Source organism: Ambystoma mexicanum, chromosome 4q (assembly GCF_040938575.1).
Source record: "Ambystoma mexicanum isolate Mex_15411 chromosome 4q, UKY_AmexF1_1, whole genome shotgun sequence".
Classification (NCBI taxonomy): domain Eukaryota; kingdom Metazoa; phylum Chordata; class Amphibia; order Caudata; family Ambystomatidae; genus Ambystoma; species Ambystoma mexicanum.
The window spans coordinates 1,287,883,788-1,288,896,850 of NC_090928.1; the positions used below are offsets into that span (position 1 = coordinate 1,287,883,788).

At 47.5% G+C, this 1,013,063-nt stretch overlaps 1 protein-coding gene across 2 annotated transcripts; it reads left to right on the plus strand.

Moving 5' to 3' along the window:
- Positions 1–97,861: 97,861 nt before the first annotated feature.
- On the plus strand, positions 97,862–944,720 carry PEX6 (peroxisomal biogenesis factor 6). Of its 2 annotated transcripts, XM_069608917.1 has the most exons (17): positions 97,864–99,409; positions 253,273–253,445; positions 284,818–284,901; positions 285,057–285,159; positions 368,951–369,087; positions 438,554–438,665; positions 473,419–473,627; positions 550,321–550,516; positions 632,455–632,531; positions 654,060–654,192; positions 674,826–675,031; positions 697,480–697,541; positions 701,548–701,656; positions 763,192–763,308; positions 790,007–790,084; positions 942,988–943,127; positions 943,500–944,720. In XM_069608917.1, exons 1-17 carry the CDS (start codon positions 97,988–97,990, stop codon positions 943,634–943,636), a joined length of 3,495 nt encoding a protein of 1,164 aa, XP_069465018.1. In that variant the 5' UTR covers positions 97,864–97,987; the 3' UTR covers positions 943,637–944,720. The 2 variants fall into 2 exon arrangements, with proteins under 2 accessions (XP_069465019.1, XP_069465018.1); XM_069608918.1 differs by lacking the exons at positions 790,007–790,084; positions 942,988–943,127; positions 943,500–944,720 and having other exon boundaries at positions 97,862–99,409; positions 701,548–701,690; positions 763,192–763,304.
- Positions 944,721–1,013,063: the final 68,343 nt, after the last annotated feature.

The following is a 1,013,063-nucleotide window of genomic DNA, read 5'->3' on the forward strand; positions in this document are numbered from 1 at the left end:
CTATGGTCCCTTTTCCATACAAGAAATCATCAACCCAGTGGCCTTTCGACTTCGGTTACTTGAATCTTGGAAAAGAATCCATCCAGTCTTTCACACTTCTCTGTTAAAACCATACATTCAGTCATCCCGAACAGCTCCTAGATCTATCCCTGTTATTGTAAATGATCAACTGGAATACGAGGTTTCCAGGATTTGTGACTCTATATATCGACGTGGTCAACTACAATATCTGGTTCAGTGGAAAGGGTACCCTTCCAGTGAGCGTACCTGGGAACCTGTGTCAAACATGAATGCTCCCAGATTGGTTTGACGATTTCATCTGATCCACCTGGGCAAACCCGTCATGAGCCGTCGTCTACGTCCTTTCTGGACCTCCTGGTCCCTGACTCGCAGGGGTTTGCATGCAGTTATCCTTCCAACATGGCCGCCCGGAACGGAATGCTCCGCATCAGTCTATGCGTTCCACGCTGCTCATCCTACAAAAGAGACACGCCCCCGCGGCTCTGCGCGTCTCAACGCTACCGCTACCTGTAGTCCGACGTGCTTAGCCGGAGTTCGATCGGGGCTCTCGTTTGATTCCTTGTTCCAAGTTCCTTGAATCCCTTCCTGTTCCCTTTCCTCTCCAATCTCCTGGAAAACCTTCCGCTCTCGAGTCACGGTCCTCCCTGCCTCCAAGCGTACCTTATTTACTTCCTGGAATTACACTGGACTTTGTGAACGCTCCTGGAAACTGAACCGCTACTCTCACGCTGGACGCCGAAGAGCGGCGTTCGGGTCTATACAAATCCCGGACCGTAAAGAAGAAGAAATCCCAGAAGGTACACAACAGAAACAGGTGAGAAGGGGAGAGACTTGTGACAGAATCTTTTGTTCGCCGCCATCTTGTGCCCCAGTCTTTCAGTGCGGCCGCATCCGAACAATGTTCTTTTTTATGACAATTAAGCCTCTGTTCCGCTTGTAAAGTTCAGTTATTGTGGAGCACACGTTCCGACGTCCCTGCTTCTATTCATAGATGCCGTAAGTCATTTTAAGCGTGTGTGTCATCGGATCGATCTCAGATCCATAGGAGCAGTTCCGTGGGACACGTCCTACTGCGTGGCTAGCTGGCCACGCCCCTAACACGTACCCTTTCTTCCCTTCCCGCGGGACAGGCGAAAGGGCTAGAGGATGGAGAGGCCAAATGCAGCTGCCAGCTCCTACAGGTGAACAAGAGCTTGATGCACGAGCCAATTGGGAGCAGGCTAGTGCTATGCATAGAAACGTGTCTTTGACAAGCATGAAATATCCAAAGACTTTAAGCATCCCGCTTCAGAGGGAGAAACGAATACTAGGGTGAGGAAGATCGATTCCAAGAAACAAAGTGAGCGTTCTAGTTTATTCGGAGATGTCAATTGCCGGAGTGGAGGCAGCGCAGGATTTTAAAAGAAACTCGGCTGTCAAACAGCTGAGAGAGAAAGCTGAGTGAGACAAGCACAGTGGTATCCAAACTGCAAGGCTTCTTCCCCTTGATTTCAATGGAAAAGTGTCCCCTCTTCTAGGGCCTACATATTGTCTTCATGCCTGTCCATGCCCTTGTCCACACCCCTCTGGCAGAAAAGATCGGGGGGGGGGGGGGGGAGGAAACATGGTATATTTGACCGAATTTAGGCTGTACGAAAATCCTGTACAACCAAGAATTCGATCAAATATGCCATACATGACCATTACAGCGAACAAGAGGAACGGTGTCTGCAGGGGTGTCCCCGGATCCCCTTGCTCGCTATAATGGAAACAGGGGTTGCAGGGGTGTCCCCCGCATAGGGGAAAAAAGTTATAGTCTGCAGCACACAAAAGGCAAGTAAGAGGGGAGGGGGTAGTGTATTTGGAGGGTATGCTTGGGGAGGCATTTACTTTGGGTTGTTTGACCATAACAGTCAAGTTAGCTGCGGTCTTTTCCGCCGCTAACTTTCCGTTACGGACTAACAACCCAATCCGTCCACCCTACTGTGCAGACATCACCTTTGTCTACAGTGTCTATCGGGCTGTCTGTTATTTAATTCTCCATTACCTATTTGTGTCCCACGCCTCCAGTGCCATCCTCCCTCTTCTGATTCTTTTCCCCAAATGTTCTCCCATCACTGGAATGTTAATTCCAACCATGCAATCAAACCAATGCAAGCTATGAAACTAATCCAGGCCATGTTCAAGCTTCACCTGCTAGTTCATGAGTGCTTAATTTGTAAAAAAAGAAGTGCCAGGGCCCACAAAATCTTGGCCAACCTAATGCCGGCCCCAGTGAGCGCCGCCCGTGGTGCGGGCCACCGGGCCCGCTCAGTGCTAGAATCGGCCCACCACCAGCCCATCACACTGCTGCTGCTCCATGTCACATGTTTGGCACTGCAGCAACTGCTGGCACGGGCTAGTAGTGGGATGGATGGGGAAGGAGCACACATGGGTTGAGGAAGTAAATATACGTTAAGCCTACAGTACAGTATGTCACCCAGTAGAGTCCAAAATAAATGTCACACATCATTAGCATGTCATCCGGTCTCCACCAGACTCCATCCACTATGCTCTGGAATTCATGTCAGGAATCATGTATTTTTCACATGCACATGACGCAATTATCTGCACCCGTCTGTGATAGAAGTGTACACTTGCCCGGCTCCTGAGTCTTGCCCTGCCCTCTTATGTGCCCACACATTGACTGCTAATGGCCACGCTAATGCCTTGGCCATTCCCACCCAGTTCCTGCTTCTCCCCGCCCCACACACCTCCTCGATGCAACTATTTGAGCTCACTTTAATTAAGCCTTACCATCAATGTTTACACCCAAAGGACCTGCTAGTGCTTTTTCAAAGTAGTCTTCTGAGAGGTAATGACTTAGCTGGAGTTTTAAAGCCGCTATTGGTATAATAAAAATGTCTTACCAGGTCTTGCCTCAGCCACTCAATTTATAAGTACTGGGCGGGTCCTCCACTTAAGTCTTGTTAAAACAAGTATTGGCAAAGCCAACAGTTTTGGCTTGTGGATAAGTATTGGGCATTTGGCAGGCACTGCTATTAGATTCCCTGTACTCGAGTCACACCATTTTGCACCTGCTCCCATGAATGGCCAGTTAATACCACTACAGAGGTGCCTGGCAAGTGCCTTTCTCATGCCTACACAAAGGCCCAAACTGTTGGCATTGCCAATGCTTGTTTAACTTTACTTTCTGGGTCACTTAGTCTTCTTTATACCCTACTTGCAAAAATGCCCTGTGTCACTTGTGATATGTTTATTCAGTGTTTATTCATTGCATGCTGGGATTTGCAGTTTTGCAACTAAGCATCCCTGCGTGCAATATAGGTAGTGAATCACTCAATCCGCAATTTCGTAGAAGAAAGGAACACTTAATAGCTCCACACCAGAAAGGAGACACGAGATTCTTGGAAAAGAGCATTTACCAATAATTCTAGAAACGTGAGAGTTGTGTCACTGACTTCGGGACACGGGCGGGTGCTTTGCTGAGTGCAATGTATCTCGTGAGTGGGATTTCTTGTGAGCAATAGGGAGTGGACAAACCGGTGGCAATCCAGTCCATATGATGCAGGAGGATCGTAGTCCGACAGGTAGCGGAGTGACAAAATCAGGCGACAAAGGCAGTCCATATGCGGAACAGAGGGTCCGGTACACATTCCACTCTTCACCTTGCCTGTTGTCAAAACCTGGTGGCTGAATTGTGTGACAAGCAGCACAGCATTATATTTCGAGATATTTTAGCAAGCATTCATGAAATCACCAACGAACTGGTGTAGGCATGTGAACAGTGGTTGAAGTGAACACAAACGGTCAGGAGCAGTCTTCCACTACTTTTTTGGTAATATTCTATCACTCACTGCATGTGAACCTACTTTTCAAATTGCCAGGAGCCCACTCAATAGTGTTCCTTCCTTAGATATGTGCTTTACCTCTTCTCGTCAGCTCTATGTGAATGGAGTATTGGCTTAAAAAGCTACAGTTTTAAGACATATGGACTGTAAAGTCAGCACAAGAAGCTCATTACTAACATTGCACAACGAATTTAAAGCAGATTGCTTGTGCCCAGCATGTGAGGAGAGACTCCTTAGTATTAGCACACATTTGTACATACAGTACTTACATAATAGCAACCCTCGCTCATGAGGTAATGTTGTCATGAGTGCTGGAAGGGTACTCCTGCATAATGTGAGCAAGCCATTTGCTGAGCCTGTGAAATTCTCCCAACAATACACACAGGCCACCTGCACATTGATTATCATTTTTCGGATACACAATATTATTTCATGCCCTCTCGGTGGGACAATGTGCACATGTGTGCAGACCAAAGCGCCTACAACATTAGGGACGGATGATATCGCATAGACACAATGGTGGCAATTCAGATATCTGCTCACCCTCAGGGAACTTTATATGGACACTCGTGTGCTGCAACAGGTCCTTAGTGACCTGCTCCAGAATCTAGCAAAATGACGACTGCTACCATGGCCTCTCGTCTCTCAGAATTACATTTCTTCCAAGAAATGTCACAGGTACGCAGATGCATTTAATTAAAAGGGGCTTACCTCCTAGCAGGGAAAGCCAATTTAAGATGGGCTTGGCCAGTCGGGGTGAGGTGCTGCGGTGACGCAGCTAGGATCCCAGTTCCCACAGAGGAGATCCCGGCTGGGCCAGACTGCATGGCACTGGCAGGCCCCTTCCTGAAGCAGTGCCCAGCCCCAGCGTCATATCGCCGAAGTCGCCCATGAAGCTGCAGTGCTGGAAGAAAGCTGGTATACAGAAGCAGGGCCACTGCGCCTGAGGCAGCCAGCCAGGGAGGGGGCAGCGGGCACACAAATACCCACGTGCAAAGGTAATTTATACTCGCATTTCCGGCCGTTCTACTGCATTCAGCAATCACTTAAACACGATATGGGCCACAGAGCTACGTGCACTAGACCCTGCCAGGTTCAAGTCCCTCTCCAGTCCTAGCACCATGCATTAAACTGCAAACCCCCGCCGTGACCACCTCCACCGTGACCACCACCCCTCAATGCGGTGTCCCACTCCGACCACACCTGCTATCACCTGACTAAAAGGCCCGCAGGAATCCCGGAAGAGTTACACCCCATGATGTCACACATTGACATGTTCTGGGATCCCATCCCTTGGAATGTACCCTTAAGCCACGCCCCTGGCCCTATGACATGACACTACTGTACATTTTGAGGCAATCCTAAATGCCCTTTAAGCACCTTACGTGCATGGGGACGCACCATGCTCCCCACGTCAGACATTCAGGGACACTCCCAATCCTTGGCATTGGAAAGATGGCATAGCATCCCATACCCTGGGGATTGTTAACATCACACAGTTGCGAGGGTGTATGTACCCACTTCGGAGTGCAAAAGGGAACCCCAAAAAGTCTCAGTCAAAGCCGGGGCCAGCTGCCAGTGTGCTCCATGCTACCCCCCGCGGACGCCTCTAGACTGCCTTCACTTTTAAAAGACACAATACGTCAAGCGGGCAACGGCAGTCCGTAACTTCATTGCAGGGGGTTCGGTACACAAACAGCCTTGCCCTGTGAAACACAGTGGGCTCTGATTGCGCACACAGAAGCTGAACTTTGCTTCATTCCGCCACGCCCTCTCCAAGGCCTTCACCACCCAACCCTCCCCCACCCACAATTTGTTGTTTTTAGAGAGCTCGGCAGGCTGCCTCCTGCCTGGCGCCATGTAGGCGGAGGTGGATGGCTGGCTTACTGACAACACGGGATAATGGATTGCATTATCAAAGAAAGTTAACACTTTAGGTGTTAAACTTTCTTTGATGAATGCCTCCATCCCCGTGCACTGCGCACAGAGAGCCATGATGAGATCCAGTGCCGACAAAACTGTGGCGGTGTTCGCCACCGGCAAACACCGCCACAAATTAAGCACTGGCTTCCAGACCCTCCTGCTGCTCCCCCTTCCTACCCAGCCTGCCTTCCCAACACAGATGGATCACAAATATATCAATGTACATTCAAAGAATGTGGATAGTGTCTCCTCACTTACAACATATCACACCAATGGACGTCTACTCCTTTCTAAATCCACCCTTTCCATGTACCAAGACATTTCAGCTTAACTACCCGAACATACCGTCAACAATACACCCCCTCAATCTTTGCAAAGGCTACCTGCTCGTGAATATCTTGGATATCTGTCCTTGTTATTCTACGTGTGTCACTTCTCACAGAATTGTTTGCCCAACTTTCTAAATATTGTGGTGGCTTATTGTGTTTCATGCCTAATAGTTTGATCAAATGCTACCTTGGAATGTGTGATATGGGTGGATTAGGAAAATAATTTGATTTTGATACAAAGGACAATATGGGCACATTATTTTTACATTAGATTTAACACAAATCTCAAGCATGTCAGTCATAACCAAGACGGGAAACATCTCTACAATAAGAGAAATTGACAGCATTGCCCCTAACGAAGCAGCGAACCAGTCAATTGAGATGATTGGAAAACCTTTTGCTTCCCTTTGTGCTCACTTTTATGATCACACTTAATGCAAAAGAAGAAAATCATATAACACAATCAATGACAATCATAATGAAAGACTTTTTTAAGAGTATGCCTCACACCTTAAGAGCAGCAGTATGCAAGGACAGTAGCTCATGGCAGTCTTCCATCATGCTGTCAACATCTTCCAAAAACAATTTCACTTAAAAACCTGCAGTGAACAGGGGTGCTAGCAAGTCTGCAAATAAGGCTGCTGGTTTGTGAAACTGGAGACCTCGAGAAATCTGAGTTCAACGAAAGTGTCTTTTTGCTTTGATGTTTATGACAAAACAGGAACAATATGTTGGCTGATGCAGCAAAATTCAATTTGTGCAGACCAACATTGTGTGTAGATTCTGTAATTTATTTGGTCCCGTGCTCGACCAAGCTGATTATGGACTAATTTGTTATATTGGAAATTCTTTAAGAGTATTGTTGGCCGTATGCATTTATTGGACTTTTACTGTGCCTATATTTTCTTCTATTTCTCCCCTTCTACAGTCTTGATTTCCTTTACTGTTGTTACTTTGTATTTATCTGCATAATAATTAAATTATCCCAAAAAAGTATAACATACTTTTTGTTGCCTAATGTGTCCTGTTATCTCTCCTTAATAAAAACATTCAATAATCTTGTATTTTCTGTATAATGAAAATTAGACAAAAACCAGGCTACTAGATGAAATTTAGTTATGTGCTCTCTAGGCGATGTATGCCCTAGTTCTCTACCAAATGGTAATCGTTTTTAGGCACACAGTAAGTTCACCCTCATGAAAGGAAGCTGTGAGGGGTCAGTAATGTGAGGCGGACAACTGTTTGTTGATTCATCAACATATGCCAATTTATTCTTAAATTAAATGTAATAAAAAATGCCTTGCTGTCTCTACTCTGCTTAGGACTTCCCTGCCTAACCAAAGCTAATGGAAAATAACTGGCCTCACACTAAGCAACAAATACACAAAGAAAATATATGGCAATACAATATGACATGAAGAACATTCACAGTCTCTGAATAACCTTCTAAAGTCCTGGGAGACTTCCCTTCCCCAGGATTCCAGGTCAGTTCTGCTAATGTTCAACCAAATAAATGTTTCCAATCAGTTCTTGATATTTCAAAGTCAATGTAAAAATGGGTTAACCAAAGTTTCAATGATAACAAATGTATTCTCCTTGGTGAAATATCCACTTTCCGTATCCTCCAAATAACACCAATGATAATCCCAGCCAAGATGTTTTGTCGCCTCCTCAAGAACACTTGCCACAGTGCAAAAGAAATGCATTACCCACAAATACTAGTGATGCACAGTTCTTGGTTAAACGTTAGCATTCTCTAGGAACAGTTTTAGGCTTCACAATGGTATATTTGTCAGGATGACTTCTGTGGGCTGCTGCTTCAACTTCAACAACTTCACTTCCACTTGATTCACTATGAGGACAGTCACATGTGTCTCATAGTACTCCACTTCATTTAGGCTACTACAATGTTGCATCTACTGACAACCAGATATATTACCACAGCTTTGGGCTACTACCACAGCTTCAGTGATTTGTACTTCTAGACAGGCCTTGACAAGACATACTTTAAAGTACTTCAGCAACTTAAAGTAGACAAGGTACTCTTCCTTTGAATAACTCTCTTCAACAGGGGCAGCCTCTTTGCCTCTCTTGTCTGTCTGCCACAATAACAACCTGGGTTTGCCTTTAAGACTTGCTTCTCTCTGTCTTCCACAGTCTCTGGCACTACAGGTTGTGTCAACTTCAAAATAGTCTTTGCAAGCAGCCAGTTTCCCTTCCACAACTGTACCTGCACCTTTCTGCCAGTTATCAGCCCATGTAATTACCCAGAAGCCTTAGTGCCACTCTCTCAGCATCAGGTAATGCTTGCATCTCGTATCTTAGGACAATGAACTGTTATCAACTTCACAGCAGTTAGATTGCTTCTTAACTTTGGGAAAAGTTGGTTTCAATGTTAATATGCAAAGACTCTTGGCTTGGGAAATGCTTATTTTCTTCTTCAACAGTTTATACACTTTAACTTCTTATAAATGAAAGGTATGCCCTGTTAAAATAAAGAATAGATAACTGTCTTTCTTTAGCAATCACAATTAGGCACACGCGACCACTTCTTGATAGAGTTTTTAAGATTTAAAGATTGGTATATAATTGTATTCTCATGTGAAAGTGAAGGATAGAGTTCAGTCCTCCTTTGGGAATCACAATTAGGCACACCCGAGCACTCTTACAAAAACCATTCCTGTAAAAGTACCAAAGGATTTATTTAGTAACCTAAAGCTCAAAAAATATTTAAAGGGATAACCACAGCCCAATATTGATTCTTAAATTAGACAGTTAAAAATCATAGCTTTTTAGTGTTTAAAAAATATATCTTCTTTAAACTCAAAGAAACTCCAATTAGTAACTCATGTTTGCATTTACTATTAACCGGTTATCAATAACCACTAACCATCTGAATCTACAGGATTAGATGGTGTTTTCATAAATAACAAAAGAGAGCAACAACAGGCACCGTTATGGTGAATTACAATTCACAGGATCCATTTCGCTCCATTTCGCTCCAAAATGGCCGCCGGTAGCGTAAGGAACGTTTTGGTGTGATGTCATCACGTCACGCAAACCGAACGCTGCGCACGGCGTGATGACATCACCACACACTATAAAAGTGCATTTCGGCAAGCTTTCAATGCGAAAGCAGCCGAGGACGTCAGAGCGGCTTACCAGGGTCAGGAATCAGTGTTATTTTGAAGAGAAAGCTCCATTGAACTAAGGTAAGTTATAAACTAGATAAAAACTAATAACCAGACTAGATTCTAAATTTTCTCCCACACCAAAGTGGTAGGCACTCTTTCCTATCATTTTAAAATATAAGATTTTTCTTCTTATTTTCTTCCCTACAGCCCACTAAAAATGGTTAACTATTTCAATAGAAATCAGACTTATTGACAATTTGCTGGATTACAATAAAGGAATAAGGAAATCAAGATCAAATAGTTATATTAATTGGGTGAGTCAGTGACATTCATTATTAATTTAATATTTTGAATTAAAAACGAATGGGAAACCTAAACATTACATTTGATTTCTTCTGTTTCTTTCACTTTTCTTTTCACTACAGACCAAAAAGTATTTTTCTCTTTCTCCTGAGGAACCATTGGAATTGACAATGGGGAAACACGTGTCGAGACAATGAATTAATTTGTTCTTTGAAAATAAAACTTTATGTTAAACCTTTACCAGTGTAAAAACAACACTAAGGCAATGTGGAAATAGAACTTGACCAGTGTGAAAATAACACTAAGGCAATAAATTTGATTTGACTCACCACGCAGAGTAAATCAGTTTTTATTTAACAAGTTTAAAAGTTGGCGCATTAGAGTGATAATTTCTCGCATACCAATCAATTAAAGCAGACACCCGAGCACTCTTTCATGTAGTTTTCACAAGTTAAAGGTTGTAACACCTGTATCATTAATTATTCTGTAATGGTCTTAGCAGCGTTCCCTCTCCTTAATTAGGAACACTCTGTCATGATGCCTACCCCCAGGCATCCAGACCAAGCCCATCAGCCCCGGGAGCAGGCATCTAGACATTTAGTACAACCTCAGCAGCCCCGGCTAGGGGGTATCTGGGTTCAGTCCTGGCGCCTTAGGCTCCAGGCTCATAGTCATTAATTACCTCAGACAGACCATGCTGCAAATGACTCCAATCCAACATGAAGCCTGAAAGGCACTATTTTTCTACAGGGACTATTTTTTACTCAGGTGTGGTTCTAGGGACTTCTTACCTGGGACTACTTTTGAGGCTATTTAAACCACGCCCGACCAGCAACACACGCTTCGTGTTATTCTGCATCCAGCAGCGTAACGCTCACCGTGCCTGCAGCCTGCATCCAGTCTTCTGCCACGCCCGCCACGAATGCGGAGCTCCTAAAACAAAGAGGAAAGAAAGGGACAAGGTTAGAAAACAAACTTATTTCTATTCCACACCTGATTCTGGATCCATCTCGTCTCCGGACCTGAACATCATTGCTGCAGGCGCCGCATCTCCAGCTGCAGTGCCGCGCCATACTCACCAGTCTTCACAGCATCCTTTGGGTCGGCACTGCCTCCATCATTTCTTTGCCGAACTTCGGCACCTAGGAGACAAAAGAAAACCACAAGGTGAGCTGAGGGAACCAACAAATATAATTCTTACCACCATAGACTTGCCTGATTTACCACCGGAGGCATCCTTTTGTGACTCCCCATATTTTCACGTGCCACATCTGTAAAGAGAGACAAAACAACACGTTTTCCACGTGCAACATTTACCGGACAACGCTGGGTAATACAGACTCTTACCTAAGCGCCACCAGCTGCCACAAGAGCATCTTTTCACGAGCCAGCTGCAAGACAAGAAAGGAAGGGGGGAATAAGAGTGAACATTGGACATATTGAACTTTATGAACTTAATACTTACGGGTCCTCACCAGGAACCTCAGAGTCAATACTCTCCGGAACTCTCCCGAGCCTTCAAACCAGTGCAGTAACTGGAATCGATGCGCCCCTGCAAATCCACGCAGGATGGAGAGCTCATCTTTCAAGAATATAAGGTGAGATTGCTGTGAGGGCATTTCGGAGGCGATTAGTTGGGCAAACTGTGTGGGGTGCCATCACTTGAATCCACAAGTGGCTAAATCCATCTCTCCACTTGCATTTCTACGGGTTAAGCAGACAAGATTAGGAGGACAGATCCAGTCAGTCATCGCTGCACTACGCATCACGTGGGTGGAGACCGCAGCTGTCCGGGTCCGACCGACGCCCCTGTGGGAGCCAGGTGAGCGTAACACACTCGACCACTCCTGCAAGCAGTAACAGTATTTTAACAACTACTTCATTTTCACTCGCATGGAAGCACGTGTTTATTTTACTTCCAAATGTATTCAGGTGCAGCAGTTCAAACAGACTTTTAACTCTCTGAGCCGCCAGGTCAAGTCAAATGTATCTATGTTTTAGATAATACTCCTGCTTCCAGGAAATGACTACAGCTGCAATGACAATGTGGGCAATCTGAGGCAGCTACCACACGGAATTTAAAGGAAGAAATGTTAGCAGTTTTAACACATGTTGAAAAACGGGCTTTGCTGACTGAAGAAAAATATTGGTCTGTTTAAAAGTAAATTGTTAATGAAAGCCTGCTTACTTGGAAATGTAACAGGGTTATGTTAGTGGTGATAATACACAGATAGGCTATCTTCTTTCACAGGTTGGTTTTAATTCAGGACCCAAAATAAGAAATTAAAGAGTTTAAACACATGGGCTGGATTTGCAAGCTCTCAGAAAAACCAGTCATTCCAGTTGTCAGCTATGAAACTTTCCCAAGGAAGGGAGACACACCATAAATCCAGGACACGCAAGTGAAAATTGCCAGCTTGAAAAACTTTGTATGGGCCAGGACAAAGCAAGTTCACACACTCGTCAGACATTCATCTATGCTCCATGCTGGGACAATGGAAGTCCTGGGACACTGACCTGTCAAGTGTAAGGGGCAATAAAACATTCAATTAAGATGGGAAACCGCCCTTGCCTTGAAGGAAATATCAGTTGCCTGCAGTTGGAGGAAGAAAAGAAAACAGGATCTAGTAACAAAGGGCCTGCCTTTCGGTTACAAAGACTATTTTAACAAGAAACTTTAAAGAATTTTTTATCTCTGCAGCAAGAATTAGTAAAAATGTAAAATTCAATTTTACGTGCTGTCTTTTAAAACTTGGTAGAAGTCATTGCTGCATGGGGAACAGAAGTTACAAAATATGACATGTTCCAAGGAAAGTATTAATGTTGCAAACATAAAATGTTGTACATACTTCCCTGGGGATAATTCACATCTGTGTATAAAATTGGGGAATTTCTAGGCCGAATTTTTCATGTTTCAAATTACCAAAATGTATCAGAAAGGCGAACCAAGGTCGCACAGACTTGAGGATTGGACTGATTTGTGCTGCACATAATATGTAACCTGTGTGGATAATTTGCCAAGAGATTGCAATTGAAGAAATGTATGTTTTTGGCAAAATCAGATTTTCAGTAAGGTAAATGTGGAAGTTTCTGGACATTATAAAACTCACCTCATAAACCTGACATCATTCCCTTAGAAATCCAACCAAGTGAGAGCGAGGCGGAGACTAGCACCCTTTGCTAGGGGTGTGTTTAGTTAAGACTGCCCCAGTCATATACGGTGATGATGTCATTTTGCACTATAACAAGAGTCCCTGACAAGGCCCTGTACACACACTCTTCCTGATTTCCTGCCCTGGGTTCCTGTTCCTGTTTCATCTATCCAGACTCCAGATCCCAACTACAAGGCCAAGCATTGCTGATCCTGCTCCAGCAAGACCTACCCTACAATATTAAAACCCACTAATCTCCCATCTCACTGCATGCTGCTGCCATCCTGCTACCCTGATGACCTATTTTATCCAGTGACCAGAGTTGCCAGTCCAGAAGTGCTATCCGGTAACTAGTTCTTGCCCAGCTGATCCTGCCCCACTGATTTTGGCCGGCTGTCCTTTGTCAGACCAGATCCGTGTGATGATCAGAACCGCTGACTGTCCAAAATCCCAAAACTAAAAAGTGGACTGTGAGTATCAATAGGAACCATAGAAAACCCATAGTATACCTTGCCTTGCCTTGTCCTTAGTTCCCTTCTCTAAGTCATCCTATCCTTATCCTGATAAACGTGTAATATTGTCAAACGTCATTCTTACAACCCTGCCATTGATTGCTAGTGCTAGCGCCAGCTTTTTTTAGTAATTTTGTCTTGTAAAATCCTAAGCTATTATGCCTATTTTGAGTGATCGGACTGGTTCCGCCAAGGCGGGCACTGGGGAACTAGGGTTGAATTCGCGAATCAACCCTGGAGCTTACTGTGTCCCTCTTTGGTATCCTAGCCTGAATGCTGCAGTGTAGAGTAAAACTGTTCTTGTTAAAACTGATTTCCTTTCCTTTTTCACCGCTCCATTTTACTCAAAATGCGCCTTTCTAGATCTTGTATAACTCACTCAATTTACCAGCTAGAGACCTGTGACTTACACTATTTCACCCGTTTTCATTAAAAACCGTTTTGGTAATTTCAGGCGGGAATTACAAAAGTTTGCAAAATTCCCAACGTGTCATTTGCTGCATCATGTTTTAAAAGTCTGCCACTCATTTTCAAACTGTATGCTCTTGCTAATCCATTGCTTGTGATTGTTAGTACCTTTACATTGTTTCTGTAATGAGGAATTATATTTGCTTCAAGGTTTTTACACACCTTCATTCATTTATTCATCCATTTCCAAGTGTCATTTTTAGCATTGCCAGGGTTTAAATCCGGGTTTTTCTATTTTTTGGGGAGGGAAGGTCGGATTTCAATTCTGTTTTCCATTTGTCATTCCTGATTACCTGCTGTTTCTGTTTATCCACTTAGAATTGAATATTTGTGGGTTGAGGGACCCTTGCAGGGGGAAATTCTAACTCAAGTGCTATCTTGCCTAAAATCAAAAAGTGCTCCTATTCCCTGGTGTTTTGTAGATGTGTCAATAGATGGTTAAACTAAGTGCAGTGGTTACATTCCTATTGTTATTATCACCCCATTGGTGATTGTTGCCCCATATTAAAAATGGTATGGTTTCTTTTGAATTTAAAATAAAGAAATAAATAGTACATTTTATCAACCAGCCTGGTTCATGGTCCATTGTGACAGGGGTATTTGAAAAGGGGGTGTGATATGAGTGGTGTACCATCTCAATATTGAATCTAATATAAAAAAAACATAAGCATTTCAATTGCGCACTGCATACTAGGCCGAGACTAAGGTGTGTGTCGCTTGATTGAAATCCTTAACAACACTGCTTTCCCGACTCCTGCCACAACTTTTACTGCTTCCGGCTCACTGGGGATCCACACCCTTCTCCTGTAAAGGTGGCTCCGGTTCGGCCACACATTGAGTGAGCCCCTCTCGCTCCTGAGACCCACGGTTTGGCAACTACTTCTTGCCTCAGTCTCCTGCACGTCCGCTGCTCAGCAACCATGGCAATCAGGCTCACATGGGGAAAGACAGCTCTCCTGCGTAGCCTATGTGTCATGAATAAAGCTTCAGGCTCAAGAAGATTTGTGGCCCCCTTTGTTGTTCGCAAGAGAAGCCGTGCTCCGACAGGTTCTGGCCCTTTAAGATGAGGATTACCAGGCGCATGGAAGTTGGCTTGGCAACGCTGGCGTCCTGTCATTTCTTCATTGCCCCGCTTCCGGCGTGCTGCTAGCGTGTTCACGTGATCACTATGCGCTCACGTGATTGTTTAAATAGCGCCGCCGGGAATCACACGGTGCTTCTGAACTTCCTGGTTTCCAGTGGCATTACTTTGTATCATTGAATCTTGTGTACCTTCCCTCCCTTTCCCTGCCCATCTTGGAACTGCCTTCCTGTGTATCGGATTTCGGACTGTCCCTGGATATTGCCTGTCTCCTGCCTTCTTGGTGTTTGAACTTTGTTTGATCTATTCATTGTACTGCTCTGACCTCGGAACGTCCACGGATTTCGAACTAGCCTATGTTTGTTTGCCTTCTGGATTGCTAGGACTGCCTTTGAACTGCCTTGGTTTACAGATACTTTGGATTTTGGTTCTGGATCTTCCTTTTGGATGTGAAACTTTGTGTGTACTTTGAACTTAAAACTGCCAGTGAGTCCTGCTTAGGCGTCCTCGTTCCGTCGGGGTAGTTTCTGTTTGGATTCTCTGCATTCCTCTACGGATCCTCGAATCATCATTGCTTCAACTGCTCCAGTACAGCTTCCTTCATGGTAAGGGTGTCTTTTGAGTTTCCCTTTTTGTAATCATTAGCCTGTTAATTCCAGTAGCTAGCATTTATTGTTTCATTTTCTTATCCACAGGGGTAAACTGGTAGATTGGCTGGTTCATTTCTTTGGGTTTGACAGTGTTTAACTCAAAGGTCAGTGTTCCGTTATTCTTTGTTCACACTGTATTACTGTTACGGATTGTGGATAATTTATGTCCCTTTCATTCCAGTCGCTTCCAGTCTACCTATACTCCTGTGTTGGCGCACCTTATCCTGAGTACTGCAGCCATCCTGGTCTTCGTTTGGCATCCTATCTTTGGGCTACTAGATTGCACTGGTTGTTCACTTTCAGCCAGCGGGGTATAATAGTCAGAAGAATTCTTCGGCTACACTACGAGGGCAATATTCCCCTGACAGATTCAGAAGCCATTAATAATGGGTGCCAACGATTCCTTGACAGCTATTCTCCAGCTTGTGGCTGAATTACGTACTGATATGGCTGCTGCCCACTCCGCCACTGAAAGGTGTATTGATCAGCTTCAAGCTGGTTTACAACCTGGTGGTGCTTTGATACCCCCTCCTGCAGTGCCCTCGGGTTCCGGTTTGTCTCAGCCGCAGCAGGAGGCGGGCCCAATATATATGACGGCCCAATTTCCATTGGCTCCACCGGAGCGGTTTATGGGGGATCCTAAATCTTATAGGACTTTCCTAAACCAGTGTAGGTTGCATTTTCTTTGCAGGCCTGCTTCATTTCTGGACTCCACAACAAAAGCGGCCTTTTTGTTGTCACACTTGGGTGGTACTGCAGCAGCTTGGGCTAATCCCTTGCTTGAGGAAGGGAGTCATTTGTTATACAATTGTGACGCATTAATAGAGGCAATGAGTCGTGTATTTGATACGCAGTATGCCACACAGGCTACCAATTTGGAATTGCTTGGATTACAACAAGGGAATACACCCCTCCTGACTTATATAGCTAAGTTTAACCAGCTTATAGCAGAAACTGGTTGGCCAGAGGACAAGAAAGCCTCCCTGTTTTATAAGGGACTTTCCGATCCCTTAAAGGACATGCTAGCTACTGTCCCAGTGATACCTACGGCCTTTCCCGAGTTTTTGGACCTTGTCTTACAGGTTGACTCCCGACAGGCAGAAAGGAGAGGGGAGAAGAGACTAGTCCAACCCACCTCTTCCTCTGTTCATGACTCTGCTTCCAGTACGGTAGAACCTATGCAGATTGGAGCCGTTCGGGGGGCCAATATCACCTGAGACAAGGGAACACCGGAGAAAGAATGGACTCTGTTTCTACTGTGGGGCTTCTGATCACTTGCTCCACTCATGCCCCCAGAAACCCAACAAGAAACAGGGAAACGCGAAAGCCCGACAATAATTGGAGTCCAGTTGTCGGGTGGTGTTTCTCGAGACTCCAACGGTCAGGTTCACTACGGTGTGTCGGTGGCTCTTTCTGCTGAGGACGGTGAGGAATGGTTAGTTACGGTGGTTCTGGATTCCGGGGCGACAGGTAACTATGTGGATGATGCGCTGGCTAGAAGACTGGGGTTGCCAGTTGTCCTGAAATCATGTCCGGAGATCGTGAAGGCGGTCGATGGTTCATCCCTATTGTCTGGCATGGTAACGGAAAGCACTGCCATCTTGATTATGAAGACTGAAGACGGGCATACCGAAACTATCACATTCGACCTGATAGCCGCCCCCCAGTTCGGGTTTATCCTTGGCCTTCCCTGGTTACAGTTGCATAACCCAGTGGTGGATTGGCAGTCCGGGGTGGTGTGCTTTCCTTCAGAATTCTGTGCTAAGAACTGCCAAGTGATAAATCAGGAGTCCGTAACAATAAGTCGTGCGCTTTTGGACACGGCTTCTGTTGTAGGTGCGGTAGGTAAAACACAGCTTCCTGACGAATATGTGGACTACCAGGATGTCTTTGATGAAGGGGGTGGTGATGTTTTGCCACCACACAGACCATATGACTGCCCTATTGAGTTAATTCTGGGGGCTAAAATCCCCTCCGGGCGCATATATTCATTGACTCCTAAGGAAGATCAGGTTTTGAAGTCCTACATTGACAGATCTCTAGCATCTGGTTTCATATGCCCCTCACGATCCCCGGCGGCCTCCCCCTTGTTCTTTGTGCCCAAGCGGGAGGGAGATCTCCGTCCGTGTATCGATTATCGCGCTTTGAATTCCATCACTATTAGGAATCAGTACCCCATTCTGCTGATTTCTGTTTTGCTGGATCAACTAGGTTCAGCTAAGATTTCCACCAAACTTGATCTAAGAGGGGCCTATAATTTGGTGAGAATACGTGAGGGGGATGAGTGGAAAACCGCCTTCAAGACCAAGTATGGTCTCTTTGAATATAGGGTCATGCCCTTTGGCCTTTGCAATGCCCCAGCCACATTTCAGTACTTTGTTAATGAAATATTCCACGATATGATGGATCGATACTTGATTGTGTATCTTGATGATATCCTGATCTATTCACCGTCTTATTCTATGCATGTTGACCATGTTTCGGCTGTACTGCAACGGCTTCGGGAAAACCACCTTTATGCTAAGTTGGAGAAGTGTGTTTTCCTCGTAAACGAGGTGGAGTTCCTAGGCTACAACATCACCAATAAGGGGGTGGAAATGAGCCGAGCTAAAGTAGCTGCAGTGTTGGATTGGCCAACACCTGTTAACTTAAAGACCTTGCAATCGTTCCTTGGATTTGCCAATTTTTATCGGCGCTTCGTCCAGGACTTCTCTGCAATTGTCAGCCCTTTTACTGCTGTCACCAGTTCGAAGCGCTCATTTCTTTGGAATGAGGAGGCACAGAACGCCTTTGAGGCTTTGAAAACTGCTTTCACGACCGCCCCTGTACTCCAACATCCGGATCCGACCTCACTGTTTGTGGTTGAAGCTGATGCTTCTGAGGTGGCGATTGGGGCTGTATTATCCCAGTATTGTTCAGACTCTAGTGGTCTACATCCTGTGGCTTATCATTCCAGGAAGCTCACCTCTTATGAGCGTAATTACACTATAACAGAGAGAGAGCTGTTGGTGGTCAGAGATGCCTTTTTGGTTTGGCGGCACCATCTATTAGGCACTTCAGAGCCGGTCCAGGTCTTTACGGATCATAGAAACCTCCTGGCTCTCCAGTTAGTGAAATGCATGACCGCACGTCATGCTCGATGGCATGAGTTCTTTTCGGCATTTAACTTTACCATCACTTACCGCCCTGGTTCCCTTCTAAGGCAGATGCCCTTTCCCGCCTGCACGGTCCTTCTGGTCCCGGTAGTCTTGATGGGGTCCCAATTTTGCTCACTCAGGTGGTGTGTGGATGTACCTTGTAGCCATCTTTGAGGGAAACTCTGAAGAACTGGGTTAAGGACTCGCCTTCTGAAATAAACACGCTGGGACTCGAAATAGTGCATTCAATACCCTATAAACTGGGAAAGATCTACTTACCTGATTCATCCACCCGGAATACCGCTATGCAATGGTGCCACGATTCGTCTTTGGCTGCCCATCTGGGTGTTAGAAAGACTCTGGATCTCTTAAAGAAGTGGTGCTGGTGGCCTTCTCTAGATAAGGATGTGGCCTCGTATTTGGCAACATGTGCGGCGTGTGCTCAGTGTAAACAGACTTCGGGTAAGCCCATCGGCCTATTACAACCAATGCCCATCCCTGATCATCCTTGGGCAGCTATCTCGGTGGACTTTGTTGTAGAGTTACCGCGGGTGGATGGTTTTGACACTATTTGGGTGGTCATAGACTACTTCACTAAATATGCTCTGTTTGTACCATGTCGTGGCATTCCTAGTGCTCCTGCGTTAGCCGACCTGTTTTTGAAACAAGTGTTCAGGTTATTCGGCTTACCTTCTGTTGTGGTCACTGATCGTGGCCCACAATTTACATCTCGTTTTTGGAGGGCTTTGACTTCTTTGCTCGGGATTGACGGGAGGTATTCCAGTGCCTACCACCCTCAGACGGAAGGGCAGACTGAGCGACTAAATTCCACCATGGAGCAATACCTCCATTGTCTGACCTGCCTCTCCCAGGATACCTGGGTCTCTATGTTGGCTTTTGCTGAATTCGCCTACAACAATTCATTACATTCCAGTACCCAAGTGTCTCCGTTTTACGCATTGTATGGCCAGCATCCCCGTTCTTTGCCACTATCTCAAGAGATACCAGTGCTTAACCTGGCCGCAGAGGCCTGCATTAGAGACCTGTCAGAGATCCGAGCACAGGTGCAGGAACATCTACAAGAGGCGCGCCTGCGCACGAAGGCCTTTGCTGATGCTAAGGGCACGCCTGCTCCGGTTTACCGTCCTGGTATGCGGGTGTGGCTATCGACCCGGAATCTGCGTCTTCCTGGACGGAAGCCCTTGTTGCCGCGGTTTGTGGGGCCATATGTAGTGCAACGGGTTATTAATGCTGCGGCCGTCCGCTTGACCCATCCGGCCGCTTGGAAAATACACCCTGTGTTCCACGTTTCGTTGCTGAAACCTTGTCATCCGGATGCCCGGCTGCCCTCTCGGCCATTACCCGTTCGGGTTCGGGGCACGGACGAGTATGAGGTTAGTAAAGTGTTGGACACCAAGGTCCGTGGTGGTAGGCGCTTCTATCTCATAGACTGGAAGGGATACGGTCCGGAAGACCGCACTTGGGAACCCGCTGTGAACATCCATGCCCCGGCCCTGGTTTCGCAGTTCTGGGCTTCTCGTAGGGTGAGGGCCTCTTTGAGGGAGGAATCTGTCATGATTAAAGCTTCAGGCTCAAGAAGATTTGTGGCCCCCTTTGTTGTTCGCAAGAGAAGCCCTTCTCCGACAGGTTCTGGCCCTTTAAGACGAGGATTACCAGGCGCATGGAAGTTGGCTTGGCAACGCTGGCGCCTTGTCATTTCTTCATTGCCCCCCTTCCGGCGTGCTGCTAGCGTGTTCACGTGATCACTATGCACTCATGTGATTGTTTAAATAGTGCCGCGGGGAATCACTCTGTGCTTCTGAACTTCCTGGTTTCCAGTGGCGTTACTTAGTATCATTGAATCTTGTGTACCTTCCCTCCCTTTCCCCGCCCATCTTGGAACTGCCTTCCTGTGTATCGGATTTCGGACTGTCCCTGGATATTGCCTGTCTCCTGCCTCCTTGGTGTTTGAACTTTGTTTGATCTATTCATTGTACTGCTCTGACCACGGAACGTCCACGGATTTCGAACTAGCCTACGTTTGTTTGCCTTCTGGATTGCTACGGACTGCCTTTGAACTGCCTTGGTTTACGGATACTTTGGATTTTGGTTCTGGATCTTCCTTTTGGATTTGAAACTTTGTGTGTACTTTGAACCTAAGACTGCCAGTGAGTCCTGCTTAGGCGTCCTCGTTCCGTCGGGGTAGTTTCTGTTTGGATTCTCTGCATTCCTCTACGGACCTTCGAATCATCATTGCCTCAACTGCTCCAGTACAGCTTCCTTCACGGTAAGGGTGTCTTTTGAGTTTTCCTTTTTGTAATCATTAGCCTGTCAATTCCAGTAGCTAGCATTTATTGTTTCATTTTCTTATCCACAGGGGTAAACTGGTAGATTGGCTGGTTCATTTATTTGGGTTTGACAGTGTTTAACTCAAAGGTCAGTGTTCCGTTATTCTTTGTTCACACTTTATTACTGTTACGGATTGTGGATAACTTACGTCACTTTCCTTACAGTCGCTTCCAGTCTACCTATACTCCTGTGTCGGCGCACCTTATTCTGAGTACTGCAGCCATCCTGGTCTTCATTTGGCATCCTATCTTTTGGCTACTAGATCGCACTGGTTGTTCACTTTCAGCCAGCGGGATATAATAGTCAGAAGAATTCTTCGGCTACACTACGAGGGCAATATTCCCTTGACACTATGCACTTCAGCGTTTGGGGGAACAGGACCCTCTCAGAACAAGCAGGTGAAATCTGCTGTCTCCACGTTCCAGCGTCCCTCTTGTTCTCCCCCTTCTGCTTGGTTTGCCAGCCTCGTACCTTCTTCCTTCTACTACTGCTATAGCTTGCATTCCAGTCAGTTCCAGCTCCTTCCACTCCTTCCAATTTCCTACACCTGAGGGGGCCTTTTATGCTTCCCAGGTTCCTTTATGTGTGGGCTGTTAGGCTTAATTGCCTGAATGCTACTGCAGCATGCCTCTTCAGCCATCTTCCACATCCCAGTACCGCTAGGATTCTGGGACTTGTAGTTTTCTTAAACAAAGTTAGCTCTTTCAACTTTTGCAGTTTGGTAAACAGCCATCAAATGTGTGGGATTATGGGGAAAGTTAAACAGGGGGTTTCCCAGTCTTCTTGGGCTGCTCCCCCCCTCATGTGATCTTCCCACAGTACACCACCCCCAGGGAGGGGATCAGGAAGCATCTGCCTTTCTATGGCCACATGAGGAGGGTCCCACACCAGGTTTCTAGGAGGAATCATCACTGATTCTTCACAAAGCCCGCCATGTGGTAATATAAAAGGCGAGTGTGAGAGAAGCAAAGATAGGCATGCATTGGCAAAGATACCAGGTTGGAAACTTGTGTACATGTTAGTAGACATATGATGTTGGTCTTTTTGGAAGGATAGCATCTGTGAGTTTGTGTTGTATGGGTGAGATAGAATGTGTAGTGAGGGTGGCTGTAGGGAACAGTAAGGGTTTCAAGGATGAGCTGTGGTTGGTGTATAATGTACTGGAGAAACTATGATGGGGTGGAGCTAGAGTGGGACGGCTTCTGGGGCAAGGCAGTGATGTGATATGGTTGTGGTGGCCTTGTGGGTGGGATGAGATCAGATGCGGAGGTGACGTTAGTCGTGTAAGTAGGTTGGTTTGGGTAAGTAGTGGATGTTTGGGTAGGTGGGTGCTGGCGTAGCTTTGTGTTGGTGACGTTGGTTTTGTGATAGTAATTATTGTGGGGTGTAGTTGGTGAGCTACTGAATTGCCAGGGTGAAGTGTAGTGAGATGCATAGAATTGCATTCCTGGGAAGGACATCTTGCAGCACAAAGTTGTAGTTTTGTGCAACATCTTTTATTTAGTTGAGGGTGCGAAGGAGTGCTTGGGAATGCGAAGGGGTGCGAAGGAGTGCTTAGGAATGGGAAGACACTGGGAGGTGACCGCCTTTTGGTGGAATTTTACAAAATGTACTGTTATTGGTCCACAGGCTGTGCCAACTATGTTACTCGTCCCTCAACAACGGATGTCACCGAAATCCATGAAGGAAGCTATCATTGTAGTATTACTGAAACCGGGGAAGGAGTCATGGTATTGTGACTCATATCGCCCAATCGCACTACTAACTATAGATACTAAAATATAGGGTAAAGTGCTCATGAACAAGGCCTCACACCTGATCCATCAGGACGAGTGTGGCTTTCTGTTGGGAAGGAATACAACAATGAACCTCAGAAGACTCCAATGCATTATAGAAAGGGTACATGACATAAAAGAAGAACTGATGTGGTCTCACTGGACGCGGTCAAAGCCTTTGACTTGGTGGAATGAGACTGGCTTTTCCGTGTTCTAGAAAAGAATGTACTAGGCCCAAATTTGTTAAGGTGGATCCTACTGCTGTAGCAGGAACATCTAGCAAGGGTATAAACGGGCAAAGTGGATTCTCAAGGATGGCGACTATTGTGGGGCACACGCTAGCCATGCCCACCCATCATGTTTGCCCTGGAACCCTTGGCTAATATATTCAGGATGCAGTTCCGCAAGGCACAGAGGCGTAGACAGGGTGGTGTGTGTGGGCATTTACAGGCCACTGCGGTGGGCCCAACTTCATTAGCTCTGACCCCACTTGTTAGACAATCCTGGCTATGCCTCTGGCGAGGCAGGGATACTGGTGGATAACCGACCACATGTAATTTCTCAGTACGCGGATGCCGCTCTTCTCACAACCCCAGATTACACTTTCCCTATGTGCTGTAAGTGCCGCTCTTCTCACAACCCCGGATTACACTTTCCCTATGTGCTGTAAGTGCCGCTCTTCTCACAACCCCGGATTACACTTTCCCTATGTGCTGTAAGTGCCGCTCTTCTCACAACCCCAGATTACACTTCCCCTATGTGCTGTAAGTGCCGCTCTTCTCACAACCCCGGATTACACTTTCCCTATGTGCTGTAAGTGTGTCATGCCTGCCGGACATACCTCTGGACCAGGAACAACTTCTCCATACAAGATGAGTTACGCCCATAGAACCAGTAGACCTTTTTACTCAAAATGGAGGTTGTTCGATACATTGCCTGGAAAACGACGTCTGCATTTTTCACGTCGTTAATTTTCACGTGACTTAGGTCCGTCACGTGTATCACGGCAGTGCGTACATAAGTAGCGTGGAAACTCCATTCGCTGCTTCTGATTAAGTCAATTTTGGCGTTGGTAGCTGAACTCCGGACCTGCGTTCTCGCATTCCTTTCAGCAAACTTCTTTGGCCTAATTTGAGCTTGTTTTCCTCCACACGCTAATTCCTGGGTTGCGTGTATCCTGTCCGCGTGCCAAATCTCCACGCGGACACTGCCTGCAAGCGCGGCTGTCCTGAGCTGCGTGAATCCTGTCCGCGTGCCAAATCTCCACGCGGACGCTGTCTGCAAGCGCGGCTGTCCTGAGCTGCGTGAATCCAGTTCGCGTGCCAAATCTCCACGCGGACACTGTCTGCAAGCGCAGCTGTCCTGAGCTGCGTGTATGCTGTTCGCGTGCCAAATCTCCATGCGGACGCTGTCTGCTAGCGCGGCTGTCCTGAGCTGCGTGAATCCAGTTCGCGTGCCAAATCTCCACGCGGACGCTGTCTTCAAGCGCGGCTGTCCAGGGCTGCGTGAATCCTGTTTGCGTGTCTAATTCTTCACGCGGAAACGCTGTCTACAAGCACGGCTGGCTTGGCTGCGTGTATGCAATCCTGCACGTGTTTTTATGAACTACTTTGAACTTTTGGTACCTGTGACAGTCAACAGGTGAGATTCTTATTCTGTTCTTTGTGGGAAAGGAAGTATTTCATGAACTATTGGAAGGTGAATGTGCACAGTACATTGGACGCTATCCTGTGGTGCACCAACCCGGTATCTAGCGAGAGCCTCGTGCCGTTCGGGATAAGTCTCCCTTACTAATCTTCCCTTCCTTTGTCGTTTGTTCAACTCTTGGGACTCTTCAAGAAACTGTCCTGGAATTCTTCAGTTTAGCCTTAAGGTCAGTGTCTGAATTAATCCCAATTCTGTGTTTCTTAGTATTTAACTTGCGACAGTGTCTTATGATACTTATCTATTCTAGGCATACTTCCTGTACAATTCCCACACCCTTTCCAGTGATCCATCTCTCTGCCTGTTTTATTCAGTCAGAGAGTTGTATCATTTGGAAGGTCTAATTTGACCTGCCTACAATCAAGTCGTGTGAAGATAGGATCTGGAAAAGCCCTACCAAATTGTATCCTTTTTTGGTTACTGTATCCTTTTCAGTTGATACTTTGGTGATTTATGACAGAATCAGAAGCCATGGAGGGTACGGATCCTATAACTGTTTTGACTCAGTTAATTTCTGACTTGAGAAATGAAATGATTACGGCACAGGATATGCTACGGCATCGAATGGATGTTATGCAAGATGCCATGCATGTCACTCCTCAGGGAGTACAGATTCCAGCAGCCATTGCATCTGGCTCTGGGACTACGACACCATCATTATCACAGGAAACTCTTAAAGTGGTTATGCCCACACAGTTTCCCTTGGCTCCTCCGGAAAGGTTCACAGGTGATCCTAAAACCTATAGAACCTTTGTTAATCAGTGCCGACTTCATTTCCTTTGCCGGCCTAATTCATTTCCTGATCTTACTACTAAAGCAGCATTCGTGCTTTCTCATTTTGGGGGTACAGCTGCTGCTTGGGCAAATCCTTTATTGGAGTCAAATAGCCCCTTGTTGTACGATTGCGATGATCTTCTGGCGGCTATGAACAAAGTCTTTGATACGCGCTATGCTACTCAAGCCACAGATCTGGAGTTGTTGAATTTACAACAAGGTACTCAACCTCTGTTGGCTTATATTGCGCAATTTAACCAATTAACGGCCGAAACCCGATGGCCGGAAGACAAGAAGACGGCTGTTTTCTACAAGGGTCTTTCAGAAGAACTCAAGGACGCTTTGTCCACGGTTCCAGTGGTTCCTACAGGTTTTTCAGAATTTCTTGATTTAATTTTACAAATTGATGCCCGAAGAAATGCCCGCAAAGGAGAGAAAAAACCTTTTCTTCCGGCACCAGTTCGTTCTGATACACCGGCACATTCTTCGAATGATCCTGAACCAATGCAAATTGGCGCGGTGAGAGGCCGGTTGTCTAAAGCCGAAAGAGAGAACCGAAAGAGAAATAACTTATGTATGTATTGCGGTTCCTCCAAGCATTTATTGGCTGCATGTCCTAAAAGACCAAATAAGCCTTCGGGAAACGCCAAAACTCGGCAGTAGCAGGAGTCCCTGTGTCGAGTGTTACATCGGACTCCATTACATTTCCAGCTCATGCACCGATAGCTGTTGAGATGATGTTACGTTTCAATGATCAAGACTTGGCTTCCAAGGCTATGGTTAACTCGGGAGCCACTAATAATTACATTGATATCACATATGCCAAGAAATGTTCTATACCCCTTATAGACAAGAACAAACCTGAAACTGTTAATACAATGGGTGGATCAATCTTGATTTCCGGTATGGTAACTCAGGAGACTGTACCTATTCCGATGACTTTATCAAATGGTCATTCGGAGGAAATAGTCTTCGATGTCATTGCGGCTCCTCAATACCAAATAATACTTGGACTGAATTGGTTGACTCTTCATAATCCCGCCATAGACTGGGTTACGGGATTGATCCAATATCCTTCAGTTTTTTGTAACGAACATTGCTTTACCAACCAGGTGGTATCAAATAAATCACATATGTTGGCCTCTATTGAGGGAATCTCTGCTATCAATGTGGTACATCAGAAAGGTACGCATATTCCAAGTGAATATGCAGATTTTGCCGATGTGTTTGACAAAGGTCAGGCAGAACAGCTTCCTCCACATAGTCAATATGATTGTCCAATTGAATAGATTCCTGGAGCTAAAATTCCTACTGGTCGAGTTTATTCTTTGACTCTCAAAGAAGATGCTGTCTTGAAAGAATATATCGATAAAGCTCTGGATATGGGATTCATACGGCCATCTCAATCGCCGGCTGCTTCTCCTTTATTCTTTGTTCCAAAGAAGGAAGGAGACCTAAGGCCTTGCATTGATTACAGGGCTATTAATGACATCACCATAAAGAATCAGTATCCTTTACCATTGATTAATGTCCTGTTAGACCAATTAGGAACTTCCAAGTACTTCTCTAAATTGGATTTGCGCGGCACTTTCAATCTGGTTCGCATTCATGAAGGAGACGAATGGAAGACCGCTTTTAAGACGCGGTATGGCCTTTACGAATATTTAGTGATGCCTTTTGGTCTTTGTAACGCTCCCGCCACATTTCAGTTCTTCATGAACGATATCTTCAAAGATATGATGGATCAATTCGTGGTGATTTACTTGGATGACATTTTGATATATTCATCATCCTTTCCAGAACATGTTAAACACGTCTCAGCTGTTTTACAAAGACTCAGAGAGAATAAACTTTGCGTTAAAGTCGAGAAATGTGTTTTTCATACACAAGAAGTGGAATTTCTGGGTTATGACATTACCAATCATGGTGTTCGAATGAGTCATTCTAAAGTGAAAGCTATATTGAATTGGCCTATCCCACACAATGTCAAGTCACTACAGTCATTTCTAGGATTTGCAAATTTTTATCGCAGATTTATTCGTTCTTTCTCCAAAACAGTGGCCCCATTGACAGCTTTAACTAGCTCTAAAATTCCATTCTGTTGGAACCAGAATGCTCAAGCTTCCTTTGAGAAGTTAAAAGAAGCATTTACAACTGCACCTGTACTTCAGCATCCTGATCCGGATGGTCAGTTTATCGTTGAAGCAGACGCATCCAGTGTCGCTACAGGAGCGGTACTCTCGCAGGTTTGTGCGGAAACTAAGGAGGAGCATCCAGTTGCTTTCTTCTCACGTAAACTTACCCCTTATGAACAGAACTATACTGTCACTGAGCGTGAGTTACTTGCAATCAAAGATGCTTTCCGAGAGTGGAGACATCATCTTCTTGGGGCCAAACATCAGGTGATGGTGTATTCCGATCATAGAAATCTTCAGTCATTTAAAACTATGAAATGTATCACAGCTAGACAGGCCAGATGGCATGTTTTCTTTGCTCAATATGATTTTCAAATTACTTATCGCCCTGCCAGACAACATGTCAAATCTGATGCTTTGTCTCGCATCGGTGAAGAGGTGAAAGAAGAATCATCGGTACAAAATAAGCTGTTGGCAGATCACGTGATATGTAGTTGTTCTGCACAACCTTCTCTAAAAAACGACTTACAGGAGTGGGTGAAACTAAATCCACAATTGATCCAAGAATTGAACATTGATTTATACAATGGTTTGCCTTTTAAAAAAGGAGTACTCTATCTACCAACTGATACCATTCAGAAAAAATCCCTCAGTTGGGGTCATGATTCTTTGATTGCCGCTCATCCTGGACAGAAAAAGACTCTAGCGCTATTGAAAAGATGGTGTTGGTGGCCGTCTATAACACAAGATGTTATAAATTATGTTTCAACATGTTCGGTATGCAGTCAATGCAAGACTACTCCCGGCAAACCAGTTGGTTTACTCCAGTCTCTACCAGTTCCCAAAAAACCATGGGACATGATATCAATGGATTTTGTGGTTGAACTTCCAAGAAATAAAGGCTACGATACCATATGGGTGGTGGTGGACTACTTTACAAAATTGGCGCTTTTCATTCCCTGTATTGGTGTACCAACAGCTGCTGGTCTGGCTGATCTATTCATCCGGCATATATTCCGGTTTTTTGGTCTACCTTCAGTGATCATCACTGACAGGGGATCACAATTTGCATCACGTTTTTGGAAGGCACTAAATTCGGCATTATTAATTGATGACAGGTTGTTTAGTGCTTATCACCCTCAAACGGATGGACAGACTGAGAGAGTCAATAGCACTATGGAACAATATCTGCGATGTTTGTGCTTGCAGTTTCAGTCAGATTGGCTCAATGTTCTGCCGGCAGCAGAGTTCGCCTATAACAATTCCTATCATAGTGCTATAGGTACTTCACCTTTCTATGCTTTGTATGGGCAACACCCACGTTCCATTCCTTTTGACTCCAGTTTGTCTTTGGATACTCCTGCAGCAGGACGTACTTTTAGGGATCTTAAAAGTCTACAGAAGAAAGTTGAGCAGCAATTGGAACAAGCTAAAAAACGAGACAAGTACTATGCCGACGCTCATAGAATTCCTGCACCTGTCTACAAAGCAGGAATGAAGGTATGGCTGTCCACAAAAAACTTGAGACTACCCGGCAAAAGGAAATTTTTGCCTAAATACATTGGGCCATATGAAGTTCTCCAAGTTATAAATCCGGCTGCTGTCCGTCTGGCTTTGCCACAACAGTGGCGAGTGCATCCTGTTTTCCACGTATCGCTCATCAAACCGTGTTCGGATGCTACTAGATTACCTATACGGCCTGTTGCTATTTCAGTGAAAGGGTCAGACGAATATGAAGTGCATGACATTCTGGACATGAGGTTGCGGTCTGGAAAACCATTTTATCTGGTAGATTGGAAAGGTTATGGTCCCGAGGATAGATCCTGGGAACCTCTGTCGAACATTCATGCTCCTGCTTTATTAAGGCGATTCCACTCAAAAAGGGGAGAAGCTGCTCCTTTAGGGGGTGGCACTGTCATGCCTGCCGGACATACCTCTGGACCAGGAACAACTTCTCCATACAAGATGAGTTACGCCCGTAGAACCAGTAGACCTTTTTACTCAAAATGGAGGTTGTTCGATACATTGCCCGGAAAACGACATCTGCATTTTTCACGTCGTTAATTTTCACGTGACTTAGGTCCGTCACGTGTATCACGGCAGTCCGCACATAAGCAGCGTGGAAACTCCATTCGCTGCTTCTGATTAAGTCAATTTTGGCGTTGGTAGCTGAACTCCGGACCTGCGTTCTCGCATTCCTTTCAGCAAACTTCTTTGGCCTAATTTGAGCCTGTTTTCCTCCACACGCTAATTCCTGGGTTGCGTGTATCCTGTCCGTGTGCCAAATCTCCACGCGGACGCTGCCTGCAAGCGCAGCTGTCCTGAGCTGCGTGAATCCTGTTCGCGTGCCAAATCTCCACGCGGACGCTGTCTGCAAGCGCGGCTGTCCTGAGCTGCGTGAATCCAGTTTGCGTGCCAAATCTCCAGGCGGACGCTGTCTGCAAGCGCGGCTGTCCTGAGCTGTGTGTATCCTGTTCGCGTGCCAAATCTCCACGCAGACGCTGTCTGCAAGCGCGGCTGTCCTGAGCTGCGTGAATCCAGTTTGCGTGCCAAATCTCCACACGGACGCTGTCTGCTAGCGCGGCTGTCCAGAGCTGCATGAATCCAGTTCGCGTGCCAAATCTCCACGCGGACGCTGTCTTCAAGCGCGGCTGTCCAGGGCTGCGTGAATCCTGTTCGCGTGTCTAATTCTTCACGCGGAAACGCTGTCTACAAGCGCGGCTGGCTTGGCTGCGTGTATGCTGTCGCGTGCAATCCTGCACGTGTTTTTCTGAATTACTTCGAACTTTTGGTACCTGTGACAGTCAACAGGTGAGATTCTTATTTTGTTCTTTGTGGGAAAGGAAGTATTTCATGAACTATTGGAAGGTGAATGTGCACAGTACATTGGACGCTATCCTGTGGTGCACCAACCCGGTATCTAGCGAGAGCCTTGTGCCGTTCGGGATAAGTCTCCCTTACTAATCTTCCCTTCCTTTGTCGTTTGTTCAACTCTTGGGACTCTTCAAGAAACTGTCCTGGAATTCTTCAGTTTAGCCTTAAGGTCAGTGTCTGAATTAATCCCAATTCTGTGTTTCTTAGTATGTAACTTGGGACAGTGTCTTATGATACTTATCTATTCTAGGCATACTTCCTGTACAATTCCCACGCCCTTTCCAGTGATCCATTTCTCTGCCTGTTTTATTCAGTCAGAGAGTTGTATCATTTGGAAGGTCTAATTTGACCTGCCTACAATCAAGTCGTGTGAAGATAGCATCCGGAAAAGCCCTACCAAATTGTATCCTTTTTTGGTTACTGTATCCTTTTCAGTTGATACTTTGGTGATTTATGACAAAGTGCCGCTCTTCTCACAACCCCGGATTACACTTTCCCCATGTGCTGTAAGTGCCGCTCTTCTCACAACCCCGGATTACACTTCCCCATATGCTGTAAGTGCAGCTTTTCTCACAACCCCAGATTACACTTTCCCTATATGCTGTAGTGCTGCTCTTCTCACAACCCCGGATTGCACTTTCCCTATGTGCTGTAAGTGCCGCTCTTCTCACAACCCCGGATTACACTTTCCCTATGTGCTGTAAGTGCCGCTCTTCTCACAACCCCGGATTGCACTTTCCCTATGTGCTGTAAGTGCCGCTCTTCTCACAACCCCCGGATTGCACTTTCCCTATGTGCTGTAAGTGCCGCTCTTCTCACAAACCCAGATTACATTTTCCCTATGTGCTGTAAGGGCCGCTCTTCTCACAACCCCAGATTACACTTTCCCTATGTGCTGTAAATGCCGCTCTTCTCACAACCCCAGATTACACTTTCCCTATGTGCTGTAAGTGCCGCTCTTCTCACAACCCCAGATTACACTTTCTCTATGTGCTGTAAATGCCGCTCTTCTCATAACCCCAGATTACACTTAGTGCTGGAACACTTTGGGGAGCTCTCCGGGTTCAGGATTAATATGGGGGAAATGGCTAGTGTTCCAGCTGGGGTCACTAAGGGAGAGGGAAACCGAGGGCCTCCCGGGGGTTGGAATAAGATGGGAAACAGATTCCTTCCGTTACTTAGGCACACAGGTCCACCACTCTGCAGCTGACAGGTTTCAATCTAATGTGGGCAGGGGGCTCTACAGTATAGAAGATGGGATAGCGTTCTGTCCTTGATGGCCAGCATAGCGATCTGCAAACATATAATACTTCCAAGACTATTATACTTGCTCACTAACATCCCGCACATGGCGAGGGTCCCTTTTTTCAGACTTCCGGACAGCAGAATCACTGACTTTCTGTGGGCAGGGGGGTGACATAACATTACGTGGAGTATATCACGAGGGGGTGGGGGGCTGTACTTTTTAGCATTGCAACTATGGCACGCCAGTGGCTGGGGCGCCAGGGATGCGGGTACAGATAGGGCCCTAATGGGAATCTCCAGCAGGCATTACACAGGGATGGAATTACTGTGGAGGAAGACTACTGAGGCAGAGGTATCCTGCCGGAGTAGGGTGGTAAGACTGGTGTGGAATAGGGCATGCACTAAGCTGAGGATAGGGGACGGCTACAGCCTGGACATACTCTTGAGGGCGGAGGCCAAGGTGCCGGGATTATAAAAGATATAGGCGCTGCTAAATGTGCATGGTTGGAAGCGACACGTCAGGGATCTCTAGGAGGGATGGACACTGCTACCATTCACACAATGGGCTGGGAAATATTGGATGCACCGTGGACAGTTTCTAAACTATGCACGACTAACAAAGACCTTTGCGTCCAAATGGAGAACCATGCCAGAAGAACCCCCAATCACCCCAGTCCTTCACACTATACTAATTATGGGTAGCGAGAGACATACCATTTCAAGGTTATACATCGCATTGCAGACTAGTAAAACTGAGCCCCAACTAAAGTTAAATGAAAAGTGGGAATGTGACATGGAAACAACAATCGAAAAGAAAGAGTGGGCCACACTATGCCTACAGATTGGCAAAGTATCCAGAAAAGCCTGATTTTAAATTGATCCAGTTCAGCATACTGTACCTGGTTTACATGACACCCCACAAGTTGCACATGATGCATCCTGACACCCCACATCAATGCCCTAAGTGTACGCGAGACTCAACCGACTTTTGGCACATGGTGTGGACGTGCCCCATAACACAAACCTTCTGGTGCGAGGTTGTGACGAGAGTGAAACCCCACTTGGTAGCCAACTGGAATGCTCCCCCATGATCTGGCTACTGGGGTCGTGCCGGGAGGGAAAGAGTGGGACTAAAGGACGAAAATGGCTGCTTTTCTGTTGTTGATAGCAGGACGCTGCGTGGCAATCTCTTGGAAGAACCCAAAAGGCTGCTTACTGAATCACTGGTTATCTGATACACAACGATGGGTAGCCCCGAGGGACAGCTTAGTCAAGATCTGTGGAGGAAGGAAGAAGACGATGACATGAAGGTGGACAAGCTGAAGAGAGGAACACACACTGTATGGTTTATGCAGGGTGCGAGCTGGAATGGGAGAGGGTTATACGTTGACATGGGAAGGGGCAAGGGCTGGGATTGTTATTTGTTCTGTTAATTGCCTTGAAAATGCTAATAAACGGATTTAAACAGATTTATATTTGACCTATTACAGATCCAGGTCAGGAGGAAACGCTGTGATTTTCAAACATTTCTGAGCTGTGAGCTGTCATAATACCAGTAGCTGGTTCTATGGGGAAACATCCCTAGAAAAATGTAGTCATGTAAAAAATATAAGCAAAAGCTCTGGGAGACCCTCTACCGAAAACAAACACAGTCAAATAACCTATTCTATGGGTAGGTTTCCACTCAGGAGAGTCTTCAACCACGTTTTAGCTTACTGTACCTTTCACAGAGGAGAAATATACATTTGCAAATCAGTCTGGTCCCGCCCACCTAGGCAGTCCAGCACCGAAATGATAGGCAAGTCTCCTCTGGCCAAGAGTATCAACAGCAAATCCAGACACGTGTTTCGCCTTTCTGGGCCCCATCAGTGAAGTGAAGCTGGGCCTCTCTAAACACAGTGAGCAAGGGGACCAGCTTCTTGCCGCTGCTGTAGCACTTAAGAAAATGGCATGCCAGCGTCAGGAAAGACCCTCTCCTGCAATGTGCACCGCTCTGCACCTATTCCAAGGAGGCACAGGGGGGTTGCCTTCGTTTTTTGCACCTTTAAAAGCACATCCTGCTTGTGTACTCGAAATGCGCTTTCAACTGCGTAGAAATGCCCCCTGAGTTGCGCAAATGCGCAGAGGTAAAAAGAGCCATTTGAATGGGCGCATATAAAAATGTGTCTTCAGATGACCTTTGTGTATTAGGCTGCCCCTTTTTTGGCACAAGTGATGAAATGTGCTAGCGCATTGCATTACTTGCGGCGCGCATTGCATTACTTGCGGCGCGCATTACATTACTTGTGCCCAAAAGGTTTTGGGATGATGGCCCTTTGTTTCTTTTTTCTTCTTCAATTGGCAATTTCCATAGGTGTAATTGCAAAAATGCTGTTTTTGTGGGGTTTTTTAAAACTGCTGGTTTCGCTGCATTTCGCGGGATCGCGATAAGCTGGAGAGTCTGCCTAATGCTGTTTTTCCAAGGTATACAGTACCTTTCAGGGTGATTAATGTATCTGCGTCATTTAACTCAAATTGGGCCTCAATACGAGTATGGCGGTACAGGAAAAACAGTAGAAATGTGGTGGTAATTCCGTTTCTGCCACATTACTGCCGTATTGCTGCACCGCCATACTATGAGTTTGGCAGTGGGGTGGAGGATTTACCTCCAAAAAAAAGATGGAGTTGAACCTGCAACCCTATCGCCAACTTTCTGTGGCATTACCATGGCAGAAATACCGCTGGTGGTAGTTCCACCGAAATTCCCGATGGAGTCCTATGGACTCCAAAAATGTGGACTTACAATGCCATGCTACCACTTGTAATCTAGGGTATGTCTGCGGGACCAAGTGGCGGTATCTGTAATCTATTTTTGCGATAGCTCTGCAGAATTACCGCCGAACTACCACCCAACATGTATTGAGGTCAATTGTTTGTTATGGTTTTGTTTGTGTACAAAGTTTCTACAATTGCTGCTTGATGGATCTAAAACAAATGTACAAGCGTGTATTTTTCCTCGAAAAAACGTAAACTCATGACCCCTGCAAACAAATGTTACCCTCCCACCCAGTGGTGTTTAGTCTGGAAAATTACTTCTGGGAAAGTGTCAAAACTTGCAACCCTGGTTACCTTTTCCAACTCCTCCTCACCTGGATCTCCGTCGAATTCTTCTTGGAGTTCCGTCTTCTCTTTCTTTCGTGTCTTTCTGATTTCTTTACTCCTTCTTTGATGCAAGTACAGGCGTGACTCCCCAGAGGCCACCGTGACCGGATAGGAACCAAATCCCAGGAGCCTCCGAGCAGCCAACCCGCTGTCCCAGGGAAAAAGCCGTAGGCTGAAAAAACCCTGTGTGAATGGTCTTCTTCAGGTTGGATAGAAGAGTAGATGCAAGTCCAGTTCCTTCTTCGGTGTAGATGATCGAGTAGCCGATGGTGCCGAAGGTACTGAGGCACAAATAGAAGCACAGGAAACTGGTCGGAAGGTAGAAGAACCTCAAGGCAGCGATACCACGAACTGATGAATAGTTGACTAGAAAGTCTTTAACAAGAGAGAAGAACTCCAGGCGGAAGAATAGGAATGAGTAGAAAAGAAACGGTAGTCAGAAAGAAAGGTAACCAGGTAATAGCAGGAAGGAAAAGTACAGGGGCTGAGGAGTTAACAAACAACCTCAAAGTGCGATTAACAGCGATCAAACCGTTAAGAGAAGAAAAAAAAGCTACCCAAAATAGTACGTTTGCTTCTGTGTAAGATAGTGAATGAAGAGAGAGGTAAAGCAACAGGAAGCAATAACAGATAGCGAAATATACAGCTACACAGCGCTGGTAAGGTACCAAAGTACTAAGATACAACGCATCGGAGCACTGGTGCGTTGTGCGTAAATACGTGCTGACGGCCATCTTGGATAATGCATAGACCGCAACACAAAGTTTCCAGCATCCATGTTAGATGTACTTCCATCGGTTCCAAACCTTCCAAGGTCTATGCATTACAGTATGCCCCCTTTGATGTCGGACACCACCTGCTTTACTCGGGAACAACTTGTGAAATTTCTGAACAAGTCTTGGAGCACTTATATGGGTTTTGGGTTCCCAGGTTCTCTCTGATCTGGGATACCCCTTCCAGTGTACCAGGTACTGCAAGATACCCTGTCGTTAACGTGAATCAACCAATCTGTCCACTTCGTACTCCTTGGTTTCTTTGGGATCTATTACACTCGTCTTCTTAATACTCCTCTGATAAGGATCTTCCACATAAGCCTTTAGTAAGGAAGTATGGAATACCGGGTGTATTCTCTTGAATCGAGGTGGTAGCTTCAACTAGTAGGCGACAGGATTGATTTTAGCCTCGATCTTGTATGGACCGATATATCTTGGAGAAAACTTGCCCATACGTGTCCAGCGAGGTAAGTACCTGGTGGATAGCCATACCATTGAACCAGGACCCCATTGAGGATTGGGTCTTCTCTTAGCATCGGCTAATCTCTTGTAGTTCCTTCTGCTCTTCTCTAGCGTCTGTAAAGCCAATTGATGGGTCTGTTGTATTTTGAACACTGCCTCGTCTACAGCCAGAGCCTTGGTCCTTCCGGCTGTATTGGGGGGTAGAAAATGCGGATGATAACCATAGGTACACTGAAAAGGACTCATTCCAATAGCTGCATGTACTGTGTTGTTATACGTGAACTCAGCCATGGGTAACAATGATGCCCAATTGTCTTGTTCCTTGTTACAGAAACACCGCAGATACTCCTCCAGTGTGGCATTTAGTGTCTCCGTTTGTCCATTGGATTGAGGATGGTATCCTGATGATAATGCTCTTTGGATACGTAGTTCCTTACACAGAATGGACCAGAATTTAGAGGTGAATTGTACTCCTCTGTCCGAGACGATCACTCGAGGAAACCCGTGCAGTCTTATTATGTCTCGTAAGAACACAGAGGCTGTCTCAGAAGCGGAAGGCACTCCTGTTAAAGAGGAAAAATGAGCCTGTTTGGAGAAGGAATCAACCGTAACCATAATAGCTGTCTTCCATTGGGAAGGAGGTAGATCTACGATAAAGTCCATAGATAGATTCTCCCAGGGTCGGGAAGGTAAATCACCTTGTTGGAGAAGCCCTAAAGGTCTCTGTCCAGAAACCTTTGCACTAGCACATACCGAACAGGAGTTAACGGATGAGTTAACATCAGCTCTCATCGAAGGCCACTAAAAACTTCTGTCCAATAGTTCGTAGGTGGCCTTTTGTCCCCTATGACCAGCTAATGGGAGATCATGACAAAAATGTAGCGCCTTGGCTTGAAGTTGTGAAGAAGGGAGAAAGAGAGACGAATTGTGGAACCATAGTCCATCTCTCTCTTGAAGACCTTTAGACATTAGCTTCTGTCTAGTCCATGTCCTGTATTCCTTCCTAACCTTCTGAAGAAAGCAGTTGATCACTGCTATAAATCTTGTGGTAGGCAACATCCTTTCCTTCTCAGTAGGTTTGGCCTCCATACCTTGATCTTCCATCCAGCTTCTAGAAACGGCGTCAGCGACTCCATTTTGTGAGCCTGGTATATATGTAATCTGGAAATCAAAGTTGGAGAAATAGTATGCCCATCTGGCATGACGGGAATTGCGGCATTACATCTGCTGGAGAACCCGCAGATTCCTGTGGTCAGTGCGAATCAGAAATGGATGTGTGGCCCCTTGTAATAAATGTCTCCACTCCTCGCAAGCTCTTCTCATCGCTAAAAGCTCTCGCTCAAGTACGGAATAGTTTTGTTTACTGACTGTAAGAGTTCATGAGTAGTAGACGAAGGGATGTTCCACTCCTTCATTATCTTCTTGTAACAACACAGCTCCGAGGGCTCCGCCTGAAGCATCGGCTTCCACGATAAAGGGTTTTGACTGATCCGGTTGAATAAGTACCGGAGCTGTGGTAAACAGTCTCTTGAGGTCCGAAAAGGCTGATTGTGCGGAGGTATTCCATTCGAAAATACTTCCCTTCTTTAGAAGCAATGTCAGAGGAAGTACCATCTCCGAGAAGTGAGGAATGAAACGACGGTAGAAATTAGCCAGGCCAAGAAATCTTTGAATGTCCTTAGGAGATGATGGTTCAGGCCACCTGAGAATGGCCTTCACCTTGTCCGGATCCATCCGTATTCCATTAGAGGATAAGATGAAGCCGAGGTAAGGTATTTCGGTAGCCTCAAATAAACACTTCTCGACCTTAGCGTACAGACGATTGTCCTTGAGTCTCTGCAGTACTTCCTTAACAAGGGTCCGATGGTCAGTTAGAGTGGAAGAGTAGATCAAAATATCATTTAAATACACTACTACGGAAGTTCCTAGCATATCAGCGAAAATGTGGTCCATGAACCGCTGGAACACCGATGGGGCGTTGACCAATCCAAACTGCATCACGCAATAATCGAACAACCCCAACGGTGTTTGGAAAGCGGTCTTCCATTCATCGCATGCATGGATCCTGAGTAGGTGGTAGGCCCCGCGTAGATCGATCTTAGTGAAGATCTTGGAGTCCTTAACAGCTTCAAGAATGTCCCTTATCAAGGGCATGGGATAACGATCCCGGACAGTAATTCTGTTTAGTTCTCGATAGTCTATACATGGGCGTAATTCTTTAGTTCCCTTCTTTGCTACAAAGAAAAGCGATGCACCTCCGGAGGATCTTGACTTCCGAATCAGACCGTTCTGAAGATTGGAGTCGAGATATTCTTTCAAGACCGTCCTTTCCTGCTGGGACAACGGATACATCCTACCGAAAGGTAGTGAGACTTCTTCCTTTAAGTCTATTCTGCAATCCTCAGGTCGATGAGGTGGGAGGAGTTTGGGAACAACATCTTCAAAAACCTCTTTGTATTCTTGATATTGAACGGGAATGGCAGAAATAGAAACTGTAGACTGATTGATAGGGCAAGCAGAGACTTCTACCTGTTGTTCCTTGATGCAATTCCTTCCACAGAAATCTCAGTTAAAACTCAGTCGATTTGCACTCCAGTCAATAGATGAGTTGTGAAGTCTCAACCAAGAAATTCCAAGTATTACTGGAAAATGAGCAGCTGTGATAGTGTCAAAGATTATCTCTTCGGTATGATTCTTCATGGTTTTCTGTAATGGTAATGTTTCCATAGTAACAGGTCCTGATGACAAGGGACGTCCATCAACACCTTCCACAGGAATGGGCTTCCTCTTCTGCCTGAGCAGAATACCCTTGTCTTGTGCCCATGAGGAGTCTATAAAGTTGCCTGCAGCACCGCAGTCTAACATGGCTAATACCGGAATCGAGATTCCATTAGTAGAGTTCAATGATACTTGAAATATCATCAGTCCGTTGTCTTCTCCTGTGTTAGTGGTGTTGCAAGGGTTTGTGCCACCTTCCCCGTAGTCTCCCTTGCGTAGACTCTGGGTTGCGCCTTTCCCGAACGCCGAGATGGAATCACTGTACAATCCTTCAACTGATGGTCTGAAGGCCCACAATATATGCACAAATTGTGTTCTCTCCTTCTTCTTCTCTCATTAGGAGACAGGGGTCCTCTGGTTGCATCAATCTGCATTGATTCCTCTGTAGAAACATGATCCTTAAGTTGTGCACCAGCTTGGGTGTTCCATTGGAGTCCTCGACCCTTCCGTTTCTCTTGGCGTCTCTCATGCAACCTGAAATCTATCCGAAGTACCAAGGAAACTAGATCAGAGAACGTCTCGGGTCTTTCGACTCGTGCCAGCTCATCCTTTATATCTTCGTGCAATCCTCTTCGAAATATTGTCTGTTGCACACTGTCTGGCCATCCTGCTAAGCTTGCCAAACTTTGGAAGTGAGAAATATATGTCTGTACGTCTTGGTTCCCTTGCTTTACATCCATAAGGGCCTCATATGTAGAATACTGAACATCAGGTCTTTCAAACCTAGTCTTGAAATTGCAAACAAATAAGTCGTAATCATTTACCGAAGGATCATCAGAGGTCACTAGAGGTGTTGCCCATTTTAATGCGCTACCCGTTAGGTTAGCTATCAGGAATCCAACACGTGATCTACCAGACTCAAAATTCCTCCTTCTGAAAGAGAAATACACGGTACAAGCATCGAGAAATTCCTTCATTCCCTTAGGGTCACCATCATATTTGTTAATGGACAGGGGCATCGGTGGTAGTTCACCTCTTCCTTCATCTCGAGTCGCTACTTGCTGACGAAGAGCTTGATTTTCAGCCTGTAAATTCTGCATATCGTCTCGTAATGCTTGAATGCCGTTACACATTTCTTGAACCTGTTCTGGAGTAGCCATTCTCTTTGTCTTTTGGCGTTGTATACTGTCAAAACTTGCAACCCTGGTTCCCTTTTCCAACTCCTCCTCACCTGAATCTCTTTTGAATTCTTCTCGGAGTTCCGTCTTGTCTTTCTTTCGTGTCTTTCTGATTTCTTTACTCCTTCTTTGATGCAAGTACGGGCGTGACTCCCCGGAGGCCACTGTGACCGGATAGGAACCAACCCGCTGTTCCAGGGAAAAAAGCCATAGGCTGAAAAAACCCTGTGTGAATGGTCTTCTTCAGGTTGGATAGAAGAGTAGATGCGAGTCCAGTTCCTTCTTCGGTGTAGATGATCGAGAAGTCGATGGTGCCGAAGGTACTGAGGCACAAATAGAAGCACAGGAAACTGGTCGGAAGGTAGAAGAACGTCAAGGCAGCGATACCACGAACTGATGAATGGTTGACTAGAAAGTCTTTAACAAGAGAGAAGAACTCCAGGTGGAAGAATAGGAATGAGTAGAAAAGAAACGGTAGTCAGAAAGAAAGGTAACCAGGTAATAGCAGGAAGGAAAAGTACAGGGGCTGAGGAGTTAAGAACAACCTCAAAGTGCGATTAACAGGGATAAAACCGTTAAGAGAAAAGAAAAAATCTACCCAAAATAGTACTTTTACCTCTGTGTAGGATAGTGAATGAAGAGAGAGGTAAAGCAACAGGAAGCAATAACAGATAGCGAAATATACAGCTACACAGCGCTGGTATGGTACGAAAGTACTAAGATACAACGCATCAGAGCACTGGTGCGTTGTGCGTAAATACGTGCTGACGGCCATCTTGGATAATACATAGACCGCGACACGAAGTTTCCAGCATCCATGTTAGATGTACTTCCATCGGTTCCAAACCTTCCAAGGTCGATGCATTACAGAAAGTGTTGATATTGTACTTATTATACACCCATGTCAGGGGGAAAATGGTCTCTGAATCTCACACATCTTTGAGCGATATGAAGCCACAGTACTAGTAGCTGTCCCAATGATTCAGTTTTTCCCATGATGATTGGCAACAATAGAATAGCAAGGGTCAGGCCCATGCTCTATCAAGGCATAAGCACAAACCTGTCAACATCTTCCAAGGTACAAACCTGGAAACCTTGACAAACATTAAAGAATCCTGGACTATATAACAGGAAAAGGGGGAGCACATTATGCCATCACAATGTATACATATATGAGGCCACCACTGACTGAAATAACATGCTTGCACTCTATTTTCTAGAGAAACCGTTTTTTATTTGTATATTAAAGGTGTAAATGAAATAAAAACTTATTTTTTTGCAGCCTCCTCCATAGGAAATGCTGGGTATTCTACTGTTTCTATTCTACCAGCATGGCATCCATGGCTGCCTCAGTTGGTTTGTTTGTTTGTTTATTTTATTTATATCGCGCACCTGACCCGGAGGTAATTGGGCGCTAGAGGATGGTGATGGTGGATGGGGATGGTTACATGGCATAGTATAGCATTCACAGAAAAAAATATTACAATGGTACATAAATACATAATAGACATTGTGCTTATTATACATAGGTCATGGCAGTAGTATAGGATGGATGACACATGCTAGTTGTACAGAAACTGTAGTTTTATGTTTTGTTGAGTATCCAAGTGATAACATGGCTTCTGAATTTGTTAAAGGTTTCAATAGCCTGAATATTCTGAGGAAGAGTGTTCCAGAGCTGGGGGGCGGCTAATACCGGGAAGCTGGAGCCTCTGGCTCTTTTTAGATTATATCTGGGCACTGCCAGACATGGTATGTTGGATGATCTAGTGATTCTTTTGGATACCTTCCAAGCGAACTTGTCTGTGAGATAGGGGGGTCTTGGTAGTTAAGCGCTTTGTGAGTTAGGCAGATAGTTTTTAGGACAATTTTGTCATGTATGGAGAGCCACCTGTAGTGTTTTATAGTTTCTGATATGTGCTTTCTTTTGGTAATATTCAGTGCTGCTCTGAGCGCGTTATTTTGCATAATCTGGAGTTTATTTAGGATGGTTTTGTTCGTTCCTAAATAAAGGCTGTTGCAATAATCAAGTTTAGATTGTATAAGCGCTCTCGCCAGCGTAAGGCAGATGGTGGGGTATAGAAAAGGTCTACAGGCTCTGATCAGCTTGCCTGTGTAGGCTGTGGCCGATGAGGTCATGTTAATCTGCTTAGTTAGGTTGGACTGGGCATCGAAGTAGAAACCTAGAGTTTTTACATGTTTGGCAATGGGTATACTGTTCCCATCGATGAGGATATTTGTGTAATGATGATTTAGTTTGTGAAGGTTGTTGGATGATCCGACTAGGAGTAATTCTGTCTTATCATCATTCAGGCAGAGGCCATGTGTGGCCATCCAAGCCTGAATGATGAAGACTTCATTAATCCGTGCAACGTCTATGTCATAGGTTCCTGAGAGGGGTAGGAGTATCTGGGTGTCATCTGCATAGTTTGTGTAGGTGACACCCAGACGGTCCAGTTTGTCAAACAGTGGCTTTGTAAAGATGTTATACAAAGTGGGCGAGACGCTGGATCCTTAAGGGACTCCGCAGGTGATGGGGATGGGGTCAGCAGCTGCTGAGGGTGTCAGGAATCGAGGGTGGAAGCTGTGGGATCGCTGGACGCTCTAGTCCTCGCCCATCATGGCTGCCTCCACTATAAGTCTAGGCTCCGCCCCCAGCTCGGCGCGTTGTATCTGTGTATTGCTTTCACTTCTATCAACGCTCCGAGTTGCTCGCAACTTTCTTCGCTTTCCTTCTCGCTCTCGGCTCATTGTGAGCTGGTGTTTCTTTCCGTGTCCCTCTCCCCTTCTGTCCGCTCTCTGTTTGCTCTGTGTGTATTTCGTGCTCGAAGTTCTTTCTTTTTGTACTCTACTTATTTTTGCCTTGCTTACGTACTTGCAGTTCCTTTCCTCTTTACCTGTGTTCTGCCTTTCCTGCTCGCGATCCCTTTCGCGCTCTGCTCCTAGCTTTACCTTCCTGTTTACCTTTTCTCAGCTCGTGAACCCTTTCGCGCTCCGCTCCTCGCTTTACCTTCCTGTTTACCTTTTCTCCGCTTGCGATACCTTTCGCACTCTGCTCCTTGCTTTGCCTTCCTGTTACCTTTTCTCCGCTCGCGAACCCTTTCGCGCTCTGCTCCTCGCTTACCTTCCTGTTTACCTTTTTCCCCGTTCGCGGCTCCTCTCAGTTTCTGTGTCCGGAGCATTTGGATCCCCCGGTCCTTAACAGTTTCCTGACGTTAGAGATAACCTTCGTTTCACCGACCGGTATCCTGCATCTTCATTCATTCAGCCTGGAAGAACCTGCCATATACTTACCTTTTGGAACCACTCCTCATCTCGCCTGCAGATCTTTATTCAAGGGTTTTTTCTGCCGTTCCGGCTTTTTCCCTTGGGGACCAAGGCTGGCCCACGGGGAGCCCCCCACGGCAGGTTTCCATAACTGCCAAGGTGGCCTCCGGAGGGGCCAGACCTTACTTGCACAATAAGAAGGTGGAACACCTAAGGATCTTATCTCTACAAAGAAGAAGGAATGTCCCCAAACTCGGGTTACGGTAAAGGACTCTGTTTCAGAAGATTCAGGTGAGGAGAAGGGGGAGGTGGAGCCGAAGTCTGACAGCATACAACGCCCGATTACAAACATGGCTTCCTTGGAACAATACCAGGAACTTGTTGCAGCTATGCAGAACCTGACTGCTGAGGTGCAATCCCTAAGAGCTGAAAACATAGTCCTTCGCCAACAAGTATTATTGCGTCGAGATGACCACGGAGATCTACCCACGATGCCTCTCTCGTTCGGCAAGTACGATGGTCATCCAGGAGGTCTCAAGGATTTCCTAGACGCCTGTAAGGTATACTTCACATGAAAAATGGGTGGGCGCCCCCTCTTTTTTGTGTGGGGGCTTGACTCGAGAGGGTAAGAAGTACAGTAGGGCAAGAGATGAGTCAAAGCTACCCTGACCAATGGCGTGACATGGGGTCACCAAGGTTTGCAGTGGAGCTAAAAACAATGTTAGCTCGGGAGGACAAAAAAAACCCTTTGGAGAAGTGAAACTGACAGAGGACAGGGTTTTTTTATTTTACTCTAACACAGAGAAAAAAGAAAAAAAAGAAAAAAAAAAAGACAATTTTTTACAAACTGCGCCGTGGCGCTGAAACTATATATAGTGAACACATTCGAGTGTGCATTGCTGTGAGTTAGTATACAGAGTGAAAGATCACAGTTTTTTGTTGTTTTAAACAATAATATTGCCAAGACAATAGGCTTTGTCTTAGACTTGTCGACACATTATTCTGTGTTTCTGGTTCGGTATGGATAGCTGGTGAGTGTGGCTGGAGTGATGGAAACAGCGTTGTTGCACCAGGTACCGAACGGTCTTCAGGACAGATGGATCAAGTCAGGTGAAGTAGTTGGAACCGTCTGCCTGTAGATATACAGTGCACTGGTTAGTACAGTGATAGAGGTGTCTGGGAGGTTAAAAACTGCAAATGAAGGAGACCTACCATGTTCTGGTAATTATCGCCTAGGTCAGAAAAATGTTGAGTCCAGGAAGTGGGACTGGAGGCTGTCTGCAAGAGTCAGAGTCCTAGAGCTGAGTAGGAAAAGAGACAATCTTTTGGGATCTAGTTTATATCAAGACTGTGACATGTGGATCGTGCACAGTGCTGAGGGGGAGGTCGGGGTGAGAGGAAGTGTATTTACATTTTAGAAGAAATGTTTGGTGAAGTGCACAGATCTTAACAAGTGCTTGCATGTGCAGTACAATCTGTTTATCCAATAAAGGAAGGCACTAAGGCTGCTTGGAAAGAGGGGCCAGGGGCTGCCATCTTGTATATGGGGATCCCGTGGGACGCACGTGAAGTGAAAAGGGGCATTTCCAATCCGAGAGTGGACAAAAATGCTTACACTAGAATGGACGTGCATCGACAGATAGCGCCGTGGTTTAAAGGCGATCGATTAGTGCGGGTACTGATGGACGGGTAGAATACCTGAGTCTTGGTCTTGGCTGCGGCGTGCGGCGGCGGTCAGCTCTTCGGTAGAATGAGCTGTGTCACTGTATCCTGCTACTGCGCGTGTGCGATAGATAACCGCTGAGTGGTATGCCTGACTGTGGGCTAGATGGACTGCGCATGTCATGGGCGGCTAGTGTCTCGTTAAAGCAGATGCGTGGAGAAGGGGACGTGTCTCTCCATGTGAGGCATACCGTCCATAGTGTGAAAACAGATACTTGTGTTCGTGGGTGTAGCCTGCTTATTATACATATTGCAAAACACAGAGAGGAAACAAATTTGTTCTGAGAAAAACAAGCAATTACAGAATGTATCCTAATGTGTGTGCACACTCACACGTATGTTAATAGACAAGCATCATTGAAAGGTGGACTGATCTTTACATTGCAAGGTGCTGTAACTTATATCACATGAAATAGCACAATACTTGCTTATTTTTACCAAGCAACAAAATGGTCATACATTTTGTGCATATGTGTATCATTACACAGAAATAGTACAATTACACAAATCACTGAACAGTAGTGATCCAAACTAAATGTTTGGAAGTTACATGCTAGAGTCCATTCTAGCAGAGTATCTATTACTGAGGAAAGAGTAGTGTTGTGTTGCCCTGAGAATACATTTATAGCATATGACCAATTACCCAAAAATGGGAGCGATAAACCCATGAGCAAGAACAACAGGTAAGGGAAGAAAACTGGTATTTCGGCTCAATGAAAGGAGACCGCAGGGTGGTCTGAAAGGGCTGGTGTAATCCAGGGCTCATGGGTGGGTGGCCGTGGATGGATGAAACATCTATCTATTGAAAAAAAGGTTCCATTCGATTGAAACGTTGAGCCCTTGTTTCACTGAGTCAAGGCGATAGATGCATTTTTGCTCAAGTTTGCGCAAAGCTAGGTCTCTGTCGCCTCTGCGAAATGAGTTGTTGGCTGTTTGTAATATTGCCCAAAAAATGTCATTATGAGTATGGTTTTTGGCTTTGAAGTGTGCCACCTATGGTTTATCTTCAACTTGGTTTCGCACACAGGATCGGTGTTCGCAAATGCGTTGCCTGATTTCTCGTTTACACTTACCCACGTATATAAGATTACATGGGCATTTGATTATGTAGACTGACCACTTAGTTCTGCAGTTTGTGAAAGAATTGAGAGTCCAAGGTTTTCCTTTGAGGTCAATGGTTTTGAGATTGGCTGTCAAGGGGCAGACTGAACAGGAATACTTCACATTCAGACCTCATGCATATGAGACCTGTCGTTATAAGGTCGGATTCATAATTGCCAACCTCTCGGGGAATGCCTTATCATAGGCAACACCACTGGTCTCCAATGAGGATCCATCTCTGAATAACTACGATCAGTTTGTGACAGCCTTTAAGGATCGATTTGATAGACCGGAGGTTCTGTACTCCTCATTAGAAGCCATACTTGATGTCCGTCAAGGAAATACGGACATGCAAACATATATCTCACGCTTCCTCATATTGGCTGCAAAGGCAGACTGGCCGGATTCGGCTCAACAGACAATCTTCCGAAGAGGACTTCAGGACGAGATCAAGGACGAGCTTGCTAGGATAGCCAGACCACCGTCATTTCGAGACCTGATGACCTTGTCTCTCTAGATCGAGTTCAGGCTGCATGAACGCCGACAAGAAAGGAGACGCCCACGGGGAACCTCTCAGACTATCAGCCTGCCCTCCCAGACTCCAGTTCAGAGACCTGTTTCTTCCACAGAAGAGCCAATGCAGGTTGGAGCAGCTCGCGGACCTCTGACTCCTGAAGAAAGGAAACGGTGCCGAGAGGCAGGACTGTGCATGTATTGTGGATCCTCTAAACACCTGTTGAGAAACTGTCCAGAGGTTCCTCCTAGGAAGAAGGAAAACTTCCACCCCCGGGCTGCTGCAAGGGAAGTCTCGAGGGCTCTGCCTGTTACTCTTGCAACCACTCAAGAATCCTAGAAGATGGCGAAGACAATAGCTTAATGGTATTCAAGGTCCTCTTGATGTTGACTGAAGCGAAATCAGTAGAGGTATTGGCTATGTGTTAAGTTGTGTGTCCCGAGGACGGGGCGTACCTGTATCTCCGGAAGTCTTGCGTGTCGAGGTAGCCAGGTCGTGGTAGAGGTAGACACGTAGCTGATGAAGTCTTCGCAAATGAAGAGTAGCAACGCAAAGAACCAACCCCGGACCCGTCCTGTAATACAGGATTGAACTGGGGCCGGCTCCTGACGCCACGAATGACGCTTCCCAATATTAACGTGGCGTCAGAACAGTGCAAGCACTGACTGGGAAGGTCGTAGATGTTTCTGGCAGGTACCGGCAAGTATCCCAAGCAGCTATCCAGGATAGTGAAGTACAAAAGTAGCCAGTACAGGTAAGCTGGGAGTCCAAAGTGCCAATGCCGGTAAGCAAAGAGTCTAAGGTACAGGTACAGGTAAGCAGAGAATCCAAGGTACCAATGCAGGAGAGCCGGGGAAGCAGACCAGGACCACAGGAGACTCAGCAGGAAGTGGGCAACTCAGGCAAGGATGGAAGCAGGAGGATTCCCCAGGGAGGTAGACCAGAGTACACAAGAAGACAGGAGAGGGAAGGAAAAGGGGAGCCAGACAAGGGTAGGGGCAGGAAGGACACAGCCCAGGCACAGGATCAGGACCCAAGAACCTCAGAACCAGGGAGCGAAGCGGAAGGAAACCAACCGCGTTGAGACGCGATGGGAAAACAATCTGGATCGCTTAAGTAGCGGTCCCGTGTGAAAACGAGGCTTGAACCGCGCTGCAATGCGCATGCGCGAATGGATGTCGCCTCGCGAACGAGGTTTGGAACGCAAACACGTTCGAACAGCTGCGTGAACGACAACCGTGCCCCACACGGGCCAGGACAGAGCAAATCCGCCGGGGAAATGTGCCCGGGGCGGCGCGTCGTCTCCACAATCTGAGACGTGGGTACAGCCGCCAGGAACCAGCACGCCCCCCAGAGCCCCGCCGCCCAGTACAGGTAGGTGTCCTAACACTATGCTCCCCACCAGAAAGACCCGGAGCACCCGGTTTCCAGGGATTCCTACGAAAAAATTCCCGTAGTAGACGGGGGGCATGAACGTTCACACAAGGTTCCCAAGTCCGATCACAAGCAGGGTAACCCTTCCAGTCCACCAAAAATTGAAGCCTACCCCGGAAGAAACGGGAGTCACAAATCTCCTGCACCTCAAATTCCGGAGTGCCTCCCACATCAATGGCCGTGGGTCGAGAATGCGAACGACCGTACGGATCAGACCGAAATGGTTTAAAGAGAGACACATGGAAGACGGGGTGAATCCGCCAAGACTGCGGCAAATCCAACTTGAATGCCACAGAGGAGATTCGTCTGATCACCCGGAAAGGTCCCAGAAAACGGGGTGCTAATTTAGTCGGGAGATTGTGTACTGGTAGATTCTTAGAAGAGAGCCATACCATGTCCCCAACCTGGAAAGCTGGCTCACTACTCCTTCTCCTATCAGCCTGTGCCTTCATACTTTCACATGCCTTGGCGAGAGCTCCCGTGGCCTGGATCTGATTCTTCTGGATGTCAGCAACCATCTGATCCGCGGAAGGAACTGCACTGGAAGGAACAGGATGAAATGGAATCAACCTGGGATGAAGACCCGAGGAACAAAAGAAAGGACTCATTCCAGTGGCTGAGTGTTTAGAGTTGTTATAAGCCACCTCAGCCAGATCCAGATGTTTTGCCCAGTTGGATTGAGAAGCATTGGAAAAACAGCGTAAGTATTGCTCCAAAGTCTGATTAGTCCGCTCAGTCAGGCCATTGGATTGTGGATGATAGCCGGAACTGAGAGCACGCTGGACACCCAAGTGACGGCAAAGTTGCTTCCAAAAGGCAGAAATGAACTGAGATCCACGGTCTGAAATAATCTTCTCAGGAAGCCCATGTAAGCGATAAACAGAATGTAAAAAGGCCTGAGCCATACTACCGGCTGAAGGTACCTTCCGGAATGGAATGAAATGGGCTAGCTTAGAAAAACAATCGATGACCACCATGATGCATGTATAGTCTTCCGAGGGAGGGAGGTCCACAATAAAATCGGTGGCAATAGTATGCCAAGGATATGGTGCTCTCTCGGTGGGTTGGAGAAGTCCAATAGGTTTCTTTCGTGGAATCTTGACCTGGGCACACACTGGGCAACATTCCACATATTCTCTTGTCTGCCTAGCCCATCCTGGCCACCAAAATTGGCGAGAAATCAGTTCCTGAGTGGATCGAATGCCGCGGTGTCCCCCAATCTTAGAATCGTGTAATGCTTGCAGGACGGCAGTCCGAAGTACCTCAGTGGGGAGGTATAACCGATTGTGAAAGAAGAGTAGGCCACCGTTCTCCCTAATTGAAGGGTGTTGGAGAAGTAAGGAATACTTGGGATCCTTTTGAGTGTCCTGTAGGATGGTATCCAGGCATTGAGATATAACCAACAAGAAGTGTTTAGAAGGAAGTAATTGTTGAGCTCGATGATCTAGTTCAACGTTGTTCTCCAGGGAGCGGGAAAGAGCGTCAGCCTTCAAATTGCGTGACTGAGGGATGTAAGAAATTGTGAAATCAAATTGGGAAAAGAACAAGGCCCAACGAGCCAAACGAGAAGTACGACACTGTAAGGAGCGTAGATACTGTAGGTTCCGGTGGTCAGTTCGTACTTCCACTGAGAATCTTCCCCCCAGAAGATGGTGACGCCATTCCTCAAATGCAACCTTTATGGCCAATAGCTCCTTTTCAATGATTGCATAATTTCTTTCGCTGGATGTTAACTTCCGGGAATAATAGGCAACAGGAACCTCCAACCCTGTCTGTGGATCGTCTTGAAGAAGGACAGCCCCAACAGCAAAATCGGAGGCATCTGCCTCCACGATGAATGGCCTGTTCTCGTCAGGATGATGTAAAATCGGGGAAGTACTGTATGCCTCCTTCAGTTTCTTGAAAGCACTGGTTGCTGTTGCAGTCCATCTGAACGGAGTCTTGTTGCTGGTCAAATCCGACAAAGGCGCGGTTACTTCCGAATAGGCAGGTATGAAACGCCGGTAAAAATTGGCGAATCCTAAGAAACGCTGAAGAGATTTCAAGTCGGAAGGTTGTCTCCACTCCTGAATCGCCCGTACCTTGGCAGGATCCATGTGTATTCTGGATTCACTAATAACATATCCAAGAAATTCGATACTACTCTGGTGAAAGTGACATTTCTCAGCTTTGGCATATAAGTGATTGTGATGTAACCGACCAAGAACCTCCTTCACATGACGTGGATGTTCCTCTTTCTCTTTGGAGAATATCAATATATCATCGAGGTATACCCACACGGATACACCAATCAAATCCGAGAAAACGTCGTCCATTAGACGTTGAAAAACGGCTGGAGCGTTGCACAGACCAAACGGCATTACACGATACTCAAAATGCCCTGCTGGGGTCTTAAAGGCCGTCTTCCATTCGTCGCCCGGCTTGATACGTACTAAATGGTATGCCCCTCGGAGATCCAACTTAGAAAATATACGGGCATTCCGCAAAGACTCCATAATGTTGCGTATCAAGGGCAACGGATATCGATCCTTTCGTGTGATGTCGTTTAATTGCCTATAGTCCACACAAGGCCGTAAAGTGCCCTCCTTCTTTTTCACAAAGAACAAAGGGAATCCCGCAGGTGACTTAGAAGGTGTTATATAACCTTTCTGAAGACAGTCATCCAAGTATTCTTGCAGGACCTCTCTCTCGTGAGGTGATAAGGAATACAATTTGCCATGAGGAATTACTGCATTGGGTAGTAGTTCTATGGCACAATCAAAGTCTCTGTGAGGCGGCAAAGGAATGGTACCAGGTTCAGAAAACACCTCATGGTAATCGTTGTAGTCGGAGGGTACCGAAGACAAGGTACACACGTGGAATGGTCCTGATCCTTCTGTCCGAGTGGCAATAGTGGAAGATCCGGTACTAGGTCCGAAGGTGTTACACTCCCGACTACATCGATTGGAAGCGAAGGTCAGGTTACGGGAAGCCCAATCAATAACGGGGTTATGATGTAATAGCCACGGCAACCCCAGAATTATCGGGTATGAGGGTGATTTAATCACATCAAGAGAAATCAGTTCGTGGTGTTCAGCTATCTGCAACTGTAGTATTCCGGTATGTTGGCGAACCGGACCGGAGGCCAAAGGGGTTCCATCAATTACCTCCACCAGGGTAGCACGATCCTTATCAAGCAGAGGTATCCCGTTCTTCTTGGAAAATTCAAAGTCCACGTAATTACCTGAGGCTCCACAATCCAGAAGACCCAATACAATCACTGATTTGCTATGCCAGGTAACCCGGATCTGAAGAGCCATAAGGGCCACCGGAGTCATGGGTGGATGGGTCGTCACAGGAATGGGAAGGACTGAAGAGATCGAAGGGCCTGTCACTGCCTTCCTCCGTTGCGACAGGCCTCTTAGTTTTCCGCCTTCTTGATTGGTCGCAATGGACAAGCACTGAGAAAATGTCCGGCAGTACCACAATACAAACAAAGACGGAGACTTCTCCTGCGTCTTTTCTCAGCCTCCGATAATGGTCCTCTGAGTGCTCCTAGCTGCATCGGTTCTAAACCCATCTCCGAACTGACGGGCGCGCCTCCAGCCTGAGGAAGTGGTCGGGGAAGGAACCTCTCTAACCGACGTCTCTCACCTCTTCTTTCGGCCAGGCGATGATCAATACGTAGGACCTGCTCCTGGAGCAACGGCAGAGTCTCAGGTTCGGGTATGTGAAGTAACTCATCCTTGTATTCTTCTCTTAGGCCGCGTCTGAACAGAGTTTTTTGCCTTACTTCGGGCCATTGAGAGTCCGTAGCTAATTGACGGAACCGACTTATATAAGTGATAATATTACTGGGTCCTTGTTTTAAATCCATCAACTGATTCTGTGCCGTAACAGCCAAATTGGGAGACTGAAATACCTCCAAAAATGCTTTCTCAAATGCCACAAAATCATTAAGAATGGGACTGTTAGCCGATACCAAGGGAGAAGCCCAAGCCAAAGCACTTCCTGTTAGATTTCCCAAGATGTAGCCGATCTTAGCCTTTTCTTGTGTGAAATGTGATGCCCGGAACAAAAAATGTATCCTGCAATGGTTGCAGAATTCTGCCACATGACTAGGATCACCATCAAACTTCATGGGTGCGGTAGAAGCCATTGGTGTCTCCGCATGTGGAATAACGGGGTTTCCTTGCATGACCATCTGGCGAAGATTGAGATTCTCCTGACGTAATACCGCCATCTCTGCTCTTAAGGCTCTGACTTCGTCACGGATTTCCTGGGATTCCTCCATCTCCGTCTCAGAACTGGGGATAAGGCGTCTCAATCTGTTAAGTTGTGTGTCCCGAGGACGGGGCGTACCTGTATCTCCGGAAGTCTTGCGTGTCGAGGTAGCCAGGTCGTGGTAGAGGTAGACACGTAGCTGATGAAGTCTTCGCAAATGAAGAGTAGCAACGCAAAGAACCAACCCCGGACCCGTCCTGTAATACAGGATTGAACTGGGGCCGGCTCCTGACGCCACGAATGACGCTTCCCAATATTAACGTGGCGTCAGAACAGTGCAAGCACTGACTGGGAAGGTCGTAGATGTTTCTGGCAGGTACCGGCAAGTATCCCAAGCAGCTATCCAGGATAGTGAAGTACAAAAGTAGCCAGTACAGGTAAGCTGGGAGTCCAAAGTGCCAATGCCGGTAAGCAAAGAGTCTAAGGTACAGGTACAGGTAAGCAGAGAATCCAAGGTACCAATGCAGGAGAGCCGGGGAAGCAGACCAGGACCACAGGAGACTCAGCAGGAAGTGGGCAACTCAGGCAAGGATGGAAGCAGGAGGATTCCCCAGGGAGGTAGACCAGAGTACACAAGAAGACAGGAGAGGGAAGGAAAAGGGGAGCCAGACAAGGGTAGGGGCAGGAAGGACACAGCCCAGGCACAGGATCAGGACCCAAGAACCTCAGAACCAGGGAGTGAAGCGGAAGGAAACCAACCGCGTTGAGACGCGATGGGAAAACAATCCGGATCGCTTAAGTAGCGGTCCCGTGTGAAAACGAGGCTTGAACCGCGCTGCAATGCGCATGCGCGAATGGATGTCGCCTCGCGAACGAGGTTTGGAACGCAAACACGTTCGAACAGCTGCGTGAACGACAACCGTGCCCCACACGGGCCAGGACAGAGCAAATCCGCCGGGGAAATGTGCCCGGGGCGGCGCGTCGTCTCCACAATCTGAGACGTGGGTACAGCCGCCAGGAACCAGCACGCCCCCCAGAGCCTCGCCGCCCAGTACAGGTAGGTGTCCTAACACTATGTTGGATTGTGGTGCCGCTGGCAACTTTATGGACCTAAACTGGGCTAAGGAGAACTTAGTCTCTACAAGACCCAAGTCCAGACCCATTCCTGTCGAGGGAGTTGACGGTGAACCTCTTTCTTCTGGTCCCATCCTGAGGGATACGATTCCATTGCAGATGAGATTGGGCAATCATCAAGAACTCCTGGTATTTGACCAGATACGTGCAGCACATTTTCCTTTGGTTCTGGGAATACCTTGGTTGAGGAGGCATAATCCTCTTATCGATTGGTCAGCCAACAAGGTGTACTTCGACTCTCAGTTCTGCAGATCTAACTGTCTGATTACAGCCGCGGCTAAGGTGGTGACTGGAGAAGGCTCCGAAGCTCCCAACTCCTTAACGGTAGCTGCTGTTCCGCTCCAATACCAAGAATATTCAGAAGTCTTCCTGGATACTCTCCCCAAGCAGCTACCCCCACACCAGGCAGAGGACTGCTGTATCGACCTGGTGCCTGATTCTATCGTGCCTTTTGGAAGGATGTATCCCTTGTGCATTCCTGAACAAAAGGCCCTCAGAGAATATCTGGACGCTAATCTTAAGAACGGGCTGACTCAGGAATCCAAGTCATCCTGCGGTGCTTCACTGTTTTTTATCCCCAAGAAGGATTCGGAAGAGTTGCGCCCATGCATAGACTTCAGAGGACTCAATAAAATCACCATAAGGGTTAGGTACTCCATGCCCCTTATACGAGACATCCTGGAGGCGGTTCAAGGGGCCGTGTATTTCACCAAGTTGGATCTAAGAGGGGCCTATCACCTCCTTAGGATCAAGGAGGGGGACGAATGGAAGACCGCTTTTCGCACTCCGTTCAGCTTGTACGAATATAGGGTCATGCCATTCAGTCTTGTGAATGCCCCGGCGGTTTTCCAGAGGTATATGGACAAGGTGTTTGCTGACATGTTATACCTATCTGTGGTGGTCTACTTAGACGACATCCTTGTCTATTCCAAATCTCTTGTCGAACACAGATCTCAGGTCAAGAAGGTGTTGAAAAGACTCCTTGACCATCAGTTGTTGGTCAAGCCCAAAAAATGTCAGTTTGAAGCTACTTCTGTGTCCTACCTTGGATTCATCCTTTCTCAAGAAGGTATCGAAATGGACCCAAGAAAGGTAAAGGACATTCACGATTGGAAGGAACCCGGAAACATGAGGGAGCTACAGAGCTTTCTGGGTTTAGCCAACTTTTATCGGCGCTTTATCCCCAACTTCTCACAAACTGTGCTCCCCCTTACCTCTCTACTTAAGAAGGGGGTACAGTTTTCTTTTGAAGGAGAACCTCAGAAGGCTTTCCAACTCCTTAAGGAAAGATTCTCCACGGCTCCCATCCTAATCCAACCTGACCAGACAAGGCGGTCTATCATGGAAACCGACGTATCCATTGGAGCAGTGGGCGCCATACGTCTACAAGAATCTGAAGACGGTCTTGAGCATCCTGTAGCTTATTTTTCCAAGACCTTAACATGCAGCGAACGGAACTACTCTGTATTGGAAAGAGAGCTATTAGCCATCAAATTAGCCTGTCAGGAATGGCGTCATCTCCTACAGGGAGCTGCTCATAGCTTCTTGATTCGTACTGATCACAGGATTCTCAGGGTACTCCAGCAGATGGAATGCACCAATGCCCGTCATGCCCGATGGGCTTATTTCTTTCTACAGTATGACTTTGAGATAACGTACATCCCTGGTACTGAAAACAAGAAGGCTGACGCCTTGTCCCGAAGTAAGGGGAAAGTGTCGGGATTATATCAAGGACATGACTTAGTATTTCCCAAGCTCAGATTCTAGCTTCCAGGACCACTTTTCTCAAGGAGCTTATACCCCTGTATCAGAGCTGCACAGAGCTCCCACCTGCTATCACCCAAGGGAAGGATGAATTGTATTACCATGAAGAGGCGCTTTATGTTCCCACCAAGAAGCTTCAAAGAATGGTTCTTTCCTGGTGCCATGACTTACCCTTGACAGGTCATCCTGGCATAAGAAAGACCTACGACCTATTGAGCAGAGGTTTTTGGTGGCCAACGCTCAGAAGGGATGTTAAGCAGTACGTCTCTACTTGTCCTGTTTGTGCAGCTAACAAGTATCAGACAGGTAGGCCAATTGGTTTGTTGCAACAGCCTTCTCTAGCTGAATGCCCCTGGGAACACATTTCAATGGATTACATTGTGGATCTCCGGTTGTCTTCTGGTATGACGGTAATCATGGTCACTTGTGACTCCTATAGCAAGTTGGCACACTTTTCAGCCTTTCGACAACTGCCTTCGGCTTCTGAGACAGCTACTGTCTTCCTTTGTGACATAGTCCGCCTGCATGGTTTGCCTAGGACTATAGTCTCTGATCGTGGTTACCAGTTTACCTCAAAGTTCTGGGCCACTCTCTGTCATGTTCTGGGAATCCATAGGGCTCTCTCCTCGGGCTATCGTCCCCAAAGCAATGGCCAGACGGAAAGACTCAATGCCAGCTTAGAACAGTACCTAAGGTGCTTCTGTAGTCCACAGCAAGAGAGGTGGTTTGACTTTCTCTCCCAGGCCGAGTTTGCCTATAACAATGCTACTCATACCACCATACAGATGAGTCCGTTCTTTTGTACTTACAGATTCAACCCACGCCATCTACCCTGGGTTAATACACCATCTACCAAGGTTCCGGCCTTAGATGAGGCTCTCAGAGATCTGCACGAGGTACAGGAGACAGCCAAGAAGGCTCATCTAGCCAGCCAGGGTTCCCAGAAGAAGTGGGCAGACAGGAGCAGACGCTGGCTGTCAACCAGATTTCTTCCCAGATGGATTCACAAGGGGAAGTTTTCCTCTAGATTTCTAGGACCCTTTCCCATCGCCCAACAGATCAATCCGGTGGCTTTCAAACTCAAACTCCCGGATTCCCTCAAGAGAATACACCCTGTCTTTCATGTCTCCCTTCTCAAAGCGTACATGGAAGACCCATTTCAGAGGCCTGTACATAAAGGACTCCCCAAGGTGGATCCTGCCCCGGACGAGTAGGAAGTGGCTCGTTTGATCGATTCCCGGTATCGCAAGGGCAGGCTACAGTACCTGGTACATTGGAAGGGCTATCCCAAGGAGGAGAGAACCTGGGAGCCTTACTACCACATACATGCTCCTCATCTTGTGAAGAGGTTCCATCGTTTTCACCCAGGCAAGCCGGGGGACCCCCAAGGAAGAGAGGGTATACTGTCAGGAATCGAAGGTGGAAGCTGTGGGATCGCTGGATGCTCCAGTCCTCACCCATCATGGCTGCCTCCACTATAAGTCTAGGCTCTGCCCCCAGCTCGGCGCGTTGTATCTGTGTATTGCTTTCACTTCTATCAACGCTCCGAGTTGCTCGCAACTTTCTTCGCTAGTTTTTTCCTTCTCGCTCTCGGCTCATTGTGAGCTGGGTTTTCTTTCCGTGTCCCTCTCCCCTTCTGTCCGCTCTGTGTTTGCTCTGTGTGTATTTCGTGCTCGAAGTTCTTTCTTTTTGTACTCTACTTATTTTTGCCTTGCTTACGTACTTGCAGTTCCTTTCTTCTTTACCTGTGTTCTGCCTTTCCTGCTTGCGATCCCTTTCGCGCTCAGCTCCTAGCTTTACCTTCCTGTTTACCTTTTCTCCGCTCGCGATACCTTTCGCACTCCGCTCCTTGCTTTGCCTTCCTGTTTACCTTTTCTCCGCTCGCGAACCCTTTCGCGCTCCGCTCCTCGCTTTACCTTCCGGTTTACCTTTTCTCTGCTCGCGATACCTTTCGCACTCCGCTCCTTGCTTTGCCTTCCTGTTACCTTTTCTCCGCTCGCGAACCCTTTCGCGCTCCGCTCCTCGCTTACCTTCCTGTTTACCTTTTTCCCCGTTCGCGGCTCCTCTCAGTTTCTGTGTCCGGAGTATTTGGATCCCCCGGTCCTTAACAGTTTCCTGACATTAGAGATAGCCTTCGTTTCTCTGACCGGTATCCTGCATCGTCATTCATTCAGCCTGGGAGAACCTGCCATATACTTACCTTTTGGAACCACTCCTCATCTCGCCTGCAGATCTTTATTCAAGGGTTTTTTCTGCCGTTCCGGCTTTTCCCTTGGGGACCAAGGCTGGCCCACTGGGAGCCCCCCACGGCAGGTTTCCATAACTGCCAAGGTGGCCTCAGGAGGGGCCAGCACGCAAAAGCGGAAAGATGCAGGAAAACTCTATCCCCTGGACCAGAGTATTATCGTAAAACAAGAAACTGAAGAGATATCCAGAGAGCAAAACACTATTACTTGCAAAAGTATCAAATTATTTTATTTATCATGATACAAAAATTTGAAAAAGTCAATTAATGGCATTCTACTTTGTAAAGCATCAATAAATCACGTAACACGACAGCATAGATGAACAAATTACTGTGACTAAAATACATCCTTCGAAGGGATTGTGTCCTCCGACGTATTCCTCATCTTAGATATATCCTTCCAGCTCTGCTGGCCTCGGAAACATTTTTCTCCAGAGGGCGCTGCGCGTCGACGTCCCTCGAGTCGATGTCCTTCGACAGCCGCCGTATCGACGCTCGACGTCATCCTGCCTATAAAGGCCGCGCACAGCGTCCGTTGCTCAGTTCCGTTTTTCCGCGCTACTCGGTGCCTCGGAATACCGTTGCTCAGTTGTTAGTCAGATAATACCTATTTACCTCGAGTTATTCGATCCGTACTCGATGACTTCCTCGTCGGAACCGACAACTCCTCGATCCGGCTTCAAAAAATGTCGAGATTGTGGGAAAAAGATGTCGTTGACCGATCCTCACAGAAATTGTCTGTGGTGCTTGGGAGCCGAACACCATTGTTCGGAGTGCGAGGACTGTATGTCCATGACAGCTAAGGCCCTGAAGGAGCGTAGGGGGAAGCTGGAGAAAGGTAAGACTTTTAAAGCTTCTTCTTCGTCGACGAAGTCGAGACATTCGTCTCCTCGTCACCATTCACGCTCCAGGTCTCGGAGTGGGTCTCATCACTTCTCGAGATCGAAGCACTCGAAGTGGAGACGTCGAAGATCCCCTTCTCCGTCTTCCTCTTCCTCTGTTTCGCCAAAAAGAATCCCTTGCCCCACGAAACATAGTTCCCGGGCTGAATGGGAGGAATTCAGGAAAAATATGATGAGCGTCTTCGAGAAAGCGGCCTCGACCCCCTCGAAGACTGCCGAGAACGATGGTCTGGTCGAAAGACCCGAAGGTCAAAAATGCCGCGAGTCGCAGTACCCAGCGAAAGAAACCTCGAGCGCGTCTCGAACCCTCGAGTAGGACTATGACCTCCAAACCTTCCTCGAAGGTTCCGTCGACGCCGTCGACGAAGGTTCCGTCGAGGTCGATGGCTTCGACGCCGTTGTCGAAGGGACCTTCGACAAACGGGTCTGTCGACTCGACGCTGGCCTCGACACCGGCGTCGACGCCGAGAAAAGTCACGGTGACCACACATCCAGTGACGATCCCCAGGCCCTCGACGTCGATGGCGTCGATATTGTTGAGTAGAATTCCAATTCTGTCGAGGTCCTCAAGGCCTCCACCTCTGTTTTCGACGCCACGCTCGAAGCCTTCGACGTCGGCGTCGACGACATCGACGTTCTCGAGGCCAATAATGACAAGTTCGGCACCCTCTGCCTTGGAAATGGGATTTACTCCCTTTATGAGTTCAGAACAATTGAGAACTATATCCTCAATTTTAGAAGAGGGTGATTTGTCTGAACAAGACACATTTGAGTTACAGGGACCTGTAACCCCAGTTAGAGAGGAATTTTCCTCTGAAGAGCGCAGATTAAAGGATCTTCATGATTCTTTACATGAGGCAAGTGGGTTAGACACTTCCCCTGAGGTGGATTTTGCTAAGCCAGACCCGGGGGAGCATGCTGAAACCCCCTACAGAGCCTTAATGGCCAGGATTACAGAGTTCATGGGGTGGTCTACACCTTCACAATCTTTCCAGCAAGATGACCTCACGGATATTCTTGACAAAGGCCCACAAGAGGATCCAGTGGTGCCCTTTCATAAAGCTCTTCAGAGAAAGATCATGACAAACTGGGAAACCCCAGATGTAATACCAGCAGTAAATAAAAAACTGTCTGCAAAGTACAGGGTATCTTCCACAGACCCAGAGTTCTTGTCTAAACATCAACCCCAGAAAGTCTGGTGGTACAAGCAGCATCCTCTACCGATGTCAAGACGGCTTATCCTACAGTCCCACAGGACAGGGACGATAAAAAATATGATGCTATGGCAAAGAAAGTCTTTTCAGCATGTAGCATGGCGTTAAAGTCTGTTAATGCTACTTGCACCCTTGCTAGGTTCAGCCATACACTTTGGGAGTGTGCTTCTACAGCGGCTGACTGCATCCCGGAGGGAGAAGAAAGGGATGCGTTCCTGAATATTATACAGGATGGTAAAGACGCTATGTGCGAATCCCTCCAGACGGGCATTGATTCGGCTGACAGTATCAGCAGAGCAATGGCGGCAAGTACATCAACCAGGAGGTTCGCTTGGTTGAGAAAGTCGGGTTTTGCCCCAGATGTGCAAGCCAGGCTCTTGAACATGCCATTTGATGGCTCTTCTTTGTTCGTGAAAAAGGCGGATGACAGTTTAGAGAAACTGCAAACTTCAAAAGCAGCAGCAAAATCCCTAGGAGCTGCAATCCGTCAGACTCCTTTTCGTCCCACGGGAACCTCTGCGAGGGGCAAGTTCTTTCGTTTCTACTCCGCATTCGGAAGAGGTAGAGGACGACCGGCTCAAAGGGGTCAAAGAAGAACTACCCGAGGTGGACGGGGTAGATATTCTAAAGCCGCAGCAACAGCAGGTGCCTCTTTACCATCGGCATCTCCATCAGCCGCCCCAAAACCACTCTGAGGACTCCCCTCACAGGACACCTGTAGGAGGCAGGTTGACTCAACATCTGACGGTATGGCAGGCTATCACGTCAGATGGTTGGGCATTGGAAACAGTCACCCAAGGTTACTGCCTGCCTTTCCTACGTATACCTCAGAGTTATCCACCAGGGATCAGCTCTCAGAAAGCTCCAGATCCGCTCCTCTTGCAGGAAATTTTGGACCTGCTAGAGAAAGGTGCCATAGGACCGGTACCTGTAGCGGAGAGGAACAAGGGCTGGTATTCCCCTTACTTTCTCATTCCGAAGAAAGACAGAGGACTGAGACCCATCTTGGACTTGCGAGAATTGAACAAATTCCTCAGGAAAGACAAATTCAAGATGGTCACTCTTTCTCAGATCCTCCAGGCCCTTCAGTTTCAGGACTGGTTGGTATCTCTGGACCTTCAGGACGCTTATTTCCATGTGCCTATCCATCTCAAACACAGGAAATACCTGAGGTTCGCAATTGGCAACTCTCACTATCAATTTCGAGTACTGCCATTTGGGCTGACCTCCGCCCCGAGGGTCTTCACCAAGTTAATGTCGGTAGTGGCTGCAAGTCTAAGGAGGGAAGGGATTCACGTCTACCCCTACCTGGACGATTGGCTGATCAGGGCTGTTTCTCCGGAGCAAGCTCAGATCCAGCTAAATCACGTGTGCTACTCCCTTCACAAACTGGGCTTCTCCCTCAATTTAAAGAAGTCTCAAATGATACCATCGCAGAGACTCCAGTTCATAGGAGCGATCCTGGATACTTCCCTGGGAAAAGCCTCGCCACCAGAGGTGAGGGCTCAAGGTATTCTACAGATGGTTACCAAGTTCCAACATGCCCAACGTCTCCCAGCCTTCGACTTTTTGAGGTTGCTAGGCCTCATGGCATCCTGCATTTTCCTTGTGCCAGAGGCTCGCCTGAGAATGAGATCCCTCCAGTGGGCACTGAGGACTCAGTGGTCACAATTCTCAGGGAGAATGACAGATCTTCTTCAGGTTCCCGGCAGGGTGGCTCGAGACCTTCAGTGGTGGGCCTGTCAGGAGAACATTCTGAAAGGAGAACAGTTTTGGCAACCCTGGCCGGAGATAACAGTAATCACGGATGCCTCACTCACGGGGTGGGGAGCCCACGCCAACGACTTGACCATCAGCGGTCGTTGGTCTCCATCGGAGTCCAGACTACACATCAACCTGTTAGAGCTGAGAGCCATCAGACTTGCGTTGAAGGCTTTCCTGCCAGCTGTACAAGGGAAGAACGTCCTGATAATGACGGACAACACGGTGGCCATGCACTACCTCAACAAAAGAGGAGGCGTAGGATCACTACCCCTGTGCAGAGAGGCGATGCAGCTCTGGTTTTGGGCAATCCAAGAAGGAATCTCTCTATCGGCAGTTCACCTAGCCGGAGAGAAGAACTTGACAGCGGACGCTCTGAGCAGGCAGAACACAGTCTCCCACGAGTGGGAACTAGCTCAGGAAGTCCTTCAAGAGATCTTCGCCCTTTGGGGAACCCCTCAGGTAGATCTGTTCGCCACCAGCCTAAACAGGAAATGCGACCTGTTCTGCTCAAGGGAATTTCCTCCGAGAGGAGCTCTGGGAGACGCGTTCATAGTGGACTGGGAGTTTCCGCTTCTGTACGCGTTCCCACCGGTCCCTGTCATTCCTCAAATGATCAGGAGGTTGAGAAGATTCCGGCGAACCATGATCCTAATTGCCCCGGATTGGGCCAGGAGAACGTGGTACCCGGACCTTCTAGACTTGTTCATCTGCCCTCCAATTCGACTTCCGCTCAGAGAGAACCTACTCTCACAGAAGGGAGGTCAGGTTCTCCATCCAGACATCAAAACCCTCAACCTTCACGCTTGGCTTCTGAACGGCTGAGGTACAAGGATTGGGACCTCCCTGATGATGTTATGGAGGTGTTGCTTTCGGCAAGGAGGCCAGCAACAAAGTCTTTATACCACTGCCGTTGGAACAGATTTTGCAGCTGGTGTAGAGAACAGAATATCGACCCATTTTCATGTGGTACACCAATGGTTTTGTCCTTCCTACTATATTTGGCAAATTCAGGCCTTCAAGTTGGCACCATTAAGGGCTATCTCGCAGCGCTATCTATCTTTAAGCGTACTGCGGAGGAACCATCCTATTTCAAATTACCCTTGGTAATACAGTTTCTAAAGGGGTTAACCAATGTTTATCCCCCAAGACCATTCCAAGTTCCCCTATGGGATTTAAACTTAGTACTAACTTTCCTGATGGGTACACCTTTCGAACCTCTCCATTCTTGTTCGTTAAGATTCCTTACCCTTAAGACTGTTTTATTAATAGCACTTACATCTGCTAGAAGGGTGAGCGAATTACAAGCTCTTTCTTGTAAACCCCCTCATACAATCTTTCACAAAGACAAAGTTGTCCTGCAAGTGAAGCCTAATTTCCTCCCAAAGGTAGTTTCTGAATTCCATATCTCTCAGAAGATTACCCTACCATCTTTCTATCCTCCTCCTCACCCGGGGAAAGAGGAAGAGAGGTTACACAGACTAGACCCTAGGAGGGTTTTAAGTTTTTACATTAGTAGACTAGCCAGGAAAAGACAGGCAGACCAGCTGTTTGTAGGTTACGTAGGTCACAAGCTGGGGTTACCAATAACTAAGCAGACCATTTCCAGATGGATCATTCTAGCCATTCTGGAATGTTATAAACTGGCAGGGAAAGAGCCCCCTCAAAACCTTAGGGCTCATTCGACCAGAGGTATTGCAGCTTCATCGGCCCTCAAAAGAGGCGTGCCGATTAAAGATATATGTGCGGCCGCTACATGGTCGTTTGTCCATACCTTTACACGTTTTTACAATCTGGATTCCTCCTGTAGTCAAGAGACTAGGTTTGGAAGGGCTGTACTGCATTCTATTCATCAATAGAAGACAGCGTGAAGTCAGTACTCCCTCCTCCGAATATAGAATACCGCTATGGGAGCCTATCTAAGATGAGGAATACGTCGGAGGACACAATCCCTTCGAAGAACAAGTTACTTCTTACCTTGTAACGTTCTTTCGACGGGATGTTCCTCCGACGTATTCCTCATCGACCCTCCCATCCATCCCCGCAGTTCTACTTCCCTTGTTGTTGCAGCTTACGCTCCTTCAGGGTGATTAGTCTAGTCCAGACAGTAATACTGTGGGCTACAAAACGGAACTGAGCAACGGACGCTGCGCGCGGCCTTTATAGGCAGGATGACGTCGAGCGTCGATACGGCGGCTGTCGAAGGACATCGACTCGAGGGACGTCGACGCGCAGCGCCCTCTGGAGAAAAAATTTTCCGAGGCCAGCAGAGCTGGAAGGATATATCTAAGATGAGGAATACGTCGGAGGAACATCCCGTCGAAAGAACGTTACAAGGTAAGAAGTAACTTGTTCATCTCAACAAACATTCATAGTGCAACATCCAAACCATACATCATACATAGTGACATTCAACCAACCAACAATGGCTAAAAAAGTAACTGAATTAATTAACATTATTTGCCAATTGGGAGTGGGACAAACATTCATCACATCCCATTTGATTATTTTAATGTTTACAAATATATTGAACAAACAGCAATAGAATTCATTAAAAACAATCTATCACAAGGGCGGATCTGAGAGGAAAAGTGTTATGTAGATCACATCCCTAAAAGAATAAACTCAAACGGTTTCGACGTAGAGTGTGTAGTAAACAACGTCTTCATCAGGAGATACAAAGCGAGAAGCTGCAGGAAAAGAGCATTACTACATAAATATGCGGCAGTGTCCCATCTCATGAACTAAACTCAACAGTAGATTGTATATAGCCACCATGTGCCGCCTGTTACGAACCAATAAAACTAAACATTTGTGCTGGGGAAGTATACCTAAATGAGAACAACCCCAGAAGCAGGGTTTTATTTAGAAAAGCCAGAGGCGAAGCACCGACCCTGAGAGTGTAAAAAATATTAATATTAAAATTAAAAACAAGGTGCACCATAGGGGCCAAAAAGGTCGAAATAGCCCAGGCAGGAAACCACTAGACACCCCGACATGCGACATAAAAATATCATGGCTAAATAGATGCAATATGCTGGACTGAACAAACCTTATATAAGTAGCCATTAATATGCAAAATGCAAAAGATGTATCGTATTCTGGAATCGTATCGCCAATGGAGCTGTGACTAGTGGAAAATGAAAGATTGATTGAAGCACACATAAGGTAAAAAAGTGACTACAGCAACCAAAGGAATCAAATGAGAGCGGTCAATTGTTACCTGTAATTAACATGACACTGCTCTCAGTAGCCCCCTTCAGAGATTATGGTACGGTGGCTTTCTAGATGGTGATGCAGCGAAGCAAGTCGTGTCAGCAGATGTACGCCTAGTGTACTATCAAACAAAAAATAATATTAGCCTAAACCGCATATGACAAAATCAAACTAAAGACTTCCCAATAGAGTCATATACAATTAAAAAAGTTTAAAAAGTGGCTGCTAATTGAAAAAATTAGCTAGCTACTGGCAGAAGTCTGACAGACGAACTGTATACACAGACTTAAGTACGTAAATAAGGAGTGTCTATGATACTGCAGGCTAAGTAAAGCACGAGTCTTCATATACAACTGCAGCCGAACTTGTATATTCATACAGACGACAAAACTACGTCTCAGAACAAGGATTGTACAATACTAAAGCGGCAGTGTGAAGAGCGGCAGATCATATTCGTGCTTACTTAAAGTTAACACCCGGAGTGGCGTGGGCGGCTGGAGTTAATGAGCACAGCCTAGCCGTAAATCTCAATGACCATGCTACATCGGCCGTGTGCCAGCAGCCGACTGAAGCCGTCGCTGCTGTGGACGTAAGTCACGTGGGAGGTCACGTGTCCTCAGTGGGAACGTGTTGCGTGTGCGTGACGAACCCAAAACACGCCCAATTTAAAAAAAAAAAACAACAACCAAGGTCCCGTATCCCAGACAGGCGGTGTTAGCCAGTACAGCGGACCGCCAGATACCACTGTAGTGCGTGGGAAAAAAACTCACATTGCAAAATAGAGTGTGCAAGAGTAATTTGAAATGGCCTCATGACCATAAAGGCCATGATGTGAATGAGATTCGTACGGAAAAATAATAGATAAAATGTAGGACTCCTGAGTTGGAATAGACTACAGCAGATGGACCCAATTGACTCTAAACAAGAAGGAAAAGTGTGACTCATAGAGGTGACATAGGACTAGAATAGAAACTATGTACACCATACGATATCTGTACAAGGAAATTATCTATCTGCTATTGAACTCCCATGTTTCTATGGAGTTCAGGCCTTTGTGGAGGGTGCCTAAATTAAAAATCCACATTTGTTCTTTGTAGGCCAATTTGTTGGTAGTTTGCACATGGCCACTTGCTGTGATTTTTTCGATGCAAAACCATTTTAGACAATCTACATCATGCCACATCTCGAAAAAATGGGAGACCAGGGGGGCAGTAAAACAACGCATCCTGATCTTGGAACGATGTTCATTGATGCGCACATGTACCTCCCTGGAAGTCTTACCTATGTAAAACAGATTACATGGGCACTGAATGGCATACACAACATTCTTGCTTTTACAAGTGGTGAATGTACGCAAGTCCCATCTTCTGCCTGCATTCTCAAAGTGTGTAATTGTTTTGGAAAATCTGCAGGCCGTACAAGAGGTACAAGGGTAATGACCTACCACAGGTTGAAGGTTAACATCCCTAACCACGTTACCTTGTAATGGTAACCTGTTGGCTCTCGTGAGTTTCTGCGCCAGGCTCTTGCCCTTTTTAAAGGCAAAAAGAGGTTTGTGCAAGTTAATCTCAGCAGAATTCAGAATTCTCCAATTTTTAAGGATGATCCCCTTAATGGACTCACTGAATTTGCAGAATGTAGAAACACAGACAATTTGTTCTCTCTCTTTGTTTTTGGGGCGTACACTAAGTAGGGCATCCCGGTTGGTATACCGCGCTCTTTTTCTGGAATGTTTGATTAATTTTTTGGGGTAACCCCGAAGTAACAATCTGGCTTGTAGTACATCTGCATGTTTGTTAAAATTGGAAATATTAGTGCAATAACGTTGTAACCGTAAAAACATACCATACGGTAAATTCCGTAGTAGGCTTTTTGGGTGTTGGCTCTTGAATTGCAAAGTTGTATTGCGTTCTGTAGGTTTTCTATATAATTCTGTTTGTAAGCATCCTTCATCCACAAAAATGGATAAATCAAGGAACGCAATCCTAGAAGTAAAAAATTCAAAAGTGAATTTAAGATTAGAATCTACCTGATTCAGCCAAACCATAAATGTATTCAATGTAGTAGAGTCGCCCTCCCACAGCATTAAGATGTCGTCTATGTAGCGACGATACAACTTAATATGTTTGACAAAGGGGTTGGTGACGCTGAGCACATGATTTTCTTCAAACAAAAACATGAAAATGATGGCCAAGTTAGGAGCAAAAGTGCAGCCCCTCGCCGTGCCCTTAGTTTGCAAAAAGTAAGCATCCTTAAACTTAAAAAAAACTGTTGGACAGCACTAATTCAACACAATTAATAAGGAATTCAGTAGGGACAGCAAGAGGTAAAGGCCGTCTGTCTAGCATAATGCGTAGACTGGAGGCAGCTTTGTCTTGAGGGATGTTGGTATAAAGCGCCTCAATGTCCAAAGAGACCAAAATTTGTGTGGAGGAATCGAAAGGGCGTGCTTCAACCAGATTTATAACATCCCTAGAGTCCAAAAGAAACGTGGGAGTGGCCATAGCAAGTGGTTTAATAAAGGTGTCTATATATTTGGACAGAGGCTCTAAAATGGAACTACAGCCAGAAACAATGGGACGACCGGGAGGTTTCAGAGTGTCCTTGTGTACTTTTGGAATAATGTAAAAGAGCGGAATTCTCTCTTCAGACGAATTAATGAACTCATATTCCTTAGAGGACAAGAATCCTTCATGAAGACCACTTTCACTCAACGTAAGAATCTTCTTTTTTATAGATGTAGAAGGGTCACCAGTGATTTTTTGATAGTGGCCTAGTATGCTGAGAAGTCTGTAGACTTCTTGATCGTACAATTCTGCATCCCAGACCACTATCCCCCCGCCTTTGTCGGCGGCTTTAATCACTATAGTGGGATCCTGAGCTAGAGAGTCAATTGCATGAAATTCTGCAAGTTCTAAATTAGGTCTTAAATTGCTTCTGGGACGTGTCAAACATTTGTCTAACTCCTTAAGCACAATGGTTTCAAAAATGAGAACTTCAGGTGGGAGATCGGCTGAATTAGGTGTAAAAGACGAAGGTTTGGCCAAGCCCGAAGTATTATTTTCACAAATATTCTCTTTGTCAGTGAAAAACACTTTCAATCTAATTTCCCTCAGAAACTTTTGGATTTCACTAGTGAGTTGCATCGCACTGGGTGTTTGTGTAGGAACAAACGAGAGGCCTTGTTTTAATATGGCTAATTCTGGTTCAGAAAGGGTGCGAGATGATAAATTAAAGATGGGTAATAGCTCATTTACCACCTGTAGGACCGGTTGCGGGTTTGAAATTCCCGGTGCCCTTGGCCCTGTGGAGGGGCATTCTGCAGTTGCATGTGAGGCTGTCTGTATAGGCCTCTGCTCTGCTGAAAATTCCTGCGGCCTCGGGCCGCCCCTTCCTCGAAAAGGGCAAGTCCCTGGATTCAAATTGGTTGGATCTTCATTGCCTGAGCTATTAGAGGAGGTGTCAGAAAAAGTGACACCCCGCCTTCTGCCAGCCATTCCGTGCTGGTTGCCTTGTTGTTTCCAAAAAGTCTGAGGATTAAAATCTTCCGCCAGGTAAGGGTAGACAATCTCTTTTTTGAACATAGAAATGTCCTTTATGAGTTTATTTGTCTTTTTTTCAATGGTTATATTTTTGAACTCCAAGAAAAAAATTTCTATTTGTTCAAGTTTTTGTTTGGCCTCACTAATGAGGGGCCAGACCTTAACTCGAGTTACGGTAAAGGACTCTGTTTCAGAAGATTCAGGTGAGGAGAAGGGGGAGGTGGAGCCGAAGTCTGACAGAGGGTGAGAACACGCGCATAGTTCTGTTAGCGAGGAAAGATTGGATCCAGGCGACTACAGAACTGGAGAAATGGGGCGGTGAGGATAGGTTGTTGCAAAGTATAGAGTGATCCACCAGATCGAAAGCCGCTGAGAGGTCGAGTAGAAGTAGGATGGCAATCTTTCCTTTGTCTTTTAATTCATCGATCTGGCTTTTAAGGTTGACAAGTGCGGTTTCTGTCCCGTGCTGTGGTCTGAAGCCAGATTGACGGGTGCCGAGTAATTTGTGGGCTTCAAGGTAATCTTGTATTTGCAAGTAGGCCATTCTGTCCAAAATTTTCAGTAGAAAGGGGACTGTCGTAATTGATCGGTAGTTAGTGGGTATGGCTGGATCAAGGGTCTGTATTTTTAATAGTGGTAGAACCCAGGACTGTTTAAGGTTACTAGGGACGGAGTTGTTAGTGAAGGAGGAGTTTACAAGTTTAGTAATGAATGGGGCAAGGTCTCTAGCTGCATCTTTTATAATCTGGGCTGGGCAGCTACCGCCCTTACAGTTAGATGTTTTAAGAGATGCAATGATTTTGTGGACTTCGGGAATGGTGACTTTTTTAATGTGAAACCTGAGTTAATGTGAGGGGTAGGGGAAGGTGCTGGTGTGATGACTTTTAGTTGGGATCTTTTGTCAGCTATTTTAGTCTGTAGTCCTATAATTTTATTGGAGAGGGCATTTTGAATGCTTGTGCACCAGGCTTTATCCTTAGTGCATGTCTCTGGCGGTGGGTTGGGGTTCTCTAGTTCTCTTAGAATGTTGAATAATTCTTTAGTGCTGGAGCTGGCTTGGGCTATTCTGTTATTGTAGGTTTCTTTTTTAGCCTGGATTATCTTAAATTTGTAGGTGGCAGTGGTGATGGCAAGATTGGTTTTGTTTTCAGGTGTAGGGGATGATTTCCAACGTGATTCACATTTTCTTTTTTCAGTGCGAAGTGCTTTTAGCTCTGGAGTGAACCACGAGTTGAGATGGGCTTTGGGTTTGCTTTTTCGTAGTTTAAGCGGGGCAATAGCATCAATGGCTTTAGTCATGGTCTCATTGTAGATGTTAATTAGCGTGTTGGGATCATTAGTGTCCGGTAGGGCATTGAGTAAGGGGTTACCAGGGGAACTAACGCGTCTGCTATAATGTTTTGTTTATTCCTTGTGTGGCAGGCGGGAGCAATAATGGGCTTTTTCTTTTCCAAATTGTCGATGTGCACTTCGGAAGTGATAAGGTGGGGGTCTGACCATACTACTGGAGTCGGATCTAGTAGGGTAGTGGTGCAATTGAGAACCGCAACCCAGTCAAATATCCTTCCTTTTTCGTGGGTGGGTTTGGTGCTAGTTTGAGTATAGCCTTGTTCTAGTAATGCGGAGGCTAGAGAGATGGCGTGAGGTTCCCTAGTGTCCTTGTAACCAAGGTTGAAATATCCTAAAATGATATTTTGCATTGTAGGTTTGGTGGTGTCGGCTGCTAAGACTATGATATCTTCTTCAAAGGACCCAGGGCGTCCTGGGGGCCTGTAAATGATGTGTAGTGTAATGATGCTGTTAGGTGAGGTTTGGAACTTAACTGAGAGAGTTTGCATGATGCCAGTGACATAGGGGTGGCTGGTTTTATATTGAGAGTGGTTTTAAAGATAATGGCTATTCCTCCTCCTCGAGTCGTGGGTCTGTCTACGCGGAGAATGGAATAATGATCAGGGATGGTTAGGGCAATAGAAGGGCCTGCTGCCTCATGCAGCCAGGTTGCTGTCATTACAAGGAAGTCAAGGTTATTGTTCACAATAATATCGGCAATCTCAGTAGTGTGGGCTACCAATGACCTGACATTCAGTAATGCTCCTTTAGTGGGCTGTATTTGTGTGACCTTCACTGGTCGACTAGGGATAGTGTCCCCTGGGTTGCTCAGAGGGGCTGTACACCTTTTCTTTTTGTGTCTACGATTATTGTCAGTGCATTCAGGGTGATCTGAACGTATGGTTTTATGGGTATATTCTACTGATGATTGCCTGCTAGGCGGTAGTCTGCTGGTTAGTCTCTCGTTACGCTTAGAAATGTCAGGAGGGGAGGTGGTTGAGGCTATAGGCACAAGGGGCAGCTTATCATGTGTATTGCACATAGTGGAAGCTGGATGTAGTTTGGTTGTGATTGAAGTGGGAAAAGGGGGTTGTATGGGAAGGAATGGTGTGGGGCAGGGGATAGGGTGGTGTAAGAGGATTCAATTCAGCACTACAGCCAAGTCAACGCCTAGTCTAGAATACTGAATGAAAACCCTTATTGATATATCTTTATGTCCAGTTCATGCGTTCTGGATGACTACCCCTATATAACACCCCTCCCTTGGAATCCCCCTGACCCCACTGAGCCAAGAAGTAGTTCTGTTTTGCAAGTTTAAAGGTTTATTTGATAACTTAAACAATATATATTATATCACGCTTTATAATAAATCAATAATTGGATATCACACTTAATCTGGTATGATAAAGATTAACAACGGAGAATCTGGCACTAGCACACTTCTTGATAATCACTAAGGAGTTGACATGAAATGGATAAGGTAGCAACAATACTTTTATGGTTTCAAATGGATGCAATGTGGAATGAAATGCAGTAAAGAAAATAACTTGATAGGATTTCAGCAAAAGACAATGTAATCACTTTCTTGGACAATTCACCCCCCCCTTTTATGCAATGCAAGGAAAGGGAAGGAAGGCACACAATTCTCAGAAATGCAATTCAAACGTAATTCAGTTCACCCAGCAACTTAGACTACAGAAGTTGAAAACACAGGCAAAATGCTTTGATATGTGCTGGCAATGTAGAAAAAAATGCTAAAATGCTTTTAATTCCCTCTAGGAGGTTCCGGGTGAGTGGTATCAAGTTAATATTAGCTCAGGCTCACTCTAGCAGTGATGCAGGGATAGTTTTTATGAGGCAAACGATTTTTTTCAGAGGAAAGCAAAAGCAGCTATCTTTTTGCAAGTGGAGAAATTTTCAAATCGCGGCAAAATTCGCGGATGCGTCCGGCGCGATTACAGAGGAACTACAAGGACTATCACTATCGTATTGGGGTCCTAAGACAGCCTAGGATCTCAGCTTCCAGATGAAAGTTACTGCAAGTCTCTAGCACAAACGGTCACGGAGATATGAGCGATTAAATAAAGGTCGTTTTTCAGATTTGAAATTTTAAAGTTCAAAAAGACAAGTACAGCTTGCAACTAGAAAATGACAAGTGACAGCTTTACAAATGACAGGTGACAGTTAGGAGGCAGTTCTACTTAGATTAAAATAGCTTGGATTACATTATGTTAACTAAGAGATTGGTTCTGCACAGTCTTGCTAGGTACTCACACTATATTCTTGAATTAGAATGGACCTCGCCACGGATCTGGTCAGGTTTTGAACTGGACTCTGGTCTCTGCACTTCACAGTGATCTGGGTCTGCTCTCTCTCTGGATTCTGAAGATTGAGGGATTTAAAGTCTGGATCTTTCTGCACAGCTTTCTCTAGAGATTGATGGAGGTAAAGTATGGATTTTCCAGCAGAGCGTCCCGCAGCAAATGGATTTGAAGGTCCTATCTGTCCTGTCTCTCTGCTTTTATGTGATTTGAAAATGGGTGTGTGTCAGCAGCATCACTAGCCAGCCCCTCTCCACTTGTCATTGGCCACTTCATCCGCTTCCACTTGATTGGGGGAATTAAATGAAGTGTCATCATGATGAGGTCTGTTTATGATACAGAGAACCCACCCCTGTCAACTTTACACACAATCTATATTTGCTCAAAAAAACATATTTGCACAGGTACACATTTGTTTAAAATTACATGCACCCTTCACATATCACAGGAGGTATACCCTGTCCAAATCTGCTCTTCCTGGGGGCTTGCATTCAAAAATGGCACATATTTCACTTTTTAACTGGTTTCGCAATTTCGGACATTAACCCAAATTTACACACATGTGCGCAAGGAGTATGGACATTAGTTGATGAAGTGTCAGATTTTTCACATGCACACATTTTGAGTAATATCCTCTTTTCCGCTAAAACCCCCCTGAACATGCCACCGGTTCTAAAAACCTCTTAAAATGTGGGCAGAAAAATCACAAGAATTATGGTGTCATTTATACAATTTTCACATGTCCGCTCTATGAGTTATTCATCTTTTTAGAGTTATGTTCTGGCCCCAAAGGGGTGTGGTTTTCCTCCAGCACAAGGTTGAATTTCTGGTTTTTCCAGTTCTGCCAAGCCAGCTTGCTCTCACAGGCAGTGCCCCTCCCCTGTGCTTCCAGGAGAAATCTCCATTTACGACTCCCACCATAAAACATTTGCCTGAGTCAAGACAGGGCTTTGTTCAATTTCCTGCAGAGCCCAGGTAATTCAATCAGGGAAGTGTCATATCCCTTTTGGTGTGAGCAGCAAAAGGGCAGCTAGGCCTGGGGCCTTGAGCTGTGACTCAAGTTTCACTCCTGATGGGGGTAGTTGCCAGGCAAATTGGAATCTCTTTAAGCCAGTTTTTAGCTACATGTCATTTCTGTTCCCCAGTTTCTGCATTCAAATAAAACTAAACATTTTCACATATGCAGCTAGAAGGCTGATTCTAAGTTTAAAACTATGACATTTAAACCATTGCAACCTATGTGACACTCAAAGTAGGTCACTCATTTCTTTTAAACATTTAGATTTTTTAGTGTCTTTCAGTCCAAATTTACTTAAACTGCTGAAATCCACAGCTTAGCCAGTCTTGTTATAAACCTTCAAGTCACTTCAGAATATAACTTTACATTGGATCCACCTCTCAGTAAGTCTTTCTTTGGCCTGTTTTGGGTTCATTTATTCAGTTTTGCAAAAAGTAAAATCTGGTGTTGTTTTAAAACGCCGGCTTTTGGATAGTGGTGAGTACTGGTACTGCACCCCTTTTTGGGATTTAAGAAAATGAATTCCCAACAGTTATGGGTTTGCTTTTGGCAATCAGCATTGCCATTCCCAATGGTTTCAGACTACTGTGTGGGTAGTCCAATGGTGGTTTTAGGCAGTTTCCTTCTGTGCCCATAACATCGGCAAAAATGAGTGGCAGCCTATTCTTCATGCATTTCCCTGTGCATTTTCTGGGAAGCTCTGGCCATCATGATGTTTTCATGTCAGTACTGCACAGTTTTGAGGTAGGGCTCGGATGCATGGGTAAATACATCCCACAAGCCCCCCTTCTTGCGGTGGCCATCTGATCCTTCACTGGTGGGACCCGCAAGATCTGGGATGTTTCCTCATCTTCTTCCAATAGATGGCACAGTTCAGCATCTTTTTCTCCATCCGGTCGGATCGATCGGTTCTCCTCGCCGGTCCTGATGGGAATATTGGGCGGTACACTGGGCCCGTTGCGTCTCTGCTCCCGGTCTCCGGATCGTCCTCCTTGGCCCGTCTCCCGGTTTTCTTTCTCCTAGGACAAAGGAAGAGCGGCAATACCTATTCATAGACATTTTTCCACCACTGTTGAGATAGTGGGGCAGCATATGCATTTCATCATAACAAAACATTACATTCTTATTTTGAAAAAAACAGTATAACTAAGAGACAGTTTCATGCAAATCACAATATTTTAGAGACTAGATGTGGTATGTTTTATGGTTGGAACTGAATTAGTCTGAGACAGTACCCGCTAGGATTCCAGAGGATTCCTCCAGTTGTTGCAGAGCGTGCCTGGGATGGCAACATTTCAGCTGGTTTATGTGGACCCACTTGTCTTCCCCCGCTGCCAAAGGACCTTTGGGGATGTGGATTTTGTAGGCCACAGGGGAGATCTTGTCGATGATCTCAAAGGGTCCCTTCCATGTAGGCAAGAATTTCCGCTGTTTTGCCTGGTTTCTTTGGAAGTTGTATAGATAGACCCGGTACCCCACCTGATATTCCTTCCTGGAAGTCTTCAGGTCATAGTGGGTCTTCATGCTATCAGCCGATCTTTCTAGATTCCGCTGAGCATAAGCTAAAGCATGTTGAAGGTGTTTCCTTAAATTCTCCACATACTCATGAGTTGTGGAGGCATTTATCAGTGTCTGCTCTTGGGTCCTGTAGAGCAAATGCTGCGGAAGCACCATCTTGCGCCCAGTCATCAATTCAAATGGTGACATTTTGGTTGCAGATGAAGGGGTAGATCTGATGGCCATTAGGACCAGAGGTAATCGGATATCCCAACTTGGCCCAGAATCTGCCACAAACTTCTTTAACATGCTCACAATGGTTCGGTTATATCTCTCTACTGCCCCAGAAGAAGCTGGCCTGTAAGCAATATGCAACTTCCTTTTGACCCCAGTATCTCCCACATCTTTGTCATTACTTCACTGGTGAAGTGGCTACCCCTGTCTGACTCAATCCTTTGAGGTAGACCAAAACGAGAAAAGATGTGGTTAATCATCAAGGCAGCTGCCGTTTCTGCCTTGCAATTTGGGGCTGGGAGACATTCCACCCACTTGGTAAACAAGCATGTCACAGTCAACATGTACTTATTCCCCCTAGCAGAGCGAATCACAGGGCCTACAAAGTCGATTTGTAAATCTGACCATGGCAGTGTCATCCCCCGCTTTTGGAGAGGCGCGCGGTGCGTGAGGGATGATGGCTGAAATTGTGCACACACAAGACACCCCTTCAAGTATTGGTCGAGGTCCTGCCCCATGTGTGGCCAGTATGCAACCTCTCTTAAGATTTCCAATGTTGTGTGAAACCCCCTATGACCGGCGGTGGCCGCATCATGGGCGTGACTTAACATCAGGCTTCGGAATGAGGTAGGAACCACCCACTGATCGTGGCCAGCTTTGGATTTCCTTACCAGTAAACCGTCTTGGATTCGGAACATTTTTGGACATTTCATCAACACTCTTAGGTCCTCTTTCCCAATGTAATCGGTATCCGTCAGGGGAAAGTTCTCAGGGTCCTCAAGGTGCTGGTAAAATTTACCAATAATTGGGTCCCCCTTCTGAGCGGTAATCAAATCAGCATCAGGGGTCTCCTTACTCCATTGTGCAATTGAAAGGTCGTTGTGAGCATTTGTCTGGGACCTAGTGATAGCAGTGACCTGGATTTCCCCCAACAGGGACTCAATCTCAATTAGATCCCCTTGGATGGCCCCGGTTTTGGCCAGCTGATCAGCTAAGTCATTTCCAGTTTTGTCTGGTCCCTCTACTTTGGAATGACCCTTGATCTTTTTCCAATAGATGGTCATCTCATTCGAGGTGACCAGATCATCAATGTTTTGGATCAACTTCCCATGTTTCAAGGGTTTGTTGTTAGCACATAACATGCCTCTGGTTTTCCAATTAACCAGGTGCTCCACGAACCCGTTCCGTACATAATCCGAATCTGTGATTATGACCAGTTCGCGGAGTTGATGCTGGACAGCAGTGAGGATGGCTTGATGCACAGCCATCAATTCTGCCACCTGACTACTTCGGGGACCAATTTTGTATCCAGCGGAGGGTTCTGGGAACTCCTTCACCCATGCATTCCCTACGCCAGCCACCAGTTCTTTCTCCCCGTTGTTGTCAACATGGTAAGAGCCTCCATCCACATAGACAGTGGGCATTCCCTCACACTTGTCCTCTTCAAAGACTTTGTGTGGGGAATTAAGGTATGCCTCCGTGTTGTTCTTGATTTTTAGACTTTCGTCCTCGAGACAGTTTTCTCTGGCACAATCATGCAAGTCAGCCAGACCTTGCGCGAGGGGACTCTTCTTGTTTTGGCCATATCTGACCTCCACAGGAAAGCCTTGCATTGACAGAATCCAGGAAGTAATTCGGGAATTACTCACATTTCCGGCCCGGATTCTATCACTTTGGAGATATTGCAGAGGCTGGTGTGGAGTCTCCACTATGATGTGTTCCCTCTGGATAAACGGGCGGTAATTCTTCAATGCCCACACCGTTGCCAGGAGTGCCTTCTCACAATCGTTGAATTTTTCCTCCACAGAGGATAAAGTTTTGCTCGCATAGAAGATTACTTTATTGACCTTGTCATGCTTTTGGTATAATACTGCCGTCAAGCACGTATTAGAGAACCCCGTCTCCAGGAAGAACTCCTTGTTTCTGACAGGGTAAGCTAGGCAAGGCGCTTGTGAGAGGCTTCTTTTGAGTTGTCTTACTGCCTCGGCTTGTTCTGGACCCCATTCCCACTTGACCCCCCCCTTCAGGAGATGAATCAGGGGTCTGGTGATCTCTGCGTAGCCCTCAATGAACTTTCTGCTGTAATTGGTCAGTCCAAGGAGGCTCCTTAGTTCCCGCAGAGTTGTGGGGTCTTTCAGTTTCTGAAGTGCTTCCACTTTCTTTTCCTGGGGACAGAGACCCTGAGGAGTAATCTCATGCCCCAAGAAATTAACACGGGTTCTACACCACTGTGCTTTCTGAAAGGAAAGTTTTGCTCCGGCGGCCCTCAACTGGGTCAGAACATAACGGATCTCCGCTATGTGTTCCTCCACAGATGAACTTTTGATGAGGACATCATCTACATAAGCCAGGTTACCCCTCGCACCCAGGTCGGGCATGGCCTTATGTAGGAAAATGTTGAATTCATTGCCGGAGTTGAGGTATCCGAAGGGAGTCCGGGTCCAGGTGTACTGCTGGCCCCCAAAGGTAAAAGCCAGTTTGTATTGGTCCTCCCTACTGACAGGCACGGTCCAGTACCCATTGGTCAGGTCTATTGCAGTGAATACCTGTGACCCCTGGATCTGGGCCAGCCCTTGGTCAATGTAGGGCAGAGGCCATCGGGAAGTATGGACCCGTTTGTTGAGCTCCCTGAGGTCAGCACAGAGTCTCCACTGGCCGTTTGGCTTCAATATTCCCAGAACCGGATTATTGAAGGTGCTGTGGACTGGACGGATTATTCCCCGGGACTCAAGGTTCTTAATGATTTCAGTAAGGGACTCCATTGATGCGAGAGGCAAGCGATATTGCTTCACAAACACTGGAGTCATGCCAGGGTCCGTGGGGATTGTTGTGTGGATGTCAGTGCGACCACAGTCATATGAGTCTACCGCAAAGAGATCTTGGAAATCCAAGAAAACTTGTTTCAACTTTTGCTTTTGTTCCAGAGTCACACAGGCATCAGCTAGGTTGACTCTCTCTTCCACCATCTGCCTGAAGCCTGAAAAGCCTTCTGGTTTGGCTATCTCCGCGGCCTCCTCCAGCTGGGTGGAGAAGTCCCTGGTCAGAGTGCTGATTTGGACTGGAGGCTTCAGGTGGGAAAGGCAGCCCTCATGGACTTGGAAAATCACCTCATCCCTCCTGAAGTCACAAGTCACATCTTCCTTACCATAGGGGCAGGAAGTGTACACCAGGAAGTTCCCCCCATGCCGGGTAAAAATCCTGTCTGGTGTTGTATTGTCATCACTGTCACTGTCAAAGCAGTCCTTGGGGATTGGCCCTAACAGTTCATTTCCTAAATCCATGGAAAAATGTCGGTCATCAACCGCCATTCCAATAATGGTGCCTGCGGCTAGAGTAATACTCTTTAAGTCGCTGTTATCCACCTCTATTGGAATGGTGTCATGTTCTATGTTGACTAATGGAGTTGGGTTTACCCCCAACCCTTGCTGTTGGAGAGAAGCGTTTAGATGTATGTAAGCATCAGGGTTTTTCAAATGTTGTCCTCTTTTAACTTTCACTTCCAGGGAGAATTGTCGGGTCCTTTCTGGGATTGTGACTTCCTCTTTGATCTGAATTTCAACTGCATAAGGTAGCAATTGAGCTAACCTAAATGCTTTTTCTGGATCATCAAAGCCCATGGGATTATCCGCTAATCGGGACCAAGCTTTGAAGTTTATTAGGTCCAAACTAATGGCAAAGCGATTGAGAATGTCACTGCCTAAGTACAAGGCGGCAGTGACGTCTCGCACGACCCAACAATTATGGACTATGCTCTTGTTGCCAATGGAGATTTTGAGCATACACCTGCTTGGCAGGAGATGTTTGGAATTAGGTGCTTCCAGGTCCATTTCCCATTTGTCTATCAGTTTGAATGTGGGAATGGCTGGATCTTTTGGGAGTTGGCGGAACATGGCTTCGCTGATGAAGCTCTTACCGTTGTTCACACACACTCGAGCGAGAACAGAGTCCTTCCCATCATTTAACTGAACAGGGATGAACAACTGCTCTCCAATTTGCTGAATATCAGCCAGGCTTTGAGCTGATTTCACATCTTTCTGGACTATAGGAGTGGGAGTTTCTGATTGTGGATTAGTATAGAATTTCAGAGTGTTTCCTTCCAGCGTGGAGTACCACTTTAGACTGGAAGGAAGGTTGATTTTCAGAAATAGAGAGGACCCTCCACCACCAGTCTCTTGTCCTACTGCTATTACTGTCACGTCTGGAATTTGGCTATTCTGGAAGTGAAATTCTACTTGATTAGATTTTTGTTCAACCATGTGGCAGGTGCCGTTTAAACTAACATGGTTGACACTCTGTTTTAATTTTATTGGTCGGCTAGTCTGGGTCCAGAGGACCTTGTTTACACAATCTATTAGGGGTGACAACCTTCTCAGGAGGTCATTCCCTAGTAAACAAGGGGTGCCCTCTGGGGTCACAACTATGACCGGGTGTTTCAACTTGTGTCGCCCAATTTTAATGTCCAAGTCTGCCGTCCCCTCAACGGGAATTTCTTTCCCGTCGAAGTTCTGGAGTTGTCCAGGAAGAGAGGTGAGAGGAATACGATAATTCTCTCCCCTTCCTGCATTCAGTTCGTCAAAGGCCCTTCTGGACAGAAGGGTAGCTTGAGATCCAGTGTCCACCAGTGCCAAAATTGTACCCTGCCCCTGTACTTGTACCGGGGCATAATATCTTCCCTCCTTCTCCTCAAGGGGGCACAGATAATGCACATTTTTGGACAACTGGTTGGCTAACTTCCTGGTTTTGGACATGGCGAGAGAAGAGATTTGGGCAGAATTCTGTGGAGAGCCTTGGGAATCTGAAAGAAAAATTTGGCAACTGGAGATCAGAGCCATTGTGGGTTCCCCTGGCTCTGGTTCTGGGCCGCCCCCCCCCCTTTTTGGAGGCAGTCACCAGGATGGGTTTGAACCAGGGGATTTTCTTGTTGTTGGATCTGGGATGAGATGGTGGGCGGCGGTAGCTCAGTCTCCACATCTCCCCAGTCTGGACTTGCTTCCCTAGGGACCCATTTTTCTTTGGGAGGAGTTCCCCCCTCTCTGAAGGAGAAGATCCTTTTCCCAGGATCCTCTGAGGAGCCCTCTCCCTCAAGTTGGAAGATCTGTACCTCCTCCTCAAACTGAGTCTGTTTGGGTCTTTTGTTTCTCCTACCCCCCTCTGCTCCTTAGGAGGCAGACTTTCAGGGGCAAGAGATTTTGTTTCCGGTTCCTGGGTTTCCAGGGGCTGTTTACAAGTGAGGAAGGAAGCTTCCTCCAAGGCTTTACACCCCCCTTCCCTTTGTGCCTCCTCCCTGGGAACCGGTGAGTTATCGGGGTGCTGCCCCCGTCATTGTTCTGGGGCACCAGGTCCAGAGTTGGGTGCGTTCTGCGCTGGCATGCCGATCTGAGGGTTCTGCTGAGCCCTCAGTATGTGACCCAGATCCCGCGCCATGTTTTGAACCTGGCGCTCTAACTGGGAAACCCGCTCAGGCTGATACGGGGCCCTGTTTTCTCCCCTGGGCTGATCCCGGGAAGGGTAGCTGTCCCTCCTCTGGTAATACCCCGGGTTGGGAAGATTTGGGTACCCCTCCACCCTTGGCCTCCCCTCTCCCGGATTAGGTTGTCTGGGCTCAGGGAATTGGGGAAAGAAGGATGGATGATTTTGGGGTTGGAAATTGGGTGGATACCTGGGGAAAAGGTTCTGCCCAGGATTTGGAGAATTTCTGCCCTCCTGTGGGAAGTTGGGAGGGAAGTTCCCTGGGTTAGGTGCTTGGCTGGATCCCCCCCCTTGGGCTGGAGGAGTCCACACATAACCCAGGATGGGTCGATTTCCCTTGTAACGGGGACTTACATAATCAGGAGAGCGAGGGACCCCATTTGTGGGGCTGCCTCCCTGGTTCCCTGTCTGTGACTGGCCCGAGGACCTTCTGGGCCTAGCATTATTAGGTGCAGGTAGGTTTTTAGGCCCCCCCATCTCCAACTCTAAAACGGGGGTGACCTTTACCTCTGCCACCTTGGCAGCGGCAGGGGTGCTGTTGGCTTTGGGGTTTTTCTGAGCATTATTTTTGCTATCTACCGGTTTCTGCACCTCATAGATCCGGGTAGCCTGTTCAAGGACCCAGTCTAAAGATCTTTTCTCGTGAAAATCCCTCACGAGCTGGGTCATTATGTATTTGGGCAAGGCATGAAAAAATGTATTTATGAATTCTCTACTGTCTGTGCGCACCCTTCTGGTGGTCTGCGCAAAAGCACGTTTCAGTTCTTGCACAAATTCTTGTGGGGCCTGATCCTCCCCACATTGCAAATTGTAGGCTGCCTTGCGAGCCTCTTGAGGATTTCTATGAATGGAAAAATGTTTCAAGATGGCCGCCTTATAGGTGGACCATCTTAAATGATTTTGGTCCTCCAGCCCCGCAAAGAAACTGGAGTATTCCGGGGAGAAGGTCCACTTTACATATTGAATACAGCTTTGGCTGTCCTTCAAATGGAAAGTCTCCATCATTTGCTCAAACAACTCTAAGTGCTCCCAAACAGAATACTTAGCGTTCTTATGGTAAGGCGTGATGACGCTCCTGATCGCCTTAATCTGCTTTAAGGGGTCCTTAAGCAAGGCCCTTTTTGCCTTATTGGCCTTTTTGGTTCGGGTAACCCTTGTCCATTCATCCTCTGACTCAGAGGCACTGCTCCCAGAGGTTCCTGTCTGCTCTTCCAGGTTTTCCCGGATTCTGCGAGCCTGGGAATGGCTGGCAGAATGTGGGGACCTGGTCTCCTGTGTCCTGCGCAGTTCAGAGGAGTCTTCAGATTCCTCCTTGCTGCCAGGATTTGATGGGTACCCCCTCCACTGACCTAACTGGGCAGAGGTTTTCAGGATGCCCTTAATGGGCCTACTCTCCTGGGGTTCCCCACTGAACTGTACTGTACTTGGGTGCCCATACCCGGATGCCCACCCCTCCATTCCTGAGTGGTACTGGCCTATGAGCCCCATACTTTTAGCTGGATAGTAATCTGCCATCCCTGTGGCCCTGTGCTCATGTGCGCCAGGGGACATGGGGGTGGTAGAGTCCAGGGACTGGGAGAGATGAAGGCCCCTGGTGTTAGGGCTCCTGAGGTTATGGTCAGGAGTCTCTCTTTCCCAGCGGACCTCATCTCTATCCGCCCCTGCTCCCTGTTGCAATGCAAGAGCCTGCATTTGTGCTTTCAGTTCCTCAGTCAAGGCCTTACTAGACTCTATCAGTCTCTCCTGCATCGCTACTTGTTGTTGGAGCCTATCATTGTGTTGACAGAGGGCCTCATTTTCCCTCTGTGCTTCCTGGTTGGTCCTGGAGAACTGGGCCAGTCTTTGCTGCAGGAGGTTTACCTCCTGAGTCCCATCCCTACCGGCCTGCTCCTTTCTTGCCAGAGCATCTTCCACCCTTCTGGTGTGCTCTACCAAGTTCTGGTTTTCTTTTTGGAGGTCACCCAGCCCCTGGAGGGCCAGGTGATTTTCTTCAATTTCCTTTTTTAAGTGGCAGACTTCCTGGCCTAAAGTGTCTCTTTCCTGACTGAGAGCCTGCATCTGTGCTGCCAGGTCGTCCCTCTGCCTTTGAAGGGCACCAGCTTTCCGGCGCTCTTCATCAAACTCTGCCTGGGTATCCAGGTCTTTCAGAATCAGTTTATTCCTTTCTGCCTTTTCCCTATCTAGGTGGCCTTGCAGGGTGACTACCTGCTCAGCACATACCCTGTTGAAGTCCAGTTGTTGCTCCAGCTTTTTCTGGCTTTGCAGTAGGAAGTCCAAACCTTCTTGGTGTTCCTTCTGCAAGGCCCGAAATCTGGTATCCTGTTCTGACTTTTCCTTTTGCAGCACATCCATATCCTCCTTTATTTTAGTGATGTACTGTCTGGTCTCATTTTCTGACTCCTGGCTTCTGTGCAGCCTTTGCTCAGAAGAGTCCAGATCAGATTGGGCCTTCTCTAACGCCATATGTTGCCTTTTTGCCAGATCATGGCCTTCAGCACATTTATTCTGTATGGCTCCCATATATAAATATAAATATGCCGCTATCCTAACAATCTTGTCGTGTTCATCTTTGGCCTTAGGAGCCATATATAGTTCACTCAGGGCCACATGTAATGGACCCTGATCTCTCCATAAGTCTGACCCTGTTTCAGTGGCCTGTCGCGTGATGGCCTGCAACCAGGCCTCCTGGCCCTGCTCAGCCCATTCACCTCTCACAAATAGTTTATGTAAGAAGTGCTCTCTGGCTATTTTCATATCTACCAAGGTCGTCATTCTAGAGATTGGTCTCTGTCCTGACTTACAGAAGTTAGTATTTTATTTTTGCAGAACAGACCTTTTTCTTAGAGCGTTCCTATGAGGAGTGCTTTACAGCGTAACACAGCGTGGTGATCCGACCGGATATGTGTATCTGGTCAGCTGGCACGCTGTATTAATCTGCACAAATGGTAGATCTAACCCAAACATCCGGCACGAGCCCCCAATTTGTAAGAGGATTCAATTCAGCACTACAGCCAAGTCAACGCCTAGTCTAGAATACTGAATGAAAACCCTTATTGATATATCTTTATGTCCAGTTCATGCGTTCTGGATGACTACCCCTATATAACACCCCTCCCTTGGAATCCCCCTGACCCCACTGAGCCAAGAAGTAGTTCTGTTTTGCAAGTTTAAAGGTTTATTTGATAACTTAAACAATATATATTATATCACGCTTTATAATAAATTAATAATTGGATATCACACTTAATCTGGTATGATAAAGATTAACAACGGAGAATCTGGCACTAGCACACTTCTTGATAATCACTAAGGAGTTGACATGAAATGGATAAGGTAGCAACAATACTTTTATGGTTTCAAATGGATGCAATGTGGAATGAAATGCAGTAAAGAAAATAACTTGATAGGATTTCAGCAAAAGACAATGTAATCACTTTCTTGGACAATTCACCCCCCCCTTTTATGCAATGCAAGGAAAGGGAAGGAAGGCACACAATTCTCAGAAATGCAATTCAAACGTAATTCAGTTCACCCAGCAACTTAGACTACAGAAGTTGAAAACACAGGCAAAATGCTTTGATATGTGCTGGCAATGTAGAAAAAAATGCTAAAATGCTTTTAATTCCCTCTAGGAGGTTCAGGGTGAGTGGTATCAAGTTAATAACAGCTCAGGCTCACTCTAGCAGTGATGCAGGGATAGTTTTTATGAGGCAAACGATTTTTTTCAGAGGAAAGCAAAAGCAGCTATCTTTTTGCAAGTGGAGAAATTTTCAAATCGCGGCAAAATTCGCGGATGCGTCTGGCGCGATTACAGAGGAACTACAAGGACTATCACTATCATTTCGGTGTCCTAAGACAGCCTAGGATCTCAGCTTCCAGATGAAAGTTACTGCAAGTCTCTAGCACAAACGGTCACGGAGATATGAGCGATTAAATAAAGGTCGTTTTTCAGATTTGAAATTTTAAAGTTCAAAAAGACAAGTGCAGCTTGCAACTAGAAAATGACAAGTGACAGCTTTACAAATGACAGGTGACAGTTAGGAGGCAGTTCTACTTAGATTAAAATAGCTTGGATTATATTATGTTAACTAAGAGATTGGTTCTGCACAGTCTTGCTAGGTACTCACACTATATTCTTGAATTAGAATGGACCTCGCCACGGATCTGGTCAGGTTTTAAACTGGACTCTGGTCTCTGCACTTCACAGTGATCTGGGTCTGCTCTCTCTCTGGATTCTGAAGATTGAGGGATTTAAAGTCTGGATCTTTCTGCACAGCTTTCTCTAGAGATTGATGGAGGTAAAGTATGGATTTTCCAGCAGAGCGTCCCGCAGCAAATGGATTTGAAGGTCCTATCTGTCCTGTCTCTCTGCTTTAATGTGTTTTGAAAATGGGTGTGTGTCAGCAGCATCACTAGCCAGCCCCTCTCCACTTGTCATTGGCCACTTCATCCGCTTCCACTTGATTGGGGGAATTAAATGAAGTGTCATCATGATGAGGTCTGTTTATGATACAGAGAACCCACCCCTGTCAACTTTACACACAATCTATATTTGCTCAAAAAAACATATTTGCACAGGTACACATTTGTTTAAAATTACATGCACCCTTCACATATCACAGGAGGTATACCCTGTCCAAATCTGCTCTTCCTGGGGGCTTGCATTCAAAAATGGCACATATTTCACTTTTTAACTGGTTTCGCAATTTCGGACATTAACCCAAATTTACACACATGTGCGCAAGGAGTATGGACATTAGTTGATGAAGTGTCAGATTTTTCACATGCACACATTTTGAGTAATATCCTCTTTTCCGCTAAAACCCCCCTGAACATGCCACCGGTTCTAAAAACCTCTTAAAATGTGGGCAGAAAAATCACAAGAATTATGGTGTCATTTATACAATTTTCACATGTCCGCTCTATGAGTTATTCATCTTTTTAGAGTTATGTTCTGGCCCCAAAGGGGTGTGGTTTTCCTCCAGCACAAGGTTGAATTTCTGGTTTTTCCAGTTCTGCCAAGCCAGCTTGCTCTCACAGGCAGTGCCCCTCCCCTGTGCTTCCAGGAGAAATCTCCATTTACGACTCCCACCATAAAACATTTGCCTGAGTCAAGACAGGGCTTTGTTCAATTTCCTGCAGAGCCCAGGTAATTCAATCAGGGAAGTGTCATATCCCTTTTGGTGTGAGCAGCAAAAGGGCAGCTAGGCCTGGGAACACAGCTGTGACTCAAGTTTCACTCCTGATGGGGGTAGTTGCCAGGCAAATTGGAATCTCTTTAAGCCAGTTTTTAGCTACATGTCATTTCTGTTCCCCAGTTTCTGCATTCAAATAAAACTAAACATTTTCACATATGCAGCTAGAAGGCTGATTCTAAGTTTAAAACTATGACATTTAAACCATTGCAACCTATGTGACACTCAAAGTAGGTCACTCATTTCTTTTAAACATTTAGATTTTTTAGTGTCTTTCAGTCCAAATTTACTTAAACTGCTGAAATCCACAGCTCAGCCAGTCTTGTTATAAACCTTCAAGTCACTTCAGAATATAACTTTACATTGGATCCACCTCTCAGTAAGTCTTTCTTTGGCCTGTTTTGGGTTCATTTATTCAGTTTTGCAAAAAGTAAAATCTGGTGTTGTTTTAAAACGCCGGCTTTTGGATAGTGGTGAGTACTGGTACTGCACCCCTTTTTGGGATTTAAGAAAATGAATTCCCAACAGTTATGGGTTTGCTTTTGGCAATCAGCATTGCCATTCCCAATGGTTTCAGACTACTGTGTGGGTAGTCCAATGGTGGTTTTAGGCAGTTTCCTTCTGTGCCCATAACATCGGCAAAAATGAGTGGCAGCCTATTCTTCATGCATTTCCCTGTGCATTTTCTGGGAAGCTCTGGCCATCATGATGTTTTCATGTCAGTACTGCACAGTTTTGAGGTAGGGCTCGGATGCATGGGTAAATACATCCCACAGTGGTGACGAGGACATCTCAGTCTTCCTAATCCTTCATCAAACTTAATGTAATGACCTCTAGTGCAGGGGGTGGCAGATGGTATAATGCAGAATGGGGACATGGTTAATGTTAGCAATGCCTGCATTCTGTTATGATAATAGGAGACTATAGAGTGAGTTTACTGATACAGGGTAATTTACGAGGCACAAGTGTACTGCAGCCTATATTCAAGATTTAGCAGATAGGGCATAAACAACATACAGTAAACTGTTACCATTGATAACAGTTAGGCGCTAGGCACAAGTATACCACTGTTGGACTAGGCTAGTATGCATAGAGTAGGTGCAGAAACGGCTGTGGCTTAATGAACATTAGTTTGGGCTGATTCAAAAGCATAAACAGGGCACACCTAGATTCAGGATTAGCAATGGGAGCCAGAATGGCGCTAGTTCACAAGCATAAACAGGGCACACCTAGAATCAGGATTAGCAATGGGAGCCAGAATGGCGCTAGTTCACAAGCATAAACAGGGCACACCTAGATTCAGGATTAGCAATGGGAGCCAGAATGGCACTAGTTCACAAGCATAGACAGGGCACACCTAGATTCAGGATTAGCAATGGGAGCCAGAATGGCGCTAGACGAATGTTGGCCCTCTAATTATTTATTAGAACTCTGTGAGCCCTGTGGGAGACACTCTGTTGTTGGGCGCTCTCTATGGTTCATGCTCCGGAAGCAGCACCTATGTTATGAGAGACACCCTGTTGTAGCGCGCTCTCTATGGTCCATGCTCCCAAAGCAGCGCCTATGTTAGGAGAGACACTCTGTTGTTGCGCACTCTATGGTCCATGCTCCGGAAGCAGCGCCTGTGTTATGAGAGACTCCCTGTTGTAGCGCGCTCTCTGTGGTCCGTGCTCCGGAAGCAGTGCCTATGTTGTAAGGACACTCTGTTGTTGCGCACTCTCTATGGCCCATGCTCTGGAAGCAGTGCCTGTATTATGAGAGACACTCTGTTGTTGCGCGCTCTCGATGGTCCATGCTCCGGAAGCAGCGCCTGTGTTATGAGAGACACTCTGTTATTGCACGCTCTCGATGGTCCATGCTCCGGAAGCAGCGCCTATGTTATGAGAGACACTCTGTTGTTGCACGCTCTCGATGGTCCATGCTCCGGAAGCAGCGCCTGTGTTATGAGAGACACTCTGTTGTTGCATGCTCTCTATCGTCTAAGCTCCGGAAGCAGTGCCTCTGTTATGAGGGATACTCTGTTGTTGCGCGCTCTCTATGGTCCATCCTCCGGAAGCAGCGACTCTGTTATGAGAGACACTCTGTTGTTGCGCGCTCTCAATGGCCCATGCTCCGGAACCACTGCCTGTGTTATGAGCAGTGTTGCTAAATCCGCTTATTATTAGAGACTTAGGGCTTGTTTTCGCCCAAAGCCGCTTATAATATTTGGAGGTCGCTTGTCGCGGTTTTTGTCCACTTGTTGGACAGTCTGTGCACGTGTAATTGGGCTTGTTTACATTACAGTTAAGCCCATTACATGTCGCACAGAGCGCCCTGCACTGGGCTGCTGGCAGCACTTTACCATATGCTCCTTTGTCTTTCTCCAGGGTGCTCCCTTTTTTATGCATATGCTTAGGCGTTTGGCACTGATGGGATCGTTACCTGCCCGCTAGGTGGCACATCAATGCCAAATGCCTAAACATATGAAAAAAGAAAGCTCACTTTAAAAGTTGAGTCATGCTGTCAGACACACTGACATTTAAAGAAGGGATGGTTTTAGTTTAGAAAATGTTTTTAAGAACATAATCACACTATAGCAATGTTATCCTGGTAACATCACCAGTGCTGCTGCATTCTATGTCAAGACCGGAGGCTCGGATTATGCTTTCTCTTCAACTTTACTGATCAGCAGCAAAGAAATAACCAATAAACATGTAACAAAAAACTCATATAAAACTACCATAACCATGTTTTTAGAGTCTTTGTAGTTCATTTCTTATTGGTCCTCAAACTGACCACGTGATATTCCTAACCAATCAACAAGTTCTTGGTCCTTAAAACCTCCTGTCCTCTTTCCATTCCTCCTCTTTCTTTGCTGCTCGGCAGCGAGTTAAGTGCCTTTTTTATTCCTTTCTTACTAATGTGAGAGTGTTTGTGGAGAGAGTGTTTATATTTACATTATCATACGCACGCTTACACGCGCGCGAGATTTATACAGGGCGGAGCATATCCGCATTAGTTTCTTTCGGTTCTCGGGAGATGCGGCCGCGACGGGGTTGGTGCTCCGTTGACCGCAACTCCACAGACCCGACAAAGAGGGCACTGCGATCACGGAAGAGAAAGCGCGACGGGACCGCCTAGTTCCGGCGCTCTCTCGCCCTTTTTCTACTTCATTGCAATAAGGTTACGGAGTGAGTGAGACGTGCACATTTAAGCGTCAGATTTCTTATCAGAGCGGAAAGATCCATAATTATATACTTTTCGTTCCACTTTAGAACGCAACGTTTGAGCAGAGCGCAGCGTTCTGTCAGGAACTCGACAACACCCCTGCAGGCCATTCTAAGGTACCGTACCATAATACGGGCACAGTCCCAAGTAAAACCTGACAATTGGCATATATATCTATATATAATTACAAACCAGGTGCTCAATTCAAAGATATATATAGTCATATATATCTATTTATTATCTCTCTTTACAGAGGGAATACAAGAAAGATCTTAAACCCTGGTATATATATATATATATATATATACATATACTATTGAATTCCCCAGTGTTTCTGTGTAAACATGAGCTCCTCCAGTGATGAGGGGAAGGCTAGTGTTAGCCAAAAGAGGAGCCATACGGAGATGACTCAGGTCCTCCAAAAAGCCCTGGAGGCCTCGCTGGGACATGGACCACAGCAGGTAGCTCTGATGGAGGACTGGCTCAAATTCTCACAGGCCCTGGAGGAAATCAAAGGGCTTAAGGCAAAGGAAAAATGAAAAGGGGGCAGAAAAGCAGAAGGAGGGCAGAGGAAGCCCACACACCCCCGGGCACACCACCAAAAGAGAAGGGTGGTAAAAGGAGAAGGAGAAGAGGTAAAGCGGGGCCTAGCAGGGGACAGGAAAGATCCTCAGATACCTCGGATGAGGGTGAGGATGACTGGGAGGAAGAATACTCAGAAGAGGAAGAAATAATTTCTATATCCTCTTCTGATGAAGAAGGCCACAAAGCGCCAAAGAAAAAGAAAAAAGAGGAGACAGAGGAGGATGGTGCAGGGGACGATGACTTCGATCCAGAGGCACTGATTCACCCTAGATCCTCAGAATGGGAGCTGCCGAAAAGAATAGCGGCCTATTTGAAGAAGCGCTTGAGAGCGCCACTAGCCAAAGAGGCTAGAAGTAAGATGAGGGCAGAATACCCCAGACCTCACCTCCCAGAGGGTGCAGCGGACACACCCGCAATAGTCGAAAAGATGATAACCTTCATGAGCAAATACACGAAAGATGTGAGAAAGGGTCTGGTTAGATCTTGGCGGTCATGCCAAGACAAGATGCTAGATATGACAGAACCCCTCACAAAAATTCTTCAGATTGGAGAAGAGGCTAAAATCAAAGGAGAGCCGATAGACCCGTCAATTCTAATCGGGGGGACCCAGAGGGCGATATGCATGTTGGGAGACGCCAACCATGCCATCACCACAGAAAGGAGGAGGTCTTTGCTGGTGAAGATTGATCCTAAGCTGAGCGAGTTGGCCTCCTCGGAATCAGAGTCAACCGCGAAGGGTAAACTATTTGGGGACTCCTTCAACAAGGAGCTAATCAGATTTGCAAATTCCTATGCGGCTTTGGACAAGGCGCAAGCCTCTCTTAAGAGAGTGTTCGTGAGGCAAATTTTTGGACGGGCCAGCAGAGGCAGGGTTGCTCAGCTGGCCGATTCCACTACAATCGATCCTATCAAGACCGAGCACAGTGGCGAGAACAGAGGATCATAGACAAACGCCTTTCTTTCCATCAAGGAGTAGAGGAAGAGGCAGAAACTGGCAGAAACTGGCCACAAGCGGAACGTCAGCAAAACAACCCAGGTGAGAACAGTCTACCAACACCTAAACACCTAAACAGAAGTAGGGGGGAGGACAGCTCAGTTTTTACAAAATTGGTTGACTATATCGGGAGATTCCTGGGTAATACAAACCGCACAGGGGTTTTAGATAGACTTTCTAGAGATACCACATCAGGGACACCCACCAAGGGGTCTAGAAATGAGCAGAGAGGACAAATTATTACTAGAAGGAGAATTGCGAGGGCTAGCAAGCAAAAGAGCTATAAGACCCGTAACAGTTCAATCAAAGGGATACATAAGCAATATGTTTCTAGTAAAAGGGAAACACAAGACAAGACCAATCATAAACCTGAGAGGCCTAAACGAATATGTGGTGTACAGACACTTCAAGATGGAGGGGATACACCTCTTAAGAGATACTTTAATTCACGGAGACTGGCTTGCCAGGATAGATTTAAAAGATGCATACCTGACTATTCCCATAGCAGAGGAACACTGCAGATTCCTGAGATTCATCTGGGAGGAAACAACATGGGAATTTCGATGCCTACCCTTCGGCCTAGCATCAGCACCATGGTGTTTCACCAAGATGATGAAATCAGTTGTAACATACCTCAGAGGTCAAGGGATAAGACTAATAATTTATCTAGACAACATATGTCTGATGTGCCAACAGAGAGAAACACTATTAGAACAGGTACAGACAACTATAGAATTGTTAGAGAGTCTGGGCTTCCTAATAAATTGGGAGAAATCCAGTATAGTTCGAGAACAGGCAATGGAATTCCTGGGGTTCATAGTGGACTCTATTCAAGGAACTCTCAGTCTACCCATTCCCAAGGTGAACGATATCAAAAAACAGCTAAGACATAAACTAGCGAAAGGAGTACTGTCACTGAGGGACATTGCAAGATTAGTTGGCCACCTAGCGGCAATATTCCCAGGACCACTACATTACAGGGCACTCCAGAGGCTGAAGATCTATCACCTCAGGAGGGGCGCTTCCTACGAATCAAAGGTGGCCATTTCACAAGAAGTGAGGGAAGAGTTGGAATGGTGGCTAATCCACATGGATGCATGGAACGGGAGAGCGATATTTGGTTCCTCCCCGGACTTGGTCATCGAATCCGATGCCAGCAGATGGGGCTGGGGAGCCCGATGTGGGAACCTGTCGACTGGGGGCAGGTAGTCGGATCAGGAGACGACTCTCCGTATAAACTGCCTGGAGCTTCTAACAGGCTCCTTTGCAGTGAAGTGCTGGACTCAATAGAGAGCACAATGTTGTGTCCTACTAAAAATGGAAAATGTCTCAGCGGTCAGGTATATCAACAGACTGGGCAGGACAAGGTCCAATCTACTGGCAGAACTGGCAAAAGACTTCTGGGAACTCTGTCTTCAGAGGAGAGTCTCAGTGATGGCGGAATATCTGCCGGGCCATCAGAACGAGGTAGCCGATTGGAACTCCAGATACCTCAGAGATGCCAGCGATTGGAAGCTGGACGAAAGGGTGTTTCAAGAGCTGATGACTCGATGGGGACCATGCCAGATCGACTTGTTTGCATCAAGACTAAACAAGCAGTTACCCCGGTTCTTCAGCTGGAGACCGGACCCAGAAGCAGAGGCGACAGATGCTTTCCTGCAATCATGGGGTCAACAGATGAACTATGCGTTTCCTCCATTCTCCATGATAGCGAGGACGCTAGCCCAGGTGAGACGCCAGAGAGCATCCCTAGTACTAGTTACGCCGGACTGGAGGGGGCAGGTGTGGTTTCCCAGCCTGCTGGAATTATCACACCACAACCCAGTGGCACTACCCAACGACGAATTCATTGTTCGAGACCCCAGAGATCTCAGCCATCCACTAGTGAGATCAGGAAGACTCAACCTGATAGCATGGGCGATTTCAGGAGATCTTGGGTTAGGCCAGGATTATCGAATGAGGCTGAAAACATAATTTGCGAATCCTGGGCTCCAGGGACACACAAGCTTTATAAATCAGCGTGGGCTAGATGGAGTAGCTGGTGTCTGGAGAGGAATTTTCATCTTGATGGAACGGATGTAGTACACGTAGCTAATTTCTTGGCACAACTGGCAGCTAAAGGAAAGGCATACAGAACTATTAACACGGCCAGATCCGCGATATCGGCAGGACACCCTAGAGTAGAAGGCTTAGCGATAGGAGAACACCCTCTGATATGTAGATTGGTTAAGGGAGTAAAGATGATCAGACCCCCTAGCGAGAAATATAATCAATTATGGGACGTAGACAGAGTCTTGAGATTATTTCTATCATGGCTGGATAATCAAGATTTATCCATGAAAGCGATTTCAGGCAAGTTAGTCATGCTCTTATGTCTTTTAGCCTGTAAGAGATCCTCAGACGTTAGAGCACTGGAGGTCAACAGGAAAAGTGTATCTCCGAGCGGAGTGACTTTTCTAATAACGAAAAGGACCAAGACAGGTTTGAGTTCCATTTCTTATGACGCCTTCCCGGGACAACCAAAATTATGTCCAGTTAGATGCTTAGCAGCGTATGAGGATGTGACAAAGGAAGTAAGACCTCCGGGAGTGCCACAATTATTGATAGCAATTTGTAAACCATTTAAGGCCATTACACCGGCTACCATAGCCAGATGGCTTAGATGGGTGATGGTACAAGCGGGCATTGATATAGTGAAATATGGAGCTTGTTTAACTAGAGGAGCGATGGCTACAAAAGCCTTTAACATGGGAGCTAGAGTAGAAGACATTATGAGGTCTGCAGATTGGTCAAATGAATCGACTTTTAAAACTTTCTATTTCAAACCCATGGAAAGTGCAACATTGTTAGTGGTGAGTACGCTTTGAACAAGCATAATCCGAGCCTCCGGTCTTGACATAGAATTCAGATTTTCAACACATTCGTTCCAGAAAGTCATAATTCTATTAAAGACATGGAGGCGAAGGATTATCCCACCCTATCAATCGTAAGAATGTAATGTATTATAAAATACTGTATCGTTGACAATTTGTATTATGATTAATAAAACAATGCATGATGAATACAATATGATGTAATGCGGTAAATGCATAAGAAGAGAAGGTTATTTAATGTATAGTTGAATTTACGATTGTCCCACCTATGTTTTTGGTTTATAGTCACCTCTTTTAATTTATGATTCGATAGGGATGGCGACAGACAACAAGCAATCCAGGAATTGAACTAGGATTGGAATGGAACGGATGGAATTTCAAAAATGCACCAGACGCAACCTCGACAGGACAAAGAAAGAGGAGCAATGGAAAGAGGACAGGAGGTTTTAAGGACTAAGGACTTGTTGATTGGTTAGGAATATTGCATGGTCAGTTTGAGGACCAATAAGAAATGTACTACAAAGACTCTAAAAACATGGTTATGGTAGTTTACTATGAGTTTTGTGTTACATGTTTATTGGTTATTTCTTTGCTGCTGATCAGTAAAGTTGAAGAGAAAGCATAATCCTTCACCTCCGTGTCTTTAATAGAATTATGACTTATGGAACGAATGTGTTGAAAATCTGAATTATCCACTAAAGTCCTTTATTTATTTATTAGTATTCTTTTTTTTGCAAGACTTGGTTAGATATCCATGGATTGTGGCATTGCAATATATATACAACATCTGCCTGCTCTACCACCAAAATGGATTGTTCTGTATTGAACATAGTAAAACAGATGTTTATGATACCCATACTTTAGCCACGTTATGTTGCTACACAACTTTTATTAACCAATCTCAAAGTGAATGAAATACAGTATTGTACAATAGTGCAAAAGGAAAATATGTTTCAGGCCAGCATTATTTTGCAATCTGGGACTTCTAGTCTCCATGCAATACAATATTGTTGTTCTTTTTTAGTTAATTGATTTTTATTGAAAGTTAAGAATAATTAAGTAGACATTACAGCAAGTTGTATGAAAAGTGAAATACATCATAGTAAATATGATAATTGATGATTCTGTAGTTAATTACATACAGTATTAAATATAATAAACCTTATAAAAAAATATGAAGTAAAACCATAGCATGGTTTGGGCCAAACAGGGGAGGACGGACACGACACGACACGGTAAGGGAAGAGTAGGGAGAGGGAAGAGCAATACATGCAATAAAAGGAGCATTTTATGTTAAGTAATCATTAAAGGCATTCCATTTGTTATGAAACCTAGGTAGAGTTTTTGTTGATAAGGCATACATTTTTTCAATTCTGTGAAAAGAGCAAACAGAGTTCCACCATAAATCATAAGTTAATTTTTTAGCATTTTTCCAATTAGTCACAATGAGATGGAAGGCAACATATACCAGAAAATTAAATAAATCAGACGAAGTAATATGTGACATATAGGGATTTGCTACGGCTCCAATCATGACATTACATAATGTGAGAGGTTCCTGAAACGAAAACATCTTTTGTAAGCATTTCCATATATGAGTCCAAAATGTAAAAACAAAATTACAGTTAAAGATTGAATGAATGAGATCTGCAGGAGTAGGTTGGCAGGACCAGCATGCACTTTGACTGGCGTTAGACATTTTGGCAACCCTTTGTGGTGTAAAATAGGCTCTATGTTGTATGAAATAGTGCGATTGAGTGAGATTTGCAGCAACGGAAGTGGAAAAGCATTGCAGCCATATCTAAATCCACATTTCTTCAGTGATTTGTAAGTTCCAATCAGTTTTCCACAGGGTATAGAGTTTAGCGGTAGTGTCAGTGGGCTGATTGAGAATGGAATAGAATTTTGATGCTTTGGTGGAGTGAGAGTACAAAATTAGTTCTAAATATTTTGAGGCAATTTTATGTGTATAATGAGGAGTAGCTTTAGCAATAAGTTTAGTGAGAATGGAATAGGTTTTAAAATCTGATTAATTTAAATTGAAGCGAGTACAGAGGTCTTGGAACGGTATAGGAGCATTATTCTTAAATAAATGCGAGACTAAGAAAATTCCGGCTGAATACCATTTATGTAGGATGCCAAGTTTGGGTTTATGTCATGCATGCTGGACATATTACCTCTGGACCTGGAACACCATCTTCACGCAGAACGAGTTATGCTCATAGAACTGCTAGACCGTTCTATTCTAAATGGAGATTGTTTGATGCACTGCTGGGAAAACGGCATCTGCATTATTCACGTCGTTAAATTCATGTGATTCAGGTTAGTCACGTGTGTTAAGGCAGTACGTTCATAAGCAGTGGTGATACGTCGCTCGCTGCTTCTGATTGAACCAATATGGCGTTTGGTAGCTGAAACACTTGATCTGCGTCCTCGCATTCTCTTCAGTTACTTCCTTGGCTTCTTTGGCGTGTTTTCTTCCACACGCGAAGTCCTGGAGCTGCTGTCTGGAAGTCACAGGTTGGCCGCACTGTCTGCGTGCTCTTGAGTCGCGTGTATTCTGACACGCGGGTTCCTGATTTCTTCGCATGCTGCTTTCCTGACTACGTGAAGTTTGGTTGTGTGTAAATCCCACGCAGACGCTGTTTCCAAGTGCGGCTGTCCTGGGCTGCGTGTACTTTGGTCGCGTGTTAAATCTCACGCGGACGCTAGCGCGGCTGTCCCGGCTGCGTGTACTTTGTTTGCGGGTAATACACACGCGGACTCTGGAACTCTTCAGGTGCGACTGCTCTGACTGCGTGGACTTCTGTTTGCGTATCGCACGCGGTCTACTCTACTCTTTACACGCTGCGGTCCTAGTTGCGTGTCCTTGTGTTGCGTGTGAATCCTCACGCTTGCAAGAGCGTTTGTCCCGGCTGCGTGAACTCTGTCATGTGTAAACATGCACGCGGACTTTTGAACTCTGTTGAAACATGTAATTCCACACGCATACAATTCTTTGCTTTGGAGTGAATCCCTGGCACCTGTGATGAGATAACAGGTGGACTCATTTCATCATATTTCTGTTCTACGTGGGAAAGGAAGTACTTCTTTTTGAAGGTGATTGTGCACAGTACTTTGGTCGCTATCCTGTGTTGCACCAACCCGGTATCTAGCGTGAGCCTCGTGCCGTTCGGGATAAGTCTCCCTTACTAACCTTCCCCTCCTTTTCGTTGTTTCAACTCCTGGATTTCTTCAGAGACTTTGGTGGAGACTTCAGTTCTAAGCCTACAGGTCACTGTTGTTAATTAGTGCTATTGCTGTTCTATAGTTGATTTGGGACAGTTTCTCATGATACTTTATTTATCCTAGGCTGACTTCCTATAAAGCTCCCACGCCCTTTCCATTGATCCCGCTCTCTGCCTGTTTCGCCAGTCAGAGAGTGTTATCATTTGGAAGGTCTAATTTGACTTCACTACTATCAAGTCGTGTGAATAAGGATCCGGAAGAGCCCTACCAATTGTATCCTTTTTGGTTACCGTATCCTTTTCATAAGATAACTTGGTGATTTATGACAGTTTATGAGAAAAAGCTTTGTTAAACCACAAGAAGGCGCTGGAGATATCTTGGATATTATCACATGTTGTAATTAAGGAATTCCATACTTGTTTGAAGGAGTATAGAAGGGGAAGTTTTTTGATTCTAGGCCATGAGGGTGTTTTCAGAAAGTGAGTAAAGGACAAAGGAGTAATGAGTTTTGATTCCAAAAGAATCCATGAGGGGGTGTTAATAAATTGGGGTGCAGAAGTTAAACATAAGGTAATTTGTTTTAATATAAAGGATCTCTGGTATTTAAGGAAGTCTGGAAAATTCACTCCCCCGTAAGGTTTATTAGATTTCAACTTATTGAGAGCAATTTTTGCAGATTTATCTTTCCACAGGAATTGAACTAAAATGTTGTCTATTTTTTTAAAGAAAGAATTTGGGAGTAGTACTGGTATCATAGAGAGATAATAGAGAATAATGGGCCCAAGAGTCATTTTAATACAGTCTAGTCTGCCCCACCAAGAGGGGAACAAAGGAGACCAGTGATTAATGGATGAGTTAATTTTATCAATAATCATATTCTGGGTAAGGTTTAGGGTTGACTCTAGGTTATTAGCGATAGGGATCCCAAGGTATTTAACAGATGAAGTACACCATTTCATTCCAAAAAGAGGTGTGTTCGCTAATCTACATGAATTTGTAAGGGGCAAGATTTCAGATTTATCATAGTTCAATTTATATCCAGAGACACAAGCAAATTGATCTATGGTAGACATAAGTGCTGGGAGGGAAGATTTGGGATCTGATAAGTAAAGTAGAATATCATCTGCATAGGCAGTGAACATAAAAGTAAAATCTTTAATCGTGATACCCTTAATGCCATCATTGATGGTAATACTTTGGAGTAAAGATTCTAAAGCTAAAACAAAAAGGAGTGGGGACAGTGGACAGCCCTGTCTAGTGCCTCGTAAGATGGGAAAAGCTTTAGTGAAGGTGTTGATAAAAATTCTGGTTGAGGGAGATGAGTATCATACATGCCAACCCTCCTGATTTAGGCGGGAGACTCACGATTTTTTCATTAAAAACAGTGCTATTTTTTACTGTAGAAAATAGAGAAAATGCATTCTCCCGATTTCGGTGCTGAAATCTCCCTCTTCAGGGCTTCGGAATGTTGGCATGTCTGGAGTACTGAAGTGATACTAATTTGATAAAGGTAGGGCTGAACCCGTGCCATAACAGAGATTGAAAAAGAAAAGGCCAAGAGACTCTATCAAAAGCTTTTTCAGCATCTAGAGCAAGGAGGAAAAGAGGATCACTAGAAACTTGAGCATGTATAAGAGTATTGAAAAGAATTCTTGTATTGGATGAGGAAAACCTTCCTTTAATGAAGCCTGTTTGATTAACGTTAATTAGTTTATGCATAATACCGTCCAAACGACCGGCAATTATTTTGGCTAAGATTTACAATATTGTTGTTCTAACAGACTATGTCAGTGTCCTGTTTCTTACTTTTGAGACCTTTCCAAAACCTTTTAGGTGCACGCTTGTTTTTTCAGCTTATTTGGATGGGAGTCAGCCTGTTTTGGGCTTGTTTTGGGAAGGCATTCAGCGTATTTTTTCCTCCCGACCTGGCAACACTGGTTATGAGAGACACTCTGTTGTTACACGCTCTCTATGGTCCATGCTCTGGAAGCAGCGCCTCTGTTATGAGAGACACTCTGTTGTTGCGCGCTCTCTATGGTCCATGTTCCGGAAGCAGTGCATGTGTTATGAGGGGCAGTCTGTTGTTGCGCGCTCTCTGTGGTCCGTGCTCCGGAAGCAGTGCCTGTGTTATGAGAGACACTCTGTTGTTGCGCGCTCTCTATGGTCCATGTTCCGGAAGCAGTGCATGTGTTATGAGGGGCAGTCTGTTGTTGCGCGCTCTCTGTGGTCCGTGCTCCGGAAGCAGTGCCTGTGTTATGAGAGACACTCTGTTGTTGTGCGCTCTCTATGCCCCGTGCATGTCCCTTGACAGCCTCGCACCGCGCGCAGCTGCACTCTGCCCCCTTGTAAAATGGCGGCGGTGCCGGTAGAGCTGCGTCCCCTGGACCCTTTCCCCTCGGACCCGCTCTGCGCATTGCTAGGCCCCGGCAAGCTGTCGGAGGCTGTGGGGCAGGGAGGCGGGGTGCTGGCATTGAGGGGACGCGGATCAGGCGGCAGGGAGGTGCTCGTGCGGGCGGCGCCCTGGGTGGAGCAGGGTGACCGGGGGATGGGTAGGGACGGCGGGAAGGACCCACGGGAGCCTGACCGGGAGCTACTCATGGTGCCCCGTGCTCTGCTGCAACGCCTCCCTCCGCCCCCTGTGCGAGCTCGCCCGGTGCCTCGGCCTCCGCAGCTCTCCTGGGCTCTTCTCGGTTCCCGCCGGTGTGGTGGTACTCTGGCGCTGGGACCGGGCCTGGTGCGGCGCGGGGAACCCGGCCCCGGAGACCTCCTGGTGTTGGAGACGCGGCCGGCCTTGCAGGGGCTACTGGGGCCACGCACACGCCTGGCGCTCACAGAGATTAACCTCCAGGGGAGGGAATGCTCGGTGCCCGCGCCGCCGTCGCCTCCCCTGGTGTCCGCCTTCACTGTCCCCGCCGGAGCTTCGGGCAGGCTGCGGGCCGTGCCGGTAGATGCAGCGGCCCTTCTGCGCTCTGGTAGGCTGCGGGAGTTGGGCACAGCTTTGGGACACTGCCCGGATAGGGCGGCTGCGCTGTGGGTGAGCAGGCGGTGCCTACGTGGTCTCGGACTCTTCCACGGGGAGTGGGTCTGGGTGTCGCTCGAAGATGGGGGGAAGACTTTCCCGAAGTTGTCGCAAGACGAGGGATCATTTAAAATTAATCGGGGGTCACAAAATGCGAGGTCGTTTGCAGAGATGCCAGGGTTAGATGTGGAGGTGTCCCTTCGAGGCGATCCGAGGTGCGAGAATGAGGGGTCACCTATGATGCTGGATCCTGTGCAGTGGCCTTGCGGGGAGATGGAGGCCAGGGAAGCCCTGGCATTGCTTCAAGGGGAGCTGGGGGATCCCGGGGCTATAAAACATTTTCCCGAGGCATCTGCGGCCGAGGGGGAAGGAGAAATCCGGAGAGTACTGGCGGCCTCCGGTGCGCCTCTTCCGAAAGGCTCCACTTGTCTCCAGTCAGCAGGGCAGGTGGAGGACCGGGCGGCAGCAGCCGGCCAAGCTGGGTGCTCTGACGTGGATGTACCGGTGTTGCAAGATCACAGTGTTAGGCACTTGGCAGTGGTGCTGGCCGCGGACCTCTGCCTGGATTATCCACACAACCAAGTTAACATTGGGGACATTTGGCAAGATTTAATAGAGGGCAGTGACCAGGAACTCGGCTTTGGGCCCCCGGAGTGTGCGTCCTCTTTGCCTGATGGAATGGCGCTGATCTCCCCTGCTCTCTGCTTAAATATGTCTGGAGACGTCGCACCTGGGAAAGAGCTGCTAATCCAGGTGAGTCAGCCTCTGCCTTGTGTGTGACCTCCCAGGTGGCGATACTGGAAGCAGCGAGTGGTAGCACATAGGGAAGTGGCTCATTCTGATTAGTTTCAGGTTTATAGAGCAGTTGGGACCCGTCACTGAATTGGAAGTGTGGAGGGGGTGAGGTGTAGAGCAGACAGAATGCCCATGAGGCGTTCCCTTTGCTCTTTCCCTAATAGATGGATTCGCACATAGAATGGCGATTTTTTTAGCAAATTGTGTGGGGAAATCGAAATTTAAATAAAAACAACGGAGGCATAGATTTAGCAGTAAGCCTCTTTACTGTTCTGCCAGCAGCAAAGAATGTACATGAACAATCAATAGAAAAAAACAAGTAAGGCACTTTATAACCTGGCCCTAGTGCATCTGCTCCCCATTGTCTATAATTAGCACGTGTAGGAAACGTCTTCTTTGCCACAATGCTGAATCTTCAACAACCAAATGGCGTAGAAAAAAGTATCCTTGAGCAGCTCAGCCTCTTCACAATATGTTAAGGTGTGGGAAAAAAACAACGTTGAATTACGTTTGACAGGGAGGATATATCTACGTCTCCGTTGTTAGGTAAAATTACGATTTTCCCAAACATCTTGCTTAGAAATAAACATTTTAAGTCTAGTTACGGCGGCTGTGATTTTGCGCATTTACCGCCACCTGCGAACATGCAAGACCGGTTTAAAAAGAAACTCCTTGAAAATGCAATCGCTAGACCATCAGCTGACTGTAAAATCTCTGACGTGAACCTTCTGCCAGGTAAGTCTTAGATGCCATGGCCCCTCTGGAGGAATGGGCTCTGAAAATAGTGACTCCAATCTGATCTGCTAATGTTCTCATAAAGATCAACTGATCTTGGAGCACTAACTTTCTCATGCTTTTGGTACCCCTGATCTTGGATATGGTTAACTGAAGCTATTCCGGTAAAGTGGTGATTTGTAACCCTAAAAAATCTATTTGACTAAGTTGGATTGGAAGTGAGAATTTGACGAACCTCGGCAGACTGGATATTGAGATTTGTAAGTAACTGGACGCTGTCTCACGTGATTGGGACATCAACAAGATGTCCGCCAGCTAAATTAATCTGATATAGCAAACTTGAAGAGCAATAGCCACAGGCTTCATCAATTTGGTGAAGTGGCAAGGGGCTGAATAGATCCAGAATGGAAAGGATATAAACTCCCATTTCTTCTTGTTCCAGAGAAATTATAGGAACCCTTCTTGCAGGCTTTGAATATGTATGGTCAGATCCATGAGGTCCACTCCATCTTGAAATGGTTGTATTGGAGAAACCCACTGTCTTCTGAGATCGATGACGGGTCTTCCTCCAATTTCCTTTTCACCAGAAATCTTTTGCAGACGAATACTGGAGTATGAAGGTAACCTGTTGAATCATTTCTTTCCTGAGCAGGCCCTGCACCACTAGATGAACTAAACTTGCATTCTCTGTGGAGAAATTCTGTATGGCCTATACAACTCAGGAATCATGAGTGATGGTGCACCAAAAATGGAAAACCCCAGTAAATATACTCCACCTTTTTTCCCCGAGTGCGATCTTTCTCTGCAGAAACACCCGTGGGTTGACTGCCTGGACCGCCATACTCTTGCACGCTGGGCAAAGAAGGTAGCCAACTGGAAGGAATCTTGTGCTTGTTGAGAAGGGCGCCACTGTCCATTTTGTCCTTGGTGAATCCGGTCGGGTAAGCCACCCCGTCCTCTTCCTGCCCTCTCAAAAACACAATCTTCCCCTCCAAAACTCCAGGAGATGCCAGAGCTTTTTGTAAGGACGTGTAAAGTCCAACTTATTTGAAACTATCTTTTATGAATTTTTTGCCAAACAAATTTGTTCCGGCCCCAGGAAGCTAGATCTGCTGCTAATGATTCCCTTTTACCTTTCTAAAGCAATGGCTGAATTAGCTTTTCCTGGAAAACGCATCTCTTTTGAGCCCACAGTGCGCCAAGCCTCCTTCTTCCATGGCCACCACCTCAGCCAGATCAAATATTTTTGTAAGCATCCCTGAGAACTAAAATCTTGTCTTGGCACAGTTTGAGTGCTCTATCTAGACTCTTTTTGGGCAAAACAGTCGCTGTGGGGTATAATGCCTGGGGCACTCGGACTTCAATTTATTTTTTCTCTTGTTTTTTCTTCCAGTGGTTTCTTAAGCCTGGCTTCTAAGTACCCACATGAGGGAGAAGAACCCATGTCCTGGTCCTTGGATGAGCCATTTCAGAAAAGTCGAGCAAGGGGAAGAACCTGAGTGTCCAAAATAACCTGCAATGTCTCAGATGCTTCATTCGCAGGGGAATCATATCCCTCACCCATAAGAGGCACAGAGCATCGCTATGCCTTTTTTTGGCCCTCGGAGAACAAAACCAGGTGTGCGGAATCATACTCTACATCCGCGTCACTTCTGTAGGACTAAGTAAAAGCCAGCTCCTGTTTCCTTTTTGTGGTCCATAGCTACCCCTTTTCTTGTGAGTAACTAACTTTTTTTTCTTGTTCTGCTGAGGCACACGCCACCAATTTCCTCTTAGCACCACCATAGGACTTATGTACCTTGCTCTTGTCATTCCTCGGGTCTGGAAAACTGCAGACCAAAACTACTACTCAGTTTCGGGAGCTGGAGCAGGGTGTAAGTTAACAATTTCTGATTCGCAGAAAATGAAAATGTTGTGGACATGTGTAGAAAGAGACTAGACCGCTATTAACAAGAATGTATCTAAATCGTCAATTTGGGACTGAGCTTTAATTGACGTCCCCTCTAGTAGACTGGAACCTCTTATTCTGCCACTCTGGATCTGCAACATGACACTGTGAGCGTCAGCCTTGCTCGTAGAACTAGAAATGGGACAAGAATACCCCGCGCATGCGTAACAGAGGTTTATGTCACGCACCCACCAAAAGGCACTCAGTAAAACATGCAAACAATGGGATATACTGAACAATTTAACAAAAATAAAACTAAGAATCCTCAAACAATAGCATACACAGCTATATAAGAGAAAACATCCTGTCTACATAACTGGCTGGCAGCAGGTAAGAGGAAGACGTTCCATGCACGTGCTGTTATTTAGATCCTGTTAATGAGGAGCCGGTGCACCTGGGCAACGTTAAAGTGATTTACTTTTTTTCACCCCTATGGTTCGTTCATGCAAATTATTTGCTGCTGGCAGAACTCCAAAGAGGTTACACAAGAAGATTTGCGCTATCAGAATAACATATTGGTGGGCTGCTGCTAGAAAAGGTGTAAAGGCCTAACCTGTAGCCTACAAACAATTGGAGTGGTATGGTAGTGCACTCAGGACTCTTGCGTATGGCCTAGATGCCATGAAATTACTAATGCACCCTGATTATGAGTGAGCATATTAGTTATCCAAATAATGACAAATATTTGACAAATAATGCTATTTATTGAAAGTGTGTTTAATGTAGACAAAAAGTGGTGTCCAAGGTTGGATCTTTTTAATGTTTACAAAGCCAAAAGTAGGAAATTCGCTGCCCTTAAACCGACACATGTTTCGACCATAGTTTGGACCTTTTATCAAGGCTGGGCTACAACATGATTAAAACAAATTGTACGACAATTTGGAACCATATGATTGTATCACAGCATATATATCGTAATTGTATACATATGATTTTCAAGCGAAAAGGGGGTGGCATTTAGGATCGGGGGATTGGTGGATTTAAAGAATAAAGCGGAGAAACTAAAGCAAACTATGAGTAGCGATTGCACACTTTGGTATATAATCCATTTCGAAAACATTTAAGGTCACTACTATATTTTAAAACGCACTGATCAGTCTTACTGCTTAGTAAGTGTTGGTATTGTACCATATATATAAATAAAACAAAAATCCTGGTCTAGTTGAAGATGGACAACACAAATCCTAATCCATGTATCCTAAAAGCATGCACGATTTGTATTAAATATGACATTGTACTTGCACTTCATGACTCTACTTGGGACATGAATCACACAATTTAAAACATGTAAACATTTCAACAATGTGCCAAGCAACATGCTGGTCCCATGCCATTATTTTCAGGAGTACGGTTGTAATCTAACCGTGGACATTTGAACACCACTATTTTGTATACATTTAAAACACTTCAGGGAAGGGGGTTAACTGCAAAATCGCAGCATCCGGCTAAATCTAATTGAAGGGGCGTACATATTTTCACAGAATATTCTGAGTGACTGCGTGGAGCCTGAGCCAACCAAAGGGATTGGGGCGGGCGTGCGCTACATTATTTTCATCTCACTAAACGTTAACGTGTGTAAAAAGCCAGTTTGCAATGGATTTTCAAGGGCGACGCATGTAAAAATCCAATGGATGCAACGATTTGCCAACATTGCAGAAGAATTTTCAAACCCCCAAAAATGTGGCCACAATATATGCCAGTATGAAGTACATTTTCGTGCCTCCTGCGCCTTTGCACAGTCTGCCTCAATATATGCCAGTATTACCGTAATCCTGTTGGCTTTACATTCATGCCATAGTAAAGAAATATGCCCTGACCGAACCCATCATGTGGGCCGCTACCATGTAGCAACACTCATGATGCCCAGTAAAAAATGCCACGCTACAGTCAAATGATCAGACTGGGCCCACCAATCATTGTTGCCTTCGAGCCTGCCCCCGTCCCCCTACCACGAGGGCTTGGCACACATCCATATTTTCGCCCCTCCAATTGAAAACATTAACCATCTGCCACAGCAGTTTAGTGGCACTATTTTCAAGTGGTGTCCTTCTTGTGTTTGAGCGTAATGTGCTTTCTCTTGTTCTGTTGTACAAGATTATGCACAATCACGTTCGGTCTAAAAACAACTGCTTTGGAATCGTGGAATTGGGTGTATTGCTAGTTAATGTACTTTGGCTTTTCTGGTCACAAGCATACCTCATTTGATAATTCTTGATACAACCTTTCTGAAAGGAAAGATGGAAGATTTTCCCACAGAGCGCAATCATTTCCCCATCTATACAGGTGATGTCCAGTTCTTGTTACCCTTTTTGACGTTTAAGTTCTGTACTGTGAAAACAAACATTGGCAAAGCAAGTAGATTTACTTGATGGACATTTGCCAGGCACTGCCATAGTGGTACAACCTGGCCATAAAATAGCAACTTGGTGAAAATAGTGAGAGCATCTTGGTATATGATGGTGCCTGACAAATACCGGATACCTGCAGTCTAGCCACAACTGTTAGCCTTGTGAATGCTTGTTTATAATAGGATTTTACTTCAAGGGCCAGATCAAATAAACTGTCTGAGGGTACACTTGGTTAAGACCTTTTTATTACACTAGTAGTAAAATTACAATTTAGCCATTCACTCTAGGCAGACTACTTGCATACACTGACAAGCCAAAGTTTAATGGTACTGCTTGATCACGCTTGCTCATACTAATCGCCTGAGGTTCTGTTTTGGACAGGGAGGTAGTGGTTGGTAATGCCCGATTGGAACGGTGCCTTGAGTTTGGGAGCTGTTGATCTCCAGGTAGGGAAGGAGAGTTTCTGCAGGGAGGGTCTTGAGGATGTTCTCAGTATACGATGTGACTTTGAGGGTGACCAGGGTTTCTACCAGGTCCTCTGTCAAGAGTGTCTTGAATGTTGTCCAGGATGTGGAGATGTCACGAGGGGGGGATGTGAGGTGGGTCTGTGGATGCAGAGCTGGTGTCTATGTGCTGGTGAATCTTGCTGATTTAGTAGTTTAAAAAAAAAATTGTATAAAGGTGTTGATGGCAATGGATTTTTCTATAGTGTGGTTGGGTAGCGGGTTGATGCACTGCTTGACTGCTTTGAAGAGGGCTCTGCTTATGTCAGCTTCTGTTATGTTCTGATAGTAGGCCATGGCTGTTCTGATTAATTGGCGCTAGGTATCTTGGTGTTCCTTGATGAGCGCCGGGTTGGATGCAGTCCTTGAGTGGTGCCAGGGTTTCTTTCTTGATGACTCTTGGTGAGGTTGAGTTCTTGCGTGTACCAGGATGCTGGCGGTTTCAGAGGCGCGTGTCGGTCAATGGAGGCTGAGAGTGTGGCGTTCAGTGCTACTAGTCTCAGTTCGGTTGGGGGTGTTTGGTCCATGTGAGGAGGTTGGCGAGGTCTTCTGCGAAGTCTTCCACCAGGAATATCTTAAAGGAACTGAAGATTTGTCAGATGGGCTTCTACTGGAAGTTTTTGACTGGGGTGGTGTGCAGGATGTTGAATAGCAAGGCCAAGTGGTTGGACCAGTACTCCTCCCACAGTTAGGTGGGAGAGGAGTGCTGTAGTGGAGGGAAAGCAGTGCAGTGATGATTAGGTCGAGGATTGGGTCTTTCTTGTGCTGTGTGAGGCTGAAGGCGTCTAAGTCCGAGGAGACCTTCTTTCATTGGTTTGTTTGCTTTGTTGCTTGGGAGGTTGAAGTCGCCTAGGAAGATGTTGGTGTGCGTGAGGGTTATGGTGGTGACCAGGTCGGTGAAGGCGGTGTTGGGTTTGGGTGGTCTGTAGAGGAAATGGAAGGTGACTGTCTGTCGGGGAGAGTGGGAAGTGGCAGGCGAGGACTTCGAATGGGGAGCCAATGCTGTTGACGTCCAGTCTGGTGCAGAGCCATAAGGTCTTGTGGATGACTGCGGCCTTTGTCTAACTTGTTCGGCCGGCCTCTGTGTTGGATGCTGTAACTGTTGGGGACACGGACGTCTAGGATGTTGGTGGAGGTGGGTGTCAGCCAGGTCTTAGTGAGAAAGATGGCATTAAGTCTGTGTGTAGTGATGAGGTTGGCGATGTCTGCTACATGGGTGATAGCTGGACAGACGCTGGCAAGCATCAACTTCAATGTTGTGTACGGTGATGGGGTGCTGATGGGCATGTGGCTGATTTATTTATTTAATGCATTTGTTTGCTAGCATCCAGACCCTGAGTTATCACAGTGCTAGAAGGATTACACTACATTGTTAGGATACATTGGTAAATCGGGTTTTAGAGAATTCTTTCTCTGACAGTGGCTCTCAACTATTATTTGTTAAACCTAGTTTCTTGCTGCAATCCCTACCTGTGTCTTTAAACGGGGGTAGCCTCGGACTCCCTTTCTTGCTCTTACATGAGACACCCTCTCGAGTCATGCCCCCGTAAACAAAAAAGATGCCCCCCCCTTTTTTGCCCCTCTTCCCCATTTCTGACGGAGATTTGAGTCTGACATTTGTCTGTTGCTCCTGCTTGATGAGTAGAATGCTGATGACTCCTTGCAATTTAAGGTAGATATTTGTGAATTTATTTGAATGATCCACGGGCTGGTTCCATACGTGTGTTTTTTTTTTTTTTAACAGCAGCAAGAATTTTGAACATAGAATATCACTCACAATTTTTCCCTTTTTACCCCCCTTTATTATCATTCTCCCCTAATAGTCCATTTTTGTACCTTCTTTTCCCCATGAACCTGTAAAGAGTTGACTTCTGATAAACTCATCCATGCAAACAAGCAAAACGGATTGACCCCCCACCCGCACCACCTTATGGCGACTGACTGTGCATCGTAAGGTGCTGGGACTTATCCGTGTTCTATGGCACGTTTTCTTTCACTCTTTCAAAGCTGCAAAAGAAGAGTTGAAGCATGTATAAAGGGTTTGCAATGTAACTCGTATTAGAATTTGGAGGTGTTTAACCAGCCGATTTGAGAATCTCCTCGAGCCTGACGCCAGAGCAATGAACATTGGATGCATTTGCCTCCTCCTTTTCTGTGGAAGATCCAGGAACATGTTAACCCCTCCCCCCTTCCACCGACTTGATTCATGGTCCATTTACCAAATAGCCTCCTAAAGGTAGTAAATGGAGGAGGCTCTTAAAGTGGCTGCACCCAACTTGGAACACACAGCCAAGACTGTACTGATTTATGTTATGAACTCTTATTTTGTGTGTGTGCTTCCAAACAGCCGATATGTTGGAGTCTTCCTCTATCTAGGCTCTTAGTTAAATTACATATCCATAATTTTACAAACAAACCACACATGGGTAAGTACAACCATGTGAGTTGCAACATTTGGAGATAACCATATAATACATGTTACCATGCACAATTCACCAGGGGCAACAATACAAAATAAAAAAGTAAATAAATCATAATTTGATCAAATGAACCAATATAGTACACATTATATCACAAAAAAGGACCCAAAGGCCAGTGATTTGTTAAAGAAATTATAAACCGAAAACAATGCAAAAATGGCAATGTGAAGTCTCTTTATCATGATGATCTGACCAATAGAAACTAAATGTGGTTACAATAATGTGGATGCTGATTCCACTACGCCCTGAGTAACAACCGGCCCAAGATGGTCTGAGTCTCATGCCGCACCAATTTGTGCAAGTGTCGCCCTGTTGTGTCATTAACCAATGTTATGTGAAGACACCACTGTGCTAGTCTTCGTTGAATATGAACACTAGCTCGTCACCACTACCATTAACATGGTCCTATAAATCATTGCTGCCCACACATCACCCACGCATGCATCACGGTGCGCTAGTGGTGCTAGCTGAAACTGATAAGTGCCTACATGAGCTTTCTCATAAATAACTGACCCGGTTTGGTAAGAAAAGATGAGTTGGCTGTGGAGAGATAGGAAGAGGGGGGAACAGAAATTCTGTGGGTGTCACCCCTCCTCATACCAAGGTTCGTATGTAAGTGATGAACATTTAAAAAAAAAAATTATACATTTCATCATCAAATCAGTTGTGGCTATCTGTTCTATTTGTATGCTGTTTAGAGACACGGGGGGGGGGGGGGCTTTGTGTCTAATTACATAACCATCTGCAGCAGATTTGTCCTCTATTAAATAGTGTTATTAACTCTCACGTGCTGGAGGTTCCGGTATTAAGCCCTACATATATTGAATGCTTATTATTTTTGCGGAGAACCCCCAGCTGCTGTCATTAACGAATGGGTACATTTACATAATGGTCCAGACTGCTGAACATATTTTGACGCAAGATGATAACCTTAAAGCCTTGTTTGCACCCAGAATGTCTACCTTACACCCTTTTAAATGGTTACCTGCTCAGACTGAAGTTCTTCGCTACATATTTATACAATTAGAAAGATTGCGTATTAGAGGGATCAATACATTTTGGGAATTGACAACACTTAAGCAATATCATGTACAAAAGAAGATACTACGAGGGCTTGGAATATTGATCTTGCCGTATTTTGAAAATCCCCCTAGACCAGGGGTCTCCAACCTTTACGTTAGCTAGAGCTACTTGTAGTGGAGGCCAACAGTGGACAGCTACTAGCGGGTGATGTAGGGGTGGGGATATTTATAAACCTCAGAATTTTTACCAATATTTTATTGGCCTGATTATTGGCCCCTCTATAAACAGATGGATTAACATTTGCCTTCACGATTATATTAAGAACTTCAAAAACCTCTTTGTTGCATTGTCATTTATTAGTAGCTGTCTCAAAGACAGATATTTGTTGGCCTACCACACACACATCCTGTAATTTTTGTGTCCCTTCTTTTGCGTTTTATGCAGGCATTCTACATGCTAGGCACACTGTTGTTTTCCAAATGTGCATTTCACACTTGCATAAAAAAAGTAATTTCCAAATTGCTAAAATGCTGCTTGCGTTCACTAGTTTTCTTTGAAATGTTTTTTTTAATCAGACCCCACACATACTGTTATTTGTGTGCCCCTCTGTTTTAGCACATGTTATATTTATGAAGCTGTTATATGCTTGTCAAACGGGTTAATCACAAATAAATACTTCTGTTGTGCTGACATCAGTTTTTAGTAAATTAACTGTGGGTTCATGGGTGCCAACTTTTGATTTTCACTACAGGGGCAGAAATATCTCCACCTCTGCCCTGAATATAAGCAAGCAAGCAACCAACCCATACCCTGGCCACACATTTTATAGCACTTTTTTTTAATAAGGCATTGCAAAAAGTCATACGATTAACAACCTGCTGTTTCCAATATATAACATCTCAGCATTGGTCTGTCAACCTGCTGAGCTACCCTGGTAGTCTTCTACTGTACGGCGTGTCTATGGATCGCTTAATGTACTAAAAGTGGGTGTACCTGTGTCATGGAAGTGATTTAAAGTGGAAATGTAAAGTGTGGAGTTTGGAAAGAAGCCACTTGAAAGCAATTGCATCATTTTTTAAAATATTATTTTGAACATTTCCAGGCGAGCGGCAGTGCTACTGTGATATTTTCATTGCGTGGTCACAATGATCCTGATCATGCTCCAGCCCCTTTGACATCTCTGACAAACAAGCAGCTTGCTTAAGCAAGACAGTGTCGTGGGGGCGCACAAGGCCACTGTGGCACTACAGGCGGCCTGCAGAAGCAGAATGTGATACTGACATCTGTCAGTGAATTTACAAGCAGCTCCACGTGGCACAGCAACCAAGCTCCCTTCCCGCAATTGGGACGGCCAGGGTTCGGATCCTGAATACGGGAAATGGCCACAAAACTTTAAATAATTTAACCTAGTGTTTATTTTTTGGTATCTCCAGTGCGGGCGACTGAATCAGGCGAGCTATTAGTTGCCCGTGATCGACTGTTTGGCGACCTCTGCCCTAGACAGCGTTAGGCAGAATCCCGTGCAGTGCCCTTAGGGACCACTACACACAATTAAGACTACAGGTGGCAATACACGTTTTACCTTTGGTATCCTGTACGGCTATGTTAAAGTGGTAGCAGTAGCGGAGCATCCAGGCTTATCTCAAGAGTATATGAGCAGTAGCAGAGATTACACAAAGGGACCACAATTACTGTGACCCAAAATATAAGTACATTTATTTTTAAACCATTTGTTATAAACATGACACTTCTATTCAAAAACCACACATAAAATACACTACAACTAACCAATTCACTTTGTATGGTATAACTTCAAGGTAAGTACCCTGTGTTTTAGCGGTCCGGTGTTGTGAAACAAAAGACGTTACCGGGAATACACTTGTGATCACTTTTAGACAGTATTGACCGTTCGGTCTTACTAAAGGAATGCGTATCCGCGGCAAGAAATGTTACCGGGGCAAAAACACACTTAGCACCTGAGATACCCAGAGAGAGTTGGGGGCAAGAATCATAGGCAATACTTTTGTCAAGGCAGACAGAAACAAAGAACCCTCTTAGACAGAAATTCAAGAGTCAGTGGGCCGGAGACAGTGTTGAGTGGAACCGGGTTCCTGTTGTCGAGGATCACACAGTCTAATAGTTCACGATTCAATTTAGCCTGGAGTACTTGGATATTGTCAACAGAGTAAGCAAAGTTATAAGAAGGAGGGAAGACGAGGGTGAGCCTTGGAGGCGCAGAAAAGGGATTCACCCTAATTCCTCAAGCAGAAAACAGTACCTTATTCAATGAAGAGGCTGGTGCCACGGCAAATGTTCCTGGTAGTTTCCTGCAGACCCATGGTTCCTGGAGCTTCGATCCGAAGGAGGATGTCTGGAGGGGTCTGCACCACACAGGGCTGAAGCCTGCAGCAGCAACGGTGAATGAAAGGTGTGCTCCTTAAAAACAGGCAAGGCTCTTCAGATAGCTATCCGGACCACCACAGCAGTGTGCAGTGATTTCGACCACGAAGAGGATCCTCTGGCTGTAGAAGATGAGCTGGTTATCCCCACCTAGCTCAAGGGAAGAAGACTCCGGACTGTATAGTCTCTGGTCGTCAAAGGGTACATAGCTCAGGACTGCAGCAGGGCTTCACTGGGACGGGATAGTTGCAGCAGTCAACTTCTTCTCCGCTTCTCTTCGGTTCCTTGTAGTTCCAGTGGCGACTCTGACTTCTAGCCCAAGAGACCTGCCTTTTTATGTGAAACCCCCATTCACACAGCCTGGCTGTCAATCACGCAGGGGGGTTGTCCGGCCCAGACAACCACCTCAGCCAATCATGGCAAAGTGTGACTCTGGTTTCCTAGGATACCCTCTGCAGGGGGTGACTACACCCCTCCCTCATATTCAGCCCACCTAGACACCCAGACGCCTAGAGGAGGGCTTCTTGGCAGAAGCCCGCAAAAAGACAGTGAACAAAGAAGGCAAACCTGGTTTGCCGCACAAAGTAAAACACAAGAAGGACTTTAACAAAAAGAAATGGCGAATAAACTCGACCGGAGCCAAATCGGACTTCTCTCAAGATGAGTTAGGCAGTATATAGAGTATACACAATAGGTACAGAGATACAGTAGCTCAAGCAAACACTGACCAGAGCTTTGGTGTGAAGTATATAATTATTTATTTAAAGACACACTTGTAAATTACACTAGCACACAAAGAGGTAAGTAAATTCAACACACAGTCCCTATTGTATATATACAACTCTAATTATTAGACAAGTCTTAATGAGAAAAACCACTTATTTTCAGACAGAGGTGAGCGCTTAACATATTAAAAAGGGAGGGAAAAAGGCAGAGTTATGAAAGCACACAAATTCCAATAATTTTCAAAGAACCACAGTGAGGCAGGTTAGGCAAAGTCTACTGGGGAGCAAGGAAGTTCAAATGCCAGGCCCACTCTTAGAGAGAGCAAGCGAAATGTGTCCAGGATCACAGTGGGGTTATGCCCAAAGAGTCTTTGTAGAAAGTTCACAAAAGATTGAGATCAAGTCAGGAAAAGTTAGTTAACAGGACACAGGCTAACCCAGGTTAGAAAGTCGAGGATTTACTGTCACCCCGAACGATCTGTCGCAAGGGAAGCCAGGCGGGACACAGTACCTGAAAGTGGGAAGAATGCTCCAGCGGTTGCAAGTCGGTGTTTCGTCCAGAGGAAGAGGAGGTCGTTGCGCTGCCAGGGAAGAAACCAGCTGCAGAGTTTCCCGGTTACAAGGTACCACCCTTTTCTTCGCGGTCGTGGTAAACTGTGGTATTCTAGTTGCCGGGGTGCTTGGCACGGGCAAGATGGCCACGGGATGGTCCAGGAAGGCGAAAAGACGAGCAAACTGGTTATCCCCACCAGTCAAAGGAAGAAGACTCTCCGGCCGGAGATCTCCTCTGTCGTTGGGAAAAGTGGTGACACGGTTCAGCAGGGCTCCACCGGTGGTGTCGTCGTTGCAGGTCGGCCCGGCTTCTCCCCTCCTCGGATTCTTTAGGTCCTGTGGTGACTTCTGAAGTTCCAGTCCCCAAAGCCCTGCTTTTATGCAGAAAACCCCCATTCATTCAGCCTAGCTGTCACTCAAACATGCTATGTGGTGAGCCGGGCGGCCTACCACTTGGGCCAATCACACGAGTGCGACTTGAGTAGCCAAGGCAACTCAGTCCAGGGTGCCTAAGCCCCCTCCCACATCCCCTGTGGTACCCAGACAGAGTGGCACCACTTTTGGAGGCTTCTGTGGAGAAGCCCGCCAAAAAGTGGAACAAAGGGCTCAACTTGGGTTGAAGTCACAGAAGCGAACACAAACGCCATTTTGGAACCAAGTTTCATCAAAAAATACCAACCAGTGAATTTATATTAATTTAATAAACCAGCAGTATGTTCGAGGCTGTTTTAAAAAGTGGTAGCCTTGAACAATGGGAAAATCCCACAGGAATATATTTGCGGTCGAATATAAAAAGTAGTATCCACTGCCACCAGCCAAAACTCGGTCGGGGGGGACTGGACAGTGCCCCCTCGAACAACAGACCCCAGGGCAATCTAATTGCCCCGACCAGTACGTCCACAATATGATGGGTACTGGTTCTGTTCACAATTTAAGACTAGTAAAGCCAATGGTGACTTTACACGCCCTGTGAGACAGTAGTCAGTCCCAGGGTATGGAGTCTGTTTGGGGGTCGCTACGACACCCCTGGGTTACTGCACGGAGGGTGCTGTGTAACTCACATATCAAAAACACATGAAACCTTATGGGGTAAAGGACCCCATAGCCCATAGAACACATACAAAGTCAAAAGAACACCCCAAATCATGTCTAAGAGTGGGAGGAAAAGAGTCTCACTTTTAGCAGGAAAAAAATAAACCACAAAAATCCAGCAAAGCTGCTGGGGGACTCACTAGGTTTGGGAAACTAGCCTTTACAGAGAATTCTCCCTAACACTGAGGAGCGCTTGAATATGGAAAGCGCTGCTAGATAACCCTTAACCCCAGATTTGCCTAAATGTAAAAAAAAGTAAAGTACTGTGTGTGTGTCACATAGAAATGGATCTACATTCTTATCCCTGCACCAGTTGCTGAACCTGTTCCAACGGCAAAGGTACAGAGGGCAGATGGACAAGTCCAGAAGGTCTGGGCACCATGTCCTCCTGGCCCAAACCAGAGCAATTAGGATTGTGGATTTCCCAAACTTCCTCAACCCCCTGATCATATGAGGAATGATGGGGACTGGAGGAAGCGCATACAGGAGTGGAAAATCCCAGTCCACCATGGACACATCTCCTAGATCTCCACTTGGGGGAAATTCCTTGGAGCAATTCTGTTCGCACTTATGGTTGGCCCCAGTCGCGATAGATCCACTTGAGGGGTTCCCCAAATGGTGAAGATCTCCTGAAGGACTTTCTGTGCTAGTTCCCACTTGTGGGAGACTGTGCTCTGCTTGCTCAGAGCATCTGCCATCGTTTTCTGCTCTCCAGCTAGGTGAACTGCTGACAGAGAGATTCCTTTTTGTATCGCCCAGAACCAGAGCTGCATTGCCTCTCTGCACAGTGTTAGTGACCCTACACCACCTCTCTTGTTGAGGTAGTACATTGTCCAGATCCGTGTCCACCTCCCCATTCTCCTCACCTGTCTCCTCCGAGGTACGTACACTAGGATCAATATCAACCTTGCCTGGCTTCTCTTTCGTCCTTGGAACCTTGCCTTTCGGTGTTCTGGTCTTCTTTTCGTGAAGATAAGGTCTGGCCCCTCCGGAGGCCACCTTGACAGAAGAGTGGACCTATCACCGGGGACCCCCAGGGGGCCAGCCTCAGTTCTAGGGAAAAAGCCCGAAGGCGGAAAAAACCCTAGTCCATAGATGGGTTCGGAAGGTGGGTCCTTTAGATGGTACAGTTCGATTGTTTGCAGTTCCAAGATGTCAGAGTTGATGATGTAATCAAGTAATTGATGACAGGAATCCAAGAGACGGGAAACCAAGACAAGTACCAGAACTGTTTCAGGTAGTCCGGAGCAGCACTAACCCACGAATCCGGCGAAAGGTAAGGAACGCGGAGGCGGCAGCACAGCGCCTCCGTGAGGGAAAGAAAGAAAAAAAGAAAGTCAGAAGGACTGAAGGAACAGCAAGTCAAGTCAGAAAGCTCCTGTCTCCGGACGCGGAAAACAACGTGCGCAAGCACTCTCGCGACCAGAGTGACAGGGTGATGTTAGGAAGGTAGCAGTAAGGAAGAAAATAGGGAAGCGGAAGGGTTCAGCAGCAGTTGTAATAGCAGAATACGTGAGTGCCGAGCAGATTGTAGCGAACACGGGAAATAGAATAGTTATGAAATAGGGATAAAGAGAAGGAACAAGGGAATAATGAGGATAAGGAGGTATACACAGATGGCAATAATCCAAAGTAGGAGCGTTGGGAGCGAGGAACAACAGATACAACGCACCGAAAAGTGGGCGGAGCCGGATATATATATGCTTAAGCGACCTGTTGGGCGCCATGTTGGATGAGGACTAGACCGTTCACCGTCTGAACCGCCATCGATACCAATGCTTCCAATCTTGGGTCCTGACAGTATACCCCTTTCCTCTCAGGGAACCCCCCGGCTTGCCCGGGTGAAGGCGATGAAACTTTCTCAAGAGCCTAGGGGCATGAACATGACTCACTGGTTCCCAAGACCTCTCTTCCATGGGATAGCCTTTCCAGTGAACCAGGTATTGGAGTCGACCTCTGTGGTATCTGGAGTCCACCAGGTATGCTACTTCGTATTCTTCTGGAACGGAACGTACCTGGGCTCGACTCTTGCTGAAGGGTCTAAGGAACGGGTCTGCCTTGTACTCTTTGAGTAAAGAGACGTGAAACACCGGATGAACCCTTTTGAGATAGTCCGGAAGTTTGAGTCGAAAAGAGACCGGGTTGACCTGTTGGAGAATGGAAAATGGTCCAATATAACGGGGGGAGAATTTTCCTGCATGAACCCATCTAGGAAGAAATCTAGTAGACAACCAGACTAGTTGTCCTGGTTTCCATGTAGGGTTGGAAGCTCTGCTCCTGTCTGCCCATCTCTTCTGTGATTGTTGACTGAGTTGGTGTGCCTTCTTGGCGAGATCATGAACCTCCTGTAGTTCCTGTATCACGCCGTCCAGAGCTGGAATCTTGGTGGCTGGGGAGCAAAACCCTGGTAGGTGTTTGGGATGAAATCCATACGTGCACAAAAAAGGGCTCATTTGGATAGTGGTATGCAGGGTATTATTATATGCGAACTCTGCTTGAGAAAGGAAACAATGCCATCTCTCCTGTTGGTTGCTGCAGAAACACCTTAAGTACTGTTCCAGGGTTGCGTTTAACCTTTCAGTTTGTCCGTTGCTCTGCGGGTGGTATCCCGAAGAAAGGGCTCTGTTGATACCCAAGACCTGACAAAGCGACGCCCAGAATTTGGACGTAAACTGAGGTCCCCGGTCAGATACAATGGTCTGGGGTAGACCGTGTAGACGGACTATATCTCTGAGGAAGACATCAGCTGTCTCAGAAGCAGAAGGAGTTTGTTTAAAGGCAGAAAAATGGGCCAGTTTGCTAAATGAATCTACTGTGACCATAATCACCGTCATGCCCTCAGAAGGGGGGAGATCGACGATGAAATCTGTAGAGATATGTTCCCATGGTCGTGACGGTAAAGTATGTTGTTGTAAAAGTCCGAGTGGTTTACCGGTTCGGTACTTGTTTGAGGCACAGATTGAACAGGAGGTAACATATTGATGTACATCAGTCTTTAATTTTGGCCACCAAAAGCCTCTTTGCAAGAGTTCATAGGTCTTTCTGATGCCTGGGTGACCCGACAAGGGGGTATCATGGCACCACGAAAGGACGTGTTTCTGAAGATCTTTGGTGGGAATGAACAGGGCGTTACCATGATAATACAGTCCATCCTTGCCTTGGATGACTGAGGCGGGTAGTCTTGCACCGGACTGATAATGAGGTATCAGATCTCGGAAAAATGAGACTGTGGAAGCTACGATCTTGAGATTTGGGAAAAGGTATTCATGTTCATTGTAGGTTCCTGAACCGTCTCCGATACTCCGGGATAAGGCATCTGCCTTCTTGTTTTCTGAGCCCGGGATATAGGTTATTATGAAATCAAACTGTAGGAAAAAATATGCCCACCGAGCATGTCGGGCATTGGTGCACTCCATTTGTTGTAGAACTCGGAGATTGCGGTGGTCTGTTCTGATCACGAAGGGATGGTTTGCGCCTTGTAAAAGATGTCGCCATTCTTGGCAAGCTAACTTGATGGCTAAAAGTTCTCTCTCCAAGACGGAGTAGTTCCGTTCACTACTGGTGAGGGTCTTCGAGAAATATGCCACAGGGTGTTCATTGTCATCAGTTGTTTTCTGCAATAGGATGGCCCCTACAGCTCCTATCGAAGCATCCGTCTCCAGGATGTAAGGTATGGTCTGATCTGGCTGTATCAAAATGGGAGCGGAGGAAAAACATTCCTTAAGAGTCTGAATTGCTCTCCTTTGTTCATCTCCCAAGGTAAACTTGACTCCTTTCTTGAGAAGGGAAGTGAGAGGAAGCACTAGGTTGGAGAAGGTGGGTATAAATCTTCTATAAAAGTTGGCTAACCCTAAGAAGCTTTGTAGTTCCTTGATAGTGCTGGGTTCCCGCCACTCCATGATAGCCTTAACCTTAGCTGGGTCCATCTCAATGCCTTCCCCTGACAAAACGAATCCCAGGTAGGATACTGAAGTGGTCTCGAACTTGCATTTTTCTGGTTTCACCAAAAGTTGGTGTTCAAGAAGACGTTGGAGTACCTTTCTCACCAGTGACCTGTGCTCGTTTAGTGACTGAGAGTATACTAGGATATCATCCAGATACACCACCACCGAGGTAAACAACATGTCTGAGAATACCTTATCCATATACCTCTGAAAGACAGCGGGGGCGTTGACCAGGCCGAATGGCATCACCCGGTATTCGAATAATCCGAAAGGAGTACGAAACGCGGTCTTCCACTCGTCGCCTTTTCTTATTCTTAGGAGATGGTAGGCGCCTCTTAGATCCAGTTTGGTAAAATACACGGCTCCTTGTACCGCCTCCAAGATGTCTCGGATTAATGGCATAGGATATCGGTCTCTGATTGTCACCTTGTTAAGCCCTCTATAGTCAATACATGGACGCAGTTCGGAGCTGTCTTTCTTTGGTATAAAGAACAAGGAGGCTCCACAGGCTGATCTCGACTCTTGAATGAGCCCATTTTGGAGATTAGAGTCCAGATATTCTCGTAGGATCTTCCTTTCTGGGAGAGACAGAGGGTACATCCGCCCGAAAGGAATCACTGCAGCAGGTACTAGATCAATGCCGCAATCTTCTGGTCTGTGCGGGGGTAGATTCCGAGGTTGGGTGTCTATGAATACCTCAGAGAATTCGTGGTATTGAAGGGGAACTGAGGCTATGATTGTTGGACTCGGTGTAGGAAGCGGTTCTGCTTTAGGATGAGTGGAGGAATCCATGTGGTCCATACAAGTTGACTGACAGAAGAGTGAGTTGAAGCTCACTCTATTAGCCTTCCAATCAATGTGAGGATTGTGTTTCCTTAGCCATGGAATACCGATGACCAGAGGGAAATGGGCGGCTCTGATCTGATCAAAGACCAGATATTCCGAGTGATGACTCATCTCCATTCTTAGTGGTACTGTTTCTGTGGTGATAGGACCTGATGACAGTGGTACACCATCTACGCCCTTTACTGGAATGGGAGTTATCTTACGTTTGGTAGCTATGTGATGTTCTCTAGCCCAGTTCGCATCCATGAAGTTACCTGCAGCTCCACAGTCTAACATAGCAAGTATCTCTATGGAACTCGAAGGAGACAACCATAACTTGACTTGGAACACCATCAGGTTGTTTTCCTCAGGATTGTTCATGGTTCTTGAGTGGTTGCAAGGGTACTTGGCACTTCCCCCGAGACTTCCCTTGCCATAGATCGGGGGTTGTAGTTTTCCTTCCTCCGGGGTGGCACTTCCGGACAGTTTCTCAATAAGTGTTTGGCGGAGCCACAATACATACATAACCCGGTCTCTCTTCTTCGTTTACGCTCTCCCGGCGTAAGAGGTCCCCTGGTAATACAGATTTGCATGGGTTCTTCCGAAGGGGTGCGATTTGCATGGGTTCTTCCGAAGGGGTGGTGATCCGGGTTGCTGGAGAAGGGTTCGGTAGACTGAGAGAATGAGGATTGCTCCTAAATCGTCTTCTTTCTTGCCGTCTCTCAGTTAATCGGAATTCGATCTGCAACGCTAAGGTCATCAGTTCCTGACAAGATACCGGTCGGGCAACACGAGCTAACTCATCCTTGAGCTCGTCGTGGAGTCCTCTCCGAAATATCGTTTGTTGGGCTGAGTCGGGCCAGTCTGCCTTAGCTGCCAGTCTCTGAAAGCGGGCGATGTAAGTCTGGACGTCTGTGTTTCCTTGTTCGACATCCAGGATGGCTTCTAAGGAGGAGTATAATACCTCTGGTCTGTCAAATCGTTCCTTGAAGCCCTCTATAAAACGATCGTAATCAATCAAAGAAGGGTCATTTCTGGCAACAAGAGGAGTGGCCCAAGCCAGAGCATTTCCGGTGAGATTGGCGATGATGAATCCAACCCTAGATCTTGCTGATTCATAGGCATGGGTACGGAAGGCAAAATACACACCACAGGCATCAAGGAATTCCTTCATTCCTCCCGGGTAACCGTTGTACTTGCCAAAGGAAAGGGGCATCGCAGGTAGGTCTCCGCGGTCATCTCTATGAAGGACTACCTGCTGGCGGAGTGCTATGTTCTCTGTCCTCAAGGCTTGAACTTCGACTGTGAGATTCTGCATTGCCGCTACCAGTTCTTGGTATTGTTCCAAGGAAGCCATGTTAGGGTTCGGGCGTTGTATTCTGTCCAGATCCGTGTCCACCTCCCCTTTCTCCTCACCTGTCTCCTCCGAGGTACGTACACTAGGATCAATATCAACCTTGCCTGGCTTCTCTTTCGTCCTTGGAACCTTGCCTTTCGGTGTTCTGGTCTTCTTTTCGTGAAGATAAGGTCTGGCCCCTCCGGAGGCCACCTTGACAGAAGAGTGGACCTATCACCGGGGACCCCCAGGGGGCCAGCCTCAGTTCTAGGGGAAAAAGCCCGAAGGCGGAAAAAACCCTAGTCCATAGATGGGTTCGGAAGGTGGGTCCTTTAGATGGTACAGTTCGATTGTTTGCAGTTCCAAGATGTCAGAGTTGATGATGTAATCAAGTAATTGATGACAGGAATCCAAGAGACGGGAAACCAAGACAAGTACCAGAACTGTTTCAGGTAGTCCGGAGCAGCACTAACCCACGAATCCGGCGAAAGGTAAGGAACGCGGAGGCGGCAGCACAGCGCCTCCGTGAGGGAAAGAAAAAAAAAAAGAAACAGTCAGAAGGACTGAAGGAACAGCAAGTCAAGTCAGAAAGCTCCTGTCTCCGGACGCACTCTCGCGACCAGAGTGACAGGGTGATGTTAGGAAGGTAGCAGTAAGGAAGAAAATAGGGAAGCGGAAGGGTTCAGCAGCAGTTGTAATAGCAGAATACGTGAGTGCCGAGCAGATTGTAGCGAACACGGGAAATAGAATAGTTATGAAATAGGGATAAAGAGAAGGAACAAGGGAATAATGAGGATAAGGAGGTATACACAGATGGCAATAATCCAAAGTAGGAGCGTTGGGAGCGAGGAACAACAGATACAACGCACCGAAAAGTGGGCGGAGCCGGATATATATATGCTTAAGCGACCTGTTGGGCGCCATGTTGGATGAGGACTAGACCGTTCACCGTCTGAACCGCCATCGATACCAATGCTTCCAATCTTGGGTCCTGACATACATGGCCACCGGGTTGTCTGTCATTATCAGGACTTTCTTTCCCCGTACAGAGGGCAGAAAAGCCTTCAGCGCAAGTCTGATTACCCTCCGCCCCAAAAGGTTGCTATGTTGTTTGGACTCTGATGGAGACCAATGACCGCTCCTTGTCAGATCGTTGGTGTGGGCTTCCCACCCTGTGAGTGAGGCGTCCATCATTACCATTATCTCATCTCTGGCCATGGTTGCCAAAAAGATTCTCCCTTGAGAATATTGTCTTTGCAAGCCCACCACAGAAGGTCCTGAGCAACTCTGCCAGGAACTTGCAGGTGGTCCGACATCTTGCCTAAGAACTGAGACCACTGAGTCCTGAGAACCCATTGGAGGGATCTCATTCTCAGGCGAGCCTCTGGAACCAGGAAAATGCAGGTTGCCATGAGACCAAGCAACCTCAGAAAATCAAAGGACGGAAGATGCTGATGCTGGGCACTCTGGAATTTGGTAACCATCTGCAGAATGTGTTGAGCTCTCACCTCTGGTGGCAAGGCTTTCCCCGAGGAAGTATCCAGGACTGCTCCAATAACTTGGAGTCTTTGGGATGGTATCATGTGGGACTTCTTGAAATTGAGGGAGAAGCCCAGTCTGTGGAGCGAGTGTTCCAGTTTACGCTGAGATGTTCCCGGTCTTGCTTGGGTGAAGAAGCCCTGATCAGCCAATCGTCCAGGTAGGGGTAGACGTGAATTACCCCCTCCCCTCTCATGAGACTCGCTGCCATCAACTTGGTGAAGACCCTTTTGTCGGAGGTCAGCCCTAATGGCAGAACTCGAAACTGAGAACCGCGAACCTCAGGTACTTTCTGTGCTTGTGATGGATAGGCAGATGAAAGTAAGCATCCTGAAGGACCAATGACACCATCCAGTCTTGGAGTTGGAGAGCCTGAAGGATCTGAGAAAGGGTAGCCATCTTGAACTTGTCCTTCCTGAGGAACTTGTTTAAGTCCAAGATGGGTCTCACTTCTCCGTCCTTTTTGGGGATCAGAAAATATGGGTACTAACCATTGTTCCTCTCCGCTACAGGTACTTGTTCTATTGTGCCTTTCTCTAGTCAAGATTTCCTGCACAAGGAGTGGATCCAAATTTTGACAGTTGTTTCCCGGTGGATGATCCTGAGGCCATTTTTTTTTAAATGAAAGGCTGTAACCTTGGGCCACACTGCAATGGTTACCTGGCTACCCTCTGATTTCGGGCACAGGACCCTACCCGCCCAGTTGCACACCCCTCACTGCCCCCCGGCAACCCTTGCACTTTGGTCTGTATCTTTAACCCTACAGTCACCTTACCTGCACTTTTGCACACCTGCTGTTTGCACTTAGACCATGCATTTGCTGGCCGCACTTGCACAGCCTCCTCCCTTGCACTTGCGCAACCTCAATGTCACTTGGTCTAGTTAGATCATTGTTTCTGTCCTCCCTCTGTTCTCCCTTCCTTGCCTCGTCATGCCTTAAAAGACTTGTGTATAGGAACATTACAAATGCCATATCATATCACAGTTTCCAGTGCCCAAGCATCTGAAGTAATGCCCCGCCATTCGTTCAGATACTGAGAAAATCTTCTGCCTCCCTCCGGGGTCTTGTGGGTCAAGGTATCAGAGTGGTTTAGTCGCGACTCCAGCACCGGTTGAGAATAAAGTTGCAGCTGCTTGGGCTGATTTAGCACCTCTCCCTCTTTCACCACGAGGGAATCTTCTCTGACCCCTTTGACTGGCTTGTCCTCTTCCTCTTCCAATTGAGGAGTAGAATTGAAAGGACTTACCCCTCCAAGCAGATGAGCTTGAATAGGGTTGTTGAGGTTGTCTAATGGCGGCACTAAGGAATTTAGCTGCCGCCTTTGTGGTCTGCAGGAAGGTCTTTACTTCCTTGCAAAGTTTTTATTTACTGCAGCTGCAGTTTCTGGGGTCTCCCAGTTAGCGGAGACCTTTTCTTTAGTGCCTTGTGGAAAGGTAAAATTGTGTCTTTCTCTGGACCCTGGTCCAAGATGTCGGTCATCTCCTCTTGCTCAAATGATTGAGTAGGCCTACTCCATCCCATAAATTCAATAACCTTCTCTATCCGTTTCCTGTACGATGTGTCTGCATGCTCTGAGGGGTCAGGCCTGCCAAACTCAACTTTGACGAGGTATCCAAACCACTAGCTGACTGGAGATTATCATACACATCTCTTAGCCTGGATTTGTCGGGTATAAGTTCCTCTGGCACATTGGGGGTGTCAAATTGTAGACCAAAAGGTGTTGAATTGTCATCAGAGGGTTGGTCTTTCTCATATAGTTGACAGAGACTTAGTCTTTTTTTAGGTAAAGGCTTGTTAACCATGTCTTGCGCTGCTAATGGCTTCGACAATGTTGAAGTAGTCGTCACTGTTCTTTCACCCCCGGATGCTTCCCAGGTGCTGGAGTTCGACGAAGAAAATGATGGAGGCAGCGCCGAGTCGAAAGATGCTGCAGACTGGTGAATATGGCGCAGCGCTGCTGCTGGCGATGCGACGCGTGCTGGAATAATGTCCTTTCCAGGCTCGGAGACGTGCTGGATCCAGAATCGGGTAAGGAATTAAAATAATGTCCGTGATCTAACCTTTTCCCCTTTTTCTAGGAGCTCCGGATTCGAGGCGGGCGTGGCAGAAGGCTGGATGCTGACTTGCAGGCACGGTGAGCGTTACGCTGCAGGATGCAGAATAACGCAAAGCGTGTGCTGCTGTTCGGGCGTGGTTTAAATAGCCTCCAAAATAGTTCCAGGTAAGAAGTTCCCCAGAACCACACCTGAGTAAAAAATAGTCCCTGTAATAAAATAGTCCCATCCAGGCCTCACGTTGGCTTGGATTAATTTGCAGCATGGTCTGTATGAGATAAGTAATGTCTATGAGCCTGGCGCCTATGGCGCCAGGACTGGTTTCTAAGATGAGCCGACTGAACCCAAACAGCCCCCAGCAGGGGCTGCTGGGGTTTTAACAAGTATCTGGATGCCTGCTCCCGGGGCTGATGGACTCTATCCGGATGCCCGGGGGTAGGCATCATGACACACAGCCCTCCCCAGTTCATGTCCACGGACACCATGTTGTGGTCTGTCCACGAAATCGGGTGAATCCCTGAATCCCTCGACACCTCCCAGAGATTCTCAGAGATCTACAGGTAATCTATCCTTGTTAGAGTGTCATGAGGTACTGAGTAGAAAGTGAATTCCCTCTCCTGTGGGTGAAGATACCACCATATTTCCCTTAACCCCTACAGTTCCATGGCCAATCCCAGCTCAGGATCTCCCTGTCTCTGCGATTCCTGGTCTCCCGCCTGCCTGGTCTGTCTTGCCAGAATTGCATCCATCCACACATTCAAGTCCCCTTCCCGAATGAGGTGTCCCTGGCTTTCACGCATTATTTTCTCTAACGTTCTCTGGAGAAATCTCTTCTGGCCTTGATTTGGGGGCATAAATTGGTGGAAGGTGACCATTATTCTATTAATCAAACCCAAAATCAACACAGATCTCCCTTCCGCGTCGGACCAAACCTTCATTACTTCCATTCGTAGCCCTTTCTGAGCCAAAATCCCTACCCCTCCCTTCCTAACAATCCTTGACCCCCAATGTTCGCTTCCAATTCCCCCTCCTCCCCCGTATTCTCTTAGTCTCCTCTCAGGTCAGACTGCCATTTTTGAAAGACGTATGTGGGTGCAGGGGACAGATCCCCTCCACAAGCAGGCGGGTGCCTGAGAGATGGAGGCAAGAGAAGGCAGAGGGGCCGAAGGGAGTGCAGGCAAGGGAGCCGGGACAGTGGTAGATGGCAAGGGAGCGAGTGAGAAGGAACGTGGAAATTTAAGGCGAGGGAGGAGCCTATCAAAAAGGAGGTTGGGGTGAGGCCCTTGTACTAATAGGTTACCATTTCGATAGACCTTTATGATGACCCTAGAATAGGCCCCTAGCAGCATGATCTGAAGCGCCTGTGGATCTAGAGGTCTGTGGGACCCCATGAATGGCTTGGACCCATCCCCCAGAGGGCAGTGTCTGAGCAGCAGACTTATAAAGAGTGAGCTGTCGCCATGCAACTTGAAGGTAGTGTTCAAACGTTTCATAAAGCTTCCTGTGGTGTAAATACCACTGCCTGCACTGATCTATGTAATATTTCTGAGGCTTGTGGATCTGCTTAGATCGCATACTATGCATAGGCCAACATCTAGGGTAGCCACAGAGTATTACATTTTTTGTTTTTGAAACTCAAAGTGACGTTGACAGGCCGTGCCAGTAATACCATCCCTCGTGTGACGTCTACTGTACCCATGGTCGTCCTTCACGCGTCGAGGTCCCTCGGATTGTTTTTTTCCCGCCATCATTGTCGGGCTCAAGTTGCGGAGTTCCTTCTGGCTAATGCCATTACTTATACAAAGTTTAAAATGTAGAATTTCTTTCTGTCCTTTCGACAACCGTACACCACAAGATCGGACAAGACCATTCGACGACAACGTCTCTCGTCTGGGTGAACTTTGTCTAAGGCCTACCTAGGCCCCAACAGGCCTTGGCCCTACATAGTAGGGAAGGTGGGGGGGAGGTCATAATTCATCTCATTTAGACAACTTCTATTCCCCTATACTTCCTTTTCCATAGCCAAGCTACCATCTTTCGATTCTATGGAAGACGCACCATTTTTAATGTAACAGGAAGTTTTGCCGGAAGGATTCACACTGGTGTGTAATCTCTGCCTGCCTAGGGACCATTCCGAAAAACAGTGCACGTCCTGCAAACTGTTTTGGCCCAAGAGACTAAAGGACCGGAAGACTAAACGCTGGGCCCGCCATGCCATGCAGGCCGAGGCATCCATGGACGTTGAGGGAGCCTCTAGCGATGGCAGCATCAGCATCCTTATTGACGCAGAGGGCGATCAGGATTCGACAGATTCCTGCGTGCGAACCCCCGACTCCAACTGGCAGGCCGGCATTTCTGCTATGGAGACGACACCCAGCGGCTCAAGCACCCACACAGCACACCACACTAAAACACACACCCCATGGCGGATAGTCCCCCACGTCGTCGACTGATAAGCCACATGCAGTGTTGAATGGAAGGTTAAAAAGCTCCCTGTCCGCTGGGCCATCGCGTTCGCCACATGACGGGTCCCTAAAACAGACACCAAAGCCTGTTTCAGACACTGCAAGTAAATCAGAAGTCCTCTGGTATTCCCGACTGTGCGTCGAAAGACACATCCACGACCCTTGCTAATCATTCAAAAATGAGAACTCGAGGCATAAAATAAGCAGTGGTGCATAGCAATTTGTTATGCAGTGCTGTTGGTTTGCTAATTAAATTGACACTTGTGTAGCACAGTTAGCTATTTTAAATTACACTGCTTGATGAAAGCTCACCTTGCATTCCTCTTGGCCTCAGGGCTATCTCCACCCTCTTTTCTCTGTTCACTGCAAGTTCACAGGGGCTAATGGAGAGATAGTGCAGCAGTCATCATCTCCGCCTGTGTGGGAGTGCTAGGCATGATAGGTTCTTTATTTTTCAAATAATTTAAAACCAAAAGTAACCAAACTATATCCAGTTTAGCAAAGGCCAGTATTTGTTAACTTTCTTTTTTCAAAAGACAGTCCTTCAATTCCATTCCTAAACATCGAAGTTGTTGCGTTTCTGCAGTATTGCTACTGTAAAAAAAAACTGCATTGTATCCATGCTTTTCAGTAAAGTTTAGGTTAGGGTATCTAAAGATCATGCCGAATTCAGAAATGACTACAACACCCTAAGCAGAGTAGTCTTTGAAAGAAAGGTTACATGAATTTAATGGTTTTACTACCATTGGGCAGCACGGACCATGTTTAAACATATTGCTCAATTGAATGGACCAATAGAACTGGATACTAAATCACAAGAAAATAAAGTTTGGAATCATTGAACTTTTGTATTCTGGAATTGAATTTGAATACATATACTTCAAGCGTGTTAATGGTTATGTTACTAGAAAGTGCCTTAATTAGAGTATCAATCTTGAGAGAGCCAGTGGTCGAAACACGTGTCGACTGGACACTTTATGTTGATATCTAGATTTCATTTTGTTAGGGAAGATGCATCATATTGACGAGTGAACACTTGAAACCGTACATGATCACATGGCCAACTGCTTTTAATGCACAACATAGTTCTGTGACTTGCTAGTTGCGTACATCTGTCCAACTGGTGCTCATACCATGAGCTGATCCCAACCTCTTTGAATTCTATCTTATCAACGTGTTGCTTTTATACCAGCTAGTCTGAAATCGGGGTGGCCGGAAACTACAATATTCCACTTTATTTGTCTGTATCCTATACCACCCACTATGCTTAGAATCTTACTTTCTTTCCTCTTACAGAGGAAATCTACAAAGCTGAAGTTTATGCGAAGTGAAAGATGCAAAGTAGTGATCAATAGTTCCATCCAGTCTGTCCAGCTAAAGATCTACTGCAATACCATACACTGTAGTTAGCCTCCAGAGCTCGCTTTACTCTGAGTGTATTAGCACTGCAGGAGAGAGTTGGCCATTGCAGAGACTGGGAACGCAAGCTGAATCTGCAAGTAGCCGCCCGCATTTCATGCTGGCCAACTAACTGCGCCTTTGCCCAGCCTTCGCTCTACACTTGGAGGCAGTGCTGCAGGCCGAGTCTCGACTCAAGTTGACACACCTCTTCCCCCTCATACATCCTGGTCCTGGAAATGGTAATTTCCAATCGCAGAAATGTCTAATTCCTTGTCAAGGGAATCATGAATTGTACAATGCCTAGTTATCTTAAATGTTAATGTTAAATATATTTGTACCTCGCACTATCGCCACTGGAATGGTCCCATGGCGCTCTGGCAGCTCTGAAAAGGGGAGGGGTGAGTTCTAAGCTGGAAAAGTGCAAGAGAGCAGTGATGTGCCGTTGGCAGCCTCAACCCGGTTAACACCGTTCGCTGGGCTTGGGGTGTTTTCCGGTTGGTAGGTGCTGTGTGCAAGTCTGTGTGGTTTGTTTTGTTGCAGTGTAGTGAAGTTTGTGTGGATTGCTGTGTTATAGGGTTGTTTGGTTAGAGTTTGAGAGGTGTATGCAGAGGGGTGAATTGTTAGTGGATTGGTTAATTGGCATTGCTGTCTTGAAGCGAAGTGCTAAACTTTCACATTCCTTCCAGATGCGGCGCACAAACATCTCAGCATCTCCCACCTCATGTGACATCGTCCGACACCCACCATCGCTTCCGAATATGACCCCACCCACATTCATAAGAGTGTCCAAGATTGACCGCCGCCCACCTCCATCACACCTGCCTGTATGCGGGGCAGGAAAGCGTTTGTGATTCCATCCAAAACTGGCCCTGATAGCATTCCCAATCTAGTCCATACGCAGCATTGGTCAACCAACGCTACTCAAACCAGATGTGGCAGTGGTAGGCATTCAGTCCTATCCAGCTGCTCATGTAGGCTACCGCTTATAGCACCTTCAAAGTATGGCCCATGCCAACACTCGCAAGTACGTCCAGGTGGGGCACCTGCCCTCATTCACAACTCCGTCCGGGCCCGGCGCATGCCAGTGTCCACAACTCTGTTCAAGTGTGGCAACTCCTAACATTCACACAACTCTAAGTATGGTAGCTGGTAGTATTCATGGAGTGGGTAAGGTTGTTGGATGGAGATGGGCAGGGATGCTAATTTGTCCTCATGGGGGGGGTGTTGCTTGTGTCCTATTCGATCTAGCGCCGTCTCTCGTTATTGTAGGAGTTTCCCTTAGTTGGTTCTGGGTGTTGTCAGTCAGTAACATCCTAGATTCTGTCATCTTGTTCTTTGTATTTCCTGTTTGATTGTTTAGTTTCAATTTTGAATCTGGGGTACTGAAGAGCCAGGTTTTTAGGAGTTTTCTGAATTGTAGGTGTTCTTTGGTGTTATTTTTTTTCGGGATGTTCCAGGTTTTTGCAGCTAGGTGGGAGAAGGAGCCCCTAGTTTCTTCTTTAGGTATGGTTTTTGTTCGAGGCGGATTTCATTGCTTGATCTGAGGAGTCTCGTTGGCTTGTAGATTATTTTCTTTTGTGGGAATTTTGCTCCCTGTCTGCTGATTGCCCTGTGTGTTATGAGCATTGTTTTGAAAATGATGCGATGTTTGACTGCAAACAAAGTATCAGCACCCCAGAGAGCGACTCTGCGCGCTAATAGCGATAAATGCCACTTTCATGGGTGAACTTGGATGGAATGCTTCACCTGAGTCTACTGGGCTCAGGCTTAAGGGCTGTTAGCAGCACTGCCCTCCTGCAAAATATGTATTTAACACTATTTTGAAAACCATCAATATCAGTGACGGGCAAGTGCGATCTTGTCCACCTGAAGTTGATGATTGCCTTGCCTAACACTATATTCTAAGCACTTAGTCTCAGGCTATGACTTTATTTCAACATTTTTGTTTTTGATTTATGAAACCTCAGAACTTCATACACAGCAAATGATGAGTCAATCATACAATACATACATATGGGTCACTTCCCTGTGCAGCACCGACTGCACAGAGCATGCACTGAAAACTGTTCTCAGGACCTTTTATCATGCCTGTTTATTTGTGTCCCTTAATGCAGATAACCTTCACATTTTACAGACTCGGCTCACTGATGTCTTACTTCAGCCTTACACAAACATGCTATATTGTTGCCTGTTTTGTCTTTGCCACAAATAACCTATGGTGACATTAAAAATGAGTTGAAAATTGTTAATCAAAGAGGTTGGTTTGCTAATCAAGAACATTTTAATGAGCAGTTTCTGCTAATCATTTATTGAAAACTAATTTATGCCTAACTCATTAAAAAACACTCCTCAAATCTTAAATGTCAAAACTCTAAATCCTCAATGCCCCATCCTCAAAAATCACAGGTTACAAAGGGTAAGGAACACTCTGCCCCTAGTGACACCCTCTCGGGGGCAATGCACCATAAACAGCCCCCTGCTCCCTGATCAATTTACCAACCTCCAGGGGCCCCCTACTAGACGAAGCAGCCAATAAGCAGTCAAAATGCGAAAAGACCCCATCTAAATGTGACACAACCTAGTACTTCTACCTATCCAAATGTGTCTGACGATCTATATTATGACACTACAGGTTTGCAGGACCCTGGCTCAATAGCAGACCAAAGGGACATGGAGGATACAGACCAAATATGATGAGCATTCAATCTCCAGACCATATTCACCAACCTGTGGCTGACCAGCTGCAGTAGAATGATCTTCTTTTAAAAGCTGCAGAACATTTTAAAATCGATACCCAGGATGCACAAGTCGACAAACACATTGTATAGGACATCCTCTGGGATAAGAGATCTGCAGCACAGTTCATTACACTGCTCCAATCTATCCAAAGGTGCATTCAGCCTTCTTTACTTGCCCCCAACCCAACGATGGCAATCAACCCTCGCATTGAGAAGATGTTTAGACCATTTCTGTCAGACCCATTGTACATGATGGGGCAGCTAAAGTCTGACCTTGTGTGACCACCACAAGGAAAAAGATGGCGCACCTTTTAGCCTCTGCCAAGTAGAGCAAAAGAAATTGCACACTGGGCAGCAAAGTAGCTTCCTCGGCTGCTTACCAGGTAAGTATAGCCAACCGCACGACACGCCTGGTGAGTTATAATTGCCATAAGTGTGACAAGATCTCACAACAGATAGACTTGGCACCAGAGCCCCAAAATACACAGCTTTTGAAAACAGTAGCTGAAGGTAAACAGGTGGCAAGCTGCATCCTGGAAAAATAATCTGGATTCAGCAGATGATGCAGGCAGGATAGTAGCTGAGGGTACTCATTAAATGCCATGCATGGCTACGTCAATCAGGTTTCAAACTGGAAACTCAAGCTAGCCTTTTAAATATGCCAATTGAGCCTAACACCTTATTTGGGAAAGCGGTCGAGGCACTGAAAAGTGCTAAGGTGGAGTATAACCCCCGCAAATCGCTGGGACAGTTCACAAACAAACCCTTTGTGCAGAGAGGCGCATTTAATACATGCCTGTTTTAAGGAACACACTTTCAGCGGTCCTCCAACTACAACCAAGGCGGGAAGACTTCATCTTGGGGTTCCTCTCAGGGGCAATCCTCCCAAGAAACTGTTCAAAGGGGCCACAGAAGGTCGAGAAGTAGAGGGAGATCCTCCACCTTCAGAGGCTCCACCCCACCAAAGCAATGACCACCCACTGTAGGTCCCCTCCCATGTCTCTCCCAGTAGGAGGTTGCATTTCACATTTTTTCCCACGCATGGGAGGGGTTCACGTCAGAGAAACGGGTACTTTCCACAGTGGTGGGAGGATATTGCATAGGGCTCATACAAACTCCACGCAACCACCCGCCAAGACATAAAACAAACCACGCAGGAGTCACTGCGCATTCTGCTGAAAGAGGTCCAAAGCACTGCTACTATAGGACGCCATGGAAAACGTCCCGGCAAACCAGGTAAACAAGAGCATCTATTAAATGTACTTCCTTGTGCCAAAGAAAGACCTTTCAATGCGCCCTGTCCTATGCAAACACATATGTCAAGCCTCAGAAATTTCGCATGACTAAGCTACAAGAAGTGATCCCACTGCTAAAACGGGGGGACTACATGGCAACTTTGGACATGAAAAATGTATTAATATTTCAATGGTCCCAGCGCACAGAAAATTCCTGCGTTTCAAAATAGCGAATCAACACTACCAATTCAAGGTGTGAATAGCCTTCACTCCAAGGATATTATTCACCAAGGTATTGGCAGAAGTGGCAGCGCGCTTAAGCAGAGAATCAATCTCATTATACCCTTATCTGGATGACTGGCTGATGGGAATCCATTCAGGCTTGCAAGCAAAATACCCAAAGAACAATCGATCTTCTGTTTCAATTGGGATTCTCAATCAATGTGAAAAAATCTTAACGTTCCAAGCAAAACCAAACATTTCCTAGGAGCTAGCACAAAAATAGAAGACGGGCTAGTCTTCCTGTCAAACGAAAGAGTACAAAACATACTGCTGCAAATACCTCAGTATCTGGCCGGTGTCCAAATAACTGTGCGCAAAGCAATGCGCCTGCTCGGGATGATGGCTTCATGCATTTACCTAGTTCTGCAAACACGACACATGATTGAACATGCGCCCAGTGCCAGAGTGGTTAGCGAAACAGTGGTCTCAGGCAAGCGGTCAGTGGGACGATCTAGTGGTTGCTTGACTAACCCTAGTTTAAGTGCAACACTGGTGAACAAAGGAAAATCTGTTAAAGGGGAAAACACGTTCACAATCCTCCTGTGCAAGCGGTAGTTAAAACAGACGACTCGCTCTCTGGATGGGGATCCCATTACCTTCACCACACAGCGCATTGTCTGTGGACACAAATCACAGCCCAAAATCATATCAACCTTTTGGATGGAGCTACTAGCAGTACTTGATGCCCTACAACTTTTTACCTTGTGTTGGTGCCCGGTAAGCAGTGCCCTAGCTATATTGTTTCAACTTTCTTTCTTAGGTTTATGAAAAATTGTTTAAGTATCAATTTCAAATTGCTTTTTATTAAGCTAATATTGTCTAATTAGTCACCATGCAGTATGTAGGTTAGTTTACAATATTTTCATGAATTGCTGGTTAATTCACAAGTCACCATGCATCCTTAATTGTCTTTCATCCTTATCATTAAATCCTTATTACCATCATGAATTGTCTTCATTGATTTGGTTTGTCTTTCTTATTTAGTGGTTTAGTATACACCCATTTGTCATATTTATATTGGTGATTAAGTTCTAATTGGTACTGTCCTTTGTTGCCTTAGGTACTTGCACCACCCATCAATTGTGTTTACATTGATAGGTTTTTCATAAGTGTCCTTAGTACCACCCTTAGTACCCTTCTCTCTAGTACTCTTCTCTCAACAGGTGTTTCTCCATGGATTTCTATCCAAGGTTACTCAGAGAAGCCTACTTGCTTGTGGTGTTGGATTCTTCTGAGGGTTGTTTTTAGTGCTGCCATTCCAATCATTTTGGATTATTCTCTACCAATTAGTTGGGTCCGTTTGAAAAAGGGGATTCCCGGGTTCTCACAGCATAGGGTCTGGCATGGATTGACATGCTCATGAATATTCCCCGTCGTCAGGCTGGGAATCCTCGGTAAAGAAAAAAAATCTGCTTCAGTTTAGTTTCTTAACTGTCTTTCTACTAATAACCAATCACTGGTCTCTGGGTCATACTGCCCCCAGCCAATGACTGCCCGCTACCTAAGCCCCTCCTCTTGCAGCCATCTTCAGATTTTTACTGCACGTTCAAGTGTTGGGAGTCGTCCTGCTTTAGCTCTCGAGCTTTTACTGTGTGTTGCGTTTTTCCAAAGAGTTTACTCTTTATTTTTCGGTCAAATCGAGCCTCAAGCTCCACCGTTTAATCTTCCGATTAACGGGGACCAGTTTTGGAAATTTCTACGCCCCTCAAGGGCGATTCTCATCGAATTTAACTTCTTGGAGGATTGTCTGCGTGGACATGGCCCAGAATAAAGGAGACTCAACGCCAACTGGATCAAAGCTGTTTAGGATCTGCCCAGGATGTGGACTACAGAACGTCTTTAAGGAAGATGAGCACTCCGGTGCCTCTACTGCCTTCACGCCAACAAGTCGCATGTGGAGTAGGACTGTGCCTTCTCCTCGGCTGCCAGGCAGGGCGCGATGTCACAGACGCTGTGAACCACGAGCCAACGCTCTTGCTCGGTGAAAAGGAAGTCAGAGAACCCGGGTAAGCTTCGGGAGAAGCCCCAGCAGGTCCCGACGGAGAAAGAAAGGTTGTGAAGGCCCAGATTCACCTGGCTAAGGCCTCGATTGGGTGAGTAGCGTCGGCCCTGGCGAAGCTTGCGGAGGCAACCCCAGTGGAGACTACCTCCAGGCCTAGAGTTTCCCTGCCATCCCAGAGGGAATCGAAGACACCTGTGAAACCCTGGGATGAGAGAGGGGGAGGTGAGGTAATCCCGACGGACTCATACCTCCTCTGAGGACGAACTGTCTATCGTCAAGGCAACCCTGGACAAGAGGTTCGAGGAGAGGGCCCGCGGACAGGCAGGATGACGTTTTGCTAGCATTGCATACCCTGTGCACCGAGATAAGGACGAGGCTACCCTTGCCTCTGGTGGACGATCCATCCGCGCCTTGACCGTCGGGGAGTCCTCCACCCAAGCGGAGGCGAGTCCATCCCCCCACCCTTCCATCCTTCACCTCCATCCCCTCCACTGAGGGATGAGATGGCGACGATGGGGGTGGACGATGGTGGTGACGACGGAACTGATCTCCCACCACCCCCCTCCCGGGGCTTCCCCTCCCGACGAAATTGGCTCCTTTCACGCCATGATCGCCAGGGCATCGGAGCTGTTTCAACTATGCCCCGAAGAGCAGAAGGAGGGGTTCCTCTTTCAACGACAGGAGGCCAAGAGAAAGACCGTCCTCTCAGTCCCTTTACTGGACATCCCGGACAAAGGATTGTCACTTCTGAAGAACCCGTCCAAGGCCCCTGTGAAGAGGGACAGTTATGAGAAGAAGTACTGGGTCCCAGACTCCGCTCCAATGTGCCCCAGGGCACAGCCGTCCTCGGATTCGGTGGTCTCTACGGCGGCCAAGAAGAAATCGGCAGGGGCGACAGCATCAACTTCCACTTCCCCACCGGACGGTGAGGGGAAGAAGCTGGACGCCATGGGACGACGGGTCATCTCGTCGGCAGCAACGACCATCAAGGCGGCCATCACCCTCACAATCGTGGCCCGCTACGACAGGGAGCTATGGTTTAAGATTGCTCCCCTCCTGGACTTCCTCCCAGATGACAAGAGGGCAGAAGCCCTTGTTAGGCAGAAACCTGTGCAGTTCCCTCTGGGACCACTGCAAAAGATTTAGGACTACAGGTGTTTGGCAGTAAACCCACTTGGTAGCAGTCCACACAGATTCACTTGGTAGCTGTGGCTGAGCAGTCAGACTTCCCTCAAGAAGAGTTAGGCAGTATACAGAGTATTCACAATAGGTCAAGAGAACACAGTAGAACAAGTAAACGCTGACCAGGGCTTGGTGTAAAAGAGATATAATTATTTAAAACCACATCTAGAAAAACACACGGACACTAAAAGATATACACTCCCTTAAAAGAATATTAGACAAGTCTTAAGTAATGCCCCACTTATTTTCAGGCAGCGGCGAGCGCTTAACGTAGATGGCACGCTAATAATTTGTTTTAAAAAGGGAGAGAAGAGCAGAGAACAAGTTGAAACAGATCCCAACACTTTTATCAGAACACAACAAGAGAGGAAGGCAAAGTAAAACCGTGAAGTTAGAGTTCAAGAGGCCGGATCCACTTTGAGGATCCAAACGAAATGTGTCCAAGGTCACACGGTTGCAGTGCACAAGTCTTGTAAAGGTTCAAAAAGGAGTTGGACCAAAGAAAGGGACCAGTTAGAGGGTCAAGGCGGCCAGCCCAGTCCAGAAGGTTAAGGGGTTATTATTACCTTGTAGCAATCTTTAGAAAGGGAGGCCTGGCGGACACGGTACCTTAAAGTGGTGAGAATACTCCAGCGGGGGCAGTTGTTCCTGGCAGCGGGTGCAAGTCGGTGCTTCGTCCGGGGGAAGAGAGGATCTCGTCGTGGAGGAAGACAGGAGTCTGTTGCACTGCCAGGGAAGAAACCAGCCACAGAGTTTCTCAGGTACAAGGAGCGGTCCGGTGATTCGCGGTTCAGTGGTGACTGGCTATCCGGCTGCCGGGGTGCTTGGCACGGGCAGTTCGACCACAAACCGGGCTGGGGTGCGAAGAAAGAAAGGTAAACTGGTTGTGCCCACCAGTCAGGGGAAGAAGCCTCTCCAGCCGGGAGAGCTTCTCTGTCGTCGGGGAAGTGGTGAGTCGGTTCTGCAGGGCTCCACCGGTGGTGTCGTGGTAGGTCGGCTCAGCTTCTCCCTCGTCGGATTCTCAGGTCCTGTGGCGACTTCTGAAGTTCCAGTCCCCAAAGCCCTGCTTTTATGCAGAAAACCCCCATTCACTCAGCCTAGCTGTCACTCAAACATGCTAAGCCAATCACACAAGATTGCGACTTGAGTTACTAAGGTAACTCAGTCCAGGGTGCCTAAACCCCCTCCCACACCCCCTGTGGTACTCGGACAGAGTGGCACCACTTTTGGAGGCTTCTGTGGAGAAGCCCGCCAAAAAGTGGAACAAAGGGCTCGACTTGGGTTGGAGTCACAGAAGAGAACACAAACGCCATTTTAGAATCGAGTCTTGGCAAAAAATACCAACCGGAGAATAAATATTAATTAAATAAACCGGCGGTATGTTCGAGGCTATGAGAATTAAATAATTAAAGTTGGTAGCCTCGAACAATGGGAAAATCCCATAGGAAAATATTTGCGGTCGAATATAAAAAGTAGTTTCCACTGCCACCAGCCAAAACTTGATCAGGGGGGACGGAGACGTGCCCCCTCGACTAACAGACACCGGGGCAATCGAATTGCCCCGACCAGTTTGTCCACAATATGATGGTTTGTTCTGGTTTCTGTTAATAATTTGGGACTAGTAAAGCCAATGGTGACTTTACATGCCCTGGGAGACAGTAGTCAGTCCCAGGGTATGGAGTCTATGGTGGGGTGTCACTATGACACCCCTGTGTTACTGCACGGAGGGTGCTGTGTAACACACATAGGAAAAACACATGAGACCCTAAGGAGTAAAGGACCCCATAGCCGATAAAACACATTACCAGTCAAAGGAACACCACAAATCATGTCCAAGAGTGGGAGAAAGAGTCTCACTCTTGGCAGGAGGAAAAAACAAACTCCAGAAATACAGCAAAGCTGCTGGGGGACTCACTAGGTTAGGAAATTCAGCCTAAAGAGTGAATTCTCCCTAACAGCCCTTGAAATCCTGCAGGAAGGCGATGTGGCGTTGGACCACGCCATCACAGTGGCCACGGACATCACTGACACTGGTTTTTCGCCAGATGGGCAATGCGTTTGCCTTCGCCAGCACGGTTGGCTCACGGCCACCAATTTCCGTCAGGACGTGCAGACCAGGGTACTGGACATGCCCTTCAACAGGAACAACCTGGTCGGCAAGGCAGTGGATGAGTCACAGCAGCCCATCAAGGCGGACACCGAGACGGCCCGGGCCTTGAGCTCTCTCCACCAGCGACTGCCGTCCTTTCGGACCTCCGGAGGCAGGTCTCCAGGTGCCTCCAAAGGAATCGGCGGCAGCTCCTCGTCGTACCATCAACCGGCCCGCTCTTCTTCGCAGGAACCCTACAGAGGCCGCAACAAGGCCGGTGGACGCAGTCATCGCCAAGGGGCTCAAGGTGGAAAGACCTTGGCGAAGCAAGATTGAACCGGCCGTGACATCGGGCCCCCACCCGAGCACCCCGGTGAGAGGCCGGCTGGCGAACTTCGTTGGCGTGTGGAAGCCCATCTCCACTGACCATTGGGTGCTGGATGCCCTGGCCCACGGGCACACGCTGGAGTTCCAGAAGAAGTGTCCACATTTTCCACCAGTGGCCAGGAAGGAAAACCACGTTCCACAGCTGCTTCTAGAGGTACGAGCAATGCTGAAGAAGGGCATGATGGAACTCGTCCCAAAGAGGCTCCGGGGCTCCGTATACTTGCAGTATTTCCTCGTCCGAAAGAAGGCTGGTGGCCCATTCTAGACCGCCGCTGCCTCAACAAGTTCATAAAGTCCCAGAAGTTCTGGATGGTCACCCTCCAACACGTGCTGGGACAACTGGAGGAAGGCGACTTTCTGTCGTCGCTGGACTTTGAGGATGCCTACTTCCACAGCCCCATACACAAGGGACACCGAAAGTTTCTGCGATTCGTGGTCCAAGGGCGGAACTATCAGTTCAAGGCACTGCCCTTCGGTTTGAAGTTGGCGCCAAGGGTCTTCACTAAGTGCCTGGTAGTAGCGCGGCTGCGCCTGCAGGGTATCCACGTCTACCTTTACCTGGACGATTATCTCATCCGAGCGAAATCAAGAGAATTCACTGTTGACCACACAGCGAGAACCGTCTGCCTGCTCACGGAACTGGGGTTCTCGATAAACTTTGTCCTGCTTGGTGCCATCGCAGGACACCCTATTCCTGGGAGCCAGACTCAACACGGTGGCACGGCTGGCATCACCTTCGGAGAAGAGGATAAAGGCCATCCTGGGCCAGGTACAATGGCTGTTGACCTCAAAGGTTTCCAGGGTGAGGTCCATCAAGTCCCTGCTCGGCATGATGTCCTCATGCATTTACCTCGTGCGACTGTGCAGATTGCGGATGTGGCCACTGCAGGAGTTCCTCGACGCCTGTTGGGTACAAGTGACGGGAAGCTTCGAAGACCAGATCACCCTCAACAAGACTTTCCGGCAGGCGATACAGTGTTGGGGCACGTGCGCATCTCGCGGCGGGCATGGACTTTCAGACACCAGCGCACCTGGAAACTGTGATGACAGACGCCTCCCTGGAAGGACAGGGCGCACACCCTGGAGATCTCCACGCAAGACTTATTTGGCTCCCGGAGGAGAGGTCACTACACATCGTCATGGAGCTCCAGGCCGTGTTCTGGGCCCTCATGTCCTTCCTCCCGTCTCTCAAGGGCAAAGTGAGGTCTTCACCGACAACACCACCACAATGTTCTACGTTCGGAAGCATGGGGGCACCAGATCCCCAGCTCTATCCAAGGAAGCGCAGGACCTGTGGCACTGGGCCGTCGCCCAGGGGATGTTCCTGGTACCCTTCCACCTGGCAGGAGTAAAGAACACTGTTGCCGACTCACTCGGCAGGGAGTTGCGCTCATGCCACGAGTGGGAGCTACGACAGGATCAAGTGGATCTACTATTCGACGATGGGTCAATCCCCAGATAGATCTGTTTGTGACGAACACCAAGTGACTGAGGTTCCCCATCAGGTTTCCCCTGCCGGGGAGCATGGGCGATGCATTCTCCTTCCCCTGGGGCGGCCTGTTTCTCTATGCGTTCCCACCATTGTCGATGCGACTCATCAGTGAACTCAGACGGTCCTGGTGCAGGATGATAATCGTAGCACCGGTGTGACCAAGGCAGATATGGTACCCGGACCTTCTGGACATGTCTGCATCCCCTCCAGTCAGGCTTCCGACGGACGCAGATCTTCTCGCCAGAGAAGAAGGCACGATCCTGCGGCACAATCCTGCACCACGATCCTGCACCACGTCCCGGGGTCGCTAAACCTGCAGGCCTGGCTCCAGCAGCACTAGAGTTCAGAGGCTACGATATCCCAGCGGACTGCAAGGAGGTACTTTCCAAAGCCAGGGCTTCCTCGACTAAGTGCTATGGACATAAGTGGAAGAGGTTCTCTCTGGTGCTGTGCACAGAAGATCAACCCTCTACGGATTACGGACCCCCAAGTGCTGCCATAATTGCTGTCGCTGGCCAAGGCGGGGCTGGCGCACGCATCCATCAAAATTCATCTGGCGGCTATCTCCCGCTACACCAGAACTCCGGGGCGGTTGTCGCTGTGGTCACACTGCCTGGTGAAGGAGTTCATGAAAGGACAGAAGGCTCTAGCCCCGCGTGGGAGCTCAATGTGGTGCTGACCAGGCTCATGGGCCCGCCATTCGAGCCCTTGCATTCGGTGCCGGTAAAGTTCCTATCGCGGAAGACAGTGTTTCTTGTGGTCATCCTCTCCGCACGATGAGTGGGAGAGATCCAGGCCCTCTCTTGTAAACCTCCATACCTGACATTCCACGAGACGAGGGTAGTGCTGAGGACGCACCCCTCCTTCATGCCCGAGGTGCGTTCAGACTTCCATCTCAACGAGCCATTGGTGTTACCTGTTTTCTTCACGTCGCTTTTGTCGCCGACTGAGAGGACTTTGCACTCGCTGGATGTAGCTAGAGCGCTGCAAAATCGTATATTTCCTTAAAATCACTGAATATAAGTTCACATAAAAATTATTATACTAGGTCATTTCTCAGAATATGACATATCTAGAACATATAGCACAAGTTCGGCTATAATGGTTGCAATTCAACTTTTTTTTAGCTCAATAATTGTTTGTCAACGAGCACAATTATTTTTTAAGAATCATTTTGAATTTAACACATTAGCCTCTTTTTAAGCAAATTTACCTCCAAAATACTTATAAGCATCGTTATTGAAAGAGTCAAAGCTTGGCTCTGTCCTCCCATACATCTTTGCCATAAGGTTTGCCTGCTCAACTCTGAATCGGTGAACAAATAATCCCCCAATGTTTGTTTTCTCTTATCTTCAAAAAAAGGACAGTAAACTGTCAGGTGTTTTAGTGTTTCTATGACATTGATATGTTTACAAAATCTACATTGTCCAGTATATAATTTGGGTTTGTCAGGAAACCAATGCATTTGTTTTTCGTTGGTCTGAATTAGATTTAAACGAAATCTTAGGTAAATATATCTTGCTTTATGGCAAGGAAAGATCTCGAGATAGCTTATCAGTTGTCCCCATCATCGAGTTAATTTTGCATATTCATAGAATGCCTTAGTTATTAATTTTATCAACCAAAGTGCACCAATAGAATCTTTGGTACTTCAATTTACACGATGGAAGACCTAAAATTAGATCCTCTTTCGCCATCATTGTTTCAGACAGAATAGCATCCATTTTAACTCTAAATTTTGCAATTGACGGAGGGGAATTTTTAGCGATCATAGTGTTCACATCTGCATATGAGGCCGAAGGTGGTGACAGCATTTTGGCATAATTAGATAGCAAACGCCAGTTCCATTTTACTGATAATGGTAATAGTCCGAGGTCATGACAAATGATAACATTCGGCGTTGACATGGACAAACACAAGACCCTTTTCCATAGCTTTCCCTGCGAGACATCCAAGATGTCTTCGATATCACATCGACAATTATCTATGTAATATAATAGAATGGGTTCAATTTTTTGGCGATATAATTTGAGATTAGTTAAAAGGGAGAATCTCCCGAGTCTTCGAAAATGATCCACATCTGTGATGTTAGAGGTAGAATTTTTTCATTTAGATTATTTTTCCAGAGTTCACGAGAATAAGTTGTAGCCACATTATATCCAAGGTAGTGTATGGAAGTGGGTCTTGGAATTAGTATATTTTTTTATGTGAACTTATATTCAGTGATTTGTTTGATTGGTTCTGTTTTTAACCTACAGTGGTTTTAAAAGATTATTCTTTTTCCTTTTAAAAGTGCGATTGATTGATGAAATGAATTTTGTAAAATGTGCTGAAATGTTATTTTGTACTACAAAATTGTAAAGGTTTTTTAGTAGAACTACCATATACAATTATTAATAATAAAAAAAAAGCGCTGAAGTTCTACGTGGACCGCACAAAGAGGTTTCGGAAGACATTGCAGCTGTGTGTGAATTTTGGCACTTTGAACCAAGGGAAGGCCCTCATCAGGGCTTCCATTTTCAGATGGCTCTCCGGCTGCATCATGCAAACGGACCGTTGCCCGGCGTCCAAGAGCCCTTTCAACCAGAGCGATCGCTGCTACTATGGCGTTCCTGTCTGGTGTGCCCCTGTTGAACATCTGCAGGGCTGCTACGTGAAGGTCGATGCACACCTTCACGAGATTCTACTGCGTTGACCGGGATTCCAGGGAGGAGTCCCGAGTCGGCCAGGCAGTGCTGCGCAACCTGTTCGCCTGAAGGTGAGCCTGGTGAGGAGGTAAGAGACGCTTAATGTTGGGTTGTTGATATGCTTAATGTTGAGCCTTGCCACCTTCCGTGGTTGTGCATATGTGTACTGCTATGTATTCTTGTATTCATGAGCATGTGAATCCCTGCCAGACCCCATGCTGGAGAAGGAACAAGTTACTTACCTGTAACTGTTATACTCAAGCATGGGTCTGGCATGGATTCACATGCAAACCCTCCCGCCTACCCCTCTGCGGCTCTTCTCTTGGTCCTACTGACACTTTATGTGCTACCAAATCTGAAGATGGCTGCTAGAGGAGGGGCTTAGGTAGAGGGCAGTCATTGGCTGGGGGCAGTATGACCCAGAGACCAGTGATTGGTTATTAGTAGAAAGACAGTTCAGAAACTTAACTGAAACTGATTTTCTTTCCTTTGAGGATTCGCAGCCTGACGGGGAATATTCATGAGCATGTGAATCCATGTCAGACCCATGCTGGAGAACAACAGTTACAGGTAAGTAACTTGTTCCATACCCTTGTCCTCCGCGTCCTATCCACGCAATGCCCTACAAGCCTTTCAGATTCTGAACAGGTCAAACAGTCCAAGTCCTCACAGAGATCCCCTACCTGAAGAACAAGGGTGGCAACTCAACAGGGGAATTTTAGTTATCTTTTACCTCTGCGGCTAGCCTTTTTTAGACTTGTTTGCCACAAAGCAAAACGCAAAATGCCCAGACTTCACATCTAGGTTTCCCCAACCCAGATCTAAGGGGAAACGCACTATGGATGAGCTGGTAAAAGGATGAGCAAGTCAATATGAAACTATTATGTTGGAGGAGGATAGAGGCAATTTGGAGCAATCCATATGGTCGACCCATCAGGATCCGATTTGTTTCTTTGAAATTTGTATGGTTCAAATTGATTCCCAGGTACAGATTTTGATGAACTTATTTAATGAATGTGTGTCAAGGAAGTCATTAACTGGGTCTATGCAGGAAGCTGCAATTGCCTTGATAACAAAGCCAGGGAAAGAGATCAGCCAGTGTGGAAATTATAGACCCATCTCGCGGTATAACATTTCTTGATCGACAGTCATTTTTTGATGTTTTTTTCCAGAAATCTGTTGTTGAAAAAAAGTAATTGAAAAGTATATGGGGGTGTGGGCAAGGGTAGGGAATAGTGTAAAACTAATAGGGGAGAGTGGGTTGGGGGGAAACCCAAAAACGAGATTTTTTAAAAAATTTTTCAATTTTCTTTTTAAGAAAAGATTTCAGGATAAACACATTTGAAAAAAAGACTTTAGTTCAATGGACATAGATCCCATCTCACAAATCAATCTCGAGATAAGAATCTAGCAACGGTTATTGGGTTTAGAGTGAACATGGTAATAAAATATATCCAAGCTAGGCCAACAGTGAAATCGTTCAAGAGCAGACTGGTGCACACCCCAACTAGCCCATGCCCGCTCCTCCTTTTGGTCACACATGTGTTCCATATACATATTATGTTCTCGGACTGGGTCTGGATTGCATGTGAGGAAGCACAGTGTCAAGTAGCGGAAGCAGACACACTGGATACAAGTTTTTAAAACCTTTATTCAAAGTTTTAGTTGGGTTGGTTGAATTCCTAACTAGCCCCAACTCTAAAATGGGAGTAGTCTGGACCATTAAATAATAACAAACACGTCCAAGTCAGTCTGGTCAAAATAAACTGGGCAATACTAAGAAAACCTAACCTTGCCCTCCTTCTCAAGATAACAAATGTGTTAAGGGAATACAAAAAAGGAAAGTAGTGTGTCAAAAAGAAATTTCACCACCAATACCCTTCCCCAGGTTCAACAACACGGGGTCTAGAGAGTCTCGTAATAAAGCATAGGTGGGTGGCACAGTTCTATCAGTGTTGCACACTATGGCATTCTGGTACAGTTCCACTGTTCAATCCTAAGCCTTCAGTCTCTGATGGTTCAATCACTTCTTTAGGTTTCACGTGCCTTATCATCAATACTTGGTTCATATACTCTTAATCTCTTCTAGTTCAGTACAGGCTTCCCTATGCCGGGCTCGAGCCTGTCTTCTTTCACTTTATTGCACAATTTCTCACAGATCCGCAGAGGTTTCCCTCTGCCGGGCTCAAGCTGGTCTTGCTCTTTGTGGGGGTTCCCTTCCCCATGTTTTTATCTTGCATCTCTTTCACTGTCGAAGACTTTTGAAACTGCAAGGAATTTACATAGACCTCTGCATGACCACTTCGACCTCTTTCCATATTCCTTCAATTCACAATCTTCTCTTGCAGCACTGATGCCTCTTGGTGCTTGGAGTTCTTATACTCTTTCACTTGCCTTCTTGTCCTTTTTTAAAGTTCGTTAAATTTTACTTTTGCCATCTTGGCGTGTTTCACATTTCACATCGTTTATTTTCCTCTTATTGAAATGTATTCCCTTTGATCTCAGCGTCTAACATCTTTCAAACAGACTTTCGAATGTGCGCGTTCCTCTCGCAGCACCTCTCTGCTACTCTGTATATCCTTCTTTTAGCAATTGGTCTTTTCATTTGCATTTATTGGCACCAAGCAACCTTCACTTTTTAAATCATAGTCACTTTCTCTTTAACATCAATCCGACTTTTGCTGTGCTCGATAACTCAGTGGTTGTGTTAATGTCTTTCATCTTTCTTTCGCAGTTCAAGGTTGTTGCCTACGTCTCCTCTCAAACTTTGCTGTTCACTGGTGAGGGTCGCGGGCCATTTCCTGGCACCTTGAAGGTTTCTTTCCTCCTCTGACTCGGCCCTGCCTTTTGAACACTCGCAGCTTCCCGAAAACTTGTAAATCTTGCATGACTTTCTCCTTTTCGTTGTGGATCCGCCCGTTTGCCTTCCAACTCCCACAGCCCTGTTCGCTTCAGCCTCGGATGAGCTGTTCCTTCTCGTAGCGAGCCTCGCTCAAAGTGTGCACAGGCCTTTATTTTCACATGGAGCTTTAATTAATAAGTGGCAGGTGTACATTATTAAAGCTACGTGCCTGACTGTGCCTGGCCTCATCACAGGGACAGGGCAATGCAAGTCAGGGGAGGTGATCCTTCTGTCCTCATTCCTCATCTTCTTTGGTGCAGTACTTTTGTCACGACAAGGTGGGGAGGAATTATGGGAGTTGTTTCTCATAAAATAAACTGGGATAGGGGTTAGATGGTTTGTGGAAAAAGAGGGCTATCATTTCTCACCATCAGATGCTTCTCCCCGAAGACCCCCTACCCAGATGATCCTCCCTTGCAGGCCTACCACCATCTGAGTAAGGGATCCCCGGGGACTAGGTTGAAACACTCTCTGGTTGTTGACACCACTAATCCACTTGCTTAGTCGTGCTCTGATATCCAGTCTTTTGTAAAAGGACCCTACCCATGCACTTGTAATTGCTTTTATGTATCCGTCAGAAAAACTATTGATCAGGATCAATTCGGATAGACACATTTTCTAATCACTGTAACTCTCCTCATATGGTATGTCACCAAATAATTTTTATTCACAGCTCATAAAAACATTATTTATACTAAATTATCTAACATTGTAAATACATAGCCACAGACATCCTAATTCTCATAAAAACAATTACCCTGAACCCCACGCATTTAACAATATTTATGGTGCTTCATAAAAGTAGCATGTGTGAAATTTCAAACCTATTTTCTGAATACTCAAAATTAGACCAAAAAATATAAGAAACAAGACACAATTTCTCTCGATTCAACACTGATTCACTATTATTTCTAGATGTGTGGTCACTTGCGTCCTACTTTCTTCATCATTCCCAAGTCATATGTTGTCCACAAACTATAATATAGATATAGTCCTTACTCTGGGGCTGCAGTGTAGATGGATTTTGTCGACCCTGTGTTATGGCCTTTCCCTGCGTAGTTAGTGATGTGCTCCTTCTCTTGATTTCTAGGCCTTCATCAAGACAGACACCAATTAACATCTCATGTTAATGTATTCCTATGTCATAGTACCTATGAAGTGATCTAGAGAGGTCTGTTACAAAATGTGAAATTCCTATCTGAAGAAATTATTTTCTATGGCTTATTAATAGCCATTCATAATTAAGGCTTCCAGTTTTCGATTTTTCCTGATTTGTACACATACTCAGGTGGAAATCAATCTGCTGCTTCCCGTCTGTAATTATTTATAAACATTGAATAAAACGGAAAAACTGGTCTTTTTCTTTGGTTCTCTATGATGTCACTCATACATCGCAGGCTAATCACATTGGTAGCTTGGAGAGTGTAAAAGTTGTTGAAAAATAGCATTAAAGTTCTTCAAATTGCTGACAGCTTATATCTTAAGGCAGCAGTAGTCACAGGAGCAAACGTTTGTTATGTTTATTTCTATTCTTGATAACGCGCCAAAATCGCCCGGTGCACATGAAACAAGACTGTGACATAGAAAGAGAGGTGAGAAATCTGAAAGAGAGCATTTAGCGAGGACTGAGTGTTGAAGAGATGGGTTTTGAGATTATTTTTTTTTTTAATTGATCAGTGAGGTGGAACTCTTAAGGAGAAGAGGTAGAGAGTTCCAAAGAGCAGGAGCAGCGACACTGAAGATGGGTTTTCCAAATTTGACTGAGCGAAAGCGAGGCTGACTGAGCCTAGCTTGCTCGGTGGACCGGAGTAGTCGACCAGGGACATAGCGATGAATGCACTGTGTCAGGTAGATGGATGCAGAGTCAATCAAGCATTTGAATGCAAGAGTAAATATCTTGAAGGATACCCTATGCTTGATGGGCAGCCAGTACAGTTTTTTTTTCCTGGCTTCAGTAATAGAAGAATGCCTGGGTACACCAAGCACTGCTCGGACTGCACCATTTTGGGTCGTTTGGAGCGCAGCGATATTAACTGCCGACGTGCATGCAAGGAGACTATTGCAGTAGTCTAACCTGGAATTAACAAGGGCAGATGCAGAAGGGACAAGTTGCTGACAGATAGAAAGGGGTGCATTGCGCAAAGTTGCCTGTTGATCCAGCTGCAAGTTGCCCTGGTTTTAGCAACATGCAAGCGCGTTGAGAGCTCAGCGTCAATAGTGACGCCAAGAGTCTTAACGCTTTGGGTCACTGGAATAGACACATTGGCAATGGTAAATGAGTCCTATTCCTTGGGGAGGTTTTTAACTTATGACTTGATCCTGCAATGAGGATCTTGGTTTTATCCGCATTCAGAGCCATGCAAATCTGGCTCACCCACGAGTGGATGATGGAATAGATGGCAGAGATGGCCTTGGAGTCTGATATTGAGCTAGCATATCTTTCCTATATGGCTACATGTGTGCTTTTAATAAATGCATTTTTTTTAATTAGAGTAAATGCAGAATAATACTGGTTGCAAATTATCTTTTTTATATGACAAGAAAATAAATGTGGATAAATACAGAAAAAAAGGCCTACAAATAAATTGGAAAAGAATTGAAGCCTTATTCATAATTCATGCGTATTATGTTGTACACACTGCATTATTTATGTATGTATGAAGGTCATACCTTTCCTTTTATGTCCAGGTCCTTTGGCCAATGCGCTCAATCACATGAGGTTTTTACTTTATCACCTTCCTCTCATATCTGAGGGAATTGGAGGAAGCCAACTAGTAAGGAGTTTACTTTCAATCGGCTGTCTTGGCCTGTGCAAGGTCCTTCTTCCCTGGAGAGCAGCACCACCCAGATGGGACTCCAGTACCCCCTGCACCCACGTTGCCAGCAGTGAATTGCCACTATCACCAAAGCCATTTAAAAATGGCAGCCACACTCACTGCAGCCTCTCCTAACTGGCACATTTTGAAGGCCAATTTCAATGGCTACTGCAGCCTGTCTTGGCGTGGACACCATCTTCACATTTCAGTCTACATCCATGATGATGTTATTGCAGCCAGAGTGATGCGTTACCACACACCCACTCCTCCATGGCATACTGGAAAATCTACCTGCATCGTACAAAGCATCTATAGGTAACAAGAATGCTCTCTCTTCTGTTAATTGCTATAGTCGTGCTCTCATATCTGATGCACGACCTAGCCCTCCTATTCCTCCCCCTATGCCATTCCTACCCCCTCTGTACCGCCGAGCCCCGGAGGCTATCTTGATGCCATGCATCCTGGGGCATGATCACACTGGATACCTTAGTCCCTGTGCCCCTTGAATGTTTCGTGGCCCTCTAATTGTTACCCCCCACCTTCTATTCCGTACACCCCCTACTGCTGACATGCAACATTCCTACACTCCCTATTGGGAGTTTCAATGTCTTGTATGGCTCTGTCTCTTTGGCCTGCTCCAGACATTTGCTGACTCCTAGGTCAACTCCTCCAGGACTGCTAACAATGACGCAGGCTCCCCTCAGATGCTCTCACCAGGAGCACACCATGATCACTAACCTGGTGCTAGGCGTTTCTGCTAAACATGCTGCTATTTCCCCCCCCCCCTCCACGACCATGCCTGAATCCAGCTCTCCCTTCCCTCACCTGGCCCCAGCAGGTATATGGCAGTGCCATCCCTCACCCCCCAGGCGCCGCCCATTTAAGCCTTTGCAGCACACCACCTCTTATCAACTCAGTCACTATGCCCAAACCCACTCCCTTCCTTCCCACCCTCTCCATTGACCCCTCTATGCAAACGGTATAACCTACCCAACACTCAAGTGCTCTAGGCCTGGCGCCCTGCAGGTCCTAAACCAGAACTGCTCGTCACTGAGCAGTAAGCCCAGATGCACTCCTAATGAATCAAAGTTCAGTTATTCAATTATTACCTTGTAGGCGGGTTCTCAGCCGCTGCGGGCTAAATGATATTAATTGTACCCAAAAGAAATCTTGTACACAATTCGTGCTAATTATTATGACACAGTTTCAGTCGTGACTTCAATAGAGAATCTATATTCAAAACATAGATCCTAGGTATAAAGCAATGTTTGCAACAGCACAGAGATATGGTTCCTTTTAATAGACCCATTACAGTTCTTTTCAAAACATAAAATTCAGTAACACATATAAGTTTCCAAACAAGCTTTTCAAAATCGAGAAGCGTAACCAATATAATGAAACACTTGACATAGGCATTCACAAAAACATGCACTTAGAACAGTGTTACATATCAATCCACAATTAAGACTTTTCTTATGTGGAGATCAGTTCCCTCATGGGAAACTTATTTTTAAGGTAGTTATGCAGTTCAACGGCTACCACCAGGGAAGCCCTTTTAGTAGATGTTGCTATTGACCAACGCATTTCGGATATAATGATCCATCTTCAGGGTTGCTTCTCTTGTATCAGCAGCCCAACTTCCCTAGCTGCCCAGACCTAGACATCCCCCTTCTGATCACCCAACTCATGAAACCTACAGATACATTTATAATCTTGGGTGACTTCAACCTTGGATTTAAGGACTTAACAGACCACAAAGCCACGGCACTTGCACAAGCCCTTACCGATATGAGCCTCACCCAATTGATCTCTGGCATCACGCACGCCAAAGGGCGCATCCTCGACTGGATACTAGCCAACAATGCTGCTGTTGACATTACTTCTATCACTATAGTACCTTGATCTGTCCTTTCCCTTATAGAGTTCAAGCTCTCCCTAGCCAAACCACAGTCTGTACAATCGCTCCCCCCTTTGAGCCCAGTATTGGTCTGGATTACTAAGCAAATTGTCGTATGAGATGCTCATGCCCACCCTTCATGCAGCTCTGAAGACGCTGCCAACGTTCCCCATACCCTAGCGAATCTCTACCTTCAGAGTCTCCTCTTCCTCTATGGACCAGCATGCCCGATCAAAGTCAAAATACCCAAATTGCACACACCTACCAATAATTGGTTTACAGATGAACTTGTTAGCCTAGACAAACAAAAGAGCACTGGAATATCTTTGCAGAAAATGCCCCTCGACTAGAAACCGTCAATCTCTGGCCATTGCTACTAAGGTTTAAAAAAAGCTGTAGTCTGTCACAAAGTGAATTCCTTTGACGCCAGAATTTCCAACGTTGGCTCCAACATAACGGAGGTCTTCTCCATCCTGAGAGAGCTAAAAAACCCATCCCCATGTACGCCCCTGCCCAGGCTGACAAAATGTGATGTTCCACCATACAAGATGCCCTCTGCAACCAAAATGACTCCTCTGTCCCGAGATTTGGGCTAAACAAGCCACTCTTGCTGCCCCAGAGTTCCTGCTAGTATTACCACCTCACACGGTTCCTCCATTGACCTTCTCCCAAGAAAAGGTACTGTCAACCATCCTTTCTTTGAAATCCTCGAACTGCAAGGCAGCCACCTTGTAAATGGTCCAAAGCGGCACCAACACATGTTCTCTTAACTCGTATCTGGTCCTCCTCTCTGTATGTGCGGCATACCTTCGTGACCTATCCTTGGTGCACCACAGGTCTATTAACCTGCACTCTTCAGAGATCAACATTTGTTTTCCTGGGGCAATAAGCAGCTCTTGGGCATCAGTAATTATCCATTAGGTAGAAGCTATCTCTGGGGAAATAGGGGCTAGTTCATAGGATAGCGCAAATCTGGCTTGTATAAAAGATGCAAACGCTCTTATATATTATCCAATAGGCTTTAAATCTCCCTTGGGTGTGTCCTGTATTCTCGTTTAAAACCATTCCTAGACCTACACATTTAATATCTCATGTGTTTATGGCACTATTTGCTTAGGAGTTTAAAGTAGCTTCTGGTAGCTGGAGGTTTCAAGCTCCCATTGGTTGTAACCAGAAACTAAATGACTCAGGGATCCTGGCAATTTTGTTAGTCACTCATAGAAAACCTGTCCTCCCGATGTGTAGACTCTGCTGGAAGGAAGGGTGTAAGAGCAACCGGCCACATTGCTTGTTCTTGACCAGATTTGCCAAACAATAACACCAGGACACATTGTGCAGTTATTGCAATATGCATGGAACAAGTCTAGAGACTTGGTTTTCTTTACAGCAAACAATCCATCATTTGATCTGTGTTCTATTACTTCCCCTCACAAATCTGAAGAGATAGCCAGAGAGCAAAAACATATTAACCACAAGGGTGTATCACATTTTATTCACTATGATACAAAAAAATTCCAAAAAAATCTATTTTACTTTGCATTACATTATTATATCACATAACACAACAACATGGGTATACATAAAAGCTGGCTAAAATTAGTCCATCACAACAACCATTCATAGTGCAGCATTCAAACCATACGCAACACTCGGTGACATTCGACCAAACAACCATTACTAAAAAACATGACAAAATTGATGTAGGAGGTGGCATAAACATTCCTCGCGTCCCATCTGATTATTTTAATATTTAAAGTTTTTACACAAACAGCATTGCTCCTACAAAGTAATGTCATCATGGTGAATAAAATTTGATACAACCTTGTTGTTAATATATTTTTGCTCTCTGGCTATCTCTTCAGATTTGTGATTTATAGTAATACTCTGGTCCAGAGCACAGTCTTCCTGCTTCTTTCTGTAATTGTACTATTACTTCCCTTCTCCATCACATATAATTATTTCTTTTTTTTTTTTTTTTTTAGTAAGCAGGGTTTTTATAAAGTTCTGAAATGCACGTAAGCCTCTTCCCTTCACCACCATTCCAACACATCTCCACAACGTCTCATCTCCTTTTTACTTTTTCTTTTAAACCATTTATTTTTATCTGGGAGAAATGAAAGTTGCTTATGTTAACAGTCTTCCCCCGCGTGTATTGTCAGGTCTTCCCCACAGCTGTATCCGGACGTTCATACAATTTTAGCAGAAAAGTATGTGAATATGGATCTGGCGTTATCAAAAGTGGGACATTTCAGTATTTTAAAGAAGCTTTTCTGGACTGGAGGGCACTCGGAAAAAACCGAGACGTCTGGTCACCGGCGGACCAAGGAGCACCTCGGCTTTCTGTACAGAGGAGCCGGGTCTGTAGAAAAGAAGTGGTGGTCTTCATGTGCCCACAGGTGGCTGCTGAGATCCAGGTATCAAATAAAGAAGCTGGAAAGTGCTGCAAAACAATAAACGTCAATGATGGCATCAGCAATGCACTCGCCTCAGCCTTGCTTTTTCAGTGAATGGGCGGCAGGGCAGCTCCCATCTGAGCAGTGCATGCGCAGGCATTGCAATAGGAAACAGGAATTCCTGGCAGCCTCATTCTGTGGCCAAAAGTATCGGTTTAGCCCCCCCACGCCCCTCAAAAAAACAAGTAGTCGGTCTGTACCAGAGCACAAAGTCATGCCAACAACCCTTCACACATCTCTCCTTTCTGTAGCATTCTTCTAAGCATGTTCTTGCGACAAGCCACACCATACGAGCCAAAACCAAAGAACGACATGCAGGGAGAGATATTTGATGGTAATAATTAATCAGTTTGGAACAGGGTTTTACTGTCAATTTACAGCCCCCTATTAATCCAGCTCTCCGCTGTAATAGGCCAATGGCCTGTGTCCCATTGTGCTTTTTTGTATAAGTACCGCAGTCATTAACTGGTCACTGGAACGGGAGAACAGGTAAAACTCTTGGGTGTAATCAGGCGTGGCTAGCACTGGGGCAGTGGAAATGACTTCCTTCAGGATCATTGAAGCTGTTGAGCATGTCCTCTGTCCATGCAACCATATCTTTTTTCAGAGCCACCTTGAGGCCTTGCAACAGGGGCGTGGTGTGCGCAGCGTAATCTAAGATCCATGCCCTGCAGTAATTACACAGCCCTAGAAATGTAATGAACAGATATCAGCTGACCCAAATAGAGTACTTCCTGGAGGCACTATTGCAGCTTTGCCTTGTCTACCTTGTACCCCTAACATGCCAGCAGCTGCTTGAGGGTGATGGTGCTTTCGGCACGTCTGCTCACTGTCACTACACACCAGCAAATCGTCAACATAGGCACTTCAATGCTTCCTAAGTCAGTATGCAATATCCTCGCAGTACCCCTGAGACAATATTGTGTGCTCGAAACGCATCCCCCCCATGCGTAAACACAGTAAGGTACTGTGAATAGGGTTGCATGGGTATGGAGAAGGCAGCTATTTTTGAGGTCTACCACAGTGAAGTGGGCCGCCTCCTTGGGGATGCTGCACAATATCGTTGCAGGGTTCGGAACTGTGGGAAATTCTGCCTGGACAATGTCATTTAGAGGGCGAAGGTCCTGTATCATCCTCCAACTCCTGCTGACCCTCTTTCCTTTTCTATCGGATATATCACTGTTGCATGGGAAGGTGGAGGGCACTATTCCCCGATTCAGGAGTGAAGGTCAGACCACCGTGATTCTATGTTCGGACCCTCCCTTGACTTCTATGTCATTGCTATTCTTCTCTTGGCCAGTATACATATTAGGTCTTTCATTTTCGCTAAATGCGACTCCTGCTGTTTTCTCCCTCTTGGAAAGAGGCCCAGTAAGTACTTCACCTGGTGCTCCTCCTGAATTTGGATTCCACTTCGTGCTATCTTGGTTCTGATCTTATCCCAAAAGTCCTGTATCACTGGGTCCAAAACATGTGTACCATGTCAGCTTCATCCGCTGAGCAGCGGGGGCACCTATTCTGGTTCCCCATCTGCATCTTATTCATCCTCTTTGGTGTAAGATATGCTCTATGCTTTGTATATAGCTGTGCCTGTTTGAGCCTTGATTTTCTAGACACTTTTTTTGGGTAACGTAGTGCCCTGGTCCATTCCTGGTCGCTGAGGGGCCTCCGAAGTTCCTCCTCCCAGCGCTGCCTCGTGTGTTGCTCCTGCGGGTTGTCTGCTCTTAATTGTTCATATAACCTGGAGGTTGTGTGCGTTCCCTCTGCTATGTCGTACCATGCATCTAATGTTGTCTCCTCCTCCTGGCGTGTCCATTCTGGCCATCTTTTCTTAATGTTTCTTATCATGCCATTGTATTTCATGTTCATCCACCATTTCTTGGAAGTCCGCCCACCTTTCCTCTCTCCTCAGGTCCCCAATTTGTGCTACACCTTTGGCTTCCCAGTGATGCTGGTATTGTTTGTGTCCCCTCCTAGAAGACCTGCTAGGGGGATTTGTGCCATGCATGGATCTTTTGTCCCTTGGAGTTTCCACGCCCTATTCCATAGCCCTACGGCGATGTAGAGCATATTCGGTAGGGTCTTGAGCAGGGGTCTGTCGAGCCGTGGTATTTCTCTTAGATAATATTGCTTCAGTGCTGACTGAAAGATGATTGCGTCAATTGTTTCGTTCTCCGCCAGCCACTTGACTGCGAACTGCAGCTGCCCTGCTAGATAGTACTTTTCGAAGTCCGGTAGTCTTATACCTCCTTCATAGTCCTTCTGCAGGGTCCTTATTGCGATCCTGTTAACCCCCCCCCCCCCCACCACCCCCATAAGAATGAACGTGTTATTGTGTTTAGTTTGATGAAAAAGGCCCTGGGAATGCTGTATGGGATGTTCATGAAGTGATATAGTAGGCGTGGCAGTACCACCATTTTCAGGATGGCTGCTCGCCCCATCATACCCAATGGAAGTATTCCCCAGAAGGCCATTGACTTCCGTGTTTCTTCTAGGGCAAGCCAGTGTGTTAGTTATATGGGTGTCGGTGGTGTCATGATGTATATCTGTACCCAGGTATTTGAAGGAGAGTGGTGCCCATGTCAGACCCAGATCCGGTAGGCTATCTGGGGGGACCTGTTTTAGGCCTCCTAGGGGGAAGACTAGGGACTTCTCTCTGTTAATTGCTATGCCAGAAAGTCTGGCGTGTTCCCCGATCGCCTCTAGGAGGCAGGGTAGGTTTATGGCCGGGTTCTTTACAAATAACATGTCACCCGCGTATAACGAGATTTGGTGGAGCACTCCATCTATGTCTATCCCGGTGTCTCCATATTCTGCTCTGAGAAAGACCGCAAGCGGCTCTAGAGCCAGGATATACAACATTGGTGACCGTGGACATCCCTGCTTAGTTCCCCTATGTTTCCTCCACTCTTTGGAGATGAATCGTCCTGTTTTCACCCTTGCTCTGGGTTCTTTATTATTTGTAAATTTCTTTATTGGCATTTTCTCATAGGAACATGAGCATGCTGTCATTTATTTTTTGGAAATAAAAGGAAGAAATTGAAGAGAAGAGAGAAAGAAAGGTACAAAAATAACATAAACAACAATAAGTGTCTCCATATATCTGTTGTGCGTTTCGGTGTGAGCTATCTCAGCTCAGGAGGGGATGCTGGGGAGCAGGGGGGACAGGAACGGGCTTCAGGTAACTTTCCAAGGCATAACTGCTCGGGTGGTTTCATAATTAGCGAGTTGTTGCTGCGGGTCTGTGAGGCATTCATGGGGGCTTATCATCTGAGGGGTGGAACATGGTCCATGTTAGTTCCTTCCATGCGTCCAGGGCCCCGCTCACGCAGTCTGTGGATCTGGCTACGCCTTCTTCCCAGGCTTTGGTTTCCGCACCCACCCATCGTTCCAGCTCTCTGAGGCATGTGTTGTACTGTGGGCCAGCAGGGCGTTTCCAGACCATTGCTATGGTCCTTTTGGTTAGTACACACGCCATGTCCATGAGTTTTGTTGTGTTTAGATTTGGCTAGTCTGGGGTAGGTTCCCAGCAGGCATGTGCTGGGTGGCCATTTGTGTCTCGTCACGCCCGCCCTTGTGCAGGCGCGTTCCACTCTTGTCCAGAGGTTCTGTACCTTTGTGCAGACCCATAGCATGTGGAACAGATCTGCATCTTCGCTGTTGCACCATACGCAGCTGGGTGATGTCTGCTTGTTAAATTTTGCTATTCTGTGTGGGGTTAGGTACGTGCGGTACAGTACATTTAGTTGTATAAGGCGGAACCTGGAGTTCCTGGACACCACCTTAGGGTAAATGAGCGCCCTGTCCCATTCTTTGTCGGTCAGCTCGGCTTCCAGGTCCTCTTCCGACTTAGACCGCAGCATGTCACTATTAGGATTTGGGGTGTCATTCAGTTGGCCATAAATTTGAGACACTGGCCTTCCGCCTTCCCCCAGGTTGTATAGCAGCGTGACTAGGAGGTCTGCCTTGGGTTCTTCAGGCCAGGTCGCCCACTTGGTCCGTGCTTTCTCTCGGATCTTGTGGTACCACAAGAACTGGCCGCCTGGCATGTCTTCCTCCTCTCGTAGTGTAGCAAACTCCTGGAAGTTGCCCCCTGCGTACAGGTCCCCCCAGGTGTATACCCCGAATCTTTCCCAAAGTCTGACGCTACTCAGATCTGCGTTGGATGTGCATATGTCTGCCAGCAGCGGGCTCTCTGGTGAGTATGGGTGTTTCATGTGCAAGAGTGTTCTGTCCCTGAGCCATATTTTCCTACCCAGTTCGACAAGTAGTGGTACCCTGCGCAAGAGCTGTCGGGGCGCCCAGATTAGTTCCTTCAATTGTATTGGGGAGATTATTTGTCGGAGCAGTGTCGTTTCAGATGTGGTGTCATCAGCCAGCCATTTGGTTACATGGCTGAGTTGTGCCGCTAAATAATATTTCTCCATGTGTGGTAGTTGTATCCCCCCTTGCCTGTGTGGTAGGACTAGTGTGGAGAATGCAATTCTGTGCCTGTTTTTCCCCCCATAGGAAGTCCCGTAGCAGTGTATCTAGCAAGCGAAAGAAGGGGGAGTTGATGTAGTAATGTACGTTCTGGAACCCGTATAGGAATCTGGGGAGGACAATCATGTTGATGATTGATGCCCTTCCCATCACAGATAAGGGAAGCTTGGACCAGAATCCAATCGATCTGCGCGCTGCCTTGGTGGTGGTCTCGTGCATTAGTGTGGGTGTGTGCAGGGTGTTTACCCCAAGTAGCGGAAGGATTCGGTTTGCCACCGTATTCCCACTGAAGGGAGGTGTGCAGCGTTCCGTCCTTTCAGGTCTGCCAGGGGGAACAGGCATGATTTTTGCCTGTTGAACTGTATCCCAGAAACTTTGGAGTAGTTATCCAGAACCTCTAGTATGGTTGGTACATTTAGGTGCGGGTCTCTGATGTACAGGAGTACGTCGTCCGCATACTGTGAAATTATATGGTCCTGAGCCCCCACCCTTATGTCTGCGTCAAAAAATTGTTTCCTGAAGAAAATTGCGATGGGTTCCAGTCCCAGGATGTAAAGCATGGGTGTCAGTGGGCAGCCCTGCCTGGTTCCCCTTTCTATATCCCATGCTGTAGAGACGCATTTCCCGGTCTTTACTCGCGCTCGTGGCATTGTGTATTGGATTCTTACCCACCTAATGAACCCTTGTCCAAATCCAAACCCTTCGATGACCATTAACAACCACTCCCAATAAATAGAATCAAAAGCCTTTATGGCATCCAGTGACAGCAGTGCATATGAGCCTTCTTCCTGATTGGTCTGATCTATTATATGTTGGAGCCTGCGCAAGTTAAGAGAGGTGTTTCGGCCTGGTACAAAACCGCTTTGGTCGGTGTGCACTATCTTGTCTATGGTTCTGGACAGTCTCGTGGCCAGGATCGTGGTGAGGATTTTGACATTGTAGTTTAACATTGCGAGGGGGCGATAGGAGCCGCATTCCTCAGCAGGTTTGTTGGGTTTAAGTATTGGGACCACTAGTGTCTCTCTCATGCTTTCGGGTAGGACTCTGTGTTCCAATGCTTCGTGGAAGACCTTGTTCAGCATGGGTGCCAGGGTCTGAGGGAAGCCCATCACTGCCAGGCGTTTTACCTGTAGCTAGATATTTAATTGCTTCCGTTATGTCTTCTATGTCTGCATCTAGTGCTTCGACTTGTGCAGGTGACAGTTTGGGCAGCCCTATTTCTTCCAGTGTATCTATGATCTCCTCTCGGGGGATCTGGGTTTCATGGGAGTATAGCTTGGCATAAAAACGTTTGAAGGCGTCATTAATGCCCGATTGTGTTTGGTGCAAGGTACCTTCCTCCTCACTAGTGCTGTGGTCAGGTGTCTGGGGTGCTCCTTCCTGTAAAGCCAGGCTAACTTGCGGCCAGGTTTATCTGCTTCCGCGTGTGCCCTGGCAGTTCAGGTGGTGTAATCAAATTTGGCTAGTCTACCCCAGCCCTCACTGCACTCCGCTCTTAGCTGTCTAAGGACGTCCTCCCTTCCGGCTCCATCCGGGGGGGCAGCTTCAAGCCTCTATTTCCTTTTCTCGGTTTTCCAGATCCGACCTCAGGTGTCTTCTAATCCTGCCTGCTTTGGCTATAATCTCTCCCCGCATAACCACCTTCAGCGCAGCCCACACAGTACCCACCCTGCCCACCCTTCCCATGTAGGACTCAATCGCATCCCAGAGTTCCTCCCTAAAAGCCTGATCCCCTAGGGTCTCTGTCGACATTCTCCATATGGGTATAGGGGGTCTGGGTCCCGTATTGTTCCACTAGGCAAGGAGGGGTGCGTGATCAGAGGCGGTTCTCCCCAGGTATTGGGCTTTCTGTATCTGGAATGCATGTTCCTTTCAATGAGAATTTAATCAAGTCTGGTGTGAAGGCCGTGTGGGGACGAGAAATAAGAGTATCCTCTCTCCCCCGTGTGCAGTTCGCGCCAGGTGTCAGCCAATTCCAGTCGTTCTAACATGGCGCAGAATGCCGATGAGGCCCCCGTCGGGCCTCCCGGGGGGGGGGGGTGTGGATCTATCTAGATTCGGGTCGTGTACGCAGTTAGTGGCCCGGCCCCCCCTCCCAGGCCTCCCGAGGTGTCTGTGCTCATATCTGGAGACTTCAACTGTTTTAACTTTCATTCCAATGGATGACAGAACTGAACCAGTCAACAATAAACTGCCAGTCAACAAACTGCCTCCAGCAGTTGCTTGCAACGCTCAGAGGTTCCCGCGTCGTCTGGACCTTTCCAGGTTGCCAGCACAAGTTTCGTACGGGTGGGTCATATCGGGCCTCCTGTATGGTTCCTGGAGCCCCGTCTGGGACATCTTGGAGCTGCGCTGCAACTAGTTGCTTACATATTCAATGTTATCTACTTCTGTTTTGCAGCCCTATTGTTGCATGGATGGTTAAGGTCAATCGTCCCTGTTGGGCAGAAACCTGTGCAGTTCCCTCTGGGACCACTGCAAAAAATTTAAGACTACAGGTGGTTGGCAGTAAACCCAATTGGTAGCAGTCTACCACCCAGATTTACCTGGTAGCTGTGGCTGAGCAGTCAGACTTCACTCAAGAAAAGTTAGGCAGTATACAGAGTATTCACAATAGGTCAAAAGAACACAGTAGAACAAGCAAACACTGACCCAGAGCTTGTTGTAAAAGAAATATAATTATTTATTTAAAAACACATCTAGTTAAACACACTGGCACTAACATTAAGCAGTTGAAAAACACGGTCACTAAAAGATATACACTCCCTTCAACGATTATTAGACAAGTCTTAAGTAAAGCAACACTTATTTTCAGACAGCGATGAGTGCTTAACGAAGATGGTACTCTAAATAATCAGTTTAAAAGGGAGAGAAAGACAGAGCAAAGATAGAAACAGATCCCAAAACTTTCGGATGAACACAGTAGGAAAAGAAGGCAGATTAAAACCGTAAAGTCAAAAAGGCCGGACCCACTTTAAGAGGCTCCGGACGAAATGTGTCCAAGGTCACACGGTTGAAAGTGCCCAAAAGTCGCCCAAAAGTTTCAGAAAGAGTTGGACCAAAAAGAAAGGGACCAGTTAGGTGGTCAAGGCGGCCAGCCCAGTCCAGAAGGTTAAGGGGTTATTGTTACCTTGTAGCAATCTTTAGAAAGGGAGGTCTGGCGGACACGGTACCTTAAAATGGTGAGAACGCTCCAGCGGGGGCAGTTGTTCCTGGCAGCGGGTGCAAGTCGGTGCTTCGTCCGGGGGAAGAGAGGATCTCGTCGTGGAGGAAAACAGGAGTCCGTTGCACTGCCAGGGAAGAAACCAGCCGCAGAGTTCTCAATTAAAAGGTGCGGTCCTTTTATTCGCGGTCCAGTGTTAAGTGGCTATCCTGTTGCCGGGGTGCTTGGCACGAGTTATTCGACCACGAGACGTCCTGGGATGCGAGCAAAGAAGGTAAACTGGTTGTGCCCACCAGTCAAGGGAAGAAGACTCTCCAGCAGGGAGATCTCCTCTGTCGTTGGGAAGTGGTGAGTCGGTTCAGCAGGGCTCCACCGGTGGTATCGTTGTAGCAGGTCGGCTCAGCTTCTCCCTTGTCGGATTTTCAGGTCCTGTGGCGACTTCTGAAGTTCCAGTCCCCAAAACCTTGCTTTTTATGCAAGAAACCCCCATTCATTCAGCCTAGCTGTCAATCAAACATGCTAAGTGGTGCGCGGGGTGGCTCACCACTTGGGCCAATCACGCAAGAGTGCGACCTGAGTTGGCAAGGCAACTTGGTCCAAGGTGCCTAAACCCCCTCCCACACCCACTGTGGTACCCAGACAGAGTGGCACCACTTTGGAGGGCTTCTGTGTAGAAGTCCGCCAAAAGTGGAACAAAGGGCACGACCTTTGTTTTGGAGTTAGAGGCAAACACAAACGCCATTTTAAAACCGAGTTCTGGCAGAAAATACCAACCGGTGAATTAATATTAAATAAATAAACCAGCGGTATGTTAGAGGCTATGTTAAAGTATTAGCCTCGAACAATGGAAAAATCCCATAGATATATATTTGCGGTTGAATATAAAAAGTAGTATCCACTTCCACCAGCCGAAACTCGACGAGGGGGGACGGGACAGTGCCCCCTTGAACAACAGACCCAGGGACAATCGAATTGCTCCTACCAGTACGTCCGCAATATGATGGTTTGTACTGGTTCTGTTAGTAATTTGGGACTAGTAAAGCCAATGGTGACTTTACATGCCCTGGGAGACAGTAGTCCGTCCCAGCGTATGGAGTCTATGGTGGGGGGTCACTATGACACCCGGGTGTTACTGCACGGAGGGTGCTGTGTAACCCACCTAGAAAAAAATGAGACCCTATGGAGTAAAAGACCCCATAGCCCATGAAACACATTAACATTCAAAGGAACACCACAAATCATGTCCGAGAGTGGGAGAAAAAGAGTCTCACTCTTGGCAGGAGAAAAAAACAAACTCCAGAAATCCAGCAAAGCTGCTGGGGGACTCACTAGGTTAGGGAGAATTCTCTGTTTAGGCTGAATTTCCTAACACTCCATCTTCGTGTTGTCTTGTGACAAAGAGTCCTGGTTTAGACCTTTTTTCCGTTTGCATCGTTGGTTCCGTTTCATCAGCCAGGTTATTGTGCTCCAGCCACATGTTTGCTGCAGCAGGGGTCTCCAGAAATGTCGCTTTTCCATTGTATTTGCCTTCAAGAGTTTCCGCAGCTTCGCTTTTATTGGCACAAAAGAGTTTCTGGCCTGTTGCACCGCAGGAGTGTAGTCGGGATACATTACTATCTTAGAGTTGTTTAATGTGATCTCCCCTCCTTCCCTTGAGTATCTTAGGATCGTTTCCCTATTGCGGAAGTTTAAGATTTTTGCAATTATTGGGCGTGGGTGTGATCCTGGCTGGGGCCGTTTCTGCAGAGATCTGTGAGCCCGTTCATCAGAGAATCCCTGAGTGAATTTCCCGGCCCCTATTTCCTGTAGGAGTAGGGTCTCCTCGAAGTCGGTTGGATTCGGCCCCTCCATGTACACCTAATATGCATATGTTGCTGCGGCGGGCACGCCCTTCTGCATCTTCCGAGCACGCTTCCAGTTGGGCTATTCTCATTTTGAGCTTCTGGACCTTCGCCTGCAACTCCAAAGTATTTTCAACAGTGCTTTACAGGCTTGTCTCTGCCGTGGTCACCCTTTCGGTCAGCTTACGGGCGTCTTGATGCATCAGGTGCAAATCTGACGACCTCCTCTATTTTTGCCTCAATGAATGACCTGAGCGCTGCTATGGCCTGAACGACTTGTGTGTCTTGGGGTGCCTCATTGGGGGGAGGTGCTTCGTCCCCTGCGGCGGCTCCATTTTGCGGCTGTTTGGGCCTCGTCGCGAATGAGTCCATTATGGATGTCTTGGTTTTGCTTTGGGGGGGTGAGGGGGGTGGGCATCTTTTGTGGCCTAGCATGTTGCCGTGTTGGTGGTGTCCCGACAGGGGCTCGCAGTAGCCTAGCAGGTACACCTTTGCTGTGGTGGTTCTCAGTGGGGCATCGCCCCGTTCTTAACAGGCGCAGGCGTTTGTGCACACCGCAGCTGTGCTCCAGCAATGGTGTTGTCCCGGCAGCGGTCTCCAGCGCTCTGTCTGCTGTGGGAGTCCAGCCCTATAGTAATGACTCACTCAGCGCGTCTTAGCCCCGTTTACGTGTCTTGGTTTGTGTCAAGTTGTGCCCTGTGGGCTTGGCAGGGTCCGATGTTGCTGCTGTGTGCTAGTCTCTGGCACCCTTATGTCAGGTCGGTGTTGCGTGGTGGGCGGGAGTGACTGGCCTCCCTGTTGCTTACTTGTCTGTGGGGACCTTCCGCCGATCCTCGCTCAGCCCCAGTCGGGCCCACGTCTGGGCTCTGGGTCTGATCTCGTGGTGCGCCTTCCTCTGCGATGCCTCAGCGTGCTCGGCAGGCAGTGTCCGTGCAGTCGCGTTCTCTTTCTAGTCCTCCAGAGCTTCCCATGCCGTGAACACAGTCCTGGGACCTCCGGCTGGTGGGATTATTCGTGCAGTGGTAGCGCAAGATCCCGCTGGCGAGCATCCGCCTTGCCTCGGTCCCGCCTGCGCACTCAGTTGGGCCCCTGACACGCTCCGTAGCTCCTTCCTCCACTGCCCGCAGCTCCCTGTCGTCCAGCAGTGTTTGCTTTTTCGCTTGGGGTGTGCGCCTCAGCCCTCGTAGTTATGGCGGTGCTCCCCTCGCAATGCCAGCAGCAGTCGCAGTCCCCGTGCAGCGGCTCTCTACTGTGGTGCAGGTCCGCGGGGCAACTACCTCCGCCTCGGGTGGTCTCCGTGGTCTCCTACTTCTTCCGTCCTCGTTCCGCCTCGGACCACCTCAGGCGCTCTCGCCCTTTCATGGAGTCCCCAGCGCTGCGGTTCAGCCCGCACTGGGTCCGGGTAACAATTGGTCCGGGTAGAGCCTCTCCGAGCTCGGCAGGGTTGCCGCTCGCCTTATCAGGGCCCTTCGGTATTAGCTCGTCCCTCCCCCTTCACTCCTCGGGTCTCTGTTTAGGCCACCATCTTGCAGGCCAGGGGCTCTGCTTTCCGTGGCTCCGTTTGGCGCGAAGCCCACACAGATTTTCACCAAATCCACTGCCGCGCTGAGGGAAAGTGCTTCAGCTGCCTTTTGGTGGCAATTGTGTGATCTAGAGTTGCGTGCAGCTGCAATTTGTGAAGGATCGCTGCTATCGCCGGACGGAGCTCACCCAGGACCTGCCTTCAGTCCATGAGCCCAGGCCACGCCCCCCTGCTCTGGGTTCTTTATATAACCGTCTAATCTATTGGAGGAACCCTTCCCCAATACCGAAGTGAGCGAGTAGACTCACCAGCCGCTCCCAGCGCACAGAGTTGAAGGCTTTGACAGCGTCCAGGGACACTATTGCGCTCTTCCCTGTCTTTGGTTTGTCTCGTCTATCACGTGGTGTAATCTATGGAGATTCCATGACGTGTTCCGTCCTGGGACATAGCCTGTTTGGTCCGGGTGAATCAGCGTGGGTACTACAAGTTTTAAGCGGTTGGCTAAAACCGCCGTTAGTATTTTAGCATCCTGGTTGACGAGGGAGATCGGCCTGTAGGAGGTGCACTTCCTGGGTGATTTCCCTGGTTTAAGGATCGGAACGATTATTGATTCTGCCAGACTAGGCGGAAGCTGTGGTCTCTCGTATGCATTTTGGTATGTCTCGTAATTTCGGGGCAATGGTGCTCTTGCCTGTCTTACAGAACTCTCCCGGAAGTCCATCCGGGCCCGGGGATTTGCCAGTGGGAAGCTCTGTGATCACGCTCTCTATTTCTTCCATCATAAGGGGTGCGTCCAGTAACTGGGCCTGTTCTTCTGCTAACCTGATTTCTTCCAGTGCGTCCGCTATGTCCTCCGGGTCTATCTTCGGATTAGGAGCATGCAGTTGCTTGTAAAAGCTGGCAAATACGCTGTTAATGTGTTCCTGGTCCCTAATCTCTGTCCCGGTGTGGTCTACTAGCACTGTTATAGGGTCTTTTTTACTTTCCTGCCCAGTGAGCCACGCCAGGAGCCTGCTGGGTTTGTCCCCTTCTGCATGTAGCCGCTGCAAATACCTCCCATAGTTCACTCTCCCTAATTTCACTTTAATCATACGTGCTGGTATCTGGTATATTACTAGATCTTTGTTGTTGATCTTCTACAACCACTTTTTTACTTATGGCATCAGAATTGTGTAGCTATTTTGGCTTGCAGATAATCCTCAATTGACTTGCATAGTTCTACTTTTAATTGGGGTAGCCAAACCTCTGTTGATGATGGTGATATTGTCCGTATTTTCAGATTCAGAACTCCGCGTAGGTTCTTTTTGTACCTGTTCATCCTCCATCAAATTAATTAGTTCTTCTAACAGACGATGAGGGGTTACTATTTTATCAGTATTCTCACATCTTCCCTTATTGAAGCTTATCCTCGATTTATACTTGGCAAGTATAGCTATACTAGCATTTTTAGTCTGTGTCCTTCGTGTAGCTGGTTTCACTTGTAATGCAGTCATAGATTTTGGTATTTCAATCCTCGACTTCTTCGTTTTTTGAGTATTTTGTAGTTGGACTCCCATTTCTTCATGTTTTTTATTTTTACCATTTTTTGAAAAAATTGAGTGCGGAACCAACGGGATTATGGGAGCACTTACTTGTTGCACTTAATTATTATTAGTATTGCCAGTCAGATTATCCTCATCCACTGATTTTGTTGGAGGATCACTTGATTCTACATTTTCAGATATGAAATGCGGGATAGAAGGGATTGCCCGCCATGATCTGGATTGTTCACTTATTACAGTCGGAGGCACAAGCTTTAGCTTTCTTTCGAGTACTGTAGCATCTCTACTCGACACAAACCCATTTGTCACTCCATTGTACCTACCCTTCTGTGCACTCTCTATCAATTTAGCCAATTGTTCTATTTGTATAGTTTATTTAGTGATTTATTTTTTCCATCCATTACATTGAATACGTTGACCAATGATTGAATTGAGGACAGCATGGCCATTAGTGTTATCTCGAGTAGAGATGTCTGTATCAGTGGTTTTTCAATGTGTGTAATTACCATTATAGATTCTTTAGAGCGATCTCTGTTTCCGCATGGAGTTGAAAATATGAAGGAAGACACCAAAGAATCACACTTAGATGTTTCATACAATTCTAGGGTTTGTGATAGTGAATTCAACATGATTGCTGTTAAGGCTACCTCGGTGAGGACTAACCATCACAGTTTCATTAAGGGTGACTATTTTGTTGTGTTCTGTTGCTAACATATTTTGAATATTCAACGGTCCCACAGAGTGATCAGAAATATCTAAAATATCAGGCTCATTATTTAAAAAAAACATCCTGTATATTAATTTCTGCGTTGAAGTTACAATCAGGTACACGCTGCACTATAGTGGTGTTCATCTAATATGACTATCACAGCACTATCGGCCACTGTAACCAACGTTGCGTTTGTGATAGTTTTGCGCATTGCTAGGGTGTTTGGGATTTCAGATATTTGAGTAGAGCAATATTCTGGAGGCGCTAAGGCCGTAGGAGTACTGAAGCACTCAGACTCTGAGTTTGCAGAATTTAAAGCATTTCCAACCATGCAAAATTCTCATGTCTACATTGGGTGGTTTTACTTTTAATATCTGGCCTGTCTGTTTTATTATTACTGTTTTTATTGGCAGATGTGGTACCTGCCATGGTTTTTGGCGAGATACCTTTTGGTACAACAGAAGCACATGTAACCACTGTTACGGACATTCTAAGCTGCTTCTGGAAGAAAAAATGAAAAACACTGGTCGTAATCGGTTAGTTAAAACACCTCAATTTGACCATAGAGCGGTGTGTAAAAAAAAAAAAAAAAAAAAAAAAAAAAAAAGTGACCCAAAATAACAAAGTAACAGACTCAATCTGTGTCCGCCACATGGTGCTCGCGTATCAGCGAAGCAGACTTCCTCAGACTTCCTCACGACTTCCCAACACAAATGCGCGCACGCAATGTGTGTGTTCGAGTCAGTTATAGGAAGTGGAAGTGAGATAGGAGGTCTGAGAGTAGGTAGGCAGTGTCTCTATCAATCCACTGAAGTTCACACTGCAGCACGCCAGTAGTTCACAGCCAAGTAGTTCACAAATATCAATGCCTCCTCCGACTTCCTCACACGAATGCAAAGAATATTACAATCAGAACCCCGTACTTGAAAGCACTCTGTGAATAACAGACCCAATACAAGAAGCACATTTTCATGTATACGGGTCCAAGCAGTCTTCCTGCTATGTGTTGACGGTTCTGAACCCAACAATGTAGGTTTTAGCCGGTATTTCAACAGGTTGACCTGAATCGGGGCTGTTTTTGTTTTTAACTGTTAATTAATTTCACTTGACAAATAACAACATTATTACCAAACATCAAGCAAGAAGACACGTACAAGACAGTAGTACGATCCTGGTTGATACGCATTTACAAACAGTTATCAACAGCATCAGGGGTTACATCAGAGCAGTCCAAGTGGGGGGTTGATCTACCTTGGTTAAATATGCCCGGAACTCGGCCCAAATGTTCTTAGGTTTACTGGAACCTACGTAATGTACAGTTATGCAGTGTCATTGGCCCAGACCATATCTTGCATCCAGGTTTCTTTCGTGGGGGGTTGTTTGTGTATCCATTTCATAAGGATAGCCCTCTTGGCCAGTAATAAACCCAAGTTCAAGAATCTGCACTGGGTTACCCCCATCCGACCCACATAGCCTAGTATGGAGTCAGAGTTAGTTCCAAACGCTTATCTCAGACATAGTGAACTTAACGGCGTTCCAGTAACCACTTAATTTGGGGCAGGACCAGAGCATATGATATGATATGGCATGTATAACGCGCCTATACACAAGTGTTATGCAAGTATGCAGCAGGTGGGCTTCCTCATCACCACACCTGGGGCATACTTTTGTCTCATACGCCCGGAACACGTTAAACCTCGCCGGGGAGTAGTGTAGTCTGTTCAAGAGCTTTAAGTGTATAAGTCTATACTTCAAGTTTAGTAAAATCTCCTTAGATAGCAGGCGTTGTGCCTTCCATTGAGAATCCGTGAATTCCACCTCGAGATCTCTACCCCATCTTGCTCTAATGCTCCTAGCATCAGTCTGTATAGTATTGAGATGCTCTTATTTCCATTAGACCGTTGCAGTATGTACTATAAGCATGGGTGTGTTGGTGGCTCATCCGGAAATGTGGGCCATAATGCGTGCACCGCTGCGTGCATTCGTAAGTAATATAACGCCTGTAAGGAGTGCCCACCCACTGCTGTCCTCATTGTTTCCCATTCAACAAAGCAACCCGCCACATATAGGTCTCCAGTCAGGAGTATGCGTGCTGCGCCCCATGTTCTAGCTATGCCACTGTCCTCAGTCGGGGGGAGCATCAGGTTCCCACACAAGGGCAAAATCCTAACATAAAGTGGTGCCTGAGTCTCTAGCCGAGAACATCCTCCAAGCATCACATGTGGCCCGATTGGGTCCTGTTGATGTTTTGCCCGGTATGCGCTGCCTATCAGTAAGAACGGTAAGGATACAGGGTTCACACACACACCTTCTCTAGATGTGCGTGTGGCGGGGAAGGGCCAATGGGAAGCATAGTGTGCCTGTGCCACCTCGTAATACAGTTTAAAATCTGGTGCGTTGAATCCCTCCTCCGCGTATGGTCTGGTTATGTGTGCCCATTTCATGCGAACCGCCCCGCCCCTCCCACAAAAGAGGAGCATGCGACTGTCAAGTCCTGGAACAGTGAGTGGCCTGGCCACAGAGGAATGTTATGAAACCACATTGGAAGCCTCCCCCATCTTCTTGGTTTAGCCCTTAGACCCTCTGTGTGATCTGTAGTTTAGTTCGCTTGTTAGGCCAGGATTGCGGGACACCTTTAGCCCCAAATAACGGACTGAGAGGGGAGCCTAAGTTGGTCCCATTTTGTTGGATGGTTCGGACGTCCCAGGTGACAGGTGAAAGAGTTTTGATTTGCTGTAATTTAGATGCGGTCCAGAGTATGCGCCAAAACCCACCACAGTATCTAATACTTTAGTTAAGCTAATCTCTGGGTCTCTTTTATATATAGCAATATGTCATCCGCATACATTGAGATGATTTCAGTTTTACCCCTTATCACTACGCCGCCCGACTGTTTGGCCCGAATCTTGTCTACTAATGGCATGATTATCATTGCAAATAACAGCAGGGATAACAACAACCCCTGCCTAGCATAAAGTAATTTCACCTAGGATATGAAACATGGGTCAAACCCGTAGTTATACAGTACCTGAAAGAGAAATGGGCAAGACACTATATATTTTTGCATATCCAGCAACACTGCCACTGCTTGAGCTCCACAAGGAGTCAGCGACATGATGTTGTATAGTCGTCTAAGGCATAGCGCTGTTGATCGGCCTGTTATGAATCCCGTCTGTTCAGTGTGAACCATGTGGGTCATTAGTGGGGATAGGCGCATTGCCCAGATCTTGGCAAATATTTTAGCATCTTTATTAATGAAGGATAGGGGCCTGTAGGACCCACGTTCTTCTGGTGCCTTGTCTGGTTTAGGCAGTAGTATAATGGCTGCCTCCCGTACCGACTCAGGCAGCACTCCAAGCAAAAATGCCTCCTCCCACAGCTGTAAGGGGAGAGGATCCCAGAGAATTCTTTTTAAAACTCGGCAACCATCCCATCAGAGCCGGGGGCCTTGCCACAGGGGAGTTCTGCAATAGCTGCCTGTATTTCCTCCACTGTAGTGGTGTCTCCAGTGCGTCTTGCGCCACCCTGGAGAGGAGAGTGGTGGGTATTTCATTCAAATAGCTTTCGGTCTTATCCTCCGCGGCCATCCCTTTGGGTTGGTATAGAGCCTGATAGAAGTCAAAGAATACCCTGTTAATGTCTGTATTAATATGAGCTATTGAACCATCTGGCATGCAGATATATGGTTCGTTCCCAAGTCTAGTTTTAACCAGGCCTATCAGCCTCCCCGTATCACCTTGCCATCCGTGGTCTGTCCAACAGTCGCAACTCCCTCTGTGCCAGATCCCTGTATTCCTCCAGAGCCAGCTGTATTTTGAACTGGAGGGCCCTGCCAGGGGATTGCCCACCTTCTCGCTCCAGGGCGCTCAGCTCGGCTTCCTTCTTAGACAGCTCTCTCCTAGTAGTTGTCAGGACACCAACGTCTGTCGACATTGCTATACCACGTACAAACACCTTAAAGGCCTGCCACACGGTTGCTACCATTGAGACCGACCCCACGTTTGCTTCAAAGTCTGTTGCTGTTTGTTCGCACAGTTGTAGGGGGATGCCGTGTCAGTGAGTGCAGCTGCTTTCAATCTCCACGGGGGCGGGTTGTTCCCATTATCAGGAACTCCAATGACAGCAATATCGGGGAATGGTCGGATATGGAGCGCGCAGGATTTCGCAGTGTGTGACCATGTTCAGTAAAGGGGCCGAAACCAACCACATGTGTATGCGGGAGTACATATTGTGAACAGAGGAATAGGAGTACTCTTTGTTAGGGTCCTGCAGTGTTCTCCAAACATCTCTGAGCTCCCCCGCCTGCATGCCTCTACAAATCGCTTGTGCTTCCCTGGATGAGGTGCGCTTAGCTGTGCTGGAACTGTCTAGAGTGCTATCCAGTATGGTGTTAAAATCCCTGCCTAACATTACCTTCGCCAGGGGGTATCGAGAGCACAGATCAAACAGGCTGTCATAAAAGGACAAGCTGTTCCAGCTTCCTCCTGAGTCCACCCGATAGCGGGGAGCACCACCTGGCAGGGTGGGAGCTCCACGGAGCACCCGCTAGCTTCAGCCATGTATTCTATAATATGGCTGCTCCCTCTCTCACCTCAGTCGCAGTTTTTATCCCCGGCAGTTCCTCAATGCACACGATCGCGTTGAGGGACACGTGTGCTCGGCAGACTCCACCGGGTGCGGGTGTTGCACTCCGACCCCCAGCAAGGCCGGGGCGTACCAGACTGGTTGTCCTCAGCTGAATGGTCTTCAGCGTAACGTAATTCTACTGAGGCGCCATCCCTGGATCACATTATGACCACTAGCAGGGAGATCGCAGTAGGGGACCCCAACGATGATAACCGGACTCCCGCACCGAAATGCGATGATGCCGAGTGTGGGTAAGGGATCATGTATCAATGGATCTCCATGGTTTTAGCGCCCCAGCCCACAGTTCAAGAGTTCGCCCACAGAGCCTCACCGGCAGCAGAGCCTCACTGCAGCTGCGATGTCTAGTATGCAGTGCCGGCCTATTTAGCACAGATAACAAGCACAGCAGGGGGGTGCTGTTGAGCAGCCTAGAAAATGGCTGCCTAGCCTTGGAGCTCCGTGCCCAACAGCATCCTATCTGATACCATTGGCGGCGTAACATCGAATCCTTTGCTGGAATGTACAGTGGTGTGTAGCGCTGCTCCTGAGCTACACCCATGTCTAATCCTGAAGAAACTTGGACACCGGGGACCCTGTTTGCGGCCCTTCCTCGGGCCGGGGAGGACATGCCGGGCCTTCCTCGTGTGACGCTGTGCCTGGGATCCCGGGCCCTGCTGTTTCGCCTTGGCTGCGGTGTTCCGGGCGGTGTACCCGCCCCCTCCTCTTCCACTCCCCGGACAACTGCTGACTGACGGAGGACTGCCGGCACAATCTATCTGGAGGCGCGGCGGGAAGACAGTCGTCCACGCGGCCCACAGCCTCCTCCCTGGCGGCGCTTCAGATCGCGGCCCGCGCTGCGGGCGATTGGCCGGTAGTGCCCAGAGTCGCGCCTTATCTGTGGGGCCCATCGACTGCTGCGGCGCCTTCCCTTCACTCTAGCTGGATCACTGGAACGTGAGGTAAGGAGCTGGGGGACTGCCCAAGTACACCCGTGAACGCTGCATTGCTAGGATCCACGGCCCCCAGCTCCCACACTAACCAGCCTTAAGCGACATTGGGCCCTGCCTCCCTTGCTCACCGTGCACTGGGGGTGGCGCGGCAGAAGAATACCAACAACAACGCGGCTGGAGCAGAACCTTGTTTTCCCTCCAGCGCAGGCCCACTTAATGCCCACACAGTGGCCTCCTTCGCTACAGGATCAGTCTCACCTGCGGGACCTCGCCCTAACCATAGGGAATCAACATACCTACCTACTTTGCCCCACGGGCCCAATCTGCGTCCTGCGCTCCTACTGTTGGTCTGTTGGACCTTCCTTGTTCTGTGTACACGTCTGCTACTCCCCGGACGGCTGATACAGCGCCCTGCTCCTAACTCCGGGACGCCCGTCTGGACCCCACGCTTAGCCACAAACAGGAGGACCCAGCTTAAGGTGCGCTGTTGCGCGGGGCCGTCCACATGGCGGCCTCCACCCGCGCCATCTGACTCCCTGTAACCGCGTAAGAGCCAACCCATTACACTTGTACTCATTATCACCTACTTTGGGATGCCCAGCAAATCCCGTGGGACACCCAAGGCTGGGATTATGGACAAATTCGCCAAACCAACACCCAGGGCGTAACAGAGTACCACCTCCTCTAATGCCGCCGACAATGAGACCCCGCTAGAACCCCATCAACCGGACCTGACCACAATGATGGAGTCGATGGCCAAAAACTTTGCCTCCTTCGATGAGTTGGACGATATAAATGCTAAGGTGGCCTCGCTCAGGTCGAAACTAGACCAACATGGCACCAGGATCACCGAAACCAGAATCGGGGCAACCGAAGATAGCGTGCTTACACTCCAAGACACAGTGTCAGGACTGATCTGCGACATGAAGAGTGTCAAGGCCAAGTGCAACGATCTTGAATCGAGGTCCCGAAGGAGTAATATTCGCATTGTCGGGGTTCCGGAGTCTGCACTGAAGGGCCGTATGGAATTGGCGGTTGCATCCCTCCTCAAGGATCTACTGGGTGACCCTCCACTCTCGCCTATCTTCACTATCGAGTGAGCGCACCGCTCTCTCGCTCCCCGCCCGACGCCGGGTGATTTCCCAAGGCCGATCATAGCGAAAATCCTCAGCTATCGGGATAGAGACCACAAATTGAGACTGGCACGAGAGAGAGGCGAACTAAGAATGGACTCACAAGTCATAAGAATCTTCCCAGACTTTTCCGTGGGGGTTCAGACGGAGCGCAGACAGTTTAATGGGGTGAAGAAAATGCTCCGCGACATTATGCAATGCTATTCCCGGCACGCCTGAAATTCTCCTTCCCAAATAAACTGTACTACTTCACGGTCCCTGACGAAGCAGTCAAATTCATTGAGGCACAAATCCCTTGGAAGGCGCCTCCTGATGATGAGATGAACAATGACTGAGGTCCCTAGACTCCCATCGCACTGGCGATGACTGCACCTCTCTTTTGAAGACACTATCCTACAATAATTTTTCACTGTAACATGTTCCTTTAATATATTGTCGCTGCCTATTAGGCGCGTGTGCGCCACACTACTTGCTTGATTGGGTACACGGCAGTGGCGGCCCCCACTGCAATTACAATTTCAATGTTGTGGTTATGTTCTTGGTTCAGCCCCTGTTGGGCAAACGGACTGAAGCGGCTGGTCTGGTCGTGGCACCCTGGCAGTCATGCTATGGGTCGTGCACACCACGTGTTGCCAAGTTGGGGATGGCACGCAGATGAGCGCTCAAGGGGTGGGTATTATCACACTGCTAGTTCACAGCGGGCGGTGAGGGTAGAGGGTGGTAAAGTTTGGGGGCGTTACGCTAAAACTGGCAGGAGTGAGAGGACCGGTCTGCGTCCATGGCGGGCCACAGCACATATGATGGTAATAAGAAACGGATCTTTGACTGCAGTCAGAGATGGTCCCTTTGTCTGGGATGTTCCTTAAAGTGTCACCATGGCTATTAAAATGTTAACGTGGAATGTACGGGGTTTAACTAACTTTACAAAGTGCCGTAGGATTACTGCATATGCACAGAGACATGGAATTAAGGTACTCCTATTGCAGGAAACTCAAGCACGGAAACTCCTTTCATCTAACCTGGCGCAGACCTGGGGCCCTAACGGATTCTATACTCAATACTCCACTCAGTCCAGGGGAGTCTTGACTCTAATCCACAAATCGGTCAAATTCACGCTTCACACAGCCCATATCGACACAGACGGCAGGTATGTGATCCTCCACTGCATTATGGATAGCGAGGAATGCTTGATAGCCAACTCATATGTTCCCAACACCTATTCCCCTGAATTCATAGATGCAATAGCAGATATCCTGACAAGATATGTAGAAGTTCCTATTATATGGGGGGAGATATGAATCTTATACTCGACAATGTCCTGGATAGAACAACCACCTCACGCAGGGTCACATCCCCTGCCGCCAGACAACTTCTAACATACATGAATACCCTAAACCTACACAATGTATGGCGAATGTTCCACCCCCAGGAAAGAGACTACACCTTCCACTCAACGGTACACAATAGCTCCTCAAGAATTGATATGTTTCTATTGTCGGGATGCCGGGTGGGCAAAGTGTCGAGATTCTAGCAGGTACACTCTCGGATCACTCTCCTGTATTGTTACAGATCCAGCTGGGTGGGTGGGACCCTCTCTGCACGACCTCCTTGGCGCTTTAAAGCTAACGCGCTATCTGACATTGTCTTCAAAGCGAAGATCCTATCTGATATACACGCCTTTTTTGAAAATAACAATACATAAGACACCACTGAGGGGACCCGTTGGGAGGCATTTAAGGTATATATCGGGGGATGTGCATCTCAAGGGAGGCAGGGGTCCTCAAATCTATCAGGCAAGCCCTAAATAATTCTGAAGCAAAGCTTAAAGCATTGGAACAGGAGCATGCTTCTGCACCAGCCCTGGCGACCCTCGCAAAAATTAGAACGGAACGGGAGGTATTTGAATCTCACGCCCTGAGCGAGGTGCGATACTATGCTCGTCTTGTAGCCGCCCGTAGATATGGTGAGGGGGACAGACCCGGGAGGACCCTGGCTAAACTAGTCCGGTCGGAGAGGGGCAGAACTAGGATAGATTGCATTCTCAATGAACAAGGCTCACGACACTGGTCCGACCAATCCATCATTGACAGCTTTGCTCGCTTTTATGCCACTCTATACGGCCCCCAGCTGGAGCACACTGCCCAAGACCTGGACAATTTATTAGAAAACATCCCCATCTCCCAAAGCACTAAGGAAGAACTAGATACCCCATTCACCCTGGATCAGATAGTCCAGGTAATCTCAGACCTTCCCAAGAACAAGGCCCCCGGTCCAGACGGGCTCACATCTGAGTTTTACCAGGAGCATGTTGCTATCCTGGCTCCCGTACTCTATGGGGTCTGGGCAGAATCACTAGGGTCATCCACCCTCCCTCCTTGAGAGAACCCCTGATCACCGTCCTCCCCAAACCAGACAAGCCCCCTGATGAATGCGGTTCCTACAGGCCCTTATCGCTTATAAACACTGACATGAAGATATTTGCCAAAATAATAGCGAATAGGTTCCTTCCATTCATGCCCCACCTAGTCCATGCAGACCAAAACGGATTTGTCACCGGCTGCTCCACGGTGCTTAATATCTGCCGTATATTCAACGTGATGGCCAGAATAGACCCGGAAGCGGACGCAGTAGCAGTCACACTGGACACCCAGAACGCGTTTGACATGGTCTCCTGGCAGTACCTGTGGGCCGTGTTGGAGAAAATGAATGTTAGTCCTAATCTGATCGCCTACATAAAACTCCTGAATACAGGACCCATGGCCAGGGTGTTGGTCAATTCCAGTGTCTCCTCTCCTTTCGCGTTACATAGAGGAACCTGTTCTCCCCTATCCTTTTTGCGCTCGCTATCGAGCCTATGGCGGACCATGTTCGAAATAAGCACACCCGTAAGGGCATTCGTCTACAGGATGCACCAGAAATCATCTCACTATATGCCGATGATGTGCTCCTGTATGTCAGAAACCCTTCCACATATCAAGACCCAATCATCAGAGACATAACAAAAATTGGCATGTACTCTGGCTTTACCATCAGCCATCATGTGAATTCCCCCTGCGCTGGTCCCCAGGTGGTATCCGATACATCAGCGTGCAACTATCACTAACCAAAACCTCTCTACTGGCGGAGAATTATGAGACCACGGCACAGTTTACTGAGTCCAAAATGCTCAAATGGCGCAATCTTCTGCTGTCCCTCGCAGGCAGGCTATCCCTCATAAAAATTATCGTGGTTCCCAAACTCCTCTACATTTTTGCTAACGTCCTGGTGTGGCCCGGGAAGCACTATTTCAAGAGGCTCCACTCGGCGTGTGCCCAATTTCTATGGCACTCTGGGGCCGTACGTAAAAAATGACAACATATGACCTTACCCTATGAAAGAGGTGGTTTTGCAGCCCCTGATCTTACACTGTATTGGATTGCGGCCAAGGCCCGACATGCCACACACTGGTACGAACACAGCAACCCGCCCCCAAATGTCAAATTGGAGAAACTGGCTGTCGAAGGGAATAATATTATGACCCTAGTGTTACACCATACATATCGGACGAATGCCCAGGCGGATCCTGTCGCCACCACGATTAGAGCGTGGAATACCATTCTCGACTCAAAACAGGACCATCGCCCGTACTACAAATGGCTTCTCATATGGCAAGTTCCTGGGCTCTCTCCCATACACGATTAGCAGTTCATCCGCATTGGGGAAACCTGGGCTGCCGTGCACTCACCGACCTATATCCGGACGGTAAATTTATTACTCCCCTAACGTGGCGGCCCGAACACTCTAACTCACCGCTGGAGCTACTACAATACTTTAGGCTAAGGGTGGCAGTCCGTAGAATGTGGCCGTCCTACCCAAATGAGCCCCCGGACTCCTCAGAGCTCCAGTACATTTCAAACTCCGCAGGAAGTAGGGGAATTATATCCTCCCTGTACAAAATGCAGCTGGGAAAACTAGAGGACGTATCCCCCAAGCCACGGGAAGCCTGGGCGAGGAGCTAGGGAGGGAAATTACTGATGAAATGTGGAACAAAATGTGCGCACATACGTGCAAGGTCTCTAAGTGCTAGTTTTCGTTGCATACAATATAAACTCCTCAACAGACTGTACTACACACCGCTAAAAAGTGCGAAATTTTCTCACACCCTGACCCACACATGCCCAAAATGTACGTCTGAAGAAGCGGACCATATACTTATGTTTTGGTCCTGCGCCGCGCTAGGCACGTTTTGGCGGGATGTGACAAAGGCGCTCTCAGAGATAGTTGGATCCCTGGTGGACCCTGACCCATTGGCCTTGTTGTTTGGCGTCTGGGCTGGGGAAGGTGGAAAAAAAATGTCAAAATTCTTACATGTGAGCACTATTGTTGCCAAAAGATGTATATTACAATGTTGGAAGCGCCAAGCTCCCCGTCTCTAAAGATGTGGTTGAGGGCTCTTACTTGGGTACAAACATGTGAAGAAGAGTATATTGGCTCATTACCCACACTATCCCGCCCCAAGAATGTGTGGACTGAATTCTGCAGCTATCTGAACAGCAGAGACGAGGTGGACTGGCGCTCCACCCCCCTGCCGGAACTGCCCAACTCTCCACAGGAATTGAACACTTCATGATATCCCCATGCCATGGTCCCCACCCCCCCCCCCACATTCTGTGCTACTTGTAATTGCTCTCTTTGTAATGCCTGTATGCCAATAGTGATTACTGTCTCTTTCTGCATAATATGTACTGTACCTGTCCTAACCTTCTGCCAATAAATAAAAGTAAAAAAAAAAAAGAAGATAACAAGCACAGCGGATCATATGCCCTGGGTCGCTACTCCAACGTGGCCACCCCAGTGAAAGTGGTTCACTTGGCTGCATGTAGCTGGGATGTGGGTGCCTGCCGCATGTCAGATATGCCAAATTGTCAGCCAGTGTCGGGTCGGGATATGATTCGTCCGAGGGAGCAAGTTAGTACCTCCTCGAATCTGCTGCTAACATCCAGTTTAAGCAAGAATGCTGATATTTATTTGGATTCCGCCGTCCACACAGAGATTAAAGAAGAGCCGCCATCTTGAAGGCTGCTCCACAGCATCCCCTAATCATGGAAGTTACTTGGTATCAACTGATTGATTGCATTAACCAGGGATCACCTTAATAGCCTATGCCCTTTCTTTTGGTTTCTCTATTTTTTCAAGTGTTTGTATTCTACTTGTTCAGGTTGAACCACAGAAACGCGAAGGCCAAAAGATGGTGAATAAAACATACACTTGAGTCGCTACGGTTTATAGTTATAATTTCGGAAACAAAGTTTTGAAAAACAAAAGCTGTGACAAGCTATATTTAACATGCAAAGTGCATTTCTTTCGAAACCATTCTGTCGACAATAGTCATGGACTGGTTTCAATTGAAATGCACTTTTACATGTTAAAAGTAGCATTTCAATGCTTTTTTTTTTTGTAACTTTGAAACGTTACATGGAGCTGTCCAGTGCTGTAATTTCAGCACTGGAAAGCTCCATGTAATGTTTCAAGTTTTAGTGTATATTGGGGGGGGGGGGGGTTCCCCCATGCCACCCTCCCACCCCCTAACCCTAACCCATGTCGACGGCCCTTTCACATTTTTTTCAAAGAAATTGTCATTCGAAAGAATGGCTTTTCGACAAAAAAAATCCGAAGGTTTGCCTTTTGAAACTTTTACGTTTGTTAAAATGACAGGATACCAGCCACCAGCTGCTACGCTGTGATAATTGTGGGGTCTGAATACCTACATTGGTTAAAGCCCACTACTGGAATATAGAATGCTGTACTCTAATAGGTATGATTGGGTGAGTTCCTCTAGCAGAATATTTTGATGTCCTGGAATAAGGTCGGCCCACAACCAGTTATTTCTGATGATCTTGTATTAAGGTTCGTACGAATGCCCTGATCCACAATCAGGCTGCATAAACAGCCTGTGCATCACCTGCTTATCTACACTTTTGGTATTCTATTAAGTCACAATGCAGCAGCTTTGACTGGAGGCCCAGCCTGCATACAAACCAACCACTTTAATTAAATACAGGTGTGCATCTGGTTTTGTTACTGCAGTGGATGATGTTAAATACAAGTTCGAAGGTCAACTTTAAATGCTATGCAGATTTACACAAAATAACACATCTCCCCCTTTTTACCAACAGAACAGAAGGAGATTAATTGTTGAACATCCTTCCATCCTCAAGAACAGCCCCACACACATCTTTCTTGACTACTTCCGGGCCTTCATACCTTCTTTCCCTCTTTTGCACGAAACCCGGGCTTGCAAATCCAGACCTTATCTCCTTCAGAAACTATTATCAGTCCGGTCCTCTTTTGGGAATCCCATCTATTTTTCATGAACTTCATTGTGCTCTCCACCCTTTCTCTCAAAGCTTCTTGGTCCCATTCTATGAATCTGGACCTCCCTAGCCATGGTGGACATACCGTAGTAGATGCCCTTCTCCTCCTTGATACTTTGAAGGGTACCATACCTGTAGTTGCATGGGGAGACAACCTATAGGCATATACTCTTTTGTTAACTTCATCTTCCTAGATCTTCCCTTCATTCACTGTCATGCAGATTCCCTTCCTTGTAGTACCATTAAATCTCTCAATCATTCCATTGGTCTCGGGATGTATGAGAGATGATTTGAAGCGCGTCACACCAATATTTGTTAAAAATGTTTTCATCATACGGGACGTCAATTGTACTCCATTGTCTGACAACATCCTTCTAGGAAAGCCCTCTCTGGAATACACTGTCCAGAAATGACAACAGTATGCGTATCAGCCTCTTGTACAATAAAAGTCTCCACCCATTTGGAAAATAAGTCGATCAGAACTATGATATATTTTCTCGCACCATTAGGTCCCATTACTGGTCCCAATGTATCAATGGCTACATACTCCCATGGCATTTCAGGAAATTCAATCGGTCTCAATGTTTGGGTGCAACACTTAAATGTCTTGTCAGATTCCTTGCATAATTCTGTTTTTTAATACGCTTTCCACTAGACTCTCCAATTCTGGCCAGAGTAATCCGCCCGTGAGCGGCCTTTGCTCTTGGACATCCCTAAGTGTCCCTCATGACTGATATCTACTAACCTTTGTCTGATGCCTTGTGGAGGGATCACTCTATTAGATCTGAAAAGAAAACCACCTTCCATGCTTAATTCATCCCTCACTTTGAGAGGTACACAAACCATCTTCCAATGTCCAATAATTTTGTACACATTCGATTACTTTATGCAATTGTGTATCTGCTTTCTCTGCCTGTTTCCACTCGGCTTCCGAAATAGAGGGTCCACAGGTCCAAAACACCTCTTCATCCAATTCCTCATTGTTACATTTCTCTTCATCAATTTGACAACTATTATATCTAGATAAGAAGTCAGCTAACACATTGACTTTACCTGAGATGTGTTGTACTTCATATAGGTGTCCTTGCAAGGCAGTACCACCTTAGTATTCTCCTAGAAAGACCGTTCAAACCTTTGGAGTTGAATATGCCTACTAGGGGCTTGTGGTCTGTATATACTGTAAACTTCCTACCCCATAAAAATGCTTTACATTTCTTGATAGACCATGAAACGCATAAGGCCTGTTTCTCAATAACAAAGTATTTGAGTTCTGCACCCTTCAAATATCTGGATGCATAAGCTATCCCTTCTTCTTTGCCCTCCTGTATTTGCACTAGAATAGCCCCTTGTCCTGCATTACTGGCATCAGTACACACTAAGGTTTCACACATGGTGTCATAATTGCCAAGAACTGGGGCATTTACTATGCTATTATTTGTTTTAAATTCTCTGACATACCTCAATCCATTCAAAGTGTAAATTAGTTTTACACAACCCCCTTATAACTCTGGATTTGTCAGCAAAACCACTAATGAGTTTTCCGCAGTACTCTACTAAATCAAGAAATGATAATACACCATGTTTATGACTAGGAGCTTCCATATTCACTATAGCCTTTACTAAACTCTCTTTAGGAGAAACGCCTTGTCCATTGAGTTTGTGTCCTAAATAGTTAATCTCTTTTTACTCAAATTAGATATTTTCTTTTGCAGGGTTAGGCCCACTCTGTCTAGCATACCTAAGACTTGCATTAGCTTCTCGTCATGTTCTCTCTGAGAACTTCCTGTGATAAGAATATCATCTTGTAACTACCACACTCCTTGAACCTCACTAAATAACTGGTCACTTGTGGCAAAATGACCCACAGTTCCACATTCTCTACATCTCCCCTCATTGCTGGGCACTCCCTGGTATTGATGCCATGTTTTTCAAAACCACACAGAGGACAATGCCCATGCGCACACCTTTCTGGGAATTAGTATTGTACCCCTCTGACTTGTTGTTTTTCTTCAATGCACACACAGTAGATTCCTCAACAGATACCTCCCCCGCTGCCCCACCACCTTCAGCCACCTGAATACTTTCCTTACCATTTTTGGCGTTAACCTCCTTCAAAAATGTACTAGTCAACGCCATACCCCTCGCAATAGACAAGGCGTCCCTGCTACAACCTTTCCTGTATTTTAGAGTTAGACATGTGCATGATTAATTGATTCCGAATGTATGCCTCCTCCCTCAATTCGCACCATGCCAATAAACCTCTTAAATCAGCAACATTATCCAGTCTCCCCAACCCCTTGCTTCCTAGAGAAAAATGTGTATCTTTCAAATACCACATTTACATTTTCCATATTGTGCCTTATTGTCTCATAGCTTTTCCACATAAACCATCCCCACCACACCCTCTGCATCCTCAATACTTTCAACATCTGGTACTGATTTCCTCACTGATGTGTTCAATGATGAATGCAATGCCGGTCGTCTGAGTAAGCACCTCCCATTCGAAGACACATTTCCCCAAACACATATGACTTCCGCAGGATGGGTAATGAGGAGGTGCTTCTGATGGCCCATCTCCTTATAGAATACACCAGCACTCACGATATTAGAAGCTCCCAAGCGTCCGCCCTGCCTGACCGCATTGATTCACCCGCCTCACTGGCACCAGCATGATCTCCGGTAAGTACCAATGTAAGCAGAGGATGAGGGAGGGTTAATGCCGCTTACATCATAGATCTCCCGAGCCCTGAAATGGGCCCTGTCAACAGGGGTAAAGCAAACCCTAGCTAACACCCCTCGACGCTTCCCGCCACCTCAGGCACAGATGTTTCCTATGGCCCAAAGATCGCATGCCATGCCAATGTTCAATCCGACAGTTTGTCCAGCTCAATGCACACAACTATGCAATAGTACACCTGTCTTACTGGTTCCAACACGAACCCTAGTGGGTTGTGGTGAAGTATGAGCGGAGGACTACCAACCGTATGTATATCCCGAGCCCCGTAATAGGCCCAGACATGGGGATGGCATAGACCCTCGCCAGCACCCACAAAAGCTCAACACTCCTGAAGCACGTGTTTTACATATGGCCAAAGGTTCACATGCCCGTGCCAAATCGAAATATGGAAGTATGGCAAGGTATCACTGACTCACTGTGTCTGTGATATCCAGAATCCTCCGTCCATACACCTTCCACCACAGGTGAAAACTTCTGTTGTACCCACCAAACCACTCATTGATTTGACAAAGCTGTCACCCAATGTTCACCGTCCTTTACAGCCGGTGTTGGGATCTCTTATGATTATCCCACCTTCCTCACCAGTAAATGTGGTGATAAAGACAAATCCACCACTTGTAAGCGTTCACAAGTTTATTCAAAGTAAGGGACCCCAACACAAGTCCATCGGCTGGGCAGAGCCGCAACGGAATAAACTGACAAATGTTAACTGTGCGCAATGGTATTCTAAAATAGAATGCCAGATGCCATCACGCACACACTTAGAGAATTCATTGGCGCATGAACACTGATTACATACAATACTTTGGAAATACGCTGCAGCTGACACTTGGCCAAAGGGCATTCTCTTACACCTAAAAGAGCCCTCCTGTGTATAAACGTGGTAAAGTTGCGGGATGTTGGATGTAAATTAACCTGGTGGTATGCTAACGTGAGATCTAATGTGCTGAAATATTTGGAACCTGTCATCCTACCTACCGTTTCTCCTATATTAGGTAGTCGAAATGTATCAACAATGACACATTTATTCAATGCTCGAAGGTCGACACACAATTTTTGAATTTCCCTTTTGTACTATTACTACCGGGGAAACCCATTCCGAGGCTTCTACCTCTTCAATTATTCCTTGTTTAAGTAGTTTTTTAATTTCCTTGGACACTTCTTCCCTACGTGCTTTGGGAACACACTTAGCTTCGGCTATGACCGTTACCGAATTCTGCCTAAGGACAATTTATGTGAAAATCCTTTCAAACGCACTATTTTTGCTTCAAACACACTGGCAAACATATCTTCCAGTCTGGAGACTTAAATGGAAAACAGTAGCTATATGCCCTGGTACACTTGGGTTAATGATAATGCTCAATTTGGCCTGTTCAACCCAACCTAACAGATTTACCCCTTTGCTCCTGACATAAACATCAGTGTTTATGCTTTGGTCACGCCACTGTAACTCAGTTTTGAAATAACCCACAAACTCAATGGGTACACCACCATATGCGCTGGCTCTGACTTGAGGGGTTAGTAGCGATTTTCCCTTGAATAACCCTTTTCATATTTTGTGATCAATAATGGAAAAATCGGACCCAGAGTCCACCAGCATTTCTTCTGAGTTATTAGCTACTAAAATATTAGCATGGGGTTTTTGCCCTTTCTTGAATCTTTACACCAACCTCACTCAATGACCATGTAACGCCCTCTTCACGCATGTCATCGCACTCATCACTATTTTCACCTTTTTGTCCAGCAGAAATTTCTTTAACCCTACTTTTATTGAAGTTTCTGCAACATCTGGCAAAGTGGCCTTTCTTGCTGCATTTTTAATCATACTACTGACAGGGCTGGGCAATGTACAGAATTCGCATAGGGTGTTAAGCGTCCACACCTAAAGCATTTCCTCCCTTTAGGCAAGGTGTGCGTACTCTCCTTGTACTTGTCATGTTCTCCACCCTTGTTGGTTTTACTCTTAACTATGTCGGCCTTCTTACCAGAAGTATTCTGCTGACCTGTGGACACAGCATTAATATCATTGGCAGGTGACTTAATTTCAAGTTCTTTAACGCACGCAGAAGTGTGTTCTATGTGCTTGCCAATATCAAGGCCTTCCTCCAGTGTGGGGTCACCTTTTGGTCCATATCTCCTCCATAGTCCTATTCTCTTTGACTTTAAGCATGAATTGGACTCTCAATCTTCCATCCTAAGTCGTCATACAACTTTTGGCTAGTTTGCATAATGCAGTGATGAAACTTTCTATGGACTCGCCCTCTAATTGGTCTCTTTGTAAAAAATTGTATCTTTTTAGCACAATTCTAACCTTTTTTTTGTAATGTTGGCATCAAAGGCATTTGGAACATCTGCTGATTTCCCCATCACCACCAGCTGGTGTATATGATATGACATTTATAGCGCGTCTATACACAAGTGTTTCAAGGTGCGCCGAGGTAAGGGAGGGGAACAAAGGTAGTACAAGACAATGATTTTACTAGTGCCAAGTGACATTGAGATCACGCAAGTGCAGGGGAGGAGGAGCAAGTGCAAGACATAGGATCCAAACATCGAAAAACAAGAAGTGCGGCTAGCAGGTGGCAGTGCAGGGGTTAAGTGTAGACAAAAAGTGGTAGATAGGTGCAGGTAGGGGGTCTGTAGGGATGCAGATACAGCCCCAGGTGCAGGGTTGCCACGAGGCAGTGCAGGTGTGCATCTGGGGGAGCAGGGACCTGGGCCTGTGGTTCAGAGGGTAGCCAAGTAACCAGTGCAAAATCAGACAGGAGATCAGTAGGGAAGAGGAAGAGAGGAGACAGAAGCAAAGAGGAAAGTCTTCAGCTGCTTCCGGAATCGTAGAGGGTTCTGCTTAAGTTTCAGAGAGTTAGGGAGGCTGTTCCAGAGGGAGGCACCAGCCGAAGAGAGATATCTTCCCACAACTCATTGCTTGGAAAAACGACTGACCCTCAAGGAGTTGGAGTTGGAGTTGGAGGAGTGAGGAGCTCAAGTAGGAAGATACTTCTGAAGTGAAAGCCGGAGGTAGTTCGGTCCCAGGCCCTTGAAGGCCTTGTGGACAATGCAAAGGGTCTTTAACTTCCTTGCTGCCACTGGGAGCCAATGGAGAGATTTCAGCTCTGGAGAGATATGATCCCTGGGCTTGAGGCCCAGGATAAGTCTCGCAGTCCTGTTCTGGATGAGTTGTAGAGGACAGAGAGTAGAGGTAGGCAGATTTAAAAAGTGGTGTTACAATAGTCAAAACTAGCGAGAACCAGAGCTCTGGAGACAGTGAGCTTCTGGGGGAAAGAGAGGAAAGGAAGAATACCTCTGAGGAGGTGAAGTTGGTAGTTTGACTTCTTAGGAGATGTTTGGAGAGAAGGTGAGTGTGGAGTCGAAGATAACCCCGACATTCTTAGCCTCACAGGTGGGAGCGGGAAGATGGACAAGGGAGGCCGGCCCGGGAGTGGTGGGAAAGAGGGGTGCATGTGTGCCGATGAGGAGGATCTCCGTCTTAATGGCATTCAGGCAGTGATCATTGGCGGCGCACCACTCCTGGATTGCCAACAGACAATGCTGGATGAGAGCAGGAGAAGAGCCGGCAGAGTGGAGCTTGAAAGTGAGCTGGGTGTCATACCGCATAGCACTTGAAGTTGGAGCAGAGAGCACCAATGCAGTGGGCGAGAGGTGCCAGGTATTGGTTGAACAGCCAGGGAGAAAGTTTAAACCCCTAGGTAGCACCACAGGTGGAGAGGGAGAAAGAGGAGAGGAAGGACCCGAGTTGGACCTGGGAGGGTCGGGCAGAGAGGAAAGAGGTCAGCCAGGCCAGGGCCTGATCAGTGATACCCAGGTACAAGGCAGACGAGAGATCAAGTAGGATGAGGACAGAGGGGAGATTAGAATAAAGGTTATCTTCACAGATATTCAGGAGAGCAGTTTTGGTGCTTCTGGGTGCTCTGAAGCCAGACTGATGATCATGGAAACAATCAACAGATTCGGTGTGAAGATTCAGCTGGGAGATGGCCAGAGTTTCCAGGAGTGTGCCCAGGAAAGGAGTGATAGAGATCGGGCGATAATTAGCCAGAAGGGAGGGGTCGGCTGGGGGTTTCTTGAGAAGAGGGTGCACAAGAGAGTGCTTCAGGGGTAAGGGGAAGGTTCCAGTGGCGAAAGAGTGGTTGCAGAAGTCGGCCAAGGCTGAAGCGAGGGTGTCAATGTGGTCCTTGATGGGTTTGGAAGAACAGGGAAGAACCCGTTTATATGGGATTTTCATAGATTGGACATGTCTAGAAACCTAGACAGGGGAGAAGAGAGGAAAGGCGGAGAAGGAAGGGGGTGGCCGTAGGGGGTGGGAGGTGTGGAGGAAGAAGAGGAAGAGGAGGGAGTGAAGGAAAAAGCGGGAGGAGCCGAGAGGGTGGACAGGATGTCCTGGGTTTTAGAGATGAAGTGAATGAGAAGCCAGGGCTGTACAGAAGTCCTGGGAGGGGACAAGAGTGGTAGAGACTGGCAGGATTGGCCAGCTCCTTGTAGATGTTAAGAGTTCGGGCGAGTTTTTAGATGCTGCAGAAAAGCGGGCTTGGGTGTGAGCTCTTCTTAGTGTGGACAGAGAATCCGTATTGCCTTTGGAGCAGGCGGCAGCCCAGTTTGTCAGAGGATGTACAAGAAGCCAACCTACACTTAAGTTTAAGGGTGACGAGGTATGAGTCGTACCAGGAAGTTGCATTTGATTTTTGGCTTCATGCGGATCCTCATGACAGGGGCAAGTACATCGAGACTATCAGAGATAGCAGAGTGGAGCATGGAAAGGGCTGTTTTTTAGTTTGTTTTATTTCGTGTTTATATAGCGCACAACAGCCCGAGGACATCGTGGCACTTGTTACAGTACAAAGCTTAGTTAGTTACATGGTCATTAGCTGTGTCAGTGTGCGAGTCAAACAGAGAAGAGAGTGGGCACCACCATGTATTCAAAAATGTTCAGAATATTCAAGTAAAAATCAAATCTTTCAAAAAAGAATATACATCCAATTGAAAAGGAGCTGACTGTGACAAGTCTGGAGACACCCGGACTTATAATTGCAACACACGCTGGAGATCAAGTAATAATACTGGGTCACACAACCGCTCTCATATGGGGCCCAAGATGGGCACGTATTTATATCTGATTCACGACAATATGTTCAAGTATCCATAATATACCATACTTCTTAGAGAAAGGAAGATGAGTCTTTCTGATTCATATCAAAAATGATTTATCCATAGTAGTTCAAACAAAAAGTTATCACTAATAATCCTTAGTGAGGAAGCAGTTGCCACAATCCACATGTATTAGACTAAAAAAGCCAATGCATTTCGGAAATTATTTCCTTCATCAGGGCGAGTCTCATTGGTGTGGTCAGTGGTGAAAAACAGAACGTCCTGCGTTCATGCCCACTTACAACCCACTGCTGAGTGGGCATGAACGCAGGACGTTCTGTTCCTCCAAACAGGGTGACTCATGCCCTCCTAAAACCATCAAGGACAACATTGATTCTCTTGCTCCAGCCTTGACCGACCTCTGCAACCTCTTTCGCCAATGGGGGTTTCCCCACTTTTCTCAAGCACTCTCTTGTGCACCCTCTGCTCAAAAACCCTCTGCTTACCCTTCTATCCCAGCACACTATCACCCGATCTCTCACCCCTTTCCTGGGCAAATTCTTGGAGAAGTTAGCTATCTCAGCTTACTCTGCACACTGAATCTGTTGGTTGTCTCCATGACCATCAGTCTGGCTTTAGAGCATCCAGAGGCACGGAAACTGCTCTTCTGAACACCCGTGAAAACCTGTTCTCAAATCTTCACTCTAACTCTTCTTCTGTCCTCATTCTTCTCGATCTCTCTTCTGCCTTCGACACGGTAAACCACAACATAATCTCCCATCTCCGTGATACCCTGGGCAGCATCACAGATCTGGCGTGGCTTGCCTCCTTTCTCTTTGACCATCCTTCCCAGGTGTAACTTGGGTCCTTTCTCTCCTATATCACTCTCTACTTGTGGCGTCCCGCAGGGATCTAACCTGTCCCCTTGGTCCTTCAAGGTCTGTATGGCCCCTCTGGCCCACAGGATCTCTACCTTCACCTCTAACTTTCAGTGTTATGCGGATGACACGTAGCTCTCCTTCAGGCTACCCTCGGCCTCTTCCTCATCCTCGCTTATTCTGGACTGTCCACAATTCAGTCTTGGTGTGCTGCTAACAATCTCTGCCTCAATGCCAGTAAGACAGATCGTCCTCAATGGGACCCCTGCCCCGCGTTCCCATTTTCTCACTGGCCGGCCTCCCTTGGCCCTGCACCCCCACCTGCTAGTGAGGCAAAAAATCTGGGTGTCATTTCGGGTCAACTTTCACCTTCTCACATCTCGGACATCTCCATAAAGTCCCACTACCAGCTGCACCTCCTCAGAGGTATTCTACCTTTTCTCACCGTCCCCCCAAAGGCTCACCATCTCCATAGCCCTGGTTCTCTCTAGGCTGGACTACTGCAACAGCCTCTTTCTCAATCTTCCTACTTCTACTCTCCGTCCGCTACAACGCACCCAGAACAGAACCTCAAGACTTATCCTTAGCCTCAAGCCCAGGGAACTGATCTCTCTGGTGCTGAAATCCCTCCACTGGCTCCCCGTGGCTGCTAGGATCCAGTTCAAGAGATTTGGGGGTAGATCTTTATCCTTGGCAGGTGCCTCCATCTGGAACAGCCTCCCTACCTCTCTCCGCCTTGAGCCGGAGCGTCTTTAGTTCCGGAAACTCCTAAGACCTTTCCATTCTCTTCTTCCCTCTCCCCTGCTAACCTCCTCTCTTTCTCTCCTGCTTCACTCCCCCATCTCTCCCCTAACTGTGTTCAGCTTTTGCTGACTGGTCGCCTGGCTCACCCTGCCAGTCTTTGCACTTGCCTCTGGGCCTCTGCACTATGCTCAGCACTACTGCACTTTCAGCATGTGTTCCATGAGGGAAAACCTCTCTGCCTTTAACCAAGGGCCCTGCTGGACTGGGCACTCTTGTTCCCCCTCTCCCCTCCCTTGCATTTCTGTCTGTACACTATCATGACCTGAATTTACTGGACCTAGTAAGTTCTGTCTTGTCACCCCTTTGTCTCCCTTCCCTAATCTGGTTGCACCTGAAACACTTCATGCACTTGCACTAGGAGAAATGATGTCGGGCCCAGTACGCTAGTTACTTTTTTGTTAGATGATTTGGAAACCTAAAGGCCTAAGAATAACTACTGTATTCTCTTGCTCCCTTCCCTCCTTAAAGTGCTTTGAAGCACTTAACTTGTGTATAAGTGCTGTACAAATAAACAGTTACAAAGTAATAAAAAAGAAACTTGGTAGTGCTAAATCTCTTAGTGCTTGTGCTGGTTGTGCAGACCAGAAGTACAATATATTGAATCCAGAACCAGATAGCATTCAGGAAATTAATACAAAATATGAAAGGATTGCCAGAGAGCAAATGAATGTACACTACCAGCTAGGAAAACGGGAATGGCCAGCAAACGCTGCTCAACTTGATTCTGGGTGAGTTCCTTAATCCTAAAGCACAGAACAACACGAATAGCCCAGTGCACCGAGACAGGCCAACTGTTCCTCGGCATCAAGATCCTCAAGTATTTCTGGTAGAAATGGGAGCACAGGAAAGACTCTGACAAGGTGCGTTTAGGAGAAAGGATCCCTCCAGCGAAGCGGGAGCTCAACTCAGCCTGGAAAGGAGTGGCAGCACAAGTGTGGGGTAAAGCAGATCTGGAAGGTGCCACAGAGGCACAGACGGTAATCCTTCTCTGGGGCAGGCAAAACTCATGATCCAGGGCACAATCCACAGGAGTAGGGCAACCACAAGCACCTACATTCACAGGGCAGCCAATTAAGAAAATAGACAGCAGCAACTTTCCAGATGAGAAATTGAAGATGGGGCGGGGGTGGGGGGATAGGGCCAACCTCCAGCTAATCGCAAAATGTGATGTCCTGGAATAAGGTAGGCCCAAAACCTTCCTTTATTAAGGTTCCTCTGAATGCCCCTTTCCACAATCCGGCTGGATAAACTGTCTGTGCTTCACCAATGAGCTTCTTATCTAGACTCTTGGCATTTTATTAGGCCACAATGCAGCAGCTTTGGCAGGAGGCCCAGCTCGAATACAAAACAAACCGCTTTAAATAAATACATGTGTACATCTGATTTTGTTACTGCAAGAAAAATGTAACTGTCACTAACGTCCGTTATATCCTCTTCTTCAGATGAAAAAGCAGATTCACCCCCTTCCCCCAACTCCTCACCTTCCACTTTCTTCTTGAGTTTTCCTTCCTTGTGTCTTGAAGGCTTCTCCTTTTTTTTTATGAAGATAAGGACGCCCTCGATAGGATGCCACCGTGCCACTAAGATAGGGGCAAAGGGGGCGTTCCCACCGGGAGCGCCACCCAGGGGAAAAAGCCAAAGGCACAAAAAACCCCTAAAGACTTCCTTCTGGTAGAATTGGCGAAGTAGACTGAAGCGCTGGAGAATGGTAGGTGATGGAAGAGTAGACCAACCAACCGGCACAGGTTGGAACCAGAAGAACAGCGAGGTACCAGGGGAACACCAAGGCAGTTTGGTAGGAAACACGGGACTGGTAACAGTAGATCCAACGAGGTACAAGGGAGTAGCAAGGCAGTCCGGTGAGAAGGCACGGGTCAGTAAACCAGCAGATCCAACAAGGTACAAGGGAGTAGCAAAGGCAGTCCTATGAGTAGGCACGGGTCTGTGAACCAGCAGATCCAAAACATGGAAAAAGGTTGCTTCAAAGGCAATCCGGAAGCAGAACAAAGAAGAAAGAAAATAGGGAAGAATAGAAGGAAACAGGCAAGGGGGAAAAAATAAGGAAAAAAGGAATAGAGCAGCAGGCAGAAAAAAAAAGGAGGAGGAAAGGAAAGGTAGGCAAAACAGGAGGAGGAGGGGGAAAGAAGGGAAAACTAACTAGAATCAAGGGAGAGGCAGAGTAAACCTAGCAAGGCAAGAAAGTCGAGAAAATTTGCTAGCGGAAACAACACGGGAGCGGCAGCAACACAGGGAGGAACCCGGAACGTTGCAACGCACACGCAACCCGGAAGCGGTGGTTTTTATGCTTCCGGCCACGTACGCGCGCAACGTCAAGGACGGCGCAGGGATCGCCGAGCGAGAAAATCAATGACGGACTGTCTCGCCAGCGATCCCGCGCCAGCGATTCCATACCCGCCATCCCTGCTGCGATGTGACAGTAATCCAGGTAGACCCATTTTCTACTAAAGCAATAGAACCATCGAGGAATAGGGGACGCATTACCTGACCGGTAACGCTCCCCTCCTCGGGTTCTATTGTTTTAGTAGAAAATTGTTTACCTGGATTACATTTCTTTTGCTCTTAGATATTCAGAGTAAAGATTATTTTCTTCAGATGTGCACTGTGTATTCTTACATCTTTGCTTGCATGTTATTGCATGAATTGTAGGTAGGCAGGGTAATGGAGACAATTGTGTAGAGAGTTTTTGAGCAAGCAGACAGTAGGATGAATGTTTCCATGGCACCCTATAGACGTGTTAAGGTGTATTTGTTACTCCACTGTAACTTCATTAATCTGCTATCCTGTCCCCATCCTTCTCCCCAACAAATCTGGGGTGAGCTTCTTTCTAAGCTTCAAGTGCATCTTGAAACTGGGGTGGTCATTCTCTTATGCAGTGAGGCCCATTGGAAACATCCTGAACCAAAGGTATCAAGAAGTTTCTGATGAACCCACTTGGTTGTCGCCATACCACACAGTGTGTGGTACAGCGCCAGGTCATGGGGGTACCAGGATCAAGCTGGAAAGTAAGTTGGGTCTGCAGGTACAGTAGGCTTTGAATACTGTGACCAAAGGAAGCACTTGGCTTCAGGCTTACATCCCAGAGAGAGGATGGTTTACAGAATGCCAGTGGAAATGTTCATGTGGCTTGCCTTACTGACCTCTTAATAATAGGATTTAGTTCATACAAGCCAAGGAAGATGCTTCATCTTCGGTGGAGTGGGCATGAAAATCTTTCAAGCGACAGTTTACTATGGCATTTAGTGCGCAAGAGCAGGATAAATGCCGTAGGAAGCAATGATAGTGCAACAGAAAAGGAACTGGAGGGCTATGGAGTCATTCTAACCATTTTCTGTTGCCCTCAATCAGTCCAGGAATGTAACTAGCTTTCTGAGAGTATTAAATGCAGAGCCTCAGAGCACATCATAAATGGGCAACCTCTTTGGCACAGAGTCATGAAAGTGTATCAAGGGTTCTCCCAATCTTGTAATAAATAATTACCACAGGTAGTCCAAAAAAGAGCGCATACTGGACAAGAAGTAACACTGTTTATTACTGCTGGGCGAGCACAAATCAAACAGAACAGTGGATCGGAACTGATTGATGAAGGCTGACAAACTGGCATACAATGAACATACATTTTATACCCGTAATAATGTTTACAATGTTAGAAACTTTTGCACTTCATGCTTAGTGTCTTTGCAGTTCTCTTGAACACTACTGGCTATGATACGTCATTCCCTTATAGCTAAACATACGTTAGTCAAATGTGATTGGAGCAAACAGATCTGCCCTCTCTTAGTTCATATCCTCCCTATGTGGCACCACATTGTTTTCCCACCCCTCCTGCAAACAGTTTGCAATTAGTAAAAACACTTCTGCTGACCTCTGATTCCTTATTAGCCTGCCATTGGTCAGCACCAGAGTGGATGGAAACACGAGACGCCCTGAACTAGTAGGAAGGGAGACATTTACACGGCACCTGCATGAATGCGACCTTCATAAGCTTTGTGATGTACTCTGAGAGGGCTAGTTACTTCCCAGGGACGTTGGAATTTACCGTCGGATTGGTTGTCCAAGGTCAGTCCATCTCCCCGTTCCCATTCCCGCTAGCTGATGGGCAATGTGAAACAATCTTATTGTTGTGTGCATGAATTGGGCCAACTTCCCCAGCTTGCGTTGCCAACTGTGAGACTGGTTTACTGGCCTTGATCACTTCCCCCTTATGCAGTCTCAGCGATTCTGGTTTGCTGTAGACGAGCAACTTGGGTCCAGCTTCCCCCCTCCCTTGGCTGTAGTGCACGGGACATATGTATGCTGCAGGCCTTCAGGACAAAACCCAACCTGGAGTCCTTCATAATGTGTTCTGGGGTTTCCATTCCCTTATGCCGTTGTTGTATACAAGGTATCCCTCTCCAGGTTAAATGCAGTGGGAGGGACAGAGATAACTACAACTACTAGAGTTCCCTCGTTTTCTCCCCTTATGAGGTGTCTGCCCATCCCAGTTATTCCCTCAGTTGGTAGATGCGCCCCCCTGTCTGGCACTGAATTGGCACCTTCATTACATTACCCCCTTCGATCGATCTTTTGATCGATTACCTGCTTTCCCATCATTTCCCAACATTGTTCCTTTGGCATCCATAACCTAGTTACCCTGCTCATGCCTCACCCTTCCTCTTCCTATCCTTCAAGTGTGTCTCCAATTATCACACAATTCCACCCATCTAAGGAGCAGGTTACCCAAAAGGCATCATAATCATCTACATTTGGTGGGGGTCCTACAAAGACCACATTCACTCCATGCTCCCCCTCATGCTGGGATGATGTTCTCCCAGTTAATTTCTTTCCTCGTCAATTTTATTAACTGACATCATATACTGCCCTTTCCTTTTGTGGCACTGATGCTAGCCGACGCAGATTGCAACAACCATCACAACGAGCACTGGGACAGTTATTTTGAATACACCGGTCAGCCGTCCCGGCAAATAACGAATCAGGCCAATTGTTCAGTGTGGTGTCATGCATTTTCCCCACCCTTTTCTCATGCAGGGTACGTATCTGCTCGAAAGCTTCTGTCAATGTTCCATTTGTGGCATATTTAGCGGTAATTGCGGTACAACAGCTGCTTCCTATCTTGTGGCAAACGCCACCTTCCATTGCAGTCATGAAGTCTAATATACATCGATTTTGCAGGGTCATTGGGCGCACCGCGTTGGGGGCTTTTTTCAGTCGCGGTAGCCAACTGGAGCACCTCATACTGCGTGAGCTGAATCCATACAGCTTTGGCAGCAGTTTGCACCCCAGGGAGCAGGAGAGATGTGAAGAAAACAGATGCCTTAGTGAAGAGTCGTAAATGGTGCAGGATTGCATACAAGTTTTGTGTTGATTCATCTGAAATGTAGTTGCTTTCTCTTTTTCTCCTGATCATTTGCCTTGGCTTGTCTTTTTCCCCTGTCTGTTTCCTTCCCTTATTCTTCTCTCTCAGGGTTGAAAGTTTGCTGAAAGGTAGTAAGTCGGCCGGGGGCACAACAAAGGCAGTGCAGTGGAGAGTCATGAGTGCACAAATGCCTCCCCAGTCTGATGGCAACTGGGCATATGCTCGGGATCCTGCAAGTGCTCCAAATATTCATTACTACCGCCATTCCTTTCTGCAACACTGATCTGCTCATCGTCCTCTCGCAGCCAGTGTTCACCCCCAGGACAATTGTCCCTGTTGCTCTGAAACGGTCTTATATATACTGGGCTGGGTGTTTCATCTATCCATGTCAAGGCATGCACATTACCATCCCATATCTCTTTGCATTCACTATTTACTTTCCTTACCACATCTTTTGCATATCCCACCAGTCCCTCTGCCCGGCACTGCATCATTCCCTTCTCCCATTGTGATACAACAAACCTCCTATTTGCATTAGGGATGTGGTTTGGCACCACAGTATATTGTGCCCCATTGAGTTTTTGCACTGTATTCTCTTGTGGGTAGTAGCCAACTGCTTTTCCCTCTGAGCCCTGTAAGGAAAGGCTTGGTATCATCAATGAAGACTGACAAAAATGAGACACAGTTAGTGTGCGTTTATTGAATTTTAAAGGGTTGGTTAAATGCCAATCTAAATCTAAGGATGGGGAGCAAGCTACAACCATCAAATAATAACGCAGTCCTAGTTGACTCTGTCAAAATAAAAGGGTCTACGCTAATAAACCTATTGCCAATGTTTAGCTCTAAATATAAAATGGTGTGGGACAATAGTGTATGCAACAAAAAAAGGAAAAGTGTTCAAGACATCCTATATCAGGACAGTTGAGCAGTTGGCTTCCCTTCCCCACGCTTTCAGCACGGGACAAGTCAGCACTCTCGTGCTTCATGCACACTCTGGCTTCTTTGGCGCTAAGACACAGTTCAATGGTTCAGCAAGTCTCACACCACTCAGGCAAAGTCTTTATGAAACAAAAAGGATTCTCAAAAGAAAGAAATGTCTCTTGTCAAAACACAGGCGTCCTCTGCCTTGAAACAAAGTTCACTTTGCTTGTGAAATGCAGACTTCCTTTGTCAGAATACAGGCTTCCTCCACCTCGAAACAGAAGTTCACTTAACTTGTCAAAAAACAGTATTCCCGTCTTTCCCAGTGATGGCTGGTTTGTTACTCGTACAGTTCAATATCTCAGTATCGGGACCTTATGTGCCAAAGTCTCTTTGCCATTCAAAGTCTCTTACTTCAGAGGGTCTGATGTAGCACACACAAATTCTGTTCTGTTGTCAAGATTCTCACATTCATAAGTTCACAATTGGACTCCCTCCCATGGCCTTGGACCACGTTTTTCCTCGTCCAGGCTCAGACCCTTTTCTACAATGTTCACAATTCACAACTTGGTCTCCCTCATCCTAGCTCGGACCATGGATCTCCCTCGTCCGGACTCGGATCCCTTTACACACAATGATCACAATTTGTTCTCCCTCATCCAGCCTCGGACCATGGACCCCTTCCCCCTTCCGGGCTCAGATCCTTTTTGACACCAGAATCGAAGACTTTTGACTGCGCAGGATATTGCTTGACCGTTGTAGGACCACTTTGATTTACAATTCTTTACAACTCTTTAACCTTCACTTCTGCCACTTCTCAGCTGGATACCTTGGAGACCTTCGATTGGGCACACATGCAACGCCGGAACACTTGGTCTCGCAGCTTTGCTCTTTTGGACTACATGTCCCAGTATGCACATTCAAGGTTTTGCTCCCACTTCGCCAGTTACAGGCACTTTTGGGATTTACACAAAGTTCTTGACACAACAGGTTATCCCGCCTTAGCTTCCCTCAAGTCACAGGGTTACCATCTTCTACCCTTAGTGATGAGGTATTAGCCGGTCCTCTATTGGTGTTCATTTTAGGCTAGGGTCCCAGCACCTGCCCCTCAACTACCTGGGTTTCTGGAACTCACCCAGGAAGCAAGCACTGTTTTAAAGACTACCAGAAAAGTGTAGCTGGAGTTTTGGTTCCCTGTGGCACGCCTACCCTACCACACTGTAGCTCTGTTTGTACTCACAGGCCTCAGTGTCTTGGCAGTCAATTGCCCCTTCTGTCTTCCCAAGGTTCTCCCAGCTACTGACCTCTTCTGGTCTTCACAGTTGCTTCAGCATCCCCAGCTCGCTCAGTCTGCCTGGGTGGCTGACATTTTATACTCTTTGAAAGAATTGATTGGAGTCAGGTGTGAGTAGTTGTCCCTGCCTGACCTCTATCGGGACAACATGGTGACTGCCCATAGAAATCTATTGTCCATGGATTCCTGTGGTTAATCCTCATGACTCCCATCTGCCTCTTCTTCGTCCCAGTAGTTGGACTTCTAGAATGGAAGTAGGGATTGTTGTAGGTTTTCCTGGAGATCCTGGAAAAACCATGTCGATTTTTGTCCGGATGAAGGGGGTAAATGTATTGTGATAGGTGAATGGGTTTTCTATTGGGTTTTAATTTCCCTGGTCGTTTTCTCCTTTTTCATACAGAAAGGTCCTGGGGAATGATGGGACTCTACTGACAATATCCCATGACAACTGAGGGGATGTCGGGTAGGGGTGTATCAGAACGGGAGGAATAGCATGTCTCTCCAGAGGGCAGGTCTCCCATAGTCCCCAAGGACCCTCTGCCCAGGTGATCCTCGCTCGTCCGCCCCCAGAATTTGGATCCAAGAGTGATGGCCCTCCTCTGGCCACCTGAACAAAGGATCCCCGGGAATAGCCTGGGAGAAACACCTCTGTTTTCTCACAGCCCCCTTGGTGTGATATTCCAGTTTCTCATAATTAGTAGCTTCTCCCTGGGCCACGCTTTCAAGCTGAATGTGGTTATCCGTATACACTTCTTTCCCCTCATCTATCCATTGCACTGCCACTGTGGGCCCCTGAAATAGCCCTCTAGTTCTACGCAGAGATAAGTGCATCGAGCATCCCCTCTTCTCCGCTGATACTTCCTGGGACATGAATTGTTTCAGCGTCCCTGAGATGTGTGGGATTAGGGAACACACATAGCAACTGCCATCGGTGCTCCCTCACCCCAACTTTTTCTTCTCGCTATACCATATATTTTCAGGTGCTGTGTCCGCTCTCTCCCCAATGGGATCATATAACATTTAAAATGTAGGGATTTTTCTCTTTAGGCTTGTCTCCCCAGCACCGTCAGCTAAAGTATAGTTATTTTCCTTATACCGAAAAACGCAAAGAAAAGAGAAGAGGCAGAAAATAAAGTGTCAAAACAATCCTATCCACATTTTCACATTCAGCTTATTTTTCTTCCCATTCCCTCCACCGTTCTCTTGCCCACTATAGTCTTCACCTGCAGGCCTTTGATACATCGGTATTGCTGAAAAGAATGTTGGTGATAGTTGTAATATACTTCCCATCAAGCAACGTTTCTTCCTTTTTCTATTATGCTTTAGTTGACCTTGCGAACGTCTGTGACTTGTGTCCATGCCCTTTTTCCCTTTATTTTCACTGCTGTGGGCGTTGCGTAGATTACCTCAAATGAACCAGAAAAACGATGGTCTTTCCAATTCCGACGTTACGGATCAGTACCTTGTCGCGAGGATAAAGAGGATGTACGTGTGGACATTCCTCTTCCCTGTTAGCATTTGTTTGTTCCTTAATGTTGGTCGGCCATCATGTTGATCGTTGGACCTGGCGATAAATGTATTTGGTCTGAGTGGTCATTTCAGTTAGGTAATCTTTCATTTCCTCTACTTGAATCTCCACTGTAGGGTTATCATCTGAAATGTATAATGCAGGAGGGATAGGTGCATGCATTCTCCTACCAGTTAGAATTTCATGCAGAGTCAAGTGATGACCCGCACTGGGTGAGTTGCGAAGGGTAAAAAGTGCCAATTCGAGGCAATAAAGCCAATTTTGGCACAATGATGAGGTTATTTTTTCTAAGTGAGCTTTAAGCAAGCCGTTTAGTTTCTCGACACTCTGTTTGATTTCTGCCGGAACACTGCAAAGTTTGTTTTATCCCCAGAAGGGCGTTACCTCCACAAATAGGTCACTGGCGTAATGTTTGCCATTTTCTGACCTAATTTCATCACACACACATCTTGGAAACCCCTCCCTCACCAAACATTTGGCAGCTGACTTCGCGTTGTTTTTTGCACTGGGCGGTATTGTCCCTTACATTTTTTTTAGAGTATGACCAGACGCACCTTGTTGACGGGTTACACAATTCCCCATGAATTCTGCCACCCTTTAATGCAAATTTGGCATTTCACTTATTTCAGCCGCTATACTTTCTTTAGATGTCTGGGCTGGGAAGTGCAACTGTTGGTGTGCCACATTTAACAGTTCCCTGGGCATTACATGCTTTCCTGTTCTATTCTGTCTCCAAGTAGGCTCAGTTGGTCAAAGTGAGCACCTAAGCTGTACCCATACATCCTTCTCTTCCTTTGGGGCCCCTCCTTGCAGCTCTACTATTTTGACTATTGGTACTGTTAAAACTGTCCTTTCTTTCTCCTTACCATAAGTTTCTGCTGCCATAAGTTGGGCTCTTTTTTTTTGCTCCTAGGTACCATCTTTTGCTTCCTTCTGGTAAATAAGCTGCTTCTTTTGCTGCTCTGTTGGCCATTTAGTTTCCTATTGATATTCAGTCTTGTTTTCCTGTATGGGCGACACATTTTATTATTGCCACTTTCAGTACCTCAATCAATTGCGCTAGCAGCTCTGCATGTTGCACTGTGGACCGTCACTTCTCCTGAACCCCCTTCCACAGTGCCAGTCCCGAATGTATTGTTGATGTTACATAGGCCGAATCAGAGAGTAGGTTAGCTGCATGTCCTTCCATCATATTGAGTGCACTGATAATAGCTACTAACTCTGCTGCCTGTGCCGAGTAGTGTGATGGTAACAGCTGTTAACTTGCTACTACATATTCCCCATTTCTGTAACACACTATTGCTGTTCCAGTGTACCTCCCCCAGTATCAGGGTCTATACTTGACAACCCATAAAAAAAAACATGTCTGCCCCCTTTAGTTTTTTCTTTTACCTGTATGTTCCATTCTATTATATCCATGTGTGCTGCACAATCGTGCATGTAATCCCCTTCCTCTGCAGGTTCAGCTATGTAGGTAGCTGGGCATACTACACGGCACCTGAGTGGCGGGGCTGGGCACTGTGACCTTGTATCCTGATGCCCTTTGCGTTTAGTGTGCTTTTTGATTTTTCCAAAATGGCAAATAACGAGTGCTTCACGTACAGTACTACGGCACACCCAATGGCGATTGACGCTGTCTTCTCTACGGCAAACGTTGCAGCCACACAAGCTTGTTCGCAAGGGAAGTGTCCCTGCATCACTGGGTCCAAAATACCACTAATATGCCAATGGCTTGTACCCCTGTTGCTTCTTTTATGTGAGTACCGCCGTCATCACTGAGCTATCGGAATGTGAGAACAAGTAGAATTTCACTTTGTAGTTAGGATGTCCATTCCGGTCACGTGGGCCAGGGCTTCTTTTAGTTCTGTGAAACTCATTAATTACAGATGTCCATTTAAATTAATTCGTCCTTGTGGGCCTGCAATAAGGTTTTCATGAATGTGAGTAATCGAACACCCATGTCCTGCAGTAGTTGCAGAGTCCCAGCAACTTCTGCATTTCTTTCACTCTGCTTGAGCGTGCTGTGATGTGAACTGCCTGTAACCTTTCTGTTGTTATCCTATGCCCTTCAATAGATATTATCTCTCCCAGGTACACAACCTCTTCCTGGCAATATTACAATGTTGCTTTGTCCACCTTGTACCCCTTCTCTGCAAGTACTGTCAGGAGGTGCACTGAATCTGCCCTACATTCTTCCTCCATTTCACTGCATATCAGCAAATCGTCAACATACTGAAATACTTTGATTGTAATTTGTAAATTGCTCAGGTCCCTTTGGAACACCCCGTTGAAGATGCTTGGGGGCTCACAGTATCCTTGGGGCAACCTAGTGTGCTCGACTGGTTCTGCAATACGTAAACGTGGTCAGGTATCTCGAATCTGGGTGGAACGGAATGGAAAAGAAGGCATTCTTCAAGTCAATGGGTCTCATTACAAGCTTGCCAGTCCGGTCACAGCGTGCCGGTAAGCCTACCAGCACCGTTGTGACCGGACTGGCACACTACGAGTTTGCGGGTGAGGGCTTCCTGCCCACCAGGGTCAGACCTGGCGGGTGGAATGGCACCCGACCGCAGACTTTCATGGAAGCACTGGCACCGTTATTAAGGGTGCCAGTGCTTCCATGATCCAGGTCTCAAATGGGAAAAGGGATTAAAATTTACAGACGCCTGACTTCCCAGAATGCCGGGGTCGTAATGCGCTGGTTATTCCGGCAAGCCAGGCGCCGTTAATTATTGTAAGTCTGGCGGCAACCCACCGGCAGGGCTACCGCCGGACTTGTAATGAGGCCCAATGACTGTGAAGAACATTGCTTTGTCGCGATGTTGCACATGATTGTATCGGGGTTCGGTACCAAGGGAAATTCTGCCTTGACAACATCGTTTAGAAGGCGTAAATCCTGTATGAATCCCCATGACCCACCCTTTCATTTCTTCATCGGGTATATAGCCGTGTTGCATGGCGATGTGGATTTCTTTATGATGCCCTGCTGCCATAGTGTATGTAGAGTGTAGTATATCCCCTCATCTGCTTCTCCCGACAAAGGGTATTGTTTCGCATGGGGCAATAGTAGCCGTTCTTTTAGTTTTATTTTCACCCCCCCCTCTACTTTAGTACCCCCCTACATCATTTGGTCCATAACTTCTGTGGCACCTTTTTGTGTTCTTCCTCTGTGTTTATTCCCCTTTTTCATTAACTGCATTAGGATTCATACAAGCGTTTCCATTACTTGAACTGGACAAGGTATCTGTAGTTGGAATACCATCTCTCTCTCTCTCTCTCTCTCCTTCTCAATGGAGAACAATTGTTCATCCGATACACTGTTACTGTTGGTTTTAGGTTGATGCATAACACTGTGCGCAATTCCATGCTGTCATCGTCTGTCCCACATATGATCACCATGTCATTGCGTACCACCACCTCCTCTAGCTGTAGCACTAGCGTGGTCACTTCATATTGTCCTTCTGGCACTGTGGTCGGAACAGAAATTCTGATGCCAGTCAGAACACCTTTCCATTGTATTCCTGGGACCCATCCAATAGGATTTCAACCCCGTATAGGAACATGCTTGGGTACAGGGGCTACGCTCGCTGGGCACTCTGAGCATGTGCTGGCAAAAGAAGTGCGGCCACTCGTGTGTAGTCCCTTTCTTTGTGAATGAGATTGATTATTGCGTTAAGTTTTTTGAGAAAATCTCTCCCCAGTATATTGATAGATGTGTCTTTGGAATACAGTAGTGGTACTACAATATGTTGCATCCCTGTGGTTAGTGGTAAATCCTTTGTTACTTGAACCGTGACCACCGCCCCAGAGAAGCGTATCATCACCTTGTTTGATAATGGGAATCACCCTTCCTTCATGCAGGATTTTGTTGCTGCTGTGTCTATAAGAAAGGAGAATTCATTTTCTTGGTCCTGTTTTCACTGCTACCTTGGGTTCCTCTTCAGGGCTATCAATTATCGGTAGGACTGGACACACTTAGGCTTTCTGTTGGGGGCGCTTTTGCAGCAGCGTCGGGCACGAGCTTCATTCCTTCCATTGCGTACTATGCCAGTTTCTTTTATACCAGTTTGTTTTCAGCTTTGGCAGCATTTTCTTCCGCCTGTCCCTCACTCTTCTGTTTTTGTTTGCAGTAATGTAATATTGTTGCCTGTATTTCCGAACATCCCTTTGCTTCTATTCCCAAAATCTTATCTAGTGCTGCCTGAACCTCTGCAGGCAGCCCTTTGGCCAATATGTGATGAAATGGAGGTATACACTCGTCCCAAGACCTTTGTATCGCCTGTGTCGAGAGATCCTGCATCTGTTTTATGTAATTCGCACAATCATTGTCGGGCTTCACTTTATGTGCCATCATTGTCCTTTGATCGTAGCTATCTGCTTACATGCTTCTCAGCACTTCCCACATGTGTGCTCGGCAGATGTTAAACGGAGCCCCATTGTGGGAATTTGTGTTGACTTTTACCTCCTTGTACCCTGCCGGCTCCCATATTTTGTCACCCTGTTCCCCTATGATGGCCACAAATAAGCTCTTCATCGCACCTACTAACAGTGTTACCTCGGCTGTGTTTTTCTCAAGCACCTGAATCCATTTGCTGGCCCCTGCCACAAGGGAGGGTAGGCTACATATTAAATTGTCTCATCCATAGTCTGCTGAGGGACGTAATGTGTACCCCCTTTTCCCTTTTTCAACAGCGGTATTTGCTTTGTTCTTGTCCCTATTCCCCATGCCCCTTTGGTGGCTTGGACCACACCTACCTTTATCCTCCCCTTTTTTTTTTTTTTTTACTGCGGAGGGAAGTTGACCAGTCCCTTCCACTCTCCCCACTGTCCAGTCGTCGTCTTTGCTTTCGTCCCCTTCTCCTGTTATTGTCTGTGGTCCACTCGTCACCCGCTCCATTCGCCCCATACTCTGCCCTCGTCTGTGGCTGCACCATCCTTACCGCCCTCCTCTATTTCCTCTTCCATTTCTTCTTCCTCCTCGTAATCTCATTTGAATTGTATTCTCCCTGACAACCATTCCCCCTTGTCCCCTTTTGCTTTTCTCCGCACCTCCTCCTCCTCTATTACCCTCTGCTTTGTTAAATAAGGCATCCACCTGTAGTTTATTCTTTTCAATGTCTGTTAGATACTTTTTCTCCCCCATCCGATGGGCTCCTCCTCCCCGTCGTCTGTCTCTGTCCCTCTTTTTCTCTGTTTCTTTTTCTCTTTCTGTCTTCCCCCCGCCACGAGTCGTAATGTTGGATAGACTCTGTATTGTTTATTGAATTTATAATGCGCACCAGACCCAGAGGTAACAGGGCGCAGAAATAAGAATGTGCAAGGTTTACAAATATAATGAATAGCAATAAGACATAATAAGTGTAAGTACAGGACAAAGTATAGACATTCAGATACAATACAATTGCAATACAGTTTGTTCCAGCAATAATGTACAATCATTTATAATAGTTTTCAGTGGTGGGTAGTGATGTATACAGTTGTGCAAGTGTCAAAAATTTACACTAGTCTTCAGTCCGGTTGAGCAGGGTGATGTAACTCTTTCTAAAGTGTAGAACGGGTGGTCAGCTCTTAATTCGTGGGGCAAGGAATTCCAGAATTTGGCGGCCTTCACAGGGAAACTGTTGCCGCCAATCTTTGTGGATTTGAATCTCGGTACCACAAGACAGTTCGTATTAATAACTCTAGTAGGCCTATTGGAAGTTCTTACCAATTTATCAGTTAAGTAACTAGGGGCAGCATTGTGTAATGCTTTGAGTGTCAAGGAGGTGATTTTTAGCTGCATCTTGTTATGGGCGGACAGCCATTTATGTTGGCACCTGATGGAGGTCATGTGTACTCATTTGTTGATGCCTAGTGCGGCTCTAAGAGCGTTATTTTGTAGTATTTGTAATTTTTGGATGCTGGTTTTGTTGGCGTCACTGTAGAGGGCATTGCCGTAATCTAATCTGGATAGAATTAATGCTCTGGCCAAGATGATGCAACTGTCGTTAGAGAGGAAAGGCTTGCCAGCTCTGATAAGCTTGCACGTGTATGCTGTGGTAGAGGCCAGGGATTTTACTTGTTTATTGAAGGACATGGTTGCATCCAGATAGAAACCCAAGGTTTTTACCTCCTTGGAGACTATAGTGTTATTACCATCAATGATGAATGATGCGTATTCATGACCTAGTTTAGAGATGTTGGAGGGGGTGCCTAAGATTATCAACTGTCTTGTCATCATTCAGGCAGAGACCGCGGGTGGCCATCCATGCCTAAATGATGAGATAGATCCTATTCACCAGCGCCAGGTCCTTGCCATGATCCCCAGAAAGCGGGAGGAGAATCTGTGTGTCAACTGCATAGTTAGTGTAGGTGATACCCAGAAGGTCCAGATCATCGAACATTGGGGAATATGTTGTAAAGAGTTGGCGACACGCATGAGCCCTGAGGCACACCGCACGCGATCGGGGAAGGGTCGGCCGCTGCCAATGGGGAGAACACTCTCATAGTTCTGTCACTCAGGAATGATTGTATCCATTTGACAGCCTCTGTAGAGAAGTGTGCTGCTGAGTCAAGTTGCCTGCAGAGGACCTCTTGATCCACCAAGTCGAATGCAGCTGAGAGATCAAGTAAAAGGAGTAGTGCTGTCTTCCCTTTATCTCTCAGCTCATCAATTTGGGTTTTCAAGTCTGTCCATGCAGTTTCCGTCCTCTGTAATGGTTGGAAGCCTGATTGTCTAACCCCTAGAAGCTTGTGAAGCTCAAGGTGTTTTTGAATCTGCATATAGGCATCTTTGTCCAATATTTTAAGTAGAAATCGTATCGTCGTGATTGGACGGTAGTTTGTGGCGATGAGTGGATCTAAAATTTGCTTTTTCAGAAGTGGGAGAACCCAAGATTGTTTATGGTTGATTGGGACTGTGCCTGTGGAGAATGAGGCATTGATCAGTTTGGAGATAAATGGAGAAAGGTCTCTGGCCGCATCTTTTATAATGTGTGCTGGGCAGACATCTTCTTTACAGTTAGATGGTGTGAGTGATAAAATAATTTTTTCTACCTCTAGAACAGATGTTTTGATAAAACGGAAACTATTGTTCTGATCAGTAGTCACGTCACTAGGTGGGAGAGAATTGGCCTGCTGTGGTAAGTTCATAGCGTCTTTCTTAGTTTTTATTTTATTTTGTAAGGTGTTTATTTTGTTGGTTAGAACTTGTTGAATCTCTGAGCACCAGGTCTTATTTTTGTTGAATATGTCTGGTGTCAGGATCGGGGACTCCAATTCTTTTAGTATGGTAAATAGTTCTTTCATACTTGAGTTAGATTTCTTTTTGTCAGATACATTTCGTTTTTGTAATGCGTTAATAGTTAGCTTTTTTTTATTCTCTCTAGAGGGGCATAGTCTCCAGGCGGTTTCGCACTTTCTTTTCAGTAGGCGTAGGTCCTTTAATTATGGAGTGAACCACTTGTTAAGGTGTGCTTTAGCTTTGCTTGATCTCAGTTTGAGAGGGGCAATTTTATCCAATGTGGTGAGCACGACTTTGTTATAATCCTGCACAAGGGTACTTGGGTCAAGGTTGTCCGGCAGAGAATTTAGGATGGGTAGAATGTCAGGAATCACGGTGTCCACTGTAATATTCTTTTTATTTCTAGTTCGACAAGGTGGTGCTTTTTGTGAGACCATGAGTCGTGGTCTGGTAGTTGATAGTGATGGACACAAGGGAGTGGTCTGCCCATGATAGAGGGGAGATGGAAGTGATGATAGCTATGCAATTGTGATCAGCTACCCAGTCCAGGGTTCTACCCTTAATATGGGTAAGTTTGTTTACATTTTGCGATAGTCCGATAGCATTAAGGGAGTTAGCAATTTCGTGGGCTTGTTTGTCTGCTGGATCATTAAAACCTAGATTAAAGTCGCCTAGCAACAGTAGTGAGGTAGGTTTGAGGTTATTGGCAAGTATATTATGCAGGTCCTCCTCGAACGTTCCTTGCGGACCAGGGGGTCTGTATATTACGTGCATGGTAAGTGATTGGGAGTTGTTTAACGGGAGTTTGGCAGAGGGGATTTCACATGATTGGATAGTTTGGTGAGGGACTAGTCTCACTGATAGACTTTCTCTAGATATGATGTCTATTCCACCTCGGGTTCCCTCTCTATCTTGTCTGGAAATGGTGTAACCTTCTGGGATGGCTAGCATAAGTGCAGGTCCTGCCGCATTGTGTAGCCAGGACTCTGTTGTAGCTAGGAAATCCAGGTTACCTACTGTAATTAAGTCAGATATGTCAATGGCATGTGCCACGAGGGATCTTGCATTAAGAAGAGCTCCTTTAAGGGGGTGATCTTCTATATTAGCTGGAGTCGAGCGTGGAGTATGGGTACTAGGAACCATAGGCTTGGTAAGGGTTGTACTAGTCTGATTTAACTTAGCAGTGGGCCGGTTAGCATTGTTAGTGGCCATACTACAGTTTTTGTTTTAATTTGTAGGTGGTAGGGATCTGGTCAGAGGTTCATACAGTTTAGGAAGTCTGGCACGCAGTTTGAGATTTCTATTAATCGTAGTACTTAGGGCCGTAGTGTAGTCACCTGAAGACAAGCACAGAGTGTTTAAAGGGGGCAGGGCCAGGGCTACAGGTATTAGGAACCATATTTATCAGGTAGTGTAGGTCTAATCTGGTCTCCTCTAGAGTAGTCGCGTTGAGGTGGTCTGAGACTGGTGGCAAGGAGTAGTAAGGCAACGAAAATGAGGTAAGTAATACTTTGGCCTGGCATGTTTATCACTGAGTCAGGGTGTGGCTGAGAGTGGGGAAGGTTTCCAGTAATTCAGATGCAGGTTGTGAACATGAGCCAAGTGTTACTAAAGAAAGGCGGGTATTCAGTGCCTAATCGTAGTCTATAGTGGGTTCAGGGAGAGGAATATATGGAGGTAGGTATTCAAGAATAGCTAGGGTCACAGTTCGCTAAAGACTTAGCTGCCAGTAATGTTCTGTGCATAATCACTAGTACAGAAAACTGTGCGTAATCTCTAGTACAGTAAACTATGCATAAACGCCAGTACAGCAAACGGTGCATAGAGGTAAAAATTCAAAGTGGCTACTAGATTCAAAGTGGCTAGGCTAACAGTTGGCTAAGTACAGCAAGCAGTGCATGGAGGTAAATATTCAAATAGCTAGGCTCACAATTGGCTAAGGTTTTAGCTAGTAGCAGTGTTCTATGCGTATTCAGTAGCATATGATAACTGATCTAAAAGACATAAGTGAGCACTATGAACACGTTACCGTGTGGGAGCATTTGGCAGTGGCATATATCGGCATAAAGCGTAATTGGCAGCATGTGTTTGAACCATGCAGTACATGCACATAAAGTAGTGCGCAACAGACTTAAGGTGCAATAGTTATATAACAATGTTCATTGGTCCAGTTGGTACTTAGGATGGCTGCAGTGCCAGTACATGTCCGAGTGTAATGAAGCACAATACACAGGCGGATACTGAGTAGGTAACTAGGCTTGTATCAATGCTCTGTGTGCAGAGCCTTACAATGTATTCTATAGAAGTGGAACGGCCGCAGGGTCATTGAGACGCGGGAAGGCAGTGGCGGTAAGCAGAGTAAAGTCATCAGCGGGTTACTTAATATGGGCACCCAAGCGTTACACACACCCAAGGGGCTGGAGCTAGTTCAAAGTGATCGTATGTCCCAAATAGTCGCGGTCGCAATGGGGATCCAACAAAACATAGTTAGTGATACTCCTACGTCCCGTCCCCTTTCCTCCATACTTATGGGACGGGACCGGAGCACTTTGTAAAAAGCATCCAAATTTTTTTTTTCAAAAATGTGTCCTTCCTATCTTCCTGCGTGGGGCCCGGCGTGCCCGTAACCCCGCCCACCTTGGCTCCGCCCTGCGCATCGCCCATCAGTCCTTTTCTCCGCTCCTTCGGGACTGGACGCACTTGCATCCTCGAAGATTTTCTTCCCTTTTTCCTCGCTGGCTCTCGCTAGCGATTGTGTACTAGTCTGTCTGTCGTTCAAACTAGACTTTCCAGATTGTTCACCGTGTCACCGTAGATTCGCGAGGGCACATCCCCATCCTCTTTGTTTAGAGTGCTTGGGTCCGGATCACCGTTGGGACTCATGTTTTTACTGCGACTCCCTTTCGGTCCGGGCACTTCAACGTCGGTAGGAGGTGTTCCGACGAACTCCTTCACATTTTCAGGCGTTCATCGACGAGAAGAAAAAACGCCTGGTAAATTCTTTACTTTTCAGAGCACCCTGGCCGGGGGATACCTTTCCAGGTTCCTCTCGGGCCGGGAGGAGCGTTGATCGCTATGTCATCGGGGTTCGCCCTGAGGTGCCCGTTGGGCCTAATAATTGTACCAGAGTTTTGTCTGAGCGTCTCCGTAACGGGCCTGTGGATACTGGAGCACGCTCCGAGGCCCCTCCTGTGGGGGCTGTTTGTAGACCCAGTTCTACTGAATCGTGGGATACCGGAGCTCGCTCTGAGGCCTCTGTCGGCTTCCCTCAAAAATAAGACCGGGGTGCGCCCCGAGGCCTTGGTGGGGCTTGATGTTACCGAACAGATGTTCGAGGCCCACGCGGATAACGCTGTCACCGGACATGGGTCCGAGGTCCCTCTTTCAGAGGCTAAAGTTACCAACATTTCTGACAAGGCCTTACCGGTGAAGGCTGTTTCTCACTGTTCCTGCTCTTGCGGCAACACCAGATCTGTTGGGGGGCAAAGAAGGAAAGTTTTTCTTTTACCGGCAGTGCCGAAGTCCTTCCTAGGAAGGCTGATTTGGCGGTTGGTATGTCAAAGAAACATTCCAGGCCTCATAGTACCGGCTCTGCCGAGGTTCCTTATGTTAAGGCTAAAGTTAAGACCCCTGATCCATCGACGGGGACCCCTGCCTCACTTCCTCACGTGCCGCAGTTCCCCTCAGGCGATAACAAATTGGCACCCGTTCCCGCCACGACTGCGGCGGCCATTTTGGGTGCTACCCCTACAACTACGCCATCGGCCTCGGGTGTAGGGCTTGGTTCCTTGGGTGAACATAGAGTCCCTTGTGCGCATCCTTATCGGCCAGTTTACGATTGGAACGGCCGGATGCCTCTTCTGCACAATGTTCGTTGCCTGTGGGGTCGGCACCTTTGATTTACGTGGATACGTCAGTGGAGGGGCCTGTGTGGCACCGTTCCCCGTTACGTCCCTGCATTTGTCCATCTCGTGAGAGGCCTCCTCAGGTTCCGAAACAGTCCCCGGAGGAGGCATTTTTCGGTACATTTCAAACGTTAATGCGTACCGACCACATGAGGGAGTATTTCAAAGAGCTTTTTAGGGAGAAATATCCGCCTGTGCCTCCGGCTCCACCTGTTCCTCCGGTGGTTCCGCCGGCACCTCCCTTGCCTGCGGTGCCTCCCCCGACTCTTCCGCCTTTGCCTCCATTGTCCCCTGTGGACAAGGCAGCGCCCGACACGGTATAGCAGGATCCTGACCTGTCGGATGACGCCCAGGGCGATCAGGACAAAGAGGACCTGCCCCGCTCTATTAGAGCTTTTCATGACCGGGTACTGGACATGATGTGCTTCGTAGATGTTCTGGTGCCCGAGGCACCTGCTCCGCAATAGGGCGTGCTTTCTGGGGCGTTCACCCTGTCTCCTTTGGAGCGTACCGGCCTGTTCTTGCAGAAGGACGTTCTGGCCGAGTTCCGCAGGGCCTGGGAAAAGCCACACTCTGTACTTTTTGTCAGTAAGAAAATTGATGAGAGATACAGGCTGCATTCTTCAGAAGAGGTGGCCCTGTCGTCATCTCCGCCCCCCTCCTCCACAGTGGCGTCCGTGGCCACTTTGCAATCCAGGCCGGCAGCATCCTCTTCCACGACGGCTACCCAGGTTCTGGGAAAGGACGACAAGCTCCTTGACTCCCTTGGGAGGAAAATCTTTGCCAACTCTGCCTTGCAGCTCAGGCAGGCCAATGCCAAATTGGTGTTAGCGGGAGCTAATATGCGGATGTGGAAAGGTCTGTCGGAGTTTGAGGAGTTTATCCCAGTCGAGAAGCTGGAAGACTTCAAAGGGGGTTTATCCGACGCCATGGGTCTTGGCCCAGGATCTCCTGGAGGCTGCGGCTCACCACGTAGACACCTCGGCTCTGGGCCTTATGCTGGGGGTTGATACCTCACGGCAGGCGTGGTTGCATGCAACTAAATTCTCAAAAGAAGTGCAGTACAAGGTGTTGGACCTTCCGTTCGATGGGAAGGAGCTCTTTCATTCTACAACAGATGTAGAGCTCACCAAGACGAAGGATGGCACTCAGACAGCTAAGTCCTTGTCGGTCCTTGTTAAGACTCCTTTCAAAACCCAGAGACCGTTGTCGCAAAGTCGACCTTCCTCGGGCTTTAGGGGCTTCCTCGACCGAAAATCTCTGAGTGGACACCCCTGCGGGGAACAACCGCCGTAGGCAACAACGGATGCTGTTTTTTGCCTCCTCCTCAGGTTCAGGTGGCAACATCACCGATAAACCTACTAAATGAGGGTTCTCCGCGCTCGCACGAGACCCCGATGGGAGGACGCATTGCGTCTCATTGGGAGGCGTGGCAGACCATCACAGAAGACAGATGGGTCTTGTCAGTCGCTCGGGCGGGCTTCTGCTTCCCACTATCCCCTACCCCACCCGTCAACCCTCCTTTTCAGCTATCGGGCTCGACCTCCCTCAAAGCCGAGGTTCAGAAACTTCTGGACCTCAGAGCTGTGGAATCCGTTCCTCTCGGGGAACGAGGGGAGGGCTTCTACTCCTGGCTGTTTACGGTGCCCAAACCCAACCAGGCTGGCCTGCGCACCATCCTAGACCTTTCCCAGTTCAATCTTTTCCTACCCCAAGAGAAATTCAAGATGATCACGCCTAGCCAGATTCGGTCCTCCTTGCAGGTGGGCGATTGGCTCAGTGTGGTGGATCTTCAGGATGCGTACATGCATATTCTGATTTGGAACCCACACAGGAGATATCTGTTTCTCTCTGGGAGAGGAGCACTTCCAGTTTCGAGTGCTTATTTTTAGCCTCAGCTCGGCACCGCGTGTCTTCACGAAGATGATGTCGGTGATTGCGGCCTATCTTTGTCTCCAGGGTATCCATGTGTATCCATATTTGGACGACTGGCTCTTACGCAGCCCTTGTCCGCTGGCAGCAGCGGGCAATCTCCAGTCTCTCCTTCATCTCCTGTTCCATCTTGGGCTGTCGGTGAACTGGCGGAAATCTTCCATGACGGTCTCGCAGGACCTGATTTTCCTGGGTTTTCGCTGGAACACGATCGACTGCAGAATGTACCTGACCGGGGACAGAATGGCGGATCTGTTAGCCACGTGTCAGATGTTTGCGCAGTCGGAGAGCATGTTGGCCTGGTGGCTCCAGAGGCTTCTGGGCCTCATGCCTCGTGTGTGCTGGCTCTTCCTCTTGCCCGTCTCAAGATGAGACGGACCCAGATGGCTCTTCGTAGTTCTTGGCGTCAGGCTGTGGCCCCGGATTCCAAGCTGATGATGATTCCGGCTTCCATGAGAGTGGACCTGGAATGGTGGTCATCTCTCAGCAACCTGTCGATGGGTGCGGGGTTTCAGGACCCAGCTCCTATGGTGACGATCACGATGGGTGCGACGTTAGATCTTCTACAGGTCTCGGACCTCAGGACAAGGGCCTTCACATAAATCATCTGGAGCTTCTGGCGATCTTCCTAGCGCTCAGGGCGTTCAGACTGATCATTGCCAACTAGGTGGTCCGCATACGCACGGACAATGTGGTGTTGATGTATTACATCAACAAGCATGGAGGGACAAAGTCCCCCCGCCCCCTCCCCTCGCAGACCTATCCATCCAGATTTGGGAGTGGGCCGTGCTTCATGGTGTCTGGCTGATTGCAGTGCACATCCCGGACCAGCTGAATGTTACAGCGGATGCCCTCAGCCGGCGGACAGTGGTCAGCTACGAGTGGGAGTTGAAGGCGGAGGTCCTCTCATGGATCTTCTTGTGTTGGGGCACACCGGAGGTGGATCTCTTCGCTACGGCGGTGAACAAGAAGCTTCCTCGGTATGCCTCCAGAGGGGGGCTGGGAGCCTCCTCTCTGGGGGATGCTCTCGAGATTCCATGGCACAACATGAGAGCTTATGCCTTCCCGCCTCTGCCTCTAGTCCGTCGAGCAATTTGGAAGCTGAAGAACTTGTGGTGAACTGTTCCCTTCTACTCATAGCCCCCTGGTGGCCGGCCAGGTTTTGGTTCTCAGAACTTCAACACCTGTCAGTGTATCCGCCGATCAGGTTACCAGTGACCCCCTATCTTCATCAGAGGGAACAGCAGATGTGGCACCCCTCCCCACAATCGCTCAGCTTGACGGCATGGTGCCTGAGTTCAAGTCTTTAGAGCATCTTAACTTGTCTACGGATAACATGCGTATTATCCAGGCAGTCAGGAAACCCTCAACCAGATCCCAATACAGGAGTAAATGGCTCAGGTTCTGTCATTGGTGTTTGGAAAGCAGTTGGACCCAAGGGTGGCTACGATTGACACTGTGCTGTCCTTCGTGTCCTTCCTAGCAGAGTCGGGTGTTCACGTTCTGTCATGCACAACTTACCTTTCAGCGGTCTCCGCTTATCTTTCTACAGACCAATGTTCCCAGTGGTTAAGAGGCATTTTGCAGGCTAACACGCCCGTACCCTCCGGTTCGTAGTCCGCACCCGCCGTGGGACCTAAATATAGTCCTGACGGCGCTGTGCCATAAGCCTTTTGAACCCATGGCCACGGTGGACCTCAAGTACCTATCCTGGAAAGTGTCCTTTCTGGTCGCCGTTACTTCAGCAAGGCGGGTGAGTGAGTTCCAGGCCTTGTCAGTGGAGCATCCCTTCTTGGTCTTTCACAAGGACAAGGTAGTCCTACGGACAAACCCTGCCTTTCTACCGAAGGCGGTAACTGAATTCCATCTGAATCAGTCAATCTCCCTGCCGGTCTTTTTTCAGACCCCTACTGTGAGGAGGTCAAAGAGGCAATAGAGATAAAAGACAGCCCCATTCTAACTTTCAGACCCAGCACCCAAAATGTTACATCAGCAGGACAGAACAAAACTACATGTCCCATAAACCACCACAGGAAATGAAGACCAGGTGGGGGAAAAGATAAAATGAACAAAGGGAAGCGGTATAGATACAGCCCTGTCGTGCGGTACAGTGACTGATACTCACATAGCAGTACATGTTGGGATGGACAAACAGTGCATGGAGCAGGGGAGAGGAGTGAAGGCAAACTGGCTACAGGTTTGGGAAGTGGGCAGGAAAGGCGGGTGGAAGCTGAGAGAAGGGGAGGAGCAAAGTATGAGTTAAAAGAAGCCCCGGGAAACTCATCAGCTGTCTCTCATTACAGCAGCATCCCTGGCCGGAGACCACAGAGGAGTGGGAGGAATCCCCAGGTGATGTACATTGGGCGTACTAGGAGGCTGAAGGCTCGGCACCGCAGAGATCCTTATCAAGAGGCAGAGCCTCCGCCAGGAGAGGCTCGAAGAGCGGCAGCGCCGGGGGCACTACTGAAGCGGATTCACTGACGAGGGAAGTCTGGCTGTAAACCATTTTGAAAGGACAGTGTTTCCGTAGGTTTACCCTCTCTGTTTTCCTTTTTTTCAAAACCCAATTGGGACAGCTGGCGAAGGAATGGAAAGCTAGTGTCCGGGGAAAGGAATTTGTGTCCTGATTAATTTTCTTTTCAAAGAGGAGCCAAGCTTAAGAGGACATTCATGCGAACTCTGAATTGATCCACCTTTTTTCCGATCAAGCCTGCTGAATCACATTTAAGCATGTTTTGTTGTTTATAACGAGAGGCTGTGAGAAAATTTAACTCTGCAATAAATCATACCTTGTGAACCCTGCATTCCGACTACAGTCTACTACTTTACACCTACCTCAGAGGCAGAAAGGGGACTGCACTGTCTCGATGTCAGAAGGGCTCTTAAGTTCTACCTTGACAGGATTTCCGAGCTTAGGAGTTAACTTTGTGACTTTCGGTAACCCCCAGGGTAAGCAGGCGACTATTTCTCGGTGGATCGCCGCCTGCATTACGAAGTCTTTCACCGTTCAAGGGCTGAAACCTCCAAAGGGTATTCGTGCACACCTGGTGCGGGGCAAGGCAGCTGCGGTTGCTTTTCAGAAATATGTCCCCCGGGGGTCGCTAGGGCAGCTACTTGGGCCTCCCCATCCGCTTTTTGGAAGCATTATTGTCTTGGCATGAGTTCAGGAGCTGATGCTCAGTTTGGTCCGGCTGTGCTGAAGAACCTTTTTCAGTAAGGGGAATTTCCATCCACCCGTAGTTCCTGTTAGGAGTGCTCGGGAATCTCCCATAAGTATGGAGGAAAGGGGGACGGGACGTAGGAGTATAACCAGGTTACTCACCATAGTGACCACCTTACTCATAGTCCATAGTCCCCTTTCCTCCATACGCCCGCCCGCTGTACCTTCTAATAAGGATCCTCTGTTATTGCTAATAGGTCTCTGAGCTGGCAATAGAAAACGACTGATGGGCAAAGTGTGGGGCGGAGCCAAGGTGGGCGGGGTTACGGCCGCGTGCCGGGCCCCGCGCAGAAAGAGAGAAAGGACACATTTTTTTAAAAACATTTTTTGGATGCTTTTTCAAAGTGCTCCGGTCCCGTCCCACAGGACGGAGAGATGTCCCATGAGTATGGAGGAAAGGGGACTATGGACTAGGAGTGAGGTGGTCACTATGGTGAGTAACCTGGTTATTTTCATCTGCAAAGTGTTACTATTGCGCAGCGCGTGAGATGGAGTTTGGGAGAGTCGGCAAGTTTCACAAGTAATGTAAACATACAGGGCTCACGGTTAGCACAATTTTTAGATGCCGTTGTGAAATAGTGTTACTTTGTAGCCGCGGTCGGCAACTGGCTAGGTAGCATTCCTGGCGAACAGTGTGCAGGCTAGTGACAGGCTTGGACAGGCAGCTGGCCTTAGTAGTCAGCCTTTGTAATGAGGCCGGCTCGCGCCATCCAGCGTCGCTGTCCGTGTGATGATGTAGTTGTTGCCCAATCAGGGAGAGGGGCTGCTGGGCGCTGTTGCTTAGCAACGGTAAATCAATCTGGCGGTGGCCATTTTGTGTGTTCCTCGTGGCTGTAGTACGAGACCCACGATCAGTTGTTGTCGGTGAAATTCTGGAAGCACTTCTTAGTAGTAAGCAGGTTTAGGGTCTAGCGTGTGGATGATGGCCAGGCACACGTACCCACGTATGTGGATTTACAGCAGGGCGGCAGGGATCAGCTCCTCAGGATCATTCCAGCTCGTCTGCGAGGGATGGGCTCCAGCCCTCCCTGTTCAGGACTCAGAGGCACGGATAGGCAGCAGGATTGGGGATTCAGCCACTGTAGGGTGGAGGCGCAGCACTGGGTCTGTCCCCTTCCTTCGTTCCTGCTCCCTCTTTTTTGAGTTGTTCCCCTTTTGTTTCTACATAACATGTTTTCTATTATTTTACTATTGAAAGTTCCCTCCCCGGGCCATTCGTGGAAGCACTGACCCCCGCAGTCTTCTGGACCCACTGAAAATTATATTTCAATATTTTATTGCCGTAATGAGGCAATTTTCTGCACATGTGATCCGAGGGGGCTGTCTAAATAGGCAATTTTTCCCCTGTCCTCGTATTCTCGTTCCCCTATGTCCCAATTACCCTAGAACCTCTTCCCCACTCCTTTTCCCTTTTGACCACCTTTTCCCACAATATTCACACTCCCCTCCTCTCACTCTTTTCCCCTTTCTCTCACACTGGCCTTCTTCTCAGGCCCACCCACCCACTCACGCTCAACACACCAGCTTTCTCCCCAGGTCCAACTGTTCACTCCAGGTTAGTAAGCAACGGATCTCTCCACATGCTCACCTTTTCCTTATGTTAGTGAACAAAATTGAATGCCAAGCACACTATTATACAAGAGGTACCCCTCAATGTTGATCCCTCCATCATGAATGGCCTGTATGAGAAAAAAAAGACCTCCAGTAAACGGCGCTAAGAACAGAATGAAGAAAGTCCAGGGCATATTGAAAGCAAATGTTGGTGCTGGCAAAAAGTGAGCTGGAGAATGGAATCGGAAAGATTGAATCACCTGGTCACCTCGGTGAAGATTCCACAGCTGGATCTAGTGTTATAAAAAATATAAAAACTGGAAAATAAAAAAAATGAATCCACACTACATGAATGAGACTTGCTACCACACGCGTGTCCGTCTCTTTGCCTCCAAGACAATATACAAAACATCTGTCTACCCCTAATGACGCAACTATACAATCGCCGCAGCTATGCGCAACTCCCATCTCATGGGGTCCACCACTTACTACGCACCACTTCTGTTTTATTACAGGTGTGCTCACTCCCACGTCCACTCCCTACAGGGTGGTATGTGCTAAAAAAAATACTACTCCTAAGGCCAATCGCCCTCCCACTTTGAGGCTGCGTCCACCATAAAACAGTATCACTGCCCTGCTGTGGGCATTCAACCGCGATACAGCTCTATCTTGCACAGTTACTCACGTCCTTGGGATCCTCTAATCCCCTCGGCACCGACCCTTCCGCGTGTGCTCGCTATCTCTCCGAGCACGGGTGGCACTCGGGACCTGTCAAACCTTTGTGAACTCGGCGTCTGCAGGACCTCCTCTGTGATGCGTGGGATTCGGGTCTGTGGTCGCTGGACAGGTAGTCGAAAAAGGAGCGAACACTGGGCAAGAAATAACGCTGTTTATTACAGTTGGGCGAGCACAAATCAAACGGAACTATTTGAGGGCTGACAAACTGACATACAGTGAACATTATTTTTATATCTATAATACAATGTTAGAAACTGTTGCACTGCAAGCTGTGTTTTTGAAGTTCTCACAAACACTACACTATGTCATTCCCTTATAGCTAAACATATGTTAGTCAAATGTGATTGGATCACACAGATCTGCCCTCTCTTAGTTCATTTCCTCCCCATATGGCGCCACATTGTTTTCCCCACTCCTCCCGCAAACCGTTTTTAATTAGTAAAACGTTTGTGCTGACCTCTGGTTTTCTAGTAGCCTGCCTTTGGTCAGCACCATAGCGGACGGAATAGGAGACACCCTGAACTAGTGGGAAGGGAGACATTTACACGGCAACCACAAGATGGTGAACTTCATAAGATTTGTGATGTATTCTGTGAGGGCTAGTTACTTCCCGGAACTGTCGGTCTGATTGGTTCTCCGAGGCAAGAGAGTCCAGTCCACCTCCCCGTTCCCATGCCCACTAGCTAATGGGCAATGAGAGGGAGAGGGAATGTTTTTTTGTTTTTATTAAAAAAACACTACAGCTACTAGAGTACCATCGTCTCTGCACCTTCATTAGAAAAGTAACAAGAGTAACACCTGATGCATCTGAACAGCATGGTCACTTTGGCAATGCAATGTGGTTGAGTATGCATTACCACCTCATGCAACTGTGTAAACCTGAGTAATCGGCTCCAGCGCAAGAGAGTAAGTCGTTCACAGGTCCTAAAGACTGAAGCCATAGGCAGGACATCTTCCAGGGAAGAAAAGTTTAAACATGGCTCGATTGAGAATAGACTTCAGAACAGTGTAAATCCTTTCTAGAGGCAATAAGGATGAGCAGTGTCAAAGATGCTCTTTCAGATAACAGGCCTGTAAAGAAGGTAATATCCAGAAAATATCAAGGGATTACAGCTCAAATGGTGCATTTTCTTATAGATATTAAGTCTGAGTCCTAAATGCCCTTGCCCAGTCACCTCCTTCTGGGGTGGGTAATACCTTGTAGGGGAGCAATTTCATCCATGTTTCTACAAAGTCTTCTCACCAACTAAGGTGGTCCAAGGGGTGAAGCGTTGTGGTCTAACTGCTAGGATTTATCCTCATCACGTTTTTAGGTATTGTGGCTTGTAAGGCAGTTGCTAAGCGCCAGTTGAGGGAGCAGTGGTAAAATTCCTCCCATGCCTTCTTATTTCTAGACTTGCATCCAGTCCCTTAAGCTCCTCCTTCTCAGACATTGAGGTGTGTGAGACTTCAGCCTGACGACAACCCCCAAGGAAAGGGGATGTCTTCTACTCTACCAATGAACTGTTAAGAGGTCTGGGTCCTGACTCGCGTCTCAGGGTATGAAGGGCACTCTGCAACCTGGGAAAGGCAGCCTTCCAGGGCCTTCAAACCATAGCTGTGAGCTACTGGCCAGTCAAGGGAGGATGACGCAGAGCCCTATTCTTAGTCTGTCCCCCCTTTAAGGTAGGTCTGACAAACACTGGGGTCCTTGGCTACCCATTGTTTCTATGCCCAGTTATACACAAGGTCTGCGGCAGAACCCCCAGTATTGGAAAAGCACAACAGGGTAATAAGCAAACACATGGCCATCAACGCCTTGACTAACTGCCTTTATCATCATCAGCACCACGTGCCACTGCTGGGCTCTGCATGCCAGCAGCAACTCTGGGTGGAAAAACGCCCCAATGTCTTAAGAACCCAGAGACCATGCACGGTAGTGTGAGAGGTAGCTCTGGTATGTTGTCAGACTTTCCAGAATTGCATAGGCCTTGCAGCATCCTGGCTGGAACATGCTAGTGAACATGAGTTGAGCATTGACAACAGCAATACGGGGAGCCTGGAGGAGAAGGAAAGTCTTCTGCCTGTTTCTAAGATAGCCACCCATGGTGTTGATGACTCAGGACCCTGCCTTTGGCCAAATAGAGATGCCCACGATCCTATCAGAAGACACCACACCAAACTGGAGAACACAATGTCTATAAAAGAGGAAAGCTGCCCCTTTCCCAGAAAAGCCACATGGAAGGGGCAGTATTCTGTAGCACAGAGATGTAGGGCAGAAGGCACATACGCCTGGAGAACTGACCAGAGAGGACCTAACTTCTAAGACAGCTAGAGTAGCTAGGCCATTAGAAGAAAGTGAATGATCCTGAGTAGGGGCCTGCTCCGTCAGCACTGAAGGGCCATAGAGCATAAGATTTCTACATAGTGTGGATTACGTACATACTGCATATCCTACAACAGTAAGCAGGGTATTATATCCCTAAGACATTGTGTTAGGTACACAATTCCTAAAGATGTGTGTGTGTGTGTGGCACTATTACTCTAAAACAGAGAGCTGACCATAATAACCCTGAGACCAAAAGCCAACGAAGTGAGCCAAGCATTATAAACACGGGAGACAGTACTGGAAAGAATTGAGCCAGACACCATACCTCTGAATGGATTACAAATTACAAGGCGGTTGCTACATCGAGAGTGTGTCAAGTTATAAAGAAGCATGCTGGGTACTGAATCCCCAAGACACACCTTAGATGAGAAATCAGGATCCCTATTGGATAAGAGACCAGATTGCACTATAGTTTGTCCCCTTATTTCACCTTCTTTCACCATTTGATGAGGCAGGTACAAGGAATATTATTTTCTGTTGTACAAAATACCCTCATACCAATAGGCATGTAGCCCCATTCCTATCTTAACTACTCAAATAAACATTGAATTGTACTTGTATAATGTATGCTACTTCAAATCCTGTTGCATCGTCTACACAGCTATCGCCCTGAAGTGTAAAGGAAGAGGGGGAGGCACTAACAGGTAAAATATAAACTAAGGGCGTAACTAATGTAGTCTTTATTGGTCTTCAGGTGCACCGAGGCAAATGTCACGAGGCCACTCGGGACTAATAGGTGAACGAAAATAAAAAGAGGCCTGTATCGCTACATGTCAGCCACCAGTGCACTCCAATGGGAAATAGATCCCAAATCTGTCTAATTAGCAGATTGCAAAAAGTCTGCAACCCTTTTTAGTGTGTCCTATTTTTAATTAGTCACTCTTCGCAGGATTAATGTAATGAGTCCGTGGAGGTACGGTCTCCCAGACTTAAAAATTATTTTAGTATACTTTTATAAAGCAAGGACATTTCAAGTTTAGGAAAATTCCGAATTTCAAACTTTTTCACACAACATACTTTTACCCAATATTTAAAGGAAATAATTTCAAGCAACAAAATCTTTCTACGAATATACTTTGTATTTTTACTTTGAACACCAGAATTTGTGTATTTTAGAAAACTCTTCTCTTTCCTTTTTTTCTTTTAAATATTACATTAATCCTGCGAAGAGTGACTGACTAAAAATAGGACACACTAAAAAGGGTTGAAGACTTTTTGCAATCTGCTAATTAGACAGATTTGGGATCTATTTCCCATTGGAGTGCACTGGTGGATGACGTGTATCGCCCTGAAGTGCCCAGGCTACCTCACTGAGAAACTCAGAATCTCCGGAGGGCTGTGATCCACCAGAAGTAAGGGAATGGGCAGACTTGAACTCCACTGGTGCAGCAAGTAAAGAACCAGAAGATGAGCTTTCTCTGTCTACGCTCCAAGACTCTGTAAACTCCTCTCCAATGGCATTAGACTTGCACCATTGCTTGTACAGTTCAGGAAAGAGCTCAAGACCTTCCTCTTAAAGGAATGGCTCCTTCCTAGGTCCACACACCCTGCAATACCACCCTACTGCAGACTCTGTGATAAGCCCCCCACTATCTCCTCCCCTGGTTGTGTGTAGATCCCTTGCTGCCAATTGCCGACCTCCCCTCTCAGCTTCCTGCTCCCTTTTTCCCTGCTTCCCTCAGTGTTCTTCCCCCTATGATTGTAAAGTGCTCTGTTGCTTCCTGAAGCTATGTCCATGCTCAATAAATACCCTAATAATCTTCTGTCTATCTCCCACAACTAGTTATCTTTCCTGATACTTCTACATTGTGTGTTCAGATTTTAGAGTCCTTGTCTCCGGTTCCTCTTTAGATTTCTACATCTTCATGGTCAAAGATCAAATTGTGAACTCTTGTTGTTCAACCGTAGAACCCCTGGGCTCAGGTTCTCAGTCCTGGCATTCGTCCTGGTCCTACTTTGCAATGGCCCAGTCAGGACTTTGTGTCCCAGTTTTAATCTCTCTTTTCAGCTTTGTAAACGCTCAGCTCCTGTTCAACCATCAGTGACCGGGACTCCTTTGCATGATGCTCATCGGTTATCAACTCGCGTACCTGTAGAGCAGTGGAGCATGGAGTCTTTGCTGTCTGGCCAAAGACCTCCTGAGACTGCTTTTAGCAATCGAGTGTCTCTTATGTGCTTTCAAAGGCCCTTTAAATGTTGACCTGCTCCTAAGACTGCTACTACACCTTAGATCCCTGTTTTGAAGGTAGTTGTTAAGGTGTACATCCCTGGGATGTTGCGTACCTGAGCTTCCAGGAGATGTACGTTGAGGTGATGCCAGTCTGTCGGTCGATTGGTAACACGAAGAAAGATAACGCAAGGAGTCAGCCCCACTTCTGCCCTAATGGCACAGGGTTGAAGGGGAACCAACTCCTTTCGGGCGCTTCCCTGGATTTTAATGTGGCGCCAGAACAGTGCAAGCACTGACAAGGAAGGCCGTACCAACGTAGTGCTGAGCTGGTAGATGTCTGATCCGGATGTGTGGCAAGGTGATGAAGATTCTTGGTATCCACGAAGAGCAAGTACCCAGGTCGGAGGCAGTAGGCAGACCGGATCAGACAGAGGATGGACAACTGGAAAGAGGACACCACCCAAGGCAAAATAACAACCAAGGCAACTGGGACAGGCAGGGAGAAGGAACCCCAAGACAAAATAAGAGGCCAAGGGAACTGGTCAAGGAACTGGCAAGGAGAGGAAGGGGAGGACCAAGGGAGAGACCCAATAACTCGAGGCAAGGAGCAGATCAGGAACCAGGGGTCCAACCCCCAAGACAGGCAGGGGAGGAACAGGGAACAAGGGGCCCTACCCCTCATGGGCAGGGGAACAAGGAGGGAAGCCAAGAACAGAGCGTGACCACAAGAACAGGAATCACAGGAGCGATGCATAGGGACAGGAACCAAGCTGCGTTGAGACGCAACTAGTTCCTGATCCGACCGCATAATAAGTCCGACCGTGGGAATGAGGCCAGGAACACAACTCCTCTCCGTGCAGGCATCCGGTGCGAAAATGAGGCTTACAACGCAAGCCTAGCACTGCCGCCCAAACGCGCATGCACGGAGCCCGGGACATGGCAAAATGCACATGCGCGAGGCGCTGTTCGTGGAACCCGAGGACCCCACCAGCGGTAACGAGGGTAGAGCCTCCAGGATCGGGCCCGGCATGAGGATTCCCTCGGGCGCCACAAACAGGTGGGTGTCCTAACAGTAGTGCCCTTTGATTTCCCACATCTCTGAGAGAGAGATGTGACCTTCAACATTCCTGCTTTACAGCATGCTATGTTCCATGAGGCTGTCTAGTATGGAGTGGCTGGGGAGCTGTTGGTTTCATTTATAATTGAGGCCATGCGCTGAGTGGTGTAATGCGCTTCTAGGCGCCCAGACCTACACTCCAGCTGATCAGCTGCCTGTTCTGTTCAGCTCCTGCGCATCACAGTGCACGTTTTAGTAGACTGTTGGAAGCAATGCTAATGTGGAATGAGTACTATGCTGAATAAGCAATTTCTTCACATCTACTGAAAAACCTCTTTTCGGATGAATATCTCTTAATGAATATCCTCCACATTATCCACTTGACAAATCCTCAAAACGTGTAACTCATCAGGGGCATATATATGCTGGAATAATACATTTTAAAAATGTATATTGTTTAGTTTGTTTGCTCGTTAGACGCTTATACAGCAAACACATTCTGTTTCAAAGCGCCTATAGGGCAACAGGGAGGGAACATGGGATTGCAATACAATTTAAATATACAAAAAATAAGATGGCTGAACCTCCTATGCCTTATGAGTATTCAGAACGTACAAGTGCAGCAAGTAAGAGGGCAGTGGGGTAGGTGCAGGGGTGTCCGTGCGCCAGGGTGAGCCACAGAAGAAGTGCAAGGTATGGCAAATGCTTTGTGGCCAGGAGCCGCGTTGGGTGGGAAAGTGCGAGTCTCCAGTGCGGAGGGTGTGCCAAGACATGTGCTGAAGGTAGACAGAAGCTGGGGAGATTGGGTGTGAGTGGTCACAGGCCCCAAGGATGCAGAAGGGTCCAAGACCCCAATCACAGCAACTGTGAGATTAGCAGAGGAGGGAAGAAGCGAAGGAGGAGGAGAAGAGGAAGGTCTTGAGGTGTTTTCGAAACTTAAGGTCCTCAAGATGCAGAGGGGGGGGGGCTGTTCCATAGGAGGGATCCAACTGAGGAAAGAGAATGAGCTCCTGCTTTCTGTTTAGCTAAACCCTTTACACACAGGGAGCTGGTGCCAGAGGAACGTAGAGGTCTAGAAGGAGAGTATTTTGTAAGAGAGAGTTTCAGATAGTGTAGTCCCCGGCCGCAGACAGCCTTGTGGTGGATGCAGAGGCATTTGAATTTGATCCGTGCAGCAACCGGGAACCACTGAAGACTTTTTAGGGCAGGAGAGATGTAGTCCCTGTGCTTAAGGCCAAGGATAAGTCTTTCTGCTCTATTCTGGATTCACTGAAGCGGTCGCAGAGTCGAAGGTCGATTGAGGAGGAGGCTGTTGCAATAGTCAAGCCTAGAGATAACCAGGGCTTCAGAAACATTGAACTTCTGGTTGAGAAGGAAGAGTTGAAAGTGGGACTTCTTAGCAATGTCCTGAGTGTGAGGGAAGAAGGAGAGAAAGGAGTCAAAGATGACTCCAAGGTTTCTGGCTTCAGAAGAAGGAGCAGGGGGAGAGCCCAAGGTGGGAGGCCAGAGAGAAGGGAAGGAGGAGGGAGCAGAGGTCCGAATCGGAAGGATCTCAGTTTTGCTGGCATTGATGCAGAGATCGTTGGAAGTGCACCAGGCTTGGAAGTGTTGTTCCAGATTAAAACGACGAGTCGATAGTTTAATTAGGCTGGCAAAGTAATTTATTTATTGCATTTGTGAGCTTTTGTGGAATGTCTCCACTTCCGCAGGCAGAGATGAAATAAAGCATTCGAAAAACACCACAGCATTACAGCTTACATAGCCCCTCCTGCAGATACCCCGTTATCTGTGCCTGTCTGTACCCGATTTGTTGTTTTGCTCATTTTACTTATTCAAGGCACACATATAGCACTGATGAGCTAAAAAAGTAGGGATACGCATGTCAATATATAAATATACAATATGTGTATGAATTTGGTCTGTGAGGTGAACTGGCGCACCAGTTTCCAAGGTTACCAAGATCTTTGAGCATAAATGATGCACACATGGGGAACAGCAGTGTGAATGTGACTATCTACTAAACCAGTGCCAATGAACCAATTCAAAGGACATTGTAATCTGATTGAATGTCTGCGGGACACGGCATCTCTCTAGATGCCTTGCTTTCTATTCTTTTTACATTTTGCATCTCTGTTTTTCAGGGGAGCCTGTATATACAATGCAGCAGTTCCATTTCAAGTGAACACGAGTTACCAATGGAATAAGACCCTGCTTTTGTACATGCCAAGGTATATATTTACAGGTTGGAACTAAGCAAATGATAGGGAATACCTTGCACTTCCACCATGAAATGAAATACAACCAGCAACACTTGCCTTAAAGTTTAATTGTTTGTCTTGGTGTCCAGGTCCGACCTCCTTAAAGAGGTGGATGTAAGTGCAACTTGTGTACATTGTGCACTGCCATTGTTGTTGTTCAAGATTGTGAATGAGACGTAGGTAAATAACAATAGTTGGTGTGAAGCCCTGCGGGACTTAGTATGTTATTCTGCTTCTGGAGAGGCAGGCTTAACCAATTAGCTTTAGCTCACAGCAGTTGTGTGTTGGTTGAACCAAGATAGAACCATTCATGGCACAAGCCAGGGTACGTAGCGCCTTGTAATACTCTGTAGAGGCATAGGAATGATCGGGGCCAACAGAAGGCACTTGTCTAAGAATGGTAGACTTTACTCTTGTATTGTCCAATGTCATTTATCTCTCTCACTAGAGTGAACTTTGGTTGTCGATCGTGGCAAATGTTATTAACTTATACATGTTCCGGTGCTCGCTTGGCGGCCTTGTATTCAACCTTTTGGCTTGCATAGTGGAGACTGGCGATGGGCCTGTGGTGGAATAACCTCTGTTGGTTTGCAATTTATCTCTTCTCTGGCAGGGTGAGTGTGGGATATTAAAGCAGATTGTACTATTTAGCAGATGTGGAAAGTAGTGTTAAACGGTCTTGTATAGTATGCCCATGGGAAGAGCATTATTGAACTGAAAATATGCTGCAGAGCACAACCATGATTGGAGACTTCAACATTTTGCTAACTCGCCACTTTTGTGCAGACCATTAAGATCATCACTGCAAGGATTACTTGCACACTTCTAAATACTTAGAAAAACACTCCTTGCTCTCAGCTGGGCTAAATGCTCTTGCTATACTAACCTTATATCCTTTTTTCGCTCACACACATGAAAATATTCTTTGACACTCCAGGCTATGCTCCATCCTTCCCCCCAACCCTAAACACTCCTCCCTATCCACCTCCCTGTCAATGACTTTGCCTCATACATCTCTTCTAAGATTACAAAAATCATGACACCTTTGCCACCCTCCTATCTCTCTCCCCATTTTGGTCACCTCTCACCACTCCAACCCTCCTCATTATCCCCCTTCTCCCTCAAATCTGCCACTAAGGTGCATCCCATTCTTTGTTCTGCAAACACATGCTCCTATCTCCCCATTGCCCACAAATTGTCGAAGAGATTGCACTTGTCACCAGCCTTACATTTTCGCCTTCTTCAATCTCTCCCCTCCCGCAGGCATTTCTTTGCCTGCTGCAATGTTCCACTGTCATCCCCATAATCAAGTAACCCACTGTCACTCCCTACTTCTGCCTTCCCATCAACCTTCTGCTCCACTTTTCCAAAATCCTTGAGCGCTGTTTTCAACTGCATAGTCGACTATCTCGGGCTCACTTTATCTCCGACTCGCTTTCAGGCTTTCGGAGTAAACACTCCAGTGAAACTTCTCCCATCCATGTCTCTGATTTTCTAACCGTTTCTCACCTTTCATCCATACTCATTCTACTTGTTATGTCTCCAGCCTTTCTACACTGTTGACATCCCTGCCCTTTCTCACCCTCTACTCCCTTGGCTTCAAGGTTACTACAATCAACCTGGTACCCTCCTACCTCTTGACTGCTCATACTGCATCTCATGGAACTCTACCACCTCCTCTCCCACTCCTCTACCAATGGGATCCCCCTCACCTTTGGTCCTGGCTCCGCTTCTCTTCGCTCCGTACACCACCACCTTGGGAAAGCTTATCTCAGCCTTTGGCTTTCAGTACTACCTCATTGCCGATGACACCAAAATCCCCTCCTCCCCCCGGTTCACCCCTGCCCTCCCCGAACACATCACCAATGGCCTCACAGTTATCATATTACTGAATGGCCTTTAACTGCCTGATGTCAAAGTCATCAAAGTAGAAGTCCTTTTTCTTCCAGCCTCTAATGTGAACACCTCTGCCTTCTCATATATTCTACTATCCCTTCCCCAAGGCTTGCAACCTTGAGGTCCCTCTTGATTGAAAACGGAAACTCCATCACAACAATTACCATTGGTGCCAAGATTAAACTAGATAAGGAATCTACCCACATCTTGGCCACCCATCTACCAAAACACTAATCTCTACCATCAGCAAATTTGATTACTGCTCGATCCTACTCCTTGGGTTTATCCTCAGAAGTCTTTACTCCCCTTAATAACCTTTTTTTTAACCTTGCTACAGAAACACACTACATCTACAACCTACAAAGTTTCTCCCCACCTCCACTCGCTTCACCATGCTGGATGGCTCTCCATGCACAATTGCTCTCTTTAAATTCCTACTCCTGGTCTTGTCCAACACCCCCTTCTAAACCTGTCTGACTGTATCTCTCTGTACGTTCTCTCTCGAAACTGAGATTCTCCTCTCTCCTCACCCTCTTTGTACCACGAACCCGTTGTATCCGCTTCCTCAATCTGCTTACTTGCCGCACCCTCAACTGGAACTCCCCTACATTATACCCAGCAAAACCCTCAGCCCCTCCAAAAGAAAACAGCCAATCGTTTGAATTTTTCAAGACAAGACTCAGGTAATATCAGAAGAAAGGGTGCTTCCCCTCCCCCATTGGCCCTCTCCAACAGACCCTAATCCATTCCTCTTGACTATGTCCCTCACACTCGAACCAAATTATAAATATGCCTATTGATCACATGTAAACGCATTTGGTCCCTATTGTTTAACCTTAACCTATTTATTTCTGTCTCTAGTCTGTTCCTGGTCTTTGCCCCATAAATACCAAGGGATCATCTCGGTTATAAGTACTGCTTCTTATGTAAGCCATTTCTCTTCAAAACGGCACTTTCAATGTTCAAATAAATATACATTTCCCAACCCCACATTCTTTAAATGTAAGATTGATGTTGGAATCAGGTTTTATGTATCTTGCTCTTAAAACCAGCTTGGCTAGATTTGACCCCGGACCATATACACATTCCCTCACACTGTATTCTGTCACCTATAGAGCTTTGCATTAAGCCCAATTCCTGCAAGGCATCCATAGAGAATGGCATCATTGCACAGTTTCCTGTTTGGCCCCTACTGTTGCATGCATCGTTCCTCTCTCCCCTCTCTGGATCTAGAGAGCTGTGCATTAGCCCATTTTATGCTCCACATAACTCATACGTGAGCTGTAGCACTAGTGTACTGAGCTTGCTCTGTCCTTCGTTCCTGTATCATGATGTGCATCTTCTGTCCGGTGTGATCTAAGGTCTCCTCATACTCTCAGTGCCTTCTGCTTAGTAGTCTCTTTATCTATTTTCAGTGTTTTATAATGTGCCATTCACAGAAACATTCTACTTCAGAGTTCCAAGAGCACAGGCGCGGAGGAGGGAGGAGGGAGGAGGGAGTCTGAAGGGAGCTATGACTACAGTCTAATTGTCATGTTCCTGGAGTCAGATGTGCATAATCCACATTTTGCATTTAACTTGCCAAGTAATTGCCCATTCCTGGTAGAGAGTGTTCTCAGCTGATGCTGCAGCACCACCTGCTCCGGTCACGTGGGGAGTCCCGCAAGGTTCCTGTGTCTCCCCTACCCTTTACAACATTTTTACAAAACCTTTGTTTGATCTGCTTTGATACACTATGTGGACGACACGCAGATCCTCCTCCCATTTATAGGGCGGCTACACTGCAGACTCCAACAGCTTGCAATCTGTATAACGCGCCGTCCAAGCTTGGATGGCGGACCATCTATTATGTCTAAACGATGATAAAACAGAACTCCTCCTGTTTGGCTCCCAAATCTCACTCAATAAATCATTCACAATAGAGGGCAACATCCTTCTGGTTTCCAGTAATGTCAAGACTTTAGGGGTGTATCTTGATGCCACATTATCCCTATCCAGGCATGCCCATTCATTCGCCTCCTCTGCAGCACGCACATCCAAACTAATCAATGCAAGCAGATCTTTCCACACACTCAACTGTGCCACCATTGCCAGAGCACTCATTGGCTCTAGACTGGATTACTGCAATGTCCTTTTAACAGGTACCTCCTCATGCAATCTAAACAACCTCCAAATCATCCAAAACAATGCCCACAGAGCTGCATTCAGCATACCGAAGCGCAAACACATTTTCACAGCTAGAAGGTGTGCACACTGGCTACTTATCTGAGAGCGCATAATTTTCCAAACTCTAGCAATAACACACAAATGCCTCATCAACACAGCGCCAAAGTAACTTTTCCAGAAACTGTCCAAAGTCCAATCTGCCAGACCCCCACACGCCACCTACTTGAACCAACTCGCCATCCCTCGATTCAGGTGCCAGAGAGCAGGTGGCTCTAGCTTCCCGGTCATAGCCTCCAAGACCTGGAACTCCTTACTCCTTCGACCTTTACAACTTATCCAGGACAGGACTGCAAGACTTGTCCTTGGCCTCAATCCCAGGGATCATATCTCTCCAGCTCTGAAATCTCCCTGTGGCTGCAAGGATCAAATTCAAGACACTTTGCATCATCCACAAGGTTTTCTGGGGTATGGGATCGCACTACCTCCAATTTTCTCTTCCTAAACATCTTCCTTCTCGAGCCCTCCGCTCATCCACCTCCAACTCTCTGATGGTCAGATGCTTCTCCAAGCAGAGAGTTGGTGGTATAAATCTTTCTTCGGCTGGGGCCTCCCTCTAGAACAGCCTCCCTGCCTCTCTCAAACCTGGGCAGAACCACCTCCGATTCCGGATGCAACCTTCCTTTTCGCTTCCGCTTTCTCTCTTCCTCTCCCTTGCTGATATTGCTGACTGCTCTGCACACTGGTCACCTGGCCACCCACTGAAACACGGGCCCAGGCTCCAGCATGTCCAGTTGTCCTTGCACTGCCCCCAGGATCCCCTAGCACCTAATGGTCTGTACCCTACAGTCCCTTGTCTCTCTGCACTTATGAGCCACCCTCCGGCAGCAGTTAGTTACCTGCATTTCTCCCCCCTTTGCACTTCTTCCCCCTTTGCACTTCTCCCCACCCTCCTCGCGATCTGAATGGCTCATGGCCTAGAAAAATCATTGTTTTGTCCTTTTTCTGCCCCTCACCCATCTTGCCGTGCCTAGAAACACTTGTGTACAGCCGCGTTATAAATGATTTATCATATCATAACCACTGACACTTAGAACGGAACATTTGTACTGGATGTACCGGAAACATCTTACTCTACTCTTCACAATGAACTTGCCAGTGCCTAACTGAAACCTAACTAAGCTACCTTTTATGTTGTCTTCTCTTGTTACTGAACGTTCTGGAACCAGTGCCTTGATGCCTCCAGGATTAATGCACTTACCAAATGCAAAAATAAATAAAATAAAAGCCCACAACCACATCCTTTGTGATTTTCACAAGGAAGAATGAGCATCCTGCTGAACAGGGACACACTGGTGGTGGTGTTAAGTGCCAGGTCCTACCACAGGTGGTCGGATGAGAGCTTGATGCAAGATTTAGGAAAAGGCACCTGCTGGTTGTCATCCTGAAAGACCCTAATTAGGTAGTAATTATAATGGAATTGTTCTTTCTTTTTCAAAAGTTTGTATAAACTAAATGAGAAAAAAAATGACCTTTTTGTTATCAGCTCAGGCTTTCCTTCAGACTCTGCTGTGTATTGCCACATTCCACCAGAACTGCTGCGTGGGATGTGTTTATCCTAAGAGGGTGGGTTGGCAGCTACACATCAGCGTCTTTCAGGTCTTGCACCTTGTTTTTGGTTTAAATAGTTTTTTGGACGTTTAGTGGAGGACAAACCCTACCACATACATCATGTATTAATGCATGTATGTCTACAGTATAAAGTTCACTTGGCCCCAATGCAAAAGCATTGTCAAAAGCATACAGTAACAAAATAACAATTAGGTAGCAGGCACCCCTCTCTAGAAAGACCATGGCATGATAACCTGTTCTGTGGTTTTTCCCCACTTTTTTCTTTTTTTCAAATTTATTATATTTATCCAGTTTACAATATGTACATCATAAATACAAATGAAATTTAGAGACACATCAGATCTTACACTACATATATCATCCAATATCAATATATTATAATAATCAGTATGAATTCGACTGACTCTTAACCTATTACACAGCAAACCTGCAATCTAATAATACTCTCCATACTTCCCAACCCATATATAATAAAACACAATACATCAACACATGACAATAAAAGTAGAGTTAAAGAGAGCAGAGAAAAACAGAAGAAAGACTGAAGAAGAAAGGAGAAAAGAGAAAAAAAGACACGGGAAAAAAACACAAATCCCCTTACCCTACAGATCATTAAATGGACTACACAACAAAAGAAAAACCTCCAGACGATTCTTATTCTACAATGATACCTTCTCATAATTAGACAGCAATTGCATTTCAACGTCCAAATCATCCACCACAGACTTCTTCCTACTCTTCCAGACCCTCAAGATCAGTTTAAATGCAACCATTAAAGCCTTATCTATCCATGAATCAAACTCCCTCGCAACAGAACATCTTCCTCTCCGCATCAACAAAATCATGTTTCCCGCCAACCTAGGAATGACTATGTTCAGAGTAACATCTATCCTATCCAACACTTCTTTCCAAAAACACTTGTACCCTCGAACAGTCCCAAAGCAAATGCAAGAGAGAACCCCTATTCTCAGCACATCCCCAACACATATCATTATCTAAAAGATGAAGTTTTTTCATCTTTACCGACGTCCAATATAATCTGCCAACAATCTTCTGTCTAATGATCCTTAAAGTCATATCCATTTTCGATTTGAATCCAACTCGAGATAAATCCTCCCACTCCTCTTCAGCTATTTGTAGCCCAATATCATTTGACCACACATCCTTCATTCTCAACCATGCATCTTCATACTCTTGCCCTATCTCAAAAAAATCATATAAGTAGATACCCCATGGTCTACTCCATCAAACAAGTTAGTAATACTCGGATTCTCTTCTAATTCTCTATCAACCATAACCATTATTTGACAAATGAGTTTTTAAATTCATATAGCGGCTCATTTCCCTCCCACTCAAACCGTATTTATTCCTTAATTCATCAAACCTCAAGACCCCTGCCACTTTCCATAATATCTCCTACCTTAAGAATACCTCTCATAATCCAACTCTTGTTATTCAACTGTATAGCTCGATTATACCATATAGAAGCATCACAACTTGAAGGGGCCCCTGAGGGACCCTCGGATGTGGAAACAATGCACAGTCACCACACTCGAATAGATACGCCTGACGCGAGGTTCTGTTCCCAAAATCTAGGGTTAATTGCAATAGAAAGAAGTCCCAGTTGGCCAAATGGTCCCACGCCCCGCGACGTGTGTCTAACAGACCTCGGGGGACGCAAGAAGAATGAAACGTACATCAGTTACATATATACAAACCGAGCACCTTACAATCAGCAATGACACAGTATGGCACATTTGATGCCGCCCCCAATTCATTTCCCTTTGAATTAGAGGCGATGATTGACCAGTGTGACAAATATGACACCTTAGACCACCATATTTAGTAACGGTTTGCAATCTTCAATTTTACAGACACCATTCTTTATTTGTGAGAACCCAGCGTTTGTTTTTCATGGGCAAGCTGCGCGTAGGAGACTGGCACATACCAGACCTCACTATCTCTTAGTTTCAATTCTCGCTGTAGAGGTCAGCCCGCTCTCCGGGGCCTAACTGGGCTCAGAAAGGGGGGCCGTAAAGAAGAGCATAATTCGCCTCTTTAAATACTAGTTTCGTACATTGCTATTCTTTCAGGAGACTCGCTGGCATTCGTGTACTGATTAAATGCCTTGCTCCCTGTCTTCCAGGATATGTGAGGGAGGGAATCGGGCATTTCTGTCTGGCTCTCCAGTGTAATTTTTCAACATGTTTCTTAGCCTTGTACCATTGAAGCGAAATAATATCTACAGCAAAGCAGTTTTACATGAGGCAAAGTGGCAACGTTAGAGAGAGCAGAGAGAGAAAACAAAATGGCGATTCTGGTAATCTTAAAATGGCCTCACTCTAGTTGAACTAATATCTACGTAATAACTAATGAATATATATTCTTAACACTGTAAATGAGGCGGTTGGTCTTCGGCCAACCAATTATCATTCATTTCCGGACCCTCAAGGGGTGTTTGGTTTTTCTGAACTGACAAACCCTCCTCTTGGCCGTATGCCAAACGTCTCATCCATACATTGCATCCTCCTCCGACCAAGAAGTTGGATTAGATTCGGAATCTGATTCAAATTCTGACTCATGTACACTTGTTGTCTCCTCGTTATTATTATCAATATCAATTGCCATGAATTCTTTAATGGTTTCAGATTCGTTACTATGGCGAGTGCTTGATTTAGTAATGTTTTTTCGTTTCATCATTTGTACACACTCTTCGCTAATTTCAGTACATACTATGGGGAGACAATGTATGCAACAACAACATGTCACAAATATTCCTAGGATTGCTACTAGGATTGCAAATAGCTTCCATCCCCAGGACTGCAACACTTCCCAGAACCAGGAGCTTATGTTTAATTCCCAGCCACCTTCAGGGGGTGGAGATCAGAGCTTAACACATGCAATTTTCTTATCGCCTCAAAAATCGTGGGGGAGGAGTCACTTACAAATATGCAACACGCTGATCCCACGATTTTGCAAACACCGCCGCGATCAACTAAGATTATATCAAGGGCCATTCTATTTTGCAGTGACATTAATCTAATTCCTTTTTCCTCGAGAGTCATATTATATAATATGTCAGTTGTTCCATTTATTGTTTCTTCTAATATCCTAGACAGTCGTGTTATGTTATAAGAGTTTATCGCCTGGCCCCAAAATGGTACAAATGATTTCGCTATGTCTTTTGCAATCAACCCGTCCCCACTATTCCGGCGAGGTCGTGACCCAGTCAACTTGGCTATATCTGCTGTTTTTGAAAGGAAAATCCCAGGAAACGGGAAACCTAAATAACACGTGCCTCCCCAGTTCCTAGGTAACCAAGGATATGCTTTTTCTCCACATATGAAATACACAGGATCTCCCACATATATTGGTCCACCTCTTTATCAAGGAGTGCTTTGTTCCTGCATCTGGTAAATGTTCCTACCTGGAAAGAATCCTTTTTCTTTAAACAGAATGGGACAGAATGAGGGTTATAATTCACTGTATATGAAGGGGGTTCCGCATCCTTTTTTTTTTTTAACTTCTTTTTATTGGTTTTACAACATAGCCCCCTTTCTTCCCTCTTCCCTCTTCCTCCCCCCTCCCTCTCCCCAAAGGCAGCCGCAGTATGTTTATGGTCCGATGCCTCCTCGGGCCTGGCTCAAACAGATGTCGAGTTTATAGTGGGGGGGCCGGTCTCTCGGCGACCTCCCTTCTTTCCCTGGGAGTTTCCTCTGCTTTCGTCCATGTGTGTATTCGCTGGCCTTTCCAGGTAGGATTGCATTGTTCAGTGTGTGCGTTGGTCCCGATCCCGTCTCCTTCTTCCCATTTCTTCCCTTTCTCTAAGTTATGTGGTGCCCCTTCGGCGTGGGCGGGCCAATTTCTTAATTTCCTGAGTCGCTTGGGTCGTCCGTGTCATCCCTGCTTCTGCTGCTAAACAGGTCTTGCACCAGAGAGTTCCATGCTAGTAGTCTGGTCCCACTGTTGCTCTCCCCCTTTTGCGTGGCTCTCGTCCAGACTGCTGTCTCTGCTATTGCCCATTTTTGTAGGTCGGCCCACCAGCCCTCCCTCGAGGGGCCTTCGCTCTTGTTCCATGCCATCGCTATGCAGCGTTTCGCTAATATTGTCATTAAGTCTTTCATTTTTGCCACATGTGACATCTGCCGGTGCCCCCTTGGGAACAGGCCCAATAAATATGTTGCTTGCGATCTTGCTGGCATATGTATATCTGCTGTCAGCGCCTTTTCTGTCACCATATTCCAGAAGTCTGTTATCTGCGGGCATGACCAGAACATGTGCACCATGTCGGCTTGTTCGTCTCCGCAGCGCGGGCAGCACCGGGTCTGTCCGTCTCCCATCCTCGACATTCTCTTGGGAGTTAGGTATGCTCTGTGCACTATGTAGATTTGCAGTTGTCTAAACCTGGCGTTCCTGGACACCTTTTTTGTGTACGTGAGGTATACATAAGTATTGTGTCTATCGAGGTCTCTTGGAGTTGTGCTGCCAAGTAGTAGTATTCAAAGTCTGGGAGTTTAATGCCCCCCCATTCGTAGCTTCTTTGTAGTGTGTCTAGTGCCACCTTGTTTCTCCCCCCTCCCCACAGGTAGGTTCTCGCCATGGTGTGTAGGTGTTTGAAGAAGGACCTTGGTATGTTATATGGGATGTTTGTAAAGTAATATAAGAGTCGGGGTAGGACCGTCATTTTTAGCAGTGCCGCCCGGCCTATCATGCCCAACGGCAACGTCTGCCAGAATTTCATGGCGTTTTCGATTTTGTCTAGGGCTACTTGTGTGTTACCTGCATGTGTTTCCATGGTGTCGTGGTAAATGTCCACTCCCAGGTATTTGAAGGTGTTCGGGGCCCAAGTGATACCCAAGTGCGGCAATTGATCCGTCGGTATTGCGCGTAGGCCTGCCAGGGGAAACAGTAAGGATTTTTCCCTGTTGACCACTATTCCGGACAGCCTACCAAACGCGCGCAGCGCCTCCAGCAAGTCCTGCAGGTGGGTGCGTGGATTCTGTATGTAGAGGAGTATATCGTCTGCGTATATGGATATCTGGTGTATTTCCCCCTCTATCTCTATGCCCATTTCTTTGTAGTGCATTCTTAGGAATACTGCGAACGGCTCCAGGGCCAGAATATATAACATTGGGGACAGGGGGCATCCCTGTTTTGTGCCTCGCTCTATGCTCCATTCCCTAGAAACTTGTCTACCCGTCTTGACTCCTGCTCTCGGGTCCTTGTATAGTAGTTCTTTCCATCGTGTAAACCCTCGTCCGATCCCGTAATGGGTGAGCGTTCCCAGGAGCCAGTCCCATCCCACTGAGTCGAATGCTTTAATTGCATCTAGTGAGGCTACGGCACACTCCCCTCCCTCTTGGTTCTTTTTTTCTATAACATAATGGAGTCTGCGTAGGTTCCAGGATGTGTTTCGTTCTGGCACATACCCTGTCTGGTCTGTGTGGATCAGGGTGGGTAGCACTCTTTTAAGGGGGTTAGCTAATGCCGCCGTCAGGATCTTGGAGTCCTGGTTTATTAGGGAGATCAGTCTGTAGGAGCCGCATTCGAGGGGCGGCTTACCTGGTTTAAGGATCAGGATTATTATAGATTCTGACATGCTATTCGGGAGTCTTCCTTTCTCATATGCTTCTTCTAGTGTTTCTAGCAGTCTCGGGGCTATGTCGTTTTTGTATTGTTTATAAAATTCCCCCGGGAGCCCATCTGGCCCCGGAGATTTCCCTGTCGGCAGCTGGGCGATCACGTCTGTTAGTTCCTCTACAGTGAGAGGGGCGTCTAACATTTGGGCCTGTTCCTCCGTCAATTGTGGGAGTCTGATTTCCGCGAGGGCTTCCTCTAGGTCCCCTTCTTCCGCCTCCCGGACCCTGGAGTATAAGTCCTCGTAAAATTGCGAGAACACCTCGTTTATTCCCTCTTGGGATCTAATCACCTCTCCCTGTCTATTTTGAATTTCATTAATCGGCTCCCGCCTAGTTTCCTGTTTGGTTAGCCAGGCCAGGAGCCTGCCAGGCTTGTCCCCCTCAGCATGTAGTTTCTGTATATATTTCCCATAGTCGAGCCGCCCTAATCTTTCCCAGGTCTCCGCACACTGTTGTCGCAGGGTGGTGAGGTTCTCTCGTTCCGCCCCTTTCTGCCCCGCTTGTCCTTCGGCCTTCTCGATTTTCTTTTCTAGCTCATCTAGTTGTGCTAGGGTTTCTCGCCTGAGACCTCCCATTTTCCCCTTCGCCTCACCTCTGACTACCACCTTAAAGGCCTCCCAGACCGTTCCTGTGCTTTCCACACTACCCACATTATGTTCGAAATAGTCTTCTATTACGTTTTGGATGTGTTCCTGGAAGCCTACGTCCGATAATGCCTCTGCCCTTAATCTCCACGTGGGTATAGGGGCTCTCCTGTGTGTGTGCGCGCCCATGTGATTCTCAGGGGGGCGTGGTCAGATAGGGTTCGCGCGTGTATGTGTGCCTCAGTAAATTCCCCTAGTGTCTCCTTGCCCGTAAACAGGTAGTCTATCCGTGTGAATGTCCCATGTGGGGCACTATAATGCGTGTATCCCCTCTCTTCCCCATCTACCTTCCTCCAGATGTCTTCGAGGTCGAGTTGGTCTAGTGTCTGTCGTAGTGCTCTCGCTGGTGGCGCCGCTCTCTTGTACTTATTGTCCGACCTGTCCAGCCGGGGGTCCAATGTACAATTGTGATCGCCTGCCCAGATCACCGTTGCATTCCTGTACGGGGCCAGCCGGGACGGAAGCGTCCTGAAGAAGGCCGTGGCGTCATGGTTGGGAGCATAGGTGTTCACCAGGCATATCTCCCGATTTTCTAGCATCCCGTGGACTACCAGGATTCTGCCTTCCACGTCTTTTTCCTGGTTGATGAGCTGGAATGGGACGCCCGGGGCGACCCAGGTTATTACTCCCCTTGCGTAATTAGAATATGTTGCACTATACATCTGACCTCCCCATTTTTTCTTTATTTTAGCTTGTTTTTCGGCCGTCAGGTGCGTTTCCTGCAACAGTGCAATGTGGGTCCTCGTTTTGTTCAACCAGGTATAAATTCTCAGCCTCTTGACATATGCATTCATCCCTCTGACGTTCCACGTGACAATCCTCAGGTCATCTCGGTCCTTGTGGGGATTAGCGCTCGCGGTCTGTTTTTTCCCATGGGCCCGCTCAGTGTCTTATTCTCTTGGTTTGCTCCTGTCGGGGATTTGTGTCCCTTTCTCTGGCTGTTGAGTTTTGAATCGTCTATTCGTCCGCTTTCTCGGGTTGGTTCTCTTGCTGTTGGCTGCACTCTGTTGTGGACGGTCTCACCTTGTGCTTTCCACCAGCTCTTTGTTTGTGGGTGCTGCTTCCTGAATTTGCTTTTCATGCCGATTCTTTGTGTGTGACAACTGTTGTTTCCTTTTCTGCTCTTCTTTCCTTGCGGGCTTAGCCTTAACTTTCGAACTATTATAATTATTAACCTAAATAACATCAACAAACGCCCAGCCTCCCCCCATCTGCTCGGGCTCCACCGCTCTCCAGGTGCCGCTTCTTCCTCCTCTGGCATGCCTGTCGCGGCGTAGTGTCTTGAAACTGACACTATAGACTTTGTTTTTACTGGGTTTTCTCTGTGGGTCTTGGCGGTTCCACTTCCCTGAGTCTTGTGCTCCCTTTGTAAGTCTCTTTACTGTAGGCTTCTCAACTTGGAGGCTGTCGGTTGCCCCATTTCTTTATTTCCCGGTAGGGTGTCTCTACCGCCTTGTTCCCGTAGTGTTGGATTCGCATGTCGTGCTCGGTTCTAGTCCCTGTTTTGCCGGGGGGGGTTTCTGTTTCGCTCATTTCTCTCTGCCAACTGCGGAATCCCTCGTTGGTCCATCCACTCCTGGGCATCGGTCGTTGTCTCGAAGATCTGTGTCTTTCCGTCATGCAGTATTTTTAGTTTGGCTGGGTATAGCAGCATGAATTTCACCCCTGCCGCTCGAAGGCGCTCTTTGGTCTGCCAGAACTGGGCTCTCTGTCTTTGTACGAGAACCGTATAGTCTGGATATATCGTTATCCTGGCCCCGTTTCTTGTTATGTTCCCTCCTTCTCTTGAGAAAGTCAGGATTTTTTCCCTGTCCTTGAAGTTCATGATTTTTGCGATCATTGGTCTTGGTGGTGCTCCTGGGCGCGGTTTCTTAGTTAGCGCCCGGTGTGCCCTCTCTACTACGAAGCCTTGGGACAGGGTCTCAGCTCCCACTTCTTGGATCAGGAGGTTCTCTATGTAGTTCGTGGGGTCTCTACCTTCCTCCCCCTCTGGCAGCCCCACTATGCGTACGTTGTTGCGCCGGGCCCTGCCTTCTGCGTCTTCAGCTCTGCGTTCTAGTATATTGATTCTCTCCAGTGCCTCTGACATTTGTGTTCGCGAGGTGGTTACTTCCACTGAGTTGCTCTGTACTTGTTGTTCTACTGTTGTCATCCTCTCCGCCAGGTTCCTCGTATCTTGTCTGAGGAGTCCTACATCCACCATCACTGCGTCCAGCTTGCCTTCTATCGACGTCTTTAACGCCCCTATGGCTTCTAATATGCTGCCTTCCACTTGCCTGATCTCTCCTTGCGTGGCGTATGGCTCCGGCGTAGCTTTCTCCCCTGCCTCCGGTTGCTGGTCATCACTTTTGCGGGCAAATGTCTCCATGACTGTTTGTCTTCCTCTGCCGCTTTTTGGCTTGTCTGGCATGCTGGTACCTGCTACCCTTGGCCTGCAGTTGGGTCCTGCTTGGTCGGGGTCTGTTTGCGCTTCGGTGAGTTCTTACACGGTCCTCGCACTCACTTTCGCACTTTCCTGCGTGTGTTGGCTTTTAGTGAGCGTCTTCCTTCTGTTTCTTTTCCCCCGTTGTCCGTTTGCCGTGTCTCTCTGTAGTGTTCTCTTCCCGCACGCCTGTGGGTACTTGCAGTCTGTGTTTAGCGTGGGGCGGCTCTTCCCCTAGTCTCTGCCTTTGTTCTGGTGTTGTGGCAGGGGGTCCGTCGTGTCGGGTGGATTTGTGGCTCGTAGTTACTGTTGAGGTGCTGCCCCGTGAGTTATGTTCTCTCACCCGCTTACTAGTGGTCTTTGGGGCAGCCGATTGGGCCGGGGTCTGGGTCTGTGTGTATTTCTTTTGCACACCTCGTTATGTCGGTGGCTACCTCTCTCCTCTGTGCTGTCCCTGTTGGGCCTCGGCTCCCCTCGCAGGCTCCGCAGTCTGTCTCTTGTTTCCCCGGTCTTAGTTCTGATGACTCGGCGCTGCCTCACCTCTCAGGATCTCTCGCTGCTCTGCCGGGTCTCCGCTGCTGCTGCTCACCTCCGCGTCGGCAGGGGAGGGCTCTTCTTCGGTCCGATCTGTGGGCCGCCTCCCATTCATGGGTCGCAACGTTTTTACCTTCTCCAGTTCGGTGCCACGCGATTTCTTGCAGTGCTCGGGCTCCTCCTTCGCCTGCTGCCGTTGGTACCTTGACCTTCCGCCGCTCGGGGTGGTGCTCCGGTCCTGCTCGGGCCGGGTGTTGGTCTGCTGTCTCCCTCGGCTCCGCTCTGTACCGGCAGGGAAGGGCTCTTTTTCGGTCTGGTCTGTAGACCGCCTCTCGTCCTCCGCTGCCTCACCTCTTGGGATCTCTCGTTGCTCTGCTGGGTCTCCGCTGCTACAGTTCACCTCCGCGTCGGCAGGGAAGGGCTCTTCTTCGGTCCGGTCTGTGGGCTGCCTCACGTTCTTCACTGCCTCGCCTCTCGGGATCCATCGTTGCTCTGCTGGGTCTCCGTTGCTGTTGCTCACCTCCGCGTCGGCAGGGAAGGGCTCTCCTTCGGTCCGATCTGTGGGCCGCCTCCTGTTCTTGAGCCACGCCGTCTTTACCTTCTCCGGTTTGGTACCGCGCTGCTGCGTGCAATGTTGTCTTGGGTTCTTCCTCCACCTGCTGCAGTTGGTGCCTCGTGTTTCCGCGGCTCTGGTGGTACTCCGGTCCTGCCTGGGCTGGATGTTGGCCGGCTATCTCACCCGGCACCGCTCTTCTCCTTCGGTCCTTCTTCGTGTGTTGGGACGCAGGTCGCTATTTCAGCGTTGTGCGCCCGCCATTTTGTTGGTGGTGCCGCGCGTCTCTCCCTCTTCCCGTTTTCACTCTTCCGACCTCCGTTTTTTCTCGGGTCTTCTCCCGTGTGTGCCTTGGGTCTTCCGATGCCTTTTCCTGGCGTTTGTTCGGTTTTCTACACTTAATTTTCGCCTTTCTCCGGATCGTTAGTCGGATCTAGTGGGAGCCTCTCGGAGTCTGCTCACGCTTGCATGGCCGCCAAGCCACGCCCCCGGGGTTCCGCATCCTTATTACCCTGGGGGTTCATGTGGAATGTGATCACAGAAGTTTTATAAGGTACAGACAATCTATCCTGTGGCATTATTGCTGGTGTAATTAATCATCTTTTATGGAACATGGAGAAACCCACCGGTTTCATAATCACTTCCTCGAATTCATTCATATTTGTATTATCTAGTTGACCAGTTTCACTTTCGGTCCAGTTCCCATAATATAGGGCACTCAGAGAGGCATAACATGCAGAAGTCAATGGCAGGGGCTGTACATACCATCCTATTCTTTGCCACCATGTTGAGGCAAATGGGCACAAGCCCAGCAATTGTTTTTTCTTAGGATTGAGTGTGTCATATTCATTATTAATAGCAATGTGTTGTTCCCATATCCTTCCCTATGTCTTTCCTCCATTGGGGACAAGGTATAGAAAATCTCATGGACTGGGCTTTCTGTTGTGGAATTGTTCATAATGGGCAAGAGTACTTCAAGAGGGTGCATTTCCTCTAGGTACCATAATACTGATATGGTCAACATTGGGGCTAATATACTCATTATACACATTACTATGGTTAGACCCAGCATACAATTCTTTTTACCATGTCCTTTTTCCGCCTTTCTATATACTACGTTTAATTCTCTATCCGCATTGGTGCAGGAGGGGGCATTTGCTGGTTCCAACATTCTTCTCTCGTCCTTCTTCTTCTGCTGTGCTTGTCGTGAATATCTTTTGTTCATGTGCTTCTTAGGATGTTGAAAGAGTTCAATCAATATCTGCAGTCTTTCTATGCCAGTTTGCTATCTGCCCGGATTGCTTTTTCATTTGGCAAGGCCTTCGTGCATTTTCACATTGCCCTATAGTTTCAGAGCAGCTGCCTTTGTACCACGTGCGCCCCGCTTGTTCACTCGGGTTCCTAACACATGGATTTAGCACCGAGGAGTTGTGTTTCGTGAGTTGTCTAACTTGCACAACTCTTACGCCACCCTCCTCTAGGCCTCCGGTTCCCACTTCATCCGAAAATAGGAAACGGAGGGAAGAAATTCACCAAGAGATGAAAATGTGATCACTCCTTCTTTCTGTTCCGCAGGTTGTACCGATTTGCTCCTGGTACCGTGTGATCAACAAATAGTGCGGGTGCACTTCCGGTCTCGAGCTTGGAGTCAGCTTGGGGCACAATGGCAGATGATGATGCGTGCCCAGGCGACAATGCAGACTGTGGCGCAACAGAAGATGGTGGGCGCCACAGAGGTATGCACTTGATGTCAGCCAGCAGAGATGCAGAATCTGCTGGACAATGTTGAGGCACTCCTAGCTCTTCTGTTTTTATGGCAATCTCATCAGGCTCTGTTTCACGATCAGGCAACTTCTGTGGCAAAGGATTGGCAACAACCTTTTTTGTTTCTGGAACCACTGCTGTCTCCTTCTGGTCTTTGTCCCGATCAGTTGACGTGTCGAATGGCGATGGGACATTCTTGGCGTCCGAGGCAGGAATCCACACCTTGCGTCCATCCACGCGTATTGCTGTCTGCGTGGTCAGGAGTATTTGATACGGCCCACGCCACCTGGGTGTCAGTGATGTTTTCAGTTCGTAGTTTCTGACTAGTACCCAGGTTCCTGGCTCCAATACATGTCCTGGGCCAGTATACCGCACCGGTAATGCCTCCTGCACCTGCTGATGAATCAAATGCAGTTTTTTTACTAACAAATTACAATAAATGCTGAGTACAGGGTATTCTACCTCTCTCATTCTGCTAGGCTGGGGTGCGCACCACACATTCGCCGGTCTCCCCATTATGATTTCATAGGGGGAGAGCCCAGTTCTGGCCTGCACTGACGTTTGCATACACAGTAACGCTATTGGTAATGCATCTACCCAACTTAGTTTGCTGCCTGCACAGATCTTGCTGATTTTGGACTTCAAGATTCTGTTATGCCGTTCAATAAGTCCGGCCGAACTCGGATGTCTCGAACAATGGAATCTTTTATCGATCTGTAATCCTGCACAAATCTGCAGTATCACTACACCTACAAAGTGCGGACCATTGTCCGACCATATGACACGGGGCAGACCACAGCGAGAGAAATGCTCTTTTAGCATTACTTTCACCGTGCTCCTGGCTGTGCAGTATTTCAATGAATATGCTTCCACCCATTTGCTGAATGCACATATGATCACCAAAACATACTTCAGATTTTGGCATCTCTCCATTTCTATGAAGTCAAAGTGAATCACTTCGAATGGCATAGAGGGAGGTCCAAAACTTCCTGTTGGAGTCACCGTTCCCTTTCCCACATTGTGCTGTAGGCATATAATGCAGTTTTGTACCAGCCTTTCGGCATTCTTTTTTTATGAGTGGATTTTCCCAGACTGTGGCTAAATGTTGGACTATTTTCTTCGCACAGATGTGTGTGGGACTGTGAGCTATTGTAACCATTGTGTTTACATAAGCATTTGGTAACATCCAATTCCCGCTTTTCTTGTCCACTTAGCAACCCTCCAAATCCAATTCTGCAGAGCCTTTGGCCCATCCCTATATTTCGTCGGCAGTAGCTTCCGCCTGCATTTCCTTCAGTCACAATTCCATTTTCTATCATGCAGGGTACTTCCTCCGATTGTACTGTCAACATTTTTGTATTCAAATCAGTGGCAGTCTGTTTCGCAATCTCGTCTGCAAATGCGTTTCCTTCTCCCACTTTACATGTTACTTTTTTATGCGCCTCGCATTTCACTATTGCCAGGTGCTTTGGGCACGTAAGTGCAGACAGTAATCGTACAATCAGAGGGCCATGTTGAATTCTAGCCCCATGGGATGTTAAGAAACCTCTCTCGGCCCATAATCGGCCAAAGTTGTGGACTACGCCAAAGGCGTACTAGCTATCAGAAGTCGGCATAGTCTGGGGAGAAATAGTAAAAAATACCCCACCTGGTGTACAATGAATAACTGCGCTTAGTTTTTTCAATAGATTCAATCCTAAAAGATTTTCACCACAATGATCTGGTAAAAGGAATGGACAATGTTCGGTAAAAGGCCCTATTGTCACTGCTACTGATTTGGACTCTGGGTTTATTACTGGGGTACCTGCGAACCCTACTGAAATATTCTGTCGCCCTGACAGAGGTATGTCTGGCACCAAGTGATGATCTATCGAGCACTTTTGTGCCCCTGTGTCTACGAGGAATCTATGCTCGTCATTCCCGATTTTCATCTCTACGTAGTGTCCTTTCTGATTCAGGGGAATTGACACTGGTTCCGACTCCTGTCCTGGGCTGTCCTATTGGGGTAACAAAACATCATTCGATGTGTAGTCTCCACTGCTATTATAGTATGCACCTGTCTGGTTATCAAAAATGTTCCCTCTCCCTCTACTTCCCGTTTGTACACCCTGCTGATTTTGACTCTGAATAGTTTGATTCGGAGCCTGGCCTTGATTCTGTGCACCATTCCCATAATTATTTTGGTGCTGCTGCATATGATTTCTGTTGTGACCATTTGTTCCCATGTGCCCTCTGCGAGGCCTTCTCTGACTATTTCCGCCTCTATTTTGCAAATGCGGACATTGTGCCCGGCAGTGTCCTTCGTCTCTGCAGTATGCACATTGGTTTAATCCCAAAGGCCCTCCATGCATATTCGACTTTCCCCTGCTTTGTGCATTTCCCCTTCCCCTATTGTGTCCTGCTACCTGCTGGAGTAACACCCCTGCTATCGTCCGCAGAGCTTCTATTCTTATTTGCAAAGGGTACTCATTACATATCTCATTTATCTCCCCTACCGAAGTCCTAAGGCTTGACATCCATCTCATTGTTTCCCGCACACACACCTGCAATCTTTGTCTATCACCTATCTGTCACGGTGGGGGCAAAGATTTCTGCATATACAGTCCTGACGCTTTCTACCTGCGCCTCTCAATATTCTTTCTCCTATTTCCTGGTGTGGTGAGTACTTCAGAATACTCTTCATCCAATTCATCATTTATTTCACACAGTCGCTTCACATGCTCTTCTATTTCTTCATCTCTCCATCTACAACGGGCTAATGCATTCAAATCCAACAATTGTTGCGGTGGTAACTTCCCAATTAACTTTTTCCATTGTCCCGACAAATATTCTCCCATGCATTCCAACAATACCTGTCTTTTGTTCTTCCTTCTGAAGTCCTATAGGGACGCTAGCGTGGATGCCCCATCATTCTCGTCTATATACATTTCCGCCTGTTCTTGCAGCTCACGCTTTCTCTCCTTACTGATCGCGCTGCGAGTTACTCTTGTACATTCATTCTGCTCAATTCCACTCATGGGAGGGGCGGTCGGAACAGTGGCACCCTCTTGATTGGGAAGTGCGGAGGGGGCAGTGAGAGTGGGATACATCTTCTGGGGCTGGGGTAATTGCGAAATATTTGGGGCTGGCTGGCTAGTGGGTAGTGCAGTTACTGATGTAGCCTGTGGCTGTGCTGGGATTGGGAGGGCTGAGCAACGGGAGGGGGTTGAGCGGCAGCTACTGACGTAGTCTTTTTAGTTTCAATCCTCGGGCCCTGTTTTGTTTCAGTTAAGATTTTGTTTATTAATTCATCCGATGAGTTAGCTCTCTTTATGTATATATTTTTTCTATGCTTAATTCATCACGCCGTCTTGTCTTTCTCAAGCTATTACTCCACTCCTCCTCCTCCGCTTTCTCCGCCTTTGACTTATGCCTGCGCGCATGTTTCTCTCTACTTCTAAATCAGAGCATTGCTTCCCTCCTCCGGTCCCTAAGGATATCAAGTGCCCCACAGCGTGCTCTCTTGCTTATCAATACCTTTTCCAGGTTATCTATATGTTCCATCTCAAAACTCTCATCCCTCGGCCACTGAAGATTTTCCTGTTTTCTGGTTTGCTTATGCCAAGTTTCACAAAACATTATCGCTCCCATACCATACTTTATGTACATATCATAAGCCAGCGTTCCTCCCGGTGGTGCTTCCTGACCAGTTTCCAAAGATTGTTCGCTGCAGCGGAAAAATCCCACTAAGGTGGACAATACCCCAGGCATGTTTTAACCTTTCCCTTGGCTAATCAAACTTACTCTGGGTGTTTGATTTTGCAAAATCAACTCAACCAATATCGGGATCACTTACGAATCGGGGCACGACTCACCTGATAAGTCAATTTGTCTTTTCAAGACACAATTCGTCCGTATACTGACGCAACCAATGACGTTGTGTCTGCGTATATCGGCTTTGCCTCGTTTCGGGACCCTCGCCTCCTTGTTCGCTGGCCAGGGACGTCGATCAGGGATCAGCGGTGTGCAGATCTGCAAAGAAGTCTCATCGCTTTTCGCAGGGGTGCCCCGTACACCCCTTGATCCTGGCTCGATTGCTCCCGTCCTCTCCGTTCTTAGCGCCTTGCTTATTTTGAAATGTACACGATGGAACAAGTGGGGGAGGGTCCCTATTCGGGCGCCATCTTGAAGGGGCCCCTGAGGGACCCTCGGATGTGGAAACAAGGCACAGTCACCACACTCGAATAGATATGCCAGACACGAGGTTCCGTTCCCAAAATCTAGGGTCTATTGCAATACAAAGAAGTCCCAGTTGGCCAAATGGTCCCACGCCCCACGACGTGTGTCTAACAGACCTCGGGGACGCAAGAAGAATGAAACTTACATCAGTTACATATATACAAACCGAGCACCTTAAAATCAGCAATGACACAGTAGGACACATTTGATGCCGCCCCCAATTCATTTCCCTTTGAATTAGAGGCTATGATTGACCAGTGTGACAAATATGTCCCCTTAGACCACCATATTTAGTAACGGTTTGCAATCTTCAATTTTACAGACACCATTCTTTATTTGCGAGAACACAGCGTTTCTGTTTTTCATGGGCAAGCTGCGCGTAGGAGACTGGCACAAACCAGACCTCACCATCTTAGTTTAGATTCTCGCTCTAGAGGTCAGCCCGCTCTCCGGGGCCTCACTGGGCTCAGAAAGGGGGGCCGTAAAGAAGAGCATAATTCAACTCTTTAAATGCTAGTTTCGTACATTGCTATTCTTTCAGGAGACTCGCTGACATTCGTGTACTGATTAAATGCCTTGCTCCCTGTCTTCAAGGATATGTGAGGGGCGGAATCGGGCATTTCTGTCTGGCTCTCCAGTGTAATGTTTCAACATGTTTCTTAGCCTTGGACCATTGAAGAGAAATAATATCTACAGCAAAGCAGTTTTACATGAGGCAAAGTGGCAACGTTAGAGAGAGCAGAGAGAGAAAACAAAATGGCGATTCTGGTCATCTTAAAATGGCTTCACTCTAGTTGAACTAATATCTACGTAATAAATAATGAATATATATTCTTAACACTGTAAATGAGGCGGTTGGACTTCGGCCAACCATTTATCATTCATTTCCGGACCCTCAAGGGGTGTTTGGTTTTTCTGGACTGACAAGCTAACCCCAAAATATTGATTGTTCCCCCTAAACCTAGCTACCAAAGCATTATTGGTCACCACCATTGGCTGGAGCCGAACTTACTTTTTCCATTTCTAGCCAAATTGGAATTCCACTCCCTTCCCTATCAAAATAATGTGAGCCTTTTTTAACGAGGAAGCCCCGATTAATATTTAAAGAGATCTGGGTACCTGAACCCACGTCCTTTACCCTCCGTAACAAGATATATCTGGGAATACGTGGCTGTTTCCCAGTGCCCCATAGAAACTTTGAAAAACGTTGTCATTCTTCATCAGATGTTTCTTCGCAATTAGTAGTGGGAGTGATTGAACAACATATAAGACCTTGGGCATCAGAACCATCTTTACTGCATTTATCTTTGCCCATAGCGTCAAAGATAACCTTTCCCATTTTCTAATAATCACTGAGATCTTACTCAAAACCTTATCAATATTCAGCCTCACTAGTTCCCTCAGATCTCTTACAATATGAACCCCTAAATACTTAACTCCATTTGGAGACCATTTACATTCCCACGACTCTAACCCTCTCATCACAAAAGTATTTGAGACCGGAAAAAGTCTGTTTTAGCCCAATTAATTTTATGTCCCGATAATTGTTCTACTTCCTCCAGTATTGCTTTTAGAACCAATCCCCCTTCCAAAAGATTTGAAATAAGTACAGCCATCGTCCACGTATGACAATATCTTCAGTTCAATAGTACCTACGCAAATTCCTTTAATGCCCTCATTCTGTCTAATATACGCAACCAAAGGTTCCAATGCCAAATCAGACAAAATGATAATGGGCAGCCTTGCCTAGTACCCTTGATAAGGAAAATACCCCAGATATCATTCCATTAACACTCACTTTTGCTGATATACCCAACTGTATGCAACGGACCGCTTGAAGAAACTTAGGACCAAAACCCATCTCCCTTAACGTATAATCTAAATATTCCAATTTACTCTATCTAACTTATCACATTCAGAATTGACCTACTATTATCATAACCATACCTTCCGGGGATAAAGCCCACTTGTGATCTATCATCGAGGTCCCCATATAACTATGCAATCTATTGGACCATATCTTTGTGAATAGTTTCAGATCAACATTTAATAACGATATTGTTCTGTAATTCTCACATCTCCAATGATCTTTATCTTGTTTCGGAATAACCATTATTAAAGCCTCCTTCATAGATTCACACACAGTCCCTGATGTCAAAAGCTTATTGAAAACCTAAAATAATATTGGTGCGAACTGTTCTGCATACAATTTATAAAATTGAGATACCAGTCCATCCCACTTTGAGAGTCTGTAGCCATTGCTTTTAGCTCACTGCACCTTTCACAAAGAAGGAATATCCATTTGCCTATCAGTCTTAGTCTCCCCCACAAGGGCAGTCTAGCACCGAAATGCCAGGCAAACCTCCTTTGAACAAAAGTACCAACAGCAACCCCAAAAACGTGTTTCAGCCTTGTTGGGCCTCATCAGTGAGATGGAGCTGTGCCTCCCTGAGCACAGTGAGCAAGGGGTCCACGTCTGGGTTACCCCAGGTATCTTACCTGGGGGAACCCAGAATTACCCTTAATTAAATGCCTGAATATGGCTCTGAATCAACAATATCTTCATATTGTGATACTGGTGCGATCCATTTACAGACTTGCAGAAACTATATTTCGAAGGGATTGTGTCCTCCGATGTATTCCTTATCTTTGATAATACGTTTCCAGCTTGCTGGCCTTGGAAATTTTTTCTGTAGAGGGCGCTGTGCGTCGACGGCCGTCGAGTCGATGTCCCTCAACGGCCACCGTATCGGTGCCGACGTCACCATGCCCATAAACAGCCACGCGCTGCGTCCGTTGCTCAGTTCCGTTTTTCCGCGCTTCGTGGGGCCTTGGAACGTTGTTGCTCAGTTCAGTCAGGATAAAGCTATATCTACTCGAATAAATACCTACTCGTTCTCGATGGCATCTTCATCGGAATCGACAACGCCGCGATCCGGCTTCAAGAAATGTCAAGACTGCAGTAAAAAAATGTCGATAACGGATCCACACAGGATCTGCTTGTGGTGCTTGGGAGCCGAGCACCATTGTTCGGAGTGTGAGGACTGCATGTCCAGGACGGCGAAAGCCTTGAAGGAGCGCAAGGGGAAGCTCGGGAGAGGTAAGTCAGTCAAAACCTCCTCAAAGGTTTCTTCGGCTGATTCGAGGCATTCGTCTCCTCGCCGTCAAACATTCCCATTCTAGATCTCGAAGTAGCTCCCATCATTCGTCGAGATCAAGACACTCAAAAAAGAGACATTGAAGATCCCCTTCCTCGTCGTCTTTTGTTTCCCCAGAAAGGGTCTCCTGTCCCACAAAACACAGCTCTCGGGCTGAGTGGGAGGAATTCAGAAAGAAAATGTAAAGCGTCTTCGAGAAGCGGCCTCGACCCCCTCGAAGACAGCTGAGGGTGATACCCCAGGAGAAAAACCCCAAAAATCAAAACACCGCGAGTCGCAGCACCCGGCGAAACATTCCACCCGAGAGCGCCACGAGCCATTGGGTAAGAAGGCACCATCTTCGACGCCGTCGTCGAAGATTCCTTCGACGCATGAATCGGCGCCATCGACGCCGTTGTCGAAGGGTTCCTCGACGCGTCGATCGACTCGACGCCGACATGTACGCCGATGAAAGAGAAGACCAAGGCTACTCCACAGCCAACAGTAATTCCAAGGGCCTGCGGCACGACGCCGAGACCGTCGTCGATGTCCTCGAGTAGGATCCCGATCCTCTCGAGTTCTTCGAGGCCCCTTCCAGTTTTTTCGACACCGTGCTCAGCGCCTTCGAAGCCTGTTACACCATTTCAGAGGTCAGAGTACCCTGGACTATCTTCAATTTATGAAGAGGGGGAAGATTCTGACCAGGAAACATTTGGGTTACAGAGGACCACACTGCCTATTTCTGAGGATTTCACCTCTGAGGAAAGAAGGTTGAAGGACCTACAGGAGTCCCTACATGAGGCAAGTGGGCTGGACACTTCCCCAGAAATGGAATTTAAGCCAGACCCAGGGGAATATGCCAAAACACCCTATAGAACCCTTATGGCAAGAATTATTGAATGTATGGGTTGGTCTGCGCCTACGCCTGTTTTTCAACAGGAGGACCTAACAGACATATTAGACAAAGGTCCACAGGAGGACCCTGTGGTCCCCTTCCATGCAGCCTTACAAAGGAAAATTACATCTAATTGGGAAACTCCTGAAGTTATCCCTGCAGTCAATAAAAGATTGTCAGCCAAGTATAGGGTAGCGGCTGCTGACCCTGAATACTTATCAAAACACCCGACTCCCGAGAGCCTTGTGGTTCAAGCGGCAACTTCATCTAGCAGTAGGACCGCTTACCCTACTGTCCCACAGGATAGAGATGACAAGAGGTATGATTCTATGGCGAAGAAAGTCTTCTCTGCTTGTAGTATGGCGTTGAAGTCCATCAACGCCACCTGTACGCTCGCCAGGTTCAGTCACACACTGTGGGAGTGTGCTTCATCAGCGGCTGACCGCATACCCGAAGGAGAGGAAAAGGAAGCCTTCCTTAACATTATTAAAGATGGCAAAGATGCCATGTGCGAATCACTTCAAACTGGCATCGATTCCGCTGACAGTATCAGCAGGGCCATGGCGGCAAGTACAACAATCCGCAGGCATGCGTGGTTGCGAAAGTCTGGCTTTGCTCCAGATGTACAGGCCAGACTTTTGAATATGCCCTTTGACGGCTCTTGAAAAAAGGCTGATGACAGTCTGGAAAAGTTGCAGACTTCTAAAGCAGCAGCAAAATCTTTAGGAGCTGCTATCCGCCAGACTCCTTTTCGCCCCTCAGGAACCTCCGGCAGAGGAAAGTCCTTTCGCTATTATTCCACATTCGGGAAAGGCAGAGGACAGCCGGCTCAAAGAGGCCAAAGGAGATCCACCCGAGGTGGACGGGTCAAAGGTATTAAGGCCGTAGCAGCAGGTGCCTCTTTACCCTCGGGATCTGCATCAGCCGCCCCCAAACCACTCTGAGGCCTTTCCACACAATACACCTGTAGGGGGCAGGTTAACTACCATCTGACGGAATGGCAGGCTATAACGTCAGATGCTTGGGCATTGGAGACAGTTGCCCAGGGTTACTGCCTACCCTTTCTACACATCCCTCGGAGTCATCCACCAGGGAACAGCTCTCTAAAAGTTCCAGATCCGCTCCTCTTGCAGGAAATTATAGACCTTCTAGAGAAAGGTACCATAAAACCGGTACCTGTAGCGGACAGGAACAAGGGCTGGTACTCCCCCCCCCCCCCCCCCCCCCCTACTTTCTCATACCAAAGAAGGACGGAGGACTGAGACCCATCCTGGACTTACGAGAATTGAACAAGTTCCTCAGGAAGGACAAGTTCAAGATGGTAACTCTCTCTCAGATCCTTCAGGCCCTCCAGCTCCAGGACTGGCTGGTATCTCTGAACCTTCAGGATGCTTATTTCCATGTGCCAATCCATCTCAGACACAGGAAATACCTGAGGTTCGCAATTGGCGACTCATTATCAATTTCGAGTTCTGCCATTTGGGCTGACCTCCGCCCCGAGGGTCTTCACCAAGCTGATGTCGGTAGTGGCGGCGAGTCTAAGGAGGGAAGGGATCCACGTCTACCCCTACCTGGACGATTGGCTGATCAGGGCGGTATCTTCGAAATAAGCCCAGGCCCAGCTAGATTATGTCTGCCACTTCCTTCACAAACTGGGCTTCTCCCTCAATTTAAAGAAGTCAAAGATGATACCATCACAAAGACTCCAGTTCATTGGAGCGGTCCTGGACACTTCCCTGGGAAAAGCCTCGCCACCAGAGGTGAGGGCTCAAGATATTCTACAGATGGTCACCAAGTTTCAAAATGCCCAACGTCTCCCAGCCTTTGACTTTTTGAGGTTGCTAGGCCTCATGGCATCCTGCATCTTCCTGGTGCCAGAGGCGCGCCTGAGAATGAGATCTCTTCAGTGGGTACTGAGAAGTCAGTGGTCGCAATTCTCAGGGAGAATGACAGATCTCCTCCGGATTCCGGACAAGGTAGCCCGTGACCTTCAATGGTGGGCCTATCCAGAGAACATCTTGAAAGGAGAACTGTTTTGGCAACCATGGCCGGAGATAACGGTAGTCACAGACGCCTCACTCACGGGGTGGGGAGCCCAGGCCAACGACTTGACCATCAGCGGTCGTTGGTCTCGATCGGAGTCCAGACTACACATCAACCTATTGGAGCTGAGAGTGATCAGACTAGCGCTGAAAGCTTTCCTGCCATCAGTACAGGGGAGAAATGTCCTGATAATGACGATCAACACGGTGGCCATGCACTACCTCATCAAAAGAGGAGGCGTAGGATCACTGCCACTGTACAGAGAGGCGATGCAAGTCTGGTTTTGGGCAATCCAAGAAGGAATCTCTCTATCGGCAGTCCACCTAGCCGGAGAGAAGAACTTGACAGCGGACGCTCTGAGCAGGCAGAGCACAGTCTCCCACGAGTGGGAGCTAGCTCAGGAAGTCCTTCAAGAGATCTTCGCCCTTTGGGGAACCCCTCAGATGGATCTGTTTGCCACAAGCACCAACAGGAAGTGCGATCTGTTCTATTCAAGGGAATTTCCCCTGAGAGGAGCTCTAGGAGACACGTTCGTAGTAGACTGGGAGATTCCACTCCTTTACGCGTTCCCACCAGTCCCTGTTATTCCTCAAATGATCAGGAGGTTGAGAAGATTCCGGAAAACCATGATCCTAATTGCCCCGGATTGGACCAGGAGAACGTGGTACCCGGACCTTCTAGATATGTCCATCTGTCCTCCAATCCGTCTTCCACTCAAAGAGAATCTTCTCTTGCAGAAGGGAGGTCAGGTTTTCCATCCAGACACCGGAACCCTCAACCTTCACGCTTGGCTTCTGAAAGGGTGAGGTACAAGGATTGGGATCTCCCTGGTGACGTCATGGAGGTGTTGCTTTCGGCCAGAAGGCCAGCAACAAAGTCTTTATACCGCTGCCGTTGGAACAAATTTTGCAGCTGGTGTAGAGAAGAGAATATCAACCCTTTTTCATGTGGTACACCAACGGTGTTATCGTTTCTACTCTACTTGGCAAACTCAGGCCTTCAAGTTGGCACTGTGAAAGGCTATCTCGCAGCGCTTTCTATCTTCAAGGGCACTGCGGAGGAACCATCGTATTTCAAACTTCCTCTAGTGATACAATTTCTCAAGGGATTAACTAATGTTTATCCTCCAAAACCATTCCAGGTTCCCTTATGGGACTTATATTTAGTCTTAAACTTCCTAATGGGCACTCCATTCGAACCACTTCACTCTTGTTCGCTGAGATTTCTCACACTTAAAACTGTCCTATTGGTGGCTGTCCTATTGGTAGCACTAACATCTGCTAGGAGGGTGAGCGAGCTACAAGCTCTCTCCTGTAAACCCCCTCATACAATTTTCCACAAGGACAAAGTTGTCTTACAGGTGAAGCCTAATTTCCTCCCAAAGGTGGTTTCTGAATTTCATATTACTCAGAAAATTACCTTACCTTCGTTCTACCCTCCTCCCCATCCGGGGAAAGAGGAAGAAAGGCTACATAGGCTGGACCCAAGGCGAGCTCTCAGCTTTTACATCAGCAGAATGGCTAGGATCCGGCAAGCAGACCAACTGTTTGTAGGATACTCAGGTCACAAGTTGGGACTACCCATAACAAAACAAACCATCTCCAGGTGGATTATTTTTGCCATTCTGGAATGTTACAAACTGGCAGGGAAAGAGCCACCCCAAAATCTCAGGGCTCATTCAACCAGGGGTATCGCAGCCTCTTCGGCTCTCCAAAGAGGGGTACCGGTCCGAGACATATGTGCGGCTGCCACATGGTCGTCCGCACATACATTCACAAAATTTTACTATCTGGATTCCTCCACTAGTCAAGAGACCAGATTTGGCAAGGCCGTATTACATTCGGTCCATCCCTAAAGGGATACATAACATTCTCACTCCCACCTCCAATTACATGCCACTGCTGTGGGAGTCTATCAAAGATCAGGAATACGTCGGAGGACACAATCCCTTCGAAGAACAAGTTACTTCTTACCTTGTAACGTTCTTTCGACGGGTTGTTCCTCCGACGTATTCCTTATCGCCCCTCCCATCCATCCCTGCAGTGATACTTCCCTTGTAGTTGCAGCTTACGCTCCTTCAAGGTCAATAGCCAATTCCGGCATGACTTATCTTATGCTACAAAACGGAACTGAGCAACGGACGCAGCGCGTGGCTATTTATGGGCATGGTGACGTCGGCGCCGATACGGTGGCCGTCGAGGGACGTCGACGCGCAGCGCCCTCTACAGATAATACGTTTCCAGCTTGCTGGCCTCGGAAATTTTATCAAAGATAAGGAATACGTTGGAGGAACATCCCGTCGAACGTTACAAGGTAAGAAGTAACCTGTTCTTCTGGCCTTTTAACATAGCATGGCTTACTATAAAGGCACTGTTTCTACATTGTGTTTTACACTACTTCTATTGCCATTCGCATTTTTAGCTTGCTTGTTGTTTTTTCCTAAATATTTTAGACCACAGGGACATTTTATCATATATATCTCACACTGGTAGTATCGCAATTCATGTAATTATTTAAAATCCAGTTAAGTGTAAGACCAATGTCCAGCCCTCTAGTCTTTTGGGAAGGTTTCCATACCCTACACTTTCCACTAGGATTGTGGCCTTTTAACCACAAGTCCCAACTCTCAGGAGAAGTCTGATTACGTTGATTTTATTTCTTTATCATTTTCCACATTAAAACCTTACAATATTAGTATTTTTTTTATGGCAGGGGATATTTTAATTTTTCACCTTAAATTTTTAGAATTTTCCAGTATTTTTCATTATTAGCTTAGCCTGGAATGAACACTTGCTAAACGTAGTTTCACACATCTGTTAGAATGTCCTTAGTTTCAAACATTGCTGACCTATTGCTTAAGGCTTTATTGCAGTTAGTTTAACCATGTTATGGGGATAACCCAGATTTTGTTTGTTTAATGAAATGGTTTGCTTCTGCTCTATATGCTGCTATTTCCTTTTAGAGAAATATATTTTCAGAAAGAGATTTGCTATTATAAGTTTTTTTTCCTAATGACTGTTATAATAATAATAGACATGTTATAATGCAAATAGACATGTGTAACTGTTTCTTTATGAAAAAGGTTCACTTGTAATTTCCCATTTGATGGTTAATAGTAAAATCCTCAAAATTAACCTCAGTCATATGGACAAACAAGAAGATGCAATGTGAAAAAAAGCAGTGCTGGTGGAGTGGAAAGTGACATCTGTACTAGAATGCAGCAAGCAGCATAAATGCTGTGATGGACGTGATAGAATAGTGGACTTGTGAGAATTCATTGGGCAAGGTAGTGCAAGAGGAGGTGCATGTGTGCTGCTGGATTTCACAGCCCCTTCTCCTGTGAACACATCTCCCTTATTGTCTTGCAGAGGTTTCACAACGAGGGGCCACCACCAGTAGACCAAGACCTGAAGGGAAGTCAGTCTGTGCTCTCAGTCCCTCAGTTTGCCAAGGAACTGGTCATTGAGATCGTCGCCTCACCCACCTACAGCAACAAGGGGTCTTACGAAGCTCTTCTCTATGAGCACTTCCAGACTCCCAGGTGTGTATTTCTCCATCTGCTACTTTCTCTTCTACACACCTTGATTGGTTATAATGTGATATCTGAGGTTTTAGGACCATTAGCGCAAAGAGTGGGGATCATTTCAATTAGCACGCAAGGGGACAGTGTTATTTTGCACTTACATGCAAAAAGTCATCTTCTGTGCCATTTTGGAATGTTTCCAAACCAGAATGGATCTGTGAAGAGTAAAACATGGGCCAGATTCTCAAACCATTTTGGGCGCAAGTGAGGAGATGCGCTACCTAAGACACATATTTTAAAAATGGTCCGATCTTGGAAACCGGTCATTCCATCGGCTCTTGCAGCCAGATGTATTTCTCATGGGCCGAGGCAGACTGATTCTGCAAAGACTTAACCCACTCTGATTTTGAGGAAACGTAACTTTAACTAGACAGATGATCTAGATGAACTAGCAGCTATACGAATGTTGGCACAAGGTACATTTTACTAAAAAACCCTTTGAACAGATTTGGCATTGTGATTATAGTATTAAATCCAAAACATTATGCTTAGCCACACTTAAGGGCTATACGCTTGCCATCTGAAGGACCCAAAATATATTTTTAGAGAAAAAATGGTTATGCAGCAAATTCATCTAAAGAAATATTTATAATCTTATATGATTTTGCTACACCTGTGGCTGTTGTATCTTCCACAGTACCCTCCCCGGCATTCGGTGACTTGTTAGCAAGACATGTTGTAGATAAGATCTCTAAACTATGCAGTGGCATGAAACTGTATGAACACCATTTATTAATACAAACTCCAGTTCAGGAGTGCTCACATGGGTTAAGTCCTTACAATGCAATGCTTTAAGGCTAATGGCATTTAAGGCAAAGTTCCCAGGGGAAGTTATTACTCCTGAGTAAATGCAAAGCCTTGGGATCAGCCTTAGGTGTATCCAGCCAAGGAGAGGAAAACTGTTGCAGAAGTGGAGCACATGATTTGGCATCTATGATTAAGGCTTCTCTATCGACCATTTTAGTTTCGATAGATCTAAAGAGAGCAGTGCTTGTGCTACTGTTGAAAAAGTCCAATGAAGACCCATTGGACCTTTGTGATGTTAGACCATTGTCTCTTCTGCCTTACTCTGAGTGAGATGGTTGTAGATAAGATGCAGCTGAACAGCTTCTGTTGTACGTAGAATTGAACAACTTCCTGCATGTGTGTACAGAGAAATGGCCCCAATGTTGATGGCTTGAGATTAGTTGCTGGCAAGGGAGGCGTTGGAGCACTGATTTTATTAGATCTGTCAGCATCCACTTATTGGTGGATGGCTATATCGGTATCTTTGAGTAGTGCGCCAAGAGGCTTCATGTAAACGTTAAAACGGATTGGAGAGAGGTTGGAGACTTGGGGGACTCAACAGGGTTGGGAAGCTTGTTGGAACACAGTGGGCCTCATTACAAGTCAGCTGGTCCTGAAACAATAGTTGCAGTAAATCTGCCGCCACCTTTGTTTCCGGACCGTCTGATTCCGAGTCCTGCAGGTGGTAGGTGTCGCTCCCGCCAGGTCTGCCCTGGCGGGAATAACACCACCTGCCTGCAGGCGGACATGGAAACACCGGCTCTTTCATAGACAGAACCAGTGTTTCCATAGTTCCCATCCATGGGAATGGGGATTTATAGAATTCCGCCTCCAGAATTACCGGGTCACCGGGGTTGTAATGCTCCGGTGATTCCGGCAATCACGGAGGCGGAATGGTATTACGGGTCCAGTGGCAGCCTGCCGGTTTTTCCGGCACGGCTACCGCTGGACTCGTAATGAGGCCCAATGTGTTCATCTGAACAGCCTGGTGCCTGCCTTAGTGGTAGGAGGAAACCAATATAGGACGGTGAGAGACTATCATGTCAGAGAGGAGGGAGACGAGTATACGCTGGTCGACGGTGTGAAATGCAACTGAGAGGTCAAGTAGGATCAGGCGACATGAATCGCCCTTTTCCATTATTTGGAGTCATTGTCCACCACCTGGATAGTGGCTGAATGTTACTTCCGGGGCGGGACCCCAACTGATAGTCATTTAGGAGGCGTAGTGATTCGATTCTGGCAAAAAGTTGTGTAGCTACTACTTTTTCCAAGATCTTGCCGATAAGTGGGATGTCTGTAATGAGCAGCTAGGTGGCCAGTCGTCTGTAGATTGTATGAGGGAAGCATTAATGAGTGCGTTAAGCACTGGGCACAACCATTTTCTTAATGATGGTGGTCAGGGTGATATTGTGTAGGAGGTTGGTTTGAGGGAGACAAGCATTTTTAGGATGCCTGGGGGGGGGTGGAGAGAGGAGAGAATTTGGCCCAGAGGGGGCAGTGTGTGTGCTGTTGTGCAGAGGGACTAATGCTGGTGGAGATTGATTTGAGGATCTGTCAGATCTGGTCAATTATTTAATTGAAAAGATTATTTCTTGCCCACTTTCCCTGAGTTGCTGGCACTTCCGGGTTGGTTAAGGGTGTGGTACAATGCTTTTCTACTTCAAAGAGGGCTTTACTCCTGTTCAAGGTTGCCGTAATGGTGGTTAAGTAGCAAGCGGCGTTGGCCTCGGTGATCAGAATCCTACAGTTGGTGCAGAGAGATTTGAGGTTTGAGAGCTCCAGGATTATGATTTTTAATCCATTATTTCTCGAAGGCTCTGAGCATTTTTTGTAGGCAAGCTCGGTGATGCACCAAGGGGTAGATGGTTTGGTGTTAGTGTAGCTGGCTTTTAGGGGGCCTTGACTATCCCCCTATTTTTATAGCAGAGTTGTTGAATTGAGGAATTCCAGTAATGATAAAGTCTGCAAAATGTGCTTCTAGCTCATTGACTAGGGGGGATTTTAAATGAGATTTTGGTCTGCACAGGTAATGAGTGAGGATAATGTGTGCAGGGTCAGAAAGGTATGTTATTCCCAAAAGTTGCAATTTTTATTAAATGAAAAGGGGTGTGATAAACCCCTATCTATCCCTAACCTAACAAGGATGGGCCTGCCTGGCAAACTAAAGAAAAAATGACATAGTGTACAAAAAAGTATCTGACCCTCACACTACACACAACAAACATGTACAAAGAATGTTTGGCAATGTTTTGTTCCACAAAAGTACTCCTTGTGACCAGGGTTGGACTCACTTCTCCTAGATCAATTCAGGAATACCTTGAGTAAGGTATTGATTCAATAAAGTTCTGTGCAACGTAGCACAAAAAGTATTTTCCATTCACTGTATCCTTCCACTTGGCAAAGAAAATGTCTCCTTCACAAATGCTTGGTTGCAAATCAAAATAACTGTTATTTTCCACAGCCTTCTGCTTGACAAAGTAAAGATTTCTTCCTAAGGGGTCTAACCTATCCCCCTGGTTCTTCAACATCTATATGATTGCCTTGGCACATATGATTGCCACTTTTACCACTAACTTCCAGTGCTATGCGAATGACACACAACTATCCTTCATCCTACCCTCGGCTATCTCCTTCTCCACGCTCATATCTGACTGTCCTCAATTCAGTCATGGTGTGCTGCAAACAACCTCTGCTGCAACGCCAGTAAGACTGAGATCGTTCGCATTGGGACCCCTGCTCCCGATTTCCCACTCACTCTGGCCGGCCTCGCTTTGCCCTGCAGCGGCACCCACCTGCGAGGCTAAAAACTTTGGGGTCCTCTTCGACTCCACTCTTTCTTTCTCCTCTCATATTTTGGACATCTCTAAAAAGTCTAACTACCAGCTACACCTCCTCAGAGTTACTCTACCTTTTATCACCTTCCCCCAGCGACTCACTGTCTCCAGATCCCTGGTTCTCTCTAGGCTGGACTACTACAACAGCCTCTTCCTAAACCTCCTTGCTTCTACCCAGCGCCCTCTGCAACACATCCAGAACAGAACCGCAAGAATTATCCTTTGTTTCAAGCCCATTGACCGCATCTCTCAGGTGCTGAAATCCCTTCACTGGCTCCCCTTGGCTGCAAGGATCAAGTTCAAGACCTTCTGCATTCTCCACAAGGCTTTCTGGGACCTGTGACCTACCTACCTGCCTGCAACACTGCTTCTCTAAATATTGTCTCTCACAAGCCCTCCGCTCATCTACCTCCAACCTTCTGCGAGTGAGCCGGTTCTCTAAGCAGAGATTTGGAGGGAGATCCTTTTCCTCAGCAGGTGCATCCCTCTGGACCAGCCTCCCTGCTGCCCTCTGTCTTGAGCCTGATCTTCTTAAGTTCTGGAAAATTCTCAAGACCCTCCTCTTCTCCTCTTCCTTCTCTCTCCCCCTACCTTGCTAACCTAGCTCCCTCCTCTTACCTACAGCTTGCTGACTGGCCACCTGGTGTACCTCAGAGTCTCACATGTCCCGGGCACCCCTGCCGGTCCTCTCCAGCACTTGCCTCCGGGCCTTTAACCCCACCCACCCTCACTGCACTCGGGAAGCTACCCTAGAGAGTGGTTTGTTTTGCACTTACCCCAGTCTCCACCGACTGGGTGCACTAGGACCTCCCTGTGACCATCTGTGCACTTGCACGATCCGAATGCGCTTCGCCGGAAGATCGTCTGTCTGTCCTCCCTTGTCTTCATCCCTAAATGCCCTTGCTTAAAATCGCAGAATCGCTGTAAAGGCCCATTGGCTGTGTCAACTGTTAAATGTATTATATGCACTTACACTGCCTGTGCAGACTATTATTGTCTCAGAAATGTAAGGGCTCTGAGCGACCGTTGTTTTTCTCCCATGTTCCCATCCTCCTTGAGCGCTTTATTAATTAACCATTACTATACCATACCACAAGTTCATAATTCAAAGCACAAGGCCAAGTAATCATTTGCACATCATACTTCTTCAAAGGGAACACTTTTGTCAGGCTAGCACAGCAATTACTTTTAGTAATTCAACAGTTACCCAAGAAAAAGAAATCAACTAATTATTTCTTGTTACCACAACCACAGTGATTTAAATAGTCTTCTTTCCTGGTATGCTCGTCTGCCAGGTTAAAAAAACTCCTACTTGTGCAAAACCTAAGGCCTTTTCCCTATCTACTTTCTGGGGATCCTCTTCTCAGGTGGCTGGTGGATGGCAATGTTTCAGTGGCAGCCCCCTTCACCCGACCGCAGCCTACCCTGGTGGTGACGATGGACTCCCTTCTTTCGGGCTGGGGGGCTACTCTGGAGGGCTATGTGATTCTTGGGGCCTGGTCCAGGATGGAATCCCTCCTGCCCTCCTGCATATCAATCTGCTTAAGCTCAGGGCAGTGGGCCTGACTCTCAAGGGGTTTATGCCCCTCATCAGGACAGGTCTGTTCTGGTCAGAACAAACAATTCTACAATGTTTTACCTAAACAACCAGGGTGGCACCTGTTTTCCCCCCTCCTCTGCATGGAGCGGTATCGATCTGTGAGTGGGCCCTGATGGAGGGAGTTTGGATTTCAGCAGTCCACCTCCTCAGGGACAGCAATGCACAAGAAGACCAACTGAGCTGCTTGGGGTTCAACACCTTCGAGTGGGAGTTGCACACCGACTCCTTGTCGCCCCTGTTCCACTTGGACTAGGCTTCGTTCGCATCCCCTCTGAAATCCAAGTGCCTCCAGCTTTCTTCATGCTCAGGACGGGTTCAGGGGTTTCTGGGCGATGCCTTCCAGATCTGTTGGCATTGCCGTAGGTGTTATGCCTTCTTGCCCACCCCCCTGCTACAAATGACCCTCCGCAGGTTTCGTGGTTTGGTGGGTTGCAGCCTCAACCTGATTGCCCCCCACTGGCCTTGAAGACCCTGTTTTTCAGATCTGCTGCAGTTGTGCTGTGCTCCCAGTGTCCCGTCCACCTTCTGATCTCCAGCAGGGGATTCCTGACGCACCAGGACGGGGCAGTTGAACATCCTGTCCCGGCCAAGCTAACGCTGGTGGCCTGGTTTTCTAGCATGGGGTCTGGCATAGAATCACATGCTCATGAATATTCCCTGTCGTCATCCTGGGAATCCTTGTTACGAAAAAGAAAGCAGTATTGCTTTAAAATCTCGAATACTGCCTTTCGTTTTGTTATCCAGTCGCTGTAGACCGGGTCATACTGCACCCATCCAATGATAATCGTCTCCCCGAGTCCTGACCCCGGCAGTCATCTTCTGATTTTTTACCACATATTTCGGTGCAGGGAGTTCTCGAGTTTTGCTCTTTGAGCCTTTTTCGATATTTGTTTTTCTTTTTTGACGATAAATATCCAAATATTGAGAACACTTTGCAAACCTCTGATGCCTAGACTGCTCCGGTGACGGGGCTCTGTTGCCGGTGAAGTTCGACGTCTACACTTAACGTGCTAACTTGCAGAGGCCTAGTGATGCCTACTTCGTGCCTCGCCATGTTGGAGGAAGGCAGGAAAAGTCTGTTCAGACTCTGCTTCCGGTGTGGCTTGAGGAACATCTACGTGGAGGACAAGCACATGAGATGTCTCTACTCTCTGCATCCCGATCATGAAGGGGATTGATGCAACATCTCCCGAAGTTTCCTAGCCAAAACCAAGAGGGACCACCGCCGACGGTTGGTGGTGTGGTTGAAAGAGTCCAGGGCCCCTGGTGTGGCATCGGGGTACACTCAGGCAGAGCCTTGATCGCGATGCACTCCAGAACTTTCTCCCTTGTCTAAGAAGTTGAAATCGGCTGAGGATGTACCCCCAGAGGGCGCCCTTAAGGCCAAGCTCAAAGGGGTTGATCCGGCTAGAGACGCCACGCATGTGGGTCCTAGTGCAGGACACACATGGTCCCCGTCTTCTTGCCTGTCTAAAGTGAGCTAGCCCGTGGCTGGCGTGTCATCGATAAGGTCTTCGAAGCATGATGTTTCGTCACGGGAGAACCCTAAAAAGCACTCCCAAAAGGAATCCTCATCAAAGTCCTTGGCAACGCCCCCATCCATGGATTCGTCAACAACTGCAAAGCCATAGTCTATGGCTACTCCGGCCACGACTCCGGCGACCAGACCCCCGTGGACGGTTGCTTCGTCATCGGCTGTAGTGGGCTCATCTTCTTCAACGGTCCCTTTATCAACCTCATCAACAAGTAAAGGAAAACTGCTGTCCAAGCCTGTGGCCAGGGTTTCACTGCCTCCAACACCGCTCCGACCACGACTACTGCTTAGTCGACCACCACTACCCAGTCGGTGAAGGCACCGGTCGTATCTGTAACCCTAAGGAAAGTGGCTAGACTAGGAGACCTGTTTCCACCGGCGGATGTCTTTTCGGAAACGGGTGGTAGGTCACAGATTTCCAGTAGTCCTTTGTTCATTTACACTAGCTCTGAAGATGACACTATGACTGGACATGGGTGACCACAGCTCCGTAGGCATAGGGTCGCCAAGGCGCACACACCCAGTGAGGCACGCCAGCCCTCCTTCGGTGGGCCCAGGGGCCCCCCCCTCAAACCTCAATTTACAGTGCTCAGTTCTCTGCTCTCAGAGATAGAGCAGCGGCTACGGCCAATAGCGCTCCCATCTGGGAGCACCCTAAGGTACAGCCCTCCAAGACCTCTGCACAAGCTTTGCTTGGCTACCCCGAGGCGACCACTGTCACCACTGCCTGTCCCGACACCACCAGGGGGACGCACCGCAGACTGATACTACAACAAACAAGGATACTGGCGCAACAGACTGACGACTTCGTCCCAGATGGGGAACCAGTAGGTGCAGATGATGCCGCCAGAGCATCACCGCCAGATGAAGTCGGGTCATTCCATTCCATGATGGCGAGGGCGTCTACCCTATTTAATTTTGTGCCTGAGGAGAAGAAAGAAGGCTTCCTCTACCAAAGACGAGTTTCAGCCAGGAAGACGATATTTCCTGTCCTGTTACTGGACGAGGTATGGGAGGAGGGACTTGCCTGATGAATTCCCCAAGCTCTGCACCAGCGAAGGGAGACCGGCTGGAGAAAAAAATACAGGGTGCAGGACTCAGCCCCCAAATGTCACTGTTCACAGCCATCCCCGGATTCATTGTTCTTGGCTACAGCAAGCAAACGGTCTGCAAACCCATCCTCCAAGTCCATGGTCCCTCCAGACCAAGAGGGGAAAAAGATGGATGCAACTGGGAAGCGCATCATATACACTGCAGCATCTATCAACAAGGCCACCAATGCCGTAGCCATTTTTCCCTAGTATGATAGGGACTTATTGTTCAAGCTGGGCCCCTCCTAGATATCTTGCAGGATGACAAGAGGATGGAACCTCAAGCCCTGTTTCATCACAGTGACGATGGATGTCGCAGATTCGGGCTTCTACAAAATGGGGAATGGCGTAGCCGTCTTGCACCAAGGATGGCTAAGAGCCACCTATTTTAGACCTGACATTCAAGCCAAGGTGGTGGATATGCCCTTCAACGGGATCATCTCTTTGGAAAGGCGGTGGACGAGACGCTGCAGGTCATCAAAACAGACAGACGGTGAGGTCCTTAAGAACCCTGCAGCAGTGCCGCTCTTCTTCCTTTCGATCATCAAGAAACAAATTTGGAAGTTCTTCCAAAGGATACACCTCCATTTCCTACCATCAGCCTTCCCACTCCACGGCGTAGGAATCAGAGTCGGGCGGGGTTGGTGCCCAATCCTAGACTTACGATGCCTCAACAAATACTTAAAATCCCAGAACTTCGGGATGGTCACGTTGGAGCAAGTGCTAGGCCAACTAGAGCAAGCGGATTTCATGACAACTCTCGATCTGGAGGATGCCTACTTCCACGCCCCCATTCACCCAAAACTTCAGAAAATCCTACGCTTCGTAGTTCTGGGTCATCACTATCCGCTCAAGGCGCTTCCCTTCGGCCTGAATTCACCACCAAGTAGCGGCACATCTACATCTCAAGGGCATACACATTTAACCTTACCTGGACGACTGGCTCATCCACTCATGTTCTTAGAGACTAGTGAAGCAATACACACAGGAGACCATACGCCTGCTAACAGAGCTTGGATTGTCTATCATTTATCTGAAATCATGCATAACGCTGTCACAGGACATTCTGTTTCTTGGGTCCCATCTCGATACAGTGGCATCTCTAGCTTTTCCCTTGGAGGACCGAGTGTTGGCCATCCTAGGGAAGATGCGTCGTCTGTCCACCATCAGATCAGCAACCATCCTAGCAATCAAATCGCTGCAGGGTATAATGTCATCCTGCATACACCTGATCCCGTTCTGCAGGCTGTAAATGAGGCTGCTCCAGGAATTTCTGGACAACAGGTGGTGCAAAGCCACGGGCAATTGGACAGACAAGTTGACGCTCAACCTGGAATTCGGGCAATCGATCCAATGGTGGGGAGTGCACTTGCACCTAGTTTCCCATTCCGGACCCCTCCCTTCCAGGCAACAGTCACCACGGGTGCCTCGCTAGACGGATGGTGGGCCCACACTGGACAGTCTCACACCAGAGGTCTTTGCTTGCCAGAGAAGAATCGGCACATCAATGTGCTGGAACTTCAGGCCGTGTTCTGGGCCCTCAAGTTGTTTTTGCCGCTGCTGAAGGGTCTAGTGGTGAAGATCTACACTGACAACTTCACCATCACAGTGCTCTACATCAGGAAGCAAGACAGGACCCGATCCCCTGCTCTGCCGTTGGAAGAGCAAACCCTGTGGCACTGGGCGATCCTTCTGAACATGTCCCTCGTGCCATTTCACCTAGCAGGCATAAAGAACACCATAGCGTATGCCCTCAGCAGGGAACTTCGGTCCGATCACGAATGGGAGATGCAGCAGGACCAAGTAGCCCTCTTGTTGCGCCGATGGGGTTGTTCACAAATCAATCTGTTTGCCACAGCAGCAAACTCCAAATGCAAGCAGTTTGCCACCAGGTTTCCTCAGCTGGGGAGCTTGGAGGACGCTTTCTCACTCAGATGGGAAGGTCAATTCCTGTACGCCTTCCCTCCGATTGCTCTCCTGCTATGTGTTATCAACACAATGAAGTGATGCTGCTGCAAGATGATACTCATCGCCCCAGGGTGGCCTTGCACGATATGGTACCCGGACCTGCTCCGCCTAACGGTGCCGCCGGCCATCAAGCTACCTATTCTTCCTGACCTACTCTGCAGAGAAGGTGGGATCATCCTGCATCACGATCCTGCGTCAATGAACCTCACAGCCTGGCTCCTGCGGCCTTAGAATTTGGCCACTACATCCTTCCTGTGGAATGGAAAGCTGTTCTTGCCAAGGCTAGAGCGCCCTCTACTCTATCGTGCTACAGTCACAAATGAAAACGCTTCAAGGTGTGGTGCAGGACTCAGGACATCACGCTGCTCTGTGTCACTGCTCCTCTGCGCTTGCCGTACCTGCTCTCACAGGCCAAGCCTGGGCTTATCCCTCGCCTCCATCAAGGTGCATCTGGCAGCTATTTCGCGATACACCGCTCACATACAAGGCCATCTTTATGGTCACACAGGCTTGTCAAGGAATTCATAAAAGGTCTCTTTAGGTCTTTCCCTCCAGTGAAGGATCCTGCCCCGGCGTGGGAACTCAATGTTGTCCTCACCAAGCTCATGGGACCTCCATTTGAGCCGTTGCAGCATGCTCCTCTCAACTTTCTTACAAGGAAAGCTGTGTTCCTGGTAGTGATCACTTTTCGGCCAGGTGGATTGGGGAAATTCAAGCTCTTTCCTACAAAGCCCCCTACCTATCATTGCAACCTACCAGGGTGGTGCTTTGCACTCACCCCTCCTTCATGGCTAAAGTTCAGTCTGAGTTTCACCTTAACAAACCTTTGGTACTTCCTGTCTTCTTTGCACATTCTGTTTTGGCTTCTGAACGGTCACTGCATATGCTGGACGTTGCTCATGCCTCGAAGTTCTATGTGGCCCGCTCAAAGGATTTCCCGAAGACTTCTCAGCTGTTTGTGAACTTTGGTCCTGTTAGTCAGCGGTAGGACCTGTCCAGGACTTCCTTATCCAGATGGCTCTCTGGCTGCATCATGCACTGTCATTGCCTGGCCAACAGACCCCTTCCACGCCGGCAGAGAGCCCACTCCAACAGAGCCATCGCTGCTATGACAGCGTTTCTCTCTGGTGTTCCCCTGTTGGACATTTTCTGGGCTACTACGTGGAGGTCGACACACACCTTCATGAGATTGTACTGTGTCGACAGGGATTCCAGGGAGGAGTCCAGGGTCTGCCAAGCAGTGCTGCACAATCTGTTTGTTTGAGGTAAGTCTGTTCCAGGGGTAAGTGTTGTACTTCTGTTGAGCCTTGCCACCTCCCGTGGTTTTGTATATGTTACTGCTGTATAATCATATTCATGAGCATGAGAATCCATGCCAGACTAGGAACAAGTTACTTACCTGTAACTGTTGTTCAAATGGATTGTGTCCTCCCACGTATTCCTCATCTTAGATATATCCTTACCTTCAGCTTTGCTGCTTTGGAAATATTTTCTCTCTCTGCACTAGAGGGCGCTCCACTCGAAGCTGCGGCGTTGATGTCCCTCGGCGGCATCCGTCGAGCACTGACGTCATCCGCTGTATAAATGCCTCGAGCGCGCCCGTTGGCCTCAGTTCTGTTTTTCCGTTAGCTTTGCTTCGGATCGTTGCAAACGGCGTTTCAGTTTCGTGTGAAATTATGTAGTCTTCATCGAACCCTTCCACACCAAAGACGGGATTCAGAAAATGGCAGAAGTGTGGGAAGAAAATGTTGTTGACTGATCCCCATAAAAATTGCCTCTGGTGCCTCCGTTCCGACCACCGTATTGATGACTGCGGTTCTTGTCAGTCGATCACTCATAAGGCCTTAAAAGAAAGAAGCGGTAAACTGGCAATAGGTGAGGGTTCATCGAAGTCTTCTTCGAAGGGGAAAAAGGACTCGGCTGAGTCTTCAGTAAAACAGCATAAAAAATATAGGTCGAGGAGCAGATCCGGGAAGTCCTCTTCTTCTTCCTCTTCTTCTTCCTCTTCTTCTTCCTCTTCTTCTTCCTCTTCTTCTTCCTCTTCTTCTTCCTCTTCTTCTTCCTCTTCTTCTTCCTCCTCTGCCTCCTTCTTCCTTCTCTTCTTCCTCCTCTTCCTCCTCCTCCCCGAGAAAATGGGAAGCATTTAGAACTTCTATGTTAAAAATTTTGAGAACGTGGCCCAGACCCCCTCAAAAAAAGTCTAACGAAGACCATGCCCCTGCTCACGAAAAACGTGACAGAGGAAGATCTAAAACAAGAAAATCCGACAAATTCTTGAGGGTGTCATTCAGGGACTCTTCCCAAACACCTCATGGAAAACACCTACCGGTGCATAAACCTGGGGTAGAAGGAAACAAAATGGCGTCAGACTCTCATGCATCATCGAGGTCTGTATCAAAAACGCCCTCGAAGGCAGTTGAGCATAAGGCGTCGACGACCCAACCTAAAAGTCACTTCGAGTATACAATCGACTTCATCGAAGTCTCCTTCGACAGTGTCGATGTTCTCGATGACTCCTTCAAGGGCATCGAAGGCTACCTCGACAATATCGAAGGTTGTTGCTACAACATCGACGCCATCAACGTTTTTGTCGACGCCCATACCTATACCAATGTTAAAAACTATACCATCTGAAAAGGTTTTTCATCCTGAGAGTAAACACGATTTCTTAAGGACCATGTCATCCATATATGAGGGAGTCATCAGCAGATGAAGAGGTTTCTCCTGCTGGTGTTAAATTTAGTAAAAGGACAGATCTACATGAATGCTTGCGATCAGCAAGTGGTCTGGATACCTCTCCAGAATACGAATTTGAAAAACCTGACTCATCAGAACATGCTGATGCGGGCTATAGAAAAGTAATGAGTAGAGTCACTGAATTTATGGGATGGGGCTGAAATTCGCCTGTCTATCAGGATGATGACATGACTGATATCCTTTTAGGAGGACCTCAGCAAGACCCCATACTTCCCTTTCATGTAGCCTTACAAAGAAGTGTCAATACTGCATGGGAACATCCTGAAGTCATTCCAGCAGTAAAGAAAAAGTTTGTGTCAAAATATAGACCCTGTAACTCTGACCCAGAATACATAAGTAAACACCCATCTCCAGAAAGTCTGGTAGTTCAAGCAACTACCTCTACTAGAAATGCTGCATATTCCACAATTCGCCCGGATAGGGATGATAAAAAGGTTGATGCATGGTCCAGGAAGATGTTTACGTCCGGTAGCATGGCTTTAAAATCCACTAATGTAACTTGCACCCTGGCAAGGTTTACTTGTACCCTGTGGGACTGCATCTCAGCGGCAGCTGAACGCATCCCAGAAGGTGAGGAAAGTGGTGGATTCGTCTCCATAATAAGGGATGGAAAGGAGGCTTTGGGAGAATGCCTTCCATCAGGATTGGACACAGCTAACAGTATCAGTAGGTCCATGGCATCTAGCACAGTGCTACGTAGATTTGCGTGGCTAAGAAAGTCAGGGTTTGCACTGTTAGGGAGAATTCTCTGTTAAGGCTAATTTCCCAAACCTAGTGAGTCCGCCAGCAGCTTTACTGGATTTTTGGGGTTTATTTTTTTCTCCTGCTAAGAGTGAGACTCTTTTTCTCCCACTCTTAGACATGATTTGAGATATCCTTTGACTTTGTGATGTTTTATGGGCTATGGGGTCTTTTACTCCAAAGGGTTTCATGTGGCTTTTGGTAAGTGTGTTACACAGCACCCTCAGTGCAGTAACACAGGGGTGTCATAGTGACCCCCAAACATAGACTCCATACCCTGGGACTGACTACAGTCTCCCAGGGCATGTAAAGTCACCATTGACTTTACTAGTCTTAAATTGGGAACAGAACCAGAACAAACCATCATATTGTGGAAGTACTGGTAGGGGTAATTAGATTGGCCCTGTTTTTCGAGGGGGCACTGTGCAGTCCCCCCTCGTCGAGTTTCTGGCTGGTGGCAGTGGTTACCACGCAAAATATTCCTTAAGAATATTTACTATGGGATTTTCCCATTCATTTTAAACGCACCACTTTTTGGTACAATGTTAAAGATACCGCTAGGTTATTTATTTAATATTTATTCCCCGGTTGGATCTTTTCGCCAGGACTCGGTTTTAAAATGGCATTTGTGTTCGCCTCTGTAACTCCAACCCAAGTCGAGCCCTTTGTTCCACTTTTTGGCGGGCTTCTACACAGAAGCCTTCAAGTGGTGCCACTCTGGGTATACAGGATGTGTGGGAAGGGGGTTTAGGCACCCTGGACTGAGTTGCCTCGGCAACTCAAGTCGCACTCTTGTGTGATTGGCCCAGTGGTGAGTCGCCCGGCTCACCACCTAGCATGTTTGAGTGACAGCTAGGACTGATGAATGGGGGTTTTCTGCATAAAAGCAGGGCTTTGGGGACTGGGACTTCAGACGATGCCACAGGACCAAAGAATCCGAAGAGGGAGAAGCTGAGCCGTCCTGCAACGACGACACCACTGGTGGAGCCCTGCTGAACCGACTCACCACTTCTTCCAACGACAGAGGAGCTCTTCATCCCGAAGAGTCTTCTTCCTTTGACTGGTGGGGATAACCAGTTTGCCCGCCTTTTCGCCTTCCCGGATCATCTCGTGGCCGCCTTGCCTGTACCAAGCACCCCGGCAACTGGGATACCACGTTTTTCCACTACCGCGAATAAAAGGGTAGTACCTTTTAACCGGAGAACTCCGCGGCTGGTTTCTTCCCTGGCAGTGCAACGACCTTCAGCTTTCCTCCACGTCGAGATCTTCTCTTCTTCTGGACAACGCCGCGACTTGCATCCACTGCCAGGAACAACTGCCCCTGCTGGAGGATTCTCTCCACTTTCAAGGTACTGTGTCCGCCTGGCCTCCCTCGCAACGGTCTGTGTGGGGTGTCTCTTAAATCCTCAACTTACCACTTGGGTTGGCCCTAGGCTGGCTAACTGAACTTTTCTGAGCTGAACTAATTCCTTTTTGAACTACCTGCAAGACTTTTCAAGCCTTTTAAACTGTGTGATCTTGGGCGCCGTGGTGTCTTACTCTCTCCAAGAGGGAGCCTGGCCTCTGAACTTTTTGCTCACAAGTAGACTTTGACTTTCCTGCCTTGCTGGGTGCTTCTAAAGTATTGTGTTGTGTGCTTTTCCTAATTTCTGCCTTTTCCCTCCCTTTTTCTTAACTTATTGGAGTGCCATCTTTAGTTAAGCGCTCACCTCTGTCTGGAAATAAGTGGTGTTAACTAAGACTTGTCTAATAAGGAATAAGGGATGTATATATATTAATAGTGACTGTGTTTTTGAATTTGCTTACAATAATAGTGCTAGAGTGTTTCTAAGTGTCTTTAAATAAATAATTATATACTTGATACCAAAGCTCTAGTCAGTGTTTGCTTGTGCTACTGTATTTTGGTACCTATCTTGTATACTCTATATACTGTCTAACTCTTCTTGAGAGAAGTCTGGCTGCTCAGCCACAGCTATCAGGTAAATTTGGGTGGTACAGACTGCTACCGACTGGGTTTACTGGGTTTACTGCCAACACCTGTAGTCTTAAAGGCATGGTCTAGTTAAAAATTTTATTGTCCCAACGGGTCGGCCATGTTTTTTTTAAGCCTAAGTCTCGTGTCAACATTCGCTGCGCTTCAGCTAATGACTTGTCGCTATGGAAATGGCAGGACGCCTCTCTCCTCAATAAGTATAAATAGACCGTTTCACAACACACAGCAGCCGATTTTCGATTCCATTCCTCTCTCTGTGTTACTTTGAGTATTCTGTGACTCGTTTCAGTGCTCTGGTCAGCTACCTTCGCCGCTTGTAGCCCGTGTGAACAGATACCAGTACCACCGCTATCAATTATTTTAGTTTGTTTAACACACAATGGCTACAATAATGCCTTACATGTACGAGCCCGAGTATACCGAGGAGGAACTACTGGAAAGGGAAGCACGCGAAAACGATGGGGATTCGGACGGCAGTTGGCAGGACGAATCAACAGATGAAGAGCCTGGGCCTAGTCGAATGGACGGCGTCTCCACCTGGTGCACATGCAATCGGTGCGAGCTAATGCCAACTGAGGACGAGAACTGCTGCTGCCGAGAAAACTCGGGATGCCTGGCCTACATTTCGGAAGGCGAGCCACGACCGCAATGCATCACCGAGCTGCCAGACTTCAGGGCAGCCTGCCTCACACGGGCCGTGTTGAGAATAATGATGGTGCTTATGCACGAACTTCGAGCAACTGTTCGTCCTCGTAATCCGAGTAACGAGTAAGTATACTCTGCTTGTCATGCCACTCCTATTTCATGTTCTTCTACTATATCCAAAATTACATATTATTGTAACGCATGTAAGTCATTCAATAGTGTGCATTGTCTAGATAGCATTTGTCCGTGTAAAATGCCATTAGTTACAAGAATTGTCATTGACAACAAACGTTTATTAAACTTATCTGGGTCATTTAAAAACAGTTTGTTTCATTCCTTTTCACAGGTGGTACAGGCTGGTGGCCTATCGTTCCTTTACATGGTGGATTCACGGGAGGCTTGGACACCGCGTTCGAAGAGTGATACCCGCCTGTGCCGTTCGTGCCATTAGAGAAACGTTCCCGAGTGACAGCGGTCAGTACAGGGGATTTTCTCTCGCTGTGCTGCAACCTGACCTGTATAATCTTTAAAGTCTTGTATTTTTGTTTCATGAAAATAAGATACAAAATAAAACACCACATATATTTTAACGTTTGTCTCGATTTTTTAAATGAATCAAGTGTGTCTCCATTCAAGGATGGACGTCAGACATCTGTGCTCCGAATGGGTGAAGGTCTGGTTGCTGTGAAGCAGGGTGGTCACTATCTATCTAAGGTAACATAACATATTCTCGATAATGCATGCACTAAATAACACTTGTTCAAAGTCTTTCAGTAGGTTATTTCTCTATAAAAGTCACATATATATCTATACTAAAAATTACCATTGGATTATACAGGCCTTAGGGTCTTGGCCACTATAATACACCGGTTGAAGTGTGGGTCTGTGCTCACAAGAATCTCCGGTATGTGGCATTTGTTATTGATAAGCAACGATATACTATCATTGATATAAAGGCGATATACTGTATATTGATATAAAGGCGGTTCGCGCTGGCATGGGGGGCTGTGACGGGCGCGAAAGGCTAAGGTGCCAAACTGCATGTACACTTCAAAAGGTGTCCCACGCCAAGGGGCCATCGGTCACATGGCCTCCTCAGACCCCGTGTCTCCAGGCAGGCCTCCCCTGAGGCAGGCCGCCCCCCTAATACCACGACATACATACGTCATTCATTCACAAACACACCCCAGTTTCTAATACTTTAAAAACCACTCGATATGTCTCATGAGAACATCTTTGTGCTTTACAAGTCAACTCTTGAACGTGCTACCTGGGAACCACTGAGATCTATGTTAATCTGTTCGTCGTCGTGCTATCCGTGAACTTCTGTGACCGCTTCGAGCATACCCATCAGTGCGCTACCTGTGGCCATCCACCTATTCTCCCGCAACATACTGCTCTGCTTGCTGAATCCAACTGTTTGTTGGTCAAGGTAAGGCCATGTATCCTGGTCATATTTCGCAGATTTTTAAATTTCTATCTATTTTCGAGTAGAGTACACAATAGTGCTATGTTCATTGGTCTCATTGGTATTGACTTGAGTTTCCATTGCTATGCTATCAATAGATCTATTTATTTTCATCTGTGACTATTGTGATTGAATTGCATCCTTCGGGGGTCCAGTCAATAATGTTAGCATGTTTCCTTCTCGTGCAAGACATAACATCCAAGGGACGAGTCACATGTTCAGATTTCAGTCACATCAATTATACATTTCTGCAATTTATGCAAATACTAAGCAGCACATAATGAACTGGTATAGTTCCTGCGACCAAAACAAACCTTGCATTGATCATTGTATGATTCATTTACTTTTGTATCAAATCTTTACTCTTGAAGATTGTATAATGTCGATATTTACTTTTCAGATTTATCAACAATGCCTGCCTGTTCGATTAGCGGTTGCCCTTCGAAGACCCAATGCGAAATCTGAAGGAACTACAATGCATGTATTCCCGAAAACTGTTGATCGAATAAGAGAATGGGTCAGACATTGCGGATACCCACTGGATGAGCTGGAAAGAAGAGTCCAACAAGTCTTAGAGGACAAGAGGGGTGATCGATACCGCATCTGCAGCCGGCACTTTTCCTTGGACATGTACACAACTTCTTGGGTAACAAAGAAGAATAAACGGCGAACGACACGGAAATTGCGCGAAAACGCTATTCCCACTCTATTCGTCCACATTCCGCCACCGGTGAGTCAAGTGTCCGGATTTAGCTTTAGGCCTTGCGGTAGTGTGTAGCAGAATGGATTAATAGATATTGTAGGTGTTCTATCCCTTGTAATAATTTCGATATTGATATGAGTGTATAGTTTTTTGAATAATGACATTTATCAATATATTCTTTTTCGATTTCATAACCCACAATCGCAATGTATATATATGTGTGTGTGTGTATATATATATATATATATAGGAACAGGGAACTGTGCTGTATTGAGCATTTTTCAAGTATTCTGTCGGCTTACATGGCTATTTTTAATATTGGCATTTCATTATCAATCATTAATTGACCTTTACAACTTCTTGACTATCCCTTGAATCTGAAGCAAGAACAGTCTACATCCTTGACGTGGTCGCAGTTATCAACCACTTCTAGCGCGTCTCAGGTAATCTTACTAGGCTAATCCGCTACATACTTGTTTTATGCATGTCAAGTAATAGTTTCTATCGTGTAATTATTTTACCGAATGTTTGGTTACTGATTTCCAATTAATATACACCTTAGTTATCGTCCACTGGTGTTTGTTTTCAGTTATAATTAGTGTTATCCATACTAATGCAAGTACTGTCTGTCAGGGAGATGCTGAAGCGTCCGCCACATCTACAACATTTCTAGATGTTTTTCAACATCAGGAGGTATGGATACTGACAGCTCCACCGAGCGTCATCATCAGAGCTGGAATTCTTGTCGTTTGATCGTTCTACACAATGTTTCATTCGTGGTTAGCCGTTGATATGTACCTGTGCTGTCGACCCCAGGTGTATGTTATGTTTTCACAATTGTAATCCTCACTAATGCAAGTACTAGGTTTCAGGCAGTTGATGGAGCGTCAACCCCTGCACTTGATGCAGAGCCTGACATTCAAGGATACGAATCGACGCAACAGCTTTCGGAAGAGCGCACTACATTTGCAACATCCATAGATATTCTTCAGCAGCACGAGGTATGGATAATGACAGCTCCATCATGCGTGATCATATAACGTGATTCCATTTGCTATACTTTCTTCCCTATTAACGCAAGTGTTGTGTTTCAGGGAGACGACAGAGCTTCCACCACAATCACAACATCTCATTTAGATGATGCAGATGTAAAGGAATCGTTTAAATAAGTCTGAAATGTGATCATATTTGGATTTTCCTTGATTCTTTTGGACAATGCATCTTTTGCGGTTATCTCTTTATATGTACCTGTGCGTTCGACCCCAAGTGTGTGTTATGTTTCCAATATTGAAAACCATACTAATCCAAGTACTCTGTTTCAGGGAGACGACGGAGCTTCCACCACAATCACAACATCTCATTTAGATGATGCAGATGTAAAGGAATCGTTGAAATAAGTCGTTGAAATGTGATCATATTTGGATTTTCCTTGATTCTTTTGGACAATGCATCATTTGCGGTTATCTCTTTATATGTACCTGTGCCGTCGACCCCAAGTGTGTGTTGTGTTTCCAATATTGAAAAGCATACTAATGCAAGTACTGTGTTTCAGGGAGATGCGGATGCCTCCTCTCCAATACAACCATTCATGGCAGTCCATGCAGAGCCAGAGGTATGGATACTGACAGTTCCATCGAAATAGATCATCACTGGTCGAATACTTGTCCTTTGATTGTTGCACACAATGTTTAAATCATATTTGGCTATTGAGATGTACCTGTGTGTTCGTCCTCACATGTGTTTTATGCTAACAATATTTTGATACATAGTAATGAAAGTACTATGTTTCAGGGAGACGATGGAGCCTCATTCCGTGCTGTCTATGCGGATACAGAAAATATAGTCCTTGCAGCGCAAGAGGAAGGGAGGACGTGCGGAGACGAATCGGAGCTACAGTGTGCAGAGATTGAAGGTCGAGTCAAAAAAGTTGCAAAGAAAAAAAAACAAAAAAAGGTTAGTTATTAACAGTTCATAACTTTAGAAAAATGTTTGTGCTGGGGACTATGTTTTTTTCCAGTCAATTCTACTACACTCCATCTTGTGTTTAAACTGAACATCCCTTTTCCAATATCTCCTCCAGTTACCCGTGGGTGTCAGAACTATACACACACAGACAGTGAAGCGAATGAGATGTGGCTTGCCAGACCGTGTACACTATGGAGGAACTATTAATTGAGGCGAGGCGTGTTCAGGCTCGAGATGCTCAAGTCCAATGACCAGAACATGAATTAATTGTGTTTGGAGACTACAGCAAAGTTGCATTGGACCATAGCTACAGTGCGACCGCACCACCACAAGATGTTATTGAATGTATTGAAGATAGCTCTGAAGTAGTTGCAGATCAATTTACACAATCTACACCCGCCAAAAATTTGCCACCAAAAAACCTGTCGACATTGTTGTGTTCTCCCATCAATGTTGAAGTAATAGATGTTGAAATGACAGTGAATGACCCAGCCACAGCATCCATAGACGCATCAGAACTTTATCGGCGATATTACTTTCCAATGTGTTGAAATCTCCACAACGTCAAAGGCCGAAACAACGTTGACGCAGGATGACAGTCTAATGAAAGAGAGCAAATACATTGTATTCGACAGTTGTTTGATGGAACTTATAAGTATGCTGAAATGTGTGCATTCCATTAGAGGGAAATTATGTGGGAAGCCATTGATTAATGTGACTCGTCAAATAAAAGGCAGTAACGTCAAAATAAATGCTGCCTATAGATTAAATCATAGGTTCTCATGGTCTGCACAACCAATGCTGGGAATAATGCCAGCAGGCAATCTACTGTGTGCAGCTGCATCACTTTTTAGTGGCTCCAGTTTTAGAAAGTTAGAGGCTTTCTTTCAGTTTGTGGGACTCCATTTCATTTCTAAAGCGCTGTACTACACATACCAACGTGATTATCTGTTTCCGGCCATTAGTGATGCTTGGAAAATTGAACAATTGTCTCTAGCAAGTACATTCGAAGGTAAACGATTCAGGCTAGCCGGCGATGGACAGTGCGACAGCCCTGGATTTTCTGCCAAGTACTGCACCTACCACTTTCAGGACATGGATAGTAAGAAAATTGTGAGTTCGGTGGTCGTGCAGGTAACTCAATGTACATCGTCAGTGGCCATGGAGAAACTAGGTTTTATAAAATCAGTGGAATATCTACAATCGAGGGGAATGCACATCGACCTCATAGCCACGGATAGACACGTTTCAATTGCCAAGACAATGAGAGAGCAGTTCCCACATATTAAACATCAATTTGACGTATGGCATCTTGCTAAATCAATCAATAAGGAAATCTCAGCTGCAGGAAAAAAAGGTTTTGAAAGTATTTTGCAGTGGTCACATTCTATCACCAACCATCTTTGGTGGAGCTCAAAAACTTGAGGGGTCAGTGGAAATACTACTTGAAAAATGGCGGTCACTGATGCACCACTATACCAACGTTCACCGCTGGACAGCAAATGAACATTTCCACCAATGTGAACATGGCCCTTTGCCCCAGAGGAGGCACGGAAGAAGAAGTGGTTGATTCCATCTTCACCGACACACAAAGCCATTGAGAAGATTGTTTTCGACAAAACTCTATCAAGAGATTTGAGAGGACTGACAGAATTCTGTCACACAGGAGATTTGGAGGTGTTCCACAATATGTGCCTAAAGTACAGGCCAAAGCGCTTGCATTTTAGCTTTCGGGGCATGAAACATCGCACTCTACTAGCGGTCTTGGCCCATAACAGCAATGTCGGACGTGAACAATCTAGGACTAGGGGTAAAGTAAGGATGCCTCGCTACACTAAGGTGTGTTCAAAACAAAGTAAGCAATGGGTGATCAAACCAGTCAATGATGAAATGCAGTTCGACTTTGTGAAAGGCCTTATTGTTGCTGTGTTAGAGAAGCACAGATATGGAATTTTGGACGTTTCTGTGCAGATCAGTGATCCATTGCCACCGAACATAACGACTGTGCCATGCCCACCCAATGCACAGCTGATTGTGAAGTACAAATCCCGGTTTAAATAATTGCAATGCGATTGTCTTTTTGTAAATAAATGTTATTGTACAGTGTACCTGTAAACCTAACCCCTACCTTCAGCATCATGGGTGGCGAACAAGCTGGGTGTCATCTTTGAATTCTCTCTATTCACCTCACATGTGTATGTATATGTTTTTCTCATGTCTCATCTCATGTAAATGTAAATGCTGCGCACTGTTAACGGAGGGGAGACTTGCGTATTGCAAATAATAAAACAAACAATCTCACTTTTAACTCAACTCCTGTGGTACTTTATACTTTCCCTGACCTTCCGCCAAAAATTAAATGTCTCAATTTGGGCTGCAAAGCTAGCAGACAACGGGGACAAAATTGGGGCACTTAGAACGCGCCAGCCAAGCGGCCAGTGGCATTTGGGAGAGAAGCCAGTTCGCATTTGCACATTGAGGCGCACTACATAGACGGATTCTAAACTTCAAGTTCTCATAGATCCTATACTACGTGATGTTGCAAATAAGGAATGCGAAGGACAGCGCCCAGATGAGGCCCACAAGTCGCACTGGAAGTATAAGGGTCTATTGTTTTTTGACCTTGAGACAGGGGCCATGCCGAAAAAACTACATTTGAAGGGAGTGAGCAATAACGTAAGAGATGATAAGGCAGAAAATTCAGAAACTAGGCCGAGTTTCAATTTTTAGGTCAGTATACGAAAAATCATTGTTAAGAGCACGGTCTGTTTTACAGACTGCATTACGAAGAGACACAATGGAAATTTCAAATATAATGTAAGTAAATCTTTACACGCTTTTATACCGGAATGAAGATTTAATGAATGGATGCATGAATACATGAATGAATGAAGAGCTAGGAAAGGCAAGTAAAACTGTTCGTAGTGGGCACATGGGCATGCAGGTCCACTGGTCTCACCGATCTCGCTCGTTGGCCCAGCCACTTTTCCCTGCACTACAGGACTGTCTCTGTATCCTTCAGCCCCTTCTCCCGGCATTTACCTTGCACTTGCCACCAGCTGGCCCTATTATTTAATTTGTATTCAACTAACCTTGTACAGCCCATCCCCATGCGCGATCAGAAAGACACCTGGCCTAGTAGGATCGTTGTCTGTCTGCCCTTGTTCCCCACCTGCCTCGTCACGCCTAGTAACACTTGAGTATAGGCGCGTTACAAATGCCATATCATATATCATATCATTCCTCACGCATGTAGACTGTCGTTTATCATTGTGTGTTGGCCTCGATTTATCTCGTTACTTTTCGCATTGATTTTAGAGACGAACATACTCCATTGAAGTACCCTTGCAAGCAAATAGTTTCTGATCGGCTGTAATAAATAAAATGAGTAATATTAATGAAGTTCGGCTAGCGAGACTAATTATCATTTTTTTTTGTTTTCATAACAGGTATTTGATCCCTTACTGCCACTGTAATCTGTTTGAGACACCGGCGGATGGATTCTTCAGCAGACACCTGCAGCTTCGTGTCAACAACTGGAGCACGATCACCATATTATGGGATGATCGCCAAGGGCCCACATGCCCTTACGCTGTACTAGTGGCTAGAAGCAACATATCAACCTTTAGGATGGACTAGTGCCTAGTTGATGGAACAGCCTTGCGGTTCACCGTGCTTCCAAAGTGATTCTTTTTACGAAAATGAACACCCTGTGTACCATAAAGGAACAGCGCGTGACTCAAGATGAAACGGAACAGTTATTGCGGATACAGATAAAAGAAAATAAATGGCTTCCGGAGTTCATATGTCAATTGCTGAATATTCTCTAAACATTTAATGTCAAATAAATGTACTTTACCAAATGTACCGTGTTGCTGTTTCATTTTAAAGTACAGTTTCATATTCCGAATTGTGGCGCGCTGTGTTGTGAGTTGATCTGTGTTGGTTTCCGGGTTCTGTGTGGAGTCGCGCAGAAGACGACTGGGCGAGTTTGCCTACGCAGCACAGTAACGTCACGGGTAGAGGCGGGGAATATGAATGTTTTGATAATGTCAGGCTCGGGGGCGAGGGAATTGATTTAGTGCTGCAAAAGCAGGTCGGCCAGGGCGATCGGGGAAAAGATAGGATTATCAGAAAATGGCGGCTCCCTGGTGCTTGTTTTCGCATGCGTTTAATGGACGAAAACTCGGGTAAGGTCCATAGGAAAGTTTTCTAAAATCGAGCCACTTAGGCTTAAAAAAACATGGCCGACCCGTTGGGACAATAACAATTTTTACTAGACCATGCCTTTAAGCCTTTTGCAGTGGTCCCTAAGGGAACTGCACAGGTTTCTGCCTAACATGCACTGGATGTGCAATCCAGGCTTCTTTAATATGCCAGTACAGGGGGGAATTGGCAGGAAAGGGACAGCGAGGTTCAGCGCAATGACTAACAGAATTATTGTGGTTCGGATGGGCTGCAGGCGAATGCAAAAGTGGACACCTGCCAAGTACCACTAAATGATATTTGCAATGGGGGGTTTTGTTGCAAACACACTGCGCACACAACCAAAATGAAAGTTAATATGGTTTGATGTTTAATCCGAAAGGTGGTGCAGCCTGACACGTGTTCCGAGCAACTGGCTCTTCTACTGAGGCTGCGGAAATGCTGCAAGTCCCTTTGAATTTCTCATTTATAACGCCTCCTTGCAACTGCAAACCACAGGAGCCCATGTTACAAACCTAATTAATCACACACCAATCCTTGGTAATTCCAAAGACAAGCTCAGCTTTCAGCCTCAGTAGAAGAGCCAGTTGCTCGAAACACGTGTCAGGCTGCACCACCTTTCGGATTAAACTTCAAACCATATTAACTTTCATTTTGGTTGTGTGCTCAGTGTGTTTGCAACAAAACCCCCCATTATTATTAATATGCCATTTGACGGTTCGAGGTTGTTTGGTAGCAAGGCGGATGAAAGTTTGGAGAAGCTGCAGACCTCCAAAGCAGCAGCAAAGTCACTCAGTGCTGCTATAAGACAACCTCAACAGCGCCCCTACACAGGCTCATCTTCCTGGAGGGGTCGTCCCTTTCGATTTTATTCCTCATTTGGAAGAGGAAGAGGACAGGCCAGTCAGAGAGGTCAAAGAACATTTCCTCGGGGGCGAGGAAAAGGTGCTAGACCTGCCCTAGCAGCGACATCTGTCCATTCAGCCGCTGCTGCAGCTGCCGCAAAACCACTCTGAGGTTTTGAACCACAAGACCCTAGTGGGAGGCAGGATCTCGCAGCATCTGGAAGAATGGCGGGGCATTACTTCAGATGCTTGGGCACTGGAAACAGTATCCCAAGGTTACGGCCTTCCTTTTCAAAAGAAACCTCAGAATCACCCACCGGGATGCAACTCTGTCAAACATCCAGATCCGCTCCTGTTGCAGGAAGTCTTAACCCTGCTGCAGAAAGGTGCAATAGAACATGTACCTGTAGCAGAGAGAAACAGGGGTTGGTATTCCCCATATTTCCTCATTCCAAAGAAGGACGGAGGACTGAAACCCATCTTGGACTTGAGAAACTTGAACAAGTTCCTAAGGAAGGACAAGTTCAAGATGGTCACACTTTATCAGATCCTTCAGGCTCTCCAACTCCAGGATTGGTTGGTATCATTGGACCTTCAGGATGCTTACTTTCCTGTGCCAATCCATCTCAAGCACAGAAAGTACCCAAGGTTTGCGATTGGCAATTCTCACTATCAGTTTCGAGTTCTGCCATTCGGGTTAACCTCCATCCCAAGAGTTTTCCCCAAGTTGATGGCGGTGGTGGCAGCAAGTCTCAGGAGAGGGGGGATTAATGCATACCCTTATCTGGACGATTGGATGATCAGGGCACATTCTCCAGAACAAGCCCAGGAGCATCTGTCCAAGACCTGCCACTTTCTTCACAAACTAGGGTTTTCTCTGTATTTAAAAAAGTCAAACATGATACCATCACAGAAACTCCAGTTTATTGGTGCAGTCCTGGATACTTGCTCAGGCAAAGCCTCGCCTCCAGAAGAGAGAGCTCACCATATTCTGCAGATGGTAACAAAATTCCAGAATGCCCAGTATCTACCGGCCTTCGATTTTCTCAGGTTGCTCGGCCTGATGGCATCCTGCATTTTTATGGTGCCAGAAGCCAGATTGAGAATGAGATCCCTTCAATGGGCTCTCAGGACTCAATGGTCCCAATTCTCAGGGGAAATGTCAGATCTATTGCAGGTTCCAGCCCAAGTAGCACAGGATCTACAATGGTGGGCTTGCAGACATCATATCCTCAAAGGAGAATCTTTTTGGCAACCATGGCCGGAGATAACAGTAGTAACGGACGCCTCTCTCACGGGGTGGGGAGCTCACACCAACGAATTGACAATCAGCAGTCGTTGGTCTCCATCGGAGTCCAGACTACAGATCAACCTTTTGGAGCGAAGGGCGATCAGACTAGCGCTGAAGGCCTTCCTGCCCTCTGTATGGGGAAAGAATGTCTTGATAATGACGGCCAACACATTGGCAATGTACTACCTCAACAAGAGAGGAGGAGTAGGGTCACTGCCACTGTGCAGAGAGGCAATGTAGCTCCGGTTCTGGGCAATACAAGAAGGATCTCTCTATCGGCAGTTCATCTAGCAGGAGATCAAAACACAGCGGCAGACTCTCTGAGCAGGCAGAGCACAGTCTCCTATGAGTGGGAACTAGCTCAGGAAGTCATTGAAAAGATCTTCGCCCTTTGGGGGAACCCCCCAAGTAGATCCGTTTGCGACCGGTGCCAACCAGAAGTGCGACCTGTACTGCTCAAGGGAATTTCCCCCGAGAGGAGCTCTAGGGGACGCGGTTGTGGTGGATTGGGAGTTTCCACTTCTGTACGCATTCCCTCAAGTCCCTGTGATCCCTCAGGTAATCGGGAGGTTGGGAAAGTTGAGGAAAACCATGATCCTAATTGCTCCAGATTGGGCCAGGAGAACGTGGTACCTGGACCTTCTGGACATGTCCATCTGCCCTCCAATACGTCTTCTAAAAAGAGAGGATCTTCTCTCACAAGAGGAAGGTCATGTTCTCCATCCAGAGGTCAACACACTCAACCTTTACGCATGGCTTCTGAGAGGTTGAGATACAAGGATTGGGACCTTTCGGATGACGTGATGGAGATTTTGCTTTCGGCCAGCAGGCCACCAACCAAATCTCTGTATCGGTGGAACAAGTTCAGTAACTGGTGCAGAGAAAAGAATGTGGACCCGTTTCAATGTAATATTCCCACAATATTGTCTTTTCTATTACACTTGGCTAATCTGGGGCTCCAGGTTGGTACGATAAAAGGATACTTAGCAGCGCTTTCCATTTTTAGGCGCTCCTCAGAGGAAGATTCTTATTTTAAGATACCTTTTTAATAATTCAATTCTTAAAAGGTCTAAATAATGTGTTTCCTCCAGTACCTTTTCGTGTTCCTGTGTGTGATTTAAACTTAGTTTTGAAATTCCTCACATGTATTCCATTTGAGCCTTTAGATTCTTGTCCACTAAGGCTTCTTTAAAAAAAATACTTCTTGTAGCATTGACATCAGCCCACAGGGAAGTGAGTTACAGGCACTTTCTAGCGGTCCTCCTCACACCATCTTTTATAAAGACAAAGTAGTCCTTAGAGTAAAACCATCTTTTTTGCCCAAAATTGTTTCAGATTTTCACCTGTCACAAAAAATAATGTTGCCTACTTTCTATCCCCCTTCCTCACGCAAGTAAGAAAGATGAACGACTACATAGACTAGATCCCAGAAGAGCTCTTAGCTGCTATATTTCAAGATTGGCAAAAATACGTCAGTGTGATCAACTTTTTGTGGGATACAATGGCTGCAAATTAGGACTTGCGGTAACTAACCAAACATTATCTAGATGGATAATTCTGGCTATAATAGAATGTTATAGATTGGCTGGGAAAGAACCACCAGACGGGCTGAGGGCTCATTCAACCCGGGGCATGGCAACTTCGATGGCACTAAAATGGGGTGTCCCTGTACAAGATATCTGTGCAGCAGCCACATGGTCATCCATGCATACATTTATAAAACATTATGCTCTAGATTCGACCTCTTTCAAGGAGGTCTCTTTGCTAAGTCTGTACTTCATTCTGTACATGACTAGAACATTTCTGTACTCCCACCTCCAATACAAAACTGCTTTGGGAGTCTAGCTAAGATGAGGAATACATGGGAGGACAAAATCCATTCGAAGAACAAGTTACTTACCAACTGTAACGTTCTTTCGATTGGATGTTCCTCCCACGTATTCCTCATCGACCCTCCTAGCCAACCCCACAGTATAGTTTACGTGATTTACACTCTTCTTTTTAAGGCTTGGGTCAAAAGAGGGACGCCCTTTAACTATCCATGGGCTATAAAACACGAAAAAACAGAATTGAGGCCAACGGGTGCGCTCGAGGCATTTATACAGCGGATGATGTCGGTGCTCGACAGGTGTCGCCGAGGGACATCGACACCGCAGCCTCGAGTGGAGTGACCTCCAGTGGGGAGAGAAAACATTTCTGAAGCAGCAAAGCTGAAGGTAAGCATATATCTAAGATGAGGAATACATGGGAGGAACATCCAATCGAAAGAACGTTACAGATGGTAAGTAACTTGTTCTTCTCCAGCATGGGTCTGGCATGCATTCACTTGCAAACCCACCCTCTTTCCCTGCTGTGGCTCTTCGGGTTCATACTAGCACCTCACATGATTTCAATCTGAAGATGCCCGCCGGGGGTGAGGTTTCAGGGAGACCATCATCATCATTGGATGGGTGCAGTGTGACCAGGTCTACAGTGATTGGATAACAAGATGAAAGGCAGTATTCAAGCTTTTAAAGCAATAGTGCTTTCTTTTTCTTACCAAGGATTCCTGGCCTGACGGGGAATATTCATGAGCATGTGAATCCATGCCAGAACCATGCTGGAGAACAACAGTTACAGATAAGTAACTTGTCCCTGCCTGACCAGCTGAGGCTTCAACATGCTTAGTTTTCAGATGACAACTGGGACATCATTTAGCAGGCTAGGAGGCCATCGATTCGGTCTCAGTATAAGGGCAAATGGACTAGGTTCGGCCATTGGGCTCGTGACAAAGGTTTGGACCCTGTCACCACACGAGTCTTCTGGATGACATACTGGCTTTTTCAGCACACCTGGCTCATTCTGGAGTTAAGGTGGAAACATGCTGTATTTATTTGGTAGCCATTGGGGCATACAAGAATTCCCCTCAGCATGTGTTTTCTGGGGCCAACCCAGCGGTTAAGACCCACCTGGTTGTCTAGGCTTTTTACCGCCGGTGCATAGGCCGCCCACGGTCTGTTACCTCAATGTGGTTCTTGCAGCTTTGCAGCGCCAGCCTTTCGAGCAGATGGCCTCTGTGCACATCCATTTCCTCTGAATCAAGAGATCTGCCTGCCAGTGTTCTTCCCGAACCCGCAGTGCGAGGCGGAGAGGGCCCTGCATTCCTTGGACCTCAAGAGGGCCCTCAAGTTTTATCTCTCTCGGACGAAATCCTTCAGGAAGTCTGAGGCATTGTTTGTGACATTTGGGGGCTTCCAAGGCGTCCATCGCCTGGTGGATGGTTCAGGACATTTCTGATGCATTCATGGCTATGGGCAGACCTGTTCTTGAGGGGATTCATGCCCATGCTGTCGGAGCCAAGGCCAAAGCCGTTGTGTTTCAGAGACATGCATCTTGGGATTTTAGAAGCAAGGCGGCTATTTGGGCCAATCCATCGGCCTTATGTAAGCACTACTCATTGGACACCAGCTCCAGGCTCGATTCAGAGTTTGGTTTGGTATGATATGATAGGTTATTTATAATGCGCTTAATACCCAGAGGTTTCAAAGCGCAGACCCAGGGATCGAACCTGTGTCGCTCCGTGTCGTCCTGCTTCCAAGGTGAGCACGTTGCCACTGAGCTATCTTCCTGAGATGAAGTGGGTCTGAAGAACCTTTTTGCTTCATCCTAGATATGAGGCAGGTTATCACAGCTCCACCCTATGTTCTTGTTCGGTGGAATGACCCACAAGAATGGTGGAAAGGGGATTGCAGCATTGTGAAAATGCTCACAGATGCCGAAGGAAACCAGTGAGTTTACCTAGAGTGAGATATCCCCGGGCCGCTCCATAAGGGACAATTGCAATTAAAAGACTATTGTGAAAGCCGAATAAGCAGAAAAGAATGGCAAACAGGGTACAATTTCCTTACTTGGGACATCAGTTTTGGGAAACCTAGAACCCGCATTGCCACCAGTCAAAAGATTGTAGAGCAGAGAAAGAAGTGCAAAAAGGGTGCATTTCTCCTCACAGGGGACACCAGCTTGGGGGAAACCTGGAACCCACATTGCCATTTCTACAACCAGAGAAACCATTGAGAATTATGTGAAATTACAACCATTCTGGTAGGCGAGTAAACCAGGAAAGGAATAGTTGTCTTCAAAGAGAACACTTTGTTGCTATAAAGAGTACTGAAGACAGAATATATTTACCTTATCTTTACTTTATCCTTTATACAAAAGAAACAGGTGCTTTGGTTTTGATCAATTACTTTGTGGAAGAGACATTTTGTTTATTCGTGAGAAGGAAGTGTTGGATGAGTGAATCCTTTTTCATTGAACTGAAAAGAACATGGTTGAAATAGAACTCTTGTAAAAGTCTTCCTGAATTGATTCAGCAGAAGGGAATAGAACCCTGGCCACAAGGATTGTTTTTGGAAAAACTGAGTTTGTACTTTTTATATATGTGTTGGTTGAACTGAAAGCAAACACATTTACCATATGTATTTTGGTTTTATGTTAGTGCAAGGGTCAGTTTCATTTGGACACATTGTCATTATTTTGTTTTAGTTTGCTCGGTAGGAAGAATTCTAATTAGGATATGGACAAATAGGTGTTTGTAATCCCCAATTAATTACAATAAATATGGCAGACTGTGAGAAAACGTCTACTTTGTGTCTGTTTCTCATTTCTGACCCCTCACAATAGCCACGACACTAGAGAGTTTGCTGTTTCTTTTGGTTGGAAAACCTGTCTTGCCTTTAGGTTAGATGGTTGTGGAGTCCTCAAAAGAGGGATGTGGAAACATCTCCTTAACAGCATGCACTTAATAATTCCACACCAGCAACACACTCAAAACGACTAATCTGCTGTTATCACTGGCGTAGTGAGGCGCACATGCACCAATTCAGCACATTGCTAACATTAATTGGTGGTATTTTTGTTGCAGGGTCGTCCAGATTGGTGATGTTCTATGTGTTTCAACACTGGGCCAGCCTGCGTTTCTGGAGGGAAATCCAGAGAATAATTCCAGGTTTGTGGAATGTCTGAGCATGGTAAGAGTAGTGGAAGGAAAGGGGTGAATATTGCTTTTGTATAGTCTTTGGGGAATCTTGGGCTGGATGTGGAGGAAACAAAAGATCCTGCTTTGTCCCACGGGAGTTTGACATTTGCTTTTATTTCCTCCAGATGTTTAGATATTTTCTATAAAGTGAAGAAAATTGTTGGGCCTGATGGGAAACATTCATGTATGGGGTACTTGGCTGATACCAACAACACTACCCTTTACCAGGTGAGACCTCCATTGTGATATGAAGAAGAGTTGTTTTTTTTGTCTTGGGGACTCAAATTCATATTCGTTAGCAGTAAACGATGTAGTGTGAAGATGTCACATTTAGGAAGCCAGGTTGGAGGGCAGGGAGCATCTGGGGGGCCAGCGGGTGCTTCCCGCTCTGCTATTTGTAACCCCTGTAGGCGTTAGAAAGAGGATATCCCAGATTCTGTTCCAACCCCATCACCCCAAGCTCTTCTATCATGGGCTATCATTGCAGTGTACAAGGCAAGTATCGGGACACTGGCAGGGAGGGGTAGTTAGGCAGTGCTGCTGGTGGTTCATGGACCTGTGCAATAGACAAGCAGAAACCGCACCAGTGGCTCACAAGGCTGCTCCTTAGGGGCAGAGATCCTGTGAACTGCATACACACAGAAAGGCAGATTGATTCAGTTCTATGAATGTTTGACTGAAGAGAGATGTTCAGTAGACCAAACCAGTAGTGTCTGCTTTGGGGTCCACCAAGTTAGTCCAAAACGCACTCAATGGGAACATGACTGAGAAGTCTGGTTTCACTGTTGGGAAGGGAGAGAGCTGGGATAAAGCTACAATTACTACCACAAACGCACAATAAAATACACCACACAATATATGCTGAAAAACAAATTATATTTCGAATGGATTGTGTCCTCCCACGTATTCATCATCTTATGATATTCGTATCCGCCAGCGTGGCATCGATTTCCCTTGATGGGCTGCGTACCGTGTCAACGTCACAATCCGTATAAGTAGCTTGTGTCGCGGCCGTTGGCTCCAGTTTTCTTAAAGAAAATGTCGCCATCTTTCACCCCTTCTGCTCCCAAGACGGGGTTCATTGACTGCGGCTCGAAAATGTCGAATACACACCGTCACTGCATTTTTGTCTTTGGTGCCTAGGTTAAGACCATCAAACTGGCGACTGTGGCTCCTGTCAGTCGATGACGGAGAAGGGCCTTCGCGAGAGAAAAGGTAAACTGGCGGTGGGGCGGGAAGCTTCGAAGGCCTCCTCAAAAAAATATAAAAAGTCGAGCGATTCGAAGGAATCGGATCATCGTAAACATTGTAAGAGGTCTTGATCACACGGTAGATTCAGACGTTCTTCATCTTCTTCACCAAAGAAGGTTAAAAGGAGACATAGATCTCCCTCCTCTTCCTCTGATACGTCTACTGAATTGGTAAGATGTCCGACTAAGACGGATTCCCCAAGAAAATGGGAGGAATTTAGAAGGAAGATGATGAAGGTCTTTGAGAATGCGGCCTCAACCCCCTCAAAGAAACCTCAAGAGCCAGATCCCGGTTGCTCCGTTGGATGACACAGGGAAGGCAGGCACTACTGTGAAAAGATCCAGTAGTAAAGTGAACATTGAAAATCTCGAGTCAACATCAAATCATCAAAGACTCATCAAGAATAGAGTGTTTCCCCGACCCCAACAAAGAACATAAATCGTCGAGGCCCTCGACAACTTTGACAAAGGTGTCAAACACCTGTGGCTTCGATGTCTAAGACTTCATCTGTGTCTTAGAAGATTCCTTCGATAGCATTGAAGATTCCTTCAATTCCTTCGACCCAAACTCAAGCATAGGAAAGGAGATTTACTCATTTACCTAAGTCTATGTCTTCTATCGTTGAAGAAAGTGCCTCAGAAGATGTTTCTCCTTTTGGAGTGCAATATGGTACCAGAAGAATTAATTGATCCAGAATCGAAAATGAGAGACCTGTGTGACACACTTCACTCTGCTAGTGGCATTGATACGTCGCCAGAGCGAGAGTTTGCAAAACCTGACCCTGCAGAACATGCAGATTCAGGGTGCAGGGGTTTGATGAATAGGGTTGTTGAATACATGGGCTGGGGTAGAGCCTCACCCACGTTTGATCAGGATGATATGACTGATATACTTGACCAGGGCCCCCAGAAGGACCCAGTTGTCCCCTTCCATAGGGCACTTCAGAGGACAGTGGAAAAAACTGCAGTCAACAGTAATTTTTCAAAGAAGTACAGGAGTGCGAGTTCTGACCCTGATTACTTAAGTAGGCAATCCACTCCAGAAAGTCTGGTTATTCAGCAGCAACTTCGTCTAGACAAACAGACTATCCATCTATCCCCCCGGATAGAGAGGATAAGAAGGTGGATGCTTGGGCCCGTATGATCTTTACCTCGGGTAGCATGGCACTCAAGTCTACAAATGTCACCTGTACCCTGTGGGACTGCATTTCGGAGGCGGCTGATCATATTCTGGAAGGCTATGAAAGGGAAGGCTTCCTGAATATTGTCAAAGATGGAAAGGAGACAATGGGGGAATGACTCCAGTCTGGACTGGATACTGCTGATATTATCAGCAGATCCATGAGTGCAAGCACTGTGCTATGCAGAATTGCATGGTTGAGGAAGCCAGCGTTTGCATCAGACGTGCAGGGCAAACTATGCAACATGCCTTTTGATTGCTTGAGGCTGTTTGGCAGTAAAGCTGATGAAAGCTTAGAAAAACTGCAGATCACAAAAGCGGCGGCTAAATCTCTTAGCGCCTCAATGCGACAGCCTCAGAAACCTTATTCGGGGTCATCTTCCTGGAGAGGTCGTTCTTTTCGGTACTACTCCTCTTTTGGTAGAGGAAGAGGACATGCCATACAAAGAGGTAAAAGAAATGTCGCTCATGGTGGATGAGGAAAGGCCTCCGGAACGGCATCTTTGCCCTCATTCGCTCCTGCAGCAGCCTCCAAGTCACTCCGAGGCCTTATCACACAAAACCCTGTTGGGAGGCAGAATCTCACAGCATCTGAAAGAATGGCGGGCATTACTTCAGATGCTTGAGCACTGGAGACAGTAGCTCAAGGTTACTGCCTTCCCTTCCTAAAAAGGCCTCGGGACCATCCACCGGGAACCAACTCTGTCAAAATTCCAGATCCACTCCTTGTGCAGGAAATTTTAACCCTGCTAGAGAAAGGTGCAATAGAACATGTACCTGTAGCGGAGAGGAACAAGGGTTGGTATTCCCCCTACTTTCTCATCCCAAAGAAGGACAGAGGATTGAGACCCATCTTGGACTTAAGAAACTTGAACAAGTACCTCAGGAAGGACAAGTTCAAGATGGTAACCCATTCTCAGATCTTTCAGGCTCTTCAACTCCTAGACTACTTTCATGTGCCAATCCATCCCAAGCACAGAAAGTACCCGAAGTTCGCGGTTGGCGGTTCTCACTATCAGTTTCGAGTTCTGCCATTCGGGCTGACCGCCGCCCCGAGGGCTTTCACCAAACTGATGGCGGTTGTGACAGCGAGTCTCAGGAGAGGGGGGATTCACGTCTACCCTTACCTGGACGATTGGTTGATTAGACCTCGTTCTGCTGAACAAGCTCAGGAACATCTGTCGATCATCTGTCACTTCCTTCACAAACTGGGCTTCTCCCTCAATTTCAATAAGTCCTACATGATACTATCCCAAAATCTCCAGTTTATCGGAGCAGTCTTGGATACTTCCTCGGGCAAAGCCTTGCCTCCTGAGGTGAGAGCTCTCCACATTCTGCAGATGGTAACAAAGTTCAAGAATGCCCAGCATCTGCCGGCCTTTGATTTTCTGAGGTTGCTCGGCCTCATGGCATCCTGCATTTTCCTGGTGCCACAGGCTCGACTGAGGATGAGATCTCTTCAATGGGCACCCAGACTCAATGGTCCCAATTCTCGGGGAGTAGGTTGGATCTTCTGCAAGTCCCGAGCGCAGTCGCTTAGGATCTACTATGGTGGGCTTGCAATGACAACATCCTCAAGGGAGAATATTTTTGGCAACCATGGCCGTATGGTAACAGTAGTGACGGACTCACTCACGGGGTGGGGAGCCCACACCAATGATCTGACAATCTGCAGTCGTTGGTCGTTTATCTCCATTGGAGTCCAAACTACACATCAACCTATTGGAGCTGAGGGTAATTAGACTAGTGCTGAAGGCATTCTTGCCCTCTGTACAGGGAAAGAATGTCCTGATAATGACAGACAACATAGTAGCCATGTACTAACTCAACAAGGGAGGAGGCGTAGGATCACTACCACTGTGCAGAGAGGCAATGCAGCTCTAGTTCTGGGCAATAAGAGAAGGAATATCTCTATCAGCAGTTCACCTAGCCAGAGACCAGAACACAGTGTTAGGCAGAAACATGTGCAGTTCCCTCTGGGACCACTGCAAAAGATTTAAGACTGCAGGTGTTTGGCAGTAAACCCACTTGGTAGCAGTCTGTACCACACAGATTCACTTGGTAGCTGTGGCTGAGCAGTCAGACCTCCCTCAAGAAGAGTTAGGCAGTATACAGAGTATTCACAATAGGTCAAAAGAACACAGTAGAACAAGTAAACACTGACCAGAGCTTGGTGTAAAAGAGAGATCATTTTTTATTTAAAACCACATCTAGAAAAACACACAGGCACTAATGTTAAGCAGTTAAAAACACGGTCACTAAAAGATATACACTCCCTTAGAAGAATATTAGACAAGTCTTAAGTAAAGCCCCACTTATTTTCAGACAGCGGTGAGCGCTTAACGTAGATGGCACTCTAATAATTCGTTTTTAAAGGGAGAGAAAAGCAGAGTATAATTTGAAACAGATCCCAACACTTTCACAAGAACACAACAAGAGAGGAAGGCAAGTAAAACCGTGAAGTTAGAGTTCAGAAGGCCGGATCCACTTTAAGAGGGTCAGAACGAAATGTGTCCAAGGTCACACGGTTGAAGTGCACAAAAGTCTTGCAAAGGTTCGAAAAGTGTTGGACCAAAAGAAAGAGACCAGTTAGAGGGTCAAGGAGGCCAGCCCAGTCCAGAAGGTTAAGGGATTATTATTACCTTGTAGCAATCTTTAGAAAGGGAGGCCTGCCGGACACGGAACCTTAAAGTGGTGAGAATACTCCAGCGGGTGCAGTTGTTCCTGGCAGCGGATGCAAGTCGGTGCTTCATCTGGGGGAAGAGAGGATCTCGTCGGGGAGGAAGATAGGAGTCTGTTGCACTGCCAGGGAAGAAACCAGCTGCGGAGTTCTCAGGTAAAAGGAGCGGTCCTTTTTTTCGCTGTCCAATGGTAAGTGGCTATCCGGTTGCCGGGGTGCTTGGCATGGGAAAATTCGACCACAAGACGTCCTGGGATGTGAGGAAAAGAAGGTAAACTGGTTGTGCCCACCAGTCAGGGGAAGAAGCCTCTCCAGGGGGAAGAAACCTCTCCAGCCGGGAGATCTTCTCTGTCGTCGGGAAGTGGTGAGTCGGTTCCGCAGGGCTCCACCGGTGGTGTCGTCGTGTCATGTCGGTTCAGCTTCTCCCTCGTCGGATTCTCAGGTCCTGTGGCGACTTCTGAAGTTACAGTCCCCAAAGCCCTGCTTTTATGCAGCACACCTACATTCACTCAGCCTAGCTGTCAATCAAACATGCTAAGTGGTGAGCCGGCCGGCTCACCACTTGGGCCAATCACGCAAGAGTGCGACTTGAGTTACCAAGGTAACTCAGTCCAGGGTGCCTAAACCCCCTCCCGCACCCCCTGTGGTACCCAGACATAGTGGCACCACTTTTGGAGGCTTCGGTGGAGAAGTCCGCCAAAAAGTGGAACAAAGGGCTCGACTTGGGTTGGAGTCACAGAAGAAAACACAAATGCCATTTTAGAATCGAGTCCTTTCAAAAAATACCAACCGGCGAATTAATATTAAATAAATAACCAGTATGTTCGAGGCTATGAGAATTAAGTAATTAAAGTTGGTAGCCTCGAACAATGGGAAAATCCCATAGGGATATATTCACGGTCGTATATAAAAAGTAGTATCCACTGCCACCAGCCAAACCTCGATCCGGGGGGATGGAGACGTGCCCCCTCGACTAACAGACCCCAGGGCAATCGAATTGCCCCGACCAGTACGTCCACAATATGATGGTTTGTACCGGTTTCTGTTAATAATTTGGGACTAGTAAAGCCAATGGTGACTTTACATGCCCTGGGAGACAGTAGTCAGTCCCAGGGTATGGAGTCTATGGTGGGGTGCCACTATGACACCCCTGTGTTACTGCACAGAGGGTGCTGTGTAACACACATAGGAAAAACACATGAGACCCTATGGGGTAAAGGACCCCATAGCCCATAAAACACATTAACAGTCAAAGGAACACCATAAATCATGTCCAAGAGTGGGAGAAAAAGAGTCTCACTCTTGGCAGGAGAAAAAAACAAACTCCAGAAATCCAGCAAAGCTGCTGAGGGACTCACTAGGTTAGGAAATTCAGCCTAAAGAGAGAATTCTCCCTAACACACGGCAGCAGATGCTCTGAGCAGGCAGAGCACAGGCTCCCACGAGTGGGAGCTAGCTCAGGAAGTCCTTCCGGAGCTCTTTGCCCTTTGGGGAACCCCTCAAGTGTATCTGTTCACGACCACAATCAACCGGAAGTGCGAACAGTACTGCTGAAGGTAATTTCCTCCGAGAGGAGCTCTAGGATACGCGTTTGTGGTGGACTGGAAGTTTCCACTTCTGTACGCGTTTCCTCCAGTCCCAGTGATTCCTCATGTAATCAGGAGGTTGAGAAAGTTCGGGAAAACCATGATCCTAATTGCCACGGATTGGGCCAGGAGGACGTGGTACCCAGACCTTCTGGACATGTCCATCTGCCCTCCAATACGTCTTCCGCAAAGTGAGGATCTTCTCTCGCAAGAGGAAGGTCAGGGTCTCCATTCAGAGGTCAAAACACTCAACCTTCACGCATGGTTTCTGAGAGGTTGAAATACAAGGAGTGGGATCTTCCGGAAGACGTAATGGAGATTTTGCTTTCGGCCAGAAGGCCAGCAACTAAATCCCTGTACCAATGTCATTGGAATAAATTCAGTATCTGGTGCAGGGATAAGAATGTGGAGCCTTTTCAATGTGGCACCCAAATGGTGCTTTCTTTCCTATTGCATCTAGCCAATCTGGGGCTCCAGATCGGGACAATTAAAGGATATCTGGCTGCGCTGTCCATTTTCAAGCGCTCCTCGGAAGAGGTTTCCTGCTTCAAAATTCCATTAATCATTCAATTCTTGAAAGGGCTTACTAATGTGTACCCTCCAGTCCCTTTTCATGTCTCAACTTGGGATTTAAATGTGGTACTTAAGTTTCTAACTTGTATACCTTTTGAGCCTCTGTACACCTGTCCCTTGAGGCGTCTAACATTAAAAACTGTCCTTGTGGCATTAACATTAGCCCGCAGGGTTAGTGAGTTACAGGCTCTCTCATGCAAACCTCTGTATACTACTTTTTACAAGGACAAAGTAGTTCTTAAGGTTAAACCCTCTTTCTTGCCAAAAGTAGTTTCTGACTTTCACTTGTCACAAAAGATCATATTACCAAGGTTCTACCCTTCTCCTCATTTGGGCAAAGAAGAGGAGAGATTGCATAAACTGTACCCTAAAAGGGCTCTGTTTTTAAATTTCAAGAATGTCAAAATTGCATCAGGATGACCAACGTTTCGAGGTTATACTGGCCATAAATTGGAATTAGCGGTGACAAAACAGACCATATCCCGCTGGATCATTTTGGCTATAGTTGAGTGCTACAGATTGGCGGGAAAGGACCCACCGGATGGGCTTCGAGCCCATTCCACTAGGGGGATGGCTACATCTGTGTCTCTGAAGAGCGGAGTCCCTGCAGCAGATATTTGTTCAGCTGCAGCATTGGCATCAATGCATACCTCCTTCAAGCATTATTGTTTAGATGCTTCTTCTTCCAATGAAGGTTTATTTGCCAAAGCGGTACTCCATTCCGTCCATGAAACAAATAATTAGTACTCCCACCTCCAAAATTACCACTGCTATGGGAGTCTATCATAAGATGAGGAATACGTGGGAGGACACAATCCATTTGAAGAACAAGTTACTTACCAACTGTAACGTTCTTTCGACTGGATGTTCCTACCATGTATTCCTCATCGCCCCTCCCATCCTACTCCGCAGTACAGTTTACGTTAGTTACACTTCTCTCACACGAAGGGTCTTTCAGTCATGAGGCACGCCTGGGTGTTCCTCGAATATTTCCTTGAAAAAACAGAACTGAAGCCAAAGGACGCGGCACAAGCTACTTATACTGAGGGTGACGTCGACACGATACGGAGCCCGTCGAGGGACATCGACGCCACGACTTTTTTCCACAGCAGCGAAGCTGGCGGATACGAATATCATAAAATGAGGAATACGTGGGAGGAACATCCAGTCGAAAGAATGTTAGTTGGTAAGTAACTTGTTCTTCTGAGGTTTTTTGATCTGCTTAGAATCACATGATTTGCATAGATCGACATCTAGTGGTTGGTGCAGAGTATTACATTATTTGTTTTAGATTTCTAAAAGGGACGTTGACGGGGCGTTTCTCTAAACTATCCCTACTTTGATGTGTACTGTACCCATGATCCTTCACGCGCAGAGGCCCTCAGATTTTTCTTTTTTCTGCCATCGGGTTGGTCGCACATCATGGAGTTTTGCAAAATAGAGGCTGTTTCTCATAACCATGTGTAGTTTAGTAGACTTACTAATATTATTATGTTCGCCTTCTTCAGACACCGCTCGGCGCTGCCTACTGAAAGCTGAAAAAAATGACTGCATGCGGCTCTAAAATGTTTCAGAGGTTCGGTGCTTGATGGCCTACAACTCTTCAGGCTTCCACCTACACAGTAGGGAGAGTGGGTGTAAAAGCACTCATTTTACATTTAGAGGAGAGTGCCTCCATATATTTTCTACTTAATATCTAGAGTCTCACTGATCACCAGCGTTAATCACGGAGGACTATTTACATTTTGTCCTACATGCAACCGAAATTTTCCCTAGAAAGATATACACAATGTGCGTAACTATTGTCTTCCAAGAAATCACCAGGATAATAAATGTCAGATTTGTAAGCTCTTTGAATTGAAGACACTTAGGGATCAATGGTCAAAACGCTGGGCATCCTACGCAATGTAGCCTGAGGCATCAATGGAATATCCTGCCAGGGCAGATGAATCTAACTGACCAGGTCAGTCCTGGTTTATTAGTGACACTGAGGAGACTTCCGATAGCGAACCTGAAGATTCCTAAGTGCCAGTCCCCAGCTCTGAATGGCAGGCGTCACACTCTGCTATGGAAGTTTCCCCTGGCACCCAGACCAAACATATAAAAGCTCCTCATGGGACAAGCTTGGTGCACAGTGCAAAAACGCTGGAAAACATAATCATACAACCCTACTCCACACAAACATTGAACACCTGCCGTTTCGACGCATTAGTTAAAAGGGACATAGTCTTCGGAGCAACACACAACCTCAGCAAGCGATTAGTCGAGTGCGAGTACCCCTGCTCGATGCATTTCATAAAACATTGCAAACGCCGAAAGTAAAGCTACTACACATACACCAAAACGCAAATCATGTTTCGACACCAGTTGAAACACAAAAGTTTGATTATACGGGTAGTTGCTCCCCCTTGGTGGATACACCAAAAAATAATCGGCTCCTCATTGTCAGGAACGCGCCTGCGCGAACAAAACTGCGAGTCTGTGTGGGTATAAACGCCAGACTACGTCGGCACTCACTCAGAGATCGTACTAGTGCTACTACTGCACGTGGGGGGTATATTAGATTTACTTGATTTACTTAATTATTTAATCTTAATTGCTTAATTTGATGTTAGCAGAATACTGCCTTAGAACTTTTTTAGAATTGAATTTTAAACCACATCATTGTTTAATTGTTTAATACTTTTTTAACCTTTTTCGAGTTGCTATAATTTCGCATCAGAATTGGTTGAACAAGTCAAGTCACATTGTAGCTTAAGGCGTGCGTTAGCTCTTCCGAGATTCTCGGCACACACGAGTAAAGAGAGGCACGGAACTACAAATCCCATCTGGATTGTAGTTTCCGCGCTCTCCACTTATTTCGTCCTCCGGCGCGAACGCGCCTGCGTGAACGAAACTGCGAGTCTGTGCGGGTCCGTGCAGTGACGTGCTTCCTGCCTGGACTCCTGACCCCATCGGCATCCAGAGACTCCATAGAAAATGCAAAGAAAGATTTCTAGCTCCCCACAAAAATGTGTACCATGCATTCATAATGATGCTATGTCCAACCCCACGTCCAACAGTCGCACTGTTGCACCCTCCCCACTTACCATAACTCTACTGAATACACGCTCTGCAGTGAAACATGTATTGGACATACATGATTATATTCAGGAACACAACTTAGATGTCATGTGTCTCACTGAAACGTGGCTCACTAACTCACATGGGCCTACCATAGAACAGATCACACCTCCAGGCTACGTCTTTCTTGGAAAACACCGAGAAGGGACTATAGGAGGAGTTGCCATTTTATGTAAGAAGTCACTGGGTTTTTAAGAGGCTAACATCGAATGCACTGGGAGTGATATCATTCACATCAAGATGACTTCCAATCCGAATTTTACCCTTAATCTAGTCCTTTATAGGCCTCCTGAAGCCGACGACCGTTTCAATGAAGACTTTGTCAATACTATAACACCTATGATGACCACCAATACGGGTCTGGTCATTTTAGGAGATTTCAACCGTTGTAAAGGGGACAAAAGGGACAAAAAAGCTCTGGCCTTAGAAAAAATGCTTAATAATCACCACGTCCTAATCCAAAATATGGAACCTACACACAATAAAGGGCATATATTGGACTGGATTTGTACCAACCACATACGGATTGGAGACATTGTGACTAGACCATGTATTTGGTCCGATCACTCCCTTGTCTCATGTACTTTGAGGCTTCCCGCTTTAGCACATAGGAAACATGTACCTACATATAAAGTCAAAGCCCGAAACTTTAAAAACATCACTCAGCCCATCTTGGCTGAGTGTATGCAAACCCTGATTACTAAAACTACCGACTCCGATGATCCGGAGACACTTATAAATAACTACAACCAGGCGATCACTGACATGCTCGACAAATCCGCACCTATGAAAGATAAATTAGTTAGAGATTTACCAAATCGCCATAAATGGTTTTCCTCTTCCTTAGCAGAACTCAGAGCGAGTAAAAGACAGGCCGAACATACCTGGCATAAAGATAGATCCACTATTAACTTGTTAGATTGGAAACAAAAGGAGAAACAGTACAAAGTAGAAATTATTGAGGCCAAAAAAACCTTCTACAACAATCAAATCAGCTCAGCTGGTGATGAGACGAAGGAACGTTTCCGCCTTTTTAGATCCTGGGAGAAACCAACTGCCTGTTGCCTCCCTATAAAACTGACTAACGATGACTGCGAACGGGTACAGAAGGCCTTCACAGCTAAACTATTAAAAGCCCAAGACAAAATTAAATCTGAAGCCCTGTCGTCTGCACAAATGCCTACCCCAATACATGCCGAGATGCACCATACTTGCATACAATTGCCCCAAACTCAGTCAGGTTCTATATCAAGCAGAGATATTCAACCAGGTCCTGTTTCAGGTTTCATCTTCAGAGAATCCACCGCTGCTGATATTTTGGATATCCTTAAATCTTTTCACCCCACTAACTGTCCAGGTGAATTACTCCCATCTAAATTCATCTTGGAATATAAGGAACTTTTTGCACCCTTTCTCTTTCCGAACAAGTGTGATTCCCCAATCAATAAAGAACGTAGCAGTCTCACCACTGCTAAAAAAAAGCAGGTCTTGATCCCACTGATGCGGCAAACCTTAGGCCCATCACCAACACTCTGTTCTTCTTAAAACTTATTGATAAAATAGCAACCATCCAGCTACAGGCCCATGTCCAGACGGCTGCCATCTTGCATGCTAAACAGTCAGGGTTCAGAAGCCATCACGGCACAGAAAGCGCGCTTCTGGACCTGCAGACATATATGCTCTCTAGACTAGAAGATAGCAAGTCGGGGCTGCTGATGTTGTTAGACTTATCGGCAGCTTTCGACCTCCTAGATCACAAAATCCTACTCGACAGAATGCAGACTGTTAGAGGTCTCTCCGATAATGCCATAACTTGGCTGAGAGCATTCCTGGAAGGTCATCTGTCACAGGTGCATTGGGGAGACAGTTCCTCTGGGTCACAAACCATAACATGTGGTGTGCCCCAGGGGGCATGTCTTTCCCCATTGTTGTTCAACATCTACATCTTTCCTCTGTGCTACGAATTAGATCTCTTCCAGACCTTTTTCTGTAACTATGCAGATGATTTCCAGCTGGTCCTTAACATCACTGGCGATTATGACAAAGATCAATGTGCAGTAAACGCAGCTTATCAACTGATTAAACAGTGGATGTCCACCAACTGGTTATGTCTGAATGCTACAGAAACAGAGCTCATGGTCTTTGGCCCACGGCAGGCACAACTCAAGCTGGGGCAGGAATATACTGGGTTCACGATAGATGGTAGCTTCATCAACACTGTGCAGAAGGTAAAAACCTTGGGAACATACATGGACAGCAGTGTAGACTGTGAAGCACATGTTGCAGCCATTACTGTTAGCACTAATTACCACCTCAAAGTGCTTAGGCAAGTTGTGCCTCTAGTTTCGGTCGAAAACCGTATCAAGCTCGTGAGAGCTGTTATCTTGCCTCGTATTGATTACTGCAATGCACTCTTAGGTGGTGCAAGTAAAGCAGAAATCCAAGAGTTACAAAAAATTCAAAATAAAGCTATTCGCATTATTTTTCAAATGAAACGCTCAGAACCCACCACTGCAGCTAGAAAAAAATTGCATTGGCTTCCTGTGGAACGCAGAATTCAATTTGAATTGTTAACTATTTGCCATAAATGCATCTTTGGCAGTGCTCCTGCTTACCTCAAGGATGTCATTGGCATCTACCAGCCAAAGAGAAACCTCGAGTCAGCTGAAGGCCATCTTTTGGTTCAGCGCCGAGTTAAACGCTCTGGAAGGGCCTTTTACACCCAGGGAGCTAAGGCATGGAATGCATTGCCCATTTCCCTGCGCAAGACAACAGATCTTCTTGCTTTTCGAAAACATTTGAAAACGCATCTCTTCTATTAGAGTAGTCCTCACCGGTAGTCTCTGTCCTCTGTACTCTGATCTCTCGGCGCCTGGATGCCTACGGGCTTTGGCGCGGTATAAGCACAATAACATAACATAACAGGAGGAAGTAGTGGTTTTTCCACTGCAAGCCCTAACCTCTAATGGTGCTTGGTCAAAAGAAAGCTTTGAGAAGAAATTAGATAAAGTGGCTTCCTTTATGGAGTGTTTAGACATATTGTACCGGAGGAGGAGGTTCCACCTAAAAAAGTTGCGGTACAGTTTACACCCCATTATTAAGAGCCTATAATTGTGCTCTATTCAGAAGAAGAGAAAGATTTTGCTGAGGTAGACCCAGGCACTGAGCCTGATGACTTTACTGTCCCGTCCCCAGACATTATGGACAAGCCCATATCATCATCACCAATATATGATCACTAATTATATAATGACCTCCTTTAAAAAGGTGGCACACTTTTCAAAATTTAAACTCATGAGTGTGAAGAAGAGACAGATTTCGTTGATGATTTTCTTAATGGGAAAAAGCAGATTGGACAGTATATTCCTTTTGTTACAATCTGTCAAAAAGGAATTGACACAATCCCTTTCCAGCCCAAACTAAATCTCTTAATCCTTGCATTGAAAAGCATTTTAAGCCGGTGCCAAATGATCCTCTTTTCATAAAACGGCCTCTTAAACCTGATTCACTAGTGGCCACTACTGCATGTAAATGGGCTGGCACACCCTTAGCCACGTCAGAATCGCCTCCTGACAAGGAGACTAAGAAAATGTATGCCCTAGGTAAAACGGTGGTAACAGCAGCTTACCAAATGCAAATCGCTAATAAAGCTCTCATTGCAAGCTTAAAAGAGCACAATGGGATCACATGGGCGATCTTGTTAATGTGTTCAAGAGCCCCTACGTTTAGAAACTCTCAAAACATGAACACAAGGCAAACCACTAACATGTTCATCAAGAATACACTTGGCCTCATTAAGAGTTTGCCGGTGCAGAATGAACGTGTCTGTAATTATGTTTACCATCATGTTTCTGCACCGGCAAACTCCAGTTGTGCGAGTGGGATGGCGGGAATTGCCTCCAGCCAAGAGCTGTAGGTAATTCCGCCACCCTACCAGCAAAAACTGCTGGTAATACCCCCAATTCTCCTGTGGAGTCCTTTGGGACTCCATGGAATTGGGGATTAACTTCCAGTACTGGCACTTGTAATCTGGTGGTAATTCTGGCAGACCTAGTGCCAGTAAAGGTAATTCTGTTTGGTGGTATCCTGCCGAATTTACTGGCGGGATACCACCAAACATGTAATGCGGCCCAATGTCTTATTCAATAAAGCAGTAGACGATGTTCTTGAAACTGCAAAAAAGTAGCATGAAACACTGAAAACATTGGGACAAATTACGAGTACACCTTATCGAAGAGTAAACCTTATCAAAGAGGTTCCTGGCTATACCGTAGGTGCAGGTTCTAGTACTTGGTTTACCAACCAAGGCCTACAGTCAATGTCGCAGTCCTCATTTCCTAGATAATTCAGAAGTGTGCAACTGTGCACCGACAGTGTTGCACACAGTGCCGGTGCGTCTGTCCTCCCAATTCCCATTGAGTCCAATGGGACTCGAATGGGGATTTTCTTTTTCCAGCGCCGGAAAAAAATTACTCCGGTGGCAGCCATGCCATTTTTACCGGCACGGCTACCGCCGGAGTCATAATGAGACCCACTGACTTCATCTGGAACTGCTTGCTAGCCTATGCAAAGCATGTGATTCTAAGCAGATCTACACACCTTAGAAAGCAAACATTCCATACCTGTAATCTTCTTTCTGATGCTTGTATCTGCCTAAAATCAGATGCGCCAGCCCCAGCCTCCCCTCATGAGTAGAAAGTACAATGGGCAACAGGTTTAATGTAAGGGTTTTAAGCACACTCTTCACATTCATATTTCACTATCACTTCATGCAAACTCAGGTCAGAAAAATAACAACCTGAGGAACTCGACGCGTGAAAGATCATGGGTACAGTGCTCATCATACTAGGGATCGTATTACAGAAACGCCCCATCGACGTCCCTTTTCGAAATCGAAAACAAATAGTGTACTATTCTGTACCAACCACTAGATGTCAGCCTATGCAAAGCATGTGAATCTAAGCAGATACAACCAACATATACTCTTTAAAAGAATTCATACATTAAGCAACCACCGTTCTAGTATGTAAAGTGTAACTAAAATACAGTAAAGGGTCAGTAAAAGACCAAATTCACCTTTAAAACTAGTAGAAATACGGGCACATTTCTAATCACTCTGAAAAGCTCAATGAGAGTAAATTGCAGTGCTTTATGAGAGACACCTGAAGTTGTCTCACCCGCAAGTCCCCGGGGATCTGTCCTCCAGGTGGCCCGGACATGGCCATCGCTTTTGGATAGAGTTCCTGGGGGTGGACCAGTGTGGGACGATCAACTGTGTGGTGGGTCTTCGGGGAGTGGGATTGGGACACCGAAGGGTGAGATGCGGTATCCCCGTCCTTATAATACCTTTTCCCCATCCTACCAGGTACCCCTCCACCCCCTTTTCCAACACAAACACTTTTCTAACAGACAGTTCATTGTGAGCGACAACGGACTAGCACCAGAGTCGTATACCTGACATGTCCCAACACAAGGGTTAGGCAGAGTCAGGCAATTACTGATAATTACACACACCTGACTTCCACCACACTTCCCCACACGGATAAAAGGCGTAGCGCCAAAACACACTCTGAGCAAGGCAAAACACACGAAGAAGCAGCAATTCCGAGATGGCAGTTTAAACCGAGGAGAAAGGCGGCGAGATCAGAGAGGACGACAAGGAGGGAATTACCTTTTTCCCTTTTCAACACAAAACCATGACTTTCAAGAAGCCTCAAGGAAAAGAAACATAAGACTGGGAATTGCATCTGCCGAACGTTGTAGCGTGTGTCAAAGGTACACAGGGCCCTCCTGCATTAATAGCCAAGTCGGGGAGAAGCAATTGCCACCATAGTACTGTCCTTGACTCCAACAGCAAAGCAACACCAAGGAGTTCAGCACAACTGATGAGTTGGAGAAACTGATAGCAGACTGGTCTGTGTTGTGCTCAAGGTTGCAAGCAGCTACATTGTTTTTTTGATTAAATTAATTCTTATTAAATCTTTATTGTGATTTAGTTCAATTAAGAACTTAACACAAGATTCAACATAACGTCAGTCAATTCACATTGATCATTTACAAACATCAAGCACAAAGGTTTAAGATCATAGTAAAATCATACATTGCAATAAGACCTAATTCATTAAAACAAGCAGATAAAACATAAAGTGCATGTCTGTGCATAGATCATCATTACTACTGCCGACTACACTTAAAACATTTAAGCAAGTAACAATGCAAGCCATACTCTAACTCATTCATCAAAAAATAGTAAAGGTCTAGCATTAGTCTTTTCATAGGCTTGTGGCAGAACATGGGAATATTAAATATCTAGCTATATAAGGACCAAGCGTTAGTTTGATTAGGCCAAGCCACCTTATTCCGTCACGTTATACTCCCATCCTATTTTCATTCATCCCATGTTATAACTCACATACTGTTATCAAGTTTTCCGTTTATTAACACATTCGCTCCTGCATGTAGGATTAAACAGTTTAGGCAGATTGTACCCCCCTAAGCAAAGAAGATTTGCACCTGACACCAGACTTGGAAGAGTGCAATTTGCATGGTGAGGGAATCGGTATTCAAACAATTGTCCCAAAAGGAGTCAGTGAAGATTGTCTCGTACCTGTGTACATGTCCCCCAAAACTACACATGTATATGTCACCCAGTTTTGTACACTGGGAGAACACGTCTAGCTGTTTTCTGGTTTATCAAGAAGGGAGCAAATGCAACAAAATCTATCCTCCGCCACAAGACCCAGCCGAGGACCTATTATTGTGCACACTGGTAACTGATTTGTGCAGAGTTTGACTATAAAGGTCCTAATAGCTGGATCTGGGCAAAGTAACAGATAGGGTTGAGTTTTACTGTAACGGTGGACCACGTGGGAGACTGCCTCCTTGTGATGTCAGGATCCTCCAGACATCACAACCATCTCTGGAAATTATGGCACAGACAAACCGCTGCCAGGCAAGCCGCTTTAAAGACAAATGATAGTGCTTTAACCAGGTCCGGTAATACACCCTGAAATTCTAACCTCTAGTTGTGCCTGTGGGAGGTCGGCCCGACATCGCCCTAGTACAATCAGGGCTCTAATAGTCTGACGCATCTTACGTTTACTGCTGCGTCTATTTACGTCGAATGGTTTGTTGGGCCTATTTTCTCCACATGCAGCCGGGGGAATCCCGGTGTGACCGATTGCATGGGCCCAATCGTGAATCCAATGTTCTGTAGCTGTTGGATCCATACCTCTAAGACTGGCACGATCGACCATGTCACTAGGGAATAGAATGGCGTTCATCCTCAAGATTTTTTTGAGGCTCAAGCTAATTCGGTTGCCTGTATGATTGGCCACTGCTTCGCCACACATAGTAACTTTCCCAAGATCTGCCATATTTTCAATATCCAGTCTGAGGATCGCATGGTCTCTATTATCATTTGCTATCACTTTTAGTGATATGACTCGCTCAAGCACTTTGTGATTACCGGCCATATAGTCAAGGGTGGCCTTTTTAGTTCCCATCTTCCATGTAGTATTACCAGGTTGGTCGCCTGTAGTGCGGCCATTAAGCAATGTGAGATCCAAGACATCCAGGAAGTTCAGCCACTGGACACCCTTATGGTTAGATCTGGTATGTGTCATTGAACAACGTTCAAAAATACATTTTGGAAGGTATCTCCTCCTTCACGATCGACACACCTGGCATTGCAGTCACCGCACAAGAGGACAGCATTATCGGGGGAAATAGTATACCACTTTAGCAGTATGGCATCAAGTTGCTCAAACAGCCCCTCAGTAACCCCCCCACTTGGGGGGGTCATAAATATTCACCAAAAGCAGACACAGATGTGGTGATCCCTCTACAGGGAGTGACATTTCAACTGCTAAGATGTTACCGCCAGGGGGGCCCAATACAATTGGTCTTGGGTTGAACTGATTTGTAATTCCTAGCATAAGCCCACCAGCCGGGTGAAATATAACATAGCCATCAAGTAAAAAATTCAAAGGTCACCCAGGTCGACTGCAAGGCGAAGATGTCGCACGCAGTAAGATAATCCTGTGTCCCACCTTGTTGGAACCAGTGGGAAAATCCCCTCCTGTTCCAACTAAGTGTGATGATATTTCACTTAGGGGGGCATTTTTGGGAGATCATGCGCTGAAACCATTGCCATCCTTTAGCATCCTCAATATTCCCAATTGCTGCAACAGAGGTGCGCTTTTGGGCAGCCATGGGGAGCTCAAAAGCACATTTGTATGCCAAATGTTTGGCAGGAATGATCACCACCTGTAGAGGAATATCCAGTGTATAGCCCAAGTAAGTTATAGATTGATGGTGTAAACGTATTAACGCCGCTGTGTCTGGTAGGCAGCAGTGTACCCTGGTTCCACAAATTCAAGGTCCTCATAATTGAGGATTCTCAGAGAAGGAACAAAAATAACCCCAGTAAAATGTCCCGATTAAGAGGGACCTTTTTCTTTGGGACATTATATGGGGCAATAGTGAGTTTTTTCAAATCCAGGGCAATTGTAGGAACCATGCCGGCTGGCTGTGAACAAACCGGCATGGAAGTAAGTTTGGCTGGAATTGCATTGCGACTGGCCCCAGTTACTTAGGAAGTGTTGCTAATGCTCCAACAGCTAAAGACCAAGTAAGAATACAAGGTCACACAACCGCTCTCAAAAAGGGCCCAGATCCGGGCATTCAGTCAAGACATTCAAAAATATAGTTCTTATCAAGGTATCACAGAAGTACTTCAAGGTTGGTAAATAATAAAGATGAGGTTGTCAGTTGATTTTCATATAGTATTTTATCGGACAAATAAAGCTGTCACTAATATTTCCTTAGTGAGGGAGCATTTGCCGCAACCCATATATATTTCAGACTAAAGCCAATGCATTTCGGAACATTTTTCCTTCATCAGGGAAAGTCTATGTAATTCAACATTGAAAAAATAATATGCCGATTATAATACACACAATACAAACAGTGATATAAATAATGAAAACATACCGATCAGTAGCAAGTCCACACATGTTCATAAAATAGAGAAAAACTAATATAGAGAAAAACAAAAATGTAACATAGTAAGTGGATTAATGGTAACCAAATACAAAATGAGAATCAGAACAAGAACTGGTTTTACCTTGGAAGATTTGTATGGGAGCTGACAAGCGTTAAAGCTGCCCACAGTAGGGTGCAGCGGTGCGGCATGCAGCAGGCAGCCGTAATGTTAACACATACGTGTTTCAGAGTGAAATCTGTTTGGAAACAAAGGTCGGGTGCAGAATGTCAGCGTGTTTGACAGGATCTGTGATAAAGGCAGAGTGAAAAGGAAATGCTAGCGAAAATCGCGGCGAGAAAGTCGCGTACCTTAATGCATCTGGAGCACAGAAAAGCTCCTGCGTGTAGCCACCGTGCTTAGATTCCACTGAGCAGTGTTTAGGCGGTTGCCTGGACAACCGCTCGTGTTATAGTACACGTGACTCACGAGCGCCATTAAGTGGCCGGTGCTCGCGGATCACGCTGCATACAGGTGTGGGCCTGCAACATTACACAAATTAACCAATTTAGAGGCATGCTAGGGTGAAATGCATCCTAAAAATCAAATTTAGCTAGAACCTAAAATGTGGAGATTTTTATATATATAGAAAAAACACTCAAATATATTGAACATGGGTGATGAAATAAACAAACAAGTGTGGATGTATCTAAAATATTGGAAGTAAAGCAGAAAACAAAATGAAATACAAAATGCAAGATACAAGTTTTAGCGGGATGCACTATGTTGAAAATTAGTGCATAGGCAAGGCTGGTACAAATATGTGCAGTCATGAAAAGTAAAGAAAGGTCAACAGACAGAATTCATTAGGCATATCCTCGTCCAAAGTGGTGTTGCCCACAGGAGGCAGCACCTTGGGTCCCAGACCAAGGTCCGGGAGGTTGGACGAGGAGAATACAAAGATCACAAGCAGTCCTAGTGATGCATGATGTCTTAAACGTTTTAAACATATTGGTCAGTATTGGTATGAGCACAACAGGAACATCAACAGCCAGCACAATAAGCGGGCAGAAATGGATTCAAATATAACAATGGTAATTTATCTCTTCGTTCAAACCATGGGGGACCAAACTACAGAGTTTATCGATCCAGAATGTTTCTCTACGATTAAGACGTAGGCCCAAGTCCTCATGGGGATTGTTTCTGGTTAGAACCTCTAACACCAGGAATTTGATCTGGGACAAATTGTGGTTATTCGTGGCCCAATGTCGTGCCACAGCAGAGTTTGGATTGGAAGTTCGGATGCAGGATCGGTGTTCGTTCCATCGGATCTTTGCAGCTCTGGTGGATTGGTCCACGTAATATTTTCCACATGGGCATTTAATGCCGTAAATGATGTTGGTGCTGTCACAGGTACCAAATGTTTTTAGAAAAATCTTTTTGCCTGTTCGTGGGTGAAAGATAACGTTTCCTTTGATTACCGAGTTGCAGTTAATGCAATGGAGGCAGGGGAATGTACCCATGCGCTGTGTGGACATTTTGGTTGGAGGTAACCTTGTCTGGACAAGTTCATCCCTAGGATTCCTGCTCTTCTGGAAGGCAAATACTGGTGGTTCACTAAATAGATCCTGGACTCTTTGTCGTTCTTAAAAATGTTCCAATGTTTCTTGATTGTGTTCTTGATTTTGTTACTTTGAATTGAAAATTTCGACACATACACCAGTGATTTCAATTCCCTAACCGGTTTCTTTGAAGCAGAGAGTAGGGTGTCCCGATCGAGGCTATTGATTCTATTAGCAGCAAGATCCAGTTCCTCTTGGCGGTAGCCTCTCTGAAGAAATTTCTCTTTCATTACCAGTTGTTGGGCAATGCAGTCTTCACGGTCACTAACAATCCTTTTCACTCGTAGTAGTTGGCTGAATGGTAGATTCCGGAGAAGGCTGGGTTGATGGAAACTCAGACTGTGGAGAGGATTATTACGATCGGTTGGTTTCCGGAATAATGTAGTCTTGCAGGTCATATCTTTCACTGTAATTTGCACATCAAGAAATGTAATTTTATCTCGTGATGATTCTCTGGTAAACTGTATCCGTGGGTCAATGCTATTGATATATTCATGGAACTCATCGAATCGTTGCTCAGTGCCTGTCCATACACCGAAGATATCGTCGATATAACGGTTCCACATGTGGATGTCCTTCTTCCATTCTTGTTTGGTCAGTATGTGATCCATCTCATATTTAAACATGAAACAGTTGGGGTAAGTTGGTGCCATGGTGGCACCCATAGAGGTGCCTGAGGTTTGTAAATAAAACTTATTGCAGTGTTGAAAATAGGAATTTTCAGAGATGAATTGCAACAAAGCTAGGATAAATTCTTTTTGTGCGCCTACATCCGGTGATTGAAGTAACAGCCATTCAACGGCTTCAATGCCGAGGTTGTGTGGAATGGAGGTGTACAAACTTTTGATGTCTATGGTGAACATCAATTGGTTCTCTTGTGGGTTGATTTAATTCAGTTTTTGCAGAAAATGGGTAGTGTCTCTGGTGTAGGTCGAGGTTTTCTGTATCAGCGGTTGAAGGAAAAAATCAATGTAGATTCCTAAGGTTTGGTTGAGACTGTCCATCCCTGCGACTATGAGTCTGCCAGGGGGTTTTGTTTTCTGAGATCTTTGTGGATTTTTGGAAGTGTGTAGAAGTTGGGAACTCGTGGGTGGTTGTTGAGGAGAAACTTGCGTGCATGTTCATTAATCTATTCCAGTTCCAATGCTTTATCAAGCAGGATAGCCAAGTTGTTTCTGATAGAGACAGTGGGATCATGATCTAATCTGGCGTATGTAGTATCATCCTGAAGTTGCCTATAACATTCGGCATCATAATCCACAGTATTAAGAATCACAAGGGCACCCCCCTTGTCAGCTGGTCGAATTGTGATTCGTGTATCGCTGTACAAATCTTTAATCAATCTTATTTCATGCGGTTTAAGGTTTTTGTATGGTGGAGTTCTGTAGTTGATCCGTTCAAGATCGCGGGTAACAAGCTTCTGAAAAATCTCTGTAGAGGGTACATTGATGGGTGGTACAAATCCGCTTTTAGCCCTAAATTCCTGAAAGTCTGACATTTGGTCTGGTTTGTCAATGATTTCAAGTTCTTCGAAAAATACTTTCAATTTCAGCTTTCTTACAAATTTATATAGTTCGATCTTGCTATTGAACAATGTAGTGCCATAGGTCGGTACAAAGCTGAGACTTTTTTGGAGTGTTTCTTCTTCTGGTTTCCTTAGGATCCTGTCCGAGATGTTAATGACTACATTTTCCCCTGTTGTAGCCGTGTCTGTGGTTTTGGTTTCCTCCTCCCCTGCGGGTTCTTTTGGGTGGGCGCCTAAAAAAGCCGAGGTGGGGAGTATTTGTACTGATGGACTAGTTGTGCGTTCCGGGATGGTAGTTGTTTGTTCTGCAGGAGTGTCCAAGTCCCTTGGTGCTTCAGAGTCTGAGCTAGAGGTGTTATCTGATGGATGTTTATGGAACCTTTTAGGTGCTACTGGTCCATACCTTTCCATCAACGTGTAGACTTCATCATTGATGTAATCATATGTGTCCCATTTTAATTTCTTCACTTTCTTTTGTTCCAATTCAGTTTTGTACTCTTCAAGTTTAACATTGATATCAGAAAGAATCACATAATATTCTTCTTTGCCCAATGATTCTACCAGTTCTTTTTCAATCTCCTGAATTTCTATGTTTAAAGCCGTGAGATTCTTAGCCAGTTCTTGAATGGTGAGTAGGATCAAGTCTAGAGAACATTTATTTAAAATGGCCTCCCATTTGCGAACAAATTCCTTGCTCTCTTTGCAGAGAGTGGGACGCAATTGGATTCGGAGTCCCCTTGGTATACGTTGGTTCTTGAAGTAACGACCTAGAGTAATTGCATGGAGTTTCCTGTTGATCTCCTTCCGTACTAGCTTTGTACCGACCTATGGGACTACATTGTTCAATAGCAAGATCGAACTATATACATTTGTAAGAAAGCTGAAATTGAAAGTATTTTTCGAAGAACTTGAAATCATTGACAAACCAGACCAAATGTCAGACTTTCAGGAATTTAGGGCTAAAAGCGGATTTGTACCACCCATCAATGTACCCTCTATAGAGATTTTTCAGAAGCATGTTACCCGCGATCTTGAACGGATCAACTACAGAACTCCACCATACAAAAACCTTAAACCGCATGAAATGAGATTGATTAAAGATTTGTACAGCGATACACGAATCACAATTCTACCAGCTGACAAGGGGGGTGCCCTTGTGATTCTCAATACTGTGGATTATGATGCCGAATGTTATAGGCAACTTCAGGATGATACTACATACGCCAGATTAGATCATGATCCCACTGTCTCTATCAGAAACAACTTGGCTATCCTGCTTGATAAAGCATTGGAACTGGAATGGATTAATGAACATACACGCAAGTTTCTCCTCAACAACCACCCACGAGTTCCCAACTTCTACACACTTCCAAAAATCCACAAAGATCTCAGAAAACCCCCTGGCAGACCCATAGTCGCAGGGATGGACAGTCTCAACCAACCCTTAGGAATCTACATTGATTTTTTCCTTCAACTGCTGATACAGAAAACCTCGACCTACACCAGAGACACTACCCATTTTCTGCAAAAACTGAATTAAATCAACCCACAAGAGAACCAATTGATGTTCACCATAGACGTCAAAAGTTTGTACACCTCCATTCCACACAACCTCGGCATTGAAGCCGTTGAATGGCTGTTACTTCAATCACCGGATGTACGCGCACAAAAAGAATTTATCCTAGCTTTGCTGCAATTCATCTCTGAAAATTCCTATTTTCAACACTGCAATAAGTTTTATTTACAAACCTCAGGCACCTCTATGGGTGCCACCATGGCACCAACTTACGCCAACTGTTTCATGTTTAAATATGAGATGGATCACATACTGACCAAACAAGAATGGAAGGACATCCACATGTGGACCCGTTATATCGACAATATCTTCGGTGTATGGACAGGCACTGAGCAACGATTCGATGAGTTCCATGAATATATCAATAGCATTGACCCACAGATACAGTTTACCAGAGAATCATCATGAGAGAAAATTACATTTCTTGATGTGCAAATTACAGTGAAAGATATGACCTACAAGACTACATTATTCCGGAAACCAACCGATTGTAATAATCTTCTCCACAGGCTGAGTTTCCATCAACCCAGCCTTCTCAGGAATCTACCATTCAGCAAACTACTACGAGTGAAAAGGATTGTTAGTGACCCTGAAGACTGCATTGCACAACAACTGGTAATGAAAGAGAAATTTCTTCAGAGAGGCTACCGCCAAGAGGAACTGGATCTTGCTGCTAATAGAATCAATAGCCTCGATCGGGACACCCTACTCTCTGCTTCAAAGAAACTGGTTAGGGAATTGAAATCACTGGTGTATGTGTCAAAATTTTCAATTCAAAGTAACAAAATCAAGAACACAATCAAGAAACATTGGAACATTTTTAAGAACGACAAGAGTCCAGGATCTATTTAGTGAACCACCAGTATTTGCCTTCCAGAGGAGCAGGAATCTTAGGGATGAACTTGTCCAGACAAGATTACCTCCAACCAAAATGTCCACACAGCGCATGGGTACATTCCCCTGCCTCCATTGCATTAACTGCAACTCGGTAATCAAAGGAAACGTTATCTTTCACCCACGAACAGGCAAAAAGATTTTTCTAAAAACATTTGGTACCTGTGACAGCACCAACATCATTTACGGCATTAAATGCCCATGTGGAAAATATTACGTGGGCCAATCCACCAGAGCTGCAAAGATCCGATGGAACGAACACCGATCTTGCATCCGAACTTCCAATCCAAACTCTGCTTTGGCACGACATTGGGCCACGAATAACCACAATTTGTCCCAGATCAAATTCCTGGTGTTAGAGGTTCTAACCAGAAACAATCCCCACGAGGACTTGGGCCTACGTCTTAATCGTAGAGAAACATTCTGGATCGATAAACTCTGTAGTTTGGTCCCCCATGGTTTGAACGAAGAGATAAATTACCATTGTTATATTTGAATCCATTTCTGCACGCTTATTGTGCTGGCTGTTGATGTTCCTGTTGTGCTCATACCAATACTGACCAATATGTTTAAAACGTTTAAGACATCATGCATCACTAGGACTGCTTGTGATCTTTGTATTCTCCTCGTCCAACCTCCCGGACCTTGGTCTGGGACCCAAGGTGCTGCCTCCTGTGGGCAACACTACTTTGGACGAGGATATGCCTAATGAATTCTGTCTGTTGACCTTTCTTTACTTTTCATGACTGCGCATATTTGTACCAGCCTTGCCTATGCACTAATTTTCCACAAAGTGCATCCCGCTAAAACTTGTATCTTGCATTTTGTATTTTGTTTTGTTTTCTGCTTTACTTCCAATATTTTAGATACATCCACACTTGTTTGTTTATTTCATCACACATGTTCATCATATTTGAGTGTTTTTTCTATATCTATGAAAATCTCCACATTTTAGGTTCTAGCTAAATTTGATTTTAAGGATGCATTTCACCCTAGCATGCCTCTAAATTGGTTAATTTGTGTAATGTTGCAGGCCCACACCTGTATGCAGCGTGATCCGCGAGCACCGGCCACTTAATGGCGCTCGTGAGTCACGTGTACTATAACACGAGCGATCATCCAGGCAACCGCCTAAACACTGCTCAGTGGAATCTAAGCACAGCGGCTACACGCAGGAGCTTTTCTGTGCTCCAGATGCGTTAAGGTACGCAACTTTCTCTCCGCGATTTTCGCTAGCATTTCCATTTCACTCTGCCTTTATCACAGATCCTGTCAGACACGCTGACATTCTGAAGCAAAATGAGTGGGCACCACGGGAGTATGAGTCTGATTAGTATCCTTAAAGGTCACTAATGTGATGACTACTTTTTATAAATATGATTAAGTGTGCAGGAGCCGGCTGAAAAAGGTTTGGAGACACCCAAGCCCAAAAACAGTAGAAGCAAAAGATTAGGTGAAATACCCAATCATACAGCCGCTCTCTGAAATCCCAATATGGGTTTTATGTTAGTTGACATTTTACTAAATGCAGTTAGTATGACCATTACAGCTGATTCATGAAGAAATTCAAAGTCGTTGTAGTTTTCAAGGTCGGTTTTATCCATCAAACCAAAGTATTTTTAGGAAAGAAATCACGAAAAATCACTAATATTGTGGCAAATCCTTCCTCACTAAGAACAAGTCACTCTATCTGTAGACTTATATAGTGCCAATGCATTTCGGAATAAAACAATTCCTTCATCAGGGCAAGTCTAATCCATTTAAACATAACATAACATATGCATAAAATTGTGCCCGCCATATCATGCATAGGGTCCATATATAATCATCCCATATTCAAAAAAGGACATGTGTGTGTAAACATGAACAGTCATCATTCACATGGTTAAATAAAGTGACATAGCCCAAATGGTACAAAATGTAAAAGATTGCACATACCCAGAAGTATCGTATGCAGAATCAGAAGGCGGGAAACAATGGAAAATAGAGAAAAAACAGAAAACCGATCAGTACCACGGTAAGTAATGGTGTCATGTAACTGATTTAGGAGGGAAAATGGTCCATTACCTTATGTAGGTGAATGGTGGCGTTTTCTAAGCTTCAAAAAGCAAACGGCAGCACCGAGCTCGGTGAGCAGTGGCTGCAAACAAGAAAGTATGTATAAGGAACCTTTCAGGGCATATACTGATGCATCAAGTAGTGAAAAGCGTGGAAGTTGCCTTACCGCTTGAAGGATACGGTGCAGAGCTGTTCTCTCCGTGTCTGCCGAAAGCAGACTGTCCTTGTTGCATCGGCGCGTTGCCGGGCAACCTGATTTTATGTGACACGTGATCGCGGCCCCTCGCTGAAGAGCGCAAGTCACGAACCGTGTCTGCAAGCACGCCCATCGGCAAGAAAATCTTGAAAGCAAATAATTATGGGATATCCTGGACATATTCTGGAAAAAGTCATCACAAAAAAATGGAAAATTAAAAAAAGGGAAAAAATACTAAAATATCACACAAATAGGCTAATCAATGGGAATATCAAAAATGAGAGCGAAAGAGCTGTTCATTGAACACAGGTCAAGAAATGATGTTGCACAGTTATTCATGTGTGCCTAAATATAATTGCACAATAAACAAACCCTTAAAACCAAAACACGTGGCTATATTATGCAATATATGTGTGTCCCTTACTGCCGCTAGTGGTGTCGTCTTGGAAGACGGCACCTTGGGTCCTGGATGGGACTCCAGGAAGCGCAGCATGTGGGTCACTATATCCAAATCATTTACAGATGTATGTGAGAAGTTATATCCATTCCGAGTGACCATCAACATTCAGGTCATGTGTGTAGTGGTGCCATCTGCACCTAGGTGCTGATCAAAATAAACAATTACGACATGCATTTAGAAAAAAACAGAAAATTGTTAGAGGAAACTGAAAGTTAATCTCCTCATTTAGTCCATTCGGTACCAAACTGCCAAGTTTATCAATCCAATACGTTTCTCTGCGATTCAAACATTGGCATACATCCTCATGAGGACTATTCTTAGTTAGCACTTCCAAAATCACAAATCTTATCTGTGACACGTTGTGTCCATTGGCCAACCAGTGACGTGCCACAGCAGAGTTAGTGTTCGCATTACGAATACAGGACCGGTGTTCACCCCACCTCAACTTGGCTGTTCGTGTTGACTGTCCAACATAGAATTTCCCACATGGGCATTTAATACCATAGATGACATTACTACTGTCACAAGTGCCAAAAGTTTTAAGCATAATTTTCTGCCCTGTTCTCGGATGGTTAATGATGTTCCCTTTGATAACAAAGTTGCAGTTGACACAATGAAGACAAGGATAGGTTCCAGTTTGCTGTGTCATAAGTTCTTTAGTTGTGGGTTTCGTTTGCACCAGTTCATCTCTGAGGTTCCTACTGCGTTGGTAAGCAAAGACAGGTTTCTCCCTGAATAGATCTTGTACTCGGATGTCATTCTTAAATATCTCCCAGTGCTTCATGATGGTTCTCTTGATTTTATTACTTTACATGGAAAACTTGGACACATATACCGGTGACTTAAGCTCTCTCTTATTTTTGGGATTCTGTCCTGACAATAGTCTCTCTCGTGACAAAGCATCAACCTTGTCGGATGCTAGATCCAATTCATCTTGCTTATATCCACGGGCCAGAAATTTTCCTTTCATCTCCATCTGTTGCGTTCTATAGTCTTCAGGGTCACTCACTATCTTTTTAACCCTTAGTAGTTGACTGTATGGCAGGTTCTTAAGTAGGCTCGGCTGGTGGAAGCTGAGACGGTGCAGGAGATTATTGCGATCTGTCATCTTTCGAAACAGTGAGGTACTGTAGTTGGTCAGTTGCTTCCTAATTTGGACATCCAGGAAAGTTATAGTGTCATTCGAGAGCTCCCTTGTGAACTGTATCCTTTGGTCAATGTTGTTAAGATATTCAAAAAATGTCTCAAAGGACTCTCTGGTCCCCTTCCAAACCCCAAAGATATCATCTATGTATCTTGTCCATATCCGGATATCCTTATTCCATTCATGTTTGTCCAGTACATAATCTGTCTCGAACTTATGCATGAAGCTGTTGGCATATGAGGGTGCCATGGTGGCACCCATTGATGTTCCTGCGGTCTGTAGAAAAAATTGGTTGTCATACTGAAACCTGCCATACAGTCAACTACTAAGGGTTAAAAAGATAGTGAGTGACCCTGAAGACTATAGAACGCAACAGATGGAGATGAAAGGAACATTTCTGGCCCGTGGATATAAGCAAGATGAATTGGATCTCGCATCCGACAAGGTTGATGCTTTGTCACGAGAGACTCTATTGTCAGACAGAATCCCAAAAATAAGAGAGAGTTTAAGTCACCGGTATATGTGTCCAAGTTTTCCATGCAAAGTAATAAAATCAAGAGAACCATCATGAAGCACTGGGAGATATTTAAGAATGACATCCGAGTACAAGATCTATTCAGGGAGAAACCTGTCTTTGCTTACCAACGCAGTAGGAACCTCAGAGATGAACTGGTGCAAACGAAACCCACAACTAAAGAACTTATCCTTGTCTTCATTGTGTCAACTGCAACTTTATTATCAAAGGGAACATCATTAACCATCCGAGAACAGGGCAGAAAATTATGCTCAAGACTTTTGGCACTTGTGACAGTAGTAATGTCATCTATGGTATTAAATGCCCATGTGGGAAATTCTATGTTGGACAGTCAACACGAACAGCCAAGTTGAGGTGGGGTGAACACCGGTACTGTATGCGTAATGCGAACACTAACTCTGCTGTGGCATGTCACTGGATGGCCAATGGACACAACGTGTCACAGATAAGATTTGTGATTTTGGAAGTGCTAACCAAGAATAGTACTCATGAGGATGTATGCCAACGTTTGAATCGCAGAGAAACGTATTGGATTGATAAACTTGGCAGTTTGGTACCGAATGGACTAAATGAGGAGATTAACTTTCACTGTTTCCTCTAACAATTTTCTGTTTTTTTCTAAATGCATGTCGTAATTGTTTGTTTTGATCAGCACCTAGGTGCAGATGGCACCACTACACACATGACCTGAATGTTGATGGTCACTCGGAATGGATATAACTTCTCACATACATCTGTAAATGATTTGGATATTGTGACCCACATGCTGCGCTTCCTGGAGTCCCATCCAGGACCCAAGGTGCCGTCTTCCAAGACGACACCACTAGCGGCATTAAGGGACACACATATATTGCATAATATAGCCACATGTTTTGGTTTTAAGGGTTTGTTTGTGTAATTATATTTAGGCACACATGAATGACTGCAACATCATTTCTTGACCTGTGTTCAGTGAACAGCTCTTTCCCTCTCATTTTTGATATTCCCATTGATTAGCCTATTTGTTTGATATTTAGGTATTTTAGTATTTTTTCCTTTTTTTCCCTTTTTTTCATTTTTTCATTTTTTTGTGATGACTTTTTCCAGAATATGTCCAGGATATCCCATAATTATTTGCTTTCAAGATTTTCTTGCCGATGGGCGTGCTTGCAGACACGGATCGTGACTCGCGCTCTTCAGCGAGGAGCCGCGATCACTTGTCACATAAAATCAGGTTGCTCGGCAAAGCGCTGATGCAACAAGGACAGTCTGCTTTCGGCAGACACGGAGAGAACCGCTCCGCACCGTATCCTTCAAGCGGTAAGGCAACTTCCACGCTTGTCACTACTTGATGCATCAGTATATGCCCTGAAAGGTTCCTTATGCATACTTTCTTGTTTGCAGCCACTGCTCACCGAGCTCAGTGCTGCCGTTTGCTTTTTTAAGCTTAGAAAACGCCACCATTCACCTACATAAGGTAATGGACCATTTTCCCTCCTAAATCAGTTACATGACACCATTACTTACCGTGGTACTGATCTGTTTTCCGTTTTTTCTTTATTTTCCATTGTTTCCTGCCTTCTGATTCTGCATACGATACTTCTGGGTATGTGCAATCTTTCACATTTTGTACCATTTGGGCTATGTCACTTTATTTAACCGTGTGAATGATGACTGTTCATGTTTATGTTTATGTTTACACACACATGTCCTTTTTTGAATATGGGATTGATTATATATGGACCCTATGCATGATATGGCTGGCACAATTTTATGCATATGTTATGTTATGTTTAAATGGATTAGACTTGCCCTGATGAAGGAATTGTTTTATTCCGAAATGCATTGGCACTATATAAGTCTACAGATAGTGACTTGTGGCAAATCCTTCCTCACTAAGAACAATATTAGTGATTTTTCGTGATTTCTTTCCTAAAAATACTTTGGTTTGATGGATAAAACCGACCTTGAAAACTACAACGACTTTGAAATTTTTCATGAATCAGCTGTAATGGTCATACTAACTGCATTTAGTAAAATTTCAACTAACATAAAACCCAGATTGGGATTTCAGAGAGCGGCTGTATGATTGGGTATTTCACCTAATCTTTTGCTTCTACGCTGACATTCTGAACCCGAACTTTGTTTCCAAACAGATTTCACTCTGAAACACGTACGTGTTAACGTTACGGTTGCCTGCTGCATGCCGCACCGCTGCACCCTACTGTGGGCAGCTTTAACGCTTGTCAGCTCCCATACAAATCTTCCAAGGTAAAACCAGTTCTTGTTCTGATTCTCATTTTGTATTTGGTTACCATTAATCCACTTACTATGTTACATTTTTGTTTTTCTCTATTTTATGAACATGTGTGGACTTGCTACTGATCGGTATGTTTTCATTATTTATATCACTGTTTGTATTGTGTGTATTATAATCGGCATATTATTTTTTCAATGTTGAATTACATAGACTTGCCCTGATGAAGGAAAAATGTTCCGAAATGCATTGGCTTTAGTCTGAAATATATATGGGTTGCGGCAAATGCTCCCTCACTAAGGAAATATTAGTGACCGCTTTATTCTCCCGATAAAATACTATATGAAAATCAACTGACAACCTCATCTTTATTATTTACCAACCTTGAAGTACTTCTGTGATACCTTGATAAGAACTATATTTTTGAATGTCTTGACTGAATGCCCGGATCTGGGCCCTTTTTGAGAGCGGTTGTGTGACCTTGTATTCTTACTTGGTCTTTAGCTGTTGGTGTATTTTGAAGTCCGGGTGTCTCCAGACTTGTCACAGCCAGCTCCATTCAAATATCTACCATTATACATTTTGTATCTCTACATATACCTGGATATATAAAATTTCTAAACTAGTGGTGCCCACTTACTTCCCTGAGTGTTGCTAATGCTACCATCATTGGAGGGGTGGGTAACATCTGATCATTGTCCTGAACTTCTGCCACCAGCCAGCTTGTCAGCGTACCCACTGTCTGAGCTGATCTCCGTTTTCTACGCGCCACCCTTTTGCGTTGCTTTTTGGAGAGAATATTTTTCACTGTGCATAGAGTAGAATGAACTCTTGCTTCAGAAGTAGCCAGATTCTTTTTTAATATTAAGATTTTTAGTTTGGATTCGCTTAGTAATGCGGAGCTGTTTCCTCGATGGAACAAAATCTGTGGGGCTCGCTAGCCCCTCACTAACAATCAATGGGGCATTACTGTCAATATCCACGTCCTCAATGTCTGAGTCAGGTGGTTGTAGGATCTGGGGGTGGAGAGGATGGATACTCACTTGTATCCCTTTTCCCTTCTTTCCATTTGTCTTAGGGTTTAAGGGCGGCTGAGCAAACAATCCCTTTTGGCCAATGAGAAACTAATTTAGTGCAGCAATACAGTGCAGCAATAGAGATCCTTGTTTTTTCACGTCCTCATGCATCGCCTGCAGAGTTTAAGCAATATTTTGACCGCAAAGTGTAATATGCCAATGCTCTCGGGTGGTGAGGAGGTGTCATGTCTGCTATAATTGACAGATTCAAGATCTGGATTGATCTGGGACTCGTATAATAAATTGGGGCTTGCCGATAACCTATGTGTACAAGATGGTAACAAAGGTACCAACAGAGGAGCTAAGGAGGATAGAAAAACTGCACCGCGAGCACCCAATTTCAGGGTGGGGGAGGCCAGTGTAACTGGAGGGGTAGAGTGAGGGGGTGGAGAAATAGTGTCAGCCTCCCCACTAACCCCGTGGCTGAGGGGCCCATCTCCAGATTGGGTCCCACATCTCCCTCCGGCTGTCTGTCAGCTAGTGCCACTTCAGTACATAAATCCCTGGATTCACCAATTGGGGTGGTGGGGGCTGCCCTATCTTGAAGCGCGTAACATAATTGAAGGAGTGAGTTGTTGTCCAAGTCCAGGGCAGATGTGCTTCTGTCCTGGGTAGCCAAGAGCTCGACTTCAAGTTGAGTAATCGGGACAGTAGCTTTTTTTTACTGAAAAATAGGTGACCAGAGGGCCTTTACTGGACCCCTGGGCGTCCGTGTCCAGTGACGTGACCTCAATTACAGAATGGTCAATCCGTTATGAGAGCGTGATCGGAGGCCATAGGGCTTTTTGCTTCGACTAGCCATAGCTTTGGTGCAAGTCTGGCCTTTGCCCTAGTAATCACCGGACTCCTAAATATGGAGAATGTTCACACAGTCAAAGCAATTTATGACCAGGGGAGCGGCCCTTCACACAAAAGTATGAGTAATGTGCACACAATCAGAGAAATTTACAACCAACGGAACAGCCCTTCAAACGAGAGCACTCAATCCTAATTAGGGGGGTTCAAAATTCTCAAGTAACAGATAGCAAATTAACTGGGTAGGCAATTACAAGTAACGTCTCTATCCTAATTACTGTTAAAAATTAGAGAAAACTATCTAAAACACAAGAGGTCAGCATTAGTCAAAAATAATAAATATGAGAGAAAAGTACACTTCAATCCAAAGTTTTTACAGGAGGCGTGACAACTCGACTCACGTTTTTAGCCGCAATTCACACGTATGTCAGTGTTCTCTATTTAATAAAAACAAAGATCATAAACTAGTTAAATTGGCTGCAGTGGGCCCACTAATATACAACATGTCCCCCAGGTCCAGCCTAGGGATATAAATTAAACTGGAAACGTTAGTATACCAGAGTGGCTACCAAAGATCTTTATGTCACTGAAGCGGTGGAGAGACTTTTCTCGCAGCCCCTGCTATCTCAAATAGTGCTCTGCTTTTGTAATATAGTTCACCCCTCCTCTACCATCGGGAGCCGCATTCAGTTTCAAGCCGCAATGAACAGCGACAGAACGTAAAAGTTTCTCGAAATGTCCAACTATTAGTTTACAAGCAATTTGTAATCCTAGGCCAGGTTCCATATATTATTTTCACGACTTCCAGCAGAGACCTGCTGAGCCTGAGGCCGTGTCGGAGGCGGGGCACGTTGACAGCTCAAGGAGATGCCTAAGTCCGACACTTCCCCCCCCCCCCCCCCGTCCCTCACAGCACACTCACGGTTCTCGCCGTTTACCTACGGTTGTAGACCGCCTTATCTAACTCCTGCAGTGATTTTCAATAGCAGTACATGGAACACAAAGGACTCTGCGGAACTCTGCACGCCACGCTAGTAGAAGTCCTTTTAAAGTAGATGGCCCCTCCTCCACCACACGGGATCACAGCAACTGTGAAAACACTGCAGGCATCAATGAAAGCAACCAGGACACAAAGGACTCTACGGGCAACATTGAATGGAGAAAGAGAACTTGTATACAATTTAACTTTGTAAAACCGTAATAGGTAACAGAGTGTGGCCAGCTCTATGCGTGTGCTCACTCGAAGGTCTCTGTTTGGTGCCCCCGAGCGGGGAAGAATTATTGAACTGTGAAATCGAAGTGGTCCTGCAGCGGGTTACGTTGAATCCTGTGTACATTTGGAAGTCTTCGATTGTCTGTAAAATGAGGTTGCCTTAGCCTAAGGGGGACTAATTGTAGAAAAGGGGTCTGAGCCCGGAAGAGGGGGATCCTGGGTGAACAGTAACACACCCGAGAAGATTTATGTGGCAAATGGGAACCTGACTGAGGGATGCCTACAAATTGAAGTTGCTCCAAACCCCACTGAGGGAGGCTAATGGTGAAAAAAGGATTGAAGCCCAGCTGAGGTGGATTGTCAGAGGGGCTTGCGGGTAGAGTCGTTCCCACAGAGCCGAAGAGAGAAAAGTACATAAGCAGGAGTACAAGGAGACTTGCAGACAAGAAAGAATAGGCAACAAAGGCAGTGAACGGAAAGGGGCAGGAAGTACAAGTAAACCGAACACGTTAGGTTCCCTCTTGGGGTGTACGCAGAATGGGGGAAGAGTTTCCCACAAACAGGGAAACTATAACCTTCTGAGCTGGTTACTATTACAGGGTCCCACTGTGAATGCTCATGGAAAGGAGCAGCTGCAGTGGGTGTCTGCGTCTGGACCCTAAGGCACGAACAACAATACTTACAAGACTGAAGCTTGTACGGGTCCAGCAGAGCAAGATTCGGGACAGAGAACCAGAAAAAAGAGGAAATACAAGAAAACTAGCATCTAAGTGCAGGTGTAAGAGGACTGGTAACAAGAATCAGTAACTCTGGACTGGAATAACAAGGGTAGAACTGCAGAGCGAAAACAAGGAAACTGTAGCTCTGAAAGGGGATAACCAGGGCAGGACTGAAGACTGATAACACGGGCAATGGGCACAGAACAAGTAACTGCAGGTAGGGAACAAGATTTAGTGTTCGAGAGCAAGGGGCTGTAGACGGGGGACATAGGACTGCAAGCAGGGGAGTGGGGCTGCAGTATAGGAAGCACAGGTGTACAGGGCAGAGGGCAAAGGGCAAGGGTGTGAAGGCAGAGTAGCATGGCTGCAAGGCAGGGAGCACAGGGCTCTGGAACATGAGCAGGTTCCGGAAACAGGACACAGCAGAAATCCAAGGATCAGGGCAATAAAGGGTTGGAAGCGAGCTCAATGCAAGAGACCTGTGCTCCTGCAGGCAGCTGCTTAAATACTGACCTCCCCTGTGCTGTAGCAGGCTGATTAGCAGCATCTGGAGCAGCACACCTGAAGGTAATTTGCCTCCTCCCTCTCTGGTCCTGGGAAAGTGAAAGCCACACTGATTTCTAAGGCTTCTGGGGATTGTAGTTCTAGGAGTGCTACATAGGAATAGCCGGGGAATGGGAACTGCCACAAGGTGCATTATGCGACATGTAGTTTGTGAAATTAAATAAGAAAGTTCTTGCAAACAGAAAGTAAAGATAAAAATATGAATCAGCATTGTTCAGGGAGTATTATGGAGATGAATGAGTCCCAAACAGTCCATGATGGGTGCCAATTGGTGCGCCAGTGGCACAGTCGTGGCAGGGATCCAGGCTGAAGTGTAAATCGACCAACGTAAATATTGAGAAAGGAACCTTTCTTTGTTGTTTATGGTATATCAGGTCCTCTGAGGCAAGAGACTTGGGCACAGAAGGCCCTGATGTTGGTGAAAGGAACTGTGATCTCGTGCCAGAGAAGCCCAGGAGTGTGCTGTGCTTGAGTGACCCACCTTGTCCTGTGCTAGAAACGTGGGGAAGAGAGGCCAACGGCCTAAACATCCTGACTTTCTTTTTGTTAACATCATTCCACACTATTTTGTAGCCTAGCGGTAAGGATTGGCAATCTTTCTTTTTTCAGTATAGGCCCTTTTTATTTGACTAGACTTCACTAGGACTGTATTATTATTATTTGATGGTTGTTGCTTGCTCCCATCCTAGATTTAGGTTTAGATGGGCGTTTTACACACCCCTGATAAAGCTGTCATTTGTGTCCGTCTTACTTTGATACCAGGCCTTCCTTACATTTATGAAACAATGTTATTTGCAATCACAGAACTGTTATAAACATGGAAGGGTTGCTTTAAAAACTCCTGTTGCTCAAGGGGAACAAAGGCACATGTTCAAATGACAGGTAAGTAAACCTTAATGTCACTTTTAGGTCCTCATGGGTCCGCCCGCTAAAAAACAACTTGTCCAACAATGGCTCAATGATATGCTCTAAAAGGATTTGATCCACAACTCTCAGACTCAGCAAAATCCTTAGGCTTCATCATTGACCTCCATCTGTCCTTTTTGAATGGTCAAAATGCAAGACGGACACAAAGGTTTAGTTTTCTCAAGGTTTGCCATTTTATTAAATGGAAAGGGATGAGATAAAGCCCATCTTTCCCTATCCTAACAAGGAGGCCCCTACCTAGCAAACTAACACTAAAGAAATATAAGCATGTTACAAACCTTTTCTGACCCTCATATTAATGCACACAACAAAATTATACAAGGAATGTTTTGCCGTCTTCTGTTCAAGAAAACAATATACCATTTCTACCTTTAACCCTAAAATGCTGAGCTTTATGCAAGTTTATGAAAACAGGACGCACTTAAGGGGTTAACAGTTTTAGAATGTACTCCTTGTGACCAGGGTTGGGCTTCCTTCACCTAGATCAATTCAGGAATACCCTGAGCAAAGTTCTGATTCAACAAAGTTCTATTCAGTGTAACACTTGGTATGCCAAATGCTTGTTCATAAACAAAACCACTGTTGTTCTCTACAGTAACCTTCTTGGTAAGGTAAATGTTTCTCCCTCCCAAAACACCAGTTCATAAACCAATGCAATTGATCTCTTCAGAGTGGCAAGCAATTATTAGCCTATCACACTTATTCTGCAAATGAAACGCCCTTTTCAGGATAGCACAGCAACTACTTTTGGTGATGCAATAGTTTGTAAAAAAAGATGATAGTTAACGAGTTCTTTCTACCACACCTTTTTGCCACAAACACACTTCTTCAAATCATCTTCTTCTGTCCTGGTATACTCGTCTGCCAGAACTAACTAGTATTATCCCTTTCCTGATGTACTCTCCTGCCAGGAAGAAAACTCCTACAACTACAATTAATGTTAGTGGCAATATTTGTTCCAAGATTCTCCACACCAGTATCTCTTGTGAGGTGGGCTGAACAATGGCTGCCTCTTCTTAGTCTTATTGACTCTTGGCAATGTGTTTTCGAGGTTTCCCCAAACTGGAAACTCAAAATAGGAGAGTTGCTCCCAGGTTGCCTCTTAACTACTTCTTTTCAGCCTCTTGGCTGTTGGCAATGTGGTTTACAAGTTCCCCCCAGTTGGTGTCCCACATAAGGGGAGTTGTGTCCTTGTCGCCTCTGTACGGGTTCTTCACAGCTTCTTGGCTGTTGACAATGCGGGTTACAGGTTCCCCCAATTGGTGTCCCATATAAGAGGAATTGTGTCATTGCCACCTCTGTACTGTTTCTTTATTTATGTCTCCTTCGCGGTCGGCTTCTGCGGCTGACCTCATACATCCTTCCCACTCTGTTGCCAGCTCCAGTGTACCTTTTGTGGACTGCACAGCTCTTCCCAGGATCTCTGACAGCTACGTTGACCTTCCGTGTCTTGAACTCCAATACGCCACATGCTGAGTTGGGAGTATGTCCCCCCCCACCCAGCTGAGCTTCTCTTGCAAACACTGCTTCCCGCTGCGCACCCTCTGCAATGCTGCTTGCCTTCACTTCTCGCATCAGCTGGCGTTGTTCCTTCTGCTGCAATTCCAGCACCTAGACTGCCCCTGCTTCAGCTACACCTTCCACGTCTCTATCCTTCAGATGCAACTCATTCCTGAGTTTAAATGTCCCACTCCGGTGTCTTGGTCTGAAACAACTAGACCACACATTCTGGTTAATGGCACCTTTTGATCCTTACCGCCTGTGAGCCCTTCTTCCTCGTCCCAGTATCACAAGCATTGTGGATACTGAAGTCCTTAGTGGTTTCGGTCTTTTTATATTTAGTTGGTTTGGAATGCTTTGTGAGCTGAGAGTTGTCAGTGAGGCGAGGTTGTGAAAAGGGTTTGTGAATTAACATTGGAGTGAGGACCTCTACCTAAGACAGAATTATGACAATTAAAAGTCATATTTAATTCCTTAACTCCCAAGGTACAAACCTTATTCTGTTTAGATGATTTTTCATAAAATGTTCTTTGAATAGTTTCATGTACAGTGGCAGCATGCCATTAAGTATTTGGGAATTATATGACTCTTGTCCTCACAGGAAGATGAATACTGCATCTCTCCTAAAGGGGTCACCACCCCCTCACAGCCACCTCCTCCTATGTGATCCTCCCTCATGTTACCACCCCCAGGGTTAGGATCCGGTAGCGGCTGCCTTCGCATGTTCACATGGGAAGAGATCTTAGGCTGGGGTTTAGTGATGACTCTGCAGGATTCATCACACCTTCCAGAAACACATAGTGAAGAAGACCCAAATAGCTTGGCTCTGAATCGCTACCGTTTGAAAAATCATACCCTTCATCCAGCTGCAGGACTTCCGGACCATAGTGCAGGCCCTTGTGGTCTTGCACATCGATGGGGAAATGCTCTCCTGACTGGGCTCCCCTAAAAGCAGTCCACCACGGTGCAGCACGTCTTAATACAGGAGCACGGAAATGTGACCTAATTACCCCCATCCTTTGCAAACTACATTGGCTTCCACTCCAAGCTAGGACACTGTTCAAGACTGCATGTATCATCTGCAAAGCAGTCACGAGTAGCACACCAGCGTGCCTGGTGGCTAAACTTCACATATCTGGTGGCTAGCGCTCGTCGCACAGCATATCGACCAACCGACTTGAATCGCGACTCGTCTGCAAAGAGATTACCCGCAAACAATCCTTCTCTTATCATGCACTCACCATCTTGAACTCGATCCCGGTGGTGGCTCGGAATGCCCCCACAATTCTCCAATTTTGCAAATCTCTCAAAACATCACACTTTCAACAACCCCTGACCAAGGACTAATTCCAATGGACGCAAATATCGACGCACATTCCTCAACATACTGAGCTGCTGTTAAAAGATGCCAGCCCAAATGCTGGCTACCCACATTATTTACAGCACTCCGCTGCTCTCGAGCTATGTCCACGCTTTAAACAATAAAAGAAAAAAATGGGGCGTTTGAGAAGTTCAAGAAAGTTCGTCCAGAGGGTTTAATGTGACAAACTCAATAGTTCCCTCACGGTTATGAGTAAAAGTTAAGTATGTGTTAATTGCAGTTTAGGGGTACAAGAGGTGGCAACCGACAATCTTAGGAGTCTGGTAGTAGAACCTAGGTTCCATGCTCTTCTAGTGGGGTCCTGTCCGAGGCTCCAAGACGAATTGCTGTGGAGTGATCCACAGAATAAACCTGGTCAGGGAGGGCACTGCACCTGAACAGGACCTGCAATACACTCTTGAGTCAGAAGACCCGAGGACAGTGACCCAAGGAAATGGCTCAGTAAGCAGAGGTGCTTCAGTTAGTTTCTTCTATGATGATTAGGTCTGAGTTGGTGCTGTTGTGTTCTCCGGTCCCAGGAGAAGCCATACCCAAGACAGGACACAGGATTGAAGGACTGTAAGCAGGCGACCCACGAGGAAGCGGGAGCCACAACAACATAGGACTGCAGAGGGGATGTTGCAATCAGGTTCAGAGGTGCCTTAGTTGATCAGGTCAGACCAAAGAATCATCCGAGGCAACGGGAATGGTCCTATGATGGCGACATCCCATGACAGAGATGAGGCGAAGCAGCAGCAAGCCACTCTGAGTCCAACACGCCAGTAGAAAGCCTCCTACCTCAGGTTCAACGAACACTACAAGGACAGGGATTGGGAGGCTTCTAGTAGATCATCAAAGGCTGCAGGTGTGGTGTTTCATTTTGCAGCGCCAGAGGGAAGGAGAAGGAGAGCTTGTACGATGATTCTTCCAGTGTGGAGAGGCATCTAAAATCGGTCAGGGTCAGACCAGGACAGCAGTAAGAATCCTCAGGAGCAGCTCCTCTCTCCAGAAGTCTTCCATGTGAGTTTTAGCCAACAGATCTCTGGAATTGTCTGACATCTATAGAAATATTCATACATAGGGACAGGGGTAATCCGGGGCATCAATCCACATTCACCCACCTTTCAAATTATGGTGGTCATCCTATCTGGATTGGCCAGTCATACTCTATAAACATATCAGACCTACACATGTATCGTACTGTCTAGGAGCCCATCATCCAGATTAAAATGTGTACTGTGAAAAACCAGAGGGTGTTTCACTGCCTAAACCCCGGGGATCCCTTATTCATGTGGCCAGGGCACGGCCATCACCTTTGGATCCAGACCCTGGGGGTAGACCACATGGGTGCAGGGACTTCGGGGAGTCGCGGAGGAACACCTGATGGCGAGACATGGTATCCCCCCTTCCAAATACCCCTGTCGCATCCTATTTTATAGGATGTTCCAACTTCCCAGATCCCCCCCTTTGCTACACAATCACTGAACCAAGGAAGAGGAGGTCTGAGGCTGAAAGTAGTATGTCCTATGAAATACATCAGACATGTCCCACTAATAAGGCCAGGCAGGGTCAGGAACTTGATCTTAATTACGTACTCCTGGTACCTATTAGATCTCCCCACATGATTAAAAGGTGGAACGCTGAGACACTCCGAGCAAGGCGATGCACAAGAAGGAGCAGTTTGTTGTTGTTTATGTATTGTATATTGCAATTAAATGATTTTGAATTCGAACCAAATATTTTGTAAAAGTTTGCTTGTCAAACTAAATACAAATAAAATAAAAAAATAAAAAATAGGAGCAGCTCTTCCAGAGTGACGGCAAAACAGGTGGAGCAGAGCGACAGGCCGAGGGACGGAACAGAGGTACGGAGAAACCTTGGACACCCAGGTGAGAGATAGTTACCTCCGAAGGGCCTTGAAGGTTGCACAAGGAAGCCCAGCTAGAGCAAAGAGACAAACCCTCTTTTTTGTGTTTCAAGGATACCGGTCACCCTGCTGGGTGAACGGCAGATTTGGGGAGGTGCAGCGGTAGGTGTGATATCAGCCTTGACTTCAGGATCAAAGCTGCGAACGAAGAACATGAATTAATACAGTGTAACGCTCACCTGATTCTCGCAGAGGCGCCGGTCTTGACTGGGCGACTGCCGTATCTTCAAAAGTGATGTGTAGCACCCGGTTGGCTCTTTGGGCTGGACCTCTGTGCACTGTATGCCTGACTCGAAGAGTAAGATGTCTGCAGATAGAAAATATGGGATTAATGAACTGGGGTTATTGGGGTGTCCCTATCTCTTTCCTTTTCTCCTCTCCTGTAGAACCCCAAAGGTTAACGCTCTCACCTTAGGTAAGTGAACGCCGAGCTCTCCATCTGCCTCGGGGCAGGGTGCTGTAACCAGTTTCTTCACTGGATAGGTAGCCAGGCCTCTTGACTTCAGAGGACTGCTGTCTGTCGTTTACTTCACGAACGGTGAGTTCCGAGTATTTCAAATGTCTTTAAAAGTCTTTTGTAATGCTGTCTCTCATTTTGCAGGGTTCCGGCGATGGCGGTTGACTGGCTGAAGTGAGTGAGGATGGACCCGTATGCGGAATAGAAGCGCCTGGAAGCGCGTAAGTAAGCGCTTGTTGCATGCTTCACGATGCGCACTAACTGTCCTTTTATTTTGCAGGTACCAGTTCGGAGCTGCTGAAGGATGCCGGAATGCCCACTGAGTTCGGCGTGGATGGAGTAATGGCACGTGAGTATTTAACGTTACCCAATGTCTTTAAACGCACCTTCTTTTGTCTTACAGATGCGGGATGCAGCGCCGAAGGCCTCCGGAGCGCGTGAAGAGTAGGTAAGCCTTTGTCTTTCAGATGCAGGAATGCTGCGCGAGGCGTTGATGACAGCCGATGGACCAGGTAAGAGCTGCGCTGTCACTGAAGACCGTAGTGCTAACCTGTTCTTTCTAGTCTTTATAGATGTTGCTGAAGACTGGATTCAGGATGGTAAGCCTTTTTCCTTTAGGCCCAGGATCAGATGCAGAAGACACGATGAGCGTTCTGCTGCAGAGGATGCAGAATAACGCAAAGCAAGATTCATCCATCGGGTGTGGTTTAAATAGCCTCCTGTAGTGCTTAGGTGTCTCCTTCCACAGCCACGCCTAGGTAAGAAAAGAGTTCCTGCTTTCCAGAAGAGTTCTAGTGTTCTGAACCTAGGGAGTGGCTCCTGCCCCACCCAACAGGAAAAGTAGTCCCAAACAGAAGAGGATCAGGGGTTCAACTGGCAGGTAAGTAAGCAGCATGGTCTGCTGCAGGTAAGTCCACCCAAGCATTATGAGCCTGGCGCTTGCAGCGCTGGGACTGGGCATATTTATGAGCCTGGAGCCACTGGCGCCAGGACAGGGTCCAAAAGGTCCCAATTGGGACTGGCTGGCACTCGGAACCTGGGTTATGGGTAAGCTTCCAAGGGAGTTGGGTAAGTCCTGGCCTTTTGGAAGCAGAGATCATGACATACAGCCGGTGAGTTGATGAAAGCATTGAAAGTCCGGTATGTGTTAAATGAAACTTGATGCCAACAGTATCCGACGAATGAAGGATGCGCTTGTGCCGATAAGACGCGAGAGAAAGCAAAGCATTGTAAAGAACTGGAAATTAAAGATACAAAGTAACACAGTGGTCCGGCGAAAGAAGATTGTCCAATCGAAAGTCTTTGTTTAATGTATGATGCCGTAGAAGCGGCAGGAAGAGAAAGAAACTGAGATGCAAGATTTGAACTGTTAGGTTTGCTCACGGCAGAGGCAAACCTGGATGTGAGAGATATCTTTGAACTTTGAAATAAGTACTGTACTCAAAACTACATTTACCAAGAGGCCTTGGTGTAGGAGAGGAAAAGTGACATTTGAGGAAAGAAGGTCGAAGTGGTCATGCTGGGATAAGAGCAAAAGCCTTGCAGTTTTGAAAGTCTTCGACACCGGAAGGAAAGTGAAAGGAGGATTGAGCCCGAAAGAGGGAAGCCTAAGAAGGTGTGATTGAAGCTTGGGGAAGGTGTTAGGGAGAATTGTTAAGCTGAATTTCCCAACCTAGTGAGTCCCCCAGCAGCTTAGCTGGATTTTTGAGGTTTATTATTTTCTCCTGCCAAGAGTGAGACTCTTTTACCCTCACTCTTGGACATGATTTGAGTATGTTCCTTTGACTCTAGATGTGTTTAATGGGCTATGGGGTCTTTTTTACTCCATAGGGCTTCATGTGTTTTTGTGATGTTACACAGCACCCCCAGTGCAGTAACACAGGGGTGTCCTAGTGACCTCCCAGTATAGACTCCATACCCTGGGACTGACTACTGTCTCCCAGGGCATGTAAAGTCACCATTGACTTTACTAGTCTTGAATTCTGAACAGAACCAGTACAAACCATCATATTGTGGACATACTGGCTGGGGCAATTCGATTGCCCCGGGGTCTGTTAGTCGAGGGGGCACATCTCCGTCCCCCCTGATCAAGTTTTGGCTGGTGGCAGTGGATACTACTTTTTATATTCAACCGCAAATATTTCTCTATGGGATTTTCCCATTGTTCGAGGCTACTATCTTTATTTATTGAATTACGATAGCCTCGAACGTGCTGCCGGTTTATTTAATTATTATTAATTCTCCGATTGGTATTTTTTGCCAAAACTCGGTTCTAAAATGGCGTTTGTGTTCTCTTCTGTGACTCCAACCCAAGTTGAGCCCTTTGTTCCACTTTTTTGGCGGGATTCTCCACAGAAGCCCTCCAAAGTGGTGCCACTCTGTCTGGGGTACTTAGGAGGGGTGGAGGGGGATTTAGGCACCCTGGACTGAGTTGCCTAGGCAACTCAAGTCGCACTCTGTCCTGATTGGCCCAAGTGGTGAGCCGGCCGGTTCACCACTTAGCATGTTTGAGTGACAGCTAGGCTGAGTGAATGGGGGTTTTCTGCATAAAAGCAGGGCTTTGGGGACTGGAACTTCAGAAGTCGCCACAGGACCTAAGAATCCGACGAGGGAGAAGCTGAGCCGACCTGCCACGACGACACCACCGGTGGAGCCCTGCTGGACCGTCTCACCACTTTTCCCAACGACAGAGGAGATCTCCCGCCGGAGAGTCTTCTTCCTTTGACTGGTGGGGATAACCGGTTTCACCGTCTTTTCGCCTTCCCGACGCATCTCGTGGCCGCTTGCCTGTGCCAAGCACCCTGGCAACCGGAATACCACGTTTTACCACGACCGCGAAATAAAGGGTAATACCTTTAACCGGAAAACTCCACGGCTGGTTTCTTCCCTGGCAGTGCAACGACCTTCATCTTTCCTCCAAGTCGAGATCTTCTCTTCCCCTGGACGACGACGAGACTTGCACCCGCTGCCAGGAACAACTGCCACCGCTGGAGGATCCGTCCCACTTAAGGTACCGTGTCCCGCCTGGCTTCCCTTGCCACCGACTGTACGGGGTAGATTTAGCCCCCGGCTTTCGAACCTGGGTTAGCCTGGGACACCCAGGCTAAACTTTTCTGAGCCTCTCTAAACTCTTTTCGAACTCTCTGCAAGACTTTCTAAGCCTAGTGTAACTGTGTGATCTTGGGCGCATTTGTGCTCTGCTCTCTCTAAGAGTGGGCCCAGCCTATGGACTTTGGCTCACAAGTGACTTTTGCTCTTTTGCCTTGCTAATAGTTTTCCTAAACCTTAGAGTGGTGTACCTTTCCATATTCTGTCTTTTTCCCTCCCTTCTTCATAAACCTATTGGAGTGTCATCTATAGTTAAGCGCTCACCTCTGTATGGAAATAAGTGGTGTTAACTAAGACTTATCTGATAAGGAATAAGGGTTGTATATATTATAATAGTAACTGTGTTTAGAGTGTTTTACAATAAGAGTGCTGGAGTGTTTCAAACAGTGTGTTTTTAAATAAATAATTATATACTTTGATACCAAAGCTCTGGTCAGTGTTTGCTTGTATTATTGTGTCTGAGTGCCTATTGTGTATACTTTGCATACTGCCCGACTCTTCTTGAGGGAAGTCTGACTGCTCAGCCACAGCTACCAGGTAAATCTGGGTGGTACAGACTGCTACCAAGTGGGTTTACTGCTAACACCTGTAGTCCTAAATCTTTTGCAGTGTTCCCTAAGGGAACTGCACAGGTTTCTGCCTAACAGAAGGGATCCCCTATACATTGTGATTGAAAGGTTTGAGCCCGGTGGAGGGAAACCTGTACTGAATCGTGGTAACCTGAAGGAAACAAACTTTTGTTGAACTGTATTACAAGCTAAAAGGTGACCTTGGCTAGAGTGAGAGAAAGACGAGAGGTCCAGCCGATAAACCAGTGACTTTTTTTTGTCGAGTGGGCTCTGGTCCACGAAACAAACGGCATCCTTGGACCTTGCAACACACTCTGGTTTAAGACACAAGTGTGCCACCTTACCCGTGCTACAAAACATGGGGAAGGGAGTTTACTCAGCCATGCTGACATTTCTTTTGAACACTGATTTTCCTTTTTACATTACACATTCTTTTTACACATTTATTATATTGAAAAGAGGGCAGGCATTAGGTTTATTAGTATAGGTAATTTTATTCTCACTAAGGACTGACTAAGACTCTTTTTTGGTTGATGGTCGAGAATACTCCCATTTTAGTTATAGGGCAAGATAGGTTTCCCCTTTATTTACCCCTTTTAAACCATCAATAAAGGTTTTGAAACTTGCAGGTTGTCACAACCTTAACCCCTTGCCTGGGACCTCAGGGCCTCTGGCCCTCGCCACAGTATTCCTGCAAGGCCCCAAGGGCCCAATCATGCCCCTCTCGGCTGTCCTGGAGCCAGTCCTGGCACTGTTTGGCGCCAGGCCCATACGGCTGGTAGAGTTTCCATTGGGCAATGGACCAACATGACTACCCCCACAAGGATCAGCGTGGAACTGCATCATGCAGTCTAGCATCCAGGGTGTGGTCTACCCTGAAGGCACCTGGGATACCTGCTGGCTCTTTAAGCCACGCCCAAGCTGAGGCACGCGCTTCGCGGCGTTCTGCACTTGTTGCATGACGTTCACCGAGACCTGCTTGCAGCATCCTTGGCCTACTTCTCTGGGGTAAAGAAGAAGAACACCGTTATTCATTCTTACCTGTTCTGCCTCCAGCTCCTCGATCGGCCCGGAACCTTCCTGGAACTCATCTTCTTCCACAAGTAACATCCTAGAGAGGAGACACAAGAGGACAGTTAGTAAGCCTTCATCTTCCGATTCCATCACCTCCAGGCTCCGCTTACTTATCAAAGCTCTCCTGGAACTCCATCGCTGACCGGACATCTTCCATTCTACGCTCCGCTTCCATCTGGCCACATTTCTTCCAGGAACTTCTCGGCAACCTGCAAGGAAAGATAGCTCAGGTTAGCCTATTTCAAAGACGCTCATAGCGCCGCGCTTCATGCATTCTCTTACCTACTCGAGCACTGCCCTCACCATCTGCTCGACGTCTCCATCACCCCCTCTGCATCAACTAGAGAAGGAGAAGGTCAACAGCGCGACAACTATTGCGGACACTTATTCTTAAAAAGACTAAAGACTTGCCTCAAGAGGGGAGTTGCAGCTGGTCCGGACTCCCGGGCCCACGCCAGTGAAGTAACTCGGCGGAAAGTCGACCACCACGGCGCGCCCCTGCACAGAACAGCAGGACGGAGAGCGCACTTCATCGAAATACAAGGTGTGAGAGGCTCCAAGGGGGACCGCAAGGGGACACTTGGGAGGCGGGCCCCGAGAGAAGGTGCTTGAGGCTAAAACTGAACTTCTGTCTTCCAGTAAACCCACGGCAGCGCAAGTTCCTGGGGGAGGTGCATCCGTTCCAGAAGCGCTCCAGACCAGTGGGTGGCGTCCCTGTGGATTCAAGGTGAGCGTTAGAAGCTCTTGTCCGTGTCTACTTGTGATACCATGCCTCCCTCACAGTACCATGTATACAGAGGAGTTTGGTGTATGCTCTGAAGAGAGCCTACATTGGCAGAATGGCCTTTTTGGCTGTTTCCTGTGGTGCAAAGAAAAGGCCAGCAACATAAAGGCAATGATTTAGGACTTTTAAAATGTATTAGTGCCACAGTATATGACCATTTGACTTCCCGACATATTATTTGGGTGCGATAATTCCCATCGGGAACAAATAGGTGCTTGAGTAGCACCTTTCCCCTGGTAACCAAATTACCTACTAATGGCAGCACACCAAAAAGGAGTTGCATCTGCAGGTGGGCTTCAGTAGAAGTCCCTCAGACAGAAAAACAAAGACTAAAACCTAATGATGTACTAAACTTCGGCTTTGAGTGAGTATTTGGCCGAAGTCCAACTGAGGCTCCGCTATTAATTCTTTCTGGAACACGCACTTGAAGCCCACTTTCAATGATTGGCTATAATCTCTAAAACAGAGAGAAGATAGCTAATCACAGAGAGTGGAACTGCGGGGGGAAGACTGCTGCAGCCAATAAGCTATTTGCTTATTGGCTGCCTCAAAGCACCCCAGCGAGGGTGGTATTTGGAGTAACCAATAAGCAAATAGCTGACTGGCTGCTGCTGCCTTCCCCCGACAGTATTTTGCCAGCAGTGTTTTGCTTGCAAAGCGTCTCCAAAGGAAATCATTGGCGAATCTGTGTGAGCAAAATACATTCTGCACAGCAGACCAGAGTCACTTGTGTGCAGAATGTATTTTGCTCACAGACGGTCCCTAAGGATTTCCTTGGGTGACTCTCTGTGAGCAAAATACATTCAGCAATCAGCACACCAGGGAAGGTAGCATTTATGTAACGTACTACAAGCAGAGGCAGCTTTTGTGAACGCCACCTTCTCTGGTGTGCAGAATTAATTTCTTAATGTACATTCAGTAGTATATTAAACTTTAATATGCTGCTGGGTGTAACGTGCCTCTGACAGTGTATAATAAAACTGCTGGAGGCACGTTATGGAAATGCACTTGCCTAAATAGTAATATTCCATTAGCAAGGATAGGTTTATAGACTTCAATTGTCGTCACAGATATCTTGGTGGCCTTGATTGACTGCAATAAAATGTTGTGTGCATCATCAGTTCAGCCCTTCAGCCTACACGTGTTTTGACAAAACAGCAGGTTTGTCAAGGCAAGGTTAAATATTATAAGAGGCCTGATGTGTATGGCCAAGGCATCTTGGCAAATGTAAGTGGCGTTCTCACCGTTAGGGTGGTTCAGTTTATGAAACTCTTAGGCATGATTAGGCAGTAAGAGTAGAGTTTGTTCAAAGGCACAGTGGCTGTATTCCAGTATATATCCCTATTTGGAGGCAAAGCAACCACAAATTTCTAATAGTCTGCCGCTAGCGACTATCCGTGGTCGCTTTTCTTCCCAATGTCAGAATGGCTTCAGCACCAACTCCCTTCCCCAGGTTCAACCCTGCGGGATCTAGAGAGTCTTACTAAACAAAGGATAGGTGAATTGCACAGTTCTATCAGTCCTGCACACTTTGGCCTACTTGCACAGTTCAACAGTTCAATCTTGGGCTTTCAGCTTCTGGTAGTTCACTCACTTCTTTAGGCTTCTCCCGTCTTGCCATCAATACCCAGTTCATATGCTCTCAATTTCTTAGTTCTGCACAGGCTTCCCTCTGCCAGACTCGAGCCTGTCTTGTTCTTAGTGGGGGTTCCCTTCCCCACGTTTGATCTAAGATATATTTCACTGTCAAAGACTTTCATAACTGCAAGGAATTTACATAGACCTCTGCATGGCCACTTCGACCTGTCTTTCAATGTTCCTTCAATCACAATCCATACTCCTCTTGTGACACCAATACATCTTGGTACTTATAATTCTTTCTCTCTTTAGTGTGCCCTATTGGCCTGTTCAAATGTTTGTGTAGAACACCAATACCTCTTGGTATTTCTTTTCCTCCAATGCTTCTTGGAACTTGTAGTTCTTATTCGCCTTGGTCTTTTCCAATGTTCATATTCAAACCCAATGCTTCTTGGTATTTCTTTCCCACCAATGGTACTTGGAGTTCTTATTCTCTTTTCACTTGCCTTCTTGGCCTTTTAGTTCTTATATTTTACTTTTGCCCTTGCGGCATATTTCACAATTCACATATTTCATTTCCTCTTATTCAACTTTCATTTCTTTGCTCTCTGCTTGTAATATCTTTCAAAGGTTCATAACATTTCACAGAGACTTTCGAATGTGCAACTTCCTCTCACAGGACCACTCTGTTACTTTGTATCCTTTTCTTTTAACAATTGTTCTCTTCATTTGCGCTTTATCGGTCACTTTCCCTTTAACATCAACCACGCTTTTGTCGCCCTCGATAACTCAACGGTTGTGTTAAATTAATTTCTTTCATCTTTTTCCCGCAGCCCGGGCAGTTACCATCGCCTCCTCTGTTCCTCCCCAACTCTGCCGTTCACCCGGGAAGGTTTGTGACCCGTTTCCTGGGACCTGGAAGGTTTCTTTCCACCGCTTGTTCGGCTCTGCTTTTCGAACACTCGCGGCTTCCCGAAAGCTTGGAAATCTTGCCTGGCTTGCTCTCGATCCTCTCAACTGTTGATCAGCCCATGGCCTTCCAACTCCCAGAGCCTGGTTCGCATCAGCCTCGGAAGAGCTGTTCCTTCTCGTATCCATACTCGCTCAAAGTGTGCCTGTGCGTGCCTCCTTTTATTTACTGAATAGATGGCAGGTGTACATTATTAGAGTTACGTGTCTGACTCTGCCTGGCTTTATTTCAGGGACAGCGCCAATAAAAGTCAGGGGAGGTAATCCTCATCTTCAAGACAAGACAAAGTGTTGAGGACATAAGGGAGTTTTAGTTTCCCATAAAATAAACAGGGATAGGGGTTAGATATTTTGTGGAAAAGGGGGAATACCATGCCTCACCATTGGGTGCTTTCCCCCCCCACTCCTCGAGGACCCCCTACCCAGGTGATCCTCCCTCGCTTGTCCACCCTCAGTGTCGACATCCAAAAATGATGGCCTTTCCCCGGCCACCTGAGTATGGGATTCCCAGGGACCAGGTTGTGAAACACCCTCTGGTTTTTCACATAAGCCAGAGAGTCCTTCTTAATTGGTGGTACCTTCTACATCCCTTGTAGGTCTTCTCCAACTCTTCGTTAAGTACAATGAAGGTGTTGTACTTGAACCAGATTCTTCAGAGTTCTGTTGATCGTATACCACTACATTAGGTAAACAAATTACGTACAGCTGGTGCTGTCAGGAGCTAAATGTGCCTCACAGCTATAGTTGTTGGGTAGTTTACTGAGCAGTGTCTGGTTGAGAACATGGACACATGAACATGAAGGTAAATGGAAGCTTAGCGCGTAACAAGATATGTGAAAGGCTAATGTTTTAACTTTGCATGGTGTTAGTGTACAGCAGAGAGACCAAAGGAGCTTGAGTAATAGAGAATGGCCTTCGCATCACCTTCAAAACCATGTGCATAACGCACAGGGCAATCAGTGGACAAGGAGCCGAATTCCTACAGAAGAAAATAATAATCTACAAACCAACGAGACCCCTCCGATCAAGCAACGAAATCCGCCTGGAACTAAAACCATACCTTAAGAAAAAACTTGGAGACACCTCCTTCTACCACTTAGCCCCAAAAACCTGGAACAACATCCCAAAAGAAATAAAACACTGAAGATCACCACAAATTTAGGAAATTACTAAAAACCTGGCTCTTAAACACCACAGACTCAAACTGAAAACCGAAACAATAGGAAAAAGGATGACTAAACTGGAAAGGACACTGACAGCCTCAGAACCGACAGGGAAGCTCCTATGGCAACTGGACGGGTGACACCGGATAGACTGGAACGCAGGTAACACCCATGGAGACAGTCAACTACCCCAGTTAATCCCACCCAACATCTTCATCCGCCCCTTAGTTGCTACTAGGTACCACAGTGTTGTGGAATTGTCAATATATTGGCAATCGCCACACTACCTGACTTGTGGACATTGGCTGGTGCACTGACCACAGGAGTATGTAGGGAGGACAGGTGGGGTTGTGAGGGAGGCAGGTGGAGGTGGAGGCCAAATGTGAAAGGGACCTTGAATGCCAGACGGGCCCAGATCAGGACAGAGGCACATCAGGGAAGACTACACAAACCCAGCGCCTCAATTCAGGATAGAGATGCCAACTAACCAATTCCACTAACTATTTCCCCCTCTGCATACACCTCTCAAACTCTGAACCAAACACAACCACGAACCAACAGCAGAACAAACCGCACAAACTTCACTACATTGCAACAACAAAACAAAAATCACACATAGACTTGCACAACAGTACATAACGTCTACCCGCTGCAAACACCCCAGGGCCAGCCAACAGGCAACAGTACATCACTGCTCTCTTGCACTTTTCCTTCTCACTCCCATTAACTCGCCCTCCCTTCCTCTTTCAGAGCCGCCAGGGGACCACTCCGGTGGTGATAGTGCGTGGTACAAATGTCCATTAACATTCACATGATCTATATATATATATATATATATATATATATATATATATATATATATATATATATATAGTTATGGTTAAGTTGCTAAACCTAAAGGAAGACCACTTTTCCGGCAGCTTATAACTAGAGGAATCCTCACCAAACTTACATATATAGTATATGGCCCGCTCTGAATTTTATTTCGGCAAGTTGGGTGAGGTTTCGTGCAGGGAAGGCAAAGTTATAGGGGGGTCCCACTTTTTTTTTTCTTTCATAGACTGAATGGAGAAAAACTTTGCGCATGGCTACAGGCCGAAAGGCTGGATGGATTTTCACCAAATTAGCGGTAGGAGCGGGGGCTTGGTTCAGAAAGCGTGTTTGGTGGAAATCCGACCAGTATTTTCGTTGCAAAGGACTGAAATGTACGTCCCAAAAAATGTGTGATATCTGGCTCCGCTCCGCTGACCCATTTCCCTGTTCGCTCCGCGGACAGAAGTCTCATTGGCTTGCAGTATGCTGTGATGTGGGCGAACTTTGGACACAGCCGGTGGTTGGCTGGAGGGAAGCGTGCTGTGCGTCAACATTTTTGGGAAATGCTGCCATGGTGTATCGGAGGATAGTGTTGTGGTGTGTGTGCCAAGCCCCTAAGGCATTGTGTGCATAGCTGGGGCTCTTCTACGTAACAGTGTGCCGACTAAAATTAGTCATATCTGGCTCTGCTCCGGCGTCCAATTTCCCTGTTCGCTGCGTGGTCAAGAGTTTAATTGCACTGCAGTGTGTGGTGACGTGATGTGCGTCATAGGTTTTGGATAACGCCGGCATGTTTTATCCGAGAAAGGGCCTGGAATACCTACTTTATGGCATCTGGTGGTGGTAAGAAGGGATGGAAAGGGTGGGGGAGTGAAAAGTGGTTCATCTGATATATCTCATTTGAAGAAGACGGTGGTACGCCTGCGGTATCCGTGCGTTCTACGCCAATTCGCGGTTACCTGAACAGGCAACAACCTTGTGTTGCGATTACATGCAGCCTTTGTTATGGCATGACAGCTCTAGCGCCGATCTCTTCCTGTGATGAGTGGTGGCAGGTTGAATTGCAGAAGGGGAGTGCATTCCACATGACATGACCATTTAAACATAGCGTGTACTATGGTGTGTTGTGTGTGGTAAGTCCGTAGCCCCTTCGATGCATGGCTGGAAGCCCATGCACGGAAAAGTATGTTCACTGGTTGAAAAGGTATGTCCACTGGTTGCAAGTAGGGTTGACACGGTTGCTTTGTGTGTGTGTTTTGGCTGCATTGCATACATTGTTAGTTCCATGTGTGTGGTGATTGTTCGAACATCCTACACATGTCGGTGTATGGGTGGACATGCTGCAGTGAGCAGTCCTGCAGTGTGTCCACTGGATGCAGTGTTAGAATAGTGTCCATATAGAAGAGGGTACAGTTGAACTGCTTCTTATATGTGCTTGGGGAGTCTGCATTGCGCAGATTAGTAAGTGTTGTACTGCCCTATGCTGTATTGGTTGTATACACTTACTAGAGTGATAGGAGCAGGACCAATGTTGTGAAGAATTTGTGGTTTGGTTGACAGTAATACAAAGCTTTGGGAATGGAAGTGGGTAGCGGTGCAAAACGCTGTGGTATGGTTGTGGGTTGTGGCAACTGGAATATGTTTGCATGCATCGCTGTATTATGGTGCGGCGGTTGGGTAGAAGTGCTGGTGCCTATGTTGCCTTTGTGATTTCTGGAACCTCGCTACATGTTCACCTGCATGGCTTTGTTATGTTGGGTGTGGGCAAGGCCTAGCCTTCACCAAATCCACGACAACATAATGTAGGCATGCAGTTGTACATCTGTATGTATTTGAAGTTGGTTACTTTTACGCAATGGTTGTGGAGGACATTGTATACTTGGTAGAACAGCTGAAGTGAGCTTCTATGCGTACATTAGCATATGGTGTAGATCATTACACCTGTTGCACATTAGGGAGCCACATGTGACCATTTGCGTTTGCTATGGTTTGGCCCTTATAAGACCCTTGCTTTAGGAAGTGCTTTACGATATTGCGCCATTTAAGGAAGTGCTCAGCATCACACATGTGAAATATGGACAATGTACCCAGCCACCTATGTTCATCACATCCAACGCAACGTTATGCAGCAATGCATGCAAATATGTAGCCAGGGTGAAACTGGCAGGCTTTATTGCACATGGGCAGTTCATTGCACATGACATGAACATTTAAATAGAGGGTGCACCATGGTGTGTTGTGTGTGGTGAGGGCCTAGCGCCTTGGATGCATGGCTGGAGTGGAAAGGGAAGGAGGTCTGTCCTTGCTTTACTGGGATGCGGCCCTCACTGTAGGTGAGAAAGTGCACATGGCACATTCTGCCCTTTTTAGCATGGTGGCCCTGGAAATGGAACTGTGGGAATTAGCCAATCAGGTGTCGAGGGTTTGGCTCACGGGAAGGGCCAGTACTATTTTCCCCATTAGTCTGTGTAGTGAAGGTGGCAGTCAGAGATGGGGAGACGCAGAGTGCTAATGGTGGGTGATACCTTTGTGCAATATATGTACAGGTATGCCGTGCAAAGAGGCATGGCTGCTAATTTTGAGTTGGAAGGAGTGGAGGCTTTCTGGGGCACTGTCTAAGAGGGCAGTTTTGGCGGTATGGTTGACCTTTGCAGATGTGTGGCCTCTGTCAGTACTGTTGATGTTGTCGTGCTGCATTAAGCAGCTGTACATTTGGGGTACGTTTCGTGTGGACGTTTGCTCCGTTGCCTAAATAAGTTGATGGAAGAAGTGATGCAGATTTTTCCCACTGCCAGGGTGGTTTTCTCAAGCATTCTACCAAGAGGAGCATGGATGGGACCATGCCGGTGTAATTTGTCCCCAACCAGAGGTCGGAAGGGGTTTCATAAACAGAAGCATGTGCTCATTTATGTGCACTGCTGGGATGTTCTCCACCGACTATGACATCATTAATGAGCGAAATTTGCACTGGTTGCATGCAAATGGCATTTTATTCACCAACATTGGCAATGCTGTTTTGTTTTACACTGTGCAAAAAGTGTTGAAGACAATCCTGTAACAATGTAGGGAGGCAAACAAAAGAGAAACTCAAAGAGCAAAAACAAAAAAGGTTCTTTGTAAGCACGTAAAAAAAAACACAAAAAACCCAAATCTTTTCACTTGGAGGCTGAATGTGAAATGGTACATATTGTTACACCCCGACCTTCGCCACATCACACTCCCCGGTGTCTGCCCCGTGCCTCTTCAGTCTCCAGCGTTAACGAGGACAGTTGGGGAGCTCTATGTAAGGCCAGAAAGAGAGACAAGAAGGTGGTTGCTCTTCATAAGGGGCTACGGCGCCGTCATGCACCTTTTTTCTCACGGTGGCAGCTGCCATGGAGAATAGCTGCAACAAACTACATTTCCCAGAAAACCTGCCATGGATTGTAGTTCCCGGCATTAATACGCAAACCTCGTTTTCGATTATGTTCCGCCTTCTTGTTGTATTTAAACCACAGCGGTTTTTCAGAACACCGCTTCTGTTTATAGTTACAACCGACATTTTCTGAAGTGCTACTTTCTGTACCTTAAATCCGGAAGTCGCATGTTTTCTCTGTGTACCGACTTTGCCTGCACACGGAATCCTACATCTTGATGATTCTACTTTAGTATTGTTTGCTGACCGCTCGTGTACCGACCTTGCCTGCACACGGACTTCTAATGCCTGATCCTGTCTTGGTTTTGTTTGCTGACTGTCCGTGTACCAGACCCCTTGCCTGCTCCTGGACCCTTGATTTAAGACTTTGCTACTGTTACTTCCTGTATGAATAACATTTCTCACTTGGCCACGGACTCTTGAACCCATTCCTCACAGTGCTTGCATTCTTCTTGGGAATAACACTGGTAAGAACAATTCTTAATTTTTGGAATCCTGTCTTCATCGGACTGTTACCTCATCTTTGGATAACATTTCTTCATTTCTAAAGTGCATTTTGGAACGCTTTGCTGTAGTGCACCATCCCGAAACCAGTGCGACCCTCGTTCCGTCCGGGGATAGCTACCCTACTAACCTTCCTTTTTTTTGTTTTATACTGTCATTGTTGCCCAGGATTCTTTGCACTATTCTTACCTCCACCAGTGGTAAAGTATATTTCCTTGATTACCATCATTGGGCAGTTTTCACATTTAGCTAGTATCTAAAGTCTCTTCTGCTTTATAGGTTGTTCCAGGTCCTATTTTGTGGCTTGAGGGGAACTCACTCAGGTACTCTATTAAGGGTAATAGTCTTGGGGAAAGCCAGGGTTGAATCCCATAGAATATTCATCTCTTGTCTTTTCTTTACAGCTGGGTCCGTGGCGGTGTGTTCTCCCCGCTCTTTTGATTGATCGGTCCCCTTGTCTGTATAGTTCAGCACGTGGTCATATCAGTTTAAAGAGTTCATTCCCTCACAGAGAGGAGGCTCGGGTGGAGGCTCCAACCCAAGCTCTTCAAGCAAATCCCCAGCACAAGAGGACTGGTCTGTTTTTTACGCACTCCCCATACCGGTGAGTAACACATATGAAGCGTTGTGCAGAAGGGACAATTTTAGATGCTAACGTCTTGGATGCCATTGGTGGATGCGTGTGTGAATATTTAACAGTACCCAATGTGTTAGTGATGGACAAAAATTTGTGGAAAGTGAAGGACTGCTCCTGCTTTACTGGGGCGCGGCCCTCGCGGTACTTGGGGAAGAGCACGTGCCACAATCTGTGATTCTCACCATGCTGGCCAATGGAAATCGGACTGTGGGGATTGTCCAATTAGGTGCTTAGTTTGTGCGTCACAGGAAAGGGCAGCAATATTTTTTTTCATTACTCTGTAGTGAGGCTGGCAGAGATGGAGAGACGCACAGTTCTCATCGTGGGTGATGCCTTTGTGGAAGATCTGTTCCAGTATGCAGTTGAAAAAGACTTTTATGGCAATTTTGATTTGGAGGGAGTGGTGGCTTTGTGGTGCAGTGTCAATGTGTGCAGTTTCGGCATTGTGCTTGCAGAATGTCGATGAGTGGCCACTTTCGCAACTGTACATGTTGTGGTCGTGCACAATGGAGCCTTGCATTTGGGTTCCATGGCTTGCTCACGTGTATACTGTCATCTGAAGAAGTTGATGAAAGCAGTGAAGCACATTTTTCCCACTGCAAAGGTGCTTTTCTCATGTATACCACCAAGAATAGTATGGGACTATTCCAATGATTGTTGTCGCCAGCCAGAGGTCGGAAAGGGTCTTATCAACAGAAGCATATGTGACTTCTTGAGTGCTGCGGGATATTCTCCTCTGAGAATGACAATATTGGTTCTCGATATGTACACTTTTTCAATGCAAATGGCATTTCTTTGTCGACCAGTGGCAATATTTTGTTTCACAATCTGCAGGCTGCACTGAAAACCCTATTGTAAGAATGTGAGGCGAACTACAAAACGCAAAACACTTATAAAAAACGGAGATAAAGGTGTTTCTATGGATGCACCTTTAAAAAAAAAACTCTTTTCAGAGCCACCACTAAATGAAATCCCCTACCCTGGTTGAAATGTATTCCCCTACTCCTGTGCGCACAGCACGATAAGTCTGTGGACATTGCGATAGTTTCAGGGTTGCAAGTTTCACATCAGGTCCTATTGTAGATGGCGGCCATAAAAATGGGCCTGTGGAGGCTATGGGATTGCTCAATAAGGTTTCTGGGTGTGGGTTGTATGCACAGCCTGTGGTACACTGTGTATTTGTCGACGGAAATGCAGATGGTGTGGTTATGGCTGCGTGTTTCACGAGCCACAGCGTACGGTTTTTGGGGGAGTTCTGAATACATTGATTGAAAGTGAATGGAATACACACTGCAGTGGCTGCTCAGTTTGGATTCCATCATGTGGATTTGTACTGGTATGGAGTACCTGCAATGAAGTGTCTGATTTTGGTTTGTCTTTGTGAGACTTTGGTGACACGCGATCATGCCGACATTATTGTTCTTCATTGTGGAGGGAAAAGTTCACAACATGTTACCAGAGTTTCAGTTCCGTTTGTGATGACGGAGGCACTTGCCCAGTTCATGCGTATTTTTCTGATGTCCTCCATAATTTTTTATCGCATTACGCAGACTCAGAAGTGGCTGCATTATTTTTCTTTTGGTCCAGAAATGGAGAAAGCGCGGTACATTGTGAAGAAGTCCATTTGTGCCTTTTTACGACATTTGACAATGTCATACTTCCAAATTGGGAATATGACGTTTCACAGCACCAAGAGTTTTTCCCACAAATAGCGTTCATCTTATCATTCCTGCCATTCCGATTTTTGCACGACCTATCCAAAATGCCTTGCTGCCCTTCTTGGAAGTACAGTAAGAATTTTTGTAGTAGGCGTTGTGCACTTCAACACTTCAAAACGCACTGCAACACGGAAAAATACCTCTTTCTACAGCCAGCCCTTTCTACTGGATTCCACTACAGTGATTTCCACAGAGCCATGCCTCCCTGTATTTGGCGCACATTCTGTGGAGCGTATCTATGGTGCGCGGTGCCCTGCCTCTGTTCATTGGCAATTCCATTTTTCAACTGTGAAAGGAGCTTTCTTTAAGTTTTTTCCTTTTCCAGTTTTTATTTTTTTATTTTGATCTTGTAACACACAACACAGAAGGAAAGGAAGGCAAGGGCCGGTACGGAAGGGGCAGCATCTACAGGGATAAAATAGGGGACGTGCAGAGTGGGAAATGTTGGATGGCCCTCACTTAAATAGGCGGCAGTCATTGTCATGCTCCCGGATCGACCCTTCCCAAGCACTTCCAAGTAGCTTACCTCTGTAGAGTAGCGCGTCACAGTACATGCACAATACAATGCCCTTTGCCAGGTAAGGGTCTGCAGCGCAGCATATGGTCCGCAAGGATGTTTTAAAGATCCGCTGCCCTATAGGAGTGTCCCTGTTCTTGGCCGGAGCAGATGTGGAGAATGCTGTACATGAAATTACCCTACTGCATTGTTGGAAGGGCAGTACCCTGCCCACTGGTGCCTTGTGCTTCGATTTCAGTTCTCGTCACATGCAGTACGGACACTTCATGGTACGGCATTAGCCGTAGGACCAGCATTCACAGAGATGAATACATTCTAAAATACAAGAATGCTTACAACAAGGAGAAACGCAGCTTCATTACGTGGAAAAGGAAGACATTTATTCAGCGAAACCCATGCGGCTACAGTACTTTTCTAACCACCACTGATATTGTAACCAGCTGTTTGCTTATTTCTCTTTACATGCACTTGTATGTGAGTGACCAAGCCGCACCAGCTTTGCCATTCTGCAGACTCACTACAAACTGTCGCACATGCAGTTAAATGTTTTCTCCAACTCCACGACCCGCAGGTGAACCCTTGACACTTTCTGCCACAGTGCTCAGTGCAGAGACGGTGTGTCTGTTTCACGGGTCATGGAAAGGCAAACGGCAAATTAATCAAATTAATGCAACATTTAACACGCCCACCGTAAACTGGAGGTTTCTGTTCCTTGTTTTCCAGTGGGCCTCATACAGCCTGGCGTGCTGCAGCCATAAATTGTTAGGTTTGCACAGCAACCCACGTAGTTGCCAGGACTGCTTGAAATGTGGTAGCCTACCGTATGAATCCATAGGGCTGGCGACGGGGCAGTGTTACTAGCACACAAAGGATGCCCTACGCATGCGCATAGCTGTGCAACGAACAGACGTGTGCTCACACAACTAATTAAACGTGCATCAGAAGATGGGGCCATGTGGCCAGTTCTGGAGTCCTACGGATACCTGCATTGTGATTGCACATACGCCGGCCAGGGGCAGTCGCCCTAGGAAACCTCCATATTGCTTACCTGCTGCAACCACGGACAGTAATGTACACCACAGACTCATCATGAAATGTTAACACAAAAACACACTTACCAACACTAACATGTACACCTTTAATTTCTAAGATACACCGACCCTATTAGGAAAGGGAAGGAGTAGCACAAATGGATAAATACACAGGGGAATTTGGGCTGTCAACAAGTTCGTCATGAGGGCAGCCAAGGAATCCGTGAAAAAACGTTAACGGGACGTTATGGTTCAGTTGCAGTACCAAAAACCTATCATCTTTACTGAAAAAACTATGCTAAAGTAGCGTTCTGGTTACAGTGCTCTACTAAAAACCTATGAAATTCACTAACTAAAAACATTGTTAATGGGACGTTATGGTTAATTTGCGCTACTTAAAACCTATCCCATTTACTGAAAAAACTATGCTAAAGGAAGGTACTGATTAAAATGCCCTACTAAAAATCTATCAAATTCAGTGAAAAAACTTTGGTAAAGGGATGTTATGCTTCAGTTGCCCTAAGAACAACCTAGCAAATTCAGTGCAAAAACTTTGTTACAGGGACGTTATAGTTATTTTGCACTAACAACCTATCTATACTATGGTTACAAGTAAAACCGAAACCCCCCCAGAAATTCGCCAGTTATGGTAAGCTAAGCAACCATAACTCTCACCCCCACTGTGCACTGCTAAGACTAACACCCATGACATCAAAGATGACATCACAAATGTCTAACTAGCGTTAAGTATCCACCTTGGGGGCTACCCTGGCTGCCTCCTGTTCCCTAGGAATCAGCAAGAGGTTGATCCTGGTGTAGGTCAAGTGAGAGGGGGGTGAGAAGGTGTTGCCCCCGGCATGGGGGTGAGAGGCCCTCCATACATCTATCCAGAAGTGAACTTCCAGGAGGGCAGTAAAATCCCTGTTCTCTTTCCCTATTTGTTTGTCTGCTCGCCCTTTCGCTGACCTCCAATCCAACCTTGGGTCAGCCACTCGGTTGAAGTCCCACCCTACCAGCATGTGTCCCTCTCCCGAATCCTCCAGCACCGTAACAATCTTTCTCAAGAAGGGGAGTTGTCCCGAGTTTGGTGCGTATACCGTAGCCAACGTAAATATGACCCCGTCCATTTGTCCCTTGAGTGCCAGAAATCTCCCCCCAAATCCTCTCTTAACCTGGAGTTCTTTCATCTGAAAAGACCTTGCCAGCACAAGTCCCACCCCTTCCTTTCTATGTTCTTTGTTGTAAGACGAGAACATCTGTCCCACCACACCCTTCCTCTGTGACCTTTCCATTCCCTGCTTAAAATGTGTTTCCTGCAGAAACAGGATGGACAACCGAAGATTCCAGAAATTATTATGTCAATGACCTTTGAGGTTAAGGGATGCAACCTTCAGCTCAACCATACCCTTTTTTGGGGTGTTTTCCTATAGCCGAGACCCCCGCCCCATCCCAGACTACCACTGCCCCTCCCCTGTGTGTGTGCCAGTTCCCGTCGGCTCTCTGTCCGGCAGTTTCCTTGTCTTGTAGTTCCCTAAGGAGGTTGTCTGCCTCCTCTCCCCTTTGCAAGTCATAATCTTCACCCTTCAGCTTGAATGCCACGGCAAAAGGAAAGTGCCAACGATATCACACCCTCCTTTTCTTGGAGCCATTTTGTTAAGGGCCTGCATTTCCTGTGTTTATCTAAGGTGTATGAGGATCAAGCTTGATAGTCACTTGGGCTCCTTCCCAGTCTATTGTGCCCTTCTCCCTTGCCTCTTGGAGGATTTCCTCGTTGACCCGATAATAGTGGTATTTAGCCACCACTGAGCGCGTTTCCCCCTCCAGACCCTGTGCTTCTGTGGACCCATCAAATTCAAATTCTCTCTCTTCCGTGGCCCTAATAGCTTACTTTAGTTTATTTATTTGTATTGCGCTTCTGGCCCAAAGGCATCTAGGCGCATTTCTTATATGTACACAGTTGCATATAATATACAATGCAAGGTATACAGAAGATATTTACAGGTATAACAATGTTACACACAAATACAGGGATAAATTACAAAGTGGGTGTGCACACTATACACAAATTCACAATAGAATGCAGATCTTATGCAGTCAATTTCCACGGTGATACATGTTCATGGTAAAGGTCCTTTTACAGATGACAGAGTTGGGCCAATATCCAGCACACAGTGTAGGGTGTTAGGCGCATGTATGAGCACGGTCCTGTGCAGAGAGCCAGATTTTGGCTTTACTCTTCAATGAGTGATAAGACGTTACAGCTGTAAGTGGGTTAGGAAGTGTATTCCATAATTTAGCAGTGAGGACTGGGAAGTTAGACCCGCCTGCTTTTTGCATCTTAAATCTAGGCGTGGATAAGGTGTGGGCTTGGGCAGATCTCAGAGGGCGGGATGTGGAGTGTAGGATGAAGCGGTTAGCTAGGTAAGCAGGGGCCAAATTGGACTGGCACTTATGGGTGAGATGAAGGGTTTTGAGGGATATTCTGTGAACAACAAGGAGCCAGTGTAAACTGCGCCTGGTGTCAGAGATGTGGAATTTCCTGGGGATGTTAAGAGCAGTCCTGATTGTTCTGCGTTACCTTAGCTTGTTAATGTTCCTTTGGCTAGTTCCTAGGTAAAGGGCATTGCAGTAGTCGATTTTAGCCATAATGATTTTACTTTGGAGTGCGGAAATGTTATCAAGGAGCGCTTTTTGGATATTAGTACACCAAGCAGTGTCAGAGTTGCAGTTGTCGAGAGGGGCTATGGGAGATTCAAGTCCTTTTAGAATATTAAAGAGCTCTTTAGTGTTAGATTCAGCCTGAAGGATGCGCTTATTGTAAGTGTCTTATTTTGCAAGGAGTATCGCTTCTTTGTAATTAGAGGAGCCTAAGATCATGGAGCTTTTATTGGTGCTGGTAGGAAAACTTTTCTAACGTGCCTCAGCGTTTCTTTTCGCTTTGCGTATATCTCTCAAGTCTGGTGTGAACCACGAGTTAAGATGAGCACAGGGTTTGGGTTTCCGCTGTTTCATTGGGGCTGTGATGTTTAGCGCTTTTAGTATAGTTTGGTTGTAGGTATCTACTAATGCTGTGGGGTCTGAGCAGGATACTGATACTTTGTTGAGGAGGTGAAGGATAAGAGGGAGTAGTTTCTCTTATTTCTGGTACTGATGGATGGGGCGATATTTTGTTTGGGACTTTGGTGGCTAGATTTAATGGAGAAGATAATCTTGTGATGATCTGACCACATGCAAGGTGTAATAGACACCGTATTAATGATACAATTCAGATCAGAGACCCAATCAAAAGTTCTACCTTTGATATGCGTGTGTACATGGATATGATGGGTAAATCCTAAGTCTGCTAAGGTACTGGCAAGATCAAGGGCTTTAGAGTCATTAGGGTCTTGGAATCCGAGATGAAGGTCCCCCAGTAGTATAATTTGGGACTTGGGTTTGGTGTTAGCTGCGAAGAGAGATGTGATATCATCAGTAAAGGTAGTAATAGGTCCTGGCGGCCGGTAAATGAGACGCATTGTGGCAGTTTCATTAGGTAATATCGGCAATTTAACTGATAGTAGTTCAGCCGAAGGGATCTGCGGGTTAGGAATGGGCCTGAGTTCAAGGGATCTTTTGAAGATGAAGGCAACGCCCCCACCTTTTGGAATGGTTAGAGTTCCTGTTGCATCTAATGATGGCGTAATTATCAGGGATTGTCATGCATGCTGGACGCTACGCTCGTAGGACAGCTAGACCGTTCTACTCCAAATGGAGGCTATTCGATACGTTACCGGGAAAACGACGTTTACACTTTTCACGTCGCTAACTTCACGTGACTTTTGCTTCGTCACGTGAACTACGGTATCACGTATTTAAGCAGCGTAGAAACTTCACTCGCTGCTTCTGATCGTCTCTATTGGCGTTGTGTAGCTGGACCTCTGATCTACATCCGGGTATATTCCTACAGCTACCTTTGGACCTTCGATAGCGTGTGTTCCGCCACACGCTGATTCCTGGAGCTATCCCTTCGCGTGATAATGCACACGCGTTCTTCGTCTTCAAGTGCGGCTGGCCAAGGCTGCGTGAATCCTGCCCGCGTGTAAAACCCACACGCGTTCTTCGTCTTCAAGTGCGGCTGGCCAAGGCTACGTGAATCCTGCCCGCGTGTAAAATCCACACGCGCTCTTTGTCTTCATACGCGGCTGGCCAAGGCTGCGTGAATCCGGCCCGCGTGTAAAATCCACACGCGCTCTTCGTCTTCAAGTGCGGCTGGCCCAGGCTGCGTGAATCCTGCCCGCGTGTAAAATCCACACGCGCTCTTTGTCTTCACACGCGGCTGGCCAAGGCTGCGTGAATCCTGCTCGCGTGTAAAATCCACACGCGCTCCTTGTCTTCAAGTGCGGCTGGCCAAGGCTGCGTGAATCCTGCCCGCGTGTAAAATCCACACGCGCTCTTCGTCTTCAAGTGCGGCTGGCCAAGGCTGCGCGAACCCTGCCCGCGTGTAAAATCCACACGCGCTCTTCATCTTCAAGCGCGGCTGGCCAAGGCTGCGCGAACCCTGCCCGCGTGTAAATCCACACGCGCACGTTGTCTTCACACGTGGCTGGCACAGGCTGCGCGAATCCTGCCCGCGTGTAAATCCACACGCTCACGTTGTCTTCAAACGCTATTTTCTTCTAACTCCTGCATCTGTGGAATTAACAGAAGGATTGATCCCTAAAGTGGGAAGGAAGCCTTTCAAGGATTATTGGAAGTGACTTTGAACTGAACTTTGGACGCTATCCTGTGGTGAATTCAACCCGTATCTAGCGTGAGCCTCGTTCCGTTCGGGATAAGTCTCCCTTACTAATTTTCCCTTCCCTGTCGTTTTGTTCTTCATTTCAAATCCATCAAGAGACTTCTGGATTGTTCTACCCAGAGATACAGGTCAGTGTGATCATTCCTGTCATTATCTAATTCATCATACTCAGGTTGGAGCAGTTATTCATGATACTTTAATTTGTCCTAGGCTGGATTACTATACCTTAACCACGCCCTTTCCAGTGATCCATCGCTCTGCCTGTTTTATCAGCCAGAGGGTTGTATCATTTGGAAGGTCTTTGTTGACTTCACGACTATCAAGTCGGGTGAACAGGGATCCGGAAGACCCTACCTCCTGTATCCTTTTGAATATTGTATCCTTTTCAGTTGATACTTTGGTACATTCTGACAGGGATGGCCATGGTCAAGGAAGGTCCAGCTGCAGCGTGTAGCCATGTTTCAGTAATGGCTAGGAAGTCAAGGTCTTGGGTGACAATAAAGTCGGCAATGTCAAGCAAATGAGCTAGGAGGGATCTAACATTGTCGAGGGCCCCTTTGACCATGATGTCTTTTGCAGTGTTGGGACTATCATGGAGGAGAATTGGGACGCCTTTATGGTTGGGCATTGTGATATCTATAGGATCAAATATAGCTGTGGAGTTACCCTGGACAGTGTGAAGTTTAGTATTATTATCAGGGATTAATGACTGCCCTACAGTATTGACCACAGGGTCTGCAATGGGCCTCCTCACTTGATATGAAGATTTCCCCCAAAGTGCCTTCCTCCTCCTCACCTGATGTAGAAGAGTAGTGGGTTCTCCTTTGTCGCGGTTTTAGCCCTTGAGACTTCTTCTTGGAGAGCAGATACGGTCTGCCTCGAAAAGAAGCCACCGTGAATCTCTATAGAGAAAACTCACGATGAACCCTCCCGCGACAGCCAGTTGTTAATAGGGGAAAAAGCCTCCGAGGCACAATAAACCCCCACAAATATAAAGGATGACTCCTGAAGCAGGTCCGTATAAGCGTGGAGTATATAAAGCAGGATCCAGGAAATAAACCCCAAGAAGACGCGATGGCGATCACAGGAAGAAACAGAAGCAGCGTAAGTGGACGCTGCGGAGGAGGAAACGCACGGGGAAACTAACAGGAGAAGCGGCCAGCGGGGGAGAATCCACAATGGAAGCAGGAAGCAAGGATAGGGGGAAAGAGCAAGAGAGAGAGAGCTGTAAGGTACAGGAGTGGGAAGTCGTAGTGAAGAATAACGCTACTGAGCGCACGCACCAAGCGGGAATGCAAGTTGCAATGCGCCGACCCGCCGAGATTCGAATGGTGAAATACTTGGCGGACGGCCATGTTGGAGAAACACTAGACTACGCCGAACGTTGGAACAAAAACGTGTCGGAACAGTCTAATGGCGACGGAACTTCCACCTTCGCCAAACCCTCCAAGCGCCAATGGTCGTGACAGTATGCCCCCTTCGAAGACCCCTTCCTCCAGGCTTACCCGGGTGAAGACTGTGGAATCGTAGAAGTAACCGGGGGCAAAAACCTGTGTAGCCGGTTCCCAAGTATCCTCGGAAGAGGGGTAGCCTTTCCAATGTATGAGCTACTCTAGGCGTCCTCGATGGTACCAAGAGTCTTGAATTCGGGAGACTTTGTATTCCTCCGAGGTAGAAGTAGGTTGGATCACTAACTTGGGAGCAGCTTGTTTCCTGGCATCAGGTACAAAGGGTCGAAGGAGGGAGGAATGGAACACTGGATGAATCCGTCGGAGAGTCTTTGGCAACTTTAAATGGTAGGCAACAGGATTGATCATTGACTCTATTTTGAAAGGTCCAATGAAACGAGGGGACATCTTAGAAGGGCGGACCCAACGGGGTAGGAACTTGGTGGACAACATAACCTCTGTACCCTTGTCCCAAGTAGGCACTTGTCTTCGGTGTTTATTGGATAGTTCCTTATACCCTCGGCTGGTCTCACTTAAACTTTGTTCCGCTGTGTCCTGAGCTTCTTTCAGTCCATTGAGAGTGGTCTCCAAAGACGGGATGTTGGTCTCATTCCAAGCTGTTGGTATGATGGATTGAGGTTGGAACCCATAAGTACAAAAAAAAGGGCTGATGCCCGTAGCGGAATGCACCGCATTATTGTACGCAAACTCAGCTGTGGGAAGCAGGATTACCCAGTTGTCTTGTTGTTGATTTGTGAAACATCTTAGATACTGTTCCAGCGTACCATTGAGTCTTTCGGTCTGGCCATTAGTTTGAGGGTGATAACCAGAAGAGAGAGCCCTCTCCATGCCCAAGAGATTACACAAGGCCGTCCAGAATTTGGAGGTGTATTGGGTACCACGATCTGATACGATTTTCTGGGTTAAGCCTTGTAATCTAAAGTTATCTTTGAGGAATACTTCAGCCATGATGGAGGCTGCAGGCAGCTTGGACAGGGGAGAGAAATGAGCAAGTTTGGAGTAGGAGTCTACAGTAACCATGATGCAAGTACAACCCTGGGAACTAGGTAGTTCAACGATGAAGTCGGTAGAGATGGACTTCCAAGGACCCGAAGGAACAGAGTCTTGTTGTAACAATCCCAGCGGTTTTTGGGTAGAATACTTGTTCTGTTGACACACTAAACAAGACCGTACATAGGTCTTAGTATCTGTCTTCATGTTAGGCCAATGGAAAGAACGTTTTAACAGTTCTAATGTTCCTCTAATTCCTCGATGTCCGGCGGTCTTGGAGTCGTGACACCACCGAAGAGCCTGTTGGCGATGTTTCTGCGCGGGCAAGAACAGTTTTCCCTGGACGAAGTATAGACCATACTTCATACTTACTGGCAGTTTACTGGCGTCTAGAGCAGGATCATCCAAAGAGGTTTCTCTTACCTCCTGCATAAAAGAGGACACCGTTGAGATAATTTGGGTATGTGGGAACATTAACTCTTTTCTGTAGGTAAGGTTCAAGTCGTCTCTGCGGGACAAGGCATCAGCAATCTGATTTTGAGTACCCGGGATGTAGGAAATGGAAAAATGAAATTGAGCAAAGAAATGAGCCCACCTGGCTTGTCTGGTGGTGTAACATTCTTGTTGTCTGAGGACCTGTAAGTTCTTATGGTCGGTGCGTATTTGGAAAGGATGAAAGCTTCCTTGGAGTAGATGTCTCCACTCAAGGCAAGCCAGTTTCATGGCCAAAAGCTCCCGCTCGATGACTGAATAGTTCCGTTGGCTCGCAGTTAGTGTCTTTGAGAAGTAAGCCACAGGGTGTTCCTGGCCTTGGTCTGATTGCAGAAGAACTGCTCCTACGGCTGCCGCTGAAGCGTCGGTCTCCAGAATGAAGGGACTTAGCTGATCGGGCTGCCTAAGTATTGGTGCTGAACAGAAACTTCGTTTCAGACGGAGAAAACTATCCTCAGCGGCTGTTGACCAGACAAAGGGTTCAGAAGACTTCTTTAACAGCGAAGTTATGGGTTGAGTGAGCTGTGAGAGAAGTTGGGTATAAACTTTCTATAAAAGTTTGCCAGTCCAAAAAAACGTTTTCTCTTTGACGGAGGTGGGTGACGGCCAACCAAGAATGGCTTCGACCTTTTTGGGGTCCATAGTAATCCCTTGCTCGGATAAAATGAATCCCAGATAGGATAAGGAAGACTGGGCAAAGGTACATTTCTCCGGCTTTACTGGAAGGTGGTGTTGTTTCAGTCTACGTAGGACCTCTTCAACTTGAGGAACGTGGTCTTTTTGATTGCAGGAGTACACCAGGATGTCATCCAAGTAGACCACGGTATTCTGGCCCAAAAGATCCGAAAACAAACGGTCCATGAACCTCTGAAATATTGAGGGTGCATTCACTAGGCCAAACGGCATCACTTGATATTCGTAAAGGCCGTAGGGAGTGCGGAAAGCCGTTTTCCATTCATCACCCGCTCTAATCCGAAGCAGATAGTAGGCGTTTCGTAGGTCGAGCTTGGTGAATACTACAGAGCCCTGAACGGCTTCCAGAATCTCGGAGATGATGGGCATTGGGTAACGATCTTTGACGGTCACTATATTGAGAGCCCTGTAGTCTATACACTGCCTCAACTCTTTGCTTTCGCGCTTAGGAATGAAAAACAAAGAGGCGCCTGCTGGTGATTTAGAAGAGCGAATCAGTCAGTTGGAGAGATTGTCGTCAAGGTAGCGCCTGAGGACTGCCTTTTCTGACAATGAGAGGGGATACATCCTGCCGAAAGGAACCAACGCCTGAGGGACCAGATCAATTCCACAGTCTTCGGGTCTATGCGGTGGAAGGTCAATGGGCACCTGCTCTTGGAACACTTCAGTAAATTTGGAAAAGCAACTGGGTATACAATGAATGGTATTCTGTTCCATAGCACATACCGTCTTTACCATTTCATGTTGGGGTTCCGGTAAACACTCCTTCTGACAATACTTGGAATGAAAGCTTAGCAGGTTGTTTGTCCAATCCACCGTTGAGCCAACCGATACCGAGGATGACAGGGAAGTGAGCAGCTCGGATTATGTCAAACAATATCTGCTCCTTGTGTTGCTGTATAGATACTTGTACTGCTTCAGTGGTATGAGTTATGAGTCCTGAACATAGGGGTGTTCCATCCACTCCTTCCACCTTTTGGTCCTCCTTCTTTGCAATTTTGAGTAGACCCACCTTATCTGCCCACAAGGTGTCCAAAAAGTTTCCTGCGGCTCCGCAATCCAACAACGCTTGCGTGTCTATTTCCTTGTCTCTGAAGCGGAGCGTGATGCCTATCACCATCAGGCGGAGGTCTTCAGGCGTTCTGGCAGAGGTAACGGAAAGTGTGGTGTAAGGACAGGGAAGCGCCCCTCGGTAGTCTGTCCTACCAACTACCGAGGGCGCTCGTTTCCCCGACCTTCTGGGGGGCCATCAGGGCAATCCCTCAACAGATGGGCAGCTGAACCGCAATACAGACAAAGATTCTCATCACGTCTCTTCTTCTTCTCTTCGGCGGTCAAGGGAGGCCTAGTGGTCCCGACTTGCATGGGTTCGTCTCGGAAATTTCGAGTTGCAGGTGAGGAGGCTGGGGTGTGAGTGTCCGAGAACGGGTTTGAACTACGGCTCTTCTTTCATTCTTCCGTTCGGTTAAGCAGAAATCAATTCTTAGTACGGTCGCTAGTAGATCCGAGAAGGAGTCAGGACGAGGAATCCTGGCGAGTTCGTCCTTTAATTCTTCCCGTAAACCTCTGCGGAAGATCGTATACTGAGCCTGTTCTTGCCACCCAGCTTCCGTAGCCAATTTTTTGAATGTAGTAATGTAGGACAATAGATCGGAGTTTCCTTGCCGCACATCCAGTAAGTCCTCACTGGCAATGTGGGCACATTCCATCCGTAAAAAGGTCTGTTTAAGGAGATCCTTAAAGGCAGTATAATCCTGTAACACGGGATCGGACTGGGACACCAATGGGGTTGCCCATGCCAAAGCGTTCCCAGTTAAGTGTGTGATCATGAAACCCACTTTAGCATGATCCGTGGAAAATGCATAGGGTCTAAAGGTGAAATGAATATTGCAGGCTTCAAGGAATTCCTTCACCTTTCTCTCAGTGCCATCAACTTCCCTGACACTAAAGGTAAAGGGGGTAGATCAGTAGCCTGTTGTTCTCTAGCGGCTACTCTCTGAGTGCTGCGTTGTCGGTCTTGAGTGTTTGGACCTCCAGCATTAAGGTTCTGGACTGCTGCCACCAGCTCCTTTAACTGCTGTGGCGTGGCCATGTCTTCTTCTTTTAGGCGTTGCAAGCTATCAGGGATTACTGACTGCCCTACAGTATTGACCACAGGGTCTGCAATGTCCTCCTCCTCACTTAATATGAAGGGTTCCCCCAAAGTGCCTTCCTCCTCCTCACCTGATGTAGAAGAGTAGTGGGTTCTCCGTCGCGGTTTTAGCCCTTGAGACTTCTTCTTAGAGAGCAGATACGGGTTGCCTCGAAAAGAAGCCACCATGAATCTCTACAGAGAAAACTCACGATGACCCCCTCCCGCGACAGCCTTTTGTTAATAGGGGAAAAAGCCTCCGAGGCACAAAAAAAACCCCACAAATATGAAGGATGACTCCTGAAGCAGGTCCGTAGAAGCATGGAGTATATAAAGCAGGATCCAGGAAATAAACCCCAAGAAGACGCGATGGAGATCACAGGAAGAAACAGAAGCAGCGTAAGTGGACGCTGCGGAGGAGGAAACACACGGGGAAACTAACAGGAGAAGCGGCCAGCGGGGGGAATCCACAATGGAAGCAGGAAGCAAGGATGGGGGGGGGGAGCAAGAGAGAGAGAGCTGGAAGGTACGGGAGTGGGAAGTCGTAGTGAAGAATAACGCTACTGAGCGCACACAACAAACGGGAATGAAAGTTGCAACACGCCGACCCGCCGAGATTCGAATGGTGAAATACTCGGCGGGCGGCCATGTTGGAGAAACACTAGACTGCGCCGAACGTTGTTACAAAAACGTGGTGGAACAGTCTAATGGCGACGGAACTTCCACCTCCTCCTCCAAGCGCCAATGGTCGTGACAATTATTAGGGTGGTCTAAGTGTTTTGTGGCAAAATCTTGAACCTAATCTGAGGTTCCTCGGGTGGAGAGCGCACTGTTGATTGGGCATAGGCTTGGTGGCGAAGTGTTCCAACCATAAGGCTGGTGAGTTCAGATATGGGTTGGAGCAGGGCATGGTGCAAAGAGGGTCAGTGTTATGTGAGTACTAAGTAGGGGTGGGTAATGTTAAGGAATAGTGGCTCAGGTGGGGGGGAGAGTTGTGTGTATGAAAGGCATACAGCAAAATGCTGTATATTAGGTGCGAGTATCGTGTAAGGGTTGATAGCGGAGGGCTTAATGCTGGAGGTTGTAGTGAATGGCAGGAACGGAATACAGAGTGTCAGAAGGATCCAATACATAGTGAGATGCGAGCTAGAGGCAATGAGCTGGGTCATGTACACTGTTTCAGTGGTGATCGAATTGGAGGGGGCGGGGGCACAGTAAGCTAAAAATGCAGTAGGTAAATAGGTATGCTAGGTGCAACAATCAGTGGACTAGGCAAAATAGGCTAAATGCACAGTAGGCTAAGAATGCAGTAGGTAAATGGGCTAGGCAGCGTATGCTAGATGCAACAACCAGTGGACTAGGCAAAATAGGCTAAAAATACATTGGCTATCAACCCGGCCACAGTAGGCTAAAGTGCACAATGAACTACAAAGCAGTAGATAATAAGAATGACGGCGTGGGTTAAATGCGATAATCAATGGTCTAGGCTCACTGGGTCAGCAATGCCGTGCTCGTACAACAGGGCTCAGTGGGCCGCATGCACCGTTGTGCATGGACTGACGTGGTACAGTGACCTGTAAGTTGGCAGCTACAATAGTTCACAGTCAGGTCAAAGATTGGCGGTTTTTATCCCGCGAGGGCAGTCGCGTAGTGCTGCATTGTTGTTGGGACTGGATGGTAGAGAATGTAGCAGGGAGTATAGTACAAGTTCCGACCTGCAAGCACAGATTCAATGGTTCGTAAAGGATGAGATTGTGAAGCTTGGGAGGGGTGGCTTGTCGGGCACAAGTGGGGTATAGTGTTATTAGGGGTAATTTACTTAGTTAGAGCAGGGCACGGTCCACGGCTCGACCGGCCTAGACAGGCACAGACAGTCCTGTGCCTTATGAGTGCCTTAGGGGAGGGCCGACTTAAGCCTTCTGGTGATGCCCGGATCTGGGAATAGGGTTGCTGGACCAATGGACGGCAAGTGCACATCAAGCACAGATGCCTATCAACCTGAAAACAAAATATACAGTGGCAATTTTCTACTGATCCACGTTCAACGGCACAGTGCTGCTAACAAAGGAATGGGGAGTCGTCCGTGGCAACTGAGGGGCCTTCCCCCAAGGTAATGGCAGGGTGATTGTGCAGGCAGCACACTCCTGTCACCTTACTCTTAGTGGAGCTGCCTGGCTGGAGCTGGTGGGGGTTGTGCTTCTCTACTGAAGTGAAGGTCCGTGGAGCAAGGTGATGGGCTTGGCTCCTGCCCACCGAAGATCACAGCTGTGGTGAAAGGTGCAGGGCACAGACAGGTCTGTGCCTTATGAGGAGTGCCTTAGGGGAGGGCCGGTTTACGCCGTCCGGCGATGCCAGGATCTAGAAATAGGGCTGCTTGACCAATGGACGGCAAGTGCTTGTCAAGCATAAATTGCCTTAGCAACCTGAACATAAAATATACAGCAGGCTTTTTCTGCTTATCCACGTGCATCGGCACGGTGCTGTGAACAAAGGAATGGGCCAATGCATAGGGTCTCGTCCACAGCAAACAAGGGGCCTTTCCAAGAGGTAATGGCAGGCAGCACGCTCTAGTCTCCAGTCACCTTACCCTTAGTGGTGGGGTCTGGCTGGAGCTGGTGGGGGTTGCACTTTTCTCCTGAAGTGAAAGTCTGTGGAGCGAGGTGATGGGCTGGGCTCCTGCCCAACCGAAGATCGCAGCATTCGCTGCAGGACCTTTTCAAGGTCTTGCAGTGTTTCTGTGTCTTTGCCTGGGAATCCCCATGTGCGTAGGTTATTCCTCCGTTCCCTGTTTTCCATATCATCGACCTTGTGTCTGATCTCCCTGTCCCTGTGCTCCTTGAATCTCATGTTCACCTCAACGTCCAGTATGTCTGCCGCACGTTGCTTGTGCTCTAGTGCTTCAACCTTGTCCTCCACTTTCGTGATTCTTTCTGTGATGACCCCCTAACTTATCACACTTCACTTCCGATCTCCCTCAGTCAGGCTCAGACCTTTTCTTGATGTCGAAGACTTTCGAAAGTGTGAGGCTTTTACTATAGACCTCTGCAGGACCACTTTGACTTTCCTTTCAACTTGCTCTCTTGTGTTATTTGCTCCAGTACTTCTTGGTCTATGGAGTTCAATCTCATAAGCACATGTGTTCAATATTCACTCTCTACTTCCCCTTTTGCCAGTTACCAATCTTTATCATCCCACTCTTTAAAGTTCATTCACGCCATTGATTTTTAATAAAACAATTCGCTGAGACTTTTCGAGTGGGCTACTTCCTTTCCCCAGACCAATCTGCTACTCTGTATCACAGGCTTCACGGTTATCAGTTATTTAAAGTTCACCACAGGTCTGCCTTTCTTCGTGTCTCATCCACACGCGTGCAGCCTTCAATTGTGCAATATACTTTTGCAACTTAATCTTCCCTTAACACACACCGGTCTTTCATGTCGCTCGTCATCTCACCGGCTGTGTGCATTTCTTTCTTGTATTTGCCTTTTAATCCATGAGTCAAGGTTAATACCACAGGCTTGGCCTTGCCTCCCCGACTGTCATTTACCCGCGAGGGTCGCAGGCGCCTTTGAAATACAATGCAGTCTTCTTGCATGGAATGTGCCCTTCTCCACGTATCTGTTACAATTCTTTGAAGGCAACGACTTCCTGCAGGGAACTCCAGCGTTTCCCTCACCCCCAGTTCTCGTCACGCTGCTCCAGTAGGTTCACCTTTGCCCCGAAAGTTTTGCTGCTTCTCGTGTTCCACCTTGCTCAGAGTGTGTTTCTATGTTCCGCATTTTATCCATGTGGGGAGAGATAGTGGGTATCCAATGTATGTGATTCATGTTAAGGGACTGAGTTTGCCAGACCCGATAAGCAGGGCATGTCCAATCGGATGTGTTCGTGTTAGCCTTGTTACTCTTAGTTGCCCTCTTCCTCGGGCCAGTGCTTGTGTGGAAAAGGGCCAGGGGGAGTTGGGACAGAGAATCCTATGAAATAGAAGGGTTCAGGGACACAATAAAGGGGGAATACTGGATCTCGCCATCAGTCGCCACACCCCCACTCACCCAAGATCCCTCTCCCAGGTGATCCTCCAGCACTCGTCCACCCCCAGGGTCTAGATCCAAAGGCTCTATAAGCCTTCCAAGAACTCCTGCGACATCCGACAGTACCACTGCCATGTTTTACATAAACAAGCAGGTAGGCACACACTCTCCAGGTCTGTCCAGGTTAGCACAAAAAATCTGGAAGTGGGCACTCAAACTGGGCATGTTGCTAACATCAACTCAATTCTCTAGCAGACTCACTAAGCAGAGATCCTCTACCAGAAGAGCACGAGTGGCAACTCGACAAAGATATCGTAGACTGGATCTCCACACAATGGGGCTACCCCTCTCTAGATTTGTTCAAAACAAACAATACCCTGACTTCGCATGCAGGTTTCCCCAACACGACTCTATGGGGAACACAATGTGGCTGAACTGGTCAGGGAAATTTGCCTACGCTTTTCCCCCAACTCCTCTGATGAGCAAAGTGGTGAACAAAATGCACAAAGAACAAGTAACATTAATCCTAGTTGCTCCTATGTGGGCGAGACAACCTTGGTATCCACATCCGCGCAAACTGGCGATGTGCGACCCAATCAAACTCCTGTGCCCCTTCAACATGCTTCCACAGCACGGGGGGGCATCATTACACCCTCAACCTCAGTCTATGAACTTGGCAGCTTGGCTCCTGAAGTCATAGAGTTTGACCATTTAAATCTTCCTCAAAGGTGTATGGAAATCCTCAAGGAGGCACGTAAACCAAACACTAGACACTGTTACTTTAAGAAGTGGAAGAGATTTGTATTATGGTGCCAGTCGAAACAAATGAACCCAGTAGAATGTACTCCATCACACATTCTTCATTACACGCTTCACTTACTCGGGGCTAGAATTTAACTCAATTAAAGTTCACCTAGAGGCTCTATCCGCATACACCACTTCTCAAACTAAGGTTTCCTGGCGGAAAATCCCAGTCATTAAGGCCTTCATGGAGGGAGAAAAGTGACTCCACCCTCCTATTTCAAACCTGCCGCGAGGGTGGGACCTAAATGTAGTAGATGCATACAGCTCTGCTACTCCATATCAAATAAAACACTGCCTCTCACACCAAGAGCTCACTCCACCAGGGGTACAGGAGCTACCTTGGCCTTTATTGCAAACGCCCTGCTGGACGCCATTTGCAAAGCAGCTACATGGAGCTCTATCCACACTTTTACTCAGCACTTCTGCATTGACACTCACTCTAAAGCAGATTCCCAGGTGGGACAAGCAGTACTAAAACATCTATTTGCCGCTGTACCTTCTCACAACCCACCACCTTTTGCAAACACTGCTTGCTAATATATGCATAGAATGTGATCTAAGCAGATTTCACAAGCCTCAGAAGGGATACATTACTCACCGTAATCATATTTCTGATGCTTGTATCTGCTTAGATTCACATGCGCCCACCCTTCCTCCCCCTTGGACTAGAAGGTGCATAGATGTTTTCTGGACTTTATCTGATACATAGGGCCTCATTATGACCCCGGCGGTAGCCGTGCCGGTAAAAATGGCACGGCTGCCGCCTGAGTTATTTATTTTCCCGCACCCAGCAATGGAGACTTACCGGGGCATTATAGCCCCGGCGGTCCCGGTAATTCCCCCATTGCCGGGCGCCGGAAAAAATTACTCTCCATTCCCATTCGCGTCCCATTGGACTCCAATGGGAATGGAGTGCTACCGTCAAGGTCTGTAAGTGGGTGCCGTTCTGCCCGCCACCACAGACCTGGTGGTCAGGAAGGCACCCGCATGCAGAACTCGGAGTATGCCGGTCCGGTAACAACGGCGCCAGTAGCTTACCGGCACCGTTGTTACCGGACCGGCATACTCATAATGAGGCCCATAATCTGCTTTACTACACCTGTACTCGCGCTACACTTCATGCAACCTCATGTCAGAAACGAAACAATCTGAGGGACCGCGACGCATAAAACACCATGGGTACAATAGTACAATAGATGTCACACTAGGGATAGTATTACTGGCACGCCCTGTTGAGTTTCGAATACAACTGTAATACTACGCAGCTTCCACTAGATGTCGGCCTATGAATAGCACGTGAATCTAAGCAGATACAAGCATCAGAAATACGATTACGGTGAGCAATGTATGATATATAAATTCAATTTGTTTTTTTGATATAATGTCAGTGAAATGACATAGAACCAGGTGCGAACAGGGATGGAGGGTGGCATACATTCTGAATCCTCTTGAATACCTTGGGAGACATGAGCGTGGAGGGAGAGCCAGTAATTCCTGCACAGAAGAAAGATAGGGCAAGAGAGGAAGCTATAGTTATTGCCTTGGTAAAACATGCAAGAGGGAAACAATGCAGCACTTGCCATGGTAAGTGTTTCAAAACGTACACAATGGGCCTCATTACGAATGTGGTGGAAAGGCAACAACGGCGCCGGTAGTGCTACCAGCGCCGCTGTTACCTCTCCGCCACATTACGAGTTCTGCTTGCCGGTGCCAGACTGCATGCGTGGTATGGCCAGGCGTGCAGACCGGCACCTGCGAGCAGAACTCGTGATTGCACTGGCACCGTTATTAACGGTGCAACCATGCTCCCGACGCCCATTCTGCCCTCCCAATCCCCATTCTGCCTTTAGGGCAGAATGGGGATTGGGAGGCCGGCCATACCGGCACCCGGACCATTCACCTCGTAATGGCCCATTTGCGGGGGCCGGTAGCGAGTTTGGCGGTAGCCGTGCCCTTAATAAGGGCACGGCTACCGCCAAACTCATAATAAGGCCCAATGTCTCAATTTTCAAGACAAAGAGAAAGTAGCCTGCTGGGGCACGTAGAGCTACCCTCAGACCGAGATTTCCCTCTGTACAGACACACAAGGAACTTGTGATTTGATTTAGGATTGTACATTGGACTCCCGACACTAGGTCCTTCTTAGATATTGTTTCCCAGAGAAACGTTTTGGTTTGTACCTCATATCTTAGTACCTGTTGGGCTTTTTTCTTGCCTCACCTTAACCCTCGGGATCATGAGGATAGACTGAGGAATGGACTGAGAGAACTTCACGTCCGGTGTATCGATCTGACTATTTCAAGACAGACCTGAGGCAGTAGAGCGCCATACCCTACTGTGGCTGAGTTTATCTGATGATACTTCAAGACGCAGGATTCCATGGGATGCAACGTGTTATGAAGAAAGGACAGGGTTTGCTGACATAGATAATACTGTGCCAGGTAGGGGCATCATGTTTATGTTGATTGCATTTCTTCATTCTGCCCTGTCCTCATACTGTTGGCAAAATAATAAAACTGTTTTCCTTCCCTTTCCTCCATAATGCTTGTACTTCATGGAGTTACGAGCCTGTTTATTTTGGGTAGCCGATCTTGTGCGGCTGGCTGGTTGGTCGAGTTGCAACAGAATGGAAACGTACCCTACCCATGTGCGTATGCTACTCTGTGTAAAGTGTAGAGAATTTCTCTTAAGAGTTGGCAAATACAGAACACTTAATGCAGGGTTATGTTAAGGTGGTAAATTGCCATGGCTGCATGATTTAAAACATGCTGGGCCTCATTACGACCCTGGCGGTAAGCGCCCGTCATTAACGCCATGGCGTAATGAGCGTTTACGCCGTGGGACGATGGCGTAAAGAGCGCCACATCACGACCCATCGCGCACGAGCATTACGCCATGGCGGTAATGCAAATAACGCCATGGCGGAAAAGGCCCCTACCGCCATCGCTAAGCGAGCAAGGTGCCCATCCGCCAGCGTAAGTAGCGGCCACCGTAATTTACGGCCACCGTAATTTACGGTGGCCGTAAAAGGCCAAACCGGAAATAGCGTCATCGCGCCGGAACGGGAAGCAGCCCGTCGGCCATCTTTAAAAACACAATCCATCGCCATCCTACCAAACAACACCAGACCCAACCCTGACACCTGTCCCGACAAAACACCCACCCACCCAAGTTCCCGAAAATGCCGAAATGCGTGAAAAAGGCCTGTGACCGCCTGCGCCAGGAGCGATTCAGCCGGGAGGAACTCTGCATGCTAGCGGAGACCCTGCAGGACAACGCAGGTGTTGTTTTCTCCCCTGAAATGAGCCGGACAGCAATCGGGAAGAAGAAGGCCATCTGGGCCCTGGTGGCTGAGCGCGTCAGCGCGGTGGGGACCGTACCCCGCACCCCACAGCAGTGCCGGAAACGCTGGGTTGACCTGCGCATACGGGTCAGAGCCGTCATCTCGGCAAACCGCAACCTTGCCCAGGGAACCGGTGGAGGGTCAGAATCCCCCCTGAAACTCCAACCGTGGGAGGAGATCTGTGCTGCCACCATCGGCATGGAATCCATCGAAGGCGTTGGAGGGATGGAAAGGGGAGCCCCGACATCAGGCGATGAAGGTAGGTGCCTCATACAAGACATGCCATAGTCACAGCAGTCCAATCATGTGTAGCACAAGGTTGCCCTAGAGTGTAAATGCAACACAAATCAATACTGCCCATAGCCACATGCGAGCACCACCCTGCATACACTGCTGGCACCCGCACACCTGCATCCACATGCCACACCAAAAGGAGACAACCTGCATGGCACTGCCTGAAATCTGCCTCATCCACTGGCCAAAATAATGTCAACCATTGTCATTCAAAAGTCCGTATACCCATCAATAACGCCCTCCCACCTTTGCTCCACCACAGGCACAGAATCACACCCAGAGGACCAGGAGACCCCTGCGCCGAAGAGGGCGAAGTCCACCAACAACCTCCCTGCACCCTCAACCTCAGCTGCAGTGAGGCAGACCCCACGACAAGCAGGTCCCACTGCAGGCATACCGGAGGTCCCACCGGCAAGCACCCCTGTTGGCAGCAGGCCAGCAGCTGCTGCTCCACCTCCACCGACATTGCCTGCCACAGAAGGCAGGGGGTCAGCGGCCAGCAGCAACATCGGGGAGACAGCTGCAACAGCTGCATGTTCTGACTCGGACATGGAGCAGGAGGTCAGAAGCCCCACTGACCAACTACATTCCCCCTGTTTCTCAGACGCCAGCCCCCATGTGGGCGACACACAGGGGCACACTGAGGCAGAGGAGTGGCCTTCCACCCCATGCCCTGTCCACACTCCACAGGAGGGGACCAGCCCCTCCATCACTCCACCTGCACTGGCCATGGGCCAGCACGGCCAGCGGTCCCTCGAGGACATCACTCAACGGCAGCATCAACTGTCCGCAATGCTGGATGAGCATGCAGCGGAATGTGTGGGGGCTAGGTTTAGCATTGAACAGGCCACGGAGACACTAAGGGCGGAAGTGGCGCAGAGCACTGCCACCCTGAGGGATGCCATGCAGGCCATGTCCAGGGACATCTGTGCAGAACTTGCGGCCTTGCGTCGTGCGGTCATTGGCCTCACCCACACACGACAGGACGTGCATGCACAGGAGCAGCCAGGGACATCCTCCACTGCCAGTTCTGCGCAGAGCAGCCCTGTGCGCCGTTCCGGACGCAACCTGCGCTCCACAGCCAGGGGTGCCCCGGGTGCCGGGAGAGGGGGCTTGTGACGGCCTGTGGACACTGTCACAGGCATCTGTTGACAGCTACTTGGGGTGTGTTGGGGTGTGCAGGGGGGAGGTGGGAGGGGGTGTGTTGGGGTGTGCAGGGGGGAGGGGGGAGGTGGGAGGGGGTGTGTTGGGGTGTGCAGGGGGGAGGGGGGAGGTGGGAGGGGGTGTGTTGGGGTGTGCAGGGGGGAGGTGGGAGGGGGTGTGACACGACAGTTCATGGTTCCAATACACTTTTTTCTTTCAAAAAAAGGAAATGTGTGGACATTTTCATTGCGTATGTGTGCTTTATTGGTGTACAGTCCACAGTGTGCATGCCCCAGAGACACACAGTGCCCCAAGTGCAGTCTCCATGCGATGAACACCAGCCGTGTGTGCTAGAAGCAGTGGTTGATGATACTTTGGCGCATGGCACGCCCCTCCTGTACATCGCCTCCTCCATGTGGTGGCGCCCCATCTGCACCCTCCTCATCCTCATCCTCATCGTCAGGTGGTTGCAGTTCTGCGTCAGGGGGCAGGGGCACATTCCGTCTGACGCACATATTGTGCAGCATGACACATGCCATGACGATCTTTGCCACCTTCTCATGGCCATACAGGAGTGCCCCACCAGACCTGCTGAGGCTTCGGAACCGTGCCTTCAGGAGGCCGAATGTCTGCTCTATGACCACACGAGTACGTGTATGTGCACGGTTGAAGTCCTCCTCGTGCTGGTTCTGCGGGTTCCGGACTGGCGTGAGGAGCCACCTCTTCAGGGGGTAGGCTGCATCACCTGTATGTAGGCGAGAATGTATGTGTCAGTCATGTTGTCTGATCAGGAACATGATGTTCCACCATGGCTGGCATGGTACTGTTACCTTGGCTCACTTCTACATGCACTAATTGATTCACACTATGCAACCAGTATATGCTCATTGCTGCCATGGCCTGTTTTGCATGCCATCACCCTATGTATGCAGAGGGGTTTTGTGCATTGTGAGTGCCCTTCCTCTGTATCCGTTCTCTGTGTTACTCACAGGCCAGTGGAGTATGCATCACCCCCCCCCCCTTTCTGCCAGGTGGAGTATGCATCACCCCCCCCCTTTCTGCCAGGTGGAGTATGCATCCCCCCCCCCCCTTTCTGCCAGGTGGAGTATGCACTGGTACGTCATTCCCATGCCCACTTCCATGACATAGCACTCACCGAGTAGCCAGGATCTTGGGCCTGCATGTCGCTCCATGTAGCGTGGTATTGTGGAGTTCCTCAGGATCATGGAATCATGGGTTGATCCGGGGAATCGGGCACAACAATGTGTGATGATCTTGTTGGAGTCACAGACCATTTGCACGTTGATAGAGTGGAACTGTTTCCGGTTGCGGTACGGTACCTCCATGGCACGTGGAACCACCAATTCCACATGGGTGCAGTCGATGGCACCAATGCAACCGGGTATGCTGGCTAGTGCATGGAAACCCACTTTGGTGTTTGCAATCTCCTGGGCAGTCCGTGGTAATGAGATGTGGTCGTCTGTGTGCTTGAGGAGGGCATCGAGCACTTGGATGAGTGTTCGTGAGAATAATGGTTGTGAAATGCCATGCAGGTGCCCCACTGTGTGCTGGTAGGTGCCTGTGGCCAGGAAGTGGAGTACAGCCACTACCTTCAGTAGGGGGGGGATGGCGGTTGGACTTTCTATCATGCTGACGATGTCATCGTGTATCATGTCTACGATGGCGGTGATGGTGTCCCGGTCCAAACGGTACAGGGTGTGGATCTGCTCAGCAGTGAGGTTGTTTGGATTGGCTCTGATGCGTGGGATTGGGGGCTGCCTGCGTGGTGGCACTGGCTGTGCTGGTGGGGCTTGCTGGGCCTGCCTTGCCCTCCTTCTCCTCCTGCGTCTCCTCTGTGCTGCCTGTTGTTGTTGTTGTTGTTGCTGTTGTAGTAGCACATGCATTGCTATCAGGTCCTCCAGCCCCAACATTGCTAGTCGTATTGGCATCATTGTGGAGTGTGACTGGGTGTGGGTAGGGGTGGGGTGTGCTCTTTTTGTACTCCCCTGAGTCTGTATTGCCTTCACCTGTGCTGTTTCTGTGCACCTGTGGCAGCTGCATTCACTTGAATTGGCCCTTTACGGTTGGTTCGCGATGGCGTTATTTGCACCATGGCGGTAAGGTACTTTGCGGCCTCGGTGATGGCGTTAGGTGCATGTCCGCTTGGGTCGGCATTTGCGTGCCTTTCCGCCATGGCGCTAAGTACGGTGTGGGCGGTCGCGTGCGCGCACCCTTAGCGCAGTTAGCGGCAGCGTTAACTACGATGCCGCTATTGGCATCGTAGTTTACGGTCAGGAGTCATGATCGGACCTGGCGGAAAACGATGGCGGTAAGCATTTACCGCCATCGTTTGTCACTTAGCGCCAGGGTCGTAATGAGGCCCGCTGTAGCTTATCACCTGCACAGGTGCTGTTGCAGTTTATCAAAAGAGCCATGAACACTGCAAGGTCTAGCAGGATCTAATGAGACAGAATCCGTAAGGCCAGTATCCCTTTCAAGAGTGGCAGGTTGAAGGCATTTTTGTATCGTACTATAGCTGGAAACATGAAGGATAGGGTGACATTCAGTGGGACTTAATGTAGGATTTTCTGATTTGTTATGGTTGGGGGTGTGGGGGAGAAGAAAGGAAATTCATTGACTGTGATATTTGTGCGATTACTGTTTCCAGTGATCAAGAGCTTTGGCAGCAGTAGTAGAGAGAGTTGTAGCTCTTCCAGGAATGGATAAGAGTAGTGCAATCCAGCACTTACTGGGAACACCCGGTTGCATTTGTAGTTTGATATGCATTTGGGTATTATCCGTGAACATGAGAGAAAGAAGACCATAATTGTCAGGAATCTTCACCAGTTTAACCATATGCGTGGTACACAGTAGAGGCAAAAGTGTGATATCCCAGACACTCCACATGAAGGGACGTTTGTCAGAAGTGTGCAAGATGTGAGGGACTGCTTAAACTGGCTTCTAGATAGTGCAGACATTTTCTGTGGCCAAGGGTTTTGAATGTTACAGTGAAATGGGAGGATCAGGGCTACCTTCCGTTGCGGTCTCAGGTGGTAAGAAGCTGATCTTGAGTGGTAGGTTTATTGACGGGCATGTCGGTTAAGGCTCCATAAGTAGGCTGTGTTTCCAGTGGGTGCCTAGTTGGGTGGCCACCACCGACTGAATACCTTTTGCAAAGCAATGAAGATCCAAAATGGGTCTGACATTTAATTGGGTTTCTGGAACATTAGTTACTCTTTTCTGGACAGTGGCAATACAGTGAACTGCAAAGAACACCTATGCAGGGTGCACCACCCTATCCTTTTCCAGCAAGCATTCCCTAATTTAGTCTCACAATGGTAAATGTGCTTGTTTTCTTAATGTATTCATAGTGCTGGCCAAAAGCTTAAAACGCTGTGCTGTTTTACAATCGTGGGCAGATTACTGGCAGCATATTTGAGCTCTTGTGTGATAAACGCTTCATGGACTGAAACGTTTGAATTTGTAGCATAGTGAGAAAAAGCACACTGTTAACTTAGCAACACTTGTAGTTCACGTTTCTTTTGGCTGACCTGAAGGTGTCCAGAGTTTGAGAATCGTTATAACCCAGGGCAAGACAGGTGGAGAATTCCTAGAGCTGAGACACTGCTCTAGGGTGTTTCAGTGGCTGGGCACTATAAAAAAAAAACTCCTAACAACTTGGTTGTAGCCCCTTTTGCTTGGTTCTTGTTGGCACTTTCATTGTTTTTGAGATTCTGCTCCTCCCCCATTGTGCATTTTATAGATTCACATGCTTTTCTTTAATTGCCTTTCCTTTTGTTTCTATGTCTCTGCTAGGCTGGTCCCACACACAGTTTTGTTCCTTCGTTCCCCTCCCCAGATGGACACGTTTTCTGGAGCAGCCTCTCTCCTGCTAGTCTCTCTGATGTGGTTGATCAGATCTGCAGCATTCTTCAGCCCCACATCAAGGACAGGTAACTGCAGTGCAAACTCTAGTCTGCTGGGCTTCTGGGGAAATGACTGAAGAGGAGACTTTCTGTGCTGCTGACTATATGAAGTGCTGTATTTGTCTCTCTGTCAGCTTAAAGTGATGTGGGACGTCTTTCTGTCAGCTGAAAGGGATGTGGAGCGTCTCTGGATCAGCAGAAAGAGGGGTGGGTGTCTCTGGATCAGCTAAAAGGATGTGGAGTGTCTCTGGATCAGCAGAAAGAGGGGTGGGTGTCTCTCGGTCAGCTGAAAGGGATGTGGAGTGTCTCTGGATCAGCTGAAAGGGATGTGGAGTGTCTCTGGATCAGCAGAAAGAGGGGTGGTGTGTCTCTAGATCAGCTGAAAGGGATGTGGAGTGTCTCTGGATCAGCTGAAAGAGGGGTGGAGTGTCTCTGGATCAGCTGAAAGGGATGTGGAGTGTCTCTGGATCAGCTGAGGGATGTGGAGTGTCTCTGGATCAGCTGAAAGGGATGTGGAGTGTCTCTGGATCAGCTGAAAGGGATGTGGAGTGTCTCTGGATCAGCAGAAAGAGGGGCGGGTGTCTCGGTCAGCTTAAAGTGATGTGGGACGTCTTTCTGTCAGCTGAAAGTGGTGTGGAGTGTCGTTCTGTTATGGCCATTTGTAGTGTACATGTCATTTGTAGACACCTTGTGGTATACCTTAAGAGAAGTAGAGTTTTATTGATTTCTTACCATTATTTATTGTTTAGTTTGAAGGAAGCGTAGCAATGATAGGTTAATGGACCAATGTATTCCCCAAGCCCAGCCACACTCCCTCAGCCCATATGTTTTTTTTTTCATTCACACCCCATCGCCCCCTCCCCATTTCCAACAAGTACTGGGACAAGGAAGAGGCGACCTAGAATAATGATTTCCCATAGCCACAACCGACACAGTGAGGCCTACCACCTAATGCCTTTAAATTGTCCCACTAATAGTCAGGCAACGTCAGGCACTTTTCCCCAACTGTGCACACGTAACTCCCATTAACTCTCACCTACAGTGTATAAAGGATGATTATGCCAGGATCATTGAGCGGGCAGGGGTTGCTGGATGGAACCAGGAGGCCAAGGAGCAGAAGGCAGCAAGGAGAGTAACCCGAACCAGTGGACAACGGAACGCTGAGACGCCTGCCCGGTGTGTGTGAAGGGCTGCAGCGTGTTGAGGGAGTTGTGTCTCCAGGGAGCCGGACGGAAGGCAGCCTATCGGCCTTGGTTAGGTCAGTGCTCGTTCCCCAGAGACATGTGTTGGTCCCAGGTGTGTCTGAGGAGCATGTGGTGATATTCTGACCTCAATCCAAACCCCTGTGAACTTACTTGACCTGCTTGCCGGCACTGCGCTACTGTGAATGAGTTTCGTGAAGCAGAGAGAGAGAGAGAGAGAGAAACTCAGTAGTGTGCAGGTGGCTGGAGCAGGAGCGCTGTAAGAGAAAGAACGCCCGGGGAAGTGAAAGTGGGAAGAAAGCAAAGCACAGCAAAAAAGGTAATGGCAAAGCGAAGCAAGTGAAAACTGGAAAGCAGCAAGAGAAAGAAAGCAGAATCTAAGAAAAGGTGCGCTTGAGGCACGGATGAAAAGGAAGACTGAGCAAGTGCGCTGGCGGCACAAATGCAGCTAAGTGGTGGTGCGAGTGACCCGAACAGAATGAGAGGGGCACAAGCGACCTGAAAGAGACAGTGAAAATAAAATGGATAATCATGAGAGGGGGAGAGCAACCCAAAACTGAGAAAGGGGTGCAAGTGACCCAAAGGAAACGCAGAGCGTGCAAAGTAAAGAGAAGTGTGCAAGAGGCACTGGTGAAAAGCAGGTGCAAGGGTGCACAACAGGAAAAGGTGTGCAGGGCACACAACAAAGAAAGCACACAGCGAAAAAGGCACAGAAGAGGAAACTGTGCCAGAGAATAAGGAGCAGGGTAAGAGGTCACAGAGGTCATGCCTGGGAGGAGCAAAGAACCCGGTGTTCTCGTTAGTCTCTGATACTACCCCGTGAAAGAACTGTACAGTGAATGGTATATCCTGATGAGAGGAACCTTTTATTTGTTTGAGACCAGAGGGTCCTAGGCTTGGGAAAGGGAACCCTAAGAGGCCCACAAGAGGCATTGTTGAACTTTGGGAGGAGGGTCCTATGCTTGGGGAAGGGAACCGTGGGAGATCTAAATAGAACTGTGAATCCTCAGTTGAATTGTAAAGTAAGAAACTGAATCTTTTGACGCAGAGGAGTTGAAGCTTAGGGAAGGGAACCCTAACAGGCTCACTAAAGACATTGCAGGACTTTGTGAAGAGAGGCCTAGACTTGGGGAAGGGAACCCTAAAAGGCCTAACAAACTGTGTCTTTTTGTTTGGAACTGGAAAGATCGGAGCTTGGGAAGGGAACCCCAAGAGACCCAGAGACCCTGTGAACTACATTGGTTTGCTGCAAGAGCCTTACGTGGAAGGTTCCAAAGGCGACCCTTTTGAGTTGAGCTATTTTGAACTGGCAGAATGACACCCTATTGGTAAAACTACTTGGAACCAGATGTGGTTTACGTTTTCTTTTGAATCACCATTTTTCCTTTAAGAAGATTCCCTATCACATTTGGTTTAAGAGTGAGGGCAAGCATAGGTTTGGACACAGACTAACTTTGGTTTTGGACTTACGGACATCGACGGCCCTTAGAACATCAGTTGAGGGAACCAACCCCCTTAGAGTTATGGCCAGATAGGCATTACACCAACCCCACAAAGTCTGATAATAAAGCTTTTCAAACTGTTACTTCTGGGTCTGTCTCTCTCTTGATACCATGCCGGTCTCACATATGGTGCCAGAGGGCGATACAACTCAACTGATAAAAGTTTGGGGACCCCACCATATTAGAGAACAACATTTCTCAAAACTGAGCCCCCTGACAAAACTACACTACAAGGAATCAGCTAATATCCTCCTCTCCACCGACCAAACCCTTTTCCCAGGAGAAGAGAGTGATCCACCTTACAAATCCCCAAATTACAGGATGGAGATCACTTTTCATCCCTTAACCCGACGGGCAGTTCTTCCCCTTAGGCGATTTGTAGAAGGGAACACTACCATCTTGTTTGTCCCCAAGATCATGTAGTGAGAGGAAGGGACATGGTTGTGATTTCCCTGGAGTTCCAGTTAAGTTTTCCCACCAACCTGTCCACCTATGTAACACCCCACAGAGAAAGAGAATTGAAATGTTTGCCCCTTCTCTTCTGTGGAGATGGACTAAAATGCGTCTGACTCAATTTTTCCTTTGCTCCCATAAAGATCACCAGGGGTGAGATAGTAGGGAACCTGGTGTATGACATTCTGTGGGAACATCACCCCCCCATGATGCAACAGTACTGTGGGAGGGCCTTATAGCTGCTGCTCGCGGCGTGCCACAAAAAGCGGTTGAGAGACATGAAAGTAGCAGAGGCAGACCGTATGCGTTTATAAAACGAGTTACTTTCCACAAACTCTGAAGCAACACATAGGTTGCTTCTCAAGGCCAAAGAAAAGTATCAGAATCTTGCTCTTAACAACCTGTGCCAAGCACATATTGCCATGATTTGCCTCCTGTATGAAGTAGGGGACAAAGCTTGGAAATGGATAGCATCGCTTGAAAGATGGGATGAGGTTCAATGATATGTCAGAGAGCTAGAAGATGGTAAAGGGGACACAGCAAAAAACGATAAAGAGATGGAGTGCGTCCCGTATCCCGTGTGATCTGGACTTTATAGACGGTCTCCAGCTGCCCCGAATCATGGAACAGCAATGACTGGATCCAGATCGTGATGTTACAGAGGAGGAGATTGCTCAGGAAATTTCGGACCTCAACCCGGGAAAGCACTGGGACAGAATGGGTTCCTGGTTGACGTATGGAAGAAGCTCCGCAATCATTTTACAAAGCCTATGCTTGAACTCTTTCAAAAAGTAGGGAACAAGGCAAACTATCCCTGAACCTCACAGGAGCTACCATAGTGATCATTCTCAAAAAAGATAAACCCCCTACTGAACACTTTTCCTAAAGACCCATTTTGCTTATTAACAGCAAGGATAAGATCCAGGTTAAGGTTTTGGCCAATCGATTGCTGCAGGTCATCCCTCTGGAATTCATTGTGATCAGTGCTGGTATTGGGTAAGATTTTCATATCTATGATAAGTTTTCCTGACCTCTGTCAAACGCAGAACTTTTTGCTTTGACTAGATAACTTGATACAATTGCAAGTTTCCTTGAATGGCTGGTGACAGTGTAACTACTTTTATGATTGTTTAGTCTTCATTACTCGCAGGTTGTTAATTCAGTCACGGTAATGCACAGAAGGACCACCATTTTGCCAAAATGTTGGGCTCCTTCCTTCTTTTTTCACCGTTTATTGTGTGCCTACTGGTTCTGAGGTCTTCCCCTGCCATTCTAGGTGGGAACAAACTCAGTGGCTGTTTTGTCTTCGGCAGGAATCCTGTGATTTCTCCCCCCCCCCCCACCCAGGCTCCAGATTGTCTGGAAAGGCAGGAAGCAAGGGAGGAGTGCCTTAAAGGTACGGGCTGGCTGTCCTAATTGGACAGACAGACCGCCCTTACTGTAAAATGCAGGGAGAGAATGCAGAAGGGTGTGCTGTGTTTCCTGATAAAAACGTGGAAGCTGCTGACAAGTCGACCACTGGAGATGAAACCGAATAAGACGAAGAAACAACGGCCGTAGTGATTTCCCACGACTGGAGAGCCTGCTGTGTTACCCTTCCTTCCAATCGACCTTGGAATCCCAAAAGGACGATCCCTACCCAGAGCCTGGCGTGATTATCTAGACTCAAGAAGACCTGCATTTTGAGCTGTCCCACGTCGTGCTGCGACCTTGGCGGCTGCAATACCCCAATATCCTGGGACCTTCAGCCATCGTGCGGTGCAGGGTCTTCCGAATTCCGAATTGAGCTTAAACATTGGTGGCATCCTGCACGTCCTCCAGAGACGTGAATCGAGTCTGAAAAGTCCCCTCATCAGAGTGCTGGACCTTGCAAGTGACGACAATCCAACCAGCAAAATTGTCGTCTTCTGGTGCCTGAAAAGGGCGCTAAAAAGACAGAGCTGCAACCCGCTGCAAAGAAACTTTTTTTTTTAAACTTTCTTTATTGAACATTCGAATAACAAGCAAACAGAAAGGTTACCTCCAGCCCACAGGTTCTACCACCCACCCTCCCAGCCCAGACACAACAAAAACACCAGTGGCAAGCATGAACAAACAGCTCCAGACAGTCAATAATGCACAGCAAGAGAAGAAAATGTTCACTCCAGCCCCCCTCAGAGTCCGAGATGGTCGGTCATCCATCCACGGCTTGTATTATTGAGCATAGACCGAGGAGGAGGCAGGAGATTGCGCCGTTAAGGGCATATCTGCCATGTATTGTCTCGGGGGGGGGGGGCCAGTAGTCAAGAGGGCGGTCAGAAGGAGGAAGTGCGTAGATGTATTCAGTCTCTCTTTGCTCAGTGGTGTTCATGATTTCCAGCCATTTAGCAACGGTGGGCGGGTTAGATCTTCCCCAGAATCTAGCTATAAGATACATGGCCAACACAGAGGCCATACTTAACAGTTTCTTTTCCAAACGGGTGCCATCTTCTATCAGAGCCAACAACCAAAACTCCAGGGGAGTAAGTACGCGGCGAGGGTAGCATCACACTCATTACCGCCTCTGTTAGACCAGTAGGGCCTAATGCAGGGACCAAGCGACATGGTAATAGTCCCTGTTTGTGTACCCACACCTCTTACATGCAGATGATTTCCCAGGGAAGAACCTATTAAGGGCAGCGGGGGAGTAGTATGACTGATAGATGAATTTGAACTGAAGTAGTCTATAATGGCCGTTCAGGGATATATAGTGAGTTTGCCTGCCAATTGCCCTCCATTGGGTTTCACTCAGAGGCGCTCCAAGGGCGGAGTGCCATATATGTTCATGCCTACGATTACCACACGCCCTACCTCCCCTGATCAGTTTGTATATAGTAGACACCAGTTTACCAGATGATTGCTGCTGAATAATTAGGCTCGGGGCCGGATGAGGGGAAGGAGCTCGGGGAAAGTCTGGCCAGATATCTTTAAGTGTACCCCGAAGCCTAAAGTAATAAAGTAAACACACTGAGTTATGCACTCCTCTGCACCGAAGTTCATCCCAGGACGCCATCTGGTCATTATGGACTAAGTCATAGAGAGTCTGCACCCACAACCCTGAATACAATTCCTTAAAGGATTTTTCATGTGTTAATGGTACCCCAACTATATTGTAAATCGGGAAACAGGGCAGGTATCGGGGGAGTGGATCCGAGCAACTGGCAGATTCTGTCCCAGGTTTTACATGTCACTGCCAGAGGTTGGCTCTCCCCCCTCGGGACAGGGCCCCTACTACCCCATAATAGCCCCAGAAGTGCGTTGGGGAAAGTGATTGCTGCTGCTAAGTGGTTGTGTGGGGTATCAGGACTCGGGGAGCTCCAACCGGCAATTTATTGTGCTTGCGCTGAGAGATAATATAAAAACATGTCGGGGCATTCCAAGCCACCCTGGTCATATGGCCGGGCAAGGGTATCATACGCTACCCTGGGCTGCTTACCGGCCCAGACTAACTTTGTCATCAATTTCCTAACACAAACCCAAAAGCATGTCGGGAGCTATAGTGGGACGTTGTTAAAGATATAGAGTAGTTTAGGGAGGATAACCATCTTGGACAAAGCAATGCGAACCGCCTGGGATATAGGAAGTAATATCCAGGCCTCCACCAACTGCTCCAATTCCTCTAGGGTCTGTATGTAATTCTCCCTGTATAGGGCATCTGGCGTGGGGGAAACCCTCACTCCTAGATAGCGTATCCCCTGCGGGGTCCATCAAAAACTGTCTCCCACATAAAGCTGTTGCCCAAAGGCGGTCAGGGGGAGAACTTCTAACTTAGTCCAATTGATCCTGAGACCTGACAATTCGCCAAACCTGACCACCTCTTGGGTCAGAGGATTTAAGTTTTGCCGAGGATGCTTAACGAACAAGAAGATATCGTCGGCATAGAAGGATATCACTGCTCGATGCGTGCGCACCGTTACGCCCCTGTGCTCATGCAGCTCCCGGATGTGACACGCCAGTGGGTCCATGGCCAGAGCAAACAGGACAGGTGAGAAAGGGCACCCTTGGCGAGTCCCCCGTGTAGGGTAGATGTATTCCGAAACTGTGCCATTGGTGCATATTGCCGCCCTACGGCGGTATACAATATTTTAACCCACTCTATGAACCTCAGTCCGAACCCAGACCAGCAAAGGACTTCGAAGAGGAAGGGACACTCGATGGAGTCAAAGGCCTTCTCCGTGTCAAGCGCCGCTATGGCTATTGGGACTTCTGGGTTAACATTGTGCATTAAGGTGAATAATCGCCTCAGGTTAAATTGGGTGGAACGACTAGGGATGAAACCAGCTTGGTCTGGAAGGACCAAAGCTGACATGTGAGGTAGGATATGGTCGGTGAGAATATTTGCAAGGATTTTATTGTCGGTGTTAATAAGTGACAATGGCCGATAAGAGGACATATTTCGGGGTTTACGCCAGGGCTTGAGGAGCACAGTCACTAGGGCAGATCTAGTGGATTCTGGGAGAGACCCACACGAGAAAGCGCTGTCGTACATTTTGAATAAATGGGGAAGCACTAAGTCCACGTACGCTTTATAGATTTCCGCTGTTATGTCATCTGGCCCGGGGGCCTTACCGTTAGGAAGAGATTTAATGGCTTTGAGGATTTCTTCTTCCGTGATAGGATCATTAAGCAAGGTGTCCTGTTCCGGATCCAGCCAACCCAGTGCCACCTCATCTAGATACCTGGTCAGCACATCATGCCCGGGGTGCGGTCGCGACGTATATAACGGACTATAATACTTGCAGAATTCTGCATTGATCCCCTCTAGGTCTCTAACCAAGCCAACATCGCGCCCCACGACCTCGGATATCACGGTGGGCTGACGTTCCTTCCGAATGGCCCATGCTAGGGTCTTACTCGTGCGATCCCCTTCACCGTATCTCTGGGCCAGGATAGGGTCCCCAAGATATCTCTCCTCACTAGCAGCCAGGCGCAGTAATTCCTCCCTAAGGGACAGCAGCTCCCGACGGAGCTCAGGGGTATCGATTTCACACTGCAAATTCTCCTTTTCCCTGATTTGGTCTTCAAGGACTCGCATAGATCTCCTTACAGCCTTAAGCACCCCGCCCTCCCTGGAAATAAAACAACCACGCAGATAAACCTTAAACGCCTCCCAGATGATGCCCTGATCTGGGACTGAGTCTGCATTAAATTGAAAGAACGTTTGAATATCCTGCTCTATCTCTGACTGGAAGGTCACATCTTCTAAAGCGCGAGCCCTAAATCTCCACCTTAAATGACCCGGGGGGTCTGTAAGGACAGTGATGCCAACAAGGACGGGGTAGGGGTCAGAGAGGGTGCGAGGAAGGATAGAGGCCACAGCGGTATTCCTGAGGAGCTAGGGAGTGACCATAACATAATCAATTCTAGAGCAGCTACCGTGTACTCCAGAATAGAAAGTGTACTCTCTGGAGTCGGGGTGCAGGGATCGCCACGCATCACGCAGGTCGTGGGACAGGGAGATGGCAGCCCAAGCTCTAGCTGCTTGAGGGAGGGAGGTTTGGCTGGTCCCAGATCTATCCATTTCCAGTGTGAGGGCTAAGTTAAAATCGCCAGACCATATTATTTCAAAACCTGGGAACTTATGAATGTGCGCGCTGCGCACTGGTGGAAGAACTCCAGGGAGTCCGTGTTCGGAGCGTACACATTGATGAGCAGCAACTTAGTACCATGTAACTCTCCTGCCAACAGCACAAATCTACCTTTGCCATCTTTAAATTGCTCATGTAGCCTAAACTGCAAGGAGCTATGGATGTAAATGGCCACCCCTCTGGAATGAGATGTGTAGGACGATTCGTACCTGTGAATACCCCACCCGGCAAGCCTAGGAAGAGGGGCTCCCTTAGGCAGGTGCGTTTCGTGAAGACAGAGTATATTAACCCCATGATTCCTACAAAAATTTGCAATCAAACGGGACTTCTTGGAGTTGGTAAGACCCTAATATTCCAAGACAAGACCGAGAGAGACTTCTGCCCTTCACCAAACGTCATATGTGCAGACACAACAGCTGGGGGAACGCCATGATACGGAGCTTCAGTAGTGGAACAGTTACTGGCCCATTGTGTCTGAGTGGGTGATCAAAAGTCCCATTGGGGGCCGAGGCAACCAGAAACAAAGAACAACCCTGCCAAAACTTTGGCACTCCCGCCCCCCAAGCCCACCCACGAAACAGAAAGCTACCGGCAGCCCAACCCCGCCTCAACCCCAAACAACCCCCATAAGAAACAATCAAACCACAGTGACTGCTGGTGAAGGTGGAGCACTGTAGGCGGTCCGGGGTGCTCCAAAAGGCCTTGGGCAAAGGAAAATTGCTCTAGGACCCAACTCCACGGGACAGCGATCGCCATTTCAACTTATCTGATTGGCACCGTTGAAGTGGGAAGGTGCCAACTGAGGATAAGGTCTAGTCCCCCGCAGTCTATGCAGTTAACTGATGTAGGAGGGATCCCTCTGTGTCCCAAAAGGCAGGAGCCCGCGCCGCCCCCACGCGCAGCCCGGGCAGTCCAGGTTCAGACCACCGTTCCCTCTGCAGCTAGGACCAGGCGCAACAGCAGCGAGCAATGAGCAGAGAGCCGATCTGCCAGGCGGGTGCAGTTACTGGATGACCTGACCCTCAGCTGCCCAGAGTAGGTTATTGTCGTCAAGAACTGTGGCCAGTCAAGGGAGCCCGCCTCTCCACACTCCTCAAGAATTGAACAGTGGGCGGAAATTACATCGCCATAAGAAGTGAAACAGTAGCCAGTGTGGCCTCAAGGAGGAGACGTGTGCCGCCGTGATATAGAGCCTGGGTGATGTCTAGGATCACCCATGATGATGCCCGGTGCTAACAGAGAGGAAGCCGCTCAACCGTGTACTGATGCCCCGCGTCCCCGGTCCAGTGGGCTGTGCTCTGGTCACACAACAATGTCAGCCTGGCCTGGGGGCGGGAGGGATGCAGCCCACCAGAGCAATTTGTGAAGCGGGGGCGCCCCTTAGGGTGTACCTGGACCAAGGCGGCGCGAGCAGCTAATCAGAGGAGCCATCAGGTCCATAGCACAACAATGCCATCCCAGGGGCGGGGGCCAAGCAGGCGAAGCAAGGTCGGCAGCTTCGAACGATAACCGACAGAGAATGGGCCCCTCCTGGCAGCAGAAAGTTTTTTTTTTTTTTTTTTTGTTGAGGCGCGCCTCCCCTCGACAGTTGAGGGCAGCAAACGCCAAGCTGTTCAAGTTGGACAACGGTGGGCGGCCAGGAGCTCCGCACTCCGTACCCAGCACCGGACCCAGGAGTGAGCCCGGCGCCGCTCTCCGCTCCGTCCCACAGGTAGGTCTGGATAGATCCAGATGTAGGGCCAGGCAGGTGGCCGCGCCGACAGAGCCCGCCAGTCACGGGACCCAGGGTCCGTGGCCGATCCCGCACCAACGCGGCTGCAAGAAGTTCAGTGGCGCCAGAGCCCAATGCGGCTCCAATCCCAGGATCATGGGTGGCAGGGGATGGAAAGGGGCCGAGGAGGGCCCGGGGTGAAGCATTGAGAAGCAGCCCCTCGTCCACCCATGATACCGACACGCAAACATGCCACGGCCGGCACCCCCACTTGCCCGCAGCGCACAGACCGCCCGCGGCCAGGATATTTCTATCGGCGGGTGCCGCACAAGTTCAGCGAGCGTCCGACGATCCGCCGTGTAGTAACGGGTCCAAGAGATGAAGGATATACTGGCCTCAGCCGGAGACTCTCAGGCAACCGCCATCACGATCAGCCGCGCAGCAGCGCCCCCTCGCTGCAAAGAAACTCTTGCCTGGAGCCTTCTCTGTTGATCCCTGCTGCATAAGTCCTTCCAGTGTCCTATCTTCATGATGAAGGAATTCAAATGCCAGGTTTTCGGCTGCAGATCCTGAAATCCTCCTGCTGCAACTCTTCCTTTGTGCTAAGGTACTGTGTTGGCTGGGGTATTTACTTACTTTAAGCCTTTGTGATTTCTGTAAAGCTTTGGGGTATTCTTGTGATTGGGAGTTCCCTCATCCAGTTCACCCAGGTCCACTGCTGGAATCCTCCTAGGGTGTCTTCTCTGAAGTCCCTGAACCCTAACTAACTCTAAAGTAAACTACTTACTTATTTGAACAGTCTTCGACAGGAACTCTGACTTTTTCTGCAACTTAACCCAATCTCACGCTGCCTACAGCTGACACCTAGACCACTAAGGTCCCTCTTCTGCCTCTGAGAGAACTCATGCAATAGAATAGGGAAAGACTGGATAAGAAAAGGATTCTGCCTTGAAAAATATAACGCGTGTTTTAAACTGTACTTACTTGTCAAGGAGTTAGTTGGTAACTGTAACTCTGCAAGTGAATAGTTACAAACTTTACGTTGTGGTCTCGGGGGGCTAGCTCAGGGGCAACGTGCTCACCTTGGAAGTAAGACTACACGTAGCACCACAGGTTCGATCTCCGGGTCCGCGCTTAGAAACCTCTGTGTATTAAGCGCGTTATAAATAACTTATCATATCCTATCATACCTTGAATGTGTTTTGTGCCATTCAGAAAAGTTTACAAAAATTATTTTACTCACCTGTGAATTGGTTATGCCTCTTCCCCAACAGTAATGCTGTTGACTTCTCTTTACTATTCCTGTTAGGATTTAAATGTATGATTGCCTCAATTGGGGCTTGCTTCCCCCGACTTCCTGTGATCCTGTCTAGAATAAGTCTGCCTTAGGTTATAGTTAGTTTTAAGTTGCTGATAGCTCCTTTAAAAAGTATATGGGTTTTACTTACCTCGAGTTAGCTCTGTGCCATCCTAAAATAAGTTGGAGTTATTGCTTACCTCAGTCTGCGTTCCACTGACCTGAAAAGCAACTCTAATGGTATATTACAACATTAGGTTTTACCTGCCGGCAATAGGTGTATGCCAGTCTCAACAAGTGTTATTTAGGTCTAGCTGAACTTGGGCAGCCTGCTGCAGTCCTAAAATAGTGTAAAGAGTTCTTGCTTAACTTACTCTGTGTTCCACTAAGCCGAAAAACAACTGTAATTGAATATTACACCAGCCCTGTCTCACTCACCTAGTATAACTGTGTGTTATCACAAAAGTAGTGATAGGTATATACTGTTCCTTTAATCTGTGTTTCACTATTCAGAAAAGTATCCTGGTAGCAGGGTTGGTTGATTATGTGATTTATTTGCTGAGTGTCGCTGCATAGCTGACAGGGTCTACTACCCTGCTATTACTGAAAGTAATCGGAAAGCAACCCATGGTTTTTACTCCCCATGAATAGGTGTGGCTTATACTAAATGTGTCTGATAAGGTTTGACTTCCCTAGAATTACTATTGGGTATTCTGAAGAAGGTTTATGCTTTGGTCTGTGTACCTTCAAGCATTGTGTTGTGTTTTTATAATGTGTTTATGACTCTGACAAAGTAATTACCCCAAGACTTAACTTGGCCTATTTGTATTTATAATACACCTTTATTTTGTCTAATATTTCTGGTTGTATCTCTTTCTATTGAATCCTTGGTATACCCAGGGTTTGAAATTGAGGGGAGCTGGGAGCTATTTAGCTCCTGCTTCTAGCATAGTAGAGCCTGGTTAGCTTGACACCAACAGCTACCAGGAGCTACTGTTGGCTCCTAGGTCCAACCTGGTGCCTTCCAAACATATAAATGTGACATTAACTTTGAGTATTTGAGAATGTTAATAAAGAACATTTACAACACATCTAATACACATTTAAACGCAACGGTTCATACAAAACCCTGATCTACAGGTTCTATGTACTTTCCTACAGCCCTCTCCCTCCTAAAATAAGCCTGGCTGCTCTGTCTATGCTTGCATATACCAAGGTGGTGCAGCCTTATATTAAGAGTGGAATCTTGTACTGTGTCAGTTTAATGGTTTTACTAAGCCCTTAGTTGGATTTCAGAAAAACTGTCCTAACAGCTGGTTCATGTCCGATAGATCTACACATGAATATTATGTGGCCCCAGCATGCCTGCCAGCTCTGCTCCAGTTGGTTCATCAATTCCATCTTACAGGCAGAATAACATTGTGACAGGATTACTGGTTGGTTTCCTGGAGTCTGTTGGGGGAACGCCGTTTCCATTGTTAGACCTGTACGTCATGTGACGCAATCACGTGTTCGGGGGTGTGTTTGCATTTAAGGTCAGCCGAGGCGGGAACTCGGTGGTGCTTATTATTGTTCATGAAGCTCCGGTTGCTTGTCAGAGAACTGAAGAGTTGAATCCTGCAGGAGTGAAGCTGGCCCACCTAGCCCCCAAAGCCTGCCTGCTCAACAATCCTATAACGTAAAACTATTGGCCAGGCAAACCCAAGGGGAAAGGGGAATGGATAAACAAACAAACACAGGAACTCTTGCTTCTGGCACTTCTGTTTGTCTTCACAGGAATGTCTCTGGTATTAAGCAATAGAGAACCTAAAAATAAAAGGCAATCTCTTTAAATATTATGCTAATCTCAATTTCTATTCTAAACAATTTATAACTCTGTTCTCATACCTGAAGCCTATGCCTATATAGCTAATAGGCTATTTTCTTCTGTCTTTTTCTCATAAACAGGAAAATTCTGCAGTTGTCTTTTCTTGACCAAACTTTAAACGTATTTTCAAGGAAGAACCTATTAACTTCGTTTCTTCACTGAATTCTTATTCCTTGCTTACTATAGTGTTCTGGAAATAATTCCCATAATTATTACTAGCTTATCTTTTTCGGTTAACAATTTCCTCATATAGAAAATGTTTAATATTAAATACCTGGTGTGGATATTGCAGAAGATTGATTTCACCATGACGTCTTCAGGAATTTAATTAGTGGCAAATTCTTTCAATCATGGAAATTCTGTAAAGTTTTCAATTCACATGTGTGAAGCGTAACGAATTTTCACAAGGTTCAGTAATCCAAAAGATAGCCGCAACGCAAGCACGAAGAAAATCCCAAAATGGCCGCGACACACGACGCACATCCAAAATGGCCGCGACGCTAGAGAAACTTAATAGGGTCCTTTTAACAAGCACGACTTTAAAAAACAATACGCGCGCAATAATTACAGTCTCGCGCTCGTAAGAAAAAAGTTAGTATTGTTACAATATATATATATGTTAACTAAAAAACAAGCGAAAACGAAAATGCTCACATTAATTGAACAATCCACATTTTCACGAGAAAAAGAGTTAAGCTAGAATTTAAAAAATAAAAATATTTCTGATGTTTGTTAATCTGCTTAGAATCACATGCTGTGCATAGGTCCGACATCCAGTGGTCACTGCGGAGTATTGCATTTTGTTTTTCGTAGTCGAAAAAGGGGACGTCGACAAGGCGTGTCTGTAACACTATCCCTGTAGTGACGTGCGTTGTACCCACACTCCCTCACGCGTCGAGGTCCCTCAGATTGTTTTTTTCCGCCCAGCTTCTGGTCGCCTTACGCGGAGCTCCTAGAGAGACATTGCAAAATACTTACTACGGACCTTGGTCCTTAATTGTACTTATTATATTGTTAAAGATCCCTCCACTCGACGTTAGCTGTGAAGCTGTTTCTCCGCTGAGCAAGTTTTCGACGGAGGGGAAGAGACGGAGGGGATCCTTCGGCGCTGCCGAACACGTGGCCTGGCCTCGCCGGCCAACATACAGTAGGGAGAGTGGGGGTTCGAACTTTTATCTTCTCTTTGAGAATGTCTTTCTTTCTCCCCTATCTTTCCCTTGGGGTTGTTATCACCAGTTATTATTGCCTCAGCTATGGAGAGGACACCTTTTAAGTTTTGCCCACGCTGTAGGGGCAAATACACCTGGAAGGATAAACACAAGCTCTGTAATCGTTGCTTGCCCCTCGATCATAAGGAGGACAGCTGCGCGGCCTGTAAGCTCTTGAAACCAAGAACTCTTAAAGAACGAAAAGTTAAGAGGTGGGCGGACTACGCTATGTCGAAGTCAGTTTCCTCACCCGCCGCCGCTGTTACAGAAAGTGACGAGGAGGGTGATAACTCGACGTCCGTTACGGAAGTCATTAACCCCCAGAAGCAGCGCTTGCGCTCCTCGACGTCCGTCCCCGGCCCCGACGGGCTCGGCTCAGCCCTGCTTATGGGGATGAGCACCCCGGCGACAAGGACGCACATAGACCCCATAGGCCTAAGCACACAACCCACGGCTCTTCTTCGTCGAAGACGAAGGATCCATCAGCGCCGAAGGGGACGCAGGGCACGGCGTCTACCTCAGACCGTAAGGGTCTCAAGCCCCACCCGCAAACGCAGCCGCGACCAGCGATTGGGCTTTCATCAAACACGGGCGCTACCTCAAAATCATCCAACGTAACGCTCCATAGAGCGGCCGTCGAGAAACAATGCGTAACGCAGGCAACGTCGACACCAGAGCCCTCTACTGACGTACTCGCCGTCGAGAGCCTGGCGAGAATTGTTTCCGAAGACAAACATAAGCGGACGACGAAACAGACGTCGAATACCGCACAAAAAGCTATAGAAACGCTGAAAAAGCACAAGAGTAGCCAGGAACTGCCCCCTCCATCTAAAGGCACTTCTGAACTACCGGAGGGCTTTTCTGAGGGCGACGGAAACCTTTCTTCGACGTTGTGGGAGCGTTCTAAGCGTTTGGAAGGTGAAAACACTGATTTCCCCCCTCTAGACTATTCAGGGGTCCCCCATGAGACCCTTGAAAGACTCCATTCTTGTATGGAGAAAATGGAAAGGTTTTTGGGAAGCCAAAACCCACCCACACACAAAAGACCAAGAGAATGGCCCGAGGATGACCCTAGGGTCAAGATCCCTAGGCTGTTTCCCCTTTCTACAGACGTAGATGACCTCACTGAAGAGGAGCAATACCTCCAGGAAGATGAGGAGGGTTTGGGTGGAGAGGAAGAATATGAGGAAGAGGGGTTTGAAGAAGATCCTTACACTAGTGCAGGAGTTTTTGAAGAAAATACAGCTACCTCGCAGCCCTGGCAATCCCCATCAGTGCACTCAGACCCTGATGCCTTTCACCCTTCTCCTCCCAAGGATTCACCTATTGGAAACACCTCTCCCATAGATGACCAACCTTCACTTAATGCACTATTGCGCAAGGCAGCAGCGCATTTTGAAATAGACACAGGGGAAACTCTTCCTGACATAGACTTTGTAGAAAAAGTTATTAAAGAAAAAGCCCCTGTTAGTCAGTCTATTCCGCTCCTGGCATCTATAAAGAGAAGAATAACTCCTTCCCTTTCCAATCCTACATTAGTCAGAGGGGTCAACCCTCGGATAGAAAAGCTCTTCAGCCCTTCGTCCTCTGACCCCTTGTACATCAGAGGACATTCAATTCCGGACTCCCTGGTAGTTACTAATACAAGAAAAAGAGCGGGGGTACCACTATCCACTAGTGAGGCACCACCTGACAAAGAGGGCAAGAAGCTCTATGCACTTGGGAAGAGAATCACGACCTCCGCAGCCTTCTCAACTAGAATTGCAAATAACAATTCCCTACTAGCTTGCTACGCAGATGCACAGTGGAGCAAGCTGCGCAGCGAAGCAGAGGACGCACCAGAACCCCTGCGTTCACGCCTGTTAGCTATCATCTCAGAGGGAACTCTTGTAAACCAGGGCATCGTAAAGAACTCCTTAGATGCCGCAGAGACGGCTGGCCGTTCCCTGGTTCAGGGAATACTTCTCAAACGCCATGGCTGGCTGCGCAATTCGGGATTTAAGCCGGAAACCCAGGCTTCCCTGATAAATAAGCCCATAGAACAAACACATCTGTTTGGGAAAGCAGTTGATGAGGCCCTAGAACATGCGAAGAAAGAGTTTGATACCATCAAGACTCTTGACCAAATTTCTAGGCCCCCTAACAGACGCGGCTATGGCAATAGACGCTCCTTTTGTGGCCAACGCCAGCAAAACCAACAGCAATTTTACTCTGCTACCAACTGGCCCTCTAACCAGGGTAACAACCAGTTCAGTCAAAGAGGCCAACGCCGTGGCAAAGGAAGAGGTCGCGGCTCCAGCCCCAAAGGTTCCACGCCAAATACCAACAAATGACCCGAAGATTCGGGTTCCCTCCCATGCATCACCGGTCGGGGGCCGGCTAACATCGTTCCTATCAGCATGGGAGGGAATATCATCAGACCGCTGGGTTTTATCCACCATAGCCCACGGATACTGCATCGAATTCAACGGTTCCCCGAAGTACAGACCCCCACGGAACCGACGCATGACAGCGGAACACCTCACCATTCTTCTTCAAGAAGTAGAAGAGCTACTGAAAAAAGAAGCTATAAAGGCTGTCCCCCCTATCTCAGGTAACAGAAGGTATTTATTCAGTGTACTTCCTTGTACCCAAAAAGGACTTAACCATGCGCCCTGTATTAGATCTGCGCCCAGCGAACAAGTTTGTCAAACCCCAAAAGTTTCGTATGGTGACCTTGCAGGAAGTAATCCCACTGTTATCACAAGGGGATTACATGACAACACTAGACATGAAAGATGCATACTTTCATATTTTAATGTTGCCAGCGCACAGAAAATACCTCAAGTTCAAGATCGAGAACAAGCACTACCAGTTCAGAGTACTACCCTTCGGGATAGCATCTGCACCAAGGGTATTCACGAAAGTACTGGCAGTGGCAGCGGCCCACCTACGCAGGTTATCCATCCCGGTATACCCTTACCTCGACGACTGGCTCATAACAGGGGATTCTTACGAAACATGCTTCTCCAATACCCAAAAGACCGTAGACCTTTTGTCCCAACTGGGCTTCTCCATCAACGAAAAGAAGTCCAGCTTAGACCCCAGCCAAATCAAACAATTCCTAGGGGCTCTAATTCGAACAAAGGACGGCCTCGTCTTCCCCTCCAACGAGAGGGTCCAAAACATGCTGTTTCAGATCCCCCATTATGTGGCAGGTCGAGAGGTGACGGTACGCAAAGCAATGCGCTTGTTAGGGATGATGGCGTCATGTATTTATTTGGTACCTCACACGCGCCTGCGCATGCGCCCAATGCAACACTGGCTCTACAGCCAGTGGTGTCAGGCCAGCGGACAATGGGACGATCTAGTGGTGGTCTCGCAGGCCCTGGTTCTCTCGCTACGTTGGTGGACAAAAGAAAACCTGTTATTAGGGAAAACTTTTGCCACACCCGCAGTGGAAGCCACTCTAACCACAGACGCATCCCTTACAGGATGGGGGGCTCACCTATCCCATCAGACTGCTCACGGAGCATGGACTCCGAGCTTAGCATCCAAGCATATAAACCTGCTGGAACTACTAGCGGTGTTCAAAGCACTGAAAGCCTTTCAGGAACACCTACAAGGAAAGACAGTGATGGTCCTCACAGACAGCACCACAGCCATGTACTACCTCAACAAGCAAGGGGGCACTCAAGTGGGCTCTCAAACACATGTTTCTACTATCACAACATGTACCAGGGGAACTCAATCTGCTAGCAGACAAACTCAGCAGAGACTTCCCCCTGCCCGAAGAGTACTGTAACGCTCACCTGGTTCCCTCGGAGGCGCAGGCCTTGATCTGGTGGGGATACCGTCTTCAGTGTTAGGCGCAGGGTTTGTTTTGCTCCCGGACAGGGCCACCTTCTCACCGAAAGTTTAAGCTGAAGAGTGAGGTGTCTGCAAGGGTAAACCAAGGTATTAGTGATTGGAAGGTTGGGAAAGTTCCTAGCCCCTCTCGCCCTTACTTTCCCCGTGGAACTGGGTTGATAATTGCGCTTACCTTAGATAGGTAAACGCCGGGCTCTCCATCCTGCGTCTTGTGCAGGGGCGCTGGGTCCAGTTGCTTCACTGGATGCGAGCTCTGCCTCTTGATAGCAGAGGGTTAGCTGAGAGCGAAGACGCCGTTAGTGCACAAGCGTGCCTTGTAAGTATTTAAGTTCCTTTTAGATTGTTCTCTTCTCTTTCAAAAGTCTTAAGTCTTCAAAGTCTATGTCTTTTCCCTTTTCAGATGCTGTGGCGGTGAAGATTATCCTTCCAATGGCACGTAAGTAGAAAGACTGCACTAGCGCTGTAGAATGCACCGTAATGTCTCTTTTGTCTTTGCAGGTGCCGAGGTGCAGCGCGAACAGATTGGAAGCGAACGTAACACAGGTAAGCATTCTTGTAACTAAGCGTTACTAACCGATGTATCTTGTCTTGCAGGTGCCGGAATGCAGCGCGAGCTGAGTTGGAACGGGCGTAACACAGGTGAGCAGACTTTGTAGTCAAATATTACTGACCGATGTTCTTTCTCTTTGCAGATGTCGGATGCCGGAAGAGAAAGGCTGAAAAAGGCGCCTTGGATGCTGCCGTTGGATTAGGTAAGTAGATGCGCTGCCTTTGCTTTTGCCTAACCTGTGCCTTTGTTTTGCAGGAGCTGCTGTAGACTGAAGAAGACTGAAGGTTGGATCCCAGCAGGTGATTTCGTGTTCACAGGATCTGGAGCTGGAGGTTTCCTGGAGCTGACACGGTGAGCGTCCTGCTGCAGATGCAGAATAACGCGAAGCACGTGAAACCAATCGGGTGTGGTTTAAATAGCCTTCTGCAGTGCTTAGGCGTCTTCCTCCACGGCCTCACCCAGGCAAGAAAAAGAGTTCCAGATTTCCAGAAGAGTTCCTGTGTTCTGCTTCCAGGGAGTGGCTCCTGCTCCATCCAGACAGAAAAAGTAGTCCCAGGCAGAGAAGGATCAGGAGACCAGCTAGCTGGTAAGTAAGCAGCATGGTCTGCTACAGGTAGGTCCACCAAGCACTCTTATCTAATATGAGCCCGGCGCTTCCTGTGCCGGGACCAGTCACCTTCATGAGCCTGGTGCCACTGGCGCCAGGACAAGGTCCAAAAGGTCCCAATAGGGACTGGCTGGTTCCTGGGATCAGTGTTATGGGCCTGCTTCCAAGGTCGTGGGGCAAGTCCTGACCCCTTGGAAGCAGGGATCATGACAGCACCCCCCCCTTAAGGCCCCTCCCAAGGTTGACTTCTCTGGAGGTCTTGGTTTGTTAGGAAATGTCCGATGAAATTTCTTGATTAGTCGAGGTGCGTGTACATGTTCTGCAGGTTCCCAAGATCTTTCTTGGGGGCCATAGCCTTTCCAGTCAATCAGGTAGTGTAGTTTTGATTTGGAGATCTTGGAATCCAGGATATTTTTGATTTCAAACTCGAGTTCTCCGTCAACTAGGATAGGTTCAGGAGATTTAGTCAATCGGGTTTCTGGTTGAACAGGTTTTAGTAGTGAAACATGAAAGACTGGGTGCATTTTCATACGAGGGGGTAAATCCAACTTGACCGCTACTGGATTTATTATGGCAGTGATAGAGTAGGGTCCCAGGTATCTTGGGTTAAAGGTGCGTGATCCCTTTAAGGGTAAATGTTTGGTGGATAACCAGACTTGATCTCCTATTTGGTATTGAGGGGCTTCCTTCCGATGTTGATCTGCTCCTTTCTTGTATTGTTCCTTGGCCCTTTGAAGGTGGGTAGTAGCTTCCTTGAAGGCTTGGGTGATGGTTGAATGTAGGTGGTCAACTGCTGGTGTTCCAAGATCCTGAGGTGGATCCAGGTTAGAGGTTCGAGGATGGTTACCATACAAAAGAAAAAACTGGGTCTTTCCGGTTACAGAGTGGACTGAGTTATTGTAAGCGTACTCGGCTATCCAAAGGATGTCCTTCCAAGTTCCTTCTGTCTGTTGCAGCATGCAGCGTAGGTACTGTTCCAAAGTCTGATTGGTCCTTTCGGTCTGACCGTCGGTTTGTGGGTGGTGACTGGTTGAAAGTCTCACATCAATTTGAGCCAACCGACAGAAGTGGGAGATGAATTGACTTCCTCTGTCCGAGATTAAAATTGAAGGAAAGCCGTGCAACCGAACGATGTTTTCAAGAAATTCTCGAGCCAGGATTGCTGCTGACGGTAAACCCTTTAGTGGGATGAAATGTGCCATTTTTGAGAATAAGTCTACGATTACCAGGATTGTATTGTATCCGGAACAGGGAGGTAAGTCGGTGATAAAGTCCATGGAGAGGGTATGCCAGGGACGAGGTGGGATGTCAATTGGTTGTAAGAGGCCTGCTGGTTTCTCCTTAGGACTCTTGTTTTGGGCGCACACTCCACAGGACATGACAAAGTTTCTGATGTCCTTTCTCCAAGATGGCCACCAGAAGTGACGCTTGACCTTTTCCGAGGTCTTGGCCATACCCGGGTGTCCTTCCATTAAGGAGTCGTGATAACAAGAGATGACTTGATTTTGTAAGCTAGTACAGGGTAGATAAAGTCGTTCCTTGAAGTACAATAAGTCGTTCTTTACTGTGAAGTCTTCCCCCGAAGATGCCATTTTTGTATGTCTGCTGGAGTTACAAGTTGTTTAACCTGGGCTTCAATTTCTTCAATGGATTGCATGCCGATCAGACCCAGGATTCTTTGTTCAGGAATAATAGGTACGGGCTCAGGATTAACCATGTGTTCATCTACTCCAATTCGAGAGAGGGCATCCGCTTTACCATTCTTATTGCCTGGTCGGTAGGTGATTATAAAATCAAATTCGGCAAAAAATAATGCCCAGCGAAGTTGTCTGGAGGATTGGGCTTTGGCTGATTTAAGATACTGTAGGTTACGATGGTCAGTAATGACGGTGACAGTGTGTCGGGCTCCTAGGAGATAATGCCGCCAGGCCTTAAAGGCGGACTTAATAGCCAAAAGTTCCTTATCAGTAATGGTGTAGTTGATTTCTGGGGCCTAGAATTTGCGAGACCAAAACGCCACGGGGTGTAACTGGTTGGTTTCTGGATCTCTTTGTGAAAGCACTGCTCCCATAGCGAGGCTGGAGGCATCGGTCTCGACGATGTAAGGTAGTTCCGGGCGGGATGTTTTAAAATCGGGGCTGAGGTAAATTTAGTCTTTAGCTCCTGAAAGGCTTGTTCTGCCTCGGTAGACCATTCAAAACGTTTGTTTTTTCTGAGGAGAGCTGTAATGGGTTGGACTACCCGAGAGAAGTCTGGAATAAACCTACGATAGAAGTTGGCGAAGCCCAACATACTTTGAACCCCTTTTACAGACGTTGGTGAGGGCCACTTGATGATTGCGTCTACTTTCCTCGAGTCCATGTGAACTCCGTCAGGCGACAAAATAAATCCCAAAAATTCGACCTCAGTGACATGAAAGACGCACTTCTCTAATTTTGCAAAAAGTTTGTGTTTTCGGAGCCTCTCCAGTACCGCGGTGACGTGTTTTCGGTGTTCTGCCTCAGAGGACGAATAAACCAGAATATCGTCAATATAAACAACTACACACACACATCAATGGGTTCACGGAGCACGTCATTCATAAAGAACTGGAACGCGGCCGGTGCGTTACACAACCCGAAGGGCATCACTTGATACTCGAACAGTCCATACTTGGTACGAAAGGCCGTCTTCCATTCATCGCCCTCCTTTATTCGCACCAAATGGTAGGCTCCTCTGAGGTCCAACTTAGTGTATATACAGGCGTTTTTGACTTGGTCAAGTAGTTCTGGGATCAATGGCAATGGATACCTGTTCTTAATTGTAATCTGGTTCAGCGCACGGTAGTCTATACACGTTCTTAAGTCTCCCTCCTTTTTTGGCACGAAGAACAGAGCTGAGGAGGCCGGGGACTTCGAAGGACGGATGAATCCATTAGCCAGGTACTGGTCCAAATATTGCCTTAGGTGGAGATTTTCAGGTTCAGTGAGGGCATAAATCCGACTGCACGGAGGAGTGGATCTGGGAATCGGGTCTATCTGACAGTCGTATGATCTGTGGGGAGGCAAAGAATTAGCTTGGTTTTTCCGAAAGACATCTTGGAATTCCTGGTATTCAGGAGGCAGTTGTGGACTCTCAGAAACAGTTGCAGCTAGTTTGGTGGAGGGCTGAGGGTAACAGGTAGAAGCGCATTCTGGAAACCGGATTGTCTTTGCTCGCCAATCAATTTGAGGATTGTGTTTCTCCAACCAAGGAACTCCCAAGATGACTTGAAACTGCGGGGCCTTGATCACATCAAACACGATCTTCTCTTGATGCCCATCTTGGCTTACTAACGTTACTTCCATGGTGGTGTGAGTTACGGGTCCAGAAGCTATTTCCGTCCCATCCACGGTGGTGATGACGTCTTTCACCGTCTTTGGACAAAGAGATAGATTCATCCTGGCGGCCAGTTCACAGTCCAAGTAATTCCCGATTGCGCCACTATCAATGTATGCTTTAATGGCATGCATACGATTAGGTTGCTCTGGACTCACAAGGACCATGGGCATGATGAAATGCGAGGTCAAAGAACTGGTTTTAACGCTCGGCAAGCGGACCTCTACACTTGCCGGGCGAGGTCGTTTCCCGGCTCAGAATTCAGTACCTTTATCAGACACCCCTACTATCTTCTTCTTGGGCTTCACTGGACAATCTCGAAGAAAGTGCCCTGAGTTTCCGCAATAGAGGCATAATTGCAGTTGTCTCCTCCTTTCCCTCTCCTTTTGGGTTAAAGGTCCTTTAACAACCCCTATTTGCATGGGTTCCACAGAATCAGTTCCTTTCGTGGAACTTTGTGGCCTTGGAAAAAGTCGGGTTTCAAAACTGGATCGATCGGCTTTCCGATCCTGTAGTCGATGATCCAATTGCACTACCAGATCGATATATCCGGAACAGTCTTGTGGAGGATTTACCACTTGAGCCAGAACGTCTTTTAATTCCCCACGCAGACCTCTGTAAAACAGTGTGATCCTCTTATCCTCCGGCCATCCGGTTTCCACCACTAGTCTGTTAAATGATGCAATATAAGTCAGAAAATCTTGATTGCCCTGTCGTAGTGAAAGAAGTTCATTGTCCAAGGCCTGTCCCTGATAGTGCCTTGCGAACAGTTTCTCCACACTGGCTTGGAAGTCCTGGAAGTTATGGAGAATGGGGTCATCTTGAGACACTAAAGGAACAGACCAATCTGCGGCACTGCCACTGAGATAAGAGAGCACGAAGGCCACTTTAGCCTGGTCCGTTGGAAAAGCGGCGGGTCTGCATAAAAAGTGCAAGCGACATTGATTGATGAACACAGCAAACCTTTTCGGATCACCTGAAAAGCGTTCGGGCAGAGCCAAAGGTATATTTCCTGGTAGATTGATTTGCACAGGATTTGAGGAAGCTGTGGGAGCGTGGCCCCCACTAGGGGTGGGTAGAGGAGTTTGTCCAGCTTGGGCTTGCAGCAATTGCCTAGCCAAATCGTCTGTTCGCTCCTTGGAGACCACTAACTCCCTCCTTAGGGCATTTGTTTCCTGACGTGCGGCGTGTACTTCCGCCCTCAACTCCCCGAGTAAATGGGCCAATTGGTCTGTGTCTGAGGTTTCCATTGCGCTTGGGCGGGAATTATGTGGTAAGGCTTCGCGTTCTGTAACGCTCACCTGGTTCCCTCGGAGGCGCAGGCCTTGATCTGGTGGGGATACCGTCTTCAGTGTTAGGCGCAGGGTTTGTTTTGCTCCCGGACAGGGCCACCTTCTCACCGAAAGTTTAAGCTGAAGAGTGAGGTGTCTGCAAGGGTAAACCAAGGTATTAGTGATTGGAAGGTTGGGAAAGTTCCTACCCCCTCTCGCCCTTTCTTTCCCCGTGGAACTGGGTTGATAATTGCGCTTACCTTAGATAGGTAAACGCCGGGCTCTCCATCCTGCGACTTGTGCAGGGGCGCTGGGTCCAGTTGCTTCACTGGATGCGAGCTCTGCCTCTTGATAGCAGAGGGTTAGCTGAGAGCGAAGACGCCATTAGTGCACAAGCGTGCCTTGTAAGTATTTAAGTTCCTTTTAGATTGTTCTCTTCCCTTTCAAAAGTCTTAAGTCTTTAAAGTCTATGTCTTTTCCCTTTTCAGATGCTGTGGCGGTGAAGATTATCCTTCCAATGGCACGTAGGTAGAAAGACTGCACTAGCGCTGTAGAATGCACCGTAATGTCTCTTTTGTCTTTGCAGCTGCCGAGGTGCAGCGCAAACAGATTGGAAGCGAACGTAACACAGGTAAGCAGTCTTGTAACTAAGCGTTACTAACCGATGTATCTTGTCTTGCAGGTGCCGGAATGCAGCGCGAGCTGAGTTGGAACGGGCGTAACACAGGTAAGCAGACTTTGTAGTCAAATATTACTGACCGATGTTCTTTCTCTTTGCAGATGTCGGATGCCGGAAGAGAAAGGCTGAAAAAGGCGCCTTGGATGCTGCCGTTGGATTAGGTAAGTAGATGCGCTGCCTTTGCTTTAGCCTAACCTGTGCCTTTGTTTTGCAGGAGCTGCTGTAGACTGAAGAAGACTGAAGGTTGGATCCCAGCAGGTGATTTCGTGTTCACAGGATCTGGAGCTGGAGGTTTCCTGGAGCTGACACGGTGAGCGTCCTGCTGCAGATGCAGAATAACGCGAAGCACGTGAAACCAATCGGGTGTGGTTTAAATAGCCTTCTGCAGTGCTTAGGCGTCTTCCTCCACGGCCTCACCCAGGCAAGAAAAAGAGTTCCAGATTTCCAGAAGAGTTCATGTGTTCTGCTTCCAGGGAGTGGCTCCTGCTCCATCCAGACAGAAAAAGTAGTCCCAGGCAGAGAAGGATCAGGAGACCAGCTAGCTGGTAAGTAAGCAGCATGGTCTGCTACAGGTAGGTCCACCAAGCACTCTTATCTAATATGAGCCCGGCGCTTCCTGTGCCGGGACCAGTCACCTTCATGAGCCTGGCGCCACTGGCGCCAGGACAAGGTCCAAAAGGTCCCAATAGGGACTGGCTGGTTCCTGGGATCAGAGTTATGGGCCTGCTTCCAAGGTCGTGGGGCAAGTCCTGATCCCTTGGAAGCAGGGATCATGACAAGTACGAATGGCAATTGCATGAAGACATCGTCTTAGACGTCTTCACGCAATGGGGGTTCCCGGAAATAGACATGTTCGCAACTCTGGAGAACTCACAATGCCAAAGTTACGCCTCCAGGTATCCCCAGAACCAGTCCAAGGGGAACGGTCTGTCGATTCAATGGTCAGGGAAATTTGTTTACGCCTTTCCCCCGACTCCCCTTCTCAACAAAGTGGTACACAAGATGCACCAGGAGCAGGTTACCATGATACTAGTGGCCCCAATGTGGGCCCGGCAGCCATGGTTCGCTCACTTGATGGAGATGTCCCTAGCTCCCCCAGTGAAACTTCCCTGCCCGTACAACATGCTGTCACAGGACAAGGGCAGGACACTGCATCCATGCCCTTAGACCATGAACTTAGCAGCCTGGCTCCTGAGATCATAGAATTTGGACACTTACAACTCCCGCAGAGATGCATGGACATCCTCAGGGAAGCCAGAAAACCTAATACTCGCCACTGCTATTCTAGCAAGTGGAAAAGATTTGTCATCTGGTGTAGGGGAAGAAACATCAACCCTGTTGACTGCTCTCCCACACAAATTGTTCTGTACCTGACCCATTTACTGGACTCGGGTCTAGTATTCAATTCTATTAAAGTCCACCTAGCGGCACTTTCTGCATACACCACTTCCCAACTTAGTGTCGTGGTGGAAGATACCAGTTATCAAGGCCTTCATGGAGGGGGTAAAGAGAATACACCCTCCGATAGCTAACCCAGCTCCCGGATGGGACAAATGTGGTACTTTCTAGACTCATGGGCCCTCCTTTCGAACCCATGCACAAGGCAACTCTTAAAGACCTCACTCTTAAGACTGCTTTCCTAATAGCTATCACCTCCATTAGGAGAGTACGTGAACTACAGGCTCTTTCTGTACTAGACCCCTTCGTAACAGTTCACAAGGATAAGGTGGTTCTACGCACACACCCAAGGTTTGCACCAAAATTCATCTCGAAATTTCATGTAAACCAGTCAATAGAACTACCAACGTTCTTTCAAAACCCTTCCAGCTTGGGAGAAAAAAGTCTGCATACACTAGATGTACGCAGAGCTGTCATGTTCTACATGGAAAGAACCAGACCACTGAGAAAGACTAATCAGTTCTTTGTCTCTGTGGCAGCAGGAAGAGAAGGAGATGCAGTTTCAAAGTCCACTATATCTAGATGGATTGTTCAATGCATCACTCTCTGTTACACTCTTGCTAAGAGAGAACTACCCTTCAAGCCAAGAGCACATTCCACTCGAGGCACTGGGGCTTCCATAGCGTTCATTGCAAATGTTCCCCTTGAGTCCATCTGCAAAGCGGCTACCTGGAGTTCTGTGCACACCTTTACAAAACACTACTGTCTAGATGCACACTCTAGATCTGACTCCCAGGTGGGACAGGCAGTATTAAGACATCTTTTCTCTACTGTTCCTTCTCATAACCCACCGCCAACTCCGGGTACTGCTCGCTAGTCTATGCACAGCATGTGATTCTAAGCAGATTAACAAACATCAGAAGACAATGCATTACTTACCGTAAAAGCATTTCTGATGGTTGTATCTGCTTAGATTCACATACGCCCACCCTTCCTCCCCGCTCGGATGGAAGGAACATAGACATCCTTTTCTATATTTCTCTCTTTTCTGTACTCACTCACGTCTAGAAGGCTCCCTCAGGGCAGAAAAATACAAACAGAGGGACCTCGACGCGGGAGGGTGTGTGGGTACAACGCACGTCACTATAGGGATAGTGTTACAGACACGCCTTGTCGACGTCCCCTTTTTCGACTACGAAAAACAAAATGCAATACTCCGCAGTGACCACTGGATGTCGGACCTATGCACAGCATGTGAATCTAAGCAGATACAACCATCAGAAATGCTTTTACGGTAAGTAATGCATTGTCATATACAATAACTGAACCAAATGTCCAAATATAGTTCTCATGACAAAATTAAGAGTTCTTTGAATTTTTAAGAAACAACACTGAAAACTTAGCTTTGTCTTCACTTGAAAAATCTGCCACTCAGCCGACCAAAGCTTCTTGGAATCTTCTTTCTTCTGTAGATCTTCCCTCACAATAACTGGAACTACTACTTAAATCCTAATATATATATTTATACTAAAAGATAGTACTCTACTATAGTTTATTGGGAACTATAACTTTAATCACTGGAGAGAACTAAAGCATGACCTATCCTGGTGAAAACTTTAATGAAAGGCAGTTGATAGTTATTGGAAACATTCTAAATGACATCACAATGCTGCCTGTTATTAACTACTCCAATCACTGCTGAGAAAGTGTTCCACCATCTTGGCTTGGGGCATTTTCATCTTTCTAAATGAAAGTTAGTTAAGGGAAAAAATAAATAACAATGAAATAGAACAACTAATTACAGGAATTGTTCTACTCTCTAAATAGAATCTATTTACTATTAAAACCACCTTCCCCTTCCAACTTTCCTGAAATAGTATTTGCAACACTCTATTCTTCTAGGAATTTTGCCAATGTGAGCTACAGAATGTGAGAATCTGACATTGCTCCTCGCCTTTAGTTTGAGCAACTAGCTCCAACGGCTTTCCTTTCTCCTATTGGTAAGCCTTAGCCTCTTGATTACTGTTTTTGGAGCCGCAGTTTACATCAGCTGTCCTTCCGCAGCGCCTTCCGGGTGCATCCGCTGACAATGTTCTGCTCCACAGCCAGCTTCAAAGCAGCGTTCCTTCGGTAACGCGTTCCCGCCTGCATCCCACTATCCCCAACCCAGTTTGGCTGTGACTACTGACAGCGTTCTACTCAGCAGCACGTATCGCCTGCAAGAATATTTCCTCTTCAGCTTCGCAGCAGAGTTCCTTTGGCAATGCGTTCCCGCCTGCAACTCCACTGTTCGTATTCCATTTTGGCTGTGACTACCGACAGCGTTCTACTCCGCAGCGTGTCTCGCTTGCAAGAACCTTCCCACTTCAGCTCCACATCAGCTATGCGGTGTTCCGGACAATCCAATATTGAGCTGCTCATTATTCTAAGATCAATTACCAAGATCACCAAGATCAATCGCACCTTTCCATTGCACGGTGCATTCCCCATAGTTATTGTTAATCCTTCAAATCCTTGTTTGCTACAGTCCTTGTAGTTTTCTTAGTACTGACAGCACTAACATTGAATTACCTGTTGATTTTCCATATGTCAGCGGCTTATGCTACACTTCCTCATCTGGATTCGGCTGTACCTGAAATCACAGAAATCGGGGGACCTACTTCATTGGAACTGTTTGTGTTTTCACCACGTGCACTGGACTTAAAAGTCGCTTTGCAGAAGAATCGGTGCACCAACCTGACTCTAGTGCATCCCTCGTGCCATGTGTGTGATAGTACCATAATAACCTCCCTTCCCTATTTGTTTCCTTGGATTTCTCTCTGTTGTTGGACTCAGCTACTTCCAGTTAAGGTAGGGTACATACCTTTGGTGGTTAATGTAAAGGGATGGATGTTGGTTAACTTGCTCAGCTCTGCCTTACTAATTTGGTCCTCCTCTTTTAGGGGATCTACAATTCCGTTGACTCCACACTTCCACATCCGGGCTCTCCCCGTAATAGGGAACGCTGCGCCCTTTCCGGTGATCTGCTGCACTGGCGTTAGGTTCTATCCAGCCAGTGGAGTAGATTGACATGAAGGTTTCCACTCATCATAGGACCTTCCATCCCATCAGGGCCCAGTAATTAAATCAGGACAAAGGTAGAAGTACCGCTAAGTCACTGAGTATTGTAACTGGTTGTATTCTGTGTGCCCAGTGTAACAATCTCATTGGATTGTGCCCATCTCCTTCTACGCCCTTTCTCAATCCTCTCAATTCACTTTGAGAACACATTTGATTCTGTACTATGGCAAGCTGTATGGGAGGAAATGAGAAGAATTGGTTTTTATGCTGGATCAAACTGCTACACGAGAAACCGGTCGAGGAGGTTAGCGTCAATGGAAGAACCTCTAAATTATTTTTTCTGGAAAGGGGGACCAGACACGGATGCCTCTCACCCCGCTTCTGTTTTCCCTGGCCATTGAACCTCTGGTTGAGATACGGCCCTGGGTGGACAGGTTCAACATGGCCCGCGGGTCATGAAGACAGACTGGCGTTATATGCTGACGATCGCCTTATTTATTTTGGGAGACCCTGTTCGATCTTGTCCGAGGGTGACACAGCTGCTCCAGGAATCTTTAGCAGACTCGCAGTGAATTGGCCAAAATCGATACTATTTCCAGTTTGGGGGGATAACGAGGCGATCCGCTCCTGACTGTGAATATCGTATAGTCCATGACACGTTTACATATTTGGGTATACGGGTAGGCAGGTATCGGGGGATGTTTCCCAGACACAATCTGGAATTGATAACTGCCCACTTCCAAACAGATGTTAAGCACCGATCTCACTGCTAGGGAGGGTCACTCTGTACAAAATGCTGATGATTCCTAGGTACTTGTACATCCTACAAAACACCCCTGTAACTATACGTAAGGTGTAGTTTAATAGAGTGCATACTATTTTAAGGGACCTTCCATGGCAGAGCACGCAACCCTGGATTGCACTATTGATGCTGCAGAATTCGGTGTGGGAGGGAGGAATTGCGTTATCTCACCTGCAAGCAATTGGGGCAAGAGAGAGGTAACGAGAAACATGTGTTGGGCAGGCAGAGGCATGCTATCACTCATTATGGTGCAATATGGGTCTCTCCGAATTACATAAATTGGCTTATAATCAGGTCTACCCGGAGAACTATTACTGTTCTCGGGGATGTGGTAGACAACGGGAGACTACTCTCTTTGAGGAGCTACAAAGGAAATACGATCTGCTGGCGACCAAATGTCATCATTATAGTTTACCCACGCCCTGTTGTGCCACATTAAAGACTTCCAGAACGTGCTCTCCTCTTCATCCCTAGAGAGTAATATCCCTGACAAAATAGAGTCCAAACCGACTTCCAATGTATATAAGGCCATAACAGGCTTACGTCACAGAGGCTCCTACTGCTTAGAACTAAATGAGAAGTGGGCATGGGCCTCCTGGATGCAGAAGAATGGACTGAGGTGATCATGTTTCCACATGGGACATCTACACTGCGACAGATACCATTGAAGATTCTGCATATAATCTGTTATGCATGGACAATGCTTTTAAAATGAGGTTGAGCACTTTCACAAATACTGCCTACAGTGTAAAACCAAGGAGCGCAACTTTTTCACACTATTTGGCACTGCCGAAGGTACGACACTATTGGTTTCGGATTATTGAGAAGTTAACTAGGGTGCTGGGCAGTGCAATATCAGATGATCTGAAACTGATGCTATTGGCAATATAGGTTGACTCCTCCGATGGATCGGTATGAGAATGTAAAAACGGTCAGGGGACTATTAGCAGCCTTCTGATGTACAGTCAAGAGGAACTGGGCCCTGGAAATCCCCTGCACCAAGAACGGACGACCCAGCAATAGAGCAAAGTTCAACTGTCTTTATTATGCTGTCAAATGATAGGGATTGTAGCATGAACAATGTAACATTTTCCACACTCTGTGTCTAGGCGGTTGTCAGCTGGTTTTGTCCACTAATGATGTTACAAAACGCAGTTACATCCCAAACAACCTAACGTGAACTGGGATAGGTTAGTAAGGTGAGCTACATAAAGGTGTTAGTGCACCCATTGGGGAACCATATCTGGTGGCTCCTCCTCAGACCACCTCAGAAAGTATCAAATACAAAGTTACAGGTTAGTGAAAGGTGGTTGGCCATTGCAACGTTGTATGAACTCATCGAAGTATGACAGGGTCTTCTCAGCATTTGAGACCAAGTGCAACATTCAAGGTATTGGGAATGACTCCAAAGGTGCTGCGTGTTCCCAATAAGTTAACTTCGCGATCTCCTGGGCCATGAGACAGAACATCTGTCTTTGAACCTGTGCTACAATTGTATCCCCCTGTATTCAGCCCGGTGGGAACCGCAGTCTACCTAGCTTGAATGAGTAGGCATTGTCCACCATGTTCAGGTCACATGTGTAGGGACCACGAAACGGTTCTTTCTCTCTGTAATAATGAGGATTTTCTGCTTTGGCTTCTTGCAGGCGCCCTATTGTTTCTGCTTATCTGGGAACGTTCCTTCCCCCTGTGTTATTGGCTATCAGTGCGCGTTATCTGCGCTGGAAGACTGTTCTGTCAGTCTCAGCTGGATCAGTCTGGCAGCTTTCTCTGTGTTTCGAATTATCAAAGCCTCTCCCATTCACTCCAATGTAGCTATGTCATCCATCTTTATGTGCATTGCTGTCCCTGTTAGTTACATTGAACTTCAGCAAGCTGTCCATATGCATTCTTATGCATCTTGTGGTTTTCTGCTAAGCAAAAAGTATCTGTGTCTGTCTCCTAACTATATGGGTCATAAGCAATTGCTTTGTGTCTATCAGCAATAAACTAAAGTGTCTGTGTTGCTTCGTGCAGGAATGCATATGTGCTTCATGTTTAACGCATCCATGTCATGATGTCTGTTGTGATGTCATCAGATCCACATAGAATGCAGGCTCGTCTGCGACGTTATCAGGATATGGCCTGAACGGCTGTCTGAGTGAATAGCGTCTCTCTCACATCTGCGATATATCATTGATGAAGGGGACGAGGGGGTCACGAGCGATGTACATCACTTGTTGCTTTGTTGACTGGCTGAGAGCAGGATAGGTGCAACAAGGCGATGTTTAGGTCCCCCTCTTCAATAAGCTCTTTGGGGCCATGGCAATGATAATTGCTAAACGTAACATTGCTCGGCTGTGGGGATGTGATGAAATGCCGAAATACACTAAGATACACAGGTTTCTGGTCTTGATGTCTGTTGAAGAACTTTTATATGGTTCTCGGGAGGCCCCTACAAATTCCAGAAGATATGGGATAGATGGAGTAGTGCCTAAACAGATCGCATTTTGGTGTGAGAGGGTTTGAGGGATGATTTGTTGTTGGATTGATGGCCAGGTTGTTGGCTGTAAGTGTTGTTCAGGTGACAGTGGTGTACGCTTATTGGCGTGGTGCTGATATAATCCATAAAAATGTTTTATAAAGAAAATAAGGAATGGTAAGTACACTCGCACCCTGCAAGCAGATTGTTCAAGTAGCCACCCATTGGGTGCTCATTATCGCTGCCGGTGGATCCCAGAAGCAGTGGCTCACAAGAGCTTCAAGATAGGGTCCGTCTAGGTGGCAGTTCCAATCTCCATTTGCAGGACGGTCCTAGCAGATTTGCAGCAGGACAGGCAAGATGCCACATTACAGCAGCCACAGTGAAGTCCACAACAGAAGGGACCCCAGGATATGGCAGATGAAGTGCAGTAGCGAAGCTCGGCTATTGGCGCAGCAGCAAAAAACAGGCTCCTGACAGGCAGCAACAGGTGGCAACTTTCTTAGACCACAAGCTAAGGATCTGTATATTCACATGCTCCAGCTTAGGAAGGCAACTGGCACAGCAGTGGTGCATAGTCAATGGATGGGCAAAACCGCAATTGGACATGCAACACTTTCGAAGTCGACAGGCGGTAGGATCCTGGTTTAGGACTAGTTGATCCCATCAGTACAAGGGAGGAAGGCACCATAAAGGGTCTTTCTTAACGTAGGAGAGGAAGCAGCGCTTCACCGGTAGATGATGTAGCGGCAGTCCTCCAGGGCTTTAGTGCAGTCTGCTCTTCTTCATATTCTTGATTCTAGTGAGCAACATCCGGAATGACTGCACGGCTCCTCATCTTATCTAAAATCCAGTCTGGTGGTTGCCCCAGCCCACCAGTGGAAGTGGTCTGCACCAGTACAACAGGCAAACACTGTCCAGTCTTGGACAGCTTCTTACGCCACATTTGCCCTTCAACAGAAATTCCCTGGCTGAAATGTTGATTGGGATAATACTCTCCCAATCAAGCCGGTCCTGTCACACAGAGGACTTTGCATGGGAGTCCAGGACCGACCCCTCAAAAGTGCATGCCTTCCATGTGCGTGTTCCTGATATGAGAGGTCATGAAGACAAAAAGCAAAAGTCCAAAGGACAAGACTTAAACTACATGGTGAAGCCATTTTGTGTATGCAGTACTCAAACATGCGTTAACCACTGCCAAAGGATGGTGCTTGACAGGGTATCGGAAAAATGAATAAAACACACCTCCCTACCACCAGCTTGTCCTAGGCACATCAAAGAAGCATATAAAATATTGCCAAGTGTTAGGAGGGATTCCTGGAACCAGCCCTTTGGAAGGGGTCTGGGAATACAACCTATTTGGTAAGAAAAGTCCCAAACTTGAAGCCAAACCAAAAACACTCAAGTTGTTACAGAGGCAGAGCAGTATGGCAGAATTCAGGAGAACAGAAGCTGATGAGTAAGTACAGTTAACAACACATAGATAGAGCCAAGTAATGAAGCAGCACACAGATGTGTAAAATACCATCTACTAGGTCTGTAAATCCCTCTGTGAGAAGAGAACACTTTACCCTCCAATACAGTTAAAAGCAATGCAAACAAACCAGGCAAATACTGTAACAGTGAAGTGTCAGGAGAACACAATAAAACAATATTATAAATTGCCTTACAATTTCCATGTCCTTCATGTGACGATTCATGGGATCACGTCACTTCTCCCCAGAGTAGAGCCTTTCCCTGTGAGGCTTGGGAGGTGAACCTGCTATGCAACATTACCCCTTGGTGTAGTGGAAAGCAGGATCTCACAGGGAGAGACTCCCCTCATGGGTAGAAGGACTCCTGTTCTGTGATGGAACACCCTAACTGTTAGGGAGTTTTACTAAAGTCCGCCTGTGGTAGGACTGTAGAAGACTCACTCTTAGATGTAGAGGATTCCAATTCTTAGGTCTGGTCTGAACTACCCAAAAGGTTTGGTAGCAATGGGTGAACAGCCAGGCTTAGTCTCGGAGGGAGAAGGGCTATAGGTATGTACAAAGGCCTCAGGGCACACCTATAGTCAAGAATTCACTTATACACAGTAGTTTTATAAAAATATTATTTATTAGAAACACTAAGGCAGTTAAAAAAAGATTTAGAATTAGTGGTAAATAAACATATTCACATTTATATACAGTAAGACCTTTGTTAAACATTACTCAATTCAACAGTAAATTGTTGGATGCTAATCAGAAGAAGCATTCAAGTTTAGCAAATCATTTCTTATAACCAACATTTAAAGTCAAACACAATTACTGGTAAGTACTTTTAGGCAACCTATACCTTAGAAAGTCTAGCCCTATCTGGAAATGAGTCTCAAAGTCAGTGGGGACTCTGGGTGAACAGGGCCCCTGGGCAGAGTGTTAGGCAGAGTTTGTATGCAATACCCTCTGGAAACACTACAAACAACTCTGACTGTAGGTATAGGAAACCCAAGCTTTGGTATAAGCTTGTACTACACAGTTTTGGTAGCGTGTTGATCAGCCACGTTTATCTCAAGAGGGGTCAATGTGAGCTGTAGGGGAGTTGCACAGAGATTCACAGTGACAAGTATTCAAATAAAATCTTACACGCAAGGTTTCTTGAATCAACAATATAACATTTATCGGTCAGTTAGAATAAGCCTTCTTCAGAAGAGAGCAATACAATAGTAATACACAAATACACTTCAGTATTGTACACTCTTACGTTCTAAATCAGTGCAGACTCTTTTGGTATGGCCCACAGACCCCACCTACACCCTCAGGTGACTTCAATAATTAGGGTGCTGGGGACATTAATATCCTACTGTTTGAATTTAGAATACTTTTAGAAGTTGGTAAAAGGAAAGGATTATTAGAACAACAAGAGACCACAAATATTCTTAAGCAGGCAAATACTTTTGGATCCCTAAAAGAGGCATTTAGTACAATAGGCTAAGCCAAAGTCAATGGGCAAAAATCTTATATAGGTTGAAGCACTTCTGGTAGGTAAGAAGAAAAGTCTTTGCACAGTGTTTTAGATGTTTTTGAAGAAAAGAAGAATCGAATGTAGGGCCACAATCTAATTGGGTCTGTGAGCAGTAGAAGATGCAAGCAACTCTACAGTAAGAGGTATGTTCTCTCAGACTTTACAGTACCTTTATATTGAGGAATAAGTGCAGCAGATGACTTCTGTTCTTGTGCAGCTCTGCAGATCTCTGTTCCTGGGCCTCAGTCGTGAGGACAAGAGGAAGGACTTCTGGGGACTCCTGCACTGCAATGGGACGTTTACCGCTCGCAACCGGCAATCTTCAAATCAGAGGCTGTTCACTGTTTCAGCTCCTTGCATCTACCGCAAATAGCAACACTGCGGTTCCTGGCTGTCGAGATGGACTTTCCTTGCTTCTGGGTTCCCACACTCTGTTGAGGGGGCTCAGGCTTGGTCAGTCCTGCTTCCTGGGAGTCTGGAGGATCTTCCTGGAGCTTTACGCCAGCTTAAAAGCAACGCACACAATCTGGTGTTCCTCTCCCTGGCTATACGATTTCCAGCAGCAACTCTGTGGAAATTCAACCAACTCCGAGATGGATGTCCAGGTGGCTTACTTTGGAGTTGATTGGTCCCACCAACTCAAGGGCAGAAGTCGTTCTTGCAGGGGCTTCTCTGTCGATACAAATTTGAAGTTTCAGCACAGCAGCAGGGCTTTACTGGGCAAACCAATGGTCCAGGAGTTGCAGCAGGCGTCCTCTTAAAGTTCTTCTTCGGTTCTTTCGTCCAGTGGTCTTCTATAGCCTTCCAAGCTAAAAGCCTTGCCTTTTATTCAGTTGTCTCCCATTCATTCCAGCCTAGCTGTCAGTCACCCAGCAGGGTTGTTGTCCTTGCCGGACAGTTAGCCGGCCAATCACACCAGAGTGCATTTGGATCTCCTAGGAGACTAAGCACAGGGAGGTTCGGGCACCTCCCTCACTTCCTGCCTACCCTGGACCCTGAGGCGGGCTTCACTCATGAATCCCGCCAAAGGCAAAGCGAACAATGGGACCAAACATGGTTTGGCGCGCAGAGTAAATCTCAAGAAGGCCATTTCCACAAAGAAATGGGGGGGAAAAAGAAGACTGGGCCGTTTTGACAAAAATGGCAGCTTTGGGAGCTTTACCACAGCTGTGAACGCAGCCCGCAGTAAATGCACACCACGGTAGTTAAAACAAAACCACTGCCACCAGCCATTCAGTGAGGAAAGGGTAACATAAAAAATCTTACATGAGAAGCTAGACAAAGGGGATACTAAGTAACCCCTCCAGCACCCTATTGTAAGATAGTGTGTGCTGGGTCTAGAAAGTTACAAATGTAAGTAAAGTCAGTTTCACTTTACTGCTCTTGGAAACATTAGTTTAGCCAAGAGAATGTATTTAAACCTTTGGGAAATCTGAAAGACTTCCCTGTGTCACTGCACTGAAGGTGCTGTGTGACACAATGTAAAAGATGATGCCTATGGAGTTTGTCAGACTGGACAACCAAGAGAGAAACATAGTTCAAAATCACATTAAAATACATGAGAGATAGGGAAAAAGGGTCTCACTCTCTCCCGGTTAAGAAAATCAAGTCCTCAAAATCCAGCAAAGTTGCTTGGTGTCTCTGAGGTGGAGGGAATTAGCACATTTCTGAGAATTCTCCCTAACGCAGAGGAACAAGGAAAGACCGACACAGTCAAAGGTGTCAGAATAGAAAGTTTCTTCTATGTTGCAGGTAGGTAAAATGTTTAGTTAAAAGGCGATTCAGAGAAGTCAAGCAGACGCTACTCCCCCTGCACCTGGGGGATTGTAGACCAAAGGACCAGTGTCCTTAGGCCTGGGAGAGCACAGTTGGTTTGTCCACCGCATTGTGTTTCAGAAAGCTCAGGTGTAGTCTGATTAAACATAGAAAGCACCCAGGTGAGTCCCTAGCAGCGGGACAGTACCTTTTAATGAAGAAAGAAGATGCTGCCAGGTGAGGCGACAGCAGCTCCTGTTCGTATACTTGGCCTGGAGGCTGAAGAAGGAACTTTTGACGGGAGCTTAAGGTCAGCTTCTTGCAATGGGATGCTCAGTAGACAATCTTCACAATACTGGTTCGTTGGGGCTCGACACAGGATTAAGTTCAGCAACGGTTGTCACACGCCAGAATTCTGTTTCTTGGCCCCTGACTTGGAAGTGGAGACGTCTCCGAGCAGGAAAGAGTCACTGGAGGTCCAGCAGGAGGCCCACAAAGTTCCAGCTGCAACTGCGCTTCATGAGGTGATGCACAGCAAATTGTTCCAGATCCCAGGGTAGTGGGGAATTGCAGCCCAGGACGGTCGAAGATCCTTGAGGGACGGTTAAAAATGCAGGTGTTCTTGAGACTGATTGGTCCCACCAGTCCAGGGGAGGAAGTTGTCCGGTCTGGATCTTCCCTGTCGATCAGAAGAGGAGGTTGGAGCAGCAGCAGTCACTCAGCAGTCACTGGTGGTCGCTGGAGATGTCTGCAGACATCCTTCTCCTCCTTCCTCTGCTTATTCCTCTTCTTATTCGTTCCATGATTTGACTCTCTCGTTCTGCTCCAGGACCCTTGCCTTTATTCAGGAACCCAGACAATCAGCATTCATGCCACATTCTAATTTTGGGCGATGGCTCACAAGGGGACAGCCAGCCTCCCAGTCTGAACTGGATACCAGCAGACATACTGGAGGAAAAAGACCTGCAGAGTTCTGGTGTACTCCCAGCTTCCTGTCCTCCTAGATGCGCTGGAGCCCTCGGGCGGGCTTCCCAGTGGGAGCCCGGCAAAGACAGAAGAGTGAGCAGCATTTCCCCAACCAGTTGTCAGGATTCACCTGTGGCACCTGTGGACAAGGTGGCGCCGCCATTAGTTGTGCCATCACATTACCTTCCGTTTCTACTTCGACGGTCTAGTCTATTTCAAGATGCCCGCCACCGTTCTGTAAACTCCCACTGTAGAGGGATCGAAGCGTTGCAACCGTGCTCTTGCTGGTACGCTCGCTCGTGTGAGTTACAGACCGCTGTTCCTTTGGTCCTCAGTGTCTGCCAGGTATATCTCCCTCTGTTTCTCCTCCCGTATCCAGTCATTTCCCCGTCCTTCCTCCTTGTTACCGTGCCTGTCTGCCATCATTTCCTCCCTGCTTCTACTCTGCCATTCCGGCGCTTGCTGCTTCCTTCACCTTACCGAGGGACCTACTGCTAGAGAGTCTTTCCCGTCTACTCATTCCACTGCCTCCCGACCATCACACTCCATCGAGGAAAGCAGGCAACCTTCAGGACTTGACATCTTCGTGGATCAACAGCATACCATTACACAGAGCATCCCATTGCAAAGTTCTGGGTCTACGTCAGGGTTTATTTTTCCTACAAGACTTTTTTCCCTGATTGGAAGGGGGTCGGCTCCCGGAGTTCCCCCTTTTGCCACTAGTGTTTTCCACTTGGGCAAGGTGGCTTCCGGGGCATCCCGCCAATATCTACACGACCGCAAGGGGAAAAAGAAGAAGCCGGCCGTGGAAAGAAAGAAAAAGTGTCAAGGAGCCCCCCCCCCCCTTCTCACCTGGGTCCGTTCTTTGCTGGAGTCCTTGGTCGCTGCCTTCTTGCGGACGGACCTGGTTTTGAACAAGGCTGCCCGAGTCTCTTCCGACTCCAGAGTGCGTTCAGTTTCCGGGACGCGGATCCAGGAATCCGGGGAAGTAGGAAAGGTGCATCTAGCACACGAGTCCAGGAAATAGGAGGAAAGGAAGGGGCAAGGAACGGGTAGATAGACAGGTAGAAGGAAACAATACTGCGAGCTACGGGACACACGTGGATCGCTACTTTGCAATAGCATTCAGACGCGCGGAGCCGCGGACGGCGTGCTCTATTAATCGAATATGTTACGTCCAGCGCGTGGAGCGAGAAAGGGGTTTCACGCTGGACGACCATGTTGGGAGTATTATGGAGTGCACGCCCCGTTGTGACAAGGACCAGGAAGTCCAAAAGGGACGTGTTCTGTAGTTCATGACAAAAAGACAAGGAAGGACTCTTCAGATTACCATTCATTGGATCCAGGTGAGGAGGGGATTGAAGAAGAGAAATCAAGTCTTGACAGCTTGCAACACCCAAAACCACCCATGGCCTCACTTGAACAGTATCAGGAGTTAGTCACAGCCCTGCAAGGGATAACCACAGAGGTTCAGTCCTTACGGGCAGAAAACAATCTCAGGCAACAGATGGCAAACCGTGAAGAAAACCGAGGAGACCTCCCTCCCTCTGACTTTTCCATTTGGAAAATATGACAGAGACCCACAAAAGCTGAAAGAATTTTTGGAAGCCTGTATAGTGTATTTCGCGTTGAGCCCCATGACTTACGAGACTGATAGGGCAAAGGTTGGCTTTCTGGTTTCGAACCTTGTGGGTAACGCCTTGGCCTAGGCCACCCCACTCATTGTTCAGGCCGATCCCTCTATGAACGATTGGACTTTTTGCCCAGAACCTCAAGAGCCGTTTTGAAAGGCCCGAGGGTCAGTTTTCAGCCTATGAAGCCTTATTGGAATCAAGCAGGGATCTCAGGACTTACAGTCCTACGCCTCTACATTCTCCAAATACTCCACAGATGCCGGATGGCCTGACTCAGCGCAACACACTCTGTTCAGAAGAGGCTTACACGAAGACCTTAAGGATGAGCTCGCCACGGTAGGAAGACCCACCACTTTTCATGAACTGTTGACTCTGTCCTTACAACTGGAATACTGTATGTCGGAGAAACGACAGGAGAGACGAAGGAACTAAACCATTCCACCTCGTATGATGCCTCCGCCTTCGGTTCCTGAGAAAGGGTCGACAGAAGAGCCTATGCAAATTGGTACAGCACAGCCCCCTTAACTAGCACCGAAAGAAATCGATGCCGTGATTTAGGGTTGTGTATGTATTGTGGCTCATCAACTCATCTCTTAAGGAACTGCCCAGAAGTCCCTCCAAGTCGGAAGGGAAACGGACTACCCCGACCTTAATCAGGGACAAGGTCGAGGAAAGGAACACTAATCCCCGTTATCAGACACAACCAGCTAAAACCTCATTGGATTGCCGGCTCATGGAATTGGGTATTAAGATCCAGATTGGCTCCTCATGTCAAAGTGCAACAAAAATCTACCTTTTGGCCTAGCCCCGCGTGGGCGACCTGTTGTCGGTCTTAGAAAAATATCCTAGGGCGATGTGGATCACTATGCCCCCACTGCTCTTGTATCGCAGGGCCTTTGTGCACTGTGTTACTCCTAGATTACAGATTACTCCTAATTTACTCTTATGAACACACTAACATAAGACACATGAATTGATTCAACAATAGAAACACTTTTATTCATACATAGCAATGCATGATGCAAACACTACTATAATGCAAATCTCAAATTTGCTCCTTTTATGCTTTTGGTGCAAATCTACCATGCAATGCAATAACTATAAGCCTTACAGGCAAGCAATCTAATAGCAACTCCATTCCACACCATTCTTCTACAATCCGCACCATACTTCACCCTCTCTCTCTAAGCCAAACCCTGTCTGATTATCCCATCTATCATGTCAGGCAAAGCTTTGTGTGAGAGTCTGATCTAATTCCCCATGCATGTGTCTTTTTCAGCAATACTCCCCTTTTTCTCTGTGTTGCTGTTACGCTCACCTGGTATCCACGGGGACGCCACCCAGCTGCCGGAACCCTGGTGCCCTTCTCGGTCGCTCCCGGGTATTATCAGCGGGGAGTTCTTTCTGGAAAACAGGTGGGCAATGTTCAAGATTGAGCAACTGGGGAAATAACCACCCAACACCGGGTATGCCCGCAGCGCCTCCCCGGGCCTTTCCTCACCTTGTTTTGGGCTTTGGCGAGCTCTCCGTCCTGCCTTCTTGGCAGTGGCGCGTTGTCCTCTGTGGGCGATTGCAATCGAGTTACTTCACTGATGCTGCCCCTTTGAGTCTCTCAGGTAGGTTTTATTACTGTTTTTCTGTAAGCCTTTCTTTGAACTACTAATGATGTCTTTTCTCTCCCAGTAGGTGCGCGAGAGTCCGCTGTGGGCCGTTGGCTGGATTTGGGCTCACCGGCAAGTGATGGTGTTTCGGGAGTGCCTCGATGCGGTAAGTGGGCGCTATACGTAGCGCTATGGTGCCGTGCTTCTCCTAACCTGTTGTCTTTTATTCCTGTTGGGCGCTGCGTTCACCGAAGCAAGAGGCTCCTAAGCGGTGCTGGTCGATGGGCGACTTGAGAGGTAAGTTGCCGGCTCTGATGTAAATGTCTAATGTCTCTTTTCTCTCCATGTGGCCATGTGGAGGCATCCATGTTGTTGCGCAATGCCCTTATGGGCCTGATTACTGCTCTAGCATATGAGCCTGGCGCCAAAGGCGCCAGGACTGACTCCAAGAGAGTCTGGGGGCAAATGTCAAGGCCCTTGAGGGCCTGATGGGGGTAGAAGTAGCCCACCTGGTCTGGCTATCCAGGCTTAGGACAGGGATCGTGACATCGTGACAGTTGCCCCGCCTCTCCTCTCCTGATAACTCTGCAACCAGCCTGTCAGTCAGGGCCAGGCTTCTACTTCCTGAAGTACATCCAATCACTCCCAAACGCCTCTCCAAGTAATCTCTCGATCACTCAGAGTGTCAGTGTGCCATCTCGAACTCCAACTAGCATCTCAAACTACCAACTCCCTCTCTCCTCAGAGAGCAGCCACTACCTCAAATCCAGAGCCTCATCTCTCATTATACTGTTCAATGATGTATACATATCCATGGTTACACTCGTTCCCTCTAAGCTAAAATGCCTCTTTCTGCTGTCTGTCAGCATTTCTAAATGTGAGCAGTGCCTAAATGTCTGTGATGCATGTACTTGTACTTTTCAATGACTGCGTGTTCTGGTCGTCATGACATTTTCTACATATCTATACCATATATTCTTCTGTCTGCGGTCACCATCTTACCATCTTTATCCATTCAAATCCCTCTCTCCTTGTGCATGTCTCTGTGAGCCAAAGCTCTCCCTCCATGGTGCTGCCTACCCCCACCTTCTTTCTGTCTGCGAAGCACCAGCCCAGGGCTGATAAGGCCTCAATGCCTTCCCCACTCGGACAAAGGTTGCGTTATTTTCTGCCAAGCAAATTGTTTATGCATACTTCCTTCACACTAACTCATAACATCTTCTCGGCGGCTTCTCTGTGTCTTTCAGGATGGCTTAAGAGCTAGCTAAATGCGTTCTCTATAGTGCTTAGCACATTCACTCACTCAAACCAAGCACTACATAATGTGGACTTCATGCATATTCTAAATGCACGCTCAATACGTGTCTCTCTACATGCATACATAATACATAACAAAATATCTCTATATTTGTCTACAAATATAAAATGTGTCTCTAAATGGCACTTCAAATATAACAGGCCTCATTCTATAGCAAATTGCAAATGCAAAATTGCAAAAAGTTGCAGAATAATGTGGATAGTCTAATGTCACTACTTCATGTCACTATTAATCAGAATGTATGATTGATAACTAAACAGGATGCAATGATGGATAACTAATCCCTAAATATGTAATGATTCTCTAACAATGGGTAATGATTCCATAATAATGGGTAATGTTTCTGTAATAACAAACCAGGCTTCTCCATACTATCAGGTTTCACACTCATCTCCCATAGAGACGCTCGACATGGTGGACTGAAGCGGGGCGGCAGGTAATTTTATGGATAAGACCTGGACAGAGGAAAAGGGCATACCCACGCTTCCCAAAATCTGATCCTATACCTGTAGAAGGAGTTGATGGGACCCTCTGTCCTCAGGACCCATTATTATGGAGACCTGTCCGCTCGTTGTATCATTCTTCCACCATCAGGAGACGATGAGCTTTGATTTAATTAAGGCAGCTCATTTTCCCATAATTCTGGGGATACCTTGGTTGCGACAACATAACCCTTGGATCGATTGGACCAGGAATACCATCAAATATCAGTCTGCATACTGCCTACCAAATGGTATCTCTTCCTTGACAAACACACCAACGGAAGTGGGGATCTCTCTTGCAGCTTCGGTGGTTCAGCCCATTCCCTTGTTATACCAAGAGTATGCCGACGTGTTCGAAGAAGTCACCCCATGATTGTTGCTACCTCACAGACGGGAAGATTGTGCTATTGACTTTCAACCTGGAGCCCACATACCGGTGGCTAGGATGTTCTCTTTGTCCTTGCCAGAGAGAGAAGCAATCAAGGAATTTTTGGACATCAACCTTGCCAATGGCTTGATACAAGAATCCAGGTCACCTTTGGGGGCCTCTTTGTTCTTCATACCAAAGAAAGGGACAAGTGAATTAAGACCTTGTATAGACTACCGCAGCTTAAACAGCCAGACAGTCAGGGATCGTTATCCCATGCCTCTTATCAAGGACATGTTAGAAGCAGTAAGAGGAGCACAAGTGTTCACCAAACTTGACTTAAGGGGGGGGGGCTTATCGCCTGTTACGGATCAAACCGGGGGATGAATGGAAGACCGCTTTTCAGACCCTGCTGGGGCATTTTGAGTATAGAGTAATGCCCTTCGGTTTGGTTAACGCACCCTCTATCTTTCAGGGCTTTCTGGACAAGATTTTCGCTGAGCTCCTATTTACCTCAGTTGTGGTTTACTTGGATGACATCCTTGTATTCTCCCCCAATCTTGAGACTCCTCGGCAGCATGTACATGAAGTATTAGGAGGATTAAGACAACACAAACTGTCTGCCAAACCTGAGAAATGCGTCTTCGAAGCATCTTCTGTTTCCTATCTAGGATTTATATTGTCTGCTGAAGGCATACAGATGGACCCATCAAAGATCAGAGCAATCCGGTCTTGGCCCACACCCAGGAGCGTTAAAGACATCCAGAAGTTCCTGGGCTTATCAAATTTTTATCGGAGATTCATTGCAAATTTCTCAGAGGTGGTGTTGCCCATCACGGGTTTGCTAAAGTAAGGAATCCAGTTCGAATGGAACGAACAAGCAGACCTAGCCTTTCACACCCTCAAGGACATGTTCGTGGCAGCTCCCATTCTAGTCCAACCCGACCAGACAGCTTGGTTCATAGTCGAGACTGATGCATCTGGTGGAGCTCTCGGAGCAGCCCCCTTACAGAAGAACTCAGACGGTAAGGAACACCCTGTGGCCTATTACTCACGGACACTAACATCAAATGAGAAAAACTATGCAGTAATTGAGAAGGAACTTCTGGCGATTAAACAAGCATGTGAGGAATGGCGCCATCTACTGCAGGGTGCAGCCTTTCCCTTCTTAGTAAGAACTGACCATCCCAACCTCAAAGTACTCAGCCAGATGGAATGCAGAAATTCCAGACATGCCCGATGGGCATACTTTTTTGCCCAATATGATTTTGAGATCTCATATGTTCCAGGCAAAGAAAACGTCCTTGCCGATGCACTATCACGAAGTCTTGAGGAAGAAGACGACCCACCAACTGATCCAGAAAGAATACTGTGTTACGCTCACCTGGTTCCCACAGGGACGTCGATCGGACATGGACAGCTGCGGTCTCCACCAACGTGATACGTAGTGCCGAGATCGCTCCCCCCCACTGTTCTCGTTCTCCCTTCTAGTCATCTCTGATATCCCCTTTTAGGAACCTCACCGTATGTTTTTAAATGATGAGCTCTCCATCCTGCGTGGATTACAGGTGTACGTTGATGCCAGTTACTTCACTGGTTTGAAGGCGTGGGAGAGTTCCGGAGAGTATTGACTCTGAGGTTCCTGCCAAGGTTCGGTAAGTATCAAGTTCATAGAGTTCAATATGTCCGATGATTCTTGTCCCCCCTTCCTTCCTTGTCTTGCAACTAAGATTGTGAGAAAATACCCCTCGTGGCAGTTGGTGGCACTCAGGTAAGATTCTGTATTACCCGACGCCGTCCGGTAAATGTTGCCGGTGTTTAACGTGTTATTTTCTCTCCCTTTGCAGGTGCGGCACATGAAGATGTGGAGAGTTATAGAATAATGCCTCTAGTGGTAATCAGGTAAGTCTATGATAAGTGTTTTATTTGTTGGTTTTCTCGGCTCACCTTGTTGTTTTCTTTTGTCCCTCAGGTGCCGGAGTTCGGCGAAGAAATGATGGAGGCAGCGCCGAATCGAAAGATGCTGCGAGGACTGGTGAGTATGGCGCGGCGCTGCAGCTAGAGATGCAACGCGTACAGAAATGATGTTCTTTCCAGGTCCGGAGGTGAGATGGATCCGAAATCAGGTGAGGAATTGGAAATAGTTCGTTTTCTAATCTTGTCCTTTTCTTTCCTCTTGGTTTTAGGAGCTCCAGATTCGAGGCGGGCGTGGCAGAAGACTGGATGCGAACTGCAGGCACTGTGAGCGTTACGCTGCTGGATGCAGAATAACGCAAAGCGTGTGCTGTTGTTCGGGCGTGGTTTAAATAGCCTCCAAAGTAGTTCCAGGTAAGAAGTTCCCTAGAACCACGCCTGAGTAAAAAATAGTCCCTGTAGAAAAATAGTCCCATCCATGCCTCACGTTGGCTTGGACTCACTAGCAGCATGGTCTGCATCAGGTAAGTAAAGTCTATGAGCCTGGCGCCTATGGCGCCAGGACTGATTTCCATGATGAGCCTGGCGCCTAAGGCGCCAGGACTGAACCCAAACAGCCCCCAGCCGAGGCTGTTGGTGTTTTAATAAGTATCTGGATGCCTGCTCCCGGAGCTGATGGGCTTGGTCCTGATGCCCGGGGGTAGGCATCATGACATACTGGCAGGAAAACGTATACTGGGAACAGTAAGGGATTTCCTTAAAGTACAAGAGGCCTCTGTACCTTCGGCTATCCCATGGATTCCCGGACATCCCCTACGCGAGAGGAAGCCAGTGTTATTCTACCATGAACAGGCTCTGTACTTACCCACCAATGAACTACAAACCCAGGCAATGTCGTGGTGTCTTGAAGGACCCACAGCTGGACATAAAGGGACCTACGCCACCACTGAGTTGGTATCCAGGTATTTTTGGTGGCCTTCCAGACACAAGGATGTGAAGATTTACGTGACTACCCGCCCTGTATGTGCCAGTAGCAAATATACCACTTCAAGACCCACAGGACTGCTACAACAAAACAATACACCTTCAGGACCCTGACAACTTCTGTCCATGGACTTTGCGGTTGATATTCCTCCATCAAGGAACAAGTCAACTATAATGGTCGTAATTGATTCCTTCAGTAAACTGGCTCATTTCACTGCAATGAAAGGTCTTCCTTCTGCCCTAGAGACTGCCATGGCCTTCTTAAGAGACAGTCTGACTACATGGCATACCCATGACTATTGTATCCGACAGGGGAACCCAGTTCACCTCAATGTTTTGGTCCACTCTGTGCAAAGGTCTGGGTGTACACCGTGCCCTATCCTCAGGGTACCACCCACAAAGCAATGGCCAAACAGAACGCCTAAACGCCAACCTAGAACAGTACCTTAGATGTTTCTGCAACCAGAAACAAGATGATTGGGTGGACTTACTGCCTTTGGCAGAATTCGCTTATAACAACACTAAACACACACCTGTGGGAATGAGTCAGTTTTACTGCACATATGGATTCCACCCTAGACCTAGGCAGTGAAGCATCTGGATTTCAGCAAGAGAAATCCTAACCCTTCTTGGGTAAAAGGGACCAAGGTCTGGCTCTCTACACGATTTCTTCCTAGGTGGCCTCATGCAGGCAAGTTCGCTCCAAGATACATCGCACCGTATCCCATCGAGTCACGCATTAATCCAGTGGCTTTCGTTTGAAGCTACCCCATAGCCTAAGACGGATACATCCAGTGTTTCACACCTCCCTACTCAAAGAATACCTGCCAGATCCATACAAGCGAAACCACAAAAGGCAAGCCTTACCTAAGGATATGGAAACGGATGAATATGAAGTGTCTCGACTGATTGACTCCTGCTACAGAAAAGGCACTTTGCAGTACCTTGTCCACTGGAAAGGCTATACCGCGGCAGAAAGAACCTGGGAACCAGTGAGAAATATACACGCACCCCTTTTGATTCAACGTTTCCACAAACTGCATCCTAACAAACCGGGGGGTACCCCGATGAGATTTGCCCGTGGCGCCTGTGGACAAGGTGGCACCACCATTAGTTGTGCCATCACGTTGCCTTCCGTTTCTACTTCAACGGTCTAGTCTATTTCAAGATGGCCGCTGCCGTTATGTAAACTCCCACTGTAGAGGGATCGGAGCGTTGCAACTGTGCTCTGTTGCCAGTACGCTCACTCGTGTGAGTTACAGACCACTGTTCCTTTGGTCCTCAGTGCCTTGCAGGTGTTTCCCCCTCTGTTTCTCCTCCAGTATCCTGTCATTTCCCTCGTCCTTCCTCCTTGTTACGTGCCTGTCTGCCATCGTTTCCTCCCTGCTTCTACTCTGCCATTCCGGCGCTTGCTGCTTCCTTCAACTTACCGAGGGTCCTACTGCTTGAGATTCTTTCCCGTCTCCTCATTCCACCGCCTCCCGACCATCGCACTCCATCAAGGAAAGCAGATAACCTTCTGGACTTCACATCTTTGTGGATCCACAGCATACCATTGCACGGAGAATCCCACCGCTAAGTTCTGGGTCTACATCAGGTTTTTTTTTTGCCTACAAGGCTTTTTTCCCTGATTGGAAGGGGGTCGGCCCCCCATAGTTCCCCCTTTTGCCCCTAGTGTTTTCCACTTGGGCAAGGTGGCCTCCGGGGGAGCCCACCCATATCTACACGACCGCAAGGGGAAAAAGAAGAAGCCGGCTGTGGAAAGAAATTAAAAAACAAGGAAGGACTCTTCAGATTACCATTCATCGGATCCAGGTGAGGAGGAGATTGAAGGGGAATCAAGTCTTGACACCAGGACTGCAGAAGAAAGCCCAAGAAAAGGATAAATCATCAAGAGTTGGCGGAAAGAAAGGCACCATTTTAGTACAATGGTGACCCATGTGAACCTTACCGCAACTGCATCAGCAGCCTGCGTGTACGTTTCACTAGAAATCGGTAGAAAACATCCACTGCCACCTGCCACTCAGATGAACTCATCACTGTAACTGTAAAGTTACAGGAGAAGTGGAAAAAGGGATACAATGTGTCCCCGCAGCATTCCACATAATGTGAGGTGTGCTTATTTCACAAAATAGTCAGGTAGGATAAAAAGTATCCCCCTATCCTTGGAAACAGTAGTTATCACAAGGAAAAATAAAAGGGGAAGCTCAAAGAGCTCCGAGCAACACTGCACAGAAAGTGCTGTGTGCTGCAATAATAAATTGTAGATCATTTAAAAGATGGAGGAAACCCATAATCCAAAAAGTTCCAACCAAAAAGGTTGGAAAAGGTTCCCAGAGGTAGAGTAAAAGACTGATTGAGTGGGGAAAAAGTTTCCCACTGTAAGGAAGGCGTGGTATCAACAGTAAGGCAGACACAATTGACCACAGTTAAATCTATCTAAGCCTAAATCAAAAATGGAGCAAGCTTCGACCATCAAATAATAACGCAGTCCTAGTGGTCTCTCGTCCAAGTAAGGGACCTATACTAAAAAAAAATATTGTCAATCCTTACCTCTAAATCCAAATAGTGTGGGGGAACAATGTTATGAAAAAGAAAAGTGTTCAAAATGATATGTCAGGTTGTCCAGGCCGTTGGCCTCCCTTTCCCACGATTTCAGCACGGGACAAGGCGGTTCACTCAAGTGTAGCACAGTCTCTGGCTTCTTTAGCACGAGGATACAGTTCAATAATTAGCATCAGGGATTTCTTGTACGTAGGTATCCTTGCCTTTGAAAGTCTCTTCACTCATAGGTCCTGATGCAACCAAATAAACAACAAGTTATTTGTCTCCTTAGATTTGCACAAATATTCAATTCGGATGATTCACTATTAACCCTGGAACCCCCTCAGGCGGACTCAAATCCCTTTTACAAAATTAGTCTCCCTCAGCCGGGCTCAGACCAATTTCCCTTAACTTCAAGTATCAAAGGCTTTCAAATGGGCACAGGGTTTGGCTTCACCCATTACAGGGCCACTTTGATATCACAATTCCTCTTGGTTTAACATTTGTCACCTTTTCGGTGGATACCTAACCGAAACTGCGAATGAGTACCCACGTGGTGCCGGACCACTCCATCTATAGTATTGTATCTTATCTTCAAAGTTTCATCACTCATCTGCTGTTTTAATTATGTGTTCTTCGCTCATCACATATGCTTCATGCATAGTTCTCTTCAATATTCTTTATACAATGTTGCTGCTTGCAACCTTGGTTTCCACACAGACCCGTCTGTTATCAGTCTTCCCATCTCACCGTCTGTAGTGCCTTCACTGTTGCTGCTTTTTTGTAGGAACCAAGGACAGTACCACAGCAGCAAATGATCTTGCCCGCCTTGACTGTTTACGCAGGAAAGCACCGGGTACCTCTGACACACAATGCAGGTCTTCAGCTTTGATTCCAGGTCTTAAGCTTCCTATTCTCAAAGTCTCATGAAAGATAGTCTTTTGGTAAAAAGGTGAAGGGTAGTTCCCTCTTTGCAATCGTCTTCGGTCTAGCCGTCTTCCGCCTTGTATTAAACTGCCATCTTGGGACTGCTGCCTCCTCGCATGCTTTGCCTTGCTCAGAGTACGCTTTCGTGCTCCGCCTTTTATCCGTGTGGGGAAGTGTGATGGAAGTCAGGTGTGTGTGTAATGATCAGTAATTGCCTGACCCTGCCTGACCATGGTATTGGAACACGTTAGGTATACGGCTCGGGTATTAGTCTGTTTTCTTTTACAGTGAGCTGTCCGTGAGAAAGTGTTTGTGTTGGGAAAAGAGGGGGTGGGGGTTGAATTCCTAAGTATCCTACCTGGTAGGATGGGGTAAAGGTGTTACAGGGAAGGGGATACTGTGTTTCACCATCCGGTTTCTCACTTCCACTCCCCGAAGACCCCTCATCCAGGTGATCCTCCCGCACTGGTTCACTGTCAGGAACTGGATCCAAAAGCGATGACCGTGTCCTGGCCACCTGGATGACAGGTGCCCGGGACTAGTGAGGGAGACACCTTCAGGTTTCTCACACCACTCACTCAAGATATCGGATTAAAAATCCAAGAGTCCAGCAAAAAGGTCTGGGAGACTCGCAATTGGGGAGCATATTGCACAAAAATGAAATTGTACCCAACACTTACCCTCTTGCCCTTGAGTCCCTGAAATCTATAAAGTCTGCTGAGAAACCATCTGAAAGCACTACTGTATGTTTTGGTAATACTTCTTCCTTTCTTCAGGTAAATATTAACACTGTCAAGACGAGGAAGACTATAATGGACATAGTCTACTTTCAACCCATCTTCAAGGGGTATTGTGAAGAAGAAGTTTGATGGAGTTATATAAACTAGTTCTTTGGAAAATGCAGACAGTACTGGGAAGAGGTGGCCTCAAGGAGGCATGAAGAATACCCAAAGACTACAAACAAGGGACTGTAACACTTCGCTGTAGAGGAACCAGCTGAGTGGAATAAAAACAGAGGAAGGGCTCAATGAAAAGCGAGCAGCCGTGAAGCCTGGCAGACTCGGGAAGTTCAAACCTGGGAGCAGGAAGCAACATCAGGGAAGCGTACCTCCAGTCGAGAGGTCGCCGACAGAAAACTGCAGGAGTCTTTTTCAGGCCAACCCTGAGCAGGCCTGACTGGAAGCTGCAAACCGACCAATGGTGACGTAACCTTGAGGAGGTGGTCTGACTGCTCTATTAACTGTGCCAATACCGCCTGTCTAGGGACACTGCGAAGCCCAAGCACGGCAGCAGGAATGGAAAGAGAAACAGAGAGAATTTACCTGGGGAAATCATTGACCCGACACCCCAGGAAGAACCAACGATGTTGCTCCAACAGCAAAGAGGTAAGGGGAGTCACGGGCGACCCGGTAGAGGATTGGCGAAGGGTGCTGAATCTAAAGAAGACATTGGGAGTAATCTCCCTCATCTCAGTCACTGTATTAAAAGTACTGGATGGGAAGAAAACATTGGGAGTAAGCTCTCTCTCGTCTCAGTAATTATATCAAGAGTATTGAAAGAAAGGAAAGCCCCAGGAGTAATCTCCGTTGCATCAGCAAGAGTATTGAAAGGGAAGAAAGCCTGTGGAGTAATCTCGCTAATCTCCAGAGTTGGAACAGAAGTATCAACTGTGAAGATTACATCACTAGTGATCTTCCTCGCCTCGTTGTGTTAAAGGGACTGAAAGAGAAGAACATATCGGGAGTGCTCTCCCTCAACACTCGATCACCAAAAGAGACAGTCAGACTAGAGAGTGCCACAAGAACAATCTCCTTTGTAAGAGTATCAGAAGAAGTCCAGGACACTATGGGAACAGTCAAAACTGATCTTTCACACACAGACTGCGCCACTAGTTATGAAAATATTAACCTTTCTCAGGTTTTTATTTTTACATTTTTCAAGATTCTTGTTGAAGCTCCTGTAGGAGGGCCCTATATGAGGCACGTGTTTTGGCACATGTGCCTTTTTCAAATCAGGCCAATATATGTTACATTGTCACATATTCTGATTACAAAAGTGAACAGTACAATCATGTAAATGTTGTAGTTGGTACAATAAACCAAAAGACATAACCAACAAAAATGTAAACATAAAAATGAAATTAAAATTCAAACCACAGAGATGAGAGGATGAGGAACGGGGAAGGTGTTAAGGGGTCAGTTGAAAAGGTCATACCAAAAGAAAAATAAGAAATATATGCATATTCAATAATAAGATGTATAATTGTCTTAGATCTGGTGAATTTTTCCTTTTGAATCCCTTATTTTAGGGAACAATTTACTTCATTTTGTTACATTGTATTATATATATTTATACCCCCTTGTGTATCTTTGGGCTCATTATTGCCAATCTGTGCCATGCTTCATGTGTCTTCTGTGTATGGAGTGTGTATTTTAAGAAAAAAAACCTTCAATAATTAACTTGATTGTTAGTCTAGTGAATGAGATATAAGCTATAGTCCTCAGGGTTGATCTAATACGAAATGGTTTAGTTGTCATTCTCTTACCCTTTTAGTCTTCTTCCTTGCATGTCATCATAAAAATCTTGGTTTTAAAGTCGTCTCTCTGCCATACATCCAGGTTTAAATCCATCCTGTAATGTGTTTAGAACATCTCTTAGTTTGGCAGTAGCACCCAGTTTTATAAAGTTAGCAAAAGATAAACTTTGAAACTGCCATTTAACTAGTGGCTGCCGCATTATGCAATTCATTTTTGCATTGGGTTCTGTGCGTTGCATCTGACATGTTGTTTTAAATTGTCCTCCGCTAGACTTATGACTTACTGCCGTGTCTTACCCATCAGGATTCAGCAGTTAATAATTTAATGGTCAGTTGCGCCTTCCCAATCTAATATAGTCTACCAAAAACATATTAACAAAAGTGGCATGGTCATTTGTATGTTAGATGCTTCATAATATGTGGGCTCTGTTCCACGTGTGAATCGAACGTGTCAGATGTTTACGCTATGCCCATTGACAATGTACTGATTCCACAAGGGAAGTATAGCGTAAGGCTTTACTTACCTCCAAAAAGTCAGGGCAAGAGTCTAAACAAAGCAAAAAGAAACAGTGTCCCATAGAGGACAGTCTAATACTTGGGTCCCTTGGGGTCACTGATCTTTGGATGACTTCAAGGGATCAGGGTCAGAAGTTGCGGAAGTCTTGTTTCATGGGTACTGGGGTTGCAGTGGCATCGGAAAGCGTCAGTGCATGGATTTAAAGCTGAAAGAGCATCTGGGAGCTACAGAAGACTCTGTGCTGGAGCTAGAGATTGGGAAGGGCTGTGGGCTTGGATGGAGGAGCACCACCAGTGGTGGGAGGTTGCAGGAGTATTTTAACACAACTCTTGGTCTGACCATAGAGAGGGAATTGTTGTACTAAAGTCACTTGTGTGACACAGTCAGTGACTTCACACTGTCTGGGGGATAGGGACCCCTCTGAACCTAATGTAGGAGGAATGCAAGAGGGTAAATCAAAGCCATTCCTACCCCAGAGGAGGAGTGAGGGAGATGGGGGGGGGCCCAGTCCCTGTACCCCCAGGTTGTGCTTTGTGTGTTGGTCTAGGTCCACTGTTGCTTCTCCCAATGCCTTGCATTCCTGTTGCTGGCCGAAGCTCTCTGTTTCTTTTCAGTACCATAAGCACCACATTGAAAGGAAGGGGTAGAAGAAACAGTGGTACCTTTAAGAATGCCAGAGTAATGAGTTTTAGATTTAAAATCCACCTGTCATCAGATTGTGCTTCATCCCTTCTCTAGGAATGTAACCGCTTTTATCACTCCAAAGGGTCTGTTTCAATGTAAAAGAATGCCATTTGGACTGATATCGGCAGCTGCTGTGTTCCAACGGATCGTGTATCAACTGTTTCAAGACATGGATGGGGTCTTGTATTTTCAGGATGATGTGTTAGTGTATGGGAAGGATAGTAAAGAACATGAGAGATTGAAGAAAGTGTTGGAGATTTTCTAACATTGAGCAGAGATAAATCCAAGTTCAATAAAATGAGCATCCAGTATTTAGGACATATAATATCTGAGGTCGGCATTCAACCACAATCTGACCTGATAAACAATATTATTAATTTTCTGAGTCCGTCGGATAAGAAGAGAGTAATAGCTTTCCTGGGGATGGCAGAGTATTATGCTAAGTTTGTTTCTAGATTCGCTGACAAATCCTTTCACATGAGAAGGGAGTAAGATTCTATTGGAGTGAGCAATGTGAGAGAGAGTTCCAAGAAATCAAAAATGCTTTAAACAGGGCCCCCCAAATTGAGTAATTGTGATCCCAGCAAGGACAGTGTACTAACAACGGATGCCAGTAACCGTGGGTTAGGAGCCGTTTCTTCTCAAAAGGATTGTAAAAAGAAAGATACCATTGCATTTGCGTCCAGAGTTTTGAGAATGGCTGAAAGGAACTACTCTACCATAGAAAAAGAATTGCTGGACATAAAGTGGGCGATAGAAGAGTTTCAGCCTTTCTTATGGGGTGTTAAGTTTACCATCAGATCTGATCACAAACCTTTGAAACCCACAAAAGGTCCAGACAAATTATCATCAAGGATTAGGAAATGGTTTGCTAATTTACAGGACTATAACTGGCATTAAAAATAAAGCAGCAGATTCCTTGTCCAGATTGACTAATGTTGTGGAGGATTAGAGTGATGAAGAAGATAAAGATTAACAAGTTCTCAATGTTAGTCAGGAAGTTGTGTCTTAAAATGAGTGGTGTGAAGCAATGTTGGTTGGCCATGACTTGAGAGATGTTAAGGAAAGGTTAGAGGCAGGTATGAAGAGTTCTGAAATCAGGAGAGGAACCATACCTGATCCATTTAGGAATGTGTTTGATTAACTCCTCATTAAGGATGCCATGATTTTAAGAGGAGATAAAATTCTTCCTCCAGTAGGAGTAAGACAGAACATTCTAGAAGTGGCGCATGAATGTCATTGGGATGACCAAGACCAAACAGTTAATTAGAGGATCTAAGTGATCCGACCGCAGCTGATTTTGCTGCGGTAGGAACGTTTGCATGAGAAAGGTGCGAACTACCAAAAGTTTGCACCTTTCTCATGCGAACACACGTACATACTATGGGGGCTGCCGGGGTTTCCCCCACAACCTCCGCTCAATATACTGTGAAGTAGTGAGCGGGGTGTTGCGGGGGGACACCCCTGCAGCCCCTGTTTTTTTATTTTTATTTTTGCGGGTGTGCTGCAGGCATATCCCCCGCAACACCCCGCTCACTATACCACACAGTATAGTGAGCGGGGTGTTGCGGGGGACACCCCTGCAGCCGCTGCAGTCTTCTTTTTTTTAATTTTACTTACCTGCAATGCTACCACCAAAGGTTCGAACTTTTGGTGTTCGAACCTTTGGTGGTAGCATTTTTAGGACTTTTGGTCCTTGCAGACCTTTATTGTCGGTAAAAAGTTACAATCCCTAATTAGACAAGATTACTGGTGGCCAGCAATTGATAAAAGCCAATGAGTTGAGCCAATGACTCTCATGTCCATTCCTTCTATGCCTTGGGAGAGAGTTGGATTTGGATTGGATAGTGTAGGTCCTGTCACATGTCAAGGAGTGTGTTGGTATGGCATAGTTCTAGTTGACATGCTACACCATTGGGTAGGACTTACTTGGGTAAAAAATGTGTTTGCAAAAGATGTGATTGAATTTCTTGATAACATTTATAGGAGAGAGGTATATCCCACCTCCATTTTAACGGACAATGGTGTGCATTTTGTGGCTGAAAAGATGAAGGATTTTCTAAATGTTCATGGTATTGAGCACAAGACCAGTTCTGCCTACCATCCAGAGACAAACGGAATAGTGAAGAGATTTAACAGGGTTATCGAAAACAGCATTAAGGTAGCTATGTCAGAGGGAACTGATTGGAGAAAGGCTTCAGAGGATACGCTAGTTGAAATAGATTTACCCTCATGTTACCACAAGTGTTTCTCCCTTTGAGATGTTACACTGGACAAAGCCCAATACTAAAGTGTGCCCAGATTGGTAGGGCAGAGCTTGTCAGAAAAAGATTGACATGACGTTTGTGAAGGAAAAGAATCAAGAAAAACACATTCTTAACAAAGAAAGTTTTGACATTAGGAAGGCAGCGAATCAAATGCCTATTAAAGAAGGAGAGTGAGTATGTATTAAGTGGCCAATCAATAAAAGTAGTGGAGGTTCTAGATGCTCAAAACCAATTAGAGTGGTGGAGAAAATGCGTAGTGCTGTAAGGCTTACAGATGGGAAGGTTTGGAATGCAAATCGAATATGTAGATATGGTAAAATGAATGAGGATTTACAAGAAAGATAGAAAGACAGAGTTCAGAGAAAGGGAGATAGCGATTCGATTACTCATAAAGAAAAGTGTAGATTAAAGTCAAAGAGTGTGTGGAGAAGATCCAAAAAGTGAACATAGTGTTACCTATCAAGAAATGTGAAAGACCTTAATTTCTAAGAGTCTATGGGCTTCATTACGACCCTGGCGCTCCCGTAATGAAGGGTATGGGACCGGCACCCTTCATTACGGGAGCGTCTATTAAGAGGTTGCCTTTGCGGGACCCGGAACAGACATCTGGTAAAACCAGATGTCCTTTCCGGGTCCCGCGAGGGGAAGAGGGAGCTAATAACAGGCCATTCCTAATGTGCACGTTATTACCTCCATTCCCATTCCCATTGAGCCCTATGGGGGTTCGTATGGGGATGGGTTCCTGCAAGGAAGAATTACCGGGTCCTCCAATGTCAGAATGACCCGGTAATTCCTCATTGCATGAACCTGGTGTTGGAGCCCGGTATGGAGGCAGCCATGGTGTTAATAGCACCATGGCTACCTCCATACTCGTAATGAGGCCCAATGTGAATTACCAGTATGACTTACTTAAAAGTACAAAGTTTAGTTATCCGGATATATAACTTTTATCTAAGTTGTGTTACGTCTGTAATTGATTTATTTAGTTATTACTATGTTCAGTTAATTGGACTACTTTCCTATCAATATAGTGTTATGTTTGCAAAATGTTCAATTAGTTAACAAGACAGGTCATCTAGAAAATTAATTATTTATGTCTACATGGGTTATAATGTTTATTTCATCTGCACTGGATACAGTGTTAGAATATATTCTAGTTGCAAATGTCTGTGTTCAAATGTGTAAAGAAGGAGAAGTGTAGCATCTTATATACAAGGATTGTAGAGGGTAAGGTAATGTGATGTTAGCAGTTAGGAGGAGTTGTACCAGACTGGTGGGGTATGAATAGAGCTGGAAATATATGTAATAAAACATATTATATCTACAATCAACGTGTGGCGAATCTTTCAGTAAACTTAACAATAGGTAGTGTGAGAAAGGTCTTCATGAAAGAAGGAGACTTAAGTAGAACCTTGAACACAGTAAGAGATGTAGATTAATGGTTTAAACAGGATTTAATGTCAGTATGTGTTTTCTCTACGTTAGAAAGTAACAATGTTGTCTTTTTGTCACAGATCTCTAGCGTGTACAGGAAATTGCAGGTCCTACTGGAAGGAAGAAAGTTTTCTCAAAACTGCAATGAATTAACTTTTTATGATTATTTAGTTATTTCATTTTTTCAGGAGTAGGGTGTCATTTGTAGCAGGCCAGAGACTTGACCAGTCAGGGGGTTACTGGGACCCCTCCGAACACCATTTGTTGTAGAGGTGCATTATAAATATGCAATAAATAAAGAACCTGGTGTAGGCAGCCAATGAGGGCACATGCCAGAGCTGGTCCTACCACACAGCCAGGGTGGGAGAGGCCCCAGTCCCTGAGCCTGCCTAGTATGCCTTTAATATTTGTACCACTGTCTGTCTCACAATACCTTCCAGCCTCTCTTCTGGCCAGAGGTTTTTTCTTCTACTTACCGGTGTACAAGCTCCAGTGTCCAGGTCATCGGCGGCGAATACCGCTGGGGGAAACCATGGCGCAGAGTGCAAGTGTCTCTCTTCAGGTGCTTTCCATATTAGCGGCAGGAACATCAACATTCCAGGGCTGCAGGAAGGATTTGTGCACAGTGAACGCCTATGAGATGGGGCCGCAGAAGCCCCTTGATCGCCCAGGAGCAGAAAGGGAGCGGGCCAAGTGGTATTTTTTAAAGTGTGTTCTAATGGAGCCCGCCCCAAGAGAAAAGCAAGGAATAGATTGGCCAGAGCATTCAGGTGCTAGTAAGGACCAATGTGATTGGGGGTGGGGGGATGAGGCAGGGAAGAGGGAGAACACAGGTATAAAAGACCTGTGTTTACAAGCAGAGAAAATGAGTGTTTGGGTGGGGTCAGGAGGGGAGGTGGTGGACGGAGAAAGCAGGGGAAAGCGATTGGAGCGGAGTGCTGAAGAATTGTTGGAAATGTTAGTAAAGAGTACAGATGAAGTATTGTGTATGTGGGAGAGGGAGATAACGAGTGGTATCAAGCTTGAGAGTGGAGTGAATGTCTTGCGAGGGGGGTGTTAGAATGACTTTCTGGTAGAGCAAGAAGTAGTGAGAGATGGGAGAGAGAGCAGAGGGTGATTAGAAGGTGAGATTGGTACAGAGAGGGATTGAAAGACAGAGTGAAAGAGAGAAGTGTAGCAAGGGGAGGTTTGAGAATAGGAGGGAGCAACGGGAGGTAAAGAAGAGAAAGATTCGAGGGACAGAAATGCAGAGTGAGATAGGAGGGAGTAATAGCAGAGAGAAGGAGGGAATGGTAGGAGATAGAGAGAGGGGAAGGAATATAATTGGACGCAGAAGAGGAACAGTGGAAAGAAGCAAGGAGTACATGAAGGAATTCAGAGAGCAAGACGGGCTAAGAGTAGGGAGATGGAGGGGAGCATTGAAAGAGAAGGCACTACTTGAACATCATTTTGTCTGGCATCATGAGAGTAGGGATTCCTTACTAAAACACCAGAAGTACCTTGCTGAAGTACCGCTTGACCCGCTTCGGCATGCTGTTTTCCTGTGACTGCGTTTGTTTGGGACCTTGGAACTTCATTTACCAGAACTCCCTGCTTCACTCGGACTTGCCCACTAAAGGGGCTGGACTTTGCTATATATTGAAAGTGTACACGCACCAGCGCGCACGCACCTAGCAAGAAGTACCTTGCGGAAGTACCGCTTGACCCGCTTCGGCACGCTGTTTTCCTGTGACTGCGTTTGTTTGGGACCTTGAAACTTCATTTACCAGGTCAGCTATTCGTCTGGAGTTTCCTGTGCTGAACCACAGTCTGGCTTTGGACTTGGACAATTATTTAACCGTTTGTTTGGTGTGTTTATTTGTAGAACTCCCTGCTTCACTCGGACTTGCCCACTAAAGGGGCTGGACTTTGCTATATATTGAAAGTGCACGCGCACCAGCGCGCGCGCACCTAGCAAGAAGTACCTTGCTGAAGTACCGCTTGACCCGCTTTACCGTGGTGCAGCGGGAGGCGTGGGGAGACACTCTGCTCCCAGATTGTTCGCTCAACCCAGAGGGTACGTGTTGCCCTAGTTACGCCTTTTTAACATGTTTTGTAGTTTAATCTAATTTAATTTGTTTGTTGTTTGATTATACCTGTGTGGGGTTTTATTGAATTTTGAGTGATCTTTCTGGCGCCTGATCTCTTCTCACATTTATCAAGGGTGAGGCGCGGTCAGGTGTGACAAGGGTATTTAAGAGTCAACGGGGCTTTATTTCCCTCTTTTCGGACATCTTTTGTCCCAGTATGAGTTCAAATATTTATACCTTAAAAACAAATATGCCGGAAACAATTAGCCTAATAAATACACCGGCGGGAAAGAAAGCTTCTCCGCAATCCTGACTATCGAAAAAATCAATAGTTTTAACACCGGCCCCACGCATTCCACTTCCAAATAGAGACATTCGAGCATTCTGTGCTAAACCGAAAGCATGCATGACTGATGATGGGCATTGTGAAACAAAAAAATTAACCACTGGGAAGACAATTGTGTTGCCCGAGGGTCCCCCAGCCAAATCCCAATGCTCCAGGAACAATCACACTTTAAAAATGGCAACTCTTTCTGCTTTAGCAAGTCAGGTCTTATCTACTCGAACAGAGATAGACGGGGCTGGAACTAGTGCTCATCTTTTCATCTCGAACGAAAAAACACCTCTATCTTCAGTTCCACCACAAATTACGTCTCCGGCCTCCAATACTAATGGTACGATTTTAAGTATATCTGATAACACCTTGTTAACTGTGGTTCATACACCGAGTAAGCAAGTTACTAAAAACAAATCACTTTCGCCGGTAAATGAAAGTAATGAATCAATTATGGATATATCAAATATCTCCATTCATGCTAGCACTAGTAAAATTAGCACGATACATGGAAATTCCTATCAGCATGATAGCTTTGAAGAAATTGCGGAAAACCCTCATAAGGCTATATCCGACTCCTTTGCATATCCAACACCTCGTCGTCGCATTCAACTAAGCCATCATGAGAACCGGACAGAGAATCTTGCCCTTATCGAAATTACACTAGCTGCTGTTAATACAACGATGGCTAGTTTGTTTAAGCTTTTTGAAGGCTTGGATGTAAAAATCACGTCTCAGGCTAAACAAATACAGCAGATATTGGAATGGACGTCCACTATGTCATTAGACATGGCACTAACTAAAAATAGTGGTAGTCAACTTGATGCACAACAAAAAATAATGAACTGCTCTAAACAAGATCAGTTTGCATCAGCCGTTCCATTGTTTGAACATGTAATATGTCCGATAGATCATCTGCCCTCAGAGGCTACTAATATAAATGATTCTTGGATCAGTTTAGATCTAAGTGTAAAGAGAAAAAAATCTTGTGATATTAGATCAAGTTCACGAGTGGCGAATGCCAATCATATAACCACTCTTCCAGCCCGCACGAAAAGAGTTGCTCCCAAAATAAAAACGAACATTAAAACACTGATCACAGCTGCATCAAGAGATGTTGTGAGTGAAGTACTAACTCAACCTATTTTAATTTCTGACACTACTCCTGTTGCAGAGCTGTCACAAGATTCGAACTGCCCACCCTCCAAATCAATGGAGACTCGGGCTGGGAATAATCAAGGAGAAACTAGGAATGATGTCTTATAGTCACCACAAAAATAATGTGAATTATGCCCCGCTTAACGAAATCGTTGACTTAATTGATATGATTCCGGCTGTGCCCGTTAGGTAAGTGGTGCAAGCGAGGTCCTCTGCGCTGAACAGCCAAGCGCAATCTCTATCACAAATAAATTCTCATGACCAACAACCTCTTCGGCATAAAATTGCCGAAGAATCACATATTCAGGGGCAAATGACCTCTATCAGAGCTGCGGTCGACGCTTACCTAAATTCAAGAATCTCAGAGGCTACTATAAGTGAACCTGTGGCAACTATGAGAAAGCATGATGAGTGCTATGACATGGAATCTAGAGCCCTATTAAAAAACAAATATGATGCAATACATACAAAAAAAGATATCTTGCAAGCTGAACAAATGAACTGCATGAGAGCAACAATGTCTGTTAGTACTAATAACCGCCTGGTTGTCGGGCAAGGTTCACATGTAGCTTCAGATTCGAATGATAAAACTGAGATGCTGGCTAAACAGAAATCAGTACGTTTTCAAGAAAATCAGTTCAAAAAATCAGGGTTTCGTCAACACAAAAACACTTTTGCAAACTGTCATTCTTTGATCATGAAATGTAGAGATGAGCCCCATGAAAGGTACGACTTATGTAGAACCAGTGTTCTTAATATCTTTGGGGATGTGCATGATTTTCAAGATTGTCGTCAAATGATATTGATCAAGTTGAATTCGTATGTGATCAGAATCTGTCGATTGTTCGCTTGTGGATTAAGTCAGGTTTGGTTTTGAACACGATTTGGAAGGCCAAAATGGATTTGTTCAAGATGGGCTTCTTGATAGCTCAAGACCCTGAACGTCTAATAGAAGAACGTAAAGGCCTGGCTGTGAGTGAAGTTGTAGGATGTTTGGCCGTTTGTTCTTGCTCTTACTGTGGACCAACTGAGATACTGCGTCAAGTAGACGTGATTCATTCGAGGACATAACCATTAATAGAACCTAGCAACAGTCCCCTGTCTCTGGTTAGCTGGAACACAAGGGGACATACTCACCTTCAATGGTCCTCAAACCTTTTTTTAAATCAGTTTGATATAGTGGTCCTTCAGGAAACCTGGCTCTTAAAACTGCCTCTATGGGATGATCATGATATTGTCCTTTTGCCAGCCGTGGGGGGAAATAAGGGAAGACCGACATCTGGCCTTATGGTGGCTGTCAAGACAAGTAAAGGTCTGAGTGTGAACAGATGGGCTGATCCTAATAACTTCACTCAACTGGTTAAGATCTCTGACTCTAAAACTACCTTTGCTTTAATCAATGTGTATCGTAACCCTATGGGTATTTCTGATGATCTATTTTACAGAGATTTAGTAAGTATCTTAGAAAAGGTCGCACAAGATCAAAAGGTGATTGCTACAATTGTGGTAGGGGATTTGAACCTTGATTGTTTTTCTGTAAAGAAGATCTCTGTTGCTCAGGAACGTTGGCTAAAATTTACACTAGACCACAATCTGCTCATGGTAAATGGAGCTTTTTCCGGAGACATCCCGCCTCACCATACGTGGGAAAGAGGAACATCTAAATCTACCATTGATTATCTCTTTGTCACAAAAGATATGTTCTCTAAAATTTTGGATTTCAAGATTGTTGATCAAAAAGAAAGTGACCACCTGCCATTAATTGTAGTATGGCAGGAGAACCGAAATGAGCCAGAGCAAAAACAACAGTGGTATCGACACTCTCTTGACACCAATGTTAAAAAAACACGCCTTAGATGGTCTCGGAAGGCGCTTGATGACTTTGAGAAGGGCACGAGAGAGTGTTTGGGCAACGGGATGGAGTCATATGTGGAGGTGTTATCTACTATGAAAAACATCCACACTGACAAAAATCTAAAGCATCCGCACAGGTATACCTTTGATCCGGCGGTCCAACAAACCAGAGCTCGTTATAGGCGAGAGCTGAAGACCTGTCTCAGATTACCATTGAAAGAGCGCAGAGAAACTCAGTCGCGTTAAATGCCGCTACCGTAACTGGATGAGGGCGAGGAAGGCGACGCTCTTCCAGTCCGATAGCGAGTCGTTTATGCAAACCATCCAGAACAAAAATTCTGGACAAATATGGGCTCTCTTGAATAAAACGACAAATTCTACTCAAAATAATGATCAACTGAGTGGGGTGACTGAAGTTGCCTGGTTGGCTCACTTTACAAAGCTTTATGCAGATGCCAAATTTGATGAACACACTTATGTGAAACAGTGCTCAGACTCATGGCATTTAGAGTGTTCTGAGGATATAGTTGAAAATCTTATTAGAAAATCTTCCTCTTCTAGAGCAGTGGGCCCAGATGGCTTGAGTAATGCCATGTTTAAGCACAATCCATCTAGATGGGCTGCCATTTTGAATAATATCTTTCAAAAAATCCTACTTTCCAGGGAAGTTCCAACTTCTTGGAAAACTTCTCTGATTGTGCCCATTTATAAAAAGGGAGCTAGAGGTTCTCCATCTAGTTATCGTCCTATTACTCTTCTTGAAGCCCCGGGAAAAATCTTCTCTCGGCTAGTCTTGAGAGACTTTGTCAAATGGACGTTAGCTTTCCATCAACGCGATCCGAGCCAGACAGGTTTTGTTGCGGGCTTGGGTACGGCGGTAAATTTACTAACACTGAATGCCTTGAAGACGCAGGCTCAAACCCTTAATCAACCCATTTATTTCGCATTTGTTGATCTCAGCTCAGCCTTTGACTCTGTGTCTCGTGTTAAGCTTTTTGAAAAACTTCAAGCTGCAAATTGTCCTGCTACTTTGTGCGATATTATTTTTGATCTACACTCCCTGACATCCATTAAGGTGAGGCTATCGGTGTTAGGCTTGTTGTCAGCTGCTATCAATACCTTCAGAGGCTTAAAGCAAGGTTGTATTCTTGCGTCGGCCCTTTTCAACTTCTTTATACATGATGTGATGCACGCCATTATTCAGGTTCCATCTGATTCACCGAAGATGAACGGCGTTGCTTTAAGGGCCTTATGGTATGCTGACGATTTAGTTTTAATTTCTAAAACTCCGACAGGTCTACAACGTCTGTTGACTGCCGTGGGATCATATTTGGATGACAATGAGTTGATTATAAACATGAAGAAAACACAAATTGTCTATTATGCACCCAGAGTGACCAAAAGAACTAGAATGAACTGGATGATCAAGGGCATTAGTGTAGAGGTGGTTGTAAACTATCTATATTTGGGTATCTTGGTAGATGGAACCACACAAATGGATTCCCAGATGAGAGCTCTTGAGAATAAATTGGTGTCCGCAATTTCTCAGTCTAGAATTCTACTATACAAATATGGTAAGTTCTCAATTAGTTGTGTAGTTGTATTCTGGAGACAAAAAGTGCTGGCCAAATTACTGTATGGTCTGGAAACGTTGAACATAATTAAGTCTGCCTTCCTAACAACATTGGAATCTAAATTCTGGAGAGCCGTGTTACGTTTACCTTCATGCGTTCCAGGCCCTTGGGTGAGACACGAGTTGGGCCTCACGTCGCTGTTGGCGGAATATGAGTGGCGATTATGTGCCTTGTTTCGCAAATGTTTGGTATATACACACACGGATAATCTAACCATTTTGTCCAAGTATATGTTAACATCGTCTCACAAATTTGTGACTACTTGGACAAAATACATTTTGCAAATCTTGGCCAATGCTGACATAAGCATAGAGCTCCTTATTACAAATCCTACCAAGGCAAAAGACAAAATCCATAAGAGGGATTGGATTAAGACCCAAAATCTCTGCCTTAGATACAAGGACTTTAATATCAGTGCTTTTTCTAATAAAAAGTTGGGAGAACTAGAAAGTTATTTATTCAGGTCTCCAACGCCGCAAGTGCGATCCTGCATTTTACGTCTCCGCCTTTAACCTGTTTCCAACAAGAGATGTGTTGCTAAGGAGGCGACAAATTGGGAATGAGCTGAACTTTTGTAGATTCTGTACAAATAAAAACATCAAAGAATCATTAGAACACCTAATAGTAGAATGTCCAGCTTTAATGGATCTTAGAGCCAAGTGTTTTTGGAAACATTTGACCCTTTTTGGCTGGATGGCAGAAGAGCACAGATGGACTACTATTCTAGCTACAAGAATCATTAGTATCCGCATTGCCACATATAACTTTCTGAATGCCTTAAAATTGAATACTGACCTAAATGTAAATTTAAAAAAAAAAAACTAATTGTACAGCGAAAATATGGTGGTTGCGGGGTCTCTTTAAACTCTGATGCACATCCCCAATTTTATTCTCATGCTCAGTGATTCTTTTGTATTACTCTGCGTGGGTATAGGTGTCTAGCATTAATCAATTGTGTTAGTCCACCTTTATTTTATCTTACTTTTAACGTATTGGTGTTTCATGTTATGTTAACATCCAATGTTTGGACATGTCGTCCTCCTTTTAATATGTCCCTATCCTGTTTTGAATTTTTCTCCTTGTTTTTCTTTTCTTTTTTCTGTATTATAATGTTTTTTTTTTCTTTGTTTTTATGGTAATTGTATTGTTCTTTGAAATGAAGATATAATGAAGTAAGTTTTGTACTTGATCAAAGTTGATAAAAGTTGAGTTTCTCAGCTAAATTCAATAAAAAAAAAATTAAAAAAAACACCAGATTTAGTAAGATAGAGAGGTTATGGCCTTTAGGCCCTCATTTAAAGTTCAGGATAGGAATAGATCATAGGGATTACCTATCGCTAGACCTGCCTTACTACTGGCTGGGGAGTAGGGGACTCTGGGCTAGGGTGGAGGGAGCCCACAGGAGGTTAAGGAATAGACCAGGGACTCCCCTTAATCTAGTCTTCCTGCAGTCCATCGTCGGTCAAGTTGTGAAATGTGATAATAAAATCTCTGAAATACCTAACAGAATTCTTAATTTCTTGAAGTCATCTGCGACAGTCTAATTCTAGAAACAATGTATTCTTTGTATGCAGTCCCTGACAGTCAAACATATCTGTGCTCCATCCAACATTGCTGTTTCTTCAGAGACCAGCATCCTTTTCAACGTCCTTAAAGTCTGAGCCTCGGAACAGATGCTGGTGGTTGTTCTCTAGTACCTGCAGGCTACCTGTGCAGACCTTCCTGATTACTGCGGCTGTCTGCCTTTTGCAGCCTTGTGGTCGTCGAACCCGGATCTGAATTTCATTTGATGAGGTCCTCCATCCTCACCAGCCTGATTCTTGCCTCATATGTAGCACCCCCGGAACTCTGGCAACACCTGTATTTTCCCAGTGGCTGAGTCAGCATTTGTTTCTAGCAGCGGTGGGGGACTCTTGAGGAATCACCTCCACTATGAATAATTCATGGTCAGTGGCAATTGGTGTTTTTTTTTTTCTTATTGGATGTGTTAATATTTCCCCTAAATTAGTGCGATTGACTGTATGTAGCACCGGAGCCAAAGTAATTTAGAACGGTTCAGGGATTGTGATTGCCACCTGAGAAATGTATCCAAATATATGCTTGAACTGATACATTTTACAGAACTTTTTTTTTTTAGAAAAACTGGGTAAAAGGTCATTCAATTCAATCGATCATGTGTGTAAATGTATAGTTCTGCACATAGTTGCACATATCAGATGATGAGCTACTTCTACTCTGACAAGAGTTTGATACCCGCCCTTGCCCACTCATGGTTTCATCCTTCCAAGGTTGGAGATGGAGTACCACTAATGTGGTAATAATGGAAGTTAGAAACGCTTGTTACCAAACACTCTGTCACTGAAATTGGCGCGATGTAAAACATTGGGTATTATGAAATATCTCCAATAGGTGTCGGGTCACCAAGAGTACTCGGAAGCAGAAGCCTATGCACAAATTATATGCCAGCATTGCCACTGTAAAATATATTTTTTTTAAATTGCCACAATACATATTTCCCCATGGGCAGTCCCTGGTTTCCACTGGCAGTCCCTGGTTTCCACTGGCAGTCCCTAGTTTCCACTGGCAGATGAAACCTGTGGTCAGATCGCTCCTAAATCCGGACTTTCAGTGAAATACGGTATTGTTGTTGGAGCGAGAGTGATTGATCGAGAGTATTGTGGAATGGTGAATCAGCTCTCTTTAATGGCAGCTCTGAGACATAGAGAGTCCAAACCGGGGACCTCATAGCTCAGGTGATTTGTGAAATTTACCTTTTATCCTGGCAGAAGAAGGTGATGATGTGGGTAAGATCAAATGGGGTGATCCTCATATTTACCAGAGAGATCCCCTAGAGACAGTCGTCAGAATATCTCTCGGTATTCTGAGAGGCAGGACAGAGGAACCCCATTTTGAATCCCTACCTGTGAGTTGCTTTTCATGATATCGGCACAGGTGAGTAGCCAAGTTGACCAGACACTCCTATATAGAGTGATGAGTAATATAAAGGGAGATGTACAGACCTGATGTCAGTTGTTGGTACCCCACCATTCTGTCTGTGATGGAACCTCCTGCATAGGGACTCCTTACTGCGCTTTTGGAGTGGATATGTCCTTCATCCGGGCCAACCCCACTGGGCTCAGTCAAAGTTGCAACTGCCATTTTTGGCAGTCATGCCATGACCTCTGTTAAGGTCATTTTTCATATTACTACCTTTTCTGTGATCTTTACAAGTGAACGGTTACTTTCGCTCCACAACCTTTGATTTAATGAGAAAGCAATGCACTAAAATTTGAAAATCATAAGACCATCTTTGTTTAGTTGAAATCGCAAGGCTTGCCTAAATATGATGACCACATTCCGAGGTTGCGAGGACCCTGGCTACACTTCCAAAAGGTAATAAAACATTGACATTCCACACCCAGCGTGTTCTCGTGATTTCTTCTCTCTTTGTCTTGCAACATCTGCTTGATTATAGAGGTGTCACTTTGCTTCTTATTGGCTGGTTAGCCTAGCTGGAGTGAAGCCTTAAGCTCCAAGCCAGGCAACTCTTACTATAGCACCTATAATTTTTCTGTTTTTAATCCTAGTCTCACCACTAACACCCAGGAATAGCAACACCAATGGGTCATCACATTTGATCTCCTTTTTGCATGTGTTAAAAACATTGATTGCATTACAATCATCAAAAACAACTAAGAAAGAAGACACTGCAAAGTAATTAAGTTGGGGAAAATCCTTATAGGATCAGTGTGGGATCATATTAGGCGCTTTGTAGGTCAAAGGGATGTCACCATTATAGTTACCAATTGAGGATTACGAATGGCTCACATTCAAGCAGACATGACATTAACATAGGTGAGTAGAATATCAGGTAAAAACAATTGTAAAGAGACCAAATAGTGTCACTGTACGCTCCTGAGGTCTGTGTGAACAGTACCTACATTGACAAAATTCAGACTTCATACTTCTAACTTCTTTCCCTCAATAGGCAGTTTTTTCAGGGCTGCTGAGACCACATCCATGCCTTGGGAAGTTTTGACTGGAGGGGATGGGATTTTACAGTGGTCCTGTCCTCCCACTTTCCCCTTTACAGGCACTCGCCTGACTGTCTTCCAGGGGAAGGATGGAAATAGTTTGGGGAGCTTTCATAGCGGTAAGGAACATGAAGTAGCACATCCTTCCTCACAAGGAGCATAATTGGTGCAGAATTACTCCCGTCTAACAGGCATCAGTGGCTTTATATTTTTTAGGCCTGAAGTAGCATTGTTTACGGCTTCTCTGTGGGTGATGGGTCATGATGTGGGCCATCTATCTGGTTAGTGATTGCTCTGTGGGTGCTGGGTAGTGTTTGGTAAGTCTCTCAATTTTGGTTCATTGTCTTTCTCTGGGGGTGACGGTCATGATGTGGTGAGCCCCGCTCTGTTAGCTGTTCCCTCGCAGGTGCTGGTCTGGATTTAAACTGCCTGTCAGGACTGTCTTGTGTTTTTCTCAATCTGCGACTGCATGTTCAACTGCATTGCAAGAGGCTTGTGATCGATAGCAGTTAGATGTTCTATTCTTTCCATTAGCAGGCGGCAATGACGGGGTCCTTCTTTGACTAGTATCCCCATTTGCTTCAGAGTTTTGGTGACTCCATTTCTGTTATTTAGGTTTTTGGTCATGGATGGAGGTGGGACGATTCTGCTCTCTGGACCAAGCAGCAGTGGGAAGATGACAGCCGTGCGTGCTGCCTGCAGCCGCCTAAGTCTCCACCTATACCAGGTACTTATTCTATACCTTTATGTGGGAATTAAAGCAAATTAACATGTAATGCTTTGCAATGTTTTATCTCCTCCCCCTAAAATCTGTGATAATTCAGCTTCTGTTGCATTCGAGCCTTCTTTTACCCCTCAATCTTAAGGTAGCTTCTCCAGCATGGCGTCTGGCTTGGATTCACATGCTCAAGAATATTCTCTGTCGTCAGGCCGGGAATCCTCAGTAAGAAAAAGAAATCAGTATTGCTTCAAAAGCTTGAATACTGCCTTTCGTCTTGCTATTCAGTCACTGGTAGACCGGGTCATATAGCACCCAGCACCCATCCAATGATGATCGTCTCCCTGAGTCCCGCCCCCATGACCATCCTCGAGTTTTGCTCTCCAACCTTTTTCGATATTTGTTGGGGTGGGGGTTTTGATGAAAAATATCTAAATTTTAAAGAATCTTTGTGAACCGCTGACGCCTAGTCAGTTCCGGTAACAGAGCTTCGTTGCCAGTGAAGTTCGATGTCTACACTTCATGTCAACTTGGGGATGCCTAGTGAGGCCTACTTTGCACCACGCCATGTCGGAAGAAGGCAGGAGGAGTCTGTTCAGGCTCTGCTCCCGGTGTGGCTTGAGGAACATCTACGAGGACAAGTACACAAGATGTCTCTACTGTCTGCATCCCGATCATGAAGAGGACCAATGCTACATCTGCCGAGTTTCCCGGCCAAAACCAAGAGGGACCGCTACGGACAGCTGGTGGCGTGGTTGAAAGAGGACAGGGCCCCTGGTGTGGCCTTCAGGCATAGCTCATGCACTGCAGAACGTTCTCCCTTGTGTAAAAGGTCGAGATCGGCCGAGGATGTACCCCCAGAGGGCACCTGTAAGGCGAAGCGCCAGGCTGTTGATCCGGCTAGTAACGCTGCGCATGCAGCTCCTAGTGCAGGGCACATGCGCTCCCCGTCTCCTTACCCGTCTACGGTGAGCTTGCCAGTGGCCGGCATGTCACGGAGAAGGTCCTCAAAGAATGATGTTTCATCACAGGAGAAACCTAAGAAGCACTACAGGAGGGAATCCTAATCAAAGCCCTCGGCGATGCCCACATCCACGGCTTTGTCGGCAACTGCAAAGCTGTTGTCTATGGCTCCTGCGACTACGATTCCGTCGAATAGACCCCCCCCCGTCGACTGTTGTTCTGTCAGCAGCTGCAGTGGGTACATCTTCGTTGACAGTCCCTTCATCAACGATCCCGTCGATTCCTGACGAGCAATGGAAAACTGCTGTCCAAACCTTCAGCGAGGGTTTCGCTGTCTCCAAGCCCTACGACCGCTCCCACCACGACTACTGATTGGTCGATCACCACTACCAAGTTGGTGTAGGCACCGGTCGTAGCGTTGACCTATTGCCACAGGCGGATGTCCTTTTCGAAATGGGTGGTAGGTCACACAGAGAGCTCCAGTGGTCCTTTTGCCATTTACACTATCTCCGAAGTTGAGACACTACAGGAATGCCTGGACACAGGATGCAACATCCCTGTAGACATTGGTTCACAAAAGCACACAAGCCCAGTGAGGCGCACCAGCCCTCCTCTGGTGAGCCCAGCCCTCCCCAACCCCCCCCCCCCCCCCCCAAGCCTCAAGGTATATGTCCCAGGACATCTTTACAGTGCTCACTTCTCTGGTTGCTAGGCCACCCCGAGATGACCACTGTCACCACTGCATGTCCCGACACTGCCAGGTGAGGCACCACAGACTGACACTACGACATACACAGACATGGAGGACTTTAATGACTTCGTCCCAGCCGATGGAGAACCAGTAGGTGCCGATGATACCTCCAGAACTTAACCTGCAGATGAGGTTGGCTCATTACACTCCATGATGGCGAGGGTATCCACCTTTTTTAATTTAGTGCCTGAGGAGACGAAGAAAGGCTTCCTCTACCAAACACAAGCATCAGCCAGGAACACAGTATTGCTGTTCCCGTTATTGTACGAGGTATGGGAAAGAGGGTCTAGCCTTGATGACGTCCCCAAGCTCCGCACCAGCGAAGCGGCACAGGCTTGAGAAAAAGTACAGGGTACCGGACTCAGCCCCCAAATGTCTCAGTTCACAGGCATCTCCGGATTCAGTGGGCTCGGCCGTCGCAAGCAAACAGTTTGCGAACCCATCCTCCAAGTCCATGGTCCCACCAGACCAGGAAGAGAAAAAGCTTGATGCATTTGGGAAGCGCATTATATACACCTCAGCATCTACCATCAACGCCACCAAAGCACTAGCCATCCTTGCCTGTTATGATAGGGAGTTATGGTTCAAGCTGGGCCCGCTCCTAGATTTCTTGCCGGACGACAAGTGGACGGAAGCTCTCTCTCTGTTTCAGGAAGGAGAGGTGGCCTCTGATCATGCCATCACAGTGACGATGGATGTCGCAGATTCGGGCTTCTGCCAAATGGGGAATGGCATAGCGCTCTGGCGCCAAGGCTGGCTAAAAGCCACCAATTTTAGGCCAGACATCTAAGTCAAGGTGGTGGATATGCCCTTTGAAGGGGATAATCTTTTTGGAAAGGAAGTGGATGAGACGTTACAGGCCATCAAGACGGACATCCAAGACGGTGAGGTCACTAGGAGCCCTGCAGCAGCGCCACGCTTCTTGCTTTAGATCCTCAAGAAGTACATTTCGAAGATCCTCCAAAGGATACGCCTTCACTTCCCACCATCAGCCTTCTTGCACCACAGCACGGGAATCGTATAGAGGTCGATTTCAAGCCTACGTGGGCGGGACTCACAGTGCGGTTGGCCCCTGAAGGGGAAGACACAAACGAACAAGCAGGCCTGACTTAGCCCAGGGCCCGGGCTCCGACGTCCACACCCCAGTGGGGGCCGTCTGTCAGATTTCGTTGATGCCTGGAAAAACATTGCTGCAGACAAATGGGTGCTGGACTTTCTGCAGCAAGGACACACGCTGGGGTTGGAACGCAGCTGCCCTTGTATTCCACCGGTAACGAGGAAGGAACAACATACTGTCCAGCTGCTCCAGGAGGTGCAGCTGCGACTCTGGGCTCTGGAGCATATGCCAGATACTTTCTGGGCTGAAAGAAGTCAGGGGGAGGCACCCAATCCTGGACTTACGACGCCTCAACAAATACCTAAAATCCCATAGGTTCAGGATGGTCACATTGCAGCAAGTGCTAGGCCCATTGGAGGAAGGGGATTTCACGACAACACTTAATCTGGAGGATGCCTACTTTCAAATCCCCATTCACCCAAAACATCAGAAATTCCTGTGCTTCATAGTTCTAGGGTGTCGATATCAGTTCGAGGCGCTACCCTTTGACTTGAAGTCAGCTCCAAGAGTATTTATTAAGTGCTTTGGCCCGGTGGCGGCACATCTACGTCTCAAGGTCATACACGCTTACCCTTAACTGTACGACTGGCTCATCTGGTCCCGTTCTCAGAGCCTAGCAACGCAACACACGCAGGAGACCATATAGCTACTGACAGAGCTCGGATTCTCTATCAATTATCCACAGAGTTGCACAACGCCATCACAAGACATGCTGTTTCAAGGGTCCCGCCTCGACACAGTGGCATCCCTAGCTTTTCCCTCGGAGGACCGAGTGATGGTCATCCTGGGGAAGGTGCATCGTCTATCCACCATCCGATCAGCAACCATCCTAGCAATCAAATCGCTGCTGGGCATGATGTCATCCTGCATACACCTGATCCCGTTCTGCAGGCTGCAAATGTGGCCGCTCCAGGAGTTCCTGGACAACAGGTGGCGCCAAGCCATGGGCAATTGGACAGACAAGTTGACACTCAACTGGGAATTCAGGCAATCCATCCAATGGTGGTTAGTGTGCTTGCAAATTAACAAGGGGGGTCCTGGGAGTACCTCTGCCAGACATTAGTCCTGGTTATGAGAGACTTACCCAGAGTCTTTAGCTCACTATCTTTCACAGAGAAGAAATATCCTAAACATATCAGTCCTATTCTAAACCTTCCAGCCATCAACTCTTTTGGTTTGGTTAGTGTGCTTGCACCTTACTCAGGGCTCTCTATTCCGGTCCCCTCCCTTCCAGGCAACAGTCAGCACAGGTGCCTCGCAAGATGGATGAGGGGCCCACACCGGACAGTCGTACACCAAGGTTCGTTCGCTGCCGGAGGAGAAGAATCTGCACATCAATGTGCTGGAACTTCGGCCCGTGTTGTGAGCCCTCAAGTCGTTCTTGCCTCAGCTAAAGGGCCTAGTAGTGAGGATCTTCCCATACAACACCACCACCATGATGTTCTACATCAGGAAGCAGGGTTGGACCCAATTCCCTGCTATTTCTGTGGAAGTGCAAACCCTATGGCACGGGGCGATCTTGCAAAACATGTTACTTGTACCCTTTCACCTAGCAGGCATAAGGAACACTGTAGCGAATACCCTCAGCAGGGAACATTGGTCCGGTCACGAATGGGAGATGCAGCAGGACCAAGTGGCCCTCCTGTTACGCCCGTGGGGTGGCCCACAAATCGATCTGTTTGTCACAACAGTGATCTTCAATTGCAAGCAGTTTGCCAGCAGGTTTCTTCCGCTGGGAGCTTGGGGACCGCCTTCTCACTCAGATGGGAGGGCCAATTTTTGTGCGCTTTTTCTCTGATTACTCTCCTGCTATATGTCATCTACACAATGAAGCAATGCCACTGCAAGATGATTCTCATCGCCCCAGCGTGTCCCTGCCAGGTATGGTACCCGGACCTGCTCCGCCTGTCAGTGGCAGCAGCCATCAAGCTGCCTCCTCTTCTCGACCTGCTCTCCAGAGAAGGCGAGACTATCCTGCATCACAATCCAGCGTCAATTAACCTCACGGTCTGGTTCCTGCGGCCTTACAGTTTGGCCACTACGACCTTCTGGTGGAATTCAAAGATATTCTTGCCTAAGCCAGAGTGTCCTCTACGCTATAGTATTAGTCACAAATGGAAATGATTCACGGTGTGGTGCAGGATTCGGGGCATCACACCGCTACCTGTCACTGCTCCCCAGCTTTTGCCGTACCTGCTCCCACTGGCCAAGTCTGGTTTAGTCTGGCCTTCATCAAGGTGCATCTAGCAGCTATTTCGCATGACACTTTTTCACGTACAAAGCCATCTTGATGGTCACACAGGCTTGTCAAGGAATTCATTAAAGGTCTATTCAGGTCTTTCCCTCCATTTGAGCTGCTACATCGTGCTCCTCTTAAGTTTCTTTCATGGAAGGCTGCGTTCCTGGTGGCGATCACTTTGGCCAAACGGATCGGGGCGCTTCAAGCTCTTTTCTGCAAAGCCCCCTACTTATCATTGCAACCTACCAGAGCGGTGCTCCGCACTCACCCCTCCTTCATGCCTAATGTTCCATCTGAGTTTCACCTTAACAAACCTTTGGTACTTCCTATCTTCTTCCCGAATCCAGTTTCGGCTGCTAAACGGTCGCTGCATATGCTGGACGTTGCTCGTGCCTTGGAGTTCTATGTGGCCCGCTCAAAGGATTTCAGGAAGACTTCTCAACTTTGGGAACCTGGTCTTGTTAATCAAGGAACAGCCCTGTCCAAGGCTTCCTTAGCCATATGGCTCTCAGGCTGCATCATGCACTGTCATCGTCTGGCCAACAGACCCCTTCCAGGCCGGGCGAGGGCCCACTCCACCATAACCATTGCTGCCATGACGGCATTTCCCTCTGGTGTTCCTCTGTTGGACATTTGCAAGGCTGCTACGTGGAGGTAGACGCACACCTTCACAAGATTCTACTGTGTCGACAGGGATTCCAGGGAGGAGTCCAGTGTCGGCCAAGAAGTGCTGCGCAACCTGTTTGTTTAAGGGGTAAGAGTTGTACTTCTGTTGAGCCCAGCCACCTCCCGTGGCTGTGTGTGTTACTGCTGTATAATCATATTTATGAGCATGTGAATCCATGCCAGACCCCTTGCTGGAGAAGGAACAAGTTACTTACCTGTAACTGTTGTTCTCCAGCATGGGTCTCGCATGGACTTGCATGAGAACCCTCCCTCCGTCCCCGCTGTGGCTCTTCTTGGTTCATACTGGCACCTCACATGCTTCCAATCTTAAGATGGCTGCCGGGGGTGGGACTCGGGGGCGAAGATCATCATTGAATGGGTGCAGTGTGAACCAGTCTACAGTGATTGGATAACAAGACGAAAGGCAGTTTAAGCTTTTAAAGCAATACTGCTTTCTTTTTTTTACTGAGGATTCCCGGCTTGACGACGGGGAATATTCATGAGCATGTGAATCCATGCCAGACCCATGCAGGAGAACAAAAGTTTCAGGTAAGTAACTTCTTCCATCCATGCAATTACAGTTTCGTTGGCTTGTCTTTATCAAAGTTTTCCATTAGCACCATGTGATCACTTTCAAGTTCTGGCATTCTGAAGGGGTTACAATGTCCAAATAATCAATTAAAAACCGCCCCGGCATAACAACACAGTTGATTTGGCGAGTTGGCCTATAGCAAACATGCCAGCCATATGATAGATCCCATTTGTGTTAATACTCTTGAGCATGATTTGCCCTTAGGGTTTGTGCAAATTTAGGGAAATTCCGTAGAGGGGATACTGAAAGCCAAGTCAGTTGTCTAATCCCATCAGTCATAACATAGTGTTGAAACTGGGCATTGAGATCTCCTGAACCCCCATAATCAGACTCCCCTTGGTGAGAATCCTTTCATAATGTGCATTCTTCCTCGCCGTATTAAAGAATTTTTCAAAGTTCCTACGGGACAGGTTTATGTAGATAAATAAGTAAAACATGAGAAAATTGCTGTTCAAGCCTGAAATGCAAGATGCCCTGGTTTTTCATTTCATACTCCTCCAATATCTTAATACTGTCATGTTTCCCCTAGTATTGTCCATACAGTTAGCATGCTGCACCTTAACTGGCATGGCGAATGATACATTGGACCTCATTAGATGTTTAAAATTAACAATACGCCCGCCAATGTTTTCACTATTCCCAATTACGAGTTGCAAACCCAACAGAAGGTAGGCATATGCATGGAGGATTTGCCTGCATTGGAATTAACTCCTAGAGTGTTTACTTCAATTCCCAATGAGTCCCATGGGGCTTCAGAATGGGGACTAATCACAAATCATTATTGGGTAGAATCCCACAGTTACACGCACTGCTAATGCCTCCAAGCTCATAATGATGCTTGTAGTCTTTTATCTCAGTATGGCCGGTGTGCCACGTTTCCTAAAGACTCAGACATTCGTACTGCGATAATAAGTCTATCGCATCAGACAAAAGAAACAGAATACTGTATCGCAGCAAAATCCCCTTACCCACTGTATTCCAATAAATCCTTTGTTGTTCAGCCCTCCACTGCTTCCTGAAGTCAGTTTGACACTGAAGTTCTCAAAATAAATGTAACAAAACCAGTTCTGTTTACCATTCAATGCACTTGGATTTGCTCATAGAATTGTACAGTAAGCGAGTGATCCATTTAATCAGTGCTGGTATTAGTTTGAGATAATGTTTGCCACTGTGCAACCTAAGCAAAGTAAGCATCTGCTAGATTTAGCATGCACCCAGTGACTAATCGTGTGATTCAGTCACTTCCCCCCAGGGGGGAGCCTTTCCTTGTGAGGCTAGGGAGGGGAGCCAGCGATGTAATATTCCCCCTAGGTATGGCGGCAAATGGGACCTCACAGAGAGAGACTCCCCTCTTGGGAACAAGGACTCCCATTTCAAAGGGGAACTCTTTAAAGCCCTCTATTGGACCAACAGTAACACCAAGGCTTCAGAAAGATCCAGCAGGCCAAGCCACTGTTTGTTATAGTGCCATAAGATCCCACCTGAAAAAATAGCTGGTAAAACTACAGTGACGAAGAAGAGAGCTAGTAATACAGATCGCTCAGTGGTTAGAAATGAGCAAGTAATGGAGAGTGCTCAACTGGAAGAGAAAAAGGACTGTAATCCTCCACTCGGAAGGGCCCAGCAATGTATTATAAAAAGGAAAGAAGAACCACGGTCAGAGTCAGAGAAAAGTGAAACCCAGGAGTTTCAAATCAGTAGTGTCGTGAAAGCTAACCGAGATCAAGAGATCCTCCGCCGGAAGGAAGCAATCAGCTGACATGCACGAGAAGCCAGGGGGAAGATAACCTTAAGAGAGAGAGCCAGTCGTGAGTGGTAGCGTGACCCATGAGAGGTGGACTGTGCAGTCCCGCAACACTGTCGAGACCGATGTAATGCTAGTGCCGTGGACAAGAGGCAGAGGGAGTCGAGGGAAAGTGGAAGCTGTCTTGACCAAACAAAGAAAGTCTCTATTCTGCATGCAGGCCCGGTGATGCCAACCTGTGGGGAAAAATGTTAAAGGGGACGGCGGGAGACCAGGGTGGGAACACTGGTATAACGAATACCAGCATCCTATGTGACCCAGTGAAACGAGAAAGAACTGAGAGAGCGAAATCCATCCCAAGACTCTTCCTACTCGCCTTAGTGATACAAGAAAGAACAGAGAGTGAGACTCACCAGGGGACTCATCCTACTCATCCCAGTGATACAGGAAAGAGCAAATTGTGAGAATTATTACGGGTCATCCCCATGAAACGAAAGAGAATCAAGAGCATGAGCATCATTACAGGACTCATCTTACTCGTTCCAGTGATGCAAAAAAGGGACCAAGGAGATGAGACTAATTAGTGGTTCTATTATACTTGCCCCAAGTAGAAAATCAGCAAACCAGAAGAAGAGTATCCTGATATCGGATATCATACGCAGGAGGAGCTAAAGAACCATAGGAATACAGAGAACAGGAAAAACGTAAAGAGGGATTCTATTTCCCCAGAGAACCGAAAGAGAGACTTTCAGAGCCAATTGTGAAAAGCATAAGGCAAATTCAAAGGAGAGAACTCTGAGAAGTTTACAAAGTCATTAGAAAGAGGAACCAAAGACTAAGAATTATATACTTGGGTAGGGGAAGCCTATCCAGGAGAGGAGTCATTCTCCTGTACTTAAGTTGCTTTGTATTAGTGAAGGGACTTCACAACAAACTACGAGCACCCTAGTTAGTTTTCATAGGGAACGAAATCTGCAGATTAGGGATAATAAGGCCTTTTCACTTATTATTTTAATAAAACATCTGCAAGAATGCCAAAAACTAGTCTGCCTCCTTCTGAATGTGAACTATATTGAATACTGAACTGATTTGAAAGTGCTATTTAAAATAAGATCACAGCATATTGAACACTGACTGAACATTTTTAGTTAAACGGACATATTCAATGTCCAACTGTATGTAAGCAACAATGTGGGCAAATTGAAAACATGGAATATCGAACAATCATTTAAGAAAGGCCCATAAGTCTATGGCAAAACAAAAGACTGATGCAAAGGAGTGTTACATTAACAGGAGATGGTTACAGTAACCAAAGTGCATACAAGTTTGCGAAGTCAGACACTTGCGGCAGAAGAGCCTAAAAGGGTGCCCAAACACGGTTAAGGGCACTCATGGTTGCGCAACCTGTAATGGGTGGACTGCGTGCTCTGACAACTGCACCTAGACTATGGCGTTCCCCACTGTGAAGGTCACAGACATCACAAATCAAGTCAAGGAGAAGCTGACGGTTCCTGGTTGCGTGACCTGAAATGGGTAGACCGTGTGGTCTGACAACTGCGCCTAGACCAGAGAGCCCTAAATGATTACCAGCAAGCACATTGGAAATGATTTATAAAGAAATGTGAAACAATTGGTAAGCCAGTCAGAATGTGGATCAAGTAGACCTTGTTTTCTTGTACTGAACATTGAGCGGATGAAAGCAGTATAAGTGCTGCTGTGAAATCTTGCAGAAGGGAACCCTGAGAGTTGTAAGAACTAATAAATGCTGTTTTAGGCAAGGGAACCTCAAGACCTCCTTTTTTGTGTAAACTATACTGAATTGAACTTGGGCAAGGGAACTTCAAGATTTGACGGAACATTATAGAGACAATCAACCATTGGAGCTGTGTTGAACTTGGACAGGGAACCCAAGAAGAACTCTGAGTTAAGAAGAGCTGAGACTTTGAACACTATCTTGTTGGCTAAAACCCCACACCACGTTTTCTCTAGATGTAACGATAAGCATACGTTTTTCACACAGACAGACTTTTGTTTTGGACTTATAGACACAGACTTTCCTTAGTTTTCTTTAGGCCGGAGAAATCCCTACCTTAGTTATAGGGCAAGTTAGACCTTACAACATCCTGATATTGAAACAAAACATTCTTTGAAACTTAAAATCTGTTGTCTGTGTCATCTCTTGATACCATGCCTGTCTCACACCACCCATTTAAGTTCTTCAGGGATTCGCACACCCAGGTTGCCCAAGTCACACCATCTTTCTTCCTATGCTCCCTAAACCTTTTCAGATATTGGGATGGGGTCTTTCCATATCTGGCTATGAGGGCTTGTTTTACCAAGCTGTTTTATTTCTATCCACAACATCCATCTTCAGAATCGCATCACAGCCATTCTGGGGGAGCCTAGAGAGGACCCAAGGGATTTGGTCACCCACACCCACTTCTTGCATGTCGCATTCTAACTCACATGTTTTCAACCAGTCAGTGATATCATATTTCGCATCATACTGACTCGCCAGTTCCTTGGGTAACCTTGGTTTTCTGGCCCTGGAGGCATCTGACATTGACATATTTCTGATTTCCCAACTTCCGATTAATTTCTTTTCTCTCAGTTCCCGTTTCCTATGCTCTAAGTGTAGCTACACTTGCTTTTCCAGTTCCAAGAGTAATGTAGGAGACATGATGGGTGGGACTGTAGGCTTTGGAGGAAGAGTTGAGGGTGGTCTTGTAGGTGGTGTGAAGTCTTCCTCCATAGCTATCTCTTCCTCTTCATCGTTATTTTCACTCCAATCACATTCTACCTCAATATCCTCACTCAAATCAATATTGAGCCTACGTTATCTAGTCTACTTTGGGACTTTCGATAGTCCATCAACATTTGAATCAGTTCAGATATGTTACCTTTAGAGTGGATGCCTATTTATTTCCACACATATTTACATTGCTCTACTTTAAGATGTACAAGAGCCTCATGCTTATAGGTTTCCATGTTAATGCTGATTGTGCTACGTTTTCGTTCTTACTCAGACTTTCTTAAACAGCCTTATAGGATGGTTTTCCTGAACACAGTGTAAGGGTGCAGAAGTAAGGAGACTGACACACAAGTGGTATGTTGCTTGGCAGAGCAAAGGGTTCAGGGTTCCCTCTGAGCCCACCGAAGTGCTCTCTTTTTCAAATACAACTCTACGTGTACTTTACGAAGCTTTCAACTTCATTTAAATTTCATTTCTCAAAGTCATTTCTGTGTCTAGACTCGTTTTTTAATTGCGCCATAAAAGGCACTGCACAAATAGACCTAGTGTTTTTTTTGCCAATGCATTTCGCGAACAAATCTGTATGTCTTCAGGGCTAAACACTATCCTTTATAACAAACCCAAAAACATTAGAAGTGCAAAACAATGTTACACACAACAGCAATTAAGAAAAACAATTCAGAAACAAAAAAGGGGAAGAGAAAACAATATGTAACTGGTTAGCATATGGTGAAATGCATTACATAGATTATCATATCATATCTGTGAATGCATAGTTGTTTTACCTTAAGTTAAATGATTTTTATATAACTAAAATGGAACAGAAAGAAACAATTATTTTTTTGTTTTGTTTTTTATTGTAACATTTAGTTTATACAAAAACAATAGTGCATGTGCCTGCAGATTCACAACTTAATAGTAATACATAGCAGATATGTTAGCAAAGGTATCAACCAGTACCTGCGTCTTCCAACGCACCTATAACAGGTTAAGACTGTGTTGCACTTCATGATGAAAATATCTGTGCCCAGGTAAAGAAGACATAATGACCAAAGTTAACATCTCTCTCCATTTCCCCATATTCATAATAGTATTAGGTCACGGTATGGATAAAACTTAAGTCGTGTGCTCAGTAGAGCACAAGCACCAGGCAGCATACCCCCCCTTACCTTACAGTGAATTTGTTTGTTGCTACTGCTGTCGTGAGTGACCTGACGGCACAGGAACGCGTATGCGATGACACGTATGTGATGATGTCACAGCAGTCTGCGTCCCATGCGAAAATTTGCAAGGGGAGGAATCTGGCAGTATCTGGTATATATAAACACAGGGCACGCATCTAATAGCAATGACTGTATCAAAACACCTCCTATTGGCCTCAAAGGTCACTCTGGAGCCGACAAGATTCATCCCGTCTGCTGCCCCCTGGACCCAGTCACAGTTTGACACCATGGGTAAAATGTTATTCTTTGTGTACTTCATAAGTAAGCTGCCCAATCCCTCAAAGCCTGCTGAGCAGCATCCTATACCTCCACCAGTGTCAGAAACGCCCCCTCTCCCTGCCCCAGCCCTGCCACCCGATGAGCCTTTACAAGGATCCTCTTTATGGGGACATGTGTCCACACAACCTGACCAGGATATGTGGGTGGATATTCAGTGACTTCGGCCAAGAGGGTGAGGACACCTACTTTCAGGACCAGGACGACCCATACCTCATCCTTGTCAACGCTGTTGATCCCTCTGTGGTGTAGGGCGGTCACTCTTCTCCTATTGCAGACCAACGTCTCTACAATGAGCTGCTGAAAAAGGCTGCTCACCTTTTTAGCATCAACACTGAGGAATCCAGTCCCACAGGGAGTGACTTTGTTGCAGATATTCCCAATGAGAAAAAGCCTGTTAGCCAGACTATTCCACTCCTGGAGTCCACCAAGAAAAGGTTCTCTGTCCCTGTCTACCCCCTCTCTTACAAAGGCGGTTAATCCACGGGTGCAGAAATCTTTCAGACCTTCTCCTTCAGATCCCCTCTACATTAAGGGTCACCGCAAGCCAGATTGTCTTGTGGTGACCACTACCAGAAAGAGAGCTGGCGTTCCACACTCAACCTCTGAGGCACCTTGCAACAAGGAGTGCAAGAGACTTTATACGCTAGGTAAGCGTATCATGACCTCTGCTGCGTACCTCACAAGAATAGCAAACACCACCACCTTGCTTGCCAGCCACAGCAGCACCCAGTAGGATGAGGTGTCAGGGCATCTGGACTCAATACCAGAAACCAGCTTACTCCCACCTTCTTAAAATCACCACCAAGGATAAACCGGTCTCTCAAAGCATCCTGAAAGATGTCTTGGATTCTGCAGACACCTCAGGAAGCATCATTGCAGAGGGTACTCTCCTGAAGAGGCATTCCTGGCTTGCAGACTCAGGATTTAAGCCAGACACAGGTAGACCCGATTAACATGCTCATCAAAGGTGGTCTCCTCTTTGGCAAAGCTGTTGATGACCAGCTGGAGACAGCGAAGAAGGAGCATGAATCCATCAGGACCCATGGTCAGATTTCCAACGAGCCCTTTGTTCCAAGGGGAGTGCTCAACACACGCCAAAACCTTCGGGCACAAGGCTCAGGAAAACAAGGCCAAGCCGGAGCAAGCATGTCTGGTCCCTCCTTTTACAGTCTGCATGTTCAGACATCCTACCAGTACCAGCAGCATGGGGTTTGCTGCAGGAAAGGACGAGGCAGAGCTGCAGCCTCTAGCGGCACAGCAGCCCCTGCCTCCAAATGACATGCCGATCCACGTTCCCTCCCATGCGTCCCCAGTCGGAGGGTCGCATAACACTCTTTGCCCAGCAAAGGGAGGGAATAACGTCAGACCTCTGGGTCCTTGATACAGTGGCCAAAGGATACTCGGTGGAGTTTCTCGAAACACCTCTCTACCATCCACTGCGTGTAGGACAAATGTCCTCTGAACACCTCCACATCCTCAAGGAGGAGATCCAAATCCTAATACAGAAAGGTGCCATCGAGCTGGTGCCGTTCATGGAACAAAATTAAGGTATTTATTCAGTGTACTTCCTTGTTCCAAAGAAATAACTTACAATGCACCATGTGCCCTGCAAACACGTATGTAAAAACCCACAAATTCAGGATGACAATGCTGCAGGAAGTCATCCCACTATTAAAAATAGGGGATTACATGGCAACATTGGACATGAAAGATGCCTACTTCCATATTTCAATGATGACAGAGCACAAAAATACCTCAAATTCAAATTGGGAAGCGAGCACTACCAATTCAAGGTGCTACCATTCAGCATTGTATCAGCCCCCGGGGTGTTCTGGAAGGGCCTAGTGGTGGTGGCCGCCCACTTGCATAGGCAGTCCATTCCAGTGTACAATTACTTACACTGGCTAATTACTGAGGACTCTCCCCAGAGGTGCCCTCAAAACATGCAGCAAACAATCAAACTGCTGTTTCAATTGGACTTCTCCATAAACAAAAAGAAGTCAAATCTACTGCCCAGCCAAGTAAAGCAATTTCGAGTGGATTGTGTCCTCCAACATATTCCTCATCTTGGATGTATTCCATCCAGCTTTAGCTGCTTCGGAAAAGAAATTTCGTTAGAGGGTGCCGTGCGTCGATGTCGTCAAGTCGATGGTCCCTCGAAGGCCTCCGTCGAGGGTGACGTCATCGGGTGTATAAGTAGCACGCGCGCCGCCCGTTGGCCTCAGTTCTGTTTTTTCGCAGTATACGTTGCTTCGGAGATTCGGCACGCCTCGAGTTCTGTGAGAATAGCAAATATCGAATATGTCCTCGTCATCGACGCCGACCACGACCCCGAGATCGGGTTTCAAAAAGTGCAAGTCGTGCGGTTCAAAAATGTCGATCACAGATCCGCAGCGAGAGTGTTTGTGGTGCCTCGGAGAAGGCCACGACATGGAGGCCTGTACGAAGTGTCAGGCGATGATAGGGAAGGCCTTGCGAGAAAGGAGGGGAAAACTACAGGTAGGTTGCAAATCCGACCGTAGAGCCTCTAGTGTCAAGTGGAGGTCCCTTGAGGAGAAATCTCCTCGACACGAAAGGCATCAGTCCAGGTCCCGAAGCGATTCCCTTCTAGGACGCCCAGAGAGAAAAGCTACTCGAGTCTAGTCGACCGCTCGAGTTCACCAACGCCGTCCAAGACCGAACACACCTCGAAGGGCAAGTCTTCGAAGAGTGCCTCGACACCATCGAAGCCAGCGCCGTCGAAGACGAGTATTACGCCATCAACGCCTTTGTCGACGTCGACCTCGACGCCGAAACCCCCAGTTCAGCAAAATCAGCCAGAAAAAGGGAAGGAGAAGGCTACAAGACCTGTAATCCCTTCAGGGCCCATTAATACTCCTCCTCCACCTCTCCCAGAAAAGGTTTTCAAACCTCTTCCTAGGAAAGAGTTCAAGTCTCTGACCTCAATTTTTGAGGAACAGGAGAAATCTGATGAGGAGAATGTACCTTTTGGGCTAGAATATGGCACCCCAAATGTCCTGGAATGCCTGATTTTAGAACAAAGCAGGATGAGGGATTTGGTTGAATCACTGCACAATGCAAGTGGTATTGATATATCTCCTGAAAATGACTTTGGTAGACCAGAACCAGGAGAACATGCCAGTCCATCATACCATCAGCTAATGACCAAGGTAATAGATTATTTAGGATGGGCCAGACCTCTAGCCCAATTCATCCAAGATGATCTAACAGACATATTGGATCATGGTCCTACTAAAGACCCAATTCTACCTTTTCATGTAGCCTTGCAAAATAGGGTGGCCAAAAATTGGGAGACTCCGGATTCTATTCCGCCAGTGAATAAATCCCTTACTTCAAAATACCGCCCTGCCAGTAGCGACCCCGACTATCTGTCTAAGCATCCCACTCCCGAGAGTTTGGTCATACAAGCAGCCACAGCTTCTAACAAACTGGCATACCCTTCTGTCCCTCCGGACAGGGACGATAAGCGTGTGGATGGCTGGGCACGGAAGGTATTTTCAGCGTGGAGTATGGCATTAAAATCAGCCAACTCCACATGTGCCTTGGCAAAGTTTTCGTACACTCTGTGGGAGTGCATTGCGATGGCGGCGGAGCACATACCAGAAGGGGACGAAAGGGAAGGTTTCCTAGCCATTGTTAGAGATGGAAAGGAGGCCATGCAAGAATCCCTTGAATCTGGATTGGACACTGTAGATAGTGTGAGCAGGCCCATGGGCACTAGCACAGTAATACGCAGATTTGCATGGTTACAGAAGTCGGGTTTCGCACCAGACGTGCAGAACCGTTTCCTGAACATGTCCTTTGACGGTTTTTACCTTTTTGGCAGCAAGGCTGACGAGAGCCTTGAGAGGTTGCATACCTCAAAGGCAGCTGCCAAGTCTTTGGGAGCTGCCATCAGGCAACCTCAGCCTTTTCGTGCACCAGGTCAATCTTGGAGGGGACGATCCTTTCGTTACTACTCCTCATAAGGAAAGGCGAGAGGAATGGCCAGTCAAAGGGGCCAGAGAAAGGCTACTCGCGGTGGACGAGCAAAACGTGCAAAGCCAGCTCTAGCTACAGCCTCTTTGCCATCAGCGGTTGCAGCAACCGCCACAAAACCACTTTGAGGACTTGCATCACAAGACACCTGTAGGAGGCAGTCTGTCACAGCATCTGCAAGAATGGCGAGCCATTACTTCAGATGTTTGGGCTCTAGAAATAATAGCCCAAGGTTACTGCCTTCCTTTTCTAACGCAACCTCAAAGCTATCCACCAAGGAGACACCCTTTGAAGTTTTCAGACCCGCTTCTACAGCAGGAAGTTTTAACCCTGCCGGAGAAAGGTGCTATAGAACCGGTACCTGCAGCGGAGAACAAGGGATGGTACTCCCCATATTTTTTGATCCCCAAAAAGGACGGAGGACTGAGATCCATCCTGGACTTAAGAAACTTGAAGAAGTTCCTCAGGAAGGACAAGTTCAAGATGGTTACCCTTTCTCAGATCCTTCAGGCCCTTCAACTTCTGGATTGGTTGGTGTCATTGGACCTCCAGGATGCTTATTTTCATGTGCCGATTCATCTCGAGCACAGAAAATACCTGAGGTTCGTAGTTAGTGACTTACACTATCAGTTTCGAGTCCTGCCATTTGGATTGACCTCCGCCCCAAGGGTCTTCACCAAACTAATGGTAGTAGTGGCAGTGCACCTCAGGAGAGGGGGGATTCACGTCTACCCGTACCTGGACGATTGGCTGATCAGAGCACGTTCTGCTGAACAGGCACTAGATCACCTGAAAGTCACATGCCACTTCCTCCACAGACTGGCCTTCTTGCTAAAGTTCAAGAAGTCACAAATGACACCTTCTCAACGGCTCCAATATATAGGAGCTGTATTAGACACATCCCTGGGAAAGAGCTCGCCTCCCAGGTCGAAGGCTCAAGACATTCTTCAGATGTTTTCCAAATTCCAAAATGCCTAAAATCTTCAGGCCTACGACTTCTTAAGGTTACTCGGCCTCATGGCATCCTGCATCTTTATGGTGCCAGAAGCACGTCTGAGAATGAGATCCCTTCAATGGGCTCTAAAGACTCAATGGTCCCAGTTCTCAGGTCGAATGACGGATCTTCTCGAGATTCCGAACAAGGTTCGTCAAGATCTTCTATGGTGGACTTGTTCAGAGAATATCCTGAAAGGAGAACATTTTGGCAACCATGGCCGGAGATCACAGTAGTGACGGACGCCTCACTTAAGGGGTGGGGAGCTCATGCCAAAGAACTGACAATCAGCTGTCGTTGGTCTCCATCGGAGTCCAAACTACACATCAACCTTCTGGAGCTGAGAGCAATCAGACTAGCGCTGAAAGCTTTCCTGCCATCTGTCAGAGGAAAAAATGTCCTGATAATGACGGACAACACAGTGGCCATGCATTATCGAAACAAAAGAGGTGTAGGGTCACTACCTCTGTGCAGAGAGGCAATGCAACTCTGGTATTGGGCAATTGAAGAAGGAATCTCTTTAACGGCAGTTCACCTAGCCGGGGAAGAGAATATGACGGCAGATGCTCTGAGCAGGCAGAGCATGGTGTACTACGAATGGGAACTGGCTCAGGAAGTCATTTAAGAGATCTTCGCCCTTTGGGGAACCCCTCAAGTGGACCTATTTGTGACCGGAATCAACCGGAAGTGCGAAAGGTATTGCTCAAGGGAATTTCCCCCGAGAGGATCCCTGGTGGACACGTTCGTGGTGGACTGGAATTTTCCACTATTGTACGTATTCCCTCCGATTCCTGTCATTCCTCAGGTCATCAGGAGACTGACGCTTCGGGAGCCACGTGATCCTAATTGCCCCGGATTGGGCCAGGAGAACGTGGTACCCGGACCTTCAAGACATGTCCATCTGTCCCCCAGTACGTCTTCCTCAGAGAGAGAACCTTCTCTCTCAAATGGAAGGTCAAGTTGTCCATCCATTAAGATTACTGACATGGAAAACTGCTTTCCTAGTTGCTTTAACATCTGCAAGAAGAGTGAGCGAATTGCAGGCACTGTCTTCGGGCCACCCTATACTGTGTTCCATAAGGACAGAGTTGTGTTGGGGTTAAACCGTCATTTTTACCAAAAGTGATAACTGATTTTCATTTAAGTCAGAAAATTGTCTTAACCGCATTTTATCCTCCACCTCATCCTAGTAAGGAGGAGGAAAGATTACACAGATTGGATCCGAAAAGAGCTTTAAGCTTTTACATCTCAAGGCTTTATAGGCTTCGAGTGGACAATCAACTGTTTATTGGCTACACAGGAAAGAAATTGGGTCAGTCAGTGACAAAGCAAACAATATCACCCTGGATTGTGCTTTGTATTTCAGAATGCTACAGATTAGCACAAAAAGACCCCCCAGAAGGTCTAAGGGCTCATTCCACCAGAGGCATCCCTACAAAGAGGTGTTCCTATAAGGTCCATTTGTGAAGCAGCAACTTGGTCCTCGCTGCATACTTTTTCAAAATTCTATAGCCTGGATGCTTCCCAGTCTAAGGAACTTAATTTTGGAAAAGCAATACTATACTCCGCCATCTAAGGGTATCGAAAAATGTAACCCCTCCTCCAGAGGAATTGTCCATACTGCTTTGGGAGTCTGAGATGAGGAATATGTTGGAGGACACAATCCACTCGAAGAACAAGTTACTTAACAACTGGTAACGTTCTTTTGATTGGATGTTCCTCCAACATATTCCTCATTGCCCTCTCATCCTACCCCTCTGTAGATTTTTCTGGGCTATTGCCACTCCAACTCTCGCAACGCAAATACCTGTCTGCCGGCACAGTCTACACAGTGAAAAATCAATAATGAAGAGGGAAAAACAGAACTGAGGCCAACAGGCGCCGCGCGTGCTACTTATACACCCGATGTCACCCTCGACGGAGGCCTTCCAGGGACCATCTACTCAACGACATTGATGCACGGCGCCCTCTGCCGAAATTATTTTTCCGAAGCAGCTAAAGCTGAATGGAATACATCTAAGATGAGGAATACGTTGGAGGAACATCCAATCGAAAGAACGTTACCAGTTGGTAAGTAACTTGTTCTTCTGGGGCACTGATCAAAACAGACGTCGGACTAGTCTACCCCTCCAAAGACAGGGTCCAAAACATGATGTTTTAAACACCTCAGTACGTAGCTGGTCGTCGGATGATTGTACGAAAGGCGATGCGCCTGCTGGGGACGATGGCTTCCTGCATCTACCTAGTGCTTCATGCCAGGCTGCGCATTCGTCCAATGCAATAGTGGCTAGGAAAACAATGGTCGCAAGCAAGTGGGATGTGGGATGATCTAATGGTGGTTTCGCAACCTCTGGTTCAATCGCTACAATCTGCTAAAGGTGTACAGCCTTTCCAAACACCAACGATCGAGGCCACTCTCACGACAGACGCATATATGACTGGGTGGGGTGCTCACTTCCTGCATCTCACTGCTCACGGGCTGAGGACACAGGCGCTAACCAGGAAGCACATCAACCTTCTGGAACTACTAACGATTCTCAAAGCACTTCAGACTTATTGCACAAAACAGTCCTAGTCCTTACGTACAGTACCACGGCCACGTTTTATGCAAACAAATGGGGGGGGCACACATTCTCCAGGGCTGTCCAAACTAGCCCAAAACATCTGGCGGTGGGCACTGCATCACAACATGTTACTAGCGGCACAACATGTTCTGGGGGAACTCGATTCTCTGGCAGATTTACTAAGCAGGAGTACAATGCTACCCTCAGAGCACGAATGGCAACTAAACACAGACATGCTAAACGTCTTCTCAAACTGCAGATTTCCAGAAATATATCTTTTTGCAACCCTGGTAAATGCGCAATGCCAAGATTACGTGTCCAGGTTGCCCCAGAAAGGATCCAAGGGGAATGCACTTCTGATGAACTGGTCAGGGAAATTTGCATACGCTTCACCCCCTCCCATGGACACCTCAACGAAATAGTCCACAAGCTACACCGGGAACAAGTAACGCTAATCCTAATAGCTCCAATGTGGACACGACAAACCTGGTTCTCCCACCTTCAAATGATATCCCTGTGTCCTGCCATGAAACTACCTTGTCCGGACAACCTGTTATCTCAGGATCAGGGAACAACGCTGCACCCATGCCCTCAGAAGCTGAACTTAGCAGCTTGGCTCCTGAGGTCATAGAATGTGGGCACCTTAACCTAGATCAACCGTGCATGGAAATCCTCAAGGAGGCACGCAAGCCTAACACAAGGCACTGCTATTTTGATAAATAGCAACACTTTGCGTTATGGTTCAGAACACGGTCTCTTAATCCAACCGACTGTTCACAGTCCAATATAGTCAACTACCTACTTGACTCAGGATTGGTCTTTAACTCGCTCAAGGTACACCTAGCGGCTCTCTCCGCTTACACCACGTCCCAGAGTACAATTTCCTGGTGGAAGGTGCCCATAGTTAAGGCCTTCATGGAGTATTTTTTTTTTTAAAGCTGTACCCTCCCATCTCCAATCCTACGCCCGGCTGGGACCTCAATGCCGTACTCGCAAGGCTCATGGGGCCCCCTTCGAGCTTATGCACAAGGCCAGCCTTAAACATCTGACATACAAGACAGCCTTCCTCATAGCCATTGCCTCTATCAGAAGGGTTAGAGAACTACAAGCTCTGTCAGTACAAGACCCCTTCATAGTTATACACAGAGAAAAGGTGGTGCTACTCACACACCCTCGCTTCTCACCGAAATTCATTTCAAAATTCCATGTCAATCAAACCATAGAGCTTCCTGCATTTTTCCGTAACCCAACAAACGCACCAGAAAGGAGTCTACATACACTAGATGTAGGCTGAGCTGTCATGTTCTACCTTCAAAAGACAAAGTCAATCAGGAAGACAGATTGTTTCTTTGTATCTGTATCCGCTGGAAGAGAAGGGGACCCCATCTCTAAAGCAGTGATTTCTAAATGGATTGTCAACTGCATCCAACTCTTACTCTCTTGCCAAGAGAACATTGCCCTTTAAGCCCAGAGCGCACTCAACTCGAGGCACTGGGGCAACTTTAGACTTCATAGCAATCATGCCTCTAGATGCCATTTGCAAGGCTACCACTTGGAGTTCAGTACACACCTTCACCCAGCATTACTGTCTGGACACGGTGATACAAAGGTGGGAGAAGCAGTGGTAAAACATCTCTTTGCAGCGCTACCTTCTAATAACCCACCTCTTTCTACTAGTAAAGCTCGCTAATCTATGAAGAGTATGTGATTCTAAGTAGATCCACAAGCCTCAGAAGGGATGCATTTCTCTGTAATCGTATTTCTGATGCTTGTATCTGCTTAGATTCACATGCGCCTGCCCTTCCTCCCCTCTTGAAGTAGAAGGTACTTGGGAAAGAAGCATAGATCTTTCACGCCTCATGGTCTCTACCTGCACTTGACGCTTACAATTTACACTCCCTCTTGTCGGAAACAAATAATCTGAGGGACCTCAACACGTGAGGGATCATGGGTACAGGGTACGTCACACTAGGGATAGTATTACAGTCATGCCCTATCAACGTCCCTTTTCGAACTTCAAAAACTTAATCTGCGATACTCTGCAGTTTGCACTAGATGTCGGCTTATGCAAAGCATGCGACTCCAAGCAGATACAATCATCAGAAATACGATTACGGTGAGTAATAAGTCTCTTGACTTTGGTAGCGCTGGTCCCAGACCCTGTATCTGGGCTTTTCTCACGCCCTTCTGATTTGCCACCAGCTTTCTTTTCCCCCAGCGTATTTCCAGCAGCCTGCGTACCTTATCTCACGGTCTGCAAGGGTTCTGGCTCCTTCTGGATGCCTGCAGTCATCCTCATGACTCGCAGGGCTCTCCTGGCTGACTTTCTTCAGTCTTCTTTCCGGCTGCGCTCCCTGCATTAGGTGAGCTTCCTAGACTTCAGGGACGCCTGGAGCCTCTCTCCACCAGTTCGCCATCTCTTTTTCTCAGCGAAGGCCTTCTCCGGTCCTTTCAGCTCTCTTCTCGGCGTCCCATTCTTCTTCTGCCTTCACTTCTGTTCTCTGCTTACTCTTGCGGTTCCTCCGGGAAGGGCTTGACCACAAATAAAGTAATTCCTCCCTTTTTATTGTATATTTGAATTCGACTAGTTCGGTTGTCTAGTCTGTTCATATTGGTTCCACAGGGTATTCCACGTTGCTTTGCGCCTCCTCATCGTCTCAGTGGTGATGCTCTTGGTCTCCACTGGGTTGTCAGTGTTCTTTTTCGTCCCAGTTTGAGTGTCTTCCCTAAGCAATCCATACTCGTCCTTGTCTCAGTATTTCCAGAGGGAGTGATACGATCTATCCTACAGAGACATAAGTGTGTGTGTGGGGTAGGTGGAGTCTGGCTAGGGTAAGTGGGTGACATAGGGGGTAATGTATGGTGGACATTCTGTGATCCCTCCGAATAGTCTTCACTGGTCCTATATGGGGCACCCCTCCCCATTAGATCATCCCCGAGTAGCACCCCCAGAAGGACTATCAGTAGCTGCCACACTGCCCTGGCCCCATGAGAAGGGGCTTTACCTCAGAGATAAGTGACTACATCTACGGATTTGTTACAACCGGTATCTCTAAGACTCAGTGTATCCAAAACTACACAATCAAACTCTGTAACAGAGAGTTTTACTTAAGTTATGTCTGTGACAGAATTTAGAAAAGCTCATCTTAGAGGAACAGGGCTCCAACTCTTCGGTTTGGCCTGAACCACACAAATGTTAGGTAGATGTTTGGTAGAATGGCTGAGCAGCCAGGCTTAGTCTAGGAGGGCAGGAGGGCTGAAAGAAGGTACAAAGAACTCTGAGCACATCCCGGTTCAAAGAAAAACGAATACACTTAGTTATATAAGAAAGTCATTTAATATATAATAAGGCACACTGTTAAATATTTGCAAGGCAAGTAAGTACTAAACACAGTAACACATGTATTTGTATATGTAATTGTATATGTATATGTAATTGCAAGTTTCTTAAGTAATAGACCATAGGTGTAATACCTTTTCCAGGCTCAGTTGAAGGACCGATGTCACAATGGTCGACTTCTCCTTTTCTGAGCCCTCATCTCTTGTGAGGGGACTTTGGGGAGCTGGATTGAGTCTCTATAGGTTAAGAAAGATGCCCGCAAAGTTTCAGACAAATTCGTTCTTCGAGTGACGATGCACAGCAGCACAGGACCCCATGTATTGGTGAATTGCAGGCTGTGGACGTTGCAGCTCTTGCAGTTAATCTTGGGACTGGTTAGGCACACCAGTCCAAGGGAGGGAATTTTCTCATTTTGATCATCCCTGTTGCTCAGAAGTTGAGGTTGGGACAGCAGCGGTTACTCATTGGGCTCTGACGGTCGCTGGAAGTGGCTGATATCTTCTTCCTTTGGGTTTGTTCTTCGGATTCTTCTGTTCAAGTGGTTGACACTTGAGTTTCTGCTCCAGGACCTCAGAATTCATGCAGGAACACAGACTGTGCCCACCAATTTCATCCCATGCAACATTCGAAACTTGGGGCTGGCTGTCCAATGGGGATAGCCAGCCTCCCAGTGACAACTGGCTTCTCCCAGGCACTCTACAGGACAAAGGATTTGGGGGGTTTCGGTTGACAGTACCCACTTTTTGTCCTGCCAGTCACTCAAAGTCCATTTGTCGGCTTACCAGGGAAAGCCCAGTGAAGACAAAAGAATTTGAGGAACCTTCCCAACCCAGGTAGGTAGAAGAAGACCTAAGAAAGGACATGCCATCTTGTCCAGGACTTTAAAAAAGTACAGCCACCATTTTGGGTCAATTAGTGACAATGACAGCCTGCAAGTTCACAAACGGTCATGTAGAAATGTACACTGCCACCAGCCTAAAAAGGGGGACTTGTCACAGTTACTGGAGAAGTGAGAAAAGGGATACAATGTTTCTCCAGCATGGGGTCTGGCTTGGATTCACATGCTCATGAATATTCCCCGTCGTCAGGCCGGGAATCCTCAGTAAGAAAAAAAAAGCAGTATTGCTTCAAAAGCTTGAATACTGCCTTTCGTCTTGTTATCCAGTCACTGTAGACCGGTGTTATACTACACCCATCCAATGATGATCGTCTCCCTGAGTCCCGCCCACGGCGGCCATCTTCAGATTTTTGCTGCATGTTTCGGTGAAGGAAGTCCTCAAGTTTTGTTCTGAGCTTTTTTCGATATTTATTTTTTTCCATGACAAATATAAATATTTTGAGGAAATGTTGTAAACTCTTGACGCCTATTCAGTTCCGGTAACAGGGTCCTGTTGCCGGTGAAGTTCGACGTCTACACCTTGTGCCAACTTGAGGCGGCCTAGTGAGGCCTACTTCATGCCTCGCCATATCATAGGAAGACAGGAGAAGTCTGTTCAGTCTCTGATCCTGGTGTAGCTCGAAGAACATCTACGTGGAGTACATGCACACAAGATGTCTCTACTGTCGGCATCCCGATCATGAAGAGGACTGATACGAAATCTGCTGAAGTTTCCCAGCCAAAACCAAGAGGGACCGCTACCGACAGTTGGTGGTGTAGTTGAAAAAGGACAGGGCCCCTGGCATGAGCCTATATCGTGTCGCACACCAGAATGTTCTCCCTTGGGTAAAAGGTCGAGATCGACCAAGGATGTATACCCAGATGGCACCCGTAAGGCCAAGCGGCAGGCATTTGATCCGGCTAGAGCCTCCACGGTTGCGGATCTTAGTGCAGGGGCACACGCTCCCATCTCCTTGCCCGTCTACGGTGAGCTTGCCAGCGGCTAGCGTGTCATCAATAAGGTCCTCGAACCATGCCGTTTTGTCACGCGAGAAACCTAAGAAGCACTCCAGGAAGGAATCCTCATCAAAGCCCTCAGCGATGCCCACATCCATGGCTTCATTGGCAACTGCAAAGCTGTTGTCTATGGCTCCTCCGACCATAACTCTGTTGACTAGACACCAGTCGACTGTTGCTCCATCATCGGCTGCAGTGGGTGCATCTTTGTCTTCGGTCCCTTCGTCAATGGTCCCATCAACGCCCACCCCATCCACAGCCACCTCGTCGACGAGCAAAGGAAAACCGCTGTCCAAACCTGCGGCAATGGCTTCGCTGCCTCCAAGGCCCACGACCGCTCCGACCACGACTACTGCTTCGTCAACCCCCACTATCCAGTCGGGGAAGATACCAGTCGTATCTTTAGCCCTTAGGGAAGAGCCTAGACAGAGAGATCTGTTGCCACTGGCGGATGTACTTTCGGATTGGGTGGTAGGTCACAGAGAGAGCTACATTGGTCCTTTGGCCATTTATACTAGCTCCGAAGATGAGACCCTGCATGAATGCCCGGACACAGGTGGCAACAGCCCTGTAGGAATAGGGTCGCCAAGGCATACAAGCCCAGTGAGGCGCACCAGCCCTCTTTCGGTGGGCCCAGGGGTCCCCCCTCAAGCCTCAAGGGAGATTTCCCATGACATCTTTACATGCTCAGTTCTCTGGTCTCAGAGATACAGCAGTGGCTACCACCAATAGCAAGCCCGTCGGGGAGCACCCAAAGGTACAGCCATCCAAGACCTCTGCACAAGCATCGCTCGGCCATGGTGTGTCATGATGCCTACCCCCGGAGCACCAGGCCAGGCCCAGCGCCCCCGGGAGCAGCCATCACGCCCCCGGGTAAAAGCCCAGCGGCCCTTTATAGGGGCTCTTTGGACTCTGTCCTGGCGCCGTTGGCGCCAGGCTCATGTTGGACATCAGTCCTGGCGCCGTAGGCGCCAGGCTCATAAAGGGAAGTGTTTGGTGCACTTACCTGAAGCAGACCATGCCGCATGAAGAACCAAGCCAAATGAGGCTTAGGAGGGACTATTTTTCTGAAGGAACTATTTTGTTACTTGAGTGGGGCTGTGGAAGAATACTCACCTGGAACTTCTTCCAAGGCTATTTAAGCCACACCCGGACAGCCACACGTGCTTCGTGTTCTGCATCCCAGCAGCTGAGCGCTCACCGTGTCTGCTCCTGCACCTGGACTCCAGCCACGCCCGCCTCGAACCTGGAACACCTGTAAGGGAATAAGAGAAGAGAAAGGTGAAAACCAAGAACTATTTCAACCTTCTTACCTGCATCCGGAATCTTCACGCCAGCATTCCTGAAGGAAGACTTCCATTTAAAAGCACTGCGTTGCTCGCTGCAGCGCCGCGCTTCACTCACGTGTTCCCAAGACGCCGCCCGGCTCCATCGGGGCTCTCAGTGCCGGTCGCCACATCTCTGCACCGCACCTAAGGGAGAGAAGAAGAGACAAAAGGTGAGCGAGGGAACACAAGAGGAAAGCCGGATTTTCAGCCATATTACTTACCGGCTATTGTTGGTGAGCCATTCCACATCTCGGGTCGGCGCCACATCTCTGGCAGGTACCGCACCCCGGCCCCTATGGGGAAAGGACAAAAGACATTACTGGGGAATTATAAAGACATTTAGAGGGGTCGCCCTCATCACTGACTCACCTGATTTTACCCCGGAAATTTAACCCCTCAACGCATCGCCTTTGTTCTGCACCTGAAATAAAGGACAGAAAAAGACAACATAAAAGGAGGCTCACACTTGAACTTTTGCATCTTCCTACTTACGGCGTATCGCTCAGTAAAGTCAAGTGGATTTGCCAGCGCCATTCTGAAAACCAGTGAACTAACAGGACGAACGCGCGCCCCTGCATCAGAAGCAGGATGGAGATTTCATCCTTCCAAACCATAAGGTGAGCTTAAACCGGGGGTTTTGGAGGAAGTCAGAGGAGAACGAAGGGGGGAAAGGGGGGAGCAAGCACATTATTCAGCAGACAGTTAATCCCCTTTCTCATCTGCAGAAGGATATTCCTACGGGCCAGACAAGCAAGATTTGGGGGTCCTGTTCAATCGGTGGTCCGAATTCTGCGCATCACGCTTGAAGAGGCCACAGCAACCCAGACCAGCGCCTCCGTGGGAGCCAGGTGAGCGTTACACCGTGAGACGACCACCATCACCACCGCCAGTCTCGACACCACCAGGTGAGGCACTGCAGACTGACACCGCGACAAACCCAGATACTGGCACAACGCACACGGATGACTGACGACTTTGTCCCAGCCGATGGGGAACCAGTAGGTGCCGATGATACCCCCAGAGCTTCACCTCCCTATGAAGTTGGATCATTCCACTCCATGATGGCGAGGGTCCCGTTATTGGACAAGGTATGGGAAGAGGGCCTAGCCTTGATGAAGTACCCAAGCACCGCACCAGCGAAGCGGGACATGTTTATGAAAAAGTACAAGGTACCGGACTCCGCCCCTAAATGTCTTAGTTCACAGCCATCCACAATTCAGTGGTCTTGGCCGCAGCAAGCAAACGTCTGTGAACCAATCCTCCAAGTCCATGGTCCCACCAGACCAGGAGGGGAAAAAGCTGGATGTAATTGGGAAGCGCATCATAAACACTGCAGAGTCTACCATCAAGGCCAACAACGCCCTAGCAATCCTTGCCCGGTATGATGGGGAGTTATGATTTAAGCTGGACCCGCTCCTAGATTTCTTTCGGGACAAGAGGACGGAAGCTCTCGTTATGTTTCAGGAAGGAGAGGTGGCCTCCGATCATGCCATGACAGTGGCGATGGATGTTGCAAATTCGGGCTTCTGCCAAATGGGGAATGGCGTAGTGCTCTGGCACAAGGCTGGCTAAAAGCCACCAATTTTAGACCAGACGTCCAGGCAAAGGTGGTGGATATGCCCTTCGACGGGGATCATCTTTTTGGAAAGGCAGTGGATGAGGCGCTACAAGCCATCAAGACGGTCACAGAGACAGCGAGGTCGCTAGTAACCCTGCAGCAGCACCGGTCTTCTTCCTTTCGGGCCTCAATAAGTAAATTCGGAAGATCTTCCAAAGGATACGCCTCCTACAGTCAGCCCTCCCGCTCCACGGCGCAGGAATCGTATAAGAGGCCGATCCCAAGCCTTCAGAGGGGTAGGGGAGGTACCTCCACTTCTGCACCTGCAACGTCTGTCAGATTTTGGCGATGCCTGGAAAAACGTGACCACAGACGAATGGGTGCTGGTCATTCTGCAACAAGGACACACGCTGGAGTTCAAACGCAGGTGCCCTCGTATTCCATCCATAACGAGGAAGGAACAACATACTACCCAGCTGCTCCTGGAGATGCAAGTCATGCTAGCAAAGGGTGCAATAGAAGCCATCCTGCTGCGACTCCGAGGCTCTGGAGCATATGCCAGATACTTTCTGATCCGAAAGAAGTCAGAGGGTGGCGCACAATCCTGGACTTATGATGCCTCATCAAATACTTAAAATCCCAAAGGTTCAGGATGGTCACCTTGCAGCAAGTGCTAGGCCAACTGTAGGAAGGGGATTTCATGACAACTATCGATCTGAAGGATGCCTACTTTCACGTCCCCATTCTCCCAAAACATTGTAAATTCCTGTGGCTCAAGGAGCTAACCTTTGGCCTGAAATCAGCTCCAAGGGTATTCACAAAGTGCTTGGTCCCGGTGGCGCCGCATCTATGTCTCAAGGGCATACACGTTTACCATTACCTGGACGACAGGCTCATCCGATCATGTTTTCGGAGCCTAGCAACGCAACACACACAGGAGACCATACGTCTACCAACGGAGCTCAGATTCTCTATCAATTATCCGAAATCCTGCATAACACCATCACAAGACGTTCTGTTTCCAGGGTCCCGCCTCAACATGGTGGCATCTCTAGCTTTTCCCTCGGAGGATCGAGTGCTGGCCAGCCTAGGGAAGGTGCATCTTCTATCCACCATCAGATCAGCAACCATCGTAGCAATCAAATCGCTTCTGGGCATGAAGTCATCCTGCATACACCTGATCCCGTTCTGCAGCCTGCAAATGTGGCCGCACCAGCAGTTTGTGGACAACATCTGGCACCAAGCCACAGGCAATTGGACAGATAAGTTGATGCTCAACCGGGCAGTTTAGGTAATCCATCCAATGGTGGGGAGTGCACTTGTATCTTACTCAGGGTTCCCCATTCTGGACCCCTCCCTTCCAGGCAACAGTCACAACAGATGCCTTGCTAGATGGATGGATGGAGGGCCCACACCGGACAGTACGACGCCAGAGGTCTTTGGCTGCCAGAGTAGAAGAATCTTCAGATCAATGTGCTGGAACTTCGGGCCTTGTTCTGGACTCTCGAGCCATTCTTGCCTTTGCTGAAAGGTCTAGTAGTGATGATCTTCACAGGCAACACCAACACAATGTTCTACATCAGGAAGCAGGGCAGGACACGATCCCCTGCTCTGTCTTGGGAAGCGCAAACTCTATGGCTCTGGGCGAGCCTTAAGAAAATGTTCCTCAGGCCCTTCCACCTAGCAGGCATGAAGAACACCATAGCGAATGCCCTCCGCAGGGAACTTCGGCCCGATGACGAATGAGAGATGCAGCAGGACCAAGTGGCCCTCCTGTTCCGCCAATTCTGGTTGCCCACAAATCGATCTGTTTGCCACGGCAGCAAACTCCAAACGCAAGCAGTTCGCCAGCAGGTTTCCTCAGCCGGGAAGCTTGGTGGGACGCCTTTTCACTCGGAGGGGAGGTTCAAGTCCTATACGCTTTTCCTCCAATTCCTCTCCTGCTAGGTGTCATCAACACAATGAACCAATGCCACTGCAAGATGATGCTCATCGAACCAGCGTGGCTCCGCCAGATATGGTACCCAGACCTGCGCCACCTGTCAGTGGAGCCAGCCATCAAGCTGCCTCCTCTTCCTGACCTACTCTCCAGAGAAGGCGGGACCATCCTGCATCACGATCCAGCGTCAATGAACCTCACGGCTTGGCTCCTGCGGCCTTAGAGGTTGGCCATTATGACCTTCCGGTAGAATGTAAAGCTGTTCTTGCCAAGGCCAGAGTGCCCTTTACGCTATCGTGCTACAGTCACAAATGGAAACGATTCACGGTGTGGTGCAGGACTCGGGGCATCACACCGCTACGTGTCACTGCTCCCCAGTTCTTGCCGTACCGTCTCTCACTGGCCAAGTATTGTTTAGCCCACACTTCCTTCAAGGTACATCTAGCAGCTATTTTGCATTACATCATTTCACCTGCAAGGCCATCTTTATGGTCACACAGTCTTGTAAAGGAATTCATGAAGGGTCTCTTTAGGTCTTTCGCTCCAGTAAAGGCTCCTGCCCCGGCGTGCGAGTTCAATGTTGTCCTCACCAAGCTCATGGGACCTCCATTTGAGTTGCTCCATCGTGCTCCTCTCAAGTTTTTTATGGAAGGTTGCGTTCCTGGTGGCGATCACTTCGGTCTGGTTCCATCTGAGTTTCAATTTAACAAATCTTTGGTACTTCCTGTTTTCTCAAATTTTATTTTGGCTGCTGAATGGTCACTGCATATGCTGGACATTGCCTGTGCCTTGAAGTTCTTTGTGGCTCGGTCGAAGGATTTCTGGAAGACTTCTTAAACCTTTGTGAACTTTGGTCCTGTTAATCAAGGAAAGGCCCTGTCCAAGGCTTCCTTATCCAGATGGCTCTCCGACTACATCATGCACTGTCATAGTCTGGCCAACAGGCTAGGTCGACCGAGAGCCCACTGCACCAGAGCCATCGCTGCTACGACGGTGTTTCTTTTTGGTGTTCCCTGCTGGACATTTGCAGGGCTACTACTTGGAGGTCGACGCATACCTTTACGAGATTCTACTGTGTCAACAGAGATTCCAGGGATGAATCCAGAGTCGGCCAAGCGGGGCTGCGCAACCTGTTTGTTTGAGGTGAGCCTGTTCCAGGGGTAAGTGTTGTACTTCTGTTGAGCCTTGTCACCTCCCATGGGTGTGCATGTATTACTGCTGTATAATCATATTCATGAGCATGAGAATCCATGTCAGAATCCTTGCTGGAGAAGGAACAAGTTACTTACCTGTAACTGTTGTTCTCCAGCAGAGGTCTGGCATGGATTCACGTGTGATCCATCCCGCTATGGCTCTTCTGGGTTCATACTGGCACCTCACATACTTCCAATCTGAAAATGGTCACCGGGGACGGGTCTCAAGGAGTTGGATAACAAGATGAAAGACAGTATTTAAGCTTTTAAAGCAATAACACTTTATTTTCCTTACCGAGGATTCCTGGCCTGACTGAGAATATCCATGAGCATGTGAATCCATGCCAGACCCCATGCTGGAGAACAACAGTTACAGGTAAGTAACTTGTTCCTTCCCCTCAGCACATCACATAAGGTCGGGTCTCACAAAAGAAAGTACAGATAGTATGAACAGTATTCCCCAGCTTTGGTAACGGTGTTAACCAAGGGGAAATAAGCCAATATTACAGTGAAAGCTCCAGGAGCTTCCGATAACACTGCACAGAAAAAGCTGTGTGTTGCTTCAGTAAAATGTAGAAAAGGTGGAGGATAGCATGACTCCAAAACCATTTTCCAGAAAGAGGAGCGAGTGTGGAAAATGTCCCCCCTCACTCAGGAGAACCAGTCAAAAATCCAAGAGTCCAGCAACAATTGCTGGGGGACTCACAGGTAGAGAGCATTTCACTCAAGAAGAAAAAAGAAACACTAACATCTAACTTTTGATGAAGTCAATGTGCTTGTTGGTAGATTTTTGCTGGAGATATTTATTTACTTCCAGATTTGCTGAACGCCTCAAGAAATGATTACATTTCTGGCAAAACCTCTTTTCATTATTACATGAAATGATTATCGAGAAAGGGGAGACGTTGGTCATGACAGAACCAGTGACGCCAACTTATCCAGGACGCTGTGGGAGACACCCTGGCCAGAATGAACAATGAATGGCTCTGTAAACATACACAAAGAATTTCCCTTTGTGGTCGTTTCAGACGCATTCACTTTCAATGTTTGCACTCGTTCTGCCACACACCAAACCCAAGTGCACAGGATTCTGCCATGTTGAGTCTTTCATGTGAAGGATGTAATGGTGTTCTTCTTTTAGCAAGGCAAAGTTCATCAATATTGCTGTTCTTGAGTGGGACTTTTGAGGCTGTGACTGAAATACTCCAGATCTAATGCTGGGTGTATTGTGGTATGCATCGGATACTCCTACGCGTTCCAGAAGGCTGGCAGGATTCCTCTTTGGTTAGCTCGTGGCTGTATTGCTTTTCCTCGGTAGTGGAAGGGCTGAAGGACATTGCACATTGCCATGACCAAGAGGACTGGTGTGTCACATCAGTTCAGTTTGCCTCAAAACCCCAAGAGATCTGGATACCATAACATAAGTATCTCCTTCACTATGCGTATGTGCAAACGTTGCATCCTACTCAAGAAATATTTCCTGGGATCTGCTGCCTTTTACCATACACGCCCCTGATAGAGCTGTAATACATATTCTATCTGTAAAGTTGGACATCTCTGCTCCTGCTGAATTTGGGACCAATAGTGTGCTATGTATTATTTGTTTATTTGTTTATTTGTGTCTCCACACCTGCGTCTTCTTCCCTTCTGGGGTTGCTGGAGACCACGGTTCTCCAGTCCACCGTTTCTCATAGAGTTCCCATCCCAGGGGTAATCAGGCAGTACAGTCTCTAGGTAAAGTCTCTGGGGTCTCCACACCGAAGTCTTGTTCTTTTTGAGGGTTCTCTGGAGACCACAATCCTGTACCTGAGTCAGGGTGATGTTCTTCCCCTCACAGACCTTTTATTTATCTGTCTTTCTAGTCTCAGGAGGCATAGCCCTTTGGAAAGACATAGGGAGACTCTCTGCATTGGTGTTCTGCTTGATTGTTGCAATGTCGCTCCATGTAAGGAAGGTGTGATGGGATGCCCGCCACAAATAACCACTCTGACTCGATGTGTCAGTTCAAGGGTGTTTATTCCCAATAATGTAGATAGTTAGTTCAAGGGTTCTTTGGGGCGTCAAGAGTACTGGGGCTTGGGGAATTTGTCGCTATGGCCATCCCTCTCTCACTTGACTGTGCCAGTCTTTTCCCCACCTCCCTAGCCCAGGCCAGGCGTCCATAACAGCGATGTTCGTATTATCCCCAGCTGACCTCTATCCGTCTCAATACTGGCTTAATACTGGCTTAATGTATTGGTGTTCTCTCTGAGCCAGTGGCTATCTAACTCCCTGGGGTGCTGTAGCTGCCCCTCTCCTAGCCCCACTTCGTTCTCTAGGGAAGTTGGGGGTAGTGCCTCCTTCCACTCCGTTCTACCGACTCGTCACGTGCGCACAGCCGCACCTGTCCCTCTCCTACACTGTGTCCCAATATGTTCTTTTCCCCACGACTCTACTGTCCTTCTGAAATTACTCCGCCTTCCTACCTCCACCCTTCATACTTCTCCGCTTGACTCCTTCTCTCCCCTCTACTGCTACCTCCAACTACCACTCTGCTACTCTCTCTGCTGTTATTCTCTTCTCCCGCCTTCCTGCTACTGTCTTCTTGCTACCATCTCTCTGCCCCTATGACTACTCTACTACCACTGCTCCCCCTTTTCTGCTACTGCCACTTTTAATATCCCTTTACTGTCTCTTCTCTCTCTCTAGTCTACTCATAACGGCCGCTACTCTCACTACTATTTACTGCTATGACTACTTCTCCCTCCCACTACTAGTCCGCTCTTACCACTACCACCAAGTTCCAACTACTAAAACTGTCCGTTTGGCGAATTAGATCAACTACTGATGCAACTTTGCACTTATTTTACATTATTTTTTATATATTAGTTCATAAGCCCAATCAAGTGCACAGGCAGTGCGCGATTCCCCAATTCCTAAATACATGGGCTACTATACGGAGCTCGCTCGCTTCATGTGGGGTTGAGTCCCCTGCCACATGCTGAGCAATAAGTGGCAGTGACCAGGGGATTCGCCACCGCCCGGCCCATCATCTGCCAATGTGCACGGGACTCCCCACTAGTTATGGCTAGAGTCAGGCGTGGAACCTTCCTCTACCTTACGTCGAGAAGCCATCCATCCAACCGAGGTGTGCCCTGATCTTCCAGAACCCTAACATTAAGTCCAGGAAACTCCTAGCAACAAGTTCCCTTCCGAAACGGTTTCATTCTATGCCTCACGCCCTTACCCCTCTCTGTGGCTCTGTCTGACTCTTGTGTGCCATTGCGCTCTGCTGCAGGTGGACAGTGGGACTCTGTGGCTTTGTCTGACTCTTGTGTGCCATTGCTCTCTGCTGCAGGTGGACAGTGTGACTCTGCGGCTCTGTCTGACTCTTGTGTGCCATTGCTCTCTGCTGCAGGTGGACAGTGTGACTCTGCGGCTCTGTCTGACTCTTCTGTGCCATTGCTCTCTGCTGCAGGTGGTCAGTGTGACTCTGCGGCTCTGTCTGACTCTTGTGTGCCATTGCTCTCTGCTGCAGGTGGACAGTGTGACTCTGCGGCTCTGTCTGACTCGTTTGTGCCATTGCTCTCTGCTGCAGGTGGACAGTGTGACTCTGCGGCTCTGTCTGACTCTTGCTCTCTGCTGCAGGTGGACAGTGTGACTTTCTGCAGGGACACGAGTGGGGCTGCTGAGGCAAAGCTGCAGGCAGCCTTCTCACAAGCTGCCCTCTATCGGCCGTGTGTGTTGCTGCTGCGGGACGTGCACCTCCTGGGCCGCGAGAGGGATGGGGTTGCAGAAGACGCCAGGATAATTTCTGTGCTGCAGCGCCTTCTCCTGGACATCACTAGAACCGCAAGGTATTTACCATCCTATCATTTTGTGCTGTTTGCCTCGCAAGAGTAAATTCAAAATGAGTAAAATATGTTACCTTGCTATAAGACATTCAAAGTATGTGTTTCTTGCTGTTGAAGAGTGTTTGCGGATGGTGTGTTCTTTGGTACTTGCTACTCTGCCATAACACATTGGGAGCAGAGCTGAACATAGGGCAGAGAAAAGTGGGAGGAAAAGAATATCCCACCGTTTATGAGCCCTCCCCCGACCTCCATTTCTGCAATGATATGGGACCGAAAAAACGGTGGCAAGGCAGTGATAACTGTTAAATGCATTACTGATGCATTACTTCACTGCCGTACTACAACTTTGGTGGTGAGGTCGAGGATTTTCCTGCAGCTAAAAACGGTAGGAAAATCTGCCACCTTACCGGCCGAAAAAATCAGTGAAATCGGCAGAATTACTGCCAGCAGAATTACAGCTGGGGATAATGCCGCTGAAATCCACATGGAGTCCATAGGACTCCACCACTTGTAATCCCACAGTAATTCCACCTCTGGTAATGCCGCTGAAATCCACATGGAGTCCATAAGACTCCACCACTTGTAATCCCACAGTAATTTCACTGCTGGTAATGCCGCTGAAATCCACATGGAGTCCATAGGACTCCACCACTTGTAATCCCACAGTAATTCCACCGCTGGTAATTCAGCTGAAATCCACCTCGGGTCCTATGGACTCCAATAAATGGGGATTAGCACTGCCTACCACCACTTGAAATTCCACCGGTGGTAATGCTGCTGAAATTCATGCAAGAGGGGTTGGTGAAACAGTGGACTCAGGCAAGCGGTCAGTGGGACGATCTGGTGGTCGTTTCGCCAACACTTGTACAGAATCTTAGCTGGTGGACAAGGGAAAATTTAACGAAAGGAAAACCCATCTATGGTTCACAGGTGCAGGCAGATGTCACGACGGACACCTCACTGGCAGGGTGGGGGGCTCACTACCTTCACCACACAGCTCAGGGTCTGTGGTCTCACACTGCAGCTCAGAACCACATCAATCTGCTGGAACCTCTGCCAGTATTCAAAGCCCTTCAGGCATTCAAACCCCATTTAACAAACCTATCTGTGCAGATCCTAACAGACAGCACTACAGCGATGTTTTATATCCACAAACGAGGGGTACACGTTCTCCAAATCTGTCCAGACTTGCGCAGCAAATTTGGAAATGGGCACTCAAACGGAAGATGTTCCCGTCGTCACATGTTCCATTGGAACTCAGTTCTCTAGCGGACTGATTGAACAGAGACCCCTACCAGAGGAACACGAAGGAATCATAGAACACCTCTTCTCTCAATGGGGTTTCCCCACTATAGACTTATTCGCCACAAGCGAAAACAGTCAATGCCCAGACTTTGCGTCCAGGTTCCCCCATCCAGGCTCCAAGGGGAACGCCCTATGGATGAACTGGTCAGGGAAATTTGCATACGCTTTTCCCCCAAAACCCCTCATGAGGAAGGTGGTGAACAAGATACACAAGGAACCGATGACGCTTATCCTAGTTGCTTCTATGTGGGCAAGACAACCATGGTACCCCCATCTGCGCAACTGGCTATTTGCGATCCCATCAAACTCCCGTGCCAGTACAACTTACTCACCCAGCATGAGGGACTTAAGTGCACCCGCACTCAATGAACTTGGCATCATGGCTCCTGAGGTCATAGAGTTCGGCCATCTCATCCTGCTTTAGCGATGCATGGATATCTTGAAAGAATCAAGAAAACCAAACACTAAGCACTGTTACTTTGACAAACGGAGAAGATTCGTAATTTGGTGCCAGTCTAAACAGATCAACCCCATAGAATGTACTGCAGGCATTTATGGAAAGAGTAAAGAGACTCCACCCTCCAATTTCTAACCCGCCGCCAGATTGGGAACTCAATGTGGTACTCGCTAAGCTCATGGCACCCCCTTTCGAGCCTATGCACAAGTCTAGTCTCAAACACCTGACATAGAAAACTGCCTTCTTAGTGGCTATCACCTTCATAAGAAGAGTTGGTGAAATTCAAACATTGTCAGTGCAGGATCCTTTCTTTGTTGTACACAAAGACAAGCTGGTTTTACATACTCACCCCTGGTTCTCCCCTACATTCATCTCCATATTTCATGTAAACCAGTCGATTGAGCTACTGGCTTTCTTCCAGGAACCCAACAGCTCAGCTGAGGTAAAACTCCACACACTAGATGTGAGGAGAGCGGTCCTCTACTACGTATACAAGACCAGACCGCTAAGAAAGACAGATCAACTGTTTGTCTCCATAGCGCCAGGCAGAGAAGGTGACTGCATTTCTAAGAATGCCATCTCTAGGTGGATAGTCAGATGTATCCAACTGTGCTATTCCTTATCAGTTAAAACACTGCGTTTTACGCCCAGGGCTCACTCCACTAGAGGCCCAGGAGCCACTCTGGCTTTCATTGCAAATGTCCCCTTAGACAGTATTTGCAAAGCAACTACATGGAGCTCAATACATACTTTCACTCAGCACTACTGCATTGACACTCATTCCAAGACAGATACACAAGTGAGACAAGCAGTTCTAAGACATTTATTCGCTCATGAACCTTCTCACATCCCACCTCCTTCTTCCACTGCTCGGTAACCTATGCACAGCATGTGATCTAAGCAGATTCCACAAGCCTCAGAAGGGATACATTACTCACCGTAATTGTATTTCTGATTCTTGTATCTGCTTAGATTCACATGCGACCCACCCTTCCTCCCCTCGGAGAGAAGGCGCATGGATGCCTATGAGCTTGTCTGATACGTATCTGCTTGGATACAACTGTACTTGCGCTACACCTCATGCTACCTCATGTCAGAAAATAACAATCTGAGGGACCTAGATGCGTGAGAGATCATGGGTACAGTGGACGTCACACTAGGGATAGTATTACTGGCACGCCCTGTCGACGTCCCTTTTTGAGTTTGGAAAACAACTGTAATACTCTGCAGCTAGCTTCCACAAGATGTCGGCCTATGCACAGTATCTGAATCTAAGCAGATACAAGCATCAGAAATACGATTACGGTGCATATATATATATATATATATATATATATATATATATATATGAAAATCCATTGGAGCGAAGTCGCACACTCCACAGCACCCCTAGTCGCCATTGCTGTAAGTTTAAGAAAAAGCAACAAAGATTGCTTATAATGCCAGAAGAGGCACTCACTTATGTAGTCCCTCCACCTCATTTGGTCCCTTTTGACCATACCAATCGGGTGGCAGGGCTGAAGATCCACCCCAGGCAGCCATCTTCAGATTTTGAGCCGTGAAGTGACCCTATAATGGTGACTGCCTGCAACTGGAGCAGCCTCCATGGAAGGTGGGTGGGTGCATGTAAATCTGTGAAAGATATATAGTTACTGGTAAGTAACAAAATTCGGTAACGCCCACAATATATTTTCTCCCTAAAGTCCATAAAAGCCTAAAGAGACCTCTAAACACTAAAGACTTTTTGGTTCCAATCAATGTGATTCCGTGGGAAGAAGACTATCTGTTTGCCACCATGGATGTGGTACCTTTGTATACCTCAATGCAACATGAAATTGGTCTCAAAACCTGTCAATACTATCTAAACACCAGATCACCTAATTTCTTGAAACTCACGGAAATGACACTGAGTATGATTGAATTGTGTTTAACAATGTTTTCTTCTTTGCTGGACAATACTACAGAAAATTGCAGGGAAATGATATGGGTTCTATATTTGCTCCATCCTATGCTCACCAATGGGGTGGTTTGAAAAAATCATAGTATGGTCACATGGTAATACTCAATAAACCAATAACGCCATATTGTGGCTGCAATTTATAGATTACCTATTTGTCATCTGGAAGGAGACAGAAGTGAGTGGCTTCAATTTGTTAAAATTGTAAATGAAAATACACTCGGTCTTAAGTTTACTGAGTCGCACAGCTGCAAAAGTGTCATATTTCTGGATGTTGTAGTTATGCAACATCAAGGTAAAATAGAGACTGACCTACATAGGAAACCAACTGGGTCCATTGCTCCTTTGCATGCCACTAGCAGCCATCCCAAAAGTCTCATCTGGAGCATACCCTAAGGGGGGAGCCTTTGAGGCTACACGGAAATTGTTCAACCGTGCATTTCTTTGAGCAACAAAAGTAAAATTACAGCTAGGGGCTTTAAGGACCAAGCATATCCTAAGAGAGTAATTGAACAGGCATATTTGAAAGTATGCAAAAGGCCAAGGGAGGAGAGCCTGGTGACAAGAAACCGGATGAAAGAAACTGACAAGGAGATCGATGAGTCAAGATTTATAATCACGTAGGATGAACATTCTAAAAGTGTCAGAACAACTTTGAGTTGACACTGGCATGTGTTGAAGGTTCTGGCAAAAAAACATAGTACTACTTATAGACTATCAACCTCTGTTAAAGACCTTCTTGCAGAAATAATCTAATGTGTCTGGTGCCCAGTGGATACAGACATCTGGTCAAGATTTACACAAATGCATGAAATGCAAAGCTTGTCCGTATGCTCTAGTATCCCTCTAGTTGTCTACTCTCTTTTCCTCCTCTTCTGCAACTGCATTTCTCCTCTTGTAACTAAGTAATGACTTCACTGTATGTACAATAAGTCATTTGCTACTTTTGGAACAAGCGCCACGATTCCCTCCGGGCTGCCTGTGCGCTAAACAAATGTGAATAAATAAATATGCTCACAATTACACCATGTATGAACATCCTGTGCTAAAGAACACAGTTAAGATTTCATGCAACACCATATGTGTAGTATACATTATTATTTGCGCCTGCAACAAATGTTATGTAGGTAACAGGGTATGCAAACTTAAATAGCGTATATTGCACTATATGCGTGCTATTAAGAACAATGGCCAGTCATGCCCCATGGCTAAACATTGCAGAGATAGTCATGCTAGTGACTTGACTGGTTTTAAGTTGGTTGGTTTGTTTGATAAGCATACTGCAGTCATTGAGAGGGGGAATCGAGAGTTGTTATTGTGTCGAGCTATATTAGATTTTGAAACTCAAATTCCCCAGGCCACAACATAGGTGAAGAACTGTACACTTTTTTTGTAGGCTTTTATGGAGGCCAGTAACACGTTGCATGTCATTGGTAGGTCTCTCTGTTAGTCCTTTATGGGCGTGATTCTATAATACTCAGTAGAGGTTTTGTTGAAACAATATCTGGTCCAAATGATATTTGAGAGATTAAACATGATCAGTAGGGTCATGACCCCTTGGTTCATTGTTGCTTTTGATTTGTTTTTATTTTAGTTTTCTCCCTTGTTTGCTTCATTTAGGTTTCTTCATATGTTCTTTTCTGAATAGTTGTCTATCCTGTTTCTTCTTAATCCCCCAGTAATTGTTTCCACTTTTTGGAGTATGGTTTTATTAACTGTGGACCCATGTGGGTAGGGGTCTCCATTGTTCAGGGACTCTCACGGGGTTGGCTGATTTTATTCAGCAGGGATTATTATTAGTTATCCATAGCAAACATGGGTGTAATTGTAATTTAATATGCAGAGCCAAGACTGGAGGTTTTATTAAAAGATTGTCGGGGTAATTCATAGATTTCAGCGCAGAGGCAGTGCACGGGAGCAGCGCAGAGAGGGATCGTGCGCCAGCGTGCGCCAGCCATGTGCGCTAAACAGCATTCTGGCGCACCGCGTATTCATGGAATTTCCAAGCCATAATGAGCGCTGGCGCAGAGAACATCCTGCAGCGCCAGTTACGCCCCCAAGAATGCCCCTTGCGCAAGGAAAAGCCATTGAAATCCCCAATGCAGCGCAAAGGCCCGCGCTAACCCTGGACCAGCTTACAGGTCTGCTACACTGCAATCACGCAAGCGGGGAATGTTTATTTCAGGGGTGCGCTGGAATTATCACACGCGACAGGCCTTGTGCGAGCAGGGTATGTGTATTTCCGGGGTGCGCGTGGAGAATCACACGCGATAGTCCCTGTGCTAGTGGGTATGTGTATTTCGGGGGTGCGCATGGAGAATCGCACACGATAGGCCTTGTGTGAGCGGGGTGCGTGTATTCTGAGGGGTGCGCGGGGATAATCACACGCGATGGGCTCTGTGCGAGCGGGTACATGTATTTCGGGGGTGCGCGAGGAGAATCGCACACGATAGACCTTGTGTGAGCAGAGTACGTGTATTCTGAGGGGTGCGCAAGGAGAATCGCACGCGATAGGCCTTGTGCGAGCAGGTACGTGTATTTCGGGGGTGCGCATGGAGAATCACACGCGATAGGCCTTGTGCGAGCGGGGTACGTGTATTCTGAGGGGTGCGCAGGGAGAATCACATGCGATAGGCCCTGTGCGAGCGGGGTATGTGTATTTCAGGGGTGCGCGTGGAGAATCGCACGCGATAGGCCCTGTGCGAGCGGGGTACGTGTATTTCAGGGGTGCGCAGGGAGAATGACATGCGGTTTAGCTGGGTGAGTGTGGTACGTGTATTCTGAGGGGTGCGCAGGGAGTTCCACACGTGAATTGGCAGTGTGGGTCCTCCCCGGTGTGTCCTGTACCCCCTCCCCAGCCCCTGCAGCCAGCCCACACCACAGGGGACTACCCTGCAACCCTGGTCATGTCCCGTAGGCAGCCCATCCACCCTGGCCATGCCCCCCAGCCAGCCCACATGTCACCATGCACCAGTGAGCACCGAGTCATGTCCCCCTGCACCCCCACCCACCCAGCATTGACAGGCACCTGCCAGCAGGCCCCGACTCATGTCCCCCTGAACCCCCACCCATCCAGCATTGACGGGCACCTGCCAGCAGGCCCCGACTCATGACTCCACCCTACATTTCATAAAGATGCACATTCATGGGCCTCATGTCCACCAAAATCCCACTGCACGCCACCCCAGTCTTGAGACACAATCAAGTTTCTCATCCAACCCACACTGAAAGGCCTATTTCATGACACAAACCAAAAGTCAACTATGCACATCAACACATGTCCATTCCGTCACACACACACAGTGGGTGCCAGTGATTGTGTAAACCCACATTGTGACATGCAGTAAACCAACGAGCGAATACCACACATGGAAGTAATAAATCAAAATGTATTGTGCACAAAATGAAGCAAATGGTTCCAAAGCATGAAAATCAATTTAAACAAGAAAATGCCTGCACATTCTCCATCTGTTGGTCTCCAGTTGTTGGGGTTTCTACCCCTGTTGGACCGCCGACTCCCGACTGTGGCAGGGATGGGATCTTCACCAAGCTGGCTGTGTTGGTCAGGCCAGGTCCACAGGGGACCCTGGTGGAATCTGGGCCGGACGACGGCAGGGAGAACGACTGGCACCTAGTCCCAACAGAGGAGGAGAGGTCCGCCAGAGTGTGCGTCACATGTAGGTGTTACGCTCACCTGGTATCCACAGGGACGCCACCCAGCTAGGATACTAGCTGGGATACTCGCTGGTATGCTTCTCAGCTTTGCCCTGATGTGGTCTGCAGGGAAGGTTCTGCCTGAAAATATAGGAGGACTGTGTTCAAGACTGACCGACTGGGGTAAGTATCCTCCCTCCACCCCGTATGCTTTCAGTCCCTCTGGCGGCCTCTCCTCACCTTGTGGTAGAATTAGGCGTGCTCTCCGTCCTGCCTTCTTTGCAGGGGCGCGTTGTCTTTCATGGGAAAGTGCAGTCCAGTTACTTCACTGACGCCGGACCGTTTGATATTGTTCAGGTAGGTCTTATTGCTGTTCTTTAGTTTTGTTGCTATCCAGCATGGCTTTCTTTGTTTAAAATGTCTCTTTTTTTCTCCCTTAGGTATGCGGGGCTTCAGCGCGGCGAACTGGCTTGGTTGAGCCCCGCTGGTAAATGATGGCGCATTAAGAGCGCCATGATGCGGTAAGTAAGGCTACGCGCAGCGCTGCGAAGTCTTGCCTTTGCTAACCTGTGTTTTCCTTCTTTGTAGGTCGCAGTGTTCTTCAGCGCGAGTGGAATGTCCGGAGTGCGGCCAGCCGAGAGGCGACCAGCCAGGTAAGCCTTTTGAGCAGTTCGTAATTTGTAAATGTCTATACAGCTTTCTTTAATGTTGCCTCGATCTTCCTCATTCAGGTCGTTCTGTCCGGGAGGCGTGCAGATTCGAGGAAGCTGTTCCCAGTAGCTGCAAGTGTTTAAAGATGAAGACTGCAGGTAAAATGCTGCTGCTAATGATGTTCCTTTTGTCTCCTTGCAGGTTCTGCTTCTCCGAGGTTCGAGGGAATAGCTGGACACGGCGAGCGTCACATTGCAAGCTGCAAAGTAACACGAAGCATGTTCTGCAGCCAGGGTGTGGTTTATATAGCCCAGGTAAAGTAGTACCAGGGAAAGTAGTTCCAGGCCTGGCACACCCAAAACACTAGACCGCATAGCTTGATTCTTTTGTTGGCTGACAATACAATAAAGTAGTTCCCAAGCACATTGTTGTTCATGGTATATGAGCCTGGCGCCATAGGCACCAGGACTGGCTCCATGAGGGCTTTTGAAGAGGATGCCGGGCTCTAGAGGCCCGAGTCCTGACTCCACCTGTCCAATGGGTTTGCCAGAGGGGGTCTTGGGCAAGGGTCGTGACCGTATGAACCCACCGACCATGGCCCCTCCTAACTGCCACGTTGCCATGCAGCTCTTCGTGATGGCTTGTGTGGTCCCCCCAGGAAGCACGCACGTCATCACGAATGACACGCGTGCGCAATACGACACCAATCCGGACAGAGCCCATACGGTCATTGGACTCCTTGTCCGCAGGTAGTGGAGAGCCAGATGACGTGGGCCTCCCCCCTACCTGCGGACGGGCCTGGGACGGGGCATCCCTGCTGGTGCATGGTGGTGCAGGGTCAGGGACAGCGACATGCACAGGCCCCTCCGCGGCGACCTGTGCTGCTTCCTGACCCTGGCCCTGGACTGCACCACTTGCACCAGTGGTACTACCCACACCAGGCCCCATGTGCGGCTCAGTAGCGGGCTCCTCCTCCTCTGTGGAGACCACCAACCTGGATGTCTCCGCACTGTCTTCCGCCATTGCAAGCCCCTGTGGGGACTCGCCCTGCCCTTCCGCTACAGCCATAGTGGCAGACGCGGCACCAGTCCCCTCGCTCCCGGATGATGGCAATTCCTGAGAGGGTGGCTGGGCCTTGCGTCGCCGCCCGGTGGAGGCATCCCCGCCGCTTTGCTCCACAGCGCCGTCTCCGCCCTCTTCTTCACTCGACGCTGCGTAGAGGGAGACATAGAACACAAGCATCGGGGTACTGTACAATAGTCCCCTAGACAGGGAGCAATAACACATGAGTGGCACTATCAAACCTCACTTCCATCCTGTCCCTCCACAACACATGGGTCAATGCAGGCAACACACATGCAGAAACAGGCACGGCGCATGCAATCAACATCAGCATCCATGTACAAGGGCCTCTATTGACATAAATGTTGCCTTAAAACTCACATGCATCAAGGCTCATACTGATCCCATGCACACACATCACTGGAGGGTCATGCATCATGGCTCGTACACCAGACACAGTGGATACAAGGGTGACTAGACTGCATAAGTGAATCTACCCATCGTCACGGACATGTGTCATGCATCCATGGCGTTTCAAAGTCACACACACGCTTCTCAGACACACAGACATGTACACCATACATGTACATGAGAGCAGCACCCTTCTCTCACCCCCCCATCCATGTCCAAGAACAGGGACAGGCATGCATCCATGTGGTTCACGCATTACTGGTCTCCCATGCATTACCATGATGTCCCTGCGCACACACACCCATACATGGCCTAGGTTACACATACAGGCAAGTAGCTGACTACCAGCACACTGAAACATGCCCTGTTTCACACAGCAATGCATGGCCACTTACCGCTCGACTCCAGACGGGTCTTCCTCCGAAGGATCTGGGCGTGGAGCGCTGGGCTTATGCATTCCAGGACCCTCATCTGGATGTTGGTCAGGCTGACCCGGCACCCCTCTGCATCCTCTGCCTTCATGAGGCGCCGGGCCTTGTTGAGGGTCCTGGACTTGAAGTCCTCCCAGCGCTTCCGGACGTGCTTGATGTCGTGGGTTGCCAACCCCTCCGCGTTGATGGCAACCACTACGTCCACCCAGATCCTCTCCCGTCTTTCCTTGTCGGCGCGCGATTGTGTGAAGAGGTCATCATAATGCCCCAGAACTTTCTCCACCAGGACACCAACTTCCTCCTCACTGAAGCTGGTGGCCCTCTGCCTCCCTGAGGCAAGTGTGTGGGCAACTGGGTCCTGGGGCTGGGGTGTGGAGCGATTTTATCCAAGTCGGGAGTCTTCTGTTCCAGCAGGGGTGGACACAGCAACTGGACCCCTGCAGATGGCTGACGTGCAGGCACCAAATAGCAGGGCACATGGGCAGCAGGCAGGCAGCATCAGATGGCAGGTGGGAGCGTGCTCGGGGCTCTAGGGGGCAGGAAAATGGCCTTTTGGGCAGGAGCGTGGTCTTCTGTGTGTTGTCGCGTGGGCAGCTTGATACGGAGTGATTTGGCACGTCAGCGTGTAATTCGAGGAAAGGCCCTTAGCGCATCTGACGTAACACGCACGGGCGTTTCCCACAACACGGGTGCATGTTCATTGTACATGTGAAAAAACTGCACGTCCGGGTGGCACTACGTGTAATTGGAGGAAAGGCCCTTAGGGCTTACGCGCGTAAGTGACGTGGCACGTGTGAGCTGGATTAAAAGGTACGCATAGGACGCCATTTTCTTGTACATGCTTTTTGTGGAGAGCGAGCGGGTGATTCTTGTACTTCTTGTCGGTTCACACGCGATTACTTCACAACGGTTCCAGTTCGTACTCCCTGTTTCGTCAGACAGCGTTCATTTCTTCTTTTGGCAAGGGGTTTTGGCAACACGCACACGCGCCTCTTTTTCACATACTTTTTCCAGGCAGACGGTGAGACTCGCACGTATTTTCCAACTGTGGTTGCCCCCGTATGTCGCGTACCCCTTCACGTACGCTTATTTTTGTGTCTCTGGGTGCCACAGCGTATGTGCGGGTTAATTTTTCCACGCACGTGGTCTACCAGGGGTTGCGTGCACGTTTAATTTGTTTTCGGGGTGCCTGTGCGTTGCGTGACCCGTCATCTTCCCCCTGGGGGTCACAGACAGCCTTGCTAGAGCACTACGGTACCAATTCCATCTAGTACCCCACCCCTTTAACCCCAATTGCCCAGGACAATTGTTTACTGCAAATCCCATATGCACAACATCAGTGCCATGGTTGGGAGGCGACCAAGCAGTAAGGGAGGCAAAGGTGACCTACCTCCAAAAGGTGGGCGCGGTAGGGGACGTGGCCAGGATGTGCAGGGTGCCCCAAGAGGCCAGTGTGTGGAGGACAAATCGGTGCCACCTATGCCCCCACCCCCAACGGTTGTGGGAAATGTAGCTGACACCATCCCAGCTCAGCCCTTGTTAAACCGGCCCATATTGTCAACTGAACCGGCACAGGATGACTCCCAGGCTGACTTCTGTGTCACCAAGTCTAAGCCACGTGTGGCGGTGAAAGGTGCTGTCACCAGGCCACGTGGATCTGGGGCTGCAATGACATCTGCTGCCCCAAGTAGCCAGGGTGAGGAGGCTGCAGGGGCAGCTGCAGCTCAATCCACCCCAGCTATGAGTCTCCCAGCCGGGACAGTGTCGGCCCAAGTCCTTCACACCGAGGTTGGTCCTGCCAACATCACCCTGCAGCCAATGCCTGCAGCGAGACCTTTGGTCATTGTGCCTTTGCAAACTTCAAGTACCCAGTCCACCTGCGCTTCTGCCCCTACCAACCAGAGCGGCGTAAGCCACTTAGGATCCGCACCACCTTCCAAGAAGAAGAAGGGTGCTCTTGCACTACAGGCTGGGACCCCAGACACGGCTACCCACTCCGGCACATCAAAGAAACCTAGCTTCAATGACGCCGAACTAGATGCACTTGTGGCCTATGTGTTGGCACATAGCCGTGAAATGGTGGTGACTGCAGGGTGCAAGACTACGCCTGCTCAACGTAGGGCCCACTGGCAGACCATCGCGGACCACATTATTGCCCTTGGATTTGTGAGGCGCACAGCTGATGATTGCTATGAGCGGTGGAATGACCTGAAACGCAGAGCAAAGAACAAGCTTGCTTCCAATCATGCCTCTACTCTGGTGACTGGCGGTGGGTCTCCACCAGAGGACGACCAACTCACTGAACATTAGTCTATTGCTGGAGCCTTTGTCACAGAGGAACAGATCCGAGGCGTGGGAGACCTACCAGATTTTGAAGCATTGTCTGGTGAGTGCCCATGCATTTGTGTGCAATCCATGTGAATGTTGCTTGGGTGATGTGTTCTGATTGAGTGCCAGGTGAAGCTGTGTAGTCATGATTGGTATGGCACACCCATGTGGTCCCTCCAAACCATTCACCTGCCTTGGGTTTGGGTATGACAGTATCCCTTCTGACCACAGTTGACAATTTGCCCCAGATTACTGCAGTTGCCCTTCAACTGTCATCTTGCAACTACATTCTTCAAAATGTTGTCCTGTTCATTCAGCCTGATTGTTTCAATCCTTGCCATTTTTACGACACTTTTTTTGACGTACTGACACAAATGTGACATACTTCTGTCATACATTGGTCCCCACAATTGCCCACATTTATTACCTTGTTATGGGAATGATTTAACCATTCAGGCTGATTGAGTAATGGGCTGCACACAACCATTATTGGGCCCTGTTTGAATGTTGGACATGACTGTTGTGTTCTATCATGGTGAAGTGACCAACCATTGATGTATTCATCTGCCTGTCATCACTGTATCAGTGAACACTGGATCGGTTGCAGCGTGTGGCACATGCATGTTTTGTCACACTATTTTGCATGTTATATCTCATTATGTCCATCTCACATGGATGGGTGACAGTACTTATTTCCTACCATATGGCTGTACTTGTCAAATGTAAGATGGCTATGCTACGTCCCATCTGTGTGATGGCATGTGTCATGTATGTGTATTGGACATGCCACTCACAGGCTAATGTGTGATGGCAGTGCTATCCAGCATGCTGCACATGTGTTGCTTTTCCATCTTGGACTCCTCAGTGTCTGCTTTTTGCCTCCCCTTCCAACTCATTGACAGTGCATGCATGCCAGCGTTATATTCATGTGGGACATGTGCAATTTATGTACTGGATCTCTGCCTCGTCGGGCCTATGTGTGTGCTGTGGTGCTCATGCCTGTTTCCGTTTGTTGTCTTTCATGTTATTGCAGGTGATGAGACACTTGATGCTGTGGAGTAGGAGATGGTGCAGACCCAGGAGGAATCTTAGCCACAACTGGGCACCAGTGTAGGACGTTGGGTGGTGGTGGGTTAAAACCCATTCCTCCTGCAGACTATACTGTCCACGGGTGTCTCTGGGTACACCTCCGCAGACATCTATGAATCAGGTGCTGAATCAGACAGTGAGACATATGTTCCATCGCAGGTGAGTGTTTCTGGCAGGGATGCTGTTCTGTCCAACCCACCTGCACCGGGGGTAGACCCCTCTATGGGGATTTCAGTGTTGGAAAGTCCGCCTGTGGTGGTTACGGATGCAGGGTCACACTCCACAATATTTGCTCCTGTTCCTAGGCCAGCAGATCAAAGGAGGAATGCAGTCCTGCAGCCTCAGGCAGTGCCAGCACAGCAAGGTGCAGAACGCCTTGCCCCAAACAGGTGTGGTGCCCGCCAATGCTGTAGCCGTGTGCCACCAGGCAATACTGTGTGGGAGAACTCTATGTACAGTATTGCAGCACAGCAGGGAGCATTGTGTGAAATGATGGCTCAGGCAATGGATAGGGTGGCCACTTCCATTCTCCCCCTGAAAGGCAGGTGGAGCTCCAGCAGCAGGCTACAGACTCCATTTGCCACTCAGACAGGGACGACATGTTGGCGTCCGACAGGGACCAACGGGCTGGACTGGAGACTCTGCGCCCAGCCATATCTGTAGAGTCCCAGGCCCACAGGGAAGCCCTTAGGTTAGAACACCGGTCCCTCAGAGATACTCTGAGTAAACTTGAGGTTTCCCGGAATTTTAGGTCAGAACAGCAGCTGGAGCAGCTTACACGTTCACTGTCAGCTGAGCTCCAGGCAACCCGTCAAGAGATCCGGGCATCACGCGAGGCCATGCAGGCAGAAATGCGTGCTACCCGTGAGGTGATGCATGGGGATCTCCGTACCATCATCCTGCAGAACCAAACCTTCCAGACCTGCATGCTTGCTGCCATGGAGGACCATACCAGGGCTTTGCGTGGGCTGCCTCCCATATCACGGCCACCTCCTGATGTAGCAGCAGAGGGTGATGACAGCGACGGCAGTTCACCCACTGTAGTGTAGCTGTGCAGGCCATGAGCCCATGGAGTTTTTTTTTTTCCCCAACATCCACTGGATGTTGGGATGCACCCTGTACCTCGTGCCTCCTGGGTGCCCCGCCCCCCCCTGGTCCACACATGGCCATTTTTCATGATTTTTGTTTTGTTTACAGTGTGTTGCTTTGTGTGGCTCCTGTGGGCATCCACTGTGTATTCCAGCTGGGCACATGCAGGCTTGTCCTGTCTTTGGGTTAGATGCTTGGTTTCCTGACACACACACCTCTCCTGCTTCCCCTTTCCATGGGCTTGCAAAGGGTGTGACCAAGTGACAGTAACTTACACAGTGACATTGGGCTCCCATGAGTTGTGTGGGCAGTCTGTAGTCAAAACTGTGTGTACATCCCTAGTGGGGATTGTTGTTGTATTCTACACTGCATGGTGTATTGATATGTGCTTGTGCATCCATGTCTTTATCCTTATATACATGTAGGTTCTTCATGTCTTCACAAGGCCGTCTTCTTTGCAGATGCAGTTCATGTTGTATGCAGTACACTGAGACATTTGCCTGACAGCAACACTCTGCAGTTGGAAGGGGTCGATGTGCTGCCTTAGTCGGGTTGTGAGACTTGCAGTACTTTCATTTTTTGCTGTCATATATGGCCACACTTTCTTCCTGTACTGATGTTTTGTGTTGCTGGTAAGTATTTGTTCATGTGTGGTGTTTCTTATTGATTACTGAGAGCATATTGTCTGTGGACTGTTTACATTAGGAACATTGCACTTTGTGACACTTGTCATGTGTTGTGCATTCATTTAGTTGCTTTCAAATTGCATGCCATGGTGTGTTGGGTAGCTGAGATGGGGAGGGGTTGTGTGACATGGCACTATTTTGATGTGGTATTTTGCAAGGGGGTAATCATTCCTGCTGCATGAATGTGTCTTTTTGTGACGGAGCATTGGGTGTCTTTAAGTAGGTAGGGGTGCACACAATGTAACACTTCCAGGTGAACAATCTCAGGCTGGTATGGTTGTGACAGTTGACTGTCCCTTTTGTCATCATCATTGATTGTCAGCTGGTATGTGCCAGGCCTGCGTGCACTCCGCAGGGATGGGATTTTAGGTGAAGTCATTTGCCACAAGCTGGGTACGGGCTGCCTCACCACGGGCCCTTTCACCTCCCATGCGCAGCGGCCGTGCATGTGGTTGGGGATGTGGGGGCACCACCATGTCCACCCGCACGCGCCGGTGTGTTGCAACGTTGTGCAGGACACATGCTGCCACTATGATCCTGCACACTACTGGGGGCGCATATAGCAGCTGCCCACCAGAGCGGTCAAGGGAGCGAAAGCGTGACTTGAGCACTCCGAATGTGTGCTCCACTATGCCCCGGGTTGCAATATGGGCTGTGTTTGTATCTTACCTTGGGTGGTGTGGTGGGGTTCCGAATTGGCGTCATTATGTAGGTACTCGGAGGGTAGGCACTGTCCCCTGGGGAGGTGATGAGGGCCATCATTAGTGGAGTTGTCATATTACTCGGTATCTGACATGCTTGCATGTGCAGAGGCATTTATACTCACCAATCGGCCATGTGTCGCCATGCCACCCAGCTTCCAGGTCCCGGTTTAGGGGTGACATCCTGAAAATGAAACTATCATGGCTTGACCCTGGATAGTTGGCATATACTGAAGTGATTATTCTTTTGGCAGCACATACTACCTGCACGTTGATTGAATGCCAGTGCTTGCAGTTTCGATATATGTGCTCAGTGGCCCTAGGAGGACGTAGAGCCACATGGGTGCAATCAATGGCACCTAGCACTTTGGGAAAGTGTGACACCCCGTAAAAGTCCTGCACCACGGCCTGCCTTTCTGCAGGTGTTCTGGGCATGTATATGTGCCTGCGGACTGAGGGGCCTGCAGTCATGATGGCCAACACCTGGTGTAGGTAGCGTGACTGCGTGGCCTGTGACACACCCCCACTATGGCACTTGTCCGCTGAAATGACCCAATAGCCAAGAAGTGCAGTACATTGAGCACCTTTATCAAGGGGCTCAGTGCTTGTGAGCACAGGGTGGGTGATGTGAGGTCATCCTTCCACTCCCTCATCAGGTCTAGGATTGTGTGGTGGAAACCTGTACCTCCCATACACCTGGTCATCAGGCATCCCAAAAAGGCTGGTCCTGAGTAAAGAAATGCAGGGCCTGGCTATCCTCCTCCTCCTGCACTGTCCCACGACCACTGCTGCGAGGAACGGTATATTCATCCTAGCGTCTGAGCTTGTTTGTTGTTTGCGCGCACTTTTTTGCTGCGCGGGGCCGCTTACGCCTGCTTCCTGCTGGTGTACGTGCTTCCGGATTAGCGCGCTTTTTTTGGCGCACGCCTTTCCCCTGTTCGATTCCATGAATACGTGTTGTTGGCGTGTGTGTGGGCGTTGCGAGCATTTACCTCCTGTACTTCCCCCGTAACGCCCACATTTTCGCGCGTTGTTCCCCATTCTGCGTGTTACGCCCTGTCTTCCGCCCACTTTTGTTGTGTGCGCTGCGCAATGTGCGCTTTCCCTGTGCGCTTAGCACATGCCGTTTTATGACGTGTGCGCCCGCATGCACCACCCACGATTTTAGCACACATCCCAGGATTTACACGCGCACTGAATTCCATGGATCGATGTGCGCAGCTTTGGCACGCGTGCGCTGCGATTTTCACGTTTGCACTGTGATTTTCCCGCTTGCGCTCCCCTTTTCGGCACACATTTATTCCATGAATCAGCCTGTGTATTGTGGGAGTGGCTGCTTGTAAGTCTGGTCTGTCTTCCAAACATGTGTGTCCGGATTTAGATTCATAATGGATCATCGTTTGCCATCGCTTGTCAACAGCACTTGGCACTTTATTAGTCATGCCATTATGTGTGCTTCTTATTCTATTTCGGGATTAGCACTTAGCACTTTCTTGGGATAAAAGCCATCAGCACCCATGGATTTTGGATGGTTGGTGCTGCTAAGCACTATGCACGTTATGATCAGTGTGGGTCTTAGGTTTGTAATGGCGTTGTGGATGCCTCCAGGATTTTTATGAACAGCATCAGGCACTTTGTTATATGCACCATGCACTTTCAGTCTTAAATACCATGTATGTGAAGTTAGGTACAGTTAATCACGGCTCTGGAATTGGATATGTTTATATCTATACATCCGTGTTTTTAATGGAAGCCATCATTGAACGAACCGTCTTTACATTGCAAATGTTGTGGTTTTCTTAACATTGCAATGCAGAAAATGAGTCGTATCAAGTTTATAGCCCTATGCACTTTATTGATGAATTTTTGAATGTTGACTATGTTGAAGGCATGATTGGGATCTATCCAACACTGCAATGCGCATTATGATGCTACTTAATAATGCAATGTTTTTTCTAAGGTATGTGCTGACAACCTATGATGTACAGTCTAATGCACTATGCACTTTATTGTGCTATTTGCAAGGTACTTATCTTACAGAGCTGAGTGTGCTTTGTTGTATTTACATGCTACAAACACCCATCTTCGGGACGCATTTGCGCATGGTATATTCCACAATGGTGTCACAACATGGCATTATACATCAAGGCCGCCCTGTTAATTAGATAGTTACAACTGTGTGTTTGACAATATAATGGGATTTTATTTCGTACATAGCAGCTGGCCATCAAGAAATGCTTGGGTATATATTGCATGGTTGTACAAGATGTGTGAAAGAGGTACTAAACTAGTGCTGAGATGGCTGACACGAAATACATCTGTATATGTTGAACTATGCTACGAATACAAACAAAGGACTATCATAAATCCGGCTGTGACCATAGAGATGTTATAAAAATACAGACAGACCACAGCATTTTCTGTATGTGATCAAGCTATGAGGGGGTGATACCTTGCTTGTATTCTGTTCACCGTGGATTGGGGATTTGTTATAAAAGTACTTTGTACCAACTTGGTGGACGCAATTTACTGGATTGAGGTGGCAGAGTGCATCAGCAAGGTGCATGTGCACCGGTTCTTTGGCTCAGTGAAATATATGAATATTTCTGAGGCTTGTGGATCTGCTTAGAATCACAAACTTTGCGTAGGCCGGCATCTAGTGGAAGCTGCAGAGTATAGCACATGAGGTTTATCAAAGTTCGAAAAGGGATGTCGGCTGGGTGTGTTTGTAATACTATCCCTACTGTGACGTGCCCTGTACCCATGATTCCTCATGCGTCAAGATCCGTCCGATAATTTTTTCCACCATTGTGGATAGTCGTATTATCGAAGAGTCCTGTAGCGAAAGCTAATTTGGAGTAAATTCCATTTAATTTCAACTGCCGGTTACCGATAGACGCACCTTCTGAATGGCTGACCTTCGGAACCATGTCAACACCTGATTCCAGCCACTGAGACAGACGTTTGTTCCCGACAATGGGCCTCTGCCTATATCTGGCTTCGGCCGACCAGTAGAGAGAGCGGGGAGGATTGATCCTTTCTGTCTAAAGAATGCATGCCTCCTTCCCCTGACCCTACTGCTTTTGTCTTGCTGCCTCGTTGTCCACTTTTATTTATGGAACGTACATTTTGCCTAATGCCCTCAATGCAATTGGAAGTTCCTGTGGAAAGACGCTCATAGTGTGTAACCACTGCCTTCCCTGTGCTCACTCGGAGTCCCGCTGCACATCTTACAAGCTCTTTAGGCCAACAACCCTCAAGGAGCGAACAAAGCGGTGGGCGGCACACGCCATGATGGCTGTGTCGGTGACCGCTGCAGGAATCTCAAATTAGATCACGAAGGCTGAGGCAGCCGAGACTCGTATTCGTAGCTAGACGACGTTACGGAGGAACACTCTGGTTCCCGCTCCCCTGTCCACACCCTCGAAAGGCAGTCGCAGCATGCTGCTATGAGGAAGGCCTATGGCGACACCTACCCTTAAGCACACACCCCAGAGCCGTTCCTCGACAGAACTGTCAAGGGAAGGCCGTACGCAGGCGGTAGGCGACTCTCAACCTACCGATCCACCACAGACTAAGCCTGCTTTGGTTCCGCCTCTGCACTTACCACAAGGCGTTCATGAAGGCCTGCCAGCATCAGGTGTGCATACACCCTGTTCGACAGATGGGGCAGGCAGAGATGCCAAAATACAGTCGAAAAGACACACAACACATTATCCTTCAGAAAAAACATCACAAAGAGCATCATGCTCTTAGTAAACAGACTCCTGGTGCCTCTGAAGTCTTAGAAGAAGACACTTCAACACTGTCATCTTCCCTTCACAAGAAACGTGCAAAGGAAAGCCCCAAGGATACCCTTGGGGCTGACCGTTCTACAGTAAGCCCCACAGAGACCTTCAGGGCAACTCCTGATGTGGTGAAGCTCCCCCCTGCAGAAACACCAATTACTGGGGCATGGTCTCAGCGAAATTTGAGGAAATTGTGGGAATAATGTAATTCTTTGTCGACTTCATGATTAAGTTTCCTGCTCCACAAAAACCTGTAGAACAACGTCCATGGCCTATAGGTGCTACACCGCCCCGTCACCCACACATCTTCCTACCATTACACCCCGGAAGGCCTCTCTGGGTTCGTTCGCAGCAGGGTGTCTTACAGTCGGATCAAACAGACCAGGACATCTGGGTCGGCGATCAGGATAGTCCCAACCAGGATGCCGACGATTCCTACCTACAAGACCAGGAGGACCCGGATCTTAACTTTATAGATCAACATGACTCCACTGCAGTTGCTAAAGAAGGCAGCTCACCATTTTTCAGAACAGACAGATGAGACAATCCCTGAGGGAACTGATTTTGTCGAGTACATTCTCAATGAGAAAAAATCCATCAGTTAGGCTATTCCCCTTCTTGAATGCATCAGAAAAAGGGTCTGTCCATATCTGTTTACCCCCTCACTCACCAGGGCAGTCAATCCAAGGGTGGAGAAGTATTTAAGCCATTGCCATCCGATCCTCTCTATCAGTAAAGCCGGATTCTCTGGTGGTCACTACCTCCAGGAAGAGATTGAGTGTTCCGCTCTCCATCTCAGAGGCACCTCCAAACAAGGAATGTAAAAGGTTGTACACACTGTGTAAGCGTATTACTGCCTCTAGCTCATTTAGAATAGCTAACAATACAACACTGCTCGCCAGCTATAACAGCCCCAGTGGGATAATGTCATTAAACACGGTTTATAGTCATAATATCGAAAAAATAATGGTGAAATACAAAAATGTTAAAAAAAAATTTGAAAACAAGTCGAAAATGTATACATATAACAGAAAAAGTCAATTATTCGAAAATAAAATGTTGAAAAAAAAGTCAACCAACAATGCTAACATACCAATGTAAAGTGTCATCAAAAGTACCGTTTTTATGGGGGAGGTTCCCCCCCCAAGCCCTCCTCACCCGAAACCCTGCAGTCACCCCTCCCCCCCCTGCCCTCGCCTGCAACAAATACCCCTTTGCTTATCTGTAAATGAAATAAACTACCTGGATTCTATAGCATATAATTTAAAGTGTTAAAAATACTCAAGTTTTTGTAGAATCAACGATCCGCCATGTCGAATTCCACCAGTAGCCAAAAATATCAACCAAACAAATCCAAGGATCCCAAAGTACAGGAAAATAATAAAAAAACATCCAAGCAAAGTCCCAATCTGCGGTGAAAAACAGTTAAATCCAGCGAAGAAAAAAAGGTGAAACTCCGACAAAACCCAAGGAAAAAACCACAATCCAACAAAAAAAGTCCATTGCATCCATGAAATCCAGAGAAAAAATCATCCAAATCCTAAAGAACTAGGAATGAAGACACGGAGACCCGAACGCGACGGAAACGCTTCCAGAATGGAGCTTGCGTAGACTTATGCTACCTTACGTACAAATCGATAACAAATATCAACAAAATGCACATTCGCATTTGTAATACAATGGCGCCTTCTAGTGGAGAAAACATAAACTGATTGTTCAAAGTTAAAGACTGCTACCTATTTAGTATTTATTTATTAGCATTGTTATATTTACAATAAATATTTATTTAAACTGTATAGTTAATATATAAACTACTTTAGCAATATTCCTATTGTAATGTTAATATATAATTAATATTATTGAAAGTATGTTACAAAGTTAATGCTTAAAAAATTCAAACATGCTTAATAAATTCGACATTTTTGTATTTCGACTTTATTATTTTCGAATTAATATTTTTGACATTATGACTTTCGAAAATATTACATTCGAAAATATGACTGCACACCATTAAACACCTAGGCTCTGTGCCGAAACCTATATGATCACACCTGCTTAGGGTGGCCACAGGGGTGGGGAGGGGGAGAAGCAGCGCCATAGAATATTCTAAAGAAAGTCCTAGACTCTGCTGACACCTCAGGTAGAGTCATCGCAGAGGGAACACTCCTAAAGAGGCACTCGTGGCTCACAGACTCTGGCTTTAAGCCGGAAACGCGGGCAGCCCTCATTATCATGCCTATTGTAGAGGTAGTCCTTTTTGGTAAAGCTGTGGATGTACAGCTGGAAACTACCACGAAAGGACATGAGACCATCAAAACCACTTAGCCAAGTTTCAAGCAAACCCTTTGTGCAAAGGAATTTCTTTGTGCAAGGCTTCAGCAGATCGAACCAATCTGGCGCAGGAACATCTGGTGCCACCTCCTACAGCCTCCCGGGTCAATCGTCCTACCAATACCAGCATGAAGGGTTTTACTGTGGAAAAGGATGAGGCAGGGGTGCAGCCTATAGAGGCACAGCCACCCCTGCCACCAAATGGCGTTCCGGTTCACATTTTTTTTTTTTTTTTTTTTACATTTATAAAGCGCTCACACAGCCCGTGGGCATCGAGGCGCTGTTACAGGAATTGTTTTTTTTTTCCTTCTTAGTTGCGTATTTTATTTTTTCATAGTTACGTATTTATAACACGCTTAAACACCCAGAGGTTTCTAAGCGCCGACCCGGGGATCGAACCTGTGTTGCTTCGTGTCGTCTTGCTTCCAAGACGCGCACGCTGCCGCTGAGCTATCCCTCCCTTGCGTCCCCAGTCAGGGATTGCATACCACTCTTTGCTCAGCAAATGAAGGGAGTAACTTCAGACTGTTGGGTGCTCGACATAGTAGCCAAGACATACTCTGGAGTTCCTGGAAACACTTTGACACCATCCACCTCGAGTAAGAAAAATGTCCTCAGAACATTTCAAGATTCTGCAAGAAGCAATCAAACTTGTGCCATTTCCCAAAGAGAATCGAGGTATCTATTCAATGTACTTCCTTGTTCCAAAGAAAGATCTAACAAGGCGCCCAGTGCCGGACCTGCACACTGCAAACACATATGTCAAGCCCCAAAAATCCATGATAACAAAGTTGCAGGAAGTCCTCCCACTACTGAAACTAGGAGATTGCATGGCAACATTGAACATGAAAGATGCATACTTTCATATTTCAATGTTGCCAGTGCACAAGCAATACCTAAGATTCAAAGTAGGAGACAAGCACTACCAATTCAAAGTGCTGCCATTTGGCATTGCATCAGCCACCAGGGTATTCACAAAGGTCCTAGCAGTAGTAGCTGCCCACTTACGAAGGCAGACCTTGCCAGGGTACTCTTACGTAGACGACAGGCTAATTACTAGGCACATCTCCCAGAGGTCCCTACAAAACACACAACAATCAATCTGCTGTTCCAATTGGGCTTCTCCATAAATAGTAAAGCAGTTTCTGGGGGCACTAATCAAAACAAGCGATGGGCTAGTCTTCCCCTCCGAAGAGAGGGTTCAAAATATGTTGTTTCAAACACCTCAATATGTAGCCGGTCATCATGTGACAGTACGAAAGGCAATGCGCCTGCTGGGAATTATGGCTTTCTGTATCTACCTAGTGCCACACGCCAGACTGCGCATGTGTCCAGTGCAAGCGTGGCTAGACAAACAATGGCTGCAAGCGAGTTGTGGAACAATCTAGCGGTACTTTCACAACCTATGGTTCAATCGCTACAGTGGTGGACCAGAAGCAGTCTGCTAAAGGGAATGTCTTTCAACACACCAGCGATTGAGGCCACTCTTACAACAGAAGTGTCAATGACAGGGTGGGGACTTCCTCATCACACTGCTCAAGGGGTGTGGACACACGTGCTAACCAGAAAAGATATCAGCCTTCTGAAACTGTTGGCTTTCCTCAAAGCACTTCAAGCCCTCAAGACACAGTTAGCACACAAAACAGTCAGAGTCCTCACAGACAGTACCACATCCATGTGTTTTTTATAAACAAACAGGACGACACACACTCTCCAGGGCTGTCCAAACTAGCCCAGAACATCTGGTTGTGGGCATTTCATCACGATATGTTTCTAGTAGCACAACATGTTCCATGGGGAACTCAATTATCTGGCCCGGCAGAGGTGCTAAGCAGGAGTACAATGGTACCCTGAGAGCATGAGTGGCAACTAAACACAGAATTTAGCAGATTGGCTCCTGAGGTTATAGAGTTTGGTCCTAGAGCCAGAGGTGCATAGAAATACTCAGAGGCACGTAAACCGAAAACACAACACTGCTGCTTCAACAAATGGAAGCGGTTTGTGTTATGGTGCAGAACACAGTCTCTCAATCCAACAGACTGTTCACTGTCCAACATAGTCAACTACCTTCTATACCCACTTGACTTAAGATTAGTCTTTAACTCATTCAAAGTATTCTTGGCGACTCTCTCCGCTTTCACCACATCACAAAGCAGAATTTTGTGGTGGAAGGTGCCAGTAGTTAAAGCCTTTATGGAGGGTGATAAAAATTTATACTCCCAAGTTTCTAATCCTACTCCTGGCTGGGACATCAATATTATACACACAATGCTCATGGGGGGGCCCCCTTTGAGCCTATGCACAAGGCCAGCCTTAAACATCTCGCGTATAAAACAGCCTTTCTTATAGCCATTACATCTATTAGAAGGGTCAGTGAACTACAGGCTCTGTCCAGTACAAGATTCCTATGTAATTACACACAAGGACAAAGTGGTGCTATGCACTCATCCTCGATTCTCACCAAAATGCATATCCAAATTTCATGTGAACCAAACTATAGAACTTCCTGCTATTTCCAAAACCATACAAATGCAGCAGAAAAAAGCCTTCATACACTGGATGTATGCAGAGCTGTCATGTGCTACCTTCCAAATACCAAATCCATCAGAAAAACATATTTCTTTGCATCTTTAGCCGCTGGAAGAGAAGGGGAGCCCATCTCTAAAGCAGCAATTTCTAAATGGAGTGTCAACTGCATCCAGAATTGCTATTCTCTTGCCAAGAGAACATTGCCATTTAAGCCCAGATCTGTTACGCTCACCTGGCTCCCACAGAGGCGTCGATCTGAACTGGACAGCTGCTGTCTCCACCATTGTGACGCGTAGGGCCGAGATGACAGACTGGACTGTCCCACCTAGCTTCGTTTGCTTGACCCGTAGGAATATTCTTCTGTAAATGGAGAAAGGGAATTAACCACCCGCGGGGTTGAGCGTAAATCCCACCACCTCCGCTGTTCTCCCCACAGATCACCTTTGATGTCCCCTCTTATAGTCTCACCTGATGGTTCGAAAAGATGAGCTCTCCATCCTGCATTGAGCGCAGGGGCGCGTTGATAACCAGTTGCTTCACTGGCTCGAAGGAATTGGTGAGTTCCAGAACAATATTGACTCCGAAAAGTATGTAGTTCGTAAGAGTTCACATGTCTGACTTTCACTCTTGTCCGATTCCTTGCAGTTTGCAGCTTGACCCCAGCGAAGAGTTCCTCGTGGTAGCTGACGAAGTTCAGGTAAGGATTTGGCTTATCCTACGCAGTTCAATAAAATAAGGCCAGAATGTGTAACCTGTGGCTTGCTCCCTTATTCAGGGGTGGAGAGAAAATATGAAGTTCGGGGAATAATGCCTCCGGCGGTAAAATTAGGTAAGTCTATTGTGGTGAGAAGAGTTCCCCTTGTTAGTCCCTTCGTCTCACCTTGTTGTCCTTTTGTTCCCCTTAGGGGCCGGGGTACGGCGATGATGCAATGGAGACTGCGCCGACCCGTGAAGAGGAATAGTACCCCCGGCGGTAATCGGGTAAGTCTATGGGGGTAGTTACTTTTGCCTCTGTTTATTCCCTTGGCTCACCTTTGCTGTTCTTGTGTTCCCCTTAGGTGCCAGAATGCGGCGGGAACGTGCAGAAGGATGCAGTGGATCTTGAGGATGCTGCGAAGGCCTGTGAGTTCAGCGCGACGTTGTAGCAGGTGAGGCGGTGCGCGTAAAATGCTTCTTTCTTCCAGCTCTAAGGCGTGGTGGATCCGGAATTCAGGTAAGGATCGAAGGTTTTGCTCTTATTCTAACCTCTTCTCCTTCTGTTCCTCCCTTTTTCTAGGAGCTGCAGACTCGAGGCGGGCGTGGCAGAAGACTGGATGCAGGCTTGCAGACACAGTGAGCGTTACGCTGCTGGATGCAGAATAACGCGAAGCGTGTGCTGCTCTTCGGGCGTGGTTTAAATACCCGCCAAAGTAGTCCCAGGTAAGTATTCCTCCCCAGCCCCACCCGATTAAAAAATAGTCCCTAGGTAAAATAGTCCCTTCCAAGCCTCATTTGGCTTGGAGCTCTGCAGCATGGTCTGCATCAGGTAAGCTTGCAGCATGGTCTGCATCAGGTAAGTTCTACTCTATGAGCCTGGCGCCAGGACTGACTCTCCATATGAGCCTGGCGCCATAGGCGCCAGGACTGCACCCAAACAGCCCCTAGCAGGGATTTTTGGGCTTGCTCAAAATAACTCGATGCCTGCTTCCGGGGTTGCTGGACCTGGTCTGGTTCCCCGGGGGTAGGCATCATGACAAGAGCACCCTCCAATTGAGGCACAGGGGCAACTCTAGCCTTCATAGCAAATGTGCCCGCCCCTAGATTGCATTTGCAAGGCTGCCACTTGAGTTCAGTAGACACCTTCACACAACACTACTGTCTAGACACACATTCTAAGGGTGATACGCAGGTGGGACAAGCAGTGTTGAAACATCTCTTGGGAGCGCTACTTTCTAACTACCCACCTCCTTCTATTAGTACTGCTTGCTAATCTATGCAAAGCATGTGATTCTAACCAGATCTGCAAGCCTCAAAGGGGAGTCATTGCTCACCGTAATCGTATTTCTGATGCTTGTATCTGCTTAGAATCACATGCGCCTGTCCTTCCTCCCCTCTTGGAGTAGAAGGTGCTTGGGAAAGAAGCATTAATCTTTCACACCTCATAGTCTCTACATACACTCCACACTTACACTCCTTCTTGTCAGAAACAAATAATCTGAGGGACCTCTACGCGTGAGGGATCATGGGTACAGGGTACGGCACACTAGGGATAGTATTACAAACACGCCCTGTCCTTGTCCCTTTTCAAACTTCTAAAAACATCATGTGCAATACTCTGCAGCTTGCACTAGATGTCGGCCTACGCAAAGCATGTGATACTAAGCAGATCCACAAGCCTCAGAAAAATGTATATATAGATCTCTGGTACATTGGAAGTACCATTGGCAAATAAAACTCAGAATTCTACAACACATGAGAGCCATCAAGAATTGTGATGCATCGTATTCAATGGCTGTGCATTTACAAGATGTCCAGGAGGGAAAGATCGAAAGCTTGAGATTTTTTGGTCTGAATCATATTAAAGAAAACCCTCGAGGGGGTAATCGAGAGATTGAACTACGCCAAATGGAAACCAGGTTCATTTTAGATCTTGAAACCAAAAACCCAAGGGGACATCACCTCGATGAGGAGCTCTACACATTTCTGGTAATCTAAAAGGATGAAATAATGTAAAAATGTATATTTAGTGGTGCAAATGAAATGTATGCATCCCTGGAGCCTATGCCCCCATCTTAAAAAGAATTGCTCATTTGCACAAAATATGAATTTGTACAAGTGAGCTGTTTTTCTCATGTAATTGCGTTTTTGACCGAGTCAAACAACCGGTACACAGGCACCTTGCTGATGTACTCTCCCGCCTCAATCCAACTCTAGTGACGAAGTAAATCACGTCCACCAAGTTGTTAGAGGAGAAGCAGGATTTCCAAGCATCTTTTCAACGGTCACTCTTGATGACTGAGGGCTTAATCGGGGTTGGCCGGAGCAAGAAAAATGCGACAATGATGCTATTACTGCTGCATTACCGCTCCGCCCAATCCCGAGTTTGGCTGGAAAGCTGCATATTTACCTTCAGCTCTGAGTTAACGCAGCAGGAAGGGGAAATCCTTCATCACGAACCAGCGGCCCTCTCCCTCATCGCTTGGTTCCTGAACAACAAAAACATGCCAACTTAACACTTCCTCATTAATGCTGGGATGTTTTCTTTGTGCAACCAAGGCGCCATCCACACGGATAACCTATGCCAGAAAATGGAAGTGTTTTACCATCTGGTGTGCAGCTTCACAACTCGGATCACTATCCATCTCGGTGGAACAACTGTTGCCCTACCTGTTGCATTTTGCTAAAACAGGACTACCACAGTCCTCCATTAAACTTCATCTTGCAGCCATCACATCTTTCTCCAGAGGCCCAGGACACTTGTCCTTCATTACTGACACTGCAGTAAAGACGTTCATGAGAGGTTTGCTATTATTTTCTAACGGTTCCTACTCTGGTTCCCAATTTGAGTTTAAACACTGTCTCATCAGTTCTAATGGCTCCTCTTTACAAACCTACCCACAGGTGGGATCTGCGCTTTCTCTCTCGGAAAGTCACCTTCTTAGTGGACATCACACCCACAAGGCGAATCGCCGAACTCCAAACCCTCTCTACAGAAATCCCTTTACCGACCAAACTTCAAGTTCCTGCAGAAAGGGAGTGGCTATGAAGAACATTTGCAGAGCGGCTAACTGGAGCATGCTCCAGACTTTCACCAGACACTATTGTCTAGACGAGGATGTCGGAAGGGAGTCGGCAGTCGGTCAAGCAGTCCTGCAACACCTATTTGCGTGAGGTAGGAGCAGCCATTGTTGTTCCATCCTTCCATTCATGTTCAAGCAAGCATGCATAATGGGGTACAGGTACTCTCCTTGAGTACTATTGTTGACCTATGTGTTTCATTATGTGGCATGCTTCCACTGCATGGCATTCTATTCAAGCATGTGAATCTATGAAAGATCCAATGCTGGAGAAGTCTTAGTTACTTACCTGTAACTGTATTTCTCCAGCATTGGTATCTTTCATAATTCGCATGCACCCACCCACCTTCCCTGGAGGCTGCTACGGTTTCAGGCAGTCAGCATTATAGGGCCACTTCACAGCTCCAAATCCAAAGATGGCTACCTTGGGTGGAACTTCAGCCTTCCACCTGTGAAGAATCCTATAGATCTCTCACTGAAATCCTGCCTAAAGTCTACTCCCAGGTGACCAGGGAAAGGCAGACACTTCCGGATCCTGACTTGGGAGGGGGGCTAAGGGGGCTGGGAGGGAAGTGTACTTCGGTAGGATCATCTGGTAGGAGAGTAGGCCCAGGGTGGTGAGTAGATCCCATGGGATGAGAACCATTATGTGTCCTGTGACCAGGAAAACCTTTCCAGGTTTCCAAAACAAGTAATGGCTTATTGTTATTGTGGTGTCCCAGACCCACATGTAGAATCTGGGCTTCTGGGCACAAGTATCATAAAATCTGAGAAAGCATTACCAATGGAAGGATCCTTTAAAGTTATTCAGGATAAACACCATCCTTACTTCCAAAGGTAGAATGTAAAGAAATGCTGCCTTAAATATATCATCTTCCCCTGTACCAACACAAATAACCTTAAGGGAAGTAAACCTACCCATAAATTAAACAAACACCTAAGAGAACTAACTTTGTTGTTGTGGACTACATGTCCTATAATCCCATGAGTACTGAAACAAATGAGAGGGCTGAAGAGGCATGTTATAACAGTCAGGCAATTAGGCCTAACAGCCCACACCTGAAGGAACCTGGGAGGCTTAAAAGGCCCCCCCTCAGGTTTCAGACAATAGGAAGTAGAGGAAGGAGCTGGAACTGTGACTGGAGTGCGTGCTGTAGCAGTAGAAGCAGAAAGAAGAAAGCACGATGTTGGCATACCAAGCAGAAGTGGGAGAACCAAAGGATGCTGGAACGTGGGTACAGCAAATTTCATCTGCTTGTTCCGAGAGGGTCCTGTTCCCCCAAAATCTGAAGTGCAGAGGCTGCGCAGCAGAAGACGTGCAAAGAGGCTGTCTTTCCCCATGTGAGCCCGATTGCTGTAGTTGCTGGGAAACAAACATGTCGGAGACCGAAGCGGGAGCTGTGGGCGAGTTACAGGTCTCAGGAGTGAGAGAGGTTCCTTGATCGAGTGGCTGGACCAGAATCACCTGAGGAGTCGAAGGGTATGTGTCTCTGTGAAGGCAGAAGCAGTAGAAGTTGTGCTTGAAGTTATGGCAGTCGAGCAACCCGCTGAACAAGGATCACAGATGCCGGTGAGTCAGAACTGGCATTCTAATTCCTTGAGCGTGCATTGCCCGCAACATTTTCTAGTCTTTCCTTCACTCACGTAGAAGAGAAGCTAGCCTAACTGATTTGTAACCTTTACTAACGAGGGAACAATGGAAAGTAGCACTTGTATGTGGATGGAAATGTTTATCACTTGAAGGCAAATTCTACCGAAAGACATTGTTAAGCCCTTCAACTAATGCAAAAGTGGGTGCATGTACCTAACTAGGTTTCCCAAATAAAGAGTGAACTTTATTGGTTGCGTGTCTCTCATTAAGCAGAACGCATATGGTGGAACACCATTGTTAAACACTTAAATCCTTTAAACTTCATGAAGAACTGGTTGCGTGTGCCTAATTTTGTTTTCAAAGTAAAGAGTGAACTTTTCCTCTTTCTTGAAACAATCATTGTTACTAAAAGAAGTCCAGTGTTTAAATTGTATATCTATAGTTGGAGAGAGTGCAAGCATTGCCAAAGCCAAGAGTATTTGCCTATTGAGACTTAAAGCAGCGTTTCTCATAGCTAGAAACTGTTCTAGTAAATACTATGAGCCCAATACATTTTTATCAAACGTGCCTAAGATATAAGTGTGCAAGCATTATCTAAAGCCAAGAGAGTGACGCCAAGGTTTCTGGTTACTTGTGTGGCTGACATTGGCAAAGAGGGGAAGGCAAAATTGGGTAAGGGAAACCTTGCTGCCGATATACACCAGTTTAAAGAATAGGTACCCCCTGTTTTTTGATAACGGGGGGGGTCGACACTCTCGAATGCTGATATACACTACTGAAGTCGTCATGGTTTTAGAAGGACAAGAGAGGCAAAGAGGAAAAGGCTGCCCCTTTTGAAGAGTGCCTTGTCTATTTTAAGGTGTTGCAGTGCCTTCAAGTGAATCTTTTCCAAACCCGTCATTAAAAGTACTGAAGCTGTGGTGGTATATTTTGGTTGTCAGTTGATGCAAGACTACAGTAGAATGCTATGGGGTTAAGGAGTGTTCTGATGGTAAACAGTGGGAGAAGTGAAGCTGTTGAAGTAGAAGCAGCAGAACTCAGAAGTCATCTAGACAAATATACCTACTGTGATTTCTAACCTGAATAGATGAATAATCATTGTTAAGCAATACTTTTGTTCCATTAACGTTCGAGAAGTTGTATTTCCTTTTGAACTATGTCAAGTCTTCTTGGATAAATCGAAGTGCTAAATAGGCATTTTGACTGAGAAAACCATTGATACTATTCTGAGGAAGCGGAAGGTCTTTATTTCAGCAGAAGAACTTTTGTTGTTTTTGGAACTGTGGTTTACGATTCTAAGTGATCTGACCGTGGCTGAATTTGCAGCGGCCGGAACGTTCGCATAAGAAAGGTGCGAACTACCAAAGGTTTGCACCTTTCTCATGCGAACACACTTACATACTCACACCCACACAACCCACCCATAACACCCCCCCACCCACACCCTCAGCACACCCCCACCCACACCCCCAACATAAACAAACCCCACTTACCTTGTTCTTCACACTGGGTTCCTGTAGCGCTAGTTCCCTTTCACTTCCGTGATTGTGAACCGGCGCTGCAGGGTCCTTTTCTTTTTTTTTTCTTTTTTTTACAGAAGGCTGCTCGGTTTTCCCCACAACCCCCGCTCACTATGCTATGAAGTATAGTGAGCGGAGTGATGCGGGGGACATCCCCGCAGCCCACTTTTTGTTTTTTTTTGTTTTACAATGCTACCACCAATGGTTCAAACTTTTGGTGTTCGAACCTTTGGTGGTAGCATTTTTAGATCTAATGGTTCATGCAAACCATTAGATTCAGTCAAAACGACCAAAACCGTGGTTTACCAATCTTCACCTTGATATTGACTTTTCAAGAACTAATCTGAGACTTTCCTACCTATGTGGAATTCTTTATATTCTTTTGATGAGCATTGAAGAGGAATATACCTTGAGTCCTGGGGAAGGGAGTTCCCCCAGGTTGCTAAAAGGTTACTGATGTATTATGCATGTTATTATTGATGTTAATTGAATTGCCATGTATTTGATGTTTAGAGTGACGGCCAGCATTCCTGTGTTAGAATGATTCCAATTAGTTTTTTTTTAGGTGGGGACCCCACAGTAGAGTAGGGCAAGTGAGGCATTTTGAACAGCACAGGAAGAGCCAGCATCATAACAGCAGTTATAAAATAAAAATACTGTATTCTTCTTGCATAGTTTTTACAAAATCACAGGTTACACTATATCACTTCCTTGGTTCTGTGAATGATGTGTATGAAAAAAGTGGGCTTTAACAGTCTTGTACGTCTACCATGACCGCGGTCAGACTGGGAAAACGTTATCCATTATCTACTACCCAGAGTGGATAGAAGCCGGGTATCCACTACCCAGAGTCGGTAGAAGCTGGATATATATTCGAACACAGATTTATTAATGGGTTATCATTTAGGGTAAGAGGTCCATAACATGAACATGATTAGTAGTGCAGGGATGGCGCTGTGCTGCAGTCCATTCGTGAGCCAGACAGGCAGTGATACCAGGTATGAGTGGTGTAAGATGAGTCCCAATGAAAGTCGGTGGAGGCTCACAGTGCTGTGCGTGATGAGCTGGAAATTGTCTCTCTTTAGTAGCAGATGGGAGCAGGCCAAACGAGGCGAAAGAACAAACATGGAGAGGTGGGTCCGTCGGGCCAGATGCAGAGTCCACAGGCATAACAAGAGACTAAGAGCCTCATCACGAGTTGGGCGGTATCCTAGCGGTATTACCCGGCGGTATCCTAGCGGTATTAGCCCTCTGGGATACCGGCCGGGCTAACAGTTACCGCCAACCGGTCCGGCGCTATTAGCACCGGATCAGGGGTTGGGCGGTAATGGGTATTCCATTGGACCCAATGGGGCATTTTCAGCGCAATTAGCGCGTGCTAATAGCGCCACGCTAATTGCACCTGAAAATGGGCGTTTAGCACTGTGGGTAAATGCTGCCAGACACGTTATTGGGCAGACCCTTAAATGCGTCAGAAATACCGTTACCGCCGCATTTAAGTGCTAGTGCCCAACTCGTGATGAGCCCCTAAGTGTTAATATGGCAGTAGCAGAGCAGCAATCTGTTAAGGGACTTCCCCTAAATGCTCCAAGTTGTTGCTTCTGGGAAGCATCCTGATCTTGCGGCATGCACCCAGGGACATCAGCCTGTATATCAGCCAGCACTTCCAAGACACGACGTGTCTTTACTTAGCAACCTACTAATGTTAATTCCTAGATGGCAGGCTTTTGCTACTTCATCTTGTTATGGCTCTGACACCACCTCCCTCTCCAGGCTACCTCTGGTTGGTTAGGAACCAGCATGGGAAACTTGTTTTTTATTGATGTTTCTTGTATAACTCTTTCAACAGGTGTGGGGCGCTGGTATTGGAAGCTGGTTCCCAGATTCTATCCTCTGGCCCATTACCCTTCCGGTCCACTAGGTATTCCAACCGGTTTCCTCAGATGCAAGTATCACACATTTGCTGCACTTCGTATTTATGGTCAGGCATAATGTTCTCCGGTAGGTTTTGATGCAGTTGATCAGTAGGCACGACTTATTTGAGTAATGATACATGAAAGTTGGGAGGTATTCCATCCATGGGTAAGTAGATGTGTATAGGCAGATTCAGAGTTCTTCCTTTCTATATGGAAGGGTTCCACAAAACGTGGATTGAACTTGGGATTCACTCAAGGAAAGGCAAGATTCCTTCTAGATAGCCGTACCAGTTGGCCTACTTAAAAGCATGCGTTGGGTCATTTTCATCGTTTATATGCTTGTGCCTTATAGGCTTTTGGAGCTCTTTCCAGTTCACATCTTGCCTCCCTTTGCGTCTTATTTATCTGCTGTAGGTGACCTTTCGCAGCTGGGATTTCGGCCGGGGAGACCAAAATCTGTGTGACTTGTGGATGATAGTTTTACAGACTGAAGAAAGGAGACCCCTGCCACACAGTGAAGAGTGTACCGAGTTATTATAGGAGAACGCTAGCCATATCGTATTGTTCCAACCCATCATTTATTTGTTCCGTCTGGCCCTCCCTTGGAGTTGGTCACTATTGGAATAGACAATCTCAGTATGCAACAATTTACAGAGTTCCTTCCATAACTTCACCATGAATTGACTAGCCCTATCCGATTCTTTCTTGTCAGGGAACTCATTGTGTTTGAACACATGTTCCAACAAAATATGAGCCAATTCCAAGGTTTAAGTTTCATGGGGTTAAGGTGTGAAATTAGCTATTTTAGTAGTCCACAATCACGGTTAGTAAACCTCAGATTGTTAGGTCAGGAATGAAGCCTATTAAGATGTGTTACTCAGGCCTTGAAAAAGGTAGCAACTCACTTAATAACACCTGCGCAACCTTCTTTGTACTCTTCCTACTGGTAAAGGTATTGCATCGTGCCACATACTGGCCACAGTGAGTGTGTATTCCAGGCTACCAAACCATTGCGGTATGCTAGATCATAGGTTTTCTTGACTCCTTCATGTCCAGTGCTGGGCGGGGGGGGGGGGTATTGTGGCGCTAGGCTATAACTCATTCTTGGAATTTCTGCGTGGGTAGTGTAAGGGAGGCATGGTATCACAAGTAAATACTGACACAACAGTTGCAAGTTTCAAAACCTTTATTGTTAAATTCAAGGGGTTTGGAAAAACTCCTTTCTGGTGTTGGGAAAGAGCCTAGTGCTTTCCTTCATTTCCAAACTTTCCAAGCGCTTTAGAATTATGCATCACTTCTGTAAACTGTTTTCTAAACACTACAAGAGTCCAGGGGGGAGGAGTGTCACTAAATAAAGATAGTTAGGATTGAAATATAAAGGTGCAAATAACTATTTAGATGGATATATTTGTAAAACTGTTAAATTGTAGTTAGCTTTACTCAAAACAGAGTATTCAGCCTGTGCTAGAAATTAACCATAGGCAGGCTGGCAGAGAGCCAAGGTAACTCGGCAGCTGTTCCTGTTCATCAATAGCCCATGCAGACTAAGAATAGGAGTGTACAGAGTCAATGCACGACATAGAGTTATGAAATTAGGTTTAAAAGAGATTGTAGGACCAGATACAAATATGAGTAAGATGTGGAGGATGAATGAAAATGAGTTATAAAAATGTTTAGTTTTTACTGGGGGCTAGTCCTCAAAGTTTGTAAAAATCTACAGGGCTGCAGTGCGCATCTATGTAAAGTATTCATATGTTAAGTAGGGTATCTGGACATTCCATCGAAATCAGTTTAATGTAATGCATTACCATTGAATTATATCCCAAAAAAAAATTGCATCGAAATGCTTTTTCATTGAATATAATTCTATGGAAATTCTATGGATTTATTTTCTTTTAAATTTAGGGATAGGGTATGGGGTAGGGTAGGGGTAAGGCTTGGGGTAAGGGGTAGCTTTAGGGTTGGGGTTAGTGTTTGGGTAAGGGGTAGGGCAAGGGTTAGAATTAGGTTCAGGGATTGAGTTGGGTTAGGGGGGTGTTTTGGGATTTGGGGAGGGTTTTGGGGGGCATCCCCTACAAAAATATGCAACATTATATGAAGCTGGCCAGTGCTAAAATCTTTTGAAGATTTCAGCACTGGACAGCTCCATGTAACGTTTTAACGTTACAAATAAATGCCTCAAAATGCTGTTTTTTACATTTGAAAGTGTATATCCATCTAAACTTGTCCATTTAGAAATTCGATGGACAGGTTTAGATGGAAATGCACTTTTACATGTAAAAGATAGCATTTTGATGGAAAGGCATTCAATCCTTTTGCATCATTTCGATGCATTTGAAATCGATGGATTGACCATAAACCGTTAAGTAGCAGGGCTGTCAGGAATTGCTGATGATGAAGAAAGGAAGACTTTGCAGAATCCATTGTATGGCAAGAAGAACTGTTTTAGATGAGCTCTGCCGGTATCCAGTAACCAAGTGTATTTAAGCCCCAGGCCCAGTGTTAATGTTACTTTGAAATTCTGAGCAATAGACAAGCTCAATTCTAAAATTTCGACGAAGGGCACTAACCTGGTCGGTATGACGGTCCAGAAGCAGCAATGGCAGAAAGCAAGAGACTCCCTGAGGACCCTGCTCCCCCACCGCAACGGAAAACCCATGGGGAAAGGAGCACAAACCCCAGGGAAACCCTCTGGGGAAGAAAACCCTGAACGATATGGAGGAGTGCCCCTCAGGTGGATGAGTTCTTCTGACGTGGATTCTCTGCGGTACGGAAGCCTGGACTCTACGGGGTAAGGAGAACGATAGGTGAGTATGAGAAAGGAGAGAGATAAAATAAATGAGGTGGAATTAAAGGAAGAAGATTTTACGGGAAATCCAATACAGGAAAAGGGCGTTAACTGGGATGAAGAGACACCCTGGAAATGGAATCTACCTGGAATCGATATCCCAGAAATCCCAGAGGTTCCTACAAGATGGAGGTGAGTGAGTAAGGGTATTGGGGAAAAGTAAATGCAGAATAAGGAAAGGGATGACTCACTGTATTAGAAAGGATTGGGATCGAGCGTTCACCCAACTGGTGACTGGGGAGCAGAGGATCGGCTGGATCAGAAGGACTCGAAGTACGGGCTGACTCAAGCGGGTCATGAAGGGCTGGCGCTACAAAGGTGTTGGAGCGTCTCTGCTAACAGTAGCGACGCGACGAAGAGAGCCTCGCTGGTGTTTTAATGGGATCACATGACCGTTGCGGACGTAGAACGACTAGACTGCTGATGCTTGCATAGGCAGGATTGTCTGTCCTTAATGTGACGGAACGTTGTATTGATCGACAAAGCCTTCTTTTGTAGAACAACGACCATCGCCTAAAAGGTGTAACACCCAGCCCCAGTCTTCAGGACTTGGGAGCCAGCCACGGAAGACAGAATGCTGGTCGGAAATGGCAGAGCTCTCTGCCATTTTCTCCCAATCGTCATGATCTGTATGTTATGCTCACATGATATCCCTGGGGACGTCTGGAAAGCTCTGAGGTCTGGAACCATGGATAAGTAGTTGCCCAACGTGGAGATAATGAATCTGCAATACAGGCGGGAGGATTTGTAATAGCTGTCTTTAGCGGGTGAATCTCCCACCTCCCTCAAACCGATCCCCCTCCCACCGAGTCTTTCTCACCTTATTTTCGACTATGGTGAGCTATCCGTCCTGCGTTTCTTGTGCAGGGGCGCTTAGTGGCTGCTGGCGCTCTGACTGAGTTACTTCACTGGTGCAGTGCGCCTTCCTTCAGGTCCAGGCCTGCTGTGACCCCAAGTCTGCTGTAGACAGGTAGGTATGATGTTTTATGTGTCTTTGTCTGCTCTTATATGGTGTTTTGCAGAAGTTTCATTAATTGTATTGTATTGTATTGTTTATTTGATAATGCGCACACAAACCCAGGGGTAGCCGGGCGCAGCAGGTACAAGGTTACTTAAACTTGGGTTACATACAGAGTATAGGCGAGAAACAACATAACAGTACCGTAAGACAGATCAATACTTGCCGTGTGGCAGAAGAAAAAGAAAACTAGCATATTGTAGTTTTGAGGGAGTGTGCAGGTCTGAGAACAGAAGTCATTATGGACAACGGTATCATGGGTGCCTCAGGGGTTAGTTGTCATTTGTCCAGAGCCAGTTTTTTACCTTGCGTCTAAAATTGGAGTAGGGTAAATTGGCTCTTAGTGCAGTGGGTAATGCGTTCCAGGCCTGGGCAGCTTTGACAGGGAAACTTGCTCCGCCCGCTTTGGAGTGTCTGAATCTAGGGGTTTCGAGCAGGTAGTGGTTAGTAGCCCTGGTATGGTGCCTAGATGATTTTCTAGTTAGTCTGGCTGAGATGTAGGGGGGAGCAGTGTTGTTGAGCCCTTTATGGGTAAGCGATAGTGTCTTGAGCAGGACTCTGTCGCTGATTTTGAGCCAGTGGTGGTCTTTCCTAACGTTTGAGATATGTGCTTTGCGGGGTATGTCAAGGGCAGCTCTAAGAGCGTTGTTTTGAAGGATTTGCATTTTATTTATGATGGATTTGTTGGCCCCTGCATAGAGGGCATTGCAATAGTCCAGTTTGGACATGACTAACGCATTGGCAAGCATGATGCAGTTGGTTTTAGAGAGGTAAGGTCTGCAGGTCCTGATTAGTTTGCAGGTGTACGCTGTAGAGAATGCCAGGGTGTTGACTTGTTTTTTGAGGGATAGAGTGGAGTCGAGGTAGAAGCCCAAGGTTTTTACCTCGGTAGCCACCTTAATTGTATTGCCATCTATGTTAAAGTTACGATAGTTGGGGCTCAGTTTTTTTAGGTTGGAGTCGGAACCCAGTATTAGTATCTCAGTTTTGTCGTCATATAGGCAGAGGCCGTGGGAGGCCATCCATGCCTGAATGAGGAGGTAGATTTTGTTTACTAGAGCTGTATCTTCGACAAAGTTGCCTGATAGAGGTATGAGAATCTGCGTATCGTCTGCATAATTCGTGTAGGTTACCCCTAGTTTGTCAAGTTTGTCGAAGAGAGGCTTAGTGAAGATATTGTACATAGTCGGTGAGACACAGGAGCCTTGTGGGACACCACAAGTGATTTGGATTGGGTCCGCTGCTGCTACAGGGGAGAACACTCTCATTGAACGGTTGGCTAGGAAGGATTGTACCCATGCTATAGCTTCACTTGAGAAGTGAGCGGCAGACGCTAGATGGTTGCATAATACTGCGTGATCCACCAGGTCAAAGGCCGCTGACAGGTCAAGGAGGAGGAGCATAGCTGTATTACCTTTGTCCTTCAGCTCGTCAATTTGTGTCTTAAGGTCAATGAGGGCTGTTTCAGTGCCGTGCAGTGGTCTGAAGCCAGATTGCCGTGTACCTAATAGTTGGTGCGTCTCCAAGTGGTTTTGGATTTGGAGGTAGGCTACTCTATCAATGATTTTAAGGAGGAATGGGACTGTAGTAATAGGCCTGTAGTTAGTGGGGATAGCTGGGTCAAGTGTCTGTTTTTTGAGGAGGGGGAGAACCCAGGATCCTTTAAGGTTGGTGGGTACAGTGCTCGTGTTAAAGGAGGCATTGATAAGTTTCGAGATGAAGGGTGCTAGATCTCTAGCTGCATCCTTAATGATTTGCGCAGGGCAACTGTCACCTTGGCAATTTGACGGTTTAAGGGACAGAATGACCTTTTCCGTTTCCAGTATAGAGATGTTGGTGAACCTGAAGGGTTTATCATTGTTTTGGGGGGGTGTGCTGGGTGACTCCTTCAATGGGGTGGTGTGGGTACCGTGAGGGTGCAAGGAGGCTTTTTTCTCAGCAATTTTAGATTGAAGGGTTATGATTTTATTTGCAAGAGCATTTTGGATGCTAGTGCACCAGGATTTATCCTTGGGGACATTGTCTGTGGGGGCAATAGGGTTTTCCAATTCACGAAGAATAGTGAAGAGCTCTTTGGAGTTGGAATTGGCTTTACTGATTCTATGATTGAATGAGTCTTTTTTCGTTTGAATGATTTCCTTTTTGTATTTTTTGGCAAAGTTAGCAAGTGTGGTTCTATTGTCGGCAGAGGGAGTATGCCTCCAGATAGCTTGGAGTTTGCGTTTTTGGATACGCATTTCTTTGAGATGGGGGGTAAACCAAGAGTTGAGGTGAGTTTCCCGTTTACTTTTGTGGAGTTTGGTAGGGGCAATCAAGTTTAGCGCTTTGGTCATGGCGTTGTTAAATGATTCGACTAACTCACTGGGGTTGGAATCATTTGGACTAGCTGTGAGAGTTGGTAGGAGGAGTGGGAGTAGTTTTTCAGCTGTGATTTCTTTTTTACTTCTTGTTGGCATGGGGGGTGCTATTTTATTCTTATTGGGTTTGGGAGGTTCGATGTTGGCTGTGAAGCAAATAAGATGATGGTCAGTCCATATTTGAGGTAGGATACTGGAGATGGTGATGTTGCAGTTGTGGTTGGCTATCCAGTCTAGCGTGCGGCCTTTTATATGTGTAGGAGCTAGGACATTTTGGGTAATGTCGTGATTGGCTAGAATAGTTTGGATTGCTTGTGCTTGTTTGTCTTCAGCGTCATTGAAGCCTAAGTTAAAGTCGCCTAGTAGAAGGAGCTGAGTGGAGTCTTTGATGCTGTCGGTGAGGAGGCTAGATAAGTCTTCCTCAAAATTGCCTAGTGGGCCTGGTGGTCTGTACACAAGAAGTATAGTTAGTGTGCTGTTATTTGAGATAGGTATTTTAGCTGAGAGAAGTTCGCATGATGTGAGAGCTGGGTGTGGGGTGAGTCTGGCAGCTAGGTGTGTTTTGGTTATGATGGCTAGGCCACCTCCTCTAGTGTTGGGACGGTCGACTCTAAGGATGTTGAAGTTATCTGGTATGGCAGTCGAGAGGGCAGGGCCAGCTGCATCATGGAGCCAGGTTTCAGTGACAGCAAGGATATCTAAATTGTCCGAAGACAGTATATCTGCTATTTCGGTGTTATGTGCTATAATGGACCTAGCATTAATGAGTGCTCCTGATAGTGTTGGATTTATCTTGTTATCTTTGGCAGTTCTGGGATTGGGGTGGTTGTGTCTCCTCTGTTTGTAGTATGGGTAATCAAGTGGTTGAGGACGATTTATCGTCGCAAGGTCTGGGAGGTTAGGATTGATGGTAGTGGGGGTGCGCGTGGATACTGGTGGGTTGGTTCTCTTATTTTTGATGTCATAAAGTCGTGGGAGCCTAGCTCTAAGTCGCAAGTTTCTCTCATGCAAGTTGCAGGGTGTAGAGTTGGTGAGGGCCATTATGATGGTGATGGTTAGGAGAGTCCAGGCTATGGTCCCACGTGGGTGTGAGACGCAGGTAGTAGTGTGCATATTGTGGTAGCGATGAGGTAATGCTTGTATTTGGTGAGTTTGGAGGGGATAGGGGTGCAAATGTACTATCAGTCTAGGTTGGTAGATCCTGTTAGTATCTGTAAGGCGGATATGCTACAGCAAGGGTTCAGGCTTGGGAAGTTCTAATCGTGGCTAAAAATGCCAATATAGTGGGGCATGGCACTTAGAAATTGACAAAGGCATAAGGCACACACAGTTTAGAGTGGTCTGAAAGCGACCATAAGGCACAACACAATTTAAGATTAGTCTGAAAGCGACCATAAGGCACAATTTAAAAGTGGTCTGAAAACGACCATAAGGCACAACACAATTTAAGATTGGTCTGAAGGCATAAGGCACAATTTAAAAGTGGTCTGAAAGCGACCATACGGCACAACACAATTTGAGAGTGGTCTAAAAGCGACCATAAGGCACAACACAATTTGAGAGTGGTCTAAAAGCGACCATAAGGCACAGTTAAAAAGTGGTCTGAAAGCGACCATAAGGCACAGTTAAAAAGTGGTCTGAAAGCGACCATAAGGCACAGTTAAAAAGTGGTCTGAAAGCGACCATAAGGCACAGTTAAAAAGTGGTCTGAAAGCGACCATAAGGCACAGTTAAAAAGTGGTCCGAAATCGATCATAAGGCACAGTTAAAAAGTGGTCTGAAAGCGACCATAAGGCACAGTTAAAAAGTGGTCTGAAAGCGACCATAAGGCACAATACAGTTTGGAAATGGTGAGTATACTCAGGTCACACAGCCATACATTGACAGTGCAATACGGTTGCAATAATGGTTAGGGATGTATACTGGTATTGAGCTTCTTACCCTGAATAGGTGCCGGCATAATCAGGATATTGTAAGTAAGTTTCAGAAGGAGCATAAAAGCTGGCACTCGGCACTTTATAAGACCTAGATCAAAAGGTACTGTTGGATAGAGGCAAGTTCTGTGGCAGGGTTCGAAGGGGGCGAGCGCCTTGCGCCTGCCAGCTGCGAACAGGGGCTAACAGGCAGCTCGGCCTTATAGTGGCCTTAAAGGTGGCCGCCGGCTATTCCGCCTGCCGGCGGAAGTTCCTGTAGGTATGGATCAGGGACGCGTTGCTTAGCAACTAAGACGAGGCCAAGCCTCGCTTTCATCCCGCATCGCGCCCGACATTTTGTTTTTCATCATGTCGGCGCGAGCGGGTTGTAGGGCAAAGAAGGTGGTGGGCCTGCAAATGGGGCCCTGCAATGGTGGCAGGAGGGACCCAGGAGGGGTATGGGCTCCTACTCGCTCCGATGGTGTAGCGGTGGGGGCTCCTGCCCGCTCCGAGGGAGTAGCGGTGGGGGCTCCTGCCCGCTCCGAGGGAGAAGCGGTAGGGGCTCCTGCCCGCTCCGATGGAGTAGAGGTGGGGGCTCCTGCCCGCTCGCTGGAGGGATTCTGGTGAGGGCTAACAGGCAGCTCGGCCTTATAGTGGCCTTAAAGGTGGCCGCCGGCTATTCCGCCTGCCGGCGGAAGTTCCTGTAGGTATGGATCAGGGACGCGTTGCTTAGCAACTAAGACGAGGCCAAGCCTCGCTTTCATCCCGCATCGCGCCCGACATTTTGTTTTTCATCATGTCGGCGCGAGCGGGTTGTAGGGCAAAGAAGGTGGTGGGCCTGCAAATGGGGCCCTGCAATGGTGGCAGGAGGGACCCAGGAGGGGTATGGGCTCCTACTCGCTCCGATGGTGTAGCGGTGGGGGCTCCTGCCCGCTCCGAGGGAGTAGCGGTGGGGGCTCCTGCCCGCTCCGAGGGAGTAGCGGTAGGGGCTCCTGCCCGCTCCGATGGAGTAGAGGTGGGGGCTCCTGCCCGCTCCGATGGAGTAGAGGTGGGGACTCCTGCCCGCTCGCTGGAGGGATTCTGGTGAGGGCTAACAGGCAGCTCGGCCTTATAGTGGCCTTAAAGGTGGCCGCCGGCTATTCCGCCTGCCGGCGGAAGTTCCTGTAGGTATGGATCAGGGACGCGTTGCTTAGCAACTAAGACGAGGCCAAGCCTCGCTTTCATCCCGCATCGCGCCCGACATTTTGTTTTTCATCATGTCGGCGCGAGCGGGTTGTAGGGCAAAGAAGGTGGTGGGCCTGCAAATGGGGCCCTGCAATGGTGGCAGGAGGGACCCAGGAGGGGTATGGGCTCCTACTCGCTCCGATGGTGTAGCGGTGGGGGCTCCTGCCCGCTCCGAGGGAGTAGCGGTGGGGGCTCCTGCCCGCTCCGAGGGAGTAGCGGTAGGGGCTCCTGCCTGCTCCGATGGAGTAGAGGTGGGGGCTCCTGCCCGCTCGCTGGAGGGATTCTGGTGAGGGCTAACAGGCAGCTCGGCCTTATAGTGGCCTTAAAGGTGGCCGCCGGCTATTCCGCCTGCCGGCGGAAGTTCCTGTAGGTATGGATCAGGGACGCGTTGCTTAGCAACTAAGACGAGGCCAAGCCTCGCTTTCATCCCGCATCGCGCCCGACATTTTGTTTTTCATCATGTCGGCGCGAGCGGGTTGTAGGGCAAAGAAGGTGGTTTATTTCCTTCTTTACAGGTGTGAAAGTCTTTTGGTGCTGGCGTGCCGGATGGAGATGCACGCTTTAGGTAAAGAGAAAGCACAAAGCGCGGCATTCTTTTGTCTATTTAAATCTAACCTGTGTTTTCTTCTTCTCCTCACAGACCACTGTGAAGCCCCAAGTGGACGAGAGAACGATGAAATCTGGGCCCAGGAATCCATTGAGGTAAGTAATGCATAGAGCGCAGCATGTTTGTTAAATTTTGAAAGTGAACCTGAATAGTTCTCCCTTTCCCTTGCAGGATGCTGCTGTGTTGTTCTGGCTGGAAGCGCAACGTAGCGCGACAGAATTCAGGTAAGAATAATGAAATTCGATGTTTTGAAACTGCGCGCGTTGTAATATTATTCCCTTTCTTGTTATTTCAGGTCACGAGGTTCGAGCGGAGGCTGCGACAGCGGATTGCAGGGATTCCTACAGCTAGTACTCACAGGTGAGTGGTTTTGATGCTTTTCTTCTCTCTTTATTTCCACAGGTTATGGTCTTCCAGCGAGGGATGGTTGAGATGCTGGATCGTGTACTCACTGGTAAGGCAGAGTAATCTTGTTCATGCAGGACTGCAGGGAGTTGCTGAAGACCAGGAGCTGAACACGGTGAGCGTCACGCTGCTAGATGCAGAATAACGTGAAGCGCGTTCTGCTGTTTGGGTGTGGTTTAAATAGCCCAGGTAAAGTAGTTCCAGGCAAAGTAGTTCCAAGCCCAGCCACACCCAAAGCACTAGACTGCATGGCTTGCTTCTTAAGAACTGAGCTTTGCGGTGGCCTCCATGTTGGATTTAAAGTTCCCATGTTTATAATTGAAAGCAAACCTGCTATGTGTCTTCCTTACACCATATGAGCCTGGCTCCAGGAGCCCTTTTGCAAAAGTTTTAAGGCCCTTAGGGCTATTGTGGGTGCTTGCTTGTGGCACAACTTGTGGCCCTTAATAGTGGTCATGACACTGTAAAGATTAAAGTTTGTTATCTCTTGCAAGATAGACTCATGGCCTTAATTCCCTAGAGGGGTGCATTTACTCTGGTTTAAGCGTGATTATGGCTCCCCTGTATTTAAGGGGCACCCCTGTACATTGGGGTTTGCTTTCAATGGTGAGGACCCAACGTGTTAATTTCTTGCCCCTGTACTTTGCGAAGCCCAGGCTAGTCAGCCACGCCCAACTATTGTGATCAGACCCCTAAATCAAAAGACCCATGTATCCCGAGCAACTTTAGTAGATGCCATTTTAAAAGAAATCCTTTCTGCTCACTGGAGCAGGGCGTGGCTCCAGAACGACAGGCATGGGGTCTTCGTAACAGAGGGATACCCAAGTGAACAACACCCACGTGAGTTACTCCTGCAAGTGATAAGAAAATGGGAACATGTATGTATGATATTATGGTGATGTTAATGCTATTATGGTGATGTGAAAGATATTATGGTGATGTACGAGGTCAATGGAATAGTTTGGTGATGTATTATGGCATAAGACTTTTGGTGATGAAGTATAAAATAGGTCTTTTGGTGTTAAAGATTGGATAGGATGGTGTAACGCTCACCTGGTATCCATGGGGACGTCACTCAGCCTGTTCTGACCTCTTACGACCTCGAACCCTTCCCTGGAGTCTACTCGACTGGAGACTGGGCCTTGTTTTCTTGGAAAGTGTGCTCTCCATCCTGCTTTCAGCGCAGGGGCGTGTTGATTGATGCAGGCTCATTGCTGCCTAGTTACCTCACTGGCAAGGGTCCGACAGGTAAGTATGAGTCTTTTGAACAGTTCTCAAACTTCGTTCCTTTCCTTCCTTAGATGATGGCCGGCGTCTGGGGATGGCGACGTGCTGCTGAGATGAGTAGCACTGAAGGTGAGTGAGGGCGCGATGCGACCCTTTCGTATTTGTATTGAACTGAGTTCTTTTTCTGTGTCTTTTAGGTGCTGCGACGTTTTCAGCGTGGATGCCGGTTATGAAGAAGAAATGCAGTGAGTAAGCGCGGTATGCAGCGCCTCTAGATGTTTCCACGCTAACCTGAAGTGTCGTTTCCCTCTTGCAGATGGATGAGAAGTTCCGGAGACAGAGTTCCCCCAGAGCGACTGGGATTCAGGTAAGCGTTTGAAGCTCGTACAGTCTTTAAAAATAAGCGAAGATTTGCTGAATGCTTACTAATGCCTTTTTTCTGTTCTTTTCCGTTTTCCTTAGGAAGCGGCGTGCCGGGATGGGAATGAAACTGCTGAAGATGCCCGCAGAACAGAAGAAGCGATGAATAATGGGCAGAAGCGCCTCAAGGTAAGGCTGTTCCTAACGGTGTTCTTGTTCCTGCAGGAGCTGAGCGGCGAAGAAAGATGCAGGCCTACTGGAGACCGATCCGAACACAGTGAGTGTCACCCTGCAGGTGCAGAAAACACAAAGCATGTTTCTCAGCCTGGGCGTGGCTTAAATAGTCTCTGGGTATCCCAGGTGTCTCTGGGCTGAACCACACCCAAAAGACTAGACTGCACATGCAGTTCTGGGAACCGAAATATGTGGGGGCATCCATCTTGTCCCCATCAGTGCACTACAAGTCCAATCCCCATTGTTATCCTATGGGAGTGAGTGAGTCTGGTGCCACAAGCGCCAAGTCTGACTCCAAGTGGGTCTTTGGAGCGATGGAGAGGCCCTTGAGGGCCATGTAGGTGATCGTGTCCTTGCTTCAGCCTGACATCTTGGAGGGCTGGGGACATGAGGGGCAGGAATCATGACAGATGGATGGGATTCGATTGCAGGTGATTTGTTAGGGCATAGATTGGATAAGAGGTGGGTTATCTATTGAAATGGTCACGTATTTCTGTTTTTTTACTTTTTTTTCATAGAACTTTTTATTGGCATTTATAACAACAACCGAACAAAGTAACCATAATCCTCCCAACCCCCCCCCCACCCCCCAACCCCCACCCCCCAACCCCACGGGTCCTGGTACATCACTACAACTCTTAGGTTCTGTCCTTGTTAACGTCTCTCGCCTCCTACCCCCATTCACCCTTATATTAGGCAGTCCAAGTTCCACCGGCCGGAGCCACTCAAATCTCTGAGTCCTCTCATCCCAATTCTCCCCCCCATCCAGTCTCTAACCCCCTATTGCATCAATCCCAAACGTTTCATGCTGCGCGGGCACCAGGCTGCCCTGGAGACTCTTTTAAGGAATTGCAGAAACAAGTCCCAATCCAAAAGAAACTGCTGATGCTTTCCTTTTAATGAGTACGTCACCATCTCCAGAGCCGCTAAACTCCAAATCCTTCCTACCCATTCATGTTCCGTGGGCGCCTCTTTTGCCCTGCATTTCTGTGCTATTACCAGTGCCCCTGCCATCACCAAGATCACATAAACCTTCTTTTGGGCCCTCGTCCGTATCTCGTCCAGGGCACCATCCAGCCCCAACATGAACAGTCCAGTGTTAGTGCCCCCAGCGATGACTGTGCCCATCACGTCCTGCACCGCCTCCCGAACCTTTTTTTTTTTTTAGAACAATTTTATTAATTTTGTTCAAACAACAAATAACACACCCAACTCAACTTACAGTGGTTACATAGCTTGCTCATAAATGCACATACATTGTTACTTTTTCACCCACTGTATTTCCCGTAAAACCCCCCGCCCAAGCCTACTTTCTCCCATTGTCAGTCTCCACCTCTTGTGGTGGGGAGACCTCTTCAGCCACGCTTATTAAATCATCATCACTTGGTCCATCATATGAGGGCCCAAATAGCTCTGCTATTAATTGTCTCCAACCCGCTAGGGCTCCGACTTCACCCTCTATGTCCCCTTTACACGCTTCCTGCCATGCCGCTGTTTCTGCCTCCGCCCACTTCTGCAAGTCCCTCCACCACTTCTCCACATTGGGCTTGTGGCACACTTTTCATCCCATTGCAATCCTTCTCTTCGCCAGTACATATGCCAGATCTTTCAATTTACTCACATGTTTAAGCTTCCGCGGTCTGGGGATCCCTCCCAACAGGCAAGGCCACACCGTATCCACCTTCATGTGGATTCCCTTGTCCTCCATTTTCTGTGCTGTATCTCTCCAATATTTCGCTATCAGTGGACATGCCCAGAACATATGCACCATTCCTGCGTTTTCCTCATTGCATTTGGGACACACTTGTCTTCCGGCGTTCTTAAACTTGGCTATCTTAAGTGGCGTCAGATATGCTCAGCGAGTTATATACAACTGTATTTGTTGCAGCCTAGCATTTCTCGATACTTTTTTATGATACCCCTGAGCCCTTTCCCACATCCCATCACTCATATCCCCTACTTCCTCCACCCAGTCCAGTCTAGGTTGCACCACTTCCTTGCCCACTTGAGTTATCATCATCATCTCGTACACTCTAGACGTTTCATGCCCTCCTTCTGCTATATCATATATCACATCTAGTGTGGTGTCCGGTTCCTCTGCAAGTTCCACCTCGGACCAGGTATCTTTAATTCGTTGCACCATCCCATGATACGTAATATATTGCCCAGCACTCAACCCCGTCTGTTCCACCAACTCCTCAAATTCCAATATTTTCCCCTCTTGCCACACATCTCCCAATGTTGCTATTCCTACCGGTTCCCAATACTTCCTAATCATTAACCTTAGTTGCTTTTCTGTCCCCATCATTGTGACCAGTGGGATTTGCGGGGGGCACAGGGCCGGCTTGTCCATCAACCGGCACGCCCTCTGCCACATCCCCCACCCCAGACCCAACATCCCCGGACGACCTCTTAGCTCCCGCTTGGGTAACCATATCATTTCTCTCAAAAAGTATGGGGCGCAATCACCTTGGTGCAGCCTATGCTCTAAGGTAGGCTCCGCAGAGAGCCATTTGGCTACATGTTGCAACTGGCTCGCTACATAATATAATTCCCAGTTAGGTAATTTAATGCCCCCTTTCTCATGCGGGTTTTGGAGTTTCCACAGGGATATCCTGTTCCTCATCCCGTACCATAGGAGTTCCCTGCATATGCTGTCCATCTTAATAAAGAATTGCCGTGGTATAGAGTATGGGGATGTTCACGAAGCAATGCAACAGTCTAGGCAATGCCACCATCTTGAGCATCGCCCCACATCCCATCATTGCTAAGGGGAGTGTGGCCCGAACTTCATGCTGTTCTCCAGTTTCCGAACCGTTCTTTCTGTATTATGCCTATGTTCGGCTTCTGTTGTGTGATATTTCTATCCCAAGATACCTAAAGGTTGTGGCCTCCCACGGTATCTGGAGTACCGGCAAATTCTCTGCCACAAGCCCTCTATATCTGCCCAGCGGGAATACACAGGATTTACTTGGGTTCACGGCTATACCTGAGAGTTCAGCAAACCTCCCCACCACTTCCAACACATACTGCAGATTCTCCTCTGGGTAGCGCAGATACAATAGCATATCGTCTGCATATAGTGAAATTAAATGTGATGTTTCCCCAACGACAATGCCTATTACGTCATATTTCTGCCTTAAATAAATCGCCAGAGGCGCCAAGGCCAGAATGTACAACATGGGGGACCAGGGGCATCCCTGTCTGGTCCCTCTCCCAAGTTGCCACCTTTCAGAGATCACAGTTCCTGTCTTCACTCTCGCTAATGGCTCACTATATAGGAGTTCTACCCAGTGAATATATCCTGGTCCCATACCGTAGTTGGCTAGGGCCGCATCCAGCGAGACTATCGCCATTTCGCTAGTGTCCCCTTCAGTATGTTTAATCACTCGATGGAGTCGCCTCAAATTAATCAAGATATTCCTATTTGGGACATATACTGTTTGATCAGGATGAATCAGTTTGTTTATGACCTTCTTTAATCTGTTTGCTAGAACCGCTGTTAAAATCTTACTATCTTGGTTTAACATCGATAGGGGCCTATAGGAACGGCAGTCACTACCAGGCCTGTTGGGCTTGGGGAGTGGTATAATAGCCGCTTCGCGCAGTGATTCCGGTAATCTCCCAACTTCATAAGGATTTCCAGCAGTGGGGGGAGAATCTCTGCTTGATATGCCTTATAAAATTCACTTGGGAGTCCGTCAGTCCCTGGGGTTTTACACGTGGGTAGCTGCCTCACCACTTCTAGCTCTTCTAGAGTGATCGGGGCATCTAGCTCCTCCCTTTCTTCCACACTAATTTTGGGTAGCCCAATGTCTTCCAGTATGTCTCCTATCTCCCCTCTTCTGCCTCCCGTCTCGTCTCCGTACAAGCGTCTATAATAGTCTGCAAATTCTCGATTAACCCCCTCTTTCGTATCCACTACGTCACCATTGTCTTTCACTATTGTTCTGATTGGGGGCCTCGGAGTCTCATTTTTGTAGAGCCACGCAAGGAGTCTTCCTGGTTTGTTGCCTCCAGCATGTTGCCTTTCTATGTACTTTTTATAATTAAGATTACATAATCTCTCCCAGTATCCTGCACATTTCTGCTGCAGGCCCAGTGCCATTTCTGTGTCTGCCTTAGTGTTGCTGCCCCGTTCCAATACCCTCTCCAATTCCTTTTCAGAGTCCTGTAATTCGGTCAGAATCCCATCCTGCAGTCCTTTAGACTTGGCTATGGCAATTCCTCTCACTACCACTTTAAAGGCTTCCCAAAGTGTGCCTGCTGTCTTGACACTGCCAGTATTTATCTCGAAATAACTTATTATTTCCTCTTGCATATCCTCCCTGAATACGCTATCTTTAAGCGCTTCTGCACGCAATCGGCATGTGGGTATCCTTCCCCTAGGGGGGCGGTATTGCCATGTTAGCAGCAGTGGCGAGTGGTCTGAGAGGACTCTAGCTTTGTACTCCGCCTGCGGTATGTCGGTCAGTAACTCCTGCGTGACAAATACATAGTCCAGTCTTGTGTATAGGCCCTGTGGGGCTGCATAATGTGAATATTGTCTATCCTGCGGGTAACGTGTTCTCCATGCATCTGTCAGCCCAAAATCCGCCAATGGTGCATGTAGTTCCTTTGCAGCCGGGGTGGGTCTAACTATTTTATTATCTGATTTATCTATGGTGGGGTTCAACACACAATTGAAGTCTCCCCCACCCACAATATAGCTCCCCCGACGCTGCCACTGAGTGTAATATACAGGGTCCTAAAATACGCAGCTGTATCTTGGTTCGGGGCATAAGTATTTAGGATGCAGATCTCTCTATTTTCCGCCATCCCTCTCATGATCACCATCCTGCCATCCGCCTCTACTTGCGAGCTCAGCAACTGAAACGGAACATGTGGGGCCACCCTCTTGCATAGGCAGAGTATGTTGCCCCCACCACTGTCCCTCTCCATTTCTTCCGTACCACTTCTAGTTTGTCTTTCGTTAAATGAGTTTCTTGTAACAGGGCTATATCCACTTTCTGTCTGCATAGGTACATCATTACCTTGTTCCGCTTCAGATAACTATTGAGCCACCTAACTTTCCAAGTGACTATCTTAAGGTCTTCCATGGTTCATCTCGTTTTCTGTGAGGTGTAGGCTCACCCCATAACTCTTCCCCAACTATAACAAACCACAGCACACAACCCCTTCCCTCCCTCCTCCCCACCCTACCCCAACCCCAACAGCTGCCAGGCTCCATCCCTGGATCTCAGGCTACCCCGCTTTTGGGCCTACCCTGATACCCCGGGCAAGACCCCAGCAGGGCGTCACCGCACTATCGGCGACCTAACTAAACTCTAAATGGGGGATGTAAAGGTTGGTCCTGCAAGGCTCCTAGTCCAAATCTTGATCGCAATAGTAGCGGATCATGTGTTTCTTCCAGCTTGATCACACCCTTCAACAAGCTACTTCAATGACTATATTCCAGTCCCATAGTCTTAAGTTCTGACACTCCCCGGTGCCCCTCTCGTTCATTACTTATCCGCATCACCTCCTTCTCCTGTCCGAACGTCCGACTCCTGGGGGCATCCCTGCATGTCGAGCCATCCCATTGCTTCTTCCGGAGTTTCAAAAAACAAAGTTCTGTGCTTGTGAAAAACCTTCAGTTTAGCCGGGTAAAGCAGCATGTACTTATGACCTGCTTCTCGCAATCGCCTCTTGACAGCCCCAAAGTTCATTCTGCTCCGCTGCACCATCAGGGTATAGTCCAGGTAAGCCCTTATGTTTGCCGACCCCCTTTGTATTGTCCCACCTTTGCGGAAGTGTTCCAGGATCCTTTCTCGATCCCTGTAGTTAAGTATCTTGGCGATTACCGGCCTTGGTGGGCCTCCTGGCGGTGGTTTCCTCGTTCGGGCCCTATGGGCCCTTTCCACCGCGAACCCCTGAGACCGCACTGCTCCAGTGATTCCTTGTAGCAACATTGTTTCAACGAATTCCGTGGGGTTATGGCCTTCTGCTCCTTCTGGTAGTCCAACAATACGGATATTTCTCCGGGCTCGTTCTTCCGCCTCCTCCGCTCTGCTCTCCAGATTACCCACTCGTTGTACCAGGGCGTGAAGCTCCGACCGGTGGGAAGCACAGTCCGCCATGTTAGGGCCCATCTCCTTCTCGAGGTTCCTCGTGCGCTCCGCCAGAGACCGAACGTCTTGCCGTAGCAGATTCACATCCTCTTGCACTGCCCCAACCTGGAGCTCCAGCGCTGTTTTTAGTTCTGTCACCGCCAGTTCGAGCTTGGTCTCCCAAGCCGCCTTCAGATCGGCGATCGCCTCAAGGACCTTCTGATTCACGCCCATGGTGGCGCTGCTCCCAACTTGGGCTTTGTCTTTGTTCCTGGCTCCTTCCGGGCCGGGCGGCGTTTTAGTGTATTCCTCTAATGTGGGTTGCTTACTTTTCAGTCTTGGGGGTTTATTAGACATAGTGCTGTGTCTGAGTCGTGGGCCAGCCCCTTTACCCGTGGTCTTCAGTCCCAGCAAGAGTGGTTTCTCGCTATCCTCAAAGGGCTGATAGTGTCTGCTGGTTCCTTTAATCGTCCACGCTCCGCTCCTGGCACTCCTCCAGCATCTCTCCCCTTGCTTTTCTTTCACTGCGGCCACCCGGACTTGGCAATGTGATGATTATTTCGTATCCCTAGTGATCCTCCTCGGCTGTTGTCGAACGGAGTCAGCTCCTCCGTCTCAGGGGTGCGCCCCTCGGGATCTCTTTGTTCTCGTCCACGGCCATTTTGATGTCTCTTCCGCGATCGGCCTCTCAGTCCAAAGTAACAATTCGACCGTTCCTCCGCTGTAAATTTGCAGTCAACCTGCTCATGCTCTGCTCTGTGCCTTCCCACGCCTGCACATACTTTTTGGGCCATCGCTAATCAAAAAAATATGCGTTTCTTGGTCGGATCAAGTTGTCGGATCACAGAGCTCACAGGGTTTCCAGCCTTTTCCATGGCTGCCAAGCCACGCCCCTGCCTCCCGAACCTTAACCCAGAATTGGGCAACCTTTGGGCAGAGCCACCAGACATGCCTCCAGGAACCCTCCTCTCCACAACCCCTCCAGCACAGGGCAGTTCCGGACCGATCTATTTTAGCTAACCTGTAAGGGGTGAGATGCCACTGATGCATCAGCTTCACACAAATTTCTTGGAGTTATAGATGGCTCGTCAATTTGGGAATCCGCGCCCAGAGGGCTTGCCACTGCTCCAATGCAATTGATTGTCCAGTTTCTTTCTCCCACTTGGCCATAACACCCCTCTTGCCCACCACCTCCCCTTCCTTGAACAACCTATACAAATCCCCCACTAGATGTCTATCCCCCGCCTAAGTGGTCACATATTCCTCAAACTGGGTAAGATCCCTTAGAGCCACCCCTTTTATAGCAGGGTGTAAGGCCTAGTGCCTTAACTGCATATATCTGAACCGCCCCTCCTCCCCTACCCCGAAAAAAAGCTCTTGCAGGTAACAAAATCCCTTACCTGTCCTCCTTCGTAGATGTCTTTAAGGGACCTGCAGCCCCCCTCCTGCCACGCATCAAACCCAGAATCAATTTCCAGCCCCGGGGGTGAACTGAGGATTAGCAAGGAGGGACGTAAGAGGAGAGGGAAAGGTAGCGAGTGTTGATCTGCACACCACTTCGTCCCATAACCTACCCACCAACTCCTCAATTGCACTACAATACATCCTCCTGGGTCTGTCCTCACGAGGAAGCCACAAAACTCCCTCTAGCCCATGCCCTACCACTGATCTATCCATTTCTCTCCACATCTTTCCCCTATCATCCTTGGACCAGTCCCGTACTACCCTCAACTGTGCTGCACGGTAATAGTTCACCATATCTGGTTCACCCAAGCCCCCTCTATTTCTGGGCATTTGCATCAGCATACTAGGAATTCTAGGCTTCTTTGATCCCCATATGTAGGCCTGAGTGAGCTTTCTTAGTTTTCTGAAGAAAGGGGTTGGTAACCTCACCAGCAATGCCATAAATAAATACAACTTTGGAAGGATAACCATCTTTAAGGCATTAATCCTGCCTAACCAGGACACAGCCAGGGATCCCAGCCCAAGAGCAACCCCTTGATCCTCCCCAACAGTGGTAAATAATTTTCCTCATACATTTGTTCTATCCTCCCCGTGATGATAGTGCCCAAATACCCTATTTTACCCTTCGCCCAGGCAAATCCAAAGCTCTCCTTTAATTCCTCCTCCACCCCAGGGGCCATCTGTAGGCACAGCACCTCTGACTTACTTTGATTAATTCGTAGCCCTGAAAGTTGGCCGAACTCCCCAAAGATTCTCTCGACTGCCTCCAAGGATTCTCAGGGATTCGTCAGGGTCAGCAACATATCATCCGCCAAGGCGGCCACCCTATGTTCCCGTCCTCCAAACATTATCCCTTTAATCTCCTGGTTACGTCTAATTTTACTCAAGAGCGGCTCAAGATAAATTGCGAAAAGAAGCGGAGACAGTGGGCAGCACTGCTGCGTACCCCTAGATACTGCCACCGGGTCAGATGCTTCCCCATGAATCATCAGGCGCAGCGTGGGATTACAATAGTTTGCCTCTATCTTGCCCATAAACTTCTCCCCGAAACCCATCTTACGCAAAGTGGCAAAGAGAAAGCCCCATTCTACTCTATCAAACGCTTTCTCAGCGTCGCGGGCCACCACAATGGCCTTCATCCTGAATTTGTTCACTTTCTCTATAATATGGGCAATCCTCCTGGTGTTATCATGCGTTTGCCTTCCCTTAACAAAACCAGACTGGTCCCGCTCACCTAGGGATGGACGGAGAGATTCAAGCCTAGACGCCAAGATCTTAGTAAATATCTTCACGTCCAAATTGATTAAGGCAATCGGTCTATATGCTCCGCACGAAGCGGGATCTTTTCCCTGTTTAGGGATTAATACTCCTTTCGCCTCCTCCATAGATGGGGTTATCCCTTTCCCTCCTCGAAAGTATTATATAAGGCTACCAGTCTCGGGGCCAGCACGTCCCTATACGTTTTGTAAAAAGCTGCTGTGAAACCGTCAGGCCCTGGAGCTTTATCAAGGGGAAGAGCCGCAATAGCCTTGTGAACCTCCTCTATGGTTAGGTCCTTCTCTAGTTCCTCCCTCTTCGCTGCCTCAACCCCAGCAAGCTGACAGCCTTCCAAATACCTCTCCTGACCTCCTCCCGCTGGACTGTCAGATCTATACACCTCCCCATAATACTTCGCAAACTCCCTCTTGATTTCTAAGGTCTCTGTCACCTCCCCCCTCCGCCGTCCTAATTCTCAGTATTGTTCTGTCCTTTTCCTCTCTCCTCAGCTTTCTAGCTAATAACCTATCCGCCCTGTTCGCCTTCACATAGTACTTCTGCTTGAGGTGTAGCAGCGCTCTCTCCGCCTTAACCGAAAAAATAGTGTCCAATTGGCCCTTAATCATCCTGTATTTCCTTCTAGTCTCTGCGGAGGGTCTAACGGCAAGCTCCTGCATGACCGCTTTCAGTTTCGCTTCCAGAACTTCCTCTAGCTTCCTACATTCCCTATCCTTTCTCGCCTTGATCCCAATAATCGCCCCCCTAATGGTAGCTTTAAAAGCGTCCCACACTATCCCAGGATCCATGCCCTCCGTATCATTTCTCTGAAAGAAGTGACCTATCTCCTGCCGCAATTCTTCTTGCAACACCACATCTTTAAAAATGTGAGAAGGATACTTCCACTTCCACAGCCCAGCCGCCTGCGACGGCTGTGTGAGTCCAACACAATCGGGGCATGGTCTGAGAGCAAAATCGCGCCCACCTCAAATCTCCTTCAGCCTACCTACAAGAGAGCAAGACATCCACACATAATCTATCCTGGAAGCGGATCTGTGCACATGAGAATAGAAAGTGCACCCACTATCGTTACCCCTCTTTTCCCGCCATGCGTCCACCAATGCTAGGTTATCCAGTTTGGACTGTAGCTCCCTGGAGGGCTTAGCCTGGCCTTGAAAGAACCTCGCACTCCTATCCCTCGCTGGATCCCAAGCTAGATTGAAATCCCTGTGAGCACTATGTTGCCCCTAGCAGCCCTTTCCAGTTTACCCAACATACTTTGTATGAAGTGGTCCTGCCCCGTGTTTGGCGCATAGAGGGTAGCCAGTGACCAGACCTCCCTGCCGCTTTGAATATTTAACACCAGAAACCTGCCCACACTGTCCCGGGAAGAACCTATGATCGCCACATCTAAACAGTTTCTTAGAGCTGTAAGGACGCCCCCTTCTTCCTCTGGCCGTTCGATTGATAAAGACGGCTAAACCCCTTCAGGCGCACCCTCAGTCCATCTTTTTCTTGTATATGAGTTTCCTGAAAGCTAATAATGTCAGGGTTTTCTCTCGCCAGCATGAGCTCCACTCGTTTCCTTTTCACAGCGAATTCAAACCCCTAACATTCAGGGACAACATTTTCAGACCCTTATCCATTGCCCATAGAGACCGTGGATCTCCTTCTAACAGGACCAAAACCCACACCCTGATTCCTCCCCCCCAGACCCATGATCCCCCCCCCCACCGGTTGCGCACTGCCAGCCTCTAGCCCCACCCCCGAACCTCTCCCTCAGGATCAGTGCCGCTTACCCACCCCGGTGTCCCCATTGGCAGGTCAACCCAGACCCAAAAGAACTCCTCCATGACCCCAACCCTCCCCCAGCCACTACAACCTCAAATAGACACCCCTCCCCGGGTATCCCAAAAACCAACCCGAACTTATCCCAAAGATCAGTGTGGCGACATGCTCCACGACTCCTCCCCACCCCCCGGGCTCCGAGCCACACCCCCAGGAGGAACCCTTGCCGGGCCCCTCCTCCTCCTCGCTTTCCTTTTTGGCGCCAGTGTTGACCACACCCATTCCTTTCGTTTGGGGCTGGTTTTCCCCCCCGTCCGGCGATTCACCTGAGAAGTGGTCCACCTCTATCCCGAGGATGGACGCACCCTCCTCCACAGATGTGACCCTTCTTTGCCTACTGTCCAGTTCAAACACCAAGCCAAATGGAAATGTCCACCTGTATTCCAAGCCCCTCTTCTGAAGCTCCTGCGTTATCGGGCGCGTCCGCCTCCTCTTATTGAGAGTAATAGCCGACAAATCCTGGAACAACTGAATTGTTGAGCCATTAAAGCTAATGGCATCCGCCCCCCTCGCAGCCCGTAAGATTTTTTCTTTTTGTGCATAGTCATGCAGCGCCACAAGCACATCCCGCGGTTGGGCACCAGGCTCATCCCTTCTGGGCCCCACTCTGTGAGCCCTGTCCACTCTGATCTCATACGGGCTTGACACATCTGCAAGAGGAGCGAACAACAGCCTCACCGGCTGCTGGAGGCCCGAGTCCGAAACAGACTCCTGTAAAAATTTCACCCTGATGTTGACTCTCCTGGACCTGTTCTCAAGGTCTTCGGTCTGAAGCTCCAAATTGTGGGTGGCATTGGCAAGGCTCTCCACCCATTCCTGCACTTTATGAATAGAGTCCTCTGCTAAATCTTGGAGCGCCCTTTCATTAGTGTCCACCCTTGAGCCCAAATTGGTCAGGTCACTGCTCACTTCTCGGATCGCTCCCGCCAGATCTTCCTTCATTTTGTCAAGGTGTACTTGCATGACCTGGGCCATTCTATCTCCAAAAGATTGAAAGCACTCCTCCAGGAGCTTCTTTGTGACCCTTTCGTCCCCTCGTCCATCCTCCAGGGCCAAGCCTTCCACACTCCCGCCACTCTCTCTCCTGCCCCCGGGCTCATCCCCCTCCTCCCTTATCCATAGTTTCTGAAGCATGCCCTCTGGTGGTTCTTCTCTCCCTTCGCCGGGGTCCCGGGACCTTCCCTCTGCCCTTAGACATTCTCCACCCGGATGGGTCCCCCTGGCTCCTGCCCCCCTTGACCGAGCCCAACATCACTCCTCGTGCGATTCTGTCCTCTCTATTCACCACCGGGTCTTCGGGCCACTCACTCCCTGGTCACCGGGGCACTCTCACCCCCAGCCGTGAACCCCGAATTTCTAGAGTCGTTCCCCCCTCTCACTGAGTAGACGCACCCCAGCAACGGCTTGAGGAAACGCTCCAGAGGTTCCACCGCTCTTCCCCCAGAGGTGGGGTTGGGCCTCTCGCTATCAGGGGCACTCAGAGCACCTTCCACCATTCCTCGCACATCGCCTCCCGGAGCGAACTGCCCGCCCCAGCGCACACTCCAGCAGCGGAGCTGCCCCAGTTTAAAGCAATGGGGCAAGGAGGGCCCGGGGCTGCTTCTCTGACCACCGACAGTACATTCCCAATGTAATAGTTATAGCAGGGTGAGGGGGCCAAGGAGCAGGCACAGAACGCAGTGCCCAAGCAGTGATCTTTTGAACGTACCCCTGCACCAGACCTCCCCGTGTCACGAAGTCTCCACGCTCCTCTGCCGCTTCCCGCAGAAGGTATCAAAATTAAGGCAACCTCACCGCAGAAGGTCCGGGTCTTCCCCCGGAGACGGTCCACTATGTGCTCCCTTTTCTCCCTCCGGTGGGGCCTCAGGGAAGCCACTGCCTCAGCCTCCCACAGGCCGCTGTTGATGCTCCAGATTCCTCCTCCCTGCAGAGGGCCCCAACACTTCCCTCCGTTGGGGGCCCAGGTCGCCCACTCTCACCAACACTGTCCGGGGACAAGGGCAACTCCAGGCCTGCCCGGGCCAGCTGCTGGTCCCGCTCGGGTCCCCGCCTCTCCGCCCGCGTGCCGCTCATGCTAGGCTGCGAGCACCGAGTCCCCCGCACTATGCTGTAGCGGAGCGGACTCCTCCTCCTCCCTACTGCACTGCTCCAGGCCCCACGCCAACGCTGCTGCAGGCCGCTGCCAATGTCCGGATCCTCTCCGGAGCTACTCTGCTGCTCCCCGCACTGCAAAGGGCCCCTCCTCCTTTCCTCGCCGGGGCCCAGGTTCCTCCGCTCAGACCGCCTCCAGCACCATGGAAGATCGTGGAAATCACAAGGGCGGAGACAGCCCCAGGCCGGGTCGCACTGCAAAGGGCCCCTCCTCCTTTCTTCACCGGGGCCCGGGTCACCCGCTCACACCGCCTCCAGCACCAGGGATGAGTGCGAAGATCACAGGGGCGGAGACGGCCTCAGGTCCCACCCGAGACCCCCGCCCCTCCGCTCAGCCAAGACACGGGTGCCGGCTCCACCCGCACACTCCCCAGGAGCGCAACGCTGCCCGGACACACTGCTCCGTCTCGCTGACATGGCCCCTCTCGCCTGGGGACGTGCACCAAGCCAACACCACCGGCGCTTCCCCAGGACAGGCCACGCTCCGTTACTTCAGTTGAAGAGCAGGTCCCTCGAGCTCACTCTGCACCACGACCAGACGCCACCATCACAGACACCAGCTCCAGCAGGTAGGGGCACCCGGGGAGGGGAACTGCTCCTAGTATACCACTTTTTGGGCTGGGGGCTCCGGGAGCGCCTCTAGCACAGAGTTGTCTCTCCGGCGGCCATCTTGGAAACCCTGTCAAGAGCTTTTGCACCCCCCCATACAACCCATCCACAAGCTGTAATATGCCTGTAACAGTGGTGTGCCCAGTGGGTCCACAAGTAGACATAGACAGCGAGTTAGTTAGGAGCATTACAGGAAAGGGTGGTCTGGTTACAAGAACCTGAAGAAGTATCACCAGAAATAAGGTTACCGGTGCAGAAAATAGGGGATTGGAAGTCAGGAGATTTCTTTGTTTAGATTCAACCCTGGGGAAACAAGAAATGTTTGTGTTGAAAAAGATGATGGGAAGAGGGAATGGACGGTCCTGGGACAAGAAGTAGAAGAAGCAAGGGAAAATTGAGTTGAAGATCATGTCATGATGCCTACCTCTAAGGAGCCAGGCCGGGCCCAGCAACCCCAGAGGCAGACATCATTTTCCCCAGGGAAGTCTCAGCGGGCCCAAGTCGGGGCCCTTTGGACTCAGTCCTGGCGCCTTAGGCGCCAGGCTCATAGCGGACCCCAGTCCTGGCACCTTAGGCGCCAGGCTCATAGAAGAGGATATGTGTTTAAGTGCTTGGGTGCACACTTACCTGATGCAGACCTTGCTGCTTCATCCAGGCCCTCTTGAGGCCTGAATGGGACTACTTAACCTGTAGGACTACTTCACCACCCGGGTGTGGTCGGGGAAGGATACATACCTGATTGGTGGAAGGATACATACCAGGAACTTCTTCCAAGGCTATTTAAACCCCACCCGAACAGCCACACATGCTTCGCGTTGTTCTGCACCTAGCAGCTGGACGCTCACCGTGTCAGCTCTTGCATCCTGACTTCAGCCACGCCTGCCAGCACCCTGGAACACCTGCAAGGGGAGAAAGGAAGAGAATAGAAGAAAAGCCCTTACCTGCTAAATCTGCATCCCGGAGTCATTTCTCCAACGGCCCTGAAAAGGAAGACATCATTTTAAAGGCATTTCGTTTCGATCGCTGCAGCGCTGCATTTTACTCACCTTTGCAAGGCGCTTCCATCTTCAGCAGCGATCTTCCGGATTCAGCTACGCCCCGGCGCCTAGAGAAAAAAAGACAAGAACAAAGGTGAGAGGGAGAAAAGGAATAAGGAAAGCTCAGTTTCCTTTTAAGTCTTACCTGTTGGATTATTCCCACTGCATTTCGGGTCCTGCCGCTTCCTGGCATCTCCGGACCCCGGCCCCTATGGGGAAAAAAGACAAAGACATTGAATGAGCGAATGCAAAGACATTACCTGAGCGCTCATCCAGAACTGTTTCACTTCGGGTCGGCGCCATATCTCCGGCACTCCGAACCCCGGCCCCTAAGGGGAAAAAGACATAAGCATTAGCGCTTTCTGCAATTAGACAACGAACATTATTATTAAGCTTGAACTTTTGAACAGAACTTTTACAGCGCCTTACCTGAACAGTCAAGCTTACCTGAACTCCCATCAATCCTCAATCCAGTGAAGTAACTGGGTTTCAACGCGCCCCTGCATCAGAAGCAGGATGGAGAGCTCATCCTTCCAAACCCTAAGGTGAGGCTTCACGGGGAATCGTGGAGGAGGTATCGTGGAGGGTTGGAAGGGAGTGGGAGGCTTGAGCATTGTTCCACAGTTGGTAATACTCCCTTTTCACGCACATGAGGGTATCCAACGAGCCAGGGAAGCCAGAATAGAGGGGCCCTTCCTGTCCATCTTCAGAGTTCTGCGCCTTCGACGCCGCGCCTCCGTGGGAACCAGGTGAGCGTTACAGATCAAGGCAGTAGGAATAATGAAGAGGCAGGGCAAGAAGGAGATCAAGGAGAGGAGTCGGTGAGAAACCCGTCCCTGCCACAAGAGGCAGTGGGGAGGCACAGACAAAGAAATAGTGCAGATTTAATCATGGTAGTTCAAGGTCCGAAGAATACTAAAGGGGTACAAAACAAAATAGATACGCTGATGCCTGTAATACATAAAGGAGTAGGGATAACGCAGTATGTGCCATGGCCTTAAATGGACAAACATAATTTGATTTAAAATTCTCCCCCAGCTTATAGACGGAGCTAGTAAATTGATCTTTGTTGAATAACAAACAGCAGGGGTAGCCCTAGCAGTAGGAGACTTTAAAAGTTTACTGGTCGCCATAGCTAGAGACCAGGCTGGAGAAATATGGGTAAGGGCTGCGGTAAGTCTTGCAGATAATGGACAGAATGGAGCAGCCTTTGATGAGGTAAGGGCAAGGGTATGGGCTGCCCTACAAAGTATGTACCCAGATACCCCTGACTTACATTCTTTAATGCAGTGCACCATGGGTGATGACGACGACCCAGTTAGGTTTATTCTTAAATTACAGGAAATGTGGAGAGTTGAGACAGTACCATTTTTCTATTTTTTGGAAAAGAGGGGACTACCAAAAGAGGTCCAGAAGGCACTAGATAACATTGTGGGAATTGAGGCCAAAGGGTGGGCAGAGATACAAAGTAGAATAGTCCACAATTGTAAGAGAATCAAAGAGCGGGACAGTGAGACAGTCCATAAACTACAAGCAAACGAGACAAAACTAGTTTAATAGAAATTAAATAAGGTTGTCATTCAAGCACCAGTGAAGGCATTGGCTCAGGGGGAAAGGACAGGACACACTCAGAAAATTGGGAATGCCACAACTGCGGCACTATGGGGTGAAGGAGGACAGGGACAATGGAGTGTGGCGGGGGATGTACCCCAACCCACAGTGGTAGTGTGATGGAGCACCAAGGGGAAAAGGAGGATTTCTAGGGGCAAGAGCAGGAGGCTTTGGGAGGATAGGACATCTGGGAGGGATTGGGAACATCACAGTGCTGGTATTGCGGGAAATGGGGGCATTTTGCAAGGGAATGCAGGAACAGGCCTGGGATGTGATGTAATTATGGGCCATCACCTCCAGGGCAGGTATTTCAAGGGCCTAAAGGAAGGAGCCACTAGCAATTTGTCGAGGGGTGCAAAATCAGTTCCCTTATGGGGCTGACCGGTAAGGGCAACGTGGGCAACAACGACGCACTCGAGACCGTGTGCACCTGTGGTGTCTTCGAGGAAGATGTCGACGCCTGTGGCGCCGAGGTCGGCGACGGACTCTTTCGAGGCTCCGCCTCCGAAGAAGTCGTCAACGCCATCGATTCCCAGGCTGTCGAGGGACACGCTCAGGGCTCCGCCCTCGAGGTCTGTGTCAATGCAGTCGATGCTGTCGGCGCCACGTTCGACGCCGATTCACTCAACGCCTTTCGAGGCTGTTTCAACAGGGGTACCCCGGGCCACGGTGGAACCCCCTAGAAAGGCTCTGGCCAAGGTCAAGCATGGCTTTGTTCCCCATTCCGTGCCCTCTTACCGCCTTCTTGAATACATTTCAGAGGTGGATGATGGCTCTGATGATGGCATGGTTCCTGATACGGTGCCAGATGAGATTCTCTCGGGCCATAGCCAAATTGAGGACCTGTGTCAGTCCCTGCACGACGCCAGTGGTCTGGACACCTCTCCGGAGGTGGAGTTTTGTAGGCCTGAGCATGGCACTCATGCCGACTCCTCGTACCAGCGCCTTATGTCTAGGGTCACCGAGCACTTGAGGTGGTCTGCTCCCCCAGGGGATTTTCTTAAGGTTGACCTTACGGATATCCTCGACCAAGCTCCACCAACTGACCCGGTACTGCCATTCCATATGGCTCTACAGAGGAGGGTGACGGCGGCTTGGACTGCTCCGGAGAGTCTCCCGGCAGTGGGCAAGTCTTTGCTGTGAAAATACCGCCTAGCCAGTAGCGACCTCTGCTACTTGACCAAGCACCCCACTCCGGAGAGTTTGGTGGTGCAGGCTGCTACGGCCCTAGCAAAGCAGGCGTCGTATCCTACCATCTCTCCGGATAGGGACGACAAGCGTATTGATGGTTTGTCGACAAAAGTGTTTTCTTCAGGGGGTATGGCACTTCAGGCGGCCAATTCTGTGTGTGCCTTGTCTCGTTTCACGCACACTCTGTGGAACTGTGTTTCCTTAGCGGCTGAACATATTCCCGAAGGGGACGAACGGGATGGTTTCCTTGCTATGGTCCAGGATGGCAAGGATGCCATGTGTGAGGCCGTTCAGTCGGGTTTGGACATGGCAGATTGCGTCAGCCGGTCCATGGCGGCGAGCACCGTAATACGCAGGTTTGCGTGTTGCGGAAGTCGGGGTTTGCTCATGATGTGCAGGCCCGGCTCCTCAACATGCCCTTTGACGGGGAACATCTTTTTGGCAGCAAGGCTGACGAGAGCCTTGAGAGGTTGCAGACCTCCAAAGCTGCAGCAAAGTCGTTGGGCGCTGCAGTCGACAACCTCTGCCTTTTTTTTTCTAGGGGACAGCAATGGAGGGCAGGTTCCTTTCGTTATTACTCATCCTTTGGTAAAGCTAGAGGAGCTGCCAGTCAAATGGGCCACCGTAGAAGTGCCAGAGGTGGAAAACAAGGTACTCAAGGTGCCAAGGCCGCTCAGGCAGTTGCCTCTTTGCCCTCAGGCAATGCCGCAGCCGCTTCAGCTCAGTCATGAGGCCATGTCCCATGGTTCACCGGTTGGGGGGAAGGCTGGCGCAGCATCTTGTAGAGTGGCGTGCCATTACTTCAGATGTGGTGGTTCTGGAGATTATAGCCCACGGCTACTGTCTTCCTTTCCGGCAGAGGCCTCACGACAATCCACCAGGGAATCTCTCTTTGAAGAGTCCGGATTCGCTCCTTGCGCAGGAAATTCAATCCCTGCTGGAGAAAGGCGCCATAGAACTGGTGCCTGTAGCGGAGAGGAACAAGGGATGGTATTCCCCTTATTTTTTTATTTCCAAGAAAGACTGGGGATTGAGACCCATCATGGACTTGCGCGGTTTGAACAAACTCCTCAGGAAGGACAAGTTCAAGATAGTTACTCTCGCTCAAGTCCTCCAGGCCCTTCAACTTCAGGACTGGTTGGTGTCTCTCGACCTCAAGGACGCTTATTTCTATGTGCCGATCCATCTAAAGCACAAGAAGTACCTGAGGTTCGCGGGTGGCGACTCACACTTTCAGTTTCGGGTCCTGCCGTTCAGATTGACCTCCGCCCCGAGTGTCTTCACAAAGCTCATGGTAGTGGTGGCAGCGCATCTCAGGAAAGGGGGGATTCACGTCTACCCCTACCTGGATGATTGGTTGATCAGGGCGCGCTCTCCCGAGCAAGTCCTGGATCATCTGTCGGTCACCTGCCACTCCCTCCACAAGCTGGGCTTCTCCCTCAACTTGAAGTCCCATTTGACACCAACTCAGAGGCTCCAGTACATCGGAGCAGTGCTCGACACGTCCCTGGGGCAGTGTTTTCCTCCCCAGTTGAGGGCTCGTCACATTCAGAAGATGGTGCACAAGTTTCAGCTTGCCCAGAGTCTCCCAGCGTTAGAGTGCTTGAGATTGCTCAGCCTCATGGCATCCTGCATTCTTCTGGTGTCCGAGGCCAGGTTGCGGATGAGATCTTTGCAATGGGCACTCAAGCTCCAGTGGTCTCAGTCCTCCGGCAGGATGTCGGACCCTTTTCAGGTGCCGTCCTCAGTCACCCAGGACCTTATGTGGTGGGCCGTCGAAGGCAATCTGATGAAGGGGGCTCCTTTTTGGCTACCCTGGCCGGAGGTGACAATCGTGACGGATGCATCCCTCACGGGATGGGGAGCTCATGCCAACGAGTTGACTGTCAGCAGTCGTTGGTCTCCGTCGGAGTCCAGACTCCATTTCAATCAGTTGGTGCTGAGGGCCGTCAGGCTTGCCCTGAAGGCTTTTCTGCTGACTGTGCGAGGAAAGAATGTCCTGATCCTGACGGACAACACAGTGGCCATGCACTACCTCAACAAAAAGGGGGGGGCAGGGTCACTTCCTCTGTGCAGGGAGGCGATGCAGCTCTGTTTCTGGGCAATCCAGCAGGAAGTTTCGATCTCGGCAGTTCATCTGGCCAGAGACGAAAACGAGATGGCGGCCGCTCTGAGAAGACAGAGCGCGATCTCTCACGAGTGGGAGTTGGCTCAGGGGATTCTCCTGGAGATCTTCGCCCTTTGGGGGACCCCTCAAGCGGATCTATTCGCCTCCAGTGTTAACCGGAAGTGCGAAAGGTTCTGCTTGCGGGAATTTCCTCCAAAAGGAGCCTTGGGAGATGCGTTTGTGGTGGAGTGGTCTTACCCACTGCTGTACGCGTTTCCTCCAGTCCCCGTCATCCCGCAAGTGCTGCGGAGGTTACGAATGTTTAGTTCCCGGATGATCCTCATTGCTCCGGCGTGGGCCCGGAGGATGTGGTACCCGGACCTTCTCGACTTGTCCATCTGCCCTCCACGTCGTCTTCCCTACCGAGACGATCTGCTCTCACGGGAGGGGGGTCTCCATCCAGAGGTCAGATCCCTCAACCTTCACGCTTGGTTTCTGAAAGGTTGAGGTATAAGGATTGGGACCTCCCTGAAGACGTGATGGAGGTGTTGCTTTCGGCCAGAAGGCCCGCAACTAAGTCCCTGTACCGTTGCCGTTGGCGAAAGTTCTGCGACTGGTGCAGGGTTAAGAATGTGGATCCTTTTGCATGTCCCATTCCTGTGGTTCTGTCTTTTTTGCTTTCTTTAGCCCACAGGGGCTTGCAAGTGGGTACGGTTAAAGGTTACCTGGCGGTGCTGTCCATATTTAAGCGCTCGTCTGAAGAGTGTTCTTATTTTAAAATTCCTTTAATTTCTCAGTTTCTAAAAGGGCTCACTAATGTGTTCCCTCTGTCACCTTTCCAGGTGCCCGGTTGGGATTTGAACCTTGTCCTCAAGTTTCGATGGGGGCTCCATTTGAGCCTTTGCATTCTTGCCCTTTGAGACTGTTGACTCTTAAAACTGTATTTTTGGTTGCGGTCACTTCCGCTCGCAGAGTGAGTGAGTTACAGGCAATTTCAGTTAAGCCACCCTTCACTGTATTTCAGAAGGACAGGGTTGTCCTTAGAGTTCGTCCTTCCTTTCTTCCGAAGGTGGTGTCGGAATTTCATTTAGGCCAGAAGGTTGTTCTTCCGGCATTTTATCCTCCTCCGCATCCAGGTAAGGAAGAGGAGAGGCTCCATAGGCTCGATCCTAAGAGAGCTTTAAGCTTTTATATTTCACGCATTTCCCGGGTCAGAGTGGACGATCAACTCTTCATTGGTTACGCTGGTAAGCGTTTGGGACAAGCTGTGACTAAGCAGACTTTGGGGGTCATTACGACCCTGGTGTTAAGGGTTTAACGGCGCCGTAAAAGGTGTTGGCGCCGTTAAACCCTTAACGCCGGATTACGAGGTCCCTTTGCGGCTCCCGACCTTAACGGCCGGTCTGGACCAGCCGTTAAAGTAGGGACCCGCAAAGGGTCTTCCGAGGTAATTACGGTACCGCAATTTGCGGTACCGTAATTACCACCTTCCCCAGTCCCATTGAGCCCTATGGGGCAAAAATGGGAATGAGGAAGGGCCAATTGTAAATGGGGAATTACCGCCCCACAAACCTTGGAATGGGGCGGTATTTCCCCATTTACCATTGGCGGACTCGTTACAATACCAGCAGCCACCATGGTGCTAATAGCGCCATTGGTTACCGCCGGTGTTGTAATGAGAGCCCTTCTCTCGCTGGATTATTCTGGCTATTTCTGAGGGTTACCGCTTGGCGGGGAAGGACCCACCGGTCGGCTTGCGGGCCCATTCTACCAGGGGTATGGCTGCCTCTACTGCCCTACAGAGGGGTGTTCCTATTCGTAACATCTGTGACGCAGCCACCTGGGCTTCGGTCCGTACTTTTGTACGTCACTACTCCCTCGATTCCATCCGTGGGCAGGATCTGGCCTTTGGCAAGGCGGTCCTTTGCTCCGCAATTTGATTGGGCATTCTAAATTTCTTGTGCTAAATTCTTTTCCCATCTCCTTGCATTGGTACTGCTTTGGGAGTCTGTCATAGATATGGAATACGTTGGAGGACCCAATCCCCTCGAAGAACAAGTTACTCTCTTACCTGGTAACGTTCTTTCAATGGGATGGTTCGACGATGTATTCCATATCGCTCCCTCCCTGCCTTCCTCGCTACAGAATTTCTTATGCGATTACAGCTTACGTTTCCTCAAGGCTTTGTGTGGTCAGACTGGCAGAAGACTGGTGCCACACAGTCTGGGGAAAAAAAACTACAACTGAGTCTACGGGTGTCGTGCGTCCTAATTATAACATCCAGTGACGTCGGTCCTCGAGGGCGGCGTATCGACGTCATCGACGCAGGACGCAGACGCCGAAAGATTTTCCGAAGCAGCACAGCTGTAGTGATTACTGTCATAGATGTGGAATACAGCGTCCGACCATCCCATAGAAAGAACGTTACCAGGTAAGAGAGTTACTTGTTCTTCTCATTAGGACAGCCCACAGAAAGCACTTCAATGTCCAATTAGATTGATATCCACAGACCCTGAAGAGGAGCCCTTGGTGGAGGAGGAAATAGGAAACAAGAAATTTATATTTATGGTAGATTCAGGTGCAACTAAATCAAGCATCATGGAGGGGAACTTTCCATTATCAGGTAAAACTCTTTACATGCAGGGATTCTCTGGGACTATTTCTACAGTTCCATACACTGAGGAGCTGGATATAAAAGTGGGAGGGGAGGTAGTACGAGCCCCCTTGTTACATTCAAAGAGTTGCCCTCTGAACGTGTTGGGTAGGGATCTGCTCAGTACAATACATATAACTATTATTCACAGATCAAGGGGTAGTGTGTTCCACTCCATGGATGTGTAACTCAAGCAATGGTAATAATCAATGCAATAGCAAGGGATTCAGTAGTCCATGGGGTTCCTGTGGTCCTAGATATATTTATTTTAATGGTATTAAGGTATTAGTAAAAGCAGTGCCCCTAAATTGTGACAAAGTGTTGGCAAGTACCTGCAGATTTTATTTTCCGACCTATGGTGCCACCCGAGATGGCGGCAGGGACAATATTGTCATTAGATTTACAAGGACTAGTAGTGCCAGACAAATTAGTAGTCCTGATTGGAACAGACCTTGTTGCGAGTGGCGCACAATATTATGTATAGACCCGACAGTGTAATTAAAGAAAATGACTGATGAGTTATTTGAAGACAGTGAACAAAATGGAGAGATTATTTTTCCCTGTGATATCATGGTGCAGTATAGGGAGGTACAGTGCCCCCTGATAGCAGTGGTAACTCAGATGTTTTTATTTTTTGAGGAGGACATGCGATATGTGGCAGCACAATTAAGGACTGTTAATCCACATGATATTGGGCTAATGAGAGATCTGACCCTAGACAGATTACATTGAAGTAAGGTGCTTAACACAAATCATCCAGTATGTGGATGATCGGTTGGGATTTAGTGAAAATAAACATCAGTGCAGGAGGGATTGTGTTGTATTATTGTAATTGCCGGCTCACAAAGGGTACAATCAGATAGGGCGGCAGCAGTACGCACCTCCTTTAGACTCAGTACTGTGAAGGAAATGTAGCAGTTTTTTGGGCTTATGTAATTATTGTAGGGCATGGATCCTAGACTATGCAGTCTACACAAGCCCACTGTTACAAAATCTCAGGCAAGTACAGAGGACTTAAAAGTACATTTTCATGTATTGACAAAATGACTAGACAATTTGAGGACTTAAGCTATTTGCACGGCCCCTGTTTTAGCAACTCTGGATTATATACAGGAGTTTTATTTATTTTCTAACTCTGATGAGCGGCTCATGCATTGACGGAAGGAGACATTATATGTTGATGGGTCATAAATAATTGACATGGGGACGGGATGGAAGCACACAGGGCCGGTAGTGACGTACAGTAAAGGGGGGGGGGGGACAAATGGTGACTACCCCTGTAGAAAGCTAGACCATAGTTCCATACACAGCATTGCCCATATTACAACTGGACCATTCTTATCTGGGGAACTGATCAGCCCCAGGTTTAAAGGTCCATATGAGCTGGTGTCCGTATGAAGAAGTTAGATACTGAGTGCATCTCTCGGATGTCCGAAGAGTACCTGAGACAAGGTAAAGTCTAGTAACGGCATAGCCAAAGAAGAAACATTTTTGAGGATCCATGCCAGGGTGGTGTGCAGTGGCACACCTGATTTTTTTCTTTTATATTTCTTTTTTCATTTTTTCATTTACCATTGTTTTTTCTTTTTAATCTTTTGTCAATTTCTTTTTTTGTAAGGTCTGGAACCTGGGGAAAAGGGTCTCTTTCTCTCTCTCCCTTTCTCTCCTTCTCCCTTCTTCTCTCTACTTCTCTCGCTCTTTCCTTCTCTCGCTCTCTTGCTCTTTCTTTTTCTTTCTCTCTTGCTTTTTCTCCCTATTTTTTGTTAACCTTTTTTCTCCTCTACAGGAATAAGCATAGATGGCTAACCAACCTCTCTGTTATGTAGGGATAATGATAAATAAAGATGTTATTTAGTCTAGAAATGTAGTAGTATTATGATGTTTTGTATGACACTGGTTGTGGTTGTTGGAGTGGATAAAGGTATGTCTGTTGTATGGGGTGGCCATATAAAGGGGGGCGGGGTGGACAGTTGGAACATAATGCTTGTATAAAAATATCTATGAAACAAAAACACAATCACAATCACAAAATGTCTCACTTTTTGCCAGCCACCCCTACAAGTTTTCTTAGACGAATGAAACGGGAAGTATAAATGATGTATGATTTATATAAGGGGTTGGGCTTTGACACTATTTCTGACGTCCAGAATGTAGAAAATAGCTGGTACTCTGATATGCGCATTACAGGAAAGAATGTAATCAATGAAAGATGTTACCTGTGTTCACTTATCCCGCACACATCTGGGGCTCCTAAGGGTTTTAGTTCCACATCCAGTCCCAATTAGAGGCACAATGCTTGGTTCATCTTGCACTATACGGGATAAAGGGCACATTCCAGGCGCATAGTGTGCAGTTCAGGAGCAATGATCTAGACCCAGCCTAATGCAATGGTAACACAAAATACCGCCAGTGTCTACAAGGGCCATATGTTTCCTTGGGAGGTTACTCAAATGACAATGAGAAATGGCAGGGTACCACAGTGATGTGCCTGGCAGATTGGCTGATCGAGTACAGTGGAGAAGCAATATCCCAAATAGAGACTATGGGCCTCATTACGAGGATGGCGCTCCCGTAATGAAGGGTGCCGGTACGGGACCTGCACCCTTCATTACGGGACGCCCTATTACGAGGTTCCCTTTGTGGGACCCGGTAAGGATGCCTGGTAAAGCCAGGCGTCCTTAGTGGGTCCCGCGAGGGGAACAGGGAGCTAATAATTGGCCGTTATTAACAGCACCGTTATTAGCTCCCTCCCCATTCCCATTGAGCCCTATGGCAGGTTCAACTAGGAATGGGGATGGGTTCCTTCAAGGAGGAATTACCGTGTCCTCCAATGTCGGAATGACCCGGTTATTCCTCATTGAAGGAACCCGGTACTGGTACCGGTATGGAGTATGGAGGAGCATGGCTACCTCCATACTCATAATGAGGCCCTATGCGTGCGCAAATATGACCCCCTACACATCACAAGGCTGACACGGATTGCAACAATGAAGAAGCCAGTGCGAATAGATGGAGCCAAATATGTTGAACTTTTTTTTAGCATTGATGGAACAGTTCCTGGTGGCGCAAACACACCGGGCAACCAAACTCTTGTGATCCCTGATATCACGAAAGGTGCAGCAGCAGTGATGGATTACTACTGGGTTTGTGGCCAACAAGCCTACCTGCAAATCCTACCATCTCGGAGGGGCGAGTGTTCACTGGCCACCCTGCACTCAGTGCTGCTAGTAATCCTGGAAGAACACCTGAAGAGAGAAGAAAGGCCTGTCGAGGTACCAACAGTCACTCTAGCACCTAAAGAAGCAGAAAAAAGCTTGCAGATCACACAAGAATTTGGTATGCTGCCAGAAAAAGGACGATTTCAACGGAGGGGAAAAAGAAAAGCTCAAACTGGCTCAAAAGACTGTCCCGCACTGCTCAGAGGAATACCTGACAAGTATTGGCTTTTTAGCTCAGCAGAGACTTTCTTTTCCATCTTTTTTGGCTCCTGGGTACAAGCAGCTGCTGCACTTTTCTACCCCCGGAGGATGCTGAGAATGGGTCACTATCCCAAGTCATGAAGGCGGTGCACAATCTAGGTGTTCAAATGAAGAAAGAAGGTGGAGTTCAGAACACAGATTGGCAATCGCTTGCTTTTGTTTTGGTCTGGAGGTAGCAGTAAAAATACTGTTTCTGTGATCGTGTTCTTCCTGGTTCTCTTCTGCACATGCCAATGGGGTCTCCGATGATGTGTTTCTATAGTCCCCGATAGTGCAAAGATTATGGTATCAATTGGGTGATCTAAAACACCTTGCCATACAATAAACAGCGTAACTCAAACTAATATTTCTGCGGTTGTAGGTATGTGGGGTGGGGATGAGTTTGTTACTGTAGAAGTAACAAAAGGGGGGAATGTTGGGAAGGAACCTAGTGCTTTCCTTAATTTCCAAACTTGGCAAGCGCTTTAGAATTTGGCAAGACTTCTGTTAACTGCTTTCTAAGCATTGCAAGAGTCCAGGAGGGAGGAGGGTCACTAAATAAAGATAGTTAGGATTGAAATATAAAGGTGCAAATAACTAACTAGATGGATATATTTGTAAACCTATTAAATTGTAGTTAGCTTTGCTCAAAGCACACAGTGAATTCAGCCTGTGCTAGAAATAGACTATAGGCAAGCTCGCAGAGAGCACGAGGTAACTCAGCAGCTGTTCCTGTTCATCAATAGCCCATGCAGTCTAAGAATAGGAGTGTAGAGTCAATCCACGACATGCAGAATTATGAAATTAGGTTTAAAAGAGAATGTAGGACCACATAAAGATATGAGTAAGATGTGTGGAGTATGAATGAAAATTAGTTATAAAAATGTTTCGTTTTTACTGGAGGCTAGTCCTCAAAGTATGTAAAAATCTGCAGGCCTGCAGTGTGTGCGGCTATGTAAGGTATTCATATGTTAAGGACCATGGCTGCCAGGAATTGCTGATGATGATGAAGAAAGGAAGACTTTGCAGAATCCCTTATATGGCATGAAGAACAGTTTTGGATGACCTCTGCCGGTATCCACTAACCAAGTCAAGAGTATTTATGCTCCAGGACCAGCACCAAACTTCAGGACCTGGGAGCCAGCCACGGAAGACGGAATGCTGGTCTGCCATTTTCCCCAATCCTCATGATCTGTAAAGATTAAAGTTTATTATCTCTTACTAGATAGACTCATGGCCTTAATTCCCTGATGGGATGCATTTACTCTGGTCTAAGCGTGATTTTGGTTCCCCTGTATTTAAGGGGCGCCCCTGTAAGTTGGGGTTTGTTTTCACTGGCCCTATAACTAAGATGGGAGTAATCTCGACCGTTAAATAATAAAGAAACAGTCCTAGTCAGTCTTAGTCAAGCAATAAAGGCCTATACTAACAACAACCTAATGCCTGCCCTCACTCTAATACACTCTGTGATAAAGGGATATGCATCTACAAAAGGAAAAATCAGTAGTGAACCGAAATGTCAGAATGGCAATATAAATCAGTATTAATTCTCGTCCCCACGTTGTGCAGCACAGTGTTAGGTGGCACTCTTGATGGATGAACACAGTTCGGCGGCTGGCTGTGCCCTCCAGAGTCTTCTTGACCATTCAAGTCAGAATCACAAGCTCATGGGTTTAACCTCCCGGGTTCTTCTCACCCAAGTCCAGGTCATCCTTAAAGCCTCTACACAGTTTCAGCAAAACAGTTTTGAAGTATAGTATTTGATCACTGTTCACTATAGGTTCCTCTCAATCAGGCTCAAACCTTTTCTCCTTGGTGGGGTTCCCTTCCCAAAGCTTTCTTCACATTCCACACTATAGGTTCCCCTGAGTCAGGCTCAAACCTTCTTTCGTATTTTGATTTTCGCTGTGGAAGATTTTCGAAACTGGGAGGATGTTCTCTCTCTCACCTCCACATGATCACTTCGACCCTCTTTTCTTTCTTTACTTCCACTTTACATATTTTCCTTCTGTTCCAATGTCTTTCGGAAAATTGTACTTGTTACGTATGACTTGCTTTTCAAATGGGTCTCCCTCAGTTGGGCCCGGACCCTCCTTTTACTTTCCCAAATGGGTCTTCCTCGGTTGGGCTCGGACCCCTCTCTTGCCTTACACACAGGTCTCCCTCAGTCGGGCTCAGATCCTCCTTTTGTTGTTTCGCCAAATTCAACAAAACAAAGTTTAACAGTTTGTGATCTTTTCACGTAACACTAATTTCTCTCTTCCTCTACAGCTTTAAAACATTTCACAGAGACTTTTGATTGGGCAATCTCACTTCGCTGGACCACTCTGCTACTTTGTATTTTGTATTCACAGTACTTAACACTGGATTCACTTTCTCCCGCTGCTTTTCAGAGCTTGAGTAACCTTCATCCCTCGGATACTGTCACATGTTTTTCAATTAAACACAGACCGGGCTTTCTTTGCTTCCCTCAACTCACCGGTCATGTTAAGATGGTTTCCGTCTTTTGCACCTTTGATATGAGTCAAGGTTGTTACCACTGCTGCTTCTGCGCCTCCCCAATTCTGCGGTTCACCCGGGAGGGTGGCAGGTAACCTTGTAGCACTCAGAACTCTTTCTCCCTTCCAGCTGGGCTGTTGTGCGCAATCTGCACGGCCTTTCGGAAATAACGATTTCTCACTGGCGGGCGATGGGGGAGTTGGTTTTTGACTTTCTGTTAATTTGAATAAACCCCTCGGTTTGTTGCTTTCTATGCCTGGTTCGCCATAGCCCTGGAGGGACTGCTCCTTTGCGTGCACTGCCTTGCTCAAAGTGTCTTTTTTCCACCTTTTAAACATGTGGGGAGAGTTAATAGGTATTAGGTGTCTGTGATTAATGTCAAGTGCCTGACCCTGCCTGATCTCCTCAAAGGGACATGTCCCATGTATTGCATGGGTGGTAATCCTTTCAGCCTTGGACCTCCTCTTCCTCGGCTCAGTGTTTGTGTAGGAAAGTGGGGGAATCTGGAAAGTTGGAATAGCCCATAAAATAGGATTGCATAGGGGTATTGGAAAGGGGGGGATACTGCGTCTTGCCATTCAGTGTCCCTCCCCCACTCCCTGAGGACGCCTCACCCAGGTGATCCTCCCGCACTTGTCCACCCCCAAGGTCTGGATCCAAAGGCGCTGGCCGTGCCTTGGCCACCTGAGCAATGTATCCCTGCGGTCTGGGCAGTGAAACGCCTTCTGGTTTTTCACAGTAGCAATTACTGTTTCCCACATAAACAACTATACTTCAACATCTGTGATTAGCTTCTGTCTACTCAGTTTCTGTATCCAATATCAATCTTTTTAAGTCCTTTAATGGCTTATGAAAATCTGTCCGATTGAAGTGAGTCAGTGATCTGAACCGGTGACAGCATAGTAGGTGTAGGCCTCGGCCCAGAATGGAGCATTCTACTAGATATGGGTCTGCACAAGTCTGTTTGGACCTGTGGACATGTGTTAATTAAATATGGATAGGAATAACAGTAACAGGAGAGCCATTGGTTTAACCATTGGAGGGCTCGTAGATGTTTTACATTTTTGTGGTCAGTCTGGATCACAGCTGTTGTCTCTGTTCCTCAAAGGTGATGCCTTCACTCTTGTAATGATGACTTAATGTCTAATATTGCCTTTTCAATGATGGTATAGTTAATTTCCGCAGGCGACAGACAACATGTGTAAAATGCAATGGGTATCAGTTGCTGGGTTTTCTTATCCTCTTGCAATAGCACTGCTACAAAAGCATTATCTGAAGTATCTGCTTCCACAGAAAACCACTGGGTGCCATCTGGAGGATGTAGTTGGCAAAAGCTTGTTTCACCTCCTTAATGGAGTTATGTACTTCAGGAGTCCATTGGAAGGCACGAGTACTGCGAGGCACCAACTGGGAAATGAAATGTTTGAATGCCACGAATGTTGGGTTTGTTCCATGTTGTGGTTTCTGACAGTGTTTTTCAGATCCATACATATACCTTCCGGCATGACGTATCCTGAGAATTGTGCCGACATAAGCTGCAACAGACATTTGGCTAGCATTGCATATAACTGATTTATTCTGAGTTCTAAAGCATCTTTTTCACGTGTTTGATGTGTGTGTTTCTGTCCTTGGAGTATATTGAAATATCATTGAGGTATATGACCAAGAAGACATTGATGTAATCGTGTAAGACTTTGTGACAAATCTGGGAAATTCGTCCCATTTTCAAGGGGGAGCCACCCCCATTGAGTCTAGGGAGGTGAGCCTGTTCTGCAAGACCCTCCTTAGGGGTTTGGGCAAGCAGGATGAGAGCTCCCAAGCTAGAGTGAAATCTCCCATAAAGACAGTACTGGCCTATATAGAAGCCCAAGAAGTTGTAAAGGTAATGAAGCCTTTTTATGTTGTCTGACTGCCTTGCTGGACCCTCTGCAGATTCACTAACATATAATCACTGAGACGTTGCCTCTCGGATGCTGCTGCTAGAGTACAGAACGCAGGCAGTCTGGAGGCTGGACCACTGAGAGGATGTGGTGGGCCAGGAGTCCATAAAACGCAGCCGAATCCAGAAATCCAAAGAGAGATGTTCTGATCAAGACGTTGATTGAGAAAGGAGAGGATCTGCTGTTCTTATTTTCCTATCTGGAAGGGACGAGTGGGTCCGTGGTTGAGGTTATAGATGCCATCACCAAAAGCATTAAGGGGAAAGATTAAGAACCAACGCATCAGAAACAAAAGTGCTGATAAGAAAATGTGAGACCTTGGAGAGGTCTGGATAAAATAAGAAGTAATAGAGACCGTGGGGCAGTTTGACTGAAATAAGTTCCTGGAGGCAATTTCTTCACAGGGAGCCTTATTTTCTGTTTATTTTCAGACCAGAGCTAGTCGGTGATGGGTTTGGTTATGTTGATTCTGTTGTGTGCCAGTATTCGGAAACATTTCTTGTATAATCCTATGGCTATAGCCACAAGGCTAATAGAAATAGACTTGTTTAGAGTAGAATGGAGATTTCACTTGAATGTCAACCATGGACTTTGATTGAATAAGACTTGCCTGGGGGACAGAAACTTGTTACGGTTGGGTTTGAAACTTTTTGCTTGAGCCCACATTATGTTGTCCTAATTTTGACACTGTTGTAAGAAGTTATTTCCTATTGTTTGTAGATCTTCCCTCTAGGTCCCATAGGCCTGTTTCAATCCGAACACTGGGGTATATGTGAACTCCAATAAAAACCCTGCTCCCACAAGTACCATCTCTGTTTACATTTCTCAACATCCTCTTAGCCCCAGAGGCACCCACTGTGTCCACTTTCCATGACCTCAAACCATGCCCATAGGCCAAAGGCCCTGCCTTGGGCACCCTTTAGCCACTTGATTGTCCCAGTAACATAAATAATGGGGTGATTTATATAGCACTTCTTGCTGGATCCCTCCGGTTTCTAAATACTTTAATAATCAAGGTCACTATTATTAGCCACTCGTGTTACTCAATGTATTGATCTGAGGGGAAGGTGGTGAAGGATTCAGCCTGCACAGTCAGGCTATCGTATCCTTGGTGCATATCATCGTCCTGTTCACAAGCAAGCATTTTGCACATGAGCTGTTGTCCCGCAGGGGAGGGAACTCAAAGGAGTATTGTGTTTCCTTATTAAAAAGTAAATGATTTTAGCAAATGTGCAGCCCTCCTTGAGGGAGGGACAGTAAAAAGGTCTAGAATCACCATAAAGGTAACTTTGTGCCTGTCCCTTGTGTTCTTTACCCTAGTGATTTTCCTGTGCTCGTGATTGGTACAACCAACAGGCCACGAGATGTTCTTCTGGATGTACAGACCGCCTTCCTGCATGAAGTAAAAGTGGAGGTGCCATCGGAAGAGCAGAGGAAGTGCATCCTGAGTGCCCTCACAGCATCTCTTCCCCTCGGCAAAGACGTGAACCTGGCAAAACTTGCAAAGAGAACAGCAGTGAGTTGATGCTCTCTTTAATGGTGGCAGTGACCCTAAATGGTCACAGTTCTTTTGTGAATTCTCTTCCCTTAGCAAACGTGCCTTATGTTGGAGTTTTTCTTTTATCCTTGTGTCCCATTGCCTGGTACAGTATATCTGGCCGGTCCAAAATCTTAAATATTTCTTCACTCCAACCACTTACAGGGCTACAATTGGCACAACACATATGTTTTACACTCCAAAAAGAAAGTTTTCTTTTTTTGTTTGGTTTATTCAAACCATAACAGTACACTACAGAAAGGTTCATCATATAATCATCACAAAATCTAAAATCTTTCATCATTAATCATCACAAAATCTAAAATCTTAGATGTGATAACTACATCCTAAACTTAATGACAGTGGTTACTGTATCACAACATTTCATTCCACGTATTTAAAACCAGTCTCTACAAAAATGCTAATTTAGGTCTGTGCATCATATGACCTATCTAAATTTAAAAACTTCAAAAATGATGCAATCTCCAATCCATCACAAGTGTTGTAAACACAGATACATCTTTGCCACAGGGAATCGACATGGAACATATTAAAAGCACCACACAGTTTTCCCATATTGGTCGCCCTTTGAACACTCAAAACCGAACATTCTCATTACAAATGTTTCCTCTTTTCCCTGGGTACCACAGACCTGACAGTCAAAGTCATCTAATTGAATTAGCCCTCTCTTCAAAAGTACCTCCCTGGTTAACAGTAAGTTCCATGTTGACTTCAGGAGCCAAGGTACGAAAATATTTGTTTGGGAACTGAAGTAAATTGTGCAAAATCGTCCCACTTTCCTTGTGTTCTTTCGAGAGATGTTTCAGCGAGGGATATTCATGGAAACGCTCTACAGTCTCAATCCAATCCTCATTGACGAGAGCTTTTTTACTTTGTCAGGATTCTCTAGCATGATAGTCCTATCCATTGCAAGAACCACCAGAAACCTGTCAGTCGTTAGCTAGTTGTACCAAAATATCTACATTCTTGCCCAGGGAGGAATTCAATAACATTTCATCCCACAAGGCTTCGTACAATGTATCAGACATTGGGTTTATCAATTTGTTATACAAAGAGGATTTTTTCCAGTAGACATAGGCTGTAAGTGACATTAATCCCAGCTCGTAGCAGATTGCCGCCATTGGGATCACATTTCGAACTTTCAGGCATCGTCTCCACACCATTGCCTCAATGGTGTCTAGACTTCCAATAATTGACTCACTTAAGCATTCTGCACCGTATACAAGTTTAGGGATGATCTTACCCTAATAAAATTGTATAGGTGGTTTTATAAAAAAACCTCCCATACCTGCTATCCAGCCTCGCAAGTTGCATTGACAGAGCTACTGCTTTTAGTTTGAATCCTTCCCAGGTTTTCCAAAGTGAGGGCTGGGGAAATATATGAAATCCCAACCATGCTACTAACACCGAAGCTTCGTGTCTCCCAATGACCACACCAGTTATCTGCGTTTCCTACCTCTTGAGACCTGCAGAAATTCAGTTTTTGCAGGGTTGCTCTTTAACCCATTCAAGGATGCATAGTCCCTGAACCCATCTATCAGTCTTTGAAGTCCAATCCGAGTAGTATCGAATTGGAGGAAGTCATCCGCATATGAAATCCACAGGACTTTATTACCCCCTACTTTTGGTGGAACAAAGTCAAAACTATTTAGGTGATTACCAATGTCTGAAACGTATAAATCAAAGATGCAGGTGGTCAACATTCACCCCTGCCTCAAACCGGTGTGTACCACTATTCTGCGTGAAAGGTCTCCTTCCTTATTCAGTCTGACCTTAATAGCAGAATTTGTGTGTAGTCCAATCAGCAGTTTTAGGAGCCCCCCAGGCAAACCCCAATCTAGGAGTTTAGTCCACAACCTATTTCGGTCCACACTGGCGAATGCGTTAGACAGGTCTATAGAGGCCACACAAATATTCCCCTCAGGTATTTCCCTGGCTTGATATTAAAATACACCGAGAATCATACCATTCAGAGATGTTGCGTGGCCTTTTCTAAACCAAGTTTGGAAATTACATAGCCACTTCGTGGACACCACCCATTGTTGTAGATGAGATAGAATTAATGAGGAAAATAGCTTACAATCAGCATCGATCAATTAAATAGGTCGATAATTTTTTGATTAATTTCTGAGACCCAGTTTATAAATAGGAACTATAGTGTCCCATTCCCATGAAGTAGGAAACACACGCGCTCTAGCAATGCCCCACGTGCATGGGTCAGCTTTAAAAATCTAGTTTGTCATACAGTTAAGGGCCCGAGCTCTCGAATTATTACTACAATAATTAAGGACCTAATCGCTCCCAACTCTATCGGCAGTCTCCACCCCTGATTTGAACTTACCTTCTCACCCCAGGCTAATCCCAACACAGCCCCAGTGCCCACGTCAACAATCTGATCCATCGGAGTCCAAACTACACATCAACCATTTGGAGCTGAGGGCAATCAGAGTAGCGCTGAAGGCCTTTCTGCCCTTTGTACGGAGAAAGAATGTCCTGATAATGACGGAAAAAACAGTGTTCATGTACTGCCTCAACAAGAGAGGAGGTGTAGGGTCACTGCCACTGTGCAGAGATGTAATTCAACTCTGGTTCTGGGCAATTAAAGACAGAATCTCCATATCGGCAGTTCACCTAGCCGGAGAGGAGAACATGGCTGCGGACGCTCTGAGCAGGCTGAGAACAGTCTCCCACGAGTGGGAACTAGCTCGGGGGATCTTCGCCCTTTGGGGAACTCCTCAAGTGGATATGTTTGCGACCAGTGTCAACAGGAAGTGCAAACTGTACTGCTCCAGGGAATTTCCCCCAAGAGGAGCTCCAGGAGACGCGTTCGTAGTGGACTGGGAGTTTCCTCTCCTGTACGAGTTTCCTCCAGTCCCCATCATTCCTCATGTGATCAGAAGGTTTGTGGTCATGGGGTGTTTGGCATGAAAAGTTCATTAGGCTGAAAGGCCTAAGCTGTACTTCAGGCTTTTTCCCTCGTGAGACCTAATCTAAGGCCTAACCAGGGATATGACTCTGCGACATGAGCCCCCAATTAACTTTGACTCTTAGGGTGGGATGCCCCAAAAGCACTTCATCTCTTACTGAGCGAGCAATCTTGGCAAATCATTTTTTTGCTTGATAGGGCGGTGGCAGCTATACTATATTGGCACCCTGGGATGGAGTGCTGACCAGTCGGGATGCTCCCGCCAGCGTTGCGAGTACCATGGTTAGCCTGTGCCCGCTTCCCTTCCTGCTCTCCCTCCCCCTCACCTTAACACCCATGTAGTTTCCTACACGGGTGCTAATGGTGTCTCTTTTTGTTGAAAAAAAAAGAAACTTACCTTTACATGCGACCCTGCGCTATAAAGGTAAGTTTCCTTTTTATATATATTTTTTTAAAAAAGACACCATTATCACCCGTATATGGAACTACACGGGTGCTAATGACAATATGCCCCTTGGTGGCATGCCAACGCTTTCGGTAACGGCACTGCCAGCCTCGTTAAGGGACCCTTGCTGCACTCGGGCTCTTAAATTGGGTGGCGGGCTGTTAACTACGGGGTCTGCCCGCCACTTCAGGGCATATCGCCTCATTAGAATGCACTTCCATTTTACTTAGATCTAGGAACAAAGCTTGTTCCTTGATTGTAGTGCTGAGATGGAACTTGTGTTGGGAATTCCTTGGTAGTAACACAGCTACATTTTAATTTAATTTGGGTGAAAAGAAATGGATTTGATAATATAGGGTCGTAGCCTCAGGCTACTAAAAAAGTTTGAGCCAGGACCGATGCGACTGGTGACCGAATGGAAGAATGAATCCATATCCTGTGTATTTTCCTGAGAAAAAGTCTGGAAAGTTTAAATGTGGCAGTCCCCAAGTATTGAAAGGATGCATTATTGGGATTGGACCCAGAGATTACACTCCTTCCTCTAAATAAGGACGATCTTCACCTTACCTCGGTCGATTACTTGGGCGGGCCCCGGTGCGCCCAAGAAGGAGACTGCAACTCGAGAGGTCCATGAGGAAGCTGTCCAAGATCACTCTTGATGGTGAGGCACCACTGGCATCAGCAATTTACAGCTTCTCAAGAACAGAGGGAACCATGTAGTCGCTGCTCCCTCTCAATGACTTAACGGACACAAATAGTTTTCAAGCCCCAGAATCCTCTCTTCTCAGAAGACACCCTGCTGTTTGAATGTGCGTGGCTTGACACAAAGTGGCTCAAGTAGTGGATTATGTGCACCAGATTACCAGAGCGTTGCTAACCAATTGAGCCCAGAGACCTTTCATTACAAAATTAATTAAAAGGTAAGGTACGATAATCAAAGACATCTTGGACTTTTAGGAACCCCCCACCCCCTTACCTGGTTTAAGACTCCATGGGGGAGAACGTTGGTGAACCAGTAAACACAAAGCAAAGCTGGATACTAGAAATGTCAGCATCAGGTATGGCAGCATAATGGCTGTGTTCTTGCCTCCCTGCGCTCTTGGGAGCTGCAGTAATATCTGGAGTGATCTATTTGAAACCTTTACTTCATGCAGACCTACAGTTTCATTAAGGGATCCAAGGTACTTCCCAGCCTATCAAAATAAGAAAAGGGGTTATGAAGGAGGTGGAAGGACGGGTTGGGTGAGCTATTTGGCATTATGTCCCAGGTTTCAGACATAATGCCAAAGAGACCAGGATCATTGCAATGACGGTTTCCCATATTCAGCCTTTGTTGGGTGGCCTTGCTGCATGTACCTCAGCTAGTGAACCGGTCCGCTAAGCGAGTGGATTCACAGGCAAGCGTAGCAGAGAAAATATGCTTGCCTGTGCTCTAATTCCACCAGTCTAATCAAAAAGTCTCAGAAGAAGAAATTTGATTCTGTACAGTAACATGCTTTTTGGGATGAAAAAAGGAATGGAGAAAGGGTCCTGTGTCACATGTTTACAGAAAACTCTTAACAAGAATCCTCCCACTAATAAAATCAAGAAATGAGCAAAACAGAAGTATAAAAAGGGTAATGGGTACAGAATAAATTAAAGGTGTGAGGATTACAGGGGGCTTGCCCTGTTTTAAAAGAATTGCAAGTGCACCAATGTAAATGCATAGATGTAAAGACATGGAATCAGCAGACAGAACAACAAGGCAATAATTGGTTTTCAAACATTGATTAGCAGAGTTTGCTAATTACAATTTTCTTAAATGTCACCAGACGTTAATTGGATCCAAAACGTAAGATTAGCATTAATTCAACATTTTTGTGTACCGCGGAAATAAGATATTAGTCAGATGGATCTGGCTTTGCAAATTCTTTAAAATTCCACTAGACTTGCAGGTTAACATCCTGATTCATGGAATTATTTGCTTTGAAAACACAGAATTGCGCGCCTTTCTGCCCGAAAATCCCCATACTTCAAACAAGGATTTTCAGGCAGTAAGGCACGCAAATCTGCCTTTTCCACGCAAATAATTCCATGAATCAGGCTGTAAGTAATTTAGTTTACCTGCTCGACCTAAAAGAAATGCACTCCGATAGCAACGGGTGACAAAAAATGTAAATGTGTTTTCTGTAAAATGGTGCATGTTACCACAAACCCACTTTGTTTGCCACACTGCTGCCACCCAGAAGAGAGCTATGTACTGCAAAAAAAGTAAATGTTACATAAAAGTTTAAAATATCTCTTGCAAATGGTACTCGCCCCATCATAAAATCTACTGGACTATTTAAATGGGTGTGTGGACTTTGCGAGCTCTGGCTGAGTGTCTGTAAAATGTAAAAGGTTGGCTGCATGACTGCACACAAATAAAAAAATAGAAAGATATGATAAAACAATTCATTATGTAAGAGGAAAGCAAGTAAGAGACTAAGCAGAGTAGTTGGTGTAGCAGGCAGAGAACTGGTCAAACTGTGTGGAATGTTGTAGTCTGCTGCCATCTAACGTTCATGGTAACGGTAGGTTCCTGTTGTTCCATAGTGGTTGTAGTGGGGTGACTTTCCCATCCCATGAATCTGTGTGTCTCTTTCCAAACTCGGGCGATGTGTGATAGCATAGACTGGGGGGTTGAGTTATATATCGTCCTGTAAAGAAGTTCAGTTTGAGGTCTATCGCGTCCTCCGGTGCGCCCCAGTCTATTGTGCGGCAATGTGGTGTCCCCGTGCAGTAAGTCATTGACCACTGCCATTTGGCTAGCCCAATAGTAGGACTATAGGCGAGGGAGCCCTATTCCCCCCTCCCAGATGGAACGCTGAAGAGTGCCCAACGCAATGCGCAGGTGTCCGATGTTCCAGAGGAGCTTCCTTAATGCGTTGTCTATCTTTTTGAATTCATTCACTGGTATGTGTAGTGGGGCGTTTTGCAATATGTATAGGAAGCGTGAGAGAGCCAACATTTTGAATAGTGCTGCCCTTCCTAGTAGGGTCAGAGGGAGAGAGACCCAGAGCTGGATAACTTCCCTGAACCTGGTTATCGGGTGGAGATTATTGGCCACATAATTGTTCAAGTCATTAGCAATTTGTATGCAAAGGTATTTAAACTGCTCTGTTACTATGCGAAAGGGACAGTTAACTGATGGTATGAAAGTTGTGTTGCCTATTGGGAACAGCATTGATTTGGGCCAGTTTACTTTTAATCCACTGAAAGCACCGTAGCTGTCTAGTATGCCTACAATCGTGGAACAGGAGTGGTGCAGATCTTTTAAGTAGAGGAGCAGGTCATCCGCATACAGGGAGACTCTGTCCTCCCGCACGCCTTCCCAATGAATACCACTCCAAGCCGGCGACGTTCTCAACATCTCTGCTAGTGGTTCCATAGCCAGTGCAAATATCATGGCAGATAGGGGGGCACCCCTGCCTAGTTCCCTTCCCTGGCTTGAAAATGTTCAATGGCCACCCATTCACCCTCATTTGTGCCTCTGGGATTCGTATAGGAGTTGCACCCAGCTCAGGAATTGCGGACCAAACCCCATCCGACGCATTATTTCCCAGATTGCCTCCCAGTACACTGAGTCGAAGGCCTTTTCAAAGTCAATTGCCAGTACAGCCAGGGGGCCTTGAATGGTGGTAACATTTTCTATTACCGTGTGCAGCCCGTGAATGTTCATGCAGGTTGACCGTTTCGGCATGAATCCGCACTGGTCGGGGTGAATTAGTGTTGTGATGACCTGTTGTAGGCGGTTGGCCAGTACTTTCGCTAGTGTCTTGGTCTCACTGTTAATAAGTGAGATTGGTCTGTATGAGCTGCAAAGGTCTGGCGGCTTGTCTGCTTTAGGGATCACTATTATTGTGGCTTTCCAGAGGTCTGCCGGTAGGCATCCCTGCTCCTTAGACTGTAGGAACATTCGCAGTAGGTGGGGGGCGATCTCGTTCATACCCAGTTTGCACCACATCTCAATCGGGAAGCCATTTGGCACTGGTGTCTTACCCGTCTGAGTTCCGACATAGCCGTCATCAGTTCCTCCCCTGTAATATCCCTCTCAAGCGGAGCCTCTTGGTCTGTGTTGAGAGAGCTATATCGTTTAGTACCGAATTATCGATAGGTCACGTGGGTGGTCTGTATAGCTCTGCATAGTAAGATATGAAGCCCTCGGCTATGTCTCGGTCGGTCAGTAGTGGGTCTGACCCCTCTGGCCTTATCGCTCTAACCTGGCCACTGCCCATTTCGTGCTTTTTTATCCATGCCAGCATTTTGCGGGCCTTATCGCCAGTCTCATATATTCTGGCTCTCATTCTCCTGTGTGCCTGCTTAGCACTTTCCAGTGCAATGTTCTTTAAACGTTTTTGAGCTAGTGTCAGTGCTCGATTTGTTTCAGGTTGGTCTAGTTCTAGGTGGTTTAGTTCGGCCTGGGTCACTTGCTCTTCGGCTTCTGCTAGTTCTGTTGGTGTTTCTTTTTGTGAGCAGCAGACCATGACAAAATCTCACCCCTCAGTACCGGTTTGAGTGCCTCCCACAGGATCCCTAGGTCATCTACCGATCCCGTGTTTATCTCAAAGTATGTTTTCGTCGTTTGTTGTATTTGCTTCAGAAGATCTGGGAAGCCTAAGTAGTAGTTATTCAAGCGCCAGGAGGGTAGTGGACGTGGTCTAGTCGTGTTGAGCTCAATCAGCAGGGGGGAGTGATCTGATATACCACGCGGCAATAGAGTTGCCACAGAGGCCCTGTGGATATCTGGTCCCGGCAGAAAGTAGTATATTTGCGATAGAGGCGTGTACCTCTGAGTGGAAAGAGTATTCGCTCACATCCGGGTGCAAGTCGCGCCACACATCCCGCAGTCCCATTGCCGTGGCAAACACTGCTACTTTATTTTAGTTCGGACAGAGGGGTATCTTCCTTTTAGGTGTGAGCGATCCATCCCCACCTCCATGACTTCATTGAAGTCGCCCCCAATTATCATTAGATCTGAATTGTCTCCAGAGATCAGAGGTCTAATGTCCTGTATCAGTGCGGTGATCAGTGTTGGTGGCGAGTAGATCCCCAGCAGCGCTATTGTCTGGTTCCAGAGTGTTCCTGTGATGAATGCGTATCTGCCACCATTGTCTTGGGTCACCCGTACCAGGGTCAGGGGCAGCCGTTTGTGTATTAATAAGAAATACCCCACGGGAGCCTGTGGTGATCCTGCATGTATTGCAATTCTATAGTTAGTGCGTTTAAACCGGTTACATGTGGTGCCCGCTAAGTGGGTCTGTTAGGAAGGCCACCTCCGGCGTCTGCCGATTTAGGAGTTGTGTAATGAGCCGCCTCTTGATCCCTCCTCCCATCCCATTAACATTCCAGGTTAGGAGTTGCAGGGTTCTGGCATCTATGTTAGTGGAGGCCATTTGGTGAAAGATAAGGAGCTGTCAATAGCTTATAGCACAGTGCACATGTGTCTCGTATTGGTGGTGTTATGGCAAAGCGTTCTGGATTTGATCTCTGAACCCTTTTCTTAACGAAGCTAACGTTAAACAAACTTCCCATCTCCCACCCTATACTCCTTCCAACTCAAAGCATCTGTCGCCCGAACAGTCAACAACAAACCACAACTAACGGCAGCTGAATAAGACAGCTAACAAATAGACTATTTGGGGTTATTCCCCTGTGTATGAGTTCCTGACATACCCTGGTGTGATGGCACAGGGTGGCATCCCAGGGGAAGGGGGGGACGTCCGTCTGGGCTAGCCGCTTGGCTGTGTGTCTATTCGTGGCTATTCTGATCATGTGTTCAGCACTGTGTTGGTGTACAATACCTTAAATCCCATTCAGTAGGGTCTTGAAGGTTTCTGTTTGCACGTGTTTCAGGTGTTGGTGCTCTCATTCCTGCAACTATGGAGCGTTTCCTGGTACTGGTGGTTGTTGGTCTGGCGGTTCAGGTCCCGGCCGGACTCGGGGTGTTTCGTGTCTGTTGCCCCTTGTCACCGTCCAATCTCCCTCGATGTGGTGTTCTGCCCAGTTCCACGCTTCTTCTGGGTCAGTGAAGTGGACCGTTGTGCCCTTATGGTATGTTTTAAGTTGGGCAGGGAACATTAGGCCGTATTTCACCTTCAGGGATTGCAGTTGTTTTTTGAGTTGGTCAAACGATTGTCTGGCTTTCTGCACTTCCCTGGTGTAGTCTGGAAAAAATGCTATTTTGAATCCGTTGTAGGTGAGTGTCCTTCGCCTTTGCGGTCTGGAGCAGTGCATCGCGGTCTCGATAATTCAATAGTTTGGCAATCACTGTGCGTGGTGGGGCACCCGTTCAATGGAAAAGAAGTTGGAAAACGTTTTTGCTTGGAACATGTCTGTGAGCCACTGCTCCAGAAATAGCTCCATGTGTGGGCCCTCTGCTTTCTCCGGCAATCCCAGTATCCTAACGTTGTTGTGTCTGGATCTCCCCTCACTCTCATCTACTCACTCCTTCATAGTTTTCAAGCGTGTCGTGACTCTGGCCAGTTGTTGTTCTATGTTTCTTATTCCGTCCTCCACACCAGATATGCGTTGCTCTGCCTCTCCGGTGCGCGATGTCAGCTTCTGGAGATTATGTCTCAGGAGGGAGACGTCCATGCTGATGCCGTCCATTTTCTGCTCCATGGAGGCGCGCGAGTCAGCTATGGCCGCCATGATGTCTTTTAGCTATATTGTGCCCTCTATCCCCGCCATGGTGTCTGGTTGATCTTGCTCCGGCTGGCCGTTTGTTGTCGGTGTGGTAAATTGATCTATACTGCTTTGGGAGATCAGTTTTTTTGATTTGTCCTTGCCCATGGTGGGTGCCGATGATTGGGTGTCTCTGTCTGGGCTGTTGTCTTGTTTCTGGGGTTGGAAGCTCTCTTAACTGCTCTCCGGATTTGTTCCGTCTCCTCCAGGCTTTTGTGCGTGGGGGGCCCGGTAGGCGCTGAGGGTCCGCCGAGGGTCTGCGGTCGCCGCCAATCAGTGAGGTTCCCTCACGGGTGTAGGGGGTGTCTGTTCTCTGGGGAACCCCTCTAGTTTCCGGCTTCCCCCACCTACTGTGGTTCTGGCGGCGGGGTGGTCCTCAGAACTCCACCCGGCACAGCTCTTCCCCGGCTCTCGGTGCGACAGCCGTCATGCGGGCCAAAGGCTGATTCCCCCCGCTTGCGCGCGGGGGGCTGTTTTCATTTGTTCGAAACAGTGTCTGGTGGGTTTCCTGCCTGCTTCGCGCCACCAGCCAGAGATCCTCTGCAGCCCACAAGGAGGCCGTCGTCCGACAGTCCCGCTGTTTTGGCCGGATGCGGCCGATGGATCGTTCGCTCTGCGGTCCGGGGCGCCAGTCGCAGGTCCCTCTTAGTGCGACACTTGATTGCCCGGATTCACTCTGACGAGCGTGGCCATTTTGTTTGTCCGATGCCGCAGTTGCGCTGTTTTCTTTCCGCAGCTCCGAACTCGCTCAGGAAGGTGCGTTTTTGGGCTGGAATTGCATCCGCTCGCGCCCGAGGCTTTTATCTTCTGGAGGATGTGTATTTTGAAGATTTGCCACTCGTAGTAGGCTGTTTGCTCAGGATGTTTGCTGCGACCGCAGGAGCTCCAGGGACTCACGTCCTCATTGCTCTGCTGCTGGCCAAGCTCCGCCGATCATGTACATTTTCAAAAGTTTTCACTCATCAATGTGGTGCATCTTCCCCAACAAAAACAAATCTAGATGACACTGAGATTTATATAAAATAACCTAAACTTTACTGTAAACCATGGAGTCAATGCAGTGTTTTACATAAGAAAAACTGCCGCTCTGCATTATGCAACAACTTAAATTGTTAGGAATCAAATTCCATGACTGTTTTTAATAGTTACACATACTGGTCTTTGCCAAAGAGACTATATTGTTGCCAAAGAGGATATAGTTAGCTTAATGAAAGTATCATCCCGATTACTTCAGGTTTTCAATTATTTGAAAAAGAAAAATATCTTGCCTAGCACTCTCACACAGGCATGTCACTTAAGTGTGAAGGAGATGATTACTAATGCACTCTCTCTCCATTAGCCCCTTTGAACTTGCAGTGAACAAAGAGGGTGACAAGAGCCTTAAGAGCGAGAGAGGAATTCAGAGTGAGTGGTGCTTTTATGGAACAGGGTAAGTTAAATAGCTAACTTTGCTACACAAGTGTCAATTTAATTAGCAAACCTACAGAATTGCATAGCAAATTGCTATGTGACTCTGCTTATTTTATGCCTTGGAACAAGGGTCCTTTAGTTAACAAGTGAATAGGCACATACATATTGAATTGATATGCAGTCGTGCAGTCATGATATGTGTTAGGAAAGTATTTTCTTTTTGCAGTTTTTCTTCCGTTTACATCAATTGAACCCACTGCTGTTTGGTATGACTTGAACCATGTGCTGACTGTTAGGGAGATCTATCATTTGTATGCTTCATCCCCTCTCCTAGTGAGACCCCCAGCACTTTTTGCTGGACTTCTGGACCTCTTTCATTCAATCCTTAATGAATGGAGCCTGTTTCCACTCATTCATTCTTGTGGGCTCTGTCTTTTGTAACTCTATTCTTTGTATTCTACCTGTACTATGGAGTCTGCCTGCTCCATAGCTCTTAAAGGCATCTGTGTTTTACTACTGCAGCACACATCTCCTTATGGGCAGTGTTGCTGGGTACCCTTAGGGTTCTCCTTTAAGATCCCTTTTCATATATCTGTTCTTAACGATAGAGAGATACATAGCCCCTTATTCACAGAGCGTTTTCCAATGGGGTTTTGCCATTATAAAACGCTTCTGTTACTTAGGCCATTAAGTAGGCCCTCAACTCTATAGACTGGGAGATTGGCACACACCACCTTCAGTGGAGTGCCAAAGGGATACCTAGTATCCCCCTTCTCTCTGCTCCTGTGACTTTTTTGTCACATAGACAAACTCCTAATTATGGCTGGTGGCAGTGGACGTGTTCTACCAACTATTGTGTAGTTTTTATACCATGTCCATAGCCTAGGTAGTACACAGTAGGGGCACCCAAGTACCAATTGGGGCCTCCCTTCTTTTTTGCCATTACTAGTGTGGTTGTCCTTTGTCAGCCTTTCTTCTACCATTCTGGGAGGGGGAGGTCAGCGTGTGTGTTTTGCCTTTGGTAGGAACCCTTGGGTGTCCCCACCTAGGCTCCAGAGTGACTGGGCAGGCAGGAAGTGGGGGAGGAGTCTTCCACCCCCCTGTCCTTTGTCTGCCAGAGTGCCTGAATAGGACCAGCTCCCACATGGGGTCTGGCTGATCTGATTGGACAGCCAAACGCCCCTTTCTGTAAAATGCTGAGAGAGATTGCAGAGTAATGTGTGCTGGAACTGTATGAAAGGTGAGGCTGCTGGACTGAAAAACAAGTCGACCACTGGAAGCTGAAGTAACCGAAAAAGATGACCAGAGACACCTGCAGACCCTTTGCAACACCATGAAGCGACCACTTCTGTCCTGACCCCGTTTTCTGTGCGACAGACGAGCGCCGTAGAGGATGACTCCTTCCCTATAGCTGGTGGGACCAACCAGTCCCAAGACGAACTTTGAATTGGGCCATTTCCCGAGGTGCCAAGAGTTTCCAGAGCTGCGGAAACCCCAATACAAGGAGACCTGCTGCCCATTTCGAGTGCATAGTCGTGGAAAGGCTGAATCCGTCCAAATCTTTGCTGAACCCGTAAGGACACTGCAGAGATCCGATCCAATTCACCCAGACGCCCTCACCAGAGTGTGGGACTTCAGGAAGCAAAGAAGATTGACCGGGCATCCATGTCCTTTGTTGGTTCTGCAGAAAAGGCGCCAAAACTGCAGAGTGAACAGAGTTGTTCAAAGTCGTGCCCTAGGTCCTCCCTCGAGACTGCTGCTGAGAGATCCCGTCCATTGTCCTGCCTTCAGTCATCAGACCAAGGAATCCAGAGGTCGGGTCCAGCGCTACATCATCTCGGAGCATCCAGCACATACATTTTCTTCTAACCTAGGGTACTGTGGGTAAAAAAGCAGTGCTTACCTGATTCCAAGAAGTCGCTCGAGAGCGTTGAAGTGCACCTAGAGGTGTCAACGTTCACCCCCTCTTAACTGCGACTCAAGCTGCTGCTTGACCCTTCATCAAGCCCTTTAACAGTTCTCCCTTGTTAGTTATTATCTTGCTGCTTCTATAAAACTAGAGACTGGAAGAAATCCACAGGAACTCTTCATGTTCTGCAGCTTGTCAAGACTTTGAGCCTCTCCAAACTGTTTTTAGCTAGGGTTGCGTTTTGGGACTTCAAAGAGTTACTGGGTGAAGAAACCCTCTCTAGAACCTTTAACCAGGCTAATGTTACACTAACTAGCCATTTTCCTCCCTTTAAGTAACTTTACTATATGTGCTTGCAGAGTAAATGTATTACTGTATGAACTGTTAGAATCTACAGGTGTGCGTAATAACCGATAATACGATAACATTGTCTTTTCCCTTAATTTTTTTAAAATTCTTTTTATTACATTTTTAAAACATGAACAACTCCAACATTCACCCTCCTTTTTCCCCCTCTTCTCCCCCTTTTCCCCCCAACAAATGGAAAACCAACAGACAAGCCACTTCCCAGTGTTCCTAGGCGCTCTAAGGGGCATTCAAACCCCCCAATGTTCACTGTAGGTCCAATAGCCTAAGGCGTTGCGGACGCCAACCAATCATGAAGTCATCCCGGAGGAAGGCAAACACTTCCCACCCATTCACTTGCAAAGCTCTGAAGTGCGTTGTTCATAGCGTATGTCGCTCATTCCACTGCAACTATTTTCCATATTTTCCAGAGCCAGTCCTGAAATGCTGGTACGGTCGAGCTTTTTCAGTTCTGGGCAATCAGTGTCATTCCTGCGATGGTAAGCATCACCTGCGCTCTTTCTCTAGCTCCAGGTACCCATGCCGTGTCATCGTGCAGAATGTCCATCAAGGTCAACTCTGGGGGTCTGCTTTCCCCTAGTCCAAATGCCTGCTCTTGAGCTTGCCGGATTTCCTCCCAAAAGGGCACTATTTTTGGGCACCTCCACCAGATATGCTCCGCTGTTCTCCAACAATTACTCGATGTCTCAGGATATAGTCTGTGTAAACGGGCTGGGGTGTAGTGCCACCCGTATATAACTTTGTACCAGGCCTCCTGGGTTTGGGAGGGTCTTGCTAATTTCGGAATTGTCTTCCATAGTCTCTCCCACTCCCTCTTCTCTATTCCTCTTCCCAGAACTCTTTCCCATTTTTCCATAAAGGCCCAGCTTTGCCTCAGTGTGGCCTCATCTAAAACCCTGTACAGCTGCGATATCAACCCTTTTGAGCCATCATTCGACATTAAGAATTTTTCGAACTTAGTGGGTTCTCTGACAGCCACCTCTTTATTATCTGGGTGCAACAGCCAATGACGTAGCTGGTAATATATCAGTCTCTCCTCATCCCCCAGGGCGAAGTCCCTTTTACACTCGGGAAAGGAGCTAATTTCCTTCCCAATAAACATATCCCGCATCCTCTTGCACCCCCCTTCCTGCCATTTTTTAAAAGCTCCCCTCTCCAGCCCAGGTGTGAAGTCCCCATTATCGAATATTGGTGTGAACGGGGACGGGAAGGTAGTAATGCCTCTTAGCCGGACCAGCCTATCCCAATTATCTGCAACCAGTTTAGTGATGGAGCTCAAGTATATGTGTTTCGGCCGTTGGTGTTTAGGGAGCTATAGGACCTCGCCTAGGTCATGCTTCGTTACTGCCCTGTCCATTTTCACCCAGTGCTTCTCTTATCCTTGTTGAGGCCACTCTCATAACCCTCAGCTGTGCTGCCTCATAGTATTGTCTAAAATTAGGAAGGGCCAGTCCGCCCTCTTTCCTCGGGGCTGTGAGTAGATGTCTACTGACCCTGGCTCTCTTACCTTCCCAGATAAATTCATTCGTTATGGTTCGAAGCTCCTTAAAGAAGCTCTCTGGGACTGCTTGGGGCGATAGCCTGGAACAAATATAGAAGATGCAGCAATGTGACCATCTTTATAGCTGCTATTCTCCCGAACCAGAAGACATAGGTTCTGCCACCTATGGAGGTCCTTCTTGATGTTTTTCACTAAGGGGGGATAATTAGCTGCGTACCACCCAGGGAGCGCTGGAGTTATCTTCACTCCCAGATAAACAATCCCACCAGGGCACAACGCGAACGGTGAAGACCTTTTGAGCTCTTCCTTCTCCTCTTTCCCCAAATTCAAATCCAATAGTTCAGATTTGCTCATGTTGATACGCAACCCCGATGCCTCCCCAAAACATTTGATCAATAATATACTGGCCTTACAAGATTGAGATGAATTAGTGAGGGTAAGCAACATGTCGTCCGCAAAGGCTGCCACATTGTGCTGGGTCCCCCCCAAACGGGATTCCCCGTATGTCCCCTGACTCCCGAATAGCTTGGAGTAAAGGTTCCAAATATATATCATACAATAAAGGGGACAGGGGGCAGTCCTGCTTTGTACCTCTTTGTAACTGAAACAGTCTGGATGCCGCCCCATTTATTACCACCCTTGCCTGTGGCCCATCATAGTTAGCTTTGACCATTTGCAAATAGTCCCCTCCAAGCCTCATGCCCTCCATAACCCTAAAGAGGAACAACCACTCCACCTGGTCGAACGCTTTTTCAGCGTCAAGCGAAAGAAGGGCTGCGGGAGTGTTTGTTTTTTCCAGCAGGTGCGCTACCCTCCTGATATTGTCTGCCGTTTGCCTGCCCTTAATAAAACCTGATTGGTCCTGGTGGATCAGGTCAGGGAGAAGCCCCTCCAGTCTATTCGCCAGTATCTTAGTGTAGATTTTAGCATCTACATTAATAAGGGCTATCGGTCTATAGGAGGACCTTTCCAGAGGGTTTTTACCCGGTTTCAGAATCAAGGAGATTTAAGCTTCTTTTATAGAAGGGGTTATACCATCAGTGACTTTAAAAGTGTTAAATAGATAGGTTAAGTGTTGCACCAGTAGCCCAGCAAACCGTTTATAGAAAGCGGCCGAAAAACCGTCAGGGTCTGGCGCTTTGCCCGCGGGTAACTTCCCTATGACACCCCTCACTTCGTCTTCCGTAATCTCTTGATTTAAGATTTCTTGAGCCTCCCTGCCTACAACGGGTAATTGGACCCTCTCTAGGGACGTCTCCTGGATTCGCCCATGGGGGTTTTGCGACCTATATAACGATTCATAATAATTAGTCATGGTTTCTAGAAGATCTTCGAGTCGAGTAACCCTGCCGCCCGCCTCTGTGTGTAAGGCAGTGATTGTATTTCTCTACTCTGCCCCCCGAAGAAGGCGTACCAGTAGGATGCCAGTCTTATTAGCCTTAGCATACAATTTTTATCTTCCGGATAGGAGGGCCCCTTCTGCTTTTTTAGTTCGTAGCAGGCTCATCTCACCCACCGCTCTTCTATAGTCCCTATAGTTGCGTCTGTTGGGAGCCTCAGCAGCTTTTTTCCTTGCCTCCTCCACCTCTGCTTCCAGCTGGGTCTCAAGGGCTAGCATCTGTTTACGTTTTTGTGCTTTGGCTGCCATAATTTCACCCCTCATTGTAGCCTTGAATGCATCCCATTGGATATCCTCCCCTGTTTCCCCCCTTTTATTGCTTTCAAAGTATTCTTTAATCTTACTCCATCTCTCCCATAACGACGGGATCCCGTAGCAGATACTCAGGGTATTTCCAACCCCAGAGCCTCTTCCTCATATAATCCAGCTCAAGCTGCATTATGATTATCTTGTGGTCTGCTATACCCATGGGACCCACCTCCACCTCCATGTTATGTTATGTTATGTGCATGCTTATTACGCGCCGGTAGCCCGCAGGCATCAGGGCGCGGGAAACCAAGAAGATCAGAAACACGAAACACCTCATTAAGTCAGGTAGAAAACCTAGGGAAACGAAGCTCTAATACTCATTGAAACAATGAGGTTTTTAGCGATTTCCTAAAACTCTGGTAATTAGCTTCAAGCCGTTATGCCATCGGCAACTTGTTCCAGAGGTCTACTGCTTTCGCCAGGAAAGATTTGCCTTGCCTAAGTGCGGACTTAGTCCCGGGTCTGTTCAGCGTGCCCCTGTCGGCTGATCTTAGACATCTTCCAGGAGAATAGAAAGAGAAATGTTTTTTGAAGTAGCTAGGGGCCTCTCCATATAAGCTTAACCCTCCCCACCAGGTTTGCTGAGACCCAGAAGTAATCTATTCTCGATTGTGTCCCGTGGACTTCTGAGAAGAAGGTAAACCCCTCCTCACCCCCTTTCACTTCCCTCCAAACGTCTCGCAAGCCCACAGCTGACATTCAATCCTGCAGGTCCGATGAAGCTACTACCCACTCCTTCCCCCTCGGTTTGTTGCCTGACCTGTGCCTTGCTCTGTCCCACGCGATATTCAAATCCCCCATTACAATTATTGGACCCTTTGAGTGTTCCCCGATCCTCCGCAGGAGGTGCAGAAGGAATGCTTCCTGTCCTGAGTTGGAGGCATAGACTACGACTATCGTGTAGATTCCATCTCCAACTGATCCTTTTACCATTAGGTATCTGCCCTCTTTATTTCTAATCGCCTCATCTACCCTGAAATTGGTCGTATTACCAATCGCCAGGGCCACCCCTCCTGATTTCGTCGCCCCTGAAGCATGCAATATTTGGTCAAAGCCCCTTAATCTAAGTCTATGCTGGTCCACATGAAGCAACGGTGTCTCTTGCAAGCCCAAAAAGTCTGGTCTGAATCTTTTTTTTAATGGGGAGTTGAGCCCCCTAACATTATGCGTGACCCACTTGAATGTCGAGGATTAATGATGTTCCCCTTCATAGTCCCCCTTGATGCCTCCCCTCCTGCCCAACTCTTGGGTTTGCACCCCAGTTATCCCTTTCCTCTAGCAGAGTTAACACTGTGTGGCTTAACCCTAACCCCCCTGCCCCCTGTTGCCTTACCCCCAACCCCCCTCTGCTTCCCCCCAAGGGCCTGGACATCAGGCCAACTGCCCCGAACCCCTCTCACAGGCTTCCACGCCTTTATTGATCCCATGATGTTTGCTCCTCTACCCTCCTCCCCTCATTGTCAACCCTTCTAGCCACCACCCCCTTTTATGTGAACTTACTCTGTCTCCACACCCTCATCAGCACCCGGGCCCCTCTCTCCTTCTCTGCTGGTTGGGCCCCGCCGAGCCTGCCTTCTACGTTTCCCTTCCCCGCAACTGACCATTCCCATGATCTAAGCCTAGGACCGTGTACCGGGTCAGGCGTTTTCCTTGGACTGGTCACCCCCTGGTCTTGATCAAGGTCAATCTGTAGAAGAGCCGCCCCCTCCTGCGGCGATGTGATCCGTCAGTACCAGCCCACTCGAACAGGAGCGCAAAAGGGAAAGTCCATTTATACTTAACCCCTTGCTCCTGGAGCTTCGCCAATATTGGGCTCATCTGTCTCCTTTTGAGTAGAGTGCTGCTGGCGAGATCCTGATAGAGCTTGATTCTCTGTCCTTTGTACGTTATCGGCTCCCTAGGTCTTGCAACTCTGAGCACCTCCTCCTTTTGTGCATACCTCGTAGAGGCGCTAGCACGTCTCTTGGTCTTGCATTCCGGGTTTTGCTGAGGCGACCCACTCTATGTACTCTATCCAGCTCAATCTTATCCGGAGTTCTTCCCCAACAGATCAGCAAAAACTTCTTGGATTGTCTCTTTTAAATCCCTGTCCAAGACTTTCTCCGGCAGCAACTTTAGCCTGATGTTGATCCATCTGGATCTGTTTTCCAAATCCTCCATTCTAATCTCCAGGTTCTGTGTTGCTGTGTCCAATCTGTCAATCGCTTCACTGTTCTCCATTGCTTCCTTGCTCACTTCCTGTAGTCCTCTTTCCACCAAATTTGTTCTCTCTCCCAATTGGCCTATCTCCTGCTTAATGTCAGATAGGGCCTGATTTAAATCCGACCTTATTAGCTGAAATTGGTCCTGAAATGTCTTTGCCAACAAATTTTGCAGGGAAAGCATTTCCCCGTGTAAATCTTGTCGGGCAAATTGGGAGGCCTGGTGCGATTCATCAGGCTGGGTCTGTTCTGGGAGCCCATCCTGCTGGCCTCTTCTCTCCTCCTGAGTGTCTTTACTTGCCCACATAGAGATGAGGAGGCCCGATGCTTCCGCCTGTGGGAGCCCACTCTTGTTTGACCTGTTCTTGTTTTTGGCAGCCATGCTACATTTGTCTCACTACAGGTGCAATATTTGGCTGCCGTTCCTGCTGCGTCGAGACTCGTGACTACTTGGCCCCCGAATCCAGTCTCTCCTCACCTCAAGGGGGGGTCACCTTATCCTGTACGTGGAACCGGGGTTGCAGTCCTGGTCCGGCGTAACTGCCCGGTTCCGCTGATGACCTGTATTTTTAATGCGCTGCCCCCTATCAGCTTCCCTACTTCCACAGCGGCTGGGAGCATCTGTCGCTCTTCCTCCTATTTTCCAGCCATGTCTGTTTAGGCCGGGAGATCTCCACTCGTGGTTACCGTCCACAGTGGCGAGAGCCTGGGTAACGGGGTCCACCCCCGTCGAGGGATCTTGCCGCGTTTATCCCGGCCCGGGTTCGGGTCTTCCCCGTCTCCCTCAGCTTCTCTTAGCTCTTTTTAGAGGAGGGCCTCCTGTGCAGCCTAGTCTGTGTGCGCCCTGGTAATATGGCCCTCCGGAGATCCAAGGCCTCCCTCAGTTATCCCAATTCCAATGGAGGTCTCCCCCTTCATTTGAGCATTAAAGTTGTCCTTTGAGGGCTGTGCCCCAATGAGCCTGCCGCTGGAGGGTTAAGTAATCTCCCCCGCGCCTACGCATCTGAGGCTGGACCCCTGCTCGTCAGTGCGGCCCGATATCACCTCAAATTCCTCCCTGTCTCTCCTCGCCGTGGGTGTCTTGGCTGCAGGCTGGAATTCATCGATCCAGAGTGGCGTTATTGGAGCCCATGCTGCAGCTTGCCGTAGCGCGTGGGCCCCCGCTCCGTGTGATCCTCCTCATCCGTTAGACGGAACCCGGGGCACGGGCCCCCCGCCACACTCCCCTTTCCCTCTAGTCCTCCTCTGCCCCCTTGAGCCTCATTCCCAGGCGCCCTCCTGGGCTGCTGTCTCTTTGGGGCCGGTGACACACCGGGGCCCTGGTGGGTGGTCACCACGAGCACCACACTCGCGCCCCCTCCCGGGTCGAAGTCGCTCCAAAGTCCCTGGGGGCAGGCACCTTGAACTCCGCAATTGGGCGCCCTCCCGGGCCAGCGCTGCTCCGAAGCACCGGGGAGCGGGTACTACGAGCTCCACGCTCGAATGCTCTCCCGGGTTGAATTCACTCTGGGCCTGCAGAGGGGCCGTCACCATGAGCCCCGCGCTCGGACACGCTCCCGGGCATTGATGCAGCTCCGGGGCACCATGGAGCTGTGTCAGTCCTCCGCCCCGCTATGCTGAAGCCTGCTGCAACTCGGCTAGGCTCCTTGTCTCTGAGGCTTCCCCGCTGTCCCGCTCCTCGGCGGAGATCTTCACCCGGCCTGCGTTTCGCTCCCAGGGCTCGCCCGCCAATCCCTCAGGCACTGCTCGTCGCGTGTCTGCACACCGCTCGCTGGCTTCCAACTGCCCAGAAGCACGAACGGGCTTAAAAATTCAGTTTCTTGCCACTCCGTTGCCTGAAAGGGGATGGTGGAACGCTTTCCAGGCTTGAGGGTTATTGGAGCACCATCCGCACACCTAGTGTCGGCGGCCATCTTGGAATCCGTCTTTTCCCTTTCTAACGGTGCTACAAATGTAACTGGGAACAAACACAAAAGTGAAAGTGCCTTTGGAAGCGTATCCTCAAGTATTCCCAAGTGTTCTAGTGTAAACGTCTAAAGTATTTAAAGTGATTCTGATGTGTATATATAATTGTATATAAATTATACATGTAAAAGAGTTTCTCTGGTCTGCATGTCTAAGGTTCAGTGTACTTACCTACAGCTCACATCTTCCTCTTAAGATAAGCCTGACTGCTCTGCCACTCTACCAAGGTCCGTAGTTAGCATCAACCAGACCTTCCATAGTTTCAGGTCAAACACCAAAAAATGGCTCTCCATGAATGACTCTTCCTACCTGTTCGCCTAGAGCACCAGTTTACCTCACTTCCTCTTTTTGAAAATACACTTATTCTCTGTACTGCCTAGCTCCATTGTTTGACTGCATTTGGCAACCTGCCTTGCCTAACTTTCAACTAGCGTGTAATGTTTACACTTCTGCATTCTTTGCACTCATATTGTTGTTATGCCACCACTATTATGTATGCACCTACTGTCATTAATATTGTATGTAACTACCGTGCTTCTAAGCTGTCTTGTAATGCGCCCAGATACCTCAGGTTCTGGTGCGCTTTATAAATCAATAAAACAAACAGACTGATACTAAGAGTTGGAGATCTACAAACCACTGGGATGGTTTACTAAAGTCTTACTACCAGTAGGACTATAGAAACCTCCCCACACTGACCTTTGGGGGAGTCAATAATGTTTGCTTTACTTCCTGTGCTCGACTATATTGGGGGCTCTGGTCAACCCATAAGGTTACCAGTGCGGTTGGACTTTGTCCCTCAGGGGAAATTCCTGGATTGTTTTTACCGTGAAGTGCTGCGGGGGTACTATATATCCCTTTTAATCTTTCTTTAGTAACAGTTTTGCTATCCTTTTGATTAGTCTAGGATGGGCGTGTGGCAGAGGACCAAGTGCTATTATTTCTTCAGTGTAATCACGTGCACATTTATTTTTTCATAATATAATGCCATTTTCAGTACCATATGCTCAAAATAGCTATGCTGTGTGCTTTCTGTCTTGTCCTTTGGCCAGATGGTCCCTTGGCAGTCTTCCTGCCCTCTCAGTACGAGAAATGCCGTATAAGGCATGCACTTTTGCAGGAGCCAGCCTGAATTCCAGGGCAAAGTGATGCTGTGTGCGGCCGGATATGCGGATTGGGACTGTCTTGTCTGAATCCACACTGCAGCTAGGGCAGGGCTGTCACAGGGGGACGTGAGGCTCGGGGTAAACAATTTGGTGAGCCCCCTTTATTTTTTGCACTTGGCCAGCGGTGCTGCAAATGAGCAAAGCAAGTAATATCATTTGAGTTTATGTATGGAAGAACCCAAGTATGGTTTATTATTATGAATGAAAATCACCTAGAGCAAAGCCATGTTTCTCTGCTGAAGAAAGGTTTATTCCAGCCTTATTTCTGTATCCTAGCGGGTGGGGCTGGTTAATGTTAAGGGACTAAGCACCCGAAAGCAGGGCCCAGGTCATGACGCACCTTGAGGTCCCTGGCTATGCTTTTTCACAGCATGGACACAAAGGCCAAAGGTTTGGGCTTTTGTGTAGGCATGGGAAAGCATTTGCCAGGCACAGCCATAGTGTTATTAACTGGGCATTGATGGTAGCAAGCACAAAATTGTGAGTTACCTGGGCATCTAATAGCAGTGCCTAGCAAAAGCTTAATACTCATACACGAGCCAAACTTGTTGGCTTTGCCAATGCTTGGTTTTAACAGGGCTTCAGTGAAGGACACACAAGTGCTTAGAAATCGAGTGGCTGATGGCAGGCCTGGTAAGACACTTTTATGGCACAAGTGGCACGTTTACAACTCCAATTAAGCCATTAACTCTTAAAAGACTGCTTTGAAAAAACTGGCGGACACTTGAGTGCATAGTTTGATGGTAAGGCTTGATATAATAGCTCAAAGTGCTCCCATGAAGAGGTGTTCTGGGCAGGGAGGGGTAGGACTGGCCATAGGGATCAGTGTGGCCATGGACAATCAATGGGTGGGCACATAACCTACCAAACAACACCTACAGACTGTCTGCCGACCTGATATGCCATTCTTCCCCATATTCACTCCTATACAACAGTGGTTGGCTTAATATCCCAAACTAAAAAGAGTATTTTCCAGGAGGCGGATTGTAAACTTCACAACTGGGGCATTTTGGTATGCTGCTCTTTTTAGTTCATCTCACAATTAATGACGTCAATGCGACACTTGTTGTTGATGTTTGCTAAGGTCCAAGGGTGAGTTGTGACTGTGGATGACTTATTTATTAACCGATGGCAGGGATGAGAGCCACCCACCTTAGTTGTGCTGCTAATGTATGTTGTCTTCTTAGTTTCCAGGGAAAATAACGTTCTGTTGTAAGATGAATAGCAGCGCAGCTAGCACTGCATGACTGACCCCCCTCGCTCGGCTGGCTCTGTGGCAGAGCGGCTCCGTGGGATGGGCTGAAGGCTAGCATTGCGTGACTGACCCCCCTCGCTCAGCTGGCTCAGTGGCAGAGCGGCTCCGTGGGGTGAGCTGAAGGCTAGCACTGCGTGACTGACCCCCCCTCGCTCGGCTGGCTCAGTGGCAGAGCGGCTCTGTGGGGTGGACTGAAGGCTAGCACTGCGTGACTGACCCCCCTCGCTCGGCTGGCTCAGTGGCAGAGTGGCTCTGTGGGGTGGGCTGAAGGCTAGCACTGTGTGACTAGACCCCCTCGCTCGGCTGGCTGTGGCAGAGCGGCTTCGTGGGGTGGGCTGAAGGCTAGCACTGCGTGACTGACCCCCTTCGCTCGGCTGGCTCAGTGGCAGAGCGGCTCCGTGGGGGAGGCTGAAGCCTGAAGGCTAGCATTGCGTGACTGACCCCCTTGCTCGGCTGGCTCAGTGGCAGAGCAGCTCCGTGGAGTGGGCTGAAGGCTAGCACTGCGTGACTGGCCCCCTTGCTCGGCTGGCTCAGTAGCAGAGCGGCTCTGTGGGGTGGGCTGAAGCCTGAAGGCTAGCACTGCGTGACTGACCCCCCTTGCTCGGCTGGCTCAGTGGCAGAGCGGCTCCGTGGGGTGGGCTGAAGGCTAACACTGCGTGACTGGCCCCCCTCGCTCAGCTGGCTCAGTGGCAGAGTGGCTCAGTGAGGTGGGCTGAAGCCTGAAGGCTAGCACTGCGTGACTGACCCCCCCCCCTCGCTCGGCTGGCTCAGTGGCAGAGTGGCTCCGTGGGGTGGGCTGAAGCCTGAAGGCTAGCACTGCGTGACTGACCCGATTAGCTCGGCTGGCTCAGTGGCAGAGCGGCTCCATGGGGTGGGCTGAAGGCTAGCACTGCGTGACTGGCCCCCCTCGCTCGGCTGGCTCAGTGGCAGAGTGGCTCCGTGGGGTGGGCTGAAGGCTAGCACTGCTTGACTGGCCCCCCCTCGCACGGCTGGCTCAGTGGCAGAGCGGCTCTGTGGGGTGGGCTGAAGGCTAGCACTGCGTGACTGGCCCCCCTCGCTCGGCTGGCTCAGTGGCAGAGTGGCTCTGTGGGGTGGGCTGAAACTTGAAGGCTAGCACTGCATGACTGACCACCTTCGCTCGGCTGGCTCAGTGGCAGAACGGCTCCGTGGGGTGGGCTGAAGCCTGAAGGCTAAAACTGCATGACTGACCCCCCTCGCTCGGCTGGCTCAGTGGCAGAGCGGCTCGGTGGGGTGGGCTGAAGCCTGAAGGCTAGCACTGCGTGACTGGCCCCCCTCACTCGGCTGGCTCAGTGGCATAGCGGCTCCATGGGTTGGGGTGAAGCCTGAAGGCTAGCACTGCGTGACTGACCCCCCCCCGGCTCGGCTGCCTCAGTGGCAGAGCAGCTCCGTGGGGTGGGCTGAAGGCTAGCACTGCCTGACTGGCCCCCCTCGCTCGGCTGGTTCAGTGGCAGAGCGGCTCCGTGGGGTAGGCTGAAGCTTGAAGGCTAGCACTGCGTGACTGACCCCCCTCGCTCGGCTGGCTCAGTGGCAGAGCGGCTCCGTGGGTTGAGCTGAAGCCTGAAGGCTAGCACTGTGTGACTGGCCCCCTCGCTCGGCTGGCACAGTGGCAGAGTGGCTCCGTGGGGTGGGCTGAAGCCTGAAGGCTAGCACTGCGTGACTGGCCCCCCTCGCTCGGCTGGCTCAGTGGCAGAGCGGCTCTGTGGGGTGGGCTGAAACTTGAAGGCTAGCACTGCATGACTGACCACCTTCGCTTGGCTGGCTCAGTGGCAGAAGGGCTCCGTGGGGTGGGCTGAAGCCTGAAGGCTAACACTGCATGACTGACCCCCCTCGCTCGGCTGGCTCAGTGGCAGAGCGGCTCCGTGGGGTGAGCTGAAGGCTAGAACTGCGTGACTGGCCCCCCTCGCACGGCTGGCTCAGTGGCAGAGCGGCTCGGTGGGGTGGGCTGAAGCCTGAAGGCGAGCACTGCGTGACTGACCCCCCCCCCCCCTCGCTTGGGTGGCTCAGTGGCAGAGCGGCCCCAGGGGATGGGCTGAAGGCTAGCACTGCATGACTGGCCCCCTCGCTCGGCTGACTCAGTGGCAGAGTGGCTCCGTGGGGTGGGCTGAAGGCTAGCACTGCGTGACTGGCCCCCCTCGCTCGGCTGGCTCAGTGGCAGAGCGGCTCCGTGGGGTGGGCTGAAGCCTGAAGGCTAGCACTGCGTGACTGACCCCCCTCGCTCGCTGGCTCAGTGGCAGAGCGGCTCCGTGGGGTAGGCTGAAGGCTAGCACTGCGTGACAGACCCCCTTGCTCGGCTGGCTCAGTGGCAGAGCAGCTCCGTGGGGTGGCCTGAAGCCTGAAGGCTAGCACTGCGTGACTGACCCCCCTCGCTCGTCTGGCTCAGTGGCAGAGCGGCTCCGTGGGGTGAGCTGAAGCCTGAAGGCTAGCACTGCATGACTGACCCCCCTTGTTCGGCTGGCTCAGTGGCAGAGCGGCTCTGTGGGGTGGGCTGAAGACTGAAGGCTAGCACTGTGTGACTGGCCCCCTCGCTCGGCTGGCTCAGTGGCAGAGCGACTCCGTGGGGTGGGCTGAAGGCTAGCATTGCGTGACTGCCCCCCCCTGCTCGGTTGGCTCAGTGGCAGAGCGGCTCCGTGGGGTGGGCTGAAGCCTGAAGGCTAGCACTGCATGACTGATCCCCCCCCCCCTCGCTCAGCTGGCTCAGTGGCAGAGCGACTCCTTGGGGTGGGCTGAAGGCTAGCACTGCGTGGCTGACCCCCTTACTCGGCTGGCTCTGTGGGGTGGGCTGAAGCCTGAAGGCTAGCACTGCGTGACTGACCCCCCTTGCTCGGCTGGCTCACTGGCAGAGCGGCTCCGTGGGGGTGGGCTGAAGGCTAGCACTGCGTGACTGGCCCCCCTCGCTCGGCTGGCTCAGTGGCAGAGCGGCTCTGTGGGTGGGCTGAAGGCTAGCACTCCGTGACTGACCCCCCACGCTCGGCTGGCTCAGTGGCAGAGCGGCTCCGTGGGGTGGGCTGAAGCCTGAAGGCTAGCACTGCATGACTGACCCCCCCCCGGCTCGGCTGCCTCAGTGGCAGAGCAGCTCCGTGGGGTGGGCTGAAGGCTAGCACTGCCTGACTGGCCCCCCTCGCTCGGCTGGTTCAGTGGCAGAGCGGCTCCGTGGGGTAGGCTGAAGCTTGAAGGCTAGCACTGCGTGACTGACCCCCCTCGCTCGGCTGGCTCAGTGGCAGAGCGGCTCCGTGGGGTGAGCTGAAGCCTGAAGGCTAGCACTGTGTGACTGGCCCCCTCGCTCGGCTGGCACAGTGGCAGAGTGGCTCCGTGGGGTGGGCTGAAGCCTGAAGGCTAGCACTGCGTGACTGCCCCCCCTCGCTCGGCTGGCTCAGTGGCAGAGCGGCTCTGTGGGGTGGGCTGAAACTTGAAGGCTAGCACTGCATGACTGACCACCTTCGCTCGGCTGGCTCAGTGGCAGAAGGGCTCCGTGGGGTGGGCTGAAGCCTGAAGGCTAACACTGCATGACTGACCCCCCTCGCTCGGCTGGCTCAGTGGCAGAGCGGCTCCGTGGGGTGAGCTGAAGGCTAGAACTGCGTGACTGGCCCCCCTCGCACGGCTGGCTCAGTGGCAGAGCGGCTCGGTGGGGTGGGCTGAAGCCTGAAGGCGAGCACTGCGTGACTGACCCCCCCCCCCCCTCGCTCGGGTGGCTCAGTGGCAGAGCGGCCCCAGGGGATGGGCTGAAGGCTAGCACTGCATGACTGGCCCCCTCGCTCGGCTGACTCAGTGGCAGAGTGGCTCCGTGGGGTGGGCTGAAGGCTAGCACTGCGTGACTGGCCCCCCTCGCTCGGCTGGCTCAGTGGCAGAGCGGCTCCGTGGGGTGGGCTGAAGCCTGAAGGCTAGCACTGCGTGACTGACCCCCCTCGCTCGCTGGCTCAGTGGCAGAGCGGCTCCGTGGGGTAGGCTGAAGGCTAGCACTGCGTGACAGACCCCCTTGCTCGGCTGGCTCAGTGGCAGAGCAGCTCCGTGGGGTGGCCTGAAGCCTGAAGGCTAGCACTGCGTGACTGACCCCCCTCGCTCGTCTGGCTCAGTGGCAGAGCGGCTCCGTGGGGTGAGCTGAAGCCTGAAGGCTAGCACTGCATGACTGACCCCCCTTGCTCGGCTGGCTCAGTGGCAGAGCGGCTCTGTGGGGTGGGCTGAAGACTGAAGGCTAGCACTGTGTGACTGGCCCCCTCGCTCGGCTGGCTCAGTGGCAGAGCGACTCCGTGGGGTGGGCTGAAGGCTAGCATTGCGTGACTGCCCCCCCCTGCTCGGTTGGCTCAGTGGCAGAGCGGCTCCGTGGGGTGGGCTGAAGCCTGAAGGCTAGCACTGCATGACTGATCCCCCCCCCCCTCGCTCAGCTGGCTCAGTGGCAGAGCGACTCCTTGGGGTGGGCTGAAGGCTAGCACTGCGTGGCTGACCCCCTTACTCGGCTGGCTCTGTGGGGTGGGCTGAAGCCTGAAGGCTAGCACTGCGTGACTGACCCCCCTTGCTCGGCTGGCTCACTGGCAGAGCGGCTCCGTGGGGGTGGGCTGAAGGCTAGCACTGCGTGACTGGCCCCCCTCGCTCGGCTGGCTCAGTGGCAGAGCGGCTCTGTGGGTGGGCTGAAGGCTAGCACTCCGTGACTGACCCCCCACGCTCGGCTGGCTCAGTGGCAGAGCGGCTCCGTGGGGTGGGCTGAAGCCTGAAGGCTAGCACTGCATGACTGACCCCCTTCGGTCGGCTGGCTCAATGGCAGAGCGGCTCCGTGGGGTGGGCTGAAGCTTGAAGGCTAGCACTGCGTGACTGACCGCCCCTCGCTCGGCTGGCTCAGTGGCAGAGCGGCTCTGTGGGATGAGCTGAAGGCTAGCACTGCGTGACTGGCCCCCCTCGCTCGGGTGGCTCAGTGGCAGAGCGGCTACGTGGGGTGGGATGAAGGCTAGCACTGCGTGACTGGCCCCCTTCGCTCGGCTGGCTCAGTGGCAGAGCAGCTCCGTGGGGTGGGTTGAAGCCTGAAGGCTAGCACTGCGTGACTGATCCCCCCTCCCCCCCTTGCTCGGCTGGCTCAGTGGTAGAGCAGCTCCGTGGGGTGGGCTGAAGCCTGAAGGCTAGCCCTGCGTGACTAACCCCCCCTCGCTCGGCTGGCTCAGTGGCAGAGCGGCTCCGTGGGGTGGGCTGAAGGCTAGCACTGCGTGACTGGCCCCCCTCGCTTGGCTGGCTCAGTGGCAGAGCGGCTCCGTGGGGTGGGCTGAAGCCTGAAGGCTAGCACTGCGTGACTAACCCCCCCCCATCACTCAGCTGGCTCAGTGGCAGAGCGGCTCCGTGGGGTGGGCTGAAGGCTAGTACTGCGTGACTGGCCCCCCCTTGCTCGGCTGGCTCCGTGGCAGAGCGGCTCCGTGGTGTGGGCTGAAGGATAGCACTGCGTGACTGGCCCCCCTCGCTCGGCTGGCTCGGTGGCAGATCGGCTCCGTGGGGTGGGCTGAAGCCTGAAGGCTAGCACTGCGTGACTGACCCCTCTCGCTCAGCTGGCTCAGTGGCAGAGCGGCTCCGTGGGGTGGGCTGAAGCCTGATGGCTAGCACTGCATGACTGATCCCCCTCGTTTGGCTGGCTCAGTGGCAGAGCGGCTCCATGGGGTGGGCTGAAGGCTAGCACTGCGTGACTGGCCCCCCCTCGCTTGGCTGGCTCAGTGGCAGAGCGGCTCCATGGGGTCGGCTGAAGCCTGAAGGCTAGCACTGCGTGACTGGCCCCCCTCGCTTGGCTGGCTCAGTGCAGAGCGGCTCCGTGGGGGTGGGCTGAAGGCTAGCACTGCGTGACTGGCCCCCCTCGCTTGGCTGGCTCAGTGGCAGAGCGGCTCCGTGGGGGTCGGCTGAAGGCTAGCACTGCGTGACTGGCCCCCCTTGCTTGGCTGGCTCAGTGGCAGAGCGGCTCCGTGGGGTGGGCTAAAGGCAAGCACTGCGTGACTGGCCCCCTTCGCTCGGCTGGCTCAGTGGCAGAGCGGCTCCGTGGGGTGGGCTGAAGCCTGAAGGCTAGCACTGCGTGACTGGCCCCCCTCGCTCGGCTGCCTCAGTGGCAGAGCGGCTCCGTGGGGTGGGCTGAAGCCTGAAGGCTAGCACTGCGTGACTGACCCCCCTCGCTCGGCTGGCTCAGTGGCAGAGCGGCTCTGTGGGGTGGGCTGAAGCCTGAAGCCTAGCACTATGTGACAGACCCCCCTTGCTCGCTGGCTCAGTGGAAGAGTGGCTCCGTGGGGTGGGCTGAAGGCTAGCACTGCGTCACTGGCCCCCCTAGCTCGGCTGGCTCAGTGGCAGAGCGGCTCTGTGGGGTGGGCGGAAGGCTAGCACTGCGTGACTGGCCCCCCCTCGCTCGGCTGGCTCAGTGGCAGGGCGGCTCCGTGGGGTGGGCTGATGCCTAAAGGCTAGCACTGCGTGACTGACCCCCCCCCCCCTTGCTTGGCTGGCTCAGTGGCAGAGTGGCTCCGTGGGGTGGGCTGAAGCCTGAAGGCTAGTACTGCGTGACTGACTCTCCTCGCTCGGCTGGCTCAGTGGCAGAGCGCCTCCGTGGGGTGGGCTGAAGGCTAGCACTGCGTGACTGACCCTCCTCGCCCGACTGGCTCAGTGGCAGAGCAGCTACGTGGGGTGGGCTGAAGGCTAGCACTGCGTTACTGGCCCCCCTCGCTCGGCTGGCTCAGTGGCAGAGCTGTTCCATGGGGTGGGCTGAAGCCTGAAGGCTAGCACTTTGTGACTGACCCCCCTCGCTCGGCTGGCTCAGTGGCAGAGCGGCTCCCTGGGGTTGGCTGAAGGCTATCACTGCATGACTGGCCCCCCTCGCTCGGCTGGCTCAGTGGCAGAGCGGCTCCATGGTGTGGGCTGAAGGCTAGTACTGCATGACTGGCCCCCCTTGCTCGGCTGGCTCAGTAGCAGAGCGGCTCCATGGTGTGGGCTGAAGGCTAGTACTGCATGACTGCCCCCCCTTGCTCGGCTGGCTCAGTGGCAGAGCGGCTCCTTGGGGTGGGCTGAACCCTGAAGGCTAGCACTGCGTGACTGACCCCCCCCCCCACTCCGTCGGCTGGCTCAGTGGCAGAGCCGCTCTGTGGGGTGGGCTGAAGGATAGCACTACGTGACTGGCCCCTCTCCCTCGGCTGGCTCAGTGGTAGAGCCGCTCCGTGGGGTGGGCTGAAGCCTGAATGCTAGCACTGCGTGACTGACCCCCCTTGCTCGGCTGGCTCAGTGGCAGAGCAGCTTCGTGGGGTGGGCTGAAGGCTAGCACTGCGTGACTGGCCCCCCCTCGCTCGGCTGGCTCAGTGGCAGAGCGGCTCCCTGGGGTGGGCTGAAGGCTAGCACTGCATGACTCACCCCACTTGCTCGGTTGGCTGAGTGGCAGAGCGGCTCCGTGAGGTGGGCTGAAGGCTAGCACTGCGTGACTGGCCCCCTCGCTCGGCTGGCTCAGTGGCAGAGCGGCTCTGTGGGGTGGGCTGAAGCCTGAAGGCTAGCACTGCGTGACTGGCCCCCCTCGCTCGGCTGGCTCAGTGGCAGAGCGGCTCCGTGGGGTGGGCTGAAGGCTAGCACTATGTGACTGACCCCCCTTGCTCGGCTGCTTCAGTGGCAGAGCGGCTCCGTGGGGTCTGCTGAAGGCTAGCGCTGCGTGACTGGCCCCCTCGCTCGGCTGGCTCAGTGGCAGAGCGGCTCCGTGGGGTGGGCTGAAGGCTAGCACTGCGTGACATGTGCCCCCTCTCGCTCGGCTGGCTCAGTGGCAGAGCGGCTCCGTGGAGTGATCTGAATGCTAGCACTGCGTGACTGGCCCCCCTCGCTCGGCTGGCTCAGTGGCAGAGCAGCTCCGTGGGGTGGGCTGAAGGCTAGCACTGCGTGACTGGCGCCCCTCGCTCGGCTGGCTCAGTGGCAGAGCGGCTCCGTGGGGTGGGCTGAAGCCTGAAGGCTAGCACTGCGTGACTGACCCCCCTCGCTCGGCTGGCTCAGTGGAAGAGCGGCTCCGTGGGGTGGGCTGAAGCCTGAAGGCTAGTTCTGCGTGACTGGCCCCCCTCGCTCGGCTGCCTCAGTGGCAGAGCGGCTCCGTGGGGTGGGGATGAAGGCTAGCACTGCGTGACTGGCTCCCCTCGCTCGGCTGGCTCAGTGGCAGAGCGGCTCTGTGGGGTGGGCTGAAGCCTGAAGGCTAGCACTGCGTGACTGACCCCCCTCGCTCGGCTGGCTCAGTGGCAGAGCGGCTCTGTGGGGTGGGCTGAAGCCTGAAGCCTAGCACTATGTGACAGACCCCCCTTGCTCGCTGGCTCAGTGGAAGAGTGGCTCCGTGGGGTGGGCTGAAGGCTAGCACTGCGTCACTGGCCCCCCTAGCTCGGCTGGCTCAGTGGCAGAGCGGCTCTGTGGGGTGGGCGGAAGGCTAGCACTGCGTGACTGGCCCCCCCTCGCTCGGCTGGCTCAGTGGCAGGGCGGCTCCGTGGGGTGGGCTGATGCCTAAAGGCTAGCACTGCGTGACTGACCCCCCCCCCCCCTTGCTTGGCTGGCTCAGTGGCAGAGTGGCTCCGTGGGGTGGGCTGAAGCCTGAAGGCTAGTACTGCGTGACTGACTCTCCTCGCTCGGCTGGCTCAGTGGCAGAGCGCCTCCGTGGGGTGGGCTGAAGGCTAGCACTGCGTGACTGACCCTCCTCGCCCGACTGGCTCAGTGGCAGAGCAGCTACGTGGGGTGGGCTGAAGGCTAGCACTGCGTTACTGGCCCCCCTTGCTCGGCTGGCTCAGTGGCAGAGCTGTTCCATGGGGTGGGCTGAAGCCTGAAGGCTAGCACTTTGTGACTGACCCCCCTCGCTCGGCTGGCTCAGTGGCAGAGCGGCTCCCTGGGGTTGGCTGAAGGCTATCACTGCATGACTGGCCCCCCTCGCTCGGCTGGCTCAGTGGCAGAGCGGCTCCATGGTGTGGGCTGAAGGCTAGTACTGCATGACTGGCCCCCCTTGCTCGGCTGGCTCAGTGGCAGAGCGGCTCCTTGGGGTGGGCTGAACCCTGAAGGCTAGCACTGCGTGACTGACCCCCCCCCCCACTCCGTCGGCTGGCTCAGTGGCAGAGCCGCTCTGTGGGGTGGGCTGAAGGATAGCACTACGTGACTGGCCCCTCTCCCTCGGCTGGCTCAGTGGTAGAGCCGCTCCGTGGGGTGGGCTGAAGCCTGAATGCTAGCACTGCGTGACTGACCCCCCTTGCTCGGCTGGCTCAGTGGCAGAGCAGCTTCGTGGGGTGGGCTGAAGGCTAGCACTGCGTGACTGGCCCCCCTCGCTCGGCTGGCTCAGTGGCAGAGCGGCTCCCTGGGGTGGGCTGAAGGCTAGCACTGCATGACTCACCCCACTTGCTCGGTTGGCTGAGTGGCAGAGCGGCTCCGTGGGGTGGGCTGAAGGCTAGCACTGCGTGACTGGCCCCCTCGCTCGGCTGGCTCATTGGCAGAGCGGCTCTGTGGGGTGGGCTGAAGCCTGAAGGCTAGCACTGCGTGACTGGCCCCCCTCGCTCGGCTGGCTCAGTGGCAGAGCGGCTCCGTGGGGTGGGCTGAAGGCTAGCACTATGTGACTGACCCCCCTTGCTCGGCTGCTTCAGTGGCAGAGCGGCTCCGTGGGGTCTGCTGAAGGCTAGCACTGCGTGACTGGCCCCCTCGCTCGGCTGGCTCAGTGGCAGAGCGGCTCCGTGGGGTGGGCTGAAGGCTAGCACTGCGTGACATGTGCCCCCTCTCGCTCGGCTTGCTCAGTGGCAGAGCGGCTCCGTGGAGTGATCTGAATGCTAGCACTGCGTGACTGGCCCCCCTCGCTCGGCTGGCTCAGTGGCAGAGCAGCTCCGTGGGGTGGGCTGAAGGCTAGCACTGCGTGACTGGCGCCCCTCGCTCGGCTGGCTCAGTGGCAGAGCGGCTCCGTGGGGTGGGCTGAAGCCTGAAGGCTAGCACTGCGTGACTGACCCCCCTCGCTCGGCTGGCTCAGTGGAAGAGCGGCTCCGTGGATGGGCTGAAGGCTAGCACTGCGTGACTGGCCCCCCTCGCTCGGCTGGCTCAGTGGCAGAGCGGCTCAGTGGGGTGGGCTGAAGGCTAGCACTGCGTGACTGGCCCCCCTCGCTCGGCTGGCTCAGTGGCAGAGCGGCTCAGTGGGGTGGTCTGAAGTCTAGCACTGCGTGACTGAACCCCCTCGCTCGGCTGGCTCAGTGGCAGAGCGGCTCTGTGGGGCGGGCTGAAGGCTAGCACTGCATGACTGGCCCCCCTCGCTCGGCTGGCTCAGTGGCAGAGCGGCTCCATGGGACGGGCTGAAGGCTAGCACTGCGTGACTGGCCCCCCTCGCTCGGCTGGCTCAGTGGCAGAGCAGCTCTGTGGGGTGGGCTGAAGGCTAGCACTGCGTGACTGACCCCCTGGCTCGGTTGGCTCAGTGGCAGAGCTGCTCCGTGGGGTGGGCTGAAGGCTAGCACTGCATGACTGGCCCCCATCGCTTGGCTGGCTCTGTGGCAGAGCGGCTCCGTGGGGTGGGCTGAAGGCTAGCACTGCGTGACTGACCCCCCTCGCTCGGCTGGCTCAGTGGCAGAGCGGCTCCGCGGGGGGGCTGAAGCCTGAAGGCTAGCACTGCGTGACTGACCCCCCTAGCTTGTCTGGCTCAGTGGCAGAGCGGCTCCGTGGGGTGGCTGAAGGCTAGCACTGCGTGACTGGCCCCCATCGCTCGGCTGGCTCAGTGGCAGAGCAGCTCCGTGGGGTGGGCTAAAGACAAGCACTGCGTGACTGGCCCCCTTCGCTCGGCTGGCTCAGTGGCAGAGCGGCTCCGTGGGGTGGGCTGAAGCCTGAAGGCTAGCACTGCGTGACTGGCCCCCCTCGCTCGGCTGGCTCAGTGGCACAGCGGCTCCGTGGGATGGGATGAAGGCTAGCACTGCGTGACTGGCTCCCCTCGCTCGGCTGGCTCAGTGGCAGAGCGGCTCCATGGGGTGGGCTGAAGCCTGAAGGCTAGCACTGCGTGACTGACCCCCCTCGCTCGGCTGGCTCAGTGGCAGAGCATCTCTGTGGGGTGGGCTGAAGCCTGAAGGCTAGCACTATGTGACTGACCCCCCAGCGGCTCCATGGGGTGGGCTGAAGGCTAGCACTGCGTGACTGACCCCCTTCGCTCGGGTGGCTCAGTGGCAAAGCGGCTCCGTGGGATGGGCTGAAGGCTAGCACTGGGTGACTGACCCCCCTCGCTCAGCTGGCTCAGTGGCAGAGCTACTCCGTGGGGTGGGCTGAAGGCTAGCAATGCGTCCGTGGGGTGGGCTGAAGGCTAGCACTACGTGACTGGCCCCCATCGCTCGGCTGGCTCAGTGGCAGAGCGGCTCCATGGGGTGGGCTGAAGGCTAGCACTGCTTGACTGGCCCCCCTCGCTCGGCTGGCTCAGTGGCAGAGCGGCTCAGTGGGGCGGGCTGAAGGCTAGCACTGCGTGACTGACCCCCTTCGCTCGGCTGGCTCAGTGGCAGAGGGGCTCCGTGGGGTGGCCTGAAGGCTAGCACTGCGTGACTGACCCCCATCGCTCAGCTGGCTCAGTGGCAGAGCGGCTCCGTGGGGTGGGCTGAAGGCTAGCACTGCGTGACTGACCCCCCTCGCTCGGCTGGCTCAGTGGCAGAGCGGATCCGTGGGGTGGGCTGAAGGCTAGCACTGCGTGACTGGCCCCCTTGCTGGGCTGGCTCAGTGGCAGAGCGGCTCCGTGGGGTGGGCTGAAGGCTAGCACTGCGTGACTGGCCCCCCTCGCTCGGCTGGCTCAGTGGCAGAGCGGCTCTGTGGGCTGAAGGCTAGCACTGCGTGACTGACCCCATTCGCTCGGCTGGCTCAGTGACAGAGGGGCTTGTGGGGTGGGCTGAAGGCTAGCACTGCGTGACTGACCCCCTTCGCTCGGCTGGCTCAGTGGCAGAGCGGCTCCGTGGGGTGGGCTGAAGGCTAGCACTGCGTGACTGGCCCCAGCCTCGCTCGGCTGGCTCAGTGGCAGTGCAGCTCCGTGGGGTGGGTTGAAGGCTAGCACCACGTGACTGGCCCTCCTCGCTCGGCTGGCTCAGTGGCAGAGCGGCTCCGTAGGGTGGGCTGAAGCCTGAAGGCTTGCACTGCATGACTGACCCCCCTTGCTCGGCTGGCTCAGTGGCAGAGCGGCTCCGTGGGGTGGGCTGAAGGCTAGCACTGCGTGACTGGCCCCCCTCGCTTGGCTGGCTCAGTGGCAGAGCGGCTCTGTGGGGTGGGCTGAAGGCTAGCACTGGGTGACTGGCCCTCCTCGCTCGGCTGGCTCAGTGGCAGAGCGACTCCGTGGGGCGGGCTGAAGGCTAGCACTGCGTGACTGTCCCCCCTCGCTCGGCTGGCTCAGAGGGAGAGCGGCTCAGTGGGGCTGGCTGAAGGCTAGCACTGCGTGACTGGCCCCCCTCGCTCGGCTGGCTCAGTGGCAGAGCAGCTCCATGGGGTGGGCTGAAGTCTAGCACTGCGTGACTGGCCCCCCTCGCTCGGCTGGCTCAGTGGAAGAGCGGCTCAGTGGGGTGGCCTGAAGGCTAGCACTGCGTGACTGACCCCCTCGCTCGGTTGGCTCAGTGGCAGAGCTGCTCCGTGGGGTGGGCTGAAGGCTAGCACTGCGTGACTGACCCCCCTTGCTCGTCTGGCTCAGTGGCAGAGCGGCTCCGTGGGGTGGGCTGAAGCTTGAAGGCTAGCACTGCGTGACTGGGCCCCCCCCTCGCTCGGCTGGCTCAGTGGCAGAGCGGCTCTGTGGGATGGGCTGAAGGCTAGCACTGCGTGACTGGCCCCCCCTCACCCGGCTGGCTCAGTGGCAGAGCGGCTCCGTGGTGTGGGCTGAAGGCTAGCACTGCGTGACTGGCCCCTCTCAATCGGCTGGCTCAGTGGCAGAGCGGCTCAGTGGTGTGGGCTGAAGGCTAGCACTCCGTGACTGGCCCCCCTCGCTCGGCCGGCTCAGTGGCAGAGCGGCTCAGTGGGGTGGGCTGAAGGCTAGCACTGCGTGACTGGCCCCCCTCGCCCGGCCGGCTCAGTGGCAGAGCGGCTCCCTGTGGTGGGCTGAAGGCTAGCACTGCGTGACTGGCCTCCCTCGCCCGGCCGGCTCAGTGGCAGAGCGGCTCCCTGGGGTGGGCTGAAGGCTAGCACTGCGTGACTGGCCCCCCTCGCCCGGCCGGCTCAGTGGCAGAGCGGCTCCCTGGGGTGGGCTGAAGCCTGAAGGCTAGCACTATGTGACTGACCCCCCCTTGCTTGCTGGCTCAGTGGCAGAGTGGCTCCGTGGGGTGGGCTGAAGGCTAGCACTGCGTGACTGGCCCCCCTCGCCCGGCTGGCTCAGTGGCAGAGTGGCTCCGTGGGGTGGGCTGAAGGCTAGCACTGCGTGACTGGCCCCCCTCGCACGGCTGGCTCAGTGGCAGAGCAGCTCAGTGGGGTGGGCTGAAGGCTAGCACTGCGTGACTGGCCCCCCTTGCCCGGCTGGCTCAGTGGCAGAGCGGCTCCCTGGGGTGGGCTGAAGGCTAGCACTTCGTGACTGGCCCCCCTCGCTCGGCCGGCTCAGTGGCAGAGCGGCTCCGTGGGGTGGGAGGGTGATGTAGCCTGAAATCCACCGTAGTGCAAGGCAGCCCACCAGCCTGGTGACAGCAAGTCGGGGTGCGTAACGTGCTAATGAGGGGCGCAGCACCCCAGCACTTACCAAGGCAGCGTGCCCCTGCCTTTCGCACGCGGCACAGGATTAGAGTATATCCATGGGCCGGGCGAAGTCATGTGACATGATGTGGCTGTCAGTCACTGTGCGGGGTGCATGCATATACTGTGATGTGTGTGCTGCTAGCGGTCACAGAGTCGGGTGCCGGCGTGGCCCCGGCCCTGCATGGAAACAGGGCGTGAGGCGTGCACCTCTGGCTCCTACCCCTGAATCATGCACATGGCGGGTGCGCGCCGGATAGATTCCAGTGAAATGACCAGACATGTTCCTACTTGTAGTAAACTCTTGCACAGATGACAGGAGGCGTGATTAATGTCTGGATGTCTTTTATTGTATAAGGGACATCTGCCGCGAACATGTAAGTAATAAAGAGCCAGGCGGCTAGGCAAATGTGCCTAATAACTGCTGCAGGGCTGTGGGACTGAAATGTCTCGTAGCGTAAGCCCCCAGGCCCCAATCTCGGAGGAGCCGGCAGGACGCGTCTTACCGCGTCCTCTGCTGCTCGCGTAATGCGCGCGAAGCGCGCGGGGGCGGTCCTCGCTGCCGTGGCGAGATCTCGCGAGAGTTGGTAACTCTCGCGATATCTCTACACACCTCCCTTTGGTGAGGCAAAGGAAGTTCATTGCAAAACATAGTCACTGTATCTCACCGGTCTTCTGTGCTCTCTTCTAGGTCGGTCACCCTTTCCAGTGCCATCTTCCTGTTGCTCCTGTTCTGGTTCTGGCATGGGTGATTCCGGTTCCATTTCTGTTTCTTCCCTTTCTCTGTAGCTTCTCTCGGGCTCACGTTCTTCCCTTCGCTCATTGTCTATTCCTTCTTCAGCATGTGATCTCTCCGGGGTTCTTGCTCTTTCTTGTCTCTTCTGATATAGGGCTACTCTTTCCAGATTCCATGTGTGCCCATCCTCGGTGCGGACATGGTTTGTTCCCCTGTGAATCACTTTGGTGGGTCTGCTGAACCGAGAGCCCGTGATTTGGTCTTTTTTCGGTAGTCTTATTTTGACCCAATCTCCCTCTCCAATGTCTGACGCTTGCTTGGTTCTTCTTCTTTGGTCACTCCACGTTTTCATGCGTGCCTTGCTGTTTTCAATTCTCCACACCACTTCTGACATGTCCACTGCTTCATCTTCTCTTACTTTGGATAACCATGGTGGTATGAGCGTGGAGGCTGCACTCCTCCCTCTCAACATTCGAAACAGGGATATTTGCGTGATTCCGTTTGGAGTGAGTCTGTGGGCTGCTATGGCCTCCTTAGTGGTTTTTAGGGGGTCCATTCCAGAGGCCGTGGCTAGTTGGATTGCTCCCTTAATGAACCTGTTGGCCCTTTCAACAAGCCCATTGGCTTGGGGATGATACAAGGCCGCCTTCTTTTGACCTATATTGTGCTTTCTCAGGAATTGTTCCATGTCCCGTGAGATCAGTTGTACCCCATTGTCCGTTACTACTTCCTTGGGGAGGCCTTCCCTTTGAAAAATTTCAGTGAGGACTTCAATTACAATCGTGGCGGTAATGTTTCGGATGAACTCAGCCTCGACCCACTTGGATAGGTAATCAACCAGCACTATGCCATACCGATGTTCTGGTGCCATCGCTTCCAGGGGTCCTATAAAGTCTATGCCCACTTTTGACCACACCGCTTCTGGTACTTCTGTGGGAATTAGGGGTGCCTGTCTGAGTTTCAATCTTTTGTCGCTATTGAGGCACTCATGACACCGCTCTATCATGGTGCGAATCTGTTGGTCCATGGACGGCCACCAGTAGACCTCCCGGACTCTGCGACGGGTCATCGTGTTTCCCAGGTGACCAGCGTGGGCTCTGCATAGAATGGTGCTCCTCATGCCTACGGGTGGGATTATCTGGTCCGTCTTCATTATTATTCCGTCCGTTTCAGATCTCTTCGGCCACCTTCCAATAGGGTCTCATGCCTTCTGGCATCGTTTTTTCACCTGGCCACCCTGCCTTGATCCACTCACGGATTTTCGCCATAGCCGGGTCTTTTCTGTCTTCTTCCAACCAGTGTTTCTCGCTGAGTTCCATATAATCAGGTGCTTTTATATCGGTGATGGATGCCACGATGCATTCTCCTTGTAGAAACGTGGTGGCCTTGTCTTTACCTTCTGGCAATCTTGACATGCAGTCTGCCTGCAAATTCTTCCATCATGAGATGTGCTGCACTTCAAACGTGTACTCCTGCAGTTTTGCTGCAATGCGTGCCAATCTGGGTGTGGACACTTTAGTACCTCCCGGGCTGAGCATGTGGATGAGGGGTTTGTGGTCTGTCACCAATTTGAATTTCGTGCCCCACACATATGTTCTCAAATGTTCTACCGCCCATGCACATGCCAACATTTCCTTTTCTATGGTAGAGTAGTTCTGTTCTGCCGAGGACAAGGCCTTCGAGGCAAAGGCTACCACATGCTCCGTGTCCCCCTTCTCCTGCGTAAGAACTGCTCCTAGTCCGTATGCACTGGCATCCGTGGTGATGACTGTATCCCACTCTGGGTTAAATGGCTGTAAACACGGCACTTCCATGATGTGCCGTTTTATACTTTCAACCGCCTTCTTCTGGGGTTCTTGCCACAAATATTCCGAACCTTTTTTGAGGAGTTCACGGAGTGGTGCTGAGGTTTCTGAGAACTTGGGGATAAATTTTGCGTAATACTCCGCCAGTCCAAGAAATTATCTTACTTCGTCTTTGCTGGTGGGTTCCGGTGCTTTTATGATTGCATGCATCAAATTTTGTTTGGGACTGATCCCTTTTTCTGAGATTTTGTACCCCAAGTATTCGACTTCTTTCGCTTTGAACACGCATTTTTCATGGCGTAGCCTCACCCCTGCTTCTTGCAGATTGATCAGGACAGTTCTCAATGTGGCATTGTGCGTTTGTTCATCCCCTGCGTACACAAGGATGTCGTCCTGGAAATACGCGACATTTTTGACCTTTCGTAGCAAGACATCCATCATGCGTTGAAAAGCTGATGCTGCCGACGATAAGCCGAATGGCATCTTGGTGAACTGATAGGTGCCAAACGGTGTGATGAATGCTGTGAGGGGTTTCGACTCTTCATGCAGTTGTATTTGGTGATATGCGTTTCTCATATCCAGTTTTGAGAAAATGTTGGCTTCCTTCATCAACAGAATGAGTTCATTTATGCTCGGTAGTGGGTAGTTGTCGGTGATGACCTCTAAGTTTAAACTGCGAAGGTCAATACACACCCTTAGCTCTTGTGAGTTCGGTTTCTTTATAAGCACGACTGGGCTCAGCCATTCTGACGCTTCAACTTCTTCAATGACACCCTCCGCTCTCATTTTGTCCAATTGATTCCTGAGAGTGTCTCTTGCGGTTGCTGGCACTGGCCTCACTCGATGTTTGACTGGGACGGCATTCTTTTTGAGCATTATTTTATGGCCAAAGCCCTTGATGTGACCCGGCTCTTCCGAGAAAAGTTTTGGGTAGTCACTATTGACAATGGACCCATTCCTCACGCAGAGAGACAGTACCTGGTCTTCTGTGCTGGGATCCAGTTTGATTTTTAGCTTGTCTTGGTCGTCCCATCCCAGTACTGCTGGGCCTTCGTGGCTCAAATAAACTCTGGTGGTGGTTTCTCTTCCTTTAAACTCCACCTTCCCTTTGATATATCCCAGTAGTTCAACTGACGCCCCACCTAAAACTGTGGGTTTGTGTTGTGTGGTGAGAACTGGACCTTTTCTTTTCCCACCATTTCCTTGTATGTCCGTAGGGGTATTATGGTGAGGTCCGAACCAGAGTCCGCCATAACTCTTGTTTCTCGACCGTCAATTTTGATTGTGCAATGGGGCTTTTCTCTTCTTGCCCTTGTGCTGTTTACCATAATGACTGTGGGTCTCCCCTCATCTTCTGAGGACGATTCTCGCTCCTTGTTGTGATCCGTATTTACACTGGTAACTTTCTTGTTTCTCCACCGACACACCAACGAGAAATGGCCAATGCGTTTGCAGATGGAGCACTCTTTGTCTCTGGCTGGGCACTCCCCATCGAACGCCAGGTGTTTCGTGCTGGTGCACCTGTGGCATTTCAGAGGTTCTTTCTTACCTCCTCTCCCCTCTTTCGTGTCTGGTGTCTGTCTTTCTTTCTTTGAGTGGAATGCGACTGCTTGGATTTCAGCAGAACTCTGGGTTCCCATGAGTTCTTTTCGTCTTCCCGCTGTTTCTTCGACCGCTCTGGCAATTTCGATCGCCTTCTCTAGTTGTAATTCTTTCTCCACAGTGAATTTATCTTGTTCTTTTCTGCTGTTGGTGTGGACTGTCAACATATCGCAGATGAGGCTCTCTGCATTGTTGCCGAAACTGCACAGCGCCGCCAGTTCCCGCAGCTTGGTGACGTAGTCATCGACTGGTTCAGATATTTCTTGTCTGCGGGTGTAAAAGCGTATTCTATGCAACACCGTGTTTTCTTTACTGGCAAATCTCTTCACTATTCTCCTAACTGCCTCCTTAAAGACGTCATCGTTGTCCCCTGCCACCGGGATCGGGGTGAGACTCTCAAACACCCCCTGCCCTTCCACTCCCAGGGCATTAAGTAACATAGCCCTACGCCGTGCAGCTGAAAATCCTGCCCCACCTCTACATACGTCGTGAAAAGGGGTTGTCATTGCGGCCACGGGATGGCAGGTCTACCTGGAGTTTGCAGGAAGGGGGGTGGCGGCGTCGCTCCTTGCATGTTCCCACGTGGGTTGCAGTGGTGATCCTCGTCGCCAATTTATGTAGTAAACTCTTGCACAGATGACAGGAGGCGTGATTAATGGCTGGATGTCTTTTATTGTATAAGGGACATCTGCCTCGAACATGTAAGTAATAAAGAGCCAGGCGGCTAGGCAAATGTGCCTAATAACTGCTGCAGGGCTGTGGGACTGAAATGTCTCGTAGTGTAAGCCCCCAGGCCCCAATCTCGGAGGACCCGGCAGGACGCGTCTTACCGCGTCCTCTGCTGCTCCCGTAATAAGCGCGCGGGGGCGGTCCTCGCTGCCGTGGCGAGATCTCGCAATAGTTGGTAACTCTCGCGATATCTCTACACTACTGTGACCGTAAAGAAAGGCCACGTGACCCATAAAGGCGCCTGCCCTCCGCTGGCGCTCGCCGGCTGCTGCCTGTGGCTGTGTTGATATTCAAGCCGCGCTTTCAGGTCTGTGGTTGCCATCAAACTTTGATTCCGGCAGATCGGCTCTGCTGATGTCAGAGGTTTTCCTGAATTGTTTTGTATTTGCCCACATTATCCTCTGGCTGCAGCTTGAGGCCTGGACATCTTGTGATGCTTTGGAGAGCAAGCTATGATCTCACACGGCAAGGAACTCTTTAGTGCCTTAATCATGTCACGGTTCCTTTGGAGGAGAGTCCTCCTGCCCCCTCCCCCCCAAAACCTTTCCTACTAAAGCTCAGTGGTCACCTTGGCCAGAAGCTGGATACACAGCAGGCACTGCAGAGGACCTGCCCACAGGAGAAGGGGAGCACCTGCTGCTCCAGCAGCGTGGCAAAACCTTAGGCAAGCACAACACTCAAAAGCTGATCCGCAAACCAAAAACCCCAGGAAAAGCATTGCACCTCCGTTTACAAGCAACACCACTCATATTCCTGCCCAAGCAATTCCATTCCAAAATAAGGCTGTGGGCCACATCTCCTTAGGAGGAAACTTAGAACCCGAAAACTAGCAATGGGTCGATCGAGTTCTAGCACAGCTATCAGCTGCTAAAATGCATCCGCAGAATAGATCGTGAAACAAGGGATCATCCGATTTCTTTATTTTTTGTAATGAAGCACTCGGAGACAGACGGGTGGGGAGACTGAGCGTGCACTTCTGGGACAGGATCATCAGGGGGGCTGGGCCAGAGTGACAGTGGAGATGGAGATGGAGAGGGAGGGATGTGGAGGAGAGAGAGGTAAGCAAACAAGTTACTCATGGATGCTGCTGGCGTGGAGAAGAGTAACTGGTCCCCACCAGTCAATGATAGGTTTGCAGGACTAAGGCATTTCACAGCTTGCCCGTCTAGTGCAGTACTGCGTGCTTATGTTCTGCGACACACTTTATGGTGGAACTTGACGTGGCATAACCATGTGGAACTTCTAGCATGATGGAAACGGACGTGCCTTGAAGTGACAGGATGACATGGCGCTATGGCTAATGTGCACGTTCTCAGCAGTGCCAGGCAGTGAGTGCGCTCAATAGTAAAGGTTGGCAGCCTTCGTATGAAGGTAGCCACACACCGATTGCTGGCCTGCCGTGCGTGAGATCGAGTTGCGGGGCCACCCACCCCTCTCCCCTCCCTGAGCCCAGCAGCTCTGTCTGTCAGCACCAGATAGTTGTTGAACTCTGTGTCCTGCACGCGAGTCCCACCCTAAAACCCACTGCACCTGTGGAAAGCGGGTGAGAGAGGACACATGATCCTGCTCGGGGTGCAGGGGTGGATCCCCCTTCCCATTGCCCCCCCCCTCCTGCCCCTAATGGCGAAGGCAGCTGCGAGACTGCAAGGGGTGAACAGGTGGGCCCTCAGCATGTGGCAGCCTGTGACCACCGGTCGGACACTACAGGGAAGCCGAGCACATCGGCAGGATTCATTTGCCTGGCGTGACGTGCACACTCACGGGGGTTCAGAAAGAGACGAGGCACCCAGAGGGCGAGGCCCAGGGCACTTTACCCCTCCCCGCCGCCTCGATGTGGCATTTGCTTAGCTGTTTGAATGCTGCAGACCCTTGCCTTGGTGGGTTGCAGGCAGCAGGAGTTCCAAAATCCAGACATTGACCCCTTTTCAGTACGGGACGCCCTGAGGGACACATTTGGGGTGGTCTCATTACCAAGCTTTACATAGAGAGGGGGAATTTCGAGGAAGGCCCAGAACCGGGAGCAAACACTTAAGCCTGCAAAACAGATGTTTGCTGAGTTTTAGAGCGAGTCAGATCTATTAGCATTGCTAGGCCTGGGACATCTTGAGGAGCGTGAGCCTCTCCATCTGTTAGCTTTGCGAGGCCAGGGACGTCTTGAGGAGCGTGAACCTCTCCGCTTGTTAGCATTGCGAGGCCAGGGACTTCTTGAGGAGCGTGAGTCTCTCCACCTGTTAGCTTTGCGAGGCCAGTGTCGTCTTGAGGAGCGTGAGCCTCTCCGCCAGGGACTTCTTGAGGAGCGTGAGCCTCTCTGCCAGGGACTTCTTGAGGAGCGTGAGCCTCTCCACCTGTTAGCATTGCGAGGCCAGGGACTTCTTGAGGAGCGTGAGCCTCTCCATCTGTTAGCATTGCGAGACCAGGGACGACTAGAGGAATGTGAGCCTCTCCGGAGAGGGAACATATCAGCCAGGTTATTTAGGGAGCAAGGAAGGAAAGTGGGATGCATGATGGGCAACAAAAATGTAAGGTCTCCATGGCCTTCACCCAGGTGAGATATGTCATGTTATGCTGATTTATACTGCGCACCGCTACCACCCATGGACAGTCTCCAGGCGCTTATGTAGCTCTGCAAGAGCGAGGGGTTTGGGGGGGTTAGTGAGGATAGGATGAGGGTATAACTTCAGAACTGGAGTCTGTGAGTGTTCTTTTGCATGTTGGGGTGGTACGGGAGGCCTTGTGAGTTGTATCCGTGTGGGTGAGACACAGTGCTTCGGGTGTGTGCCTGTGTAGGTGTTAGTGTGTCGTGTGATGTAGTTGTGCGCTCTGATTAGATTAGAGTTGCGGGAGGCTGTTGCTGTCGGACTATCTGGTGTCTTGGAGTGTACTTTTGTCGTTGATGGCTTTATGGACTATGTGGTGGGTGGTTCATTCTAGGTGTGCTTCCAGAATCTCAGAGAGATGTCTGTTGTGAACATTGACTTGATTCTTGGTGTATTTATGTTTAGTGTGGCTAGCCCAAGGTCTAGTGTAGTGCGTTGGTTATGTTAGAGGAGCAGGAAGGGGAAGTGGGTTAGTAAGTTGGTCGATTTGGTAGAGCCTCTGGTGTGGCTCTTTGGTTGTCGCTTGATGGTATCTATCCCACGTTCTTGGTTGCGGTTCGTCAGCCCATCTTGCCTACTCTCCAGGTCTGGGTTGACATCCCTTGCAGTTATGGTCGCAGGTTGGTGGTTTAAACCTAGTGTGTTCCTTGTTGTTCATCCCTTTTAGTTGTAGTTGTAGGGTGCAGAACTGATTCTGGTCGGTTTCTGGTGAGGTGCGTATCATGAGGTTTAAGAATAGTGGGGAGGGTGCTCTGTTGTGCGACCCATGGTTATAGGTTACGGTTCCCTGGTTGAGGGGTATTATGATTTTGTGGATTACCTGTCTGAATTTCCTTGGTGTGATTGGGCTTGGTGCTATCACTAAAATCTTTAGTTTGGTTGGTCTACAGTATTTTGTGGTTGTGTCTAGTTGTTGGGATGTGGAAGGGGTGCTGGCAGGTGGTGGAGTGGTGCTGTGTATTGGTTCTCTAAGCCATTGGCACTTTTATGTGAAAACATGTCCCTTAGTGTATTGCTGTTGGTCTGTGATGTTATTGCTGCCAGGGTCTCTTTGCGGTTGTCTGTTGAATAACTAGGTTTTGAGTAATTTCCTGAAGGTGATGGGGTGTTCTGTGGTTCTGATTTCTTTGGGCATGGTGTTGCAGAGGTTTTCAATTAGACGTGAGAACACTGAACTGCTGAATTTCCTTTTTTTCGTAATGTTTTGTCCCTGTTTGTAGGTTGTTGCTGGATCTTAGGTCCCTTCTTGGGCAGCACTGGCTGATCTTGTCTTGGAGGAATTCAGCTCCTTGTTTGTGCAAGTCTTTGTGGGCGATGCAGAGTGCTTTGAATTTAATGCGTGTTTTGCTGGTAACCAGTGTAGGATTTTCAGTGTTGGAGTAATGGTGGTCTCTACTGTTTAGTCATAATAGTATCCTGGATGCTGTGTTTTGCACCCATTGGAGTTTCTTGGTGAGTCTTTCCAGCATTCCTAGGTAGAGGCTGTTTGCGTAGTTGTTCCTTGTGAGTATCAGGGATATGAATGTGAGGGAAGGAGAGGTAGGGGGGTAATCCTCTGAGTAGTCTTAGGAGGAAGAAGCATTTTTTGGTGATTGCGTTAATTTGCAGTTCCAGGGATAGTCCGTTGTCCATGAGCATTCCTAGGTTATTTAATACTTTGGTAGTCTCTAGTTGTGTTCCCATGCCGGCCAGCCAGCCAGTCCAGATGTGGGTTGCTGTCGTCGATTTCTGCTTTAGTGAGCATTATTTCCGCTATTGCCAGGGTCAGTTTGAGACTGTTCGTTGTCATCCAGTTGTAGATGTCTGTGAGGCAGTTGTTTTGTTCATGGGTTCTGTTATTTTTCACAATCAGTTGAATGTTGTCTGCGTAGTTGTAAGCGGTTAGTCCATTGGTTCAAATGATTTTCATCAGTGGGCACATGTAAATGTTGGAAAGCAGAGGGGAGAGGCTGGATCCCTGTTGGACTCCTCAGGATATATTTTTGGTGTTTGAGGTGGATGGTGGTAGGTGGGTTCTTTCGGTTCATTTTGTTAGAAATGATGTAAGCCACTTTAGTGCAGATTTCTGTATGACACCTTCCATCATTCGTTTTATTAGTGTTGCGTGGCTGATTGTGTCGAAAGCCGCTGATATGTCCAATAGTATGAGGGTCATTTGGGTGGCGGCGCCTGTTATTTTCAGGTCATCCCATATCGATAGGAAGGCTGATTCTGTTCCTCTCATTGGTCTGAAACCAACTTGTAACCGGTCAAGTATTCTGTTTGTTTCAATGTATTTAAGTAGGATCTTGTACACATGGTTCTCCAGGATCTTTGCTGGGTAGGGTAGGTTGGATATCTGTATGTAGCTGCTTGGGTCTTCTGCACTTTCTGATTCGTTTTTTATGAGTGGTTTGATGTATACGAATTTGAAAACAGACGGTACCTTTCCTCTTTGAGTGATAGGTTCATTAGGTTCCAGAAGTGAGTTGTTGGGGTTCTGTGGTTGAGGAATTCTTTTAAGATGTCAGAGGGGCAAGGGTCCCTTGGGGATCATGCAAGGTTGGTGATCAGTGTGGTGAATGCTTCTTCTTGGATCCGTTCTAAGTAGGTAAGCTTTGCTGTAGTTTGTGTTTCAGCCAGTGTCTGTGGTTCGTCGTTTCTGGTTGTATTAGCCCAGGTTGCGTTGATAGTCTGCTGGTTTGTTTCTATTTTTGATCTCAGGTGGTTAGTGATGTCACAAAGTGCTTGTTTCGGGATGATGGAGTTCTTGCAGGATGATTGTTTTATCTCTGATTTTGAAGAGTTTTCTCTCTGGGCGGTTTGCTGATTCTATTCCTATGGCGTAATAATATGAGGACTGTTAATTTATGTAGTCTGAGCTGTCTTTGGTATTTTATTTTGTCTTGTCGGTTGTATTGCTCTCACCATTTTATTCCATTTTGTGGTTGTTGTTATTAAGTTCTGTCAGTGAACCATTTTGCTGCCAGTTATCTAGTGTGGCTTTGAATGGTTTTTCCTGGTGCCAGATGGTCTAGGGCCTTGGTGATCCAGGTGTTGTGTGTTTTCTGCTGTGTCTAAGGTTCGCTCAGAGGGGTCATGTCTAATAAGTTTGTTAAGGCCTCCAAGTCTATGTTCTTCCAGTTTCTTTTCTTGCTGGCATGGAGTATATCCTTTCCGGCTGGTATGCGGGTTTGGAATGTGATGTAGAATGGTATCAAGTAATGGTTGTTCCGTACCATCGGTGTAGGTAGCGCAGATGCGCATAGTCCTTCTCTGCAGAAAATTCCATCCAAGGTGTGTCTGGCGTTGTGGGTGGATTAATTTACTATTGGCTTTCAGTGCAATATTTCCAGTGCGCCGAGTGAGTTTGCTGTAGTTTCGTTTTCTTTTTCAAACCAGATATTGAATTCTCTCAGTATGACTAGATTGTCGTGGTAAGTTGATAAAATGGCAGTGTCAGCTAATTTTGTTATGCAGTGGGATTGGAAGATGGTGATGAGGAGGAAGACTATGTTGGTTTGGTCGTTGAGTTTGGTCTTGATGAGGAGGGATTCACAGTCTTCTAAGTCGGTTGTGATGAGTTGAGATGCTCGGTTGTGTTCTTTTGCATTATTGCAATTCCGCCCCAACTTCGTTTTTCTCTGTTGGCATGTATTAATTTAAAATTGTCCAGTATGGTTTTGGTCACAATGGCTTTGTAGTTCTCTTATACCAAGGTTTCTGTAAGAAAGAGCATGTCTGTCCCTCTTTCGCTTAGGTTATGGATTTCTATTGAGTGTTTTGCCATGGATTTAACGTTGAGTAAGCTGCAGTGTAGTTTGTTTGATTTTCCTTTTCGGTGGTTGTTTGTATTGTTGGTTCGGTTTGGTGTGTTGTCGGTTGGGTTTCCATTGCTGTTGGTTCTCTCCTGGCTGTGCTTGGTGTGAGGTCTTTGGTGGTCGTTCCCTTCATCGAGTAGCTGGATTAGATTGATGGCAGGGTTGATTGGTTTTGGTTCATTCTGTTTTGGCGCCCATCCTTTGTTCCAGCCTTTGGTGGTGTAGGGTGTGGAGAGGGTAATGGATTCGGGTTTGCCCCCGATTCTAGTTGGAGATAGCCAGGAATGGAATCAATGAGAGTTTGCTTGATGTTTTTTTTATAAGGACTTGTAAAGTGGAGGCTCTATCCCATCGCAGGAAGACTTGGTCTTTCAAAATTAGAGATGGTTGATAGGGAAAGTGTGTATTCATGGGAACAGAAATAGAAATCGATACAACAATTAAATAGAGGTCAGGAAATTGCTAGGTATATATGACTTTGTGGCTACATTTTAAAAGTGTTTCTCGCTCACACAAACTGAACTGTTGCTTTTCTTTTTTTATTCTTTATCTAAGCCTTATTCGAGGTGCACATCTTACATATTTTGTCGTAGCACAGTTTTTCATAGGTTTGGCATCTTGGCATCGGCTAAGATTTTTAACTTTTTGTGGAACCAGAAAACAACAACTTAAAACAATATTGTCTACTTAACCCCTATCCCACCCCTCCCCCCATCCACAACAGACGGGATGATCCAGCAGTTCAAGTTAGAGTAATTGGTGATCCTGTGATAAGGGAATGATTTCGGAGTGGAATGTGGATATCATTCATCTGTATGCATTCAGGAAGGGTGACCATTCTATTTCTCTTGAGGGCGAGAGGTTGTGTGGCACACCTGTGATACTTTCCATCTCATAAATCTCTTTGGCCTTTCGGACCCACATTCCTTCCATGGGGATCTTCAGTGTTTTCCACCCTATTGTGTGACAGATCTTTGCTGCTAGCAGGAGGAAGTGTGGCATATGCGAGACACCTAATTTCCTTCCACTTCTTCCTGCCCAAATAGCCAGGGGTCACAGTTTCTATCGATGCCAGCCCAAAACCTTCTTCCAAAAAGTTTGAACTTTCGGGCTAGACCACCACATATGCCAGTAGTCAGCATGTTGGTTACCCTTTCCAGCATAGTGGACTAGATCCATGAAACATTTTCGAGAGGCGAACCAGATCATACTGACATCCATAGAGGATTTTTAGTCCATGTAGTTTGTACTGGCATGAGGTGGATGTTTTATGGGTGTTTTGCACAGAGGCGTTCCCAGAGGTCCTTATGGATAGATCTACCCAAGTCCCATTCCCACCTTTTCCTGAGGGCTTCCTTCGTGTGTCTCTTTACTCGATAGGACTGTGTACATTTGTGAGATTAGTCCCCTTGCGGACTTGGCTGTGCACAATATACCCTCAAGTTGTATTAGTTCCCTTTGTAGGTTGTTCCCCCCCCATTTCAATGACATCAAAACCCCATTGATGCACAATATTCCCCTATTCTTCAGTCCTACTGATGCAAGTGACATTAGGCTAAACTCTAGGCGTATTAATTTCATCGGAACAGACCTTGCCAGACCCAGGACAGATCTCCAGTAGTACCCTTCTATAATTTGTAACCACCTAAGGCGACTCCTATTCAATGCCTTGAGGCAATAGACAATAGCGAGAACAAAACGTTGTTTATATAGCATGTTTATTCCAGCATAACTATATCCCGCACTATTTGTTGTGAAGACTTTAATTAGCACTGTCTGCACAATAGCTTTCTATCTCCTATAGGTCTTCAGTTCCTTGTATATGTTATCTCCATATTCCACGTCTAGGTACCTGTATGACGGTACCCTTTCAATTGCACTTCCTCCAAAAATCAGGGAAGCAATGCTACAGCCTTTGCCATAACACACCAGTTTAGTTTTAGAGTTGACAACCAGATTATCGGCCTTAGAAAATGTATAAAGTTCGGTGGCTGCCCTACGCAGACCCACAAACGTCTGATCAAATAAAACAATGTCGTCCACGTAGGACAGCCAGCGAACATGCTCTCCCTCCCGTTTAGATGGACTACAATTTACACCCTCCAACTGAATTTGAAGGTCCACCATATAGTTGTTAAACAGCAGGAGCACCACTGCTTCACACCCGTGCTAGTGTGCACCTCCCCCCATACTGGCATCCCCACTGCCCAACCGCACATGGACAAGTGTTGTTTCATGCAATTGTATAATTGCCTCCAATAGCCACGGGGCAATGCCCAACATCTGTAGTTTCTGCCACAGTTTCCAACAATCGACATTGTCAAAGGTCGAATCTTAGGTCCACATATAGAACTTACAAGTACAATTCCGCTTTACACAGTGCTTTACCCTCCAGCGAGTCCAACAATAATATGTTATGGGATGTTGTTAGCCCACTCCTAAAACTCATTTGGAAGGTTCCAAGCAGTTGTTCCGCCTCAACCCTTTTTCGCAAGACCTTCAACAAGCAGGATGCAAAAGGTTTACCAGCGATGTCCATTATGAAAAGTAACCGATAAAGATTTGGTGTCTTTCTACATCCCTTTTTGAAAACGGGAATCGGAATCGGGCGCTTCCAAGAACTTGGTATCACTCCTGAATGACATACCTTCTAGAATAAACTCATTAAGATCCAAGCCCATTGTTCTGGGTTTTGTTTTAATACAATATTGGCCAAACCATTGGGTCCCAGAGATTTGGACCGTTTCAATTTAGATATAAATATTACAATGTCAACAAAATCAAATGTTTATTCAAATGAGAACATTTGCTGACCTGCTTCAGAACCTACATGTTCCTCAGCACAGAAGAAAGTTTTCCTTATGTATGCCATCTAGGTTTGAGGCGGGATAGGATTAATCAAGGATTACTAACACGGTGGATGTTTAATACTTCCCACATGTCAAGAACACGACTCCACGTAGACTATGTATAGCTCCGTCCCCAAGCACCAGTCAGAGAGGTAATCACAAAACCACTCGCTGACCAGTTATTGAGGCCACAGGTGGCAGGAACAAGAGCAACGGAACCCCAGTTGGATGCAAAGGAAAACAGGCAAACTAATGTTCGTCCTAATACAGTGTGATACTAGAACCACCAGCAAGATATACAAGAAAACAGTGCACCTACCCATAGACCAACCAGGGAAAGGATGAAGGGAGGAGGTGAAACAGAAATCCTTGCTTGTTCTCCCTGTTCGGTGCAGTGTTGTGATGTAGATGTAGAACCAGTAGCTGCAAGGCGGTGAGGTGTAGCAGGCAAGGAAGGACTAGCAGCTGTGAGGTCCCAGTCAGTCACTTGAAGGAATGCCACCGTAGTTCAGAGGCTGGGAAAAGGGCCCCAAAGGTCAACAAACTGGGCCCAGTGTTACACAAAGGAGCGGGTTCAAAAGGCAGTGTAGATGCAGATTCCAAGGTCGGAAAGTCCAAGAAAGCAAACCGGAGCACATTGTGGCAAAATGTTACGCGTGGAGAAGTCTGTGTAGCAATATCCGAGTTCAAGCAGTCCGTGTAAACAGGCAGCGCTCTGTCGTCGTAACCAGGGGCAAGGCAAAGAAGATCCGAAAAACAAAACGGGGTCAAGATTCCAGGAAACAATTATCCGAAATGCGGAACACCACTCGCCTTGATTAACGCAGCTGAGAAGCGCCGCTCTGAACTGCTGGCGTTTTTATCCCACAGACGTTGTTGCTTGAACACCTGGGCGAGCACGTGAGCGGGTCCGCATCACGTGAGTAGGACGTCGTACCATGATTGTGTTTGAGTTTCCATGGCGACTACCTTGCTGACGCGGCCAAAGCCGCCATCAACGCTGCACTGGGGATAACGCAGATTCTCTGGCCGATGGAAGTCTGCATCGGCGTGCCACCTGACCGCTATGCTGCTGCTGAGTGGAATGTCGTATGGAGGTACCCCGGTGTGCTGTGTGCGTGACACCACACTAGTCTCGCCTTACCTCCTGCTAGTGTTCACAGCATGTTTGCCTCGGTCTGTTCCTAAGGGAATGATTATGTCTCCTGAGCCAATTGATGTACCTGCTTTTAGCTTTCCTGATTAAATCTTTCCCCTACATGTCGTCTACAGCGTCCCACTTAATATTTCTAATGTCTAATCTCAATGTTTGTTTGGCTAACATGATGGCTTTGTCATATTTTTTAGTTTCAGGTCTAACCGCCTGAAAGGCCAATGACGAAGTGTTCATAGCGAACTTCTCCGCCTGATTCGCAATCCACTCTTCAATTGATTCTGTTTTATCATCCAAATCCCTTTTCCCAAAACGGACTCTCTTAACCGTATGAATACTTGTCAAGCCTGAAGGGTGGGTAATCCGATCCACACCCCCTCCCCAACAATGGAAGCCGAATGGAGTATGATCCTCCCACCTTGGTTGGCACTGGTCCCTGATTCTGAAGCAACACACAGCGGGACAGCCAATGGGGGGAAGAGGGTTAGGGAGCGGTTCTGGATGGGTAGGGGGTAAGAGGAAAACTGGTAAGTTGATAAGGGAGACAATGGATAGGTAGGGGGTGTTTTAAGCAAAGAAACCTTGCAGTGCTTCATGCATTGGATTAAACCTTTTACACTAACATTCAGACACTCCCCTTACTTTTGTGCCTGTGAGACTCACTTGCTTGCATATGTTAACTCTTACTCTCCTATCATACACTCTTGATTTCCTGGTCACTTGTCTCCACAAAACCACTTTTTGCTAAACCACACAATGATCAATGGAATGAAAACATGATCGAAGACATATAAGTAACTGGTAACAATGAACCACAAGGACAGAAACATTTTCATTTCACACCCTATTGCATGGTTGAGAGTCAATGTGAAAACCTATCTTGCTCACTGACTCCACCTGAAAAGACCAAGTTCCGTTGCCAGCCACAGTGTTCTCTCACAGCTGAACTTTAAGAACATACAGACTTTGTCAAGACATTAACTGTTTTCTCTCACAGTGCCTTGCAGGCCATAATCAAGTCCGCAACCCCAGCAGGGATTTTCACTCTGCACTTACACTACTGGGGGTATAAGCACCCCTTCATCCTGTAACTAGCGTGTGCACCAAACTCAAACATGGAATGGCAAACAAACATTACGGCAGCATGCGGGTAATAAGATAATAGCGTGTCTGCTTATCTTCTGCTCGGGGAGCCATCTGGCGTGTCCGAGCACTGAAGAGCAGGTGTTATCCACATAGCCCATTTGCAATGTGCGAACACGCAGGGCTCATGTTCAAACTGTCAGAGATCCAGGAAGGGCACCAGCAATACCCGCCGCACCCCAGATTTAAGAAAAGGAAGAAACAAATCACTGTCTTGCCGCCAGTGCATGCCACACCCTGCCTGTGTTGAAGAACCTTCAATGATCAGCAAGCTTGGCAGGAGCAGGTGCGGCTTATCAAGTTCCAGCGGCACGCATGTCACCAAGGATCAGGGGAGTTGAAGTCCCAACTCCATTTTACGGCATAGGTACCAGCAGAACCCTCATTTCCTACTGTGACCTTCCCAGCCAGTCCCACCACACCTTCCAATACTCATACAGGATAAGTTCTGGTTACTCCAACTTATTTAATTTCCCCAGTATTCAACTCGCCACCAGCCTTAAAGATCTTATTCTTAATTTCACCAGGGGTTGTCAAGTGAAGCATTAATAGGCGATGGTCACTACTACTGTTAGGTGGTACATGTAGGTCCCCCACATACAAAACAAGGTTGTTTGTACAATATATTTAATCCAGAGTGGTTCTCTTAGATTTCCCATACAAAGTATACACTCCCGATATGTCTCCCACAGTTCTTCCTTTATAACAGCAGATGATCACATTCACCAAGTAATTTAGACCATATTTTATCTGACTATCTATATGCGAGTGCAGAAAATTAGCTTTCGCCTTCACCCATTCATTAGCCTCAAACTCGCCAGTGTCTTGACAGTAAGCATTTAGGTCTCCCGCCAAGACTATACTATCACTTTCGAGAGTGCACCAAGACATTATCAATCGCAGAACACAAATATGGATATCTTCAGTGTTGCTGCCCCCAGGGGGGTCATATATGTTCATCATCAGCTATCATTTGTGTCCCACACCTGTTTGCACGAACAGATCAACAACAAGGACATTTTTCTAATCAGGACGGTAACTCGATTATATTATGTGAACAACCCCTCAAAAGGTCTGCCCCTTACGCTTCTAATGGCCTAATGCTGGTGATGCTGGTGATTCCTTCCATAATCAGATTGTCCTTTGTATAGCTCTCTTGTAGCCTAATACATCATTGGCCTCCAACAAATGTAAAGATCTACCTTGATCTAACAGATTTTGGAAACCCTAGTATTCCATGACATTTTTAAACATAGAAATATGTTACATATTTCTATGTTTATAAAAGATGGCTTGAAAAGTACACAATTCAGTCCACCTTTCATTAAGTTTTGATGACGGACAAAGCCTGAAGCGTCTTTGCCCGTCAGCAACGCTTTATAAAAGATGTCTTGAATTGTGTACTTTTCAGGACATCTTTTATAAACCTAGAAATATGTCACGGAGTCCCCAGGTTTGCTGAGGGTTAAAGACGCCTCAGTGATCTGGGGAGGGGGTGGGGAAACAAAAGGACAGTAACTTCTTCTGGAGACCCTCGCTCGAGGGTTCACCAGAGGAAGTTACAGTGACTGACAGAAGTGTCAGCCAGCCACAGTAACGCCGTGGCTGGCTTGCACTCCCGTCAGCTTGCCTGACTTAATGACGGGAACATCTCCTGTTGCAGCTGCGGCCTTGGCGGGATAATGTGTCCTGCCGTGGTGTGGTGGCACCGGAGGTCCTGGCAGGGCCCCCCGCTCAGCCCCACTTTTTGGAGACTGCCGGGGCCCGGCCCACTTAAAGCACTGGCTATCAGTGTATTTACTGGCGCACAGCTCTCATTTGACTCGGAACCTTGACTCGTTAATCAGTCACAGTTCTCTGCACAGTGCGGCCGCAGTCATGAAGTTTCTCACTTGCAGTATTGTCAGGAAATACAAAAGAATCACCGATTATCCTATCATCAATCCTTAGAGCTGCCTTCCGAGTCTGAGCACTTCTCTCCCCTAACCCCGTCACCCAACTTAAAACACTTGACACCAGCGCTTCACACCTATGCAAAACCCTCATGTGGCTCAGACTTGTCTATAGGTTAGGGGGTTTTGCCCAACATAGGACTCTGCCACGTGCTCATACATATGTTTTCCATCAGTGCCCAATACATGGCTTTGCGATGGGAACCTCCTACCACTATGTTGCTGTGTGTGAAACCCCACAAGCATCGGGGCGCAGAACATATAGACACGGGAACTAATATATAAGACGGGACATGGTTATCTAACTAACAAACCCTGATTTGGGAGGCTATTCCATTTCTGGGCTGCTATCCCCTGAAAGGCATGGCCTAGTCAACAGGCTCTCTTTGAGGTGGGACAGTGTTGGAACATAGAGGGTGATTTTCTCTTTAAGGTAGGCGGGCGCCTGCCCAAAGAGGCATCTGTGTACCAAGGTCATGCTCTTAAAGAGAATTCTGTCCTCCACTGACAACCAGTGGAGGGCTTTTCTGTCCTCTGTGATGTGTTCTCTCCTCGCTTTCTTTTTTATTATTCTGACTGCACTATTTTGCAAGATCTGACATTTTGCTATGCATCCCTTACTTGCACCCAGTAGGAGTGCAGTGCCATAGTCGAACCTAAATAGAATGGTGGCCCTTGCAATGGTGGCGCTGTTACCCTCACTCAAATATTGTCTGATAGCTTTAAGTAGCCGTAGATAGTATTGGCAGGTTTTGTAGATGTAGGTGCTCGGAGCTTCAGCACCCAACAATGCTTCCATGAAGATCCACAGGGTCTTCACTTTACCCACTACTGTAATCGATGAGTCTTTGATATTAAACAATTGATATTCCTGGCTTAATTTTGATCGGGCTTGCGAGGAGCCGAAAATCATGAGCTTAGTTTTGTTTGCATTGAGACACATCCACTCTTTATCCATCCATGTTTCGATGATGTTATAGAGGGATGCCACTGTGGAGCAGTCGCTAGTATAGCAGCCACTCAATTCCACAACCAGCCGGGTGTCATCTGCATTGTTGAAGAGCAGTGGTGACAGACTTGTACCTTGAGGTACGCCACAGTAAATGGGCCTCTCACTAGAGAGTTTTGCCCCCTGTGGATTTCCAGTCTTCTCTCTGTTAGAAATTAAGCCACCCATCTGCTTGCTTCAGTTGAGCAGATACCTACATTTTCCATAGCCCACTGTAGCTGCTGGTGATCGAGAAGATCAAATGCAGAGCTTAGATCTAATCGCACTAGTAGGCCAGTTTTTCCCTTGTCGATAATGCTTAGCATGTGGGATTATAAGTCCAGCACCACTGCCTCGGTGCTGTGCGCAGCCCTAAATCCTGACTGTTGTCTCTTCAAGATGTTGATTGCCTCTACAATGGATTGCAGTTGGACCATGTCCACTTTTTCCATGATTTCCAATAGGAAATTGCAGTTTGTAATAGGCCTGAAGTTACCTGGATCCTTGTGATCTAGTCCTGTGTTTTAGCAGGGGATTGACAGCAGCTGTTTTAATACTCATACTCTTGGGTATCTTCCCCTCTCTAAATGATGCGTTCATCATCCTGATGAACAGAGGGGAAAATAACTTTGTTCTCCAGCATCATTTTAGGAGGGAATAGGTTCTCTGTGCAGGAGATTGGCTTCATGGACGGTAGAGTCCCCTCCATGCCCTCTGTTGTAATAGGCTTAAATACACAGCTTTCTTGGGTATTCCGTGAGAGGGCTGTTCTAGCAGGGCTTGTTTGGTCCTGTTTTGTCTCTTGTGAGGTTCTAATTACCTCCCTGACTTTTGTTATTTTGTGGAAAAAGGCCTCCTGTATTTTTTCAGTCTTCCTGTGATGGCTGGTAAGGTGGTGTCAGGGCTTTGGGTTTTTCCACTCACTTTAGGATCTCAAATAGTGTGCCTGTCGAGTTGGTTACAGAAGCAATCTGGGCATTGTAAAAAATCTTCTTTGCTTCAATGTTTTCTTTATAGACTTTTTCGATATACTTCCATTTGTCCCAGTTGTTTTTTGAGGGTTTCTTTAGCCAGATGCTCTACCGCCTGCTTTTTTCTCGTTTTAGCTTTGACAGTTCGGTATTAAAACAGGTTTGAGGGCCTTTATTTTCCCGGACTAACTTGTTCTTTATGGGTGCTAGCTGGTCTAAGAGCTCCTGGACCTGTCAATTATAGGTATGGACAATTTCTTCGCAGGTATCGCCATCTGCAGTCTCCATAAAGATTTTGTCTAGGCAATGTTCTAATTGCACTGTGGAGATATTCTTGACATTTCTACTCTCTTTTTATGCTCGTTACTCCTTTTGGATTGGGGCTTAGGTATTAATAGAGCAAAATTCACTTTGAAATGGTCGGACAAGATACATGGTTTAGTTTCTTCCATTCGGGTCCAAAGATTACATGTAACCACCCAGTCTAATTGATTGCAGTTGGCATATGTGGGCTCTATGTTGATCACCTTGAAGTCAATGCTGCTAAACGCTTTTTCTAGCTTAATTGCTTCCTTATCTTTAGTGTTTCCTCTCCACCTATTGAAATTCCCCACCAGTAAGTGGCGGTATTTGGGCCTTTGAGATTATCTACAGGCCGATTCATGGAATTAATGTGCGCTGAAATTTTCGGCGAAAACGTGCGAATCGCAGTGCAAGTGCGAAAATCGCAGCGAAACCCACGCACAGCGATTCATGGAAGTCAGTGTGCGCGTAAATCCCTGGATGTGTGCCAAAATACTGCGTGGGGCACACTGGCGCACACGTCTCCAAACAGCGTGCGGTAAGCGCACAGCAAAAGCGCACATAGCGCAGCGCACAGAACAAAAGTAGGCGGAACAGGGGGCATAACACGCGGAATGGGGAACAACGCATGAAAATGTGGGCGTCACGGGTGAAGTACAGGAGGCAAATGCGCGGAACACCCACACGCGCGTCTACAACACGTTTTCATGGAATCAAACGGGGCTAATGCGTGCGCCAAAAAAGACACGCTAATCCGGAAACACGTACACTAGCAGGAAGCAGGCGTACGTGGACCCGCGCAGCATAAAAGTGCACGCAAACAACAAACGAGCTCAGACGCCAAGATGAATATACCATTCCTAGCAGCAGTGGTCGTGGGATAGGATAGTCAGGCCCAGAATTTGTACACCCGGAACCAGCCATTTTGGGATGCCTGATGACCAGGTGTATGGGAGGTACAGGTTTCCACCTCACATAATACTCGACCTGGTGAGTGAGTGGGAGGATGACCTCACATCATCCACCCTGTGCTCCCAAGCACTCGGCCCCCTGGAGAAGGTCCTCAATGTACTGCACTTCTTGGCCACTGGATCATTTCAGCGGACAAGTGCTATAGTGGGGGGGGGGGGTCACAGGCCACGCAGTCACGCTGCCTACACCAGGTGTTGTCCATCATGACTGCACGCCCATCAGTCCGCAGGCACATATACCTGCCCAGAACACCTGCAGAAAGGCAGGCTGCCGTCCAGGATTTCTATGGGGTGGCACAATTCCCCAAAGTGCTAGGTACCATTGACTGCACCCATGTGGCTCTACGTCCACCCAGGGCAACTGAGCACATCTATAGAAACCGCAAGCACTGGCATTCCATCAACGTGCAGGTAGTATGTGATGCCAAGGGAATCATCACCTCAGTATATGCCAACTATCCAGGGTCCACCCACAACAGTTTCATTTACAGAATGGCAACCCTAAACCGCGACCTAGAAGCTGGGCGGCATGGCGATAAATGGCTGCTTGGTGAGTATAAATGCCACTGCACATGCATGCATGTCAGATACTGAGTAATGTCACAACCCCACTAATGATGCCCATCACCACCTCCCCAGGGGACAGTGCTTACCTTCTGAGCACCCACATGACGCCAATTCGGAACCCCACCAAGCCACCCGAGGTAAGATACAACACAGCCAATATTGCAACCCAGGGCATAGAGGAGCGCACATTCGGAGTGCTCAAGTCACGCTTTCGCTCCCTTGACCGCTCTGGTGGGCAGCTGTTATATGCTCCCCCAGTAGTGTGCAGGATCATAGTGGCAGCATGTGTCCTGCACAACGTTGCAACACGCTGGGGCCTGCCGGTGGACATGGTGGTGCCCCCACATCCCCAACCACATGCACGCCCGCTGCGTATGGGAGGGGAAAGGGCACGTGGTGAGGCAGCCCGTACGCAGCTGGTGGCTAATTACTTCACCTAAAATCACAACCCTGTGGAGTGCACATACCCTGGCACATACCAGCTGACCATCAATGATGATGACATAAGGGACACTCAACTGTCACAACCATACCATCCTGAGCTTGGTCACCTGGAAGTGTTACATTGTGTGCATCCCTACCAACCCAAACACCACCAATGCTGTGTCATCAAAAGACATACATCTATGCTGCAAAATTCATTACCCCCTTGCTAAATACAACATGAGAACAGCGCCATGTCACCCAACCCCTCCCCAGCTCCACCACCAAACACACCATGGCATGTCATGCAATGTGAAAGCAAACAAAGCAATGCACAAGACCTGACACGTGTCACAAAGTACACTGTCCCTAATGGAAACTGCCCACACACAATACACTCCCAGTAATGTATAACTAACAGCACACATTACCAAATACTTACCACCAACACAATGCTGCAACACACCATGGAAAAATGCAAAAACATGACAGTACTAAGTTCAAGTAGTGGTAGTCTTACAACCTGAATACGCCAGCACATCGACCCCTTACAACTGTAGTGTTGCTGCCACGCAAATGTCTCGGTGTACTGCATACAACATGAACTGCATCTGCAAAGTAGACGGCCTTGTGAAGACATGAGGAAGGAACCTGCAGATTAGGAGGAAGACATGGATGTACAAGCACATATCAATACACCATGCAGTGTACAATACAACAACAATATCCACTAGGGATGTCTACACAGTATTGACTACAGACTGCCCACACAGCTCATGGGAGCCCAACGTCACTGAGTAATTCACTGTCACTTGGTCACACCCTTTGCAAGCCCATGGAAATGGGAAGCAGGAGGGGTGTGTGTCTCACAAACCCAAGCATCTAACCCAAACTCAGGACAAGCCTGCATGTGCCCAGCCGGAATACAGTGGATGCCCACGGGTGCCACACAAGGCAACACACTGTAAACAAAAAAAAATCAAAAATGGCTATGTGGGGGCCAGGGGGGTTGGGGAAGGCCACCCAGGAGGTTCGAGGACAGGGTGCACACCAACACCCACCTGCGTGGATGTTGCGAAAAAAAAAAATACCTCCTTGGGCTCATGGCCTGCACGGCGGTGGCACTATGGGAGGCAGCCCACGCAAAGCCCTGGTATGGTCCTCCATGGCAGCAAGCATGCGGGTCTGGAAGGTCTGATTCTGGAGGATTAAAGTGTGGAGATCACCACGCAGCACATCACGGGTTGCCTGCATTTCTGCACGCATGGCCTCGCGTGATGCCCGGATCTCCTCACGTGTTGTATGCAGCTCAGCTGAGAGCGAACGTGTGAGCTGCTCCAGCTGCTGTTCTGTCCTAACATTTCGGGAAGCCTCAAGTAAAAGCAGACTCTGCCTGAGGTTATGGAGTTCTACCCTCAGGGCTTCCCTGTGGCCCTGGGACTCTATTGATATGGATTCGCGCAGAGTCTCCAGTTCCGCCAGTCTGTCCCTGTTGGACGCCAACATGTCTTCCTTGTGTGATTGGCAAATGGAGTCTGTTGCCTGCTGTTGCTGCTCCATCTGCCTTTCAGGGGGGATAATGGAAGTGGCCACCCTCTCCATTGCCTGAGCCATCATTTCTACTGATGCTGCCTGTTGGGTTGCCATACCGTACATGGAGTTTTCCCATATAGTATTGCCTGGTGGCGCACGGCCACCGCGTCGACAGGCACCACACCTGTTTGGGGCAAGACGATCTGCACCTTGCTGTGCTGGCACTGCCTGAGGCTGCAGGACTGCATTCCCCCTCTGATCTGCTGGCCCAGGATCAGATGCTGTGGAGTGTGACCCCGCATCCGTAACCGCCAAAGCCGGACTTACCAACACTGACATCCCCATAGAGGGTTCTACCCCTGGTGCAGGTGGGTTGGACAGAACAGAATCCCTGCGATGGCACATAAGTCTCATCATCCGACTCAGCACCTGAATAGAGGTCTGGGGAGGTGCACCCAGAGGCACTCCTGAACAATATGGTCTGCAGTAACATTGAGTTTTCACCCACCACCACACCACATCCCCCACTGGTGCCCGGTCGTGCCTGAGATTCCTCCTGGGTCTGCACCATCTCCTCAACCTCAACAGCACCAAGTGCGTCATCATCTGCAAAAACATGAAAGACAACAAATGGAAACAGGCATGAGCACCATAGCACACACATGACTATAACCGTGCCATGCATGCACTGTCGGAGTTGGAAGTGGAGTCAAAAAGGCAGACACTGGGGAGAGCAAGATGGAAATGCAACACATTTGCAGAATGTTGGGTAGCACTGGCATCACACATCAGGCTGTGAGTGGCATGTCCAATACACATACATGACACATGCCACCACACAGATGTCATGTAGCATAGCCACGGTAAATTACAAAACTACAGCAATATGTCAGCGAATGAGCACTGTCACACATCCATGTCACATCGACATGATGCGAAGATTGATGCTGACTAGTGTTGCAAAATATGCATGTGCCACACACTGAAACACATCCAGTGTCCAATAAACAGTCATTGTGGGTTGATCAATGGTTGGTCACTTTAACATTACAGGAAACATCTGTCATCTTCCACATGCAAACGGGCCCTAATAAAAAATGTCTGCTGCCCAATACTCTATCGGCCTGAATGGTGTAATCATTAACATAACCAGGTAAAAGTAGTGGGCCAGTGTGGGCTGTAAACAATGACCGAAGCATATCACATATGATGCAATAGGGCAGAATAATGCGTACTAAAAATGGGAGAGTGGAAACAATCAGCCTGAATGAACACTTACAAAATCTGACCAATGTAGTTGCAAGATGACAGTTCAAGGTAAAGTGCACTAATCTGGGCGTAATAGGCAACTGTGGGCAGAAGGGATACAGTCATACCCAAATCCAAGGCACGTGAATGTATAGGAGGAAGGAAATGGGTGATCCATAACACTCAGGAATACCCACCCTCACCTGGCACTCAATCAGAACCCGTCACCCAAACAACATACACATGGATTACACACACACGCATGGGCACTCACTGGAAAATGCCTCGTAATCAGGTAGTTCTCCCACACCTTGGATCTGTTCCTCTGTGACGAAGGTCCCAGCAACAGACTCATGTTCAGTGAGTTTATTGTCCTCTTGTGGAGACCCACCGCCAGTCACCAGAGTAGCGGCATGATTTGAGGCCAGCTTGTTCTTTGCTCTGCGTTTCAGGTCATTCCACCGCTTGTAGCAATCAGCTGTGCGTCTCACAAATCCAAGGGCACTTATGCGGTCCGCGATGGTCTGCCAGTGTGCCCTACGTTGACCAGGTGCGGTCTTGCACCCTGCATTCACCAACATTTCGTGGCTATGTGCCGACACATAGGTCACAACTGCATCAAGTTCCGGGTCATTAAACCTAGGCTTCCTTGACGTGCCGGAGTGTGTAGCCGTGTCTGGGGTCTCGGCCTGTTGTGCCAGAGCACCCTTCTTCCTCTTTTTCAAAGGTGGAGCGGAGCCCGAGTGCTTACGCCGCCCTGGTCAGTAGGGGCAGAAGCACCGGTGGACTGGGTAGTAGGAGCAGGCATTGGTGCAGGCATTGGCAGAAGTGTGATGTTGGCAGGGGGAACGTCAGTTTGATGGACCTGGACCGACACTGTCCTGGCTGGGAGACTCAGAGCTGGGGTGGATGAAGCTGCAGCTGCCCCTGCAGCCTCCCCACCCTGCCTACTTGGGGCAGCAGATGACATAGCTGCCCCAGATCCATGTGGCTTGGTGACACCAACTTGCACGTGGCCTGGACTTGCTGACCTGGAAGTCCGCCTGGGAGTCATCCTGTGTCAGGTCAGGAGCCACAATGGGCTGGTCCAACAAGGGCTGAGCTGGGATGGTGTCAGCCACGTTTCCCTCAACCATGGGGGGGTCGGAGGGGCATGGGTGTCCCTGATTGGTCCTCCACACATGGGGGTCTAGGGGCACCCTGCAAATCCCGGCCACGTCCCCTACCGCGCCCACCACGCCCACCTTTTGAAGGTCGGCCACCTTTGCCTCCCTTACCGCTTGGTCGCCTCCCAACCATGGCACTGATGTTGTGCGTATGGGAGTAGCAGTAAACTATTGTCCTGGGCAATTGGGGGTGAAAGGGGTAGGGTACTAGATGGAATTCATACCCTAGTGCTCTAGCAAGGCTGTTTGTGGCCCCTTGGGGAAGATGACGGGTCACGCAACGCACAGGCAGCCCAAAATCAAAAAATAACGTGCATGCAACCACTCGTAGACCGGGTGCGTGAAAAAATGAATCCGTACTACGTTGTGGCACCCAGAAACACAAAAATAAGCGTACGCGTAATACACGCAGCCTACAATGACCTCTGAAGGGGTACGCGACACACGGGGCAAGCACAGTTGGTAAATACGTGCGTGACTCACCGTCTGCCTGGAAAAAGAATGTGAAAAAGATGCGCGTGTGCACGTTGGCAACACCCCCGCCAAAATAAGAATTGTACGCTGTCTAAGGAGACAGGACAAAAGAAGTGATAGCTGTTTGAGGAAACAGGCACAAAAAGAATAAAGAACGCTGTCAGAGCTAACAGGGAGTACGAACTTGAAACGCTGTGAAGTAATCGCGTGTGAACCGACAAGAAGTACAGAATTCACCCACTCGCTCCACGAAAAGCACGTACAAGGGAATGGGGTCCTACACATACCTTTTAAAGCGGCCCACACGTACAGCGTCACTTACGCGTGTACGCGCTAAGGCCCTTTCCTCCAATTGCATGAGCTGACACTCGGACGTGCAGTTTTTGGATGTGTACGATGAACATGCACCCGTGTTGATGGAAACGCCCGTGCGTGTCACGTCACTTAGGCGCGTAGGCCCTTTCCTCGGATTACATGCATCCACACGCGGACGTGCAGTTTTTCCACGCGCGCTGCGACGTCACGAGGGAAACACCAGCGCGAGTCACGTCACAGAAGCGCTTACGCGCTAAGGGCCTTTGGTCCAATGAAACCGCGTACGTGTGCTGGTGCGCTTACACACGAAGGGCCTTTCCTCGAATTACACGCTGACGTGCAAGATTTTCACGTGCAAGATTTTCGCGTGCCAAATCACTCCGTATCAAGCTGGCCACGCAACAACACAAGGAAGATCACGCTCCTGCCCAGAAGGCCGAATTACTGCCCCCAGAGCCCCGAGCACGCTCCCACCTGCCATCTGCTGCCTGACTGCCTGCTGCCCACGTGCCCTGCTATTTGCTGCCTGCACGTCAGCCAGGGGTGCAGTTGCTGTGACCACCCCTGCTGAAACCGAAGACTCCCGACTGGGATACCATCGCTCCACAGCCCAGCCCCAGGACCCAGTTGCCCACCCACTCCTGCCTCTGGGGTTGCCATGTCGGGCACAACACCATCTGGCACCACTGGCAACCCCCAGCCAGAGAGGCAGAGGGCCACCAGCTTCAGTGCCAGGGAAGTTGGTGTCCTGGTGGAGCAAGTCCTGGGACAGTATGATGCCCTCTTTGGAAGTTTGCGCGCCGACAATGAAGGACGGACCAGGATCTGGATGGACATCGTGACTGCCATCAAGGCGGAGGGGGTAGAAGTCCGCGACTTACACCATGTCAAACGCTGGGAGGACTTCAGGTCCAGGACCCTCAACAAGGCCCGGCGCCTCTTGAAGGCAGCGAATGCCAAGGGGCACCGGGGCCACCTGTCCGACCACCAGATGAGGGTCCGGAACACATATGCCCAGCGCTCTACGTCCAGGTCCTTGAGAGGCAGACCCGTCTGGAGTTGAGCGGTAAGTGTACATGCATACTGATTGGACGCTGTGCGTGTGGTGGTGTGCCAGTAGTGTGCAGGTTGTAAATGTGTTTTCGTAGGGCCATGTAGGGATGTGTATGAACAGGGGCGTGAGGCTGCCACATGTGAGTCCTCTTATGTGTGAGACACATAGATGGTGTATGTGTTGGTAAGCATGCTGTGCAAATGCAGGTGTGGTAGCACACATGTTTGAATTTCTGTGTATGTACGTTGGCATGGTTGTGGTGTCACATGGATAGTGGTTCCTGCTGCATGTATCGGCACTGTGTACATGTGCATGTGTGTGTATTTGACAAGTGTGCAACTGTGATGCAACATGGATTCACATGACACTGATATGTAGAAGGCTGAATGCCAGATGTGACATGTATGGCTATCACATCACTGCGACAGTTGGAGGAGATGTAGACATGCATGTAAGTGTGGTGGCGTGTGTGCGTGTCTAGTGCACTCCGTGTTTCATGTGATGTCAGGCTCACCTTCGGCTGTTCATGCTGTTGTATGTGTATGGATGTTGCTGCCTGGTGCAATATTGCTGTGGAAATGCTCATGTGTGTGAGTTGAAATGACATGTGTGTCATGGAGTGTGATGCCATGTCTGAAATTTGACACTGCCACTCATGTGCAACTGTCATGTGTGTATCAGTCCATTGTACAGTGCCCTGATGTCTGTGTTTTATCTCTCCCTGTCTGCAGGGTCAACTGATGAAGCGGGCGGAGAGGTTGCTGTGGAGCACAGCGGCAGGGATCGCACCACCAGCCGGAGACGTAAGTCCCGGCTCCCCTCCCAGATTGTCATCTCGTCGGGGAGTGAGGAGTCTGGTGCCGCGTCCCAGGCCGCAGCTGCCGAGGGCAGGTCCAAGAGGCAGAGGACAGAGGTGAACTCCTCAGCAGCAGAAGGGGTAGCTGAGATCCCACAGGGTCCAACGGAGGAAGATGGCACGGAGTCATCCAGGTTGGTGGGGGGTTTGGTGGAGGAGGAGGCCGCGGAAGGGACACACACGGGGTCTGGAGGTGGGGATTCCACTGGTGCTAGTGGTGCAGTGCAGGGGCAGGCACAGGAGGCAGCACAGGCCGCCGCGGAGGTGCCTGTGTGTAATCCTGTCCCTGATCCTGTCACTGCATCATCTGGCACCAGCAGGGATGCCTACGTCCAGACCCGTTTTCAGGAAGGGGATGAGCGCACGACAACTGGCCTTCCTCTCCCTGCAGACGTGGCTATCCGGGACAGTGTTGAGCCTGTCCTGAGTGGGATAGCGTTGCGTCAACGCGGCATGCGAGGTGACCTGCAGTCTTTTCATGGAGAGACTGCACGTCGTCTCGCATGCCTCTTTCACCACGTTGACCTACTGGGACGGGTCACCGGTGCTGGATTCCTCCGTGTGCTGGACCTTCTTGTGACCCCCTCCTCACCTGAACCCCCTACGCGCCAGTCGTCCTCCATGCCATCTTCCCACCCATGTGTCACCTGGGTACCCTGTGGAGCTGCCCCTGACCCTGCGGCCAGGCTGGTGGAGGACACATCCCTGCCACAGTCGGGAGTCGGACGTCCAGCAGGGGTGGCCACTACGACAACTGCACCCCAGCCGGAGGAGGACGTGCAGGCAGCAAGAGCCATGGCGCAGGCACAGGCACAGCAGCAGCAACATGGTGGGAGCAATGATGGCTCAGGGCTTTCAACATCGGAGGGGCAGGCATCGGCCATAGGGCAGGAGGACTCCGGATTTCAAGTGTCTTCCGTGTGGCAGCGGTTGGGCCACGCCATAGATGCGGAGCGGCAGCGGGCGGAAGAGGCACGGCTCACAATGGTCAGGGCGGAGACCGAGGTGGGCCGAGTGCCTCGAGGCAATTCGCAGGGAGTTGGAGGTGAACATGTCCTCGTCCCTGCGAAACCTTGGGGCCATGGAAGAGGACCGCCTCCAGGAAATTGAGCGGGAGTTCAATGATGCCCTGGCCCGGGACATCAATAAGTGAGCCGTCGGACTACCCCGCTGCCATTGTAAATAGTTAGTGTTAGGTTTCCTTTCTGTTTTTGTTTATTTTGGGGCGATTGGACAATGCACCACATTTTTGTATATAGTTCTTTATTAGGTAGTCTTTTTTGTAGGTTTCATTTCATTTGTTGGGCTCATGGACCCTGGATTGGTGATTTGTATATAGTTGAACAGTGGATTTCTTTTTTTTTCATTTCCCCATGGAGCAATGGATTTCACTTATATTTTTCCCTTAGATTTGCTTTGTTGGACTGAGACTTTGTACACATTTTCATTTGGATTTCTTTGGGTTCTGATTTCATATTTTTGATTATTTTCTGGACATGCTGCGTTTTATTTCTTCTTCACATTGTGTGTTTTCTTTTCATTACATTCATTTTGGATTCAATACATTTTTGTTTCATACTTCGGTGTGTGGTATTCTCTCATTGATTTCACGCATGGCATGATGTGGGTTTTCACATTCACTTGCACCCATTGTGTGTGTGTGTGTGTGTGTGTGTGTGTGTGTGATGGACATGTGTTCATTTACATACTTGCCATTCGGGTTGTATCATGTAATGGGCATTTCTATGTGGGTGGATGCAATACTTGGTTGGGTCTTTGGGCTGGGGTGGCATGGGGTGTGATGTGGCTGGCCATTAGGCCCATGATTGAGGATCATCATGACGTGGGAGCAGGAGGACATGAGTGGGGGCCTGCTGGCAGGTGCCCCTGACTGCTGGGGGGTGGGGGTGCAGGGGGACATGTGTGGGGGCCTGCTGGCAGGTGCCCCTGACTGCTGGGGGGTGGGGGTGCTGGGGGACATGAGTGGGACATGTGTGGGGGCCTGCTGGCAGGTGTCCCTGACTGCTGGGGGTTGGGGGTGCTGGGGGACATGAGTGGGACCTGAGTAGGGGCCTGCTGGCAGGTGCCCCTGACTGCTGAGGGTGCAGGGGGACATGTGTGGGAGCCTGCTGGCAGGTGCCCCTGACTGCTGGGGGTAGGGGTGCAGGGGGACATGAGTGGGGGCCTGCTGGAAGGTGCTCCTGACTGCTGGGGCATGGGGGTGCAGGGGGACAGGGTTGGGGGCCTGCTGGCAGGTGCCCCTGACTGCTGGGGAGTGGGGGTGCAGTGGGACATGAGTGGGACATGAGTGGGGGCCTGGTGGCAGGTGCCCCTGACTGCTGGGGAGTGGGGGTGCAGTGGGACATGAGTGGGACATGAGTGGGGGCCTGCTGGCAGGTGACCCTCACTGCTGGGGGGTGGGGTGCTGGGGGACATGAGTTTGTGATCAGTAGTGCAAGGTGACATGTGGCTTGGCTGGGCGGCATGCCCATGCTGGATGGGCTCCCTGCGGGACATGACCAGGGGTGCAGGGTAGTCCCCTGTGGTGTGGGCTGCCTGCAGGGGCCGTGGAGTGTGTAGAGGGAACACCTAGGAGGACCCACACTGCCAATTCACGGGTAGGACTCCCCGCACACCCCCGAAATTCACGTACCCTGCTCTGACAGCAAAATCGCGTGTGAAACTTCCCGCGCACACCAGTTACACACGTACCCCACTCAAACAGGGCCAATAGCGTGTGAAACTTCCCACGCACACCAGTTACACACGTACCCCACTCAAACCGGGCCAATCGCATGTGAAACTTCCCGCGCACCCCCGAATTACACGTACCCCACTCAAACGGGGCCAATCGCGTGTGAAACTTCCCGCGCACCCCCGAATTACATGTACCCCGCTCCGATCGCGTGTGAAACTTCCTGCGAACCCCAGGAATACACGCACTCAACTCGCACAGGGCCTATCGCGTTTGAAACTTCCCACGCACCCCAGGAATGCACGTACCCCACTCGCACAGGGCCAACCGCGTGTGAAACTTCCCGCGAACCCCAGTTATACACGTACCCTATTCGCACAGGGCCAATCGCGTGTGAAACTTCCCACGCACCCCAGGAATACACGTACCCCACTCGCACAGGGCCAATCGCGTGTGAAACCTCCCGTGCACCCACAAATTACACGTACCCCGCTCCGATCGCGTTTGAAACTTCCCGCGAACCCCAGGAATACACGCACTCAACTCGCACAGAGCCTATCGCGTGTTAAACTTCCCGCGAACCCCAGTAATACATGTTCCCCGCTTGCCGTGTGCTGTGTGGCGGCCCTGTATACTGGTACAGGGTTAGCGCAGCCCTTTGCGCTGGATTGGGGATTTTGATGGCTTTTCCTTGCGCGAGGGGCATTCTTGGGGGCGTAACTGGCGCTGCTGCAGGGTCGCTGCGCCACTGTGCGCCACGGCTGGTTTTGGTAGCTAAAATCCATGAATACGCTGTGCGCGGAAATGGATTTTAGCGCATGCGGCTGGCGCAGAGATTCGCATGCGCACTTGTGCGCTGAATTCTATGAATTACCCCCTTAACTGTTGGGATGCTTGCCTCTTAAAGTCTGATGTTGGGGAAGGGGGTCGATAAACTACGATCACATTGATGCAGTTATTGTTCGACGGGGTATCTTTTAGATGTAAGATTTCACAACCCCGACACTGTATGGTGGAGGGGAACATATGGAAGTCGTTCCTGACTATGGCCGCCACCCCTCCCCCTTGGCCCTGTTCTCTATCTTTATGAAAGATTGTTTAGCCATCCGGTACAGCTTTTTCAATGGTGGGGCCACATGGGTCTTGAAGCCATGTCTCGGTGAGACATAACATATCAATATAATCCTCTGTGATGAGGTCATGAATACTCTGAGCATGCTTGTTCAGAGATCCTGTGTTCAAGAGACAAACTTTTAACTCCTTGTGTTTTTCCCCCTCTCTGTTTAGATGCTCGATGTGTGTGGAATTCCTATTGTATTCCAACGTAGGTTCCCTTTGAACCTTGCTTTTGATATTGATTGAGCTCATAGGGCCCTGTTTTCCTGTGTATGTTGAAAAATTTACAGAGTCAGGGCGTAGCAATCTTTTCCCTTCCATGATTTATGGGCATATTGTTGAACGGTCGCCAACTGGTGGAAGCGTAGGGAGTCAAGCATATGTAACAGCGCCATCCTGGGTCCCATTCTTGCCTTCTAGACGCAGCTCCTGCCTTGAGAGATACGGATGAGGGGTCTCAGCATCGAAGATGGCAAGGACAGGCTAGACTCCTGAAGCCCCAGCGCTGAAGCGCCTGACGTTTCTTTATGAGCCTAGCCGGGAGTTGAAGTCCCTACGTCTGAGTAGGTTACCCACACGAAGTGCCTAGGATGTTGTTTGGCCTAAAAGTTGACTTCACAAACTGAGCCCTACAGATGCAGATACCCAGAAGCAAATAAAAATGCACACAAAAGGTTTTACAGTAATATGATGCACGTTCCGCGCTATGAAGTTACGCGGCTGCTTTAAAGAATTTACAGCCTACATGCGTAACGATGTAGGGTCCTGTCAGATCACCAAAAACAGAATTCAGTTTGCTTACAGCTAATCGTGCGCTTCTAGTCTAGATACAAATGTTATTCCTCACAAATATAGCGCTTTGCAGTTAAATACAAAAGCTAATGCAGCAGCGTTCTAACTTGCAATACACCTATCTCTTGGCGTCATGGACAGGCCATCTCTATAGTCTTATAAGATCTCTTCCTGGTTCCATGCACGCTCCTGTCAGCTGTCCACAGCTGCAACATCAGGACCCCAAGGCTGAGCTGGGGTCCCCAAGTGCAATGGAGTGATACCAGCATAGATTCTGGGTTCAAAGGTGGGCTAACCTCATGGGTGCAATATCAGTGATCACTCCCAGATCAATTCAATGTGCCTACCGCACATACTTGTGTCAGCCCAAATTCTCCAAAAGAAAGGCGACTATCAAAACTACACTGTTTCTTCCAATGCGAGAATGCGCCAAACTTCACAGTTCCACAATAGCAGCAGATTTCCCTTAGCAATCCATCCAAGTGCAACACATTGCCCGTCTCCCACAGACAGGTACAGCACATTTCCTACCTCAGCAACCCATCCAGGTCTAACCTAATTCCAGCCCTCACAAACAATCCAAGTATGACGCATTCCTCTGACAGTCCATCCAAGTTTGATGCATTTCCTGCCCCAGCAATACATCCAAGTGCAACACATTCCCGCCCAAGCAATCCATCTAAGTGTAACACATTTCCTACCCCCAAAAATCCAGCTATTTGCACCACTTATTCCACCCCCCAACAATCCAACAGTCTGTGGTGGGGTGGGAAGAGCCCAGGGACTGGGCTAGGAGTGTGAGGCGGGAGTCCTGGGACTCTGATGTGAGCAGGTGGGAGAGCCCAGGGACTTTACTTGGAACAGGGTGCAGCGACAGCGCACAATAGTTAATCGCCATTTGGACTCACTGTCCACTTGCATTTTCGGGGGGTCCCGGCCTGCCCACATTTTGCTGAGGGGGGCCCAGGCCAAAACTGTTTGAAGACCACTGCTCTAGGGCCACAGTTAATGTCTAACTGAATGGCACCGTCATGGTCCAGGGCTCTCTGCCCAACCTCCTCCTACTTGATAGGCGTCTTCCGTCTCATCAACTTCCTTCCTTCTCCTGCCACCTCTCCTTCTGCCACCACCGATGTGTGTAACACACTCCTGTACCCCTCCTCGGAAGACCTTCAAAAGTGGCAACTGGCTCCACTTAGCTACCCTCAACTCTCGCTCTGCCGTCAAACACGCCTCTGACATCAGACACCTCCTTGAAGACCTTGATGCCCTTGCTCTCACGAGATGTGATTAATGACCAGCTCTGTCACAAGTTTTGACACTCTCTCCTTCCAGAGGGCTACAAGATCCTCTCTAAATCCAGGCCTAAACGGTCTGGGGGCAGAGTGGCCCTGATCCTCCCTGAATGGGTCTCTGCTACTATCATTCCCACTCAGACCTACTTCTCCTTCGAATGCCTCGTCTGGAGGCTTGTTGTGTCTCCTACCCTCTCGCCAACTTTGGCGACCATCTACATGCCCCCTGGCCCAGTCTGCCTCTTCCTTTCTGAGAGCTCTGACCTCACCTCTTCTCTCCTGGCCTCCACCTCCAAGATTCTCCTCAGTGACTTCAATATACAGCAATGGTTACCCTTAGGGTATATTAATGCACCCATTTGTTTGAATTTCATTAAAGAAAATTCAAGAAATCACACGCCTTATGTATTTGATTCACACAGTGTTAATTTATGTAGAAATTCAATGCCCTTTAGTGATGACATGTGTTTCGATGTATAAACGTCTTTTTCCAATCAGCCAAGATATTCTATTTGGTAACGTTGGACGAGCAATCAAGGCTTAAGCTCTGCGGGCTGGTTCTTAAGTACAGTGTAGTCCCCAGGCACCCACAAAGGAATGTCTACTCACTATGCTAGTGGAAACACAGTCTTTATATAAATAAGGTTCACGTTATGCACACAATCACAATAACACACTTTGTGCTCATGTTAATCTAAAATTGTAAATATATACAGTTTCTATGTGGTACCACTATTACTCTGATTCCATTAAAATGCATCAACGGTAGACAGTTCAAATAACATACAAATCAGTAAAGCAAAAGGTATTAACAATAGACATAGGAGGAAAGCAAGGGTTTACATAATTGGCAGAATACTGGGCCCCTACCGTCAGACAAAGTTCTGTGTGAGGATCCCCCCCACCTGGACAACCTGTAAATAAGATATAACACAAACCCAGTCCATATATTGCCTAACGGAGTCTTATCTCCTTCTATAAAAGTTCTATCCACCCAAGGTACCTGATTTAGCAGAGTGTCATGATCCCTGCTTCCAAGGGGTCAGGACTTGCCTCACATCCTTGGAAGCAGGCCCATAACCTTGATCCTGGGTACCAGCCAGTCCCTATCGGGACCTTTTGGACCTTGTCCTGGCGCCAGTGGCACCAGGCTCATAAAGATGACCGGTCCCGGCGCTGGAAGCGCCGGGCTCATAATGCTTAAGAGTGCTTGGGTGGACATACCTGCAGCAGACCATGCTGCTTACTTACCAGCTCGATGGTCTTTAGATCCTTCTCTGCCTGGAACTACTTTTCCTGTCTGGGTGGGGCAGGAGCCACTCCCTGGAATCAGAACACAGGAACTCTTTTCTTACCTGGGCGAGGCTGTGGAAGAAGATGCCTAAGCACTACAGAAGGCTATTTAAACCACACCCGATTGATGAAACGTGCTTCGCGTTATTCTGCATCTGCAGCAGGACGCTCACCGTGTCAGCTCCAGTCTTCCTGAGATTCTTCAGCTCCAGTTCCTGTGAAAACGAATTCCTTACCTGCTAGAGATCCGATCCTCAGCTGCACCTGCCAAGACAAAACAACAGGTTAGCAGAATTCAATTGGAGAGCAGCGCTCTTACTTACCAAATACGGCGGCATCTTCCAAAGCCTTCCGCCGCTTTCTTCGGCTCCCCATCGACATCTGCAAAGAAAAGGACTTGATTAAGCATTGCATTCTTGAATTGCTTACCTGCGCTCCGCACGTTCTGAACTTCAAGAAGCGCTGCATGCCGGCATCTGCAAAACAAAGGGAGACATTTTAAGGCGCATTCTAAACCAACCATAAACTTTCTACTTACGCGCTCGCACGTTCGCCGGCATCCATCTAGCAACGCTCTCTGCATCCACGATCTGCAAGGACAAAAGAGACATTAAGGCGTGCTTTTGAAACAAACAGCAGTCATTTTACTTACGTGCACCGCGCTTCATCTTCTTCGTACATACGCGCTTGCACGATCCTGGGCACTTATTCATCAGCGTCCATTGCACCTAAACCTGCAGGACAAAGAGACATTAGAAAGGGTGACAGCAACCGGTCATCTTTCCTACTCACCTGCTCGCCGCATCATTCCTCTACAATTTCAATCTTGACACCCTGAGACTGAGCAAGGGACTAAATTAAGGGTGCTCCAATAACTATCAAGAAACCGCTCGTGCGGTAAACGGCGGTATCTTCCAGCATCAACCTCTGCAATCAAGAGGATTGTCAGTGAACCAGTGAAGTAACTGGTACTTGTGCCCCTGCAAAGACGCAGGATGGAGAGCCCGGCCTTAATATATCTAAGGTGAGCAAGCCACGCCCTTGGTTCGAATAAGAGGACTGAGGAAGGAGAAGTTCAGTCAATCCAGTTCCTAAATCCTTGTTCTTCCGTCTGCAGACACCTCACTCTACACGTCCGGTACATCGTGAGAAGGGGACCAGCCCTAGAAGGCCGAGATCTACGAGTCACACTAGAAGACACGGCGACAGCTCAGTCCAGCCCAGCGCCTCCGTGGAAATCAGGTGAGCGTTACACAGAGTTCGTCAGGTCGTCGACGGATCCTTCTTGAGTAACCCCCTTTAAGGCAGGAGTCGCAGATTGTCGAGATCCCACGAAGAAAAGGTGAACAACGGCGTCGGGGCTGCAGCTTCGGTCCTGCCGGTGCTCATCGATGATCGGTCGTGAACGTCCCGCGAAGGTGAGGCGTGCGGTGCACCTCAATGACAATTTGTTGCCGCAAAGAGTTACTGAAGAACTTTGGCCCAGCAAGGGCGTCGGGTCATCAGCGTTTTTTATGGTCTTCGGGTGGTGGGAAACCCACCAGCGGATTCTCCTCGGCGCGTCAGCGGCCTTGACTTTGTCTGGCAGGACAAAGCGGTCGTCTGTGATGAGCGAGGGAGTCCTTCGTTCAAAGTGTTCTTAGGCAAAGGAGCACTGCAGCTCCGGTCAGTGACGTCAGTCGTCGACGGTGATGGACGCTTCGCTTTGTGATTCCGTTGAGGGTCTGACGTCCAGGTAGCTTTGGCAAAGATCAGCTGGTGCATGATGGTCCCTCGTAACTCGGGAAGAGGTCTCCTAGCCAGGTCCCCTCTTGGATCAATTTTCAGATTGGCGAAGGACAGCAGCAGCAATTCTCCTTCATCCAGTGGGCTTCAAGGTTAAGCATCAAGTATCAACTTCAGCTTCTGAACGATTTCCATCTGAGAGGTGTCCCCAAATATACTGTTTGGTCTCTCATTAACTCTGCTGGGTCACACTCAGGCAACCATTCATTCAGAAGGGCATTCAGACAGACAGACAACCAATCAGGCTCACAGTGCATTCCGGCCATTCTTCTCCATCTAGACACACAAGACGGAATGTGGATTCGGACAGGCACCCAGCCATTCACCACTCCACACTGCATTCATACCAGTTTCGGGCAAGGCTGTCTCAGTCATTGTGTCACTCATACAGATACCAGACACTCATAACATGAAATGCATATTCGTCACACACCACATTTACCCAGGTCCCACCCCTTCGGGCGTCCCCACAAAATAGTCATTGGGAAGGCTCCAGCCAGTTTGGCCTGGACTTCCCCCACAATACCATATATGGAACTTCCACCCAACATGCCAGTCAGGGGAAGGGACAGAGTCAGGGGGCTTCGGGAAAAACAAGGTCACAGGTCATAGAAAGCAAGAGGCCAAGGGGGCCATCTTGTCTCCTATCAGGAATTAACTGATTCCACTGGCTGGGCCTGGATATCCCAAAATGGAGGATACTCAGAGCACCTGTCAAATTCAGCATGGAGTTGCCACCAGCCCGTACCCTGCTCTGTGGCCCACACACAGGTGCCCAAAAACACACACTAGGAGTACAGGGTTGTACTCCCACCCATGGGTGCCCTAAGTGTATCCCATGGGTCTGTTCACCACGACTTAAAACGAGGAAGAACTGCACCACCAGGAGTCCCACATGAACTCCTGCGTGGTAAACAAGATTGAACATACGTGATAAAAGGACTACAGAACAAGGACATGGAGGCCCTGTCCCTCCAATGCATTTCCAGCATCACAGCATGAAGCCTGCCTCCAAGCGCAACTCCTGGTTTGAATCCGACCTGGCCTCCCTGAAACGCAAGTGCAGAGCTGCTAAGCGGAAGTGGCAGGCTTCCAGCACATCCTCTGACAAACTGGCCTGCCATCAGCTCCAATGGCAATACAGAGTTTCCATCTCCTCGAGGAAAAGGGCCTATAACCAAGGCCGCACCTATGGGGCCACTAACAACACGGCTGAACTTTTCAAAATCTGCAAGGAACTTGACAATCCTTCTGCCGTCTCATCTCTCCTCTGCCTTCCCTGGCCCTCAGCACTGCACTGGCCTCTCACTTCACTTCTAAAACTCAGGACATCCTGTCCTCACTCTCCTCTACACCCCTCCCTTTTCCCCTCTCCCTTTCTCACCCCTCCCGTGGCCCCTCCCTCTCTTCCTCCGACTCTCCTTTCTCTCCCATATTACCTGATGATGTTTGTAGACCGGTTCGCTCTATGAAAGTCCCATCCAAACAGATGCTCCCCTGCTCTTCCAGAACTACCAAGGACAACATTGTCTCCCTTGCTCCAGCCTTGGCTGATTTCTGCAATCTCTCCTTTGTTACTTGATCCTTCCCGTTACTCCTCAAGCACTCCCTTGTGCACCCTCTGCTCAAAAAGCCTTCTGCCGACCCTTCATGTCTGGCTAACTAGTGCCCTATCTACATTACACCCTTCCTGGGCAAACTCTTGGAGAAGCTGGCCATCTCCCAGCTTATCCACCACACTGAATCTGTTGGTTGTCTCCACAACCACTAGTCTAGCTTCAGAGCTGCCAGAGGCACGGTAACTGCACCCCAGAACACCCTTGAAGACTTGCTCTCTGATCTTGATTTCAACTCTCCTTCCATTCTCATCCTTCTTGACCTTTCCTCTGCCTTGAATATGGTCAGTCATGCCACCCTATTAAATCAGCTTTGTGATACCCTTGGCTTCATGGACCCGGCTCTGGACTGTGTGAGAAACCTGAGGTGTTTCTCCCAGGCTGTTCCTGGGGATCCTTTGTTCAGGTGGCCTGGGGAGGGCCAGCGCTCTTGGATCCCAACCCTTGCAGCAGACAAGCAAGGGAGGATCACCTGGGCAGGGGGGGGTCCTTGGGGGCTATGTGAGGCACGCCCTGAGGCGAGACATGGTATTCCTCCCATTCCAATAGACCTTTACCCGACATCCCTTCAGTTGTCATGGGATATTGTCGACAGAGTCTCATCATTCCCCAGTACCTTTCTCTAATGAAAAGGCAAAACAATCAGGGAAAACAAAGACCATCCCTAAATTCCAACTTGAGTTTTACTCCTCTTTCCTCAAAATCAACTTTTCGACAACCTTACATTCAAACCCCCTTTCCCGACAAATCTACAACATCTTTATACCTTTTTTGTAGAACACCACAACTCCCATAATCTCATTCCCTTATTGAAATACCCAAGGACTGGCACGAAGAAGAGGCAGTTGGGAGTCATGAGGACTACCCATAGGAATCAATAGGCATTGGATTCCTATGGGCAGTCTCCATGTTGTCCTGATAATGAGGTCAGGCAGAGTCAGGGAGGGAGGGACAACTGCTCACACCTGACTCCAATCCACTCTTGCTGGGAGTATAAAAGCATCAGCCAGAAACAGCATTTTGAGCGAGCTGGGGATGCTGAAGTGTGCCGAGACGCTCGAAGGAGCCCATTGTTGCCAGCGAAAACCTGGAAGGCCTGGAGGAGGTAAAACTGCTTAGACAGTGGACTGGTGAGCACAGGGGAGGCTGCAGTGTGGAGTAGAAGTTGTGCCTCCAGGGGCAGCTGGGGGGGTCACGTGGTGGCACCCATATCAGAGCTCCTCCCCTGGGCCAAACCAGAGAGCCCAGGCCTTTGAAGGACAGGTGGTAGGACCCTGACCTCAAGCAAAAGATCCCCTTTTTGCTCTTAATGCTCCCAAACTGTGAGTGCCGTTTTGGGGAGCTGAGGAAGTGTGAGCAAAATATGCAGAAGTGCATTATGGGGCTTAAATTTCAAAAACATTTATTTTGTAACCCATGAGAGGAGTCTGAGTCCGACTGAGGGAGACCCCTGAGGAGTCTGAGCCCGACTGAGGGATGCCAGCGAGGCAGAGCGCGAGAGAAGGCTATACTTCCAAGGCAGAGGCAAAGGAGAGTAAGAAACCAGGGTGTAAATCCAGGATGCTGGAGAGTAACTGCCCTTTGTCGAGAGACTGCTATCCCCTCAAAGCCAAGGAGGCTATGCAGGCGAGCCCAGCATAGAAGGAGAAAGACGGCATACAATGCTACAAGGTTATCAGCAGGCCCTCCCGGGTGAACGGCAGAGTTGGGGAGGCGCTGAGGCGATAAAGGGTAACAGCCATTGACTCCCACATCAAAGAGACGCGATAAAGGGAGACTCCTAAACCCAGCCAGTTAGTTAATTGAAGCAGCGAACAGTCCGGTCTGTGGTTTGGAGTGCTTGCAACATTGAATGTGAATTTTGCTTTATGAAAACTACAAGTACCAAAAGACTTTGTAAAATCGAAGTGGTCAAGCCAAACCCCATGCACATTCGAAAATCTTCGAGATTTGATTGAAATTGGTCCGAGCCCGGCTGAGGGAGACTAATTGTGTCTCGGGGTGGACTGTGAGTCACCCGAAAAGAATATCCTGTGAATATTGTGGAAAAGGGATACAAGCCCGAATGAGTGGGATCCAAAGGGAACGAACATTGTACTAAAGAGATCTGAGCCCGACTGATGGGGATCCGGTGAACAGTGACTCACCTAAAGTGAATACTTGTAAAAATCCGAAGAGGAAAAAAACTTGTCTTTTTTTTGGTTGCATCAGGCCCTCTGAATGAAGAGACTTTGAGAAGTAAAGAGACTTCCGTACAGAAGGTCCTGGTGCTAATGATCGAACTGTATCCTCGTGCTGAAGAAGCCAGAGACTGTGCTACGCTCGAGTGAACCGCCTTGTCCCGTACTGAAAACGGGGGGAAAGGGATGCCAACAACCTAAGCATCCTGATAGATCATTTTTGAACACTTCTTTCTTTTTTTCATAAACGCTATCCTCCACACGTATTTAGAGGTAAGGATTGGCAATAGGTTTATTACTATAGGCCCTTTTATTTTGACAAGACACCACTAGGACTGCGTTATTATTATTTGATGCTCGTAGCTTGCTCCCATCTGTAGATTTAGGATTAGATAGGCGTTTTCCAAACCCTTTTCAAGCCATATAAACACCCTTGAACTGTGATCACTTTTGTCTGTCATCTTACTGTTGATACCATGGCTTCCGTACAACTGGATGACCTCCTTCGTCTCTGACCGACCTTGGCCGGTTCAACTCTGCCCTTTTCTCTCCTCCATCTCACTCTCCACCTGTACCTCAGGGCTCTTTTTTCTGCCTTGCCTTTTCAACATCTTTCTTGCCCCTCTAGCCCATTTAATCTCTGCCTTCTCTTTCCTAACTTCCCATGTTATGTGGATGACACACAGCTCTCCTCCAAGCTTCCCTCCTCTTCTTCCTCTCTTCCTGACTGTCTGCTATTCAGGCATGGTGCACTGATAATGATCTCTGCCTTAATGCCAGTAAGACTGAGATCCTTCTCATTGGGATCACAGCTCCCGCCTTCCCTCCTACACTCTGGCTGCCCTCCCTGGTCCCCCTCCCCTCACTCTCGTGTGAGGCAATAAATCTGTCAACCACTCCTCTCTCTCCTTTTCTCCTCACATCACAGACCTTGCCAAGAAGGCCCACTTTCAGCTGCACCTCCTCAGAGGCATTCTCCCTTTTTTCACCTTCCCCCAGAAACTCAATGTCTCTAGAGATCTTATTCTCTCCAGGCTCGACTATTGCAACAGCCTCTTCCTCAATCTACCTAAAACCTGCCTTCGCCCCCTTCAATTAAGCCAGAATAGGACTACAAGACTTATCCTTGGCCACAAGCCCAGGCACTGCATTTCTCCGGCCCAATATCTTTCCACTGGCTCCTGGTTGCTGCGAGGATCAAGTTCAAGACCCTCGGCATCATCCACAATACTTTCTGGGACCTGGGACTTTGCTATATCCATCTCTCTCTCTCTCCCCAAATACCTCCCTGCTAGAGCCCTTCGGTCTTCTAGCTCCAACTCTCTGCAAATCAGATGCTTTTCCAAGCAGAGAGTGGGGGGTCGATCTTTCTTTTCCGCAGGCGCTTCCCTCTGGAATGGCCTCCCTGCCCCTCTCAGACTTGCGCCGGATCTCCTTACGTTCCGGAAGCTTTTCAAGACCCTCTTGTTCTCTTCCTCGGTCTCTCTCTTGATTGGCTGCCTGTTTTCTTCAGATTACAGGGCACCTTGCACTTGCCCTTCCGGCCCCCTCCCCTTGCCTGGCTGGGCCTGTACCCCTTGAGCCCTTCCAGTCCCGTTTCCTCACACTTAGCATGTGGACCTTCTGTCCCCTGAACTCTCTGCATTCCCCTGGCTATGTCCACCTGATCTCCACTGGCACCGCTTTACTCACGGGCCCTCCGGCCGCCCAGATCTTCCCCCCGCCCTTCTCTCCCGCTGCACTTCTTGTTACTGCACGTGCCGGATCTGAATGTCACAAGGACTAGTAGGACTGTTTTTGTCACCCCTGTTCCCCCCCAGCCCCCCTTTGCCTTGTTGCGCCTTGAAACACATTGGTGTATAGGTGCTTTATAAATACCCAATACATAAATAAAATAAAATAAATTTCCACAATGTTCTGAGCTGTCCCACTGTGTGAAAGGTATCTCGCTGCTGCGTCCGTCTTTAGAGCAGGGATCTGCAACCATTGGATCTCCAGAAGTTTGTGAATACAACATCCATCAGCCCTAGCCAGCAAAGTAAGTGGTAAGGGATCATAGGAGTTGTAGTCCACACATCTGTGGAGCTCTAGGTTTCAGACTCCTTCAGAGGGACTGGATCACACTCAAGCATGAAAGCTGTTCTGTGAATGGACCTGAAGACCTGCTGAGCTTAGTTATGTTTTTTACTGTTTCCTTTGCCTTCCTGTCACTAACACACAGTCATCAATAGAGCCATCACGGGGGGCAGCACCCTATGTACAGCGCTCCAAAGCTTATAAATCCCCTACATGCATATAAGGCAATCTCAGGCAGAAGTCCCTGGGAAAAGGGTTTGCTCTCCGAAATGGCGGGTTGGTAGTGGGGTGAGTAGACCTGTATGAGCTAGTGATGGAGAGTGAATTCTGTTTATGTCCCTGTGCCGCCTCTTGAAGATGTTTGTGAGCAGGGCAGATGACAGAGCTCGTCTTGGAGTAGGTGTCTTGTGAAGTTGAGTACCCCATGTGCCAGGAAGGTGCATGCAGGGAAGTCTCATGTTCCCTAGTCAGTCCTGCCACATGCATGTCCTGTGTGTTCAGGAGCTCTTTTCAGGGATCATGCCCTGTAACATCGCTATCTTAATGCGCCCTTTCTATGCGTCTAGTTGCACTTCATGCTGCTTTCTTATATCTTTGCAGGGTTTTGTTCTTGGTGATTTCTGTGCCTTGTTGGCCCACAGTGGTCGAGCTGCCTGCAGCCGGATTCAAAACTCAAGGTAAGGAGTAGTTTTTACCACTACAAAACACAATTTCAGCCCACTTACCCCTAAGTTCCCCTTCCTCTGCTGCAAGACCAGCAAAGCTGGTTTGGCCTGTTAGTTCCTCCTGACCTAGGCCTAGCCCACAGCCATAACTGGGCCCTTCAGAGCCCCCATTGTTTGCATTGCCACATTTGATAAGTGTATACATGCTCGTCCCAGGCATTCCACCACCCGCTGCCCATTAGAAGGGGCCACACTGAAAAGGGTTTGGTCTGTTTGGCCCTGTTACGCCCCAGTGCAGGGATCTGCATCCTGTTATGTTAACCAATGCTATATGCCAATTAATCTATATATTTGGTTGTGAAAGTGTGTTTGTATGTTCGGGGTTGGCTTCAGCCCCACAACAGTTTGTGGGCTGAAATGTTGGCCCGAGGTCGGCATACCAGTCTGTGGTGTACTGGCGATAGTGAAATCTGACCAACCCTACCCATTCGGCCTGCACAGGGCGGGGTCCAGCTCTGTGCTGTCAGAATAGGCGATTTCGGGAGATTGCCGATTTTGCGACTAACCCAAAAATAGGAAGTTAGGACACAAGGTCGGCATACCAGTCTGGGGTGTACTGGCGATAGTGAAATTTGACCAACCCCACCCATGCGACCTGCACAGGGGTGGAGCGCGGTATGGCCATGTGCTATCAGTATAGGCGATTTTGGGCGATTGTAGATTTTAGCCATTTTTTCAAAAAAGGAAGTTATGACACAATAAAACATACACAAGTCTATATCAGGCCCCCATGTGCATGTCAGCTACAGACCCGGGCAACGCCAGGTGGTACCGCTAGTAGCCTTGATAATGACGAACGTGGTCGAAACATGTGTCGGCTAGGGCAAAGAGACTTATGTATTTTTGTTGCAAGTAGCTAGAGCAAAGCTACTTATGTATTGGTGTTGCAAATGTAACAATATATATATATATATATATATATATATATATATATATATATATATATATGTATATATTATTATGATATGTGGGGAGATCCATGTAATAATCGGACAAAGTTTTGGATTAAACATGATTTTTTTGGACTTGATTCGAGTAGCGCAAATTATTCTACAGCTAACTAGAGCTATGAAGTCCTCCTTTTAGGGGCTGTGTGGGTGAGGACAAATATATGTAAAGAACGCAATATCCCACAGATCAGCTTCCTTCCTTTCTGTTATTAGTGAGTTCTCAAATGCCTTTTGAGATAGTCATGTCATACCCTTTCATCATAAATGGGGGCAGGTAACCATGGATTATCACAAAATATACTCATGTTTTAATATTTAACAAAATTACAAAAATCAATAGTATATATATTTAAAAACACAATGGCCTAGTCAGAATTCATTTCTGCATGAACATACACACTTATACATATAACACATATGTGACTCATATGGCAAAGAAGCACCTCTAATTACGCCCGTTCAGATTTTAGCCTTGAGCTACTTAATGGCTCTACTGGAATCCTACCTAATGAAACCCCCATAAATGAGAGGGCAAAACAATGTGCCTACACTTTAAACACTGTGTTTCTAGCACCAATACTATTTTCTGGAGAATGCACATGAGTCCATTCACATTGCATTCCTTATTGGTGCTGTCCTCAGGGCACTTATTCTGATTTTCATGGATTCATATTCATTGTGAGACATCACACGATTTTGCCATCTTTGCGACATTTCTACAAAAACAAACACAAAACAAATCTTAATACCATGGTTGCTATGATTTTTGACTGACAAGTCCCAGAAATACTCTTTGGGCATCTTTCACGTCTTCACCTTTGAATAATTTTAAACAGAAGGAATCATTTATTTTTATCGTCATTGATACTTGTAGGGAACCATTTCCCTTAGTTTACTCAATTTCCAAAATTTTCATTATATAAGGAACACACTTAAATTTCTTCCATGCACCCCTTCTGATGGTTGTGAATGTTCTAATTCCACCCCTTCTCTGGCAGATACTATCAGGGATCCTTACCCTTTTCAGTCCACCGTGTCCTGATGTTTGCCTTCTTTACGTGTATCAATTCAGAATGGCTTGATGTATTCTGTCACCTCGTTTGCAGATACTGGGGAAACAGGACCGCTAATTATCTTATATTAAAAATACAGTTACTACCCCAATACTGAAAAACCACGGTTGGTTCACCAAAAAGTGCTCACCTACTGCGGTCGCTATTCCGGGGACTGTTTTTAAGGGACGCGGCGTGCGATACGCGTTTCCACGTCTTGTCTCCAAAACGTCTATGTAGCGTTCCTCTTCTAGGAACCTAATCCTCTCGAGGCCTGAGAACACATCCGTGGGATGGTGTAAGAACATTGTAATCTAGATACACAACAGCCAAAGAATACTGTTTGTTTGTATCTTACCTTGTAGAGGGCGACGACTTAGCCTGCAGTTTGCTTCCGATGGCAGCGTGCCACCTGACTAAAAACATCACGTGATACGCTGTCTGTCCGTCATGTGGTATCAAATAGCGTGTCCGCGATGACGAGGGACCGGGCCACGCCTATACTACGGGTGTCTGTTTTATGATGATGCATCTGCGTCCGCCATTTTGAAAAGGTGAATGTCTGTACGTTCCCAAACCATTTGTTTTTCCATTGAACTTGGTATAACGAAAACTCGAAATACAAACTTTTGGAATGTTATGAACTTCGGATACCTGGGATTTTGGGGTAAGTTGGAACACTGACTTCTGTACACGGACTAGAGACTGCCTCCGTGTACTTAGGCGTCCTCGTGCCGTCGGGTTACGGTGTGCTTCTTTTTCCTCTGGAAACCGGACCTGTCCCATCTTGCCTCTGTTTGGAACTTCCAAAGACTGCACAGACTTTAATATGGTTCACTGTGTTTCCTGTCCTCAACACCGGCTTCTACGACATTGATCCTGTGGAAGCAGTCTCCTAGTGCAACACCTGGGTCTCAAAGTCCCAGGTATCCGAAGTTCATAACTTTCCAAGTTCAGCAGATGAAGAAAAGCACTGTTCAGACATGGTCGTGATCGAAGAGCGGCACAACAAGAGGGGCGGAGACAAGGCAGTTCCGTTAGCTTTCCATGGTCATAACACACATCCGGCAGGCGCGTAGCAAGGGGCAATCCAAGACGAAAATCCAATAAACAGTCCGGGTCAAGGCACAAGAGTTCCAGAAGGAAGGAGGGGGAAACAAGGGCAAGGAAACAAGGAAATACACAAGCAACTTTCGTAACGCCACTAATACAAATCAGAAGCACTGGGCAACAAGTGGGAGGTGCTTAAATACAGATCATGTGACGACGTTACGTGCTACTCGACGTTTGACGGTACCAGGAACAGGAAAGGACAGGACGCCAGCGTTGCCATGCCAACTTCCAGGCACCTGGCTGCAGCGTTCTTAAAGGGCTATACGCTTATGGTCGAGGACCAATCGTACGTGTGGACATGACAGATGACATACTGAACATTTACCACACTTGAAGCTAGGTACATATCGAGACACCTGCACCAGTGCTATGTCGTGACCTCCCTCAGCACCCATCCACATGCCTGACCGCTTGGGTAGCTTTCTGGAGCCTAGCCAGCCCCCTATGAACTAATCTTGGCCAATATGCACACACTCATCTTAACCTTCCACTGCAAACGTTCCCCATACCTTGACTTTGGTCTCCAAGGGCATTGCTACCACAAATCGAAAAGACGATATTTAAATGACTGCTACCATACAATACAATAGGTTCATAAAATGCATTCAGATGACTTGATCAACACAGTAATGTTAAAGGTATTTATATTGCGCACCATCACCAACAGAGTTGGTCTCCAGGCACTCACCTTTTTACCACTCAGGTGGGTCTGTAATAAGAGGGCGGGGGATTAGGTTAGTCGGTTGAAGGGGGGGGGAGTAGGAGAGAGAGAGGAATGGTGTGCTGTAGTAAGATCTTTAGTGTGGGGTAAGGATGGTAATGCTGCATCGAGTTGGACTCTCTAGCCAGGCTGATGGTTTAACTCTTGTGGGCACAAGCAATCAAAAATAAGTGACTACATACAACGAGGGACGGATGCAATCTCCAGTACTAAGTACGAAAGAGCATGAGCCTGTCTGGCCTTTACAACAGAAATCAATTTTTTGTCTTGATAAGTGCATAATATATACCCTGTGCCGCACAATCGTGCATAATCCTGGCAGAGAGCACTTTTCTAAGTAATGTAATATAATGGTCTTATAGAGTGCCCTTCTACCCCTTTTGGTGGGTTTGCTGTTTGTGGATCAGTAAGAAAACAGAGGATGGAATTAGCGGGACAGTGGGTGAGGCAAATTCGAAGGCTGCCGTTGCCAGCAGCATTCTCGGGAGGGCAGGAGCCCATCCCTCTACACCCAATGCCGAATTCTGCCATCCCTCCACACCCAACGCCGACTTCTGGAGAAGCACGGACCACACTGCAAATATTACCCAACTTCAGAGTAAGCCTGCCTAATAACTACATTGTGCCTGAAATTGGACTGCCCTGCTCACAGTATCCTGCAAGGAAAATATCTGCATTTAGCTGTACACTGACCCGGATTACAGCTCCCTCATCCGGATCGCTGTGAATCCCCACAAGGACTGCAGCCAAAACGGCCGCTGTCATTTTTGTTTAGCTGTTGCCCAGCAACAGAGCCAGCTGAGCCTTGTGTTCCGATTGGCTTCCAGTTCCCATTTCTTCTGTTTGGTTCCGCCGGAAGGCGCAAACCGGCCCTACCTCCAAAGGCCCTCCTCATAAGGCCATAGCCTGTCTGTGCCTGGTCATCCTTTGCCAGCAGCATTCTCAGAGGGGAGGAGCCCATCCCTCCACACCCAACGCCGACTACTGGAGAAGCTCGGCCCTCAACGCGGATATTACCTGACTTCAGGGTAAGCCTGCCTAATTACTACAGTGTGCCTGAAATTGCACTGCCCTGCTCACAGTATCCTGCGAGGAAAATTTAGCTGTACACCGACCCTGATTACAGCTCCCTCTTCTGGATTGCTGTGAATCCCCACGAGGACTGCCGCCAAAATGGCCGCCGTGCTTTTTTTTTAGCTGTTGCCCAGCAACAGAACCAGCTAAGCCTTGTGCTCCGATTGGCTTCCAGTTTCCATTTCTTCTGTTTGGTGCCACCGGAAGGCGCAAGCCGTCCCTACCTCCAAAGGCCCTCCTCATAATGCCAGAGCCTGTCTGTGCCTGTACGGGCCGAGGGCCCCGCTACGCTATATTCATCACCAACAGTTCCAGATTCATGCACTAGGGTAAGCAAATGCCACCCTTTTAACTCCATTCACATGAGGACCACCACGTAAACACTACCGCCAGTCTACAACCCCCGAGATACAGTATCTACGGCAACTGCCAGCTTGCCGGCAGATGGCGCGTTCTCTACATACATTCTACCTAGCATTTAGGTCGATTCACTCACCTCACCATAGTGAGCACAATATTTGCCCGCAAAGTGTATTTACCTAGTATCATATGGACTGTTCATATGCATATTGGACCCTGCGTGACACACGCAGCAGCCCACAATCCAGTAATGGTCTAAGGTGCCAATTCCATTACGTGCTACCTGCATTAAATCATAGTACATATAACGGATAAGCTGAAGCTCTTTTCAAACTGAATCCTGCTACTCAGACTATGTACGGTGCGATTTATGCTCTGCCTTGCATGTCTATAATGTTAGCATTGCTCCTTAGCTCATGTTAGCTTGCCGGCAATGTCACATATTAGCACTGCTCCTAGAGCATGCCTCCAATGTCATATATTAGCAACTCTCCTAGATCATGTTAGCATGCCTGCAATGTAATATATTAGCACGGTTCCTAGCGCATTTTAGCATGCATGTAATCTCATATATTAGCAATGATGCTAGCATGCCTGCAATGTCATACATTAGCACTGCTCCCACCGCATGTTAGCATGCCTGTAATGTCATATACTAGCATTGCTCTCCAACCCATGTTAGCATGCCTGCAATGTCATACATTAGCACTGCTCCCACCGCATGTTAGCATGCCTGTAATGTCATATACTTGCATTGCTCTCCAACCCATGTTAGCATGCCTGTAATGTCAGCATTGGTTTTAGATCATATTAGCGTTGAGTGACCAACCCTTGATTAACTGCATTTTGTTTGTCATGACTGTACTGTGTGATTTGCTTTCTGCCACTTATGCCTGAAATTAGAGCAACTTGAGCAGTGTTCCCCAGCCCTTCACCGCCCTTTAAGTGTCTGGACCCTATAGTATTAGTAGACTCCGTAGTCACCGGTTGACTCCTCAATAGCAAGCCTGCCACTTTGGCAGCCTCTACTTACTATTGACCCTAGCATAATACATAAGGTGCCTAGTCATGCGTATGTTACCTCCCGTTATAGCCTACACCATAATCTGCCATGTGATTACGACTACTATGTATTTGTCCACCTTAGCCACAACCAGAATCAGCTACCCACTGCCATCCACCATGAACCATAATACCAATCCCAAATTGCCAGGTGTCCGTATATCCATGGCACTAAGCTTACCATCATTGAACCACATACCACCCACAGGTTTCCTACCACCCTGCCTTCAAACAGCATCTGAAACTATCTCACTTCCGAGTTTGCCCTCCTTGGACCACACACCACCACCAGGACGCCCACAGCCTTACTCACCTATGGCTCATGTACTCCCGAGAAATACATCACTACCCATAGACCACTCCATTCGCAGCACACTTACCCCAATCCCTATCAAACCCACAGTAACACCCACAACCTTCACTCCATGCCCTGTAAATCTCAGGAATTATCGACTAGGCTCCAGATTCACACTGTTGCACACTTCTCCCATCCCCAAACGCACTACCAGTGAAGCCAACTTCTCGAAGAAGTCAGCATCTAATATTCTTGAATCTAAACCCAACACCTCACAATCCAAATTGGATAATGCCCCACCCTTGATCAAAGGGGCCCTGATCAGTGCTAGATCATTGCCAGCCCATGCACTAGACATTGCCGATTACATATCACACGACCTTGACTTCATAGCAATTACAGAGACTTGGCTCCATGCCGCATCTGAACCCGCTCTCGCCTTTGCTATCCCTGACAAATGCTCCATCATCCGGCATGACCGAGATTCTAACCTTTATAAAAGTGGGGTATCGCCTTTATTTCTAAAACTTCTCTTGGCTTTAGGATCATCACCAACCAAACCATGTCCTCCGCAGAACTATTATCTATTAAATTACCCTCCGCACCATCCACTTTATTTATAGACCGGCCCCACATCTATATTTGAAGACAATATCTCCCTCCTACTATCGACTAACATTAAAACTAAATCCCAAGTTATCTTAATGGGTGACTTTAATCTTGGCTTCCAAGAATCCAAAGACTCAAAGGCATGCGCCATCGCCAATACTATCACTGAACTAGGATTCTTACACCGCATAACTGAAACACATAAAGGCAGGACCTTAGACTGGATAGCTGACCTCAACTGCAACATAAATATTGTGTCTAACACTCCTTGCGCATGGTCAGACCACCACATCATCTCCTTTGCCTTAGAGGCAGGTACCCAGCCTAACCTACAGACCTATGCACCTCCTATAAGTACTAGAAACAAACGCAATATAACAGTGGAGAAACTATTGCCTCTATTTCAGTCAATCATCAATTCTCATAAAACACACACGGACCCCAATGCCTTAGTTGACCTATATAATCACACTTTACTCAATGCCATTAACTCAATAGCTCCACTAAAATTGGCACATCCAAACCACAGGCACACTTAAACTCATGGTACACCCCACACCTCAGATCACTACGAAAAATGACAAGAAGCTCAGGAGATCCGTTTCCCAGCAACAGCTAACAAGGATCATTTTCTATTAGCATCCCTCAATTACAAAGAAGCTATTGTCCAAGCCAAAAGAGGTAATTACAACAACCACATTTCCAAAGCCAAATCTAGCACCAAGGAACTCTTCAATATCCTTAAAGAGCTAGAATCTCCTGCCTCGCCACCAGACACATGTACCAAAGATATCTCTTGGTGTACTAATATTCAGAAAGCTTCACAAGACAAAATCACAATGCTTCAAAGCAAAACAGAATCTAAAAACCTATATATCTCCAGTGCATCTTCCACTCCTAATCTCACTACTGAAGACCAGAATACCCACAACCAATTTAACTTCACCCCCCTCTCTACCAAAGAGGTTGAGGGCATTATAACTAAAACCCTCCAACTGCCAGGGAGACATCTGTCCTGCTTCCCTCATTAGAGAGGCTGCGAAGGAACTCGCCCCTTTAATCACATCCCTTATCAATGCTTCATTCAAATCCAGCATTGTGCCTAATAACTTAAAAGGTGTCTAGGTACTTCCACTTCTAAAAAAGCCAGCTCTAGACCCAATAAATCTGTCTAATTATAGACCCATCACCACAGTACCTTTTCTGTTGAAAATACTGGACGAAGCAACCGATCTGCAGATTCAACATCATCTTGAATCTAACAATCTGCTTGGTCTTAGACAATCTGGGTTCAGACACAGACATGGGGCCTCATTACGACCCTGGCGGAGAACCATGGTGCAATTTGCACCATAGTCCATGGCGCTAAGCTGCCAACTCCGCCATGGTGGTTGGCGGACTTACCGCCCCATGCCGACCTTGGCGGGGCGGTAAGTCCCCAATCCCCATTTTACCCTTCCCCATTCTTGCCCCATAGGGTATAATGGGAGTGGGGAAGGCGTTAATTACGCCACCGTAAATTACGGTGGCGTAATTAACAACAAGGTCCCTTAGCGCCATGGATTTTACCGCCTGCAGGCGTAAAAATCACCATGGCGCTACGGGAACTCGTAGTCAGGCGGAAAGGTACGCCATGCACTACGCCGGCGTAAAACCCTCTCCGCCAGGGTCGTAATGAGGGCCATGGAGTGAAACAGCACTGATTGACCTCAAGACTCAAATTCAAGCCCTTAAAGACCAAGGCAAATTGGCCCGGCTCCTCTTACTAGACCTGTCGGCAGCGTTCAACCTTGTGAACCATAAAGTCCTCTGCAACCATCTATAGCCTGCTGTGTATTTCTCAGATAAAGCAAACGCTTGGATCCAGTCATTCCTAAAGAACACATCTATGAGGGTCTTTGCACCATTAGCCTCCGCAGAACCAACACCTATCACTTGCCGTGTCCCCCAAGGTTCCTGCGTGTCACCAACACTTTGTGTGTTTTCTAAGCCATTGTTTGATGACCTTGACTATTTGGTTGTCGCCTATACCATTTACGCTGATGGCACCCAAATACTCATCCCTATCACTGGGGACTATGCTACAGATAGCAAACCCAGTGGTCGAAGTGGTTGGGAGCGGTGCTCCTCTCCTTTTTTAAATTAAGTTTTACCATTCCTATACTTATATTTGAAAAAGAAATCGTTCCCGGAATGGTTTCTTTTTAAAATAAAACTGTAGGAAGAAGTTGAAACTTGCACGTTCAGTGCACTACACTGGACGTTCATTTAAGCAGCAGGGGCATGTTGTTTGGGGTTTGTATTGTGCTTGTGAGGGGGTATGGGTATGGGGTTTGTGGGGAACGGGGCAGGCCAGTAGGGAACATAGTTCCACTACTTCTTTTCTTACACTTTAACCACTGAGCAAAACACTTAATGATATTTACCTCATTATACAAGCCTGGATGGCGGAGCATTGACTCTGTCTTAATGACGATAAGACAGAGTTGCTCCTCCTTGGATCTCCAGCAAACTTGAACAAAACTAGATGAACAATTCACCTCCTTCAATATCGATGGAAATATAATCAAAAACTGTAAGGATGTAAAAACCTTAGGTATTTACATCGACTCTGCCCTCTCACTAACAAGACAAACCAATGCAATAGCCTCCTCCTCCGCTTATACCTGCAAATTAATCACTGGCTGCAAACCATTCTTAACCACACCAAATTGCATCACATTAGCCAGAGCTTTAGTCCTTTCAAAACTTGACCATTGTAATGCATTATATCTAGGCACCACTCAACGGAATCTAAATAAGATGCAAGTCATGCAAAACAACTCCATCAGATCAGCTTTGAACGTCCTGAGATCTCAACACATCTCTGAAACCAGATGCAACCTAAACTGGCTATCCGTCAAGCAAAGAATCACACTCAAAACCCTGTCCCTCACACACAAGTGTCTCGCCAATCAGGCACCTAATTATCTGTCTAACAGTCTCATACGCAACAGAGCATCCGTCACACTGCATCAAGATATTTAGGTTAAAGCTACAAAGAGCAGGAGGGATTAGCTTTCCTGTTCTAGCAGCCAAAAGCTGGAACGCTCTCCCTATAACACTAAGATCCAAACCCTCTTAAACCTTTTTAGGAGAAATGTCAAGACATGGCTACTCGAGCAAGAAAGTAGTAACTCCTTATGACACTGCCCACCTTGCACTGTTTTGCACCGATACTTCAATTTATATATATAGACCCACATACAACTAAACTGCTGTATATTTGTAATTATGATTGTCAAGCCCTGCCTTGGCAATTCTACTGTTCCGTTGCCATGCTCTGTTAAACTTACTGTACAAATGTAACATTGTAATTTGCAAGACAATCGCTTTAATCTTTGTAACCTGTATGATAAGTACCTAGATGCCTCAGGGCATGGTGCGCTCTACAAATAAATAAACTAAACTAAACTGTAGGTGGCTTCAGTTTGGTTTCCCTGTGCTGAGCTTTGGTGTAAGTATCGGATCGGAGCGAGACCTTGTGTGCTGTTGATGCAGTTTATGTGTTTGATGTTGTTGCGGTGTGGTGAAGTGTGTGCGGTTTGCTGGGCGAGAGATGGTTGTGTGGGTTTCCGGGTGAATTAGATAAGCAGAGATTTGAAGTTGGGTTAGTGGGTTGTATGTCCTGGTTCCAGCCGATCTTGTTCTATTTAAGTAGCATTCCTGTGGGTACGCTTAGTAGCTGGTTATGCTTCTTGGCCATCTAACCGTTATATCAGATGTCACAGTGCGTTCATGATTGTGTTGTATGGATCTTAGGTTGTTGGGGCTGGTTCTGTCTAGTCTCCCCCTTCTGGTGTTGGTGCTGTGGATTGGCCACCCCCTATTCCCTCACTGTCTATACTGACAGTGGTCTGCTGGGCTTGGGCCTGATTTGGCCCGGGGTACTATTGATGAATCATCTTTGACCTTCCGTCTTGGTCTAACTATCTATTCGGTCATTAGTGGTGTCCTGTTATGGCTAACTCTCAGTTTGTAGTTTGATACGTCGTAGAATGTCTTCCTTAGATTCTGTATGTAGTTGATTGTTGGGATCTAGGATCGGTGTCTTCATTCATCATTGTTACCAGGTATGTGTGTGCCCCTGTGGACGTTCCTCTAGTTATGCAGTGAAGTGCCACGATTTGAGCAGTTTCCTGAATATTAGGTGGGTTCTTGTGTTGCGTATATTCTTCTGTAAGTCGTTCCACATTTTTGGTACGAGATGAGCGAAAGAGGATCCTCAGAGTTTTCTCTTGTTGTAGGGTTTTGGTTCCAGGTGAATATCGTTGCTTGATCTGAGCGTTCTTGTTGGGTGATGCAGGTGTAATTTGTCTCTCTGGAATTCTGTGCCTGGGTTCTGGATTTCTCAGATGATGCACATTGATTTGAATTTGATTTAATTGGTAGCTAATGTAGTGTTTTTAGCGCAGGAGTGATAGTTTGAGGAGCAGCCTGGCTGCCGCATTTTGTATGCCTTGTAGTTTTTTTTAGAAGTCGTTCAGGCATACCCAGGTATAGGCTGTTGGCATAATCTACTCTGGTCATGACGAGAGCGTTGATGGTTAGTGTTTTGTTGGCAAATGATAGGAACGGTCAGATACTTTTTGCCTCTCGCAGCAGAAAGAAGCATTTCTTGAGTATGGTGTTTACTTGTGGCTCTAGGGTAAGTTTGTTGTCCATCAGGACTCCCAGGTGTTTTACAGTCGACGATGGGGCTGTGGTTGTACCGAGTTCCCTTGGCCATGGGATGTAGTGGTTGTCTCCTCTGTTTTTGCGACGATCATTATTTCTGTTTTGCCTGGGTTGAGTTTGAGGTAGTTAGAGTTCATCCAGTTGAATACATCACAAAGGCAGTTCTCAAGTGTTGTTTTCTTCTTGAGTGCCTTCTATTTTGAATACTATTTGTGTATCGTCGGCGTAGTTGTAGCAGATGAGGCTGTGTCTCTTGATGATTTTGATCAGCAGGGAAAGGTGGATGTTGAATAATAGCGGGGAGAAGGATGATCCTTGTGGTACGCCGCATGTGGATTCTCTTGTGTTGGATTTGAAAGGCTTCATCCATATAGTTTCTGTTCTGTTTGTTAGGAAGGATTTGATCCACATTAGGGCGGTGTCTGTTATCCCCAATCCTTTCAGTCTCATAAGGAGAATGTCATGGTTAACTGTGTCGAATGCCACAGAGAGGTTTAGAAGTATCAAGGCTGTACTGTTGTCTGGGTCTGGGTCTGCGTTTGCTTTTAGGTCATCCCATATTGAGAGGAGTACTGATTCCGTTCCTCTCATTGGTCTGAAACCCACTTATGCCTGGTCTAGTAGGCAGTGCTGTTCTATGAATTTTTGGGTTGTTTTGTGTATGTACGTTTCGAGCAATTTAGCTGTTTACAGGATGTTGGAAATGGGTCTGTAGTTGGCACAGTCCTCTATATTTCCAGATGTGTCTTTGAGTAGCGGTCTGATCTATGCTAATTTGAAGGATTGTGGCACTTTCCCTGTTGAGATTGAATGATTGAGGACATTCCTACATTCCTGTGGTATTCCATGGGGGTTCCTTGTGTGAGGATTGATTTGTATATGTATGGTGGGCAGGGATTCTCAGGAGAACCTGTTTTGTTTCTTTTGATTGATTAGTTTGACGAAAGTCTCCACTGATATTTCAGGGACGTTTCGTAGTTTGTTCAGGTGTTCCTCGGGAGGGTCGGCAAGATCCATAGTGCGATCACATGGTCTGTTTTGTATGGCTTGTTCGATGGTAATGATTTTGTTTTTGAAGTAGTCTGCTAGGTCATTGCAAAGTTTCATCAATAGTATTGTCGTGTTGTTGCAGCCTGGTGGATTTTTTATTTCATTTATGATTTTAGTAGGTAAGTAAAATAATACAGTGCATGATAGAACTAATTCACAAGTGATTTCCATAGCTTTAGCAGTACAATCCCTAGGAAAAATGGGGCCCAAAATGAGTCTTTGCAGGTAAGTTAGAATATACTTGTCTTGGGGAATGTTCAATGACACTATTCAACAATGGTACCAAGGTAAGTAATTGTGTTCTTATCTTTCATAAAATACTACCCAAGTTTGATGACAAAAAGGCACTGTAATGGAATGTTAGGAGACAAAGGAACTTGATCTGAATGTTATCTTATGGACGACATGTGGGGACAAATACTTTGCGTTTACTTAACCCTGACTCTGATTTTCCCAGATAGCATGGTGGAATGCCTGGGGGGATCGCTGGAGGTTGGATTTCACGCTTTTGGTTCCAGTGAGAGGTGCCCAGGAGCTCAGATGCGCCACTCATGGTGATGAAAATATGCAAGATTCACCAGTGCAGGCCTCTTCAGGACACTTCACAGGACTAGGAAGGTGAGTTCCAGCACCGGCCTCCATACACAGGCTACGACCGGCGTCCGGCCAATCGCGGTTGCAGAAACCTCCCAATAACAGGATCCATTGAGGCTGGGATGTTGAAATTCGTCAGGAAGGCGACTTGTAACGCAAGCTAGTGACTACCAAAGTTCCCGGGTGATACTGCGCAACGGTGAAGCTTCTGGTTAGGTAGCCCACAAGAGAGCTGGTCAGTCCACTGTGTGGTCCAGGGATACTTCCGAAGGGTCAGGACGGCTGGATCCTTGAGAAGGCGTCGACGAGTTGGTCCCACTAGTCCGAGGGGTGAAGCATCGTTCAGGGTTTTCGGAGATCAGGTTATCCAACAGACCTTCATCGGGCCAGATGCAGAGTCTTCTTCAGATCTTTAATCGCCCACTCCTCTCCGCCCCGCCACCCGGTACAGATATACCCCTCCTCTGTCCCCCTCTGTATCCTACCCCCGATGTATATCTGTTCTGTTACCACTGAAAATCGCTCCGTTATGCATCTGTAATGTTATACATCTCTGTAAAGTGCTCTGCTATGTATCTGTATTGGTGTATACCTCCAAAGCATTCCGTTGCTTCTGGAAGCTAGGTCCACGCTCAATAAATACATAATAATAATAATAATAATAATAATCTGTTCGTCTACCAGGGATTCTTGGTTCCAATGCTGATCTGAAGAAATTGCTGCTGGAGCCCTCGTCTTATCCAAAATTCAGAATGGAGGTAAGTCCAAGCCCACCAATGGCAAGGATCTGCACCATTCAAACAGCCATTAGTAGTTCGATCAGGGACAACTACTGGTTTCATTCATGCCCCACACCTAGAATCTAAGGCACTGTGGCTATGGAATGGGACTTGACAGTCCCACCCCCTTCCTGGGAGAGAGACACAGACAGACATACAGACACAGGCACGCACACACACACACACACACACAAACACACACACTCACTCTTACACGCACACACTCTTACACACACACACTCTTACACACACACACTTTCCAGGGCAACTGCATGGCCTCTTAAGGGATATCCTTAGGCAAGGCAGGAACAAGCCCAAACCAGTATATACCCAAGGAACAAGTGAAATTCTCCTGCCACAGCTTTTATTTGTCACTAGCCACAGAAAACGTGAATGTGCACACTAAAAATAATGCAAACATTGTAGAAATGTATCTGCTGCCACCAGCTCTTCCTTTAGGCAAGGTGACAAAACCAGGGTATTCACCCCTTCTAACCTAGGGGCAGCCACCCCCTTTGAGGCTAGGGAACGGCGCCCGCTCAGCCAAACCCTCCCTAGGACTTTGGTCAAAGGGAACATCACTGGGAGTGACTCCCCTCTTCGGGACAAGGACTCCCATTCCTGTAAGGAACCCCCTGTCCAGAATACATTGTCTGCCTACATGAGAATCTGAAAGACTGTTGTTACTTCTGTTTTGAATTTACCAAATAGTGACATGTCCTCAATCACTTTGGCTTCAGGTAATGCTGGATCTCGCCTGAACTCCACAGATAAAGAACAGCGACACACCCCTTTATTTGTAATTGCATGCATAAAATGACTGTGTCCTTGAATTGAGGAGAGGGAATCCTATGCAGAGGCGAGCCTCTGACAAGAAGACGTCCTGGAGGGGCGGAGCCAGGATAGACCGCAGAGCCAGCAGTATCGTGGGGAGCAAACAAGATGCTATCAAGGCGCCAGAAGGTTGGTGTCTGACAGGGCAAAGATGCCTGGGTCAACAAGGAGGCATGGGACAGTAAAGAAACCGTCTCGCCTGGTGGAGTGACCACACAGGAACCATGGCCGCCCTGGAACTCGTTAACTGATGCCAAAACCGACTGCATCGGAGACCTCAGAACCCGAGCTCCGCACAAGAATTGTATTAAGTGCAGAGCTGAGCAGTGGAAGGCAAGCACATGCTCCCAAAAAGGTAATGTTGTGGATAGAGGTGAAGAGAGACTTTAAGAATATAGGCTGAGAAGGCCACAAGAGGGCTTTGGGGAGCCCATAGAAACTGAAAGACATTGATACTCAAGGCAAGTCTGAAGAAACCACAAGGGTTACGGGAGCTGAAAAACCCAGACAGGCAGACACGATACCGAACCCCTGCTAAAGCAAGACTGACAGAGTGCCAGAAGCCTTTGGGGAGCTCTCAAAACAAAATCTGAGTCTGGGAAAGCCACAAGAGTTACAGGAGCCAAATAAACCTGAATAAAGATAAAGTAAGCCTATCCGAGGGCCAAAGGGGCTTGGAAAGCTGTGAGAAACAAAAGGAAAGGTTAAGGAAGCCATATAAACCCGAGCAGGCAAACGCCCTATCAAAGACGAGCTAAGCCAAGACTGTCAGAGGGCCGGAGTAAATCCGAAATACAGACCCTGTGTTCCTACCCAAACTCAACCACAGCGGGATGGCACAGCTTCTATTTCACAACAGCTGCCCTTGCTGGCCAAAGACCAGACTCTGTTAGTTAGGACTATCTCCACATCAGTCTGCCTGCTCACACTATGTAATTAACACCCTTTTACTCTCGTGGAACATACAGGGCATTCACAATACATTTTTATGGTCCAGACTGCTATGAGTTTCTGTGCTCATATGACATCATTGGTATACAAGAAACCTGGGCATTAAATGAAATAAGTTCCCCAGGTTTTGATGGGTATAGCACAGCAGTAACTGTTAGCGCAGCTCACTGCCGCCCCTGGGCTTGGTCTCTCGTGTTCACATCACACAGAGTGCATCTGTTCCCTAGGCTCACCCGAACGCTGGTTCCTCATAAGAGGACCGAGACAGGTAAGCGATGCATTGCAACAAGGATCTCTCCTGTTGCACCAACAATGTTACCTCCTTTGAACCCTCCCTCGTGTCTTCTCTCTTATCTTCCTTCTTGGTCCAGTTCATGCTCTCTGATCTGCAGGCCCTGAAGATTACTCTTATTGGCAATCGGTCACTCTTTTTTATTAATGATCTATCTCTGACCAGACCAACCGAATAATGCCTGGTTAGAAAATTATTTTCATTGCCTGCTTAGTTATAAGATAACGGATGACAAACTGGAAATTGGTAGCGATTTTAATAGGCAGCTGGAACCTCGCCAGAGTTGGATTCACTAATGGATGAAGAAAAAAACATCTGGGGCGTCCCACCAGTTTCTATTGCCACTCGTTACCATTCATGTCCTTGGGCACCTCAACGTGCTTGCTTTCTGTTCACAATGGGAACCAGGGCTTGCAATGGGAGGTTTCAGGATAACTTCTCCGGCTCAACCAACCTTTAGAATTCACTCCAGGTGTTCACTAATTGGCTATTTTTTTATCGGTCTAAGTATGGTAGATCACAATCTTTATGGTGATTGTGGTGGGTCGAAAGGAGGAGTGGGAAACCTTTAGGGCATTGTAGTGTCTTTTTAATGAGATTATATAGATCCAGCCTAATTTTTCCTATTGCTAAAGGGTTCCCCCTACCTATCTAAAAGAACTAAGGGTGCTTGTCAGTCAACAGGAAGTTCTAAAATAAAAATGTCCTCGGTCCAAACCTAACTCTACCTGACCCTACCACTAAGATAAACAACTTAAACTCATCCAAGAGAAGATCCTTATTCTCCTGGGTTGCTGATTTCTTCAATAGTCTCTGGATTAAATGTCTCTGTTTCACTGTTTTCCTCTTTTTATAATCTTCAATAAAGCCTGGATATCTCCTCCATGAGCTTTTTTAATTATTGGACAACACCCCTGGGTTGTCTGCTTTCTTTAAGGATGTGTTGTGGCCAATGAGTCTTTACATATTTTTGCACACTCTTGTCTCTTGTTTTATAGTTTCTCAATTCACCCTTGATTAGATTTCGAGGTACTTGATCCCCTTGTATAATGTCTCTCTTTGGGATCTTTCTTAGTGCTTTCTCTTCTATTCTCACACTCTCTTAGTACTAGGATACCATATTTCTTAAGACACCACTTTGGATTGTGTTTTCTCTGGTCTTCCTCTCTTGGTGTAGAAGACCGTATCCCTTCCTCCCAAGGTGTTTGTCTCCAGTCTCTCTATATTACCATTTTGAGTTTATTTGGTATTCGCTTTGCGAGCCCTCCACATTGCAAGTTAAACAACTTTAGTTGTTCTCTCTTCTTTGGGACTAGGACGAGTTACTCTTCATGCATGTTATTCCTCTCACAGGGTTGCTGGTTATGGACTCTAGACACCTTTCCCATTGGTAATTCAACAATTGTGTTCCTCTTGACTCGTCTTTGACTGGGACGAGTTTTACTCTTCATCTGTTCCTTCCCTGGCTGCCTCCTGTTTTTCCATTGTTTCCCGGTAGATTTAGGTGAGTATGGGAACCTGGCAGGGCTCAGCATTCGCTCAGGTATTTTTCTCAGTACTCTGTTTCCTCCCAATCTGCTTTCATCAGAGTACCAGTCTCGGCTTTCCCTTGGGCTGTTGCCGTCTACGGATGCAGACGACAGGGACCTCCGCTCGCTCCTGGCAGTGATGCTCTCACGTAATTGTGTGCTTTGCCCACCACAAATCGCTCGTGGTCACACCACCACTAGGTCCTGGGCACCTCTACTCTCTTGGGCATCAGTTTCCCCAGTGTCTTGCTTGCTTGTCTCCCGCTTTGGCGATCTTCACCTATCGAATGTCACGGGCTCCTCAGCTCGTTTCAACTCCGCTCCTTCTTGATGCGATAACTTCAGGGGGCTTCCCCTGCAAGACTCTTAAAGGGACCTCTTCTTCTAGTTCTCTGATGGTTTTGCTTCAGCATTGCCTGGAGCCACATATAAGGATGTTGCATTCTTCTTTCCATTAAGCAGTCCCATATATGCTGATAGTGTGGCTGATCCAGGGAGTTCCTCACAGGAACGTGAGTTCTTGTCCCCTAAGGAGGAGTCGCTCCCAGTGAGGTATCACTTGCTCAGACCCCTTGCGAGGGTCTTGAGTAGCGGGCTCACCTCCCCAGCCTCAAAGGAGGAGGATCCCCCCTGGGGTGAAGGGACGAATAACATTGATTCAGTCGCATGATAAAGAGGATGGAAAGTAACCATGAACCCATCGTATGCTTAATGTTATTCCCAGACCAGGTTACTTTGGGGATTGATCCAGTTGAATTTCATATTAAGATTTCGGAAGTGATTAAGCCATTGGTAACATCGATAGCAGTTAATCACCCCCCAAGACCCATCCACGCCTGCACTAAATTAAACAACTGTACTTGGTGTTAGGAACAATTTCTCGTTTAGGCAACTTTCACTCCATATTCTATGGCCTCCCAAACATGTTGCTTTTGTTTTACACCTTGTCTTGACGTTTTGCAGAGAAGTGACATCTTCAGCTTCACTTCACTGTCCTTTTGCTCATTTGTTATGGGGAAACTGACTAGCCCTACAAACTGTCAGTACTGGGAAACTGTTTCCCCTTTTTCTTTTGACATGTTACCTGTTTGGGTAACATTTTCATATTGCACACGGCACCTTCCAATGCAGTGCAAGGGGGATACTTTTGTATCGCCCTAGAATTACACCAAAGGGATTTTGGTTACTTTTTAATGCGCCTAAAGACAAGCTGGTGACAGCAGATACATCTTTACCGTTTTGCTATATTCTTAGTTAGCTCATTCTTGTTTCCCGCGTTTGGATACTAACTGTGGCTAGTGTCCCAAAATGGCCATGCCATGCGATTTTTCACTTGATCTTTGTCCATTTTGTTCTTTGGCCTTCTTCCTGACTTCTCAGGTCAGGAATTCCTTTTTATGGTCATGCATTTTCCCAGGAAAGCTGTTGATTTCATGGGCTAGTGCATGCCATGTGTGTATGGGTTCAGGAAGTGGGCTGGGGCTGTCTGGACCCGATCCACATACTGGTGCCTGTATGTCTAATGTGAATGCATGAGGCAGCCCCAAAGTTGTCCCTGATTGGACCACTGCTGATGTGCATGAGTTATGCAGGTCCTTGCCATTGGAGGGTGGAGTTTGATCACTCGCCTGAATTCAGGATAGCAGGAGTCCTGCAGCCATTCTAGCAGATCAGAAGAGGAGCCAAGTATCCTGTGTAGCTGTGCAGACGATGGAAGACAAGAGGGCAAATACTGAAGAGGCCTGGCAACTATTTCTTACTGCTGTCCCAGTGAAGCCCTGCTGGACTACCTGATCTCAGGAGACCCTTGCTAGTGTTTCGAACCCGCACTACTGTCCATAACATGAGTTAATAGTGCTGCACAATAGAGTAGAGGTAAGTGGGAGACAGGGTCCCCTGTACTATTGCCTTAAGATCTCACTAGTGCCCTCAAAACAAATAAAGCGAGTGATGTCAAAAAGATGTCACACGCTAAAAATACATCAGGATCACACAAGCCGTCACTGGATATTATGCAGGTTACTTTGAAAGAGATGGAAAAGGTGCAAAATATAAATCTCTTTCCCAACACCAATCAAGAAGCGGGTCATACTCAAGTGCTTTTGTATCGTCCATCAGTGTCTTTTGGACAAGGGGCTTTTTTTCTTATGTACCATAATTATACTACACCTATATCTTATAATCTGCTTTGGTAAGCTGATACCCCCGTAGCAAAAAGGTTATACTTGCCTCCAAAAGTCAGGACAGGCTCAAAGTAACAGCAGAAAATTAGGAGATCCCTTCAATGTGTATGGAGGGAAAACGGAAAAAAGAAAAACCTTCCTGACAATGATCGTCTGGCTCCATGTGGTGAAAGATCTATACAGGTGCGTTTCAACTGCCTTTTCCCATTTGTTTACATAGGGCCTGAATCCTACTGCACTGCATCTCTCATCTTGGGTCTGCTGTGTGTTGGCCCTAGCCCTAAGGGTTGCATGTACAGAGATGGCTTTGTTGGCAGCTGGATCCAGATAGCTAGCGGTTCCTGTCTCCAATCTCGAGCTTCTGTCCAGAATTCCTCCTGGCTCGACCTTAGGCTTTCAGAGAATATGGACCTCTGCTTTGGCAAACAGCACGAAGATGGAATCCAGGGGTTCAGCAGACAAGAGAGAAGCCATTTTAGTGACCTTACAGCAGTCCACAGGCAGCGATGATGGTGAACAAAGTGCTCTCACTCTGGAATACTCTTCCACTGGATCTGTGTCCAGCAGGGAAGCATCTGTTGTTCAGCGTGGATATCCACACAATAATCTGCTTGTTTTCTTCCAATCGTTTAGAAGCAAGCACTTAGGAAGCCACCTAGTTGGTATCAGAGTGCCATACAAAAGAGAAATAACAGGATTTCAAGCAAGCAAATATCTGTGGTGGCGGGATGGACGTCTTGGTTATTAGCTGCCGCAGAATTAATAATAGTGTGCTTAACAACCAGTTGTTTATGCACTTTTCCCTTCTCTCGGTCCCATCCCCTTGTATTACCCTGCAGTAATCACACCTATGTCTGTACAAGTCCTGGTACTATTTTGCAGCAACTTGTGTACTGTACTGTAGTGACTCTGGTTACGGCTTGTGGCATGGCGTAAACATAACAACCAAAGCCGTTCCATATTAGACCATGGGCTCCATGATGTTGTTCAACAAAATATACTAGATTTAGGCTGTATGCACTCACTGCATCCTTCGCAGGAGGTTTTTTTAAAGGTGATCCTTTCAGTTTGTTGTTGTATAAGGAGGGAGAGCCAGCCCATTCAGCAGAATAAATCTGAGCACCGGTTTCCTCCAGAGGCAGCCATTTAAAGTCTGGCAAATCAATAATACTGAGACTTTGTATGTGCATGTATAGGTTGTATATGTATTGTGCATTAACCATCTGTATGCATAGGACCACCTGCAGTTGTAGTGCAGTTGCCATGTCCATTTGTGACATCCTGATATAACGCCTGCATTTCTCTGCTTATAATAGTGCCTCTGGTCAGCTGAGAGAGGAGGAGGAGAGGGAGCTGCTTGCTGCTGGCTTCCCCATCATAGCTGAAGATTTTAATATTGCACTTGACCAGCTGCACAGTACTCTTGCACAGGCTGTTGGGGCTCCGAAGGTATGTACCATCGAGTACAGGAAGCAAAGGCCTAATGGCTGAAGGTATGTCCCATTGAATATAGGTCTCCTGGGGCTCCTTAGTAAGCAATGGCCTGATGGCTGGCTGGGACGAGGGATGTTTTGTGCCATTCCCCAATGCTTTCAGTGATTTGGCACAGAGGTGCTCTTCTTATTTGTGGATTTTACAGGGAGGAAGCAAGTCGTTTGGAATAGTTTCTTGTCATTTATGTTACATGTTTTAATTGATTTTCATACAACTATCCTTATTACAAATGTTGTATTAAACGTCATTATAGATTGTTGGCATAACATGCAACAGGATCATAAATATCGGGGACAGATGGAAGGGCTTTTCTTCTAATTTGACGAACAGCGTCAGCGCAAGTTATTTCATGGATTCAAAGAAGGAAAGTTTATCTTCACTTCATCCTCCATCAAGCCACAGGCCCTCGGGATGGCCCAAAGCCAGCCATTGCGTATTCAGAGCAGTTTATGCCAACTCAACCTATTTAACAAATGTGACCATAGATCTCTAGGTCTCGAACATGACGGTCAGTAATAAAGTAAAGTAGTCCGTCTCAATGCTGTGAACTTTCTGCATGTCGAGACATAGGAGGACCGCTCCACGTCCAGCATAAAGAGATTCTTTGCTTAGGCCTGAATAATGTCCAGTGAATGGCCCAAAAACAGAATGATAAAAACAATCCCAAATAGGCCAAATAATCAATGCACTGTTTGCTAGGAAAACAACCTGTTATTACATACAAAAAGTATCAGAACCGTACTAACATGGAGCTCGCCCGGACCAAAGCAGTTACGTCTTTTGTAGCGGAAAACCACAAATTAACAAAACTACCCATAAGAAAGATTGCAACATGACCCCACACTTCCCATTGACAAACACCCATATACATTTCTAATTATCGCCTATAGTCCATTACCCTATTGGTCACACATTATTTAAAAAACATTCCCCCAAACACGTGACCTGCTACATCGGCATTGTGTAACTTAGGAGTTGGTTGACTACCTGGTACATTGTTACCATTATACATTTCTTTAACGCGTAAATATTCTTGACTATCAAGTGGTATGCACCCCTCCGTCGGAGCATATCAGTGTGAATAGCAAGGTCAACTCTGCTTTGATAATACAATGGACCTTCTCCTAATACCAGACACTGTGGCATGCACAAACAGCTCCCTGCCCTTATAGATAAATGCATTGTCGTCACCTCTGCTCCTTCTGTTCCAAATCGTGGTACAGCCCTCGCATGTCTCCCCTCTTATCGCTCTGGGAACCCAGGTGCCCATGAATGACGTGATCCAGACCCTACACTTATGATTGAATTTTTCTTATTTATTGATCCCTAGAGTGCAGCGCCTGCTGTTCAAATAGTATGACCGCTCTTTGTGTGAGGGCAGTGGTACTATAAATCTTCATAAAACCTCTTAGCATCACATAACCCCATGCCCTGCTCACATTAATTCAACCTTCAAAAGACGCATGCCTAGCCTCCTCCCTGGACCCAACATTTCTTTCCCAGCTCCTCCGAGCGCTGCAGCTGGACTCAATTAACTGTTATTGGCACAGCGCGGCGCCCTATGGCCTTGACGGCATAACTTCTCTCTGGGGAGATGGAAGGGGTCTTGTCCCAGGAGCAACTGGACAGACCCGCAGCTCAACGTTAGGCCTGTTTCTCATACTTTCACAAAAATGCATCCTGTACTGTACCCTAAAAACTAACATGGCGGAACTCCTGCTACCTTAGTCCCTGGACCTCGCCTTTACTGCAGCACTTTGACTCCATTTCACACGCTGAATGCAAAATACATTACCCTAGCTTTAACCTCTGCATCTGCAATGTGAATACATTGTTGCTCTTTCTGTGTGGCTATATGGTGTTTCTAATATGTGTCAAAGCGAACTACTAATGGATACGTGTGCATTCTGATGTGCCAAATGAGAACTGCTCACATTAGGCGGCCTGCTAATATGTTTGTGCAGTCTAAATCTCTTTGCCTGCATGCGATGTTGCACTTCCATCCCAACACTCACCTCTTTAGTTAATACTCCATTAACTAACCCATCTTCTTCTATAATTGTCGTTTTGGGCACCCACACTTTGCACAAGTGACGTAAACTTTCCCCCATCAGGCATATTCCTCTGGGGTACATGTCATAAAACACCCCCCATCTCCTGCCAAATATACCCAATGCTCCACATAATTTTCTGGATCACATGGGGGGTAAGACAGTGTCCCCGGGGACCAACTGCTTGTTCTAATCTTAGCATCCTGTGCTCTATTTCACCATTCTACTTCTCGGCCTCTGTGTACATGTGTGTTTGTGAGGGGAGCAGCTTTACCTGTTATAGACACCGACATCATCATCGCACTCGTAGGCAGTTTCTTGGAGCAGCACCGTAGAATCATTTGACAGGAACAAAAAACAAGAAAAAATACCATGATAGGAAGCAGTACCTTTACGGCTCTCCCCAACCAAGACCGGGCCCATGAAAACATCGACTTGAACCAGTCTTCAGCACTCACTCCAGCTTTTTCTTCCATGGCAATCCACAAGCTGTGAAGGGCCTCTATGGCCTGGGTTAAAGATCCATTGCTCGCATAATGTGGGGGTATGTATGTGTATCTTCTTGCACGCAACCACTTCCATTGTCAAAAGTAAATCCAGAACATACCTATTCTGTAGGGTCATGAGACGAATAGCCCACAATTCTGTATTTATTGAATTCAGACCCTGCTGTGTCTGGTTTGCTATCTGGAGCATCTCCCACCTAATCTGCAACCATATGGTTAAACCTTTTAACACAATATACAGTAAATTTTATACACAAATTCATGATTACATAACACTAAAATCAAAAATATGACAGTCTACACATCCATCAGTCAAAATCATCAATATGTCAGATAACAGGAATAGAAAAAGCTATAAAAGACATAATCAAATGCATACAGTACTATAAAATCGAATAAGTATATTATTATTAAAATACATAGTACCATATAAGTCCTAAATAAAAATAAATAACCTTTCAATCATTTTAAGAGCCTTTAAAATGATCAAGAATCCGTCAATTTTTGTTTCTATTTCAAGCCACATATGATATAGCGTAAAATTCACAATAGTGTATCCCCCTGAGAATAAAAAACTCCATGTTTCATCAGATTTAATATTATCAATTGTATACCTTAAATAAAAAAATCCTTTAGCATGTACATCCTTCAACGTACTACATTTCGTAAAAAGATATCTAGTTATGTCTATGTCATGACCGCATAGTCTAAATATGCGCGTGTGGTATAATTTCTTCCATGCCCCAATTCTGGAGAATGTTGGGAGAAGATCCAACCTAACTAACATCATGAATCTTCTCACCTTACTATTAAAATTATTTGTAAGGTATTTACAGGGAACATCCACCTGAAATCTTTGTTTAACGTATAGGTGATACCCCCTAGACTTAACCAATGTAGCAATATTGGCGTCTCTATCCCAAGTATTTGCACATTCTTTTTTTATCTTTCTCTTCTTAAAAGTAATAGGAATTTCATTATCATCATTTTAGTCTCGGGAGGATAGCTTGGGGGCAACGTGCTCGTCTTTCAAGCAAGACAACGCAGAGGAACACAAGTTTGATCCCCTGCTCCATGCTTAGAAACCTCTGGGTATTAAGCGTGTTATAAATAACCAATTACAATCAATTTCAAAGCGAATTTCATTGAAAAAGGTGGACACATCTTTTTTCCATTCGGCCAATACATTTCCATAAACGCTATTATCCCACATCAATTTAAAGTTAGAAAACAAGGCCGAAGTTATTGCTCTTGCTCAACATTTGAATATGAGCTGTTCCCATCGCTATCCTTGTTTGTGTGCTTAATGAGATCAGGCCTAATGTAACGCTCACCTGGCTCCCACGGAGGCGCTGGTCTGGGTTGCTCTGGCCTCTTCAAGCGTGAAGCGCAGAATTCGGACCACTGATTGAACAGGGCCCCCAAATCTTGCTTGTCTGGCCCTTAGGAATATCCTTCTGCAGATGAGAAAGGGGATTAACTGTCTGCTGAATAGTGTGCTTGCTCCCCCCTTGCCCCCTTCGTTCTTCTCTGACTTCCTCCAAAACCCCCGGTTTAAGCTCACCTTATGGTTTGGAAGGATGAACTCTCCATCCTGTTTCTGGTGCAGGGGCGCGCGTTCGTCCAGTTACTTCACTGGTTTTCAGAATGGCGCTGGCACATCCACTTGACTTTTCTGAGCGATACGCCGTAAGTATGAAGATGCAAAAGTTCAAGTGTGAGCCTCCTTTTATGTTGTTTTTTTCTGTCCTTTATTTCAGGTGCAGAACCAAGGCGATGCGTTGAGGGGTTAAATTGCCGGTGGTAAAATCAGGTGAGTAAGTGATGAGGGCGACCCCTCTAAATGTCTTTATAGTTCCCCAGTAATGTCTTTTGTCCTTTCCCCATAGGGGCCGGGGTGCGATGCCTGCCAAAGATGCGGCGCCGACCCGAGATGTGGAATGGTTCACCAAGAAAAGCCGGTAAGTAATATGGCTGAAAATTCGGCTTTCCTCTTGTGTTCCCTTGCTCACCTTTTGTCTCTTCTTCTCTCCCCTAGGTGCAGAGATGTGGCGTCCGGTGCTGAGAGCCCCGATGGAGCCGGGCGGCGTCTCGGGAACAGGTGAGTGAAGCACGGCGCTGCAGAGAGCAACGCGGTGCTTTTAAATGGAAGTCTTCCTTCAGGAATGCTGGCGTGAAGATTCCGGATGCAAGTAAGAAGGTTGAATAAGTTCTTGGTTTTCACCTTTCTCTTCTCTTATTCCCTTACAGGTGTTCCAGGTTCGAGGCGGGCGTGGCTGGAGTCCAGGTGCAGGAGCAGACACGGTGAGCGTTCAGCTGCTGGGATGCAGAACAACGCGAAGCACGTGTGGCTGTCTGGGCGTGGCTTAAATAGCTTTGGAAGAAGTTCCAGGTGAGTATTCTTCCACAGCCCCACCCAAGTAACAAAATAGGTCCTTCAGAAAAATAGTCCCTCCTAAGCCTCATTTGGCTTGGTTCTTCATGCAGCATGGTCTGCTTCAGGTAAGTGCACCAAACACTTCCCCTTATGAGCCTGGCGCCTATGGCGCCAGGACTGATGTCCAACATGAGCCTGGCGCCTACGGTGCCAGGACAGAGTCCAAAGAGCCCCTATAAAGGGCCGCTGGGCTTTTACCCGGGGGCGTGATGCCTGCTCCCGGGGGTGCTGGGCCTGGCCTGGTGCTCCGGGGGTAGGCATCATGACACCTAATTAGCAATTAATCCCTTCCACTGGAGCACAGTTAGGAAGGCCCAACACTCTTCCCCAGAGCCTTCCCTCAAGTTTCTTAATCCACAATGTTTCTTTAGTTGTAAACATCTCCAAATCATAGCTTAAGCTAGCAGTTAAGCTGGATTTATAGTTTCCAAAAACCCTCAATCGAGAAACCACCTTTATATCTTATCAAATTCATTATGGTCAAGAATCTTCTTTCTATTTTCTGTGTCACATATCTTTCTATCTCCTTCGTATTCAAGGTATCAGGTATATACATTCCCAAATAAACATATGAGTGGACAACCTCAATCGTCTCATTAGCCATCTTCCATACAAATTTAGGATATCTTTTCTTATGATAACGGATTTCCATTAATTTTTTATAATTAATAATCAAACTATTAGCCGTGGAATATTTACAATTACCTTCTATGATTCTTTGAAGACCCATCTGTGTCCTGTCCAGCAATACGATAACCATGATATTTTTTTATTTCCAATTTATTTGAGGAAAGTTATGGCAGGCTGTCAAGAGATTCTCCCGTATCCGAAACATATTGGTTATAAAGTGTAGGTGCAAGAGTGCAACCTTGGCTGCAGTTTGGATGCCAGGCACAAGGAGGAGGTAAAAAATTCTCCCAGTTATGTGAACAGACTGAACTGTTCTGGGATCGCTTTGAGCTTGTCAGAGGAGTCTTGGGACCAATAATTTTACCTCCTATGTTGTTGAGCTCTTAGTGAGCAGCAAGCACGCTGATGGGGAGGGGGTTCAGTTGCAACTCGCGGTGGCACATGTATGACAGTAAAATGCGAGTCGGGCACTATCAGAATGGCCGAATGCCAGGTGGTGAGCCAGCAGATGCCTCTCTAGGATAGAGGACGGTGGAGATAAGCGTTTTGTCCTCACACCCAGTAAAAATATATGAATACAGATGTGCGATTAGTCAGGTCGGAAATAAACAGTCGTATTGTACCTTTCATTTGTGCCTACGAGTTCAGTGCCATTTCCTCCGAAGCAAAAGTAGAAGTGTGCCATTATTTGCACCTTAGCAGACTTTTCATTCAGTTAGATCCTTGACACATTGGTGCTCAATGTTTTAGAACATTACTGGTTGACTCATGCCACTACATCTTCCGAGAACCCCAGTAGGCCACTGCTGCGCAGCTTACTAGTACGTTCATCCATCTGTTGTTGGAGAACAGCGCACCTTCCCATTGTATTAGTGGTCTTATTTGACAGCGTGCTTGCTCTTTGTTTTTTGCACACTCGCTTTCATTACTGTCCATTATTACTGCCTGGACCATGTGTCCTTGAAACAGGCTTCGTATTCTTCAAAGGGCCAGGAGCACTAAACATTGCGCTATGAGAGGTGTCATTTCTTGCAGGATAAACAGTTTGGCCGTGTCTGTTGCATCGGGTATAAGGGTACAAATGTAGCAGCTCTCATTTGACTTTGCTATTCCCTCCTCCCTCATGTGGTTGTACCACCTATCTGTTGTGGGGTGGTGCACATTGTGACAAATTCTTTGATGTCATCCCTTCTCCCATGAGGAGAGCCCTTCTCACGTGGCCAGGGCGGCGCAGCCACTGTCCAATAATCCTCCAGGGGGTGGTGCACCATGGGAAGATCACATAGGGGAGAGAATACCCTCATTGGATCAAGGATGACAACCTAAGAGAGACACAGTACACTTCCGCCACAATCCCAGCACCCTCAGACTCTTACCCTCTCCATGGTGAAAGACTCCTCAATACTTCTTTTTATGCAAACAAGGTAGAAGTTTGTCCTCCTTTCAATTCTACTGCGATGAAGAAGAGCAGTCATGGCCTCCTGAAAAATAGTACTGCGATGAAGATGCCCAGAGTGCAGAAGAGCACCCAGCGAAACGGCAGTGAGCAGACCCGGCGACTCAATTTAGTCGAACTCAACAAACCAATAAAAAGCAAGGAAGGACGCCAAATGAAGACTAGTCCTTGCTCGAGGAGGTGCAAGGAAGAGGACTGTTTGCTGAAACTGGGATGGAAGCCAGGACACCCAGGGTGAGGTCGAGAGCTCCGTAGCCAGTCCCGAGATACTAGCTGGGACGGCAGACTGGCAGACGAAGACGGCAAGCGATCCTGAGGTATCAGAAGCAAGACGACCCCCTGAAGGAAGGCCGAAACTGCAGAGCCCTGCAGATGAAGCAGAGCCTTCACGCCCAACACGAGTTCTACGGCTGACAGAGGAAGCTGGGAGAAAGTAGACTCCCTCGCAAGCCAAACCCACAAGTAAGGGAAGGGGCAGGGTACCGCTAGAAAGCAGAAGTAGTTTTGGCAAGAGGAAAGGGGGAAAGACTACCCCATACCTAAGGTTTGGGACCCTGATGAGTGGAAGAAGTTGTGGCAAGCCGAAAGGGGAACAGAATACCCCAGACCCATGATATGGGAGCCTGAAAGTGATAGCAAAGAAGCTGTTACATCTTTGGTCGGATAAGGTAGTGCTTGGCAGGAGAGTAAACTAAATGTACCCAGAAAGAGGAAGACAGAAGGGAATACCACAGGTGCTCCTCTACATAGTCTCAGTACCTCGGAGAAAGGTGAACCAGGTTGGCTGTGCAATAGGTAGTCCTTGGCAGGAGAGTACACTAAGTCTTCCTGAAAGAAATGTTAAAGCCAGGCGACTCTGTGGCTTGCACGCATATAAAGGACAGTTGTGGCAAATGGTAGTACTTGGCAGGAGAGTACACCAAGTCTATCTAGGAAAAGAATTGTGCTTGTTACACAAGTCTGGGGCTCGCATCCATATAAGAATAGTTGAAACTAGTCTTCTTAGTCACAGTACTGGGGAGAAGAGTAAACCCGGTTGGCTCTGTTAAAGTAAGAGAAACCTGGGGAAGGGAGACCACCCCTAGGATTGTGAATATTGTGGCGAAGGCAAGAGAAGGGATATGTTTTAATGTGAGGGCTAGAGTTAGCGTTTTGACACAACGGTAGACCATTCTTTATTTTTGACATCCTGACGGACCCATTTAAGATTTACTTTGAGGCAGGAAAACCCCATCTTACTGTTAGGGCTAGCGAGGCCTTTCCCCAACCCTATTTCTACTTTAATAAAAGTCTGTGGCAATAAAAATACACCTGCGTGTCGATCTCTCACTACTGTACTCTCACAACATCCACAACTGGATCTAAATAACACCTTTATATTCAATTTAATTTTCTGTTTCCCTTTTATTTTTTGCCATTCCTATACTTGATGTTTCTGTGTCATTACTATACCCTAGCCCCGTTATATGCATAAACCATATAAAATGACATATAATAAATGAAAGAAGAAGACGAAACAGAAGCATCCTATATTTAACAATATGTACATTGCACTACTTCTTAATCCTGGATGCTCTGGGAAAGAAGAAAACGTAGTGTCATTGTGACCACGGGGGAACATCAGTTGCACGAATGTCACTACAAAGTTAACTACATTCATTTCTTTAATGTCACAGTTCTTGAGGTTCTGCAGGAGTTGGTTCTGTACCAGTTGCTTTCCGAATATCAGATAAATGAACCCAGTAACACAGTTGTTTCACTTGTACAGCAGACTGGGTGGCATATACGACCATGAGCAGACCTTGATACTGACAGTCGTTCCGCTTCCTCATGAAGGAACGCACGTAGACAAATTCTCAGGGGTAAATCTGTAGAGATGTTGGGTCGACCATAGGCGTGGCAGCTATTTCTTCTCTACTGGAGGGAGCTGTTGGGAGATTAACTTTATACATTTAGTTAAATCCCTAAAATACTCCTGAAACTCCCCACCCAAAATCTCAGCTGCCCTGTGTGCATCTGATGCAGTGCGTACAGGTGTGAGTGGTGTGTGTAACCTTTTCCCTGTTACTATCTTGTGCGGGGACAGGTGGTCGCCCTTACCTGGCTGGTCCCTAACGCTGAACAGAGCCAAAGGAAGACAATGTAGCCTCCCTAAAGTATGACACAGTTTGACAGTTTTTCTTTCAATAGACCATTGAGACATTCTACGATCCCGTTGATTTGAGCACAATTTATGGTTAATCCCTAGTAGGGATGTAATCTCTTTAAATAATTTGTTGAAAAAGTGAGTCCCATTGTTGGACCTTAGGACGTCCTATGTGTGCCAGTGAGGAAAGGCCTTGTGTACTAAAAATTAGGCTGCTGATTTAGCATCTGGCTTTGCGCAAGGGCCCTACTCAATTCATCGGGACAACGGACGCGCAACAAGATAACGAGAGTTACTGCACCTGTTTATCATATCCACATAGTCCATGTGGAGTTCCTGAAAAGGTTCTGTTGGACGGGGCAATATGCCATGCATCGTTCTGAGGGTGTGTCCGTTGCTGTAGAGGTGACAGGTAGTACAATTCGTCATGAATTTATTAACATATTCTTGAAGGTTGCTGACAAAGCAGTCCTCCTGGATATCGGCTGCAATATACTGTTTAGACATATGCTTTGGGAAACGAAGTTGCTCAAGAGCAACCATAAGCAATTCCCGCTGCATTTCTACTTTACCTGTAATGTTTTTTCTCCAGATAAGATGCGTCGGCGACAGTGAGCACCCTGTTTCACACACACATCCTTCTCCTCTTGGGGTGCCTGCCCTTGCAATTCAATTATTTGAGTGAGCGGGACTGGCTGCGATTGTTGTATGGCTACCTCAGGATAGGCTGTGACGTCTGGCACTTCTAAATACGCTGCTTCTTTGGTGGCCCTGTCTGCGGGATCATTACTGAGGGAAACCTAGTCTGTGTCCCGGATGTGAGCGGGGCATTTTACCACTACTACTAGTAATGGGCGGGATAAGGCATAAATCAATCTTTCTAGCAATGCTGCATGTTCCACAGGTGTCCTATCGGCCCTCTTGAACCCTCTCCTTTGCCGTTAGGACGACCCTAAATGCACTGTAGATGTGACATATGCCGAATCAGAGTATATTGTTACTAGGCCCCCTTGTGATGCTTCTAGTGCTTTAATCCGTGGAATCAGTTCTGCTACTTGTATAGAATAATATGTTGGTAAACTCTTTTTAACAGTTACTTCATACTCTCCATCTACAAGGCGTACCACCGCAGCACCTGTATCCTTTGGCCTGTCTCCTGATCAATGTCAGTGAACCATCAAGGAAGAGCACCTCCCCCTCTTCAAGTGCATCCTCCCTCACATGAATAAAGTCATCCTCGGGTCCTTCATATGTGACAGTCATGCTCCTGCTCCCCTGGCTGAACGGGTACTGCAATGAATGTAGCGGGGTTCACTGTGCGATAACTTACAGGGTGAATGGAGGGATTGAATAATATGACCTCATAACCCAATGCTGTTTGAAAAGTGAGGGTTGATTTGGAACTCTGCAGAATGGCAAAAACAGTGTGCTCCACATATAATCCCATCGTTATTGCAGATGATTTTTTAATTGTAAAGCCTGCTGCTGCTGTGAGCGCCTATTCGCAAGGGAACTTACCCTGCATTATTGAGTCCAAAATCCCACTTTAATAGGCCACAGGCTTGTGTCCCCATAGATATTCCTGGGTCAACACTGCTGTCATTACTTCCCCATTTGAATGTGAGAACAAACAGAATTCCTTTGTCTAATCGGGATTACTAACACTGGAGCGTTCGCATTCTTAAGTTCTTGGAAATATGTGATAATTTCTCCTGTCAATGTGAGTGACATTTTAACTTTCTGCGCTTAAGTCCTTGCAACAAAGGCTTTGTGTAGCTGGAGTAGTCGTTACACAATCCTAGAAACTGTTGCATCTCCTTCACGGTGGTAGGCTGCGGTGTGTTTTGTGCTGCAGTTGCTCTATCGGGGGTTACCCTTTTTCCTGCTGAGGATATAATTTGCCCTATATATACCACTTCCTTCTGACAATACTGCATCTTGCCTTTGTCCACCTTCTACCCCTTTTCTACAAGCAATGCCAGTAGTGCCACTGAGTCCATTCTGCAATGCTCTTCGGTGTTACTACACCCTAGAAGGTCATCTACATACTGAATGATGATGCTCTGAATGTGTATGTTACCCAATTCTATATTCAATATTTTGTTAAAAATACTAGGGACTCGCAATACCCATGAGGGAGACTTGTGTGTAGCAATTGCTGCCTACGATACGTAAATGCAGTAAAATACGGAGAATTGGGGTGCAATGTGATGGAGAAAAATACATTTTTCAAATCAGTTATAGTAACATCTGTGGCCTAAGTGGGTATGTTACAAAGGATTGTGGTGGGATTCGGTACTATTGGGAATTCCGCCTCCACAATGTTGTTCAAAGGACGGATATCCTGTATCATTCTCCAACTTGAGCCTTTTGCTTTCTTTACAGGATATATACCTGTGTTGCATGGGGATTGTGATGGTACTATTGTGCACTGCTGCCATAATGCCACAATGTCATACATTCCTTCATCTGCCTCTCTGGATAAAATGGGTATTATTGTACTCTAGCTAATATTACACCCTGCTTCACCTTTATGTGAACCGCCCCTATGCTCTTCAATAACCCTACATCGTGAGGTCTACTGGTCCACAAGGTGCTGGGTACTTTTGCCATGTCTTCCTGTAAGTGAGTGGGTACTAGTCTAACAATAAGTGTTGTGTGCAGTAATTTTCTGTGCTGCACCATGTCCTTATAAGGGATACACATTTCGAAAATGATTTCTCCTTCATTGTCTGCATCTTCACACAGCTCATCAGACAACCCCCTCAATGGCCAGGTGGGATCTATACACGAAACCGTGCGCCACTCACCTCCTTACTTATTAGTCCCAAACAGTATAACCGCCTCGAACTCTAATGTGAGGATGGTACCTGGAACATGTTCTTGAGAGTCTGCTGGCCTAAACAAAAACTCCACTGGTACTCTCCACGTGTTTACTTTCATTTTTGGCACTGCAAGAAACCTGACAGTGTCTCACTGGCTAGTCCCCGGGGATCTGTCATCCAGGTGGCCAGGAAATGACCATCGCTATTGTATCCAGTTCCTGGGTGTGGACCAGTGAGGGAGTATCACCTGACTGGGGGATCCTTGGGGATTCGGAGTGAGACACTGATGGGTGAGATGCAGTATTCCCCCCTTCTTTCAACACATTTTCCCCATCCTACCATGTAGGATATTCCAGAACACATCTCCCCTCCCCCTTTTCCGACACAAACACTTTCGCACAACATGAAAGACAACAGACTAACACCAGAGCCATTTGCCTGACATGTCACGATACAAGGGTCAGGCAAAGTCAGGCAATGACCAGAATCACACACACCTGATGGCCCTTTTCCTTTTACACAGGGATAAAAGGTGGAGCATAAGAGCACAAGACGAGCAAAGCAAAGCGCACAACGTGAGAGCTTATTCAGCACAGCAGTTCAAGAGGAGGAGACAGATGGCGCATACTGAGAGGGTTACAAAGAGAGAAATGACCTTGCCCTTTCCGTTCAAGACATCTGATACCTCCGCAGAAGGAATCGTAAGGCCGCAAACAATAGCCTGCATATGTTGCAACAGATGTCAAAAGAACATGAGACCCTCCTCCGCTGATAACCAAGCCGTGGAGATACCCTGGTCTCCGTGGCACCAACCTTAACTCGAGGGAGAAGAAAGCCAAGCAGTACTATCACAGCCAGTGAGTCGAGGGGAGAGTCGATAAGAAACCGAAATGTGATGAACGAAAAGTAGCAAGAGGCTAATTGAACTGTGAAAACATAAAGACCTATTGAAGCTAGAGGGGGAAAACCAGCAACAAGGAAGTCTGGCACCACGTGAGTGTTCACTTAGGAAACTCTGGCGATTACCCGATTGTTGAAACTACAATAACCAGAAGGCTTTGGAAGAAAGCGAAAATGGGGTCAAAAGGGGCCTTGCAAAATCCTCTATACAGTCAAAAGTCTTTAACCAACAGATGATTGTGAAGCGAAGGAAAATGAATCCTGCTTTGTGAAATTAGCAAAAGAAAAGTGTGTTACAAAAGTTGGTAGGAGTGAAACCGGCAGAAGGGTGCTGACAAAAGGGCTGAATTCTGAAGTCCCTATGAACAATGTGTTGACAGGATGTGTTGACAGGAGTGAACCCGACAGAGGGATGTCCTCAGAGAATTGTTAGAAAAGACATTAAGACTCGTGAAAGTAAGAACAGCCATAGTGAACCCTAAGGAGGGAGGCTAGTGTTTCAATTGTTGAAAAAGACATTGTGATTCGTGAATGCAAAAACAGTCATAGTGATCCCGAAGGAGGGAGGCTAGCATTTGAATTGTTGAAAAAGATATTGTGCTTTGTGAATGCAAGAAAAGCCATTGTGAACCCGAAGTAGGGAGGCTGGTGTTTGAAAAGGGGCTGTATCCGAAGGAGAGAAATCTAGGTGTGGAAAGTTCATTGAGAAAGGAACTGTTTATTTAATTTGTTGAATACGACCCGTGAGGGGTCTGCACCCGGAAGCGGGGGACCCAGGGTTGAAGTCATTACCCACAGTATACGTGAAACAGAATTTTGTGTTTGTTTGTTGAAAACATCAGGTCCTCGAAGGCAAGAGTCTTTTGTTAAAAGAGACTTAACCATCAAATAACCTGAGAGCTGGTACAGAACTGTTGGCTTGTGCTGGGAAAGCTTGAGCGTGTGCTGTGCTCCAAAGTCCCACCTTGTCCCGTGCTCAAAACATTGGGAAGGAAGACCTCCACTACCGCATCTTGGCTCATTATTTGTGAAGACTTCTTTCTTTCTTTCTTGAGACCATTATCCCACACTTCTGTTTGTATTTAGAGTAAGGATTGGCAATATGTTTTTCTGAGTAAAGGCCTTTTATTTTGACACAATGCCACTAGGACTGCCTTCCTTTTCATTTGATGGGTGGTCGAAGCTTGCTCCTATCTTAAATTTAGGTTTAGATCAGGCTTTTTCCCCACCCTGCATTTCCAGTTTAATAAACACCCTACAACTGTGATCACTTGTGTCTGTCTTTACTGTTGCTACCATGAGTTTCTTACAGCATCCATCCCACCAACACGGTCACTCCACATAGGACCAAATCTGGATGTATTGGCACCCCTCTGGCAGCGCCATCACCATAAAGTGTTTGTATTAGTACAGCAGACCTAGCATAATTTATTCCTGGGATTGAGCACACTACACTGTCCTCAGTAAATGCAATAGTCATGCATAGCTTACTCAGGAGGTGCCTACCTAACACGTTCACAGGGGTATCTTTTGAAAATAACGGGGCTACCACCTCTTGGGTACCTACCAGTATGGGTAGGTCTTCTGTAAACTGAACCAACATTATTTCCCCAGAGAACATCTTTGTGTCCATTACTTCTCCTGATAAGGTGCCACAGCACAGAGACTTCCATACTAAAATACTAAGCATTATGGACAGAGGCAGGGCTGCCCTTCTAATTCTCCTCGATTTAAGTGTCGCGTTTGATCTCTTAGATCATGACCTCCTTAAATTGGTCCTAGAGAAAACTGCCAACTTCTCTAAAGAGGCGATCGATTGGATAACCTCCTTTCTTACCAACAGAAAATTGCGAGTGCACTGGGGGGACAACAAATTCTCCTTTTGAAAAAGACATCCTATGCAGCGTCCCACAGGGAGCTAGTATGTCACCACTGCTATTTAATATTTACCTGAGGTATCTATTCTTAGTTCTCGACCACATTAACATCTTCACCAATTATGCTGATGATACTCTGATGATAGAGCTGAGCGGGGACTACAAGAAGGACAGCAAACTGTTATCCAGAACTTACGGAATTGTGGATGGACGCAACCTGGATGTGTCTGAATAGTAAAAAAACAGAGCTAATGGTGGTTGGCTCTCATCAAGCTAGAGCCAAATTATCCCCCTCATATAGCTCATTCCAGATAGGACACCCATATTAAGGTATTGGGCAAAGTTAAAACTTAAGGAATGATGCTTGAAGCATCTCTGGGAACTGAAGCCCAAACACAATATGTAAAAAAAAAACTGTTCTTACTACCTTAGGCTGCTGAAAGCCATTAAACCCTACCTGACGGACGACAACTGTGCCACCATAGCAAGGGAAACTATACTTTCATGCCTGGACTATGGCAGTGCACTTATCCTAAGCACCGACAAACAATGCCTCGCTAGCTATCAACATATCCAAAATAATGCAGTTAGAATAACTAAGCAAAAGTCCAGATCTGAACACATCAGTGAGGCCCGAAGAGAGCTTCATTGGCTGAAAATCGAAGGTAAGGCGCCGTTCAAGGCTCTTACCTGCCTTTATGGGACAGCCCCAGCCTATCTAAAATCAAAAATCAACTTCTATGTACCTAGTCGAGCCTTGAGATCAGCTGACTTGGGCAAGATTACTGTAGCCCCACACAAGCGCACATTTGGACTGGGAAGAGCCTTCCCGATTGTGGCAGCAGGAAAATGGAACAACCTACCAGCTAACATGAGAATGGAAGCGAAACACATCTTTTCAAATAAATCCTGTACCCCTGCAACTCCAGTAGTATGAACAGCCTGTTTGTGTGTCTTGTGACTTTTGTGTCTGTTATCGGTCTGTGTGTCTGCTGTGTTTTTGTTTCTGCGCCCCCCGGGGCCTGCGAGCTACCAGCGCAATACAAATAAACAAATGGGAAGTGACCTTCCTTAATAAAGCACTTTATAGCTCCTGTGTCTACCATAAATGTGAATGTTTTACTACCTATCCTCACACCTATCTGGAGTTCCTCTTCTGGGCCAGTAGTGACTGACAGGACTAAGCACGCCAGGGCTATTTGTGGGCTGTCATATTAGGGATAGGTGTTCGACCCCGGGAGTGAAAAAACGCACCATCCTAGTACACTTGCTCGCTGTGTAAGGGGTTACCATACCCTTTGGTGGGTGTTCTTGTCCGAGGGCGGAGATCGGGGCTGTGGGGCTTGTTGCTGTATGTAGGCTGGTGCGAGATTTGGGCCTGGGTTCTGCATTTGCTGGTGTGGAGGTCTTGGATACTGATACTGTGGTGGTTGTCCAGGGTTAGGCGCGTGTGGGGTCCTGGGGCAATTGGGCGCATCATCTATGATGGTGGATTATAAAATGCAGGTCCACCAGGGTAAGTGCGGGGATCATAAAAATATACTGATCTGCTCCTACACTCTCACACTAAGTGTCCTGTCCTGCCACAGGTCCAACACGGTCCCGGTCCCCCAAACCTGGGCCTCATTCACCCGAATCCACCTCCTTGTACTCCATCAAAACCTCCTCTTCCTCTCTGATAACCTCACACGTCCCTTCTATTGTCTGGGTACCCTTGTTAATTTTCCGTCCATTCCAGTGTTTGCCTGTGTCCTGCTGTCTCTCAGCGGAGCTGGTAATTGGTGCCCCTTCTCCTGCAATGATGCACTATTCTTCCCTGAATCTCAGCCCATCCCTTCGCTTCTATCCCTACTACTTCATCTAAATCCTTTTGCACATCTTTGAGGAGTCCGTTCTGTAACATATGATCAAATATCGCAATATTCTTGTCTAACGGCTCTCCTGTCTCCACGCTACCATTCCATGAATCTGGTTTATATACAGTGCAGGGTCTTCATCTAACTTCATGGTACGGGTCATAATCGAATTGATTTCTGGTGTGTCTGGGTATGCTGACCTTACTGCGTTCCATACTCTCATTCGCCAGTCATTAAACTGTGCTCCATCAAGATTTTCATTATTCATCTGTACCCCTCGGTACCACGCCTTCCTCCATATGCCATCTGCCTTTTCTCCTAGCAGTGTGGCAAATAAACGGTTAATGTCCAACACTGCCAATGTAATCCCTGCAGTCTGTTTTTCTAATGCATATATCAATTTGCCTACCCCCGCTGTGAGTAAAGGTAATGCCTTCACTACTTTGTTTCTGTCCATATGTGGCCAGGGTACATACAGCCTTTTGACCTTGTCGTGTCCTAACGCTTGGTCCCAATAGGCTCTCTACTGTGATAAATCCTGCAGAGTAATCACTGATTCCCCGGTGATGATCTCCTCCCACATAGCCAGGGGAAACCAGCCACCACCTGATGCTGACCCTGGGGGAAGTATTATGAGGGAGGATCATGTGGGAGGGGATGACTATCGGGAGGAGGTGATGATTCCTTTGGAAGAGACACAGAATTCTCCCTCTGGCCCCTGAAACTATAACCTCTAAAATACTGATAGCATATTGAAAATCTGAGCAAAATACGATTACACATAATGCTTACTTAACATCTCCTGTTTCTCACAGTTTTGATTCAAACAAGTATTCAAAGCAATGCAGTATTAAGAAGTCTAAAACTCCTATGGACGCCAACTCCCATAAAACCTCGAGTACTGGGAGGAGGAAGAGGAGAACAGAGTTAATGTGGAGCAGACGAAATAACAAGCTAAATGTGCAGACTAGTTGTTGTAATGGAAATCAGCTGTGCGGGACATTTAAAAAGGGCGTGCCTTTTCAAGTTGAATGTGAAGGAGGAGAAGAGAGATGCAGCGCGGGGGAAGCGGGTAGCAGAACTGGAGGCAGACACATGAGAGCGACTGTGAGGAAGGAGTCAGGCGCATCCTACCAGAAATGCGAGAGACCGAGAGAAACACAGTGGGTGCTGCAGGTGAACCGCTGAGGAGCCGGCAGCAGTGGAGAGGCTGTTATAGACGCGGTCTCAGCAAGAGCAGCAGTTTCACCGTGCCACGTGTCGGAAAGGCCAAAACACACCTGTGAGTCTGCCCAGAAGTATTGGGAGCCTGGGGCGTACCGACAAGCGTACAAACAATTGGGAACGTATTTTGAATATCAACCAAATGATATAGAAAGACAGAATTTACACAAGTCTATATATATTAGATGTCAATATGGGGAAAGCTGGATTAAATGTTGTCATAAGCAAATGAACACTAATGAAGCAGGTGAAAGGCAAGAGCTTTACAAATCTTCATATGAGATGTGAATATGGGAAAGATTGGAACAAGTATTGCCACAAGCCAATGAATACTAACAATGAAGTTGACAAACAAAACTTGAACAAGTTTCCATATATGAGATGCCAATATTGGAGGAGTTGATACAAGTAATACCTGGGCCAATATAGTATAAAAAGTGAACAAGTAAAACTGTGTTATACATAAAGAGAAAGAGAACTGAAAGATAAAGAAAAGATTGTAAGAAGACCTGGTGAAAGAAGTGCATCAGGCAGTAAGCCTTTGGTGACGAGATACCTGGCAGGAGAGTATACCAGGGGATCTATGAAGCCTAGACAGGGATTCCTGGCAGGAGATCACACCCGGAGATCATCTTTAATAAGTTGCTGTATAGAAGAGATACTTTTGCCATCCTTAAAAACACCATTGCTTGGAAAAGACGTTTCACCATCTTTAAGAGTGTTAGATGAAAGAGAAATTTCTACTACTCTTAAGGAACCACTTTTATGAACAGAACATTTTCAATATTCTACCTGAAACAGTTCAGTGGATGGGAATCAACCCCTGAATACAAGGTTTGTTTTGTTGGATTTACATACTTAGTTTTTGCACACGTTATGCAGAATTTAATGTAGAGACCTTTACCTTGCACCTTTTGGTGTTCATTTTTAGTGTGAGGGTCAGATACGTTCTGGACATAAGGACAGTTTGCTTAATTTGGACGACAGAACACCCAGCAATCCCTAGTTTTGATTTCCTAGGCAGGGAAAAACTCTTTGACAGGGACAGAAAGGCCTGTATCCAAATATTTTAGTTTAATAAAATGTCTAATGTTGAAAATATTACAACTTTGCATCCATCTCTCATTTCTGACCCCTCACACTACCCTCGGAGTTGATACTCGTGGTATCTCACCCTCCCGATTCCCCCCCCTGCTCCTTCTCTGACACCCACTCATCTTCGACCTCTGTGTCTCTGGCCATTCACGTTGAGTCATAATCTATACTGATGGCATGCACTGGGCCCTCTGGATGCCCCTAGCATTCAGGCTATCTTCGCTTGCAGCTACCTGCACGTCCCTGATCACTTTACTTTCAATTCGAAACAGAATGTCACCTTCTCTCCATTCGTCTGCACCTGTCACCATTTTCCGTTGTGATGAATCGGCAGTGATTCCCCCAGAAAACCAGGCCTGGGACCCTTCTCATGTGGCCAGGGAAAGGTAGATGCTTTCTGATCCCGACCCTGGGGTGGTGTTCTGCAGGAGAATCATATGGGGGTGGGAGGGTATCCAGGTCAGGGAAAGTGGGAAACCGCCTTGTTTAACTTTCCCTGAAGCCCCACTCTCTTAATTGGTTATTGTAAAACAGAAACTCAAAAGCCCAAGTTTTCCATTAGGGAATTCAAGTCCCATAATCCTCTGAATACTGGGACAAGGAAGAGGGCTGAGGAGGTGCAGTGGTGCAGGAGTGGTCAGATTGAGTCAGATGATTTAATAATCAGTAGATTTAAAAAAGTCTACAGAAAGAAAACTAAAAGGACTCTCTGGTGTGAGAGCTTTCGGATTGTTTATGAAGTCAAAAACTCCAACATTCTCATGTGATTATTGGCTGCAAGCTATATTAATGAGACTATGGGCCTCATTATGAGTCCGGCGGTAGCCGTGCCGGTAAATACCGCCACGGCTACGGCCAGAGTCATTTCTTTCCGACGCCCGGCAATGGGGACCTACCAGGGCATTACAGCCCCGTCGGTCCAGCTAATTTCATATTGACGGGCGCCGGAAAAAATTACTCCCCATTCCCATTCAAGTCCGATTGGACTTGATGGGAATGGGAAGGATGGATGCACCGGTACCATTCATGAATGGTGCCGGTGCATCCACCAAGGTCTGCGAGCGGGTGCTGTTCCGCCCGTCAGGTCAGACCTGGCGGTCGGAAAGGCACCCGCCCGCAGACCTCGAAGTTTGCCGGCCCAGTAACAACAGTGTCGGTAGCTTACCGGTACCTTTCTCATCGGACTGGCAAACTTTAATGAGGCCCTATGTCCCATGATTTGACCCCCTGATATGAGGGTTATTCTTCGGCTTGTGAGCAAATGCCTGTTGCATGTAAGTAACCTTTTCATAATGCTTTTGGCAGTTGGTCAGTGTTAGAACCTGTGTGCTTGAGGTTCACGATCAATATATAAAATAATCATTGCAGTATTCCTCTTTCTCTACCATTCTCCTTCTGCCCCATGTTTCCTCTTCTTTGTAAATCCCCCTCTTTATCACCAAAAACATCCTATTGATAAAAGACACTTAACTCTTTCAGTGCCATTAATCCTATTTGTCTTTTTAATCTCCTATTTCTTTCCAGCTCGATCATAGGGCACCTCTTTTCTAACTGTGTCTCACTGTGATTGTCTCACTGTCTGCAGGTCCCGTCGGTCCAGTGGCAAGATGTTGGTGGGTTGCAGGATGTGAAAAGGGAGATCCTTGACACGGTTCAGTTGCCTTTGGAGCACCCTGAGCTCCTGTCTCTTGGGCTCAGGCGCTCGGGTCTCCTGCTTTATGGCCCTCCTGGCACAGGCAAGACCCTGCTAGCCAAAGCAGTTGCCACCGAGTGTGCCATGACCTTCCTCAGGTACGTCAAGTGCTTTTACTCTGTTTATAGAGTGCTCCACTACCCCTGGAGTTAGGTGAGATGTGAATGGAAGTGCAGCCATCAGCCAGGCCCCTGGCAGGGGTGCTTGTGTGAGAGGATTGTCTCGTTGCAGGCATTCCAACAGGTAGATTGCCACCTGACAGTGGGAAGAATCTTGCCCACTGTTATTCATCTATCTTTGACAATGCGTTGTGGCTCTCCCGAGGTAAACACGGCACTGCTTTCATAGGAAGGATTTCTCTGCTTGTGAGAGGTGTCCTGCGACTGTCCGATAGAAGTGACGCACTGAGAAAAGGGGAACAGTTACCGATTTTGAGAGAGGCTATGGACGAGTGTGTAAAGGCATCCTTGATGCCAGTGCAGGGCTGAGGATTTGGCAGCACCACTTCTTTGTTTTATTTGATATATTAATAGGGTATGTTCTAATTCGTTCATATTCATGTTGGATCGCTTTGAAAGTAAAGTTGTAGGGCTGGGAGAGTTAATGTCAGGGAAGAAATGTCTCATCACGCTGCCAGCTCCTAATGAGCCGTTGACTGGTGGGGAACTCATGCACCTGTATGCCTATTCTGAACGGCCGCCAGTCAGGCTACAGATGGATCAAGGGATGTTATTTGAAAATACATTTCTCTAGAACCAAAATGTGTCTGCTATGTCTGGTAGCCAGCCAAGTTTTGGGAGTATGCCCTTGAGGGTGATGATTGCAGTCTTGATTGGAGCACCTAGACACCACGTTGGGGGGTCATCGGACATTATTTTCACTATACACCCTTTGCCAGAGCCTTGCCACCAACCCAGTGGCAGTCAGTTGCACCCACCTGGGACTGTGGCAGGTTTTGCGGCACAGAATATTACCCTTGCAATATGCAGTGCCTCTTATATGCCTAAAAAAGGAACTAATAGGAAATGTTCTTTTATCATTAATGTGTGTATATGCGCTCATGTCGAGATAATGAATATTGAGAATAGTATAAAGCACCAATAACCACCCTGCAATACAAAGAGCAGTGCCTGAATACAGTTTTAACATCTTATTCTTCTCTACAATTTTAAGCCCAACTGCCAATTGTCATTGCGTATAGCCGTTCAGAATATGACATGGTCAAATTCTTACTGGTGGTTTGTGAAAAGGTGTGTCCGTAGTCATAGAATGCCAAACCAGCAACTGAATCCTATCAAGAAGGTGTCCCTAAAACCTATCAAAACCATTCTACTACTAAAAGGTAAAAGATAAAAAGCAAGATAAAGGCATGCTAAAAGAAATAACAGGTACAAAATACTAGTAATCCAGCTAATGGGTCCCTCTTTACTGTCCACTAGATGTAAATATGAGACTCATGTACTGGCTAGAAGAAATACATAGGGGAGCAAATGTCTTACTATGTGCTAGGCCCAAATTTGTACCACAACTTGACTGTGTCCCAAATACCATTGAAGAGTTGATAGATATTCACTCTAAAGTTCGATCCATTAGTGAAGAATTCTATTAAGGGGTTCTTTTATTCGTATAACATTGAAATTCACATTAGTACATTCATTTAGTCAATATGCTAATCAACTATTTGAACCCCTCCTCGCCCCACCCCCATACAACGAACACTGCTCCAGGTATAACTAGAGACCGAAAAGGAAGTCACAGGGAGAGTCTCTCATTGCCCTCAACTCCTGTTTGCTTTGATCTTTTCTGTTTAGTGTGGCTCTGTCAGGTTCAGTGCCTGCATGCAAACTGGGCAGGATAGTCCATTGTATTTGTTCTTCATATAGTTGACAAAAAGGGATCATACTGTCACAAATGTCAAGGCTGTCTCGTTGAGATTGGCCGTTTGTTTTTCCACTGCCAGGATGTACCAGACTCTGTCCCACCATAGGTCGACTGTGGGAGGTGTTGGTTTCTTCATCCTCTGTAGAATAGTTAGCTTAGCCCCCAGCAAAAGGTGGGCAATGAGCTTGGATCCACCCGAGTCACGCAAGTGTTTGTGCCACCAGTGCTCCCAACACACAGATAATTGGGTCTATCAGAATCTCCACCATCCATAGCTTTCATTCTAGACCTCACTTTGAGCCAAAAGCTCTGTATTAATGGACAGCCCCAAAGGATGTGGAGTAAAGTGCCTTGTCTTCTTCATCCCCTCCAGCATTTATCTTTCAAATTCGGAGCGATGACATGCAGTCTAGCCTGTCTCTGACTCCACCTAGTCAATATCTTTGTTACCTCGATGTGCTAAGCGCATTTATTGCCTTGTATAGTGTCGAAATTCATCCCTTAGATTCGACAGAGATGCAATATCGCTTCCAACGGAGTAAGTTTCCTAGTTGCCATACCGAAATCTGTCTCCTTCTCCTAGGCCCATTTCCTGCTTGCAATCATAGAATGATCGAATGATCGAATATTCCCCCTGAAGAATGGCGAGGGGTAGGAGGTTGAGCCCTTCAATATATAGTGGTCCCAACTCAAGCATCAAGGGTAGCCTTTGTGATCATGTTGGAGTAAAGTCCTCGTGCTCCCTGAAGTTTAGGTACCCAGGTTTGCATCCATAGGTGCCGGCCCGCTACCGCTTGCTCCATATGGAACCAAATTTTACCTGATTCTCTCCGAGCCCAATCCACTATAGGCCTCGCTTGTGACACCCAATAGTAGTTTAGTAGTTTAGGGAACGCAAAGTTTGCTTCTCCTTACCTGCGTATTAGGTCTTCCTGTTAACTCTTGGCACACCGCCCGCCCACAGGAATTTGAACATCATAAGTTCTTGATGGTGACTCTGGCTCAGGTATAGGGACTGACTGCAAAAGAAAGAGCAGACGTGGAAGGGCATTCATTTTAATGGCCACTATCCTCCCGAACCATGAGAGTCGTAGAACACCCAACCCCCTTAGGTCTTTCTGTATCTCTACTAAAAGCAGGGGACAGTTAATTTTATATTGACCCATCAAATGAGGTATGATTTTTATCCCTAGATATCGTAACTTCCCTCTTGCCTATGTGCATGGAAATTGGAAGCCTAGCCTCGTCTGCAGGGCTGGTGGTACATTAAGGTTCAGAGTTTCTGATTTAGAATATTTTATCTTGAAGCCGGAGACCCGACCAAACTGTTGTTGTTCGTTTTATATGGCAGGAAGGGACACCAATGGGTTTGTTATGGATAGAATGAGATCTGCAAAAAGGTTAATCTTGTGGTGGGTGTTCTCAAATTTGATACCCTGAATATTTTCCCGGGCCCAAATCCGAGCCGGCAGATGTTCCATCACCAGGGCAAATAGGATGGGGGGGAGCGGACAACCCTGCCTCTGGCTAGATGCATTGGTGCAGTTAGGTCACCGCATATTATAAGGCGTCACATTGGTTGCTTATAATTGGCCAAAATCATGGCGTGCATTCTAGGTCCAAAGTTGAATTCTTTTAATATAGCTTCTAGGAATCCACTGTCCATTCTGTCAAAAGCTGTTTCAGCGTCTAACACTAGAAGAATTGAGTGGGCTGGGAGTCGTTGACCTTTGTCTTCCAGGTAGAGCACTCTTCAGACATTGGGCCTCATTACACGGTAGGCGGTAACCATGGCGCTATTAGCGCCATGGTTGCCGCCGGTACCGTACCGAGTCCGCCTTGGTGGATGGTGGAATTACCGCCCTACTCCAACGTGAGCAGGGGCGGTAATTCCCCATTCACCAAGGCCCTTCCCCATTCTCATTTTTGCCCCATAGGGCATAATGGGAATGGGGAAGGTGCTAATTACGGTACCGCAAATTGCGGAACCGTAATTAGCTCCGCGGTCCCTTTGCGGGTCCCGTCCTTAACGCCTGGAAAAACCAGGCGTTAAGGGAGGACCCGCAAAGGGACCTCGTAGTAAGGCTGTAAGGGTTTACCGCTACCTGACTTCTTGCCCTAGGCCATGGACACCGCGTCATTCAACCATTTGCAATATTATCTTCCTTAGTAAATCTTCCAATAGGTTATTCTACAGGTTAATGCAACACAGGAGGAATGCACCTAGAGTGGGGTCTGTGGGCGATTTATCAATACATGGTTACCAGTGTCCTGTTGACCGGGTACTGTAGGTCGTGGGGTTGGGTCTCGGGGCATGGGACAGGCGGTCCATGTCATCATGTCTTGTTAGAAGTCATTATGGATGTGTTGCTGTAATGTTGCCATAATATTGGATGTCCTAATTTTACAGGGGCCATTAACCTAAGGTGAGCCAGTGGGTCGTGGAGCTTAAGAAAGGGCGCCTCTGGATTTGTGTTTTCAGGCTGAGGTTTACTGCTGGGTTGTAAATAATACAGGTGGCGGGCCGTGGCCTTGGGTGCTGCAGGGGGAACTACAAATCTCAGCGGCTCCAGCCGTGTTGGGGGAGGTGGAGCAGCGCGGCACAGGCCTCTGCTTTTTCGTCTGGCAGACTTCGCTGAGAGGGAGGGGGAGTGGCCTTGCATGTGCTCGCAAAGGTATTTTCCTCGTGTGTTGCCGATTTTAGGTGGAAGAAGCATAAACAATAATATACAGTACTAATTGAGTCATTCCAAAGCTTACGTTTTAACATTGCTAGTGCCTTTCATATAGCCAATCCGAGCACATTACTTGTACACTATGTTTTTGACAACTACAGCATTTTGTTATATACTTATACATTCGCGGTAAGTGAGGTAGTAGTAAGGTTGGTGGAGCACACAGAAACAACTCGCCACTGAGACTGACGGCAGTGGCACATAGTGGGCTTGGACACACACATAGGGTGCATTTTCGTGCACCCTTTACGCGAGCCCTCAATATGGTTGCATTTGTCTTTCTTTGCACTCTAGCAGCATTAGTTTGGTTATGGCGGGGGACCGTGGGGTGCAATCTTTTCAATGACACACATAACACGAAAACCCCCGGGACGCTTTTACTATTTGCGCATAACTGCAGGGATGTGGGTGCTTCATTCCTAATGTCGTATGAGCACACATTCTGCCATATTTATACATTTTACAGGTTTTTTAGTCAGAGAGGTTGTGGAGAGAACGCTTTCATCGCAGGTAGTTTTCTCATTAGTATTTGGAAACTTTGCTTTTGTCAAAAGACCATTTTACAGTTCTTTTTCCACCCAGGCCCTGCTGGCCGGGTCATGCTGGGAGCAGCGATACACTGCGGAAGGTGAAATGTTAGTGTTGGTATCTTACACTAGCTCATGTCCGTCTTGTTCGTGGGAACGGGCTCTCAGCAGATCTGCCAGAGAGCTGTGGCCACAGGGATAATTGAAACTCTCCAAGGGTGGGGGCCGCGCTGCGGTGCGCAGGGCTCAAACCATCTTCATTAGACAAAATGATTCCCGAGGCCTAGCTAAATTCGGCAGGTTTGGTCAATGTCTTCGGCAGGTGACCCATCCACCACCTGGGCCCTGGTGGTAGGGAGGGGACCCCTGACGAGCCATGGCCCTCACTGGGGGAGAGGATACAGGGGAGGGGGGACCAATCCTCCCCTACACGTTAAGGGAGGACACGCAAAGGGACCTCGTAGTAAAGCGGTAAGGGTTTACCGGTACCGGTTCCCTTACCGGTAAACCCTTACCGCATACCGTGTAATGAGGCCCATTGTCTGCCGTTCCCTGATTGGTCGGGGCTCAATAATGGAGGGACACATTAATCTATCCTATGCGTGAGGATTTTGGTGGAAACATTTACATGAAGATCGAGGAGCGATATCGACCTATAAGACGAGCACAGCCTTGAGCTCTTGCCTGGCATTAAAATGAGTCACTTGTGCCTCTCTCTCATGGAGTTGGGGAGTTCGCCTCCCAGCTTGATAGTGTTAAAGATTGTGGCTAGTGGTGTGACCAGGGTTGAGCTCAGGGCTCTGTAGAACGCTGCCATCAATCCACAAGGCCCAGACACTTTATTACAATTTAGAGTATTGATTGCCATTAGTACCTCCCGATACTCTATAGGCGAGTAAAGGTAGAGGCTATTACTCTGAGATAGCTTTGGTTGGTTTATATCTGTTAGGTATGCTGACTGATCTACTGGGTCTATGTGTTCGGCAGTATGTAACTCAGCATAGTACTTATGTTCCTCTCCCCCATTCCGTACCTTTATCGTCAAGTATTGTTTGAATGTATGCTCTCCCCACACTGGCCCTAAGCGTGTTTGCCAACATCCTCCCTGGTTTATTGCCATGTTCATAAAATCCCTGTTTGAGTTGTAGTAGGGTGCGTTCTGCTCTGTGTTCTTAGGAGATTTAGCTGGTTTTTGGAGGCTTTTAGGGAGAATTCTCTTATAAGGTTAATTTCCCAAACCTAGTGATTCCCCCAGTAGCTTTGCTGGATTTTTGGGGTTTATTTTTTTCTCCTGCTAAGAGTGAGACTCTTTTCTTCCCACTTTTTAGGCATGATTTGAGGTATGTCTTTGACTTTGTATGTGCTTATGGGCTATGGGGTCTTTTACTCCATAGGGTATCATCTGTTTTTGTGTCTGTGTTACACTGCACCCTCAGTGCATTAACACAGGGGTGTCATAGTGACCCCCAAACATAGACTCCATACCCTGGGACTGACTACTGTCTCCCAGGGCATGTAAAGTCACCATTGACTTTACTAGTCCAAAATTGTGAACAGAACCAGTACAAACTATCATATTGTGGAAGTACTGGAATGGGTTTATTTCTATTGCCTCTTGGTCTGTTTTCAAGGGGGCACTGTCCAGTCCCCCTTGTCGAGTTTCTGGCTGGTGGCAGTGGTTACCACGCAAAATATTCCACCAGAATATTTCCTATGGGATTTTCCCATTGATTTTAAACGCACCACTTTTTGGTGCAATGTTAAAGATGCCGCCGGTTTATTTATTTAATATTAAATCAACGGTTGGGTCTTTTCGCCAAAACTCTTTTCTAAAATGGCGTTCGTGTCCGTCTCTGTAACTCTAACCAAGGTCGAGTCCTTTGTTACACTTTTTGGCGGGCTTCTCCACAGAAGCCCTCCAAATGGTGCCACTCTGTCTGGGTTACACAGGATGTGTGGGGAGGGGAATTGGCAATTTGGACTGCGTTGCCTTAGCAACCCAAGTCGCACTCTATTCTGATTGGCCCAGTGGTGAGCCGCCCGGCTCACCACTTAGCATGTGTGAGTGACAGCTAGGCTGTTGAATGGGGGTTTTTCTGCATAAAAGCAGGGCCTTTGGGAATGGAACTTCAGAAGTCGCCACAGGACCTAAGAATCCGAAGAGGGAAGAAGCTAAGCCATCTGCAACAAGGACACCACCGGTGGAGCCCTGCTGAAACAACCTCACCACTTTCCCAACGACAAAAGCAGATCTTCTGCTGGAAGAGTCTTCTCCCTCTAAGCTGGTGGGATCAACCAGTTCGCCACTTCACCTTCCAAAGACGTCTCTTGGTCGAGTCGCCCGTGCCAAGCACCCCGGCGACCAGATAGCCAAGCTTCACCACTTTGACCGCGAATAAAAGGAACGCACCTTTTACCAACGAACTCCGCGGCTGGTCTCTTCCCTCGGCAGAGCAACGAATACAAATTTCCTCCTCGACGAGATCGTCTCTTCCCCTGGTCGAAACCACGACTTGCATCCAAGGCCAGGACCAACTGACGCCGCTGGAGCTTCCTCTCTTTTTAAGGTACTGTGTTCCACCTGGCCTCCCTTTCTTCGGATTGCTAAAGGCGACCCTTAAATCCTTGGCTTTCCAACTGGGTTAGCTCCAGACCTTCTAACTTTACTTCTCGAATCACCCCATCCCCTTTTGAACACACTGCAAAGACTTTTTAGTGCATTTTAAACCGTGGGATCCTGGGCACATTTCGCTTTACTCCATTTAAAGTGGGCCTGGCCTATAAACTTTGGCTCTACAGTGTATACTGCCTTCACTGACTTGGAAAAGTGTTGGAAATTGTTTTATTTTTATGCTCTGCCTTTTTCTCTCCCTTTAACCTAATTATTGGAGTGCCATCTAACTTACACGCTCACCTCTGTTTTGACAAAAAGTGGTGTTTTAACTTAGACTTGTCTAGTAATTGCTAGGGGAGGTGTAAATACTTTTCTGATTGTGTTTTGAACTTGCTTTGTCTTATAGTGCTAGTGTATTTTCTAAAGTGTGTGTTAAATAAATAATTATATACTTTTGATACAAAGCTCTGGTCAGTGTGTGCTTGTTCCACTGTGTTTTTGGCCCTATTGTGTATACTCTATATATTGCCTTACTCTTCTTGAGGGAAGTCTGACTGCTCAGCCACAGCTACCAGGTAAATCTGGGTGGTACAGACTGCTACCAATTGGGTTTACTGCTTACCCCTGTAGTCTTAATCTTTTTGTAGTGTTCCCCAAGGGAACTGCACAGGATTCTGCCTAACAGAGGCAGCCAGTTGTCTAAATACAGTCCTAGTAGGGTGTACCTGATAAACGTTCTCATATTGTTTAACGTCCCCTTGTTGCTCGGGGAGCCCTCTCATGCGCTTCAATGCAGCTGCACTGAAGATCAAGTTTCCCCTTGCCGCAGCTTTGAGTACATCTCAGTATGAGCCTATCAGTAGGTCCCCTGGTTGATTTGTGGAGTGATAGTCCCTCACTGCTTGCTTTAGGTCGTCAAGGCACACTGCATCTCTCAGCACACATGGTGGAATACGCTACGGGGAGTGTCTCCTGCCCCGTATGCACTCTCGATAATTTGACCAAAATCATGCTATGGTCGGACATGGGCTCTATGTCCGAGCTCACCAATTGATGCATGTTGCCTGTAGGTGCAAATATATAATCTATCCTGGATGCCGACTTGTGCACATGTGAGAAGTGTGAGATGGTTCTATCTACAGGGTGCTGAAGCTGCCATACGTCCACCAAATTTAGTTCCAAACAATCCCTGCTTTAGTGTATGCGAGGCTAACCCGAGTGACCATTAGGTGTTCCGAGCTGATCTGCCCATTGCGAGATTCATATCTCCCATTAGGAATATGTCCCCCCCTCTGCCCATTCTTTAAGAGTGTGCAGCAATGTAATCATGAATGGTTTCTGGGCTGAGTTAGGCGTGTAAAATGACACAAATGTGACCATCCTCCCTTGTAGGTGGCCCTTTATCATAATATAGCTCTCTCCTGGGTCTGTGATAAACCAGTTGTCTTCACCCGCTAGTCCCCGGGATCTGTCATCCAGGTGGCCAGGACACGGCCATCGCTTTCGGATCCAGTTCCTGGGGGTGGACCAGTGCAGGAGCATCACCTCGTTGACGGGTCTTCGGGGAGTGGGACACAGGATGGCGAGATGTGGTGCCCCTTCCCTGTAACACCTTTACCCCATCCTACCAGGTAGGGTATTTAGGAACTGAACCCCCCTGCCCCTTCACAACACGAACACTTTCTCACAGACAGCTTACTTTGAGAGAAAACAGACTAACACCCGAGCCATATGCCTGACATGTCCCAATACAATGGTCAGGCAGGATCAGGCAATTACTGACCATTACACACACCTGACTTCTATTACACTTTTCCACCCGGATAAAAGGTGGAGCATGGCAAAACACGGGAGGAAGCAGCAGTTCCAAGATGGTAGTTTAACCCGAGGAGAAAGACGGCAAAACCAAAGGGGATTGCAAGTAGGGAAGTGCACTTGACATTTTCGACGAGCAACTGTTACTTTCATGAACCCTCGAGAATAGAAAGCGTAAGACCAGGAAACCAGGCTGAAGAATCCTGCATTGTGTGTCGCGCCGATATGTAAGGTGGGGAGAATCGCTTGCCGCTGTGGTATTGTCCTTGGCTCCTACAACAAAGCAGCACCAGTGAAATCAACACAGCCAGTGAGTTGGGGAGACTGATACCAAAACGGTCTGTGTTGAAGTCAAGGTTGCAAGCAGGAATATTGTATGGCGAGTGCGGAAGCAAACACTGTGAAATGCATGTGATAACCAACGCAAGTATAAATTGAACAGATGAATGATTGAACTTTGAAGCCAAGATACAATACCCTTAACACAGTGGTCCGGCAACACGTGCGTGCTCATTCTAAAGTCTGTAAGGTATCCAACTAGAGTTGAGGAAGGTGAAAGAGTCAAGAACTGTACATCGAAGTGGTCCTGCGACGGGTCATGCAAAATCCTTTGCCAATCGAAAGTCTTCAATGTTGATACTGCTAAGCAAGTTAGTCCAAGTCCGAACGAGGGAGATTAATTGAAAGCTTTTGGGATAAAGCAAGTTTGTGCTAAAGTGAATTAAATTGGTCAGAGGCCGGCAGAGTGAGACTGATTGAATGTTGCGTTAAAACTGGTCTGAGCCTGGCTGAGGGGGATCCGAGGTCAATAGTGAATCACCCGAGAAATTGGACCAATAAAAATCCTACAAAGTTTGTATTAAAGGGGATCTGAGCCGGCTGAGGGGGATCTGAGGTGAATAGTGAATCACATGTGAAATTGAGTATGTATGAAAATCCGGGAGGAAAAGAAATGTTTGTTCGCCGCATCAGGCCCTCTGCAAGAAGAGACTTTGGAAGACAAAGAGACTTGAGCACAAAACTGCACCCTCATGCTAGAGAATCCAGAGACTGTGCCAAGCTTGAGTGTACCGCCTTATCCCGTGCTTAAAACGGGGGGGAAGGGAGGCCAACGACCTGAGCATCCTGACATATCATTTATTTTACGTAACATTGATTCCCACACTATTTGTATTTAGAGGTAAGGATTGGCAATATGTTTATTAGTATAAGCCTTTACTTTGACAAGACAACACCAGGACTGCGTTATTATTATTTGATGGTCATAACTTGCTCCCATCTGTAGATTTAGGAATAGATAGGCGTTTTTCAACCCCTTAAGTTCAATAAACGCCCTTGAACTGTGGTCACTTGTGTTCGTCTTACTGTTGATACCATGCCTTCCTTACAGGTCCCTCTTACTATTGAATTGTTTAAAGGACAGATCCCTGTGAATAAGTAGCCGAGGCCTAGGCCTGTAGTGGGTCAATCTTACTGGGAAGTCGGATTTGAAACATGTGCAGTAGATGCGTTTCTTGCAGTGCTACAACACTAATTTGGAGCAGCCTTAATTCCATAAACAATTTCTAGTTTTATTTTATTTAATATACAGTGATTGGTTTATTACAAACTTTTCTTCATTCACTTAAAATCACATAAAAGAAAATTACTTTTACAAAAGTGAAAACAGAAATAAAAAAAGCAAAGTAAGCAAAGAGAAACCACACCAAAACAACCACAGCAGCATGAATACAAATACAAGAATAAAAAGTCATACAATTAATCATAATACCTTTATTCAGTAGCAAACATTACTATTCATTTCATTCAATTATATTACTATCTCTTCCATACCCTCTGCTAGCTATCGATTTTGTAATATTTATTTTTTTAAAAAATGTATTGCGCATTTGCAAGGCACTTCATACAACAGAATTGTGTTTCAAAGCACAACAAGTCTAAATGGGGAGGGAACATGGGAAATAATGACAATGGCAGAAACAGTAATATACAGTTATTGCCCTACTAGGCCTTGTGGCATTCAGCCGTGCAAGTGCATTGGGGGGAAGTGCAGGGGAAGGGGATGGAAGGAGGAGCAGGGGGGTAGACAAGTGCTGGAGGAGGGACCGGGAGGGAAGTGCTCAGGGGAGCCAAGGAGAAGGACCTCAGGCAAAGTGCTAGTGCAGGCGGCTCTCAAGGGTGGCATGTGGAGCCGTCAGGCAGGGGCCAAAAGGGCAGTGCAGTTGGGGGAGGGGTGCTGGTAAAGACTGGGAGGAAGGGCCTGGGATCCTGTGAGAGTCATAAGGATCAGGCCACCGGTCACAGCGGCAGTGGGCTGATTAGCAGGGAAGGGAAAGATGGAAAGAGGTAGAGAAGAGCAGAGTTTTGAGAAGTTTCCGGAACTTAAGGAGGTCCGGTTTAAGTCTGAGAGGGACAGGGAGGCTGTTCCAAAGGGAGGTACCAGCCGAGGAAAGAGACCTGCCCCCCACTCTTTGCTTGGGAAAGCGTTTGACTGTCAGAAAGCTGGAATTAGGGGGAGCATGGGGCTCCAGAAAGGGAGTATTTAGGGAGGGAAAGTTGGAGATAGCATGGTCCCAGGCCCCAGAAGGCTTTGTGGATGATTCAGAGGGTCTTGAATTTGATCCTTGCAGCCACCGGGAGCCAGTGAAGAGATTTTAGGGCTGGAGAGATGCAGTCCCTGGGCTTGAGGCCAGAGATAAGTCTGACAGCCCTATTCTGGATTTGCTAGAGTGGGCAAAGGAAGGAAAGATGGAGATTGAGAAAGAGGCTGTTCAGTAGTCCAGCCTGGAGGGGACCAGAGCTCTGTAAACATTGAGCTTCTGGCGGAAGGTGAGGAAAGGAAGAATGCCTCTGAGGAGGTGGAGCTGGAAACACTTATTCAATGTGAACTGCAAACTAATGAGGTTAAACAATGTCCACATGTCATCTAGAGAGATTGAGTCCAACTTCTGTTCTATCTTAGCCCCCATATTGGTAATTCAGCTAGTTGGCTTTTTTGCAGCTAATAGTTTGTAAGATGGGTCTAGAAACTTTATTTGAGCAAAGACTTGAGCAAATTCTTCTCCAATCAACAATGTGATCCACCACTCCCCAGCAGTTTCCCTTTTCCGCAACAAGTTTTCCCACAAATTGTGTTCTTAGGCTCGTGAGACCAGGGCAAAATCCTACAAAATGTGTGATTGTTTCTATTTCTTTGCTATATAGGCAGTGCCTACAAGCGTTATCAGATCTTCCCATCTTCTCCCGGGCTTTTAATACTACATTGGTTTGGTATAAATGTGTGCTGAAACTAAAAATTGAGTTCAGTGGTAACTACTTGGGAATTTGCTCAGATATTTAGGTAACACATTAAAAGCCTTTGTTTCATGGTTTGTTGGACTGAATAGTTTATATTCTTTCCTATAAGCCTGTGTCTTAATCCAATTCTGATGCCATAATCTAATTTTCACAGAGCTAGGGTTGGATATATGCACGTCCTCTGTGGTCTCCAAAGTATTCAGGTTAGCTCTACAATTGGAAAACCATTGCTCAATTACCCACGATTACCCGGTTGCTTCTTGAAAAGCTCAAAATAAATGGGTGCATTTTTCATTATACATTTCCGAAATAGGCTTAAGATCTTCCAGACTACTATAGAGTATAAGGATAATAGCCCCAATGCATGACTAATATAACCTGTATTGATACTACTTTTGGTAAAGATAGTACCTCTTCCAGAAAAATGCTTCTAAAACCGCCCAGATTTCACACGATAGGCTAATAGATGTTTCTGCCCCATAGGCAAGTATCCTTACTACTTTTTGTTTATAAAAGTTCAAATGCGGGATAATCGTACATTTTCCATATTTCCTGTTCAGTGCTGCACCTTTGGCAGCAAGGTTTTTCACCTTTGCTCTTAGTTCCATTAAACAAGGGCTTTCGTGTAAGCTTGAATTTAGGCACATGCCCAAATAGCGGAGGACTTCCACTCGTTTTATTGATTCTTTGCCTAAAGTCCACCTAAAGGAGGTCTTAAACTTGTCTTTCATTGATCTCATGCACATTAATCTGGATTTAGACGCCTTAATTACTAACTCATTCTGCGTTACATAATCCTGTAACCGTTTCAGCTGGCACTGTAGGCCAATGGGGTTCTGGCCGATCAAGAACAGGCCATTGGCATACAGCAGCCATCCTACTTTCTCCCCGTTAATTTTAGGTGGAAAAGCAATGTCTCCCCCCTAGAAAGACCCCCAAATCTGATAAGAATAGATTGAATAAAGCCGGGACTAGGGGACCGCCCTATTTCAGGCCTCTGTGTGTCCGTATGTCTTTTGATAAATCGGCCAAAAGGTTTAATCGAACTCGCAAACTGGTTAAAGTATAAAGAACCTTTATCGCCTGGAGCAAGTCCGTTAAACACCCCCAGGCTACCATTTTCTTCCACAATGGGTCTCTATTGACACTATCGAAAGCCTGTGCTAAATCGATAAATGCCATGTAGACATTTACGTTGGAATTGATTGCTCTTTCAGCATGTTCAGCAGTAAGATATTTAACCCTATCCCCACCTCCTTTACAAAATCGGTTTGAGGAATATCATATAGTTTTTCCTTTTCCACCAATTTTACCAGCCATTTCAGGACGAGCGAAGTGAACAATTGGCCCAACACATCCAGAAGGGCAATAGGGCGCTAATCTTTGTGGTCCGCCCTATTGCCCTACTTAAATATAGGGACTATCACTGCCGACTTCCATGACTTGGGTACTTCCCTTGCTCTCATCGCCTTTTTTAAAGAGCAATGTCCGAAGTCTACTCACTGATCCATTGATGCCTTAAGCATTAAATTGCTAATCCCATCTGGCCCTGGTGCTCATAAATTGCTAACCTTCTTAATGAGCTCTATCATAACCGCCCTGTCAAGTTGAATATCCCATCCTTGTTGGTGTACCTTGTTACCCGCATGAGCGCACTCCTCTGTTAAGGTGCAGGTGTCTCCCAAGTGTTTCGCTCAGGCTTCTTCTGTTACTAGGTTGCCAGATTTGTTTAGTGTTTTTCCCGCAATTACCCCTAACATTTATTCTGCGTCTTTCTGAAACATTTTTTTGTACGCAATTAACCAGTTCCTATATTTTTGTTCCTGCTTCTTTACCATTTCATATCTTTTCCTGTTCAGTAGCACTTTAAGTCTTAATATCTGCGCCTAACCTTTTCTTTTCCTGTGCGATTACAATATCATACATGTGTTTTTACTTGAATCCCACATTTTGATTACTTGTTCCATCTTCACAAAATCAATCAACAGGGCACAATTGATTACAGGATCTTCGCCTCCCAAGTTTCCTTTGGTGATGCATCCCTTATACTTTTCATTTATTACCCCAACGTCTCATGGTTTCAAGCCTTGTTGATTCCTTCCCTGGGTTAATTCTACATCGTACGCGCACCTTACTTCCTCTCTCTATTGCAATCAGTTCACTTTCAAAATAGCATGGGAGCTATTCCCCGTTGCGCTTACCTCAAAATTCTTAACTTTTGGCACCATATTCCAAGATAAGTACATGTAATCTAGGACTCCAAATTGCGAGTCTCTAGACCAAGTTGGCCTTGCTGGAATGTCCCCTCTCGTTTGGCCATTTTAATACGTGAAATTCTCTCAATTCCTTTTCTCTTTCGCATTCCAAACTGCTTTCCTTCAAAGTGGTCGAAATAGAGGGTTGATCTTTCCAACCGATACCATTAATTTCACCACACCTTATGTTCAAATCACTGCAGCCAATTATTTTAGGATTGTTCATGTTGATATAACAGTCATCAGTTAGCTCTGTTACTCCCAAAATAAAATTCTGTGTGCTAATTGCTGCTGGGTTCCAGTAAAGGTTTAGGATCACCCCTAGTATAAGCTTAGAGTGGCTATCTTGCGCCAACTTTATCTTAAGCCTTTGCACAAATGGGTTCGGGTTCAGGGTTTCCAAAACTTCCACACTATTCTTCACCAGTGTTAATAGTCCTGCTGAGGGTCTCCCTTTTACCCCCTTTTTTGCTGGATTCAATAATAATTGAAACGCTGGATTCAAGTAATGGCTTGAAACGTAACCGGTTTCTTGTAGACATACAATGTCAATCGCGTCAAATATCTCTTCTTTGTTAAACAGATGTATACTACCTTGTGTGTTCCACAAGCCAACGACTAGATACCTTAATTTAGCCGACTCTTCTAGTTACTTTTTGGGATGTATAACCAAGGCCTCTGCCATCCAAACCCAGGATCCTCGTTCACTCTCTTTGGCCCTTCCTTTGTTCTCCTTGATCACTCTCCTCTCCGATCCTTTGGTGCAACGAAAGGTTACTTTTTAGGGGGCTCTTTTCTCCAAACTTACATTTTGGTCCCCTGCTTTCCCTTATATCTCCTTCCACCTCCCTGCTAAGCTTTGGGCTATTCCACTCAAGCTCACCCTTTCTTTCCCCCAGCTCTCTTATCCCCCCTCATCTTGGCCAGCCTCTTTCCCAAAACATAACCCCACACTATTCCTCAAGGACTCCTTTAAATCAAAACCCAATTGTAACAAACGGGTCGCTGCCTCCAATAATAAACACTTGATAAGATTTGACTCTAGATGGAGCACTACCCAATCCAAGTGTCTCTGTTTCAAAAATGCAACTTGTTTAATATCCCTAGTATCAATTTACAGAGTCTTGGGATATGGTGGAGTAACATTAACACGCCACTTCTATTCAGGATGAATCCATCATCTCCTGACAAGTCTTTCAAGCAATCAACAATTTCCCTGCACATTCTTCCCCATTGATTTAAAGTTAATGGAGTTTTTCGTTTTCACAGCGTGGGGAAGTTGGCTCCTCGTTTCCTTCTCATCTCCATTATGTTTGCTGTCTATCATCTGTCTTTTCTGGGCTAGTGTCAAGTATTGCTCTGTTGGCTCGACAAACAGCTAAGTCTCCTTACTCCAGAAGTTCTCGCTGTCAGGCCTTTCAATACGTGCTCTTTCCTGCCCATGACTCAGTTCTTGTTCCTCTTCCTCCAGATCAACGTTACCATTGTCCGTCTCGTATGCACTGTTAGATTCATGAGGCCCTCTTCGATGTTTCTTTGACTATCATCATTTATTTATTCTATCCTCTGGTTATAGGCATGGTCTGAAATCTTTGGCACCATAAATTGAGTTTTCTTTGGAATGTTTTTATACCTTCTCACTATTTACAAGAGCCAAATCAGGCATTTCGGAGGGCCACATTTTGCAGGAATTTCCTTGCATCATTCGACCTTTTCCTGTGGTCATATTTTTGGTTTTCTTTTGCACTCGTTCTTTATTATATGTATTATTTTTATTTGTGTGCTGCTTCTTTTTCCTACTGAAAATTGGAAATTCCTTGCCCGACAGCTCTTGCACCTCATCTTCCATGTTTTGCGGATGAGAAGTTATGTCTTCTTCAAGTGCAATAATCTCTTGCACTGAATCATCTGGCACTGTCTCAGGTGCATCTCCCACCTCATTATCCACTCGATCTTTGTTCCTGGGGTACAACGTTCATTCATCGACAGTTGTTTTTTTAATGGTTTTTTTGCCAATTATTTTCTTTGAAAAAAACCATAAAGAAATATATGGGGGTGTAGGTAAGAGAATATAATGGGTGGAGGGATAGGGAATAAAGTAAAACTAATAGGAGATTGGGGGCTGGGAGAGGGTCCCCCAAAATAATAAATAACATTTCTGAAGTTTTTTGTTGAGAAATGGAAAATGGTCAAAAAACCCATCGAAAAAACCACTGTCGATGAATGAACTTAGAACCGGTCCTGGGGACATGCTGCTCCTTTAGTTTGAACCATTCTTTTGTCTGCTGATGTTTGACCAAGAAATGTAAGGGATGCAAAAACTGTCTCTTTATCCCCACTTCCTATCTGCATCTCCTGCCATCTCCTCTCACAGGATGCACTATGGGTGCTCTTGATGTTAGGACTTCTCATAATGCCTGCTTCAGAAAAAAAATTCAGTCACTGTGGACTCTGACAAATAGATTTTGAGATCACTTGTGTCTATCTTACTGTTGATAACATGCCTTCTTTACACTCTGCCTGGGGCCTCTCTACCAACCAATGAAGTTAGTTGCTTTTACAATGGTTCACCTTGCACATGATCATGTTCTTCGCTCACCTCTGATCCACGTTGGTGAGTGGGTATAGCTTGCTTCTCTTGCTTGTCATGAAGTCACATTTGCCTTCCTATTTGGGCCGGACAACCCGTATCCATTTTATCGTTGTTGGATTACGATCACGTTCGAACTTCGAACTATTGCAAATAGGTCTTCTTCCTGCCGCCTGACTGTGGCACGTTTGAACCCGTCTGCTGAACTCATGCGCTGGCGCTACATGCTGTGGACAGCCTTTAATCGCAGTCCACAAAGATCAAAAGGGCTGCAGGCAACTTTTCTCCAACAATATTTGCAAAGGCTCTCTGCAGTACGACTGAACTTGTCTGCCAAACTCAAGCCTAAACAATTGTGATTTCTTGTTAGGGGTACTCAATCCCCTTGCATTCAGAGAATGATGGTCATGCTAATATAGACAATTCTGTGTATTATCTCTATCATTCAACGGTAGTTTAAATGGCTGGAAGTGCCAGTGCCAAACATGTGAATTACCTGTTTAGTTTAGTTTATTCATTTATATGATGTGCACCGGACCCAGGGGTATCAGGGCGCAAGCAGTACAGACAATGTGAAGCTTAATTTACAAGTTACATACATAGTAATACACAGGACATATAATTACAAGGTAGTACATAGAAAAGGCATAACTAATTAATTGGTATGCACTACAAGAGTCGAAGGACATAGCAAATATATGTAGAAAAATATACAAAGAATATACACAGGTATGTACTTGTTTAGTGATCATTTACCTTGAGCCAGTTGATATAACTAAGTCTAAACCTTGGGTAGGATTGATCCACCATGAGATGGTGTGTTAGGGAGTTCCAAAGTTGGGCTGCTTTGACCTGGAAGCTGTTCGCCCCCCCCCCCATCTTGGTTAGTCTAAATCTGGGGATGTTAATACAGTTGGCATTGGTAGATCTTGCGGGTCTCGTGGAGATTCTTCTTTGGACTCTGTTTACAAGGTAACTGGGGGCAGCGTTGATCAATGCCGTGCGTGTCAAGGAGGCTGTTTTTAGGTTGATTTTGTTGACCGTGGCAAGCCAGTTGTTTTGACGCCTTATGGCGGAGATGTGACACCTTTTGGACACACCTAAAGCCGCTCTAAGGGCGTTGTTTTGAAGAATTTAGAGTTTTTGGGTGATAGCTTTGTTGGCGCCAATATATAGTGCATTACAGTAGTCGAGCCTCGATAAGATCAAGGCTCTGGCGAGGGTAATGCAATTATCATCTGACAGAAAGGGTTTGCCCGTTCTGATCAGCTTGCATGTGTATGCAGTGGCTGAGGCCAGGGTGTTCACTTGTTTAGTAAAGGATAAGGTGGAATCAAGGCCTCTTTGGCCACCCTGATAACATTGCCATCGATGATGAATGATGTGTAGTTGGCTCCTAGTTTTTTTATATTAGCCTGTGTACCTAGTATGAGTAGTTCCGTTTTTTCATCATTCAGGCAAAGGCCATGGATAGCCATCCATGCCTGGATGATGAGATGCACCTTGTTCACCAAGGCCAAATCCTTTTCGTAATCCCCGGAAAGAGGGAGGAGAATCTGAGTATCATCTGCATAGATAGTGTAGGTGATACCAAGAGAATCCAGATCATCAAAAAGGGGCTTGGTGAAAATATTGTACAAGGTGGGGGAGACGCAAGATCCTTGGGGAACACCGCATGTGATGGGGATAGGGTCTGCTGCCGCTGAGGGCGAGAAGACCCTCATAGTTCTGTCACTAAGGAAGGACTCAATCCAGATGATTGCCGCTTTAGAAAAGTTGGCGGCTGTGTCTAGGTGTCTGCAAAGGACCTTGTGGTCTACCAGGTCGAATGCGGCTGAGAGGTCTAATAGTAAAAGGAGGGCTGTTTTCCCTTTGTCTCTCCGCTCATCTACCTGTGCTTTCAGGTCAATGAGGGCTGTCTGAGTTCCATGTTGGGGTCGGAAACCTGATTGACAGGCTCCCAGGAGTTTATGCTCTTCCAGAAATATTTGGATCTGGAGATAGGCCAATTTGTCGAGGATCTTGAGCAGGAAGGGTACGGTGGGTATGGGGTGGGGGGCGATAGTTGGAATTAGCGGATCTAGGGTTTGTTTTTTTAGTAATGGGAGCACCCTTGATTGTTTAAGATTGGCTGGGACGATTCCTGAGGCGAATGAAGCATTAATCAGCTTAGTGATGAATGGCGCAAGATCTCTTGCTGCGTCTTTAATAAGCTGAGCCGGGCAGAGGTCACCCTGGCAATTTGAAGGCTTGAGTGATAGGATTACTTTCTCAGCCTCAAGGGTAGTAATTCTGGAGAAGTAGAAACGGGGGGTTAGGTTAGATACTGTTTTTAGGGGGGGCATTGGCGGCAGTGAGGTTGGGTAGGTTGTTGATGGAATGTTTTTTTTGATATATTTTGTTTTGAAGGGTAGTTATTTTATTCGTTAGGGCCTGTTGTATCTCAGAGCACCACGTTTTGTCCTTGGTGCAAATTTCAGGTGTGGTGATGGGGGATTGACGTTCTTTGAGTATGGATAATAGTTCTTTGGTGCTGGAGTTGGCCCTGGAGATGTGTTTGTTATAAGAGTTACGTTTTGCGAGGAAGATTTCTTTTTTGTATTGCGATGAGATCTCTGAGAGTTTTGATTGGCATTGGTTGGGAGGAGTCTCCATGTAGTTTCACAACTCCTCTTTAGTAGTGTTTACCTGTGTTTACCATTTGCAATAAGTTCCTTTTAGTCGCCCCCAACCCGCAGTGATTGTCCCCAGAATACAAACTCCTGTGACTCGCTAACCTTAGGGAGCACTTCCCATTCCCACCCCCGATCCAACACTCAAATATCGCCCTCGGTTTACAAGGGGCTCAAATTAAACCCTAGCTCCAGAGCATCTAACCCTGATAACCTAAAACAATAATAATCTTCCCTCTTCCCCTCCCTCCACTCTCCTGCGCCAATCGTTTTTCTATATCCAAAAGGCCGAACCCCTCCCCTTGTCTTGAGAATTGCCTAGGCACACTACAGTTCTCCCAGCTGTCGATATGGTCTCATCTTGTAGATTTGTTGGTTGGTTTCATATGCCACTGCTCTGTCTGTGGGCCTCCACTCGAGGTTGCCTTCAGGGTGACTTCAGAGGCCCTTCTTTCAGTCTGAGCATCCAGTCCCAACATCTTGCGTCTGCTGTCTCCCGAAAACAGGGTATGTACCTTGCCCTCTAGTTTGTATTGTAGGCCAAAGGGATAAGGCAATCTGTTCCGTATTTCACTCTTCTGTAATTCTTCAGTTATTTACCTCATCGACCTTCTCCTTGTAAGGGTGAATTGCGACACATCTTGAAAGATCTGGATCACAGAGTCTCGCATTATACCGTCCTCTCTACACCATGAACTGCATTTCGCTATTGACTTGTCTTCACCACTAGTCTGGAGCCTCTCCTATGTGTCTGTGTCCCCCCAACGTCCCATTATGAGATTGTGGCCTCTGCACACTAGGGTCTGTGGCCCGCCGGTCTTGGACTCACCTGGCCTGGCCACGTCAACCTGCAGTTGAATTCTCTCCCTTTGCAGGGAGGCTCCTCCTCTGCCCGGCTCCCCTCTCCGGAGGCAATCTCTTTGGCTTCCCGGTTCTCCGCTCCTGGGTCCAAAGCGTTGGGGCTGGACCTCCTTCCCTCCACTGTCAGGGCTTTCGGAGGCCAGCTACCGACCTATGTCGATCCCGCGGCTTCTACCACACATCGTCAGGCCTCTGCCGACATATCAACCTATGTCAGCACTTCCATCGACCCCACAGGCCCGCCACTTTGGTCTGCTCATCTTTCCTGGACACACCACCGGGGAGAAGCGAGCAGCTACCGCGCTTTTGTCAAGCTGATAAGAGGGGAGGGGGTAGCTCCAGAATCGCCGGCTTCACGGTTTCCGGTTTTTGGGTTAGGAGCGGGCAGCGTGGGATGTTCACCTATGCCGCCATCTTGCCGTAAGTTTAGAATTACTATCTAAGCAGAACCCAAGTATTTACTGCTTTCTTACCAATACATGTAAAATACAATAAACTACAAGAAATGATAACACTATTGCCTTTGACAGTTCTTGTTTTTAGACATACTTTAGAAAATTAGTAAGCCTCACCATGTCACAGTATTTTATGTATTAAACATTTCCGGTGTATTAAATGTGCACATTTAAAATGAACACTTGCTAACTGATCATTGCTGTTACTAGCAAAGCTGGACTAGCACTTGGCCGCTACATTGCTTGATTTACACATCAAAGCCATTACATGATTATTAAAGTGCGGTCTGTTTTGTGTGTATGTTTGCAATGAAGACATGAAAGATGGTCACTTATCTGGCTTATTACATTTTGACCAAAAAGCACTCTATGCATAACAATCACTTTAGATACATCTGTAGTTCAAGTGATGTGAAAGAGCCAACAGAACCAGTGAACTTGCCTTTGGGTGCCTCCTTATTTCAATAAAAGCCAGTTAGAGGTGTCAGAATGTGTTCCATAACAGATGGGTATCTGAGGGGTGAATGCTGACATTCCATTGGATACCATCTCTTTTGGTTCTGGAGTTGTTCACCTGATGGTTTCTCAAATAGGAGGATTTAAGACATTGGCCTATTTGGGAATATCCACTTCTGTCATCTGGTCTGTACACTCCTTAGGCCATGATGTGATAGCTTGTACTTCCTCCGCCCTTACAATAGTCTATTAATACTCATACATATGAAATACATTGGCCATGGGAGTGTTGCAGTGGAGTTTGTCTTCCAGCTTTCCTTTTCCTTACCTTCTCATTTATGACACATGTTAATACTTGTTTCCATATCTTTTTCTCTTCTGCCTGCAGTGTGAAGGGTCCGGAGCTGATTAACATGTACGTTGGCCAGAGTGAGGAGAATGTTCGTGATGGTGAGTCTCTGATGGAAGAATCATGCCTCCTCCAATTCTTTGTATCACAGAACAGCATTCATATTCATTAGCCTACATTGCTGTAGCATATTGCTTGAACTCACTACAACTCAAATTTACTACCATTAAGCTCAGACTCTAGCTCAGACTCTAGACAAAGCGATACTTTACCTCCGATGATCACCAACTAAACATGTGAAACAAAAAGGAAGCTGGTCACACACCCTCCCTCCCCACCAGCCCCCCCACCCTTTGCACTTAACACCTGAGTGTGTACACAAAGACACCTTGGACTGAGCTAATTATTTGGTCAACATACACAAAATGTGACACATTTACATGAAAAAAGATACTGTTTTAATCCAAATTGATCATGCCACAAATAACCAAACACTCATAAAAAGGGGCAAATTATACACTCTACAAAATACTCATCAGTGTGACTGGGGGTTAGTAGTGGGTGACTTATCCATCAATACCCTGACATCACATCAATATTGTCAGTGCTCCGGTATTAAGGTTTATTGGTATAATATGATGATCGGAGAGTCGTCTGATACAAGTCAAGTGGTGACTCCACTTCTAAAAATCCTTGATTTTTAAACATGAAAAAGGAGAAAAAAAACATATAATGCAGTCTTGTAGTCGTCATCGTCGACACATGTTTGAAAAAACAAGAACCCCGAAGTCGAGTTCTAAGACACTTCATTGTTAGTGCAGGGCGTGCTAGGATGTACTGATTCCAAATGTATGGATCATCACTGCTTTTAGAGGAGTGCTGAAACGCCTTCACTCTGAATTAGCAGTCAGTAGCATTCTAAGCTGTACTTGTTCCAACCATAACAGTCATCATTGCTTAGAGGAATGGCAAAACGTCTTCACTCTGCACCAGTGAGGTGTTTATATCTTACTCCTTGATTTAGTGTCAGATGGTAACTGTTTTATGAAATTCTATCTGAACCACAAGGAGTGGCTCATGGAGCTGGTCTTATTGCTTCTTTCCCTCCATAAAGGTCTACAGAACCCCCCCCCCAAACCCACAACCTTATGCTGTTGTTTTGAATCTGTCTTGAGCAAAACACTAGAGGTGATGACTGGAAGGTTGAGAATTAATCTTAACCTCTGACATTGCTCTGGGCAACCCACCAGTCATGCCATTACAGAAGGGGAAAGACCATATGCAAATTAGGCCTGGTCCCGCTCCAAAAGTGGCAGTCCAGCCCGAACTTCTATTTCACATCCCTTCTGCACAAGACCACAAGCATCCCTTGACTTGTTTCAGCATTGTTGGGCCTCATCAGTGAGGAGTGGCTTGGGTCTCTAGGCCCTGCAGGCATGGGGCCCACCTCTGGGCATACGCGTCCCACTCGGGGGGACTTTACCAAAATACTTGAGGTGATGACTGGAAGGTTTAGAATTAATCTTAACCTCTGGCATTGCTCTGGGCAACCCTCCAGACCATCGTTCTTCGCCTTCCAAGCCATTACAGAAAAGGGTAAGACCATATGCAAATCATGCATGGTCCCACCCCCCAAACTGGTAGTCCAGCCCGAACTGCTAAGTCACATCGCTTCTGCAGGAGACCACACGCATCCTCAAACATGTTTCATCCTTGTTGGGCCGCATCAGTGAGGTGTTCTAAAGATCTCTATTGAGGGAAAGAAACAATAAAACAATCTTTCCTAACAATAGTATTAGGACGCTCTTTTGTCAACAGTTCCTCTAGTTCAAGAGTCTCCTTTTGAAGTTCACAGTGGTTCACAGGGTACTTCTCCTTCACCCCGTCATTCTTTAAATGTTCATTGACTATTCAGATGGTGGGGCAAGACCACCTTAGAGCCTCCTGTAGATGTCAGGGTGTCTCCTTTGTGAGCCATAGATACCGTTGGAGTTTCTCTTCTGTTTGCTTTCAGAGCCAACTGCGGTTGCCCGCCCCAGTTTCCATAGAGGAGATGAAGAGGGTTTATCACCTTCTTTTCCTAGAGTCCTTATTTGTTACCTATGCAAAAGCATGCTAGTCCTCACCTGGTCCTGATCCTCCTGATGCTCATTCCTCCTCCCACTGTGGGTTTAACACCTTCTGCACAGGGTCTCACCTCTGCCCTTTGCTCTAGGCTAACGTGCCCTCTCGTTCCTTCCTGTTCTGGCCACCTCTCTATCCCTCTGTGCTTTATTTAGGTTACCAGCCTACTCCTCTTGTTTTCATCCTTCCACCTCTTGATCTCTTCCTTTGACCAACTCCTAATGTATTCCACCATCCACCTCCAGATGTCCTACTCCTCCCACTCATGATGCCTCTTCTCCTCCTCATGTCTACACCCTCTTCTGCTTTTTCTTGCCTCTCTCCCAACTCCTTCCTCCGTTACCAACTTGCACAATACTCGCCACAACATTCTCCAAACTGCCCACACCTCGCCTTCTTGGGACATCCCCCTCATATTCCAAAGCCCCGTAGACCTAGATGAGTGTTAGTTCCTGCAAGTTTATCATTATTAATGCTGCTGTGTGATTGGTTGTGGGGTGTTATTTTCACTCCGCAAGTGAAGTGGGGTGAAAATCCTTCTTCGTTTTTGATGCTGCTGGAGCACGTTTCTGCAAATCAATTTCAAAGTACGCCCTGGTGGGCTAAATTAATACTGTAAAAACGAAAAATTGAAAAAGATAAATAATTATTTTGCAAATATTTTCGGCGAGCGCATGTCATGCAAATAATTGTTTTGATGAATCTCTACACATTTACTTCAGCAAGCGCTCTTGTGGGGCTGCATCGCTGTTGAGCTACATCCCTGCCTGTGGCCATTTGGCTATTTTTCATTGCAGGTCCATTCACACTCCAAGAAGTCTGACCCTTACTTGGGTTAGGAGCCACCACCCATTGCCAGCCTGCTGCCCCTTTTCAATTGGCTGCCTTTAGCCAATCTGAGCCACCGGCAGGCATAGGCCGGCCCCTCCAGCCTCCACCCACGAACTAAGGCCCTGTCCGAGCCTGGCCGGGCATGGTGGGTCCCGTGAGCCCCCCCTCTTATTTCTTCACTGCATCAGCAAACCACAAAGTCTTCTGGACTCTGAAGGCAGTACCTGGCCCCCAAGAACCTCTTGCACCCCTGCAGCTTTACTGTGAGTTGGCAGCTCACCTAACTCAATTTCTTTGACTATTCTCTTTTTGCCATGTTCGTTTTGTGTTGTGTGTGCGCCTCTTCCTGCTACCCCCTCTCCTCTCGACTACGGCTCCAGCACTTAACACTATCATAGCTGCTTTCATGCACAATGATAGTCTCATTGTTCTGTTTGTCTTACACTACCCTCCTCCCCCCTCCCCTTATTTATGTAAAAGCTCTGGCATTGCTGCAACGACCGTACAATAATTATGTTCATATTTTGTAATCAGTCTGTATTTTGTTCTCTGTTATGACCAATAAATAAATAAATAGGGGAGAGTACACAGTGAGGAAAGCAAAGAAATAAGGGAGCTTACAATGTGGCAGGCAATTTGGCAGTAAGGGATCTGCAAGCAATTAGTAGAGGATTCAGGTGGAGCAGCGGCAAAGTGCAGATTCTCAGCCCTGATCCTCTATTACTTACCGTGGGCGCTGTAGCATGTAGTCAGCTGAGGCTGTAAGTGGATGGCCTCAAGGTAACATTGCGTTATGCCACAGTATGGGAGGAGGGTGTGGCGCATTTTTCATATTGAGCCACGGAGAGTACGTTTAACCCCCCATTATCGTCTTTTACATACTTTTTCTTTTTTAATTAAAGGATTGCTTGTGACTCACAGCTTGCTGCAGTTATGGTTGGGCTGTATTTTAACACGCCAGCACATGTTTTTTTATGTGTACAGACAAGTTGTTGGGCTCCTTAGTTTTGCTTAACATTCTGCTGCATAGTTATGCCCTTTCTTTGTGCACTTTGACCTGTTTCTCTTTCTACCTATGTGATTTTGTTGACTCTTTCTCTCGCACATATCTCAGTTTGAATATTTCTTCTCATTTACCCTCTCTTTTTCCAGTTTTTTCCAGGGCCCGGGAGGCTTCACCCTGTATTATTTTCTTTGATGAACTTGACTCACTTGCACCCAATCGTGGACGTAGTGGCGACTCAGGAGGTGTTATGGACAGGTGAAGAATACTATGTCTCTACTGCTGTACATGGGTGGGTGGAATTTCCATTTCCCCATCAGTTTGAAGATTGGCAGTGCTTCTTTAGTTGTGGACTCTTAAGTCCTTTAATTTCACTTTATTCTCTCTTCAGCAATGTGTGGGCTCATGGGAATGGAGAGGTGCAGTCCTTTCCAAGTAGGCCTTACTCTGTTATAATGCGTAGCTTTGGAGGTTGCCTGCTTTTATTAGCAGTGCTAATGAGAAATGTTTACTATAATTAATTATAATTGTCCTTTTTTAAATGGCTTAATACCAACAAGTGGTTTCTAAGCACAGGATTGGGATTCGAGCCTGTGTTGCACTGTGTTGTCTTGCTTCCAAGAGAAGCACGTTGCCCCTGAGCTATTCTTCCTCGCCAATAGGTGTATCGCCCCCCCCCTAGATGCCCAACTAAAATTGTCTGCTCTGTGATTTCTGCTCCTACGTGTAGCCACTATATCGCCCCTCCTAAATGCCCAACTGTAATTGGCTGTCCTGTGATTTCTGCTCCTACGTGTCCCCACTGTATCGCCCCTCCTAGATGCCGAACTGTGATTTCTGGCCTATGTGTTCCCACTATATCACCCCTCCTAGATGCCCAACTGTAATTGGCTGCCCTGTGGTTTCTGTTCCTATGTGTCCCCACTTTATCGCCCCTCCTAGATGCCCAACTGTAATTAGCTGCCCTGTGATTTCTGCTCCTACGTGTCTCCACTGTATCGCCCCTCCTAGATGCCCAATTGCAATTGGCTGCCTTGTGATTTATGTTCCTATGTGTCCCCCACTGTATCACCCCTCTGAGACGCCCAACTGTAATTGGCTGCCCTGTGATTTCTGCTCCTACCTGTCTCCACTGTGATTGATTTGCCGTGCCATGATGTCTGTTACCCCACTGTGATTTCCTCTTCTAGATACCCTTTCGGAGATGTCTCCTCCTAAACACCCCCACTGCAATTTGCTGCACTGTGATCACTCCTAGATGCACCCACAATGATTTATTTTCTGAAGTGCTGTGTGTGAGTGGCTGTACTGTGAATTTTGCTCCTGGGTGTCTCCATTGTGATTTCTACTCTTAGGTGTCCCCACTGGGATTTCTGATCCTCACTGTCCCCACTGGGATTTTGGGCTTCTGGTGTCCCCACTGGGTATCTCTACTGTTTAATCATATGTACTGTTCTCTTTCTTCTGAGACGTCCCACGGAACACGGGCGGGATGGGAGCCTGTTGCATTGCAGCATACAATCAAACGTTCTGGTAGCATTACCACAGGCGTGCCCCTGGCACCTACCTCATACACCCCACCCAATCGTCAGTCCTTTTCTCTGTGTCAGATGGGACAGAGCCAACATCTGCGGCTGTGCCATGTGGCACCCAAATTCTACTACACTTTTTTTCTTCTCCCTATGCCCATTGGGTTTAATCACTGTGTGGGTTGTCCGGGGAGTTTAAGCAGGGGAACCTGCATCTAGGTGCTGATGTCTTGCAAAAAAAGAGAAGAGGAAATAACTAAGTACAGCCAATTAACGATGAAGGAAGGCTTTCAATTTTTTATGGAATCTGCTTAATACTCTGTACTCTCTAGAGGCGTCCAGCCAGGGGCGTCCCAGATCATGGCGGAGCAGTGAAGGGTGAAGACCAGTCGTTGGCCAGCCCGTTTCCTTCTTTGCCCATAAGCCTTTGCCTCCCTTTACCCCCCCCCAGCTGCATATGTGAGCACCTTTAGCTTGCTAAATACTGTGCTGTTTGTCCAGACTGCCGTACTCGGCTACAATGCATTCGCTCCTGCTGCTTTTTTTACTTACTCTCCCTACGCTTGCTCCAATCATACGACAACTTCCTCCTTTCCCTATCATAAAACACACATCTCCAAAACTCCCACAACTCCATCCCTCACCTACTGTCAGCTAACAAAGCTGACAAGCTAACACCTATCCACCTTGCCTCTTTTCCTCTGAGACTCATCTTATCCACTCTTCCTTACCTCATCAACTGAACATTGCACTCTGGAATGATCAGTCTGTATGTAACAAATCTTCCTTTATTACAGACTAGTTCCATGCCGTATACCCTCCCCAAGACCTCATTGCTAGCACTGAAATATGGAGTTCTCCAGCTGACACTGCCACTCTGGCAGCCCTACACAACTTCAAACTATCTTTTATTTACTCTCCTCGTCTGGCTGGTAGAGGGGGTTGCGTCAGAGACCTACTCTCCTCAATGCCTCACAAATTTCCAATGCCGCATCCTGCCCTACCTCTTTTGAATTCACTATCTCTACTATTGCTGCACCTCACTCAGTTTACATCATCTCCATCTATCGCCCTCCTGGTCTCACTTAACCGTTCTTTGATGAACTTGGTTAACTTCCTGATTCTCTTTCCACTAAACATCACCTCATTCTCTTAGGTGACTTTAACCTTCCCTCTCCAACCACTTCTCAGAAATCTAAACTTCAGTCTTTTCTTAGTGACCATGCTCTCCACTCTGTCCATAAACCACCTACCCACACCGGCGGTAACTCTGAATCTCTTATCTCCGACTTTCTCTCAACCACTAATACTACTGTCACACTATCCCTATCTGATCACTCAATTTTTTCCACCTACCTCCTTTCCACTCTCTGACCTCTCCTTACCACTTTCCTCACCTATTACAAAGCGAATAAAGACGGTCTTCCACGACAGGATCCCTTGATGCTGGGAAGTTGAAACTTGGCACGAATGTGACTTGTAGGATTAGTTGGTGACTACCGAAGTTTTCAGGCGAATACACAGAAAGGTGACACTTCTGGCAGAGTAGCCTAATTTAGAGCTGGTAAGTTCTTCTGCCATCCCTCCCTTTCTCTTAGTTCTCACTCTCCCCCTTCACACCTGATGCCTCTTCAATTAACACTTCAAATCCCTACTGTATGACTCACTCTCCTCTCGCGTCCTCTGCTAATTTTCACCCCTAACTTTCAGCATCTTCAACCATGGGTCATCCCATTCATACGCTCTCTGCGCACAGACATGGGTTGGCTGCTGCACAAATGCAGGTGTACCCACTCGCTTGAGGACCTGAAACTCTACCTCTCTTCCCTGAATTCTCTCAAGTCCTCTCTTGATAGAACGAAAAACTATTTCTACCTCACCCTCATTGACTCACTTCAACCATCCTGGCTGGCTATAGGGCACCGTTCTCATTCCTAAACCTATGATTATCAACTCCACTTTCAGAGCTAATGACCTAGCTGAATACAATAATTTCCAAAATTAGAGACTCTCTCCTGACTTCCTCACACTTCCTCCTCCTACGTTTTACACTCCCCAACTCTACCATCATCCTGTGCCTCTATCTCCAACATTAGTCACACTAATACTGAGGTTCTGTCTCTACTGATGAAGGCTAACACCTCCCGTGCCCCATCAGACCCTCTTGCTCCGCAGCTAGTCAAGTCTATTGCCCCTTTAGTTGCCTCTTAACTCACTAAATTTTTCAACCTGTGCTTCGACTCTGCTTGCTTTCCCTCTATTTTCAAAACAGCCACGGTCATCCATCTCCTCAAAAAGCAAGGGGCAGACCCAAACGTACCGGCTAACCTTTTCCCTGTGTCTCTCCTTCCCCACTACTCTAAAGTACTTGAAAGGATTTTGTTAAACTATCTTTCACATTTCTTAGACATCCACAACCTTCAAGACTGCCTTCAAGCAAGTTTCCTCTCCTGTCACTCCACGGAAGCTGCTCTCATGAATGTCTCTAACTTCATCACCTTCTACCTGACTCCTCACCAGTTCTGTCTCCTGGAGCAACAACACTTCTCAACTCTTTCCTCTAACTGTTGGTGTTCCACAAGGCTCTGCTTTCTGTCATCTTCGCTTTACACTCTAAACCTCTGCTCTTGGAGCACTAATCTCCTCCTTTGAGTTCTCTTCGCAGATGACACCTAAATCATCTTCTATTTTCCTGAACTCTCATCGATCTCTATATCAAAATTTCCAACTGTCTCTCTGCCATTAAATATTGGATGGCTTTGAACTGTCTGATATTAAACTCTGACAAATACTCTCTCTCATCTCTTCCCCTGTCTATCCAGTTCCCTTCTGACACTCTCCTCTACTCTTCTTCAGCTTGAAACCTCTGCATTATCTATGACCCTTTTAACAGCTTCTCTACTTTCATCTGCAAAACTGCAACGGCAGCTCACCTCAACCTCCTAAATATTTGGAAAATCAAAACACCGCCACCGCCTTTCAACACCGCCAAGCATCTCTTAACGACTCTTGTATTTTCTAAACTGGACTTCTGTGCCAGCATCCTCTTTGGTCCCCCCCCCAACGTTGCTTTCTGTCCTCGACAGGACTCTTTTTGAACTCCCTCACTTCACACTTACTTCCTTGTACCGTCACCAGGCTGGATGGCTGACAAAGCAAAGCAGGCCCAGACTAAGATTTCTTCTCCTGGTTCCAAAGTCTATCCACGGTAAGGCACCACCGTATCTATCATCCTCTATCTGACTCTACAAGCCTTCTCGTAATCTCCACTCTGCCTCCTCAACTACACTTGTAGCACATCACCCTCCCTGTGCTTCCTATCGCTTCTGCTGTTTATCTCGTCTTGCTCTACTTGCATGGAATTCTCTTCCCCCGGCCATCCGAGAAAAAAAACACACTGATTTGGTCAAAACCAAACTTTAAGCCTACCTCCTCGCCTCTGAGTTGTCCTCTTAAACTGCCCCTCATCTGCTTTCTAGCTGATCTTTTTCCCTCGCCTCTAACCTGCCTCTGTCCCTCACTTTCTCTACCTCCACTCTAGAAATTCATCCATCATGAACACATCCCTAACCCAGCTGGCTGTACCGCCTACCTGCACTGAAATGTCTAATATTTATTGTCCTTAATCTATGGATGTCCACCCATGTATTGTGCCTAGTGATTGTTCCATTTACTCCCGTCCGCAACCACTCAGAATGTATCTCAAACTCACCCCATTGTAAGAAGCTCACTACTTTCCATCAGTTCTGATTTCTTATTTATTGTACATTATTTTGTGATCAAAAGACCATTGTTCCTCTATGCATATAAATAAATACTTGAAGCTCTTTGGGAAATTGGCCCAACAATGGTGAAATGTGTGTTGAGAAGGATTTCTCACATCTGGCCTGGCGAACAGATTTCAGGAGGCCACCCTAGTAGGGCAACACTTGAGGTTAGCCAAACCCAAAAAAGGAAAGCATGGAGAGTGTCAAGGCTTAGCCTCAGAAGAGGTGAGTGGGGTAAGGGGCACACAATGACTCCACACAGTGAAATCACAATGATTCTTCTCTGACCGGTAGGTACAAACATACTATTTCATAGGCCTAAAAACACACTAGAAAAATGAATCAAGCAGGTAATATTCTCACACAACACTCTAGATATAAAACTATCTATGGTCACCTTTGGTTATAGAAATTCATACAAATTACTTCTACATCTGAAAGGATGGTAATTATGCAAGAGGAAAACTAGTACACAGGATTAGAGCCCTAACTTTGAGTCCAGGCCCTAAGTTGAAGGCCTAAGTCACAAAGTTCCTTTAGGAGAGGAGACCAAGTTAGGAAATGTTACTGTGGTGGTGAACATTTTTCAAGAAGACTTCTCAGGCTTTTACTGTTAAGTAAGGTACCTTTTCTATCTTTTAGAACAGCTTTTAAAACAAATGTTTAAAAAGCAAAAGAATGGAATAAACAAACGTTTATTCTAAGGTTTATTATAGGGAATACAGGGGTGGCCGTAACTATTGCGATTTACTCATCACCCTTGCTCCAATTTTTCTAAATGATTTGGCAGGTCGACTGGGTGTAGCTGGTTCCAGTAGAAGATGCACAGGAACTGCAGGTGCAAGGAAGATTCTGGTCGGATCCAGGAGCAGAGTGTAACTCTTCGCGAAAAAGAAATGCAGCAGGCACTGAAGCAGGCCTCTTCAGGACACTCTACCAGAAGGAGGGGATCCTTTTCCAGCGACAGTCACCGCACATGGGTAAAAGCAGGCGTCCTCCATTAGCTAATAAAGACGGTCTTCCACGACAGGATCCCTTGATGCTGGGAAGCTGAAACTTGGCACGAATGCGACTTGTAGGATTAGTTGGTGACTACCGAAGTTTTCAGGCGAATACACAGAAAGGTGACGCTTCTGGCAGAGTAGCCTAATTTAGAGCTTGTAAGTTCACTGGGTGGCCCAGGGACACTTGCAGGAACTTGAGAAGATGTCAAGACTGGTTGATCCCACCAGTCCAAGGGTCGAAGCATCGACAAGGTCCTTCTCAGATAAGGTAGTCCAGCAGAGTTTCACCAGTACAGTTGCAGCAAATTTCACCAGGCCTCTTCAGAAGTCCTCCACAGGTCTTCAGTTGGCTACAGAGCTACAAAGGATGCTTGGCTCTGTTTCTGATCTACTGGAACGGCTGTAAGACTCCTCTTCTAATCCTAAATTCAGGCCAGTGATCCAACTCAGCCCTCCAATCGCAAGGATCTGCACCACTCATTCAGCATTCAGCCAGCAATGGTCCAATCACGGAACACTGTTGGTTTCTTTGGTGCATGCACGCCAGACTCACTGGAACCTGTTTGTGGATTGGGACCAGACAGTCCCAACCCACTACCTGGGTCCACATACAAATGGCATGCACTAACCTGTGAAAACAGCAGCTCTTCCAGGCAAGTACTGGACCCTGATGCAGTCAATAGTCCTGTCTGTCAGAGGCCCTGGGCTCTGGGGTGCAGGGTGGTTTCTGTGCCTCTGCGTCTGTGTGACTGGAAGATTGCGCAGACTGCAGTCATCCTTTGGCAGGTCTCTAGTTCTAGAAGCATGGTCCAGAACTCTTCTGTGAGGCTCCCCAAGACAGCCCCAACTGGAGGGTAGGCTGCAAGTACACTTTACCTACTCTGGCGAATGAAGGGTATTCGTCTCTTCTCTCCAAGAGGGAGCCTCTCCTTTGAGCCTAGAGAGGTGAACTCATTCTGCAAGTCCCGCCCTTGGGGGCTCTGCAAGTGGGACCTCACTGGGAGAAACACCACCTTATGGGACAAGGACTCCTGTTCCTATGAGGAACTTCCCATGCCACACACCATAGTAGCATTTATGGGACTGTCTGTTATGAAGAATAATAATATGAGATCTGCATTTTTGGCTTAAGGCAATGCTGAAATAAACCAGCCTGGATATAGAAAAGAAGGTGTCTCTTTAAGAAGAGTCATGTACTGAGACGAGTGTAGTATCATGATATGATATGGCATTTATAACACGCCTGTACAGAAGTGTTGCTAGGCACCACAAAACAATAGAGGGAGGACATGGGGGGGCAAGACTAACAATCCTACTGGGTCTTGTGTCATTCGGATCATGCAAGTGCAGCAATAGAAGTGCAAGGGGAAGGAGAGGGGGGGAAGTGCAAGGGAGAGGAAAAGGGAGAGGAAAAGGGGAAGTGCGATCAGGGCAGCATGACTAGCTAGGGCAGTGCAGCTCTAGGTAAGTGCAGGAAGGTTATATCGGTTACAGTTACAGCCCCTAAGTGCGCAGTTGGCTAGGAGGCAGTGCAAGGAAGACTGGTTAGTGGAGGAGCCTGGCACCCAGTGAGACCCTGGGGGAATCAAGCAACCAGTTGGCGCAGCAGACAGGTAAGTTAGCAAGGGCGCGAGCGAGGGAGAGAAGGCAGAGGAGAAAAGGAGGGTCTTGAGCTGCTTCCGGAACTTCAGGTGGTCCGGCTCAAGTCTGAGAGGGGTAGAGAGGCCGTTCCAGAGGGAGACACCTAGAGAGGCGAGAGATCTACCCCCACTCTCTGCCTGGAGAAGCGTCGGACCCTCAGAAAGTTGGAGGTAGCTGAGCAAGGGGCTCTATAAGGACAGTATTTTGGAAGAGAGAGTTGGATGAAGTGCAGCCTGTGAGAAACCTGAAAGTGTCTCTCTAACTCGTTCCCGGGGATCTGGCATCCAGGTGACAAGGACACGGCCATCGCTATTGCATCCAGTTCCTGGCGGTGGACCAGTGAGGGAGGATCACCTGGATGGGGGGGGGGTCCTCGGGGAGTAGAAGTGGGAAACCGACGGGTGAGATGCGGTTCTCCCTCTTCCAACACCTTTTCCCCATCCTACTACATAGGATACTCAGAATCACTATACCTTTTTTCCAACACAAACACTTAGCATGCCACGAAAGACAAAGCATTAACACCAGAGCCATTTACCTGACATGTCCCAACACAAGGGTCAGGCAAAGTCAGGCAATTGACCAGAATCACACACACCTGACGGCCCTTTCCCAGGCAGACCGCACAGACCGCACAATGAGGCAGCTATCCCGGTACGACAATTCAAGAGGAAAAAGGTGGGGAGAATAGAATGGGCGACAAGGAGAGAAGCGACCTTGCCCTTTCCGACCCAGACTGGCAAAACCTCCAGGAAAGGAATTGTAAGACTTCAAACAATAGCCAGCGTGTGTTGGCAGCAGATGTCAACGGTACACGAGGCATGCCTACGCTGATAAGGAGGACAGTGAGAGGCGACTTCTACTGTGGTACCGTCCTTGACTCCAGATAAAAGTAAAGCTGAGCGGTTCATCACAACCAGTGAGTCGAGGGGAGAGCCAATAAGAAACCAAACTGTGTTTAATGAAAGCAGCAAAGTAGCAACTTAAGGGAAATTCAAAGAACTGTTAACATTTAAGGGAAAACCAGCTGCAGAAGGATCTGGCACCACGTGGGTGCTCACTCGAGAGAGACTAGTTGATCCTGTGTTTGTTGAAACTACTGATAACAGAAGGCTTTGGGAGAGCCACAAGGACAAGGTGAAAGTGGTCGTACAGGGGTCTAGCAAAACCCCATGTACAGTTGAAAGTCATTGACGAATCCCGAATAGGGAGTAAGCGAGAGAACATTGTGATGACAAGAGTGAACCCGACAGAGGGATGTCCACAGTGTGTTGTTTAAAAAAGACATTAAGACTGGTGAATGCAACAAGTGAACGTATTCTGTGAAACACTGTAGTGGACTCGACAGAGGGAGTCAACCAGTCGAGAAGGGTCTGAACCCGTAAGAGGTGCATCAGGGGTGAAAAGCTAACTAACACCCACTGACATGTGAAAGTAACAGACCAAGATGTGTGAATAAGCCATAGTGAACCGCAGGCAGGTAGGCTTCTATTCGAGAGGGGTCCGTGCCCGGAAGAGGGGGGGAGTGGGGGTGAGGAACCATCACCCTAACTGCAATAAGAAATGATCTTTACTATTGTTGATCCCATCAGGCTCTCGAATGCAAGAGACTTTTTGCAAGAAGTAAAGAGACTTAACCACCAAAGATCCAGATAGCACAGCGAGTAGCTGTCACAGGTTCGAATCCCCGCAGGGCCTAACTCAGCCTTTCATCCTTCCGAGGTCGATAAATGAGCACCACACACCGTGGGTAATAATAAGCAGCGCTCAGATACCTGAGGGTTCGTAGCGCGATATAAATGCTAAATTATTAAATTATTATTATAGCTGAGAACGGAACTGTCATCCCAAGCTGGGAAAGCTCGACAGAGTGCTGTGCTCAGGAGTCGCGGATTGTCCTGTGCGTAAAACGTTGGGAAGGGAGACCCCTGGCTACCACATCCTGACTTATTATTTGTGAACACTTTCTTTATTGTGAGCATTATTCTACACCCTTTTTGTATATAGCTGTAAGGTTTGGCAATAGTTATTTTTAGTATAGGCCCTTTTATTTGACAAAACGCCAGTAGGACGTTATAGCTTGCTCCCATCTTAGATTTAGGTTTAGATTTGGTGTTTTTCCAACCTGCATACACAGTTAATAAACACCCTTGAACTGTGATAACTTGTGTCTGTCTTTACTGTTGCCACCATGAATACCTTACAGGCCCAAGCCACCAGAAAGACTTGTGGACAATGCAGTGGGTCTTGAACTTGATCCTTGCAGCCACCGGGAGCCAGTGGAGAGATTTCAGGGCTGAAGAGATATAGTACCTGGGCTTGAGGCCAAGGATAACTTATGCATTCCTTTTCTCGATTAGTTGCAGGGGGTAAAGAGTAGAGGTAGGCAGATTGAAAAAGGGGCTGTTGCAGTAGTCCAGCCTGGAGAGAACCAGGGCTCTGGAGACAGTGAGCTTCTGGGGGAAAGTGAGGAAATGTACAAAACCGCTGATGTGCAGCTGGAACTGGGCCTTTTTTGGCAAGGTCCGTGATGTGCAGAGAGAAGGAGAGGATGGAGTCGAAGTTGACGCCAAGGTTTTTTGCCTCACAGGAAGGCGAGGCTAGAGGGCCCAAGGAGGGCGGCCAGAGAGAGAGCGAGGGAAAGTGGCAGCATAGTTCCTAATGAGAAGGATCTCAGTCTTACTGGCATTAAGACAAAGATTGTTGGAGGTGCACCAATCCTGAATCGTGGATAGACAGTCATCGGCCGAATGACGGAGGAGAGGAGGATGAGGGAAGCCTGAATGAGAGGGGAGTGTCATCCGCATAACACTGGAAGTTAGAAGAGAAGGTGGAGATCAGGTGGGCCACAGGGGCCAGATAGACTTTGAAGAGCCAGGGTGAGAGGCTAGAGCTCTGGGGACACCACATGTGGAAAGAGAGGTGCTGGAGAGAAAGGACCCAATTTGGACTTCGGAGGGACGTTTAAGGAGGAAGGAAGGCAGCCACACTAGGGCCTGATCCGTGATGCCACGGTTCACATGGGATCTGTTGATCAGTGTGGCGTGATTGACCATGTCGAAAGCAGAGGAAAGGTCAAGGAGGATGAGGACAGAGGGAGAGCTGAAGTCGAGGTTAAGGAGCATATCTTCACGGGTGTTCAGGAGATTTGCTTCCTTGCCTCTGGCTGCTCTGAAACCAGACTGTTGGTCTTGGAGGCAGCCAACAGATTGTGTGGAGGGTAAGCTAGGAGATGGCCAGATTTTCCAGGAGTTTGCCCAGGAAAGGAGTGATAGAAATCGGGTGATAGTTTGCCAGACATATAGGATTGGCAGAAGACTTCTTTTAGGAGGGGGTCCACCAGGGAGTGCTTGAGGAGAGAGGGGAAAGATCCAGTGGCAAAAGAGTGATAGCACAAATCGGCAAAGGATGAAGCGAGGGTGGCAATGTGGTCCTTGATGGTTCTGGAAGATCAGGGGAGCACCTGTTTGGACAACACTTTCATAGATCGTCAGGTGTTGTCAGAGCGAAGGAGGAAAAAGGAAGAGGAGAGGGAGAGGCTGTCAAACGGGGGCCTGAGAGAGGGAGAGGAAGAGGAAAGCGAGGACAGGATGTCCTGAATTTTAGTGGTGAAATTAGAGGCCAGAATCATAATCGAGGGGAGGTGAAGACTGTTGTAGGATTAGCCAGCTCCTTGCAGATTTTAAAGAATTTGACTGTGTTGTTCGAGGCAGCAGAGATGCAGGCTTGGATATGGACCCTCTTCTTGGAGAGGACAGAGTCTGTATTGCCTTGGAGCAGGCGATGGGCCAATTTGTCAGAGGATGCAGGCAAAATCCTCCACTTCCTTTCAGCCACCCTGCACTTGCCTTTCAGGGCAGTGAGGTCGGAGTCGTACCAAAAGTTGCACTTGGAGGTAAGCTTCAACAGATTCTCATAAGAGGGGCAACAATGTCCAGATTATTGGAGATAGAAAGGTGCAGGTTAGAGAGGGCTGATTCATAGTGCAAGTCAGCCACAGGAGTAGGAGGAGCAGAGAAAGTTAGAGGCAAAGGGGTCCACTAACACTCGCTTCATGGGCCGAATGACAGTGAAGGAAGGTGGCAGTGGTGGGGTAGGCCTTGCTTGAGGCACAGGAAGTTTCAGGTGAGAGGAGAGCAGAAAGTGGTCAGTCCAAGAGAGAAGAGTGGTGAGAGGGGGATGTCTGAGGAGCTGAGAACATCCAAGGTGTGTCCAGCAGAGTGTGTCGGACCAGAGGGTAGAATGGAAAGGGAAAGAGAGTTGCATAAGTTGCCGAAAAGCCGGATGTTGAGGTCTCAGAGGAGGAGAAGTTGAGAGGTTGAGGCAAGGAGGGAAGAAGAGAGGTCAGCTCATTCTGAGAGGGAGAGGGTGACCTGTAGATGGTGGCCACAGTCAGAGAGAGGCCAGAAGAGATAGTGCCTGCAGACTAGGCATTTAAAGGTGGAGCAGGCTTGTGTAAGAATGACAGAAGTAGGGACCCATTCCGGAAAAATAAGGGCCACTCCAACTTCGGGTCAGTTGGATTTGGGCTCTGAGAGGATCATGTAACCCTTTGGGAGGATAGTGTCAAAAATCGTGGCAGAGCTGGCCATGAACCATGTCTTGGTGAGAGCAAGGACATCCAGGTCAAGGTCTTCGAGGAGGTGGCAGATGTCATAGGAATGTTTGACAGCAGAGCGAGAGTTGAGAGTAGCAACGTGGAGCAGGTTGCCACATTAAAAAAACTTTGGGGTGGACTGCAGGAGTGAGGTACACCCAGCTGAGGCGGTAGGAGGACCCGAGAGTGGGCAGAAGCAGTAGACGGAGGAGGCATAGGGGCCAGAGTAGAGGAGGTGTGTGCCAAAGAGGCGGCTGAGGAGGAAGGATGTGGCAGAGGGGCCAGAGAGGTGGCAGGAGAAGGGAGGAAATTGATGAGACGCAGGAGACGCCTATCAAGAAGGAGATTGGGGTGAGAGTCTGGTACCATGATGGTACCATTTAGATAGATATTGATGATGGTCTTGGAGGATTGGAAGGGGGCCACGAGGACCTCCCACCGGGTACCACCATTTATGGGAGAGGTGGAGAAAGGGGAGAGAGCAGAGACCATACGAGTGGTCCATACTTCTGGAGATGGAATGACAAAGAGGATGTCAGTCTGTCTGGAGGAAGCGCAGATGTGGGTATCAGCGATAGGGAGGCCTGAGTTGGAGACCATTTGTATTTTATTCATTTGTAATGCGCACCTAACCCGAGGGTAGCCAGGCGCAGAGGCAGCAAGAGGGTTGCAAAGCTTCGTTACATACGGTGTGGTGAGGTCCAGCTAGGGTTACATTGCCGGACGTATCACGCCAAATAGGAGGGTAGAACATGTACATTAAAGGCAGTACTATAAACATATTTCTGATGTTTGTTAATCTGCTTAGAATCACATGTTGTGCATAGGTCCGACATCCAGTGGTTACTGCGGAGTATTGCATTTTGTTTTTCGTAGTCGAAAAGGGGACGTCGACAAGGCGTGTCTGTAACACTATCCCTATAGTGACGTGCGTTGTACCCATAATCCCTCACGCGTCGAGGTCCCTCAGATTGTTTTTTTCCGCCCAGCTTCTGGTCGTCTTACGCGGAGCTCCTAGAGAGACATTGCAAATACTTACTATCGGACCTCGGTCCTTAATTATACTTATATTGTTAAAGATCCCTCCCCTCGACGTTAGCTGTGAAGCTGTTTCTCTGCCGAGCAAGTTTTCGATGGAGGGGAAGAGACGGAGGAGATCCTTCGGCGCTGCCGAACACGTGGCCTGGCCTCGCCGGCCAACATACAGTAGGGAGAGTGGGGGTTCGAACTTTTATTTTCTCTTTGAGAATGTCTTTCTTTCTCCCCTGTCTTTCCCTTGGGGTTGTTATCACCAGTTATTATTACCTCAGCTATGGAGAGGACACCTTTTAAGTTTTGCCCACGCTGTAGGGGCAAATACACTTGGAAGGACAAACACAAGCTCTGTAATCGTTGCTTGCCCCTCGATCATAAGGAGGACAGCTGTGCGGCCTGTAAGCTCTTGAAACCAAGAACTCTTAAAGAACGCAAAGTTAAGAGGTGGGCGGACTACGCTATGTCGAAGTCAGTTTCCTCACCCGCCGCCGCTGTTACAGAAAGTGACGAGGAGGGTGATAACTCGACGTCCGTTACGGAAGTCATTAACCCCCAGAAGGAGCGCTCGTGCTCCTCGACGTCCGTCCTCGGCCCCGACGGGCTCGGCTCACGCCCTGCTCATGGGGATGAACACCCCGGCGACAGGGACGCACACAGACCCCATAGGCCTAAGCACACAACCAACGGCTCTTCGTCGAAGACGAAGGATCCATCAGCGCCGAAGGGGACGCAGGGCACTCCGGCGTCTACCTCAGACCGTAAGGGTCTCAAGCCCCACCCGCAAACGCAGTCGCGACCAGCGATTGGACTTTCATCAAACACGGGCGCTACCCCAAAATCATCCGACGTAACGCTCCATAGAGCGGCCGGCGAGGAACAACGCGTAACGCAGGCAACGTCGACACCAGAGTCCTCTGCTGACAAACTCGTTGTCGAGAGCCTGGCGAGAATTGTTTCCGAAGACACACGTAAGCGGACGACGAAACAAACGTCGAATACCGCACAAAAAGATATAGAAACGCCGAAAAAGCATAAGAGTAGCCAGGAACTGCCCCTTTCATCTAAGGGCACTTCGGAACTACCGGAGGGCTTTTCAGATGGCGACGGAAACCTTTCTTCGACGTTGTGGGAGCGTTCTAAGCGTTTTGAAGGTGAAAACACTGATTTCCCCCCTCTAGACTATTCAGGGGTCCCCCATGAGACCCTTGAAAGACTCCATTCTTGTATGGAGAAAATGGAAAGGTTTTTGGGAAACCAAAACCCACCCACACCCAAAAGACTAAGAGAATGGCCCCAGGATGACCCTAGGGTCAAAATTCCTAGGCTGTTTCCCCCTTCTACAGACGTATATGACCTCACGGAAGAGGAGCAATACCTCCAGGAAGATGAGGAGGGTTTGGGTGGAGAGGAAGAATATGAGGAAGAGGGGTTTGAAGAAGATCCTTACACTAGTGCAGGAGCTTTCGAAGAAGATACAGCTACCTCGCAGCCTTGGCAATCCCCATCAGTGCACTCAGACCCTGATGTCTTTCACCCTTCTCCTCCCAAGGATTCACCTATTGGAAACACCTCTCCCATAGATGACCAACCTTCACTTAATGCACTATTGCGCAAGGCAGCAGCGCATTTTGAAATAGACACAGGGGAGACTCTTCCTGACATAGACTTTGTAGAGAAAGTTATTAAAGAAAAAGCCCGTTAGTCAGTCTATTCCGCTCCTGGCTTCTATAAAGAGAAGAATAACTCCTTCCCTTTCCAATCCTGCCTTAGTCAGAGGGGTCAACCCTCGCCCTCTGACCCGTTGTACATCAGAGGCCATTCTATTCCGGACTCCCTCGTAGTTACTAATACAAGGAAAAGAGCAGGGGTACCACTATCCACTAGTGAGGCACCACCTGACAAAGAGGGCCGCCTTTTCAACTAGGATTGCAACTAACAATTCCCTACTAGCTAGCTACGCAGATGCACAGTGGAGCAAGCTGCGCAGCGAAGCAGAGGACGCACCAGAACCCCTGCGTTCACGCCTGTTAGCTACAATCTCAGAGGGAACTCTTGTAAACCAGGGCATCGTAAGGAACTCCTTAGATGCCGCAGAGACGGCTGGCCGTTCCCTGGTTCAGGGGACACTTCTCAAACGCCATGTCTGGCTGCGCAATTCGGGATTTAAGCCGGAAACCCAGGCTTCCCTGATAAATAAGCCCATAGAAGAAACACATCTGTTTGGGAAAGCAGTTGATGAGGCCCTAGAACATGCGAAGAAAGAGTTTGATACCATCAAAACTCTTGACCAAATTTCTATGGCAATAGACTCTCCTTTCATGGCCAACGCCAGCAGCAAAACCAACAGCAATTTTACTCTGCTACCAACTGGCCCTCTAACCAGGGTAACAACACCCAGTTCAGTCAAAGAGGCCAACGCCGTGGCAGGGGAAGAGGTCGCGGCTGCAGCCCCAAAGGTTCCACGCCCAATACCAACAAATGACCCGAAGATTCGGGTCCCCTCCCATGCATCACCGGTCGGGGGCCGGCTAACATCGTTCCTTTCAGCATGGGAGGGAATATCGTCAGACCGCTGGGTATTATCCACCATAGCCCACGGATACTGCATCGAATTCAACGGTTCCCCGAAGTACAGACCCCCACGGAACCGACGCATGACACCGGAACACCTCACCATTCTTCTACAAGAAGTAGAAGAGCTACTGAAAAAAGAAGCTATAGAGGCTGTCCCCCTATCTCAGGTAACAGAAGGTATTTATTCAGTGTACTTCCTTGTACCCAAAAAGGACTTAACCATGCGCCCTGTATTAGATCTGCGCCCAGCGAACAAGTTTGCCAAACCCCAAAAGTTTCGTATGGTGACCTTGCAGGAAGTAATCCCACTGTTATCACATGGGGATTACATGACAACACTGGACATGAAAGATGCATACTTTCATATTTTAATGTTGCCAGCGCACAGAAAATACCTCAGGTTCAAGATAGAGAACAAACACTACCAGTTCAGAGTACTAGCCTTCGGGATAGCATCTGCACCAAGGGTATTCACGAAAGTACTGGCAGTGGCAGCGGCCCACCTGCGCAGTTTATCCATCCCGGTATACCCTTACCTCGACGACTGGCTCATAACAGGGGATTCTTACGAAACATGCTTCTCCAATACCCAAAAGACTGTAGACCTTTTGTTCCAACTGGGCTTCTCCATCAACGAAAAGAAGTCCAGCTTAGACCCCAGCCAAATCAAACAATTCCTAGGGGCTCTAATTCGAACAAAGGACGGCCTCGTCTTCCCCTCCAACGAGAGGGTCCAAAACATGCTGTTTCAGATCCCCCATTATGTGGCAGGTTGAGAGGTGACGGTACGCAAAGCAATGCGCTTGCTAGGAATGATGGCGTCATGTATTTATTTGGTACCTCACGCACGCCTGCGCATGCGCCCAATGCAAGAGTGGCTCAACAGCCAGTGGTGTCAGGCCAGCGGACAATGGGACGATCTAGTGGTGGTCTCGCAGGCCTTGGTTCTCTCGCTATGGTGGTGGACAAAAGAAAACCTGTTATTAGGGAAAACCTTTGCCACACCCACAGTGGAAGCCACTCTAACCACAGACGCATCCCTTACAGGATGGGGGGCTCACCTATCCCATCACACTGCTCACGGAGCGTGGACTCCGAGCTTAGCATCCAAGCATATAAACCTGCTGGAACTACTAGCGGTGTTCAAAGCACTGAAAGCCTTTCAGGAACACCTACAAGGCAAGACAGTGATGGTCCTCACAGACAGCACCACAGCCATGTACTACCTCAACAAGCAAGGGGGCACTCACTCTCCAGGACTGTCCAAGCTGTCCCAGAACATCTGGAAGTGGGCTCTCAAACACAACATGTTCCTACTATCACAACATGTACCAGGGGAACTCAATCTGCTAGCAGACGAACTCAGCAGAGACTTCCCCCTGCCCGTAGAGTACGAATGGCGGTTACAAGAAGACATCGTCTTCGACGTCTTCACACAGTGGGGTTTCCCAGAAATAGACCTGTTCGCAACTCTGGAAAACTCTCAATGCCAAGATTACGCCTCCAGGTACCCCCAGAACCAGTCCAAGGGGAACGGTCTATCGATTCCATGGTCAGGGAAATTTGTTTACGCTTTTCCCCCGACTCCCCTTCTCAACAAGATAGTGCACAAGATGCACCAGGAACAAGTTACCATGATACTGGTGGCCCCTATGTGGGCCCGACAGCCATGGTTCGCTCACTTGTTGGAGATGTCTCTATCTCCTCCAGTGAAACTGCCCTGCCCGTACAACATGCTGTCACAAGACAGGGGCAGGACACTGTACCCATGCCCTCAGACCATGAACTTGGCAGCCTGGCTCCTGAGGTCATAGAATTTGGACATTTACAACTTCCACAGAGGTGCATGGACATCCTCAGAGAGGCCAGAAAACCTAACACTCGTCACTGCTATTCTAGCAAATGGAAAAGATTTGTCATCTGGTGTAGAGGGAAGAGTATCAACCCCGTTGACTGCTCTCCCACACAAATTATTCTGTACCTGACCCATTTACTAGACTCGGGTCTAGTATTCAATTCTATTAAAGTACACCTGGCAGCGCTTTCTGCATACACCACTTCACAACTCAAAGTATCGTGGTGGAAGATCCCAGTAATCAAAGCCTTCATGGAAGGGGTAAAGAAAATACACCCTCCAATAGCAAACCCAGCTCCCGGCTGGGATCTAAATGTGGTACTCACCAGGCTCATGGGGTCACCCTTTGAACCCATGCACAAGGCAACTCTTAAAGATCTCACTCTTAAGACTGCTTTCCTAATAGATATTACCTCCATGAGGAGAGTAAGTGAACTACAGGCCCTTTCGGTTTTAGACCCCTTTGTAACAGTTCACAAGGATAAAGTGGTTCTACACACACACCCAAGGTTCGCACCGAAATTCATCTCCAAATTCCATGTCAACCAGTCTATAGAACTACCAACGTTCTTTCAAAATCCTTCAAATCTAGGAGAAAAAAGCCTGCATACACTTGCTGTGCGCAGAGCTGTCATGTTTTACATGGAAAGAACTAGTCCACTGAGAAAGTCTAATCAGTTCTTTGTCTCGGTGGCAGCAGGAAGAGAAGGAGATGCAGTTTCAAAATCCACTATATCTAGATAGATTGTACAATGCATCACTCTCTGTTACACTCTTGCTAAGAGAGAACTACCCTTCAAGCCAAGAGCACACTCTACTCGAGGCACTGGGGCATCCATAGCATTCATTGCAAATGTTCCCCTTGAGTCCATCTGCAAAGCGGCAACCTGGAGTTCTGTACACACCTTTACAAAACACTACTGTCTAGATGCCCACTCTAGATCTGATTCCCAGGTGGGACAAGCAGTATTAAGACATCTTTTCTCTACTGTTCCTTCTCACAACCCACCTCCAACTCCGGGTACTGCTCGCTAGTCTATGCACAGCATGTGATTCTAAGCAGATTAACAAACATCAGAAGACAATGCATTACTTACCGTAAAAGCATTTCTGATGGTTGTATCTGCTTAGATTCACATGCGCCCACCCTTCCTCCCCGCTCGGATGGAAGGAACATAGACATCCTTTTCTATATCTCTCTTTTCTGTACTCACTCACGTCTAGAAGGCTCCCTCAGGGCAGAAAAATACAAACAGAGGGACCTCGACGCGTGAGGGATTATGGGTACAACGCACGTCACTATAGGGATAGTGTTACAGACACGCCTTGTCGACGTCCCCTTTTCGACTACGAAAAACAAAATGCAATACTCCGCAGTGACCACTGGATGTCGGACCTATGCACAGCATGTGAATCTAAGCAGATACAACCATCAGAAATGCTTTTACGGTAAGTAATGCATTGTCTTACATTCAATGAGTAGGGGTAGAACATGACATGTACATTAGGGCAATACTATAAACATATTTACAATCAATGAGGCGCCACATGGTAGTGGCGAATCTGGGTCTCTAAGAGTCGTTATGAGTCGAGAGATTTGATATCCCTCTTTAACTTTTTCCTTCCAGACTTAGTGAAAGGGATAGGACAGGAGATAGAGTAGCAGTTTGAGAAGATGGGAGAGATTGAGAGCACCATAGAGGGTTCAAGGAGGCAGGAAGGGAGACTGAGGGAGGAAAGAAGCATTGCCCACAGCCGAGCATCACAGCCGAGCACCACAGGAGGCACCAGAGGGGAGAGGGTTTACACAGAAGGAGGCACACAGGAGGCAGCAAGCAGGCAACACCCCACAGGGAAACACAGTAGCAGTGTGGACGGAAGACAGGGGGATAGCGCACTGCAAAAACACCTAGATTTGACTTTCCTAGAAAGATGGAAAAGGCCTAGTTACAACACAAACAGCAATGCAAAAACACCTGGATTTGACATTTGTAAAAAGAGGGAAAAGACCTATTTTCAACACAAACAGAATGTAAAAAGGAAAATCAGCTTTCCTAGAGAGATGCGAGAGATGGCCAAGCAATACAGTTCACTGAGATGCCTATGAGTGGTGAAATAGACCAAATGGAGTAATTAGAGGGGTGGGTCAGTTTAGTGGGGTGCAGTGATCGCTGCACCCGCTGACCCATCACACTTACTTTAGCAGTCGAAGCAGGTTGACGACTGCAGGCTTCTTGCTTCCCCGACTGACAACGGCAGACAACATCTAGAGCTGTTCTTTGCCTTGGGATCCTTCGCCCAGGGGGCTGCCCCAGCAGGGGCTGCCTAGCGTAGATGTCTAGTAAGGGCCTGCTGTCCAAAGGCAGCGCTGTGGGCAGGAGGGAGGAGGGGAAGTAGCAACCAGGAAGCAGGGACAAGAGGATGGGGCGCAGATGTAGAAGGAGAGAGTTTTGTACTCAGGGGAAGCCCCCTGACATGATCACGCCTGCGCGAGGCGGACCTGAGTCGAGCCGTGACTTCCCGGGGAGGCAAAGACCGCCAGTCTGATATGCCGGAGGCCCGGCGGATCCAACAACAGAGAAACCGTGAGGCAGGAGAGCGGAATCCTGTACCAGGTGATGGCAGGAACACGTCCATATTGTGGTGGGCTGGACACCCAACAAACCACGCCGAGACTATCACAGGAGGGAGCGTGAACAGCTTCCTAACGCCAGAACCCATATACGGCAACAGCCAGAAGGGATTGTCGAGATCAGTAGACCGGCGAAACCGAGGAACAAGAAGTTAAACAACGAAGAGGAACACCCGAGCGATTGCCAGGCCCTGCAATGTTCCCCTGCATACAGAGAGGTAGCAGGGATAATGGGAGAAGTGGGTGGCTGCCGGGGCAACATTACACAGAGAGAGAAACTCACCCCTGTAGTAACAACGAGATACTAAATATAAAACTGTTCAACTGGAACTGTGCAAAGTGGATATAGAAGAAGAGCGAATAGCCCTTTGTGGGAGGTAGATAAAGGCTGGGAACAAAGTCTAGTGAAAGAAGGGAAATTACCTTGTGAGATCAAAGGCGAAGAGTGCAGAAAGTATGACATACAATCCTGCAATAACGAGAAGGAATTACGACTACCAAGTGAACAAGGTAGCCACAGAGAGAGGAACCAGGAGGGGAGAAATACTAATTAGATCAAACTTCATCCGAGCTGAGAAAACATGTATTAACAGACTGAGCAGTCTCCAAGTTCAGAACGGACTATGAGAAAATATCACAAGGAAAGGTGTCACAGACACATCTCTAAAGAGAGTACAAGATCCAAGAATATTGTGGAAGAGCTACAAGAATTAATCAAGGATATACATTGACTATTATAGAATATTGTGTTCAGAAACAAACACAAGAGAGATATTGATATAAATAGACTATCAGAAGACAACCGATTTCCAGGGTAATTAAGCCATTCTCCTCGGCCCGTTTAAGTTGGTTGTATTAGTGGTAGGGTCAAGTAGAATTAGATTTGGACAGAGGACATTATTTTCTTTTGGACTTCCTGGCGACAGACAAGAACCTTTAGTTCCTTTAGATAGGTAGCTAAAACCCTCCAGCAGTAGGTAAGGATAGGCCTTCTTATGAATTAATTAAAAACAAGTCGGAATGTCCTTAATGTGTCAGATGACTCCTTCCCACCCACCACACTACCTACAACAGGGAAACCTTTTGGGTTGAGTTTGTTGATTCCTATGGGAAAATGTTTTCGAACTTTGAAAACTCTTTACAAAAGTAACTTGAGATGACACTCATCTGTACTCTTCCATTGTCCCTGGTCCCCTTGGGGGCTCTGCTGTCTTCAGGACAATCCGTGCAATTATGGTGATTTTATGTTCCCTATAGAACAATAAATCGCATCTCACTCTGAATGTAGTTCCTATTGTATCTAACTTGTAATAGTGTTTCGAATGGCTTGTGTCCTCCAACGTATTCCACATCTTTGACATGCAATGTCCACAGCTGTGCTGCTTCGGAAATTTTTTGGCAGAGGGTGACCTGCGTCGATGTCCCTCGAAGGCCTCCGTCGAGGGTGGCGTCATCGGATGTTATAAGTAGGACGCACTGCGCCCATAGCCTCAGCTCTGTTTTTATCCGCAAAGGTGTTTGCTTCGAGAACCCGGTGCGCCTCGTGTTATCTACTTCGATAATGTCTTCTTCTTCTACCCCTCTGACCCCGCAGTCGGGCTTTCAAAAGTGCAGGGACTGTAAGTCCAAGATGTCCATCACGGACCCGCAGCGTATCTGCTTGCGGTGTCTGGCCGAGAACCATGACACGGACGACTGCTCGAAGTGCCAGTCGTTGGCTGCCAAGGCCTTGCTGGAGCATAAGGGGAAGTTGCAGATAGGTTGGGTCTCTAAACCCCATAAATCCAGTAAAACTACTGGTCTTTCCACCGACGAATCGAGGAGTGACTCTCCTTGTTGGAGGGAGTCCAGGGGATCTCGGTCCCGGAGTGGTTCTCGCCACTCGTCCTCCTCGTCGAGGCAATCCTGTCCTTCGCCTTCCCCCTCCTCGAGGGATGATGGCTCAGCGAGGAAAGTGGCTTTCCCCACTAAATCCTTTACTCCATAGGAGTAGGAGGCATTCAGGGAGAAAATGCTGGTGATTTTTTAATCTCAGGGCACTGTCCCATCCGCGCCTTCGGTTGAAGCCGACGGGGAACAGTCTTGGTCCGACGCTCGCACGCCTTCGGGCCCGGGCAGTCGGCGTGATAAACATTGGGAACCGTCGAGGTCCCGTTTGGACAAGGGTCCGGTAGATCGCCCGAGACGTGCCAGATCCAGGTTGCAGTCTTCGTCCCCGACGAAACTGTCGAAGTCTGGGAAGGTGTCGACACCATCGGCGCCGTGCCCATTGAGTGTGGCTGTCGGGGCCTTGGCCTTGGTCAGGCCCTCGGAGCCCTCGGCACCATTGTCGACGCCAAAGCCGTTGGTGCCCTTGAAGCCATCGGGCCTACAGGCCTGACTTTGCCGGTGGAGGCCCCTAGAGCTGTGGAGCTACCAAGAAAGGCTCTGTCTAATTCTACCTCCTCTTGACTCCAAGTCTGCTCCTGTACCTAGAAGGGAGTTCTTTCATTCTCTGCAGGATATCTGAGGATGAGGAGAGGTCTGATGTGGAGCTGGAGCTTTGTGGTGCTCCTGGTGGCACTCCTGAAGCTCCTGACATGGGGCCTCATTACGACCCTGGCGGAACGGGTTAAACGGCGCCGTAAAAGGCTGCCGCGCCGTTCAACCCATTCCGCCACATTACGAGGTCCCCTCGCAGGACACGTTAAGCATGCCTGGGAAAACCAGGCGTGCATACCGGGTCCCGCGAGGGGAAGAGGGAGCAAACAACGGGCCATCTCGTAATGGCCCGTCGTTTACTCCCTCTCCCATTCCCATTCAGCCCTATGGGGGCTGAAATGGGTATGGGGATGAACCATGTCCGTGTCCTCGAGTGAGGAATTACCGGGCCATCCAAACTCTGAATGGTCCGGTAAGTCCTCATTCCGAGGACACGGACACGGATGCGGTTTTGCCGGCAGCCATGCCGCCAATAGCGGCATGGCTACCAGCATACCTCGTAATGAGGCCCACGGTCTTTTTCTGAGGACAGTCAGCTGGAGGATTTTTGTCAATCTTTACATGATGCCAGTGGCCTGGACACATCTTCTAAAATGGAGTTTGGCAGGTCAGAGCATGGGGCTCATGCTGAATCCTCCTATAGGAGGTTGATGTCAAGAGTTACGGAGTACCTGGGTTGGTCCGGCCTTCCAGTTCAGGATGACCTGACTGACATTTTAGATCAGGGTCCGTCCACTGACCCAGTATTGCCTTTTCCCATGGCGTTACAGAAAAGGGTGGCTGCTGCTTGGAACATCCCGGAGTCTCTTCCAGCAGTCAACAAGTCGTTGAATAAGACATACCGCCCATCCAGTAGCGACTACAGCAACCTATCCACACACCTATCCACACACTCCACTCCTACGAGTACCCAGATAGGGATGACAAGTGCTTCGATGGATGGGCACGCAAGGTATTTTTGGCTGGGAGTATGGCCCTTAAATCGGCCACCTCCACCTGTGCCTTGGCCACATTTTCGCACACTCTGTGGAATTGTGTCTCTCTGGCGGCTGAGCATATTCCCAAAGGGGAAGAAAGGGATGGGTTCCTTGCTATTGTGCCTGATGGCAAGAATGCCATGTGTGAATCCCTTCAGTCTTGGTTGGACATGGCAGATAGTGTCTGCCGGTCCATGGCTGCGAGCACCGTGATACGCAGGTTTGTGTGGTTGCGGAAGTCGGGCTTTGACCCGGATGTGCAGGCCCGTCTTCTCAACATGCCCTTTGACGGCTCTCATTTGTTTAGCAGCAAGACTGACGAGTGCCTTGAGAGGTTGCAGACCTCCAAAGCAGCTGCAAAATCTTTGGGCGCAACTGTGCGTCAACCTCTGCATTTTCATCCTAGGGGACAGTAGTGGAGGGGTTCCTTTTGTTACTACTCCTCTTTTGGTAGAGCGAGAGGAGCGGCCAGTCAAAGGGGACACTGTAAGGGTCCTCGCGGTGGATGGGGACATGGTGCCGAAGCCGCTCAAGCAGCTACCACTTTGCCTTCAGGCGCTGCCACAGCCGCTCAGAAACAGCTATGAGGCCAGGTCTCATTCTTCGCCGTTTGGGGGCAGACTGTCTCAGCATCTTCAGATGTGTGGGTTCTGGAAACAATAGCCCATGGCTACTGCCTACCCTTCCTAAGACTGCAATGAGATCCCTTCAATGGGCTCTCAGGACGCAGTGGTCCCAATTCTCAGGCAAGATGTCGGATCACCTTCAGATTCCGCTCAAGTTCTCACAGGATCTTCTGTGGTGGGCCAGCGAAGGGAATCTGATGAAGGGAGATCCGTTTTGGCAATCCTTGCCGGAGTGTGAGCTTCCCTCACAGGATGGGGAGCTCTCGCCAATGAGCTGACCACCAGCGGTCGTTGGTCTCCGTCAGAGTCCAGACTTCACATAAATCTTTTGGAGCTGAAGGCCATTAGGCTAGCCCTGAAGGCTTTTCTGCCGTTTGTACGCGGGAAAAGTGTCCTGATCATGACGGACAACACAGTGGCCATGCATTACCTCAACAACAAGGTGGGTGTAGGGTCGCTCCTGCTGCGCAGGGAGGCGGCGCAGCTCTGGTTGTGGGCAATACAGCAGGGAATCTCACTCTCAGCAGTTCATCTGGCCGGAGAGGAAAATGCAGAGGCAGATGCTCTGAGCACGCAGAGCGCAGTGTCCCACTCGTCTCCTCAGGAAGTCCTTCAGGAGATCTTCGCCCTTTGGGGTACCCCTAAAGTGGATCTGTTCACGACCGGTGCCAACCGGAAAGTGCGATATTTTGCTCAAGGGAATTTCCTCCGAGAAGAGCTTTAGGGGACGCGTTTGTCGTGGATTGCTCATTCCCATTTCTGTACGTGTTTCCTCCGGTCCCCGTCATTCCTCAGATTCTAAGGGGGTTGCAGAGTTTCGGGTCCCACATGATCCTAATTGCTCCAGATTGGGCCAGGGGAGCGTGGTAACCGGACCTTCTCACAGAGAGGATCTTCTCTCGCGCGAGGCGGGGGTTGGGCTCTCCATCCAGAGGTCAAGACATTCAACCTTCGCGCATGGTTTCTGAAAGGTTGAGATCTAAGGATTGGGACCTGCCAGATGATGTGATGGAAATGTTGCTTTCGGCCAGGCGTCCGGCAACCAAATCCCTGTAACGTTGCCGTTGGCGTAAGTTTTGCGACTGGTGCAGAAGTAACAATGTGGATGCTTTTCAGTGTTCCATTCCTATAGTTCGTTCTTTCTTGCTTTCTTTGGCCCACACGGGTCTTGAAGTGGGTACCATTAAAGGTTACCTGGCAGCGCTGTCTATTTTCAAGCACTCGTCTGAAGAATGTTCTTATTTTAAGATTCCTTTGATTTCTCAGTTTCTTAAAGGGCTCACAAATGTGTTTCCGCCGTCATCTTTTCAGGTGCCGGTTTGGGATCTGAATCTAGTCTTGAAATTCTTAATGGGTGCTCCGTTTGAACCTTTGCACTCTTGTCCTTTGAGACTGTTGACCTTCAAGACAGTTTTCTTGAGTGCATTTAAATCAGCTCGCAGAGTGAGAGAGTTGCAGGCACTTTGTCTAAGTCACCCTTTACTGTGTTCCACAGGTATAGGGTTGTACTGAGTACGTCCATCTTGTCTACCTAATGTAGTGTCTGAGTTTCATTTGAGCCAGAAGGTGGTACTTCCTGCTTTCTATCCTCCTCCTCATACTGGTAAGGAAGAGGAGAGACTCCATAGGTTGGAGAGCTTTGAGCTTTTATATTTCTTGGATGTCCAGGGGTACACTGGACACCGATTGGGCAAGGCAGTTACCAAAGAGACCTTGTCCAGGTGGATTATCCTCACCATTGCTGAATGTTACAGATTGGCTGGCAAGGACCCTCCTGAGGGTTTGCAAGCTCACTCCACCAGGGGCGTGGCTACATCCACATCCCTACAACGGGGAGTTCCTGTTAAAAACATTTGTGATGCTGCAACACGGTCTTCCATCCACACCTTTGTCAAGCATTACTCCCTGGATACTTTCCATGGTCCAGATATGGCCTTTGGTAAAGCAGTGCTGTATTCTACCATCTGATTGGGTATATCCAAATTCTTCTTCCTCCTCCGTTCACTGGTACTGCTTTGGGAGTCTGTCAAAGATGTGGAATACATTGGAGGACACAATCCATTCGAAGAACAAGTTTCTTACCAACTGGTAACGTTCTTTCGACTTGATGGGCCTAGCAGTATTTGATACCCTGCATTACAATTGAGTGTGTTTTGGACAAACTTGGTGGACACCCTTTTAAGGCTAGATCTTCTTACCCCTTTTACAGGGCTGTGTAAAAACATCTCTAACACCAGTAACAGATGCCCTGGTATGTGTGTCTGTCCCACCCTCTCTCTCCCCTCCCTCCTCCTTGATGCTCCGCACTTCTCTCATCTCACCCCCTCCTCACTCTGCTAGTGTCCCCCATCCCCTTGTCCTCGCATCCATTCCCTATTTGGGGATATGATTCCCTGCTCACCCTCCCAGTTGCATGGTACCCTGCTCACCCTCCTAATACACGCTCTCTTCTCTCCTCTACTCTTCTCTGCACACCCTTAACCACTATCCTTGCTATCCTACAGCACCCGCTCCCTCTCACTCTACCTGCTATCCTCATTCCCCTACTCCTCGTTCCCACACCTCATTTTTACATAAACTCTCTCACTCACTGCTGAACTCTTAGCAAAATGGGACCACTCCCCCTCACAACCAGTACCTCACCTGCGCTCTGCTCTAACTCTGCCACTAAATCTTCAGCACTCTGCTCCACCGTCTGTCCGTCCCCCCTCTAGTCATTCTGCCCACCGCCCTCACCCATCCAACCTACACTCTGCACGCCATTCATTCCCCTTTTATATTGCTCCCTTCCTGGTTTCAACTCTTCTCCTCACTTCCTGTCTATTAGTTCCAACGCCAACTTGACTCTGTGTGCCAATCTGTGCCCGTCTTTTCACCAGGGACTGGGTAACACAGATGCAAGGATTTGCACAAAATGTAAGCCCCTTCCTCTTTTTTGCAGCCATTTTTTGTTTGTGGTCTCTAATGCAGGAAGGCAACTTGGTTTGTGGTCTCTGATGCAGGGAGGCAGCTTGGTTTGTGGTCTCTGATGAATGGAGGCAGCTTGGTTTGTGGTCTCTGATGCAGGGAGGCAGCTTGGTTTGTGGTCTCTGATGCAGGGAGGCAGCTTGGTTTATGGTCTCTGATGCAGGAAGGCAGCTTGGTTTGTGGTCTCTGATGCAGGGAGGAAGCTTGGTTTGTGGTGTCTGATGCAGGAAAGCAGCTTGGTTTGTGGTCTCTGATGCAGGGAGGCAGCTTGGTTTGTGGTCTCTGATGCAGGGAGGCAGCTTGGTTTGTGGTCTCTGATGCAGGAAGGCAGCTTGCTGCTCAGGCTGCTCCTTTTCCATGTGGTATTGTTCCTCTACTGGGTAGTTTTGTTTCAAATTTGGTTTGGGGAGGATTTCTGTGTCTCTCATGTTAACCTGCATTGTCTTGTCCCTTCCAGTTTATTTTTCTGGGTTCCGTTTGGGGTTGTAGGTCAGGTGTTGGGTGTCCAATATCCATTTGGCAAGACAACCCCCAGTCCATTTCTTTCTTGTTCTTGACTCCATACCCCTGGTTCCGGTCTGGGTTTTCTTGGTTGCTCGCAGGTGCTTTATGCAAGTTTTCCGGAAACTGAAAGGAGTGAATACTGGCTTAAAATGTACTGTGATGCATTGGGTGACAGAAAATGGTACCAATATTAACAGCCATTGCACGATAATGGTTGGGGTCAATGACTGGGGCCCCCTTCCCAGCTCCCTCTCCCTGCCACTGGGAAGTGCTTTGCGCTTATGCATAATAGCCTCCTAGCTCCCGTTGGGAGGGATCTCTCCTGACCCTCTCACAGTGCTCCTCTTACAAGATGTTTGAATTCTCCTCATATGTCAGGGTTCTTTTTACATCCAATGACGCCATCACTGTATTCTCACTGACTGCTTCCCATTTCAGAGGATCTCCTATCGCAGACACGTGCATCTCTGTTAAACCCTTACTTTGAGCTTGATTGCCACAACGTTTTAAATATCATTATCTCCATCTGTGGAAATGGACTTAAAATATTATTCAGAATACCATGAATACATCCTCTTTGAAGCATTCCAAAAGTAATAGTTATTTTTCCCGTAATGGGCCTTGGATAAAAAGGGAAACCGGCTTATTTATTTATCACACACCAAAGCCCGCAGGCATCAGGGCGCACATCAACAAAGACATTTCAGAGGACAGGACATGACACAAGGGTCGATTCAGAAAAAAACGTTTACTCGAATAGTAGAGTTTTGAGGTGTTTTCGGAAGACCTGCAGTTTATTTCCCTGGCGCAGGTCCGTGAGCACGATGTTTCAGGCCCAGGCTGCTTGAACCGGAAGGACTGACCATTTCCCCTTACTCGTTTAACTGTAGGGTTAACTAGGCGTTAGGCGTTATTACATAAGCACATGGGTCTGCTTGGTTCATATTGTTCAAGAGACTGTTTCAGGTAGGAAGGTGTATTTCCATAGAGGCACTTAAGGGTCAAGGTGGTGTGAGACAGGCAAAGTGACACGAGAGACACAGTCTCATAAAGTAAGATTCCAAAACCTTTGTTTAAAGTTTCACTGTTGGTGTGATACATAACGAGCCCTAGCTCTAAAGGGATGTTTCCATGAAATGATGCTTCTAAGGGCAGTCGATGTCTGAAAGTCCAAATAAAAGGCCTGTCTGTGTCTTAACCTATGCTTGCCCTCACTCTATACAAAAAATGTGTTGGGGGATCTTTTGTCAAAAACTAAAAGTAGCGGTTCAACAAAACAATAAGGAAACCAGGGTTGGTCTCCGGTGGCTACATTGCCAGGCGTAGTTCTAAGTTAATCCTAAATGAGTTCAATTCAACATAGCTGCTTTCTTGGGGTTCCCTTCCCCACGTTTCTGTCTCTTCTGTTTAATTCAGTACAACAAAACAAACCAATACTTTTCCAACTTGGCTGGGCCTATTGGGATTCCCTTCCCCAAGCTCAGACCCCCTTCCAGCTTTCCAACACAGTCAGTTTATATTGAGATGTACTTTGATTTCTAAAGTAGGCCTCTCAGCATTCCCTTCCCCAAGCACAGGATTCCTCCAAATTCCAACACAAACAAAATGTATATAGGTATCAGGATGCACTTTGTTTTCTTAGACAGGCCTCTCAGGGTTCCATTCACCAAGCACAAGCCTCTTCCAACTTGAAACACAAGACCGAATATGTTGCAGTTCCTCTTTAGGTTTCTCAGGGTGCCCTTCCTCATGTTTAGGCCCCTCTAATTCCAAACACAAAGGTTAGCTGGTCGGGATGTGCCCTTTTGTTTACAGATTTTCTCACACACAGCTTTCTCATGGGGTAAAACCAGAGACTTTAGAAAACCCCAGACTCTTTGCTTTTCTTCAGTGCGACCACTCAGATTCTTTGCCCCTTTCTGTGTTTCTTACTTGCCCCTTCCTTGGGCCTTTTTATCCTCCGGTCTTTCAGCTGCACACTTGTATTGCCTTTTGCTGCTTTCACTTCGGGGTGCACACTTTCACTGTTCCTTTCCACCATGTACTCTCTCTGTGCCTCTTGAACCTTCCTGCATTGGTGGGCTTCTTCTTCATTCATGTTTTATTCTTCTTTGGCGGTGTCCACTGGCACTTCTTTTTATTCACCTTTGTCTTTGGCGGTGCCCCCTGACACTTCTTTCCCTTTATCTTGTGTCCTTGTTTGGTTGTGCCCACTGGCACTTCTTTTCATTCACCTTTGTCTTCGGCGGTGCCCCCTGACATTTCTTTCCCTTTGTCCTTGTTTGGTTGTGCCCACTGGCACTTCTTTTCATACACCTTTGTCTTTGACGGTGCCCCCGGACACTTCTTTCCCTTTATCTTGTGTCCCTGTTTGGTTGTGCCCACTGGCACTTCTTTTCATTCACCGTAGTCTTTAGCTGTGCCTCCTGGCACTTCTTTTCCTTTACCTTGCGTCCTTGAACCCATAATACTGTCACTTTCCTTCTCCATGCTCACTTGCACTTTTCTGTTAATTTGCTTTCAGGCCACTTGCCCTTTCTTTTGCGCCTTCACACTCTTCTTTTCACTTTACTTCTGTCAGCTCTTAACTTGGCGCTGGGCTGCTTGCCCCTTCTTTTAAATCTGCTTTCATTTTGTCCTTTTATTTCTATGCCGCTCTCGAGCTCCTTTTACTTTCGGCTTCCCGCTTTATGCCATTTTCCCAATCTTGCCTGTCTTTTCCCTTTCCCGTTGCAGCCACCCACACGCTCCTGAGTTTCTCTCTCTCTGTCATGCGAAACTCGCTGGGTAGTATAGGGCTGGCGAACGGTCTCTGTGGGATGCTTTGGGTCGAGGTCAGGGTCTTACCACATGCCCCTCATACAAGCTTGGGACCGGCACACGGCCCAAGGGAACAAGCACTTGCACGGTCTGTTCCAGCTGCCTTGCTCTGGCTTGCAGGAGATATGGCTACCAAGACACGCTGCAGCCCTCCTTACGCACCAGGGCAGCATTTCAGCATACCGCTCCCCTCCGGATCCTCCTTCCTGTAGCTCCCAGCTTCGTGGCTTCTCTGGTCCAAAATGCTCCTCTAGCTCGCTCATCCACCTGTGTTGAACCACACCTTTTATAGTGCAAAAACCAGTGAAGTGGAGTCAGGTGTAAGTGGTCACTAGTAACTGCCTGACCCTGACTGAGTCGATTAGTGGGACAACTCAAGTTCTTTCTAGAGTAGGTTGCCCTTACGTTCCCCATGTTATTCTTATGGGTAATTTCTACTGTTCTTAGTTGCCTCTTCCTCATCTCAGTATTTGTTAGAAATGGGGATTGGGAGATGGGATGAGATGGGAGATGATCTTTGAGTTTAATAGTCATAGCATGACTGACAGAGGAAAGAGGGGAATCCCCTGGCCCTGTTTTTATACCACTGGGTTGATTCCCTTCTTATTAAGTTATCTCTACCTCCCGGCCCCCTGCAATAAAGGTACTGATCTTGACGGCCTCCCCTTGGGTCTGAAAGGTGGGGAGATAAATAGGTGTTAGGTTTAAAGTCACCTTTGCTTTTCCTCTGACCTACCTGCTTTCCTTTTAACCAGGTTTTCCCATGTCTCTCTTGGATCTGGGATAAGGGGGTCTGCATATCCCATGAAGGCTTCAGGGACTTCTTCCCCCTTGCCTATTATCCTGTTGGGATACTGCGTCTCACCTGGGGTGTTTCCATGATCGCAACCCCGGAATCCCCTACCCAGGTGATCCCCCATCGCTTGTCCACCAACACGGTTGGGATCCAAAAGCGATGACCCTTCCCTGGCCACCTGAATAGAGGATTATGTGAGTCTACATGGGAGAATACCCCCAGGTTTCTCAGAGTGGTTACCTTAAAACGCACTCTAGCAGCCACTGGCGGCCAGTGCAGCTCTTTGATAGCTTGCATAGAAAGACACTGGGCCTCATTACGAGTCCGGCGGTAGCCATCCCGGAAAAACCAGCAGGCTGCCGCCGGACCCAGAATGTATTACAGCCTCTGTGATTGCCGCAATCACCGAGGCATTCCAACTCCGGTGACCCGGTAATTCCGTAGGCGTAATTCCCTTAATCCCCATTCCCATGGAGTCCGAAAGAACAATTGGTAGATACTTTGGTGGTCATAAATGTCCTCCTTATTTACATTTAAAAAGAAATTCAATCAGACGAAGTTGGAAAAGTGACCCTCGCATGATTAGCAGAATCCAATTTCAGCTCCTTGGGCATGATGCTGTTCCTGCAAAACCATGAAGGAATTGGTATTTATCTGAGCCACTACCTTGCTTCTGTGTGTTATGCCAGATAAGTATTGTCCACTGCTTCCCACAAGTAGGCATGGATAATTTCAGACACGTGGTGCTTAAAGTATCTCTGTAAGAGTGCATTTTAGAATGAATTTTAAAATTCTTTCTTAATGGGCCTCTTGGCATCCTGTTTTTTCATCAGGCCTGAAGCTCGGTTGAGGATTCCAGTCAATGTTCGTGGTTTCTGTCAACATGTTGGACCTCCTCGGAAGATTGCTGAGAATCTTGGGTGGTGGTACGTTTTTGATGGCTCTATAGCCGTCTCTGAAAGGCTGGGGCGCTCGCCAAGAGGAACACAAATTGATTGGACTTTGGTCGTATGTAGAGCGCATTTGGCATACAAATCTTTAGGAGCTGCGGCCGATCAGACTGGCGCTGCTGGCCCTCAGTACAGGGGAAACGTATCTGGACAACACTGGCTATGCATTACTACAACAAGGTGTATGGTCATTGCTCTGTGCTGGGAAGCAATTCAGCTTTGCTTGTAGGTGATAGAGAACAGCAACTCGATCTTGTTGGCTCCCCTAGCTGTGATGAATAATTTTGAGGTTTATTCCCTGAGCAGGCAGGGCTCGGTCTCCCATGAATGAGCGCTTTCCCAGAAGGTCCTTGCAGAGAAGTACCGCCTTTGGGGGACACCTTTTGTCGACCTTTTTGCAATGAAGGACAACGGGAAGAGCAAACTTTCCTGTTCTTGGGAATTTCCTCTTGAGGGGTATTGTCAGATGCTTTTCTGGTGGAGTGACATTTTGGGCTCATCTACGTGTTTCCACCAATTCGTCATCTCTTGGGCTATCAGGAAGTTCAGAATTCTGATTGCCCTTGGTTGGCTAGGAAGACACGGTAAGCTGATCTTCTCTAGGTGGCCATTTGTGCACCTCACTGCCTCCCTCTGAGGTTGGACCCGCTGTACCAGTCAGGGGGCCAAGAGCTTCATCTGAACCCCCACTTTCTTAGCCTTCTTGAGTTGCCGTGGAGAGGCTGAGATACAGAGACTGGGAGGTGACTGATGAGGACCTACAGGTGCTGCTATGTGCATTCAGGCTGGCTACTAAATCTGCCTCTGTGTGCAGGTTAAGGAAGCTTAAGAGCTAGGGCAGAAGCCGGCTTTGGTCCATTATCATGGACCGTTTCCACAGTCCTGGAGTTTCTAGCCAGGCAGGGTTTACAAAATGCGATGAAAATTTCCATCTTAAAAAGGTAATTTGAGCAAGGTTTATTTTTCTTCATTCCATTGGGTGCCCTGTTCTTGAAAATGTTTCTGCCTACACAGTTTGTGGTTCCCCCCGTCAGACCTTAATTTGGTTTTGATGTTTGTTACGGGTTCTCCTTTTGAACACATGCATTCCTGTTCCTTGGGTTTTCTTGCTCGCTGACACATCTGGCGGACGTGGAAAGCTGCAACAGCAGCCCTCTTCAAGTCCCCTTTTGTCCAGTTTTTGAAGGAAAATGTATTTTACGGCGAGACCCCCTTTTTGCAAATTTAATTTCTGAATGTCTTATCAACCAGAATATTTAGTCACCATTTATTTGCTGCCTCCTCAGACTTCTAAGGAGGACGGAGAGGTTGCACTGGTTCGATCCCAAAAAGGGCTGTGAATTTTTATATGGTAAGAACTGTTGCCTGCCATCAGATTGTGCTGTTCTTTTTTTCATTTGCTCAGGCAAAGGGAATGAAGTTACAAAGCAGACTATTTTATGTTGGATAGCGATGTGCATTTCTGAGTGCTAGGCACAGGCAAGTAAAGAGGTGCTGCAAGGCCACACAGTCCCTTTACTGTGGGGATTGCCACTGGTTGAGATCGGTCAGGTGGAAACATGGTTCTCTTTACACATGTTGTCAAACACTACTGATCGAACTTGCTGCCTGCCTTGGTTCTCTGACTTTTTTTGGTCCGAAATGACTTGTGCACTCTACCCTCCTACAGTGATTTGGTACTGCTGTGATAGTCATATCAAAATGAGGAATCTGTGGGTGGATACAATCCATTAGAAGAGAACATTAATTCTCCAGCATGAGGTCTGGCATGGATTCACATGCTCATGAATATTTCCCATAGTCAGGCTGGGAATCCTTGGTAACAGAAAAAAACAGTTTCAGTTATGTTTCTAAACTGGCTTTCTCCTATAAACCAATCACTGAGCTCTGGGTCCTACTACCCCCAGCCAAAGACTGCCCTCCACCTAAGCCCCTCCTCTGGCAGCCATCTTCAGATTTTTACCACACTTTCAAGTTTTGGGAGTCCTCGTGTTTTGCTCGTCGAGCTTTTTTTCTGCATTTTTCGCTTTTTGATAGTTAAACTCTATTTTTTGGTCAATCGAGCACGTGTGCTCCATCGAATATCCATCCGAATAACAGGGACCCGTTTTTCGTTTTTTTTTTCAGCAGCCCGTCTGTTTTCGTCTAGTGTTCTTCTTGGAGGCTTCCAGAAGATTCTTCAGACCTAAACCGCATGGATCATGTTGTACGAGGAGGACAGCGCTTCCCTCTTCAAGCTTTGCTCCGACTGCGATTTGCAGAATGTGTTCATGGACGACGAGCATTCCCAGTGTATGTACGGCCTGCACCAGACGCGTAAGGAGAAAGATTGTGTGATTTGCCATGGCTTCGCAAAGCGCACAATGAAGGATTGACCCCAATGACTGGAGTCATGGCTGCAGGCCAAGGCCTCTGCACCAGGTGGTACGCAGGGGCATGTCTCTCCCAGATCCGGCAAAACTGAGCAGACTTATAAATCTTTTGAGGGCACCGCACCCGTGCGGGCCCAACACAAGGCCAAGAACCCCAAGTCTGCTTCCAGTGTGGTCGCAGCTGCCACGGGTCCCGCGGCGGTCAGGACACGATCGTCAACCCCATCTGCATCGATCTCCAGTCATCATTCTGGCTCTTCGTCCAAGAGGAAGTCAGCTACCCCGGCGAAGCTGAGAGAGAATCAGAAGAAGGCCAACCAGGAGAAGGCCAAGCAGGGTGCGGTTTCTGACCCACCCCCGAAGAAGGCTAAGGTAGACCAGGGATCTGACAGGGCCCCGAAGGAGAAGGCCAAGCAGGACAAGGTGTCCAACGTGGCCGTGAAGGAGAAGGCCAAGCCAGTCAAGGCATCCAGCCTTCGCGTGAAGGCCCAGGTGCACTAGGCGAAATGTGGTCCTCCATCGAGCTGGTGGTGGCGTCACTCTTTAAGGCCGTAAGGGCGGACCCTGTCCAGGGTAACCCGACGACGGCCAGGGTGGCTCTTCCTCCCAGGAGCGAGGTTTCGAGCAAGACCGTTTAGAAGACACCGGAGAAGGGGATGTCGGACCTCAGCCTGAGACCGACCCATCAGGACCCAAAGAAAGGGGAGGGGTGGGGAAGGCCTCCAGGGAATGGACATTTCTTAGGCTGATGAGGATGATATCATTTCCGTCCACACTGTAGGGCGATGATGAGGGGAACGTCGGGGAGTCACCCCACGGCGGGGGCGACGATGGGGATACCATCTATGGAGGCAACAACGAGGGGTCCCAAGACGACGAGGGCCCTGGACCTAGTGCTCCTACACCCCAGATACCGCAGAGGGATCTTTTGCTGGACATCCTTTCGACCCGCCACACGCTGGTGTCAGAGATACAGGGGAGGATGCCGATGGGCTCTCCGCCTGCGGGCAAGTGCCGGCCACCCCGTTGACACCGGGGGAACCGCCGGTGAAGAAGAGGAGGAGGCACCCTATGCTTCAATGACACCCATCGCCCCCCTATCCCCTGAGCGAGATGGAGTTGGTTAGGTGACAATGGGCACAGATGATGACTGTGGGATGGGGGACTTCCCGTCACCTCCTCCCAGAGCCTCTCCGCCAGACGAAGTAGTATCTTTCCATGCAATGGTCGCCCGAGCGTCAGAGCTTTTCCAGCTCACGCCGGAGGAAAAGAAGAAAGAAGGCTTCTTGTATCAGCGCCGGGAGGCGAAGAGGAAGACCATCCTTTCGGTCTCGCTCCTGGACGATGTTTGGGATGAAGGGCTGGCTCTGCTGAAGAACCCAGCGACAGCCCCACCAAAGAGAGACCGGCTAGAGAAAAATTACAGGGTATCGGACTCTGCACGCAATTGCTTGCAGTCTCAACTGTTGCCGGACTCGGTGGTCTCGGCAGCCGCCAGGAAGAAATCGTCGAGCTCGGCGTCGTCGTCTTCTTCCACCCCTCCAGACAACGAGAGGAAGAAATCGGATTCTATGGGCAGAAAGGTTATCTACTCAGCGGCGACGACGGTCAAGGCTTTCAACGCCCTTGCGATCGTGGCCAGATACGACCGAGAGCTGTGGTTTAAGTTGGCTCCGCTGCTGGACTTCCTCACCGACGAAGCGGGTAGAGGCTTGGAGATCCTTCAAGAAGGCGAGATGGCGTCAGACCATGCCATCACAGTGGCCCTGGACATCGCGGACACAGGTTTCTGCCAGTTGGGAAACAGTCTGTCCCCGCTGTCGTGGCTTGCCGTCGTAGCTGGTTTAAGGCCATCAACTTTAGACAGGAGGTCCAGACAAGGGTTTTGGACATGCCCTTTGACAGGGACAACCTGTTCGGGAAGGCTGTGGATAAATCCCTACAGGCAATGAAGACGGACACGGAGACGGCACGTGCCCTGGGCACTCTACAGCAACGGCGACTGTCCTTTCATTCCTCAGGAGGGAAGTCTATCCGGTCTTCGAAGGGGTTTGGCGGGGGCTCGTCCCCTTACCGCCAGCCCTTCCGTTCCTCGACCGAGGAAGCCAATAGGGGTTGCTCTAGGGCATTCGGGGACCACAAGATGGCCGGCCCGTCAACCTCCAAGCAAGATTGAACCGGCCAGGATGTCGGGCCCCTACCCGTGCACCCCGGTGGGAGACCGGCTGGCGGACTTCATCAGCGTGTCGGAGACCGTCTCCACCAACAGATGGGTGCTCGAAACTCTCGCCCATGGACACACCTTGGAATTTCATCAGAAGTGTCTGCCAATACCACTGGTGGCCCGACAGGAAAACCACATTCCTCAGCTGCTGCTGGAGGTTCGGGCTTTGTTACGAAAAGGGGCGATGAAGCTGGTTCCACAGCGACTCCGGTGCTCCGAGTATACTCAGTGTACTACCTCGTACGAAAGAAGACCAGGGTTGGAGGCCCATTCTCGACCTATGACAGCTCAACAAGTACATAAAGTCCCAGAAGTTCAAGATGGTCATGCTGCAGCACGTGCTTGTGGAGCTGGAGGAGGGGGACTTTCTGTCGTCATTGGATCTGGAGGATGCATACTTCCACATCCCCATTCACAAAGGACAAGGCAGGTTTCTGCGCTTCGCCGTCCAAGGGAAGCATCATCAGTTTAAGGCATTTCCTTTCAAGGTAATTCCATCGCAGGACGCGCTGTTCCTGGGATCCAGGCTCAACAGTGTCACTTCTAGTGTCACTGTCGGAGGAAAGGATCTTGGGCAAGGTGCAATGGCTGTTGGCACTGATGATCGCCACGGTGAGGACCATCAAGTCTCTTCTCGGCATGTCGTCGTTGTGCATATACTTGATTCAGCTCTGCAGGTTGTGGATGCGCTCGCTGCAGGAGGTCCTAGACACCTGTTGGGTCCAGGTGTCCAGTACCTTCCAGGACAGGGTCACGCTCGACGAGGAGTTCTGCCGAGCAATACGTTGGTGGGGCGTGCGCTCCAATATCGCCACAGGAACGGATTTCCAGAGCCCCCATATTAGGACACAGTCATGATGGAAGGATGGCGAGCCCACACCGGATATCTTCACGCCAGAGGCCTGTGGCTGCTGGAGGAGAAGACGTTGGAGCTACGGGCAGTGTTTTGGGCCCTCAAGTCGTTCCTGACGTCTCTCAAGGGCAAAGTGGTGAGGGTCTTCACAGACAATACCACCACAATGTTTTCCATCCGGAAGCAAGGCGGCACCATATCCCCAGCGCTCTCCAAAGAGGTGCAAGACTTATGGCACTGGGCCGTCGGGATGTTCCTCATTCCGTTTCACCTGGCAGGAGTAAAGAACACCGTCGCCGACTCTCTCAGCAGAGAGCTGCGCTCATGCCACGAGTGGGAGCTTCGGCAGGATCAAGTGGACAACCTTTTCCTCAAATGGGTCAGTCCCCAGATCGATCTGTTTGCGACAGCGATGAACACCAAGTGCCAGAGGTTCGCCAGCAGGTTCCCCAGCAGGTTCCCCCAGCGGGGAGCATGGGGAACGCATACTCATTCCCCTGGGCAGGTCCTTATCTGTATGCGTTCCCTCCGTTGCCGTTGCTTCTTCGAGTCATCAATCAACTCGGTCACAGTACCGGTGCAGAATGATCCTCGTTGCACCAGAGTGGCCGAGGCAGATCTGGTACCTGGACCTTCTCAGCATGTCGGCGTCCCCTCCAGTCAAGCTACCAGTTGTCGATCTTCTCGCCAGTGAAGGAGGTGCAATTCTGCACCAAGACCCGGGGGCTCGGTACCTGAAGGCCTGGCTCCTGCAGCGTTAGAGTTTGGGGGCTACGATCTTCCAGCAGACTCCAAGGAGGTGCTCACCAAGGCCAGGGCGTTATCTACTTTAAATTGCTACGGTCACGAATGGAAGCGATTCTCAGTTTGGTGCTGTTCGCAGAAGATCAACCCTCTGAGGGTCACGGCCCCTCAAGTACTTCCGTATTGGCTGTCGTTGGCCAAATCGGGGCTGGCTCACGCCTCCATCAAGGTTCATCTGGCGGCTATCCCCCGCTACACCAGATCTCTGGGACGGTTTCACTGTGGGCGCACCGTCTAGTTAAGGAATTCATCAAGGGACTGTTCCGCTCATTCTCGCCATTTGAAGGCTCCGGCCCCAGCATGGGAACTCAATGTGGTGCTGACGAGGCTCATGGGAGCCCTACTCGAACCTCTGCATTCAGCTCTGCTCAAGTTTCTGTCGTGGAAGACAGCTTTCCTCGTGGCCATCACCTCTGCACGACTGTTGGGGAGAATTCTCTGTAAGGCTAATTTCCCAAACCTAGTGAGTCCCCCAGCAGCTTTGCTGGATTTTTGGGGTTTATTTTTTTCTCTCCTGCTAAGAGTGAGATTCTTTTGCTCCCACTCTTAGACATGATTTGAGGTGTTCCTTTAACTTTCCATGTGTTTTATGGGCTATGGGGTCTATTACTCCATAGGGTCTCATGTGTTTTTTTGATGTGGGTTACACAGCACCCTCCGTGCCGTAACCCAGAGGTGTCGTAGCGACCCCCAACATAGACTCCATACCCTGGGACTGACTGCTGTCTCCCAGGGCATGTAAAGTCACCATTGGCTTTACTAGTCCCAAATTATGAACAGAAACCAGTACAAACCATCATATTGTAGACGTACTGGTCGGGGCAATTCGATTTCCCCGGGGTCTGTTGTTCGAGGGGGCACGTCTCCGTCCCCCCTGATCGAGTTTTCGCTGTTGCCAGTGGATACTGCTTTTTATATTCGACCGCAAATATATCTCTATGGGATTTTCCCATTGTTCGAGGCTACCAACTTTAATTATTTAATTCTTATAGCCTCGAACATACCGCCGGTTTATTTATTTAATATTAATTCGCTGGTTGGTATTTTTTGCCAGAACTCGATTCTAAAATGGCGTTTGTGTTCTCTTCTTTGACTCCAACCCAAGTCGAGCCCTTTGTTCCACTTTTTGGTGGGCTTCTCCACAGAAGCCTCTAAAAGTGGTGCCACTCTGTCTGGGTACCACAGGGGGAGTGGGAGGGGGTTTAGGCACCCTGGACTGAGTTACCTCGGTAACTCAAGTCGCACTCTTGTGTGATTGGCCCAAGTGGTGAGCCGGCCGGCTCACCACTTAGCATGTTTGATTGACAGCTAGGCTGAGTGAATGGGGGTGTGCTGCATAAAAGCAGGGCTTTGGGGACTGGAACTTCAGAAGTCGCCACAGGACCTGAAAATCCGACGAGGGAGAAGCTGAGCTGACCTGCTACGATGACACCACCGGTGGAGCCCTGCTGAACTGACTCACCACTTCCCAACGACAGAGGAGATCTCCCTGCTGGAGAGTCTTCTTCCCCTGACTGGTGGACACAACCAGTTTACCTTCTTTTCTCGCATCCCAGGACGTCTTGTGGTCGAATTGCCCGTGCCAAGCACCCCGGCAACCCAATAGCCACTCACCACTGGACCGCGAATATAAGGACCGCTCCTTTTAATTGAGAACTCCACGGCTGGTTTCTTCCCTGGCAGTGCAACGGACTCCTGCTTCCCTCCCCGACGAGATCCTCTCTTCCCCCGGACGAAGCACCGACTTGCACCCGCTGCCAGGAACAACTGCCCCCGCTGGAGCGTTCTTACCATTTTAAGGTACCGTGTCCGCCAGGCCTCCCTTTCTAAAGATTGCTACAAGGTAATAATAATCCCTTAACCTTCTGGACTGGGCTGGCCGCCTTGACCATCTAACTGGTCGCTTTCTTTTTGGTCCAACTCTTTCTGAACTTATTGCAAGACTTTTGGGCACTTTTAACCGCGTGACCTTCGACACATTTCGACCAGAGCCTCTTAAAGTGGGTCCGGCCTTGTTAACTTTGACTTTACGGTTTTAACCTGCCTTTTTCTCCTACTGTGTTCTTCCGAAAGTGTTGGGAACTGTTTCTATCTTTGCTCTGCCGTTCTCTCCCTTTTTAACCGATTGATTAGAGAGCCATCTTCGTTAAGCGCTCACCGCTGTCTGAAAATAAGTGTTGCTTTACTTAAGACTTGTCTAATAATCGTTGAAGGGAGTGTATATCTTTTAGTGACTGTGTTTTTGAATAGCTTGATATTAGTGCCAGTGTGTTTAACTAGATGTGTTTTAAATAAATAATTATATCTCTTTTACACCAAGCTCTGGTCAGTGTTTGCTTGTTCTACTGTGTTTTTTTGACCTATTGTGCATACTCTGTATACTGCCTAACTCTTCTTGAGGGAAGTCTGACTGCTCAGCTACAGCTACCAAGTGAATCTGTGTGGTACAGACTGCTACCAAGTGGGTTTACTGCCAAACACCTGTAGTCTTAAATCTTTTGCAGTGGTCTCTAAGGGAACTGCACAGGTTTCTGCCTAACGATGATGAGTGGGTGAGATACAGTCCCTGTCCTGTAAGCCACCATACTTAACTTTCCACGAGACAAGGGTGGTGCTGCGGACACACCCCTCCTTCATGCTCAAGATGCCATCGGACTTTCATCTTAACGAGCCTTTGGTGTTAGCCATGTTTTTTCCGACGCCTTCGTCGCTGGCTGAAAGGACTTTGAACTTGCTGGAAGTGGCTAGAGCTCTGAGGTTTTATGTGGCCCACAGGAAGAGTTTCTGGACAAGCTCTCAACTTTTTGTGAACTTTGGTCCTGTGAACTATGGGAAGGCCCTGTCCAAGGCTTCCATTTCCAGGTGTCTCTCTGGCTGCATCACTCGACCAGTGCCTGGCCATCCGAGAGCCCACTCTACCAGAGCGATCGCTGCTACTACGGCGTTCCTGTCTGGTTTGCCCCTGCTGGACATTTGCAGCGCTGCTACGTGGAGGTCGACGCACACCTTCACGAAATTCTACTGCGTCGATGGGGATTCCAGGGAGAAGTTCAGAGTCGACCAAGCAGTGCGGCATAACCTGTTCACTTGAAGGTGAACCTGGTGAGGACGTAAGAGATTGCTTCTGTTGAGACTTGCCATCTCCCGTGGTTGTGCATATGTGTTCTGCTATGGATTCTTTATTCATGAGCATGTGAATCCATGCCAGACCCCATCCTGGAGAAGGAACAAGTTACTTACCTGTAACTGTTGTTCTCCAGCATGTGTCTGGTATGGATTCACATGCGAACCCTCCCACCTGCCCCTCTGTTGCTCTTCTCTTGGTCCTACTGCCACTTTACGTGCTACCAAATCTGAAGATGGCTGCCAGAGGAAGGGCTTAGGTGGAGGGCAGTCATTGGCTGTCTTCATGACCCAGAGATCAGTGATTGGTTTATAGGAGAAAGACAGTTTAGAAACAAAGCCTATGATGTAGGATTTGCTGGTTGAGATGCAAATATGTCAAAATATGAGAAGGTATCTTTAAAAAAAAAGGTTGTGAAGACATTTATCTTTCATTGTAGTCCTTTGAATAAATTATAAGAGTGAATAATTTGGGGCAATTTTTTTAATTTTTGGGAATTTCTTTTTTGTTTTTATTGTCCTGTGTTACCTTATTGTATTCCATTTATTTACCTCTTACATTGGGCAGATCCCTGTCTTCGGCAGGGCCCTCCCTTTGTAACAGCCTCCCGGCCACTTTGAAACTTGAGGCGAACCATCTCCGGTTCCGGAAGCACCTCAAGACTTTCCTCTTCGCTTCTGTTTTTTCCCCTCTTCTCCCCTGCTCTCTTTGCACCATTCTCCTGGCCACCCTAGGGCCATGTACCTGCTCTCCCTCCTGCACTGCCTCCAAGCCACCCTGTCCACTGGGATCTGTATCTGTACCCATACAGTCCCCCGTTTTTCTTATGCACTTGTCAGATCTACCCTATCTGACAAATCATGCACTTGCCTCTGCCTTTCTTTATTTATTGCATTTATTTATTTATTGCACTCATTATTTATTCTGTTCTCTCCTTTGTGCTGCACTTTTCCACTTCCCGCTTCCTTGCACTTTCCCCCCTTTTCCCTTTTCCATGCACTTGCGTGTTCTTAATGTCACTGGGCCTAGTAAGACCGTTATTTTCTTCTCCCTTGTTCCCCTCCCTTTGCTTGGCCGCACTCTGAAACACTTGTGTATGAGCACTATATAAATAAAATGATCATATCATATCATGGGATTTGAGATGATCTATCGTTATAGAGTTATTGGCTTAGTGTACATGATTGTAGGATACTGTTAGATAGTATTGTTGTTATGGTAGTATAGATTATTATACTTAAATGCTTCATAGTTAAGACATGATACTAAAATCTGTATGTTTGAAATGTATATTGTTGCAAAAATCTAATCAATATATTAAATAAAGAAATGAAAGTGAAGCTGTTTTTTCTGTTACTGAGGATTCCCAGCCTGACACCGGGAATATTCATGAGCATGTGAATCCATGCCAGACCCATGCTGGAGAACAACAGTTGCAGGTAAGTAACTTGTTCCTTACTGTGTAATGTTCTTTCTATGAATTCTCCTCCCCCAGATTCCTCACCGACTAGCCAGCTGACCTGCAAGAGGCATAAGCCATCAAAAAATGTCTGAAAATTTAAAATAACTTTCCTAGAAATGGTGATTTTCAAATGTCTCCCTTGTTTGACGTTCACTCAGCTGCTGACCTTCCGGGGGATAAAAAGGGGGAGGCGGGAGAACTGAGTTCATGGGGCATAGTATGCTCCATTTATAGGTCTCCCCGCCTTTTCTATGCATTCATTGATCCTGTGCAGTTGTCCTTCCTCCTAGGCATAGTGACGCCATCTCATTCCTTCACCCTACTTTACAGTCTTCCATGGGCCACCCTAATCTCTTCAGCCTTCTTCCCTGATCCAGCTCTATCTCCATCTCTAGCCACTCACTCTCAAGTTCTCTCTCTTCTGATGGTATCTATTCTCTTTTAGTCTAGCCTCTGTCATCTTTCCTTTGTGCCTCTCTGTTCTTCCACTTCTTCCCCCCACTTGTCTCTCTTCTTCACAATAACTCCCCCCTTTCTCCATGTGTGTCGCCATCTTAAGATGTCTCCCCATCTCATTATTTCTCTGCACTTCAATATTGCCATCTTTCTCAATATCGGGCACTCCCTCCTTCACCACTAGACTGTTTGCTTTTACAATAATCTTCTCCTCATGCTCCTTTAAATAATTTACCTCCTCTTTCCCAAAGTGAACAGCTCTGATATGTGATGGGTAATGTCTTTGGCCTTGTAAGCGCCCAGACGTTCAAGTTCAAAAGAAATGTATAACTCCAACACAAAAGATCCCAATGGATAAAGGTCACAGTTCCATGGGACACCCCCCTTCCCCAGGAAGGATCAAGTTCAAAGTTCCAGGGGACAACTCCTTTTCCCCAGGTTTCTTCTTCAAGACCTCTCAAACCCCCAAGGCCATGAATTCCCCTTAGGGCTCTTTGTTCAATAAAATACAAAAAACAACTTTGATGTAAGTCCCAACTTCGTAGGGAACCTGATGTGCTCCCGTGACAGGTTCTTTTCCACTTTGTTCAAATTTACTTTCAGACTTGACTCTGCCTGGTGCATTCCCCTGCCAGGACGACTTTACGTGATTGGTTTTTCACCCTTGCAAACTTGACTTTTGTCTGGTGTACTTCCCTTCCAGGGCTTCTCGTATTATTTACTCCACACACTTGCAGACTTGCTGTTGCCTGGTTTACTCTCCAGCCAGGGCTTTTCATCTGATTTACTTTATACAGTGGCAAACTTGACTTTATACAAGTGAAAACATGCTTTTGCAAAGTGAAAACTTGCTTTCGCCTGGTATACTCTTCTGCCAGGGCTTTTCATCTCATTTCCTTTATACTATTTCAAACTTGCTTTTCTCTCACATTCCTCTGTAAACCCTTTTCGAGTAATATCGGGTTTCATATTCCTTATCATTGGCTTAATACACTTTTTTGTCTTTCTCTGGCAATGTTGCTGAACAGGCACGCTTTCCCATTCTCTCTCTCTCGGACTCACAGGTTTCTTGTGACGTCCTTTGGTTCCCTCACAGGAGACCCCACTCTAATGTCCCGCCTCCAACTTGCAGTCTCCCCAGCTTCACCGAACAGCTTCCACGTCCTTCGTGGCACGCGTTTTCCTCTGGGCTCTCGCACTGTGTTCAGGTGGCAGTGAGGCTACTTCCAGGCTCCCGCGGCCACTATGAAGTTTAATCCTTCCCTCTCACGTTCGCCACCTGGTGAATTGTCCTCTGCAATCCTCTGTCTCCTGTCTTCCTCCTTAGCCTGCTGGCTCCACAGTAATCTTAACATCCTCACAGTCCCTCGGTCAACACCGCAATGGCTCGGCTTTTCCAGGTTGCGTTCTCTCACTCATGTTAGCTAATGCTTTTAAATGTCCCAACACCTATTTATGCTCACAACCACCCGAGTTTATCTGGTGCTTCTCGTCCCTGGTGATCTGCATTACTCCATTCAGCCTCCTCATCCCAGTGTTTCTAGATGTATGGGAGTTATAGGCACTTCTTTGTGTTTTATGTGTAGAGTATTGGAAGGTGTTACCAATAGGTCTTACGGATGTGTGAAGGGAATCCATAAAGGCCTGATGAACGGAGAGGGTATCCCTAAAAAGGGAAAGGGGGATACATGTCTCATCCGATGATGAATCACTCCCTCGAGGATCGGCACCCTCAATGTGCTCCTCCCTCATGTAACCGCCCCCAGGGTTAGGATCAGATAGCGGCTGCCATCCCCTGGCACAAAGGAGTGATGACATCATCAGATTCAGGTTCATCACAGGATGCACTGCTCCTACCTGGTCTCCTAGGGAAGGACCCTAACTGATTTGTCTGGCTGGCCGGCTTTTAAATGCTGGTCTTTCCTTCCCTTGAGTGATACTTAGGGTTTTGGCCTGCACATGTGTAGTCTGGTTTTTGCTGTCCTGTGAATGGGCTATCTAGTTGGGATCAGGTGGTTTAGTAAGAGGGTAGCCGAAGTTTACATGAAGGCCTGCCATGAATTTGATTCCAGAGTCACAGTGATTCCATAGTTGCTCTGGGACCAGTTGAGTTTTCCTTCCCCTCCCCGTGTAGTCCCGATGGCCTTGCCTGCTGTGGTGTCAGAAAACCCTCTGGTCACTTTGGAAGTTGTGCAGTATAATTGTAACTCCTTCATCAAAGAGAATGTGCAGCGTTCCTGCGATGTTATCAGGAGTGGGACAATGGTGTTTATTTTCTTTCTTCCTCATACAAGCAAATCAGATTCCCTTTGTCCAATCATAACTGTGTCTCTGCAGACTTCTGTGGTCTTGCAAGTATGCCTCATGCTAGAAAAAAATTTCTTGGCACCTGTCTCGATGGAAACCGTATTTCCCACCCAATTGTGGCTTTGAAAAGTTGCATCTTTGTTCCCTTACAGGCAAAAACATGATTTCCTGCCTAGGCTCGGTGTTAAGGTGTGGCTAGATGGAGCTTCACTCTCTCTCCAGATTATGGAGGGTTCTGCCTTTTGTGACGCTCTAACGTTGGGGGTCTGTAAAGCCTTACTCTGACTCTGTACTGCATACAGAAGGGAAAGGAGGATAGCAGAGGGGCAATGTGCTGGTCTTGAAAGCAAGACCACGCAGAGCAACAGAGGTTCGAATCCCGGAAGCGCGCTTAGAAACCGAGCTCATGTATTAAGCGTGTTATAAAAACCAATAAAATAAATTTCATCAGAAATGCCTTCATGATTCAATGTGTTACTCCAGTGGTTCCCTTGCAGTGATCTGATTGGAAGTAAGGCCTGCAGGTGTCTCACCCGTAGTCCCCAGGGATCTGTCATCCAGGAGGCCAGTACACAGCCTTCGCTTTTGCATCCAATTCCTGGGAGTGGACCAGTGCGGGAGAATCACCTGGGTGAGGGCTCTTTGGCGAGTGGGACACTGGATGGCAAGACGCTTTATCCCCTTTCCTGTAACACCTTTACCCCCTCCTACCAGGTAAGATACTTAGGAACTCAAACCCCCCCCTTCACAACACAAACACTTTCCCACAGACAGCTCGCTATGAGAGAAAATGGACTAACACCTGAGCCGTATAGTTGACATGTCCAATGCAATAGTCAGGCAGGGTCGGGCAATTACTGACCATCACGCACACCTGACTTCCATTGCACTTCCCCACACGGATAAAAGGCGGAGCACAAGAGCACACTCGGAGCAAGGCAAAGCACACGAGGAAGCAGCAGTTCCAAGATGCCAGTTTCACACGAGGAGAAAGACGGTGAAACAGAAGGGGATCGCAAGGAGGGAAGTGTCCTTGGCCTGTTCAAATAGGAACCGTTATTTTCACGAAACCTCGAGAATAGAAGGCGTAAGACCAGGAAACCAGGCTGAGGAATCCTGCATTGTATGTCAGAGGTACCTGGGGCCCTCCCGCATCAATAATCAAGGCAGGGAGAATCGCCTGCTGCCGTGTTACTGTCCTTGGCTCCTAAAAAAAAGCAGCGCCAGTGAAATCAGCACAGCCGGTGAGTTGGGGAGACCGATACCAGACCAGTCTGTGTGTGTGTGTGTGTGTGTGTGTGTGTGTGTTTGTTTATTGAATTTCTAATGCGCACCAGACCCTGAGGTAGCAGGGCGCAGAAAGGATTTGCAAAGCTTACAAGGTACAATAACATGTAGGATACAAATTAGGTATGGCTCAGAATGTAGCCTTACTAGGTTCAACAAAGATATTTACATAATAATGTACGGAGGTATGCAGTTGTATACATATAAATAGACTTCAAAATAGTTATGTACATCATATAATACAGAAATTTCCACGCTGATGTGTGAGGTGTGCTGAAAAGTCATAATGCGAGTTGGGACTATTCTTCGGTCAGGTTGAGATGAGTGATGAGGTTCTTTTTAGAGAGAGGAAAGGGTTGATCAGCTCTCAACTGTTGTGGAAGTGAATTCCAAAGTTTAGCGGCCTTTACAGGGAAACTGTTTCCGCCGATTTTGGCAGTCTTAAATCTTGGAACCACCAAGCAGTTAGAGTTGACAGCTCTAGTGGGCCTGGTGGATGTTTTCATGGCCACGTAGTTGATTAGGTAGCTGGGGGCTGCATTGTGAAGTGATTTGTGTGTCAGGGAAGCAATTTTTAGCTGAATTTTGTTGTGGGTAGAAAGCCACTTGTACTGGCGTCGGATAGCAGTCATGTGCGTTCTTTTGTTAATGCCTAATGCAGCTCTAAGGGCGTTGTTTTGTAGAACTTGAAGTTTTTGGATGGTGGCTTTGTTAGCGCTACTGTATAGGGCATTGCAGTAATCTAATCTGGATAGAATTAGTGCTCTGGCTAGTATAATGCTGCTGTCGTTGGAAAGGAAAGGCTTGCCAGCTCTTATAAGTTTGCAAGTGTAGGCTGTAGTAGACGCTAGGGATTTTGCTTGTTTGTTGAAAGACATAGTGGCGTCCAGGTAAAAGCCTAGGGTTTTCACCCCCTTGGAGACTGTGATGATGTTGCCATCAATGGTGAAGGAGTATTCATGACCTAGTTTAGATATGTTAAAAGGGGTGCCAAGAATTATCAGCTCTGTCTTGACATCGTTCAGGCATAAACCATGTGTGGCCATCCATGCCTGAATGATGAGGTAGATCCTATTCACCAGTGCCAAGTCCTTGCTATGATCCCCGGAAAGTGGGAGGAGAATCTGTGTATCATCTGCATAGTTAGTGTAGGTGATACCCAGAAGGTCTAAATCATCGAACAATGGCTTGGTGAATATGTTGTACAGAGTGGTGGACACACAGGAACCCTGAGGGACTCCACACAGGATCGGTGTAGGGTCGGCCGCCGCTGATGGGGAGAATACTCTAATTGTTCTCTCTCCCAGGAAAGATTCTATCCATTTAATCACATCTGAGGAGAAGTAGGCTGCTGAGTCAAGGTGTTTGCAGAGGAACTTGTGATCCACCAGATCGAATGCAGCTGAGAGATCAAGTAACAGTAGTAGTGCCGTCTTCCCTTTGTCTCTCAGCTCATATATCTGTGTTTTCAAGTCTATCAGTGCTGTTTCCGTTCCATGTAGCGGACGGAAGCCGGATTGTCTGACCCCTAGTAGTTTGTGTGACTCGAGATGTTTTTGGATCTGCAAATACGCAACCTTATCCAAAATTTTAAGTAAGAATGGTACCGTTGTGATAGGGCAGTAGTTTGTGGCGATAAGTGGGTCTAGGGTTTGCTTCTTTAGAAGTGGGAGGACCCATGATTGTTTGAGGTTGACTGGGACATTGCCCGAGGCAAATGAGGTGTTGATCAATTTGTAAATGAATGGAGAGAGGTCTCTAGCGGCTTCTTTTATGATGTGTGCAGGGCATACATCTCCTTTACAATTGGAAGGTTTTAGTGATAACATGGTCTTTTCCACTTCTAGGATGGAGGTTTTTGTGAAGTGGAATCTATTAGGACCGGAAGTTTTGATATTAGGTGGGATAGGGAAGATTGGCTGAGATGAGTTCAGGGTGCCTTTATTTTTTATTTTAGTTTGTAGGGTGTTTATTTTATTGGTTAAGGCTTGTTAAATCTCCGAGCACCAGGTCTTGTTTTTGATACAGATATCCGTTGGGGAGATAGGAGACTCTAGTTCTCTTAGTATTGTGAATAATTCTTTCATACTAGAGTTAGAATTGGCAATGCGTTCATTATACGAGTTACGTTTTGCCAGACAGATTTCCTTTTTGTATTGTGAGGCCGAGGATGTTAGCTTCATTTTGTTTTCGCTGGAGGGACAAAGCCGCCAGGCCGTTTCGCATTTTCTTTTTAGTAGCCGCAAGTCCTTTAGTTGTGGGGTGAACCATTTGTTAAGGTGTACTTTGGGCTTGCTTGGTTTCAGTTTTAGAGGAGCAACCTTGCCAGTGTGGAGAGCATGATCTTGTTGTATTCCTGCACCAAGGTGCTAGGGTCAAGGTTATCCGGCAGGGAGTTTAGCGTGGGTAGGACATTGGGAATTATGCAGTTGGTAGTGATATTCTTTTTTGATCTGGTTTGACACAGAGGTGCTACTTGTGGTACTATAGTAATCGATCTGGTAGTGGATAGGCTCATGGTCACAAAGTAGTTGTCAGTCCAGGACAGGGGAGAAATAGATGTTATGGTAGCTGAGCAATTGTAGTCAGCCACCCAGTCCAGGGTTCTTCCCTTGATATGCGTCGGTTCAGTTACTTTTTGCTTTATTCCTAGTGCATTGAGCGAATTGGCTATTTGTAGAGCTTGTTTATCCGATGGGTCGTTAAGACCTAGGTTAATGTCGCCCAGGAGCAGTACTTAGGAGGTAGGTGTTACGCTCACCTGGTTCCCACAGGGGCGTCGATCGGACCTGGACAGCTGCGGTCTCCACCAACGTGATGCTTGGTGAAGAGATGACAGTCTGGACTGGCCCGCCTAATCTTGCTGGACTCATAGAAGTATTCTCCTGCAAGTGGAGAAAGGGATTTAGCCACCCATGGACTTTAGTGATGGCCCCCCAACAGTTCTCGTTCTCCCCACTAATCACCTCCGATATCCCCTCTTGGTAACCTCATTATATGTTTTTAAATGATGAGCTCTCAATCCTGCATGGCATGCAGGGGCGCGTAGATACCAGTTACTTCACTGGGTTGAAGGTACTGGAAGAGTTCCGGAGGAATATTGACTCCAGTGTCTATAAAGTCCAAAGAGTTCAATATGTCCGATGTTCACTCTTGTTCCATTCCCTCGTTAGGTTGCAGCTGGGTCCAAAAGAATATTGCCTGGAGGCAGCTGATGGCGTTCAGGTAAGAGTCTGTATTACCAAACACTGTCCGGTAAAAGTTGCATGAGTTTAACTTGCTGTTTTCTCTCCCTTTATAGGTGCGCCATACGAAGATGCGGTGAATTAAAGGATAATACCTCCGGTGGTAAAGCAGGTAAGCCTATGGTGGCAAAGAGATTGTCTTTGTTGGTTTTCTCAGCTCACCTTGTTATTCCTTTTGTTTTCCCCCCACGTGCTGAGTTTCGACGAAGAAAATGATGGAGGTAGCGCCGAGTCGAAAGATGCAGTGGACTGGTGAGTATAATGCGGCTCTGCTGCTGGCGAAGCGACGCGTGTTGAAATAATGTCCTTTCCAGGCTCGGAGATGTGCTGGGTCCGGAATCAGGTAAGGAATCAAATGATGTCCGTGATCTAACCTCTTCTACTTTCTGTTACTTTTGTCTAGGAGCTCCGGATTCGAGGCGGGCGTGGCAGAAGACTGCAGAATAACGCAAAGCATGGGCTGCTGTTCGGGCGTGGTTTAAATAGCCTGCAAAGTATTCCCAGGTAAGAAGTTCCCCAGAACCACACCCGAGTACAAAATAGTCCCTGTAATAAAATAGTCCCATCCAGGCCTCACGTTGGCTTGGACTCATTTGCAGCATGGTCTGCATAAGGTAAGTAAAGTCTATGAGCCTGGCGCCTATGGCGCCAGGACTGATTTCTATGATGAGCCTGGCACCTAAGGCGCCAAACAGCCCCCAGCCGGGGCTGTTGGGGTTTTAATGAGAATCTGGATGCCTGCTCCCGGGGCTGATGGACTCGATCCGGATGCCCGGGGGTAGGCATCATGACAGTAGGCTTAAGGTTATTGGCAAGTATATTATGCAGGTTTTCCTCAAATGATCCAATGAGCCCAGGAGGTCTCTAGACTACATGCATGTTGAGTGATTGGGAGTTATTTAGAGGAAGTTTAATGGTGATGAATTCACAGGATTGCAGGGTTTGGGTGGGGACTATTCTCATAGATAAGCTCTCTTTAGAGATAATAGCTATGCCGCCACCTCTGCATCCATCTCTATCTTGTCTGGAAATGGTGTATCTATGCGGTATGGCTAGCATGAGTGCGGGTCCAGCAGCATCATGTAACCAAGATTCCGTTATGGCTAGGAAGTCCAGGTTATCGTCTGAAATTAGGTCGGCTATGTCAATCGCGTGAGCCACCATCGACCTAGCATTAAGGAGTGCTCCTTTGAGGGGCTGATTATCTATTTTAGTTGGTGTTAGGCGAGAGGGGTTAGTTGGATCAGTAGTCTTATGCCAGGGTGTGGTGATCCGATTAGCAGTGGCACCAGGAATAAGTGGTGAGATACACCATTTGGCAGTATTAGGAGTCATGTTACGATGAAAGCTAGTTTTCTTATTTGGCGGTAGAGATCTGGTCAGTGGCTCATATCGTTTTGGCAGTCTGGCACGTAGTTTAAGATTTCTATTAGTTGTGGTACATGAGAGTTTAGTGTATTCCCCTCTGGTTTTGTGAGGAGTGTAGTTGGAGGAGGGTAATCTGCTATGATTAGTGGCCATTGATAATGGGTAGAAGATTTGTGATCTATTCTTCTCTGGGGCGGTTACGAGATACGCAGTGACGATGCATGATGCAAAGAATTGTAGGGTAACTAATGGCAAGGTAGGGTACGAGGTACTTTGGCCTAACATGTTTAGCTGTGTGTCAGAATATATGATAGTTTGTGGTCTCTATGGGACATGGTAGGGTCGGTGAGAGGTGACAGAGGATTAGTGGCAATTATTTGGAGTTCTCTGATTCGGGACTCCCTACCTGCCGCGCACCTTTCTTTGGAACACAATTTAGGTCAACCTGCAGCCTCACTCCTTGTTCGTCTGGGGACCAACTCCAGATCCCCAATAGGTTGAAAGGATACTGGGATGACAAACTGTGGATGATGATGGGCGCTGGGGGGCTTCACTGGCCCATGCATGTAGCGATTGCATAAAGAATTGGTTTCATGGTCAGATTAGAAAAAGTCTTCTTTATACATTAAAACTTGTTTTATTATTGCTTATGCAACTCCATACGATAAAAAATGAAAGAACATAGTGATGTATAACATCAGTCATAACCCATTGGTAAGTGAAAACAGCCGACGTGCAGTTCGACCTAAGTCTTTTTCAGGGCAAGATCGGTAGTAGGATGAGCTCTGAATAGGGCTAGAGGCTGGTCCTCCTGAGTCCGGGCGCCAGTTGGGCTGGGTAGCCTGATCTGGGTAGCGGATTCTCGTGAGTGCAGGAAGAATCACGAGAATCCGCTCGTCAGGACACACGCACTTCCTAGCTGGATACGGCTTCAGATCAGGCTACCCAGCCCAACTGGCGCCCGGACTCGGGAGGACAAGCCTCTAGCCCTATTCAGAGCTCATCCTACTACCAATCTTGCCCAGAAAAAGACTTAGGTCGAACTGCGCGTCGGCTGTTTTCACTTACCATTATTATTTTTCAATAGGCTGGTCTAAGCACAGTAGATCATCAGCAGTAAGCAATCATAGGCAATAAGTTACAGTAGGCAGATTCGAATTTTCAATTGGATGGCCTAAACGCAATGGATCAACAATAGTCACAGTAGGCGGAAGCAAGTTTCACTTGGGTGGTCTAGAGCATAGTGTACAGTGGAGGTGGGGGGTTATGGATTGCGTATTAAGTCATGGTGGGCATAGACTAAGTGCCACGTGAGGAGTAAAGTAAGAGGTGACGCCATCCGGCGGCGGAAAGTCTTATGGAATGGCGACCATCCTGGAGCGGTGCTGACGTACGGGCCAATGTGGGAACAGTGTGGTGAGACTGCCTGCAGCTGGGGGTTCGATGGGTGGTAGTGGTAAGGTTGCAAGTCAGTTGGTTGGTCACTATGAGCTAAGGCTTACCTTGAAGTGAGGGAAGCTCCTGCTACACTTTTTCAAGGTTGCGCTGTTCCGACAGGGGCACTAGCTGCGCTTGCTCCTTTGGCGTGGTGCTCAGATTTTTGCAGAAGTGTGTGCCGAGCGCCGTCTCCCACCGCATCCAGCCGCAGACAGGCCCTTTTGCGCGGCCCTTCTGCGTGCGTGCCGGCTTCCTCCTTCCGGTTGTGGTGGGGGGCGTATGTAGGTCAGCACAACCAATCAGTGGTTGAGGCTGCCTCATACAATGCATATGCCCCAAAACAAAGGTTGTAAGCGGCAACATTGTATGGTGAGCGCTGAAGCAAACAGTGTATGAAACACATGTGATGAGGAATGCGAGTAAAATTGAACAACAGACGAGTGATTGAACTTTGAAACCAAGATAGGATACCTGTGACAGAGTGGTCTGGCACCGTGTGCATGCTCATTCGAAGGTCTCTGTAAGGTATCCAACTGAGAGTTGATAAAGGTTAAAGAGTGGCAAAGAACTGTGCATCGAAGTGGTCCTGCAACGGATCAAGCCAAATCCTGTGCACAATCGAAAGTCTTCGATGTTTATACTGCCAAGAAAGTTGATGACTAAGTAGAAAAATGTGTTCCGAGCCCAAACTAGGGAGATCAATTGAAAGCTTTTGGGTTAAAGCAAGTTTGTGTTGGAGTGAATTAAATTGGTCCGAGACGGCGGAGGGAAACTGTTTGAACATTGTGTTAAAGGGCATCTGAGACCGGCTGAGGGGGATCCGAAGTGAATAGTGAATCACCTGAGAAATTGAGTATGTGGGTAATCCTAAGAGGAAAATAACGTATTGTTTGTCGCATCAGGCCCTCTGAAAGAAGAGACTTTGAAAGGGAAAGAGACTTGAGCACGGAAGGTCCTGATGCTAATGTTTGAACTGTATCTTCGTGCTAGAGAAGCCAGAGGCTGTGCTAAACTCGAGTGTGCCGCCTTGCCCGTGCTGTAAACTTGGGGAAGGGAAGCCAACGGCCTGAATATCCTGACATATAATTTCTTGAACACTTTTCTTTTACATAACATTGTTTACCACACTATTTGTATTTAGAGGTAAGGATTGGCAATAGTATTTTTTTACTATAGACCCTTTTGTGTTCACAAGACACCACTAGGACTGCGTTATTATTATTTGATGGTCCTAGCTTGCTCCCATCTTTAGATTTATAATAAGATAGGTGTTTTTCAAACCCTTTTTAAAGTTCAATAAACATCCTTGAACTGTGGTCACTTGTGTCTGTCTTACTGTTGATACCATGCCTTGGGGAAGCGCCTTGAAGCACCGCTTTTTTGCTCCTACTCTTCCAGTGGATTTTGCTTTGGAACCCGATTTCACTGTATGGAACGGTTATTTTGGATAATGTTACCTTGACTCTGCCTCTTTTCCTGTGCTCGGCCATAAAATCCAGTACGCCCGCGCACCAGCACGCACCTTGATCAAAGCACGTTGAAGCACCGCTTTGCCGCTCCTGCTCTTCCAGTGGATTTTGCTATGGAACCAGCTTTCACCGTGTATTGTTATTTATGCTGCCAAGGGCAGCTTATTTTCGGTTTTCTTTGTTCGGCTGACAAGCTACATTCAAAAGAGTATTACCAGAATTGTATGACTAGCACGTTTTACACGCTCAAGACTGATATGCTTTCCCACATATAAAGGCGATTCACACCACCCTGACTCCTAAGACACAGACACAGCAGAATATCCGTATTATGAAAAAAGCTACTTTTCCAACTTCTACTACGCTCTCACTGAGCAAGGCAGTGAATGCCGATATTCGAGGATTTTACAGCATAGGATCTATGAAAACGACTAATACGTGCTCTAAAGAAATATTAACAAAATGGAACTTATCAGTTTTGCAATCCTCCACCCCTTCTGTGCCCGAAACACATGACCGACCATTTACTAATGTTTTCTCAGTTTCCCACCAGTGTGCCTGAGCCGTTATTAAACTCTGAGCTAGCACGAACATCAACATTCAAAATAACCGCTTTTGTCACTCACTCAAGTTTTTGAATCTGCTCAGTCATGGCACCATTGCATCTTCAAGATTTAGTCCCCTCCAACAAATAATTTCAGACCATACAATTTTAACTGTTGAACAAAAACCTCGGCTAGCAAAACATCTCCAAGCGTACAGCATGAAATGGAAACGTCACACAAGAGTGTTGCCATCTCTGACATATCCATTCACACTAGCCTTCGTGATTCGAAAATATGGTCAGATTTATCACAAACTCCTGACTTTTTTCTCACAAACCTAATCACATTTCAACTTTGTCTAATTTGTTTGCCAAACACACGCCACGTCAGTTGGCGTCCCCACGGGCTGATAATAGTCTGTCTGATACAATGCTTGAGATAACGCTTTCTGCCATTAACACAACCATCATTACGTTACACAAATTATTGGAAACTATGGCTCAAAACATTAATCACCAGGCTGTACAAATGCAGCAAATAGCAGACTGGACAGCAAATCAAAGTCAACAATTAATATAACAAATCTCCAGCGTTCTTAACTACTCAAGCAGAACACAAGCTCCCCTCGCTCTTCGCGAAATCAAGACCCAGGTCTCTAATAAAAAGTGTACTCTGCCAATATTTCAACAAATCATACGGGCAAGTGATATAGTCATTGTTGAATCTCCAGAACCGCAAGTTCAGGAAAATACTGCACCGGTAATAGCCTTTGAAATATTTGATAACACGAAGACCGCAAAAATAACATGCTAATATAACAAAAAACAAAGAAACGCCATGCCTTCAACAAAAGAAAACTAAAAATACTAAACCCGCTCCTGCAAACCAGGGAACAGGGTCCAAGAAATGTCTCTGTGCAATCACCTTTGCTCCGAAACATAGCATTGCGACTACTCGGGCAATTAAAAAAAATAAAAAAAGTTGCGAAAAATGCAAAATTCTTACAGCATCTAACCACCCCAACATATTTTGACCATCCGCCATTACATGAATTAATATTTGAATTGAACACTCAATCGGTTAGTCATCCAAATTATATCATTACAACAGGTAATGTCAAAGATGTGCTTGTGAATGGGGACAGGCTCTCTCGCTCGAATGATGTCGGGCAGACATAAGGCGAGCCGTTGACCTTTATCTCTCTGGTCATATTAAAAATGGCAAGGCTTTATTAACTAAACTATTAGTAACTCCAGTCCTGACAACACAACCAGTGCACTCCTTTAAGCCTACATTAGCAACAACGAATTCTAATCAGCACAATGATCTTGAACAAATGTCGACTTATAACAATCTGCTAATAATTCATGTCAGCATTGAAATGTCAAAACTTGCAACAACCCCGGTCAGCATTCAAGCACACAAGTGCAAAAGGCAGTAATGATTCCCAGGAATAACTCAGTTAACCCGAAAACATCTATAATCCAAGGGATTGGACAAAGTGTTCCACAAAACACGATTAGCCTCCTACATCCACTAATTGTGAAATGTCGGACTGCGCCATACAAAACCTATGACCTAAATGGATACAGTATAATATTTTTCAAGAATTACAATATTAGAAGACATTACTTCTATAGCTATTGCTCAAGTCGCGTTCCTAAGTGAATTTGATCTATCCATTGTACGGCTTTGGATTCCGTCTGGGGTGGTATTAAACACCCTGTGGAAGGCCAAAATTGAGTTGTTCTCTCTGGGTTTCATTATTGCCCAAGATAGATTTTTGGCTGATTTAAAAAAAAAAAAAAAAAAAAAAAACAGATATGCTAATACCATCAGTTGTACAAACTTTTTGTAATTTCAAGTGTAAGGAATCTGCCCAAACAACACAAATCCAGCAAACCAATGGTTGCCTGTAACAACTAAAACGGACCGCCAACATTCATCTGACATTAGCTAGTTGGAACACCCGTGGCTACAACCACCTCCCAAGTCTCCAATCAAAATCAAATCAACAAATTTGATATTGTGGCATTGCAGGAAACGTGGTTAACAGCAGTACCAATATGGGATGACCATGAACTTGTACTCGTGCCTGGAAAGTCTGCTAGAAAAAGACGCCCTAGTTCAGGACTATTGGTGGCTGTCAAAACCAGTACTGGCATATCTGTGCAATCGTAGGCTGCACCCAACATCTTTTTGCAATTGTTTAAGATAACGGGACATGATCGCATGATTGCACTACTTAACATATATAGGAATCCTGCTGGCCTTTCAGATCACCGTTTTTTCCGGCAAATTAGATCTTTATTTGATATGATTGCAAAAGATACAACTGTCACAAATATAATAGTCACTGGGGAATCTTAATTTACATTCTCTCCAGGTGCAAAACAACTGTAGAGAGCCCATAGCAAGTGAGTGGGAAACTTTAATGCATGAAAGGAAGTTGTTCATGGCCAACGGTTCTCTCCCAGGAGATTTGGCGGCACATCACACGTGGGCAAGAGGCAGTAGCACAAGCATCATTGACTACATTTATATGGATAGTCAGTTATTTGCTAGTGCTGACTCCTTTAATGTTGTTGAACAGAACCACACCGATCATCTCCTGTTATCTCTATAGTGGAATTGTATGTCGAAAGTACTGTCAACTGATAAACAGTGGTACAAAACCTCTGTAACCATTAATAGTGCCAAGAATCGCTTCAGATGAATGATCATTTGTTACAGCTGAATAATTTGATCCTTGAGAATCAGTTGTCATGTTACAGTACACCTTATACTGCAGCCCTAGTATGTTTTGAAGTTGCTGCAGCCTTTGCAGCTTTTAATTCATGCCCTAACAGGCCCTTTTTTGATTCAGAAATAAAAAAGAAAAATGCTGCTCTGACACCTCAAGAAACTTAGAAGTACACTCTCCATATATGAAAGATCATTTGCCATTAAGCATGCTAAATGTGTATATCGCAATTGGATGCGCAGTCGTAAGTCTAGTTTATACCAACAAGATGGTGAAATCATGGTAACCATCATAGCATGGAAAAACTCTGCCCAGATATGGCACCTACTTAATAATGTAACTCCTAACTCAAGACCCAAATTAACGGTCTCAGTGAACTGCAGTGGCGTTTACACTTCACTAAATTGTATAATGATCCATCCTTTGTTGAAAGAGTGCATCATGTTGATAATCTTCCAACATGGCATTTAAACACTACCGCAGCAGACATAGAACATTTTATACAGAAAGCAAGCCGATCGAGGAGTTTGAGTTCTGATTGAGCACTTTTATTCTCAAGGCCCATCCAAAGATTTGGGCCAAAATATTAAATAACATCTTTAAACAAGTTATTAATACTTGTATAATTCCAGCATCATGGAAGCAGTCAGTGATTGCCCCAATTTTGAAAAAGGGTGATCGCGCGTTGGCAACCAATTATCGACCGATAGTACTACTCGATGTGCCGGGAAAAGATGTTTACGCGTTTGGTCCTCTGTCAATTTAATGAGTGGACTTTGACTCCCCATCAGAGAGACCCATACCAGACAGGATTTGTGGCTGGTTTAGGAACATCTATTAATCTCACTATCCTCACTGCCATAAAGACAAATGCTTTACTGAACAAACAACCACTCTACTTCGCTTACATGAATTTCCACACATCGTTCAATCCAGTCTCCAGACTAATCCTTTTAGGAAAACTGCAAAAGGCAGATTGCCCTTCCACTTTGACATCATAGCAGCATTCCACTCTGATACCTCAATTCAAGTTGAACTGACCACTAAAGGACTATTGTCGGCCCCAATTCAAACAACTAGGGGCCTTAAACAGGGCTGTATTCTTGCATCTGCCATATTTAATTTCTTCATGTATGATATTAGAAATGTCTTTTGCAATATCATCACTGATGCTCCTACACTTAATTCTGAAGTGGTCTCAGCATTACTTTACGCTGACGACTTAGTCCTTATCTCGAAGACACCAAAGGGATTACAAAATCTTTTGAATGCTTTAGCAGCTTACATAGAATCAAACAAACTTTCTATAAACATGCAAAAAACTAAAATACTAACATGCGTAAGCAGACGCTTAGTATGGAACAAACCAACGTGGACAAGTGATCAACCAGTATACTTATTTAGGTATGGTTATTGATAACAAAAAGTCACATTTTATGCTCTTGGCCTCCAAACTTAAGATATCACAAACCAAAGTCATATTGTCAAAGTATGGTAAATTCTCCATGCAACCTGCCATTACATACTATCTTCAGAAAACGGTTCCCGTTATACTGTATTGCTTGGAAACAATAGAAGCTTCGATACATCTAATCCTCACCAAATTTGAAGCCAAATACTGCAGACACATATAAAATCTACCAATGTGTATCCCGAGTTGTCTACTTAGTTACGAGCTATGTTTAACATCTTTACACTGTATGTACCAATGGCGCCTATGTGCCTTATTTCGAAAGTGATTACTAGGACTTAACTCTAATACATCGGTAAAAGTTAGAGCTAACGATTTGCTTGTCTCGACTCATAACTACCCAACTATAAAAAGAGAACAAATTATCAAGATATTAGCTGATGCCGATATTACCATCGAACTTCTGATATCCAAACCTGATAAAGCAAAAAAAAACTTTACCAAGCGGACCGGATAGCCACACAGAGAATTTGCAATCAATACAGAGATTTCAAAAATAATCCTTTGATAGACAAGCGACTTTATACTGTTGAGCCATATCTCCTTAGGTATCCTTCCTTAACATATAGGTCAGCAATATTGCGGTTTCGTCTGAATATCTGCCCATCCAGGGAAATCTTAGCAAAACGAGCTCTCATTAAAAAACAAGATAATTTTTGTCGATTTTGCCAAACGATAGAGTACAAGGAAACTTTGAAACACCTCTTAAATGAATGTCCGGCTTTGACACCGCAGAGAGTGAAATACTTCTACAAGCAAATTGGTTACTTTCAAAACATCGACGCTGATGAGGCTTGGCAACTTTTATTGACCACACGCAATACTGGTTTAAGAATAGTGACTATGAGGCTTTTGACTGCAGTATTAGCAGAGACACAAAGAATGTAATCGCATCACTACATCCGATTCAGTGCAACGTAATTCAAAGCTAATGCCAAGATGCTGCTTCTACTGTGCATTGACTTCAGTTTTAAAGCTAAAGTGTTGATTTACCTATATATCGAATCTATTCTGTTGTTTTTGTCTTTTTCATTACTCACAAAGATTGTATCATTAATTTTATATGTAATTTGCTATGGATGTAAAGGTTAGTATTTTAATGCATCAATGTTCTTTTCCTTTTGAAAAATGCTAATAAGCTCTAAAAAGAAAAGAAAATGTGTTTTTAATTTTTCTAAAAGCCAAGCTATGTAATTTTGAAATAATGTATTTAATTGTCTAATTGTATTCTAATTATTGAAAAGTTGATGTGGAATCCCATTAGGATAATTTTTCTTGCCATTGGTCGCCATCTTGGAAGTTTCCCATGTGCCTTGAGAATTTTGGCAAGACCTGGTTTCTTTCCTCTAGGTCTACTACCTTCTTTTCAGGTAAAATTGTTTCAACCTTGGATATTTAGTACTACTGGGGCTTGCTTATTTCAATTTTCCTTTTGAATTGGTGTTTCCCTTTATAAGGTGGAATAAGGTTTTATGTGAACAAGTCCTGCTGAATGAAGAGAGGGAGGTTTTCCATTGCACTGTTCTTGCACAGTGGGGGTGAGGGGTGGTACTGTTTGTGCATGCATAAACAGAAGGCCGAAATCCATTTTCCTCCTCACTATCCCGTGGAGGGGGTGTGCTCCCGTTTAAAGCAGTGGTATGGCTTCCTGCTCGTTATTTGAGTTATAAGGAGAGTCTTTTCCTGCTGCCTGTGGGGCCTTGGAAAATCCTGTCAGGGAATGTCCCCCCCCAGCTGGCTAAATGCAACTTGGTCAAAGGAGGAGTAAATTGCCTTTTTCTGTCAACTGATTGTTGCTGACTGTATTGTCACCTTTATGAAAGAATACCCCTTCTCTTTGAACAATGCATTTGTGCGTCTTCCCCACACAGAGTGGTGTCTCAGCTCCTGGCGGAGCTGGATGGGCTTCACTCCACTACTGATGTCTTTGTTATTGGAGCTACGAACCGACCAGATCTCCTGGACCCATCACTACTCCGGCCCGGAAGGTCAGTATGTCATCATCGAAAACAGAATTTCTTTCTCAATGCTTCACCGGTCTTACAAAATAAGTCCTAATTTGGAGTCCATCGTCGGTTTGAAGATACATTTATAATACAGAGATAACATTATTCTCTATGAATGATTTATTGATTGCTGATTAATCCCTTTACAATAAACCCTATGTATGTGTTCTCCTCATTGCATGTATGGGCTGATTTAACAGCATCATGTAATGCTTTCCAGTTAATGATTTCTGATGGGGTTGACTGGTGACCCGTCTTCTACATGTCTGCTTCTTCATAAATGTACATATTGATTTTTATAAATTAGTATAGATCCTGAAATATTTTGAGAGTCCCTAAAACTCGAATCAGTAAATGAACTGTTTGACCTTTAATGTGTCTTCGGGTGTGACTCAGGAGGCCAGGCCCACCACCCGCTAAATGGTCTGGGTTGTCATGGCATAGGAAGGAGACACTGGTTTTCCCCACAACACTGGGATCCTAAAGCAGTGGACCACCACACGACGAGTGCCACTGTGTCTGCCCCAGAGACCCACATGTATTTCAAGGATGGTCGCTTTATTAAGGTTAAACACACACTTGGGACAGGGAATACATGAAAGATGTCATCTACTGAGGGTTGAGCCCTAAATAAATGCAAGGATCTATCTCCAAGTTAGGTCTGTCCATGTCTCTTGTCTCTCAAAGTGCTTTGCACCTTAAACCCCTTCCCCATGACACCTGTGAGGCAGGAAACATATTTAGTCAGATGACATAGTTACTTTATGCCCACATAACTCCACGATGACGTGGTTCACTTTGTTCCACTTGTGGTCTCTCCTTCCCGATCCTTACCTGTCTGCCTGAGTTATAAGGGTTACTAGTCTAAGCCAAGTTTACAAATCAGTCATTTCCTCTTCTGCAAGCACAATGCAATGGGCATCATTACAAGTTTGGTGGCATCTCGTCAGTAAATCTGCCGATATACCACCAAACGAATTAACCATTACCGCCTCTTGGTCCGGCGGAATTACCACTGAAATTGCTTTGTTGGCCGTAACTCTGGTTCGAGGGGATTGGGTCCTCCGACGTATTCCATATCTATGACAGTAATCACCACAGCTGTGCTGCTTCGGAAACTTTTTCGGCGTCTGCGTCCTGCGTCGATGACGTCGATGCGCCGCCGTCGAGGACCTCCTCCGACGTCCGACGTCATCCGATGTGATAAGTAGGACGCACGACGCCAGTAGCCTCAGTTCCGTTTTTTCCGCGAACGTGTTGCTTCGTGTTTCTCGGTTCTAGCCTCGACTCTTTGGAGTTCTGTTCTTTCTGGTTCTTCGAGCCTGTTCGTTTGTGAATATTCCTTCGCAGCGATGTCTTCCACTTCGTCTTCAACCCCGCGTCCGGGCTTCAAGAAGTGCGGGGTGTGTGGGTCCAAGATGTCGGTGACTGACTCGCACGACGCCTGCCTCTGGTGCCTCGGGGAGGCCCACGACACGGATGACTGTGTCGACTGCCTGTCGCTCACTTCCAAGGCCTTACGCGAACGTAAGAAGAAATTGTCGGTAGGTCGGGTGTCCAAGCCCCGGAAGTCGAAGTCGGCGGGGCTTTCGACGGATGATTCGAGGGGTGACTCTCCGCGTCATCGTCGGAGGTCTCGTCGGTCTTCTTCTAGGAGTCGGTCTCGCCACTCCTCTGCCTCTTCGAGGCGTTCTCGGAAGCGCCGTCACCGGTCGCCTTCCAGGTCCTCTTCCGAGGACTCTGCCCGGCACGTCGGTTATCCCACCAGCCGTGCGACGCCGGAGGAATGGGCTTCCTTCGGGAAGAAAATGTTGGCGATTCTTGAGTCGCAGGGTACTCAACCGTCCGCGCCCCCGAGTGGGGTCGGCCGTGTGAGGTCGAGAGACGCCGCTCGCAAGAGTGGTCGGCACGAGTCACGGGAGAGGTCCCGTTCGGACAAGGAGGCTCGTTCTCGCCGTACCCGTTCCAGGTCCCGGTCCTCGACGCGATCGAGACCGTGTGCACCTGTGATGTCTTCGAGGAAGACATCGACGTCTGAGGCGTCGAGGGCGTCGACAGGCTTTCTCGAAGCTCCGGCTCCGAGGAAGTCGTCGAAGCCGTCGACGTTCAGGTCGTCGAGGGACACGCTCGGGGCTCCGGCTTCGAGGGCTGTGTCGACGCCGCCGATATTGGAGGCGCTGCATCTGACGTCGACGCCGATTTCCTCGACGTCGACGCCGATCCTCTCGGCGCCGTTGCCGGTTTTCTCGACGGCGGCGCCGATTCGCTCGACGCCATCGACGCCTTTCGTGTCGGAGGTGCCCCGTGTCTCGGGTGTACCCCCTAGGAAGGCTCTGGCTAAGAGCAGGCACTCTCAGGTGCCTTTCCACCACTTGGATTATATTTCGGAGGCGGATGAGGATTCGGTTGGCCTGGTTCCTGGTCAGGTGCCGGATGACATTGTCTCGGGCCATAGTCAATTTGACGATTTGAGGCAGTCGCTGCATGATGCTAGTGGTCTGGACACCTCTCCGGAGGTGGAATTTGGTCGGCCTGAGCCTGGCTCCCATGCCGATTCCTCATACCGGCGCCTTATGGCTAGGGTGTCTGAGTATCTGGGATGGTCTGCTCCCCCAGGGGAGTTTGTGCAGGATGATCTGACGGACATCCTTGATGTTGGTCCCCCATCTGACCCGGTTCTGCCATTCCATATGGCTTTACAGCGTAGGGTGGCGGCGGCTTGGACTGCTCCGGAGAGTCTCCCGGCAGTGGGCAGATCCTTGTCGCGGAAATACCGTCCAGCCAGTGGCGACCCCTGCTACTTGACCAGGCACCCCACTCCGGAAAGTTTGGTGGTGCAGGCGGCCACGGCCCCGGCAAAGCAGGCGTCGTACCCTACCATCCCTCCTGATAGGGACGACAAACGTTTTGATGGCTGGGCGAAGAAGGTGTTTTCTTCTGGTGGTATGGCGCTTCAGGCGGCCAACTCCATTTGTGCCTTGTCACGTTTCACGCACACTCTGTGGAACTGTGTTGCGTTAGCGGCTGAACATATTCCCGAAGGGGACGAACGGGATGGTTTCCTTGCTTTGGTCCAGGATGGTAAGGATGCCATGTGTGAGTCCGTTCAGTCGGGTTTGGACTTAGCTGAATGCGTCAGTAGGTCCATGGCGGCGAGCACCGTGATACGCAGGTTTGCGTGGTTGCGGAAGTCGGGGTTTGCTCCTGATGTGCAGTCCCGGCTCCTCAACATGCCCTTTGATGGTGAACATCTTTTTGGCAGCAAGGCTGACGAGAGCCTTGAGAGGTTGCAGACCTCAAAAGCTGCAGCGAAGTCGTTGGGCGCTGCAGTTCGCCAACCTCCGCCTTTTCGTCCTAGGGGACAGCAGTGGAGGGGTGGCTCCTTTCGCTATTACTCGTCCTTTGGTAGAGCGAGAGGAGCTGGCAGTCAAAGGGGCCAACGCAGGGGTACCAGAGGTGGACGACAGGGTACCCGTGGTGCCAAGGCCGCTCGGGCAGTTGCCTCTTTGCCCTCAGGTAACGCCGCAGCCGCTCCTACTCAGTCATGAGGCCTTGTCCCATGGTTCGCCGGTTGGGGGAAGGCTGGCGCAGCATCTTGTAGAGTGGCGTGCCATTACTTCGGATGTGTGGGTTCTGGAGATCATAACCCACGGCTACTGTCTTCCCTTTCGGCACAGGCCTCGCGACAATCCACCGGGGAACCTCTCTTTGAAGTGTCCGGATCCGCTCCTTGCGCAGGAAATTCAAGCCCTGCTGGAGAAAGGCGCCATAGAACTGGTGCCTGTAGCGGAGAGGAACAAGGGATGGTATTCCCCTTATTTTTTGATTTCCAAGAAAGACGGGGGATTGAGACCCATCATGGACTTGCGCGGTTTGAACAAACTCCTCAGGAAGGACAAGTTCAAGATGGTTACTCTCTCTCAAGTCCTCCAGGCCCTTCAGCTTCAGGACTGGTTGGTGTCACTCGACCTCAAGGATGCTTACTTCCATGTGCCGATCCATCCCAAGCACAAGAAGTACCTGAGGTTCGCGGTTGGCGACTCGCACTTTCAGTTTCGGGTCCTGCCGTTCGGTTTGACCTCCGCCCCGAGGGTTTTCACCAAGCTCATGGTGGTGGTGGCAGCGCATCTCAGGCAAGGGGGGATTCACGTCTACCCCTACCTGGACGATTGGTTGATCAGGGGGAGCTCTCCCGAGCAGGTCCTGGATCATCTGTCCGTCGCCTGCCACTCCCTTCACAGGCTGGGCTTCTCCCTCAATTTAAAGAAGTCCCATTTGACGCCAACGCAGAGGCTCCAGTACATCGGAGCAGTGCTCGACACTTCCCTGGGGCAGTGTTTTCCTCCCCAGGTGAGGGCTCTTCACATTCAGCAGATGGTGCGCAAGTTTCAGCATGCCCAGACGCTCCCAGCGTTCGAGTTCTTGAGGTTGCTCGGCCTCATGGCATCCTGCATTCTTCTGGTGCCAGAGGCTCGCCTGCGAATGAGATCTTTGCAGTGGGCACTCAAGATGCAATGGTCGCAGTCCTCCGGCAGGATGTCGGACCCGATTCAGGTGCCGCCCTCGGTCGCCCGGGACCTTCTGTGGTGGGCCGTCGAAGGCAACTTGATGAAGGGGGCTCCGTTTTGGCTTCCCTGGCCGGAGGTGACGATCGTGTCGGATGCATCCCTCACGGGATGGGGAGCTCATGCCAACGGGCTGACAGTCAGCGGTCGTTGGTCTCCGTCGGAGTCCAGACTCCATATCAATCTGTTGGAGCTGAGGGCCGTCAGGCTAGCCCTGAGGGCTTTTCTGCCGACTGTGCGAGGGAAGAATGTCCTGATCCTGACGGACAACACAGTGGCCATGCACTACCTCAACAAAAAGGGGGGGGCAGGGTCACTTCCTCTGTGCAGGGAGGCGATGCAGCTCGAGTTCTGGGCCATCCAGCAGGAAGTTTCGATCTCGGCAGTTCATCTGGCCGGAGTCGAGAACGTGACGGCGGACGCTCTGAGCAGGCAGTGCACGATCTCTCACGAGTGGGAGTTGGCTCAGGAGATTCTCCTGGAGATCTTCGCCCTTTGGGGGACCCCTCAAGTGGATCTCTTTGCCTCCAGTGTCAACCGGAAGTGCGAAAGGTTTTGCTCGCGGGAATTTCCTCCAAAAGGAGCCTTAGGAGACGCGTTCGTGGTGGAGTGGTCGTTCCCGCTGCTGTACGCGTTTCCTCCGGTCCCCGTCATCCCGCAAGTGCTGCGGAGGTTACGGAAGTTCGGTTCCCGGATGATCCTCATTGCTCCGGCGTGGGCTCGGAGGACGTGGTACCCGGACCTTCTCGACTTGTCCATCTGCCCTCCACGTCGTCTTCCCTACCGAGACGATCTGCTCTCACGGGAGGGGGGTCAGGTTCCCCATCCAGAGGTCGGATCCCTCAACCTTCACGCTTGGCTTCTGAAAGGTTGAGGTATAAGGATTGGGACCTCCCTGAAGACGTGATGGAGGTGTTGCTTTCGGCCCGAAGGCCCGCAACTAAGTCTCTGTACCGTTGCCGTTGGCGTAAGTTCTGCGACTGGTGCAGAGTTCAGAATGTGGATCCTTTTGCATGTGACATCCCCATGGTTCTGTCCTTTTTGCTTTCTTTGGCCCACAGGGGCTTTCAAGTGGGTACCGTTAAGGGTTACCTGGCGGCGCTGTCCATCTTTAAGCGCTCATCTGAACAATGTTCTTACTTTAAAATCCCTTTAATTTCACAGTTTCTGAAAGGGCTCACTAATGTGTTCCCTCCGTCGCCTTTCCTGGTGCCCGGTTGGGATTTGAACCTTGTTCTTAGGTTTCTTATGGGTGCTCCGTTTGAGCCGTTACATTCTTGCCCTTTGAGGCTGTTGACTTTGAAAACTGTGTTTTTAGTTGCGGTTACTTCCGCTCGCAGAGTGAGTGAGTTACAGGCACTTTCTGTTAAGCCACCCTTCACTGTATTTCACAAGGACAGGGTTGTCCTTCGAGTTCGTCCTTCTTTTCTTCCGAAGGTAGTGACGGAATTTCATTTGGCCCAGAAGATTGTTCTTCCGGCATTCTATCCTCCTCCGCATCCTGGTAAGGAAGAGGAGAGGCTCCATAGGCTTGATCCTAGGAGAGCTTTGAGCTTTTATGTTTCTCGCATGTCCCGGGTCAGAGTGGACGATCAACTCTTTATTGGTTACGCTGGTAAGCGCTTGGGGCAAGCTGTGACGAAACAGACTTTGTCCCGCTGGATTATTTTGGCCATCTCGGAGTGTTACCGCTTGGCGGGCAAGGACCCTCCGGCTGGCTTGCGGGCCCATTCTACCAGGGGCTTGGCTGCATCTACTGCCCTGCAGAGGGGTGTTCCTATTCGCAACATCTGTGATGCTGCCACCTGGGCTTCAGTGCATACATTTGTGCGGCATTATTCCCTCGATTCCATCAGAGGGCAGGATCTGGCCTTTGGCAAGGCGGTCCTTTGCTCTGCTATTTGATTGGCTATTCTAAATTTTGTTTCTAAATTCTTTCCCTCCTCCTTGATTTGGTACTGCTTTGGGAGTCTGTCATAGATATGGAATACGTCGGAGGACCCAATCCCCTCGAAGAACAAGTTACTTTCTTACCTGGTAACGTTCTTTCGATGGGATGGTCCGACGACGTATTCCATATCGCTCCCGCCCTGCCTTCCCCGCTGCAGAATTTCTGTTGCGTTTGCAGCTTACGTTCCGCAAGGCTTTGTGTCGGACTGGCAGTTGACTATTGTCACACGTTCTGGGGGAAAAAACTACAACTGAGGCTACTGGCGTCGTGCGTCCTACTTATCACATCGGATGACGTCGGACGTCGGAGGAGGTCCTCGACGGCGGCGCATCGACGTCATCGACGCAGGACGCAGACGCCGAAAAAGTTTCCGAAGCAGCACAGCTGTGGTGATTACTGTCATAGATATGGAATACGTCGTCGGACCATCCCATCGAAAGAACGTTACCAGGTAAGAAAGTAACTTGTTCTTTGAGCTGCACTGTCCAACTCATGATGAGACCCAATCTGTTAAAAGCAGGCCCAGTCCCATTTTACTCCCCACCTCACTGTATTGATGCTCACTCGTGCCTATGGTCATGGCTCTAGACCTAGTCTATAACCCTTGAGCTCACAGTCATCTAACACCCTCATTGTTCTGCCGCATCCTCGTTCCTCTCCCACCTCTCCCCAACAACAATTAGGCTCTGTTGTCTGGCTCTTCATATGGCTCGCTTCCTGTGTCTCCATCTCTGTTTCTTCACCTTCCAACCGCTTGGCTTTCCTCTCTTCTGGTGGTTTTCTACTTCCCCCCTTTGCCTCCTCTGCTTCCGTCTCTCTTTTTGGCTCTTTTGCTCATTCACACTCTTGTTGTCTCTTCTCCTGCACCTTCAGTGCCTCCTTTTCTCCACTTGCTGCACAGCTACACCAAACTCCCACAATAGTCTGTTCCCTGGATGGGCTTTTATAGTGGTTCCTTCCCTGCCCTTGGGCCGGGCTGTGGTAAGGACTAATATGTGTATCAGTTCTCTAATTGGGATTGGTAGTGTTGGCCCAGTTGCACCTGCTTTAAATTGGTAAGCTTTAGTGGAATGCCAAAACGGGCCAAATGCAGCATATCCGGACTTTGACAGGTCCTCACATTTAAACATAATATTCTGAGCCTGATTTCTTGATGGGGCAGTAGCAGTGACATAGGTCCTGTGGGTGTCCCCTGCCCCAGGCCCCCAGTGTTATGGGGAGCCCCTGCCCTCAACACTTAGCAGGTGGCTGAGCTGGCCCCCGAGTCATCCCCACAGACATCTTACAAGTCAAGCAGACCACATTGTCACATAATGTAATAAAGATAAAGGTGAGGCTTGCTGCTATGTTCCTGTCATTGGTTAGTTCTTGTCTGTGTTCGGTGGGTTGATCTCATGGTCGTTCCTGCTTTGAAGCGCTGATCGTATATTTATCGATTTGGCATATGGTGGTAAGCCTTTGGGCTTTCTATGGCCCCATGGATGTTTATGTTGGTGCAAGGTTGTTCCTAAGTGCATTATCAGGAATTACTTTGATGGTGAAGGCATTGGTCTTCGCCGCTTCTTAACGTCAATTTTGGGAACTGCTGATACATGTTCTTACGTGTGCCTCTAAGATTGGCATAATAAGGTCAGAGGATGCAAGGCACCCTAAAGTTTCATTTAGAAGGAATTTCTTTGTTAGCCCAAAGGGAGGTGAACATTTCCTATTTAGTAGAGGAGTATTTGTAAATTCATGGCAGTTTTATTAGCACTCCGGCAGGGGGGAGGTCAGGCGGCCTCCGAGCCAATAAGGAAACTCAGAATGGGTCCCCCACTCCGAGCCTCCTCTGAAGCAGGATGCCACCATCTTCCCCACCAGGACAAGCAGGTAAGTTCTCCCTGTGCACGCCTGCAACCTCTCCCCCCCCCCTCCGTATCACCATCCCCCTTGCCTGGAGCTTCTTTGTCCTTTGCCGGTGCATGTAATATTTGGTGTTCCCAGTGCTTCCCCATTGCGGTAATGGCTGCCATGGAAAGGGAAAAGAGACTATGCGTAGTTACCTTCTGCCTTGTTCATGGCAAGCATCATTTTTTGTAGCTTTTTTAAAGTTGAGAAATGTCAAACACTCTGTTTCCCAACTTAAAAGAAAAACTGTTCGCATCCCATCATGTTTTACCAGGATCTTAACAGCAATAAACCTCTCCGGTCGGGGTCATTACCGGGTCTGGTAGGTCGGTGTCATTACCGGGTCTGGTAAGCCCCCCTTTAACCAAAGTTTATTGCTTAAGTAAGGAAAAGGTGTGACTGGTTTTGTGTCACCAGAAAGTACCAATAGATGAATGATTCCACAGTGCTACTCTGGGGTGTGTGGCTAGGGAGGTGAGGCCGCTACCCAGTAATCCCCTAAGGGTGGTAAAAAGCGGGGCAACCTCTCAAGGAAAGACTCCCCTTCTGGCCATAGGGACCCCTTTCTGTTTAGGAACCCCCTTGCCCTCTCAATCCTGAGACATTAACACCTCCTCAAAGTATTATTAGCCCACATGAAAGCACTACTGTTATGTATTGTAATTCTTCAACCTATGTTTACTCGGAGGTTGAGCACAGTAAAATCAATAAAAGCCCATGGCATTTGTAAGTCTTTCCTGAAGCTATTGAGACTAGGAGGAACACTCAAGGAAGCATATGAGTGTTCACCCACTGAGTACTGAGACGAGGAGGCCACTAGGAAGAATGAAGATGGGCCAAAGGAAACAGGGGAAGGACTGTGACCTTATGCTGGTGACGACCCATCCTATTTGTTTAAAAAGAGAACCCAGGAGATTGGAAATGGGCGAGAAGACTGAACGCTGGGGTAGCTGATCTGTACTACTGAGGGCGCCAGGGGTAAACCAAGGGAGTCCGCTGCAGCCCGACTGAGCGAGGGCTTACCAGGAAGATTGAAGTTGGAAAACGGAGGCACGACCTTGTGGAGGTGGACCAGCTGTTCCAAGAATGGCGCTGACACCGTTGAGTTGCAGAGGGGCCGTGGAGTCGCCGCGGAGCGCAAGCGATCGAGGAAAGCAGTCAAGGAGGCTGGCACAGTGATCCACTGCCGCTAGAAGAACCAGTGACGTGTCCTGCTCCAAACGCAGGTAATGGGGAACACGGGAGACCCAGTAAGGGAGTGGGGCCAGCCAAGAGCAGCATCCAAAGCGATCTCCCTCGTCCCAGTAGTCAAGCCAAAGCTACAAAAAGGAGAGAGTGTGTGGGGAGTAATCTCCCTTGTCTGTGATAAATACAGAACTACTATAAGTCTGGGAAACCTCTGAAGTAATCTTCCTCCTCTCTGTAACTACCAACAAAGTGCCTTAAGTGTGTATACGAATAAAAAGGATCTCCCTTGTCTCAGAGGGGGTGGTGAATGTAAAGCCAGTGTGAGAAGCTACTGTAGTGATCTCCCTCCTCAGAGAGGCTATGATAATAGAAACTTAAATATCAAATACGTTGCGAGTGATTCACTTCATCACTGTGAGTGAGTGTGATATAAGGGACAAAGATATAAGAAGCTATTGGATTGCCCACTAAGACTCAGAAGGAAGATGATCACCTCAGGACCGGCCTTTCTATTCCTAGTGACCCTTTGAATCTAAGTGCTTTTTTTGAGAGACATTCAAGTACAAAGCGGAGAAGTAACTAAGTCTCCTCAGTGGGAGCAGAAACCAGGAAAAGGAGGATTTTAAGTTCACCCTAAACAGAGTTTGTTTGGAAGGAACTATAAGTGCTCTTGAAAAGTATTGTTTGATCTTGAAGAATCCCTATGTTGTACGAGGAGAAAGGAGTCACTCAAGTAACTAAATACAGAGTCAAGAGTGAAAGGAGGTTCAAGATCAAAAGAGTGTTGTTTATGTTGAATTACCACTGGTGTGTCTCAGACTGTCCTCACGGTTGAAACTTGATAAACCAAGACGAGGAAATCCTTTTCCCGGCTCTTTATTTGAACTTGAACTATTCTCTAGTTATTTGTCACATGATTGTGGTGCACTATTTCAGTAGGAGGCAGTTATCCTCCTGACCTTTCTTTCTTAATTATTTCATTTGTTTAGTGGTAGGGAAAGAAGAGGACTTTTGGGACAGAGGACGGTTATTTTGGTTGAACAGACATCCTGACGACGAGCACCCAGTTATCTTTACTTTAGGTGGGAATTTCCCTTTAGAGCCAGGGAAAAGTATGTGTTGTTTTTGTTATTTAAAATAAGTCTATAGCCAAAATGCCACCTTTGCGCCAGACTCCTGCTTCTGACGTACCACACTACCAACATTTAATCTGAAATCCATGGTGTCTCAAAAGTGTCCATATTCATATCCTGAAAAATCCTTTGCACTTTTAATTGACTGTTCCACAGGAAGTAAAGCCTATTAGTATGACATTTGAGTAGTTGCTACTTTATTGTAACTTGTTAAATATGATAACATACTATGCCTGACCCATTGAAATTACTAACCTCATGTTAAAGCGTTTTTGGCACAATCAACTGAGGGCTGTCACCTACACGTTGACTAGTACATGCAACACAAAGGACTGTCAAGCCTCGCTTAAGGTAGGTGAAGTGGCAATGTAGTGAGGCTCAACTCGAGGAAGGGGGAAATAGGCTAACACAAAGGTACAATTAGTTGACGCACATATCCATAGAAAATACTATCAACATAAGTCACAGTAAAATTACTTGGTGTATTTATCAAACAGTAAATGGTCATAAGAAACACAACACATGCCAATACTATATTGTAGGTCTATTATTTAGTGATAGGCACATTACATATAGAGACAACGGGGGGAAGATGTAAGAACACTTAGTAATAATAGTCAAACAGGATTCCAGTGCCAACAGCACCAGTCTTTACACTTCAGGGAAAATAGATACTGTCACTAATAAAAGTTGCATTGAAATCGGACATTCTCGTTGTTCAGATGGATTTTTAAACCCTGGCCTGGTGGATAAAATTTAGGAGGCCACCCTAGTTATAGTGAACAGGGAAATCTTCTGGGAGATTAGCCAACCCAATCAAGCTAGAATGGAGAGTGGTCAAGCCACAGTCTCAGGAGAGGTGAGTGGGGTCAGGGGTCCACAGTGAGTCCATACAGTGAAATATGCAAGGATTCCAATTAGACAGCAAGTATAAAAAATACAATATTATAGGCCCAAAAGCACACTAGGAATATGAATAGAGCAGGTAATGTTATCACACAATACTAAAAATATAAAGCATATATACACTCAGTTAATTAGAGCAACATTTACATTTCACCCCCATACCTGAGAGGGAAGGTAAGTAGTTATCAACTACAGTCCACAGAAATAGAAACCCTAACTTGTAAAGTCCAACCCTAAGTTCAGTGCGGCCTTGCCCAAAAGTTCCGAAGTACTTTTGTAAGCTGGGTAAAAGTTAGAGAAATGTTCCAGTGGATGTTAAAATCAGTCCAAGAGACTTTCAAAGGAGTTTACTAGCGAGTAAAGTACTTTTCTATCTTTTGGAGGGCTTTTGCAGCGAGTGTTGGCAAAGCCAAAGTAATGTAAAACAAATCAAAGTTCTTCACAAACTTTTAAAAGGTAAAGATAGGGGCACCCATAAGTATAGCGAATACTCGCCACCTGTACTACGATTTTCCCCAAGACTTGGTTGGTCGGAGGAGGATGGCTGGAGTTAGGGTTTCCCGTATTCGAGTCACAGGTGCATGCAAAGTTCCGGTCGCGTCCAGGAGCATAATGCAACCCTTTCCAGTGGACGAATGCATCAGGCACCAATACAGGACTCTTCTGGATACTCTACCAGATGGGGGATGGTCGGTTCCAGCGAATGTCACTGCACCCCGTGACAGGTGTCTCAGTAGTCGCGGTCAAAGAAAGCCTACAGTTCCCGACCCCTTGAAGCTGAGACGTTGACTTTGCTGGAAGACCACTTATGGGACTAGCTAGAGACCAACGTAGGTCCGGGCAAATACGGGGAACAGCAACGCTTCTGGCGCAGTTGCCCAAAATGGAGTTGGTTAGCCCACCGGTTGGCCCGGCGACGCTTCTGAATACTCCATGCTGCAGGAAGGCGAGAAGACTTGGAGACTAGTTGTTCCCACCAGTCCAAGGGGTCCAACCACCAGCAAAGGTCTTCCTAGATCAGTATCCAGAAGGAACTCCACCAGGAAAGCAGCGAGAGTGGGTTGCCAGGCCTTCTTAAGATCAGTCCTCTGGTCTTCTGTCGTCTGCTTAGCTACACAGGATACTTGGCTCCTCTTCAGATCTGTTGGAATGGCTGCAGGAATCCTTATCAGAAATTAAGGTGCGCACAGAAACTCTGCCCTCCAATAGAAAGATTTGCCCCACACCCATGCACTAACAGTGGTCCAATCAGGGACCACTGTGGGGCAAACTCAGGCATACACTCCAGACACACCAAAACCAGTATGTGAATTGGAACCAGCCAGTCCTAACCCACATCCTTGCTTTTAACACACAAGGCCTGTACTAGCCTGTGAAAAGCACTGCTTTCCCAGGCACCTGCATGACTGTAAAAGGCAAGGCATGAAGAAGGCCAAAGAACTAAAAGGCTAAAAAACAAGAGAAACATTTTGTGGCACGTCCATTTTAGGACACTAGCCACAGTCAGTAGCCAAATGTGGGAAACACGAGAAGCCTAAATAAAAATATACCATAGATTGTAAAAATGATATTCCACCAGCTTGCCTTTAGGCTCATCAAAAGTTCTTTGAGTATAGGTCTAGGGTGATACAAAAGTATCCCCATTGCACTGCATTGGAAGATGCATTGTGCAACATGAAAGTTAACTAAAAAGATAACATGTCAAACGACAAAAGGGAAACATGGTTTCCCAGTACTGACAGTCTGAAGGACTAGTCAGTTTCCCCATAGCAAAATAGCAAAAGGCCAGTGGACTTCACTTTCCTGTAAAGTCAGGACGGCGTAAAACAAAAGCAGCACATTTGGGGGTCCATAGAATATGGAGGAAAAGTTGTTCAAAGAGAGAACTTTCCTAACACCCGTTTACAGAAGTGGAAGACAACGTTTTTAAAAAGCATATAAAATCGTAGCAAAAAATCTAGCCTTTGGCCTAAACCTGCCCTGGCCCAAACTGGATGCAGGAAAAATGTCCTGGGGTAGTTATCAAATGTTCGCATACAAATCATCAGGACAAAGTCAACTAACATCTGCGTGTATGTGGAAAAGGTAAGTCATAGTTTTACCCCACAGGTGCAGAATTTGCAAGCAATCCCCGTAGACAACAGAACACAACATGGTGTAAAGAACCGGCTGCCTCAGAAGAAGGTGCAGCACAGTAGGATGAGCCTCAGTGGAAACCTGCCTGCTTAATGTCTCAACCACTATCCACAGGGATCAATGAGGGTAAGGACTGTGAATAACTCTCCACCCAACGGGCGAGAGGCAAGTGCACACAGCATTGTGCAGCATCTTGAGGAGGACCATCTCCGGTTCCGGAAGCACCTCAAAACCTTCCTCTTTGCTTCTGCCTTCTCCTCTCCTCTCCCCTGCTGATTCTACTCTGCCTCGGCACCATGCACCTGGCCACCCTCTGTCCTCTGGGCCCAGGTACCTGCTCGTCTTTCCACCTTCAAGCACTGCCTGAAGGCCACCCCCTGCACTGGGGTCTGTATCTGTACCCATACAGCCCTCCCCTTTTCTTCATGCACTTTCAGACCTACCCAGCCTGCTGCCATAAACCCAGCACTTGCCACTTGCTGGCTACACTCCCATTGTTTGTTGCCTTTTTATTTATTATTGTATTATTTTTGTTTTTTTTCCTTCTTGCTCTGTACTCTCCTTTTGTTCCCCCTTCCATGCACTTCTCCCCCTTCCCCCCTCTACCCTGCACTTGCGCGTTCTCAATGTCACTGGGCCTAGTAAGATCGTTGTTTTTGTTCTCCCCTGTTCCCATTCCCTTGTTGCGCTCTGAAACGCTTGTGTATGAGCACGATAGAAATAAAATATCAATATCAATATTGGTTCCTGAAAAGTCTGTTCCATTAAGGCGAAACAATCCGGTAAGTACAAGAGTTCTTTTCCAGGTGCGTTTACAGGGTCTAAACAGCCAAGGTCTTGGACGCTGGACCAATGATGACCCAAAAGATGGAATAGTAGAACACACGTCCAGCATTTGCGCGGGGCTCTCAAGGTGGAAGCAAAATCAGCCACAAGGGAAAGAACACAGCAAAGCCAGTTCCCACAGCTCCACAAACAGAGAGGGTACCAAGCCACAGAAAACTGCCCCACATTGAAGATAATGGTGGGGCGACCAAGGGTGGTCCTGAAAAGCAGATGCTGGAGTCTAATTCCCTTCCAAGCTATGACACCGACCAGCTATGGCATTAAAGCAGCAAGCTGATGATAAAACTGCCTTGAGAAAGTCCCAGCATTGAAGCACACGAAGGAAGCCAGCAGGGACGATAGAAGGAGCTCAGGAAAGACGATCCTACCCTGAGACCAGCCCAAGCCATAGGGACCAGCTATCATGGTCCGATCTGATCCTTAAAATGCAGCAACGGCAGGAATTCTCTAGCGTGTATGTAGCCTGCCTTTCATGAAAATTCCATCAGAACTCAGTGTAGGCACGGGGTGTCCCCCTAATTATCCCTACATCCACTGGGGCTAGCCTAAGCTACCCCCCTCTTAAGGTGGATTTTGGGAGGCCAGCCTATTATGGTGAACAGGAAAGACACTGAAGCCTAGCCAAACCCAGTCAAATTAGAGTAGCAGAGCGGTAAGGCTTAGACTTAGGAGGGGTGTGAGCGCAGTGTAGTGCTACAATGAGACCCACACAGAGCACTGCAATAATTCCAGTAAAACAGAAGTACAAACAATACAAAATGAATTTTTAAGCCTTTAAAAGCACACTAAGCAATGAAACTGTGAGGTAAATATTATCATACAACTGATATCAAATTGCTATATACTTTCAGCATTTGGCATTCTGACCCCTACACTTTAACTTAAAGACATTTCAGCAAATGTTGGCATAATCATACACAATACTTTCAATAACTTTGTGTAGTAAAGTGAAGAGATAGAAAAACAGTTGATTTGAGACCAGTAATCACAGGCAGGTAATCCAAATAGAAAAATGTAATTAAATCCTGAACAATCTTAGAATTAAATCCCTACCTCTTAGTAAGCCCAACCCTGTGATGGAGTGGGGCCTCGTTCCCTAGTGCTGCCAGTTCCACAAGATATACTGTTCAGGTAGGTTTACTATTGGATTGAGCAGTGCCAATGGTTGTGATTAAGTGTTCCAAAAGTTAGAAAAAGTTCAGGTAAGTATCTCTCCATGTCCAGCCACACTAGGGAAGGCCCAGTGGGCTTCCTTGACTAGACCATCACCAATCTGAGTTGAACAAGTGAGAGATGAGGGGGGGAGGGTTTCAAAACAGGTATGTTAATTTTCCCCCTTATTCTGACTTTTCAAGAGACTACTTCAGATGTTCCGTAAATCTTCTGGTCACATTTACTTATGTGATTGACCCAGTCGAAGGAGGCCCAGCGGTTAGTTTTGGTCATTCGCAGTACTTGTATTACGGTTCCAGAGACTGCTCAGCTGGTCACCCTTGACACGAAAGGAAGAAGACTTCTACGGTGCAGGCAACCTCCAAAGACCTCCCTGGAGTGAAGAAGACTGGATTCAAAGGGAGCCACCACCGTCAGGTGGTGACCGGCGATCTTGAGTTGGCGAATAATGGATCAGGCCCTGCATGCCTTCTGTTGAGATTGAAAGGCTGAAAATGCAGGAGCATACAACGTGTAGCACATGTTGAAGATCCTCCATGTTCCAAGGATGCACTCGCAACGATAACGACTGCAATGAACTCACCCAGGAGAGAGCTGCTCAATCCATGGGCTGATCCATCAACACTTCCGAAGGCTCATGTGAAAAACCAAAGCGTTTTTCCATTCCCACTCCCAGGGAATCTTCCAAACAGATGGCCACGGGACAGCCATCGCTTTTGGAGCCTGCCCCTGGGGGCGGACAAGCAAGGGAGGATCACCAGGGTGCAGGTTGCCTTGGGATTGGTAAGGGATTACTGGAGGTTGAGACATGGTATCCCCCTTTTTCCTATACCCCCCTGCCTGACATTTCCTCTTCCTGCATGGGCTATTGTGAGTCCTATCCCATTCTCTTCTCCCCATTTCCAATATGTACTGAGTGGAGGAAGAAACAGCTGAGAGCAGTGCAGATTACCCATAGGAATAAAATATGGAAAACCTATCATAGAAACAACGACCATTTCTATGCATGTCCCCCTAATAAGGCCAGGCAGGGTCAGGCATTTAGCTACACTGGCAAACACCTCAATCCAATTGAGAACAGAACCAAGTACAAAACGTGGAACCCAAACTCGTGGAGAGAGAACGAGCAGGAGCAAAAGGATGAGAATCCAGGAAGGCAAAGGCGAGTCCATGGTGAGCGAACTAGGTGACAGACAGCTGATCAGAGGCTACTAAGAACCAGGCCTGTCAGAACGGGAGGCCGAGACGCTACATGGCTGCAGGCTGAAGCAGACGAAAGCGTAGCGAGGGAGCCATGTCTCCAAGAAGCCGAAAGGGTTCATCAAAGGAAGCCACGCTGCTGGTTAATCGCTCCGAACTATGTGCCAAGAGATTGCTCGTTTCCCTGGGACAGCGGGCCATCCAGGAAAGTCTGAGGGGCAAGTGGGTGTGATCCTAACCGCCTGATAAGACAATGTGAAGGCTGCATTGAAGAAAGTATAACCAGTGAGTTCAAAGTGATGAGAGAGCCCGGTTCTGTGAAGACATTAATGATTACTAAGTTGCAAGCCGCAGTACGCGTAAGAAGTGAGATGCGTTGAAAGCTTTTATTGTTTGAACTGTGACGAAACAACGTAACAGAGCTATCCTGTGGAATACTGCATTATCAGAAGTCTCTGTGAAATGTAAAAGCATAGTCCAAAGTTGATGAAAGTGAAAGCCGATGGGAAAGGCTGCAGAAAAGAATATTGAGTAAAGAAGGATCCCGAGGGGGATCGAATGAAACAGAACTAAATGAGTGATGGAACTGAAAAGCAAATGGTACTTGTCATGGTGCTAGAGACAGGTTTATGGAAAGGAACTCCAATAACCAGAATGCAACAGTGTTCGGAGTGGTCAGGCATAGGAAGTAGTTAATCTATGCTGTATCGAAAGTCTTCGACATGAACCGCATGGTGAAAGCAGGGGAATGAAACCGCGAAAGTGAAGATAATGTTGTGCTATGAAATGAACAAGAAGTGAATGATGCAAGAGAGATCCAACCAGAGAACCAAAGGCCCACGCTCAGGATCCAATTTCCTCCTGGCCTCATTCCTGCAAGTAAGATCCAACCTGAGAGATCCAATGAGAGAACCAAAGGCCCACGCTCCGGCCCCGTTTCCTCCTGGCCTCATTACTGCAAGTAAGATCCAACCAGAGAACCAAAGGCCCACGCTCAGGCCCCGTTTCCTCCTGGCCTCATTCCTGCAAGTAAGATCCAACCTGAGAGATCCAACCAGAGAACCAAAGGCCCACGCACAGGCCCCGTTTCCTCCTGGCCTCATTCCCGCAAGTAAGATCCAACCTGAGAGATCCAACCAGAGAACCAAAGGCCCACGCTCCGGCCCCGTTTCCTCCTGGCCTCATTCCTGCCTCCACGTCATCCCTGGAAGCTGCTGGTTGCCCATCGTCATCGTAGTGGATGGATACGACTACCGATGGATCTCCGCTTCAGCATACCATAAGGTTACGCTTACAGCGTTTCCATGACCCATCCACAAGTGAGGTACTCCCTGTGCCATCCTCTCTTGCACTGTGCCTGCAATCTGCCGTGTTACTATCCCCATTCATAACCCCTTGCCAACCTGCGCTAGTGCCCAACTAAACGGCTCCTACTGTGCCTCCTAACACGGTGCCCATTGTCTACTCCTCATGCTCAGTAGTGAGGTGGGTCGTAAACAGAGGAGCGCCTCCCTGATCACGGAGTCTCCCGTCCTCAAATGAACCTGCCCGGTGAACTGTCCCATACCTTTCCGCTCATTTGCCGTCTGTTAACCACTCAACACGAGCTATACGGCACTACTGTACTAACATTGCCTGACGCCTGCACACATCTTCCTCATTAAACAGGCACCTTCTGCCTAACTCCACTTGGATCCCTCTACTATTAGTATTGTGCTTCCGCTTTGTCCTAGTAACCATGTAATCCATTGTTGTAACATGTCGTCGTTACTAAAGACACTATTTCCTGGCTTTGCACACTGCGTCCTATTACAGCCTACTGTTCCACACAGCTTAGAGTACACATTGAATGCACTTTGTACTGCCACCTGTGCTCACTGTCAAAGCTCAACATCAGCGCTCCCTATCGGAATATGGCACCTTTTGAGCAATTCAGGTGCCTAGATATTGTGCCACTGCCTGATTTGCACCTTGATATTGTACCACTGCTAGGTTTTGCACCTCGATATTGTGCCACTGCTAGATTTTGCACCTTGATATTGTACCACTGCCTGATTGGCACCTTGATATTGTGGCACTGCCTGAATTTGAACCCTGATATTGTGCCACTGCCTGCATTTGAACCCTGATATTGTGCCACTGATTTTGCACCCTGATATTGTGCCACTGCCTGAATTTGCACCCTGATATTATGCCACTGACTGATTTTGCACCTTGATATTGTTCCACTGCCTGATTTATGCACATTGATACTGTGTTCCCACTTTCAGCTTGCACACTCTAGCCTCCTTGAAAGTATTACTAAATGCAGCCATTCATGCCCACCCCTATTCCCAGTTCTATGCCACTTAGCTCCAGCGCTCCCCGCTCCAACATGCAAGACATGCCCCTGAGACTCCCTAAATCAGATGCCATGCCCCCTTCCTCCTTCCTACCCTCCTTCAGCCTCCACACACAATCCAGTCAGAAACCCTACTCCCTAGATGTACCCACCTGAACTACCTAGACCGTAGACTCACTATGCTGAGTTGTCGAACTGAGCGTCACCTATACCAAGTGTGCCTGAGGTCAATACGGCACAGAAACCAACTGCTGGGGGCGCGCTCATCTCACACCTCAGCCCCCTTGAATCCTAAATCACACACACATTCACCACACCCCACTAACCACGTAGCTCCCTGCTACGCCGCTGGCTTCCTACATCGCTCATCCCAAGTCATCCCTAGGTACACTCACAACTAATCCAAGCACTCCTCCCACTCCACTCCAATGTGCCCTCATAAACGCATGTTCACTCCTAGCCCACGCTACAGAGATCCGTGACCTCCTTACTAACCTTGACCTAGTCGTCCTTGCCATAACAGAATCATTGCTTCACGAAGCAGCAGGACCGGCTATCTCACTAGCCCCCCCACCAGGCTACACCATACTCCGGCAGGACAGACTACTCATGAAAGGGGGTTGGGGGGGAGTAGCGTTCATACTCAAGGAATCCTTGTCCCTCAGACAAACTCTCCACTGGGAGGCAACTCAGACTCTATAACCGTTACATTCTCCCTCTCCCCTAAATGCACCATTGCCATCCACATTATCTACCGACCCCCAGGCCCGTTGCTAGACTTTCAGGAAAACCTACTTCATTTCCGAGGGGAAAACTTGAAAACCACTACCAAATCCCTCCTTCTGGGAGAACTAAACGTGGGCCTTAATGACCCCAAAGACAAGCAAGCCAAATCACTTGCAAAGGCACTGCAGGACCTGGGATTTCTGCAGCGAGTCACTAACCCCACTCACTCTAAAGGACGCACTCTAGACTGGGTGGCAGACCACAATTGCACCGCCGACATCAGCTCCAACACCCCATCCCCTGGACCGACCACCACCTGATTCACTTCTCCATCCCGACCACCACCAAAGCCACTAATCCAAACAATCCTTCACCACCAACCCTAGCCAGGAGTGCCCATAAATTACCCCAAGACACGCTTCTACCTCTTCTGCAGGTTCCAGCCCTCAAGCCTCCTTTCTCCAACGACCCCCTGGTCTTGGCAGAATTATATAATCGACTCCATAGCTCCTCTAGAAAGAAAAAAAGCCAAAGCAACGAAGCACGCCAACTCCTGGTGCACATCAGAACTTCAGGAATTACGCACCCTCAAGAGCATCGCACTTACCAAGTGGCAAACTAACCCACAAGACTCCACTAAAGATGAATACAAAAAATGGTCTACCCAATACAAAAAAGCTATTATCCTACCCAAATCCTCCTCCTACAACACGAGAATTACGAATGCCAAATCTGACTCCAAAGAAATGTTTGCCATATTCAGGGAGCTTGCCACCCCTGCTTCCACCACCCAAGACCTTGTGAATGATTAATCCTGGTGCTCAAGCATTCTAACAGCCATGCTCAATAACATAGACCTACTGCAGAGCAAATCTCATGCCCACCATAATGCCTTGTCCAGGTCTGACCCGCCCACTAAAAACACCAACACCCAGGAGAAGGCACTCCTCTCATTCAGAGAGGTCTCAGAAACTGAAGAACTAGCCCTCCTCAAACACATAAAACCTTCCAACTGCAAAGGTGATATCTGTCCTGCCAATATCATCAAAGACTGTGCAGACACCCTAGCACCATTCTTTACAGAATTCATAAATGCATCATTCAAATCCGGCATTGTCATACCATGCCTTCAAGAGGCTTGGGTACGCCCCCTCTTGAGAAAACCATTGCTAGACCCGTCCTCACTTAACTACTACCGGCCCATCACCACTGTTCTTTTCCTGCAAAAAATTCTTGACAAAGCAGCATACACCCAAATACAGAAGCAATCCGGTTTCCGCCCAGGCTACAGAACTGAATCTGGCCTAATGGATCTAAAGAACCAACTATCTAAAATTATGGACGAAGGCAAGCCAGCTCCTCTCCTCCTTTTGGATTTATCCGCAGTCTTTGGTCTTGTGGACCATAAGACCTTATGCAGTCATCTCACAAACTCGGTCCAATTCACCCCTGAAGCCGCAATCTGGATTACCTCCTTCCTGGAAGGGAGAGTCATGAAGGTTTTCTCCGATCAGGCCTGTGCGGCACCCACCACCATTCACTGTGGATTCCCACAGGGTTCCTGCACCTTACCCACCCTATACAATATATTTACCAAACCCCTCTTCGACAAGCTGGATGCTCTCGGCATAGCATACAAAAACTATGCAGATGACGCACAGGTCCTCCTCCCAATCTCTGGCTCATACAAAAAACATGCTGAGACACTGCATAAGACATATGCCACCATCCAAGCCTAGATGGAAGCCAACGGGCTCTGCAACAACAGGGACAAAACCAAAATCATCCTGGACGGCCCCAAGGAATGCTGATCAAACTTGATAAACAATACAGTGCCTTTACCATAGACAACACGCAAATCACTGTCTCGCCTACAGTAAAGACATTGGGGGTGTACCTTGACTCCACTCTCTCTATATAGAATATATGTATAAGGACTAAGGCTACCCCTCCCTTTAGACACTTACAGGGGTTAATCACCACACATTTAACAGATATTAGTATTTAATCTGTACATGTATTACAATAGATGGGTGTATGGACATTATTGCTATACTCTAAGTCACACAATACTAATCCTCTCACAGTGTCTGAGCCACATCTTAAGTAACAAGACATGTTTGTAAATATATGATGAACCATTGTGGGCACAAAAAACTCTTGTAGCACAAATTTGTTACTACGTGTCTAGAGATGTAAACTTCCTCCTGTAGGTTTTATTATGTAATACTTGAAAATAAAGAATCTTTTTGTGAAATTAAATTCTGGTGATCTATTGTAATACATTGTTACCTGTTAAGCCCACCCTCATGACATAGGCCCCCCTATAACAAAAAAGAGGGTCCCACTACACCCCAACAGGGGTGGACTGGGAACTAAAAGAGGCCCTGGAAATGGAAATAATTACTGGGGAGCAAAAGAGGCCCTGGAAATAATGGTCAAATGTGCCTCATATGACACATTTTCAGCAAGCCCAATGCTTTTCCTATGAGACAATTTGGAACTACCACACAAAAGAGGCCCAGGGTGCAGAGGCCCACCGGGAAATCTTCAGAGTTCCCTATAGCCCAGTCCACCCCTGCCAACATATATGCACTCCACTTCTCTGTGACACGCCAGGCCGGCGCCATTGCCTCCTCGGCTTCATTCACTACGAAACTGATCAATGCAGTTAAAGCCTACCTGTCAACTCAGAATTGTCTAGCAATAGCCAGAGCCACCATTGGGGCAAACCCAGACTACTGCAACGCTCTCTTGGCTGGCACATCAGTTAAAAATCTCAACGGACTACAAATCATTCAAAATAATGCCCTCAGCGCTGCACTAAATATCCCCAAGAGGGAGCATATCTCCCAAGCTAAGTGCGATGCACACTGGCTCCACGTCAAAGAACGCATCATTTTCAGGACACTAGCCATAACGCATAAATACCTCACATGCACAGCCCCCCCTTATCTCTCAGAAAAAGTAGTCCGATCCACTTCCTCCAGACCCAAATGCTCACCCTTCTCAAACCAGCTATACATCCCTACCTGCAAAAGGGCTAAAGCGGGCAGCTCCAGCTTCCAATTCCTAGCGCCAAAACAGTGGAATTCCCTCCCTAATACACTAAGGAATGAGACTTCCCACCTCGCCTTCCGCAAAGCACTCAAAAACGAGACTCTTTAACTAGTCCACACCACACCCCTAGGTTCACCCTAACATCTGTTCCTAGAAGGTATCAACACTGTCCGGTTCCCCTGTAACTGTTGAACCCTAGAGCTCGCCCCCATTTTAACAATGTCAGGTTTACCACCATCTGTCTGGTATTAGGTTCCCTGTAACCAAGAACCACAGACAGACTGTCTTGTCAAGTTGTTGTTCCCTCTGTTTCATGTAATAACTTTTGGACCATAGAGCCCCCCCTCCCCCCCCCATTGTAACAATGCCACGATTACCACCACCTGTCTGATAATAGGTTCCCTGTAACCACGAACCACAGAAAGGCGGTCTTGTCAAGATGTTCTTCCTTCTGTTTCATGTAACTAAGTAAGCCTTCATGTAACAGCACATCGATGCCCGAGGGCCGCTTGTGCGCTTTATAAATGTAAAAATAAATAAATCCAACCAGAGAACTGTGTGAAGTTAAGAGAGTATTGAAACAGGCAAGGGAAACTTGAGGAGGAGAACATAGGTGAAATAGAATTGTGTTACCTTGAAGTGTTCAACTGGATGAGGGAAGCCTGAGAGAGGTGCATACTGTGCACTGGATGAGAGAACTATTGATCTGCCTTTTTGTGGACTGTTTGGGACAAACTAAACCTTTGACAATCCCAACAAGGGAGGAGGTGTAGGGTCACTACCACTGTGCAGAGAGGCAATGCAGCTCTGGTTCTGGGACTTCAAGAAGGAATCTCCATATCAACAGTTCATCTAACCAGAGAGGCGAACACGGCAGCGGATGCTCTGAGCAGGCAGAGCACAGCCTGCCACGAGTGGGAACTAGCTCAGGATGTCCTTCAAGAGATCTTCACCCTTTGGGGAACCCCTGAAGTGGATTTGTTTGGGGCCAGTGTCAACCATAAGTGCAAACTATTCTGATCCAGGAATTTTCCCCCAAGAGGAGCTCTAGGGGACGCGTTCGTAGTGGACTGGGAGTTCCCACTCCTGTGTGTGTTTCCTCCAGTCCCCCTCATTCCTCACGTGATCAGGAGCTTGGGAAAGTTCAGGAAATCCATGATCCTAATTGCCCCAGATTGGGCCAGGAGGATGTGGTACCCAGACCTTCTGGACATGTCCATCTGCCAATGCGTCTTCCACAAAGTGAAGACCTTCTCTTGCGAGAGGAGGGTCGGGTTCTCCATCCAGAGGTCAAGAAACTCAACCTTCACGCATGGTTTCTGAGCCGTTGGGATATAAAGATTGGGACCTTGGGTATGAAATTAGAGATTTTGCTTTCGGCCAGAAGGCCAACAACAAAATCCTTGTATCACTGCTGTTGGAATAAATTCTGCAGCTGGTGCAGAATGTGGACACTTTTCTTTGCAATACACCTATGGTGTTGTCTTTTTTGTTACATTTCACAAATCTGGGTCCGGATTGGGACCATTAAAGGATACTTGGCAGATCTTTTAATCTTCACTCGCTCGTCGAATGAGGTATCATTCTTCAAGATGCCGTTAGTGATATAATTTCTGAAGGGGCACACTAACATGTTCCCTCCATCTTCTTTTCAAGTTCCAATTTGGGACCTCGATATTGTACTAAAATTCCTTGTGTGCTTCTTTTGAGCCACTCCATTCATGTCCAATAAGATTGTTGTTCTTAAAAACCATCCTAATAGTTGCATGAAAATCAGCCTGCAGGGTGAGCCAGCTACAGTCCTTCTCTAGTAAGCCTACATATACTACCTTCTTTAAGGACAGCGTAGTTCTTGAAGTCAGCCAACTTTCCTTATGAAAGTTGTATCAGACTTTCATATGTCCCCGAAAAATTGTTTTGCTATCATTTTATTCGTCTTCGATCCTAGTAAGGATGAGGAGAGGCTACATAGGCTTGATCCAAGACGAGCACTTGGCTTTTGTCAAGATGACCAACTTTTGTTGAGTACACAGGTCAAATGTTGGGACTGGCAGTCACAAAACAAACTTTGTCTAGATGATCATTTTGGACATTACGGAATGCTGCAGATTGGCTGAAAGTTCCCCCAGAAGGTCTTGGGGCAGAATCGACAAGGGGCATGGCCATGTCTTCTGCTTTACAACAAGGGGTGCCGATACATGATATTTGTGCGGCAGCCACATGGTCTTCCATTCACACGTTTGCAAAATATTGCTGTCTGGATTCATCCTCAGGACAGGAAGGATGATTTGGGAAAGCAGTCCTACATTCAGTCCATGACCATCTTAAATCTGAAATTTCTTACTCCCTCCAAAACATAACATTGCTTAAAGATGAGGAATACGTGGGAGGACACAATCCATTCGAAGAACAAGTCATTTACCCCTGATAACGTTCTTTCGACTGCATGTTCCTCCCACGTATTCCTCGTCGCCCCTTGCAGCCTACCTCACTGTAGAATTCCGAGGCATTACATTGATACTGGCTGGTGCCAGTATTTCTGCAAGAAGAAGGCATAAAAACAGAACTGAAGCCAATGGGTGCTGCGCATGCTATATATACACCTACAATGATGTTGAACCTGAGCTGGAAGCCCTCGAGAGACATCGTGGCGATTGCGTCGACGCACAGCACCCTCTACTGGAAGCCGGAAGGGAAGATATCGAACGATGAGGAATACGTGGAAGGAACATCCGGTCGAAAAAATGTTACCAGGGGTAGGTCACTTGTTCTTCTCTGACCCCTTCAGTGACATTCTCATGTCTGTAATGCAGTGCACTGCACACTTCTCATCTCAGTAGATCTTTCATGGGCCCTTGGAAAACTAGAAAAAACAGCATTAGCTCAACACTGAACTAAGTATGCACACTAGATGACTCACACCAACTCTGCCCCTTCCCACATGCAGGAAAGGCATTCCATTGGACTTAATTACCTCCCGCCCTAACACTCTTTAGCGTAGGTAAACTATTCCACTAGGCTGAATCACTGAATCCTAAACTTGTGAGGGTCAACTTAAACCAATCAGAATCCTTAAACAGCCTGCAAAGAACATCAATTTCCACTACATAGAACTCGCATACGCCCTCACCTTTTGTACTGCCAGAGGTTCACATGTATGTCTGTACTGAAAAGAAATCTAATATCATCAAACTGGTGGGGTCCTTTGTGCAGAGAGTTAGGAGAAGATTATTTTATGATCAACTTCTAGAGCATTTGTGGTCTAGTCGAGACCCCTTTATTCTCCAGTTATCTCACGCATCGTTTCATGGTGTTTAGTTATTTGGTGTGCCAGGAGAATTAGTTTATAGGCTTGATTGGTTTATAGGTGAACATCTTCACTGTGGTGTTAGGAGTAAACTATGCACCTAGTGTATTCATGTTTATGATGTTGGGAAGGTGCACTTACTACAAGACAAACTTCATATGCTCCGTCAGTATGATACCAGAAGAAGATTAGAGTTGTGCTTCTAAATGTTCTTTCTTCTGGGGTCTTGCCTGTTCGGGTAACCTGTGTTTCTTATTTAAGGTTTGACAAGCTGCTGTACGTGGGTGTGAACGAGGACCGTGAATCCCAGCTGCGAGTGCTTAAGGCCATCACTAGAAAGTGAGTGCTTCTTGTAATCAAAACTTCATTCTGCACTTAACATAATAAGTGTTTCTCCAAAATAACGCTATCAGAGTAGCTTTAAATATTCCTAACAGAGCCCACATCTCCACCTTTAGGAAAAATATCCATTGGCTAAAAATCAAAGACAGGATCACCCTCAAAATACTCTCCCTCACATCCAAATGTCTTAACAACATTGCCCCCCCCCTTATCTGGCCAATAGAATCCACAGGAGAACCTCAAACCGTCCCACTAGACTGACCAACGCCTTCACCTTAGTGATGCCTAGATACAAAAAGAGTACAGCCGGCGGCTCTAGTTTCCCAATCATAGCTGCGCAAACTTGGAACAAACTCCCGTTGGATCTCAGAATGGACCAACCTTACTCTAGTTTCAGGCGAAAAGTCCTCACTTGGATCCATGCCAATGACACTTAGCTTGACCTTCCCCTCCCACATAGACACTAGACGTCTGCAACCAGCTGAATGACATCCGATCAACTAGACTGAACCGTAGTTCCGCATTTTTTCTTCTTTTCCTTCTGCTTTCCTTCTATACTTACCGTTGATCTAACGTGAACTGTATAAACTGCACTTTTCTTGATTTAACTGCGAACTGCATAAATTGTATTTCTCCTGTAACTAAGTTCTTAAGTAATCTTGTACTGTTTGCGCCCAGCTACCCCTTCGGGTTTGGTTCTGCGCTATACCAAATAAACAAACAAACAAACAAACATGGACTCTGTGGAACTCCACTCTTGCTTTTTCTTGGCCTCCTGCTGATACTGGCCAGTTGTTCTACTTGCAGATTGTATACTCACTGCCCTCTCCCATCCATACCTTCTATGCTGCATGTGGCACAGCTCACCCATGCACACTGGAACAGTGTTTTCTCCACAGATGTTTCTATTCCCCCCGCTCCACAGCAGCAAAGTATCTTTCTGGGAAGATAGTTCACCCAACCCTTCATTTGCTCAGTTTTCTCTCTTGTGCATGTTATTCCTGGCAGATGCTCCCACTCAACTTGGCCATGCTTTCTTCCCAGAAGAGTGTCTCTTCCCATGTCCATGTGTTCTCCAGCAGAGATGCGTGAGGGCATCATGAAGCAAGACACAGACAACAGATTCAAAGTTCAGATAAAAAGTATTTATTAACTTAAATGTCAGGCTGGTGTGAGGCCTAACTTGCCCTATGCTGGGGTGGGATTTCCCTACCTAAATAAACTGAGGAAAGTCTGAGTCTGTAAGTTCAACTTAAAAGTCTGTCTGCGTCCAAAACCTAAACATGCCCTCACAACTAAAGTTAAACAATGTGTAGGGATGTCAGCAACCAAAGTAACAGGGTTAAAATGAAAGTTGGGAGCTTCTTCCAGCTCCTGGCTTGCTCTTGGCTCCCTTCCCCAGGTTCAAGACAGTTTCAACAAAAGGGTCTTGGGGTTCCCTTCCCCAAGTACAACACAGTTCCACAAATGGTCTCAGGGTTTCCTTCCCCAAGTTCGACACAGTTCTGTAGTCTTCAAATTCACAGTCTCGTCACTTATTTAGTTTGCCTTTTCTTTCCGTCACTTGAACAATGTAGGCCGACCAGCCTCAGCCTCTTGATTTCTCTTGGTTTACTCCAAGGAAGGGTTCCTTGGTCTAGGCACAGTTGTCAGACCACACGGTCCACCCATCACAGGTCACGCAACCGATAACCATTGGCACATAACAACAGTCCATTCTTTCCATAGGACTTCCTTGACAACAGAGGTTTCCTTTTTTAAAAAAAACCTTTATTTATTTCTGACAGAAAGCAAACAGTATCCGGCATGGCAATCGTATCATATGATAGAATTATGATACATTCAAATTTCCATAATATACAGTAAGGAGTGAATAAACAGAGCAACTGAACATGAAATACAGAGAGTCAATAACATGCACAACCGTATAGGGCCGAGGGATGGGAGCCGCCATTTAGTCAGCGCTGTCACTCAATATGGTTTGCAGTGTTCAGGAATGCACGAAAGCCTAGCCAAATATTGCCTGGCCTTGATCTGCCGGGAGAGCGGCCCCATACTCGCACTCAAACTCCTGTGATATGATATGATCGTTTATTTATATAGCGCCTATACACAATGTGTTTCAAAGCGCTTCAAGGCAAGGGAGGGAACAAGGGAAAAAACAATGACATTCTTACAGGCCATGAACAGTAAGGATGTGAAATTAACTATCGTACTCGGCCTGACGACATTTCAGATAGTGCAAGAGATAAAACATAGATAAGGAACGGAGGGGGAGAGTGGGAAGGAAATGGAAACAGACAGGCGACTACCGTACTAGGCCTGACGACATTTCTGGTAGAGCCGGAAAAAAAACAAGAGGTGAGGGAGAGGGGTGCAGAAAGGTAGAGGAGGAACAAAACAAGCGACTATCATATTAGGCCTGACGACATTTCAGATAGTGCTGGAGGGGGGTTGGGGAGGAAAAAACCAGCAAGGGGAGGGAGGAGGAGAAAGACGAGGTTGCTATCATAATAGGTCCAGGGACAATTCTGATAGAGTAAGTGCATAGAAGAAAGTAAGGGGAGGAGATAGGAAAAGGGAGAAGGGAAAGGAGGAGAGAACAGAGAGTTAGCAGTCAAGAGTGGAGAAGCAAGAGGGGGAGAGTGAATACAATTGCAGAAGTCAGTAGTAACACATAGGCCCTCATTACGAGTTCGGCGGCAACCATGCCGCTATTGGCGGCATGGCTGCCGCCGAAATCGTGTCGGGGTCCGGGTCCTCGGAATGAGGACCTACCGGGCCATTCCAAGTTCGGAAGGCCCGGTAATTCCTCCCTCCAAGGACCCGACACGGTCCTTCCCCATTCCCATTTCAGCCCCCATAGGGCTGAATGGGAATGGGAGAGGGAGCAAACAACGGGCCATTACGAGATGGCCCGTTGTTTGCTCCCTCTTCCCCTCGCGGGACCCGGCAAGCACGCCTGGTTTTCCAGGTGTGCTTAACGTGTCCCACGAGGGGAACTCGTAATGCGGCGGTACAGAGTGAACGGCGCCGGCACCTTTTACGGCGCCATTCACTCCATTAAAAGTGTTCATCCACTCTTGCATGCTAGGTGGGAGTTTATCCTTCCAATGCAGCAGGATGGATCTTTTGGTACTCATACAGGCCATACCAGCAAATGCACGGGGGGACTCTGTTACGTATTTACGTATGTTACGTATTTATGGCCATATGCCAAACAGCGGGCCCATGGGTCCGTATTCCAGTTGAACTCCGGTTACCACTGCCACAATGTCTATAACCTTAGTCCAGTAATTCTGCAACGCAGGGCAGCTCCACAGCATGTGTAGGTGGTCAGCACCAGCTGCCGAGCATCTAGGGCAAATGCTAGTTTGTGAGTTGGAGATTTTGGCAAGTCTAACAGGTGTGTAATAGAGCCTGTTCAGGATCTTGAATTGGATACATTTAAACCTGAAGTTCATAGAAACAGCTTTGGTGTGTGCACATATCTGAGACCACTGCTCCTCTGTCAGGTACCGGTGCAGCTCTCTTGACCCGGTTGCACGTATATTGGATGTTTGGGTGGGGGATCGAGTCTAGCACCTTCTTATAGAGTGATGACATTATGTGTCTGCAGTTCACAGAGTTAGCGATGTATACCACAATTGGGGTTTCGGAGGGTTCGTTAGGGTAGGTAGCCCATCTGGCTGCTACCTCTGCCCTTTAATCTGTATAGCTGCAAACGTTCACCACTTGTGTCTCTGTGTAGAGGTCTGTGTGTCTGTAGTCATGAATGTGCCCCCAGGGAAGAGGTCTGCAAGGAACCTGTACCCAAGTGCACACCATTTTGTCATTATTGCTTTGTCCCATGTTGTAGTTATCTCAGGGAATTTCCAAAGTGGGAGCCATCTGTAGTATGGTGCTGAGGTACCTGTAAGGGTGAATATCATTTGCCATGCCCACAGTGTGGACCTGACCGGGTTGAATGTGCAATTAGCTCTGTAATGCCTGTTGAATACCAGAGTTCTCAGGTGAAAGTTCCCTGCTGTGAGGGCCTCGAGCTTAGTGTGAGGAGGGGGAGAGTGTATGACACGAATTGTGCTTGAGCTGCGATCCAGTACAGCTCTAAGTTTGGCGCCGACATGCCCCCTTCTCATAGGCGAATGTCATGTCAACCCACTTTTTACGGACTGCACAGGCATACCAAAGGAACTGAGCCCATTGTCCGTGCAATTGGGAGAAAAAGCCCTTCCCAGGCCAAATCGGACATTAGCAAATATATATATAACATTTTGGGAAGTATTATCTTAGTTAGTGACAATTTGGCAGCGGCAGACAGAGGGAAAGCCTTCCATTTATTAATTTTAGTTTCGGAGTAGTATGCACCCAATGTGTCGTAGTTGTCCCTCCGTAGTGTTTGTTTGTTTTGTTGGTTTATTTTATTTATATAGCGCTCCAGACCCTGGAGTAAAAGGGCACTTAGGACAGGTTACAAGGCACAATGTATATAGAATTTGCAGTAATACAGTAGTAAAGTAATGTACAATATATACAGACAGAGGTAGTTAAGACTTGCAGTTGAAGCATAGGTGAGGCATGTACAATATATACAATTTTGTGGTAGACTGGGTCAATTTTAGGATTGGATTTTAGTCAGTAACCAGTGTTCCCTTGGATCTCGAGATTATCATTCCCAAATATGTTATCTTGTCTTGGATCCAGTGTAGGCAGAGCTGACCCTGGCAATTTGGGGGTGCTGTCAGTAAGGGGGAATATTTCGGCTTTTGAAGCGTTGATAGTGAAGCCTGATAGTTCACCGATACGTTCTATATCGTGTATGACCGGGGTGATGTGCTAAGGGTCATTGATGAAGAGCATGACATTGTCCGCGTTTAGGGATATGATATCGGGTCGGTCTGTCAGATGGATGTCCCGATGCCCATGATGTAACTTAATGTATTCTGCCATAGGTTCGATGGCCAAGGCGAAGAGAATAGAGGAGAAGGGACAGCCCTGCCAAGTGCCTCTCTCTAACTGGAATTGGGAGGATGTGTGCGAGTTGACCCTAACTCGAGCTACCGGGCTAGTGTATAGTAGTTTGATGTCTTGTCTCATGTCAGCGCCTATTCCCATAGTTTCTAGAGCTAGGAATATGTAGTCCCAAGCGACCATATCAAAGGCCTTTTGGGCATCAATAGTGACCGCTACAGCTTGAGCAGTGGGATCCAGTCTGGCCATAATGTTAGTCGCCCGATACTGAGTGCGGTGGACCTCCCGGGTATGAAACCTGACTGGTCGTGGTGAACCAGTTTAGGGACCAGGGGGAGGAGTCGATTAGCCAGTGTTTTAGCAAATATTTTAGTATCACAGTTTATTAGAGAAAGAGGTCTGTATGAGCCGCATTCGTTTTTCGGTTTGCCAGGTTTCGATAGCACTGTGATTAACGCTTCCCTGAGAGACTCAGGAGTATATGGCATTACAGGGATTCCTCCGACACCGGTAGAAGGATTGGGGCTAGTGTGGTGGAGGCCATCCGGGCCAGGGGCTTTACCCTTGGGGAGTGAAGCAATTACGTCCACAATCTCCTCCGGCGGTTGAGGAAGCTGAAGTACTTACCTATCCTGGTGATTTCGTGTTGACAATGTAATCTTATGGAAAAAATCAGGTATGTCGGCTTAGACTTTGGCAGGGGAGCCTTGTATAGGGTATAATGAACTATATATATATATATATCTCTGAGGCTTGTGGAATCTGCTTAGATCACATGCTGTGCATAGGCCGAAATCTAGTGGAAGCTGCGGAGTATTAGTTTGTTTTTCGAAACTCGAAAATGGGCGTCGACACAGGGCGTGCCAGTAATACTATCCCTAGTGTGACGTCGACTGTACCCATGATCCCTCGCGCGTCTAGGACCCTCAGATTGTTTTTTTTTCCGCCATGCTGGTCGGAAGCACTGAGCGGAGTTCCCTGACTTAGTCAGATTTTGCAAATATTGTTATATATTCCCCCGTTTATTCCACCTATACGTCGAGTGTCATGATCTCTGCTTCCAAGAGGTCAGGACTTGCCTCGCATCCTTGGAAGCAGGCCCATAACCTTGATCCTGGGTACCAGCCAGTCCCTATCGGGACCTTTTGGACCTTGTCCTGGCGCCAGTGGCACCAGGCTCATAAAGATGACCGGTCCCGGCGCTGGAAGCGCCGGGCTCATAATGCTTAAGAGTGCTTGGGTGGACCTACCTGCAGCAGACCATGCTGCTTACTTACCAGCTCGATGGTCTTCTGATCCTTCTCTGCCTGGAACTACTTTTCCTGTCTGGGTGGGGCAGGAGCCACTCCCTGGAATCAGAACACAGGAACTCTTTTCTTACCTGGGCGAGGCTGTGGAAGAAGACGCCTAAGCACTACAGAAGGCTATTTAAACAACACACGATTGATGAAACGTGCTTCGCGTTATTCTGCATCTGCAGCAGGACGCTCACCGTGTCAGCTCCAGTCTTCCTGAGATTCTTCAGCTCCAGTTCCTGTGAAAACGAATTCCTTACCTGCAAGAGATCCAATCCTCAGCTGCACCTGCCAAGACAAAACAACAGGTTAGCAGAATTCAATTCGAGAGCAGCGCTCTTACTTACCAAATACGGCGGCATCTTCCAAAGCCTTCCGCCGCTTTCTTCGGCTCCCCATCGACATCTGCAAAGAAAAGGACTTGATTAAGCATTGCATTCTTGAATTGCTTATCTGCGCTCCGCACGTTCTGAACTTCAAGAAGCGCTGAATGCCGGCATCTGCAAAACAAAGGGAGACATTTTAAGGCGCATTCTAAACCAACCATAAACTTTCTACTTACGCGCTCGCACGTTCGCCGGCATCCATCTAGCAACGCTCTCTGCATCCACGATCTGCAAGGACAAAAGAGACATTAAGGCATGCTTTTGAAACAAACAGCAGTCATTTTACTTACGTGCACCGCGCTTCATCTTCTTCGTACATACGCGCTTGCACGATCCTGGGCACTTATTCATCAGCGTCCATTGCACCTAAACCTGCAGGACAAAGAGAGACATTAGAAAGGGTGACAGCAACCGGTCATCTTTCCTACTCACCTGCTCGCCGCATCATTCCTCTACAATTTCAATCTTGACACCCTGAGACTGAGCAAGGGACTAAATTAAGGGTGCTCCAATAACTATCAAGAAACCGCTCGTGCGGTAAACGGCGGTATCTTCCAGCATCAACCTCTGCAATCAAGAGGATTGTCAGTGAACCAGTGAAGTAACTGGTACTTGCGCCCCCTGCAAAGACGCAGGATGGAGAGCCTGGCCTTAATATATCTAAGGTGAGCAAGCCACGCCCTTGGTTCGAATAAGAGGACTGAGGAAGGAGAAGTTCAGTCAATCCAGTTCCTAAATCCTTGTTCTTCCGTCTGCAGACACCTCACTCTACACGTCCGGTACATCGTGAGAAGGGGACCAGCCCTAGGAGAAGGCCGAGATCTACGAGTCACACTAGAAGACACGGCGACAGCTCAGTCCAGCCCAGCGCCTCCGTGGAAATCAGGTGAGCGTTACATCGAGTCTCCGAACATCGACGCTCGACGCCGGATCGGAGAAAATTCAACCGTCGGACTACAGCGACGGATTTGAGCCTCGGAAGGCCTCTGACCTCGGCCCGGGCCTCGGAAGTCCTCTGGACTCGGCCCTGCAAGTAGGGAGAGTGGGGGGTGGCACATGTCCTACACTCTGATTAATATAGGTACATTACTTATATTCCTACACTCCCAGCCCGCTGCCACAGGGTGCGTATGGAGGGTACCCCTTTTCAATTTTGCCCCAAGTGCAACCGCAAGTATCCTTGGGTTGACGGACACGCCACGTGTAACCTCTGCTTGCCGAGGGACCACCCCGAGGCGAATTGCAGAGCGTGCAGTCGGTTTAAACCGAAGACCCTTAAGGAACGTTCGACAAAGCGTTGGGCCCACCACGCCAGGCGACAAGAGGCTATGGCCGCGGAGGGTGCCTTCAGCGATGGCAGCGACGCCGTACTTTCGGACGGCGAGGGCAATGTGGCGTCGATGGACAGCCAAGCGCAAGTCCCCGACCTCGGAAGGTTGTCCGGCAGGGCAGCTATGGGGAAGACCCTCGGCGACACGAGCGCTACCCACACCACTTCCAGCAAACAAAAATCCAACCGAGACTCGATGCGCACATCGAGTTCTTGGAAAGAGGCACGAAGAGAACGGTCCACCGAGTCAGTGTCCTCTGGGCGTTCGCGTTCGAGATCGCCGCATGACACCAGGCAACCCTCCACTGTTGCTAAGAGTGCCTCGCTCCCCTTAGTGACTGAGGTTCGGTCATCGGAGGACGACACCGACCTCTACCCCCCCCCCCAGGCCGCACTCAAGGAGTCGGCGTCTGCAGGCAGCGCGAAGGCTGCTACCAAATCCCTTACACTCTCTAGAGACAGGGACTCTACCCCCGAATTTCCCCGCCAGGCACCAAAAAAGCTCTGATAGGGCCCAAAAATCGGGGAAACACTCTTCCACCTGCGGGGAGGGGGGAAAACAACGAAGTAAGCAGTCCCAGCCTACTTCCACTCCTAAACTACATTCTTCTCCACCTAAACAGATGGACAAGTCTCAGTCTCTTGTCCCTAAGGCCCCTGTTCAGGCCAGAAGTTCTAGTCAGGACAAATCTCAGTCTGTTGTCCCTAAGATCCCTGTTCAAACCAGTAGGTCTAGTCAGGATAAAACAGGGAAAGCACTCCAGGAAAGAGTTATTCCCAGTTCAAGGGAATGGTCCAGTGATGACATAGACAGAGTAATGTCAAGGATGTCATCATTGGCAGATTTCTACGCCAAGAACCCGGAACACTTTCTCTCTTATACCCCAGAAGGGTCAACTCCCTCAGGCTCGAAGGATCCAATACCCCGAAGTAGGAAGTCCCGGCCTGAAGCACCAACTCAGTCTTCAGACCCCTTCTATATACAGCCCTATTCTCAATATCAGGAAGATCCATCCTTTGGTGAGGATCCAGACGTGGGCATTTTCGAAGAACAAACTGGAACAGGCTATTATGGGGATGATGAGGACCAAGAGGAGGAGGAGGAGGAGGACGACGACCCAGATACATACAGCGTAGATTCCCCGGTAGAGAAAGAGCCCGCGGTTACCGACTCCCCTGTCGACAACCAGCCTCTCCTGAATGAGGTCCTGTCCAGAGCGGCACAGCACTTCCACATTGACATCCAAGGTGCTCAGGAAGAGAGGGACTTTGCAGAGGAATTGGTGGGAGAAAAGAGACCTGTTTCTCAGGCCATCCCAATACAAAGGAGGATAAGACCCTTCCCTTGTTAACCCCAATCTCACTAGGGCAGTAAACCCCAGAATTGAAAAGCTTTTCAGGGCAGCCCATTCTGACCCGCTGTACATAAGGGGACATCTCAAACCGGACTCCCTGGTTGTTACAAACACCCGTAAGAGGGCGGGAACACCCTTGTCATCATCCGAAGCTCCCCCCGACAAGGAGAGCAAGAAGATTTATGGCTTGGGCAGGAAAGTAGCCTCCACTTCCGCCTACCAGGCAAGGATTGCCAACTCCACCACCCTGCTGGCTAGTTACAACTGCCACCAGTGGGAAGAAGTCGCGGCTCTCATAGACTCCGCCCCAGAACCCTTAAAAAGCCAATTGGCATGAGTTTCGGCAGAGGGGAGAGCCGTATCAGGTTGCATTTTAAAATCAACCTTTGATGCCACGGATAACGCCGGCAGATTAATTGCTGAAAGCGCGGTCATCAAGAGGCATGCTTGGCTACGGCAGTCTGGTTTCAAGGCTGAGACCCAAGCATCATTGATTGATAAGCCGGTGGAGCCGGATCTATTCTTTGGAAAGGCAGTCGAAGACGCGCTGAAGAATGCCAAGGACGAGTACGAGACACTCCAGTCCCTAGGGCAACTAACCAACAAACCCCCTAACCAGAGAGGGAATGGCAATTTTCGTCGGCCTCGCAGACAAAACTCCCAAAGAGGCTCAAACTATTCCCAAGGCCAGGATACTACATGGAACAGTAACCAGCAGTCTACCCAGAGTTATGGCAGGGGTAACAAAAGAGGTCGTGGTAGAGGTAGAGGCAGTCCCAATAAAGGAGGGGGTACGCATCCACCAAAACAGTGACGCTCCGTTCAGGGTCCCTTCTCACGCATCCCCAGTAGGGGGACGCATTTCCATCTTCACCCAAGCTTGGGAAGGGATCACATCAGACAGATGGGTGCTGTCCACAGTGTCCACAGGATACTGCATAGAACTCCTAGAGCGTCCCCGAAACCACCCTCCACGACAAAGAATACACTCCTTAGACCACCAGAAGATCCTACTCGAAGAGATCGAAAATCTTCTCGCAAAGGACGCGATAGAACTCGTCCCGGGACACCAGGTAAACAAGGGTATTTATTCAACTTACTTCCTTGTGCCAAAAAAAGATTTGACAATGCGCCCAGTATTGGACTTACGTCCTGTAAACCGGTATGTCAAGCCCCAAAAATTTCGCATGACTACTCTTCAAGAGGTAATTCCCCTCCTAAAAAAGGGTATTACATGGCAACATTGGATATGAAAGATGCCTATTTTCATATTTCCATGTTCCCAGCGCACAGAAAATATCTGCGCTTCAAGGTGGACAGTCAGCACTACCAGTTCAAGGTTCTGCCCTTGGAATAGCCTCGGCTCCAAGGGTATTCACCAAGGTACTGGCGGTGGCACAGGCGGCACACCTACGCAGGGAGGCAATCCCAGTGTACCCTTATCTGGACGACTGGCTCATCACGGGGGAGACCCCAGTAATTTGCAGGACAAACATTCAAAGAACTATCAACCTCCTCTTCGAATTGGGCTTCTCCATAAACGAGAAAAAATCAAGTCTGGTGCCCAGCACTTCCAAGCAGTTCCTAGGAGCTGTTCTAAATACTCAAGAGGGGTTGGCTTTTCCTTCAGAGGAAAGAATTCGGAATATACTACTGCAAATTCCGCAATATCAAACCGGTCGCCAGATAACAGTACTGTAACGCTCACCTGGTTCCCCCGGAGGCGCAGGTCTTGATCTGGCGAGGATACTGTCTTCAGTGTTAGGCGCAGGGTTCGTTTTGCTCCCGGACTAGGCCCCCTTCCCACCGACAGTTTAAGCTGAAGAGTGAGATGTCTGCAAGGGTAAACCAAGGTATAAGTGTTTGGAAGGTTCGGAAAGTTCCTAGCCCCTCTCGCCCTTTCTTTCCCCGTGGAACTGGGTTGATATTGCGCTTACCTTATATAGGTAAATGCCGGGCTCTCCATCCTGCGTCTTGTGCAGGGGCGCTCGATCCAGTTGCTTCACTGGATGCGAGCTCTGCCTCTTGATAGCAGAGGATTTGCTGAGAGCGAAGACGCCGTTAATGCACGAGCGTGCCTTGTAAGTATTAAAGTTCCTTTTGCATTGTTCTCTTCTCTTTCAAAAGTCTTAAGTCTGTAAAGTCTATGTCTTTCCCTTTTCAGATGCTGTGACGATGAAGATTATCCTTCTAATGGCACGTAAGTAGAAAGACTGCACTAGCGCTGGAGAATGCTCCGTAATGTCTCTTTTGTCTTTGCAGGTGCTGAGGTGCAGCGTGAACAGATTGAAAGCGACGGGTAAGCAGTCTTGTAACTAAGCGTTACTAACCGATGTATCTTGCCTTGCAGGTGCCGGAATGCAGCGCGAGCTGAGTTGGAACGGGCGTAACACAGGTAAGCAGAACTTGTAGTTGAATATTACTGACCGATGTTCTCTCTCTTTGCAGTTGTCGGATGCCGGAAGAGAAAGGCAGAAAAAGGCGCCTTGGATGCTGCCGTTGGATTAGGTAAGTAGATTTGCTGCCTTTACTTTAGCCTAACCTGTGCCTTTGTTTTGCAGGAGCTGCAGAAGACTGAAGATTGGATTCCAGCAGGTTATTTCGTGTTCACAGGATCAGGAGCTGGAGGTTTCCTGGAGCTGACACGGTGAGCGTCCTGCTGCAGATGCAGAATAACGCGAAGCACGTGAAACCAATCGGGTGTGGTTTAAATAGCCTTCTGTAGTGCTTAGGCGTCTCCTTCCACGGCCCCACCCAGGTAAGAAAAGAGTTCCAGATTTCTAGAAGAGTTCCTGTGTTCTGCTTCCAGGGAGTGGCTCCTGCTCCACCCAGACAGAAAAAGTAGTTCCAGGCAGAGAAGGATCAGGAGACCAGTTAGCTGGTAAGTAAGCAGCATGGTCTGCTACAGGTTTGTCCACCAAGCACTCTTATCTAATATGAGCCCGGCGCTTCCTGTGCCGGGACCAGTCACCATCATGAGCCTGGCGCCACTGCCGCCAGGACAAGGTCCAGAGGGTCCCTATAGGGACTGGCTGGTTCCTGGGATCAGAGTCATGGGCCTGCTTCCAAGGTCGTGGGGCAAGTCCTGACCCCTTGGAAGCAGGGATCATGACAGCACCCCCCTTCAAGGCCCCTCCCAAGGTTGACTTCTCCGGAGGTCTTGGTTTGTTAGGAAATGTCCGATGAAATTTCTTGATTAGTCGGGGTGCGTGTACATGTTCTGCAGGTTCCCAAGATCTTTCTTGGGGGCCGTAGCCTTTCCAGTCAATCAGGTAGTGTAGTTTTGATTTGGAGATCTTGGAATCCAGGATATTTTTGATTTCAAACTCGAGTTCTCCGTCAACTAGGATAGGTTCAGGAGATTTAGTCAATCGGGTTTCTGGTTGAACTGGTTTTAGTAGTGAAACATGGAAGACTGGGTGCATTTTCATGCGAGGTGGTAAATCCAACTTGACCGCTACTGGATTTATTATGGCAGTAACAGAGTAGGGTCCCAGGTATCTTGGGTTAAAGGTGCGTGGTCCCTTTAGGGGTAAATATTTGGTGGATAACCAGACTTGATCTCCTATTTGGTATTGAGGGGCTTCCTTTCGATGTTGATCTGCTCCTTTCTTGTATTGTTCCTTGGCCCTTTGAAGGTCGGTAGTAGCTTCCTTGAAGGCTTGGGTGATGGTTGAATGTAGGTGGTCAACTGCTGGTGTTCCAAGATCCTGAGGTGGATCCAGGTTAGAGGTTCGAGGATGATTACCATACAAAAGAAAAAACGAGGTCTTTCCGGTTCCAGAGTGGACTGAGTTATTGTAAGCGTACTCGGCTATCCAAAGGATGTCCTTCCAAGTCCTTCCTGTCTGTTGCAGCATGCAGCGTAGGTACTGTTCCAAAGTCTGATTGGTCCTTTCGGTCTGACCATCGGTTTGTGGGTGGTGACTGGTGGAAAGCCTCACATCAATTTGAGCTAACCGACAGCAACTCCGCCAGAAGTGGGAGATGAATTGACTTCCTCTGTCTGAGATTAAAACTGAAGGAAAGCCGTGCAACCGAACGATGTTTTCAAGAAATTCTCGAGCCAGGATTGCTGCTGACGGTAACCCCTTTAGTGGGATGAAATGTGCCATTTTTGAAAATAAGTCTACGATTACCAGGATTGTATTGTATCCGGAACAGGGAGGTAAGTCGGTGATAAAGTCCATGGAAAGGGTATGCCAGGGATGAGGTGGGATTTCAAGTGGTTGTAAGAGGCCTGCTGGTTTTTCCTTAGGACTCTTGTTCTGGGCGCACACTCCACAGGACATGACAAAGTTTCTGATGTCTTTTCTCCAAGATGGCCACCAAAAGTGACGCTTGACCTTTTCCGAGGTCTTGGCCATACCCGGGTGTCCTTCCATTAAGGAGTCGTGATAACAAGAGATGACTTGATTTTGTAAGCTGGTACAGGGTAGATAAAGTCGTTCCTTGAAGTATAATAAGTCGTTCTTTACTGTGAAGTCTTCCCCCTGAAGCTGCCATTTTTGTATGTCCGTTGGAGTTACAAGTTGTTTAACCTGGGTTTCAATTTCTTCAATGGATTGCATGCTGATCAAACCCAGGATTCTTTGTTCAGGAATAATAGGTACGAGCTCAGGGTTAACCATGTGTTCCTCTACTCCGATTCGAGAGAGGGCATCCGCTTTACCATTCTTATTGCCTGGTCGGTAGGTGATTATAAAATCAAATTCGGCAAAAAATAATGCCCAGCGAAGTTGTCTGGAGGATTGAGCTTTGGCTGATTTAAGATACTGTAGATTACGATGGTCAGTAATGACAGTGACTGTGTGTCGGGCTCCTAAGAGATAATGCCGCCAGGCCTTAAAGGCGGACTTAATAGCCAACAGTTCCTTATCGGTAATGGTGTAATTGATTTCTGGGGCTGATAATTTACGAGACCAAAACGCCACGGGGTGCAACTGGTTGGTTTCTGGATCTCTTTGTGAAAGCACTGCTCCCATAGCAAGGCTGGAGGCATCGGTCTCGACGATGTAAGGTAGTTCCGGGCGGGGATGTTTTAAAATCGGGGCGGAGGTAAATTTAGTCTTTAGCTCCTGAAAGGCTTGTTCTGCCTCGGTAGACCATTCAAAACGTTTGTTTTTTCTGAGGAGAGCTGTAATGGGTTGGACTACCTGAGAAAAGTCTGGAATAAACCTGCGATAGAAGTTGGCGAAGCCCAACATACTTTGAACCCCTTTTACAGATGATGGTGAGGGCCACTTGATTATTGCATCTACTTTCCTCGAGTCCATGTGAACTCCGTTAGGTGACAAAATAAATCCCAGAAATTCGACCTCAGTAACATGAAAGACGCACTTCTCTAATTTTGCAAAAGGTTTGTGTTTGCGGAGCCTCTCCAGTACTGCGGTTACATGTTTTCGGTGTTCTGCCTCAGAGGACGAATAAACCAGAATGTCGTTAATGTATACAACTACACACACATCAATGAGTTCACGGAGCACGTCATTCATAAAGAACTGGAATGCGGCCGGTGCGTTACACAACCCGAAGGGCATCACTTGATACTCGAACAGTCCATACTTGGTACGAAAGGCCGTCTTCCATTCATCGCCCTCCTTTATTCGCACCAAATGGTAGGCTCCTCTGAGGTCTAACTTAGTATATATGCAGGCGTTTTTGACTTGGTCAAGTAGTTCTGGGATCAATGGCAATGGATACCTGTTCTTAATTGTAATCTGGTTCAGGGCACGGTAGTCTATACACGTTCTTAAGTCTCCCTCCTTTTTTGGCACGAAGAACAGAGCTGAGGAGGCCGGGGACTTCGAAGGACGGATGAATCCGTTAGCCAGGTACTGGTCCAAATATTGCCTTAGGTAGAGATTTTCAGGTTCAGTAAGGGCATAAATCTGACTGCACGGAGGAGTGGATCCGGGAATCAGGTCTATCTGACAGTCGTATGATCTGTGAGGAGGCAAAGAATTAGCTTGGTCTTTCCGAAAGACATCTTGGAATTCCTGGTATTCAGGAGGCAGTTGCGGACTCTCAGAAACAGTTGCAGCTAGTTTGGTGGAGAGCTGAGGGTAGCAGGTAGAAGCGCATTCTGGAAACCGGATTGTCTTTGCTCGCCAATCAATTTGAGGATTGTGTTTCTCCAACCAAGGAACTCCCAAGATGACTTGAAACTGAGGGGCCTTGATCACATCAAACACGATCTTCTCTTGATGCCCATCTTGGCTTACTAACGTTACTTCCATGGTGGTGTGAGTTACGGGTCCGGAAGCTATTTCCGTCCCATCCACGGTGGTAATGACGTCTTTCACCGTCTTTGGACAAAGAGACAGATTCATCCTGGCGGCCAGCTCACAGTCCAAGTAATTCCCGATTGCGCCACTATCAATGTATGCTTTAATGGCATGCATACGATTAGGTTGTTCAGGACTCACGAGGACCATGGGCATGATGAAATGCGAGGTCAAAGAACTGGTTTTAACGCTCGGCAAGCGGACCTCTACACTTGCCGGGCGAGGTTGTTTCCCGGCTCAGAATTCTCGGTACCTTTATCAGACGCCCCTACTATCTTCTTCTTGGGCTTCACTGGACAATCTCGAAGAAAGTGCCCTGAGTTTCCGCAATAGAGGCATAATTGCAGTTGTCTCCTCCTTTCCCTCTCCTTTTGGGTTAAAGGTCCTTTTACACCCCCTATTTGCATGGGTTCCACGGAATCAGTTTCTTTCGTAGAACTTTGTGGCCTTGAAAAAAGTCGGGTTTCAAATCTGGATCGATCGGCTTTCCGATTCTGTAGTCGATGATCCAATTGCACTACCAGATCGATATATTCGGAACAGTCTTGTGGAGGATTTACCACTTGAGCCAGAACGTCTTTTAATTCCCCACGCAGACCACTGTAAAACAGTGTGATCCTCTTATCCTCCGGCCATCCGGTTTCCACCACTAGTCTGTTAAATGATGCAATATAAGTCAGAAGATCTTGATTGCCCTGTCGTAGTGAAAGAAGTTCATTGTCCAAGGCCTGTCCCTGATAGTGCCTTGCGAACAGTTTCTCCATACTGGCTTGGAAGTCCTGGAAGTTATGGAGAATGGGGTCATCTTGAGACGCTAAAGGAACAGACCAATCTGCGGCACTGCCACTGAGATAAGAGAGCACGAAGGCCACTTTAGCCTGGTCCGTTGGAAAAGCGGCGGGTCTGCACAAAAAGTGCAAGCGACATTGATTGAAGAACACAGCAAACCTTTTTGAATCACCTGAAAAGCGTTCGGGCGGAGCCAAAGGTATATTTCCTGGTAGATTGATTTGTACCGGATTCGAGGAAGCTGGAGGAGCGTGGCCCCCACTTGGGGTTGGTAGAGGAGTTTTTCCAGCTTGGGCTTGCAGCAATTGTCTAGCCAAATCGTCTGTTCGCTCTTTGGAGACCACTAACTCCCTCCTTAGGGCATTTGTTTCCTGACGTGCAGCGTGTACTTCCGCCCTCAACTCCCCGAGTAATTGGGCCAACTGGTCTGTGTCTGAGGTTTCCATTGCGCCTGGGCGGGAAGTTTGTGGTAAGGCTTCACGTTCTGTAACGCTCACCTGGTTCCCCCGGAGGCGCAGGTCTTGATCTGGCGAGGATACTGTCTTCAGTGTTAGGCGCAGGGTTCGTTTTGCTCCCGGACTGGGCCCCCTTCCCACCGACAGTTTAAGCTGAAGAGTGAGATGTCTGCAAGGGTAAACCAAGCTATTAGTGTTTGGAAGGTTCGGAAAGTTCCTAGCCCCTCTCGCCCTTTCTTTCCCCGTGGAACTGGGTTGATATTGCGCTTACCTTATATAGGTAAATGCCGGGCTCTCCATCCTGCGTCTTGTGCAGGGGCGCTGGATCCAGTTGCTTCACTGGATGCGAGCTCTGCCTCTTGATAGCGGAGGATTTGCTGAGAGCGAAGACGCCGTTAATGCACAAGCGTGCCTTGTAAGTATTAAAGTTCCTTTTGCCTTGTTCTCTTCTCTTTCAAAAGTCTTAAGTCTGTAAAGTCTATGTCTTTCCCTTTTCAGATGCTGTGACGATGAAGATTATCCTTCTAATGGCACGTAAGTAGAAAGACTGCACTAGCGCTGGAGAATGCTCCGTAATGTCTCTTTTGTCTTTGCAGGTGCTGAGGTGCAGCGCGAACAGATTGAAAGCGACGGGTAAGCAGTCTTGTAACTAAGCGTTACTAACCGATGTATCTTGCCTTGCAGGTGCCGGAATGCAGCGCGAGCTGAGTTGGAACGGGCGTAACACAGGTTAGCAGAACTTATAGTTGAATATTACTGACCGATGTTCTCTCTCTTTGCAGATGTCGGATGCCGGAAGAGAAAGGCAGAAAAAGGCGCCTTGGATGCTGCCGTTGGATTAGGTAAGTAGATTCGCTGCCTTTACTTTAGCCTAACCTGTGCCTTTGTTTTGCAGGAGCTGCAGAAGACTGAAGAAGACTGAAGATTGGATTCCAGCAGGTTATTTCGTGTTCACAGGATCAGGAGCTGGAGGTTTCCTGGAGCTGACACGGTGAGCGTCCTGCTGCAGATGCAGAATAACGCGAAGCACGTGAAACCAATCGGGTGTGGTTTAAATAGCCTTCTGTAGTGCTTAGACGTCTCCTTCCACGGCCCCACCCAGGTAAGAAAAGAGTTCCAGATTTCTAGAAGAGTTCCTGTGTTCTGCTTCCAGGGAGTGGCTCCTGCTCCACCCAGACAGAAAAAGTAGTTCCAGGCAGAGAAGGATCAGGAGACCAGTTAGCTGGTAAGTAAGCAGCATGGTCTGCTACAGGTAGGTCCACCAAGCACTCTTATCTAATATGAGCCCGGCGCTTCCTGTGCCGGGACCAGTCACCATCATGAGCCTGGCGCCACTGGCGCCAGGACAAGTTCCAGAGGGTCCCTATAGGGACTGGCTGGTTCCTGGGATCAGAGTCATGGGCCTGCTTCCAAGGTCGTGGGGCAAGTCCTGACCCCTTGGAAGCAGGGATCATGACAAGTACGCAAAGCATTGCGTTTGCTGGGCATGATGGTGTCATGTATTTACCTGGTCCCCCACGCGCGCCTGCGCCTGCGTCCCATGCAAGAATGGTTGGCGAAACTGTGGTCTCAGGCAAGTGGTCAGTGGGACGATCTAATGGTCGTTTCGCCAACACTTGTACAAAGCCTCCACTGGTGGACAAGAGACAATCTATCCAAGGGGAAACGCTTTTACGATCCCGAGATACAGGCGGTAGTCACGACGGACGCATGCCTGACAGGATGGGGAGCTCACCATCTCCACCACACAGCTCAGGGTCTCTGGTCTCACACAGTGGCCAAGAATCACATCAACCTGCTAGAGCTTCTGGCAGTTTTCAGAGCACTTCAAGCGTTCGAGCCCCACCTACGGAACCTGTCGGTGCAGATCCGGACGGACAGCACGACAGCCATGTTCTACCTGAACAAGCAAGGAGGGACTCGTTCGCTAAATCTGTCCAGACCTGCTCAGAAAATTTGGATATGGGCACTCAGACGGAACATCCTTCTTTCATCTCAACATGTTCCAGGGATCTCAATTCTCTAGCGGATGCTTTAAGCAGAGATCCCCTTCCGAAGGAACACGAATGGTGTCTACACAGAGAAATCGTAGAAGATCTCTTCTCTCAGTGGGGTTTCCCCACTATAGACCTATTCGCCACAAGCGAAAACAGACAGTGCCCAGGATTCGCATCCAGGTTTCCCCAACCAGACTCCCTGGGGAACGCCCTGTGGATGAACTGGTCAGGGATGTTTGCGTACGCTTTCCCACTAACTCCTCTCATCAGGAAGGTGGTGAACAAGATGAACAGAGAGTCGATGACGCTCGTCCTAGTTGCTCCCATGTGGGCGAGACAACCGTGGTTTCCACACCTACGCAGACTTTCAGTGTGCGATCCCATCAAACTCCCGGGCTGGTACAATCTTTTGTCCCAGCACCAAGGTCAGAAGGTGCATCCTCTACCCAACTCCATGAACCTATCAGCATGGCTCCCGAGGTCATAGAGTTTGGACATCTCAATTTACCACAGAGGTGTATGGACATCCTAAAAGAGTCTAGGAAACCGAACACGAGGCATTGCTACTTCGACAAATGGAAGACATTCGTTATCTGGTGCCAGAATAAACAAATCAACCCAGTTGATTGCACTCCTTCCACAATCGTGACATACATGCTCCACCTGCTGGACGCAGGTTTGGTTTTCAACTCACTAAAGGTACACCTGGCAGCTCTGTCAGCGTACACCACCTCACATAGCAAGATGTCGTGGTGGAAGGTACCCGTGGTTAACGCCTTCATGGAGGGAGTAAAGAGACTTCATCCCTCTATATCTAACCCACCACCAAGATGGGACCTGAACGTGGTGCTATCTAAACTCATGGGCCCCCCATTCGAGCCCATGCATAAGACAAGTCTCAAACACCTGACCTATAAGACTGCCTTCTTAGTAGCCATTACATCCATAAGAAGGGTCAGTGAAATTCAGGCTCTGTCAGTGCAGGATCCTTTCTTTACTATTCATAAGGATAAGCTGGTTTTACGGGCACACCCTAGGTTCTCCAGCATGGGGTCTGGCATGGATTCACATGCTCATGAATATTCCCCGTCGTCAGGCTGGGAATCCTCGGTAAAGAAAAAACCAGTATCAGTTTTGTTTCTGATCTGTCTTTCGTAGTAATAACCAATCACTGATCTCTGCGTCATACTGACCACAGCCAATGACTGCCCTCTACCTAAGCCCCGCCTCTGGCAGCCATCTTCAGATTTTTACCGCACGTTCATGTGTTGGGATCCTCGTGCTATTGCTCTCGAGCGTTAGTGCTATTTTTTCACGTTTTTTTTTTTTCTCAAAAACTTCATTTTTTCGGTCAAAAGAGCCTCAAGCTCCACCGACTCTCTATCCGATCAACGGGGATCCGTGTCGGATTCGTCTGCGCCCCTCAAGGGTGAAGATTCGTCGAGCTACGCTTTTGGAGGACTCCAGAAGTTTCTCAGGCCCAGTCATGGCCCAGGAGAAGGGAAGCTCGACGCCCGGAAAGCTGTTCAGGGTCTGCCCTGGATGCCAACTTCAGAACGTCTTCAAGGAGGACGAACACTCCTTTTGTCTCTACTGCCTACATGAGGACAAGACGCACGTGGAGAAGGACTGTGCGTTTTGCGGCAACATGTCGGAGCGGACCATGAAGGACCGCCATCAACGTCTCGCCAACTGGCTAGAAGGGAAGAGCCCGTCCGGCGAGAAGAAGAAGAAAACCGAGCGGTCTTCTAAGACCTTTGAGGACGCCCCGGCGACGGGGGTCCAACATAAGGCCAAGCACCGCGAGTCCGCTGGCACCGGGAGCGCCGAACGGTCGGGCTCTACGGGCGCCAGGCAGGGCGCACCCTCCCTGGCACCATCAACCACGAGCCAACGCTCTGGGTCGGGTAAGAGGAAGGCCGATCACCCGGCGAAGCTCCTGGAGAGGCCCCGGTCGAGCTCGAAGGCGGAGGGGGAGCGAGGCGGTGTCCCCCCCCTCAAGGATAAGGCGGTGAGCGCACCTAAGGTGGTGAAGGCCTTAATCCATCCGGCCAAGCCCTCTATCGAAACTGTCGCGGCGGCCCTGGCTCAGCCTGTGCAGGCTACACCAGTGGTGGCGACCTCGGGGCTCAGAGTCTCCCTGCCACCTCGGAGGGAGTCCTCTTTTGTGCCCATCGATAGGACCCCCGTGAAATCCCCCGAGGGGAAGAGAAAGGGGGGGCAGGGCGTCGTCGTAGATTCGGCTTCAACCTCGGAGGAGGAATTGGTCGAGGTCTTAAGCCACGGAGGTCAAGGCGGCAAAGCCTCGTCGAAGCAGGATTGAACCGGCTGTGGGGTCGGGCCCCCACCGAAGCACCCTGGTGGGAGGCCGGCTGGCGAGCTTCGTCAGCGTGTGGGAGTCCATCTCCACCGACCGTTGGGTGCTGGACGCCTTGGCCCGGGGCCACGCGCTCGAGTTCCAGAGAAGGTGCCCGCGCGTCCCCCCCGTGGCCAGGAAAGAACTTCACGTCCCTCAACTTCTCCTGGAGGTAAAAGCGATGCTCAGGAAGGGCGCCATCGAACTCGTCCCAAAGAGGCTTCGGGGCTCCGGAGTTTACTCGAGATACTTCCTCGTGAAGAAGACGACGGGGGGATGGCGCCCCATCCTGGACCTGCGACGCCTGAACAAGTTCATCAAGGCGCAGAAGTTCCGGATGGTCACCCTCCAGCACGTCCTGGGTCAGCTGGAGGAAGGAGACTTCCTGTCGTCGTTGGATTTGGAGGATGCCTACTTCCATATTCCCATCCTAAAGGGGCACCGAAAATTCCTCAGGTTTGTGGTCCAAGGGCGTCATTACCAGTTCAAAGCCCTCCCCTTCGGACTACGGTCGGCACCCAGGGTATTCACCAAGTGCCTCGCACCGGTGGCGGCGCAGCTGCGCCGCGAGGGGGTCCACGTCTACCTCTACCTGGACGACTGGCTCATCCGAGCCAAGACGAGGGAGCTCGCCGTGGTTCACACGGCAAGGACCGTCCAACTTCTCACGGACCTGGGATTCTCCGTGAACTACGCCAAATCCCACCTGGTACCCGCGCAAGACACTCTGTTTCTGGGAGCGAGGCTCAACACAGTGTCTCTTCTGGCCTCCCCGTCGGAGGAGAGGACCAGGACCATCCTGGGCAAGGTGCAGCGGATGTTGGTGGCCGACGCGGCCAAGGTGAGGTCCATCAAGTCCCTCCTCGGAATGATGTCTTCCTGCACTACCTCATTCCCATGTACAGGCTCCGGATGCGCCCGTTGCAGGAGTTCCTGGACGCGCGCTGGATCCAAACGACGGGCAGCTTCGAGGAAAGGATCACACTCGACGAGAGTTTCCGATGAGCGATCCGGTGGTGGGGCACCCGCGCGCATCTGACGGCGGGCTTGGACTTCCAGACCCCAGCCCACCAGGAGACAGTGACCACGGATGCCTCCCTGGAAGGACGGGGAGCGCACACCGAAAATCTGCACGCAAGAGGCCTTTGGCTCCCGACGGAGAAATCCCTACATATCAACGTCCTGGAGCTCCGTGCAGTGTTTTGGGCCCTCAGGTCCTTCCTTCCGTCCCTCAAGGGCAAGGTGGTGAGGATCTTCACCGACAACACCACCACCATGTTTTACATCAGGAAACAGGGCGGAACCAGGTCCCCAGCACTGTCCAAGGAGGCGCAGGACCTGTGGCATTGGGCCATCGCCCAAAGGATATTTCTGGTGCCGTTTCATCTGGCAGGGATAAGAAACACCATCGCCGACTCACTCAGCAGGGAGCTGCGCTCGTGCCACGAGTGGGAGCTACGGCAGGATCTAGTGGATCGCCTCTTCCGACGGTGGGGCACACCCCAGATCGACCTGTTCGCGACGGCGACGAACTCCAAGTGCCGGAGGTTCGCCAGCAGGTTTCCCCAGGCGAGGAGCATGGGCGATGCTTTCTCGTTCCCCTGGGAGGGCCTGTTCCTCTACGCGTTCCCTCCCTTGCCACTGCTAATCCGGCTCGTCAACCAGCTCAAGAGGTCACGGTGCAGGATGATCCTCGTCGCACCTGCGTGGCCGAGGCAGATATGGTTCCCGGACCTTCTGGACTTGTCAGCGTCCCCGCCAATCAAGCTGCCGGTGGACGCGGATCTACTCTCCAGAGAAGGAGGCGCCATCCTCCACCACGACCCGAAATCGCTGAACTTGCAGGCCTGGCTCCTGCAGCGCTAGAGTTTGGAGGATACGACATACCGGCCGACTGCAGAGAGGTTCTTGCAAAGGCCAGGGCGTCCTCGACTCTTAAATGCTACGGACACAAATGGAAGAGGTTCTCTGTCTGGTGCCACGCACAGAAGATTAACCCTCTACGGATTACGGCCCCCCCAAGTACTGCCGTACCTGCTGACGCTGGCCAAAGCTGGACTGGCACACGCGTCCATCAAGATTCATCTTGCTGCGATCTCCCGATACACCAGAACCACGGGGCGGACGTCCTTGTGGTCTCATCGTCTGGTGAAAGAGTTCATGAAGGCACTGTTCAGATCGTTCCCGCCGGTGAAGGCTCCGGCCCCGGCGTGGGAGCTCAACGTGGTGCTGACCAAGCTCATGGGACCTCCGTTCGAGCCTCTGCACTCAGCTCCGTTGAAATTTCTGTCGTGGAAAACAGCGTTTCTTGTGGCCATCAACTCCGCACGACGAGTGGGAGAGATCCAGGCCCTTTCCTGCAAGGCCCCGTACTTGACTTTTCACGCAACGAGGGTAGTGCTCAGAACGCACCCCTCCTTCATGCCCAAGGTACCGTCGGACTTCCATCTCAACGAACCCTTGGTGTTGCCTGTGTTCTTCCCGTCGCCTTCGTCGCCGGCTGAGAGGACTTTGCACTCGCTGGATGTGGCTAGAGCGCTAAAGTTCTACGTGGACCGCACGAAGTGTTTTCGGAAGACGTCACAACTCTTTGTGAACTTTGGACCTGTCAATCAGGGGAAGGCTCTCTCGAAGGCTTCCATTTCCAGATGGCTCTCCGGCTGTATCATGTACTGTCACCGGTTGGCAAACCGACCGCTGCCTGGCCGTCCGAGAGCCCATTCCACCAGAGCGATCGCAGCTACCACGGCGTTCCTATCTGGTGTGCCCCTGCTGGACATATGCAGGGCTGCTACGTGGAGGTCGACGCACACCTTCACAAAATTCTACTGCGTCGACCGGGATTCCAGGGAGGAGTCCAGGGTCGGCCAAGCAATGCTGCGCAACCTGTTCGCCTGAGGTGAGCCTGGTGAGGAGGTAAGATGCTTAATGTTGAGTTTGATGTGATGCTTAATGTTGAGCCTTTGCCACCTCCCGTGGTTGTGCATGTGTGTACTGCTATGTATTCTTTATTCATGAGCATGTGAATCCATGCCAGACCCCATGCTGGAGAAGGAACAAGTTACTTACCTGTAACTGTTGTTCTCCAGCATGGGTCTGGCATGGATTCACATGTGAACCCTCCCGCCTACCCCTCTGCGGCTCTTCACTTGGTCATACTGCCACTTCACGTGCTTCCAAATCTGAAGATGGCTGCCAGAGGCGGGGCTTAGGTAGAGGGCAGTCATTGGCTGTGGTCAGTATGACGCAGAGATCAGTGATTGGTTATTACTACGAAAGACAGATCAGAAACGAAACTGATACTGGTTTTTTCTTTACCGAGGATTCCCAGCCTGACGACGGGGAATATTCATGAGCATGTGAATCCATGCCAGACCCATGCTGGAGAACAACAGTTACAGGTAAGTAACTTGTTCCATCTCACCTAAGTTTATTTCTAAATTCCATGTAAACCAGTCCATCGAGCTTCCGGCTTTCTTCCAAAACCCACAAAGCTCGGCTGAGGTTAAACTACACACCCTAGATGTGCGTAGGGCGGTCCTTTACTACGTAAACAAGACCAGACCGCTTAGGAAAACAGATCAACTGTTTGTCTCCGTAGCCACAGGCAAAGAGAGAGATCACGTCTCTAAGGGTGCCATCTCCAAGTGGATTGTCAACTGTATCCAGTTGTGTTACTCTCTTTCTGACAATACTTTGCCTTTTACGCCCAGAGCCCACTCGACAAGAGGCATTGGGGCCACTCTGGCTTTCATTGCAAATGTTCCCCTTGACACAATTTGCAAAGCAGCTACTTGGAGCTCTATTCACACTTTTACTCAGCACTACTGCATTGACACCCGTTCCAAGACAGATACTCAAGTGGGACAAGCGGTTCTAAGACATTTATTTGCTCATGACCCTTCTCAAATCCCACCTCCTTCTAACGCTGCTCGCTAATCTATGCACAGCATGTGATCTAAGCAGATTCCACTTGCCTCAGAAGGGATACATTACTCACCGTAATCGTATTTCTGATGCTTGTATCTGCTTAGATTCACATGTGACCCACCCTTCCTCCCCTCTGAGAGAAGGCACATGGATGCTTGTAGTCTTATCTTATCTAACTTCTATCTGCTTGGATCATCTGTACTCACGCTACTCCTCATGCTACCTCATGTCAGGAAAAATACAATCTGAGGGTCCTAGACGCGTGAGGGATCATGGGTACAGTGGACATCACACTAGGGATAGTATTACTGGCACGCCCTGTGTCGACGCCCATTTTCGAGTTTCGAAAAACTGTAATACTCCGCAGCTTCCACTAGATGTCGGCGTGTGCACAGCATGTGAATCTAAGCAGATACAAGCATCAGAAATACGATTACGGTGAGTAATGTACTATATATATATATATATATATATATATATATATATATATATATATATATATATATATATATATATGAGCCCTACTGTGCATATGTTAATTCCTTCTCATCAACCACTAACTATGCCACACTATGCAATGCAGTATTATGTAATATAACCATGTAAGCAACTGTATTGAAGCTTTATTCCTGGGCTGCTTAGTGTAACCCTCAAGCAAGCCTTCTTAAGTATCCTTTTTAGCGCCTCGATGCCTGTGGGCTGCAGTGCGCTCCACAAATCCTAAATAAATAAATAATAAAAATCCCTGAAAACTTCCACCACTTCTATGTTGGTCCATCTATTGTTACCCCGCACGTCTAATATGCGATCTACATGTGCGCCCCCCCCTCTCAGATCGCACCACTCTCCCCAGCGTCCTGCCTGGCCTATCCCCCTCGCCATACCTTCTCGCCGCTGCAGGAGAGGCAAAAAACAGGATTTCTCTTGCAGCAAGGGCATGAAATCGCTCCAGTTCAGCCGAAATCTGGGCTAACCCAGTAGGGTCAAAGTTCATGGCAAGTCTCTGCTGCATCTCTTTAAGTGCACTTTCCGTTTGATCCAGCTCCCGCCTAATACCCTTGAGCGGCTTGCCACCTGATGTCACGTGACATGTCTGCCTGAGTATTGCATGTAAAGAATGTGTTGATATTCCTCCTTGATGTCAGCCCGGAATACAGTATCTCGTAGGGCTGCGGGGTCATCTATGAATTTCAGGAATAAAAGCACGGGGGAGTGGGCGGACAATGGGCAGGGTCTAATTTCCACCCGAGCCACCTTGCCCACAAGGGCGCTGGAGATCAGGAAGAGGTTGATGCACAAGGATATGTCATGGACTGAGGAATTAAATGTGAACTCCTTTCTGTGGGGTGGATTGTTCTCCATGCGTGTCACTGTTCATATAACTGCATAGTAGAGAGTAGTTGGCGGGCAGCGCATGTTTGGGGTCTGGGAGCTCTATTAGATCTGTCGATACTGCTGTCCAGAATCAAGTTAATATCCAGCCCCCCCCCCCCAAACCCATATGATGGGGATCCCCAGATATCTGGCCAGAACGTTCTGTATGTTGACAAAAGATTCTGGGGTATCGGTATTCCGGCAGTATGTATTAACTAATATGGATTAATGACCTTCTAGTAAGACAGGCAATTGTCTTGCTTCATTTCATTGTGTAGGACCACCTACATTTATTGGGGTGTCCTGCCTCAACCATCTAATCCCCACAGCTGCTTCTCTGTCATAATTGTCCGTTTTGCCTCTGAACCAAAGCACCTGTATTACTTGTCTGTTTGTTCCAATTCGCCACAAAGTACAGCAGGTTTGAGTGATTGACCAAAATCATGTCAATGCAACTTTCTGCCACAAGGTGGCAATAGTGGATAATAAATGCAGGCGACTACAGTTACGATGCCAGTCCCAATAGCAAGGAATAGTAGAGCTGAGAAGATGGCTCACAGGCAACGTTTATGTCTACAACGCAAACCATTAGGGTTTCGAATCCCGCACCCGCACTTTGGAATTATAAAATATTGGGGTTTGGCAGACACCTTAAATATGATTTAACGCCCAATCGTGAGTTTTAGAGATTTGTGTATGGCAACCCCTCTGGATTGTGTCGAGCATGAGGTGGAGTATCTAGTTGGTCCCCATGTGGAGGCAATATGTGGCATGTAGACTCGGTTGCGTGGCCTTCCTGGAAGAGAAGGATATGTGCTTTGTGTCTATTTGCATAGGCAACCACTTTCCGGGATTTTGTGAAGTTCCCCAACTTCACAAAATTATTCCAGCTCAGTGTTGACATTTGATTTTGCATTTCTGCGAGACGGGGCAGTATCTGCTAATAAGTGCCGGTGTCCAGTGCGTGCACGTGCCGGTGTCCAGTGCGTGCACGTGTCCAGTGCGTGCACGTGCCGGTGTCCAGTGCGTGCACGTGCCGGTGTCCAGTGCGTGCACGTGCCGGTGTCCAGTGCGTGCACGTGCCGGTGTCCAGTGCGTGCACGTGTCCAATGCGTGCACGTGCCGGTGTCCAGTGCGTGCACGTGCCGGTGTCCAGTGCGTGCACGTGCCGGTGTCCAGCGCGTGCCGCACGTGCCGGTGTCCAGTGCGTGCCGCACGTGCCGGTGTCCAGTGCGTGCCGGTGTCCAGTGCGTGCACGTGCCGGTGTCCAGTGCGTGCTCGTGCCGGTGTCCAGTGCGTGCACGTGCCGGTGTCCAGTGCGTGCACGTACCGTACCTGTCCACTTCCGTCAGTGTTTTATAAGCTAGAGCTGAAATTGCCCATTTAGTAGCGCAACAGGCGCTAACACAACTTGCCCTGTGTAAGAGGGAGCAGGTAACTGAAACCCCCCGCCCCCACACCCTACTGCCACCCCCAACCCAACGGTGTAACCCCCCACCCCTGCATTACCCCTATCCGGCCAAACGAGACCACAACTTACACATAATCAATTAGCAGTTGCTAGTGGGAGCGCTGCTACCCTACGACCGAAGTCGGTGTGCAGGGGAGGAGCCCCCTTTCTGAGAAGGATTTTCAGTAAGCGGCATATTACAGATACTAACATCACATATTGCAAAAATGACAATCGAATATCATGTAACGCAGGTATCGAAAAACACTAGTTTCAGTCGTTGTTTTCCATTAGGGCTCCCGGAGCTTTGGCTACTGGGATCTGTGCTTCAATGACTTTATTAGCTTCACTTGGGACGATCAAGAAGTACAGCTTGCCCTGGAACTGCAGTTTCAGTCTAGCCGGAAACAGCATTGCGTATTGTGTGTTTCTTTCCCCCCAGTAGTTTCTTAACCCCAGTGAACTGGCGTCTTTCCGTCTTGACCTGGACTGAAAAGTCTGGGAGTCTTAGTTCTTTCTTTTCTCTAGCAATCTCGAGTATCGCGTACCTGTCCCGGTAGCTGAGGATTTTTGCAGTTGTAGTTCTGGGGTAATCACCTGGCTTCGGCCTGGGTGACAGTGCTCTGTGTGCCCTTTCAGCTGTGAAGAAAGGAGACAAGTTTGTTTGGTCTAGCAGGGTTATGAGTAATTTCTCAACCGCTAACTCCATCTTGCCGCAGAGCGCATTTTCCAGGGCTCCATCCTTCCGAGGTCGATAAATGAGCACCACACACCGTGGGTAATAATAAGCAGCGCTCAGATACCTAAGGGTTCGTAGCGCTATATAAATGCTAAATTATTATTATTTATTTTTTATTTAGTTTCGACTCCTTGTAGAGCGTGGACACTGAGGTCTGCAAAGAACGGATATTGTCTTCATTTGTGCTTATCCTGCTTTCCGCTTCAGTTATGCGGGCCCCCTCATGGGCGAGTTGTAATAGTCACTTCCACCGAGTCGGAGCAAGATCGGCTGTTCAATTCCCTCTGTGTCTGGAGGTATCGAATGGGCAACGGGTGCACAGCGTGTGGACAGCCCACAGGGGAGCAGGCAACAATCGTCCAGCGCTGGATGCAGTTTAGGACCGGCAAGGTTAGACTGGGTCTCTTGTCTTGGAGGAGCTGAAACTAGTAGGGAGCCGTGCTAGCGTCACCCCGAACACCAATCCCAGTGCAGCCCTTCCGTCAGCTGTGGAGCGTCCACCACAAACTTAGAAGTGTACAGCCCGCTGGGCTGCCGGGAATGGCAGCATGCTCGTAGATTGTCCAGGCGCAAGGGACCGACCTGTCAAATCCACTGTGGCCACGTGTGCAGCAAGAAATTGTTGGTTGTTATGCTCTTTATTTTGTGGCTGCAGCAGGCATTCCCATAAAGCCCAGCTTGTAAGGATGTTCAGCCTCTCATTGTGGTAGCCTATGCTAGGTCTCATGGCAGAGATCGCCTGCCTCCCTCCCTCGGGGGCGAAGACCACACCTCCAGCAGGCTCACTCTGGGAACTTCATGGCGGAGATCTGGAGGACTATTTTGGGGCCTGGCTGGTGTCTGCCTCAACGGTTGGAGCCCACCCCTACAATAGCACTCCCAACGGGGAACACAACGCAACAGGATTAGAACAGCTCCAGACCCTCTCGCGGCCCGCAATGCTCTGTCTTCCTGGCTTCTCTGTTGTTGCCATCCTTTTCACTGGCGCATACTCTGCCCGCTCAACCTCGGATCGCTGCACTCTCCAACCCAACTGGTTTTCTCCTCTGCTGATTCTGACTTTTTTTATACACCTACAACCATTTAACAGGCTACAGGTGTAACCACTTAGTTTCATTTGCCTGACCATAGTTATTGGGAAATGCTTGATCCTTGCAGCAGTTCTCAGGCCTTCTCCTCGTCTCAGTAGCAGAGTGGTGAAATGACCTATTAGTGTTCACTATTCTTAGTCGCCTCTTCCTCGTCCCAGTACTATAATGGTCTGAATGAGGAAAATGAGGGCAGATGGTTTACAACAACCTATAAAGGCAGAGGAAGGGTTAAGTTGGTTCTAACCAGAAAAGGAGAGATACCATGTTTCGCCTGCGGATATCCTCTCCTCCAACCCCAAGGACCTTCCGCCCAGGTGATCCTCCCTCGCCTTTCCACCCCCATGGTCAGGATCCAAGAGCGGTGGCCTTTCCCGGGGCACCTGAGAAGAAGACCCAAGGGGAGTAGGTGTGAGGGTACCCCCTGGTTTCTCACACCTTCCCCATGCCACCTGAGAAGAGGACCCAAGGGGAGTAGGTGTGAGGATACCCTCTGGTTTCTGGCACCTTCCCTGGCCACCTGAGAAGAGGACCCCAGGGGAGTAGGTGTGAGGATACCCTCTGGTTTCTGGCACCTTCCCTGGCCACCTGAGAAGAGGACTCCAGAGGAGTAGGTGTGAGGATACCCTCTGGTTTCTGGCACCTTCCCTGGCCACCTGAGAAGAGGACCCAAGGGGAGTAGGTGTGAGGATACCTCAGGTTTCTCACTGATGGCTGTCCCACTGTGAAGAATGCTACTGATCCCTCACTGAAACCCTGCCTAAAGTCTCCTCCCAGGCGGCCGGCGGAAGGCAGATGCTTCCTGATCCCAACCCTGGAGGTGGTGTACTGCGGGGGGTTGGGGTGGATCACCTGGGAGGAGACATGGCCCAGGGTGGGATGAGACACAGTATTTCTCCTCCAACCGAAAGATTCTTACCACTGTACCTAAAGAGGTTATGGCTTATTGTCATTTGAGATCTTAGGTTGGGAACCCTACGGTTGTCAAATCAGAACAAACTATACAGAAAGAAAGATCCTTTTTGGCATCCCAGTCCAAGTACCTTCCTCAAACCCAAGGTTACAATGTAAAGGATTATGGAAATGTTGTCTTCACTAAACCATCTTCCTCTATGCTAGAGCCCCTCTGTTAAAAGCCTTAAGGGAATTAAATCTACCCTTATAAATAATGTAGAAGTTGAAGAACCTACCTTTTGTGGAAGAAACTACCCAGATTCCTAGAGTTACTGAGACGAGGACAAGGAAGATGAATGAAGAGGCATGTAGATGTAGTAGTCAGACAATTAGATCTAGTAGCCATTGCAGTAGTCCGGCAATTAAACCTAGTAGCCATTGCAGTAGTCAGGCAATTAAGCTAATTGCCTACACCTGAAGCCTATCATTGAACCTGTGAGGCATAAAGGACCCCAGCAGGAAAGGAGGAGTAGAAGGAGCTGGAATGAAAGCTGGAAGGCTGGCTGTAGCAGCAGTAGTAGAGGAGAAGCACAAGGCTGGCAAAGCACAAGAAAGTGGAAGAACAGAAGGAACACTGGAGCGTGGACAGAGCAGATTACACCTGCAAGCTCAGAGTCCTGTTTTCCCAAAACTCTTAAATGCAGAGAATGCACAGGGGAAGCTGTGCAAGAGGCTGATTTCTTTCCCCATGTGAGCCGTTTTGCAGTGATTGCAGAGGAGCTGTGAGCGTGCAGGAGACTAAGACCAGAAGCAGAAGGCAAGGGTCTTAGGAGAAAAAAGAAATCCCGAATCCAGTGGCCGGACCGAAGACACCTGTGCTGGAGAAGGGTGTGGGACCCCAGCAAGCCAGAAGTAGTACAAAAGGCAGAGGAGGTTGGGAAAGCAGTGCAACCCGCAAAACCAGCATCTATGGAGCCGGTGAGTGAAGCATGGCATTCAAATACACTGCACACGCCTTGACTGTAGTTGTAGCCAGCACCTAACGGCCCGCTTATTGTTAAATGCGAGGAAAAGCTGGTAGTCTTCTCAGAAATCTTAATAACATGCAATTGTAGCACTTGCGTATAACGTTAGAAATCCATACTCGCATGAGAAGCTGAAGTGTTTGAAAACCATTGTTGAAGTATCTAAAGGCTGTTGCTGTATAACAGAGTTGTTGCATGTCCCTAATTAACAAAAGGGAATGTTACTTAGCCCATTACTGAATACCTAACATTGTCTATATACAAGTTACAAAGAGTGAAAACTACATCAAAATGAGATTGCATGTGCCTTATTGTAATTCCCAAAGGAAGACAGAACTTCATTCTTTACCGTTACACAGGAATACAATTTCATAATTCAACTTTACACCTTAAAATCTACTTGAAAGAAATGTTGTGTGTGCGCCCTATTGTGTTTCACTTGAATGACTGAACTCTAAACTGTACGCAGAAGTGACATTTATTCTATTTCAAAGAAGTAAAGAGTCTAAAACCTTAAAGAGAAGAACATGTATTACCCAAGCCAAGAGGCAACCCCTTTTCATAGGGTAAACTGTCTTGCCAAGAGTTAGAGCCATCTAACTATCTTGTGAAGTGGCATAAGAAACAAGTAGACCATTGTTAGCTGAAGCTGTGAGTGTGGCACATAAGCTTCTTGGTAATAACCTGGTCTGATAACTGGCAGAAAAGTGGAAACAAAGCTGGAGAAGGGGAACCAAATGCTTATGAAGAACACTTCAAAGTAAAATGCACCCTGTGGTGCGAAAGACTGCTGAAGCTAGAAGGGACAGAGTGTTATGAGGTGAAGCAGGCTGTTCCTATGGTAGTAAGACAGACTGAAAAGGCAAAGAGGCTGCCCCTTTTAAGAAAGCCATTAAAAGGAAGAGTGCCTTGCCTACCTAAAGAGGTTGAAAGTATCTGGTAAAAATCTACCTAATAATTCAAAAGTACTGAGCAGTAGTAGTAATACTTGAACAGTGGTGGTAGATGAAGTTGTCAGAAGATGTCATATTGAAGTGGTTGAAGCAGTAACGTACCGAGGACAAAGGTGACTGTTCTCATAGTACTAACAGTAGAAGTGTAGTTGTTGAAAATAGAAGCAGCAGCAGCCCAGAGAAAGCATCCTGATAAATATACCAAAAGTAAAGTCGTAACTGAAGAAGTCCTAAAGAATTGTTTATTATGGACGTTTGAGGAACATTACACCTTCTTTTGAACTGTGTCAAATTATCTTGAAGAAGAGAAAACTTATCCCAGACTGCTAATCCTCAGTCCACGCCAGCCAGTGGCCGCATTTAAAGAAGTAAGCATCTTTTATCCAAAATGTTTCACGGACGAATACGCATTAGAACCCGTTTGATTCATGTATATTCTACATGATTTGTTTTCCCCTCTGCAGGCGTCTCGAGCACGCATCTGCTTCTATTGCAAATTTAGTACTATCCGGGGCTATGAGAGTCTGTAAAGAACAGCGAGTACTATTCCACTAATTGGAATTATCACAGTTGGTTACACCTTTCAAGTTTTTGAATACACACGTCCTTTATTTCATGGGACATTGAACACGACGTGAAGTGCCATTTTTTGGAAGCATCCACGACGGGATCCATTCCATTTCATCGGTTCACCTTTCCCTGAAAATTTCAGAGGATGTGAGCGGGTGCTATACAGTTAAATCAAATAGCTGTGTGCCTTACCTAGTGAAAGGTTTTTGAATTAATACAGAGATGACAACTTTTTATTTATTTCTTTCACTATTTTTAGATTAAAGGCTCCCTTGCCACACCCCCCCGTTTTGGTTTCCATCAAGAGACAACGCGAATTGAGCGATTGCTCTTCCTGTCCTGAAGAAGGTTGAATACCAAGTTATTTTATTAGGAGACTGTGTTTTCCTCACTAAGAGAACCCAACCGAAACATGTCGACAACAGTTTTCCAAACCCTCTGAACAAAGACAGAGGGACCCATTGTGAAATAACTGAGTATTTAATCTACAATTGTTGGACCCATTATTGTGATTTGAACAAGATATCACTATTGTTTTTCTATATTTTGTGAATATGCATGTATGAAGAAGTTGTGAATGAGCTGTGTATGGAGGGATGTGTTGTGTTTGGTAATTGGAGCTAAATTTCACATGAAGATTATTGTATATAAGTTTGTTGAATATGAAATATTTTTGTATATTAAATAAAAAGCTTTTTTGATTTAAACAACAAATAGTTGTCATCTCTAGTCTAGTTGGCCCACTGTCCTTTACTTCATTATAGAATTGCCTGAAGGGTCATAGACAGTAATCTGGCTTCCCTTATTACTTCTACATACAGCAGAGACCTACACCAACAGGTGACTTCAATTGCTACGGTGCTGCTGGCATTAATATTTTACTGTTGGCATTCAGATTTAGTTAAGAGCAAACAAAAAGGGAAAAGATTATTAGAGCAAACAAGTTACCACAAATATTTCTTAAGCAGGCAAATACTTTCAGAGCCCCAAATACGAGTCATTCAGTTAAAACAGGCTACGCCAAAGTCAGTAGGCAAGGGTCTAGATAGACTAAAGCACTTCTTTGAAGGTTAGTAGAAAAGTCTTTGCACAATGTTTCAGAAGTCTTTGAAGAAAAAGTTGAATCAATGTAGGGGCCACAAGCTGTTAGACTTGTGAGTAGTAGAAGATGCAAGCAATTCTACAGCAAGAGGTAAGTTCTCTTAGACTTTGTACAGTACCTTTAAAATGAAGAAAAGATACAGCAGATGACTCCTGTTCCTGTGCAGCTCTGCACGTATCACTCTTCCTGGGCCTCAGTCGTGGGGACAAGAGGGAGGACGTCGGGGGACTCCTGCAATGGGACGGTCAAAACTTGCAACCGGAAAACTTCACTTTTGAAGGGATTGTGTCCTCCGACGTATTCCTTATCTTTGATAGATCATCTCCCAGCTTGCTGGCCTCGGAATTTTTTTTTTCAGTAGAGGGTCGTCCCTCGAGCCGATGTCCTTCGGCCTCTGTATCGACGCCGACGTCATCACGCGTATAAATAGACTTGCGCAGCGTCCGTTGCTCAGTTCCGTTTTTCCGCGCTTCGTGGGGCCTCGGAATATCGTTGCTCAGTTCTTCAGTCAAATATATCATTATTCCTCGTGAATACCGACTCGTACTCGATGGCTTCCTCACCCGAACCGACGACTCCACGGTCCGGCTTCAAAAAATGTCGAGACTGTGGAAAGAAAATGCCGTTGACGGATCCTCACAGGATCTGTTTATGGTGCCTGGGAATCGAGCACCATTGTTCGGAGTGCGAGGACTGCATGTCCATGACGGCGAAAGCCTTGAAGGAGCGTAAGGGGAAGCTCGAGAGAGGTAAGGCAGTTAAAACTTTTTTGAAAGTTTCCTCAGCGGAGTCGAGACATTCGTCTCCTCGCCATCACAAAAGACATTCTCGTTCTAGTTCTCGAAGCAGTTCCCATCACTCTTCGAGATCTAAGCATTCAAAAAAGAGACGTCGAAGATCCCCTTCCTCGTCTTCGCCTTCTTCCGTTTCCCCAAAAAGGGTCTCCTGCCCCATGAAACATAGCTCTCAGGCTGATTGGGAGGAATTCAGGAAAAAAGATGCTAAGCGTCTCCGAGAAAGCGGCCTCGACCCCCTCGAAGACTGCTGAGGGTGATACCCTGGGTGAAAGACCCGATGTAACGCTCACCTGATTCCCGTAGAGGCGCCGGTCTTGACTGGGCGTATACCGTATCTTCAAAGGTGATGTGTAACACACGGCTGGCTCTTTGGGCTGGACCTCTGTGCACTGTATGTCTGACTCGAAGGGTAAGATGTCTGCAGATAGAAAATATGGGATTAAGGAACTGGGTTATTGAATGTCTCTCTCTTCTTCCCTTTCTCTTCTCCTGTAGAACCCCAAAGGTTAACGCTCTCACCTTAGGTAAGTGAACGCCGTGCTCTCCATCTGCCTCGGGGCAGGGTGCTGTAACCAGTTTCTTCACTGGATAAGGGGAGCAGGCCTCTTGACTTCAGAGGACTGCTGTCCGTCGTTTACTGCACGAACGGTAAGTTTCGAGTAATTCTAATGTCTTTAAAGTCTTTAGTAATGATGTCTCTTGTTTTGCAGGGTTCCGGCGATGGCGGATGACGGGCTGAAGTGAGTTGAAGATGGAGCCCGTGTGATGAATAGAAGCGCCTGGAAGCACGTAAGTAAGCGCTTGTTGCCTGCTTCACGATGCGCTCTAACTGTCTTTTTATTTTGCAGGTACAAGTTCGGAGCGGCTGCAGGGTGCCGGAATACCCACTGGGTTAGATGTGGAAAGGAGTAATGGCACGTGAGTATTAAAGTTCCCCAATGTCTTTAAACGCACCTTGTTTTGTCTTTCAGATGCCGGAATGCAGTGTGAAGACCTCCGGAGCGCACGAAGAGTAGGTAAGCCTTTGTCTTTCAGATGCCGGAATGCAGCGCGAGGCATTGGTGATAGCCGATGGACCAGGTAAGTGAAGAGCTGTCACTGAAGACCGTAATGCTAACCTGTTCTTTCATGTCTTTATAGGTGTTGCTGAAGACTGGATTCAGGATGGTAAGCCTTTTTCCTTAGGCCCAGGATCAGATGCAGAAGACACGATGAGCGTTCTGCTGCAGAGGATGCAGAATAACGCAAAGCAAGATTCATCCATCGGGTGTGGTTTAAATAGCCTCCTGTAGTGCTTAGTTGTCTCCTTCCACAGCCACGCCTAGGTAAGAAAAGAGTTCCTGCTTTCCAGAAGAGTTCCAGTGTTCTGAATCTAGGGAGTGGCTCCTGCCCCACCCAACAGGAAAAGTAGTTCCAAACAGAAGAGGATCAGAGGCTCAACTGGCAGGCAAGTAAGCAGCATGGTCTGCTGCAGGTAAGTCCACCCAAGCATTATGAGCCCGGCGCTTCCAGCGCTGGGACTGGGCATATTTATGAGCCTGGTGCCACTGGCGCCAGGACTGGGTCCAAAAGGTCCCAATTGGGACTGGTTGGCACTCGGAACCTGGGTTATGGATCTGCTTCCAAGGGAGTTGGGAAAACCCTGACCTTTTGGAAGCAGAGATCATGACACCCGAAAAACCAAAAAGCCGCGAGTCGCAGCACCCGGCGAAAGAAGCCACTTGAGAGCGTCACAAACCCTCGAGTAAAGGCAAAGTTGCGTCTTCGCCGTCGTCGAAGATCCCTTCGACACATAGATCGGCGTCGTCAACGCCGCTATCGAAGGGTTCTTCGACGCACAGGTCAGTCGACGTCGACTCCGAGAAAGGATAAACTCACAGCCACCTCACAGCCAGTGGCCATACCCAGAGCCTCGAGCACGAGAATGTCGTCGACAACCTCGAGTAGAATCCCGATTCTCTCGAGTTCATCGAGGCCTCTACCACCTTTCTCGACGCCTTTTTCGATGGCTTCGATGGCTTTGAAGCCTTTAACGTCCGCATCGACGATGTCGAAGTTTTCTCAGCCAATCATGACGAATTTGGCTCCTTCTGCACTGGAAATGGGATTTATACCATTTTCAATACCTGATCACTCCAGAGTCTTATCTTGTATTTATGAATAAGGGGAGGATTCGGATCAGGAAAGACCTTTTGAGTTGCAGGGATCTGCAACTCCTGCACCAGAGGAATTTACCTCTGAGGAAGGTAGGTTGAAAGACCTCCATGAATCCCTACAGGAAGCAAGTGGGTTGGACACTTCCCCAGAAGTGGAATTTGCCACACCAGATCCAGGGGAACATGCTGAAACCCCTTATAGAACCTTGATGGCAAGGATAATAGAGGTTATGGGGTGGTCCACACCCTCGCCTGCTTTTCAGCAAGACGACCTCGCAGACATCTTGGTCAAAGGTCCACAGGAGGATCCTGTGGTGCCATTTCATGCGGCATTACAAAGGAGAATATTGGCAAACTGGGGAAACACCTGAGGTAATCCTGGCGGTTAACAAAAAATTATCAGCTAAATATAGGGTGTCTTCTGCTGACCCTGAATATTTATCCAAACACCCAACTCCGGATAGTCTGGTTGTTCAGGCAGCTACTTCAGCAGGATAGGGATGATAAGAGATATGACTCTATGGCCAAAAAAGTCTTTTCCGCATGTAGCATGGCGTTGAAATCCATCAATGCTACTTGTACGCTCGCAAGGTTCCGCCACACACTTTGGGAGTGTGCTTCATCAGCGGCTGACTGCCTCCTGAAGGGAGAAGAAAGGGAAGCGTTCCTAAACCTCATCAACGATGGTAAAGACGCTATGTGCGAATCCCTTCAAACTGGCATCGATTCTGTTGACAGCATCAGCAGGGCCATGGCAGCAAGTACAACAACCTGGAGATTTGCTTGGTTGCGAAAGTCTGGTTTTGCTCCAGATGTGCAAAGCAGACTCTTGAATATGCCCTTTGACGGCTCTTCCTTGTTTGGTAAGAAGGCGGATGACAGTTTAGAAAAACTACAAACCTCAAAGGCAGCAGCAAAATCCCTAGGAGCTGAAATCCGTCAGACACCATATGGCCCCTCAGGAACCTCTTGGAGAGGTAAGTCCTTTCGCTTCTATTCCGCATTCGGAAAGGGCAGAGGACATCCGGGGTCAGAAAAAATTCACCCGAGGTGGACGGGGTAAAAACACAAAAGCCGCAGCAGCAGCAGGTGCCTCTTTACCCTCAGCATCTGCATCAGCCGCCTCCAAACCGCTCTGAGGACTCTCTTCACAAAACACCAGTAGGGGGCAGGTTAACTCAACATCTGACGGAATGGCAGGCTATTACGTCAGATGCTTGGGCATTGGAGACAGTTGCTCAAGGTTACTGCCTGCCTTTTTTACGCTTCCCTCAGAGTCATCCACCGGGGAACAGCTCTCTGAAAGTTCCAGATCCGCTCCTCTTGCAGGAAATTATAGACCTGCTAGAGAAAGGTGCCATAGAACCGGTACCTGTAGCGGAGAGGAACAAGGGCTGGTATTCCCCCTACTTTCTCATACCGAAGAAAGACGGAGGACTGAGACCTATCTTGGACTTACGAGAATTGAACAAGTTCCTCAGGAAGGACAAGTTCAAGATGGTAACTCTCTCTCAGATCCTTCAGGCCCTCCTGCTCCAGGACTGGCTGGTATCTCTGGACCTCCAGGATGCTTATTTCCATGTGCCAATCCATCTCTAACACAGGAAATACCTGAGGTTCGCAATTGGCGGCTCTCATTATCAATTTTGAGTTCTGCCATTTGGGCTGACCTCAGCCCCGAGGGTCTTCACCAAGCTAATGTCGGTAGTGGCTGCAAGTCTAATGAGGGAAGGGATACACGTCTACCCCAACCTGGGCAATTGGCTGATCAGAGCTGTTTCATCGGAACAAGCTCAGAACCAGCTAGACTGTGTCTGCCACTTCCTTCACAAACTGGGCTTCTCCCTCAATTTAAAGAAGTCACAGATCATACCATCACAGAGACTCCAGTTCATTGGAGCAGTCCTGGACACTTCCCTGAGAAAAGCCTTGCCACCAGAGGTGAGGGCTCAAGATATTCTGCAGATGGTCACCAAGTTTCAAAATGCCCAATGTCTCCCAGCCTTCGACTTGTTGAGGTTGCTAGGCCTCATGGCATCCTGCACCTTCCTTGTGCCAGAGGCTCGCCTGAGAATGAGTTCTCTTCAGTGGGCACTGAGAACTCAGGGTCGCAATTCTCAGGGAGAATGACAGACCTCCTTCAGATTCCGGACAAGGATGCTCGAGACCTTCAGTGGTGGGCCTGCCAGAAAAACATCTTGAAGGGGGAACTGTTTTGGCATCCATGGCCGGAGATAACAGTAGTCACAGATGCCTCACTCGCGGGGTTGGGAGCCCATACCAACGACTTGACCATCAGCGGTCGTTGGTCTCCATCAGAGTCTAGACTACATATCAACCTGTTAGAGCTGAGAGCAATCAGACTAGCGCTTGAAGCTTTTCTGCCATCTGTACAGGGGAAAAATGTCCTGATAATGACGGACAACACAGTGGCCATGCACTACCTCAACAAAAGAGGAGGCGTAGGATCACTGCCACTGTGCAGAGAGGCAATGCAATTCTGGTTTTGGGCAATTCAAGGAATCTCTCTATCGGCAGTTCACCTAGCCGGAGAGAAGAACTTGACGGCGGACGCTCTGAGCAGGCAGGGCACAGTCTCCCACGAGTGGGAACTAGCTCAGGAAGTCCTTCAGGAGATCTCCGCCCTTTGGGGAACCCCTCAAGTGGATTTGTTTGCCACCAGTACCAACAGAAAGTGCGATCTGTTTTGTTCAAGGGAATTTCCCCGAGAGGAGCTCTAGGGGACGCGTTCGTAGTGGACTGGGAGTTTCCACTCCTGTACGCGTTTCCACCAGTCCCTATCATTCCTCAAATGATCAGGAGGTTGAGAAGATTCCGGAGAACCATGATCCTAATTGCCCCAGACTGGGCCAGGAGAACGTGGTACACGGACCTTCTGGACATGTCCATCTGCCCTCCAATTCGTCTTCCACTCAAGGAGAATCTTCTCTCACAGAAGGGAGGTCAGGTTCTCCATCCAGACATCGGAACTCTCAACCTTCACGCCTGGCTTCTGAAAGGTTGAGATACAAGGATTGGGACCTCCCTGATGACGTCATGGAAGTGTTGCTTTCGGCCAGAAGGCCAGCAACAAAGTCTTTATACCGCTGCCGTTGGAACAAATTTTGCAGCTGATGTAGAGAAGTGAATATCGATCCCTTTTCATGTGGTACACCAAAGGTGTTATCCTTTCTACTCTACTTGGCAAATTCAGGCCTTCAAGTTGGCACTATCAAGGGCTATCTCGCAGCGCTATCGATCTTCAAGCGCACTGCAGAGGAGCCTTCGTATTTCAAATTACCCTTAGTAATACAATTTCTAAAGGGATTAACTAATGTCTACCCTCCAAGACCTTTCCAGGTTCCTTTATGGGACTTAAATTTGGTCTTAAATTTCCTGATGGGTACTCCTTTCGAACCACTCCACTCTTGTTCGCTAAGATTTCTCACCCTTACAACTGTCTTACTAGTGGCTTTAACATCTGCTAGAAGGGTGGGCGAATTACAAGCTCTATCTTGTAAACCCCCTCATACAATTTTTCATAAAGACAAAGTTGTCCTACAGGTGAAGCCTCATTTCCTCCCAAAGGTGGTTTCTGAATTCCACATCTCTCATAAAATTACCTTACCTTCATTCTATCCGCCTCCCCATCCGGGGAAAGAGGAAGAAAGGCTACATAGGCTGGACCCAAAGCGTGCTTTAAGCTTTTACATCAACAGACTTGCTAGGATTAGGCAAGCAGACCAACTGTTCGTATGTCACTCAGGGCACAAATTAGGACTACCGATATCAAAACAAACCATTTCCAGATGGATTATTTTGGCCATCCTGGAATGTTACAACCTAGCAGGGATTAGGGCTCATTCAACCAGGGGTATCACAGCCTCCTCGGCCCTCCGAAGAGGGCTTCCGATTCGAGACATATGTGCGGCTGCCACATGGTCTTCCGCACATACTTTCACAAGATTTCACAACCTGGTTTCCTCCTCTAGTCAAGAGACTAGGTTTGGCAAAGCCGTATTACATTCGGTTCATTCCTAAAAGGAAACATGGCGTTTTACTCTCACCTCCAATTACACACCACTGCTATGGGAGTCTATCAAAAATGAGGAATACGTCGGATGACACAATCCCTTCGAAGAACAAGTTAGTTCTTAACTTGTAACGTTCTTTCGATGGGATGTTCCTCCGACGTATTCCTTATCGCCCCTCCCATCCATCCCCGCAGTAATACTTCCCTTGTGGTTGCAGCTTACGCTCCTTCAAGGTCAATAAACAATTCTTGTAAAACAACTGTTAACGTCAAAACGGAACTGAGCAACGGACGCTGCGCGAGTCTATTTATACGCGTGATGACGTCGGTGCCGATACAGAGGCCGTCGAAGGACATCGGCTCGAGCAACGTCGACGTGCAGCGCCCTCTACTGAATTTTTTTTTCCGAGGCCAGCAAGCTGGGAGATGATCTATCAAAGATAAGGAATACGTCGGAGGAACATCCATCGAAAGAACGTTACAATGTAAGAAGTAACTTGTTCTTCAGTGGCTTTTCAGTGTTTCAGCTCCACGCGTCTACCTCAAATAGCAAAACACTGCAGTTCCTGGCTGTCGAGATGGACTTTCCTTGCTTCAGGGGTCCTGCACTCTGTTGAGGGGGCTCAGGCTCGGTCCTGCTGCCTGGGAATCCGGAGGATCTTCCTGGAGCTCTTGGCCAACTTAAAAGCAACGCACACAAACTGGTGTTCCTCTTCCCTGGCTCTACGGTTTCCAGCAGCAACTCTGTGGAAATTCAACCAGCTCTGAGATGGATGTCCAGGTGGCTTACCTTGGAGTTGATTGGCCCCACCAACTCAAGGGGAGAAGTCGTCCTTGCAGGGGCTTCTCTGTCGATGCAAACATGGCGTTTCAGCACTGCAGCAGGGTTTCACCGGGCAAACCAACGATCCAGGAGTTGCAGTTGGCATCTCTTCCAAGTTATTCTTTGGATTCCTTCGTCCAGTGGCCGACTCTGCCTTCCAAGCCAAAAGACTTGCCTTTTATACAGTTCTCTCCCTTTCATTCCAGCCTAGCTGTCACTCACCGAGCAGGGTGGCTGTCCTTGCCGGACAGTCAGTTAGCCAATCATCACAGAGTACATTTGGGTCTCCTAGGAGACTAAGTACAGGGAGTTTCGGGCACCTCCATCACTTCCTGCCTACCCCAGACACCCTGGAGCCAGAGGCGGCCTTCACCCGTAAATCCCGCCAAAGGCAAAACGAACAAAGGGGCCAAACCGTGTTTGGCCCACAGAGTAAATGTCAATAAGGACCTTTCCAACAAGAAATGGCAAAAAAGATTGCAGCCCGCTGTAAAAACTCACAATGGTAGTAAAAAGTAAACCACTGCCACCAGCCTTTAATTGTTGAAAGGGTAGCATAAAAATGTTACATGAGAAACTAAATAAAGGGGATACTAAGTAACCCTTCCTTCACCCTATTGTACGATAGTGTGTGCTGGGTCTAGAAAGTTACAAAATGTAAGTAAAGTCAATTTCACTTCACTGCTCTTGGAAACAGTAGTTTATCCAAGAGATTTTATTTAAACCATTGGGAAATCTATGAGACTTTCCTGTGCCACTGCACTGAAGGTGGTGTGTTTCACAATGTAAAGATGATACCTACGGAATTTATCAGACACCAAAGTCAAAAGAAACACAGAGAGTCCATCTCACAGAAAAATACATGAGAGAGTGGGGAAAAAGGTCTCACTCTCTCCGGGTTAGAAATTAAAAGTCCTAAAGTCCAGAAAAAAGAGCTGGGGGTCTCTAAGGTAGAGGGGAATTAGCACATTACTGAGAATTCTCGCTAACGGATGAGAGAGAAGGATGCATAGAGGGAGATGGAGTGGAGGGAAAAGAAGAAGGCAATGATGCAACCTTTGAAGTGAAGTAATCAGCAAAAATGATAAGTGGACAAAGCGGGTGGATGAGGAGAGAGAATGTTATTCAGAAGTTGGAAGAGATGCTGAGGGTGGTGAGAACAGAAGATAGTAAGATCAGAGAAGTAGCAGCTTTTGGCAGCCAGTAATGTGAGCTCATACGATGAATGATGAGAAGTAAGATCAATAGAGGATTGTGACTTCTTCTAACCGCGTTTAGCCCTGCGCAGAATAGATCGCAGGGGAGATCAATGCTGCAGGGGGTGTATGATATGGAGAGACCGATCTTGAGGCAAAGAGAGAGTAAAGTGTAGAGAGTAGAGTGAAGTGCAGAGAAGAGTTAGCACAATCAGATGAGAGTAGGGTAAAATCATTAAGTGAAGAGAGAGAAAGGTTTACAGCAGCAAAGAAGGACAGGGAGTTAAAAGATCCATAGATCGTGATGAGAAAATGTAGGAGAGGCAGAAGGAAAAACGGAGTGAGTGGAAAGTGTAGCAGAGAACCATAGAAGAAGGGTAGGTAAGATGAGCTGATACAGAAGTAATGAAAGGGATAGAAAAAAAATAAGATCAAAAGATGAACCGTGTTTAATGGTATGAATCAAGAAGAGAGAGAAGGGGGTGAAGTGCAATTAACAGTAGAGAGATGGACATTAAAGTCTCCAAGGAGAAAGAATGAAGAGGTAAGAGGTAAAAGGAGGGAGAGAAGAGAATCATGGTCATCATAAAAGTCCAAAAACGGGCCAAGAGAGCCGGTAAAGAATGACAAATGAGAGAGACGTTTTGAGAAGGAGAAGTGATAGTCGAATGAAGAACACAACCCTTCACAGACCTTAGTCCGCCATTGATGCATACATCCAGATGAACTATCACTTAACCAATTCCTTGTGTGTGCTTTCTGCCAACAAGCTATTCCATCCCTCCCATCAAGGCAACTCCCCTTGTCTGTTCAACAGTTTTGTTATGAGCAGATCACCCCAGTTCAGTTTAGTCACATTGGGCCTCATTACGACCCAGGCGCTAATGGGTTAACGGCGCCGTAAAAGGCTGCGGCGCCGTTAACCTAGTAGCGCCTAATTACGAGGTCCCTTTGCGGGACCCGACCTTAACGGCTGGTTTTACCAGCCGTTAAAGTAGGGACCCGCAAAGGGACCTTGGTGCTAAGTACGGTGTCGCAATTTGCGGCACCGTACCGTACTTGGCGCCTTCCCCATTCCCATTGAGCCCTATGGGGCAAAAATGGGAATGGGGAAGGGCCATGGCGGCATGGGGAATTACTGCCCCGCCAACCTTGGAATGGGGTGGTAATTCCCCGTTCCGCCATGGCGGACACCGGCATGGACCATGGTGCTAATAGCACCATGGTCCTCCGCCTGGGTCGTTATGAGGCCCATTGTCTAAAAAGACTGGCTCAGTATAACTGCAAGACTTTGCTTTGCAGGTAGAGTTCTGCGCATGTACCAGTATGAATCAATGGGAAAATAAGCATTGCCTAAAGTAAAAATTAAATATAGTCTCAAAGTAAATCCTGCAGAAAAAAAGCTGCATTAAATCAGGCATTGAATAGTTGATTGCGAGCATCCAAGAAAGAAATCTGGTCATTATATGCTGTAGAATGAATACTGCTTGCACAAAAATGATAGTAAAGGAGAGGGTCGCGTAAAATGGGAGTTGCTTGTTGGGAAGCGGCGTGTTCCCTCTTTCAGTGATGCTTGTATGATGTGTAATGTTATGATGGATTCCTAGAATCTGGCCTGGCGGATAGATTTCAGTAGGCCAGCCTAGTTTTAGTGAACAAGGGGAACTATGAGAGGTTAGCCAAATCCAATCAAGGTAAGCGTGGAGAGTGGCCAGGGCTTTGTCTCAGCAGAAAGTGAGTGGGTTCAGGGGTCCAAAATGAGCCCACACAGCGAAGCACACAATAATTCAATTTAGACAGGCAAGTACAAAAAAATACTATATCTATTATAGGCCCAAAACACACACTAAGAAATAAAATAGGCTGGTAGTAATGTCACACAATACTCAATTATCAAACATATATACAGTCATCTTTAGGTTGGCAGAAATGCTTACAATAACTTAGACAACTAAAGAAAGGTAAGTAGTGCTGCAGTAGAATGGATTCAGTTCACAAGAATAATACCCTGACTTTCGAAGTCCAATTCCTATGATGCATGGGCCCTTGTGCCCAAAAGTCACAAAGCTTCTTCTTAGGAGAGGGGACTGATGTAGGAAGAGTTCTTGTGGTGATGAAAACAATGTTACAGTTAAGTAAAGTTATATTCCTATCTTTTACATGCAAGATTTTAGATCCAATGATCAAAAAGCAATGGAATGGAATAACCAAAATTTATTCTAAGGTGTATTCTAAGGAGAACAGGGGGAGGAGGTGAATCAAAGTTTTGGCGATGAATGCGTAACGCTGATGATTCTACCGAGCTAGCCCACGGGAGAGCTGATCGGTCCACTAGGTAGGTGGTCCAGGGCACTCCGAAGGCTCAGGACGGCTGGATCCTTGTGTATGCGTTGACACTGGTTAGTCCCACCAGTCCCAGGATTGAAGCACCGCTGAGGGCCTTTGCAGATCGGGTAGTTCACCAGGGATTCACCGGGCCAAATGCAGGAAGGGGATGCCGGGCCTCTTTGGGAGTCATCCACAGATCTTCAGTCGGCTGCTCTCGTACACAGGATGCTTGGTTCCAAACCTGATCTGAAGAAATGTCTGCAGGAGTCCTCTTCTTAGCTTAAATCCTGTCTGGAAGCAAGTCAAAGCCCACCAATGGTAAGGATCTGTACCATTCAAACAGCCAGTAGTAGGCCAATCTGGAACCATTGTAGGTTCCACCAATGCCCCACCCTCACGCACCATGGGTATGGAGTGAGACCAGACAGTCCCACCCTTCCTGTGCCACACACTCAAAGGCATCACCATCCGCGAAAGCCGGAGCTTTCCCAGGCAAGTGCATGACCTTAAAAGGGATTTCCTGACCTGAGGTCAAACAACAATATGGCTAATGAACAAGCGAATACTCTCGTGGCACTACCATTTTAGAGCACTAGCCACGTTTAGTAGTCATACTCAGTTCAGTATAGTTGTGGCACGGATTACATTGAAATCCATCTGCATCATCCACAAGGCTGTCTGGCCCCGGGGACTTCACTATATTCAACTTTTTACTCTGCCTCCAGACCTCTACGTTCCTCTGGTATCAACTCTTTGTGTGGTAAGCGCTTTGCTAAACAGTGGGTAGGAGGTCGATCGCTTTCCTCTGCTGGCTTCCTTCTATGGAACAGCCTCCCCCTCCCTCTGCGCCTTGAGCAGGACTTCCTTAAATTCCAGAAGCTTCTCAAGACTTTCCTCTTTACCTCCTCCTTCCCTTCATCTCTCCTCTGCTAATCTCACAGTTGCTGTGATTGGTGTCCGGGGCCCTTATGCATCCTCCGGTCCCCTGACCTACCACACCCAATCGCCCAGCTTCTGTCTACTCTCAGCACTTGCCTTGGCACTCCCTCCACCTTAGAGGCTCGCACTTAACCTCTAAACAGCCTGAAGCCGTGTTGGGTGTAACACACCATGCACTTCCTCAGCTGCTCACTCATGAGCACGGACACACCAGCACCTTCCCCCTCTGCCCTCCTCCTTGCTGCACTTACACGTTCTGAATACTCACAAGGCATAGTAGGTTTGCCCTTTTTTCCCTTTCCCCTCTGTTGTGTTTTCAATATGTATCACTCCTTTGTTCCCTCCCTTTGCCCTGTGGGCGCTTTGAAACAGTATGTACTTGCTGTATAAGCGCCTAACAAGCGAACAATAAATAAATAAATACTCAGTAAACACGAAGGTACACACTAAAAATAATGCAAAAATGATAAAAAATGTATCTGCTGCCATCAGCTTGCCTTTAGGCACCGTAAGGGTGCAGAAGTAAGAGTCTGACACAGTGGTGGCATGTTTGTTGGCAAAGACGTTTATTCATATAAAAGAAAAGGAAAAACCTATCTTGCCCTATTTCTATGAGGGGTTGCCCTACCTCAACAAAAATACAAAGGGCTCTGTCAGGATGTCCAGTAAAGTAAAATGTCCACCGTCCTGTGTCCAAACCTATTTCCGTCCTTTACACTCTATATTAACTAAGGAAAAACTGGGTGTCTTCTTGATCCAGAAGGAGGCTTCTCTCGTTCTGGATACAGGTTTCAAATGGTCATTTCTTGATGGGAACGCACAATAAGTGGTTCTTTAAAAGGTTCTTGATCTTAAATGTTCTTCCAGACTTATATAAAACACAGTTCCCACATATCAAGGGAGGGGGCTCTTCCTCTTTTCTTTCCCCAGCTCACAACTGTAATACCAAGCCTGTTTCACTATCCTGCCAGACTTGACTGTAGACCTTCTTTTCACAAAACACAGTTCGTAATGTCAGGGGGGAGTCTCGTCCCCTGCTCTTTCTCCACGTTATAAATGTAGCATCTAGCCCGATTCACTATCCTGTCAGGCTTGACTGTAGACCTTCTTTTCACAAAACACAGTTCGTAATGTCAGGGGGGAGTCTCGTCCCCTGCTCTTTCTCCACGTTATAAATGTAGCATCTAGCCCGATTCACTATCCTGTCAGGCTTGACTGTAGACTTTCTTATCACAAAACACAGTTCCTGATGTCAGGGTGAGTCTCTTCCCCTGCTCTTTCTCCAGCTCATAAACGTAGTCTGGTTCAATACGCTGCCTGGCTTGACCATCGATATTAGACTTTCAGAAAGTGTTTCTTCTTTTAGTAATTAGTCCTCAACCCCTTGTTTTAACTTCTTGCACCTTCTTTTCACTCTTACTCGGGTCCCAGACCCCTCTTGGATCTCCCTGAATTGTCCTGCAGTTTGTTTCTCCTTTGTGTAGGTCCCAGACACCTCTACGTGGTTTCGGATCTCCCTGACTTGCCTTTGGGCCCCAGCGCCTTGCCTCTGAGCTTCTTTGTACTTATGTGGGTCCCTGACCCCTGTCGCGGGCTTCGTAGAGGTCCCAGACCATCGTTGCTTTGGCGGGACCTCTGCCCTTGCTTCAGTCAATGCCCACTTCAACATACCTGGTGTACTCTCCTGCCAGGTATTGTTCCACATAGGATAACTCGTAAAGTTGCTTTTAGGTTTTATTGTATTTTCGTTATCCCTTTCTGCTTCTCGGGAAATCGGGACAGGAAATCAACATTACCCTGTTCCTTACCCTTGCAATGTTCTTCGCTACAACAGAAGGGTTGCAGATCGAGAAACCAGCACATGATTCAAAGATTTGTGTCTTTTCTTACACTAAGCCACTTAAGAGGTGAGGGGTCTGTCATTAAAGTAAACTTCCTTCTAGTGAGATACTATTTCATGTGTGCCACTGGCCGTTTTATCGCCAGGGCCTCGAGTTCTATTGTGGCATATTTTTGTTCCCTAGGGAACAGTTTTAGACGTATTTACATCACTGGATGTTCTATCCCCTCATATGTCTGTGAGAGAACTGCTCCCATGCCCACGATGGATGCATCAGTTTGAAGTATAAACTCTTTATTAAAGTTAGCGACCTTAAGAACTGCTTCACTGCATAGTATGTTTTTAAGGGTATCGAAGCAGCGTTCTTCTTCCTTACCCCACTTTATCTTCTGAGGTTCAACATTTCTCAGTTGGTTAGTCAAACTGGCCGTGATGGATGAAAAGTTGGGAATAAAGCGTCTGTAGTTCCCTACCAGTCCCAGGAAACCCCTTAGATCTCATTTGGTTTTTGGCACAGGGGTTTCCTTTACGGCTCTCACCTTTTCTACCTGGGGCTGGACCAACATGTTAACGACAAAGACTTCCAGATACTTCACAACGGATTGGGTTAAGTTACACTTCTTTGGGTTAGCGGTTAGGCCAGCCTGTTGCAGGGCATTGGTGATTTCTTTATAGATTTTACTATGACGCCTCTCTATTCGCTCCACGAAGAGGACTCACACCCAGGCCCACATCTCTGGAGCCTCTAAACACATGGCTGAACTCTTCAAAATCTGAAAGGAACTAGCCAATCCATCTGCAGTCTCCACCTCACCTCTTCCTTCTCAGACCCTCTGTACTGCACTGGCCTATGAAAGGAATTCATGGTGGCAACAGTAAAGACAGACACAAGTGATCACAGTTCAAGGGTGTTTATTAAACTGTATGAATGGGTGAGAAAAACACCTAATCTAAACCTAAAGCTAAGATGGGAGCAAGCTACAACCATCAAATAAAATTAAGGTAGTCCTAGTGGCATCTTGTCAAATCAAATGGGCCTATACTAAAAGAACTATTGCCAATTTCTTACCAGTAAGTTACAAAAGAGTGTGTGATAATGATCACCAGAAAAGAAAGAAGTGTTTACAAAATGATAAGTCAGGATGGTATGGCTGGGGTCTACCTTCCCCACATTTTAAGCATGGGACAAGGCGGGACTTCTGAGCACAGCACACTCCTGGACATTGCTAGCACGAGCTTCACAATTCCTTCAACGATACCAGGACCTTCAGGGTGCCAAGTCTCTTTCCTAGAAAGTCTCTTGTTTTAGAAGGCCTGCTGGACCAAAACAACAAACAAAAGTTCCTTCAGTGATCTTGCACATTGGGTGATTGCTCTTCGCCCCTTTGATCTCCCTCTGTCGAGCTCTGATCCTTCTTGCAACGTGGGCCTCCCTCTGTCGATTTCACTACGGCCTTTCACTCTTAATATCAATACAATGTTCTCAGTGTATCATGCTTCACCCCGATTCGACGGCATCCCTCAACCGGGTTCACATTTTGCAATTTCACAGTACACTTTTATTTTTTCACAATGCAGGATTCACGCTCCTTCGCTTTCTCCTTGGCATCCATCCGTCGGGATCACATAACCATTTTTAACACAGTTCATGATTTTCTAACTCAGTTCATGATTTGCTCATCTCATCAGAAAGCGGGGGTTCCCTCCCCTAGCTTTCCTTTGACATCCCTCCGTCGGGTTCACACTTGCTGTATTTCACAACATTCACAATCTTATCAGAAAACGGGAGTTCACTTCCCTAGCATTCCTTCGGCATCCCTCTGTCGGTTTCACACCTGCCACAGTTTACAATATTCACATTCTTATCAGAAAGCGGGGCTTCTCTTCCCCTAGCTTTCTCTCGGCCTCCCTCTGTCAGGTTCACACTAGCCACAGTTCACAATAGTCTCGTTAGACCCCTTAGGTTCTTCCCTTTACTGAAGTCCGGGTCTCAGCCCTAGTCAGGCTACACCCAGTTTGTGTTAACATTCACTTGGTTTTCCCCAATGCACCTTGCTTTCCTCCATTTGTCAAAGACTTTTGATTGTACAAGGGGTTCCTTGACCCTCGTATGACCCCCTTTGACAACTCACGCTGGCCTTCTCCAAGGCCTCTTGGTTCTTGTGGTTTAAAAACCGGTCCCGGTCAGAGTCTTCCGAATGAGCGCCCATGTGGCACCGGACCCCTCTGCACCTGGACGGTAACTGGGCTTTCTTTAAAGTTCATAAATACAAGTTTATTTATTTGTTATTAGTATTATGGTTTACAAAAATGAAAACCTTTAGCTATACCATATTTCAGATTCTTATATGAAATAAAATACAAGTAAAACAAATATCAGAAATGCGCAGTCTTGAGCCAGTCAGTAGATGTATAATCGAGATTTTCTTATCTCTAATCCAAAATATATTGTGGTCCGTTGGCTGGAATCTCACTTCTCCACACATATAAATGCTGGCTTATAGGTCCTAGTACATTTATACAGATGAATCTTCAATTGTCATAAAGATTACTAGTAGGAATTTTGTCAGTGCTAGATTAATTTTATTCTGTTCCCCTTCTATGAAAATTCTCCAACACGTATCAATCTCTCTCGAATGATGGTCTTGCCATATTTTGCCCAAATATAGTTGTCTTTCATTTCTGAGAATCGGGCATTCAAGTGTCAGATGTTTTAAAGTTTCCAACTCGTTGCTGTCTTGACACAATCTACAATTCTTGGGCTCCTTTGACATTCTTTTTCTGTAATTATTGTCTCTACAAGGTAGAATGTTAAGACGGAATCTCATATAATAGGACTGCAAAAACCAATTTGGGAATAGTGTCATATATTTCGGCAATTGATGAAATTTTCGAGAGTTGAAACAAAAATCTTCATAGCCGCTGTATCTGTGAATTTCTTCCTGCGTTTGTTTCCAATCTTTAGTAAAGATTTTTTTTTTTGTTCAAATGTTGTCGCTTGCAACCTTAGGCCAAGCACAGATCGGTTTCATACCAGTTTCCTCCGACTCACTGCTGAACTTGCTGGACTCTCTTGTCTCTGGAGTCAAGGACGGAACCACGATGGCAAGCGCTGCTCCCTGCTTTGGCTATCAGTGCAGGAGGGCCCTGTGTGCCGTTGACACCTGTCACCACACGCCAGCTGGACTGCCCGGTCTTCTGAGTCTCCTTTTGAAGGCTTCGCGTGACTGTGTTGAAAAGGGCAAGGGCAGGTCCCTCCTGATCGTCCTTTCAGGTCTCGCCGCCTTTCTCCTTCGCTTAAACTGCTGGTCCGGAATAACTGCTCTCTCATGCTTTTCGCCTTGCCTGTAGAGTGCTCTCGACTTTGCCTTTTATGTTTTTTCCCTATGAGGAAGAGAAAGGGCTGTCGGGTGGGTGTAATTATTGTCAATTGTTTGACTTTGCCTGGCCCTTGTTTTGGGAAATGTCAGGTAAATGGTTTTGGTATTAGTCCGTTGTTTGTCACAGTGTAAGAAAGTATTTGTGCTGGAAAAGGAGGGGCGTAGAGTTTCTAGATATCCTACAGCAAGGGAGTGGTTGGTCCACTCCGAAAGGTGAAATTTGTAAGGTTTGTGAAATGAATAGGGGGGGGGGGACTGTGGGAACGGTAGTGTTTTGTCAAAGTATGTTGGGAGTTCGGGAAATAATAACCAGAGGGACGTGGAGAAGAATGACTGGGAATATACGAGTAGGAAACAGAAAAACAGGGTTTCTGTGAAATGTGGTTTCCAAGTGCAACAAGGTTTGGGCTCCTAGGGGATTTACCAGATATGGAGGGGTCGGTCGATTTAGGTAAGGGAAACAACGGGCACCTCTGGCACGTCCTCCCCTAGGGCACCCTGATAGCACTTACCCCCACCCCGCTCACCTCCTTTTTTCCTTTCTTTCACTTGCACTTGCACGCTCCGAAAGTCACAAGGCCTAGTAGGACTGCTGTCCCTTTCTATTTTTTCACTGTCAGTCTCATTGTTTATTTGCTCGCTTGTTCCCTTCCTGTGTGCCTTGTGGCGTTTTGAAACACTGTCTTGTATAAGTGCCTTATGACCAATAAATAAATACAATAAAATGATATCATCTAAATAGGCCCAACAGAAATCAGAATAGGTCTTAGTACTCTATCCATTACCCTTTGGAAGGTTGCTGATGCACCATGAAGGCCAAATGGGAGTACCTTCAATTGCAATAGTCATCTAGCAGTGGAGAAGGCAATTTTTTACTTGTCTTCAGTGGTTCAGAGGGACCTGCATATAGCCTTTGATGAGATAAATCTTGGAAATATAATCGGCGGCGCCCAGTCAATCAGTCGGGTCATCCCAGGCATGGAATAGTTGTTGAACTGGGACACAGCGCTTCATTTTTTTTAATCAATGCAGAATCTCCATGATTGATCTGGTTTGCAGACCAAGACTACCGGCAAGGACCGTGGACTCTGAGACCGAGGACTCTGTAATGTCAGCTGCTAGCATCTTCTCCATTGCTTGGAGGACTATCTCTTTTTGGCTTCTGTGATCCTGTATGGTTTTATATGTACTCCTTTTCTAAGGGAAGTATGAATGGAGTTATAAATGCCCTTAACTCTTCCTGGTTCCCCACTGAAAACATGTGGGAACTGATTTAAGAGGTCTTCAATCTTATGCTACAGGGCTAATGGAAGGTCAGATGGTATTAAAGTATGTTTCTCCCCTTCCTCAGTTAATGGACTGGCCATAACTACTGAAGAAGACTCTACTGGATATTCCTTCCATTCTTTTAAGATGTTAATATGTTAGATCTGGTACTTGAGTCTTCTATCTGGTTGGGACACTCTTTAATTACATGGGCCAGTCTGCTCTAAGACCTTGTATGGACCAGAACACCGGGACAACATCTTATTTACAGGCATAGGGAAGAGCATTAATACTTTGTCGGATGGAAAAAGAGTGGGTAATTGTTTTCCGATCGTGCAACCCTTGTTGGCGTTCTTGGGTCTTGGTCAAATGGGAATGGACTTGGACCCAAATAATCCTCATATGTTCCTTTATTCTCTGTGCTGTCTGGGACAAAGATAATGCAGCTTCCTCCCTCTCTTCCCAGGTCTCTCTGAGCATATATAATGCATCCCTCGGTTCATGTCCATAAATTAGTTCTAATGGCGAAAAACCTAGAAATGCCCAACAGTGTTCTACCATCCAGCTTCCACCACCTTTATTTAGAGGTAAGCGGGAAAGCGCCACCTCATCACAGATGACCCCGTGCAAATTGCGCACTATCTCTTCCACACACACCCTTCCATGCTGCCTGGCTATTTAATCCACATTAGCCACACTGCAGAGAGGAAAAGATGTGTGCCCATTGATCAGAATCCTCAACGAGATCTGGACCAATCCAAGATGGCCGCCCCGACGTTCTAAGGCCGCATCCACAGCCCAGCTGTGCCTTTCCGACGCTGACGCGAGTGGATTGGCTACCTCGCCGGTCATATTGGCCAATCGACGGCCGGAAGGCCAGAACCGGCCCTGGACAGCAAGGCTCCCTACCTGTCCAGAGTCTGTCTAGAGTCGCTAGAGTCCTGGGCCAGAAACCCTGCACCTCAGATCCCGGTCTACTGCACCGGCAACCTAACATCCGGATAAGCTGCCCCTAAACACGCTCTACTCGAAAAACACTTTTCCTCAGTTGGACACCCCACAGCTTGTCGGGCGCGTCCTAGTCTTCCTCTATTCCAAACGCTGTCCAGCTTGATGGCTAACTCGATGCTCTCCTACAATGCTACGCTGAGCTGTCTCCTCTACCAAACACAAACACTGACTAATACAGACTACCGCTCCTTGTCCTTCTATACACTATGCTAATTGCAATTTGCAGCTGCCTATTGTGCCCAATATTGAATCAGCCCATTTTGAATTGCCTATTGTGAAGTGCCCAATATTGAATCGGCCCATTTTGAATCGGCCTATTGTTAAGTGCCCAATATTGAATCGGCCCATTTGAATTGCCTATTGTGAAGTGCCCAATATTGAATCGGCCCATTTTTGAATTGCCTTTTGTGAAGTGCCCAATATTGAGTCAGCCCATTTTGAATTGCCTATTGTGAAGTGCCCAATATTGAATAGCATAGTTCTTATTGCCCACTCTGCTCTGCCAGCACCGAATTGACATACCCTTAAATAACATCCTGTCTTTTGCCACATACCGCACCTGCCACTCTGTAATCTGTTCTACCTCACACCACAAATGCATCCTCTCGGGCCCTGCCTACTACCGTCACCTCACCAGAACACTTCTCCTCACTTCACCCATCCTGCCATCCATCTGATCACACTCGCCCTTTGGTCCATCTGCAGCATGTCGCTCATGCACACCAACCTACCACTAGACCTCAGTCATCCTACTTCATGCCTATCCCTTAACTCGCAACCCAGCCCACTCACCGTCAAGCTCTATGATCACAACATCGTCCACCAAAGGCTCTGCAGACTCAGGTCCCTCACCAAAGTACACTCCACTCACCGCAGCATTCCACCCTCTAACAAGCTCAGAAACATCAGACTTAGCTCGCGCACGCCTACTACACACACATACCGTCTACAACACAGGATACCCAACATCCTCCCCCACACCCAGCCCACCCCCTCACCACCTCACACCCACCTTACAACCACACATCCGAGCCATAGCTGCAACACTCACCCCAAGTTTCCACCCACCCCACACTGAACTACAATGTGCGCTTATCAACGCCCGATCCCTTCCAGTACATGCCTTGGAGATCAATGATCTGATCACCACCCTCAAACTCGACCTACTAGCCATCTCTGAAACCTGGCTACATGAAGCATCAGGCCCCTCCCTCTCCCTTGCCATCCCCCAAGGATACTCTATCCTGAGACAAGAACACAAAACCTCTAAAGGTGGAGGGGTTGCCCTCATCTTAAGACACCCTCTCCATTAGACTTAGTAGCCAAAAATGGGATGAAAACACTGACCTCCTAATTGCCAAACTATCAATCTCCCCCAACTGTACCATAAACATTGTAATCACGTATCTCCAGGTCGTAGGTAACAACCTAAAAAGTTCAACCAAAACAATCCTACTCGGTGACCTTAGCTTAGGCCTGCACGACCCTAAGGACAAAGCAGCTGCCTCTCTAGCCAAAGACCTTACCCACATTGGATTCGAACAGAAAATCGCGGCACCCACCCACTGCAAAGGCTGATCCATTGACTGGATCGTAGACCACAACTGCTCCTCATCCGTCACCAACATCTCTGCCCTCCCTTGGACAGACCACCACCTCATCCAATTTGTTATCCACCATCCCGAAACGCAAGACATTATCATATGCCCCACCCGCCAAAGTCAGAAGCTCCAAAAAATTAACAAAATCCAACCTAGCCCCACTTCTTGATATCCCTGAACTCAATCCTCCTTTCATCAATGACCCCATCTCTCTTGCCAACACTTATGCACACATGCTCACCCAAGCAATTGAAACCATAGCTCCCCTGGAAGACAAAAAAGAGAAAAAATCATTACACACTAATTCTTGGTTCACGGAAGATCTCTCAGCCCTACGCACTAAAAAGCGTCAAGCTCTAGCCCATTGGCAAGCGGCGTCCAACCAATCTTCCTTAAACAAATACAGAGAGATATCATCCACATATAAAAAGCCATATTCCTGGCCAAATCAGAATCCTTTAACCAAAGAATTTCCAAAGCTAACTCTAAAACTAGGGAAATATTCAGCATCTTCAAAGATCTCACATCCTTCACCACCACCCCAGACGAAATCACCAAAGACAAAGCCTGGTGTTCCAGCATTCAGGACGTCCTCCTCAACAAAGTTAAAACGCTCCAAGAAAAAATAACACAACGCAAAGCCCTTCTCCACCAGGACACCCGTCGCCCACCCTACCCAGTCCTCACTCACAAATACCCCTCTTCGTTTTCAGAGACGTCACAGAGACAGAAGTGACCAATCTCCTCAAACACATCAAACCCTCCACCTGCAAAGGGGACATTTGTCCCCCCTCCATCATTAAAGAATGTGCAGACTCACTCACCCCCATCATCACAACTTTCATCAATGCCTCCTTCTCTACAGGAATCGTACCACAAGACGTAAAAGAAGCATGGGTTCGCCCACTCTTAAAAAAACCACCTTCGACCCCGCCTGCCCCAACAACTATCGCCCAATCACTACCGTTCCTTTCCTCCTCAAAATCCTCGACAGAGCTGCCCACATCCAAATTCAATAATATCTGGAAACCAATGCCATCCTAGCTAGAAGACAATCCGGCTTCCGCAAAGGTCATGGCACAGGAACCGCCCTCCTAGATCTGAAGAACCAAATCACCAAAATAATGGATCCCTGCAAACCAGCCCTCCTGCTGCTCCTCGATCTCTATGCCGCGTTTTACCTTGTTGACCACGACATCCTCACCTCCCACTTGACCAATGCCGCCCACTTCTTTGACAAAGCCACTGCTTGGATCACCTCCTTCCTTGAAGGAAGGGCCATGAAGGTCTACTCCGACCAAGCCCACGCAGCACCCACCACCTTTAACTGTGGAGTACCCCAGGGCTCTTGTACTGCACCCACCCTCTACAACCTGTTCACCAAACCTCTCTTTGACTTACTGGACGCGCTCGGCATAGCTTACACAAACTATACCAACGACACCCAAGTCCTCCTCCCCCTCACTGGAAACTACGACCACGACTCAGAAACTCTCCTCCAGATATATGCCACCATTCAAACGTGGATGTCAATCAACGTTCTCTGCCTAAACGGGGATAAAACTGAGATTATCATCATGGCCCCCAAGGAAACCCTCGACAAACTCAATACTAAATACTCCCACTTCACCATTGACCTCACCGAAATACCTGTCTCCACATATGTAAAGACCCTTGGCGTTTACCTAGACTCCACACTCTCGATGACAAGATAGGTCAGTGCCATATCCTCTGCCTCTGCTCACACCACTAAACTCATAACTGCCATAAAGCACTTTTTAACCGCCCAAAACTACCTCTCCATAGCCAGAGCCACAATAGGAGCCAGACTCTACTATTGCAATGCCCTTCTGGCAGGCACATCCACAAAAAACATCAAAAGGCTACAAACTAAACAAAACAATGCGCTTCGCGCAGCCCTACACATTCTGAAAAGTGATCACATATCACAGGCCCGACGCAAAGCACACTGGCTCCCAGTCAAGGAACGGATCAATTTTAAAATCCTCACCATTACACATAAATGTATTAATCTCTCCGCCCCCTCCTATCTATCAGTAACTATATCCAAAAACATCTCCGGCCAACAAGAAGCCACCTCGCCAACCAACTCTGCGTCCCCGCCATAAAAAGGACCAACGCTGGCGGCATTGGCTTCCCACATATAGCACCGAAACTATGGAATGCCCTTCCCAACGCACTAAGAGCAGAACCTTCCTTACCCGCCTTCCGCAAATCGCTCAAAACAATACTATTCACATAACCCCCCCCTCCATCACCCTCTAGCTGCTAACCTCGTTTCTCTATGTAACCCTAATGCTCTCTGTAACGCAAATACTTTCTGCCTGAACTGTACTATGCAACGTAAATATGAACTGTAAATGCAAAGTGACCTTGTAACCACTAAGTATCTTTCTGCAACCAGATATGTTTATGTAACAGCGCCACGATGCCCCCGGGCTGCTGTGCGCTTTAAAAATATGAAAAAATAAATACATTTCTACAAGCTTTCCGAGAACCTTTTCGATGGCCTAATTAAAACACTCAATGAGTCTGTCTGTCTGGGGATGATTTACAGACGTGTGGAGCGTCTTAATTTGAAGGATCGCCTTCACTTCAGCCATCAATTTGCTCATGAAATTGGTTCCTTTATCTGTGAGGATTTCACTAGGGAAATGTACGCAGGACAGGAAGGGAATGAGGTGTTTTAGAATTTGTTGGGTTGATCTGTTCCGCATTGGGAAGGCTTCAGGGTAGCGGGTTGCATAGTCTAAAATAACTAATATGTATTTATTTATGAGCAGGGATGGTTCGAGAGGACCTACAATATCTACCCCTATGTGAGAGAAAGGTATATTTATGATGGGCAGAGGTTGAAGGGTGGCTGGAGAGGGAAGGTGTTGCGTTGTCTACTGGCACAGTGAACAGGTTGCAACAATTTCTTTTATCCAAGCAAAAATTCCTGGCCAGTAGGATCTACTCGCTACCTGCTCTTGGGTTTTAGCTACCCCTAAATGTCCTAAGGTAAGGTGTGCGTGTGCAATCTCCGCGACAACCCTGTGATTACTTTTTGGGACCTCAATCTGGAATTTACAACACCTTCTGGGGTTGTGTCTCCCCTATGCACTAAACTCTGTTTGAAAAAAAAGGAGGGAGCGTGCGTCTTTCTTCCTCCTTCTTCCACTACCACTTTCTGGAAGGCCTCGGCTTAAATGAGATCATTGCGTTGAGCAAAGGCGAGATCTGGCATGATTTAAATTTCCCCAGTCTCTGGCCGTAGGGTGGAGGTTACAGTTTTGGGTTCCTTTCTGATGTCTGCTTCACCACATCCCTTTTCCCCTCTATCGGTTTGATCTTGGTCGGGGACTTCGAGTAGGTCAGGGAATACTGCTTTTTCTAATATCCCATATCCAATCTTATCTCTGGCCCTAAAGTGGTAAGACTGCTTTCAATGGGATTGGTTCCTCCGACGTATTCCACATCTATGACAGGTAATCACCACAGCTGTGCTGCTTTGGACATTTTTTGGCGTCTGCGTCGAGGTCTGCCAAACTCAACCTCCAGGGAGGTATCAAGACCACTGGTGTCGTGCAAAGACTGACGCAGGTCCTCCAACTGGCTATGACCAGATAACAGGTTGTCAGGAACCTCATTAGGAACCAAACCTTCCTCAGACCCTTCATCCACCTCAGAGATGTAATCCAGAGGCTGGAATAATTCTCTGGAAGAGGGCACAGAAAAAGGATCAAAGACAGGCCTCACAGACTTCCTCAATCCCTTCCTCTGAGTTTCCACGGATGCACGGGGTACCTCTGGTAAAGCCTCCACAAAAGGCGTTGAGGGCGTCGAAAGAATCGACATCGAGCGTGGCGCCGATGGCTTCGACACATGCCTCGAGGGCGGTACCCCGAGCGTGTCCTTCGACGGCCTCGGCGCCGATGGCATCGATGACTTCCTCGGAGGCGGAGCCTCGAGAGAGTCCCTCGACGGACATGGCGCCGATGGCATCGATGTCTTCTTAGAAGACCTCACAGGCTCTACCGGTCTCAAGGGCGTCGAGGACCGGGACCTGGAGCCGCAATGGCTAGAGCGATCCACCTTGTCTGACCGGGACCTCGAAGGTTCCCCGTGATCGTGCGACCGACCGAAGGCGTGCGAAAGGTGGCCCTCGCGCGTTCCTTGCTATTTTCTGGTTAACGACTGGCAATCGTCGCAGTCATCGGTGGCGTGGTCCTCGCCGAGGCAACAGAGGCAGATGTTGTGCGGGTCCGTAAGTGACATCTTGGAACCGCAGTCCCGACACTTCTTGAATCCTGACCACAGGGTAGAAGAAGACGAAGACATGATATCTTCACAAAACGCCAAGTTCGAAGAACCGAAGAACCGATAGAACAGAAGAACCGAGGTGCGCCGAGATATCCGAAGCTAACATGTTTGCAGAAAAAACGGAACTGAGGCTACGGGCGTCGTGCGTCCTACTTATAACATCCGGTGACGTCGGCTCAACGGAGGCCCTTGAGGACAGCGTATCGACATCGACGCAGGACGCAAACGCTGAACATTTTCCGAAGCAGCACAGCTGTGGTGATTACTTGTCATAGATGTGGAATACGTCGTCGGAACATCCCATCGAAAGAACGTTACCAGGTAAGAAAGTAACTTGTTCTTCCATTGTTTTGCAGGAGGACTTCAACATCGCGCCAGTAATCGGCATCCACCACCCCTATAAGTACATTGTGAGTTAGGCATAGTATCAAGAGAGCGACAGACTCAAAGACAACGTTTGAAAACCTTTATTTATAAACATTTGGTAGAATGTCTAACTGGCCCAAACTCTAAAGGGATTGTTCCCTCAACTGAGGTTTTCTAAGAACCCTCAATGTCTAAAAGTCCAAAATCTGTCTGTGTCTAAACCTGTGCTTGCCCTCACTCTCTGACAAATCTGATGGGGAAGTGTCCTTAAAGAAAATAGTTGTTCAAAGAAAAGAAAATGTAAACCACAACTGGTTTCAGGTAGTCTAACCAATGGGTGTAATTCTGGCAGTGCAAGATAGCTCAATTAAAAAAGGCAGCCCTTAGAACCTTCGACGCAGGGCTCTTGCAGAAAATCAGCAAAGTTCACAATATCCTTGGGTCTCTTGGGGTTCTCTTCCCCAAGCTCGGACTCTTCCAATTCCAAACAACAACAAAAAATACAGTTCTTCTTAGGCCTCTCAGGGTTCCCTTCCCCAAGCATAGGCCCCTTTCACCTTTAAACAAAGTTCTCCTAGTCAGGATGTACCTTTCACTGTACAGTTCTTAACTGAGCTAGTATCGGAGACTTTCAAGAATGCTGGGCTCTTTGCTCCTCCTAAGCGTGACCACTGTGACCTGCAACCCCTCTCCTTGCTCTTTGTACCTTTTTACTGGCACCTTTTCTCTTCTGTGCCTCTTTCACTCTGTTCTTTTCCACTTCACTGCGCCTCCTGCACGCCTTCTTTTCTATCAAGCTCTTTGCTCCTCTACCTCCAACTCCCTCAGGGTCAGTCGCTTCTCCAAGCAACGAGTTGGGGTTAGAGCTCTTGCCTCGGCTGGGGCCTCCCTCTGGAACAGCCTCCCTGCCACCCTGAAACTTGAGGAGAATCATCTCTGCTTCCGGAAGCACCTCAAGACCTACCTCTTTGCTTCTGCTTTCGCTCTTCCTCTACCCTGCTGATCTGTCTGCTTTGGCTCCGTGCACCTGGCTACCCTCTGACTTCAGACCCATGTCCCTGTCCACCCAGCCACTCTTGCACTGCCCCTGGCAACCCTTGCTCTTGGGTCTGTATCTGTAACCCTATAGTGCCCCTACTTACCTGCACTTATCAGACACCCCCTGCCTGCACTTTAAACCTTGCACTTGCCACCCTGCTGGCTGCACTACCAGTTGTTGGTGTCCTTATCCCTTGCTCAGCACTTTCCTCACGTTCCCCCTTCCTTTTCCCCTGCACTTGCGCATTCTCAATGTCACTGGGCCTAGTAAGATTGTTGCTTTGTACCCCCTTGTTCCCCTCCCTTGCCTCATCGCACACTGAAACACGTGTGCATGAGCGCAATACAAATCAAATATATCATATCGTGCACACTTGCACCCTCTTTTTGTCTTGCCATACTTCTTGCACACCTCTTGCCTTTATCGTGACCCTGGCAACCTCTGTTCCTTTGGTTGTCACTTTCTCTTGCTGCTTGCACTTTCTTGTTTACACCATCTGGACGCTTGTACCATCTTTTTATCTTCCTGTTTCGAATCTGTCGTGTCACTCGCACCCTCTTTCCTGCTTCGGGTCACTCGCACCCTTCTTTCTCTTATATTTCTTACAGTTCATTTGCCCCTTATTTCACCACCCCAGCGCATTTTCCTTCAAATTTTCTTTCTGACTTTCCACATGTTTTCTCTCATTCTTGCTTTTGGCTTTCTTTCTTTCCTGCTGCTTTACACTCTTTCTGCTTGCTCTCTTGCTTTATGCCTTTTCACAATCTGTCACTTGCCTTTTGCTCCATACCACTTTATTTCAGTACCTTCCTCCCACTCTGCTGCAGTCACAAGCAAGCTCCTGAGTTTCTCTCTCATTACTTTCACAAAACTCACCGGACAGCGTCATGTGGACAGGCGGTCCCTCCAGGATATGCAGGGTTGAGGTTGGGGTAGCACCACCTCCCGCTCAGACACCCTTGGGCCGGTACAGGCCCCAAGGAAACAAGCACTCCACTGTACACTGCCAGCAGGATGCAGGGAGCCTCACTCCGGCTCCTTGAAGAGGCGGCTCCCTCGCCATGCTGCAGCCCCTCACAGACACCGGGCCAGTGTATCCGCACACCGTTTTCCTCCAGCCTTCAGCTCCTGTCCCTCTCTGCTCCTAGGCTTATCTGTTCCAAACGGCATCCCGAGCTCGCTCACTGCTTCTGGTAGAACCCCACCTTTTATAATGTAGGGAAGAGTCAAGTGGAATCAGGTGTGCACAGTTGGGCCTGACTGTATTAGTGGGACAGCACAGTGGTAGGTTGTAGTAGTAGGCACTGTCTTGCTTCCCAATGCTTTTCCTATGAGTAATCTTCATTGATCTTGGTTGTATCTCCCTCATCTCCGTTTTTGTTGGAAAAGGGCAGGGGGAAATGATTTGGGAGTGAAAACCATTTCTAAACATTGAAATATTAGGTTAATTACAGGGAAAGGAAGGGGATCCCCTAGCCCTGTTTTTATACAATGGAGTTTCTCCCCTCTTGGATAGATCATCACCTACCCCTAACATCCTGTCAAAAAAGGCACTGATCTTGATGGCCTGCCTTTGGCCTGAAATGTGAGGAGATAAATAGGTGTTGGGTTTAAAGTCATATTGTTGTTTCCTCTGACCCATCTCCCTGTCTGCTTTTGTTCTGAAATGTTATTCCAGCCTTTTTCTTGGGTCAGGGAAAATCGGGTCTGCATATCCCATGAAGGCTTCAGGGACTTCTTCCTCCTCGCCTATTGTCATGTTGGGATACCGCGTCTCACCTGGGGTATCCCCATGATCACAACCCCCGGATTCCCCTACCCAGGTGATTCTCCCTCGTCCACCCCCAGGGTTGGGATCCAAGAGCAATGGCCCTCCCCTGACACCTGAATAGAGGATTCTAGGGGGTTACATGTGAGAATACCCCTAGGTTTCTCACAACATCCAATCTATATTTCCCAGCTCGCCCCGACTTGGATGTTAGCCTACTATAGGTAGCCTTGGGAGCTGACAAGGCTAAACCAGTAGATATAATTTGTCTTTCCCTTGGTGTCACAACCCTCGTCCCAAATCCCCACTGGCAAGCCCATTGGCCAGGTGGGATCAGGACTCTGGTCTCTAAGGCCTGGCATCCACTTCAAAAGCCCTCTATAGGGGCCAGTCCTGGCGCCTATGGCGCCAGGCTCATACACTGTGAAAGACATGTGTTCAGGGAACTACTTTATTGATGTTTTCAGCCAACATGGAGGCATCCACATAGCTTGGCTCCTAGGAACCAAGCTATGCGGTATAGTGTTTTGCGTGTGGTGACCTAGGGTCTACTTTGTTGGGGCTATTTAAACCACACCCGAACTAGACAACACGCTTTGCGTTACTTTGCAGTCTGCAACGTGACGCTCACCGTGTCCAGCTATACCCACGAGCCTCGCAGAGGCAGAACCTGCAAGGAGACAAAAGGAACCCAGTTAGCAGCAGCATCTTACCTGCAATCCTCATCTTTATCCGCTCGCAGCTCCTTGGAACAGCTTCCTTGAATCCGCACACCTCCCGGACCGAATGACCTGAAAGAGGAAGGTAGAGACAACATTAAAGATGGCATTAGAGACATTGCAAACTACAAACTGCTCAAAAGGCTTACCTGGCTGGTCGCCTCTCGGCTGGCATCGCTCCGGAAATTCCACACGCGCTGGGAGAAAACAGCGACCTACGAGAAAAGAAGGAAAACAGGTTAGCAAAGGCAAGACATCGCAGCGCTGCACATATCGCTTACTTACCACATCATAGCGCTCCTTACACGCCATCATTTACCAGCGAGGCTCAACAAAGCCAGTTCGCCACACTGAAGCTCCGCATATCTAATGGAGAAAAGAGACATTATTAAACAAAGAAAGGCATGCAGAAATAACAACAATATGAAAAAAACAGCAATAAGACCTACCTGAAAGACATTAAGCGGACCGGCGTCAGTGAAGTAACTGGACCGCACACGCCCATGAAAGACAACGCGCCCCTGCAAAGAAGGCAGGACAGAGAGCACGCCTAATTCTACCACAAGGTGAGGAAAGGGCCCAGAGGGGCTGAAATTATACGGGGTGGAGTGAGGATACTTACCTCCATCGGCCAGTCTTGAACACAGCCCTCCTGTATTTTCAGGCAGCACCTTCCCCGCAGACCACATCTGGGAACCACTGAGAAGTATACCAGCGAGCAGCCCGGCTGGGTGTCGTCCCCGTGGATACTAGGTGAGCGTAACAGAATGCGAAGCCCTACCATAACAGTTCCACCTGGGCGCCATGGAGACATCGGAAATGGACCAATTGGCCCAATTGTTAGGGGAACTTCGTGCTGAGGTTCATTCTGCCCGACAAGAGACTAATGCTCTCCGGAGAGACCTACTAGTGACCAAGGATCGTACTGAGGAGATGGGTAGGCAGTTCTTGCAATCACAGGCAGGACAGACTCCTCTGCCTGGGAGCAATCCACTGATGTAAAACCCCACCTTGCCATCCACTACCCCCACTCCAGTACAGATCACGTTACCTGGAACAGTTCCCCTGGCACCACTAGAAAGGTTCTCAGGCGACCCACGGAAGTATGCAGCATTCATAAATCAGTATCGCCTTCACTTTCTTTGTAGGCCTGGAGCATTTCCAAACGACCAAGCTCGGGTAGCTTTTGTCTTGTCATACCTCAGTGGTAGTGCAGCAGATTGGTCGGTGCCGTTGGTGACCCATGATGATCCTCTGTTACATGACTTTGCGGGGTCCCAGAGAGAAATGGAAAAACTTTTTGCTCGCCATACCCAGGAACATGAAGTAGACAACGAATGTAACGCTCACCTGATTCCCGTAGAGGCGCCGGTCTTGACTGGGCGTATACCGTATCTTCAAAGGTGATGTGTAACACACGGCTGGCTCTTTGGGCTGGACCTCTGTGCACTGTATGTCTGGCTCGAAGGGTAAGATGTCTGCAGATAGAAAATGTGGGATTAATGAACTGGGTTATTGAATGTCTCTCTCTTCTTCCCTTTCTCTTCTCCTGTAGAACCCCAAAGGTTAACGCTCTCACCTTAGGTAAGTGAACGCTGTGCTCTCCATCTGCCTCGAGGCAGGGTGCTGTAACCAGTTTCTTCACTGGATAAGGGGAGCAGGCCTCTTGACTTCAGAGGACTGCTGTCCGTCGTTTACTGCACGAACGGTAAGTTTCGAGTAATTCTAATGTCTTTAAAGTCTTTAGTAATGATGTCTCTTGTTTTGCAGGGTTCCGGCGATGGCGGATGGCGGGCTGAAGTGAGTTGAAGATGGAGCCGTGTGATGAATAGAAGCGCCTGGAAGCACGTAAGTAAGCGCTTGTTGCCTGCTTCACAATGCGCTCTAACTGCCATTTTATTTTGCAGGTACAAGTTCGGGGCGGCTGCAGGGTGCCGGAATACCCACTGGGTTAGATGTGGAAAGGAGTAATGGCACGTGAGTATTAAAGTTCCCCAATGTCTTTAAACGTACCTTGTTTTGTCTTTCAGATGCGGGATGTAGCGCCGAAGGCCTCCGGAGCGTGCGAAGAGTTGGTAAGCTTTTGTCTTTCAGATGCCGGAATGCAGTGTGAAGACCTCCGGAGCGCACGAAGAGTAGGTAAGCCTTTGTCTTTCAGATGCCGGAATGCAGCGCGAGGCGTTGGTGACAGCCGATGGACCAGGTAAGTGAAGAGCTGTCACTGAAGACCGTAATGCTAACCTGTTCTTTCTTGTCTTTATAGGTGTTGCTGAAGACTGGGTTCAGAATGGTAAGCCTTTTTCCTTAGGCCCAGGATCAGATGCAGAAGACACAATGAGCGTTCTGCTGCTGAGGATGCAGAATAACGCAAAGCAAGATTCATCCATCGGGTGTGGTTTAAATAGCCTCCTGTAGTGCTTAGGTGTCTCCTTCCACAGCCACGCCTAGGTAAGAAAAGAGTTCCTGCTTTCCAGAAGAGTTCCAGTGTTCTGAATCTAGGGAGTGGCTCCTGCCCCACCCAACAGGAAAAGTAGTTCCAAACAGAAGAGGATCAGAGACTCAACTGGCAGGCAAGTAAGCAGCATGGTCTGCTGCAGGTAAGTCCACCCAAGCATTATGAGCCCGGCGCTTCCAGCGCTGGGACTGGGCATATTTATGAGCCTGGTGCCACTGGCGCCAGGACTGGGTCCAAAAGGTCCCAATTGGGACTGGTTGGCACTCGGAACCTGGGTTATGGATCTGCTTCCAAGGGAGTTGGGAAAACCCTGACCTTTTGGAAGCAGAGATCATGACAGTACCCCCCTCAAGGCCCCTCCCAAACCGGGCTTCTCCGGGGGTTTTGGCTTGTCAGGAAATGTTCGGTGAAATCTTTTGATTAGGCGAGGAGCGTGGACATATTCAGCAGGTTCCCAGGATCTCTCTTGGGGGCCGTAGCCTTTCATTAAAGAATCGTGATAACAAGAGATTACTTTTTTCTGTAAATCTGTGCTGGGTAGGTATAATCGTTCTTGGAAATACAATAAGTTATCTTTTACTGCAAAGTCCTTTCCCTGCAGATGCCAATTCTGTATGTCTGCTGGAGTTACAAGTTGCCTGGCTTTATCCTTAACTTCCTCTATGGATTCTGTGGCGATTACACCCAGAATTCTTTGTTCGGGAATGATTGGTACAGGTTTAGGGTTGATCAAGTGTTCTTCCACTCCCATCCGAGAAAGGGCATCAGCTTTACCGTTTTTTGTACCAGGTCGATAGGTAATTATGAAGTCAAACTCGGCAAAGAATAATGCCCAACGGAGTTGTCTAGAGGATTGGGCTTTTGCGGTTTTCAAATATTGCAGGTTTCGGTGATCCGTAATCACAGTAACGGTGTGTCGGGCCCCCAGCAGATCATGCCGCCAAGCCTTAAAGGCAGACTTGATAGCCAGAGGTTCCTTGTCAGTAATCGTGTAATTGATTTCAGGAGGCGAGAATTTGCGGGACCCAAATGCCACGGGATGCAACTGATTGGTTACCGGGTCCTTTTGTGATAGAACTGCCCCCATGGCAAGGCTTGAAGCATCAGTTTCCACGATGTAGGGGAGTTCGGGGCGAGGGTGTTTTAAGATTGGTGCAGAGATAAATTTAGTCTTCAAATCCTGGAAAGCTTGTTCCGCCTCGGTAGACCATTCAAAACGTTTGTTTTTCTTTAACAAGGCAGTGATGGGCTGGACTATTCGAGAGAATTCGGGGATAAACCTGCGGTAAAAGTTAGCGAAGCCTAACATGCTTTGCACACCTTTTACGGAGGATGGTGATGGCCATTTGAGAACTGCATCGACCTTCTTTTAATCCATACGCACTCCGCCAGGTGATAATATGAATCCCAAGAATTCAACTTCAGTCACGTTGAAAACACATTTTTCCAACTTAGCGAAAAGTTTGTGTTGACGCAATCTTTCGAGGACCATTTTCACGTGTTTCCGATGTTCAGATTCCGATGAAGAATAAACGAGGATGTCGTCAATGTAAACAACAACACACACATCTATGAGCTCTCTGAGGACATCGTTCATAAAATATTGAAAGGCGGCCGGGGCATTGCAAAGTCCGAAGGGCATGACCTGATATTCAAATAGCCCATACTTGGTGCGGAAGGCCGTCTTCCATTCATCGCCCTCTTTTACTCGTACCAAGTGGTAAGCTCCTCTAAGATCCAGCTTTGTATATATGCATGCTTTTCTGACTTGGTCCAGGAGTTCAGGGATCAAAGGTAACGGATATCTATTCTTAACGGTGATCTGGTTCAGGGAGCGATAATCTATACAAGTTCTAAGGTCTCCTTCCTTTTTTGGAACGAAGAACAAAGCTGAAGAAGCAGGGGACTTGGAAGGATGAATAAACCCATTTGCCAGGTATTGATCCAGGTATTGTCGAAGGTGAAGGTTCTCAGGCTCGGTGAGGGCATAAATTCTACTACAAGGAGGAGTAGATCCAGGTATCAGGTCGATCTGGCAGTCATAAGACCTATGAGGAGGTAGAGAGTTAGCCTGATCCTTCCGGAAAACATCTTGGTATTCTAGGTATTCGGGAGGTAACTGGGGAGTCTCTGAAGAAATTGCTGCCAGTGCAACACCAGGTGGAGGGTGACAAGTAGAGACACATTCTGGAAACTGGACCGTTCTTGCTCGCCAATCGATCAGAGGATTGTGTTTCTCTAACCAAGGTATTCCTAGAATAATCTGAAACTGAGGGGCCTTGATCACATCGAACATGATCTTCTCATGGTGTCCATCTTGACTTACTAGCGTCACTTCTTGAGTGGTATGCGTTACTGGCCCGGAGGCTATCTCCGTACCATCCACCGTAGTAATGACGTCCTTTACAGCCTTGGGACAAAGAGTTAGATTCATCCTCAAAACCATTTCATGATCCACATAATTGCCGATGGCACCGCTGTCGACGTAAGCTTCAATTGCATGTAATCGATCCGGATTATCAGGGCTAATGAGGACCATAAGTATCACGAAATGCGAGGTCACGGAACTGGTTTTCACGCTCGGCAAGAGGACCTCTATTCTTGTCGGGCGAGGTAGTTTCCCTGCTCAGAGTTTGTAACTTTGGTAACTGCAGCTCCTACTGCCTTCTTGGCAGGTTTCACCGGACAGTCTCGAAGAAAGTGCCCTGAGTTTCCGCAATAGAGGCATAATTGCAACTGTTTTCTCCTTTCCCGCTCCTTTTGTGTTAGAGGACCTTTCAGACCCCCTTTTTGCATGGGTTCCCCGGAGTCTACTCCTTTGGAAGGAGTTGGCGGTTTGGAAAATACTCGAGCATCAAACTTGGAACGATCGGCCTTCCTGTTCTGCAGTCTGTGATCTATTTGAACGACCAAGTCTATATAGTCCGAACAATCTTGTGGGGGATTCACTACTTGGGCTAACACATCTTTGAGCTCTCCGCGTAGACCTCTATAAAACAGCGTAATCCTTTTGTCCTCAGGCCAGTGAGTTTCCACTATCAGTCTGTTGAAAGACGCAATATAAGCCAAAAGGTCTTGATTACCTTGTCGCAACGAAAGAAGCTCATTGTCCAAGGCCTGCCCCTGTGAATGTCTTGCGAACAGTTTTTCCATACTGAGCTGAAAAGCTTGAAAATCATGGAGGACCGGATCATCTTGATTTACTAGAGGGATCGACCAGTCTGCCGCATTGCCACTAAGGTACGAAAGCACGAAAGCTACTTTAGCTTGATCAGTTGGAAAGGCTGCTGGCCGGCATAAGAAATGCAACCGGCACTGATTGATAAATACTGCAAACCTCTTTGGGTCACCAGAAAATCGTTCGGGCGGAGCCAGAGGTACATTCCCAGGTAGGTTGATCTGCACTGGATTCATAGAGGATGTCGAAGGAAGATTTCCCCCAGATGCGGGTAACGGGGTCTGTCCGGCTTGTGACTGTAGCAATTGTCTAGCGAGATCATCTGTTCACTCCTTGGAAATAATCAGTTCCCTTCTTAGAGCGTTCGTTTCCTGACGGGCTGCATGCACTTCTGCCCTTAGTTCCCCAAGTAACTGGGCTAGCTGGTCGGTATCCGAGGTTTCCATAGCGCCTGGACGGGAGTTTTGTGGTAGGCTTTGCGTTCTGTAACGCTCACCTGATTCCCGTAGAGGCGCCGGTCTTGACTGGGCGTATACCGTATCTTCAAAGGTGATGTGTAACACACGGCTGGCTCTTTGGGCTGGACCTCTGTGCACTGTATGTCTGGCTCGAAGGGTAAGATGTCTGCAGATAGAAAATGTGGGATTAATGAACTGGGTTATTGAATGTCTCTCTCTTCTTCCCTTTCTCTTCTCCTGTAGAACCCCAAAGGTTAACGCTCTCACCTTAGGTAAGTGAACGCCGTGCTCTCCATCTGCCTCGAGACAGGGTGCTGTAACCAGTTTCTTCACTGGATAAGGGGAGCAGGCCTCTTGACTTCAGAGGACTGCTGTCCGTCGTTTACTGCACGAACGGTAAGTTTCGAGTAATTCTAATGTCTTTAAAGTCTTTAGTAATGATGTCTCTTGTTTTGCAGGGTTCCGGCGATGGCGGATGGCGGGCTGAAGTGAGTTGAAGATGGAGCCCGTGTGATGAATAGAAGCGCCTGGAAGCACGTAAGTAAGCGCTTGTTGCCTGCTTCACGATGCGCTCTAACTGTCTTTTTATTTTGCAGGTACAAGTTCGGGGCGGCTGCAGGGTGCCGGAATACCCACTGGGTTAGATGTGGAAAGGAGTAATGGCACGTGAGTATTAAAGTTCCCCAATGTCTTTAAACACACCTTGTTTTGTCTTTCAGATGCGGGATGCAGCGCCGAAGGCCTCCTGAGCGTGCAAAGAGTTGGTAAGCTTTTGTCTTTCAGATGCCGGAATGCAGTGTGAAGACCTCCGGAGCGCACGAAGAGTAGGTAAGCCTTTGTCTTTCAGATGCCGGAATGCAGCGCGAGGCGTTGGTGACAGCCGATGGACCAGGTAAGTGAAGAGCTGTCACTGAAGACCGTAATGCTAACCTGTTCTTTCTTGTCTTCATAGGTGTTGCTGAAGACTGGGTTCAGAATGGTAAGCCTTTTTCCTTAGGCCCAGGATCAGATGCAGAAGACACGATGAGCGTTCTGCTGCTGAGGATGCAGAATAACGCAAAGCAAGATTCATCCATCGGGTGTGGTTTAAATAGCCTCCTGTAGTGCTTAGATGTCTCCTTCCACAGCCACGCCTAGGTAAGAAAAGAGTTCCTGCTTTCCAGAAGAGTTCCAGTGTTCTGAATCTAGGGAGTGGCTCCTGCCCCACCCAACAGGAAAAGTAGTTCCAAACAGAAGAGGATCAGAGACTCAACTGGCAGGCAAGTAAGCAGCATGGTCTGCTGCAGGTAAGTCCACCCAAGCATTATGAGCCCGGCGCTTCCAGCGCTGGGACTGGGCATATTTATGAGCCTGGTGCCACTGGCGCCAGGACTGGGTCCAAAAGGTCCCAATTGGGACTGTTTGGCACTCGGAACCTGGGTTATGGATCTGCTTCCAAGGGAGTTGGGAAAACCCTGACCTTTTGGAAGCAGAGATCATGACAACGAACTCTTATCCCTCCGACAGGGGAATCGGGACTTGTTAACGTACATTGCTACCTTCAATAGACTGGTTGCCGAAGCTAGGTGGCCAGAAAACAAAAGAACCAGGTTATTCCATCGAGGCTTACGAGGCGTATTAAAGGACGCCTTAGCCCAAGTGGTTGATCCCCCCCAGAGACTGTACCAAATTCATAAATTTGGTCGTGCAGCTAGACCACCGGTTGCAGGACCGAAAAGCAGACCGGTCTAAAACGGACCCTCGGGCCGTTTATGTTCGACCAAGGGACAACCCATCACGTGTACCAGAAAACGCTGTAGAACACATGCAGATCGGAGGGATACGACCTCCATTAACAAAACAAGAGCGGGATAAAAGAAGACAACAACAACTTTGTATTGTGGGAAACCAGGACATTTCCTGAAGGACTGCCCAGTAAAACCCCCAATGAGAATAGTCGGGCCACAGAAAAGGATGAAGTTAAGGAACCAGAAAACTACCTAGCTCAGCAAACGTAGAGGTCAATTTGTCGAGTGAGAAAGAGTTGCTGACCTCGCACTTTGCAATACCAGTGATCTTAATTAACCACCAACGGTCGTCAAGGATGCATGCCGTTGAAGCATACATCGACAGCAGAGCAGTTGGAAATGATATTGATCAAGAAGTGGCAGCAGAGATGGGGTTTCCTTTATGTTCCAAGCCGACTATGGACAAGGTAACCACCGTGGATGGGACAGAAATCGCTTCGGGACCAGTAACCCAGTTCGCAGCCGGGGTAACCTTGCTGTGCGAGGATGGACATCAGGAGTCTATTTCGTTCGATCTCATCAAGGCACCTCAGTTCCGGCTAATACTAGGGATACCATGGTTGGTTGCTCACAACCCTTTGATATACTGGCGGCCACGAAAATTAACCTTCCCCGGTGACTGCTCCCCTGCCTGCTATTATCAAGAGCAGAAACCCGATGTCTGTATTCCCATGACTCCCGGAGCGACAGTATCAACCCTGGGAGTAACTAATACCTTGCCAAGTGAATACCACGATTTCCAGGATGTATTCCGAAAAGACCAAGCAAACACATTGCCGCCACGCAGGCCCTATGACGGTCAGATCAACCTTGTTCCTGGTGCACAAATCCCTTGCGGCAGGATCTACGCTCTCACAGAACCTGAAAACCTTCATTTGAAATCCTATTTAGACCAGTACCTTGCAAACTTATTTATCCGCCCATTGAAGTCCCCAGCAGCCAGTACTTTTTTCTTCGTACCGAAGAAGGAAGGGGACTTGAGGACCTGTATTGACTACTGCGCATTGAACCAGATCACCGTGAAGAACCGTTACCCCTTGCCACTTATCCCTGAGATGCTAGACCAAGTCAAAGATGCCCAGATTTATACCAAATTGGACCTTCGAGGAGCGTACCACCTGGTCCGAGTCAGAAGCGGAGATGAGTGGAAAACCGCTTTCCGTGCTAAATACGGCTTGTATGAATATCACGTCATGCCCTTCGGTTTATGCAACGCTCCCGCTGCGTTTCAATACTTCATGAATGACGTCTTAAGAGAATTAATTGACGTTTGCGCGTTAGTGTACATAGACGACATCTTAGTGTACTCAGCCGCGAAACAAGATCATATCAGGCACGTTCGTTCAGTCCTCACCAAGCTCTGTCAACATCGCTTATATGCAAAGCTTGAAAAATTGTTTTTTCACATCACTGAAGTAGAGTTTCTTGGTTTTATCCTTACTCCAGGAGGCATCAGAATGGACGTGCACAAGGTAGACGCCATTTTGAAATGGCCATCACCGACGTCTCTGAAAGGGGTACAAAGCATGCTGGGCTTTGAGAACTTCTACCGCCGGTTCATCCCAGACTTCTCTCAGGTTGTGCACCCGATCACAGTACTATTACGAAAAAACAATAAAAGGTTCGCTTGGACCGAAGAAGCAGACAAAGCTTTCCAGGAACTTAAACAAAAGTTTACCTCCACTCCAATCCTGCGACATCCTCATCCAGACCTCCCTTATGTCGTTGAAACTGATGCTTCCAGTATTGCAATTGGGGCTGTCCTTTCACAGAGAGACCCAGAAACATTCCAACTGCATCCTGTGGGCTTCTGGTGAAAAGTTTTCACCTCCAGAGATTAATTATGCCATCACTGACAAAGAACTCCTGGCTATCAAATCCACCTTTAAAGCCTGGCGGCACTACCTTCTGGGGGCCAGACACACCATTACAGTCATCACGGACCACCGAAACCTGCAATATCTCAAAACAGCCAAAGCCCAGTCCTCGCGCCAATTGCGATGGGCCCTTTTCTTCACCGAATATGATTATGTAATCCCGTTTCGATCAGGGGTCAGGAATGGAAAGGCTGATGCCTTCTCTCGTATCAGCATTGATGAAATGGTATGTACAACTCCAGACCCAGTACCTATTATACCTGAAGACAAACTCTTGGGTATCACGACAGCCTTAACACAAGCAGAACTACGAAAAGAAATTCAACGGACAATGAATCCTGATGCTTTCCTTGCATGGCAAACTCAAGGAAACAATATTCCATCAAGGACCACTTACCCTTTTTTAGGGATGGTCTATATTTACCCAAGAAGGAATTACAACAACATATTATTTCAGGTTATCATGATTCACTGATCGAAGGGCACCCTGGGATCGTGGGATCGGCCAAAGCCTAGCTTAGGTGAAACAGAACTTTTGGTGGCCTACCTGGCGTAAGAACTTCATTCAGTATATTCAGTCCTGCGGTGTCTGCGCACAAAATAAATCACAAAAACCATCTGGTCTCCTACAATCATTGGACATTCCTCCCGTTCCGTGGCACACTCTTTCCCTCGACTTCATCACTGATCTACCTCCCAGCCAAGGGTTCAACACCATTCTTGTAGTCGTGGACTTATTCTCAAAGATGGCACACTTTATTCCTCTGAGGCCTCCCAGACGCATCCACTTTAGCAAAAGTGTTCCTGGAGGGCATTGTTAAGCTACATGGCTTCCCATCAGTTCTGGTCTCTGATCGAGGCAGCCAGTTTGTATCCAATTTATGGAGAAAATGTTGTGCTATGGTGCAGATTGACGTCCGGTTATCTACCAATCACCATTCCCAAACGGACGGCCAAACCGAGAGGACCAATCAGACGCTCAAGCAATATTTACGGTGCATGTTGCACCACGAACAAAGGAATTGGAAAGACCTACTATGGATAGCCGAATATGCGTATAACAATTCTTTGCATTCAAGCACAGGACAAACGCCCTTCTATACCCTTTATGGCAGACATCCACGTACCTCTGAACTAGACCTTCCAGCCAGCTTGGAAATGCCAGCGGTAAAGACTCTTCACACAACCATCACTCAGGCTTTCAAAAAGGCGATGGAACATCTTATTCATGCCAAGGAAAAAACAAAAGAAATTTGCCAACCAACACCGAAAGAAAGCCCTTGACTATCAAGTAGGAGACAAAGTTTGGTTAGCCGCTAAATTTGTACCCATCAAGGGAACCCGGACCTTTCATCCCCGATACTTAGGACCCTATAACATCAAGGCAATTATTAACCCTGCAGCCGTCAAACTGGAATTACCACCTAATCTAAAAATCCACCTGGTATTTCATGTGTCCCTCTTGAAACCAATGCAACCTGGTACGCGGATTGGGACACCACCAAAGCCTATACCTATTGACGGAGAACCAGAATTCGAAGTCCGAGATATCCTGGACTCTAAATACTCTAGGTCCAAGTTATATTATCTCGTTGATTGGAAAGGATTTGGACCTCAAGATCCCAGTGAGAACATCCACGCACCACGTCTAATCAGGACATTTCATCAGAACCTCCCAACTAAGCCTGGGCCAACAGAAGGAACACTGTAGGAGGGGCCTTAGGGGGAGTGCTGTCACGACCCTCGTCCCAAATCCCCACTGGCAAGCCCATTGGCCAGGTGGGATCAGGACTCGGGTCTCTAAGGCCTGGCATCCACTTCAAAAGCCCTCTTAGGGCCAGTCCCGGTGCCTATGGCGCCAGGCCCATACACCGTGAAAGACGTGTTCAGGGAACTACTTTATTGAGTTTTTCAGCCTACATGGAGGCATCCACATAGCTTGGCTCCTAGGAACCAAGCTATGCAGTGTGTGGTGGCTTAGGGACTATTTTACCTGGACTACTTAGTTGGGGCTATTTAAACCACACCCAAACAAGACAACACGCTTTGCGTTACTTTGCAGTCTGCAACGTGACACTCACCGTGTCCAGCTATACCCACGAGCCTCGGAGAAGCAGAACCTGTAAGGAGACAAAATGAACACCGTTAGCAGCAGCATCTTACCTGCAATCCTCATCTTTATCTGCGCGCAGCTCTTGGGAACAGCTTCCTTGAATCCGCACGCCTCCCGGACCGAACGACCTGAAAGAAGAAGGTAGAGACAACATAAAAAGGCTTACCTGGCTGGTCGCCTCTCGGCTGGCATCGCTCCGGAAATTTCACATGTGCTGGGAGAACACCGCGACCTATGAGAAAAGAAGGAAAACAGGTTAGCAAAGGCAAGACATCGTAGCGCTGCGCATAGTGCTTACTTACTGCATCATAGCGCTCATTACACGTAATCATTTACCAGCGAGGCTGAACAAAGCCAGTTCGGCACTCGTAAGCTAAGGGAGAAAAGAGACCTTAATAAACAAAGAAAGGCATGCAGGAATAACAACAATACGATAAAACAGCAATAAGACCTACCTGAAAGACAACGGGCCGGTGTCAGTGAAGTAACTGGACCGCACATGCCCATGAAAGACAACGCATCCCTGTAAAGAAGGCAGGACGGCGAGCACGCCTAATTCTACCACAAGGTGGGGAGAGGGCCCAGAGGGGCTGAAATCATACGGGGTGGAGGGAGGATACTTACCTCGATTGGCCAGTCTTGAACACAGCCCTCCTGTATTTTCAGGCGGACCCTTCCCCGCAGACCACATCTGGGAACCACTGAGAAGTATACCATTGAGCAGCCCAGCTGGGTGGCGTCCCCGTGGATACCAGGTGTGAGCGTAACACCTCGTTCCAAACTAAGATCTTGACTACTGGATACGTCAAACCAGATTGACTCCAAAGTGGCCACTTCAGTGTTTGGAGGCCCTGTCACTAAGTTTGGTAAACTTTACGGTTCCCCGGTTTGGGTCAGCCAGGGTAGATCCCACAGCTGTCTCCATATTTAAGGGTACAGAAGTACGAGTCTGACAGAGTGGTGGCATATTTGTTGGCAAAGTCTTTTGTTTAAATAAAAGAAAAAGAAAATAAAAAACCTATCTTGACCTATTTCTATGAGGGGGTTTCTTTACCACAACAAAATTTCTAAGGACTCTGTCGGGGTGTTCAGTAAAGTAAAATGTCCACCGTCCTGTGTTCAAACCTATTTCTGTGTCTTACACTATAGATTAACTAAGGAACAACTGGGGGTATTCTTGATCCAGAAGGAGGCTTCTTTCGTTCTGGATTCAAATAGTTTCAAATGGTCCATTCTTGATGGGAAAACACATAAGTTGTTCTTAAAATAATTCTTGATGTTAAATGTTCTTCCAAACGTATACACAGCATAGTACCCAAGTATCAAGGGAGGGGGGCTCATCCTCTTTTCTGTCCCAAGCTCATAACTGTCGTACCAAGCCTGGTTCATTATCCTACAAAAATTGACTGTAGACGTTCTTTTCACAAAACACAGTTTGTAATTTTCAAGGGGGAGTCTCACCCCTTTTCTTTCTCCGTTATAAATGTAGCATCAAGTCTGGTTCCCTAACCTGCCAGACTTGACTGTAGACCTTCTTATCACAAAATACAGTTCTTAATGTTGGGTGTAATCTTTTCCCCTGCTATTTCTCCAGCTCATGAACGTAGCACCAAGTCTGGTTCACTAACCTGCCAGACTTGACTATCGATCTTAGAATTCCAGAAAGTGTTTCTTCTGTTAGTGATGGGTCCTCGACCCCTTGTTTTAGATCCTTGCACCTTCCTTTCACTCTTACCTGGGCCCCAGACACCTCTTGGCTGTCTCAGGATTTCCCTAGCTTGTCCTGCAATTTGTTTCTCCTTTGTGTGGGTCCCAGCCCCCTCTATGTGGTTTTTGCGATCTCCCCGACTTGTCTTTGGGCCCCAGCACCTTGACTATGAGCTTTTTTGTTCTCGTTTGGGTCCCTGACTCCTTTGTGTTGCTTCTTGTGGGCCTCGCCTGACTTTGTATGGGTCCCAGACCCTGGTATTCTGTTCTGGCGGGGCTTCCCCGATTTCATATGGGTCCCAGACACTGGTTGCTTTGGCAGGCCCTCTGCCCTTGCTTCAGTCAATGCGAACTTGAACAGACCTGGTGTACTCTCCTGCCAGGTATTCCACAAAGAGACTTATCCTTGGCCTCAAGCCCAGGGACTGCATCGCCCCAGCCCTAAAATCTCTCCACTGGCTGCAAGGATCAAATTCAAGACCCCCTGCATCATCCACAAGGCTTTCTAGGGCCTGCAACCAAGCTGCATCCAATCTTCCCTCCCTAAATACCTCCCTGCTAGAGTCCTTCGGTCCTCTATCTCTAACTGACTGCAGGTTAAACAATTCTCCAAGCAGAGAGTGGGGTATATCTCTTTCCTCGGCCGGAGCCTCCCTCTGTAAGGGCCTCCCTGCTCTCTCAGACTTGAGCCGAAGTTCCAGAAACTCCTCAAAATGTTCCTCTTCTCATCCTCCTTTGCCCTCGCCTGTGTGAGTCAGGCATGGTATCAAGAGACGACACAGACAAGTGAAACAGTTTGAAAACCTTTTTCTGATGCTTGTTAATCTGCTTAGAATCACATGCTGTGCATAGTCCGACATTCAGTGGTCACTGCAGAGTATTGCATTTTGTTTTTCGTAGTCGAAAAGGTGACGTCGACATATGCGTGTCTGTAATACTATCCCTATAGTGACGTGCAATGTACCCAAAATCCCTCGCGCGTCGAGGTCCCTCAGATTGTTTTTTTCCGCCCAGAAGACTGGTCGCCTTAATGCGGAGATCGTTAGAGACAAATTGCCATTACCATTTATTCGACACTTGGTCGTTTTCTGAAAGTTATCGTTAAATCCTAACCCTCCTTCGATGGCTAAGCTGTTTCACCGCTGATCAAGATCTTTGACGGCGGTGATTTCGACGGAGGGGATCTTTCGGCCCTGCCGAATACGTGGCCCGGCCTCGCCGGCCCATACAGTAGGGAGAGTGGGGGTCGTGGGACACTTCTGTTTCTTTCTAAGAATGCCTTTCTCTTTCACCCCCCTTTCCTTCGGGGTCGTTATCACTTATAACTGTATCCTCAGCTATAGAGCGGACTCGTTTTAGATTTTGCCCACGCTGTAACGGCAAATTCACGTGGAAGGATAAGCATAAGCGGTGTAACCGCTGCTTACCCCTCGACCACTATGAGGACGGCTGTGCGGCCTGTAAACTTCTTTGCCCAAAGACTTTAAAGGACCGCAGGGTCAAGAGGTGGGCAGCCTATGCTATGTCTAGAGCTGATGCCTCACCCGCCGCCGAAGGTGACGAGGGGGACAGTGATAACACTACCTCTGTATCAGAGGTAGTGACTAGCGACTGGGCCACCCAAAAATAAGGGCGCTACCACCAAAACGCCAGACAACGTGCCTTGTAAGAGAGCGCCCGTCAGCAAAGAGGTCTCGGCACCGCCTAACACCGTGCTAGACAAACCCTCGACCGAGAGTTTAGTCATCGAGAGCTTGGCTCGAATAGTCTCCACTGACGCTCAGAGACGGACGGCGAAAGAGTCGCCGAGCCCCGCTCACAAGGCCAGGGAGACGCCGAAGCAGACGGAAGGCAGGCAGGAACCTCCCACTCCATCAAAAGGAGGACTTAGCCCACGAGAAGGTTTCTCAGAGGGCGAAGGGAGTACATCCTCCACGCTGTGGGAGAGATCTCAACGGCTACAAGTGGAAGAGCTTCCCTTTACGCCTCGAGACCGTTACCCAAGTGGACTTTAAAAAGACTTCAATCATGTATGGACAAACTAGATAGATTTATGTCCACCCCTGAACAGGTAACACCCAAAAGATCAAGAGAGTTACTTCAGGAACACCCCAGGGCCAAATACCCAAGACTATTTGACCCACTTCAAGAGGAGGCTAATACACATGACCTCACTGAAGAAGACTCAATTTCAGGAGGATGAAGAGTTCCTAAATATTGAGTATCAACAAGACCCTGAAGAAGGTTTTGAGGAATACCCAGACATGGGTGGAGGGGGCTTCGAAGAAGACCCAGAAAGAGGTGGCTCACAGCCTTGGCAGTCTCCAGGAGCGTCAACAGACCCTGACGTTCTGGATCTATCCTCTCCTCAAACCACACCAGTCAGAAACCTGTCACCTATAGACGACCAACCCACTTTCAATGCGCTACTACGTAAAGCAACAGCACATTTTGAAATTGATACAGGAGAAATTACTCCAAAAATAGACTTTGTGGAGAAAATCATTAAGGAGAAACCACCTACTAGTCAGGCCATTCCCCTTCTCACCTCAGTTAAGAGACGACTTATTCCATCTTTATCAACACCTGCGTTGGTTAGAGGGGTCAACCCGAAAATTGATAAACTTTTTAGTCCCTCACCCTCGGACCCATTATACATTAAGGGTCACTCAATACCTGATTCCTTGGTAGTAACCACCACAAGGAAAAGGGCAGGGGTCCCGCTATCTACTAGCGAAGCACCACCAGACAAAGAGGGAAGGAAGCTTTACGCCCTGGGAAAGAGGATTACAGCCTCGGCAGCTTTCTCCACCAGAATTGCCAATAACAATATCTTACTGGCAAGCTACGCTGATGCCCAATGGGGAAAGTTACGCCAAGACCTCGAAGAAGTCTCTGTGCCCTTACAAACTCGTTTGTTAGCCACTGTAACAGAAGGTACTCTGGTTAACCAGAGCATCATTAAGAACACGCTAGATGCTGCGTAGACGGCTTGCCGGTCTTTAGTTCGGGAGTACTTCTCAAACGTCATGTCTGGCTCCGGAACTCAGGTTTTAAGCCAGAGACCCTGGCGTCACTCATCAACAAACCAATTGAGGTCTCAAACCTGTTTGGTAAGGTGGTGGATGACGTACTGGAGACAGCTAAAAAGGATTTCGATACCCTAAAGACTCTAGACCAGATCTCAAGGCCTCCCAATAAGGGAGGTTACGGCAACAGACGTTTTTTTCGTTGCCAACGACAAAGCCAGCAGCGACAACAGTACTCCTCAGCAGGCAACTGGTCCTCCACTCAAGGAACTAGCGGACAATACGCTCAAAGAAGACAACGTCGTGGCATGGGAAGAGGTCGGGCTCCACGGCTACCAACACCAAATGACCCGAAGGTTCGGGTCCCCTCCCATGCATCGCCAGTCGGGGGCCGGTTAACATCTTTTCTACCAGCATGGGAGGGAATAACAACAGACCGCTGGGTATTGTCAACCATCGCCCACGGTTACTGCATAGAATTCAGTCGGTCCCCTACGTTCAGACCCCCAAGGGGAAGACGCCTATCACAGAGCAGCTCGCCATCCTTCTTCAAGAAGTCGAACTCCTAATAGAAAAAGGAGCAATAGAGGTTGTGCCTCTATCACAGGTAATGGAGGGTATTTATTCAGTGTACTTCCTTGTACCCAAAAAGGATTTAATGATGCACCCTGTACTAGATCTGCGCCCAACGAACAAATTTGTCAAACCTCAAAAATTTCGTATGGTTACTTAGCAGGAAGTAATTCCCCTGCTATCTCAGGGGGATTACATGGCAACACTGGACATGAAAGATGCATACTTTCATATTTCAGTGTTGCCAGCGCACAGAAAATACCTCAGGTTCATGACAGAGGGCAAACACTACCAGTTCAAAGTGCTACCCTTCGGCATAGCGTCAGCGCCGAGGGTATACACAAAGCTACTGGCAGTGGCAGCGGCCGACCTGTGCAAGTTGTCCATCCCAGTATACCCTTACCTTGACGATTGGCTCATAACAGGGGATTCTTACGAGACATGCTTCTCAAATACCCAAAAGACTGTAGACCTTTTGTTCCAACTGGGCTTCTCCATCAACGAGAAGAAGTCCAGCCTAGACCCCAGCCAGGTCAAACAATTCCTAGGGGCTCTAATTCGAACAAAGGACGGCCTCGTCTTCCCCTCCAACGAGAGGGTCCAAAACATGCTGTTTCAGATCCCTCAATATGTAGCCGGTCGAGAGGTGACGGTACGCAAAGCGATGCGATTGCTAGGAATGATGGCGTCATGTATATATTTGGTATCTCACGTGCGATTGCGCATGCGTCCAATGCAAGTGTGTCTCAACAGCCAGTGGTGTCAGGCCAGCAGACAATGGAACGATCTAGTGGTGGTTTCGCAGGCCTTGGTTCTCTCGCTGCGGAGGTGGTCGAAGGAAAACCTTGTAATAGGGAAACCATTCGCCACCCGCGCAGTGGAAGCCACTCTAACCACAGACGCATCCCTCACAGGATGGGGGGCTCACCTATCCCATCAGACTGCACACGGAGTTTGGACTCGGAGTGTAACGTCCAAACACATACATTTGCTGGAACTACTGGCGGTCTTCAGGGCACTGAAGGCTTTCCAGGCACACCTTCAAGGGAAGACAGTGCTGGTCCTCACAGACAGCACCACAGCCATGTACTACCTGAACAAGCAAGGGGGCACTCACTCTCTAGGACTGTCCAAGCTGTCCCAGAACATCTGGACGTGGGCTCTCAGACACAACATGTTCCTGTTATCACAACATGTACCAGGGGAACTCAATCTGCTAGCAGACAGACTCAGCAGAGACTTCCCGCAGAGTACGAATGGCGATTACGAGAAGACATTGTCTCCGACGTTTTCGCATAATGGGGCTTCCCAGAAATAGATCTGTTCGCAACTCTGGAGAACACCCAATGCCAAGATTACGCCTCCAGGTACCCCCAGAACCGCTCCAAGGGGAACGGTCTCTGGATAACATGGTCAGGGAAATTTGTTTACGTTCCCCCCCCCCCCCGACTCCCTTTCTCAACAAGATAGTGCACAAGATGCTCCAGGAACCAGTTACCATGATACTAGTGGCCCCTATGTGGGCCCGGCAACCCTGATTCGCTCACCTAATGGAGATGTCACTGTCTCCACCGGTGAAACTACCCTGCCCATACAACATGCTGTCACAGGACAAGGCCAGAACGCTGCACCCATGCCCACAGACACTCAACTTAGCAGCCTGGCTCCTGAGGTCATAGAATTCGGACATTTACAACTCACTCAAAGATGCATGGACATCCTTAGAGGCAAGGAAACCGAACACTCGTTACTGCTACTCTAGCAAGTGGAAACGGTTCGTCATCTGGTGTAGAGCAAAGAGCATCAACCCCGTTGACTGCTCTCCCACACAGATTCTTTACCTGACTCACTTATTAGACTCAGGGTTAGTCTTTAATTCTATGAAAGTTCATCTAGCTGCACTTTCCGCATACACCACGTCTCAACATAAGGTGTCATGGTGGAAAGTTCCAGTTATAAAAGCCTTCATGGAGGGAGTAAAAATGATCGACCCTCCTATATCTAACCCAGCTTCCGATGGGACCTAAATATGGTACTAACCAGGCTTATGGGCTCCCCCTTCGAACCCATGCACAAAGCTACACTTAAGAACCTCACCCTTAAGACTGCTTTCTTAATAGCTATCACCTCCATTAGGAGAGTAAGTGAAATACAAGCGCTCTCTATACTAGACCCCTTTGTAACAGTTGACAAGGATAAGGTGGTTCTTCGCACGCATCCTAGGTTTGCACCGAAATTAATTTCTAAATTCCATGTCAACCAGTCTATAGAACTACCAACGTTCTTTCAAAACCCATCAAACTTGGGAGAAAAAAGCCTGCATACACTTGATGTGTGCAGAGCGGTCATGTTTTATATGGAAAGAACTAGACCACTGAGAAAGACTAATCAGTTCTTTGTCTCGGTGGCGGCAGGAAGAGAAGGAGATGCAGTTTTAAAATCCACTATATCTAGATGGATTGTCCAATGCATCACTCTCCGTTACACTCTTGCTAAGAGAGAACTACCCTTGAAGCCAAGAGCACATTCTACTCTAGGCACTGGGGCTTCCATAGCATTCATTACAAATGTCCCTCTTGAGTCCATTTGCAAAGCGGCAACCTGGAGTTCTGTACACACCTTTACAAAACACTACTGTCTAGATGCCCATACTAGATCTGATTCCCGGGTGGGACAAGCAGTATAATACATCTTTTCTCTACTGTTCCTTCTTACAACCCACCTCCAACTCCGTGTACTGCTCGCTATTCTATGCGCAGCATGTGATTCTAAGCAGATTAACAAGCATCAGAAGACATGCATTATTTACCGTAAAAGCATTACTGATGATTGCATCTGCTTAGATTCACATGCGCCCACCCTTCCTCCCCGCTCGGATGGAAGGAACATAAACATCTTATTACTTTCTCTCTTTTCTGTACTCACTCACGTCTAAGAATGCTCCGTCGGGGTAGAAAAAATGCAAACAGAGGGACCTCAACGCGTGAGGGATTTTGATTACACTGCACGTCACTATAGGGGTAGTATTACAGGCACGCCTATGTCGACGTCCCCTTTTCGACTACGAAAAACAAAATGCAATACTCTGCAGTGACCACTGGATGTCGGACTATGCACAGCATGTGAATCTAAGCAGATACAACCATCAGAAATGCTTTTACGGTAAGTAATGCATGTCATTCTCAATGGTCAGGATGGTGTAACGCCTAACTTGCCCTAACTCTAAGATGGGAATGTTCGCTAACGGAAAGAAAACTAAGGGAAGTCTAAGTCTGTCAGTCCAAAACAAAAAACTGTCTGTGTCAAAACCTATGTTTGTCCTCAATTCTACAAAATAATAGGGTGAATCAGATTTGGTCAACTCAATATTGTTCAAAATAAAGTTAATGCGACAATGGAGTCTTTCTGCAGCTACCTTCCCAAAGTTTAAGGCACTCAGGATTATAAAGTTCCACAAGTCTTTGAGGTTTCACTTGGCAAAGAAATTTTTTGTTTTGGCACAATACTCATTTGTCAAAATGTTCACTTGGCAAAAGAAGTTCACTGTACCTTTTCCTGGTAAATTCTTTAGGCTTCTCTGGGTCTCCTTTCCGTGAACCCAGAAGCCCTTTAGATCATGCAGCTCCTTGTTTTCATTTGGGCTCCCCTGTTCGTGGCGCAGTTGTCAGACCGCATGGTCCACCCATTACAGGTCACGCAACCATGTTCCTTATCATTAATAGAGTTCTCTTTTCCTTATACTGGGGTCTCTGTGGCCAGCCTGGACCAATCTCCTGGCTGGTGGCCACCGCAATGCTTTTCCAACACACTTTGTTTGTTGTCAACACTTTTCTGTCAGTTTTGGGAATTTGGCTCCCACTTCATTTTGCACGCAGCACCCCCTTTTTAGGATCTCTTTCACTCACTTTTCATGTTGGCGCACATCTCCCCTCTTTGCAGACGCTTCTTTTCTTTGCACAGCGTCATTCGAGAACATGTAATCATACAAGCAACCACTCTGCCACTATCTATCCCTGTAATTCTATTTGTCAGAGTCTCCAATCTTAAGCGTTCGAGCTGCAACGTTGCATCTTCCTCGCTTACTTCACTACACACCGGGCTGTCACTGCGCTTCACTCACCGGTGGTGTTTTTGTCAGTCTTAGGTTAACGTCTTTGTTATCTGAGGTCAGGGTATCCCCACCTACAGACACTCATGGGTTCCTGTCCTGGCACAGGGTAACACACTTCATTTTACCAATGTAACAAGGCATGAGCATGCCTCTCGGCTCCCTTCTTTTGAAACGAGGAACTTTTGCCACGCTTCTCCCTGATGCTTCCTCACACAGACCCTCAGCGTCTCGGCGACCCTGTTTCTTCCAGCTGGTCCTGGGCAGCCACGGCTCCTCAGCTCTCCTCTCAACTCGCTCTCCTTGTTGATTACTAGTGTTCCTTTTATACTCTCCTGAAGACTTGATAGGCTGCAGGTGAGCATGGTTGATTTCAATTTCCTGACCCTGCCTGGCCTTGTTATTGGGACATGGCCTAAGAAGATGTTGTTGTGCCTCTATCTGCATCTTCTTCGTCCCAGTATCTTAGTGGTTTTCATTGGAAATCTGTACTCCTTGATTTCCTCTTCTTCGTCATAGTACTTGATTGGGGAAAAAAAGGTTTTGGGGTTTGCTGGGGTGTCCTCCGCATGTTCTCTGTGATAATGTCCTTGCCGGGCGACATTTTTGCAGGAACATTATCACATGGAACCGACTGAGGGCGGTTGGGTAGATCACTGTCAAGAAAGGGGTGATAGCTGTGCAGCTGTGTGTTTGTACAGCAAATTACAGCGAATTCTTGATTCCGGATCCTGAAGTCTTTCTACAGTAACTACTGCTGTGGGGTGGCGCTAGCCTTCATAGGTTCCATTGAAAGCAGAAGCGCAGCGGTGTGTGTAGCTGTGTGTTTGGTGTTCGGGTGCAGGACTGCGGCGGTGAGGCATTCCCTTTGCAACTAAGCAAGGTAAGCCGCAAGACTTCTACCCCCCTAGTTTCCATGCTGCTTTCATGCTATTTTTGCGTTCACCGTCCGCCCTATCAAAACTTGTTGGAGTTCACACGGATAGTCTAGCCTAGCTCAAAAATCTGTGTTCTGGGTTACGGCTCTGTGGTAGCAGTGATAGGTGTTCAAACTGCTTCCACCACTTTCTTCATTTTTTCTTTTGTTTGTGATTACTTTTTTTTTTAATTTTTTTTTTTTATTTTGGTTGGCTGAAAAATTCAACCTTTCAAAATATTCTTCATTACAACAAGTTTTGAACAACATTTTTACATAAATAGATCAATTATCTGAAACTTTACAATAGAACCATTGCTATATAAGAGGTTTAAACAATTTTAAAAATATTCCCAAATTTCACAAAGTAATTGACAAGCATTTAGCAATATATACATAAAAGGAAAGAAAAAACCTAATTCATAAACTTCATTAAATTATCAATTGAACATAGAAGAGAGGTCACACGGTAAGACTGTTTTTATGAACTGGGTAAGTGCAATATGAATATCAGTTTGATTGCTCGTCATTAATATATTCCATATTTTATGTGAAGAATGATCATAGTTTAGTTGTAATAAATTGCGATAGTAGTGTTCACGTAGACCAGTTAGTGCAGGGCAATCCACTACTATATGAGATAATGTCTCTACTTGTTTTACAATTTTTGCAGAAATGACAAAAATGTGCATCTTTTGGAATTAGACCACGTCTTGCCACTATTTGATTTGTCGGATAGAGGTTCAAACGTAATCTTAACATTTCAACACGGACATGATGTGATGGACACTTTAAGAGATAATAAGCCATTTGTTTGAACTTCTTATGTGGGAAAAGATTTGGATCAAAATCCACATAATTTGAACACAATTGCTGCGTCAAAATCCAGTCATGCCAGTACATTCTTTTCTTCGCTTGGTCAGGATTACTAAGTAGCAAATCAATGGAGATATCAGCATATACTAATGCTCTCAGAATGTCTTTAACCCACTTTGTAGGAAACACCTCATTAGATGAACAGATGTAAATTGCTATTGAGCCCAAGATATTCATGGTGTTAATTCCCAACAGACATTTACGATACAAGTTACAGAACTTACAAAGAAATCAAACCCAGTTCATACCTTAACCGACAAATAGGGGTGCATGTGGGTAAGCAAAAAACCGCTTTCCAAAATTTCCCTTGAAGTCGGTCCCAAAAGATTCTTGATTGTGGTAGCAAGGGTTCTGCTCCATAAGAGAGAATAGGGACTACTTTTTGGTTGAAGAAAGTAACCACATGAGCTGATGTAAATTTTCCATACTTGTGTAATATTACTTTTGCTTGTGATGTTAAGGTCATGGTTTTTGCCTTCAAGGTATCATCATAGATTTGGTTTTTCACAGAACCAGAAAACGGCAGCCCTAGATATTTGTAAAGGGGCACCATTTTTAATGGTACTTTCTGCAGATACCACTGAAAATTCGCCATTTTTGTATACTTCTTTCATTGACAGATCACTATCTGCGTTTTGTCCTCGTTGATGGTCAGGTTGTTGTTACAGGTATAAGCAACTAGTTTGTTTAGTAATTCTTGTAGGCCCTTGGGAGTTTGGTAGATTAGAACAAGATCATCGGCATAAAGGAGCCATATGATCTTTTGAGATCCTAACTTTGGTGAATCGGGAACTGCCTCTTCAAAAGAAACTCCTATGTCTAAGAGAAATAAATTAAACAGTGTGGACGCTAAGCTGGACCCGTGTTTTAGGCCTCTCAATGTCTCAATATTCGCAGATAGTAAACCATCAAGAGATAATCTTACTTGCATAGTTGTATTTGTATGCAGTTTTTTAATAATGGTTAGAACTGAGGGAGGGCAACCGTAATTCTGTAGTTTCCGAAATAGCAATGTTCTGTCGACCGGATCAAATGCTACACGAAAATCTACGAAGGCCATATAGAGTGGTTGTTTAGCCTCAGCATATTTAGATTTTAACATGTTAAGCGTGATTAGATTCACCGAGGTCCCTAAGCCAGCAACAAAGCCGGTTTGAAACGGGTCTCTTTTAAGCTCTTTAGGATTCCACTTGTTAAATTTTTGTAGTATAATACGACTGTAGAGTTTCCCAGGGGCATCTAATAAAGCGATGGGTCTGTAGTTCTCGGGGAGACACCGATCACCTTTTTTATGGATTGGGACAATCAAAGAGTGTTTCCACAAGGCAGGAATCTCTTGTGTCTCATTAATATGCTCATAAATTTGATAAAGAATCGATGACCATATTACTGGATGCTGTTTAAAAGTTTTATTGGAGAGCCCATCAGGGCCCGGAACTCTAGACTGACTTATTTTATTAATAAAATACAGACTTGGAAATGGTGATATGGAAAGGTTTATGAGAGAAAGTACTAGGGGTTTATTTGGAGTTGGGCGGACGAGCATACATTTTAGAGAAATAGCTAATCCAACTCGTTTCCGGAACACTCTGCATTTGTGACATTGTTTGCACAGGAGATGAGGCATTAGTTAAAACTTTCCAAATTTGAGCCGTGTTTCGGTCACGGGTAATTCGTAGCATTAACTCACCATCTTGTTGGAGTAGGTTGCTACGATGGTGTCTCCGCCAATTCCTGTATGAGGTTTTAACTTTAGTTAGTACTTTAGATCTAATACTTATTGGGAGCTTCAAAACCTCTTTTTTGGAAACGAAAATCCGTTTTCCTGTTTTTAGCTTCCATATCAAACATGTGTGTGCCTTTGGAGATCTGAGTTTTGCGTGCCCTATTATCTGCAAAATGTTGTATGAGGTCGTGATAGGGAACAGCGATGGAAGGTGACTTTTCACATGGGTGACAATAGGCAGCTCGCAAGGAATTGTCAAAGTTGTTTAACTTGGTTTCATTCCAGTGTATGCGATTTAGCTGATTTGATAGTCATTTGACCCAAAGCTGCCATTGTGCTACGTTTGTCGAAGGCCACATTAACCAACCATTTTATGGTAAGCATTCGATGGTCACTATTTGGATTTGATTTTATGTTAAAAGTGTATTTTCAGAAATAACTTGTCATCCACATAGATATAATCAATTGTGGTTTTTGAGGAGCCCTGTTGCCACGTGTGATTAGAGTCACTATTATCAAATCTACTCCCATTCAACATGCAAAAGCCTCTAGTTAACATAAGTTGTTCCCACAATCTACATCTCGAATCTTCTATAACAAACTTCGCAGGAAAACAATGGAGATTAAGATCACCGGCAACAATTGTATACTGTATTTTTGGAACAAGTACAATGAAGTCCAACATAGTAGAAACATCAACCAAGAACCTCCGATTGTCAATGCTTTTGGGATTCCAATATAAGTTCACTATAGCGTACAAGGTTGTCTCAATTGAAATAAGTTAATTGGGCAAAAGAGTTTGGAGCATAAGTGAATATTATGCTAGTATTGGAGCTTAATTTGGAGCCTGTAAGGAGACCAGACATCGGACGTCCTTTCTCTCCCTCCAATGCAGGCAAAAAATGTATAGCATGATTATCCCAAGAGGGAACGGTTGTAAGCCACGTTTCTTGTAATAGAATCACATTGTGGTTATTTAAGGTGTCTTGCACGTTGTTAAGCAAATGACTAAAACCTCGAGTGTTCCACGAAGCAAGCGTTACAAAACGTTCGTCCTCAACCTTGTACGAGAGTTAACTTCTGGAATCTCAATTACAGCAGCATTTGGAGGAAACATCAACTATTAAATTGCTTTCTATTGACCCTGTGACTTTATTAAGCTCTTTTAAAGCAGATTCAGTCCATGCATCTGCTTTAAGGGATCGGTTGAGCCCAATAATAGTATGAATCCTGGTGCTGAGAGTTGATCTTTCGCTTCCCATATAAGATTTCTGACAACTCGAGACGTCGACCATAGGCACGCCATACTTACTGAGTTGTCATTAAAGAACTCCACTTGAGCTATATCTGCAGATCCGATATCCTGCAATAGAGGGATATCAGAAAACACCTCTAAGATACTATGGCGGTTTAGCACATATTGCGGATATGGCGCCGGGCGACATCCCAGCACTAGGGCAATGTTTGTCTCCTTTCCCACTTTATTTTTCAATATTGATTTTGCAGGAGGATTGGTAGAAGAAATTGGAGTAATGGAAGGAGTTGGATTATTTTCAAGCGGACGTAAAGATTTTAACAAGGTCGCTATTTCTGCATTGTAGGTTGGCGAAGAGGGAGACAAAGCTGCCACTTTCTTGATTTTGTCACACTTAAACGAAACCGAATGCTTAGACACAGATAATTGAGTTGATGGAATATCAGACATGAGTGAATCAAGTAAGGGGGCTTTAAGTGTCGGTAAAGGGACAAATCTGCTTATGTACGAGTCAACTTCTTTCCTGATTTGTGAACAACAACTCGCCAGCACCTCTTGTTCGTGTTCAGAGAATGTGCTGGCTTTAGGGAGCAGCATTTGTTTCAATTTTGAACTCTTAGAGGTCAAAGCCTCAATTCTCTTTAGTAAGGTTTGCTTGGCATTGGATTCAGCCGCCAGCATGGAATGCTGTGCTTCCAAGCTAGCTTGTTGTTTTTCATGATTTTGGACTGCTTGAACCAAGTTGTCCAGTGGAGCATAAGAAACTGCAGACACAGGACTTTTGTTAACAGAGCCAAGTTTGGATTTGCGCATTTGACTCAATTGCATGTACTTTTTTGTGATTGCACAGGCAGTTTGCTGACTGTGCTTATTAGGGAGAGTCAGCATATTGAAGAACTGCTTTGAGCTAGCCGGAGCACTTACTTCAGTTTTCTTGACATTTCTAGATTTTTTGTATATTTTTTCCAGTGAAAGATTTCGTTTTTGACAGAGGCATATTTTTACAAAAAATAGTGTATGGCACTTGAGTTTGAACATTATTAGTCACACCAACTGCACCCTTTTCATGGTCAGGAGTAATTTCTCTAATGACCTGACCAATATAGGGGAGGGAACACAAAATACCCGAATTATGTATGGTGATAGGTGACATTTGATTTTCTGTTTGGGAAAGCAAATTCGAAGTTTCCAACGCAATCTGCGGCACATTAGCAAGAGGACTATTAGGTGCCAAGTCATAGTGGCAACAGAGACAGGTTTGGTCGGTGTTACACACTTGTCAACTGGTACCTTTAGAGGCACAGTAGGCCCATTTATCAACGGTCGTTGGTGAGCCCAAAGTATTTCTTGCTTGGCCTGCCAGGCTAAAACAGATAACTGGGTGCCCTGTATGTCCAATTTAGTATTCAATGTGTTAAACAATGTGGAAATTGTTTGCAAAGTTAAATTAATTGCTCCTAAAGTTAATTCACCTACTTTCGACACATTTTGAGGTAATTGGGGCTTTTCAGTTGGAGAGCATTTGCGAGGTGTAGGAAACAAGAAAGAAGATGTTATATTAGATTGCGTAAAGCCTCCATTTGAGAACATCTTAGGTGAAAAGGAGAGATTACCAATTGTTTCTTGTAATGTAAAGTAAGATCCAGGAGAAGGCAATTCAATTACAGCTACATCCCCCTGGATTTTTGAGGAAAGGGAGTTGTGTTTGGTCTCAGAAATTTGAGCCATTGAGTCCCCTCTTAAAACTGTACTATCAGACAAGGAGACCTGCAAAGTTGTGCCACACCCCGCCTGATTGTGACTAGCTATGTTTAAGGGTGACTGGGCGGTGTCTTTGAGGTTTTTCAAAGTTAAACTTTGAGTCACGCAACCAGGATAGAATAAACGTATATCCTGAGTGCTTGAAGTTTGTTTCATTGAATTTGCAGCAAGATGAGAAGCTCGCTTTTTTGCTTTAGGAATATTCTGAGCTTCTGCTCTAGCTAAGCGAGGGCTAGAAACACAGGGAACAGCCCTAGCTTGCGTTCTGCTGGAATTTGAAATTACATTTTTTAGCGGAGGCATTTCAGTGCAAAGCGTATACAAATTCCGCTTCATAGTATTTTAAAGTAGTCGAGGGCCCGTATCCCAAGAGTCCAAAATATAGAACTCTATAGGGTAACAACACCCGCGATTAACTAAAACCTAAGGGCTACGAACTCCCTATCTGTGAGTAAATACAAAAAGGAAGGCGAAATCAATGGAAAATAGTCCCAGTACCTCGCTTTGCTCGCGACGCTGCAGCGAAGCGGCAAAGCGGGACTTTCTCGGGACTTCGCAAGTCCTTTTTTATAATCACGCCCACAAAGACAGGAAAACAAAGCCTGAGTGCAAAAAGAACAGGATTAATATATATATATAATACGTATCAATAACAGGTAAATAAGCAGTGATGTTCCAGTGAGCTTCACCTTGTGGATGTTGAAGTTGAAAGTTGAAATTGTAGCAATACAAGTCTTCACAGAAAGATAGAGCGGGCAAAGCAGGACTTTCTCGGGACTTCGCTGGTGCGCGCGCGCGCGACCGCGCATCTTCTTTTATAATCACGCCCACAAAGATAGGAAAACAAAGCCTTGTGGATGTTGAAGTTGAAAGTTGAAATTGTAGCAATACGAGTCTTCACAGAAAGATGGCAGCGGGCAAAGCGGGACTTTCTCGGGACTTCGATTACTTAACTTTATCCATTGGACACCATCGGACACCTGGCTGCATTGGTCCGTACCTGGATATAGGTGCAAGGGGTACTTTCAGTCCCACCTGTCTTTTTTCTGGCCGCTGCTGTGAAGGTTTTGACATGTCACAGGTCAAAAAGAGCTAAGGCGAGCCATACTACCGCCATAATACTGCTAAAACAACATAATCAATACAACTAATCCTGAGAAGACTTCTGAGAAGATTTCGGACACTGTTCTCCCTCCCAGGGAATCAAGGGGAGTGAGGAAGTGCCTGCGGGCTATTAGAGCCTTTGAGCTTTCACTCAACCTCTGGACCTAAAGCATTGTTTATCATTCAGTGAATTTGCTTCACCCGCTGAGCAGTGTTGGCGACTGCGGAGGAAGTTTTTCCCCTCTTTGACTCACGCTGCTGTTCAAGTGAACTTGGATCACTTCAAAGCATTGTATATCATTCAGCGAATTTGCTTTAACCGCTGAGCAGTGTTGGTGACTGCGGAAGAACTTTTTCCCTCTGAGCCACGCTGCAGTTCAAGTTAACTTGGATCTCTTCAAACCATCGTTTCATTCAGCGAATTTGCTTTAGCTGCTGAGCAGTGTTGGCGACTGCATAGGAACTTTATCCCTCTTTGAGCCACGCTGCGTTTTGAAGTTTAGTTTCAATCAATAATTTCTTCCCATTTCTAGTCTTGCAGTGACACTTATGACATGGTTGAAACCTTCCACCTCTGTATTGTGCTTTGACTTGCTTTTCTTTTTATTCCTTGGTGTCTCTTCTAGGGTGTCCAAGGAATTGTCTAATTTCTCCTTTTTTTGTGCTTTTCTGAAAGCCGTTTCTGTCTTTGAGAGTTAGTCAGCTAATTCTGCAGTAACTAAAATGTCAATGCGGACTGGTCTGATCTGCCAAGGACAGCACCAAGTAGACGGTGATGACATAATTGCCCTTGCTGAAATTAATCTGTGTGCACGCAGTTCTGTTGAATGTTTAGAGTTAAATAATGCTGACTTGTGTGATCAAACCGAAGCACAAGTCGTTGCAGTGTTACTTCACAACCTTGAAACACCACTTTTACAATTAGAGTTGGTTACTAATGCAAAGGGTTGTCAGGGCAAACCCACCTCCAAGGCCCGTAAAAAGCGTGACATGAAAAATCCGATTGATTGGTGTAGTGGCACCACCGTTCGCCGATTGCTGACCAGTGTATTTTTGATTATTTTCCTAGATTGACGGGGGACAAGTACAGAAATTAAACCTTCTGTTGCAATTAGGAAAACGGCCACCATTGACTGCACACAGATGCAGAGTTTAAATGATTTAAGTTTAATTGAATTTGTTGACTGACTGGCACTCATCCTGACCTGTATGAATGATGAGAATGTAACACAACTGACGTGTGATGTGTCACGCATTGGTTCCCCTACAGAACTAACCAACTATATTGCTTAAGAAAAGCGAAGATGTTTGTCAATCTCTTCCCCTAATTCCTTGAATCAACCCAGTGAATGTGCAATGAGTTATACTCTAAGGGAGGCCGATGTTTGCATAAAATTATCCTCCCCTAGTCTATCTGCCTTAAACATGGTGCTCAGTTCTTTTGTCCAACTATTTGATAACATTTGAGAGGAGGTGCAAGTACACTCTACAATGTTGGCTACTAAATACACAAAAGTTGAAGATCTTGAGATGTGCGTTGGTCGACTAGCAGCTAAAAACATGCCTGATATTAAACGTAGTCTTACACAACAGATAAAGGTTGACAATCTGCCACAGGCAGAACACATGGAACCAGAGAACATTGATTTGCCGATGATCACAGATGACACCCATGTTCTAAAAAGCCCTCAAACGCTGTCTCTGCCCAAGGTAGCTCCTGAAATCAGCGTTTGCCTCCAAGGCTCACAACTGGTTCCACAGAAACAACCACTTGACATACCAGAACGGACGGTGGGAAGATCTACTTAAAAGAAAATAAACAAAGAATCAAGGTAGTAAAGAATAAAAGCAATTCTTCCTTAAAATGGCTGAGAAATCTGTCTATTCTTGATTCTTTGCAATGTCAGACCACCCAAATTAAACACCTTGCACCAGTCTTGACGCCTGTCCAAGAGGGAAGTGGGTCTGATTTGTTATCGGAGCTAACCACATCCTCCTGTCATGTTCTCCAAACTAGTACTATGAAACATGGCAATGCTCCAACTCTAACAAAATATTGGCACAGTGTGAATCCGCCTCATTGCAGATAACCAAACAGTTGTCAGTACAATAAATGAAGGGGATAGAGACAGACACGTCATTGAAGTCTAGCAAGGATGTTTACGTACAAACAACTTTTCTTGTGTAATGTACGAAACCTTTGCCTGAACCTGCTTTATGCTTACCAACTACTGAAATATCTTCATATGAAAAGGATGGTTTTTCTTCCCGAAACACAACCAATCCAACCCTTCTTGAAAAAGGTTGCTCCATCATTCAAAATAAGATTATTCCTAGCTACGGTGTGATTTCGATGAACAGAGCAATATAAGTGTTTCAGTGGCTAAGAACCATTATTTTCTCCCACTACTTCTGGTATAGATAGAGCTAATGAGTCTAGTAACCATCAAAACACACCAATTCAGGCATCGGCACATTCGATATGAAAACAAACTACTACTGGAAGCAGTGCTACCGCGAGGGTGGGTTATGAAAGACACTACGACCTTGGGGCGCTACTAGACAAACTCTACATACCATATGAGCGCAATCAAGTGGTGAGCGATGGTGTTGTGGACACCTGCACCCATAAACAACCGTTAAGTAATCCAATTTCTGGTCACCATTGTGATTGTACTCCCATCCTTATACTAATCTGGCAGTGGTACAGACATTGCCAAATGTCCAATGTATACTAACACAGGAGACCTGGCTTATAACCAAACCGGTTCTTGATGGGTACCGAGTTATTTGTCAACCTGCAAGATTTGGTGGGAGAGGTAGACCGTATGGAGGCTTAGTGACTGCTGTAAAATCAGACCCTCCATAACAGCAGATCAAATTTCTGATCAAACCTACGGTATCCTGGCAGTATAACTGGAGTGCACATCCAATGAATTTCGTGTCCTCCTATTGAATATCTACTGGCATCCGGGAGTGGATAAATTGGACGACTTCCTCTCGTCTATTGTTAACCTTGTTTGCGATTGGAGGGCCCGAAATGGCATTCCATGTGTTTTTCTAGTGGGGGACTTGAACACTAAATGTTTTCCTGTCTCAGTTGACCACGTTAGATAATTTTAAATTGGATGCCTGCCCTCAACAACTGTGCAATGATTTAGAATGGAGTACCACTCTTATCTCACTGAATCTTTTTTCTCTCTACAACCAATTTAGAAGAAAGGAATTAACACTCGTTATACATGGTTCAGAATGGTAAACAAAAGTATGATTGACTATATTTTTGTCCATCTGGTGCTGTTAGAACTACCTTCTGATTTTGCAATAACCCCAACAGATTGGAGTGATCCTTGCATTCTACATGCCCTTATATACCTGCCATCTCTGCTTCTTGAAAAGGGAACCTTAGGTCCTACTAATCTAAAAGTTTGTCCTGGGGGCAACGCTGTCCATTGCATTGCAATGTATATCGATAAAGCTGCACAATTATTGCGAGAAGTAATTATTACCACCACATATGAATGGAAACTTAATACGTTCAATGTTGTATACTATGATTGCTTCATTGAGTCCCTGGGTTCAGGAGCTAGATACCCCTCAACTCAGGGTTTAGGTTCGAAAGGGAAAAAATATCTACATGTTTATGATGCACAGTTGGCACAAATGAAATCACTCATGAAACATACTTTACGAGATGGAAAGTGTCAAACTATCTTGACTGATCTAAAACAAAGCAGTTAAATTATCAAACAATACAAACTATTCTGTAGACAACGGCGTGCATCATTACTCCAGCATGATGCTGAACTAGTCCTACAATCATTATCTACAAAGGACGGTGGCCTCTTGGGGACGTTAATAAATGGGACTGATGTTTCACTATGTACTTCACAGATTAATGCTGTCACTGAAGCAATATGGGCAGAGTATTTCTCGACCGTATATGCTGTGGGCTCTGTCAAACCATTTGCTGTGCCATTTGAGCAATCTGCATTGTCTGCAGACTTTGCAGACCCTACCATCATCAAGGAAGACATTTATAACGTGATCCTAAAAAGTAAAGTGTCAAGATTGGTTGGACCCAATGGGTTATCTAATGTTATTCTTAAATCGGAAGCCATGCATTGGGCAAATGTTTTGACTATCCCTTTCCGAAGCATAATATCTTCTAAGAAATTCCCTATCTGCTGGCAAACTGCACACATCATACCTATCTTTAAAAAGGGTTGGAGATTACCGCCCGATCTCGCTTTTAGACATCGATAGCAAGATCTTTTCAGCAATACTCCTTCAACACCTAGAGATTTGGGCTGCTTCATCTGCCAGAGTATCTAAATATCAAACTGGATTTTGAAAGGGGTATTCTACATCGCTCAATGGCCATATCCTTAGACATATCCAACAGTCTACCTGGGATACTCCAGATTCTTGCACTTTGGTTGCGTGAATTGACCTGTCTGCAGTATTTGATCGCGTGGATCGTAAAAGGTTGTGGTCTAAACTCAAAAGTTCAGAATTCCAAACACCCTTTTGGACCTTATCATAGGTCTTCATGCCAATTTTTCTGTAAAAATACAATTCAATAAAGAGGGAGATATGTCCCGTAGAATTTCCTCTGAGTCAGGACTTTGTCAGAGGTGTAACTTGGCGGCATGTCTTTTTAATCTTTACGTGTCTGATGCGAACGACTACTTAACACCTGTCGCACTAATAGCTCCTTAGCTGGACTTACAGCAGATTTCCTGGCTCGCATACGTGGACGATTTCCTTTTCTTTGATAAATCTTGTGTTGGGTTGAGACGTTTGTTAAAGGAATTTTCGAATTTCGTCTTTGATAACGGGCTCAAGATCAATGCCAAAAAAACATGTATTTTTGCAGTATCAAGAAGCCAGAAAAACAAATGCAAACATGTTTATGGGACGAAACATGTATAATTCCATCTTGTCACATGACATAACTGGGATATATGATATCGGCAACTCCGGGCACTGTACATGTGAAGAAGAGCTATATCAAAAGACGACAATGCTAATTTCTCAAGCATTGGCAATACATAAAAAATATGTCTCTTACTCACTCTTACCATTCCTACACTTTTATTTGTGCAAGGCAGTCCCCAAACTGATATATGGCCAGGAACTGTTCTATAACACTAATTTGAAATGCCTAGAAGTGTGGGAAGGGAAACCATGGAGGGCAGTATTAGAAGTCCCCAAATGTGTGCCGCTTGCGGCTATCATACGAATTAGGTCTATCTTCTATTGCTCTTAGGGTCGAATAGAACCCGTTCTCATTATTTCCTAAAATAGTCATGTCCTTCAGCGAATCTCTGTATGCAAACTTGAATGAGAGCTTGCAAATAACTCATAATATGAAAAAACCAAACATTGTAATGTCAATTGGGACACATTGTGCACAAATTCTTGGCCAAATTAACACGAATGTTGAAACCTTAATTCTAAATCCAGACAAAGTAAAAGATAAACTATTAGACTCTGATTGGATTGTATATTTTGAGAAATTCCATAGTTATCCCTCAATGACAAATTTAAGTCATGAATATAAAAAATGAGGCGTGATTGCTCCATATTTTGCCAGGTTTCCCTGACAAACATCATAGACGTATTTTTATGCAATTACGGTGGAATCTGCTGTACACGAAAGACATTCTTGCACAACGCTCCCTAATTGAATCTAAAGAGTTATTTTGCCGATTTTGCCTTCAGGAAGGAGCTATTGAGTCAACAAGACACCTACTATGCTTTTGTAAGGAACTGAACACAAAACGGGAATGAATGTTACTTGCCAAAAATGTACCCTAATCATCAATGGGCTAACGAACAACAAATATGGCACCGATGTCTGAGTGGGTGTAACACACCTGAAACCCTAGCCGTAGCTTCTTTTTTAAAATCTTTGAATTTGAATGAGGGTTAGTTATGTTAAACCGAATATCGAGCTTGACATGGTAGCACTATAGTATGAAATAATGACTTTTGTGCTTTTTTACAAATTACCAATTTTATTTTTTGATGTATAAGTAATCGAATTTGTTTGCATATGTTTTAGAGCCTTTTTTCTCTTTTTGACTGAGTAGTTTAAAGTGTTATATTTTTGTTCAAGTTAATTTCTTTTAAACCTGTTATTGTTTTTGATTTTTTTTTTGTTTAAACATTTATTGATGTTTTGGTTTGAATTACTTTTGAATGTATAGTGGACATTTTGTCAAGGTTATTTAACCATAAACATGTTTTCATCCTCGACTATTCCTTCCCCAATCCCTGAGGACCCTCTACCCAGGTGATTCTCCCTCGCTTGTCCGCCCCCAGGGTTGGGATCCAAAAGCGATGGCCCTCCCCTGGCCACCTGTGTAGAAGATCCCCAGGGAGTAGGCCGGAAAAGACCCTTAGGTTTTTCACACCTGCTAATGTCCCCCCATTGCAATGAGTGGCTGCCTGGTCCCTTCTGAGTCAAACACGGCCCAGGTCGTCGTCCTGCCAGTCTTTCGCAGTACCCCACTACCAGCACATGCCTTCGGCCACCTTTCCCTGACTAGCATACTGAGTCTGGTCGACCCCTGTTCCTTCGAATGTTACTCTTACCCCTGCCTCCCTGCATACTTGCCCTCCATGGGCTCCCCTAGCACTTACCCTGCCTCAACCCCAGAGTCCTTCTCCCCCCATGCACTTTATTTACTGCACTTGCACGATCCGAAAGTCACAGGGCCTAGTAGGACCGTTTCTTGTTGTTTTATCCTCCCTCCCTTTTGTCTTGTCGTGCCTGGAAACACTTTCTGCTGTATAGGCACCATACAAATGTATAATAAATAAAAATGTAAATAAATAAAATTAAGGATATCTCGTAAAGTTGCTTTTAGGTTTTATAGTTCTTTTGTTATCCCTGTCTACTTCTTTGGATATTGGAATGTGTCCCTTTGATCTATTTAATGCCCTCTGTGTCCCACTAGCCAGCCCGACCCTTCCCCTACCTTTGGGAAATGTTGGCATGGTCTCTGGTCTACCGTGGGAGTGGAGCGGGGCTTCTGTACTGCTTCTGCATTCAGCGTCCTGTTTTCAGCAGCTCTGCAGCGGTAGGCTCTCTCTCTCGCATCCTCGGCTGCACTCTTTCTGCTTCTTCTGGCTTCGCCGGTTGGGTTATCATTTTCCCTGTTAACGGACGGGCTCCTGCACTGCGGAGCCACTGGAGACACTCTTCGCTCCCCAACAGCATCTCCTTCTCTTCTTTTCGGGTCTCTTGCCACTGAACCGGCCTGTGGTTCCTCGCTCCTCCAGGGCTGCTTGACAAGCTACAGTCCTTCCTTGCTTTTTATCACCAGGGCTGCCTCAAATAGACTCTACTGCATGTGTTAGTTCCGAAGTGGGCTTTTGTCTCCTTGTCTAATCTTTTTTGTCTCAGTGATGGTATGTACTCCACCTAGGTAAGCCTCACTCTTCCTCGTCCCAGTATGGTTTGTATTGGGGCCCTCTACTCTACAGAGATACATAGATGTGTGGGGGATCACAGAGAACTGAGTGGGGTGAGAGGAATGAGGGGACAGAAAGGTAGGGGGTGAGTACCGCATTCTCTCAAGGCTATCATCAAAGGTCCCATGGAGGGTTTCCCTCCCCATGAGGTTCACCCGCTGAGTACCACCTCCACGGCGACTTTCGTGTTGCAGCCTCACCTCCATGGCCTCATGGGAAGGGGCTCCCTCATGGGAGCAGTGACAATGCCCTAGAATTCATCACAGCACTTATAAAAGTAACCAAAAATCTCAAGGGTAAAAAACTAGGGTGATGCAAAAGTATCCCCACTCCACTGCATTTTAAGATGCTTTGTGGACTGTCAAAAAGTGACATAAAGGGACCAAAAGGGGAACATAGTTTCCTGTTTGAAGAAATTATCTGTTTCTCCATAACATAATTAGCTAAATGCCATGGGGTTGAAGCTGAAGGCTCCACTTCCCTGTAAAAAGTCGGGACTGGTTAAAAAAGCAAAGGTTTGAGGGTCCTTAGAATATGGAGGGAAAACTGCCTAAAGAGAAACCTTTCCTAACATGTGTGACCAATCCTATGATGTCGTCCCTAGAGGGGGAGACCCTTCTCATTAGGCCAGGGAGGTGAGGCCACTACCCGATAGTCCCCTTGGTGGTGGTACTCAGCAGGTGGATCTCATGGGGAGGGATTCCCCCTCTGGGTACAGGGAGGACATCACGTGCCAACACGGTATTCGCACCACTCATCCACCTCTTTCACACCTCTCTCCTTACCTTTCTCTAATCCTGACAGCATCCCCATTTACTTAAGTCAACACTCCTATACCTGTAGTACAGGGAAGAGGAAGAGCAGGACTGACTATGTTGGATCTCCAGGACAAATTACTGTGACGAGGAAGTGCTGAGGAGCCACCGTGCAACCATCAGAGGACTGGGTGGAGCGTTCTAGTGGTCAAACTCGGTGGAGCATTCTAGTGGTCAAACTTCAAGCAGCTTAAAGATGACAGAGGGACTTGCATTGCTGTCCGTCCCTCCTCGGAGGCACGGTGAGCGGTGGTCCTTTCCCGTGTCAGGGTTAGTAGAGCCTGTAGCAGTGGACAGGGATGTGGTGAGGGAAGTCCAGGCATCCTTACCTGATGTGACAATGGCAGAAGTGCTGGAAGTGGACACAGCAGTCTTCTTTAGCACAGAAGAGTGTCGCCCAGCGAGGCCAAGCAGGTACATGCTGTGGCATTCCACGGAAGTGAAGCAGAGCCGCGTAACGCAGCACGAACACAGATGAGAGCGAAGGGGAGCCGTAGGAAGATGTAAGAAGACCTGTGAAGGAGGCAGACAACTGCGAGCCTTGAGAGAAGGTATGCAGGGTGCTCAGGGACCTCAATATAAAGGGGTTAGGGACCCGTATCTGAGAAGCCAATACGAAGGGGTTTGGGACCCGTATCTGAGAAGCCAATACGAAGGGGTCTGCAACCTTTCTGCGAGAAACCATTGTTAAGGGGTCTGGGACCAAAGGCAATCCTTGGCAGGAGAGCATACCAGGGTTGCCGGCTGAACAGTTGTAAGCAAACCTGAACAAGGTCTGGGGAAGGGAGACATCCTCCCAATCACATTGGGCTTCCAAGAGAAGCCTCAGAAAGGCCAGGCGAAGGGGCACATTCCCCCAACTACATTGAACTGCCAAGAGAAGCTTGAGAAAGGCCAGGCGAAGGGAGACATTCCCCCAGCCATATTGAACTGCCAAGAGAAGCCTGAGAAAGGCAAGTGGAAGGGAGACATTCCCCGAACCACATTGAACTGCCAAGAAGAAGCCTGAGAAATGCCAGGGGAAGGGAGACATTCGCCCTACTTTGTGAACCAAACCCATCCAGAAGAAGGGACCCATTCTTCTGGACCCAGACGAGACACACCTACTTTCATTTGTTTATAAGTGTAAGGGATAGAAGTAGGATTTTGATGCTGGATGGTGGACACTTTATTATCAGACATTTTGACATTCCTTAGTGTTTTGTTGAGGCAGGGGAAGCCCTCTTAGAGTTGGGGATAGCTAGGTTTCCTTCTTTCTTTTGGTATAAATGAAAGTACTTTGACTATCCAACAAGCGTTAACACCTAAGCTGAGCCCCTCTGCAAGTCTGCCCTGCCATACTATATGCACACTGTGCATGAAGTTGGCGGTTCACCTAACAGCCCAGTATCCCTCCCGTAATCCCACACTGAAAGTCTCACCTTACTACCACTACATCCTCCGTTATCAAAACTTATTTCCCGGTGTTACACCACCTGGAGACTTGCTGGCGATCTCGCCTGCACTGTGTTATATGTAACAGAATGCTAGCACTTGCAACACTCAATTACCTCCCCATTGTCACACCTGCCACCTAGCCAGTAAGCGTAAGTACTCTCCCAGTACAAATGCCTCCTGTTGCCAGCTCTGCCTGTATAATATGTATGAACAACTGTTGATTAATTGCCCCCACTGTCTCACATTTGCTAATCGTGCCCTTAGATTTTCTGTATGACCACCATTGTTGTTTCTACACTCACCGCTCACGTGCTATATAACCTTGTACTGTACCACCTGCTCTATCTAGTGTATCCGCATCGTTTGCGCGATTGCACGTGACTAGAATTGCATGAGGACTTTTATTGCTGCATCAATATCTGCATCGTCTGCTCACCCATATTCATTGATTGCTCTGCCCGCAAAGTCTGTGAAATTGTATTCGCCCAATCACACATGGCCTGTCTTAATATCTTCATCACCGACCTGCCCGATTTGCCTACGAATCGATATTTGTTTGGAGCTAGTAGCTTCCTAGCTGGCACCAATACCTGTGCCACTTGCCCTATCAATACCTCGCCCACCACTGCATATGACCTGACCTACCAGCCTGCACATCCCTTGGCCACCGGCCGCTGCTCGTGCTGTCTCTAAACCGCTGTGCCAGATCTAACTGCCTATCACGCTATAGTTCTGCACCACCGGCACAAATGCCCTATGATTACCTGTCCGAGCCTGTGCCCATTTATTGTACACAATTGTATTATGGACTGTAATGCTGGAATAGACACATTTCTAAACACTGTGCTTGTTTTTTTCAATGATTGTACCTCTGACTATGGTATAGAGCACCACTAGCCTACTATATGGAATATGTATAAGGTATATGCACAGTATAAGCATTAGAATGACTACTGACCCTGCTGCTTTATCAGACTAGCCCATTGTGTTCCTGAGACTACTGTGATGTGTACCTGCCCTGCCGATATCAGACTAGCCTACCCTGATTTATGGACTAGCCTATGGTGACGCACACTTGCTCTGCCGATATCAGACTAGCCTACCCTGATTTATGGACTAGCCTATGGTGACGCACACTTGCTCTTCCTATATCAGACTAGCCTACCCTGATTTATGGACTAGCCTATGGTGACGCACACTTGCTCTGCCGATATCAGACTAGCCTACCCTGATTTATGGACTAGCCTATGGTGACGCACACTTGCTCTGCCGATATCAGACTAGCCTACCCTGATTTATGGACTAGCCTATGGTGACGCACACTTGCTCTGCCTATATCAGACTAGCCTACCCTGATTTATGGACTAGCCTATGGTGACGCACACTTGCTCTGCCGATATCGGACTAGCCTACCCTGATTTATGGACTAGCCTATGGTGACGCACACTTGCTCTGCCTATATCAGACTAGCCTACTTTAATCTGAAAAATACAATATTCTGATCGTACCTGCCCCGCCTTATAGTTAGACCAGCCTATTTTATATCCCTAAAACCAAACTAGCCCACAGGATCTACACAAGACCAGAGTATGCTCAACAAGCCTATTTGTTTTTGTTTAGATATTTTTATTGATTTTCAGTATATAAAAAAGAATAGAACAATTAATACTCCAGAATTTCCTTTTGTACAACTCAGAAAACATTTGCATCTCAACAATTCTTCCACATATCACATGCTCAACATAGATGTTAGCGATGAATAATAAAGTGTACAATGCGTTAATTCCTCAGTTCATTCTTTAGTGTAATAGGAAGAAGCTGGGGAGGGGGAACGAAGAAGGAAAAAAAAAGAAAAGGGGAGTTAATACACTAAGTTGAGTTCATTGGGACAATCATCTCTCTTTTAACCAGAGTAAACCATCAGTTCATTGAGGAGTAGAGGATATCAACATTTCATAAACATAGTTACCACTGCGGTGCCATCTCAATTCGAAGTGTGCAAATGCAAGTTAGTGAGAGCATGGATAATTCAAGAATTCATTAAGTGCTTTGAGTTGAGGTCGAAAGTACATATGTTCCTTGTCAGAGTCTAGGAAGGGGTGCCAAAGTTTCCAGAATCTCAAGAGTTCCCCTTCCATTACCGCTGAAAGTTTTTCTAGACCTAGCAATTCCCATAATTTCAACCACCAATATGCTATCATTTTCCAAAATCTAGGCCTAGTAATGCGGGCCGCTACTAATAAGTGGGAGATTAGGCTTGCTGTATGCCCTGACATAGGGAAGGACCCATCCTCTGGGACATCTCCGAGCAAGAACACCCTAGGGTCCATGGGGAGCAGGGAATCCGTGATTTCCTTGATTCTAGACCTCACCTCCAGCCAATATGACTGAATAATCTGGCAATGCCACCACATATGGGCCATGTCCCCACGCTCACCACATCCGTGCCAGCATGTGTCCGGGTAGTCTGGATTAATGGAGTGAAGCCTGCTAGGGGGGGAAGTACCATCTAAAGCAGATTTTGATAGCGTTTTTGTTTATTAGGGTACAACAAGAGCTGGTCTGGGTACGGTGCCAGATACGCTGCCAAGACTCCTCCGAGATCTCCAGACCAAGCTCTCTCTCCCAAGCTTTCATATATGGGAGCTTCTCCTCTGTGGGGGCTTTTTCTAGGAGTTTATAACATAGTGAAATCTTATGGGATTGGTGGCCTTCAAGGATTTTCAAGTCTATGCCCAGGGGGGTTCTCTGGGCTGCTCGGCAGGTGTCTCTATTAGTGAGCCAGTGACGCAATTGTATGTATCGGAAGCGTTCCGTCTCTGGGAGACAAAACTTTTCTTTACATGTCTGAAAATTCAATGGTTCCTGATCTGCGTATAGGTCTCTTAGGCACAGAGGTTTGTCTCGGGACCAGACTCGGTACGCTGCGGGTGCAAGGCCTGGGGTGAACGCTGGGTTTTGCGTGATAGGGGACAGTGGCCCTAGTCCTGAAGGGATGCCCCTCTGCGATCGCGCCTTATCCCAGCTCATCAGAGTGGATAAGGTGGTTGGTAGTATTCCAGTCCTGAAATTGCGCGCTCCTTTCTGGAGGAACGGGAGATGCGCCAAAGGTAGCGCAGCAGCCGCTTGTTCTATCCCTTGCCATTTGGGAGGGTCTGGGGAGTCTTTCCAGGAAAGCATTACCGCTACCTGCGCAGCCCTGTAATAGCGCGGTATTGAGGGAAGGCCTGGTCCTCCTAATAATCTTCCCCTTGTCAAGAGTTTGCCGGGAATACGTGGCTTCTTCCTTCTCCAGATAAACTGGTAGATCTCCTTTTGAAGATTTATAAGCTCAAATTCAGGGATGGTTATTGGCAAAGAGTGAAAGGCGTACAACAGCTTCGGGAGAAGGGTCATCTTAACCGCATTAATACGGCCTAGCCATGAGATTTCCTGGGAGTCCCACTGTCGCAACCATTCCTTCAACTCTTTAAATAGAGGGGGGAATGTTCGCCCTGTAGAGGCCCGCGTATGTTGGGGTCAGTTTTACTCCCAGGTATGGAATCTCCGCTGGGGACCAGGGGAAACTCGTTAGTGCACGCAGATCTTCTAATCTGTCCAAGTCATCTGACAGAGGCATACCCACCGATTTAGCTGAATATCCTGAAGCCAGATATCATAGCGAAGTGGCCTAAAAGACCTAAAAGGGGTGGAAGTGTGCGGGGGGCGTCTCTTAAGAAGCAAAGTAAGTCATCTGCGTATAACGCGATTTTATGGGATTGCCCCCCTACTTCAAATCCCCGGATGCCTGGATGTAGTCTAATATGCTGAGCAAAAGGCTCCATTGCTAAGGCAAATATCAGCGGGGACAGAGGGCAGCCCTGTCTTGTACCCTTGGCTGATTTAATTGGGGGGGGTCCAATTCTTGTTAACTAAAATTAAAGTTGAGGGAATTTGAAAATTTGAGAATATTAGTCTGGAGAATTCCGTGCCAAATCCAAACCCCTTTAATACTAATTCCAGGTACCCCCAAGACATACTATTGAAAGCCCTGTGGGTGTCCAGGGACAGGATAGACAGTTCACCTGGGATCTTCGAGGCGAGGGCAATTAGATTAATGGCCCGGCGTATATTATCATAGGTGGATCAACTACGTATAAAGCCTGTCTGGTCATTATTTATCAGTAGCGGAAGGGCCCGGTATGGACGATTCGCTATTATTTTCCCCAACAATTTGGCATCTGTGTTTAATAATGCAATGTGCCTATAGGAGGCACAATCTGTAGGGTCCCTCCCCGGTTTCAACACTAGTGTCGTAGCTTCAACAAGCCTATTTTTATGTATACATAGTGTGCGCCTAGCACGGTCCTCACTGTTGCCGAACACACCAGTACATAATGCATGCCCCCCTCCTCTACCTAACTGCTCACCTGTTTGTATTGTTCTCGGCCGACAGCTCGTTACTCCAAAATACCATGACCCACAATCTTGTCTCATAGCTAAACTATCCAACCTTAGCTCTATACTGAACCCCCCTACAACCAACATCCTGTGCGACTTGATGCATAGGAACACTAAATTACGTTTGAGACTCTCTAAATTATTCGAACTGCCAGCCAACCATTCTCTCTCGCGTACCTACTATAGTGATAAGCATGATACTACCTTTAAAAAGATGAATCGCACTAACCCTGCTGCCACTCACAATTAGAACTCACGAATATCTAATCCTAACAAACACCCAACCATGGCGGCTCACCGTCATGATAAAGCCCTGCCTACTCCATCCACAGCGCCCCCTGCTCCTCTTCTCAAAGGAGCACTTATTAATGCTAGGTCACTAGTAGTACACGCTTTAGAAATTGCCGACCTGATAGAAACAGAAAACTGCGACTTCTTAGCCATCACTGAATCATGGCTACACCAAGCCTTGATGCTTGCCTTTCCAGCCAACTACACTATCCTTAGAGAAGATAGAGCTAACACCTCTGGAGGAGGTACAGCAAGTACAGTCAAATCTAGCCTAGCAATGAGATTAGCAGTACCGTTGCGCGTCAACTCTTGCGAATCTCTCTGTCAAGCTGCCTATCTCAGATACCTAAACCATCACCATATATCTTATATACAGGCCACCGGGCCCTATGGGTTCCTTTGAGGAGGACCTTTACACGATTCTATCAGACAACCTAAAAAATGCATCGCAAGCAATCCTACTAGGAGATAAAACCTGGGCTACAATGATCCCAAAGATGTACATGCAACGTCCATTGCCAACACCTTAACAGAACTCTGTTTCTCCCAAAAAGTCACACAGCCAACCCATGACAAGGGCAGAACACTTGACTGGGTGGCTGACGATAATTGCAACACTACCATTACCACCATCAGACCACTAGTTTGGACTGACCACTCGCTCATAGCGTTCACTTTAGATGCCAAAGTTAACTTGACCCAAACTAAAACGATAGCACCCCCTATGATAACCAGGAAAAAAAAAAAACACAACAGTCGACAGACTCCTTCCGATAATGCTCCCCACTCTAAATTCTCTACCGGAATCACTAGATCCAGCCACTTTAGTGAACAAATTTAACAAAGTTATGTCAGATGCACTTGACACCAATGCCCCCTTAAAAAGGAGGAATAGTAAGCCAAGAGCACACCTAATTGCCTGGTTCACGCCCTATCTAAAATCACTAAGAAAAGAAAAACGCAAAACCTAATCCATCTGGAGGTTAACACCATCAGAGGTGAACAAAGCCAACCTAATTAGTATCTCTACAACTTACAAAGTTGAAATACGGCGTATAAAAAAAGAAAGTTTTGACAACAGGATATTGCAAGCCAACTCAGGCACCAAGGAACTTTTCACAATACTAAAGGAACTAGAGAAACCCATCCCTGTTCCCGATAATTGTATTAAAGATAAGACTTGGTGCGCTGACATACAGAAAGCACTCACTGACAAAATCGCCACGCTCCAAGTTAAAATGACCAAGAAAAGACTAAATGTACCAACACCCACCCATAAAGCTGATAACCCACCAACACTACCTAAACTAGAACTTTGCTTTAACTTTACTAAAGTCTCCATACTAGAAGTCGAGAAAATAATACTCTCGCTCAAACCTTGAGGAGATAAATGCCCCGCCCAAATTATAAAAGATGCAACGAGAGACTTATCACTGTTCATCTCTAAGCTCTTAAACGCGTCATTCACGACAGGGACTATCCCAAGTAACCTTAAGGAATCATGGGTCCTCCCCCTCCTGAAGAAACCAACACTGGACCCTGCTATACCCACAAACTATAGGCCAATTACAACGGTGCCATTTCTCCTAAAGATACTAGATAGGGTGGCATACCTTCAGATTCAGAACCTCCTGGAGAAAAACCAACTCCTCGGCACCCGGCAATCTGGTTTCAGACCACAGCATGGGACCGAAACAGCACTCATAGACCTCAAGGCCCAAGTTGACTAGCTGAGAGATCAGGGGCAATGTGCCCTACTTCTCCTAGATCTCTCAGCAGCGTTTGACCTGGTGAACCATAATGTCCCCTGCAACCACCTAGAATCAGCAACGTACTTCTCGCAACAAGCTATAGCTTGCATTCAATCTTTCTTAAGTGAAAGATCTATGAGAGTCTTCTCCACAGCAGAAGCAGCTGATCGCATTCCTAATACTTTGCGATGTTCTCCAGGGATCTTGCGTCTCCACCACTATGTATAATATTTTTACCAAGCCCCTCTTTGATAATCTGGATTGTCTTGGTGTCACCTACACTAACTATGCAGATGACACCCAGATCCTCATCCCACTTACAGGGGATTACAATCAGGATTTGGCCTTGGTGAATAGGATATACCTCATCCTCCAGGCATGGATGGCACTCCACGGTCTATGCCTGAATGATGACAAAACGGAGCTCATCATCCTGGGGACCACACCCAGCATTAACAAACTTGGAAATGACTTTACGTCATTTGACATAGATGGCAATACAATCAAGGTTGCTAAGGAAGTAAAAACCTTAGGTTTTTACCTTGACGCCAGCTTCTGTCTGACTAAACAAGTGAACGCAATGCCATCATCAACGGCCTATACTTGTAAACTGATTAGGTCTGCCAAACCCTTCCTCTCAACAAGTAGTTGTACCACACTGGCGAGAGCACTTGTGCTGTCCAAGTTAGACTACTGTAACGCCCTATATATCGGATCCAACAAACACATCACTAAGAAAATTCAAATACTCCAAAATAATGCCCTCAGAGCAGCGTTCGGAATGACCAAAAGAGACCATATATCCACAGCAAGGAGACAATCTAATTGGCTTTCCACTATAGATAAAATTAGACTTAAAACTGCCTCACTAACCTTCAAGTGCCTCAATAATGCAGCACCTCGCTACTTGACAGAGAGGTTCAATAGAAGACAAACTATCGGACTGACTAGAGCAGCTTACACTAACTGTCTGACAGTCCCCTCCTTCAAACGAATAACACTTGGTGGTAACAGCTTCCCTGTCAAAGCTGCCCAAGTTTGGAATTCTCTTCCACCACTCCTTGGGGCGGACCAAACTTACCCACAATTCAGAAGAAATATTATCAACTGCCTCAAAACTAATGACATCTAAGCCAAATGTGCCATACCCGCTCTAACTCTCATCCCAATGCAACAGCCATTTTATAGTTTGTCTCAGCCATGTATATTTGTGCTATATTATTCCTGTATACCCGTGTGCCATACCTTGCCTTAACTTTCATCCCAACTTAACTCCTATGGTATAATGTGTCTCATTCATGTATATTTGTGCTAAATTATTTTTGTATATCGGTGTACTATTTCTGCAATCCTCTAAATCATGCTATAACGTTTGGTAACTATGTAAGCTGAAAATCTCCTTGTCCTCGATCCCTGATAACCCTGGGCCTGGTGCGCATTACAAATAAACAAAGTCTTTGCCCAAAAGCATGCCAACTGTGTGACATTCTCCTCCTTACACGCCCTTCCACATGCATTAAATGCTTTGGTTCAATTTCCATCAGCCAAACCATCCCATGAATTTGGGAACTAAAGAATGAAAGTCACTCACTGTGTGTGAGTAAGATATACATTTTGGTAGACCTGTTTTCCTTTGCACTCAAAAATATTTTTCTTATACTCTCATGCCCCTTAAACTGTTCCCGAGACTCTGCTTCTCATCTTCTTCAATTCCTTTTGGACCCTTCTGTCTTATCATAGTTTCTGCTGAAGCCTCAATTTATTTATTTGTTTATAACATGCTAAAGTCGGCAGGCATCAAAGCGCACATTAACACAAAGAACAAACAGGATAACACAGGACAAGTACATACACCATAAAGCCCCATTTGGACCAAAAATAGTATCAAAAGGTCACGTCCCATTTTTGTCAGTAACAAGTCTGGAAGGCTTGCAACAATTCAAGAAAGCTGAAAGAGTACCAAGTCCACAGCCCACAATAATAGAATCACAGTTAACCTCAGTGGACCAATCCTTGACTTTGATCTTGCGTAGAAATTTAAGTTCCTGCATCCGAGTACATCCCGGCCCCATTCTTACTTGCAGCCAGTGAAATACCTTATTCTTTAAAGATTGTCTTGATTCCCACTACTCAATTCTGTTTATGTTGGTTTAGTCTAACGTTTCTTTGATCCATAATATGAGGTCTCAAGTTAGGATCCAGCATCTCAGGCATGTCCTGTTTCTTAAGGTGGGGGATGCTCCTCACTACGGGGCCTCGACTTACCCCCTAGGTTCCCAGCATTCCCATTTCCAGTGGGTATTGATTTACCAACACAGAGAGGTTTTTGCAGCCACCTGATGAGTACTCATTCTGCTGCAGCTCCCATCTGGGGTAGCAGAGTCAGCTCCCCTTATTTGACCCGCTAAGCCTTCATTTAAGGAGCAATTCTGAGAAGCATCCGTTTGGCATTGTTTATCTACCCTACCGGAGGATGTATGTAGCATCAGTTTGGCATTGTTTATCTACCCTACCAGAGGATGTATGTAGCATCAGTTTGGTATTGTTTATCTACCCTACCAGAGGATGTATGTAGCATCAGTTTGGCATTGTTTATCTACCCTACCGGAGGATGTATGTAGTGTAGCTCTGTAAAAAGGGTCAATGCAGCGATTTAAGTCGTATTGTGGCATTGGTTTAAACCTAAGATGATTTTCTCTTTGATTGATTGCCAGTTCAATCTCTGCACAGTACTGCTACTCCCAGTCCTGGTCTCTTTATGCCCCGCACTCTTTCCTGTATCACCCTGCAGGTTTAAAGTGGGTTAAGCCCTTAGAAATGTATGATTATACCCTACTGGCCAACCATGCCCTCCATCACTCAGTCCATTTGGCACTTAAGTTCCGCTGTCGGATTACGCTACGCTTATTCCTAGGGTTCCCTTCCTCCCTCTATCCTTCACTCTCCTTGTCTCCACCTTTCACATCAAGCTGTACCTCCATTCTCCACTCGTTCAAACTGGACCTAAGGTTGTGGTTCACACCCAGTCCTTCAGTTCCACCTATTATTTGGATTCCCTTCTCTGCAGGTTTAAGCTGCATCTATGCTTGTGGTTCTGTAAGAAACAAGAGGGTGTCTCACCCACTAGTCCCCGCAGATCGCTCTCTCAGGTGGCCACAGGGCACGGCATCGCCTTTGAATCTAGACCCTGGGGGTGGACCAGTGTGGGATCACCTGTGTAAGGGGTCTTTGGGGACTGGGGGCGAGCCAGCCGATCGTGAGACGCGGTATTCCCCCATTTTATGTTTATCTAACCCATCCTATTTTTTAGGATTCTCTGAGGTCCCCTCCACCCCTCATTTTACACAAACACACTGGGCAGAGGAGAGGGTGACTGAGAGTAACAACACAAACAGTCGTACATCATACTGGACGTACTGGACATGACCCGCTAATCGGGTCAGGCAAAGTCAGGCACTTGACTTTAAGTGCATACACCTGATACCAATTAGCTCTCCTCACACGAATATAAGGCAGAACCTAGAGACACACTCAGAGCAAGGCAGAACACGAGTATGAGCGGAACTTCCTGGGCAAAGGCAAACGTACTGGAGCAGAGTGACGCACTAAGGGACGAGAGCAGTGGGTCGAAACCCCCCAAGAGTTCCCTACTGGAGGTCATTGCTTCTACCCGGCCGCAAAAAGCAAGTGGAGAAGGCCAGATCCCACATCTGAAGGCCGCATTGTGTTTCAAGGATGCCAGTGACCCTCCCGGATGAATGAACGGCATAGTCGGGGAGGCGAGGCCAAGCCTGTGGTACTATCCTTGACCCGTGAATTGGAAATCGTAAAACCAAGAAAGAAACGCACACAGCCGGTGAGTTGGCAAGTGACCTGAGAGACTGGTGTGTGTTAAAGAAAGTTTGAAGTAGCAAAATTATATTGCAAGTGAAGGCAGGATACGTGTGGATGAGATGCGAAAATAGGCAGACATGTGAATGAACTTTGAAGTAAGGACAGCTGTGAAATCAGCGATACTGAGTAACAGAGTGGTCAGGCAGAAGGAAGTAGCACACTCGAAAGTCTCTGTGAAAGGTGCATTGTTTGTGACGATAAAGTGAATGAACTGCAAAAGTGAAGTAAGCAAAATTAACTCCTACAGAAGGGGAAAGTGAAAGTTGAATCTTGTCCTTTGAGTCGAAGTGGTCCTGCGGAGGTCTATAAAGAAAGCCACGCACATTCAAATGCCTTTGACATCTGAAAGCGCTCTGAGCCCGACTGAGGGAGACCCGAAATGTAAAAAGCTTGAGGAAGGGAACCCCTTACAAGTTTTGTTGAACTTTGTTCTGAAGAGGTCTGAGCCCGATGGAGGGGGACCCACATGAACTTTGTTTTGAAGAAGTCTGAGCCCAACAGAGGGAGACCTACGCAAACTTTTTGTTGGAACATTATTTGGAAGTCTGGAAAGATGGACTTTAACGTGGAAGATCAGGCGGGCCTCAATCCACGTTTTGGATTTGTTTATTGTGTTGAAAACACGAGACCGAGTGTGTCATCCTGCCTACTGGGACCCCCTTACTCCATGTGGTCTAACGTGGGGAGGAGAGCTGATTCAGCCACATTTATTCTTTTGAACACTGATTTTTCCTTTACATACATTTCTCCTTTATACACTTTTTGTACAAGAGATGGGGCGGCATTAGGTTTTGTTAGCATAGAAAAGAACAGAACAATGTTCCCGTGTGCAAAGGAATTTGGTATACTAATAGAATGTATTTGACCGAGTGTTACATCAACCAGTGACTTTTCATATAGAAAAAACATTAAATGTATAAATAGACATTAATATTTATTCATTTAATGTTTTTTTCTATATGAAATCAATATACTCTTCTGGTTTCTTTCTTTTTAATACTCTGTTTTCGTTTACCTAATTGTGTTATTTTCACGATATACCACATATTGATGAATTATGTGATTAAGTCACTGGTTGATGTAATACTCGATCAAATACATTCTATTAGTATACCAAATTCCTTTGTACACGGGAACAGTCTTCTGTTGTTCTTTATTTACTGCTCCATTTGGTTCCCGCTGTTTATGGTGTTCCTCTTAGTTTATATTTGTTAGCATAGGCTATTTTGATTTGATGGAATCTACTAGGACTGTTTTGTTTATCGTTTGATGGTTGAGACTACCCCCATCTTTGTTGTAGGGCAAAGTAAGAGTTTTTCCAATCCCAGAAACTTCAATAAAGATTTTTTCAAATTGTATCTATTTGTGTCAGTGTCATACTTGTTATACCATGCCTCCCCTACAGTTCCCATCCTCTCCATCAATGAGCCTTATTGTGTCCCTCCTTTCATCTGCAGGTTTAAGCTGTGTCTATGTCCGGCATCCCCATCCTCTTCATGGATCTCATTGAGGGCCTCGATCCCTGCTACCATTGGTTCCTTCTTCATTGTTCCCATCCTCTATCTTGTCGATGAATCTCATTGTGGCCCTTCATCTCTGCTATCATTTGGTTTGTGTCCCCATCTTTCTTGTCCATTAATTTAATGTTGTCCCTCCATCTCTGCCATCATTGGTTCCTTCTTCAGTGTCCCATCCTCTTTCTTGTCCTTGAATCTCATTTTGGCCCTCCATCCCTGCTATCATTTGGTTTCTTCTTCAGTGTCCCCGTCCTCTTTCTTGTCCATTGATCTAATTGAGGCCCCCAATCTCTTCCATCATTGGTTCCTTCTCCAGTCTCCCATCCTCTTTCTTGTGCATGAATCTCATTGTGGCCCTTCATCTCTATCATTGGTTCCTTCTTCTGTGTCCCATCCTCTTTCCTGTCTGTCCATGAATCCCACTGTGGCCCTACCTCTATGCTATGTGATGAATCCAATGGTATAATCACTCCTTTCCCAGCGGTGACCTTTCCCCATGTGGCAAGTGGACGGCAGTCAGTACCTGATCTTGACCCTGGGGGCGGCTATATGAGAGAAGATCACATAGGGGGAGGAAGCCTCCGGGAGAATATCATGGCACCATCGGACGAGACATGGTTATCCCCTTTCTTTTCTTGAGGATACCCCATCCATGCCTAATGCCTTAATGGCATATTGTTATACCTCCCTGCATCCGCCTAGGAAAGGTACGAAAGGCCTTTTCTCAAGATCTGTATGTAAGCCGTCAAAATCTGACTTACCTTTTGAGATTCATGAAAACACCTTCTCAGACTCTACCTACAAGTCTTCGAGTGCTGACTTGCCCTTAAAGATCACTGAGAACACTTACCTAGACTTTACATGTAAATCATCTAGAATGGGCATACTGGGACGAGGAAGATGAGCTGAGTAATGCAGAGCAAAAAAAGCCAAGAGCACAAGCTGTGCTCTAGTCGTTGCGAGCACCTGTGGCTTGGAAATGTAAACAGCAGAAGCAGCTGACTGAGGTGCACTGCTGGTGGGAGAAATCTGCTCCTCTCGGTACAGGCCGAGAACCTGTGGGACTGCAGAGAGTTTGGTGGAGCCAACCCGCTCAAGGACCAGCAAAAGGAAAGCTGACCATGAGGGAGAACATGCTGCAGGAATTCCCGAAACCGACGGAGTGCTCTTGTGAGTTTGCAGGTGTTAAGAGGCAACGTTTGCCTTAATGAAGCCCGAAACGAAGCAGAAGAGCCCAGCAAGAACCGCGAGAGGCAGAGAAGCTGAGGAACGGAGGCAGCGAGACAGAAGGAAATGCTGAACAACCACCACTGGCTTGCCGCAGGCGAAACAGAGTACGCCAGCAAGAGCCAGTGAGTCCACCCAAGGGAAGCGGGGACACAGGTCATATTGGCAGCTATGCCAAACCCAATTAACTGTTAATTAAGCAAATGAAGTACATAAAAGAGAAAAGAGCAAGTGAGCATTTCTTTGAAAGGGAAAATGGAACAAAAGTAAGAAGTTTTTGAGTGTCTGTAATACACAATAAAAGCCCTGGCAGGATAGCATACCAGGCAGATACAATATAGGATTAAGTAAACACATGTTAAGTAAACATAAGAAAACATCAAGTTTGGAAGTGTGCGCCGAGCCCACTTTAGAAAAGCCCTGGCAGGAGAGGATACCAGACAAATTGAAGGTGCAAGAAAATACCTATATAAGAATGCCCTGGCAGGAGGAGTGTACCAGGCAGTTGCAAGTGTGTTCATTTAAGAAAGCCCTGTGGCAGGAGAATATACAGGCAATTGCAAGTGTGTTCAAATAAGAAAGCCCTATTAGGGAAGCACACCAGGCAAGGACAAGCTGAACAGTGTATAAGAAATACATTGCCTAAAGAGGCCCTCAGAAAGATATATCAGGACTAGCAAAAGGTTGTCCCGATCAAGAGAAGAGGAGTGAAAACCTGGCAGGAGAGTATACCAGATATCCTAACAAGATAAAGACAAAGAACCAAGCTGTTTTGTGTACCAGCTGTGTTGCTGATCAAGAGAAACTCAAGGAACTGATATCTTTAAATATACAACAGAGTAAGAGATATCCAGGGGAAGGGAACCACCCTCTGGAAAAACGAACTCTATGCTTCTGGAACGTTTGTGTTGGATTTACTCATTTTTCCTTTTTGAACATTTATAAACCACTGAAGGCCAAAGACATTCTCCTTTTCGCCTTAGTTAACTTTATTCGAATGGGAGGGCCAGAATAGTGCTTTGGACACGGGACAGTTTTGCTTTGTACATTCTAAAGTTGATAGACCATTTTGTTTTAGATAGGGAAACACGTCTTACAGCAGGGACAGAGAGGCATTTCCATACCCCGTTTTATTTTAATAAAAGTCTTTGACCAACACCATGACTCCCTTGTGCCTGAGTCTCATTCCTGGTTCCTCACAGCTATCATGTGGTTCCTTCTTCTGTGTCCCATCCTCTTTCTTGTCCATGAATCTCATTGTGCCCCTTCCTCCTCTGCTATCATTGGTTCTTTCTTTAGTGAGCCAATCTTCTTTCTTGTTCATGATTCTCATAGTGGCCCTCTGTCTCTGCTATAATTTGGCTTGTTCTTGAGTATCCCCATCCTCTCTTGTCCATTAACCTCATTTTGGCCTTACATCTCTGCTATCATTGGTTCCTTTAGTGCCCCATCCTCCTCCTTATCCACTAATCTCATTGTGACCTCTTCTGTCTCTATCCTTTGGTTCCTACTTCAGTGTCCCCATACTTTTTCTTGTCCATGAATCCAGTTGTGGTAATCCACCTCTGCTATTATTTGGTTCCTTCTTCAGTGTACCATCCTCTTTCTTGTCTATGAATCACATTGTCACCCTCCATCCCTGTTATCATTTGGTTCCTTCAGTGTCACCATCCTCTTTCTTGTTCATGAATCCCATTGCAGCACTCCATCCCTGCTAACGTTGTTTCCTTCTTCATTGCATCCATCCTCTTTCTTGTCGATGAATCTCACTGTGGCTGTCCATCCCTGCTATAATTTGGTTCCTTCTCCAGTGTCCCAATCCTTTTCTTGTCCTTCAATCTCATTGTGGTCCCCCTCCTCTGCTATCCTTGGGTTCCTTCTTCAGTGTTCCAATCCTCTTTCCTGTCCATGAATCTCATTGTGCCCCCCCTCCTCTGCTATCATTTGGTTTGTTCTTCAGTGTCCCATCCTCTTGTCTGTCTATGAAAGACATTGTGGCCCTCCATCTCAGCTATCATCTGGTTTCTGCTATCATTGGTTCCTTCTTTAGTGTCCCCATCCTTGTTCTTGTCCATGAATCTCATTGTGGCCCTATATCTCTGCTATCATTGGTTCCTTCTTCAGTGTCCCATCCTTAATTCTTGTGTGTCCATGAATCCCATTGTGGCCTTCCCTCTCTGATATCATTTGGTTCCTTCTTCAGTGTCCCCACCCCCTTTCTTGTCCATGAATCTCATTGTGACCCTCCATCTCTGCTATAATTTGGATCCTTCCTCAATGTCCCTCATCCTCTTTCTTTTCTGTCCATGAATCCCATCTCTTCTCTTCTCTCTTTGTTTCTCTCCTTCTACCTCTCTCAGGCACTCCTTGGCCGCCCATCCTCTCCTTCTCTCCTCCCTCTCTCCTGTAACACCTAAGGATATTTCTAGACAAGTCCGGTCTATGAAAGTCTCATCCAAACAGGTGACCCCCTTTTTCTCCAGAATCATTAAGGATAACATAGGTCCTCTCGCTCCAGCGTGGACGATTTCTGTAATCACTTCTTCGCCACTCGATCTTTTGCCTCTCTTCTCAAGCACTCCCTTGTGCACCGCCTACTAAAAATGTTTTCTGCCAACCCCTCCATTCCGGCAAACCTTCTCCCAATCTCTATCACTCCTTTCCTGGGCAAACTCCTGGAGAAGTTGGCTATCTCCCACAAATAATCTGTTGGTTGTCTCCATGACCATCAGTCTGAATTCAGAGCAGCCAGAGGCACTGAAACAGCCCTCCTGATGAAGTTCTGCTCTCTAATCATGACTCCAGCTCTCCTTCTGTCCTCGGTCTCCTCGACCTTTCCTCTGCATTTGACACGGTCAACCACAACGTCTTGATTACTCATCTCTGTGAGACCCTGGGCAGCACGGATCAGGCTCTGGCATGGCTGACCTCCTTCCGCCTGGACCGACCTTCCCAGGTTTAGCTTGAATCCTTTCTCTCCACCACCTATCTATCCACATGTGGTTTTCTCCAGTGCTCTATTATCCTCTCCCTCTGGCCCTTCAATGTCTATCTGGCCCCTTTGGCCCTCCTGATCTCTAACTTTTCCTCTAACTTTCAGTGTTATGCGGATGATACGCAGCTCTCCTTCAGGCTTCCCTCTGCCTTTTCCTCGCTCATCCCCGACTATCTATCTGCTATTCAGGCATGGTGCGCCTCTAGCAATCTCTGCCTTAATTTTAGTAAGACTGAGATCCTTTTCATTGGGAAGCCTGCTCCTGTATTTCCTCTCACTCTGGCCGCCCTCCTTGGGCACTCTGCCCTCACCCTCTTGTGAGGCAAAAAACCTTGGGGTCATCTTCGACTCCACTCTCTCCTTCTCTCCACACATCACAGACCTTGCCAAGAAGGCCCACTACCAGCTGCACCTCCTCAGAGGTATCCTCCCTTTTCTCACCTTCCCCCAGATGCTCACTGTCTCCAGAGTCCTAGTTCTCTCTAGGCTGCACTACTAGTGTCCTGCGTGATCGCACTCGGCGAGTGCTTCCGCGTTGGAGGATGGGAGGCGGGTTCCGACGCTAGGTATAGCCTTTACGTTGCCTCTCTTTCTGCTCGTGGCGGTCTAGTCTTTTGCTCCGTGGCGACTGCTGGGAGGTACTTTACTCTTCCGCTCCCAGCAGTCTTGGCGTTGCAACCGTCTTGACTCGCAGCTCTTTTTGGTTGTCACGCTAGTGCTCTTACTTTCGCTTTGCACGAAGCTTTTCCTTTCCCCTTACCGGCTTCTGGCACCCTCTTCCTCCGGTGTTCAGCCCGGTTCTGTCATCTCCTTCCCTTTTAGCTTTGCTCTGGCATTTTCTCTCTTTTTTCCGTCTCCCTCCTGGTTCCTTTTCCGGCTCCATCTACTTCCGATTCTCCTTTACTTCGGTACCGGCTGCCCTTCCGCCTGGGGTTTTTCCTGCCCAGCTATTTTTATCCTCGCGTGGATCCCTACCTCTTTGGGAAGCAGAGTGAAGATCTACGGCTGCTCGTATCTCCATTGTGTCACTTGTTCATTCATCAAAAGGTTTTTTTTTAAGCGAAAGCTTTTTTACCCTTGTATTTTGCCTGTCCCCGGGATAGGAGCCACAGTACTGCAGCTCACTGACGGTCACTGTGGCTTCTACCTGAGGCAGGAACTTACCGCAAAAGAAAGAGAAGGACTACCTTACCCGCAGACACCTGGATGTGGAGAAAGCCTTAACCGACAGCTCATGTGAGGAGGAAGCTGAAGGGAGTGGGTTGGTGTTTCCCTGGAAGCCTGGAAACCAAGTATCACAGCAGAAGATAGAAAGTGTTGACAGTTTGCAACGCCCACAAGATCCCATGGCTTCAGCGGAGCAGATCCAGGAACTCTGGATGGCTATGCAGGGATTATCTCAAGAATTACATACCGTGAAGACAGAGAATACGGTACTTAAGCAGCTTGTCACAGCTCGTGAATCATTACCCCAGGAATTACCCCAGATGACACTATCTTCGGGTAAATCCGACGGAACCCCTAAGAGGGTTAACGAATTTGTGGAAGCCTGTACTGTTTATTTTACGTTTCGCCCCTGTGCATTTGCCTCCGACCAGGCTAAGGTGGGGTTCATTATCTCTAATATGACAGGGAATGCACTGGCCTGGGCAACCCCGTTAGTCACGGCCGCAAATCCCATTTTGCAAGACTTAGGAGGGTTTCTGACCCTTCTCAAGCAGACATTTGAGCGACCAAAACTTACTTATACTGCTTGTGAATATCTGTTGGACGTCAAACAAGGGTCATCAGACGTACTTTCTTACATCACAGCCTTCAAGACTCTGGCCACCGGGGCTGGTTGGACAGAACAAGCACAATATGCAATCTTTCGTAGGGGTTTGAAAGAGGAGATTAAGGATGAGTTGGCTCGTTCTTCACGACCCCTACTTTCACTGACTTGTTGTCTGCGGCCCTTTAGATTGAGTACAGGCTTCAAGGACGACGTTCAGAGAGAAGAAAACAACGAGGCGGATTCTCGTCTGGCGAAACTTCATCTCCACCAGCCCACTACCCTGTACCTACTAAGGAGGAGCCAATGCAAATTGGTACCACCAGAGCACCACTTTCAGCGGAAGAAAGAAGGCGAAGAAGAGAAAAAGGTCTCTGCGCCTACTGTGGATCCGATCAGCTTTTACTTAAGGATTGTTCAGAATTACCAACAAAGAGATCGGAAACGAACACCCTCGGTCCAAGTAGGGACGGGTTACCGAGGGAAATCTCCAACCAGCCTTAGTCCCAATGTATCTCTGTCCATCTCGGCAACAGATATTAAAGAGGACTCCAGACTAATGGTCCTCACTGTGCTTATCGACCTCATTCAGGGACCCATAGAGTCCTTGGCACTACTTGATTGTGGGGCGGCAGGCAACTTTGTAGATACTGTATGGGCAGACCAAGTCGGGCTGCGCCGCATCACTCGCAAGGAAGGACAAAAAGTGGAAGGGGTGGATGGTACTCCACTATCCTCAGGGCCCATCATCCACACCACCGAAGAATTGCAAATGACCATCTTCCAACGCAAGGAGAACCTACGGTTCGACATTATCCGGGCGGCCCATTTCCCAATCATATTGGGTATTCCCTGGCTTCGCAAGCATAACCCCTGCATCGATTGGGCAACCAATCAGCTGACCTTTGAGTCCAGTTACTGCAAACAAAATTGCTTCCATCCACTGCAAAACACCAAGGTGCAGGCTATGTTAGCCACTCCAGAAGACAACCTCAGCATCCATGCTTTACCCAAGTATTGTGTTCCCTTTCAGGATGTATTCAAGGACTGTAAACCTGCAACATTGCCTCCTCATCGGCCGGAAGATTGCTCCATTGAATTAGAACCCAACGCTTAGGTCCCTTTTGGGAGAATGTTTTCTCTTTCTCAGTTAGAACGACAGGTTCTACGGAATTACCTGGACACAAATTTACAGAACTGTCTCATCCAGTCTTCCAAATCTCCTGCAGGGGCATCACTCTTTTTCATATCTAAGAGGGATTCTTCAGATCTTTGCCCGTGCATAGACTACCGGGGCCTCAATCGAGTCACCATCCGTGATCGCTACCCGATGCCCCTCATTAGAGATGTTATTGAAGCAGTCGAAGGTGTGATTTACAAAGTTGGATCTCCGGAATGCGTATCACCTATTGAGAATAGCTGAAGGGGATGAATGGATACAGCAGGCGCCAGTTTTCACCTTGCTATCTCCACCTTCTGCCGGCCCACCCCACCTACACCTGTTCCCTTCATTCGCATGGTGTCTACACCACACTGTGTTCCACAGTTGTGGTAAACTAGGGATTTTCTCCCCTCGTAGGATTCTCAAACCTAGGTGCCTCTCCACTGGGTACCTAATACGCATTTACTGTTGTTTTCTGAAATGTGGTAAACTAGGGTTTTTCTCCCCTCGCAGGATTCTCAAACTTAGGTAGCCTCTCCACTGGGTACCTAATACGCATTTACTGTTGTTTTTCTGAAATGTGGTAAACTTGGGCTTGCCGCTCACTTCCTGTCTGCATGCTCTCGTCTCCTCTGTCTTCCGCCCCACTCCCTCCTATTCTATGGTGCTCTCTATCTCACCTATCTTCTCTAACTGCTTCTCTATTGACTATCCTGCTCTCCTCACTAAATCTGGTAGGAAAAAGTTTAAAAAGGGCATCCTGGTCTCCAACCCAGGCCTCCCTATCGCTGACACTTACACTTGTGCCTCCTCCAAGGAAACTCTCACTGACATCCTCTTTTTCGTGCCTTCACCTGACCTATGGACCCTTCATATGGTCTCTGTGCTTGCTCCTTTCTCCTCTTCTCCCATTAATGGTGGCACCCGTTGGGATGTCCTCTTGGCCCCCTTCCACTCCTCTAAGGCCATCATTAATGTCTACGCTAATGGGACCATCTTGGTCCAAGGCCCTCAGGCCAACCTTCACCTCTTTGATAGACGCTTCCCACGCCTCATCAACTTCCTTTCCTCTCCTGCTGTCCCCCCTCCTCTGTCCTCGGCTACCTTGCCTCTATCCTCCCTCCCTGCCCCCTCTCTTGCTGCTTCTTCACCTCCTTCTTCTTCACCTCCGCAGGGCGTACCTCTGATCTGTACCCCTCCCCGGAAGTCCTTCAAAGATGGCAGCTTTCTTCACATTGCCACTCTTAACTCCCGCTCGGCCACCAAACACTCCTCTGATATCTGCCGCCTTCTTGAGGAGCTGGACTTTGACGTCCTTGGTCTCACTGAGACATGGTTCACGGCCAGCTCTGTCACCAGCTTTGACACACTCCTACCTGACGGTTACAAGATCCTCTCCGTGCCCAGGCCCAACCGTTCAGGTGGGGGTGTGGCCCTTCTCTTCCCTGAGTGGATTCCTGCCACTGTCACTCCTACGCAGACCTACTCCTCTTTTGAATGTCTTGTCTGCCGACTCTCTCTCTCTCCTAGCCATTCCCTTAGCGTGGCTACTTTCTATCGGCCACCTGGTCAAATTTTCTCCTTCCTCTCTGAGTGGGCTGAGCTCCTGTCCTCAACCACACAACTCCTCTTTCTTGGTGACTTCAACATCCACCTGGATGCCTCCTGTCCCCCCTCTGGACTCTTTCGTGACCTCTGCGACTCTCTCTCACTCTCTATTCTCCAGTCTGGACCTACTCACTCTGCAGGGCACACTCTTGATGCTCTGATCTCTTCTGACCTTCCCCTCTCTGTCCCTCTCTCCACTCCTCTCTCCTGGAGTGATAACTTTCTCCTATCCTCCCACCTCACCCTCCCTACCCCACAGGCAAAGCCACCCTCATCACTGCCACCCACCTTCTCGGTCATCCGACCCATGAAGCGCGTGTCAGTTGAGGCTTTCGCTGCCACCTTCTCGCCCCTTCCTCCCCCTTCGGCTGACTCCCACCCTGACACAGCCCTCTCCACGCTCCACTCTGCTATATCTGATACTCTTGATATCCTTGCCCCTGTCATGAAAATCCGCCTAAAGCCCAAAGCCAAATGTAACTCCTGGTATGACTCGGATCTCGTCACCCTAAAATGCAAGTGCAGGGTGGCAGAGAGGAAATGGCGTGCTTCATGTTCATCCTCTGACAAACTGCCCTGCTGCCTGCTCCAAAGGCAATACCGTCTCTCTGTTCTCACCAAGAAGAGAGCCCTTATCCAACTCCGCATCTCTGCGGCATCTAACAATTCGGCCGAACTCTTTAAAATCTGCAAGGAGCTTGCCAACCCTGCTGCAGTCTCTACCTCTCCTGTCCCCTCCCAGGCCCTCTGCACTGCACTGTCCTCTCACTTCATCTCTAAAACTCAGGACATCCTGTCCTCACTCTCCTGCACGATCTAAATGACACAAGGCCTAGTAAGATCATTTGTCTTGCCCTCCCTTTGTTTCCTCGTCCCTTGCCTTGTTGCGCCTTGATACGCTTGTTTATAGGTGCATAATAAATAACCAATCAATCATTGTGGCCCACCATCTCTGCTATCATTTGCTCCCTTCAGTGTTCCCACCCCCTTATTTTTCCATGAATCTCATTGTAGCTCTATATCCCTTCTATCAATTGATCACTTCTTCAGGGTTCCCATGTTCTTCCTTCTTTTCTATCCAGATATCCATTGTGGCCCTCCATCTCTGGTCTCATTGTTCCTTCTTCAGTGTCCCCATCCTCTTTCCTGTCCATGAATCTCATTGCAGCCCTTCATCTCTGCTATCATTGGTGGCTTCTTAAGTGGCCCATCCTCTTTCTACATCCATCCTGAGTGGTGATTGACATAGTGATTGACATAGTGTGTAAGATTTTATTAAATAGCTGCTTCTCCTGCTTTCCTACATGGTTTTCATTGGATTAATTGGATTCTCACACTCGACGCTTGACGGCTTCTCACCGGCCCGCCCTTACCATACCCCATGCACAACCATACTGCCCTGGATAGGTCTGTGTCGGGGACATGCAACCAGAATTCTTCAGAGGCCCAGAGACCTACTCTCCCGTGTGTCGGGCACCAAGCGCCCTTTTCTACATCCATCCTGAGTGGTGATTGACCTTGTCGGTAAGACCTTATTAAATAGCAGCTTCTCCTGCTTCCCTGCTTGGGTTACATTAGATTCACACGCTGTGCACTCAGCACTTGCTAACTTGACACAAGACCGCCCTCCCCACTACCTGTGCTTGGCTAGACTGCCCTGGATTGGTCCGTGTCAGGGACACATGACCGGAACTCCTTAACTTTAGAGACTCATCAGGGCAGCCTTGCCCAGGCAGCTGGTGAAGGGCCAAAGCAAAGGGCGCCTCTATCGCCACTATTTTGAAACCAGCTGTCTTTTGAACCCTGCCCCTGTCTCAAATCTAGCTGCGCTTTTGACGTTAGCCACTGTAATGAATCCAGGTACATTTTGAACCATACCACTATTTTGAATCTATCTGTATTCTGATCCGTGCAACTATCTCGACTCTAACTGTGCTTTTGACTTTAGCCACAGTATTGCATTTACATTGTTTATTTTTCGGTAAAACAAAGCATACCATAAAAACATGAAGAAAAAAAATAACTGTCAACAATATTACAAAATAGCTATCATTAGGCCCAACAATCCTAAAAAGATTTTTTTAAATGAAATACATAAAACAATACTGAAAATCTAACTGCTCTTAACAGAGATTATCTGCAAAACAGAGTTTATTTTTAAAAAGTCAATACAGCCCAACCCACTTGTACAGAGTCTGCCCGCAGCAAATGGTCCAATGCAGGCTCGTAACAGCGAAAGCCCAAACCCGACAATACAGGTTTCAGAGTATGTTTTCTAATAACTGAGAAAGCTGGGCAGAACAGTGTGCCAGGTCCTCCTTAGGTGCCCCACAAAACAAACACAATTGGTCCGCAGCCCCCTTAAGACTAGCCGCCACCACAGCTCTTAAATTAATACAGGTAAAACATGCCCTAGAAAATAGGGATACGTTGAAACTGGTGCTGTGCCCAGCTCAAACACTTCTGCAGGCCAGGAGACGGGCTAATCAGATGTTTTCTATTGGCAGGCCTCATGATCTCCAGAGACTCTCTTAGTCTGAAGAGACTGGAGTACACCATTTTATGCAGAGTTTACATCCTTCTTGGAACAAAGGGCTGCTTTGGAAAAACAGTGACCCACACCCGCTTCCAGCAGCACAGTTTACAAATACCTCAGCCATCGGGCCCTCAGAAGGGGATCCCTGCACACAAGATAACTAACCAATTCCTGGGTCATGGTAGCTTTGGTATCGCCCCAAATTCTCAGCCAATGATTAGCAGGCATACATACAATCAGATCAGTGAGAATGTAGCAGCCCAGTTCTTGATGGACTGCGAAATTGGGGGCAGATACAGGTAAACCCAAAGTACTCTTGAAAAAGTGTTCTCAACCACTTGGATAGAATACATTTTGCCAGATTCCCACAGTTCATACCATATCTTGCCACAGAAGAAGCTTTTCCCTGAAAAACATTGAGTACTAGCTCAACCGGTTTTCTTTTTAAATTACCCCAAAGGCCTTCTGGTTTTGGTAGTTTCAACAGTCGAGTAATCGCGCAGCGTTTCCTGAGTGAGCACCCACGTGGTGCCAGACTCTGCTACTGCTGGTTTTCCCCATCTAGTACCAATAGTTCTTTGTATATTCACAGTTCAATTAGGCATTTGCTACTTTCATTCGACACAGTTTGGGTTCTTATCGGTTCCTGCGACTCACTTGCTGTGAAACAACCATTGACAGCTTGAAGCCCCCAAGCAAAAAGGAGTTTCCAAATCCCAAGCCCCTCCCTACTGATTTTGTCATCTCTCATGATCGGTGGCAAAATGCCAGCTAAATCATCTTCCGTCAGGCCAAACAAAGTACCGCCTGGCCCATTATCCAGCTTGAGATTAAGATCCCTCCCCCAGGATAAGTTTAAATCATTCACGAGAGCCCGAGCAAGATGGCAGTGAGGTGCTAGAGGTCCGCGGAAGGTGGGCGTAACACCGGCAAATTCAGCAGTTTCGCTCGTCCAGTTCGCAGGTGCACTGCTTGAAATGGCTTGCGTACACTCCGAGGATCAGCCTGGTTCCCTCCTTGCTTACCCTGCTGCTCAGATGAGCGAAAACACCACAGTTGTGATATATTAATCCAGGGAGGAGCCTCGTTGCTTGGTGGCCCGAGGGCAGAAGCAGAGCCAAAACCCTCTGCGGACGGCGGATCAGTGTTTGGGGCAATGGCCCCTGCTGATGGCGGAGAAGACACAGGGGTGACTAATGTACCCCATCCCTCTCCCTCTACAGCGTTCCTGATCTCTGCGGCTACACGCACCCACGCTTCAGTTCAGACCAGAACGGAGCAGGCTCCTCCTGTATTTCCCTGGCCCCGTCCCCTACCCTGCTGAAGAAGCAGACCGGCGGGTGACCGCAGTGAGCGAGGTGAAGGTGGTGGCATCCTCCCCCGGTGGTATTGAGAGGGCATGCTACACGGCATCAGCCCGTACCTCTGGATGTCCTCTGCATGGGGCCGGACGCCTCAACATGACATAGATAGGCATACTACAGGGACAACTGAGCTAGGGAAGCCCCCACCCTGCCAAAGGAAACTGTCACCCCAATACATGCAGGAAAACCAGACCGGGGGAAGCATCAGAGAGACATGATGGCAGAGGTGATTTTCTAATTTATTTTGATACTTATATAGCGCACAATACCCAGAGGTATCTAGGCGTTTTAACTTGTGAATACGGTTACAGTAAATGCTTCAGGTTACAGAGAAGGAAGCGTAAAGTGTGAACTTGATTATGGCACATGCAAGGTAACACATCACACTCCAAGTGCAAAAGAGGAGTACAAGGTAATCTCATCCATTGTGCCTACCACATGTTGCAGGGCGGCAGCAGCAGCACACAAATGCAAAGTCAAAACAGTGGGCAAAAACATGGTGCCTACCCTATTTTGCTGGGCGGCAACTGCACACAGATGAGATGATCCAGCAGTGGGCAAATGCATGGTGCCTACTCCATGTTGCAAGGCGGCAGCGGCACACGGATGCAAAGTCAAAGCAGTGGGCAAATACATGCTGCCTACCCCATGTTGCAGGGCGGCAGCAGCACACAGATGCAAAGTCAAAACAGTGGGCAAATACATGGTGCTTACCCCATGTTGAAACGGCAGCAGCACACAAATGCAAAGTCAAAACAGTGGGAAAATACATGGTGCCTACCCCATTTTGCTGGGCGGCAACTGCACACAGATGAGATGATCCAGCTGTGAGCAGATGCATGGTGCCTACTAGGGATGTAACGGTATTACGGTATACTGTTAAAGATTCTGTGAACCACTTCATTGAACAATAATAACCGTCAAATTGTTTATACCGGTATACCGTTCATACCGTTAGGTGTGCTTTTCAATCTGATTTGGAAAGGCTGCAGTAAGCAAGTGCTGCGCAGTCTTGGTCTTGCACTGTTGGATGTGCCATCTGCCAAGTAGTTTCAGTTTGAGCAGTTTTTAATGCCATTCCATAAACCACATGTGCCTGACACAAAATCAATATGTTGGCAATAGGAAGAATAAATACAGTGCCGAGAAGGAAAAGGGTTTACTTTTTTTTATTTACATTTTTTTTAAAGCGCTCACACAGCCCGTGGGCTTCGAGTCGCTGTTAAAGAAATTGTTTTTGTTTATTTAGTTGCATAATTGTTTTCGTCTTAGTTGCGTATTTATAACGCGCTTAAACACCCAGAGGTTTCTAAGCGCGGACCCGGGGATCGAACCTGTGTTGCTTCGTGTCGTCTTGCTTCTAAAGCGCGCATGTTGTCGCTGAGCTATCCTCCCGGGACTTTGGGTTGGCGGCTTTGGGGTTTATATATTTATAATGGATAATGTTTTCTAAACATATGAAAATGGGGGATTTCCCTGGTTCTATCATTGAATTTAAATATAATAAGTCACACTGCGAAATGTACTCCTCTCTGTGGGTATTCCCTGCTGCCATACCAAAGGGTAACATGTCCGTGATTACTGAACACCTTTTGCCCCAAAGTAAACTAAAGGCTCTATCGTAAATAGAGAGTGCATGTGTGTGTGTATGCGCTCAAGCGTATACTACCATCAGACTCCATTGATCTGTGGCATGCACGTTATCAAGATGGCAACATGGTGATCTTCACCAGTAGCCAGTGGGGGAGCTAAAAGCCTAAATGACCACTTAAGAAAAGCTATTCAGTGTGCTTTGCGAGTCGCATCAGGGCCCCCCCCCCCCCCTCCACTCCACACGTGCGTTTGTGTTTGGTGGAAGCAAGGGGTGGCATTTCAGTGGAAAGTATGTTGAAAAGCCCAATTCTGGCCCTCAGTGCCTGGTTTTGTTTGTGATGATAAATCTGTCAATTTATGACCTTTTTAGAAAATATTTGTTAAGATTAGTTAACTCCATTAGTTAACTCCACCTGCTATACCGCGATAACCATGATATACCGTCATTTGGCAAGAAGGTTATTGTACCGTCTCATAAAACTAATACCGTGACACCCCTAGTGCCTACCCCATGTTGCAGGGCGGCAGCAACTCACAAATGCTACAGTCAGGTAAAATGCAAGGTGGGGGAGCACACAGTATCGCAGGCGACCAAGGGGGTGTGGGGGGTAGGGAGGCACTCAGCATCACAAGCGACTAAGGGGGGGGGGGAGAATAGGAGGCACACAGCATCACCGGCGACCAAGGGGAGTGTAGGGGGGCACACAGCCTCACAGGGGACCAAGGGGGTTAGGGGGGCACACAGCATCACAGGCGACCAAGGGGGGGCTAGGGGAGCACACAGCATAAAAATATATCAGGGCGACATTGCCTGTTGTGCCCCCACCGTCTGAAGCAAAACACACAAGTTCTCTACAGATCAGCATGGGCATCACCCCCTGTGAGATGTCACAATATTCGGGGGTTGAGAACCCCTTTATCGCCATGGCAATGCAGAACTGGCTGATACTGAAACTTTAAACGCTCAGGCTTATCATGATTCCTGCCCCTCATGTCCCCAGCCCTCCAAGATGTCAGACTGGAGCCAGGCCACGATCACCTACATGGCCCTCAAGGGCCTCTCCATCCCTCCAAAGACCCCACTTGGAGTCAGACTTGGAGCTTGTGGCACCAGACTCACTCACTACCATAGGATAACATTGGGGATTGGACTTGTAGTGCATTGATGGGGACAAGATGGGTGCCCCCACATATTTCAGTTCCCAGAACTGCATGTGCAGTCTAGTCTTTTGGGTGTGGTTCAGCCCAGAGACACCTGGGATACCCAGAGACTATTTAAGCCACGCCCAGGCTGAGAAACATGCTTTGTGTTTTCTGCACCTGCAGCGTGACACTCACCGTGTTCGGATCGGTCTGTACGAGCTTCAAACGCTTACCTGAATCCCAGCCGCTCTGGGGGAACTCTGTCTCCGGAACTTCTCATCCATCTGCAAGAGGGAAAAGACACTCCAGGTTAGCGTGGAAACATCTAGAGGCGCCGCATACCGCTCTTACTCGCCGCATTTCTTCTTCATAACCGGCATCCACGCTGAAAACGTCGCTGCACCTAAAAGACACAGAAAAAGAACTCAGTTCAATACAAATACGAAAGGGTTGCATCTCGCATTGCGCTCTCTCACCTTCAGCACTACTCATCTCAGCAGCATGTCGCCATCCCCGGACGCCGGCCATCATCTAAGGAAGGAAAGGAACGAAGTTAGAGAACTGTTCAAAAGACTCATACTTACCTGTCAGACTCTTGCCAGTGAAGTAACTAGGTAGCAACGAGCCCGCATCAATCAACGCGCCCCTGCGCTGAAAGCAGGACGGAGAGCACACTTTCCAAGAAAACAAGGTGAGCTGTGGATCAAAGGGAAGGGTTGGACCCCGGCGAAGAAGGGGTTCAAGCACACAGAGACAATAGGGAGTTAAACTCTACCAATCCTGTGTTTCAGGCCCAGTCTCCAGTCTAGTAGACTCCAGGGAAGGGTTCGAGGTTGTAAGAGGTCAGAACAGGCTGAGTGACGTCCCCGTGGATACCAGGTGAGCGTTACAGGCTGCAACCAAAATCGTGCCTTTCCCCGCTGCTCAGGTGCAGACTCTCAACTTCCCTGCACATCTCAACTTCACCATGCCCGACGTAATATCACACCATTATGGAGCTGCTCACGAGAACTGGAAAATTGGTGTGGAGGCCAAAAATATCTTCGGCGAGAAAGCCAGGCAAGCTACCACAACAGCCCGCAAGTCCAACATTGACAGCTGCATCGGTATACAGAGAGGCAGGTGGGACCCTGGTGGAGTTGGCTGGGCTCCTGACCTCCCAGGTTGCACCTGATTAACCTAGGAACCCCAGCTGCCTACGGGCACGCCAAACCCTACCGTTCAACCGACGGCCCACAGGCTATTATGGCAAAGAACCTAACCGATAACAGCAACAATAGAGACAAAGATCCAGCAACGTTCTACACGGCGGCACGTGAAAATGAATGTACAAAATCAGCTACAGACACTCCTCACAGAAATGAGAACAATCGGTCATAGTACTCAAGAAACAAATGTTACTGTGCTGGAAATCAAGCATGACATTCAGGACATGCAGACCTGCCTCAACGCCCAAGCAGAACGCACTGCCGACAACGAACAGAATTAGTGCACTCGAGGATAACAGCGCAGTGGCCGTCACTGATCTAGATGGCCTCATAAAGGAAGTGCAGCGTCTTGGCGCGAAAGTTGACGACCAGGAAAACTGTTCTAGACATAACAACCTTTGAATCATCAGTCTCCCCGAACAAGCAGAGAGCTCAGACCTCGAGGTGTTTGCATATCGACTGTTCCAAGACCACTTGTATATCCAGGACCCACGCTCATATACAATTGAACGAATCCACAATCCCAATCCCGAAACCGGCTGAGGGAGACCGTCCAAGGCCCATTATAAGGCGGCTTCTTAATTTTCAACACAAAGTAGCCATAGTCTGTGCTTACAGAGGTCTTCCAGTAACACTTGCGGCCCCTGATGAATCCTACCATCATGCCTGAGGGGGGGGGCTGAGATTTGTTCTATCTCTCCCATCTATCTCATTGTATGGGCTTTTGAGAAGCAGTATTGGGATCCTGTTTGTTTGTCCCAATGTTCATGTTATGGCCTTCAGATTCATGGTCATGCTTGTTTTATTAGAAGTTGTAAGCACACACACACCATTTCGGCCCATTACAACCTTCCCCGACATAGCTACACCCATAGCTCCCCAGTCTCAACCGCTACATGACTCTGCCCCCATGGGAATGGCTGATTTCTGATGCTTTTGCATCTGCTTAGAATCGCATGCTGTGCATATAGTCTGACATCTAGTGTTAATCGCGGAGTATTGCATCTTGTCTTTTGAGAATCCAAAGGGGACGTCAACATGAGCGTGCTTCTAACACTAACCCCAACGTGACGTGTAGGGTACCCAAAATCCCTCACGCGTCAAGGTCCCTCAGATTGTTTTTTTCTGCCCAGATAGCTAGCCGCCTTATGCGGAGCTCATAAATTGCTACGTTTCCATTTCATTGCCCACGACCGTTGGTCGTTTAATATTCATCAATTCTGTTTCGATGACTATTCCCGAACCAAAGCCGAAGACGACTGCAGATTTCAGCAGCTGGTGCTTTGGCGACGCTGTCGACCGCGTGGCGTCAGCCCTATGACCAGGCCTATACAGTAGGGAGAGTGGGGCCCTGGGGTTTTGATTCTTTTGTAGAATGAATTTCCTTCTCCCCTCTCTTTTCTCTTCTGGTTTTGCTGTCGCTTTTAACTTGAGCTATAGACGGGGCTCATTTTAAATTTTGCCCTTCTTGCAATGGCAGATATCCATGGAAAGACACTCACCAAAGGTGTACCAAGTGTCTACCGCGTGATCACGATGAGCGATCCTGCAAGTCTTGTCAACTTTTACGTTCAAAGACGATAAAAGATCAGCGGACGAAGCAGTGTGCGGCCTACGCCAAGCAGCAGGCCGAGAGTAGTTCCCCTGTCGGTGCAGGCACCTCGAGTGATGAGGATGTAAGCGACAGCCATGGCACCGATGCGGAGGCCATTGACCTCTCTGCAGAACAAGCAAGTTCCGAGGCGTCCGTTCCCAGCCACGGCAGGCAGGCCACCGGTTCTGCTATGGGGAGACAACACCCTGGCGACAAGGACACATCCACACCACAAAAACAAATACACCCCCCCCCCCGAGCGTCGTCGATTGACTAGTCGGTGAAGTCCACAGACGCCAACGGTCCCGTTGAGAGTTTAGGCATAGCCCACCGATCCACATGATTCGGCTGCCCTCCCCGCAACCGTCAATATTATTCAGATGGGTCATAGGCCCTGTCTACGGCTTATAGATATATAAGGATATAGGATACAATCATCGGAAATGCTATTACAGTAAGTAATGCATGTCATACGTCTTGTGACTCTCAACGTGCAGGGATTAGGACACCCAATCAAGAGATGGCGAGTCCTCAACCACCTACGAGACACACAATGCAACATCGTCTTCCTCCAAGAAACGCACCTTGATGCCCATGAATCGGGGAAACTAAAACGGGGATGCGTAGGGGCATCAACCCATTAACCACATAGTGTCATGACCCACAGAATGCGCCCCTTCTGGACTTCCTGGTCCTTATCGCGGCAGGGCTTGCATTCATTGTTTCTCCCAACATGGCCGTATCACGTGATACGCCTCGCACCAGTCTTCACGGCGAACGTAGTACGTCCCATAAATATGCCACGCCCCCGCGGCCCCGCGCGTCTCAACACTATCAACAGGTAGTGACTAGACGTGTACTTCGCAGCTTGGCAAACCCTTCTGCTATCCAAGTTCCTGGACCCTTCTTCCCACTCCTTCCACCCTCTCCTTTCCACCCTGTTCCTAGAATCCACATGTCCTTGCGACTGCTTCTTCCTTCCTGGACGTCCTGAACCCGTGAGTATCCTGGAATGCTGAACGCACGCTGGAGTCGGAAGAGACTCGTGCCGGCCTGTACAAAACCCGATCCGCCCGCAAGAAGAATCTTCCCACAGATCCCTGCAAGAAGCGATCTCAGGTGAGACGGGGGGAGATTCACGACAGTTTGAGACGCTGAACGACTGATAATGAAACCGATATGGAAAAGGCCGTCCAGGATCTCATGCGTGGCATGCAAGAACTAACAACCGAGGTGCAGAACTTAAAAGCAGAGAATGCTGCATTAAAGCAACTTGTTTTGTCTCGCGATTCCGTTACAAAAGAGAGTGTGTTACTTGGTGGTGTCGTAGACAAGTATGATGGGTCTGCAAAATCCCTTCGTGGATTCCTGGACTCCTGTTTGGTGCATTTTACCTTAAAGCCCTATTATTTTTCAACTTGCTGGGCAAAGGTGGGCTTTATAATCTCGCACCTCGCAGGAAATGCATTGACTTGGGCTACTCCCTTAGTCAATTCTGGAGATGCCCTCCAAGATGATTGACGGATTCATACAGGCTCTCAAAACCATGTTCAACCGCCCAGAACAGGTTTATAGTGCCCAGGAACGCCTACTTGACTTTCGGCAAGGATCCCAGGACATGCTAACGTATGTCACAAGATTCAAACAATTGGCCAAGGAAGCAGATTGGTCCTCGGAAGCAAGTTTCACTCTCTTCCGTAGGGGCCTAAACGAGGATATAAAAGATGAATTAGCCAGAGTGGCTCGTCCTAGCTCATTCCAGGCTCTTATGGATTTAGCCATGCAGATAGACTTTCGTATCCAGGAAAGAAAGGCAGAGAGAAGAAAGACCAAGATGCCCTTCCAGAAGACTTCTCTTGAGACTTCAGTAAAAACGGATCCTGTTCCAACCCCTGACACTGACCCGGAACCCATGCAAATAGGAGTCTTCCGTGGACCCATTTCCCCACAAGAAAGGATGAGAAGGATCCACACAGGCTTGTGCATGTATTGTTCATCGGATAAACACCTGGTTAGAGAATGTCCTCTAGCCCCTCCACGGCGTTCGGGAAACGCCAGCTCCCGATCCTAGATGGAGCGAGGTGTCGGGAGAGAGATGTTTGCTCCACATCTATTCCATCCTTGAACTCTCCTGGACAGACCAACCTCGTGGTTCTACAAGCCTTCTTATCGTTATCAAAGAGGGAGACCTACCCCATCCTGGCCTTGGTTGATTGTGGGGCTTATGGGAGTATTCATTGATCAAGATTGGGTCTTTAAGCACCACATTCCATATGAAGCCCGGGGTGTAATGCAACCTGTGGAGGCAATTGATGGAAGACCCCTCAGTTCAGGACCCATATCCTTGCAGACGAAGGAAATACAACTTTCAATAAACCATCACCAGGAATTGATCAAGTTTGATATTATCAAATCAGCCCACTACCCCATGGTACTAGGCATGCCCTGGTTGCAGAAACACATCCATACATCAATTGGACAGCAGGATCCTTGTTTCTTGGTTCAGAGTATTGTCTGTCTCATTGTTTATCGCCGGATCCCTCCTCAATATCATCTGAGAGTAATCCAGCAGATCAACAAGAGGCACTCATGGTTTCCGATATCATTCAGGTCCCAAAGGCCTATCCAAGTTATGCTGATGTGTTTTCAACTTCCATAGTTCAGGCTCTACCCCCTCACAGACCTGAAGACTGCGCCATAGACACAGAGCCTTCAGCAGTGATTCCCTTTGGGAGGATGTTTATCCTATCCAAACCTGAAAAAAAGGCCCTCCGAGAATACTTGGATACCAACCTTGGAAATGGCACCATAAGACCATCGAAATCCCCAGCTGGAGCCTCGCTGTTCTTTCTTCCCAAGAAGGACACCAAATAACTTAGACCTTGCCTCGATTATCGTGGATTAAATCAATGCACCCTCAAGGACCGCTACCCCTAACCCTTGATCTCAGATATCCTGGAAGCGGCGACAGGTGCTGTAATCTTCACGAAACTGGATCTCAGGGGTGCCTATCATCTGATTCGTATCAAGGAAGGAGACAAATGGAAAACAGCCTTTAGAACACCTTTTGGACACTTCGAATATCTGGTCATGCCCTTTGGACTTGCTAATGCCCCTGCAGTCTTTCAACGATTCATGGATAGGGTGTTCTCTGACATGCTGTTTCTCTTCGTCATCATTTACCTGGACGATATCTTGATTTACTCCAAGGACCTTTTAAAGCATGAAGAGTATGTAAGGAAGTCTTACAACGACTATGTGAACACAGACTCCTAGCCAAACCTGAGAAATGCCTGTTTCAGGTTACTTCTGTTCATTATATAGGATTTGTCCTTAGTCCAGAAGGAATTGGTATGGATCATTCGAAGGTAAAGGCCATACTATCTTGGCCGGCTCCTACTTCTGTGAAACAAGTTCAATCCTTCCTGGGGCTTGCCAATTTCTATCGAAAGTTCATACCCACCTTTTCTGAGATTGTTCAACCGATCATCGCCCTCTTGAAGAAATACACTCCCTTTCTCTGTTCGGCACCTCTAGACATGGCATTCCAACGCCTAAAAACAGTTTACTCAAGCCCCCATCCTAGCCCAACCCAACATTAATCGGCCATTCCTAGTGGAGACGGATGCCTCTAACTACGCCATAGGAGCAGTCTTGAAGCAAGAATATGAGGACAAGTTGGAACACCCCATTGCTTACCTTTCACGAACCCTGACTCCCAGTGAGAGACATTATTCCGTCTTGGAAAAGGAACTGTTAGCCATCCGCCAAGCCTTCACAGAATGGCGACATCTACTCCTGGGAGCTAGAGATCCAGTCCTGGTTCACACGGAGTGTAGGAACAGTCGTCAGGCCCGTTGGGCCTTCTTCTTTGCCCAGTACCAGTTCCAGATCAGTTATGTTCCTGGATCACAAAACATAATTGCTGACGCCTTATCTCGACGTCCTGATTACAAAACCATTGAAGATCGGGCCTATCCCAAGATGTTTCCCCACACGATTTTTGTAGCTCAAGCAGTCAGTCTTTTGGAAGAAGTCCGGATGCAAACCCAATCCTCTGAACTCGAAGGATATTTCAAGGAAGAATCCATGCAATCTGAGAACCAAGGATGGATATTTGTTCAAGGATAACGCTCTAGTCATGCCCACACAAACTACAACAAAGGATGATAAACCTCTGCCACGATACCCTCCGCTCCGGACATCGTGGCATCACCAACACACTCCGTCTTATACAAAGACAATTTTGGTGGCCTAGAATGAAGACTGACGTACAACTGTACATCCGAGCCTGTTCTATCTGCAGTCAAAACAAACACGATAACAAGATACCGGCGGGTCTCCTACTGCAACCTACACTACCGACAAGGCCATGGGAATTCATCGCTACAGACTTCATTGTGGAATTACCACCTTCCAGAGGATACATGACTATCATGGTTACCATTGACTTGTTCATTCATATGGCTCATTTTACACCCCTGTACAAACTACCATCCTCATCAGAATTCGCTGGAATCTTCCTGGAACACATTTTCCGCCTTCATGGACTTCCTTCCAAGATCATATCAGACCGAGGACCTCAATACGTCTCACAATTCTGGAAACATCTCTGTCGCATTCTAGGAATCCAACGTGCTCTTTCATCAGGTTATCACCCACAAACTAACGGAGCTATGGAATGTGTAAATCAGACCCTAGAGCAATACCTTCGTTGTTACGCCACCAAGGTACAGGATGATTGGTCGTTCCTTATACCTGTGGCTGAATTCGCCTACAACAATTCCGATCACTCAGCAGTCAAGACCAGCCCCTTCTATTGCAGACAAGGATTCCACCCGTCAGTTTTACCTTCTGTTCTTCCACATCCTAGACCAGTACCTACCGTCGACTCCTGGATCGAAACTCTCATCAACATACACAAGGAAGCAAAGAACATTTAGAAAAGGCCCAAACACACACTAAGCGTTATGCGGATTCCAAGAGAAGACCAGGGCCTTCTTATTCAGTTGGCGATCAAGACTGGTTGTCCTCGAAACTACTACCACAACATTTACGACCAAACAAATTGGCCCCCCAGTACTATGGGCCATTTTCCATAAAAGAAGTCATCAACCCAGTCTCATTCCGGCTCAAGCTACCAGACTCCTGGAAGAAAATTCACCCAGTTTTTCACACTTCTTTATTGAAACCCTACATCCGATCCTCCCGGAAATCCTGCAGACCCAGTCCCGTGGTTGTGGACGACCAACTGGAATATGAAGTATCCAGAATATGCGATTCCAGGTATAAACGGGGTCATCTTCAATACCTGGTTGAGTGGAAAGGATATCCTCCTAGTGAAAGAACCTGGTAACCACTTTCTAACCTGAACACCCCTCGATTGCTCCGAAGATATCATCTCATACACTCGGGCAAACCTGGTGGAGCAGGTTTTCGGAGGAGGCATGCTGTCATGACCCACAGAACGCACCCCTTCTGGACTTCCTGGTCCTTATCGCGGCAGGGCTTGCATTTATTGTTTCTTCCAACATGGCTGTATCACGTGACACGCCTCGCACCAGTCTTCACGGCGGACGTAGTACGTCCCATAAATATGCCACGCCCCCGCGCGTCTCAACGCTATCAACAGGTAGTGACTAGACGTGTACTTCGCAGCTTGGCGAACCCTTCTGTTATCCAAGTTCCTGGACCCTTATTCCCACTCCTTCCACCCTCTCCTTTCCACCATGTTACTGGAATCCACGTATCCTTGCGACTGCTTCTTCCTTCCTGGACGTCCTGAACCCGCTAGAGTCGGAAGAGACTCGTGCCGGCCTGTACAAAACCCGATCAGCCCGCAAGAAGAATCTTCCCACGGATCCCTGCAAGAAGCGATCTCAGGTGAGACGGGGGAGATTTACGACATATTGGGGTAAAAGGGGTGTCTCTATCCTGATATACAAACGCATCCCATTCCACACACTACACACCATTTCAGACAAAGATGGAAGATACGCTTTGATCCAGGGCTTGATTCAGTAACATCTTATAACTCTCCTGAACGTCTATGCCCCGACTGACGACACATCCACGTTTATTACGCATTACGCAGGTATTTGCGAAATGTGCACGGTTCCTGAGGAATTTCACAATTATTGATGGGGACTGGAATACAATCCTATATACGACAATGCACCACCAGGGCACAACACTATTGCTACCCCCGACCCCACGCAAACGTACTACCCTACTTGCACTCATGGCTGATCTGGGACTCACAAATTTATGGCGACACCTCCATCCCCAATGCCATGATTTCACATTATTATCGAACTACCATAAGTCATACTCCAGACTAGACTACTGGATGGACCCAATGCAAATTCTCCCACATGTGCGACAATGCGTAATTTTCCTTATGACGGTATCAGACCATGCACCAGTGCTCCTTCATATCGGGATATCAGACCACCTTGGCGCTTATACCTAAGAGCGCTGACATATTCAGACTTCACTATGAAGCTCGGTGAAGACATAGACCTGTTCTGGCGAACCAACCTGACCCCGACTATACTCCTACCGCCTGTTGGGACGCATTCAAAGCCTTCCTTAAAGGGAAATGCATATCACGATGGGCCCACAAACTGAAGGGTTTGGGGCAGACATTGCACTCACATAATCCCAACATAAACCCCAACATAAACCCCAAAACATACATGCAGCTCAACATGTTTAGAGGGGAACTTAAACAATTTACAACTCCACGGGAGCAAAAATCATTCTCTAGATGGTCACATGCCTACAACCAAGATGTCGACAGTCCACTCCACCTGATGGCGCTCGCCCTTCACACCAGACAAGCCTCCCAACAGATACTTAGCAACAGGGATAAGGAGGGGAGGTCACTGACCAACGAAAAAGACATCATCAATCGCTTCGAGGAATTTTACAGAAAACTATATGTCAAACAGAGTACAATTGCCCCATAATCTATAGAGGAGTTCCTTACCACGCTCCACTTAAACACAATCAGCGACTTCCCAACGGTAGAATGCCGGTAACGACTCATGAAATCACTCAGGCCATAGCCTCACTATCCGGGGCAAAGGCATCAGGACCCGATTGCATACCAATAGGTCTATATAAAATAATGGTGGACCGTATAGCCCCACTGCTCGAATCTGTATTCACTGAAGCATCAACTAGGGACCACCTACCAAAATCGATGGCGGCCAATTTAATCGTCTTCCACAAACAGGGGCATGACCCAGAAGATTGTGGATCCTACCGGCCGATTAGGGCTCATATGCTCATTATATACAAACTCCCAAGCCTCGGTGACCACGAACGGAAACTCCTCCAACAAATTCAATCTATATTCAGGCACTAGACAATGCTGCCCCCTGTGCCTCCTTCTGTGTGCATTATCCATCGAACCGCTTGCGGAAAAAGTTCACAGTGACCCATTTTGGAACGGCGTTATCAAAGGGTCGGAGGAAAACCGAATATGTCTGTACACTGATGATTTGGTCTACGTACAGAACCCCTCGGTATCACTCCCACGCCTGTCATCTGCTACACAAATACAGATCCATGACGGGCTATACAGTGAACTGGTCAAAATCGGAGGTTCTCCCCATCAGATCCGACATACCATGGGACCCAGCCGGGGTAGCCCCTTTCCGTCTTCAACCTCCTTAAAATAGCTAGGAGTCCATATTGCCCCATACATTCACAAAATTACAAACCTAAACTACCCACCTACTATAGCAAAGATCAACGCTGATCTTGCTAGATGGAACACACTACCACTATCAATAGTAGGGCGCATCGATGCTTTCAAGATGAACTCGCTCCCAAAACGGAAATATCTGGCAATGATGCTTCCATGCGCTCCCTCGCAAAAAATGTATAGGGATCTGGACAAGCAACTGTACAAATTCATTTGGAAAGGCAAAAAGGCTAGGGTTCGGCTTGAAATTCTGCAGGCCTCCAAAAGCGATGGAGGCCTAACAGTACCAGTCTGGCGGACCTATAACCAAACCACCCAGAAATGATGGGCCAAAAGATGGCTGGACACATGCAACTCATCCAAAGGGAGAACAATCCAACTCTCTCTGATATTGCCATATACGCCAGAAGAAATCCTGGCCATCCCCCAGAACAAACTCCCTGAAAGCATCAGAACACTCCCACTGTTGGGCCCAACGTTAACCCACTGGCATAGGATGAGGAGACCTATTGGGGTCTGATATCCGGGCTGCCCCTGCCTGGATCAATCTACGCGCAATTCTTTCAATAGGCCTTGACCACATCCTGCACAAACATCAAAATTCTCTATGGCCTGAAGTCAGAGTGGTGGATCTGTATGACTGGGATGAACCACAGGGGTTCCTGGGGGCCAGCAGAATACTCCGACATCAGCGTACAGAGTGAATACACTATCACACCATACGAGAAGTGATTAGATCAAACATAACCAAACAGACACTACAGGACACCCCCTCAGCAGGTGAACTGGAAAAGGAGCGTAGCCCTAATGAATACCCAAGACTGCATTCATTCTACACCATCTGCAACCCGAACAACACCCAACGCAATATAACTCAACACAATGGTACAGTGACTTAAAGACCCCAGTTGACATGGGCAACATCTACGACTATTTCGAGAACATCTCCTCCATGAGATACAATATCCTTAACAGAGAAATACAATACAAGTTAATCCAACGATTGTACTACACATCCAGCAAACTATATTGCATGGGCCTTGTTCGCTCCCCAGCATGCTGGCGCCAATGCCAATGGGACGGGCACGATGTGCCATATCATGTGGTCATACCCAGCTGTACAAAAATATATCGGAAGAGAATTCACAAGTTGATCTCTTGTGTCCCTAATATTTCTATTGACTATGCCCCTGGGCCCATGCTCTTTGGTGCAGATGACACAGACTGGCACATAGACTCTTATAAGAAAGCTAGCACACACATTCCTATTTTCCGCACGCAAGTTATTAATCATGCAGTGGAAGGCAGTTAAAATTCTTACTAAACAAGCTTGCCTAGGAATGATTTCTAAGATGTGTAAATTGGAATGTGCAGTAATGAGGCGGCGAGGCAGACCTACTGAAGCAGACCAATTTGGGGCACTTGTTGACGCATACATCAGATGAGGTCTCGGAACGTACTCGGACAAGCATTTATTTATTTATTAACATTTATAAAGCGTGCATCAGCCCTGAGGCATCATGGCGCTGATAGAGATAGTTGCTGGTTACAGAAGAAAAAAACTTATTTACATGATACATAGTGGTAAAGGGACAGGAGCACAAGTTGACAAAGGGTTGGCAGGGTGGTGGAGGGAGGCAGGGGGAGAGTTAGTTGAACAGTGTAGTTTTGTGGAAGGCTGCGAGGGATGTTTCGGAGTGCATTAGGTAGGGCATTCCAGAGTTTGGATGCTAGATGAGGAAAACCAGTGCCTACTGCATTTGCTCTTTTGATGGAAGGTAGGCGTAGTTGGTTGGCGTAGTGCCTTCTTCTGGGACGCGAGGAGGTGTCTCTAGTGATAGTTTCAGATAGGTAGGGTGGAGCAGTGAAGCTGAGGCATTTGTATTTTAAAGTGAGGGTCTTAAAATTGATCCTCTCTTTAACTGTGAGCCAGTGGGCGGCCCGCCTAGCCTACGTGACGTGGTCTCTTTTAGGGATGCTAAAGGCTGCTAGAAGTGCATTGTTTTGGACTATTTGGAGCCTGTTTAGACTTTTGGCCGAAGTGCCTGCAAGGAAAGCATTACAATAATCCAATTTGGCTCCAGAAGTGGTTTGAGCGATGGAAAGGCAATTTTGGCTAGTTAGAAAAGGTTTTATGGCATTTATAAGTTTGGTGGTGTGGGTGGAGGCGGAGGCTATGGCACTGACCTGTCGAGTCATCCAGAGGGTGGAGTCTAGGAAGACTCAGAGGGACTTCACAGAGGTGGAGACAGAGATGATGGTGTAATCGATGATAAAGTTGATGTATTTTTGGTAGAGTTTGGTCAGTATTTCTTTGGGGCCGAGGAGGATGAGCTCTGTTTTATCCCCATTTAAGCACAGTCCATTGGCTGCCATCCAGGCTTGGATGGTAGCATAAATTTAATGGAGGGCTGCTGCGCCTTTGATGTAGGAGCCAGTGAGAGGGAGGAGTACTTGCGTATCGTTGGCATAGTTTGTGTAAGCTATGCCGAGGGAGTCAAGTTTGTCGATTTTTAGGTCCAAGAGGGCGGTTTCTGTGCCATGGCCTTTGTGGAAGCCTGATTGCCTTTTACCTAGGATGGCTTTAGATTCCATGTAGTGTTGGATCTGGCAGTGGGCTGCTTTATCTAAGATCTTGAGGAGGAAAGGGACAGTGATGATGGGCCGGTAGTCGTTGGGGCATGAAGGATCTAAAGAGTTTTTTTATTATAAGGGGCGGACCCACGCTTCCTTAAGGCTGTGTGGTACAGTTCCTGTGGAGGAGGAGGCATTGATGAAAGCCGTGATGATCGGGGTCAGCACACTCTTTAATGATGACAGGAGGGCAGATGTCTCCTTTACACATGGAGGGTTTGAGGTGCTGGAGGAGATCTGAGACTTCCGAGTCCGTGACGTCTCTGAAGGAGAAGAGAGGGGTGGAAGGATTGTGGGGAGGGGAGATGGGCATGGACTACCGGTCAGGTTTCGGTAGTGCTTCGCGATGTGATTGAATTTTATCTTGGAGAAGTTTTATTTTGTTTAGGAGGGCTGCCTGAATGCTGGTGCACCAGGCTTCATCTTTAGTGATCTCGTCTGCACTGGTGGAGGGGGTGGTGAGATCTTTGAAGATGGATAACATTTCCTTGGATTTAGAGTTTAGCTTTGAATATAGCTTTTTTGTATAGCAATGAGTCTTTTAAAATCTTCCAGAGTGGAATCATTGGGCATGGACTGCCACTTGGCTGGGGCCAGGCTTTTTCTGGAGCGAAGGGCAAATAGCTCTTCCGTGAACCAGGAATTGGTATGCATAGATTTTCTTTCTTTTTTGTCTTCAATCAGGGCTATAACATTGATGGCTTTAGTGAGAGTGTGGGAGTAGATGTTGGCGAGAGAGGTGGGATTGTTTACGAAGGGCGGTTTGAGACCGGGACGTCTAGGAATGGGGGGAGGCTGTGTTTGGTTAATTTTTTTGAGCTTCTGACCTTGGCTGGAGGAGCATATGAGTGTACTTTGGAGGTAGGTTTAGTGGGAACAGTGAATTGGATTCAATTGTGATCCGTCCAGGGGTGGGCCGAGATAGTGGTGACGATGGAAGAGCAGTTGTGGTCTGCGACCCAGTCATTGGTGCAGCCTTTACAGTGTGTTGGGCCTGTGACTCTATGGGAGAACCCTAGGTCAGTGAGTTCCTTAGCTAGTGAAAAGGCTGCTTTGTCCTTTGGGTCATGGAGGCCTAAGTTGAGATGAGCATGATAATTATACTGTGTGTGTGCTATTTTTATTGTGGTTATTTTGGTTTATTATTAAACTATGGGGGGGTTGGGTGTAGTTTCAGGGCATAGGGTCAAGAGAAAGTGGGGAGGGCACAGCAGTAGATGAAGGAGGCGGGGGGCTTTTGGATATATAGCCCGGCCCATTTACTAGGCCAATGGGTCATGTAAACTGTTGATTTCTTGCATTGCAAAAACGTAATAAAAAGATGTTAAAGAAAAAAAAAACGAAATCATTCACAGCCTCCCAGCTTGCCAAGCCCTCTATTAGGAAGGCTAAGATAGACATTTTTTTTCCAAACTGGGTATGAGGGCTATTGGAGAAATTCACCACCAAAACATCACAATCGCCCACCCTATGAAGTCTTACTGCCTTCCTGCAGAAAGGCGCAAGAAGGGTCAAGCTGGAAACATTCACTCGCAAAGGAGGACTTAACTAAAATACACAGCCCTCCATGACAGCACCCCGAGACTTCTCTGCGCAGGGACAGCGTAGACCGGAAACCCCTCAACAGCCACATCCTCCAATTCCCAAGCCTCCTGTATTAGGATAATGTCAGACTTTTTAAGAGTGACAAGAACTCGTGGTGGCCTAATCTAGATTCAGTTCCTGCCACATTGCAAGACACACATACCAATGTTTCTCCAAGGATGTGGCCAGGATTTGCAGAGAAGACACATTCATGAAAGGGGGGCCTTTCCCCACCTGGCACTCACTAGAACCAGGCAAACCCTCACTATCTGCTGATACCAAGACCTCACGACAATTCCAAATGCATGTGCGAAAATTGACATTAACAAAGGAGATATGAAAATTGCACCCTTTACAAACCATGCAATCTGACAAAATACGAACAACCGGGAACAATTTAAAAGAAAATAATTCACCCCCAGGACATCCGACAGACCCTACGCTAAAAGTCTTTTGAGGGCATTTATATTGCCATGCGTAACGCCCTTGAAGCAGCATATCAAGTTTAAATCACGCCAGCCCTTGAGGGGATCATCAGCAGCAGATTCATATCCCGTAGCGTCTGGGAGAGCGTCATGGGAAGACTTGGTTCCCATGGCTAATAAAAGGTCAATTCCATCAGGTCCCTTCACACCTTCTTTAGGCCTGACTAGAGCCCCCGTATTTGATTTGGCCACCACATAGCGAGAGGCTGCAAGTCCTGGAGGCTGATTTAGGCCGTTGTGCTGAATCAAAGTAGGCCTTGATCCGTTAAATGGCATCTGTGCCACAAAAGAAATATCCACACTGGCACATATACCAACATTCGCGGGGGACACATGAACCCCGACACTACAGTAGCCCCAGTCAGTTCACAAGTCACAACCTGTTCAGAACTTGCTTTTGCTACATTCTGCGCTTCAAGAATGTTGGGTGCAGTTGCCGTAAGGTCAGACAGTGATTTTGCCAGCATGTTGATCACCCCAAAATGGGAGTCCAATCTCCCTGCATCTTTATCATACCAGTCAGTGAGTGACCTAAATGCCTCCCTTAGTTCCATGAAGGCTGTAACCAAAATATTAAAATTTTGGGCAAAGAAAGAAATATGTTCGACACTTGACGCCAGCAAGGGCTCGGCAGCTGGCACCTCATCCAAGACCTCAGTCGGCAGCAGCACCGAATCCTCAACACTCATAGGCATTGGAGATGTGGACCGGCGGCTAGCTTGTTGATGCTCAGAAAGGAGGCAATTATTGATCCCTTAAAATTGATGATATGCACGCAAATCTATTAAACTATCTGCTCCCCTGATATTCAATATGACCGATACGACCAGCTGATCACCCTTGCACGGCGTAGTTAACTCTGGTAGGGGTATGATCACCTGTGTCACCAGAGACCACCAAACTAGTCGAACCCAGGCCAACAACAGAATCCGAATGGGTGGGTAGGGCGATGTCCCCCCTCACCTCTGGTGCTTCCAAACCAGGGGCAATTTGACCTGAGAGAAAATTCTCAGCATAATAGCAGTCTATCGAGCGCTCTAGAGCCCCGCTCTGGAAGAAGGATCAACAGCGTGGCCTGAGGGGACAATTGGGCATTTGTCCGACGTGGGCCTTAACACAGGAGGATCCTGAAGACCGCTGCAAGCCATCCCGTCCTGGAGAGGAGGGTCTATTAATGAAGTCGCAAGCCCTTGCATACGCAGCTACCCCGTGAGCATTTGACTCTGAGATTAAAGTATGGGGAGTTTGAGGGACTATGCCCTGGCTTGTTGGGAGTTCTGTAGCAAGCTGCACTGCAATCGCCCGCGCAGCTGCTTTCGACACTTTACTCGGCAGAATACACACTTCTTGTCTGCCTCTGCTGACTTCAAGTCGTGAAGCTGTATTGAATCTAGGTGTATTTGAACCTTGCCACTATTAGGAATCTAGCTGAGTGTGTTGATGTAATGATGATGCAGAGAGTCCGTCGTGTAACAGTAAGTATTTAATATAAGTGAGAGCGCAGAGAGCAGCGGGCACCTCACTACCAGTCACCAAGCTTTCTCTGCCTAATGGACCACACTTTCCAGAACACACATCTGTGTTCTGGAACCCCCACACTTCAGTAAAACAGAACACATTTTCCCCATTACAAAGAAACAGAACAAAAGGGAAAGGAAACAGGGAATTGGAAATAACAGAATGCAGAACATTAATTAAGACAGCCAACAAAGAAAGTGATTGTTTTGACCATATCACAAAGCCAATGAATACTGTATTATTGAACACACACAAAATCCTTAAACTTGGTGGGACACTTTTTAGCTCTCCCACTCACCCGAGAGTCAGCCGACATTCCCTCATCCGACCTTCCTACAAAACGACCACCCTCCTTGACCACAGCACCCTCATCACAGTCCCTGGGTGGAACCTACCCCATCTCACATAAAGCCAGCCTCCCCTTGGACCATACTTCTCCTCCATCACCCACCACAATACTGTTCCTCACTGCTGCTATACTTTTAGGCCCTAAGAATTTGCTCTCTAAGCATTTGGGACCATACCAGGAATTCAAAACCCATTCCCCTACCAGCCACTCAAGTTCCTTAACCTTGAAATGTTCAACAAGCACCCCTTTATATTGACACTGTGCCTCTTCCACCATTCTCATCACCTCTTCTCGATGCACACTCACAGACCACGCAACCCCATCTATACCGGACACAACTTCGTCCCCAGCTGACGTCTTTTCAATGAGACAAAAGGGGACACTTTAGTCACTGAGTGGGGTGTGACACAGTAGCCCCATACCATGTCTTTAAACATCGCACTCCACAACAACCCCGACCTCATAGCCAACTGAATGGCACCCTTGATAAATCTATTGACACGTTCCACCAGCCCATTAGCACTGGGGTGGTACAAGGCTGTGCGTGTGTGCGTGATACCAAACTGCAGCAAGAATTTCCACATCTCTGAACAGAACTGCACACCGTTATCGGTTGCAATTTACGTGGGAAACTCCTCACGAAAGAAAACCTCCTCAAATAATGACACTAATTCCGCAGTGGTTGCCTCCCTTACACCCTTAAACTCTATCCATTTTGAGTGGTAATCCTCTAAAACAAAGATAATCTTGAAACCTTCACCCAGAGCTTGAATGGGTCCCATTATGTCCACTGCCAGCTTTTGGCGAGGCTCCCTGGGCACCTGCACTGGCCTGAGTGGTATCTCATGCACACCTTTATTCTTGTCACTAAACAGCTTCTACAATTCCTTATTTCCCTTTCTACACCACTATCCTTTGCTGGCCACCAGTAATTCTGTCACAGCATCGTTTTCATGCTATTGGCACCACAATGCTCTTGGTGAGCAATTCCTATTTGTTTTTCCGTGATGCCTTCTGGGGGAATCACTCTATGATCCCTCCTGAGTTTTTATCCAACCAGCGCCAATTCATCCTTCACCTAAAGGCGTTCAAATTTCTTTTCAACGTTGTTCCTGCTGGGCCTCCCTGCCACATCCACTCTCCCACTGTGCTAAAAACATAATCTCTCTCCACCAGCCTCCATTCTTACTCTCTCACAGCACCCTGCTCAATGCTGGCAACAATCATTTACGCATCCTTTCTTTCCATCGTTTAACCCTCATTGCCACATTCCACTGGCAGCAGAGGATACAATCTGCCACCACGTTCTCCTTACCAGGTACATAGCACATCTGAAAGTCATAATTCTGCAGCCCTAATATCCATTTAGAACCCTTGGACCAATTTCCACAAGCTAACATTTGTACCAAAGGTCTGTGATACGTTTTCACTATAAACCGTTGGCCCCACAGGAAGAACTTAAAATGCATAATAGCCCAAAACACGCCAAAGCTTCTCTTTCAACCACTGAGTAGTTTTTTCTGCGCCCCTTAGTGGCCTAGATGCGAAGGCTATGACATGCACTTCCTTCCCACTACCCTTTTGTGACAGACGCTCCCAGTCCCAGTAAACTGGCATTTACAGTCAACACTGTCTTCCGTCCACTCACAAATCCCCCTAAAGAGGGTGCATCAGAGATCCCGCTCTTGATCTCTTGGAAAGCTTCCATACATTCATCTGACCACATAAAGGTAACCCCCCTTTTCAGCAATGCTCTCAATGGAGTCGAAATGAGGGCAAAATGATGTACACATTTGTGTTAAAACACTGCCATGCCCATAAATGATTGCAACAGATCCTTATCTTGTGCTGCGGCCTTACTTATTGCTTCCACCTATCTGTGCCTACGAGAAATTCCTTGAGCCGAAATCCTGTGCCCAAGATACTCCACCTCACGCACCCCAATTTTACATTTGCTACACAGCACTGTTCAACCAACCTCACACAACCTCTCCAGAACACTCCTCAACACCTTGTCATGTTGCGCGATACTGTCAGCAAAAATGAGAAGGTCATGCTGAAAGACAATCACGTTATTTACACCTTCCAAAACCTTCCCCATAATGTGTTGAAAGACAGCCACAGCTGAAGCCAAACCAAAAGGCATCCTAAGGTACTTGAAAGTTCTTTCCGTGGTGATGAACACTGTTACATCCTGGCATCCTTGTGACAACGGCACCTGGTGGTAAGCAGCAGACAAATCCATTACATTGAGCCAACTCGATTCCCCAAGTACAGCCACCACCTCAGATATGAACGGCCAGGGGTGTATCTCCACCAAAATGTTTTTGTTCAGGTCTCACAAATCGATGCATAAATGGATCTTCCCATTGCTCTTTGCCACTAGGACCACCAGGGACAAACTGTTATGAATGAATGAATACAATACTTTAATGTTTAACAATCAAAGGTGTCCCGTGTAAGGAAAACATAGAAACAAAGTTCTCTCTGGGGGTTGGAGCAAGAATAGCAGCTGAATATGTAGGAAAAAGGATACCCAGATGGAGATAGATCTATGTTTCTATCTTCAGATGACAATTAGAATTCCCCCCGAGAAACACCCAATGACCCGGCGCAAAGGGAGGTTCCCAGGGAAACCCTCTTGTGGAATAAAACCCAGTGGAGCTGCTAGAGAGCGTAGACTCCTGGAAACGTCCCGTAGAAGTAGATTACGCTATCCCGGGAGTGTGGTGATGAATAGGCGTGTCTTTAAATGATTGGATCCAGAGCAGAAGTGTCAGATTGGCTAAAGGGAAATAGCAAAACAAAGTGATTTGAATTGGTTCTGCCTAGTACTGGAAAAGACACTTCTAGAGCGGGACTCTTACCAAGGGATCTGATGGTAACAAGATTGAGAAATGAAAGTAACTGAAGATCCTGTATGATCTGAAAGACTGGGCACACTGGATAGTGCAAAACAAAGGAAAATGATGAACAAACACTGAGGAGTAATTGGAAGCAATCTACACACCGAGAGGAGAGTAGAGAACAATAGTTACCCAGAATAAACGGGGACCCTCACTATCTTGATGGATGACTGAGGTTCAGAAGAGATGAGAGCACAGGACGTTGGATCTGGATGACGAAAACCGAAGAGCAATGTGAAAATTAATAATTGTGCAGGATACTGATGCAGCAGGTCACAGATACACGCTGTGCTTTTGGCATGAAGTTTAGGAAACGGGAATCTGAAGAGCAGATTACCCTTTCAGAGGTAGAATTGCCTCCATTATTTTGTTAACTAGCAAAAAGTACCTGTAGACAGACATGATAACAGTGGAACTATGAGCCCGCAAGATAAGAAGCCAAAATTCCCATAAATGCTTCAGGAGAAACGGATGCCTGCCAAAGGAAGCCCTAGTAAACCACACTGGTCGAAGGCAGATGCAGGAAACAAATTCTCCCAAAGCGAGATGCTTAGGCAGCTCTGATAGAACACCAGAACGGGAAGGCAAAGAGGCGTCCTAAAGTAAACACACACAAACAACAACAATGACCAATACAGTTTCAAGGGTAAGGTGGCAATAGGAAAATAAGCCCAAAGGCAAGCCTGAGTAGAAAGAGGAAAGGATTCCCTGACACGGATTCACGTAGCATTCGCCAGCTCCTTGGAGAGTAGCAACGCGTCCTTGTCCAGGATAAGCAGGCTGATAAGCTGTCGGCGTGTCGACCCGGAAACGTTGCAAGGCATTCTGGGGTGCGGCGACTAGACTGCTGCACATACTGCAGTGGTCTGCAAGATCCGCCATGTTGGAGTCAGGCGTGTCTGCGAGAGCCGCCAAGTTAGAGTCAGGCATCGCGTTATGAATAACGCGGATAGTCGTGACACAAACAATCCGTCCCATGCAAACGTTCTATCACTCCTCTTTGCAAGAGTCCATCAAGTTCCCCATGTAGTTGCTCCTTCATGTGGTGAGGAACCGGTCACACCTTATGTATCACTGGCTGTGCACTTGACTACATGTTGATACAGTGCTCAAAGTCCCTTAGCCTTCCAAGGGTTTCCGAGAACACCATGGGAAATTCTAAGGCCCATTTATCATCCACTTCTGCTATCGTCACCGGAACAGATGCACTTGCTTGGATGCGAACCCCTAGGTTCCGTTGTTCCTCCCATCCCAGTAAGGACCATCCGTTCTTTTCCACAAGAATGTCCCTGGTGCACTCCCGGTCATTGTAGCCAATGATTGCTGAAAATTCCCCACCAGTTCAAGCTCTGTCTCACCATAACCACACGGCTGGATGTGACGTGGTTCCAACTGTTGCTCTTCCCTTGACAACGTTCCTGTGAACATATCTTTAGAAATGGTAGTCCAAGGGGAAGCACTGCCCACCTTCATTATGAGGCCTGAGCCATCAATGCAAAATCTATCCACAGACCCTCCCATACCTCCTGACACTGCTGAGATTGCAAATATATGACAATGTCTTCCCTCGCCGTACTTCGGAGGTTTGGCGCACTTTCTTGCTCGTACTGGGATTGTCTGTGCTCCACAGCATTTATGGTGTTCTCTTTACACGTACGTGCAAAGTGGTGCTTGCACCTGATGTACTCTGCATTCCTTGCTGGACGACACACGCTGGCTGCCCCATGCCTTATGTTACCACATCTGAAACATTGTGGTTCCCTTCTCACCACAGTGTTTCTACTCTGACGTAGTGCACACAACTCCTGGTTGGGTTTTTCCATTTTCATCTCCTTCATGTACTGTGTTGTCTGCTCAGTGCTCCTGGTGAGCTCCACATCCTGCACAGCCTGTTTTTTGTGTCAAATCTTTTGCCAATAATTTACTTGTACCCTGGCATTATTGGTGCACCTTACCAGCTGATCTCTGATGAGGGAATTTGTCAAAGCACCAAATTCACAGGTGTGGCTAGGTGTCCTCAACACAGCCACGTTTCCCTTCCACTGGCTCCATTAGATCTTGTACTCTCTGAAAAAATGTGTGCCTCTCAAAGGTCACATTTTTCTTAGGCTCAAAATGTTCTTCAATCTTCCTTATAGCCAGGGTGAAGTCCTCCAGGTGCCATGCCCCTTCACCTTGCGGTTCTGGTAGCCCATCAAATACACTGCCGCCCAGTGGACCCAGATGATGTAGCAACAAAGCCCATTTCCTGTAAATATTAAACTTGTCCCCACTCATGGCCACGATGTACATTTCAAACATCTTCTTCCACCTCTGCCACCTTGTTGGCGGTGTCAATGGTTCAGCTAAGAATGGGGGTGGAGAAGGTATTCATGCTGTGGCCATGGTTAATTCCAGTGAAACTCTTTTTCTCCCCTTTTTTTAAATTTGTTTTATTTGCACTGTACTGAAAAAAAACAGACCTGAAATAGTCTTAGACTTTCCTTGTTTGCATTTATTGAAAAGAGCACTGTTGACTCATACTCTTGATTCCAGAACTGAGTTTCAGCCCCTGATCCCCTATTGCAGTTCAAACCCACGCTGACATGTGCACGCTAAAACGACAAGCTACATGCGCATGCTAAAATGATAAACTACATGTTAAAATGCTAACATTCACAGTCCCTACTCCTACACAGCACCCATCCACACGCCAGCTCGACATGGGTGGGTCGCTTGCAGGTACTTGGCCATCCCTACCCACCTTCGTATTGGCTAAAATGCCCGCACGCACACATTCTAAACTCCTCTGACAAATCTTCCCATGCATTGGACTTCGGTCCCCGAGGACGTTCACCTACAGCAGTTTGAGGTCTTACCAATGGGAAAAGCTGCTATACAAATTACATTACATGAATCTCATTGTGGCCTTCAATCTCTATCGTTTGGTTCCTTCTTCAGTGTCCCCATCCCCTTTCTTGTCCATGAATCTCACTGTGGCCTTCCTTACGTGCTATCATTTTGTTCTTTCTTTCCTCTGCAGGTTTAAGTTGGGTCCATCTGTGAACCTCTCCAGCATCATTGAAAAGTGCCCGCTGCAGCTGACCGGAGCAGATCTCTATGCTCTCTGTTCGGATGCCATGATGTCAGCCATCAAGAGGAAGGTGTCAATGCTTGACGAAGGTATTGGTCCTCCTCTTGAGTCAGTGCTTGTGTACTGTGGACCATCCAGTCAATACTGAACGCATTTCATTGCGACCAATAATAGTAGAGCAGGCAGCCTGACAATGAACCCACCCAAATCAAACTTGCGTCCACTATCGACGTGTTCTGCAGTTTCTGAACTGAAACTTAGGTGGGTTTGTTTAATTTACTGTGGAAGCACTCTCATGGTCATGGTTTAGAACAGACAGCTTTATAAGTCTGGGGAAAGTCATTTGTTTCCTATTTTCTGGCAGTCCTCATTAGTGATGAAGAAACCCATGTGCTCTGAGCCTGCATGTACACATGCAGTGTAAGCATGTTACACTCACTCTCTCAATGCTTCTTCTCTAGGGTTGGACACTGAGAAGCTGGAGATAATGTTGACCATGGAGGACTTCCTACAGGCAGCTGAACAACTACAGCCATCTGTGTCGGAGCAGGAACTGCTGCAGTACAAACGGATCCAGGCGAAGTTTGCATCGGGGTAGCTGCCCTGGCTCTGTCAGTGGAAGACTGGTGATGGGATTGTCCAAAAATAAACATGAGTACTCTAGTCCCCCACCTCCTTTCAGCTCAGTGACTTGATTGCAGCCTATACTGATGCTGTGGCTGGGAACCCTTCCCCCCTGCCTTCTGCACTCAGTGGCATATTGAAGCCTGCTCTAGCGCTTTGACCAAAAGACTGAGAGATTTACCTTTATACTGAAGCTGGCATTAATGCCATACTAGTGAGCCCTACTCTTCAAGCTCAGTTACCAATTCCAGCTGGGTCTGATGCTGTGCCAGGGAGCCCACACTTTCAGTTACAGTGACAGATTCTAGTAAGCACTGTTAATGTGCTTGTGAGCCCATCACCTATTTGAGCACCACCATGGATGATGTGCCAGTTAGCCCCTTTTAGATTCCAGTCTGCGCTGGTGAAGCCAGTGAGCTCATTGTTCGTTTAGGTTCACTGGCACACCACCAGTAGCTAATTCCCTTCGACACTACTCGGGTGTCTGTGAGCCCATCATTGAGTGAAGGCTGTAGTGGTCCTGTGGCAGGTAGCCCATTACTGATTACATTGCTCATGGATGGTGTGCCAGTTAGCCTACAACCTCTCATAGCTCAATGACTGATACCAGGCTGCAGTACCCATGTGCCAGTGAGGTCTCTTCTGCCTGTCCAGTTAATACTGCCTTCTAGTCCTGTTGTGCTCTAGGTTGGGGTGAAAGAGCACTTATGTACATCCTCAGCCTGACCTTGACTGACAACGTCCAGTTTCTGCAAGTCTTTTTTCTTCCTTTAATGGGCTAATCCAATGACCATTGTCAAAGTATTTCCCAAAAATCTGTCAGCTGGTTATATAAGTGTTTGCCCTGTGCCCTTACATGCACTACTCAGACAGGGTAAGTCCTCATCACTTCAAATCAGCCCAGTGAGGGGTTGCGGATGCTTGAGAATTAGGAGTGCCTTTCACCCTGGCCCACACTGACCATCAACCATGCACTTTAAGACCAAAGGGGAGGCGGGGGCCTCTGTTCAAGCTGTGAAATGAAGTTTTGAAATAAATCACTTTATTTTGTTTGAGTACTTCTTATTAACGATTGGAATATTTATGCAAGAGCACGAAGAGAACTATGGGTAAGTTCCTATTTTTCAGTGGAAAGCTTGCTACTTCTTTAGTATAGATCTCACCAGCGACATCCTGTTTTGCCCAGCAAACATGTCTGTTTTTGTTAAACACTTTAAGCATCCAATTAGTGAAATACGATCCATGCAGAGCCTGAAAACAAACTTCAGGGCCATTTACCACGCAGGCAAACAATTCTACCGCACTACACTTAGCAGACTTTGCAAACTGAATTGTCCTTAAACACTGACATCAGGTCTTTATTATGCCAACCACAAGTGCAGTCACTTTGTAGTGCTTCATAGAAGGAGGTAAAAATACATGGGGAAGGAAAATGGGCAAAGGGTGAACCTCCGAATATTTGGTAACCGTGAAGTGCAAGTGGAGGGCGGGAGGTAGAAGTGCAGTACAGCCAATTCAAAAAGCAGCAAGTGCGGGTAAGTGCCAGCGGACAGGGGCTAAACATGATGTATAGCCTTTTATGCCCGCACAGGCCATTAGTCAATAGCAACCAGTGCCCTAGCTGACTTCCAGCATAAGGAGTGAAAGGAAAGCTGAAAGAGATATGTCTTCAGCCCTTTGCCTAAGCTGGAGATGTTTCTCTAACAACACTGTTATATCACATAACAGTATAATATATTGGTATTGAGTATCCATATGGCACAATAAACTGACTTAACCGCATCTAGGCGCGGTTGTTAATTAGAGATGGACCAATTATTAATTTCAGACAGCAGCCTTTAAACAGGTTTGTGTCTTTAGCCAAATTCATTAAAAAGTCTTAAGAGCCTTCTGGAATTGGAAAAGTGATTCTTTGTTCTTGATTTCCCAAGGAAGACTGTGCAATAGCTTTGGCCCATACACAGCAAATCTATCTCTTCTCGAGACACAGGACGATGGCGGGATCACCAGAAACAGTTTCTTCCCTGAACACAGTTCACAGGATGGTATGTATCGGGTAACTTTACCCGCTAACAATGACAGTGCCATATTGTTTAAACACTTATAAATTAGGCACAGATTCTTGCCATTAATTTTGGCTCCTACTGGCAACCAGTGAAGCGCGTGTCGAAGTGTTGAAATTGGGTGAGGCTTCCTGACTCCAAATGCCAGCCTTTATGCTGCATTTTGAGCTCTCTGTAGCCCCTATAGGTGTTTCAGCGGGATACCTTCTAATAGAATATTACAGTAGTCTATTTGGGAATTTACCATGGCACCTACCACTGCTGCATGGTCTTCAGCAGGTACGTAAGGAAGGGCATGTCGCAGTAATCATAGTGAGTAAAACAAAGACTGCACTTTTGCCCCTACCTGTTTTTGACACCTCACGTTATCTGCCAGACGCAACAGAGATTTGTAATCGTGGGGGAAAATTCCAGCTTAGAACCGAAGAAAGTAGGAGGATGGAGGACTTTATCCGATCCCAGGAGATGTTTTGTCAGGATTAAGGGGTGGTGTAAGAGGGGAGTGTGCAAAAACCTGAAAGGGCTTGAGACGAAGAACAAGGAAGGAACTACATTTCCCATCAGCCCTTGGGAAATATGTAGTTTCATGCCGCACACGCGTGTGCCCAGCTGTAAGTGATTAAGAACAGCTTATTACAGGCCAACGGCGCGCGGCAGGTGTGGCTTATTTTGTTTGCTGCAGGACGCGGGCATGAAGAGGATCAAGGAGCATCGCTGTGTATCGTCGTTCAGCCTTTCTGAAAAGGCAGGATTCTGCTGACCGTGGCGGATGGTGGAGAGAACGTTGCTGGCGGTGTGTGGGCGTTCAAGACTTCGTCCGGGTAGGCTCGTGGGCCTCTCGGACCTCAGATAAGTGCGGGAGGGGCTGGTGGGAGTAATCTATGTCTGCTCCTCAAACGCTACTCTCTTCATGAATTGTGTAACATGAGGAAGGGGCAGAATGTTTAATCCTCACTGTCTCTAGTTAGGCATGGACTCAGTACAGCTTATTTAAAATCGGAAGCAGAATGCAAGCACGTTGTTGGTTGATAAAGGACCGTGCTGAAAGCAGAGAGACCGCTCTTTATCTCTTAATCAGTGCTGTAACTGGTTGTCTGGGGGTATTGTCTCAAAACAGGAATTGACATGGCAACCCACGTTTATGTTAATGTTCCAGTCATGTTATATGTTGAGTTTCTGTGCTTCTGCTTGCCCTGAGGGCCATGTGTATTGTTTCCTCATAGTGGGAATATACCCCAATTGTATGTGTTCATACTGCTTGCTCCATGTGTTGTATGTGTTCAGGAACAGTCAGTACATGTATTAAGGTATACTTATGTGTGTGACAAACAGGTATTAATGTGTGCTCCTCATGTGCGGAGCAAGAGAGGAACTGCATGGTGTATTTGAGCAGGTGGTACTAGGTTAGGTTAGATAGGCTAGGGTTTTACCCTGTTACTTCCCCTGTCCTATCCAATTTAGGTGTTCCTCTATCCGGTGTTCCTGACTTCCCCTTCTGTATCCACAACCTCTCCCTAACTCCTCTTCCCCCATTGGCTGCCACGTGGTGACCTGTATTATATGTATCAGGTACCTGTGCCAACCACGGTGGGAGGATCAAATTCATTCGACTTCTGTGGTTCGGGGGAGAGTGTCGAGAACTCTCTCCTCATTATTGTGTATTATTGACATGTTTTGATCCGAAAAAGCCCACTTTTGTTTTGGTTGGATTAAGTTGCAAATAGTTTGATGACATCCATTTACTGACCTCATCCAGACACTGCCCTACTAGTTTATTGAACACCTTGGTGTCATCTGCATATGATTGAAAGCTGACCTTGTGTCTCCTCAAAATATCCATTTATAGTCTCAGATGTATGTTAAATATCAAAGGAGATGGGGAGGATCCCTGAGGTACTCTACAATCTTGAGATAAAAGATCAGAGGTGACCTCTCCCCGTCTCTCTTGTTGCTGGCAGTCTGATAAGAAAGACGTGAACCATTTAATAACAGGTGCTAGCAACAGACTGTCGATTTCAGCTCGGACACATTCAATTGGGCTATAATTTCTTACACTCCGAGACAAGGCAGACAGCCTACTTGCAATCCCCTCCACTGAACAGTTATATGATGTTGGGACATGGTCTTTCAGCCTAAGCTCTTCAATAAATGCTGCTCTGCCATGAAAACATTGGCCTAGTATGGGGGACCGCCAATATTGAGACAGGAGTCTGTATTGGCCTCTGCTTGGTTATGCTATACGTAGGCATCACCAATCCATACATTATACACAAGCTCCATGCTCCATTGCTACGATCACTGGCTACTTTTATTGTTCTCCAAGATGTTAGAGGTATGACCTTTCTGAATTATTGTCTTTTAACCCTTTCTTTCAGCCTAGACTGATGCAAAGCCACATTTGATTTGACTCGATGTGTTTGGAAATTTAGTTGAAGTGCATTTTGGCACAAGCCTTGCATAATCATTTGGTGTGCCAGCGACGCCTCTAGATGTCCCGACAATAGTGTGTGGGCCCCCTCAAATTGCAAAGTTTCGACAATGTTTTCTCTTAGGCAGTAGCAGTCGGGGACAAACTGGAAAAAGAAGATAGAAAGGGTAATCAAAGATGGCCACACAGTCTTTTGCAGGTTCGGGTTGAAATACTATTGTTTCTGCCAATTGAGGTCTACAAAAAGTGCTAACACAAAAATGGAGATGAACAGTCTTCATTCACATCACAAAATGAAAGGCGGATCAAAAGATTTTTTCTTTTTTTTTGTTGCATTATTAGTTAAAATGGTTCCTTATACAGCACACTTTCTGTGAAAAATGTGGTAAGAAGCCAGGCAGTTTGCAGTCTGTTTTGTAGGGTTAGCTCATGAAAAAATACAATAGATGTAAGTTACCAGCAGTGCACATGAGCCATTTCCCAACACATTGCATGATGCCTTTCACCATAAATAAATGCCAGTATGTGCTGGCTGTGCCAATATTACCACTGTATGGGAGGCATGGTATCCCAAGTATGACACTGACACAATGGTTACAATTTGTAAAACCTTTATTGAAATGGTTGGGGTTGGAGAAACTCCAATTCTTCCCTATAACTAAGATGGGAGTAGTCTCGACCATCAAATAATAAATAACGCAGCCCTAGAGTCTGTCAAATCAAAATGGCCTATGCTTACAAAACCTAATGCCTGCCCTATCTCTTGTACAAAAAAGTGTAAAAAGTAGAAATGTATGCAAAGGGAAAGATCAGTGTTGAAATGAATAATGAATAAATGTGGTAGAACCAGCTCTCCTCCCCACGTTAGACCTCTTAGAGTAAGGCTGTCCCTGTAGGCAGGATGACACACTCTGGCTCGGCTTCCAACACAATAAACAGTTCCGGAACGCGGATCGAGGCCTGTCTGACCTTTCACATTTAAGTCTCTATTCTCGACTTCCAAAAATAATGTTTCAACCATAAAGTTCACTAAGGTCCCCCTCTGTTGGGCTCAGACCTTTCACCACACAGTTCACTTAGGTTCCCCTCTGCCGGGCTCAGACCTCTCATGATAAAGGTCAACACAAACTTGCAATGGGGGGCTCCATTGCCTACGCTTACTTCACTTCGGGTCTTCCTCTGTCGAGCTCAGACCACTTTCGGATGTCAAAGCCTTTCGAATGTGCGCAGCTTACTTTTCAGACCACTGCAGGACCACTTCGACTCAAAATGTATAGTTCAACATTTACCTTCTTTCCCTTGCTCTAGAAGTTACATTTCTTTGAATTACTTTTGCTGTATATTAGCTTTCTCGCTTCGAACAATTTACCTTTCACAGAGACTTTTTGAGTGGGCTACTTCCTTTTGACGGACCACTCCGTTACTTGGTATCGCTGAACTAGCAGCCGTCTTTTACTTCAAAGTTCATTCACAAGTCTGCCTTTCCTCGCGTCTCATTCACACGCATGCAGCCTTAATTTATGATAAAATGTTGCTATTTCAAACTTTAACACACAACCAGTCTTTCAGGTCGCTTGTCAACTCACCGGCTGTGTGTGTCTCTTCTTTGCTTTACGATTTCCATGTCATGAGTCAAGGTTAGTACCACAGGCTTTGCCTCGCCTCCCCAACTCATTCAACTGAGAGGGTCGCTGGCGTCCTTGAAACACAATGCAGTTTTCACTTGCAGAATCCTGCCTTCTCCACGTGTCTCTCGTGGCCTGTTGGAGGCAACAACCTCCAGTATGGAACTCTGGGGTTTTCCGACCCGCTGCTCACGTCCCTTGGTCAGTCGCTCTTCTCCAAAAGGTTTGCCTTCGTCCCAGAAGTACTGCTTATTCTCGTGTTCTGCCTGGCTCAGAGTTTGTCTTTAGGCGTTGCCTTTTATTCGTGTGAGGAGAGCTAACAGGTATCAGGTGCATGCACTTAGTGTAAAGTGCCGGACTTTGCCTGACCCGAATAATGGGACCATGCCCAGTACGATGTGAGAGAGTCGGGTTACTCTAAGTCACCCTCTTCCTCTGCCAAGTGTTTGTGTAAAAGGGGGTGGGGGAGGGTGGTAGTTGGGACTTTGAAAAATCCTACAAAGTAGGATGGGGTAGATGAACAGAAAATTGGGAATACTGTGTCTCGCCATTGGCTGTCTCACCCCCACTCCTCGAAAGACCCCTCACCCAGGTGATCCTCCCGCACTGGTTCCCCCGCCCCCCAGAAACTGGATCCAAAAGCGATGACCGTGTTCTGGCCACCTGGATGACAAGTCCCTGAGGACTAGCGGGTGGAGACACCTTTTGGTTTCTCACACCATATTCGAACATGCTAATTTTTGTTATGCGCATGATGGTAGTAATGATACTGTAACAAATCATGTCGAAGCTGGCTCTGCCAATATTTGACAGTACTCCCACATAGGAACATACTCCTGTTGGCGTTGCCATTAAAAAGAAAATGCAATTTTATTTTATGACATGCTTTTCCTATGAAGGATTCCAGTATCGAAACCCGTGACCACAATTTGTTTCCAAGACGAGTGGTTTGCCCCTGCTACAGTAAGAAAACATGTGCAAACTGGATGCACCATTGTAGGCCAGTCTAGACACTTATCATGCTTGCTTTATCATAGATGCCCAGTAAAAAATTACATGGCACAGTATGATAATACATAGCTAGACTGGCTCCACCGAATTGCCATTCTAGTCATGTTTTCATACTTACCATGCTTACTTTATCATGTATCATACCAGAGTAAGAAATGGTTAGACTGGCTGCACCAAAATGCTATTCTAGTCCTGCAATAACACTAATCATCCTTTCTGTCGGAGAACTAGATGCTGAGAGCCCATGGTTTGAGAAGCTAGAGAAAGCCTGGCGAGGTAGTTGTGTCTCCAAGGAGCCAGAAGGGGATTGCGTGGTATGCTGATCTCTGAAGTAAAGTCCTTGAAGAGGTACTTGTTGCCCTGGCCCAGCGACGCAGCCCAGGAGTGTCTCGGGGGCAGGCAAGGAGCCCCTGACCTCGGCACGACATAACCGCAAAAGCTACAATGAGGTAATCACAACCAGTGAGTTCAAAGTGAAATGGGAGCCCAGTTGGTGAAAGACACAATGCGGGAGAGATAATTTGTTGCAAGTGAAGAACAAGCTTAGGATGAAAGACGCACTGAAGGGAAAGCTTCAATTGTCCATTGTGAACTGTAATGTAAAAGCGATAATTGTGAAAGCGAAGGAAACAAAGTAACAGAGTGGTCGTGTGTACGTTTACACGTTGTCGAAAGATTGTTGAAAATGAATCACTCTCTGGAAGTGCAGGGGAGCTGCGCGATGCTCGATGTAGGAGCAAAATAGAAAGCATGAGCGCGGAGCTGCACGAAATAGAAAGAGCGAGCTAAAACCCCAAAAGAAGCTTAAGAGTGCCTGGGGCACGACCCTGTTTGGGAACTGTGATAAAAGCGTGAGCCCGTTCCAATGAAGCCAAGGTATCGGAGTGGTCCCGCACAGGGCTGAGTATAACTGTGCGCTCTCGTAAGTCTCCGATATGAAGAGCTGTTGAGTCATTAAGAACTGTTGAACTGTTGGAGAAGGGAACCCCAGTTTTGAACAAGAGAATCTGATGTGAAGAGAAACCATTGAGCTGTCAAGTTGTTGGAATTGTAGGGGAAGGAAACCCCTGATGAAACCAGAGCAAGAGAGTCTTGTGAAAGCCAAAAATGGTGAACTCTGAAATTCCTGAGAGAAGGTGACGAGAAGGGCTTTGAAGTCAGTGGAGAAAAAAAGCCCTTATAAACATGAAGTACCTTTGTGTGAACTATTTAAACCCAAGGAACTTTGTTGAAGCCCAATTAACTCAAGCTTGGTGAAGGGAGTTGTGGGACAGCTCCAGTGCCATCCTGATATTATTTTGACTCACTATTGTATTTTGATCCAATCCCATACACGTTATGGTTCTAGAAGAAAGTGAGGGCAAGCATATGTTTGACACAGACATCTTTATTATTTTGACTGACAGACATTTGACTTAGTTTAATGGTTGAGACTACTCCCATTTACAAAAAGTGCCAGTTAGGAAGTCTCCACCCCCTTTTCAAGTTAGTAAACGTTTTACAAACTTGCTTTGTTGTGTCTGTGTCTACCTTTTGATACCATGCCCACCTCACAACCGGCATCGTCAACGCTCCCGTCGGCGACTCCATCGCGACTTCGACGATAGGGGGCCTGGCTAAGATGGTGGTCTCTACGATCAGGACAACCCCACGAGTGGCCATGCCTCCATGGCATACGGCCACTAATGCCCTGGCCATCTTAGCCCGCTACGACAGGGAGCTATGGTATAAGCTTGGGCCCATTTTTTGCCTTTGTGCCAGAGGACAAGAAGGTCGAGGCCCTGGCCCTATTCCAGGAAGGAGAGGTGGCCTCAGATCACCGTGGATCTGGACATCGCGGATACCGGATTCTGCCAGATGGGCAATGGGGTGTCCTTCCGATGCCAAGGCTAGCTGAAGGCCACTAACTTCAGGGCGGATATCCAGTCGACGGTGGTGGACATGCCCTTTGATGGGGACAAAATTGTTTGGCAAGACTGTGGACAAGTCTCTCCAGACGATTAAGACACATGCAGAGACATTTCGCTCGCTGGGGACATTGCAGCAGTGCAGGCCATCGTACTTTTGGTCCTCAAAGGAGAAGTCCGGCACGTCCTCCATGGGTATAACGCCGCCTTTTGTCAACCCTCCTGCTCCACAGCCCAGGAGGCCTGCCAGCACCACTCACAAGCCTACGGCAGTGGAGGACAGCGTTATCATCGCCCAAAGGCCAGGACACAGACGCCTAAGCAGGCCTGAACTGGCCGTGGATCAGGGCCCCCACTTTCGCACCCCAGTGGGAGGCCGGCTAACGAACTTTGACAGGTGGAAGTCTATCATCATGGACAAATGGGAGATGTTCTTCATCAGGGGCCCACCTTGGAATTCCAACACAGTTGTCCTTGCATTCCTCCTGTGGTGTGTCAAGAACTGCACATGGCCCAGCTGCTGCAGGAGGTTTAGGCCATGATAAGAAAGGGGGCAATAGAGCCCGTCCCTCAGTGCCTCCGGGTCTCCGAAGTGTAATCCAGATATTGCCTGGTACGGAAGAAGTCAGGAGGGTGGAGGCCAATCCTAAACTTAAGATGCCTCAACAAGTACTTGAAATCCCAGAGGCTCAGGATAGTAAATTTGCCACCGTGCTCGCCCAGCTGGAGGAAAGGGATTTCCTGGCGACCTTGGACATGGAGGATGCCTACTTTCACGCCCCCATTCATCCAAAGCATCGAAGGTTCCTGCAATTTGTGGTCCAGAGGCAGCACTATACGTTCAAAGCCCTGCTTTTCAGCCTGAAATGCGCTGAGTGTGTTCACAAAGTGCTTGGCTCTGGTGGCAGCGATCTACATCTCCAGGGCATCCATGTCTACTCTTATTTGGACGACTGGCTCATCCGCTCCCTCTGTCACGCTCTGGCAACCCAGCACATTGCAGAGATCATTCACCTTCTCACGGTGCTCGGATTCTGCATCAACTATTCCTGAGTGCCCGTCTCGACATGCAGAAATTCCTCAGTGGAAAATCCACTGAGCTTGGAGACGCCAATTTTGTAGTGAATACTACTTCAGAGTTGGTGTTATAAATAGATCAAATTTGTGGTAAATTATGCAGTCAATCAACAAGCAAAACGGATTGACATAAATGCTGTACTTAAAGTTCAATCACTTTCTAATTTATTTTCCAGATTGTAGTGTTGAATCATTTTACCAGCAGAGGCCCTTGCCGGTGCATTTCAGACTATGTCCTTCTTCAGGGCGGGCTCTAAATAAACATTAACAGAATGGGGTTAACTTCACCCCTAATATCTTGAAATTCAAACAAACATAGTATATCACATTGCATAATCTTGTACAGAATGAAGAGACACATACCTGCCAATTAATAGTGCACTCTACTTGCTTTAACAATTTTACAACTCCAGTTCAGTGCAAAGTTGTTTGTTGGTGCAAATCAATGTAGTCTTGCACTCTTTAATTATATTCCCAATCATCATGTTTGGTTGTAGTTCACAATTGTGCTCCTACATATGGTTAGTGTATCTATATGCAGGGTAGTCACCTGTGAAGAAAGCAAATAGCCATGCTTAAAAATCCTACTTGACTTGTTGGTCCTAATGAAGTAGCAACTCATTTACATTCTTACTGAATGTTGCATGTGCTAAGATTATATATGCTTACCTATATAGAACGTTCGTAGCGGTTGCTTTGAATTAACTTCAATGGTGGAAGCGCATGCTCTTCCGTAATACCTCCCCGTGCTTTGATGGAAAGGGAACTGTGTTTTAGTTACGAATTTAGGGACTGGGAATGTTTGTCATTGATTCGTAAAAATATCGTGCAGTACTTGAAGTGGGAGTTGGCTCCGGTGGTCCGCAGTGTCGCGGTGTCCAGGGTAACTGGTGTTCCGCCTGCCAACAGGATGCTGCAACCCGTGAATGATGGCTAAATATTCTACGTCACTACGCTTGTACGTGGTGACGCGATGCATCATTTCTCACCTTCAAGTCGGGAGTTGTAGTTCTATTGGAAACGCTGGCTCAGCGGTTCCTGTCAACGTAGGTCTATGATGATAGCAGATATGCTGTTAACGTCTACTCGTTGGATACTTATTCATGCAGGTTCACATAGCCAATACATTTTCCCTTATGTGTGATGATTGTGCGTTGTGCTTACCGCATATTGTTGGGTCATGTTGTCACGGTGCATCGCATTCAATACATGTTGTATTCTATAAAGTATCACTCACTGATATGTATATGCGTGTTATCTGTTTCCTGTCAAGATATTACCCTTCTGCTTGGTCTTATGTGTATCATCGTGATGAGGTTCTAACTCTGTATGGATATTAAACTATCTTTAATACTGACGTAGACGTTCAATATGTATGCAGTGGATTGATACTTGTGGCACATGCAAAATCTATGGCCAATATCGTATATTAGATTGCAGTGGATAAATACGTGTGGCACCTACAATATCTATGGCAAATTATGCTAATTCCTTCCCCAACATTAGTCACATGTTGCACAAGTGTTGCATTTGCGGGTTCCAAATGCACATACAATATCCATGGCAGATTATGCTTGTTTATTTCCCAACATTAATCACATATTGCACAAGTCTGTTTCTTCTAGGAGTGCCAAAGTTGCGTGTTCTAAAGGCACATAAAATATCTATGGCACATTATGTTCGCTCATATCCCAACATTAATCACATGTTGCACAAATCTCCTTCGAGGAGTACTAAAATTGTGTGTTCTAATGTACTTCATCCTCCTTCATGGGCTAATGTCGCATTTTATCATTTGGTCACTTTTACCCATTCTCTTCAACAATAGTTCATAGAAAACAGTGCCCGTCTCGACATGATCTGATGCCTAGCTATCCCCTTGGAGGAGTGGGAGACGGCCATTCTGGCGAAGGTGCAGCATCTGTCATCGGCACAATCTCGACAGTGCAAGCCATCAAGTCGCTGTTGGGGATTATGTCCTTCTGCATCCATCTCGTTCCATTCTGCAGGCCCCGATGTGACCTCTTCAAGAGTTCCTGGATGCGCGGTAGCTGCAAGTCACAGGCACATGGACAGATAAGATCGCCCTCAACCAGGAGTTCTGACAAGCTCTGCGATGGGTGTGTGCACCCACATCTGATGCAGGGGGCTCCCCTTTCAGGTCCAACCGTACCAGGCCGCAGTCACCACGGAGGCCTCACCGAAGGGGTGGGGGGCCCACACCAAACAGTCGCACGCCAGAGGCCTCTGGCTCCTGGAGGGAAAGGACCTTCACATTAATGTCCTGGAGTTCTGGCCCGTCTTCTGGGCCCGCAAATCATTCCTACCTCAACTGCGGGAGAAGGTGGTGAGGGTCTTCACTGACACCATCACCATGTACTACATCCGGAAGCAGGGTGGGGAGCGCTCTCCCTGAAAGCTCGGTACCTGTGGCACTGGGCCATTCTTCAGGACATGTTCCTCATTCCATTTTTCCTGGCAGGCACCAAGAACACCATTGTGCACTCGCTCAGCAGGAAGCTACGATCCTGCCACGAGTGCGAGCTTGTCAGGAACATGTATCGTTTCTCTTCAGCAAGTAGGATTGACCCCGAATCAACCTCTTTGCTAGGGTGGCCAACTACAATTGAGAGAGGTTTGCCAGCAGGTTCCCTCAGCCAGAGGATCTGGGGGATGCTTTTTCGTTCCTGTGGGAGAGGCTCTCCCTGTATGCCTTCCCTCCGATCCCGCTCCTGCTACATGTGATCAACACACTCAGACAATGTCATTGTAGGATGATACTCATCGCTCAGGCATGGCCATGGCAGATCTGGTACACGGACCTGCTCCGCCTGTCAGTGGCTCCGTCCATCCGGCTGCCTCCATTTCCCGATCTTCTCTCCAGAGAATACAGAACAATACTGCACCGTGAACCGGAATCACAGCCTCACGGCCTGGCTCCTGCAGCCCAAGAGTCAAGGCATTATTCCCTACTGCTGGAATACAAGAAGATCCTGGCCAAGGCCAGACCGTCCTTTACGTTGTCGTGCTACAACCACAAGTGGAAAAGCTCAGTGTGGTGCAGGACTCAGAAGACTACGCTGCTGCGAGTCACAGCTCTGCAGCTCCTGCCATTTCTGCTTTCCCTGTCCAAGGTTGGCCTGGCCCATGCCTCGATCAAGGTGCATCTGGCTGCCATAATCTGTTACACCAGGACGCCTGGTAAGCCATCCTTGTGGTTGCACAAGCTCGTCAAGAAGTTCCTCAAATACCTCTTGAACACTTTTCCACCAGTAAAGGTTTCTGCTCCAGCTTGGGAGCTCAACATCGTTTTGATTAAGCTCATGGCGGCTCCTTTTGAACTAATGCATCAGGCCCCTTTGGTTTGTCTCTTGTGGAAGACAGCTTTTTTGGTGGTCATCACCTCGGCCAAGCATGTCCAGGTGATCCAGGCCCTCTCTTGCAAGCAGCTGTACTTGTCGTTCCACTCTACGAGGGTGGTGCTGCAAACCCACCCCACCTTTATGCCAAAAGTTCCTTTCAGAATTCCATCTAAACAAGCCTTTGATACTGCCAGTTTTCTTCCCGAATCCATCTAGGCCGGTGGAAAGGACACACCAGCATTCGCTAGAAGTTGCTCGTGCTTGAAATGTTATGTGCAATGCACGAAGGACTTTCGGAAGACTTCTCCGCTTTTTGTGAATTTGGTCCTGTCAATCATGGGAAGGCCCTGTCTAAGACTTCCGTATCCAGGTGGCTCTCCGGCTCCATCATGCACTGTCATTGTCTGGCCAACAGACCTCTTCCAGTCCAACCGAGAGCGCATTCCACCAAAGCCGTTGCAGCCACAACAGCATTTCTCTCTGGTGTTCTACTGCTCGACATTGGCAGGGCTGCTACATGGAAGTCCACCCACACCTTCATGAAATTCTACGGTGTCGACAGGGATTCCAGGGAGGAGTCCCAATCCGGCCAAGCAGTGCTATGCAACCTGTTTGAGGTGAGTCGGTTCCAGGTGTAAGTGTATTGCTTCTGTTGTGCCTTGCCACCTCCCGTGGTTGCATATATGTACTGCTGTGTAATCGTATTCATCAGCATGTTTATCCATGCCAGATCCCATGCTGGAGAGCAGGAGTTACAGGTAAGTAACTTGTCCCTTGTTAACATTTTCACTAGAGGAAGGTTGTTTTACGTATAAGAATTTTCCTGGGCTCAGGAGACTCTCCCCTCTCCTTGGAATCGTCAAGTGTTTTGTGCCCTCAAGGTACCTCATGGCAGATTCAGCCATGGACACTACCAAAGTGAAGACATCTCTATTTAGATACTGCAGTAAATGTGGAAAAAAGGTAAACGTCATAAGGGTCCATCATGAATACTGCATATATTGCCTATACCCACATGACATCCAGGCATGTCACATCTGCAAGACTTTACAGGACAGACACAGTAGGCTCCTGCTGCACGTGGGAAGCAGGGAAATGTCTTCAGATGAAGATTCCTCCAAAACGGTCCCAACATCTTCACACAAATAGACTGAGAAGCAAGCTTCAAAAAGAAAGGCTGCTTCAGTGGAGAGGGCAGGCTCCCCACCTCATAAAACGAAGAAGTGGGGTGACAGGAGTGCTTCCACGGCCTGAAAAGGGTCAAAAGGTCAACATTCAGTGGACAAACGCAGTCAAAAAGGTAAGGTAACTCCTTAAGCCTATGTCAACGGAGCCGCCATCCACGGGGACACCGTCCTCCAACGTATCCTCAGCACCGGTGTTGTCTGGTCCTGGTGCCAGTATTTATGTTCACGGTGTGTGCTAATGTCACTATAGAATGCCAGCGTGGAACCCTGTGTGCTTGAGAAGAATGTGTGGTGAGAGTTCTGACCCAGGCAGTTGATGAAGATTTAGCCTGGGTGGTGGGAGCCAGTGGGCTCTCCATAAGATCTTCTTAGCTCCTTTGATGTAACCTGATTTCCTGATGAGCAATAAACTACATGAACTATTCTACTGAGCAAGTGTATCCTTTTACAAGACTGCATCTTAACCGTCCTGAAGTGTACCCTCAGCACCATCCATCTGCTGCCAAAATCAACTGGGACGTCAACGCTGACTGCGTCGACGGGAGCCATTCGTCGTTGACTCCGATCCTCTGTCTACGACTAAGGCACTCGTCAATGATAAAACAGTTATTGACCACGAAGCACCGCTCATCCGCGAAGTCATCAACAACGCATCAGTCTACAGTAACACCGCTGATAGAGAAGGCACCCAAGATGCCCAGGGACAGCTTGACTGCGATAAAATTATCCACAGGGCAAAACGCATCTAAAACAAGTGGTTATTCGCCCACAGTCATCGACGATACACCTATTTCATCCATGGCAGGTGAACAACAAAAGAGCACACCACTTCTAAGCAGTCTAGAGGCAGCTGAAAACCTGTCCCCAATCAGGGAAATGGCTGAACTCCAGATGTCATCCTTCAAGTGGAGTTCTCTGATGATGAGGAAGGATTAGAACCAGCTCTGCTAAAGGAGCAAAACCCACACTGACAATCTACCATGGAAGGCACCGCCGATCCATTTGACCCTGCCTTCATGCAATCAATGCAGAGGATCATGGAATAATGTCAAAGCTCAACCACCTTCAAGACAAAACAATGCTTCTGCTCGATAAAGGAGTACATCCCCTTCAACAGCAAGGGAACATGCACCACGGCGAGGCAGGTCACCTCTGAGCATTCACTATATCTCTCACACCGATCTTCATGGAGCAGGTCACGTTCAGTTCTCCCACATAGTTCCCCTTTAGGGAGTAGCCATCCGAAACAATGGCCAACACACAGTAAATCGCACCCAAGGTCACGATGAAGATCTCCAACTAGTAGACCTCAATAGCTAGGCGGTCTCTTTCACCTCCAAGATCCTTGACCCCACCAAGGCCCCGGGGCAATATAGACCCGTCCACAGCGTCAGTATCAGACTGGCAGGAAGACCCCTCTGATCCAAACACTAGAGATTACCTCTTTGGGAACATCTCAGACCTAGACACTCAGGACGACGAGCCAGAGGAAGGGGAACTTCCGGGGATATGCCAGATCAGGACGCGGATGTGGCGAGACACTAACATAATTAGAAAACAACAGAAGCATGACTCTCCGGCAGGTGTGTCGTCAGTGGCCAACATTGTGTCTTTTCATACCTTAAAAGCCAAATCATCTGAGCTTATTTCAAATTCAGGTGTCTACCGAAGAGAAGAAATCTGTGCTCTGCAAGCATAGGGACAAGCGGAGGCACACGCTAACTACCATACCAATCTTAGACACAATATGGGAAGCAGGGGAGAAGATCTTGGCAACGCCTCAGTCTACCTCCGCTCTACTTGCCCACCCTCCGGGGGGAGTATAATGCACTGCATACTGTGCCATTGTGCCTGAGAGGAGACTCTTAACCAGACTCTGTAATAACTAGCAGGAAGATAAAAGCTACCAAGCACAGCCTCACAATTAACAGCTGCCCCGGACAAGGATGGGCGGAAGCTTGAAACTATGGGAAGAAAAGTGCCCTTGATGGCCAAATACCTACCAGCGGAGTTCCAGGAGGAGGCAAAGCCCATTGTGGATGGCAAAGCCACATCTGACCATATGATAGACACCGCAGTAGACGTGGCTCAATGCGGTTTCAGAAAAATGGGCCATGGTACAATGCTCAGAAGGCAGGCATGGATGAAGGCCTCCAATTTCAGACCTGAGGTAGAAGGCCAGATACTGAACATGCCGTTTGATGGGCAAGATCTGTTCGATAAAAAAATAGACAACCACCTAAAGGGTATCAAATCATACACCGATATAGCAAGAGCAATAAGCTAGCTCGGGGATAAAGATAAGGAATGCAGTCCATATTGTTCTTTTCGCTGTTCACCCGCATGCTACAAGGGATACGGAAGACCCTTCCACACACAAGGATCGTCCTCTACTTCTTACCAGACTGGTAATAGATACCAGCAATCTGTGACCAAATTCCACCCATAAAGAGGCAGGAGAGGGTCGGGCCTGGACAGGGCCCAGAGCAAAAAGAATTGACACAATTCCACCACATTCCAGCGCCACCCACATCGCACCCCTGTGGGAAGGCGGATAAGCCAACATTACATCATTGGCAATAACATCAGACAAGCGGGTGGTCCAAAAGGGACACGCTATTGAATTTCTAGACCACCCGTTGTATCGGCCTTCGCAGCCTCGAAGGGTCCACCTACTGGCGCAGCTGAAGTTAGAAGTGGGGAAGCATCTGCAGAAAGCAGCCATACAGCAGGTCCCAGAAAATCAAAAGGGAAAAGGGTTCTGTTGTCACTTTTTCTTTAACAAGAAGAAACATGGTCAGTGGCGCCCAATTTTAGATCTAAGAGCCCTAAATAAGTTAATCAGGCGCATACAATTCAAGATGGCGTCCCTTCAACTAGTGTTCCCATCGATGAACACAGACAACTTCCTGGCGAACCTAGATCCAGTGGCCATCCATTTTCACGTTCCAATTCATCCGACACACAGGCGGTATCTCAGGTTCTCTGTGGGGGGAGTGCACTTCTGATTCCAAGTGCTCCCCTTCATTCTCACTTCAGCTCCAAGGATATTGCCTGGCGCCAGTAGCAGCACATCTCAGGCGAACAGGGATAGAAGTATTCCCTTATTTGGACGACTGGCTAATAAAGGGAAATTCTCCAAGGACCACAAACAACAACTATGCTGCAAAGCTAGGCTTCTCTATCAACAAGCCAAATTTGGCACCTATACCAAGTCAAACTGCCATCTTCCTGGGAGTGGATTTGGACATGCACATCCCGTGGGCGCGACCGTCAGCAGAAAGGTAAACCACATTACTGGGGCTAGTTGCTTGGTTTCTCGACAATGCATCCTCCACGGTGCACTGGTTCAAATCCCTACTGGGCATGATGTCCTGTATATACCTAACTCCAAATTGCAGGTTACAGATGAGGCCAATCCAAGAAGTGCCGGACCACAAATGGATGCGAACCACAGGCTCATGGGAGGACATAGTACACCTCACACCAGCCTTCCACGAAGCACGGCACCGGTGGGCCAAGGAACACAATCTAATTCAAGGTATGGTGATTCAAGCACCCACGTCAACATTGATTCTCAGAACGGATGCATCCCTGTCAAGCTGGGGTGCACATCTGGGGGATCTGAAAGTAAGAGGCGGTTGGTCGACAAAAGACTCACACCTACACATCAGAATCCTCGAGCTCAAAGCCATACGTTGGCTATTCAAATCTTTCCCGGCAGTACTAACAGGCCAAGTCGTCACAGTCCAGACAGACAATACAACCTCCATGCACTACAGCAACAAATGGGGAGGCACAAGGTCAGCAACCCTGTCACTAGAAGTGCATAAGCTATTGAGCCGGGTCCTCAAACCCAAGATACAAGAGAGGGTGGAACACTTACTAGGAAAAGACAATGGGCCTCATGCTGAGTTTGCCAGACTGGAAATAAGGGAGCTGGTAAGTTCACCGGCACCCTTGTTTCCAGACCGGTAAACTACAGGTTTGCCTGCCGGAGCCGTTGTGCCCAACAGTGCTGACCCTGCCGGGCACAGTGGTCACGGTAGTCAAAACTGGCACCGTTAACAGCAGTGCCGTTGCTTCCGTGTACCCACACCCGTAGATTCCTATGGGACTCTATGGGAATGGAGATTAACAAAATTAGCGGCACCTGACTTCCTGGCTGCCGGATTTGTAATAGTCTGGTGGCATCGGGAATTCAGGTGCCAGTAATTTTTTATTGGTTCGGCGGCAACCCGCCCGGTAGCACCGGCAGGGTTACCGCCGGACCCGTAATGAGACCAAATGTCCTGGCAGACAGACTCTGCAGGGATTACTCATTGTCCCATGAATGAGAACTGGGCGGCAAGGGACTCAACCGAATCATCCTCAAGTGGGACAAGCCCAGGATCGATCTATTCGCCACACGCAACAACAAGAAGTGTTTCCGCTTTCCCCCAGTTACCCAGAGAATTCAATCGGACGTGGACATTTCTATATGGGTTTCCTCCGACCCCATTAATAGCGGGAATGCTGCAGAGGATGAAAGAGTAACCATGCCAGATGATACTTATATCCGCAGCATGGGCTTGACAGGATTGATATATGACCTGTCTGCAGATGTCTCAAGAAACACCCATTTGCCTCAGACCACACCAACGTCTTGTTACCACAACACAAGGGCAACATTCTTCACAATCTAGACAGCCTCTCCCTTAAGGGCTGGCTCCTGATCAGCAAAAGCTACAGAACTTAACCCTGCTCGAAGAATACTGTAACATTATCAAAGCATCCAGAGGGCGATCCACGCGCTCCACCCACGCCAAAAATTGGGCACGTTTTAAGGCATGGTGCGCAACATCGCAGATAGACCCACTCGCAATTTCTGTAGTATTGCCCTATCTTCTTCATCTATATGTCATCAAAAAGAGCCACTCCTCAGTGGCAGTGGTCTGCCCCTATCTTCTTCATCTGACAAAGAGTGGATTATCTGAGTCATCCATTAAGGTGCATCTGTCAGCCATATCAGTGTACACCACAAAACTGCACCAAACCTCAATAATTGTCAACCCAGCAGTCAAGGTCTTCCTCAAGAGTCTATTGTGCACTTTCCCCAGGGTGCATAAACCAGTAGCGTCTTGGAGGCCTGTCCGTGCCACCTGCACTCTGTCGATATACTCCTACTCCCTGTGGAACGTCATCTCAAGGGAAGCAGACAATTTTCCAACCGAAGTAATGAAGGAGGTTTTTACCTCTCTGGTGACTTACGGTAGAGATGCTGTGCACCAGATCCTGCTGTCTGGTCTTGATAAGGTCGAATGTGCAATGGGCACGGTGTCTGTCATACAGGATGAGGACCTCGGGGTTCACTCCGGATGTCCAGACCAAACATCTGGACATGCAGTTTGACGGAAAATAACCTGTTTGGGACAAAGATTGATATGATATGATTTGTTATTTATAACGCGCCTCTACACAAGTGTATCTAGGTGCCACAAGACAAGGCACCAACTCTCTGTGTGTGAAGTGGTTTGCTAAACAGAGTGCTGGTGGTAGATCACTTTCCTCAGCAGATTCCCTCCTATGGATAGCCTCCCTCTCCCTCTGTATTGAGCAGGACCTCCTTAAGTTCCCAAAAGGGCTTAAGACCTTTCTCTTTATCTCTTCCTTCGCCTCCTCTCTTCCCTGCTAATCATACAATGTGACTGATGTGCATGGCCCTTATGTATCCTCCGGGCCCTGACCCCCCACATCTCTCATCCCAGCCGCTGTCTATTCACTGCACCAATGGAGGTTGCACTTATGTTTTTCTCTTCATAGCACTTCACCCCAAGCACTTCTCCATGAGCACCACAGCACCTTCCCCTCTCCCGACCCCACTCTGCACTTGAATGTTCTGAACACTCACAAGGCATAGGTTTGTCTCCCCTCCCTGTTTATTCTCTTTATTTGTTTTTACTATTAATTCAATTATTTATCTTTGTTGTAATTCGTTGTCTGCTATCCCCTGTCCCCACCCTGTTGCCCTGTGGGGGCTTTGAAACAGTTTTGCTAATTGTATAAGCACCTGTAGTGTGGGGGTTGGCGTATGAATGATACAGATGGTAAGTTTGTATGTATTTATACAGATGTTTATTACAGTTACATTAACTATAACAAAAAGTATTAATGTACGGGAAAGAAAGGAGGGAGCTAGCTGCGCCATACAAAGCTGGAAACTGTTGCCCTTCAACCAGCGTTCCACATTCCACGACCCGAGCGAGGGGCCCGTGTCACTCCTCCACCTTGCTCGTGAACACATGCTGCCATGGTTGGGTCAGGCATGTCTCTCTCCAACCAGGCAACACTCCTATCATTCAGTTAGTTGAGATATTACACATCTCCTTTGCTTTATATTGTTCACAACGAAGTGCTTCAAAAAAAATTAAATAAACAAAATAAGAAGACAAAAAACAAAGAAAAATGAGAGTCGCACATAGTCCTCCAAATGAAGGTCACACATAGTCCTCCATCCGTTTAGGCAGTTGATATGGTCTTCCCCATCTGGACTTGCGACCGTTGTCTCTGGGACGGATTGACAAGGAAATATCTTTATGCTTAGTTTTGTTCCTAGAAACATCCTTCCTCTCCTTCACATCCAATCCATCACGACCATCCTGACCAACACCCCTCGCATCGATACTGACATACTCTCTGCCATTCCCATTGCGTTTGCCGTTGCTGTCCTCACACACCCAAATCCTCTCAACATTCCAGACCCTACCATCTTCCGTTCTGACAGCATGCCTAAAAGCTTCTACCACCCTAATCGGCAAAGACCACTTAAATGGGCCCACTCTTAAGAGCGGACGGAAGCAAAACTCTCACCAATTTTCCCACAACAGAAGTCCTATCATATTTGCTACTACACCTTTTCCTGTCATAAACCAGTTTGTTCCTCTTCTGAACTCCTCTGATCTTCTCACACACACTGCCGAAATCCTTCTCCACCCCATTAACTTTGGTATCTAACCACACAGGTGCCAATTTGGTGTTGGCTTTCCCACCCCTAATGAGTTAAAATGGCGAAAGACCGGTGCTGGAATGCGGTGTAAAACGATGAGCAACCACCTTATCTCTGACCGCTTCCTCCCAATCTACACCATTAGACCAAGACATCCTAATAGTCTCTTTCAGAATTTTGTTGAAACATTCAACTATCCCATTTGTCTGGGGATGATATATCGAGCTTGTTTTATGCTCAATAGAGTATCTTTGGCAGAAATCTGCTACCTCTCTGGACTTGAATTGGGTACCATTATCCGAGAGGATGCTCCCTGGGTAGCCTTCCCTTTCACATATGGTGTAAAGAAAGTCAGTAACTGTTCTCCCCGTAATACTATATGCTATGAGCACTTCCACCCACCTATTGAGGAGATCTATAATCACCAGACAATACTTTTGCACACCGTTAGTACACACTGGGCCTAAGATATCCATGCCCTATCCTTCCATACTCTGTTAGGTATTTCCGTAATCACCATCGGTTGTTTCACACCCACACATGTTGTCTCGCTATTATGACAAAGGATACAATTTCTGATGTGTCGTTCTATCTGTAAATCGCATCCTGGCCACCAGAAGTCATTCCTTATTCTTTGCTTGGTCTTTATAATGCCCTGATGGCATTCGTGGCCTAGTTCAATGATCTTCCGGCGTAGACTTGACGGAGGAATCACTTTGTCTCCTCTCATAACAAAATTGTCATGAATGTGTAGCTCATCAGCAACAGGCCAAAAATCCAACAGGTTTTCACCTTTAAATTTTGACCTGTTCCAAGAACCTTGACAATTTAGTAACCCCTTTATACTTTTGAGACACTCATCATCTTGTTCAGCACTGTCCCACTCAGACTTTGAAATCGATGCTGCTTCAATACTTAGAACAACTTCCATATCATCTTCCTCATCAACAGTTTCTGAAACATTAGTCAGACGAGAAAGACAATCAGCTGTGACATTCCTTACTCCACGAACATATACCACTGTGTAATTAAATTCTTGCATCATCATCACCCATCTTCTGATTCTGTTAGAAACTCTGTTCAGACCTTTTGACATGAACACATGAGTCAGTGGTTTGTGATCTGTTTGAAATTCAACCTCATTTCCCCATATAAAACTTCTAAACTTTTCAGCTGCCCACTTTATTGCTAGGGCCTCTTTTTCAATTGCAGCACACGACAACTCCGCTCCCTTAAGCAACCTAGAGGCAAATGCAATCACTACTTCACGACCCTTGTCCTCTTGGGTGACAACTGCTCCCAACCCAACATTGCTGGCATCAGTCGTGATGATTATTTTCTTGTTGTCGCAGAAATTCTTCAGGGCAGGAGCTGATCCTATAGCATCCTTAATAAAATTGAACTCCTCTTCACAATCATCGTCCCATTCAAAACTCCTCCTCTTGAGCAATTCCCGCAACGGAACCGTGTGAGCAGAAAAATCTCTGACAAATTTGGAATAATACTCTGCCATTCCAATAAATGTGCGAACGTCTTCCTTAATGCACGGTCTTGGCATCTTATTAATAGCATCAACCAATTGTGGGCTTGGAGAAACTCCTTCCGCAGAAATCTTGTGACCCAAGTACTCTATCTCTGAACAGTTGATTTTGCATTTGTCCTTACTTAGTCATACCTGCCCTGTACAGCTTTCCGTACACATATTGCAGCCTCTTGTCATGCACAACTTGATTCTCGTCATGGACCAGAATATCATCTTGAAAGCAAATCACACCAGCTGCACCTTCAAATAAATTATGCATTACTTTCTGGAACACCAAAGCTGCAGATACCAAACCAAAAGGCATCCTCTTGAACTGATAGAGCCCATTAAGCGTAATGAATGCAGTAAGATTACTGGAATGTTTGTGTAGTTTACTCTGGTGGTATGCAGAAGTCAGATCCAAAGTGAAAAAGAACTTTGAAGGTCCAATTGTGGAGATTATTTCTTGTATATTGGGAAGGGGGTGTCGATCAGGAATGACACATTTATTCAGTTCATGCATATCGACACAAATTCGGAGTTTCCCTGATTTCTTCCTTATGATGACGAGTGGCGAAACCCATTCGCTAGCATCAATGCTTTCAATGACTCCCGTTTCCTCCATCTTCCTTATCTCCTTTCTGACTTCTTCCCTCATGGAAAGAGGGACACTTCTCAATTTCTGGGCTTCAGGATTATGATTAGGCCTTAATCGTATTTCATGAACATAGCCCTTAAGACATCCCACACCATCTCGAAAAACAGCTTGCACCATCTCCGTACTGTTCACTTTATTCATGACAGGATCCTTACTTGGTTCACCCCTATCATTGCTTATAGCAAACACAGAGTCTTCAATGGTAGAGTCTAATTTGACCTGCGGTTTGCTCTGATGTGTCCAACTTAGGAGTGGTGTCCTGCCTACATTTGTGATGTAAATTTTGCCCTTGGCTCTTCTACCTTTAAACTTCAATTTCCCCCAGTACCACCCTATGGTGTTAATTTTCACACCACTGTAAGCCCTGGAGATACTCATGTTTTTCCTTATTCCATAGGTGCAGTGGCACCAAAGTATATTTGGCACCAGTATCGATCATCATATTTATCTCCACACAGTCGACTGAAACTATGGCTTTGGGACTCTCCAAAACTTCCTCGTCATCATCACCAGTTATGACAAACACACATTCTTCACTTTGTTCTGCTCCGCTATGGCTACTATCCGAATTACCTCCTATCCAGTTCGTAGAGGTATTCCGGAGTCTGCAACACCTTGAATAATGACCTTTGCACTTGCTGCAAAATGATCTTCAAATCTGGGTCATCGGCCCAGTGGTTGGTACTGTCACACCTATAACACCTTCCTTGGCGTCTCCTCCTCAGATTCATGGTCTTCTTGTCAGGACTATCTTTTCCGTTTCAATCACTCACGGCTCCCTTATGACTAGTCTTGTGTTTCCCTTTATCAGGTTGCGATGACCCATGCTGTCTGTTAGATATTTTCCTTCTCGTAGAGATATTATTGATCATGGATATGGAGTCGCCTTCTTCAGCAGCATTATCAGACGCCCTGACAGATTTAGTGTTGCAATTCTCAAGTTTCATACGTATCATCTTATTTTCCAATTCCTTCACACATTCCTCTGTATGTTCCACTTCCTTCGCTACCCGAAGTACTGTGTCCAAGGATGGATCATTTTCTGACCAAAGTTTTTCTCTCACTTTGGTACGACATTCCAGCATAAACTGGTCCCTAAGCCTTTCATCAAATTTCTCATTGAAATTGCATGACTTGGCTAGTTTTCTCAGCGCAGTAATAAACTTCTCAACGCTTTCTCCTCCTCTTGTGTTCTCTTTCCAAATTTGTACATTTCCAAAATAAAGCTTATTTTTTTTTCAAAATGTCTGTCAATCTTCTTGACAGCATGCTCATATACACTCAACTCAGAACCTTCTTCACTTGACAGCTCTGGCAAATTTTCATATTTCTCTTGACCAGCTGGGCCCAGGCAGTGCAACAACAATGACTTCCTTTTTTCTGCGCTGCAATTGGGGCCGCAAACAACTCCGGCATAATGCTCAAATGACTTTATCCATCTCTTCCACGGAACACTAGGTTCATCAGTACTTGGCATAAAAAATGCAGGCGGGGGCACACTGCTGAAAGCCATTTTGCACTAAGGCGATAGATGATATAAACTAATGCTGTGTTGTAGAATCTTGTTGAAAGAGTCCGTGATGCATAAGACAACTATCGCTGTGACACTTGATATGTTTGCTTCTGGGTTGGAACTGATACTGCCTTGCAATTTTTGCAGTTCACTACGAAAGCAGCTGTGGCAGTACACTGAGTTTGAATGTCAGTATCCTTGTACACATAAAGTTCATGAAATCTCTGTGTTTAATCTTGTTAGCTTGCACAAATGGCTTATAGGTGCCAACTTTGCATGTTATTTTTTTTTTATACAGGTATAGTGTCAGTGATTAAGAAATGCGCACTGTGCCTTTAAATATAGTTCAGTGTACACTTGAAGCCATGTAAAATCCCCCGTTGCTCGCATTACATTGTAGCAGAAAGCAGGCGATCCGAAAAACTTGCGTATATGCCTTTAAAATATCCACAGGTTGCACAACGTAGCAGACGATGAGTGCGCATGCGCGCTGGACGAACAGGAAGATAAAACGAAACAAGCTGTGCAACGGCCGACACCTTAAATGGCACACCAGCGGTGATCCTGTTAATCGTTAGTGACACCAGCAGAGAATATGAGAGCATAAAAAGAAGCGCGTTACCTTCAGGGCACACCGGGGCCGATGCAACGCTCGGGCATTAGCGGAGCAGCTCAGTGTGAATCAGCTGGTCAAAATCACAGAGAAATCCTCATCGCCAATTGTAGTGTGGGGGTTGGCGTATAAATGATACAGATGGTAAGTTTGTATGTATTTATACAGATATTTATTACAGTTACATTAACTATGACAAGTATTAATGTACGGGAAAGAAAGGAGGGAGCTAGCTACGCCATACGAAGCTGGAAACTGTTGCCCTTCCACCAGCGTTCCACATTCCATGACCCGAGCTAAGGGCCTGTGTCACTCCTCCACCTTGCTCGTGAACGCATGCTGCCATGGTTGGGTCAGGCAGGTCCCTCTCCAACCAGGCAACCCTCCTATCATTCAGTTAGTTGAGATATTACAGCACCTAACAAATGACCAATACAATCAAGGAAGAGGAGGCAGAGGGAAAACAGGACAAATGATCCTACTAGGCCTTGTGTCATTCGGATAGTGCAAGTGCGACAACAAAAGTGCAAATGGGGAAAGAGAAGAGAGAGGGGAAGGGGAAGTGCAGTCAGGGCACCAATGCTCTGAGTAAGTGCAGCCAGGGCAGCGCGGCTTTGGGTTAGTGCAAGGAGGGCAGCGGGCAGTAGGAGCTACAGCCCCTAAGTGTGCAGTAGGCCTAGAGGCAGTGCAGGAAGACTGGTCATGTAGGGGCCTGGTACCCTGGGAGACTGAGGGTACCCAGAGACCAGTCAGGGTAGGCAGACTGGAAGGCTAGCAAGGAGGAGGGAGAGGGGCAGAAGAGGAAAGGAAGGTCTTGAGCAGCTTCTGGAATTTCAGGTGGTCCAGCTCAAGTTTGAGACGGGCAGGGTGGTCGTTCCAGAGGGAGGCCCCTGCAGAGGAGAGAGGTCTACCTCCCACTCTCAGCTTGGAGAAACGTATGAGAGTTCAAAGTAGCTGAGTGAAGGGCTCTAGAGGGAAGGTATTTAGGCAGAGGGAGTTGGATATAGTGCAGGCCCTGGCCCCAGAAAACCTTGTGGATGATGCAAGGGGTCCTGAACTTGATCCTTTCAGCCACCGGAGCCAGTGTAGAGATTTCAGGGCTGGGGAGATGCGGTCCCTGGGCTTGAGGCCAAGGATAAGTCTTGCAGTCCTGTTCTGGATTAGTTGAAGCGGGCGAAGATTAGAGCTAGGCAGATTGAAAAGAGGCTGTTGCAGTAGTCACGCCTGGAGAGAACCAGAGCTCTTGAGACAGTGGACTTCTGAGGGAATGTGAGAAAAGGTAGGCTACCTCTGAGGAGGTGCAGCTGGAAGTGAGGAGAGAAGGAGGGTGGAGTCGAAGATGACCCCCAAGGTTTTTTGCCTCTGATGAGGGCGAGGGCCCAAGGAGGGTGCCCATAGTGCCAAAGGGAAAGCGGGAGCAGGGGTCCCAATGAGCAGAATCTCAGTCTTACTGGCATTGAGGCAGAGATCATTGGAGGTGCACCATTTCTGAATCGTGGATAGACAGTCAGGAATGAGCGAGGAAGGAGAGAAGGCTGAGGGAAGCCTGAAAGAGAGCTGTGTGTCATCCGCGTAACTGGAAGTTGGAAGAGAAGGTGGAAATCAAGTGGGCCAAAGGGGCAAAGTAGACATTGAAGCACCACAGTGAGAGGATAGAGCCCTGGGGGACACCACAAGTGAAGAGAGAGGTGGTGGAGAAAGGACCCAAGTTAGACCTGGGAGGGTCGGTCCAAGAGGAAGGAGGTCAGCCATGCCAGATTCTGATCCGTGATGCCCAGGTTCTCGCAGAGACGCTTAATCAGGATGCCGTGATTGACCGTATCAAAGGTGAAGGAGAGGTCAAGGAGGATGAGAACAGCAGGAGGGCTGGAGTCAAGGTTAGAGAGCAGATCTTCACAGGTATTCAGAAGAGCAGTTTCTGTGCCTGTGGCTGCTCTGAAGCCAGACTGATGGTCATGTAGACAACCAACAGATTCAGTGTGATGGGTTTGCTGGGAGATGGCCAGTTTTCCTAGGAGCTTGCCCAGGAAAGGAGTGATGGAGATTGGGTGATAGTTTGCCAGACAGGAAAGATCGGCAGAAGGCTTTTTTAGAAGGGGGTGCACAAAGGAATGCTTGAGGAGAGAGGGGAAAGATCCAGTGGCGAAAGATTTACCCCAGGCCAGAGCAAGGGAAGCAATGTGGTCATTGATGGTTCTGGAAGAGCAAGGGAGCACCTGTTTAGAAGCCACTTTCATATGATATGATATGGGTATTGTACGTTTTGACCGTATCTAAACGGTCGCACATACAAAATGGTCCAAAAATGCTACCACCAAATGTTCGAACACCAAAAGTTTGAACCTTTGATGGTAGCATTGCAGGTAAGTAAAAAAAGAAAGACTGCGGGGGTGTCCCCCTCAACACCCTGCTCACTATACTGTGTGGTATAGTGAGCGGTGTGTTGCGGGTGTCATGATTCATGCCCCTGGTCATCATGGCCAAAGCAGCTTTTCGGCTGGGGCCAGGTTACAGGCTTCCATTGTGGCCTCAAGGGCCACAAAACAAAATTAGGGACTCTCTTGGATCCAGTCCTGGCACCTTTGGCGCCAGGCTCATACTGTTATGTGAAGGACAACATTTGGATTGGGACTCCAGTTAACATGGAGGCACTCACATAGCTCAGTTCCAAAGAACTGAGCTATGTGGTCTAGTGTTTAGGGTGTGGCCGGGCCTGGGACTACTTTACCTGGAACTACTTTACCTGGGCTATATAAGCCACACCCAAACAGCAGCACATGCTTCACGTTATTCTGCTGTTAGCAGAGTAACTGTCAGGTTTGACTATTATTTCCGGGTTTCCACTTAGTTCAAGCACTCCCTCCTCCACACCTGTGCCTTCCGATGAAGATGAATACCGCCGTCTTCCCTTCTTCTTTTTAGCCTTTCGTTTTTTACTGAAGAGATACGGTTGTCCTTGGGTGGAAGCCACCCTGTCAACTATTTAGTGAAAGCGGGCAGGGGACTCCCTCCCGAGAACGCTGTGTAAGAGAGGAAAAAGCCAAAAGGCATAAAAAACCTCTCAAAGGATGCAGTTCATACGAGGCTTTTAGGCGGAAGGGTATGAGCAATGATCTGGTTATCTGCTGGGAGTAGTTGTACGTAGGAGATGGAATGAATGAAGTCTGGTTGGACGGGATAAGGAGCACCTTTCCTTTTAGAGTATAAATAGCCAAAGGCAGGTAAATAAGAAAGGCCACCAGGTGGTGGGCGGAGAGAACGGAAGAGTCTGTGAAAAGACAAATGGGAGAAAAGACCGGAGCGGATAGATTTACAATACGGTAAGTTTAAAGGCAAAAGGTAAGAAGAATCAGATATAGGTAGCAGGAGGGCAATAGAAAGAAAAGTAACTGAATGTAACCCGTGAAAAAGAAAGCTGCGTTGCAAGAAACATGATGTAACCTGTGGAAAAGGAACGTCGCATTGCGGCAACAAGTACGAGCGGAGACTTGTAGGTACCGCAGCGCGGACGGCTAGACAGAAGAAATAAACCACGGGAAATGTTAAGAAACAGGAATTAGACAAGCGGGGTTGTCAGAGGAAAACAGCGTGTAAACCCAAAGCAAGGGAAAGGGTTGAAATGCAGCGTTGTTAGGGAGAGGCGTGGTTAAGTAGGGAAGCAAAGAGAGAGCAAGAAAACAACTAGACCAGCACCGCAAGGACGGAAGAAAACATGTGATGGAGTATTCTAATGGCGTCTAGCTGTCCATGTGTGCCACAAACGCCAAGATGGCAGGCGTGTGACAGTAACGCTCACCGTGTCTGTTCTGATCTGCAGTGTTTCTTGCATCCTGCCACATGCTGAATTCTGTATCTGGAAGAAGAAGAACACTATTATTCAGTGCTTACCTGTAAGTAGCAGCCTGGCTTTGGTCTTGAATCTTCCATCTTCAAACTACCACCAGCTGCTCACCTGAATACACGCGATCCGGGGATTCTTCATCACGACGCTGCATCCATCTTCAGAACGCTGCAGCAACCTGAAAAAGACAAAGAGAGACATTAGTGAGCGCTCGCTCACGGCCACACAAGGACGCCGAAAACCACTTACCAGGTGCAGTCTCTCCTTGATCTCGGAACATCACAGCGGCCCGGAACATCATAACGACCTGCAAAGGAAGAGGCGCAGGCACAGTTTAGCAAAAAGAAAAGGCAAGAAAGCGCCATGCAGTGCGCATTCACTTACCTTGCTGAGATTCTCATCCTATACAGCACGGCAACGCCAAAACTCTCCAACTCATCTGAGGGAAAGAAACTAGAGACATTAATAACAACAAAAAGGCAAAAGAGGAAAAGGGCAAGATAAAAGACTGTAAAACAGTAGTAGCTACCTCATCAAGCAACTCGGTGTCACAGCAGGCCTGGACCCAAACACGCACCAACGCACCAGTGAACCAACTAGGTCGCAGAACGTCCACACCTCCAATGCGCCCCTGCACAGAGATGCAGGACGGAGAGCACACCATATCTAATATTAAGGCGCTATCCACGTCCAACACACTATTAAGGGAGAGGGTTAGAGAGTGCTAATCTTCCAGCCAGGGCTGAGTGGCGTCCCTGTGGATATCAGGTGAGCGTAACAGCGGGGGACACCCCCACTGCACACCCATGAAAAAAAATTAAAATAAACGGGCTGCAGGGGTGTACCCCGCAACATCCAGCTCACTATACTTAATAGTATAGTGAGCGGGAAACCCCTGCAGCCCCCGTAAAGTAAAAAAAAATAAATAAGAAAAGGACCCTGCAGCACCGGTTCCTGATCACGGAAGTGAAAGGGAACTGGCGCTGCAGGGACTCCGCGTGAAGAAAAAGGTAATTGGGGTTTGTTTATGTTGGGGGTGTGGGTGGGGGGGTGTTGAGGGTGTGGGGGTGTTGTGGGTGGGGGAGGAGGGGTGGGGGCGTGGGTATGTACGTGTGTTCGCATGAGAAAGGTGCAAAACTTTGGTGGTTCGCACCTTTCTCATGCCAACTTTCCGGCCACGGGCAAATTAGCCGCGGTCGGATCACGTAGATCCATGATATGGCATGTATAACGCGCCTATACACAAGTGTTTCATAGATCGGACTTGGTGATCTACCTGAGCCGAAAGTCCCTTTTTTGGTGATTGATACCCAATACGAGACCAACAAGTGCCGAGTCACACTAATACACCTGTATATGTATCTGCAGGGTTTTACAATTTACACCCTGGAAGGCGGCAACACACTGAACCCTGCCGAAACGTGACCATTGCTGTGTCCTTGCTTTTGTCTACAACATCTTAATTCCTGCACATTTCAGCTTTATTACTATCTTATGTCACGTTGGCAGACCCAATGATTCTCCACTTTTGAAAGTCCTTCTAAAACAAAAGGGACATGTGGATTGAACACCCAAGGAGAAAGGAGATGTGAACATTTATCCCCCACCATTCAACTAGTGTTGAACTGCATAAAATGTGTCCATGTATTTTCTTTTCTTTAAGAAATCATATTTTACTTGCATGTGTTAATGTTTCTAAATACTTAGCAATTACATCATGATGTATGAAGTGTTTTTTTGTAATACTTGATGATCAATGTATGTGTTCACCAGACCTTTAGGATCTGTTTCTAGTTAACGACATCCATTCAGCCTTTTGTTTGTTCTATCACTCCTTCACTGGGTCTCACCCCTTCCTCCGTTTTTGTCTGCAATTTTCTTGTCCCCTCTTTTCCCAATTTTGTAATTATATGCCTTAATTTTCTTCTTCATTCTTTGCATGAAAGTAGGTGTATTGTGATAGCCATTCCTTTATATATTTCATACATATAGTGTACTGGAGTGCTCATTAGACACAGTGTTGGTCTAAGAGTTTGGGAAATGGTATGTCCTAACATTTGATACCGCTTGGTCAAATTGATGATCAATTGTGTATTACCCTTTGTTGGCAGGGGTTCTTTAGTTTAGTCTAGAAACATTGTCAGGAGTTATCGGAGAGAGGGAGGAAAGAAGGAGAGGAGGGGGAGTGGTGGTCAAAGGGGCCTGAGAGAGGTAGAAGGGGACATAGAGAGGAAGAGGAAAGTGAGGACAGGGTGTCCTGAGTTTTAATGGTGTAATGAGAGGCCATAGCAGAAAGCCTGGGAGGGAACAAGAGAGGTTGCGACTGCAGTAGGATCGGCCAGCTCCTTGCAGATTTTAAAGAGCTCGGCCATGTTTTTACAGGCCGCAGAGATGCAGGCTTGAATATGAACCCTCCCTTTAGAGAAGACAGACAGTCTGTATTGTCTTTGGAGCAGGCGGCAGGCCAGTTTGTCAGAGGAGGCACCCAATGCTCTTCACTTCCACTCAGTTTATCTGCACTTACGTTTCAGGGCGGTCAGTCAGAGTCATACCAAGAGTTGTCTGCATATTGTTGATCCTACTTGGCTTTATGTAAGTACTCCAGCACACTGTCAAAAGCATCTAAAAAAGGACAAAGCTGGTGAAGTCTGACCAGCAGCACCGGTCATATTATCCCTCAGAACTTAACTTAGTACCCATGTCTGACCAGCAGCACCCATCATATTATCCCTCAGAACTTAACTAGTAGCAATGTCTGACCAGCAGCACCGGCCATATTATCCATCAGAACTTAACTTAGTAGCCATGTCTGACCAGCAACACCCATCATATTATCCCGCGGATCTTAACTTAGTAGCCATGTCTGACCAGCAGCACCCATCATATTATCCCACAGATCTTGCCTTAGTAGCCATGTCTGAACAGCAGCACCCATCATATTATCTCTCAGACCTTAACTTAGTAGCCATGTCAGACCAGCAGCACCGGTCATAGTATCCCGAGGATCTTACCTTAGTAGCCATGTCTGACCAGCAGCACCCATCATATTATCCCGTGGATCTTACCTTAGTAGCCATGTCTGACCAGCAGCACCCATCATATTATCTCTCGGACCTTAACTTAGTAGCCATGTCTGACCAGCAGCACCGGTCATAGTATCCCGAGGATCTTACCTTAGTAGCCATGTCTGACCAGCAGCACCCATCATATTATCTCGTGGATCTTACCTTAGTAGCCATGTCTGACCGGCAGCACCCATCATATTATCTCTCGGACCTTAACTTAGTAGCCATGTCTGACCAGCAGCACCGGTCATAGTATCCCGAGGATCTTACCTTAGTAGCCATGTCTGACCAGCAGCACCCATCATATTATCCCGTGGATCTTACCTTAGAAGCCATGTCTGACCAGCAGCACCCATCATATTATCCCGTGGATCTTACATTAGTAGCCATGTCTGACCAGCAGTACCATCATAGTATCCCGCAGATCTTAACTTAGTAGCCATGTCTGACCAGCAGCACCCATCATAGTATCTCGCGGCTCTTAACTTAGTAGCCATGTCTGACCAGCAGCACCCATCATAGTATCCCACTGATCTTAACTTAGTAGCCATGTCTGACAAGCAGCACCCATCATATTATCCCGCGGGCCTTACCTTAGTAGCCATGTCTGACCAGCAGCACCCGTCATATTATCCCGCGGGCCTTACCTTAGTAGCCATGTCTGACCAGCAGCACCGGTCATACTATCCCGCGGGTCTTAACTTAGTAGCCATGTCTGACCAGCAGCAGCCATCATATTATCCCGCGGGCCTTACCTTAGTAGCCATGTCTGACCAGCAGCACCCATCATATTATCCCACGGGCCTTACCTTAGTAGCCATGTCTGACCAGCAGCAGCCATCATATTATCCCGCGGCCCTTACCTTAGTAGCCATGTCTGACCAGCAGCACCCATCATATTATCCCACGGATCTCAACTTAGTAGCCATGTCTGACCAGCAGCGACGGTCATAGTATCCTGCGGGCCTTACCTTAGTAGCCATGTCTGATCAGCACCCATCATATTATCCCGCGGGCCTTACCTTAGTAGCCATGTTTAACCAGCAGCGCCGGTCATAGTATCCCACGGATCTTAACCTAATAGCCATGCCTGACCAGCAGCGACGGTCATAGTATCCTGCGGGCCTTACCTTAGTAGCCATGTCTGATCAGCACCCATCATATTATCCCGCGGGCCTTACCTTAGTAGCCATGTTTAACCAGCAGCGCCGGTCATAGTATCCCACGGATCTTAACCTAATAGCCATGCCTGACCAGCAGCGCCAGTCATAGTATTACGCGGGCCTTACCTTAATAGCCATGTCTGACCAGCAGCGCCGGTCATAGTATCCCGCAGATCTTAACCTAGTAGCCATGTCTGACCAGCAGTGCTGGTCATAGTATCCCGCAGGCCTTACCTTAGTAGCCATGTCTGACCAGCAGCACCCATCATATTATCCTGCGGGCTTTAACTTAGTAGCCATGTCTGACCAGCAGCACCCATCATAGTATCCAGTGTATCCAGTGGCGCGCACCCGTGGAAGCCCCGTGAAGTCCCGCTTTGTCCAGAGTCGCTTTTCTGCTGTCTACAAGCTGATTTTTATCGCTTTCCTTGTAACGGATTTCAACGGACTGCAACATCCAGGAGGTGAATTGTTTCACCACATTGACTTTGTTTTAAACCATTTAAATATACGTGTTGACACTTAATTTTGCCTAATCCTTTTGTTGTACAGCCTTCACTCGTGATTGGAAGGCGGGCTATAAGAACAGGAACGCGCGCGCGCACACCCGTGGAAGCCCCGTGAAGTCCCGCTTTGCCGCTTCGCCGCGGCGTCCGGGGCGGAACGGATCTTCCTATTCTACACATTTAGTTTTCTCTTCCCTTCCTTCATTCCCCCTTCCAATCTTTTCCATCCGTTTGCAGTGTGTGGATTTAAATGATTCGCGAACCATATCGTCTCACAACGGAGATGCCGTGTGACATACGCCAACGGATTATGTCAGAATCCCAGGCACTCCCAGAAGAACGACCCTTTGCAAAAGTGATAAAAAAGGTATGTTCAACTCCTAAACAACCACCACCTAAAAGCAAACTTAATTCAAAGGAAAAGCTGAAAATGCCCAATAAACGCTATGATGATATACGGAATTATGGGTTTGGAGTGAAAAGCAAACCTGTTCCAACATTGATTCCTGCTGCATCTGTACCACTGGTTTTACCATCTAATGAAAGTCTGCCGATTGATTCTGTAGTGTGTAAGGCTAAAGTTGTTTTACAAAGCACTATTGCTAAAACTGCTGTATGTGCGTCAGCCGATTCCTTAATGTGCTTAATTAAAAATACTGTGCCTATTTCAGATACTCCTATGCATGCCGAAGGAAATTCCACTTTGCCAGAAATGCCTATCCCACTTTCTGATAGTATGTTATTAGAAAATGTTTCCCTAGGTGTCCCAGTTCTAGCAGCCCCTAAAATGATTGGCATCTCAAAGGAAATTACAGACATCGCAGATACCAACAATATGAGTACCTCGCTTAGAGTAGCTGCATCTAATTTATCTAAATCTCCTGAGATGTTTAAACAATCGGAAAACAGTATATCCACGCTAGACATATCTTATATCCCTCCAACCCCATGGAGGCTAAATAACACCCCTACGAGCTCAGAAAAAGTATTTAATTCCACGAAATCTACATCGCTAACTTTAGAAGTTATGAACATCGCCCTTATGGTTCTTGCGAAACTTTTTGAAACTGTTGATAGTTCATTGAAAAATGTGGTTGAGAATATCAAAGCCATGGAAATAGATCAAAAGAAACGCAACTTAGTTGCAAATTACAGGCACAATGACATCTATAACAAACTAATCTACATTATTGACCATCAAAATGAAATAACACAGTGTTTGACTCAGAATCAAGATAAAAATCTAAAAACCACCAAGATAGGAGTTTGTGTTTCCACTCAAACATTTGAAGACCTTGACTGTGAAATCATAGAAATGATTCTGGACTCACAAACATATCTCCCTTCCCAAATGTTAAATTGCCAACAAAAGGCCAAATCGGTCATTCCGTTTGTTGCAGGTATTATAAAGGAAAAAATTGTAACAGCTACCGCCATCTATCAGCACGTGAACTGCCTGCTCTCACAAGGAGAACAAAGGTCAGACTGTGGACAAAAACCCCAACCCACGTATTCTGTTTTTGACATGAAAGTGGCTAATGAAGCCATAATCAAGTCAAAAAAGAAGAACTGTAATAAACTCTCAGACCAAAACAAAAAGCCAAAAAATGAAAAATCTGTGAAGAAATCAGGAAACTCTTCCACTAAACAATTTATTAATACTCTTGCTAAAGCAAACTTGAGATCGACAATGGCTGCGAGCCTCATAACGAAAAAATATGCTGCGTTAGCTAATTTAAGGAAAAAAAAAATAAACAAGCAGATTTTATCCAATTGTCAAAAAAAATGCAGACTATCCCCCACTAGATGAACTCATCAAATTGGCTGAAAAACAGAAGTCTGCTCATGACAAAAACTCTGATGCGTGCATGAATCCCATACCAGTCATCGATGGTGATCAGAAAATAGAGAACAATGAGGTTGACAAAGATTTAGCAGCTTCAAGAAAGGCCTTAAGACACGAAATCGACTCGTATCTCGAGTTTCGAAAGTTTGAACCACCAATCTTCCCAATTATAACGAATGGCCCAGCCAAATGCTCTACTGTGACTCACTCTGACACATTGTCAAAGACGAGTGCAACAACAAACATTCCAGGAAAGCGAGTCTCGTTTGCTGAGCTCGCTCCTTCCGGTGCTGAAAACAAGAGTCAAATCCACACTACCAATAATAATCTATTACAAACAGATCTAAACAAAATCAAAGATTCTATTGCGCGTCTGTGGCAATTCAATGCTAGATCACAGACGGTATCTTCTCCAAAACAAGCAAATGAAAGACAATGGACAAGCCTGCAATCTGTTCCAAATTTAAAATCTTCATTAGGCAAAACATCAATGCTATCTAATACTCGATCTGTAAAAGAGGAGAACAGATATTCCGTGGCTCTTTCGTGTCGACGGGACCTAGGTTTGTCATACAATATGAATCGTCAAAGCATTCTAAGACTCTTTGCTGATGTGAAATCATTACAAGAAATTCAATCACAAGATCTTGATCAAATTGAATTTCCAATTGCAGATGATAATACCACAGTCCTGATATGGTCCCGGTCACTAGTCGTCCATAACATTATTTGGGCTGCGCGACAGGACTTATTTAATTTGGGATTTCTACTCACCCATAATGGAAATAATCAAAAACAAATTAAATCTTGCCTGAAACCAACACTCAGACTTGAACCATACATCTCAAGAATTCCTGCTGACCCTACAAAAAACATGTATAATGCTCAAAATTATATGACTAGAGTATAACTAGCTAATAACGGAGAGATCGTAGAGCTAGCAGTATTGAGTTGGAACACACAAGGGTTTAATCACTTAATCAACAATAAGGAGAGCATATTGGGAGATTATGATCTAATTTTCTTGCAAGAAACATGGCTCTCCATTACACCAACGTGGAATAACTATGATGTGTTGCTTAATCCAGCTATAAAAGCAACCAGAGGCCGACCTATGTCAGGATTGCTTACAGCGTCAAACTCTTTAGCAGACATTCAGCTCTCTTCCATACCCCCATCGAATGCATACATACAATGTTCTTACGTCACTATCAGCTTGATTAAGATTGCATGCATTAATATTTATTGGAACCCTATAGGCATAACATCTGCTCAGTTCTTCAAAAACTTGACGTCTGCTTTGGAGAATGCCATGCTGAAATATGAAACTATTCATTTGATCATTGCTGGTGATCTAAATTTACATCTTGTAAATAAGAAAAAAGGGAAAGATAATGAACGTGTATGCATGTGGAATGAATTTATGAAATCTTGGGACTTAATCATGCTAAATGGTACGAGCGTGGCTGACTCACCTCCTCATGACACTTGGTTTAGGAAAAAACAATCGGCTATCATTGATTATATATTTGTTTCGAGAAGTTTGTTTGCTCATTCAAACAATTTTGCTGTTCAAGCATCACAATACAGCGATCATCGACCATTAACTTTTAAGATTAACCTACAGCTTACTCCAACTGCACCAAGACATGTACTTAAAGGTCAATATGAAATTAATAATTCTTTAAATCGACTGAAATGGTCACATGAATCTCTAATTTCATATTATGACCATCTACAATCCTATAACTCATGTGTGTCATCTTCTGAACCAAATAAAATATCTCCGTTTAACCTGATGCAACTATATGCCTCCCAACAAAGCATCAATACCAAAATAAGTAAAATCTCTGATAGCATAGTTCGTACTCGGAAAGCAGCATTCAGATCACAAAAAAGAGAAGCCATGAAACTAGCTGCACTTGTAAGAATACAAGCCCTGAAATCTATCAAAACCAGCTATAAAAATTGGTTAAAAGAATACAAAATTACCAAACATCAGAACGATGGGGAACTCATGTTAACTCAAATTAAAAACAAAAACACGACACAACTTTGGCAATTACTAAACTCAGTAACCACCTCGACACAACTTTCTTCACACATTAATGGTGTTTCAGAATCTGACTGGTGCCTACATTTTGAAAATTTGTATGCTGCGCCAACTGTAAATGATAATGAGTATATGACCTCTATTCCGTTTTCTCTTGAATTTGACGAGGATGATATTTATCATTTTATCACCAAAGCCAGCTTGTCCCGAGCCCCCGGCCCAGACGGTCTATCTAATGCCATCCTAAAAAAGAACATTGACTTATGGGCGCCGATTTTATTCTCCCTTTTCCAACTTATTATCAGCCATCAAAAAATTCCGTCATCATGGACACAATCGATCATCGTACCCATTTTCAAAAAAGGCAACAGGCAAAATCCGTTGAGCTATCGACCTATTGCCCTCCTTGATGTTTCAGGAAAAAAAATTTGTAGGCTGATATTACGAGAATTAAACAACTGGTCATTACAATTTAAACGAAGAGACCCCTTTCAAACTGGGTTTGTTTCGGGCATGGGCACTGCTATTAATTTAACTATTCTCAATGCCATCAAATGTTCGTATGCCGTGCGGAAGCAACCACTTTATATAGCATTTGTGGACTTTCGCATGGCTTTCGACTCGGTGGATAGAGTGCTACTAATTCAGAAATTGGTGCGATATAGATGTCCGGAAAACTTGATAAGAATTGTGATGCTATTACACTCTAATACTTCTGTACAAGTCAAACTAAATATGGAGGGTTTACTTTCTAAACCTATTTCGACTGCAAGAGGCTTGAAACAAGGGTGCATTCTTGCATCCACTTTATTTAATCTTTTTTTACTTGATATGGCTGATGATTTCATGAGAACTCAATCAGATCCACCGAAGCTGGGTAATCACGTAGTTCCCTGGCTTTTATATGCGGACGATTTAGTCCTGCTATCTCAAACTCCGTCTGGCCTTCAAAAAATGCTGACTGCTTTCGAGTCTTATGTTGTGAAAAATAATCTCACAATAAATGAGACCAAGACTCAAATTGTTACTCTTAGAAAGTATCCAACTCATTCACATAACAAATTCCAATGGACAATATGTGACAAGAAACTTCAGGTTGTTACTGAGTATAAATATCTGGGCGTAGACTTTAACAATCGAGTATCTGAAAAGACAATCGAGATAAAGCTTCAATCCATACTGACAGGACTCATTTCCCAAGCAAGAATGATTCATGCCAGATTTGGAAAATTTTCCTGCATACCGGTAATGAGGTTTTATCAGCAGAAAGTACTACCCATAATTACATATGGCTCAGAATCTCTGCTACCCAGGTCCTCCAACTGTCTAATCAAATTGGAAGCTAAATTCTGGAAAACCATCCTCAATCTACCAAATGGCACCCCAAGCCTGTTGCTTAGGTTTGAACTTGGTTTGTCATCAATCCAATCAGTGGTTACTTGGAAAATGTGTGTTCTACTAAGAAAATGCATAATGAGTCTATTCAAACAAGATTGTTTAGCCATCTTAGCAAAGTATCTTCTAACATCATCTCACTCTTTTCCTTTAAAATGGAGAACCCACGTATTGGATGCCAATGTGGAGGCAAACATCTCTATTGACATATTACTCACCAATCCGAACCGGGCTAAAACCAACATTTTCCAAGCTGATTGGATTATGACCCAAGATAAATGTTCTAAATTGAAAGATTTTAACAGGATGTTATTTGGTCATAAAGAATACCGAAAAATGGCAGACTATTTAGTTGTCCTTCCTCGAGTTTGAGACAAAAAATACTATGATTTCGACTAAATCTATGGCCTGTCAACGAAATTTTGCTAAAACGAGGACTCATAACTAAAGAGTTGAGTTATTGTCGATTTTGTTCTAATAGAACTATTCCTGAAACTCTGGCACACATCATTATCCAGTGTGAAGCCTTTGAACCTCAACGTATAAAAATAGCTGAATGTTTAGCCTGGAATCTTGCTGATCATACGCTTAATGAAATATGGCACGAGATCTTTAGCTCTAGAAAGATTTCAGTTAGAATCGCGACAATGCGATTGCTTGATTTGGCCTTTCCGTTTGTGCCAAAGCTTGTAAATATTGACAAAAAATTAAATAAGGTAATTTCCTAGCAACTGAGAAGTTCTTCTTTATATACTTACTCTACATGGAGCGCATGACATCTCAACATGCAAAATTATGCAAAAAGTGTCATTTGTTATATATGCACAAGTGTTTTGCTACATCTGTTGTCACAGATTTTAACTTTTGTACTATCACATGTTAGATGACCCTATGATGAGATATGGTGTGAAATTTTCAGTGCAAGACAAATATCGATCAGCTTTTGCTGCTACTCAATTGCTTGACATAGCATTTTCTTGTGCAAAAAGAATTTTCTAAAAGTTGCACTTTGTGCACCAGAAAATAGGGTAAAAAATACTTATTGGTAATTTTATATAGTCACTTTTATATGTTGTAAGTAAATGCTGATTTTATTTGTCATCTGTAAAAAATGAAATTTTGTAAAGTTGTACTAACAACTAAATCAAATAAAAAAAATAAAAAAAAAGTATCCAGTGGATCTTACCTTAGTAGCCATGTCTGACCAGCAGCACCCATCATATTATCCCACGGATCTTACCTTAGTAGCCATGTCTAACCGGCAGCACCCATCATATTATGACACTGATCTTAACTTAGTAGCCATGTCTAACCGGCAGCACCCATCATATTATCCAGTGGATCTTACCTTAGTAGCCATGTCTGACCAGCAGCACCCATCATATTATCCAGTGGATCTTACCTTAGTAGCCATGTCTGACCAGCAGCACCCATCATATTATCCTGCGGGCTTTACCTTAGTAGCCATGTCTGACCAGCAGCAGCCATCATATTATCCCACGGATCTTAACTTAGTAGCCATGTCTGACCGGCAGCACCCATCATAGTATCCCGCTGATCTTACCTTAGTAGCCATATCTGACCAGCAGCACCCATCATATTATCCCACGGATCTTAACTTAGTAGCCATGTCTAACCGGCAGCACCCATCATAGTATCCAGTGGATCTTACCTTAGTAGCCATGTCTGACCAGCAGCACCCATCATATTATCCAGTGGATCTTACCTTAGTAGCCATGTCTGACCAGCAGCACCCATCATATTATCCTGCGGGCTTTACCTTAGTAGCCATGTCTGACCAGCAGCAGCCATCATATTATCCCACGGATCTTAACTTAGTAGCCATGTCTGACCGGCAGCACCCATCATAGTATCCCGCTGATCTTACCTTAGTAGCCATGTCTGACCAGCAGCACCCATCATATTATCCCACGGATCTTAACTTAGTAGCCATGTCTAACCGGCAGCACCCATCATAGTATCCAGTGGATCTTACCTTAGTAGCCATGTCTGACCAGCAGCACCCATCATATTATCCAGTGGATCTTACCTTAGTAGCCATGTCTGACCAGCAGCACCCATCATATTATCCTGCGGGCTTTACCTTAGTAGCCATGTCTGACCAGCAGCAGCCATCATATTATCCCACGGATCTTAACTTAGTAGCCATGTCTGACCGGCAGCACCCATCATAGTATCCCGCTGATCTTACCTTAGTAGCCATGTCTGACCAGCAGCACCCATCATATTATCCCACGGATCTTAACTTAGTAGCCATGTCTAACCGGCAGCACCCATCATAGTATCCCGCTGATCTTACCTTAGTAGCCATGTCTGACCAGCAGCACCCATCATATTATCCCACGGATCTTAACTTAGTAGCCATGTCTAACCGGCAGCACCCATCATATTATGACACTGATCTTAACTTAGTAGCCATGTCTAACCGGCAGCACCCATCATATTATCCAGTGGATCTTACCTTAGTAGCCATGTCTGACCAGCAGCACCCATCATATTATCCAGTGGATCTTACCTTAGTAGCCATGTCTGACCAGCAGCACCCATCATATTATCCTGCGGGCTTTACCTTAGTAGCCATGTCTGACCAGCAGCAGCCATCATATTATCCCACGGATCTTAACTTAGTAGCCATGTCTGACCGGCAGCACCCATCATAGTATCCCGCTGATCTTACCTTAGTAGCCATGTCTGACCAGCAGCACCCATCATATTATCCCACGGATCTTAACTTAGTAGCCATGTCTAACCGGCAGCACCCATCATAGTATCCAGTGGATCTTACCTTAGTAGCCATGTCTGACCAGCAGCACCCATCATATTATCCAGTGGATCTTACCTTAGTAGCCATGTCTGACCAGCAGCACCCATCATATTATCCTGCGGGCTTTACCTTAGTAGCCATGTCTGACCAGCAGCAGCCATCATATTATCCCACGGATCTTAACTTAGTAGCCATGTCTGACCGGCAGCACCCATCATAGTATCCCGCTGATCTTACCTTAGTAGCCATGTCTGACCAGCAGCACCCATCATATTATCCCACGGATCTTAACTTAGTAGCCATGTCTAACCGGCAGCACCCATCATAGTATCCAGTGGATCTTACCTTAGTAGCCATGTCTGACCAGCAGCACCCATCATATTATCCCACGGATCTTAACTTAGTGGCCATGTCTAAGCGGCAGCACACATATTATCCAGTGGATCTTACCTTAGTAGCCATGTCTGACCAGCAGCACCCATCATATTATCCCGCGGATCTTAACTTAGTAGCCATGTCTGACCAGCAGCACCCATCATATTATCCCGCGGATCTTAACTTAGTAGCCATGTCTGACCAGCAGCACCCATCATATTATCCCGCGGATCTTAACTTAGTAGCCATGTCTGACCAGCAGCACCCATCATATTATCCCACGGATCTTAACTTAGTAGCCATGTCTGACCAGCAGCACCCATCATATTATCCCGCGGATCTTAACTAAGTAGCCATATCTGACCAGCAGCACCCATCATATTATCCAGTGGATCTTACCTTAGTAGCCATGTCTAACCGGCAGCACCCATCATAGTATCCCGCGGGCTTTACCTTAGTAGCCATGTCTGACCAGCAGCGCCGGTCATAGTATCCAGTGGATCTTACCTTAGTAGCCATGTCTGACCAGCAGCGCCGGTCATAGTATCCCGCAGATCTTAACCTAGTAGCCATGTCTGACCAGCAGTGCTGGTCATAGTATCCCGCAGGCCTTACCTTAGTAGCCATGTCTGACCAGCAGCACCCATCATATTATCCTGCGGGCTTTACCTTAGTAGCCATGTCTGACCAGCAGCACCCATCATAGTATCCAGTGGATCTTACCTTAGTAGCCATGTCTGACCAGCAGTGCTGGTCATAGTATCCCGCAGGCCTTACCTTAGTAGCCATGTCTGACCAGCAGCAGCCATCATATTATCCAGTGGATCTTACCTTAGTAGCCATGTCTGACCAGCAGCACCCATCATATTATCCAGTGGATCTTACCTTAGTAGCCATGTCTGACCAGCAGCACCCATCATATTATCCAGTGGATCTTACCTTAGTAGCCATGTCTGACCAGCAGCACCGGTCATACTATCCCGCAGATCTTACCTTAGTAGCCATGTCTGACCAGCAGCGCCCATCATTTTATCCTGCGGGCTTTACCTTAGTAGCCATGTCTGACCAGCAGCAGCCATCATATTATCCCATGGATCTTAACTTAGTAGCCATGTCTGACCGGCAGCACCCATCATATTATCCAGTGGATCTTACCTTAGTAGCCATGTCTGACCAGCAGCACCCATCATATTATCCCGCGGATCTTAACTTAGTAGCCATGTCTGACCAGCAGCACCCATCATATTATCCCGCGGATCTTAACTTAGTAGCCATGTCTGACCAGCAGCACCCATCATAGTATCCAGTGGATCTTAACTTAGTAGCCATGTCTGACCAGCAGCACCCATCATATTATCCCGCGGATCTTAACTTAGTAGCCATGTCTGACCAGCAGCACCCATCATATTATCCCGCGGATCTTAACTTAGTAGCCATGTCTGACCAGCAGCACCCATCATAGTATCCAGTGGATCTTAACTTAGTAGCCATGTCTGACCAGCAGCACCCATCATATTATCCCACGGATCTTACCTTAGTAGCCATGTCTGACCAGCAGCACCCATCATATTATCCAGTGGATCTTACCTTAGTAGCCATGTCTGACCAGCAGCACCCATTATCCCACAGATCTTAACTTAGTAGCCATGTCTGACCAGCAGCACCCATCATATTATCCCGCGGATCTTACCTTAGTAGCCATGTCTGACCAGCAGCACCCATCATATTATCTCACGGATCTCAACTTAGTAGCCATGTCTGACCAGCAGCACCCATCATATTATCCCGCGGATCTTAACTTAGTAGCCATGTCTATTTTTGACAAAACCTGTCGGGGGAAGGGTGGATTATTTTAGGCATCCCTTTTTCTTATCGGTTGATGAATATTTTAGACATGACTTTCACATTAACATTTAAGAGGGAGATTGGGTGTGTGCTCCCCGCTTTGGCTTTCATATCAATGTGACCCTCATGTCTTTCATTGAATCACGAAGTTCAACCCTCTCACGACATGAGTTTGCAGTTACACACTGCCAGTAGTTAAAGATCGATAGCTAGTTCTTCCAAAACTGTTTTTGTTCTTATCTAGTGCATCTTGACAGATTTTTCCAGCTTCTAAGCACTACTAACAGATGTTATTATCCAATGTATTGGTAGTCAATGTATCGACTTTGGAAGGATGAAGGTAAAGCACGGCCTGGAGTGTTGCCGACTGCATTTTGCTTTAGTGCTTGTTCCGCTTTAGCTGCACTGTTTGTATCATCTGAATTCCCAGGATCAGAGGCACTGAGAATGTCTTACAGAGAAATCCAACTCTCCCCTACCTCGCTAGGAAATCTCTCTTCAGGATATAGTGGGGCTCATTATGAGGTGAGCCGGTCCGGCTTTGGTGTTTTTACTGGACCGGGTCACTCTAAGTCTGCCGGTAGGGACTGTGATCTAGCGATGTGCCTGACCTGCTGGTGATTCAGTAGTTCCCATCCCATGGAGTCCTGAACGACTCCATGGGATGGGAACTTACCGCCGTTGCTGGCAACCATAATATCCCAGTAACACTGGGTGCCGGTAACGGTAAGGCGGGTTTGCCAGTAACCCACTAGTAGTACAGGCAGGTTACTGGCAAACCTGTAATGGCCTCATTACAACTTAAACATTAAAACGGCACGGCTGCCACCGGAGTTGCATTTTTTCCAGCACCCGCGAATGGGCAAGAACCAGGTCATGGCGAGCTCGGCGGAACCGGTATTTGCCCATTTGCCGGTAACATGGGACTCCATGGGAATGGGGACGTCGGATGCACGGGCAAATGCAGAGTTGTGCCGGTGCATCCGACGTGCTGTGCTCGAGGGTGCTGGTCAGCCAGCCAGGAAAATCCTGGCAGGCACTCGCGAGCACAGCCCGTAGTATGGCATTCCGGGAACTACGGTACCGGCATGCTTACCGGTACCGTAGTTCCGGACCGCTATGCTCGTAATGAGGCAGTATACCGCTAAACTAGCAGTATAGCACCTGGAACCCCAGTGAAGACACTCCCAACACCTGCTGAGCTACAGATAATAGTCACAAAATCAACTCTAGCCCATAAGAAGGGTCACAGCCCGGCTCAGCCAAAAACAGATCCTAAGAAATCATTCTGGAGTTTCAAAAAAGTGAATCAGACAATACTTCAAACAATTCTACCCTGCTTTTACAGGTCAGCCAGCCTGTATCCAGTCATATTATCGGTGGAAACAAAACTCTATTTTAAAAAGAGTGGTAAAAATATCGGTTTTTTAATTTTGTTTGAAAAAAACATCTTACTATTCTGATTTAGAACGATAATATGACTAGATATTCTAAAGTTAAGGCATTTGGTTAGGGGGGGTTTCAGGAGGGGGCAGTAAGGGGGGCATGGCGTTGTGTTAAAAGTGTAGGGTGGGCATGGGCAGGAATGGGGGTTCACCGGGTGTCCCCCACACCTCCCTAAAGAAAAAATATATATACTACATTAGACAAAAATAATATAATAGGTGTGGGAATGAATGTATGTTGTTTAGCTGTCTTGTTATGCCATGGAAGTCCACTAGGTGGCAGAACATGACTGAGAAACAATACACAATGTAAATGTCTATTGTTTCGTTATTAAGTTTAAAGGCTGTTTTTCTAGCGATTGAATTACTTATAACCGTATTTGACCTTGTGGGTGGGGGTGAAACACAACGAAACAAGAAAAGGATAATCACAGGGAAAAATGAACATCAAACCAATAACTTAAGCACTGACGTACAGAACCCATTAAAAGTGCTCCGAATTGTATCATATGTGTAAGGGTCCTTTTTTGCATGTTAAACCTCTTGTTGACAACATTCACAAGGTCCTGAATCCCACCTTCCCAAGATTAGCGCATTTTGCGTGCAAAGTTCATAATTCCTTACCATGTGCAAGTCCTGTGTAAAATGCTCGAAAAAGGCCACGATGCCACTGCATTCCGGGAAATCTGCTCAGCAGTTCCAGATTAGATTGCATGGGCAGAGCATTTCAGGCAGTGCTGGCATCAGTCTGAGTGGATCATTCCTGGCTACCAGAGACCAAAGAGAACCTGCTGAATACAGAACAGGTCGAGGCCCGTCCTCATGCTTTGGAAGCTGGAGGAGACCTTGGAGCGAGTCAGGCGGCGGATGCTTTGGGCCAAATCCCCAGACAAAGATTCACAGACATGAGTCAGACGTGCAGCCCCCATGATACATGTGCAGCGTGTGTGAGGACGATGCGGAGACTGGATGTGGGTCCGAGGAAGCTTTCCACCATAGTGCACCCAGACAGATGCAAGATAAGAACATCCAGGCGTGACCAGAAGCTGCAGTGGAGCGCTTTGATGTTGTTTTGCCAAGTAAGAATGAGTGTGTAGTCACAGGGCCCCCCGCCCGCAGGATGGCTTCCTGCATCCTTAGTCCATGGGCTGCTGAGGCCTAGCAGTGACCATCGAGCGCTGAGGGGATTGGGAGTGGTGGGGCTGGCCTAGTCTGAGGTCAGCAAGCAGTAGACTCTGGATGAGTGTGTAGTCACAGGGCCCCCCGCCCGCAGGATGGCTTCCTGCATCCTTAGTCCATGGGCTGCTGAGGCCTAGCAGTGACCATCGAGGGCTGAGGGGATTGGGAGTGGTGGGGCTGGCCTAGTCTGGGGGTCAGCAAGCAGTAGACTCTGGATGAGTGTGTAGTCACAGGGCCCCCCGCCCGCAGGATGGCTTCCTGCATCCTTAGTCCATGGGCTGCTGAGGCCTAGCAGTGACCATCGAGGGCTGAGGGGATTGGGAGTGGTGGGGCTGGCCTAGTCTAAGGTCAGCAAGCAGTAGACTCTGGATGAGTGTGCAGTCACAGGGCCCCCCGCCCGCAGGATGGCTTCCTGCATCCTTAGTCCATGGGCTGCTGAGGCCTAGCAGTGACCATCGAGCGCTGAGGGGATTGGGAGTGGTGGGGCTGGCCTAGTCTGAGGTCAGCAAGCAGTAGACTCTGGATGAGTGTGTAGTCACAGGGCCCCCCGCCCGCAGGATGGCTTCCTGCATCCTTAGTCCATGGGCTGCTGAGGCCTAGCAGTGACCATCGAGGGCTGAGGGGATTGGGAGTGGTGGGGCTGGCCTAGTCTGGGGGTCAGCAAGCAGTAGACTCTGGATGAGTGTGTAGTCACAGGGCCCCCCGCCCGCAGGATGGCTTCCTGCATCCTTAGTCCATGGGCTGCTGAGGCCTAGCAGTGACCATCGAGGGCTGAGGGGATTGGGAGTGGTGGGGCTGGCCTAGTCTAAGGTCAGCAAGCAGTAGACTCTGGATGAGTGTGCAGTCACAGGGCCCCCCGCCCGCAGGATGGCTTCCTGCATCCTTAGTCCATGGGCTGCTGAGGCCTAGCAGTGACCATCGAGCGCTGAGGGGATTGGGAGTGGTGGGGCTGGCCTAGTCTGAGGTCAGCAAGCAGTAGACTCTGGATGAGTGTGTAGTCACAGGGCCCCCCGCCCGCAGGATGGCTTCCTGCATCCTTAGTCCATGGGCTGCTGAGGCCTAGCAGTGACCATCGAGGGCTGAGGGGATTGGGAGTGGTGGGGCTGGCCTAGTCTAAGGTCAGCAAGCAGTAGACTCTGGATGAGTGTGCAGTCACAGGGCCCCCCGCCCGCAGGATGGCTTCCTGCATCCTTAGTCCATGGGCTGCTGAGGCCTAGCAGTGACCATCGAGGGCTGAGGGGATTGGGAGTGGTGGGGCTGGCCTAGTCTGAGGTCAGCAAGCAGTAGACTCTGGATGAGTGTGCAGTCACAGGTCCCCCCGCCCGCAGGATGGCTTCCTGCATCCTTAGTCCATGGGCTGCTGAGGCCTAGCAGTGACCATCGAGGGCTGAGGGGATTGGGAGTGGTGGGGCTGGCCTAGTCTAAGGTCAGCAAGCAGTAGACTCTGGATGAGTGTGTAGTCACAGGGCCCCCCGCCCGCAGGATGGCTTCCTGCATCCTTAGTCCATGGGCTGCTGCGGGCTAGCAGTGACCATCGAGGGCTGAGGGGATTGGGAGTGGTGGGGCTGGCCTAGTCTGAGGTCAGCAAGCAGTAGACTCTGGATGAGTGTGTAGTCACAGGGCCCCCCGCCCGCAGGATGGCTTCCTGCATCCTTAGTCCATGGGCTGCTGAGGCCTAGCAGTGACCATCAAGGGCTGAGGGGATTGGGAGTGGTGGGGCTGGCCTAGTCTGAGGTCAGCAAGCAGTAGACTCTGGATGAGTGTGTAGTCACAGGGCCCCCTGCCCGCAGGATGGCTTCCTGCATCCTTAGTCCATGGGCTGCTGAGGCCTAGCAGTGACCATCGAGGGCTGAGGGGATTGGGAGTGGTGGGGCTGGCCTAGTCTGAGGTCAGCAAGCAGTAGACTCTGGATGAGTGTGTAGTCACAGGGCCCCCCGCCCGCAGGATGGCTTCCTGCATCCTTAGTCCATGGGCTGCTGAGGCCTAGCAGTGACCATCGAGGGCTGAGGGGATTGGGAGTGGTGGGGCTGGCCTAGTCTAAGGTCAGCAAGCAGTAGACTCTGGATGAGTGTGCAGTCACAGGGCCCCCCGCCCGCAGGATGGCTTCCTGCATCCTTAGTCCATGGGCTGCTGAGGCCTAGCAGTGACCATCGAGGGCTGAGGGGATTGGGAGTGGTGGGGCTGGCCTAGTCTGAGGTCAGCAAGCAGTAGACTCTGGATGAGTGTGCAGTCACAGGTCCCCCCGCCCGCAGGATGGCTTCCTGCATCCTTAGTCCATGGGCTGCTGAGGCCTAGCAGTGACCATCGAGGGCTGAGGGGATTGGGAGTGGTGGGGCTGGCCTAGTCTAAGGTCAGCAAGCAGTAGACTCTGGATGAGTGTGTAGTCACAGGGCCCCCCGCCCGCAGGATGGCTTCCTGCATCCTTAGTCCATGGGCTGCTGCGGGCTAGCAGTGACCATCGAGGGCTGAGGGGATTGGGAGTGGTGGGGCTGGCCTAGTCTGAGGTCAGCTAGCAGTAGACTCTGGATGAGTGTGTAGTCACAGGGCCCCCCGCCCGCAGGATGGCTTCCTGCATCCTTAGTCCATGGGCTGCTGAGGCCTAGCAGTGACCATCAAGGGCTGAGGGGATTGGGAGTGGTGGGGCTGGCCTAGTCTGAGGTCAGCAAGCAGTAGACTCTGGATGAGTGTGTAGTCACAGGGCCCCCTGCCCGCAGGATGGCTTCCTGCATCCTTAGTCCATGGGCTGCTGAGGCCTAGCAGTGACCATCGAGGGCTGAGGGGATTGGGAGTGGTGGGGCTGGCCTAGTCTGAGGTCAGCAAGCAGTAGACTCTGGATGAGTGTGTAGTCACAGGGCCCCCCGCCCGCAGCATGGCTTCCTGCATCCTTAGTCCATGGGCTGCTGAGGCCTAGCAGTGACCATCGAGGGCTGAGGGGATTGGGAGTGGTGGGGCTGGCCTAGTCTGAGGTCAGCAAGCAGTAGACTCTGGATGAGTGTGTAGTCATAGGTCCCCCCGCCCGCAGGATGGCTTCCTGCATCCTTAGTCCATGGGCTGCTGAGGCCTAGCAGTGACCATCGAGGGCTGAGGGGATTGGGAGTGGTGGGGCTGGCCTAGTCTAAGGTCAGCAAGCAGTAGACTCTGGATGAGTGTGTAGTCACAGGGCCCCCCGCCCGCAGGATGGCTTCCTGCATCCTTAGTCCATGGGCTGCTGCGGGCTAGCAGTGACCATCGAGGGCTGAGGGGATTGGGAGTGGTGGGGCTGGCCTAGTCTGATGTCAGCAAGCAGTAGACTCTGGATGAGTGTGTAGTCACAGGTCCCCCCACCCGCAGGATGGCTTCCTGCATCCTTAGTCCATGGGCTGCTGAGGCCTAGCAGTGACCATTGAGGGCTGAGGGGATTGGGAGTGGTGGGGCTGGCCTAGTCTGAGGTCAGCAAGCAGTAGACTCTGGGTGAGTGTGTACCCCCCCACCTGTAGGATGGCTTCCTGCATCCTTAGTCCATGGGCTGCTGAGGCCTAGCAGTGACCATCGAGGGCTGAGGGGATTGGGAGTGGTGGGGCTGGCCTAGTCTGAGGTCAGCAAGCAGTAGACTCTGGATGAGTGTGTAGTCACAGGGCCCCCCGCCCGCAGGATGGCTTCCTGCATCCTTAGTCCATGGGCTGCTGAGGCCTAGCAGTGACCATCGAGGGCTGAGGGGATTGGGAGTGGTGGGGCTGGCCTAGTCTGAGGTCAGCAAGCAGTAGACTCTGGATGAGTGTGTAGTCACAGGGCCCCCCGCCCGCAGGATGGCTTCCTGCATCCTTAGTCCATGGGCTGCTGCGGGCTAGCAGTGACCATCGAGGGCTGAGGGGATTGGGAGTGGTGGGGCTGGCCTAGTCTGAGGTCAGCAAGCAGTAGACTCTGTATGTGTGTGTAGTCACAGGGCCCCCCGCCCGCAGCATGGCTTCCTGCATCCTTAGTCCATGGGCTGCTGCGGGCTAGCAGTGACCATCGAGGGCTGAGGGGATTGGGAGTGATGGGGCTGGCCTAGTCTGATGTCAGCAAGCAGTAGACTCTGGATGAGTGTGTAGTCACAGGTCCCCCCACCCGCAGGATGGCTTCCTGCATCCTTAGTCCATGGGCTGCTGAGGCCTAGCAGTGACCATTGAGGGCTGAGGGGATTGGGAGTGGTGGGGCTGGCCTAGTCTGAGGTCAGCAAGCAGTAGACTCTGGGTGAGTGTGTACCCCCCCACCTGTAGGATGGCTTCCTGCATCCTTAGTCCATGGGCTGCTGAGGCCTAGCAGTGACCATCGAGGGCTGAGGGGATTGGGAGTGGTGGGGCTGGCCTAGTCTGAGGTCAGCAAGCAGTAGACTCTGGATGAGTGTGTAGTCACAGGGCCCCCCGCCCGCAGGATGGCTTCCTGCATCCTTAGTCCATGGGCTGCTGAGGCCTAGCAGTGACCATCGAGGGCTGAGGGGATTGGGAGTGGTGGGGCTGGCCTAGTCTGAGGTCAGCAAGCAGTAGACTCTGGATGAGTGTGTAGTCACAGGGCCCCCCGCCCGCAGGATGGCTTCCTGCATCCTTAGTCCATGGGCTGCTGCGGGCTAGCAGTGACCATCGAGGGCTGAGGGGATTGGGAGTGGTGGGGCTGGCCTAGTCTGAGGTCAGCAAGCAGTAGACTCTGTATGTGTGTGTAGTCACAGGGCCCCCCGCCCGCAGCATGCCTTCCTGCATCCTTAGTCCATGGGCTGCTGAGGCCTAGCAGTGACCATCGAGGGCTGAGGGGATTGGGAGTGGTGGGGCTGGCCTAGTCTGAGGTCAGCAAGCAGTAGACTCTGGATGAGTGTGTAGTCACAGGGCCCCCCGCCCGCAGGATGGCTTCCTGCATCCTTAGTCCATGGGCTGCTGCGGGCTAGCAGTGACCATCGAGGGCTGAGGGGATTGGGAGTGGTGGGGCTGGCCTAGTCTGAGGTCAGCAAGCAGTAGACTCTGTATGAGTGTGTAGTCACAGGGCCCCCCGCCCGCAGCATGGCTTCCTGCATCCTTAGTCCATGGGCTGCTGAGGCCTAGCAGTGACCATCGAGGGCTGAGGGGATTGGGAGTGGTGGGGCTGGCCTAGTCTGAGGTCAGCAAGCAGTAGACTCTGTATGAGTGTGTAGTCACAGGGCCCCCTGCCCGCAGGATGGCTTCCTGCATCCTTAGTCCATGGGCTGCTGAGGCCTAGCAGTGACCATCGAGGGCTGAGGGGATTGGGAGTGGTGGGGCTGGCCTAGTCTGAGGTCAGCAAGCAGTAGACTCTGGATGAGTGTGTAGTCACAGGGCCCCCCACCCGCAGGATGGCTTCCTGCATCCTTAGTCCATGGACCGCTGATGGCTAGCAGTTACCATTGAAGATTGAGGGGATTGGGAGTGGTGGGGCTGGCCTAATCTGAGGTCAGCAAGCAGTAGACTCTGGATGAGTGTGTACCCCCCACCTGTAGGATGGCTTCCTGCATCCTTAGTCCATGACCCACTGAGGGCTAGCAGTGACCATTGTTGGGTGAGAGGTGGTTTATCCCGCCCCTCTCGCCACTCCTGCATGCATGTTCCCTGGTCGCCCATGCTAGTGGCATTGCAGACCTCATCATAGCTCACCAATTGGATTTCCTGGCCGTAACAGAAACCTGGCTAAATCCTTCAGCAGTACCCTCACTATCTCTAGCCATCCCTGACAACTATACAATCATACGCTCCGACAGAAACACTGGCAAAGGTGGTGGTGTGGCCTTCATAGTCAAATCCCACCCGAACCTCGGAGAATTCCGAAACATCGACCTGCCCTCAGCTGAGCTCCTCTCAGTGAAACTCCCACTTTCAGATACTCGCACCCTCCTACTCCACCTCATCTATCGTCCGCCAGGTGCCATCTCATCCTTTGATGAAGACATCACCCATCTCCTAACTCAAAATACCAAACTGGGTTCAGAAATCTTTCTATTAGGCAACCTTAACCTAGGTTTACACGACCCCAATGATAAAAATGCCACGACATTAGATAACACCATCACACAACTGGGGTTTAAACAACGCATTGTCGAACCTACCCATGACAAAAGGTAGAACGCTGAATTGGCTGGCTGACCTTAATTGCTCTACCTAAATACTTAAGAACGCACCATGTGCGTGGTCTGATCACCATTGCATCACATTCTCTATAGAGACAGGCACCCACTTTATTCCCCATACTGCCATAGCACCCCAATCTCTATCTAGGAACAAACAAAACATTTCTCTGGACAGCCATTTCCCACTACTACATCCCATCACTGATACCGCCCACTATACAGAAGTGGATCCTTCCTCTCTGGTAGACCTATACAACAACACCAAATCAGCCACTCACTTAAATAAATGGTTCTCCGCTGATCTAAAAGCACTTTGCAACGCTAAAAGATCTGCCGAAACCAATTGGAGAAAATCCCCCTCAACCCTTAATAAGGAAAGTTTCTCCACGTCTGCGGCATCCTACAAAGCCGCCATTACGAATACTAAAAAAGAGAACTTTATACCCAAATTCAGAATGCCAAATCTGGTACAAAAGAGCTATTCTCTATTTTAAGAGAACTGGAGTCACCTGCCCCGCCCACTGTTAACTGTACCAAATACGAAGCCTGGTGCGCCAACATCCAGAAAGCTCTCTCAGAGAAGATAGCCTTACTACAAAACAAAATCGAGATAAAAAAGAACAGCCTTGCTCCTAACGTTCACTCGCTCACCCCACCCACCACTCACCTGCCTGCATGCTCACCTTTCCATTTCTCACCGGTAACTACTGAGGAAGTGGTAAACATAATAGCAGGACTTAAACCTTCTAATTGCCAGGGCGATACCTGCCCAGCTCCAATCATCAAGGATGGGGCTAATGAATTAGCACCCTTCATCACCATATTGATTAATGCTTCTTTTAAAGACTGCCAAGTACCCAATAATCTCAAAGGGGCATGGGTCATGCCTCTCCTCAAAAAGCCCAAGACCCAAACATACTGACAAATTACCATCCCATAACAACGGTCCCTTTCCTCTTAAAGATACTGGATAGAGTAGCCTATCTACAAATTCAACAACACCTTGAAGTCAATAACCTCTTGGGCTTGAGACAATCTGGTTGCAGATCCTGGCATGGAACTGAAACAGCCCGCTTAGAGTTAAAAATCCAAATGGACGAAGCTAGAGACAAGGGCTACTTGGCCATCATGCTCCTCTTGGACTTATCAGCAGCGTTCAACCTTGTTGACCAGCAAATTCTTACCAACACCTCTCCACCGCTGCAGCTTTCTCCCCCAACGCCACCAGTTGGATCCAATCCTTCCACAATGATAGAACCACCAGAGTCTTCACCCCCCACAGCGGTGGCTGAGCCAGTTCCCATCCATTGTGGAGTCCCTCAAGGATCTTGTATTTCACCAAAGCTTTATAGCATATTTACAAAGCTCTTATTTGATCGTCTTGATAGCCTGGGTGTCACCTACACTAACTATGCGGACGACACTCAGGTCCTCATTGGACTTAATGGCTGTTATGAAAAAGATTCAGAGAAACTAAATGAAATCTATCTTGAAATTCAGGCATGGATGGCAACTCATAGCCTCTGCCTAAATGACAACAAGACAGAACTTCTGATTGTCGGTATTCAAGCCCAGCTAAACGGATCTACGTGATCCGACCGCGGCTGATTTTCCTGCGGCCGAAAAGTTTGCATGTAAAATGTACGAACCACAAAAGGTTTGTGCATTTCCCATGTGAACACACGTTCAATACGCCTACATACCCACTCCCCCACCCACGACACATCCCCCACCCACAACCACACCCCACACCCCCAACATAAACAAACCCTACTTACTTTTTTTACACGCTGAGTCCCTATGGCGCCAGTTCCCTTTCATCACTTCTGTGATCGGGAACCAGCACCGCAGGGTCCTTTTTCTTTCTTTTTTTTTCGGAAGCTGCAGGGGTTTCCCCCGCAAACCCTGCTCACTGTACTCTAAAGTATAGTGAGCAGGGTGTTGCGAGGGCACCCCCGCAGCCCCTGTTTATTTTTTCTTTTTCTTTGGGTGTGCTGCGGGGGTGTCCCCTCCAACCCCGCTCGCTTTACCACACAGTATAGTGAGCGGGATGTTGCGGGGGACACCCCTGCAGTCTTTATTTTTATACTTACCTACAATGCTACCACCAAAGGTTCAAACTTTTGGTGTTCGAACCTTTTGGTGGTAGCATTTTTCGGACTTTTTGTACGGTCTGACCTTTTTTTTTGGTCCGATCGTACAATGCCAGCTAAACAAACTCGATCCTAGGTACAATTCTTTTAACATTGACGGCAATATCATCAAAGTTGCCAATGAGGTGAAAACCCTTGGCGTTTATCTAGACTCCACCCTGTCTCTCAAAAAACAAGTAAACTCCACAGCCTCTTCAACAGCATATACTAACAACTTCATCAACGCCTGCAAACCTTTCCTATCCACTAACAGCTGCCTCACACTAGCTAGGGTCTGAGCTTGTCCAAACTGGATTTTTGTAATACCCTATTTCTGGGCTCTACTGAGCAGAACTTGAATAGATTACAAGTTCTCCAGAACAACACCCTTCACTGTGCCCTTAACATACCACGCTCCAGTCACATATCGTCCTTTAGACGAGACTCACTCTGGCTACCAGTACGGAATAGAATCAAACTACGGTCACTCATCATTACTCATAAATGTCAATATCAATGTAAATGTCAATACAGCCCCCAATACCTAACTGACAAATTCTCAAGACATTCCTCTACCAGACCCATTAGATCATCCTACCTACACTGCCTCAATATACCCAAGTATAATCTAAAACCGGCAGGGGGCTCAAGCTTCCCAGGGCTAGCAGCTAAATGTTGGAACGCCCTTCCCACTTCCATCAGAGTCGAACCATCTTCTTGTACCTTTAGATCTAGGGTAAAAACATGGCTCTTCTCCCAGTACTTGTAGGTCTTAAACTGTATGACTGGCCGCAATGTACTGTTACTTGCCATCTGATCCTCATTAATTGATCCTCAGACTTGCACTATAACTCAAACTTGCTGCAAGGCCGCCTGCAGTAACTGTATATTCTGTACATTTTTGTATGGACTCTTACTACACAGCGAGCTGTCCTGTCTCTGTACTGGTTTTAATTCTTATTTTCTTTGTAAATGTTTTGTATGTATACTGTAACTCAAGACTAGTGAATCGATATGTATCTGTAACCAAGCTAAAGCGCCTAAATACCTGAGGGTTAAGTGCGCTATAGAAAAAAAACACTAAACTAAACTTTGCGCATTAGATTCGAACTAGGTCTGCAATCCTTGCACTCCACGATAAGCTGGAAACAACTCAACCTGCTCAGGAAAGTACTTAACACCGACCTGATTCCGGCTTGGGTCTTCCTGCAAACCAATCCTGGAAACATTAATGCTACAGTACTGATTAGATGGAAAGACAACATCAATGCCCAACGAATTGCAAGTGACATATCCATGGACACCCTGCTCAATAGACCCCGACGAGCAAACGTCCAAATTGCAAAACAGGACTGGATAACAACACAAAATGAAAAAAACAAGTATAAACTAACGTTGAATTGTACAGGTGATGTCAGAGCTTTGAACGAACAGCCTCCTTATCTTAACTTCTTCCCAGACCGTATGATCCGTGATTTATTTCTGCGACTCAGACTAAACATTCTTCCGACTCAGGAAGTCCTTGGAATTCAAACTCAATTCAGCAACAACACACAATCTACGATTCGCATACAGAACTGTAGATTCTGCACACAACTGGAAACCATCAAAACTCTCTGCCATCGCTTGATGGAGTGCACCACACTTGCAGATAAGCGCATCGCAATCGCTCATCTATTTATTTTTATTTGTATTTATTTATTTGTAGTGCGCACCTTGCCCTGAGGCATCTGGGCACATATTGTACACGGAAATGGTTACAAGCAGGCTTAACAGGTTCCCCCAGGGAAACAATCTTAGCAATAAGAATACAATAGGGCTTAACACAGGTTACATATCAGTGCAGAGTTACAGGTATCAATGCTATAGCAGAGCGTAGGAGACACTAGGGCGGGAGAGTGATGGAAACAATATAGAGATGCAGAAAGGTGCATGCGACACTAGTGGAGTTACGATGTACGCCTATTATAAAGGTGTGGTGGGCTCATTGAGCTTGTAGAGCCAGAGTTTGATTTTGAAGGAGTGGAACGGTGGTTCTGTTCTGAGTGTAGTGGGTATGGTGTTCCAAAGTTTAGCCACGAGGACTGGGAAGCTGGATCCCCCAGCAGACTGAAGCTTAAAGCTAGGTATAGAGAGTGTGTTGACATAGGCTGTTCTCAGCGGTCTATTCGCAGAGTGCTGCATGAATCGATTAATCAGATAAATTGGTACCAGATTGTTCTGTACCTTGTAAGTTAAGGCTAGTGCTTTGAGCGCTATTCTCTGCTCGATGGGGAGCCAGTGTAGGTTGCGTCTAGTGTCAGAGATGTGAGATCTCCTAGGGATGTTGAGGGCCGCCCTAATGGCATTGTTTTGGGTAACTTGTAGCTTGTCAATGTTTCTTTGGCTGGTCCCTAAATAGAGTGTGTTGCAATAGTCAATTTTCGCCATGATTAGCGTTCTAGCTGGGATAATACAGTTCTCAGTACTCAGGAAGGGTCTGCAGGCTGTGATGAGTTTGCATGTATAGGCTGAGGCAGCCGCCACAGCATTTGTTTGTCTAGTTAGTGATAGTGTTGAGTCCAGATAACTACCTAGAGTTTTTGTTATGTTAGACACTTTAATGATGTTTACGTCTATGGTAAATGATTTGTAGGCAGGGTCAAGTTTGGCCAGTTTGGTGTCCGATCCGAGGATCGGGAGCTCTGTTTTTTCATCATTGAGGCAGAGCCCATGATGCGCCATCCACACCTGGATAACTGAGTAGGCTTCATTAAGTGCCTTCACATCAGAGGCAAAGTCACCCGAGATAGGGATGAGTATCTGGGTATCATCAGTGTAATTGGTATATGAGACGCCCAGATAGCCAAGTATGTCAAAGAGTGGCTTGGTAAACACATTGTATAATGTGGGAGAGACACAAGACCCTTGTGGGACTCCACATGGGACAAGGGCAGGTTCTGCAGAAGCTAAGGGAGAGAAAACCCTCATAGTTCTTTTCGCCAAATATTTGAAGGCAACCAAAACTCTGGATCCGGAAGAATGCTGGTCATTCATTCTTACTGGCAACAACAAAAAGATAACTGCCGTTATTCATTTTTGGTTGGACCTTGAGTCACAACTGTTGACATGATAAGCTATATATTCCGTTATTTTCTTTTTCCTGTTTTCTCTTTTTTATCCCGACTTAATGAATCTTAGTATTGTACAATGTAAGGTTTAAAAACATAAACCATATACATTTTAATAAAAAAAATAAAAATAAACTAAACCTCCAGGGCCATAATAAATGTCTATCAGAATGGTACCATCCTGGTACAAGGGCCTCGACCCAACCTCTTACTTTTTGATAGGTTCCTTCCTCGCCTTATCAATTTTCCTCTGTCATCCTCACGGGCTCTCTTGCCACCTGCCTCTATGGCCGCCCAGGCTCCCTTGCCAACTATGCCCACCTTGGCTGCCTTGCCACCTACCAACCTTACCACCTCCCTCTCAACTTCCCCCTTATCACTTTCAACTGTACAGGCTCCCTTGCCTACTCGTACCACACTGACAACCTCATCAGCCACTTCCACCCTGCTGCCCTGGCTACCCACTGTCGCCTTATCTGGAGCTCCCTTGCCTCCTGCAGCCTCTTCCACACTGACTCCATTGCCATCTTCCACTATCCTGGCTCCCTTGCCTGCACCTTCCTCACTGACACCATTGTCATCCTTGCCTCCTCTGCTTCCTCCTACTTCTATCTCTCAGGCACTCTTACTGCTTACAGGGGAACCTCTGTCCCCTGCACCCCCCGTAAGTGGAAACCTGCTCCATGTTGCCACACTAAACTCTCGCTCTGCTGTCAAACACTCTTCTGACATCTGCCACCTCCTGGATCTGCTGGACCTCGATGTTCTTGCTCTTACTGAGACATGGTTTAAGGACAGCTCTGTCACGGGTTTTGACACACTTCTCCCTTAAGGCTACATGATTCCCTCTGTGCCCAGGATTAACAGGACAGGAGGTGGAGTAGCCTTGATCTTTCCTGAGTGGATCCCTGTTTCCATTATTCCCACTCAGGTCTACTTCTCCTTTGAATGCTTGGTCTACAGGCTCTCTCGCCTGTCGGCTCTCCTACTCTTGCAACTTTCTATCAGCCGCCGTGCCAGTCCACCCTCTTCTTCTCGGAATGGGCTGACCTGGCCTGTTCTCACTTCTCCTCTTCCCAACTCCTCCTGCTGGGGGATCGTAACCTCCATCTTGACGCTCCTGACTCTTCAGGGTGCTTTTCCGCAACCTGTGCGACTCCCTTTCTTTCTCCATTCTACCCTCTGGTCTAAGGCACACTGCTGGCCACACCTTGGATGCTCTCATCACCACAGACATCCCTCTCTCTATTCCTCTCACTACCTCAATCTCTCAGACTGATCTTTCTCTTCTCTCTGCTTACTTGAAGATCTCTTCTCCTTTAGCAGTGGCACACCCTACACCACCTCCTGCCTTCAAGGTCATCCGACCCAAGAAAAGAGTGTCAGTGGCTGCATTTGCCTCCACCTACTCCTGCGGCTGACTCACACCCTGATACAGCCCTCTCTAACTTTCACCGGTCCATCTCCAACACTCTTGACATTCTTGCCCCTGTCATGAGGGTCCGACTGACGCCTGCGAAAAAGAGCAACTCTTGGTACGACTCTGATCAGGCTGCCCTTAAACGCAAGTGCAGAGCAGCGGAATGGAAATGGGGATCTTCAGGTGCTCCCTCTGACAAACTGGCCTGCCGCCTTCTTCAAAGGCAATATAGACTCTGCATCCGCCCCAAGAAAAGAGTTTACATTCAAGCCTGCATCTCTGCAGCATCTAACAACACAACTGAACCTTTCAAAGTCTGCAAGCAACTGGCCAACCCTACTGCAGCTGCATCCTCTACTGCACCCACCCACGCCCTTTGCTCGGCCCTGGCCGCACATTTCACCACCAAAACACAAGACATTCTGTCCCCTCTCTCTTATGCTCACCCTCCTGCACCAACATCTCTTGGCCCCCCCCTTGGCTGCCCCCAGCCCTCCCCCTTTTTCTTCTCCCTCTCCCCTGTCACACCTGATGAGGTCTCTAGACAAGTCCGGCCTATGAAAGCCTCTTCCAAACAGGTGGACCCCTGCCCCTCCAAAGCCATCAAGGACAATATTCACACTCTCGCTCCAGCCTTGGCCGACCTCTGCAACCTCTCTTTCGCCACTGGCATTTTCCCCTCTCCTCTCAAGCACTCTCTTGTGCACCCTGTGCTCAAAAAACCCTCCGGCAACCCGTCTATTCTGGCAAACTATCGCCTGATCTCCATCACCCCTTTCCTGGGAAAACTCTTGGAGAAGCTGGTTTCACTCAACTTACCCTCCACAATGAATATGGTGGTTGTCTCCATGACCATCAGTCTGGCTTTAGAGCATCCAGAGGCACGGAAACTGCTCTTCTGAACACCTTTGAAGATCTGCTCTCACAACATCTTGATCATCCGTCTCTGTAATAACCTGGCCATCTCAGATCAGGCCCTGACGTGGTTCGCCTCCTTGCTCTCTGATCGGCTCTCCCAGGTGGAACTTGGGTACTTTCTCTCCTATATCACTCTCCCTACTTGTGTTGTCCCTCAGGGATCTAACCTATCCCCCTGGTTCTTCAATATCTACTTGGCCCCCTTGTCACACAGGATCTCTACCTTTACCTCTAACTTTCAGTGTTATGTAGATGACACGCAGCTTTCTTTCAGGCTACCCTCGGCCCCCTCCTCCTCGCTGACTGTCTATCCGCAATTCAGTCTTGGTGTGCTGCTAACGATCTCTGCCTGAATGCCAGTAAGACAGAGATCATACTTACTGGGACCCCTGCTCCTGCTTTCCCACTCTCGCACTGACCAGCCTCCCTTGGCCCTGCGCCCTCACCTACCAATGAGGCATAAAATCTAGGGGTCATCTTCAATTCCACTCTCTCCTTCTCTTCTCACATATCAGACATCTCCAAAATGTCCCACTACCAACTGCACACCTCAGAGGTATTTTACCTTTTCTCACTTTCCCTCAGAGGCTCACCATCTTGCGAGCCTTGGCTCTCTCTAGGCTGGACCATTGCAACAGTCTCTTTCTCAATCTTCCTACGTCTACTCTCCATCCTCTACAACTCATCCAAAACAGAACCGCAAGACTTTTCCTTGGCCTCAAGCCCAGGGACCACACCTCTCCGGTGCCGAAATAATTCCACTGGGTCAAGTTCAAGACCCTCTGCATAATCCACAAGGCTTTTTGGGTCCGGGACCCGCACTATCTACAACACTTTCTTCCTAAATACTCTTCCTCTAGAGTCCTTTGCTCATCCTGCTCCAACTCTCTGCGGGTGAGCCGCTTTCACAAACAGAGATTTTGGGGGTAGATTTCTATCCTCTGCAGGTGCCTCCCCCTGGTACAGCCTCCTGGCTTCTCTCCGTCTTGAGCTGGAGCACCTTAACTTCTGGAATCTCCTCAAGACCTTCCTCTTCTCTACCTCCTCTCTCCCTCTCCCCTGCTAACCTCTGTTCTTTCTCTCTCCACTCTCCTTATCCTCGCTAACTCTGTTCCGTTTTTGCTGACTGGTTGTCTGGTTCACCTCCAGAGCATTACAGGTCGCAGGCTCCCCTGCCAGTCGTTTGCACTTGCCTCCGGGCCATTCTACTTTCAGCTTACGCTCCATGAGCAGGGCAACCTCTCTGCACTAAACCCAGGGACCTGCTGGACTGAACTTGTCCCCCCCCCACCCCCCGAGTCCCCTTCCTCGCACCTCCGTCTGTACGCATGCATAACCTAAATGTACTAGGACTAGTTAGTTTGTCCTGCCCCCCTAACCCGTTTTGTACCCCCCTCCTTAGCTTGGTAGCTACTGTAACACTTCATGCATTTGCATTATGAGAAATGCCATCAGGACTACAATGCTAGTTTTTCTGTTGATCATTCGGAAACTTCAAGGCCTAAGAATGATACTGTATTCCCTTGTTTCCCTTCCCGTCTTGAAGCGCTTTGAAGCACTCCACCTATGTATGAGCGCTGTATAAATAAACAATTACAATTACAGATGGTGGCCATGCTGGAGGGGGCACACAACCACACAGCCCAAGTGGGTTTTCCGGACAAAAAGCACATAAAGGTGCACACAAAGTATTGACTTAGCGCTGCCTGCACAAATGGCGAAATTATCAGGCAAATGCTAATAACTACTGAACTAGCACTCTTGCAATGCAAGCTTATTCACCTTGTGAACCCAGCTGGGCTTGTTGTAGTAGCATGATGCGAGCGTAAACATCACGGGCATGAACATCACAGGCACTTCTAAATAACGGCACATCAATACCCTTGCAGTCAACCTCCTCCTTATGCTATCCAATGGCATGTACATCGTAGGCGATTCTAAATAACGGCATATCAGGCCCTTGCTGTCAACCTCCTCCTTATGCTATCCAATGGCATGAACATCATAAGCCATTCTAAATGACGGCACATCAGGCCATTGCCGTCAACCTCCTCCTTATGCTACCCAATGGCATGAACATCATGGATGCTTCTAAATAACGGCACATCAGACTATTGCCGTCAATCTCCTCCTTATGCTATCCAATGGCATGAACATCATAGGCGTTCTAAATACCGGCGCATCAGGCCCTTCCCGTCAACCTCCTCCTTATGCTATCCAATGGCATAAACATCATAGGCGATTCTAAATAACGGCACATCAATACCCTTGCAGTCAACCTCCTCCTTATGCTATCCAATGGCATGTACATCGTAGGCGATTCTAAATAACGGCATATCAGGCCCTTGCTGTCAACCTCCTCCTTATGCTATCCAATGGCATGAACATCATAAGCCATTCTAAATAACGGCACATCAGGCCATTGCCGTCAACCTCCTCCTTATGCTACCCAATGGCATGAACATCATGGATGCTTCTAAATAACGGCACATCAGGCTATTGCCGTCAATCTCCTCCTTATGCTATCCAATGGCATGAACATCATAGGCGTTCTAAATACCGGCGCATCAGGCCCTTCCCGTCAACCTCCTCCTTATGCTACCCAACGGCATGAACATCATAGGCGGTCTAAATAACGGCACATCAGGCTCTTGCCGTCAACCTCCTCCTTATGCTACCCAATGGCATGAACATCATAGACAATATTAAATAATGACACTTCAGGCCCTTGCCGTCAACCTCCTCCTTTTCCTACCCGATGGCGTGAACATCATAGACAATTCTAAATAACAGTACATCAGACCCTTGCTGCCAATCTCCTCCTTACGCTAACCGATGGCATGAACATCATACGCGATTCTAAATTCCAGCACATCAGGTAAAAGGCATGAACATCATAGATGATTCTAAATAACGGCACAACAGGCCATTGGTGTCAACCTCCTCGTTATGCTACCCAATGGCATGAATATCATAGGCAATTCTAAATAACGGCACATCAGTCCATTGCCGTCAACCTCCTCCTTATGCTACCCAATGGCATGAACATCATAGGCGATTCTAAATAACGGCACATCAGGCCCTTGCCGTCAACAACCTCCTTATGCTACCCAATGGCATGAACATCATAGACAATTCTAAATAATGGCACATCAAGCCGTTGCCGTCAACCTCCTCCTCATACTATCCAATGGCATGAACATCATAGACAATTCTAAATAATGGCACTTCAGGCCCTTGGCGTCAACCTCCTCCTTATGCTACCTAATGGCATGAACATCATAGACAATTCTAAATAACGGCACATCAGGCCATTTTCGTCAACCTCCTCCTTTTCGTACCCAATGGCATGAACATCATAGACAATTCTAAATAACAGTACATCAGACCCTTGCTGTCAATCTCCTCCTTGCGCTAACCAATGGCATGAACATCATACGCGAGTCTAAATTCCAGCACATCAGGTAAATGGCATGAATATCATAGACGATTCTAAATAACGGCACAACAGGCCATTGGCGTCTACCTCCTCATTATGCTACCCAATGGCATGCACATCATAGACAATTCCAAATAATGGCGCATCAGGCCCTTGCCGTCAACCTCCTCCTTATGCTACCCAATGGCATGAACATCATAGACAATTCTAAATAATGGCACATCAGGCCCTTGCCGTCAACCTCATCCTTATGCTACCCAATGGCATGAACATCATAGACAATTCTAAATAATGGCACATCAGGCCCTTGCCGTCAACCTCATCCTTATGCTACCCAATGGCATGAACATCATAGGTGATTCTAAATAACGGCACATCAGGCCATTACCGTCAACCTCCTCCTTATGCTACCCAATGGCATGAACATCATAGACAATTCTAAATAATGGCACATCAGGCCCTTGCCGTCAACCTCCTCTTTATGCTATCTAATGGCTTGAACATCATGGGCGCTTCTAATAAAGGCACATCAGGCCATTGCTGTTAACCTCCTCCTTATGCTACCCAATGGCATGAACATCATAGACAATTCTAAATAATGGCACATCAGCCCTTGCCGTCAACCTCCTCCTTATGCTATCCAATGGCATGAACATCATAGACAATTCTAAATAATGCCACATCAGGCCCTTGCCGCAAACCTCCTCCTTATGCTACCCAATGGCATGAACATCATAGACAATTCTAAATAATGCCACATCAGGCCCTTGCCGCCAACCTCCTCCTTATGCTATCCAATGGCATGAACATCATAAGCAATTCTAAATAACGGCACATCAAGCCCTTGCCGTCAACCTCCTCCTCATGCTACCCAATGGCATGAACATCATGGGCGCTTCTAAATAACGGTACATCAGGCCATTGCCGACAACCTCCTCCTTATGCTATCCAATGGCATGAACAGATTAGGTGATTCTAAATAACAGCACATCAGGCCATCGTCGTTGACCTCCTCCTTATGCTGCCCAATGGCATGAACATCATAGGCGATTCTATGTAACAGCACATCAGGCCATCACTGTTTACCTCCTACTTATGCTACCCAATGGCATGAACATCCTAGGCGATTCTTAATAACAGCACATCAGGCCCTTGCCGTCAACCTCCTCCTTATGCTACCCAATGGCATGAACATCATAGGCCATTCTAAATCACGGCACATCAGGCCCTTGCTGTCAACCTCCTCCTTATGCTACCCAATGGCATGAACATCATAGACCGTTCTAAATACCGGCACATCAGGCCCTTGCCGTCAACCTCCTCCTTATGCTATCCAATGGCATGAACATCATAGACAATTCTAAATAATGACACATCAGGCCCTTGCTGTCAACCTCCTCCTTATGCTATGCAATGGCATGAACATCATAGACAATTCTAAATAATGGCACATCAGGCCATTGCTGTCAACCGCCTCCTTATGCTATCCAATGGCATGAACATCATGGGCGCTTCTAAATAACGGCACATCAGGCCATTTCCGTCAAACTCCTCCTTATGCTACCCAATGGTATGAACATCATAGGCAATTCTAAATAACGGCACATCAGGCCATTGCCGTCAACCTCCTCCTTATGCTATCCAATGGCATGAACATCATAAGCGATTCTAAATAACGGCACATCAAGCCCTTGCCGTCAACCTCCTCCTCATGCTACCCAATGGCATGAACATCATGGGCGCTTCTAAATAACGGTACATCAGGCCATTGCCGTCAACCCCCTCCTTATGCTATCCAATGGCATGAACATCATAGGCGATTCTAAATAAGAGCACATCAGGCCATCGCCGTTAACCTCCTCCTTATGCTACCCAATGGCATGAACATCCTAGGCGATTCTTAATAACGGCACATCAGGCCCTTGCCGTCAACCTCCTCCTTATGCTACCCAATGGCATGATCATCATAGACAGCTCTAAATGCCGGCACATCAGGTCCTTGCCGTCAACCTCCGCCTTATGCTATCCAATGTCATGAACATCATAGACAATTCTAAATAATAGCACATCAGGCCTTTGCTGTCAACTTCCTCCTTATGCTATCCAATGGCATGAACATCATGGGCGCTTCTAAATAACGGCACATCAGGCCATTGCCGTCAACCTCCTCCTTATGCTATCCAATGGCATGAACATCATAAGCCATTCCAAATCACGGCACATCAGGCCACTGCCGTCAACCTCCTCCTTATGCTACCCAATGGCATGAACATCATAGACAATTCTAAATACCGGCACATCAGGCCCTTGCTGTCAACCCCCTCCTTATGCTATCCAATGGCATGAACATCATAGACAATTCTAAATAATGGCACATCAGGCCCTTGCTGTCAACCTCCTCCTTATGCTATCCAATGGCATGAACATCATGGGCGCTTCTAAATAACGGCACATCAGGCCATTTCCGTCAACCTCCTCCTTATGCTACCCAATGGCATGAACATCATAGGCAAATCTAAATAACGGCACATCAGGCCATTGCCATCAACCTCCTCCTTATGCTACCCAATAGCATGAACATCATGGGCACTTCTAAATAACGGCACATCAGGCCATTGCTGTCAATCTCCTCCTTATGCTATCCAATGGCATGAACATCATGGGCGCTTCTAAATAACGGCACATCAGGCCCTTGCCGTCACCACCTTCTTATGCTACCTAATGGCATGAACCTCATAGCCGATTTTCTTGAATATTTAGTGTACTCCAAATCTGGAAGGAGTGATGCCAAGAAATACAGGGTAATCCGACTGAGGTTTTCATGGAACGATCTGTGGCCTATGCAGTATCCGGAATTTGTAGATCTCACGAAAGCAGATGTTTTTGCAGTCTCTGGGCACCCTTGGGACTCTCTTCTGTTAGATAACCATACCTGTGAATTATTTTTTCCTGGGTCTGGCACCCACATGGGGCAATTTTGGAAGTTGTGCTTGCCTTAGTTGACTGACTCAATGATGTATTTTTGATGTCGTCCAGAGGCTGAACAGTGTTGTATCTTCCCCACTGGGAGAAGAGCGTGCAGCAATTTTAGGTAACTAGGGCCCACATCTACTCAAACCTTCCCTGGTCTCGACTACTTTGCCTCAGTATATACTCTCCTATAGCTCTCCAATGTTCTCAGCCAAAGTGTATTTTCTTGCTTGGATTGCCAGAATATTGTGACCCAGTATATGCTTATTCGTGGCCCTACACTCTACTGTGTCTCAGTGTATGCTTTCTTGTGGCCCTCCATTCTACTGTCACCCAGTAAATACTTTCTTGTGGGCCTCCACTCGACTGTGACTCAGTATATATTTATTTGTGGCCCTCTACTCTACTGTGACTTAGTGTATACTTTCTTGTGGCCCTTCACTCTATTGCGATACAGTAAATATTTATTTGTGGCCCTACACTCTACTGTGACTCATTATATACTTTCTTGTGATGTGAGCCTCCACAATACTATGACTCAGTATATACTTTCTAGGGGCCCTCGACTCTACTGTGACTCAGTGTATACTTTCTTGTGGCCCACACTCTATCGTGACTCAGTATATACTTACTCGTGGCCCTCCACTCTACTGTGATTCAGTATATACTTTCTTGTGATGTGAGCCTCCACTCTACTGTGACTCAGTATATACTTTCTGGTGGCCCTGGATGGCACTGTGGCTCATTATATACATATGTGTGGCCCTCCACTCTACTGTGACTCAGTATATACTTTCACGTGGCCCTCTACTCTACTGTGACTCATTATATACTTTCTCGTTGCCCTCCACTCTGACTCAGTATATATTCTCCCCTGGTCCTCCAATATACTGTGATCGAGTACATACCTTTCCCATGGCCAGTCGGCGTATCATAGTAGAGTTTGGACTACTTTCCTCTGGCTCTTCTTTGCATTCTCCCCTGCCCTGTAGTGTGTTCATGCCCAATCATTACTTTCCGCTGATCCCCCCAGGAAGCCGCATTCCAGTATATCCTTTATCCTTTTGGTGTACTCTATGCCGGTGCATACTCCCTTATGGCTCCAATATTCTCTGCCTCCAGTGTTTTTCCTCGATTGGCTATCCAGGATACTGTGATTCAGTATATACCCGCCCCTTGTTCTTTTAACATACTGTTACCAGTATATCCTCTCCCCTGGCACTCCAGAATATGGTGACCCATTATATGCTCTTCCCATTTCCTTCCAGCAAAGTGTAGAAGAATTGGCTCTCCACATGCGGGGGATTAATGCACTTTCCCCCTGGCCTTTCAATGTACTCTTCCCCCAGCCCCCTGGGGAAGTTATTCCCAGTGAGTACTCTTTCCTGGCGCAGTATACCCTCTATCATGGTCTCTGGGTGTGCTCTCGCCTGGTGTCCCCGCGTGTTCAGTTCCAGTGTGTAGCATTATTGCACCTACCTTGACCCTTGCGGGATCACACTCCGAGGGTGTGCTCTCCTCGGCTCACGATGTGCTGTGTCCCATGATATACTGGTCTGCTGGTGTTTAGTGGCCTCTCCTTGTACGCACTTTCCCCTGAACCTCTGCTCGTATGGGCCCAGTATATAGCACACCGGGTCCTGGTGTCTACTTGGACATGGAGCTTTGGTTTGTGTATCCTAGTACTGACTCTACTCTGACCCTCTATGTGCTTAGCTCTAGTCTAAATCTTCCCTGGCACCCTGCCCTAGTACTGACTCTCTTCTGACCCTCTGTGTGCTTAGGTCTACTCTAAATCTTCCTTGGCACCCTGCCCTAGTACTGTCTCTACTCTGACCCTCTGTGTGCTTAGCTCTAGTCTAAATCTTCCCTGGCACG

Coding starts and splice junctions, on each gene's coding strand:
- PEX6 (XM_069608917.1), top strand. CDS start 97,988: ATGGCGGCGGTGCCGGTAGAGCTGCGTCCCCTGGACCCTTTCCCCTCG. Junction 697,542..701,547: donor TGAGGAGAATGTTCGTGATG/GTGAGTCTCTGA, acceptor CTCTTTTTCCAG/TTTTTTCCAGGGCCCGGGAG. Junction 790,085..942,987: donor CTTAAGGCCATCACTAGAAA/GTGAGTGCTTCT, acceptor TTTCCTCTGCAG/GTTTAAGTTGGGTCCATCTG.